The sequence below is a fragment of the Myotis yumanensis genome, unplaced genomic scaffold (assembly GCF_028538775.1).
Source record: "Myotis yumanensis isolate MYYU_CA2020_CCGP unplaced genomic scaffold, mMyoYum1.0.hap1 SCAF_10, whole genome shotgun sequence".
Taxonomy (NCBI): domain Eukaryota; kingdom Metazoa; phylum Chordata; class Mammalia; order Chiroptera; family Vespertilionidae; genus Myotis; species Myotis yumanensis.
Window position 1 is genome coordinate 47,653,994 of NW_027223761.1, and position 1,153,433 is coordinate 48,807,426.

Here is a 1,153,433-nt window from a genome sequence, read left to right on the forward strand (position 1 = left end):
CTGACAACCACTAATCTACTGTCTCTATGGATTTGACAATTTTGCACATTTCATAAAATCATACAATATGTGGCCTCTTGTGTTTGCCTTCTTTCACTTTGTATAATGTATTCAAGGTTCATCCATGTAGCATATGTAAGTTTTATTTTTTTAAATTGATTTCAGAGAGGAAGGGAGAGGGAGAAAGAGAAACATCAATGTTGAGAATCATTGATCAGCTGCCTCCTACACACCTCACACTGGGGATGGAACCTGCAGCCCAGGGATATGTCCTGACCGGGAATCGAACCATGACCTCCTGGTCGACGCTCAACCACGGAGCCACACCGGCTGGGCCATATGTCAGTTTTTCATTACGTTCTATGGCTGAATAATATTTCAATGTATGGATGAAAATTATCCATTCATCAGTAGATGGATATTTCAGTTGTTTCCACTTTGTGGGTATTATGAAGAGCATTCATGTACACATTTTTGTGTGAATCTATATTTTCAATACTCTTGGGTATATACTTAGGGGTCAAATGGCTGGATCATACTGTGGCTCCGTGAACTGTTTCCCACAGTGGTTACTACATCATTTACGTTCCTACCAGCAATGCACAAGGGCTCCAAACTGTCCACATCTTCTCCAATACTTGTTATTTTCCTTTAAAAATTATAATTTCATTCTAATAATGTTATTTTTTAAACAGCTTACAAAATTTTTCAGAACTGACCAATCCACTCTCTCAGGCTGGTCTGAGCCAGCCCTAGCACCCCACTGTGTGACCGCCTACCCCAGAGAACCCATCATCTTCCCTGTAGTCAGTTCCACTTGTTTCTGCTGACAAGAGTAATACTCAACAGATTCCAGCTTCCTTCTTCTTCCATCCTTCCTTCAGAAACCAACACGAAAGGTCTCAGGTTTTCTTCTCTTTGGGGATTAAGAGGATGTTTGATTCTGGAGAATCACAGGTTTTCAGCTCCCACCAAACACTCTCGGCAGAACACATTGTTTCCCTCCTACATTTGTGTTGAGAAACAAAAGTTAAAACTAAAAGTATCTTCCTGACACCCAGATGTATCTTCTGGATGAGCTCTCAAGCAGTTGCTTCAACAGGGCAAACAGCTGTGGTCTGTTTCAACATAATTTGATGTAATCAGGGTTAATTCTGATGATGCAGTAACTCTGAAGACTGTTTCTTAACTGGATTACTGTTGGGTCAACAATCATGTGGCATTACATTTAGTGGCTGAAACAAAAGCCAGAATTAAAACAGATCCCCCCACCCTGCTTCTAAATGACAGCCCCACTGGGATTAGAAGTTATGAGGCACATTTAACACAAGTAACTAAAAAAGGAAAGTAGTTGCAGTCAAATTACACGCAAGCTTCTTCAAGGTTCAGAGCACCACGCAGAAAAGAGCTGGAAACTTATTTGTTGTTTTCTTTTCCTAGAGTGGTTCGAAATAGGTTGGCAGCAATCATTCTAACTTAATATTTTCATAACAGTCTAGGAAAAAGCCCTAAAATTCTCCTCTGAATTTTCCCTGAACCAAATGGTGATTTTACCAGTCCACAGTTCCCTCTACTTTCCATGTATGTTTAGGTTAATTGAGGACTAAATTCAGGGTGTGTCATGCCAGGGTTGAATGAATGTGTTACACACATTTGCAACTGTTTCTGATGAGCAAAGCCTTTTATTTTACTTTGATAATTCTGGCCATCATTGTTTATGGCCAGCCCAACAGCAGGGCCTGGGCTGCGCCAGGAACACACTCTTTAGTCTCTTCCAGTTCTCTGTTTTGGCTCATGTGAAACACAGTGAAGGCCCATGACAAAAGCCATTCTTCTACAGTTCTGGAAAGCAGAATCTTCAAAAATAGATGTCTTGGGAAGCTGTCAAATGTGTTGGTTCTTCACAACCTCTCTAATTCAGTTTTGTAGTCCCACAAAGGTCTGTGTCCAATCCCCTCTGCAAATAAGCCTCCATTCGTGTGTGTGTGTGTGTGTGTGTGTGTCTGTCTTAGGGACCAAGAAACTTTTTTTTATTAAATTTTTATTGTTCAGATTACATTTGTTCCTCTTCCCCCCCCCCCATAACTCCCCTCCTTCCAGTTCCCGCCCCACCCTCCGCCCTCACTCCCCACCCACTGTCCTCATCCATAGGTGCACGATTTTTGTCCAGTCTCTTCCCGAATCTCCCATTCCCCTTTCCCCCCCAAGAATAGTCAGTCCATTCCCTTTCTATGTCCCTGATTCATTATAATCACCAGTTCATTCTGTACATCAGGTTATTTATTCACTTGATTCTTAGATTCACTTGTTGATAGATGCATGTTTGTTGTTCACAATTTGTATCTTTACCTTTTTCTTCTTCCTCTTCTTAAAGGATACCTTTCAGTATTTCGTGTAATACTGGTTTAGTGGTGATGAACTCCTTTAGCTTTTCCTTGTCTGTGAAGCTCTTTATCTGACCTTCAATTCTGAATGATAGCTTTGCTGGATAAAGTAATCTTGGTTGTAGGTTCTTGGTATTCAGCATTTTAAATATTTCTTGCCATTCCCTTCTGGCCTGCAAAGTTTCTGTTGAGAAATCAGCTGACAGTCGTATGGGTATTCCCTTGTAGGTAATTGAGTCTCCTTCTCTTGCTGCTTTTAAGATTCTCTCTTTGTCTTTTGCTCTTGGCATTTTAATTATGATGTGTCTTGGTGTGGTCCTCTTTGGATTCCTTTTGTTTGGGGTTCTCTGCGCTTCTTGGACCTGTAAGTCCATTTCTTTCACCAGGTGGGGGAAGTTTTCTGCCATTATTTCTTGAAATAGGTTTTCAATATCTTGCTGTCTCTCATCTTCTGGCACCCCAATAATTCTGATATTAGTCCGCTTGAAACTGTCCCAGAGGCTCCTTACACTATCTTCACACTTTCGGATTCTTTTTTCATTTTGTTTTTCCAGTTGGGTGTTTTTTGTCAAATCTTTGGTTTGATTCTTGTGCTCCTCTGGTCTGCTATTGGGTATAATATTCTTCATTTCAGTCCGTGTATGCTTACTTTCTAATTTCTTTATCGTAGCATCGAGGGTCTCATTAGTTTTCGTGAGGCTCTGCTCAAGTTTATAGCAAGCCCTCAAAATTGCGATTTTTAGCTCCACATCCTCCATTTCTGTCATGTTTTTTTGTCTCCGCATCTTTTATGCTTTCTTGGTGCACCCCCTTGTGGTCTTTGTGCGCAGTCTTGTTCTAGCCAAGCCTTAATTGCTGTAGTTAACACTAGAGGGATTTGACCACCAGGCCGACTGGCTGTAGGAATCAGCTGTGTGGAAAACTTCAGTCCTCTGGGGAGGCGCTAATCCAGCGATCGGCAAATGGCTCTGCGCAGGGCTTGGGCGGGGCGGGCTCAACAGGGCGGGGGGAGAGAGCAGCTATGGCTGCTCTCAGTCCGTCCCCAGGGACTCTGCCTCTCTGTCCCCGCAACCGCTGCAAACCTCGGAGGGACTGTAGCCAGACAGTCCCACTTCTCCCGTTTGAGTCTGGGTCCCTAGAGACTCGCCCGGATCTGGAGCCCAGAGTCTGAGACTCCCTCCTGATTGAAAACGACAACCGCGCCCTCAGCCACCAGCTCGCTTTGCGCGCTCACCGCCGCACCACCGTACCTTTAAATTTTCCACACTGCGCCTCCTCTGAGCCTCGTAATGCTGTTGTTTTTCCTTCTAGTTGAAGAGTCTCTCCTCAGCCAGCCTTCCTGTGGTTCTGGTTGATGTCCGTTCCGTCTTTTAGTTGTATTTTTGAAGTGGTTGTTTACGGCGGCATAGCCGGTGTTTACCTATGCCGCCATCTTCGATTCTTGTCGGGACCAAGAAACTTGAAGAGCAAAAAAGTCACCTAACCTATTGCATCGCACTTATCAGGAATTCCTCACCTAAATAATTTCCTGATTAACATATTCTGGGATAATATGTGGATACAACTAAAAGGTAATATGACTTAAAAAAAAAAACTAACGAGAATTCCTTCCATAATTCAGATCGTGTATTAGTATCTTTTTTAGTTGCAAAAGCAGATATTTATTTTAAAATTGCTTAAGCCCAAATTGGGAACTTATTGTTAAGAAAATGAGGTATATCCAATAGAACCCAAGAAAAAGTTGAATAATCTGGCCTCGGAAGGGACTAAATATGGTAAAAACTAGGCAGCCAGTTTCTCTCTCTCTCTCTCCTCTCTCTCTCCATACGGTTTTCATGTCTGAGCATTTTGCCTTCCTTTCTCTCTGCAGACTGCTTTCTCTGTCTCTTTGGGTACATAGTTACCCTGCAGTTACTATGTTTACACATTCCCGGTCAAAGAAGTAGTCTCTGGTGTTCCTAATCCCAGTTTTCCAGGAGAAAATGAGACTGGTCCAATTTGGGTCGGTGTCCACCCCTAGTCATCAGCAAGAGAAGCTCACGTCCCTATGTGTCTGCTGAGGATGAACTGGTAGGAGTCAGGTGGGGGAATTCTTGGAGGAGGGATGCTTTTTATAACTAAGCAGACACCTTGGAAGGTGTTTAATAGAGACATAAAAACCAGCCTTGTTTCTTTTAGGACATATACCTAGCATCTATCACTTGAAAACTGGAAAACACTTAGAAAGGCATATATTTCTATTCAAATACAAAACATACTTATATTCATACACATGTCACTCAGGAAAGATTATTTCTGTACTTTTTATTCAATTGCCAATAAGGAATTTCTAAGAACCTACTCTCCTAAATTCAGCATATAAATATAAATATGAATAAACGCAGGGTTTTACAAAGCTCAGAGCCTTTCTAGGGAGAGGAATAGGTAGGCAGATGTCTCAGTAGTGTGTGGACAATGAATGCTCTAATAGAGGTATTTCAAAGGATTGTGGGAGCACAGAGAAATGAGCAACCAACTGTGGGGGGACTGAAACTGACGGGGCTTATGTTTTACTTGTTTTGGGGAGGCACAGAGTAGGTATCAATTAAAATGTGCTGGATTAGATGATGTAAGCAGTAGCTACTTCAATATGGAAGCAAGAAACTTGTTTAGAGAGTAGGGTGGAGAAGATCAATAACTGAAAATCTGAGCAACTCTAAGTTAATCTGGGACTTGCTTCTGAATTTGTCAATCAAATACATTCACTAAACAAATACTTACTAAGCACCTGCTGTGTGCAAGGCCCATGTCCAGGTGCTGGTTACATAGTGATGAGCAGTAAGGTGAGGCTCTGGAGCAGGCTATGAGGTCACTGTACTTAAGAAGCAATGCTGGGCCCTAACTGGTTTGGCTCAGTGGATAGAGGGTCGGCTTGCGGACTGAAAGGTCCCAGGTTCGATTCCGGTCAAGGGCATGTACCTTGGTTGCGGGCACATCCCTAGTAGGGGGTGTGCAGGAGGCAGCTGATCGATGTTTCTCTCTTATCAATGTTTCTAACTATCTCTCTCCCTTCCTCCTGTAAAAAATCAATTAAATATATTTTTTAAAAAAGAAGCAATGCTGGGAGAGATGCCCTGGAAACTGACCTTCTACCACACATCAGGAACACAAATTACTAGCCCAACTCGTAATTACTCCTGATACCTGGCTTTTTGTTCTATGCTAGGCAATGACTCCAGTCTTGGATTTATGCTGAAAGAGCTAGTTGAAAATTTGTGAAATATTTCAGACACATAAAGAAGGAAAAGCCAGCCCTAACCGGTTTGGCTCAGTGGATAGAGTGTCGGCCTGTGGACTCAAGGGTCCCAGGTTCGATTCTGGTCAAGGGCATGTACCTTGGTTGCGGGCACATACCCAGTAGGGAGTGTGCAGGAGGCAACTAACCGATGTTTCTCTCTCATCAATGTTTCTAACTCTCTATCCCTCTCCTTTCCTCTCCGTAAAAAAATCAATAAAATATTTTTAAAAAAAGGAAAAGCCAGTTTGGGAATTACTTTTAAGAAATATTTCATTTTGTCTGATGGACATGCCCCCCCAACCGCCTTTTTGACACCCCAGTGATACCGACTTCATTCCAGAGCTATTTAATAAGTACCTACTATGTGCCATACTCTCCAAGGCATTCTCCTCTCTGTCCTCAGGAAGCTCACGTCTGGCAGAGAAGACAAATGTTGGTAGCCGAGGACCAGAATTTGCATGTGGTTTTGAGGGAGCAGAATGAAAGGAGGGAGTCTAGAAGTCACCGTTCAACCCTCAGTATTTTGAAGCACAAGCAGTATAAAACTAACACTAGTAATGTAAACATGTGCACTCGGAGAAACCCTTGCTGCATTTTGGAGTGTCACCACTCTTAGTATAAAGCCTCCTAGCCCCAGACAATGTGCTTAGTTGTAATATTTTGATGCTGGGTGATTAAGAGGTGACAGGTGTGTAGCCCGAGCAAGCCACCGAGCCCATTCACAGGCATGTGGAAGCAAGCAGTGCTGAGTCAGGGTTCAGGGGATACTCTAACTTGATGGGCAGGACAGGAACCCGAGGAGGGCTGCTAACCCACTGGGGAAAAGTTGACTAAGAGCTAAATGATAGTGAAACCTCAAGACACAAAAGGTTCCACATGGTATTTTTGTGGCTGTTGATCAATGAGTGGCCTACTCTTCCTAATGAGAAACAGTAACCATATCCAAGAGCCTTCCCCAGCACGTTAGTAAACTAGATAGAAGTTGGTTTGTTTCAATGAAGTTGACATATCTGTTGGGGGGTGGGGTGGAGAAAGGAAGGGGGAGCATCTGGATGTTGACATATTATTAGGCATAGGAGGAATCGGAGTGGGAGAGGAACCCGTTCTTAGAGAAAAAACCAGGGAGGGGGGTGGTGGTGGGAGAGAAAGGGACTGAGGGAAAGAGATACAGATCAGAGGTGTGGAGGGGCTGCCTGCGCCTCCCAGGCACCAGCTCCCACAGGCTGGCTTTCCCACCCTGGAATGAGGCATACACACCGCTCAAAGTGCAGACAGAACAATCAAAACAGAGTGCCTTCTTCAATGAGCAGATCTGTGTAATTATCACTTATCTTTAACTGCAAAATATTCAAACCTCACTGAACGTTTCTCACAGTGTGGATTAAACCGCCTACAATGGAATCGTTAGAATCAGTCAGGGTAACTATTTAAGAAACACAGACTGTGGGCTGTTCCATCCCAGACCTACTGAGTCAGACTTTCTAGGGTGGGATCAGGGTAATCTGAATTCATCCGGTGATTCTTATACACAATAAACTTTGCAAAGGCTGTATGAAATGGGAGTCCCTGAGACAAGGAGGCATGTCCTATTTCTCTCTGCATCCAGAGTCTAGCAACAGACCAGGTGCTAGAAGTATTCCTCTACCCACACATACATACACACACACACACACACACACATATATATAATGTATATTTCAGAGAGAAAGGGAGAAGGAGGGAGGGAGGGAGGGAGAGAGAGAGAGAGAGAGAGATGATGATGATGAAAGAGAACCACAGATTGGCTACCTCCCGCACGCCCCACACCGGGGACCAAGCCTGAAAACCCAGGCATGTGCCCTGACAGGGAATGGAACCGTGACTTCCCAGTTCATAGGTCGACGCTCAACCATGAGCCATGTAGGCCGTGCCACCAAAGAGATTTTTAAAGAAAAAGTAACTCAATTATACTGCCTGAAAACAGCTGGTTTCATGTGTCCTCACATGCTTCTGGCCCATAGCTTTTATACTGCACTAATTTAAACAGCAATTTAAAATTTTCAACACAACTTCTCTTATAGTTTTTAATGGCTATAAAATATTTCATTCAATGTGTTCATGAATATTTTTTTGAGTTTTGAAAAGGTTTCTCTTAGAAGACCTTACATTTGTGTAGTGCTTTCCAGTGTATGAAACCCTTTCACACAGACCTCATTGTTTCTCACAGTGCTTTATGCGTATCACCCTTGCTTTGTAGACACATATACAAACTCAGAGATAAAATAACTCGCTCAGGGTCCCACAGCTCAGAAGCAACGTGTCAGACTTAGACCAGCGTTCTCCCTCTCTGCCCAATACCCTTTCCAGGACACCAAACATCCAGCACATTTTTCTGACAGGAATCTGACCCAACAGAGTCCTGATGCAAAAGTCTGTAAGGCAGAATGTGCAAGATGGAAATTACATTTAAAGAGATCATTGTCCTGCTATCCCCTGACTGTCCAGGAACCAGTTCCTGCCGCCGGGGGCACGGCAATGGAAACGTGGCTATTAGTCGAAATCCTCAGCAAAAGAACTCACTGTTCTCCAACACAAGTCCACGTCTGCAATTCCCACATGAAGGGGAGTGGGGCTGCCCTGAACGTCCTGGAGCTGTAATGAAGACTCGTCAGAAGTATTACAGATAGAGGAAGAGGAACAACTACTACAGGCGGAAAGACACAGGAAGAAGGCACTGGACTTCAGGGCTTTTCTACGTGGAGACTTGTATCACAGGGTACGTGGGTAGCAGCCGAGTAGAGTGGAGGGAAGCATTCCTCTACCCATTTAAAGGATATCCTGCCTGACGAATACCCTAGTGGGGTGCAGCCCCTCATGCAAGGATAGACTGTTCAACTGAGCAATTTTAGAGACTCTATTCTGGAGCAGAGGAATATCTTGAAATATCACATTTAAGGCACAATGAGCTACAATGAAACCAGGTCCACCATATATTGTGAATACATTAAAACATTTTGTAAACTGTAAAGCAATGTCCAAATGACAGTCATATTATTAATAGCAATTATTAACAGCAAAGGTGTAGCAGAAAATTACTGGAGAAAAATTGTTGCTGTGTTTCCAGTTTGTTACACGTGCATACTATGGAGAGGCAGCTTGTGTCACTACTATCAGGCCACTATCAAGAGTTCTCCAAGAATAAATTCTCTCTTCAGGTCAGAGTTCGCATTCACTGAAGGGACAGCGGGAAGAACTAGGAACTGGGGGATATACAGAGGAGGGTAGTTTAAGTATCAGAGGCAGGGGAAGGGATAGGATCCCTTACAGCGGTTCTCAACCTGTGGGTCGCGACCCCTTTGGCGGTCGAACGATCCTTTCACAGGGGTCGCCTAAGACCATCCTGCATATCAGATATTTAAGTTACGATTCATAACAGTAGCAACGTTACAGTTATGAAGTAGCAACGAAAATAATTTTATGGTTGGGTCACAACATGAGGAACTGTATTTAAAGGGCCAGAAAGTTGAGAACCATTGCCTTAGAGATTTTTCAAATCCAGGATCCCAGGAAAACAGCAAACCAGAAGTTCTTGTTGAGCCAGTGTGCCGAGGTTATGAGTCAGGTCCCCATTGTAAAAGGTACAGGTTCTGCAAAATGCAGTTCTAGCTGTGTATGGGTTTGTAGTATGAAAAAAAACCTCCGCTGGATGGGCCCACCAAGTTCCTGTCCTCAGAGTATCATCTTGAAATATCAAAGGTCAATCATTTTGGGGACGATATTAATAATTCCCATCTATACTTCTATGTGTATTCTAGGATAACTCTAAGAGGAAGGTAGGGCAAATATACATATAAATTCATTAAAAAACTGAGGCATAGTGAGCTTAAGTACATTGCTAAGTCTGGAACCCTTTATTCCATTTTCAATGTTTCTCTTTACTAGAATGTATTTGAGCTCAATCATCATATTTCATCACATTATTTTTTTGTTGTTAATCCTCACCCAGGGATACTTTTTTCCTTTGATTTTTAAAGAGAGTGGGAGGGAGGGAGGGGGAGAGACAGAGAGAGAGAGAGAGAAGCATGGATGTGAGAGAGACACATTGAATGGTTGCCTCCTGCATGTGCCCCAATTGGGCTGGGGATTGAGCCTGCAACCGAGGTACATGTCCTTGACCAGAATCGAACCCAGGACCCTTCGGTCCACAGGCCAACGCTCTAACCACAGAGCCAAATTGGCCAGGGCCATATTTCTTCACATTCTTAAGTCTCCTTTCTTTTCAGAATAAGGAAACCAGAGGCCAGAGTGTTTGCTTTGCAAAATGTCCTGTGAACTCCAGGCTTAAGGAGCAAGGTTCTTGGATGACTATAAAAAGTCCTGTGCTTTCAGGTTCTCCAGAGGCTGAGAGCAGTGAATTTTATTTGTAGTCTTTACTCTCCCTCAGTGTGAGGAATTCCAAACAACCAATCTTCATAATAAATAAACTAATCTGTCATTAAACCAGATCAATTTGAGACACTGTAGGCTACAAAGAAACCAGGTCCACCATATGTTGTGAACACATTAAAACATTTTGTAAACTGTAAAGCAATGTCCAAATGACAGTCATATTATAAACAGCAAGTATTAACAGCAAAGATGTAGCAGAAAGTGGTTGAAGAGTCACAAGCTATGTTAATAGTAATAGCTCTCTGAATAACAGTTTAAGAACCACCTAAACTCCTGAGTTCTTTATAAAGGTCCCCTAAAACTCCCACACATAATGGCTGCAAGTTCACTGGACAAGAGGTAGCTGGAGCCTTAGCTGACCAGAGGGCAATTTAGGGCTACTGGCAAGAGAAGTAGAATATCTAGGTTTCTGGAGGGGTGTCGACCATGACCTGATAAAATCTGTCTTATGGAAGTCCTATTAATCGTTTTGGTGTAGGGTGATTAAGATTGCTGTTTGTGCCTGGCCAGGTGGCTCAATCCCCAGCCCAATTGGGGCACATGCCGGATACACCAAGGTTACAGGTTCAATCCCCGGTCAGGGCACTTACAGAAATCAATAATCAACCCAGGAGTGCACAAATAAGTGGAGTAACATATCAATCTCTCTTTCTCTCTAAAATCAATAAAAGAAAAAAAACAATAACAACATAAAACCACGGATGCTGGACACTAAACATGCACCTTGCTAGCACCATGTATTTCTTCCAAAGTAAAAAAAAAAAAAGAAAAGAAAAAGAAAGGATTGTTGCTCTTTTCTCAATGCCTTTTCTATCTTTTAATTTGGAATATAAACTGGGAAGAAACGACAATCAGATATAACTCCCACCTGTTTTCTTTTTATTATACATACTTTAGATTACACACTGAATACAAATATTGATCAAAAGCCAAAAGCCCCATACATTTCTTATCAACTCAATCCAAGGCCAATCTGTCTTTCAACTCTGCATTTTTATGTTCTTGCCTCACCACTTACTAAAATAAATATGTGAACAAATAGCAATCTGATCCAAATAAGCATCTTTCATCTATAATTATCTGAAACAGATTTAAAGAAGATTGCCGTCAATGCCTCTCACCAATTGCATCCTCAATGCCTGTCCTGCCATGCTTGAATGTCTAGATTCGATTCACAGAGAATATGAATGTGTAACATTGTGGAGGGACGCTTCTGGGAGATCCTGTCTGAAGAGGACAGAAGGTCAAACAGCTCCTTTGCTGCTCTGTGGCAGCGTCCCTGGGCTGGGTCAGAGGGTGGGAGAGCCCTGTCTGGATCTGGAATGGATCACTCACACAATTAAGTTCTTGTCAGAACAACAAAGAAAGACAGCACAACTTCCCCAGGCAAGAGGACAGCCAGATGGAAAGGAACTATTTTTCTCCACCGACTTCAACATTTGAAATGAGAATGAAAATTAATGATGGAAAAACACATTTCTAAGTTTTAGAACACACTCTTTCTCGGATGGCTGGGGTTACTATTTTGAGGTGCTGTTTGGAAATCTTGGGAAAACAGAATCTGATTTTTTTCCTCACTGGAAACTGGTTACTCGAGTAAAATAAAAATAATACCTTCAAATCACTTTTGATTGACAAATTAAGCCCTATAAGAATATGATTATAGTGTAGGAGGTCCTCAGCTAACACATCCATACTTTTATTCATTATACAGAGTTGATACAATGCTGTTTGCATGAAGAATTTGGGTATTCATGCATCAGCTGACAAGTGGACATTTTAAAGTTTCTTCCCATTGATGCTATCCACAAGCAACACTTTGCTTTGACATTTTCTTCATCTTTGTCTGACATCAATGTTTGTTTTTGTTCAATTATTGGTAAAGAAAGAAGTATGGAGCCAAAGGTGGCAGTGATTAGGCTTGTCCTAAGTGGCAAGTGTTTGGCTTCAAGAAGAAACTCTTCATGTGATCAATTGTGAAGGAAGAGAATAAACAAGTGTGAAAGTTTAAAAATCTACATCTGAAGACTATCACAAAGGTAAGGAACAATGTGCATTTGACTCCTTGAGTCAAATATTCCCAGCTCATGGACCCCCCCGCCCTCCACACATGTAAGTCTACTGTCAGAATTTCAGTGATTTTGACTTCCCCATATATTTTGGAGACCTAGTATGTACTAACATAACATCTAAAGGTTAGACTCTGCATCAATTGTTAGTGACTATGTCCAGCACATGTTCATGTACGATTAAGAGATAGAAGGATCCTCAGAGTTCATCTACTTTAAGATGATAGGTTTGCAGATGAAATAACTGGAGGCCACAAAGATGATCTTATTTGGCTAATGCTCCACAGGTGAATTAGTGGTGGCACTGGGACCAGAACCTAGGAGTCCTCTAATTCAATACTCTTTTTATCACTTACTTTTAATATCCAACCAACATGTTAACTTTACAATTCTATCCAGTTCCTCAAAAATCAATGGAGGTATGATTCCTTTTAGCTTCAGAAACTATTAGTGCATCTAGGTTTGGGGCCTGTGAATGTTTGTTGATTCTTGCTCTACAAAATCAATACAGTATGGAGACCTGAATGCCAAATCAGTATTGGCTGATGTCGCAAATGCTTTAAAATGGTTTCTGCATTTTATCTTCAAATTCTAAGGTTAAATATCACCTTTTCAGAAATGTCTTCTCTAGCAAGTTTATTTATGCTTGACCTGTGCTTTATATTTTGTAACACATGTCCTATTTTAAAATAATACATTTTGTTTACTTACTGATTGTGTGTCTTTTCTAATAGACTGTAAATTCCGTGACAGCAGGGATCATTTCTGTTTAGTTAATTACTGTTTATTAAGTACCTTTCACAGTTCTTAATATATAGAATAAACTCAGAGAGTATTGAATAAACAAATGAATTTCTCTCTGTAGCTCATGGTTGAAGTAAACCTATGGAAGCTCTACTTATCTCTTTTATTCTGTCCTAAACTTGGTTTCTAAGTCCAAGGTATTAAAGTTCCAGGGAAGTAGATTTTAGCTCAGCAAAATCTATCAACTAGAGAGATTCAGAAATGAAATGAGCTATTTTGTGGGCTACTGAGCTCTGTGCCACGGGATGCTGCCCAGGCACACAAGATCTCTCTGCACTAGCCAGAAGTTTGACTCAGTGACTTCCATGACTTCCCACTCTAAGATTCTGTAGTTCATTTCAGCTGATTCTGAGTTAGGTTAAAATAAACTTCACATATAAATGACCTATAGTAAGTCATCTAATGATACTTAGAAAGTTGATTATTCGGGCATGAAAGCCTTTTTATAATTATTTGATAATACAAATTCTACTGAATATGCAAGCTATAGTTTACATATACGTAACTCAATGAAGACTAAGAGCAAAGTTATAAAATTGTGTGGCGACTCAGTTTTACACACACTTTAATGTACTTACTAACTTGAGGAAAATGATGTATGAGCTCATTGTCCAAAATCACACATGCAAGGTGCTGGGACAGTCAGGCCTCAAACTCCTGAATCAGCCATCTCCTCACTCTAAGAAACAACATCACTTTTGACTCCCAAACTACCTAGCCTTTAGGTTTAACTATATTTTCATCTTCAATTTGGATTGAAAATACCTTTTTTCAAATTTCCCCAGGAAAAAGACAAATGGAATTTTAAAATATAACTATTTTTTTTTCTTTCATAGATATCAAAAATCTATTTTACTGCTTATTAGAGAAGTTATAACATCACAACACAATAGTGATTAGTTTAAATAATTAATATCTCTCATTAGCTTTTATAAGTAAAAAGCCAATTTAAAAATACATTTATTGGGGCAATATTGGCTATTAACATTATGTAAATTTCAGGTGTACAACTTTAAATAATTAATATCTCTCATTAGCTTTTATAAGTAAAAATCCAATTTAAAAATACATTTATTGGGGGCAATATTGGTTATTAACATTGTATAAATTTCAGGTGTACAACTTGATAATAAATCTGTACTTTCCATTGTGTGCTCACCACTCAAAGTCCAGTCTTCCATCACCATACATTTGACCCTCTTTACCCTCTTCATCCTGCCCATACATTCCCCTCTGGTAGCCACCATACTGTTGTCTGTGTCTATGAGTTTGTTTTCTTTGTTTGTTGCTTTCTGTTTTATATCCCCTAAAAGACTGAAATCATATGGTTCTTGTCCATTTCCATCTGACTTATTTCACTTAACATGATATTCTCAAGATCCAGCCATGCTGTCGTAAATGGCAATAATTCATCTTTTCTTATGGCTGAGTAGTATTCCACTGTATATAAGTACCACTTCTTTTTTATCCAATCATCCATCAATGAATACTTAGGTTGTTTCCATTCTTGGCTACCAAAAATAATGCCGCAATGAACACAGGGTTATATATTTTTATGAATAAATGTTTTCAACTTTTTCGGTTAGATGCCCAGTAGAGAGATTGCTGGTTATATGGTAGCCCTTTTCTTAAATTTTTTGGGAACCTCATATTGTTTTCCACAGAGGCTACACCAATTTACATTCCCATCAGCAGTGAATGAAGATTCCCTCTTTGCCACATCATCTCCAACATTTGTTATTTCCTATCTTATTGATAATAGGCATTTTAACAGGTGTGAGGTGGTGATTTATTATGGTTTTGATTTCCATTTCCCTTACAGGCAGTGAAGTTGATCATCTTTTCAAATATCTGTTGGCCATCAATGTATCCTTTTGGGGAAAAGGTCTGTTCAGGTCCTTTGCTCATTTTTATTGGATTTTTGTTGTTGTTGAATTATGTGAGTTTTAAAAAATATATATTTTGGATATTAGCCTGTTATTAGAAATAGCATTTGTACATTTCTTCTCCCATTGGGTTGGCTGCCTTTTTGTTTTGTTGATGCTTTCTTTTGCTGTGCAGAAAGAAGCATTTTAGTTGATATGGTCCTATTCATTTCTTTTTGCTTTTACTTCTGTTGCCTTTGGGGTCAAGTTCACAAAAGTTTTGCATCTATGTTTTCTTCTTTGTATTTTATTGTTTTAGGTAGGTGTTATATTCGTCTATATATATATTATACTAGAGGCCCAGTGCACGAAATTCGTGCAGGGGGTGGGGGGTGGGGTGGGGTGTGTGTCCCTCAGCCCAGCCTGCACCCTCTCCAATCTGGGACATCCCTCTCACAATCCAGGACTTCTGGCTCCCAACCACTCACCTGCCTGCCTGCCTGATTGCCCCTAACTGCTTCTGCCTGCCAGCCTGATCACCCCCTAACCACTCCCATGCCAGCCTGATCGACGCCTAACTGCTCCCCTGCTGGCCCGATTGCCCCTAACTGCCCTCCCCTGCAGGCCTGGTCCCCTCAACTGCCCTCCCCTGCAGGCCTGGTCCCCTCAACTGCCCTCCCCTGCAGGCCTGGTCCCCCCCAACTGCCCTCCCTTTCAGGCCTGGTCCCTCCTAACTGCCCTCCCCTGCCAGCCATCTTGTGGCGACCATCTTTGACCACATGGGGGTGGCCATGTTGTGGTGGAGTGATGGTCAATTTGCATATTACCTCTTTCTTAGCTAGGATATTAGATAGGATTGATTTCAAAGAGAAAGGGAGAGGGAGAGACAGAAACATCAATGATGAGAGAGAATCACTGATTAGCTGCCTCCTGCACACTCCACACTGAGGATTAAGCCTGCAACCTGGGATGTGCCCTGATGGGGAATCGATCTGTGACCTCCTGGTTAATAGGTCAATGCTCAATCACTGAGCCATGCTGACTGGGCTATATTCAAGTCTTTAATTAATCCATTTAGAATTAATTTTTGTGTATGGTGTCAGACAGCAATCTAATTCATTCCTTTCCATGTGGCTTTTCCATTTTCCCAACATCATTTATTCAAGAGGTATTCCTTTCTCTATTGTGTTTCGAGTTCCTCTGTTGAGAATTAGTTGCTCATATATGTGTAGGTTTATTTCTGGGCTCTCAATTCTATTCTATTGGTCTGTGTGTCTATTTTTCTGTCAATCCCACACCGTTTTGATTATTTTAGTTTTGTAGTATAATTTAAAGTCAGAGGGTGTGTTTGGTACTTCTCGTTTTATTTTTCTTAGGATTGTGTGGGCTACTTGGATCTTTTGTGGTTACATACAAATTTGAGGATCTTTTTGTTCTATTTCTCTGAAAAATGCCATGGGGATTTTGACAGGGATTGCATTAAATGTGTATACTGCTTTAGATACTATGGCCACTTGAACTATGTTAATTCTTCCAACTCACGAACATAGACTATCTTTCCATTTCTTTGTGTCTTCAATTTCTTTCAACAATGTCTTATAGTTTCCAGTGTATAGGTCCTTTACTTCCTTTGTTAAGTTTATTCCTAGGTATTTTATTGTCTTTGTTGCAAATGTTAATGGGATTGTTTTCTTTATTTCTTTTACTGGTGTTTCATTGTTAGTATAAGAAAAGCAATGGATTTTTGTACACTGATTTTGTATCCTGCAACTTTGCTGTATTTGTTTATTGTTTCTAAGTCTTTGGTGGAGTCGTTAGGGTTTTCGACATATAGAATCATATCATTTGCAAATAGAGTATTACTTCTTCATTTGCTTTTTGGATACATTTACAATTTCTTTCTCTTGCCTGAATGCTGTGGCTAGGACTTCCAGTACTATGTTGAATAACAGTGGTGAGAGTGGGCATCCTTGTCTTGTCCCTGATCTTAGAGGGAAAGCTTTCAATTTTTGACTAATGAGTATGATATTAGCTGAGGGTTTGTCATATATGGCCTTTATTATATTAAGGTACTTTCCTTCTATATCCATTTTATTGAGGCTCAACATTTATTAAATGTCATTTTTTTCAACCAGTCTGATAAAAGATTTCAATTCAGAATAGCAGTTTATTAACTTAAGACCCAAAGAAGGAATATTTTCTTCTATAATGTTTAGTAAAACACAGAGAATAAGATGGGCATTTGTCATAAGTTAAATGGTAAGAAAGAAAAGGTCCAACAACATTTTATTTTTAGTTACTGGTTGTTTCTCAAAGGTCACACAAATCAGTGAGCTAATCATTAAAGACAAAGTACACTATCTCATCCTCTTTTAGAGTATGAAAGGACCTTTGAAACCACCTAGTTCAATTTCTTCATTTCTTCTTAATTGACATAATTGATTAGAGATTCTACAGTCTATAAGTACCTCTTCTTGGGAGAGTTCATCTTTCTATGAAATGCCTCTACTTTGTAAGAAAATCATGACCACTTATTTTCCATGTTATATGCTATGGTATGACAAGTACATTTTGAAAACTTTTTCTTCACTTCTAAAATCCAAACATGTGTTCTCCTGTAGGCACATGTGTGTGCAGCACCTCTGGCTTGCATGATTTCCCTTAACCAGTCTTCCAGTTACAAAATACATGAATGAGTAAATCTTGGAAAAGGGATGACATCTTTTATATTGTCAATTCCCAAGATGCATTGCAGATAGCGTTCAAATCCCATCCCAAAACCTCCATGTGGCACAGATCCAAATCGACGGAGGTCCAGATACCTGATTTTGAGAAACAGAGAATCATAACCTGTAAATGCCATATAGGGTCAGAGTTTATAATAGAATTTATGTTTCAAAGTATTTTGTAATCATTTATCATTCATGTCATTGTGGTAGGCCAGTCTTTTCCCTCCACAGACAGATAAAGGACACAGAGAAGTTAAAAATGATCTGTCCAGTGTTACCCAGACAAACAGTAGAAAATCCTGTCATTCATTCATTCATGGGCTTTAGTTACTTGACCCTTTTTCTTCTAAGTTACTTATTTAATTATATACAGAAAACTTACCTCATGAGGCCACAGGAAATATTCTAATAACTTTACTAATTTTCTTCAAAATATATTCCTTTCCTATTTCTTAGTATGTTAATAGTGCTCTTTTTTTTTTCTTACCAAAATCATACTGTTCATACACAGAAGAAAGTGAAGAATTTTGCCTGATAAATTACAAAAAGGTATGTCCTACTAGATTAGACTGTCAGCTACATCAAGGGAAGGACCTGCATTTTATTCACCCTTCCATCTCCAGTGCCTGCTCTGGAGTAGACGCTTACTATATGAAGATTTATTGTTTGAAGGTACAAAAATATACTTGTGAGCACTGGAGTGAGGAGAAACGTCCAGTTCTCTGCTTCACGCCTAGTGGAAGGTGTCCGGGGTAATTTTTATGGAAGGTTGGGCAGCCTCTGAAGCCCATTCATAAACATTCTGTGCCCACTTAAGATGGCTAGAAAATGCCAATTCGGCAACCTGGGATACGGTTATTTTAGGAAAGAAGAGGAGGAGGAAGATTCTGTAAATCTTCTTATGTTATTTGGTGGGAGAATTCTTGAGTTACATAATATTGATTAAGACAAGCTTAGAGCTTCTTGAATGATTTGTAAAATCAGTTCCAGAATAGAACTTCAGTGCCATAGCTGGGAGTCATTTGGCTCCTCCAGGATAAAGACTGTCACTTATTTTCCCACTCTTAACAATCATGGCTACATGTACAGGTATTTCATGTGGTTAAGATTAAGTACTTATCTTTCTAAAATAAAATATGAACTACAAGTAGGTGAGTTAGAGCCAAGTGAGAGATCTACACACAGGAGCATCTAGAATAAAACTTCAGATCAGTAAGAACTGTCAGGAATAATGATGGATGAACACAGTCTTCAATAACTGAAATGTTTGGTAGCTGGATTAACTTTAAGTTTGTAAGACACAGGGGAAGGGTATACTTTGATTTAGTGAGAAAGTGAGATGAAGGGCATATCAAACCACTGCCACAAACACCTGCAGGATCTGAGCTGGCAGCTAGAACTCCAGCAAAAGCTTTAGGTAGTTCTAAACTTCTCATAACTTGATGTCAAAACACTGGTATGAATGTCTGGAAACGGAATTCAGCATTTTTCTTGCCTTTGCTTTATTTTATTTATTTGCCTTTGCTTCAATAGATGGAAAAATCCAGTTCTTAGAAACAAGTTTTCTAAAGAATATGTATTTAATGGATTGTTGTTTATTCTAGGGTAGCCAGATTATAAAAGAGATGGTACAGAATTTGTGGAACTAGTTACAGGTTTTACTTGCATATGGCATGTAGAAATAGGAAGTGAGTAAATTCTTAGACACCTGGCGTGGCCACTCAGAGTGGATAGAACACTAGCAGAGGTCACAGACTTGAAGATTTTGAAAACCCCTTCTATCTTTCAAATACTAGGGTAACCATTTAAAAGGAAGGAAATTCAAATAATAAATCTTTATATTTAGAGAGCTTAACAGTTTGACAACTTTAGTTGGAAAAAGAATAGTATTGAAATTATCAATAAAGACCAGAAAAGGCCTAAACTTATTTAACCAATAATTAAAATTTGCATTTAGCTCGTTTTCATATACTTGCAGACAGAAACTGAGGTAAAATGCATACGCTTGATCAGTCAGGCTCATCTACCTAATAGCAGAAGTCAGAAGGACAGGGGTGAGGGGAGGGGGTAGCATTTACCGAGCTTCTACTCTATGTAGATACTTAACCTATATTGTCTCATTTCATCCTTACAATACCCTGTGAAATAATATTATCATTCCATCTTTTAGCCAAGAAAAACCAAGACTCTGAGAGATTAACCATGCCTAAGGACATTCCTGGTAAAAAACAAGGCATTCAAGGCCCATTACTTAAACCCAATTTTAGGCTTTTTGCATTTCTGAAATTTAGTTCCTTCATTTCCAAAAGACAAGTGTGTAATCAAACCCTTTCTTCTCCTGAGGAAAGGTGAAGAATTAATAATATTGTTGATAATATTATACCAATTCCATGAAAGAGTCTATTACAGAAATATAAATTAAAATTCTGCATATACAAAAAAGTATCTGAAGAAAGGGTCTGAGGAAAGAAAACCAGAAAATTTTGGAGAAGTAAATGTACAAGTGCAGACGGGTGGTCTTCCCTAAGCAGCTTAGATTTCTAAGGTTGGCGAAGATCACTTAGGGGTCACTTAGTTCAAGCACCCAATTTCACATAGAGAGAAACTGAAGCATAATGGTTAGGAACAAAGTCCCAGCTCTCTGCTTCTAACTGCTGTGCTCTTAGTTAAGTTAGTTAACATCTCTAGGCCTCAGGTCTGGAGGCACAGTTAAAAAGGAACAAGAACAGTACCTAACTCACAGGGTGTTATGCTGTTTACATGATGTAATATACACCTAAACTGTAACACAGTCATCCAGCACACAATAAGTAATAAATAAACAAACAGCAGCCATTATTATTATTACTATTTTTCAAGGACTCAAAAAAAAAAAGTAATCTTCTGAGAACTTGTTCATTGTTTGTAACACTCTTTCACAGTGCCTTGGGAATACAAGTAAAAACCATGTAATGCTCGAACCAACAGCTAGAAGAAGAATCATTAGGGGCCTCCTTCTTACCATTGGTAGGCTTCTGTCAGTCCTGATCTGTAAAAGGAATACAACAGAATTCTTTCAGAGAATGTCAGTAAGGCACACATACTAACCATTAAACATTGTCTGGGTTGTGTGCTCTTTACAGAGAAGTGCACACTAACTCGTGCTCTCAAAGAACATGCAACCTAGCTCAGGGGCTGCACCTTTACTGTATGGTCAGAAAGGCGCATTCAACAAGAGTCCCAGGTGTTATCAAATAAGTGGCCTCGTCAATAAATGCTTTAGGAGGCAAGTAGGACCCAGGGGTTCATTTGGATGAGTGTACTGTCCTGTCACACAAGAAAAGCACTATTACTGCTACTGAAGGTTGTTGGGAGGCACACACAAACAAAGGACACGCAGACACACCTTTCACTCTATAACATTAAAATAATAGAGATTCTGAGGCTACCTTCATAGTATGATTGCTAATTGGCTTTTGCCAATTAAGTGTTAAAAGGTTTTAGCTTTTAGTACTCATTAAAATTAATTTCAGTCCTTTAAAAAAGTGTTTGGGACCAGTATATCTGAAGTGATCAGGACAATGAAAATGCAAATATACAAAAATACAGAACACATACACAGAAGTCACAGACGAATCAGAGAGAGATGGAAATGCATATCCATTTCATTAGAAAAGATAAATTTGGATATTATCAGATATTAGGTAAACATTTAATGTTATGAGGAAAGGTTTCCTGAAGGAAGGAAGCAAGCAAAGAAAACAGAGCAATTAATCTTTCAACAGATGAGGTTTCTTGCCATGTGTGATTTTTATTGTGCTTTAAAAAAGCCCAAAAAAACACACCCAGAGAATCTTTAAATTCTTTCCATCTAAGGAGTTTGACCTTTACTTCAATTCCACGATTTTCCCAGGACTTTCTAACATGTTGGTTATAGTAAGGAGTCAGTACGCTAATAAAAAAGAGTCCTCCCAAAACATACTTATCCCCTTTCTTCTGGAACCTAACCAAATAGAGCAGTTCAAGTAAATAGAATTACAAAACCAAGTTGCCCAACAGATTTATAGGTTGAGACCTTGGAAAACATCAACTTTTAAAGCATTTTTCCATTAGGTAGAGAAGGCCTTACTAATGGCTAATTTAGCAGGATATTTTCAAACAATTATGGCTTTTCCAGGTTACTTTCCAGGTTACTCTGAAAAGTACCAGTATTATCTGGAGAGAAGGATTATGTCTTCAACATGGGAAAGCCTTTTTAAAAAAAATGTTTGGCACAGCAAAAGTGGAAAACCGAGGTTTATAACCCTGGTTAGTTTAGGAAGTCATTGTGGTGTGTTGGCAAACCATGCATATATGGAAATGGTAGTTCAATTAGAAACACGAGTCCCTATTTCTCTTCTTCAAAACATTTTCTGTGTGTTCACCGATTCACTTTCCAGGCCTTGGCCAGATAGTTAAAGTAAGTTATTCAAATAGCTAAATCAAGACCCTTACACAATGTAGAAAATCTGAGGAAGGGAAAACTGCTTATCCTAAATAGCTTAGCAGATATTTTTAGTATCTTTCTATTTCCATCTTTATCCTTTTCCTGGTTCAGAGTCTGTTTCTTTATGGCCCTACAGGACTCATAATTTATAGTAAATAAAAAGAACATAGAGAAGAGAAAAATAAAAATGAAGGGCAAGCTTTAATGGGGAAATCTTCCTCCTTCCATCATTAACTTTTTAAAAAGCCATTTCCATAGGAAGAGATAAATACAAACAGTGGGCAGTTTTCATTGTGGCCTTGTTTCATGTAACAGTTCCATTTGTTAAGAAAAGGAAGCTGAGAAAGGTCAAGTAACAACTTGCTCAAGGGCACTAGAATCTGAATTTCAGGTCTGCCAGCGGCTGCGGCCTGTCAACTGTCCTCTGTTACTTTGTCATGACTGCCTTTGACTTTCCTGTCCCCAATTTCTAAATTTTGTTTCTTTTAGGTCTGACCAATACCTGGCCAGCCGTTGCTCTAAGAAATGGTATCGCTCCTCTCGGAGGCTTCCTCCAAAGAGCTCTCCAACTCCAGGAACCAGAAGGTCAACAGCAGCAACCTAAGAAGGAAACAAACAAACAGAACATACACATTACATTTTCAGGGGCTTCAACAATTGTCACGTTCTCAAGCATGTGAAACTTTTAACATTTTGACAACTGACTAACTGCTCACCAGAATCTTATTTATGTTATTTGTTCATGTTCCTGTTTCAGGATCAAATGTTTAATATCATCTTTAGAATACACGCTACACAAATTGCAGGTGAATAGTTTCCTCTCCTCTCGTGGACCCTTTTATGCAGTGTACTTAACAAAAATGTGTTTTCTTCACAAAAGTGATACAAATGTTAATTATAAAAAATGTGGAAAATATTAAAAATTATGAAATATTAAAAATCACCTGTCACTACACAGAAGCAATTACATTCTGGCATATTTCCTTTCAGGTTTTCTTCTTCTTAAACATTTAAAGACAATTGTAGAGATCAAATTACATATAAAAATTTACCATTCTAGTGTCTTTCTAACATTATAGAATAAATATTCTTCCTAGGTAAGTTAAAGTATTTTGCAGACTTAATGTTTTAATAGCTGCACAGTTTATTGTTTAGGAGTATCATAGTTTTTATTGAACTGTTTTCCTTTTGTTGAACATGTAGGGGTATGTGCATGTTTGTTTTCTCTTATAAATAATGTGACAATGAAGATTTTTCTTTAATTTTTAGTATTTTGTTAAGACATGTAAAATATGGTCTGATTATTACAAAGAAGTACAAATTAAAACAACAAGATATCATTTTGGAGTTATCAAAGCGGTGAAGATAAGAAAACAACATAAACGAGCTGGACTAGAGAATGCATCAACCGGTGCTCTCGTACATTTGATACAACCTTTCTGTCAGCAATTTGGCAAAAGATAATCAAAAGCCTTAAAAATGCAATATGCTTTGACTCAGCAATAATGGTTCTAGGAACCAGTCCCAACAAAATAATCCGAGATGCAAAAATAAGATTGACAGACAGGACATTTATTGCAGCATTACTTATAATGACAAGAAATTCACGTGCACATCAATAGAGACTCTTAGATACAATATAGCCATGAATAAGAAAAAGAATGACATCTATATCACAAAAAGTTAATTGTGTTGCCACTGTGACATCTTTTATCTGCACTTCCTTATTTTCTACAATGAAGATGTGTTATATTTTTGTAATAAAAAAACAAAAATATTTCTTTTCATTTTATGTAAACAGTTTTAGAATTGAAGGCATAGAGAAGCACAACCTTACTTTGTAGTTTATAAATAAATATTAAGAAAAAGTTCAAAAGAAAAAACAACAAAAACTTTTAATAGGAAAAAACTGTAACTTGATATTTTAATTTGTATTTCTTTGATTACTAGTAATGCTTGATTTAAGGTTGTTTATTTGCTATCTCTATTATCTTGTGACTTGACAATTCTTTGGGGGTGGTCAGGTAGACATCTGTAAGGTCAAGAATATGAAGGCACAAAACTTAGAATGATTTATTGCAACAAACGAAAAATTAGGAATCGGTAAAACACATTTTAATTTTTAAATGCCACATTATAAGTTCTTCTTAAACTTTGCCTCACTTTACTATTAAGCCATCCCCTTGTTTTGATTTCAGAACTTTAAAAAAAAAAAAATCCTCACCTGAGGATATGTTTATTGATTTTAAAGAGAGAGAGAGAGAGAGAGACATCAACAGGTTACCTCCTGTACACACCCTGACTGGGGATCCAACTCGAAACCTTTTTGGTGACAGGATGATGCCCCAACTAACTGAGCCACCAGGCCATGGCTGACTTTAGAACTTTTGATTGAGATAAACTTTACAAATAATCGAGATTAATAAAGAATATTATAATGCAAGAATATGCTCTAAATGCTATATACCTCATCCTTATTATCATAAAAGAGAAAGCATTAGGCAGGATTTTTATCACTCAGCGGAATTAGAGTGAGAGGGAAGAGAAATGGTTCCTCTTACTAAGTCTCCTATACTCAATAAACTGGTGGGGACAAAGTGTACAACAGGCTTGTTGTCATGCTAACACGGCTTGTTGACCACATCTTAGTAATTCTTCTATGAACTTGTGGGGCCTACAATGAACAGGCAGGTATTTTAGAACATGGATTTGGTGACTGAGACATGACAGTAGGTAATGAAACAAACAGCTTTGGATAGGTGGACAAGAGAGGCTTACTAATGTGATGAGGAAATTCTCATAGACTCCAATCAGGACCCTGCAGTTACCCTTTCTATCCTCAGAGAAAGGAAAAGGTTCAAGGGAGTTTTTATGGCTACAGAAAGACTGGCTAATTTATTTCCTAGTATCCTGAATTTAGACATGGCTAAACTATGCTAGGAATTGAGACAAATGATGAAATATTTGTTCTGGACTTCAAGTTTTAAGTTTAGAATTATAGGCAATCAGGGCTAGAAGAGGATAGACAACCAAGTAGCTTAGCTCTCTGGCCTTTGCTTGAAAATACTTTAATTCTGGGAACCACTGCCTCTGAAATATAGCATTCCATCCTTGTGTAGGTCTGAATGTTAAGAAAGGATAGGTGTATCTAAAATCTATCATTTAGCCCTAGCCAGTTTGGTTCAGTAGATAGAGTGTTGGCCTGTGGACCGAAGGGTCTGGGGTTCGATTCCAGTCAAGGGCACATACCATGGTTGCAGGCTCCTCCCCGGCCCCAGCCCTGGTTGGGGCCCATGCAGGAGGCAATCAATCAATGTGTTTCTCTCACATCCATATTTCTCTCTGTCTTTCCCTCTCTAAAAATCAATGGGTGCCCTAGCTGGTTTGGCTCAGTGGATAGAGCGTTGGCCTGCAGACTGAAGGGTCTCAGGTTCAATTCCGGTCAAGGGCACATGTCTGGGTTGCAGCTCATCCCCAGTAGGGGGCATGCAGGAGGCAGCTGATCAATGATTCTCTCACATCATTGATATTTCTATCTCTTTCTCCCTCTTCCTTCCTCTCTGAAATCAATAAAAAATATATTTAAAAAAAATAAAAATCAATGGGAAAATATCTTCAGGTGAGGTTTTTAAAAAAAGAAATAATTTCTAAAAATAACAATAAAAAATAAATAAAATCTATCATTTATTTCCAAAGCTTCAAAGTTGGGGTGATTCCAAGCCACAAAGGAGGGCAGTAATTGCTTGTGATTCTAATTCAAGAATGCAAGTACATGCAAAGCTTTCAGAGGCAGAGCTAAAAAGACCCACTGCCTCAAAAAGGCTGCTGGAGAATCAGCTATGGTGGAAGAACAGGAGGTAGGTAGTCCTGCTGAGGCTGGTGGCCAGTGAGGAGTAAACAAGGCTACCCTGGATGAGTTGTTCTGCTTTCTCTGTTAGTTCATAAGCATCAAACAAGAGCTCCATTTCTTGCTTGGTCTTGCTTCTGATACAACTAAAACAAGCAAAAAACCCTCTTTGGATCTTAGCACTTTTTGCAGGCCTAAATTTTATTAACTTTGGGACATAGCTTTTCAATGCTATTTTTAGAGGAATGTAGAAGACTCATACTTATCTTTGATTACAAAACTCCCTTATTTTACTATTTGAGTTCACTGGAGAACTCAACCTGACACTATACTAGTTTTTGACCTTTCTGCCTGGTTTTTGTTTATCTTGAATATTTGCATCTGCCCAGTAACAGTGGTGGAACTGGAAGCTTCTGAACCTTCTGAGTCACCTTCAAACTCTTATGCCAGAGTATGGCACCTACATTTTTATAACCTGGTTTTCTTTCAAACCTGTCTTCCTAATAACCAAGGTACCAAACTGGTTAAACCCAACTATTTCTACATTGGCTATCATGAAATTAGTGTGGTAGTTGCTATATTAGCCAGCATAAGTTAGGTTATGCTGTATTAATAAATTATCCCAGAAGCTTACAACAGGGTTTCTCAATCTTAGCATTAGTGACCTTTTGGGCCAGATAATTGTTGTGAGGGCCTGTCCTGTGCATTGTGAGACACTTAGCAGCATACCCGGCCTCTACCCACCAGATGTCAGGTGCACTCCCCTCATTGTGCCAACCCAAACTGTCTCCTGGGTGAGGACAGAATAACCCCTGATTGGGAACAATTGCTTTGCTTTTAGAAACTTATGCAGGATTCCAAGATGGCTGCAGAGTGGCTAAAAGCTCAGTCCATTTGCGCCCAACAACAGACCAGACTTGTGGCTACACTGCAGAGCATTCGGCTTGAAAAACCAGGAAAAGTGTAGCTGATCTGAAACACTGAGAGGAGGGAGCATGGAGGAGAGAAAGGAGGAGACATGAGAGGGCAAGCCAAGTTGCGTAAGTGCATGGCTAGAAAGCCGAGGTGATATTGTGGCAATGGAGCCCCACACCATGAGAGTGTGAGGTCTCAGCTCCACCCAGGGATCCCCAATCCAGAGCAACAGAGAGGGAAGGGGAGCCCACATAGCATTGGGTGGAGGGAATCAATGGGGACCTGGTCCACTTGGGAGATTCAGACATAATTCCAGGCAAAGAGCGATTTCTTTGTTACAACACCACTCTGGGAAGTTCGCTCTGCTCATTTCCCAGGGCAAAAGAAACAAATGAAAAAATAAACAAATGAGACTACATCAAATTAAAAAGCTTCTGCACAGCAAAAGAAACCACCAACAAAATGAAAAGGGAACCCACTGTATCGGAGAACATATTCACCAATGATACATCTGATAAGGGGTTAATTTCTAAAATATACAAAGAACTCATACAACTCAACACCAAGAAGACAAAAAGTCCAATTAAAAAATGGCAAAGGACCTGAACAGACACTTCTTCAAAGAGGACATACAGACAGCCAATACATATGAAAAAATGCTCAGTCACTAATCATCAGAGAGATGCTAATTAAAACAACAATGAGGTATCACCTCACACCTACCAGAATGACTACCATCAATAAGTCAAGTGCGGGCAAGGATATGGAGAAAAGGGAACCCTAGTACTCTGATGGTGGGAATACAGACTTGTGCAGCTACTGTATGGAGTTTCCTCAAAATCTTAAAAGTTTGACTCAGCGATCCCACTTCTGGGAATTTACCTTACGAATCCTGAAACACCAACTGGAAAGAATATATGCACTCTTATGTTTAGCAGTGTTAGTTATAATAGCTAAGATCTGGAAACAGCCCAAAAGCCCATCAGCAGATGAATTGATAAAAAGATGTCGCACATTTACACAACGGAATACTATGCAGCTGTAATAAAGAAGGAACTCTTACCCTTTGAGACAGTATGGAAGGACCTGGAGTTTATCATGCTAAGCAAAATAAGTCAAAGACTGCCGGGAGCCGGTCCATCCTTGCTGCTTGACACAGTCGCTGCAGAGAAGAAACATCTGTACAGCATATGTTTCAAGGGATCTGGCGTATATGGCATACTGTTCTTAATATGTTTGCTCCCCTTCTTGGCGCTATGTGTTTAACCCAAGGTCACCTCTCCGAGAAAGGTTGTTTCCCCAGGTAGGAATTTTTCCCTGAAGTTAGGGAGGGAATAAAACCCCTTAACTAAGTGCCAGGCGGGTAGTTAATCACTTTAACTAAGAACAATCACGCTTAAGCTACATAATCTTTACTCCCTGGAATGGAGATAAGAAACAACGCCCTAACCTTTGAAATAGAAATTGACAGGATTACAATCAACTGGTATAAATACAGATGTAACAAGACAACAGGAGAGAGAACCTAGACGTAGAACCTAGAGACAGGACTTGGCTGGAGATCCTAGACAGAACCTAGAGAGAGAAAGAACCTAGCGAGAGAACATGGCAAAAGATCCTGGACAGAACCTGACTACAGAAATTTCGCTGGAGAACCTAGACAGAACATGGCAAAAGAACCTGGATAGAACCTGGCTGGAGAACCTGGCTGGAGAACCTAGCGAGAGAACATGGCACCAGAACTTGGTTGGAGATCCTGACCAGAACTTGGTTGGAGATCCGAACCAGAACTTTGGCTGGAGATCCTGGCTAGAGGTCCTGACTAGGCTGCTGATCAACTGAAGGCTGTCTCCGTGTCATTCCTTCTTTGCCGACTCCGTCCACACCTTTGGGGACCCCTGGACCTGTTGGGGTTGGACTCCAACAAAAGACAAATATCACATGATCTCACTTACATGTGGAATCTAATGAACAATATAAACTGATGAACAAAATAAGACCAGAAGCATGGATACATGGAATAGACTGACAGATCTTAGAGGGGAGGAGGGTGGGCTAAAAGAGATTAGCCAAAGAACATATATGCATATATGAATAGCCCATGGACACATACAATAATGTAGTGAAGGCCTGGGGTGGGGTGGGGGCTGGGTGGAGGGGGAAAGAAGAGTAGAAAATGGGGGTCATCTATAATACTGTCAACAATTAAAAACAAACAATAACTTATACTACAAGTCCTGGCTTGAAGCTATTAAAAAGCTGCTTTCTGAGGTATTGCTGATCTTGTGTCAGATAGAAAAAAAAGGGCATGGATGACGATGTACTAAAAGCATTTGTCCAGAAGTAAGGTATGTAGGTCATGTTTGCTTAAAAGCCTTTGGCCAATGCAAGTCACATGCAAGTTGCTCAGCTCCTATTAATGGGGCAGGGCAGTATAATTCCCCTAGGGAGGAGCAAGCAGCAGCAATTTACGCATCACAGCGATTTTCAACTGATGTGCTGCAAGAATTTTCAAAACATGCAATACCTGACTATTTAGTCGGGGCACTAACCTCTTTTCCCTTAGATTGTCAAATTAAAAAATGACAATAGCCAAAACAACATTAGCTGTTCAGTGTGAATGAATCAAAATTATACCTTTTTCTTTTTTCAGATTGGCAAAAAATAGAATATACTTTTTGGGGTGTTGCAGAATTTTAGTAATTATTTCATGTGTGCTGTGAGATGAAAAAGGTTGAAAATCGCTGCTGCATCATAAAACAGTTTACCATGTTGCTTTCCCACACCTATCTGGATTCTTCCACTTCCACGTGCCCACCAATTCCTCACTGTTAATTAGAATAAGGCCAGACTAATAATCCCCGTTTTCTTTTTTTGTATTCTGGGAGAGGAACTATCAGTAGGAAAGAACTTCTTGCCAAAAGAGTCTATTATAGTAGAATAAAAATTATAGAAGACATCGAGCTAGTCCTACATCACTATTAGTTTTCTAATAATGAAGAAAGAACCCATATATGTCATCTATGCCCTTTCTTGGTCTAAATGGCTTGAAAATTCACATCCTCAGGCAGCTGAGTTTCCTGTATGTTTTCTGGACCTAGAGAGTAAATAAAGTTGCTCCCCCTCTTCAGAGATATTTCTTTTGAGTACGGCATTCCTTTACAATGCTTCATAACTGTCCCATGGCCAAAGGAAGGACAGATTGATTTCTTGTGAAGCAAGGCCCACCAAGCTTCTTCTCTTCTCTCCCCCCTCATAATCTTCTTCTCCTTTACTTTAGGGTTAGTTTCCTTTCCACCATGCCAGATACTTCCTGCTTTTCCTTCATAATGATATCCTTCTATCTCTCTAGAGATTATGCACACTTTCTGAGAAGCTAGAATATAAAAAATATTCCTCAACTATAAATAAAGACATCTACATTTGGTATACACAGACCTGCACTTTCTTCTGATATGTTATAAAAAGCATTGCACCCGCTAAATATCACAATTTCCATTCCAGGTAGGATTCTACTATATTGTGTCTCCCCCTGGTAACTACTGAGCTAATTACTACAGAAACTACCTGCTTCTCCATGGTTCTAGTGAAGGTAAAAGGAACATCCAAATATAATACAAACTATGACATAAAGGAACACAAAATGTAAAATGTAGAGGGACTCACACAACTTTGTTAAGAATGAGAAAAATCTGGGTGTTTGCCAAGTGATGGGCAGTGAGGGGCTTAGAAGGCAAACACACTGGAAACAAGCAAGTTGTCTAGAACAGCGGTCGCCAACCTTTCAGACCTCATGGACCACCAATGGTCCGCGGACCACCAGTTGGCGACCGCTGGTCTAGAATGTTAGTTGTTGATTACAATTTGCCCTTATGTGTGGGCAGGTTTGTGGTTTATGGGAGTCTGAGGCTGGCTTACAGAGCCAGGGACTGAGCAATCCCGCCCTTGACTAGGGAAAGTGAGAATTCACTGGCTGCAAAGTCAAAGGTCCTCTGAGACACATTTGAGCATTCCTGGAACTAAAATCCCTGCTGTGTTCCAATGCAGCTTCAGGAGACTTGAAATAGGTGGAAGTGAAACCATGGGTCTTTATGACTTTGATCAAATTTAGTTTTAAATCCTAGCTCTAGGAATCATCCCTCTTTCCCTTTCCCTTCCCTCTTCCTTCACCCACCCCCTTTCTTTCCCCTCCCTGCTTCCTCTCTCCCCATCACAGACCTAACCTAACAACCTCCCACCCCCCGCCACTGATAGAGGCAGCTGAGGACAGGCAGCCTAGACCTCACTAGTGGTCACATGGTCTGGACCTCTGGAGGCTAAAGATAACATTTTTGACCTACGTTATCTTTCAGCTCCTGAGCCCTAAGGTGGTACAGTCCCATGAGACAGGACAGAGGGACTCTAGAAAAGACCCCAGAGCTGTCCTCAAGACCTGAAGAAATGATTCATCACCCTTACCTCATCTCTGAGCAATTAGTTCCCAACTCAACCCTAAACCCCTAACCCACTGTTTTGTGATTTTGCCTTATACAGGGGTGGGCAAAAGTAGGTTTACAGTTGTTCATATGGAAATGCAATAATAAATAAATAATAATATAAGAATAAACTGTGTTTTACACACTCACAACTGCTAACCTACTTTTGCTTCACCCTGTAAAATTTTTAACCTACATGCCATCAGGATGCTCAGGTTTTTGAGCACTAACTTCCTGTTCTTTTGGATGGAGCCACTCATAATCAAATACCCAGTATTTCTCCACTGCAATTCTCGGTGTCTAGTGTTAGGCTCTCTCATGCCGGGCGGACAAATCTTTCTGTTCCGTAACAGAAGGACTTCAGTTCTGCTGTTGTTCACTCTCTTACACAGACAACAGTGAAGGCTAAAAATAATTCTACCACACTCTCGGCTACCTTCCCTGGTCTTACACACAGCTTATTTCACTTTGGGCCCAACTTTTAGGCTGGAATGCTGCCTGGCACATCCTCCCAACTGTGTGTGGATCTTGATTTTGTTTCAGTCACACAGCTGCAGTGGCATGCTGTCTAGAAATAGTCTGTGTTGGTATTCAAGCTGAACAAGCTCTGGTCTCTATTTATGACACTCCCTTTTGACTCTTTCTCTCTAATTCCAATCAATGCACTGAAAATAAAACTCAGACCTTGAATTAAAAAACAGACCTTGAATTAAAAACAAGCAGGCTAGATAGGAACAAGGCCTGTCATACATTACCTTTTTTCCATGCTAAGTTCAAAGAGAGGGGAAAATAAGTTTAATGTCCCTTCCTGCGATACCTCTCTTCCTACATATATTACTATTTTTAAATACACAAATTGTATGGGCTGCTCACAGACTGCTACCAACAATGGAGCAATATTACATACTATTATAAAGAAGAATGTTCCACAAACCAAGGGAAACATGTCTGTGGTTTCAGCCTCTACGAGCTTTTTCTCTAACTGCTGACACAGTGTTTTGCCCCTAAAAATAAGGAAGCACAGCTAAGAAAGAGAACTGTCCATGACAGTGCAAAGATGCAGATGGCTGCAGGTAGCAATGACTGAAGACAGAATCTGGCCAGTAAAATGGCTAGCCTGGGAGCACGCTGGGTGGATTGAAATGCATACTTTCAACTTGGACATAATATCCCAGGATAGTCATTAGTCCTAGATATGGGAAAATTGGGCAATTCCCTTCATCACTATTTCTGTTGATCTGAGGTTCAAGCTATTTTGATGCATGTCAATTAATTAGCTCCAGCTCAGAGAAATTCATCAGAACCCCTCATCCAGTATTCTTCCTTCCAAGCTGACTTTACAATATGTACTCTATTGAATGCCCACTAATGCTTAAATGTTCATGCTTTGCTAAGTAATATTGATAGGATGTAAAAATGAGAACACATCTGGTGATCTTGGAATCTCATCACATATTTGTAACCTGCTTTTGGGGGACTTATTCAGGGACCCAGACTCAGGGGCAGAGGGCATTTTTCATATTTGCTTAGATTCATTTTATTTAGGCCCATGATCTGTTTCCTTCAAATTATCAAATATGTTTGGGAATTTACAAGTTGTTCTTATATCCAAATGAGGAAAAAGTTAGGCTATCTGAAATCAGAGAATCTTAGATCTGGTTGGTATCTTGGGAGGTCATCTAATCCAATTCTCTGGTTTTATGGAGGGAGAAATTGATGCTCAGAGACTGAACAGACTTGCCTAAGGTCATACAGCTAACTAGTAAGAGGGCTGACTTTCAAACCTAGCACTACTAATTTCTTAGTCCAGTGTACTTTTCATTATAACAAAGTGCATACCTTCTCTTGTGTGCGCATGCGTGTGCGCGTGTGTGCGTGTGTGTGTGTGTGTGAATGTGTTTGGGAGGGTGGGGGAGAAAGAAAGAAAAAGAGACTATAATTGTAAAAAGATACCATTTTACTATTTATTACCTCTGGCCAAATATTATAAGTGTAGGTTAAACATTTCCCTATCCTTCTCTTCTGATTCCCTAGAGAAGGCACCTGTGAAATACACCTGTTATAATTGTTTTAAATTGCATCACACCCACTGGAGAAACTCTTGCAACCCTACCCACAACCTGCTATTACAGCCCTACAAGAGAAACACATAATCTAGGTATCTGGCCCAAAGCCGGTTCATTCACAACTAAAAAAATAAAGTAGGGTAGAAACAGGCACTTTATATAAGTGGGTTGAAAAGAAATCTAGGTAGCTAATGTATCAATGTTATGATCTATGTTTAATCTATATAGTTTAAATAAATTATATTTTAATAATTTAGCTCTGAGAAGCTATGTGCTATAGTACTGCATAAATTATAAAATCTACTAAAGTCCCATCATAATGTCTTCAGGTTTCAAGCTGGAAGACATCACTAGAGACTGGTCACAAGGAAGACCTCCTGTGCTTCTAAGGTAAGAAATGTTGGTGCCACCGTCTATGAGAGAAATGCCTGTTAAGGAATCTTAATAGCATGTAAGAGCATGTTATGATATGGCAACACATACAAATATTTTAACATTATTGTGCTTTATCACAGTAAAGATTTTATCAAAATTTAGGAGGAAAAGAGAGAGGGCTTCATATTTATTTACTACCTACCAACCCAAACACTATGCTCTGCATTTTTCATATATTACCTAATGTAATCCTCACAACTCCAGAGAATGTTATCACCTTGTTTTTACAGATTGCAAAACTAAGACTCAAAGAAACTAGATGGTTTACCTGAGGTCACATAGTTTATGACTCACAGACTTGGGACTTGAACCCAAGAGTGCCTGATTCTAAAACCACTGGACTTCCCGTTAGATCAGCGGTTCTTAACCTGTGGGTCGCGACCCCTTTGGGGGTCGAACGACCCTTCCACAGGGGTTGCCTAAGACCATCGGAAAACACATATATAATTACATACTGTTTTTGTGATTAATCACTATGCTTTTAATTATGTTCAATTTGTAACAAAGAAATTGGGGGGCACCACAACATGAGGAACTGTATTAAAGGGTCGAGGCATTAGGAAGGTTGAGAACCACTGCTTTAGATCATGTTGCTATCACTCAAAAAATTTAGAGTAAAAGCTGCTCTTTAGCTTCCCAGAAATTTCCATAGCAAGCCTAGTCACTCACCCACTACTTGTCCACTGTGTGTCTAAAACTGTGTTGGGCTCCATTCACCCATCCGTCCAATCACCTATCTATCATCAAATAGATATGAGGTCCCAGGCATTGCTAGGCACTATCGTTACATTGGTGAGTGAAAAAGAGGTCCTCAAGTCCTTTGGTATAGAGGAAAGGGTCAGTAATTAAAGAGTCATACAAATAAGTGTAAATTAAAACTGTGCTAAGGATTGTGATAGAGTAAGAGTTAGTAGTTCTGGGACTGAAATTTGATACGGTACCACTATAGTATCTAACAGGGGTGTCTGACTCAGGTTGCAAGGTTGCTCTGGGAAATGAAGACTGCATGGAGATCTGGAGAGTAAGTAAAATTACTTAGGCGAAGAAGATGGTTGTAGATTGAGGGATTACAAAGATACTTCCAGTCTGAAGACATGGAAGAAGGGCAGTGTGGATGCAGCAGAGAGGACAAAGGGGAGCACCACAGTGCATCAGGAAAGAGAGACAGGAGCAGCCAGGCTGCCCTGGGGCTTGTAGGCCATGTGAAGGATTTTGACTTTTATCCTAAGAGCCTGGCCTGGTAGTTCAGTTGGTTAAAGCATCGTCCCGATACGCCAAGGTTTGGGGTTGGTAAGGGCACATACAAGAATCAACTAATGAATGCATAAATAAGTGGAACAATAAATCGATATTTCTCTCTCTCTTTCTCTCACCCCCTCCTCCACCTCACCAATTAAAAAAAAAAAAAGAGCAGTGAGAGGCCACTGAATGGTTTTAAGAAGGGAGATAAGAAGGGAGAAAACATGATCAGATTTACATTTTCTAAAAGCTCATGCACAACGGGGAAAACTGACCCCTAGGAGGAAGAGTAGATACAGGAAGACCAGCCAGGAGGCTAGTGAAGTAAACCAGGCAAGAAATGGTGCTATATTCATCTAAAAAGGTAAAAGTGGAAATGCAGAGAAGTGGATGGATTTGAGATACATTTAGGAGCATAAAAATGACAGAATTTAGAAATAACCTCAATATGGAAAGCAAGAGATACTTTGAAAATGACTTAGTTACCTGACTTGTACAATTAGATGAACAGAGGATACAAAAAGAAGATCAAATTTTGTGGGAGGACAGGAGAAGATCAGCAATCATGGGGTCCATTTGCATATGTTAAGTTTGGGAGGCTTTTGAGATATGTAGATGGCAGTATGAGTCCAGAGCCCAGACAAGTCTGGGTTAGAGAGATACATTTCTGAGTTATCTGAAAATAAATAGCAAATTTGGGCACAGATGAAATCACCTGTGGGGAGAAAAGACCTAGGATGGAGCCTTGAGGAATTCCAACATTTAATGGATTAGTAGGTGAGGAAGAACCTGCATAGGAGACTGAGAAAGAAGAACCTCCTGAGAAGGGAGGAAAACTGGGAGAATGCGATGCCACGGAAGCCAAGGGAGGAGGAAGTTTTAAGAAGAGGAAAGCCAACGATACTGCTGAACAACATTGAGGGGTGAAGTCAGATAAACACTGTTAAAAGTGTGTTGGGCTGAATAACATGGAATTATTACTGACTCTAGAAAGTGCTGCTTCAGAGACAGGGGTGGCAGTGGGAAGGAGGAATGAACTGTAGGTCCCATGGTGGCTATCAGAAACTGACTCACCATCCCAAAAAAGTTAATTTCGTTTCAGAAAGCAAAACTTATACAGAAGCTACAAAAAATAGACATAATGCTATCAGTTTTACTAATTCTTTAAATGCTATAAAAATCCAGAAAAAGAAGGATCAAGGTGACTGGGTAACCCAGGAAAGTCTTTAGAGAAAGAAAATCTTCAGCAGGTTATAAATGGCATCAATGAAAAGGGCTCAATCTAGGGAAATTGCGCAAGAAGAATACATGGTGTGAGTGCATGGGGGGTGGGAGTGGGATGTGATGGAATGATAAGAAAGCCAAGAGACACGGACATAGTCCTCCGTTTTGAGATGTAGACTTAATATTGAGTTATTTAGGATCAAATAATATTTGCCCTATGTTTATGCTTTGCTGCCAACCTGTTGGCCAATTCATTTCTCAAAATCAATTATATCAGAGGATTGATAGGGAAAAGAAAAATAAGAATCATAAATCAATTGGGCTGCTCACTGGATTTGGATAATGCCGCATGAAAGGTGGGGATAAGTAAAATCACGGGCTAACGTGTAACTCGATGTTTGTGATTCTGAGGCAGTGAGACAGAGTAGAGAAGAACACAGACCTCAGAGCGAGACAGCCAGGTCTGAATGCCAACTCCATCACTCACTGCCTTTGTAGTCTCGGGAAATGCAATCAATGCCTTTACACCCCCGTTTTTCATCTCTAAAATGGGAGAAAGAGTAAGTTTCTTGGCAGGGTTGTTTCGGTACTTAGAGATGAGATGGTCATGCTTGCCTCATAGGAATCTCCTAATTGGTGGCTACTATTGTTTTATTAGTAGAAAGAGAAAACAGGAAATACATTCAAACAGACAACCTTGTACACTCTGAGATGGGGACATTTTATTTACTGGTAGGCCCTGATCTACATTTTTCTACTGGCATTTATCTAAAGACAAGTGAAAAGCACCAAGTTTTGGACCTTTTTTGAGATAAATATATTTATATCACAGACTTTTACAGTTAATGATATTAAGTATGTAACTATTCAATAAATATATTCCTATTTTATATATTGATAACTTAGTAAAAGAGCAAAGAAGGGGACCCCCCCCCCCCGCCCCGCCCCAAGTAAACCAGAAGAATAAAAAAAAACAACAACTAAAGTTAAGGGTGAAAAAAGAAGACAGGATGAGAAAGGCTACAGAGAACAGAGAGACAGTTGAATCAGAAGAGCCACCCAGACCTCCTGGATCCCCCAGAGCTCCCTCACTGTTTCTATCAGACAGCCTCCTGCTCTGCCAGCTGGCTCTTCCTTTGCCACTGCAATGGCCTCTTGCCCAGCATACTCCCCCACCTCTATAGTCTCCTATCCAGCACTTAACCTGGCAGTAGACCTGGCATTGCTATGCAGTGCTCTAGGCTATTTCCTCTTAGTTACTTAAAAAACAAAATACACCTACATGTGCATCTGCCAAATTAAGGACACCTTTGTCATAGATATGAGGGAGTACGTTTATAGAAAATTGGGATCTTCTTTGTGAATACTTTTTTTAGAGATGCCTTTGAGAAACTTAATTAAAGAAAATGTGCCAAAGGATAAAGAAAATTAAGCCAAGGGGAAAACCCAGGCTCTGAGATGACTAATCCAATTTGTTTGGTCGTTCCTTACTGTGTGCTGAGGCCCATCTTCATTGTCCCTCATGTAGAAAGGCTTCAGTGCTAATGGATAATTAATGACAAAGACTGGTATGTTGCCACAGTGCTTCACCAGGTACTTTTCATGTTCAGTATGTAGATCAACACCCCACTGCAATGAGAAAAAAAAATCAACAAAGGAGAAGACAGAGCTGAAATATACAATGCAGGACCCGAAAATAACCTGTATCAGTTCTCTCCCTGAGGATCAGCGATGTGTGGAGCTGTCTGCTGAGGTTGCACAGATAACTAAACTAGAGAGGTATGTGTTAGCAAGAACATCCACAGGCCTGGAAAGATGAAAGCTGAAACGTGTAGATAAACACTATGCTCTCTGGCCCTGTCTGAGGGAGCAGCATTTAGCAGATGAATAGCATCTGCAGAAAAAAAAAGTGTGCTTTTCACAGTGTATAAAAACTGACCTCAGGATCACAGTTTTATTAATATTGCCTAGAACGTCTTCTAGAGTTACTGTTCCTAAGTCTCAGGAAATTAAATGATGAAAGATAATATTTCTAATATTGAGTCCATCTTTGGCTAGATGGCTTCTCTCAGTGAAATTTTTTAAACTAAAAGAGTCAACTGATATATCAGATGCTCCTTGATGAATATTTAATAACACTGTTCATCTATTTTTTCAGCAAATACTAATGTGCCTGTTAAATCTCAGGTCCCATGCTAGGTACTGGATATAGTAAGAAAAATAGAACCCTTAACTTCATGAAGCTTGCAGAGTAGGAAACAAACACTAAATACAAAATTATGCAAAGAAATTAACTGATTATAAATATAACTATTATAGCTTATAAGAGGATCTGACTTAACTGGGGTTGGGACTGGTGTAAGGAATAGTTTGAAGACAAAGATATTACTGTACATTCTGAACATTATCTTATTACTCCCACTTGTCTGGCAATACCTTAATTATCGGGAAGAAATACTGGCATAGGAATGAGGAGACTTGCCTCTAACATTATGTGCACACTCACTGATGAATCATGTAGCCTCTCTGTACTTACACCTTTGCCAATAAAATAAAGGCATTCTTAAAAAAACAACCCAAAACAATTCAGTGTTTTCCAAAGTGGATCACAAATGGGAAGACTCTATAAAGTTCAACAGGAAAAGAAACCTGTTCAATGTGTTGCTTAAACTTACTTGATCATTTAACCTCTTTTGTTTGTCACCTGTTAACATCATTCAGAATGTACTTTGGGAAACACTGAACTAGTTGATTTCTATACTAATAGTCTATGGTCGCCATTCTTTTAAAGGATTTTTGTCTTCCTACACTTGGGAAACTTCTGTATAACCCTTTAGTCAATGCTATTACAAATGACACAATTCTACTTCAAAATTATTGTTCATTATAAATATTTCAACAAGGCTGAGCAAATATAAAAGAAAGCCAATGTATAGAGGAGCAAATCCTGCACCCTGCCAATAAGAGAAATAAGACTATTTTAAATAATAATAAGATAAGGATGAGGAAAAACATTTTGATATACACACATACTCAAACATAAATACTACCTCTGGGGTGAAGGTGAAGTTCTGGGACGCCTGCTTTAAGATCTCCACGGCTTCCGTGTAAGAAATGCTGGAGAGAAACCGAAAAGCAGAGGTCAATACAATCGGCTATTGTTAACTAGTCCACCTGAAAATGAGAAAAGATCTATTTCCATAGTCTCCGAGAGTTAATATGAGTATTAAATGATTACGGAGTAATCAGGAAGTAAGGTTTACCTAATCCTCTGGGCCTCCTATCAGCATGAAGAGAATGGCCACCCAATAACCCTAGTTCTGACCTACTTGTAGTGCACACAGAGCAGATAGTCACTAAGCAAGTAGAGATTTACTCTGAATTCATGCTATGCCAATGCCGTAATGAACAGTGTGAAATATAGAGGCTGGATGAGCAAAAATATTTTCCTAGAGCCATCATTCATTCATTCACCCAAAAACATACTGGCACCTACTCTGTGCTAGGGATTATTCTAGGTACTGGATATACAGTAACTAAAAATGAAGCTCCTGCCTTTATGTAGATATTCGTGTGTGGTGTATGTGTGTTTGTGAGAGAGAAAGAGAGAGAGTGAGAGAGATAGAAAGTTAGGTAGGTAGGTAGATAGATAGATAGATAGATATTGGGGGTACAGGTGGGGAGTGGGGAGAAAGATAAACAAATAAACAGAAATAATATGATTCCAGGGAGCTATTAGTGCTATGAAGAAAAATAAAGCTAGGTAAGAAGACAGAGGATGTTTGAGGGTGCTCTTTTAGAAAAGATGGTGAAGAAAGGCTTCACTGAGTTGGTGACATCTTAACAGAAACCTGCATGAAGTAAAGGAACCATATAAATATCTGGGGAAGTATTCCAGGCAAAAGGAACAGTGGGTACACAGGCCTGAAGTGAGGCCTGAGTCTGGCTCATTCAAAGAAGGAAAAGGTCAATGTGACCTAGTATTGAACAAGGGGAAGAATGCCAGGAAATTAGATAGGAAAGGTAGTCACAGGTCAGGTCCTATGAACTTTTTCAGGCCATGGTAAGGCCTCTTTAATATATTCTAAGCATTGTTTAAGACTAGGTTAAGAAAAATATCATAGGTTACCTCAGTAAGAAACCTCATGCCTAAAGCAAGCCAAGCCAAAAATTTATATACATGATTTGAATAGGTAATATATGCACATAGTGGTGTTTTTATTTTTTAAAGAAATCATTATGTATGAAAGAGTATACGACTTTCCATCCTGTCCCATAGCAACCTAATTAGTTCCTCTTCTCACACAATCACTGTTAGTGGTTTTGTGTATCCTTCCAGCGGGGATTTCCCCCCCAGAGGGTTTTATACATCTGTAAGCAAATATCCTATATAATAAAAGCCTAATATGCTAAGTGTCCAGTCGTCCAACCAATCAAAGCATAATATGCTAATGACATGCTAAGGCTACTCAACTGCTCACTATGATGTGCAATGACCACCAAGGGGCAGACAGTCGACCAGTTGCTATGACGTGCACTGACCACCAGGGGGCAGACACTCCAACCAGTAGGTTAGCTTGCTGCTGGGGTCTGGCTGATCAGGACTGAGAGAGATGGGCATCCCCTGGAGCCCTCCCATGGTCCCTCCCCAGCCCCGATCATGCACCGGTGGGATCCCTCGGCCTGGACTGTGCCCTCTCGCAATCCAGGACTCCTTGGGGGATGTCGGAGAGCCGGTTTTGGCCCAATCCAGCAGGCCAGGCCGAGGCACTCCACTGGTGCATGAATTTGTGCACCAGGCCTCTAGTTAATATATAATCTCCCTATAAAAAATAGATGGCAGCCATAGCATACATACCATACACTCTTATATCATTACTTATGCAAAAATATACCTTGCAGACATTTCCATATCAGAATATGAAAAGTTTCCTCATTTTTTGAATTATTATGTAATATTCTATTTTGTGGATGTATCCTAATTAGTTTTAGCCAGTCATCTACTGGTGGGTAGATATTTCAGCTATTTCCAATCTTTGCTACTATAAATCATTACTACATATACCTATTTTATGCTACAAATGACTCTCATATACTAATTTTGTGAATGAAAAAAAATGAAATTGTTGGATCAAAGTGTGTTGGCATTTGCAGTTTTACATATTTTGAAAGATATTGCCAAAGATATTGCTGTCCTTTTACAGAGTTACACCAATTATGTCCACTAATATACGAAAATGTCAGTTTCCCTAGGTCCTCTGAAACAGCACTTTGGATGATTAAAAACAAAAATCTATAAAGTTCCTCAAGAACTTCGAGCTCTAGGACACATATGTAATACCCTTTGTAATACTTATTATAATATTTTTTTTTAAAAGAATAAAAAAAAATAAATAAAATAAAATTGAAAAAAAAATAAAAGTAATAAAAAAAAAAGAACTTCGAGCTCAAAAAATAACTTACCCAACACAAACTTATTCTCTGAAGCAGAAATGAAGTTAATACTATAATAACTAATCAGAAAGTTGTGTCTTACAGTCCAAATAAAGCCCCCAAAGCTATGCTTTGAGTGATAACTTTTTTCAAAGATAAAAATTCTATTCAAATTAAAAACCTAGTATTGAATAACACGTAATTTCTAAGGTAAGAATGATGCTGGTGTTGGCAGTAGGAATAATTTTTAAACAAGCATCCTATAGAGGGGAAACTGAAACTTAGAAAGGATCAGTAAGTTGCCAAAAATGACTCATGTGACTAGTAAACCCTGGTGTGCTGACCAGAGTCTAAGCTTCTAACTGCTAAAATAATGCCTAAACCACTTGGAGTCTCATATGTTTAATATAAACAAGAGATGTGGGTTTTCCCTCCGACTCTACTATCACTTACTAGCTATGTAAATCATCCCACCTTAATGGAAACATTATATACATTTTTTTGTAATGTGGTATACAAACATTGTAAATTTTTGTGTTTTCACTTGTAAGCAAGAAGACTGGATTATATTACCTAAAGTTCTTTCCTGCTCAGACAGCCTGTTATTCTATTCTATCGTTACATGGTATGATCTACTTATCACACTGAGAAATGTAAGAGCAATCAAAAAGGATGTTGTGCCATTGCTATGTTACTATTCCATTTCTAAGAAAAATGGTTCTCATGTCCAAATGTCTCTTGCTTTTCTGGACATGCTGCCCTACTCCCTCCACACCTCAAGTTGAGGCAGAACTTTCAAGTTCAAATTACAGTTCTGATACTGGATATCTCTAATGGCCTTCTCAACTCTCTCTACTAATTTTTCTTGATATGTATACAGGTTATTTCCTCTCCTTCCCAGGAACTTCCCAAAGTGCTTTGAGGAGGGGAGAAGACATTGTGGAATTGCATGGTACAGTATCCAAACATCTTTGTTTCAATGCTTATTGTTGAATGAAGAAAACTACTTTAAAGCTGTAAAACTACTATGCTAAAGAGCTCATCAATAGCATTCTCTGCCTCAAATTCGCACACATGAATGAAGAGCAAGTAAAAAAGGTAAGGATTCTATATTTTAAAAACCTCCATATCATAAAGGAAATGTAAAATAACTGAATTCTATTTGTGCTTGATAAAGGCTAAAAATTTAATTACTACATAAATTCCTTAAATAACATATTTTTACATGAAACAATTATAACAAGTCGTCAAGAATACACTGAAATCTACTGAAAAGATTTTGGTCATACTAGAGACCCGATGCATGAAATTCATGCAAGAGTAGGCCTTCCTTTCTTCCTTCCTTCCCTTGGCTGCCAGCACAGGCTTCCCTCTGACACCCGGGACCCTGGCTTCCCCGCCCCACCCTCTTGCCGGCAGGCACCTGGGTCCCGGCTTCCCGCCAGCCCTGGCTTCGTCTGGAAGGCCATCCAGAATGACATCCGGAATGATGTCCGGTCTAATTAGCATATTACCCTTTTATTATTATAGAAGATAGTATCTTGTGTGTGTGTATTTCAGAAAGTATCTCAATTCTAATTAATCATCATGCCTAGGTCTCCTGTCATGTCCTCTTGTGGCTGTTAAAATTCCTGGCTACTAAGACTGGCAACCCCCCTTCACCTCCACCTTGAGAATCCTCAGAATCATACCATTTATGCATATCCCTCTGGTGCTCAGTTCCCTCTTCACTTCTAGCTCCTGGAATTTCTTTTACTTTCTAGTGAACTCAACAATACATTTAAAAGGATTTTATAATACTTTAACTAGGAGTGTTTCCAAGTTATTTCGCTTGACAACTTGCTTCAGCAGTAGTCATTTGACCCTTTCAACAATATAAGACAAGTGACCACTTTACAGATGAGAAAACTAAAGTTCAGAAAGGTTAAAGATTTACTATTAATTAGGTTCATAGTTGTAATTAAATAATTCTTCATGCAAATATCAAACTGTTCATCTTTTTCTCTAGATTTTAAATTCTATAACAGGACCGATCCATAGCTATTTTCTCCACGCCATCCTCAATGAGTAGCACAGTGTCTAACTTATAGTAGGTAGTTGATAAATATTAATTCATTCATTAATGGCTAATAAGTGGCAGAAGCAGGATTAAAATCCAGGACCTCTGAATCATAATTCACTATACTCAGTGTCTAAAGTAAATAGTGATAGGAGTTAATAGGAAAACTCAAGGAGAGGACCTAGTCTAAAGGAGAATATCCTCACCCCCCCATGGTTACTCACATGTCAATTATGAATTCACTCAGGTATTCAATAGGTTGCCGAGTTCCTATCAGAGGCACTGTGCTAAGCACTGGGGGCATAATAGCAAACAAAATAAACAAGCCTCTGACCACATGGAGGTGACAGACACTAACAAATAGTCACACATGTAAATTTAAGCCTCAACTATGACTTGTGCTGTGTGGGATGGATGATGGTAATGGCAATGAATGAAATGGCACTGACCATGAGGTCATTTCCTAACTTTAGTATTTTATGGACATAGACTCCAAAGCACGACAGTTAAGTGATACATAAGGGTCTTAAAGACAGTGGGGGAGCTACAACTATTTTAGCACTAACTCTAGAGCCCTTTCAAATACAGGAAGTATAGTGGTTGAAAGTATGAGCTTTGAAATCAGATAAATGAGTTTGAATCTCCACTTCTTTTACTGGCCTACTCTCTTCGAGTTGATTCTTTATCTATAGAATGGCAATAAGAACTACTCACAGAGTTGTTGTGAAGATAAAATGAATCATTAATATCTGTGAAATTTATCACAGGCTCATAGTCAATGAATGGTGGATATATTTTTCCCCAATCTAAGATCTAGTTCATTAAGTAGGAGCTACAGTACTTCTCTTAAGATCTTCTCCCTGGTTTTCCATCACCAGCATAAATTCCTTCAGATGTCCAAATTACTTCTTTCCTTATCTACTTAATTACTACTTGTATCAATACCCTTATGTCCAGAACACTCCTATAAACTCCACATCTGTGCACTCAAACTGCCTTACCCAGCATCTATAACTGGATGTCTGAAAAGATTCTCAGTCTTAAAATGATCCCCAATGATAAGGATTTTGATAACATCCCCTTTCTCCCCCAAACCTCTGCTACCCTTATGGCTTTCCCAATCTCAGTTAACGGCAACTCCAATTTGACAGCGGTATAGGACAAAAGCATTGAAGTCACCCTTGAGTCTTCTCTTTCCTTCTCCCTCTCAGCAAATCCTGTTTGCTCTAAATTTAAAATATATCTAGAATAGGAAAGCCTCTCTCTACCTCCATTGCCACTATCCTGATCTGTGAATGTTGATTTTATGTGTCAATTTGGCTGGGCTACAGTACCCAGATATTTAATCAAACATTATTCAGGAAGTTTCTGTAAAGGTGTCTTTTGGATGAGATTAACATTTAAATCTGTGGCCTCTGAGTAAAGCAGTTTACCTCCATCATGTGCGTGGGTCATATCTAGTCAGTCGAAGGCCTTAATAGACTACATGTTTAACTTACTTATCTTGTTTTTTAGCTATTATTACCTCCACCAGAAATGTAAGCTTAGTGAAGGCAGGGAGTTTTATCTGCTTTGTTCACTGTTTTAATACAGTTTTTATGGTCCTGGCTCTGCTCTTGAGCAAGGAGGTTGTGGCGTCAGCAGGTTCCAGGCGATTCAAGCTCCATAAGGGATGATAGAGGTTGTTTACAATGACTGACCATATGGGGAAGAAAAAGCTTGTGAAAGTGCAACATTGATGACACCATTGGGGTCCTTAAGAAGCTGACTGTAGCCCAAACTGGTAGCCTTTGGAACAAGATTGTACTAAAAAGTGGTACATGATTTTTAAGGGCCACATTTTTCTGGGATGAACCTGGAGCTTTATGACCAAGAGAGCATAATCCCCCTCCCCCCAACCTGTCTCCTGCCCCCTTGCTGTCCCCTCTCCTCCTACCCTTACCTCCCACACTGGTATGGATGATAGTTTTTAAAAAGTTAATAAAAACTTAGAAGAAGAAAAGAGACAGTTTTTAGATTCTAGAGCAATGCCTGGTACATAGTAAGTATTCAATATAAATTTAAGTGAAAGAAAAAACCCTCAAAAGCCCTCACTTATATTTCATTGCCTTTCCATTCTCTATCACAGGACGGCTATTTTCTTCTTTTCTGAGCCCACTTCTGCTGCCTCACTAATCATTCAGCATCACTCATCATCACTTTTAACTTATAGCCTGAGAGTCCGCCAAGCATGTCAAACTCAAAGACTAACACAGGCCAAATAAACAAGTCATGTGGTCTGCAGCCTCGAGTTTGATATGCTTGGGCTGACACCTGAAATTCTCAACTCAGTCAATCTGCCAAATTATTATATTCCCCTCCTCAAGGATGGGATGATGTCTTCATTAAAACAACAACTTCCTGAACCTAAAGACTGCAAGTGAAGAATGGTATCAATTTATTTTTCAGAAGCAATTTTCTACTCTTCTAATGTCCAATTTCCTATACACACTGTAAACACACTGAATACTAAGTCTTATATGCCTCTCTGATTAATATGGTTGGTGAAATAAGTATACTTGAATAGAATTATAGTGGAAATAAGGCAATAATATATGTTACGCTTTTAAAAAGTGGCAAAAAAGTTCAGAATATATTATCAGATTTTAGCAAGTGATGGTAAAGAAAAGGGAAGACTGAGAGAAAAACAGAGACAGACATTACATGTAAGTATTTTAAGTGTTTTTTTTTTTCCTTTTTAATCCTCGCCCGAGGATATTTTTCCATTGATTTTTAGAGAGAGGGAAAGACAGAGAGAAGCATACATGTGAGAGAAACACATCGATTGGTTGCCTCCTGCACAAGCCCCAAACAGGGGCTGGGCTGGGGAGGAGCCTGCAACCAAGATACTTGCCCTTGACGGAAATCAAACCCGGGACCCTTGGGTCTGTAGGCCGACGCTCTATCCACTGAGCTAAACCAACTAGGGATTAAGTTTGTTTTTAATGAGCCAATTTTGATGACTAAAGTTAGTATTAGTTTGAATTGCATTAATACAGTTAATAATTACTATGTTCATTTATATTGCTATAATTTATTCATTCATTTATTCATGAAACATTGATTATCGACTATGAACCAGAAACAAGAGCTATAAAAATAATTAAAACATAGGTCTTTCACGAGTCTAGGGAGTGTGATACGCCCGTATATAAGCAAAAAATTTAGTATAGTGTGATAAATGATGCTAAAGTATGAGTAAAGTTCAGAGAAAGTATAATGTCTACTTACGTTAAAAAGTTGTTTTTTAGCATATGTTCTAATCTGTCCTTGGTAAGAAAAGAGAAAAAGAAAATTTATTATTAACTGTAATTGTATTCATTAGATGTCATTAACATATATAAAGAGTGGATGTTCTGGGCTTTATCCACCAAACGAATTACCTTTTGGCCAGGAGCAATGAACCTGTGGCAGAGCGCAACATCCTCGGGACAGCTGGCAAGAACCATCGCTGTTGCGGACTTGAAGAGCCCCTCCATGACCTGAGAGCAATGACAGAACAGCCTGACTTGGGAGCCACTTTCTGTGAAGGACCTGTTGAGGGTATTGGAAGGATTGCCTCCAGGTTTAGCAACTATAAATTGGTCAGGCCTCCTCATCCTGAATGCACTACAGCAAGTTCAGTTTCTCAGATTAATTAGAGGAGGAATTGCAACTTCTCAGAGGGGGCAAAATGAGAAAGAAAAACGCTTACATCTTTTGTCAACAGTTTCAATACTGATAATGAAGTCGGATGTCAAATAAACAGCTAAAACTGATTGATGCCTCTCTAAATTTCAATATTCTCACTTATGGAATCATTGCAATAACAGTACTTAGCTTACAGGATTGTTCTGAGAGCTAAATGAAATAATACATGTAGAAGATTTAGCTTACTACCCAGCCCACAGAAGCACACAACAAATATTAGTTATGAAGAGTGAGACACTTTGAAAAGTGTTTCATTCAGTCACTGATAAAGGAAAGTAAACCTTAAAAGCAGAGAGGCCATGAGATATATCTACACCTAAGTATATATACATTTTTGCTTTTCTAAAGCATAAAGCAAAAAATAACACTAATCATTATATAACACAAACCAGCATATTCAACTGTAAACCTACTTTTGCCTACCCCGTATAAGAATTCATTCCACCAGAAGTGTCCATAGCAATCTCACGGGGAAAACTTGTTCATAGAAGAAGAAAGTGATTGAAACGGAAAATAGTTTTTAAAAAATATATTTTATTGATTTTTTACAGAGAGGAAGGGAGAGGGATAGAGAGTAGAAACATCGATCAGCTGCCTCCTGCACACCCCCTACTGGGGATGTGCCCACAACCCAGGTACATGCCCTTGACCGGAATCGAACCTGGGACCCTTGAGTCTGCAGGCCGACGCTCTATCCACTGAGCCAAACCGGTCAGGGCGAAATGGAAAATATTTCTAAAATATTTTTAACCCAAACTAAAATTTTTGGCTTAAAGTCAATGAAATCATAATAGGCCCTCCAAATGTCATACTCGTAAAGATACATGCATTTATTCAGCACAGGCTGCCACAGAGGCAGGCTCCTTCCTTGAATCCTCTCTTGCATCACTGGTGAACCCTATCAGGGCTGTAAATGCAGGGAGTTTGTGTGTGGGGGGGGGGGGGGGGGGAGCATAAGCATTTACTGAAGTAATCTAATATGACCGGATGTAAGAAAGTACTTAATTACCAGTGACAACCAGATATATTTATATATACATAATACTTTTATATTTACATATACTTTACATTTTTATATTTGGAAATATATATGGATATGTAATATAGAGGTAAGGAATAATTGGATAAAAGAAGAGCAAAAGGAGGCCAAAGATCTTTTACCTTGAGGCTGTATCTCCTTCAATCTAGCAGCGAGATAAAGAAATCACTAAGTAACTAAATGATTTATGAAGAGTATATCTTCAATTACTAAAAAAAGCCGATGCATATTGGGAGGAAAAAAGAACAGGTAGGTTAGCCAGTGCGCCTGCACCGTTGAGGGACACAGTATACCTATCAGTAAGATGAAGACTTTGACCACTGGAGCTGTTAAATCGGTGTCTTTCATGAGCAGTAAATTTCCATTTGAAGAAGTAAATCATTGGCTTCTCTAACCTTGACTTTCAGACTATGCTCTATAAATATATTTGAAGGAAAAAGAAACTTAACTGAAGGGTCAGCATAACCCTCAGATGTTTTTAAAGGTATATTACTCAATGGCTCTAAAACAATAACATGTAATTGCTATACCTCATGAGGAGAAAATTCTTTGTTACAATATTTTAATTTAGTATTTAAGAGACTGCTCTTCGTCAGGATAATAATTCCTACAGAATGTAATTTATAAAAGGAAGAAAAGTTAAAAAAAGCAGGAGATCACTTTTGAGGGAGCATATTTTTTTCACCTATATTTAGGAGAAAAGCTTATATTTTAATCAATCAAATCATTCAACAGTATATGTGCTAAGTTCCACTCAGTGTAGTACCAAATATGTTATTTAATTATAGAATATATACATACATAAAAGGCTAAGTGACCATCTGACCATCCGACAGTCCTGACCGGCTGGTACATATGGCACACACTGACCACCGGGGGCAGATGCTGAACGCAGGAGCTGCCAAGTGGTTCTCAGGTGACACACCTTGGAACCAGAGAGGAGGGAGCCCGATTCCTCCTGGGGCCACGTGACTCCACCTTCGGTCGTGCCATGGGTTACATTGTTGCTGGGGCACTGTTAGCCCTGAACTGGTTTACTGCCAAGCTGCGGTGACTTGGCAGCAGCGGTGGTTCTCGGGCAACGCACCCTGGAACCAGAGAGGAGGGAGCACGGCCCCGCTTCCTTTCAATGTGCATGAATCCGTGCACCAGGCCACTAGTAGAATATATAATTACGAAGCATAGATTATAATGTTTAATAAATTCTAACATAATTTATGTATTGTTTTTGTAGCTGTTCCCTCTGGACTCTATTTTGGGGCAGTAGAGACAGGGTCAAGGCAGAAGAAATAGGAAGGTTAAAAGTATGGTTCTGTTCCTTACAATACTCTCATTGCCCAAGTGAAAGAGTAAGACAGAATTGGGTTGTGGGCTAAAACTGAAAACAACTTAAGGAATTTACTGATTCCATGTGAGGCTCAGACCTGAATCTCTATAATCTAGAAAGGGGTTACTCAACAGTTTTAATATTGATATTTTTGGCCAGAGAATTCTTTGTTGGGGGGAGAGGGCTGTGCACTGTGGGATGTTGAATAGCATTCCTAGTCTTTAGTCACTAGGTATCATTAGCAACCACTCCCAAACCACTCCCTAGTGATCTAGAACAATAGTGGGAGATGTTAATGGGGTAGGGAAATGGATACTATGGGATGTGGCCAGAACACCCCTTCAGAACCAAGAGCTTTCTCTGCTGGGAATATTAACTGCTGTTGGTTCATGGTCGAGTTCCTCTTCAGGAATGGTCCAGGCCAAGAGTGCTCTCTTACTGTGGTTACACCTCTTCCCAAGGATGGCCCATGTCCAATGACTGGTTGATGGGGGGAAGCACAAAAGCCCACCTCTTGCCTTCATATGGGACAACTATGAAGGACCATTCCAGCTCCAAAGCTCCTCACAGAGCTGGCTAAGGCCTCTGTAAATGCATCACAGTTCAACTTCTCCCTCTGCCCAGTGCTTCTCCCTCTTCCTTTCCCTACAGGTGTTGTTCTCTAGAGCATTCCTCTATAATTCCCGGATGCTAATCTCTGCTTTAGAACTTGCTTACGACAAAATACAACCTAAGACAGGATAATCAAATAGTGAGTCCATTCTGTTTGGTGGTATATTTAGTATTTATGTTTTAAGTGGAATTGGGTCATTTACTGGATGAATAAGAAGAGAATATAAATGAATGGAAGTGATAGCTGATAAAAACTGCTAAAATAAACATCTTGTAATTACAAATCCAAACTAAGATGTTAACCAAAATGGTACTGAGTAGAGAATTCATAATAACAATAGTAAATAATTTCTGGGTCCTAACTAAGTGCCATGAACTATGCTAAGTACCTTATATATATTATCTGTCTAATCCTCTGAACCAGCGGTCGCCAACCATTCCAACCTCATGGACCACTGGTTGGTGACTGCTGTTCTGAACTATCCTATGAAGTAAGCATTGTTATTCCCATTTTATAGATGAGGAAACTGAGGCTCAGAGAAATTAAGTCCCTTGCTTAAAGTCACATAGCAAGGAATTGATGAACAAATCCTGGTCCATTCCACTCCAGAACTTGTGTTTTCTATCTGGATTATGGCCACAACCTCCTAAGAGGACTCCCACCTCTGTTTTTATCTCACTCTAAATCATTTTTCATATTGCTGCTAGAGAGTTTTTCTAAATTATAACTCTGACCATGGCCTTTCCTACTGAGAACTCCTCCTTTATCTTTTGGATTAAATTCAAACTCCTTAGCATGGCATTTCTCCATCCTCATCCCTTGCCTCCTGTGGATGCTTTCTAATACAGTTATATAGAAATTTCCCTAACCATAAAGATGTTTTATTTGTTTGCCTAGGAAATGACAAGAGCTACTATTTACTGAGCCTGCAATATGTCAGACTGTGTGCTTTACATTGTATACATTGTTTCTTTTACTCCTCACAATAACCTTATGAAATAGGTACTATTATTCTCATTTTACAGTTGAGGAAGTTAAAGATCACCAAGGTTAGGTAACATCATAACAACGTTAAGGGCAAACCTGAGATATGAACTTAAATGTCTGGCTCTTGTACTAAAGGCATTCTAAGATGTTTACTAAATTAAGTAGTTCTCTATCTTCTTCATCCTATGAACACCTTGCAATGCACAGATGTAAAAATGTATACAGAGGCCTGACATTTAGAATCTATTTTAAAATTTGTGTACCTACCTGCATGAGATCTTGAAGGCTCTCCACAAAAGAGATCTCGGCTTCTACCATATAAAACTCTGCCAGGTGTCTCCGGCTCTGAGAATTCTCAGCTCGAAATGTTGGACCAAAGGTAAACACTTGAGTAAAAGCTCTGCAATTCAAGATTAAGAGTATAAAAATAGGATTCACATGATTAATTTTAAGTATTTAAAATACTCAGTGAACTCTTAAAGAAAAAAAAAGTTTTGGGCCTCTGTCTTGTCCACAAATGCATACATATTAGCTGCTGTATTTCCTTAATGGTTGATAATAATAGTTTCATTAAAAGGGTTACATTTATAGAAACTATTTTATCCTGAAGGAATTTGCAAATGCTTTACAAACCCTAAGGCTCACTAAATATAGAATGATAACCACCTCTGGGTGCACTCTACTGCAGCTGCCTTAAACAGCAGGCAACTACATTTCACAGTAATCAAGAGCAAAGTAAACGAAAAATACCACAGCCCATGAAGCTACACAGAGAATCTAGATAGTAACAGTTAAAATGAGAATTTCATGCAGATAAAATGGGTTTATTATTTTTTAAATATGTGAAAAAAGAATATCAGATATGTATGGTGATTTGCCTTGTTCAAAGTCTACCCAACCACCCAAGTTTCAATTAATGCCGAGTGAGCACTAAAATTTGGAGGTAAGGGTGGATTTTGAAGAACTGTCCACTTGATCCACTGGTTTTCAAAAAGAACTATAGCTCAATAATGCCAACATGAAAAAGATATTTTTAAATTTCTACAGAAGTGGACACTACACCTGAATTCATTCTTTAACACTTACAGTCTCCTCAGAAACAGGGCAACAACTGAGATTAGATCAAACATATAGGAAGTAATGATTATTTATTGAGGACTATCTAATCTTTGAATTTTAAGGTTTTGCTAGGGGAAAAGAAGAGGTGTGGGGTTCTTCAGCTATCATCCCTAGCTTTCTTCACTTGTCTGTCATCAGTCAAATAACATCAGAAAATAGTGCAGAGAATAAACGCATTGTGAATATGCATACCAGTTTTAAATTTATCTACCTATTTGAAGATACTCTGAGAAGCAAAACAGTAAAACAATTATAGTGGAAATAAAAAGATTTATGTTTTCTTTCACAAAAGGCCATTTCAGTTAAGGCCTAGTTGGTAAGAAGCTTAGGAATTTATGTTTTGGTTCTATAGTCATCTTACTGAGACCATGATCAGTTGACCTCTAAGAACTTTAGTTTCTAATGGAAAAATAAACAGAACTCAAAAATAATACTATGGCAACCTCTCTCCCAAGATTCAGATCCAGACTCGCCGATTAGAATGTCCTGGAAAACACTAAAACTACCTTGTCCCCATAAACAAACAAAAGACAAACAAACAAAAATGGACGATCCTGGTCCTAGCCGGTTTGGCTCAATGGATAGAGCCTCGGCCTGCAGACTGAAGGGTCCCGGGTCAAGGGCACATCCCACAATTGCAGGCTCCTCCCCAGCCTGGGCCCTGGTCAGGGTGCGTGCAGGAGGCAACCAATCGATGTATTTCTCTCACATCAATGTTTCTCTCTGTCTTTCCCTCTCTCTTCCACTCTCAATGGAAAAAAATATCCTTGGGTGAGGATTAAAAAAAGGGGGCAATCCTGCTTTTCCTTTTACAGTCCCCCCAATTCTGCTAATTTCAGTTAGTCCACCTACTCACTCCAACCTTACCCCCCACTTCTTCCCCACTGCCCACATTTCCTGTATCATTTTGATTGAGTACAACATTATATTGTTCACACTTCGGAAAGCTCTCTGAAATCGAGAGACTTTTCTTTATCTCCAGATATTGTCTTGTGTGTAAATAACTCTTGTGTTTTGCTTAGAAACCTAAAACAGCTTTTAACTGGTGTCTGCCACCTATCTTTCTTACTCCAGTCCCAAACTAGTACAAGTTTTCAAACTCAAATCTGATTTATCAGCCCTAATTTTAAAATCCTTCAAAGGATAATATTCAAACTCCTAACTTTGACTCAACTGTCTTTCACACAGGCTTTCTCCAATGAAGACATTCTCTTTACACGGCATGCCCTGCATGTTAGGCCTCTGCACAGGCTGTTCCCACTCGCTAATGCCCATCCTTGCTCCTCTCTCTCCAAATGGCAAATTCCCATCTATCCTTCAAGACTTGGCTCAAATGTCACTTTCTCTTTGTATCCTTGCGATACACCCCAGAATTTATCATTCCCTCCTTTTCATGACTATAAAAATTTGTCCACATATTTATTACACAGAACATATCACTTTGAAAAGCAAAGTGATATATATTGGTATCTTTCTCCTCCAATGAACTATGAAATTTTCCAGAGCAGGAGTCATGCTTTATTCATATTTGTATCTCTGGTGTCTAAGATAAAACAGGTGCTGAAGTTGAATGAATGAGGACTAATGATGATGACAGGCTTGCTCAGTTGTAAACTCAAAAAAGAACACATCCTCACCAACGGCAACATTACAAACATGTACAGAAAAATACTCAGATATACAGGGAGGGGCAATAGTAGGGTTACAGTTGTGAGTACGTGAAAGACAATTTATTCTTGTATTATTATTTATTAATTATATTTTCTATATGATCATCTGTAAACCTAATTTTGACCCACCTTGTATTTTACTGTGGCTGTTACTACTCAGTACCTAAAATGGGTCAAACAATCTAGGTCTGTCCTAAACAATAAATTCAAAAATTACAAGGCCTTGAGTTTTCCAATCTATGATTACACAATCTCTAGGTAGATTGACAATAGTATATCTAAATAAATCAAATGACAATTTCTTTTTGGTATTGCATCATAAGAAATTGTATATACAGATGTTCACTAACAATAAAGGATATTTTATTGAGATTTTCCAGGGTATAAATAGAAATGAGATGACCTCAGCAAAATCTAGTTTGAGGACTCTGAGGGAGATTACAAGAAACGGGCAGTTATATTCCGGAAATACAAGGAAGGCCAAGGGACTGCTGCTCAAAGTAGGCATGCTATTTGTATTATACGAGGCATTGAGAAAACAGTGATTTCTAAAAGATTGACCAGTTCAGTCACAAGGGCATCTGCTTCTCCCATGGCAATTCTATGTGGGGTGCTCTAAAATGAGTAGCAATAGAGATGTTTTATTTAACAATGGTTAATAATTTCTCCTAGCAATGCAGGGTAAGCTCTCTAGTATGAAATACAGAAGTCGATCAGCAATTTTAATTACTAGTGACCTGGTGCATGGATTAGTGCACATTGAAAGGAAATTAATAAGAAGAAATATTTTAATACTGCTATTCGCCCTTCTCTACAATAGAAGTGTCAACCAAATTCATGATCGACAATGACAGAGTGAAACACACTCATGCCACTGGCGCCACCAGCGAGAGCTTTTTATGTATCGCACATGCATGAGTCAACTTAGCCTTTTATAGATACAGAATAAACTTGCTTAATTAGACCTGTTTTCTGATTTACTAGTAGGTAAACTTTTCCCAGCCCAGTGAAGCACCCCAACTTCTCTTTCAGGTAATTTTCAGCAGTAAATATCAACATGAAGCAGATTATTATTGTAGATCATGGAGGAAGAATAAAGGGTAAAATATTTAACTGCAGCAGTGTTTGACTATATTCTGCACAGTGAGAAAACCTGAAGTCATTTTCAAGGTTCACCATTTCTTACTTCTTTTCAGTCGGGTCAAGTTTCTAAGCTTTCTAAATCTCTGTCTTCCAGCTAATGAAAATAGGATTCCACCGAGTCTCATATGTACCTACTCCAGGATTTCTGTGAGGATCAAATGAGATGAGGCATGGGAAAATGCTTCACAAACATTTGGTTAAAGTGTAAAATGTTTGCACCTTGCTATAAAACAAGTCATGTTCCTGGGCTGAAGAAACTGCAAGGAGGCTAGTTGCTAGGGAGAGGAAGCCGGCGTTGCTACGTGATGTCATTACCCGGAGTTGCTACAGTGATCGTTTCTGGGCTGGGCTGTGGGCCGCATTTTGCGTCATGGGGTCTCGGCAGCACCAGCTGTGATTTGGTGGGCTGTTGCTCCAGGGTGGTTGCTTTGTGGGCACCAGGTCTGTAGTGCCCTTTATTGTTAAACCAGAGGACTGGTGTATGCACCGGTGGGGTCCCTGTGTGACTGGGCCGAAACCGGCTCTCTGACATCCCCTGAGGGGTCCTGGATTGTGAGAGGGTGCAGGTCAGGCTGAGGGACCCCACCAGTGCATGATCAGGGCCGGGGAGGGACCATGGGAGATTGATCGGCCAGGGAGGGACTGTGGGAGGGCTCTAGGGCATGTCCAGCCCATTTCGCCCAGTTCCGATCGGGAGGACCCCCGCATCAAGCTAACCTACCGGTTGGAGCGTCTGCCCTCTGGTAGTCAGTGCACGTCATAGCGACTGGTCGGATGATGGGAGGGACACTTAGCATATTAGACAGATATAGATATAAATATAGATATAGATATAGATATAGATATAGATATAGATATATATTAGAGGCCCGGTGCATGAAATTCATGTGGGTGGGGGGGTGTCCCTCAGCCTGGCCTGTACCCTCTCACAATCCAGGACCCCTTGGGGATGTCCAACTGCTGGTTAGACTGGCAGCTGGACATCCCTCTCGTGATCTGGGAGTGCTGGCTCCTAACCACTCGCCTGCCTGCTCGCATGATCGCCCCTAACCACTCTGCCAGCCTGCTTCATTGCCCCTAACTGCTTGCCTGCCTGCCTGATCTCCTAACCACTAGCCTGCCTGCCTGATCACCCCTAATTGCCTCTGCCTCGGCCCCCACCACCACGGCTTCATCCGGAAGGACGTCTGGAATGACATCTGGAAGCTCGTTCAGCTGTCCGGTCTAATTAGCATATTACGCTTTTATTATTATAGACTAGAGGCCCGGTGCACAAATTTGTGCACGGGTGAGGTCTGGCTGGCCCGCCCAATTAGGGCCGATCGGTCCAGGCCAGACAGAGGGAGGGCATGCGGGAGGTTGGCCAGCTGGCCCCGCCTCCGATCGGGGTGGAGGGGCTGATGGGGTGGGGGTAAGGCTGTACCACCAGCAGTTGGCTGGCCAGCCCTGCCCCTGATCAGAGTGGGGGGGCAATTGGGGGCAGGGCCAGCCCGGAGGAGGGACCCTGGCGGTTGGCCGGCCTGCCCTGCCCCTGTTCAGGGGGGTGGGGAGGTGCCTGCTGAGGGGGAGGGGCCATGGGTGCTTGGCCAGCCAGCCCCGCCCCCGTTTAAACTCCTGGTTGAGGGGACAATTTGCATATTAGCCTTTTATTATATAGGATAAATAGTAAAAATCAGGCTCTAATTGAGATACCCAAGAGTTAAGCATTATTCTACTAGGGTAAGTAAAAACTGATAGCCATGGTGCTTCCTCTGAATTAAGAGAAAGATAAAATGAGCGGAAGGTTTGTTGAAAAACTGCCTAACTCAGCATCTAGTCTTTGTGCAGATGAATGTTTCAGTCCTTCTGTAATGATCCCCTATGTCAGTGCCCTGTGTTCTATCAGACAAGCAGGGATGGCAGGAGGAGCAGTGATAGTGGCTGCCATTAGCAAGCGCTCCTTGTGGGCCAGGCATTATGTTTAAGAGCCTTACAGTTAACTCCTTTATAGTTAATCCAATAATGTATGTATTGCTATTTCTAGTTTCAGACTATGAAGCTGAAGTCCAGAGAGGTTAAGAAGCTTTCCCCAAAGTCACAGAATCACAGCCTAATAAGTGGTCGAATCCAAATCTGACTCAGCCTTAATTATGACATTAAAATAATGATGCTCCTAAGTGAACATTGACAGTCCCCCCCCCCAAAGATAACTAGGATAGTTTGTTATATTTCCCTTCCTTATGATGAGCGTTATTTGTTTTATGTGTTAAAAGTATAGCTCTCTAGGATATGTTGTCTTCATGTAAATAATGAGAATGATACATTTACATCAATAATTTATAACCTTTAGCAAGTCATTTAGCCCTTCTGTTCTTCAAATTCTTTCATGAGTGAAAAATGGTGGTGGTGGGGGAGCTTGGCATTAATTTCTAGTATCTTTGAAATGACTTCTGTTTCTAGGTTCCTGTGAAATTTCTCTTGTTTAATTTATGCTGATTTTAAAATCCACAGAAAGCCATTTGCACCAAGGCTTGGACCAACCAACATTTAAAATAAAATCTGAGAACAGGGCCATTTCCAAAATAAGATACAAAACCAGGTGAAAGGCCAGTGCTGAGAAGAAACCAGCAGAAAAAGAAAACACTCAGCACTACAAAGCATTCTTGTGCCAAATTATGGAGCGAGGAGAGCTATATTAGGAAAGTCCACCAGCTTGGAGTTGATGTTTAAGATAACAAAAGGACACTCAAAACACACCAACCAAGACAGCTACGAAAATGGCTTTTTAAAAATAAAGAGTGGTTACCAAACAAGGTTCTTCAAAGGCCCTTTCCTCCCTTGTGGGGCTTTTAGGAGGCCCTAAATTGGCAAGGGGAATACTATAAAATGGGCACTGGTTGCCTGGCCATTTATTCTTTTTGGCCCTGCAATTTAAGAGCTGATCTTTATACTCTGAAAGAGCAGAGGAATTATTTTTCTTTAGTTGGGGAAGAACTTAAGCAGCATTCGGCACATCAGCAACTTTCCCTCGGGCCTAGCTCCCAACTTCCTATCACTTCTGTACTGTCAGTTCAGTAATGTTCACTGAACTGAAGTGAACTGCAGACAGCTTTAAAGTGGCTTTTAAACAACCTTTGTCTACTTTTATTTAGAAAAGGACTTCAGAAAATCATCACTGACTTTATGACTGCTTTGTATCCACTGGATTATCAATAACGTGACGTATTTGTCATTCATTATTTCTGCATGCTTAATGGAGTAGACACGCACCTTTCAGCTTTCCCTATTCCTCCATCGTGCAACCCACTTGGTGGAAGGGTATAAGAGAGATGTAGCTCTCACCGTTTCATCAATTCACATCAGGATGCCTTAGGGGGGAATGCACTCTAAAATCTAAAAATTCTTCTTTACCATTACTGCTAAACATTTCTGCAAAATTAATTTTCTTTAGCATGTCCTAAATAATTGATTTGATTTGCTTGAGGCCCAAGCAAAATTTAATCTTAATTATATAATGAAATCCAAAGTTTGATAGAGTCTGACAAGAATCCTGCAAAAGAGAGTGCTGCAGGGGTGGCTACTCTTCTTTGAGATGACATCTGAACTGGGGACGACATCCCAGCAAAGGAACACCAAGTGCACCCCTAAGGCAGGAGAGAGCCTGACTTGTTAAAGAATAAGAGCAGCCCAGCAGTGAGATGGTAAGAGATGAGGTCAAAGACCTGGGAAGGTATCAGAACACATGGGGCCTTCCTTACAAGCCATGATAAAGAATCTGTATTTTATTTGATATGCCTTAAAATATTCTCTCCTCTTGAAATATTTAACACTGTATTTGACTAGTTTGCCTCCTATACTAGTATATCTGACGTCCATCCATCTCCGCATCCTTCTGCATTGTCCTCTAGCTGTTGGTTAAATACTAGCATTTCTCAAAATGTGGTCTTAGACTAGTGGTTCTCAACCTTCCTAATGCCGTGACCCTTTAATACAGTTCCTCATGTTGTGGTGACCCCCAACCATAAAATTATTTTTGTTGCTACTTCATAACTGTAATTTTGCTACTGTTATGAATCATAATGTAAATATCTGATATGCAGGATGTATTTTCATTGTTACAAATTGAACATAATTAAAGCATAGTGATTAGTCACAAAAACAATATGTAATTATATATGTGTTTTCTGATGGTCTTAGGCGACCCCTGTGAAAGGGTCATTTGACCCCCAAAGGGGTCACGACCCACAGGTTGAGAACCGCTGGCCTAGACCCTCTTCTTTTCTCAGTGTATACACAATCCCTAAATCATCTCACTTCAGGCAACAATTTCAATTAACTACCTATTGGCACATAACTCACAAGTTTATATCTCTGCCCAGACTTCTTCCCTCAGCTCCAGAGCATACATCCACCTGCTCAGCGGATCATTTCACATATCACAAGCAGGACCATGCCTCCCCAACTCCCCACTTTGGCTTCATCTTCCTCCAACCTTCCTAGGTCTTTAATAGCACCAGGTACTACTGTTCACAGCACCTTTCAAAATGAAAAAGTTGACATCTATAAATGTGATTAGGCTGTAAATTTCATAAGCGACCTTACCTGGTTTTTGGTTCATTATAGTGTCCTCAGTCTCAACCCAGTGCCTGACACACACTAGATATTTAAGATGTGTCAAATAAGCAAATAAGTCATTTTTCTAGAAAATATGCTGATCCCCCAAATGAATCTCTGAAACAGCGTTGGGATAGGGGTGAGGACAGAGGAGTAAGAAGAGGAAGATGGTAAACAGAGTATTAATTACAAAGCAAAAAATTCTGCTATCCTCTGAAATAATATTTCACAGAAGGCACTAGTAGACAACAGAATCCGTTTTTGGAAAAGTGACTGTCCACACATCAGTTTTGAATGTGCAGGCAACAAATAATCTTTGAAAAGGACTAGATCAGGTGAACTTCTCTAATTAGCAGAGACTTTATTTTTGAGAAACTACAATATTGCTACATGAAAAAAACTACCCTGTCTCACTCTATGCACACGATAGCACCTGATTCTTTGGCTTCTCCATAGTGGACACTAGCAAGTTAGAACGACTATGGGCATTTTTATCATTGCTGCAATGATGGGCCCTTCAGAGGACTACTAATTGGTATGAGGTCTTAGAAAATAACATTTGCTTAAGGGTCACAATTTGTTAATTTTTCTTTCTGAGTATTTATCTTCACGTTTCAATACCACACGAAAAAGATAATTACATTGTGTCAACTGCATCTACTCATGCCTAGGTCATCCCTCTTATATTTCTCACATTTAGCAGTCCTTGTACTGAGGACCACTGAGGAGAACAACACAAAGTAATTTCATTTCATTAAGTGCACTACATGGTATTTACATAGTATGTAAGTCTACAAAGATTTCAAAGGTTACCATTTTGGAGGCCCGATACTATAGAAGTAGATGAGTCATGATAGCTTTGAACTATCAACAATTTCCTAGGCTTAAGTCCTGTATACATCTATACATAACCTCACTTTTTAAAGGTTATAGCAGCGATTAAACACTCCATATAGACCTAAATTGAAATCCTGGCTCCTCCACCTATAAACTAGCCAAGTTAATTTCTTTGAGACTAAATTTCCCCCTGTGAAAATGGGGTTAAGTACACACATATCATAAGGTTATTATAAAGATGAAATAAAATATGTAAAAAGTTTAACCTAATACTAACTACAAGTAAATGTTCAACAAATGGGTATAGTTGTTTGTTTTTGTCGCCTTCTTTTCCAAAGGTCTACAGTTCTCACTTGGTTGGTCTCAAGACCACTTTATACTTTTAATTATTGCAGATTTCAAAGAGATTTGTTTATGTAGGTTATGTCTACCAATATTTACCATTAAAACGGATACATTTAAAAATGTTGTCTAATAATTCATTTAAAAACAATGACAAACTCATCATATGTCAAAAAGAACATTTTAAAAATAAAAATTCATAAGAATGGCACTGTTTTACATTCTTGGAAACGTCTCATATCTAGCTTCACAGGAGACAGCTGGATTCGCATATCTCTTCTGTATTCAATCTGCTGTGCTTTCACATGCCGTGAAGACATCAAAAAACTTCACTGAACATTTGTGAGAATGGAAGTGAAAAAGGTAAATACTATCTTAGTATTATTATGAAAATAGTTTTATTCTCAAAGGACTCCCCTGAAAGGATCCCAAGGGGCTCCAGGAAACCTCAGACCAAACTTTGAGAACCTCTACCAAAGGCAATGGTTCTTAATGAGGAATATTAACTGTGGGCTTTACCTGTGGATACTTCTATTCAGATAATCTAGGAAGGGTCCCAGCCATTAGTATATTTAAAAGTTCCACAAGTAATTATAATGTGACTCCTGATTAAGAACCAGTGCCCTAAAAAAGTTTAGAGTCCCTAATCAATATACTTTTTAGGAAGTTTCTTGATAATAATGATAATTATTATAAGAATAATAACAATAATGTATGTTGATGAAGATATGGAAAAACTCTCTGTACACTGCTGGTGGAAATGTAAAATTTTGCAGCTGCCTTGGCAAAGTTTGGTGATCCCTCAGAAAGTTAAACATAGAATTACCATATGACCCAGCAATTCCACTCCTGAGTATACACCCCAAAGAAATGAGTAAAGGTGTTCAAACAAAACCTTGTATGTAAATTTTTATAGCAGCATTATTCATAATAGCTAAAAAGTAGAAATAACCCAGATGTTCATCAATGGATTAATGGATAAAATGTGGATATTATTCAGCCATAAACAGGAAAGAAGTATTAATATATTCTACAATATGGGTGAACCTTGAAAGCAATATGCTCAATGAAAGAAGGCAGACACAAAAGACCACATATTGTATGATGTCATTTCTATGAAACTTACAGAATAGGTCATTCTACAGAGACGGAAAGCAGAAGAGTGATTGCCAAGTGCTTGGGAGAAGGAGGAATGGAGAGCGACTGCTTCATGGATATGGGGTTTCTTTTTGGGTAATAAAAATGTTTTGAAACTAGAGAGTGGTGTTGATTGCACAATGTCACTAAGAGTAAATTTTATGTTATATGTATTTTATCACAATAAAAAATTTTAATGTTTATTGAAACTAATTGTCCACCAGGCACTTTACACACATTTTATTTCATCCTTGCTACCCTATGAGGCTGGTGATTTCAATTCACTGTAGAACTGAAGAAACTGAAGCTTAGACTGGTTAAGAAACTATTGCCAAGTAGCAGAGCAAAGCTGGCTTTAACCAAAGCAGTCTGACTCCACGGCCCACTTTCTGTTGTGCTGCATGTATGCGCTCTCCAAATCTAACCAAGCACAGCACACTACCACCTGTTCCAGAGAAGTTCTGTGCCCTTAATGCCACTGTTACCCGGCTGGTTTTTGCCCTGCTACATAACATGGTCATTCCAGTCTTGATAGCTATTCCCGAAACACCTTTCTTCCTTTGCTTGCTATCTCTGTAACTGCCACTCCCTACCATTACAGCTGCTTTTTCTGTCTTGTGCTTTTCTTCATCTATAGCCTCTTCTTCGTGGAAAGGGGATAGTCATTTATAAGCCTTGATAGTCAATCAGGATACATTTTCATTCCATTATAGGTTACAAAAATGTTAACATTGCCAATATACTTTATAGCTCTTTTGCCATGGTTACTTTTGCTCAGGCTCAGGGATTTACCAACAAAGAATTGTTTTGTGGTATCCACCTACCCCCCTTCCTATAGCTGCTTTCTGGTCTGGAGCCATCGTGGAACTTTGTGGAGCCTGAAAGGTTGGACTTGAGTAAAAGGAGTCTTTGTAATAAATGCTTACATGGTCTGAGCAGTGGTTCTAGAGCTTTAGCATGCATTAGGACCCCTTGCGGGTTGTTAAAGCAGAGCTCACTGGACCCCATCTCAGAGTTTCTGCTTCAGCAGGTCTTAGGGAGCTTGAGAGTTTGTGTTTCTATAATTTCCAGGGATGCTGCTGGTCCAAGGACAACACTTTGAGACCCATCAATCTCTAGAGTGGCTCCCCATCTTGGCTGCATAGTAGATTAACCTATCTATGGTACTTCAAAAAACAATCTTGACGTCCAGTCCCATCCCTAGACCAATTAAATCTATTTTTCAGGGGGTATGAATTGAAATATGATGCATTTATATATTTTAAAAGGCTCCTCAGAGCCCTGGCCAGGTGGCTCAGTTGGTTGAAGCATCGTTCTGTACACCAAAAGGCTGTGGGTTTGATCCCCAGTCGAGGCACGTATAGGAGGTAACCAATCAATGTTTTTCTTTAAAAACCAATAAACATATCCTTGGGTGAGGTTTATAAAAATAGCTCCCCAACATTCTAATGTACGGTCAGAGTTAAGAACCACTGGTCTAGACTAATTACCAATTATGATTAAAGTAAAAGGCACAAATAATGAACACAAAAGGTGTTATTTCACAAAAAGAGTACCATGTACCTAGGGGCTATAGACACTGAATGAAATAAAACATTTCTAATATCCTTGACGAACTCCAAATCAGAGCTTGGTCCATACACACGCAAGCACAAGGGGACCATGGCAGACTAGAAACAAACAGAAGCAAGATGCTTTTGAAGGAGCACTTAGCCTATATAAATAGTGCAGAAAAATCTCTATTTCTCTGCACTCATTTTCCCTGAATTCTACAAGAGGAAGAAGTGGAGGAGGATAGAGACAGTAGAAGGAGGGAGCGGACAGAGGGAAGAGGGAGGAGAAGAAGAGGACAGACACACATAGAATACAAAAAAGGCCTGGGCTCAGTAGCAAGTGTTTCACATATGTACCCAGTGATACATACAGGAATTTCACAGATGCTCTGTATATAATAGCAAAATATGGGGGAGGGGGAGGGAAGTAGCCATCAGTAATAAAAAGGAATACTTGTGGCATACTCATACAAAGGGATACCCTAGAGTAGTGAAAATGAACAGACTATACAACATGGATATAAGTTAGGAATATAATGTTAGGTGAATAAAGTAAGTCACATACATACAGATGATGGCACTTATATAAAATTCAAAAGCTTGTAAAACTGAACAATGTATTGTTTCTAAATATACACATATGTGATGAAACTATAAAGAAAAGGAATGATAAACACAAGCTAATGGCTAGTTCTCATGGGTGGGGAAGGGGATGTGATTAGAAAAGTATACACCAGAGATGAAAGAAATGAACCATTTGGGGGGACCTAGGTGTTAATCTTTATACTTTACCTATATATCTATTTAAAAAGTTAATCATTTTGTATCTATACAACATTTAGAAAGTAATAAAAAAAAGAGTCAAGATGAGCAAGGTAATGGAACACAATAAAGAAGTTAAGTGACAAAATTATACTAAAAGCTACAGGCAGGGATTGGCACCAAAAGAGTTCTTCAAACTTCCTACCTTTTCCCTCTCTCTGACAGTCCACTCAATATAATTCAACAAAGATTAGCCATAATGAGTACCTTCATAGGCCCAGAAACCTCCAAATAGCATTTGACATGGGGATTGCAGTGCTTTACAATCTGGGCAGAGGCCACCTAAATCTGCACTGTCCAGTACGGTAGCTACCAGCCACATGGGGCTATTTAAATGTATACCAACTGAAATTAAATACAATTAATAAAAATTCAGTTCCTCAGTCACACTAGTCCCATTCCAAGTGCTCAATAGCCACCTGCAGTTACTGGCTACCATACTGAACAGCATGGGCATAGAACACCGCCATCACTGCAGTAAGTTCTACTGCACAACACCAAAGTAAACTGTAGAAATCTCAGTAAGTACAAAAGATATCAACTGAAAACAATGTGTGTTCAGACAATGGGACATGAAGAAAGAGATCAATGGAGGACAGAGCTGATGGGTACAGCTTTTGAATTTGTTCCAGGGCCTAGTCATACACATTCCATTTTCCCCACAGCTATTGCTCTGCCATGCCAGGCCTCTGTGGCTCCCCTTCCCTCTCTCACATCTGCTGCTTTATCAAACGAATGCCCCACTTCTTCATGTTTGCAGGCATAGCTTCCCCTTTCTGATAAGACAGCTCTCTTTCTGAAAGGCATTGACGCACAATCCAACAATTTTAAAGTAAAACATGTTTCCAGCTTTTGTTAACTTTTCAACAATATGAACATGACTCTCAGAATCAGGCTTTTCTAGGCTCTTAACTTATCCCTGGGCAAAATATAAGCCATCTTATTCATCATGTTCTAACGTTGAGGATGAACCAACTGTTCCTGAATGATCCTGCCTTCACTTATAAATATGCCTCTCTAAAGGCCACAAAGAAACAGTGCTGTGCAAATACTAAAAACAGATATTCTTCATGACATGGATCATGGTATGATCTACACAACAGGTAGAAAATTTCTGGATTGAACTATTTGAGCAGCTATCCTCAAATTCCCAAGTCACACCAAAGCCTCAACAGCTATGTATGAAATACTACTATTCACAAATCAAACACATATTTTGGCTATAAGAGGCATGCATGAAAAATGTTGAGACAATCCTTTGTACAGTAGTCCCTAAAGTGCTGTCTGACTAGAGTTTGAATGTACTCATTAAACCTCATGCTATACTGCCCTGAAGCAGAATTAGGAAGAAGCACAGAATAATGACCCAGTTGAAGAAACCAAGTAAAAGTCACTAAATGATGTTCCAGATACAAAATCCTTTAGGTTTTAATCTTTATCTCACAATCTGTATCATGATTTATACACTAAATCTGCCTCTTAAATATGAAATAAGGCTGGCTCAGGTTTTGCATATTCTCTAAATTACAGAGATTTACGTGACACATCTATTTATCTATCCTATGTATCTGTTTCAAATGGCAAAACACTGGTTTCATTTTTTCAGTGTAGGGGTAATAAAGCCTATAAAAAGAAATAAAAATAAAGTAAATATCAACCAATATATGTGACTAAGCTTATGTGTTACCAATTCCTACTGGTGAGAAAGAAACAAAAACCGTGGCTGAGTTTCTTTATTAGCAATTTCTTTGAGAGAGCAAAGATGAAATTTCCTTTTATTTTGTGTAAAAGAAAACAAATTTATTTTGTTTTTGTAAAGTAAAATACACAGCAGTGCTTCAGTGATTTCTATAATGTATGCACATAGATTACAGGTGAATTTATTAAATTTTTATTTTTGTTTAAAGAAACTTAATTTTCTAAATTCATGCAAAGAGGAATTCTTAGCAACAACATGGAATGTAAAATTAAAGTTTACTTTCATATATAAAGGTACTTTAAAATATCTAAATAGACCCAAAATAATATTATTCCAAGTTTGTTAATGCCATTTTCTATGAAGATTTTTCTCCCAACTGGAATAGATAGATGAAATAAGTCAACAGCACAGAAGTAATTCAAGCCCATAGATTATAGCAGTCAAGAAGAAATAGAGAGAGCAGCCTACAGCCTGGCTATATGTCCTTATCTTACAATTATCATTATCTACCATGAAGTCATATTCTTTTATTTCTTCATCAACAAATACTTATTAAACCCCTAACCACTATGGAAAATATAGACAGAAATAAATCAGGCATAGTATTAACTTTAAGGAGCTTATTGATGAGTAGGGGAGATAATAGGCCTAAATGTACAAGCTAAAATTATAACATTGCTAGGAAAAAATTAGAGCAATTTTGCAACCTTTTGAATAGGACACAAAGATCACAAATCACATAAGAAAACAATGGATAAAGTATATGCTAACAAAGTTAAAAACTCTAGTCTTCCAAAGACAGCATTGGAAAGATGGAAAAGAAAGGCAGCACTGGGAGAAAATATTTACAACACATATATCTGATAAAGGGTTAGTATCCAGAAAATAGAAAGAACTCTTAAAAGTCAATAATAGTTAAGATAAACAACCTGTAGGTAAAAAAATTGAAAAGGTAGTTCATAAAAGATATTAAGAATGGCCAATATGCACGAGAAAGAGTTTAACAATATTAGTCTTCACAGAAATGCAAATTAAAACCATAATGAGCTATCATATACTTATTAGAATGTCTAAAAAAATACTTGATAACACTAATTTTTGTCAAAGATGTGGAGCAAATGGAACTCTCGTCTATTGCTGGTGGGTATATAAAATAGCATAGGTATTTCACTGTCAACATAATTAACCACAGCTCTGAGCAGATTATGACCTAATCGGCTCTTATCGTTTATTTCGGATTCAATCTTCACATTCTGACAGGTATCTTATTTCTGTATCCCAACCCCGTCCTTTGTTCCAGGTTTAATTTTATGTTCTCACCTATCTCGTGAGTCCTGCATCCTGGCAGAATCACTATTTGTCCCAATTCTCTGCTTTGGGTAAACCACAGGTCTGCTATTGCTGTAAAACAACTTTATTACTGTGTCAGCTGTTCTTCCTGGGTATACCACCTTGCCTTCTTTCTTTAGCTAGTCCTTTATAATCACCTTGGGCTCTCCTGGTCCCAGTTATAATCAATGCCATCACCATAGCGCTTACCATTTCATGTCAAACTGAGATAAACAATGGGCTTTACAAAGTTTCTAATTCTCACAACAGCTCTGCAAGTGGCCATTATAATTTATCTTTATAGTTAGGAAGAGGAGGCTCAGACATTATGCTTATAAAACTAGTATGTAAAGAAGCTAGAATTCCACTTTATGTCTTTCTGACTATATTTCCTTCAATTAACAGAACCATTCACTTGGACAAATTCAGTACTTGTGGCAGAGATAACTTTACCCTAGTAGCCACTTAACTCTGTTAACAGCACTGGTGAACTTTATATATCAATGATTGGGGCTTTCCATATTTTAACATTCTCTTTGGTGTCCAACACAGTCACGTACCATACAGATGAACATAAAAATTACTGCTGGGTCAATAAACACCGTAGATATTTTTAGGAAGTACAAAACAAGCCAAGGGAAAACAACAACAACAACAGCCAAAGTGACATAAATTCTCTTTGTCCCGAACTCAACCAAAATTCTGCAAACATGTAACAAACTCAGACTCCCCACTTCTCCTAAAAAAGTAATTAAAAACACCAGGGTAAAATAGATTTGGATAAGGTTAGACAGTAACTGAAAGAAATAACATCAGCTTTGCTTTTTGTAGCTTCAATTACTATCCATATTGTCAAATTACCAAAGATTAATTTGATGTCTCACTATAGTAACCTGCATTTGCTTTTAGACAATGCCAACAGGCATTGCATTTCATGAAAAATGAGTTCTATTTGTATCGCTACTCAAAGGATTAATTGGGAATTTAAAAAAACCTTACATCAAACTTGCTTATTCCAAAAATAGTCAATCCTTCAGATATTGTTTGCTTAGCCAGACCTCAGCAAGTTAGATAATAGAAGGGTGAGGCTATTTTCCCATATACTTAAAGGGGGGGAAAAAGGCAGGCTAGTCATCTCCCTCACCAAGGAATGCATGCTAGAAATGGGTAGAGAACCCATGTTTAGATTTCTAAGGTAGAATGCATATACTGCATAGTTAGAAATATTAGACATTAAATTACACACAGACACTAAATCACCAGGCAAACAATGCATAACCTAACTAACAATTAAAGAAAAGTAAATTAATATCACTCAAGTTAGTGAAAATAAAGTTAAAATAATTAAAACACACAGATATTTATATTCATTCCTTCCTGAGACAATCCTATATAATAAAAGCTCAGTGACTGAACGGCAAACAACTAGTCAACCAGTCGCTATGATGCACACTGACCACCAGGGGGCAGACTCTCAACACAGGAGCTGTCCCCTGGTGGTCAGTGCGCTCCCACAGTGCAGCAGCTCAGAGGGCGGGTCCACAGCTGCTTGGCTGATTGGGATGAGCGGTGCTCCCAAAGCGGGCCGATCCCCAAAGGCCACGCCCCCCCCCACCAGTGCACAAATCCCATGCACCGGGCCTCTAGTCTTAAAATAATCTACACTAATAAAAGAGAAACATGCAAATTGACCATCCCTCTGCTATGCCCACCAGCCAATCAGAGCGATATGCAAATTAACCCAACAAAGATGGCGGTTAATTTGCATACACAGGCGCGGAGCGAAAACTGAAGACAGCATAGAAGGAAGCCAAGCACTGTAGAAGGGAGCAAAGTGGCAGAGAAGGGAATGGAGCCAAGGCAGCAGAGATGGGAGCGGAGCTGAGACAGCAGACACGGGAGGGAGCGAAGTGGCAGAGAAGGGAGGGAGCAAAGCGGCGGACACTGGAGGAAGCGAGGCAGTGGAGATGGGAGGGAGCGAGGCAGCGGGACCGAGGCAGGCTTCGCTCCCTTCTCTGTTTTGCTCTGGTCTCAGGAAGCCCTATTCTTGCAGGAATAGGCCTGAGGAAGCCCTATTCTTGCAGGAATCTTCCTGCAACGGGCCTCTAGTCTATACTATAATAGAGGAATATACAAATTGTCTGAGACGCTGTCACAATAACAGTAATGACAAGCAGGCTGCCTGGGGCGACAAGGCCAGCAGGGGGGTTAGTGAGGGACGACCAAACAACTGAACAGCAGGCTGCGTGGGGTGACCAGGTCGGCAGGGGGGTTAGTGAGGGACAACTAGATGACTGAACAGCAGGCTGCGTCGGGTAACCAGGCTGGCGGGGGGAGGCAGTTGGGGGAGACCAGGTCAGCAGGAGGGGTAGTAAGGGATGACCAGGCCGGCGGGGGGGGGGGGGGGGAGGGGGGGAGAGAATTAGGGGTGAACAGGCCAGCAGGGGAGGGGGGAAGTTGGGGGTGACCAGGCCTGCAGGGGGGCAGTTAGGGGCGATCGGGCCGGCAGGCAGAGGCGGTTAGGGGTGATCAGGCTGGCAGGAGGGGGACAGTTAGGGGTGATCAGCCAGTGGTCCCGGATTATGAGAGGGATCCCAGATTGGAGAGGGTGCAGGCTGGGCTGAGGGGATCCCCCTCCTCCTACATGAATTTCATGCACTGGGCCTATACTACTACTACTACTAATAATAATAATAAGAAGAAGAAGAAGAAGAAGAAGAAGAAGAAGAAGAAGAAGAAGAAGAAAATTAAAAGAAAAAAAAACAGGAAAGGGGCCTTTAGTGGACAAGAGTTCTCAAGATATCTGTGGAGATGGCTGAGAAAACAGATGGCTGAGTAATGACCAATGTGTCAAAGCCTGGAAGCCACTGTTTGAAATATGGAGTATGCTGTAGCAGAAAGGAGGTGACCTAAACACAGAATCTTGGTAAGGCTGGGGATGGGGGAAATGGAGATTCTTGGAGAGTTTGCATACCTAACTGACAATGCTCCCCTCGCTCCTGCCAGAATGGCTGGAAGTCAGATGTCCCAACCAACCAGGGAATAGGAGGTGTTTCTCTAAAGCAGTGGTCTGCAGCAGCATGCCTGGTAGGTTTGCTATGACACACTGCTGGGTCCCACTCCCACTGTTTCTGATTTCAGTGGTGTTTGCTGGGGCTGGGGAGGGAGGGGGATGGGAAGTGACTGCTAATGGGTAGGAATTTCTTTTTGAGTTAGATAGTGGTGATGGTTGCACAACTTTTTGACTATAGTAAATATTACTGAATTGGACATCTTTAAATTTTATGGTATGTGAGTTAGAGCTCAGTAAAGTTATTCTTAAAAAATCATTTACTCATTTGCACACAGGGCTCTCACAGAAGCCCACCACAAAGATTTGAACCATCAAATCATGTCTCCCCTTTGTCTTCTCTATGCTAAACATATTCAGTTTCTTTACCCATTTCTTTTAGCCATGACATCCAGATCCCTCTTATTCTGGCTTTTGTCAGACAGAATATAAACTCACAACTGTTTCATATACTAGTAAAGTCTAATAAAATATTCTAAGTATTTAGAAACGGACAAAGGAACAGGACAGAGAAACTAGAGAGTTTTCTGGCTTGTGATAATTTGGCTAAATATAATTCATTCAAGGATAATGTATCAAACATAACATGAAAGTACCAAAAGACATCCCATAGCCAAATAAACATAGATAAAGTACTGGGTTAACTGAAAGATTATACACTATGAAATGCTCTATAACAAGCATGTCAAACTCAAAGGCTAACACAGGCCAAATAACGGAGGCATGCGGCCCACGGCCTGCGAGTTTGACATGTTTGCTCTATAACAATGGGGAGAAAAAGTACTAACTGGGTTTCTATTGTTCCAAGAATAGAAAAGCAATAGAATCCAAACCAAATATAACAGCCAGTGGTCATTAAATATGAATGACATTTTAAAATGCACTCTCATGTAACCATTCTACTGATAGTTACCTCTAAATTCAATTCAACCTAGACAAGGTGAAATTCCCTTCCACATGTTCTTCTTGCCCTCAGGACAATCTTTTTTTTTTTTTATAATAGCTAATACATTTCTAATTTCTTATTTACTGTCTACTTTGCTCAGTAGAGTCATGAAGGTTGGGATCTTATCTGTCTTGTTCATCTCTGTATCCCAGCACCTAACCTAGTGTTTGGTACACAGTTGGCTCTCAACAAATACTTAATTGAATTGCGATTGATTTCTGAGTTCTGAATCAGTCATGTGGTAGTAATTGAAACTAAGAAGATAAAGAGGAACAAAATACAGTTTGAGGAATTTACAGGCTAATGGAAGATAAGCAAAACAAACAAACAAACAAAAAACCACCCCAAAACCCCCAGAGAATGTCAATATTTTTTAAAAATAGAATTGATAGAAACCCATTTCTAGGTGTTTAAGTATTTATTCTGTATTAAGTAACAGATTTACAAAACTAAATAAAATTCCTTAAATTCAAAAGCTGAGAATCTACGCTATAGAAAGAAAAAAAATCAATGATTCCAAAATAGATACAAAATAGATAAAGCAACCTGGACATATATGGCTGAAGAAGGGCATTTAACAAGAAAGACGTGCTGCTGGTGTGGATTCTGGGTGAGATCATTTTTAAGCTGAGTTTAGATTGATGGGCAGGGGTTAGCCAGACAAAGGTACGGGAAAGACATTCTAGGTAAAAAAACAACACATGCAAAAGACCACAAAAATGTGAAACAGGATGATGTGATTAGAATATTTTAAGCAGTTTTGGATAGCTGAAACAAAGGGAAGAGGAAGCAAATGACTGAAGAAATGCAAAGGGTGTGTAAAAAGAATTTGGAATGATATCCACATAGCTGCTTTGATAAAAGGATAATAGTGCATTTCCTACATAGGGAGTTGAGAAGGAATATAAACAGATTTAGAGACCAAGATGATGAATTTAGTTTTGAACATGTTGAGGTGGTTATACAATAGCCAACTGGAAAAGACAAGTGGAAGCTGAGCAGAGATTCCATGTTAGCCACATAAACTTTACAATGGTATTTTTATTTTTATTTTTTATTTCAGAGAGGAAGTAAGAGGGAGAGAGAGAGAAACATCAATGAGAGAATCATGGATCAGCTGTCCCCTGCACGCCCCGCACTGGGGATCAAGCCTGCAACCCAGGCAAGTGCCCCTGACCAGAATTGAACCCGGGAACCCTCAGTCCACAGGTCGAGCTCTATCCACTGAGCCAAACCAGCGAGGGCACAACAGTATTCTTTACCATCACCTTCTATTCATCTAGGTTTTTTACTCTAGTATTTCCATGCCAAAAATCTCATTCCTCATTAAGACCTCCAATTCTTTAACTTCACCACTTTTTCCATCATCACCCTTTACTACTACTTCCTCACTTTGCTCCTGGCCAAAGCATAGATTCCTTGATCTATCCTTATAACCTTCTGTACCTATCTGCTTCCAACAGATTCACTTGGCAATACCCAACCCTTGTTTGATCTAAATATTCACCTTGTCTGTATTGTCTACCAAGTAAGCTAAATATTCCTACTAAAAAGCCTCCACACTTGCTGCTCAATTTGCCTGAGATGTTAGTCTCCTGCCTATATCATATAAATAATGAAATTGGTAAGGTGACAATGAATAAAGTTCATACCAGCAGTCTGTTAATTCATATTTCTATCTAAATAGGGTTAAATTTTAACATCAACAATACACTAAAAGAAACCTCTTTGTTTTCAAGGTCCTACCTTCAAGAAAACAGCATAAAGAACCATTATTATTCACACACATTCAGGAAACAAGAAGATAATTACAGATCTCAAAATTTCATGGTGATATCATTTCTAAGAAATAAAGCAAAAGGAGTGATTAACCTTTACTTAACTTCTGTTGTGAGCTCAACTTTAGAGTAGAAAAGGCAAAGCAAAATTTTAGAAGAATGATAATTTGTGCTTTACAAATCAATTTAATGGTATTACTGAATATTCTTAGTAGATATAGCTATTTAGAATATTTATAATCTATGACAGACATATATGAAAAGAACTACAAACTGGCTAACTGTTAAAAACAAGAGGAACTCTTTTGCCTTTAAGGACAGGAAGTAGGTAAGTACTATAAGAGAACAGAAAAAGAGAAAAATAATTTCTATTGAGAGGAAAAAAAAGGAAGGAGTCAAGAAGCAGGTAATATTTCAGCTGAGCCTTGAGGAATGAGTTATGGAAAAAGGCGTCTAATGTTATAGGGAGGAACATTGGAAACACAGAAGTACATGAAAATGCATGGCATGGATAAAATAGCCACAGTCAGAAAGATTTTGAAAATCAATGAGTATAAATGAACAAAACTCAGATAAACATCTAAATATCAAGTGGGTGAAGGATGCAAAAGTCATATGGGACAGGAAGACAGTTTCACACCCAGTTACAAGGGTACCTCAGTTTGACTCAGGTTCACATGCTGACATTCTGACCACAAGCACGGACTAGGATGGGCATCCTGAGTATGAGTATTGTTTGGCTTCTGAGCTCAGCATCTGGGTTATCAGATGAGATAACCCAAGGGGATGAGTTCAGAACTGCTCACATCAAGCACAAAGCAACCAGTTAATCAACCTGGAATGAAATCAACTCAAAGTCCGAACTGATTCCACACTCCTTGCCCCAAATGGAAATACATGTAGCTAATTTTTTCTCATTATAAAAGTAATAAACAGTAGTTTTTCATATCTGAAAGAAAGACAAGTTTAAGAAAGAAAATAAAAATCAGTAGAGTTAGCCATTGCTTACAAGTTAAATAATGGTGATTTTTCTAGACTTTTTCCTACTTATACATACACACATATTGTAAAAAACTGAAATTACATCTACTTTCTTTTTCATAACCACTTTTTTTGTGCTTCTTTTAACAACATGATGTAAAGTTTTATCACCAGTTTTAATGGCTGTACAGTAGATTGTTGTTTGGTTGAATCATCATTAACCCTCAGTTTACTGCCAGGGTCCATATGTATAGTTTTAATTTTGAATTTCTTTATTGAGCAAGTCATGATTTAGAAACTGTTACAAACTAGAAGAGAGGGGGGAAATGTGACAACTAAATGTAATGTGGGACCCAGAACTGGATCCTGGAAATGAAAAAAGGCATTGATGGGAAATTGGTGAATTACAGATTAGTTAATAGTAATGTACTAACACTGGATTCTCAGTTTTGTCAAATGCACTCTGGCAATATAAGAGGTTACCAATGGGGGAAACTGGGCGAGAGGTATAAAAAAAGTCTGCACTATCTTTGCAACTTTCCTATATTTAAAAATTGTTCAAAAATAGAAATTCTTATTTAAAAACAACAAAATTAACCTTTAAAATGGAGCCATAAACCCACTAAACCGACATAGATATCCTTTTGGAAAATGTTAACCTTCTAAATTTAACTACCATTTATTCCATTTTAAGAGTCTGTTAAATGAAATTTAAAAACAAAGCTGAGGGAAAGAAAACTAACAATTTCTTATTGGAGACTAAATCATGCATTAATCTGAGACATGATGTACTGTATATTAATAGTCCTAGAACTATGCATATTAAACTAGGAACATTTGATTGACATTATTAGAAATAGTCCATAATACATTAAAAAATACAAAACCTCATTCTGCCAATTTAATCTTCTGTCAAGTTTCACTGTACACTGTGTTCTGTGGTTCACTACACTTTACTGGGAAAGAGGGAACACATTTAATCCACTAGTGATATTATAATAGAGAAACCAATGTTTCGTAAATGTACACCTTTCATGTATATGACACTTCTGAGGGGAAGATACTTTGCTCTAACTCTATAGATAAAACAAATGAATACCGAGAGGCTGTTAAGAAAGGTTATCCAAAACTTGGGTATAAGGCCAAAAGGTGCACAGCATGTCCTTTCAATGGGACACAGACCCACTCAGAGGTTATTTAATTACTTAGGGGAAAGTACTTTGCTCAATTATTTTATTTACTACTAGAGGCCTGGCACATGAAAATTCATGCACTGGAGGCGGGGGGAGGGGGGGGGTGCCTCAGCCCAGCATGCCCCCTATCACAGTCCGGGAGCCCTCAGGGGCAGGAGGTGACCCGGCAATCAGGGGAAGGCGACACTTCCATCACGCCTCTGCTACTGCCACTGCTGGCAGCGCAAGCCTCAGCCAGCCCTGGTTACCTGTGCCTTGGGTTGGCCCTGGGTGGCTGGGGGCTGAGGGGACTGGGGGACTCCAGAGGTAGGCGTGCGGCAAGGCCGGGCCTGCCTATGGGCGGGCCCGGCCTTGTCATGTGCCTGCCACCCTGGCAGGGCTGAGGGGACTGGGTGCCACCATCTTGTGGATGTGGGGGCTGCCATCTTTGAGGGTGTGCCAGTCAATTAGCATTTTCACTCCTTACTGGCTGTAGGTGCCATCATCTTTGTGATGGTGTGAGGGTCAATTAGCATATTCCCTCTTTATTAGCCAGGACTAGAGGCCTGGTGCACAAATTTGTGCATGGGTGGGGTCCCTTGGCCTGGCCATTGATTGGGGCCTATCGGGGGGCAGGTGGGGCTGGCTGGCAGGGGAGAGGGACTGCGGCGGGGGGAGGAGTGGGGCTGTGGGAGGTTGGCTGTGGGAGCACACTGACAACCAGGGGGAAGCTCCTGCATTGAATGTCTGCCTCCTGGTGATCAGTGTGCACCACAGTGACTGGTTGACCAGTCTGTCTGCCATAACTGCCGCTTAGGCTTTTATATATATAGATTGAATTAAATACTCAGATTAACTAAAGTTTTAAATTAACTTATAGATTTTGTCCAGTAAAGTTGTAAATCATTTCCGTCAGGTATAAGACAAACTTCCAAAGGTCAGGGTTTATTGGTCTGTGGGATATTAGCCAGTTTGTAACTAACCAGGCAATCTTATTTTAAAAATTCCTTTATTAAATTATCTATGAATACACAACTCTTCAAGTGCTCTTTGAACTAGCTTTACTATTTTACTTTTTTCCTCAGTAATTAATGAATTGAATAAAACATTTGATACATATTAACTTTATATTTATACTAGAGGCCCAATGCACAAAATTCATGCAAGAGTAGGCCTTCCTTCCCCTGGCTGCCAGCACCAACTTCACTCTGGCACCCGGGACCCAGGCTTCCCTCGCAGCCCAGCTTTGTCTGGAAGGATGTCTGGAAGGACGTCCAGTCTAATTAGCTTATTATGCTTTTATTATTATAGATGAGTCCTATTTTATTTTTTAAAAGTATAATTTGGCAGGCATAAGGAAGTGGTCAATTACTGAAGGCAAGGATAAATAATGAAGTAAAGACAGTATTTTCAATAAGTGATGCTGGGAAAACTGAACAGATACATGGAAAAAATGAAATTGGACCACTTTCTTTGACATACAAAAATAAACTCAAAATAAAGACTTAAATGTGAGATCTGAAACCACAAAACTCCTGAAAGAAAACACAGGCAGTAAACCCTCTGACATCACTCTTAGCAATAACTTTTTGGATATGTCTTCTTGAGCAGAGAAAACAAAAGAAAAATAAACAAATGGGACTACATCAAACTAAAAAGATTCTGCACAGTGAAAGAAACCATCAACAAAACAAAAAAACATCCTACTAAATGGGAGAAGATATTCACCAATGATACATCTGATGAGCAGTTAATATCCAAAATATATAAAGAACTCATACAGCTAACACACACAAAAGAATCCACGCCCAAAGCAACAATAAAAATGAGATGATCTGATTAAAAAAAGGAAGAGGAACTGAATAGACATTTCTCCAAAGAGAAGATACAGATGACCAATAGATATGAAAAGATGCTCAACATCACTAGTTATCAAGAAATGCAAACTAAAACCACAATGAGATATAACCTTACATCTGTCAGAATGGCTATCATCAATAAATCAACAAGCAACAATTGTTAGAAAGGGAACCCTTGGACACTGTTGGTGGGGCTGTAAATTAGTGCAGCTACTACGGAAAACAGTATGGAGATTCCTTGAAAAATTAAAAACAGACCTGTCATTAGACCCAGCAATTACACAGATGGGTATTTATCCAAAGAAAACAAAACACTAATTTGAAAAGATATTTGCACCCCTATGTTCATTGCAGCATTACTAGTAATAGCCAAGATATGGAAGTAACATAGTTGTCCATCCAGAGATGAATGGATAAACAAGAGGTGGTATATACTATTAATGTACACAATGAAATATTACTCAGCAATAAAAAAGAATGAAATATTGCCTTTTAGGACAACATGGACAAACCTAGAGGATACTATGCTTGTAAGTGAAATAAGTCAAAATGAGAAAGACAAATACTGTATGATTTCACTTATACATGGAATCTAAAAAACACACAAAACAAATAAACAAAACAGAATCAGACTTATAGATGTTCTTTATATTTTGGCTGATGGTTGCTAAAGAGGGTGGTGGTAATGAAAATAAAATTTAAAAAATTAAAATTTAAAAAAATTACACTTTGACAGGTGTTAAGTTACTTTCCATGACATTCCTGATAAGGCCTTTCTCACATACAGCTCTGCAGATTCTACAATCTTATGGGGCCATATGATGATAGTTTTTCTGTACAGTATTCTAGTAATATTGTCTATTATTTGATTTGAATTGTTTCTGCCTCAAAATAAATCAGAAAAGAATCTAAGTAAAGTAGTACATGTTATTTTCAAGACCATCTTTATTCCACCACTTTCCATCCTGACAATAAAGTATGTAACAAGATGAACATGAACACTATTCTATTATATATCCCCCAAGTTTCCCCACCTGTACATTTTAAGAACAATGGGAAACACATAAAGAGTCCCTTGTTTTCACTGGAGCCATTTCTTCAGTCCGCGGGCCAAGGCTCTATCCACTGAACCAAACCAACTAGGGCTTCAAGAGATTTTTTTTAAAAAATATGTTTTTATTGATTTCAGAGAGAAGGAGGGAGGGCTAGAAACATCAATAAGAGGGAATCATTGACCAGCTGCCTCCTACAAGCTCCCTACTGGCGATTGTGCCTGAAACCCAGCATGTGCCCTGACCTGGAATTGAACCGTGACCTCTTGATTCAAAGGTTGATGTTCAACCATTGAACAACACTGGCCAGGCTCTTCAAGATATTTTTGAGCCTCAAGCTCTATATGAGAAAACAAAGATATATAAAAGAAACCCAGTACTTGTTGAATCAGCATTAAGAAATTACTCACAGAATCACAAAATATAAGACTTAGATAGAACTTTAAAAATCTTTCTGTCCAATTCCGTTTTAAGGAAAAGGAAAGTTGGGCCAAAAGGAGTATAGTGATTTTCCAGAGATTTGAGAATCGCTAAAATTAATATGACCTGTCCTTCTAAGACTTTCTAATTTGTCACATGTCTCTCATAATGGTTTTGTGGGTTAACTTCCTTATGTAAACCAATTATTAAAAATATTTTTCTTCTATTTGTTTCAAGTACCTTTGTTTTTTTTAATGAAATGGGCTAATTCCTGGTTTGGGTGGGAATTATAACTTTATCTTCATAATATGATTAATTATATTTAAATTTTCACTATTTTTAAAAAAGATTGGTGAAATTTAAAAAAAAATCACAACTTCATATTTCTAGTGCTACATTTTTCACTAAGAACAAAAGTCTAGAGACTAACGTGATTTTTTTTTTTTGAAGAAACTTACTAAAAAAAAAAAATGACATTTGTCATGTCATTCCAAATGTACTTTTGGTGAATCCAAATGGAGTGATTTCAATTTTTAGATTTTAACATTGGGAAAGAAAGCATTATTTCACTCCCACCCAACCCATAATCAGTAGTCCATTAAAAGAAAAGCGAAAAGAAAATTCTGTACCCTGACATCACTTCTAGGTGAAGTTGTCCCGAGACAGTTAAGAAAGCAGGAACATCAAAGAAATTCTCTTCAGGTACCTTTGCTTTGCTTGAAGGCTGCAAATGAAAAACATAAGCCACAAAAAGCTATTACATGCTTTGCTCTGATTTTCACACTTACATATGTGCCACAACTAAAAATCATAACACAATTAAACAATGTAAGGCCAGGTCATGCTCATAAAAATAAAAACCATTCTCAGTACATACCTAACAGAGAAAATGTCTGCTTGGGAAATGCTTAAGTCAATGAAGTTTACTCCATATTTTCAAAACATACAACAACCAAAGGACAAAGTACTTTTGTCACAAAATAAACTTCTCCCAACGTGTTTCTGATTGAGGGGCAAACCAAGGCAAGAGATTCTGAATTAAAATTTTTAAATATGAATGATTATAGAATCTCTTAAAATTTTGACCCATGATTAAGATTTAATTTTTTAAGGGGATGGTCTCCAGAACTGTTATTAAGTTATTAATAATAATGCTCTTAATACAGATTTTAATAAACACATTATAAACTTTTAAACACATTATTTCATTTAATTTTCTCCACTACTTGGAGGCAAGAAGAGCAGAGCCATATCTTTAAAAGACATGATAAATAATTAGATTTAAAAATATTTAGGGTCATTATTCCATTTGAAATGGGTAGCTAACAAACTAGCCAACATTTATAACAGTCAAGGTAAAAAAATTATTTAGAGTTCAAACACAATTTAAATAGTATAATCAACAAAGCTTCTGGATCAAGTTATGACTATTATACCTAATTTTTTGGAAAGAAAAAATTCTAACACAATTCTAACTAATTTATCAACCTTTGTATTTCAAATTGTGCATTTATTTGAAGATGTTTTATTGCAATGGTGCAGTTACTATAAAAGCAACAAAGTCAATTTTAAATATACAATAGAGGATGGAAGACTCCTTTGAAGAGTATTATAGAAACACATGGAATGAAGGTATCTTATTCAATCCCACCGATTGTTCTAAAAATACTATATATCTTGTATAGGTATGAATGTGTATTAGTGAGAAATCTAGTATAAAAATTACCAATTGAAATAATTCTCTTATTCTGTAGTTGCCTATTATTTTTCAATCCTACTTTGATATTGGTTTTAAATGTCCTATCATTGCTTTTTAAATAATGATTACATAATGATATTAAATGTACCAAATTTTATATATTTTTCTAATATTTATCAGTTTATTTTTTTATTAAATTTATTAAGGTGACATTCGTTAATAAAATTATATAGGTTTCCAGAATCCTATTTGTTGTTGTTATTAATCCTCATTTAAGAATATTTTTCCACCCTGACCGGTTTGGCTCAGTGGATAGAGCGTCGGCCTGCGGACTCAGGGGTCCCAGGTTCGATTCCGGTCAAGGGCATGTACCTTGGTTGTGGGCACATCACCAGTGGGGAGTGTGCAAGAGGCAGCTGATCGATGTTTCTCTCTCATCAATGTTTCTAACTCTCTATCCCTCTCCCTTCCTCTCTGTAAAAAATCAATAAAATATATTTAAAAAAAAAAAAAAGAATATTTTTCCATTGATTTTTTTTAAAATTTTTTTTTAGAGAGAGTGGAAGGGAGGGGGAGAGGCACAGAGAAACATTGATGTGAAAGAGACACATCAGTTGGTTGCCTCCCACACGCACCCCCACCTGAGCCTGTAACCGAGGTACGTGCCCTTGACCAGAATCAAACCTGGGACTTTTCAGTCTGCAGGCTGATGCTCTATCCACTGAACAAACCAGCTAGGGCTATTGTTGCTTTTTAAAAAATCCATCTTTAAATCCCATCATCACTGAAAGAATATTGTTTCTAAGGACTTAAATACTCAAAACTAAACTATTTGACCTAACATGTGTTAGAATTTCAAAAAAAGATATGTTCTCTGATATTTCTTCACTATTTACTAATAATTATTTTTCAAATAAGGCTATATATATGTGTATGTGTGTGTGTGTGTGTGTGTGTGCATATATATGATTATACTTTTTCCTTTCCTTCAACTCTTTAGCCTATAATTTGTATTGAAATTTTATTCCAATTTCTCTATACAAAAAGTCTAGTTTTTTATGACTAGATTTTAGCCTTTCATTATTAGCATTTGTACAAAATGGAATCTGATTTTTTACATCTCTTAAATCTAACATATTTATTAACCTTTTTTTGAGAGGGAGAGGGAGACTAGGAAGGGAGAGTCAGTGAGAAACAGACAGACATCAATGTGAGATCAGCTGCCTCCTGCACACCTCCTACTGGGGATCGAGCCTGCAACCGGGCATGTGCCTTGACCTGGAATCGAACTGGCAACCTCTTGGTGCACAGGACAACGCCTAACCAACTGAGCCACACCAGCCAAGGCTAACTTATATTTAAATAGATACAAACACATCGGTACTTCATTATGCCTTCCAGTGTCATGTGTAACATTTTACATACTGAAATTCATACTGCTTTTTTATGAATTGCTTCCTTTATTTCTCATCTATATGACAATTAATGCATTACATTGATTTTTAAAAAACTGTGTGTATTAAGTTATATTACCAATATATTTTATTTCAGGATATTAAAGGGAAATGATAAAACATTTGTTTTAAGAAGTAATTGCTCTATGCTATTAAGCCAGTAGGAGAAAGATGAAATAAGCCAGTAGGAGAAAGATAAATATCACATGATCTCACTCATATGTGGGATATAATGATCAACATAAGTTGATGAACAAGAATAGATTGATCTAGAGACAAATGGTAGGGGTGGGGGGTTAGAGAGCAACTAAAGGACTTATATGCATGCATATTAGCATAACCAATGGACACAGACACTGGGGTGGTGGGGGCTTGCCTGGGGTGGAAATGGCTGGGGGGGGGGGTCAATTGGGGAAAAAGGAGACATATGTAAAACTTTAGACAAAAAAAAAATGCATTTCATATAAACATTAAAAAAAAAGAAATACTTGCTTAGAGTCGTGCCAGCAAAAATGGTAGGATAGGTAGTTCTGAAGGTCTATCCCACCACAGAAAAAAACTAAAATGATCAGTTAAAACTATTAGAATCAACTACAGGAACTCAAATAGTCAAAGGTTTATAGTAACCAAACAAATGCTGAATCAAGAGGAAACTTTAAAATGGTAGACTCCACCTAACAACAGCAGGCTGCACACTCTTCTCAAGTGCACATGGAACTTGACTGTCCAGGGTAGACCACACGCTCGGACAGAGTACAAGTTTCAATAAGTTTAAACGATTGAAATCATACAAATTATCTTTTTTTGATTAGGATAGAATGAAACTAGAAATGTAAAATGGTGCATTACTTGGTATAACAATTTTGGTGGTTCCTTATAAAATAAAGAATCCTATATAACAAAAGTCCAGAGACCAAAACGGCAGAACAACCAGAATGACCAGAGACCAGAATGACCATGGCCCCTTGCCCCGGCTGGCCCTGCCCCCAGCGGGGACCCCCAACCTGATCGTGGGTGTGCCCAGCCTGAAAACTGCCCATGGCCACTTGCCCCAGCCGGCCCTGCCCCCCCAGCAGGGACCCCACCCAGATTGGGAGTGTGGCTGGCCTGAAAACTGCCTGCGGCCCCTCACCCTGGGCCTCTATTCCTTCCTATATAATAAAAGGGTAATATGCAAATTGACCCTGATGGTGGTACGACCAGAACTACCGCTGGACCAATCACTATGAGATACACTGACCACCTCTCAGTCCCTTTCCCCAGCCGGCAGGCTCCGATCACCCAATGGCGAACAGGGAAGCGGGGTGGGCGGCAGCGGGGGGCGGGGCCGACTGTAGGCAGCCGGGGAAGATGGCCCTGATCGCAGGCCAGGCCTAGGGACCGTACGTGCGCATGATTTCGTGTGCCGGGCCTCTAGTAACTGATAACCTACTAATTCTACTCCGAGATATATACCTAAAAGAATTAAACCCAGGTACTCAAATAAATACTGTACATTAAGGCTTACAATAGCACTACTCACAGTTGCCAATAGCCAAAGGTAGAAAAAACTCATATGTCCATCAACAGATAAATAGATAAACAAAATGTAATATATCTAAACGATGGAATAATATTCAGACATCAGATAAAAATCTTATGCTAAAACATGGATAAATCTTGAAAACATTATACTAAGTAAAAGAGAGCCACAAAAGGCCACATGTTGTATGATCCTATTTACATGAAATATCTAGAACAGATACATCCATAGATTGATTAGTGAGAACCATGATCTGAGGGGAAGAAATGGGAAGTGATTACATAACGGGCACGGGGTTTCCTTTTGAGGTGATGAAAATGTTTTGGAACTTGACGGAGGTGGTAGTCACATAACATTGTAAATGCACTAAATGCCATGGGAATTTACCCTGTAAAATAGATAATTTTATGTTACAGGAATTTTACTTCATATTTTAAAGAAGCATACATAAACAAGTAATTATAGGATCCGACAGGGTAAAAACTACTAACATAGGATTATAAATTTAAGATTTGAAATCTTAGATACTTCTGTTAGTAATGAAGAAAGAATAAAATATATGAATTAAGCATCCAACTTTGTGACTTTGCCAATGGTGATAAATTGAAAAGTTGACAAATTTGACTACATTAAAATTTAATAATGGCAGATACAGGCAAAGTTAGCAGAAGAATGACAGATTTACAAATAAAATATTTCAACACCTAAAACTGACAAGTGCTCAATGGACAGAATGTATAAGTACTTTCTGCCAAGGAAATAAGAATGAGAAAATAAGTTGCTCCCCAACTGGTCAAGGAATATGATTTTCAGAAAAAGCAGATTTACAGAAAGGGATATTCAAATGGCTAAGATGTATAAGGAAACACTCAAATTCACTAGGAATAGAGACATGTAAATTAAAACAAGCATTTTGCCCTGGCTGGTGTTGCTCAGTGCTTAGAATGTTGACCCATGCACTGAGGGTCTTGGGTTCAATTCCCCATCAAGGGCACATACCTGGGTTGTGGTTTGCTACTGGTCAGGAAGCATGTGGGAGGCAACCACCAGGTACAAGACTGTAGTTACTAGAGAGGTCTGCATTAGCTTAATGGCATTAATGGCTCCAATTTTCCACACCTCTCCACATCTGCACCCCTTGGCATATCACACACTAACTCTGAGCTTGGCCATGTGACTTCTTTGGCCAAGGGTATGGCCACAAAGTTGACAAAAATTGTGGCTTGAAAAGTGCTTGTGCATTTTCACATTCTTTCCTGAACTATTCCACCACAGAGATCATGCCCTGATTAGCATAATAAAGGAATTTGAGGAATATTCGGAGAAGGGTCATCTCATGAGGCCATCATAGACCAGCCAGTTCCCAACCAACCCATCAAATGACCAAGCCCAATTCAGATCAGGACCACCGAAATGAGCTGTAGACTCATGAGAAAGAAGGGCCCTGCAAAGACCAATAACAACAGTGTGCTATGAATGAAAATATGTTTATCTCAACTCTATATTCCTGAGGTTAAAAAAATTTACATTCTAAAAAGATGTGGTACATTTACACCATAGAATACTAAGTAGCAGTAAAAAAGAAGAATCTCTTACACTTTGAGACAGCATGGAGGGACCTGGAGTATTATGCTAAGCAAAATAAGCCAGTCAGAGAAAGACAAGTATCACATTATCTCATTCATATATGGAATCTAATGAACAAAATAAACTGGTGAACAAAACAGATCCAGAACCACAGAAGCATGGAACAGATTGACAAATTTCAGAGAGAAGGCGGGGATGGGTAGGGTAGGTGGGGAGAGATTAATCAAAGAACGTGTATGCATATATGCATAACCCATAAACACAGACAATAATGTGGCAAAAGCCTGGGCGAGGATGAGGAGGGTGGAGGGAGTCAATGGGGGAAAAAAGAGGGACATTTATAATACTTTCAACAATAAAGATATATATATATATATATATATATATATTTTCAGATACACGTATTTCTACAAAAACAACTACAGCCAATATACACTAAACACTCACTATGTGCCATGCACTGTGCTAAGGAGTTTACAAGCAACCCAATGAGGTAAGTATTAGTAGCCCCACTTATAGAGGAAGAAGCTGAGACACAGAGGTTAATAACTAAACTTGCCTAATGTGACACAGAACATGAACAAAGTGGTCTGGCTCTAGAACCTCTATCCCTAGCTTCAATGTGATACTGCCACACAATATTTTCAGGAGTCACAAGAAGAGTTAACAATGGTTGATTCTGGGGAGGAAAACTAGATCACTGGGGAACAAAATTAGGATGGAATCCTTCTGTACTGTTAAAAGCTTTCTTTTGAACTATGAACTACATTATCTATTAAAAAATAAATTTAAAATAGCGTTTTAAAAAAAGTTGGATTCTGCCCTGGCCAGTGTTGCTCAGTTGGTTGGAGCATTGTCCTATATGCCGAAAAGTGCGGGTTCAATTCCCAGTCAGGGCACATACCCAAGTTGCGGGTCCAATCCCTCGTTGGGGTGTGTACTGGAGGCAACAGATCAAAGCTTCTCTCTTACACTGATATCTGTCTGTCTTTTCCTCTCTCTAAAATCAATTTTTAAAAAAGGTTGGATTCTGAGGTATCGTCAGCAATTACTCAAAGTAAACAGTATACTGGTTTTATTTCCTGTATATTCTTTTTTTTTAATATATATTTTATTGATTTTTTACAGAGAGGAAGGGAGAGAGATAGATAGTTAGAAACATCGATGGGAGAGAAACATCGATCAGCTGCCTCCTACACATCTCCCACTGGGGATGTGCCCGCAACCCAGGCACATGCCCTTGACCGGAATCGAACCCGGGACCCTTGAGTCCGCAGGCCGACGCTCCATCCACTGAGCCAAACCGGTTTCGGCTCCTGTATATTCTTTAACACATAAACCGTAAGGATTTTATCTTTTGTCCTATAGTAGCATGGATTTCTTTGATCAGATCAGCACCAACAGAAAAATAAAAAAGCCAGGAACAAAGTATGAAACAAAGTTAAATATCAGGAAGATCTTGGATAGTTACAAAAGTCTATCACTGCACTACTTAAAATGAAAATAGTTGGGGCAGGCCAACAGAAGAGAAGGCCAAAGGATACTCAGTTCTTTGAGATCAAGTTTACTAGTACACATCTTGGTATGCTAAGCAACTAGCCCAGTGCTAGAGACAAGTAATTGTTCCACAAGTGCTTGTTGACTAGAAGAGTGAGGTGAAGTGTGAGCAGAGGGGTCAGCAATCGGGATCAGAGGAGACAAAGTCTAATGAACATGCAAGTATAGCACCATAATCTCCTGTGGCACACTGAGCCATAAACACTGCTGGCGGAGAGTCCTGGCTGTGCTGGTCTACATATGCACCGTTAGTGTTATGTTTGCTTTCAAACACAGGTGCTGACAAGCAGGTAGTACAACAGAAAGAAGTTATTTCTCATGTTAACTTTCATTACTATAGTGCCTAGAAGTAGTTTTCTATTAGTTTTCCACGTAAAGCTGTAAATGGATGTTTACTATGGTTTTTCTTTAATATCACCAATCATCTTAATGCCTATAAGAATTTTTAAAAATACAAAATGTAGATGATATATTTTGAATATATGGTTAAGTTTAAAGTAGCTTAGAGAAAAGTTTTCATTTTCTTCAGAGAAGTAAATGAAGTGACTATTATGAGTCTATCCCCCTTCTACCCATGCCAGTAAACACCTAATTTATAGCCGAAACCGGTTTGGCTCAGTGGATAGAGCGTCGGCCTGCGGACTGAAGGGTCCCGGGTTCGATTCTGGTCAAGGGCATGTACCTTGGTTGCGGGCACATCCACAGTGGGGGATGTGCAGGAGGCAGCTGATCGGTGTTTCTCTCTCATTGATGTTTCTAACTCTCTATCTCTCTCCCTTCCTCTCTGTAAAAAGTCAATAAAATATATTAAAAACACACACAAAAAACCCCACCTAATTTATAGATATCCTGCATAATTAATTGCAGTTTTGGGCTAAATATAAAAGACATCTTTTTTCCTCTGCCCAGTATCCCAACAGCATCTACCTAATTCTGATACCCACCAAACAGGAAGATTGAGAAAAGATGATAAGATAGTATTGTCAATATAATCTGATCACCACATCTTTTTCTTTCTCAAGGACGTGACTCACTCAGTTCCAAAGAAGGCATATATCCATATACTCTCTTACAACCTTCTGCTCTCACCCAGTTATCTTTGGGACAGCTTTATTTCCTTCTCTCTTTATGCTTGCACGTCTCAAAATGATCCAAATCTACATCAAGCACTATGAGAGTTATGAGTTTTAAAGTAAAAAAAAAAAAAAAAGTAAAAATCAAACATGATCCTAAAAATGCAACGTTTAGTTTATTTTTAAAAGTTTCTGAAGCAAAATATTGAGCTGGGTGATGGCATTTGGTTGTTTATTATCTTGTTCTCAGTAATTTTCTGTATGTTCATATTTACAAAAAACAAACCCACAGATCAATATTTACAAATCTTAAAAATGTATCCCAAGTGTCAGTACTTTTTATTTTCTTCAAGCATAAAATAAAGTGTTTCTTATTCAGTTTCACTGTTCTTGTTTTGTTTAATTACTAGTGTTCTGTAAATTTTCTTTAATAGTTGCCATATTTTATCTATATGATGCAGTAAACAGTCTTCTGGCTGCCCTGTGAATATAATTATTATATTTTCTGAAAGGGAAAATGAATTATAAGATCCAAAATAAACCACGTAAAAATAAACTTTCCAAATTTCTAACCTTTCCAAATGAATAGATTCCTGCTGTACTTGAAAGAAAACAAGATAACTAAACATAATAAATAAAACAAAAATCCAAGTATTTTACATACTATCAAAACACCATGACAAAAATCAGTAAGTATGATACAAGTAATGAGATAACATTCTTTTTTTAAAATTTTATTTTATTTTTCCATCACCATTTAACCCCTCTATGCCCTCTGCCACCTCCACCCCCCCCCCCCTCTTCCCCCGTAATCACTGCACTGCTGTCCTTGTCCATAAGTTTTTTCTTTTTTGATCAATCCCTCCACTACCTTCCCCACCACCCCTGAGCTGTTTGTCTGCTCTCTACCTATGAGTCTATCTCTATTTTGTTTGGTAGTTCAGTTATAACAAGCATTCTTGATGGTTTATATTCAGAAATATTTTTTTCACAACGAACAAAAGCTGATTCCAAATATTTATTTCAGTGTACAGTACTTTAAGAAATGTCTTTATATTCTTTTATATTCTATTTCTCCCAAGTAAGAGAAAATATCAGAGACTGAAAGACAAATGTTAAAGATGGGGTAAGAGTCAATGAATTATGAACCATAATTGTAAGAATCACAGATATTATTATGGATATTCTAAAAACACCAGAAATTACCATATTATCATTATCCTGCAGTTCCTCAGGAAAAAACATATATTCACATCACTCTATCTGCCACAATATAAATAACAAATTCTTCAACTTATTCCTGGTCGATACAATTATATATCCACCAAGCTGACCTAGCAGCCTCTTACCTCAGTGATTTGAGATACTATCTTTATATATTTCCATACAAACTTGGATCTATTTCTGAGCTTTTATCTATCCCATTGGTTTATTTGTGCACCAATACCACACTAATTTAATGTAGAGACTTGACAGTATATTTTAATTGATTATTCAGCATTTTGCCTGTATTCCCTAGTATTAACATGAATGGAGACTTTTCTAAGCTGTCTTCATTGAATAATAAATTTGTGTTTTATCTCAAATGCAGATATCTCCCATATTTCCAAACCCTACTTCAATTCATTTTTCAGTTCAACAAATATTTACAGTGATTACTATGTGCCAGGTACTAGGCTTAGTGCAGGGTTACAGTAATGAATAAGAGACAACATCCCAGAGGAACTATATTTTTTAATTTCATGGGTTAACACCATGAAACAAAAGGTATTTAATATGAATCTTTCATCTTAAGAGTTTTTGAAATTTTTGAATATGTCTGGAGGAGATTACATAGACAAAGTCCCAATTTATTCACTCATGAATCAATTTGGTTTGTTAACAGCCTGAAGAAACTAACAGAACTTTCTCCAAGTTTTTTACTCCTTTAGATGTACTAACTTTCCAAAAATAACTGGCTCACAGATTGATGAAAGAACTACCTGCTGCTCATTTTAATGGCTGAGGATGGGTGGATGGGTGGGTGGGTATACCAACCATGTGTTCACAGAAAATAACTCACGAGCAGTATCCTGGCCATGCACACTGAAAAGCCAGTCAATACCACTACACACCTATTAGAACACTGAATGCTGTTGAGGATGTGGAGCAATAGAAACTCTCATTCATTCTGGTAGAAATGTAAAAGATACAGCTACTTTGGAAGATAGTTTGGTGGTTCCTTATAAAACTAAAAATACTCTTGCCATTACCCAAAGAGCTAAAAACTTACATTCACATGAAAACCTGCACACAGATGTTTATGGCAGCTTAATTCACAATTGCCCAAACTTGGAAGCGACCAAGATGTCCTTCAGTAGGGCAATGGATAAATAAACTACGGTACATCCAGATAATAAAATATTATTCAATACTAAAAAGAAATAAGCTAACAAGCCATGAAAAGACTTGAAGGAAACAAATGCTTATTACTAAGTGAAAGAAGCCACTCTGAAAAGGCTACATTCTACATGAGTACAACTACAATTGACCCCTGAACTGCACGGATCCACTTATATGTGAAATCCTATCTGTGTTGTTCAAGGACTGACTGTATTTCCATCCATGGTTGGGAATCCACTGGGTATGTGGAGGGTGGACTTAAATTATTATGAAGATTTTCAACTGTGTGCTGGGTCAGTACCCCTAAACCACACATTGTTCAAGGGTCAAGTGTATCACATTCTGGAAAAGACAAAACCATGGAGATAATAAAAACATCAGTGGTTGCCAGGGGCTGGGAGGAGAGGGATGAATAGGCAGAACATGGAAGGTTTTAGAGCCGTGAAACTATTCCATATGACACTATAATAATGGATACATGCCATTATACATTTGTCCAAACATGGAGAATGTACAACACAGAGTGAACCCTTATGTAAACTATGGACTTTGGGTGACAATGTTGTATTAATGTAGGGCAAGCATGTCAAACTTGTGGCTGATAAATGATGTAGGGTAATCCTATATAATAAAAGGCTAATATGCAAATCAACTGAACGGCGGAACAACTGGTCACTATGACTCACACTGACCACCAGTGGGCAGATGCTCAATGCAGGATCTGCCCCCTGGTGGTCAGTGCGCTCTCACAGGGGGAGTACCACTCAGCCAGAAGCCCTGAGCCGGGCTCACAGCTGGCGAGCGTAGTGGCAGTGGGGGGAGCCTCTCCCACCTCCACAGTAGCACTAAGGATATCCAACTGACGGCTTAGGCCCGCTACCCGCAGGGAGCGGTCTTAAGCCATCAGCTGGACATCCCCCGAGGGCTTGTGCACTGGGCCTCTAGTCAATTATAACATCTGTACCACTCATGTGTGGGATGTTGGTAATGGGGGAGGGTATGTATGTGTGGGGCAGGGGTATATGGGAAATATTTATATCTTTGCTTAATTTTGCTATCATCCTAAAACTGTTCTGAAGAGTAAAGTCTGTTTTAAAAAGCCAGTCAACATATGGATCTCTATGATCAATATGCTATATCATTCATTTGCCAAGGGACATGATCTCATTTCTATCAGTCTCAGCAAATGTAAACGAGATCAAGAATTCAGACAATGCCGGTAGCACCAGCAAGCTGAGGAGGTCATTGTACTCACAGAGGGTACAATTTGATCTTTACTCTGCCTTCTTTACTGCAAAGATGAGACTCAGACAGGAATGTAGGTTGTTTTTACATATGTTACACTTTATAAATGTGCCCAGAGGCTTCAGAATTAGATGATAAAACCAATAAACAGACACTGAGGAATAGGACTTACTTAATTATCACATTATCTAAAACATTCCTTATTAAGAACTTTGAGGCACACTATACTGGCAATAAGGAATATAACCTCACAGAATATAAACAAAAAATTCAATTTCTACACATGTTAAAACTCTTAAAAAGGCAGATTTTGATGCAGGGGTTAGCAAGGTTTAAGGCACTGTAAAAATTGATAATTTACTTATGAGACCCAAAGAGTATTATGTTTCTACGAAAAGTATTTGCTAAAATACTACTAAAAGCCTGCTAATGTTATCTTTTGTTCTCTAATTTTTCTATTGCAATATGCAACACACACGAAGAAAAGTACAGTAATGTACAGCTTGACAATTTATCACTAAATAAATGCCTATATTACTACTTCCCACATCACAAGATAGAACATAACAACAACTGGGAAGACTAGTGTCCCATCCCTCAATAATTCCTCTTTCCTCCTCAAAGGTAACTGTTAACTCTGATCATCAAAACACTATACTATTTTTCTAAGAAGAACAAACTAAGCCCAAAGTTAGCTGAAGGAAGGAAATAAATATCTGAGTGAAAATAAATAAAATAGAAACTAAAAAAAAAATAGAAAAGATGGATGAAACCAAGGGCTTTAAAAAAAAAAAAAGATATAACAATCCTTCTCAAACTCTTCAAAAAATATAATAAGTAAGAGGAGGGAACACTTTCAAACTCATTTTTCAGAGGGAGCGTTACCCTGAAAATACCAAAGCCAGACAAGGAGAATACAAGAAAAGAAAATTACAGACCAATATTCCTGATGAACATAGATGTAAAAACCCTTAACAAATATTAGAAAACCAAATTAAACAATACATTCAAAGGGTCATACACCATGGACAAGTGGGATTTATTTAAGGGACCCAAAGATGGTTCAACATCTGCATATCAATCAATATGACACAGCATGTTAACAAAATGAAGGGTGAAAATCATATGATCATCTCAATAGGCTCAGGAAAAGAATTTCTCAAAACTCAACATCTTTTCATGACAAAAAGTCTCAACAAATTGGGTTTAGAGGGAATGTACCTCAACACAATAAAGGCCATATATGACAAGCCTTTATGTTATGACAGCTAACATCATACTCAACGGTGAAATACTAAAAGCCTTTCCTCTAAGCTCAGGAATAAGATGAGGATGCCCACTTCACAATTTTAATCATCACAGTACAGGAAGTTCTAGCCAGAACATTTAGACAAGGAAAAAAAAAAAGGCATCCAAATCAGAAAGGAAGTAAAACTGTCACTATTTGCAGATGACATGATATTATACATAGAAAGCCCTAAAGACTCCACCAAAACACTATTGGAACAAATAAATACATTCAATAAAACTACAGGATACAAAATCAACATATAAAAGTCAATCCTAACTGGTTTGGCTCAGTGGACAGAGCATTGGCCTGCAGACTGAAGGGGCCCGGGTTCGATTCCAGTCAAGGGCACTCATCTCAGCTGCAGGTTCAATTCCTGGCCCCATTTGGGGCGGTGTAGAAGGCAACCAATAGATGTGTCTCTCTCACATCAATGTTTCTCTCTCTCGTTGTCTCTACCCCTCTCTTCCCTTCTCTCTAAAAATCAATGAAAAATTATCCTCAGGTAAGGACTAACAATAAATAAATAAGTAAGTAAGTAAGTAAGTAAGTTTCTATACACCACCAATAAACTATCAGAAAGAAGAATAAAGATAACGATGTTTTTTTAACGTCCAGTGTAAAAAAACGGGAAGCACACATACAGCACTTGTGCTGCACACTGAAGTGTAGTTGCTGTCTCAAGGAAAAGCGCTGGTGTGATTGTGTGAACTGAGAGTTGGGAAAGCTGCTTTGTTTCATGGGACACAAATTTTACTTGAAAGAGTGACTGACATGATTATTCAGTCTGGATATTTGGCTGACCTTTCCTCAAAACTAAATGAAGGGAGCTTATCACAGCAGGGAAAACAACTGACAGCATTTTTAAACAATGATAAAATGTGAGCTTTTTAAACAAAAATTGGGATTTTGGAAAATGTGAATCTATCTACCCTTATGAACTTGATAGCTTCCCAATCTTTAAAGACTTTTTTAAATGAGATTGAGAGTGTTATTAATGAATGTGATTTTTTGATACTGTATAAAATGAAATGCATCAACAATTAAAAGGTCTGTGCAACTCAGATTACCAATATTATCCAAGTGTATGATGCTACAAAATCATGCATGGGTAAAAGATCCACTCAAACTGTAAGCTACACAAAGGATTTCAATGTAATGGAGTATGAAAGGATGAAACTATATGTTATAGTAAGAACTGGGAAGACTATTCCAGGCACAAGCAACAGCCAGCAGAGAGATCAGTACATTATGATGTTAGTACAGATTCTACATTGCATCTAATCTTTAAGAAACTAACTAATTTGTTGAGTTGTGGTATCTTATCAAAGAACAGACACAATAATCTGAAAAGGCTGTTAAAATACTCTTTTCCAACTACATATCTATATGAGGCTAGATTTTCTTAACATACTTCATCCAAAACAAAAGACTGCAACAGACTGAATGCAGACAGAAGAGAATCCAGATGTTTTATATTAGTGCAAATATATAAAATACCACTTTTCTCACTAATTCTTTTTATTTTAGAAAAAACATATTCATCTTTCATAGAAATATTTATGCTAAATATAATGAGCTTATTACAATTAATTTTAAATGAAGTAATAAATATTTAAAATGTTGTCTCAGATATGATTTCTAATATGCAAATATCAAGAATAAAACTCATGCCCTAACCAGTTTGGCTCAGTTGATAGAGCGTCGGCCTGCGGACTGAAGGGTCCCAGGTTCGATTCCAGTCAAGGGCATGTACCTTGGTTGCGGGCACATCCCAGTAGGGGTGTATAGGAGGCAGCTGATCGATGTTTCTCTCTTATCGATGTTTCTAACTCTCTATCCCTCTTCCTTCCTCTCTGTAAAAAAAAAAATAAAAAAAAAAAAAAAAAATATATATATATATATATATTTATATATATAAAACTCACATAAACAAAAGCTCTTCAGGGTCCTTTTTAGTTTAAAGGGGTAGAGAACTGCTGTACCAAAACACTCATCTCCCCCAACAGAAAGCAAAATGAGTTTCTTAACACAATCAAGGACTAAACAAAGCCTTAATAAATAGAAGGTGGCCAATGGAAGACATTACAGGCAGAGTCTCATGGTCTTCAATACTTCTGAAAACCTCCAATCAAGCCTCAAGCCTTCTGCCTGAGTGATCTTTATAAAACTGAAATTTTGTTTATTTTAAAAACAGTGCAAAAATCCTTTGATGGTTCCCCATAGCCTCCCTTGAACTAGTATAAAAGAAATTTCATTTTCTGGCATTTACCTCTCTAAAGGTTTCTCACTCTAATTCATAGTCACATTGTACATTCTAGTCATGTTTAACTGTAAAATGTTCTCATTGCCCAGCAGGTGTTGCTCAGTGGTTGAGCATTGACATATGAACCAGGATGTCACGGTTTGATTCCTGGTCAAGGAATAATCCCAGGTTGCCAACTCAGTCGCCAGTGGGGGGGCATGCAGGAAGCAGCCAATCAATGATTCTTTCTCATTATTGTTGTTTCTATCCCTCTCTCCTTCTCCCTTCCTTTCTGAAATATATATATATATATATAAAGTTCTCATTAACCTCTGGTCTTCATACACAGTATACTGCTCCCTCTCCCCAGAGGGCTACCCACTCTGTGCCTAGGCTAGGAAAGATGACCTTTCTATGTACTTCCATACTAACCTGCATATACCCGTCATTCATCATCCAGGCACTGTACTAGACTGTGGAGAAAGAGTAATGAATAAGACAATTCTCTTTAAGAGCTTCCATTGTCTAATGGGGAACAAAGAAAATGAACATGCAAAGAAACAAGATGTTGGGATAAGTGAGTCAGGGATGGGTGGAGTGGGGAGGGACAACTCTCTGAAGCACCAACATGCAAGCAGAAACCTGAAGGATGAGAATGCATTTGGGATACTCTGTACAGAGAAGAATATTCCAGGAACAAAGAACAGCCATGAGAACAGGAGGCGGGAAGGGGGCTTCACATATTCGAGGAGTAGAAGGTAGGTTACTATAGCTTGAGAAGATCAAGCATCAGTGTGTTAAAAGACTCTGTTGGAGAGGTAAGCAGGAGTGAGATCACTGTAGTGCCTTTATAAATCATGATAAGGAGTTTCGATTTTAAGAACACAGAGTAACCACTGAAATGTTTTAAGCAGCGTTGTGGCATATGTATTAAGATTACACTAGTGTCTGAGAAGAGAATAGATAATAGGAGTAAAGACAGTGGCTTGAATTAGACAGGTAATGTTGGAAATAGAAATGGAGGGGTTGAGGATTTATGATTAGCTAAGTCAATAGAATGTACTGATAAATTAGATGTGGGGTTAGAGAAGACAGCAGGGGAAGCATGAATTAAATTTCACTTCTAGGTTCTTAACTTAAGCAATTGAGGAGGTAGTAGTGACTTTTACTGAGAAAGACGAGAAGCCAAAGAGGCTTTGGAGGGAAGAAACAGAGTTGTATTTAAGACATATTATGTTTGAATGTATATTGGACATAACAGAAAAAAATGTCAAATAGGCAACTGCTTCGACAAAACTGCAGCTAAGAAAGAAGCTGGAGCTAGAGGTAAAAATGTGTCTCAATGGTTGAACATCAACCCATGAACCAGGAGGTCACGGTTGATTCCTGACCGGGCCCATACCCGGATTGTGGGCTCGATCCCCAGTAGAAGGCATGCAGGAGGCAGTCAAACATCATCATTGATGTTTCTATCTCTCTATCCATCTCCCTTCTTCTCTCTGAGTAAAATCAATAAAAACATATTTAAAAAAAATTTAGTTGTCAATATTTAGATGGTACACAAAGCTTTGGAACTGGGTAAGATTACTGGGAGAAAGATGACAGATTAGTGCTTCTCAATGGTGATGATAATGTTCCCTAACAAACATACTGGAAACTGTAGGGGCATTCAGTGGGCAGGAGTCAAGGTTGTCCTGTAATATGTACAAAGCCCTACATAACTAAGACTTTTCCTGCAATCTCCCAACTTTCTAATGTTCTGCTAGAGATTCATATAAATAACGGGTATAAAATTATCAACCAAACAAATACAGTTTGGAGCTACCTGATAAACAGAGTCATTATTTTTATCTAATTTATATATTGGATCTTGGCATAAGATTTTGTTTGGAAAAGACTTCTGAGCAAAAACATTTGAAAATCACAATGGATGATTTTAAAGTCATTCCCACTCCCATTTAACTAAACTTTCCCAGATTATATACAGTTTATTAGTGCAACACAATTTAATGTAGCCTTTCTCCATTCTGTATAAGAAAAAAAAAAATTTTGGCCAGTTTTTTTTCTGCCACTGGCAAACAGAAAATGCAGAGCCAAGAAAAAGGAAACCAATAACTACCAAAAATGTTTAAATGTGTGTATCCCAGTGAGTTTCATTATCATGGAGGTCTAAAATCCTCCTGTTTCTTTGAGGATTTCCAAGAAAAGATTAAATAAATATTTTGAATTGCCCTCCAGTTATCTGTTCTCATAGCAGAATATAGCTGAGTAATGTTAAAATCTCAAGGGGATGAAATAGAAAAACCCACACGTCTGACTCTGCCTTGTGTAAAACTGCAGCGGGGGAGGGTAAACAGCAGTTAACTGAAGAGTGGAAAGGAATATAATCAACAATGGAAAATTCATTTGATTGCCATAGGTACTGATGCACCCACATCTATTTTATCTCCTTTTACTCTTTTTCCATCTTCTACTTTACCCTCCCACCCCCACATTTTTCTCTATTCTATTTGCTCATAATTCCAGAAAGGAAAAGTTGAGAGCAGAAAGCATAAAGATGAAGCATGGCACAGAAACCTAAAAGGTCTAAAATCAAAACTGCATGCCGTTGCCCTAATCTGCAATTTCCTTTGAAGAACACGAGGGAAAGGAGAGTACTCACCACCTGTAAGCTCCACATAACCAGTGAATATCCTCATTTCTTCCTTTATTCCACCTGAGGGTTTTATAGCGGCCATGCCTTTCATGACACACATGATAAAGAATCAAAGAACCTTGGAGGTAGATGAGAACTTAATACAACTTTCCTTTTACCTATATTTAAAAAGGACCCTGAAGTTTTAAAATGTCGTGTTAAACATTAAGCCCAATGGCATACGACACCAGTTTTGGCAAGACCAGTCACAGAATCCAGATTCTTCAGCTTCTAAAACAATCATCTTCCTAATATACCAGGCTGTTCCCCTATTTTTTTTCCTTGTGTGAAAGGAATAATGTTACTGGATTCAAAATGCTTTTATAAAAAAGTATATCAGTCTCTCCTAAGTATGGAATCCTGATCATGTAAAACAAACATAGGCTCCAAAGATTTGTCGTTTGGTCATTTTATGTTCCCCATCGAGTTGTGTCTCAAAGGGGGCTGCTATCACACTACAGAAATTGCCCTGGCATGCCGTCAGACTGTATCTCTCCTATAACTATCGCCTAGGGAAACAGGCTCCATAAACTGCATTCTACATTGCTGGTTACGTCAGTTTTGAGACTTTCTTATTATTAACAAGTTATCCAAGTAGGCCTTTTGTTGGTCCAATAATTTCTAATGTTTCCATACTTTGTAACCGTTACAAATGTGTGTGTATGTACACTGAACTTCTAGTATAAAAATAATCTTTCTTAAAATAAGGATCCATTTACATTCCAGAACACCCACTAACCAGAACACCCACTCTCAGCCCTGAGAAAGGTTTCATTTGGGCAGCTATTTGGTCAGCAGGAAAGGAGCTGTTAGCTCAGACTATTTGTAAACAGTCTGCTTTCCTGCTGAGAAAGTGAGAATGAACAAGGCAAGGGAAGAACCAAGAAAAGAACCAAGGGCACAGTGAGGCTGGAACAAAACAAAAGGTGATTTTTTTTTTCTTTCAGAAAAGAAACAATGCAAACTGCCAAAAGTCAGATTTGCTGCCAAATGTGAAGGGGCACGGAAAAATGTACCAAACGTTTTCCTCACTATCATTCACAAAATATTGGTTTTGGCTTATTAGTTGTCAGAATGGGTTAAAGATGGATCTGAGGTGTCCCAGACCATTATCTATCTTCTCACCCCATTTTCCAGCCCCTTCTGTGAGAAGGGAAATCTACTGTCCAGAGTCAAGTCCTGTGAAAGTGAATAAAGGAAACCTTATTTGAAATGGAGTGGGGAGGCCATAAAGGGAAGCTTCGGTGCAGCTTATGGAACCAGTAGGAAGAAGGCTGTTTCTTCCCTTCTTGCCTCAGCAACAGCAACTGCCCTCTCTCTGCTCATTGCCAATAAGAAACTGCCCAAACTTCAAACTCTTGCTCTCCACCAATGGACTCCTGTTCAAAACATCCCTCCCCATTTCCTCCTGGAACTCAATAATAAAACTGATTGCCCTTTGCCTCTTCAGACTTGCCTATGGTTTGCCATAGTTTACATGTCCCAAATTGCAATTCCTCTGTTATTCCCAAATAAACTCACTTGTTCTTTTAAGGGTGACAGCCCCTAAACCACTTGTATATATCAACTAAATGAATATTTTCTCCCACTTATTAAGATGAAGGAAAAAAATGAGAATCTTGGGAGGAAGTTGTAAGAAGGAAATATTCAAGCAGTCACAGCAAATTTGGAATATTGCTTATCCAAAAAATTCCCCCTTTAGTCCTTTCTGATCATGAAGCGTTGGTTCCAAATCTTTTCTTCATCTTTAACACCTAAACTCTTTTATTTTGTTCCGTCCTTTCTATTTTTACAATTGCTAACAAGACGCAGTGCATATCACTTACATCTAGATGTAATATCAATGGCCTCCTCTCCTACCACTTCTTCTTCTAACCTATTCTTTCTGCCTTCATCAAGTCTTTCCCATGCTTACAAATCCTCATTGGTTCTGCAGTATGTCTTCTTTGTCCTAACCTACCTTACCATTCAGGGCTTCCTTCCCACTGTTCTCCATTTTAAAAACACTCAAAAACAGAAAAACATCGATAATACCCTTCAAATTCAACTGCTCTTGTTCCCCTCATTTTGCCTTAATTATTCTTACTTTGTTTGCTTATGCTATATGTCCCCCCTAGAATGCACCTGCCCCTCTCCCCAAGAAATAATACTTTACCAATCTTTTATCACTTAATCATATACTGCTTTGTATTATTATTCAACTGTGTATGTACCCATCTCCTCACCAGAATACAAGCTCCTTCTTGGCAGCAACTATTTCATATTTCTTTTATCCCCCCTAAAGGGCTTGGCTACCACTAAACTCAATAAATTTTTATAAAACAAAACTGCATTAAGCATCTTAAATCTTTATCAAATATCCTTTGATGAAATCTAGTCCCTTATTTCCCATACCTCTCCCAATGTAAAAATTGAATCCAACCTACAATTTCAAAGATAACATTTTCTTGCAGTTGCTGCATGGAGCAAAGCAAGATACTGAAACCTGAAACAGTAGGCTTAGTGATCCTTCATCTCTGGCTGTAGTGCTTAAGGATAAGCTATTATAAGGCACTAGAAGCCCCGTGCATGAAATTCATGCACTTGGGGTGGGGGTGGGGTGTCCCCTCAGCCTGGCCTGTGCCCTCTCGCAGTCCAGGACCCCTTGGGGGATGTCTGACTGCCGGCTTAGGCCCTATCCACCCCCCCAGGGGTTGGGCCTAAGCCGGCAGTCAGGACATCCCTCTCGCAATCCAGAATCCCTCTCTCCTTACTGCCCGCCTGCTTGCTCCTTACCGCAGGCTCCTTACCTCTAGGTTCGCTGCTCATTAGCACTGCCGTGGAGGCAGGAGAGGCTCCCACCACCTCCGTTGCGCTCACCAGCCATGAGCCCAGCTTCTACCTGAGTGGCTGTTCCCCCTGTGGGAGCGCACTGACCACCAGAGGGGCAGTTCCTGTGTTGAGCATCTACCCCGATGATCAGTGCGCATCATATTGACTGGTCGTTCCAGTTGTTCCGCTGTACTGGTCGCTTAGGCTTTTATTATATAGACTAAAGGCCTGGTGCATGAAAATCGTGCATGGGTACGGCTCCTAGGCCTGACTGGCAATCAGGGCCGATCTGTGGGGTGTCATAGTGACTGGTCGTTCTGCTGTTCGGTTGATTTGCATATTAGGCTTTTTTTTTTAAAATATATTTTATTGATTTTTTACAGAGAGGAAGGGAGAGAGATAGAGAGCTAGAAACATCGATGAGAGAGAAACATCGATCAGCTGCCTCCTGCACATCCCCTATTGGGGATGTGCCCGCAACCCAGGTACATGCCCCCGACCGGAATCGAACCCAGGACCTTTCAGTCCGCAGGCTGACGCTCTATCCACTGAGCCAAACCGGTCTCCGCCATATTAGGCTTTTGTTATATAGGATACTGATATAAATTTAACCACTTTGATGCTACTAAAAATTATCCAAAAAGATGTCATTTTTTTTGTGATCAAAGTACCTCCTGAAGTCAACAATGCCGTGGAATGCTTACTTCAAGGATGGCATCCATAAAATAAAATAAATGTCCAATTTCCAAGAAAAACCCATTCCCCAAAACTTGGCCCTAAAGAGCATAAGCTCAAAAGGCTGTCTGGTGTCTAGGAAGCTGACATTTTCTTTTCATTTATGAGTACTTACCTGAATTCAAATGTCTGAACAGGCATCATGAAAGTTCATGTTAAACACAAAAAGGGAAATTCACTTTCTGCTTTAATTAGCAACGGAAACAACCATTTATAGAAAACACCAATCCCCACATTAAAAGTTCATAGGTCTCTAACAGAGAGTTAGCCAATGTTACTTTTGGGAAAACACAGGCAAGCAATGAAGATAATTTTTAAGAAATGTGCCCTGGTATTGACATGCATAGCTAATTTCTAAATAGATCCAGAATCCAACCACATTTTAGGATTTACCACTTCAGCTTTGGTCTAAACCACTATCACTTGTCCACCTGGATTACAGCATTAACTTTTAACTGTTTTGTCATCTTCTGTACTTACCCACCCACTATTTACTCTCCATGCAGCAGCCAGAATGATGTCATTAAGACTTATGTTACTCATCTGCTTAGAACTTTCTGACTTTCTATCTTTCTCAGAGTTAAGTTCTTATGATGGCCTGCAAAATCCTACATCAGAGGTACTTAGTAGGAATGTTTCTGATGATCACAATGATTAGAGAGAAGTATTGGAAGTTAATGAGTACCACCAGAGTTTCGAATATCCCGTGGAATATCTGTATAAGTGAATTATATGAATTCTTTCAGTGTACTCTGACTTTTACAGAATGTGTCCTCCATGTAAACTAAGGGAAAGCTACACTTTATTTGCTGTAGAACTTTATCAAATTTTTTTTTACCATTTCACAAAACCCCATCATCATTAGTAACACTGTTCGTGATACCTGAGTCACCAATATAAAACACCTGTGTGCAGTGGAAATATAGGGGGGGAGGGGCGGGGACACACTTTGTAAAGCATATGACTGTCTGACCACTATGCTGTACACATGAAACTAATACAATATTGAATGTAAACTATAATTGAAAAAAAGGACACCTGTGTAAGTCCTAATTTATAGCTCTCAAAGTCAGCAACTTATATAAAGGCTACTTGTATTCTAAACTTGTCATTCTATAGCATTTACATAATGAAATGACATTACTTTCGTCTTCTTTATATTATGTTCAAAATATTGCACTATTTTCTTTTTTAAACTGAGAGCATAGAAAGCTTATATCATCTATATTTATTTCAGGAGAGAAAAGGGATATTACAATAGGCTGGCTATAAAGAGAGTGTTTACTTTATAAAGCTGAAGGTTGCAGCCCCATATAATCTGCATCTACTCCCACCTCCTTCTACCTGTGTGTCCTCAACTCCCACAATTCTTCCCCTCGTCAACTATGCTCCATCCACACTGGCCTTCGTGGTAATATCTTGAAAACTTCAGGCTCCAGCACAGGGCCTCTGTCCTTGCTGTGCCTCTGACTGGAAAGTACTTCCCCCAGGTATCACCATTACTTCCTCCCTCACATCTAACATGTTTCTGTTAGAGCACTAGTATCTTCTCAGTGCGGCTTCCCCTGACTGCCCAATATAAACCTGAATCTCTCTCTCTCTGGCAATCCCTATCCTCTTCTTCCTGCTTTGCTTTCCTCCACAGTACTAATCACATCTGTTCTAATTATCTTTTCCTGGGTGACATATCACTACAACTTAATGGCTTAAAACAACAATCTATTGCTACTTTTCATGATTCTGTGGGCTTTGCGGGTTCAGCTGGTGGTTCTTGTTTGGGCTCTCTTATTTGATTACAGCTAAATGGCCCTTGGGACTGAAGTCATCTGCAGGCTTAACTGAGCTAGACGACCAAGATGACTTCTCCAACCACATGTCTGGTGCCTTAGCTGGGATGGCACAAACAGCTGGGTGCTGGCCAGGAATCTTTGTCTCACTATTTAGCTTTCCCAGATGACTAGTTTGGGCTAGCTCAAAGCACGGTGGTCTCCTGGTAGTCAGACTGCTTACACGACACAGGCTTCCTCCAGAACTCACATTCCAAAAGACCAAAGTCAGAGTTTGTGAGGTTTACAACCTCGCCACGCTTCATTTCTACCTTGCTCTGTTGGTTACACAGAATCTGCCTGAATGAAGTGTGGGAGGGGATCACAGAAGAGTATAAATACTGGAAAGCAGAGTACACTAGTGAGCTATCTTCAGACTGTTACCACAATACATAAAATGCTACAGCTTTTACTTTTTTATTGTAAATATTTCATTTATTTATCTTTCCACAAAGATATACATTCTCAAGGAAAAAGACGTCTGTGTACTTTTTCACGACTATATTCCTAGCACATGTTATGCTCTTAATATTAATTGAAAAAAATAATTTTTACATTAGGTAAGTGATATGCATAAATAATTCACCCTATATGCTTACTTCTCACCCTGGGTTTCTCCCTTACTCAAACTCCTACCAATTTAACTTTCTGGAAAGGAACTTGGGTAATTTTGGAAGAAGAAAGCGAAAGACAAAGTTGAAGGCAAAAATCAAAGACAGAAATATAAAAAAGGGTCACAAACTGCTTACTTTGCCCATGCAGACATCTCTGATCACTGCAGCACCTGAAAATTCTCCTAGCACACTTATAAAATGAGCCATATTTTATATTTAGTAATTCTACATAAATTATTCTATATAATTACTCTTATAAAACCCAATTAAATAGTTATGCTGTCTATAATTTCATGTGTCGGCTTTGTCTGTTGGATAAGAAATAATTTCTTGAGAACCAGCTCATTTTAATTTTTAAAAACAAATTTTAATTCAGAATTCTCAACATATGACATAATACAAATCTATGCATACTAGTATAACAGAAAAAAACTGAATTAGTGAATTCTTCTAGTTGGTAGAGACAAAGCAGCTGTGACTATGTGGTTAAAAGGGTGTTGGTCATGATCACCTCACTTTCTAAACCTATGTCTACATTTGATGTCATACATTTAGCAATTTCTCCAGGGGCTGTAGCTTTCAATACTGACTGTATATTAGAAGCACCTGGAAAGCTTTAAAAATCCCCCATGCCAGACTGCATCCCAGACTAATTAATCTGAATTTCAGAGCCCAAGCATTCATACTTTTTAATGTTCCTTGGTGAATTCAATATACAGTCGAGACTCAGAATCATCGTCTTAAACTCTCCCTTCTCCTTTACTTCATCAATCTCTTCTAAACTAGTGGGGGGGTAGAGGGGGAGGAATAAAATGAGAGAAAAAACTTTATTTAAAAAAGACAAAAAAAGGAGGGAATATTTTAAAAGAAACAAAAGAATAAAAGGCAAAAAATAAGATGGTTAAAAATCAAAATGCCTAAGCCAGTGGTTGGCAAACTGCGGCTCGCGAGCCACATGCGGCTCTTTGACCCCTTGAGTGTGGCTCTTCCACAAAATACCACGTGAGGGCGTGTACACTGCGATTGAAACTTCGTGGCCCATGCGCAGAAGTTGGTTTTCAGCCTGGGCGAGTCTATTTTGAAGAAGTACTATTGATATTTGGCTCTGTTGACTAATGAGTTTGCCGACCACTGGCCTAAGCAATCACAATAAAGATTAGTGGACTAGATTAAATAGTAAAAAGGGAAAAGACTAAGAGCTACAGCAATTACATTTTTTAAAAACTGAGCTATATGCTATTTCCAAGATACACATTTAAAACATAAGACAAAAAAAGGCTGAGCAAAAGGATAAGTGACAGTAAAAAGACAAGTCAAACAAATACTGATTAAAACCAACTACGGTTAAATTAATATCAAACAAAACAGATCATAAGGGAAAAAACTGTGCTTGGAAAAAAAAAAAAGACCACTATAAAGTTAAAGTTTTATTTGATCAAAAAGTGATTCCAAAATTGTATATATCCAATAACATAGTCTGAAAAATATATAAAGCAAAAACTATGAGAAAAAAATTAAAAAATATACCAGAGAATTTTAATACAGGAGTAAATGGCAGATAAAGAAGATTAAATATCAGTAAACATACTATAGATTTGTATATAAAATTAATAATCTTGTTCTAATACATATATATTGAAGACTATACCCAATAAATGAAAAATATACTCTTTCTAAAGATACATTTATAATATCAGAAAAATATACAGTATCTAGAAATAAATTTTACAAAGGTATTCATAATATTTATGAAGACAATTATTAAACTCCATTGAAAAACATTAAAGAACTCCTGAATATATAGAATTTTATACCATGTCCAGGGATAGGAACACTCAAGACCATAAAGATACCAGTTTTTCTAAACTAATCTACAGAATCAATGATATTCCAATTAAAGACCAAATAGGTTTTTTTAAAGCTTGCCAAGATATAGTTCATAAGTTTACATGGAAGAGAAAAGGATCAAGAATAGTCACAAAACTCTTAAAATTAGGTCAAAAGATTTACCTTACTACATACTAAGACTTACCGAAGAGCTCCAGCAATTTAGAGAGTGAAGTGCTGGTACAGGGATATTCTGATAAACCAATGGAACAGAGTAGAGCACACAGAAATAGACACACATATATGTAAACTTAATTTATGACAGAGATGACAATTGTGATTACAGGAAGAGAAATGAACTATTCAATAAATTGTACTGGAATAGTTATCTATTTTTGGGAAAAAACTGGACTCTTACATCATACTCAAAACTCAATTCCTGGTAGATAAAGGACATATAAGTGTAATGCATAAACTATAAAACTTTTAGGAGATAATATAGGAAGGATTACTTAAACAAGATAGAAAAGCACAAACCATAAAGAAAAAGACTAAAACTTTTCTTTCTTTTTTTTTTTTTTTTTTAAATATTTTATTGATTTTTTACAGAGAGGAAGGGAGAGGGATAGAGAGTTAGAAACATCGATGAGAGAGAAACATCGATCAGCTGCCTCCTGCACACTCCCCACTGGGGATGTGCCCGCAACCAAGGTACATGCCCTTGACCGGAATCGAACCTGGGACCCCTCAGTCCGCAGGCCGACGCTCTATCCACTGAGCCAAACCGGTTACGGCGACTAAAACTTTTCTACATTAAAATTAAGAACTCTGTTTATCAAAAGGGAGTATAGAGAAAGAGAAAAGGCAAGCCACAAACTGGGAGAAAAGATCAGCAACAATATACTCAACAAAGGATTAATGTTATCCAGAATATAAAAACACTGATACGTAAAGACAACACAATAGAAAATACTATAGAAGAGAAAAGGAGTGGCCAACAGTCATAAGAAAATATTGCCAATCCCAAAAGTTATTAGAGCAAAGCAAATTGAAAAAATCACAAGATCCCATTTTACATCCATGACATTGGCAAAAATTTAAGACTGAAAATATTAGGTGTTGACAAAGATGTAGAACAACGCACCCTGCTGGTGGGAGTTTAAATTCTTTCTTCATTTCCTGTAAAAATTTGGATTTATCTAGCAGAGCTGAGTCTATGAACATGGACTTCTACTATTCTGTATATACCCTTGAAGACACATTCAAATCACCTGGAGACTCTTTTTTATTTAATTGATATTTAGAGAGAGTAAGGGTGAGAGAGAAAGAGAAAGAGAGAAGCCCTAACCGGTTTGGCTCAGTGGATAGCGTTGGTTTGCGGACTGAAAGGTCTCAGGTTCGATTCCGGTCAAGGGCATGTACCTGGGTTGCAGGCACATCCCCAGTAGGAGGTGTGCAGGAGGCAGCTGATCGATGTTTCGCTCTCATCGATGTTTCTAATTCTCTATCCCTCTCCCTTCCTCTCTGTAAAAAAATCAATAAAATATTTTTTAAAAAAGAAAAAGAGAGAGAGAGAGAGAGAGAGAGAGAAATAACAATGTGAGAGAGAAACATCCATCAGCTGCCTCCCGAAAGGGCCCCAACCAAGTATTGAACCCACAACCTGGGAATGTGCCCTGACTGGGAATTGAACCAGCAACCCCTCTATCTTGGTTCATGGGTCAACATTCAACCACTGAACCACACCAGCTGGGCCGAGTTTCAGTTTTTATATCCCATATACGAGTGAAATCATATGGTTCATAGCTTTTTCTGACAGATTTTGCTTTATCTGACAGACATATGTACCAGATATATATTTATCCAATCCTCTATCGAAGGACACTTTGATTATCCTCATGTCTTGGCCACTGTTGAGGACCTGAACAGACACCTCTCCCAAGAAGACATACAAATGGCCAACCGATATATCAAAGATGGTCAATTTCACTAGCTATTTTGGAAATACAAATCAAATTCACATTATTTTTGTGGCATTTATTATTGTAGAATTTTGTTTTTCCTATTTAAAAATATCTTGCAAATTCATATTTCTGAGAGACAAAACAGAAATAACTTTGTAAGTCAAATAGCAGTAGCACAGTACTTTTAAGAAAAAAAGCAAGGCTTAACAAATATTTACAGGATGAATAAAATAGTGCAATTTTAGTCCAGTGTGTCTGATGGGGATTAGATCATTTTAAGAATGTGCTCCATTTGGTGGATACCAGAGGATGGAAGAAATAGCACAGTCTTCTCAATAGGAAGCAGCAGCAGCAGGCTATATCAATTCAGAATCTAAGGGAATTTTTTTTTTACCAAGATGTTAATTCACAAAATCCTCACTTCACAGTGGAAGTGGCAAAAACACAAGATGAGTGAGAGCACACCAGCTTCCAGGTCAGTTCTCTTCTCAGTGCCCTTGAAAACAGGTTTGCTTCTCTTAGTTCTACTGTGGCACTTTCTCTGATGTATTGAAAAAGCAATACATCAAATTAAAAAGTTTTAAATGTTGGCAACACACTCTGACAGCTAATTCATAAGTAACAGCATCACATATATTGCTGACAGAGTTTGGTACAAACTCTCTAGAGAGGAACAGATAACAGTGACCGTCTATGGGAAAGAATAACGGGGTAGCTGCAAGTTAGGGGTGGAAGGGAAGCTGACTTTTGTAACTTCTGAACAGTACACTACCCTTTTGTTGTTTTTAAGTAACACAAACCTATAATAAAAAAATTCAAAGAATCTAGAACAGTAGGCCCTATGCCCAGGGGCAAACATTACTGTGAGTCTCTTATCTATCTTCCTAGATAGGACCTACGCATTTTTCACCTGCACATGCAGAAACAGGGCCTTAACTTGAGCAACAAACATCCTCACAGAAAAGAAAATGGCAAGTCTTAAGGTTGAAAGTTCTGCAAATGAAAAGAGCCCACAGAAAATAATAATCAACAGGTACCCAAATGTTCCACCTGTGTCCAGTGGCACAAAGGACACAGTTCTCCCCCGTAAGGAGCTTACAATCTAGATCAGAAACAAAATTGATGTCAAGAAACCATTAAAGAACTAAATATTAAAACGGGCCACAAGTACAACAGGAGCTGGAAGAAGGGAAAGATTAACATTAGTTGAAAAAGAATTGTTTTGAAAAGAAGTTTGACCTGGGTTAACCCTCATACCATCTAAAAAGTTTAAAAGAAACAGGTTAAGAGTATTAAAAAGTGAAAACATCAAGCATAACCAAAATGATGTGCACCATAAATAACCTAGCCATAAAAATTTGGAAGCATCAAAATTCTGTCCAATAACTTCTAGAATGCACAACAGCTTGGAAAAGAAACTTTGGGTGCTTACATTAGCCTGCTCCTGCATATTAAGTTTTCCTTATTTTTGAATAGCAATTTTAAGTTTTCATACATGTTATTTCCATTAATTCTTATGACCTATAAGCATAGTGTTAGTCATGTGGTAGGCAGTTAAACAGACATGAGCAGAGCAAGGATGATGGGCCAAGTACAGAAGGTCACCAGGGTGAAAAGTCCCAGGTGCCTAGCCAGGGACAACTGTAGTGTGGGACCTTGCTCCACAGTACCTTTTCTCACCTAGCATGAGGTTTGGACCCCCTGACCTTTCCTCCCTAGAGATAACATCAGTTGTATTTCAGCTCCAGGCCCAGAAAAGCAGCACAACCAGACCAGCAAGGCAAGGCTGACCTCAGGACCAGCTGCACTGGATAATGACCCCACCCTGGTGCTGGCCAATCAATCAGTGGAGACCTAGACCCTGAAAGGACACACCTGGAAATCTGCTGAATATTCTATGGAGATCTTCTCCTGGGACCTCCCCTAAAATCTCCACCCTTAAAACCCCTAGGACAGTGGTTCTCAACCTTGGCTGCACATTAGAATCACCTGGGAATCTTTTTAAAATCCTGATTTCTGGGCCTCATCCTCTGGAAATTCTGTTTCTTTGTTACTAATGTTGTGGCCCCACCCCATAACAAAGTCAGAATTTCCAGAGGATGAGGCCCAGAAATCAGGATTTTTAAAAAGATTCCCAGGTGATTCTAATGTGCAGCCAAGGTTGAGAACCACTGCCTTAAGATGAAGGAGCTAGTGAATTGTACACTTAAAAATGGGTAAAATGGTAAATTTTATGATATATACACATGTACACATACATATATGTAACCAAAATAATTAAAAATGCAAACCAACCTAGGGCCAAACTTCAGAACACAGTATGAGATTCAGTATAAAACTCTAGGTATGACATTCTCCACAGTCCAAGCTTCAGATATAAACTTGCACGTGTCTCCTTGCATTCTATTAAACAGCCTTACACCTTCAGTTGCTTCTTCACTTTATAAAGCACTTCAGTGTATGTATAAATTCTAGACTTGAGTAGTGTTCCTGTTAGATGAAGTACTTCTCTTAGATTTTTCTCAGTCTAATTGAATTTCATAATGTGTAACCATTTACCTATCACATGCTGGCAAAGAAGAATTGTAATTAAAAACTTAAATGTGAATAACACATTTACATATATATTGTAAATGTTCAAAAGCAAAAGACAAAAAGCAAACCCACAGTTGGCTCAGTTGGTTGGAGAGGCATCCAACACACCAAAAGGTGGCAAGCTTGATTCCTGGTCAGGGCACACACCCAAGTTTTGGGTTGGATTCCTGGTTGGGGCGTGTGCAGGAAGCAACTGATCAATGCGATGTTCTTTCTTTTTCTCTTTCTTTCTCACCCCCCTTTCCTCTTTCTAAAATCAGTTTAAAAAGAAGAAAAGAAAACCCACAATAAGATACCACTTCACACACTCTGATACGGTTATAGTAAAAAAAAAAAAAAAAAAAAAAAAGGCAATAAAATGTGGCAATGATGTAGAGCAGCGGTTCTCAACCTGTGGGTCGCGACCCCTTTGGCAGTCGAACGACCCTTTCACAGGGGTCGCCTAAGACCATCCTGCATATCAGATATTTACATTACAATTCATAACAGTAGCAACATTACAGTTATGAAGTAGCCATGAAAATAATTTTATGGTTGGGTCACAACATGAGGAACTGTATTTAAAGGGCCAGAAGGTTGAGAACCACTGATGTAGAGGAACATGGCTGATGGGAATGTAGAATGGTGAAGTCACTTTGAAAAATGGTTTGGCAGTTTCTCAAAACAGAGTTACCATATGACCCAGCAATTCCACCCAAAAGAAATGAAATCATCCAAATGTTTTCACAAATGTTCATAGTAGCATTACTCATCATAGCCCAAAGGTGGAAACAATCCAAATATACATCATCTGCTAAATGGATAAACAAATGTTGTATATCTATACAACAGAATACCAACTGAATGTAAAAAGTAATGAAGCACTGATCTATGCTACAGCATGGATGAACCTCAAAAACCTTATGCTAACTGAAAGAAGCCAGACACACAAGACCATATGTTCATATGTTGTACGACCCCATTTATATAAAATGCTCCAGAAAGGCAAATCTATGGAGTAGTTTTAGGTGACCTACAGCTGGGAGTGCATATGGGAAGGAACTTCTAATGGGTACCAGGTTTCACTTGGGGGTGATGAAAATGCTCTTTAATTAGATATGATTCCTGCACAACCCTATGAATATACTAGAATCCATGGAAATGTATACCTACGTGATCCATCTCCTCATTCTTATAGCTACCCACCAATATGAACCTTCCAATCCATCCATCCAGATTCCAATGAAAACCTGCTACTTCACACTCAAGAGGCTGCTCACATTGTTCCCCACCTGGAATCCTCTCCCTAGGGTACAGCCAAGTCACATAATCGTTTTGAAGATTTTTCTAACCAAGTCAATCCTCACTATCATAATTTTCCTCTAGATTCCATATCACTTACAACTCGCAACACTATAACCTCAAATACAGACATAAGGCAGTTTGATCTATTTCCCATCAATCTCTAATTCTTCCTTAGTCTCTTTTATCTTTTCAGAGACAAACTAGTTACTCCAGTATCGTAAAGACCAAACATAACTGTGGGGACTTGGGGCCTTAAACAAAGAGGAAAACGTGGACATCAAGGCATATTGTAAGATAAGTAACATTGAGAGTGAATGAAAAGCACGCTCCTGCCTCCGTCGACCCTGCCAACCCTCCACCTTTGCAGGGCAGAACCTCAGTCACATCTTCATATCCCTCGTAACACTGAGCACAGCATCTTGAACACAGATGATACCAAACGTCTGCTGAATAACAAATGAATGTCTTGAATGGAACTTTCTACATATGTATTCAGTAGTCCCCAATCCTAAACAAATATCCAAAGTCTTAAAGCAGGAAACAGACATGAGGAAAAAGAAAACTAAAATAATGAGACACGCATTCACTTATCAGCAGTGTTTCAGAAGTGCATGTTCTTACTGTGCATTTCAAGGTGGCTTCTTACGGTTGCCATCAAACCTGACACCTCAGTGTTATCAGAGCAAAAAAAGAGCACTATTAAGAGAAGCTAAATTTTAAATATGAAACTTTCCCTCCTAACAGTGGGGTGCCAAGATTCAAACTCCTTTGATGCCACATGCAGTGAGGAGAAAATTAACATAATGAAGCTTGGAAGGACAGAGGTCTGTGAGTGGAAATAAGAAGCACTGCTTTCAAAGGATAGGGGAGCAGAAGACAAGTCTTAGAGCTGAACTTCTGAAAACAACAAAGACAGCAGGTCATAGCAAAAAGCTACACATCCCTGAAACCTGATTAGATCCTGACTGCAGGAGTCTAGGATCAATGAATTCAGGAGCATCTTCAGGTACTCTGAATAGGCAAGTCTAATTCCATCACAAAATTACTTAACCTGGCCCTGAAATACTATGAATATAGAACAGTTGTTTAGCTTCAGAAATATATATACTTTCCCCTTCTTATGTATTTACCTTAACTGATAACTTACCTTGTGTTGTTTAGAGGCCAAAATACACATACTGTAATTAATTATTCAGTCTTGTTTATGGTAGCAAAGCAGTTATTTCCAAATTTATCACTTTTTTAATTAGTTACAGATTCTTTTATTTCTTTAATTTGGATCTCTTTAATAATTCCCTTCTTATTGGTAAAAACAAAACAACAACAACAAAAAACCTCTTTAAATTATACCTTCCATTCACTGCCACTTACTTTTTAATATTTAGTGGTTTAGGGATTATAAAAGATACTTAAGGTAAATGAATCTTCTTTACTTCAATATTCAGAACAAGGTGCAATATTCAGTTAAATTGCAAACAGAAAACTAATAACACAAACACCTAGAAAACATGTAGTTTTATAATTTACATATACACTCTCTCATTATCTACAGGGGATTGGTTCCAGGACCCCAGCTGATACCAAAATCTACAGATGCTCAATTAAGTCCCTTATATAAAACTAGAGGCCCGGTGCACAAAATTCGTGCACTGGTGTGTGGGGGGGGGGGGGGCTCCCTCAGCCCGGCCTGCACCCTCTCACAGTCTGGGACCCCTCACTCTTTACTGCCTGCCTGCTCACTGGTCCTTACCGCTTGGCTCACTGCTCCTTAGTGCTCTGTAGCGCTGCCGCTCCTTGTGCTTATCAGCCGTGAGCCGCCTTCTGGCTGAGTGGCGCTCCCGCTGTGGGAGCGCACTGACCACTAGGGGGCAGCTCCTGCGTTGAGCATCTGCCCCCTGGTGGTCAGTGCACATCATAGTGACTGGTCATTCTGCCGGTCATTACACTGTTTGGTCGATTTGCATATTGGGGTTTTATTATATAGGATGGTGTAGCCCCAGCCGGTTTGGCTCAGTGGATAGAGCATAGGTGTGTGGACTGAAGAGTCCCAAGTTTGATTCCAGCCAAGGGCACATGCCCAGGTTGCAGGCTTGATCCCCAGTAGGGGGTGTGCAAGAGGCAGCCTATCAATGATTCTCTCATCATTGATATTTCTATCTCTTTCTCTCTCCCTCTCCTTTCCTCTCTGAAATCAATATAAATATATTTTAAAAAATAAAATGGTGTAGTATTTGCATATAACCCATGCACATTCTCCCATATACTGTAAACCATTTCTAGATTATGTATAGTATCTAATACAATGTAAATGCTATGTAAATAGTTGTCATGCTATATTGCTTAGGGAATTATGACAAGGAAAATGTCTGTATATATTCAGTACAGATGAAACCATCATAGGCCTAACTAAGTAATACATAGCAACAACCGAACTTTTTTCCTGAACATTTTCAATCTGTGATTGGTTGAATCTGTGAATGCAGAACCTGTGGATACAATAGGCTGAATGTATCATTTGCTACCTTCTTTGAACTCATATATACAGATGCTAACACTCACTTTCTTATTCCATATACAAGACTAAACTCAAAACAGATTAAAGTCTACAATTTAACACCTGAAAACAAAAAACTTTTAGAAGAAAACATAGCTGACATTGCTGGTAGCGATACAAATATTTTTGGATATGTCTCCTCAGGCAAGGTAAATAAAAGAAAAAATAAACAAATGAAACTATATCAAATTAAAAAGGTTTTGTACAGGAAAGGAAACCATCAACAAGACAAAAAGACATCCTACTGGATGAGAGAAGATATTCACCAATAATACATCCAATTAGGGGATAATATCCAAAATATATAAGTACAACTTAAGAAACACCCACACACACAAAAGAAACAACCCAGTAAAAAATGGGCAGAGGACCTGAATACACATATGAAAAGTTTCTCAATATCACTAAATCATCAGAGAAATACAAATTAAAACAATGAGATATCACCTCACACCTGTCAGAATGTCTATCATCAATAAATCAACAAGCAAGTATAGGTGAGGATGTGGAGAAAAGGGTACCCTTGTGCACTGTTGGTGGGATTGTGAGTTGGTGCAGCCACTATCAAAGTGTATGGAGGCTCCTCAAAAAAAGAAAAAACAGAACTACCATATGATTCAGCAATTCCACTTCTGGATATTTATCTGAAGAAATCCAAATACTAATTTGAAAAGATATATGCTCCCTTATAGTCACTGCAGCATCCTATATAATAAAAGGCTAATATGCAAATTGTCCCCTCAGGAGGTCGATTGGCAGACCGGGAGTTCGATCACTTGCTATGATATGTGCTGACCACCAGGGGGCGGCGCGGAACATGGCGGGACATGACCACCAGGCAGCGGCAGGGTGCTGAGGGAGGGAAGGAGGAGGCGAGGAGGTGGGAAGGCCGGGAGACGGGGAACTTAGTCCACCCTGATCACTGGCCAGGTCTAGGGACCCTACCCATGCACGAATTTCATGCACCGGGCCTCTAGTTATTTGTAATAGTCAAGATATGAAAGTACCCTAGTGTCCATCGATAGATAATTAGATAAAGAATATGTGGCACATATATACAATGGAATATTACTAAGCAATAAAAAAAGAATCTTGCCACTTTAATGATATGGATGGACCTATAGGATATTATGCTAAGAAAAATAAGTCAGAGAAAGATAAATTTCAGTTATATGTTGAATCTGAAAAACAAAATAAATGAACAAACAAAACAGAAACAAACTCATGGGTACAGGGAACAAATTGATGGTTGCCAGATGGGAGGGGGGTTGGAGGGCTGATAATAAAGGTAAAGGAATTAAGAAATACAAACTGCCAGTTTTAAAAATAGTCACAGGGATGTAGAGTATAGCAGAGGGACTATAGTCAATAGTATTGTAATAGCTACGTATGATATTAAAATCCTAAAGAAGAATGAAAACATACTGAACGAGTGAGAGCAGTTATATATGTCTGTGTGAAAAGAATCTTGACTTCTCAGAGATAAAGAAATCAGTGAGTAAATGAAAGAAATAAAAAAAGCACTACTCATCCATATACATTTCTTTTTGTCCATTATACTACTGGCCAATGATTTTAAGCAGGATGGCAGACTGGTAAATGAAAGGGCTTTCAACTGCCCACAAGTAAAAAAAACTGGTAAATTTTAAATGGCCTTCACAGGCAGGCTGACAATGCCTGGAACTTATTAGGAGCTCAAAAAATGATTGCTGGATAAAGAATTAAAATAAGAGCCTTTGTGAAGTGTACAAAACATAAATCATTTCTTATAAAAAATGTAGTTTTTAAAGACCTTGAAAAAGAATATATTCACATATAACTTTCCTATTTTAATTTATCTTTTAAAATATGACTTATATCCAAAAATATTAACTGAGGGTTGCATTTGCACAAAGGATATCTCAGAATCTTTATTAATCTCTTCAAATTTCTTCAGTCCACCAATTCATAGATATATAAGAAAAGCAAATGGAGTACTAGACGAAAAATCTACTTATTTTAGTCACAATGTAAGTAATGAAGCTGGTAGGACAGGAATTAGAGAAGTTTGAATTTCTATCTATGTTTTTTTAAGTATTATTATTGACAAATTTTCAGGTTCTGGTCATGGTCTCTCCACATAACTCTTATTAAATGTAAAATAAACCCTCAGATGAAAAATATCAGAGAGCAATATATCCCCCAAGATGGGAAGCACAACTTACTTCAACTTGAAAGAGTTCTCCAGCCCCCTCACAGTCATTGGATGTGATTATTGGAGTATGAATATGCACAAAGCCACTGTCCTGCAAGAAAGAGAAAAGCCACTTTTTTCAGTATATTTGTATTTGAAAAAATTCCAAGAACACAGATCATCATACTATTAAAATAGCATTAAGAGAATGCCATATCAAATTCCTCCCTAACTCCCCAAATAAAACTACTGAAATATCAAGCTGAGTTTTTACTATGAATAGAAGCACAAATAATTTTCAATTAAAAAATGAGTTAGACGTTATCTAATCCAATTTCCTAATCTCAAAGATAAGGAAATTGAAGTTCAGAAAGGTTTAATGAATTGCCAAGTCACACAGCTAGCCAGTGGCAACCCAGGACTGGAACCTTGGTCTTCAAGGTCTCCCTCTGGTACTATTTCTTCTTCCACTTTTTGAAACTACTGGTAATGATTTCACACACACACACTAACCCACTCAAGGTTAATGTATAATAATGTTGCCCACATTGCTAAAGGAATACAAAGTGATCAATGTAAAGTTCAGTTATTTTGCAATGAGATCCTAAATTGTAACAAACCACCGAAAAGGAGAAAAATTAAGGTTGACAAATAGGGACTAAAGAAATGAACAGCAAACAAGGCAGAAATGATTTTTAGGAAGTCTGTCATTAAATTGATGGCACAGAGAGCTGCACAGTGCACTTCCTTTGCCTCGAGGAAGATTCTGAGCAGCAAATCCATCCATTACTGAGGCGCCCAATTGAAATTTTTCCGCTCCAAAGTCTGAGACTATTTCCATTAGCGAACCACAAAAGCTGTTGCTAGTAGGTCTGACATAACCCAACAACTTCAAGGTTAAGCTTCTTTCATTTTTGACTATGGATATAGGCAAAAGGTTACATTCAGCATAAACGGTGCAGATGGAGGTAACTAAAGGGGACTTAGGCTGCAAAGGCAGAATAGTATGTGTTTCATGGAAAAGTTGTGGTCTTGAAATCAACACAATAAATTCATATAATACACTTCTAACCTCTGCTAAATTCTGCCTATCACTGGTGGAATATAAAATGTCTCAGGGTGTTACCAGAGACCTCCCAAGTTTGCCCCCTCCTTCATGAAAAGGTTAAAGTATTCTGGCTAACATACAAAGTATGCAGTTAACAACTTCCCTTATGATGCAGACAGATTAAATATTCAAACTCTAAATTAGGAGTTTTAGAAAGTATTCAAATATGTACTTAATCTGGGAACAACATGCCTAGAGGTGCTGCAAGGCACATTATAGAGAACGAATGAAAAATAATCAATAATAACATTACTGCATAAAATTTTTATCTATCAGGAGCCAAGAATTATGGACATGAATCATTTATTCCACACAAATGCAGGCAACTACAAGCATGAGCGCAGTAAACAAAGAAAGGAAATGAAAAATCCAAAGGAAATGAGGGTGGGGAAGAGGGAGGAGAAAATTTAACGGTTAAATATAATCACCAAAGTTAGAACTGGTCAACTGCCACAAGAAACAACACTGTAAATCTTACGAAAATAACTGTATGAGGTTTTTTAAAAAAAATCACTTGAGTACTGGGAATTATTCTTAATACTTAATTAATGCTAAACTTTTCAAAAGGTGTCACCTAACCTTTTAAGGCTTAATGCTGTAGCAAGGCTTATCATATCAAAGTCTATAACATTACCGCCAAAAGCTATAAAGGGTACAAAGGAAGAATAATACAGCATTGAGAATAAAGTCCAAAAATGAAAAAGCCGATAGGGAAGCAGAAAGATAAAATGGAAAATAAACAGCAAGGAGTGAAGGAGCCTTGTCAGGAGCTGCTCCAACGAGGGTCCAGTGTGAGATACTGACTCTCTCCCACAGCAAAGTGGTACCTAATTGAAGTTATGAAGGCCAGACAAGGAACCAAAAATAAAAGCACACACTTTCATCCAATTTTTCAGATTGCACCCATTACCTCTAAATACCTAAATATTTTCAAAGATACACATTCTAGAACCAACTATTTTATAAGGCACTGAGCATCTGAAAATTACAGGTAATGATTTCACACACACATTGGTGTACTAAGGCCCACAGACACCACTCAATGACTCATGGACTATATTTTTCTTTCACACCCCCCAAAGTAAGTATCCTTATTTATCAGAATGAACAACAACAAAATATGGCAACTAATGCTAGTTACAAGCACACCACTGGCAACTAAAAGTAAAAGTAAAAGGAGAAAAAAAAATCCACAGAAAGCAATCACAGGAATTCAAAGACACAGCAGTCAGGTCATTCAACACAGGGGCAAGGAATACTCCACAGGGGTCCTCAAACTATGGTCCGTGGGCCACATGCAAATACAAATATTGTATTTGTTCCCGTTTTGTTTTTTTACTTCAAAATAAGATATGTGCAGTGTGCACAGGAATTTGTTCATAGTTTTTTTGTAAACTATAGTCCAGCCCTCCAACGGTCTGAGGGACAGTGAACTGGCCCCCTGTTTAAAAAGTTTGAGGACCCCTGCTCCACACTGTGGCAGGCTTTGAAAGCACTGCCATTCAGAGGGAAAAATCTGATACTCAAAGGAAGACCTTTGACTCATCAAGAAAGGGCAAGCATTTTCTGGCTCAATTTAGGAAGCCAGGGAAGTATGGAACCCATCGGAGGATAATAACCACTGGTATTTAGAAAAATTGGTGCCTCAAGAGATAATCCTGTTATTTGAGAAACTCGGTTCTTCTAAATAACTCATTCCTTGAGGATTCTAGATAGCCAAGTTTTAGTACATAGCAAATGTGTCAATTTTATGAGAAAACCAAGTTATACACAAAACACTTTTATAAACCAAGTTACACACCACCCAAAATAAATAACTCTAGATGCTTAAAGTATCCTAATTAAAAGGTACCGCTCAAGTTTATTTTTTTGCCTATATTTTTAGATTTGAAATTTATTAAGATTTTACATTTTAAGTTTTTTTTAAAAAAAAATATTTCATTGATTTTTTACAGAGAGGAAGGGAGAGGGATAGAGAGTTAGAAACATCGATGGGAGAGAAACATCAATCAGCTGCCTCCTGCACACCCCCCACTGGGGATGTGCCCGCAACCAAGGTACATGCCCTTGACCGGAATCGAACCTGGGACCCTTCAGTCCGCAGACCGACACTCTATCCGCTGAGCCAAACCGGTTAGGGCTACATTTTAAGCTTTAACATCTTTTTTGGGAGCCTAAACTAACAACTCACAGAATTAGTACTAAATATTAGAAAACATAAAACGATTATCGCTCTCCTGTGATTTCTTTAAACAATTCAATCCTCATTGTCTCACGAACAATGGGTAACATTATAGGAGTCGGTATCAGGATTATATTTTTCAGGTCTTTACAATAAGTACCTACTTTATAGCTATCACCAACAGTGCTAAAATTTCTTTTCAACTACTTAAAGTATCTTTTTTAAATTTTATTTTGCTTATTTTTTACTTCAGGTTTTTTCTAGCTTCTTCATTTATTTTTAAATTGTTTACATTTTTGCAAAAGCTTCAATAAAGAAATTATATATAAAGTAGGTAAAGCCCACTTGTCAATGGACTGCCAATACCACCACCTAGTGGCCAAAATCTATAAAACTTTCAGAATTAAAATGGTCCAACTTTACCAGCTGTTAAAGCCATAGGAGTGGAAAACATTTTAAAATCTGAACCAATTTTCTGTTCTGTGGTTCAAGCACTACTGAAAAACTACATGGAAGTTGTATAAGAAAGTTTATGAGAATATATGTAAATGCCTCCTTTTAAACTAGAATGGGATGATATTGTATAATGTGATTTATTTTCCTTTTTTTATTCAAAAGTACAGTATATGCTTTAAAGTCATGATGCTCTTTAGCTGTTTTTGTTGTTGTTGTTGTTTTTTAAACCAGAAACCAACTCTGAAGGAGCTTTTTAAAGTGCAAGAACTCTCCTGACATGCTACAATACGTCAAGGCCTGAATTTGGATACAAGGAAGGGTATGCTATTAAACAACCTCTGCAAATTAGCTGGATCTGAAGAAGTGGCATAAGAAGAGTTCCAAAGCGCACGGAATAACTTAACTTTATCTTCTGGATCACTCCTTGCCTTTTGCCTCCCCCCTCCCCCCCTCCCATTCACAGGGGAAGGGTTCCTTCACCTCAGCAATTTACCAAAGACATTTCACTGTGGCTTTCCCCAGTGGAGGATATGGCAGAAAGGCAAAACCAAACTAGACAAAATGTCTTTTAAGTCATTAGATCAATCTACTTGGTCAACATCAGTAACTCAAAATCTGCGCTAACTATATATATAAAATATGTCTATGACTGGGATGGAGAAACAGGCCAGATTTACTCTCCTACCTGAAAAACCAAAAAGACAAAAACAAAACAAAAAATCCTACAAGAAAACCACATGAAAGAATGGTTTTCGAGACACTGAATATCAGACAACAAAGGACAGTGATTTCTGAGAGATGGAAACAAGCACAGTGAACCCCACCAGCAGCCCCGCTTACTATCTTGAGGTTTTCCAGGCCATGGCAGGGAGAGGGGGTAATAAAGTGGAGCCCAGCAGACTCCCTGAGAGTCTCAGGAGACAAAAGTGGCTAAAATTCAAGACAGTACCAGAGAGGAGAGAGTTGTGCAGAGAACTCCAGAGATGTGTAGAGGCTCACCTGGAATATCAGGTACAGGAATGATAAAGCAAATGCTCGAGAGGAAATCATCCAAGGCCAGAGAAAGAACCACCCAAAAAGATGAGAGGAAACAGTGCCTAGTGTTCACGTGTGGCTGAAAACTGTGTCTGAAACCACAAGCCAGATTGGAAAAGCTCGTAATTCCCATGGCATTAGGTAGAGACCCAGAAAAGCTTTGCCTCTGTGGTGGGGAGTAATTAGTCCTAGACTGAGAACTTCTCCAGACCCACTTAAAACCAAAACCCAAAGCATCAAACAGTTTTCAAATAACCGCATACCAGAATAAAGCGTAAGAAGCTTAAAGTTTACAATGTCTAACACCTAACCAAAGATTTGCAGGTATGCAAAGAGGCAGGGAAACATAATCCATAATGAGATTAATAAATCAAAATTGACTCATAACTGACAGATATGTTAAAATCAGAAGAATAGGACATAAAAACAGTCCTTTTACTGCATTGTATATGTTCAAAACTATATTGAATATGTTCAAAAGTTAAGTAGAGAAATGGAAGATATATATTTTTTAAAGGGTCAAAATCAAACATCTAGATATGAAACCTACAATGTGTGAGATAAAAACACAGGATAGAAATAACAAATTAGGTGTTGTAGAAGGAAAGATAAATAAACTTGAAGGCACAGCAATACAAATCATCCTAAAGAAACACACAAAGAAAAAAAGAATTTTAAAAAAGGAAAGAAAAGAACATCAGTGAGCTCTGGATATATCATCGAGGGGTCTAATATTTGGGTAGTTGAAGTCTCTAAAGGAGAAAAGAAACATAAAAAATTTTGAAAATACAATGGCTGAAAACTTTGTTGAAAATAAAAAAGAATTGATCCAAGAAACTCAACAAACATCAAACACGAGAAACATAAAGAAAACTGCACCAAGGCACATCATAATCAAATTGCTCAGAACCAGTGACAAAGAAAAAATTTTAAATCAATCCCCCCAAAAAAGGACCATGTGAGTAAAGGGTATTGTCAGGATAATATTCCAGTGTTACCATTATTCAATTTCATTACAAGGCAGACCACTGAGAAGCAAAACACCTTACCTTAAAGAAAGAATGAATAGCAGCTGTGGCCTCACTGCGAACCCTCAGTATAGAACCCAGGGCATTAGTTCTACACCGAAGATGAGGAAATTGTCTCAGATACTCCAGAGGAGGTCTGTCTTTATATTTTAAAGGGAAATCCTGCCAATAAACGGGGAAAAAAATTAGAAGCTATAAAGATAGTTTCCAGGGCATTTTCAAAATAATAGTGCTTTAGAACAAAACTAAGATGCTTTCCTTCTTTATTTCTTAATATAACTGAATATAGACCTCATTAATGCCAAGTAGAATGGTGGTGGGGTGGAATCAGGGAGATGAGGGTTTGAATTCTGCTCTACTACTTATTAGCTGTGGAACCATGGGCAAATCACTTAATGTCACCGATGTTAATCTGTTATTTACCAAATTTCTGTTAGCTATCAACCACTACTTACAAATAGAGAGATTAGGATATAAATATGCAAAAGAATCTATTTTGGCACACAGGAGTTCATAATATTGTAGATATAAAGATATTAAGTACACACTGCTGGTATTTATTTAATTTTAAAATCACCCAAATGTCTTGAAAGTCCGCAATCATTCATAATCAATTGACACAGTTTAAGCACTGTTTACCAACATGCACTGCTATCTAAGTATATGAGGAAGGGTCAACAGCTTTCTGTCATCTGGCAGAGTAGTGTATATTTACAAAACTTCTAAAGAAAATTATGATTTACCTAGAAGTATTTCCACCCCTACCCATACTCATAAGATTAAGACAGAAACAAATGTTCAGATCAAAACTACAGTTTCAACAAAGCAGCTGAGTAAGAGAGCTACACTGGTAACCTATTAGACTTGTCTATTCCTTTTCGGCCTTGTGCACATATTAATTTACATTGTATAGAAATCAGCACCACAGTTACTACATTAACTACATTATATGACCACATTAAGAGAAATCTGGGGGCTGCTAGGGGTTCAGAATTCCTTTATATCTGAATACTTAAAAATGACCCAAAAATGAAGGGAAGGAGAAGGTGAAGGCATCAACACCTGCAGAAGACAAGGGAGAACAATTTAAGAATAGTAAAACCCATGGTAAAATTTTAATAGCCATTAAAATTTTAATAGCCATTAAAATGTCCCCCTAAAAAAGGAAAAACAAAAATTGTTATCATCTCCATTCCTCTCTGAGTTCCAATTTACTTCCAGAGTTTCTTTGTTCAGCCCAAGCATTACAATACTCTAGCGCTGTCCAGTAGAATTTTTTATGATAAATAGAAATGTTCTGTATCTGTGCTACCCAGTATGGTGGCCACTAGTTGCATGTGACTACTGAGCACTTGAAATGTGACTAATGACCCTGAGGAATAGAATTTTTTATTTAATTTTATTTAATATTAAATAGCCACAGGTAGCTAATGGCTACTGTATTAGATGTAACAATTCTAGATAAGAATGTGGTCTGCCCTGGTAGTCTCCGTCATTGGGCATGCTTGTAAAAGTGGCAAGTTTCAACTGTGACAAGCACCACAGAGACTAATATTTAGCTCTCACTTATCAGACTCAGCCATCTACATATATACTTTTCACTACTCTCTCTACATTCCTTAGGCTCTATTGCCTGTTTCAATTACCTGGAAAGTCACAATCAAAACACATTCTAAGTACCTTCTTCCCAATAATCACACTTAAAACAAATTGCTAATGTTTTTAATTAAGCCTAAACAACCTCCATAAAAGTGTCAGAAAACATACCTTGGGATCACAATTTCCAACAACTTCAATTTTTTCTGCCTTCAGTTCCACATTTTGCCTTTTGGATGGACTTTTTACCAGCTGCCCTTGAACTTCCACAGAACACCCAAAATCTAGTTCTCTATAATAACAAAACACAGCATAAACTAGATATCATTATACCCAACCCTTATTATGATATAAACCTTGCTATCAAAATATTAAAATATTTAATGACATATAAGGGTAAATATTCAATTTTACCCTTAATTAGATTAAAAACTGCAGGTAGTTAAGAGAGACTGAAGTAAAGGAGAGGTGGGGGATATTGTCACATGAAGATGTTAGAGGAGGAAAGGCCCGAGCTTGAAGGATCTTGATTCTGAGTATTTGAACTTGAGCCTCAATGCTATGTGAAGCAGATTTGTTTAGAAAGATCACACAGGGTGCAATGTGAACACTGGATTAGGGGAATGGGAGCAGATGAGATGGAAAAAAAGAACCAAAGGACTCACTTTAAAAAACAACTCACCTGCTATCTAAGTTTGAATCTGCTACAACCTGAAGGCTTTCCAAAGATGACCCATCATTTACATGCAGGAACAAGACTTCCTTCTGGGATCGGACTGAACGAACCCATCCCTAATGAAGAGAAATATTTCTTTCTAAATGTGAGTTTAAAGCATGTAAACATTTTACATTTTCATTACACATACCCATGAATACAGGGGAAAATGTCCTCATAATCCTGCCTTAACAAACCAGTTGCTTTTAGTTCACTCATATCTATCTATCTATATAAAAGCCTAAGTGACCGGTACAACCAGTCGAACGAACGACTGGTCACTATGACGACGCACTGACCACCAGGGGGCAGATGCTCAATGCAGGAGCTGCCCTCTGGAGATCTGTGTGCACCCACAGCCAAACTCCCATGGCCGGCCAACCTCCCACAGTCCCTCCCCCCTGGCTGGCCGGCCCCGATCAGCCCCGATTGGCCCGATCAGCAGCCAGGCTGAGGGACCCCACCAGTGCACGAATTCGTGCACCGGGCCTCTAGTGCATATATAAAATTGATCTGGTTCTTATCACAGTAAGATAGAGCTTTGGCATGCCACCTTTTGTTTCCTTTTGTTAATAAAGCTCATCATTCTGAATACATGCCTGACATTCCATTAGGTTGAGAGCCTAATTCACATAACCAATCCCCCCAATATTTGCTATTTCACATATTTTCTCCTGTTCCTATGCCCCCTTAATTGGGTTATGAATAATAGGGCACTTATTTTTGTCTCTTTTTCCTTTTATATCAAATTCCAAGAAGGGAAATTATGTAGTTATAGACTAGAAGCATCTTTATGGGATTTTTTTTTCCCATTACAAAATACCACACATAAAGAGTTCTCAAGAAACTTCTCCGTATGAACACATTAAATAGCACACAAATTTTCAGACACTCTGAATTTAAATGACAGGTTGGTTTGAATACAAATGAGATGTCTTCAGGTAGGCCAATTAACATTGAAAAGAGCTCTCTCACCAATCACATTTAGCTTACATTTACCTAGCAGAAAAGTTAAGGGAGAATATTCCTCCAGTAGACATTGAGTAATTGTGAAACAATTGATGGTGTTTGATTAACTATCAAACAAGTCTGGGAAAAGCAAGATGATTCTATTTAGAAAAACCGTGCAATCATGTACCACTTAACGACAGAGATGTATTCTGAGAACTGCATTGTTAGGCAACTTCTTCATTGTGAGAACATCATAGACTGCACTTAAATCTAGACAATATAGCTACTAAACACCTACATGTTACTGCACAAAACAACAGGAGATTAAATCAAGCACAAAAGAAAATGATGCAATCAAGAGATTTGGTAGATGCAAGATGTATGAGGCTGCTGCAGGTGTAACATGACATACTATTCTACAGCAAACTTTTTATAAGTAGAAAAAGTATACTCTAAAATAACAATAAAAGTACAGCATAGTAAATACACAAACCAGTAACATATTCGTTTATCATCCTTAGAAGTATTATGCACATAACTATATGTGTTATACTTTTATACCACTGGCAGCACAGTAGGTTTGTTTACACCAGCATCATCACAGACACAGGAGCAATGGCTTGCCTTATGACCGTTATCAGGTTACCAAGTCTCTAAGTGATAGGAATTTTCAACTCCGTTATAATCTTACTAGAGGCTCAGTGCACAGATTTGTGCACTTGTGGAGTCCCTCAACCTGGCCTACAGGGATCAGGTTGAAACCGGCTCTCCAACACCCCCCCCCGAGATGTCCCGAATTACGAGGGCACAGGCCAGGCCGAGGGACCCCATCGGTGCACAATAGGGGCCAGGGAGGGACCACAGGAGGACTCCAGGGCATGTCCAGCCCGTCTTGCCCAGTCCTGATCAGCCAGACCCCTGCAGTAAGCTAACCTACCCCCTAGTGGTCAGTGTGCATCACAGCGCCTATTCCAACTAGAGGCTCAGTGCACGGATTCGTGCACCAGTGGGGTCCCTTGGTGTGCCTGCGGGGATTGGGCCAAAACCAGCAGTCCAACACCACGTGCCGCTTCTGCTCATCCCGGCCCCGCTGAACCTGCCACTGTCACCGGTTGGTAAACTCGCTGCCGCTCTGCTGCTCTCTCTGTGTGACTGTCCTAGGGTGATATCAGCGCGCCTATGACCGAGAAGCAGCTGCAGGCTCGTGCCTAGTCAGTCCTCATCCTGGTTCCAGTCCGGATGGGGGAGGGGTGTGCAGGGGGTGTGTCTGCAGGAGAGGCTTGTGCTGCCTGAACTGAGCCTGCCAGCCGTGAGCCCTGCACCTGGTGCCCATCAGTCAGCTGAGTGGCACTCCCGCTGTGAGAGCACATTGACCACCAGGGGGCAGCTCCTGCATTCCCCCTGTTGGTCGGTGCGCGTCATAGTGACCAGGCCACTGGTTGACAGGTCGCTTAGGCTTTTATATATATAGATGGGACCATGTCTTTTATGTGATCTGTCATTGATGAAAACATTATTATGTGGGGAATGACTGTACTGACCCTTACTTTCTCTGTGTCCCTACCATACCCTATAGACAAAGAGCCTTCCTTGACCCCCTCACACAGTTAAGGACTTTCCTTGCTGTTTTCTCCAAGTTCATTATTTATGCCACTAATATCTATCATATTGCTGTAATTACTTGTTTTAGCCATCATACCAGGACTGTCCAACAAAAATATAATGTGAGCCACATAAGTAATTTTACATTTTCGTAGTGGTCACATTAAAAGTAAAAAGAAACAGTCCAGTCAGTGTGGTTCAGTGGTTGAGTGTTCACCTATGAACAGGAGGTCACTTTCAATTCCCGGTCAGGGCACATGCCCTGGTTTCAGGTTCAATCCCCAGTGGGGCGCATAGAGGAGGCAACTGACCAATGATTCTCATCATTGATGTTTCTCTCTCTTTCTTCCTCCCCCTTCCTCTCTGAAATCAATAAAAATGTATTTAAAACAAAATAAAAAGAAACAGATGAAATTAATTTAATAACCCCCCCTTTCTTTACTGCCTCCTCTGCAAACTCAGTTATTCTACTGACTTAGGCTTTTAGAAACAAAAGTTAGAAAGGAAGCCTTGCATCTACTGCTTTCTGATTTGCTCTCTAGCTCCTTTAAAGAAAAAAATACCCATCCACCTACTTAAATGGGGGAGGGAGGGAGATGGGAGAAGAATAAATCCACCATAGGTACATATTGCCAGATGTTTTCTAACCAAACATATACAGTATTCTTCTTCTTTTACTTGCTTCATCCTCAACCCAGATAAATTAGGCTAGATTGCCCCCTCCCCATTATTTCATTCATTGTAACCATGAGCCAGGCTCAGGAAGAGGGAGCACAGCTTAGAGTTTAAGAGCCTGAGCTCATCAGGCAAACTGTGTTCAAACCTCAGGTTTGCACCTGAAATTAAGTTTAATACTTTACTTAACCATTATGCCCACATTAACAATATGTAATCAATACAAAAATACTTTGCATTCTTTTTTGTTCTTCAAAATTGGTGTGAATTTTATTTACAGCACCTCTCATTTCAGACTACTGACATTCTAAGTGCTCAGTAGTAGAGCAAGTGTCAGGCAGCTACTATACTAGGTTGCACAGCACTAAAATGAAAGCCTCTAACCTAGGCACTAAGTCCTTTTCACCGTCGAGACCTTTTTAGACTAGCACATAAAAGGTATCATTAATGTATGTATGTCAAATTAATAGGTGAATTCAAGAAAGGATTTTGATTTGGATCATGGAAAGAATATGAAACCCAGAGAAAGGCAGAGGGGGTAGATTGCTCATATTGCTAAAAAACCAAGCCCATGCGAGGACAACAAAAGTAATTGTATCACTGTATTTCAGCAACCAGATACACAAACCACCCTGCTTGGCCTGCTCCTATAAGAGGAAATCTAGGTGCAGCTGCTGCAAATATTATTAGCAAGAGGAATAATAGCTAACATTTATTGACTAGATCACTGTTCTTATACCTAGTATCTCACTCAAGGACTCTTATTACCTTCATTTTTATAAGAGGAAACTGAGGTTTAGGCCACATAAGTGATATGCCCATAATTAGATTTAAATCTAGGCGGCCTGACTCCAGAGCTCTTTCAAGCTGCTACACTCCACTCTTTTTCCTAATTGCATTCTATATGCAAAGCCTCGTTTTAGATACCGAGATGGCTACACGTCGAATTAAAGGTATGGTAGTTGGACAAATATTCACGGTCAGCCAGGCGGGAAGACCAGGACAGGTAAGACGTGCTTTCTGGTCTCAAGGAGCTAGCTCCACACAACCACCATACAACTGTGGGTGTTCATTGCCAGGGCAAAGGGAAAAGGGGCTCCTTCGTTTACTTCGCTGTATGACTAACAAGTTTACAGGTAATGCCCTGGTACCGAGGGAGCAAAGTTCCCGCGCTTTACAGGCATCGCAACAGTTTTTGGGGAAAGTAATGGTAGCCAATGAGAGGAGAAAAGTGTGAACGCACACCATTGCCTGCCTGCATTTTCTAACTTCCCCTGCTGGTCGCTCTGACCCGACAGTACCAGGCAAGCCTAGATGTGGATGTGCCATATAAGTCACTAAAAAGAAAAAAACAACCACACACCATCACCCCCTTCCCATTCACCAACCTGAACCTTAACGCGCTCCCCACTCGCGGTCTGGACCCTGAGAGCGTCCCGCACGCTCAGTTTGGCCGCAGGCTTGGGTCTCGGGCAGGGAGCAGAGGAACAGGAGCGCAGGGCTCGCAGCAGGCACCGGGCCCCGAGCATCGCGGGTGGCCAGGCCCTCCCTCCTCGGCACCAGCCTGGATCCTAGCGGGTTCGGACCCTGCCTGTGGGGACCCTCCCGGCTCAGCCGCTCCCCAGTTGCGGGCCGCAGCCCGACCCTCAGGGGCTCCGAAGCTCCCCGGTGGCTCCCTTCCCCTTCGGCGGCTGCAGCCACGCCCCCAAAGAACCTGTCCAGGGTCCCTGTCCCCGAGGGGGCGGGGCGGAGACAACACAGTCAGCGGCGCGAGCCCAAAGGAAACCACGTGCCGCAGGCGGGACGCCCCACGGTCCCGCGTGGTTCCTAAACCTACGCCCTGACCCCCAGCCAAACGCGAGGAACCGCCGCCAGACGTCAGTACGCCAACGCCGGCGTCATCACGCTACGAAGAGGCTGGGAGGGAGCAAGCGTATTCGCGACTCCAGCTTACAGAGGAGGCGGAGCGAAGGAAGGGGCGGGACCAGGAGATGAGATGGGGCGGGGCTAAGGCCTTAAAGTCATAGGGGTTAATGGCTGAAGGAACAACGGAGCCCAATGGGGCGGGGTCTGAGAGTCTTAATTTCTAAAGTTTGCAGGCGATGAGGAGGAACAGTGAGAGGCAAGGAGTGACTGATGAAGGGGGAAAGCGTTCAGGAGACTTAGTTGGTGAGAGCATTAGCCTGCGGTTATCAGTCGTTCCTAAATCTGAGCACAGATATAGACAAGACATAACCCCTGCTCGATCCCAATTGTGTGGGATGGGACATCTAAACAGACAGGTGCCTAAAGCGGGGAATCAGTCCCCTGGCAGAGCCTAAGTGTGGGATGCCAGGCGTGGCTGAAGAAGGTAGCCCTCTCAGTCAACTCGATGGAAATCCCAACGTAGAAGGCTCAAGATTAATTTCATCTATTTTGGGTATATTTCTTTTAGGCAGAGTCCTTCCGTGTGTATAGGAATCACCCCAGCAGAGCTTGTTAAAATGCAAATTCCTGGGTCTCCCACCTGTTGATGCTGACTCGCTTTGAGAAACGCCACTTGCTCCATAGTTGGATCTTAAGTTTCTTCCTTTTGCTTTCAGGAGACCCTTACTTTGAGACTTGAACTTTTCTTTTTTAATATGTATTTATTGATTCTACTGGGAGAGGAAGGGAGAGGGATAGATAGATAGGAACATCAATGAGAGAGAAACATCAATCAGCTGCCTTCTGCACAACCCCCACTGGGCATGTGCCCCGACCAACAGGGAATTCTTGGTTCATGGGTCAACACTCAGCCACTGAGCTACACCGGCCGGGCCTGAACTTCTTTTCTTATATTATACTAGAGGCCCATTGTATGAAATATGTGCAATAGTAGGCCTTCCTTCCCCTGGCTGCCAGCACCGGCTTCCCTCCAGCACCTGGGACCCAGGCTTCCCTTGCAGCCCCAGCTTCGTCCAGAAGGTTGTCTAGAAGGATGTCTGGTCTAATTAGCATATTACACTTTTATTATTATAGATTCCTTGGTTGATTCTTGTATGTGCCCTAACGGGGGGCGGCGGGTGGAACTGGCAACCTTGGCATATCAAGATGATGCTCTAACCAACTGAGCTACCCAGTCAGGGCTCCTGAGCATCTTTCAGTGTTTGTTTTCATTGGGTTTTCTTCTTTGGTAAGTTGATTAAGTCTTTTGCCCATTTTCCTACTGAGTAGTCTTTTTCTAATTGATTTTCTTTTTAATCTATACAAGTTTTTATGTTTATATTTTAGTTATGAGCTCTTCTAATGTTTTTATGTTTATATTCCAGTTATAAGCTTTGCAAATATCTTGATCCAGTCTGTTGGTTGCCTTTACAATGGTTAATGGTGAGAAAATGGCTGAATGAAAGCAAACCTTGGTATTATTTTGTCCTTTGCTTTAGAAATGGTGTTCAGTTCTTGAAGAAAATTAAGACTCTAAAAAATTACCCTTTCAATTTTTTTTTTCAGCAATGTAAGACCAGCATTTCTGTCATTTCTCCAGTCACTCTTATTTACAAGTGGATTTTTTCCCCATTTAAATGTTTATTTTCTTACTTTTTTTTGAGTTGCAGCGTTAATGGCCCCCTGTACAATTTCTGCTGGTCTTCAGGGAGAAATCCTACAGCTTAGAACTTCACTGTATGCTGTTTGAGGCTGATTCTGGCGGTTTACAAATATTTCTTGTGTATAATTAACCTCTTTAATTTCACACCAGAACACAAGATAACTCATATAATAGGCAATACAATCTGAGCTGATCCTCCTTTATTTATTTCTTCTTTGGGATCACATAGTGCTTCAAAGATTGAGGTTAGCTTTTCAAAATTCCTTTAATGGACATGTTGCTTCATAATGAGCACTCCGTCTTGTCTGAGAAAGCCTTTTTATAGCCTGCACCTACATTTCCACCTACATTTTGCAACATTTTCCATTGATGAGGTGAGACTGAAAAGAATGGACAATTTCCCCCGCAAAAGTCTCTAAACGTTATACATAAAGAAGAAACACTTCCAAAATAGTAAAATTCCACATGTTCAGCTATATTTTCCAGGGTGGAGTGCTTTATCACAGAGTTTTAGTTTATAACTGAAAATAAAAAGCAGATTGGCTTTTGGTAAGTGTTATTGTTTGAAAATTCTCAACAGTTGTGCACCCCTTGTTGCCTGCACCCTGGGCAGACCACACCCACTGCCCTCCCTTGGTATTCCACTGCTTTTAAGCATGGTGTTTTCTATAGACTTTTGGCAAATACTTTTCATTTAAGAAAGTGCCCTGCATTTTCAGAGTATTACTACTCCCAACCCCCAAGTAGATGGTCAAATAGGTACATAATCTCATAATTAATGAGAGCTCTTTTTGGAAAAGTATAACCACTGATTTAAAATATACACATTATAATGGGAGAAAATTTTGTCCTTATGACAAAGAATTTGGAAGAGAGCATTTCCAGTAATCCATCTGACCATCATTATTCACCATTGGTCTAAAACTAATAAACAATTATGTAAGCACTTAAACACAAAAAGGAGATGAGTTACAGTTTAATAAAAGACACTAGATCAAAGAGGAGGGGGCTAGGACTCAGGCAGAGAGAGCAGTTAGGAAGTTACTGCAATAATCCAGAAGAGAAACCAGTCTTACAGTTCTTACAGTGGTTGGCACAGGGTTGTAGTAGAGGGTGTCTTAAGAAATGCTCCAATTCTGGATGTATTTTGAAATAGAGCCAACAGGATTTCCTGAAGTATTTGGATGTGGGGTATGAAACATATGTCAAGGAGGACACCATGATTTTGAACTGAGCAAAGGAATCATGAAGTTGTCATTTACCAAGATGAAGACTGGGGGAGAAGTAGGTTTTTGTTGGGGGCGGACACTGGCAAGATTAGGAGTTTGCTTTTAGACATGTTAAGTTTGAGATATCTTTAGTTACTCAAGTGGAAAATTTTAGTAGGCCATTGGACATATGAATCTGGAATTCAGGAGTCAGTTTAGGTTGGAGATAACTTTAGGAGTAATTGGCATATAGGTGGTATCTAAAGTCATAAAACAGATGACATCTCAAATGAAGCCAGTGTAGGTAAAAAGAGAAAAAACAAAAGCAAAACAAATGAAAAAGTGAAATCAGAATCACTAATGTCATCAAGTAGGGAAACAAATAAATTAAAATCTAGTGGCTACCAGCAAGAGTACAGCAAAGACAATGCTGTAAAAGGAAACAAAGAAAATTGCTAGAAAACTGTATGCATCATACTCTTTCAAACCAGCAAAATATGCTCCTGAATACAATGGGACATAAACAGAATTCTTTTCCTGTAAGGTATAGAAACACAAGTTCTTTTTTAACATTGTGGATGGGTAAAATATGTTTGTAATAATAATTCTTCTAAACTATTACAGAGTGGGCCAGAAACACATTAATGGATTCTGGGGATGATATGTACTGTAATTCTTTGATTGGATAAGTGGATATTCTAGCCAAAAAAAAAAAAAAGTGAACACAGAAGTACAAGACAAAGGTGAATGAGACTTCTCTTATATCTTTGCAACACTTAGATGGAAATCAAATTTAAATGCAGTCCACTCTGCTTTTGAAGAGGCTTTGGCTCAGCTCCCAAATCTTGATTGCTTGACGCAGTCTCCTATGAGAATACTCAGAAGGTGTTTTCTTAAACAACAAACCTATTTTTAGTGGAGGAGCTGCTCTTAGTAGCTATGTCTGCATGGGGCTGATAACCAATCACTATCTTTGGAGGAAGTCCTAACCTTTCCTTGTATAGCATGTATACCCTCTCCATATGTGTAACAGCATCTCTGTTTTCACATTCAGTAGTCCATATTTCTATCTTATCACCCTTCGCTTTAACATTAACAACGGCTCCACATACATCAACACTGTAGTCATCAAAAGATTTTCCAATAAGGCATAGCAGTGTCTCTAGCCAAAAGCGATCCAGTTCACTTTGTCTCTGCTGTTTGTTCAATGTAATTAGCCATCGTCGTCCTCGTTTGTTTTTCTCATCTTCCCACATAAGTTTAATACCATCCTAAAAGAGTGAGTAGTCACAGCCAGGCATTAAATTACTAGATAACTGGATATGGTTGTACAGAGCCCAAAAGTCTTCAACAGTATCAAACTCAGAGATCAGCCGAAGGTTTGCTTGCCATGTTTTGCTTTTATCATTGTTAAAAAACCAGAGTGCCCATCTGTTCTATAAAGGATGTTTAATATAGTGTTCTGGGTTAGCAACCTCCTGGTTAGATTCTGTTTTCTCTTCTTCTGTAGGCGGGGGATTAGGAGTGGGGGTGGTTTCCGCTTCCACAGTTGCCGTCTTAGATCGAGGATATTCTTTTATATAACCATAGTATAATGATAAAATTCAGAAATTTTAAGACGAACTAATACTATTTTATAAGACACAGTCCATTTTTCTGGTTACACAAATTTTCCCAATAATGTCATTTATATCAATTGTCCCCTCGATCCTGAATCCAATCCCAGATTACACATTGCATCTAGTTGTCATGTTCTTTTTTTCTCAAGTTAGCCGGAGTTTATCTCTGTTGCTTATAACCAAAGAATCTTAATGATACAGTTTCTTCCTGTTGTTTCTAACCAAAGAACCTTTATAATATAGTACGTTACATCATTTCACTCTAATCAACTCTTCTAGGTATTAAAATTCCTGTTTTACAGATGAGTATTAGGGGGCTCAGAGAAGTTAAGAAACTTTCTCATGATGAAAAAGTAAGTTCTAGAGCCAGAATTTAAGCCTATATATATATATATATATATATATATATCATATATATATACTTTCAAACCTCTGCTTTATTCCATTTCAGGACTGGTAGATAGTGGTAACCACAATCCCTGAATTCAAGAATCTTATAGGCTAGTGTGGGTAAGAGATAGATAGCAAATAATTACAATAAATGGCAGTAAATTCCACCATAGAAGTATGTACAGGGTATGGCTAGAACATAGTCAATGAACTTATTTCAAATATGGCAAGAAATATGGATAAGGTTTCAGTAGCAATAGAAGAAAATAAAATCAATTTTCTCCCTTGATACCAACTGGGTGTTTATAGATTGTCTATTGTCCAAAGTATGATTAATATCAATGCTGATCAGCTCACCTCCAACATATGCTCAGGAAGTTCCCTGTTTAGTTGGCTAACATAGTTAACGTTGACATTTGCTAGTACAATATTACCTTCTGAATGTTAGGGACCCGAGTAGTTCCTACATCATTTCAATTCTCACCTGGCCATTTTGATTAATGTTGACATTACCCAGTTCTGACATTTAGCTGTGACATATTGCTAAGATCCTAATCTGTAAGCTTGCTTAAAATCTGCTCTGTTTAGATAGTTTTAAAATATTGACATTATAAAAGGCGTTCCGAAGGTAAAAGCGTCTGATCCCTTCAAGAAATCTAGAGCCCTTTCCCTTCTCTTTTTGTAACAAGTCAAATGAAAAGTAAGCATCAGGCGGGAAGAAAACCAGAGCTTCAAAATCAGAGCAAATAGCGTCTCCCATTTTGTGGCTTCAGTTTAGGAGCTGGTGACAGAGAAAACATGCAGAAGTCAGGAGCTCAGATGGCATCCAGGGAACTGAGGCTTGAACAATGATGAGTGTTTTCAAAGTAACAGGAAGGTATTAGCAAATCAATGGACCCTTGTGCTGGGTCAGGAGGCTGAGCATTTGCTGGGGACCCCCAAAAGGACCTGGGCAGTTCGCGAAGGTGAGGAAGAACTAGATAAGCATGCATGGATAAGATTATTTAATTTGCATCTAGTAGATATGTTTTCTTTTAATACTCAACTCTCATGTTAAGTTGTGCATAAGTAACTTGCATAAGTCAGTCCTCAAGTAATGTTCAATTGGCAAGCTGAAAGTGGGTAACAAGACTATTTAATGCCGGGAGCCGGTCCATCCTTGCTGCTTGACACAGTTGCTGCAGAGAAGAAACATCTGCACAGCATATGTTTCAAGGGACCTGGCATATATGGCATACTGTTCTTAATATGTTTGCTCCCCTTCTTGGTGCTATGTGTTTTAACCAAGGTCACCTCTCCCCGAGAAAGGTTGTTTCCGAAGGTAGGGATTTTTCCCTGAAGTTAGGGAGGGGATAAAACCCCTTAACTAAATGCCAGGCGGGTAGTTAATCACTTTAACTACAAACAATCACTCTTAAGCTACATAATCTTTTTTGCCTGGAATGGAGATAAGAAACGCCCTAACCTTTGGAATAGAAATTGACAGGATTAAAATCGGCTGGTATAAATACGGATGTAACAAGACGATAAACATCAGATCCACATCAGATCCACATCAGATCCTCGTCAGATCCTCGTCAGATCCTAACCAGAACCTAGCCAGAGAACATGGCAAAAGATCCTGGACAGAACCTGGCTACAGAACTTCACTGGAGAACCTAGACAGAACATGGCAAAAGAACCTGGATAGAACCTGGCTAAAGAACCTGGTGACTGAACCTGGCTGGAGAACCTGGAGAACCTAGCTAGAGAAGCTAGAGAGAGAACCAAGAGACAGGACTTGGCTGGAGATCCTAGACAGAACCTAGAGACAGAACCTAGCAAGAAAATGGCAAGAGAACCTGACTAGAACCTGGCGACAGAACATGGCAACAGATCCGGGCTAGATCCTGGCTGGAGAACCTCGCTATGCTGATGAACTGAACCCTGTCTCCGTGTCATTCCTTCTTCGCCGACTCCGTCCACACCTTTGGGGAGCCCTGGACCTGCTGGGGTTGGACCCCAGCAATTTTACATGGAAAGATGTATGTTATTGGTGGTTTGTGGGATGCATTCTCACTTCTCTCAGCCTAAACCAGCGATTCTCAACCTGTGGGTCGTGACCCCTTTGGGGGTCGAATGACCCTTTCACAGGGGTCGCCTAAGACCATCGGAAAACACGTATATAATTACATATTGTTTTTGTGATTAATCACTATGCTTTAATTATGTTCAATTTGTAACAATGAAAATACATCCTACATATCAGATATTTACATTATGATTCATAACAGTAGCAAAATTACAGTTATGAAGTAGCAACAAAAATAATTTTATGGTTGGGGGTTACCACAACATGAGGAACTGTATTAAAGGGTCGTGGCATTAGGAAGGTTGAGAACCACTGGCCTAAACTATCCTAAATAGGGACACGGGTGACCTGCCACCAGCAGATGAAAGCCCTGGTGTAGGGTTGACAGACTTATTAAACGCTTACTGAAGAGTTGTTGTGGACCAGACCTTGTTTAAGGTTCCTGATTTGGGCAGGATCGCTCTAAATTCAACGCAAAACAATGGGGCACATCTTCCTTTTTAAAGTAACAATGAATCAACTGTGTGGTGATCTAGTACAGTGCCTGACAACTGACTGTGTGAAATTCCTTGCACAGAATAATGATGTTGGTGCAATGATAACAGCAACCACCATCTATTGTGTATGTGGTAGGTGCCAGTTCCTGTGCAAGATAGTCCACACATTTTATATCACTTAAAACTCACTTAGGAAACAAGACTAGGGTGCCCACTATCACTAATTCCACTCAACATAGTTTTAGAAGTCCTAGCCACAGTGATCAAACAATACAAAAAAAATATAAAAGGTATCTAAAGGAAATAACACACCCATTATTTGCAAATGTCATGATACTGTATATAGAAAACCTTAAAGACTCCACCAAAGAACGATTAGAATAAGTAATTTCAGTAAAGTTGCAGGATACAGAATCAATATACAGAAATCTGTTGCATTTATATACATCAATAATGAATGATCAGGAGAAGAAATTAAGAAAACAACCCCATTTCCAATTATATAAAAAAGTATAAAATAGCCAGGAATAATTTTCACCAAAAAGGTGAAAGACCTGTACTCTGAAACTATAAGACATTGGAAAAAAAAATTGAACAAGATACAAAAGATGGAAGAGTATATTTTGCTCATGGATTGGAAGGATTAGTCTTGTTAGAATGTGCTGACTACCTAAAGTTATATATAGAATACATGTGATCCTAATATAAATACCAATGGCATTCTTCTCAGAATTAGAACAACGAATCTTAACATGTCTATGGAACTGTCAATCAATCCCAGGTGTTTGACTCTAGAATTCATGTTTCCACCTCGAGACAGAGCATGTTCTTCCTCATTATCTGAGTCAGGTGTGCTTTCTGATTACAGTATCAACTGTGTGTGAATGGGAGCTCTGAAGGGGATGCCAGGTGCTGGGCAGTGTGGGTAGGCATGGCCTAGGGAGGCAATAAGGGAAGAGCCCAATTTCAGATCCCAAAGACTCAAATGTGATCCACACAGACTGTCCCTATCACACTCCCATTACACATGCACACATGAAAGCTGGTTTCTGTGACACTGAGAGACCTCTGGTTTTTCCTAGAATTTTTCTCTCTGAATTGTGTGAAGGTGTTGCCTGTCCTACTTCAACAGCAGCCCACACTCACTGAGCGCCCCCTCCGGGTCAGCTCCACAGCTGGCAATGGAGACACCGGTCTCGGTTAATTCTCTCGGGCAAAGTGGTTGAAAGCATGGATGTTAGAGTCAAATTAACTTCAAATCCTGACACAGCTACTTACTAGCCGTGTGATCTTGGACAAGTTACTTAACCTCTCCTGTTCTCCAGTCTTTAACTGTGAAAAAAAGTGACTTTGAGTCAGAGCAGGATAATGATGGCATACATTTTCAAAAACATTTTAAACAGCGTTACTGAATTGTAATTGACATACTGCACATATTTAAAGTATACGATTTGACAAGTTTTGACATAGCTATACGCCCATAAAACCTTCACCACAGTCAAGAGAGTGAACATGTCCATCATCCCTAAAAGTTTCCTTGTGAACTTTTTATAATCAGTTCCTCTTTTATATCCTTTATCATCACCACCCCCATCATCCTGTTCACAACCAAATAGCCACTGATTTGAAAAGCGAAGATGTCTTGATAACTGATCCCTTTATCACTCTGTAATACCCCCATTGGTCCCTGATAATTTTCCTTGCTTTGAAGTCTGTTTTGTCTGAAGGTAATGTAGCTACTCCAGCTTTCCGTTGATGAGTATCAGCATGGTAAGTCTTTTTCCATACCTTTATTTTCAATGTGTCTTTATATTTAAAATGAGTTTCTTGAAGACAACATATACTTGGGGCTTTTTTTTTTAATATACTTTCTGACAGTCTGTCTTTTATTTGATGCATTTGGAACATTAAAATTTAAAGTGATTATTGATATAGCTGGTTTACTATCCATTTTATTTGAACTATTTTCTATTTGTTTCCCTTATTCTTTCTTTGTCTTTCACTCTTATACCATAGCAGTCAATCATTTCACTTAACTTTAAGCTATCATCACTGAATACATTATTGGTATTATTATTTTGAATAAATTGTTATCTGTTAGATCAATTAAGTATAAGAAAAATTTTAAAAATGTTTTACCTTTATTTATTCCTTCTAGAATGCTCTTCCTTGCTTTATGTTGATGTGAGTTTCTAACCTATATCATTTCCTTCTCTCTGAAGAACTTTTAACATTTCCTGCACAGCAGATCTACCAGTGACAAACTCTCTCAATTTTTGTTTGAGGAAGTCTTTACTTCTCCTTTCCCTTTGAAAGAGAAATGTTTACTGGATACAGAGTTCTTGATTGGTGCTTTAAAAAATATATATTTTAAACACTTCACTCCACTCTCTTCTTCCTTGCATGGTTTCTGAAGAGATGTCTGATATTATTCTTATCCTTATTCTTCTATAGGTAAATATTCCCCCCTATCCTGTGGCTTACTTCAAGATTTTTCTTTGTCTTTGATTTTTCTGTAGTTTCAATATACCTGTGTGTCATTTTTAAAAAAAATTTTGGAATTTATAAAAAAAAGCTTGATGTTTTCTGAGCTTCCTAGATCTGCAGTGTGGTGCCTGCCATTCGTTTTGAAAATTTATCAGCCATTTGTTACTTCAAATATTTCTTCTGTTCTTTTTCCCCTGTCTCCTCCTTCTGGCATTCTATTGCACATCACATGTGTTATACCTGTTGTAATTATCCCACAGTTCATGGATATTCCATTCCATTTTTCTCCCCATTCTTTTTTCTTTTGCTTTTCAGTTTGGGAAGTTTCTGTGGACATATCTTCAAAGCAGTTGATTCTTTCCTCAGCTTTGTCCAGTTTGCTGGTGAGTCCTTCAAACATACCTTCATTTCTGTTATTTTTTTAAAATATATTTTATTGATATCAGAGAGGAAAGGAGAGGGAGAGAGAGATAGAAACATCAATAATGAGAAAGAATCATTGATCAGCTGCCTCCTGTACGCCCCCGACTGGGGATCCAGCCCGCAACCCAGGCATGCACCCTTGACCGGAATCGAACCCCAGACCCTTTAGTCCGCAGGCCGATGCTCTATCCACTGAGCCAAACCGGCTAGGGATGTAATTTTGTTTTTAATTTCTAGAATCTCCTTTTGATTCTTTCTCAGAGTTCCCATTTCTCTGCTTACATTACCCATCTGCTTTACCTGTTCACGTTTTCATTAGAGCCCTTAGCATATCAGTCACAGTTATTTTAAATTTCTTATCTGATAGTTTCAAATTTTCTGTCATATCTGAGTCTGGTTCTGAAGCTTGCATTGTCTCTTCAGACTATGTTTGTGCTTTTTAGCAAGGCCTGCATGTGAGAGAGACACACCGATCACTTGCCTCGCGCCCCAATTGGGGCAGGGGTCAAACCTGCAACCCAGGTACATGCCCTTGACCTGCGACTCTTTGGTCAGCAGGCCAATGCTCTAACCGCTGAGATACACCAGCCAGGACAAGGCCCCCTCTTATTGATTAGTTCATTCATTTAACAATGAACTTCCATTTACTAAGAGTTCTCAGTTCTTCACCCAGGCTTGTGTTCCTACCTTTTCCTTTGCGGAATTACCTGTGTCGGTCATGACTCATCAGCTGTGGCCCTGCAGATTCATGAACAGCCCCCCAAATGCCAGCAGGCTTGGAAGGCAGACATTTATATTGTTTGGGATTTGGGATTTTCCAAATTTGGGATGTTTTCAGCTTCTCTTTCTTCAAGCACATTTTCTGCACTGCACTGCCTCCTCTCTGTCTCCGACTCCAGTGACACAAATGTTAGACCTTTCGTGTGACCCCACAGATCCTCTCAATCTATCCAGTTGTTCCAATTGGACACTTTCATCAACCTATCTCCAAGGTCCCCTTCATTCCGCCATATTGAGCTTATCCAGTGAGTTTTTACTAAAACGTGTTGTTCATGTATTTTTTAGTTGTAAAATTTCCCTTTGGTTCTTCCTCATCTCGTTTATTTTCGAGACTTTCTATTTTTCCATTTGCTTCGTGAGTGTTCGCCCTTACTTGTGGAGCACTTTTTGTCTAGCTGCTTTAAAGCCTTTGTTAGGTAATTTCAGCAACTGTGTCATCTCAGTATTGGCCAAGTTGAGATATTTCTGGTTCTTCATATGCCAAGTATCCTGAATATTTTGAATATTATGTTATGAGGCCCGTATCTTACTCCAATTCTAGGGAGAGGTTAAAAAAAAAAAAATTCAAAAGCGAGCATTTGACTGGGTTGGGTTCAGGCCACCAGTTCTGGCCAACCTCCTGTGGCCTGTGGTTTCTGTGTTCACTTTTCAAAGACTTTGCCAGGCTTAGCACAGTTCTGTTCTGCATGTGCGCCACCCGATGGCCAGTCTGGGACCAGGGCCATGGTCTATTTCTCAGTTCAGTTTTTAAGTTCTGGTAGACTGCCAAGAGCTGGCTTTCTGTGTGTGCAGCTTGGAGTAGGCCCAGAGCTTCTCGGATACTTATGGGTCCACTGTCCTAAGCTCCTCCCGCTCCACGGTCCCCCTGGTACTTCCTGGTTCCCTGAGGCTCCCTTTTTGGTTTTCACCCAGAAATCTGAGGCTTTATTTACCCCTCTTCTGACATGCGCTTCTTGCAACTACTGTAACTGTATTTGGGGCCGTCTGGTGGGAGGACAGAGAAAAAAAAGTAGCAGACAATTCATTCACTCACAGTCTTGAGACCATCCCTCCTCCCTTAGAGTCCTGGGTGTCTCAGGGCAGAGCTGCCACTCTCTAGACACCCCTTTCTTACTCCTCGAGCCTGAAACAGAGGCTTTCTCCTAGAGTTCTGTCTGTGCTGAAGCCCGTGCCGGGGTTTTTGGCTGGCTTGGGTTGAGGCTGGGGGACCCTGTAGGGGTGGACTGGTGGGAGGGGGAGAAAAGGTAAGCTCCTTGCCAATTCAGAGCCACTCAGAATTCTGGTCTCACCCCTGCCCTGCCCCAAACCTGCCTGCTGCTGATTCCACGTTAGCTGGAGCCAGAACCTGAATATTCTTTTTTAAAGAAGAATTCCACTTAAAGGCATAATAGACTTAGCATTTTTGAACTGTTTTAACATCACTAGAAAGAGGACAACCACACATTATGTGCATCCTGAGGAGATGCAACAGAAAGTACAAATGAATTAGTCTTGCTTGAGACAATGGAGCCTGAATTTCACTAAGCCTTTAGAGCTACCTGCCGGCTAAGAGTGAATGACAGTGCAATGAGCTGTCATCCCAATCCAGGTCGTGAGACCTTCTGTAGTACAAATGACCTGGCATCGCCAACAAATAAATGGCACAAAGGAGAAGGTGAAACTATTACAGATGAAGGGGCTTCAGAGACATAAGTAAAAGGGGATAAATCTTAGGAGATTCTGGAGAAGATTCAAGGAGATTATAATGCATGTAGAGTGCTAAGCACAGTGCCTGGAAAAATGGTAAATGAATGCTATTACTGCCACTTGTCACAGGAGATGACAGCCTCTCTCTCAGAGCTGCTCAAGGATCAAAGGATTCATCTACCTTGCCCTTTCCTCCTGCACCTGGGCAGGAAGGCCGGACCCTGGCAGTATCCAGTGCAGTGTGTATGATTGGCCAGTAGATGGCAGCTCTGGCCAGTCTATCTGGAACCCTGGCACCACAAGAGAACTAGTCTTGTTTTGCTGGGAGAAACAGGGTCCTGACTCATCACCAGTGTTCCCCTTCTCTTCCTAGGTAGGAGGCATAAAGCTGAAGGAGAGAATCAGCAGAGCTTCTTAGATATAATCAGGGTTCTAATGGCAGTTTTCTCAGGATTCATTATTTACTGGGTACTTCGTAGACCCAGTTAGACCACAGTTTGAACGCTGTACCTAGACTCTGCTTCTTGTCCCAGTGCCTCCTGCTCCATCCTGAATCACGTGTATGCAGGTCCACCCTGCTTCAGCTTCTCTTCCCTATCACGCTGGGGTAATGTACACATCCACACCACCCACACCTGAGATGTCCTTCAGGAAAAGTTTGTCGAGTGAGTAAAGAAGTGAACGCATTCTGGACATTCAAGCACATATTGTTCTTTCCCAGCAGACTCTAGGTCAGGCTATGTGTATTTTTCTTTTTGCCTCTCAAAAAAGTGGCCTGGTAAGGGATTACCAGTGCTTGCCCTGGAACTGGATTGCTTAGGTGCAGGTCTGTTTTTCTACTTCTTAGCTGCATGCCCTTGGACACGTGCCTCCGTTTCTGCAACTCCAGAATGAGGATAGCAACAGCAGCTCCCCGGTCCTACTGTAGTGAGGACTAAGCGAGCAGATGCATTTAAACTGCTTAGGAGAGTGCCTGGCACATAGTGCCTATTAGTTGTCATTGGGACCTTGCCTGGCTCGGAGACAGATTTAATGCCCTTGCAGAAATGCATTCAAGGAAGATACCTAAAGAGCCTAGTGTGCCTGTCTGGCACAGGGGATGGCTCTCACGAAACTACAGCCTCCCCTTCGGCTCCTCTTCTTTGCCTCTGCCTTCTGGTTATTGAGGTCATCGTTATTGATTGGAGAGGCCTAAGGTAAGTCTCCAAGCCCATGAGTCATGAGTACTGCTTCGTCCACCTTCTTCCAACCCCAGGCTGAGCAGTGGCCTCTGAAGTCATCATGTGCTGCTAGGGACAGTACATTCAGGATCGAGGGGCCCTCCTCAAAGTGGCGCAAGACACAGAAGGCACCGAGGAGGGGAGGAAAGGACCTCTGGAACACTGTCCCCTTTCTCATGTGTATGTGGTACTTTGGGGAGCATCTTCCAAGAGTCATTGCTCAACTTTGGGGCTGTTGTTCAGGTCCAAAGGATTCCAGTGTGAACCACACAAGTGCAGGGGCAGGGACGGGGGATTATTATGGTCTTACATGATCTCACCATGTTTTTCTGTATGTTTGTCTGGAGAGATGGGACTTTGTGACAGACTACCACTAGGTGGTGCCATCGAAGTGAAGAAATCTTTAGGGCGAAAGCTCATCACCTGCCCTGTACAATAGAGTGGAAGGCAGATAAACATGTATCTGGAGAAAATCAAACCCCTCATCTCAAAAAATTCTAGCCATCTGGTAAGATTATGGGTAGAAATGGAGACGGAGCCAGGAGAATGTACATGGGGCAGGAGCACAGAAACTTAGGGGTGGAGGTGGGGAGTTAAGCCAGGTTGTTCTGTCCTTGCCTACAGGTCTGGTCCTGATTCCTGAGGGCCCCCTTTGCTTTGCCCAGGAGACCTACCAAGATACCCACAGGAGGTCTCATGTCTTCACCTCACTTCGCCCTCAGCTGCCATACCCTTCTTCATTCCTTCCTCATAAGTCGAGGTGTCATCTCCCTCTGGAAGCCCCTTCATCCAGGTGGAACTGCCTGCTACCTTCTTTGTGGCCCACTGTCCTCACACCTCCTTTCCCAGGTGTCTGCCACCTTAGTGGACTGAGATTTTTACCGTCGAGTGGCGATTTCCTGGCTTGGTGTCAGCGGGGTGGGCCGATGTCAGGTCCCCAAAGATATATAAGGGATTTATCACCCACAGCACCCTTGGACTCTCAGGGATCACCCTCTGCCTCAGCACCCTGAGAATGTCCTAGAAATGCTGAAGGTTTCCCACTGGCTAAGCAGTGTGGAGAGCACTGGCTAGATAACTTGCATAGTCCAGGGCACAATGAAAATACAGGACCCCTGGTTAAGAAACAGTTAAGTTTCAAGATGGAGACAGCAGAGCATGAAACCAAGAGTGGGGCCCCTCTGACTCCAGGGCCCTGTGTGACTGCACAGGCTGCACTCCCACCAGGCAGCCCAGAGTGTGGAGTCGAGCAAAGTCTCAGACGGGCCCTGTGCCTGTTGAATAGTCATCAGGTGACCCACTGGCTGCTTGACAGGTGACTGACCATCATCAGACTTTTCCGTGTGTGCAGCCCTTCACATCAGAAATGCCCTTCCTCCCCAATTGTAAGATAGGAGAGAAACAGCTTAGAATTCGGAGTTAGGCACACCTGGATTCAAATTCTGATTCTATTACTTAGCACAAATCATGAACATCTCCAGGCCTCACCTACAAAATGGGAGGTAAAAACACCCACCACTCAAACAGCACCACGAATACTGCTGTAAATTCTAACGAGATTTATGTAGAAAGCACTGGGTCTGGAGCCCATGCCTGCTGTGTCTCCCTGCGCTCTCCCCACTGTGCCACACTGCTTATCTTCAGAAGCATCTGATCAGCAGAGAGCAGGCAGATGTTAGGCCTCATGGTTGGGCAGTGCCTGCTCAGTGAGGAGAGTCACCATGTGGTGAGGCCTCAGAGTGCTCCATGGTCTCTGGCAGCATCAACCGAGTCAGGTAAGCAATGAAAGACAAACTAGGGGGCCCTGGAGAAGCTCTGAGGTCACAGAGTATCCATGGGGGAAATGCATTCATTCGCCATCCAACAAATGCATATGAACACTTCCTGTGCCAGGTGCCAGGAATACAGTGGTCAGCAAAAGAGGTGGGGTTCTGCCCCCTGTTCATGTAATGTGTGGGATTATGGTGTTCTGTTCTCCTGGATGCATCTGTCCCTAGCCAACAGCCAGCCAGAGTTTACTAGGCGCCCACCATGAGGCAGGAAATGAGACCACAACAGGTGCTGCGAGACTCCACCGCCCCCTCGGATTGAAATGAATGAGAGCTGTGTGCTTTCATGCCCAACAGCCAGCACCTGCGACTCTTTGTAGGTGGGCTGTCCTCAGCTGCTGGACCTCCCTTTGCCAAGAGCACAGAGAGCCCGAAGTCACTGGGAAATGACGTCCGACAGCACCAGGGGCAGCCCTTGCCCCACGATGACAGGTGCAGAGGTGTAAATACTTCAGCCCGGCTGGGGACAACTCCCAGGTGTGACTTAGCTGCCCCACTGGACTGAGTCAAGAGTTTGCTCTTCTAGGACGTTGCTTCATCTCAAGCTCTTGATGGCCCCCTTTTCTTTCTTGTCCCTCACCTTCCGTTGTCTGCCAGCTTTTCTGGGGCCCACTTCCTAATAACTTACTTTCAGACAAATCCTTTCTTATTCAGGATCTCCTTATGAGAAACTCCCCCACTCAAGATAGAAAGAGAAGAAAATAGGAGGGAGCGATGGTTCCCCATTTTCATGTTATTCACTATAAACAGTGATGCCATGTGTCAGAAGTTAAGTCATTATGAATAATCAAGTACAGCTTTGCAAAATAATTCCTTTTGTATAAATTAGAGTGCGTTCCAAGTTACCCCTGTAATAGGTTCACTCTCCCTCACTTGCGGGCCAAGATGCTTTTAAGGGGGAAAAAGAGGATGCATTTCGGCTAGCTCGGATTTGCACATGCCTACCCCTTGATTATCCCAAACCTAGATATACCCATGGGGTGGCTCCTGCATGTAAATATCAATCGTCATGTGTTTGCTGTGCTCAAAAAGTTGAGCCGTGCTGGATCGGATCCCTGGGAATTTGGGGCTTTATGCCTCCCTAGACCAGGTTCACAGGCGCAGGGCTTGGAGGCCCAGGCTCCCCCCGGCCCACTCAAACAGCACACCTTCCTTCCACTAGGAATGTCTTTCACTCTCATCTAATCCCTTCTCACCAAACCCACCTCTTCCAGGAAATATTCTCAGATTCCTTCCTCTCCCCACCCAGTCCACCCCGAGCCCCCCTTTCCTGGCATTGTGGGAAAGTGATGTTTGTTGGAACCACTTTCTTAGCACATGGCCACTTCCTCCCCCCACCCCCCTAAAGCTGGCTGGAGTCCCTGAATCTTTAGCTGCAATCAGGCTGACCAGGCAGGCGCACATTAGAAGCCAGAGCCAATGCAGGAGTGGGAGCTGGGGCTGGCCTGCTGTCGCAGAATCACGGAAGCAGGGGTGGGGAATGGCCAGCCCGTGGGCTGTAAAAGGCCTACAAAATCATTTGGTCTGGCCCTGACAAGGCATTCAGGGTGAGTTAATTACATATTTGACCAAATACAGCAGGCTAATTTTTAAGTTGATAATTTTGTACGGCCCGAGGATGATGTTATAAATATCCAAATGGCCCTTAGAGAAAAAAGGTTCCCCAGCCCTAAAGTATGGATGTGGGGCACCTGCCCAGCCCAGCTGCCAAACCCGGGTACCTCCTCTCAGGGTCTGGACCTGATCCTTGGACATGGATGGGGACACTGCAGTGCCTGGGGCACCTGGCTGCCTCGCTGTGCTTCTGCTACGAAACTGGCAACTCCCTATTCCCTAGATCAGTGATGGCGAACCTATGACACGCGTGTCAGAGGTGACACTCGAACTCATTTTTTTGGTTGATTTTTCTTTGTTAAATGGCATAAATAATTTTATAAATATATAAAATTAATATAAAAAATATAAGTCTTTGTTTTACTATGGTTGCAAATATCAAAACATTTCTATATGTGACACGGCACCAGAGTTAAGTTAGGGTTTTTCAAAATGCTGACACGCCGAGCTCAAAAGGTTCGCCATCACTGCCTTAGATTGAGCTCAGACTTACGGTGCCTCTTGACCCCAGGAACTGGGCCTCTGGCCACCTCTCCCAGGGCAAACCCTGGAAAGTTCCTGCTCCTTCACCAGACTTTGGAGTTCTAGCAAGCTTGGTGGCTGAGGCCTCTGGAGCAGTGACACAGAGCGCATGCTCTTGGTATCTCAGTCTGTTTTCTGAATCTCTCCAGCCCCGCCCCCCCTCCACCACCCCCCTGCAATTGAGTGGTACTGTGTACAAGCAAAGAGTCCTGTGTTACATCTATGGGTCCTGGAATTCTGGCTGGGTAAGTTACATGCGTGAAGTGCTCATTAAATGTTTGATTAATTGCAATTCCTCCTGTAGGGCTTGGCTATGCTATTCATTGGTTTAATCATCCATTCTCTTTCCATCTACTTATCCACCCACCCACTCAGTCATATAATAAGTGTCTGTATCTGAAATAATGACTCCATTTCTTCTGTTCTCATCTCACAGACTGGGGAAGAGATTTTCACCCTAAGAACCTAGTCCCGGGAGAGTGGGGTGAGCATATTTTGAAGGCTGCAGAGAGTATGACAAAGAAAGAGCCCACGTGCTCAGCCTAGCAGGTCAGGTGCTTACTTCCCAGTGGGCCGGAGAGGGCTTGCAGATTACAGGGAGGTAGGACACTGCTTCTATTCTGCCTGATACGCTGAGGACTCCACTGCTCCTAAGAACTGATATTTGACCTGGCTTGAGGTGTGTGTGTCCACAAGTAAGCTTTGGATTATTGAAAGATAAGGATGTCTTTGCAAGTCCTATTGCCCTTGAATTCTTGAAAGGAGACTGGCCTGGGGGCAGTGGCTGAAGCCCATCCTGGGCTATTTCAGACTGATGAATTCAGACCTGAGAAATAAACGCTGGTTGCCTGCCCACCCTCCAGTTGGGATGGAGTTCCCCGCATGGTGAGATTTCCAGGGTGAGGTTGGAAGGAGAGACACCCACAGAGAGGCCGGCGTGAGGACTGGGACCAGGTCAGGGTGGGATGAGCCCAAGTGGAAAGCCTGTAGGGTTTAACTCTTAGGTACTCCTCCCCTGGAGAGGCACCTCCCCTCTGGTCTAGATGCTCCTGATGTAGAACAGGCATACCGGTACTCACTTTTAAAGTTGCTTTCCTCCATGTTGTAGTATTCTCCAAGGCTGCCAATGGGTCAGGAGAGCAAGAATCACCCGTGTGACCTTGAGCCCAGGCTGCAGAGGGCAGGGAGGGCCAGGGCACTCTGGGGAAGAGGTGCCTCTGTCCTCCTCTCTTCTTCCCTTCTCAAGGCCCGTGGCAGCTGCAACAGATTTGCCAGGGATGTAGGGGAGGGAGGCACAACCCCCAGTTCAGAGGAGAGGTGGCTCCATTCAGAGACAGGAGACAACCGACCCCTTTCCCAAATGCACCAGAGAGAGGGACCCCAAGGCAAAGGGAAGGCTGACCTCAGGTGACCCGCAGCCGAGCGCTTGCTTTGGGCTCTGAGTTAGATAGTCATAGCCTTAGGAGCTCACACCACAAAAAACCCTCCTTGCAAAGGGCAGGCACGTGGCAGGTGCTCGGCGAGTGCTTCTGAGAGAGGGCCTCCGCTGGGCTCAGAGGCTTGTGTGTAATGATGCACACGTGTGGACGTCGGTGGATACGGTGGGGGCGGGGCGTGCCCAGGCAGCTGACTGTAGTGTAGTGGGGAAGGGCGGGGGCGTGGCAGAGGAGGACCCCCTGCACCAGCTCTGGCTCTACTGGCTGGAAGTGGGAGGTTCTGTTGCCTAAGGGCATCTGAGGTGCCACCCTAAGTAGCTTACTCCATATGCAGTGTCACCTGGAAACACATTGGAATTGCAAATTATGAGCGCCACTGAAGACCCATTGATTTGCAAACTCTGGGGGTGGCCCCAGCAATCTGTCTTGATGAGCCTTCAGGTGAGCCTGATGCAGCCCAATTTGGGAACCACAGGTGTGTGGAAAGAGCACCAGGGTTTGGCAGGAAGGTGGTGGACTGGGGAGGGAGGTGTGAGGTAGAAAGTTTACGTGGGTGAAGACCTATGGTGCTCTGAGCAATGTGTGCCATTACTTACCCTCTCCTTTAAGGTGATCTGAGCAGGAACCGGAGGTTATGTACCATCACACTCTCATTATAGATGGAAGACCAAGCCTTGGGGAGTTAAATGACTTGCTTAAGATCACACAGTGAGTGCTAGAGCCAAGTTCTGCTCCCAAATTGGCTCCAAAAGCAGGTTTTTCCTACCATGGCAGGTGTCTCCTGGCACCACCCAGAGTGCCAGTCTGGGCAGCAGTGCCCGGAGAGCTCCAGGCTGCCTGGCACAGAGCTCCCGGCGGTGGAGAGCTCCCGATTGCCTGGTGGAGAGCTCACGGCGCCTACACAGAGTGCCTGGTGGCGGGCCAGTGCCGAGGCTAAGGTGAGAGCAATGAGCCTTCTGCTCTTACTCCTGTCCTCAATTATTGAATTTTCATAAGGTTTGCCATTCACACCAGGGAGCTGAGCTTAGCACATGTACTTTCCTAAGTGACCAGCTGTCATCCGGGAATTCTAGAACTGAAAGGTTAAATGTGAGGTTAAGTGAGAAAAGCAGAGTGAAAAATGACCTGTATGCTGTGATTACTTTAGATACATATTTTTAGAAAAAGACACATTAAGAACACAGAGGAAAAATAAATAAAAACAGTTGTAAAGGAATTTTCTCCCCCCCCCCCAAGTTGTGTTATGTGGCTATAATTTGTACGATGAATGTGCATTCATTTATTTTTAAAAGTGCAATGGTGACACCCAGTGTGGACGGCTGTGGCATCATGGACAGCTCTGTGCCCAGGGGCAGACACAGGCTCTCTCTTCAGGGCAGTGTCCGCCCCCCCACCCGCCTTGGAGTCTGTCCCCAAGGCCAGTAAGGACAGTACAGGGATGTGGCCTGGGGGAGCAGTGGGACAGAGCTGACGTCATTTTGACATCCATGACCATCCATGATATCCAGGGTCTCGTGTCCTCTGGAAGTGCCTCTCCATGTCAGTTGTCACCTGGAGGGATTAAGAGGGACTTTGGGGCCGAGGACCAGCGTCCTACAGGTGACCCTGGGAGGAGCAGCATCTAGAAGGGCCGACTCCGTCTGGGCAGTGGTGCCCTGAGAGTAGGCAGCCCCTACTCTCTCAACAAAGGTCACCCGACACCTTGAAACACAAAATATTCTTTTATTTGTCAACAAAGGCTACACGGGGTCACTTCTGGTTTTGTATTTTATGCCTCTTTTTTTTTTTTCTAGAAGGTATCTACATCTGCATTTATGTACAGCCTTGTCGGTATTTACACAGTCAGGAATACAGTGTTAGAAACACAAATGCGTTGAGAAAAAAATTTCTCAAAAATGAGTTCCAGACTTCAGGAAAACTAGTTCCGCATGGTAAGGCCAGAGTCTCCAGTGTTGGTCGTCAGAGGCAGCTCGGAGAGTCCTTCTGCCCAGGCTGCGGGTTCAGGAGTCTTCGAGGACAGGCAGGTTCAGAAACGTGGGATTCTGGGGCTGGGTGAATCCTGGGCTCGGGGAGCCGCCTGACCTCTGGGACCCAGCTTCCGACAGGCTAGCAGGGCTGCCCGGGAATTGGTTCTCTGTTGGCAGTTTGCCCTCAGAATCAATCACATTTTCTTGGGGACCCAGGGGTGGCCCAGTATCATGCTTTTGGCATTTCAGAGGGGGTAAGAAACCCAATGTTGGCCCCACCTAGGCCTCCCCCCGCTCTGATCTTCCACATTCATGATGAAACCTAAGAGCTCACCGCTGTCTGGGGCAGTCAAGTACACAAGGCTGGTTTTTGAGAATGTAAAAAAAGGGTAGAGAGGATAAAGTTTCGATCACCTGAGCAATGAGTCTTTAAAATTAGAGTTTGCTGTTTTTTGAAGGTTAAATGAAAGGGCCTTGAACTCCAGAGTTCTTTCTTTGAATCCCCTCCTCTCCAATAAAATAGAGGGGAGTGTATAAACCTAGCGGGGAATTATGGGCATTCGATGGAGTCCTAGTGAGGACCCCAAGGAGACCCTGGGTTCCTTCTGAGATCCCTCGGGAGGTGGGCTCCCCCTGGGGACCAGGGGTGGTAGCTGCTGTGAGGAATGAAGAAAAGAATTGACTTTGAATATCAGGAACTCAAACCCCAAAGCTGGGGACCCTGCTGAGGCCTGGCAAGCTCCTTCCTCCTGGGCCCAAGCTCAGCATCCCTGCCCTCACCAAGTGGTAACCCCAAACCCAGGCTGCAGGTGCGAAACTGGTTCTAAGATTTCACACTGAGAGCCTCGCCTCTGCATAATGGAAACTCCTGCCCGCTACACAGGTGGCACTTAAAAGTCAGAGCTGAAAAGGTCCTTTCTTTTTTAAAATTAATCTGACTCCTTGTTATGTGTCTATAAAACCACGGCCCAGTTTTCCTCACCTTTGGCTCCCAGCCCCGCCCCATCCTGATGATTGACAAGCACACCTCCTGGCCAGTCTCAGCCTCGGGTTGGTTTCTCAGGGATTGTTTCAAATCCAGAGCTGTGTCTGGAGCGTGGGTAAAGTGGAAATCGTATCCAATAAAAACAAAGTTGGGGTATCACAAAAGTCCTATTCCAGGTGATGGCAGAGGGCTGGCTGAGGGTGAGGAGCTGGAGGCAGCTGCGAAGGGTAGGGGAGAACTCTTCCAAGGTAAATTTTATTCTGACATCCTGCAGAGTCATGAACCTGGGCCCGTGAAGGATGGCTGGTGGCTCCAGGGGATGGACACACTTTGGTTGAGTGGTACTAAAAGGGCAGGTGCCATCAAGGTTGGGATTTGATGCCTGGAGGCCACTAAACAGGCACAGGGACCTCTGGCTTATGCCTTCAGATTCCCTCTTGCTGTGAGGGGGGGGGTTGCTGGTCTCAGCAGGAGGACAGACTGAGAGGGGACGCACAGAGTCACCTGCCAGCCCAAAAGGAAACCTACTCCGAACCAGCCAACAAGACCAGGGCCAGAAGCACGTCTCCAATAGCAACAGCACTGAAGTGAACCAGGTGCCTGATGCTGCCTACTCCACACCTGAGATCCTTTCCCTAAAGCCTGGGGTGCTTCAGCTTCTCCCTGCACAGAAGCTGGGCCGCCTTGGTGGTAGGCAGCCCAGGAAAAATAGAACACCAATCATTTAAAGAAAAGGAATGATTCTGTGTTTTTGATCTTTAAAAGTCCACACTATGACTTTGGTGGGGGTGCTGGTGAGGTCAGTGGTTGGGGAAATGCAGGGAGATGGCTCCCTTGGCCCTCACGCTGTCTCTGGCCCCCAGGTGGACGTCCCCAGCAGGTCTTGACTGATGTTCGGCAGCCAGGATGGAACGGATCAACTGGGCCTATTGAAGGAGAGCTTTGTCCACGGGCCCCTATGGCAAGAGTACGTTTGGAGAGGCAGAAGCCCATTTTGCATAAAAAGCCATGTTCTGCAGGCCATGCTGTTTTCCATCCCCTCTGAGAAGGCTCCTGCGGGATGGAGCCCACCCCCAGCTCCCGCCCTGTAGAGTGGACCCGAGGAGCTCTGTATCTGACTTGGGCCACCAGTGGACCAACAAGCCACGGCGCCCTGTCGCAGCGGCATGACTTTTTTTTGGAAACAGGAAGAGCACTTAGCGAAACACATCCTTTGATCCCAGTGGGATGACATAAGGCGAAACCTCCTATCCCGAGAAGCTGTGGGTGCCTCCCTCTGCCAGGCAGAGCCTGGGCTCCACGCCGCTCCGATTCTCATGCAGTGAGAGACCTTCTTGGTTTCATTAACTTGTGTAATATTCTGAAGACTCTGTGTAAGGCCATAAAGGTGCCATGAGCTTATCAGTCCAACAAGGTTGCCACGGAGAATAGCTCAGACTCAGAATTCATTTTCCACACTTAATGTAAATGTAAGCCATAACAGTCCCATTTTCTAAGAAGCCCAGCTCCACAGGAAGCCTGTGGCTTCCCGTCCTGGTCTCCCAGAGCCTCCTGTGAGTGGTGGTGATGATGATGGTAAGTGGGCAGATGAACCAGGACCCAGAAACTCCCAGCTCTTGCTGCTTACCCTCCCCTCTATGCTTCCTCTGGCCTGGCTGGCTGCTGCCTCTCCCCGGCTATGCCCTCCAGGTATGGGTTGTACCCACTCCTGACAGGGCTGGAGCCTCCTCCCAGTGACCTCAGGCATCGGTATGTCTGCACAGGGACAACCTCCAGGATCCATGGGCACCAGCCTCAGGAGCGGCCCCCAAACCTGGCGGGGTTGCGTGACATCACCAGGCTGCCTCAAAGCAGCTCTTTCCCTTCTTCCTTTTCCCTCTTTCTTTGAAGCCATCATTGGGCTCCTCCGGGGTTGGGAGGGGGCTGTTTTAGAGTAACTTCACGGGAGGAGTTTCCCAAATGCCTCTCCTGCTGCATTCTGTTCTGCAGGAGCCCATATGGGGAAGCTGGTTAGAGGGAGGCTTGGCTCGCGCCTTCCTCTCTTTGGCTGACTCTTTCTTAAACATCGTTCCAGAATCAAAGGCCACCAAGCACCTCTCTCCACACTCCAATGTCTCAGTCTTGGCAGCCGAGCAGTGGCGGGAAGGCGCCCAGCGTCGTGGGGAGAGGGCTTCACCTAGAAAGGCATGCTGGTACCCGTGCCATCATTGCCATCTTTTGCCCTGGGTGGCCTTCCCTTCCCTGGACATGGTGCCCACACTGAGGGCTTGCTTTGCAGTGCTGGTTCTCATGTCTGACTTTGGGAGAGAAGAGGAGATCAATAAGGAACATCGTGGGAGGACCAACCAACCACAGTCGTCCTGAAGGAAGAGGCTCTTAGTCCCAGGACGTTATGTCACCAGACTGGGGGAAAGGACCTGGCAGACACTTTCTCCATCCCAGCCTGGGGGTGGCACCAACAACTACACAGGATTTGCAAAAAGGGGCGGGGCTTTTCATTTAGCATCAAAATATAGAGCGTGAGCAGGAGTTTGGGGCAGCTTGAAAGAGGTGCTGAATGACATCATGAAACCCCCCCGGAGAAAGACGAAGCCATCTGTGGTTCTCCGGAGGCATGGAACACAGTGAATAAAAAGCCACCACTCATCTGCGGGAGCTTAGCCGGGGATCCTCAGGTCCGGCAGACCCTCCTTCCAGGCCCCCTTAGAAGTTTGGTGCTGGCCTGTTACCTACCCCCCTCACTCCTGCCCGGCCCCCACTGAGGAAAGGGTTGCACATGAGACAAGTTAGCACAGACATTCGCGTCTCACATCACACTGGGTACCAAGGGACAGACAAGGACACATCCCAGGAGATGCGTCTCAAAGAGAAGAAATGTACCCCAAACAACAAGGAAAAATCCTCAAGGAAAAGGGAACAAAAGACAATAAAGTTTTCATTGTGATCACACTACAGAAAAAAAATACCTTCTGTTCTTTGCAAAAAATGTGTGAAGGCCAATTTTGTGTTTTTCTTTTCTTAAAAAAACGAAAGTTGCATGAGTTACAATGCAACCAGTATCTTTTTTTTGTTTGTCTCTTTTCTGCACTTGTTAAAAAAAAGGAATTATTTTTTTTTAAAAGTACAACACAGTCAGGTGTGCGGCCACAAAAGAGTAGCTGTCTTTGGCAAGAAGTCCGGGCCGTGGTCCTCTCTGTCACCTGCGGCCCATCTCGCTCTGTCTCATGAAGTGGATGTTGTTGGCGCTGTCTGACAGTTCTGGGTACTGCTCCACGGAGATCACGAAGAAGCCATCGTAGCCTTGAACCCGCCCTGTGTCCAGCACCTGCTGCCTCTCCCCCTCTGTCCAGGCCCGCAGGCCCTCCTCCCCTTCCCGCAGTCGCTGCTGCTCGCGGGCCCACGCCCGGCGCACGGCTCTCTGCCGGGCCAGCTCCAGCACCCGCGCTTTCTCCTCATCCAAGGTCGTCCCATAGCGGGTGTTCAAGCACAGGGCCCCGTACTGGAGCTGAATGTCTGTGTAGCGTCTAGTCCTGCCATTGAGCATCGTGTTGATCTGGGACACGGTGACGTTGACCCCATTCTCCAGGGTTCGCCGCCCCCCACTGAGGCCCAGGATGGCCAGGTCGCCTTCCGAAGGCCCTGGTTTCACAAAGTAGTGGGTGTCCACCCCGCTGATGGTGAAATGCAGGTCCTCCAGGTAGTGGGCATTGTTCAAGATGGCGGCAACCCTCCGCCCGTCCTCGTTGGCCACACTAATGATGTCTGTGGTCACGCGGCCATCCTTCAATGCAAACTTGACCCCCTTGCCAAAGACTGAGCCACTGGATGCAAACTTCTTTGTCTTTGGGGCCTGCTGGCAGCTGGTGATTGTGGAGCCATAGAGCTGGTCAAAACGTTCTAGGGTGACGAAGGCCTTGAGCTGCTTTTGCACTTCACACTGTACCCCCAGGATAGACTGATAAGGAGATAGAGATATGGGTAGAGAAAAAGAGAGTGAAACAAAAGGAAAAAAAACCAAAGGCCTGGAGAATCAGTTTACATAACTAAGTCAAATCTATATTTATATAAGATATAGCACATGGCTCTACTCCTGATCACTGGAACATCCAGCCATCCTCTCTCCATCCCTTCACTCATTCAGAAACTGTTCAGGGAGTATCTTCTCTGTGCTGGGTCCTTTCCTGGGCACCGGAGATACAACAATGAATCCGATGCTACCCTACCCTTGAAAAACCCATCCTTTAATGGGAAAGACAGATATGCCAACAAACGACTGCAGTCAAAAGTGATCCCTGGTGGCCTCAGAGCAGTAATAGCTGTAGCTAACATGCCCTGGTCTTTGAGAGAAATAATTCACATTTATTGTCTCATTTCATCTCCACAATAACTTCATATATTGGTACTGTTAGTATCCTGACTTTACAGCTAAGAAAACTAAGGCTCAAAGAGGTTGTGACCGGCCCACCAAGTATTCAATTTAACATTCAAACCCAGGTCTGTCTGACTGTAGGGGCTCAGTTTCAAGGAAGGGCTTAAGTGAGGAGCAAACAAGGATCAGACTGCCTCAGCCTGAAGGTGGAGGAGTGAGGTGGAGAAGGTGGGGTTCAAGGACAAGCTCATGTGGGAGCTGGGACTAGAAGGATGAGGGGGTGATGTTAGATGGAGGAATGGCAAGAAATGCATTCTTGGCAAGAAAGCTTAGTAAGATGCCAAGCAGTGATTTATGTAAACCCTCTTACTCTGCTTTATTGCTCTCTGCTGGGTTTATAAATGATTTTCAAGGAGGGCCTCCACCCCACAGTGCTTCCTGGGAGATCCTCAGGTGTTCCTGCTCTTGGCTGCTTTGGGGGATACTTTGGGCCCTGTCTTGGCATACTACCTACCTCCCCGCCCCCGCTGCCCCCTATCTCCCCCCATCCCTGTGGTAGTGCGGGGAGCTCAGCAGAGCAGCAGGCCCCGGGGCCTTATCAGCAACTCAGGGAAATGGCTTTAGAAACAGGCCCATCGGCTTCACACTGAAATTAAGTCCTCTTTATAATTAATAGAACCCTGTCTGTGAACAATTATTTCCTAGAGTTTCACGAAAGCTGGAGTGCTCAACAACAAAGATCTCCGATGCCTGCCAAGGGCGGAAATCAATAATTCATTGACAGGCAAGCCTGGCAAACAGGCTGCTGAGCTGGGGCTCTGCGCAGTGGAGGAGGCTGCCTGGTGGTGGCGAAAGAGCCCAGCCACGGAGTCAGCCTTGGGAACAGGCCAGCCCAGAGGCATAGTGGGGACTGGAGAGGGGCAGGGCCAGGCCAAGGGCAGCAGGGGGCAGGCCAAGGGCAGCAGGGGGCAGGCCAAGGGCAGCAGGGGGCAGCAGAGAGCAGATGGCTTGGTGGCCAGACAGACTTGGGCTCTTACTACCTTTTGCCACTTTCCAACTGAGTGATCTTGGGCAAGTTCTCTCTGAACCCTGGTCTCCTAGCTGTAAAATGGGCGCGGGGGAGGGCGGAGATGCCCAATTCATGGGGTTGTTTACTTTTTTCAACCATTTGCTCATTCAACGGAAGTTCCATGCACCTACTGTATGGGCTAGGCACTTTGCTAGGTACCAAATAAGACCCAGTACTGGCCCTTGGGTGGCTCACAATCGAGTAGAGATACAGGAAAGAAAACAGGAATTGAAATTCAGCGCGGTGAGTGCTGGGAAAGAGGAAGCTGTGGGGGCCGCCAGAGCAGAGAGGGGCAGAGGCTAGGGGAGGAGACAGTGACCTGAGACCTAACAGTCAAGAGGGAATAAGAAACATGGGTGTGCAAGTTTCCACCCAGGAGCAGTACACCATCTGGCAACCCTGCTTTCCTTCTCAATGAGACTGGGCTCCCCTTACAGGCCTGCTCTCTGCCTGATGCACTCCTGCTCTCACTGGCTGCAGCATGCAGCCTGGAAGAGCCAGCGACTAGTACAGACACCATGAACGGGGGTGGGGATGAGCAATGGATGCCTGAAGGGAGGGGGTGAAACTGTTTCGAAGGACCTGTACAGCTGTATAACTCTATGAGTCTTTGAAATTGAGTCATAAAAGGAAGACACGAGAAAGTAACATTTTGAGCATCTACAGACAGACCTGGGTTGGAACCTCAGCCCCACCCCTTCCATGCTGGGTGGCGTGGAACAACCTCAGGCATAAAATCTGTAGAAGGAGAACAATGAGACCAGGGGATAACCGTGAATTAACTTATGTAGAGTACCTCATGCAAGGCCAGGTGCAGCACGGTGCTCAGAACATGTCACATGTTTTTTTAGAACACACCCTCTCCCTCCTTGCATGTTTGTTCTGGGGAGTGACAGAGGCTCATTGTTTTTGTGGAACTCCAAACTCAGTGTAACATACAAAATGCCTTCATACAGTGAGGGGCTGTGTGCTATGACAGCGGGCCCACTGTGGCCCACCAGCGGTAGGGTTGCTAAGTGTTTGCTGAACAGTTTCTGGCAGGCACTGTGGACGCACCACATCCGTTTCTATCAATGGCCCAAACCTTCCTGAAAAGCTGGTAGGACCTGCTCCTGGAATGTCTGAATGGCCCCCGGGGTGGGCAGCTGTGGGCATGAATTACCTTGCTGTTGTCCCACTCCTGAGTTTTCATCTGTGTGTGGACGAGCTCGTAGGATGGTTCCATAGCATCCATGTCTGGCTTGGGATAACCTGGAATCACATTGTGAAGCTGGAATCCAAAGGTGAGCAGCCAGCTGTTGACATCTGGGAGGGAGAGAAACAGAAGTATCCCCAGGGAGTAAGTGGACCTCAGATGTGACATATACCAATATTGCAGCCTAGAGTTGGGCGGCAGGTGGGGGAGAGGATGTGGAGTGCTGCTGGTGGGAGGGTCAACAGGTATAAGCACTTTGAAAACCAGTGTCATAGTATTCATGCTAAACACACCCTTGGGATCTAGCACCTCCATCCAAGCTGTAAGTCTAAAAGAGCAGTAACTTAAGTAGAACCTAGGTTTCCAGACTCCCCTCTCTACTGTCACTCCAATCCCCGGGACCTTCAGCTTCATACACCCAGTGGCAGCTATTGATGGGTGAAGACTCCTCCACATCCACCCCAAACATCATAGGAAACACCTGCAGGGGACCATCACTCCCAAAGGAGAGATGTATATGAATGATTTTCAAAGAGAAAATTCATGTAAGAAACAAACTCTCCATCTTATGCTTGCTTTCTTTTGTTTTTGATTTTTCGTATGTCCCTCCAACCCTCTCTGCAGAGATTAGAGCCTCAGGGCCCAAGTGCCATAGGGCACAGAGATGGCTTGTACCAAAGATCAGAGGGATTTCCCCCATGATCCTGCCTGTCATTTACTCTGACAGCCTAAGGAAGTCACTTAACCTCCTGGTGCCTTCTTTCTATTGGGCTTGAGGATCTAGCCCCATAGATAGGTTTTATTGACCTAAAGCATTCCTTGGGGGTTATTAGTTACTAGAGGCTCAGTGCATGAAATTCATGCATGGGCAGGTTCCTTAGGCCTGGCTGCAGATTAGGGAGATCAGGTTCCCTGCTTCCCTGCCTCCTCCTTCCCTCTCTCCCTCAGTGCCCTGCTGCTGCTGCTGGTGGCCTGCTATGTTCTGTGCTGGCCCCTGGTGGCCAGCGCACATCATAGTGAGCCATTAAACTCCTCTTCTCCCAGTCAAACTCCCAAGGGGACATTTTGCATATTAGCCTTTTATATATATAGATAGTATATTAGGTAAAGGGAGAGGTAATTTTGCCATGAGCATTTGGTTCACTAAAGAATGGAATCAGAAAGTCAAGACATAAGGAAAAGAAAGAGTGTGAAGAGGGAACCAAGATGGTGGCATAGATACACACTTGTACTTGCTGCCTCGCACAACCACATCAAAACTACAACTAAAAGATGAAACGGATATCATCCAGGACCACGGGAAGGCTGGCTGAGTGGAAATTCTACAACTAGAAGGAAAGAGAAAAGTGCATTGAAGCTGGTAGGAGGTACAGAGGTGAGGAAGTGCAGAGGTATGGAGGTGCGCATGGAAACGGGCTGGCAACTGGGTACACTATTGTCTTTTTCAATCAGGAGGGAGATACAAGCTCCCAATTGCTCTGAACTCCAGTTCCGGGCGAGACTCTGGGGACCCAGACTCACACGGGGAGAAACTGGACTCTCTGGCATTGGGCCGGAATGCGAGGGTGGCTTTCTCATAGAGGTGCTTGCAGTGATCATTGTTCCTGTATGGGGCCGTGGGACACAGAGACCTCGGGACCTCTCCAGGGCAGAGCAGACTAGCAGCAATTGCGGTTTGCTCTGCCCTGGCGATTCCCTGAGACCCCGCCCCACCCACTTTATACCACCCAAGCTGTGAGCAGAGGCTTTTGCATACGAATGGCCTGTTCTTTTGCAATCTAAAACCTAAAAAGCTGCAGCTGTGTCAAAGAGTGCCAAAGCCTCCAAAAGAAGACCTAGACAGCAGCCTGCATTGCTTCACAGCTGGGCCTCATCTGGGCACTTCCAAACCCCAAACAAAGAGGAAGAATCTGAAGATCTCTCTGTAGCTCCTGCTGGGTGGCCTCAGGCAGTGGCTGACTTTGCACCTCCTTGGAGATCTAAGAGCCAGTGTACCCAGTGGTCAGAGTGAGACCATACCAGAGTACAACTCTTCACATCCATAAGCAACACACTCAAGGGGCAGACTCAGTGAGCAACAAAGCCCCACTGAAGCAAGTCCTGCTCCATAACGGTGTCTCTAGCACAGCAATTCTCCCATTGTAGACACAGCTGGTCCTCACAGCCAGTTGGCCTGGTGGTCAATTCCTCCCAGTGATACCAACAGCAATCAGACTTAACTACAACAAGACTGTGCACACAGCCCACAAAGGCGTGCACCAAGAGTGTCAACCTCAGGTAATTAGGGAGGCTGAGCCACTGGGCCCTATAGGACACCTAGCACACAAAGCCCTCTATCAACACAGGGAAGCAGCCAAAATGCAGAGACAAAGAAACATGTCACAAACAAAAGAAATGGAGGAAAGCAAACTTCTGGATATAGAGTTCAAAACCATGCTTATGAGGTTACTCAAGAATCTTCTAGAAACCTCCGAGAAATTTAGTGAGACCCTCAAGGATATGAAAAAGGACCAATTAGAAATTAAGCATACACTGACTGAAATAAAGAATAATATACAGAGATCCAACAGCAGACTAGAGGACCCCAAGAATCAAGTCAAAGATTTGAAATACGAAGAAGCAAAAAACTCCCAACCAGAAAAGCAAAAGCAAAAAGAAAAAAGAACCCAAAAATATGAAGATAGTGTAAGGAGCTTCTGGGACAACTTCAAGCGCACCAACATCCAAATTATGGGGGTGCCAGAAGAAGAGAGAGAGCAAGATATTGAAAACATATTTGAAGAAATAATGACAGAAAATTTCCCTTACCTGGTGAAAGAAATAGACTTACAAGTCCAGGAAGTGCAAAGAACCCCAAACAAGAGGAATTCAAAGAGGACCACACCAAGACACATCATAATTAAAATGCCAAGGGCAAAAGACAAAGAGAGAATCTTAAAAGCAGCAAAAGAAAAACAGTTAGTTACCTACAAGGGAGTACCCATAGGACTGTCAGCTGATTTCTCAACAGAAACTATGCAGACCAGAAGGGAGTGGCAAGAAATATTCAAAGTGATGAATAGCAAGAACCTACAACCAAGATTACTCTACCCAGCAAAGCTATCATTTAGATTTGAAGGTCAGATAAAGAGCTTCACAGATAAGGAAAAGCTAAAGGAGTTCATCACCACCAAACCAGTATTATATGAAATGCTGAAGGGTATTCTTTAAGAAGGGGAAGAAGAAGAAAAAGGTAAAGATAAAAATTATGAACAACAAATACACACCTATCAACAAGTGAATCTAAAAATCAAGTGAATAAAAAATCTGAAGAATAGAATAAACTGGTGATTATAATAGAATCAGGGGCATAGAAAGGGAGTGGACTGACAATTCTCGGGGGAAGGTGGTGTGGGGGGTGAGGGAAGAGACTGGCCAAAATTCGTACACCTATGGATGAGGACAGTGGGGGGGAGAGGGGGGTAAGGGCATGCGGTGGGGTAGGAACCGGGTGGAAGGGAGCTATGGGGTGGTGGGAAGAGGAACAACTGTAATAATCTGAACAACAAAGATTTATTAAAAAAATAAATAAAATAAAATAAAATGAGAAAAAAAAAGAGAGTGGAGGGTGTGCAACCAGCTACTTGGCCCACTGTTGCAGGGTGCCTTTTCTGTGCCTAGTACGGTGTCACACAGACCCTCCCTTTGCACACTCAGGTCCCTGAAGGGGAGATGGGACATGGACATGAAGAACTCTGATACAAGAAAAAAAGATGAGGAGAAGTCGGAAATCTTTCAGTTGGCTAGTCTGACGTATCTTCATGAAGAAGGTGGTATTTAAGCCAAACATTGAAAGCTGTGCAAATACTGTCAGGCTTTGATGGAGATAAAGGGGGCACTTCAAGAAGACTGATGCACAAGGCAAGGCTGGAGAGGGGAGGCGAGTGCAGGGAGTGTTCAGGTCCCCAGACAGCAGAGAAAGAACCAGAAAGGAAATTGTGGTTGGAGCAAGAAGAGCCTGGATGGCCAGCAGGAGGTGATTTGGGGCCTATAGGAGAGAGTGTTGGAGCAAGGTTTGAGAAGGGGCAGCTGAAAATGACAAAGCAGTTGTTGACCAGAGACTTGGAATTCCAAGTCGAGGGGAGGCAGGATTTGGAGCTGAGCCCCAGAACTAGCAACTCGGGGCTGTGGGCACCCAGGCCTGCTTTTAGCTTCTTCCAAAGGAGAGCGATCCCTGGTCAGAGAGGCCCTGTTTAGGGTCCAGGCCTTGGTGGAATTGTCTTCCCTATCACCCACTGAGTTCATCCCAGTGATGGGAGTGTTCTTTGGGGGTCAACAATTGTGTCCCTCTCACCGCTGCATCCCATGCTGCCTTCCCCTGCAAAAACCTTGTGCTTGACTTTCCTTTTTGTCTTCGTTTTTTGGTATGTCCCAGAGCCCCTCTCTGGGGGGTGAAACCTGGAGGCGCTGAGGTAGAGGGGTGGTTAGAAAGGAAAGTTTGGAAACTTATAGAAAGATCCTACAAGGAAAAGAACTCGCCAAAACCCACGTCCACACTCTGGCCCCTAACCTGCGAACTGTGTGGACTTGGACCATTCTGAGGCTGAGTTTCCTTACCTACAAATTGATGGCAGAGGTGGTTTTCTTTAAGTCATGGAGAGAAGTACTAACAGGGCCTGTTGTGAGCTTGTTACATGAATGTATTTTAAAGGGTGCAGCTCCTCCTGGTTCATAGAAAGTTTTCTGTGTTTCCTCGAACCCATGCCTCCACCTCCCTGGACCTCCATTTCCTCATTTGTAACATGAAGCTCTTGGACCAGCTTGTCTCCGAATTCCCTTCCCTCATTGAGTTTCTAAGAATCTCTGATTCTATGAATCTTGGCAGATGGTTCTTTGGGAAATTAAAACAAACAGAACCAAGTGGTGTGTGTGTGTGGTGGGAACCCGACTAAGGTTTTTTTTTTGGCCTGAGGCTGAGAACATGCATCTGAATTTGTAGTTGTAAAGAAAATTTTCTATCAGGAATACTGCAAAGTCCCAGGAAACCAGGGGTCTGAAAACAGGGCTGGGCCTTAATTATAAGTGATGGAAAGTGGGAAACTTTCTCATTACACCTTTAGAAAAAATGCTGAAATAATTTTTTTCCCCCAATTGGCTTTTCTGAAGAGTTGAGAATTTTCCTTTTTCTTTCTATGGCATCAGATGTAGACACATCCCTCAAGTTAAAAAGCTCTTCTCTACTCATCCATCCCAGACTGCGCAATGTGGCTCCCCGAATAATAAGAATCCCTTTGCTGCACTTTACAAAGTGACTCTGAATCCAAGATGAGGACTTTGGAGTCAGATGGAACAGCCATCTAATCTAACCCCCTCCTGCCACTTCCTAGTGGGCCAGTGACAACCTCTCTGAAAATGGGGTCAGTGATCCCCATCTCCCAGGCTCAAGTGAGGGTCAGGTGCAATATTGTACATGATATATCTGTGGTGCACATTTTTTGGTCATCTTCCTAGCACCCCATTCTTCCTGCTCACTCCTTCCTTTTGGGGTCCTCATATAGTTTTAGGGACGCAGTCTCCACCTAGGAGTTCAGTAAGGGAGCATGTGACCTGGCTAAACCAATCTGTCTCCCCAGCCACAGTGACTGATTGGTTCAGGGATTGTCATGTGACATAAGCCTATCCGATGATTAGAGTACATCTCAGAACCCCTGAAGAAATTTTTGGGAATAAGATGCTCTTTTTATTATTGTTGTTGCTGGATGTGAATGAGGTTGCATGTAGCCCAGGTAGAAGCTAAAAGGTAAGGTTTAATGAGAATTGTAGTATTTGGGTGTTTAGTAGTAAAATGGTTTTTGCACCATTTTTTTTTTTTCAGCTATAGTAACCTGCCAAGACGTCTCACAGGACACTCCAGGGAGGGTGAGGCAGCGGTGTGGTTAATGCAGACAGATGTAATGGAGATGTCCTTGCAATTGGTGAGGCTTTCCCAGGGCTGGCAGCAGGGGAGTGTGGGCCTGTTGGGAAGTCTCCTGGGCATCTGCAGGCCCCAGGGTGTTTCTGTCACACCTGCTTCACTTCTGAGTTCTCTTCTTCTCCACTCTTGGGACTCTCAATAGGACAACCTGAATCCTCTCAACATGACCACCTGGAATTCTTCCCTGAAATTCCTCCAATTGCTGTCAGCAGAAACAGGGTCCAGACTAGGCTACCAAGTTCAGGGGCCAATGAAGCCATGTCCCTAACGGGCCCTCATGTGAGATGTACTCGTTGCCCTCTCTATGCTCTTTAAAAAAAGTTATTATCATATATTTTATTGATTTTAGAGAGGGAGGAAGGGAGAGAGAGAGAGAGAGAGAGAGAGAGAGAGAGAGAGGAACATAAATGTGAGAAAGTACATCAATCAGTTGCCTCCTGTACTTGCCCTGACTGGGGAATTGAACCCCCAACTTAGGTATGTGCCCTGACTGGAAATTGAACCCTTGACCTTCCAATGCATGGGATGATCTCCAACCAAGTGAACCATACTGTCCAGGGCTATTATTTAAAAAAATTATTTTGAAGAGAGAGAGAGAGAGAAACATTGATTTGTTGTTCCACTTATTTATACATTCATTGGTTGACTCTTGTATATACCCCAGCTGGGGATCGAACTTGCAACCTTGGCATATCAGGATGAAGCTCTAACCAACTGAGCTACCTAGCCAGGGCTCTCTTTACACTATTGTATATGCAGTTCTCTCTCTAGTACCTGATGGATGTCTACTCATTAGCGGGCCTCAAATATCAGCTGCTCTCTGAGCAGAGCCAGCTATGCCTCCTGTGTCTCAATGGCCATCAATGCAACCCTTTACCATGGGGCCCTCACAATGGACAGCAGTGGTCCGCCTCCCCTCCAGCAGTGTGCATTCCTGGAGGGCAGGGATTATTTTTCTACCCCTAATGACTAAAACAGTGGCTGCACAGAGGAGGCACTTGTTGCATGAACGAAACTGCCTTAAAATAGGGAGCAAGAGGATTGTGTCACAGGACAAAGGAGGTGGTGACTGCTAGGTTTACAAGTTGGGACATGCCACAAGCTCTCTTTTATAAAAAGTGCTGGCTTTTTCCAGACCTGAATCCCCATAGCCACTCAGGCATTGAGGTTTTCTGTGGCTGGGAGTGGCTGCTTGCTGGGAGGACTATGACTGCTGGAGACATGTCTGGCATGTATGACCTATGGGACACTTTAGGTGGTTCCACAGTAGAAGAAAGCAAAGCCCACTTTTTAAATCAGAAGGTGGAGGAAAGGGAACCAATGTGAGCTATGCACTGAGCTGGGCAGGTTCTAAAATGTATCTCATTTTAGCCTTGCAACCATCCTACCAGGGAAGTTTTTCTCTCTCTCCTATTTGTCTGTCTGTTCTTTGCTTCTTTTGTCCCTCTTTGCCTACCTTCTTTGGATTGAAAATATTTTAGTCTTCATTTATTGACTGATTTGCTATGCCTTTGTTTTATTTTTTTGTAGTTGTTCTAGGATTTACAATGTGCATATTTAACTTATCCAAGTCATGGTATGTATTCTAACTTCAGTTTACAAATCAGGAATTCAGGGAAGTTAAGTAATTTTTGTGACTGTAACGGCTTAGACATGGTGGACCCCTTTACTTAGTTCTGTCTGTCTCCAAAGTCTAAATTTTCCATTATTTCATCCCAAATAAGACACTTTTTTTAAAAAGCCATACTTTCACCCAACTTCTCAGAGACTTATAGCCAGCTTGATTTTTGGGTCGGAAACTTCCAAAATGCATTTTAAGGAATGCATCTAGGGAGATATTAAAGTTTCATGGTGAAAAGCAGGGTTTTATGGTAAAAAAAAGTTTAAAAATAATGAGTAAATATGTTAAACGATTCTCTTTACTACAGGACTTCTCAGAGCCTTTCATAAGCTGAAATGTATTATGAAAATTTAAAGAATGGTGGCCTCCCTGTCAAATTGATTTGATGCCAGAGACAGTTTTTCCAGAGCATTTTTCTGAACTAGTGTTTCTTCAAATATGCTTTGAAAAATGTTGCTCTAAGATAAAGTCAGTTTCCCATTACCCCCTGGCAGCTTTCTTAAGGATGACTGTTGCGTCAACAACCAGACAAGAGGAAGAGATGACCGGCCCCTGCCCTCTGAATGAGCCCCGATCCTCACCTGTCATGAAGCACTTGATGTCCTGAGAATTGCTGATGGGGTTATTGTTTTTGAACATATAGAGATTAAAAGGCATGATGTTGCTGCTACTAAGGTGCTTCCACAGCTCATGGTCTGGGCTAGTCCAGCGGCCAGCCAGCACATCATAGTCCCGTCGGCCCATGTGGACGAGCTTGGTGAGTGGATCATAGAGGCCACCGTGGTAGCCAATGATGATCTGGAAGTTGGGGTTAGTGTCCATGTAGATCTCCCCATAGGCCGTGTACAGGACCTGCTTGATCATCAAGCCTGTTCCACTGAAGACAGCAAGAGGGGTCCCGATGTTGTCACAAGCTATGTAAAACTCATCGCCGCTGCTCAGCTCCATGGCAAAGAGGTGCCCTTGCAGGTCGTAGTAGAGGGATGTGATCTCAGAGCTGGAGTGGTTGTAGAGGTGGGTGACCTTGGTGGGGTTGGTCAGATCTGCATAGAAGAACTGCAGGTGGTGGCCCTGGCTGCTCTTGCTAGACACCCGCCGCCCCAGGCCATCGTAGCGGTACCTGACACTCCAGCCACCAGCCCGGTTGTAGGCCTTGGTGAGCAGGCCAGCTGAGTTGTAGTCAAAGACATCAGCACCTCGCTGCCTCAGGAAGCCATCCTCGTCCATCTTGTATTGCACGTCACCTAGCCTAGTGATGCGGTCACGGTGGTCGTACCTCAGTGGGGTGAGCCGTGCGCTGTTCCCAGGGCTCAGTAAGTGAAGGTTCCCATTGAGGTCATAGCTATATCTCCAGAGCGGCTTGTCATTGATGGAGACAGTCTGTAGCTGGCCGTCAGCATCGTACTCATAGGAATAGCGGGTAGTGTTGGCATAGGGTCCCACCTTCAGCTCCTTCTTCACTACTCGCCCCATGTTATCATACTGGACGGTCATCCAGTACATGAGTGAACGGAAAATCTCATATTGCACTTCCTTCATCCGCCCGTACGCATCAAAGTGCTTGGTGTGGGTCATGACCGCTGTGGTGATGATTTGGTTAATGTCATAGTAGATGACACCAAATTTCCCGAACTGCTCTGTCTTGCCTGACACATCATCATAGCGATAAAGATCGATGGGCAGTGGGGTCTCATTGATCACAGCCTGCATGCTGGTCACCCGGAAACTGTTGTCATAGTTGTAGTCAAAACGAGCATTGACCATGCCCTCCTCGGTGAAACGGAAGATCTGGCGGTCAATCAGGGGCCCGATTTGACGGTAGCGGATGGTGCAGGTGAAGCCCTCGTTCTGTAGGTTGATGGTCTTCAGCATGCCGGCTGTCTCATCATAGGTGAAGCTCACCTTGGTGGTGTCGTACAGCATCTCGGCTAGCTTAGACAGCTTGCCATACTTGTATATTACCCTGCGGCCAGTGCCCAAGTAGAAGGTGTGGAGGAGGTGCCCGTCCTCAGTGAAGTCCTGGATGACGAAGGCATTGCTCTCAGGGGGCTGGTAGATGTTCCTGTAGTAGCCCACTGAGCGAATGGTCTCTAATGTCTGCCGGGCCACGTTGGGCATTGTCACGGAGGAGAGGCGGTCGTTCTTGTCAAACTCAAAGATATACTGCCGCTGGCTGTGGAGGAGCAGCACCATGGACTGGAGGGAAAGGAGAACCAAGAGATGAGAGCAGGGTGGTGGGGAAGAAGGGGAGGTCTGTGTGCCTGCCCAAGGCTTAAGGAAAGCAATGAAAGCCCAAGGAAACTGGTGGATCTCCTCAATTATGCCCAGAGCAGATATTTCCATAAGACACTGCAATGGGGTACAGATATGATCAGATAAGTGTTGTTCTCATCCCTTGGCCTGGCAGGGCCTGGGGCCCTGTGAGAAGCCTTGTCAATTTGCCCCTTTGGGTGGTACAAAAATGATGACTTTAGTATGTGATGGCTTGTGACAAAGGTGGGAGCACTGGCCTAAAGTATTTGCAGCATCTTCTCTCCTGGCTTCCTTCTGAAATCAATCTTCCTACTCAAACAAGAATATTTTGCCTAAAATACAGTCTGATAATGTCTACTGACTGCTGAACAACTTTTGTTGACTCCCTGTGGCCTACAGGATAAAGACCATGTCTGAAAAAGGCATTTAAGGCCTTGCACAATTGTTTATATAGTAACAGGCCATATGGGAATAGGGACACCTGGCTTCTAACAACATTCATTGTGTGGCCCTAGCTTTTTCAGTATGCTGGATGACCTCCAAGGTCTCTCTTAGCACTACCACAGAACATTGCTCTCAGAGATGCTTACCCAGCACAGAGCAGGGGAGGCTGGCCACAGAGCAAGCAAAGCCTGGGCTCTGGAGGGATGACCAGGAGTAGGAAACATAGTAAGGATCTGGGTACCAAGACTGGGCCATGAAGTACAGACTCTATTTCGGGAATAAGTCAGCAGCCTAGTGGAACTAGGTACCAATGCTACCATTTTCTCCTCTTTGGAATCAACTTTTGATTTCAGGCCCTTTCTGATTCCTCACCCTTGGGATGAAATGAATCCTGACCTGAAGCAGAAGTGATTTACCAAGGCCACACATACCCCTTGAAGCTCAGGATTAAGTATTTCCTGCTTAGGTATTGATCCTTAGGCTTCTGCTTTGTCCTCCATGACCAGATCACCCCATGTGCCCTAGACGTGGGAGCAGATCTCTGCCTGTTCTGGGACCCTGAATCTTGCTCTGTAAGTCGAGATGGCATTTGATCCTGTTCCCAGCTCTAGTTTATCACACGCAACTTTCACATTCTCCTGCCCTAGAATCCCTCCCCGCCCCCCACTCCCATGCCATCACCATGATCCATTCTGAAGGCAGCCTCTCAGGACCCCCTGGCCCTCTGCTACAGATTTTCCTGAACATTTCCTTTTGGAGACCACAGGGGTCAGACCTAACCTATCAAGGTCAGCAGACTGGGCTTGGCCCTCTACTCGGCAAGGTCAGTGATGGAGCACAACAGACACCTGCCTTTTCCAAGTACGTGTAGCTCCATGTCTTCCCATCAGCAAAGATCCTGGATGTGATGCGGCCTGTCTGGTCATACTCCATCCTCTCAGACATGATGCCCCTCTGGATGCCGGCAATGTGGCCCCTCGGGGAGTATGTCACATTCACGCCATTGAGCCTGCTGCTGGGTGACCAGAGGCTGGGCCGCCCTGCCTGGTCGTACAGGATCCGGAGGGTGAATTTTCGGTGGTCGTCATAGATCTTCTCCGTGCGTGTCACGCGGTCAAAGTCCAGAGAGAGTAGGTTCCGATTGTGAACCTGGAGAAGGGGTACGAGGAAGGAGAAGGTTAATCTGGATGCTGAGAACTTGGGTCTGAGAAGCTCCTGAATAGAGGAGGCAGCACAGGTCGTGGGTGTCAACAAGGGTTAGGGTCCTGGCTCTGCCACTTGTGAGCTCTGTGAAGTTTTCTCATCTGTAAAATGGGAATAATAATGCCAATTCCATAGGACTGTTGTGAGGATAAGGATAGTGCAGGTGCTGAGCAAACAGTAGCTATCACTGAAGATGACTCACATCATTTCCTAATGTGATTCTTCTAATAAGGATGGTAGGCAGATCCTTGACTCCCTCCTAAAAAGGGAGAGGCCCTGTGGGCCCAGCAAATCAATGCCTGACACCATTCATGATGTGCCAGGCACTGTGCTAGTGTTTGACCTGAGAAAACAAGAGCCCAGGGACATAAAGGGCATGCTCCAGATCCCGCGGCCGGTATGACTGGGTCTGGGTTTGACTGTCTCCACTGCAATGTGCCCACACAAGCTCAGGGGTTCTCTAAGAGTCCCACTCTTATTGGGGCTTTGGACCTCCCTTCCCTGCTGGGATCTCTCCTGCCCTCTCTCACCACAATTAGGGCTTCTTGCTTACCCTGGTCAGCTCCCCAGGTTTCCTTTTCTTCCTGGATGCCCTGGGGGCAGGAGGGGCTGTGTGGGTTTGAATCTGGGCTGGCTTTGATGGCTGTGGGCCGCTTGAGGACACAGTCCTAGCTTTGGAACGTCTGCTCTTGCCCCCAGCATCAGAGCCCCTTGTGTGATCTCCACTTAGGCCACTAGGTCAGCACACGATTAGATTTCCTTTCAGAGTCAGAAATACAGGGCTCCCACAGGGGTAGCAGGATGTCAGGGTTTTCCATATTTTAATGAAGAAATATACTTCGGAGTCCTCTTTCTATATTTGGTACCTGTTACCCATGAAACACTGCGAGGTACTCTGAAGCTAAAATGTGGATTTCCTCTAATTGGAGTCTGGGTACATTTGGGTACATTGTCTCACTCTTGCATTAGTCACTGGTTAAATTTGGCAAGCAGCAAGGAAGACCCAAGAAGCAAGCAGACAAGGTAGGTCACCTGATGCAAAACAGCACATGTGGACTGAGGTAATGAAAGGCCCTCTGGGGCCCCATGTGGTAAAACAGGGCTCAGGGATTAAGGCCAGGACTCCAGCCTCATCTGTGACCAGCTCTTCTGTATGACCCTGGGCAAGTGTCTTTCCCTCTCTGTGTCTCAATTTCTCCCTCTGTAAAACAAAGGACTGTTGAGAGGATTGAAGAAATCTAAGTAAATTGCCTAGTGGAGTGCTGGGCACACAGAAGGTACTGAATTAATGGTTGCGATTATTTCCACTAAATGACAGCAAATGATCATGGTCATTCTCAGAGGAAGTAGAGACATGTGTGTCTCTCCCTCCTCCCCAAACAAATTCGAAAGCGTAGGAAATAAGGATTTATAATGATGATGCTGAGACGACTTCAGCTGCGAATGGCCTGGTTATAATAAGGTTGCCTTCCCAGGGGTAATCAAATACAATTGAAGAAGCAAAAACAGTGTGGCAGACGATTCCCATGAAAAATATGAGGCATCGGAGGCTGAAGCTGTGTGCTTTGTCGAGAGCATAAAGGAAGATGCGGGGTCTGCACCACCAACAATGATGGAGCCCTTTTACAGCATCATGTGGAAGGTCCCCTGTGATGCCCCAAGATGCTGCCACCCAGCCAGCTGCCCCCTCACCCCCTGGAGGACCCCTAGTGAAGGGAGCTATATCTCCGTGGCAAAATTAATAAAATTGAATTAAGCAGCTCACTGGGGAACTGCCTAATGTTTCCTGTGCTTGGCAGTGGCGGCAATGAGATTATTTTACATCTTTCTATATTAAAAAAGTTCCCAGTCGTATAAAAAATGAGCTCCATTATGGAGAGGCGCACCCGGCTAACATTCTAATTCCACGTGCCGCCACTGTGGGTGGCCATTTATATTGGGAGGAAGAGGAGATGCGGACACCTCACCGGAGCGCCGTTAATCTCAGGCTGGGAGAGGGACCAACTCAAGCCTGGGAAACTTTGGGTCCAGTTCACCCGGAGAGAGGAAATCCTATGAGCACTAATTGCTGCCACTTATGGAGCACCTGGGGCCTCCCAGCGCCTGGTGAGGTCTATATCAAATCTATTATCTGGCTTCTGCAGAAGACTCTCAGGCTCAGAGGAATTGCTCAAGGCTACCCAAGGCCCAGGTCAAACTTCCCATTTAGCACACCGCCTCAAATGTTCATGAGGAGCTGCAGGAGAATTTAGACAGGAGCTCAGTGAGGCCACAGAGAACAAAGACAGAGGCCTTTCTTAGGGAAGGATGGAAGGCTGTTTCCCACATCAGACTGTTGCTAGATTCTTGGCTGTTGAGAGAAGACAGGAAGCTTTCTGGCTCTAGTGGTGTGATCTTGGATATTTCCCTTAATGTTTCTATATCTGTTGTGAGAATTTAGCTATGAGACAGGGTGCCTACTCGCTAGTCCAGCGGTTCTCAACCTGTGGGTCACGACCCCTTTGGCGGTCGAACGACCCTTTCACAGGGGTCGCCTAAGACCATCCTGCATATCAGATATTTACATTACGATTCATAACAGTAGCAACATTACAGTTATGCAGTAGCAACGAAAATAATTTTATGGTTGGGTCACAACATGAGGAACTGTATTTAAAGGGCCAGAAGGTTGAGAACCACTGCTCTAGTCCTTACCGCCACCCAGCTATGCGAGTCTGGGAAAATCCCTTTTCTCTCTGGAACTCGGGTGCCCTGTGTTTGAAAGGGGTACTTCAATGAACTTCCTTTGCTGAAGGGCAGGGGGACAAGACAGCCCAGCTGTGCTGCATGAGGATCCTTCTGCGGTTTTGAGGAGTCAGGAATTTGTGGCTCAGTTCAGCAAGTCTTTACAGAACACCTGTGGTCTTCGAGGTACCTTGCTGAGAGCCAGGGCTAGTGATGGGAATCAACTTCCTTCTGAAGCGGGAGGGGCTGGGCAATCGGGCACTGGGGTCAGAAGCCACACTATGGACACGTGGCAGTGAGGCCGAGGAAGGGCTGGTGCAGGGGAACCCACTCTGCAAAGCACTCTGAGATGCCAGACCACAGATGCCTGTTGGCGGTGACCTCTACGGTGGGGGTCATTTTGTTCATTTAGGAAGAATAACTGCCTGAAAAGGGGGAGGATATGGCTTAGGTTCCAAACAGCTAAACGGAATTTTCAGACATATCAGCAACATAATAATTATACTAGTAATAAGAATGGCACTAACAGCAACAACACAAGCAGGTGTGACTGACCACTTATTATGACCAGGCTCTGTATGAGGCACTTCATATGTTTTTTCTGATCTTTGTAGCAATGTATAAATTTGGTTTTATCTTCATTTTATAGATCATGAAATCAAGGCTTGAAGAGATCAAGGATTTGCCCCCGATTCATTCAAGAAATAACAGAAGCTGCAAATCCAACTCAGGCCCGACTAACACCAAAGCCAGTAACCTTGCCACAGGTAACAACTGCAAAGATGGACAAGATCTACTCTTGTTCATCAAATTATGTTGACCATTATATCCCACAAATGAGTGAGATCATGTGATATTTATCTTTCTCCGACTGGCTTATTTCGCTTAGCATAATGCTCTTAGCATCCATGCTGTTGCAAATGGTAAAAGTTCTTTCTTTTTTATAGCAGCATAGTATTTCATTGTGTAGATGTACCACAGTTTTTTAATCCACTCATCTGCTGATGGGCACTGGCAGGGGAGATGGTGGGGGCGGGGGTTTAGGGAGCAACCAAAGGACTTGTATGCATGCATATTAGCATAACTAATGGACACAGACACTGGGGTGGTGGGGGCTTGCCTGGGGTGGGAATGGCTGGGGGGGGTGGTCAATCCGGGAAAAAGGAGACATATGTAAAACTTTAGACAATAAAAGAGAAAAGAAAAGAAAAGATGGACAAGATGCTTAATACATGAGTTGCCTGCCTTACTTTCCCTGTTTTGCAGGTGAGGAAACTCAGCGCCCAGGAAAACTTTCTACCGCAGCGACAGTTTCAGGAACGGAACACAGTTCTCCAGGTTCCTTCTCATTCTCCCCTCTTCCCCCGGCTCCCCCCCCCCCCCCCCCCGCCCCGCCCCGCCCCAGGACTCGGCCTCCAGAGGCGGAGACCTGCCTGGAGATCCTGCTCACCCGCAGCCGGCGCCCGAAGACGGTGACCTGGCCCCGTGCCTGCTCCTTGCGCTGCCGCCACTCCACCAGGTTGAGGCCATTGTCGATGGGCAGCGTGACGTTCCTCTTACCCACGGTGGGGTTGACAGTGCCGGCCAGCAGGTGGGGCTCAGTCTGCAGCGCCACCTCCATGCCATTGGCCAGCAGCAGCCGCAGGGAGCCATCCGCCCCGATGTAGTAGCTGTTCCGGACCTGGTCTGAGGGAGAGGAGAGGGACAGACTGCTCAGGAGGGACAAGGACGGAGGGAGGCAGGGGTGTGGTTTTAAAATGTGTTTATTTTTCTGACTATAGAAACAAAACATTAATATTAAAGAAAACGAGGAAAATATATGGACAACAGCCACAATCTCAATACCTCCCCGCCACCCCCCCAAAAACCCACTATAAATATGATGGTATTGTCCTAGATTTTTAGGATATTCCCTAATATAGTCAGAGTATAAAATGTGGCTTATAGATTTTCACTGACGATTGTATTATATTGTTGAATATTTTTCATGAAAGATTTTACTAATGAATGAGCAGTATTCCGTTGTATGAAAATAATTTATTTAACCAAGCTTCAGATAGATTTCTAATTATCACCAGTTTTCATAATTACAGGTAACACTGCAAATAAATATATTTTAAACATTAAGCTAAGTGAAAGAAGTCAGACACAAAAGGCCTTGTATGGTGAATCCATTTATGTGAAATGTCCAGGACAGGCCAATTCATAGAGAGAGAAAGTAAATTAGTGAGGGGAAGGGGGAATGGACAGAGACTGCTAAAGGGTAAGGGTTTCTTTTTGGGAGTGATAAAATTTTTCTAGAATTAGATAACAGTAATAGTTGCATAACTTTGTATATATACTAAAAACCACTGAACTAACTCCACACTTTCAAAGGGTGAATTTTATGGTATTTGAATTTTATCTCAATCAAAGAAACATATTTTTTGGTAAGTCAATGTATTCGTTTTGGGTTATTTAATCAAAACAGATTCCTATAAATATTAGTAGAATGAAGGGTGAACATTTTTAAGGCTCTTGATGTACATTAGGGTAACAGTGTTCTTTATAACAAGGTGAAAAATAACTCCAAAACTTAAATCACTGACAGAATGCCAAATATATTTGTGATTTAAAACATATATATGATTTAAAACATATGCTTAAATAAAACATATATATATATATATATGTTTTAAACTATTGTCATATATATACATTACAGAGGGTCCCTGACTCGCAATGGTTCTACTTACGATTTTCCAGCTTTATGATGGTGTGAAAGCAATATTCTACATGAGATATTCAATACTTTATAATAAAATAAGGCTTTGTGTTTGATGATTTTGCCCAACTGTAGGCTAATGTAAGTGTTCTGAGTACATTTAAACTAGGCTAGGCTAAGCCATGGTGTTTGGTAGGTTAGGTGTACTAAATGAATTTTCGACCTAGGATATGATATTTTCAACTTACAATGGGTTTATTGGGATGCAACCCTATCATAAGTCATGGACCAGCTATATATATAACAGTAATTTAAAAAATAGATACGATTTTGAAGTTTTATATTTGGTTGAAACATTTTAATTCGGATCTGTAGCTAAAAGGTGCTTCTGGAGAAAAAAGTCAATTTCAGCTGTGAAATGCACACGGAATCCTCTTCTAAAAATGGAATGAACATCTCTGACCTTATACTGCACTCTCCCGCCTCTTGTCCCTTCTCCGCCTTTGCCTCTGTCTGCACTGGCTCTCTCTTCAATAAATGGTAGCCCAAGTCCTTCCTTAGAGGCTCTGCTTCACTGTGCTCTCTTCTCAGAAACTTCCTCTGTATCTCTGGTTAGAATGAATGCCTCCCCCATATGCCCCTTCACCTCTCTATGTGTTTCATTGGTAGTCTTGGTGGCTGAGGGATGTAGGGTTCACCCACCTGTTAATCACCAAATTCTCAAATACCTCAGTGCCTACGGTGAGAGGCACTCTGCATTGAGATTAAGATCAAGGGTTTTGGAGTCAGGCTACCTGAGTTCAAGTCCCAGCGCTGCCACTCTCCTGCTGTAAGACCAGGGGCTAATTCCGTAGCCTCTCATGCCCTTGTTTCATCTGCACACTGGGGCAATAACTGTACTCTTACCTCACAGGATCAAGTGAGATGAGTACTTGGCGTATAGTAAGTATCATATAAACTGTGGCTATTACTCGTTTTATGTGCCTGGCACTGTGCTGGTCACGGCCATGCATCTGGTCATCTCTATCTCCACTACCCCATTTCACACACCTGTCAGAGTGAACTTTTCCAGTATGACCATGGTCCTTTATTTGGAAAAAGGGAGATATTAGTAATATCTACTTCATCTGGTTATTGGGAGGATTAAATAGGACTATGAATGTAAAACACTAAAAAATATAGTTCATACCAATAAGTGCTCCAAAATGTTAGTTATCACTATCACTTTTATTGCACGTGCTTAGTAAACATTTGCTGGACTGAACTAGATATATTCCAGGCTCTGACAAGCAATAAGGATGTTGTTTTTATAGGAAACCCTTACTGAATCTTCCCTGCTAGAATAGCATCAAATGGGTCTCTCTCCCTCCCCCTCTCCTCCCCTCTCCATTTTCTCTCTCACACACAGAATCCTAAAATCTGCCTCAAACTCGCTATGCATCATTCACCGACAATCTGTATTTTACTTCCTTTGAACAGTGAAAAAGCCTGTGTCAATTTATCTTTTATAAAGCTGCTTCCTCCTGAATCCACATACGTCCATTAATGGTGACTCTGGGTGGAACAGCATCTGCAGAGCCCCATCTCAATGATCCCCATTTAATGTGAGCTGTGACTTCCCAAGGCTGCTGCTCATTAGCAGCTCCTTCCTGTTTCTGCCCAGTGTTCAGATGTGAGATGAAACCGAAAGCGCTTTTTACAAAGACTACTGAGGCGGCTGCAGAACTGAGCATCTGGGCCTGGTGTGAACGAAGGAAGAGGAGCTTGGCAGAGGTACCAAAGAGGGAAAACGGGCACCACGCCTCCTGGGGTCCAATATGTACTTTTCCTTTTCACATTGCACTGTCTCTGAAATTGCAATGTGTCTTAAGTCCTTATGTGCATTTCAGGCGGTGGGGCTCCCTCCAGCCCCATCCCCCAACCTGAAAAGTTGTTATTAAATTGATGGTGCCTTTTAAAACCTTTTTGATGGCACTTTTGAATTTCAAAAAAAAAAAAAGTTGCCAAATATAAGAAAGCCTGCATTAACTTTTAAGAAAGTAGCTCAACGTCAGCTTAGAGGTATGGAACGGGTGAGGCAAGTCTTAACCACAGGGAACAAAAAGGGGCCTGAAGGACAAGGTGTCTGAGTAATGAGTGGCCTTGCTGTCCCTCGTCAGGCAGAGGCCTGGCTGGCTCGGCATTGGCACCTTCTCTGGGTAACAACCCAGTGAGAGCATCACACTGGGGTGTGGCCCAACCCAGGGCTGCAGGTGCTTGGTGGGGAAGAAACTCTAGGGTTAGGTTTCTCTTTCTTTGAGAACTGCTATTGCTCTTTGAGTTTTTTTTAAATTGAATTTACTGGGGTGAGATTGGTCCACAAAAGCATACAGGTTTCAAGTGCACAACTCAACAAAACGTCTTCTGCACAATGTATTGTGCACCCAATGCCCCAAGCAAAATCTCTTTTTGTCCCTGTTTCCCTCGCCACACACACTTTGCCTACCTCTACCTACCCTTTCCCTTTCCCCCTGGCTATCACCACACTGTTGTCTCTGTGTGTACACACACACGCACACATGTACACACACGCACACACGCACGCGCACACACACATTATTTGCTTAATCCCTTTATCTTCTTTCATCCAGCCCCCCAACCCCCTTCCCCTGTGACAACTGTCTGTTCCATGTATTCATGCCTCTGTTTCTATTTTGTTCATTAGATTCCACATATAAGTGAAATCATATGGTATTTGTCTTTCTCTGAGTGGTTTATTTCACTTAGCCTAAAAATCTCCAGGTCTATCCATGCTGCTGCAAAAGGTAAGATTTCTGTTTGTGTGTGTGTGTGTGTTATGGCCTAGTAGAATTCCATTGTATAAATGTACCATAGCTTTTTATCCACTCATCTACTGATGGGCACTTGGGCTACTTCCAAATCTTGGCTATTGTGAATAATGCTTCAATGAACATAGGGGTGCATATATTCTTTCGAATTAGTGTTTCAGGTTTCTTCGGATATATTCCTAGAAGTGGGATCACTGGGTCAAATGGGAGTTCCATTTTTAATTTTTTGAGGAAACTCCAGACTGTTTTCCCCAGTGGCTGTACCAGTCTGTATTTCCACCAGCAGTGCACAAGGGTTCCTTTTTCTCTACACCCTCACCAGCATTTGTCATTTGTTGATTTATTGATGGTAGCCATTCTGACAGGTGTGAGGTGATATCTCATTGTAGTTTTAATTTGCATCTCTCTGATGATTAGGGACATTGAGCATTTTTTCATGTCTCTTAGCCACCTGTATGTCCCCTTGGAGAAGTGTCTTTTAGGTCCTTTTTCCATTTTTTAATTGGGTTGTTTGTCTTCCTAGTGTTGAGTTGTACGAGTTCTTTATATATTTTGGAAATTAACCCCTTATCAGATGTATTATTGCCAAATATGTTCTCCCATACAGTGGGTTCCATTTTCATTTTGTTGATGATTTCTTTTGCTGTGCAAAAGCTTTTTAGTTTGGTGTAGTCCCATCTGTTATTTTTTTTCCTTTGTTTCTATTGCCCGAGGAAATATATCAGCAAAAACATTGTTATGAGAAAGGTCTGACATTGTACTGCCTATGTTTTCTTCTAGGATTTTCATGGTTTTGTGACTTACATGTAAGTCTTTAATCCATTTTGAGTTTGTTCTTGTGTATGGTCTAAGTTGGTGGCCTAGTTTCATTTCTTAGCATGTTCTTTGACGTTTTTGTTTAAAGGCATAGGGACTTCAGTTGGGAGTAAAAATGGTTGTGAAAATATACAATTGTTTTCTAATGGTGAATCAAATTCAACTACTTCTTAATTAATTAGTTAATAGACTGGACAAGTACTTACTGAGCAATACTATGTGCTTGACCCATGCTGGTCACTTTATGGATATTGTCTAAAGAGAAGGTCTGAGCAACCCTGAGTCAGGCATTGCAAGTCAGTTCCATTTCCCAGACGCAGAAACTGAGGCCCAGAGAAGATCGACTCCATCCAGTTCACACAGGTAGGGACTGGCTCAGCAAGCATAGGGGTCCCAGTCTGTCTACACTAGAACTCCTGCTCGGTGTGCTGCCCCACACCATTTGTTGTGGCTTCAACCTGCTTTCTTTTCCCAGGGAAGAAAATTGAGGGCCATGGTGATGTGGCAGAGTGAGAACTAGAATTTGGATGTCTGACACCCAGCCCAAGGTCCTTTTCAATACTTTGTGTCAAAGCTTGTGGGAGTACAAAAAGCCATGTGGTTTACCAGCTGGTGTGGCTCTGTGGTTGAGTGTCGACCCATGAACCAGGAGGTCACGGTTCAATTCCTGGTCAGGGCACATGCCTGGGTTGCAGGCTCGATCCCCATGTAGGACGCAGCCGATCCATGTTTCTCTCTCATCATTGATGTTTCTATCTCTCCCTCCCTCTCCCTTCATCTCTCTGAAATCAATAAAAATATATTGAAAAACACAAAACAAAAAGCCCTGTGGGGTTGAGGGGGGTCGTGCAGACCAAGCGAGCCTTTTCCTGTGCTGCCTTTTTTTTTAAAAAAAAAATGCTTACTAAGTCCAGCAAAGCTGCAAGCTCCATTCTATGTCACCACATCCCCTGAGAACAATTGCGGCAGACAATTCACAGCAATGTTTCATCGACATGATTCAGCTGAAGCTAAAAGATCAACTCATATCAGGGATTACGTGATGGATGCAGAGAGGAAGGATCTCCCCTCCATGGACTCTCAGCAGAGGCACAAACCATTCTCACCTGAGCTCCAGGAAGGGCTCCTCCACGCCCAAATCCCTTTCATAATTAGGTGTAATTATTCTGTCCTTCGGTCCTTGCCTGCACCCGAGTGAGAGTGAGTCTTTAATCTGAGAGCCATTAGAATGGCAGAACAGTGAGGTCACCTCAATTAGGAGCTAATGGATTCTCTACCCTTTGTTCTGATGATAATGGGATGAGACCGATGAAATATTACTCTGAGGCTTCAGGGAGAGAATTTATAGGACTCAGGTTGGTGTGTTTTGCAGATTAGGTGGCAATACAGAGGGAGACCAGTTGTAAAGCTTTTTAGCAGCTGGTTTCTTGTGTTAATGTTTTCCAAATGGGTCTCCTCACCCCTCTGCCTCAAAGTCCCCCAGCCCCCACCTGGCTTACCTTGCAGGAGTGTATAGAAGGCACCTGAGGCAGACAGGTTGGTGGTTATGGTGACATCATCTTTGCTGGAGGTCTCTACCTGGACATGCACTGAGCTGTCTGTATCACTTCGGAAACTGCTCACCTGGCCAGTAGGGAAGGTCACGTTTGTCAGGCGGCCAAAGCTGTCATACCTGAAAACCAAGGGGTAGTTCTGAGTAACAGGAATATAACGGTATTAGAGCTGGGACTTGGCACTTTCTACCTCATGCCACAGTTTTTGCGTGTTCTGCTTTTCCTTCTGTTTAGATGCATTTCCATGTCTCCTCCATCTCCTTGCACATCGTTTTCAGGATAAGGCTACACTTGCTGATACCGACTGCAGGCAAATGACTTACCTCTCTGAGTCTTATTTTCTTAATTCCATAAAGTGGAGAGGATAAGTCCTCTCCTGCCTACCTCCCAGGATTACCATGAAGGACACGTGGATGTGCCCATAGCTATAAATGAATATTCACCCATGAAGGTGGAGATGATGTAACCATATGCTGACCCAGGGTCTCAAAGCTGGGGACTCCCATAGCTGAGGCGGGCAAACCTGATGCTTGAATACCTTGTCTAACCCCCCAAGAACTGGTATACAGATGTTATAAGAACAATATTAAGATGGGGCTTCCCAGGAAGTTATAGATCCTGGGAAAAGGGGACTCGGAATCCAAACCAGGACTCCGTTGCCACATAAGCAGGCCAAAGAGATAGGCACTTGCAATCTCTTCCCATCTAGATTCCATATCTGGCACCAAGCAGCTATGGATCTGAAGCTCTCACAACTCACAGCTTTGCTCTGGTGTGGTCCATTTGAAGCATTATAATTGCATCTTACTTTGTTTCCCCATTCTCCTGATAATAATAAAAGAAATACCTACCATCATTGAACACCTCCAACATACCAGGTATGGTGCTAGTCCCTTTTCATACAGTCTTTCATTTAAACATCACAACTAGTCTAAAAAGATATATAATATCTTCCTTTTGGAAGAGGCTCAGGAATTGAGGCTCAGAAAAGTGAAGTCACCTGCTCAAGGTCACACAGGTAAGTGGGTGGAGTCAAAATTCAAACTTCGATCTATCTGCTTCCAAACTACCACTTGCTTCTCTGTCTCCAATGAGCATGGCTGTTATGTCTATTTCCAAGTACCCATTTTGTGCTTGCCTACCTGCTGTAGAGTGGCTGGAAGATGGCAGGAAGTAGGCTATTAACATGCGAGTGATTATTTTTAATTAGGGGAGGCTGAAGTGTAAAAAGGTAGGGTTAAATAGCCTTTTTGCACTTGTGTGTGAATGGGGAAAAACTTCTTCATCCAGATGTCAATATATACTTTGCTTCATGAATCTGCGTGCCATCCTTCTGCAGGGGCCATGCTAATCTTTATCCATCGTTCCAATTTCAGTAAATGTGCTGCCAATATTTCTGATTCCCACTCCTGCCCAAGCTTGCAGCATGGGTTCATCCACATGTGTCTCCCTCCCCCACTGTACTCTGGGTCTCCCTCTGGACTTTGTTTCATGCTTTGCCTTTATTACTGGAGTAAAGCTCGCCCCTGGGTCCCTGAGGGTTTTAACAATGGTGAAGTGAAAGGCCAAAAGTTCAGCCATGCTGGTTGTTCTGTGATTCCTTTAGCTGGGCCTAGCTTCCTGCCCCGATCCCTGGGTCCTACAGCTCATGTGGTTTCAGAGGAGGCTTGGGGAATGAGACCAGGCGGGAATTCTCTGAGCCACTTTCTGCCCAAGGTCAGATGTGGGTGCTGCATGGATTCTGCCACCTGCCATCTCTTTCTGTCCCTGTGCCTGGTACTGACCACATTCTTGACACTGAATGGTGACAGTCCCTGGCACAATCTGCCACAGAGGAGGTGTTGGTAAAGTTTAATGACTCATCAATCCTTGACCCAAGACTAAGTCAGAGGGAAGGGCTGAGGGGCTTTGGGAAAGCTGAATCTCTGTTGCCGAGGATGAGAAAGGGGAATGGAAGCCCTTTCCAAGATGGCGAGCAGCACAGTGGCTTCTACCATCTACCTCATGCCTGGGCTTGTAGGGGCATGGCTGTGGGACTGTTACCAGTCCTTTCAGCTCTCCTACAGGTGGTTAAGGGCCTTTGGAAACCTATTTCCTGTCCTGATTTCTCATTTTCTTCATAAGTACTGAGTCAGATTCTTGTGAGAAACGGTCAGTCAGGTGGAGTAGCCCAAGACCTGGGCTGTGTCAGAGGTGCTGAGTGCCTCTCGGAGCTGGGGAAGGGAGCCGTTCTGAGACTGCTGCTAGGAAGGAGGGCAAGTCTGGGGCAAAGATCTGGAATGTTTGCCCTAAGGCCCTTCTCACCTGGAGACTCCCTGGGACTCTGCTCCCCTCCCTCTAGGAGAGGCTGGTGTTCTTTCTGACCCTTTAAGGCTGCTGGAAATTTGAGCAGGAAGGAATGTCACACCAATATTTACATGGTTATCTCTTGGAAGTAGAACTGCAGGTGATTTTAATTGCTTATTTGTATGTTTCATGTTCCCAACACTTCCTATAATTTACATGATCAGAAGTGTTGTGATGGCATACAGAGAGCATGTGACCACAGCTACCTTGGGGAGGAGGACCTTGTAAATTACTGGCATTTAAAGAAGAGTCTCATTACCAGACACCTGCCAATACCCATCTCCAGGTCTTTTCAGTAAAATACTTCTAGGGTACCCCACATTTTTTTATTTAAAAAAAAATATTTTAGCCCTGACCGGCTTGGCTTAGTGGATAGAGCGTCAGCCTGCGGACTGAAGGGTCCCGGGTTTGATTTTGGTCAAGGGCATGTACTTTGGTTGCGGGCACATCCCCAGTGGGGGATGTGCAGGAGGCAGCTGATCGATGTTTCTCTCTCATTGATGTTTCTAACTCTCTGTCCCTCTCCCTTCCTCTCTGTAAAAAATCAATAAAATATATTTAAAAAAAACCTCAAAAGGTATTTAAAAAATATATATTTTATTGATCTTTTACAGAGAGGAAGGGAGAGGGATAGAGAGTTAGAAACATCAATGAGAGAGAAACATCGATCAGCTGCCTCCTACACACCTCCCACTGGGGATGTGCCCTCAACCAAGGTACATGCCCTTGACCCGAATCAAACCTGGGACCCTTCAGTCTGCAGGCTGATGCTCTATCCACTGAGCCAAACCAGTTAGGGTGGGCACCCCACATTTTTAAGCCCCAAATCAAAACTCTCTAAGACTGGCTCAGCCCTGGTCATCTTGACTATACCATTGTCTTATGAGTAAACAGAGCTCTCATCTTTTAAATCAACAGGAAGGTCCATTACAGGCCAAGAAGTTCATGGGATGGGTACTGATTCATTCTGGTTCTTTGAACACCTGTTATCCATGTATATACTCTTTATTAATGAGACTACTTACTCAAACCTTCTACTTTCCTGACCTAACTGGCTAAAAATTTTTTTATTATACAATGCAGGACACTTAAAAAGGAGGTTTACAGTCTTATAAAGAATTGATAGACTATTGATTAGGCGTCAGATGTCATTTTAATACTACTTCTAACAAGGCCTTCCTTGTTCAAATGCCACCTCATAAAGCCCTCCCTGGTCTCTCCGGGGAGACTGGCACAGCTCTGTCATAGAATGTGTCCCCTGCATCGATGCAGCTGATGTACAGGTTGCCTCCTGCTTAGGCCTGGGAGTGCTCGAGTCAGGGCAGGGCTGTGGCGTCAGCCAGCCAGGCTGGGAATCTGGATTCCAGCTCTTGCCAGCAAAGGGACCCTGCAGGACTGGCTCTCAGTTCATCTCTGCTTCCCCAGCACTGGGACCAGCACAGAGAAGACAGGCAGGGAATGTTGGCCGCACAAATAAATCCATGCATAATTGGAAGCACAGGGCCTCTTTCCTGCTCTTTTGGAGAAGGGGGACCATGATTCATGCACATGCTGCCACCTGCAGGACCTGACAGAGGCTTGGCACACAGTAGGCGCATCATCAACATCTGCACGAACACGGAGACAACTGCTTACATTAAATGGTACTTGAGCAAACTCTGTAGGCATCTCCCTAGAGTTTTCATCCTCAAGACAGAAAGAAGCTTTGCTTAAAGGCAGACAATTGTAATTATTATTGAAGGTAGCCTGTAACACATAATTAAATCGAGCCTGAAGAAGATGCCATGAGAAGGCCCCATGCCTTCAAGACCTGGTTTTCATTTTATATGAGATGGCTGAAAAACAGTAATTTCCACTCCTCACATTTTCCATTAGAAGGACTGAATGTCTTAATTAAATGAACATCAAATGGAACAGCCAATTTATAGAATTTTCTTGTCTCCTATTCATTCATTGCGGTGCCTTCCAGAGCTTGAGAAAGGCCACTGGATCTCTCTGCTGCCTGATCGATACCTGTGACTATCCCATCAGATCACCTGCTTCAGCCTCTGCGGGGAAGAGCTGGAGCTGCCCATCCTCAAGACCTTGGACACTGTTGCCATGTGGCCCCCTCTATGGAGCCATTTCTCTTCCTGCTGCACAGCTGCTAAGAGACAGGGGGTGGGGAGGGGGGCCACCCCTGCCCAACAAGAGACGGGGGCGGGGCGGGCAGTTCTCTGCACTCTCGGGATGCCAAGAGGCTGCTCCTGACCTTGGTCCTGTGATTAAGTGACTTCTGGACAATGGTTTAGTTACTTAAAGTACTGGCAAATATTCTTTCTAGCCAAGAGGAATGAAGGAGCGTGAGGATGTGGGAATAGAAGGTCCTTGGAGCCAGATGGTCTAGGCTTTGAATCCAGGCTCTCCACCTGCCAGCAATGCGACTCTACTGGCTCATTCATCTTCATTTCTTATAGAGCATGTGTTCCTAGAAGCAAGTGTTCTGTCTTCTCTCTCATCATTGATGTTTCTCCTGCTAACAACCAACCCTCACCACACTGACATTATTGCAGGCAGATTATGCAATCTAACCTCTGGAAGCCTCTGTTTTCTCCTCTATAAAATGAGGGTAAGGATACCTATCTTAGTCAGAGATTGTGGAGATCAAAAGGTAACATATTTAAAAGGAAATGCCAATGCTTACCCGGGCTCACAGGACCCAACAAGTCTTCTTTCACTAGTCTGTCAACCTCCTGAGGGAAGGACTTTGTGTGGTCACTGATGCATCCCAGAATTAAGAAGAGTGCTTGGCAGATGCTTAATAATGTGAATGGTTGTTGGTTGAAAGACTTGCTCCTTTCTGCCTCTCTTTATAATTTCACTTTGAACCCTACTCCTCCAATACTTGCTGCATTCCTTCACATCTGCTCTGTTCTGCAAACATACCAAGCTCTAACCAGGCTTGGGGTGCTCTCACTTACTGTTCCTCTGGCTGGGAATGCTCTTCTCTCCCATCTCGGTATGGCTAGTTCCTTTCATTTTTCATGCTTTAGTCTTCATTATACATATTATGTTGTTTATGTGTTTACTTATTTGTTATCTGTCTCTTCCCTCTAGAATATAAGCTCCATGAGGAAAGGGACCCTGTACGCATTCTCAGTGCCTAGAAGAACACCCAGCATATAAAAGGTGCTCAATACATATTTCTTGGATGAATAAATGAGTGAATGGTAGATGCTGTTTTTTTTCCAGAGAATAAGTAAGAACTCCTCCCTTTTAACTCCCCACTTCCCTATGAGGAAGGGAAAGTTCACTAATATTCATCAAGTACCATTTAGGTACCAAGCACCATGCTTATAACCATATTTTGAGGTAGGTATTATTATCATCATTTCACAATTGGTGAAGCTAAGACTCAGAGAGGAGAAATCACTTGTCTAAGATCACACAGCTAGCAGAGGAATATAGATTCAAAATCAGGCTGCGTTCCTTCATCAGGCTTCCCATAAAAATGATGCTGCTTCAAATCAAAACCTTCGTGTTCACCACTATGTTAACGAAAATATTGTGTTTGGAAATCTAAGTCAAGAAGACTGACAGCTTTCTTTTCAAGATGCTTTGCTTTGATACCACTGTTACCAGTACTGACCCTTCCGTGATGCTGGCCCCCACTCAGGGGGTATGATGGGGATGACCAGATGACTGGCTTTTCATAATTCTTTCTACTGACTTTTCTTCACTCCATTTCCCCAAAGCATCTTTGAAGCACAGGGAAAGAAAACACATAAAAGATTCATATAGTTGCCGTGAACGTGGCTCTCAGAAGAGGACCACTAAAGAGCATCTTCACACACACTGCAAGGCTTTCTTCTTCACACTCAATACTTCACATCTCAAACCTCTGAACTCTGTGCAGCTGTGGAAGAAAATGCCAAATTGCCTCTCTGATACTAACCTTTGTTGACTGGGACTTTTTTGGTTGGAAAATAAAGGATTTGATTTTTATTCTTTTCATCTATGACCACCATCATCAACAAGAACAGCCCATGCACACAGAGAATTCCCTTGGTTTTAGGTCATTATAATAGATGCTGTCACTACATTATTAGTTCCTCTAACAGGATACATTTTGGCTTCTGCAATAAAAACTAATACTTGTTGCCCATTTCCCATAGAATTAAGTCCCAACAATGAAATCTAGCCTTCAGGTTTTCTAAGATCTGGTTCACCCCACACTATAGGTCTTATCTCTCACTGATGATGTACTTGAGGCAGTGCATCTAGGGGAAAGGATTCAGGTAGATCTGGGATTGAATCCTGACTCTGACAGGTATACAATGTCATAGAGCCAGTAGGTGTCTGCACTGGTTATTCTCTTTTCACCCCTCAGATCCTTTCTGTGCCCTTCTCTGCCCAGAAGAGCTGAACTTCACAGACTACATCTCTGGGCCCTCTTGCTGGCTTGCTTCTGGTTGGATTCAGTCAATGGTAGGCACTGGCCCAAGAAATTGGGGATCTAGAGTTTTTCATTTTCCCCTTCTCCTTCAGTACTATGTTTCTTTTTGTTTTTTTAAATATGTTTTTATTGACTTCAGAGAGGAAGGGAGAGCGAGAGAGAGAAACATCAATGATGAGAATCATCGATTGGCTGCCTCCTGCATGTCCCCTATTGGGGATTGAGCCTGCAACCTGGGCATGCACCCTCACTGGGAATCGTACCGTGACTTCCTGGTTCCTAGGTCAATGCTCAACCATTGAGCCACACTGGCCAGGCATTACTGTATTTCTAATAGTGGCTGTATCTATCTGCAATTACTGTTTCTAACAGACGGCTTCTCTTCCATGGTTACAGCACCCACTGAATTCAGTAACAATATCCTATTCTTTCCCTGCTTTGCCCTTCAGCCTGATGGTTGGTCATGGTTGTTCACTATTATTATTGCCTTGGATGCCTTACCATCCTTTCTTGGTTCCCTTGTCCTTGCTTATATCTCTATAACATTTATTTATTTGAAATATATTTTTGTTGGGTGTAGAATTCTAGGTTGACAGGTTTTTTCCCTTTATATTCAGCACTTTTGTCTTCTAGCTTGCATGGTTTCTGATGAGAAGTCTGTGTAATTATTATCTTTGTTCTTCTGTATGAAATGCCTTCCACTTACTCCCCTCCCACCGCCTCCCCCACAGCTGCTCAATATTTTCTCTTGTATTTAGCAATTTGAATATATGCCTAGGGATGTGTGTGTGTGTGTGTGTATTCTGCTTGGTCTCTCTGAGCTTTTTGGGTCTATGGCTTGGTGTCTGTCATTACTTATGAATAATTCTCAACCATCAAACCCTCAAATATTTCTTTTGCCTTATTCTTTTTCTCTTCTCCTGGAATTCCACTTCCATTAATAATAAACCAGCTGATATGCCCCCTAGCTCTTGTATATCCAGTTCTATATTTTTTCACTGGTTTTTCTCTTTGTATTTCAGTCTGGGTAATTTCTTTCTCTTTGTTTTTGAAGACTTGAACTTTTATTTTCATAATTTGGTCTCTGTTTCACAACTTCCTTTCAATTTGGTAGTGTGTATTTCTTTTTTTAGTATTAGACAGAAGATATGTCTCAAGGCTTTTTGTAAGATATTTAGTGATTTGTCATTTTGCCTATACAATAATAGCTATAATTTCAGTTTATTTTGAAAATGGGTCCAAATTTACTTGAACTATAATTATAATTTTGAATGCTATTTAAAAATAGATGCTATGTTATTAAAAATAGATGCTTTATATCTCAATAAAGCTGTTACAAAACAAAACAAAATAGGTGCTGTATGTAGGTGGTCTTGACCAGTTGGAGCTTTAATCACTGCAAGCAGATATCCAAAAAAAAAAAGCCGTCATTCAAATAACTTGAATTATATATAAACTAGTGGCCCATTGCATGAAGATTCGCGCAATAGGCCTTCCTTCCCCTGGCTGCCGGTACTGGTTTTCCTTCGGCACCTGGGACCCAGGCCTTTGGTCCAGCCACAGCAGCGAGGCCTGGCTTTTCTTCTCCAGCTGCTCCCAGCCCCTCCTTTTTTTTTTTTTTTTTCCAGCTCCTCAAGCAGAGCCCAGGGTGGGCTGGAAGCCTGGAAGCCTGGCGACCCAGGCCCCCAGCCCCTCCTTGAGTGGAGGCCAGGGCCGGTGGGAAGCTTGGCTTCCTCTGTCACTGGGAGCAACTCAAGCCTCCTGCTCGCTCCAGCTCTGTGGCCGCCGCCATCTTCAGTTGTCTTCAGTCTTCACTTCACGCCTGTGTATGCAAATTAACCACCATCTTTGTTGGGTTAATTTGTATAGTCACTCTGATTGGCTGGTGGGTGTAGCGGAGTGGTGGAGTGATGGTTAATTTGCGTGTTTCTCCTTTATTAGTGTAGATATGAACTACACTAATATGTAGATATGTAGATATTTCTGTTAAATCTAAAGTGAACCTAAAGTAGTCTTTTGATAGTCAGGGCAATTTGTTCAGTCTTGTTGATCAACATCAGGATTATTGTTTGAGAAACTGGGTAATTTCTATAGACCTATCTTCTTTCCTTAGCTGTGTCAAGTTGACTGATAAGCCCATCCTAGGAGTTCTTCATCTCTGTAACTGTTTTTTGTTTCTAGTATTTCCATTTTATTCTCTCTTATAGTTTCCATTACTCTGCTGAAAGTTTCCATCTGATCTTGTTCACCTTTTCCATTAGGGCCTTTAACATAATTATAGTTTAAAAATCCCTGAAAAAAACTTTTAACCTCCGTGTCATATCTGAGTGTGGTTCTGATGATTACTTTGTCTCTTGGAAGTGGGATGTGCTTTTTTTTTGGCCTTTTTGTATGTTCTGTTGAAAGTGTCACATCTTGTGTAGCACAGTAGAGATGGAGGTAACAGGTTTTATGCCTTAAAATGGGTATGAGTTTCCTTCTGCTAGTATTTTAGTGTGGGTGCATGGGTGCATGAATTACTTTACTTAGGATTTGAGCTGGCTTTGAAGTCTATTGTTTCTATGGCTAACCTTAGTGCATAACAGGCTTTAAATTCTGCTAACCACCTTGTGTTTAGGGTGCTAAACTTTCCCCCTCCCCTCAGTGTTAACTACATCCTCAGCTTTAGGTTCCCTCTTTGTGCTGCCTCTCAGAGAGGGTCTCTTTCCATGCTCTTGTCCCTTTCTTATCTTTTTCCCAATACTGCTGTGCTTTTCACTGTTGGGTTTAGCTTGTTAGCTAGTGGTAGGGGCTGGTGAGCTCCACCTAGACTCTTTGCTCTCACCATTGTTGTTTCTCTATTGCTCTGATTAAACCCCAGTCTTACATACCCATGTGTCCCTAAGTCTCAGCAGTGCAACCTCTTCAGTGCCCCTGCCCCTTTTCATTCTGAGCCCATTGTAGATTACTACCCTCCCAGAAGAAGTTTAAAAATGTTTTCTTCCCTCATTCAGCTGTAATGGGTTTCCACCAGTGCCTAAGTAGGATAGAGTTAGCTACCCTTCTTGCCACAGATTCAGGCTTCTGTTCCATGTGGGAGTAAGGTGCGTAGAGTCTGGGTAGAGCAGGCAGATATTTGAGTCCCTCCCTCAGCAACTGCTGTACCTCTCCCTGAAGTATACTTGTATACAAGGCACACTTTCTTAAATCTTTTTCCACTTCTTCTTGAGAGTACCTGGTGGGGTTTGAGGAGAAAGGTCTGAAGAGAATGTGGACTCCCCCAGTCTCTGCAGCCCCCAAGGGTTTCATACACTTAGCATTTGTAAACTTACCAGCTAGCCTAGCTGGACTCTTCTTTCTGGTAACTGGCTGCACTTACCCAGGGAATTGAGGGCTCACATCTTGTCTTTCTCTTCAGGAGTCTGTTGCCCCTTGGATTTACTCAGTTTATTGCCCTCTGGCCTCAGAGAAGGAATTCAAGGAAAACTCCTGAATTGGCCATTTGTCTGGCTTACTTTTTTTTTTTTTGGTAAGACTAGGAACAATGCTCTTTCTAGCTCTTACATCCTCAGCAAAACCCAGAAGCCCAGGCTCTTCATTTGAACCTTTTGAATTGAATTCTAGATCCTGCTGGGAGCAATGACAGTGCTGAAGCTGGGATTCGAATCTAGTATCCTTCTAACTACAGCATATTTTCTCTTCCCTTCTTGATCTCCTTTCCCTTCTGGATTTATATTTTATTCATAAAATACTTGCTGTACACCTATTAGGTGGCAAGCCCTAAGCTTGATACAGAGATAAATTAGGGTCTCACAGGAGTTAATGTTAGCGTAACTATGACAGGGGCTGTCAGGGGACACCAGAGCCACTTCCCCCTATGAAACTTGGGGCAATGGATTGCTCCTGCCCACTCAGCAAGCCAGTCTTGGAACCTCATGCTGATCAGGCCATTTTCTTAGCCATCAAATGCCATTGACCCAGGAGCCAAGTCTGAAATGAATGATGCCACATATTGGAGATGAAGGTTGCATTATAGATTCCTTTGAAGTTTTCTGCCAGCAGATCTGTGGGCCGAGGGAAGGAAACTAACCTTGATTCCTCAGAATTGTGAACTCTTTAAGTCAAGTTTCTCTGAAGTGTGTGATATTTATGTTACATGTATTATTTAATCTGTTGAGAGGATCAATTAAGCCAACTTAAAACTGATTTCAGTAATAGCCCATGTCACAGGCAAGCCTGGGCTGATTTTTGTTTTTTTAATATTAGAGCATTTGGATTGGAATTCACTAAGCTGCCTCATGGAGCCAAAAATAGAAAATTCACTAGAGCAATGGTGCCTTGGAAAACTCTGTCCAAATCTGCCCAGCTGGTATGGCTTAGTGGTTGAGCATCAACCTATGAGCCAGGAGGTCACAGTTTGATTTCTGGTCAGGGTGTGTGCCTGGGTTGTGGGCTCAATCACCAGTGAGGGGTGTGCAGGAGGCAGCTGATCAATGATTCTCATCATTGATGTTTCCATATCTCTCTCTCTCTCTCTCTCCCTCTCCCTTCCTCTCTGAAATAAAAAATATATTAAAAAAAGAAAAATCTGTCCAAATTTATGTTAAGAAACACCATAATGATAATAATATCACACCTTTACTTCTTGGGAGCTTCATAGTTTGTGAAGTATTTTTACTTTCAGGGTTTATTTAATTTTTCTGGTCCTCACAATGGCCCTGAAATTGGGTAGAGCAGGCATTGTTTCTGGTTGAGACTTGTGTCTGGAAGCCAGCTAGCCTGCCCAAGTCACACAGCGATCACCCAGTGAGAACAGCTATCTGGTACCCTCACCTGTGCTCACAATCTGAGCTGGACCAGTTTTCCTTGACCCACTCTGCATGCCTTTCCCCAGCCCATTTTGGATATTCTCAGAGACCTGACCCTTTCCTAGTTCTGATCTCTGAGATATGCCACTTGATCTTGCTCTTCTGGTCTGACCTCTAATTCCCTACCAACTGCAATTACAACCTTTGTCTGCTCCTTTGATTCATTTACTTGAAGCTGCTCCCGGGTACATCTTTCATGCCCAAACAACATTTCTGCAATTACTGGTGCTGCCACTAATACGGCTTGTAAATAATAATAATAATAATAATAATAATAAGTTAATAATGACAACAACCACAGCAGATATCATTTGAGTACTTATGATGAGTAAGACATTGAATTTTCCATATTTTATCTCTTTGAAATTTTGAACCTCAGACTATCCCTATAAATAGATTCTATTTCTATCTGAGTCACGAAGAACTTAAGGTGAACCCAGTCAGTGTAGTTAAAAGAATACAGATTTGTGTTCTGGCTCTGCCATGTACTCATGGTGATTTTTGACAGATGAGTTACCTAATTTCACTGTCCCTTAAGTCTGTTCATCTGTAAAAAATGTGGGTGATAATTTCTACCAGCTGAGGTTGCTATGAAAATTAAATGGGAAAGAGCCTGACACGTAGTAGGACCTCAAAAAATGAGTTTCTATTTTTATTTTAGGGCTTTTATCTTCCACTCCTGGGTAATGCTATTTAGTGGATACTTTGGAATTTTGAATATGATTTTATACAAAGCGACTGTATTAACTTCTCCTTCTTAATAAAACATCAACTCTGGCTGTATATTTTATCAGGGAAGCCAGAGAGGGAGAAATGGGGTCCTTTCTGGGAGAGTTGTAGGAAATGGTTTTAGATTTCAGGGTTGGTAGAGAGTAACGGGTGCAGTGAAGTGTAAGAATTCAGTTTGGGATTAGAGAGTGACCTTGGGAACTAATTGAGTGTACCAACTTGCTCTGACAAAGAAACCTCTGTATTGGCTAAATAATATATAAGAGGTTTCTGTCGGGCAATGGGGGAAAATGGAATTATTTAGCGTATTTCCATTTCAATGAGTTAATCAAGATAATTGCTGTTTTCCTGGATCTTTGTCTTTTCTTTATAATTAACAAGGAATTTAGCCAGTGAACTTTGTACAAATTGCTGTGACATTTTTTTGGTGCACATTGTATTTAAAAACCTATTACAGATCCTTTTCCTTCGAATTCTAGGACTGTGAGAAACGGATGCTTGATCAAGCTTAAGAAAAATTTATGGCTCAAAGATTCAAGTTCATTTGGAATTAATAAACAGCAGCGGGAAGCAAGGCAGAGCTCAGTGAGCATGTGCTCCGGCATCAGACAGATGTGTTCTGCTATGTTCTCACATATAACAGTGGATGAATGAGCCTCTCTGAACCTCAGTTCCAATTTCTGTAAAACGGATAATATCACCCATTTCCCAGAGCTGGTGTGAGAATTAAATGCAACCATGTGGTTCCTAACCCGTGTCTGGTGCGCAACAAGGCAAGTTCCCTCCCCAACTCCTGCATACTTATCTAACGGTCATGTGGTCAGCAGACTCAGTTAGACTTAGACTCTGGAATGTGGCTAAGACCTTAAAAAGAACCTTAAAATCTAGGTAGAAAGAGAGATGTTATGAAGTCCACTGATTAAAATAGCTTATAGAGAAACATCTCAGATATATTTGGTTTTTAATAGGATTGGAATGAACTGATCTCTGGTTCTCTGACCACACCACGGAGGAAGCCCTATCCTGGGTGAAGAGAAGGGAAGTGAGCTACTTGAGGGGGCTCTATTGCAGAAACAACTAGTGATTCAATAGCGCCACCCCGAGGGAGGAAGCAGTACAACTATACCTATTAGACACAGGACCCAATAAAAGAAAGTGTAGAATCATTTGGGGCAGGAGGGAAGGGTCCTATAGCCTTACCACATCACTTCCTTGAAACTATCTTCATATTACAGCATACTATGCAATTGTGGGTGTTCCTTATGAATGACCTTGACTCATAAAAATAAAGATTTCATTATGTCTGTATAATGTGTTCGAGAAGGGAGGCATGTAAAGCACTTCATAAGTTCCATCCAAAATGGTTAAAATGAAAAAAAAATTTTTTTTAACTTAAGATGTGAGCTTTGGTAATTCGACAATTCATCTACATGGAAATGTTCCTTTCCCCATTGCCATATTTCTGGACAGTGGTCATACGAAGATGCTAGCACTCTATCAAGTACTTTTCATCTACATCACCTCCCTGTGGTATGTTGAGAAGGTAGTCATTGTTTCCATTTCACAGATGTGGAAACTGAGGCCTCCAGAGATTATGTCCATGGGAGACCTTGGATTCCAGCTTAGTTCCTCTGACTCCAAAGCTCATGCCTTTTCCACTACAACATGTTCCTTCCCAGGCACAAGCAACTCAAATATGAACATGCAGAATATATTATAGATAAGGGTTTGCATCCCAAATCCTGAACTGAAATGACATAACAAAAATTAACACTCCATCAATTCACCTCTAATCCTATAATACATCTCATGAAATAAAACTATTAAATGGCCTTGCCTGATACTTACTCATAAAATGTTGTCCATCCATTTTCATTGCTTTTAGTTGCCAGAAGGCCAGTGTTGCCATGGTATGTCATCATGGCCAACTCGTGTCCTTGTGTGGTCACACTCCTGAGTGCACTGTTAGTGCCCATAGTCATCCAGTACACCTGGCCATCTGGGCCCACCAGCCAGAGGGGCATCCCGGTAGAGTCTCGGCTGATGTCCACCCTGTTGCCATTGTTGTCTGTGATGAATGTGATGTCGTCATCTCCAGTGTAGGTGAAGTTGTAGAGGTAGTCTCCTGTGGGCAGGCTTTGGGTGTACAGATGCTTGCCACTGGTATCAAACAGGTAGAGCTCCTGGTCAATTGGTGAAGACAGCTCATACATGTTCTGGGTGTTGAGGAAAGGCTTGTTCTTCCTGATAAACCGAATTCGGATATTCCCAAGGTCGGCCACGTAGAGTTCCCCGTCAGCACATACAGCTAAGGAAGATGGGGTATTCAGCTTTGCATCCTTGGCATAACCATCATCTCCAGAGAAACAATCACAGTTGGCATCATTTTTACAGTCACAGCCACTCGGGGCCCCAGCCACTAGCGAGATCTCTCCGCTCGTGGTGACCTGCCTGATTCGGTTGATCTTTTTCTCATCGGTCTCAGCGATATACAGGACGCCATTGTGAGAGACAGCCAAGGCGGTGGCTGACTCCAGGGTTGCATGGATGGCCACCTTGCTCAGCAGAAAGTGGTCGATGCCGGGGACCTGGCAGTGCATGGGCCTCCCGGCAACAATGCGCACCTGGTGGTTTTCAGAGATTTGCAGAACCACGTTGTTGTCGAGGACATAGAGGGAGTTGTCCATTGGGTTGATGGCTAAGTCTGTGGGCCACTCCAAGCGAACCTGACAATGGAGACACCAACACTCAAATGCTTGGCAAAGTGCCCACCACTAATCACCCCATACTCCATATGGTCCATAACAGTGTCCCAAGTGCCTTCACATGCCTGGTCCTCACAGCAGCCTGTCATCCACAATGGATGTCAGGCCCCTATCAGAATGAAATCATGCAAGACATCTGATGGCCTCTATTAGATTGACAAAACATGAAGAACAAATAAAAAAAAAGGCAAAGAAACAAAAAAGTAGGCAAGAGACAGACTTTGGAGTCAGACAGGCCTGGGTTCATATCCAAGCCCCACCACTTATCACCTTGGGCAGGTCCTTTGCCTCCCTGAGTCTCAATATTCACATCTGTAAAATGGGAATGACCACAGGGCAGAGAGCCTGACCCACAGTAAGTGCTCAGAGGATGGTAGCTAATGCTATGGAGGTGGGAGGAGAAGACTGATAGAGTCTGAAGTAGGTGTGGCCCAGAGGCTTAAGAGAAACTCTTCATGAACTGTTGATATGATTTTTGTATGAAAGATGACTTCTCAATTCTTGGATTAACACGTGGCTAGGTGCTGGGGATATAAAGACAGAATAACCATGGACCCTCTCTGACATAGTTCCAGACCAGTGATTTGGCCACCCATTCAAATTACCTGCAGCTATTTTAGAAAGTATTGGTGCTCAAATCCCACCCCTGGTCAACGAAGTCAGATCCCTGGTTGTAGGGCTTAGGCCATGGCATGATTTCCAAAGCTTCCTGGGTGATTCTAACATGGGGCTGGAAATGACAACCGGATCCTGTCTCCTCCCTGTGTGATCACCAGCCCAGCAGCACTGGCCTCACCTTGGAGCTAGTCAGAAATGCAGAATGGTAGGTCTCACCCAAACCTACTGCGTCAGAAACCGTATTTAAACAACATCCCTGGAGACCCTCATGCACACTGAAGTTTGTGAAGCCCTGCTCTAGATAATGATGTTTAGTGCCATGGGGAACAGGTGCCCCTGGCAATGGGAAGGAGGGGTTCAGAAGTCCTGGGCCCCATGTCGGAGCCTATTCTGAGCCAGGCTGGGAAGCTGGCAGGGACCATGGTGAGTCTGCAGGTGGGCACGCGGGAAAGGCCACCTGCAGGTGTGGGTGAGGTGAGGAATGCTTTGCTGAGTGGATGGAGGCTGCATGGTTGGATATATCGCATGGGGAGGAGCTGGCGTGAAGCTGTGTCCCCAAGGGGTCCAGCCACACTGCACAGGGGCTGGAAGTGCTGACAGGTGCTGCCTTCAGCTGATTTGCTTATCCGATCCCTAGGGACTCGTCACCTTAGTTTCCCGAGTGAGGGTCCTACAAAACGTTGGCATTCAGTCTAATCTGGGCTTATTTAAACAAGCATATGCCTTTAGATAAGAAACTTCTCTTCCAGAAATGTAATCGTGTACACCATTGTCTATAAGGGTGATTATCACAGCCATTTTCAATAATGGTGAAAAACTGGAACTACTTCAAATGCCCAAGGACAGAGAATGGGCTAAATAAGTTATGGTACATTTAGTTCACCCATAAATTAAAATAGTCTGTGTAGCCATTATAACTGATTTTACAGCTGGATATTTAATGACATCAGAAACTGTTCGCCATGTATTATGTGGAAAGAACAGGTTACAGAGCTGTAAGTATAGTGTGATCCCAACTGGGGGGAAATACAGTAAATTAGATTGATTATGGATAGGGAGGAGATGAAAAGCTTGAGGGATATACCCTAAGATGGTAACCATATTGGGATTAGAGGCAATTTTAACTTTCTTCTTTGCCATTACTAACTTTGTGAATTTCCTACAATGTCTATGTGACAGTTTACAGATGTAAAGAGAAACCCTGGTAAATTCCTTACACAGGAGACGTGGACACCTTCATCTGCCCCATTAGCTGAGGGCCCTTCTCAGGATGGGGCAGGCCCTTTCTCATTTCTTCTGCACGGTCCCCAGGCCCTGCTTCCTAAGGTTTTCCTGCTCCCTTGCTCCCAGCCTGGGTCCCTCTGTCCTCACAGAACAGGGAGCCTGAGGCAGGGCAGCGCCGATGGCCAGGCGGCTGCCCTCACGCGCCCAGTGCTCTCTGGAGCACAGAGGCCCACAGCCTTCAGCTGCATCAAGAACACAGTTTACTCTAAAGTGACAGGGGAATTTTCAATTTTCTAAAACCCATTTCTGTCAACACTCGCTGCTAAATATTTTATGCCCTCTGGTCCTGTGGCACCTTGGGGACCTGCTGGCCCAGACCTTTCTGTCTGTCATTATGATGAAAAGATGGCTTCCTGATGAGTGGGTGGGGAGGGGGGGAGAGGGGGCCAGGCTAGGGAGAGGGGGTGGAGAGAGGGGTATGAAGGAAGGGTGAGTGCTTCCCTGCTCTCTCCTTTACAGCCCCGTGTGCAGAGGGACCTGGGAGGGAAGCTGCGCTCTTGGAGCCAGTCCTGGCTGTCCCAGTGCCCGGGTGATGTCCTGGACGAGACCAAGTGCCCACGCTTCTTTGATCTCACCTCCCTGTTAGTGACAATCACACTGAGGCTTCATTTCCCATCACCCACATGGAGGGAGGGGCCTTCATACCGTGGCCCCTCCAGCTCCCATGTTCTGTGGTCCTGAGGGGGCATGGAGCCCCTCTCCTGTCCTCCCCAGCTGCTGTGCCCTTATAAGGCACTTTGAGGTGACTGCCTTATTGCAGAGTGATTTGCTTCAAAATCTGGATTGTCAAATGAATGAACAAATAAACGACTGTGAAGGGCATAGAGAGAGTGAGGGATTTGGGGCCAGGACACCTTGAGTCCTCTCTCGGCGCCACAGTTCCTACAGGTGTGATCTTACTCGAGTTACTTAAATACTTTGAACTGCTTTCCCCCTATGTAAATGCAGGTAATAAATATTACATAAAGTGAGTGTGAGAATCAAACAAGACAATGTACAAGGCAGCCCTCAGCAAATTATAAAGGGAATGAATAGTTACAGCCTATTGCTAGCTGGCCGGCACTGTGCTAGGTAATTGATGTACATGATTGGATTAAACACAATTCATTTTCACATCCCTGGTGGAGCCTAGCCCGGGGCTCTGCATTTATAACTGCATTTTCTGTCACCACGCCTCGGTGTCCTGATCTGTAAAATGGGATTGATAATAGCTAGCTCTCGGGATTATCTTGACAGCTAAACAGGAAAAGTGGAACAGTACCCATCTCGGTATCCCGTTTCTAATTGTGTGCGGAACAGAATAGGTCCTCGGGCAATCATTTTGGACCCTAAGTCCAGAGTTATCCTCTGTGTCTGTGGTGGCTGCAGCCAGCTGAGCTGAGAACCAATCCCTGTTGTGAACAGGTGACACCTTTTGTTCCTTCTGCACTCTCTGCCTACCTCTAGGTTCTCCTGGGGTCTGGTCTTAGTCTCCTCCCAGAGCAGCTGGTCTGAGTTCCCTGGTTCTGCTCTTTGCTCTCTTGCCCCTGAGCTGTGTTCTTAGCTCTCTGGCTTCCCTCCCTAGTCCCCATGGATGGTGAGGTAGCTGGGTGTTTATAACAGACGAGGCTCTGAGAATGGAAGCCAGTGCCCCCTGCCCATATGTGCATATAAAAATACATGCCTGTGTCTGGAGCGTTTGGCCAAAAGAATTCCACGCTTAGATTCCACAGTCAGAGTAGGGAGGACCAGGGACATAAAGATTTCTTGTTCAGGATTTCTGAATCGCAGTGTGGGTTTACCCCCTCTGCTATATGGCAGTTGTCCTCCAAGCCTTTGCTCTGGCTGCTTGGCAGTACCTCTATCTAAAGTGAAATAATTTCCCCATGTGTGGATTGAAAATTTTTGGCATCCGGTGCTGGCTGGTGGAGGGTCCATTCTAAGAGTTGAAAATACTTGCACACACATCCTCAGGCCGTGGCAGCTTCCTGCCTGGGCAATCCAGGCTGGCTCACAGACTGGAGAGGGAAACTGCAGCCAGCAAGGGAAGCTCGCCAAACTGGGAAGACGAGCAGCAGAGAACAGACACCATTCTGAAGTGTGACCATCTCAGCAGCTGGTGCAGAGGGAAATCATATCTGCATCTGACAGGGATATGACGAGGGTGTGGGGACCTGTGCAGATCTGGGGCTCTGGGAAAGGGGTTCTGTGACACACATCTGTAACCGAAGTAAACATGAGCCATGAGGCCTCCCAGCCTCTGTCGCCTGCTGGGCACCAGGGAGTGGGTCCATGGGCAGTGGAATAGGGCCTGTGTGCAGGCTCCCCTAGCAGTGAGGGGGTTTAACAAGCTACGTGTGGCTATTGCTGACACCAATTTGCAATTAAAGGTAACTCCAGCCTCCTGTCTCCTTGGTTTTGCTCATGCTGGCAAGATGCTCACCGATTAAGCACTAGTCAGGCCCTGACAAAGGATCTAGCAATAAAGGACACATCCCTGACCAAGTCATTGCAGGACAAATTACAGACATGCTGAATAACTGTCACCTGTGTCTTCCTCTGGTCTACGCTAGGTTCCTGGTGCCACCTGCAAAGGTCCAAACCCTTTTCTCTGGACCTTCATCAACTGACCCTAAATCATGCTTCCAGTTTCAACTCCTTCTACTATTTCCTTACAAGAACCCTATGCTCAGGCATTCAATTTCCCAATGCTCATTGAACGTCTGGGCCCATTAACATCTCTGTATCTTCACACATGCTGCACCCTTTGTGTGAAATGTCTCCATTCTTCCTCAACACCCAGCAAACCGCTATCCAACCTTCAACACCTGGCACAAATGTCCCCTCCTTTGAGAAAGTGGGCCCTAAGACTTCTGTTGATTGATCATCTCTGAAGTGCCAAGCAGTGCTAGGAGCCTCACAGGCATTGCTTTCTGTGTTCTTAAAGCAATCCTGCCTGGCTGATGTCCATTTTACAGATGTGAAAAATGAGGCTCCAAGGACCTCAGAAACTTGTTTAAAGATACTCAGTTGATGAGTGGCAAAGCCAGGATTCAGTCAATCAATTAATTAATAAATCACCAAATACTGGTTGTGTTCCTACTGTGTATCAGGCACCCTGGTTATAGTGGAGGAAAGGGCGGATGGAATTCCTGTCCTCCTATTTAGAAGGAGAACAGACAATGTGTAAGTAGCTGTGTTTCCAAAGGGGGAAGTCAGGTGGCCATGGATTTAAATTCACAGTGTGCATCTCTGCTGCCTTTGAGGCTTCCTGGGACAGCTGCCCTCTGTCACCACTTGTTACCCCTGATGGTGAACTCCCAGGGCGAGAAGCTGTGCCCTATTCATCTCCGTGTCCCGAGTGTTATGCACAGACCCAGCTCCAAGAGTGTGCTCTTAAAAGGCTTGTGTGGTGTAAGATCAATGGCCAGTGGGCTACCTGGGTGCCAGGCGAGAGGCTGAGCGTGCGGACCCAGGGCCCTGGAAGACACAGCTTTCTGCTTACCTGAGAAATATCCATGACAGAATCACAGCTGAGGGGCCGGGCAGAGGTCAGGTCATTGGAGCCCAGGAGGGTGGAGATGACCCCATTCTGGTCAATGCGTCTGATCATGGTGCCATCCACGAAGTAAATCAGCCCCGACTTGTCCACCGTGATGCCTGGGCAGAGAACACTCAGGGTTAGAGGTGGTCACAACCCACCTACTCATGGAGCTTGTGGGATGACAGAGAACCTCCTCTCCATGATTTGATTGGCTCTTCCGCACATCATTCATTCCCCTTCTAAAGATGAGGAGACATGCCAGAGGTGTGGAGTGGCTTGTTCAGAGTAGGGATGAGAACCCGTCTCAAGATTCCCCTCCATCTTGTTGCTTTTGGGGATTTTTACCTACCACGTGACCCATCCACAAACACTGGACTCATCCCTTCTGGGGGCTTGTAAGCACCAGACGTAGTGATAAGGAGGATCTTTTTTCAATATCAAAACTGTGAATTATTTAAATAACCTACTTCTGAAGACCTGTAATTAAATTATACTAATCACATCTCCTTTTCGGTAATAATTTTTCTTTCCTTCCAAGATAATCATCTTTCATGTTTTTCTATTACTACTCTGGTTTCACAGTAGAGAGCTCCCCAAAGGAATCCTCTGGATTTGTATAGAGAATATTGGTGAAGTTAATTTCTAAAAAAGGCACGTTGAAGAGAGGAGTCAAAATTATGACTAAAAATCATCTGCTCCATTTGCTAGACTGTCCCAGACTGTCCCACCCTGCTGACTTCCTCCCTGACCAGCCATGTGACCTTGGGCTAGTCACTGGAAAGCTCTAGATTTGTGTCTCAGCTGTTCAATGAAGGAATTGTTCTAAATCTGTATTTCCCACTCTTGGATGTGTGTGCAAACCCCCTGGGAGTTTGCTAAGATGCACCCCCAGGCAGCTGTTGAGAAAATGTCAATGGAGCCTGAGCAGGTATCTGTGTTTTTGACAAGCACCTTGGGTGATAATGATAGAAATCAAAGTTTGAAAACCTCTCTAGTCAGTCAGTACTTCTTAACCAGAGATGTGCCACAGAATTACCTAAAGAGTTTTTTCGACATATACCTGCTTGGCCTCACTCTGGGAAATACTAATTCAGGGGGTGGCTGGAACAAGGACCAAGGCTTGTTTCAAAAATGCTCATGGTTAATATTGACTTCCACCTCAGGTCCAGAATCCCTGACGTTAGACACACCCCACCTAAATGGAGGATGGCTCAGGGTGCTGGGGCTGAGCCACTGGCAGGACATGCCCTTGTGCCCCTAGGGAATGACAAGCCTGAGAGGGTTCATGATGAAATAAAAGAGATTCTGTGTTTTGTTCTGCTCAGTTTTCTCTGGGGAAGGAACTAAAAGAAGGGGTCTGCAGGAGCTTCACAGAGGTGGAGACACTTGAAGTATCCAGTGGTATAGCCTTGGGTGAGTCACTCCCCTTCCAATTCTCAGTTTCCTCATCCACAAAATGGGGATAATACACCTGACTTGTAATCGTTAGCCCTCCATAATTATTAGTGACTTATCATTATGAGAACCTGACCAGCACTTTGTGGGTTTTAAGGCCCTTGCTCTCAGGGTCCACGTGTCTATGACAGGTCAGAGGGAGGTTTTAGATACCAAGGGCTTCTGAGAGAGCCAAGGCCACAGGAGCAGTAGTTCCTTCTTCCCCCTCCTGGGCTGTTCAGGGCTGGAGAGTGATTTCATACTGAGGACCAGACAGCCTCAAGGCGGGATGCCTGTCTTTGGTCCCTGCCTAGAATGTGAATGAATGACATTCTTCAAGTACCGAGACAGGAGTTTTCTTATCTGCCTGGCTATGCTGTCTCTCCTTCCATCTGCTAGGACTGATGAGTGCTCCATGAACAATTGGGTTTCTTGTTTACAAAGTTGGCTGCACAGGCTAATAGAAGTAATCTGTCCTCTAATTAATTACTTCATTTTGTCTTCTTTTGTTGTGCTAAATAGATGAACAGCTTTTCTTCTCCCTGTTACAGAGTGTCTGCATATTGTGGCACCCTTGTCATTTCTATTTGGGTTAATCACAGGCTTTTGGGCAATTTCACTGTCACTATATCTGTGTGTAGTGTGTGTGTGTGTGTGTGTGTGTGTGTGTGTGTGTGTGTAGGGTGGAGAACACACCTATGTAGAGCAGGGATTTTCAACAGGTGAACTGCAAGATTTTTTAAAACATGCAATACCTGACTATTTAGTCAGGGGCACTGACCTCTTTTCCCTTAGATTGTCAAATGAAAAAATGACAACAGCCACCATAACAACAGCTATCCGTCTGGTATAAATGAATCAAAATTATATCTATTTTTTTTGTCAGGTTGGCAAAAAAAAAAATAATACATTTTTTGGTGTGCCGCAGAATTTTAGTAATTAGTTTATGTGTGCCATGAGATAAAAAGGTTGAAAATCACTGCTGTAGAGCAACTGAGAAAGACCCGGAGAGAGTAAAATATCTCAGAAAAAAAATCCCTGGTTTTAATTCATAGAGTAAAATGTTACAACTGAAAGGGGGTCTCAGGGATCATTTAGCCCAAACTATTCATTTACCAATGGGGTCACTGAGGCCCAGAGGAGTGGCAGAGCAAAACCACAATGCAGGGTCCCTAAGTGTAAGCTTTTTCCACCCTATGCTACTCTTTTAGTATTAGGAAATCATATTTAGGAGGAAGATTAACTACAGATGTCACAATATTTATCTCACAGAGTTCCCACCTGACCACTGCAGGTATGTGGTAGAGATATAGAATCCTATGTAATAAAAGGGTAATATGCAAATTGACCCTAATAGCAGAACAACTGGGAATGACTGGTCACTATGACACACACACTGACCACCAGGGGGCAGACGCTCAATGCAGGAGCTGCCCTCTGGTGGTCAGTGTGCTCCCACAGGGGGAGCTCTGCTCAGCCACAAGCCAGGCTGATGGCTGCCAGCACAGTGGTGGTGGCGGGAGCCTCTCCCGCCTCCTCAGCAGCACTAAGGATGTCCGACTGCAGCTTAGGTCTGCTACCTGCTGGTAAGTGGACATCCCCCGAGGGCTGCCAGGCTGCCAGAGGCATGTTTGACTGCCAGCTTGGGCCCAATCCCCCAGGGAGCGGGCCTAAGCAAGCAGGTGGACATCCTCCGAGGGGTCCCAGACTGCAAGAGGGCATAGGCTGGGCTGAGGGACCCCTCCAAGTGCACAAATTTTTGTGCACCAGGCCTCTAGTATCATATAATATATGATATGAGGGGCTGTCATATAACACAATACAATATAGTATAATAATTATAATAGGAATCCCCATTTATGGGATGTTTATTATGTGACTGATACCATTGTATTAAGCATGAACATTCCTGATAATATTTAATGTGTACTACAACTCTACAGTATCTCTCTATTTCATAGATGAGCGAAATAAAGCTCAGAGAGGTTAAGCAACGCACCCAAAGTCACTAGGCTAGTAGGTGGCAATGACCGAATTTGAATACAGGACTGTCTGTTTTCACTAGCATCTAATGGCTTTGATTTGAACCAGGCCCTGAAATCTGGCACTATTTACTAATACAATCACTCATGGCATTTTTACAGGTTATCACATGCAATATATTAATTTTGACCCTCAGAATGATCCTAGAGGGTGGACACAAGAGGTATTATTACCACTATTTTATTGACGAGGACCCTGAGGCTTAGACAGTATAGGTCACTGGCTTTAAGGTGAATGATGGGTATTTGTTGTTAATGTTGGCTTCTCCTCCAAACAGCCTTCCTTCCTAGTCTCCTAGGCACAGGGGCCTCTCTTGGCTTTGGACTCCCACACAGAGTTCTTTCTCCTTGTGTATCAGGAAGCACTTCTGCCCTCTCCCAAGTCAGAGTATTCACATTCAAGTCTCTTTTTCCTGCTACAATAAACTTATCTATGCAACCACAAGGCACTGCATCCTCAGTATGCATCCTCAGTAAATACTTGATGAATAAGTGGATGAAAAATTGTGATTGTGGGTATGAAGAGGCCCAACTTCTTGTGGGACTCAAATGGAAACTTAGTTAACTCATCCTACAGCAAATGAACAGAGATGATACACGGCAATGATTTTATAACATAATAGTGTGAGAGACAGCATACATGTCCAACTAAATGATGGGCCATTCACTTGCTGGAACACCATACAGCCATTAAAAATCAGTACAAAGACTAATGGCATGGAGAATGCTCATTTTTTATCAGTTAGGAAGAAAGGTAGGTCACTAAATGTTTGTTTAATGTGATCTCACTTTATTTTTGGTGAGTATTACATGTACCCACACACTTAGAAAAAAGGCTAAAAGGGAAGATAAGAAATGTTAGCTGAGAATTTTTCTGGAAGGTAGAATTATGATGTCAACTTTTCTCCATAGAGTTCATGATATTTTCCAAAATTTTCCCAATAATAAACATCTATTCCTTTGGGAAAAGGAAAACACCCCAATACATGTTAACTGAAAGTGACTGAAAAACAAAGCCTTACCCCTGGGATTGGTAAGTGTGGCTTCCGTGGCCTTCCCACCATCCCCGCAGCGGGTGTCATCAAAGGGGAGGCACTGGTCACCTGTCCCTGCGACGACCTCGGAGTTCTTGACGAGGTCCTTTACCACCGTGGTGGACTTGATCTTGAAGACCCGCCGGCTGTTGGTGTCGGAGAGGAAGACAGCCCCGCTCATGGGGTCTGTCGTCAGGTAGTATTTGTGCGCTGGACTGTGACTGGAAGACAAGGACATGCCAAGTGGTGAGCCCCTTCTTCTTTCCTATCAGGTAGCCAGAGGCGTACAACTTAAATCCAAGCAACAATATCATATGTGGATGATGTACCCATTTTTGGGGGGCGAGTTCCCCAATTTGTCTGACTCCAGATATGGTGGGTCTAACTCTCTCTCCCACTCAACTATTAATGCCAATGATTGCCAGGCCCAGTCCCAGCCCCGTGCAACCCCCATATCAGGTGCTCAATACATGTTTTCTTAAAAGGACTGACCATGAGGGTTACCATAAGTGGCCTGTAAATCCAAGCCAGAAACACAAAAGAGCTTGACTTTAAAACTACTTAAAGGGTTGGACAGTGGGAGGGAAGAGATCAACCAAAGAACTTGTATGGACACAGACAATAGGGTGGTGGAGGCCTGGGGCAGGGGGCGGGGTGGGCTAGAAAAGGTCAATGGGGAAAAAAGGGGACATATGTAATACTTTCAACAATAAAGATTTGATAATAATAAAAAAAAGAGTTGGACCTATGAACTCTTCTTCCACAGAATTTTCACAGCAGTCATAACCCTTCTTGGGACTGACTGATAAGACCCTGCCAGATCTGACTCCCAGTCAGCATCCACATGGTCTTCACTTGACACACATGTTATACTTATCAGGAGCCCAGCAATCTCCCACTTGCAGTCAGATATAAATGAGTTGCAGGATTAGTTGTAATTGGCAGCAACATCCAATGGGAAATAAACAAAACACAGGAGCGGTGCTCATGATGGTTCCACTCCTGGAGACCAGCCGTGAAGACCAGGCTGTGCTAACAGGAAAGTGAGGTCAGACCTCTGCGGCACCCAGGCATCGCAGAGGCAAGGCGCTGCCTCTGGGCACAGGGTAGGAAAAGGCATCGCTTGGAGTCTGCTCTGTCTGGGTTTGAGGTCTAGCTCTGTTAGTTCCAGGTTCTAAAACTTGAGCAAATTAGCTGGCCTCCTGAGCCTTAAGTTTTCTTCATCTACAGAATGGGGATGTTAGCAGCTACCTGGCCAGTGTATTATGAAAATTACATAAAATCATCTGTGACAGTTCTTCAGCATCATGGCACCTCAGAGGTGCTCTACATCAGCACTGTTTGATGACTAGCCATCATGTCTGTTTTTGCACGTGGAGAAGACTAGAGCAGCGGCCGCCAACATTTCGGGTCTCACAGACCACTGGTTGGCGATCGCTGGACCAGAGCATAGGTATTTCTTATTAAGCTTGACTTTTGCTATCACATGGTACTGCTTTACAATCTCATCGAAGCCTAGGCCACATTGGAATTGGACTCATAACTCCTGGGAGCTGTTTCAGTTCCTGTACACGGCCTGGAAACCCTCAGCCCTCAAACTGCATCTCAGTACTGACAGCATCCTCTAAGTCTCTGGAAAGTCTTCTAATTCAAAGGCATCTGTCTGTTCAGGCTGGATGGCCTGGCACTGGCCGGGGGCATGTATTTCAGTTGCAGACTCAGTCCCCAGTCCTGGTTGGGGCATGTGTGGGAGGCAACCAATTGATGTGTTTCTCTCCCATTGATGTTTTTCTCTCTCTCTGTCTCTCCCCTCCCCCTAAAAATCAATGGAAAAATATCCTTGGGTGAGGGTTAACAAAAATAAACAAATAAATAAACAAATAAGCCCAATAAATGGCAGCTGGTCTCCATGAGAAACCTCCAGAATATTTATATTATTGCATAATGGAAAAGCCAAGAATGGCAGACTTAATATTATCTTGTCTGATCTCTTTCCTGGGGCAGTTAAGGACTCTGTTAGAATTAACAGAATATGTATAGCTGGGATCAATGGAGGTGAGTTCAAATGCACTTCTGAACAACAGGCTTCAAACATTTCTCCATGACCCTAGGGAAGAGATCTGGAGGAGGTAAGGATCTGTGTTCCCTGATGGGGTCCAGGGAGGAAGATGCCCAAAGGATTGGGGTCCCTGGACTGCGCATGCCCAGTGTGGTAGGCTGGTGGCATATTGAGGCTGAAAAGGCCGAAGGCAGAGAAGAGACTGCTCTGGGGAGCACCCACGCAGGCTAAGAGCACCAGCCTGAGCCAAAGGCTATTCCTGGGAACAGTGGAGACAGTAAAGGATAAAGAGGACAAGATTTCAGAATTTCTTTAATCCACTTCTGACATTTACTGATGGGGACATGAACGCCCAGAGAGAGGAAGAGGTTTGTCAATACCCAGGTGCCAGTGAGAATCAGAGCTAGAACCCAGGTCTTCTCACTCTGACTTGACTTTAGAAAACCAAAGGGCAGAAGAAAAATCCTTTATTCTCTCCCACTCTTCACTTTAGAAATACTTTTTAGCACCTGAGAAAAACAATGAATTGCAAGAGGCCAGGAAACTGGCTTTGAAATCATACCATGGATCCATCTATCAAAAGATAGCTAAACATCAGAAACAAAAGACACTAAACCACAACTCTCTCAACTAAAGATTCTGAGATTAAAAGCAGAAAAAGCCAGGCACCCAGCCCACGGTCACATGATGAGTGCATGGAAAAGCTGGACAAGCACCCTGGCCTCCCGACTCTTCCCACCTAGGCCCCCCCGACACCCCAGCTGTGTACCAGGCAGTCACCGCCACTGAGTGAAGGTTTTAATGGTGAATGCTAGGTTTTCAATGAAGATCTTCATATGAAATGTACTTCTGTGTTTATTATAAATCTGAACTTGAGGGCACATATCCATACAGAGTTCAGTATTATCCATACAAAGCTCGCCGAAAATCTGGTTTAGATTTCAGTGTCAGGAAAAAATATCCCTCCTCTGAGAAGTGAACAGATTTTCCCATTTCTGATAATGCAAACCATGAAAATTATTATGTTTCCCTGTTTATTCTGGCTGGAAGGAGGCTCCGAGTCTAATTTGATATATGATCACATATATATGTTTCCTCCTTTTTATTTTGTTCCCAAATTCTATTTAATTTACTTTACTGCCTGTGTCTTTGGTTATTAAGAGGATTGAAGGATTGAATTCCTTTTTGGGAAAGATGGAGACATCATCATGATCATGATCATGTAATTGTTATGATGATGTTAAAATAAATTATTATTATTACTATCTAATAATAATGTTATTATTATTATTACCATTTCTGGAACTCCTTTCTGTGCCTGGCACAATGCTAGATACTTTACAAACATCCTCTGTAACACTTACAACAATCTCCATGGGAGATTTTATTAACCTCAAGTTAGAAGCTAAAGCCCAAAGAGATGAAGTAATTTTTTCAAGTTCACACAAGGTCACTTTCAAGTTTTGTCATCTGTAAATTAGATATACCATGAGTACCTAATTCAAAGGATGGTTTGCGGATGAACTGCTTTAATCCATGCAAATCATTTAACCTCTCTCTGCTACACACTAAGAAGCTCTATATCAGTGATGGCAAACCTATGACATGCATGTCAGAGGTGACACTCGAAGTCATTTTTTTGGTTGATTTTTCTTTGTTAAATGGCATTTAAATATATAAAATAAATATCAAAAATATACATCTTTGTTTTACTATGGTTGCAAATATCAAAAAATTTCTATATGTGACACGGCACCAGAGTTAAGTTAGGGTTTTTCAAAATGCTGACATGCCGAGCTCAAAAGGTTCACAATTACTGCTCTATATACATTTAACATTTATGATTATTACATTAATACTATATCTCATTATGTAGATATGCATATCATCACTATTGGATTTGGGATTGGTCTGCCTCTATCTACCATACTAAGACTTCCTTTCATCCCACCTTAGCATCCCCGCCATGTACCACTGTGGTCTGAGCCCCGTGTGAGTCAGAGCCACATGTGGGTGACTGAGAGCCCCTCTGCAGAGATGCCAGCCACAGCCCCGTCTGCCCATGGCGACTTTCAAGTCACCCACATGTGTGTGAGGCTAGGGGGCCTCCGAGGTCACTGTCATCTGGGAGTCAGACGAGTGCTGCAGTGACCAGAGCTGATGGCAGGCAGACATTTCTCTCTGTTGGTCTGATGAGGCCCAATTCTGTCTGCTGCAGTGTCATTGTGAGCCTACATGACAAGTCTACTCTGTGACAAAGTTCCTATTTGGGGATTGCTCTCTGGGTGTCTGTCAGGTCTGGAACTCCTCTCCTGCTCTGTCCTCGCTGGGAAGCCTTCCAGGGGGCTATCTGGCACCCCAGCCATCAAGCCGAGGCACCAGGAATGCCCACAGAAGCACAGATCTGAGCCCTGTCTTCTTCCAGGGCCTTTGCCTGATCCAGATGTTCTCAGGACTTCCCACTGTGACCGTCCAAGTCACTCAACACAGTGAGGATGATGTCCTCCTTTATTCTAAGAAGAGGCAGACTGTGGTGTTCAAATTACTATGCCCAGGTTAACATTTTCCCCATCACTGCAGACTGTCTCGTCCACTGACTACCAAAGGAGCGGCTACACTTTGCAGGGATTAGAGGAGCTCAGGCTCTCACCACCTGTCCCCACCATTATTAACGACTTCCTCTCATTGTAACCGATTACCCGCAATCAGTCCCAACCACACAGGGTTCATTTGCCATCGAGCCATCTGAAATTGACACATGCATCTTACCATACAACATGCAACAAGGCAGAGGAGAGACGGGAAAATTCTCCACTGGTTGGCTTACCTATGTCTGAAATCTTTATTTCTGACAGAAGACAGGAGAGCAGGGAATAGAAGAAAGAATGAGGTGTTAGCAGCAGGGTTAGAAGCATTATTAGCAGCCTGAAAACTTGACAGCAATGGTACAGTACAACACTATAATAAATAAAGACTTAGCAGCCATGACACTGATATATTTCATATGGGATATTACTTGTCAGTGAGCTCACTTACAAGCAGCTACATATCACGGAAGAGGCGCGGTTCCACCTGCGCCACTACGGCTGACTTCGGGGAAGCGGATGAGGTTGACACATGCTGCTGCTTCCACCAGGGCTGAGGCAGAGGGTGGAGCAGTCCACCCCCACCCCCTAGACAGACACACATTCTGGGAGATATACATGCTCACTGCTGTGTCTCTGCCCGTGGGCCTTACCGAGAGTTATTAAAACCTGCAGAACCTGCTACAATGATCTTCATAATAGAATACAGAATGGGAGATATGCTATAATTAGAAGGGAGACAGTAACACAGAGAAACAGACCGGGGCAAAAAGACTCAAAGAAAACTAAATCAAGATGATAATATATTGATCCATTTATCTTTCTTTCCAAATTTCATTGACTCCTCCCTTCCTTACCCACTGTCTTCCATGATCTCCCCGAAACAGTGGGAGGGAGACAGGGGAAATGGGATCTCTTATTTGAAAGGTTGAAAATGGAGGCCCAGAGCTAGTAGGTGTTGCTCAGTGATTAGAGCCTCGGCCTGAGCACTGAATGGTCACTGGTTCGATTCCAAGTCAAGGGCATGTATCTGGATTGCGGTTTGATCCCCACCCCAGTAGCGGAGTGTGTGCAGGAGGCAAATGATCGATGTGTCTCTCTCACATGGATGTTTCTCTCTCTCTCTCCACCTCCCTCCCTTCCACTCTCTTTAAAAATCAATGGAAAAAATATCCTTGGGTGAGGATTAACAAAAAGAAAAGAAGAAAAGAAGAAGAAAAAAAAAGAAAAAGAAAAAAAGAAAAAGGAGGCCCAGAGAGGGTAAGTGTCTTCCCCAAAGTTGTACAGCTTGTCTGCCAAGGTGGATTGACCCCCTGTCCATGGCCCTTTCCATCACAGGACAGGAGATGGAAAGACAATATGAGCAGTTGACCAAAGCAATTACACCCAGGGTTCCCTTTTCCTTGGCAGATGCCTCTGCCAATCACACTCATAAAAGAGAGAAGAAAGGCAGAGAATACTCCTGGTGGCCTGGTTCTCATTCAGCCTATTATCTGATTTCCTATGGGTCCATAGAATATGAGCTTCTAATCCTTTTCATGCAAAGACCCTCTCCTTCCCTGTCCCTGCGTGAGTGGGCAAATACCAACGTGCTCCTCTCGGGGCTGTTGTGGCTGTTGGTCAGCCACATGCACTGCAGAATGAAATTCTCAGCAGGCACAGACCTCCAGAGAGTACCTGGACAAGGCATTAAGCCAGAGTGGCCTTCACGGGTCCAGGTGACCGATCTTTGGTGCGGCAGAGCTGCACGATGGCCTTCTGGGTTTGCACCCACCATTCCAGAAGCTGGACCTTTGGCGGTTTTTAAAATTCCATGGTCGACAGTACTACCTCCCTCGCAGAACTCCTAAACTGAATAGCAGGGGCCTCACAAAAGTGAGACTGCTTTTCCCCTGGCCGCTCTGGAGGAAGGCTTTCCTGCCCAAGGGCTGTGCTGTTCACCTGGACCCCAGCCCAGGAGAAAGCAGCCGTGAAGAACCTGGTGCAGTGTCTCCTGAAAGGGAGAGTGGGGCGCCCCCTACCTGTAACCTCAGCTTCTGGTAACCCAAGAACCCACCCTAAGACAGTGCTGTGGTTGTAAGGAGATCTGGCTGAGGGAGGCATGGGGATGGGGAAAAGCCACACCAGGCCCTTCCCTGCTCCCTAAGAACGGCTGTGCTCCGTCACGCCTGGTCAGTCAGGATGGGGAAACAGAAGAGGCCGACTCGGCTGGCTCTGTGGCACCACAGAAGCAGACAGACAACGCCCGGTTTTAGTCCGAGGGCTTTCTCTCAGTGTTGGGCAGCTGAAAAAACAGCTCCTAACTCTGAATGTTAAGTAACGGGGCAAAACTTGGTAACACCGGCAGGGGGGCCTTGGCCAGGATGCCATTCCTTGCCCTCGTTAAAAGACTCATGTGATTGATTCCAATCAGTTCGGTGCTAGGAGGCAGAAAGAAGATCCAGGGAATTCCAAGGAGTTTAATTCTTGGTTGCCAGCAGCCTTCTACGTCAGCTGGACGCCAAGGCTACCTCCCTGTCCCGAGAGAGGTTCGACATTGCAGTGCCCTGTGGGAATCAGCTGCTGCTTCCTCAGGGCCCTCGGCTCAGGTTAGCCTCTGAGCTGGGAAGTGAGAGGTCCTGGATTCTGACAGGTGAGGTGCTGCCCTGCTCCTTCTCTGGGCCTGGTGGGTAAGCCAGCTGGGCCCACAGGATGGCAAAGGGACGTTATAGGAGTGGTGAGGAAGGCAGCGCCTTATGTACCTCAGCTCCAGGATGTTGGTGACGTTCCCGGAGGGGAAGATCCTTCGGATGTAGTTGAAATCTCCCACGAAGAGGCTGCCGTCGGAGCCGCACGTCAGGGCCACGGGGGCCAGGAGCTTGTTGCCGTCAGCCAGGCCGTTGCAGCTGGGGCAGGAGATGCTTCTCCGGCGCCCATTGCCCATGATGCTCCCGATGACGGGGGGCTGCTGAGACACAAACTGGTTCTCCCCGTTCCCTTTGTGCAGGATACCTGCGAGGAGACAGAGAACAGAATCACCCACGGAGCAGGGAGAGGCTCTCTTCTGAGGCTGACCACAGAGCTCCCGTGGTGCTGTAAGGAATGTAAGATCTCTGCCTGCCATTCCGGGCATCTCCCAAGGCTGCCTCACCCCAGAATGAAACCTTGGACGGGCCATACTGCCCTACGGATGAGATCCTCACAACAACTCTGTAAGCTAATGGGGGTGGGGGGGAGGGGGGGGACAAAGTGGCGTACCTGAGGCCACACAGGTGATAGTAGGAGCAGCCATAAGTCCGGGCTCTTAGTTATTTATCTCCACGGCCTCTCACATAGACTGAACTCATCTCCTATCCCTCCCTCTGGTCTCTCTTACAGCACGAATTCTCTATCGCACTTGCCTGTTTTCCTCTCTTTAGGCTGATACCATTTCAAGTACAGGGACCGTGCTTGTCTTTTCCCTTTTTGTATCCCCAGTGCCCAGCACAGAACTTGACACAGAGTAGGCACCAATAAATGTTTATAGAAATGCATGAGGGAAGTGAACTCACAGTCTCTTCTCTCCAAGGTAGAGTCAAGAGAACTGGGTTTTTACCTCATTTTGCAACTAACAGGCTGATCCCAGCTCTTGTCGGTCTCTTGACTGCTCTAACTGCCCTTGGGCCTCATTTTCCCCGGCAAAGAGAAGGGATTGCCCTCGATGACCTGTAAGCGCCATCCTATCTCCCCACTGTTTCCCCTCAGGCCCAGATCACCCGCTAGCTCCTGGATTATTGCCACGGCCACCAAGCTGGACTCGGCCTCCAGCCTCACCCCTTCTGCACCGCAGCCTGAGCGAGTTTTGTTTGCTCCGGTCAGAAGCATCTTTGCCCAGGCTGTCACCTGTTAGCTTTGTCCTTTGTTGAAGGGATACCTTTCATTTTTATGTAGTCTGAGCAATTATTTTTCTACTTGAATGTTTGTGCTTTTTTAGGTTTTAGGGAATCTCTCTGAGATCATAAAGATATTCTATGAAAGTTAATGTGTTATCTTTCTAATTTAGATCTTTAATAAAACTTTATTTTGTTTACTTTGTGCAAAGTATGAACTTACGTTTGTTTTTCTCCATATATTGAGCCAATTTCCCAAATGCCAATTTTGAAAACACTTATCCACCCTCCACTGGTAAGTGATGCTCCCTGTATCATATACTAAGTTCCCATGAACACATGGTATATGGAAGAAATCTGCAGTTACCCACGGTATCCATCCTACCCCCCTTCCTTATTTCTATAGTTATAGAACCTGGTGCTTGGCAGGGCACAGACTCTCTGGGGCTGCCTACAATCCCAGCCTGGTGTGCGGCTACACTTGGCAGGTGACTGCGTTCCGGCCAATGTTTGGAAGTGGAGGTGGCATGGCAGCTGCTGGGATGTGTCCTTAGAGTGGAAAGGGCTTGCTCTTAGTCCTTTCCTCCTTCTTGCTGGCTGGAAAGTGGATGTGAAGTTTGGAGCGGAAGCAATCACCTTGGACCATGACCTTGGGGATGGAGGCTTGAGTAGGAAAGGAGCCTGCCAAGTGCTAAACCAGCCCTGGCATCTCTAGCTCCAGACTTTCAGGTGCATGAGAAACACATTTATAACCTGTTTGCAATTCTGTTATTTTGGCTTTTTGTCACTCATGGCCAAACCTCATCCTAATGACTACTCACAGGTCAGGGTCTGGGCTCCTTGTTTTGTCCCCTGGTATCTATTCATCTGTTCCTGTGCCAGCTCCACACAGTTTTAGATACAATGGCTCTCCTAGGGTAGCTTAATATCTGCTGTGTGCCTCTTTTTGGTTTTTATTTTGAAGATTGCCTTAGCTATTTACACATTTTTATTCTACCATAAGTTTTAGAACGAATTTGTCAATTTCCCCCCAAAACATGTGGTGGCTTTGGTAGGCATTCATGGTATGTACAGATCAGGACATCATTGCCGTAGTTAGTGGTCTCATCCCAGAACACAGAGTGAGCTACTGGAAATTCAGATCTGACTGTGGCATCTGCATGCTTCACACCCTCCATATGCCTCTGGATGAACTTCAGCTACCAAGGCCCGAGCTTTGGCTTTTGCTATTCCCTTCATTTCACCCTTTGCTCAAACCACAGTGACCCTCCTCTCCAATGACTCATCTTTCATGCTTCAGTGCTTGGCACATCCTGTGCCCTCTTCCTACTTGAGACAGGGCTAATCTGGCTGACCCTCTGAGAATCGGTTCACAAGTTCTGTCCAAAGAGGTACCTTGCTGAACCACGAAGCTGAGTGACGTGTCCCTCTTCTATGCCCCAGTGCCCTTGCTCCCTCTGTGATGGCACTGTCCATGGCACAGCATGGAAGTTGTCTGGGAAGTGTTGGCCTCTGATCTGAGTAAATTTTTGAGGCCTTTCCATTCTGCTTCCCCAGAGCCCAGCAGTGACAAGCACAGAGCAGGGACCCCAGGAACACTCATGGACTAATCCTTCAGACCGATGGATCCCATAGGAGCCCGTGGAATCTGAAGTGTGTGTTTTTTGTCTCGCAGGGCATGAAGGACATCACAGCAAGACTGGACTCTGGGGATTTTATCCACCCACTCACCACTTTGGATGTTGAGGGCGTGATGTTTGTCCAGGCTCCATCCTCCCAGCCTGGAAGCGTCGATTTCATAGCCCTGCAGCACTGCTGTTCTTTTCTCCCACAGGATCAGATCCGGGCAGGATTCGTACTCATAACCCACAGAGACTGCAGACAACAAAAGGCACAGAATGCACAGTGAGCAAGGCCTCTTCTTTGGCTTTAGATCTGCATGCAAGGCCCCTGCCTGTCTTTTGTAGAAAAGGAAAAAGGATCACATTTCTAAGTGGAACCACATCTATATGCACAACTAACACAGGGATGCTGGGCCTTGATAGCCCTTTTTTGAAGAGTGATTGTATATTATTAGGAAAAATTAAACAAATGTATTAACTACTTTTTAAAAGGACCCAGGTGACTGGATTCCAGGGAAAACTCTTTAGTATGGAAAACACTTTAGGCACAAAAGTCTTTACTGTAGCATTATTTTTGTTTTTTTTTTTGTTTGTAGCATTATTTTTAATAGTGGAAAACTGGGAGTAACCTAAAGGTTCAAAAGGGGCTAGAGGTTGAGCAAATCCAAGTGTCCTATGCTCTGGAGGAATATTATGTAGCCCCTGGAAATTATGGTTATAAAGACCATGGGTGACAAAGGAATAATGCTAAATTGAAAAAACTAGTTATATATCATATTATATCTGTGTTAAGAAAAACCATACACCAAAAAATTAAGTGTTAACAAGTGGTTGTATTTGCTTAGAAGAACATACGACTTTATTGCTATTTTATCTACTTATCCAATTTGTATTAATGAGAATAGTATTACTTTAATAAAGAAAAACCCAAAATCACTTGTAATGAATTTATGAAAAGGAGCTCAGCTAGGGTACTTTGAAAGCTGGAAATGGCTTTGAGGTTTCAAAACTTGAAAATCCCTGGGTTTCACAAGTTACGGCCTCCTTTGGCCACTGGGATGCAGGCTCCCCAAAGCTGGGTTTGTGAAAAGCCCAATGACTGCGCTATGGAAAGGAACTGTCCGAGGTGGGAATGCTATTTCTTCCAAGTATATTTTTGGGCTGACACTATTTTCCAGTGGACAATATCCTACCACATACAAAAGATAGGAGTTAACAACTGGGCAGCCCCTTAGAGTTTCTTTTAAGTACCATAAAAGATGGCTGACCGCCCTAGCCGGTTTGGCTCAGTGAGTAGAGCGTTGGCCTGAGGACTGAAGGGTCCCGGGTTCGATTCTGGCCAAGGGCACATGACTGGGTTGTGGGCTCAATCTCCAGTGTGGGGCGTGCCAGGAGGCAGCCAATCAATGATTCTCTCTCATCATTGATGTTTCTATCTCTCTCTCCCTCTCCCTTCCTCTCTGAAATCAATAAAAAAATATATATATATATATAAAAAGATGGCTGACTATCCATGGCAGGAGGGGAATATGGCTGGAAAATGACCTTGAGTCCCTTATGCAGGCATAATGCCTCCTACTGGTCATGTCAGGAGAGTGAACCTTGAGGTCTCCCTGCATGGACACTTTCCTTTTTAACTGGTAGTTGGGCACTGAGTGGGCTCATTTCATCTGAGGAGGCTGTAAGGCTTCATTGTTTCTGAAGAGCCACAGAGGTAGTTCACAGAAGGGATTGTGAACAGTGAGAGAGGGTGTCTGTTTCCTTGTGGGGTAGGGTAGGATGCAAAACTATAGGGAAGATCTGGGATAAATCCAACTCCCTTCCTTCCTTGTACATCCTTGGGAAGTCACTTCGCTGTTCTGGGCTTCAGCTTCCTCATGAAGAATGTGGGGACAATTTGACTCACAGGGGGCTTGTGAGAATTAACGGAGATAACATTGTACAGGGGAGCACATTGCCCAGAGGAGATGCTCAACAGATATTCTCTTATTTCCTTCCTTCTTTCTTTTTTTCCTTCCGTCCCCTGCCCCCTCTCTCTCTTTCTACAGCATTACTCCTTCTCTGCATCCTCATTCTGCCTTGACCAAATCTAAAATTGGAGTAGTGTTTGAGATGAGAGGGTTTTCCTGGGGTATTACTCTAAGTCAGTGATTTTTAACCTTTTTCATCTCATGGTGTACATAAAATAATTATGAAGATTCCATACACCAAAAAATATATTTTTTGCTGATCTGATAAAATATATAGGTATAATTTTGATTCATTCACACCAGATGGCTATTGTTGTGTTGGCTGTTGTTATTTTTTAATTTGACAATCTAAAGAAAAAGAGGTTAGTGCTCCTGACTAGTCAGGTATTGCATGTTTTAAAAGTTCTTGTGGCACACTGGTTGAATAATCGCTGCTCTAAGTGCTTGTAGGATTAGCTCTCAAGGGTTAGAACTGCCAATAGTCCAGCTCTGAACCAATCCCAGGGTCCAGCTCTAATCCCAAAGCACACCCAGCCCCCAGAAGCCTAAGGTCTGGGTGGGGCTCGGACTCTAGGACAGGTGGTCACCTTCTGCTTCATCTTTAAAAAAATGACAGCAATAACAAAAATGAAGAGAAAACCTCTGTGATTGGAAACGAGGTAAAGAGGCCACAAAGCCTTTCTGAGGTAGGAAGAATCTTACTCCTCAATGAAACTGGAGAGACCTAGGAGCTCCAGATACACACACACACACACACACACACACTTACACACACTTGTTAATTCTCATCCCAGGTTGCTTTCTCCATTGATTTTTTAAAGAGAGAGTGTAAGGGAGGGAGCGAGTGGGAGAGAAACATCGATGTGAGAGGGACACATTGGTTGCCTTCTGCATATGCCTTGACCAGGGTTGGGGATCGAACCTGCAACCCAGGTATGTGCCCTTGACTGGGAATTGAATGTGCAACTCTCCAATGCCCAGGCTGGCGCTCTAACCACGGAGCAACACCAACCAGGGCAAGACATGCATATTTTTAATGGGCAAGTTCAGGTCTGATGGCTGTGGGGGCCACGGCAATGTCCGTATGGCTCTATCTTGGTGGCACTAAACCTCTTTTACCCATCACAAACCACGATAGTGTTTTTTCAAGGGCCTTTTTGGTTTTGTAATTCTTTTTTTTTAGTGGTCAAGTTTTCCACATTCAGGTCTTTGAGTACATTCTTTTAGGTCAGGGAGGGTCACTGAAAGGTCTTGATGGTCAACTAAGCCTTGAGTACTTCTGAGAAAAGGAAAGGAGTAAGAAGAAAAAGGGCCGCGTCCCCCCAAGTCTCTTGTCTCTCTGAGGATGGTGTTGCGTCCTGTGGCTGGGAGACTTACCGAAGGCTTCCGACAGCCCAAACACCTTCTGGTTGTAGACATCCGTCTTGTCCCAGATGAAATAGTAGGACAAGTCTGGGGCCGCGGCAAACCACTTCCTGAAGAGGCGGCCCTCCACCGCCACCATGAGGTGCACCTTCATGAGGTTGAAGGGGATGGTCGGATGGGTGAGGCTGACCCTCAGGACAGATTTGTAGCCCGGTGTACGGCTGCTCAAGTAACTCAGCCTCATCTTGCCGCCTGAGATGGCGATTTCCTCTTGCAAGGCCTAGAGAGACAGAGCACCATGAGTGAAGGTCATGGGGTCACTGCTGCAGGGAAGATGGTCACGCCCCTTGAACTCTTATTCAAGAGGCAGAGGGGAGAGCAGAGAGGAAGGAGGGGAGGAGAGGAGAGGAGGAGCAGGAACTAGAAGGGAGAGAAGAAAGAAGAGTGGGAAGCAGAATACGAAGAGGAGCGGGAGAAAGAGGGGGGAAGGGAAGAGAAGGAGAAGGTGGAGGAGGGAAAGAAGATCCTGGCTTGCAGGGTTGGCTCTCACAGGGCACAGCTCTGCCTCACTGAACTCTAGTTTCCTCCTCCATTCAACAAGGATGACGATGCTCAGCTCACTGCATGTGAGTAACTCATAAGGTAATGTGTGTAAAATACTTACCATAATGTCACCGCTCACTCACTAGCTGTGTCATTTTGGAAAACTCATGGAACCTTGAATTTCAGTTTCCTCACTGGATTGGTGTGAGGATTGCAGAAGGTCCCATATATAACAGAGACTTGGGAAATGCTACTAAGTGGATGATGGTGCTGCTGGGGGTGGCTGTGCTGGGAGCAGGGGGCACTACGAAGAAGGACCTTCCCCTCAGACTAATGAGGACAGCTGCCTCAGCAACGATCGTTTCTCTCTCAAAAGTTTCTTAAAGGAAGATCTGTTTCCAATGGCCTTTTTCTTCAGCAAAGTAAACAGAGACTAGGAGATGTTGACCAAACAGTTATTCAGGGTTCAGAGCCTGCCAAGGACCTGAGGTGAATGCCCCAGCTCATCCACAGAAAGAGGTCGAACTGGCTTCATGGCGCTTCCTGCTCCAGCGCTGTGCTAGATGAACAGAGTGGCTCAACGGGTGTGATGGGCTCAGATCCACAGCGCAAAGTTGAAATGAATGCTGGGATTTTCTGGAGCATGGCAAAAGCAGAGAACTTTTATCAGCTTGATGCTCTGGGCTCTGTTTCAGGAAGGGGACATTAAATCAATTGAGGCTAACATAGCCATTAAAAGGACAATGAATATTCCACACTTGTGTTCAACTGGGCCTTCACAAAGAAATCCTTTCTGTCCATTTCATATAGAGGTGTGAACCCCCACCCGCACCCCATTCTCCCGACTACACAAAATTTTAGGGATCGAGCCTAAACCAAAGCACTCTTCCTACATTTTAGCTTATAAGTTCTAGTCAAAGTGGGCTCCATACCCCAGGGAATCACAGGCAGGGTTCAAGGGCCATCCCGATGTTCTCACAAATATTTACTTTCTGTAACATACCCTTTAAAATTTACATCTCCCAGTCACGAAGGATCCTCAGTGAGTGGACTGGGAAAACCCAAAAGTTTGTTTTCATGTATGTCATCAACCTGATAATAAGCAAGGGGCAAGGTTTGTGACCCAGCAGGGCTCAGAGAGACCCAGCCCAGGGAGCGTTGTAAGGAGGGTGGGACCTTTCACCTCATTTGTTCCAAAGTCCCTGCCCCTGGGGAAATGTCTAGCTGGAGCAGAACTGGGGTTGAGCAACAAATTATTCCTCTCCAGCAAGCCTTGTCTCCTCTGACAGCCATTTCCTAAGAAAGGTCAGCTGGTAGTTGAGACAGGAGACAAGCACTGAATCTCTGAAAAGAACTGAGGCTTCAACCTCGGGGTGCAATGAGAATTTTCAAACGGCTATATTTTCTTCTTGTGGGCAGCGTCTGAAGCCACTCAACAGGACACACACACACAGAGATGTGTTTGCCCAGCCAGGCATGAAATATACATACAAAAAATGTAACAACCTTCTGCTCCATCAGCACCAGCAACCCAGGAACATGCGCGTAGCTAGCCAGAGCTCTCATTAGGCAGGCAGGACCACGGGGCTTCTCCCCGACCTCCCCCCTCCCCCAAATCTCCTCTCCTCCAGGCCTTGTTTCCCTCATAAGAAACTGGGCAGGGATGGCGGAAACTACACAGCTTTGTTGGGCAGAGAATCTATCTTGATTTCTATTAGATTACAATGCTTCTTTCCAAATTACTTCATTTTAATGATAATTAAGGAAAGCACTTGCACATATAGTTTTGAGCCAAAGCAATCCTTAATTGGCAAGAAGGCAGAGCATATAAAATAATCTTAATAATAATGATGGTTAAAATTTATTGAGCACTTAGTAGGTGCCAGACATTGTGCTAGGCACCTCACTGATATTTTCTCATTTCATCTTTATTATGATGCTCACTATTGGGGATCCCTCTGCCTCACTTCGCTTGGTAGAACCTATCACCATAGATATTTTTAATAGAAATAATGAGAAGGGGAGGGGGGATGCTGGAGCTTGGGGGGAAGGAAAGTGGAAGTGAACTGGATGGCAGAGTGGAAGAGTAGGGACTTTTTATAGGATAAAGGGTGCCAGGCAGTTGGATTCTGCATGGTGGGCTGATGGTGTCTCTTTCTCTTTCCTCCTCCACTCCCCAAATAAAATAAAGGCATGGAGAAATGCAGTTAGGAAAGCTGGGTACCTGAATTTCCGGAACGATGGGGCCTTTCTCAGCACAGGAGCTGGCAAAGGATGTCAGTGGGGATGGAGACACAATAGGGTTGGGGCGGGCGAAGTTGCTCAAGTCGCAGCTGGGAATCTCATTCTCTTCATGGCGCATGATGATGGTCTCCATAACAAAGAAGCGGTCCCAAGGCAGCCAGAGGGTATGCTCCTGGGTGATGAAAGGTGCCCGCTCGAACCGCAGGATGATGGAGATGCCGCCATTTGTGACCAAGTCAAAGCTGTTTGGGAGGCGGGAGGGTTGAGAAAAAGAGAAGGGGGGGAGCAGGAAAAGCAGGAAACAGGAGATGATGAGGAAGAGAAGGAAGACAAGCAGTAGGAGGAAAAAGATGGAGAAAGGAGAAAAAATTATACCAAAGGGTCTGAGCACTTGTTGAGGAGACTTTAAAACCTAAAAGGTGTCACTGCAGACACAAACAGAAACAGATATTCCACAAAGTATTTTTTAAAAAATAGAGAATTTGCCAAAGCCAAATTAAACACTACTGCGACAGAGAGTGACCTGCCAAGACACAGGGCAGTGGGTGAGCCTCTGCTATGGTGCTCCTGGTACTTACGACTCTTGAGCTGATGCTCAGTGAAAAGTCAGCAGAATAAAGTGGAACAAACCCTGCCCTGGCATTAGGAACCCTAAGCCTAGTTCTGCCTCTGCCAAGAACTACTGTGTGATCTTGGCTAGGTCACTTAGCCTCTCTGATCCTCAATTCTCTCATTTATAGAATGTAAAGGTTTAAATGGACTCTTCTTAGGTCACTAAGATTCTATGACTCTACATCAGCTTTAGTTCTGATTATGATACATTACTCAGCACAGGCCTTTGGGATCACAAAAGAGCTAAGCAATCTCAAGATGCACTGTTAGAATCACAGTACATCAGAAGTGAATGGGGAACCAGAAGACTGAGTCCCAGCCTCCCAGTTGGGATGAGATCTCCATGACAGTGTCCCCTGAGAGCCTTCAGTCATTGCCCTCTCCCAACCTGATGACATGTTAGTTTCTTCTACAAACTCACCATTGGGGAGGCATTAGGTTCCTACTTGCACAGTTCCAGTGATAAGGAGCTTGCTATAGTCACAGGAGTACTATCTGACCTCTCGCTAATTCTGATTGTCAAGGTTTTTTTAAAAAATTGAGTCTGGGTCCCTCTCTTTATAACTCCTTAGCTCCTGGTTCTTATTCTACCTGCTGAGGTGACTTGAAACTAGTCTGTCCCTTCTGCCTTTGACCATCCTTGAGGAGTTGGAAACAGTGATTCTGTCTACCTGCCACCTCCAGGCTGGGGTGTCTGTTTGGATAGAGTCCTTTGTGCTATTACTTTTAGGATGCATTTTCAAGGCTTGCCCTCATCTTGCTTTTTTTTAGAAGGAGAACTTCTGCTAACTCTTTACCCACTCAGTATTCTCGCTCCCTGCCCTGGGTGCCCATTGCACCACGTGCACTCCTCCTTACAGGCTACATCATGCTGTCCTGGTATCACAACTTGAACTCTCTGGCCCAGGGACACTAATTCCTCTCAGTATTTCTGGAACCTAGTCCAGTGCTTGGTGATTGAAGTTTAGAGAACAAATGCACGAGTGATACTGTCAAATTCTTCTGAACTGACTGTCCATCAAACACCTTAAATTCCTCCTTACTTTGGCTGTTACTGTAACTCAACCAGATGTTGACCTGTGCAGTGGGTGTTAGAGACCCCAATGCAGGACCTCTCCTTTATCCCTGGTAAATGTACCTTGTGGGATTGGCTTCATTGTTCCAGCTTGCTCTTCCCTTCTCTAGGAGGGAAAGATTTTTCATGGAATGTTCTGTCCTGGTGCCAAATCTTAGTAGGTGACACCCCCTAGATTCGGGTCCCCCCAAAAAGCTTCTCACCCACTTTGCCTGTTTCCCACTCAGCCATCCTAGGCCCACACTTGGGTAAAGACAGTTGGACACCACCCTGCTTTGATAAGTCACGAGAGAGAAAGACCAGAGAAGGGGCTTGTTTTGAACTAAGGCTCCGGGTTTGGCTCTACAGCAGAATGTCAATGGTTGGGGGAGCACCCAGACTGAACAGCATCTGTACTTTGACAGAACAGTTTTTAACCATCAAACAGAATTTTGGCCTGACTTACAAGCTCCCTTCATGAGAGGATGATCATGGGGAAGGGAGTGAAGACAAACATGAAAAGACATTCTCGTGGCTGTGAGCAAGCTGGGGGCAGCTGGCCTTGCCAAGAGCTTGGTGGAATTAGCTCTTGCCAAGAGCCAGGCCTCCAGAGGGAAACCTTCTAGGGGGCATGGATTTGAACCTGACACCAAAGGGGAGGCTCGGTTTTCAGGTGAAGCCCAAGCAGCCTAGGGCCAGTCCAAGCTCTGCTGCTCATTCCATAGGTGAGTTATGTCACCTGTCTGAGCCTCAATCTCTTCATGTAAAATGAAATTAATGATCATAATCACTTGGCAGAGTTTTTAATTAGATAGATGGGATAATGGATGGGAAAAGCACAGGTCCCATTCCCTGGGCCTCATGCTCTGTATAAATCCCATTTTTCAATCCAACGAGCTTGAACTGCTTCTCTTGTCTGCTACTCTTTTGAAATTTTTCTTCATGACTTGTATTTTTCATCTTTTTAATGATCTTTTTGGCTAACTTCTCTGGTACTGTTTTCTGTTTATGAATTCTTGTTAAGACTGAAGGTCTCGCATTTCAGTGTGGGGTGTGTATATGAGAGCGTATGTATGTGTGTGCGTTTGTGCATGTGTGAGCTGGATGAGGGCTTGTCTGGAGTATGAAGGTTACAAAGATGAGTTAGGCTTGGTCCCTGGATTTGCATATGTACACTGTCATCTCCAACTACATCTCTAGCCTTAGAGTTCCTCCTGGGGTCTGAGAGGTAAGAAAGAAAGGGAGGCAGGGAAGAGGGGGAGGAACATGGGCAAATGCTACCCATTCACATACAACAAACAGAGATCTTCAGACACTTAGAGAATAGGCAGTGACTTTCCCATACATTATGAGGGTCTAAGTTGGGAAGAAAATTTAAGCCCCATAATGCACTGGTAAAAACTGCCCTGAAACCCAAGCTATAAGTTGTTGCAACTCGGGCTACTGTGATGTAATTTAGCAGACCGATGCAGGAAAAATGGCTGATGCTTACCTCTTAGGAACTCCTGCTCTCAAGGGGCAGTAGAGATTGCAGGGGGAGCACAAACAGGAGGGATCACAGCCTGGAGGCACTAGAGTGAGCTTTTTCCAAGGGCCACCAAACGTATGTTTTATGGACCCACCCTTACCAAGCACAGGGCAAAGGACTGACCATTTGCCATCTCATATGAATGATGGTCAAATTTCAGTCCCTATGGCTTGTTTTTGATGACTGCTTCATAGCAGGTAATAATGTAGTCAGTAGTCAGAATAACTGTTGCCTACGATGCCGGCATCTGCTGTTTCCGTAAAGCAGGCAGCCCTGAGCTGGAAGGTAGTGCAGACAGAGCATGAAGAGGGAGATTCCTCCATGCTGTAGGGGAAGTCTGTGCTGAGGCCCTTGCTAGGATGGAACGTGTGCAGGGCAGGGAGCCATGGCCTGGCCTGGCCAGGTTACCTGTGGGGACTGGCCACCAACCTCTTCCAGCTGGGCCCCTTCCCATTCCCAGGGAGTGAGAGGAAGGGGGAGGGCTCCCCGTGTCAAGCTTGCCAACCCGTTAAGAGGCACACATGTCTACAAACAGATGAGCCTCTGCTTCATTATCACCTCGGCCGGGACATGTTCACATCTGATATTGGATTAAAGAGGTGCTAAAATCAATCAGGCTGCAGCATCATTTCCAACCCAGAGTGAAAATCAACCTTATGGGCCCACACTTAGCCAGATGGACTGCCACCACCTGATTTTATTAAAAATAGAGGACTTGTCACCACCGACAGCCTAAATATTCCACTTTCCTCCTTCCCCTCCCCTTTTCTCTAAAACGTTCTCATTGTTTGTACTGTAACCATTACCTTCTCATCATTTAATAACTTGTAAATTTAATAAACAGCTAATACTTATTGCCTACTTGCCACATGCCAGACCCTGGAAATACAGCAATGAACCCGAGTGGGGCATGGAGCTGAGATTGATCAGACACCTGCTGTGTTCAAGGTGCTTCCCCATCCATCATAGAATCTAATCCTTACAGCCAATTTATGAGCTAAATAGTGGTAGGGCCATTTAACAGACAGTTAAAAGAAGTTGAGGTCCAGAATGGTGAGGAGATTTGTCTAAGAACACAGAGCTAGCAAATGGGAGTGCAAAAACTTTACTCCATGCTGCTGATGGTTCTCCCAGGGACCCAAGGTCAGAGTTCTGTCCTCACTCAGTGGTTTCCACAGACCTAGGTGGTTGCATATGGAAAACACAGCAGGAATAGTAAGAGTTCTGGAGCTGTCTGGCCTGTAGACAATGGTCCACGAGGCAGTGTTTTATATTCTAAGTTATGAGGCAGGAGACTATATTTAAGGTACCCTAGGTTTACTGTGAGAACCAAATGAGAAGAAACTGCTTAATTTTTAGCCAAAGGGACTTAGGCCAGAGGGAGATACAAGGTCACACAGGTAGTGAGTTGGGGAACTGGGCATCTGAATTCAGGTCCTCTGAACCCAAATTCCATCGTCTTTCCATGTTGCCATTCCAACAGCAGTTCTGTGGCAAGACCACGAGAGCAGGGCCTTCACTAGCCCTGGTCAACAAAAGGCCCCTTACCTGCCATCTTGCCTACTGATCGTGTATCCAAAGAGAGGGTTATTGACGAAACTGATGTTCACACCAACCAGCGGGGTCCCATCTGATGTCATCACTTGACCACGAATGACACATGCATGCCTGTGGGTAGAGAAGAATAAATGACATGGTCTACTTCTCATGCACAGAACCCTGGCTGACAGGGAGCCCCAGGAGGTTAGAAGACAGAAGGCAGGTTGCTCAGACTGCTCTGGTACTCTGCAGCCCATGGTGTTTACTCCAAATGAATAATAACATTCTTTTCTTTTTTAAATATTGCCTCATTGTAAGGCATCAAAGTGTCTCCTAAGGAATTATTATTGGACCCTGGCCAGGCGGCTTGGTTAGTTGGAGCATCATCCTGATGCGCCAAGGTTGTGGGTTTGATCCCTCGTCAGGGCATATGTAGGAGGCAAGTGATGGGTGCATGGATAAGTGGAAACACAAATTGATGTTTCTCTCTCTGTGTCTCTAAACTCAATAAATAAGTACATTCATTTTAAAGAAGAATTACTGCCAGGACCGGTTTGGCTCAGTGGATAGAGCGTTGGCCTGCGGACTGAAAGGTCCCGGGTTCGATTCCGGTAAAGGGCATGTACCTGGGTTGCGGGCACATCCCCCCGTGGGAGATGTGCAGGAGGCAGCTGGTCGATGTTTCTCTCCCATCGATGTTTCTAACTATCTATCTCTCTCCCTTCCTCTCTGTAAAAAATCAATAAAATATATTTAAAAAAATAAATAAATAAATAAATAAAGAAGAATTACTATTGGGAGATGTTTTCAGATATCTCACTCAGAGGTCCTTTTCTAAGGACACTATCTTATACTGTAAGGAGCTAAAGCTGATCTGAGAGGGCTATACAGTGTAGTTATGCATGTGAATCTGGAGTCCTGTGACTTGGGTTCAACCCCAGCTCTTGCCACTCTCCAACTCTCTAAACCTGCACAATATGTGACAGCTCTTTGAATCTGTTTTTTCATCCTGGTGCAGAATAAGCTCCACCAATGGCAGTGGTTATTATTGCCTCCAATAGTCTCACTGGAAATGGATGTACGAGAAAGGGCACAGAATAGAGGGCACTTTGCATCTGGCATTGCAAACAGGAGAAGGGCAGATGCTGGCATCATCCCCCTGGAGTGGGTTCTGAAACCTGTGACCTCTCCCAATATCCCCCGCCCCACTTTCCCTCTATATTCCAGACAACTAACCATCTGCTTCCCCCAAACTCGCCAGGCAAATTTGGTTAAAGCCTGTGTTTGTGCAATGTTCCTCCATCTGCCTCATATGTAATCCCTGCACCCTCTATCACTGTTTCTTCTCCTTTAAGACCCAGCTTCTGATGATGCCTCTTCCCTGAAGCCTTTCTTGATGGCCCTAATTAGAACTAGTCACTCTCTTCTAAAACCTGACTCAACCCCTTGAGACCGTACCCCACCGTTTCTCTTCTCCACTAGGTCATGAGCTCTTTGAGGGTAGGATCAAGGTCTATTTCTCTCTCTCCACAAGGCCTGGAAATGCCTCACAAGTACTAGACCATTGTTGTTATTTTTCAAAAAAGGTGGTTTGAGTAAGTTGGTGAGACAATTAGAGATGATCAAGAATAATGGTGTTTTTCCTAATGTTTCAGAAACAAAGCCTTTTTAGCAGATGACATTTTAAAAGGACCCCAAAGTGAAAAACAAATACAAGCAATATCTGCTAGGTGGGGGCCCCCTTTTCTCTCGGGGTGATTCTGAAGGCAACTCTGTGGAGTCTTAGTCCCTGCAGAAGCCAGAGAAAAGCCAGTTGGAAAATCACTGAATGAGAGGAATGGGAGGAAACTGGGGTCCATGAGGTTATGTTATTTGCCCCAAGCCACACAGAGAGGAGGTGGCAGAGCTAGGCCTTGAATCCAGGCCTCACAACCCTGGGCCCAACTTGAGAGCAGTCTGTTTACTATGGGCAATGGGTAGAAATGAAGGTGAGCACTAGGGTCAATGTAATAAGGGATCAGGGCACTGGGGGGTGAGGAGGCAGCCCTCATTGGCAAATCAGAGGCAAGTGTTTATTGTACACACAACTTTCTCCATTCGCCTCGGTCCAGAAGGCTTTTTTTCTGGCCTAGGGAAGAGCCACGGATGAGGTCTGGGGGCATTCATAAAAAAACTCTCAAACGCAGCCTCTGTTTTATTAGGTGCTTACATCTCTACCTTCTAGAGTGATAAACTTTTCTCTGTTGGATGAGAAAAGCAATTAACACCAGGCTTGTAAGCAGCTGGTCTCACTGGTGTCAGCTTGTCCTTTCTGAAGGCAAGAACAGTAAGAACAACTACCCACAATGCATCACACTCCCTGCCTCCACCCACCCCACCCCACCTCACCTCCTGACACACAATCTGGTTAATGCTAATTCAGTCAGTGGTTTCCTTCCGAGGCCCTTGGTCTAAATGCAATTACAAGGCAAACAAGTTAAGCGGGCTAGGCTCAGCAAAGACTCTCAGTCCTGCACTGAAGGTCTCCTGATATATTTAGGCAAAATTATCTCTCCGCTAATGGGAGATTTATTCCATTAATTGTATTCAGCTGGTGCTGAGAGATGCTTTCTTTAATGGGGGAAAATTGAATTTCTTACTGCTGGAACTTGGTCCTTCTAGATAGAGGATTACTAACAGACCCCATCCCCTGGTGCTGGCCCCTATGGAGCCTTCTCCTGACATGTGTGTCTTCAGGTTCTGCCTGGACAATAACCAGCCCTCTGGAAATGGTTTCCTTTGGGGGCTGCCCTAATTGCTGCCCCTCGGACACATGTGGGCCAGCCTCCTCTGATTTATCTTTCTTTGGGGATCCCCTGCTAATTGGGAAATATGAAATCAGCACCATTTGGCTATCCTGTGACCTCCACTTCAGCAAGCCAGAGCAGATGTCATTTTAGTCCAGGCTCCTGTGGATTGCTTTGGATTCTGGACAAGATTAAGTTGACTCCCCGTGCCCCTGTAAGCCACAGAGACCTCTTGCCAAAACAGACATTTGGCTCAGGAATGAAGTCCTGGAGAAAAACACTTCCATCCTCCTTCTGTTTGACCATGATTTTCAGTTGTCAAGAAAATCCAGGGTAACATAAAGCCTTCCCTGGAACAAAGGAGACGGAGAAATCTGCTCTGTGGAGGCCTCTGAAATGTGTCTCCTGCCACATGTTTTTGTTCAGGAAAGTTTAAAAAGATGTGGGTGTTGGGCTTCCAAATGCTTTTTTTCCTTCGTCCATTTATTTAATGGATACCACCAGTGGTGTACTGCCAAACATTGAACAATTGACTTTTGAAAAAAAAATAGTTTTAATTTGTAGCGTTTGCCTATATCTGTGGTGTAAATACTTCTATGATGGCTGATTTCAACTACCCATGAGATGTCACTGAACCCAGAGCTGGGAAGAGATGCAAATAATAGACTGTCATATAGTATTTCCACCACAGAGATACAATACTAGTAGACCCAAATAAACTCCAGAGCAAAAATACAGTAAAATAACTAGGAAGTGATAAGTTTTGATTATTTATTACCTTTTAAAAATATAATTTCTTCAAGTTTAATTTTATATAATTTAATTTTTTAATAATATTTGTGTTTAAAAACTAGCTTATAGCCCTGAGCAGTGTGGTTCAGTTGGTTGGGCATTGTCCCATGCACCAAAAAATTGCTGGCTCCATTCCTGGTCAGGGCATATGCCTGGGTTTGGGGCTCGATCCCTGGTAGGGGGCTGTGAAGGAGGTACCTGATGTTTCACTTTCACATTGATGTTTCTCTCTCCCTCTCCCTTCCTCTCTCTTGTTAAAAAACAAAAATCAATACAAAAAAAAATAGCTTGCAGAATTCCTCACAAGTCAGTTCTCCTGAGCTTGTATGAGCCGGCTTCTGTATTCCACTGGAACACCAATCCTATACAAAGGGACAATGTGGCTAAGAAATAGTTGCTGCTTTGACCATGACATTCCACAATGGAAGACGACCTTGGCAAGAAATCACTAACAGAGGGTACAAATCATAGTCACCAACTTGGCTTCCCAGCTGGCTCATATGATCTTCTTATTATCTGTCCTATATTTGATGTGTTTTGCTTTCCCTTGGTTACTGTCTTGGCATAATGGAGTTTTGGGGTGTTATTTTCTACTCATCCTCAGAGTCCCCACTAAGCTGTCATCACCTCAGTAAGGCTATTATCAGTTTTTCCTGGCACAATTTATCACACCTCCTTTAAACTTTCCAGGTCCTCTAAATCTTCCAGGTATCTCTCCATGACAGTGACTGTCATATTATTATATCACTAGAGGCCCAGTGCACTAAATTTGGGCACTTGGGGAGGCGGGGAGCAGTCCCCTAGCTTGGATTGTGAGAAGGTGCAGGCCAGGCCAAGGGACCTCACCACACGATCAGGGAGGGACGCGGGAGGTTGGCCAGCCAGGAAGGGACTGCGGGAGGGTTCCAGGGCGTGTCCAGCCAGTCTTGCTCAGTCCTGATCTGCCGGCTCCAGCAGCAAGCTAACCTACCGGTTGGAGCGTCTGCTCCCTGGTGGTCAGTGCACATCATTGCGACTGATCAACAGGTTGACTATCTACCCCCTGGTGATCAGTGCATGTCATAGCAAGTGGTTGAGCGGCCTTAGCATATCATTAGCATATTACACTTTGATTGGTTGAATGACCGACTGGACGACTGCATGCTTAGCATATCAGGCTTTTTTTTTTTTTACATAGGATTCACATTTACATAGCTCTCTTACATACTTATCTGTGAGCTAGAGGAGGGTGGGACCGCATCTCCGGTGACTACAGTAAGCATGGGATATTGCTCTCTGAGACTTTGTTAGGTAAAAAAAATGAGCAAGTCACTGAAACTCAGAGAGAAAAGACTTGCTCCAAGGTCAGACAGCAAAGAACTCAATTGGCTGAGCTGACACTCAAAGCTAGGACTTCTTACTTCTAGGTCCTTATTCTTACTACTGTTATATATCTGTAGTCACTAAAATTCACTTTAACGTCATAAAAAAAACTTGGTACCTACTAAATTGCTAGGCACTGTGTTTGGTGCTGGGGGTTTCAGAAATGCATGCAATGCAGCCCCCAGTTGCTTGCTGGAGCTCACCAAAACCAATGTGAAATCCTGAGTGTAGTTGTCTCTGACACCAGTGAGTCAACACATGAGCTTGGCATATGTCAGGCAGCTGGGATACAAAACAGGCAATTAGGCTGGGTGAACTCTGCCAGGAATGAGTGCTTGTGCCAGGCCAAGAGGGGCATCAAGCATGCTGGCATTAGTCCAGTCATGCACTCAGGGTCTGACTGAGGGCCATGCTGACGCCAAGGAGGGGGAAGGTCAGCCTGGTTGCTTCCTGAGGGCAGTGGCCAGGTTTGGGATCAAGACAGGACACTGCTGGAGAGACAAAACCCCTGCGAAACAGAATCAAGCAAATAACCCAACCTCAGCTGTCAGTCAGGGAGAAGTGGTAGGGGTGTGGTGAAAAGGGCCCTGGGCAGGGTGGCCGTTCTAACTGCATGACTTTGGAGAATCCTCTGACCTCTCTGGGCCTGCATTCTCTCCTCTGTCAATGCAGGCTGAAGTCTTTCATAGCTGGATGTAAAATAGAATCCAATGCATATATAAGAATGGATAATGGCTTTAATCTGGCGCCACTCAATCTAGCTCAAGTAGTTCTGCTACATGCTTTAGAATGTTGATGGAGCTCATACAATGCTTATATTTATCTCTTACTTGTTTCCTCTCTCTGGAACCTTCCACCTGTCCTGTTCACAACTGACAACTACCTAGGCCAGTGATGGCCAACCTTTTGAACTCGGCGTGTCAGCATTTTGAAAAACCCTAACTTAACTCTGGTGCCATGTCACATATTAGAAATTTTTTGATATTTGCAACCATAGTAAAACAAAGACTTATATTTTTGATATTTATTGTATATGTTTAAATGCCATTTAACAAAGAAAAATCAACCAAAAAAATGAGTTTGCCTGTCATACGTTCGCCATCACTGGCCTAGGCTCACCCTCAGCACCCACCTGGAGCATTCACCAAATGGTACTCAGCACTCCTGGACCTCGGGGCTCCTCTGCAGAAATGCTGAGTGAGTGTTGTCACATATCAGACAACCTTCCCCCCAGCAGACCCTGAGCTCCCTGGAGTCAGGACCACATCTCCCTCGCTGCTGTGATCCTCGCATTGAGTGTGGCTGATGCCCAATTCTGAGTGGGCAAAAGAAAGCCTCCACCCAAACAAGGGTTTGCCCTGGAATTTGAAAACAAGGTATGGAGTAAGCTCTTGATAAGTTATTTACTGAAGGAATAAAGAGCTGATGTGTTTCTGTAACTGAAGGTGATGCCAGAGAACTTGGAGTTACTTGACCTTGGCAGGGTTATGGCTAAATAGGGAACTGAGGGCTGAGGGGCTGGGCCTTTCTAACTGCTCTGCCCCAGCTGCCTTGCAAAGCTTGGCTCCTGCCCTCGGAGGCCCGCCAGCCTCTGCTCGCAGACCTCCTACTTTGATTCTGTAGCCCCCTCATCTGTACCTCTTTTTTGAAAAATTAAAAACAAAACAAACCATCTGTCAGAAATTAAGTTACATTTGTTATTCAAGTGTATATTATACAAACAGATAAAGGAAGGTGAAGGGAGAAAAACTGCAGCTTTAACTTCTTTTATTAAATGAACACCGCTAAGGAAACTTGTATTCAGGAGATTAGAATAATCATTTGGGGTCTAGGCGGCAAAAAGATCTTCAGTCCTTCTCTGCCTTAAAATATTTGCTACTCTCTGCCACTCCTGGCTATGCAAATCACTCCTCTGCATTACCCATTTTAAGCAGATTTATATGCCTGACCTGCACCAACCCTTAACCTGTTTTCTGCTAATTCATGCTGATTGATGGGATCTTTCCAGCATCTACCACACTTTACCCATCGTCTAATGGGAACCTCATTTGGGCCCAAATAAGAAGTCCCACCTCATGACCTGTCAATCCACCCCATCCAGAAGGTTCCTAGCGAAAGCCTGACCCGGTCCACTCTGCAGCCTTCAAGACCTTCTTTCGAGCCTGGCCACACAAGCTGCTCTACAGCTCCCTCTCTCGCCTTCCATTCCAAAGCTCTGCCTCCGTTTCCTTAACCAGCTTTTCCATACTCACACTCTTGGGAACCCACTAGTCATGCCCTGTAAGAGACCTTCCTGACCATCTCTTCCAAACTTCTCACTGTAGAGGCGAGAAAACAATGTCCACACAGGGAATGGACTTGCCCATCTCGCAGGAGTTGCTGAGGAGCCAGATTCAAATTAAGGATGCATCATTTAGTATCTGTGAGATCCTGGGAAAGTCACCTCACCTCTCAAACTACTCACCACCTGACACAGCACACTACTAAACAGCTCTGATCACCCACGCCTGTGGGCAACCTCTTCTGCATGCTGATGCTCTGGGCTGAGTCCTCTCCCCCAGGAGCCCTCTGACATGCTTTCTGCTGGCTGACAAAGGTGCCCACAGGAGCAGAGCCCTTGACTGTTTATAACACTATATTTCCAGAGATGTGAGCCCACTGGTGTGGCACAGCAGAAATAGAACCAAGAGGATGGCTGGTAGAGATCATTTTGGAGGAGCAAGGCTCCTGACCCTGGATGGTAAAGATGGCCAGGCCTGGGGAACATGACTCAGAAACACATGCCTGGGGCCATGGAAGGTGTATATGTCTAGAGAGGCTGTGCTCTGTGCTATGTAGCCAGAGGCCTGCTTCTAGGAAGACTTCTCAGGAGTTGGTTTGTGCTATTAGAAAAACTCGAGGCAGCTCTGCTTAACTGTGATTCCAGACGTAGTCTCTCATGGACAAGTTCATCCATGACTGAGTGTCCTGTCTTCTGGTCAGAGCGTAGGACAGGTGCTGCTTCACCCAGAAAGGAGAGACTAGGATGGACCACAATGAGACCTGCTTCCGGGTAGGGCTGAAGCTGGGCAGAGACGCAGAAAGGGGCCTGAAGCATGTCCAGCTCACAGGCTGATCTCAGGTGTGTAGCAATACACAGGTGGCAATTAAGGGAAACAGTCATTCAAGGGATGAGGAGGAGGATTGACAGGGGCAACAGGCATGGTGTGAAAGCTTCTAGGGCAGCTGGATGTGGACATCCCATGTGTCACCAGGGAATGATGCCCAGGTTCCTGAGAAGAAAAGGGATGGAGCTCCAGACCCAGATATGGCAGGGGTGGAACCCTGGCAAGAGAAGGTAAGGTAAGACTTGATTCCTTAGGTGGCAGGGGTGCCAGGCTACTTAGGCAAAGAAGATGAGGCTGGGATTCTGGAACAAGACAGACATCCGTTTGGCAGAGCTGGCAAGCAAAGGGTGAGAATGAGGAACAGTTGAAGGACTTGAGGCTGAGCTGTTGGGGTTGCTCTAAGCCCTTCTCTTCAGATTGGGGTTGGTTATAGAGGCCTGCAGGCTGGACTCACAGGGTCGAGTCTCATGGACCCACAGTGGAGCGGAGCAGGGAAGGCAGACTTCTCCCCTCTGCCAGAATACTGCCCAGAGGTAGCATCTCCCCACATCACAGCCTCTCACTGTGGAATTCACTTAGTCAACTCTTAATGCCTCCAGGCTCGGACTGGAGGGCCCTTTGGACTCACTGCGGAGGCGTTTGGTAAGTCCTCACCCAATATTCTCCAGACAGGACAACGTTAGTAATGCGATGCGTGGCTCTCCAACATTTTAACTTCTTATTACTAGACATTTATCAGTGTTGGGTAGAAACACAGGAAGTCCCTGACCTTGAACACTGCAATCACTGCTTGAGAGAGCCCTCACTTAGGACCCCAGGATCTCCAGGACTCGGGCTCTGTCACCACCTTGCGGAGCCAGGAGCTTACTCTGGGTTAAAGCTTCCTCTTTTACCACAAAGGGTTGATGACCTCAAAGGTCCATTCGCCTCTGCTTGTCATGGTGTGGGACATTTGCATCGATTATATAACTATGCTAATATTTCAGGCTAAGATTCTCACTTTCATCCCAGTTCTCATGGTGACACTAAAACCTATACGAATATTGATGCCATTGTTAATGCTAACACTGACTCTTGCTGTTAGCAGTAACAGCTACTAACAATTATTAAATGCTTATTACCCTGACATGTGTTTTACATCTTGTTCAATCCTTAGACATTCCCATGAGGTATGGATTATTATCCTCATATGACTGATGAGGAAAATGAGGCACAGAGAGTTAAGACACTTGTCCTAGGTCACACAGCTAGCAAAGGGTGGGGCTAAGATTCAAGCTGAGGCTACCTGCCTTTGAGGCAGTGCTCTGAAGGAAGCACTGAGACCTACTGCACATTAGCTTTTGTGTTTTTGTTTTTTGTGTGCAGTATTAGAGAGAAAGTCAGGGCCACCTGGGGTTGTAGTGTTGTAGCAGCACCATGCTGTCAAAATTTCTGAACTGACGATGCTGAGATGGGAATACAAAGGGCCTAAAAGAGAAGAACCGAGGCCCAGCACATGGAATCTAGGGCCAATCGGAATGGCTCTGTATGCTGGCTCTGCCACTTACAAGCCCTATGTCCTTGGCCAGGTTACCCAACTTCACTGTGCCTCCGTTTCATATTTGTAAAAGGAAGGTGGTGAAGTCCCTATGTCATCTAGTTTGGGGGAGATGTAGAGGCGTTAGTCCTTATGAAACCTACAAAGCATTTGGAACAACGCCTTACACATGGGCCATCCTTGGGAAATGCTGGCTGTTATTACTGAATGTATGTTATGTGCCAACCACTGGGCTTTGGGGTAATTTATCTCATCTAATCTTCCCAACCACCTGCAGGGTGGGAATTAGTAAGTCCATGTTACAGATGAAGAAACTGAGCAAGCTCTCCCGCCTAAGGCCACTTGCTCTAACTTGCCCCGGGATTTGAATGCAGGCTCTCTCCTCTAAACCCCGAGTGGTTCCAGCTCCAGCACAGCATCCTCTGCCAACGCTTCCTGTGATGGACAGCTACGAACAAGCTCAAGCTACAGAGCAAACAGAGATTACAATTCGTCTTTGAAATCAATAAAGGGACGATCAAGTGGCAGAGGAGGAGTTGTTAGCTGCTCATCGGGATGATGTGAGAAGTTGCTGCCTGCATCCTGAATTAAATCCACCTCGTTGCTTTATCATCATAAAGATTCATTTCAATGTGGGGAGGGATTTTTAAAAAAACCAACATGAATAATATATGATGGTTGGCATTTTGGAGGAAGCAGGATCCATACCTTCTTCCATCTTCCATCAGGGTAATTTATCATTGTCTTTCTCTTAGCCCCCCTCCCCCTTTTAAACTGGTGGGGTAGCCTGTCAGCTCAGCTTGTACTGAAAACGCAGGAGTATAATTCAATAATAAATTCGCTCAGAGGCCAGCTGTCAGGAAGCTGGTGTTTATTTGAACTCCATTAGATGCTCTCTCCCGCTCAGCCTCTCTGAGGGCTATCTGAGGCCGGGGGCGGGGGTGTGGGTGAGGTGGGTGTGGGGGGTGGGAGGTGGAGTGGCAAGCAAATGCTTTTCTGTAACTGCTCTGCCACTGACAATTGTGTGTCTTCAGATCGGCAGTGGGCTGATAAAAAATTATATTGCATTCATAATCTTTTATCCCTCCTTTCCATTATTTTGTTTCTCTTGTAAACTCTTGTTTTAAAAATCCCTGAATATTCTGTGCCTTCACAAAGGGTCTGAAAGAAACTCTGAAGACCTATGAGACACCCAGGTGACTTCCCTTCTGCTTACAGCCAGTGTGAAGTCCTAGAGGAGATGCAATGCTCTGATCTGGTGAGTGAACAGTGAGGCGGCATAGCTTTTCTCTGTTCCTGCTCCAAACCACCTTTCCGGCCTCACAGTTTCTTATGCTCTTCCCTCGCCCACATGTTTCCCCCTGCGCGCCGAGATCATATACTCCAGTTTCCTAAGACCATCCTGATTTCAAATGTTAGAGCATGTCTGTTGACTTCTGATTGGTAAAATAATATCACCATAATTATGTTCTAACCACATTAAAATTCTCTCCATTCTCTGAGTATCCTGGAAAGCTATGCTGGTTCCTCAGTCTAGAATGCATTTTTAAGTACTGTTCAACTGAAACCCATATACAGCCTATGCAGTAGTATGTACATACACAGACATAGACACACACACACACACACACACGCATGCACAAAACCAAAACAAGTTTCATGAAGTACATATTCATTTTACAGTTTTACACTAATATTTTCCATCTCGTTGTTTCCAATTCCATTTAAATTTACTTCTATTAAAAACAGAATTTCAACACACTAAATTGATTTTATGATGCACTCATGGGATATTGTGACCTGAAGTTGGATAAATTACTCATCTGAGGATATGTTTCTATTGATTCCACAAAGAGAGGAAGGGAGAGAGAGAGAAACATCAATGTGAGAAAGAAACATTGATCGGTTGCCTCCCATATGCACCCTGAATGGGGATTGAACCTTGAACCCATAACCTAAGGTATGTGCTTGGACCAGGAATTGAACCTGCAACCTTTTGGTGCCTGGATGCCGCTCCAACCAACTGGGGTAGGATGAATAATATTTTAGTGGCCAACCCTCCTCATTGAAATCTCTGTCTCAGGCCAAAGGCCATCTCCTACCAGAAGTCTTCATTCATTAGTTCATTTGCTTGTTTGTTCATCCCTTTATAAAAGCAAACATTTACTGTTGCTTACCCTGAGCCAGGTCCTGTGCCTGGTGCTGCAGACACAAAGAGGCACCAGATGCAGCGCCTGTGGTGTGTGGAGCTCAGGGACATGGATCTACAGTGGGAGTGATGGCCTGCCTTGAACTCTCAGAACACTGTCTTCACTTCTCTTCAGACACCTAGCAGTGGCTGACTGGATGACTCACTGACTCATTCTCCCATTCACTGTGGCTTAGTCTGTACCAACCCCCATGCTAGGCACTAGGGGTTCAATGCCTAACAAGGCTTGGGACACACAAAGAGCCTGTCATGTAATGGGGTACAGATGCTTACTTTCTTCTTTCAGGCCCAGAGCAGAGTAGGTGCTGACCAGTATTCCCCAAACAGAGCCTGTGTTCTGTGGGCACCTTGTCCCTCTCTGAGCCTGCCCATGGGATCTGACCCTCTGTACAGTATATGATCCTCAGCCTCCTCTGGGATGAATGCTCTGGTCACCCATCCCTCCTTTTTCTAAAATCCCCCTGACTTATTTAGTCTTTTCTCGTTGGGTTCAGTGTGTCATGTAAGCTGACTTTCATAACAGTTTGTTCTCACCCAACTACTAGCCTGAGTGAGCTGATAACCTACTATGTGTAAGGGAGCCCAGAAAGACTTGTGCCAGAAGCCAATTCTAGCATGTCAGAATTTCAAAAGTTTCATTGAAAGGTTGATGGAACTTGGGGACTCAACAAGGGCTGAGTCACATATGTTATCACCTGTTGGGAATGGCTAAAGGCATTTCTCCAAACCTGAAAAGGAAAGATTGTTTGCTGCCAGACAGCTCAGGGCATCTTAATCTACATGTTATTGCCTCCTACTGGCCAAACACCTGAACAGGCGTAGGCTAATTCTCCCCATTCCGACAATGTCTCTGTATACGAAACCCTGACCCTTTGAAGTGTATATCTCTGCCTTGCCTCAGGACAAATTGTGTTAATAAAAAGCATGGGGTCCTGAGACGAGGAGATCTTAGTTCCTTTTAGCTAAGCTCCTCTGACCCCCATATGCCTTTCAAAATTATATTTCGTCTCTGGACTCTTTAAGTTACACACAGCCCCTTCTCCAGATTTCCTGAACCCTTCTAATGCCGGAACAAGAACCCCGGCAGACTTGACAACCTCACATCACTGCTCTCACAATAGTGTCCTCAAACATATCCTGAACTGATGTTCAATAACTTGGGGGTGGCTCTTTTGTCAGAACTTCTTCCCATAATTGGCTAACCTGCCCCTCATTGGTAAGCCACAACTGTTCACTGAAGTGATGTGGCTGTCCCCTGCTCAGCCCCTTCACCCAGCCAGTCCTTTCTAAGAGAAGAGATACTACCGAAGCTGTGTAATGGGGAAAGAGCTGCCTTGGGTACTTTGAGGAGGAAATGTCCTATGCTGCCCTCTTCCAGCTGTCTGACCCCACGCTCCACAGTCTGGGTCCTGTTATCTGTCCTCCATTCACGGACAATCTAGTTGGGGACCCTTCCCATCCCACTCAAGTTTCAAGAGAGGGCACTCCAGGTGAGGGACAGGTGGCAGGTGGGGTCCAGGCATCCAGGCCAGGAAGGAAAGATGGCAATCCAACCACCTAATCTGGTGATGGTGGTTCCTATGCCTACGATGTCCTCTCCTACTTTAGACCTACTATAGATCAACTGCAGTCTTTCTCATCTCCATCACTTTATGTGGAGTTGAGGACAGCCACACAGAATGTCAGATAGAGCTACTGATTCATTAAACTTGTACTGAACACCTGCTTTGGGCCAGGCATAGTCCTGAGCTCCGGGACACAGAAGAACCAGACAGCGTTTCTGAGGGACGCCTTCCTCACTCTGAGTCCATCTGGCAGCCCTTTTGCTTCAGTTCTGAGTCAAGCTCTATGCTTTCCTCTACGGCAGCGGTTCTCAACCTGTGGGTCGCAACCCCTTTGGCTGTCGAACAACCCTTTCCACAGGGGTCGCCTAAGACCATCCTGCATATCAGATATTTACATTACAATCCATAACAGTAGCAACATTACAGTTATGAAGTAGCAACGAAAATAATTTTATGGTTGGGTCACAACATGAGGAACCGTATTTAAAGGGCCAGAAGGTTGAGAACCACTGCTCTACGGGGTGCAGCCCAGCCCAGAGCCCATTCTGCCTGGCTGGGGCCCTCACATCCTGGGGAGCTGCTCGCATCTTTCCCCGAGGGCCACCCCTGCTCCTGTATCTCTGACACCAGCGGGGATGCTGCGCAGAAGCATAGGGAGCCCCCTCCCTGAGTCAGACACACAGCTGCGAGTCTGCAGAGTGAAGGAGCTGTACTTCTGGGCCTGCCTTGCCTTGCTGGGCTCAGACATGCTGCTGGGTTTCTGGGTGACAGACTGCTTCTTGGAGCCTGTTAAATGGACTCCCATTCAGATTATACAAATTGCAGCACAGCATATGAGGTGCAGAAGGATATGGGGTTTTCTGTCAGTCACAGGCCTTGTTAGTGTTATATACAGGCACCAAGTCAAGTCTGTGTGTCCCTCAGAAATCCCACTCCCTGGGAAAGTGCCACTGGATTCCTCCCTAATGAGGACCCCCTGACAGCCGGCTGGCATGCTGCTGCCTTTCCCCTTCCCCAAACAAGGACTGGACAGTCGGAACGGGTTTCTCTCAGGGTAGCTGCTGGACTTTCCTGGAACACAGGTTACTTTCAAGTTTCACTTCCAATTAAGGAAGTGGAGGTGGAAGCTCTCTGCAACATCACACCATCACCTTCCTCCTCATCACCACCTTCGATATATATAAAAAAACAGGTAATATGCAAATTAGCTGGGCGTCACGCCAGGCTGGAGGAGGCTGCATCACAACAGCTCAGGAGGAGCTGCGCGCACAGATGGGTGGGAGGGGACTGTGTGCCGCCCCCACGCCAGCAGACACACAGACACCAGGGGTGGAAGAGCACGCTCCCACCCCAGTGGTCACACAGACACCAGGGGTGGAAGAGCACGCTCCCACCCTAGTGGACACACAGACACCAGGGGTCGGGGTGCGGGCGGCTCGGAGCACGCCCCGTGTGGATGGCAGCAGTGGCCGGAGCAAAGCAGCCCTGGTCCCAGATACCTGGTGGCGGCTGGAGCAAAGCAGCCAGGGTCCTGGGTGCCAGAGGGAAACTGGTGCCGGCAGCCAGGGGAAGGAAGGCTTATTCTTGCATGAATCTTTGTGCATTGGACCTCTAGTTATCTTATAACTAGCAAGCATTCTGTGGGTGGCCAGTACTACATTGAGATTTTATGTACATTTTTTTCCTATTTAATTCTCATGGTGACCTTGCAAAATAGACATTACCACCCACTCTTACTGATGAGGAAAGTAGAGCTCAGAGAAGTTAAGGAATTTTTCCAAGGTCACATAGCCAGAAAGTGGATGCAACTGACTTTAAATCCAGCTCTGCCTCATTTCAAAGCCTGTACTGTTTTCACTAGGCCAGGCTGCTGCCATAAAAGCCACCATTTACTGATCACCTGTGTACCTAGCCCTGTGCCAGGTGCTTTATTTCGGGTAATGCTTTCAATGGCTCTTATGAATAGTCGCTGTTCTTGCCAATTTATCACTGGAGGCAAGTGAACAAAGGTTAACTCATTTCCCTGATGCCACACAGAGCTAGTGGGAGGTAAAGCCAGCACTCAAACTCTGGACACTTTCTGTCACTCCACATTCCTTCACCTGCGAGGAAAGAAAGTAATAATCCAAACTTGGTAACTGATTTCACTGTATCCCAACTATGCAAATAGGCACTGTATTTCTGGCCCAGATTGAGGCCACGGGATATGGAGGTGGTCGTCCACGGAGAAAAGCATCTGCTGTTTCCTGGGCTTGTTTTCCAAGAAAATCTATTTGGGGATACTTGGTAGTGATGGGCAGCTGTTTCCTTTGAATCTAGATCAGTGAGGAGCAGGGATATAATGACTCAGGAAAATGTTAGGTAAAAAGAATTTTTACAGTAACATTTGGAAGCTTCCATTATCCATTCATTTGCAGAACAAATACTAGTGTCCAGTATTATAGTTTTAAGGAGTTGAATGGTCTCTTCTTTGAACGCATCTGTAATTTAACTGAAGGTGACAGATATAGAAACAATGCTACTAATCTGTAATGTGATTTTCAGTAGATGATTTAACCTCTCTGGACTCTGGAACCACAGTATAAAATTAAGTAAACCAGATAATGTATCCATCCATCCTCCTTCCTACCGTCCCTCCCCCTCTCCCTCCCTCTCTCCTTCCTTCCTTCCTTCCTTCCATTTCTTCATTGTTCAAGGCAATACTATGCATATTTGTCCTGAGCATATTCGGTATATGAAGCCCTTTGCCCAGAGCTGTGCACCCAGAGAGGCAGAGCCAGGCTCTGAGGCACAAGTTGGCCTGACTCTGAGGCCTATACTGCCCTCCCGCTGAGAGGTCAGTTTCTCTCAGTGCAGGTTTCCCACATCCCCCACTAGACAGGCTCCTTAAGGCAAGCGAGACCTGCTGGAGACACACTACTGAGGTCCCTGTGCACGTCCCACAGTGATTCTCCACACACGAGCAGCAGGCATGGCCAGTGACCAGGGGACACACAGGGGTGCATGGTCCCTGCTGGCACTGGCCAGGTTGGCATGGTGAGGGCATCCCACAAGCAGAACAGCCACTGGAAGCCAACCAGCCCTAAACAGATTCCATAACGGGTCCAAGTAAAGAAAGGCTGAGTAAGTAGTATTCCCCTTGGCTGGAATAATATTTACATCTCCAGTTGACTGAAAGGACTCACGCCATGGGAAGGCCCACAGCATACATACAAAACCACACAGCTGGGTGAGAGAGCCGAAAGCTTCTGACCCAGAGACAAAGGCAGCGTTTCTGGCCAAGATAAAGGAAGAGGGGTTTCCTCACTCTAGTGCTGCCCCTGACTCTGCTGCTTGACCAGCTTGTGGATTTGGGAAGGTCAATGAACCTCTCAAGGGTAGGTTGAAGGATTTGGACTATGAAGTGCTTTCATCTCTAAAAAAGTTCCTTTGAAAGCTTTCACACACTTGCGTCATGCCCGTCTGTCTGGGCTCAGAGCACTTCCCCGCTTCTCTTCCTGGTCTTGTCATTGTTCCTGTGAGAAAGGGCAGGGCTGGGGAAATCCTGGGCCCTGCAGTCCGCTAGGCCCTGGTGCAAATCCGGCTCCATCATGGCCCAGCAGTGAGGCCTTCTTCTTGGAGTCCCAGTTACACTCTGGGGGTGATAATACCACTTACTGGGGTGGCTCCCCTGATTCCTTCTTAGGTCCTGGCTCTTCTCCCCTCACTCATTCTCCTTGAGCAAACTTTTGTGTGCTCGTGGTCAACTCCTGCGTGTTTCTTGATGGCTCTCAAATCAAGATCTGCAGCCCTAACCACTGCATGAGCTGCAGACTTGCTTATGAACTATAGACTTGTCCTCTTATGTGCCCTACGGAGGTGTGTCTCTTCCTTGCCCTTAGGGTGCTCAGGTGGAGGTCATCACCTCACTCCCTGCCGGAAGCCGGTCCATCCTTGCTGCTTGACACAGTCGCTGCAGGAAAGAAACATCTGCACAGCATATGTTTCAAGGGACCTGGCATATATAGCATATTGTTCTTAATATGTTTGCTCTCCTTAGTGCCATGTGTTTTAACCAAGGTCACCTCTCCGAGAAAGGTTGTTTCCCCAGGTGGGGATTTTTCCCTGAGGTTAGGGAGGGGATACAACCCCTTAATTAAGTGCCAGGCGGGTAGTTAAGCTACATAATCTTTACTCCCTGGAATGGAGATAAGAAACGCCCTAACCCTTGTAATAGAAATTGACAGGATTAAAATCGGCTGGTATAAATACGGATGTAACAAGACAATAAACATCAGATCCTAACCAGAACCTAGCCAGAGAACATGGCAAAAGATCCTGGACAGAACCTGGCTACAGAACTTCACTGGAGAACCTAGACAGAACATGGCAAAAGAACCTGGATAGAACCTGGCTAAAGAACCTGGTGACTGAACCTGGCTGGAGAACCTGGCTGGAGAACCTAGCGAGAGAACACGGCACCAGAACTTGGTTGGAGATCCTCACCAGAACTTCGCTAAAGATCCTGGAGGGAGAACCTCGCTATGCTGATGAACTGAACCCAGTTTCCATGTCATTCATTCTTTGCCGACTCCGTCCACACCTTTGGGGACCCCTGGACCCGCTGGGGTTGGACCCCAGCAACTCCGAAACCTGCTCAGCTCTCAGGTCCCTGGTGAGGGTATCGCCATCTACCTGGGCATCTGAGTAAGATACTCCTGGCTCTAGCATCCCTTAGACCCAACCCATGACTAAGCCCTCCCGATTTCCCCTTTTAAATAAAACTTGAGGCTGTCCTTCACCATTCCCACCCCTCATCACCACCGCATTATCCCCTCAGGGCAGGATCTCTCGGCACAGAAGTCATGAAGGTAGAAAGTACACAGTCTGTGAGTGGTCAGTTGAACTGAGCAGACTTTAGAGAAACCTCTGCATCTATGAGGCATTACTACATTGAAAGACATTCAAAAGAAATTACTATAAATCCCTCCTTTTTGGATACCTTTTCCTAGTTCACAGACCCTGATCTGTGGGTGAAGAATAGTGAGCAATCTTTTGCTGGCTCTTGTGCCCTTTCATGCTCCTGGGTCTTTGCATGTTCCCTCTCCCCCTGGTCACCCTCTCCCTCCAGCTAATTCCCACCTTGAAGACGCAGTTCTTAAGTAATGGCCTTCCCCCTACCCAGGAGCACCTCCTTTATGATCTCAGAGTTGCCTGGGGGCATATTTCTGGCTTCTCACACTGGAACAGTCTCTTTTTTATGCCCCTAGTAAGTGGACCTGGAGTGGCCAATGAACAGGACTGTATTCTATTCATCTCTCTGATTCTAGCACAGGGCCTGCAGAGAGGAGATCCCAGGAAAAAACTGCCCAATGGCTGACACAATTAAAACTTGTGAAAGAATGCATGGGCACATGGCCTGGGACCCCAGCAGGTGGACCCACCGCAGCCTGACAAGCCTCTGGACACCAGTTCTGACGGTGAGCAGTGTTAGAGCCTTTCAGCTCGTCTGGGACTGCAGACTCAGGGATGGCGGCCTGCAGAGTGGGTATTGATCCTAGATTCCCCCTGGACCACTGATTTCTCATTCTCCCCATCCATCACCCAGCAGGAACAACAAAACTTTGCTCATCAAAAATGCCAAATGCCTTGGAGAGTGTACCTTCTAAATGCGGCCATCTGAGGCCGCTACTCCGCCAACCTCCCCTGACATTCCATCAATAGCCTTTGATGCCCACCCCTCCTGGCCTCCTCCCATCCCCACCCCCACCCCCACAAATGTTGCCCTGGAGGTGATCAGCTCTCCCTCAGAGAGCCATGGCTGGAGCCAGGGCCCGATGGACTCACCCTCCATCGAAGGGGTTCTCCCCGGGGATGATGTGTGTGCTGTCCCTGCCCACGAGGAACTTGATGCGGTCATAGAAGGAGTGCAGGTTCTGCTGCGACACAGGGGGTGGAAGCTGGGGGCTCCATGCGGGGTGGATGATGTCCAGTGGGTCAGGGGAGCCCAGGCACAGTGGGTTGACATGACAGAAGGGCTGGAGGCAGCAGTCGGGGTCCATGCAGTCAACCAGACCATCTGTAGGGGTGACAGAGCATGAGGTTTATGTCACTATGTTCCATCAGCCACGCTTGTCCACAATACCATCATGCACTTCTCTATTTCCCACTCACTGAAAAACTTAATTAAATGCCTGGTATAAACCAACACCTTTGCTGGGCACCAAGGAGACCCAGGTGCTTCAGATCTGGTCCCAACCCACTAGTCTCACAGGAGAGACAGACAAGTAAGTGGACAGTGGACATATGCTATTTCCCCCCAAAAGATAAGAGGTAAGAGAACACACTGAACAGTGAAGTTTCTAAATTCAAAAGTTGGGCTCCGAAGGTGGGGACAGGGGATTAAAAAAAGGTGGGACTGCAGAGGTTGGCAGAAGCACACTGTTGGGCCTGGGGGTGGGGGGACAGGTTAGAGTTTGCATTTTACCCCAGGGACAATGGGAGCTACTGAAAGGTCTTAAGCAGAGGGTAGAAGCTGGGGAATACAGGGGGTGGGGGGTTGGGGGAGTTGAGGGGTGGTGGTGGTAGCTGAGGTGGCACAGGGAAAAACAACCGTTGAGACTAGAGTACTAGCAGTGGGGACTGAGAGAAGTGGGTGGCTTTGAGAGACATTTCAGAGGTAAAAACATTAAGACCTGGTGACTGGCTTTTGAGGGAGGGGAAGAGGCAGTGCCTCAAAGGCACTGTAACTCTCAGCCACTCTCCTGGCTTGGAGGTAGGTGTGTGCACACCTGGCTCCACCTTCTGTGGGAGGGGCTTTCTGAGTTACTGAAAGGTTTCTTGTCTCTGGCCCAGTGGCCATTAGCAGGGAATTCTCTTTACCACATGGATGGATTTCAAATTATATTACAACTTCCAGCTTCCCAAAGTTCAAAGAAAGAAATTCCACCAGACCACAGGTTTTTGCTCGCATTATCCCAAAGGATTTTTACAGGCACGCCACAGACTAACTTAACATGGACAACAAATCCAGGGATTAGTGGATGCTGCCCAAAGTGAGGGGCAAAGAAGCCCAGGGTTATAGTCTGTGTGTTGTTGGCAGAGAACAGTTTAAGGACCCCTGTTCCTGGCGGGGAGGGCATGGGTCACACTCTGCCTCTCCTGCTTATTAGCTGTGGCTTTGGGCAAACTTCCCCACACCATGGGGCCTGGCCCTGTTCTGGTTATCTCTGCTGCGTCCTCAGCACTTAGTGCAGGTGTTTAAAACATGACTGTTTAATAAAGAAATGAATGATACATGAATAAATTAACCAGTGAATCAGGAAATGAAACTAAATGACAGTCTATGAAAGCCAGAACACCATTATCTTCATTCTAGTTAATATACAGTGTTACATGGTGGGGGGATGCATGAGGCTCCGAGACGGAAGTTCAAGTTCCAGATTGAGTTTCTTTTTTTTTTTTTTGCTAAAAGTATTACAAAGGGTATTACATAAGTGTCCTTTTTTTCCCCCCTGCCCTTGACAAACCCCTGCCCTCCCTTAATCCCCAGTGTCTTATGTCCATTAGTTATGCTTATATGGATGCATACAAGTCCTTCGGGTTAATCTCTTACTCCCCTCCCTCCTGTCCCCCAACCCTCCCTGGCCTTCCTACTGCAGTTTGACAATCAGTTTGAGGCAGCTCTGCCCCAGATTGAGTTTCTGTACTTACTCTGAGCCCCAGTCTCATCATGGACACGCTTCCCTCACTTCTGTCTCTGTGGGTTTGCTATATAAAGGCTGCCCACCAGAGTACCCTCTGGGTTCAGTTTCTCACATCTCTTATGAGGGGATTATAGGAGTGGGTGTAAGTATTTGTTACATAAAGAAATATACCCCCAGATCCAGCGGAGTACCTGGCACCCAGTAAGTACTGAATATGGGGTAGTTCGCCTTCCTGACCCTGAACCTGGAACAGCCTCACTAAAATGAAGGGCCATATGCCTTCTGTCTGCTCACCTGTCAGATTCATCCTGAGATGCAGATAGGCCTCCTGTCACCCAGCACTGTCCTGCGTCCTAACCTGTGGCTCCTGTCCCAGGTCCCAGATACACCGACTAACTTCCTAGCAAAGCACCTGTTTCTCCTGCAGTCGGCGGGCCCGGCCACACTCTCTCGCGCTGCCCTGTCAGACATCGCTTAAACACGTAATTGCAGCCTGCACTGAGGGTGATTTGCATTCTGCTATTGACGTTAGCATGACAGATTCAGCTGCCGCATCCATAACTCGGCAGAAATGCTCCATTATTCAATCCCCGCGAGTGGGGACGCTGACCATTAAATCGGCCAGCACAGTTGAAGGGCCATGAAAAGTCATGGCTAATTTGAAATTTTATTAGCTCTCGCCTGCTCTTGTTTACCACCGAAGCAGTCCCTGGAAACCAGTCTTCCACCTCCTTACAAACACACTGCTCCGTGGCGCCTGGAAGAAGCTTAGCCAGGAATTATTATTATTGTCATTAATACTTTTAATATCAGCCTGATGATGGTGATCACAGCTGCCACTTACTGAGCAACAGGCGCTGTGCTAAATGCTTTACAAGGAATGTTTTCAAGGGAAGTGTCCCGGAGTCTCCCCAGCTCTAGGAAGTAGCCACTGTTGCCCTCATCACCCTCATTGTGGAGGGACGGAACCAGGGCTCACCGTGAAGTCACTGGGTTGAGGTCTCACAGTCAGTCAGTGAAGAAGCTGACTCAGAAATCTGAACTCAGGTCTTTGTGGGGTAGGAAAGGTTTCTGAGTCTTGAAGAGATTTTTAGGAACTATTTCTTAAGTGGAAAGCATGGGTTTCTGAGTCTTGCTGAAATACCGCTGCTCTGTGCACTTCCAGCCACTGGGCGACCTCCATCATAGCCCTGGCCTCCCCGACACTGTGACTGACTTTCTCTGTCTCCCTCCCAGACCATGAGCTCCTGGAGACGGGGCTGTCGGACTCATTTCAGGCTCCCAGTGTCTACTGCTCTGGCTTTCACCTGCCTCCTTGCTTCTGGTATATGGGCCCCCCCCACATCCCTTTTTTTCCTTTTAAAAAAAAAAAATTTCAGCAGTGAGTTTTAAAAACAAATTGTTGTTTCTTGTGGTCAAAGGGCCTTTGTGATGGTCTAGTTGGCCACCCCGCCGGAAATGAAAGTCCCAGGAAGGGCCTGGAGCTTCCGTTTGCCCCTCTGGAAAATGAACAATCAGACCGAGCTGGCGGAGATGCTGGATTAGATGAGATCAGCATGATGGCCAGCACATAACTGCTTGATAATAATGTTACTATTAGCCCCTGGCCAGGTGCTTCTCGTGAAAAGGCATCCTGACACCAGGCCTTCCCTTTGGCCCTGAGGTGGCCCCTTCTCTATGCATACATTCCAGGCAGCCCTTCTGGATGCGGTCTGGCCTTGGAGAACTGAATTAGATAAACATGAATTAGCAACACACCTGTAAGTTAGGACAGTAGAGAACTCAGGGGACTTGAAAATTGGGGTTCTCTGAAATGGAGACAGCACACAAATGGTGCTCTTATGAGAGATCCTGGGACAGGGGACTTGTTCACCGTATACTTCGCAGCTTAGTGATTAATGCCAGGGCAAGAGTTCTGTCTGCCTACACCTTCCTATATTGACACTCCTTGATCCTTCATTCAGCAAATATTTACTAGGTAGTAAATGTGGGCTAAACCTCTGCTAATCGAGACAATCCTACTTAAATGAGATATGTACATATTTTAAAATGAGGAAGGCCCATAAAATTCTTACCAAAAGCTCAGTTTACAAGACTCGCTTTTAGGCAAATCTCTTTTGATATTTTCAAATGTAGCATATGGCAGCCTGAACCAGGGCATATGGTTGCTCTACAGCCATAGAGGATCTTCCACAGTTTCATTTTCTTAGGCATAGATGACAATTTTAGAAGAGTCATGTTGAGAGGAAAAAGTATGCTTTGGGAATAGAAAAATAAGTTTTGGGGTAAACTAGAAACACATAAATACATAGCTTTTGAGATTCTCCAGTTTGGGCCCATCTGGGAACATTTCTTAATTGTAAATGACACACAAGTTGGTTGACTTATAAAACGTCCATGTTTCATGTTCTTGCTATTCCCACGTGAGACCCTCACTATCACAGCAGAAAAACATAAAACAAAAACAAAACGAACCACCAACAGGAAAAGAGAGAGGACATTCCTCTATTTCCTTCAAGTTTTCAATAAAATCCTCCTAAACTCTAAACCCTGACTTTTGGAAAAGAACATTTTTGCCCCCAGAAACCTGCTCTTTCCTCAGAGATCTGAAGGCCCCTCCCCGTCCTTGCTGGTGACCATGAAAAGGAACAGAAAAAAGTGCCAGAGGCTGTTCAGGCCCCCGAGGCTGGGAGGGGAGCAGAGCCACATCCAGCCATGGGCTCTGGTGGGAGGAAGGCAAAGGAAAGTGGGGAGGAAGTGGCTAGAAAAAGGCAGGATATTAAAAGGAAAGGTGTGAGGAGAGAAGGAGAGAGAAAGAGAGAAATACAGGTCTCTGGGCACTAAATGAACATTTCAAAGTAGTTCATGTACTTGTGACCCTTGAACTTGAAGACCCCTCCCACTTGCTGAAATGCTGCATGGTGCCTTGGTCTTTGCTAATATTTCCATCTACGTGCAATCAACTTGAGGATGAAGGCCATGCCATTTCCTCTTGCATCTCTCCTCAGTGTCTACCCTGCTGGTGGTGTCAAATGACCTTGAGAACTAGGGGCAGGAATATGTGGGAGAGAGAAAACCCAGGCTAGAAGCTTGATGACCCAGTCCTTCCGTGGGCCTGCCCCTCTTTACCTCTGAGATCTTGGGCATGGCCCTTCATATGTCTGAGATGTAATGTATTAATGGGATAATAAGCTCTGCCCACCTCTCAGGGTTGCTGTAAGGAACCTCGGTGGTAAAGAGCAAGTGAGTAATTTGATATGAGGAATATTGGTGTCCTTCGCATGCCTCTGGCTGCTCCTGGAGCCCCTCTGCAGACAGGCGCAGGGGCCCAGGGCTCTGTGAAGTCCTCTGCCACCACTTGCAGTGCTGACTGGATGTGGCTTTCTATTCATTTTGGGATCTTAATCACTGCCAGTGGAATCTTGGGTGACTCACCTCCCTCTCTGATGTCGTGTCCTCATCTGTAACGTGGAGGTCAACAGGACAGCCTCCGGGGCTAGCCTGCCTGACAATCACCTTCTGGCCCATCTCCTCTGCGGGCTGTGGCTGTGACTTTCACAGACAGTGAGAGGTGCACATGGGAATTCTACGGAAGGTGGTCAGCTAGCTTTCTCACCTTTACAAATGAGGACACTGGAGATAGGTTAAGTGATTCGCCCATCGCCACACTGCTAGGAAAGTGGCAGAGTTGGGAATTTGGTCCCTTATCTTTCTCCAAATCCAGCTGTTAGGTGCTCATTCACAGTCTATGTCTAATTCTCTGCCCTGACCCCCCTCCATGGAGGATAGGAACTGACCTGTTTATTTCTGTATCCCAAATGCATAGCACAGTGCCTTGCACACAGAGCTTTGTACTTGTTGAGTGAGTGAAAAAAAATACATGATTATGTGAGGATCCCAAATCATTCAGTCTGGCAGGGCCCATGGAGGACCATGCAATATAACGAAGCCATCCCCCCTGGAAGAACTTGTCCCTCTCCAGGCCTATCATGTGGCTGGCAGGCTCTGTGTTAGCACTGGACAGACAAGAATAAGACAGTCATGCTTCCAAAGCATTCAGTTTGGTGGGTCAGATGGAGACAATAGAGTGCTAGGAAAGAAGGGGGGTGGGCTGTGAAAGTCCAAAGGTGGGAGCCCAACTCAGGCGAGGGCTGGACTATATCAGGGATGAGAGAATGCTTCAACAGAGACTAACTAGAAGGATGGACAAGAATGAGCCAAAAGGAGAATAGAGCCGGGCGCAGGTCGGGGAAATTTGTGGGCTGTACATTCTTTGCACCATAGTTGTCTGCATGGTTCCCTAAATCAATAGACCTGTGGACAGTGTATAACAAGTCCATCAGTCTCTCCACAGGCTGAGCTCCTCCCCCGCTCCACGGCACATCAGCCAACCCCGCCTGCTCCTGTCTGCAGTCTGGCCTCAGAGTTGGTTTATTGCAGGCTGCAAGCAGCACCGGGAGGCCCTGGGGGTGCAGGGTGGAATGAGCCTCCTCTGTACACATCTGGGAGAAGTTTTTGTCATTTGCTATAATAAATTCTGTGCCTTCTTTGAGAAAGCTTGCAAAATCTTTATCTGTCCCTTAGAACACACGATTTTTAAAGGTCAATTTCTCTCGTCTCTTATCACAAGAAACGTGGTTTAGAGATAGTCTGAAGGGTGAACAAATTCTATGGTTTTATGTGAACTTTCCATTCCAGCAACGGGAGATGGGCAGCGGGGAGGACAGAGAGCTTTGTTCTGTCTCCCTGAAATTTCTCCTCCCAGGATGCATCTATCAATGATCTGTATTGCAATCTGGGATTATTTTTCATGGGACCAACACCGCCTAAAGAGAATGCCATACCTTGAAGCTTATGAAAGATTCTTTATCATAAGGAGTCTGGCTAAATCCCAGTGGATCTTTTATTCTGGCTTCTTTTTAAACACCAGCTCCGTTCGCATCCTAGCTCTCTCAATGCATAACTACGTGCAAAGCACTTCAGTTCGCCGAGTCTCAGTTTCCCTACCTGTAAACGTCTGCCTTGGCAGAGGGGGGGTGAGGGCTGGTGATCATATGCACGGTGTCCAGCAGAGTGCTTGGCACCGAGGGGTGCCCTCTACAGTATGGCTATTATTTTCCTTTTCGTACATTTGATTTTCCCCCTTTAGCAATGAGTATGTAACAGTTTGAAATACAAATTTTAGTCCAGAGATAAAAGAGGTTAAAATACATTATATGGAGAAAAACAGTGTGAGCATAAGTGAAAAACGTAGATTATAAAATTTTAAAGAGAGCATAATTTCAATGTTTAAGAATGACTGTTTATATATGAATATTTATTTAGTAATAAACATCATGCTGTTGTGATTATGGGTGGCAAGGAGCAGGAGAAAGAGAAGCGACACTTGCAGGTGATGAAGTTGAATAACTCACTCAAGGTCATGCAGCCAGTGAGGGAGCCAGGAATCCAACCTGGGTACAGATCCTCCACTTTTAATCACTGTTATCTTACCTCTCAGGCCCTTTAAATACATCACCTTAATCCTCACAGCAACCCTGCAAGGCAGGCATTAGTACCCTTATTTTATAGACAGCATGTTTGGGCACAGTTTCACCGTCTCTGTAATGGGCATGGGAGGAGCATCCCTATCAGAAAGTCTGTGTGTAACAGATGAGAAGATTAAAGGTCTTGATAAAGGGGTGCAATAGGAATGGGGCACACCTTCTTCATCAAGTGGGGCACACTGAGGGGTTCACCGTGGTGAGCCAGGACCTCGGTGCCTGCCTGCCCTGCTGCTTCCTCTCCCCACCTGTGTCCGGGGTAAAATCTAGGGGCATTCAAGATTGACTGGGTGGCCCTGACAGAGAATCAGGAGGCTGGGAGCCACTGAGTCCCATTTAGGATCTGTTTCTTGTGTTTAAAACTAGACGACAATCATAAACAAAAACAAACCAATACAGCTAAACCCAACTCAGTCACATTGCGTAACTTTTTTTCCCCCTCAGAGTTTAAAAACACAGCAACTACATTCTTAATGAAGCCTGAAATTCAAGTTTAATTTGGAAAGAATTGCTTTAAGCCTAGCAAATTGGGAAAGAAGAGAAACTGGGAGTTCTCACATAGCTCAAAGGATCACAGTTGGGTTTCTGAAGTCTGGGCACATGAAAAAGCTCTAATGTGGCCAGGCCTCAGACTGCGGCAGGGTCTGCCTCCTGCAGGCTGTGTGAGACCTGGGCAAAATGCGCTGCTCCCTAAGCCCTGGGAATAGGAAGGGGGTAACAATACCGCATGCCTCCTGGTGATGTTATTGGATGCACAATTGCTTTGCAAACTGCGAAATGACATACAAGTCATCATTCTCATTCTGTTTGGCTTTGTGATACTGTCATAGCCTATTTCAATTCAAGTAAATGCTACATTTTTAGGAGGAGGACAGTAAATCAATCATTAGGAGGTGGGAATGCTCTAGGTTCACAGGGCCATGTGGAATGGCTTGGGTCTCAGTCTGGCCGTGTTAGTGACTTTCTGTGTGACTTGGACATGTATGATGTCACATTCCCTCTCTGGGCTCCCGCTTCCCTGTCTGTAACATGCCGGGGAGTAGGAGGAGGGAGCTGAAGTCGATGTTCGCTGTCTCTTCCAGTCCTGTTTGTCACTCAACATTAAACTCTTCGAATTCCTTCTCCAGGGCCCCGAGTCAGATCAGCCAAGAATAATCATTCAGTGAGTCCCTAACACTTCTTCCCTCCACACTGAGTTATTTATTTGGGATGTGTGGCTCACATCATGGCTGAAATGAAGGCACTTGTTTCATTCTGCCTCCATTAGATGTAGTGGTTTGAATAACATTTCTTCCAAATGACTGCGAGCTTCCTGAGGGAGAAAGACTAGGCCATGTTCATTGGTTTTATAGCCCGTCAGAAAGGAGCACGGTGACTTGCAGATAGCAGGAGCCCAGCGAATGTGTGCTTGTCTTGTCTGCACAGCAAACAGTCCACAGCTAAACACGGCTCACACTTGTACTGCCTTGCACAGCACAGCCTGCCCTGTTTCTCCCTCCACTAAAACCGTCCCCATCTGGCCAAGACCCAGAGTGACAGAGAGGCCAGTGAGGATGGCCCCATCTCCACCTGCATGGTTGTTTCATCTGTGCCATCATGCAAAGCAGAGACCCCTTGGCTCCCGCAAAGGGTGGAGAGTCTACCAAGCCAAGAGGGCTCTGAGGTGGCAGGTTTCCTCATTTCACAGTTGAGAACCCAAGGCCAAGCTCCCTCAATAATCTGGTCTCCCCAGCTGGTTGTTTTCCCAATCATGATGACACATGGGTTGTCCTCCTGGCTAGACTGGAAGGCTCAGAGGAGTGGGACCACAGCAAGTTCCCAGTGGGGCATCCAGGCATTTGATGGTAGCAGCTAAATGAGCGGATGCCTCCTCATTGCAGTAACGACCCCCCTGCATTGCTACTGGGTGCTGTTCCTCTCTCCCTCCAGGCTATGCATTTCACAAGGGCAGGGTCTATCTCTGAAGCCCCAGGAGCCAGGACAGGACCAGCTGCGGAGTAGACATTCAGTTAACATGTGTTGAATGAGTGAATGATCTCAGGCGACCATGCTGTTATACGGCTTTTCTACAAGTAAAGGCCCATCACATGCTTCATAAATGTAAGAGGCATATTCTCCTTAATAAAAAATGTGGGGATTTTCTGATTGTTCTTTTCTAGCTCCTGCCATTCACCTCTCAGAGCAGCTGGAGGAGGCCCTGTTCCTCTGGGGTCTGGATCAGTCCCGTTTCCCATGACAAGAAGCTCTTTCTCCCACCCAAGCTGTGGGGCTATGGGCTCCCCCATGTAGACAGTCCACAGCTAAACACGGCTCACTCTTGTGCAGGGTGAGTTCTAGTGCTGGGAAGGCTGGCTTTGAAGGATAGTAAACAGAGGGTATACTGGGATTGCGTTTCACGTGGGAGAATAAGAGAACCTTGTCTAATAACCTGTTTTTGTATGTGTGCTGTCGGGGAGATGCATGCTCTCCCCACATTTCTCATGGACATTCAGTTCGGCTGCTACCCAGATGTTCAATAGCTGTTTGAAGGCTTTGGCCAACATCCTGAACTCTTGAGAAGAGAGTGACTTCCTGGGGCTGCCCCTTTGCCTTTCTCTTCTATTACATGAAGTTCCTGTTGGTCACTGGAATTGTGTCTACACAGGTGAAATGAAGGGGACTGCTGGACAAATTATGCAGATAATGTAGGTTAACATCTCTTTCCTATGAAGAGCAAATATTATTGCACTTTATCTTGCCAGAAGACCACCGATATCACCAAGGGACACTTGGTGCCCTTCCCTTCCTTTGCCATCATGATCTCTCTGAATGGAAAGCCCTTTCCTTTCCAGAAACGCTGACCTACCCAAGTGTCACCTTCCTGATGAACACCTGCCTATTCCCACAATGACCAATATATGATTCTACAACCTCCCTTATGACCGCCCATTAGCATTTCACTTTGGGTCCTTCTTCCTCATTTGAATTCCTGAAGTGCAGGGACAAGACTTCTTCATCTTTGTGCCTAGGGCCCGGCCCCACAATAGGAACTCTAGGTATTTATGGAGCACGGAACTAATGAACTCAAGTTTCTGATGGATTACAGGATATTTCACTCCTATAAGGTGTCAGGAAGACACCTTACAATTACACAGGCTTACAATTACACAGGCAGTCAAAGAATTGGGGTTAGAGCTTCACTCTTAGATAATAAATGTTCCACAAGACTAGGCTTCTGTTCCTTAGGGTTTTGACTATCCAGCACTTAGAAAAAATCCAACAGCAAAGACAGATTCTATTACAAACCCACAGGAAGAGAACATGGACCCACTGTCTCTCCTGGCAACCAAGGCCCAGCCCCACGAGCTACTGTTGACAATTACTCCATGGGCCCAGGCCTGGGTGGACAGGCCCAGTCACTTCCTGGATGCAGGCTGTAGGTAGAAGGAAAGAAAGCTGGCTCAGATAAAGACCAGCAGTCTGAAATAGCCCTTTCCAGCTTGCTACAGCCAACTCAAGGCAAATGAACCAGAGTAATCACAATAACACACAATTGGCCTTTTAATCCTTACGGTGCACTGAGATTATAGAATCACTGCAAGTAGAAAATTCCCAAAGGGTGGCATACAAAGTTTCTGGCCTGTTGATTTCCTATTCTGATGTATACTAGAAAAGCCCCTTAGCATAAATATGAGGGAGCTGCATAAACACATCTGGACCAGGCCAACTAGGTCATCATTAGAAAAGAAGGGTTAACTGTTTCAGTTTTTTTCATCTTTCTATCTTTTTATTCCAAAGACAGGTAGAGTCAGGAAGAATCAGTCCATATTCCTGGGAAAGTAGACCACATCATGGTTGTATTTATCCAAGTTTACACAACAGAGAAATAAAGGCTAATTCTAGCACCAATGTAAGAACTGGAATGGTCCTCATGATCCAATAGCTTCATTCTAGAAATGGGAAGCATGAGGCCCTGAGACATCAAGCAGCTTGCTTACAATTACACAGGCAGTCAAAGAATTGGGGTTAGAGCTTCACTCTTAGGTAATAAATGTTCCACAAGACTAGGCTTCTGTTCCTTAGGGTTTTGACTATCCAGCACTTAGAAATAATCCAACAGCAAAGACAGATTCTATTACAAACCCACAGGGGCAGAAGGTGGTCCTCAGTGTGCTTGGTGAGGAACAGAAGAGAAAAGGTAACTCAACCTTGGAGAAGCATCCTTTCTGCCACCTCCTGTGATACAGGATTGGATGGCCTCTTCTTGTGCACTTCCAGTGAGGGGGTTCTCATAGCTTTATTGGGCAACTCATTCACTATTGAATTGAAAAATTCTGTTCTCCATATGCCTTCTCCTGCGTACTTGCTGTCGGATGGCAATTAATTTCATTTACTTACTTTTAATTCAAATGGAACAACTAGTGATATGCGCTCATCCTGACCACATGTACAATTTTATGCCTGCCCTACAGGCCTTCTTGACTAGCCAGATGGTGTACTGGTGGCCTGTTAACTCAGTAATAATGCCCACACTCCACCCTGAGTCTCCCCGCAACCCCAGAGCTCATGGGTGCCACAGCCTTACCTCCATCATTGTCTTTGCTGTCACCACAGGCGGTCTCCATGGATGTGTCGCAGCCAGCTCCTCTCCAGCCCAGCTGGCAGACACAGTGCCACCCATTCAGGTCCAAGGTGCATCTGCCATTGCCATTGCACAACCCAGGGCAACCCTCTGCAAAGCAAAGCACATAGAATTGAGGTCGGATCGTCCATGGCCCATTGCAGTCACACACATTCACACTCCGCCTGCCAACTTATAAAATGCTTTCACATCCCATCAGCACATTGGTGCCCTCAGCACCCAGGGAGGCCAGTAGCATTAGGAACTGTCACTTCACTGAGAGGCAACCCAGATTCAGAGGTGGAGAACTTGCTAAGGCTGCACAGCCAGGAGGTATAGTCAGGAGGTGGCACAATTAGGAAGTGGCAGGAATAGGTCTGAAACCCACACCTGCATCTAAAATCTCCTCTTTCAAAAGTGATCAGGATTCTACAGCGAGAGTCGGTGGACGTGGGCCTGTTGGAATCTGACCAATGGAGCTTTCTGCCCGATTCTTGCTCCTTATTCACTCTTGTTTTTCCTGTCTCTGGCAGCTGTTTGGGACAAAGAAATCATCTCTCTGTTTACTCCTCATACCCCCTCGGAACCTCTGGGTCTCATTCTAGAGGCTGCACCTTTTTCCAGCTCTTGTTACTAGATCAGCTGCATTGGACCTCAGGCTTTTCAATTATTTTGTCCTGTTTTCTCCTAACCAACTGTCTTTGTTCTGAGGAGGCGTCCTTGGGTCTTTTTCTTCCCATCTTATCTGCAGCCACTAAGAAGGGCTATACACCCAGAGGAGCCCTGGTGACTGACACAAGAGAGACTAACCAGGGCTGTCAGCAATTGCAAATGCAGAAACGGGCAGCCTGCCCTCCCCTAACTTTGTTCATCTGGACATCTGTTTGCCTGTCTGTCACTTATTAAGCATCTTCTCTGGGCTAGCACTGGAAGAACAGAGATGAATAAGACCTACTTCTTATTCTTGAGAAGCATGTAGCTTATCAAAGGAGACAGATTTGTGTAAGCAAAATATTTCATTGCTAAGTGCCCTAAGGGAGATGTACAGAGTATGGTGGGAACCTAACACAGGAGGGCCATCTGTCTGAGAGGGCTGCGGATGATTTCATCAAGAAGGGTCAGGCCATTTTTAGACTCTGCCTTGGTTCTGCCTTGAATATATCATAAGGTGGGGAGTTTTTATTACTATTCAAATAGATTTACAGGTGTTTGATGACCCTCTCTCTGAGTGTGTGGGCTCAGAAATCTATGTCTGAGAATCTGCCAAGTTATGTGGTTTTCATTCAAGTCCCCATTTTAACAATCCCGCTGATGCCTTTCTCAGAGGAGCTATAAAAAAAAAACCACCTTTCACTGGCACGCCTTCCGTGTCTTCTTTCTGCCTCTGCTCAGTCTCAGGGAAAGGTATGCTGGGAAAACACTCTGTCATCTATAACACTTAATTTAGTATTATGAGCAGCACACGGCTACAAGTCTGGCTACAAACTGAATTCTCTGCCATGAAATAACTGAGAATCGACCTGTTTTTCTTAAATGGGACAAATGTGAATGTAGCTGTCCACTACAAGACCGAGGCTGAGGTAGACACTCACTAAATGGCCAATCAATTAGAATCTAAAACTTTAGTGTTTCAAGGACTTTTGATAGTTGACTGTTATTGCAACGTAAAAGAAAAGAACATGCTCATTTATATGAGATGTTCAACACAGCAACCAATCAATCAACCTGGCCACTGTGTTTTCCATTCAAAGGAAGAACCATTTACTGAGTGTGCACGCCAAGCCTAGGAGAGATTAGAAGTTTAGAAGCAAGTGTAGGCTATGTGGCCTTTGCACAGCAGAAGCCTGTTGGGAAAGGTGAGAAACACCAGCGTTGCCACCCCAAAGTGGTGGGGGAAGCAGCTGTAAAAGCCCAGGCGCACTGCTGTGACGCGCAGATGACCACCCAGGCATTCTAACTCCTTAGCCAACATCAGCCACCCCTCCTGGTCTAAACAATTACAGGCTCCCTCCTTCTCCAATTAGTCCCATTCAAATTCGTGTCTAGCTGGCTGGAACTTCCTGTTAATTAGGCCTCATTTGTATTTGAAATCAGTCTTGGAAGAAACAAGGTCCAAATTTTAAGAATGGTGATGTATTGTTTTCTCTTCCTCTAAGGTGTAACCCCTTGTAAGATGCAAAGAACATCTCTTGTGCAGTAGCACAAGCTTGGGAACCATATCAAAGGCTGGCTCTACCACTCAGCGGCTGTAGGATCTGGGCATTATTTAATTCTTTGAGCCTCAGACAACTTTTAAAATGGGATAGTTCGGAGAACTAAATAAGATAATTATGCATGATAAACACAGCCTGACTTATAGCTCAAACACAATATTTGAATCTTCTATTTACCTTTGCCTCCTATTTTTAGTAATATGTTGTACCCACAGCCTCAGGTTGAGCTCACAGAAAGGCACAATAGTAAACTGAGGCAAGTATCTAGATCAGAGTCAGCAAACTTTTTCAATAAAGTTCCATATAATAAATATTTTAGGCGAGAAGCCATAATGTCTCTGTTGTAATTACTCAACTCTGCCATTATAGGTTGAAAACAGCCACACACAATTTATGAATGAATGAGCATGGCTGTGTTCCAATAAAACTTTATTTACAAAAGCAGGTGATGAGCCAAATTTGGTCTATGGGCTACAGTTTGCCAATCCCTGATTTAGATGCTTCAGGACAGTAATGACAATGACAGTTGCTATACACTCAAGGTCTATGCCACTGTGCTACACACCTTACATTTGTTATTTCTAAACTAAATAACATTTTGTTATATATTTCAGATCCTAAATTTTTAAAGCAGTTCCAATTTCATAATATTTAATCCTATTTTTTTTTTTTTAAAAAAACAAAAAACCATGTGCTGTAATAGTGTGTGGACTCTGGAGCTGGACAGACCTCAGTTCAAATCCCAGCATCACCATTTTACTTACTACATGTGGGATGATTGGCAAAGTATTTAACTCTTTAATCCTCAATTTTCTGATCTGTAAAATGGAGGTAATAACTAATTCAAAGAGTTGTTGAGAAGATTAATGAAATAATGGATGTCAACTAGTTAGCACAGTGGGTAACATAAGTAGGTATTCAATAACAGATAGCTGCTATTATTATTAATATTATTATTGAGTTTATTTATTTTAATGTTGTATTACTACACTAAGAAATCCACAAAGCAGAAAATAACCTTTTGTCAAACTATGTCAACATTTGGGTCAAAAATTATGGTCCTCATAAATACGAACTTTGCGAAAGAGACCTCAGTCAGAGAAGCCCAGTGACATGAGGATCCACATGGGAAGCAGCGAGATGGGTTTGGGGCCACGTGTCTCAGCCCAAGGCCACCATTTCATGCTCTCCTAGCACTTTGTCCTTCTCTTGAGAGCAACTGTCCCAAGCATATGTAAGTTACTAATTCTGAAATTAGTTTAATGCTTTACTCCCTTCACTAGAATGTAAACTCCATAAAAGCAACATTGGGCCTAATCCATGCCATGCAGATCCTCAATACATATTTGTTGCAATGAATCAATGAGTGGAGCAGGAGACCTTGGTTCTGGTACCTACTGTCTGACTAACTTGTGGGACCTTGGGATAGTTACTTTTCCTCTCTGGCCTCAATTTCTTCATCCATAAAATGAGAGTTTGAATGAGATGCCTGTTAGTTCCTTCTAGTATAACCAACCCAGGAAGAGAGTCAAAGCAACATCAACTTTGATGATTTTGCTCTTAATTTTAACAAACTTGACTGGATGTCAGGCTTGTGTTCTGGGGTGTACAGAGATGCCATATATCCCCTTATCTGAAGAATTTTATATTCTACTTACCCTACTTTGTTCCAGAAAGGATTTAAAGTGGGTCTTCTATCTCAAAAAGTATGTCTCAGTGTGAATTTTACTAGTTCTCCGAGGTCATAAAAAAACAAGCTTCTGAGATCAAATAAATTTGGGAAACATTGCATCCTACTGTCTTATCCTAGAAAGTCACACTCAATGTTAATATAGTAAAGGCTCTGAAAGTCCTACAATAAAGAAACCTGATTAGATTATGAGGACATTTTTCCGTTTTAACCTCAGAACTCTCCCCTGTAACCACTTACAGAAACGTGGGATGCTCCATTCCACTGTGGGAAGCTCTGCTCTACGGAGCACATCTTAGCCCTCAGTGCCTCGAGCACACATCCTGAGCTGCTCTGAAACTGCCTGGAGAAACAGGTGTTCTCCAGGAGGGAAAGCCCTACATGGGAAATCACGGGCACTTTATCCACCGTCAGTTTCTTTAAGTGGACCCACTTATGCCCTGAGGATCTGCACTGTCCTATCAGTTTCAGGGTTTCAGAGGGACCCTGAGTACCTGTTGGTTGAATGAGGTCTGCTTTCATCTAGCAATTTGCTTCTGGGATAATCACACCCCCATTAGCCAGGATGAGGAACTCTCCTCTGGGGTGACTTGCTGACTTTCTTAAAGCAATATGTCCATCCCTACCCACTGCTGAAGCTCATTAATTCCACAAACTCCGAAGCTCATCAATAATTCAGAGAACCCAAGTGACATTAACAGTTCCCTCTGGAAGGACTCACACCAGGCATTTGCTAGAGCCAAAATAATGTAATTTTAAGGGTTAGAGAAGGGCTAAGCTTTTCAAAAGAAATGATGCCCTTTAAATGACAAGGGACTGCTTTATCTTCCACCTTCTGCTAAGCCTACAAGGAAGCCCCCCCTTGAAGCTAGCAGCAGGAATGATGAGAATACTTTCGGAATCCTTGATGTTATTTATTTTTCAGTTAAGGGGCTAAAACACACCCACCTAATGTATCAAAATATCCCGTTTCTTTCTGGTTCTCTTTCTGGTTCTCTGATACTTTTTCATCCCTATCGTCACTTCCCTAGAAGTGTTATCTAGGTCACCATCATTTCCTACCTAGATAACAGCAATAGTCTAATTGGCCTCCCTGTCCCCTAATGCTCCCTGTCAGCCCTTTCCCAACATGTGGCCAGATTGAGCCTTCCAAATCACAAATGTCACCAGGTCGTCATCCTGCTTTTAAAAACCAAACCTTCAGTGGCTTTCTTGTTTGTTTATGTAAAAGTTCACAATCTTGGTCTTCAAAGCCCTCTGAACTTGGAGATCTCCTTGCTAAGTAGGCCCCTGGACTTCCCCTATCTTAATTCTCATGGTGTTGGAATTGTTTTATTAGTGTCCTCTCTGCTAGACTGTGGGCTACCCTAGAGAAGGGATTGTTTCTGTTGTGTGGCCTCCACATTTCCTGGCCACACAACACATTTGTTGAGTGAATGCTGTTTCTTTAGTCTCTACCAATACAATTGGAAAGCACGGAATAGAAGCTGGCTTGTCTTTGAACTGCAAAGCACTCTATTTTGATAAGCCCTGGGCCTGCATTATATAGGTCTCTGAATTCTTAGGATTAGTACCCATTATACCAGAAAGTTAGCCAGATAGGGGCTTGGTTCAGACATAGATTTTGCCATTTGTCTTTTGAAGCAACTTATGATTCACTGACTCATGAATATGCAATACTTTACCGAGTAGAAAAAATTCACCAAATAGAGGGTAACACTTAAATTTAATCTAGTTTGATGATTCCTCTAACGATTATTTGTGAAAGTCCTATAGAGACTCACAGGTACTACTCTCTCTTACTGGAAAGATTTTATTCTCAGTTGAAAATCAACATGTGAAATAACAGGAACTTCTCAACACCAGGCATCCACCGATGGGTCTAGTAACACCTTTGCAGTCTTTGGCAAAGATATCCTAGTTGAAAAGCATTTAGTAATTTATGTTTCCCCTAAACCTTCTCCATAAGTTTTTAAACAGAAGTTGTTATCTTTTATTAAAAGCCAATTTCACCCTTTCTTTATAATTTCACAAATTAGTCTCACTAACAAAGTCCTCCACATTAAGAGTGAGAATGAGCACATGATGCTAGAATAGCATAACTAATGTTTGCTTAGCATCATTCCTGCCCATGTGCTAAGTGCTTTACATTCATTATTTCACTTAATCCTTACACCAACCCTAGGTGGTGTGTCCTGTTATCATCCTCTTTCAAAAAGACTCTGAAGTGAAGGGAGGTTATGTAACTCACTCGCGGTCAGCTAGTTCGTTAATTGTCGGACTTGGGATTCAACTCAGGCAGCCTGACTGCAGTGCACAAGCCCTTAACCACTGAGCCAGGTGCTGTGCCAGAGCTTAAGGATAAAAAGATAGGGTGTGTTTTTTCTCCTGGGGAGTTGGCATCCTTTAGGAGCACACATATCTGATCATCCTGAGACTTATTCTTAGAGCAATGAGGCCTATTTGGAAAACTAGGCACTACCTAATTAATATAAATGTTTAAAATAGAAGGAATAACTTTGCCTGTAGGGAATACCGTTCAAAGAGAAGACTTACCAAAGCCAGGCCTCTGAAAAGGAAAACAAAACAAAAGACCACCCACTCCCTGAGGTAAAGGGTCTGTTTTGCCCTTTGTCCAGAGCCTGGCACAGTCTCTAGTATAGTAGTGCTCCGTATGTGGTTGTTGGATGAGTGAACACGGCAGTGATAGAATGCAGCTCTTCAGGTTTCTTAGCTTGCTCTGGGGTCTCTTCTTCTCTCTGGCCACCCACCCTGGTTCCCACCATCTTAATTCTAATGGACCAGGGGCCGTAAGGGATGGGCAGGGTGACATGAGATGGGGTAGAAAGCATGAGGAGTGTATGTGTGTATGGGGAGGGAAGGACAATAGCACAATGGTAATGTCACAAACAGATTGAGCACTTTTGGGGGAAGAATGACACTCCGGGTATTATCAATCACCTTGTGACGAAACACCCACCCACTGGGCAGTAGATGCTGTGACAAAGCTGGGGATGTGGCAGTATCTAGACACCATGCTTATGGGTGTATATACACTTTTTTATATACGCATTTCTTCTTTATGCTTTTACACAAACACACACACAAAGACAATAGGAAAATAGAGGAAGGAAGACCATACCTTTAACTACCCTATCCAGATAGTGCGCTTGGGAAATAAAAGACAGGACATTTAAGGTAGGATCAAATAAGTGCAACACTGCCTGCCACATAACCATGCCAGGTGCTGAGGAGACAAAGGGGGCGCACCCACATTTGGGGCAGACCTGCCATGGTGGGGAAAATAAAATCAAAGACAGGATACCATGAGAGAGGAGGAGGGAGAGCAAGCAACATTCTCCAGGAAGGGCCAAAAGGAACTGCACCCAAATATGATCATACAAACAAGATGACGAATGGGTAAGGAAAACAGGAGGAAAAGGAGGATGGGAAGCTGCGAAAGTGGCCGCCCTCCTGTTCTGCCAGGTTTGTTCAGCTCTATGGAAAACGAGAACTTGCCCTTTGTCTACCCAGAGCAGCATCCAACTTCCCTTATGGGGCAGCAGTGGTTTAAAAACAGGTGCACCCTGTTTGGGCAGAGGGGTCCTTAGGAAACTGGCATTTAGAACTATGTGATATTGAAGTCATCTTTGATACGCTCTAGGGAAGTGGGTTGAGTGTTTAGTCAAATATACCACTAGGTTATCTGTCTGCATTCCCGAATGTTCTGTGGACACATATGCCCACCTAGACTTGGGTGCCGCATGCCTGGTGTTCTAAGTAAGAGGCATCTCTCCTCGGTGCATCTTACAAAGACTGCGAGGTGCCGGTCAATGGATGTCATTGTGAAAAAGAAGAAAAAGAAAAGAAAACCTGACCCCTTCTCAATGCTTATTAACTCAAAAGACAGAATGATATATGCTTTGTTCCCCAATGGAGGGGTTGTATCCAAGCACTGAATCATTTGGCAATCTTAGTTTATGGGTGGGGGTCAAATGTTGCTCTGAAAGAAACCCCACTGTGCATATATGTGTGTTTAAAGTAGGGCAGACCTCTTCATTCTCGGAATAAATCAGGAACCCCATTTCACCTTTCCCACTTTGGCTGCAGCCCTAAATCATTTGAGGAGCTTCCCTTTCACCCCCTTCTCTATGACTCCTCCATGTGTGCTCCCACAAAGGCCAGATGGATGGCCGTCTCCTGAAGGGCCTGATGCTCTCTGCCAGGTTGGCCCCCATCCTCAGCTCGATTTCATACATGAATCCAAAGTCCGTAAGTAGGACCGGACTGCAATGGTAGGGCCTTATCTGGAAGCCCTAGGGTTCTCTAAACTGTAGGGACATTCTTACTCTCTTCATAAAAAACCATACATTTTTATTTTTTCAATCCTCTGGATAGATACTATTGTTATTTATCAGAATATCTTTGCCTCAAAAGACTGGTGGAAGAGAGGCTCTGTTCTTAGTCTGGGTATCCATGCCGTCTCTGTTTCGAGATGAAATATACTCCTGCAGGCTGCACACCAAGTGGAAATGTGGGAAGGGGAGGTTTTAACTGAGCCTGCATCTTCCCCTTTATTCTGACAGATGCTGTGGCATCCACAACATAATAAGCTATACCAGGGAACATGAAGGCAAGTGGCTTAGTAAGCAGGAGCCAATAAACAAAGCTGTGGAACGCCAGACAATGAAAACCAAGGCCAGCCCACAGGTAAAACATCCTGGGAAGCACCTCTGGCTAAGGCGAAGGCTTTCATGATTCTTGGTTCATCTGTCACTTTTGTCTTAGTCAAGTTCATTCATCTAATTTTGCAAAGGGATCAAAATTTCTCAGACATCGCCTCCCAGGATGTGCTGTCAGGCAGCACTAACATGCAGGATCTCCTGGCTCAGTTGTTGCTCGTAGCTTTCAGATCTGCAGGGTTTTGCTGAGGGTCATAATCACACATTCTTGTAAAAACTCTGACCTCCAGCTACAGGAGAGATGGAGTGAGCCTAGATGTCTTTCACAGGGTTGGGAAGGATGATTAGGCTGAATGAGACACCAACACTGTGATCCAAATGGCCACACCAGCACACAGTATCCACTCTGAGAGTTCTCCAGCAAGAAACACTTTGCCTCCAAACTTAATGATGATACCTTGGCTCCAGCGATGAGTACAGAGTATATCCACACCCAGATGCTGACTTCAGAGCTCTCTCTTTTCTAGTGCCATTCTATTTTTGCGAATGTTTTAGTAATAAAGATCTCTATTGAATGTAAATATGCTTTTAATACCTTTAAAAGATGCTTACTAATTTCTCCAGACTGCAGGCAGCAATAGCAGCCAGTAGCCGTGACAGAGGTAGACTCATGTTGCAATCAGTGTTGTTGGTTTCAGGGGGTAGGAGTGGACTTTCAAAACGTCAAATTCTCGCCCTAGCTGTTTTGGCTCAGTGGATAGAGCATCGGCCTGAGGACTGAAGGGTCCCAGGTTCGATTCCGGTCAAGGGCATGTATCTTGGTTGAGGGCACATCCCCAGTAGGGGGTGTGCAGGAGGCAGCTGATCGATGTTTCTCTCTCATCAATGTTTCTAACTCTCTATCCCTCTCCCTTCCTCTCTGTAAAAAATCAATAAAATATGTTAAAAAACAAAACAAACAAACTTCAAATTCTCACTCCACAAATCAAGAGGCCACTTTGCACAGTGACTTCAAGCCACACTGTGAATCCAAAAGCTGATAACAGCCAGTCCATACTAAGTCCAGCAGTTCCCTGGGAATGAAATAGAGCTTCTTTGTCTCTGGCTCTTGAAAATATAAGGGATAACCGAGTCTCTGAAGTCCAATACCATTTATGCAGAAGCCCATACTATTATTGCTTTAATTGCTTGATAATCTTGGCACACATGGCCATGAGTAATGGTCACTTAAAAATTCATCATGATTTTAAAGTCTTAACTTTACGTAAAGATGGCAAAACTTCCATAAGTCTGCATTATGAACGATGGATTCAGACTTCACAAAATTTGTTCATCTTTCTCTTCAGAACTTCAGGATGAAGATGATGGCAGTAGAGTCATTTTTCCTCTTGGGCCAGTCTTATTTTTTTCAAGACTGCACACATGTTTCTTGTGCTCTTACATTCCCATCACTATGCAAGTAGCTGAGGACAGCGGTGGCACACAGCTGTTTATGACACAGACTCTGAGCTTTGGCATGAGGTTGATCTGGGAGGTCGTGGACCTTTTTAGCATCTCTATGACCTCCAACATGAAAACTTCTCTCCTTGACTTGCCTATACCAACAAAAGTTTCTCTGAGGATAATCTCAAGAAGCTTTGGGGGCCCCCAATCCGAGGTTATGGAGAACATGGCCAGAGGCTTTTCACTCTTCTTCCCCAGGAGCCTCAGATGGCTTGAATCGTTGTATCATAAGAACACATTAGGCCAGATTAAACAAGGCTCATTATAGCAGGCGATGCCTGGGGTGGCTATAATCACCTAAATTTCTTTCAGACAAATGGAAAACCATCAAAGTCATGTTCTTGTTAAGATGTTGGATACATTAATACTCTTCTCTGTTTGGATGGTCAATGAGTAAATGGCCAACGGGCATCATCCTGACAGGAACTCATAGGGCCCACTGACTTTCCTCGCTTCCCACCCCTACCATGTGTGGGCTAAAATCTCCCAGAACCATCACCTACTCCCATAAGCATCTGTCCTGTCAGGTCACAGGCCATGTTGTGAGAGAATGCTTCTGAGGAGGGATATGCATGGGGCCATCACACAGGCACCCATGCCTCGTGAGCGACTTGAGACTTTTTCGTTGAGGATTCTCCAATTACACAACAAAGAAAAAAAACAAAACCCCACTCTGAGGGCTACCATTTGAAAGTGGACAAAGAACTCCAGAAGGTTTTGTGGCCTTTCTTTATAATTTCTCTTCATCTGGCTTTGCTCACTGTAGCAATTGCATCATCAGAGTATTATTTTGATCTTTACTCCCAGAGGAGGATTTGTTTAAGAATCAAGACTTATGTGATTGGACAGCTCTCCTGAAGCCTAGTAAATAATTCTGTATATCTGGCATCTTGAATAATCACAGCTTTGGGGTCAAGGTTGGAATTTCACCAATGTAATCAGAAGCTGGCATTTCCCACATGTGTTTTGAGACTTTATAGACAGGAGCACTGAAGTGAATAAAATAACAATCAGAGAAGTAATCCAAAATGTGAGCAGTGCTATCAAAGAAATAGAAAAAAAACCAAAACGAACACCTTCTTAAATTTAACTGTGATTTGCAGCTTTCTCTAAAAAAATTGGAGGTCAAACCCTAGACTTAAGAGAGCCATAAAATTTCTGGAAAAGATATCCCAAAGCATGCTTCTGGTGACTCTGTGTTTACCATATACTTGAAAAATAGATAGAAATCAATCCATCTTACCTTAACTTCTGGACTAGGAAAACTGGGTTCCATATACGCCAGCGATTTTGAACCAGTGGGCCACAAGAATTTTTAAAACAAGCAATTCTTGACTATTTTAGTTAGGAGCACTGACTTCCCTTAGATTGTCAAATCAAAACAAAACAAAAACGACAACAGCCAACACAACAATAGCTGTCCAGTGTGAATGGATCAGAATTATACCTTTTTTTTGGGGTCAGATCGGCAAAAAATATATTTTTTTGGTGTGCTGCAGAATTTTAGTGACTAGTTTATGTGTGCCATGAGATGAAAAAGGTTGAAAATCCCTGATACGTACATGTGGGAGCATTAGTGACGAGTGAGAGCAAAAATAGGAAATCCCTTTTTATCTGTTGGGTATTTTCAGGAGCAGGTAGCTCAGATTCAGGCTGACTGATGGGTGTGCCGTGCTGTGGACACCAGGAGGCCTCCGCCACCCCATTCTGTGATTCACAGAGGGGGAAACAGAAGCCCCCACGGACCCTGTGGTCTGTCTGACCTTTCTTGAAGATGCAAAGAGACAGATAATTCTTAAGGAATTAGAATTCAATGTGACATATCCTTGCCTTTTAACCAAAAAACCCCACAACTGCCTGATAACGAGGATGTCACTGTCAAATTCCCTTTTATTCCAAAAACCAACCTCTATGCTAAAAGATGGAGCAAAACCACCAAAGGAGCTATTCAACTCCAAGGTTAGTAATCTGCTCTGGGAAATGTCACTGGGGTAAAAGGTCCTGATGCTGAGGACTGGACCATGAGGAGCGCAGACCTGGCTTATTTGTCTGCGCCAGCTGTTGAAAGCAATCAAGTCCCGCTTTTCTGTTTAGAGAGGGTGGCAGTGTGAATAAACAGGCCCTCCTCGCTTCTGCCTTCACTGCGTGGAAATCTCCGAGTCAGTGTTGTGGATCCTGGCTCTCTCCCTGGTGTGCGGCATAAATATACTCTAGCATCAGAGCTAGCGAGAGTAGAATGACCTGCTGTATAAGAATCTGGTAACAAGAGAAAATGTAACACTTGAATTTCTGACTTCTCACATCAGCATTTTTTTCCTTTTCCTAAATGATCCTCACAGGGAGCAGAAGTTCCCTGGAAATATAAGAAAGTGCTTCTTGTTAACGACTAAGTTTAAAAAGGACTTTCTCCTTCTTATTTCCATTTTAAAAAAAGGCACCGCCATTGTTTCCCTCCTTTGCACGGCCTGGCCCTGCCCTCTTGTCCCCAAGGCTACAAAGCCTTCCTTTAGCACTGAGGTGCTCCTTCGCTTGGCAGGGATGCAGCTGGCCACAGGCAGAGACCCAGGGGAGCGAGTTGCCATGCGGGGAGATGAGACAGGGACGGAAAATGCTCACCACACAATGAAAGGTAATGGAATTCCCAGCCAGCGTCCTTTCATCTGAGCCACTATGACTAGCCCATTACTGCTTCAATGTCCTGTGACATTTTTCTGGTATTTATGACTGTCAACCTCCCTCTCGAATCATGCACATTCACCTTGATGGATGTCTTATCTGGAGGGGAAGATGCATCCGAAATCCCGAGGAGGGATCTGCTCTTAAAGACTCACCATAGGGTGGGCAGCGGAGGTGAGAGGGGGTGGTTTGACTTCTTGGCAGCAAAACAAAAGGGACATTCTTTAGGTCCGGCTGATGAACAGCCACGAGATGAGACACTACATGTAGCCCAGCCTGCCCACAAGCCGGTCATGCGTCATCCGTGACTGCGCTGGAGAGAATGTCCCTAAGTCCCTCATCATCTGACTCAAATTTGATGTTTTATCTTATAAAAGTCTGACATCCATAACTTTTTGGAACCTGGGAAGCCGAGTTGAAGACTGTGAGCAAGCCAGGAAAACAGAAATGTCTTCCCTCTGAGCTCTGATTTTGGTTTTAATAGGGCTGGGCCCCTTGTGGGCTGGGGAGGCTGAAAGGTCAGCTGTCCTCAGTCACGCTGGAAAGGGGAAGCAGAGGTGCAGGAAGAGGGCCTGCCAGGAACTTGAGTCCCTTCTCTTTACCGGGGGTTCAGGTCCATCACAAGGTAAGATGACACTGACACAAGAAGCCACCCAGAAGCCACAGCAAGACGAATGCTATGGAAAAGCAGGGAGGGCTGCCATGGGCTCTGTGTGGCTGAAAAGAGTGTGGTCTGGTGAGTTAGGTGTGGGACTCTGAGCTAACCCTAACAGGGAGACACAGCCTCTGGGAAGGCTATGGGCCAATGCCTCTGCAAGAGGAGGGGATAACGTGTGTGCCTTGATAGGGTGACTGTTAGGAATATGAAATAATGCAGTGAAAGCCTTTAGCACAGCACTTGGCACAATAAAAGTATTCAAAATTAGGAGCCATTATTATCAATAGTATTAAGTAGAAGGTATTCTACAGCCATTTATAAAGAGTGATATTGTGAGGGCAGGGATGGTGAATATGCACGGATTTTAGGCTATAAAACAAAAGGAATGGGACCTAAAAAAACAAAACAAAAAACACCATGAGATAAGAGGCCCATTTGCTCAGAATTCCTTTGTCCCCCCCCAAAGCTTTGGGGCTCGTCTCCCAGTTGCTATAAGACTCAAGAGGTGACTCTCAGAGTGGGAGAGGCACCCAGAATCCTGCCTTTGGAAGCATGTGCGCACCATCTGATCCAACCCGCCTTTAAAAAAATCCAAGAAGTTAAAACACACATCCACAGACCAGTTGATTCAATAAAGAGCTTTTGGTGAGTGTTCATTCCAGATAATAAACCAAGCAAAATGTCTGGCTGTGTTTAAAATCAACAAAAGCAGCGGGAAAGGCAGAAAGAAGGGAAGGGAGTGATCGGCTTGTTTTGAAAGCTGCCAACAGAGCTGCTTTAGCAGGGGCCCTGGTGCCGAGGAGCCCCCCAGGGAGGAGAAAGGAGACAAACGCAGACAGGACGGAAGCCCAGGACAGGGGAGGAGGGGTCCTAGGCTAATGGGATGCAGATGTGGCCTGTGGGAAGCTTTCCCCAGGATTCCGGGAATCTTTGGGAGCTCAGGACTAGGAGGCCAGTGGGTGTGAAGGGCTCAGAGCTAAGCCCAGCACCTCCCAACCAGAGAGTGAATTTGATGATAATAATGGCTATATTTATCGAGTGTTATACTATGTGCCAGCCTGTTCTAAGCTCTTTACATGCATTATTATTCCCATTTTATAGGTGAGGAAACTGAGGCTCTCAGAGAGGCACTGGGACTTGCTCACAGCTGCTAAGGGAGACTCCTCTGCCTCATTCTTGAACCCAGGCTCCTTAACGCAGAGCTACACTGCAATTGGCCTGGGAAGGGCTAACTAGCAAGGCATGCTAACCAGCTGGCCTCTGGGAAATGCAGATTGGGGAGGAAGGGAGGTTAGTGTCCAGTGATGAGTTTTAGTCCAATTGATGTCTAGGAAATGCCAACCATAATGTCACCAGATGAAAGGACTTTTTGCCCAGTTCCCACATGCAGTGGGGTCAGCCCTGGCCCTGAAGTACCCGACAGACAAAGGCACCGTGCAGGCCAGAGAAGCCACCCCGGGCCCGCCGGCCCGTCTTACCGATGGTGCAGTGCTCGCCGTTCCAGCCGGGGCTGCATTCACACTTGCCGTCACGGCAGGTCCCATGCTCGGCACAGCGTGGGTGGCAGGCACGCTGGTCGCAGGCCGCCCCCATCCAGCCTTCCTCGCAGCGGCAGGTGCCCCCCACACACACGCCGTGGCCCCCGCAGTCGGCAGCACAGATCTCTGTGGGGAGGAAGAAGAGGGGCCAGGAGAGGCAGGAGAGGGAGGAGAAAGAAAAAAAGTAAGTACTGAGCAAGTTGTTGCTGGGAACAAGAGTCACACTTGGCTACCTGCCTTGGCTCCTGGGAGCAGTCGGGATTCCAGGGGCTGGGGAAGCTAATCTCCGTGGACAATGACCCTCGGACAAGAACAATTCTCCGGGCAGAAGCCTGTCCCAAACCCATTCTTCAAAAAATAGGATGGATGGAAGGGCTCTGTTCTGTTTGCTTCCCCTATTGCCAGCCTGTCCCCATGTCTGTGCTTGCCACTTCCAAAGGGGACTGTCCCGCTGAACAGATGGGAGGAAAAGTCAAATTTAATTAAAAGCCGGTTATGTGTGAAAACAGTGAGGATGAGTCCACGATCGCCAGAGAAGGGCTGTGGGTGTGTTCTGGGGCCTGCGTTTTGGTCCAGCCTTGACTCTGATTGACGAGGGGTGAAAGGAAGGCTGGACCCTGGGCCTCATGTACTCTAGGAGGTGGCTGGTTTGTGCTTTTGCCGGGTGTATGTTCAGTGCTTTGCCACTGCAATTCTAAGCACCATCTAAATGGCCTCTCTGATCCAACGCAATCAGATAGGGTGGCGGGAGGCACTCCACAGTGGGAGTTGTCTGGCCCTTCACCAACACGTACATGACCTGATTCACAAGCCCCTGGGGCCTGGGGTCAGCGTAGCTTCATGGTCATCCAGGCAGAGGCTGTGGAGGCTCCCAAACACAACTGCTGTTTAGGGACCGGGTTGACCAACCATGGCCACGATGCCCCCTGCCAGGGCTCTAGAGGGAGACCCTGACTTGATTCTGTGCCTCATGGCCCAACCATCTTCCAATGAAAATCCCAACACCTTTAGTTTCTTTCAAATTAAGTTAATTGGCACCTGTGCCGAATTGAATTTGCCCAATACTACTCCCTTCTAAGCTACTAATCGTCTAGCTCTTTTTGAGAAAAAAAAGAAATGAGACCCTAGAGGCTCAGTCCTTCTTATGAGTCTATAAGGCAATGGCTAAAATGTTCAAGAATTAAAAATTAACACAGTGAGTTACCATTTATAGTGAGTTCCCATGCCAGACACCTTGACAAGCACACTACCTGAGAAGGGAGATGCTACAGACAGTAACACACTGGGTTCCTCAGCTGCCCAGAGGAGAGAGGCTGCTGTAAAACGGGTGCAAGAGCCCTGACCTAGAGCCAGACTCAGGAGCTTCTGAGCTGCGTGACCTTGGCCAGGTTCCTTGACGTCTCTGATGTGCGGAGTGTGGGCAGTACTGATGCTGCCTCATGGCCCTGTGCTGACCCTCAGGGCTGTGATGAGCATGCAGTAAAATGGATGACAGAAAGGGTTTGGCAAACGGCAAAGGCCATAAACTCAAGAAATGTTTCTCGGGACAGTGCGTTTTAGACTAGGAGTCCAAGGATCAGGTTTGCAAGATCTGTGCCTGCTCAGCCACTCATCTGCTATGTGACCTTGGGAAGGTCACTTCTCCTCCCTGGGTGTCAGTTTCCTCATCTACTGCAGGGGGGACCTGATGGCATTATTCCTTCCGGCTCTAAGGGAACTTCATGTCTACATCGTAAGTACCCTCCATGTTACAGAGCATCATCTACCCCGAGGCTCAACTCAAGTGTCCCTCCTGCTGAGAGGAGTCGCCTTCAGTTCATCCTGTGGTTGTTCTATTGCTCCTGGTCTTCCCACACCACATGGTGGAGCGGTTTGCTGTTTCTGTGTCTGTCTCAGTATCAGACTAGGGATGCCCGAGTCTGGATTGAATTCTTCTAATCAGGTCTAGGCCTGATACCCAACACAAATCTTGGCACAGAACCGACCCTTAATTACGGTTGTTGGCTAATGGATTAATCTGTGTTTGCCTGGGGCTATAGGTGTCTGAGACTGTAAAACAGATCACAAATACCCTACTCAGCCTGGTGGAAATCAGTCCAGGACTATTTATCTGCTTATCTCTAGTGAGTTGCCCTGAGGGAAACTTGCCAAGTGAGGGGAGGGGGGATAGCAGTGTCATTCCACCAAGCAGTCCTCCCAGAATGGGCCTTTCTCAGAATGCCCTTCAAGCTTCTTTCCCTTCTTTGCACACAGACCACAATGACACTCTGCAAGCCCCAGGCCTCCTCGAGTCCTGTTTCTGCAGTTCCCATCCCTTCTGCACCTTGCTCCTAGGGCCCTGGCCCCTGGTGACTCTGGAGGCGGAGCTTCTACTCAGGGCTAGAGCTTCCAGGGAAGCCAAGAGGGAAGATTGGCTTGGCATCTGTTTGGGTGTACTCAGCACTCTTTCAGGTAGCAGTTTATGGTGGCAGCGAGGTGGGGCTACTGCCTGGGTGCTTCAGGCAGCAGGGCGTGCAGAGTTGATGGAGGTGGAGAGCCAAGGAGGCAGGCTCTCTCCACAACTTGACTTCAGGTCTTAGCCAATAGGTAGTTCAATCCCTTATTAAGCAGGCTGGAAGCAGTGGGATGAAAAGCTAGTGATTTGGAATCAGATGTGGCTCCAAATATTAATTCTGCCAGTTATTCAACCGTAGGCAGTCTATCCACTGGCCCTGAGCTTCAGTGTCTTCCTCTGTAAAATGGGGATGATGATAGCACCCAGTTCAGAGGGTACAGAGTTCCTAATACATAGCAGGTATCGATAAATTCATACTGATTCATTATTCCTCCAATAATATTCCATGCATGCCCACTATGTGCCAGAGACTTGCCTGATGCCAGGAATCCACAGGTCAATAAGATATGATCCCCTCCCTCCAGGAACCATATTCCAGACAAAACACAGACTGATACTGGCATTCCAAGACTAACCACATAATCTGCAGCCGTTACTCACTTTCGCACCTTTTTGCTTATGTGCAATGAAGGAAAACCAGAAATCTTAGGATCAGACAGATTTGGGGTCTACCCTTGGCTTTGCCACTTGTTGGCTGGGTAACCTGCAAGTTGAAAGTTATGGAATTCAATGAGCCTTGCTTTCCATTTCTGTAAAACGGGAATAATAATTCCCACTTCACCCATCTCACAGGGCTGGTGTTAGATCAAATGAGGTAATGTGTGGGAAAGCTGTTCTTGGTTTAATAATGAACACTTATTCAGGTTTTACAGTTTGCAAAGCACCCTTCATGTACCATGTCTCATTGAACTGTTAAACAATGCTGCTATCTTTCCTAGAGGTGATGCTACTGAGACCCAGACAGCGCAAGGGAATTCTACAAGGTCAGGTGGTCTTCTGGTGCTTCTTCCTCATTGGACAATCCTCAGAGCAATGCTGCAAGACAGGCATTTTCCAGATAAGGGAACGGAGAGGCAAAGGGGCACCTTTTCCTTTGAAGGGAACTTGGTTCTTCAAGCACATCTCCCCATTTTCTGGCTCTGTTGTTTATCCTTTGTGACAAGTCAGACCCTGGATAGACGTGAAGTGAAATGAGATCCTCCACAGTTCTCATCCAGAGATCGCGGAGCTGTCCATCCAAACGCCCCATTTCCTCACCAGTTCCTCTAGACGAGCTCTCCTGGCCTGGAGCGCCAGTTGCCTGGTGGCCGGGCACCCCTCCACCTGCCCTTTACATGCTGGGTTGTGAGCTCTTACACATTTTAATGGAAGAGGCCTGAACAGGGGGACCCTGATGTTTATGGGGTGCTGACAGTCACACAACCTGTCAGTGTCCAGGTTCTCTTCTGCCTGAGCGGATGGACCCACTGACATGTCAGAAGCCTGAGATGCTACTTTATCATTTGTCCTCAAGTCATAGGCACTGTTGTTATTGTATTTATATATACTAGTGCATATATATATATATATATTCTTTTGTACTTGAAATAAAAGGAACTCCTTTATTTTTCCTTCTAGATTCTGCTTTGACATTAAAGCAAACAGAACTTCACAGAGTGGTGGTGAAAACCTAACAGTATGATGCTAAAGAATGGGCTTTGACAGCTCATGAGCCCTTTACGTGACGTAAGTGGGACTTTGTGAAATTTGGGTCACGGCTGGTCTCTAGGTCTCAAGTCTCCTCAAATGTAAAGCAGGGATGACACCCATTCTGCAGAGAGCTGGTGTAGGAATTACGCTCATTTGTTTAATTTCGTAATTTCTCACTCTAGCGGGCACTGGAGAGCCAGTGGTGACTATGACAGTGTTCTTTCCTGACCTCAAGGAACTGACATCTAGCATGGCAGGCCGACATACGCTCAATCAATTAAACCTCAACATGAATGGAAGGGAAGCTGCTAGCCTAGTGCCACGTGTGATCAACTGTGCCCATACAGTCTTATAAAAAAGGAAATGAGGTGGAGTGGCAAGTATACCGGACTGAAGTCAGAAGATCAGTTGTGAATTCTTGTTTATGCAACACACGCAGTACAGGTGAGCATTTGATAAACGCTGGCTGACTTTCATGTGATTAACATCAGGGCTTTCTTACTAAATGCTGGAGGGTCAGAGCCGGAGGACTCTTCTGAAGTTCCATGCAGTACACAATTCATAGGATAGACTTTGGTTTAGATTCTGACCCCCCAATTTCCTTGGGTCCCTGTGGAGTTCTTGAGAGAATGACTTAATCTCTCTGAGCCATACTTCTTCACCACCAGAATGGGGAGGGTAATAATGGTCCCCTACAGGGTGAGGCGGGATAATTGAAAGAAGTATATGTGAAAAGCTCTATGTAAACTATGCTATGTACATGAATGACTGATGGGGACCTAAGATGTCCTGTATTAGCACAACTCCTAGTCACCTGGCAGAGTAGCATCTTCCTGAAGAGCAAAATATTTGCTTTTCTAGTAATAGCCTCAAAATTTGGATATTAAGCCCTTTCTCTGGTTCCATCAGCCAAGACCTTCAAAACCCAGTTAGAAGCTATTTATATTTGTAGCCTAGGCATCCTCTTGAAAACAGGTGAAAATGCCCCACTGTTCTAAATTCCATGCCTATAAAGTTCTTGACTGCACTGTATAGGTCTTTGGAGGTGAACCAGGTTAGGCCCAATGACACCTCAGGTCTTTTCCTAAACACTCCCCTTCCCATCCCACCTCTGCCCTGCCTCACCTGTCCACATCCATCTCTCTAAAGCCCACCTGATGGCAGGCTCTAGCTTTTATTCATCGTGGTTCCCTGACAGCAGGCACCAGGCCTGGCACAGCATGAGCTTTCAACAAATATTTGTTGAGAGAACAGATGAATTTTAAAAGCTCCATGGAAGAGGTGTTATGTCAGTTGGCTCAACTCTGCTCAGTGCCATACTGTGCAAAATTTATTTGGTTAAACATATGCACACGGGCTCAGTCTCCTTTGTGCCTAACCTTCTTAGAAACTCATCTTATCTGTCCTATCCGGGTTTGCTCAGTGGGTAGAGCGTCAGCTGGAGGACTGAAGGATCCCACGTTCGATTCTGGTCAAGGGCATGTACCTGGGTTGCAGGCTCCATCCCTGGCCCCAGTCGGAGGGTGTACAGAAGGTAAACAATCGATGTGTCTCTCTCACATTAATGTCTTTCTCTCTCACCTACCGCGCTATCTAAAAATCAATTGGAAAAATATCCTCAGGTGAGGATTAAAAAAAGAAAAGAAAAGAAACTCATTTCTCCAGTATTCAACCAAAATCGCTGTAAGTTTCAAATGTCTCAGTCCTTCCACCCACACACACATCACCCTTCATGCCAATGTCTGTGTCACTACTATTCTCTTTCTGTAACGGAGGTGGATACATGAGGAAGAGGTGAAAAGGGTAGGGGAAGATAGAAGGTTTAGCTATTGGTTAATTGTGCCCCAGGCTCCTCTCATTAAATGTTGATTTCATAAGAGCCTGGATGAAGGCCCTATCTTGGGGCTATGGTTTAATTTGTCCTGACTTACCTTACAATCCTGTTCATTAAAATAGCTGGTAGGGGAAGCCGTGCCTTTCCCCTAAAGGGAGAGACTGATAGATAATTTTCCCATAAAATTTCTTCTCTGCAAAGATGCTCAAAATTGACATGAATGGGGGGTGGAGGGGACCTCACCCAAGGATCTGTGCACTTTCCTGCTGAGCGAGGAACAGATCCAGGTGCAGCTATTTTTAAAATTCCAGGGATGTATATAAATAGAGGCTTGGCCCAGGGAGACCTCCTGGGAAGCCCTTTAATAAGCCTGTGCTTAGCACAAAAGGGATGGCAACGAAAACTGTTCTATTTTTTTTTTAGGATCTGAGGTTCTTAGAGTGACCTTATGTCTTAAGGCTTAAGACATTTTAATAGAGGGTTAAATAATTTAAAATGATTCCCACTAGGATGTTGTTTCATCACTCACTCATCTGAGTTAGTGCACAGCTTGGGGAATTTCTCTGAAATCCTGGTACATTTTAAGTCCAAGCCACACTGCACAGCTTTGGAGGCAAAAAAGGGAGGAAATGCAGGACCATTGTTGGTGGCACACAAGTGTTATCTCATTCGATTTTCCCAACAGTCGTGCAATGGTATTTTCACTCCCGTATTGTAGTTGAGGAAAAACAGCTTGAAGAGATTAAGGGACTTGCTCAAAGATACTTAGCTAGAATGAAAGGTCACTAGGATTAACACAGCTATTTGGTCTGTAAATTGTGGGACCAGGTTTAGGCAAAATCTCAGATGTAATATGACATATCTCCCTGACGGTTAATTATGTATTAGATCATCATCCCAGCTAAACTACAGGATCTCTGAAATAAAAGTCTGAGTCTCCTTCCTCACCCTGACCCAATGTTCTTCATATTAAGTACTTTTCCTTTTGTTTATTTGTCTATTCATCCTCCACCCATCCATTAACCCAGCCATCCATCATGTCATCCAACCATCCCACTAACTGTGTGATTTGGGCAAGGGACTTCATCTTTCTGTCCCTCAGCTTTCTCTTCTGCAAAGATACAGACACCAACATCTCAGGTTCATGTGAGGCTTAAACGAACACCATGTAATGTGCCTGGTATTGTACACTCTTCCACAGAACAAACACTCACTGTGTGGCAACCATATCACAGTTATGTGCTGAAAGGTCCAGGGGAAGGGAGGGATTGAAGATATTGGGAAGAGCAAGGGGATGATGTCGACAACTGAGGTTCCTCTGCATAGCTGGAGGACTGGATCTGGAGCACAAAGAGGGGCAGGCGTGGTGGGCACCTCATCCTCTGGTGAGAGGTAGGTAGGCAGAGACCCGTGTAAGGGACGGGCTGGGATAATGGAAAAGCGCATAACTAATGCTTCGCTGTTCTCAGGGAGGTAGAACTCTCGGCTGAGCAGGATGCAAATGAACAGATGCGGAAGTTTGAAAGAGCCCCTTGGGAATGAGAGAAATAACTCACAAAATGCAAGAGGACTGCAGCTGGGAGGGCCCAGGAGATGCTAAAGATCACGAGCAGGATGTGACTTGGCTCCGGTGCTCAGAAGCCCAGCTCCAAGATCAGAGATGGCGAGTGGCTGGAATGGTCCTGGGTTTTGCAAGGTGGATGTAGGAGAAAGGCACAGAGATGAGGGAGCTGTGAATGTTGAAGGAAACGAGCTGGAGGTGAAGGACCCTGGGAACAGGAGAGAAGGAAGGAGAAGGAGGGGGGGCCAGGAGCGAGCTGACGTTGGGCAGGAAGTGGGCTGGTCCGGGCCAGGGGATCTCCTTTAGGCAGGTTTAGGGGTAAGAGACAAAAAGAGGAGGACAATTTAGAGCCGCTTTTGTGGTCACAGCAAGAGAAGGCACCTCAGAGATGCTCTGCATTCTACAGATAGGAACACGAGGGCACCGAGAGAGGAATGCCTTGCCCTTTGTTGCACATTGACACGCATATCAGTATCTGAGCAAGAAACTGATGGCTGCCTTAGGAGATGGGCATGTACTAGTAAAGGGCCCCGCTAGACAAATGGCTAAAAGGGAGTGGGGGTGGGGCGCTCACCACACTCGTTGGTTCCTCCTCTGTGCCTCCACGGTCTGGGTTATCCTCTAAATGTGCTTTGAGTTCTGACTCCAAAGCCACCTCCTCCTCGAGGCCTCTTTCTGGTGCCCCAGCTGGAAGGGGTTTCACTTCCTGTGCTCCCAGGGCTCTTTTTGTGGACTTTTATCAGGGCTATTCATGTTACCTCCAAGCCCTGCCATCCTCAGGTTAAACTCCGCATTCCACAGTGTCTTGCCCGGGGAAACGGATCTGCCGCATTCCCGTAGTGCCAGATTCCAGTGGTACGAGGCAGGTGCCCGATGGAACCACTCAAGGCTCTATGATTGTGCACAGGACAGAGGCTGGGTTTAAGCTGGCTGGATATAAGGGCCTGCTCTGCTACCTCCCAGCTATGGGAAACAATACTGCACACCTCCGACTCTTTATTTTTGTCATTTATAAAATGGTGATCATGGCACCTATCTACCAGAATCTTAAAGCTGATCTAAAATAGATAGGGTGGGCAAATATAGGTTTGTAGTTGTGAGTATGCAAAACACAGAGTTTATGACACTTTTGCAATAATCATAACCTGCATGTCTTTTTCCATACGAACAATTATAAACCTACTTCTGCCTGTCCTCGTATCGCACACCCGTGTGTTAGATGCCCCTAGACTGGGGATTCAGAAATTATATCAAATTATTCCTATCCTCAAGCAACTCAAGTCTTCCAATGCATAACTGAGAACAAATGCCCGGCATACCATCAACTAATTACAAGCTAACTTTCTCTCCCACAGGCCAGCTATCCCTATGTTTTGAACAAATTGGTTTGCAGAGAGCACCTGCTCTCCCTCCCTCCTTCTCTCACTGAAGGGGCAGATGGCTTTTTAGTCTCAGGGCCGGTTTCAGGAAGAAGCCAGAAGGGGAGGCAGGTACAGGAAGGAGCCTCCGACTTCCTCACAGTAATTAGTCTCCTTTTGACACTGAGGCCAAACCAAGCCACTCTCCTGAGCTTTTCAACTTCCCTCCCGGTTGCTGCTCCAAGCCGTGGCTCTGTCCCCTGGATCGGATCTGGTCGGGTCGAGATGGCAGCCAGCTAATGAGCCTTGGAAACTGCGCGGCCTTTCACCTCACTCAAGGAGCTGAGGAAGCTTTCAACCCAGGCAGCAGAGTGGATTTTGGTGTGTCAGTGCGTAGCGGTCTCCACATCTCCTTCCCCCAGGACTAGCATTTCAAGCGTTTTGAAGCACCCTTCTCAGAAGCAGTAGCAGCCACTGCTGTTCATCTTAATTGGAGGGCATTGGGCTTCCTGCCTAGAGGTGTTCAGGCCTCGCGTGGAGGAGGCCTTCGATTAGGGTCTGACTTTGCTAAAGGATAACAAGCTAGCCAAGGGCCGGTGAGCAGAGAAGCCGAAGAACGAGACTGGGATGTGTATGTTCAGCCAGGGCTGGACCACTCTCCAAACCCCACGGAAAGGACCCAAAAGGGTGAAGTGAAAGACAGGCTGATGTTCAATGTTCTTCCCAAAGACCTCCAACCATGATATCCCTTGTGAAAGGCCCATCATGTGCTCATCTATCTAACTCTCTCCTGGACACCTCCACCCGGATGTCCCCCAGGTGCCTCCAACTGCATGCCAGTATCAGAGTAATCTTCCTAAAACCAAACCTGACTGTGCTGCATCTCTGCTTAAAACTTTCCAGTGGCTCCCACTGACAGATCAAACCTAAACTCTTTCAAGGCCTTTCATGATCTGAGGCCTGTCAACTTCTCTCACCTCTTCCCCTCTCACTGCTGCCACGAATACCCTAGAAAATTCCAGGATCTGTCTCATCTTTGTTGCAGATTTTTGATTTCCCCAGGAGGCTGCTGCAAGGGGCTTGCCTCCTCCTTCCACCTCTGCCAACTCAGATCCAACCTCCATGACCCACCTTCAATCCCCCTTCCTCCAAGAAGCCATCTGATCACCCCAGAAAGCAACTGCTCTTTCCCTTGTACCCTGGTGGTAGTGTCCGGTACACTGTTGGTCGTGATCCAACTCACCTGGTTCCTGGAAGTCGTACCAAATTTATAAAGTGGCCCTTTAGAAACCTGATGCCAGATTCATCGACAGTATCAGCATAAACCTTGGCAAGAGCTAACGGCAGAGTTATGCAGGGGGTGAACATGGGCTCTGAAGCCCAGGAAGGCTGGACTGGAATCTTGTTTCCCCAGAGTGGTTTTGGCCAAGTCACCCAAGCTCTCTGAACCCTGGTTTCCTGAGAATAACACCATCTGCAATGTCAGAGACTTAGGGATTTGTTGCTTGAATCAATCATGAAGCACATACATAAAGGAGCTTTATAAAATTTCCATTCCAAGAACAGTTATTATTTTTAAATTACAAGTTATCATACCAGCAGTTCGATTCAGGAAGACAACCAGAGATTTCATGTAAGATATCAGCTTGGGCATCCAAATAGAAACCTGATTCAGAAACCCAATTTCAGGAGGGCTTATATTTGCATACTGAAGAGCTCCGGTTGTGATAGAAAAGGTTTCAGGGCTGTCGGGGGTGGGGGGTGGGGGGGTGGGGGGGAATTCTACTAAATTACAAAGCTGACAGCTCCTGGTTTGTCAACCTTTAACTCTGGCAGTATTTCGTAGTCCTCCTGTCTGGACCCAATTTCACAGCCTTTGATTAAATGTTAGGAACTGACCATCTCATTGTGTTTAAACCTCCGCACGACTTCCCAGACAATGGGTGGGCTCGTCTCCACCTGCTCCCAGCACCTCCTCTTCTTTCTCTGCCTCGGTGTCAATCTCTCAGATATTTATTATTCTGAACTTTGATTTTAGGCTAGCACTTGCTGCTGGGAAGGGGTACAGGAAATGTCAAGTCTCAGTGGATGTTATTCCTCGGGTGAAATTCTAACCCTGAGTTTCCCCTCCCATAACATACCTATACAGAAACAGTCCAGTCTGATCATTTCCTTTTGATGTTTAATTGGATGTCGGTACTGTGCTTTCAGGGCTGAGAAGCTAATGCTGCCTCAGAGAGGGAACAATTCCGGCTACACAAATGAGACTTGTAACAGGAGAGAATGCTCAACGCTGGATCTAATTTTCTCTCCCATCCATGAACGTAAGACAATTTCTCTGGCAATAAAGCATCTCACTCAGTCTTTCTGTCATTAATAAGAATTAAATTCTGTTCCCTCAAATTTAAATGTAATTATATTTTGCCTCGTAAATAAAATTGAGTTACTATTTTCAAAATCTAGCACTAATGCAACTGCTATATTTAGAGCTTTAATTTTTTTAACCCTGTTGCTACTTGCAGCTTATTTTTTTAAGTCATTGAACTTCTTTTGTGGTCAATTGTGACTTAATTTGATAAGAGCTTTCCTGTTCCCTATCCACCTAGTCATTATTGTTATTAAATATGTGTTGTGAGTTGCTTTTCTTTTTGGTGGGGGATGAGAGCAATAGAGAAGAAACTGGAAGCTCAGAGGATCTGAGCTAGGATTCTAGAAGCCCCCCCCCCCCCCCCCCCCGCCCCCAAGTAAAGGTAGAACCTATGCCAAGTCAAGCTGAGAGAGCTAAAGAAAGGGCCCTACTGGGGAGTCTGAAAGGAAAATCTACAACATGCATTGAAACAGCTTTTTGATTTGTTAATCCTCAACCAAGGATATTTCTTCCATTGATTTTAGAGAGAATGGAAGGGAGAGAGAGAAACATCAATGTGAGAGGGACACATCGATGAATTACCACTCACATGCACTCTGACCAGGCTGCGATTGAACCTGCAACCCAGGTACATGCCCTTGACCAGGAATTGAACCTACGACCCCTCAGTTTCAGGGCCAACATTCTAACCACTGAGCAACACTGGCCAGGGCCATTGAAACATTTTTTAATCCAAGATTTCCAGTGAGGCAAGTGAGGCATTCAGTGAACTCCGTGATTTGGACCCTGCCTACCTTTCTGACCTAACTTCCTGCCCACACTCCTGTGGCTCCTGTCCTCCAGTCAGTTCCAGGTGGGCTTTCCAAACAGATGGTGCTCCTGCATGGCTCATGCTTCTGTGCGTGCTCTTCCCTCTGCCTGGACTCCTCCCTCCTTTGTCACCAGGGAGTCCCCTCTCAAGGTCTGGCTTACAAGTCTCCTCCCTGGGAGAGACTTTCCCGGGTTCCTCTCCGCATCCTCTCTTGGCCGAGCTCACTGCTCCTGGCTTTGTGCTCGCAAACCCCACTGTACACACATCATCAGAGCTTTAGTCATGTCTTATACTAGGTGTTGCTTCCTTCATGGACTGTGGCTGTCTGATTCTCAGTGCCTAGACCCTTGCCCACACAGAGGGAAGCCAGAAAAGTTCATGAGTAAATGAAGTAGACAATGTGCATGTTAGGGGTGGGTGCAGGTGCGCAGGTGTGCAGGTGTGCAGGTGTGGAGCTGTGCTGGGTGCTCTCTCTGTGGAGGCTGTGTTCTGCTCTTGAATGGAGCTCACAGGAAGCTTGCTGTCCTGAGAGCAGACTGATGCTAATGCTCTGTGGCCCTCATGCTATTACCTGGGGGTAAGGGTGCCAGCACATTAATGATGCTTCATCTAGAGCAGTGGTTCTCAACCTTCTGGCCCTTTAAATACAGTTCCTCATGTTGTGACCCAACCATAAAATTACTTTTGTTGCTACTTCATAACTGTAATGTTGCTACTGTTATGAATCGTAACTTAAATATCTGATATGCAGGATGGTCTTAGGTGACCCCTATGAAAGAGTCGTTCAACTGCCAAAAGGGTCGCGACCCACAGGTTGAGAACCGCTGATCTAGAGTTGGTGACCAGTGTTGGTAGTGGAGAGTCTCAGGAACCACAAAGAAACCGAGCTTCTGAGAGAGAAACCAAGGTGTTCAAGGTCACATAGACTCAAATGACGGTCAGAGTCTGGATTTGAGGACAGAGGCTACTTCACTATATTAACTGCCCTCAAACATAAAATGTGTTAGAGTCTAAGGACTGTTTGGCTAATTTAGATTTAGTCCTGCATTCTAAAAATATATACTAATACTTTATTGAGTGCTTATTGAATGCCAGCCATGGTGCTAGGCATTTCATTGATGCATATTAAAGCTAATTTGGAAAACAACAATGCAAGGCAGGTGTCATTAGCCCTATTCTCTGGATAAGCTGAGTCTGGAAAAGAAAGAGTCTGGCTTGGTCTCTCTCCAAATACCACGCACATGCTGCCTCCAACCCTGTACCACCGAATCTCTCAAACATCTCCACCTGTTATTCCATGAAACTCGATTGCAGTGAAATGATAAGAATCACAACCCATCAGCTTGAGCATTTTAGAGGCAGATTCTTTGCCATGTACTGCGTCTATGAGCTGGACCAAAAGGAATAAAATGTAGTGAGAGGGTCTCTCAAATGAAAGTCATTTATGGAAGTCAAGATTGCAGAGGGCCCGCAGAGTAGTGGAAACAAGGAATGAATTCACGTGGTGAGGACAGAGGCTTCTGAGGAGGGAGAGCCAATGGAGGGCAGATGGCAAGTCTAAGGGATCACGAGTGAAATGCTGTACTGGAAAATGCCACCGAGCCTGAAGTCTTCTTTGGAAGTCATTCGGGTGTGACAAAAAGGTAGGCTTTTCCAATTTTAAAGACAATCCTGAAGAGGTTAAATTCCTTTCCTTTTCAGAAGTAGCTCCAAGCCAAGAGGATGAAAAGCTAACAAAAATACTCGGGGAAGGGAGGGGCTGTCAGTGCTCCTGCGCATGCCCACCCTATGCAAAAGCTACGAAGCATCCAGGCGAGGTTGCAATACATTGTTCCGTTTTCCACAGAGCTGAGGAGGGTCCTTGGAGCCAGATCTGCCCCTTACTGATGGGGTGGGGGTGGGAGAAATGCTGGCAAGGAATTTAACTTTCTGAGCTTCAAGTTCCTCAGCTGGAAAATGGAACACTTACCTCATAGGGTTCTGATGAACCTTAACTAAGGTGACGATTGTCAAGCACTTAGTTCAGTACCTGGGAAATGGCAAGCACTAAGAAACTGGTGGCTCTTTAGCCAATGTTCCATCCTGTGGATGGTCAGGGAGAAAGACAAGATGACTGACAAGGAAACCTCTTTGGATGGGAAGGGGGCCTGAGGTGAGAGCTGAGAACTTGGAAACAATGGGCCTGGATTTAATTAAAACTCTGACACTGATTAGCTGCATTACTTTCAAGTCATTTCCCTCCCCAACTGTTTCCCATTGATAAAACAATAGCAGTAGCATCGCCTCCATCATCATCATCACTATGATCACCTCCACGATCATCACCACCATCATCACCACCACCACCATCATCACCCTCGAAGGACTGAGGAAGCGAAGTCCCCTGGGCCCAGAGTTGAGGACAAAGGTGTGCTGAGGGTAGGGGATGGGCCGTGTAACCTGTGCTCTTTTGGGACAGGGATCTGCTCAAACAGTTATCTTGTGTGTTTGTCAGGAAGGAAGACACACAATGAAGCTGGATTTAAGGAAGGATTTCTGACATGAGACTGGAAGCTACGTTGCTGGCAATCCAGAGGTCTGAGTAAGCACTTGTATAAAACCTGACTTCACTGTTTCCACAGACCTAACCAAAGTGCCGGGGACCTTAGCTCACATTTCATTACAGGCTGGTTGCTGAGTCCAGGGCATGTTGACTTAAGCTGCTTCCATGAAATCCTGTTCTCCATGCCAAACAGCAAGACACTCCTCTCAGGGAAGAGCTCCCTCCCTTCCTCGGAGGGCTGGACGGTGGGGGCCCATTCCTGCCAAGCCCACAGCCCACAGTCACTGCCGACGGTGCAAGAAGCACTCTGACGGTGTCTGCTGGGCTGCAGCCCCTGGTGGGAGGGCCCTGTACCAGCTCTGCTGTGCCAGGAGCAGATAACACAAATAACACAACTAAAGTGGCCCCTTGCTGGTGTCTGAGTTGTGCCAGACACTGTGCTAACCACTTCGCCTGTACTTTCTCACTGAATTCTCACAGAAGCCCATGGTGGTTTTACCTAGGAGGAAACTGAGGGTCCGGAGGTGGAGCAACTTGCTGAGCCATTCACATAGTGGGGAGCAGGTCTTCTGAAACAAAGCCTGGTGCCTAACTCCCTGAATGTGAGGAGTCCCTTGGCTGTGATCCCTGAAACTCAATGATGAGTTTCACTTCCCTGGAGTAAGAGTGCCCTTGGGAGGGAGGTGTGGGGAAGACAGAAAGTGCAGTGTTCCACGTGTGGACATCCCTCATATAATTTAATGATCACATAGCCCTCTGAGGTGGGCACTGATATTAACTATTTTTCAGGTAAGGAAGCCAAGAGAAGTCTAGTACCTGGCCAAGGTCACACAGGTAGCACGTGGCAGAACCAGAGTGAGCCCAGGCAGGTACTGCCTACACAGCAGGGGATCCGGAGAGACAGCCACCATCCAAGTGCTTTCACTGGCCTTTGGACTGGCTTCAGGAGGGGTGGTGACAGCTGAGGAGAAACAGAGGCCTGTGGGGAGGCAGCACAGAGTGCTGGGTAGCAGGCCAGCTGAGGCCGCAAGCTGGACTTGGGCTCCCAGCATGGCGTGACATGCTGTGTACCAGGACCAGCGTTGCTTAGGCACATTGCTGCAACTCCCAGAGCCTCAGTGTGATGCTGCCTCACGGGGCTGGTGCTGCTATGGGGGGAAGGGGGGATATCTGTGTGTGTGTGCTGTGCGCGTATGTGAATGTGTGAAATATCTGTTAAATTTTTTTTATATAAAATATGTTTTTATTGATTTCTGAGAGGAAGGGAGAGGGAGAGAGGGATAGAAACATCAATGATGAGAAAGAATCACTGATCAGATGTCCTCCTGCACGCCCCCTACTGGGGATCGAGCCCGCAACCCAAGCATGTGCCCTGACCAGGAATCAAACCATGACCTCCTGGTTAATAGGTCAACATTTAAGCACTGAGCCACACTGTCTGGGCTGAAAAATCTTTATATGCTGTGAGGCACTTGACAACATAAATTGGTATTACTATTTCAAGGGGAGACTAATTCTGAAGCCATCTTTCAAATTCCTGGCCTTGTGGCAGTCATGACACTGTTTCAGTCAGTTATAGGTTAGAGATTTAAAAACTACAATCGATATTCCTGAAAGGCATATCTCATCTTGCCTCTATCAAATGTCTTCGTTAATATCCAGGGCTCTCAGCAATGGGTATTTCAATCATAATCATAACAATAGCTAACATTTAATGAGCCCATATCATGGGCTAAGTAGCACACTAAGTGCTTTTTTTAACATTATCTTAAATAATTCTTTAAATAATAATTCTCCAAAAAATAACTCTTCAAGGTAAGTACTATTATTATCTCCATTTAACAGCTTAGAGAGGTGAAGTGACTTGCCCGAAGTTATAACTAGTACGTAGCAGGGCCAGTGTTTCAGCCCAGGTCTGTTGGACTCAGGGACCCTTTGCAACACATGGCGCTTCTTTGCCTTCACACGTGAAGCCACACATGTGCTTGGTACCAGTTGTGGGGAGTGGGGTGCACAGAATTGAGAAAGATGAGCTCTCACAGTTCTATTCAAAGCCCCTTCCATTGGTTCTGTTGTCTCCTTTTACAGGGCCAACTAAAGGATGCTTAGGATCTTACCCAAAATTATACCTGCCTCCAAGGGAGGCTGTGGAGGCTCATCAGGGATTAACAATGCACGGATAGTTAAATATGCATCACAAACTAGCTTGGTGAACAATACAACCCAGTGTAGCTTTAAGAGAACCATTTGAAATATTGCTATAAACAGAATTATTCCTAAGGCCCTGCACATCTGTCTTTGTAATCATGTCTTTACACAAGCCTTGCAAACGAGGATAAAAGTCCTATTTAGACTGTGTATGGAGCATCAATCCTCCCGTCAGCAGGAAAGGTAAGTCAAAGTATCCCAAAGGCACAAATGCTGCTTGGATCTCATTGTTGCCAAAGGTCTTACCTTCCTGACCACAACCAGGACTGTTAATACACAACATAATGAGCTGACTTGAGCTTCACTTAGTTTAAACAGTGTGATGTGGTGGGGAAAGTGATTCAGGGTAAACACACTTAGCTAGAGATGCTATCACTTTTTAGCTGTGTGTCACTGGGTAAGATTACTTAAAATTTTCTGGGCCTTATCCGTTGATTTCTCTTCATTTGTTTGTTTTCTGTCTCTGCTCCCCTCTTGTTAGCATGTAAGCTCACAAAGGTAGAAATGTTCTTACCTCTTTATCCCTTCTGATAAGAGTACCTAGCACACAGTAGGTGCTCAATGAGTATGCAAAGAGTACAGTATTATGTAAATTGGTAAAAGCGGGATGATGATTCCATTCTCACAGGTTGTGTGTGTGTGTGTGTGTGTGTGTGTGTATTTAAGTAGCGGACACTACTTAAGGATCACTAAAGGTGAACATTCTATCTATCTATCTATCTATCTATCTATCTATCTATCTATCTATCTATCTATCTAAAAGCCTAAGTGACCAGCCTACTGGCCAGTAGCTATAACGCGTACTGACCACCAGGGGGCAGACGCTCAATGCAGGAGCAGAAACCACAGACATGGAAACATGGAACAGACTAATGAATCTCAGAGGGAAGAGGGGAGGGAGAAGGGTAGGGATCGGGCCAAAACGGGCTCTCTGACATCCCCCAAGGGGTCTTGGATTGCAAGAGGGCACAGGCTAGGCTGAGGGACCCCACCAGTGCACAAATCTGTGCATCGGGCCTCTATTATACCTATACTGTACTAGGCTAGGGGATCCACATCTGTTCTCAGTTAATCCTCATCTTGAGAGGGTCTATAAATCAACAAATGCTTACAAACAGAGGGTGCCAATATAATAATTCTTTGAACTCTGTATGTATAAATCCTATGTTGAACCAAATACCACAATTAAGAACACATTCCATCATGTGTTCATTTGTTCCTTCGTTCGTTCATTCATTCATTCATGCATGCATGCATTCATTCATTACCATTTGCTAGGTACTGCTGTGGGCCAGGCCTATGCTAAGTCCTAAGGATGGAGAGGTGAATAAGACATGTTTATTAGCTTCATGGAACTTACAGTCTTGCAGAGGATCTGGCCAGAAAGGCAGGTGGGGGTCAGGTCACAGAGAGCCTTAAAGACGACACTGAGCTTGGACTTCCCTCTGAGGAGTGAGTGAAACCAAAGCTCCATCCTGGCAGATCTCACCTAGGCACACTGTTCTCTTGGCCTGGCCTCTAGAGATGACCACCATAAAGTCAGAGATGAGATTTCTCTGAAATATCTGTTATTATAATTAACTGGTTAGGGGTGATGTTTTGACTCTCAAGGCCACCACTATGAAAGGAATGATGTGAAGATACGGTTTTTCAGTCCTCTGCCCATCTAAGAGTAGAGGGTGAAGACAAGTTCAAGAAAAGAAGAAAAACATCAGAGACTTGGGCACGCACTGCTATGTGTCTGAGAGCAGGGTCAGGGGCAGATCAGGACGAAACGGTGAACATGGCACAGTGGACACATCTTCCCTCTGTCCACGCCCTGCCCTTCTCTCCCCCCACCCAACACACACATTTACCGATAGAACAGTCGTGTCCAGTCCAGCTTGGGTCACAGCTGCAAAGTCCGGTGTCTGGGAGGAAGGTTCCATGGCCCGAACACTGGTCCAAGCACGTGGCCCGGGGTGACTCACAGTTGGTGCCTCCCCATCCCACAGAGCAGTGGCACTCGCCTCTCACGCAGACGCCCCGGCCAGAACATGTGGGGTCCATGCAGTCCACTGTGACACAAAGGAAAGAGAACACAGGTAAGTATCTGACCAGCAAAGGTGAGAAGCTCCTCTAAGCAAAGTACCTCGTAGTGAAGTAAAGGGGCTTCCCACACTCTGGTAGTGAGAAGGCTAAAAGGCTAATTCCAATGTAACCCTGATGTTTGGGGGGCTAGCAATCTGAATCTGTGCAGTAACCTAATGTACATTCTTGATAACCTATAATTAAGTTACTGCCCCTTTCCTCCACAATCTGGTTTGGCAAGACCTGTTGCCTAAATGCTCACATTTTACAGAGGCCATAAACCATGAATCCCTGAGTGGGTTATCAGTGCTGGCGCCAGGCCAGGCCCTTAGATATGATCTCAAGACCCCCATCCCAACCCACCGGGCTTTTTGCAAAGCCCAAGAAATGTCCAGAAGTCCCCATCCATATTTGGGGGACAAAGAAACCAAAAGGGGATAAAAGAAGGGCTTCCACCCTATTGGTTTGCTCAGACTCTGGAGGCGACTCCTCTGAGACTGCTGGCGTAATAAAGCTGTGTAACTCCATTTCTCTAAGTGTCGCTTGGGTTTCTTGGGTCTTCTACAACAGTAGAAGGACACAGATTTCCTGTGCAGAGGCCACGTGGTATGGAGGAGAGCAGTACCTAGCAAATGGTAAACCTGGCTTCTCAACTCTACCTGCTGATGGACTGTTTACCTCTCTGAGTCTTGGTTCCCTTACCTGTAAAATGTGGATACACATTCCTACCTTGTGGCCTCCTTATAAGAGGTCATGAGGAAGCCCTATGCTGCAGAGAAAAAATTTTAACATTTGACCTCTGAGGTTCTAAATTCAAGGGTCACAGGACAAAATATACTGGTTCAATGACCACGGTCAAGACATATACCTGCTCTGAGCTTCCATCTATAAAGCAGGTATGATAGAATTACCTTTCTCTCAGGTTGCTATGAGGACCAAAGACACTGAGGATTTGAAAGGACTATATAAACTGTATAAATTGTAAGTTGTTGGAAATCGGTAGCTGTTTTTCAGTTCTATCAGGACATTCAGTAGCAAACTGTGGTCAGAGCTCATTTATAACTCAGACATGCTTTTACTTTAGTTATCAATTAAATTTTATAACCCAGTATATTTGACTTTTGCACAAAAGACTGGGAAACCCAGCGTGGGTATATTAGCGTCTCAGACACAAACGAACAGACTTTACAGATGGCAACACTCTGGGAACAGGCTGTTTATTCTGAGGGCCAGCTTATTAAAAAAAGCTCTTTTACTATTTAGGTTTTTAAAGGAGTTCAGCTTCATGACTTAAATGATGACTAAGAAGACCAGAGGTCAGGAGCAGCCACTGCTAAAAACATAATAATGCTAACACAGCAGCAATGATAACAATTAAGTTTAATTTAGTTCCTCTCCTGTGCTATATTTTTCTTTTATACCTTTTATATATATTATTTCATTTAACCCTAACAACAACTCTTCGAGGTAAATACCATTATTAGCCTCATTTTACAGATTGGGAAACTGAGGCACAGAGAGGTTAAAATAAGTTGCCCAAGATCACACAGTGGTAACTCAAATTTGAATCACTCCTGGCTGGTATAGATGACTTGTTGTTTCCTTTATCATCTGACTGGTTCAAAAATACATTCATCACATACACAGATTTAAATACATAAAATGGTTAAAACATAGGAAAATGAAACAAGGAAAGAAATAGGGCAACGTGTAGAAATAATAAAGCCAAATGAAGGCAAAGAATCTCCTCTCTGGCAGTCTCAGGACACCATTTAATAACGGTTCGGGCATGACCTGCTGGAGTGCCTGGTAATTAAAAGGAATAAAAATAATAATAGTGATACATTTTCATGACTGGCCCCAGGATCTCAGGATCTCAGAAGGATTATTCCAGCCCATTAGGCTACTATGGTAATTCCCTAGATCCAGAGAGTTTTCCAATCTGTCAGGAAATGAGTCAGCGATTCCTGTCCCAGGACCTATAAAGGTATTTCCGGTTCCCTGAACACCTGACCCCAGCTTTGGGCTCGAGCTGTCTCTGAGGGGCCCTCGAGGTTGGATCTATAAATCTGCACTGTGAGCCAGCAAGCAGAGAGGGCGCCAAGTTTAGCGAGAGGCCCTTGGCGGCACAGTCCTGCTCTGGCTCAGACACAGTACCTGTGAGGGACCCAGGAACCAGCGGAGCGAATTCCACACTCTCCGAAGATGGTTCAGGCCGGGAAAGATCAGACGGGACTGTGAGAGGCTACCTCCAGGCCATTCATCATCAATTAATCCTGGCTTCTGAAGGTCAACTTGGTAGAGTGAGTGTGGAACTCCAGGGAAGTTCTGAAGAGGGAAGGCGGCTCCAGGAAACCTGACTAAATGGCTGAGATTCCTGCCTGGAGAACACTGTCCCTGCTCATCCGAAACTTGGGGCCATTATCTGAGCCATCGTGATGCTCTGCCATGGAGATCCTACCTAGACTGTGGGCTGCCCTCCCTTTCTGGGGCCATTGGGGTGAGAGAGACCCTAGGACGGGATTCAGGTGACCTCTTCCCATCACACTGGGGTGGTTTCCCGCATGATATTTATTTTGCAGGAAACTGTGTGACATGGGAAGATGGGCTGCTGGAGGGCCCGGGAGAACTTGGCAGGGAGGCGGCTGAACTTCGTGTAGACAGTCTCACTTAGTTTCTCCTTAGAAGAGGTGCCAAACAGTTGTATTTTTCTTCTGCAGAGCTTGCCATTTAAGCCAAAATTTCTGGAAGAAGCTCAGCCCATTGATGAAATGATGCGGCCTGCGTGGCCAGGCTGTAAGCACAACTGTTGCCCCAAATGTTCCACGCTTCAGTGACCACACAAGCTATTAGACGCTCTTCAGGACCCAAAATACAGTCTCACTTTTCACTGCAAAAGGCCCAAGTTATTCTCTTCTGCCCCTCCTCCAACCCCTCCAAGCGCCCTGTTGGCGTGGTTCAGGCTTTAAAAAAATATAGGCCAATAAACTTCAGAAGAAGGAAGCCAGAGAGGGGGGAAAAGTAAGCTTGTTAGCTGATGTTTTATAAACACAGTGAAACCCCTTAGAACAGAGTTGAGGGAGGAGGGGAGGCAGGAGGGGGGAGGGCAAAGGCCCCCAGAAACCCCATTATAAACACAGGACTATTCAATGATGTTTCACCAGAGAAATAGAAATAATAAAAGGAATCAGTCCCAGATGGCCCTCCTCAGAAAAGAAAGCAGGAGTAAAAACATTTCTTTTCAAATAGATAATGTAAATCAAAGAGCTACACAGCTCCTTTTCTTCTCTTTGTAAGTACCCTTGTGCTGGGGCACTGTTCAGGGGGTGGTGGAGCTCGACCATCCCCCTCGTCGGCCCACACAACGTGGCGGGGTGGGGGTGGACAGCCCCACAGCTCCAAGAGGAATCTCCTCTTTGTTTTTCTTTCCTTCTCTGGGTCTTCACCTCAAGTGACTAAACTGAAAAGGAACAGCAGCTGAAGATCACCATTGTCAGGAAGAGAAAGCCAAGTTCCTTTGTGCAAGGGGCTGGCACACCTCCTCTCTCAGACAGCCCACAGCAACCTGGTCAACGTGAATAGGCTGGAATCAGGACCTGCAGTCACACTTGTGGTCCGCAGACAGCCTGTCTCAGAGAGGCGATGCTTTTCAGACACTAATTCCTTCCTGTTCCCCACTCTTTAAAAATGGGCCCATTATAGTCTCCCTCTCCCTCTCTCCCTCTCTCTCTTTTTTTTGGAGAGAAAATGATGCCTTAAGAGGGGAATACCTGTTAAATCCCAAATTTAGTTCTTCTTAGAGCTCCTTCCACCCCATGGAGAAGGTGCTGGGGCCCTAGATAGTGGACAGTGGGAGGTAATGACTATTAGCGTCATCCATCAATTTCCAAGGCAAAGTCCATCCATTTCAAAAGACCTTGGATGAAATGAGTGTAGGAGAACAGGAACTGTGCTTCAGTTGTCCCCAGAATAAACTAATAATATAAGAGCTAACATTTATAGAGCATTTACTAAGTGTCAGACACTGAGCTTTACATGGATCATTTAATTCACTCCTCCTAACAGCCCTCTGAGGAAGGCATTCCCATTTTATAGACGAGGGAGCCGAGGCTAGTTAATGGCAGAGCTGGGACTCAAGCCTACATCTGATTCCCGAGTATGGGCTCTTAAAGCTACTCTAGACTGCTTGTGAGGAGGACTCCTCCTTTCGTGTGGAATTTCCATGCAGCCAAGAGGAAAGAGCACTGACCGGAATTGAAGAGGCCTGGGTAGAATCCCGACCCAGCTATCGGTTAGTTAGCTATATGACCATGGTGATGCCAATGCTCTTCCCTGGGCCTCCTTTCTTCATTTGTGAAATACATATATGTACTTACCTCACCTTGTTAGATTTCCTGGGAAAGAACTGATGCCATGGTTACATCAGCAGTTCACTTTCTAGCCTTGATTCATACAGGCATATAAGGGTGTCCCATAGACATGTATATAAACTTTGAATGATTATAAAGTCAGTATTTATTAACATACCATTCATCTTCAAAATTAAGTGAGTTATCAGCTGTTAAAGGGTGTACACAGATGGAGAAACCAAGATGGCGGCATAGGTAAACACCTGAAATTGCTGCCTCACACAACCACTTCAAAAATACAACTAAAAGACAAAACGGACATCATCCAGAACCACAGGAAGGCTGGCTGAGTGGAAATTCTACAACTAGAAGGAAAGAGAAAAGCACACTGAGACTCAGAGGAGGTGCGGTGTAGAAGTAAAGTGCAGAGGTACAGAGGCGCACGCGGAAAGGGCTGGTAACTGAGGATGTGGTTGTCTTTTTCAATCGGGAGGGAGTCACAAGCTCCTGACTGCTCTGAACTCCAGTTCTGGGCGAGTCTCTGGGGACCTAGACTCATATGGGGAGAAACTGGATTGCCTGGCATCGGGCGGAACTCGAGGGCGGCTTTCTCTCAGAGGTGCAAAGCGATTACCATGGGACACTGAGACCCAGGGCCTCTCAGGGCAGGGCTGAGGATCAGCCATAGCTGTTTGCTCCGCCCTATTGATTCCCTGAGACCCCGCCCCACCCAAGCTGTGCGCAGAGGCTTTTACATATGAATGGCCTGGCCCTTTGCAATCTAAAACTACCCAACAAACTACAGCTGGGTCAGAGAGACCCAGAACATCCAAAAGAAGGCCCAAGGCCCCACAGCAGTTTGCAATGCTTCACAGCTGGGCCTCATCTGGGCACCTCCAAACCCCAAACAAAGAAGAGGAATCTGCAGATCTCTCCGTAGCTCCTGCTGGGTAGCCTCAGGCAGAGGCTAAATTAGCACCTCCTTAGAGATCTCAGAGCCAGTGTACCCAGTGGTCAGAATGGTACCATCCAGATTACAATTCCTCAGATCCATAAGGGACACACTCAGGGGGCAGACTCAGTGAGCACCAAAGCCCCACTGAAGCAAGACTTGCCCCATAAGGGTGTCTGCAGCAGAGAAATTCTCCCACCATAGACACAGCTGATTCTCACAGCCAATTGGCCTGGTGGTCAATTCCTCCCAGTGATACCTACAACAATCAAGACTTAACTAAAACAAGACTGTGCACAAAGCCCACAAAGGGGTGCATCAAGAGTGTCCATCTCAGGTAATTGGGGAGGCTGAGCCACTGGGCCCTATAGTACACCTAGCACAGAAAGCCACTCTATCAACACAGGGAAGCAGCCAAAATGCGGAGACAAAGAAACAGGTCACAAATGACAGAAATGGAGGAAAGCAAACTACTGGATATAGAGTTCAAAACCACAGTTATAAAGTTTTTCAAGAATTTTCTAGAAACCGCCGATAAATTTAGTGAGACCCTCAATAAATCTAGTGAGACCCTCGAGGATATGAAAAAGGACCAACTAGAAATTAAGCATACACAGACTGAAATAAAGAATATTATATAGAGATCCAGCAGCAGACTAGAGGATCGCAAGAATCAAGTCAAAGATTTGAAATATGAAGAAGCAAAAAACACCCAACCAGAAAAACAAAAAGAAAAAAGAATCCAAAAATATGAAGATAGTCTAAGGAGCCTCCGGGACAACTTTAAGCATAAACATCCAAATTATGGGGGTGCCAGAAGAAGAGAGAGAGCAAGATATTGAAAACATATTTGAAGAAATAATGACAGAAAACTTCCCCTACCTGGTGAAAGAAATAGACTTACAAGTCCAGGAAGTGCAGAGAACCCCAAACAAAAGGAATCCAAAGAGGACAACACCAAGACACATCATAATTAAAATGCCAAGAGCAAAAGACAAAGAGAGAATCTTAAAAGCAGAAAGAGAAGAACAGTTAGTTACTTACAAGGGAGTACCCATAAGATTGTCAGCTGATTTCTCAATAGAAACTATGCAGGCCAGAAGGGAGTGGCAAGAAATATTCAAAGTGATGAATAGCAAGAACCTACAACCAAGATTACTTTACCCAGAAAAGCTATCATTCAGAATTGAAGGTCAGATAAAGAGCTTCACAGATAAGAAAAAGCAAAAGGAGTTCATCACCACCAAACCAGTATTATATGAAATGCTGAAAGGTATCCTTTAAGAAGAGGAAGAAGAAGAAAAAGGTAAAGATAAAAATTATTAACAACAAATACATATCTATCAACAGTGAATCTAAAAATCAAGTGAATAAATAATCTGATGAACAGAATAAACTGGTGAATATAATAGAATCAGGGGCATAGAATGGGAGTGGACTGACAATTCTCGGGGGAAAGGAGTGTGGGGAGTGCGGGAAGAGACTGGGAAAAAAATCGTACACCTATGGATGAGGACAGTGGGGGGGGTGGGTAAGGGCAGAGGGTGGGGTTGGAACCGGGTGGAGGGGAGCTATGGGGGGGAAAAAAGAGAAACAACTGTAATAATCTGAACAATAAAGATTTAATTAAAAAAATAAAGTGTGTACACATTTTGGGGTGACACCCTGTATTTACTTTATGAAGGAGAGAGACATGCCTTTGAGCACCTGAGAGCTACATGTATGAACACACACACACACACACACAAGTGTGATAATGGAAGGCAGAGTTTGGAGGTCTAAATACACTCATACTTCAGAAATGGGGAGTGAATGAGCTAAAAGGGGAGTGGAAAGAACTTGGGCTATCGAGACAGAGAGATTGGGCTCAAATCCAGCCCTGCCATTGGCTAGCTATGTGACCTCAGGCAAGCCATTTGACTCTCAGAGTCTCCATGTTCTCTACTATAAAATGAAGATGATTTCCCCTCCCTACTAGGGTTTGCAGTTAAATAATGCAAGGCATCCAGCACAGAGCCTTGGGTACAGTAAGTACTTGGTGCAACACTTCTGTGCCCTTCACTGAGTAGTATTGCATTTGTCTGTCCTCTTCTTTAGGTTCATTACTATTGCTGATGGGCTCCTGGCTCAGGGTGGGGGTCACAGGGTGGCTCAGGTGGCTTCCTCTGCTGCCGGGATGTCCTCTTGGCCCCGTGTGCTACCCTCTAAGTTGAGGAAGGTGCTGGGCTGCCTGCACGCGTCTTACCTTCCTCGCAGTTCTCGCCCTTGTAGCCGGGGTTGCAGATGCAGGTGCCCATGATGCAGGTGCCATGGTTGCTGCAGGCCACATCGATACACTGGTTGGTGGGCACGTCACACTCGGCGCCCTTCCAGCCGCTGTGGCACAGACACCGGCCCTTCATGTACTGGCCGTTCCCACTACAGAGCACAGGGCAGGAGGCTGGGGAGACAGCACGGGAAGCCTGGTGTGAACCAAAGCCCAGCATCCCCCACCAGCCTTTGTCCCTTTCTCCCCTCCGCCTGCTGGCTTGACCAAGAGCCTCCAGTGCTTTGCCACAATTCTCACGTGTGCCCATCTGTCTGCTTCTCTGGTTTTATTTAATTCCCGATTAAACACATCTGGAGCTGTAGGTGAAGGTGTGCAGTGCACGGCCTGGTGACGCTGGTGCCCAGTGAACCCTGCTCCCTCCCACCCCCCAATATTACTGGGGCAGTGTGGTGGTTGCCAGGACCCCAGTGAGTTCCTGGGGCTCCCTGGGAAAGACAGCTGGGCCTCCTGCCTGCCCCTATCCCTCCTTCAACGCTGTCCTAATAGCGCTCCATTTTGCTTCCCCACCCTCATCTGCAGCACACTTACTGTTGTCTTTAACCCAGCTTTCTTTCCGTTTTCCTTGCTTTTCAGGCCTCCACTCAAACCCATAAACCATGGCCCCATAAGAGAGTAGCTGAGCCCAACTTAGCTCTTGAAAGTATTATCTTTGCATTCTGCCTCTTAGCATTTTGTGAACATCTGTACAAAGAACACTATATAAAAATAAATTATATTTCAGTGTGCTGTAAGTACCCACCAGCCTTAGTGAGCTTCACTAAGAGGCTGTTTTATACAGGGCTCTTCACTCTAAGTGCATACAGGATGAGATGGTAATTCTCATTAGAAGGGATGACTCATCCCTTCTCTCTCGCACTGCTGTCCCCGCCCCCACCTGGCAGCTTTTCTTTAGAAAGCGCTTGGCAGGGAATCACTGTGCTTCCTGGGGGCTGCAGGCTTTGCTGCCTCAAACTGAGTCTATTTCACCTTAGAAAGAATAAGTAGAATCCCCAAAGCAGTGCCACCTCACCGTGTTTTCGGCCTGGGGAGCCATCTCTGGCTTCCACCAATGAGCAATGACTCAGGCATCAGGTCTCAGTTCCAGAAGCACCTCACCTGGGAGCCCTTCCTGGTCCTCACCATCCAAGCTGAGACAGCTGCTCCCTTTCCCTCCGATAGGCACTCCCTGCACGTGACCTCCCTACCGTGTTTCTCACCTATTAGCCGCTTTGTAATCGTCGATTTTGTCTGTCTCCCAGGCAGAGAACTCCTGGGCTTGTTCAGTGTCTAGCACAGGACCAAGCCCGAAAGGACACAAAGCAGGTGACTGATGAGGGAGAAAAACCAAAGGGAGTTTCCCCAAAGGGCGTGCCAAAATCTCAGGACGACAGATCTCCTTTGGTGTTTTCCTTGTTGATTCTTGCAGGACAAAAATGAAGGCCAAAGGCAAACGGTAGATCATGGCAGCCTTGAAACTATTGCCATGGGGTTATCATTAGACCCTATGTGCCCAAATCTGAAACAACACTGGGGTCCTGTGTGGAGGAGAGCAGTCTCGCCCACCTCCCGAGTCCTTGGTGGTCTCAGCCATGATGCTGCCTGTGCTGTTAGAAGGCATTAACTGAGCAAGAAACCATGCCTCCCTTCTCTGGGCCAGGGGAAACCACACTAGCTGAAGGTGAACTTGGAAGACGCTTGGCAAAGGCTGATCATTCCTCTAAGGGGAAATCCGCTTTTCAAGGACCCCCATGCCACTCCTTCTGCCCCCACAAGGGGACATGAGGTTAACTGCGGCTGCCTTTTCCGTCCTGACCTCCTGGTCATGCACCTGTGGGTCAAGTGGCCTGAAGAACTCCCTCACAGGGTTTCTGAAGGATGGCCCTTGGGAGCCCTTCTCGCAAGAGTCATGAGTGGCCTGGAGCCCTACCTGGTTTGGCTCAGTGGGTAGAGTGTTGGCCTGCGGACTGAAGGATCTCCGGTTGGATTCCAGTCAAAGGCACATACTTGGGTTGCAGGCTCTACCCCTAGTGGGGGGTGTGCAGGAGGCAGCTAATCAATAATGCTTTCATCATGAATGTTTCTATCTCTCTCTCTCCTCCTTTCCTCTCTGAAATCAATAAAAAAAATATATATATATATATATATATTTTTTTTTAAAAAGAGTGGCCTGGAGTTCTGCACTGGCTCTGAGGAGTGGTACCTGAGCTCCCCGGGGCATGGGGAGTGGAAATCGCAGGTCCACACCGGGGCTCTCACCTCTGCCGCAGTCGGGGCCCAGGAAGCCCAGGAAGCAGTGGCAGGTCCCAGAGATGCAGTCCCCATTGCCGTAGCAGTTGCTGGGGCAGTTATCCACCGATTCTGGGGGAGAAAAGAGAAGGAGAGCTGAAAACAGAAACTTCTTCCCCACACAGAAGGCCCAGGAATCAAGCCTCAGGTTAACACATTCGAGCTCTTGTTGCCCAGTCACTGAAAGCAACCAATGAAGTTAAGAATTATATGTTACTAGAGGCCCAATGCCGAAATTCGTGCAAGAGTAGGCCTTCCTTCCCCTGGCTGCCGACACCAGGTTCCCTCCGGCACCTGGGACCCGAGCTTCACTTCGGCCACTGGCTTTGTCTGGAAGGTCGTCTGGAAGGACATCTGGTCTAATTAGAATATTACGCTTTTATTTTTATAGATATAGCCTTGGCCAGTGTACTCAGTGGTTAGAGCATCAGCCAAAGCACCAATGAGTCTCGGGCTTAATTCCTGGTCAAGTGCACATACCTGGGTTGCAGGTTAAATTGTGTCCGGGTCAGGGTGTGTGCGGAAAGCAACCAATTGATGTGTGTCTCTCTCTCTCACACTGATGTTTCTGTCCCACCCCTCCTTTCCACTCTCTCTAAAAATTAATGGAAAAGTATCTTTGGGTGAGGATTAACAAACAAACAACCTTACATTATTTTTACTCTTACTGAGATATATCTCAACTGACATTAAGAGATGTGTGCTGGAAAATGTCTGCCTGAACTATTTTTTTTATAAATCAAATCTGTATCTACAAATACATTAGAAACTTTTTGCAAAAAACATTAGTGAAAAAAATAGTTCAACCTGTTAGCAGGGCTATCTTTGGATGCTTTGTTATTGGGTGATTCTTGTGGTCTTTACACTTTCCTGTGTTTTATTTTTTTCACAATGAGCTGATATTCCAGGAATCTGGTTTTTAAAGCTACTGAGCATTTGTAAACCTATCTTTTCCCACCTCTGATTTTTCAAGCCTTAGTCTGGTTCCCTCCACACTAGCTAACCAACAGCTGCATGGCCAGCCTCTCAGCTTCCTCTTTTGCTCCCTCCCCTCCCCTCCCCTTCCCTCCTCCCACTTCCCTGATTCATTCACCACCCAGCAGCTTGAGTAATGATGTCTCTGAAACATTCTCCTACTTAAAACCATTCAATGGGGGAGAAATGAAAATATCCAAGCTCCTTTAAAAGGCATAGATCTGGAAACAGCCCAAGTGTGCATAAGAAAGCTGTGGTACATTCCCATCATGGAATACTATGCAGCTGTAAAAAAGAAGGATCTCTTACCCTTTGAGATAACACAGAAGGACCTGGAGAGTATTATGCTAAGCAACATAAGCCAGTCAGAGAAAGACAAGTATCACTCGACCTCACTCATATGTGGAATCTAATGAACAAAATAAACTGACCAACAAAATAAGGCCCAGAAGCATGGAAACATGGAAAAGACTGACAAATCCCAGAGGGAAGGTGGGGAAGGGCGGTGGAATGGGAAAAGATTAACCAAAGTTAACCAAAGAACTTATATGTATATATGCTCTGCCCATGGACACAGACAACAGTGTGGTGATGGCTGGGGGATGGGGTGGGGCGGAGAGGAGGAAGTGTGGAGATAATAGGGGACATCCATAATAATGTCAACAATAAAAAATATACTTTAATAAAGGCATAGGAGTTTCCTTTCATATTCCCTTTGCCCCCTGCATTCCTTATGTTGTTGGACAGTTTATTTTGTTCATTAGATTCCACATATAAGTGAGATCATGTGATAGTTGTCTCTCTCTGACTGGCCTATTTCACTTACCATCTGCTATGATGCCCCTCTTGAAAGATGTTCCTTTCTCTAATTCTCCCTCATACTTTGGGACTGTCTGAGTGACATGTCAGGAAATATCAAATTCACTTCAGAAAGGTTTTAGTAAAAAAGTAGTCAATGTTGTGTAGCTCCAGTTAGTACAGCTATTAGCTAGAAAATCTATGCATGCGGAACTGCCCTCTTCCCAAATGCTGGGTATGGAACAAAGGAGAGAAATCACTATATGTGACTATCTTCTTTGTGCCATGTATTTCCACAAAGTTTGTCTCATTTCACTGTCACCAAATCCAAAAGGATGTATCGTTATTCTCTTTTTTTTTTTTAAATTTAAGGTGGCTGGGAGATGAAGTGACTTGCTGAAGCCCCTACAGATACAATGGCATGGAGGCAAGATTCAAACTCAGGCCTTAGGACACCAAGCCTGGTCTTCTTCAATACTATTATGCTCTCTGGGCCTTAAAGAAATTCACTCCATAGCAAGCCAGGAGAATGACTGAGGTGGCAGATCTGGGGGACAGAGAGGCCAATCCTGAAGACACCAAAGGACACAGCTGAAAGGTACAGAATTGTAGAACTTTTAGAACTTAAAGGGATCCAAGAGACCATCTAGCCCAGCGGTTCTCAACCTGTGGGTCGAGACCCCTTTGGCGGTCGAATGACCCTTTCACAGGCGTCGCCTAAGACCATTCTGCATATCAGATATTTACATTATGATTCATAACAGTAGCAACATTACAGTTATGAAGTAGCAACGAAAATAATTTTATGGTTGGGTCACAACATGAGGAACTGTATTTAAAGGGCCAGAAGGTTGAGAACCACTGATCTAGCCCAAAGCTTTCATTTAATAGAGAAGGAAACGGAGCCGAGGAAGGGCAGTGACTCACCAGGCCTCAGAGTGAGTCTGCACTCAGAGTTGAAAGTAGAGGAAAGGTGGGCAGAGTTAAGGATTCAACCACGTCTCAGCTCACAACTAAGTCTTGAAGCCAAGGCGAAGGCCTCTGGTAGATGAGATGCTACCACAGAAGATGAGTCTTGCCCACGGGACATTTGCAGCCTCAGGGGGGCATGAGATGACACTGGACGTGAAGCGGCTCCGCGTGGAGGTGAGGAAACCTGGCCTGGGGTCCATTCTTCTGGCACCATGCTGGGTGACCTAAAGCAACTTCCAGCCCATCTCACCTTCCTCATATGTGAAATCAAGGTGAGGGCAGAGGTGACCCCTAGAACTGCTTCCTGTTCTAAAATTCTGTGCGTCTGAAATTGAGAGCAACTGTGCAGACAAGGCATCCATACAAGGGCATTGAGCCTTAACTGCAGCAAAGCACTATGGCCCATGGACATAGACGATTACAGGGCCAACTTATGGAGACAGCTTATCTGGGGCAAAACCAGCAGAGGGGAAGGCTTCTCAGAGGAGGTGGGCGTGAAGAATGGCGTGGATATGGATAGAGAAGGGAAAAGACAGGGAGATGGGGAGAAACTCATCGCATGGTGCACTTCCCAGAAAGGTCTTTCCCAATTGTCGGCCACTATCAACTTGGAAGCTACTTTAAAAGTTTGGAAATAGGGTTCAGATGTGTGGTTCCTTTCATGAGTGGGCGGGAAATTCCAGTTGCTCCATGTTGTTCCTCTGTTAACACCAGCAGTTTTACACTAACAGGTAAGAACAAGAGGGTCTAACCCAGCATAAGTTCTCGTTTCAGGGCAAAGTGGTTGGGTCCCTGCAGAGCGAGGCTCACAAGCCGTGGCCCCAGGTAATTCTGCTCTCACTTGCTTTGCCTGGAAAAATCCATATTCCTAATACCTTTACTTTATAAGTGGCTTCCTAAACACTTGAGAGAGAGAGAGAGAGAGAGAGAGAGAGAGAGAGAATGGCTTAGAAAGTTTTATTTTGAATATTCTTTTAAAAATAAGAATTCTGAGTAAAGTTTAAGGCAAGATTATTTTCACTTTTAGCTACTGGAGGGTGGGCTCCACCTGCGGTATCACAGGAGTACAGTATAGAGGCGGGAGGCTGGGCCTCGGGTCTTTTCTGCTTCTAAATGGCTGTGGGGCCTTGACCATGTCACTTCATCTTTCTGCACCTGTTTCCTCATCCCTGCCTGCTTGGCAACTCCTATTCCTTCTTTCAAATGCAGCTCCAATGTCACCTCCTCTGACAAGCTTTCCTGATTTCTTTTTTTTTTATTTTTAATATATTGATTTCAGGGAGGAAGGGAGAAGGAGAGAGAGATAGAAACATCAATGATGAGAGAGAATCATTAACCGGCTGCCTCTAGCACGCCCTCTACTGCGGATCAAGCCTGCAACCCGGGCATGTGCCCTTGACCAAATTGAATCCGAGACCCTTTAGTCCGAGTGCCAATGCTCTATCCACTGAGCCAAACCAGCTAGGGCCTTCCTGATTTCTTAAACAGGCTAGGTTACTCCAGGTCTCTTTCTTCCCTTCCCTCCTACTAAAACCCCAAACAGTCCCCAGCATTGACTGTGAACTCTGAGGGCAGACACCGAGTTTATTCATTTCTGGATTTGCCCTTGTATTCATCTCACAGAGAAGGTCTCAATAAATGTTTGTTGCCATCACTGAGAGAATTCAACTGGATGATCTCAGAGGTCTCTCCCATATCTAAAGTCCTATGGTTCAGTCCTTCTCAAAACCTTGGTATAAATGTCTAATAAATTACTATAATTACCAGTTGCATTTATAACAGGATCAACTGCAGATCAATGTTACACACACACACTTTCTAGATTTTGAATCATCTGCCACAAAGCTTTCGTGGTGAAAAAGTGAGGAAAGTATGTTTTCTGTGACTGAGTCTGGTGTCGGTTGCTAAATCTGACAGCACAGAATGCTGTTTGCTACAAAACTTGCCCCAGGCTGTTGGTTTCAGAGAAGGCAGAAGTTTTAGGAAACATGGAATAATTTTACGATAGTAACAAGGAAGTGGGAGGGAGACATTTGGAGAATATTGCTGTTTGATGAAATGTTTCTGTATATAGTTTTTCTTCCGTTTGGAAAGATTTTAACTACTTGGGGTCCACCTGGGATCCCACAGATGATGAGTCCCCTCTGACGAGATAGCTCTACGCTAAATGCTAGTGCAGGAGTGACACTCACTGGCTTGGGAGGAGTGTGAACTTTATTGACTAAACATGCTGTTATGTTTCCAATTAGTGTTTGGTGAATGTCTTCCGGCTGCAGTTCCTTCCTGCTTTGCTCATGTCCAAGCTCCAGCTGCCTTCATTCTGCAGAAGGTGTTCCTTCAGATCTGCTCAAATCTAAATGGAAAATGCAGCTGCCTACGAATAACTGATTTTCCTAATTGGGTATGTGGCATATGGGAAGGCAGCCCCCCCTCACCCCCCCGCCTTGCTTTTGTTTTTCCATCACCACAGTGGGTCCTGCTAGGAAAATTGATTCTCAGGAACGTGTTTTTCCTTCCATCAGTGTTGGAATGCAGAGTTTAAATGTTTCCTTAGCTCCTACTCTGGACATGTGTTGTGAGTGGGCGTGTTCTTGGGATGTTGAACAAACTATTGCTCGAAATACAAAGGGGCATCCGCAGTAGGAAGAAAGACAACAGTGTTCTTCCCTGGAGGAGACATGGGAGACAGGAAACCACAGGGCCTCGGCGAAGCCACTGCAGCACCTCATCTTGTCTGCTCACTACACTTTTCCAGAACAAATCACTAGCATCAGCGTGTCCAGGTGAAAGGGTAACAGTTGATAAATACATCCTTCCGAGTCCAGGCTTGATTGCCGGAAAAGCCTGCCTTCATTTGCCACCTTCTGCTTTTCGGTTTTGAAGTCTCAAAGCCTCGTTTTGTAGGAAACAGGAGAGACCAGAGAAAAATCCTGCCTGGAGAAGGACTACTGGGCAGCCTAACTGTGGACTCCCATTTCACAGGAGCAGTTAGCCTAGAGAGGAAAGGAGGCTCCCCGCCTCCATCAGCTCCCCAGGGCCTGGGCACCTGCTTCATGCCCTACTCTGAGCAGGCACACCTCTGTGGTCACAGGAGCCTGACCTTGGATTCTAGCACCAAAGATAGAAGGAGCAGCTGTGAGGTGGGAGCTTACCAATCATCCTTGGCTTCTCTCTCTGCTTACCTTGCTCTATCCCTCCCTTCTAGTCCCCCCCCACCCCCACCCCATATTGTTCTCCTGTGATGTGTCCCAGATGACAGAAGCTTGTGTTTTCTACCTACAATTCCTTCCTCTGCTTCCCTCATGTCTCCTTCAGTTGTAAAAGTGGATGTTGGCAACTGTTTGGGAGAGCTCAGTTGAGGAACCAAGGTCTACCAGTGCCTGGCAGAGAACCACTCTCTGACACCTCCTTTGACTTCTCTGTAGGATGGATGCTAATGCTTAGGCAAGAAGGGAAGGATCTGGACTCCGGGACAGCCAACTAGACGACTGGATGTGTCACCTTGACTGCAGCTAGTGACATTATACATCCTGAAAGGGGATTGGGTTTACTATTGGCAACCAAAAGAAAAGAGGGAAACAAACTAGATAGCATAGCTGGGATTTAACTCTACAGCAGCTTCAGGTTGAGGGAAGACTCTAACACAGATCTTCTCATTCCCTCAAATGAACTGTGAAAGATATGTCACTTACTCGTTACTTATAATAATTATGAGAAATACCTTTGCCACCATTTTACAGTTTCAGATGGAGATCGAGAGCTGATGTCACTTTCTCAAGGTCACAGCTATAAGGGCAAATCTGGTAGGTGAACCAAGTTCTATCTGAAGCGGAAGTGCGTGGTGTATGGCCTGGACCAAAATCGGGGCTCTGGAGCCAGGCTGCCTCTTACTAGCAACGTGCCCTTTGGCCAAGTCATCTCTAGGCATCAGTTTCCTCACCTGTGAAATGGGGTTAATAATAGCACCCATTTCAGAGGGTTATTGTGAAGAGCAAATAGTATAACGCTGTGCATGTAAGGAGGTTTGCCCAGGACTTGGCAGAGTCAGTATTTCGGTTTGAAGAAAGGGTCAGACATGCATTTCATTTGGAACTAAAACAACATACTTACTTGATCTAATGAATCCAACCCAGGCAATGTGGGTTATTGGGGATAAACATGCGCACATATGCATATAAAACACAGAGCAACTCCCCATGGTTAAACTGGGAAAACAAACAAGCACTGAGCTGAATGTGAAGAAGGCAGGGTGTTTGGGTAAATTCCCTCCTGGGGAAAAGCACTGTCAAAGCAAATTAAACCTGTTGTCTCCCAGAAGCCCAAACACAGGCAGACTCATGCCAACAACTGAAAGAACTTTCCTCCCTCTGCACACTAGATTGGCACTGGGCAGGTGCCAGGTGCTGGAAAGCTGTTCCATGGCCCGCGAGGTGTCAGTCCCTGTAGGTGCCCCAGCTTCCTCTGCAGATGATGGAATTCAAAGGCTTTTCATCTGCAACAGTCTAGGTCAAGGCAATGACAAAAACTTGACAAAGCCCCTGACAGCCTGGGCTTGAAGCCAGGTCTGCACTGGCATATGAACTGGGAGATCTGTTTTCAATCATACCCAGAGGTCTACCAACCACTACTAAGCGCAGCTCTAAGGAGGGGGGGTCTAGGAAAAAGACCGTTCCCTTGATGATATTAGGTCTTGGTTCTTTGTTAATTATTTGGGGGCAAAACAAATTTCATCAATAACACTATGAACTCCTTGAAGATAAGCAGCACGTCTGGTTCTTCAAAGAGTGATGAGTGCTACACACACACAAGTCCTTAGTGATATTTGTTATTGAGAAATTCAGCAGGAATACAAGGGAGAAATGAAATGCAGGGCAGTATGCCTGGTACAAGTCAGAATCAAGAGAACAGTTGGTGGTCAACAGGCTATTGTTTCCTTGTACAATGCCTAGAATGAAGGGAGTGACAGGAAGTTCAATTTTGTATTGTACTCTCAGGCCATATTTAGAGTTCAGCAGTTCACATCTGGGGGCCACATTTAAGCGCCCGATAAGACTAACTGGAGCGTGTTCATCAAAGAACAACCAGAAGGATAAGAGAACTTGAAACCACATTTCAAATAAAGAATTTTTGGAGGAATTGGGAATTTAGCCTATAAAGGGGTATGAGCTCTGTTTAAAAACATCTGAAGGGCTAATATGGGAAATAAGGATTAGACTTTTGTTCTGTGGACCTAATAGGTCCAATGAGTAAGGACTACAGTCCTTGGGGAGTGGACTTGGTTCAAAAGAAGAAATAATTTTGTAAGCCTGAGAGCGGAATACCACTTCTTATGTTGGGTTATAGTTTGTGGATGAAAATTGTAAACTTGAGGGCAGGAAATATGTTCTTCATCTCTGAATAATCAATAAGTATCCCCATTGACTCAAAGCAGGTGGTAAATGACTGTTTATTGGGTGGATGACTACATGAAGGGACGAGGTAACCTATCAGGTCATACATGGGCAGTCACTGTATGTACTGAAAAAGAGGGCAAATTGCTGACTGGTGGGGATACTGCGGGCGGATTAAAGGTAAGCTGTATGACATCTTCCAAACCTGAAATCTTATGATTCTCTGAGTCATGGTGGAAGGGAACATGCCTGGACTTTATCAAGAAACTTGGGTTCTGCCCTAACTGGTTTGGCTCAGTGGATAGAGCATCGGCCTGCAGACTGAAGGATCCCAGGGTCAATTCCGGCCAAGGGCATGTACCTTGGTTGCGGGCACATCCCCAGTAGGGGGTGTGCAGGAGGCAGCTGATCGATGTTTCTCTCTATCCCTCTCCCTTCCTCTCTATAAAAAAATCAAATATATATATATATATATGAAGCTTGGGTTCTAGTCCTACACCTGCCACCAGCTTGTTAGGTGACCTTGGCCCTTTCTCTCGGGGGCTGTTTTTTCACATCCAAATTCACTAAATTTATTCAGCAAGTATTTACTGAGCATCTACTGTGGCTCAGGAAGTGTTCCAAGGGAAATGGATGGCTTGGGTGATCTTTCAGATTTAACATCCTGTGATCGAATGAATTAAACCAAATTGTCAGTACTTAGAAAAATGACACAAACAGATTAAGAAAAAGAAATCTTAGATGATCATCATGTTTAGGGCCTGAGGGAGAAAAAGAAAGTTTGTTGCTTAAGGGCAGGCTCCAACTTTTCTAACCTGTCCTCAGATAACTAGCCTCATATTATCATCTACCCTGCGAGAGGGGTCTCAGAGAGTCACCCAGGCTGAGAGAACAGGGACGGGACTGGGAAGCAGGTGGCTGGCTGGCTGCCTCTAGCGAAGAGCTCCCACATCTTTTCCCTGGGCTGTCGGCAGCAGCTTTGGCAGCTGTCAGAGTCCCTGCAGTTGGCTCCGGTTCTGCTGCCTTTCCCAGAGAACGCTGTGCATGCATGGCGTCCTCCCAAGGCCCGTGAGCATATGCCAGAGGGGCCACCGAGACACACACATCACATGGTGATGAGGTGGACAGGTGCTATGCTGCTCAAGAGCATAAGGGCCTTCAAAGGAGAGGTGCTGCTCACATGTTTGTAAACACTTTTCCTTCCCTTATATATTCATCAATCCTTCACCCACAGCTCCTTCTGAGGAGCCCTGCTTTGCCCACAGTCCCTGCCTGGGTAGCTGGCACAGGCAGACCAGATGATGCCACCTCCCCACTGGCCTTAGGTGACTGGACTGGGATGAGCTCCTGACTCAAGGATACTAGATTCACATGCTGACTAACCAACACTCTATGACATGGCCAGAGTCCCAGCCTCTAGTATTTGAACTGAAATGTGCTCAGGGAATGCGGCAGTGGGCCACACAGCCCATGAGAAGAAGAGAATGAATGGGGCCCCTGGAGCTGCCTAGACTTCCAGAGGCTTTTCAGTGTCTATTTTAGTCCCAAACCATGTCAACCTTTCAGAAACGCAGTCACCGCCACAGCTGCCTTTCCTTGAGGTTACTTGAGTGTGGTTTTGCTTCTTGCAACTGAACGAATCCTAACATATCCATTCACCTGGACATTATTGGGCTGTGCCTAGTAGTTTGCAGGCTTTGATGACAACTGCTAAGTGCAGGACTTAATGTTTCATTTTTATTGATTTCAAAGAGAGGGAGAAGGAGAGATAGAAACATCAGTGACGAGAGAGAATCATTGATTGGGTGCTTTCTGTTCGTCCCCTACTGGAGATCAAGCCCACAACCTAGGCATTTGCCCTGACTGGGAATCGAACTGTCACCTCCTGGTTCATAGGTCAATGCTCAACCACTGAGCCATACCGTCTGGGCAGGACTTAATGTTTTTAAACCATTTCTACATGCAGTTTTATTTGATCCTTATAACAGCTCTGTATGGAGGAAGGGAAGGTGCTATGTATGATTCGCTGTTCTGTAGATGAGAAAACGAAGGCACAGATAACTGGCTGAGGTTCATGCAGCTAATCAGTGGCAGGACTACCCTTTCCTACCCAACCTAGGGGTTCCTCCATCACACCCACTGCCGGTCCGATAATAACACATGCTGGTCCCACTCCTTCTGCCTTCAGTGTGTTAGGTACAGAGTGAGGACTACACAAAGGATGCTGCCAAGACCAGGAACTTCCAAATAGCACCGATTTGGGTTTTGTTCACGGAAATTCTTGTTTTAAAACATACCTGCTAGCCATCGAAATGCAATTCCAGCCATTCACAACCCTATCATGCTGGACAATAATATTGATCCATTTACTTTTTATCATTCCTCCCTTCAAACGAGTATCTGTGGGATCCGCTGTGCTGATGCCATCAGGGGGACCCAAAGTGTGGTCCCCATTTGAAAGGAGTAGTGGGAGGCTTTGGGCTTTGGGATAGGAACAGATCTGGGTCTAAACGGCAACTCTTCTGAGGGTGAGACTTAGAGTAAGTCACTGCATCTGAGATCTCAGTTTACTTATCTGTAAAATGAGAAAACCACGGTCCTATACCCTTGTTGTGAAGATTAAATAAAACCACTATATACATATATAGGTATGTGTATATGTATGCGTATATATTTAGACATATACCTGGAACATAGAAGGTGCTCTGGAAATGTTGCTTCACTCCTATCTCTAGTATACTTTCAGTGGTCATCAAATTTTAGCCTGTGTCCATCCCCTGAAGGGCTTGCGAAAGCATGAATTGCTAGGCCTGACCCCTGGAGTTTCTGATTTAACAGGTCTGGGTAGCGACACAGGTGATGCTGATACCCTTGGTCTGGGTACCACTTTAAGATGCACTGGTCTGGAAGAAAGGCTGAGACTTTAACACAGGTCTATCAAAACAAGCCAGAGAGGCCCGGCCGGCATGGCTCAGTGGTTGAGCGTCCACCTATGAACCAGGAGGTCACGTTTTGATTCCCGAATCAAATCAATCACGTTTTGATACTGAATTTCTGTTTTAAGAAAAAAAAAACAGAAAAAATTCGGTCCTCATGTCCACGATTTGATTCCCAGGCACATGCCTGGGTTGCAGGTTTGATCCCCAGTGTGGGGTGTGCAGGAGGCAGCTGATCAATGATTCTCTCTCATCATTGATGTTGCTATCCCTCTCTCCCTCTCCCTCACTCTCTCCCTCTCCCTCTCCCTTTCTCTTTGAAATCAATAAAAAATATATTTAAAAAAAAAACACTAAAAAACATACAAACCAGAGAACAGAAAGATCCCAACTCTGAAAGAATGCAAGCACTTGTGGACCACATCCAAACGGGAGGGCTAGGTCCTCCTGGAGCTGGTATTTGAGTGGCTTTTACAGAGTAGGCAGCCTTTTGAAATGCAAAGCAGTTCTGGGCAAGGCGGGGGTCCAGTAAACCAGATCCAGAACAATAATCTCTGCTGCTCCCACGCAGTGACCTGCTGATCAGCATGCCAACTCCACGTCAAGTCTGTCTTCAGAACAAGTTATTTAAGAAATCAGTTTTTTAAAAGCTCAACTCAGCTGCTGGCTAGAGAGTTCCATCTAATGAGCATCACTTTGTGCTGAATAATTCTGTGCTGACAGACAACAACAGGGGAACAGACACGGGCTCTGAGGAGGTGGGGGGAGGGGAACTGCTAATTATTCTCCAATCATTTACCAGGGCTTGTTACCAAGCTCAAGATGGCTTGCAAACCAAGAGGAAACCAAGTCCCCCTTCCCCCTGTATGTCAGCACAGCCAGGACCGAAAACACCCAGAACTGGGTAAAAATGACTTGCGGGCTAGAACTCTGTGCCGGCCTGCACTCCACTCAGACAATGGACATGTCTGGCTGGCGCAACCCCTCGCCTGGCCCACTGTGCCAGCATCCTAAGTGGACTTCTGCCTCCAGCCTTGTCCCTTTCAGCCCAGCCCTGTCAACCACAGCTGTCACTCTGGAATTGTGTCTCTCCAGGTCACCGCTCTATAGCATCTAGCATAGCTCCATAGCATCACAAACCCGAGGTCTGTGGACACTTTTGTTTGCAAAGTATTTTAAAATTTGTGAATTCTTTTTTTTTTTTTTTAGGGAAAGTCCATAGAAAAATCGTACTGGCTTTTCTTGAAAAATTGGGAAATCCAGTGTGGCAGCAACCTCCTCTCACTGAGGAGAGGCCTGGACCCTGGGGTTGACACACTGCCGTTCCTGCAGCTTCTTACGCTGTGGTCACCGCCTGTCCCCGAGGCACCTGAAGGTATGACCCTGGACTGAGCAGTGCTTCCCAACACTTTTTCCAGTACCATCCTCAGGCTGTTGCCATAGTCACATACCATCCGTCCTATTATTCGCTTGTCGTTGTTTTTTTTTTTACTCATTTATTTTCTTAAAACAGAAATTCGGTATCATTATGAAATAATGGCTTGACATACCTAATTATACTTTTTTTCCAGTTTACTAAAATAAATTCATAATTGTTGAAATAGAATCTGTTTCTATGATCTAAAATCATCTCAAGAACTATACTTTTGGGAACACTGGAAAGGAGGAAGCCCACATTTCTGAACCAGGAGTTTAAGGCTCCGATTTCCTTCCCAGACTTGTTCCTTTGCCACAAGGGTCCTCATGTCCACTTTTTGCTGCTGCCAAATTGCTCCCCACCCCCTCCTGAACCCACACAACCTTTCTGGCATCCCCAATTGTGCCAACGCTGAGAGGGCCTGCAAAGCCCATCCTCCATCCCCTTACACCTGTGCAACTCGTAACCATCCTTCCTGGCCCAGTTTAGATATTACCTCTTCCATGAAGCCTCCTCAGATTCCTTCTAGCAAGAAAGCTTTCTCTCTCTCTCTCACCTGAATCCTAATGGTGATTTAATTCGATCCTTCATGTATCACCCACTGCTTTCTACCTGGAAGTATAGTTATTTATGAATATGGCCCCTTTTCCCTAGCAGACTGCAAATTCCTTGAAAGGAAGGGATCCATTTCCAATTCGCCTTCTTGTCCGTGTCTCCCTGGTGACTGGCATATGCCTTGTCTAGAGCAGCTACTCACTCAACACTTGTCAAATATCAAATAACAAAGAGTGACTTGATTTCTGCCTCCAATCCTGATGCTGGGCTCCTTCTGTGGGGTCTGGATGGCTCACTTCCTTCCTTTTTAAATTCTTTTCTTTCTTTTTTTTTCATATTTCACTTCTATTCATTTCTCTTCCTCCAGTCCTGTTCCATCAGTTAAACACTGTATTGGGGTCTCTTCTCCCAAAGCAGTGCTAACTGTGTGTTTGGGGAGCACGCAGTAATAAAACTTTGCAGGGCCCCAAACCTGTTCTTTAGCAAGAGCTGTCATGATGGTTTCTGTGAATTATATACTTGAATTACTTCTTCCAGGACATAACACAATAATGTGATTAATAGGATGGACAAATTCTCAGACTCCAGTGGATCTTTCTTTACAATAATTATAATGTGTGTTGGCCTATCTCACAATGATTTGAACAGTATTTCTTCCTTATTTATCTGGTAGGTAACACTCAACATAATAACTTGGGTCTATATCTTTGGGCCAGAGGCCAAGTTAGACTTCTGTTGGACACCAAATCCTATTATAGATCATGGTAATGTAATTATATGATCACGTTAAATATTTTATAGCTGCTCTAGCCACGGAGGCAGATCACTACCTCAGCCTCTAGGCAGAAACTGTCCAATGACAAAAGCAAAGACTACATATCTTGCAAGGAACTGAGAAATGGTTGCTGTGTTGAAAATTTTATGGAACCTTCCACCCACTCTGGCTCTAAGACACCATTGCACTAGCTTATAATACAAATGTGAGCGCCTGCCTGGCCCTGGCTGAAAAGAATGTGTCCTCAGACCCCTGACCAATGAAAGGCTGGCCTGTCCATGTGCCAGGGCTGTCTGCTGTCTACCGAGTAGGAGGTTTGGAAGCAGTCTACAGTCCTACTCCTGGCTGTTTGCATGCCTGAATGTCAAGGGCTGGGGGTTCCCTGTGGCTGGCCAGCCTTCCTCCTCACTCCCTGGTTCCTTGTACTTGTCCACGGGGCTGGAGTGTGAGCATACACCCAGGTGTGCTCAGTTCCTCGGGGCTGGATCTTGCCTTCGGCATCCTGTGACTTCAGTTGGCTGGAACTCTGTGACCTGTGACTGAGTGTGGACTATGCAATCAGATGGACCTGGGTTTGACCTCCAGCTCTGACTCACACTAGCTGGACAACCCTGGACAAATCATTTAACTTCTCTGAACCTTAAATGAACCCTGGTTTCCTTACTTATCCTACAGCAGGGCTGGGGAGTAACTGAAAAGGTGCATGTAAAGCACATGGCAGGGCTTGCAATAAATGTCCCATCAGTGGCAGGTAAAATGAAACCAAGTCAAGGCAAACCCATTTTGGACAGGCCAGGTCAGAGGCTGTCTGGCATAAGAGGAAGAGCACAGGCTTGAGGGAGACCCTGGGTGTTCTCACCCCACTCTGCTACCTCCTGTGTGACCGTGAACAAGTCATTTCACCGATGTGTGTCCCACTTTTCTTGTCTGTAAAGGGGGAGTGACTATGACAGTGTGTACCACACAGTAAGTATTATAGTATTAGTCGCTGAGAGACTAAGGGAGCTGTGGACCCTTCCAAGTGGGTTAGTATTTCCTGGCTGTCCTCTGGCTGACCGCGGCTCCCTTCTCCATCAGGGGCCCTGGCATGCTGTGCGTATGCATATCTGGGCAGGACAAGAGGGAGCCGGCTCTCAGTCTGGGACAGCAGCAGCTAAGGCTCTAACTCCATCTCCACACAGTCCTGGCTTATATTATTATGACACAACTAAGTCCATGTTGGATTATGTTTCTTCACCCATATGGCACACTTCAACGTCCTGGGATGTGCCCACACGGAAGTATGGGGACAATGAATTCTCTCTTCCCTTCAGCTCACACCTCCAAGGCTCAGATGGACATTCTATAGACATCAGTCCCTCTTTCTGGGACAGATGAGTTGTAAGGGTCTAGCCTCTCCTGGGACCTCAGGGTCATTTCTCACGCATCCCTTCACACCTCGAACCCCTGGCTTCTTCCCTCTGTTACGGCTTACCCTGAGCACCCTGGCGCACCTACGACACAGGAGGCTGGTTCTGCTGACTGGGCCTGATCCATCGCTGCAGCTAGGGAGTGGGCCCAGCAGAGCACGCACACCCACACACATGCATGTGCACACACACATGCACATGCACATGCACACTGGCCTGTATGAGAAGAGAAGCTGCACCTGCTCACTGTTAAGCTGAGGGTGACAGGGGCTAATGTAGGCTTTCTAGGACTTGAGGCTTTCAACAAAGGTGGTAGAAAGCAGGAAAAACAGATCATGACCTTCCCAGGGAACAAACCCCCCCCCCACCCCCCAGCCAAACCTGCTGCCTCCTCCTGGGAATGGGGTAAAGGCCCCTGGTCCTGACCCTGCACCTGTGGAGACAGTATCTCTGTCTTAGCCTGAGCAACTGCAGAGCCTGTTACCCGCCTCCGTTTCTGGCAGCTGGCCAGCGTTCTGAGGACACAGGTGCATGTCCTTCCCAAGCAGCGGGTTTGAGGGGCTGCTGCACTTGCTGGTCACCTGATGGTGCAGAGGGTTCAGGAGAGCAGCTTTGTTCACAATGGCTGAGGGTAGCCCCACTTCCCCCTCAGACCCTGGGGAAATCCCAACCTTCCTGCTCAACTGCCAGGACCGTGAATGAAGAGAAGGGCACTGGCCAGAGCATACTTTCAAAGACACCCTCTGAAAGTCAAAGATGGGCTGGGACGTTTGACCTCTCTCTCTTGCCCTCTGAGCTTCTTAGATTTCTAGTGCAGGTACGAGTTTTTAATAGTGAAGTAATACACTCAGACATCCAATAAGGTAACAATAAATATAACAATAGCCATCACCACCATCTCTTAGCACACTAATCTCATCTATCATCCCGCACTTTACTGTCACCCCGCACTTTTCAGATGAGGAAATGAAGGCTGAGAGAAGTGAGATGGCTTGTCCAAACAATTCCTTACTGAAAACCTACTCTGCAAGAGGTACAGGACATTAGCTGATTTCATTGCTCCCTCCCCTGGCTGCCCCCCCTCGATCTCCACGCCTGCTTCTGCCAGTGCGATTAGGGCTTTGGAGGGCCACGGTGAGGTCCAGGCCCCTCTGTAACCCCAGCTCCCAGCTCACGGCCAGGCGAAGAGCAAATGCTTGGGAAGATATAATGAAGGCACAGCCTTTGCCTGCTCCTCACAGCCTGAGTGGGTGACGAGAGGATGGCTCACAATGTGGCAAGTGCCTGCAGTGAATACATGGGTCAAGCCCAGAGGAGGAACAGCACCCCAGGGACCCCCCACGGAGGCAGTGTAGCTCAGCACTGGGGCTGGGGAGGGTCTCCAGGCAGAGATGGGCCCTGGAGTATTTAAAAAAAAGCAGAGCACGTGCAAACGCAAGTGTTCTCAGAATCAGGTAGAGCGGCAGGGCTGGCATGCAGGGTGAGCAGGATTCAGGCTGTGAAAGGCACTCAGCTAATGGATGCAGCAACAAGCGACAAGAGACCTCCCTCGGCTTGAGCTGGAGGCCCAAGGAGTGTCACTGTGGGCAAATCCAAGTGTAACTCTCTCTTCTGTACAGCCTTGTGAGATGAACAGCAACCAGGTTGGCTGGAACTACAGGGCTGAGCCTACGGCTCTGAAAACATCTTCGTTCAGACCCTCCTCAGCCAGTCAACACGACTGCTTTGGAATTCCGATTCCAAGTACAAATGAAAGAAAACAAAATAAAAGCCCAGAGTGTTTCAGACAGATTCCGCCGTGTTATCTCATTAAAGCCTTCCGAGCTCAGGGAGGATAACCACCTTTCTCAAGGTCGCACAGCTGGGTGGCCGCAGAGCTGGAATGGGAACCTGCTCATCTCCCTCCCGGAGACACAGCCTCACCCTGCACTCCAAGCACCTCCTCACCTGGACTTCTGTTCCGTGGCTCCTCCTTTCCTTTCTTCTTATCCAAAACCTCCTATGCCTTCTTGGTCACCCTACGCTGGAGTGACCCTCCTGGATGGTCTCCTCAAAATTCCCTTGACCCCTCACTCTGCACTACGCGGTCCCCCATCTGCTGTCTCGGTGCTCTCAGTGTTACGCCTTCTCTGGCTGTGAGACCCTCTGAGAGGAAAAGGACCCCAGACCCCCGGGAACAGCTTAGTGCTTTGCTAAAAATAAATAATAAATGTACAATTTATTGTACAGCCTCTCCTGGGACCTCAGAGTCATTCCTCATGCATCCCTTCACACCTTGAACCCCTGGCTTCTTCCTTTTGTTATGGCTTACCCTGAGCACCCTGGCCGCACCCACGACATGGTGCTCCCTCTAGGCTGGGAGCACCTCCAGGGCACGTCCCTGTCCACCTGGTCACAGGTGCCACCATTGCCTAGCAGAGGGCCTGGCAATGCAGAAGGTGTGGGAGAAACCCATACTGAATGCATACATACTTGCAAGGATAAGTGAATGAGTGGGTCAACCCATCAAACAGACTTGGATTTAAACCCAGGCTTGTCCATAGACTTGCTGTGTGACCTTGGACCAGTAAAAGAAGCTCAGCTGCTGTTTTTCCTAAAAAGCAACAATAATCCGAGTACCACCCTATCTCACTGGGTTGTAAAGAACAAAATAAAAATGAAAATCTCTGTGCCATTGTGCTGACTAAGCTGAAGGTCCTATACAACATAGCGGGCTATTACTGCCGAGGCCAACTCTGCTACACAGAAAATTCATGTCTGTTCTGGTCAAGGAGGATGCGGGGCACAGAACTGCAGGCTCAGGTTTCAAATCTCAGGATTCTTTCAAATACGCTTTCTTTCTTAAGGTGAATTCCACTGAGGCTTCTCCGGTGTCCTCTACCACCAGGCATTCAAGATGGAGGGACCACCCGGGCTCTTGTCTTTCACCTTAAGCCAAGCTGATTTAGAAAGCATGGAGATAAGCCTTCATGGTTAACGGGTTTCACTTAATGCATTCCTTAAAAAGTAAAAACAAAGCAATGAAAATATTTATATGCACAGAGAGCTGAAGGGACACGTGTGTCCGTTCACCTGCAGCGCTTAAGAAACGACACTGGCAGCAGACTTTGGTTCAACTTGGATCCTCTGCCGGTCCTCTGGATTGGCCCCTTCTATCACCTGGGCCAATTGTGGAGAACGGGAGACTTTTAGAGAAGACCAGCTCTTAGGCTGATGAAAGCCTCCTCTTTCAAAGCCCCCATCAGCTAGTGCTGTGAAGAGCTGCATGAGGTTCAGTTTGGAAGAGCTTCAGACTCCCACGGCCACCCGACCAACACCCTGACCAACACCCTCGAAATGTCATTTTGGTTTCAACAGCAGGAAGTGGGCAGGTAACAGCAGTGGTCTCAGAGTAGAAAGGCTTGAATTGAAGTTCAAATCCTGCTTCTATTCTACTGAATTAGTCACATTACATTGTTATTAATAGATGTGCTCATATTTTTAAACATAACTTCTGTCCTATTTCTGGGGTTGAAAATTTTAAGTATTTTCCCATGTTTCATATTATTTTAAATGGTATTTTTTAAAATCTGTGATCCAGGAGTGAAGATTTTATATATATATATACATATATATGTATGTATATGTTTTAATTCTCACCCAAGGATATTTTTCCATTGATTTTTAGAGAGAATGGAAGGGAGAGGGAGAGACAGAGAGAAACACAGATGTAAGAGAGACAAATCGATTGGTTGCCTCCTGTATGCACCCTGACCAGGGCCGGGGAACCTGCAACCGAGGTCCATGCCCTTGAGCAGAATCAAACATGGGACCCTTCAGTCCAAGGGCCAACGCTCTATTCACTGAGCCAAACTGCTAGGGCTGCAATTATAATTTTTAATGTCTGAGTGATATGCATTAAGTGAATATTCCATACTTGCTTATATGCTTTCTTCTTATTAGAAATTGTATTGTTTCCAATTTTTCACAACTGTATGCAATGCTGAGATAAGCAAGCAGCTTTCCCAACGTATTGGTTTATTTCTTTAAGCAAGACTCTCAGAAGTTGAAAATATGAACATTTTTATGATTTAATACAAAATGCCAATTTGCTTTCCCAAAGGGTGTATTGATTTACAATGCACCAGTAATATGTATGGGTACAGTTGCACTGTACCCCTTCAGGATTGGATATTAACCTGGAGGGGATTTCTAATTTATTAGGTAAAAATAAAGATACACAATTATTTTAATTTTCACTTCTTAGATTACTAATGAAGTTAAACATATTTCAGGTATGTTTATAGAATACTATATATTTTTGGAAGCTTTTTTACACTTTAGCCATTTATCTATGAGCTTTAGCTATTTATCTATGAAATCAATAATTTTTCCCACAGGATATGTACTTTAATATAATATAGATAGTAACTCTTCCTTGATCTCTCATAATTATTGCCAGTATTTTCCCAGTCTACCACTTTTCGTCTTATTTTTATAAGTCTTCTAAGACATATGGAAGTTTTACATTTTTAGTCTTTTGCTTTGTCAGTTTTTCAATGACTTTCAAGCTTAAAAGTCCTCTCTAAGTCAGAGATATGCGAATATTAGGTTTTACCCTTTTTTGGTTTGACTTTTAAGCATTTACCTCTTTAATCCATCTGGAATTTATTTGTGCACATGGTGTGAGGTGAAGTCTGAATCAGAGGGTAAAAACTCCAATTCCTCCAGGGGCCAGGCAGGTAAGTTAAAGGAGTGGGGCAGGTCAAATATAAGAAAAGGGAGGAGGTGGAGACTGTGTTAAATTACAGAGTATTTAATGGGGCAGAGGCTTGTTCCTGCAGGGATTTTGGTCTTCTAATTTGTAAAGGTAAACCATAACCCTACAGTTTTATGGGAAATTGTCCAATTTTTAAATATTGGGCCAACACTGTAGGCTACAAAAACTTATTCGTATCTCTCAACCACATCTATCCCTCAGAATGCCACTCTGTGGAGTTTGGGTTAACCCGAGGTGTTCCAAGTTATTCCAGCAACATTTACTGATTAAACCTTTTCTTCTCCAATCATTTGCAATTCTCCCCTTTTCAAATATTAAATTTTTACATAGAACTGGCAATGGTTCTAGGCCATTTTCTTTCATTAGCCTGCTTGACTCCTATTCTCTTGTATTATAGATTTATAGTATGTTAATATCTTTAAAGATGAGTACCGTTTCATTATTCTTTTTGCAATTTTTTCTATGCTTTCATCTGTTTATTATTCCAGTTGAGGTCTTAAACTATTCAACCAAATCGCCTAAATTCCCTTTAGGATTCTGTCTGGCATTCCATTAACCTATAAACTGACATATTTAGAGTATTTCACCTTCTCATTGAGGAACATGTTATATTTCCTAATTATTCATGTCCTGTTTTATAGTTCGCAATAAAATTTCACAGTTTTTGTCAGACAGGTCACATATAGTTCTCATTAAGATGATATTTTAATTTTTATTGATTTATTTGACTGAGACATTTTTCATTATATTTCATAGCTGGTTATTGTACGTATATGGGAAATCTATTGACTTTGTGAAGCTACCTCGTACCTCAGTTACAAGCTCTGAATCCTTATTAAGTAAAATAGTTTTCCAATTAATGTGTGTGTGTTCTCTAGGAATACAAACACATCCTTCACAAATATGTAGGGATGGCTTTGTCTGACACTCTTGTCTCTGTAGAATGTCTCATATTGGTCAAAACTTCTAAAACAATGCCAACAAAAAATTATCCTTATTTCTTAGCAATTTTATTTATTTACTAGAGGCCCTGTGCATGTGATTCATGCACTGGTGGGAGGGTGGCCTGTGGGGATAGGCCTGCTGTGGGAGCAGCTGAGCGGCACTCCCATTGTGGGAGTGCACTGACCACCAGGGGGCAGCTCCTGCATTGAGCGTCTGCCCCCTGGTGGTCAGTGCGCATCATAGCAACCGGTCATTCCACCGTTCGGTCGTTTTGCATATTAGGCTTTTATTATATAGGATTTTTAAAATATATCTTTATCGATTTTAGAGAGAGAGGAAGGGAGAGGGATAGAGAAACAGAAACATCAATGATGAGAGAGAATCATTGACCAGCTGCCTCCTGCATGCCCCACACTGAGGAATCGAGCCCGCAAGCCAGGCATGTGTCCTAACTGGGAATTGGGAATTGAACTATGACTTCCTGGTTCACAGGTTGATGCCCAACCACTGAGCAACACTGGCTGGGTTTCTAAGTGATTTTAAAGGGAACCTGTCTACCATTTAACCAGGAAGCATTGGATTTTGGCTAGAAATCTTTATTATGCAAAGAATTTTTTCATTTTCAGTATTATTATGACCTAGTATTGTCTTCAAAGGTGTTTTTCTTTTTTCTTTAATCACATATGGAACACCTAAGACCTATCTCAGCCCAGTGCAATCAAAAAGTGTTGGGCATTTGTACAATAAGTGTGAACCAGATGCACCTGGGCTTGAAGCCTGGCTCTGATTCTGTGTGACATGGAACATAGTCGCCGCCTCATCCGGAAAATGGGGATGATAGCTTTGATGGGAAAAGGCTGGTTGTGAGAATGAAAACGCACTAATGTAAACGAATCATGCTTAGGGTAGTGCTTAGCACCTGGGAGAAGCTCCACAGACTTCCCGTTCCTCCACTAGCATTGAAAAGAGACAAGGGTGGAACAATTTCCCTAATAAAAGCTTCCCCAAGAATAGCTTGCATTTACAGGTTTGAGAAAACTCAGACGGTATTTGTGAAAAATACCACCCCAGTCTTCCTGCTTTTGGATACAGGACTTTTTCTCACTTTCCTAAAATACACAGTCCATCCCTTGCACTCTCGCATGGATTCCTTGGCCTTTGACACAAATGAAAATAAAAAATCAGGCTGATATGTAATATGAACCAGGAATGAAACAAACTGTGCTTCTATTAGCCCCGAACATGAGCGCTGCTCAGATAAAGGCATGAACAAGCAGCTACTCAAACTGAAACCAGATGTTCTGAGGTTTCTGGCTTACGGCTTTTTATGACCCTTCATATAACACTCACAGTCCTGTCATTTCAACAGAGGGTCCACGGCTCCCTTTAACCAGCAAGAAACCTGCCCAAACCTCTGTTAGGTTTGCAACCACTAAACCTTTGCTTGATTGTAAAGATAAAGGCGCTCTTTCCACATGGAGAGAGATCCTTTGGTCCAAACTCTTTGGCCCAGGGAAGTGCCGAGGAGTGACAAAGCACACCCCCATGGTGTCCTCGGAGCAGAGCTGAGGTGTCCCTCATTGCCACAGGAAGGGGAAATGAGGGGTGCCAGGGAAGTGGGTGCTGACTTGGGAGGGGCCCGGGTAAAGTGTGCAAAAGCCAGTGTAGCATGGATTCTGGAGTCAGCCCGTCTCAGGCGCAAATCCTGGCTCTGTGCTAGTCCTTGTGGGACTGTGGGCAAGTTTGTTAATTTCTCTGGACCTTGTTTCTTCATCTATATAAAGGAAATAATTGCTCCTGCCTCCCTGAGTCTGTTACAAAATTTAAGTTAGATAATGCATGTATAACACTTAACACACTCCTCGGACCCCGTAAACACTTGAAAGTTATTAGCAACTAATATTGCCAATAACGAACAAACACTTGTATAGCATCTATCATGTGCCTGGCATTGTCCTCAGTACTTAACACATATTAATTCATTCTGCCCTCATAATTACGCCCATGAAGTGGGTACTAATTTTTCAGATAAGGGAATTGAGGCAATGATGGGTTATCTATCACAGTCAATAAGTGGTAGAGACTGGATATAAACCAGGCCACCTGGCTTCCAATCCACTCTTTAACCACTAAGCCACGTTACCGCTCTCTCTACTGCTGGATTACACCAGAGAATTGATCTGATTCAGTGCTGCCTTGAGGCTGCCTTTTTGTGGAAGGGAACACACAATCCAGGCCATAAAGGGCTTAGTCGGTGAGGCAGTCCATTTCTAGAAAACACTGCACCCTGAGATCAGTGCGGACCCTGTCCTGTCTTCCACACTCCTCCACCTTCACACTTCATCCTTTCTCATCTTCACCACCCGCTCCTGTCCCACAGGAGGTGTCTCTCCTCCTTCCCTAGGTCTAGCCCCTCTGCATCTGCCCTTCATTCTGTCTCCCACCTCCTTTCATTAATCATCTCCCCTCTCTCCTGAGCCTCCCATCTTCTCCCCTGGCTCCTCTCCCACAGCTGACAACACGTTCAAGGCTCCCCCCACCTTAAATAAACCTTTCCTTGAACCTGCCTCCTCCTCAGGTTACTCAGATCTGTCTCCTTCCCTGCTCTGTCTAGAAGGAATTGTTTCTACTCCACACCTCTCACTCACTCTTGAACTCATGGTGACCCCACTTCCACCTGTGACAGGAGGTGGACACTGTTCTGACTGAGGTTGCCAATGGCCTCCTAATGACCAATTCCAGCAGCTTCTTTGTCATCAGCTCCCTACCTTTTCTCTAAAGCTAATCTCTATGTGTCTCTTCCCCAGTGCCCACCCTCTGAATGGTGGGGTCCCATCCTTGAGTCCCTGCTTCTCACTCTTCTACCCTCCCACCTGCCCCCTCTGGCATCTACACTGATGACGCCCACTGGGTTTCCGTCTCCAGGCCACAGCTGTTCCTCAAGTCAACACCTGGTTATCCATCTGCCTCTTGGTAACTGCCAACAACTAACATCCACTTGGAAATCTCTTAGCAGCTCACATTTAATGTGAATTTGCCGTCTCCCTACTTCCTTTCCCCAACAAACCCACGTTTTCTCTTTACTTCTTAACTTAATTAATGACATCACAGTGCATCCATTCTGCAAGGTCAAAACCAGTCTGTAACGTCCTGGAATGCATCCCCTCCTTTACACAAGAGCAGTGTCATTTGCCCCAATTCAGGCCCTCATCTCTCATCTAACCCTGCTGGCTACTCAACAGTCTTTCAATGGTTTCCCTGCGTTAGTTTGAGAAACCAACCCAGTAGTAGATACCACTGCCAAAGATACCTGTCCAAGACCTGAGTCACACCACATGTGTGCTTAAAAATGACCCTGTGCTCCCCTCTGCCTTGAAAACCAGACTGCTGAGTTGGACCACAAAGACCTTCACCTTCCCAGGTTGGCCCCTGCCTCATTTTCTAGGCTCTTCTCTGGGTACCACACCCTCATACCCTCTACCCACTCCCAGTGGACACAACAGACACTCTCACAAAGGCATAGGCGAGGAAGAAGATGAGAAGAAAAGTGTGGGTATCGGAGTCAGACAGACCTGGGTTCAAAATCCAGCTCCTTTACTGGCTGGTGTGAAACCTCTGCTTAGTCATTTACACACTCTGAGCTCCACTTTCTTCTGGGGAAAAAGTACCGACTTTGTCTACCTGTTGGGAGGGTCTGAAACAGTTTACATAAAATATTTAGGATAATACTTAGACATGGTAGGCATTGAACAAACTGTAGCTATTAATATTATTGATTTTCCCAAGTAGTTTCAGAGAGGCAGGGAGGAGTTTGTAAAGAATGTCAAGGTCTGAAACTAGAATGAAACATTTGAGGAGCTCCTTATGGAATCAGAAGCAGATCAAATGTCCAAGGACAAGTAACAGTGTCTTGGGATGTTTTAGAACCCACATTTCCATGGTGTGAGCTGCAGCAGTACTGGCCTAAAATGACTGTGGGATTTGAAACGGTGTCAGAGTTGCTCTGGCCTCTGAATCCAGCAGCGTTGGAATGTACAGATCTCCCAGGACCGAAAGAGCATTCCCCAGCCGGGTGCCTCTGGCAGTGCCTGAACTGGCAGTTGTGCCCTCCTTCCTTCAGAGCTGCCCACAAGAAGTTCATGTCCACAGAAGGTTCCAGGCTGCAGGGAGCACCTGTGATCATTGACCCTTCCCCTTGGTGCTCACTGACCCTCTGATGGACAAATGACCTAACCTCCTCAGGCCTCAGTTTCTCATCCATAAGGTAGAAATAAAAGTAGGCTGGCACATAGCCTGTGGTTGGTACTTGACAAATATTTGTTGGATAGTGAGACTGTGGAGAAGAGGAGGGTTTGCCATGTTCAGAGTCCCATTCCAGGCAGCTGGGCTCCAGGAGAAGGTGCTGGGATTGGATGCAGAAGACCTGGCTTCAGGTCCTCATGCGAGCCACTGGCCATGGACTGTTTCCTCATTTCTAAAATGAAGAGAGCGATCCCTTCCTGCATGGTCACAGGGTCCACATCCATGGTTGGGCAGAGATAGTTACTATCTTATCTCAATGCCTCCTTTTTTCTTTTTAGTGACGCTTTTTCTATCGTTCCTTTCTGCTTCTCACTTCTGTTTGGCCCCAAGCGGGTAATAACTAACATTTGTACACTGCTTTCCAGCTCACTGAGCGCTTTTCTCACAATAAGTCCTTCATGTCCCGCCACCTCCTCCTGCACCCCGGCAGCGGTAGTGGCCTCCAACCTCCTCTGGGAGCCCCTCTGTCGGAGCAGGTCACCTCATATTAGAATTATTATGGGAACTTATCAGTGATGGTTTAATTTATAGCCCAGTTGACTACAGGCTCTTCGAGGGCAAGGCTTCTGTTTTGTTCACTGATGAATCGCTAGCACTTAGCAATATAGATGCTTAGCAAATGTTGAATTAAAAACATGCTGAGAACTTACTATGAATGACATGCTTTCATGCCGGTGTCAGATGCTCTAGAGTGAGTTTTATTTTTTCCAAATTACAGGTAAGTTAGGCGGGGCTCAGACTTATCCAAAGTCCCATAGCTCATAAACAGGATAGCCTGAATTCGAACCCAGGTCTGCTGGCCTCCAAAGCCTTTGCCCTTTCTCTGGACCACACTGCCTCTCTGGCCACAGCAATAACCTCAACTATCTACCACCAATGCCAAGTCCAGCAGATGGCGTTACAGAACAGCAGGGCAGACATTTAACCATGTCCCACATACCAGTGGTGTTATAAAGGGAAAGAAAAAAGATACCACCATGTGAGAACCCTCCTAAAGATGCTGATTTGCAATAGAAATGCTAGCTGGCAAGATGGGGATGAGCTGCCTTTCACAACTGAGAGAGAAAAGAGCGATCTATATAATAAAAGCCTAAGTGACCGTTATGCTGAAACAACCAGAACGACCGATCACTATGATGTGCACTGACCATCAGGGGGCAGACGCTCAATGCAGGAGCTGCACCCTGGTGGTCAGTGTGCTCCCACAGCAGGAGTGCCACTCAGCCAGAAGCCGGGCTTACGAAAGGTGAGCGGGCCTCCTAGACTGTGAGAGGGTGCTGAAGGACGCCACCCCCCCCCCCCCCCCCGCCCCCGGCTGCCAGTGCACTAATTTCATGCACTGGGCCTCTAGTCAGAAAATAAAATTAAACCATCACTGATAAAATTTCTTCTGCTGGAAACTCCACCTGGATGGGCTGGGAGGAGGGGCTCCTTGGAGTCAGTATGGGTCAGGCTGTTCTTTAGAACAAGGCAGATGGGTCCCCTGCAGCTGCTGACAGCAGACATGTTGCTGGCACACTGCGGGCCCAGCATGTGTGAATGGCATAATCTCTGAGACCCCATCTACAATGACAATTCTCTGACTATGAGAGTGTATGAGGACACACATATGTATGAGGATGTCATTGCGCACTAGAAACCTGGTCACTAACATGTAAGAGAAAGAGCCTGGGCTTCGGGGTGCTAACCTCGCACTGCTATTTCCCACTTAGGAGATCTTGGCAAATAGCATGAGCTCTCCAAGCCTCAGTGTCTTTATCTATGATGTGGAAACACACATAATCTAACTTCCAGCTTGCTTTGAGAACTAAGTAATAATGCCCCCAGTGCAGTGCCTGGCACTGAATCAGTGCTCAGTCAGTAGACTGCTGTGGTTATGATCCTGGCTCTGCCACTTGGCGGTTGTGTGACCCTGGGCAAGTCATAGGTCTTCTCTAAGCCTTGGTTTTCTCATCTTTAAAAGTGAGATTTAAATAAGTGAAAGGTGTGTGAAGACTTGTGGCATAATGTATTCCAAAGTGGCAAAAACATAAACCGGAAGTGAGATGGAAGCTCTGGCTGCAGGAGGAGGAGGAGGATGGCTAAAATGCTGGTGGAGGAGTCCTAAAATTCATGGATTCTTTCTACTGAACTTCCCACCAGCACATCCTTCCAGGCCCCTCCCACTCACAACCTCTGACCCTCACAATCTCCTTTGCCAGCTGCACGACATCACTCACCCCAGAATGGACGGTTCCTCAACCCTTTTCTCTTCCTTTCATCTCTGCCCTTAGGAAACACCATCTTAACTCCTTATTGGGGGGTTTGCCAATAATCTCCAAGGGTCAATATACAGCTCAAATCTGTTCATTTATCTCCATGTCCAAGGCCTCCAGGCTGAGCCATGCCTAGACAACTGCCACAGCCTCCTGTGTCCAGCTCCTATAGCAGAAGAAACTTTCCAATATGGAAATCAGGTCACTGTAGCTCCACCTCCCACAATGGCTTCCTGTTACCCTTAGGGAACATTAAAAAAAACAAAAGGAAAAACTCTTCGCAGGCCATATGAAAGCCCAGTGCAGTCTCCTCCTGGCCCCTCTTCAGCCTTTCCTCATACCATTTGGCCCATTGATCCCCACACCCTACAATGTGATCATCTTCAAGTTCCTCCAACAACCCCAGCTCTTGCCTGTCCCAGGGCCTTTGCACATGCTCTTCCCTCTGCTTGGCAGATTCTTTCTCCAAACCTTCATCTAAACAGCTCCCATTCCCACCCCTGCCCCAGCAATCTAAACTAGGTGGCCTGTTTGCTTCTCTAGAGTACCCTCTTCTTTTCCTTACCACAATGACCATTTCCCATTTACTATTATGTATCATATATAGAGTTGATGACTGTATGTAAACTTAAGAATCCATCTCCAGCTTCTCAAGTGTGTCTATAAATTTCTCCAGGGCAGGAAGCCTGGCTCTTTTATATACCAGAGACACCAATGCCTGCTTAGGACATGGCATATGAAAGGCAGTTAGCAATCACCGGTTGAATCAGAAAGTGAACAGACACAGCGTCTAGGTCTGCCTGCAACCTCTCTGCACCTGCTCCTTCTGTCCATCCCCCTTAACGCATCCTTCAGGGCTCTGAGGCCTAATAATAAAGGCCTTGCTCCCTGGGTGCTGTAAAGAGATCGAGCCAAGCCTTTGCTCCCTTCCTCAGTTACATGGATCAGCTTCGCCGTTTCCTCAGCCTCACTGACTAGTCCGTGAGAACCTCTCCGGCCAGCACCGTGTCTGCCTCATGGCTGCACATAAGTGCCCCGGCCAGGACCTGGCTCTCAGTGAGGAGCTCTCAGTGGGCACCTGTGGTCCCAGACAGACTCAGTGACGCCGGGACAGACACTGATGACCCATGTTCACTTCCCTCTTCCTGAGAGGATGCGAATTTTGTTTGAGTGCCAACGTGGCAAGCTAAAAATACCCACGCTCTCAGATTTCCGTGCAGCTGAGTGTCCAAGTGACACAGCTCTGCCAGAGAAATGTGGGCTGCGTGCTTTAGGGAAAAGCTGTCTCCTTTCCCTTTCTTCTTCCTGTCTGATATGCAGACACAAGTTCTGAAGGTGGAGCAGCGTCTTAGGGCCACGAGCATGAAGGCAGCAGCTGGTGCACAAGGGAGGAAAGAGCCTGGTCGATACCACCGCTGGGCTGCGGTGCCCACCTGGGGGCACACCCTAGACTGAGAATGCGCACGAACATGAAAACCCCACTAGCAGGAATCTTATTTGCACACGAAACATATTTCTAACACTTCTCAGAGATCAACTTTGTTGCTTGGTACCTACTACACCTTTGAGGTACCTTTTCTCCTCTCCTGCCCTTGTCCCAGGTCCCAGAAAATTCAGAAGGTTCAGCAGCGGAGACAGATCCTGGGGCGCCGAGGGGTGGGCTGTAGGCAGTGGGGATGCTGCCTGCCCATTGTCCTCAGGGGCAGGGCCAGCTGCTTGCAGGGCTGGCCTCCCGTCTGCAGGTGCAGTTGGGATATTCTGAGCTCTCCTCCACTGGACAGGTTTTTGGCCATGGTTTATCTCCGATGTGCTGACTTGAGCTCTCCCTCAGCCTATAGTTTCATCCCACTTTTACCAGACTGCTCCGAATAAGTCCTGCTTTCAGGGACAGGTGAATCCACAGGGCACTTTTCCAAAACAGTGTTTCCCGGAGAAAATTCACAAAGTGCTGCCAATGTCATTTACAAGAAGGTTAACCGATTACCAAGAGACCTTGATTGCTCGTCGCTGCATGATATCTTTTCATTTGGAGGAAGGGGATATGAAGATTGGTGAAGGCAGAGCGTCTTCAAAACTGGAAATCATTCCTCATCACTTTTCTTAGTTTCTTCTTGGAAGTAGTGCAGGTTTTTACACAAATTACCGTTTAGAATGTCCTGGATTCTTCTCTCCAGATCCTTGCCAAGCACTCAGAGGCTAATGACTAGTAAGTGGTCTAAAGCCAGGGGCATATAGAAGTAGCGGTCCAGTGGGCTGTGGGAAATCATAAAGGGCCCAATTTTGATGACCTTGGAAGATAGAGGGTTATGTGAAAGTATCTATTCCCAGCTAGGAAAAAGAGGACTGGACTGTAGGAACAGCAGATAAAGACACCACTAATGCCATTGAACCAGTCCTTCTGTCCTTCCTGGCTCCCCCTTTCCCGCCTTTTTTAAATTTTCTCATGAAATCACAAAGCTCAATCCCAGTAACCTCTTTTGGTTACATAAATTAATGAGCTCTTGTAAACCCTCTGGCTCTAATCAATTTAGTCCTTGCTCCAAAGCCTGCAGAATGAACTTGTTCCTTAGGGCGGCATTCAAGGCTCTCCCAGATGGCTCACTTCTCCCCTTCAGGGCCTCCTGTGCTCTAGTCAAACAGAACTGCTGGCTCCTTACAGCCAGCAATTAATTTCTGCCTACCTGCCTTTTGCTCCTGCTGTTCCTGCTGCCTACAATGAACCTCTCCACAACTTCCCTTCCCATTTTCCTTCCTTAAATGTGAGGATTCTACCCACCCTGTAAGGTCCCATCAAATGCCGCTTCCTCAGCAAGCCCTCCCTGGCCCACCCACCCAGACACGCCCCTGCCTTCCTTCCATCCTCATGGCGCTTTCACCAGTGACTCCAGGAGTGACCTTTCTTTGTCCTGTCCTTGGATTAGAGGCACTTACTGTGTAAATGCTTCTTCTCCTTACTCTAGACCAGTGGTTCTCAACCTTCTGGCCCTTTAAATACAGTTCCTCATGTTGTGATCCAACCATAAAATTATTTTCGTTGCTACTTCATAACTGTAATGTTGCTGCTGTTATGAATCGTAATGTAAATATATGATATGCAGGATGGTCTTCGGTGATCCCTGTGAAAGGGTCGTTCGACCGCCAAAGGGGTGGCGACCCACAGGTTGAGAACCACTGCTCTAGACCATGAGCTACTTTTGCCAGAAACCATGTCATACCTTCTCTGTATCTCCAACCAGAGAAGGAGCAGAAATGCCATATTTGTCTAGTCCCTGGACATACTATAGGTTGATTTACAGCGACTGCCTGGGCATGAGCAAAAGGATCTTTCTCTTTAATTAGCACGAATGTCCTCAGACCAGAGCACATTCTTCATAAAAATTACCAGGGTCAATGTTTTCTAACAATGATTCTCATTTCGTTTTTCTGGGTTTCCAAATCCACTGTGGGTGGCACCTCTGTTACCTGCCACAACTTCAGGTTGATCTGTTCTTTTCTGTTTCAGTATCAACCAAAATTAAAAGAGAAGAGGCTATTTGGAGACCCAAACTGCTGCAATACTGTCTTGTCAGGTCTTAGGGTTGCAAGCAATGCATATGAAGATACTTTTACTTGAAAAGTTTTGGATACTGTGATATTTTTTTCACGGTCTTTTTAATGGCTTCTCAAGAAAATTTCTTGTGTTGGTGTAAGATGCTTGCAAGTTAATAAGGGGGAAATTATATTCCGCATAATATAAATGGCAATAAAACATTTAATAGTATTATTGCAAATAGTAAGACACTGTAGCAAAGTGTGGAGAGTGAGGGATTTGGAGACCAAGTTTCCACCCTAGCTCTCTGCCTTTACTAATTGAGACTTTGGGAAAGTCAATTAAATTCTCTGAGCCTCAATTTCTTCATCTGTAATGCTGAGATAAAAATACATACCATCTAAGGTCTTGTGAGGATTAAATTATATACAGAAAAGAGTTAAGTATGGTCCCCAACACACAGTAGAAACGCTCTAAATGTTTGCTACATGACAGGAACCCTCGTGCACTGTTGGTGGGAATGCAAATTCATGCAGCCACTATGGGAAAACAGTATGAGGCTTGCTCAAAAAATTAAAAGGAACTGCCTTATTACCTACTGATCCCACTTTTGGGTAAATATCCAAAACACTAATTTGAAAGAATATACGTACCCCTATGCACATATATTTGGCTTTATTTACAATAGCCAAGATATGAGAGCAACCCAAGTGCCCATCAATAGATGACTGGGCAAAAAAGTGGTGGGACATATATACAATGGAATATCACTCAGCAGTAAAAAATGAAATCCTACCATTTGCAACAGCATGGAGGGACCTAGATGGTATTATGCTAAGTGAAAGAAATCAGACAGAGAAAGACAAATACCACATGATTTCACTTATATGTGGAGTCTAAAGAGCAAAATAAACAAGCAAACAAAACAGAAATGAACTCATAGATACAAAAACAGGCTGATGGCTGCCAGTGGGAAAGGGGTTGGGGGACTAGATGAAAAAGGTGAAGGGATTAAGAAGTACATAGTCACGGGGATATAAAGTACAACATAGGGAATAGAGCCAATAATATTATAATTATACTGGAGGCCCGGCGCACGAATCCGTGTGCCAGTAGCTCGCTGCTGCCCTCCAGTAGCTCTCCGCCCACTGCCCTGCCTTCCTATAGCTCCCTCCACCCCCCCTCATAGCTTGCTGCCCTGCCCCCTCCTGTAGCGCTCTGCCGCCTGCTTGTAGCTCGCTGCCCCACCCTCCTGCTGATCCGTGATCCGGTTGTTACGCAGTCGGTCGTTACGTAATGACCATTTGCATATTACATCTTTATTATATAGGGTATGGTGTTAGACGGGTACTGGAAATATGGGGTGGGGGGAACACTTTGCAAAGTATATGATTGTCTAACCACTCTGCTGTACACCTGAAACTAAAACAAAATAATATTGAATCAACTGTAATTGAAAAATAAAATTAAAAAATAATAAAAATGAATACTTGCTGCATGAATGAATAGGTGAAAACAGAAGTAAGTGTAATACAGAAAAAAATGGGGGGTTGATTCTGGGAAGGAGGCAGATTGCTAAAGAAGGAAGGTCACAAACTTTGGAGTCAGACAGAGGCAAATTCAAGTCCTGGCTCTTCTCTTAGCATCGCTGGGCCTCATTCCTCATCTGCAATAGGGGGTGGAAATAAACTAAGAGTAATCACCTCATGGAGTCACTGCAAGGCTTAAAGAATGTATGGAAGGCCCTTTGTGAACTGTGGTGGTAAATAGATTTTGGCTACTGGTCTACATCCTCCTACTTCATTCAATGCTGGGGGTCAGCAAGGCTACCCACCCTGATGGCGTTTGGACCAGAAACAATGCTGCTTTCAAATTCTGCATCTCCACATGTGGGGGTAAGACTGTTCTTTCTGAATAAAGTTGCCATGTTTCATTCTAAAACTTGGTTTCAGTGGAGTGTGAGTGTGTGTGTGTGTGTGTGTGTGTGCATCTAGTTCACAGGGAGCTCTGGCAACATCAGTTCTCTGTGTGTATATAGTTGTGTATACAGTTTGCAAAGTGCTTTTAGATTTTCTCCCCAAGGCAAAAGATAAACTCATTTATTTTAAAATCATCAGCTGGATTGCATTAAATGGAGGGAAAAGCAAAAATGTACACCATCTAGCCATTTGTTAAATTAAACACACTTATTTCTCCTGTTACTTAATTACAAACAGACATAAATACTCTGGATTCTGACATCTCAGATCTTCTTAAATTCTAGTCTGCATTTCAACATGTAATGAAGGGAGGGTCATATTCCAATTTGTGTGTTAAGCAAACCTGAGAGTTACAATTGTAGAGTGGGACCATAATGACTTCACTAAAACAAGACCTAAACTTTTAATTAACCTGCCAAGACAAATTACAAGTCATAACTCACTGGCAACCACCACAGACAGCTGAGACTCAATGCCAGGCCCTCTGGGGGAGAAAGGGATTAATAGCAACATCACCATTGGTCTGTTTTTGCGTTAAAAGAAAAAAGGTATTCATTAAACAATCCCCGTTGCGTGAGGGAAGACAGACAAGTCGGAAAGGCAGCAAGAGAAAGGGGGACGGAGGAGGAGACAGACAGAAGAGAATATTAACAACTTCCATGTAACTGAGTGCTCACTGCGCCCAAAGCCCACGCTAGGCTCTTGATAACTGCTCTCTATAATCTTTCCAGTGGAGATGGCAAAGTAACTTCCAAAAAAGAAAAACGAGGCTTAGAGAGGGAGGTGACTGCCCATGGTCACAGGATGGACGCGAGGCAGGAAGGACAGGAAGGCTGGAAGACCGCACTCATAAGGCAACTGCTTTCAGGGCTCAGCTGACAGACCATCAGCATCACCTGGGCTCTGACTCCGCCCTACTAGGTCATCATTCACTCGGAAAAGGCCCGGGAGCCCGAATTTTGACCTAGCTTCCCGGGTGATTCCTTCGTACAGCAATGTTTGAGACCACACATAAGATACTAGAACCCCTTGCTACTCGAAATGTGGTCCACAGACGAGCAGCTCAGGTGTCACCAGGCGCTGGTTAGAAATGCAGAATCCGAGGACCCACCAAGATCTGCGGAAGCAGAATCGGCATTGGAAGGAGATGCCAGGTGGTTCCTAACACTCTGAGGAGCACAGGAGAGCCCATGGCTCTGAAAGATAGCAGAGGGTGAAGGGAGGTGAAGACAGATTTCATCGTTTAGGTGAGAACAGGAGAGCCAGAGGGAAAGGCAACACCGTGTCCTTAACTATGACAAAGCCGGTTAGCAAGCTCCGACACGCCAAGAGCTGGCAAGGGCACCTGGCTGGACCTACCTTATATTTCTCTAAGAGGCACATCCTAATTAAAAGTCACTTTCTTTGGGGGTTTGTATTAATATCCTTTCATATTTATGCTGTTGTTACAAATGCAGAATTCTGATTGCATGAGGCCTTAGCTCTGAGCGAGCACGGAACTCTATGCTGGCTGGTGAACGATGCCTTCGAGGAATCAGGCTGTGAGGCCATGAAGCTGGCCCTCAGGCTCCACTCATGACTTAAGAATCGCACCCCTCAGTTGAGGCTGCTGTGTCCAGAGAGAGAAAACAGGAACAAGGTCTGGAGTCTGGCAAACCCGCAGTGACAGCCTAACTGAGGGCGAGGACCAGCCGGGGCTCTCCAGTGACAGAGTGCAATCCCATGTTAGCATCTGGTCACAGTAACCCCTGAGCACAGCCTCACAGCCCAGGGACTCGGGGAACCAAGAGCTGGAAACGTAAGTAACGTGTGCAGGGTCGGATCACAGGTGAATGGTGGAGATTCAGAACTTTCCCTCTCCCTCAAAAGGCAGCACACAGGGAGAAAGCCACAGCACAGCACCCGCCAGGCCTGGCCTGCGACTGCGGTCCATCCTGCCAATGACTGGCCGAACAGAGGAAAGGCCACGCTCACGCTCATCCTGAGGGACTGAGTGACGCCGGGTGTCGGGGTCTGGCTGGGTGTTGGGGGGCAGAGAAGATGATGTCAGAGTCCCTGTCCTTCAGACACTCGGAGACCAGCAGCTGGGACAGACCCTTCCGAACAAGGACAGCCAAGTGGCATTCCCACATCAGAGCCGAGGTGCCTGATGGCCCCGCCCCCGGCACTTAGCCAGGCTGGACTCTTGGGACCACAGCTATGCAGAGGCTGATAAATGAAGCCCACATTTAATGGAGAGGTATTCTCGGCCTCAACTCTAAGGGCAAGACTGAGTGAGAGCGAGGTGACCGGGAAATGACTACTGCTGCTCAGAACAGAGAACCAGGTCTTGAAAGAGTGTTAGAAACCAAGGACCAGGTTCAGAGGTTTTATTCAACTCCTTTTTCCTGTCAGAGACTCCCCACCGAGGACTGAGACAGTTCTGAGGTGGACTCCAAGCCACACAGACCCTGCATTAAGCAGAAGCTTCCTTCCCAAGGGGTCTGTTTAGTGAGGTTTTGTCTTTCCTGAAGTTTTATTTTCTCGTAGGAAATCTTTATCTCCAGCCTATGGCACAGCCCTTCCTACATAGACTCAGAAAAATTGGTTTCTGCCTGAACCACTGACCACCGGGTCCTGCAGCACACTGTGGCAATGGGAGGAGGGGATACGTTCCACGGAATGTGAGGGTCAAGAGGAGACACTCCTTACAAGGATGCCAGGCTTCCAGATGGCCACAGGCCTGGGAGGGGCCTCGGCTCACTCAGAACTGGGAGCTGTGCCCCCTCCCAGTGCGAGGGATGGACGGCGGTGAAGGTGTTAGCACTCGTTTAAAACACCAGGGCTCACTCTGCTGGAGAATAGAACATCTCTGTTCCCAACAAAACCCCAACCTGACTGATGACATTGGTCATCCAGCCCTTTGCACCGTCCTTCTCTGTCTGTCTGTCTGTCTCTCTGCCTTTGCCGTGTTTTCTCATCTGCCGGGGGTTGGTGGATCCCAAAGCAAAACAGACAAAAAACAACAAACAAACAAAAAACTACCATAAAAACCCAAATAATAAATCAGTAAGTTGAACCAAGGGAGACAATAAAAAAAAATGAAGGTGTTGGAGAAGTTTCAAGAAGAGAAATGTTGCCTCCGTGTGGAAGGTCATCCAGGGTTCCCATGTCACTGTCAGTCCCCCTCCCACCCATGACTTTACATGTAGCTTCTGGTGAACACACCATGCCACAGACCACACAAGGAAGGCAGTGGGCAACAGCCTGGGCTCAGGGCCCAGCCCAGAGTGGCCTTCTAGCCCCTCCTGGCACCCCCTTCCCTCACCTCCCTCCGTCTCACTGTCCACAGGTCAGATGGCCTGATGCCAGAGGGCAGGTGGCATCTGCAGTTCTGGGCGGGACACATCCCCCGTCAGCCTTAGCTCCCAGCATCCTGAGCATCTTCTCACGCAAAGAGACAACACCCCACAGACCCCAGAGGGTGGCGGTTCCTTACCAATGGCAGTGGTGAGAAATGAAACCACTTCCGACTCCTTCCCGTCATTGTAAAAAGCCAGGTGCCAGATGCCGGAATCCAAGTACTGGATGAAGCCGGTCTCGTGGCTGGAGGGCGGGACGGCTCCCCGGGACTGGCGCTGGGGCCCCTCCAGGCTCCGTGCCTCCTGGGTCAGGAGCCTCCTTCCATCCAGCAGCTCCACAAAGTCAAACTGAAGTACAGAGAGAGCATGGTTAGTAGCAGATCTGCTTTGCCACAGTGCTGGCTTCTTTCTTCAGGCTTCTCCTGTGGAGAACCCAGGGAACACACCTAAGATGGGCAAGAGAGGCTAAAGCCATGTGAAGCTTGATGGACCACCCCCAAGTCCTCCCCAGACCCCATTTTCTCAGGGCAACAGTCTGCTTATTCTCTTGTGGGTGCAGCACAATTTGTGGGTTCTTTTCTGGCCTCATTCTGCTTTAATGTTGGTGTACGTGTGGTAAGTCTTCCTCTGGCTGAGTCTGGCTCAGGACAACCAAGCTTTTTCAATGGTGGGCATGTGATCAGACCCTGCCACTGAACAAGTGAACTCCCAACTCCGTGGAACCCCAAGGGGTCCAGGGTTGGGACTGGAGCCCTGGATGTGCCTTGAATGTCAGTCAAGTGCAAATGAAAGTTCATTTATATCTATCTTCTTTTTGTCAAAGATCCTGTCTAAGCGCTTCAGTTTCAGGGAGCAGTTTTAACTGGATTAGCTCAAAACTCTATCAATAATTACATGCTCTGTCAAACACAATTGCCAATCGATCCGAGCCTGCTAGTATGAGACTCAAGAGAAGTCAGACACATGGTGTTAACAACAGGAAGATGGTTAAGTCCTACTGGCCTACTAGCAAGCAAATTGAGCTTTCTGTCTTTCTTTTTTTTCCTTCTTTCTTTCTCTATATATCTATTTTTCTTTCTTTGTTAAAAAAATTCTTTATTGTTTAACGTATTACATATACGTCTCCTTTTCCCCCTATTGACCTCTCCTGGGCTGCTCCCACCCCCCAGCACATGCCCTCACCCCCTACTGTCTGTGTCCATGGGTTATGTTTACATGCATGCATACAAGTCCTTTGGTTGATCTTTTACCCTCCCCCTTCCCCTGCTTTCCCTCTGAGGTTGGTCAGTCTGTTCAATGCTTCTATGTCTCTGGATCTATTTTGTTCATTCATTTATGTTGTTCATTATGTTCCACAAATGAGTGAGATCATGTGATATTTATCTTTCTCTGGCTTATTTCGCTTAGTATAATGTTCTCCAGGTCCATATTTTTTTTTAAAAAAACCCAAGATATTTATTCTATCTCATAAAAAATGTCTGAAGGCATGAATCTAGGGCAGTGATGGCAAACCTATGACACGCATGTCAGAGGTGACAGGCGAACTCATTTTTTTGGTTGATTTTTCTTTGTTAAATGGCATTTAAATATATAAAATAAATATCAAAAATATAAGTCTTTGTTTTACTATGGTTGCAAATATCAAAAAATTTCTATATGTGACACGGCACCAGAGTTAAGTTAGGGTTTTTCAAAATGCTGACACGAGCTCAAAAGGTTCGCCATCACTGATCTAGGGCTAGCATCTCAGTTCTACAAGGGGCCGTGCTCTTTCTATTTTCCTGTGACTCCATCCTTAGCAAATGTATCTATCTAGCTGTTACCTAAAAACCTTAATGACTGGTGCTAGGAGACTGCGTTTGGCCTGGGGATGTCTGCTGGATGCCTATAGATATATGATACTCTAATCCCAGAGCTGGGAGGGCCTTACAAGTCTGTTCTTTACCCATAGTGACTGGTAATATGTCAATCATCTGGGCTGAGTTTATGAAGTGTTTTGGGCATGCATATGTCTGAGTAAATGTGAAACTCTGAAGGAGAGAAAGAATGCCCGAGACTCGGGAAATAACATGTACTCGGATCCAGGCCCTGCACTAGCTGCCTTATAAATGCTATTCCTTATTCTTCAGAACAGCCCTGCAGTGTAGTTCTTGTTTTCACCACTTGACAGATTAGAAAATTGCTCTGAGAGGATAACAGGCTCCAGGTTTCACAGCCGATAATGAGAGGTCTGTTGGATTCAAACTCAGGTCTGCCTGACTCCAAAGTGCACACATTTTTTCCTCTAGATTATATTTCCCAGCATTTAATTTAGGAGACTAGGTGAGAATAGGAAGGCAATGCGACATTTCCCAGAATTCCCTCCCCTTAAAAAGCCCCAGGGATATAACCCTACTCATCTGAAAGGCAGGGGGTCTGAGAGAAGGTAAATAGATGAATGGGTTATCCTATACAATAAAAGCCTAATATGCTAAGTGTCCGACCGTTTGTTTGACCATTCAACCAGTCGCTATGCCGTGCACTGACCACCAAGGGGCAGGCACTCCAACCGATAGGTTAGCTTGCTGCTGGGGTCCAGCTGATCAGGACTGGGAGAGACAGGGCCGAACATGCCCTCGAGCCCTCCTGCAATCCCTCTCCGGCCCCGAATGTGCACCGGTGGGGTCCCTCCACCTGGCCTGTGCCCTCTCACAATCCGGGACCCCTCAGGGGATGTCAGAGAGCCAGTTTCAGTGCAATCTCCGCAGGCCAGGCCGAGGGACCCCACCTCTAGTAAATATATAAAATTCCCTTCAAGCTGAAGGATGCAGGCTTAAGCATTAGGCTTCTTGTCTGTGGGTTAAGAGTTGAGGTAGGAGCCCTGGAGGTCAGCAGGGCAGGTGGGATTCTGGTTACCTGTGTGTGTGAAGGAGGAAGGCCTTTTCTGCCATAAATGCCGACTAGAGCCGCCTTTCCCAGAGACACATTGAATTTCAGATACACGGGGTGGTCTATGAACACCTGAGATCTCCAGAACGTGCCGGGAGGAATCTTCTGGGAAGCCCGTCTCCCCACGTCGATTTCTCCCGAGTCTATAAAACTGTCCTCTGGAAAGAAACTACTGGGCTTTCCTACCAAGACACAGGGAAGGGAAGACAAAACATCACGATTAGACACAGGTGAGTCAAGCGATTAGTGCATTCACATGAGCAGGGCACCCCTCTGCCTCGTACTCCTCGCTACAACAGTCTGCTGCCAGCCACCCCCCCCCCCCAACGCCCCTACTGAAGAGTAAGAGTGTCCAGACATTTTCCCAGTGATACTCAAATTGTTTTGCTAAAAATACTCATTCCTCCAAAGCAGTGTGCGTCCTCCCCAAGGGCCATCTGTTTACTGCATAATTCCACAGCTTGTTAAGATATATTTTGATCCTAAAAATAATCATTTGCTGTCACATGAGAATAACTCTGTGTGTGTGTGTGTGAAAGCGTGCATGCTAAAATAGAAAGGCTGGAGGAAACGAGGTGCTGTTATTCAATTCCCAACTAAGAATGGTCCTCCCGGCAGTAGGAAGCAGGACCCGAGTGGAGTAAGGCATTTGACAAGTTCACTAGTTTATATATAATTGGAATTCAAATTCTGAGGCTGATATATGTGGATGGGGTTTCTGTTGGGAGCAGGGGTAGGGTTGGGGAAGATGAGGAAGAGGGAGGAAAAATGCTTCTTTGTCTAGGATGGGAGGTCTTTGAATATCATTTCTGTGCTAAAGAGGGTAAAGTTGAAGGAATTTCTCAAGTTCAGGCACAAAGGCTATGACATGCTTGGAAATTTGACCCAGGCCCCCAACCCTGCAGGCTGCAGGGAAGTGGGGGGTGGTGGTGGTTAGGAGTAAGGTCTCTTGATTATTTCTGTCACCAATCAGGAGAGTCACAGCTTTCTGGGGGCACCCCAAGTGCCAGGAAGGAAGACTACTTATCAAACTTCCTCTATTTAGTAATTAAACACATTCACATGTGAAAAATATAAACCCTCACTTCCTGCCAGACCTTGGCCTTCTGAGGAGTTGGGAGGGAGCAGGAGACTCTAGGGATGTAAGGAGACCACCCTTAGGATGATGACAAGCCAAAACCAAGTCAACATCTTATTTGTCCTTAGAAAGCACCCCCAGGCATCCTAGTTCCAAGCCTGTTGTGTTGTTAGAGCTGTTGGAAGAGACACTTTAGAGAACAAGAATCCATTTGTAAAGAAAACACGTTTCTGGGGACTTTTTATGAAAAACATTTGGGGAATAGAAAATTAAAGCGTCTTTTCCCCCTAGTTTTGTAAGAGTCCTTACAAAGCACATTTTATGCTGAAATGGAGCTTGGCAGGGCACTGTTGTAGTCATAAAATATTGTGCTGTTTTAAATAATACAATTCAATTTAAATGTTAAACTTCTCCATATGTTATCATTCCCTTATAAACTCCCAGGCAGACTCATCAGGTTTTTAGCTTCAAACCATTAAATGTTATTTTAATTAAATATATGCCAACAAAAAAAAGTTAAAATGCATGCTCTCAATAAAAGTACCACTAGTATTCTGTCATTGGCATGGGGAAGAGCTCGCATTTAATTCCTTTATGGAAGCAACGTGCCCCAGACTTTTACCTTGAAAGTGGAGACACACACAAACCACCATGCAGTGGTTCAAAGTTCAAAGACAGAAGCCAAATTCGAAAAGCATTAGGATGGAAGAGAATTACTTTCCCATTCTTCCTTATCTGATGTCTGGTTTCCCAATACCACAACCCTTTTATAGTCCAGGTAGAAAATAGTATGCCCTTGAGCTTCTAATTCTGCTAGGGAAGCGGAAGTCTGAGGGAGTACGAAACAAAAACGGGATGAGTTCTGGGCTTTTTACTCCTAGAAACTGCAGAGAAAAAAACCCACGAAATTGCTAATTCTAAGGACTCGTTTATTTTGTGAGTGGGTGTGAGTTAGAGCTGGTGAGAGCAGAGAAGGATCTGCCTCCCACTAATTTGTATGTCTGAGAATAAATAACAAGAACATCTCCCGCATTTCGGCACGCTGTTGGGAAACCATGCACAGTTCATTTTCCCTTCAGTGAGCATGTCTGCAGGAGATGGCTATTGTAGTAGCTCCTTCTTTAGTCTCACAGGTCAGGGGCCAAGCCCAGAGACTCTCAGGAGATCTGCCGGCCCAGGGGCACGAATAAGTTGGCTCTTACTCCAAAAGAGGGAGGGGCAAAGGGAGGGGAATATTCTTTTCTAGCACTCTAGTATTTCATCAAAGATGCCAAAATAGGGGGGAACTTGTCTTTGGTGTGTATACAAGAAACCAAAATAGTAAATTCTGGTCTTGGGCACCCCCCACACTCCGCCCCAAGACTTTGACTTTTGTTGGCTGAGACTGTAAGGGCCACTCTGGAGCTTTGGTTCAAAAGTGACCTTGGACCAGAAGTCACCTTGTCGAGATCCTTAGGGAAGGGGCCAGAACCCAGAAGGCCGTGTTTGAGAGGGGAAAGAGGTCTCCCACTGGGAATGTAACCTCTATTATTCTTCTTCCTCTCTGGTCCCCAGAGGTGCCCTAGATGAGATGGGGGCTTTTCTAGGGGGAGAGCTGCAGCCTGCTGGGTCCTGGGCCTGATGGGAAAGAGGCGTGAGACTGGCTGGGCTGAGGGCTGTTCAGAGTGAAACCACCCCATTCTTTCCTGCCTTGAAAAAACCCTGTCTTCTTTCCAGAAGCCATAACCCATGATTCTTTGCTCTTAATTCTGAGCACTGAGCTGTGAGCACTAGGAAAGAAAACATCCTACTACACAGCAAAACCCAGCAGTGGTGGAGAAATGAGAGAGGGAAGAGGCAACCGGAGGAGAAAAGGCCTGTGTATAAAATTCATTTTACCCCTATGACATTCTGGAAAATAATAATAATAATAATAATAATAATAATAATAATAATAAAGTAATGGTAATAGTAATGAAGGTAGAGGTAGTAGTTTTAGCTACCATGTATTGAACTCTAACTCATGGTGGGCAATTTCACGTATCTTAGGTCAGTTAATTCTCACATGATTGAAATGTATATCCTGAGGCTCAGAATGCTTAAGAAACACTGGGAGATGAACCCATTCGGAGTTTGCTTTTATTATTAGAATATGACTTCTTAGAGCATGACACTGATGAATGGTTAATCACAACTCTTCAAAGACATTCTCGATGGGGGCAGAGTGCACTGACCCTCTTTAAGGGTAAGAGTCCAATTTAATGCACAGTCCCTACAGGCTAACTAGCAAGGCCGGAGCGGGCAGATCCAAGGCCCAGTGACAAACTTGCGGGCATCCTGGGGTACCAGAAGTCGACAATTTTTATGAAGTCGGGACCTGCAAACAGCCCTAAAAGGTGACAGTCAGCATCTCGGACATTCATAAGAAGGACACTGTTCAATCAGTGGGTGCCCCCAGAGGCTTAGCAAACTGCTCAACGTACTTAACTCAGGATTAGGGACCACCAACAGCATGATTAGGTTTCACAAGGCAGATTCTACTGACATTGGCCCTTTTCTTTGTAAATATATACAAATTCAGGCTTCCTGTAGCAATGCTGTGCAAATACACAATCATGTTTATAAAATAAATTTCTCAACAAATTTCTGACATGATTGGATAGCTCAGTAAAATGTGTAATATTTGGAAGAACTGAAATTTCATACACTGCCCAGTTATTTTCCTGAACTCAGCTCTAAATTGCTAATCAACTAATATCCCCCACCCTCCTTCTACCCTTTTTTGTTCTTTTCAATGCAATAACTTGCACAAAGGATCCTTTAGTTTCCTTAGCAACTGTTTGAAATTTATTTGGTTATCAAAATAAGCTGTTTCATTTTGGAGAGCCCAGCTGAGCCTGCATGCAGCAATTTGCATGGTTCAAACTGATGGGCAATTCTGATTTCACTGCAGAAAGAAGAAAATGCTATCCCTAGCCCACCAATTCAACCATCAGAAATGCTTGTTTATTCATGGCTTTTTTCCCCCCTTCTCCATTAATGCATAACATAAGTTCTTGTGGCTTTACTTGCAAAAGCTGTTGTATTTGGTTTCTGTCCTATGACAACCCTGAAATGGTTATAACCATGTTGAAAATATAGTATATACTGCAGTTTGATGTTATTCTCAAAGACATGGTGAACATTTAAAATACTGTTTCATCATATGTTTTATTTGCATTACTAAATAATACTCAAAAATGCCCTGATCCTCTGCAGGATCTTTGAGGATAAAATGTTAATCAGCCTGGATTTCTGAGATTCTAATATCTGATATGGAATGACTTTGAATTTGAATAGACAAGAAGAAAGGAACCAGGATTTGTGGAATGCCTCTTCACCACTAGCATTTGAAAAAATAGGTATCATCCTTGTTCTACAAATGAGGAAACTAAGACCAAAAGAGATGGAGTAACTGGCATGAATTAATAGAGCCGATAAATGGCAGGGCCGGGAGTCAAACACTGGACTGTCTGCTGCAAGGCCCAATTATCCTTTTTCTATCATACCCCACTGTTTCCCCCATCATTGTGGGACAGGGTCTCTGAACCTAATTCTGGAGTCAGCTCTCTTCTTTGATACCCTCAGAAGGAACAGGAAATATGCACTCACATTAGGGTTAGAAACTTTCCCCCTTAAGATGTGTCTAAGGAATTAGATTTTTTAACATCATGACTAAAAGCATTAACTGAGTAGACATTGGTTTGACCAGGGCAAAAGAAGTTAAGAACCATGTGGTCTCATGTAAACTATAGAAAGCTTTGTCCACTGTTTTTCCAGACTGGTGTGTTTTCTTGTCACAGTAATTGCTTTTGATGCTGACCACTTTCCAGCACTGCATTGCATTTCAGGGGTTGGTAAACAGGATCCATTTGCATTAGTAATGACAGATAATCCCTTTAAGCAAAAATACTCCAATTAAAGTAAACCAATAAGCTGGTGCAATTGTATTTTGTCTCTTATCTGTGCCTCCTGCTCCATGCCTAAACAACCCACAAACTAATTTCATTAGAGCGAGAGATTTCAGATACATCCAACTCCTGTTTAAAGAATGCTTGATAGAGATCATGGGGGGAAGAAAATACATTTTGCTAAGTGAGACCCTTTACCAATAGGTTTAGGGTTAAACATATCTTCAGTCTGCATTTGTGCATGCTGATATAAAGACAGTCTTCATTTCATGATATTCATCTGCAGCATCTGACACTGTAACTGGCTTGGGCATCATGAGCCAACAAACAGGACCATGGACAGGACCAACTCGAAAAAAATTCTGAAGAGCCATCTGGTCAGTCCTCTGATGATTCTATGACTAATTTCATATGTAGAACTTGCAAATTAGAATGGGCCTTAGAGATCATCTAGCTCCAGAACCTCCCTGTAAAGAGAAGGAAAATGAAGCCAGAAGGTCTTTTCAAGGGATTTGCTTAAAGTGACATCACAGGCAGCTGGACTTGAATTCAGGGCTCCTGATTCCTAAGCCAGAGTTCTTCCCAAGAACCTATGCATGTGCCCTCCTATCCTAATACGGGGCAAAGGAAGTGTAAATTACTCAAGGTTTTAAGACTTAAAACCTTTGGAAAGGAGAAGATGGGCTTTGGATCTGTGGAAATACCCCCAGTTTGCATCCCTTAAAGATGAATACAGGTAAAAAGTTGATTTTGGCCTTTGAGATCATCATTTCAGAGGCCATGAGTAGATACCCCAACAAGCATATGCTACCCTATTAACCAAACTGTTGCGTGGAAGGCAAATCCTTGAAAGGCCAGAGAAGCTCAGAAGCCATGACCTAAAAGTTAAATGAAAGGTAAGGTAAGATGTAAGCAGTAAGGGTAGGAGGCAGCTATGGCCACTTTGCTGACTGAGTTAACACCAGGGAAAGAGAGAGAGAGTAGGTAACAGTAGGGGCAGAACAGATGGCCACCCTGCCCAGAATGACCTCCTGACTGGCTCATAAGCTCAGACATCTTTCCTGGTACCATTTTTCTGTGAGTTTGTGTCACTCTTGGCTGACAGTGAAAGAATTTGTATTGATAGCATGCTAGAAAGACCCCTAAGAAATTCAGAACATGGGTCTAACGCTGTCCCATTTAAGAAAGCCAAACTCCAAATGTCACCACCATTTTCATCAATGATAGAAAAATAAATCCGTGCCTCTGTGTACAATGGATTTCTCATCCATGTCTCCTTCAGGGGCTTGTAACCATAGGGTTAGTCAGGAAGGACAAGTTGTGGGAGAGCAAGAGCCACGGAGACCTGGGCTCAGATTCCAAACTCCATTGTTTCCTGGTGGGTGACTCTGGCCAAGTCACTCCATTCATGTGACCTTTAGTTGTTGCATCTAAAATGGGTATAAACAAATCCACTTACCTCACAGAATCCCCCTGAGGATTAAATGAAATGCTCTTGGCAAAAATCTTTGAAATGAGCACACTGTACAAACACTAATGATTATTGGTATTGCATACGAGGAAACCAGAGCTCAGAAAAATGAGGCGACTTCCTCAAGGTCACATGGCTGGAAGGTGCTAGAACACCTGAACTGGTGTTTCCATTAAACCACAAGGGTCCAAGGATATTTCAATGACAACACACCATCTACCCACCTCACCAGGCCTTGCTCCCAGAGTTGCCCCTTTACCCCATGAGGTTGCCCCCAAGAGCTTGTCTGGATCCCACATAATCAGAGGCAGCCACCCCAGCAGTGAGCAAGCCCAGAATGCTTCCCTGGAGGCATGAGATGGGATACCACCGAGCACCAGGAGACCCGCCCAAGCCCTGCCATGAGCTCACAGTGACAAGGAGCTGTGATGAGGACACAAGTGGACTGGCAGCCGGTGTGGAGTGCAGAGGGATGGAGGAAGCGCAGAGCATGGAGCTGTGAGTCAGGCACATGACGCGTATAATGGAGGTCTCCTCAGTTCAAAGGCAGACACAGAGGACTCACGACACGGACAACACAGCAACCCTACCTTCTGTGGCTCCTTTGCCTTTCCTGTCAGGGATCTCTAACCCAGTGCCCCCTGAGGGATACAGGGAGACGTCGGTTGGCACAGGCCAACTGCTGGCTGTGTCCTCCGTGATCTCATACATCTGCCCCTCCATCGGCTGCAGGTGCCAGTTTAGGCCAAACAGGTGCATGGCTGTGGTGAGCAATGAGAAAAGTCATCTTTTTCTGCTGGAGGCGGAAATGAAACTCCCAAGCCATGGGGCGGGGCGGGGGGGCAAATGGGGTGGGGAACACAGGGATTCAGGTCAGTTCAGTTCAGCGAGTAGCCCCTGAGAAGAGCTCGTGTAGTGCCAAGCCCTTCATAGGGCACGGGGGCCACAGAGATGACCGAGGCGTGGACCCTGCCCCGGAGGACTCACAGTCTAGTGGACCTGGGAGGGGGCAGGGGAGGGGAGTTTCAGGTCTGGGATTTGTGTTTTACTTTAGGGGGAAAGTTGCCATTTTTATCACAAAGGGTTAATTTTCTTAATATCAAAATAACTCCTGCAAATAATAGGCAAAGTCCAATAACTTGGTAGGAAAACAGGCATAGGAACAGACAATTTACAGAACTAGAAATACAATCGGCTCTCAATTATATCAAAAAAGACTCTTAACATCACTCACAGGAGGAGAAATGCCAGCTAAACTTTGAAATCCTATTTTTCACATATGGTTTGGCAAAGATAAAAGAAGGTTGAAAATACACAGTGTTGGCAGAGAGCAGGAAACAGGCACTCTCATACTTGGCTTGTGTGAGCAAAAGCTGGTATAAATCCTGCGGAGGGCAAGTTGACAAAAGCTGTCAAGTTTAAAATACACATACCCTTTACCCTGGAATCAGTTTCAAATTCTAAAAACTTCTCCAGATACACTCTCCAGATACTCACATACATACTAAGTGATATACATACACTCATTGATAAGGCTATCCACTGCAGCACTGTCTGTAATAGCGAAATCTTGGAAACCAGGCCCTCAATAAAGGGATATATAGTGCAACCATAAAAAAAGAGTGAGGAAGTTTTTTGTATGTATTTCTCTGGAGGGAAAATTATAACATGCAGAACAGTATATTTGATATACTACCACCATCAGGCAAAAGAATTTCCTATATATGTACAGAATATTTCTGGTAGGATATGAAAGACATTGGTGACCGTGGGTGTGTCCTGTGAAGGAAGATGCTAAGCGAAAGGGACAGAAGAGAGATTTACTTTTCACTGCATATCTGTTGTACATTTCAACTTTGTAGCATGTATTCCTGTTTTAAAAATACTTTTCCAGGAAGCAACTGCTAAATAGTCTTGTGCAACAATCTAGATGGGTCCTTAAGATGCCGAAGAATGGACATGTCCCTAAAGATCCTGAGAGCTGGAGAAGGCTAGGAAGCCTATTCCCAAAATCTAGTACAAATGTCTGCTTAAATCCCATCTGAGGATTCAAGACTTGAGCCTTGATGGTACTCTCATGGCTACCCTGACTCCCCACGTACACAGTTAAGCACTGCAGTGCCAGGACTCCCCCAGCATCCTGTGTGTAGCATCATGTGTTTGTTCAATTGATGAACACTTTCCAAAAGCCCAGTCTACGCCAGGATCTGTGGCTGGTCTGCAGAGCCAGAACCGAATCAGATAGCCCAGCTTCGATAAGCTCAGTCAAGTAGGGGAGACAGACAAGCTACAGAATCTGTTCTGAGGGACTAGAAGGCCCAGAGGAGGGGGTGACTGACCCACTAAGGGGCTTTAGGAACACAGGGGAGGATCTACAGAGATATGAAGGCCCAGAGTAATTATGTGCCAGGCAGCACGCTGGGTAATTTGTATACGTGCCATCTAATTGTCATGGCCACCTTGCCAAACCCAATTTACAGATGTGCATATTAAGGCTCAGAAGGTTAATTAAAATTATAAAGATAAAACTATCATTCACCGAATGCTTACCATGTGCCAGGCATTGTGCTAAGAGCAGTAAATATCGTATTTCCTTTAATTCTCAAAATAATCCTAGGAGGTGAGTGTTAATAACCCCATTTTACAGATGAAGAAACTAAGACACAATGACATCAATTAACACACGGAAGGAAGGTTACATGGCTAACAAGTGGCAGATCGAGACAAGTGGCAGAATCCAAAACTGTTCAAATCCCGAAATCATACACCTTCCGCCTTCCTGGCTTGAAGGCCCAGGCTCTCCCCACTTCCCCAGCTGCCTCTCACTAGCTCCATCTAGCAAGGCATGTGAGCCTGATAAGGATATTCCCCTGTAACACGTCAAGCAGACTTTGAAGCTTTATGTGCCTTTCTAGGTAGCAACATAGGATTCTGTGAGGCAGAGAGAAGGTGGTGTTACTTGGCCCCAGTCTATGGACAGGCTCACTGATGGTGGTGTTGAGGCCTTGTGACTGACTGCCTTTGAGACACAAAAAAACTGTGGAGGCTGAACACAGCACATCCTCCTGACTTCCGGTCCAGACACAAGCCAACCCGAGAATATGCACGTTTAATTTAACCAGCAGGTGTACCCTGATAACAGGAACAGAATCTGACCCTATGTTTTCTCTTCGGTGACTGATGAGGGGAAAGGGTGAGGAACCAAAGGTAAGAAAACTGTCTTCGAAAACTGCCACTTTCTAACTATAGTGTTCTTACCTGAGACGCAGGGATAAAAATGTTTCCAAGGGTTGTTGCATTAGATGAGATGAAATACAGCCAGGTGCTTTGTAAATTGTCTATACCAGGTATATGGAATTAACTATGTTTTATAACCATTATAATTGTACCATTGATGATCATGATAAAAATAGTAGCTAACATTTACTGAGCACTTTTTAGGTATCAGGCACTAAAATGCTGTACGCTGCTTTTGACTGTCTCTGTGTAGTTGTCAATAGTAATAAAAGTTAACTTGCCTGGAAGAAATGAATATTCGGCTATTTCCAAGGCTGAATTAGCTTACATTTCTGCTTACCTTCTTACTGTTTTAATCTATATATTGGCAACTCCAAGGTGATGGAGAAATTGTTTGAACTATGGACAACTCAGATCTATGGAGTTCAATGTGCAGGGCCTCCTTCCCCATCAGAATCAATGATCGCATCTCAGTGTGCAAAAGTGCTGTCTTGTTCAAAGGTCAGAGCATTAACTCATCCCAAGATGAAGAGAACTCTTAGAGTGTTGTAAAGAGAAACATTTTTATTGTCAAAGCTTTCTCTTATTTTTCACAAGATGCAAAAGCAAGTCCTTGCTTCAAACATTACGCTGAGGGGGAAGAAAAGCCAGTGGAAGAAGTGTTACAGGTGAAAATGATCACAAGACCTGGTGTCCCAGGGAAGGGAAGGAGGGCAGGGTGGTCCCAGCAGTGGGGCAGGCTGTGGACCTAAAGCTAGGAGGTGCACGTTGGCACTCCTTCCTCTTAGCTGTGCCCCCCACAATCATAAACAGAGGCCCCACACAGCTGTGACCAGTGGAAGATGAGCTCCTGAAAACCACCTGGGAAAGCAGAGGTCTGGGTTCAACTCAAACTTGGACCCTCCCCGAAGATGCGGTCATTCAGAAATCACTTAGGAGGTGGTGGGCAGGGAAGTGAGCCCCGAGTCACCCAAACCGGGCTGAGCAGAGTGAGCTTGAGGAGTAGGATGATGTGGGGTTGGAGATGTGAAGCTTGAATAGTGCTGCTTTAAAGCCAAAAAGAAACCCAAACCAAACCAAAACAAACAAACAAAAAACAAAAAAAGAAGAAGAAATAAAGGGACCCTTTGTCTGTGACCCAGAGTCTTAAACATAAGTCACACTCCGTTGTTTCACTGATTTGGCTGGTGGGTGGTTAATTTCATGGTTCTGGGTTCTGGGGGAGGAGAAGAGAGAAGGAAGAGAAATAGTTTGCCCTGTTTTCTTCCCAAAGGACACAACCCACGGACAGCCAGACTGTCCAAGAATACAGATCTCAAGCAACCACTCTTCTTTATCATGGATGATCATGAAAATAATAATAGCAACACAAAACTAAATACCCAATGCTTTCTCTACATTATCCAATTGAATCCTCACATAAAAAAATAATGAAAAACATCATTGGAGAATGTATACAATGCAACTGGAATAGAAACGGAGCTATAGGAACACACTGTGATTTACTCAGAGAGGTAAAGTGAGTCACCTAACACCGCAGAGCTGGTGGAAGATCGAGGCAGGTTTCAGAGTCAGGGGCAGTGTTCCAAAGGATCTAAAAGTTAATAGCCATGGATCCAAGAAAGCGAAGACATGGAAATTCCCCTCTCCCGCCAGCTCTGAGGATGGACCGGACCATGGAAAAGTATAGATGTATCATCATAGTCCTGGTTTACTGAGAAATCAATCCTAACCACCACCACCACCTCCACCACCACCACCACCACCACCACCACAGAACTATCTAAATCACGCCCTGGGGTGGTCTGTATTTATAACTGTGCAAAGCTCTCCTCCAGTACATGAAAAGGGACATAAATAAGAAACTTGATACTGGTTTTGCCTTTCAACTAGTTTGCAATTCAATGAAAAGGTGAAAAGATGCTAAAGAGTTCAGAGAAAGGCTGTGGAAAGGCAGAGGGTTCAAAGATCACCCACTTTGAAATGTTAATGTTTTCTGAGAGCCAAGAGCGGGGCAGGGGGACGTTTCCTATTCCCTCAGCTCTGGTCAATCTGATGGGAGGGCTGACATTTTCCAGTTGCCTTTTCCTGCCCAGCAAGACAAGAGAGATGGCTGAGAAAGTGCAAGCTCCATCTTGACATTTTTAAGAAGAATGCTCAATAGATGTGCAGACATTGAAGGCTCCAGGCAGCACCTGGCCAGCAGGAGACAATTAACAAAGTCGTTGAGCAGGAGTCACCAATACAAGTATAGGAGACTTCTCCCTGCACAATGCATGCCACCTGCATCTGTCACTCAGCAGTTCCAGGCAGTGAGTACAGATGGTTATAACCACAACTGCTGATCCCAGTGGCGTTTTTGGTTTCAGAGACAGTGGGAACCAACTCAGCTACACAGGTACCCACTTCTCTTATATTAGTGCTCAGTTTTGTTTTTAAATAGCATCATTTGTGTAAAATAAAGGTTGCTGAATTCTTTGACTTATGGTCCTCTGATGGGGAAAACAAAAACCAAAAAGGCCAAACACAAACCAGGACACTTTCATTCCCCAGGTTCTATTCCTGATTTTGCTACAAAGCCACAGCATTCAAAAGTTCCAAAGCAAGAAATTCCATACACAGAGATGTACACTGCAGTGTAATCGCAAAAACATTGGAAGCCACGGAGATGTCTAAAAATAGGGAATGACTTAGCTAAAATATGAGACAGGTACTGGATGGAATACAAGGTAATCATTGTAATAAATAACCATGACAGCCAGCAATGAGGGCAAATGCTTACAACATAATGTTAAGAGGGAAAAAGCAGGACACAAAATTGCAGGTTTCTGCTGACTGCATCGCCATAAAACCAGATATACATATGAAAAAAATAATCTGGAAAGACATACCTAAAACTGACAGCAGGCTTTGAATTATACTGGTAGGGTTATGGATACATTATCTTTGCTAGTTTCCAAACTCACGTCAATGCTGTTTTACATTAAAAAGGAAGTTCTACCACTTGGCCTCCAGAGCAACAGGTAGAAAAGGACCAGAGAGCAGAGGGGGGAGACCCTAACTTTGAGTGAGTAGGCCAGTCAGACACTTAGGCAAGGGGAATTACGTACGTTTTTTTTTTTTTTTCATTCAGTCCTAGCTTACACTTTAAGAACATTATGATTCTCAATTCACAGGTAAAAAAATGTGAGTCTCAGAGAGGCCACATGACTTGCTCAAAGACATTTTTCAGATGGGAAATGAGAAAGTCACCTGGGAACCCAGATCTGACTGGTTCTCAAGTCTAGGACCTCCTCCTGGCGTATCACACTGCTGGTGGGTTACATGCCTGAAATTAAGTTAAAATTAAAATTAAAAAAAAATTAAGGCAAAGCCTCTGCTGACAGCATAGCCAAGTTTGCTCTTTTGAGATGGTTTGTCAAGGGCAGTGGTCGGCAAACTCAGTAGCCAAATATCAACAGTACAACGATTGAAATTTCTTTTGAGAGCCAAATTTTTTAAACTTAAACTATATAGGTAGGTACATTGTTATTAACTTAATTAGGGTACTCCTAAGGCTTAGGAAGAGCCACACTCAAGGGGCCAAAGAGCCGCATGTGGCTCGCGAGCCGCAGTTTGCGGACCACGGGTCAAGGGGCTTTCTCCTCGAGGACAAAGCATGGGGCTCCATCCTTCCTCTTAGGCCTGGCTGATCCCTACAATCAAAACCACATAAACGCCCCAGTCTGGTGTGGCTCAGTGGTTGAGTGTTGACCTCTGAACCAGAAGGTCAGGGTTCGATTCCCTGGCAGGGCACATGCCAGATTGCAGGCTCAATCCCCAGTGTGGGGCATGCAGGAGGCAGCCAGTCAACGATTCTCTCATCATTGATGTTTCTCTCTCTTTCCCTCTCCCTTTCTCTCTGAAATCAATAAAAATATATATTTTTTTAAAAAACCTACATAAATGCAAATAAGTGACTTGTCCATTGGCAGAGTTAGTCCTCAAGTTCAGCTCTCCCCAGAGCAGCTCTCCCCAGAGCACTGAGTTAGGTCATTTATTAGTTTCATGACTTTGGGCTAATTACTTAGGCTCTCTGAGTCTCAGTTTCCTCGTGTGCAAAATGAAGAGAGCAATAGCTACCTCAAAGGATTAAATGAAATTATGTACGTAATTTGCTCAAAACTGTGCCTAGCACATACATAGTAGGAGCTCAATAAATGGCAGCTGTCATCCTTGTCATTTTGCTACATTGATTTTCCTAATTCCTGAAGCCACTGCAAGACGTGTCAAAGCTAGCTCTGTTACATCACTTTTTCTTCTTTCTATATATTCTCCCTAACTCCCCTTCCTGCCAACTGTGAATTTCTTCCAGCTCAGGGCCCTCTCCCATCCTGCTTCCACTAGCTGACAGCCTCAGGAACTCGAGCTATTTGCCCAGTGGCTACACGAGTTTTTAAAAGCGAAATCACTATAGAGCAGCCTGACAGGATCCCACTGGTGACTACGTGTGGCTAATTTTAAATCAAGTAAATATATTGCTTTTCTTCCTGTCTCCAGGATAAACCTGACTCCAACAATCAGGGTTATTGTCTCTCACCCCCAAATTAAGTGTTTTCTGTAGAGTGGACTCTGGCACAGTTAATCATTTTTCTGTGCTGTGCCACGCTGGGGCGGGGTGGATGGAGGGAGGCCTTTTAGCAAGTATTCCTTGGTGGCTGCTCGATATTTCTGTAAATCAAGGTGGGGTTGGGTATGAATGAGAGGCTCAAGCGCAGTGAGCCTCTGAAGTGAGAAACAAGCACGCCTACCTCGATGCGAAGGCAAAAATATCAATTTCACTGGCGGGCTCTGAAAACTGGTGACAAGGCAAGTTGTAGGAGAAGCACAGCCGGAATCTAATTTGTACAGAGTAGAGTAACCTGCTATTATTGCAGTAATAGAATAAGAAAGCTGTCATTTCTGGGCACCTTTCACCTGACAGGCTCTACGAAGACCTCTTCTGTACATAACTAATTTAGAGGTTGCCCACCTCCGCCAACCCCTGGAGTGACCTCTGCCCAGGCCCCGCCCCACCCCCCATACCTTGCTGGTCCCAGAGCCAGGAAACAAAGAAAGGCACAGAAGCACAGGGGTTAAGGGCAGCCCTGATCCCTTCTCTGGTCCTCATGTTTATAGTTATATGACTTGGCTCATGTTATCTAACTCTTTTGAGCCTCACTTTATAAAATGGTGACAATACCTAAAGAGTTATGAAGATGAAAGAAAAGAATGTATTTTATGAACCTGTTATGGTACTTGGCATCTGCTCAAATATACGGCCAGTGGAGCCCTCTGTGCTGGTATCATATCATCGTATCATTTTTACTGTAAGTAGGGTTTTCACTGAGAAAGTGAAGGAAGGAGATTTCTGGAGTGGACGACCCTAAGTTTTGCTCTGGAGTTGGAGGCAGCTGCGAGGACTGACAGCATAGCCACGGGGTGGAGACTCAGACCTGACTGGTTTGTCCTGGCAGAGCTGCTGCTCTGAGCCCCCTCTCTAACCTCCTAGTTCAGAGCTCTGTCTAGTAAATGACCCTGTCATTAAGTCGCAGCAGGAAATCCTGTAAGAGCTGTAAAGCCATCTTCCTGCTTGTTCCTCCATCAGCACGGCCCTCCCAGATTAAAGGAGCCAGAGTAAAGGGAATGAGCCCACAGGCCTGCTCGGTCAGGCCACCCTGAAGCCCTCTCCTCAGGGCAGGGAGTATTCCTTTCATTACCATCTCCCAGCACCTGGTCCACAGGAGTGAAGAAGAAAGGGGGGAAAGGAAGGAGACAGGCATAATTAGGATTATTACTGAAATAAGAACAGCTGTCATTTATTCAAAGTGTACTGTGTGTGAGGTAATGCTGGAGGATTCGCATTCATCATACCATTTCATCTCAGAACGCTTTAAAGCAGATATTATTAGGACCCCATTTTGTACATGAGGCATCTCAAAACATAGCAACAAGGTAGATTATCATTAACCTAATGTATCTCCAGGAAACCAAGGCTCAGGAACTATCTGTAATCATTCATCATGGCAGCACCAAGTCCAACACCAGGTCCGGGGCACTTCAGATGCCAAGCTTTCCTCAGCCTGGTGTCAAGGAAGTGTGAACAGGCTCCCATTCAGTCCTGATCAGAACAAACATACAGCTTCTGATCCAACTACTGCCAACAGAGCACACGGTCCAGGAAGGGACTCCACACAGAGGAAGTGCTCAAACCTAGTACAAGGCCCACAGCCCATCCTTCATATTCAAGGCTTAACTGATGGTCCAGGCATCAAAGACACTGGGATGGCCAGCCTGTTCCAACCGCTCTGCTGGGGGAGCAGCCACCCCAGGGCTGGTAAAGTGCTCGTTACTTCCTGGAGAGAAGGGGCAATGCTGGTGCAAAGCTCTGCAGTTTCTGACTTCCTTTCTTTGTGGCACCTGCATCCATGTGTCAACATTATTCACAATGCCATCTAGGGCATCTATATATATATAAAAGCCTAATATGCAAATTGTCCCTGTGGGAGTGCAACTGGGAGACTGGGAGTTTGATCACTCTCTATGACATGCACTGACCACCAGGGGGTGGCGTGGAACAAAGGGAGGCCCTGGCTGGCAGCTGGCAGCTGGGAAAGGGAGGCCCTGGGTGGCAGCCAGAAGGGAGGCCCTGATTGGCCCTGATCGCTAGCCAGGCCAAGGGACTCTTCCCGTGCACGAATTTCATGCCCGGGCCTCTAGTTTCTATATAAAGGTGTCTGCACTTAGCAAAGGACCAGCCTTCCACGTGTGGCACATGGTCCCCTCCTCCACCTGTACCAACCTTCAAGGGGGCAGGGAAAAGCCATGGGTTTGGTGAACACTTGGGAGCTACAGGAGAATGCCTGTTGCTAGGTAGCAGTTCCATAGCTACTAGAAACACGCTGTGATAGGGCTCTGGAGAGCAGCACGCCCACTTCCTGATTTCCTTTGGCACACCAACCCTGTAACTAATTTTTTTCAATGATCAAAGTCAATTAGGAGGTGGTCCCCACTGTACCTCTAAATGGAGTTTTAATTTGTGTATATATTATTAGGATAGGCCTTCTCCCTCTGGAACATTCACTTTGGTGAGAGGAAGGAGGGCGGACAGCTTAACATGGAGCCTGCCACCTGGATTTGTAACTTGGGATAATATTTCTACATAATGAGAAGCATTTTGAAAAAGCAGTTTAAAATCTCCTAGAACAGAGTGTGTGAGGTCACAGCTTCCCTGTCTCCGCCCCCTGGACATTTTCTGGCTCTTTGGGATCATACCACATTTTCTTTTCTTAAGAATTTTAAAATTGATTTTTAGAGAGAGAGGAAGGGGAAGAGACAGAAACATCAATGTGAGAGAGAATCATCAATTGGCTGCCTCCGACATGCCCCCGACTAGGGATGGAGCCGCAACCCAGGCATATGCCCTGACCATGAATCGAACCAGCAACCTTACGGTGCGCAGGATGGCGTCCCACCAACTGAGCCACACTGGCCAGCGCCACACACATTTTCATTTTTCCCTGCTCCTGTCATGCACAGAGCAAGGCTCTCAACAAATGTGAGTCTCCTTCTCTGATACACACAGGCACCTGGTTTGATTCAATCCTTTGACTAGAAAGTTTAAGGCAGCACGGATGTCCAGGCACCATGATGATGCTGATGATCAGGTTAATAACAGCCATTGTCATTGATTGAAAGCTATATGTGCCAAGCAAGCCCTGTGCCTTGCGCTGTATAAACACCTATCATTTAATCCTCACAAAGCCCTGTGAGGTAGGGACTATTACTCCCATTTGCAAATAAGGGAAACAGAGGCTCAAAGAGATTCAACAACTTGCCCAAGATCACACATTTAATAGGAGGTCTGAGTTGAATCCAGACTGCGCGGAACCTGTCCCTAACCACTATAGAAGCCGACTCTCTGCTTAGATGTAAGAGTGTAGAAATGACAAGAATGGGGGGAAATGCAAATCTCATTATTATATGGACTGCCTTACTGCTCAAATTTTGTGGGCAATATATTTTCCTGAGGGTAATCTCTTCATAACAGAAACAATTTTCAGAGTATTTAAGTGCTTGTTGAGCACAGTATCTGACATTCCTCATTATGCCCCCCTGCTCAGGAGTCTCAGACTGTGTGTATTTCCATCCCTTGGACACACCTCTCTGTCCAGCCTCCAGGCTTTTGCTAATGCAGTGACTCTTTGTGGAATGGCCATTGCCTTTCCGGTTTAAAAAAAATCACAACGACAAAAAACATTCTCCAATCCTTCGAGGCCTACTTCAAACATCACCTCTTCCATGAGGAGTTCCACTATTATACCAGCCAAAAATGCCCTCTGCTCTCTCCTCCCACCTGGGCCCTTCCCATTATTGCAGAGCCTCTCCATGCACCCTGCTCTGACACCTGCCTCCTGGTCCTTGTTGGCTCTGTGTCCATCTCTGTACCCAGTGGAACAGGTCTGTAGAAAGACCCAGCCGCTGGCCCTTACCAATTGTACATCAACAGATAAGTCACTTAACCACTCTGCTCCTCAGTGTTTTCATCTGTAGAAATGTAAGGATAATACAAAGCCATCTCCCAGGCTCTTGTAAAGATTACATTTAATGCAAGTTCTTCATAAAAGAAAGAACACCCGAAGTTTAAAACACAGACTAATACAAAGATTTATATATGAAACTTCCAACACAGCCCCAGGCCTACACAGTTATGAGCTTAATATACTATGAAACTTATTTAATGAACTTAATACACTATGAAAAAGTTAGGATCCAAAAACCAGTTGTAAAAGAAGAGTTTTCAGGTAAAGGAAAGAGAAAAATGCCACTTTGTCTAAAATTCTCACTTAATCTTTGCTCCCCTGCATGCCATCTCCTCTCAAATCCCCTTTCTGTATGGGTAGTGGGGTGGAATCACATGTGCCCACAGGACACACACAGCAGCCCAAGCAGCATATCTTGCTATAGAATTCCACAGAGGCTCTGAGTGGTGAAGTTTAGGACAACCTGATGAAATGGATGTCACAGTACAACTAATGACACTGGCATTTTTTCTCTTTCCCCACTGGAGGCTAAACAAAATCTAACTCCAGGCTCCCAGGCAGGACGAATCTAGCTGCCTGCCATAGGCCAGCAGGAAGGACTTCCTCCAGAATGAAATGTTAGGCCAGTGACAGTCTACTCGAGCCCCATGAGGCCAGGAGCACGGCAGAATCAGATAGCATGAGGAGCTGGTGCTCAGTAAGCCATGTGCATCAAGGCTGTCATTTCCTCCCCGATCCTGAAGCACTGTGGGTACAGACCCCCGCCCCACTGAATGCCACAGCTAGCTAGCAATCCGGGCACAGTGCATGGCAAGGGCAGCTGGACATTAATTTTTTTATTTCATAAAAAACACACTAGTTTCTCTCTTTAGTCGGAAACTCCCTGCAATCTCCGGGCAGTTCAGCTCAGGTAACCAACCCTGCCCTACCCCACCTACGGGGACCACAGAGTACAGTGGGAAACGGGCCAGTGTAGGAGTACATCTGGGTTCTTTCACTCATTAGCAATGTGGCTTTGGACAAACAACTTAACCTCTTCAGGCCTCAGTTTCTCATCCACAAGGTAGAAATAAAAATAGGCTAGTACTTAGCAAGCAGTTGGTACCTGACAAATATTTGTTGGATAATGAGACTGTTGAGAAAATGAAATGAGAAAACCCATGTAACACTTGGAACATACCTGGCACATGGGAAGCTCTCCACCCATGTGAGCTGCCATCTCTGTCACATGAGGTTAGCTGAACAAGTTACCTAACTGCAGTGGGCCTCAGCGTCCACAGCTGGGGGTTCAGGACAAGGACATGCAGTCAATAATTCTATGCTGTGCAGAGCCTGCTGGGGAGGACCAATGGTTTGAAGGCAAGGTATTTATTATGCAGTGGCCTAGGGGAGCCTGTCTCCTATGGGAGAAGACAGCCGTGGCCCCTGCAGTCACTGTGGTTTCTGTAGTTCTATAGTTGAGAGCCTTCAGTAAAATAGAGACTGGGGTCTGCAGACAGGCTAAAGGCACAGATGGACATCTTAAAGCACAGTCTCCCGAACCAGGTGCCAAAAACAGCCCACACTTCTATCTGCTGCCTCTGCCTCTGCTTAGGCTGCTCTATCTTCCAGAAAGTCATCCTATTTGCTTGATGTACAAGGCTCAATGCCTTGGGGAAATTTTGTCTCATCTTCCTGGTTAGAATGAATTGCTTTCTCCTTCAGGCTCCACCCACCCCAAGTAACCCCAAACAAACAAACAAAACAGGGACAAGGTTCAAACTCAAGTAACATGCTTTCATCAACTGCCATCAGCAACTCACATGGAACCATGGATGACTCCAAGCAGTGATGCCAGCTTATCAACTTCGCTGGGGATACAACTGGGCACAGAGCTCAGTGAATGCTCCCCGCCATTTCAAACCAGAGCACGGGGAAGCTCCCTCTACTTAATCCCAGATTACCTGAAATCCCGGGGTCTGGGGGTGGCCCTTGGCCACTGCATCTGAAAGGGTTTAAACTCTCTGGGTGATCCAGCCGCCTGCAGGGTGAGAACCGCATTTACTGAGCGCCCACCGTGGACCACCCGCAGAATGGACCCTGGGCAGACATTCTCCCACGTAATGCTCAAAACACCTCTCAGCCACGAATGGACATCCCACCAATGAGGAAATGAGACTCAGAGGGATGCCAACAACTATGTGAGCCGGGCTGGAAGGCCGGTCTTACTCCATCTGAAGTCTGTGCTCCTGTTACCAGACTGCATTGCTGTCTTTTTAAAGGGTGTTTAGTTCTGGTTTTGTTGTTTTACTGTCAGGAATAGAAAAAAAAAACACCATTTTTTACAGCCCTCTCTCCTCCTCTCACACCCCCTTCTCCCTCCCCTCCCTCTTTTTATTTATTTTTTATTGATTTCAGAGAGGAAAGGAGAGAGAGAGATAGAAACATCAATGATGGGAGGGAATTATTGATCAGCTGCCTCTTGCATGCCCCCCACTGGGGATCGAACCCACAACCCTGGCATGTGCCCCGACCTGGAATTGGGAATAAAGTTGTGACCTCCTGGTTCATAGGTCGATGCTCAACCACTGAGCAACACTGGCCGGGCCCTCCCCTCCCTCTTTTCTGTGCCCAGGAGGGCAGCTCGCCTTGCTCCCTCACCGCTGTCCTAGGCCTGCAGCCTTGGCAGCCCTGGCTATACTGCCCTCCTCCCCACTAGCCAGGTATTCACAGCAACCCCTGGGGAGAACAGTCTTGCTCCGTTTCTGCAATTAAATAATTTAATTCCATGCAATTAAATTATTTTATTTCCCAGTAATTAGTCTAGACTGAAAACAAGGACTTGGGGACAAATATTTTCCAAGGATGATGAAAACCTGTAAAATCGATTCCTCTGCCGCACTCCCGGGTGCATTGTGGCAGGAGCACCTGGGGCCCAGGGCTGGGGCCGCTTCCTGACCCACCAGGGCTCTGCTGCCTCTTCGGGGGCCGGGAACCTGCCCACCAGCCAAGGGCCTCTGAGACCTGGGAGAGTGTGTTGTTGCTGCAGCCGCCACTGTTGTTATAAAAAATGAATATACTAGTAAACTCGGTGCTTTCTTTTCTGAGCCCTTTTCAAACTCGGGACTGCTTGGTCCTCAAACTCAACACACCCTGTGGGGTGGTGGGGGTGGGGGTGGGGGGGCGAGACAGCCTTCCTTTACCAGTGGTTCGAGAGCCAGGAGCCTGACTGTTACTGCATCCCCACCGCAGCCTGTCAGCTCCCTCACAGAGGAGGCAGCGGAGGCCCAGGGAGCGCAGGTTCTCGCTGACAGCCGCACAGTCGTAAAGAACGGAAGGGTCTGAGTCCCGTCTGTGTGACACTCCGAAGACACTTCAGCAGCCACCTCTGGTTTTCCCTCGCCTTAGTTTCCGGCCATCATGTTCCCGCTCTCATTATCCCACGGGCTCTAGACTTTCGATCTCTGCTCCCTGGAAGAACTTGAGCCTCCACACTGACCTTTTTCTTTCCTTCCACTTCATGCCCGACATCCTCCCCTCCTTTCGCTCCTTCAACAAACGTTTGCTGAACACACACTCCATCCATGACAGGCCCTGGCCCAAGAGGCTGTGGCTGCAACACTGAGCGAGACGGAAATTGTTTCTGCCCTTACGGAGCCCACGATCTAACAGTGGAGACAGATGGGAACCAATCCATGACGCAGTTTGGTTAACTGTGGTGAGCACTAGGAGTACTCAGAGAGCTATAACTGGGTTCCCGGCTGAGAGTGAGGCTGTCAGAGGAGTTTCACTGAGGAAGCCACATGTGAAGTAAGCTCTTGAAAAGGAACTGACTGGGAAAAGCAGGGGAGGGGGGGGTTCCCTCCAGGAGTGAAGATCTTTAGCTTCTCTGGGTCTCAGGGCCATTTGTAAAGTCCTCTGTCCCCTACCCCTCACCCCCTCCATCAAACGAGCCAAGCCAAGGTGAGTCCACAAAGCTGGGAAAGTGGGCACATGGCCGGGGGCCCCCGGAATTCAGTCCCCTCCTTTGGAGGAGCCCGGAGCAGTGAGGGGGCACGAGCTGTAACCTGTCCACACTTCCTGACCCAGGAGCACTGCTCTGGGGAACACCCTCCCCCAAGTAACCAAGAGAAGAAAACAGGGCAGGAGGCACAAAGCTGTTCACAGAGTGCTATTTGTAATAGCAAACAGCTGGAAACAGCAGGAACACAATGAGAATAATGGCACAAATATGGGAGAGCTATTCATCTTGTCAAGAATGAGAATTGTGTCAATTCTTGAAACTGTTTGCATGAAGAAATGGTCCATGAGAGGGACAGAGGAATGTGAACGTGTGAGTTCATGCCGACCACATGGAGGCTTTTGGCTGTTATCCTTCAGGAGGTCAAGCACAGCACACACAAAACCCCAGAATGCATCAGTTGTTTGTCCTGATACCCTGAATTCTGAATTATATCATAAAATTTCCTCAACACCACTTTGCTATCTTAAGAGTTTGAAGGTTATGGTAGGTAACACCTGAGATTGAATCCAGTAAATAAATCACATCTTCCCGACACCTCTCAAAAACAGCGCCTAAAACTACCGAGACGGGGAACAGGTAAGTGGGTGCCAGAGGCTGAGAATGAGGAGAGATGACAGACCACAAAGGGGTGATGGACATGTGCTATGTTTTGACTGGGGTGATGGTCATGCAACTCTGTCAGAGCTCATAGTATGGTACACCAACAAAGTATTAATTTTCTGCATGTAAATCTAGCTCAATAACTCTGATTTTAAATACGAGTGGCCAGGGCATTGGGGCTGAGTGTGGTTTTAGTCTCAGAGCTCTAGCATTGCCATGGAAAGGAATTATGAAGAGTAGGGATCCTCTTGTCCTCCATATCCCTTGGGCTCTGGCTTCTGGCTTCCCTGCCCTGCTCCATGCCCTGGGAGGCCGGCCCATGGGGCCTACATCCATGGATTCTCTTGGGCTCTGGCTTCTGGTTGGATTCCACCAATGGGAGGAGATGGGAGGGTGGGGAGAGAGTGAGGTCTGCAAGCTGGAACATTTCCTTTCCTGCGGAGCTGAAACATGCTGAATGACTTACTCATTCTGGCTAGTCTTCTGTTTGTTTATTCCTCTTTTACAGATGAGGAAAGGCATCGTAAGGAGATTCAGTCCTTGCCCAGGTGGCACAGTTAGTCATGGCGGAAGGACAACAGACCCACCAGTCTATAGAGTCTGAGCACAGGGCCCTCGCTCCTCTCCTTCCAGACACAAGAAGCCCACTCCATGCAGGAGGCTCCCCTTGTTAGAGCGGTCTTCGCCCCTGGACCCCAAATCTGCTTCCTGTCATTCCACCCTGCAAGTCTGACTCTGCCCCCTCCCCCTCATGGTATTTCAAACAGTTTCAGAAAGCCCTGCTGGTCTCCTCAGGCCCTCCTTTTGGGGGTTGGAGGATATCTGTCTGGGGTCTGTTAGAAAGAGAACAATCTATATATATCTTGCTATTAGCAATTCCCACTGAGCAGCATGAAGGAATCAATCTTAGAGAGAAGGCTTTAAAAACAGGATCCTGTATCTTTATCACTTTTTCCTCCTCCTAAAAGATCAAGTTCAATCATCTCCATTTCCCATTCTTTGGGCTATAAAGCTAAATCTATGGCTTCTCTCATGATGTGAAGTCGAACAGAAAGGAGAGAAAATGAGCTTATTGCTCACTAATAACAGCCAGGCCCAAAGCGCAACAGGCCTGTGCTTATGAAGCAGACGGCACCTGGGATCCTGATATTGCAAGGGCTGAGCCAGACGGGGATAATTGGGGGAGCGTGGGGGGTACAATCACCCCGGCCTCTATTTCCAATCCTTTCTCTAGTCATCTCATGTCCATTTCACAGGTGCCTGAGCCCCAGGACATAAAATGCACATTTCTGCCACCACGCTTTTACTCATACTGTTCCTCTGTCTAAAAAAGCCTTGGCAGGTTTAACCATCTTGCAAGGTCCTTTATTCAACCAAGTCTTACCGAGCACAGCTAGCTTGTGCCAGGCTTTGTGCAAGGAACTGAATATGCAGAAGAATAAGACACGAGGAGCTAGGAGAGTAAGCCACGCTGCCCCTAAAGAGAAGGGAAGCCTAATATCCCTTCTCACTGGACTGTGGCTGTGCTGGAATTCTCTTTTCTAGTCTGCAGGGTGAAATGTCAGAGATCTGAGAGCCTGCATAGGCCTACGCAAGTCACACTAATGGCCAAGTCCACCGCAATCCAATTCCATACCCACAACGGCAGTAATGCTCAAACAAGCAATGCTCTCTAACAACTGTCTTTTGAAAAGCAGCAATTAAGCTGAGCAACATTCTCAGTTATAAATTAGATGATCACCACTTCAAGCAAGGGTTCTGATTTTATTTTTTCAATCCACAATCAGCGGCTGGTGGAGGTGAAAAATATGACTGAACTAGAAGAGAGAATCCCTCATTGCTGAGCATGTAGGAATGTTCCACTGTAGTTAGTTACCCAGAGGCTGCTGTGCCCACATTTGTGACTCTACCCCCAATGTCCAGGTTCAATGTCCTAGAGGCAGAGCAGCGTAGACCAGGAAGGACTGAGCAGGATCGTCCACTCCCACCACATCCTGGATTGAGATAGCTGAGTCCAAGAAAGGGTGACAGTCTCCCCAGGCCACCAGCAAGGGACACCTTTGTTGTCAAGTGACCTGTGCTTTTTCAACATCATCTCATTTCATCTTTTCATAAGGCACAATCGCCTCCTGAAAGTCCTACTATTCTTCCCACTTTGCAGATGCGGAGACCAAGGCTCAGAAGGCTGACCCCGCTGGAGAGTGCGGGGCTGGGGTTTCCACCACTTGGGTCAGGCTCTGAATCCTGTCTTTCTTCTGATCAGGACACTGTGCTGCCTTAGAGACATCACGGTGAGTGACACCCTTGCCCTGCAGGGTAGACCTGGACCTATGACAGAAGAAATAGCCTCCTAGGGTAATCTCATGTCTCCATTTCAATGTAAAGCCACGCCTGGGTTTTGTATTATTAATAGGCCTTTTTCGCCTCCTATTCCGAAGGCCTACCTGGCAGGACAGGCTCTTGAAGATATTAACCCACACACACTTGGTGTCTGCTTTTCACACAGATGTTCGGAACACGAGGGGAGCTGTCAGTGTTATCTGGACGGAGGCAACTGTCACTGAAGCAAAGATCAACTTTCATCCTAGTTAAAGGAATGACGTGAGGCGCTTCTTCGGCAATGCTGCTTCTTGCGGCTGCTTCCCGGGAACAGCGAGGCATCCCTACAAATATCTTCTGACAGGTGCCCCTGGTGGTTCTGTCAGCTGCCCTTGTGACCAAGACAGGCTGGGAAGCCTGCGGACGCTGGGAGACGAGGCTGGTCCGAGTTCTTGCTCAAGACTTACTAATACTCTATGGGATGCTAACAGTACTAATAATGCTTTTAATAAAAATGGTATCTAATGTTCATTGAATGCTAACACCTTGCCAGGCAGCACACTAGGAACTTAATGCAAATCATCTTACTGGAATGTCTCAATAACCCTGGGAAGTAGCCACTCATTATCCTCATTTTACAGAAGTGTAAACCGAGGCTGAGAGAGGGTATATAAACTTGCCTTAGGTTGTGGCAGCAGAGCCTAATTTCAAAACCCAGGCTCTCAACCATGAGGCTACTCTCCATTTCCTCTCCTATAAAACGGGGCTAATCATTCCAGTCACACCCTTTATACGAACCACAAGGACAGTAGAAACTGGGGTTCAGAGAAGTTAAGTAACTTGCTCAAATTTACACAGTCACCAAGAGACAGGGCTGGGGCCTGAAGTGGGGGTCTATTGATTGTGCATCGCCTGTTCAAGCCCAGCATCTACAGCGTAGTGGCTGAAAGTGCAGCCTTTGAAACCCTCTCTCGTTTATTGGGACCTTGACCTGGCAAGCTGTTCACTTCTCTGAGCTTTAGTTTCCTCTTCTAGAAAATACAGTAGGTCCTCAGGTTACGTCGGAGATCCGTTCCTATGGCACTACATAACGCAATTTTCACCGTAAGTCAGAACCCACCTACATAAGCCCCTACGTCACTCACACAGTAATAATGAAGTGAAACAGTAAAAAAATTTAAAAGAAAGATAACAATTCCTGGCCGTTACTTGTGGTAAATAAATAATAAAAAACATAAAGCACATATGTACATATGTTGAAATGACAGAACTTTTTTTTTTTAATAAATGGAAGATGGTGACATAACCATGAAACAATGTACATCAAGTCCGACGTAACCCGAGGACTGCCTGTACAGAAAAGAATGCCTAGCTCACAGAACTCCTGTGAGTGTTCAGAGAGAAGATACATGAAACGGGTTTGGAAGATACATGGAATTCAAAACACAAAATTAAGATGGAAAAGTTATAGCATTCTCAAGACTGTGAGCTCAAAAGAGAAAATATTTTAAAAGCGTCCACTCAAAGCCTTGGTGCCGAGGGGTGGCTGGATCACAGTCCTGCCATTTACCAGGTGACGGTGTGAGTGTGTGTGTGTGGGGAGGTTACTCAAGCTCACAGGGGCTCCAGACCTCATCCATACGTTGGGGATAATAACTCATCAGGTTGTTGGGAAATTTCAATGAGGAAACACAAGCAAAGTGCTCAGAACAGAGAAGGGCACGCGTGTAGCACACAATCAACGCTAACTGATCTTATTGATGATAAAAAGTGACCCCTGCCATTTTTACTACTCTAGACCACACTGCCTTTTGTTTTCAAAAAATTAAATTATGAGAAATGAAGCCTTGACTGTGTAAGCTTCATGATTTGACTTGTAACTAATCCTCCCAGGATAGCATCCTCTCCCCATTTTGTTCTGCACACAGATTTTCTTCCTTTCTTCAGAAAAGAAAAGGCAGAGTATTGAAAGGGAGACTAAAAAGTACATGAAACCTTCCCTGGGAGAACGGGTGAATAAAACAAGGTGCTCAAAAACAAAAACAAACAAAACAACAAGGCGCTCGTCCTCAATGGCTGCGTCTCTGAATGGGCATCCTTTGGAGGCAGAAAGACACATCTTCTCTCTGAAGAGGTCCCCCAGACTGGGAGGGTCCTCCCTAGATTCTCATCCCAAGCCAGACAGCCCACTGGAGTGGGGGGACAGCGGGGGAGGGGGGAGGTGTCGGCCCAGAGACAAGGCCCAGGTCCTGCAGTCATTGTGGGTTCTAACTGTGGACTCCAATCCCTCCATCTTCCTATGAAAATAACTGCAAATGTCTCTGTAAATAAAAGGTCACTGTTTGCTTGTTTCCTAAGAAACTTTCCAACTAAGAAACTGAATGTCAAATGGGTCTGTCGGGTTTCCATCCTGATATGGCAGCCGGGAGCAGACACCGGAGAAAGAACAATTCTTTCCCCCCCTGTTTCCTCCTCCCCCAGTGCTGGGGAGGTGACGCAATTCTTATCTAGAAGTTGATAGGATGTAGAAAATAATTACAAATGAAAAGGTTATTCATAATTTTTAAATGAGTTAATTAGTAAACCCAGTCAGACTCACTCATTACGGTAATTAATAATTGATTATACTTGAAATTAAACACAATTTTTCATAAAAAATCTAATTAAATATCTGTGCTTTAGCCTGTTGATTAGATTGGTTGGCCTGCTGGAAAAAGAGTCTTTGTTAAGGATATTTATGCTCGGCTGAGACAATTAATTTGATTTTTAATAATTGATAGTTCCTTACAAGTTAGTCATCACAGCCTCTGATTATGGCTGAGCAACAAGCCTCTCATGGCTCCCCCAGCAGCTGGAGGAGATGGAGCATGGAGGTGGCCACCCCCAGCCCTGGAGGAAAGCTAGGGATGGCCTCGCACCTGCAATGCATCTATCTGCATTAACTTACCCAGCCTCAGACCAGCTTCGGAGGGAAGGGGTCCTGCCCATTTCCTAGATGAGGAAGTCTGGGCTCAGAAAGAGAAGTCGCCCAGGACAAACTGGCCAGGTAGTCGAGCTGGGAGTGGAATCAGGCTGCTGGGCTGCCTGTGAGCTGAGGCTCCATGTGACGAGAGGAACGCCCCGGACTTGCCTCTCTGACCTGATTCTGACCTGAATCTAGGGTCCAGTCTGAACGTTTCAACACAGAGAGAGCTTTCTCAGAAAGATGTGTTCATCGTGTCAGGGAGATGTGATCAATGGCCTGACCACTCCCAAGCTGAGACACAGATTCTAGTCCATCAGCAATAGATCTCCCCTCCTTCCACCCACATTGCCACCGTCTTAGTTGAAGCCCTCGGCTTCTTCTTACTTGTTTACTGCAATAGGACCTCTTCCTCCTCTACCCTTATCTTTCTAAAATAAAACTGACTGTCCTGTCACTGCTTAAATCTCTCCAATGGCTCCCAGCTGCCTGCCCATTAGGTCCTTCACTTGGCCTCCATCGTAACCTTCATAATCTGACCAAACTCTCTTGTAGTAACTCCAACACCCCTCAAGTGCTTCAAACACAGGAAATGCCTTTACCACCACCTTGTCCTCTTTCAAGTCTGAAACTTCCCTCAGGTTAGAATACCCTCCTTGCCTGTCTGTCTATGGTTAACTCTGACTTAAAGATTCAGCTAAAACATCACCTTTCCCAGGGAGCCTCCCCGCGTCCTCCTGATGGGGGCTGGGTATTCCCACAGCCCTGAGCTGCCTCAATCACTGCCAACACAGCTGTCCCCTTTGCTGAACTACAAACACCACAAGGGTAAGGATCACATCACCAGCCCTAACACTTAGACTATGCCTGGCTCAAAGCAGGTATCCCTTAGGGTTTACTGAACAAAAATAAAAATCTTAGAATCATAGATTCAAAGACTATCAAAGTTGGAAGGAAAAGTAACGATCATCCAGTAAAAACCCCCAATCGGTGCTTGAATCTTATTCTTACTATATGGTCGTCAAGGTCTAGTTGTACCCTTCCTATGATAGGGAGCTCACTACCTCAAACAGTAGTCCCTATCTTTTTAGATAGCAGATAACTGACAACATAAATGGGGTGACTGACTGTATTAAATGGGAAAGGAAGAAGCCCATGGGATGGAAGCAGAAGAGAGCTTAATCATATGAAGATTTATTCTTTCTCCCTGAATGAGGCTGTTCAGTATAAACCTCAAGACTTCAATGTTAAACAGGTCTATACATAGCAAACCACTTGACTCTTGACGAACAGTGACACTGCTCGTTCAAAAGCCTACCCATTGAGCAAATGGAAAATGTCAGTCAAAAGCAAGAGCTGTGCTAGCGGTTTGCTGGGATACAGGAAGAAACGTCCATGCTGGGGGATGGTGCTTGGAACCCCACCATCCTCACCTGTAACCCATTGAAGTCTACCTATGATGCACACCTTTCCCAGAGTCTGGTTGTTCCTTTCACCCTCAGCAGAGATGGCAAACACCTGGTATGTCATCAATATTCCCCACTCCTGTGACCATGACAGATATATTATTAATCAATCACAGAGGCTCTTTCCCATTGGGTCTGAATATAGCCTCAGGATCCTTCTCAACACAGCTTTCTAGGCAGCAATAATTAATCCACCCTATCGCGGAGATGAAACATGGATGCCAGTCTAGCCTTGGAGCCATGAAATTCCCCAAGTCAATCTCCACAAGGGGAAAGGAGCCCTGGCATACAAAGGACGCTTTTTACAGCTCGAGATTAAGGAGACTGCCTTGTTTATAGGACTCTCATCTTCCTGGTTATCTGTTATGAAATTCGAGTATCTTGAAAGGGAAGTGACTTTACAGCTCAGATCACCCAAACCCCCATCCATGCTTGAGTCCCTTCACCATGCCCTGAGCAAGTGGGGGCCTGAGTTCTGTGGATCATTCCTAGTACAGCCCTGTGTTCATCCAAAACACCTTCGCAGGGTCCTTTCCACAATGGGCAGCACTCTGTCTTCCTCTGGATAGTTTCTTCCTTTCTACTTATCCCCTTTGCTGGCAAAATCATCTCAGAATTCCTTAGCGTGGGCTCAAGGCCTTCTCAAGCTGGCCTGCCCTACCTTAAATCTTGGAATTATAGATGTGAAGGTTGAAAAGGATGGAGGGAGAAGCCAACCCTGCCAGATGCCTTTACCAACAGGTGATTTACGTAGAGGCAGCAGTCTCTACACAGTACCTGGAGGTCTCTTCTGATTAACATCTTCCCTGGGAGCAGACCAAAGAGAGGGGTCCGGAGCAGGAAACCAGACTGCATGGGGAATATATCAAAGGAGCAGGCAGTAGGAGGCATGCTGTGGGAGCAAGGCGATGGCCAGGAGTGTCTTATGTCACGGAGGTGCCCTGGGTCCAGTAGGAAGGCCAGTCAATGCTGCCCGGGGTCTCTGAGCATCCCTCAGCGGCTCTAACTGTTCCCTGTTAATCCTGTACCTACCTGGGATGTCTCTTCTCTGGGTTCCTACCCAATGGTATAATTCTGGATCTTGGTGCCTACAGCACCTCAGATCACATTGCCAGAACCGCACCTTCAGACATGCTTTCCTGGCTTGAGGTCAGCACAGTCCAAACTGTGGCAGTTTCCCTGCAATCCCAGGGCACCCCACCTTCTTCCTGCTTCTTGCTGTAGCTGCATGGCACCCATGGGAGAAGGCTGCCTGCATCTGGCCTCTCCAACTTGTTGCATTTGTAGTGACTCTAACTTATGGCGCTCCCTACCATCTCAAATGCCAGTTGTAGGGAGTGCCTGTGCCTAATGCTGGGCCTCCAAGACATGAAAGAGAAAATGCCAAGCTCACTTCCTGGCATATGGTCAGATAGGGAGGGAAGAGGGGGCCCTGGGGTGCGGACATTAATAGTTTTGGGGTGCAGGCCAGCCCAGAGCTCCAGAGCTGCCTGGCTCTCCCTGTGGCGGGTACCTTCAGTGCCCACAGGTGTCCTGGCCACTGCTCTCTGGGCCAATGGGGAGTGAAGGGAAGCTGGGGCGAGGGCGGTGCTTACCCACGAAGTACGCCAGCAGGATGACTAGTGCGGCTGAGATGACGATGGCGCTCAGGGCTGCGCACTTCCAGTTACAGTACTTGGAGGGCTTCTTGAGGTTGAAGGCTGGCCGGGTGAAGGTGCTGCGGGGCAGCGGCCGGGGCGGAGGTGAGTACACTGTGCTGGAAGTCAGAGGGTACCCTGGTGATGTGGTGCAGAAGAGTGGGGAGGTGCCTCCTGGCTTGAAGAGGAAGTGCCTATGGATGGAGAGAAGCCAGAGGGAATCAGGGTTGGCTGGCTCACCAGGGGCCCAGGTCAACCTAGAGGACAGAGGCAGGAGTAGAAGAAGCATGCACAGGAGCCTAGAGAGAGAGAGTTGTCACAGAGAAGATGGGGGGGGGGGGGGCAGGAAAAAGGAGAATCACGTACCAGACCACAAAACAGGGCTCACGAGGACACGTTTCCACAGAACACGGATGGGACAGCCCTGCCCAAAGGGAAAGCCACCCACGGCAAGGCAGAAGGTGCTACCTACTCGACAGAAGGCTGGGTGCTGAGATCCTTTTCCTGGGAAGGAATGGGGCTGGAGATGCTGTTTCGTGGGGAATAAACTAGCTGTTCTCCAAAATTACTGCAGTAACTTGGAAAGTATCTAAAATCCTATTCTGTCCCCTGGATAATGAAACCCCAAATTTTCCTTCACCTTCCAATACCTACTTTGCCAGTGCATCTTGCTGAAGGAATGGAATACCAGTCTTTTGAAAGGGGGCTATGGAAGTTTGAGAACCAAGAAACCACCACTGCCATGATCAAGAGTGCTCTGGTGGCTGTTCCATAGCCAATGGCAGCAAATGCCTTTGAAGTACTCTGCTCAGAAGCCACACTGCTGCCTTCCAAGCCCCTGGTAAAAGCTTAGCGGGAGGACAGACAGGCAGCTGCATCCTGCGGCCTAGCTACAGTATCAAGGGCAGCATGGCGTGGTCCAAGCACATGGTTGTGGCCAGACGAGGCAGCAGGAAATCCTCCAGAGCTTGGCGTTAACCATGGCCATGGGAGGACTTGTACACAGCCTAGGAAATGGGGTTCTTGGTTGCACTGCATGCCCCCAAGTCTTTGGGTCAAGGGTAAATCTTAGGGGTAATCTCACACTCTGTTATGGTGCAAGATGCCTCAGGGCCCAAACATATAGCAAAGGGCCTGTGCTGCATAAAATTTGCTGCATGAGATGGCTTTCAAAATGGCAGAGGCAGCCAATGAGATGCTGGGAGCCGCATATTAACAAGACTGCTGTTAATATGCTGGGGAACAGGGTATCCAAGGATAAACTCTTGCAATTTGAACGTGGACTTGGGAATGGGCATGCAACATGGCATCATCACCTCCCCCGGAGATCCCAGGGAAAGGTCTCAGGGTCCGCATGCAAGGGCAGGAGCCGCGGAAAGAGCACATACGGAGAGGAAGAGCATGGGGATGTCACCTACCCGTCACCGTAAGCCCCATCATGGCGGGAGGCGCTGAGAATGTCCATCTCAATGAGGTTGTCCTGCAATGTCCCTAGGAATGGCTGCTTGCCTAGGTTTCTACGCACACATGGAGACATGAATGAAGCCATGAGTCATGCATCGATGAAGGGGGATAGTAGAGAAACACACAGAGTGGCTGGCTGGGGCAGCTGTGCGCGAGACCAGCGGGGCAGTTTCCAGGCGATGGGTCTGTGTGCAAGCCACATGTGCAGGGGTCTGCCTGGCACAGGGTATCCACAGGCAGCATTCTCCGTACAAACCAGAATGGCTGGCCGTTGTGTGCATCAAGTCACGGCTCTCCCTGATGAAGACTGGTTATGTCTCAGGCACTGAGCTAGGCATGTTACAGCCATTTCTCTCAAATCTTCAAAACAGGCTATGCCAGGAAGGCCGTATTATTCCCATTCTACAGATGAGGAGACTGAGAGGTGGGGAGGTAACCAGACTGGCCAAGCTGACCAAGCTTACCAGCTAGCAAGGTTCAAGGCAGGAATTTGGGCTCAGGTTTATCTGCTTCCAAACCTGTGCTTTCCCCTCTACCTGAGACTGCCTACCTCTGTGTAAACAATAGCTACAGACACTCATTTTGCTGATCTGAAGAAAAAAGAAAGGCAAGCATTGGGGACCATTTCCTCTAAAGCAGTGGTTCTTAATCTCAGGTGAACACCAGAAGCACCTGGAGAGCTGTGCTCTACTGAGGGCCACCCCAGAGGGTTGGCGTCAACAGGTGGGCACAGGGCCTGAGGCCCCCCATTGCTTGCAAGCCCTCAAGCTGATGCTGACATATTTGGAGTATCATGTCCTCTAGCAGTGCAGACACCTGGGTGATGACTGATTGGTGAAGACACCACCCCAATGAAGACAGAGAGAGGCTCTTGTGTACCCCCAAGTGTACAGAGGGCAGCACAGCATTTGTTACTTTACCTATTTCAAACCTGGAAGGAAGACAGACACACTAACCGTTTTGGTCTCAGTCACGCCTGCTAAGTGGCATCATTCACACTTGCCCTGGAACCTGTTTCTGACAATTTCAGGATGGCTGCCACCTCACCTGAAAACCCCAGAGTGACTCATTTCCAACAAGCTGGTGCTGGCATCAGCCGGGACTGGCATCAGCCTGTTGTGTGCACACCAGGGAAGGACTGACTACAGAAAGCTGACTTTCGGGTCCAGCCCTGCCAGGTGCCTTGTTCTGACTTTGACTAGGTCTTGAGAACCAGAAGACCCCAAATCAAGTCCCTTTTCTGCTACTTTCTTGCTGTGTGACTTTCTTTAAAAATTTTATATATGCATATTTTTAATCCTCACCCGAGGATATTTTTTATTGATTTTAGAGAGGAAGGAAGAGCGAGAAGGAGAGAGAGAAACATCAATGTTTGAGAGAAACATTGATCAGTTGTCTTTCATGCGTATCCCAAGTGGGGATCAACCCACAACCTAGGTATGTGCCCGGAATGGGAATCAAACCCGCTACCTTTTGTGTGTGTGTGTGTGTGTGTGTGTGTGTGTGTGTGTACAGGATGATGCTCAACCAAGTGAGCCACCTGGCCGGGCACTGTAAAAACTTCAACCTCTTCATATTGTGTACTTCCTTCATCTGTAAGATGGGGATAATAATAATTTTAAACTTACAAAGTTGCTATAGGACCAACTGAGTAACTCTGGCAGAATATTTAAGGGCTAAACAAATACTGTAGAAATGCTAACGCTAAATATAAGCAGCTATCTACCCTACCTTCACCGGGTGCTATTCACTGTTCTGGAGCTCTGCAATTATCATCTAACGTGCATCATATTCCTCACAATACCCCCACCATCAGTGCCACCGTCTTTGTTTTGTAGCCTGGCAGAGCTAGGTCCCATCACAGAGTAAGCGAGCAGCAGGGCCAGAGTGGAACCTCGCTGTGTCGGACCCCAGAGCTCGGGCCTCTCTGCTCTTAACCCTCTGTCACTGCCCAGCCTGTGGCTTCGCTCCCGGCAGGCCTCACAGACCACAGTGAGGAGGGGCTGTAAGTACTCTCAAAGCACCGCTGCATCAACTTTTCCCGGGACAGCGAGAGCACAAGGCAACACTGTTTTGCAGCGGGGCCCGCTAGTACTGCCATGATGGTGGGACCTCCGCTTCCAGGAAGCCCTCAGGCTGTCTGGCAGGCTGTTCTGTGGTGTTTAGGAACCCAGGGCTGACTGGGAGAAACTGAGGGGTGTGGAAGTCCCTCAGAGCAGCCTCATTTCTGCCCAGGGAGGTGGCCTCAGGGCACGTTGAGAGGCACACAGGCCCTGGGGTCAGACAGGTGTCAGCTCCATCACTCACTGGCCCTCGGGCAGGAGAGCTGGTATCAGATCTCAAGGAGCATGACTAAACTGGGATGATCACTCTCCTTGTAGAAGCTGAAACGTAACTTGGGTCATGCCACTTCTCTGTTCAACCCTCCAATGGCTCCACGAGAATAAAACCATGGTTCTTACCAGGGCCCACAAGATCTTGCACGATCTGACCTCCTGCTACCTCTCCGACTTCATTTTCTGTGCTACCCATACTCCAGCCTCCTCGCTGTCACTGCAGCAAGCTAACCCTTGCTGTCATTTGCCCAAATTGCCTTTCGCCAGATATCGGCCTGGATCATTCCCTCCCTTCCAGCCCTAACCATAACCTAGTGGACTCCCAGCTTAAGGCTCCCACTAAATTTCCTGTCCATCCCCACCCTCCTCTTCCCCAGCACCCCCTGGCTGCCTGCACTGCTTTAGTTTTCCTCACAGGATCAGACACACACAACGCACATGCTTATTGTGGTTTTTCCCTAATGCAATTTAAGTTCCATGAGGATAGAAATCTTATCTGCCTCATTCTCTGCCCATGTGCCCAGAGCCTGGAAGGATGCCTGGAACATGGCAGTAGGCACTCAGTAAATATTCGCTGAAAACTGTGAATGGTGGGGTGGGAAAAGGGCAGCGCTCCTGGCATATTGCAGGCACGCAGTTGGTATTTAATCCAGAGTGGCACAGGTGATGTATTATTACTTCCTCCAATCCCTATTTCAAGAGGGAATTTCCAGTCTTTCTATAGTCCATATGCCAAGTGTCAGCAGGCCCTCACTGCCTCTGCCCAGAGGGCCCAGGGCCGAGCTCTGGCTGCCTCCCTGCGGCTGAGGTGGGCTGCATGGCATCTCCCAGCAAACATCTCTAGTCTGGCCTGCATCACTCTCCTAGGACTATGTTCTCAGTGAGTCAAAGCTATCCCATAAAACCCACCAGAAACAAACAAATATATTCAGAGAAAAGAAGATCAAAATTAACAGTGGGGATTTTGTAGTGTCTGGATTGAGTGGTTTTTATTTTACTTTTATATTTTAAAAAGAAACCGTTATTTTGAAAAGAGAGAGAACAACTATGTTAAAAGTACAGGTCTGTCAGGACAAGCGAAGAGGCAGTGCAACAGAACAGGTTTCCCTAAAGAGCTCCCACACTCACTTGCTAAACCGCTGCCTATTCAGAATGCTACTGCTGCCTTAAAATAACCGTACCCTGTACATTTCAAACTTAGTTCTGGGTCAGATTAGGAGGCCTCATTTGATTGATGATGAAACCGAGGCCCAGAGAGACACGTGTCCTGTTGCCATACACAAAGCCAATCAGTGGCAGAGCTGAAACTAAAACCCAGGTGTCCTGACTCCCAGCTTGAGGCTCCCCATTACATTTTCTGTCCATCTCCATCTCTAAAGTGGGGACGACAATAAGACTGCCTACCTGTGCAGAAAAGAGTCAAGATAGCGGTCCTGACTGCTCTCTTTTCAAAGGCTTGCTTATAAGGTTGGCCCTTGGCTGGTGTCTAGAAACTTAGGTTCCAGGAAGGTTCCTGCCATTAACAGATAAGAGTGGCTCACTCACTGTGCCTGAACTATTTGTGCAAAAAATACGGTTTATGCTGTGCTGAACACATGCTCTCCTTCTGGGAGTCTGGCATTTGGGTACTTGCCAGGCAGAAGTGCTTATGGGACCAGCCCCAGTGGAAATCCTGGGCTGAGTCTCTAGTGAGCTTCCTTGTTTGGAAGCACCCAGAAGGGCCCTATGAGGGTCTGTTATGATTGTTACATGATGGCCATGCAGAGGGAGCCACACCGTCCTGTTAGCCCCCAGCACTCCCCGAGTTAGAGCATTACCCCGAGTGCCATCTTCATTCATTCACTACAGGTCTGCCTCCCTCACTGGCCTATGAGCTTCCTATATGGCCTCTGTGTCTTATGCATGTCTGTGACTGAATCACCACCTGGCAGGGATGACTATCCATCCCAACTCCTTGCAATGATCAGGGGTTGGCCTGGTCCACCAGAAGTTCCTTTGTGCCATTCTGGGAACCATGCCAGGGCTGCAATGGAGACCATGAGGTTGGCCTTCCATCCCTGAGGGTGGGCAGGGCTATTCCTCAAACTGAGTATGACCCTACAGTTTGGGACTCAGGCTCCCAAATCAGGCCCAAGATCAGATGAACTAGAGCCGAAGTCTGGCAGCCCTCTGCTCTGGCTTCCCCTTCATCCGACAAGAGCCTGACGGGTTATTAATCAGATAGTCCCTGGGAAATCAATTAAGTGTCTGCTGCTGCAGAGTGTGAAGGAAGTGGGTCAGGGTTTCGGGGACCCTGAACACATGGCTTCCACGAGAATGGACTACAGATGCTCCTGCAGGCCTTGAAGAAACATCTGACCCGGCTATCTGGAGAACTGGTCGGCCTGGTTTCCTCCCTCGGGGACTCAGTTACCCTTGGGGAGGGCCATAGTCACAGAAGGAGCGGAGAAAGGAATGGGTCAACCAAGTCCTTGCGCTCTCCTTTGTCCCTCTGCTAGCCTTTCTTTTCCTGCCAGCAAGAAATCTAAATCCCTTCTGGTCATCCTACCAGCTGTGGTGGTATTTTCTTAGCTATTTATTTTAATCGCTCAACATAGACTCCATTTGACAATTGGGGAAAAGCCTGTGACTGTTTCTCGGCATCGGAAGGCTCCCTGTTCTGGTGGGGCTCGGCAAGGCTGCTTAGGACAACTCTCTCAGACAGGCCCTGCTCAATGGACACCTCGGCCTCTGTTCAGGCTGTGCCTCTGAGGCCCTCCCTACCTCCCCAGCTGCCCCTGGTGGCTTCTGCTTGCTCTCCAACTCTTGGCCACACAACATCAGGTCCACTGGGAAGTCTTCCCTTTGTTCCACTCAAGTCTCAGGTGAGTATATTTATTCATTCTGTTCCATCATTCTCTTATTTCACCTGTGAATTTATATTTATCAAGCACTCATCCAGATGCAAGCCCTGTGTTGTGAGCTGGGGATCCCAAGGCAATGAAAACACACATCCTCTGTGCTTACCTCTATCATAGCACGTATCCTACCGCAAGTGTCTATTCTATGACATGTCTTACCTGTTATGCACACAGTGAGCATTTGGTGAATATTTTTCTGAATAAAAAAGTACCGCATAATAAATGGTTGAGCACATACTGTGTGCTAAGACATTTTCAGACATTACCTTATGTATCTGTTACTATAGCCTTGTGAGCCTTGTGAGGCATGATGGTAGATTGGATTAAAAGTGCCTAAAAATTCTTGGGCACGTCTCCCTTTTGAGAAGTGACTGCTGTCCCTCCCCTTGAAGCTGGCTGGCCTATGACTGCTTTGACTAACAGCATATGGCCACGCCTTAGAAGGATCAATGGTTTCTGTCTCAGCGCCATGGAGCCCTGAGCCACTGAGTATGAAGTACAACTCCCTGCTGGGAAGACTGTGCGGAGAGGCCCTGAGACCACAGTAGAGGGAGAGGGGTCCCACTGAGTGCAGCTTTCTAGCTGTCTCCCCCAAGGTGTCGTGTCAGGCATGTGAGTGAAGCCTTTTAGGATCCTTCAGACTAGCCCACTGACAGCTAAATGCCACTGACTGACCTCAGTTGATGCCACATGCAGCAGAAAACTAGCCCAGCTGTGCCCTTCCTGAAATCCTGACTCTCACTGTGAAGTATAATACTAGTAAACCGGTGGTTTTTTAAGCCACTAAGTTTTGGAGTCATTTTTTTACGCAGCAACAGATAATCAGAACAGGAAGTTACTCATATTTCCTCCCTTTTTTTAAGGGAACAATTTAAGGTCTAAGTTCATAGCTAGTGAGCACTGGGGTAGGAGTTTGAGCATAGGTTGTGTCTGACTCTAAAACCCGAGCTTTGGACAACTTGCTACATTAGGACCAAACTTACTTCTCTAAAGTCGAGAAGAGGTACAACCTACTATTTCCTCTCAACTCCACAGGTGAGCAGGGACTCAATAAATATTTTTCAAGGGAATTTTTCTTCAGTGTTGACATGGGAAGCAGACACACATGGAGGAAAAGAGGGGAATAGCTATTAGAGTATGTCTTTAATGCTGGACACTGTGCTACGTGCTTCTCACATTTATTTCCTCCCAACCTGAGAGGCATGCATTCTTATCCCAATTTACAGATGGAGAAATCAGGTTTGAGGATGCTAAGGAACTTGCCCAGCTAGTAAGTGGTAAAGCCAAGATAGGAATCCCAGATGGCCTCCTTCCCTCTGACTCTAAAGCCCATATTCTTCCTACCTCACCATGATAGTCAAAATTAGTTGTGATTCTATCTGCCAGACTCGACACTGAGCCTTCTTAAACTGTACCCTGTTGGTTTTGTGCCATCAACCAGTGAAGGTCAGTATTGAAGTCCAGAATTCTGATTGTGTTATCCATTATATTAGGTACCTCTCCCCATTTTAGGCCATCTTTAGAGGCACGGAGGGTCACAGAGGAAGTCTATCTCAAACATTTCATCTCGGTTTCAAGAATAAGTAGGACTTGGCTGGACCAGGCAGTGAAGAGGAGGGCAACTCTGGGGAAAGGGTTGTGCAAGAGCATGTGCAAAGGCACTGAGGCGTGAAGGGGATGAGATATTGGGGGAAGGTTGATAAATACACATGTATGTACACTTACTAGTACATACACATCATATAGTAAATATTATATATACTAGCATATAATTATGATATGCTTAAGTACAGAGATATATAAAATGGTGTACATTAGTATATGACAGCATGTCAACAATGGATATCATTTGGTGATAGATCTGAGTGATTTTCTTTTCTTGCTTATTTTCATTTCCTAACTATTCTCCACCACATTTATTACTTGAATAATAAAATATAAGGAAAAAAGAAATCAAGGTTCCATGTGGTTTGAGCAATGGATGTGGGAGGATGGAAGGTCAGAAAGGCAGCTGAGGACTGGCTGGTGAGGCAAGAGAGGTAAGCTGGGGCCACCTTTGCATCTCAAACCAACTTCACGCATCAGGAAAACATCCCTGCTGCTTGTCTTCTACGTTCTGTTCCCTTGAAAAACCTGGAGAACCACCTAATTGGATCCTAAGTGATAAAAATGAGCATCTAAGCCAAGGGAGTGGCCGCCACGTTCCGTGCAGAAAATCAGAACCATTGATTATTTGCTGGCTTCTTTCAGCCACGCACAGTCATTCAATAAGCACGTTGGAAATAATAGAGGTCTGATTAAGCTATTTGGATGGGATGACATATAATAATCGCCCCTAGTCACTGGTGATAGCAAAGGAGGCACAGAGGGATACGTCACACATGATTTTAAAGGCTGTCAACAAAAACAATGGTAATTAAGAGACTGGAGGTGGGGCAGGTGGGGCTGTCTCTCTGGGAAATTTGCTTTTGGGCAAATGATTCGATAGGAGTAAAGTGGCATAAAAGGACGTTGATTTTCTCTCACTGAACCCCACAGGCTCAGCATGCAAATATCACAATCATGTTCCAGGCAGAGTCAGATGGGTACACTTTCCAATATAGATTAACTTCCCTTCGTTAAATGCAGAATGATTTTGTCCTCTCCACTGATATGGGGCAGGAGTATTAGATGATAGGATCTATGTTCCCCACTACTTTGAGAAATAGGGTAAAGGGTTAAGGGGTGCCAGCCTGGGACACTTCATCTCCAGTTTAAAGATGGGCCAGGTCCCCCAAAGTCCACACTGCTTGTCTCAGAGGGGTAGGAGTATGGGTAAATCTCATTTTGGTCTTGATATCTCTCTGTGTTTTCTCTAGGGGGTTTTTGTTGCTTTCATAATCATAAGAAAATTTCAATTTTGGAAAAAGAGTGGCTAATCAGAGGGAAGGAGACCAGCTACTGAGTCTCTGAGCTGAAGGAAGCATTGCACAGGGCTGGAGAGGTGGCAGGTCCAGGCCAGGAGAGACCTGAAGATGGTGGCTGGGGTCTAGGGAGATAGCACTGCACACAGAGTCAGGCAACTGGGTTCAAATCTTAGCTGTGCATCAACTGCCTCTGTGGCCTGAGCTAGTCACTGACCCTCCCGAGTATAAAGGGGCCAGCAGGAGAGGAGAGTTGGGGGAGGGAAGTAGAAGAGGGGGCAGAGCATTCACTGAGCACCCACCACAGGCCAGGCATAGGGGCACCATATCATAGTAGGGAAGGGAGGAGGTGTGGACCCAATCACGGACTGACAGCCTGATCCTACCACATACCTGTGCTGAACACCTTCACACATCTCTTACAATGGCCCGCTCCAGCCAGTACATCTCCATTGTGTAGACAAGGAAAGTAAGGCCCAGAGGGTGTAGCAACTTGACCAAGGTCATACCTTTAGCAAGTGGCAGGCTAGCCCTGGACCTGGGGCTGTTTGATTCTCAAGTCCATGCTCTTTTTGCCCTACTTGCATCTCGGGCAGCCAGAGAGCCACATCCCTAGGCTGCATACCTGACCCCAGCTTTCTGAGTCCGTGGGATCTCGGCCAGGTCACTCTCTGGCCACCCGCCATCCCTGCACCTCAGCGCCCCAGCGCCCCAGCACCAGCCCCCCACCACCATACCTGGTCTCCAGGGGGATGTTACTGTTGAGCAGCCAGTTGTCCTGGGCGTGGGCCGGCTCCTGCGTGCTGCTGGCAGGGGGCTCTCCAGAGAGCGAGTGGTCCGTAGGGGCCGGGCTGGGGTTGCTCCTTGGAGTGAAGTTGCCCCGGTTCAGGGAGTTGATGGAGGCCGCGTGGTGCTGGTTGGGGGTGTGGGCGTGCGAGAGTGGAGGAGGTGGCGTCCGGAGCCGCGAGTGGTTCTGCAGGCCTCCTGGGTGATCTAGGGCACAAACATGCATGGTCAGCAGAAAGCTACTTGTGTCCCCCCTTGTATTCATATGTTGAAGTCCCAAGTCCAAATGTGATGCCATTTGTCAGTGGGAGGTAATGAGGTTTAGATGAGGACATGAGGGTGGGGTCCTCATGATAAGATTTGTGCCCTTCTAAGAAGAGGCCAGAGAGTTGGCTCTCTCTCCCCCCACTACATGAGGATACAGCAAGAAGGCAACTGCCTACAAACTAGGAATAGGGTTCCACCAGACATGGAATCTACTGGCACCTTGATCTTCAACTTCCCAGCCTCCAGAACTGTGAGAGAGAAGTGTCTGTTGCTTAAACCACCCAATCTAAGGTGCTATGTCATAGCCACCCATGCTAAAATGGAAATTGGTACCGAGAGGAGGAGTGATACTCTGACAAATACTTAAAAGTGTGAAAGCAGTTTGGAACTGGGTAATGGGGAAAGTGTGGTAGAGTTTTCAGGTGCCTGCTAGGAAAACTTATATTGCCATAAAGAGACTGTTAAGGAGATTCTGGTAGAGCTCAGATAAAGAAGAGAGCAGTAGAAAAAACTCTCATCTTTTTGGAGAATAGATAAAAATTTATGTACAAAATGTTGGTAGAAATCCTATCTAATAAAGAAGGAATATGCTAATTGACCCTTACACTGTTGCAAAGATGGTGGCACCCACAGCCAATAAGGAGGGAATATGCTAACTGACTGCCACGCCCTTAAAGATGGTGATGCCCACAGCCACAAGATGGCTGGCAGGGGAGGGCAGTTGGGGGGACCAGGCCTGCAGGGGAGGGCAGTTAGGGGCGACCAGGCCAGCAAGGGAGGGCAGTTGGGGCCATCGGGCCAGCAGGGGAGGGCAGTTGGGGGCAATCAGGCCGGCAGGGGAGTCGTTAGACATCAATCAGCCTGGCAGGGGAGTGGTTAGGGGGTGATCAGGCTGGCAGGCAGAAGCGGTTAGGGGCAATCAGGCAGGCAGGCAGGTGAGCAGTAGGGAGCCAGCAGTCCCGGATTGTGAGAGGGATGACTGACTGCTGGTTTAGGCCCGATCCCACGGACATCCCCTAGGGGGTCCCAGATTGGAGAGGGTACAGGCTGGCCTGAGGCCCCCCCCCCCCCCCCCAGTGCATGAATTTCGTGCACTGGGCCTCTAGTATAGACATGAAGGGCAATTCTAATGAGGTCTCAGGCAGAAATGAGGATCATGTTATCAGACAATGGAGAGAAGGTGATCCTTTTTATGAAGTGGCAAATACCTTGGCTGAACTGTGTTTATGTTCTAGTGTTTTGTGGAAGTAGAAGTCCTGAGCAATGAAATGGGATATTTAGCTGAGGAGACTTCTAAGCCAAGTGTTGGAGTGGCTTGGTCCCTTCTGACTGCTTATAGTAAAATACAAGGAGAGAGAAATGAGTGAAAGAAAGAATTGATAAGCAAAAAGAAACCATAACTTAAAGACTTGAAAACTTTTCAGCCTGTCCATATTGAAAAAAAATGAGAAAGCATATATGGAAGAAAACTCTAAGGAAGTGCTGATTGACCATTTGATCAGGAGATTAATATAGGTTAAAATCATGGACCTAAATAGCTGTCCCAGAAGGAGCACTGCCAGTGTGAACTGAAGGGGAAGAAGAAAGGATGAAGGGCAACTGCTGGACTTCTTAGATTCTACAGGACAGGACTAAAGATCTATTAGGTTGCAAACTCACACCATTTCTTTAAAAAGAAAAGGAAAGACTAACCTGAAGCTGATTCAGAGATCATCAGGGCCACTGCCTCAGTTTCAACAGGCCTAAGACTAAGATCATTTGTGTCACTTAACCTCCTCGAGCTTCTGTTTTCAAATGGGGAGGAGCTTATTAAGGGACTCAGAGCTACAGTGATAGCAAACCAGGCAACTGATGGGAAGGAAATATTTCTGAAGTTCACAGTATACAACGCACTCCTCTTCATTAGTTCCCCATGAGAATCCTGCGTTTATAGAGGAGACAGGATCAGGGAGTACAGAACCCAGACCAGGCGCTGTGGTATCCCAAAGGCTGTGCTCTTTCTTGGCCCAGGAGACCACTTTCTGGAAACTGCCAAGCTCAGTTAAGTGTGAGGCTATCACTGTGACGGCTATTTTTAGTGGAAGATGCATCACTCTCTGCTTTTTAGGTAACCCAATCTTTTATGCTAATGCTAACCCAATGCCAACCCAATCTTTTAAGCATAATGCTAATAACAACCCAATCTTTTAAGCAAGTCTGGTGGGAGTGGGGGAGAGGGCAGGAACAGAAAAAAAGGAAGTGGAGACCCATCTGAGCTATCACTTTTTTCGTACAAACTGTTACCTTCAGGATAAGGCCCACTCAAGGTCCACCAAGTCCTTCAGAGTTTGATCCACACCTGTCATTCCAGCCTCATCTCTCATTGGCTCCCTCCCTGTATCCTCCACTCCAGCCACACTTTTCCACAGAGGACAAAGGATTTGCTGAGGCAGCTCAGTGGCCGAAACCTCAACACCAGTGAGGAAGGTACCCAGGTACCATCTGAGGATGTGCCACGCTGTGGTCCTTGACCAGGAGGGCACCCGCGGGCGGCCCCTTGATGGGAGGGGAGAGAACCTGGGAGCCAGCAGAACAGACAGAGGGGCCCAAGCAGAGAACAGACAGCCTTAGACGAGGCAGAAGGCAGGAATGTGCAGGGTCATTTATTTCTGTCTAACTGTCCTCAGGCAACACTTTAATGGAGGCATTTGGAGCCTGGGACAGAAGCCAGCACCAGAAGTGGCCTCCTGGGATGATTGAGTGTCCCCCTACCCATGGCCCTTCAGGCTGTTGGCTGCAGTCCAGTGTGCCTAGCAGTGAGAGGGACTATACCACTACCATCCAGTGGTCACCAGAGGCCAGCAGACAAGAGTGACCTAGTCCTTACTCCTGGCCCCATACTAGGAGCCAACCTCCTCATGACATTTTACCTAATTGATATTTATAGTCACTGCCATATGAGCACCTACTATGTGTATTTTCATAGCCTTAACTTTTCTAATGGTCACAACAACCTCTAGGGGGCAATATTATTATCATTCCCATTTTATAGATGAGGAAGCTGAGGTTTACAAAACTAGTGAATGGTCCTTACTAATCCAAAGCTTGAATCCTGCCTACCAAACCATGGTGCCTTTGCAGAAAACACAGACATCTTCTCGACCATCTTAATCCATGGCCAAATGTAGGAAAAGAACCTCAGTGCAGACAGCAAGCATGGAAGATGTGGTTCAGGTCAGGGCTGCCTGCAAGCCTACAGACTTCTGCTTTGTGACTAAGTGGAAAGGCTCTGGCTTGATAACTATTTGTAAGCACTGCCAACAGTTCTGAAATGATGCAATTTTAACTGTAAGACCACTGGTCACAGATATAAAAATCAAATTTCTAAAAGGAAATTCTCCTATGGGGACAGGAAACATCCTGGTCCAAATCCTCCTCTTTTTTTTTTTTTTTAAGCTCAGCTCAATTGCCACCACCTTCAGAAAGCCTTCTTTGGTTTATCCTCCCTAAAGTTCTTTTTTCCTCCATTGAAGGCTGACAGCAGGTGACCTGCTTCGCTCACCTTTCCCTTCTCCCTCTGAGCTTGCCTACTCTGGTGGTTTTAAAAAGTCCTGTCCCTTCTGTGAGGGTGATCACAGGTCCTAGATCTGGGCAGATGCTCCAGATGGGTTTACTTAGTGAATGGCTCGTGTGAGTGGCCCGGGCAGTCTGTCCAGGAGGATAAGGCTAGCGTAGAGGATATTTGTTTGCAAAAAAAATGACAGACTGCCTTGGGTTCTCTAGGCGGTGGACCCACGCAGGCCTTTACTTACTTGCCTGGAGCCAGAGTTGCAGATGCTTCAGCTGGGTTCTGTTTCCCTTCCCTCACCCCTCCCACTGTGAGAATGCTTGGAAAGGGGACCTTGGTGCTTTCCTGCTTCCCAAGGGAAAGGCTCTGTGTTTTGGGCCTCAACTCAGCAATGCAAACTCACTTAACGGCCCCCCCCCCCCCCAAAAAAAAAATACACGACTTTCTGAAGGAGCAAATCTTTCCTCTGGTCTAACTGAAGTCTCCTATGGCCAGGAGGGAAGGCTAATGAAGGCCTTCTTTTTCTCCCTTCCTCCTCCTCAGTTTACACTTCCATCTCTGGAGGGACACTCAGAACCAGTTCCCGCATTCAGCATGTGCCGAGTGCCTGCTCTGTGCCAGGTCCTATAAACCGGGTGTTGGGAATATAACAGTGAGAGAATGAGACAGAGATGGCCTGAAATAGGAGCTCTCTTCTGCTTTCTACTCACTAGCTGGGTGGCCCCCAATAACTCACTCAACTCCCTGGTCTCCGGTCTGTGTGCCTGTGAAAGGGTGCACACATTCCCATGTCACCACTTTCTAGATGATGGAAAGCGATATCCTTTGCTCAAATGCCAAATACACAGTGGGCTGCCGTGCCCTGAGGGAAAGGACCCATGTGCCACTCATCTCTATTTTCCCAGCAAATATTTGCAGAATATGGGGGAGAGGACAGCCAATGAGGTAGGTGGACTTCTTGCTTGGACAAGCAATGGCTTCTCTCCTGCTCTCTGAGAGTAAGCGTTGTACATTGCAAAGCTGTGATTTAAATTCCAATTTATATCCTCTTCTCGCAGATATAGCCACCAAGTGTATCTCTGAATCAAGCCCCAATACGAGTCATTTCACTGTTACATTGCACACCTGTCAGTAAAGGCCACTTGCTTATCTGAGTTTTACATGCCTGGTTTTCCAGGAAGGTGTTTTTTTTCCCCTCTACAAGTTGTTGAATATATTTAGTTGCTTTTTCCCTTCAACACTGCAGACATTTTTCCTTTTAGATGCACAAATTCCTAAAGACCGAATTCTCCAGGCTTTGTTTCCCTGAACCAAGATCAAAGTGAGGTTTCTTCAGAGCACTAGGCAGAGCAGCAGGTAATAGAAAGAGATGGCGTGGAGGCCTGGGCACCTGGAGGCAGATAATCCCTGTTCAGGTTTTGATTCTGACACTTATGAGCTGTGTGACCTTGATCAAGTTACTTAACTTCTCTGGAGCTTCAGTTTTCCTATCACTATATGGAGATAGTGGCCACCCTGCAGGATTGTCATGAGAATGCATGTAAAGTGCTTAGCACAGTGCCTGCATACAACAATTTTAAAAAAATGCTAACTATGAATTCCACAGTTATGATAAAGTCATGCTGATTGAATAAGTTGCAAAGTGCTTAAATCGTCACCCTGATGGTCACTCTATGGCCTTTACAACAGGGGTTCCAAAGCAAGAAACCTTGAAAGGGAAATGTCTAACAGAAACACGGTCCTCTCTTACGACAGTTGAATCCACTCTGGGCAGCTGCTAGCTTCCAGGAGCCCTGGTCTCAGGAAGGTGCCTATAGCGCAACATGCAGACCAGAAGCCAAGAGAACGTCTGCAGCCTGACACTCAGGACTGAACATAGGGGGGCTCTGTGTCCTCAAAGATGGGGGCCCCTTTCTGCATTAGATAAGCACGTCAGAGCACACGGGGGTGCGGCTCTGTCCTGGGTTCAAGGTGTACCCCAGGGAGAAGGCCCACGAGGCGGTTCAGTCAATCAGCAAAATTAAACAGCTCTCCACCGTGTGCAGGGACTGGGTGAGTTTTAAGGTGAAGATGAGTCCTAACCTTGACAAATTGCCAGTGTTTACAGAGCAAACGTTCAGCCTTGCTCTGTCTGACAAGCTGCATGATTTGGGGAAAGTCACTGAAGTTCTCAGAGTCCCTAATTCCTCACCCATACATTAAAACACATCCTAGTAACCTAATAAAAGGAAGAGGAGGAAGAAGAGCTGGCACAGACTCAGTACACAGAGACCCAGAGATGAAACAAAGAAGTTTCCTAGACTGTGAGTTGCTCACAGCCAAGTAAAAATAACAGACATCCCAAAAGACACCAATGGAAAACAGTAATTACAATCTATATTATAAAAACCCAGCAGCCCTAATGCTGTAACGACCAAAGACCGGTCACCAGGTGTGTGCAGCGAGGCATGCGTGGGTGGGTGGGGCTGCATGCGCAGCGAGGTGCACATGGGTGGGCGGGGACTTGACTCTGGGTCCTGCGGTGGGACTCGGGGGAGTCCCACGGCGCGGTGGGGTCTGGAGTCCCGGGTCTTGTGCAATTTCCCGTGGGTCAGGGTCTCCCGCGATTTTGCGCGCTGGGTCACTAGTGACATTATAATAATTCACATTTACTGAGTACTCACTACTTGACTGGCTCTACCTGCTTTGCTTATTTAATCCTTTAACACCTCTATAAAGAAGGTGCTATTGTTATTCCCCATGTTGTAGGTGAGGAAACTAAGCTACAGAAAGGCTAAGAATTTTGCCCAAGGTTCCAAAACTGTTAAGTGATGGCAGTCTTGTTCCAGAGTCCACTCATCTTGAGCCATGAAGTGCTTGTGTCAATGCCTGTCACACAGAGGGCACTCTACAAGCATCAGCTACTACAGTCCTGTTAGCCTACAGGGCCGCCCCACCAGAGCTTCATGGAGCAGAGGTGGCTTCCAGACTGGCTGGTGGGGTCAGGGAAGGTTGCATGAGAAGTGACATGTGACCTATGTCTAAAGGGGCTTCTAGACCGAGGAAGATGCACCTGTGAGGGTCCAGAGCCTGAGAGTGAGAGGAGGGGAGAAGGAGGAGAGGGAGGGAGGACAGAAGGGAGAGAGACCTTGAGGCACTTCTGTAAGGAGTGTGATGGCTGTGAGGGGCAGTGACAGGAGGGGAGGTGGACACACTGGTGACAGGCCTGGGTGGTAGTACCAAGAGAAAGGACTTAGTCTTTATCAGGAGGGTGAGAGGGTCCGTCCCCCTGATGGGTTTGGAGCATGCTCTGGTGGCCACGTGAGCATGACCCAGGCAGGGGCAGACTACAAGCAGGGCCCAGACCCACTGCAGATGCTTAGCTGCTAGAATTCTAGCGGAGTACGTTGTTATTCTTTTATGAGCATGTTCATGAGAAAAAGACATAAACTTCCAGAAATTTGGCTCAGGCAAAGAATTCGAATGTGTCAATAGCCCTGCGATCTAAGGCCAGCACTGGCTCCAAGAAAGGGTGCCAGGCTCGGTGCCCCTCATCCAAGCCTGTAAAACAGCCCACAGGCGCCCGAAGTTCTCCTTGCTTCGGAGTTAACGATGACCCCGGCGTGCACTGTAATCATTAATCGGGCCCTAAAGATTGTCAGATATGAAAGATGCTGGTATTTAATTATCATAGAACACAAAACTCCAGCTGCCTCAGAATGCCAAGAGAAAGAGTTATTTGGCTTCCATTAAAATGCCATCGACTACCACTGACTCGGGACGGTGATGGAGCAGTGCTGAGAGCTTAGCTAATGAACCTTGGCCTGCACGACCAATTTGGAGAGGCCAGAAAGCTCTTTGTCACCGCAGTCGGCAGCCGGAATCTGATGGCCTGCCTTCCAGTCTCAGTTCTGCCTCCTTCAAGCTATATAATCGCAGACAACTGATTTCACTTCTCTGAGTTTCAGCTTCAACACTTGTCAAATGTATTTGGAAGCACCTCGCAAACTGCACAGTCCTGTCCAAGGGTTACAGATAATGACCACGTTGTTATTATTGCTTCCACCCAGAATGAATAAAAACAGTGAATGTCCAAACTGGAACCACCAGTCTGAGCATGAGGCAAGGCCTGGGTGAATTTTTTATGGTGTTTTCTCTGCCCATTGATCCCTTCCCTGAACAAATGCTTTCTGTTCTCTTTTATGGCTGTTCTGTTCATTTGATGTCATGGCCAGTGTGGAGGGACTCCACATGGCACTTGGCCTGAAACCCTGATGCACTCATGGGAGAGGGGCAGCAGACTGTGGGGCTTCCTGAGGCTGCCCTTTTAGGTTTTGTGTTTTTTTTAAAGATTTTTTAAATTGCTTTTTATAAAGGAAGGGAGAGGGAGAAAGAGAAGGAGAGGGAGAAGGAGAGGGAGAGGGAGAGGGAGAGGGAGAGGGAGAGGGAGGAAGAAACATCGATGTGAGAGTGTAACATCCATCTGACATCCATTGGCTGCCTCCTGCACGCCCACGACTGGGGATTGAGCCCACAACCTGGGCATGTGACCTGACTGGGAATTGGACCGGCAACCCCAGCTTCAGGGGACAACAGACCAACCCCTTGAGCCACACCAGCCAGGCTGCCCTTCTAGTCTTGATGGGTAGTGAAAAGGAGAATCCTGAAGTCACAATATGGCTTGTTCATTTAGTCAGGGCAGACCTTTGGGAGAACACTCAGACTGTTAAAGTGTTTTGTATTTGAGGAATAGTAACGAGGGGACATTTCACGGTACAGTGGTTTTCAAATAAGGGGAGCCTGGAAATGGGGAAGGGGTGTTTTCTGATTGTTACAGTGATGGGGAAGCACAACTGGCATTGGGCAGGAGGGGCCAGGAAAGCCAGCCACGTGCCTGCACGGGACCCAGCGACCCTCAGGGGCGTGCAGTCCAGTCAGCAGATCTTAGTCAGTTTGCCTCTCCCATTCCATCCCCAGTTTCAAATCACTCTCTGCCCTTCTCTGTCACAGGAGGCTGACCCCTAAGGGGTCACCCAGGCTTCCTTGCTCCTAACCTTCCAGGCAGGTTTGGCTAGTTGTTAACACAGCAGGACACTGAGAGGTGGGAGGCAGAGGTGCCCCCTGCGCCCATCCTCTGCAGCCTGCTTCAGGCAGTAGCCACATCCCTGAAGGCTCCTCCAGCTTATGGACGGAGTGCTCTGGGGAAGCTGCCAGGAAGAGCAAGAACTTGAACTGGGTACTGAAGTACAGACAGGATGGAAGTGGATAAGGAGGGGAGGGGGAGGGCATTCTAGGCTTCGGGCTAGGAAAAGCAAAGGCCCCCAGGCTGGGAGACAAAGGCCCCTTAAGGAGCAGAGGTTGACAAGGGTGGAGCCTCTCCTTCAGAGCCTGGAGCCAGAGGGGCAGGCACCTTTGGGGGCATTCAGAGGGCTCACTCCAACTTCCAACCTTTTAAAGCCAAGTGCTAGAGTACTCACTCACAAGAGTGAACCGGAACCCCCAGGCTTCATGGAAATGCACATGGGATTCCTCATCCAGCCACGAACGCTCTCCTAGGGTGGGAGTGGGGGAGAGACACCCTGATAACTTGGACTGGACAGTGGAGGGAAGAGCAAAGGGTCAGAGTCTCTGCCAAAGTGGGGCAAGCAACACTGCTCTCTATTCCCAGGGTCATGATAAGTTACAGACAAACGAAGCCAAGAGCATTGAAAAGTGTTTTTTCGAAGCATGGTGTGTGGACAACATGGCTGGGCCACCATGTGAACACAGAAGAACGAACTCTCAACATATATTTACCCAAACTTCATTCTTGTTCTTGTCTGTATCAGCCACTAACTGCTGTATGAGCTTGGGCAAGGCACGTTACCTATCTGACCCCAGTTTTCCCAACTGACCGATAGGAGGAGGAGGTGGCAGGAGTCTCCTCCAATTCTAAAATCAAGACTTTGTCATTCTTTGCAGATGAATCTGGGATATTTGTTAACAAACATCTGCTTGCAAATGCTATGCACCGCAAGTTATGCCCTGGGGTGTGCTGTGTGACTGGGCACCAAGGAAGACATGGAAGAGAAGTGTGGCGGTTCTTTCCTCCCACCCACCCTCCTTCTTACCCCTCCCTCCCACCCTTCCTCCCTTCCTTCCCCCTTCCTTCCCCCCACCTCCCTGCTTCCCTGCTTTCATTCCTTTCAAAAAGGTCACTACAGGTAGGCTTCATGCTTGATCCTGGAGATGTAGAGATGGATTAGACAAAGTCCCTGCCTGTACAATCTGAACAGATTGCTTGGGAAAGGCCAGCTGCAGCCACAGGGGTGGATCGTTTCTGGGTACATGGCTTTCCCCCAACTGAAAGCTGTGTCCACCTCAAGGCAGAACTTGTCCTGGGAAAGCTTGCTGGTTGTCACGTAAGTTTCCCTTCCTTCCACTGTCACCTTCTTACCCTTTTCAAAAATGGTCTGACCCATAAACTGTTAGGTCAAGTCCCAGACCAACAAGGAAACATAGCTGACATGTAAGAGAGGAGTGTGTGTGTGTGTGTGTGTGTGTGTGAGTGTGTGTGTGTGTGTGTGTAGGTGGTGGAATTCAGTTCAACAGAGTGTTGGAGCAGATAAGAAGTTCATGGAAATGCAGTAGGCTGCACTCATACAGGTAAAGCGCTAAGAACAAGGGAGGTGATGCTCATGCTGGGCTGATTAGCTGGAGTGGGTCCAGAGGAGGGACACCAGGATTGTGGGTCATCACATTATTGTAGATGCTGATTTCCTGCGGTCTCTGGAGCAAGTTACAGTTGACCCTGGCTCCCTTCGATGGTGAAGGGTTTAGAAACTGTGTTCCTATGGGGGTAGGCAAAGGACCAAGGCTGTTAGCCTGGAAAGAAGAAGTTAGAGAAGGGCTTAAAAAAGAGTGTGTGTCTAGGAGTCCAGGTGAAGTACCACACATGTTTTGTGATTAGTTCTCCAAGTCTTGTTGCTTATGCCACGCAAGCTATAGCTAGGAAATCGAACATCCAATGATGTGCTATAGTAGTAGCCTAACACTGCAGAACTGTTCCCAGCTTTACTGTTAACTCACTCTGTGCTTTTGGGAAGGTCCCTTCCCCTCTCTTTGCCTCAATTTGTCTATCTGAAAAATGAGGTTCCTTCATTTTACAGATGCTCTGCTGAGGTTCCTGGCAGCCTGTGGCAGCCTGAGTCCTGGGCCTTCCCTCGTTCCTCTTGGAGAATTTCCTAAAAGGAAGACAACAGGCAGAACACCACTGTGCCTTCAAACAGCTGGGGGCGGGGGGGGGGGGGGGGGGGGGGAGGCTTTAGGAGGAAGAATCAGGACCAAGGCCAGGAAGTCACCTGGAGCAACAACCAGTTCAATTTAAGGAATCCTTCCTGCCAAGCTCGACCAGCGACTGCCTCCCAAAATAGTGGGCTCCCTGTCAATCAAGCAGAAGCTGAAACAGCTAGCTTCAAACTCTTCCCTGAACTTCCAGCCTCTGACAGTCTAGCATAATACATGTGGAGCTAACCCCATGCCTCCCTGCTCCCCAGCCCTCAATTCTGTTCCCTCTCCTATGCTACTGCAGCAACATCACCAGCCGCTGCCAGAACCGACCATATAATCAATCAAACCAGGCCTCTGGGAGTCACCATTGTCTCCTCCCTCTTTTGCAGGTTCAACAACTAGATGATGACTACCAAGTACTCTAGCTTTCACCTTCTAAGTCTCTGTGGGATCCTCACCACTCCCACTGTCACTACCTTAGCTCAGGCCCTCATCCGTGGACACCTAGGCCAGGGTCATAGCCAACATTAATGTCCCAGCCCACAGGCTCATCCCCCACCAATTCATTCACTATCCATCAGCTGGAGTGAGCTTCCTAAAAGGAAATGATCATGGCCACTCCCCAGCTATAAAACTTTTAGTGGCTCCCCTCTGCCACAGCACAAGACTCCTCAACATCTGGCCTGGGTCCACCACTTCAGGGCAACACCCACAGCTCTCCACTCCTCTCTTTTAAAAGGCACCAAGGTTAATAGGCTAATTATAAGCCACTCATGACACTGCTCACTGCTTGTCTCAAATCCATGGCTGAGCACAAACTGGTTTTCTTCTGTATGGATGGCTTTCTTCACTCTTTTACCTGGTTAACTCAGATTAGAGTTACCTTCTCCAGGAAGCCTCTCTAACCACCACCGACAGTTTTGGTTAGAGGCCCCTCTTCTGAGCTTTAAAGCCCTCATGACTCACTCTGAGTTGTCATCATTTGCTTGCATATCTGTCTCTTCTGTAAGCTCCAAGGGAAGACACTTTATCTTAATACTAGAAGCCTGCTGCCACGAAATTCATGCACAGGTGGGGTCCCTAGGCCTGGTCAGCGATCAGGGTCATCAGGTTTCCCACCTTCCCCCTCCTCCTTTCCTCGCTGCCCCGCATCTGCTGCCACCCACTCCTGGTTCCCCAACCCAGCCCAGGGGGAGGGACTGGGAGGTTGGCCTGCAGGCCCCATTGGTGATCTGGGCCTGCAGGCTGGGGGCAGCTCCTGCATTGAGAGTCTGCCCCCTTGTGGTCAATGTGCATCATAGCAACCAGTCGTCCCGGTTGTTCTGTTGTAATGGTCACTTAGGCTTTTATATATATAGATATCACAGGTAATGAGGCTAGAAGTAGACGACTTCTCTCTTTGGGGTACATGGCAGTCTCTCTTACCCAGGGGCTGTCACTGAGTCTTGAGGGACATGGTCTAATTTGGACACTCTGGACACCCCGATCTTTCTCTTTAAACTTGACCTGACATTTTCCAAACTGTACAGGGTAGACAGCTCATCACTGAGGTGGGCATAATGGTATTTTTATCAACAGCTGAAGATGCCATGAAAAGGAAATCAAGACAATGAATCTCAAGGCTCCCACAGGGAGCAGTCTACTTTGTTGAAACAGATGCCAGCACTGAAGGTCAGGGCAGTTTATCAGATCATTTTTCCTAACTCTACCCATCCCCCACCACAGCATGGACCCTGCAGGAGGCTAAATATCAGCACATGGAAAGGTGACTTCTTATCCATCATGTTCATGTGCCTCCCCTGCATTTTATATTCATCGGTAATTTTTAAGAAACTGCTTTCTCTTGGAAAAGACACTGACATCTCTGGATGAAAGCAGCAGGTGGCCAGAACCCACAGACACTACTGCATGGTGGTTAAATACCAGGGCTCAGGCTCAGGCTGCCTTGGGTTCAAATCACATCTCTTCTACTTACACACTGGCCACACTACACATCTTTTCTGGACTCCAGTTTCATGCCATGAACCTCATTCCAAAAGCACAGTGTTGAGGGAGTGCTGAGTCAGGTGGAAGTGTGTTTGAAACCAGGGTCCACTGAGTAGCTTGGTGGCTTTGGATGAATCTACACTATGAAACCCTTGACTTCTTCATCTGTAAAATGGGGTAATAGCGCCATCTACTTCCTGGTGTTGTTTCAGGAAATGAGTGAGACAGTGCAGGTAGAGTCCTTAGCACAGTGACTGGCCAATAGATAAGATTCAGATGATGTTAAGTATTAATTCACTCTCATAGCTCCTTAGGATTATCTCTAATTACATTCCCCTGGAGCTGTAGGGTCTCCTAGGGCAGAGATCCTATCTTTCTTTTCACCAGTGCTTGGTCTTCCCTGTACCTTCAGCTATCTTTCCTTAAGCTATTAAGTTCTCTGTAAATGCTGTTGAATGAAACTAAATTGAGCTCTTGTCCATGCAGAATCTTTAGGTCTGGGAACCAGAAGTTGTTGGAGGGAAAGAGAATTAATATTTATTGACACATGACTATGAGCAGAGGTCTTATAAAAGTCTCCTCATTCCATCTTCAGAGCAACACTGTGAAGTACGTCTTATTTCCCCATTTTACAGAAAGGAAAACTGAGCCTCATAAACCTGTTCATGTCTTTGTTTATGACATTTTTTTTTTCAACAGTGGGATATCTCAGGTCCTAGCATTGGGTGCAACTTTATTAAATGTAAACATTTATCAATTTTTAAAAAATTGATTTGAAAACAGAAATATATAACAAGAAACCTGCTCAGGTCTACACCACTAGGAAATGACACAGGCAAGACCCAGATCTCGCTGTTCTTTCTACTCCTAATGTCTAGAAGCAAAAGAAGAAGGAAAAAAAAATTCTGAAGTACTTAGGCTGAGGGGGTATATTCAGCAATTAAATGCAAAAATCTCTGTATTTTTATGGCAAAACAGCAATCCTATCAATAGTTTGGGGCAACACAAAAAGTTTTAGTGTTTGATAATACACCGTAACACCAACAACCTAGGAAGTGGGTGTTATTATCCTCCTTTCACACATGAGAAAACTGAGGCTCTGTAAGTCTGAGTGGCTTGCCCAAGCAGCAGAGCCCTTAAGTAGAGACTCCACTCAGTGCCCTCCCCAGCCTCTAGAGAAGGATTTCCATGCAAATGCCTTCTTTCTGACCAACAAGCACCCACCCAACCCGAACGAGGCAGCCTAGAGGCCTCTGCTCAAGTGTTCTTTACTGTCTTCCTCAGGCCATAAAACACCCACTTAGGGGAAGAGGTAGAAAGCATCCAACTCATTATTCAGATCAGAGAGATGCTTTTCATCATTCATGACATGACCACATGTGGGTTTTCCTTTTGATACAAGCTCAGGAGATCTTAAGCAGGTCTTCCATCCATCAATGTCCATAAATCAAGTCATATGAGAAACAGACAAAAGGCGTTTGTCCTCCTGAAGTCCTCTGCAGAGTGTCCAGCTCAATCCCCAGGCCACGGAACTGTAATAATAGTACTAATAATGGCCTCAAAGAATTGAAGGCTTACTGGGCTGCTAGGTACTCTGCTAAGCATCTTAATGCACATTTTTGCCATTTCATCTACCCAAGAGTCCCCTGAGGCAATGTAAGAGGAGCACAATACAGCATATTAGGAGTGTGGGCTCTAGAGCCAGACAGCCTGGGTTTGAATCCTGGCTCTACCACTGCCTAGCTGGATGGCCTTGCACAAGTTACTTAATCCTTCTTGTGCTGCACTTTCCTGACTTTAAATATGGAAATAATAGTCATGGGGTGGGTAGGAAGATTCATGTGAAGTGCTAAAATACGCATGGCACATAGCAAGTACTCACCAAATGCTATTATTATCTCTATTTTATGGAAGAGGAAACTGAGGCTCAGAGACCAATGAGCATCCATCCAACCCCAACAAGGCAGCCTAGAGGCCTCTGCTCAAGTATTCTTTATGGAGACATAATTTGCTCATGCTCCATAGCTACTCAGTGCCAAGAGTGGAATTCCAGTTTGTCTAACTTCAACTCCCATGCTCTTAATGGTGATGGCACATTTTCCACCTTCCACTTAGCACATAGTAGGTGCACCATAAATGGTATTATTATTATTCTTGCTTGACAATGCCTCCCAAGTCAAGTTCTCCCAAGATAACTGCCTCCCAGCTCTTGTCTCTTCTCTTGCCTACAGAGCAAGTCCCCACGGCAAGGGCGCAGGCAGCACCGACTTTATTTCAATGCAAAAAGTGTACAGTGTGTGGGCGCCACCTGGGCTCATTCCCCAAGTTAATTCTTTTCTCTCAGCTGTGGAATATTTTATTTTTACCAATTTCTGAATCTACTTATGTTAAAAAGAGAGAGAGAAATCCAATCAGCCCAGCTCAGGTTTGTGAAACAAATAATGCGGCCGGCATAGAACCTTAATCAAACAGTTATATTCATAACCACAGCGATCACTGCTCTGCTTAATTTATACAGCCCGGGGCCTCCGAAAGAAAGTGTCTCTTGATGATGCAGGGTGCAGTGCGCAGGCTCAGTGACATCCTGAAGGGGTGTAGCTCTCCAGGCCTGGCATCTTGATGAATCTGAAGCAAATCTGCATTTTGAGGCACATCTCCTAAGAATTCTACCCACACACAAATGTCATCCTACATTTTCTTTTTCTTTCTTTCTTTTTTTTTTTTTTTAAATAAGGAGATGAAAGAAGTAAACTTTTGCCTGGTTGCTTCCTTTGTTTTCTGGAAGAAATACAGTAGAAAGGCCAAGCTTCCTCAGTGTCCTGGAGAGGATAAGTACTTTAGAGTCTGGTGGACATGGGTTTGAATCCTGGCTTTGCCACTCACTGGCTGTATGACCTAGACACGTTACTCAACTTCTCTGAGAACATCTATAAAATGGAGATACTGTTACCTACTCACGGACTGAAGATTAAGTGAGAGAACAGTGAGTTTCCTACCAGATGGGGAGCTTGGTATTCCCAATGCCTAGTACAAACACTACTCCATTGCAAGTCTAATACCAATGTTTATTGGTTATGCCTACAATCCTCATGTCAATCGGTTACTGAGTGATTACTATGTGTCAGGGACTGTGCTAAATTCTTCTAATGCATGATCTTACTTTATCCTAAAAGCAACCATGTAAAGCCTGCATTATTATCCCCTTTCCATCCTTGGGATAACTGGGGAGATGTGTTCAGAATAACACAACTAGTAAGAGGGGGAGCCATCGGGAGTCCAACCTGGGATCTCTGGCCTGCCCCTCCTTCCACAGCACCCATCAAATGTCACACACAGCCGACAGCAGATTCTCAAGGACAGCTATTTCCCCCTTCTTTCTCCTTTCGACCGCTCATGTTCTGGGATTCCCTGTAGCAACTCAGAGAAATCAAGGTAATATTTCAGGATATTTAGAGGGACTTTATTGCCATTTCCAGCCAACATCTGTTCAACATTTGCAATGGGCTGGCTCTGTGTTAGTTACTGTGGCTTCCCAGGTTTCTAGATTTTTCTAGATGAAATCAAAGTGAGAAATCTCCTGAATGACACAGAGGGGAAAGGGGAGAAGGTGCCCACCCAGGTACCCAGGTGGCTCTGATTTGGCCTGCTTGTACCCTGCCCATTGACCTAAGCTGGCAGGGTGGTAGGTATGGATCCTAGTTCCAGCCCTGCCATGATCTTGTTGACACATGGTCCAGGCCCCCACTTTGCTGGATCTCAATCCCTTTCCGTGTAAATGGAAAGCATTAGACTTGATTCATTTGTTCAGCAAGTATTTCTGTCAGTTGTTTTCAAATTCTTCACTCCTAGCATCCTTTTAATAATTCTTCCCTAATTACCATATATTACTAAAATATTTTAGTTCTCATAAACTATGTTCATTAACTAATCACTAATTGTTTTCCTAGTTTTTAAACCAAAATAAGTAAAACTGGTGGCCAGGATTTCTGATAGGACCAAGAGAGTTCAGTGAAGGATCCCCAGCACCTGGCCTACTGCTGACATGAAGTAGGCCTTGTGCTTATGGAATGAATGAGTAAATAAATGGACACATGCTTTATATTAAGCAGAAGAGCACTAAATGGTGGGAAGATATAGAGTCAGAAAGACTTGGATCTAAATGCCAGCTCTACCATTTAAAAGCTATTTGATCTTGGACAGGTCATGTAACTCTCTAAGGCTCAACGTTCCCACCTATGAAAGGAAGACAATTAGTCATGTCTTGCAGGGCTTTTGTAAAGTTGAACAATTGTAAGATTAACGATACAAAAAATAATAGTAGCTAACACACATACAGTACATACTCTGTGCCAGGCAGTCATCTAAATGCTTCACACATATAACCCATCTTCATAATACCGTTATGAGGTAGTTACTATTGTTACTCCTGTTTTACAGGTGGGGAAACTGAGATATGGAAAAGATCTTATGTCACTTTCCCCAGGACCGAACTGCACAACGGAGACAGGATCTAAACCGAGGCAGTCTGGCTCCAGAGTCTGTTTTTCTAACCTCCGCTCTATTGCCTGGGCAGGTCATGCACACTGCCCAGCACATGGTGTGGTAACGTTCATGCGAGGCAAGAGGAAGCCCCGAAGGCTGGCAGCACAGCCTCACTGCAGGGCGACGGCACAGTCTTCAGCTGGGCTTTTCACAATAATGGCAACTAGTCACAGCAACCCTCTATTTATGATCTCTAGTGGCCCAGAAGCCACAGTTAGGATTGAGTCTGAGGTGTTGTCAGAGTCTGGCTCTGCTGGTGACTGTATCTGGAGACCTGAGTGATGGAGGGAAAATGAGGCAAATGCTCTCCACTTAGTCTCTGTTTCTGGAAGACACACAGGGTTCCTCTTGCTCAGGACTGTTTCCTTCCCGATGCCCTTGCCTCCTCTTTAGTGTACCCATGGGCTTGTGTTTGCCTCGAATTTCTTCCAATAATAGAGATTATCTCTTGTTTTGGGGATCCCTACTCTCAGCCAATGTATTTGGAAGGAACTGGCTGCAGGGTGGCCAATGAGAGCATCCAGTTCTCTGGCCAGTGTGGCGGGTTTAGACAGGGACATGTGACCCTGGTTAAGTCCATCCAGGTCAAACCCAGGATTTTGCTGGTGCCATGGGGAAAGAGGCCTTCTTTTCCCTGGGTTTACAGAGCTGGTAGCATAGAATCCCAGTGTGAGAATGAGTCCAAAGCAAAGAGAAACAACATCTAGAGACAAAGAAAGAGATTCATGAAGACTTTATTTCACTGCCAGGATCTAACTGCAGTGATGGGAAATGCCCTCCTGGATTTTTCAGTTATATCACCCAATACATTTTCTTTTCTTAAAAAAACACCACCACCACCAAAAACCTGTTAGAGGTGGTTTCCATCCTTTAGAGTTGGGGGTCCAGTCTAACCCACTCCCACGGCTTACTCCAGTTTAAGTCCCTGTCATAGCCCCCTCCTCAATCCACGAGGTTGAAACTCAACTCAGAGACTGCTACACCACAACAAAGCCCTTCCATACAAATAGGCCTGGCCATGCCCCCCTTTGGCCCATGAACCTGAGCTCACAAGTACACTAATGTGTGTGCGTGCGGCCCTGAGGGGACTTCCTCCCTCCATGTTCCTTGCACGCAGCCCAGCGCTTGCACACAGTAGGTGCCTATGCTCTGACATCACCAACATTTAAGCCAGTGCCCACAAACCTCCTCTCTAATGAAAAAGAATGTCCACTACTGTAAAGAATGACCATTTCTACCTCATAAGAAAATGTCCTGTGATAAGCTGTGGATATTAAATCATAAGAAAATGTCCCCTTCCAGGTGGCAAACCATGACCTGTCTGGAAACAAGAGCAGCAGGTGGCACTGAATCTGAGGCGGGGCATGCCCACGGGCCACAGCACCACAGGTAGGCACTGCCCATTCACGTTCCCATCCTCCCGCTGCACTACTCAGGGATGCTGTTGCTGATCACACTTACATTGATTTCTTTCTTCTCCCTGAGGACCAACTACCTCATCCCTCCCTAATCTAATGAAATGAGGCGAAAGCAGCCGTCTGATACATGCTAGGCATCCTCCCAGAAAGGAAGTCATCAAACAAGATGTTACAAAAAACCTCTTAATGTCTCCACTCCCTTAACTGCCCATGCAAATCAGGCAGAATCATTCCAAAGGGAAAAAATGACACCGAGGCTGTGGCTGTTCCTCATGACCCCTTCCTGTGTGGGGTCTACCAGAGAGGCATCTCTGTGATGGTCTCTTCCCCCACCAGCGCTCGCAGAGCCTCCTGCGTGCCAGGCACTGTGCTCAGTACGTTAGATGTATGCTGTCTGGTGCGTGGTGCAGGCAGCACTGTGAAGTTCTGCCACTATCATCCTCACAAACGAGGAAACCGAGGCTCGGAGAAGGGAAGGGATTGGCCTGAGGTTACCCAGTAAGTAGTGGATTCAAACCTAGCACTAGCTTGACTCTACAAGCCCAGGCTCTTGCTACCCCTCCCCATGATCTTCACCCCCCTCGCCCACCCTGGCCTTGACATTCTATGTTAAATGGACTGAGCAAAGCTGGGAACAGCCAGCCCTGTAAATACTGGCGTGTGTACAATGTGTTGGGTCCCATGGCAAAGAGGGAGGTGTCAGTCCTGGTGAGCCTATAGTGTCTGTTTGACAGCTCAAGGCAAGTTTTGTTCTGGGCCCATCACTAGGCTTAGATCTCATACTGCCTACTTCGTGCGTGACCTTAGATGTCTTCTGAGGACCATGAGCACACCCCCAGGGCCTCAAACCCGCAGACCTTTCCTTCCCTGACCTGAGGGTGTGGATTCAAGTCAACCAGTTCTCATTGGCATCTCCTGTGTAGAAGGTCTTGTGACAGGCACAGAGGGAGGGAGTGAAGTGCATGGATATCATCCCTGCCTTCAAGGCACTGAGTCTCCTGGAGAAGGCAGGCTTGGAGACAATGAATTTAAACAGATGTGGTAGAAACTGTTGGCATGTAGGGTATATATGGAATATAATGGAGCTGGCAGGGATTTCCTCTTGCAAAATTGAGAGAGAACCTAGGAGAAGGCAATGAATGCTACCAGACGAGAGCATGCAGTAGGCACCCTGCAGAACATGTCTACCTCGTCTCAGGGGCTACTATGGAGGCCTTGCAGATGGGTTCCGTGATAGGGAAAATGGGCAAAGTACACAGGGAGTGTGCTCTGTACCATTCAAAGGCAATTCATTAAGTCCTTCCCTCATGATATCTCTATGATGACAGTTCTTGTAACTTAACTCTTCCTGGGTTTTTGCCCAGTGTCTCTGTCCATGTGTCTATACACTTCCTCAAATCTTTGTTTCTCCCCAGAGTCCACACAGTGCTCTGCGTGGAACAAAAGCTGACTCAACTGTTCCTGACAAAATGAGGACTACGTTCCTACATGATAAAAGAACATTGATTTGACTGACTCAAGAGCAAATACCATTTCTGAATAGTCTATCCAAAGGCAAGTTTTCATCGCAAAGAAAATCCTTTGCGTAGTAGCACAAAGACTAGAAGTAAATTAATGCAGCAGTGTGGGAATCCTGGTTTGATTATAGTCCAGCAGGTATCATAACTCCAGGGGTCTAGGACTTTATGTCAGGAAGTTAAACAAAAAGGTTCCTCAAGTACAAAATACAAAGAGCAGCACTAGGGAGGTTCAGTAAGGAGGTAGGAAAATCTCTGGATGGATGTGAGGATGAAGTGAGGGAGGGGGCTGTGTGTGCATAGAGTCCACAGTGAATGCCTGGCATACAGCCGACGCTCAGCCATCCTCAGCACTACCGTCTTCTTGCTGTTTCCTCAGACCAGAGGTATCAGCTCAGCTAAGAATTTATTTCAATGCCTATCATATAACAGATGATCGAGGGAGAAAAAAGTTTAAGAAAAGAATTCTCTGGAAAAAAATTCTTAAGAAAGGAATGGTTGGTTTTTGCTCTCAAATGGAAGATAGAGCAGCAAACAATAAAAAAGCAGGCAGGCTGGTGTGGTGAGGGCTGGCTTCATGGATGTGTGGCCACTGAGGGCATTGCACTTGGTTTGCTGTGCTGTCACCATCTTGAAATTCTTAAAAATGTTTGCACTGGATCCTACAAATTATGTAGCCTGTCCTGGATACGGGAAAGAACTTCACCATCCAACGTCCATTCCACCCCTTTCCCACTGAGTGATCTAAGGGACAGCCTATCCCTTGGGTCAATAAACAGTTTAGGAATGAGCATATGACTAAGTTCTGGCCAGGGAAGTTTGCTAGAAGTTTCTTGAAAAATTCTTCTTTAATACTTAGAAATGAAAAGCTAGTCTCTCTTGCCAATGAAATGAAGGGAAGTATCATGTTACACCATCATGCTACTAGCAGCTATCTTACAACTTACAAGGGGGAACCAGCTTAAGGACGATAGAGCAAAAATGTGGAAAGAACCTGGGTCCTGGATGATACTGCTGGTCACTGGGACAGCCAAGCCTAAAGCCTACCCTACCTTTGAGCTCCCTTTGGTGTGACACAATATATGTCCTAATACCTGGTATTTTCTGTTCATTGCAGCCTAAAGCATCTTAATTGACATTGAATTGACCAACTTTGTTTTAAATCCTGATACTGCTACTTACCAACAACATGCCTTTGGGCAAGTCCCACTTTCTCTCCTACACTGGAAAATGAGGCTAGTAATCCCATTTTACAAGACTGTAGTGAAGACAAAGGAGGTAATGCTTGTGAAAATGCTTGGAGGGTGCCTGACATGTAGCAGGGGCTCAATCAATGATAGGTATATGATGATGACAATGTTTGGACCTAACAGATCGCCATCTACCGCTGCATTTCCTGGAGCTGAGTTGATTATGAGCTGAATTTTCCAAGTGTAAATAAAAGCAGCAGAAATCTTTTAAAAATCTTTTTACATAAACTGCAATGTACAACTATACCAATGAACGTAAATAACTTGATAAGCAAATTCAATCACTTTGCACATCATTGAGGCAGTTGGTGAGTTCCTCTCTCTGAAATCTAGACATTCCCTGAGCACCCATCACAGCAGGGTTTCTTCTTTACAAATGCTAATCACAAGGTTCACCTACGCAGTTATGATGGCAAAGCTGTGATGTTGCAAAATTAAAAATAATCTCATGCCCATTGCCATGGATATAAACCCTAGTTCCTATTTTGATTTGAGTAGCCTTCCAAATCATAATTCTCACTCTGTATTCTTTGTCCTTTTGAAAATTTCCAGCCTCTCTTTCACCCCCAGCAAAACAAAGCAAACAGTACCAACTGAGATAGATGTGTGCGATTTCAGCTTCAGAGCTACATTTTGGGTGTAGAATAAATTAGAATTCATTGGTGATGGGTGATGCACAAATTCTGTCCATCGGCATTTTAGCTATTTTTGCTGTTTTAAAAAAGCAGGTGTCGGGGAAGCGAGCAGGAACAGGTTTCCTGTTGTCCACAACCTGGAGCACTTTGCGACTGGTAGCTCCAAGTGGACCTTGGGAAATTCCAACTGGGAGCAGCCAGAGAGATGCTTTTTATCCTTCCTTAACATGTATTGATATTTGTGGGGAAGGAAAATGCAGGAGGTCTGGAGTCTGTTAGCAACTTGACAAACACCTATCCAAGTGGGGGAGTTGCCTAAAGATGGCACCAGTTATGCTGCAGATATAGTGAGAATATGGATGCGTTCACACACTTCCGTGCCAGTTTGAAAACTGTTTCCACGAGGTTCTCTCACACAGCTTTAAGAGGAAGCTTCAGCGGTCATTTCCCTGCCGTAGGCCTTCTCTGGCTCCTTGATACCTTCAAGATAAATTCCAAGTTCCTTAGCCTGGCAGCCAAGTTTCTTTAAGATCCAATTTCTTTACAGACTCACCTGTCACCATATCCCTTATATTAAGGATCCTGTCCTAGCCACACTGGACCATTTGCAATTTTTCAAACAAGGCAATAAAAGGAAAATGATCGACAACTCCAAGAAAAAAGAAGGCATGTTTAAGAAAGGAGGTATGGTGACAATGTGCTACTTAGTTCAGGAGCCCCAAAACAAAAACCAACCCCCAAAGCCCATATTTTACATAATCATATATATATATATATATATATATATATATATATATATATATAATGCATGCAAAGTGTCTCCTTGGGAGTTCGACTGGGAGACCAGGAGTTTGATCACTCGCTAATGATGTGAGCTAACCGCCAGGGGGTGGTGTGGAATGAAGGAAGGCCCCAGCCAGCAGCTGGCAGCCAGCAGCCAGGGAAGGCCCTGGCTGGCAGTGAGAAGGCCCTGATCATCCCTGATTATCAGCCAGGCCTAGGGACCCTACCCGTGCACGAATTTTGTGCACCAGGCCTCTAGTCTATATATATAAAAGGCTAAGTGACCAGCTGACTGGCTGATAGGTATGATGTGCACTGACCACCAGGCGGCGGATGCTCAATGCAGGAGCTGCCAAGTGACAGCAACTTTGCAGAGTGCCCTCTCACACTCAGGGACCCCTCAGGGGATGTCAGACTGCCAGTTTTGGCCTGATCCCCACAGGCCAGGCCAAGGGACCCACCTGCCGGAGGGATCCCGCTCACTGTGCAGCTGCCCTTTGAGCCCCAGTGCCACCCCAGATGCAGCCAGCCAGGGAGGGACCACAGGAGGTTAGCTCCAGGGTGTGCCCAGACCAACTCACCCAGTCCCGCCCTGCTGGCCACCTTCTATTTAATTTCCTTTCCATGTGCATGAATCCATGCATCAGTCATTATATAATGACTATGTGTTTAACCTAAAATGATTATAACAATTATAGTAGGGTTGTTGAAAGAGGGAATGCAGCAGAGTAGTAGAGTGGGATTTTTTTCCATTGAAGGAAGTAAAAAGATAACGCCTACAATTGATAAATGAAGACATACCAGTATATGCACATTATTTAGAAAGAGGGGGGTAAATATCAGAAGAAACAGGCAAAGAGTCAGAGGTGTCTGCTGGAGAGTGGGACCTGGGAGTGGGGAGGGCTGGGCAAGGGACAACCATCTTTTTCTTATAGACATTTTTCTAAAATCTAACTTAAACAATTTTATGTACATACTTTCATTTAAGAATAATGACACATACATTTTTATTTGCCATAGAGCATATCTTTGACACTAGGCTCGATGCTAATGTTACACTTTGAGAAAGGATAGAGAACAGAGCCCCAGGGGGTATTTTACAGATCAAGATCGCTGGCTTTCTAATGTGGCTACAGCCATGATTAGGAGGGTCATCTGGAACCCATCAATGACAGAGGCTTCTGAAGGCTTTGGAGATGCTGATCTACCTGTCTTTGCAGATGATGACTTTCTAGGTTTGGGGGAGAAAGGTGAAACTCGTTATGATAATGTCCATGTTTACTGCTTGTTACAAAGCACTGATATTCACCCAGATATGTTTTTTCTATTTTTTTGTTTACAGTGCACTAATGCTCAGGGAAGCGTTGGCTTTTAGTCCACGTGTGAGCATGATGTTGGAATTCTCTCACATGGTTTATTTTGCTGTATGCTCGGAGCTTGCTTATTTCTGATGAATTATAGGCTTGTGTGCATTGTGGCTACTAGCATAGGAATTGATTTAAAGTCAAAGTAGTTTACTAGCTACTGTGTGCCTTTTTTTTTTATTGATACATTCACTTTGTCTACAGGGATTGCACAGGAATTTAGTCCAGTTTTTTCTCAAAGAAAAGAAGCAATGATGTATTACTCTTAGGAAAAAACAGACAAAATTTGTAAGGAAAGTAGCTGGCTCTACACCACTTCCTCTCCTCACTCTTCTATAAAAGATAATTAAGGAGGTGTCAAGGAACATTAGAACATCATTAGGTAAAGGATGTAAATGGAGAAAATGTTCTTACAAATAAAAAATAAGGAGAGAGATATCTTGGGGGGAAGGAATGAAATTTGAACGGGGGCTAATATGGCTCCCAGGGGTTTTTCCTATGAAAGCATTTACCTCACAGTAAGAGATATCACTCTCTCCCCACGTGCTCATTGGCAAGACCCACGTGACCAATGCTCATGCACTCCTGTGTTGAGGCAAAGGGCTCTACATTTTTAAGGATCAGAAGATGTGTGTAAAGTTTTTGCCAACTTCTGTTATCGATGTCCTTCAGGACAGGAACCATGTCCAAGCACAGAACCTGTCAGACAGTTGGCACTCTGTCAGGCCCCGCTCTCTCCCTTCCATTCCAGAAGGAGGAAAAAGTCCTCTTCTCTCTCTCTTTTCACCACCCTTAACTCAGAGCAACCCTCAGTGACCGCCCAAACTTTCATGCCCAACTTCCCGACACCCAGAGGGTATGTCCTGTCCTCCTCAGTCTGTCTGCCTGGGACCCCTGAGGCCTCTCCCAGGGGAGACTGACCCTCCATCTCCTGCCCACTGGCTGCTTCCATCCACAAACAGGGCCCTATGATGGGAATACTGCCTTCTCTAAGGCTGTCCTCACCCTCCCCACCACCCACCTGGCCCCACCAGCAGAGGGCTGGGCTCCTGGACCACCACCCTCCTTAGCTGCCCCTGGCATGTTGGCTTTGTCCAGACCCAGCTTCCCTGCTGCTGAGCTGCGTGCTGGCATCTCCTGGCAGGAGATAGGCGGCCCAGGAAGAACTGTCGTCTGCAGCAGAGGTGTCCCTCCCAGCTAGCTGGGAAATATGTATGTATGTATTTATTTATTTATTTTTTATTTTTTATGTTTTTATTGATTTCACAGAGAGAGAGGAAGGGAGAAGGAGAGAGAGATAGAAACACCAATGATGAGAGAGAATCATCCATCAGACACCTCTCACATGCCCCCCACGGAGATGGAGCCCACAACCCAGGCATGTACCCTGACGGGGAATCGAACCATGACCCCCTGGTTCATAGGTCCTCACTCAACCACTGAGCAAGACCGGCTGGGAAAACTGGGAAATTTTGAGAGCGACACATAATGCTTTAAGAAGCAAAAATGATTTTTTTTCTGACCCTGGGAGGGTAGGTATATGTATGAGAAATCTAAAACAATTAAACTGGTATGCAAATAGTTCAAAAATCTGCAAGGGGCTGACAGAATGGATTCCATAACCTTGAAATAGATCTCAGAACACATGAGCACTCACTATAAAATGAGAACGGGAGTAAAGCGTGGCGGTACCGCGCGGGCTTTGGGATCCTATCCACACAGGCTCAAGTCCCAGCTCTCGCCTTTGCCACCGTGTGGCTGTGGACATGTTGCATAACTGAATCCCACTTTCCTCATCACTCATGGAAATAATTAACCCTAGTCTATACTCATGTGATAAATTATTGGTGTGAGGGTTAAATAAGAAAACGTGAGAGGTCCTGAGTAGCATGACAGGCACCCAGTGTGAGCACTGGCTGCGTGGAGTGGGGCTTTGCTGTGAGATTTGAATCCAGGTTCCACCACTTGTAAGTGTGAAAGTCTCGGTCTCAGCTTCAACAACTGCAAAATGGAGAGAATGGCTACCCTTATGGATGTAAAGGTCCCAACAGGATGGCATTAGACAGCTCCTGCATTTGTGTGTTTGCCACGTGAAGGATGAAAAGTTCACCTGGCGTTTGACTGCGAGCAGAGTGAACTGTGAAGCTGATGGCGGAAGCCTGGAGCACAGAGCCCACCCCGGTGGGTGCACCTGCAGGAGCCTGCCTACACCTGCAGTCTGGAAGGTCACCAAGCAGTGTGGACCCTCACCCTCCCAATGCTCATTACCCACATCATTTGCCCATAAATCTGGCCACGTAAGGGCTGCCTGTAAATGCAGATCACTCCGCCTGCCTGCCAGGAGATGCTAGACATTCTCAGGGTGTAACCTGGGCTTGTCAATGGAGGTTGAAAGAGGCAGGACAAAGAAACAGCAATCAAACTGCTTCCGCATGCGGCAGGTAATTACAGAATCTGCTAAATTACAGTGATTAGGCCTTGCCGAGGAGAAGTCAAAAGAAGTCTCCAGCAACTTTATAGGTGGGAGGGGGAAAGCGTAATTAAACAGCTCCTTGCAACTGAATTAATCTCTCCCTTGGAAAAAACAGCAGGCTCAGAAGGGAGGAGAGGAAGAGAGGGACAGGGAAGGAGATCCGGGGAAATCCTCCCACAATGGGGGCTGCCTGGGTCTTGAACTGGTTCTTGGGGAGTAAGAGTTGAAATGGAAGGCGGTGGCCTTTATTATGGAAATGACAGACCTCCGTTGAGGATCAGGGCCTTTGCGGGAGGAGGTAGAGAGGGTACTGGGTTAGAATAGTCAGTAATATCCTGCTGGGGATGATTTGCATAAATACAGCCAGGCCACGCTTTAGGTGGCTGTAGATTTTCTCTTGAAGGAATTATTCTCCTTGTGTCAAAAGTTCACCACCCCCAGACTCTGTCATTTTGGTATGAAATGTGCCATTTTTAGCCACCAAACACTGAAAACAAAGGCTGCTTTGCTGTGAGCCCATTTAACCAGCCAAGGTTTATTTGAAAACTAATTAAATTTAGATTTGGTACTGAACAGAATCCATTGCAGTTGTGGGATGGGGTGGAGTCAGAGGAGAAAGGCTGAAGGACTTAGACTGAGGCAGCTCGGCCTCTGTTCAGGACTGATTTTCACGTTCAGCAGGAGAGCTCTGCAGACAAGAGAAGAGCTTGCAAAGGTGGTGTTCCCGAGGGGAAAACAGTTCTAGAGGGACTAGTGGTGAACATTTCATGCTTGTGACCGTGGATAGCTCATGAGACTTTTGTAGGCCACATCAGAACAATGTGTACCCTTCCATATATTATTAAATGTGAATGACGTAGAAAAGAAGAAAAGCTAACAGAGCAATATCTTCCCAAAGCTCCCATTCTGCCATGGTCTTACTCAGACATGTTTGTGGTTCCCCATTGCCCGCTGAATACAGCCCCATTTCCTTCTCATTAGGGAGTTAGCTTTAGTGTTGTGAGAATATGGGACTTGGAGTTAGTCTTTGCATATATAGAAACAGGTCCCTCTGTCCAAAACACCTTTTCTTCCTCCTCCATAGGGCTGTGTTACTCATCTATTAGCTGTGTGTGATCTTGATAATGACTTAACTTCTCTGAGCCTCAGTTTGCTCATCTGTAAAATAAAAAAAGATACAAAGTCTTTGGGAAAATGAAATTCACCCACCTATGTGAAATGGCTTGAGACACAGCTGGTTCTCAATGAATGCTTGTGACAAAGTTCGTACTCCTAAGATGACCAGGAGAAGGGCAGGATCCTTACCAAAAAAAAGTCTTGATTTTCAGACTTGAAGAACATCTCGGATATTCAAAAGAGTGAACAGTGGGGATAGGAGCCCTTTCTTCTGATTGTGGCAATGATTAAAACCAGGCCTTTAGCAAAGGAAAATTCGACACACTCTAACCCTTCAGAGGCAGGAAGCTATCGTTAAAAGGTCACCTTCTCAGCCCAGACTTCATAGGGTCCAGGGGAAGGATATCAAATGGTTATGCTTTCACTTTGCAGTGTTGCCGAAAGGATTTGAGAATCCACAGGGCCTCATCTGTTGTTCCTTAAGCAAACATCTAATGTAATTTGAAATTTCACCTCATCATTTTGATGGCCGCCAGCAACTCTTCTCCCAACCTGCTAACTCTCCCTTTTAGGGCACTTTTTGAGCAACCCAAATCTGCCCGCTGTCCCTGGGTCTCCTCTGTCCACCAGTCCTGAAGAAAATGACCAAATAGGTTGTATGGAAGTGCCCTGCCCAGGATTCCCGATGTGCTTGCAAGGTTTCTTCTTCCCTCTCTCCCTTCTCCCTATCAGAAGCGAGTATGTGTTCAAGGCAAGCTACCGCCGAGTCCTAACAGAAGCCACAATACATATGAAAAGGAATATCCACAGGTCTGGAAGGAGCATGGGAGGGAGGGGGTCAGCTACAGTGGGGATTTCTCTGACTCCAAAACACACAGCCTAAAACACTGGTTTTCTCGGTTGTTAAATATACTATAGGAAAAGAGCAGTAGAAAATGGGTAGTGGGTATTACATTTGCATCAAGGCATCTAAAAAATAAAGCAGGAAATATTTACTGGCCACTGATCCCACATAGAAGGAAGGAAGGAACAAAAAGACATTTGTCAGCCCCGACTGGCTTTTGGCAAATTGTCATCTTCGTTCATCCTGACATAGCCAGTGAAGCAGGTGTTATTGCTCCATACAGAGTATCTGAGTGATTGGCCAGGGTCACGATGCTGCGAAGGGGTAAAGACACGATGTGACACGGTAAAAGGCAGGGGTTCGGAAATCAGACCCGGTCAAGTCCAGGCTGGATGTGCTTTCCACCCCTTCCTAGCCGTTTGACCTCAGGCAGCTTAACAGAACCTCTGGCCTCAGTTCCTTCATTTACAAATGACAATGATAATAGCAATACCTCTCTCCATAGGGCTACAGGGGGGGTTAGTAGAATCATTTTTGTAAAGCACTTAGTAGGCTGCCTGGCACACAGAAAGAATTTAATAAAAGCTAGCCATTGTCATAGGAAGCAGCACCTGCAAAGTCAAAGCTGGTGTTGACCTTGGAGTAGGCCTCCTGCCTGGCCTCCTGCCTGCATCTGGGGCAAAAGGCTGCCCAGTGATGCTCCTCTGGACGAGGGAGATTCGGTGTCTTCATTTGTAAGAAGGGGGTCAGACTCCCCTTAAGGGAAGAGGAGAGAAATAAAAGAGTATATATATAAAGAACTTCACACAGTACTTGGCACCCAGCTGGGGCTCAGTAAATGGCAGCGATTATTATTAGTATTATGCACGTGAAGGACTTTAGGAAATTAAAATGCTGCATAGAGTCAACATATTATTATTCATCTTACTATGTCTCCTTTGCGAGTCCTCAATGATGGCCTAATTAAAGATTAGCTAAGGTTACAAGGTTGGCTTTCCACATTTTCTTTTTGGTTTGGTCTTCAGTGCTGCTTGTAACTTTTATTCGGGCCCCAGGCAAGACATAAAAATACTCTCAAACACCCAACCACATTAAATGCCAATGAGATTTTGCAACATCTAAACCTAGGGAACACTGCTGCTGGTTTGTTAAGTTGAAATCTCTGAAGCATTAAGAGGCCAAGGAAGTTTGCTCTGGGGCAGCGGTACAGGTAGCTTGGAGGGCAGGCAGACCCGAGCTGGAATCCACTGTGCAGTGTAAGCCGAGGGTCTCACAGCCTACCCAGCCCCCAGGAGAATGAAGGTATGAATAGCTGCATCTGAAGAGAGAGAGCATTCTGCTCCTGGCAAGTGCTCAATAAATGTGAGCTCCTCTCTGTCCTTTGCTTTGCAAAAAGTTTAGGGTCTTCTATCGGGCTATTTTTATTTACTAACTGCAGACACAAATTCAAAATACCTTCTTGGGGAAGAGGGACAAGATTGGCTCACTGGTTTCCTACTGCAAGGATGCACTGGGACTTAAACCTTCCATCTGTGTGAATTACGCTTGGTGACTTAAAAAATACCCATCACTTAGGCAGGAACTCGGGGCAGAATGTTAGCCAGGGAGGGCAGTCCCAGTACAAAGTCCTCCGGACGAGTCCATCTGATGCAAATAAAAACCAAGGGGTAGAGGGAATGGGGAGATGCTGCAAAAAGACAAATCAGGGCTACAGTCCCTGTCTCCACATGGGGGCTTTGATACTGGCTCCATTCTTTTGCATATTAATTCTTTTTAAAAAAAATGTATATTTATTGATCTCAGAGCAAGGGAGAAGGAGAGAGAGATATAAACATCAATAATGAGAGAGAATCATTGATCAGCCGCCTCCTGCATGCCCCCTACTGGGGATTGAGCCCATGATCCAGGCATGTGCCCTGACCTGGAATCAAACCATAATCTCCTGGTTCATAGGTTGTTGCTCAATTACTGAGCCACACCAGCCAGGCCACATATTCATTTTTTCATCTCCCACAAACCCATGGAATCTTTGAGTCTGGCGTGCTCATTCACAAAAAGGGAACAAAGTCCTAAGACAAAGACACAAACAAAATTCACAAAAACCCCCTCCACTATTGTCCCTCCTTGTTTCTGCATGTGATGAGCTGAGGGTTCTCCTGGGATCTGTCCCAGACTGTGTTTGGGGACGTTTCAGCCCTTCTCCGGGCCTCAGCTCACCTGATCTGCTTTTATATGAGTTCATAAAGTAGGCGGTGGGAGATGTGTTAATAGTTTTCATGAGGTGCTATGGCCCAAGATCTGGAGATGATATGAATTATGCTTTGTGCTAAAGCCTTCTTTATTGTCCTGGGAGGAAGAAAGTAGACATATTATATGTGTTTTCTTGGAGTAGAGGAACTTTTGATTTACTACCCAGGAGGGGGTTGTTTTTCATGGCCAACACTTATTTTGGTTCTATTTCATTATTGCTGTGCACTTTGTGAGCGAGGAAGTGTGCAACTTTTAAGAGTTTCTTGAACACTTGGAAGAAAGGAAAGGGGAGATGGGAGCTAAGCACCTATTAAGTTCCAGGCACCTTTTACTCCTTGGATGGCAAGCCCATGATATCAGTTATCATGCTGTTCCCATTTTATAGGTAAGGAAATAGGCCCAGAGAAATAAAATAATTGGGCTAAAATTAATCAGCTAAACAAAAGTCTGTTTACCAATAAAGTTCCCATGGTTTGTGCAATTCGTGTATGTGTGCATAAAAAGAAAACCAGAAAAATGCTACTGAGGGTTGGGAAGACCTAATGAGTTTAAGTAAAGGGAACTCGCCAGGGCCACAGCATAAGGAGCAAACTATCCCATATACATGTGTCTCTGAAGGTGCAAAGAAATCGCTGTCTTCTAGAACAGCTTGTTGGAAAGATGACCCCAAACATGCAGAAAAGTATAAGATGGGGACCATCCATTTGATACAAATTTCAAAGAAATACATACTCCCTTTTAAGAAGATGATTAATATTTTTAATGCCCTAGGCTGGAAGTCAAGAGGTTTTACAATAGCTCTACAGAGCCACTTCGATAGAGGAGGTCACCCAGTATCCTCAAGCATTTCTTCCCCTTAAAATAATGGGGTACAATGAGATCTCTAAGGCTAACCCGTAGCCAAAGCTCTGCGACTCCATCTGTAAAATTCACTTAGTACAACAGCTCATTCCCCAGTGAGGGATAAATGAGGTGTTACCCGGCTGCCTTGTAAGTTTCATGCACATGTTTCATCTCCTTCAGCTAGAAGGTGAGTTCTGAGAGGGCTGGAATGTGTCTCTTGTCTGGCACCCAGCACATGTCAATAACTGTTGAGTTGACTGCAAGAATGAAAGAGGGAATGCATCTTATCTTTCCTGGTGCAAGAATAAAAGACATGGGCTGAGGAATCAGACTTGAACTTTAATATAGCTTCACGCTGAGTCTCATTTTTCAAGTTTATAAAATGGGATCCCATAGGGTTCTTTTAGCTTATTATCATCACCAAGTTAAGTGTTTTTATTGAAAGGTAGGCAAAAGAGAGAACAATGATCTCAAAGGGTAAAGGGAGCTCTTTAATTCATATCTTGAATAGGCTAGTGGCAGCTGTGTGTATGTACCTGTGTTCACTCAACAAACATTTTTGAGGAATTGATAATCACTGGAAAGACACCATCAGAGAAAATATTCACTAAGTGCCTAAATATACCACGTGCCCAGCACTTTTCTGCACTAGCTTTAGGATGTAGGAATTGTTCTTCTCATATTAACGATAAGAAAGTGATGCTCTGAGAGGATAAATAACTTGTTGAAGGTCAAACAATGGGTAGACTAGCCGATGTGAGAAGATTGGAGAGTTGAACAAACTATAGGGAAAACGCTCAATATCTTGAGTATTTCAATGATCACTCCATGCTATTGCCAACCACAAGATAGAATGAGAAAGTGAGGGGGACAGAGAAGAGGCCACTTTAACTAATGACAGCACACAGGTTAAAATCAAGGTGGAGTTCAGTTATAAGGGGGAGACGGATGAAAAATTACCATATTTGCATATTCAACTGCAAAAAACGGGGGTTAATTAAAGGACTTACTCAATTAGAAAATGACATTTAAAGAATCGTTCAAAAATGATTCCCTTCTTACAAAACATCGAATTATTTCTCATTGTGGCAATGAAAAGAATTCGGTTGGAAATGGGCCTAGGAATCTGTGATGCTGTTGTTCGCCAGCTGTTGGTGAGCTCACAGAAGAGCCTCTGCAATGGGAAAGGCGGTGACCCCAGGCATATGGGGAAGCTAGGGGGAGTTGGGGGGCACCTGCTGCTCTAGTGGAAAGGGATCCCAGAATGTTTAGGCCACGGTTATGTTTGTTTGTTTGTTAATCCTCACCCAAGGATATTTTTTCCATTGATTTTTTTTGGAGAGAATAGAAGGGACAGAGGGGTAGCAGGTAGGGAGAGAGAAACATGGATGTGAGAAAGACACATCGATTGGTTTGGGGCTGGGGATCAAACCTGCAACCCAGGTACATGCCCTTGATCTGGAATCAAACCCACGACTCTTTGGTCTGAGGGCCAGCACTTTAACCACTGAGCAAACCGGCCAGCGTTTTAGTTTTCAGAATATAGAAGGAAGGGTTGTGCTATAAATACCCGTTCCTCTCCACTTTCAATGCCAGGCAGTATTCCCTGAAGTGGGTTTTGTTTTGTTTTGTTTTGTTTTGTTTTCCAGAATACAAGTCATGTGAGAATTTCCCAAGAAATTTCCATTGTCAAAAAGCTTTGGGAAACACTATATCATCCACATCCACAGTGCCTATTACCAAGTTCATGCCTTTGAGGACTCCTGCAGTAAGGCATCCCTTTAACATTTCCCAAATTGATTTCTCCATGGAACCCCTCTTTCAGGTAGCACCCAGTAACATCCTGCAGAGCTAGTTCTCTCTGGGGCACTTTAGAGACCCTCCTCTCCTACCTAGGTTCTTTCAACTGCCTCCAGGCTCACTTCTCTGCAATCAGTCATCCCCTGGTTATCAAGTGATCTTTCTAGTGGGAAATCTGACCATGCTTTACCTTAACCAAAAACCTTCCCTGACTCCACACTATTTATAGAGCCAAGTATGAACTCATTAGCTTGACATTTAAGATTCACCCTCATGCAACTTTAAATGACAATCTCAGGCTACTCCTTTCTAGCATCTACCCTCTGGATCCCTGACCATTCACCCCATGTGCCAGTCTTTTACAAGTGTTTACCATTCATGGTCACCTGTCTTTAAGGACCATTTTCATGTCTGATTCATCTTTGCATTTTGCCCAGAACCCAGCACTAAGTACAGATCAATAAGGTATAGGCACAGTGGTTCCCAGACCTGTGCATTTCTTAGTAAAGTTTTTTTTTAAATTCAAAAACAAAAGTAACTAAATTTACTCCTCATTGCTTCACTGAAAATGGGCTTTTTAATAGAAGGACAGTCTATATATATATAAAAGGCTAATATGCTAAGTGTCCCTCTGACTGTCTGACTGGTCGCTATGATGTGCACTGACCCCCAGGGGACAGACACTAAATGTAGGAGCTGCTGTGGTGCGCCCTGGCTATTGACAAAGAGACTGCACTGTGGACCTGGCATCGATAAAGCAACACTCGACTTCCCCCAAGTGGGACACAGATCCCACCACACCCTGGAGCAACAGTCCACCAAATTGCAGCCAACGCTGCCGAGACCCCATGGCGCAAAATGTGGCCTACAGCCCAGCTCAGAAATGGTGGCTGTGGGCACCACGTAATGACATCACCTGACTTCCTCTCGCTAGCGACTCGCTTCCTTTGAGTTTCTTCAGCCCAGGAACATGACTTGCTTTACAGCCAGGTGCAAACATTTTGCACTTTAACCAAATGTCTGTGAAGCGTTTTCCGTGCCTCATCTCATTTGATTCTCACAGAAGTCCTGGAGTAGGTAGTTAGGAGACTTGGTAGAATCCTATTTTCTTTTCATTATACGGAAAATGGAGATTTAGAAAGTTTAGAAACTTGACCCAACTGAAGAGAAGTAAGAAATGGTGGAACTTGAAAATGACTTCAGTTTTTCTCACTGTGCAGAATATAGTCAAACACTGCTATAGTTAAATATTTCACCCTTTGTTCTCCCTATGTGATCTACAATAATAATATGCTTCATGTTGATATTTACTGATGTGTTGCTGACAATTGCCTGAAAGAGAAGTTGGGGTGCTTCACTGGGCTGGACAAAGTTTAGCTAAATCAGACAGCAGGTCTAATTAAACAAGTTTATCTATATAGAAAGCTCTTGCTGGCGCCAATTGCGTGTGTGTGTGTTTCCACCTGTCATTGTTGATTGTGAATTTGGTTGACACTTCTATTACAGAGAAAGGGCAAATAGTGATATTAAAATACTTCTAATTAATTTCCTTTCAATGTGCACAAATTTGTGCACTGGGCCTCTAGTGTTAGAATAAGAGAAGATCCTGATGAAGAACCCCCTACATCATCTGATTGTCTCTTTTGTTGCTGGCAGAACCCCCATGGACAAGCACATCATCTGGTAACCACTATGTTAGCTTAAGACATGGCGGAGGAAACCAAGGAGGGGCTCCACTCTCCAGCACTCTGTCAAAGCTACAGTGAGGGGCTTGGGGACGGCTGTAATAAAGGCAGCTCCAACCAAGCTTGGAATATAATCACCTATAGCATTGCCACACAAGGCTTTCCCTTGTTTTTATGGCAAAAACAGACGTGCTAATTAAGCACAGAAATTGCATTCAAACCCAAAAGTCCATTTGGAATTCCCAGGTTTCTCTTCCGGCAATAACACCTTTTCCCAGTCTAGGTGGTAAACACATTTCCGTGCACCAACAGCTCTCATCCTGGGGCCGGATTCCATGGGGCTGCAGTGACGTTCTAGGAGCAGATGAGGGTAAGGGAAATCTCACACTGCCACGGCCCCCCACCGGTTCCTTCCTCCGGCACTGCTACTTCAACTGGAACAGAGCTGGATTTTCCTGCAACCCTCAGGCCCCGGAGAATCATGTCTCCCTCCACACACAGCAGAGCTTTTCACGGAAAATGAGAAGCCAGAAGGATGAAGGATCTTTCTCCAATGCGGAGCTGACCAGGTCAGGGCTCCTCAGTGGCTCTCCACTGCCTAATGGAATTAGGCTTAAACTTTTCAGCCTGCTCTTCTGTGTCCTAAACAAAGTGGTCCCGAAGGCCTTCCTAGCTTCTCATTGGGGAGGAAAGAGTGTGGGGTTAATCATTTCATAGCGATGTCTCACTCTCTTGTCCCTGGTGTTCTCTTGTCTGCTTGGAGAACTCCCATTTATGCAGGAAGCATCAGCTACAGCTCCAACTCCCGACTGCAGCCTCCCTGATCCCGCAAGACAGAATCCATCTCTCTTTTCCTACAGCAGCCTGTATTAGGTATTTGTAAAATGGTTTAGTAACTCCCTACCTCATGGCGTTGTAGGATTTAAATGTACATATACATAAAGCATTTAGAACATTCCCTAGCACTTGGAACAAACACGTCAGTATAATTGTTGTTGCTGCTGCTATTGTTAAAAACAACCTTTTAAGAAATCTGCCTGTGTATTTTTATGGCCTCCTAGGCTATGAGCTCATAGAGGGCAGATGCCAGCTTCTTCTAAATCTCTTTCCCTCAGCACCTAGCACAATGCCTGGTATATGCAGGAGTGAAAGACATTAATTTTTAAGAAATAATTGTGGTTTTTTTTTTTTTTTACACTCAAGTAATGTTTTCATTAGAAAATGTATGAAAGAGAAAAGTACAAAGAAAAAACACACAACAAAACCTATCGCGGCCACAACACCCAGTAATAACTGCTGTTAACACTCCCCGGGTAAGGGAAATCTTACACTGCCACGGTATGTGGCATAGGTACATGTATACTTATCAAATGAGTTCATACTGTATAGACAGTTTTCTATCCAACTTTCCCCCTACTTAACATGATACTGTAAGAGGTTTTTTGTATTTTTAAATATTATTTGAACACATTATTTTAATGGCTAGGTAAACTTCATCATAGGGACAGAGATGTTATTTTTACCAACTTTCTATTATTGGGCATTCAAGTCATTTTCAGTTTTTCTGCTTTTGAAAATATTTCTTGAGGTGAATTGCAAGCTCTACCAAGGGACAAAGTCCCAGTTTAAACAGAGGGAGGGAGTGGTGGTGCATCCAAGAAAAGCGGAGGGCAAATCTCTGTTTCCTGGAGCTGGTTTAAGCGTCTCTTGGAAGGACTAGCAGACACGCACGGATGAGTTCACTCAAAAGGGGACCTGAGAGTGGGCTCAGACTGAAGTCAGCCTCTTCCCCTCCCATCCCGCTCCACTCTTGGTCCCATTAACATTCCTCCTGGGAGATGGCAGATCCAGAGGACAAACAGGCATTGTTGGGACTCAAGGGCCCTGAGAATGGGCCCTGTAACCTGAGCCCTACCAGCTTGGACTCGGTTGGGCAGGTCACCCTGGGGACACCCTGGTGACAGATGAAAGTGCATCTCAGAGGCCTGGATTGTGTTTCCAGGGCACAGGTGTGGGGGGATTATCTTTCTGACAAGCCAAGCACTTACCCCAATCTCTACAGCTGCTTTCTCTGCACTCTGGTCCTAGGCCTACCCGAAATAGCACCCTCAAGCCATTCTCTGTGAAAGCCAAGAGCTGCCTTCGCCTGAGCCCCTTTGCCTAAGAATAATCAAAGACCCTGACAAATTGCCTCACTTTGTCCAGTGAAAGAGGCAGCAAACTTCCTGCACTTTGGGTGCCCGGGCAGGCGTGTCCCTCAAGCCAGTGGAGCCATGGAGCTCTCCCTTCCTGGGGCCCTCGGTATGGTGGGCGCAGAGACTTTGCACCACAGCGGCGTGGGCTGGCCACCCGCCTGCTACCTGACCTTAGGCGAATTGCTTCATCTCTCCTGTGAAAAGGGAAGAATGCCATTGTTCCAGAATTGCTGTGCCAATTAAATGAGACAAGAGACACAGGAGCACTTAGGACCACAGGTGCCTAGCAGAGGTGCTCCTGTAGAGGAGTGCGGAGCTGTGAATGGGGCCGGGCATGTCTGAGGACACAGAGGCACACTGATGGCTGGCAGGTGGGCCCCCATGCGAAGGCGTAGGGATCCGATTAAAGCACTTGGCCAGGCCGCCAGGGGCGAGTGGGAGTAGGTGTGTCCAATATGGAAGGGCTGTTCTGTTCAGGTCTTGTCATGACCTATCCATTTGGATGTGACTTGGAAGTGGCCCGGCCTCAGGGCTGGGAGACAGGCAGGCAAGCCCTGGCAGGGTGCCAGCTGGGATCCCCCTAGAAGCAGGTGCTGGGGCAGGGCAGACATGGAACATGGACCACTTGGCTCTTGGCGCCCACCCCAATGTGTCGTGCAATCCAGAGCAGGCTCTCCCCGCAGCCCGCCCGAGGCTGCCCTGACTCATTCTCACCTCGCAAAGCTGTCCCTGGAGCGGGCAGGGAGCTGGCTGTGACAGAACACAGGCTGCATTCTTGGCCCGTCTTTAGCCAGATTTCTTTTTTTCATAAGAGTCAACATTTTCTGAGCATCTACTATGTGCCAGGCACTGAGCTTGACACCTTTGTGCACATGATCTCATTGGATCCCCAAAACAATCCTGTGAAGGGGTTCCTCGCATCCCTGAGCACATACACATGGAGACGTGTGGTGTTGCCAAGGACAGCCCTGGAGGGCCTTGTGGGCTGAGAGGACAGCGCTCATCCACCTCCCACTTCTCAGACTCCTTGCTCTGTGGGCAGTCACGGGGGTCCATCCTCCCAGAGCCAGTGGGCGAAAGGATGGGTTCTTCTTGCGTATAACACACTCCAGGCTCCCTACTCATCTTTTCGCAGATAACTACCTACCAGAATCCTGTAAACACCTCCCTACCCCCTGAGGCACAAATGATTATCCCTATTTAGCAAAAGACAAAATAAGACTCAGAGAGGGAGATAGATGGTCTAATGATACGAAGCTACAAACTGGATACGCAGTGCTCTGAGGCGGACTGGCTGACTCCACAGCCGGTGCCTCTCCTCAGACCTGGGTGTTTCCAAGAGAAGGCCTGTGAGGCTGAGAGTGCTCTGAGCTCCAAACGCAGTGGCGGTTCTGACCACACTTTCTGATCCCACGAAACTCTCTTCTGGAAAGCTGGCACACGCCCCTCTAAGGGCCTTTCGGTCACTCTTTCTTCCCATCCCAGAAATGTGCATCTGCTGCTGGTCCCAATGAAGGGAACCTCAGCTAAAGATCCTTAGTGAGTGTGGACCTTTCAGTCAACAAACAGCTGTTCCCAGTCTGCACCGGGCAGCCCCCCAGCTGGGGCAGGGGCCCCCCAAGGAAGGGGGTAAAATCACCTCCCCCAACTTTTGGACAATGTTCAGTCCTGGAAGAGGCACCTATTGAAGGATTTTTTTTTTAAATCATTTTCTTATTTTTCTATTACAGTTGACATATATTCTTATATAAGTTTCAGGTGCATGTCCCAGTGATCAGATATAACTTACTAAATAATCATCCTGATAAATCTTGCACCCATTTGACACCATATACAGTTATTAGAATATTATTGACTATGACTATATTCCTTATGTTGTACTTTACATCCCTATGACTATTCTGTAACAACCAATTTGTACTTCTTTTAAAAAAATATATATTTTTATTGAGTTTTTACAGAGAGAAAGGGAGAGGGATAGAGAGTTAGAAACATCAATGAGAGAGAAACATTGATCAGCTGCCTCCTGCACACCCCCCACCGGGATGCGCCCACAACCAAGGCACATGCACTTGACCGGAATCGAACCCGGGACCCTTCAGTCTGCAGGCCGGCGCTCTATCCACTGAGCCAAACTGGTTAGGTCCAATTTGTACTTCTTAATCCCTTCACCTTTCTCACCTTCCTACCCGCCCAAACTCCTTCCCATTGGGCAACTGGCAAAATGTTTTCTGTATCTATGAGTCTGTTTCTGTTCTGCTTGTTTATTATTATTATTTTTTTTAGATTCAATTGTTGGTAGATATGTCTTAAAAAATGTCCCAGCCATGTTCTTGTTCATATTTTTTTATCTCTTCTCCTTCTCCTTCTCCTCCTCCTCCTCCTCCTCCTTCTCCTCCATCTCCATCTCCACTGCAAGGGTCTTGATTCTTGAAACAAGTGAGACAGAAAAGGAAAGAAACCCTGGTGTGGGGGTTGAGAGGTTGGGGATGGGTATGCCCAGCTGTCTTATCTTCTCAAACGCAGAGATGTTCAGCCCAACCTGCAAATGAGCAGGAAGCAAGTCCAGTTCCTTTCTACCCGCATCTGCCCCTTTTTGTAGATTACTTCCTCTGCTTCAGGCAGGAGACATACATGCTCAGCAAACACACAGCATTTCATTGCCTGTCATAACTTCTCACCTGTCCAGGATGATAGTGATTTTTAAGTCATATTTGAAAATCTTTTCTTTTTCTATTAAAGGACTATACCTAGATCTCTAGTGATGGCATATTCAACCTGCTTGAAAGCCTTGACAATCCAGGTGTGCTCCTTTAATGTGCAAAAACCAGAATAAATTAAGGGTAACAGAGGGTAAGGAACTGTTAGTATTCTCTGCTACCTTGTACTTACAATGTTCCCATTTACTAAATATTCTGTTCACTGAGGATTTTAGTAATAACATCCTCTGTTTGCATATAGCTTTTTGGGGAAGCACCTAGAGCCCTTAGGCACGCTCCTGGGACCACCTTCCTCTGCCGCCCTCTGCGTAGCTCTCATACCTTCATGGGCTGCCTCTCACAGGAGCCACGGGACAGGCTGGGAGGCCAGCAGAGCAGGTGGTCTTATTCGTCCTTCTCAGACAAGGAAAGTGAGGGCCAAGGAGGGAGAGTGACTTCCCAGTGTCACATGGTTATTGGGGCAGAGCTGGAACTGGAAGTGACCTGTGGTGACTCGAATTAAAATGCTGAACCTTCAACAATGAAGCAACTGGGGGTTGCTTAATCCTGACTCAAGCAGAAAAAAGGAAGGACCCCCATTCTGGTCCACAGCTTCCCACCCATCTCTAGTCGTTTTTGCCAGAAGAACCAGGCCAGCGGAAATTGTCTCCTTTGCCTGACACACAGATGTCTGGGCACTGGGCTTTATCTGAAAGAGCAACCTGTAGCCTTGCTTAAAAATTGAGCAAATTCAAGTTTCTTCTCATCATCAGTGTCCTCCCAGCCCATCAAAACCCTCGTAGCTTAAAGGGCTAGGCAGAGAGACAGCCTCACAGGGCGGGAATCACAGTGCATTTTCATCATCCGTCTGTAGGTCTGCAGGGTAGGGCTATTGATGTCAGCTGGCTGCCCTTGGTCTGTCATTCCTCGTGCTCAAGAACAACATTTGAGAGACAGGCCTGGCTATCGGGAGTCTTCCTCGTCTCAGATTCAGTATGAATTGAAGCAGCTCTGTTCATCGAATGCTTCATTTGCTAGGTGCTGGGCTAAGAGCTTTTCCTAAAGGGTGCTAATTCCTCACTCACCTGCTGCGTTGGGTTACTACACCCTATTATACAGACAGAGCTACCGAGGCTCAGAATGGACAACTAACCTGCCTGGATCACTGCCAGGAACTGGCATAGCTAGGATTTGAACATAGGCCTATGTGACTTCAAATCCTATCCACATCCTCCCTCCGCCCCTTATACCAACAATTCTTAATAATAGAATAAATTCAATTTCTTTCCCTGTGGCTTTCCATGTAATTTCTCTTCCATTGAGAACTGCACTTTGGCTATCTACATATATAAAAGCCTAAGCGACGGTCCAACAGTCCGACCGTCCGACCAGTAGCTATGACACACACTGACCACCGGGGGGCAGACGCTCAATGTGGGAGCTGCTGAGCTGTGGTGACTTGACAGCTGCAGTTCTTGGGTGACGCACCTGGAACCAGAGAGGAGGGAGACCCCTGGGGGATGTTGGAGAGCCGGTTTTGGCCTGATCCCTGCAGGCCAGGCTGAGGAACCCCACCTGTGCATGAATCTGTGCACCGGGCCTCTAGTCTTTTAGATAAAAACAAGTAATTTTTGTAAAACTTTTCTACATGATCAAATAAGACAACTGTTCTTTACAGATCTCACTCACTTTGTGTACAGGCCCCATGCAATCAATGCCCACACACTCACACAGGGCAACCCTGTGATAAATATAACATATCAATAACCAAGAGACTGAAGCTCCGAGAGGGGAACCAACGTGCTCGAGGCCACACAGCTCCAGGGTTCAGACTCCCCAGCAGCAATAGAACCCTCCCAACCACAAAATGCAAGGGCTTCTGTGTTTGATTGGATTGTGGTCTGGTTGGAGGTGGGGCGTAGGATTGGGGTTGGGGTGGAGCTGGGAGCCGAGCCAAGGGCTGGAAAAGCAGAAGGAGACTGAAAAGGTTTTATTCCCAAACACTGCCTCCCTAGAAAACTTGAAACAGAAAGGTCTGCCTTTACAGTCCGGAGGAGTTTTTCATGTTTCAGCTCATGCTGAATTGTTTTATGTGTTAGCTATAAACCTCAGCAGAGGGGGTGCAGGGGCCAGGCTGGCCCAGCTTTAACTATGGCCGCCGCTGTAAAGCTCGGGTTACGAGGATCACTTCTGGTGCCAAGGCAGTTTAACAAGTATGAGTGCACATAATTCGTTCCAGTTGTCCTGTCTCAGCACAGAAGGGCTGTTTCTGGGGTGGGGCTCCGCACACTCCCGCCAATGTGGTTCCCATTACGGGCTCCAGGGCCTCGCTGAAGTCCGCTCCACGCCCAGGAAGGGCCTGTTTTATCACAACTGCTGACCTGTCAGTTCTCTGCGGAGGTTCAGAGGGTTTCTACAGTCCGAGCTCTGGAAGAGGGGGAGGGTGGATCTTGCTAAAAAAAAAAGAATAGGACCACATCTCCTCCATGCCAGGAAACCTTTCCAAAAAATAAGTTGCTCTTGTCCAATCGCTCTCCAACTTAAGAAAAATTCCCCCCACTTTATATTCTGAAAGCTTTCAACCCGACAAGAGTAGTACAAAAACACACCCACATACTCTTCACCTAAATCTGTCCATTGTTAATATGCTGGCGCGTTGCTTTCTCTCTCTATATGTAAATTTTTTTTTTCTGACCATCTGAAACACCGTTGCAGACACCAAGCCACTTCGTTTACATCAGCGGCCATTTCCTAAGAGTAAGGACAGGCTGCCATTGAATGCCAATATCATGACCACAACTAAGAAAAGGAACAATTCTTCCATAATATCACCTAACATACACCATATTTAAAAATCTCCTCCATTTTTCCCGAAATGTATCTTCTGTATAGTCTTTTTAAAAAACCTAGGAATCTAATCAAAATTCAAGTATTGCATTTGGCATTTGTTTATTTATTTATTTTTAGTCTCTTTTCATCTAGAGCAGCCTCCCACCCACACCAAGACTCCCAATTTCTTTCTCTTTTTTTGTTGTTGTTGTTTTTCATGATCCTAAAGGCCAGTTGCCCCACAGACTGTCCTATATTCTGGATGTGTCTGATTGTTCTCTCATGATTAGACTCAGGTAAAATATTCTTCACAAACACATCTCGTGTGTGATGGAATGTACTTCTCATCTGACTACTGTTTGATTACTTGCTAAGGTGATGACGGAGTCCTGACCTCCTCACTGTAAAGGACCCTTTATCCCATTGTAATTAGCAAATAATCCGTGGCGCAAAGTGCAACCACAGAGACTCAGTTATCTAAACCGTGTCTCTCCTCTCTCATCTTCCCTCCGTCCTCCTCTGGATTTTGCCTCCAGACCCTGAAAACGTCCTTGTCAAGGTCACCATTGGCCATCTAGATACCAGCGTCAGTGGCCCTTTCCACATATGCATTCTTGAGTCCCCGGGCCCCACTCCTGTCTTATTCCTGTAAGTTCTCCATGGCCTGTCTCAGTGTTTGGCACACAGTAGGTGCTCAAGAAATCTTTGTAGGATGAATGAATGAATACACACACTGAGAGAAAAATCGAAATTGGGAATCCAGCCTTGCTACTCTTTATACAATGCAAAGCTTGATTTTTTCATATTTTGAAAAAAATGTTTAATATTCAGAGTGTTCTTTAAACAAATTATTACTCTGAAGCCAATGCAGGAAACCAACCAAAGGAAGCTGCTTCGGCTGAAGCAGGTGGTGAAGGCCACACGTAGAGAGAGGGCTTGGGGAGGGAGGTCAGAGAGGTTTAAGAAGGAGGGACCAGGGTAAATTCTGATGGATCCTGCCCGCTGGTTTAAGAAGTGTGAGCTGTAATCTGTAGAGTTATGTTCCGATATTGAAAGGTGATAGTGAAAGGTGAGGGTGGGAAATCAGCCTGGTCACTGGGACCCAATGCATTTGGGGAGGGCAGAAAGCAAGGTAGGAAAGCATTTGCAGTGTGGGGTGCAGGGTCACCCGCGAAGTCAGGAATTAGCTCTTGTCCCTCTCAATCTCGGTTTCCGCCTCTGAAGTCCTTTGTCATTCTAATCCTCTTTGAGTCTTTCTCCCCCATTAATCCAAGTGTTTCTTCTTGCTGGGCGGGAGCCACGCATCACTAGATGAAGAGCAGGGTTACCACTGAGTGGAAGGGGCAGGGGCCTCCCGGGCTCTGAGGGGCTCCGGCCATTTGCTGAGTGATTCGGTGACCTGAGAAGCCTGTCCATTGTCCGGGCTTTAAAGGGCCACTGCCCCTTACTATTAACCCACCTCAGGACAAAGGCCATCACCAGCTCAGACAAATAAGCTGCTTAGCCAGACCTCATGCATCATCTTGTCACCCACACAGGGACCCAACAGGGGCATCTTAAAAGAATGAGGAGCCAGAGTGCAACTCAGCGGTTTCCATTCAAGGGTATTCTGGCCAGGGGCCGGGGACTGTGGCAGGAGGGTGGGGTGCTGGTGAAAGAAATCTCTGATCTGCTGGGGAGGCTTCCTGAGGGTTGTCAAGAAAGGGGGAATGATGGCTGTTAGAGGAGAGAAGGGGGCCTGGTGAGGTGAGAGGAGGAGGGGTCCAAGCACACCTGGGATGCAAAATGCCACTTATATCTTGGGATCTTGGCCAGGTTATTGTATCTTTCTGAGACTCAGTTTGGTAAAATAAACAAACGAACAAAAAATCCAATGATAACAGTAACAGCGGTTGCCACTTAAGACTTTATACCAAACAGGTCCTCGCTAAGCACTTCTCATACATAATTTCACAGTGAACTCGAACAACACCTGTGAGGTAGGTGTTATTATTACCTCTATTTTACACACGAGGAAAAGTGGAAACTCAGAGGTTAAATCGTTTGCTAAGGATCTCAGCCAGTAGCAAAGGAGCCAAAATTCAAGTCCACCCGTGTAATTCTTCTGCTCTAGAGCCCACCTGCCTACAGTCAGTGGGAAAGGTGTGGCACCTGGCCCAGCACCTGGCGCCCTGCAGGTGCCCAGTGATGGAATCTGCTCGTCTGTTGCACAATCCAAGGTGGGCCAGGCCCTCATGGGTTCCTGGGGCTCTGCCTGCCACCGCAGACTCCTCTCAGTAAGCTCTGAAATTAGTGGGACCCTGAGCAGCAAGCCTATCCTTGGGCCCCAATGCTCCCTCCATCTCCCACCTTGAACCACAGGAAAAGTGAGACTCTGAACAGGCTGCCCCCTGAGAGTGGGAGGAGGCAGGGTGGAGCAGGGCCTGTGTCATATTAGCTGTTTCTTTCTTTCTTTATAATATATTTTTATTGATTTCAGAGAGAAAAGAGAGGGAGAGAGAAACATCAATCATTGATTGGCTGGCTCTTGCACTCCCCACACTGGGGATTGAACCCACAACCTGGGTCTATGCCCTGGCCCGGAATTGAACTGTAACCTCCTGAATTGTAAGTCGAAGTTCAACCAATGAGCCACGCCAGCCAGGCACTAGCTGTTTCTTCATAGAGAGGAAGACAGCCTTGCCTTCCACCATGCCCCTGTGGCGGCAGCTCCTGGGGTCCCCTTCACTTGCCCCCTGTGCACATGGCCACACGTGGGGGGCACCGCTGACTGCTGATCAAAACTCTACAGCAAAGAACCCTACACAAAGCACACACTTTCAAAACATCTGCTGAATGACTGGATGTTTCAGAACTAAATGCTGCAAAGCCCACATTAGGCTGAGAGAATTTGGTTGCACACAAACACATGACATGTGAAGTATGAACATCTAGGCTTCTCCTTATGCCAGAGAGGCCATCTTCACCTGCTTGGCTGCCATAAGGAAGTACCATAGACGGGGTGGTTCAAGCAACAGGCACTCATTTCCCATCGTTCTGGAGTCTGGGAAGACAAGTTCAAGGTCCCAGCAGGGTTTGGTTGCTGGTGAGAGCTCTCTTCCTGGCCTGGCTTGCAGATGACCACCTTCCTGCTGTGTCCCATGGCAGACAGCAAGTGAGCTCTGGGGTCCCCTCCTCTCTTATGAAGACACCGGTTTCTTCAGACTAGGGTTCCACCCATGATCTCTACAACCTTAATCACCTCTTCGAAGGATCTATCTCCAACACAGTCACATGGGGGTTACAGACGACTTTTGGGAGGCCACGGTTTGGTCCATAGCAGCCCTACAGACCCATAAAACTACAGCTCACTTTCGGACAGAGCCTGACTGTGCAAACATGCCTGTGCTCCTCGGGGAGTTATCGTCTTTCTCCGGAAGGGTCCCCACAACCTCCCATTTTGCAGTAGCCTCGGCAGCCCCCCACACCCTGGTGGCACTCGCCTGCTTTGTTTGCCTCATGGATCCCTGCGTTAGGGCAGAGCTGTTTAGGTGTCTGTCTCCCCAACAGTGCACAGGTGAGAGAAGGGCCTTCTATTCTCTCTGGGCCCTGGCACATAGTAGGTCTTTAATAAAAATGTGCTGAACTGAATTGGTTCTAAAGGGTAAACAAGCTTCATCTCTTCCTATATCACTCCAGATCAGAACAACCTTTCCCTGTTCTCACTCTAAATCAATAAGATTTCGTTGTGTTCACAAGCCTTTGCTCCCAGTTAGCTCCAGATATTCCCGGCAGGCCCTGCCTTGGGCATGGGGAATGACCTCTGCCCCTTATGAGCGGTGTCAGTTTGCTGTGGCCATAGCTCCTAGGGGGGTACAACAGCAAGCAGCAGCAAGAGAGGGTGGGAGGGCCTCTGTGAAGAAGGGCTTCAGCAGCTCTGCTGAGGATGTAGGGCCTGAGCCCGCCAGCAGCAAAAATCCTGCAGGGAGTCACCCCCAGGGCAGCAGGGTGGGCATCTGGGCTTTGGAAGGATCACCCTGGGACTGTGAGAGGATGGAGTAAAGGGAGAGGCAGGAAGCAGGGAGGCCAGCAAGGAGAGAAGCCTGGTAGCAAATGCTTTGGTTAAAGGGAGCAGGATTGTATGAAACCAGCTAATAGGTAAGTATCAGCTCAACGTCCATTTTACCAATAGGTAAGTATCAGCTCATTCTCAGGATGACAGCAGCAAGAGCTCACAGCCTATATTGTGATCAGGTAACCTCCTCGCCCACTAAAAACACACCCCATTCTCTACCAAAGATTACAGGGGAGACCTGTAAACACGAAGCCCCCATTCTAGTCTCAGTGTCTTAGATGTTACTCCATCACAGCTTTGAAACAACACAACTGCTGTTCTTATCCCCCATATTACAGAAGGCAACGCTGGCGAGAGGTGAGCTCAGGTGAGGTCATCCAGCTAGTGGGGAGGGGAACCTGGTTCACATGGGGTGCATGTTCCCCCACCCCCAGCCTCCATGGCAGCGAAAGAGGGGTTTCTGGAAGTGCAAATATATGTATTACTGTTCTTAGCCTGGCAGCAGCTTCCTGGAGTTATTTATAGAAATATGATCCCTTCAGGAGAGCGGGAGTGAAGCCTAAATGAATTACCAGCCATTTTCCTCCCCTTTCAACTCTGGGGGGAAGGCCAGCTGACCAGAAGGAAAAGGCATCACTGGGTCTCCTCCCCGGGAACTGTGGGGAATGGAAGCAAGGCAGAGCCCCAGCTAAAAGGCCCAGGCCCAATTTCCAAGACCCCCTGCTATGTTTGTTTAGCTGCGGCCTTGGCTGGAGCCCTGATCCTAAATCTCTGGGAATCACTAGGGAGGGGGAGGGGGTTAAAGCTCGGGGCTCCAATACAAAGCTGTTAACTGTTGTACTTTTTCCAAGCCTGGACAGTGGGAGTATAGGCATCTGCCTTCCTTCCAGAGATATCTGTCCAAAAACTTTTGGGTTCCAGAAGAAGAATAAGGAAACTAACACTCCTAGTGCGCCCATTTTTGTCACAATCGCTATGTTAGAAGTCTTACCCATTTTTTCTCATTTACACCACAATTTTGTGAAACACTATTAAAACCAATACCCATTTTACAGAGGGGGAAACTGAGACCCTGAGAGTTCAGTAGCTTGCTCCTGGCCACACAGCACAGCAAAGACCTGCAGACCTGCGTAACCTAGCTTTCCCCCATGGCTCCACACTATGCTGGCTCTGTTTTCCTTCTGACTTCAGTACTTTCAGGCCTTTTAAAGAAGAGGGCGTGTTGTGTGTTTTTTTAGTTGTTTAATCTCAAACACCTATATAAATAATGGCAATTCAGAGGGAGAAGGAGGAGGGGAGACAGCAGAGGAAGGGGAGGGAAGAAGAGAAAGCCACATGGTTTCCTGGTCCAAACTGGGAGCCATTAAGCAGTAATGGGGGATCCAGCTGAGCTCAAAGCACCCAGCTCAGCCCTGATGACAGGGGCAGAGGGCAGGGGGCTGCAAAGGGGAGGGTGGGAACAGATACTCAGAAAAGACTACACTAAGGAAAGGAGAGACCGGTAGGTTCTGGGAGCAGCAAGAGATGTTTATTCTCAAGGTGAGCTGGCTGGGGGCAAGGGGGACATTAAAAGGCTAGAAGGAGCACTAGCAAAAGCCATGGAGCTGTGCATCCTAGGCACGTGACTTGGGGTGACACGTGTGTGAACAGACATTAAATCACACTGAATCTCGTGCAGGATAGCTACCATTTCTCTAGTCCTTTTGATGATGTGGAGGAGGAGCAAGCCTCAGTTTGGTGCTAGTGTGTTTTTAACACCTAAGACTCCCCAAAGTCCCCATTTGACAAAGAGGAGCAAGTCTCCGCTCAGTGTCCTTGAGCAGGCATGATCTCACCAGAATGTGACAACCAGCTTTGGCTTTCGTTGTATTTGTTTTTACAGCTACTATTTACGGCAAGTGAATTGCAGCAGTAATACACAATTTCCTTGAAAAATAAATTCATTTAGGTGGAAAAAAAAGAAGTTCGAGAAAGGAGGCCGTTTAAAGGGAAGTAAATAGCCGTGTGGATGGACAGGCTGACGGTGACACCCAAAGGAATAAGCCTGTGGAAATGTTGATCTGCTCTGTTCTCTCAGTGTCCAGAGGGGAAAGCTAGAGAACCAGAGGGCAAGGCTCTGGCAAGGTCACAGGGCCTGTGAGAGGCAGAGCTGGGCTGGCCCAGGAGCCAGGTCGGCTGCCCCAGGCCAGCAGGTGTCCAGGCCAGTTCAGGCTTGGGTTAGGGTGAGGTCTCTCCAGGTGAGGTTTATAACCCGAGCATTGCGCTGATGTGGATGGCGGCCACCTTGCAGGTTGGGCTGACCTGCTTCTAGGCCAGTGGTTCTCAACCTTGGCTGCACATTAGAATCACCTAGGAATCTTTTTAAAATCCTGATTTCTGGGCCTCATCCTCCAGAAATTCTTTTTCTTTGTTACTAATGTTGTGGCCCCACCCCAGAACAAAGAAACAGAATTTCTGGAGGATGAGGCCCAGAAATCAGGATTTTAAAAAGATTCCCAGGTGATTCTAATGTGCAGCCAAGGTTGAGAACCACTGTTGGCTGTGTGGCCATAGGGGCAGCTCCATGCCAAGCTGCTTGTCTCTCTCACTCTGCCCATTCTCTCCACACAGCAGTCTCACAATACTCCACACTTGCCCAACCTCATGGTGCTGCACTGGGGGTCCACAGAGACGAAGGATGTGAACGTGCCCTGGGAATGCAAGGGCTGCGCGAATGTTAGTTACACTAACCTCCCAAACTCTCCTTGGCCTCCTTCCAGGCGCCTCTTCAACAGTCTGGGTCCTGAAGTGTCAGGAGATGCTTTAAGATGTCGTCTGGTGTCACAGGGCACCGTGGAGCAGGCCACTGACATTTCAGCGGGGATACAAACCAGGCTCAGTTTCCAGATGGAAAAAACCCGGACACACGGCTAATGTGCCTTCCTCTGGGGGTGGTCTAGGAATTCCTAGATCCAATCAAGCCATGCACCAAAAAGGTTATTTTTGTACCTTTTAATGCCATGGTATTTGGGGGAAATTAGTGGAAAAGGAGTTGCAGAGAGTCTACCCATTGTGTCACATGAGTGACTAATTAGAAGGCCCTGTTTCTCCCAGGCCATTCGATTACATTAATTCAAAATGTGACCTGTTTACTTTGCAAGGTCAGGAAGAAGCCTTACCTCCTAGAAAGCCAATGTGGCAATTAAATTAGAGTCACCAGAGTTTGCCTGGGGTAATGTATGAAAAAGCCTGTGTAAACTACCAAAATAGAAGTGAACCCTGTGTGGTTGCCCCCAATTATGGGGACATAATCTCCTGTCCCTGGTGGGAGGCCACAGGTGAGGCAGGTACCTGGTAAGAGAGAAAGGGCACCGGAGGCTGGGGCTCTGCTTTGCATCTTGGCTCTGCACTTGGGTAAACTGCTCCATCTCTGGGAGTCCCTGCAGTTCTATCATGTGTATGGCTCATAGCACCCTTCCTGGGAGTGTGGTTGTATGGGAGGGGCTGATGGAAAGAAAGAAGAGAGGAAATCCACTTTTTTTTGTTTGTTTGTTTTGATTTTAGCACCTACACGTGCTCAGCATTGAAGATACAGCTGTGGACAAAGCCGACCTCAAGGAACTTGCAGTTGAATGAGGAAACCAGACCTGGGAATAACCAGGTCTCCAGCCTCGTAGAGGGGAGTCTGTCCAGAAGACAGCAGGGTGTCAAAGAACGAGGCTCTATACACCCTAGGGGACTGTGGGGAAAGGTTCCTTTGGAACTCAGAGCTGCTGAGTTCTAAATGCTGGAGAATTAAGTACTTGGCCTTTACTCTCCTGAATTCCCAGGCCTGTGACCAGCCAGGCTGCTGCCACTGGCCCTCGACCTCCCAGGTCTACAGCAGAAGGCACTTGGCCTTTTTAAACAGTCTTAATGGATAAACAGCAAGTGCTTCTATACAGATTCCCCATTAGCAACTTGCACCTGTATCATGCTCTCTAGTTGTCAAGTTACCTAGTTATCTCTGTAAGGGGTGCGGTGGGGGCGGGGGGGCAAGTTACTACACTGTTCTGTGTTGTGATATCCCCCATTTTTAAAAAGCACAATTCATGATCACCATCCATTCGCCACCATTCCAAACCTCTAAGACTGGAAGTTTTATCAAAACTCTTTTGGTGGCAAAACCTGACCTTTACTGACATGAGGTTCAGAGTCTTATGCTTCTGTGCAGAAATATTAATGTTTGACTCTCACGGTTCATCCCAGCACCTTAGGGATATCAGGAAAAGTACAGTATATGGACTCTATTTTCTTTCTTATATTGGAACACTTCTGATTTCTGAAAAGTTTCATTGAAGGGATTCATACCCCATAAATTAGGTATCTATTTTATAGAATCTCTTTGCTTAGAATGCCCTTCATCCCTCATCTGTCTAGAAAACACCCACAAATACTTCAAATGCCACCATGAATGAACGAATAAAGAGGAAGAAATCAGGTGTTTTTTTATTAGTTTGTTTGCTGTTGCTACTAGGAGTTAGGTGTTTCCCTAGATAGCTGGTATAAGAATTTATTGATTATCAGGAGTCCTTTGATGTAAGAGAGTTGAGAGAAGTGAACAAAATTGCCTGAAAACTTCACACACCCTAGTTAGGTCCTTTACTCTTAGAACTCAGGACACACTCAGACCCAAGTACCTGCAGCTGGCATGCAACATGGAAACAGGATCCATGAAATTCACAGTGAAAGGAGACAAAAACCTCGCCGGACCTCAACTGTAAGAAAAAGGCACAGTTTTGCCTTCTGACTTCACAAACTGACTTAAAAGAACCCTAGCCGACACCCCCAGGGGAATCTCAATTGGTTCTAAATTAAGTTGAATCTTCTGTCTTAAGAGCTCACTTTTTGGAGGCAGCTTGCATGCATAGCAGTGTTTCCCATCTAGAAAGAAAAATAAACACTCCTCCATTGGATTGGAAGTCAAAACAGTAAGCCCAGCAGCTTGAGACCCGAGAAAGTCAATGAAACTGCCAACAACAGTGGTGAACAGTGTGACCAGCCTGAGAAATCTAATCCGTAACGCAACGCAGGAAGGGCCAGTGCTCGGAGGAGAAAAGGTGTGGACAGCTCAGCATCCAGGCCCTGGCTCTCACAAAGCAGCATCAAAATGTAGAGTCTAAGTCACCTGGTCTGATTTGAAACTCCTACAGTACGCACACAAACACAATGCAACGGTGCCACTCTGTGGTGTCAGACTGATCTGGGGTTCAAATCTGGCTCTAGCACTCAGTAGCTGTGTGATGTAGGAGAAGTCACTTATCCTCTCTGGCCCTCTATTGCTTTAATGAGACTAAAAGTGGCCATGTTACAAGGTAAATGGAAAGTTTAATTAGATTCAATGAGCTAAAACACCTCTGACACAGTGTGTCATAATGATTTGTGAGGTGAGTAACAGGAACCCAACAACTTGGAATTTTTTAAAAATCAACTTTTTGTTTTTGGTGGGATTCCTCTTATCCTCTCCAGCCTCCTACTAAGGAGAAGACATAGAAATAATAGGATCTGGCACTAGAAACAAAACAAAACAAGTTTAAAAAAAGGAAAAAAAATAAATACAAAACAGAGGAGTTCTGGACTGAAACAGGCTTGGGTTTGAATCTTTGCCATGCCCCTTAAGACAATGGAGATAGGAACAAGAGAAGTGAAGATAAATGGAAACTCAAATAAGATAATGTATACAAAGAAAAGACACACACAGAAGGTGCTGATTACATATACATTCTCCACCCACCCCTACCTCACCTGGGCTTTGGGACAGCTTGCTCTGAGCTATTTATCCCCTGGCCCTCTTCAATATTAACCCCCAAGTTTTTAAAGCTCCTTTCTTTTAGAATTTGGATTAGAACAATTCATGGAACATTTAATATTTATTCTGAAAAGTTTCTATGTGGTAGGGACAAATACCTACTTAATCCGAATCACTTCCTTAGCTTTTCAACTGTGACCAGTTGATATTTTAGGGAAATCTTTCTTTATATATATCAGTGATTTTGAGATGGTTATCTTTGGGGGTGGATTAGGATTTTGATGACAGAAAGAGCTACTTCCCCTGTTTTCTTTTCCGCAGGGACAATGAGGGGCTCTGTGATGCCCCACGTGTTCTCCTTGCACTTTACATGGGGATTTTAGCAGGCGGTTCTGAGGCCTCCTGGACCAGGGGTTTCAGCCTAGGGCTGGAGTTGACACAGCTGTGGGCAGAGGGCCTCTGGGGAGCCACTGGAGAGCATAGCCTCAGCTTCTGGAAGGCTGGCTCCCAGAGGTCAGCCTTGCGTGCAGGGCGCTGAGTCAGCTCCCACCACAGGAAACCCATCATTTTCACCTTTCAGAGGCCGCCTTTGTCATTTAAAGTACATTCTGAATTAAGTCTCCAGGGGAGCAGGCTTCTCAAGGAACTAGAGCAATTGATCCGTTTAGTGTGGTCTCTAAAGCCTGAAATTAGTGGAAGAGGGTGGGGATGTGAATATAGGGAAGGGAGATAAGGACCCTTATCACCTCCAGCATTTTAAAACTCCACAGCAACCTTGAAAGGTTTTCCCCATTTCACTTACAGAGCAACTGGTGATCTGAGAAGTTAGGTTCTTTGCCCAGGGTCACATGTCTGGGACCTGGTTTCAGAAGGTTTGATTCTATGGCTTTTGCTCTCTTGACTACCATGTGGTTTTCCCATAGTCTGTACTGCTTGCTCATTCATTCATTTGTTCATTCATTCACCCATCCATTTAGTTAACACTACATAAAAAGCATCTGTAAAGCCATGCTCCAAACTGTTAAAAGTGGTTATTTCTGAGAGGAAGGATTACAAGAGAATTTCACTTTTTACCTTTCTGTATTATTTGAATGTTAAAAAGCATTGTTACTTTTATAATTGATAAAAATAAAGACAATCCCTTTAAAATAATTATACAGTTTTTTTTCATGAAAAAAAATTAAACGTTGCCCTATAAACCATTATTGGAGCCACTATGCAACAGGGCCCACTCAACTTCCCTTGCTAGCACTGGGTACATGCCTGTCCCAGCAGGTCCTTTAGCTTATAGAAGGTTTGGGAAGGTGGCAGGCAGGGTCCAGATGTGGGGTGAGACTCACTGGCACTCTTATGACCCACCAATCCCCAGAGCAGCAGACCATTAAGGACCCAGACACTCCCTTCAGGCATGGAACACATTCATTCCCAAGCTTTAGAGTGGCACTCTCGGAGCAAGGCCCCAGGGGAGAAATGCAAAGTGTCTCCCGGTCCTTTGGGCAGCAGGAGCACAGAGGAGCATAATTGAGCAGAAATCTGTAAGCCAAAGTCCTCCCATCTTCCCTGCACTTCAGTAATGCAATAATGTTGTCAATTTGCTGCAGAACTTGCAACAAAGTGATTGGTCTTGTTCAGTTAATTAGCAAAGGGAGAGATTTAGGACTTTAATCTCCTGCCTTTTACCTGCAAGGTTTATGTACTCAGAGATGAATATGAATTCATAATGTGTGTGTGTGTGTGTATGTATGTGTGTGTGTATATATATATATGTATATATATATATATATATATATATATATATATATATATTAGTATGTTAGTATATATATTCCTCCCTTCTCTCCCCCTCCCCCCACCAAGCTTAAGAAGACTACAGGCAGGGACACCTCAGTCAGCACCGCATAACACTCATAAAATCAGAATATCTTAGAGATGCCTCCATCATTGGCAACTGAGGAAACTGAGACCTAGAGAGGGACAGTGATTTGCCAAGGAAATGGCCACGGAGCTGGGACTGGAACACAGGGTTCCTTTCTCCCATAAGCTGCTAAAAGGTTTAGAGAAGCAGTGACACCCAACCACCAAAAGGGCACCTTCAGGGAGCACAGGGAAAAGGTTGTGAAGGATGGTGCGACTTTTGGTGAAAGAGAATGCTGGGCCTAATAATTTGTCAGAAGAGAACCTTCAAGGCCAAAGACCGCTCTGGTTTTCAAAGAGAGCAGAGGCTGTCCATCATCCCCCTCTTGGAGGCTTGAGTCCCTTACAGAGCACACTTATAAAGAAGCTGACTGGCCTCTGCTGGACACAGAGAGGGCAAGCACCTGGGCCCAGGTCACACAGCACCCGGTCAGCATCTGCTGGCTCCTGGTCAGTCTGGAGCTCTTTCACTGCCCCCTCACTCCCCACCCCCTACCCCCGCACCTCCCTCACTGATCCTCCCCAAGAGAGCCATAGCAGTGTGCTTACAAGAAGAGTGCTTATTATGGGCATAGGGATGCTTGCGCCTAGTGGCTCTCTCTGCAGCCAGCATTCAGCCCTGCAGCTGCTTGGAACTCCAGGGCCCTCTGCCTCTGGGCAGTGGGGAACTGGGAAACTTTCAAAGCCAGCGCTAGAATCCAGGTAGTGCCCTTTCTCTCAGCTTCCCATGGTTAACCGGCACACTCTGGCACTGGTTTCTTAGGCAGGGTTGTGAGGAGGATTCAATAAAGCAACAGGTGGCAGGGCTGGCACAGTCCCTGGCACACAGCAGGGAGCCAACTGGTGCTGTTTTAGTTTTAACCTTTCCTTCTTTTTCTGTGTCCATCTTTGTATGTTTGTTTGCCTCGGTCTCCACCTGATGTTTCTGTCTCCTTGTGTCTGTCTGTGCGTATCTGTCCATGCAGCTCTGTCTACCCGACATCTGTCATGAGGGTGGGGACGGCAGCCTCCCAACCCGCGCACACCCAGCAGCACGCAGTGGGGCAGGAGCGGGGCTACCTGAGCCTTGGAGCCGCGCCAGGCCCCCCAACAACCCCGAGCTCCCCATGCACCAGGCCCTTCCGCCCCTGCAGGCTGCCAAAGCAGGCACATTAATCAGCATCGCCAACGAAAGGGGGGAAAACCCCCCACAGAAGTTAGGAAGAAAGAGGGACTTACCGTTCGCTGCGACCCCCAGGCTGGCAGAGCCACTTTTAACTAAGAATGAATTAGGGACAAACTCTTCCTCAGAGTCTGAGTCCGGGGTTGGCTGGGCCACACCGTTGCCTAGCAACCGCCTCTGGCTCTCATTGGCCGGAGGGGAGGGGGGGCGGGGAGGGGGACTGCTCAATAGGGGTTGATGAAGCTGATGAACAATGCAAGGGAGCACCTGCGAACCACAAAGACAAACACAGACAGAAAAAAATAATGAAAATTGGTTTTGAGGCACACAGGAAGGGGGAGCAAAATAAAACACGCATCAAGGGGAAGGGGGCTCCCAACAGCGGACGATCTACTGCACACGTGGCCCGGGGGCGGGGCCGATGTCTCTGGGAAGCAAAGTTGGTGCAAACTCCTTCTGAAGAGCAGGGGACTCCGTGCAGAGAAGTCTGCAAAGTTTGGGAAGAGGGCACCCTCGAGAAAACAGGGGAGGCCCTTCCTGCTTTGCCTGTTCTCTAAGAGAGGCCTAAAAATCTGGGGTCTAGTCCTGCTGGCCTTGCTATCTATCCAACAGCTGCCCCCCCCCCGCCCTCCCAGCCTCAGTGGCCTCACTGCAAACTGGCCATTCTGTCATGTCACGGAACTGAAATGATGTTCTTATTAGTGGGATTCCAATCGGACATACCTAAAACAGGTTCTGAGCTTCCTAAAACGTAGAGAGAGCTGGAGAGAATGATCCAGCAACGCCCCCTCCCCGCTGGCATTCTAGGACCTTAACACTCTATTGTTTTACTGAGCACAATAACTTGAGCAGTTTTTTTCACTTCTGTACCCCCAGAATCTAGCATAGTGCCTGGCACACACTGGGCACTAAAGATTAGCCGACTAGATGGATTCCTGGTGTCTAACATACTAGGATCCTTCCATTCTAATAGTCTCAGATAAAACAAGCCTGTAGTTTTAGGACAGTAATATTCAGTAAGTTCCAGGATGCGCTAAGTCAGTAAGTTTCTAACATGCGGGGAGTCTATGTTTCTAAGACCCCAGATTTCTGTGGTTCTGTAAGCTCACTCCCAGCTCTTCAGAAGGAGAAGGTGAAGGCCCCAGACCAGACCTTTGAGGTCAGACAATACACAGTCCTCTCAGGGGCTGGCCTTTAGACGTGTGCAGTACATCGTCCACACGAGAGGGACTATAATAAGCACAGACATAGAAAAGTTTACAGTACAAGACATTGCATCCACACGACAGCAAGGGCTGCTCCTTTGTCTCCCACCTTGACTGAGAGACATTTTAAAACATAATCAGATCCATCCAGTTTGGTTTGTTTTTTTTTAAAGAGACTGAGTCTTAGAAACCTTATTGCAGCCCAGATATTGATCATAAGATTTGGCAGGGCTCTCCGGGGGAGGTGGCACAGAGCTGATCATTGAAATAAAACAACAACAATAACAATAACAACAACAACAACAAAACACTTTTTATGGTCTGTCCACCAAGAGAAGCTCACTCAGTCACAGTCACCAAATCCTGCAGGATTTTGCAGGCTCTGTGACTCTTAGGTTAACCCCTGAGCCTAATCACGTGTGACATTTTGTAGAGTTGCTGTGTACACAGTTTGCTGGTTCATATTAGGAATTTAGTAAGAGCAATTGAGGCAGCAGTGATCAGTGACCATGGTGCAACCTCTGCGTGACCCGCCCCCGCCCCGCGTCTTGGTTTCTTCACCTAAAAATCTGAGCTGTGATTCATCTCAACATCATCCAAACCAGTGTCTCCAATTCACCGTGAGAGAGCCTTTCTGACATGTCACTGTGAGGTCATCATTCCTCTGTCAGCGTATCTTTAGTTCTGACATCATGTTTGCCCTGCTGTATTTGTACTTACCTGTAGTCATCTTACACATAATGGTATGTGGCACATTTTTGGGGTACAGTACATTCTTGGAGTGGACTTTGGAGTTTCAACAGAACTAGGGTTTGCATCGTGACCTAGCTTCCTTTTAACTCTATGTTCTCGGGAAAGTGGCTTCCAGTTCTTCATTTGGAAGTTGGGCGCCCACCCCCTATATACAGGTGGTGTGAGGACGACAGAACCTTCTGAGCACACGGTTTTCACAAGAAAATGCGAACACAGGGTGAGTACTCCCCACATGTTTAATAAGTTGAATGAAACCACCCTATGGAGAAACCCATTCATGATTGGTCCCAGTTCTGGGAAGAATTTTTTCCACTAGGCTGTATATATTAAGCAAATAGACTTTCATTTCTTCATCTTGTATTAACCAGAGATATCTTATAGTCTCAATCAGAGCTTCTGATGAGCTGGAGATAATCAGCACTACGCCATGCGGAGCTGTTGGAATTCAGACACAAGTTAAGAAATGTGATCTGTTGTTCCAGGGTATTTGTTACAGCCTCTTCCTGAGGAAATCTGTCAAACTTTATGAGATAAATAGTTCCAGAACTAAGAAAATTGTTCCATTACCAACTTCAGAGACCCTGGTCCAAGGGCAGCACAGTGCCCTCCCAGCCCCATGCCTGTTTCTTCTCCCTTCCACCCAATCACCTCAAAAGCGTCTAAACCAGTGCTCCCTAATCCCCTCAGGCTGCCGGGGTTGCTCTGATTATTCCTAACCTAACACCCAAAGCACCTAACCAGTGCCAGGCCCCTAGCAGGCACACGATAACTCATGAAGGTTCTGTGAAGTACAGTGTTATTAGAAACACGTTGATTCCCTCCCTCTTGTAATTTAAGTGGCCCTGAGGGAGGGCGCACAAAACCTTGCTCCTGGGGTGCAAGAATATACTAGAAATATATATATTTGTACTTACCTGTAGTCATCTTTTCTAATATTTAATTCTATGTTTTATAATATATTATATATTAGTGCTCAAAATGCATGCAGTAAAATGCATTGCTGTACCATTTCAGCATATACAGAAGCAGGGCAGGGTTGTATTAGGAATATGGTCATGCCCAGGCAGTGTGGCTCAGTGGTTGAGCGTTGTCGGCCTATGAATCAGGAGGTCATGGTTCAATTCCCAGTCAGGCACATGCCCAGGTTGCAGGCTCAATCCCCAGTAGAGGTTGTGCAGGAGACAGCCAATCAATGATTCTCATCATCATTGATGTTTCTATCTTTCTCTCCCTTCCTTTCTGAAATGAATGGAAAGATATATATATTTTTTAAAAAGAATGTGGTCGTATTAAGGGAGACTACATTTTATTTCTGTTTAACTTACAAAAGTTTTATTTTTGTATGTGCTCAATCTTAGGAACTGTGGACATTTGACTTTTAATTGCACCACTTGCTAGCTCAGTACATGTGAGCTTGAGCAAGTTACCTCACCCTTGTGCCTCAATTTCCTCACCTATATAATGGAGACTAAAAAAAAAAAAAAAAAAAAAAGAACACCTACTTCATAGGGTTGTGCTGAAGATGAAAGGAGTTAAAACAGGTAACATGTCGTGAACAGTGTGGCAGCCAGTAAACACCTAATAAAGGTTAGATGTCATGATGCGTAAATATGTGTCCATAAAGCAAGGGGTGCTGGCTCTCTTCCTCTTTCCTTTTATATAAGTGCAGTGCTCGATTGCAGAAGTATGGGAAACACTGCTTCATTCCCCACACAGTTCCTAAACACCCACTGATTTGGCTGGAAGGTGAGAGTGATGCAAACTGTGGGAGACTCAGCCCCAAAGGAGCTGGTGGGTGGGGATGGGTGTCAATCAGACCTCGGAACTTGGAGCAAGGCAGTGGTGTGACCTTTCAGAAGAGAAGTCAGCCAGTGCAATGGGAGGATGGGAGGCAAGAGGCTCATTTCAACAGAAGGAACTAGACAGGCTTTCTGGAGCCATAGAAGATGCCAATGGGAAGAGATGAAAAGTGGGGGCATAAGCATCCATGGGGGAGGGACGAATACCCAGCGTAAGGCTCTCAGCCTTCACCTGGTATCCCCATCCTTACCTCTCAAGTATCATGTGTTAATTACCAATAACTTGTCACCAAGTCTACTGAGCTATGCTGGCCTGCTCTCACTTCCAGGAACTCACTGCTTTCTCTCTGCCCAAGTTGGCCGAGTTGCCCAACTTCAGGGCACCATGTACATTGACTCTGAATGGCACCCCCTGGAGCACAACTACAAAGTTGTGCCCGAGTTTTTGCACATGCTGTTCCTTCTCCCCAAGCATTTCCTATCTGTCTCCCTTCTCTTCATTATTACCACCCTTTGTGTCTCATTAGCTTCCACTCATCCTTTGGGCTTAACCTCATGGTCACCTCCCCCAGGAAGGCTTCCTTGATGCCCTTCTGGGTGCTCCCACAGCTCCCTGGACTTTACCCTGTTGCAACACCTCCCACACTGTCATGTTTACTTGTCTGTGTCTGCCTACTAGCCTGCCTGGCTCACGTATTACCATATTCCCCAGTGCCCAGCACAGTGACTGTACATAGAAAGGACTAGCACACAGGTACATAGAAAGCACTAGTAAATATTGGCTAAGTGAAGAAAGGGAGGTAGGAACGAAGGAGAGTACCTGGGTTATGGAACAACGAGAACAGTGAGAAATGAATCTCTGAATAGTAGGTTTAGGCCTTGGACACAAGGAGAAGGAAATCAGACCTTAACTGGGGAGTCATGGAAATTTTTAAAGCAGGAAGATGACAAGACCCAGGGCTGTGCTTCAGAGAGATCTGCTCAGCCATCCAGATCTCCTTTCTAATAGGCTCAGCTCAGCCAGGAAGTTAAAAATCCTCATGATCTGGGCTTGCTTTCTGGGTGGGGCCCAGATGCATGTTCCTATAGGCAAGTAAGGATGCCGGATGCCATGAGATTATGGAACTGGGGTTTAGTGTTGCCTTCCCATGTATCCTGGTATTATAGAATTTTCCACTGTGTCATGGTAAAAAGAGACAAGATGATTGAAATGAATCTCCTTATACCCCACCCCAACAGCAACCAGGGGGGCCAGTGAGGGGTGGCGGGGAGCCATCCAAGTCTCTTGAGAGGTGGTTTCTGTGAGTCTGGCTCTAGCTTATAGTAGACAAGGATGGAAAAGAAAGCAACAAAGTGACAAGTGCAGACTCCCCTATGGTAGGGGTGGGGCTGGAGTGGGTTCTGGGACAAACTGAGGCAGAGCTCCTCTTGGAGGCCAGGAGCTGGCCAGGTGATTTACAAGATCTTTTCCTTACCACAAACTTCTGGTGAGTAAAATTCATCCCCATTTTCAAGGTTAAAAAAAAAAAAAAGGAGGCTGAGCACAGTCAAGTAAGCTGTCCCAGGACCTGGGTAAGAAGCCATGACTGCAATGCTGTTTCCACCGTGTGATGTGAACTAAATCGATCAGCCCTGGTTTGGAGTGGAATAAGGGAGATTCCTGTCCATCCACTGAAACACATCCAAAGGGGAAAGACCACACAGCCCAGGGACCACAGCCCAGTGTCACACTGGGAGTATGCCCTTGGCTAAGTCACTTGGCGTCTCAGCTTTCGCCTTTGAAAAATGGAGTGCTAATACCCCCTGTGAAGAGCTGCTGATGGATGGATGATGTTATGCTTGTGAGAACCCCAGCAGTCTCCTGGGAAGAGCTCAGCCAACAGCGATTCTGTCCGCCGTCCCTCCGGCGGTGGGTCTTTCATAGCAAGAACAGGGGGGTTGAGGACTAAGCAATTACAGATCTATAAGCCTGCCAGTGACACTTTGTTGAGGTCATAAAGCAAGGAAAAGTGTTAGGGTGGCAGCTGTGACATAGGAAAAGAACATATTAGGGAATCCTGAGATCTACCTTTGTGTGAACAGATGGTAGCTTTCCTTAGCACCTGAAACGTAACCTCTAACCAGGGCAAGCTAGTTCTCTGGGAAGAGCCTTCCGGCATGCTGGATCTGGGTATGTCTTTGGGATATGCCATTAGACTGAAGTGTGAAGGGCTAGCTGATGAGCAAGTTCATTACTCTGCCGAAGAAAGAACGCCCTTAACAAAACGCACTTTTTAAAAAACACTTTCCTCAGCAGTCCGGAGAAATCCATCTAAACACCCAAACGGAATGTTCTTGCCTGATATTAAACCCCACCTCGGCTACAGGACTCAAATGCTGGCCTGCGTACACAGTGGGGGAGGCTGAGTGCCTGTCAGTAAGACCAGAGCACAGCTGCGTGCTGCTGGGAGGTGCTGCAGGGAGGGCACTTTCTTCCCCCGCAGTTCCCTGGATTACTGGAAGGGCCTCCTAATGCCTTTATACCCGGCAGCCCTGCATTTTAGAAGCCAGTATGTAAAATGCTTCCCACAATGCCCAGTGCACAGCAATTACTCAATAAATGACGCCTAGAAAAACAAAAAAGAACAGAACCCTTCCAGTGGTTCTCAACCTTCCTAATGCCACGACCCTTTAATACAGTTCCTCATGTTGTGGTGACCCCCAGTTTCATTGTTACAAATTGAACATAATTAAAGCATAGTGATTAATCACAAAAACAATATGTAATTATATATGTGTTTTCCGATGGTCTTAGGTGACTCCTGTGAAAGGGTCATTCGACCCCCAAAGGGGTCGCGACCCACAGGTTGAGAACCACTGCCTTAGACCCACATCTCCACCTGCCTGTGAAGGCTGGCTGTGTTTCATCTCCTCAGTCTCTTCCTAGAAACACTCCAGGCCCCCCACTGAAAGCCAAGTGCATTCCTCCTCTTCTCAGGTGCCAACTTCATGTCTATTTCCTCTTAACAGGGCTGCCACTTGCATCATTGAATAAGATCTTAGTTCTGAACAGAGGATGGGGAATTGAAGACAATGGGGGTCTCCTCCTGGTAGGAAGACTGGGGGCTGCCGGGAGGCCAGGACCTCCGCTGCCAGGGTGCTTCTTTTTCTTTTTTTAAATATTTTTATTGACTTCAGAGTGGAAGGGAGAGGGAGAGAGAGAGAGAAATATCAATGCTGAGAGAGAATCATTGATTGGCTGCCTCCTGCATGCCCCACACTGGGGATTGACCCACAACCCAGGCATGTGCCCTTGACTGGAATTGAACCCTGAACCCTTCAGTCCGCAGGTTGATGCTCTATCCACGGAACAAAACTGGCTAGGGCTGCTGGGGTGCCTTTGACGCCAGAGTGTGATGATGTTCACATCTGCTGCTTCATCAGCCTCACTTGCCCAACGGGGACCACAGGCTGCTCATCTCTGTGCCTCCACTTGGCTCAGAGTCTCAGCTCATCAAAGGTCTGCAGAACGGATTCCTATACTTGTCTGAATTGAATGGAAATCCACTGCTGCAAAGCATTTCAAAGTGCTAGAAATCTGGAGCTAGAGAGCTAGAGGGACCGTACATTCTGGTTTGTCACTGCCAGCCCCAGTTTACATGTTATCCTGCATTACTGAATAATAGTGCCCCACCTTTACTAGAAAAATGTCCTGATTTAGATAACTAATTACATGGTCACATGTTTGGGACAGTATAGATTCAGCTCCACATCAGAGGCTGTGTGGTCTGCTGCAAAAGACCAGGTCCGGGTGCAAGTCAGCAATACGCCATGGGATCACGGGCAAGTCCTCTGACCTTTCTGTGCCTTGATTGCCCCATCGGGGAGTTAGACTAGAACATTCTAAGGTTCTTTTGTGTGGCCCAACCTTCTACAAGACAGGAGTAACAGTAGTCCACCTCTCAGGTTCTGAGGGAGACTATGGAAAAAATACAGGATAAGAATGATTTTAGTTACAATGGAAAGTCAGGCTCCTTCAGCATAGCAAATGCTCATAAAACATTGATCGAATGAATGGATTTGTATAAATGTATTGGAGAAAAGATCAGCTGAATAAAATCTTTAACAATGGTTATCACTGATATGGGCAACTTTTATTTTTTTAAAATATGCTCATATGGCTTCAAATTTTTCTGCAATAACACATACAGTTCTTTTTATACTCTTAAAAATATTTTTTAAAACTTCAGGGGAAAATGAAATAATAAATGTGAAAATATTTAGTAGTACTAAAGTAGATGATGGTCTTAAATACAATTTATTTTCTTTTTTTTTAGAGAGAGGAAGGTAGAGAAAAATTGATTTGATTTGTTGTTCCACTTATTTATGATTCATTGGTTCTTATATGTGTCCTGACAGGGATTGAACCCATAACCTTGGCATATCGGGATGTCACTCTAACCAACTAAGCTACCTGGCTGGGACCCAAACAAGATTTTATGTACTGATATTGGTAGTATAATTGGGTATAAACTGATTTTTAAAATGTGAAAACCTATTAACTAAGCAATTCCACTTCTAGGAATTTACCCAAGAACATAATCATGACTTCTCAAAGATTTACTTATAAGGATATTCACTGCACCATCATTTGCAATAGTAAAAAGCAAAAAATAAAATTAAATGTTAGAAAGAAAAAAGATCCTTATGTTAAAAAATGCCTAGTTATGTAGATTAAGGCACATCAGTACAATGTTAATATGCAGACATTCTAAGCCATGCTTGTAAAGAATGTTTAGGGACATGGAAAAATGGGATAGAAAAAAAGCATGAGGCAAACTGCATAAAAGTAATTCTGATGCTGTTTAAATGTGTGTGTGTGTGCGGCGCATGCAAACTGTATAAAAATGTTAATACATGTTACCTTAGAGCAAGAGAATTATGAATGCATTTTATTTTTTCTTAATACTTCTCTATATGTTCTAATTTTTTTCAAGGAACAAGTATGATAATGAGATTAAAAGAAAACAATCCAAGTTAGTAGAAGGAGAAGAAAACACACACCCACAGGAAGGCAGCAAAGACGACAGTGTCTGCTTTGGGTCGCTAATGGGGTGAGTCGGCAGAACTGAAGCCTCCCGGGTCCAAATTTTCCAGCCTATTAAGTCCTGTGGCTCCTGCTCTGCAGGCTGGGCAGCTCCCACCAAGCCAGCCTCCTCTCTTCAGCGGTAGTTATTTCAGGAGCAGGTCTGGGGCCATCTGTCTCTGTGACTTACGCTGGGAAAATGGCCTCTGGAAAACTGGCCGCCGTAAATTTCTCAGGCTCAGTTCATTTGATCTCCAGCTCTCCGCCTCACAGGGTTCCCAGGGCCGTTTTCGTTCTTGTTAAGCATCGACCAGGAGAGGAGCTCTGCTCTCACCTACTGGCCCAGGAGGACATGGATCCTGGTGCCCCTTCCCCCTCAAGACGGACAAGAGAGCACCTTGGTCTCTCTGGTCTTCAAACAGGGGCGGCCTACCTGACAATCTACTGCTTGGTACAGGGATATTAAATGAGAACATTCATGGATTTTTGTGTTGTTTTTTTTTTGTAATAACAGCTTTATTAAGAAATAATTCACATACCATATATGTCACCCATTTAGAGCGTACTATTCGATGGTTTTTAGTATACAGGGTGGGCAAAAGTAGGTTTACAGTTGCTCGTATGAAAAAATAATACAGTAAATTCATAAATAACACAAGAATAAACTTTCTGTTATTCACAACTGTAAACCTACTTTTGCCCATCCCTGTATTCTCAGAGGAGCGCAACCATGACCACAATCAATTTTAAAATAGTCTCATCACCCCTACCAAGAACCCCAAACTCATCAGCAGTCCCTCTCCATTTCCTTCTAACTCCCTTGTAGCCCGGGACAATCACTCATCTACTTCCTGTCTCTATGAATGTGCCTGTTCTGAACACTTCCTATGAATGGAGTCATATATGATTTTGTGACTGGCTTCTTTCACTTTACATGATGTTTTCAAGGTTCATCCAAGTTGTAACATGGGTCGGGACTTCATGTAATTGCCCAGGAACATTGCATCGTGTGGGTATACCACATTTTGTTTACCCATTCCTCAGCTGGTGCAAGTTTGGGTTGTTGTTACTTTTGGGCTATTCTGAGTAAGCTGTGACAAGCATGTGTGTGCAAGTTTTTCCAGGTGACCGTTTGCATTTCTCTTTGGTGTATACCTAGGAGTGCAACTGCGAGATCAGATGGTAACTCTGCTCAGCCCTTTGAGGAACTGCCAGACTGTGTTCCAGTGATGGCACCAGTTTTCACTCTCACCAGTAGTGTTTGAGAATTTTAATTTCTCCGGGTCTCTGCAACACTTTTTACTGTCTGACTTTTGATTTTAGCCGTTGTAATGGATATAAAGTGGTATCTCGTTGTGGTTTTGATTGGCACTGCCTGGTGGCCGAGAGTGTTGAGCATCTTCTCATGTGCTTATTGGCCATTTGTATATCTTCTTTGATAAATGTCTAGTTCAGATCCTCATTGTAAAATTGAGTTGTCTTTTTGATTACTGACAGTCAGGCATTGATTCGTTCATCAATTATTTATTTTGTGACTACCCTGTCCCAGGCCCTGTTCTAAGCATCACTGATAGGCAAGATAGACTCCCCTGCCTGGGTACTGGACACATAGAACTAACCCTAAAGGAGAGCGCAGTGTTATGGCTGAAGGAGACAGAAATGCATTATATGATGTGAGAGAGGCAGCGATGTTGGAAGGGGAATGCGTGGTGAGGCAGGTGCTGGGGGGTGAGGGAAAGGGAATGACAGATCCATGGAGCTCAGTTGTCAGCTGCAATTTCAGTTCCTGAAAGGTTCTTGTAACCTTTGCCAGGAGATGCCACCAAAGGGATTTAAGATGGTCCATTTGGGCCACCGGAGGCTCTAAGCGGGCCATGGGATGTGGGGGAAGGAAGGCAAAGGCAAGCTGGATTACCTCTGCCTGGCAAAATCTGCCAGTAACGTGAGCAAGGAGGGATGGACACTATGGCAGGCCTCGGACAGCTTGCTGTCACAGAGCATTCTGTCCAGCAGGAAGTTCGCGTAAGAAAGTGCTTCCAAAGAGCTGCTTTCCAAGTCATTTATTACTTCCTGGCTTTAAATATGTATATCTATTTCCCTCTTCCCACTCAATTTATGCAGCTGTAAAATTCCAGGCTGCAGGACAAAGGAAGACCACAGCCTGATGGTCAAGTGCCATTTCTACTCAGGTCCTGGGGCATAATGGAGTACTAGGTACAGAGGCAAGAGATCGGGAATTATGAAGGAAACAGGGCCAAATTGCTGGAGGAGGGAAGGGAACTGAGATTAACTGGGTCTCTACTACGCATCCATCTTGTGGAAGGACTTTATATACATCATCTCAATCAAGCCTCAACCCCCTGCAAAGGCATTGGGATCTCTCTGACTGGCAGATGCAGCATGCAAGGCTCACAGGGAGCCTGCTCAAGGGCACACGGCTGGTGCTAGGCTGGGCCTTGTCCTGTTGGACCCTAAGCACCCCCTTGTCTCACTTAAATAATCTGAATGAATAATAGTAATAAACACAAGAATGTGCCTTTGTAAATTCCAGGGTTTGCTTCCCTGATCTCTCTTGAACCATGGGAGGGGGACAATACCATTCAAAAAGCAAATCAACTTGCTCAAAGCTGCAGAGCTAGTGATGGTGGACCTGGGATGCCAACCTAGGCCACCAGAGCCCACAGCTAGAGCACTTTGTAGAAACTCACTCTGTCTTTCATAGAGTCTTCAAGGGGAATGAAGGATTAGTGTAATCAATAAACGGGGAAAAATGAACCAGAAAAACACACACACATATAAAATAAAGCCCGAGCGGTAGACTTCTCGTTTGTGCAGTTTTCTGGATATCTGTTTTATTTCAACAAGAAGGTTTTTGAAATAACAGAGAGCCTTGTGGTGTGAATGTAAGCACACACTGAGAGGTATTTCTTTACATTGTTTCCCCCCATAAACGCCCTGATTCTAGACAGCTTTCCCTCGACTCCCTCCCTGTGCCAAAGCCTCTGCTTCCATGAGATTTCTACAAAGCTTTCAGAAACTTTTTTTGGGAAAAGCACAAAAGTAGTAAGGGCTACGCTTTCCAGAAATTCCTGTGCTCTCACTCCAGGAAATTTTGAAAAACCAAGGCAGGCAATCTTAAAAAAACAATGAGGCACAGGGGACAGTGGGCAAGTGGAGAAAAGGCTGCTCAAATCTATTGCTGCGTGACAGCGTCTCCTGCAGCCTGGCTTTTCCCAGAGGAGGTGCCCAAAGCCAGGGGCCAGTTAGGAGAGTTTAGACAAAAATTAGAAGAAAAGCAGGCTTGTCTGCATCCCAAACTACTCTAGGAACAGAAAGGAGCCTTTGAGATAATCAGAGAAGGGAAAGGAATACACATTTACCAAATATCTTCTGTGTGTCCAACACTCTGCTAACCACTTTACACAGGCTTTCCAACACGACTTTCTCAGCAAGGTCATTCCCTCACGCAACAAAGAACTGAGGAGCCACCACATGTCAGCCTCTCTGCTGGGTGCTGGGGACACAGTGGGAAGCAGAATCATGTCAAGTTTCTGTCTGTGTTAGTTGAGTTCCCTTGGGTTGCAGTAACCAAGTACCCTACACGGAGTATCTTAAAACAACAGAAATGTTTATTGTTTCATAATTCTGGAAGCTAGAAGTTCAAAATCACAGTGTTGGCAGGGCCCTGCTCTGTCTGAAACATATAGAGAAATCATTCCTTGCCCCTCCTGACTTCCAGTGGTTCGCTGGCAATTTTTGGTGTCCTTTGGCTTGCAGCTGCTTACCTCCAATCTCTGCCTTCATTGTCATATGGCCATCTCTCTTTACGGGGTCTGTATTTACCTGGCTATCTTCTTACAAGGACACCGCCCTACTCCAGTAGGAACTTACATTTTCAATGACCTAATTTCCTAATAAGATCACATTCTGAGGTACTTGGGGCTATGACTTGAAAATCTCTTTGTGTGTGTGTGTGTGTGTGTGTGTGGTGCACAATTCAACCCATAATAATTGCCTCATGGAGCTTACAATATAGAAGCCCCCCACCCCTTTAAAAATATTTTTTTTATTGATTTCAGAGAGAAACAGAGAGGAAGAGAGAGATAGAAACATCAATGATGAGAGAGAATCATTGATTGGCTGCCTCCTGCACGCCCCCTACTGGGGATCAAGCCCACAACCTGGGCATGTGCCCTGACTGGGAATTGAACCATGACCTCCTGGTTCTTAAGTCAATGTTCAACCACTGAGCCATGCCGGCTGGGCTATAGAAGCCCCCTTTTACAGATGAATAAGTTGAGGCATGGGGGGGGGGGGGGCAAGTGACTTTCTCTAGATTTACAAGTAGGAAATTGAACATCCAGGTCTGACTCCAAGCCCATATTTTGTCTACCATACCAGCCCATTCTGCAGGTGTGGGGTTTCCTCAGCTGGTAGTCACATATAAAAAAGGATCTTTGGCATACATCATCACAGTTAAGACTTGTGACACCTCTGTCACATTTAGTACCTTGTGATACCATTGTTCTCATCTATATCTATCTATCTATCTATCTATCTATCTATCTATAAAAGGTTAATATGCAAAGTGTCCCCTCGGGAGTTCACTCCCTCCCTATGACATGCACTGACCACCAGGGGGCGATGCAGAACATGGTGGGCAACAAGCCGCAGTGGCAGGGCACTGAGGAAGGGAGCGAAGGAGGAGGCAGGGAGGTGGGGAACCTGATCAGCCCTGATCGCCAGCCAGACTTAGGGACCCTACCCGTGCACAGTTTTGTGCACCAAGCCTCTAGTTTACTCATAAAGAAAATGAGCTCTAGAACCACTGAGGTCATTCAGTTCTCCAGAGGAGGAGTAGGTTTGGACTCAAGTGGGCAGACGCTATGCCCATGCTTGTTCTGCAGCCACGCCCAGATCAGAGCATTGGGTGGGGGATCGGACACCAGAAATGAAGCCAGACACCAACACAAGTAGCTGATGAAAAGGCCTAGGCTGCCCAGGAAGTCTGGTCCCCCTGACTGAGGGCATTGGTTTGGAAAAGAAATAAAGGTGTTGGGTAGCTTTGTTTCTTTTAACCAAAAAGTCTCATTTGGAGAGGAAAAAGTTTGCATTTTAGAGGCTAAAGCCATTCAACATCCCAAGCCCAGGAATTCATACCTAGCCTTGGCTAGCAGACTCTGATCCCTGCTGACAGATGGAATTTGTTGCTTTCTAGAGGGGAGGGTACTGGGCAAAGCTAGAGTGGAAAGCTCCCTAGGCATTTCTGGAGCAGAGCCTGAGAAGCAGTACCCATGATTTCAGTGCTGGCACACATAAACTGCATTGGCCTCAGACTTCATGTGGTTGGGGAAGTGAGGCAAGAGAGAGGTGCCTTCAGGGTAGGAAACACTTTTGGGATGTTCCCACATGCTGAGTTCCCAGAGCCCAGCAGTCTGTGAGGCTGAGGCGGGTGTCAGGTTCTGTGTCATTTGTCATAGGTCCTAGACTAGTCAGAAGAAGGGAGTGCCACCCTCTTGGGGAAGAAGGCCAAGCACCCATCAGATCGTGCCTGCTCAGTTCTCAGCGACCCCACAGGGGTCTCCCACCAGCATCCCAATGGAGTTATGGAGGGAAATGAGATTGGGTCCTGCCTGCCTTTGAAAAGTCCCAGTTAAGTGGCCCAGCAAACTGGACAGTGCTATGAGAGTGGGGAGCCCAAAGGACAGGCCCTGACTTAAGGAAGCCCTAGGGCACAGGAAGAGCAACTTTCTGCAGGAAGTGATGTTTAAGCAGAAGCCTGAAGGTGGACCAGGAGTTGGCCAGATGAAGGAGGCATTGTGGGTGTGTGTATGTGTGGTATGTGCATGTGTGTGTGCAGGGGTGGGCTGGTTTCCTGTTCCTGGTGGTGTGAACTGCATGTGCAGAGGTCAAAGGTGGGTAGCTATGAGTGTGAACAGCTGGGTATATCTGGAGTAGAGTGGGAGAGAGGTTTAGTTACTGGAAAAGCCTCTGGTAGAATCCGGGGCTTGCCCTCCTTCCTGGGCTCTAAGCCCCAGCATCAGGTAGCAAGTAGGCTGTGCCACTTGAACCAAGTCCCTGAACTTCTCTGGGTCTCTTTAACTGAAAAATAGCATGGTTACCCAGGCGGCCTTCTAGACTCTCTTAGAGTTCCAATAGTGAAATCTAGCAAGACTGATTTATGCTATTCCTCTTCATCTGCATACCAACACTCTGAGTTTCTCTTTAGTACCCCCATTCAGCAGATGGGAGGAGAAAAGTTCAAAGAAGGTTAAATGAGTACATTCTGCAAGTCTATGATTTTCTGAAAGAAACTGCCCTCAGGCTTTCTGCCTCAATAACGGAGTATTTTGCTCTGAGAGGACTTTCATTCAAGAGAGAGAATTAGTTAATAACAACAATGATTAGGATAGCTACCACTGATGGGGAACTTTCTCTTTGTAAGACATCGTAACAAACTGTGCATAGACGTATGTCCATTTTTATTCTAACAAAGATCTTATGAGGTTCTAACCCTTTTAAAAAATATATATTTTATTGATGTTTTACAGAGAGGAAGGGAGAGGGATAGAAAGTAAGAAACATTGATGAGAGAGAAACATCGATCAGCTGCCTCCTGCACACCACCTACTGGGGATGTGCCCGCAACCAAGATACATGCCCTTGACAGGAATCGAACCTGGGACCTTTCAGTCCGCAGGCTGACGCTCTATCCACTGGGCCAAACTGGTTAGGGTGAGGTACTAACTCTTATTAGCCACATTAGAGATGAGGACACCAAAATTTACAGTGGTCAACCAACTTGGCCAAAGTCACATAGTTGGCTGGGAATGGGAGTGGCCCCAGTCACTCTGGTCAAAGATTGAGCTCCCAATTGCTCCTCCATGAAGCTTAAAAAAAGAACAAAGCTCCTCTAACCCTCTCTGTAGGTTTATACATGAGAAAATTAAGGCCTGGGGAGATGACAGAGTGAGCCTAAAGTTCTGTAATAATGCAGCATTAAGTGGTTTTATACAATTAATGTTAATAATAGTAACAGTAATGAGGGCAGCCTAGCACAGTGGTCAAAACATGAATCCTTTTTAAAGGTCGGATTTTTTTAAGGTTGACACATTTAAAGAATATGTTTTTATTGATTTTTAGAGAGAGAAGAAGGGAGAGAGATAGGGAGATAGAAACATTGATGAGCCCGGCCAGTGTTGCCTAGTGGTTGAGCATTGACCAATGCACCAAATCAGGGCACATTCCCAGGTTGTGGGCTTGACCCCCAGTAAGGGGCATGCAAGAAGCAGTTGATTAATGTTTCTCATCGATGTTTCTACCTCTCTCTCCCTCTCCCTTCCCCTCTCTCTAAAGTATATATACATGGGATTGTTTTTCCTGGGATGAAAGGTTGGTTCAACATCTGCAAATCAATTATTTGATATACCACATAAACAAAATAGAGGATAAAAATGATATGATCATATTGATAAATGCAAAAATACCATTTGACAAAATTCAACATCCACCATTGGTAAAAACTCAGCAAAGTGAGGATAGAGGGAATATACCTCAACAAAATAAAGAGCATATATAACAAACCCACACCTATCTTCATATTTAATGGTGAAAAGTTGAAAACATTTTCTTTAAGATCAGGAGCAAGACAAGGATGTCCATAGTCACTACTTTTATTTAATATATTACTCCAAGCCTTAGCCACAGCAATCAGAGAAGAAAAAGAAATAGAAGGCATCTGAATTAAAAAGTAAGAGTAAAAATGTCATTATTTGCAGATGGCATGATACTATACTAGTATATACAGAACCCTAAAAATTCCTTTTAAAAAAGCCTATTAGAACTGATAAATTAATTAATAAATCAAAATTAATATCCAGAAATTGGTTGCATTTTCATACACCAATAATGAACTATCAGAAAGGGAAACTAAGAAAAACAATCCCATTTAAAATTGCATAAAAATACTTAGTAATAATTTTAAACAAGGAGGTAAAAGACCAGCATTCAGTAAACTAAGATATTGAAGAGAGAAATTGAAGAAAATACAAATAAATGAAAGGATATACTATGTTCATGAATAGGGAGAATTAACATTATAAAAATGTCCATAACACCCAAACCAATATACATATTCAATGCAATCCTTATCAATATTCCAATGGCATTTTTCACAAAACTAGAACAAATAATCAAAAAATTTATATGGAACCACAAAAGACCCTGAATAGCCAAAGCAATCTTGAGGAAGAAAAACAAAGTTGAAAGTATCATGTTACCTGACATCAAACTATACTACAAAGCTATACTAACCACAACAGCATGGTACTGGCATAAAAACCAGATATATAGATCAATGAACAGAATAGAGAGCCCAAAAATAAACCCACACTTATACGGTCAATTAATCTATGACAAAGGAGGCAATAATATACAATGGGGTAAAGGCAGTCTCTTCAATAAATAGTGTTGGGGAAAATGGACAGTTACATGCAAAAAAATGAAAGTAGAACACATTTTCACACCATAGACAAAAATAAACTCATAATAATATATTATAGACTTAAATGTAAAACCTGAAACCCTAAAACTCCTAAAAGAAAATATAGGCAATGTTTGACATTGGTCTTAGCAATTGTTTTTTACATGTCTCCTGGGCAAATACAACAAAAGCAAAAGTAAACGAGTGGGACTACATCAAACTAAAAAGTTCTGTACTGCAAAGGAAACATTCAAGAAAACAAAAAGGCAATCTACTGAATGAGAGAAAAAGTTTGCAAATTTCTTCTCTTATTCAGTATTTCTAATAAGCGATTAATATCCAAAATAAAAAACTCATAACAGCTCAACTTAAAAAATGAAAACCTAATCTGATTTAAAAATTAGTAGAGGACATGAACAGACATTTCTTCAAAGGGGACATACAGATGGTTAATTGATACATGAAAAGATGCTCAACATCACTAATTGTCATAGAAATGCAAATCAAAACCACAATGAGATATCACCTCACTCCTGTCAGAATGGCTATCATCAATAAATCAGAAAACAAGTGTTGGCAAGAATGTAGAGAAAAGGGTGCCCTTGTGCACTATTGGTGGGATTGTAAATTGGTGCAGCCACTGTGGAAAACAGTATGGAGGTTCCTCAAAAATTTAAAAGCAGAGCTGCCTATGACCCAACAATTCCACTTCAGGGTATTTATCTGAAGACATCTAAAACACCAATTTAAAAAGATATATGCATCCCTATGTTCACTGCAGCATTATTTACAATAGCGAAGATACAGAAACAACCCAAGCTTTTATCAATAAACAGATGGATAAAGAAAATGTGGTATATATGAAATGTCACTCAGCCAGAAAAACAATGATATCTTGCTATCTGAGACAACACGGGGGATTATATTATACTAAGAGGGTATTATACTAAGTGAAGTCAGACAGAGAAAGACAAGTACCATATGACTTTACTTATACGTAGAAGCTAAAAACAAAACAAAACAAAAATAAATGAACAAACAAAAAAGAAACAAACTCATAGATACAGAGAACAAATTGATGGTCTCCAGATGGGAGGGGACTAGGGTTAAATAGGTGAAAGGGATTAAGAAGTACAAATTTCCAATGATAAAAATTGTCATGGAGATGTAAAGTATAGCACAGGGAATCTATAATAATAAAAGTGTAATATGCAAATCGACCGAACGGCTGAACAGTGAACGACCTTGGGGATGACCATGCTATGACACCCACTGGCGCCAGGCCAGCCAAGGCAGGTGCAATTTGATTGGTCAGGGGCCTGGCCATCGCCCCATGATCTCCCACAGAGGGAGGCCCAGGACTCAGGCTGGTAGGGCGATTAATCAGGGGGCTCCATAATCGCCCCAAAGAGGGAGGCCCAGGCCACCAACCCACGGACTGTGGCGGGGGGGAGGGGGGGACCTCCCTCTGTGGGGCAATCCATCGAGGAGCCCCAGCTGGGTGGGCAGGGCCTACCTCTTTGGGGGGATCATGGAGCCCCCTGATTAGACTTATTGGGGTGATTATTTCATAATTATATAATTGTTTAATCGCTATGCTGGACACTTAAAACTAATAATGTACGTCAACTGTAATTGAAGAATAAAAACTTTAAAAAATCCTTGCTTATCTGATAGATGTAAAATATTTTAAAGTCATTTCAATATTCATTATTCTATTGGTGTTTTTCTATGTTTGTCAGATATTTCTATTCCTATATCTGTGAATTGCTATACGTCTTTGCATATTTTTTCTTATTGGGTTATTTTTCAGATTTATTGATTAAAAGGCTTTGTGCATGTTAAATAAATATATTTTACATAATGCAAATATTTTTCCAGTTTCCTTTGACATTGTTTATGTTGCTGTTGTTTTTTTCCCTCGTCATGCAAAAATGTTTAACTGGTATTTCTCCGTCTTTCTCTTCATGGCTTCTGGGTTCAGGGAAGACCAGCCAACTTCTTGAATTGTTTTCCTGTTATCAGGCTTTTCCAGGCTCCCTCTGGGTCTGAGGGCCAGCATGGAAACATATAGACAAATTAGGGGCAGTAGCCCTGTGCTCCTCCCGCCTGCACTCAGAAGACACTCTGCATGTGACAGAGCCTTTCCTTTTTTTCTAGTCCCTGGTCTCCCTCCAGGGTATATCAGGAGGGTACCAACCCTTCAGAAAATTAGATTTTCAGTTTGGATTCACTAGGAGCAATTCCCTCTTTTCTTCTGGGCTTTTGTCCTCCTGGAATGGAGACACAGAAATATTGGGGCAGAAAAATGTGATGAAAATTTGGAGTTTCTCAGGAAATTCTGAGTTGGCTCTTTGTTGAAGGAATGAATTAAGATTTTTGAAACTTCTTTAAAACTCAAAGAAACATCTCAGTTAAGATTTTTAATTTTTCAGAAGGAAGAAAACTGATATTAATCAAACCCTGTATTCCAGACACTGAGCAAAGTGATTTTATGTCTTATTCTCATAAAAGTTTTATCCCTTAGTGATCGTAAGTAGGGCCATCCTGGTTTTCAGACGCGAAGGCTGTAGCTTGGGGAGATGATGTGGGAAACAGCCACACTGTAAGTGGATGAGGAGACTTGAGTGCAGGTCCCTTGACTCCTGGCTTATGGCTAAGTGCTCTGGAGTCAATGGGCAGAGTTTATCTTGGCTCTTTGGGTTACTGTCAGTTTAATCTTAAGCAAATAACTTAACCTCTCTGAGTTTAGTTTCCTCAACTGTCAAATGAAGATAATTATGTTTCCACATATGAGTTCTGGTAGGGTTAAATATGAAAAAGAACACACAGTGTAATATTTGCCCCATAGAAAAAGCTTAATAAAATTTAGGAATAATAATAACAACAATAACAGCAGCAACAACTTTCTATGGTTTCCTGGCCATCATGTCATCTCTTTCTAGGTACTTTCATATTCTTAGTCTATTCTCCTGTGATGATAATATAATAATTGCTGTTTATAGCAGCTTCACTCATAAGACTCTGGAAACAATCCAAATGCCCATCAATAGGTAAACTGATAAATAAACTGTAATATATTAGTACATTTAAAAGATCCACAGCAAAAGATCCATTTACCTATACAAGCACTAGGTAAATGCAACAATATGGATGAATCTCACTGATTTTTTCATTCATTTGTGTTAAGGGAAAGAAGCTAAATACAAAACTGTATCAAATTAAAAAAGTTTTGCATAGTGAAGAAAACCATCAACAAAGCACAAAGACAGGTTACTGAATGGAAGAAGATATTTGGCAATGGTACATCCCTCAGCGGTTCTCAACTTGTGGGTCGCGACCCCTGAAAATACATCCTGCATATCAGATATTTACATTACGATTCATAATAGTAGCAAAATTACAGTTATGAAGTAGCAATGAAAATAATTTTATGGTTGGGGGTCACCACAACATGAGGAACTATATTAAAGGGTCGCGGCATTAGGAAGGTTGAGAACCACTGCAAGGGGTTGACATCCAAAATATATAAGAAACTCATACAACTTAACAGAAAAAAACCCCAAACAATTCAATTTAAAAATGGGCAGAGGACCTGACTAGACATTTCTCCTAAGAGGCCATACACATGGCCTAGACATATGAAAAAATATTCAACATTAGTAACCATCAGGAAAAATGCAAATTAAAACCACAATGAGATAAAACCTCACATCTGTCAGAATGGCTATCATCAGTACATCAACAAACAACAAGTGTTAGCAAGGATAGGGAGAAAGGAAAACCCTCATGCACTGATGGTGGAAATACAGATTGGAGCAGCTACTATGGAAAACAGAATGGAGGTTCCTCAAAACATTAAAAATAGAACTACCATATGACCCAGCAATCCCACTTCTGGGTATTTATCTGAAGAAATCCAAAACACCAATTTGAAAAGATCTATGCATCCCTATGCTCATTGCAGCATTATTTACAATAGCCAAGATATGGAAGCACAACTCAAGTGCCCATCAAAGAGAAATGGAAAAAGAAGATGTGGTACATATATAGAAGAAAATAAAAAGAATGAAATCTTACCATTTGTGACAACATGGATGGACCTAGAAGGCATTATGCTAACTGAAATAAGTGAGACAGAGAACAAATACCATGATTGCACTTATATGTGGAATCTAAAAAAATAAAGTAAACAAATAAAGAAAACAGAAACAGACTCCTAGATACAGAGTACCAAATGATGGTGGCCAGGTGTGAGGGAGGTTGGAGCAATGAGTGAAAAAGGCAAAGAGATTAAGAAGTACAAATTGCCTGTTATAAAATTAGTCATGGGGCTATAAAATACAGCATAGGGAATGTAGTCAGTAATATTGTAATAAATATGGATGGTGTCAGATGGGTACTAGACTTATCAGGGTGATCACTTCATAGGTTATATAAAAGTCTAATCACTATGTCATACACTTGAAACTATAACATAAAACTATGTCAACTTTAATAAAAAATAAATTAATGAAAGATAGTATGTACTGTATATTTCTATAAAATTCAAAAGTAGGCAAAACTAAGCAATATTCATAGAAGTTGCAATAGTGGTTGTCTCAGGGTGAAAGGTGCATGAGGGTTTACTGAAAACATTTTATATCTTGATCTGGATTATTGCTACAGGGATGGCTACATTGTAATCTGTCACTTAAGTATACTTGAACACTTTAATGTATGCATGTGATTCCTCAAAAAATTCTCAAGGAGCTCAAATAAAAATGCATAGCTGACAATATAGTAAAAGTACTTGAAACAATAAAAATAATCGTTATGATCACAGGCCTATTCCTTTAGTGTGGGCACTGTGTGGAGCACTTCATTTACTTTATCTTATCGACATAATACCCTTAGAAGTAGGTACTATTAGCTATTTGATAGATGAGGTAACTGATGGTAAGACAGCTTACAATCTTGGAAACAGACCCTCCCGCCCCAGTCGGGTCTTCAGATGACTGTCACCCTGGTTGAGATACCCAGTCAAACCACTCAGGGAAGCTGCTTGCGGATTCCTGACTCACAGAAACTGTATGAAATAATGTTGCTTTAAGCGGCTACATTTTGGGGTAATTTGTTACATAGCAATTGAAAACTAGTAGTAGGAGAAGGGTCATTTGGATTAAATAACAGGCCTCACAGATATGCTTAAAGCTTAAAGGCATCGCAAAGCCAATAATCCTACCTGAAGACTACAATTGTGGTGGCTGTTTCTCAACACAAACCTGGTGTTTATTTGTTCACTGGCCTATACAATTGCCTTTAACATTTTATTTTGTGCTTATTATGCACACAGTTAAGGCCTAGACCTCAAAACATTAAAAATAGAACTACCATATGACCCAGGAATTCCACTTCTGGGTATTTATCTGAAGAAATCCAAAACATCAATTTGAAAAGATCTATGCATCCCTATGTTCATTGTATACTTTAGTTGTATTCTCCTAACCTTAATCCTCTAAACCTGAATAATGTCAAATTTTGCAAAGAAGAAATAAAAATCTGTAAGTTATTAATAAATTAGCCCTATTGGACCCCAGAGCATATCAATAATTCAGCTGTGTTTATTATCAACTCTCTACATTAGCATGTTGATCATTACTGTCAAAATTTGCCTGATTCTGTTCATATTAACAAGGGGTTACATTTTGATCAGAACTTAGCATTTAAAGACTGGAAGAATCACAGGATGTGGGAAAAGATCTAGAAATATTTTTGGCCCAGTCCTTCGGTCTCCAGGCAGATGTTTGAACGGCGTTCGAATGTATCCAGAGTTAGAGATGCACACAGCCTTCTTTGGTAGCAACTGCGCTTTCTACTTTTTGTTTCATCCTAATCATCAAATAAATCTTTTCCCAACCCACTCAAACTTCTGCTGCTTCCAATTCGGCTCCTTCTCTTTTGCTTCATATTCTGAGAACATGAAGAACAGGTGTTAAGAACTCTCTTTAGAGAAGCCCTGCCATGCATTCAGAGTAATTAACTCGCAGCTCTGCCTTCTCATCCGCAGCTTACACAACCCCAGCTCTTTCCTCACCTCAGAGGGGTTTTCCATGAAGACCCTCCCTGAATTCTCCCTCTCTTCTAAGTGGCAGTGCTTGATGAATGCAGCCGTGGCCCAGCATGAGGATAAAAATGATGGTATTTCTACCCCATTTATTGGATCCACATATCACTTTAGAACTTATATTTACCGTTTTAGACTCACAGGTATGTTGGAGGTGTAAAAGTCATTTAGTCTCACCTCCTAATTTTATAGTTGAGGAAACTATGGCCCAAAGAGACCTGCTCAAGGTCCCCACGTGACAGCGTGGCCAAGTTGAGTCTGGAACCCGGGTGTTCTGCCTTCCCGCCAGGTCCCTCTCCACTCTCTCCTGCTCAGCCTGGGGTCAGTTGGGTGCATCCTCCCAAATCTACTGAATCTCCATCCTCTTGTTTCCGTGGACCACATAGGACCTTGCACCTGGTGCAGTAGTCCCCCCTTCTCGTGGTTTTGCTTTCTGCTATTTCAGTTACACCAGTTCAAGGGTCTGAAAATGTTAAGTGGAAAGTTCCAGGAATAAACAATTCATCGGTTTCAAATTGTGCGCTGTTCTGAGCAGCATGATGAAATCTGTGCCATCCAGTTCCATCCCACCGGGAATGTGAGTCAACCCTTTGTCCGGAATCTCCACGCTGTAGACGTTACCCGGCTATTTGTCACTTAGCGGCTGTCTAGGTTTTAAGATTGACTGTTGAGGTATCATAGTGCTTGTATTCAAGTAACCCTTACCATAGCTTAACGTTACGTCACAATGCCTACACCACAATGCTCACTTCACCTCATCATGTGGGCACTGTATCCTCTCTCATCATCACAAGAAGACAAAGGGTAAGTACAGTACAAGAAAGTATTTTGAGAGAGACCACATTCACCTAAGTTTTATTAGGTATTGTTGTTAATCTCTTCCTGAGGTCAATTTACAAATTAAACTTTATCCTCGGTATGTATGCATAGGAAAAACAGTATGTATAGGAATCGGCACTCTGTGGTTCCAAGCATGCACCGGGGATGGAGCAGATCCCCTGGGGATGGAGAGGACTACCTACTGCACTGACAGCAGTCTACACTGCAGCCCTGTTTGTAACGTAAGATACAGAAACAGCTGGGGCCCTACATGCCACAAATCTCATGAAGTTGTTAAAAAGAATGAGAAGAGCCCTGGCCGGGTAGCTCAGTTGGTTAGAGTGTCTTCCCAATACATAAAGGTTGTGGGTTAGATCCCTGGTCAGGGAACATATGAGAATCAACCAATAAATGTGTAAATAAATAGAACAACAAATTGATCTCTCTCTCTCTCTCTCTCTCTCTCTCTCTCTCTCTCTTTCTCATTCCTTTCCTCACCTTTCTCTCTAGACGTGTTTTTTTTTTTTAAAAAAAGATCTAAAAGTGTTACTGAGGAGTGATATACAACATGCAATATTCTGTAAAAAACAACCAACAACAACTTGAAGAACAGCAAATAGAGTATATAATTCTATGTGGTTTCAAAAGGTGTATGCACATCTGATTCTGTATAGAAATTTCTGGAAAGATACAAATAAAATTGTTACTGGCAGGATGGGGTTGATGCCAAAGACTTACTTTTCATTGTATACCCTTTAGCACTGTTTGAATTTTTAACCACGTGGTTTTATTACTTTTATAATAAAATATAAATGTTTAAAATGTTAATTCTGAGGATGTTCATTTATTTACTTGTCACACTTCTCTATTGATTTACTTTTTCAATTACCATGTATTACGTGTATAATTAGAAAAGATATTAAAAATAAATACACATTTAAAATAATGCTCCCCATCTGAACAATGGTTCTATAGGAATGCTTTTAAGACACAGGACACAGAGATGATCAGTGAGGTGTTTGTCACAGGGCAATGGTTTCTCGGGTGTGGTGTGGTGTGGTGTGTGAGTGCTTATGCGTGTGTGTGTGTGTGTGTGTGTGTGTGTGTGTGTGGTGTGGCCGAGTTGTGTGAGGTGGTTTTTGGTTGTTACAATGACTAAGGAGGCTATTGGTGGTACCCAAAACCCTGGAAGCAGGGATGCTAACAATGTCCTACCCAAAATGTCAATGAAGCCCTGCTAAGAAATACCGGTAGAATATTTCAATGCAGAGTTTTAAAATGTCTTCATCTATTCTCTCATATAAACTTCACATCTCCTGAGATTAAAAAAAAAGTATTCATGCCTTAACTGGTTTGGCTCAGTGGATAGAGCGTCAGCCTGGAGACTGAGGGGTCCCAGGTTCGATTCTGGTCAAGAGCATGTACCTTGGTTGTGGGCACATCCCCTTGGTTGTGGGGGTGTGCAGGAGGCAGCTGATCGATGTTTCTCTCTCATCAATGTTTCTGGCTCTCTATCCCTCTGCCTTTCTCTCTAAAAAAATCAATAAAAATATATTTTAAAAAAAGTATTCATTACATTCTTACCTACTGTTGACAGAGAGGAAACATGTGGAAGGTAGGTTACCCGAATATCTCAGGGAGAGTTCCCGGAGGAAGAAAGGTGGTGACAGGATTGTCCCTAGCAACCAAGAGGCAGGGGCATTTGCTGAATGCCTGTTCCCATAGCATTGAGCTGTCTGTTATATCTCTTACCATGGTTAAGTGGGTGGTATATTCCTATTTTACAGATGAGCAAACTAAAGCCTTGAGATTAGACCCTCAGCCCCAGGGCACTTGGCTAGGAAGCGGCTCAGCTCAAACCCTGGTCTGTGAGCCTCTGAAGCCCTTGCGCCTTGTGCTTCCCGACGTGGCCTCCTTCACAGCCCTGCAAGGAGACCAGGTGGCACCTGGAAGCAATTTCTCCTCTGGTTTCCCCCAGGACTCCCGCTACTTTGGTAGGGAATTCACAGTGGGAAATTAACCTCTGTCTGCAAGAACCAATTATACAGTCTAGAATGAAAAGAGCAATGTGGGCCTGGACTCAGGCAAAACACTGGCTCCCCCTCCCTCTGCCCCTGCCTGTGGAGGCAGCTGGGAAGGGAAAGGGGGGTGGAAGGCAGAGGAAATCCTGTTCTATTTTGAGAAAATAGTTGTGTTTGATTATCCAATAATACCAAGCTATAAAGCTGGGACAACTATGGATTTTCCCTAAATTTGAAAAATTGTGAGCCATTAACTTCTCACTCTTAAAGTAGATCCATTCAAAAGGAATGTAATTCCCCGTGTTATGTGTTGAGCAGGAGTCAGAGTTACTGCAGACTTCTCTTAGGGAAAGAATAGGAATTGAGACCTGCAAAAAACCTGCTGGTGAGAGAGAATGGGGAGAGTGAACAGCTTCTAAGAGATTCTGGCTTCTTTGCCATTGTGTCCTTACATGTAGGCACAGTGGATTTTTTCTTGTCACAGTATTTTATACTGTGTCCAGTCCTCATATCCTTGAGACTCATCTCAGTTATCACCTCTTCCAGTAAGCCTTCCCTGATCACTCCAGGCTGGTTTAGGGCCATCCAAGTCCCCAGAGTTCCTTTTCTCTAGTACTGATCTCTCTTGTCATAGGATTCTTTCTCTAGTTGGACTGTGCATATTTTATTTAGGACAGAAAACATACCTCACTCATCTCAGGATTCCTCTGGCCAAAAACACTGTGGGCATTCGGTAAGGGCTCTTCCTTCTGGGGTGTGAACTAATTTTTTCTGCTAAAGTCAGTGTTCCATGTGACCTTGAGCAAGGAACTGAACTTTACCATGTGGATAAGAGGACAGAAGGAATAACATGAGCAAAAGTGTAAAAATATAAAAACTTATTATTAAGAAATGTGTTGTGAGTATAGAGTAGAACAAAGTAGTGAAAAGCTCAGCATTTAAAATCAACCTTGAGAGAAAATCCTAGCAACATCAGTCACTATCTATGTGACTTGAGGTGATTTGCATACCTGTTAACCCCTCAGTTTTCTCACAGTAAGACTTTAAATTAGGTGTGTGCAAAGGACTTTAGAACAGTACCACCCACTCAGTGAATACTTAATAAATTATAGTTTAAAATATTATTATTATGAAAGGGGAGGTATTTCTCTTATGGAATGACTTGGCCCAACTCCTTCTTAGAAATTGTTGGGTTAGAGGTGCAGGATTTGATAACCAACATGTGTAACTTTTTATTCACTCACGTACTTCATACATTCATTCTACAAACATTTATTGAGCAACAACTATTGGCAAGACAGCCGCAGAGCAAGATGGATTCCTAGCCATCAAAAAGCTCAAAATCCTGTTGGGAAGATGAGGCATAGCTACAGAGTTATGGTCAAAGCAGAGTAAAAGGAGAGCTGAAGAAAAGGTGTTAGGGAAGCCTGAGGAAGAGGGAGCATTACAGATGGAGAAAACAAATCATGAAAAAGGGGAGAACTTGTGTCTTTCTCTAGTTGTTTTTAAGATTTTCTCTTTATAATTGACTTTTAGAACTTTCATTATGATTTTCTTTGTGTTCATTCTCCTTTGGTTTGTTGAACTTATCAGATCTGTGGGTTTAAAGTTTATATCACATTTGGAAAAAATTCAGTCATTATTTCATCAATTATTTTTACTGTCCTCATCTCTCTCTTATCTCACCTTCATTGATCCTAAAAACTTCTAATTACATGTCAAATGGACTCTTAATTACATGTTAAACCCCTTGGTATTGTCCCACAGGTCACTGAGCTTCTTTTTATTGTTTTGAACCTTTTTTTTTCTTGTCTCCCTCTGCTTCAGCTTGAATAATTTTTATTACCGCACATTCAAGTGCCTGATCTTTTCTTCTGCAGGGTTTAATCTGCTATTAAGTACATCAGCAAAATTTTTGTTGTAGATGTTATTTCTTTTTCATTTCAAGAATTTCCATCTGGTTCCATTTTTTAATTGAAATTCTTTATTTGCTCACTCCTTATGTTCATATTTTTCTTTAACTCCTTGACCATATGTATAGTAGCTGTCTTAAAGTTCTTGTCTGCTAATTCCATCATCTCTGTTATGTGTTTCTGTTAACTTATTTTTTCCTTACTAATGGGACCAATAAATACCTTCTTTACATATATATGGTAATTTTTTATTGTACACTGCATATTACAAATGCTAGAATGTTTATAGTCTGGATTTTTATTTATTTATTTAAAAAATGTTGAGCTTCTGTTTAGGTAGGCAGTTAATTTACTTGCAGGCTAGCTGATCCTTTCAAGGCTTATTTTGGCTTCATTAGAATAGGCCTAAAATACCCCTTACTCTATTGTTAGAGTAACCCTATTCCTAAAGCATGGCATTTTGGGGGCCTCTGTGAAGCTGATGCCTCTATTCTGGATGGTTGAATCTTAACTATCCATCTCTCAGCCTTGTGTGAGCAGTGGCAGGCAGTTAGTTGTCTTATTTCCTGGTAGAGGTAGCTGTTCTCTCCCCAGTAGATGTTCTTTGTCCAGCTTCATGACATGTATGTGAAGCTTAGTATTTGTCCAGAGACTCAAGAGAATCTCCATGTAGATTTCTGGACCCTTTCTCATTACTACCCTGTCCCACCAATTTTAGATTTGTCAGTTGCCTTAAACTCAGTAAGAAGGGTGTGCTTTGTTAGACCTCCCCTTTCCTGCAGTTTCAGAAAATTCCTCTAGACTGAGAGCTGGGGCAACCACCAGCTCATATTGTGTATTTTCTTTCTCTTAGAGACCATAGTTTTGTGTTGCCTTTTGTCCAATACCTGAAAACGGTAAATTTATATATTTTGTTCATTTTTACAACTGTTTATGTTAGGATGGTGGATTCACTTCCAATTACACCATCATCGCCAATGTGGAACTGTGGGGAAATAGAGAACTGGAATAGTTTCTTGAAGAATGGGTAGGATTTGGACATAATGCAATGAATGAGGAGGCTCATTTCAGGCAGAAGGAACAGCACGAGTAGCAAATATTTATTGAGCTCCTGCTGTGTGTTATGCACTGGGGATTTTGTGATGAATAAGACAAATGGAGACTTGCCCTAATGGAGTTTACATCTTGTTCTGATCTGTGTTCATTTCAACCACTCTCTGGATGCCTGCTCTGTGCAAGATGCTGAGCTGGTACAGGAAGTTGGTGTTATAAAGAGGAATAAAACACAATTTCTGTCTTCAGGGAATTCATAGTATTCGGGGGAGAGAGATAAATAACGAGTTACTTTCAACATAAAGTATGAAGCGAGATGACAATGTTATGCCTAGAGTGCTCTGGGAGGAGAGAGGCAGACTTTTAGGCCTAGCTTTCCTTATGATATATAGACACTGTGACTTCAAGAATGAGTAAGAGTTAACTGGGAGTAGAAGGGGTGGAGGGAGGCCTTCTAGACAATGGCAAAAAGGTCCAGACACACGTTATCTACAGGAAACTGTAAGTATCTCAGGGTGGCAATATGAGACTGGAGAAGCAGATCAGACCTAGAGGGGCCTTGTGTGCCAGGTTAAGAGTTTAGATTTTATCCTGTCGGCAATGGGGGAGCCATGAAAAGCTTTTAAGCAAGGGAGTGATAACCTGAAAACTCCTATCCTTGATATCTCCAGGCTCTCAGGAGTATTCAAGGGGAGGAAGGTAATGAGACTGGGAGGGCTATTAAAAGTGAACTCTCTTCCACCAGAAATTTGAAGGACCTTGTCATGAGGGCCATTTGAATTTTCAAAAAAATAGTACCAGATACTTACAAACAAATCCTGTGGTGTTAAGTCTTGTCAACAGAGCTATAGAAAAGCAACAGGTGGAGATGCATGTCTTCAAGAAGGTGGTAGGAAGGGAAGAATTAGAAACTCTCAGAGTTGTCATGGTTCTTAAAAATCATTCTGTTCTTCACTTCACTTTATAATTACATTGGAGGTGACTGAGACCCAGAGAGATGAGAAGCAGAGTGGGGGTAGCAAAAAGAGTTTCTGGTCTTTGGAGTTGGGCTGCTCTGAGTTTCAATCCTGGTTTGGCCATTACTCCAAATCACTGAAGCTCTCTGACTTTTAGTTCCTTCACTTACAAATTGGAGAATAACAAAACCTAACATATTGGATTGAAGGAAGACACATATGAGATCAGTGGAGTGTTTCCCACTGAGCCTAACCTGAGCTTGTGCATGCAGAGTCACCAACGCCTTAGACGTTCATTTGCTCAGCTGATTAACTGGGGGAGAAGAGAGCTCACAAAGACAAAAGTGTCCTTGGGAGCAGCCTCCAGAGCTGGGGGATGATACTGCCTTGAGGACAGCTGTAAATTTTTACACTAACCCTATCAGAAGGTGGGGTTTGTTTTTTCTCCCCTTGACTCTTGGCTGGCCCTGTGACTACTTTAGCCAATTGAATTAATCATCCCGCTATCACGAAAAGAAGTCCAAGCTAACCAGGCAGAAAGACCACTCAGACAGAGGTGCCAGACTTCCAAGTGACACTGTTACGGCACCAGCCATAAGTGTACAGCTGTCTCATATGTTCTAGCCCCAGCCACCCTAGGACTGCAGCTCATAAGAGACCCTGATCAGGACCCCCAGTCTTCCCTGTCAAACCATAGAACTGTGAGAAATCATACACAGCTGTTATTGTAAGCAACTGAATTTGGGGTAGTGTGTTGTACAGCAAAGGACACCCAGCGGAGCTCTGAGCCTTATGGATAAACTGAAGGAGCTATTATATTCTGGACCCAAGCAGTGCTGCTTTGGAACTTAGGGTCCAAGGTTTAGCATAGAGTTGGGTCTAGAGTTCTCCCTCTTTCTCTAGGAAACAATGTCTATGGTGCACTGTAGACAGTGTGACAGGTTGAGGTTTGCAGCTTTGGGAGTTCTCAGGGCTAGTCCCTTGAACAGAAGTATGGTGGTCTGTGAACTCCAGCTCTAAGGTCAGAGGCATGGTGCCACCTTCCCAGAGGCCTATAGGCACAGAGAATATTAACAAAGAACATGATATAAAGAACCCAGAGCTGACTTCTTGAGGACATGGGAGGTCCTTAGAGTCTTCCAGAAAGCCCTGAGCAAGACAGTGACTGAGCTGGAGGTCTTGTACAAGTCACTGAGGAAGAAATTCAGGAAATCTGGAACATTACCATCACTGAGACCATAGCTGATAAAATAGCAGATTTTGTATGTAAGGCTCCTTACATAATGTTTGGTGCATGATAAGTGCTCAATATGTAACAGCCTATATCATTAGGGACTTGGCCCTAATACCCAGGGTCCTACAGCACATTAACAGAGCAGTTCAGCACTTTCTCCCCATGAGACCCTGCCCCCTGCTGACTGCTCTGTGGTTATTTCCAAGGCAGCATCTGTCACTCCAAGAATGGGAAGCTCAGACTACTCTCTGGAGACTTAGGCAAATCCTTGCAGGCTCCAAAGTTTGCATATATTAGTCCTCGCTTTGGCACAAAAGATAGTACTCTGGTATGGGGGTAGTTATAAATCCCTGGATCTTAAAGCAAATGTTATCCTTCTCTGCTGGACAATTTAACAGAAGTAGCTGGGAAAAAATAAAATGACTGTTACAGCTTTAATACAGATCAAAATATGTGCAAAGTTATAATTCGGGGGCTACCCACAGATGGAGTGCAGCGCCCCTCAGGAGGGCGGTTGTAGGAGAAGGAAGTTTACTCTCAGCTCTCATTTTAAAGGCCCTGGGCCTCAGCAGCCACAGCTGGAGCTTATTCTTTGTTTCTTTCCCTTTGAAGTCTGGCTCTTGTTTAAAAAAGTATGTTTTTATTGATATTTTTTTAGAAAGAGAGAGAAAGGGAAAGGGAATAGAGAGATAGAAACATTGATGAGAGAGAGAGACATTGATCAGCTGCCTCCTGCACACCCCCTACTGAGGATCGAGCCTGCAAACCCGGCATGTGCCCTGATTGGGAATTGAACAGTGACCTCCTGGTATATGCGATGATACTCAACCACTGAGCCACACCGACTGGGCTGAAGTTTGGCTTTTGATCAATATGAGGACCCAAAGAAACAAGATAGGCCTCAAGTCATCAAGAGAAAGTTCTGGGGTAGCTTCTGTTATGGGCTAAATGTTTGTACCTCTTTCACCCCCACCCCCTAAGCTCCGATGTGATGGTATTTGAAGGTGGGCACTCACAATGAGAGTACCCTTCTATGAAGAGGAAGACAGATCTCTCTCTCCATGCACTAAGGCCATATGAACACACAATAAGAAGGTGACTGTCTACAAGCCAGGAAGAAGGCCTTTATTATCAAGAAACAAATCTGCTGGAACCTTAATCTTGGACTTCTAACTTCCAGATCTATGATAAATAAATGTCTAATGTTTAAGCCACCCAGCCTATGGTATTTTGTTATAGTAGCCAGAGCCAACTAAGACAGCTTCCTTGCTCATTACTCAATGAAGTCTTCTCCAAGCTCCACGCTATAGTAGAAAAGATAGAAAGACAAATAGAAAACAGAGCTGGAATTCTGGCTCAGCCAGTTTCAAGCTGGATGACACTGGCGAGTCATTGCACCACCATGGATCTAAAAGGACATTAGAAACTACAGAAGGTATTTTTGGCCATGGCTGAGTGAGAAGGTTGGCAAATACTCTTCCCTCAAAAGGAACTATAAAGTTGGAAATAACTTACAAAAACAACCATTTCAACACTCTGAAAACTGACCAAAGGCATATACAATATCAGAAATGTTTATGTTAAAAACACTGCCTTTAGTTCAGAACAGTGTTGTTATTGCCCTGGCCCTTTCAGTCCTCTTCAGGTTGGTCAGCACAGAGGTTCTGTCAGGGTAAGGTCACCACGAGGATTGGTAGCTTGACTGCTCCGGTTGAAGTGGTTCAGTTGATTGGGAGCAGTAGGTGATGCCATGGCCAGTGGCACTGCCAATGGAAGTGATGATCTTTGGCAGCAGGCAAGAGGGAGAACCTTGGCTCTACTAGCATGAAGTCATGGCTGGGGCAAGCATGTTCTTGGCTGAGATGTGAATGAATAGTGAAGATCAGAGAGGGCCCAATATATTAACACATTGCTGATCAACCCTAAAGTTGTGAGCAGGCATATAGGAGATGCAAAAGGACCCAGCAAAAAGAAAAAGCCAGAAAAGACAAAACAATGACCTGAAATTTGAATGTGCTCCCCTTCCCACACACAATTCAATTGACAAAACACTAGGCTTGATATGTTTTCACTTAACCTTTGTCCAATTATTGGTTGGACACTAAGCTATGCAGACAGAAGCTTAAAAGAATAAAAAAAATAACCAAAAGAGACATGAGTGTCATACTGTGAAAGAGAAAGATTTCACAGATTTAACCCATAGATGTTCTAAACAATGAGAAAAAGAGCAGGAACAACAATTTTCATGGGAAAAAAGCAGAACCCAGAGTTGCTACAATATAGTAATGAAAATGTCCAGTTTTCCAACAACAGAAACAACAAAACTACAACGCATAATAAGAAAAGAAAATATGACCCTTAATCAGGAACAAAAAGAGTAAATAGAAACTGGCTGAGATTGTTCCTAAATGTTTTAATTATAAGATAAATATTGCTAAGCAACTACTAAAAATGTTCAATGAACTAAAGAAAATCATGTCTAAGGAATTAAAAGAAAAAATAGCAAAAATTAATCTACCAATATGAAATCTTAATAAGGAGATAGAAACTCTAAAAAGAAAATGAAAATTCTAGAGTTAAAATACAAGAACTAAAACAAAAATTAAAGAATAAACTTATACCCCATATACACCTCAGCTCAGGCCCTTTGCCTGGTCTGTATTGTGAGTGGGGGGACATTATGAATAACAACAATAAAAAAGAATGAACTTAAAAGCAGACTCAAGATGTTGAAAAACAATAACTTAGTAAACTTGAAGACAGATAAAAAGAAAATATCCAATCTGAGGGAGGGGAGATAAAGTTGAAGGAAAATGAACAGAGACCCAGAGACATGTTGGTAACATAAACGTACCAACAAACATATACTGAGGGACCCAGAAAGAGTGGAGAGAGAGAGAGAAAGAAGAGTCAGAAAAAAGTATTTGGAGAAATAATAGCTAACACAAATTAGATGAAAGACATTAATCTACACATCTAAGAAACTCAATGAATCTCTAATAAGATAAATGCAAAGAGATCTATACATAGAAACATCACAATCAAACCATTAAAGCCAAAGAGCAAATCTTGTAAACAATAAGAGAAAAATTACTCATTGTTTTCAGGAGAGCATCAATACAATTAATGGCTGATTTATCATCTTAAATAACAGAGACCAGAAAAGCTAAAAGAAAAATGTCAACCAAGAATTTTACATTCAGCAAAACTTTCCTTAAAAGTGAAGGCATGATAAAGACTTTTCAGACAAGCAAAGATGAAGAGAATATGTTCTTAAGAGACCTGCCTTATGAAGTCTTTCAAGCTGAAAGGAAATGATACCAGAATATACTAAATCCACAGGAAGATATGAAGAACATCAAAATGGAAAATATGTAGATTACTATAAAAATTGATAAATCTACTTTTTCTCATTTTATCTCTTAACATCTTTTGAAAACATAAGCTTGTATACAGCAATAATTATACCACTTAATTTACACACACACAAAACAGCATAAAGAAGGGAGAAAAAATAGAGTCATCTTAAAGCAAAGTTCCTAGATTTTCTGGAATCAAGTTATTAATCTTCAATGGATTATGATCATTTAAAAAATGCATATCATAATATCTAGACCAACCACTAAAATATCCTTAGGTTAAAAATCAACAAAGGAATTAAAATGCTACACTAAAAATATTTATTTAATACCCAAAAAGGTAGTTGAGTAGGAATAATGGAATAAAAAAGACAAGGGACATATAGAAAACAAATAGCAAGGTGGAAAATATAAATATAATATCAAAATTATATTAACTATAAATGGTCTAAATGATCCAATGAAAAGGCAGATATTGTTAGACTAGATAAACAAGATGCAAATACATGCTATCTACAGGAAGCATAATTTTCATTGCAAGACACAAACAAATTGAAAGCAAAAAAATGAGAAAGACATACTATAAAAACAGAAAACATAAAAGAGCTGGAGTGGCTACTGTAATATCAGATAAAGTAGATCAAGGACAAGAAATATTTCTAGAAACAAAAAGGATATTTTATAATAACAAAGTTAATATGTCAAGAAAATACAAGGATTATAAATGAGTTTATGCCTAACAACAAAGCCTCAAAATTCAGGAATCAAAAACTGACAGAACCAAAAGAAAAACAGATCATTCAACAACAATAATTAGAGCTTTCAACAATCCACTCTCAATAATTGATAGAAAACTAGACAGAAAATCAGCAAGAATGTAGAACAACACAATAAGTGCATTAGATCTAACAGACAGCTATAGAACACTCTACCCAAGGAGTGTTCATTCTTTTCAAGTGAACATGGAACAGTCTCCAGGACAGAGCATGTGCTAGGCATAAGACAAATATCAGTAAACTAAAAAAATATTAAAATAATACAAGTTGTATCTATTTTCTGCATTTTAGAAATCAACAACAAAAATACATGAGGCCTCTTCATCCCTTTCCTGGTTTATTGTAAACATGGCCTGCAGTAACCATGGGGTAGCTGGCCCTCTCCTAGGAAAGGAATACTTTAATATATATATATTTCAGAGAGGAAGGGAGAGGGAGAGAGAGAGAGAGAAACATCAATGATGAGAGAGAATCATTGATTGGTTCCCTTGCATGCCCACTACTGGGGATTCAGCCTGCAACCTGGGCATGTGCCCTTGACTGGAATCAAATGCAGGACCGTTCAGTCTACAGGCTGATGCTCTATCCACTGAGCAGAACCAGGTAGGACAGGAATACTTTTTGAGGAAGTCAGAATGCTGTTCTCATTGATTCTCTTTTCCCCCTCCCTAATCAATACCTCTCTCTCTCTCTCTCACTCTCTCTCCATTAAATTAGAGTTGCAACCCCAAGTCAATGGGTGGCACCATTCCTCCTGAAAGACCTTTAAGTGGATGGACATTCAGTGTCAGAAACCATAAATAGGGAATATTCATTTACATCACCCTAAACCTATACAAGACAGCTACAAAAGACACAGATCTAAAAGTGGTGTTCTAAGCAATACTCAGAAGTTTAATTTATACTCAGGGATGTGCAGAACAGGGTTATTTTCCGAATTCCTAACCTGGGTCAAGTATTATACAAGTGTTTTAATATATTATTCCCTTGTATCTTTTCCAAAACTCTATGAGGCAGGCATGAGTCTCATTTTATGGTCGAGAGGCTCAGAGAGGTTAAGCAAGTTACCCAAAGCCACACAGGATGTGTAAGGACTGGGATATGAATTCACCAAATTTAGCTATATGGCATAGGCCTTGAGTACTACATTAGAGAGAAATGTTGCTGTTACAGAGAAGAGAGTTGCAGAGAACGCAATACAAAGAAGCATATGAAACACTTTTTTTTTTTTTTTTTTTTTTTTTTAGAAATTTAATGTTCAACTGTTAAGTGATAGGTCAAGATTTTACTTGATTTGAACACTGAATATTTTTATGATGCCATTTTAATACAATGGGTAGAAAGAATGTGTGTGAGAAGTGGCAGGGGAAAGATAGGCATTTATTATCCTCATTCTACCAATGAGAAAATCAGAGCTGAGAGACAGACCATGCAAGTGACTTGCCCAGAGTGACAAAGCACATTGAGAGCAAGGCAGGGTCTAGAACCCAGGCCTCTCGGACCCCAGTGCATGTCGCAAGAAGCAGCTATTCTGGACATCAGGGCCCAATAACTGAAGAAATGCCAGCTGTGTGTAGGCAACAGGATCCTGATCCAAACTGAGGTCATCTGGCCACTGCTGGAGAGGTGCTAAATGCTACCCACATGGAGGAGAACAAGGCCTGTCCTCCCAGAGGGCAGAAGGTTTGGTTTTTTTGAAATATATTTATTTATCTATCTATCTTTAAAAAGTCTTTATTGATTTGAGAGAGGGGAAGGAAGAGGGAGAGAGGAATAGAAACATCAATGATGAGAGAATATCATAGATCGGCTGTCTCCTGCACACCCCCTCCTGGGGATCGAGCCAGCAAACCTGGTATGTGCCCTGACTAGGAATCAAACTGTGACCTCCTGGTTCATAGGTCAATGCTTAACCACTGAGCAACATCGCCCAGGCTAGAAGGGTGTTAGAAGCCTGTGCATCTCCACTCCCATTTAGGGGCATACAGGAAAGGGGTGTCCTCATTCCAGGAGAGCTGTGTGATGGGGGCAGGATGCCTCTACCACTCACTCTTCCACCTGTGCACCGTACACTTTCTTTCTCTCTTAAAGGATAGCCATCACCCCTAAATCTTCTCCTTTGCTTTGCCAAATCCACTTACCCTGCCTACAAGAGCAGCGAAGAGGTGGCTTTGGTGGTGACTGTGCACTGAGCACTCTGCACAGGCCCGTTTTGTCCTGTTTTCACTAGTTCTGCCCCAGATCCAGTCCTGACTTGCTGTGTGGAGTTCTACCAGGCACCACTTAGCAATGCGCCTTGCCACTGGGTTGAAAACAGCAGGGGACTAGAGAGTTTTAGACCTGCAGCTCTTGCTCGGTGAATGGGGTTTTTATGAGGCCGACACAATCAGTCTTGCATACAGGGTGCTAACAATTTTTATGGCTGGCTGGGATTTGTTGGAAGCGCCAAGCTGGAACGTGATGGAGTTCCCCATTAGAGAATGTCCCCAGGAAAGAGGGCTTGCATGGTTCCCTGGTACTCAGAGGTGTCAGAGAGCTGGTTTTATGGAAAGCAATTTCCTCAGTAAAGAAAAAATATGCTCCTGAGACGGAGCGATTTGAGCACAGGGGCTCTGCCACCCTGGGTTTAACGGGCTTCCTTAGCAGGCGGTCCGGTGATTGCAAAGACAAATGGGCCCTGCTGGTTCTTGGCTGCCAGCAAACTCTCCTTCCCTTCCGTTCTTTACAAATATGCATTTTAAAAATAAAGTAAAAAGTTTGAAATATAGAAAATGAGCTGTGAGGGCATCATCCACTCAATACTCTTGTCAACATTTTGTTATACATACACAATGTTTTTGACATAGCTTGGATGTAGCTATGATAGATTTTGTAACTTTCTTTTAAACATTTTATGAGACACATTTTGAAGTCGTGAACATTGCTCTGTAGACCTCATTTTAAGGAACTTAATAAATTCCATTAGGTAGAGGACCAGAAAGTGGTAGCAATGTTTCCATATTGTTGAATATGGAAGTGGATTCAGATTTTTTAAAAATATATTTTATTGATTTTCCACAGAGAGTTAGAAACATCAATGAGAGAGAAACATCGATCAGCTGCCTCCTGCACACTCCCCACTGGGGATGTGCCTGCAACCAAGGTACATGCCCTTGACGGGAATCGAACCTGGGACCCTTGAGTCCGCAGGCCGATGCTCTATCAGCTGAGCCAAACTGGTCAGGGCCAGATTTTTAAAAAAATTATAAATAATGACACCGTGAACATCTGGGAACATAAAGCTTTGTTCATACTTCCAATGAATTCCTGGAATAGGTCTCTAGAAGAAGAATTACTGGGTCGGGAATTGTCTACTTTCAAGTGTCCTGATAAATCTGACCAACCTGCTTTCCGCAAAGGTGTTCTCCATCTACACTTGCATAGGCCCTACATGGGGATGTCGGTATCACCACACTGCTGCCAGCACCGAGGTCTGTAGTTTTCCACAGGTCTACTAATTTGCAGAGTACCAAATGTCACCTTATTGTGTTTTAATTTGCATTTTTAGATGAATGGTAAGGTTGAACTTCTTCCTCATTTGTTTATTATCTGTTTGTATTTCTTTGGTTCTATGGGAGGCTTAGTGTTTTCCTTTTACTATAGAAAGGATTACCTGCCATATTATGTTACAAAATTATTTATTTATTTTTTTACCTATTTGTTATTCCTGGCAAACTTTTAAGCAAAACCCAATGCTGGACATACATGGGTTTCTAGTTACTCAGATTGAGCTGTACAATAGTCACTCCGAGGATAGTCCAAGACCCTGCTTTTGGCAGCAGGGGTTTGGTGTGTTTAAGCTTTGGATAGGTATGTGAGGTGCCTAGGCTCGGCCCAGATTCAGCTGCAGGTTCCCAAACATGTATTGGATTCTTCCCACAAGCCTGACCATGTTTGTCCAGATCTTGGGGAGGTAGAGGAGATGAGTAAAACATGGCCCTTTAAGTTTTCAGCCTACTTGAAAATAAACAAGAACACCCAAGTTTGGAGTCTAAGGCAGGGGGAATAAATGTCCTTCGTTAGGGGGTACAGATCCAGCACCTGAGATTCAGGTTCTTAAATTCTGTAGAGCAGCGGTTCTCAACATGGGGGTTGCAGCCCTTTGGGGTCGAACAACCCTTTCACAGGGGTCGCCTAAGACCACCAGAAAACACATATATAATTGCATATTGTTTTTGTGATTAATCACTATGCTTTAATTATGTTCAATTTGTAACAATGAAAATACATCCTGCATATCAGATATTTACATTACGATTCATAACAGTAGCAACATTACAGTTATGAAGTAGCTACGAAAATAATTTTATGGTTGGGGGTCACCACAACATGAGGAACTGTATTAAAGGGTTGCAGCATTAGGAAGGTTGAGAACCACTGCTATAGAGCATTATGGTCAGCCCTTGAATCCAGGAATCCCGATACTTAGGCCACAGGATCATACAATGTTGTTGCTGAGGGGACATTATCAATAATCTAGTTTAACATTCCTATTTTACAGATGAGATAACTGAGGCCCAGATACTTGACCAAGGCCTTGCAGCAAGGCAATGGCAGGGATGGTCTGGAATCCAAGTCTCCTGCTCCCCAGTGTGGGCTTTCCTTGAGTACCTCAACTTCAATTTCTTTATATACCATTCTCTCCTGCCCTTCTCGCCTACCTGCCTACCTCTACATGATACCTTTGATGTGCCAAGGATAAGGACATGGAGTTAGATATATAGTTCTTACATATTTTTCTTCCTAGTCTGTGGGGAGAAAATGGGTAAGTAATCAGAGGAACATAAGAGTAAACACTTTGAGCCACTGGAGCTCAGAAATGGTTTGAGGCAATCAGGGTGGAAGCCTTCATTTGGCTATTTTCAACCCTATGCATTTAGCTTTCCCCATTGGGCCCATCCCTGCAAGTAGGGTTTCAAGCCAAGGCCCTAAAGAAGAGAGATGGCTGTGGGACTATCACACCTACCTTCAAGACCCTTACTGGAAAAGCTCTAAAGAAGGGGGCGTCCTAACCGGTTTGGCTCAGTGGATAGAGCGTTGGCCTGCGAATTGAAGGGTCCCAGGTTCGATTCCCGTCAACGGCATGTACCTTGGTTGTGGGCACATCCCCAATAGGGGGTGTGCAGGAGGCAGCTGATCAATGTTTCTCTCTCATTGATGTTTCTAACTCTCTATCACTCTCCCTCTCCCTTCCTCTCTGTAAAAAAACAATAAAATATATTTTAAAAAAAAGAAGGGGGCTAAGTGCTGGTGCTTCCTGTGACCGCCCATATGCCAGGCAATTCCCCATTTAATCCTTGTAACAACCCTGACCCGAGAAGAGAATTTATTCTATTTCCAGAGAAGGAAATTGAGGCCGAGTCTGACATACCATAGGTGCTTATCAACCCGACCTCATCTCCAAGCTCTTGAGAAATGCCAGTTTCTCACAAATATGAAGAATTCTAACTCTTTATCTTATTTTGCTGAATGAGATATAGAAGGTATAAGAGAGTGTTTACTGAGGGTTTGGCATATTCATATAGGAGAGATGCTTACAGTCCAGGCACTTCTCCCATCCACAGTACGCCATTGGGGCCAAAAGTGGCTGCTCAGCCAAGGACTACATTTCCCAGCTCCCCCTGCATCGAGGTGGGACATGGCCCTGGATGTCACTCATAGAATTGAACATCTTCTCAGCCCAGATGGTTAGGAAGCAAGTCTGCCTTCTGCACCTTTTTCCTCCTTTTGCAGATGACTCTAAAGCTCCAAAGAATGGGAGAGCCACAAGATAGGAGTTGGAATCATTCCCGGCACAAAAGAATGTTGCCTGCCAACTAGGAACACTGTATCAGACTCTCATGGACAGGATGTATTTACTTCAGCTTCTGCAATTGTGGCATTTCCTACCATAACTGGCATTATCCTAACTAATATACTTGATGTGGTATATTTTTTGTGCCTTTCAAAGTGGACATCGGGGCATGGCAGACATTCAGGGGACACAGCTCTGATGAAATGCGTCCGGGATTCTTTCTTTAATGCCTTTCCTAAGAGCAGCCACACTAGGCTGTCTCCCACCCCTTTCCGGTCTCCTGCATTCCTCATGGTGTCTCTTCAGGCCCCCGTGCTCTTCCACCCTGACAACATCCTACCCTTCGTTCATGCCACCCTCAAATATCACCCCTCGAGGAAGTTCTCCCTAGGCAGAATTTATTACTCCATGTCACTGTCACTTTTATCAGACTTGTCCTGTTTTTATTTTTATTTTTTCTTGATGACTCCCTCCTGACCAGCCCTCCTCTACTGAGCTCTCTGGGGTAGGTGCTAGGCCCAGTGCAGCGCAGGCCTGGTGCAGACATGCTGGGGAAGTGATTGGATTCTAGCACTTCCTCTGCAGCACCAGCTTGGAGGGACTAGTGGAGCTCGTGGATGGCTGGATGAGCCCGGTCTACTGCATGCCGGGAACTGTGCTAGGCACTAGGGATATAAATAGCAAAACTGTCCTCATGGACAGATAAAAGGATTGCCATAGAGTATGTCAGGTAGTAAATAAGACTATAGAGAAAAGGAAAGAAGGAAGGGGAGAAAACTGGCCAAATCAGGCCCCTGTAAAAGGGCTGTGATCAGTTTCTGTTACCAGTCCAGGTGTGGGAGGAGGGAGCTGCTATATGCATGCTGTGTCTGCCATTCCTGATTAAATGCACCCTGGTCAATTACAGAGGAGGACATACTCCAAAGACTCCTCACCTCAATCAATCCCAGTCAAAGCCCAAAGCCTTGACCGTGACCCTAAGCCCCACGTGATGCAACTGCTCCGTGAGTACTGCCCTTCTGGCCTCCTCACCTTTGCTCTTCTTGAGCTCACTAAGACCACCCACAGGGCCTCCTTACTCTCACTCAGACTCACCAGGCACTCTCCTGCCTTGGGATCTCTGTATTGGCAAGTCCTCTGCTGGGAAAATTCTTCGCCCACTTGACTTACCCCTCGCCACTTGTAATTCTTTACTCAAATATCACCTCTTCTGTTACTTTTCTAACTGCTCTATTTAAAATGGTAATCTCCCACCCTGGCTGGTGTTGTTCAGTGGTTAGAGCATCAGCCTAAGCACTGGGTCATGGGTTTGATTCCTGGTAAAGGGCAAGTACCTGGGTTGCAGGTTCCCAACCAATCGATGTGTCTCTCACACATTGATGCTTCACTCTCTCTCCCCCCGTCCCTTCCTTCTTTTCTCCCTTCCACTCTCTCTAAAATAAACCAATATCTGAGTGAGGATTAACATAAATATATAATTAGAATTTCGACCTTCCTCCCCACTAACCTTCCTACCTTATATTCCAGTTTTCTCCCCTTCCTACTTTCCTTTTCTCTATAGTCTTATTTACTACCTGACATACTCTATGGCAATCCTTTTATCTGTCCATGAGGACAGTTTTGCTATTTATATCCCTAGTGCCTAGCACAGTAGACCGTCCCTAAATATTTGTTGAAAGAATTGATAACAAAGAAGTAAGTTTGGGCTCATGCTGTGGGACATTTCCAGTGTCATGAAAAGCTGCCCTTTGCCTCAGCATCTAACATAACTGTTATCTCCAGGATGCCCCAGCCTAGAGGACCTTAGGAGCCATCACCTGGCCACTCTCTTCTCTGTTCCCCACAGCTCATGGTGAAGTAAGAGTGAACCTCTCTCTCTGTGCTGGCCTTAGCTGGCAAGGGGGCGGGGTGGCCACTGGAACTTTGGAATCCATTTATCTATTAATTTATTACCTAATTAAGGCCCACAATGACAGTGCTATTTATTCCCAAATGCCCTCAAACTAAGCCAATACAGCATAATGCACATTCTAATCAATTACAATGGTTCTCCTTAATGCCTGCCGTCAGCAGCCAGTAACTGCTGCACTCGCGTCCAGGGCAGGGAATTGCCTTTTCACTTCATTAGGCCCCAAACGGTCTAATTGAACAGTGGCCACCAGGGCTCTTAGAGAGTGAGAAGCAGCCTGGTCCGGGCGCCCGGTGAGGAGTGAACAAGGCTCTTTTCGAGGGGAGAACTGCCTTTTGCTTGTCATTTGTAAACTGAGTTATAACCACAGAGAAAGTGGCCTGTGGGAGCCAAGGTGGACAAAAATGGGCACAAGAGCTTTAATGCAGCCTCGGCCGTGTGTTATAACTTTTCCATCTGGGAAGGTGAGGGCAGGGCAGTGGATGTGCAGACAGCTCCTTATGGTCAGTGGCCTCTCACGGGGCTTGAATCACACTCTGATAGATGGACTTACTGACATACTCACACATACTGACATATGGACATACTGACATACTCACATATACAGATAGCTGACATGCTCGCACATACTCTGACATATAGACATACTGACATATTCGCCATGCTCTGACACATGGACATACTGATATGCTTGCACATGCCCTGACACATAGGCATACTGACATATTCGCACATACATATTGACATACTCGCACACACTCTGACATATGAACATACTGACATACATATTTGCACATACCCTGACTTATTCGGTCACACTCTGACACTGTACTTGTTTCACTGCTTCTCTCTACAATAGTGTGGCAGGCACTCCCAAAAGTTGGGAGCCCCTTTAAAACTGAGTTCTTGTATTTCCAGGTCCTGGCAGAAGGACACAAGGAGATGTTTGTTGAACTGAACTAAAATAGAAATACCTCATTAGGCTGTTGGGAGCAAATATATGTAGGAAGCTCAGCACACGGTAATGATGCTAATGATCACTAACACTTAAACACTGCTGCCTGCGGGCGCCTTCTAAGCACTTTACACGCATTGGCACGTGGCGCCCTCACAGCCACCACAGGAGGTAGGTACTGTTTTTATCGATAACCTTAATGGAGAATTGAAGCTGAGCTGGGATTTGAACCCAGGAAGCCTGGTCCCGAGTTTGTGGTCTAAGCCAAAACAACTGCAACTACTTTTGCTGCGCTTTTGGTGCCAGGAACCATTGTGATCAAATGATGCTCCACTGCCCCTGTAGGTGCCAGGAATGCCAGTGGCTACCTCCTCCCATTTCACATGTGCATCACCAACGTATGATTCCATAAAAAAAGCCATTCAGTGCGTGTGTGTATTCTGAGACATCTTTATTATGCAACTCTCCCACAGTGCAAACGCCTATTCAATTAAAACAACAGGTAACAAAAATAGTAGTGCAGCTTTCTAGTAAGGTCTGTCATGGGGAAGAACTCAAGAAAAGGAAGGAACGGATTCCACAGCATTTGAGAGTCTGCGGTGTGTCCAGCATGGTGCTCACTGCTGGAGACACCACAGTGAACGAAAGAGACATAGCGCTTATAGTCATGCAGCTTATATGTAGTCTGGTGAGAAGATATACAATACACAGAAACGCAACAAACAACCATAAATGAATGGTCACAGTGCTATGATGGACATAAATAAACAGGACACCTTAAGAGAGGATACCAAGGCATTCGTTTAGATCAGGTTGTCAGGAAAGGCCTCTCTGAGAAGGTAACAATGAGGTTGAGACCTAAAGACTGACAGGGGCCAAGAATGCCAGAAGAACATGGAAGAACATTTCAAGAATGGAAGACCATGTGTACAAGCCAAAGGCAAGGATGAGCTCGATGTAGCCATGGAATTGCTGATGTGGCGAGGGTGGGAATGAGCCCAACTGAAACACAGACACTGGGGAGTCTTGTAGGCTGTGATAAAGGCTCTGGATTTTGTTTTAGGAACAAGGGAAGCTACAGAAGGGTTTTAAGCAGGGCCATAACCATGCTACAGCTTTTATCTTTCAAAAATCTACTGTGCAGGAGATAAGGGGGGAAACAGGGAAGAGAAAAAGCAGGATGTTCCAGTAGTTCCAGGCCATGGGGACTTGACTTAAGGTTATGAGTAGAGATGGAGATAAGGATGAGTCTCAGATACATTTTGAGTAGAGATGGAGATAAGGATAAGTTTCAGATACATTTTTTTGAAGGTAGAACCAAGAGCACTGATTAGTGATTGCATATGGAAGCTGAAATAAAGGTGCTAATCAAAAATGATATGGGTTTGTAACTTAGGCATGTGGATAGTTTTGGGGAGATACATGAGATTATGAGTTCGGTTTCAGTTATGTAAAATTTGAGAGGCTCACTATACACACTAACTAGAGATGTCAACAGATAGTTGGAGATAGAAGTTTGGAGTTTGGGAAAGGGGTCTGGGTTGAAGATAATATCTGGTTGGTATGTAAGGCGTGGAAATGAATGAGATCACCTTGAGAGTTAAGGTAGGGAGGATTAAAAGGCAAGACAGATCGTAAAATAAATACTACTCACCATGCCCAGGAAAAACTGGTTGAATGAAATCTCATAGTTAATATCAAGAATGTGAGCAAGTCTTTGGGGGAAGCATTCAGCTGCCAGCCCCATATTGGGGTCACTGAAAGACCCCATAGTTTGGAGTTAAACAGACCGGCCTTTGGATCTTTCCTTTCACGTTTACTTGTTGGGTTATCTCCCTGCAATTCATATGCTCCATCAGCAAAGGAGTGACTATAAGACTTGCCTCACAGTTGTCAGAAGGTAAACGTGATATTTGCAGGTGCATATGTATTTCCTGGCACAGATCAAATTCCCATGCGAGCAATTAGTGCCCTTAAGCTGAATGACTAGGATGATGGAGATAAATTTGTCTCTGCTCTAAGTAGGGAAGATCTCCCCTCCCCTCTGCCCCTGTCCCGGTAGATCAGTTGGCCGACTGTGGGCCACACACACTCAGAAAGTCACAGATGAACAAAAGTGGTCCAGACCTCACACCCTGTGAGGAAAGGCTAAAGGAACAGTCTGATAAAAGAAGTTAAGGCTGAAAGAGGTGGAGTGGGTAGAGAATGGGTCTCTGTTTTCATGTGTCTGAAGGGCTTGACCAGGGACAAAAAATTGGTCTTGTTTTGTATGGTTCTAAAAGGGGTGGGATCAGTGAAGGCACCTTCGGTGAGACAAACAACTAGTAGATCCCAGAAAAAATATTTGATATAAGGTGTAGATGATCTGTTTAACACGAAAACTTTGGATATGAAGGAAGGGAGAAAGGTTCAATTATATGTTTATATTTTCATAAAAAACCCTGGAAGGAGACACAGAAATTAAAAAGTGATTACCTATGGGAAGGGGATAGGCATGTTGGGGATTGTTTGGGAAGGAGAGGAAAAAGGAGGGAAGTACAAATGGTATCAGATACCATTTTATCTTTGACTTTTGAACCATATGAACATGTTTCATATTCAAAAAGTTGAATTAGAAATATAATGGAAGCAAACAAGCCAGCAGGCAGGAAGGAAAAAGGATGCAGAGTCAGAGCTCCCCAAACACAGCTTAGGCTGCCTGGAGAGCAGGACCTGCCTCGTGGGCTTGAAGCCTCTGTAGTCGGTCCTGTTGGGCCCTGGACTCAGAAGGCCCTACCCTTGATTTGTTTACAGCTTGGACTCTAACTCTTGCTTCCCTCCAACACTACTTGGGTAACTTCTGGGGGATCCTTCTCCAGTGCCAGGAGTTTGGAGGTAACGCACCAGGAAACAAATCAAGCCCTACTGTTGCTGTCTTCAAATTCTTAATCTTGGTACATGGAGACCCATATTTTCTTTTTGCACTGGCTTCTAAAAATTACATGGCAGGTCCTGATATTGGGGAGTGGGGGGTGATGGTGGCCCTTATCCTCAAGGACTGTAAGCTGGTCTAGGAAACTGCTCGCACGGCTGAATTCTGGGGGCAGCTTCAAGCACGAGGGGAGAATGCACTGGGTGAACTTGACATGAAATCCTGTTGCCTGCTGGACACTGGAACTGTCCAGAGCCAGCTGTTCATTACACCCATGCTCTATAGCGAAGATGACCACATGCTCCCAGTCGGTCTGGGCTGGTTTTGGTTCGTGCCTGTTGTCCCAGTGTAATTATTAACAGCGATCCCATTCGCTCTGAGGAGTCACCCAGTGTGGACAACACATTGTCTGGCCAGGAGACACCTCATTCACTTGGATTGCTTAAGGGTGGAGGCGGCTGCCTGGACCTCATCAGCAACCCCCACATACACCCAGCACTGGTGTCTGCACACACATGCCTGGTCTTGCTCACTGGGTAGCTGCTTATTTATAATGTGGCCGAAGAGCTTTAAGATAAGGAAATGGAACGCAGGCCGATGGAAACAATGTGCTTATCTCTGTCTCCAGAGGAAAGAGTGGCCGGAGGGAGATTACTGGGAACATGTTTCCATGCTTCCCAGAGACCTTCCCCCTCCCCTCATTTTCAGAATGGGTCTAATATGTGAAATATGACTTGAGCAGGGCAGGGAGTGAGGAGTGGAGGCCATCCACTCCAACCAAGCTAAACCACATGTTTTTTGTTGACTTCCTTTAGCCAGACTTCCTTAGAATTTAGAGATGAGATAGTAGGACAACCTCCTCATTTCACAAAGGGGAAAGCTGAGGCCCAGAGAGGAGAGGGGCTTGCCTAGGTCTTACACCCTGGGACCCTAACTCCCACTCCCTGCCCCCTTTACTTGGATATCTTCTGGGGACTCCATGTCCAGCAGCAGAAGTTTGGAGGTAACTCATGGGAAAACAAAGCGGACACTCTACAGCAGTGATGGCGAACCTTTTGAGCTCGGCGTGTCAGCATTTTGAAAAACCCTAACTTAACTCTGGTGCTGTGTCACATATGGAAATTTTTTGATATTTGCAACCATAGGGAAAAAAAAGACTTATATTTTTATATTTATTTTATATATTTAAATGCCATTTAATAAAGAAAAATCAACCAAAAAAATGAGTTCGAGTGTCACCTCTGACACACGTGTCATAGGTTCGCCATCACTGCTCTACAGAAACTATCCAGAGGCATTTTCGGGATCAGCTACTTTCCCTGCATTCGTCCATGTCTCCACAAGCTACTGCCACCACCTACAATGCCACTGCCTGTTTGTATTGAAGCAAGAAAACGCCTCCAAGGAAGGATAAGACCCTTTGCTAAGACCCAGGGTCTGGACCCAGTGCCTCGGAGAGGAAGGCAGCTGGCAGGAAGCCGAGGTGGAAATTAGTGCAGGGTTATGGCCACCACATCCGAGCTTCATCCTGCACTTCATCCCGCACCTCTGTTCTCTCACTTCTTTGCGGGTGAGGGAAAGAAAAAGGCTATCAGTAGATGTCACAGAGTAGAACAGCTTCCCCCCGCCCCCCCAAACCTAATGTTTATATCTCCCAAACCACCCAGAATGCCATTTCCCCTCAACTAGCCATAATAGTGACTCTGGGAAAATGTAGCATCACCTTCCCTATGTGTCAAGTTTCTGTTCGAATGTCACCTACTCCAAAAAACTCTCTTTGCTTTGTTCTCTCTTTACATTGCTCATAAAGCACTTTATCCATTCTCATTTCTTCAGATTTCAGGGAATATTTATTGATCCTCTGCTATGTACTGTGTTCTGTACTATGTACAGGTTCTGTGCTAGGACCAAGATGATACTGTCACTGTGCGCATGTTCCCCATCTTGGGAGAGAGGGGCTGGGGGAGGTGAAAACATAGGCAACGCATCATCTAAAAAGGTGGCTCAAGCCAGCTGCAAGGCCCAAATGAAAATTCAAAGAAGTTGAATCTTGAGTTGTATCTTCAAAGGTGAGCCTGAAGGGTGGGGGTGGGGAACGAAGGTGCAAGGTAAAGACATGTGCAGGCCACCTGAGCACCTGGTATTCTATTGCTGTATATCCTACCACCCTGCCAGCCTTTTGGCTTTGTGGGAACTGCATGACTCACTCATCTGTTCACAGCCCTGTAACCCCTACCCTTTTCTCTGCACTCATCATGTCCTGGTTAAACAGAATAGATCAACAATGGCCTGCACTTAGGATAAAACAAAGCATCTTGTCTTCCAGGCACAGACCATATCAGGTTATCTTACTGACCCAGAAGATTCAAAGATAACCCTTGCTAGAGAGCAGGACAGCTGGAGCAGGCCCCTCACTGAGCTTCCACCATCAATGAATGCAACAGTCAGACAGACACTGAACACTAATTCTGCAGGCATAAAAAGTGCTATTAGAAATTTCTTTCCAAATGTTGAACTCATGTTGTTAATTCTGTTTTAATATTGACTATCACATTTGGCAATTATATTTCAATAATGAAGAGGTTATTTCTACTGTGCAATAAATAATGAGGAAGACTTACTGGCTTCAGCTTAATCGGTGGAATTTATGTGTCATTGGAGCTGTATTCTCAATTACAAGCCAACCAACTGATAAGTATCAGCCAAGCATGAACAATAGCTTTCAGCTCTGATTCCTCCTCCCTACACCACCTCTAAACGCTTTTAAACCTTAGAATATAAATGTGAATTTTTTCCTGGTATAAAATGACAAAAAACGCCCCACAAAACAAACTCTAATATTTTTGACCCATTTGTCTACTATGACTGACAATGTTCAAACCTCTTGGGCCTCAAGATCAATGATCTAAAGAGAAAGGTGTTTCTTGGTTGGGCAAAGGAATCAGATGGTCAGAGGCCTCTTCCTCTCATAATGAAGTGATTAGTTCAATTCAGCCAATATCCACTGAGCACCTACTCAACGCCAAGCCCTGAGCTAAATCTAAGTCCAAAATGATAATTCCAAAGGGAAAGAAAAACAACTATTGCTGATCACATGTCTTGCGCATCTGAGATCCCACAGTACTCCCTGCAGCTGATCACTGCTACCATTATAGATCACACAATGCTGAAATGACCTTTCTCGTTTCTATCCCCTTAGGGACAGAGGATGTATCTTACTCATCTTTGCATCTCTGCTGGGCCAGCCCAGAGCCTAGCACACAACAGACACTCCAAGGCTTGCTGAATATTAATGAATCACTTTGGAATTTTACATACATTACTGACACCTCACAGTAACCCAGAACAAAATCCTTTCTTCTACATGGCCCTCATCACACTGAACTTGAGTGTTCCCAAGTCTCTTCCCAAGAATGTAAACATCTGAAGGCAGGGGCCCCTGTGATTCACTCGTGGGTCTTCCAGAAACCTTTGTTGAGTGAATGGCCATGTCTCCTCCAGTGCTTCTTCTTGTATTAAGACTAGTGTCCAAGTCTTTAAGTTTCTCCAGGAGCAACCCCTGAAAAATAGGGGCTGTGAAATAGGGAAGGAAAGGCTGCCAATAACAGGCAAATTCTCTGAATTATTATGCCCATCAATCATTGGTTTGATTCATAGGTTAGAAAACCCTCAGGGAAACATTTTTTAAAAGTACAGTTGGAAGTTTGGGTTACTGCACTGCAATAAACAGAAGGTAGGAAGAGGTACCCATTGAAGCAGCTGCATAAGAGGAATTATGATTATAGGATGATATGGGACCCCTAGAACATCCAGAGAAGTCTGGGGTTTTGGGACATTCAGCATGCATCTGGAGGCTAGGATTAGAGGGCATCTATTCATTCTAGAATGTCATCATTCCATGTGTCCATTTGGCTTGTAAACTATCTTTAGGAGAAAATCCTTTTGTCTTTGTTTTGAGCAAGTAAAATAGGTGCTTGTGTGACAGGAGGGTGTACGGGATACCTAGTTGGTTTGGTTCAGTCATTCTTATATGAAAGTAGATCTATAGAGAAACCAGGGGTGCTGATGGTGGGATAATGTGATAACCCATGACACTGGAGAGATGCTGGACTGGAGTTCTGACATGAAACGTTAGGGAGCTCCAGTCACCTTTTGGGCCTCCACCAAATCATCTGACATTTTTACCAGCCACCTATTTCATGTTGGACATTGTGTTATACTCTTCACACACTTTGATTTCTATTATTTAATCTTCACAGCAACCCTGAAAGATGTTATAAAAATACCATTTTGCAGATGAAGAAACTGAGGCTCAGAGAGACCCAATAGTAAATGCAAACCCAAGGTGGGAATGTGAGTCTGCTTCTCATTCCGTGACCACAGGGTGCCATTCTCCACAGCTGTTCCCCACAGACCTTCAAAGGAGGTGCCACAGGGCTCACTATGCAGTAAATAGCCCCAGAAAAGGATCTCTGTGCTGATTTTTGATTAAAGGCAAACAAGATCATCAGTCCCAGGACCAGGGGAAGAGCTGTCCTCACTCTCATGCATTCCTCCATTAACAAGGCCCTGGGAACCTTTCAATTCAGTAGTGGCTGCAGCTATTATTCTGCAGACTGTGGAATAAAGGGTCCTGTCTAGAAATGCAATTATTTCAAAATACAAGGTTTCAGAAAACCCCTGCATTTTGTTTTTCTGAAACTAATATTCCCAATAAGGGCAAAGTTTAACCTTGATCAAGGTCCATAAAGTTTTGTGAAAAATGATGAAGATAATGAGGACAATAAAGAGAATGATGATGATGATAATGAAGATAATGGTAATAATGATGATGAATATATTGCTATGGTGATTATAATGAAGATAATGGTGAGGATGATGATGGTGATAGCAATAACTACCATTTCCTGAGCACCTACACGGGTCACTGACTGTGCTGGGCATTTATGTACATTATTGTTGATTATCACAATAATCCTATAAGATAAGCATTAGCCTCCTCATGTAACACATGAGCAACCGAAGCTCAGAAGTCACCTGCTGGGGTGAGAATGCCAGGCATGAGAAGGGATTGATAGGGGTGGCAGTGCAATCTATAATCAGAATTGAGAGAGAAAGAGATGGAAGGGAAGGGAAGGAAAGGGAAAGGAACAGAAGAGAATGGCTGAGGGTGAAAGTGAGATCTGTAAATCATAATTATGGGTGTCCTGGTTAGATATTTCATCCAGAGGCCTACTTTCTACTACTTTTTAAACTGGAAGAAAAATTAAGATGAGGAATCAAACCCTTGTTCTTAAAGGTGCTCAAAGGTAAACACTCCATGTGTAGTACAAGAAGGTAAGTGTTGAGTGAGGAGGCAGAGAATGGGTGAATGTGGGCTAAACAAAAGGCTTGAACTTAGAACATAAAATTCTAAAAGGGAATCTTGGGCAGTTTAGGGGAAAAGGTTAGGGTAGAAAATGCTTTTAATAGGATTGTAGTTTCCTTCTGCAAACTACATTGGACTAACAATTCTCCTCAAATTAAGGTAAGGCCCAGAGATTCATGCAATCACCAAGTTTCTGAGCTGGTAGCAGCTTGGAGCTCATGGATCCTGGTTTCCACCTCCATTTCCAAATGAGGCCGACATCAGGGAATGTTGGCTTTTCCTGAATTACACAGTTATTTTGTGACAGAACCAGGATCAGTCGCTCTTGGGGAATCCAAGATGGAATAGAGTAGTGGAAGTTACACTAGCCTCCTTCAGGTCCAAACTGGAATTACAGCTACATTATAGAACAGTCAACCGGAATAACCAAGTCAAGATTAGCTGAATAGAAGTCTTATAACCAAGGATTTACAGAAGAAACCTCATCGAGCCTGGTTGGAAGAGTGGAGATGCGAGAAGGGCTGGCCCCAACTATGTGTAGAGGCTAAGAATCCAAAGAGATATCTCAATTGCAAAGGTCCCTCTGAGGAGCATGGGGGTCTTACCTCCACACTGGACTCCCCAGCTCAGATCACCAGAAGTAGAAAGAGGGGCCCACATAACATCTGGCTGTGAAACTCAGTGGGGATTTTGTCTGTTGGGGAGAATTCTGCCAGAAACCCAGCATCCTCTTAAAGGGCCAGAACACTAAATCTCATTCGCACCCAAACAAAATGAAGGATAAAAAAACACATGATCATGTCCATAGATGCAGAAAAAACATTTGACAAAACACAGAACCCAATTATGATAAAACTTCTCAGCAAAGTGGGAATGGAGGGAACATACCTCAACATAATAAAAGCCATATATGACAAACCCACTGCCAACATCATTGTCAATGATCTAAAGCATGGCATAAATAACAATGTCAATAATCTATGCTAATAATAGCCTAGGTGGTCATCATGTCCTCACGTATCATGCCCTAATGCCCGTCACAAGATGGCTATCACAAGAAGATGGCTGTCACAAGATGGCCATACACACGGTGGAGGTGGGGCCTGGTGGAGGAGGTGGGTTGTGGCAGGGGAGGGCAGTTGTGGGCTATCAGGCCGGCAGGGGAGGGCAGTTGTGGGCGATCAGGCTGGCAGGCAGGCAAGCAGTTAGGAGCCAGCAGTCCTTGATTGTGAGAGGGATGTCCGACTACAGGATCGGGCCTAAAATGGCAGTTGGATATCCCCTGAGGGGTCCCAGATTGGAGAGGGAGCAGGCCGGGCTGAGGGACACCCTCCCTCCCCATGCACAACTTTCATGCACTGGACCTCTAGTATTGTAATAACTATGTATGGTGTCAGGTGGGTATTGGAAATATTGGGAGGAATACTTTATAACCACTATGCATACTCCTGGGACTAATTGAAAATAATATTGAATGTAAACTGCAATTGAAAAATTAAATGTAAAGTTCTTTAAAAAATTAATAAATTAACTGAGAAAAAGAAAAATTCTTTCAGTGAAAGCCTGGTAGTTTTTGGCTGAGGATTTCATGGTTTGGTGGCCACAGTGCCTGAGTCCTACCAGAACACCTGGAGTCTTCCATGTCACTGTTCTTACAAACAAGAATTCTCAGTCGCATCTTCAGCTTCCTGAGCTGACATTCCCACCTTCTCAACAGGAACAGATGTGTGCATTGTTGTAGCTTATTCCTCCCTTCCCGCAGTCTCATTCCACATACCCATCTTCTCTTAAACCCCTGTCTCCCAGTTCCTTGACTATTTCTTTTCTGACAATTTTTGAACCTTTATCATCTCAGGGCTTCTCATAGGAGGGCCCACTTCCTTCATGTATCCACTGAAAAGTATTTCCCGAGTGCCTGTCCAGGCTACACTAGACCTACCTATGCACTTGGTACCTGCAGGGTCCCAGGCACGTGTTAGGTACTTTACACAGAGTGAGCCTCAGTTCAGCCCCATTATGGCCCTGCAGTGTGGGTACTACAGACCCAATTCCACAGAGCAGGAAACTGGAGCTCAACCGGTTCCCTTGCATGAAGAACAGAATAAAGTTAACTGCTGGTCAACACCTAGTACATGGAAAAGTGTGGAGGTTAAGAGTCTGTTAGAGCCTCATGGTATGGATTTTAACCCCACCTCTGGCCCTGAATAGCTACTGGTATGTGACCCTGACAAGTTGCCTAACTTTTCTCTGCTTCACTTGTGAAATAAAAATAGTAATAGGGTTGTTATAAAGATTTAGGGAGGAAAATAAATATTAAGCACTCATAACAGAGTAACATACTAGTTTTGCTGTTGCTATCATCATCATCATCATTATTATTATTATTATTATTATTATTATTATTTTAGGTTACCAGATTCTCCAGACTATGCACTTTGCACTATCTAATGTTTCTCAGCTTGCCTGTCTTGGTCAGGTTCCCTGGAAACGCTCTGAGATGGAGATATGCTGGCAGAGGTTTCTGGCTCTCAAGAGCACCTCCTCTCAGGGGAGTGCGGGAAGCAGGATTGGGAAGAGGGAGAACTCCACTGCAATGCAGTCGCTACGTCGGCCTCAGCCAATCTCACTGAGAGCTCCGGAGCCGAGCTGGCCTTGCAGAGTTGTCTCAGACTGGACCAAGGAGTCTGGGCCTTTCTGTAATCCTCACTCCCACCCCCCTCCCCAGGGAGGAGTCACTGGATACAGGCAGCCGCCAGGGTTAACCTGGGCTGGGTAAGGCAGCTTCCTCAGAGGAAAAGACCTCCCTGAGAAAGAAGTAGCGGTGAGCAGTGAGCTGCCGACACGCCCTGGCACCTGGGAAAACGAGCACCTCGTTCTGGGGGCATCTGGGTGAGGCACTGCAGCACCCACTGCCACCCGGAAGAGCAGAAGGGTAAGTGACCCCCTCCCCGTAACTGGCCTGAAGCGGTCTGCTGCTTGTTTACTATGTCATTCAGTTCTCATATTTCATCTTAAGAATTCACTCTAATTTTGCATCTACTTTCATGATACACTCATGTTTGTTTTAATATAGAATATCTATCCATCATATCCTCAGACATACAGGTCGCTATTATCTTTTCTGATAACCTCCGCCCAAGGACACCCGCACCCCAGTTTGAGAAGCCTGGCTGCCTCTCTTTATATCTTCACTACCCACTGGGGATACAAATATGAAGGCCCAGCCTCTTCCCTCAAGGAACTCAGAATCTAGGAGGGAGGTAACACACAGGCATCTTTGAGAGCCGCATCTTTCCCCTGGCCTCCTTTCTGCCTGCTACGTGCCCTCACTGTCAAACTTGTTTTCTCCAGGGAGCCCATCACCAATGCTCTTCTGAAGTTGGCAAACTTGTTTTGCCTGGGACAGCGACCTCCCCACAAGCTACAATTCCCCTCTGTCAGAGGGCAGCGGATGAATAGCTGGTCTACTTTCTCCCCTGTCCATGTGCTCTACTTTCTGGATCATCACATTGCTCTCATCCTAATGCAGCAATCTATTTCATCTTAGAGGCCTGGCTGTCTTGGAAATCCAAGAGCCCCTATGGGAACGGAAGGGCCGGAGAACTGAGTGATTTAGAACTCCCTGAACCAGGCCTCCGCATTTCTCGATCCCACTCCCAGAGGGGCCTTCGCGGTTGGAATCTTAATTCAGAAAGTGCTTCCCAAGTCGAAGGGCAGAGGAAAGAGGGGGAATGCATACAGTGGGACGAGAGTGATTTGGTATTTGTGGCGAGTAGCTTTCTTTAGCCAGGTGGGCTCTTTTCCAGGAAGCCCTATTAATAACATGATTCCCCTTGTGAACAGCTTTCCTTCTGAGAACTCCCCACACGTCCTTTATGGGGAGAAATTATATCACCGACAATGAACGTGATCTCCTGGACAGAGTAAAGTTAACAGCTGGTAAACAGCTGCATTCCTCTAGCGAGAGAAAGGGAGGTGTAGGGCTTTGAAAAATTTGGGGAGGGGGAAACAGGCAGAGCCCCACTTCCTTTATGGGAGGTGATCAGAATGAATCCTGGGTTCAGAGCAAGATTCCTGCCTCCTCCCTTGCACTCAGAGGAAGAAACTGGGAAGCCCAGAGAGTAACAAGGGGCCAGAGCTGCCTTTACTGAGCACTTAGGCGCCAGCTACTGTGCTAAGCCATTCACAAGCTCTATGTAATAGACTGCTCCTCCTTCTACCGGGTCACGTGGCATCTAACATTACCGCCATTTACATAAACCTCAAAGGAGTGAAGGGACCTGTGCAGGCTTACCCAGCAAGTATGTGGGGCCCAGGTTGGGTTCCCAAGTCCTTCAAAATCACTCATTTAGGAATCAGAAGATCTCCAAAACTCTCTCACCTTGGCTGAAACATCAGATTTGGAGGCACTGGGGCCTATGAATAGGAAGGTCATGCCTCTTTAAAAAACCTAAAGAACCATTTCAGCTGGACCTGCCACCAAGCAGGCCTGGGCAGGTACTCCCCTTCGGGCAGGTACTCCCCTTCAGACAGGCAGGGGAGAGGGTCTGTCCTTCTTGGGCTCCTAGTCCTCCATCCCTTTCTGTGTCTAGGATCTTCCTTTGGGGGCTCTCTGCGCCGAGCAGAGCCACATGCTGCTGGGGCCTGGCTCTCAGAGGATGATTGATGGGCTTCCTATCCCCCTACCATCCCCAGGAAGGAGTGATTCTTCTTACTTAGAGGCCAACCTAGCTGACTCCTGTCACACAGCCTCAGCAGATCCCTTTAAATGACAGGAATCCATCCACTAGGAGGGAGATGGGAGGCAGGCACCCCCAAGGCCCTGACCGAGGACCCTGCTGGATATGAATGAAGGACAGAGACAGCCAAAGAGACACAGGAGGCAGAGGTAACAAGGAGAGCAGCAGAGTGGCAGAGGGAAACTGAGAGGTCAGGGAAAGGAGATACCGAAGTGGATAAGGGACAGATTACTTAAGTGATGAAAAGCCTGCCCCTCCCACCACACTGTAGAATCTGAATTTGCTTTTGCTCACTCTTGTATCCTCAGCACCCAGCAGTGCCTGACGCATAGGACATGTTCCTAAGTACTTATGAAGGAAATTAAAAATAAAGAGACGTAAGAGTACAGAGAACACAAGTCTAGGCACATCAGAGTTGCTCAGCATATCCGTGACTGACAACCACATACACATGTACAGATAGACAGCATTTTGGAGGGGGAGGCAGGGAACCCAGTTTCTAGGACAAGTGCCCAGTAGATCTACCAAGGGAAGAAAGTATTGAGGGCTGAGGGCTAAGGACCAAGGGCTGTGCCCAACCAGATGGGCCCAGGCCAAGGCCTGTGACTTCCAAGCAGGGTGGAGAATCAGCAAGGAAAGAAGGCTGCTGCTAGGAGCAGGAAGCCAGAGCAGGCATTCGATCTCTGGAACAGAGTGGGAGTGGGGAGTCAGTGGTTGGGCCCATCACTGCTTTCTCTGAATCTAGCAGGGATCCAGGCATGCAATTGGCACTTAGTAGAATGAATAAGGACATCATTTTGGGATAAGAAGGCAAGGTGAGAGGTTTAGGACCTCACCTGTGGAAACAGTGTGATTTGGGAGGTGGAGACAGAGGCTTTGGGAAGTGCTGTTCTGGGTTGGACAGGCCCTGTCTTAAGCCTTGGAGCTTCTGGGCAAATGTAAATGAATGTTGCTTCTAATTTCACTCTAGAGCAGTGGTTTTCACCAGGGGCCGCTTTGACCCCGGGGGGCATTTGGCAATGTCTGGAGAGAGTTTTGGGTGCTGTGATTGAGGAGGCCTGCCACTGGCATCTGGTGGGTAGAACCAAGGATTCTGCTAAACATCTGCAATGCCTAGGACAGAGCCACAGTGAAGAACGTGGCCCACATGTGATGGTGAGAAACTGCACTGCAGCTCCATGGGACACCATTGCTCTTCCCCGATCCTGATCGAAGGTTTCATTTTGAGGCAGTTGAGTCACCATCATTAAGATCACAACATCAGTAAAGATTTCCTGAGCCTTGACATGTGAAAACAGGTACCTGTCACTTTGATCTCCCTCACCTGCTTTAAAACAGACAACAGTAGTGTGGGACTCAGAGAAATCCAGTGTGAACATAATTCATTGTATGGACCAGCTACAGGCCTGAAGGTCATACAGGTCTCCATTATGGCACCCACAGGGGAGCTCTATGCTGGTAACTTCCAGTGATCCTTCTGGAATTTATAAATTTGAGTTTAGGACAAGAAGGGGGTCACAGGAACAACTGGAATCCCTGCCTTTTTTTTTTTTTTTTTTTTACAAATGAAGATGCTGAAGTCCTAAGAGGGAAATGACAAATAACTTGTCCGGGGTCACATGGCAAGTGAGTGGCAGAACCAGGCCTAAAACTCAGATCTCTAGGTTGCCAGCCTTGGGCTCTTTCCATGAGAAAGGACCTCTGTGACTTAAGCTTCTAAAAACTGTCTCCTGCGGTACTGACAGGTATGTGACACATGTGAGTGACATTCTGAAAGCCTTTCAAATGTTCAGGTAATCAGGTACAGCTCACCTGAAGCTAAAGGAGCAGTAGCCTAAGAGAAGGTTGTGATGGGAGCCCATGGCTTTGATGAATAATCTGCCTTCCACAGAAAGGTAATTGCTTGAAGGTGTCCTTAAGCATTCACTTGGGGCCCCAAAGATTCAAAGAGCAAGATGACTTTATAAATAATTAGGATATTTCTACCCTATTGTCTAAAAAATGGTGGTATTAGGAAATAAAAAAGATTAGCACCAAAAATAGGCATTAATATTTCTTCCCACATACCAGGCTTTTGAGACTTATTTTGATGACAAAATGCTGCTATTCATTTGTCCAGGAAGAACATGCCCGTGACTAGCTCATTTGGAGTGAAAATTAAGGTTCATGCAGAGAGATGGGGTAATTTAACAAGTCACGGAGCAGTAAAGTTCCCTCTGCCCCATCCTCCATCCACCTCCTCATCTCTGGAGACTCTGTCCCTGTATCACCCACACTCTAAGGCAGTGGTTCTCAACCTTCTGGCTCTTTAAATACAGTTCCTCATGTTGTGACCCAACCATAAAATTATTTTCATTGCTACTTCATAACTGTAATGTTGCTACTGTTATGAATCGTAATGTAAATATCTGATATGCAGGATGGTCTTAGGTGACCCCTGTGAAAGGGTTGTTCGACTGCCAAAGGGGTCACAACCCACAGGTTGAGAACCGCTGCTAAGGCATTTCTAACCCCCTCCTCAAGGAAAAACTAAATCTGCACCACTTGACCCTTACATCCTAGAACCCTGATATGTTAATGAACTTATCTATCTCTTCCACTAGACCAGTGGTTCCCAACCTTTTTTTGGCCATGCCCCACCTAAGCATCTCTAAAATCCTGATGACCCCCCCATGAAATATAACTCTTATTATTCAAAAACTGAACTCCTATTCATGTGGAGGAAGCCTAAAAGGCCATTAACATGGTCTAAACAAGCTTCCAAAGAACATGGCATTCATGAAAGAAAAAAATGAAAGAACGAAAGGACAGCTGAAGTACTGAGAAAGAAATCACTCAAAAAGTGTTAAGCCCTAACCGGTTTGGATCAGTGGATAAAGCGTCAGCCTGCGGACTGAAAGGTCCCAGGTTTGATTCCGGTCAAGGGTGTGTACCTTGGTTGCGGGCACATCCCCAGTAGGAGGTGTGCAGGAGGCAGCTGATTGAAGTTTCTCTCTCATCAATGTTTCTAACTCTCTGTCCCTCTCCCTTCCTCTCTGTAAAAAATCAATAAAATATATATTTTTTAAAAAGTGTTAAAATAATAATATAAAGTGATATGAAAAAATAGCAAACAAAGTTTCAAAACATGTAATAGAGAAATGCATAAATATGTCACAATATATATTTATATACTGCATATGAGGCCCCTAGAACCATAAGAAATGCAAAAAATTCACTGTTAATAACTCATTCTCGAATTGCCCCCTTAAAAATCAAATTGCTCCCCTGTGGGGTGTGTGCTCCACATTGGAAACTACTGCACTAGACTGAGACCTGTCCCAAGTACCTGGCCCAGGGGTAGGCATATAGTAAATTCTCAATAAATACTTGTTGATATGTTAAAGTAAAACAGAAGTAGTACCCCAGGGCAGAAGGTGCACACCAGAGGAGGTGTATGTGTGTGTGTGTGTGTGTGTGTGTGTGTGTGTGTATTGGGAGATGGAGGACTAAATACTGTTTTGATGTCCAGATTCTATCAGAGAAGAAAGGATGCTACAATTTCCTGATCCCCTACTATGCAAAGGCATTTATGGCCACAGGTTTAGTCCTCCTGACAAGCTTGTAAACAAGGCATTATTGTCCCCAGCTCACTGTTAAGGAAATGAATACTCGGAGAGCCAGGACGATACAGCACCAAAGCACATGCTTTCTCCGTCCACCAGACTGTCTCTTGCTACATAAACAATCTACTTTGTGTGCTTCAATAAAACCCTGATGATGGCTATTTGGATTGGCAGCAATTTGTCAGATCGGAGCTTCGGCTCCTGATGTGCTCATATCTAACACAGGCATTTAATAAAAAGCAGCTGTTTTTGCTATCAGAGCACTAGAGGCTTTTTCCTAAGTCTAAATAAATAAGCAAGTAAAGAAAATAAATAAACCGATTTGATTTGTGGACTTAAGATTTATGAGGTTATTTATTTGAAAAGTCCTACGAAGGCACAAACAAACTACTTTCTGTTTAAGCACTTAATGAATCAACTTTACTTTTTAAATTCCCTGAAATCAGGTCTACCCCAGGAAATCTAGTGTTTTGCTATAACCATGAACAGTGGGAGGCAAAATGGTAGAATGGAAACAACATAGAGTGAGAAGAGCAGGGTAAGGTCACATGCTGCCCCTTCCTAGAGAATTTTCAGGTTTCCTGGCTGTAAAATGGGGGTAATGACACCCAGCTCTATCAGGCCTGTTTTGAGGACACAGACTTGAAACCAGTCTGTACACTGCATATCAACATAGAGGCATTAGCTATTGTAGTTGCTGGGGAAATTTTGGCACATTGTGCTCACGTTCGAACACTTGATTTCAAAGGACCTTTAATTATGCACATGGAAAAAACTAAAAACATAAGCTGCCCCCCGAGGAGAGGACCATGGTAGACCTACTTAGGGAAGTCAGTTTCTGAGTTCAGCGTCTTGCCTTGCCCACTTCCTGGCAGGGCTGAGCCGACCTCGGGATTTGCAGCAGAGTCAGTGTTACCCCAGATGCTATTTTGTGCCTCACGGAGGCGTAATCCTTGTTAACCTCCTGCCCTCCGAGGCATACGCTGCAGATCTCCTCTCATTGTGGGTATAATTGGAGACATTTTTAGCTCTCTAGAAAGTTCTTCAAAGAACAAAATGTTCTCAAAATATCCTAAATTGCCATGTAGAAAATATTATGGAAGTTTAGTTTTTACAAATTAAAAAAAAAAAATTAGGTCTTCATGGGACCTAAAAAAGCATCTCAGAAATAGTATTTTGGAACACTATTTCTGTGGGATGTTAATGGGCATTCCATCAAATGTCTCCCATGGTCACGCATGGAGGCGTGGAGGGCAAGATGACCATGTGGCCGTGGGACGTGTCTGGGCGTGGGCTGCACTGGCATGGCCCCACAGCTCTAAGAGCAGACCCCGCGCCAGCAGAGGTTCCCCAATGTATCGTGAAACCTTACTCCTCAGGGCATCTGGGGGACTAGTTATTCACAGAACAAACTTTCAGAACCTCTGCTTGAAGCCTGGTTTTCCCATTGTGCTCAGAATCCAAAGGCTCCTGGAGGAAGTCCCAGGAGCTACCTACCGAGGGTTGGAGCTAAGGCCCTTCTATGGGCTAAATGTTGGTGTTCCCTCAAATTGATATGTTGAAACCCTATTGCCTAGTGAGATGACATGAGGAGGTGGGGCCTTGGGGACATGCTTACTAATAGGTCCTAAGGGTGGAGCTCTCATGAATGCGATTGGTGTTTTTGTGAAAGAGACCCCACAGAGCTCCCTGGCCCCTTCCACCATGTGCGGACACAAGGAGACAGCACTGGCTTTGAACCACAAAGAGGGTTCTCATCAAAAAGCGACCACACTGATGCCTTGGCCTTAGACTTCCAGCGTCCAGAATTGCAAACAGTACATTTCTGTTGTTTATAAGTCTCCCAGTCTGTGGTACTTTGCTACTGCAACCTCATAGACTACGATAGTCCTCTTGTTTCTTGCAGAGCAGCTCCGCTAAAGCTTGGAAAACCATGAAGATGTGAGGCCTTTTGGACCAGCTCCTCCTTATGTGTTCATCTTCAGACTCAACATTGCCTTCACTGTTCTGAACCAAGGGTCCTGAGCACAGTGACAGGATGAGGCCTGAATGCCAGTTTGCTCCTGTCTTGACTTAGACAAGGTACTTGACCCCACCCGGCCTCTTTCTCCTCGGCTGTTCATGGCCATGGTGCTCACCTTGCAGACCACATGCTGGCACACAGCTGGCACACAGCAGAGGCTCAAGAAATGACACCTGGGACATCTAAAACATTGTTTTGTTGCTTTTTTACACTAAAAATATTTCTCAGCTCACCGTCAGTTCTAGCCACTTGCATCCCACATCTGTGTCACCCTACTGTGCCCCTGTTAGCTTTGTGACTCTTTGCCTTGCTTTTATAAATCTTCCTTAAAACACCTTTGGTTGACTTTTCTTATTCTATTGTGATACACATTCAAATGCTAAAGATTTAAAAATTCAGGAAAACACACACACAAACAAAAGCAAAACAAAGCAAGACAAAAATCACCCACAATCCCACCACTTGGAGCCATGATGTGAACGTGTTCCTTTTTCATTCAAGCTCATCCGAGAAATGCTTGTGCAGCTTCCTGGGGTTAGTCTCTGCTGTGTTATCAAACTTACATTTACCAGCATCTCACATCCTTCTGCCTTTAGTTGTATTAGTTAATTTACATACTTTTTATCTCCAAAAGAATACTAACACGTAGTCACATATCTGAATTCAAGCAATAGGGAAGCAAGTGGAACACAAATGCAAGTCTTCCTTTGCTCCTTCCCTCCCCTTCCCACTTGTCTCCTGAGGAAACCACTGTTCAATGTTGCATTTACAGACGTTTCCCTATTTATTTCCATATTATGTTGATGTTTAAAAACATAAAAGGTGATCTTATCCCTACATTTTCCTTCTCAACTCTTTTGAATTGTTTTTATCAAAGTGTTTGGCCTTAAAACTAACCCTAGTATTTTCTCTGAAGTTTCTGAAATTGACTTTTGTGAAAGTCTAGGGCAGAGTTCCTCAGTGTCAGCACGTGTGTGAACCACCTGGGCATCTTGTTAGAAAGCAGATTCTGACAAAGTAGGTCTGCAGTCGGGCTGAGATTCTGCATTTCTAACCAGCTCATGCTGCAGGTCCACATGGAGGAGCAAGGCTCCAGGGCACACATCTGCCCAAGCCCTTCATTCTGCTCCTCGGCTTGTAGAAACTCTAACCTGGCAATTTCCCCCCAGGAACCCCACACCCTGCATCACCAGCTTTCAGTGATTGTCCAGAATGAAGCCCAATGCATGAGTTTCCCTCAGGATTTGGGGGAATTGGGGATTAGGTCCTATAATAAAAGACAACAAAGTATTCAGGGGGTACTTAGAACAACAGAAGGACATAGCCGTAATGCCAAACTCCCAATAGGAGTGGCATGAATGCTTGACCAAAAGACATCCAAGGCAAGCAGAAGAGGAGGTCTTAGCCCTAGTGGGGGAGACAACCCCAAAGAGGCACAGGAAGACTTAGAAACCCCAATTTAGCTGAAGTGGTCACGTGCTTTCCAGCGACCGAGAAGAAGAGATGGATGGAGCCTAAAATGGAGAGTAAGTGAAAGCATGCCGTCTCTGCTCTCCCCTTACGTGTTACTTCAGCCTTGGGTCTTCCCTTTGGGAGGCTGTCCTGCCAGCAGTTTCTGCTCATATAAGGGAGCCTTCAACAACACCCCTGATTCCGCCCAGCACGGTTCTTAAATGACAGCCCCCTGGCACTCACCCAGCACTGGGCTGTGGGGGAAGGGCAGTGCCTCAAGAGGCAATCAGTTTGGATGATCTACTGAGAATTATCCTTCAACCACTGTACTCTTCAAATCAGAGAGCTGGGGTTTCTGCTCGGTTAGTGACAGTACAGCAAGAACTCGGAAGACACATTCCTTACAGTGTCTACAGTTCAGCGCACCATCTGTCATTTTGCTTCATTTCTTTAGCTATAGGTCTTTTAGAGAATAGCTTAATCCAAACCTTTTAGGAAAAACCCTCCCTTAACTGACAAACATGTCTCAAATGCTCTTTGCTGATGTAACTTTTCTCCATGATTATATATATATTAGAGGCCTGGTGCACAAATGTGTGCATGGGTGGGGTTCCACTGGCTAGCTTAGATCGGGGTGCGGGGGTGGGGCAACCAGCGGTGAGGCCGGCCAGGGTGAGGGGCCACGAGCGGTTGGCCGGCCAGCCCCGCCTCCTGGTCAAACTCCCAAACTCCTGGTCGAGGGGACAATTTGCATTTTAGCCTTTTATGATATAGGATATATCATATATGCAGGGATTGGCAAAAGTAGGCTTACAGTTGTGAGTGCATGAAACAGTTTATTCTTATATTTTTATTTATTAATTATTGTATCACAACTTACTTTTGCCAACTCATGTCTATTTTTACTTCACCTTCCATGAATTTGACCTGCATGAGAATCATCAGAAGGATTTTGTTCTTTCCTAATAAAATCAGAACCATCATACTAAAAAATGACTCTTATGGTGGAACAAAGCAGAAGAACCAGTGTTTGGGATCAAGCTCAACTCAAAGATGCTTTCCTCAGAGGGGCATCTCCAAAGAAAATATAACAGGAACATAGGCCAGACCATGCCAGCCAGAGGTCCTGCAAGGCCCAAAGCTGGGAAAAGAAAGTCAGGGACCACATCACTGGGACCTATGTCTGGCTCCTCATTGTACTCTCGGCATCCACCATAGGATCTGCCGAGAGCAGGGGCTGCATACATCTCCCTGGATGAGTGAATGCACAAATATGGGAGTGAGAGAATGAATGATCACTTCCGAATCATTATCTCTAGGACCCCCTTGTTCAGCTCCAGGTGTTTAGTCATTATCACTACTTCACTGTCTCACAGGTGCTTCAAATTTATCGTATCTCAAATTCCAACCCCCCACGCACCACCTCATCCCTGCAAACTGCCCCCTTGGGACTCTGGAATTCTCTGACACATCCCTGACTGTCTGAACTGTTCTTTCTCACCTTCTTCATCTACAGAACTCCAGTGCTAATGTTATTCCTCTCGGATGCTTCCCCGGACACTCACTGCTCACCTGCCTTTCCTCACTAGCCTTTCTTATTTAAACATCGATTAGAGTGTGAGGTCAAAGGCTTTTTGTAAACTGAGAGGAGGATACTGAGCCAAATATACAGGCAGCTGCGCTCTCTCAGCTGAGGGGAAAAAAACACACCCCAAAACTCTTTTTGCTCTTTTATCTTATTCCCTCTGCTGCTTTTCTTTTCTAGCTGCAATAAAATGGAACCACGTTCAGGGAAGCAGAGATGGCCAAGAGCTCTGGCTGCTAACTACAGATGCCAGAAGTTCAAATCCTGGCTTGTGCAGGATTTTAACTGAGCAGGTAGGCATAGGCAGCCCAGTCTCCTGCTGAGAGAAAGAGCCAGGAAAGGAAGGAGCTCTTTGTGATGATTCTGCTTTCAGGCATCACCATGGGAAAGTAAGGGTTGAAACTCAGATGAAGTGCACCAGGATGACCTCTGTAGTCATAAAACAGGGCATTTACCTTGCTGAAAAGAGGGAGGTCGAATCCTGGGGTCACTTCAGGAGGGGCCACTGATAGGGGCTGGGCTCATGTGGGATGATTTTCTAGAAGAGTTGGAGGAAGCAGGGGCTAGTTCTGGACTGAATACTCTTAAGAAGTAGGGACAATGAGTTGTGCACCTGAAACTATACTGTATCTCAACTCTAAAAAAAAGAAGAAAAAAGAACTCTTACCATTTGCAACAGCATGGATGGACCTAGAGAGCATTCTGCTAAGTGAAATAAGCCAGTCAGAGAAGGATAAGTATTACATGATCTCACCCATGTGTGGAATATAATGAACAACATAAACTGATGAACAAAAATAGATCCAGAGACAGAGAAACATCCAACAGACTGTCAAACCTCAGAGGGAAGGCAGGGGAGGGTGGGAAGGGAGTGGGTAAGAGATCAACCAAAGGACGTGTACGCATGCATATAAGCAAAACCAATGGACAGACAGTAGGGGGGTGAGGGCATGTGCTGGGGGGTGGGAGCAGCCGGGGAGAAGTCAATGGGGGAGGGGGGGAAGAGACATATTTAATACTTTCAACAATAAAGAATTTAAATTAAAAAAAGAAGTAGGGCCCTAACCGGTTTGGCTCAGCGGATAGAGCGTCGGCCTGGGGACTGAAGGGTCCCAGGTTCGATTCCAGTCAAGGGCATGTACCTGGGTTGCGGGCACATCCCCAGTGGTGGGTGTGCAAGAGGCAGCTGAATCGATGTTTCTCTCTCATCGATGTTTCTAACTATCTCTCTCCCTCTCCCTTCCTCTCTGTAAAAAATCAATAAAATATATTAAAAAAAAAAAAAAGAAGTAGGGACAATGAAAAGAATGAACATTTTTATTTAGAGGTGGGAGGACGGAAGCAGGGCTAGCACTGCCCATCGGTAAATGAGCAGCACTCACTCCGAGAAAGGCAATGACAGGCAGAAGAGCTGGGCGTGTGGGTACTTTGTGGTCACATACTAGCCTGTTTACATCCTAAGCCTGACCACAGAGACCTGAACAGGAGAGGCTGTGCCTAACTCCTGTACAGTGTTGTTCCTGTCTGTTGGGACTACCACAGCCTGGTTGTCAGCAGGGCTATTTTTTGCTTTCTCTGTCTTTTCGATGAAGCTACTACTTATTTAATGCCAGGCACTGCACTAATCACTCTGTATACATCAACTCATTTATTCTTCATAACATAACTTCATGAGAGGGGCATTGTAACCACTTCACAGATGAGATGAGAAAGCCTTAGGGAGATCAGTAACATTCCCGTAGTCCAGGGGTGGGGAACCTTTTTTCTGCCAAGGGCCATTTGGGTATTTATAATATAATTCACTTAATACAATTCACTTAATATACATTTATGTTGTTCTGAAAAGAGCCCCTCAATTTATTGAATTTCGAGTCCTGCCTGCAGTTCTCTTGGCAGGGCCAGACCAAATGATTTCACGGGCTGCATACGGCCAATGGGCCGGACATTCCCCACTCCTGCCATAGTCACAGAGATAAGTAAATGTCAGAGCCAGAATTCAATTCAGGTCTGAACAACTCTAAACTCTATGCTCTATCTTCTACATTATACTGTCTGCACTTCATCATGACCAGTGTCTACTCCATTCATTCATTTGAATATTACTGAACTTGATGGTAGCCACTGTGCTAGGTCGGCATTGGGGATATGGGAACAAGACATGTTCCTTGTCCTTACGGAGCTGAAAAAAGACTGTTGATTCTAGAACTATGCTATCTAATATGGTAGCCACTAACCACTCATGGTTATTTAAATTTAGATTTAAAATTAAATCAATGAAATACAATTAAAAATTCATTTATTTGACTGCACTAGCTCCATTTCACGTGCTGGGTAAGCACATGTGGCGAATGGGTACTGCCCAGGCCGGTGCAGATTCTGAGCATTTGCATTTGCAGGAAGCTCTCCCTCCCAGAGTGCAGCCCCAGGGGAAATGGTGCCCCCATCCTTTCCTGAGTCTAGCTTACAAAGTTGCACCTGCTTTTTCAGTCCTGCCCTCTTTGCTCTATTACTAGCCAGGCAAAGAAGCAACCATCACACCTAGCAAGAGCCAAAGTGTTCTTCTTATTCCCAGTGTCTGTTCCTGGTGCTTTGCTGAGTCATGCCCACTTGCCTCACAGCCCCCACAGGGTTTTGAAGCTGTGAGGATGGCAGAGTGAATGCCACCGAACAGAGGGTGAACCCCAGCCCTCTGTTTCCATGCACCGACAGAGCTGTCGGCTGGCTCAGAGTTCAGCATCATTGCTCAGGAAGCTGTGAGAAGCAAAAAGAAGCCAGCTTGACTTTTAGGCTCCAGAGGCAAGAAGAGAAAACAGTCCTTGTCTTGCAAAGGAAACACATTCGGAGGTGGATGTCACAAGGATGAGTGTGTTGGGTCCCTGACAGAGCTCCTTCACAGAAAAGAACTCTGTTACCAGCAGAGGGCAGGACCCCCTCGTCGGAGGCACGAATATTTTCAGTGGAGCCATTTCTGTATACAGAGCCCACAGCCAGGCAGAGCGAGTAGGACCTCTATTCATCTTTACTCCCTCCGTTCTCCCTGCTAATCTGTAAGCCTTTCCTGAGGACTGAAGGCAGGCCCAGTGTGAGAGGACAGAAGGATGGAGAAGACAAAATCTTTCTTCTTCGGGAGTGAAAAGTTTAGACAAGGCCACTGAGGGCAAAGAGATGATCTTGCGCCTGCCCGCCCATGGCCTCCTCAGAGGCAGGCAGCGTGCCCACCACTTCTGCAGATGGGCATCCTCTGCAGCTGAGCTGTACATCACATGACTCTGCCCTGCCTGACTCCACCCACTTATCTTTACCCTATGGCTTGACATATGGCGATGGGCTCAGCCAATCAGATTCTTTCTCTCAGGAATTGAAACCAGAGGCAGGAAATGCCCCAACAAGAAGCAAGAAGCCAAAACACACAGAGCTCCTTAGAAGGCAAGGAAGTCAGGTAAAGACTTAAGAGGTCCAGCCTTGACCCCAGCACCCCCAATTAGCTCCGGTCCATCCAAAGTCCAGTCCAAACCAGGCCGGTTTGGCACCTGCTTGTGATTTCCCTGTCAGCTGCTCTATCATTCCATGTCTAACCCTTCCATAAACTCTAGTCCGTGAGCTAGTGGGAATGCCTCCCTGTTCCTGGTGTAACCAGTGATGTTTCACCACTGAAAGAAGTATCACCCATTCCATGACAGGAAATGGTTTAGGAGAGTAATGTGGAGGTAACAGGGGAATAATTTCAAGTGCCTACTTATATGGCAGACAGTGTCTGGAGTGCTCCCACATAAGAGATCGGAATCAGGCCCTGGCTGGTGTTGCTAAGTGGCTAGAGCGTCGGCCTGTGTACCGAAGGGCCACGGGTTTGATATCAGATCATGGGGAGGTACCTGGGTCGCAGGTTCAATCCCCAGCCAGGCATGTGTGGGAGGTAACCAATCCATGTGCCTCTCTCACATCAATGTTTCTCTCTCTCTCTCCCTCCTACCCTCCCTTCCACTCTCTAAAAATCAATGGAAAAAATATCCTTGGATTGAGGATTAACAAAAACAAGAGAGATCAACTTCAGTACTCACAATAACCCTGACACCTAGGTAACAGTAGCCATCCCATTTCCGAGATGAGGAGTCAGGTTCCTCCAGATCATTTCTCATTGGTCCCCAATTGCCCTTTGGTTGTCTGTTTGCAAGAAGTTCCTCCTACCCTAGAGATTACAGCAAATGAGGAGGAAGTAAGGCTTCCTAGAGAAGCTGCAACTTGGGAAGTGACTTTGTCTTTCTGAGTCTTCAGAATCTTTTCCTGTAAAATGGGAACAATAATACTGACCGAAAAGAGTTGTATGGAATTGGTGATATAAAAAATGTAAAACACTGAGCATTATGCTAAACATATAGAGAAGGTGCTCAATCTCAACCAGTAGTCCTCTTTCCTTCTTCATCTATTGTCTTTGTCCCACGTCCAGGAGCCGCCAGCCTCTGGCCTCCTTCCTCCTGCCTCCTCCCTGCACCAGCCCAGCAACCTTAGCCACGCTCTGGATGCAGTCCCAGTCAGCTTGGCTGAGGCTGGGTGTTCACTGCACTTATTATTCCAGGCACCCTGTGATTTACTTTTCTAGTGAGTTAATTGCAAAATCCATATGGAGTGGAGAGAAAACATCACCCAAGCTTGCCATGAAAAGCAGGGGAATAGAGGAAGCTTTCCATCTCTGCCAGCACAGCCTGGACAGGCAGGGAGGGGGGAAGATGCTGCCACACCTAGTGTACAGAAGGTCGAATCTGCCACGTTCGGGGGAAGGCACACAATGTTTAAGGCCTACTTATCCCCCCTTTATTTTTTCTCTCGGCCCTTTAGACAGAATTCTCTCTCTCTGTTTCAGGAACCCACTAAGGATATAAAGTGTAGGTTATCAAATCTTAGTGTGCAGAAGAAGCACCTGGGAAGTTTATTTAAAATGCAGATGCTGCCTGGCCAGTGTGGCTCAGTGGACTGAGTGTTGCTCCATGCACCAAGCAGTCACTGGTTCAATTCCCAGTCAGAGCACATGCCGGGGCTGCAGGCTTGATCCCCTGTAGGGGTCGTGCAGGAGGCAGCTGATCGATGTTTCTATCTCTCTCTTCCTTCCTCTCTCTCTAAAAAAAAATCAATAAAAACATATTTTTAAAAATAACATGCAGATGCCCAAACATCTCTCCAAAGTTTCATCCTTAAGTCTGGAATGGAGCCCCAGAATTTACACCTGTGTGTGCCGAAAAGAGCTAATATGCAAGCAGAAGTTGAGAAACAATGGTGACACAGGAAAGGTCAGTGGTTCTGGAGTTAGAAGAACTTAAAAGATGGTTCTTGGTTTGCCCTCTCACCAGCTCTGTGTCTTTGGGCAAATTACTTTATCTCTTGGGCCAGTTTTCTTATCTCTAAAGTCAAAACAAGAGTACCTACCTCACAGGAACATTGAGAAAAAAAGGTAAGAGACAGTGAAAGCCCTTAACACAACACTTGGCACATGGACGGCACTAAAAAAAAATCAAAGAAGCAGTTTGCTTTTCCTAGAGAAGGTTCTCTTCAAACCTGGCCCGAGGCGTCTTCACTTCTGAATGTTAATACATTTCTATATCTGTTTACAGTGCACAGCTTCCAAAGAGGGGCCTGGGGGGAAGCCAGTGCTTGTTTTGAAGCACTTTGAAGATGAAAAGGTGTCAAATCCTCCAGAGATTTGGTTAGTGGAAGTTAAAACAAACGTTTATTTTAATTTGGTGAGTTATAATTTATTGAAGGCATTTGGAAAATGGAAGTACTGTTCTGTTCTGACAAGGGACCCGACCATTTTGAATAGTTTGCAGTTAATTCATTCACTTGGTTAAGAAACATTTACTAAGCACTCGGGTGCCTGGACAGATGAAGAAGTACCAGCCCTCCGGGGGTACTTGTCTCACACTCTGCTTATTATCTTTTTCCTCAAATATGCTGCCACATTTCCTCACTGTATCTGCCCAGTTATCCCAGTAACACATGAAGCATGTTAAGTGCATAGCATGAGAAACTCTAAGCCACTGAGACATTAGGGTTGTTTGTTAGTGCAAAATAAATTAACTTATACTGACTGCTATAAATCTTATTTCTATCTATAATCACTAAAACAGGGCCTGGACATATCGGATTCTCCATACACATTTTATGAATGAGTGAATGCACGAATGCTGGAATGAATGAATGAACAGAGAAGCTTAGAAAAGAAGAACAGGAGATCTGGAGCCCAAAGAAAGAGCCTATAATAAGCACCCCATGCCTCTCTTTCCTCTACATGAGTGGGATGCTTTTCCTATCGCCATTGACCCCAGAGGCAGGATTGAACCTTTGGATTCCTCTCTCTGAAGTGTCTTTGTACTGATACCAACTAAAATGACATGCAGATCGTGGCTTATGCCTTAGTGTTTAGAGGAAGGACGCTGGTGACATATTTTTGCGTTTTCTACTAACCCATAATCTGTCTTTGAACTTGATGCTTGCAGGGTTACATGTGGACTTGACCCCCAAGATGGAGACTGATAAATTCCCTGAACCAAAGGCTTCTCATTCTAACACTCCTCCCCACCAGGTTAAAGAATGGCCTCGTTAGACCAAATACCTTTGTACACAAGGGGAAAATACTCAGTAATCATCCTTAAATATTTCAACACATTTCAGCTATGCACAAAAAGCAGAGGCTGTGAGGTTTGGATTGATTTTATATACTTTCAAAAATAAACACCAGCATAAAGAATGTCATTCCAAAGTCACAGGTTCCTGAAATGACTGCTTGGCAAGAAGGTTGGGCGCTACTACAAGCATCCAGCAGAGAGCAACCAGCTAATCACATTATGGCAATCAGCTCAGCGTGCTGGCAGTGCTGAGGAGGGAGTAGGGCGGGGGCTGGATGTCTGGCTCCTGGGGAAGAGAGAAGGCAGGGCCCTCCACCAAAGGAGGCAGGGGAGGCATTGTCCTTGGCGATGTCTCCTTTGCCATCCACATCCACGGTTCTTCAGTCTCTAGCTAGGCTATTCTTAAAGTAGCTGGTGAGCACCAGGCCTGAAGCTCAGAGGAAGGACCTGGAAGCAGGACGGTCCTGCAGGAGACCGACTCGGACTCACATCCTCATCCACCACTTAGCTCTGTGACTTCGGGCAAGTCCCCTGCCTCTGTGATTCTTAGTTTGCTCCTGTATAAAGTAGGAGCAAAGAATAGCAACCTGCCAGTGTTTTGAGGATTACACAGATTGCTGTGTCAAACAGGAAGCATCTATCTGCGCCATGTCTGTCTGCAACCCCTAATCCCAGACACATCTGTATCCCGGCAGCCTGATTCTACAATGCACCCCGAACTGTGCTGAAGGAACGGAGGGATAAGGGGCTCTTATTTTTATTTTTTATTCAAGTACTTTTTTATTATGGAAAAATATATAGGACATAAAATTTGCCATTTTAACCCTTTTAAAGTGTACAATTCAGTGGTATCTTGTACATTCCCGATGCTGTAAAACCATTCTTATCTATTCCAGAACATCTTTATACCCTTCCCCCCAAGAAAAAAAAACTAAAAGACACCCCACCAAGTATTCCTTAGGCAGTTACTCCCTTTCTCACCTCCTATGGGAAAGTCTATGGTGGCTTTAGCTAAATTTAATACTTTAAAACATTGCTGGTGGGTATTGCTTTGGTGAGAAAGTTGGCTGTTCAAGCAAGAATTTATTTCCTGAGTACCCGCTGCATGCTCACCTCTACATGAAACACAGGTAGATGCACGGTAACGCTCTCTCAGGCATGTACTGGGCTGTGACAGAGGCTATGATTAGGAAACACTTGATTTAAAACCCAAATCAATGAAGAACGGTGAGAGATGAGGTCAGTGAGGTCTGAGGGGTGGGGTGGGAGGTGGTCTTGATGCACAGAAACTTGGACGGGAGTCCATGAATCAGTGAGTAGGGGCTCAGGATCTGTTCTGCCTAGTGCATCCTGGGGATGCTCTAGGAGGAGGGGTCTGGGAGAGAGGTAGCCCTGCATACGGATACATGTACAGTGGGTCGGCCCTGGCCTGGCTGCCAGTGGAGCTCCAGCTGCAGAGAAGCCAGACATGGAGGCAGGCAGCCATGGACAGTTAGTGAGTGATTTATTGGTGCTGCCTCAGAAGCGGCTTCCCTGGGACCTGTTCCTAATTAACAACCACTAACTGGATGATGCCTCTTTCTTTCCTCCTTTTTTCTTTTTTTTTTTTAAGTTAAAAAAAAAGGCCCCCAAAGCCTTTCTTCCTCATCTTAATGGAAGGAAAAATTTCACCTTTGCCTGCTGCCTGAGTCTAAAACACAACAGGCAGCCCTAGCTGGTGTGGCTCAGTGGATAGTGTCGGCCTGTGGACTGAAGGGTCCCAGGTTCGATTCTGGTCAAGGACACCTGCCTGGGTTGTGGGCTTGATCCCCAGTAGGGGTCGTGCAGAGGCAGCACATCAGTGATTCTCTCTCATCTGATGTTTCTCTCTGTCTGTCTCCCTTCCTCTCCGAAATCAATAAAAATATATTTAAAACACAACAGGTATTTGGCAGAAATCCCTGCCTACTCCTCACTCATGCACAGATGCACACAAACACCCTCATGTACAGTCAAACACATGCACTTACTCGTGTGCTCCCTGCACCCCGTCACATGTGTACTCCTCTAGCATAACGACACTGGCTAGTCTTACAGTCGAGCTCATATACTGCCAAGTATATTTTACACTTGAATCATACATGCACAGGCTTCCGAAACCCCAACACACTCCAATCAGCACCTAGCCCCGCACTTGCATACCCACACACTCACACACTCACACCCCTGCTGTTACAGGCAAGGCCATAGTGTCGCCCACACAGTCTCAGGCAGGAATATTCCCTGTGAATCCACATTTCCCAGGAAGGGGCTCACTCACTCAGATGAGGCCTGAGGTTAGGTGCCCTGAGCCAGCCGGCTGGGCTGTGAGGTGGGAGAGGAAGGGGAGGCCGCAGTTAGGACCCAGGGCCCTGCAGTCCAGCATGGAGAGTCACAACTGCCCTGTTATTCAGACTAAAAAGGGTTCTCCTGTTTGTAGTTCCTAGGGTGCTAAGACACCGCAAACGCAAACTCACTTAAGGAGACGCGGGGCAAGGGCCTGGGATAGTGGCTGGAGCAGAATGGGCATCGGTTGCGGATTGAATTGACTTCCACCAAAAGACAGATGTTGGAGTCTGCTACCGACTGAATGTGTGTGGCCCCCACATTCTTATGTCGAAACCCTCACCCCCACGATGATGGTATTAGGAGGTGAGGCATTTGGGAGGTGATCAGGTCATAAGTGTGGCACCTTCATGAATGAGGTCAGTGCCTTCATAAAAGAGACCTGGAGAGCTCTGTCACCGTCTGCCACTGAGGACAAAGTGAGAAAAAGCAGGGGGCAGCCCTCAACAGACACCAAACCTACCAGCACCTTGATCTTGGATGCCCAGCCTCCAAAACTGTGAGAAGTAAATGTTGTTTATGGCACTGGCCTATAAGATTTTTGTTATAGCAGCCTGAAGAGATGAAGACAAGTCCTCACTCACCCCCAGCACCTCTGCATGTGACCTTAATTGGAAATAGGGTCATTATAGATATAATTAGTCAAGATGAGGTCAAACTGGAATAGGATGGTCCCCTAAATCAATATGACTGGTATCCTTACAGGAAAACATCCACATGCAGACAGGGACATAGAGGGACAACACAACGTGACAAGGAAGGCAGAGATTGGAATGATGCAGCTACAAGCCAATGACTGCCAGCAACCCATCAGACACTAGGAAGAGGCAAGGAAGGGCTCCCCCCAAGGTTTCAGAGGGAACATGGCCCCAGCAATACCTTGATTTTGAACTGGTAGCCTCTAGAACTGGGAAACAAATTTCTGTTGTTTTTAAGGCGCCCACTTTATGAAAAGTACTTTTTTACAGCAGCCCTAGGAGGCACACACAGCATCCGGTAGTAAAGAGTATTAGTTCCATTCCCCTGCTCACTCGCTCTGAGCCTCATGAATGAGCACGGATGGGCATGTTCATTCATCAGGACGCAGTGAACACCCACTCTCAGCGATACGTATTTGCAGAATTTCATGTGCCAGGTCCTGATTATACTGAGACAGATAAATAAACAAACCACAGTCTTGCCTAGAGCTACATAGATCTCTGAAAACCTTTATAGATAAGTACAAATTGGACCATGGAAAGAAAACTAATGCCTCTAGCCAAGGGACCAATTTAAACAGGTCTTCAAATCCCCCCCACCTCCCACCCAACCCATTAAACCTACTGAATCTCGGAAGGGAATGGCAAGATTGACCATGACTGCTACCTAAAAGACTCACCCCAGCTTTGGAGTTATAGATATTGAGTTTCATTCCTCATGGTGGAAGGCCGAGTTAATCAATAACAGGCAGCTCTTTTTTGAATTAATTAGCCAATTGTGCAAGAACATAAACAGATCCAGCTCACTCTCCCTCCTGGGGATGCCAGGGTGGGCTCATGGTGCTGGAGCTACATCAGCAGCTCCCAGGAACCACACACCCTGCCAGGGCCTGGGCTTCTGGGGCCCAGGATATTTTTGTGGACCCCAAAACATGCTTTGGATTTGTCTCAGCCATCATGCTCTTTGGACTAATATCAGTCTCAACTGCAGCTCGACAAGCCATCTCTTTAGTGACCATATGCACCTACATGTCCAAGAGGCCAGAGGGGCGGTGGGAAGAGCACAGGTTTTGGAGTCAGGCAGGTTGTGTGAATTCAGTCCTCTACCCCTTAATAGGTAAGTGGCTGTAGGAAGGTCACTTAACCTGTCTGGGTTTTTATTTCCTCATCTGAAAAAAAAAATCAAAATACTAATCTTGAAAAGATATTAAGGATGACATGAGATTATGTACTGAAAGAGGCTCATAGGATATCCGACCGATAATAAATAGTCAATTTGATTATTTATTGAGTATACTAGAGGCCCAGGGCACAAAATTTGTGCACTGGTGTGTGTGGGGGTGTCCCTCAGCCCAGCCTGCACCCTCTCCAATCTGGAACCCCTTGGGGGATGTCCGACTACTGGTTTAGGCCCGATCCCACAGGGATCCCACAGGGATGGAGACTAAACCAGTAGTCGGACATCCCTCTCACAATCCGGGGCTCCCAACCACTCACATGCCTGCCTGCCTGATTGCCCCTAAAGCTTCTGCTTGCCAGCCTAATCACCCTCTAACAACTCCCCTGCCAGCCTGATTGATGCCTAACTGCTCCCCTGCCAGCCCGATCGCCCCCAACTGCCCTCCCCTGCCGGCCTGGTCACCCCTAACTGCCCTCCCCTGCCAGCCATCTTGTGACCAAATGGGGGTGGCCATCTTGTGCCAGGGTGTGATGGTTAATTAACATATCACCTCTTTATTATATAGGATGTTATTTAAAAAGTAACTATTTAGTAGGACTTAATGATCATAATACTACTCATTATTAAATAAGTTATTTTCATTGTTATTTTCTCAGAACAGCTCGAGGAGTCCCTGCAGCCAGCTGTCACCAGGCCCACAGGTCTGTTCCTTTGTCCTTGGCTTTGGAACGGGCCAGGCACTCAGCCAGGCAGGGGTTTCTCCTGTGGAATACCAGCCATTTCACATACCGGCAACTCTACAGCCATAACAGATGAAGACAAAGGCAAGGCCACGCGGCAATAATGTCTGAACTTAGAAAATAACGAGAACACTGTCCAAACCACAAAGTGACCAGCCAGCCCCCTATCCTGGCTAATAGGATTACAATTTTTCAATTACAACTTTCACCACATTCATTCTCCCTGCCTTCTTTATGAGATGTATTAAGACACCCAGGCACAGAACAACCCCCAGTTCCTGACGGTGTCCAATCCAGGGCAAAGCTCCACTTCCCTGAACCCATCCCCAAATCATCTAACACAGGCCCTGAGCATCTCTCCTAACCCCCTTTGATGAGACACAGTGTGTGTTCCTTAGCCTCACTGGAAACAGCTAATGGACCCACCTTTGTTCAGCTCCAGGTGAGCTCCTGGTGGTCTCTGGTGGGAGGGCATTAAGGGGTCCTCCTGTTACTCTGCCTAGCAGAGATGCTGATTTAGGGTCCAGTGGGTCTGGGACTTTTCCACCAAAGCTTTCTCCTGCATGTTACTTTCAGAATCAATTGGCATACTGGTCCCACAGCCTCCTCTTTTGCCATTGGGACCCCTGAAAATCATGTGCCAGGATGGGTAGGAGTGAGAGGCCATGGAGGCAGACACTCTTCTTCCTGTGGTCCATCCAGCGCTCCCTGGATGGGAATCATGGCCCCCAGGATCATTTACAGCACTCACCTACCATGCAGGCTGTCTGTCTGTTTTACACTATGAGTCGGGGGCCGGAGCCCACGCCTGCCTCAGCTCGGCATTCCCGCAGCCTAGCATTGCTGAATGTCCGCAGCTCCTGCTCAGTCACTGAGCTCCCTGCCCTCACCCCCAATTCATCAACACCACCGCAGACCAGAAGTGTGGCACCACTGTGAGATCACTGAAAATGCCTTTCTTCTTCCTTCCTGAGAGTCATCATTTCATTTTCTCTCCTTTATTAGCAGCACTAATTGGCGAACTTTCTTTTTCAAGCCATTTCTTACGGGTGAAGTTTATCATCACTTTATAAAGGTTACCGCGTGAAAGACAGAGAGAGGAGAAAGGACTACATAGCTGAGAGGTGTCCACTGGGTGGCCTGCTAGGGTTGCTTACTGGTCAAACAGGACAGTACAAGAGGCTCCTGCAGGAAAGAGCCAACAAAGCCGGCCTGAGACGGCCACCTTAGGAAGGTTGACATCTGGGAACTTGCTGGGAAACAGTTCCTTATTGGACATAAAACTTTCCCTAAGCGGCAAGAGTGGCTCCCTGTGCCTGGACTGTGTGCACATAATGAGGTTTGTGCCGACTACCGGCTTTCCTTCTGAGAGTTTGGGCTTTTGGGACCTGTTAGCAGAGGTACCGCTGGGACCAGCCCTGGGGAAGAATCCTTGGGCACAGGGGTCTCCCAGGAGCTTCCCTGGTGGACAGTACTTTGCATTATGACTCAGCTGGAGGAATTGGGGCATCCCATGTGACTGCAGGAGAGGACTCTGGGAGCTGGTGCCTGATTTCCTCCGAACTCCACCCTCTGCATCCTCCCCTCTGCTGGTTGGCTCTGCATCCTTTTGCTCTAATGATAACTCTTACCCCCGAGTCCCACTATATGCTGAGCCCAGAGCCTTAAGCACCCCAACACAGTCTCCAGTGCAAAGATCCATTCTTAGTCAGGGTGCGGGCTCAGGTGCCCTGGCCTGGGAAGCTGATGTGGTAATTTATGAAAAATTGTGAGCTATTATGCACTCCCTAAATGTGAATAATAGTGGCCCCATCCCAGAGTAGACTCTTGAAGAGCTTTTTAAATTTAGCGGGGGGGGGGGGGGGGGGGGGGGGCAATGGCACACTATTTTCCCCAAATAAAATGCACCTCTGAGCACTGCTAACTCTAGGGCCGAGCTAGACTATTGAGGTGTGAGTGCAGGTGGAAAGAAGGGTAAATGCTTTGGGTTTCAGCAGTTTCTCCCTTTGGCCTGGGAGCGAGGCAGCGGGTGGGCGAGAGGCCCAGGTGTCTCACTTCGGATGTGCTAACTTCTGACTGAGCCCATTTGGTTCCTTTCTCTGCGTTTTCACAGCCCACATCCCACCCACACCCAGGATGGCTCCTCTCTCTTCCCATCCTTCGAGGAAGCTGGAACAGCAAGCAATTTCCCTGGGTTTACTCCGCACTTTGAACCCCCTTTGTTCCATCTGATTGTTCCCTTCTCGGAGGCACATTCAGGGAAGCAATTTGTTTTGTGCTTAAGGTCCCACAAAGCAGAGCGCAGCAAACTCATTTAGGAGCCAGGCTGCTGAGCAGTCCTGGAAAGAAAAGTCCTCTCCAGTGTTCTTACCACAAAGGGTTTGACTCTTCATTTAAAGGGAAGTTTCCTCCTGAACAGACAGCCGAGGCTGAGATCCTTCTCCCAGACAGACTGAGGCAGAGCAGGCCTGATGGAGTTCTCACACTCGGCCCTGCTAGGCGGGGAGTCCTCTCTGGCAGAAAGAGCCAGGCTGCTGGCTGCCAGAGGGAGGAAGGACAGCTGTGCGTGGGGCGGGGTCAGAGGGACCCGGGGTTGCATCCTGCCTCCCCCACTGCCAGCTGTGTCATCTCAGAGCACCTCCAAACAAGGACGACTGGTGTCTACCTCAAAGTGTGTTGCAAACGTTAAATGAGATGTGAAAACGCCTTGTAAATCACAAGGCACTGTACCATGAATAATAACAACAGCAGCAGCAGTATATGCTTGAATAGCACTGCCATGTGCCAGGCACTATTCTAAGTGCTTTAACTTCTGACCTCACTTAATTCTTATAACCACACTATGAAGTAGACAGTAGGATTAGCCCCATCTTACAGGTTAGGGAATAGAGGCATGGACATTAAAAAACATGTCGTGTGTAACACAAGTTAATACAGCTAATAAATGGAAAAGTTGGGATTTGAGCCCAGTTAGTCTGGCACCAGAATCTGTGCTTATAAATGTGAGTTATTAGGTTGTTTGTTTGTTTTTTTCGGAGGGGAAAGTCTGGCATATTGGCACCTTGGTAACCCACGAAAGCATTGTCGGTCATTCACTCTAACCCTGTTGCATTCCTGGCTCCGTGAGGCAGTATGGCTTCAGGAAAGAGCTTTGGACTGCAACAGCCCTGTTACGTATCAGTGTAGACTTCCTGGCTGGAAAGTTACCTAAGTTTCTGGGGCCTGTCTTAGTCAGCTTGGGCTGCTGTAATAAAATGCACAGGCTGTGATGTAGGCAACAGAAACTCATCTTCTCACAGCTCTGGAGGGTGCCAGCATGGCGGTCCTGAGGACTCTCCTCCTGGCGTCCAGAGAGAGAGTGCTCTCTCCTTTCCTCTTCCTATAAAGGCACCGATTCCATCCTGAGGCCCAGCCTAACCTCCTCCTGAAGGCCCCATTCTCAATCACCTCCATGACATGAGGGGATGGAGCTTAAACATAGGAATTTAAGGAGGGACACATAGTGGGGTGGGGCAATTTCATCATCCATACAAAGGGAAAGATAAACTCTTAGAGATGGATGTCCTCAGCTGAATCAGGGAAGGAATTGTCCCCCTCTCACTTCTCCCTGCTTAACCCTTTGAGTGCCAACTAATACCTTAGGAACTATGCTAAAATTGCCAAGGCATTTTTGCTGATTTTACAGCAGTTTAGGAAAAAAATTATGAATCGCAAGTAAATGAAGTTACATATTCAAAAACTTAAGGAAACCTTTACTACATTGACATATTTAGCAATATCATCATCACTAATAAAAGCAGACTTAGAACTGGACGCCATTTCGAAGCTTTGATAGTGCTCCCGCCACTTTTGGCGCTCCCCGGCACTCTAGGGGTTAAACCTTTTCTGTGGATCCTTACGACCTTCAGGGAAAGGCCAGACTCTTGAATCAGCAGGTGAGAACGCCCTGGGCCATGGCAGAGCCCAGCTTTTCTCTCTGGCTTCATCTCCTCTTCATCCCCACAGGCTCAGACATAACAAACCTGTGGTATTTCCTACATAGTCCACGCAGCTGGGAGTCAGGTCCTAGGCTTCTGACCGCTAGTTTAATGCTCTTCTTCACCATCTCCACTTCCCACCATCAGAGGGAGCTGGGCCTGTCACTTCGGGGAGAGTTTGGGGAGGGTCTGGTCTTCTCTGAGATCTCTCCCGGAAAGAGGTACTTGGTGGGGTTTGCACTGGCTCCAGAGAGCCTGAGGATGATCGTTGGCACCCTCCCCGCACTATGTTTCCTGTGTCACACCCATGTGAGCTTCCAGCAGCCCTTCTTCACACCGAGCTGTGAGTGATTTTCCTGGAGGAGCCCGAAGTCAGAGGAAAGAGAGTCATTTCCATATTGTGGTCAATCTGTTTGGGTTGATGAGTGTGCAATTAAATTTGTGATAAGGACCCACAGGTTGGGGGACATCCTAGTTGCAGGTGGGGCTCAGGTATATTTGCCCTGGATTCCTCTCCAATTGCCTTGTGCTAAGTGGAGAGATTCAGGTTATGTGAACTGAGATGATAACTCTCCCAGCCTCTGTATCCTCCCAGGTCAGCTCCTCCTGTTTGGGGGTGCTTTTCCTACTGTCCGCACAGCTCATAACTAACCTCAGGCTTATCAGTCACAATGGCCATTTATATAGGAGGAACTGGGGGGTAAGAGGAAGAGATAGTCAGGAATTCCAGGTCTGTCATTATACAAGCCCTGTGACCTTGGCCAAGTTCATCTGACCCTAGAGGCCAGCTTCTTTCACTGAATCATGAGGCCCTGCCCAGATACACACTCATTCTCAGTAAGGGGTCCTAAAAATACTATGTCAATAGTTTTGGGCAAGATGGTAACATTATGAATCATAGAATGCTTAAGCTGATGGGTTCTTGAAGGAAAGGCATTAACATTCACAAGGTCCTGCTATATACATCTTTTAAACATTTTTTAAAATTGAACTCCACAGTAAGAAATACATTTAGTCTGGTTAGTATGGCTCAGTGGATGAGCATCGACCTATGAGTTTGATTCCTGGTCAGGGCACATTCCCGGGTTGCAGGCTTGGTTCCCAGTAGGGGGTGTAAAGGAGGCAGCCAATCGATGATTCTCTCTCATCATTGATGTTTCTATATCCCTTTTCCTCTCCCTTTCTCTCTAAATTCAATAAAAATATAATTATATATAAAAGAAATACATTGGATATGGTGACCTAGTATAGGTGTTGTGTGTACTAAAATAAAAATTCACAAAATGGTACTATGGGCTATATACTCAATTCTGTTCCTCTTTATTCCATTTACTATTTCAAATAATGGTGCTGAACCATAGCACTGATGTCAGGATCAGTTATGACCCACAGTTTGGAAAATGTAGTCTTGATCTTTCCTGTGGGCAATCGCCTTTCATGCCTGTTACAACTTTAGGAGGCAGGCATGCATCCAAACCCATGCTACAGAGGGAGAAAGTGAGGCTCAGTGAGACTCAATATTTGCACAAAACCACCCAATTCCTGGATGGCTGGGCTGGAATTCTAAGTTAGACTCCAAAGTCCATTCTCCTTCAGAATTATCTTGCTGCCTAAGAATCCCAATGACCCCATTAGGCTGATGGGGAAACTCATGCCCAGAGAGGAAGTGACTTGATCCAGGTCACCCTGGAACTGGTAACAGAGCCCCAAATTGAATCAGATTCATCCCTAGACTCCACACACCCAGCACTGGAATTAGGCTCTTGAGGGTAGACAGCAATTTTTCCATCATCAGTTATTCTGTTCTTCCCCGAAGTCATCCTGGGTTAGATGAAGTTGAAAGAGGCCCAGGAGTCACTCTCCCTGGATAAAGCTGAGCTCACTGATCGGAAAAAAGTGCCTTGCAAATGTCTTCTGGTAGGAAGTTTGACATTGTGCACATCATTGCTTCCACTGGAACTGAAAGTCATGTTGGCTCAGATTAAAAGCAAAACGGGTTTGCTGCACCTCTGTGCACACACCGCAGGTCCTAACCTAGTTTCAAGAATGCAATCTATCCTTATTTGGTGTAGCTTGAATCTCCCTGTCTCTCTTTTCCTCCTCCCAGTACAGAAGCAGGGTGCTCTTGTACTAGTATGTACTTGTCCACCAGGGGGAGCAACAGAGCTCACCAGTGGGGAGTGGATTTTTGGATACATTTAAACCAGGCCAGGGCTTCTTCAAGTCCTCTTACGAGGAACTACAAGCACAACAATGCTAGTGGCTGTTACATACTGGCTCCCCAGTCATGCAACTCCAGCAGAGGTGGTACTATGAAGTCCTAGGTCAAACTTTACTAAAGCAGTTTGAGGCTAGTGAGCAGAAGGGAGGACTGGAATTATGGCCAAAGAGAAGCCAAGATTAGAGCAAACAAAGATGGTGCCAAGTGTCTCATGTGGGAGGAACTGCAAGGCTGGGAGTGGGAGCTGGGCAGCAAGGTCAGAAACCAAGGTGATCAGCAGCGGGATGGAGCATGGTATGAGGAACGGGCGAGGGCTGTGGGTCATGACCAAAGCCATGAACTATGAGAGAGTGTGGACTGTGGCATGGGACAGACCAGTGCTAAAAAACTCTGCAAGTGGGCCCAAGAAGCTGTGAGGCCAGGAGAAGAATCGGATGTGCCCCTCCCCTGGGAGCCCATTTTGGTCACAGAACCTAAGAGCATTGAGGTCTTCTCACTGCTAACAGGGAGGAGCAGCTCATTTCCCTTTAGCAGGTACTGATCCACTCCTCACTGCCTCATTTCTCCCCCTGGCCTGAGCCCTGTCCTGTCTCCTGGATTTACTGCAGTAGCCCCCTACTCAACATATCCCATGAGAGCTCAATACTGCCTCCAGTATGATCCTGTCCACGTGTTAATCAGACTCTGTCACCCCTCAGCTCAGAACCCTCCCCTGGCTCCCTGGACAATGGCCTGCATGCATCCCTACCCCACATTGCCTCGTTGACCTCCTCCCTTACTCCAGCCACACTGGCCTCCTTGCTGCTTTCAAACAAGCCAGACACGCTCCTGCCTCAAGTGTCCCGAACCTGCCCTTCCTTCTGCCAGCATCGCTTTTCCTCCAGACACCTCCGCACTCTCCCCTCACCTGCCTCAAATGCCATCTCATCGGTGAAGCCTTCGCCGGCCACCATATTTAGGACTGCAACCCCTTTCCCATCTGGCATTCCCTCACCCCTTTCCATAACACATCCTATATAATTGAATTGTTAAATTTGTATATCATCAGACTCCCCACTGATGAGTGGGCAGGTTTGTCTGTGTTGATCATGCTGAAAACAGTACCTGGCACATGGTAGGTGCTCAACAAATTGTTGTTAAAGACAGACAATCCACTGAACTCTCCAACCTTCCCTCCCAGCACACCTGCCCTTATAGCTCCACTCACACTCTGATGTTCCAACCTCATGGGATACAAATTAAGTTTGTTCACCTCCATGCCTTTGGCACACAGAATCCCCTGGCTTCCTCCTCTTTGCCCGTGAAAGTCCTTCCCAGCCCTCAAAGCCCAGGGCCAGCACCTCTTCCATGAAACCTTCTCAGACATCCTCTGGCTGGAATTTTTCTCTTAAACCTCTATGGTCACTACTCTAAACATGTTTTCTATACCACACCACAATTTCAGAGTGGCCTGGTATGATCTTTAGCTCCTGATCAGCTCTCACAGGTTATTGATTCCGTTTGCTTTCTGGAACTTTCTAACGCTGACAAAAGTGTATGTTCTGGAAACAGCTAGAATCACCTCTCAGATCATATAAATTGTATGTGTTAAGCTAATAAAAAACAGTCTCTACAGAAAACTGTAGTGTGCATTGGTCACTGGAGTGAGGCAGATCTGCCTCAACCCTGGCTCTACCATTTACCAGCTGTGCAATCATCAGCACGTCACCTAATTTCTCCGGATCTCAGTTTCCTTGGCTAGAAAATGGGAAAAGGTTAAGAGTCAGTGTCTAGAGCCAGCTCTCTTCTGGCTCCCAGATTCTCAAGTGCTCTGACGCTACTAGACCCTTCCCACGCCTGCTTGGTCCTTGGGGCCTTACTGCCCTTATTACACGAATAACACTGTCCAGGGGGAGGCTCTGACTCCCTGAAAATGCTGGCACCTATGCATTCCCGGGAGGGAGTGTGGGCCATCTCACAAAGCTGCCAGGTAGTCAAGTGTGGGGGTCCAATTCCCACCCCAGCTGAGGCAGCCCGGCTTCCAATCCCAGATGAAGGACAATGGCTGGGTAGCTACAGCACTGCGGCCACTTAGGGAATTCATGATAGATCTTCCCACAGACTTTTAAAACCAAGTCTCATGAGCATGGAGCTAGGGAGGGCAGGGGAGAAATTGAGTTAACTTGGTAATGAGCTTCTCTCTCACTGTGCTTTGGAGATGCTCACCTAATCTTCTGACTCTGAATAAGCAACGTGGCTGCCTAATTAGGTTAACTAATAATTTCCCTTTTGACACCCAGGCTGCTTGATAATTTGGGGGTAACTGTGATTCTGTTTCATTGTTTCCTTTCTAAGTGAATTTCTCAATTTGCCTCCGGGATTAAAGTGCGGAGTAAATCCTCACTATTCCCCAGACCCACCATGCCTCTTCACGCCTCCAGGCGTTGGCTTGCACAATCGCCTCTACTGGGAATGCCTCTTGGCTCCCTTATGCTCAGGGAAGTCCTACTTTGCCTTGGAGCCCAGGTGCATACCATGAGTGGAATGAAGGAATGAGCCTCTGCACCCTCAGGGCAAAATTAATATTAATAGCTAGCATGAATTAAGAACCAGACCAGACACCTCACAAATGTAGTACAAGCTCATGGTAACACTTCAAGTACGAAAGATAACATGCTGATCTTTTTGTTGTTGTTATTGTGGTAAAACATACATAACCCTTTTAGCTATTTTTGTTGTTGTTGTTGTTGTTATTAATCCTCCGTCGAGGATCTTTTTTCCATTGATTTTTAGAGAGCGTGGGAGTGGGGAGAAAGGGAGAGGGAGAGGGAGAGGGAGAGGGAGAGGGAGAGGGAGAGGGAGAGAGAGAGAGAAACATCAATTGGTTGCCTCCCACATGTGCCCTCACCAGGACTAAGGATCAAACCTGCAACTCAGGTACATGGCCTTGACTGGGAATCAAACATGTGACCCTTAGGTACACGGGGCCAACACTAACCACTGAGCATACTTGCCAGGGCCTTTTAACCATTTTTTAAGTGAACAATTCAGTGGCATTAAGCACATTCACATGTGTAACCATCACCACTAGCTCATCTCCAGAACTTTTTCATTAACCCAAACAGAAACTCTGCAACCATTGAATACTAACTCCCCATTCCTCCCTCTCCCGGCCCTTGGTAACCTCTGGCATGTTGTTTTAGGAAACTGTGACTCAAGGAGGTTTCAGAGCTGGGACACAGCATGGCCAGGATTTAAGGCCAGGTATCCTCACTAACTCTGGAATCACTGTTCTGTCCACTCTGTGACACTGCCTGCACCACCTCCCCTGATATTCATCTAGATCCTGCATTCTAGAATAATGTCTGGCACACTCAAGGAGCTCAGTATATAGACAAAATTACAGAATGACTCTACAACAGAGACACTGTGCCTACCTGACCCGGTGGGTGGAAATAGAGCTCACACTGCAACCTTTGTTTTCTAGAAAACATTTACTGAATGCCAACTGTGTGCCTGGCCTGGTGCCAGCTCCTCCTCACTGCCCCCCAGCCTGCTGGCTCCACTCAGCGGGAGAGGCCGAGGGGCGGCTCTGCCTGGCGGCCCTGAAGAGGAAGATTTGTGTTTACATTACCCAGTCAATTCTGTATTTATTTTGGATATTAAGCAGTGACATAAAAGCTGCTGACATTAACCTTCAAGGGCAGAAATTGGCTTTAATGGACCCCATAAAAGTTATTATTGATGGCAGCTGCACGCAGCATCACTGTGACCTCAGCAAAAGCCTCCACCGCTATCAATACTGTTGACAATTACTATTGACTAATGCAAGGCTGGGGCGGGTGGAGGCAGAGGCGGTTCCTGTGGCTGGAAGTTGCTGGGGATTATGCTTTGCAGTTGCATCTGGTAAGGAGCTCTGAGAACTTGGTCACACATGTTTGATTACCTCAGTTGAGAGTCCCACCCTCTCCCTGATTCCAATGGAGCTGGGCAAAAGGCTCAGACTACAGGATCAGAGAAATCTGAGTTCAAATCCGAGGTTTGCCAACTTGATGACTCACTGGCTATGCAATCTTGGGCGGGTCAGGTGACCTTTTTGGAGTCTCAGTTCTCCCATCTGGGAGATGGAAATACCATAGTGTTGTTATGAGGATTTGAGGCAATCAGTCACACATGTGCAGCAGCTTGACACACAGTAGGCCCTCTATATGTCTTCCCTCTACTCCTGAAAAGTGGCCACACTGTGATGTGTTGCTTTACATGTCCGATGGAATTGAGCCCTGTTTGATCATAAGATCTGAATTCTCATCACAGGGAAAGGGGAACTGTGGCCAGTAGGAAGAATATGAGAGAAAGAGAGGAGGAGGAGGGGAGGAAGACTAAAGGTGGGGGGATAGGGAGAAAAGAGGAAGAGAAAGAACCAGGATAGGAGGAGAGCCTGGCTCCAGCTCAACTAGACAAGGCCCATATACCCTTCACCTCTGAGACCATCTTCAGCTGTCAATTGAGGAGACACCCTGTGAGCAAGAGTACTGTCAACCTCATCAGTGGATAAAAGGGAGCCATTCCCATGGCTCATTTACTGTCAGTATGAGTCACTGACAGCATTTAGACCCGAGTATCACAAAGCTGTTAATCTAACTTCCCAACTGGGAGAAAGTGGGCAAGCGCATGGGTGCCTGTGGGGTGTCTGGGTTTGGGGTGTCGAGGTCTGGAAGGGATGCAGAGGCCGGGTCTCTCTGTTAGATTCTCGTGCCCACCTCCTTTGCTTGCCCATCCTCCCTGAGTTCAATGGGGCTTGGAGCATGGTGGCCAGTGCAGAAATGGATAATCAGGACAGGGTGCAGGCCAGGCGAAGCAGGCAGCCATTTCCCTGACCCCATTATCAAAGGCCCGGGCTCTTCAGGCTCATTGACTATGTCATTATCACCCAACAGAGGCTTAATTCAGCAGTGATTCAGCTCTCAGGGAATGTACAATAGTGTGGGTGGTGTGCACCCCACTCTGTCATGACTTTATGGAAAAGGGATTATTTGTCACCATGGCGAGAAGCCTTCAAAGCAACCAATAACCCAAGTATCTTGCTGCCCAGAAATTGGCGGGTCCCAAAGCACCAGAGAAAGGGAGGCTCCCGCCCCCGCTCCCCACTCCCCGCAGCAGCAAACTGCAGGGCAGGCCTAACTCAGGGCCCCTCAGGTCTGATGGTAAGGAGGAGCATTCTGAACCCAGACACCCTTTCCTGCACCAGAGAAAGGAGGCCTTGGAAGAAAGGGCTGAAGAAATGAGAGTAGAATACGGAGTCTAGCCCAGCCACACAATCTTGCAGATACGGGAAAACTAGAGCAAAACCTCAAGTTTTGAGTTATCCCACCATGAGAGTGTTTGTTTGGAAGCCATCTCTGATCAACACAAGATGCTGGGGTGGGGCAGCGCCCATGGCGATGGCCCAGGACTGCTGAGCACCTGGAGGCTGGAGCCTGCAGGAGCAGGGCTCAGGCAGGATCCTGAGGCCAGGCCTTAGCAGACAAGCTGTGGGGGATGGGTTAGCCATGTCCCTGGCCCCTCTGCTTCCCCATCTCTGAGGCACCTGCCTAATCAGGAAAGAAAGAGTGGAGATCCACTCTCTGTCATGGCACCGCTTGGTGGGTATTATACGTGTCTGTGCAGGAGGCTTTGACTTTTGACCACTAAGAGCAAAGCAATTGTCACCAACATCACTAGAGCCCCAAGCAATGGTGTCATTCAAACCCCGGTCCTGCAGCCCAGGTGCCCGGCTCAGACCAGGCTGCCACTCACCGGTCTCGGTGTTCTCGTGCTCCGTGTCGGTGAGCGTGAGGTTGGAGTTGGCCCGGCTGGACAGGCAGGAGCTGCGGCCCGACCGTGTGCTCCGGCCCCACAGTCGCACGGGGTGCTCAGGGGACAGCACTGTGTCGGCCTCCATGTCGGCATCAGAGCTGGCGCCCATGGAGTAGCCACAGTGGGGGAGGCCGATGTCTGTGCGGTACAGGGTCCCATGAGGCGGTGTCACCTCACCCAGCCCCAGCTCACGAAGGGAGAAGTTGGCTCCTGGGAGAAAACAGGTGAGCTTGGTTAGGAGGGGTCTTCCCATCAGAGCCTGGCCCCCAGCCCAGGACTCCCTCTGGCCTTTGAGCTCACTGTGCCTTTTCTCTGACTGAACAGCTCCTTCTGCCTCTTCCCCACCAGCCCCAACTTTCTACACCCTTTGAGGAAGGACCTGCTCAGATGACACCTTCTCTGTGAAGTCTCCCCTAACCCTACACCCTGTGCAGAAGTCACTGTCCTTCCTCTGAGCTCCTCAGAGTCTGTGGCCCCGGTCACAGAGTTAAGGGCCTGACCCCTCCACCGATGATGACCTCATGGCACAGGGCCATGCCTTGCTCATTCCTAAAACCCTGTGCCTAGAACAAAATCTGGTGCTTACAGGGGCCAACAAAGGTCTGCCACACTGAATGGAGGGCCTTGGGTCTCCGTTTCCAGTCAGGATGGGGTGCAGTGCTTGCCAGCAAGGAGGATAAAGTCACAAAACAGTCCCATACTGCCTGGTAAATAGCTGATGCCCAAGCCTTCTCATACCCAGTACCCCAGCCTCTGCTCTGCCCACTCCAGTCTGTTCCCTACAAGGCCCCCACCCGCAATGCGATCACCTCCCAGTCTCTCCATGATGCAGCTGCTAAAAGGTTAATGTCAGCGGGCTTGGCACAGCAGGGGCTTGGGCTGTTCAGTGCCAGTAAGACATCCTGAGTGGCCAGGGTCTGGGTCAGACCAGATGTTAAACATTTTGAATGTGCCATAGGCCAGTCTGCCTCCCACCCTCACTGCACACCACACTTCCTGTGTGCCCGGTTTGCTCCCTCTGATCTTTCTACACCCCTGTCCTATGCATCTCCCAGCTTCACAGTCTCACCCCCCACCGCCCCCAGTATTCCTGCTCTGCTGGGCCAGCCCTCCCAAGGGACACCAGTCACACATTATGAAGAATGACTGCTACATTAAGTGAAATATCAAATTTATTTGCAATAAACAGCCTTGGCTGCATTGATTTCCATATGGCTTGCCCTGCATACCCTTTTAAGCAGCCAGACTCAGTGTCAATATGAGTGAGCTGAGACATCCCAGGACTGGAGAAATGCAGGGTGAGGGCTGACTCGTAGGGCTCGGCGATCCCATTGAGCCAGCCTGGCCCCTCTGATGTGTGAGCTCAGCTGATTTATTTCACCAAACATGAGATGTGCTCCTGTTTGCTTTAAGTCCCTTTGGCCTCTTTCCCGAGGAGCTCATCCCACCTTGCTCAACATCTAGCTGTGCAAGCTCAGGCTGGTGACATCACCCTGGCCTGTGTTCTTGTTTGTAAAATGGGGTGGTAACCTATGACCTGCTACCTTCAGGATTTTTGAGGATCCAGAGAGGTAAGGGGAGAGAGAGTACTTCATAAACTGCAATGCTCACAGCTACCTATAAGATGAGAATGTTTCTTGTTTGTTATTTACAAAGACAAGAAGGGGCCCCTTCTGCAGCCTCGTACACCAGGGTGGCATCCAAGCCACCCTGGACTGGCAGGGCTCCCTGAGCTCTATCAACCATGGGTTGGGCAGAGCTGGAGAGGAGCTTGGGTAGCACTTTGTCCCTTCCCCTCACTGAGACCCAGCAATGACTAGTAGTAGGTAGCGTTTAGGAAGCAGCTGCTCCATGCCAGGTACTGTGTCAAGGACTTTAATTCCAGTCCTTGTTCATTCTGAGCAGCCTCCTTTTAGGAGGGGTCACAGTTATCCCACTGCTCAGGGAAGGAGTTGAGGGTAGAAAGAGCAGCAGAGCCAGAATTCAAATCCAGGTTTTCTGATGCCTGAGTTTGAGCTCTTGACCACAAGCTGGGAGAGAGAGCAGACCCTCATCTTTCAAACCTGAGAGGCAGCCTTGCCAACAAGTCAGCCTTCCTGTGGATCCAGGCCTGTGGGGGAGGCCACATGTTGTGTGTATGCGCGAGCGTGTGTGTGTGTGTGCGCGCACGCACGCACACGCGTGCACCCATGTCCAGCTCTTCTTACCTCTGTGATCTTGGGCAAATGAACCAACTTAGTGTTGTTGTAAGGATTAAATAACAAAGGCAAGATGTATATAAATTACACAGCACCATGCCTGGCTAACCCTATCAGTAGAAGGCACGTGGGCAGGGTAGAACCAGGGAGGGCTGCAGGAGCATTCAGGGATTGGCAGGAATCACAGAGGCTCCAGGCTGGCGAACATATCATGGAAGCTGTGGACATAGTGAGCAGTCCAGTGGGTCCAGAGCATGAGTGGTGAGGTGGAGAGGCAGGGGATAAAATAGTCCAAAAGACAAATGAATGTGGGGAAAGCCCTACTAAGCCAGGTTAAGGAGCTCAGGCAAAGGGCCATGGGGAGTCATTTCCAACTTCACTCGAGGTGTAGTGCAGAGAATAGACCACAGAGGGCAGCACCGGGTGAAGGGGGCTGTGGCTGATCCTCTCAGAGAGAAGACAGTGACCTGAACTGGACCAGTGGTGGAGGGGATGGAGAAGAGCGAGGGATTTGAAAGGTACTCTGGAGCAGGATGGATAAGCTTTAGTGACCACTGTGTGAAGGAAATGAAAGAGTGGGAATCAGGTGCCAGGATAGTCCCCAAATTAGGAAGTTTTTAGGTCCATCTCAGAAACAGCTTCCTCTCAAGGTGAGGGCAGTACTTGATACCAAAAGGTGCTAAGATATGTTTGTTGAAATATATGAACAGATAACAAAACTAACGGCCAAGACTTACTCAGCACTTCCTTGGTGTTATCACACTTACCATTTAAACACGTCATCTCAATGGTCCTCATAACAATTCGGCCCAATAGAGAGGCCACTCCTGCCCATCTGACAGCTGAGCAGTGAGGCTTGGAGGAGAGCCCATGGCTCTGAACTCAGCCCCAAGAATGGACCCCGCTCCTAACCACTTCTTTATGCCAGGAAGTGGTGAGCATGAAAATCAATGAACTAAGAATGAACCGCAGGGCAGGCTTTGACTAGATCCCAGTGCCAAAATAGCAGATTTGGTGTTGACTCAGCACTCACTGGCCCTGCTGCTCCACTGTGCCCACGCCCAGGGCCACACCTGCGTGCACACCTGCCCCAGGCTCGGTTCCAGGCTCTGCCCCAGGCTCTGGCCCGGGCCCTCCCTCACCTGTGCGGCAGAACTCCTCGGCCTCCTGCGGCACCATGTCCTTGATGCGGCTGCCGTAAGCAAGGCGGGCGTCCTGGTCATAGGCCTTCAGGGTCTCGCTGGAGCTGTAGGACTTCTGTGGGGCCTTGCCTTCCTCGCTGTCCGCGGACGAGCTGGTGTAGCGGCGCTCGGTGTCCCGGCGCCGGGTCAGCGAGCGGTATGGCTTCCTCTCCTTCACGTCCATGGCCTCTGGCCCGCACTCCTCCACATCCACGAACAGGGTCCTTGCCTCACTCAGGGCTGAGCGGTCTGGAGCCGGGAAAGCAAAGAAAACGGCGTGAGCTTGGGCCCCAGGAGGCAAAGACCACAGCCAGGTCCATCTGGGCCTCGGACCTTGATTCACCCTGCAGTGCTGCGGGGACTGGCCTCTGGCTCCCAGGGGTGAGAGCACCCCTACCAAGGCCACAGGGGGCCTTGCACCCACAGCCTCTAAAAATGAATCCTGTCTCTGCTCTTCCGCCTTCCACCTCGAAGATGCCTCAACCTGCCCCTCCAGTGATCCCTGCCAGGAAAGCTAAGGAAGGCCAGAGGGCTCTGGTTTTCCTAATCCCCCGGGACAGGAACACAGGCTTGTTCCAATCATGTGCCCAGCTGCCACAGGGCCTGACCCAGAAGAGCGGCTCCTTAAGAATTTGTAGAATGAATGACTCTACTCAGACACTGCGGTAAGCACTTTGCATAGATAATCACATTTAACCCAATGAGCCAAGGTATGAACAACCAATCTACACCGTCACCACCAGATAACTAATTACTTGCTTATTGTTTGTTTTCTTCCACTAATACGCAAGCTCTGTGCAAGCCTGGGCTTTACCTGTTTTGCTCACTCCTGAGTTCTAGCACCTCCAGCGAATCCTGGCACACCTGATACACATTGGTTTCATTAACTGGCCAACCAATCCCCATCTCTCCGCTGAGAAAACAGAGGTTCAGAACAAACTTCAAGGTCACAGGGTGGTAAAAAAGGCAGACCCTGAACCCAGGTCTGCTTGGCTCTAAAACCTGAGCTTTTCCTATTCCTTCCTCCCACTCTTGCTACACAACAGTGTCCTTCCAGCTGGGCTAGCTCTGAGGGCCACGCAGCCAGAGAGGACTCCCTCACCTGCAGACTCGCCATCTCATCAGTGGCACGATTTGCACCTGGGGGAGCTACGGTGCCTGCCCCATACATCTGGGTGTTGTCAGGGTGCCTGATGGGTGGGAGGGAGAGAGGAGAGGTGCTGCTTTGTCTGCTGCCTTTCTCCTCTTTCCCCCATCTTGACCTTTTTTACCCTAGACTGACACTCCAGGATTTTTTAAAGCTGTCATAACACCCTCTTTCTCTTTCCAAATGTGTTCCTTTGGTTCTGGGGGCAGCAAACATAGCCCCTACAAGAGCCAGGGGTCAGCACAGAAGGAAAGCAGAATGTCCTGCATAACGTGTGATGAGAGCTCTTCCGTTCTTGACACACAGCCTCTCAGTTCTTTCATTCATTGTCCCACTGTCCAGAGAAACATGGGTACACACACATTCTGCTGGGTGGCTGTCGTACGGAGAAGCCACAGAGTGAGAGTGTGGTCTACGGGGCCACCTGAGGTCTCCCTATGGGGGCCGGGCCTCTGACAGACAGGGAGGGGGGGCCTGTCCACGAGGGCAGTGCCACCCAGTGCCTGCCAATGCTGCCACGTTGGAGTGCAGAGTGTCTTGTGAGTTTTTAAGACAAGCTGGGAAATTGGACTTATTATTTTTAATTTCAAAATACTCTACAGGCCAAACAAAACACAAGGATGAGTCATTTTGGTCAGGGAACTAGTGGTTTCCAAGTTCTGCCTTTAATCGTGGACATCTGAGACATCCCTTTGGCCTGAAGATGCTCTCTTCCCTCCTAGGACGCTAAAGGCCCTCTCCTTAATGGTAACATTAGAATCCTCACTTTAATCCTGTGATGCAGGCACTATGATCATCTGCAATTTTCAGATGAGAGATATCGAGGTGAAGGACCTGCCCACGGTTGCATAGTTCCTGAGTGGTGGAGCCACAGTTCTGACCGAGGCGGTTGAACTTGCCACGTAACTGCTAGAAAGCATTGCCTTTTCATGCTGTGCCAGATGCTTAGCCTAAGCCCAGATCAGGCCAGAGCCCTCCTCCTGCCCCCCTAGCAGCCCTGCAGAGCCTTTAGGGTGAATTCCAGTTCTCAGTCCAAATGCTCTTGTGTCTGGCCCGACTCACTTCCACTCACTGAGCCACTTTCTGGACACGAATTCTGTGATCTCTGCACCTCTGTGCATGTGGTTCCATCATAGACTATCTATCTAACTAGATGCCTGCCTCTCCCCCAGACAGCAGTTCCTGGAGGCAGGCCTGGCATCCATGAACTCATAAAATGCCAGCTAAGTAAATAAATGAATAAACTTCATTTCTTCTTACCAATCTTAAGTAATATAAAATATTGGTGGTTCAACTTAGATAAATATGTATTAGATACATCTAAGACAGAATCAAATGCATTGCTCAGATGCATTCTTTTTAAAGGCAGCCTGGGTTTGAAGTATATGCCCCCACCTAGCAGCTGTGTGACCTAGGACAAGTTACTGAACCACTCTGTGCTTCAGCGTCCTCATCTGTAAAGTAGCACCGACCTCTTGGGGTTGTTTGGAGGATTAAATGAATTAATGCACATCCCTGCAACATATGGCCCCTGATACATAATGGGTGCTGAATAGATGTTAGCCGCATTATCATCAGGAAAACCCCACATTTTATTTTTAAAAGGCGCACTTTAGAAGTCTCCAGCTCGGTGTCAGTTATAACTGGAGAAGGAACACCCCCCGGAAACGTGTTCATAGGCTGAGACACATTCCGGCTGTTAACTCGGTGGGTGACTGTCTTATCAGCATGTGCCTGTTGACCAAAGACATCGGCTTCAAGGCAAAGACTAAGTAACTACAAATGATGAAGAATGCAGTCCAGAAACTCATGGCTTCCCTACCACAAAGCAGAAGCTCAGAGGACAATCACCATGCTCCTGTTTCCTTTTGATTTTCCCCATTTTATTTTTTCAAATTTTATTTTATTGTTTAAAGTATTACAAATAGTAGTACATATGTCTCCCCCCCGACCCATTGACCTTCCCCTGGCCTCCCCTACCCCCCCAGCACATGCCCTCAGCCCCTGCCCCCCCCCCCCCCAGTGTCTTGTGTCCATTGGTTATGCTTATATGCATGCATATAAGTCCTTTGGTGATCTCTTACCTCCCCCACAACACTCCCCAGCCTTCCCATTGTACTTTGACAGTCTGTTTGATGCTTCTCTGCCTCTATCTTTTTGTTCAGCAGGTTATATGTTCCTTATTATCCATAAATGAGTGAGTTCATGTGGTATTTTTCTTTCACTGCCTGGCTTATTTCACTTAACAGAATGCTCTCCAGTTCCATCCATGCTGCTGCAAATGGTAAGAATTCCTTCTTTTTTATAGCAGCGTAGTATAGTACTGTGTAGATGTACCACAGTTTTCTAATCCACTCATCTGTTGATGGGCATTTAGGCTGTTTCCAAATTTTAGCTATTGTAAATTGTGCTGCTATGAACATAGGGGTGCATATATCCTTTCTAATTGGTGTTTCTGTTTTCTTGTGATTTCCTCCTCTCACCCCCTCATTTTAGCCTTAATAAAGTAATTCAGTAAATATTTATGTGTTTTGAACAGGTGGGAGGTTGGTCATGGTCCACACTCAGCTTGGCCTTTATTATTGCGAGAAAGAAGGGGCCACACCCTGACTGGTTTGCTCAGTGGTTAGAGTGATGGCCCTCAGACTGAAGGGTGTCGGGTTCGATTCATCTCAATTGCAGGCTCGATCTCTGGCCCTAGTTGGGGCGTGTTTGGGAGGCAACCAATTGGTATGTCTCTCTCACATGGGTGTTTCTTTCTCTCTGTTCCTCCCCCGCCTTTCCACTCTCTCTAAAAATCAATGGGGAAAACCTCAGATGAGGATTAAAAATAAAAGAAGGGAATGGGTCGGGATGTAAGATGTGACAGTGGAGAAGAGCTCCAGGAGCAAAGGGCCTGCAGTGCAGTGATGCTGAGGCCCTGGCAGGAGGGTGTGTGCTGGAAAGGGTGCCCAGCTCAGATCCTGGGAGCCCATACATGGGCTGGGGGCAGAAGCACCGGCACACATGTGTTTAAACATGTCAGACGCTCCTTACCGGCTGGCCAAGTGGTTCCCACTGTGCCTAAACCCATTACCCGGCCCTTCCTAACTCTCCTTCTGCTTCCTCTCACCGCCCACAGAACAACCTGCCACCCCAACCTGCCTCTCTCCCAGATCCATTCTCCGTTTCTGTCCCACCAGCTGCCTGCCATGTCTCGACATCCTCAACTGAGCCCTGCCCGTGCTGTTCACTGGGTTCACCCAAGGGAGGCTCCTGAAGGAGGTGGGGCAGGAGCAGGAGGAGCGAGGAGAGAGTGCTGCTTCGTCCACTCCTTCTCCCACCATCTGGCCCCTCTTCCAGGCCTCCAGCTCTCCCTGGCTCTGCAAACATCCTTCCCTGCCCTCACCCGATCGGGCCCAGGGGTTCCCGTTTCCTGTTGCATGGAGACCCTGGGTGTCTCACCCTCCTGGTTGGCTGCCTTCACTTGCCCACACCTGTGTCTCTTTATTAACGTCTGTTCATTGAAACCATCTGGGGTGAATTCTGTTTCCTGGGGAATCCTGACCTATGATGCAGCTTCGCCTCTTGCTCTCTGCTTCACTGTCAGTAATTATGATGATGATCATCATCATTGTCATCAAACTAATGACACCAACAGCGATCACTTACTCAGAGTTTACCACAGGCTAGGCCCCGGGAACAGTGTTCTGGATAGATGATCTCATTTAGTTGTCACCACTCCTAGTCTAGTTGTCACCACTCCTAGTCTGTGTATTGGTCCCATTTTAGGGATGAAGAACCTGAAGCTTAGAGAAGTTAAATAACTGGTTTAAAACCAGGCAGGCAGAACTGAATCAAGAGCTGGATCCACCCATTGCCAAATCTCCCCTCCCACAGCCCTCTGCCATGCACAATGCGTCCCAGGTGAGGAGTTGGTCGGCTCCAGCCCTGTTCTGGCTGAGTGGCCCTGGGCCAGCCCCTCACCCCAGGGCGCTGGGTTTGTCAGATGCTTTGTAAACTGTAACGCACATTATACCTCTAGGCGCATGGGATTGGAGAGTTACTACTACCAATGCCACCATCATCATCTTTATTGCTTTGTTATTTCTAACCATCAAATTTTATAACTGCTTTAATCATAGAGTAAATCAAGCAGCTGAGTATGTTCTGGGAAGCTAAGTTGCCAACACATACCTGAAGGACATGCCTAGCAGCTCAGCCACTGCAGGCCTCAGGCTAAGCTGGAGGGTCCGACTGGGGCTCCTGCTGAGGTTGACAACCAAGACAAAGGGCATGTAACTCCCACAGGGGAGGGGGGGATGCTGGCACAGACCACCCGTGTGAGATTCGTGAGACCCTGGCCTGCCCTCAAGGGATGGCTTCAAAGAGGAGTTCATTTCCACCACCTGTTACAGACCAGTTTGTGCTGGGCGCTGGGCCCAGAGATGAGCAGACACAGTGCTACAGGAAGAGCTCACTGTGTGTTCAGGTGCCAGCCACAGGGAACAAGGCTGGGAGCTCTGGTAAAGCATGAATTGCAGTTTCACAGGTTTCTCCACATGCTGACACGGGGTCATTTTTGGTCTGTCTATGGGGAGGGAGAGGACCTGGGACAAGAGAAGGGGAGAAAGGTGTGCACCGAGCACTGTGCCCTGTGCTTTCACAGCCCCGAGAGGACGTTCACTGGTTACTGGTACTTCCCGTTTTAGAGCAGGCTGAATGACCCAGCAGACTGATCAAGGTCACACAGCCAGTGAGTGACAGCACTGGGACCTGACACAGTCATTCTAAAATCCACATTTTGGTCCTAGCTGGTTTGGCTCAGTGGATAGAAGGTTAGCCTGCAGACTGAAGGGTCCCGGGTTCAATTCTGGTCAAGGGCATGTACCTCAGTTGCAGGCATGGGGGAGGCAACAAATTGATGTGTCTCTCTCACATTGATGTTTTGCTCTGTCTCTCCCCGTCCCTTCCATTCTCTCTAAAAATCAATGGGAAAAATATCCTCAGGTGACATCTGCATTTTGGGTTGGTTTTTTTTTTTTTTTTTTTTTTTTACATGGAGCTGGACTCCAGTGGCTCTGGAAGGTTTGAACAGGAGTGTGAATGTGGGGAGGCCTGGGAGACACGGAGTGCTGACGGTGGTCAGGGTGCCATTTCCGATGGGGAAAGAGGCAATAACAATAAAACAACCACTGCTAATGGAATACCTACTCATGTGCCGGGTACTTTGTATAGATCGTTTCTAATCCCTACCACAACTAGGCAGTCAGATATCACCCTCTTATTTTATATTTTATTTTACAAATGAGATAACGAGTTCAAAGAGAAGGGGACTTGCTCTAGATCACATGTCAGGGTCTGGATCTGAACCAGAAGAAAATGTTTAAACCTGGAGAAAGGTATTCCCCACCTAGTACCATAGCTTAACTCATTGGGTAAATAATGGCCAAGGGCCTTTTCTGTCCTAAGTGCTGTGGAAGGTGTGCAGGGGTAACACACTGAGGCCCCCTCGTCCTCCCCTCCCTCCCCACAACACCTCGGCCTGCCCTGCTGTTCCAAGTCTTGTGTGAGGACTCTGTGGATAAGACCAATAGCTCGCTACTCCTTGGAGCTTCAGAAAGACACTGGGCGAGTCACACAAGGGAGAGAAGAAGGAGAAGGTCCCACAGGCCCTAAGCCAGGCCCAGTGGGTGGGCTAGAGGCCAGGAGACAACCAGGGTCCACTGCCCAGAGAAAGTGACATCCACACCATGACCAAAGGATGCCAGGTGACAGTGGGCCAGGCAGGCAGTTCTGGGGTAAGGAGAGAAAAGAAGCTGAAACCAGTGGCCTTCTGATTTCTCTGACATACAGCAAGAAGACATTGCTTTCCCAATCCAATACACACACACGTCTACACATTTCCAACTAAAACAAACATTTCAAAAACTAGCCTAACTTTTCCTCAAGAGTGAAATCTGAGATTTTCTACTAGACTCTATTCTACTGAAACAGAATGATGGATGGGTTGCCAATCTAGTCTTTGAGAACACTTCTCCAGATATCGGCATGGAGGGAAGCCGAGGTGTGAGAGAATGTGGGGACAGATGGGCCCAGCTACTTCTCAAGTCCAGGCTCCAGGGAGGGGAGAGGTTCAAGCCAGAGCCTGAGAGGCGAGGAGTGAGCCGCCTGGGAGAAAGAAGAGGACTCTCCAAGAAGGATTAGGACATGAGTGGACAATAACATGCCGGCGCGCACGTGGCAGACAGCCTTGATCTTGAGGTCCCCGAGGAGCCTGTGGTCCAGCTGTTTCTCGGGGCTCTGACGGGGCGGCAGGATCTGGCCTGGAAGAATGTGTGGGACTGAGGAGAGGAGGGCAGATGGGGACCAAAGCTTGTGGTGTGCGGAGAGAAACTCAAGAAGCTCACTTGGGCCCTTCCTTGCAGTATTTATGAGGAGCCAGGGCCTGGGACTTTCTTGGAGAGACTTCATCAGATGTACAGCACTGTGAGGCACTCCTGCCCCTGCCAAAGCCCCTGGCGGGGATGGGGGCTGTTACCACCCTGGGCTTCCTGGAAACCTCAGAAACGGCTGGGGACAAACCAAGAAACGGACTGAATTTCTACTGCACTAAGGTTTATAAGTTTTCCTTAACATAAGCACACGGTGATATTTTTAGTTATTTGTGTCAAAAAGAGCCCATAAATATTTCAGAGATAAAAATGTGTTCTGTAAAATATAAGTATCTTTCTCTTCTCTCTTTTCCTCTCTCTCTCTCAAATCATTATACATTTTTTTGTTGCCTTAGTCCTTCAAAGTCCTTTGTTTTAAATTCCAGTGCGATATGAAGGTGAATGCCAGGGGTGGCGGGAGCACCTGTTCTGTACCTGTTCTGTCCCAGGTACTGTGTTGGGTTGTGTATAAACCAGAGATGTAGGTGTCATTATACCCACTTTACAGACTTGGAAACTGAGGTTCAGAGTAGCACTAAGTGATGCTCAAGTTCGCACAATATGCCATGTTGACTGTACTCCATGTTGTACATTTCTCTGGCCCTGTCACTTTAGGGAAATCCTCGCATTTTTAAACAGTGAGACAGTAGTTATAATAATGGTGGATAACGGCAAGGTCTTTACATGCACTACCTCATTTCATCCTCACCAGACCCCTAAACCCTAACACGTGGTTTTCTAGATGAAAAAGCCCAGGATTTAGCGAGGCTAATACCTTGCGCAGAAGACTACAGCAAGAAAGTGCAGAGCCTGGGTCCATATGACCCCAAGGCTCAAGCTGTTAACCAGATCCAGGTTATCCTTTATTCTGATTTGCTTCAATGTTCTATGTGACCTTTCCTTTTGCTTCTCAGCAGTATTAAGTCCTCTGTTGCACCGAGTCAGCACCTGACCCAGCTTAGGGAGGAATGCTTTTACAGAGGCTTCTCAGAGTGTACCCTGCACAGGAAGGCGGCACTGCGGCCAGGGAAAGGGCCTTCTTGGGCTCGTGGTGGAATGTGGCCTTGTGCCCAGCTGGGCTGTGGGGACTTCCCTAATCAGCAGCTGGGAGGCAGGTGACAGATGGTGCCTACAGGAGCCATCGCGCCCTTCTGTGGAGGGCTTGTCACAGGCCAGGCGTGGAAGGGCAGGCGGTTGCTGTACGGGCTGCCCCTCTGATCCTGAGCTGGGAGAGCTCTCCCTGGAGCTGCCCTGGCCCCTCAAAGGGCAGAGCGCACACAGGACTGGGGACAACAGGCCCTCAGCCAACATGAGGCAGTACGAGGGCTGTGTATTTCATATTCCTCCATCTGTCTTCCATCTTCATTCTTCCTCCTCCCCCCCTCCCCGAAGCCATGTACCAGCCAATGACCCCCTTTACCAATGGTGGGATCTTAGTGTCAGGAAATGTGCTTTTTACTGTATGACTGAAAGCACCACCAAAGGCCAGCTGGTTCATGCACCATTGATGTTTGAACCCCGTTGGTCCCATCCTTACCAATTGGTCAACCATATCTTTTTTTTTCTTAAAGTTTCAGAGAGGAAAGAAGAGATAGAAACATCAATGACGATAGAGAATCATCCATTGGCTGTCTGCACGCCCACCACTGGGGACGGAGCCTGCAAACCCGGTATGTGCCCTGACTGGGAATCAAACCCCGACTTCCTGGTTCATAGGTCAGTGCTCAACTGCTGAGTCACACCGAGCAGGCTGGTCAACCATATCGGAAGCTGGGGACTTCCCTACCTCCAGGGACAGCTCTGACTGTGCTTCCCGACTTGGGAAGCAGCCTCTTTGCAGGCTGCAGCTCTGCTCCTGGGGGTCTCAGTCCAATGCCTGGGCCCTGCCAATGGCCCTTCAAGACTAAAGGCAGGCCAGTCTGTGTGTCCTTCAGTCTTCTTGTCAGACTGAACCTCACTCCTATAATTTTCAAGTCTTGCCTTTTCAGTGGCCTTTCCATGAATTCATCCACCCTTGCTCCCTCCTTCCCATCTAAGAAGGCTTTGAAAGAGCCAGGGTGAGATTTGAGGACAAAAAGTTGGGCCAACTGCAGTCAGAGGGACAGACACATCTACAGGTGGTCCCAGCACAGGGAACACAAGAGGGTAATGGACACAGATGGTCTAGGGGTAGAGAGGGGACACCAGCAAAGGCCACCTGGAGGAGGTGACATCTGAGCTGAGGCTGGGCAGGAGTTAGCCAGGGGACAGGGAAAGGAAGGTTGGCTAGAATCACTGGGAACCTCTTGGTGCAGTAGGAACAGCCTCCATGCACCTCTCTCCCCTGCACCCAACACAGTGTTTTTGGAAGCACAGTCATGGGGGGGCCTCTGCCTGAGCGGTCTGTCTGCTGGGACTGAGTGTCTTCATGAACGGCACCTTGAGCCATGTCTTCCCCAGTTCAGCCCCCACTGACAGGGTTCCCTTCCCTTCTCCCTAGAAAACCCATTTCAAGGTCAAGCCCGAAGCCAAGGTATTAGAGCACCAATTCCACACAGATTTCCAACTTTCTATGGGCTTATTCTGGGACCATGTTATGAGATAATCAGAGGGAGGGAAGAGATAGTTGGGCTGATTAATTGCACATCTCCTACTATGGCCAGAGCTTGATCTTCAATTACCAGGGGCTCCCGCATTACACTTCCACTCTGTGAGGGGTGGAGGGTGATGAGAAAGAGCCAGAGGGGACCCCTGGCACCACAGGGAGCAGGCGTTCGTTTAAGGCTTCTGTGAATGGTGAGAGTCTTAGTGGTAACGCTAACTCCCTCAGTTCACTCAAGCCTCCCCAGATTTGTGAAGGTAGCAACTGCTTGTGCTCTTGCAGAATGGCTCAGGGTTCTGTGTTTGTAGAGAGGAGAGGCTTGGAGGCTGTGACTTGCTGACAGCCACATCCGGCAAGTGCAGACCAAGAGCCACCATTTTCCTGCTGTTTCCTTTCATGATCTCAGTTTTCTCTCCTGCAACATGGGGTGGCATGGGGGGGCGGGGCTCATATGCAATCCATGCCTGAGGACTGCCTTTATGTCCCCAAACATACATACACACACACACACATGCACACATGCACACATGTATACACACGCACAAGTGCTCTGTCAAGAACCAGGAGTTCTGAGAGGGGCAATGATTACAGAGCATCTTGGGGAGGTCCCAAGAGGGGTCCTGGCAGCAGACAGAGCCTGTTGGCCAAGCCGTCCCGGAAAGGGACGTCCAGGAGGAGAGCTAGGGAGGGTGCAGTGGCGCTGGCAGACTCGCACTCCCATCTCTGTGTACTCTAGCCTCAAAGAAGTCGAGAAAAAGGCTCATAATGATGGGAAAACCCTAATTGCCTGAAACTGCCGCCATTTCCAATAATTAAAGGCAGACTTAATAGATATTAGGGCCCTCCTTCCAGCAGCTGGGTGGTCAGGCAATTTTTATTTCAATAATTAGCTGCTGTAAGTCACACAGAACTGGAGACAGATAAAGGCAGGGCCAGCCTCTCACGGAGCTAATTGTGCCCAGGGTTCTACATGCCTAATCAAGCCCTGCACTGCTCCCATCTCTTTCATCCAAGGCCTCAAAGGACTTCACCATCGGTAATTAAGTCTCCTAAGTGCTGTAAAGGAAGTGCTTCTCCTTGGCAATCTGAGAAAAGAAGAGGCTACTGGGGTGGAGGTGGGACAGGTAGCCATGAGGCTGGCCCCCAAGATGGGGAGAGGGAGCAAAGAGCTGGCCCGGCCCCTGAGACTGGGCCTTCTCAAGCCTTTGGCCTCTGTGGGTCGTATCTCTAGGACAATTGCAGACCTGTGGCTCTGCTGGCCACCTCCTGTTGAGTCTAGTTCAACCTGCCCCATCCTGGAAGCAGTCTGATGTTTAGCTACTCAAAGTCTGTCTACATTTCTCACCTAGACAGTTTCTGAGGGATCTATTTGTTAGACATGCCAATTCTCTGGGGTAATTCAGATACCACTGCCTAGATTATTAGAGTTAGACAGGAACATAAAGGACACAGTTGCTCAAGTCCCATCAGACAATTGGGCTCCCTCTGTGAGTCTGCACAGACACCAGTCAGCCTCTGCTTGGCCTCCATTGGTAGTGGGCTTACTCCTAACACATTTCGTCCTCTAAGCTTGGCCTTAGACCAGGGGTGGGGAACCTTTTTTTTCTACCAAGGCCCATTTGGATATTTATAACATCATTCATGGGCCATACAAAGTTATCAACTTAAAAATTAGCCTGTTATAGTTGGTCAAACATTTAATTAACTCACCCCTAATGCCTTGACAGGGCCAGACCAAATTATTTTGTGGGCCATATACACCCCTCAGGCCAGACATTCCCCACTCCTGCCTTAGACAGTTCCTTCTGACAATGAGCTGGAATTCGCTTCCTTCAAGAGCCTTCCTACTGGCCCTAACTCTGCCTTAAAATCTCCCAAATACACCTGACTCCTCCTCCCCAGGACAAAATATTTCCTCCCCTGGCTCCGTGAAATGGTGAAGCACAGTGGTAAACAAATAAACAAAAAACAAGTTTCACATCAAAGGCACAACCCAAAAAGGAGAAATCAATGAACAGGACCTCACCCAAATTCAAACGTATGCTCTGTGAAAGAGTCTGTGGAGAAGATGAAAAGACAACGTACAAAGTGGGAGGAAATATTTGCAAACCCATAAACAACCGAGGTCTAGCATCTTCTAGACCAGCGGTTCTCAACCTGTGGGTCGTGACCCCTTTGGGGGTCAAACGACCCTTTCACAGGGGTCGCCTAAGACCATCGGAAAACACATATATAATTACATATTGTTTTGTGATTAATCACTATGCTTTAATCATGTTCAATTTGTCACACTGAAATTGGTGGTCACCACAACATGAGGAACTGTATTAAAGGGTCGCGGCATTAGGAAGGTTGAGAACCACTGCTCTAGAACTGTATGAAGAGCCCTCGAAATGCAACAGTAAAGAAGCCCAAACAATCCAATTAGAAAATGGCCAAAAGATGTAACTGATATTTCACCCCTGAGGATGTACCGATGGCAAATAAGCACGTGAAAAGCATCACCGATCCTCAGGGAAATGCAACTGAAAGCCACAATATCACCATACGCCCACCACAAAGGCTAAAATAAAGAACAGGGGTGGCTCAGAATGCTTGCAAGGACCAGGGAAACTAGATCACCCATGCACTTCTGGTGGGAATATAAAATAGTTCGGCCTCACTGGAAAACAGTTTGGCAGTTTCCTATAAATTTAAACATGCAATTACTGTACAACCTAGCCATTGCACTCCTGGCATTTATCCCTCAGAAATGAAAATTTATGTTCGCACAAAAACCTGAACAATGTTCATGGCGAGCCTTACTTGTAATAGCTAAAAACTGGAATCGGTCCAGATGTCCTTCAACAGGTGAATGGTTAAATAAATGGTGGAATACCATGGAATACTACTCAGTGATAAAAAGAAATGAATTAACAATACAAATGAATCTCCGGGGAACTTCGCTGAGTGAAAAAAAGCCAATTGCAAAAGGTTACAGACTATATGATTCCATACAACATTTTCAAAATGACAAGGTTTTAGAAATGGAGAACAGATTAGTTGCTGCTAATGGGGCACAGGTGGGAAGGAGGGGGGGTGACAAAGGGCAGTGTGAGGGGTATTTGTGAGGAAAATGGTTACTATCTTGACTGGATACACTAATTTACAGGCAATAAAATACTATAAAAGTAAACACACACATAAGTACAAGTAAAAATGGGGACATTGGAATAAGATGATTGGTGTTTATCAATGTTCATACTCTGGTTGTAATCTGCTGTTTTACTATCATTTTTCCAAGTGTCAGTAATGGGAAAAGTGGGTAAAATGTTTCCAGGATATCTCTGTAATATAGTTTACAACTGCTTGTGAACTACAATGATCTCAATAAAAGTTTCAATTTAAAAAAATAGGTTTTTTGAGTCTGGCAGATTTTGGTTTGAATCTTGAACATACAGTGGGGCCTTGACTTACGAGTGTCCCGACTAACCAGTTTTTTGAGATACCAGCTGTCTCTCCGCCGATTTTTTTGCATTGAGTTGATAGAGTAATTTGAGTTAACGAGCTCCTTAACGAGCTCGGTCTCAGAACGAATTAAACTCGTAAGTCAAGGTCCCACTGTATTATGACTTCCAGTGCAACCTTGAACAAATAAACGCTTTGAAACTCAGATTCCTCATCTGTAAAATGGGGATCATAACTACCCCATTTTTCAGTGTTGTCTTGAAGTTTAAATGAGGTGGTCAATGGAAATGTTTAACTCTATGCTTGACACATAAAGAAAAATTTAATATACAACAGAGGCAATTGTTATATTATTATTCAGGATAAATATTTCAGCGCCTTCTCCTGATTCAGTTCCTACACGCCTAGCTTCCACCCAGTCATCATTCTCTGGAAAAGTTCCCTTTGGTCAATGTCACTCTTTAAAACACCAGGGTCGGAAACCGGAGTTTGATAACAGTCTCATTATCAGTTACTGCTGTGGCATCTTATGATTTCTAGCGATGATGCCATACTTCACATGCTGTTTTTGGCCAATTGCTTATCACTATTTCCTGTGCAATGTCTTTTTTAAAAATGAATAAAAATGTTTTTATTGATTTTAGAGAAAGAAGAGGGCGGGGGGTGGGGGGAGAGACGGAGAGAAACATCAATGAGAGAGAAACAACATTGATAAGCTGCCTCCTGAATGTCCCCTGCTGGGGATCAAGCCTGAAACCTGGGCATGTGCCCAGACCAGGAAACGAACTAGCCACCTCCTGGTGCACGGATCAACGCTCAACCACTGAGCATATAAGGGGAAATAAAGACATTAAGGTAGCAAGCTGCTGAGATTCACATTCGCCTACCAATTCTTAACCATCTGCTACGTCAGGCACTAATACTGATATACATCACCAGGGGAGCATCATGTTTCTATTACAGAATCCTCAGGACAACCCCTGAAGTTAGGGATGGTGGTGGGTTGCTGTAGCAATATCACCTCCCTGTACCCACACTATTGTGCAGTCTCTGCACTGACTCCAAGGTTGGCCACGTGCCCTGCATTGGCCAAGGGGCAAAGAGAACATCAGCAAACACGAATCAGAGACATGAAAAACCCTGGGGTATTTGGGCTTGCCTGCTCTTGCTATTTTTGGAAAATATCCATCATACAAAGAGAACCAGCCTGGCCAGCTTGTTGCTGTAGACACAGGGCTGAGCCAACCAGGCCCCCATAGAGTGTAGCTACATGAGTCCAGTGGACACTGTAAGAGCCAATAAATGGCCTTTTTAAGCCACTATGTTTTACAGGGGTATGTTACATAGGAAGGCTAACTGATACAGGTATTATTATAATTTCTATGTCATAGATGAGGAAACTGAGGCTCAGATCATGATAGCACCTTAAAAAATAAGAGGGAATGTTATGAGGACAATAAGAGTAACACCTAACGTTTACATAGTACCTCAGAGTTTATACATTTCTCCCATATTATTGTGCAATTTAATCCACCACCCTGTGCCTCTCTTTTGGGGAACTTATCAACATCATGTTCATGTCACATTTATGTTTAAGTAGTTGCTCACTTTTATGCTCTAAGCCCTGGGAAGATGGGGGTCATGTTCATCTTGTTTCAGCATCGCATCTCAAACTTCCAGCCTTGCAAATAGTAGGCAGTTAATAAATAATGACCGACTGACTGCATAAATGAACGAACACCTCTGAGGGGCTGTGTCCTGATCCTATATTAGATAGAGACTGATGTCCAGAGAGGTAGAGTGCCTCATTTCAAAGCCACACAGCCAGCAAGAGGCCGGTCGTAGATGCAGTCCAGGTCTTTTGACTCTAAGTGCAAAGATCTGCCTTAAATTCTCCGTGCATCCCGAGGGGAGACAGGTGAGGAAATGAATAACTACCCCTCAGTTAGGAGGGACTGTTGCTGGATGAATTTCACATGTGTAAGGAATGCCAATCCCGATGCTCAGAGGACTCCAATCAAACTGAGCTCCCCGCTGGAGCAGAAGTGGGCTGCATGTGAGCCTCGGTGCCTGGATCAGAGATGCCTGTTACTACAAAATGCACGAGGACATGTACCATCCAGTCCCACATTCCCCTGGGGGCACCCTCCGTCTAGCACAAAACCACCAAGCAAACACAGGACCAGTGAACAGCCCTGCCCTCGGCCCAGGGCCAGGCCTCAGGTTCCTCAGTGTGTGGGCCTAGCAGAGCACGCGCCTTGCTCTGCATCCTCCCTTTCCAGGTGCCCCTTCCACACACCCGGTCCTCCCCTGCTGCTCGCTACACAGAGGTGACATTCTCAGAATGCCCTTAACCACTCTGGGCCCCGGGACTCCAGACTCCAGCTGAGATGGCTCTGTTTGCCTTCCCAGCAGCCGCCAGGAGAGGATAGACGTCATGCTCCGCCAGTCTGCCCAAGTGCCCGGCTGGGCTCCGATTGGGGCTTGGCGGCCACAGCTGCCTCTCATATTTAAAGGGGCCCTGAGCCTGTCTTCTCTGTGGGGAAGCCCTGGCCCTTGGCCCTTTGCTGGCTAATGTTACACCTGGGTCACAGCAGTCTGACTTCCCAGCCAGACCTCACTTTGTTCTCTTGATTGTAGTCCCCAATCTGTTTTCATTAAAAACGCTGCCTGTCACTCCATTAATTCTGCCTTTTTTGGGTTGTTAACTGTACCAGTCTTTGAAGCTACTCCAGCCAGGAGAGGAAGTGGAGTGGGGCTACCCGCTCCTCTCCAGGGCTGGACCCTGAGGGTTACGGTATGCAGGACCCGCCTGCCGCTGCTAGCCAGCAACAACACAACCCAGATTTGTAGGGTGCGACGATTCTAATGTAAAGCCCTTTCACATTTCCAAAGTCACCGGGACACGGGGATGCTGTGAGGCAAGCAGACTGCAGGCCATCGCACCTCCAGCTGACAGGGGAGGACATCCACGTGGGGAGAAAGCAGTGCACAGCAGCCAAGAGCGTCAACTCTGCAGCAGGGTAGCCAGTGTTCTAATCCCAGCTCTGTCACTCCCAGCTGCGTGTCCTGGGCAGGTCATCTAACCTCTCCACCCCTCTATCTAAAGGGAAGATAGTAATTGTGCTTGACAGATAGGGTTGTTGGGAGGATTGAATGAGTTAATATGTGCAAAGTACTTAGAGCAGGCTTAGCACTTGGCTATTATTTATCATTATTATTATTATTATTATTATTATTATTATGTAATTTGATTCTGGCCCAGATGCAGTTCTGGGTTTCCACACCCCACTCAGACCATTGCATTAAGACCTGAATGTCCTGCGTAGCATCATTTATTTATTCATTTAGCCACTGAGTGAATATTTACTAGGAGCCTACTATATGACCAGATCTGGGCTGGGATGCAGGGTAAGAATTTGGTTTTTGTCCCAGAAAAATAGAAAAGATACTATCTTTGAACAGGTTTGTTCCACTTTGACTAGCGGTTCTCAATCTGTGGGTCACGACCCCTTTGGCGGTCGAATGACCCTTTCACAGGGGTCGCCTAAGACCATCTTGCATATCAGATATTTACATTACGATTCATAACAGTAGCAACATTACAGTTATGAAGTAGCAACAAAAATAATTTTATGGTTGGGTCACAACATGAGGAACTGTATTTAAAGGGCCAGGAGATTGAGAACCATAGACTCTCAGCTCTGCATTTACTATGTGTGAGCCAGGGGCAAGGCATTCCAGGCCTCACTTTCCTCAGCTGTAAGATGGGGTGTTATTTGTGTCCCTGCCATCCTGCCTCTCTGGGGACCCACATGGTGGGCTGGGGCCCTAGAGGGGGAACGTGTGATGGAGACTTCCCAGACCAGCGTCCTGGCCAGTGGGGGAGGAGAGGCGAGCCGTCCCCGGAAAGGGGAAGGGATGACCTATGCAATGGTCAGTCACTGCGCAGGCCCCTGCTTTCTGGGAAACCTGAACCCTCTTCAAAGAGTGGGTTTTAATTAACTTGGGCTCTGTGCCTGCTCCAAGGGAGCATCACAAAGCAGGGATTAGCCCCAGGAGGGCTGGTCCCCACAGATTGGCCAGAAGGCTGGAGCCCCCACATCTGCCTGACCTTCCAGAATGTGTGCCTCTCAAGCCTGATGGGGGTGAGGGTCGAGGGGAGGAGCCTGCTGCCTTTTCCTCCCTTCCCATCCCATGAGTGCAAGAGAAGCGTGTTTAAATCTGAGCCTTCAGCTAAGAAGCAAATGGAAAGGGCCTGCAGAGTAATTTGTGGCACCACCTAGAAAAAGTCCAGGCTTAAAATTGCCAGTCTACATCAAGCAATTGAATTTACCTTCCCATGGGGAGAGGCTTGGGGCTGCACTGAGAAAACATCATGAGAGGGCCTTCCCTGGACCTGGCATCACAGTGGGCACAGCACTGCAGATCCAGCTGCCCCTCTTCCCCCTCTCCTGCCCTGAGAAGTAGGTCTTAGAGCCTCATGACTCCAGCGAGGTGTGCAGGCAGGCAGGAGTCGGGGTTCCGGCTCAGGAGAGCTGTTTTTGAGACCTGGCTTTGTGACCCCAGGCAAATGTCAATGATATACAAATGACGGATACAAACAGCGGCTCTTGTTTCACTGGGCACCTGGTATGTGCCCGATGATGCTAGTTGGCCAGACTGTTGCCATTTTATATGAACTGAGGCTCAGAAGGGGCAAGGATTTCTAAGGGCACTGGCATTCTGAGCCCCACACGGACAGTCTCAATTTCTCGAGGATATCACAGAGGTGATGAGGTCCATTATACTCAGAGGCTGGAGTGTCACAGAAGCAGGTGGATGTGGCTTGGAAACCGTGACTCACGGTGCAAATATTTCTTACTCTCGTTGAGGACATGAAGGCTCCGACAAGTGAAGCGATGAGTCCGAGGTCACCCAGCTGGCAAAGAGCAGAGCTGGAACTGGATCCCAATGTTCAGACGCCTAACATCCCTTCCCTCAGCCCCAGCTCCTGCCTGGAACACCTGCTGATGCAGGACTCGGGCTACAAACCTGCAGGAGCACTCAGGCTGATGATATTTAAATATTGAAAAACACAACAACAAGCAGTTGAGAATAAATGCCAAACCTCTAACTGGTTAGGAACACTGCCCGGGGGCACGGAGATTTGTCAGTGTGACTGATGTTTCCTGCTTAAATACTACGTGCAGACACTGGTGCAGAAGGAAGGTGGTGTGAGCTGGCAACGGCAGCACGGAAGACGGATGTGCAGGTTAGAAAGCTACGCTTGCATCCCGTAACGCCTGGGTTCTGTATTACAACCCTCCACAGAGAGGACTGGTAATTATTCCTAGTTTATGGCTGAGAAGCCACGGCCCGGAGAAGCTCAGGACTTACCTAAGTTCCACAGACAGTCAGGGCCTGAGTGGGGATCTGAACCCAGGATTGCCTGATTCCACAGTCTCAGCTCCATCCCCTGCATGTCTCTGCTGCCCACCTGTCTGTGCTTCTTGGGAGGGACAGGATCATGTGTTTGGGGTTCTGGGAACTCAAGCCCTTCCCTTGGGACTTGCTGGCTCACCTGTCCACCTCTGCCCCCTATCCTTCCCCAAGCTCCTCATTTGACCAGGGCCTTGGGCTGGGCATAAAGATTCCAAGATGGTCTTGTTTCGTGGCCCTAACCTGAAGGACCGCCCTGTCTCATGGGGGAAACTGAGCTGGAAACAGATAACGCCCATCTAAGATCCTGTGGAACTTCAGGCTGCCTGGCAGCAGGGAGGCGTTGGGCTGGCTTCCCCAGGGCTCTCTTGGGGGAGCCTAGGGGAGGCAGTGGGGACCTTCCAGGCATGGGAGGGGGAAAGGGGAAGGAGCAGGGTGTCAGGTGCCAGGCACCCGACCCCTGGGTCAACCAGGCATGGAATTGTCCTTATCTGATTCACATGTTGGATCTCCATTGAGGACTTTATTTAATGAATCAGATCCGTGGCCAAAAACAAGTCAGAAAACCACTGTGTTAAGACATAGTCTCAATCTCTCGGCCTGAAGGAGTGTTTATGTAATACTAGAGGCCCGCTGCACAGATTCGTGCACTGGTGGGGTCCCTCAGCGTGGCCTGCAGGGATCGGGCCAAAACCAGCAGTTCAACACTACCTGCTGCTCCTGCCTGCCGCTCCCACTCATCCCAGCCCCACTGTGCCTGCCTCGGGCTCCCGCCCAGTCAGTCCCGATCAGGAGAGGCTCACGCCGCCACAGTGACACTCACCAGCCGTGAGCCCTGCGTCTGGTGCCCATAGGTCAGCTGAGCAGCGCTCCCGCTGTGGGAGCACACTGACCACCAGGGGGCAGCTCCTGCATTGAGCGTCTGCCCCCTGGTGGTCAGTGCACGTCATAGTTACTGGTCAACCGGTTGTTTGGTCGTTCGGTCGCTTAGGCTTTTATATATATAGATATATTGGCTTAGCTTGGATGACTTGACTCATTCATTTCTCTCTTTTTTAAACTTATAAAAGTCTATCATAAATGGCTAATTTATTCTATACATGTATCAATTGATTACCTGTTATGAGCCACATATCTATATCTCCACATCCTAGGTGCTGGAGATAGATGCATAAATCTCTCTCCTGCCTGCACTCCTCTACCCTGCTGAAGCATCACAGCTTTCAGGTGAATTTTCCAAGAAGCAAATTAGATTGCAATCATGTCCCTGCTCAAAATATGTCAATGGCTCCATATTGCCTAAAGCTTTGCCACTCAAAGTGTGGCTCTGAACCACAGAGCTGCTGGCATCAGCATTCTCTGGAGCTTATTGGACATTAGCCCTTCAGGCTCCACCTCAGCCTTACTCAGCGGGAATCTATAAGGAGACCCCCTGGGGGGTCCCTATGATACTGGATCTGAGATGCACAGAACCCCAGTATTATCAAATAGCCCTGCACCTCCTCACACCTGTTGTTACTTATCCTGTCTCAGCTCCACCCTCTTTTCTCAATCCTATTATATTCAATGCCAGCCTGCCTGCCCACCTGTCCCCACGCCTTTGCACACATGGAGCCCTCAGCCTAGAATATCCTTCCTCCTGGCTGCCAGCTACAATTCCTTCCCCTCTTGGAAGCCAGACTCAACCCTCCAGGAGCTTCCTCAGATCCCGTCTTCCATCCTTCCTGCTGCCTCGCTCCATTGTCCCACCATTCCATCACTTCTTCAGCCAGCCCAGGACTGCACATCTGTTAGACCAGTGGTTCTCAACCTTCTGGCCCTTTAAATACAGTTCCTCATGTTGTGACCCAACCATAAAATTATTTTTGTTGCTACTTCATAACTGTAATGTTGCTACTGTTATGAATCGTAATGTAAATATCTGATATGCAGGATGGTCTTAAGTGACCCCTGTGAAAGGGTCGTTCGACCGCCAAAGGGGTGGCGACCCACAGGTTGAGAAGCGCTGTGTTAGAGCTCAGTGCTCGGAATTTGTGTCTGTCATTTAGGTAGGTGTCTGTCTCCTTCAAAAGATGATGAGCCCTGGAGGCAAGGGACAGGCCTTTTCCTTCTCTTCATCCATTCCTCCACCCCAACCCTTGTGCTGCCTGTCACTGGGGTTGCAGACAGAATTCAGGGCCTGCCTTGGGGAGCACCCAGGCTGGTGGGATGGACTGGCTTTCAAAGTAATGAGAGAGCAAGTACATACTCTGGATATAGGTTGGTGACAGCAAATGGGATGCTTACTGAGCAGAATTTTCTGAGGCTGATGGAACCAGGCGACTTTGCTTTTTGGGAAAATGGTCCCTGACTCTCCCTCCTTCATCCCCTGTGCCAGCGGACCTCCACATTGCTCCTGAGAGAGCCTCCCGGCTTATGGACTGAGTTCTCGGCAGACTAAGTCATGGCTGTGAACCCAGCTCACATTTCCTGGGCCAGGAGGCTCCTGTCTGCTTGGCCTCTGTCTTCTCACATGGCAGGGAGAGGGCTAGGACATGACATGCTTACAGTGGTCAAGCCTGGGAAGAGCGACGCTTCCTCATTTTGAGGGAAAAGTAGTAGGTGGCCAACTCCAATTACTCCCATCCCGTGCCCCAGGGGTCAAGTTAATACATTAATTACAGTTCTCGGTGACAGGAATGAGGAGTAATTAATTAATTGAAGTAAGGCATTAATTAATATGCCCTGTAACATTTGCTGATCACCTACTTTGTGCCAGGCTGTTAAGCTAGATATTTGGGATATAAAGATAAATGACAGGTTATTTTCCCAACTCACAGGAGGCAGTTTGAGAGTTCAGAGAACTGGGGTCTATTGCTTACTAGCCAACTAAGTCACTTCACCCCTAGAGCCCCATTTTCTGCATCTGCAGTATGGGGATTGCAATCCCTACACTGTCTCACTAACATGAGAGGCTCAGACAAAATCATAAGTCAAAACTGCTTGGTACATTGTACAGCGCTTCACTAACCATGCAGTGGTTACCAAGACAAGCACTATATTTTAAAAAATATATTTTTATTGATTTCAGAGAGGAAGGGAGAGGGAGCTAGAAACATCAATAATGAGAGGGAATCATCAATTGGCTGCCCCCTGCATGCCCCGTACTGGGGATCAAGCACGCAATCCAAGGATGTGCCCTTGACCGGGAATCGAACCAGGGACCCTTCAGTCCGCAGGTCGATGCTCTGTCCACTGAGCCAAACTGGCCAGGGTGAGACAAGCAATATTAGTGGTCAACCCCAGATACATATACTGCTCCTTTCCCAGGAGAACAAAAGTCCAATTTTGTTTGGAAAATCAACATGCTCAGCCCCAGGCAATGAATCTTGATTTGGCTAAGGCACTAAGACTAGCTTGTCTTCTCTTTGCCAGATACTCCACTTCCCAGCCTTCCTTGCAGCTAATGGTGACCATGTGACCCAGTCTTGGCCAATAAGATGAAAAAGGAAGTCCACTGGCCAAGGGAACTTTTGGGAAGACTGTATGTGATCTTACTCATTTTCTTTTGCTCGTCTTAAATGAGGTGGTAACTGAGTTCTGGTGGCTGTCTTGGGACCATGGAGTGACAGGCATGAAAACTAAAATTACTTTGTAAGGATGGTGGAGTGGGTTCACTTTCTTTACCTTCCTATATACCCCATTCCCGAGGTACCTGCTCCCCTCAGGGCCACATCCTCTCTCCTGCATGGTGGCTACAAGCTTCTAACCAGATGCTGTCCAGTAATAAACTCGGAGGGTTAAGCTGTTAAGATGGAAAAGTCAAACGGCGATTGTGACCCCATGTAAAAGTCTTCAGAGCAAGGCCTTAGTGGGGAGGCCCCAGCCATAGTGGGAATCGCTTAGAGGGGAGGAAGAGCTAGGGGAGGGGTTGGAACTGAACCCCCCTCTCTCTTGGTGCAAATCGCATCTGCAAACTGTACCCAAGACAGGGGTCATGCTTTCTGCTCTCAGCGCCTCCATCTCTGCACTCGATAAACACTAAATAATCACATTAAATATGTGTGTGTCTACCGGATGAGGTGCATTTCTTACCTCATTTAGTTCTACCCACCACCCTTATTTTACAGATGAAGAAACTGAACGTGCAGAGTGGTGACGTGACTCGCCCAAGGTCATGTATCGGAGTCAATGCCAAGTCAAGTCAGGCCTATGCTGTCCCACACAGTAACCACAAGCCACATGTCGCTGGTTAAAATTAAATTTATAATTAAAATTTAAAAAATTCAGTTCCTCGGTCACACTAGCCACATTTAAAACGTATAAAAGGCCCATGTGAATGGTGGCTACTGTACTAGACATGCAGACAGAAAACATTTTCATCACGGCAGAAAATTCTAATGGATGGTGCTGGGCCAGAGCGAAAGGACACCAGAGAAGAAGTCACGGGCCCGTGCCTGGAGAGCACAGGCTCACTCGATGGCCTGAGGGTGGGGTCTGGAGCCAGCTGACCCTGTTTGAACTGAGAGAGGAGAAAAGAGGGGAGAGAACATTCACTCAGTGCCTACATGTGGCCACAGTGCCTTACATCTGCTAGCTCATTTATTCCTCACACCACCTCTACATCTGTGCCATTTTATTAAGAACACTAGAGACTCGATGCATGAAAGTCATGCAAGAGTAGGCCTTCCTTCTCCTGGTTGCTCGCACCGGCTTCCCTCTGGCACCCAGGACCCAGACTTCCTTCCAGCACCTGGGACCCGGGCTTCCCTTGCAGCCCCAGCTTCATCCAGAAGGTTGTCTGGAAGGATGTCCAGTCTAATTAGCATATTATGTTTTTATTATTATAGATTATTATAGATGGGCCATATGAAGAAATTAAAGCTTGGGAATGTGCAAAGGATTCTCCAAAGCCACACACTTAGGAAATGGCTGGGATATGGACTGAGGCCTGACTTCAGACCCATCTACCATGCCTCTCTCCTCCACGGTGCCAGGTTCAGGGTCACATCACCCTGATTCTTTTCTGAAGGGAAGAGATGAATCTTTTTAGCGAGGAGGTTCAAATTCTAGTAGGAATGTGTGTGTGTGTGTGTGTGTGTGTGTGTGTGTGTGTGTGTGTGTGTGTATGGCAGGGGGGGGCTGCCTGCACAGGCCCAGAGGGAGAGGCCCTCTCTCCAGGTGGCTCTGACTGTCTCCCCAGCCTGGGAGGCCAGGTCATGGGGCATACTCACCTTCCCTGGGCCTCCCCTCCCAGGCTTGGCTGTTGCTGTTACAGACCTCCCTAAATCAGGCCTCCACACCAGGGGGAGAGCTCCTGCTGCAGGAAGATCAAGGGGCTCAGGCTCTCCCAGGGAGCTAGCAGAAACCTCAAAGGCCAGGACCTGATTTACGAGGCTGCCAGGGGCTCCAGGCTGTCCCAGGTCAGTGCCTGCACCAGCTCTGAGCTCTGCGTCAGTCCAAGGATGGCTTAAAGGATCTGAGGCCAGATCCAGCTTAGGGTCAGACCTGTTCCTTCTCCCTTGCAAGACGGTTTGGAGTCAGCCATGCCTGGCAGGAGACGTGTCCACCTCTAAGCTCTTGGATCAGCCTAGGCATTTTTGTCCTGCCTGATAGGCGATGGGGTGAAGAAGCAGGGCCAGGCCCCTCTTGGAAATGGGGTCCCGTCTGCAGTCAGAAAGCTCTGCTTGCAGAAGCAGCCCCATAGCCAGTCCTTAGTCCTCCTGGCAGCCCTCTCAGGGAGCTGGAACCCTCCCCCCCATGCCCCTTTCCATAGGAGGCGGTGGAAGCTCAGAGAGGGAAAGTGATGTGCCCAGGGGGGAGCAGCAGGACAGGATCAACCCAGGTCTGACCCGGAACTGCCTTCTGGGCTGCACTTCCTTGAGAAGAACCACTTGGCAAGTCTTCCCTGACCAACCAAGACAAAACTTCCAACTTCTATCTTCACTAGAAAGTCAACATTCCTTTATGCCCTCCCAAGCTCTCCCATAACCTCAAAAGAGTGACGAGAGGAGACCTATTCCTCATTCCTAGGAAGTTTGTAAACCGGGATGAGCTCCCTTGCCAGGGCCAACACCCGGGTCTGCTGGCTGCAGGGACAGCCATGGGCCTGGTGACTGTCTCTTCTGGCCTGAGGCCCCCACAGAGCCTCGCCCGGTTTTCCTAATGGGAGGGAGGAAATGCCCCAGTGCCCACAGAAGCTCTCCCTCCCCTCGTTACCAGCAATCATATAGTTGCCATGGAAAGACACTTCCCTAGCGGGTACCAGGACACCTAGTTGTCACAAGCTCTCTCAGTAACTTGGCAGTGAATGTTTTATCTGATGTGCAAAAGCCCAAAAGGGTTAATGTCCCCACAGCAGTAAGTAGTAGAGTTTGGGCTCAATCCAGCTGTATTTGCGTCTAACCCCCGTGCTCCCATCGAAGCATGTAGCTCTCACGACGGGCCAGCCTGGGTTACCCCGAGAGGGTCCGCGATGTGCAGTCTGACTGCCCTCTCTGTTTCTCTGCCAGATGGTGACTCACTTCAAGGCAACGATGCACATGGTAGGGGTTACAGTGTGGGTTTCAGAGAGTCGGAGCCAGGCTCTGGATCCCAGTGCGGCTCCTTTTCAGCTGTGTGACTTTCCACAAGTAACTTAACCTCTCTGGGTCTGTTTCCTATTCTGCAAAATGAGGATACTGCCCACCTACCGCAGAGACCTCCTGGGACAAATTTCATCCTCAAGAAGCTCCTAGCACCACGCTGGCTCATGGTAAGCCGTCAACAAATAGTCACTGTCATATTGCCCTGTTCCTTGGTGTGCAACATGGGGCTAAGGCTGAGTCCCCGGTCAATGAGGAGAACAAAGGCTACTGACTCAATGAGGAGAGGGAGCGGGATGACGTCCTGTCAAAGTGTTGGGTGAAACGGCCAGTGCTGCTGTTACAGGTGGGGGATTTCTAGACGGAGCTCATCAATGGGACAGGGAGTCCAATAGCTCAGTCCCCTAGGGGGTCACCCCCACCCACTGCAGTTTTGGTTTCCCTTGCCTTCAAGGCCCACCCACATCAGGAAAGTTCCAAGTCTCCCCCCCGCCCCTCCCCTGGCAGGCCTCAGACCTCCCCTGTGCTGTTTCTTTGGGACTGCAAAGCAGCTGCCTGGAAGGTCCCCAGGGCAGCCCTTCCAAGGCCGGGATGCCAGAAGGACGAACCCCGCCAAACATATGGACCCGCAGCCCAGTGAAGCCAACAGCTGGACCACTGGCAGACTCCTCCTCTGCTCCTTGGATAAGTCTAGCGACCAGAAGACAGTCTCAGCCACTTACAGACATTTTCCCAGGACGTCCCAGTCTCTAAGGGAACGACTCCTTCTTTCTCACACACTCAGACCCCTTTTCTTGGAAGACCAATTCTTGCGTGGGTGCGTGCGAGCACACAGGCACACACACATATTTTAAATCTGTCCCATGTATGATTAAATACAGTTTCAGCAACAAGTCTAATAACAGCAAGGACTAATATTTCATTTGTACGTGCTGAGTAAGAAGTAGCTATTCTGTCCATCATTTCATTCGCCCTCACAACAACCGTGAGAGAGGGGCTCAGTTGTCCCATTTTACGGACGAGGTAACAGAGGTGGGCTGACTGGTGAAGGTCAGGCTGCTGGTCAGCAACACAGATCTAAAGACCCTGGTGTCCAGGAGCCCAAGTTTCTGTCTGCGGTGCCTCCTTGGGTAACTCTGGCCATGAGAACACAGACAATGACCCAGTCATTGCTCCTCCTGTGGGCACACGCTCCCCCAGTGCCGAGGGAGGGAACCAGCTGGCGGGGTTCCCCTGAGTTGGCGAGGCCTTCTTTTCTTGGACTATGTATTGACCAGGAGAGGCTGTTTTCCACTACTGGCATCCATGCGCCTGGAGACTCAGGAAGGAAGCCGAAGTTACTCTGGAACTTTCTAACATGACTCGCTGACTTCCCAGGGCAGCTCAGCCCCAGGCAGGAGTCCCATCCTCTGGGCCCAGAGCCCGGGAACCGAGCCTCCAAGTTCAGCTTGCTTCCTCCGGCGCAGATATTTGGAAACTGAAATTTCCCACATTCCCACCACACAAAAGCGAGGTTGTATTTTTGTCCTCTTCCAAAGATGCCAAAGGAATTTTTACCCCCACCCCCGCCACGAACGTTCTCCAAAAATATGCAGGAAAAGTGAAAACCATTTTGCCCTGTAAGCTGAGAATAGAAAAGCCAACACTCAGGGTGGCGTTTCCAAACATTATAACACAGCGAACGTGTGGGTCTGAGGCAACACCCTTTGGCAACCTCGGGGGTACAGTAGGTGATATTTCTCACCCCAAACTCCTCATTGAGCTTAGATTCTCTTGTTTCTTTTTCTTTAAAGCCAGAACCAGGTAGGAAGCCTTGATAAATGAACGCCTGGATTGGAATTCTGAGTGAACAAACCACCCCAAGCAAACAAAGCATTAAAACATACAGACAATGTAGTGGAACAGAGTCGACAGGGGCCCAAGATCTACTAAAATGGTCACGTAACAGTTGAGCCCAAGGAGAGGAAGGGGAGGGTTTACCCTGTAATGGGTGAAGTCTACCTAGAACTAAGCACAATTGTCGAGGTGCAGGGAATAGTCTCAACTCACAGAATCGCCCAGGATTGTCCACTGCCCTGGTCTCAGCTGTCCAGACCTCTGTGTCTTTCCCTTCCGAAGCCTCCATCTGCGTGGCTAACAAGTCCTTCTTACAGCCATCGACAACACCATGAACACCTTCCTCATCATCTCTGGACAGTCCCAGTGAGAAAAGAACATGGCAGTGTAGCTAGAAACTCCTGAGTCAAAGCCCGGCTCCAAAATGTGGGGAAGTAAGTGAACTCTGACTTTCGATTTCATCATCTGTAATATGGGGATAAAAATTCCTGCCAAGAGTGATTGGACTGAATGAGATGACACACATAAAAAGGGCTTTATAAACTGCTTAACTGGTCCAAATATAAGTATTTTGCTGAGCTAAAACCTACCGCTGGTAACTCACCCGGTGGCCATAGGTACCAAGACATCACACAGAGACGTTCTAATCTTGCCATCAGGACTTCTGAGCCCTCCCCCCTCCTGTATGAGCAGCCCCATCACTCAGATATTCTGGGGTTTGAGGGGAGTCTCAGGTTTGCTTCTAGCACCACCTGGGTTCCCCTCTTGGGAGGGGCTGTGTTTGAGGGAGTGATGCTTGGATTTTCTTCAGTTGGGATCGAGCCCCAGAGCTTTTGCACCAGTCCAGGCAGGCTTTTGTAAAGCATCTCATCACACAGGTCCTAGCCTCTGCCTCATCATGCTCCACAGCATGAATTCAAGGTCTATGAACACTAAGGTTAGAGAGTTGGTATCCTCTTTGTCTGTGTGACCCTGACCCGCTCATTTTCCTCCCCTGGGCGCTTGCTCCCCCAGGAGTAAAAGGGGAATGATGTCATCATTGGACGCATCCATTGTAACTATCACATACAGATTTTCACCAACTGAATTTGACTGTGAATCCTTCGCCACTTCCCCTTTAACTTCTCAGCACAGCTTTTCAGGGGTTATTTGGAAAGGACCTGGACTAGAGCCCTTTACAGCTGACATCCTGTGCATCTATGAGCTCTTTAAGGCCCAGAGACCTTTTTTGCAATCCTCGCGCCAGCCCAAGTTGGCAATAGCCCTTGTTGCTTCCACGTACTTGACGGAGCACCGCCAGTCCTCCGACTGCCATTGGGCTGAGCCACTGCACCTGCCTAATGAACACCTGTGCTGCAACCTCAGGGCACCTCAGGGTCTTAAAGACGGAGAGTTCGCCGGCTACCGTGCATTTGTGCAGCCATTTGCAGCCCCCAAAGGGGAGGCGCTGTTCACAGCATTTTAGTAGCAGTAAAGGGCCTTCTGGCTGAACACTCTTTCCTACCAGGGCTGTTTTAACCTCCTTAGCCACTTTGTCCGCTGCACTCAGATGGAGCCGGGGAGACTGCCAGTGCAGTCGCTCCCCTTGCTGAGCACCAGTTTCCTCATCTGTAAAATGGGGATGAGAGTTTTTGTGTGCAACACTTAAATCATAGGGCTTCTGTGAGTGTTCATAACACACATACTTAGAATGGCATCTAGCAAGCAGTAAGCAGTTATTTTGCACTTGTCAGAACTTTGTCAAAACACACACACCCTTAGCTCCCAGCCCCCTCCTACACATCACTGGCACCTAGTGGTAGGCAAGGGTAACTACAGGTGTGAGTACCCAAAGCTCCAAACCCATGTGCTTAGCTGACCTCAGTTCAGGGATTATATTGTGTTGTCCAAGCAAGGTCAGCCAGGATCTGCCTCAGCTTTTCCAAGAATTCCCATATTACCACCTATTTTATCCCCGTGCCAACCTTTGAAGGTGAATGGGTTAGAAATAGTGAGGAAGGGCAGATCAGAGCCAGTGAAGCAGGGACAAGACCTCCCCAGGATAGTACATCCCTCCAGGTCAGAAAATTTCCCACCTACGACACCCCCTGTACCTATGACACTGCTTGGAACATAGTAGGTGCTCAGTAAATATCTGCAGAATGAATGACAATTTTAGGAAGCCCCAGTCTAGGCAGGTCCCTCTCCAGTTTAGAAGTCCACATGGTGAAGGGCTCCAGGTGACACAGTGACAACACTGCTCCAGAAAAAAAGTTTAGAAGGAGGCCTCCCCATTTCCTCCCAATCTGTGTACATGAGTGTCCTGGCCTTCTGCTCCCCTTACTGGAAAAGGGTTCTTCCTGGGTCCTCAATCCTTCTTCTCCAGGCCCTTTCCTACTCCCCAGAAATGGTCACACCAGACCAGTAGAGGGCAAGAGGCAAGAGGCAAGGACTGAACCACAAGAAGTGTGTGGGCTGAATATTTTGCACTTGTTTTGGAGAGAACTGAAAAGTGGCCCAGGACTAGGACATGGACTGAATGTTAATGTCCCTCAATAGCATATGTTGCAACCTACTTCCCAATGTGGTGGTATTACAGAGGTGGGGCCTTTGGAAAGTGATTAGGCCATGAGGGTTGAGCCCTCATGAATGGGAATTGTGCTCTTACTAGTATAAGAGACCCCAGAGAGCTCCTAGCCCCTTCTGCCATGTGAGGGTCTAATAAGAAGAAGACCAGCTATGGACCAGGAAGCTGGTCCTCACCAGACACTGGGTCTACCAGTGCCTTATTTTGGACTTCCAGCCTCCAGAACCATGAGAAATACATTTCTCTTGTTTATAAGCTGCCCAGTCTCTGGTACTCTGTTGTGGCAGCCTCAGCTAAAGGAGTCAGAATATAAAGAAAAGCAAGAGAGCCTGGATGGTGTAGCTCAGTGGTTGAGCATCGACCCAGGAGCCAAGAGGTTGCTGCTTCAATTCCCCGTTAGTGCCCATGCCCAGGTTGCGGGTTCGATTCCCAGTGGGGGCCATGCAGAGGCAGTCAATCCATGACTTCCTCCCTCAACGATGTTTCTATCTCTCTATCCCTCTCCCTTCCTCTCCCTAAAAATCAATAACAATATATTGAAAAAAGAGAAGTAAGAGAATAACTACAGGAGAGAAGTTACCTGGGCTGAGGGGTGGGGATGGGGCTTCAAAGGCAGTATCCTGTTCTGTTTCTTAGTCTAGGCTGTAGAGACATCAATATTTAAACTGCACACATTTGTTATCAATACTCTTCACTATGAAAGAGTATAATTATGGAAAACTTTTTATAATAAATATTTTAAAAGAAATATAGGAGGAGCCAATCCCGTACGTGCAGCAGAGGGAACACAGGCCAAGCAGGTTTCAGGAGGTTGTGCTGTGGATTTGGTGTCTCTTGTAGCATCTGAGAAATGTTAAGTGGAGGCCTCAAGTTATTGTGAGATGACTTGTGTTTATTGGGCTGTGTCTTGACCTTGACACACTCCAGGCCTGGCACACAGGGTCACAGCTTTATAACCCCTACATTGCCTTGACTTTGTAACCCACGGACAAGGCTGAGAGGCTTTTGATCAATGGAAGCAGAATTCAAGAAACAGCTGCATCCCAGGGGGGCTGGGTAATCCCGAGCAGGGGCCTCCCTTTATCTGGGCTCCTTGTCTGATGGGAATAAACTATGGTCTTTGCCTCACCTTCCTCTCAGGGCCCATGTAAGGATTAAATGAGAACATGTAAATGAAGGTGCTTCGTAAACCAGAAAAAGCAGTGTCACTGTAGGATGACTATTACCATAACGACTCCTGGCAGTGAAGTACTCTGAAAATGATATAAAGTGTCCTCAAAATGGGAGGCATTTGTGTTATGACTGGGCATAACTTTCAGCCAAGGTTTTCTGGAACGGAATCAAGTTCTCATACCACTCTAGCCAAAACGGGTGGAAAGTACACTTAACAGCTGTCTTCTAGTTCCACAAGATTTATGATGAGAAGCTATAGAGCACCACGGTTAGGAACCAGACTTCAGGCCAAACAGCATGTGTTCAAATCTCAGCACCACTGCTTACAAGTGTGGACCAAGTATGACCTCAGCACAAGTTGGTTCACCTCTCCAAGACACAGACAGTCCTCTAATAGGAAAAGAATGGCCATTCCATAGAGCACTTATGAGCATTACATGTGTTAGTACAGCCGTGGGCAAACTACGGCCCGCGGGCCGGATCGGCCCGTTTGAAATGAATAAAACTAAAAAAAAAAAAAAAAAAAGAAAAAGACCGTACCCTTTTATGTAATGATGTTTACTTTGAATTTATATTAGTTCACACAAACACTCCATCCATGCTTTTGTTCCGGCCCTCCGGTCCAGTTTAAGAACCCATTGTGGCCCTCGAGTAAAAAAGTTTGCCCACCCCTGTTTAGTATGTAAAGTGCTTGCATAGTACCCAGTTTGGAGTAAGCCTTATATTAGTAGGACAGAGTCTCCATTTTCTGAGGCAAAAAGTTAAACATGAGACACAATTGCAGTCATCAATTGGGAAGCTGGATCAGACACTTGGAAACACTTCCTTGCGAAGTTGCATAGTGTTCACCATGGAGCTTGGAGGATTCCCCTATTAGTGCCTTCCTGGACAACGGTGGGTGAGTGCTGTGGCAACCTTTTCAGCAAAGCTGAAGCTCGAACACTTTCTAGGTCACCCTCTCAAAAATACCTAGCAAAAGGTCCCAGGGTCCGGGAGAAGCCAGAAGCTGAGCTAGATAAAGGCTTGGAACATGCTGATCAATGCCCCATGGTCTTGTCATTGTTTGTGAATCTGTGGGTGTCATGAAGGTCCAAGCAATGACATGTGTGAAGTCCTCAGGTGATACCTGACACAGTGAGCTCTGTAGTCATTGCTATCTTCTGCGTGTCCACCTGCCCATCCTCAAGTGATCGTTGTAAGCAGCAATGTCCAAAGTAACTTTCCATCATGACACACGTGTTCTGGACCTGCACTGTCCATGTGTCTAACTGGCCACGTGAGGCTGTTGAGCACTGGAAATGTGACTGGTGTGACTTGGGCAATTTAACTATTTTCCTTTTTTTCTTATTTAAAAATTTTTTCAATACAATTAGTTCCATTGAAACTAATATTATGTCATATTAGTTTCAGGTGTACAGTATAGCATAGCGGTTAGGTTAGACATCTGTATAACTTACTAAGTGATCTCCCCAAGCGATTACAAGTATCCAATCACTTTTTAAAAAAGTGATTTGATTATAATTAATGTAAATAGCTGCCTGTGACTAGTAGCTACCATATTGAACAACACAGGATAAGTAGGCGTATCACTTCTTGGCTCACCATCATTCCAGGTTTCCAATCCTTCTGACGTGCGTCCACGCCCAGCACTGTCTCCAGGTGAGGGTGCTTCCTGTGCACACGCCGCCTGGCAGCTACCGTGCCACACCACTAACCTGAATATACTGGCTTGTGCCTCTGTCCCTCTGTTTCAAATGCTCCTTTTGCCTTGTCTGCTTGGCAATCTCTTCAGGAAGCTTTCTCAGGCTTCTTCCCATCCAAGCAGGGGTAAGGAGACCACCTCTGTCTCCCCCGGCCTCCAGAGCTTTTCCTCACCCTGGTATTCACCCAGCAAGTTGTCCTTGATGATTACTGGCCTGGCCCTCTTTCTAGTTGCTCACCGCAGGCTGATCAGGGCCACGTTGCAAGCATTTCGTACCCCAGTGCCCTGCGCAGGGCTTGGCTATGGCTGATGCACAGAGATCTGTAAGCACAGCCCCTCCTGTGACCCCACACCGCTCTCTTTCAGGGGGAAGCACTGATACCCACTAAGGCCCTTCCCCTTCCCAGGCTGGTCCCCTTAGCATCGCTGGCGTACACATCAGCCAGCGACTGTAGGATGCATCATTGATCCGGTAATAGCTTTTTTGAGAAAAGAAAACAAACAAGCACAACGTATAAATGACACATTGATTGTAAGACACTTTCTGCTTTCAGAAATGTCAAAATGTAAAGGGAAAAAATTGCTTAAAATAGTGAGCTGGGCTCTGGGGAGTTGTCCTCCTGGAGAATCATTCTGTGGTGGCTCATGAAGGGCACCTCCTCGCTCCTCGCTCTTACTCTCCTCAGTCTTATTCCAAGGGCTCTCTCCTTGGGCCCCCAGACCAGGAGGATTCAGTTGTGTCCTATGGTTTTTTTAATAAATCAAATGGATAAAACATTTTGAATAAAATGTTTTTCTGGTTATAACAATAATACATAGTTATTGTACAAAATCCTATTTCATCGCAGGATCTTTGCATTGGCTGTTCCTTCTTCCTAGAGCACGCTTATCCCAGAATTCATCTGGGAGCCATCCCGACGGAAGTTGGTCTCACCCTCCCTCCATCAGTTTCTCTCCAATTAACTATCTCATTTTCTTCCCAGCACTTATCAGCATTTGGAATTAATTGTGTATTTGTTTACTCCCTGTCTCTTCCCAACAAGACTGTAAGCTTCTCCAAAGCAAGGATTTTATCTAGTAGGTACTCGAGAAATTTTTGTAACTCAAAATACAGGAAAGCATAAAGAAAACACAACAGACTCCCCGTGGCCCCACCACTCAGAGAATCGCAATTAACATTTTAGTGCACAGCAATCCTTCCAGTCATTTTCTGCATGTGTATGCTCACACACGATTCTTTTTTAAATGATGCAACTTGTCTATCTACATTACTTTGTAATCTGTTTTTCCCTCCACTTACTATATCATCAGTATCTTTCACATCCACACGCATAGCTGGCCAGCTCTGTGCTAAAGGGGGCATGCTATTTCCTTGGATGGGGTAACCCTAATTGACTTAGCCAGCCCCAGAAGGTGGCACTCAGGTTGTTCCACTCCTTGGTGGTGACACACAATGCTGCAAAGGAGCATCTTTGTACAAATACCTTTGCATGATTGTCTGCTTATGGCTATCAAAGAACTTAGTACAGTGGAACCTTGACTTACGAGTGTCCCGATTAACGAGTTTTTTGAGATACCAGCTGTCTCTCGGCTGATTTTTTGCATTGAGTTGACAGGGTAATTTGAGTTAACGAGCTCCTTAACGAGCTTGGTGTCGGAACGAATTAAACTCGTAAGTCAAGGCCCCACTGTATTGGACTTTGGATAAATAGTGAGAAAGGTTGAGAATCCTACTATGCACTAGAACTCTTTTGCAAGGTCCAGAGGGGGGCTGAGGAAGATAGGAGGCAGGCCCATCTCTATTCCTTGGGAAACTGCTGTCTGTTGGAGAGCTTTACAACATCCCCCAGAGGCCCCGCGCTCAGAGCTAGAACCCCTGTGCAGTTCTCAGTCCTACCTGAACAGCCAGCCACCTGGAGCTAGTGGCTAAGCCATTAGAGCAGTGGTTCTCAACCTTCTGGCCCTTTAAATACAGTTCCTCATGTTGTGACTCAACCATAAAATTGTTTCCGTTGCTACTTCATAACTGTGATGTTGCTACTGTTATGAATCGTAAGGTAAATATCTGATAGGCAGGATGGTCTTAGGCGGCCCCTGTGAAAGGGTCGTTCGACTACCAAAGGGGTTGCGACCCACAGGTTGAGAACTGCTGCTCTAAGGGTTCACACCATCAAAATCAGATTCTCTCTACCCCTCCCAGTTCTGGTATCAACTGCCTTCACTGCAGTCAGATATCAGAGTGGTGCTGATCCTTCATATGTAAACAGCACGTCACAGGCTACCATGCACCTTCCCTCCTTTACTACACCTGATCCTCACAATAGCCTTGAGAGGTTGGCTGGGCAGGATCATTGGGCTTATTTTACAGATTAATCAGTTCAGGCTCAGGATAAGAAAGGGACTTGTCCAAGGTCACACAGCAGATAGGAGATAGAGTTGAGGCCACGTCTATATCTCTGACTCCCAGTTCAGAGCCTTTCCCATTGTATCAGGGTAGAGCTGGAGGGGCCTGCTAAGTGGGCTAGGCTGGTCATTGCCTATCTCCCTTCATCTTCCCCCGGCCAGTTCCAGCCCCAAAGAGCTGACCTAAAAGAGTCCCCAAACTTCACTTTGGTAAGTATTGACTTAACCAGAAAAGTAAAGGGCTGATTCTGACCAGTAGTCCATAAGAGTGAGGTGATCATACAGCTGGGTGGCTGAGAGAATCAGTTTAGTGCTAGGCAGCTTCTGGTCACTATTATGAATGAATGGTGGCTAGGAGACAGTAATTGTGTACTTTAATAGGCTCACTTAACAAAATACACAGTTGGCAACTAACTTTTATTTTGAAATTTTACTTTTCCATAAAATCTCAAAATCTGAAAACCACTGACTTGTATAACCTAACCAGGAAGTTTTATTTTTTTAAATCACCTAGATTCTAGTTCCTGTGCTAATATATCACTTGTGCCCTTTCTTCAAGCCTCATGATGGGTGTATGAAGTAAGAATTATCTCTCTTTTATACACCAGGAAACTGAGGCCCAGAGAGGTTAAATAATTTGCTCCCAGTCACACAGCTAACAAGTGCCAAAGGAAGGATTCTCACCAAGCCTGACTAGCTCCAAAGTGTAGCTACCTGGAGGAGGAGGAGAAATTGCCCCAGCATAACTAAGCAAGAATGTGTTTGTTCACTCACTCACTCACTCACTCACTCTTTCATTAAATCTTTGCTGGAAAGAAGGTACTTGGGGATGGGCAGTCTGGAGTCCTGGCTGTGACCTTTATCATCTGAGTGACCAGCTGGCCACATAACCTCTCAGAGCCTTGACATCTCCACTGTAATGTGAGAGTATAACATTTTTCTAAAGGGCCTGGTGTGAAGACTGGCTGCATTAGCATGTGTGGAGAGGGGCCAGCAGTGCCTGGCACATAGTAGGTGCTTGATGGACACCAGGCCCCTGCTTGTGCAGGTCACCAACCCTCAGGGTTTGGGGTTGGAAATGCTCATTGATATCAACTGACTCAGTTCTCCCACTTCACAGACAAGCAAATCAAGGCTCAGAGATGGGACCAGAAATCACATCTCCTCACCCCTCATATTTTGCTTTTTCTATGACAGCAGTTTAGTGACTACTTCTTCAAAGTGGCAACCAAGTAAACTGTAATATAAATAGAATGGAGGTAAATGAGAGCATTCATAATATGTTGTTGGGTAGTTTAAAGGAAAACAATAATTTTTTTTTGACCAGAGAGTAAGTGTCTAAAATATATTTTCTTATTTATCAAGCCAGTATCCATACTTACTCTGTGCCTGCCAGGTAATAACTAAGGACTTAAGAAACATCAACGCATTTAATCATCACTACAATCCTATGATAGTCACTACTGCTATCATCCCCACTTTACAGAGGAAGAAGCTGAGGTAGTGAAAGGTTAATTAACTTCTTCAAGGCCCTATAACTAGCAAATTGGCAGAGCTGGGATCTGAACCCAAGCAGTCTGGCTCTAGAGTCTATATCATAACCACTGTGCCACGCCACATCTCACTCAGAAAAACGAATTGCTTTCTACAATGTATACAAGAGTGTTCCTACATATTACTTGAGAACATTTATGATCCTCATAATCATAATGGAAATGACAGGAAATAAAAACAATACAGACAGTTCCCTCTGTGATTCTTTTGTGAAACGTAATAGTACCTACCCAAGTTTCCAAAAGAGCCATTCCCCTTCTCCCTCTTCTCCATGACCCGTGCCACTCCCTTCGCCTGGAATACTTTCCCTCTCTTGTCTGACTTCAAGCCTTGTCCTTCAGGACACAGCCTCTGAGTGTCGCCAGCTCTGGGGACAGTTTTCAGATGATGTCTCCTCGCAGTGCCCTGGGTTAGTGTTAGGGTTAGAGTTAGAGTGAGGGTTACTGCATCCTATAATGAGGAATATCAGGAAGATGATGATTTTGTTGAAGGAACTTTCTCAGTGGTCTCAGATCACTCTGTTAATCCACGATACCCAGGAATATGATCAGCCATTCCTCACTGAGGTGTGGATATGTCATTAACACCCTTAAAAACCCAGACATTTATGGAGTGCCTTCTTGCTACCTGCCACTGCATCCACTAAGCACCCCAAGCCTTAGGGGAAACACTGTCACCCTGTTTGAGCAAGGAGGACCCTGTGTGGGAAACTTGGGTAACTGGTGTGAGGCCACATGATCTGCTGAGGCAGAGCTGAGGCCTGAAACCAGGATCCCAAACCCCTTGTCTGAGGGAAAGCTCTCTATGCAAATGTCAGAGTAAAAACGGATTCCAGCAAGAATCAGCAATAGATGCTAAACCGAGGGGGCGCGATTTGATGAGGAACAGGATATTTACATAGTCTTGAAGTAACTCCCTATAAAAAATTTATTACACAGAGGGAAAAAAGTCCATGGAAGGAACTGGAAATCATCTGTGATGGTTAGTTTTGTGTGTGAACTTGGCTGGGCTATAGCACCCAGTTATTTACGCAGACTCCTAGCTGGTGGTGCTATGGAAGAGTTTTGTGGACGTGGTTGCCATCTACATATAATCAGTTGATTTTAAGTAAAGCAGATTATCCTCAGTTATGTGGTGAGCCTCGTCCAATCAGTTGAAAGACCCTCAGAGCAAAGACAGGTTTCCCGGAGAAAGGAATTCTACCTCAAGACTGAAGCACCAGCCCCGGCCCGCATTCCAGCCCCCTGCTCGCCAGGCTGCCCTACAGATTCAGACTCGCCAGCTCCACAATCGTTGGAGCCAATTCCTTAAAACAAATCTGTATCTCCATCTACATCTTCATATGCTATTTGCCCTGCTGCTCTGGAGCACCCTGGCTGATGCACCATCTTAACCAAGTGATCACAATGAACATCACCATGAAGGGGCCCTCAAATATTATCCCCTCAGAAGCACAAGAATCACTTAGATGGTATTGCGTTTGTGAGTGGAACAAGGTACAAATGTTAATTGAACAAGAAAAGATCTGTCCTCTTTCCTTGGGAGCTCCCAGGCCGAGGGTGGCACTGTCCACTGGGCCGAGTAGCCATCATGCACCTGACCCAGAGAAGGACTCGTGTGGGATGTCTGTGTTCAGATGAGGATCTGTTCTTCATCTGTCCCCTTCTTCTCCCTGCACCCCGCCCCCCTCCTCTTCCTCTTCCCCCAATAAGCACACACTGACTTGCAAACACCCACAGTTGGCAATTTCCTCCCCGCCGGCCTCAGTGTGATGATGCCAGCGCAGCGGTGAGTCACCGTGCACACATCTCTGGATTCCCGTCAGAGCTGCTTACCTAGCTAAGGAGGGATGTGGACATCGATGGCAGTGAGCAGGGACGGGTGACAGTCCAAGACACCAAGGTACCAGCTACCTTTCTGAGCTGCAGGTGGTTTTTATGGAAGCAGAATGCTGCCCCTTATTATTTATTTCACTTTTCATTTTTAAAATGTGATTAATACCGCTCGCCAAGACATTCGGCCAACCATGCGTTATTTATGAAGCCGCCTTGGCAGGCTTGGTGCGATGGCCTAATTGCCGAGAGGGCAGAGCAGCAGCATGAAATGAGCTCCCTCCGCCTGAGTGTGGACCAGCCTCATTGTACAGCTACGCAGGCAGTAGTTCTCAGGGGTTCTCTCTGGGAGATGTCCAGGGCCGGAGCCCAGGAGGTCGTCTCCAGGAAGCAAGGGGTGCAGAGAGCTGTGGAGCCAGGCAAGCAGGCCAAGGGTCAAAGCCCTGTCCACTCAGGCGAGCTGGACAAGCTGGGCAACCCCACTCAGCCTGTATTTCCCCATACGTAAAATGGGCATGAAGGGCTTCAAGGGTCAAAGAGAGGGTTTAATAAAGTTCACATTTGGATAATGCTGCCTGGTGCCTTCCAATAATAGGTACTCAGATACCTGCAGTTTAATGTTTACCAGAGGGTAGCCTCCTGGTGGAGCAAAGCTTGGTGTGTTTTTTTAAAATATTTTTTATTGATTTCAGAGATGAAGGGAGAGTGAGAGAGGGATAGAAGCATCAGTGATGAAAGAGGATTTGATTGGCTGCCTCCTGCATGCCCCCAACTGGGGATCGAGCCTGCAACCCAGGCATGTGCCCTGACCAGAACCGAACCATGACCTCCTGGTTCATAGGTTGATGCTCAACTACTGAGCCATGCTGGCTGGGCCAAAGCTTGGTTTTGTACGTTATCTCTGCTACTTATTCCCCAGGTGACTCTGGACAATTATTGAGCCTCTCTGTGCCTCAGTTCCCTCCTCTGTAAAATGGGTATACTCACAGGGTTGCAGTAAGGATTAAATGAGATAATCCATACCTGGCATTACATCAGTTGCCAATATAGCTGCTATTATTGTTGTAATTTCTTCCCTTATATTCTGCCCAATTCCTTCCATAGCCTGGGCCCAAAAGCACTTTTTTGCTGGTGAAGTCCTAAATATCACCTCTTCTGCGGTCTCCCTGGTTCCTTGAGTAGAAATAATAATACCCCCCACTCTACAGCTGAGATGCTCCATGCATCTCCATCATGATCACACTGAGGGTCTGAGCACTCCCAGCTTTACAGGAGGCCCTCTCACCTGTACCACCTTCAGATGGGGCCAGGTTTTATCCATTGCTGCAAACCTGCCATATAGCTGCTCAGCCCTTATGCACTCTCAGCACACAGAGAAGATGGTAATGTTGTTCCTAACCAGCATGGAGTGCAGGGGTAGAGGGCTGTGTCCCCCTGTAACTCATTCCCAGCACACTGAGCACACCAGAAGTCCCTTGGCACCCAGGAGGTGCCAGGGGAGTGAATGTGTGCTGCTGAGAAAATGGCAGACCACAAAGATTTCCTTAGCAGCTGCCCCCGCTCCGTCAGCAGTTTGCACAGGAACAGTGGACGTGCTGGGCTAGGAGAGAAAATGAATGTCTGTTTTGGCCTCCTGAATCCATAAGCAGAAGAGACCACAGACCCAGCCAGGTCCATGGGAATGTGCATTTCAGGCAAGTTCCAAAGCTCAGTGCCAAAAAAAATAAAAATAAAAAAAAAATAGGAGGCTGCCCTGAGCCTCAGGCTAACTGTTTGGGAGGATGGTGGAGCTGTGTCTACTTTGGAAGGAAGGGTGACACGCCCTTTGTCCATAAAGCCCCTGCCTCTGCATCTGCCCCTGCCTTCCCAGGTGATCAGGCCGTGGCCATGTCCTGGACCCATGCTGAGAAGGCTCTCCATCCTCTAACTCATTCACCAAATGGGGTCAGCTCCATTCTACAACAAGCATCCTTAGTGCCTCCTCAATGTGCCAGGATCCGTGCTGGGCACGGGGGGCTTAGACATAGGGAAGCCAGTAGCCCACTCTCTAGTGGGGAAACTGCCATAGAAACCCAGATATAATACAGTGCCACATAGGCAGTGGATGCTTTATGCACAGGGACACAGGTCAGAGAGAAAGGAGCAGTGAGTGGGTCAAAGAAGACCTCAGAGAGATGAGGCCAGAGCATGGCTTTGAAGAAGTTTGTGCAGTGGAATCAGTGGGAGAAAGGCACTCCAGCAGAGGGACCAACACTGGAAGATACGGAGCTATCTGTGAAAAACATGGTCGATGTGGGGAACTCCAAGTTCACCATGGGAGGGCAAGGTGTGAACAGAGAGGTGGGGTGGGTGATGAGGCCTCGAAAGTAAATTCAACCTGCCTCACCCCGGTGTGGCTGCAGGGGAGGTGGTCTTTTCAGCCCAACCATGAACGTGTCCTGCCACGGGCAGTACCGTCTCTGAATGCTTAAAGGAGACCCACCCATGTGAGTACACCTGTGTCTGCTTATGTATAAACAGTATGGAGTCAAGGTGTAGAATGTGGGTGGCTGAACTCTGAGACACAGGAAATTCTGAGAAACACAGGTGGAGCTAGGTGCGATGGGGATTATGGCATGGGAGAGGTATGGCAGAGGGCACAGGGAGCTGTGAACTGAGAAAGAGACCTGGTTTCGGACTCTGTTCTAGTGATGTTGCATATGGTTCGGGTAGGTTGTTCCTTGCTTAGGGACATACAGCTGATGGGGTGCTATAGGGCTGGGCTCACCTGGTGGGGGAGGTACACCATTTCCTAATTCATGCAAAGGGGTTGCCTGGGCACTGGGTCAGGTTGCCTGTGGTAGCAGAGCTTCTTTTAAATGGAAAAGCTGGCTCAGGTGACTGCCCTAGTCCCTCCCAGCACCACCATTACACACACGGGCACACTCAGGTAAGTTCCTCCTTGGTCAAGACGATCATTGCTAGGGAAGATGGTCCAGTTCAGCCAGACTGGACTCCCAGCCACCCCTCCCCCCAGGCCCCTCCCCCCTCCCCCCTCCCAGGTCCCTTTGGTGTAAATGCCCTCTGAGACCAGTCTCCCCTGATGCAGAGTAAGTCAAAGATCAGATCTGCTTCCACCGAGCACCAGCTTGTCTTAGGAGGAAGAGGGCCCGGAAATGGGATTCTCACATCGCTGGATTCAGCAGTTTTCAGGCCTCTATTCAAACCAAATGACCCTCTCAGATGGGAGTGTAAGCTCACTAAAGGTAAATGACACACACTTAATGGCAGCACAAAAGCAAAGATGAAAATCCACTCTTTGTTTTATTATCTCTGGAGTGACACAGCAGCCAGGCCTAGGGGTCAGAGATGGCTGGGGGGTCAGGGATGTAGCTGGACTTCACTCAGGAAAGGGAGGAGGAGGAGGAGGAGGGCTGTCTTGGAGTTGATCCAAGACCCAAAGAGGAAAAACATGGAGAAGAAAATTCATGACTTTTATATCCTGGTTTTCTGAACTTCTCATGGGGCTCTGTCGGAGTCACTCCCCCACTACTAGCCTGGTGGTGGTGGTGGTGGTGGTGGTGGTGTGTGTAAGAGGTGGGGGAAGGGGCAGGAGGGGGAGCTTCAGATATCATGAAATCCATTTTAATCACTCCCTGCAATCCACAACACTCTGTAATTACTAGGCTCTTATGCTCAAGTACAGAAAAACTCACCGAGAAAGCAACATTAAGCTTGCAAGCGGAAACATGAAAATTTATGAAACGCATAATTAAGGATGCAATGACAATGTTAACTCTCCCCTTTGCCAGCCCAGGCACTGGAGAGCATCAACCAAATGGGCAAATCTAAACCCCGAGGCATCTGCTGCTGACACTGAGACCCCTGACACCCCCACCCAGGCCTGCTCTCTCCCTGGATCCCCTCTTGCTATTGCCAAAGGCTCTCTATCTGGGGCCAGCTTCCACAGACTGAGCCCTAGGGGAGGGAGGGGAGACTGGTGTACCGTAGGGAGCAGGAGCCGAAGAGCTGTGCTTGAGAAATGACCCCTGTGCTTGGAGTCACCTGCAGAATCCCTGAAAGACATGGCCAGACCTTGACATTCTTTCCCACTAGCGGAGGGAATAGAGGGGTGGGGGTTGTGGTTCTCTCCCATCAGTGTCTTGGGCTCCCCAGATGTTCCTCCATTCTTAACCCTTAGCCCAGCACCTCCTCGGTTCTCTCTTCCAGGACCCCCAGTCTGCCTCCATCTCAATCCTCGCTGCCAACCCTACACCGCGAATCCACTCTAAACAGGCCTCCAGCCCAATCTCCCTAAACATGCATTTAAGAATACTAGTAAGTCCCCTGCTTCCTCTTTCAATGTCAGGAAAAATAAGGCAGGACTCAAAGTTGTAGCTAAAGTGTAATCTTAACTATGTTACATAGAAGAAGAAAAAAAAAACTCAGAAAGGGATAAGAAAATGAACCATATGGCCACTGGTTACTTTTGGATTTGGTACCCGCAGGGCAAGAGGAGGCGGAAGAGATTAACAGGGCTTCATACCTTTCTTACTGGTGCAAGTTTTCACAATGAATAAAACTTACAGTCAGGAAAAAAATGAAATAAACTTTAAATGTCACTTCTGTTCAAAATTCGTCTGTAGGTCCTTCCTTTCTACATGACAAAATAGAAACCTGGAGCCTGGTGTTTGCAACCTTCTATCCGGTCCTTATCAAAGGGCTGCCTGCATGGGTGTGTGGCCCTGCAGTGATCAAGGCCCTGCACACAGAGGGCCATGCTTACTTAGTTGAATGCTCTGCAATGGCCATCTTGAAATTCTTAGTCATTTTTTTTTTTTACAAGGGGCCCCATATTTTAATTTCGCACTCTCCTTCCACAATTACATCACTGGGCCTGTTCATCAGAGTTTCTTTATCAAGAGAAATAACAGTCCAATGATTCAGAAGAGAACAATGCAGACAGCAACAATTTGGATTGCTGTGCCAGGTGAGGGTCTCCAAGGCTGTGGTCAGATGGTTAGGAAACCACACCATGAGAATTAGAAATGTTTAGCCTGGGGATGTGGAGAGCCAGGGGACCCTTAGCCAATGTTCACTGAGTACCTTTAGCACTCTTCTAGGCTCTAGGAATATAGCTGTGAACAAAGCAGGCCAAGTCCCTTCTCTTCTGAGCTCTAGTGCCATTCAGGGCAGACCCACAACAAACCAAAAATGATCAATGTTAGGTAGGACTCTGAAGAAAAGTAAATCAAAGTAAGGGAGCCAGAAAAGGCTGGAGAAGGGGCCACACTACTTGATTTAGGACCCCATGGAAATGTGGAAGATGTAAACACATACACAGACAATTACAATACACAGTGAGCTTTGCCATGGAGGGGCTCAGTGTGAGCCTAAATGAGGAGCAACCTGTCCAGCCTGACAGAAGAAGGGCTGGGGGGCAGGGGGCTGGCATTTAGTCAACTTTGAATCACCTCTTTATCTCCCCCTCTCAGTCCCTGCACCAGCAGAAACCACATCCTATTGATTTTTCTTCCACTCCCACTACAGTGGACTAGCTTGGGTCTTCATTTCCCCTGAATAATTTCAATAAACTTGATCTAATCTTTTCTTCTCATGCTATACCCTCTACCTTGGGCTTCAGCCTAAATCTTTTTCACTAACTTTAACCCCTTCCTTGAACTCCCAATCTGAATATCAACTGCCTTTGTTCCTGAGGATTTCTAGCATCTGAAGGAGGGTAAGGCTTGCCAACTTTCCAGCTGGCCTCAGATGCTGTTCCTCTCATTCCAAGGTGCCTGTGATCAAGGTGAGGACACTGAGGCACAGATGGATGGAGAGGACAAGACAATGACAATACACAGTGAGCTTTGGCACGGAGAGGCAAACAAGAGCTTAACATTCCTAACATATAAATCCCCAGTTATTATGCCTACTCCACAGATGCAGAAACCGAGACTCAGAAAGGTTAAGTAGCTTGTCCTCACTCACACAGCTATTAAGTGGTAGAGCTGGGATTCAGCACCAAAACCTGTTTATGGTACCTAATGGATGGTATTGCCATAGAGAAAAGAGTGATACCCTTATGTCTAAGTCAAGCTGGTGTTTAACACAACACCTGTGACAGTGCGCTGAAGAGGTATTATAGCCACACAGATGGGAAGAAGTATTTTTAAAAATGTCTCTCTCCCCCACATGAATCTTTATAATCTGGGTTTTCTGTTAAACATGCCATGTGAGAGTTGCTTTTTAAAGGACATGTCCTATAAAGCAAGTAAATCATTTTGTTTCTGAACATGAACAATCAACCCTTATTTACCTACTACCTAGTACATTTGCCGGAGTCAAAAATACATTGTCTGAGGCCAGGTAGACTTCAGGTCCCAATTCCAGTTTGACATCAGCTGTGTGGCCTTGGACATGTGGGTAACCTGGCCTGTTTCCCTTATCTGTAAAACCGAGATGATTATACCTCACAGGACTTTGGGGTGATATTAGAAGAAATTTGTGCAAAATGCTTAGCATGAATCCACATGTAAGTAAAATTTTTATTTTTAGGTGATCTAATTTACTCTCCAGTTCAGCTACTTCAAGTTACCTCTATCATAACCACCACTCTCACCACCATCATTACCATCATCATTTTATTTGGCTTTCCAATTGAGCTTTCTCTTTTGCTATGATGCTGATATTGATAATGCAGCTATTCAAGTTTCTGTCAAATTCAACTCACACATTTGTGAGGAAACCCTAACCTTAATATTGAGTTTAGTGGTAGCCACACCCTGGCATCCTGACCACACTGTGCCCACATGGTTTTCTCCTTCATCAGCTCTGTCTTCACCTCAGAGCCAGGCACATACTAGATGTGCCTGAGGGGAATCAGCATTTCTTTGGACACGAGTGGTACAAATCTTTCCTATTTGGGCAAAATGGGTAGGTGGGTAGTTGCAAGGCTGATGTGGAGTCCAGGTGGTGTCAAGTCCAGTCTCTGGCAGAGGTGGTCATTCAGATGCTATGGACATGATTGGGTCTAGCCTAGTAGTGACTCAGACGAGTGAGGCTATCTGGTGCTTGGCTCCGAGCACCAAGTGAAGATCAAACACAACCTTGGCTTAGTCAAGGCTCTGCTTTCTTGAAGGATTTTGGACCAGATGCTCAACCAAACTTTCCACGGTCCCAAAAGATGTGAAAGTCAATCAATAAGTGTAGCTTTTTGCACTTTTCCCTGGAGAGCAGTGGCCACCTTCTCCTGCCATCTGTAGGTTGAAAGCCACTTAAAAGAATGTGGTAAGGTAAGCCTCACTCTGCCTTCCTCAGTTTTGTGGTCTGAGGTCAGTCATTTGACCTTTCTAAGCCTCAATTTCTTCATCTGTAACATGGAAATACCCACCTCCCAAGGGTAAGAGAGGGTCAAATGGGATCACTTCATAATTAGCTCTTAACAAACACTAGTTCCCTTTCCCCTTTCCCTTCTGACATATCTTTTCAAGGAACATAGATAAAAGGCCCCAGGAGATGAAAATGATTATAAAAGGAATTGGTAAATGATAAGAGGACAGAAACAGGGCCAAACACTGCTGGTGCATGCCAAAGCCCTTCACAGATGCTGTATTGTGCCATTCTTGGGATGATTCTGGAGGGAAGATATCACCTAATCCTTATTGTAGTAAAATACACGACATAAAATTTACCGTTCCGCACCATTGTTAAGTGTACAGTTCGGTGGCATTAAGCATTCATGTTATTGTGCAACCATCACCACCATCCATCTCCAGAACTCTTTCCATCATGCAAAACTGAAACTCTATATCCATTCAACAATGACTCCCCATTTTCCCCTCCCCCTGGCCTTGGCAACCACCATTTTACTTTCTGCCTCTATGGATTTGATTACTCTAGGTACTTTGTGACTAGCTTATTTCACTTAGCATAATGCCCTCAAGGTTCACTCATGTTGGAGCATGTAGCAAAATTTCCTTCCTTTGGAAATGCTGACTAATATCCCACTGTATGTACATAACACATGTGTTTATCCATTCATCAGTCGATGGACACTTGGGTTTCTTCTACTTCTTGGCTTTTGTGAATAATGCTGCTATGAACATGGGTATATAAATATTTCTTGGTGTCCATCCTTTTTATTCTTATAGCATATACCACTGGTCGGCAAACTGCAGCTCGTGAGCCACAGGTGGCTCTTTGGCCCCTTGAGAGTGGCTCTTCCACAAAATACTGACTTCTGCGCATGGGCCATGAAATTTCAATCGCACTGTACATGTGCGCCCACACGTGGTATTTTGTGGAAGAGCCACACTCAAGGGGCCAAAGAGCCACATGTGGCTCTTTACCGCAGTTTGCTGACCACTGGTATATACCCAGAAAGGAAATTGGTGGATTATATGGTAATCACATTTCTAGTTTTTTGAGGAATTATTATACTATCTACCAGAGTGTCTATATTACCTAATCCATTTTTAAAGGTGATATTTTTGAGGTTGCAAGGCTGGACAAGAGGCATGAGGCCCCACAGGGTAGAAAGTGACAGTCAGATGCCAGTGGGGCCCAAAGTCCCCTCATTGTACAGAGCACTGGTTCCCAAAATGTGGGCTCAGCTAGGAACTTCAGAAAATTGAGCCTACTTGTTAAGCATACAGATTCCTGGACCCCCAAGTCTAGAGAAATAGTTACTAGGGACAAAGTGGGGGGAAAGAGAAGGGGGGTCTGTAATTTCAAAACAACAACAAAAACAAACCAAAGAAACCCAGGGTGTGTCTGGTGGGCAGCCAGGTTTGATAACTTATTTATTATTGTGATAATTGTCATTGTTGTCCTTGTCTGTAAACAAAATCATCCTCAGTAGCATTCTTTACCCAGATCAGCTTACCGATTGTAAACATGTGGCAACAGTGGGAATGTAAGCATTACCAGGAAATCTCAACCCTGGGTTTGCTCTTCGGCAATTGCTGGCTTTCAAAGGGCGACACATTTAGCATCCTAATCAACAAGGCATCCATCAGGCGCCTACCCAGGCCTTTCCTAGGTTCCTAACACTCATTAAGCAGCTCAAGCCATGTGTTCTTAAGTAAGTGTGTACAGAGGCAGGCCTTTGGCATTTTAATCTCATTAGTACATGGAAGCCCTAAGAAGCAGCAGCCTCAGCAGCCCTTCGCCTCTATGGAGTGAAATTCTCCAGAGCCTGAGACTGGCCCCCCATCCCCCTGCCATCGCCCACCCATCCTCTTCAGCTCTGCATCCTCTCCTGGGCCCCAGGGAGTGAGTCTGGGAGATCAGAGCTTGAGGACTTCCAGGGCACTGGTCGCAGATAACTGGATAAACCAGCCCAGGTAATCAGGCTGCCTGCAGCCCAGAACCGATATTGAATTATCTACCCTCGCCTGACTTGTTGAGTTGGCACTGGCCATAGGCACTGCTCCCTGAATGCAACTGTCTGGATCCCCTCCCCCATCAGTACTCTTGATAGAAGCCAGACAGGCCGTGGGGCCTTGGGAAGGGAGCATCCACAGGCAACCTTCCCAGCACAAAGCCCTCATTGTGGGAGGAAGAAGGCATGGGGGAGGCGGAGGGAATGCTTATCTTTTGTCAAGTCCAGCCAGCTGAAGGGTCTCCAGCGAAAATAACTTTAAACACTAAAACATGGGGGAATATGCAACTATGTGACTATGACCGTCTTCTTCCCTGGGGCAGAAAGAGCTGAGCTTTCTTTGCAAATGTCCATAGAGACACACACACACACACACACACACACACACATTAACACATATGCATAGTATGATTCTGCTCAAATAATGAGGCAAATGTAAAACAGAATCCTCCATCCGTCCAATCACTTCATTGAAACGTTAGCTTAGTGTCTACCATGGCCCACGCAGATGCTGGAGGAAGCAGCCATCATCTAGATCAGAGGGCTCTAACTGGAGGGGCATGTTGCTGCTTAAAAAACCTGGAACCTGTATGTTGGCTCACCAAGCACTGTCTATAACTGAATCAGTGTCAGACACAGCATATCTAGTGGCTGTTAGGATGAATACACATTGAGTTCAAACATCACCGAATCCATAGCAAGTTCCTGTCATTATGTATTTCCTCAGCCAATGAAAGCTGAGAGTATACTAGTAAGTACTAATCACTGGGAGATTTGGACATGCTCTCAACAACAAGAAGTGCAGACTCGTCATACCTGGTTTCATGACTGGAGAGGACAGCAACCACAACCACAGTAAGTAACTAAATCACTTTCTAGGTGTCGGGGATTATTCTAAGTGCTTTATTTGTTAACCCCCATAACAAATCTATGAGCTGGACTTTGCCATTCTTCCATTTTGCAGATGGTAATACTGACCACAATTTGCTCAAGGTCACATGCAGTAGGGACAAAGCTGGGATTCACTCGAAAAGTACAGCTGCTGAGTCAGTGTTTTAATTACCCTTGTCATGGTGGGCAGGCTCATTCCCTCCAAACACTCTCATTTTAAAGACGTAGAGAGGCCATGGACTGTGCTCAGAGTCACCTGGCGAGTGCTTGAGGGAGCTGGGTAAGAACTCAGCTTTCCTGTTCTTATTCTAGTCAGGGTGAGGTTTAACTAACCCAGACTTCACCCCAAAGTTAAAATCAAAATCATGTGGGCTTGGGACAAAGGAAAGGCATAGACACTCTAAAGCTCAAAGTAAAACAAATGCTGTCTTCTTCTACAATCTAGAGTAGAGGTTCCTTTTCCTGGGTTATTATTTTGTCTAGGATTCCTTGGGAGAAATTCTTGACACCTGGGAAGGGAAGTGCAGGTTGTGTTGAAGGTACTGGGGACTCACAGCTCCTAGATCCATTATTTTAGGCATAAAACAGCCCAGCTCTTTCCTGGCTTAAACAGACATCATTTCTCTCTGATTAGCATCTCACAGCCAGGAAACCCTAGGAATGAGGGTTTCCCTCTGATCAAGTGGTGCCAATTACCTCCCAATGACTTGTCCCTGGCTGCTGGGCCAGACTAGGAGGTTGGCTCAGGAAGTCACCGTTTGTTGGACGACAGGTTCTAGGGAGGCAGCAGGTAGCAGCAGAAAGATTTTGGAGTCTGCCAATCTTGGAGGGGCATTCTGGACACACTGGCTGTGTGACCACGGACAAGTTTCCTAGCTACTCTGGGCACCAGTTTCTGAATCTATAAATTGAGGGTAATACCTTCCTTGTTTATGAGTCAAGATATGCAAATTACTTGGCACAGTTTTGCTCTGAAACATGATACTATACGAATAGATCAGTGTTTCACAAGCCTTTTATTGTAGAAGAACCACTTCTTTTTTCCTAAAGAACATTTAAAGTAAAATTCTAATGTCTCAGAGATAAGATAGCCTCTGGGTCAGTGAGGGGTTGGGGGCTTACAGTCCTGCTATTTTGCTTCCTTTCCTCCAACAGTGACCGTGAGGTTCTTCTAGGGAACACAATTTGACTAGGTAACCACCAGTCCCCTTTCAACTGCAATTAAGGGAAAAAAAGAAAGGAGAAAAGAAAGTGAGGGAGGAAGGAAGAAGAGAAAAGGATACTCTTGTCTGTCCTTAACCAGGAGGAGAACTGGTCAAGCACCATTACCAAGATGAACTTGGTTTCTACCCTCATAGGCATACACAGAGAGAAGTCAGACCAGGGACAAGTAACTTAAAGATTAAAAGGCAATTAAAAAAAAAAAAAAAGGTAGGGCGGGTTTCCCTGGCCAGTTTGCCTCAGTGGTTAAAGCATTGTCCCCAAGACCAAAGAGTCGAGGGTTTGATCCCGGTCAAGGGCACATACCTCAGGTGCAGGCTCCATCCCTGGCCCAGTCGGGTCATGTGTGGGAGGAAACCAATGTTTCTCTCACATCAATGTTTCTCTCTCTCTTCACCCTCCCCTCCACTCTCTCTAAAAAAAGTAATAACAAATAAATGGGAAAAATATCCTTAGGTGAGGATTAAAATAAAAGGGGGGCGGGGTCTGTGGGAACACAAAGCAGGGGTTCTGATTTATTAGTCAGGGGATCAGGGGAGTTGGGGCCTGGAAGATGAGAGAAGATGGCTGCTGGGACCAGCTGACTAGGGATAGTACAGGAAGAAGATTTTGGACTCGGGAGGTTTGGGCTTGGTGACCGATGAGACACAGGGCCATGATAGAGGAGGAGCTCTCAAGGATGACACCCAGGCTGCTGGCCTAGAAGCCAGATGTGAAGCTGAGAGAAGCAGGTGCAAAGAACAAGATTCTGCCTGCTCCATTGTCAGCACTGCACCGGATCCAATGGGCACCTCTTACCTATGGCTCACTGAGCGGCTGGTCCTCCCCAGGGAGGCAGAGGCAGGAGGAGCTGACTGCCACCACACCCCACCACAAGCACTAAGGTCGGGAGAACTCTCTGTGGCCCACAAAAACCTCTGCAGGCAGAAGCAATGCTGCAAAGCACAGTGGCTGCTTGCAGTACATCAATCATAGATGTGCTGGGCTCCCTGGGAAATATTCACCCAGCTGGAGCGGTGGAGCTCCAATACCCGGGAACGGAACCTGAGCCTTACCTCAAACAGCCCTGACTACTGAAAAGGAAGCAGCCGCATCCCCGCCCTTCCTGATGCCGGTGGGAAGACACGTGCAGGCAGCCTTGCTCAGGAGCATGAGGATCGCGGTCAGCTGGGAAACACTGGGAACGGGAACTCGGATAAAGGCCCCGGGAGGTAACCACATGAAGCCGCCAACAAATGCTGGTGCTTATGTGGTGCTTACCACCTGCCGACCCCTCTGAGGACCCTGCCTGTATTAACACTGAATCCCGGTGCTATGAAGCTGGGCACTGTATTTAGGTCCATTTTACAGATGATGGTGCTGAGACAGGGACATGTCAAGGCAACTTGTCCAAGGAACGAGCTAGGATGTGATAGAGCTGGGATTCAAACCCAGGCACTCTGGCTCCATTGCGTGTGACCTCAAACCACTTTGCCTTTGCTGCCTCTCATTGCCTTTTCCAAAACAGTCAAGGGAGGGGGCAAGTAGGAGAAAAGAGAGCCTACGCTGAACTGCTAGAGCCACACTTGCACGGGGCCAACACTGTGTGTACTCTCTGCCTCCAGCATCCGCTGAGCATCCTGGACTCTTCTCACCAGCAAGTACAGTAGCCATTCCTTCATTATTAATTATTTACTGAGCACATATTGGAGCCAGCCCCTGAGCATGCATTTGGGCCTCACAGAATACACACAAAACCTCCCTCCCTCCCTCTGGCAGGCAGGGCCCCATTCTTCACCCTCAGAGCTTCCAACCAGCCTCAGGCCACTCTCTAGGATGGAGTTTTCAAAAAAAAAAAAAAAAAAGTTCTGAGAAGCAGAGGGATTAATAGACATGCAAATAAGTTTGGGAAAAACCTTAGGCTAGAACCTTCACTGCAGGACTTCTCAGAGCCTTTACAGTGCTAGTGGCAGTGGTATCCACCAGACTTCTCAGATCACTCAAAAGGAAACCCTCCTCCTTAAAACAATTTTTCGTAGGCAGATGTGTCCCAGAACAAGGTTTGGGACAATTTATCCTAGGATAACAAGTGCTAGGTCAAAACATTTTTTGGAATTAGATTTCAAATTTTTAAATTTAAAAGTAAACCTTAACTTGTCACTTTATGTTTAAAATTTAGAAGCCATAGAAGCAGTAAGAATCTACTCTGTCAAATTTGGGCCCGACTGTGACCCGTCCGGCCACTGGCAGGACAGGGAGGCTGGGAGCTCTGGTCTTACTCATCACTCCAGCTCCACCACACTCAGCTAGGCCTGGATCAGAGCGGTTCTCTCTCTGAGAGTTGTTTTTAAGGACAGCACAGTGAGTGCGGTAAATAAAACCCTAGCACTGCACTGGCATGCAGAGCTGTGTCTGCCTCTCTTATCTGTCTCCATGGCTACAGCCATTCCCCGCCCAAAGGGATCTCTGGCAATGTTTTCTGCCCACCCCACACACACTTGCTTGTCTGGGTGCAGAGCAGGCCGTTCCCCACCTGTCCCCGTCCACCTCTCTGGATCCTCTCCTGCTCTCCATCTACTTTCCCTCACCTTGAACCTGCAGAACCTCAGGCAGTTTCCAGAGGCAACAGGGCTTCTTTCAAAAAAGGGTCCCGCCTGCTGAGTTCTCAGCAATCTGACCTGCTGGTTTCCCTTTCTCTTTTCTTTTTTAAATATATATTATTGATTTCAGAGAGGAAGGGAGAGGGAGAGAGAAATAGAAACATCAATGATGAGAGAGAATCACTGATTGGCTGCCTCCTGCACGCCCCCTACTGGGGATGGAACCCACAACCTGGGCATGTGCCTTGATCAGGAATCCAACCATGATCTCCTGGGTCATAGGTCGATGCTCAACCACTGAGCCATGCTGGCTGGGCTGGTTTCCCTTTCTTTAATTCTTAGCACAAACCTCTTGGACTTTATGAAACTGTCTCCGAGGCTGCCCTGGCTCCTCACCCCTAAGGTTGGGCTAGATGCCCCTCCTGGGGGCCTGGACTATAACATCCTGAACCATAGGGTCTCCCTGTGGTGGACATGTGTCCTGAGCGAAGACGCCTCTTGTATTTTGTGCTGCTGGCTAAAGTCAAAATAGTGAGACGCCACTGCTGTTATGTAACCCGCCTATTTAAGCTGGTTCCAGGCCCTGTGTGAGCCTTTTAAACCCCATAGGACAGTCGCCTGCACTGTGCAGCTCTGCCCGGCAGGGACGGCTGCTGCCTGCTGTCCTTGTGCCTCAGAGGCTGGCAGCCCTGGCTCCCGCAGGAGAGGTCGGCTGAAGGGATTCACATTTTTGCAACAAGATAAAAGCACAAGGCCAGAACCAAAGCATGCCTTGTTGGATCTTCCTCTCCCAGTGTGTTTTCTTCACAGTTTTCTAACTTCTACAACCATAAAATAGCTTTGGCATGACAGTCGTTTCGCACAAACGAAAACACGATTGAGTGTGAGGTGCTTCAGGAGCTCTGGGGGAAGCGGATCAGGCAGAAGAGGCAGGAAGGAGGAGGGAGGGGCCCAGGGAGCTGGAGCCAGGCCCCTGCAGAGGTGTCTGGGCCTCCCACTGAACCCGTCTGTGGGTGGAAAAACAATCGCTCCCCTTGGACCAAAAGCACAGGGCTGCCTCCCAGAGATTAAGGTGCCAGACGAAGCCTACTCAACCGAATGCACCATTCAGCTCATTGAGGTTGGCAACAGGAAGACACAGAATCGGCAGGAGGCCTAGAGTCTTCTTCCCAGCTCTGCTCCTAAACCCTCTCCTCCAGGCCTCAGATTCCTCATCTTCAAATGGGAGGCTTAGATTGAATCAGTGGCAATCAAGTTTTTGGACTCTGACTCATACATAGCACAGATGTAACTCAAGTCTCACTTCACAATGCTCACCCTTGCTATTCTTTTTACTCATTAAAAAAATGTATATATATATTAGAGTGAAAGGGAGAAGAGAAAGAGATAGAAGCATCACTGATGAGAGAGAGAATCATTGATCTGCTGTCTCCTGCATGCCCCACACTGGGGATCGAGCCCACAACTGGGCATGTGCCCGGACTGGGAATGGAACCGTAACCTTATGGTTCATAGGTCAATGCTCAACCACTGAGCCATGCCTGTTGGGCTCTTTTTATTCATTTTATACACTTTTATTGAAGCAGGACATTAGAGTGTACATGTCATAAATGAGGAGTTTGATAAATCTTGACAAATTGAAAACCAGCTCTCAGATCAAAGGACAGAGCCCTACCAGTACCTTGACGGCCCCTCCCATTCTCTCCTAGGTACCCACTCATCTCCAAGAGCAACCATTACCCTGACTTCTAACAGCATAGGTTAGTTTTGTCTGTTTTTGTACTTTACATAAATAGTTATAAAGTTTCTTCATGCCTGGCTTTTTTCTTTCAACAGTCTGTTTGTGAGGGTCACTGATATTGTGGTGTGCAGTATTTCAATGGGTGGGTGTACCACAACTTGTCTATTCTACTGCCGATGGCCAGGTGTTTTGGAAGACATGTGTGTGCCTGTATCATGGGTGTCTATCTGGGAATGGAATTGCTGGTATGCATATGCTGAGCTTTAGTTGATGCTGCCAGACAGTTTTCCTAAGTCATGATACCAAATTATACTTCAACTTACAATGTATGAGAGTCCAAGCTGCTTCACATCTTTGCCAACACTAGGTATTGTCCATCTTTTTCATTTACTAGTAGCCATTCTCATGGGTGTGTAGTGGCATTTCAATGTGGGTTTCATTTGAAATTCTCTGATAACTAATGTTTTCATATGTTTATTGGCTATTTGGATATCACATTTGTGAGGTAACTGAGCTTTTCACCCATTTTTCTATTTGATTACCCTTTCCTTACTGATTTGTAGGAATTTCCTTTTCTTTTTTTACTATATATATGTGTGTGTGTGTGTGTGTGTTATGAAACCTTTGTTGAATATATATAATGTAACTATCTTTTTAAAAATATACATATTTTATTGATTTCAGAGAGGAAGGGAGAGGGGAAAAGAGATAGAAACATCAATGATGACAGAGAATCATTGATTGGCTGCCTCTTGCACACCCGCCACTGGGGATGGAGACCACAACCTGGGCATGTGCCCTGACTAGGAAAACAACCATGACCTCCTGTTTCATGGGTTGATGCTCAATCACTGAGCCTCACTGGCTGGGCGGATGCCTCTTTTAAGGAGACATGCACAGTATTAGAAAGAAGGTAAATAGGGCAGGGACTGCTCTTGAAATCAAATTATGAAAAGGTATCAGAGGAACAAAGAATAAGAAAAAAATCTCAAAAAGAGACTTGGTCTCTGTCGTCAGCCATGTGTAGGGCTGTCTAATGAAGAAGAAAGAGTCTTGGCAAGATGTGAGGAGAAGTGGATTTCAAATCCTGAACATGGGAGATCTCTACAAAAATCCTTAATGTGGGGAGAGACCAAGATTCTCAACAAGCCCTGGATGTTTCCAAGCACAGGCAAAGTATCTATAATCTCCATTTATCCATCCATCCATCCATCCATCCATCCATCCATCCATCCATCCATCCATTCATCCATCCATCCATTCATCCATCCATCCATCCATCCATTCATCCATCCATCCATCGAATGGTCCACGCCACTAAGACCCTGAAAGACTCTGAAAGACCCTGAAAGATTCTAAGATTCCACAAGCTTTGAAATGTACTAAAATCTTATAGGGAAGACAAGCAGTAATCTTGTACTCTCTGCTCATTGTTCTTAGGAAGGAGATGCATTATAAAATAAGTAGAGATAAAGCCTACCTATTAATGCATGTTTAAGAAGGCAGAGGGAAAAAAAAGCACCCATAACATTAACTTAAATCAGGAATACTTTCTGACGTGTAAAAAAAAAATCAACTCACTTTTCTTTAAATCTTCTTAAAAGGGTCTAAGAATAGTCCTTCAAATAATCCTTGAAGTATGCAATTTTAATTTGGACACATGGTAATTTCAGTCTACCTGTTGAAAGAGACAAGAGAGAAATCAGTCACTTTTGATGAGATGCTGTTCAGACAAGATTCAGAGAAGATTCAGGCAGCGGGAGGCTAGAGGAGGGGCTGGCAGCAGCAGCAGCAGCAGCAGCAGCAGCAGCTTTGTCCCCAGGCCAAAGACTGGACTCTGAACCCTCAGAGAAAAGGCAGCTAAGGGAGTGATCACAGTACCTGGCACCTAGCAATGCTCAATAAGCATTTAATGAATGAATAAGAAACGATGGATCAATAACTGAAGGAGACTTCTCATCAACCTTTGATACAGGCAGCTACGCCATAGGCTCTTCTATTTGACTCTTATGGAGAAACAATTTCTAGGCACTGGGCATATTATGAAAAGCGGCACGGGGAAATGTTCAGGATGCAGTGGAGAGAGGGAGGGTTTTGGAGCCAGCTACATCTATGTTCAAATCCTAGATCTTCCACTAACACCTGCAAGACCCTGTGCTAGCTTATTTACTTTTGGTTACTGTTCTTCTCCAGTTGGATATACAGCCCACTCATTAGTTAGCTGCCCTTTTTCTTTTCTAATACAAGCATTTAAGGTCATCAATTTCCCTAAAGTGCTGTCTTGGCTACATTCCACAACTTTAATATTTGCTATTTTTATTATTAAATTTTAAGTGTTTTATAATTTCTATTATCATTTCTTTTTAGATCCATGAGTTAGTTAGAAATGTTTTTGTAAGTCTCTCTCTCTCCTTCTCTCTCTCTCTCTCTCTCTCTCTCTTTCTTGTACTGATTTCTACCTTAAGTCACTGTGATGTGAGAATGTGGTCTGTTGGATACTGATCCCTTGAAATTTACTAGTATTAACATATTTTATAGTCTAAGATGCAGTCAATTGTTGTGCTTGCTTCACTGTACTTGGAAAGAATGTGTATTGTCCAGTTGTTGGATGTAATCCTGGCCTAGTTTTTTTAACCCTGCCCCCCACCCCCCTCACCTCCACTTCCCTATCTGTTAAAAGGTATATGAGTAATACATGTGAGTTCCCTCTGCCATTTAGAATGACATTTACTGACGCAGAGGCTGTGCAGACAAAAACAGAGAGAGGAGTACAAGAAAGAGAGTCGGCTGTGCTATTTCTTGCTTATAACAATACTAATAATAATGCCCTAAATTTATAAAGCATTCAAAAGTTTCCAAAGGATGACCACATGCGCTGTTTGGTTTCTTGCACTCAATGAACCCATGAGAGTCACCCAGACAAGCAGAGGTGAGGACCCACAGGGAGAAGGGATGGGCAACTGTTGGTGTGGTTACTCTCTCGGTTCTCTGAGTCAGAGCCCCAGGTTCCTCCTTGACTTCTTCCCCCTCACCCCTCACATCTGTTCACTTCAGTCTACTTACTGTCTTACAAATCCATCCTCATTATCCCCCTCAGTCACCCTACATCATTTCCTACCTGCTTAATTCCAACAGATTATTAAATTCCTACTCTTTTAAAAATACAACTAGAAGGAATAAATCCAGACAAGAATTTCTTGGCAGTCCCGATTCCCAAAATTGAGCTGAGTATACGTATAGGTGCCAAAATATCAGAGTCTTGAAGGAAAAGTGATGTTTATGTCTATCAAATGGAGGCATGGGCTTAGAAAGGTAGAGACACGCTGCACTAATTGAGTTCAAATAACCTTCATCTAACCAAACTCTTCCCATGACCTTGTCCTCAAGGCACCCTCAGCCTTTTTCTTCTCAGAGAGAATTCCTGAGTCATCTAAACCTCCACCTCCTCAGGCCACGCCCCCACCAATCACTGCTGGGTGGCTCTCAGAATGTCTTTTGAAGATCATGATGACGTTGTCATTGCAAATCCCAGCACCTTCCCAGCCTGCGCCACAGGATCACAGCCTCCTCTGGAAGCTCACCTCAGTGGCTGGAAATCCAGTCTCTCCTGGTTCCCCTTTTTTCCCTCCAAGGACTTTCTCTGTCTCTTTTGCTGGTTCCTTTTCTCGGCCTCATCCTTAAGTGCGAAAGCATAAAGAGCTCCCTTTCCTCTCCCTCCTTAAATTCTATTATGTATACTGGCATTTTCATAATTTAATTAGAACTGTTTCAATGAAATAGGCATCATAAACTACCATTTATTAAGTGTACATTAATCGCTGTGCTAAACTTTATTTCACTACAACCACATGAGGTGGGTATGATTAATAGTCCTATTTTGCAGATGAGAAAGGAGAAACTGAGAAAAGACATGTCATTTACCCAAGATCACTCAGCTATTCTGTGGCAGAGCTGGGACTCCAGCCACAATCTGTCTGGTTCAAAGCCTGTGCTCTCAGTCCCATCATTTACTTATCTCACCTCCTAAACCCTAACCTCTGCGACTCACCATTCTCCCACAAGGTCATGGACTTCATGCTTCCATCTTTTTTTTTTTTTTGGTTAATCCTCATGGAGGATATTTTTTCCACTGATTTTTAGAGAGAGTGGAAGGACGGGGGAGAGACAGAGAGAGAGCGAAACATCAGTGTGAGAAAGACACATCGATTGGTTGCCTTCTGCATGCATCCAAACTGAGCTAGGGACTGAGTCTGCAACCAAGTTATGTGCTTTTGACCAGGAATCAAATCTGAGACCCTTCAGTCTTCTGGCCAATGCTCTAACCACTGAGCAAAACCGGCTAGGGCCATTTTGTTCCCCTCTTAATGAAAGGTCTTTATTGCTGGAAGCTAAGTCCAGCAGGTCATAATTATGCAAGAAGTTCATCAGAAGGCTGATGAACCTTGGGGCTTCAGCGGGGCTGAAGATCTGCATGTTATTGCCTGCTGCCAGATAGCTGAGGGCAGTTCCCCCAACCTGATAATACTTTACTGTTTACCAAACCTTACCTTTGATATGTATATCTGCTTTGCTATAGGGCAAAATGTGGGAATAAAAAGCCAGGGGTCCAGAGATTCAGAGAGCTTAGTCACTAGAGCTAAGCCTCCCCTGGCTCCCTGGTACCTCCCAAATTCATATTTCTTCTCTAGTCTCTTCATTCACTTATGCACAGCCCTTCTCCAGATTCCTGAACCATTGTAGATGTGGAAAAGACCCGGCACTTTATCTGAACTGTGTGCCAAGAAAATTGTATTCATTGTTCCAGGCCCAGCTCTAATGTCCCTCTTTCATATGGCTACTTACAAGCCCAGCCAGGTGAACTGTTACCATCTCCTTGCAGGTACAAAGACATCAGATCATCCATCCATCCATCTACCAGAGAATTACACAGCAAAAGGCTGCTGATCCAGAAATCTACACACTAGAAACATCCAAACAAAGAAATTGTTTTGAGGATCTTTTTGTGCTCCCCCGTTTGAAAAAATACATTATCCTTTTGTCAGAATTGAAGAAAATTTGGCAGAGGCTGTGATGTGTGGAAGGAATGTGGTCTGCTAGGCATTTGTGAAAGCTGACTGGTCGGGACGGCCACCCTGGGATCTGGCCAGGGAGGTTTCCAAGGTTACCAAACCAGGTCTGTCCGATTTCCCTTCCCCAAACCCCACATTTGTACATCCTAGTTACACATCAAGCCGGCTCAAATACCTCTCAAACCTGGAAGTTTTGCCTTATTTTCCTCCCCAACAGGCATAAAGGAACCTGAACCTTTCCCCCCGCCCCCCGCCCCCCAGCCCCAGCTGCCCGGAGTGTATCTGTGATATATCTCTGATGGCGCTCAGCATTTTTATCATCCATGGATAATCCTACATTTCAAAAAGCAGGTCGCATATCCATTTCATGCTCTACCTCCCCTTCTGGCCTCCTCGGGGCTGGGAGTTGCATCCACTTCCACCTTTGTGGTGTTTTCAGAACCAAGCCCGATGTCTGGCACACAGACGTCCGTGACTGACTGACCTACTATGACAATGGTCATAAATGAGGGAAGTTGTCCAAAAACACTCAAATGCAAACGCCTAGCAGTGTGTGCTGCACATTGCAGCTGCTCAATAAATATGACATCTTCTACCTCTCTCCACCCACCAAGAAAATAAGTATCAGAAAAGGGGAAGCATGAACCCCTAGGGCAGAGGTTGCCAAAGGCCTGTGTTCCATGGTTCAGAAGCATGTTGAGGTGGCAGGTTTTTTTGTTTTTTTGTTTGTTTGTTTTTTAATATACTCTATTGATTTCAGAGAGGAAGGGAGAGAAAAAGAGAGAGATAGAAACATCAACGGTGAGAGAGAATCATTGATTGGCTGCTTCCTGAAACCCCAGACTGGGGATTGAGCCCACAACCGGGGCATGTGCCCTGACTGGGAATCGAACCAGGACCTCCCGGTTCATAGGTTGACACTCAAACATTGAGCCATGCTGAGATGGTAGCTCTTAACATTCTGCAGGATGAACTAGGCAGCAGGGAAACACCGTGATTAGGCACATTCTGGTGTCTATAGTCAGGAAATGAGAGCTAGATCTTTGAAGGTAGCCAGGGCTTCAAATCCACCACACAACCATCTGCTTTACAGAGGAGGCCAGAGGGTTAAGCACTCTGTCCCCGTCACAGGGCAAGGGCTGTGCAGATGTACTTTTCTTGTCCCCATGTCCCCTCCTTCCCCCGCCCCCCAACTTGCAGATGAAGCCTAGCCTCTAGGAAACTGAGTGCTCTCTGAAGGGCTAAAAATAAACTCCCAGAAACTTCATGTAGATACAGCCCGGCTGCAATTTACAGCGTCTAGAACTTCAGCATGGTATAATTAGCCAATGGATTACAATAATTTATTTTTGGTTTAAACACTCAAATGAACACGACCTTCCAGTGGAATTGGAAAATAAGACGCTGGGAGCCAGTCACATTCCTCTGGTCCCTGTCGATGCCACCGTTTTAATGCTGGCTGGCATCCCTCTGGTGTCTCCTGGACCGGCCCCAGAGAAGGGACTGCAACTCTGAGCTCCGGGCATTCTGGGAAGTATGACCTCTGGGAGTCATGACTCCGAAAGGGTCCAGGCTCACACCTCCAGTGACCAGGAACACATCTGAAATCACCCTTCCGAAGAGCAGGAAGTAGCAAAGGCAGGGGAACATTGGCCGTGATGTCTCTGAGCAGCCAGTACCAAAGGATGGAACTGAAAGAGACACTGTCATGCAGCTGAAAGAAGACTGGACAGGGGTCAGAGAGAGCCGCTTCTTGGGTTTTGTTTTATGTGTGCCACGAATAACCACCACTTCAATTCCCTTCTGTAAGGTGTTGATAAATAAGTGACTACTTCACAAGTTGAAGTGAGAAAAGGGTTTTGTAAGGGAATGCTAGTGGTTCTTTTTGAGTGAATGAATTTCCAAAGTCACTCTTTCTGACGGAGAAGCTTTTTGACCAAAGCACGCTGGAGAGAACACTGTAGTAGGGAGCCAGGGGTGGGGCAGGGGGAACATCGCCTCCCCCAGTTTCTGTCTATAGAGTCCAGCAGAGGCACGTCCATTCACTTTTTGTGAGATCTCTTTGCAGAGAAGTCTGGAGCCAAGGAGCAGGGATCCTGACTCAGGCAAGGAACACACACAACTTGCCTCTTCACTGCTGCACTGCACCAAACCGGCCAAATATCCACTAGAATGTCCACTGATGTGGAAGGTGGGAATGGTGGCCAGGCAGTGCTCAGAACCAAAGCACTCAATGAAACCATGAGGGTCCTGCTTTATTGGCCACATGGTTCAAATCCTGAACATGGGCACAGTGCTGGGCCCTTTCTCAGTGGAGTTCCTCTCCAGACCCTGAGGTTTCACTGCCATTTGTCACATTGTGCCATTGCTCGCCCCTGAGCAGGAAGACCTGAACCCTCGTCCCCACTCTTTCCATTCTTAGTGATCATTTTGGAGGAACTTCAGTGTTCTTATCTGTTGGGTTGGGATATGCACCCTAAACTTGACTGCTTCTCCTGATGCTTTCAGACAGAAAAAAAGGGGGAATGTGAACAACTCTGGGAAATGTGCCAAATATGGAAGACCATGTCACTCTTAAAACACACACACACACACACACACACACACACACACACACACACACACACACACTAGAGGCCCGATGCACAAAATTCGTGCAAGAATAGGCCTTTCTTCCCCCGGCTGCTGGCATTGGCTTCCCTCTGGCACCCGGGACCCTAGCTTCACTTCAGCCGCCTGCAGGCACCTGGGACCTGGACTTTGCTCCAGCCTGGCTTCATCTGGAATGACGTCTGGTCTAATTAGCATATTACCCTTTTATTATTATAGATATATAGATTTCATAGAGGAAAGGAGAAGGAAAGAGAGATAGAAACATCAATAATGAGAGAGAATCATTGATTGACTACCTCCTGCACGACCCCACTAGGGATAGAGCCCACAACCCAGGCATGTGCCCTGACTAGGAATCAAACCATGACCTCTGGTTCATAGGTCGATGCTCAACCACTGAGTCACACCAGCTGAGCCCATGTCACTCTTGTTCAAGCCCCTCAAGAGCTTCCTACTGCCCTTCACTAAACATGAGATTTCTACTTTGCTCCCAGCCCACCTCACAAAATGTATCTTCCTGCCTGTCCCCCTTGTTCCTGAGCTCCCTGCAAACCAGTTCTCTTTCAGGCCATTACACTCACGGAGCAAATGCTGTAGGTCTTGGCATAGATGTGGAGTTGCTGCCTGGGGAGGACTTCCTTAGCCCCTCTTGCCAGTGCAGCTTCCTGCCCTATACGTTCCCCACGGAGCATGACATTACCTACTCCTTTGAAGGACTCTGATTAATCTCTATCTCCCCAACTAGACTGGGACAGAGCCCACATTTCTCTTATTCACCAGGATGGCCTTGCACGATTCTTCAGGGGACTTGACATAGAGTGGTCACTCAATTAATCCTTATTTGCTTTGCTCACAGATGTATCCCCAGCAAGGAACGAATGGCAGAGAGTAAGTGCTCAATAAATGCTTGTGGGATGAAATCCCATGTAGAGATTTGCTAGGAGGGGTGTATATCAGAGGGTTACAGTCACAGATGCTGGAACCAGAATACCCGTTTGGAGCCTGGCAGCCTCACTCAGCGCTGCATTACTCTGGGCAAGTGACTTCACTCCTTTGTGCCTCAGTGTCTTCATTGTTACAGAAAGGGAAAATAATTGTGCCTACCTTCTAGAGTTGTTGTGAAGACTAACTAATATATTTCACGTTCTTAGAATAAGGCCAGGCAGGTGGTGGGTGCTGTGTAAATGTAGCCATTCTCCCTATGAGGATCACTCCTCATCCTTGTCCCCAACTCAGTTCACATCCCTCCTCTTTTCTGAAGTCGGTCTGGCTTGGTCCTCCGCCTCTAGTCTCCTGGCTCTCACTGACTCTTCCTTGCATTGGAGGCAACACTTGCCACTATGACTGAACTGTTATTCAAGGGAAGAACTCATCTCTCCTAAGGGACCACAACAGCCCAGAGGAAGGCCTGGGACTCAGAAATGGGAGAGAAGTGGATGATGGGTAAATGGAGGGGTCATGCAGCGGGGGCTCCTCAGGTACCCACTTGAAGCCCATTGGAGCTTCTGAAGCCTTCAAACCTGTTTCTAGGGGCAAAGCTTCGGCCTTGGGTATCTGCTTCATGGGGTACGAAATGCCCTCTGGGGCAGTGTGTGAAATGGATGGTGAGCCATTACGATGTAAATTGCAGCTGTCACAGTCCACAGAGCCATGTTCAGGTTAATATGGGTACTTAAGAATGCTATTTCCTCATATTAGCCCTGGAGCAAAGGCGACCTACCCAGATGGACTCTAGGGTGCTCCAGAAACCACCACTTTTTTCTTTCATGATATTTGATATTAAAATAATAGATGGTGTTTGTTTCCAAGTAGAGTTCACTAACTTGTCTCCTTCCTTAACTCCCTTCCTCCTTCCTACTCTAAGAACGTCTTGGCCTTAACTGTCTTCTTGAAATCTTGGACATGAGTATGCAGGGGTGCAGGAGGCACACCCGAGTTTCTGAACGTGCCTCCTGACTAGGTGCCCGGACTCCCCTCGCTCCTTTCCATCTGCCACCTCCCCACAACTCTCAGCCAACCCATCCTACCTATGTTGCCCGCCAGAGGAGTAATTTAACTCCACAAATGTTTACATTTTTAAGTGGTTCTAAGTTCTTCCATGCAAGAGGAGAGGTTTAGTTAGGTGAAGAGTGTAGGCAACTGTGACGGCAGAAACAAGGGCTGCCTCAAGGCACTCACCTGCCCAGGAACAGGGCCAGGTGGTGTGCGGTGCACAGAGGGAAGGGCCTGGGACTGAGCTCTGGCTCCACTTTGCTGGCCCTGGCAGAAGGAACTTGAGTCTGCCCTGCAGGCCCGGAATGTAGGAGCTGTGACCTAGCATGGCTGACCCTCATCTTGAGCCTTCAGTCCAGTCTGGCCCTCCAATTCCAGTCTTGCTGCCAATCCTACCTATCCAGAAGAGTAATTCAGCAACTGGCTTTGTTCATTCATTCACTCCACTACTTATTCTATTACTTATTCATCTCTTTACTCATTTACGATTACTCACTCGTTCATTCACATTTATTTCCTCAAATTTCCACTTACTCATTTATGCAAAATCACACTTATTCACTCATTCATTCATTCATTCACTGATTAACTTCTTTATTTAATTTATTCACTTATTCACTTACTCATTTGTTATTTCATTGACTCATCATTAACTCACTCCTTCATTTACTCTTTTGCTCACTCTTTCCTTCATTCACTCACTTATCCATTCACTCACTCCCTTCATGCACTGGCTCACTCAGTCCCTCAGCCCCCACCTACCCACGCTCCTTCCTGTCCCCAGCACAGCACCCTACCAGGAAGAAGAGCCTGCATCGTGGCGGGTCCATTAGTCCTCGCTCCCAGAACATTTTCTTCCATTTTAACTTCCAGCTTGCTGAACTGTGGAGCCTGCATCCTGGTGTGCGGAGGATATGCTCTCCGCTCAGGAGCAGATGTTCTTGTAATTACTGTTTTGACTTTCACCCTCTAATGCCAGAAAATTCTTTCCACAAACTCCTCCAGCATGCGGCGAGGCAAACACTCAGCCTGAGCAGAGTGCATAGTGCCTGGGACTTCAGATTCCAGAACCGGCCGATTCCTAGCAGCCAGAGCTGGAGGGGACTTGGGCAGCTGCCCTCCTGCGGGGCTTTGTAACCTGGGGCCTGAGGATAAGCTGGAGAGAGAGGAAGGACTGGAGAGCCATAGACTTGGTGAGCCAGGTCAAGGAGTGTGAAAGGAGTGGCCCATCTCAGGGTTATGGAGTCAGAATCCATCTGGACTTTGGTAACTGTGATGACAGGTGACAGGATCAAGGGAAAATGCAGAGATCTACTGGACGTTGTTAGCAATGTCAATGGTAGAAGATCAAAATCACAATTTTATGACCACCTACCCTGTGCCAGGTACTTCCCATACTTTATGGTACTTGTTCTTTAATGATCCATCTGCTTGTCTTTCAGAAACAGAATCCCCTGCTTTTTAGCTGGTCACATGACCTCTCAGCAAAAGATTGGTTTTCCCAGAGTCCCTTGCAGCAAGGTGTAACTGATAAGTTCTAACCAATGTGTGTGAGCAGACGTAGTACATGCAACTTCTTGGTTGTGCCTTTAGAAGTAAGCTGGATGAATACTGGAGCTAAGAGCTAGCATGCTGACCCTGACCTTGGGCCTCCAGCTAGATCAGGCACCAGCAGGCCCTACAATTCCAGTCCTGCTGCCAATCCTATCTTCCCAGGAGAGTGATTCAGCTGCTGGCTTGCTCATCCATTGATTCAATCACTTGTTCCATTACTTATTCATCTCTTTACTCATTTACAATTATTTACTCCTTCATTCACATCCATTTCCTCAAATTTCCACTTATTCATTTACTTAGAATCACACACTTTCATTCATTAATTCACTCATTGCTTAACTTCTTCATTACTCACTTATTCACATCCTCTTTCACCACCCACAGGCCACAGCAAGGCCCCCTCTGGTGAGCCATCTATGCCTTAGGGCTGAGGGCACAGCAGCACAAGGGTACAGGAGAAGCTTCTTTCCCTGCAGAGCCTTGGGAAGCAAAACCTCTCCATCCCCCCAGCTGAGATTTTATGTGCAAGAGAAACAAGCATCTGCTGTGCTTTGTTCACCGCTGTTTTGATCTCTGTGAAGTCAGCCAAGCCCGTATCTGCTAACACCGGAGGCATCTTCAGCATCATGTTTCCTTACAGAGACACTTCCTTTAGGAACACGCTTGGCATCTCTGGCTTCCTCCTTTAATATTCTGTCATGGTTGAATTGTGTCCCCTCAAAATTCTTGTTTGCCGGGACCCTCAGAATGTGACTTCATTTGGAACTGGAATCTTTGCAGAAGTAATTCAAGTAAAGGTCTAGATGAGATCATTTGGGAGGAGGATAGACCCTAAATCCAAAGAGAATACTCTAATACAGAGGTCAGCAAACTGCGACCCCTTGAGTGTGGCTCTTCCACAAAATACCACGTGCGGGAGCGCATGTACAGTGCGATTGAAACTTCGTGGCCACACTCAACGGGCCAAAGAGCCACATGTGGTTCATGAGCCGAAGTTTGCCGACCACTGCCCTAATCCAAACTGAGGCACAGAGGAGAACCTTGTGAAGATGGAGGTGGAGACTGGGGTGAAGCATGTACTAATCAAGGAACATCGAGGAAGCCTGGGGAGAGGCACGACCGATTCTCCCTCAGAGCCTCCGAAAGGAACCAGCCCTTCTGACAATTAGATTTTGTACTTCTCATCCCTAGAACTGTGGAAGAATACATTCATGTTGTTTTAGATTGCCAGTTTCCTGGCTACTTGTTACAGCAGACCTAGGAAACTAAAGCATGCTCGGATGGAGTGACAGCTATTGGACTGCTGGGTTTGGAAGGTAGACCTGAACCTGCCTCACCCTGAGCCCTCCCCTGAACCCCCGTACCTCTCAGATGGCCTACAGAACGCAAACGTTTCTTCTCTTCCATGGAGTAGACCAGGCTAATTCTCGGTGGAGTGTTAGCAAGCCCCTTTGGCTGTAGATCTAAAACCGTACTGTGTGCTTTCCAGTGTAATGGGTACAGTGTAGTGATCAAGGTTGCGGCTTCTGAAGCCAGGCCACTGTCATTAAATCCTGGTCTGCCACATCCTAGTTGTGTGATTTGGGGTAAATTAAACGTTCAGGCCTTGGTGTCTTCCTCTGTACATGGGGTTATGAATAGCACCTCCCTTATAAAATTGTGCCAGTTTAAAATTAGTCATATTGTGAAGTGCTTGGAACAGCAGCTGACAAGCAGAAAGTGCTAAGTAAGTGTTAGGTCCTCAAATAACATTGTTTCTTTCAAGGTCATCTTGTTGTGATGATGATGAGATGCTGTATGAACTTCACTCTTGCTTACCTCAATTGCTCTCTGGTAAAACTGGTTTTATTATATACTAGAATCCCGGTGCAGGAAATTCGTGCATGGGGGATTGTGTGTCCCTCAGCCCAGCCTGCACCCTCACCAATCTGGGACCCCTTGAGGGATGTCCGACTGCCCGTTTAGGCCCAATACCACTGGGATTGGGCCTAAACGGGCAGTAGGACATCCCTCTCACAATCCAGGACTGCTGGATCCCAACCTCTTGCCTGCCTGCCTGATTGCCCCTAACTGCTTCTGCCTGCCAGCCTGATCACCCCCTAACCACTCCCCTACCAGCCTTATCGATGCCTAACTGTTTCCCTGATGGCCCAATTGCCCCTAACTGCCCTCCCCTGCTGGCCTGGTCACCCCCAACTGCCTTCCCCTGCCAGCCTGGTCACCCCTAACTGTCCTCCCCTGCAGGCCTGGGTCCTCCACAACTGCCCTCCCCTGCAGGCCTGGTCCCTCCCAACTGCCCTCTCCTGCTGGCCTGATACCCCCCAACTGCCCTCCACTGCTGGCCTGATCTCCCACAACTTCCCTCCACTGCTGGCCATCTTGTGGCGGCCATCTTTGACTGCATGGGGGCGGCCATCTTGTGGGTTGGAGTGATGGTCAATTTGCATATTACCTCTTTATTATATAGGATTATATAGGATTGGTTCACTTAAAGTTGCAGAACCTACCCACCTCGTTAAGTGAGAATCTAACTCTGTATTTGCTATTATTATCTGTCTGATTCCTCTATGTCTCAATTCATTTTGAATTTAGGCCAGGAATATGGGTATTATTCTAGCTCCCCTGCAACCTCAACTCTTCTTTCACTTAATCTGTTCATTAGCTGAGCTTTGCAGTTGAGCAAAAGAAGTCTCAGAGAGATGAAATGGGGAGCCCGTGGTTGCCCCTGAGTCCTTTGCCTCCACCTGGCCTGGCTCCTCAGTCAGGCATGTGATCTGGTTTTGGGGCAACCAGGCTCTGGCTCAAAGGCTCTGGGAAGTCTCCCTCCCACTTCAAGGCAATGGCCAAGAGTGGCAGCAACTGGGTGGTCTGGCTTTTGAGTGTTGCTCTTAACCTCTTGGATTTTAGAAAGAGCATTCTGGTTGAAAGGTGGATGTGTGGCTGTGCAGACAGGGAGTCCAGTACAGAGGATACTTGGACCCTCTAGGTAAGGGTGGAGGCCATGGGTGGGAGAAGAAGTGATCAGAGCCTTGGTGGGGTCCAGGCTGAGGGGTGAGAGGTGAGTGGAGGAGAACAAGGATGTCCCCCCTCCCTAAACCAAGCTCCTGGGTCCACAAGGCCTGCAGGACTGTGGCCGGGGCACCAGAGCTGGGCACCTGCAGGGATTCTGAGAATAGAGTCTCACCACTGTGCCTGGCACCTGGCACAGGTCTGACATCCACACCAACACATCATTATTGTTGCTCCCTGTGCAGACTCTCGCCCTATGCAAGGCCAAGGTTCCAAAAAGCATGAACTAGTTTGTAGAGCTGGGGCCATGGTTTGATCAGTCTTCTGCCTGCCAGACGGGAACCAGGTGATGCTGACATCTGCTGCTGACAGGGGCTGAGTGCAGGGGGCAGAAGGATGACTTTGGGGCTCAGAAAGACCTGGGCTTCCATTCCAGCTGGACCTTTACTAAGCAGTGACCTTAAGCTACCTCTTCAGGAAACATCTCCTGAGCAACCATTACCTTTTGTGCCCTCAGTGGTGTGTGCAAATGCAGAGATGAATACCACCACCCCAACATCAGGAGCTCCCAATCTCCAAAATGCTGGCTCCAGTGAGCAGTGCTGTGCTAAAGGAGGCACAGAGGATTGTGGGAATGTGGAATGGTGGTCCTGGAGGGTGAAATGATGCTAAATCAGCCTGGAAGGGCTTCCTAGAGGAAGTAACTACTAACCTGCATTCCAAAAGAGAAGAGTTGTCCAAGCAAAGAGGAAGATAGAGTATTTCACCTGGGAAGAAGGGAGAGAGGAGACAAAAAGGACAGCCTTTGGGAGGACCCAAGCCTGCTCAGTTTCATGATTACACTCCAGCGCCCGGTGTCCTAGGAGCTGGTAGCCATGGCATCTGACTGCCGCACAAAACAGAGCTCTTAGAGCTTGCAGTAGACTGATGAGGAAATTGACATAATTCTTTCGCTCCTTGTATCCACATTCCTTTGCAAAGTGACTGAGACTCTAACAATCAAGAGGTGACAACTAGGTCTCCATCTGTTAAGTCTGGGCTGACCTTGTGACTTAGTTTAACCAGCAGGATGAAGCGAAATGATGATGTGCAAGTTCTGAGTTTAGGACCCTTTGCTCAAGCCTTCCTGCTCTCTTAGAGTTTTGCTCAGCAGCTGGGGGATTGAGCCCGGGCTAGTCTACTGGAGAACCCCTCCCCTGCACCTCCATTGCCCAGCATGACAACCAGTACTCAGCCTATCCACCAGCTGACCTACAGTGACCAACTCATCCCCCTTAGTGTGGGGCATTCTTTGTTTTAAAACTGAACACCCCACCCCAGGAAGCCTTTCAGCCCCAGGCAAATGGGGATAGCTGGTCACCCTGAGCGGACCTCAGGTGTATGAATGAGCTCAGCCAAGCTTCATGAGGGTCAGCAGAACTGCATGGATGACCCACAGATCAGGGAGCAGGAATAGGAAGCTGTTTTAAAGCACCAAGTTTGGGGTAGTTTGTAATGCAGCAATAGGTATACACAAATACCTTTGAGAATGAAGCCTAGGCTCTTGGCCTCAGTAGCAGCTGGGAGCCAACTAGATTTTTCTCCTTGAGCATGGCATTGAGTGGGTCAGGAGAGAGAAGGCACTGACACTCAGAGAGGTTAAGTAACCTGCTCAGCATCATAGGGCCGGTGCGTATTGACAATACAATGCAGACCCAGGCCTCCCCACCTTTCCCCTCCCACCAAGCTGCTGCTTTAATCAGCACATTTGTGTTTCAGTAATTGAAGCTCCCCCAGAGACTGTTAATTTAACAAATTGCTGGTCATGCTCTGCTCTCTGAGATGGTTTTCTTTATAAGATCCAGTGTTGGACCATGTGATATGCCCCCTCCTACCTGAGGATGATGAGACCAACTCTTAACCACAAGCCACAACCAGCCCCACCGTGGCCAGAGACCAGGGCAAAGGCAGCGCTTGTCAGGCAAGACACGTGAGTTCAGAACTTCCTGATACCAGGTTGAAAGCCATACAGACTTTGAGCATGAAAAGGAGTTAATAGATCTTGGCCTTTGTTCTAATTCTGACATTTACCAGCTGCATGACCTTGGGCAACTCACTGACCTTTTCTGGAAGATTGGGGGTCAATTGATAAATTGTTTGAGGGCAGAACCAAAGGGTTTCCAACTTTGAATCCAATGACTACAGTGCATTGTAGCTGCTCAATCTGCATTTACATCATGGCAGGATGTCTCAGGGGGAACGGAACTGGTTCCTATTTGTTGAGAGAACAAGAAAGCCATCTCAGGTAGAGCAGGGAACACTTATGCTAATTTGGAAGACATGTGAGTTTTCCCCCCATTCCAAGGAAGAATGTGACAGGACCTTGTTTCTAATATTTGAGCATCCTTGCTCCTAAAGAGAGTTGGCTGGCTTTATTGCATTGCCATATGCCCTTCCTGTCCAGCTGTTCTGAACACTTCTGAGATGGTAGTTCAGGGAGGAGAATGGTGCTAAGGAGCCTAGTGGTCTCAGGAGTCCAGTGAAATACTTAGTGCCAAGATGATTCCTCTCCTTCCAGCGGTCATGTAGACTTGGGTAAGAAGCTGGCAAGGGAGACATAGCTGCATTGAGAGACCAGCAGTGGACAGCCAGCCAAGGATCAGTGGTTTTCCATGAGCAAAATAGTGGTAACTACAGAGGTGGGTTGAAGAAAACAGTTTCTCATACTTGGGAGGTATTATAGGTTGAATTGTGTCCCCCAAATTCATATGTTGAAATTGTACCCCCTCCCACCTCCTGTACCTCAGAATGTGACCTTCTATGGTAATAGGGTTATTGGAACTGTAGCTAGTTGTTAAGGTGAGGTCCTACTGGAGCAGCTGAGCCCCTAATCCAAGATGGCTGATGTCCTTATAGAAAAGGGAAATTTGGACACACACACACACACACACACACACACACGGAGGTGTGAAGACGAAGGCAGAGACTAGAGCAGCCGTGGGCAAACTACGGCCCGCGGGCCGGATCCGGCCCGTTTGAAATGAATAAAACTAAAAAAAAAAAGACCGTACCCTCTTATGTAATGATGTTTACTTTGAATTTATATTAGTTCACACAAACGCTCCATCCATGCTTTTGTTCCGGCCCTCCAGTCCAGTTTAAGAACCCATTGTGGCCCTCAAGTCAAAAAGTTTTCCCACCCCTGGACTAGAGTGATGCTTCTACATGCTAAGGAATGGCAAAAATTTCACATACCATTAACAGAAGCTCAGGGAGAGACACAGAATAGATTCTCCCCTACAGCCCTCAGAGGGAACTAGCCCTGCTCACACCTGACTTTGAACTTTTTTCCTCCAGACAATAACTTCCTATTATTTAAGCTACCAATCTGTGGTGCTTTATTATAGCAGCTCTAGAACACTAATACAGGAAGGGCGGGGGGTGTCTGAGAGACCTTTTTATGGGGGATGGGGGATTGTGTGAATGTCCTGGGTTTTAGGATAGGCTGGGGGAGGGGAACAGGACAAGAAAACCATAGAGAACAACCAGAACTTGCAGCAGCCTGTGTGTGAAGACTCAAGTCAGTTTCCAGTTGACCCGAGAAGTAAGGACTATGATACAATTCTCCCTGGCTCCACCAACATCAGGATTCACACATTTTTTTCTTATTACCTAGTGAAAATAAGCGATGAGTTGGAAGCAATTACAAAGATGATAGAGATGCCTTCCCCTATTTTACAGATGAGGGGAAACAGTTTGTCCCATGTCTCACAAAGGGGTGGAGCTGGGACTCGAACCTGGGCATCCACAAATGTCTTTCTCCAAATCTCCACATGCCTCACCCAGCAAACACACAGAGCTGTGGCATTTGGGTGAAATGCAAGACTGTGAGCACAGCTGTTCACTTAGACATTCTCAGGAAGGGAAGGCGCTGGAGAGTGGCTATTTTCACTTTCACAAGGTACCCTGGGATCCTGGGTGCTGGGTTGCCTGAGGATTGTTTTTTAAGACTAAGTCTTCCTTGAGGCAAATCCAGCTGAGACCAAGCTGAAGATCAGGGAGCCACAGTTCAGCACCTAACAAAGCCTTTGATCTACAAAAACATTCACCACCAGGTTCCTTTAAGTAGAGAGTCCCTGCAGGGATATAGAAGTGTGGTGTTTTAGAAATCTTTAAGAATCAGAGGAAGGCTGGAAGGAGGAGCAGACTGAGATGGGAACAGAGTCCCATTCTAGGTTTGGGAGCCACATGGCCTGGAAGGCAAAAGTATCCTAAAATAATCGTGTAAGTTAGCGGACAAAGATTCAGCTTTTGGACCAATCTACATGAACATAGCTAATGCTGCTCCATGCTTCACATTTATATTGTGTTTGCACATATCAAAGGACTTCCCAACAATTGTCTCCTAGCTAAAAATCCTGTCTAAGCTAGGGTAACCAGGTGCTTGATCATTTGAAGCAGGTCACTTTGAGGGTGAAAGGAAGCATTTTAATAATTGTGCTGGGGCAGCTGGTGTAAAGCACCATCGCCCCAGGCAAACAGGGATGCTGGATCAGCCAACTACAAGCCTCCAAAAGAGGCTCCATGCATTCATTGACACAAACCTGCCCCTCCCTGTCTACTTGATCTCTACCCATTCAGTTGCTCAAATAAAAACACAGATCACTCTCAATTCTCTTTACTGACACCCCTTCCCCAGTCCGATTCCTCTGCAAACCCTACCAACTCTATCTGCATGGTTTCATCCCCACTTGTCCATTTTGGGTCCTCCTCTCCTTTCACCCCAGTCTTAGGCATTATCACATCTCACCTAGACAACAGCAAGAGCCTTCTAATCCTTCTCCCCACTTCCACACTTTCCTTATAACCCACGATCCAAAGGCAACCAGAGTAATTTTTCAAACATGTAAATGAGATCACGTTTCTCCCTTGCTCAGAATCTTCCAGCAGCTCTCTACACTGAGAATAAAAAAGCCAAACTCCTTACCTTGGCACTCTGTCTTTGTAAAATAAATACTTGTTAAAAAAGAATGAACACACAAAGTCAGCAAGTATTGGCTGAGTATATTTTATGTACAAGGTTCGTGCGAGGCATGTCTTCTACCTTCTGTGACCCATTTCACTGCTGGGAGTCGTCCTAATTCCTGATATTTATTTCCAGGTGAAGGGAACTCCATTAGTGTCCCTCCTGGTCTCTCTCGGCCTCTTTATTCCCAGGCAGTGGAATGAGTTAATGGGTGGTAAATTGAAGAAGAGTAAACCAGGCATGCTCAGTCGAGCCCAGTTCTTCTTCCTCTTGGCAGCTGGCAACACTGGTTGTTACCTTCTCCAAGGGCCGTCTCTTCTACCCATGACCAAGTGGTTCAGTCTGCCTAATCCTGGATCCAATTATCATTGATTTGGCTCTCATGCCATGCCAAGTTATTCATTATCAGTAATAAGCACGATGTTTTGGCTTCCATCTGCCACCCTATATTTGTTCAGAACTCAGGTGGAAATAGTAGGCTATTTATTGGGTTCCCTCAAAGACCCCAAACATCCCTTGAAAAATAAGATAAATCGGAGGCATAAAGCCTGGTACGGAGCCACCGGCAACCCCAGGGTCTAACAATCTGGGACGTGAGAAATGAAAGCTGCAACAGTGCAGGTGCTGTCTGAGCGAGGATCACGTGGGGCTCAGTGAAACCGAAGTACAAATTTAGCATCAGCATTTAGCCCAGAAGAATGACTTCAGGAATGAATCACGAAGGGAATATTGTCACTTGTACAAAGAGACAGAGGGTTATGAGGGAAAAGGTGGCTAGAGATTCTCATTTCTGTTTATGAAAACAGATGGCCTTTTAGAAAAACAGAAAGCCAAAACAAAAGCATCATTTATTCCAGGAGCTAAGAGATTGACATCTCATTAAAAAACAAAACAGAACAAAAACAAACAACCTCTTTTACACTGTTTAACCCCCTGGAGAACTCATAAGGAGCACTTCTTAAAATAAAAGCAAAATGAGTTTTCATAAGGATGGAAGTTACATAAGATTATTCGTGGCTCCTCCCCTCTGCCCATTCCAGACTTCCTTTGTCTGCTCTTTGCCAGGTGCTGCTGGAAACCTTCACAACTGCTGGGTGTGTCTGCTGGGCGAAACCTAGTTCCTGATGCTCCCAAGAGAGACTTGCTCACTCATACCTCTCTCGGTCTTGGATAATCCAACAGCAGGCAAAAGACCAGGTTGGAATTTCAAGTTGGTTTCCTCACCATCTTTAGTTTCTTTTACTTTAATGCATCCTTCCTCCATCTTCAGACACTGATTTAAAAAGAAAAGAATGCCTTAACGGGTTTGGCTCAGTGGATAGAGCCTCGGCCTGCGGACTGAAGGGTCCCAGGTTCGATTCAGCTCAAGGGCATGTGCCTTGGTTGCTAGCACATCCCCAATGGGGGGTGTGCAGGAGGCAGCTGATTGATGTTTCTCTGTCATTGATGTTTCTGACTTTCTATCCTTCTCCCTTCCTCTCTGTAAAAAATCAATAAAAATATATTTAAAAAAAAGAAAAGAAAAGATTGACTTCCATGCTTATGTCCAGGCTGTCCCAGCTGTATGCTTCATTGAGCCTGTCCAGAGCCTTCTCGCCCTTCTCCAGTCAGTTGGGTGCCCTTGGAGGCCACTCTTTAACTGGGATCAGTGGGCTCCCTCTGCTTGCCTGCTGGGTTCAGCCAATGGGAGCTCTGGCAGGAGGTTGGAAGGAGAATGAGGTTGGGTGTGCATTCTCCTGGCAGTCTTCCTCCTGCTTGGCTGGGGGTTGGCAGTGCTGTGTTCCTGTGTGGGAGGGCACAGCTCTTTTGGGGCATCCTTTTGCCAAAGCTATAATATAGTGAAAGGTTTCTCCAGGATCCTGTGCCTGCTCCTCCTCTCTGCCCCATCGGGCCTATGGTGGTAAGAGCTCTCAGCTGTTAGTGACCCCAGGGTGCTTCACCAACCTTTGTCCTGGCCCCTAATCCTGCCACTTGCTAAGAATAGGCCCTTCTGTGCCACTGGCATGGCTCAGAGGTTGATTGTTGACCTATGAACCAGGAAGTCTTGGTTCAATTCTTGGTCAGGGCACATGCCAGGGTTGTGGGCTCAGTCCCCGGTGAGGAGCGTGCAGGAGGCAGCTAATCAAAGATTCTCTCTCATCATTGATGTTTCTATCTCTCTTCCTCTCTCTCTTCCTCTCTGAAATAAATAAAAAATATATTAAAAAAGAGAGAGAGAATAGACCCTTTACTACACTCTCCTTAATTTCCCCACCTGAAATGCAATTGTTTCTTGACCTGATTAATACACTGTAGCCCTATGTCAATATTTCTGTCTATCTTTACTTGACTCCAAATTGAGCTCCCTTTCCTTTCCTCAGGAAACTTCCCGAACAAATGCCCCAGAAAGTTTGAGTTCAGAAGGGCTTCCCAGACTGTCCAACCTGGTACTTATTTTCTGGAAGTCTGTTTATTAAAATAATAGCAAAAATGTATACGAACTTATAAAAATATTGAATTCTAATAACTTAGAAAATCCAATAGCTCCAAAAAGTATCTCAAAGAATCCATGGAGTTATAAAGATGTTTCCTAGGGTAATATTAAAAATATTTAAAGACTGTCACAGGCACCCACTAGTTAAAACAGGGCAGGCTGTGTCAGTATCAACTGGCTGGATATCAGCGCTGGATACTTACAGCAATATTAAGTAGAAGAGTGAAGAAAAAGTAAGAAACAGCCTAAATATCTAGAAGCAGGAGAAATGTGAATAAAATCTGGAATGTCATGTGGTGAAATACTATGCAGCCTTACAAAATGATTCCTTCTACAGATGAACATTTAATGGCATAGAGAGTTGTATATTATATATTGTTAAGTAAAAAAAGCAGATCAAAAAATGCAATATGTAGTGTGGGCCTTGTTTTAGAGGTTATAAAAAGATGATGTGTGTGTATGTATGTGCATGTGTATGTGTGTTTACAGATCAGAGAAAGCAACAGTATTTATTTTAATACTAGAGGCCTGGTGCATTAATTCATGCACGGGTGGGTCCTTCTGGGTGGCCTGCGGGGATCGGGCCGAAATCTGCAGTCCAATATTGCCTATAGCTCCTACCTGCCACTCCTGCTCATCCCAGCCCCATTGTGCCTGCTATGGGCTCGTGCCCAATCAGTCCTGATCGGGAGAGGCTCGCGCCGCTGCTGTAGCACTTGCCAGCCATGAGCCCTGCATCTGGCGCCCTCCTGAAGGGAGTGGCCTCCAAGATCAGACTGAAACCGGCTCTCTGACATCTCCCGAGGGGTCTTGGATTGTGAGAGGGCACAGACCAGGCCATGGGACCCCACTGGTGCACAATTGGGACCTGGGAGGGACCGCGGGAGGGCTCAGGGTGTGTCCAGCCCATCTCGCTCAATCCTGATCGGCCAGACCCCAGCAGCAAGCTAACCTACTGGTTGGAGCTTCTGTCCCCTTGTGGTCAGTGCACATCATAGTGACTGGTCCACCGGCCAACTATCTGCCCCCTGGTGGTCAGTGTACATCATAGTGAGCGGTTGAGTGGCCTTAGCATATAATTAGCATATTATGCTTTGATTGGTTGAACAGTCCACTGGTCATCGGACGACTGGATACTTAGCATATTAGGCTTTTATTATATAGGATGGCAGGGTAACAAATACTTTTTACTTTCTTCCATTTTCTTATCTGTAGTTTCAAAATTTTTCAGAATGTATAAGCATACTTTTTAAATGAGCAACTATGACAAGAAACATTTTTTGTTTTTGTTTTCTTAAAGTCTCCCAGCCAGTTGTAGAGATGTGGCATTCCTACGATTTTGGTTAGGAGTCCCTGATTACAAGCTGCTTGCTGGATGTACTGCCCATAGGACCAAGCATGTCAAACTCAAGCATGTCAAACTCAAAGGCTAACATGAGCCAAACAAACAAGGTTTAAGTGTATGTGGGCTGCAAAAAAAACTAAAGCTTCAATTTTCATAGAAACGTAGGTTTATTTCAATAGAGACATGCTGAATACAAAGGGCTGAAATAAATGAGTAATCGTTAACATAAAATAATAGAACATTTTAATAAAAACTAATATTTTTTCTTGAACATTAACTTACCAGACACTGATTAACTGAACAAATTAATAAGCATGACGCAAATAAACCTATTTTTCTTGTTCTTGAAAGCGAAATATTTCCTGTTGCGCACACCAAACAAGTCAGTCCAAGACTAATGACGAGGCAACTGGCTGCTAAAATATTTGCTACTAGTATTAGTGGAGAGAAATGGTGCGCCTGCACGTAAGGTGTGTAAGGAAAATGAATGCAACACAATTACAGTAATCAGCCATTAGTGAACATTGTAGTTCGTTATTAAGAATCTATAATAATAAAAGAGTAATATGCTAATTAGACTGACAGCCGAATGACCTTCCAGACATCATTCTGGACAAAGCCCCGTTGGCAGGGGCGAGGCAGAGGTGGTTAGGGGTGATCAGGCAGGCAGGCGAGCAGTTAGGGGTATCAGGCAGGCAGCAGAGTGGTTAGGGGAGATCAGGCAGCAGGCAGAGTGGTTAGGGGAGATCAGGCAGGCAGGCAGAGGGGTTAAGAGCCAGTGGTCTTGGATTGCAAGAGAGATGTCCAACTGCCGGTTTAGGCCCGATCCCACTGTGGGGATCGAACATCCCCCAAGTGGTCCCGGATTGCGAGAGGGTGCAGGCTGGGCTGAGGGACTGTCCCCCCACCCCCATGCATGAATTTCATGCACCAGGTAGTTATGTATAACAGCATATTGTAAAAATTAAGTTATGAAATTTTTATTAAAATGTTTCTTACATACCGTTATATTGTCTGGGCCACAAAAATATTTGTTGTGGGCTGCATGCAGCCTGCGGACTGCGAGTTTGACATGCTTGATGTAACTGATGATTTCTGGTCTCGCTCAATGTGGCTGACCTTTCCACAGAGAGACGCAGAACCATAGGCCCTCAGGGGATCTTGCCCTCCACACCACCACCTCAGCTGTGCTGTGGCCGCTGACATACCACCGAGAAAGAAGATGTGGCCCAAACCAAGACTGCTGCCCGAGTCCTTGGCAGCCACCTCTCTCCTGAACACTTAATATATTCCTAGCAGATTGACTACATGTTATTAATAACTATATAGCCTGTCAATCAACACCATCTTATGAGAGTAACTTTCTAAGTCAGTCATATTAAAAACCCAATTAAAATATTTAAAAGGCATTCCTTCTCAACAGTACTTTTAATTATTTGCCACCTAAGTATTTACTTCTTCATTTTTCTCTGCGTCCTTCTCCAAAGTGCTCAGAGAAACTACCTAGCTTATGTGAAGACTCATGCACATTCATGTGTGTGTACAGACAAGTTCCTGCACCTGCATGAAGCACAGTGTTTAGTATATAGTAACACATACTCTATGGTATATACTTAGTTATAATCACACAGTGTTTATTGCATGGAAATCCAACCACATTCATTTTATCTGCCCAGGCAGAGAAGACTTGGGCTGAAGTATGCTGCTAGCATCAGTCTCCTAGAATAGAGAGAAAAGTGGAGATCTGCTGAGGTTCCTTTGGTTCCCTGTCATCCCCATTAACCTTGGCCCTGCTATGGCCTCTACTGCTATATGCTCTGCTCTGGTTCTCACTCCTCTATGCCCTGTCAGACTTACCATCATCATATACAGACACAATTAAGCCACCCACCTGCTTAGATGGTTGCCCACTACCTAGAAACCTAGAACAGTTGTTCTTAATTAAGTTGTTTTTATTAAGAACAAATATATATATATATATATATATATATATATATATATATATGAAGAATTGCAAAAGAGAGGGGTGGCAGCCACCTTGGGCTTCCATGGTTTCCAGATCTAATGCACCCATCATCTTACATATAATGAAGTCAGTGCTGAGCTCCTCAACCAGATCACTTCTCTCTCATGCCCGCCCCTCCCTTCTCCTCTCTTCACTTCAAAGGTTCACTGAGCACCTATTACGTATTGCTCTAGGCTCAGGGCATTGGGTAGACAAAACCTCTGCTTCAAAGTGTTAGAAGTTAGGCAACAAACACATGATACATTAGGTGATGATAAAGGTTATGGAAAAAATAGAAGGGAATAAGGAGGAAAGGGAGTGATGGACATGGTCTTTCATACGGTTCAGTCACAGAGGGCTCTCTGATAAAGTGATATAGGGCAGAGACCTGAAGGAAGCAAGGCAAGGAACCCTACAGATATCTGGGAAGATTAAAGTTTCAGCCAGGGCAATGGGGCTGTGGTAGAAGAGTGCCAGGCAGGCATGAAGGGCAGCGAGAAGGCTGATGTGGCTGAACTGGGACAAGCATATCAGATGTGCTGAGCCCCATGGGACATTACGGGGCATTATAAAGACCTTGTGAGGAATGTCTGGAAGATTTTGAGAAGAGGAGTGACATGAACAGATTGGAGGGGAGCAAAGAGGAAGCAGAAAGATCAGTAGGAAACTGTTGTCATAATCCAGGTAGGAAATGACCAGGGAGAGAGTGTGAAGGTGATGGGAAGTTGTCCGATTCTTCACACACTTTTGAAGGTGAACTTGACAATATTTGCTGATGAATTAGATGTGGGGTGTAAGATGTGGGAGAAAGAGAGTAAACAAAGAAACTCTCCAGTATTTAGCCTGAACAAAACAAGGAATGGGGCTGCCACCAGAACAGTAGATAGGTGAGAGGTATGGAGAAAATCAGGAAATGGATTTGGGCAAGTTAGGCTTGAGAAACCCAACATACTGCCTGATTGGGTGGATATGTAAGTTTGAAGTTGAAGACAAAGGTCTGAGCTGGATATGCAAATGTAGGGGTTACCTACATATCAGTGGATTTAAACCATGAGATTGGATGAGATCTCCCAGGGAGTGTACAGCAGAAAGAAGAGGTCCATGGACTGAACTCCGGGAGTACCCCAGCACTTAGAGGTTAGATGAAGGGGGGGTGGAGTGGGGAGTAGTAAAAGAGATAGAAACAGTAGGTTGTGAGGTAGGTAGAAATAGGAGAGCATGGAGTCCAGAGCATGTGTAAAGGAGTGTGTAATCAACCAAGTAAAATGGTGCAGTCCTATGAGGCTTGAGCAATGACCACTGGATTTAGCAACATGGGGATTGTTGGGGACTTGGAAAGAGCCACGTTGGAAGAGTGGTGGGGGAGAAAGTGTGACGGGAGTTCCTCAAGGGCAGAGACCACCTCTAATTCATTTCAGCATGCCTCATGCCACACCCAGTGTCTGGCACAGTGTCTGGCACCCAACAGGCAATAAGATCTGTTCATGGATGAGCCCATTCACCATTGGTCCTGGCATACAACATTTGATTTTCACATGTTTGGACTATGGGAAAGTAAAGGATAATATATTATTGCCTGAGTTTGGAGTGCAATTCTACATGCCCATCACCAACTTCTTTATTCTGATGGAATAGTAAACCTTAGAAGTCATTAGAAAAAAATGCATGGGTTTAGGGAAAAACAAAACAGAACAAAACAAACCACTAACACTATAGAGAACCTTTCTTTTTTCAAAATTCCTCCTGATAGAGATTCACAGAGTCTCCAGAAACAGTAGCCAAAGGAGATAATATTCCTAACAATGATGATGATGGTGATAACAATGCAGTTACCAGGTTTGAGTGGCTTTTCTGGGCCAGCGACTGAAGGTGGGACTCTCCATATGTAGACGATTTAATTTCCTTGTCCTAATAACCTATTCGAGCAAATAGTTTTATTTTACTTTTAAAGATAAGAAACTGAGCTTCAGAGAAATGAGGTAATGTGCCAAGGTAAAATGGCAAAGCTAGGACTTGAATCCAGATCTCTTTAACTGAGAAAACTATTTTGTATACTACATTGCCTTTATCAATACTTCCATGTCTTGGATGGGTACTATCATCTTGCTAAGCCTCTTGCTGGTAATTGGCTAATCTAGTGATAGCCTTGGTTTCTAGCCTGGCAGATGTGGCTTAGAGTGGAAGTGCCCTGGATCATAGCAAGGAGAAAGGAAAACAGGGTACTGCCTGCCCATCTATGGAGCCTTATATTAACAATTGCCTCTATTTTTTGAGCAACTGGTATACCAGCAACCATTAAGAAGGCTTCACATGCTTTTGCTCTAATCCTGATAGCAATTCCTTAAATCAGGTATATTATCCTCATTTTACATTGAGCTCAGAAAGGTAATGACATGCCAAAGCAAATAAACAGTTGTCTTCACATTATAGTGGCGCACTTTCCTCTTCACATTATAGTATCTCATGGCAGGAACTAGAGCCAGTCCACATAACAAAGCAAAGCAGAGGGTGGAGAGATTATAAGTGAGGTTACTATAGGCAGGCAATCTGGCCAAATTAAAATTCTGGAGGGTGGGAAAGGACAATGAGGGAAGAGAGACCCTCACCACCTCAAACTTACTTTAAAAATTGCCTACGGTCATAGAACTATGCAAATAAATAGCATGGGTTATTGTCCCTGAAATAAACCATTTTAGATCTATACTTGAATGCACTGAGATTATTGATTCACCCACATCCAATGTATGTTATTAAGCACACAGCTCTAATTTATTGCATCTGGAATAGTCCTTTGGAGCTTGACTTGCAGGCCACTAGCCTTGGTGAAAGATTCTCTTCGACCCTGTATTTTTATTGCAGGTGATGTTATAATAAGGCTTTTGTTAACCAAGCTCTCACAGAAGAGTGGCATATTGATATGAAATGTAGACATGTTTCTTAGCGCCATTGCCCCACCCTCTTCCCATCCTTCCCTCCACTCCTTCTGAAGTTAAACTTTTACGCACACAGCTCTAATGATCTGGTAATACATTTCAGTTAAGATCCCTTGGCTCTTGAACTCCAGGGCAATGACCTGAACCCCATCTATTAATTGGACCACGGAGGGGGGTTCAAGATAGAGTAGTTACAATAATCCCTTCCACTGGGGATCAAGGGAAGAGTACAAGACTAAGAATAGCTGCACATATAAATAAAGCACAGCTCCTGCCTATCTGTCAGGAAGAGGAGGTCACCACGTGGGTCTGGTGCTTGCTCAGGTGGTGTCCACAGCTCCCGCCCAGCCTGGGAATGGGTCCTTAATAATTGATGTGGGACCTGCTCAGCCAGAAAGTGCTTCCTAAATAACCTTCTGTCAATAGTGGCTTGAATTAAGACCAAGTTCTAAAATGCAATCGTTTTCCATTGATTGGCTTTGAGCACGTCTCCCCCTCCCTGGGCCTGCCTCCCTAGGCGGGGCACTGGTGAGGGAAGAGATTCCACCCAATTTGTTTTGGGCCAAATTGTAATCCCCTCTACCTCCCGAATTTACATGTTGAATTCTCAACTCCAAGTACCTCAGAATATGACTTTATTTGGAGACAGGGTCTTTTAAGAGGTGAAATGAGATCACATAAGTGGACCCTAGTACAATATAACTAGTGTCCTTTTAAGAAGAGGTGGGACACAGACACACATGGAAAAAGGACACTGGAAGAAGATGGCCGTCTGCAAGCCAATGAGAGGGGTGCTCAGGAGAAACCAACCTTGCTGACACCTGGGTCTCAGACTTCCAGCCTCCAGAATGGGAAGAAAATGATATTCTGTACTTGTTATGTGAGCTCTAGCAAACTATAAACAATTTACTCATCTGCAAAGAGGAATGTTTCAGTGTAGACTGGGAGAGGTGGAGACTGTAATTTAGTATTGCCTTCATGCCAAACGCTCACCATAAGTTCTCATTTCATCTACACCGCTGCTGGAGACACTCCTACTTCCCCAATGGTGAGCTCTTCTTACAGAGGTTTCCTGGGCACTTGCTTTTTCAATAGTTGCATATTTTTTAATCAATTCTAAGTAAACTGTGAGTCTCACTTGCTGTGGGAAATTAGGGAAACAATGAACTGGAGATTACGAATTGAAAGGAGCAGCATTGAGCTCAAATCCAGGAATCTGAGAATCTCATCAAAGTTGTGCAACCCCCCCACACCCCACGAAAAGCCTTCCCTGCCCATAAACCTAGAATGCAGAGTTCTTTTTCCAGGGCTAATAATCACTTTACAATTCACACAGAGGTTCTGTAAGGAGTCATGGACCCCAGCTTATAAAACTCTAAAGTAGAAGCCTTCAGTGATGTTTGGGTAGAGAGGAGATGATAGAGGAGCAGAAAGAAGAGAGAAGAGAGGAGGGAAGAGGGATGAAGATGAGAGGAGGTGGAAGGCGAGAAGAATGGGAGAGACAAAGATAGAGGAGGAAAGGAAGGAGGATGGGAGAGTAAGGAGAGGAGAGTGGAGGGGAAGAAGGAGGGGAAAATAAAGGAGAAGAAGGGAAAAGAGCAGAATGGAGTAAGGATGAAAAAGAGGGGCGGGTGGGAAGAGAGAGGAAGGGAGGACATAGGAGGAGGGAATGAAGATGAGGAGCATTAGAGGAAGGAGGAAAGAGAAAGCAAGAGGGCTGGGCTCTGCCTATGGCTGAGCCAGGCCAGGCCGGGCTAAAGCGGAAGGATATGGCGGGTGCCAAATCCAAGTGCTGACCCTAACAAGGCAGTCAGGACTTGGAGGCCCAACTGTGGGAAAGTTTTAGCACATGCATTACTTGCTAGCATGCAACATAAGCATTTAAACGTCTCACGCAAATTGTGAAGGAGGGAATGTCCTAATGAGTCCCTTGTGCTCATGGAAATTATTAGTATGAAGTCCACAGGCATTAACATAGATGTAATTGGCCTAGCTCCTTAGGTGGGATTTCTTTCTTGTTGAATTTTAGGGAATATAAAAACATATTTAAGGGCTTTTGTATATTTCCTCCTGATCTTGTTTCTCTTGAACGCTCTTGCTTCTTTCACAAACTGACTACCTACCAGGGAAGAGAAGAGTGAGCAGTGGATACACACGGTGAAACTCAATGGAATATAAATTTGACTGATTAACAAGTCATTTAAAAATTGTTTTTTTATGAATGTAAATATGAATACACTATGGAGTGGGATGGAAAATTTTATATATTCATAATTTGTTATCTTGAGCAAGTTACGTTAACTCTGAGTCTCAATTCCCAAATCTGTAAAAAGGATTCCATTAAGAACACAGGGAAGTGATGTGACGCCTGTAAACCTCCAGCATTAGCAGGTGCCGGACAAATAGGAGCTTCCTCCATTCTTCCTCTGGCAGGTAGCCCTCTGAGTTCCCACAGTTGTCCTCTTCTCCACCTTCTCACAAACACTTTCTCCAAATTATACATCTATTGTACTGACTTTTAGGAAGCAGGGTGAGTACTTCCTAGGAATAGGGACCACCTTCTTTGCCTTTGTGACTCGCAGGCCCTAGCACCACGCTGGGACAGAATACGTGCTCATTGAACAGTGGCAAATGAGTCCACCAAATATTTCTTTTTCAGACACTTTTTCAAACATGGGGAGACAGCCCTTGCAATAGTAATGAGTTCTCTTCTCCCTCCCAGATGAGAGTCCCAGGAAGTCCAAAGTTGGGTCTTGCCCATGCTTTTATACACTGGGTAAGTACTGCCTGTATAAGAAGTTGTAGGGCCTCAATAAATATTTGCCAAATGGATTTCACTTTGATTTGAAATAGAACCAAAGCTAATATTGACTGGGCTCCATAGCTGGCATGAATAATAGAAGAGAAAGGCCTGAGAGCGTAACGTTAGAAATTGCCAGCCCTCACGGCTTGGCCAAGTCCGGGCCTCTCTAGGCAGATGCGATGGATGGGCCTGTGCTGCTCTCAGACCCTGGAGGACGGTAGTATGCGCAGGAGTGAGCACCAGAGGACATGCTTCGGGAACGGCTGGCCACTTACGGTAACAGAGGCCACTTCCCCACCCCAAGCAGGGTGAGATGGGGATGATTTCTGGTCCACTGAAATGGCATTCCTTCTGGGCAGCCTTCTGGAACCTTCAGTCTAGCTAACACTGACCTCTCCCTTCTCTGTGCTCCTACTACAGCTGGAGAGGAAAAATCCTGTAGCTTTATCCCCATTACAGGACAGTTCACTGTTTGTATGTTCATCCTGCTGGGTAGACACTACCAGGCATTGACAAAGATGAGCATGGCCCTCACTGGTTTGGCTCAGTGGATAGAGCGTCGGCATGCGAACCGAAGGGTCCTGGGTTCAATTCTGGTCAAGGGCACAAACCTCATTTGCAGGCTCGATCCCTAGCCCTGGTCAGGGCTCCTGTGGGAGGCAACCAAACAATGTGTCTCTCTCACATCTATGTTTCTCTCTCTCTGTTTCTCCCCCTCCCTTCCACTTTTTCTAAAAACCAATGGGGAAATATCCTCAGGTGAGGATTAACAACAACAAAGATGATCATGTTTTCTAGCTAAACAGGCACCAGCTTCCATTTCTGCCCCTCACCAGCTCCCAGTTAAAATGCCCAAGGCACTCATCCTTCCTTCCTGGCCTCAGCTTCCTCATGGAAATGGGCATAAGAATGCCCTGCCTCAGTGAGGAGGGGGCTTACAGGGGATAAAGTCCATAAAGTGCTTAGCACAAGGCCTTGGCATAGTAGATACCCCTAAATGGCACCCCCTCCTTTTTCCTTTCCTTGCCCTCCTTGGAAGCAGAGCCAAATCTTCCTTCTCTTTAAGACACCCAAGGACCTGGTCCAGAGCCTGGCAAAGGGTAACTGCTCCGTCTTTATCTTTAGAAGGAATGAGTGAGTGTCAGACTTCCTGCAGTGCTACCCCAATCCTTCCCACCAAGCATCCCGAAGACCCGCATACAGACTGCCCCTCCAAACAAACAGTCTGTGGTAGAAGAAACGTGGAAGAAGGCACAAACAAATGTAAGTAACTTGAACAGGTGGTGCGATTCCAGGAGCATATTTGTTTCATGTTGCAAAGCAGGTTTAATGATAATTACAGTTTAAAAAAAGATTTCAGTACAGAGTCCGCATCGGGGTCTCAGGCATAAAGGAAAGTGTTTTGGAGAAGAATCCAGAGGAGATGGTTAGTTCCTTTGATAGAGATACAGTGGCGACAGCCTTTCTCAGCCATCAGCTCCAAGCGCCTACCTTGTGACTCTGTCCAGGCGGGGTCAGGGATATGGCAGGTGGTGCCAGGAGCCACACCAGCTCCCTCGGGTGTGCTCACTGCCCTCACACCCCCCAGCTCCCAGGACACTGTCTGAGCAGCAAGAGAGCTGGATGCCGGGAACAGCGAGATGTCCTACCCGCCTCCCACCACAAACCCAAATGCCACCATTTCCTTCTGGGATGTGAGGAGCGAGAAAAGAGCCTCAGAATGATGGGTAGCATTTCCTGAGCAGCCCTCCCCGACCCTTATTGTACAGACTAGAAACCTGGCCGAGGGCCAGTGCCCTATGATGTGCAGGGTGCGCTGGGGCTCAGGGGTGGCACCGGGACATGGAGGCTCCTTCCCACTGAAGCACTGCTGCCCCTCAGGACAGTTTAGATTTCAGGGGTTTCAAGTGGTGGGATTTTGTGGGATTGAGTCCCCTGTGTCCTCCTCTCCCCTAGGTCCTAGGGTGTGGCCCATGGAGCAGGACTGAGAATCAGGAAGCAAGGGTGGGAACTGGCTGGCCCTGCCCTATCTTGCTGTGTGAAGCTGGTCAAGTCACTGCCTCCTCCCATCATCAGGTCCTTCCTCTGGGAGTGAAAGGTGGGGCTGGGTGGCCTCTGTGTGAATCCCCCACGGGTGACGCACCCGGCAGGCATCCCTGTCCCAGATGGGGCCAGGGACACTTATCTCAATGGTCCTCAAATCGCTCTGGGAGACTGGCTCTCCTCCCTGACCCTTGCAGGAAAATGCAACCTCGCAGAGGTCGGGGGTAATCAACCTGCCCAAGCTCACACAGCTAGAAAATACCAAGCGGGGGGCGGTGGTTTTGGGAGGGGTGTGAAGGCTGGGAGCGCTGGGGGAGGGGGCAGCCTGGCAGGTGCAGCATGCAGAGGAGGATGCGATTGGCAGGCAGCAGGCAGCATGCCGTAGGCTGGGCTGAGGCGGGGAGCGCTGGCCTTAAGTCTACACCTGTTGCTTCTTAACGTGTGATGCTTGGAGAAATCACTGTGTGTCTCTGAGCCCCAGTTTTCCTTATGCTTAAAATGGAGAAAATAACCTCTCCTCAGCCCATCTCAAAGGCCTCTTGAAAAGATCAAATGAGAAAACAGGGCTGAAAGTTGCAGCTTAAATTTTTTTAAAGCCTGAGCCTCACTGTTACTGGTTCTGTGTGCCCTGGAGCCTCAGTTTCTCTGCCTGTGAAATCAGAATCCTCACCCCTGCCTCCCAGGGTGTGTGTGTGTGTGTGTGTGTGTGTGCGCGTGCGTGTGTGCTGGAGGGGGCTGGGTGGTGCACAGTGGGGACAATGTTTGAGGAGTCAGTTCCTGCTGACAGCCTAACCATTGCTAGGTGAGGCGTTGATCGCCATGCTTCCTCAAAGGGCCTCGGTCACACCTGTTCTCAGGTGTCTCACCCCCATGCTGCTCAGCAAATAGAAAGCTCTAGAGCAGTGATGGCGAATCTATGACACACGTGTCAGAGGTGACACGCGAACTCATTTTTTTGGTTGATTTTTTCTTTGTTAAATGGCATTTAAATATATAAAATAAATATCAAAAATATAAGTCTTTTTTATACTATGGTTGCAAATATCAAAAGAATTTCTATATGTGACATGGCACCAGAGTTAAGTTAGGGTTTTTAAAAATGCTGACACGCCGAGCTCCAAAGGTTCGCCATCACTGCTCTAGAGGCTGGAAAACGTATTTTTCTTGTCTCCTCGGGCCTGGGAATTTATCTCTCTGCTGTGACAGGTCTCACTGACAGTCTACCTTACTCTTCCAGAACCTTCCAACCAGCCTGACGGAGACAGCCTTGGGTCAGAGGCCTCGGTCCTGGGAATGAATGCCCCGCCTCCCCCAGGGCCAAGTTACGTGCCTGGCACGTGCTCAACAGATGCCATGCACAGCGATGATGGGTTTCAGCAGAAAGCAGCCAGGCTCTGAGCCCTCAGTGCCCCATGCCAACCGCAGGTCCTTTCCCAGTGCTTCTCCCTGTGCCAGCTAGAAACATGGCTGGCACTGGTTCCTCTCAGGGCAAAGGTATAACAGAAAATGAGTCTGTTCCCAACAACTCACCCTTTTACTGACAGCAGATTTGCATCACCCAAAGGTCTGGGGATTGTTCCCTCGAGAAACATCACAGCCACCTGAGACCAGAGGACACCGACTCTACAGGGGAGAGGGTGGTCCCAGGAGAGGGAAGGTAGAGTTGGGCGGGGGTTCTCAGGCCTGGGGTTCACTCGATCTACCTGGGAGCTGTATCGACCACCTTTGCCTGGGCCAGCCCCAGCATTTCCCAAAATGCCACACAGAACCCTCTGCCTAAGAGGCACGTCACCATGGGAGCACTCGTCCTGGGCTGGGGTTTGAAGCAGGTCCATCTGACCCCAGAGCCCAGGTTCCAGACCACCATGCTCCGGAGCCTCCCAGGAACCCACCCAGAATCCAGGCCCAACACTCTCCCTACACCCCCAACAGCAATCTCTTCCCATGTAATCCCCGTCACTTCCCACAACCTCCAGTGATTGCATTTCCCCACTTGGCATTTTGTTTTGATGTTCAGGGCATAAAGGGCCAATAGCTTCCCCCAAGCTATTTCTCCTCCGAAGCAGGGAAATAGCTCAGCAATTTGGAAGCCATTTAAAATGCATTGTTTTGCTGGGGGACACTGCGGGGAAAGCGCCTGTCTCTCTTCTAAATCCTAGCACACGATGTGGCAGGCTGCTCCCAATCAGGACTTTTTTCCAATCTTGTTAGTCATTAGGCCAGAAGCCCTTGCACCCGCACTGCGCTCCACGTGTAGGACAGGAGACTGACACACCATTGATTGTGCCGGCCACCAGCCCAGGTGAGGGGCTCACGGAGGCCCCATGCAAACCTGGGCTCCGCACGTCCCTGCCCGGTGACGTGGCCAGGCACTGAACCTGGCCCCCTCCTCTGGAAAACAGACAGCCCCAACCTCCCCGGGCTACAGGCATGCGAGGATTAGGTAAGAGAAAGACTGCAAAAGAACCCCCACACATACTGTTTACTGAAAGAAAAAAGATAGCTGCTGTTCTTACTAAACGCTGCAGATGATTATTACTCCACTGCCGCTCTGATCTTGGGCTTCTGTACAGCCAGGCCCTTCAATTAGGCTGCGACGTGCGGAGACACCCCTGAGCAGGGAGGTGTGGACGGGGTGCCCTAAGGAACCTTCCTCTCCAGATGACTTGGCCTCCAAAACAATCTATGAAGAGCAGGCCCAGGGAACAGAACATGTAAACAGCGCTGATGCCCAGGCCCCACTGTCACTGGCCTAGGCTGGCCCAGGTCAGCCCAGGTGGCCCAGGTGGGATGGTCACTAAAGCTCTCAGGTGAGTCCAGTGAGCATCCAGGGCTGAGGCCCTCTGCTTAATTCTTCCCTTCACTCTTCCCTCCTCAGAGTCTTGGTCCCCTCCCATCTCAAGTGGGTGATGTTACGTGAGGAGACAATGCCCAGACTGTCAGAGGCACAGACATGCTCTCAGGGTGGGCTGATGGGAACAGACCCAGCGTGCTGTCAGTCACATCCGAGTCCCTGGGGAGCTGGTGCCAGCCCCGGTTCCTAGCTTCCATGCACTCCATGGACAAGCGTTTAAAGGGCACCTACTCTGTGTCCAGCACTGAGCAGGCTCCTAGGGAAACAGTGGGCTGAGAATGGCACTGCTCTGCTCTCATGGAGCTGCCATCCTGAGTGGATGGGGTGTGGGGTGGGACTTCAGAGGAAGTGACAATAAAATTGTTACCTGAAGGATGATGACCAGGAGGAGGTAGTTGGCAGAGGAGGGGACAAAATCTGGGGGAGTCCCTGACACCAGAGAGGGTTTGTCAGTTAGAAAACCAAAGATGGCCGATGTGTGTGGAACAGACAGAGAGGGAGGAGAATGGATCAGGATGAGAGTAAAGAGGCAGGCAGTGGTCAGAAATTCATGACACAAGTATTCAAGGAGTGGCAGAATAATGTGGCCTTGGCGTGGCCACTGGAACTGGAATGCCAGGGTTCAAATCCTGCCTCAGCCACTTATAAGCTGTGGGACTTCAGGTTGCATACTTAATCTCTCTGTGCTTCAGGGCCCCATCTCCAGATTGGAGATGATGATAAGACTACCCACCTCCAAGAGCTTTGGCCGAAATAAAGTTAGTTAACTCATAAACACCACTTAGAAGAGTGCCTGGCACACATTAAGTATCACACAAACATTTTCTATTATCATTATGGGCTAGGCATTGGCTCAGCCTCCTCATGTGCAAAATAGAAGTAATTATGTCTCTAACTCAGAATGCTATTGTGAATTTGATGAGAAAGTAGAAGTGGAATCCTCACATCACCTGATGATGTGGTGGGCAGGCAGGGCAAGTTCACCATCGCCGTTATTGATCTTTACTCATTGTGTGTGCTGGGCAGAGGAGATGACATTTCTAGGAACAAATTTGCAAACAACCAACTGCCAGGAACGGGGAGGGTCTCTCTCAGGGGAAGTACCCCTTCAGGCAGGCATATCAGCACAGGGCTGGGCAGGGCAGCTGGGTGAGGTGCCCTTGCACTCTAAGAAGCCACGATGCTACCAGTCTCGAATCTCCAGTGATGTCTGCCCATCTCTAAAAATTTCCACAAACATATCCTGAAAGCTTTGCTCTCACGCAACCCTCCCCTGCCTGCTTTCCTGCCATGGCAAAGAGGCATCAAGTCCAGACACCTCCTGTGCCCCAGGAGTTGACAACACTTGCAAAGAGCACATTGTTCAAGGGTGTGAAGTGGTCACCTCGGGCTGGCGCCCCAGCCTTCTCTCCCCTCACAGCATCAGGGACACTAGCAGCCCGTGGCATGAACCTAGGGCACAGGGAGGCTGATGAGCAACTTCCCAGGGAGGCACCTTTGAAGAAAAGAACCGAGATCCAGCCTGGGACCCGCAGGGTCTCTGAACATTCTGAGCATCTGGTCGCTCCTCTCCCCTTCTCTCCTTGGGTGCAGTTCACCGGTGCCCTCTCAAAAGAGCAGAGGTTATTCAGGGAAATACACTATGCTCTGTCTCTGGGGATGCAGTCAGGCCTCCTTCAAAAATAGAACCTAAGTCAGGTGCACTTCCTCACTCCTTGTCTCTTCCCACCTGTCCCAGAACCCTTCAGAAGGACCCAGAAACAGGCAGCATCTCCAGGTGCTGGGAGAGTAGCCGGGGTTCGCACCCAGGTTTGTCTCCTTCCAAATCCTTTGCTCTGTTCCCACTTTAAAAAATCCATTTTCGCCCAGCCGGTGTGACTCAGTGGTAGAGTGTTGACCTATGAACCAGGAGGTCATGGTTTGATTCCCAGTTAGGGCACATGCCAGGGTTGCAGGCTCGATCCTCAGTAGAGGGGGTGCAGGAGCCAGCCAATCAATGATTTGCTCTCATCATTGAGTTTCTATCTCTCTCTCCCTCTCCCTTCCTCTCTCTGAAATTAACAAAAAATATATTTTTAAACAATAATTTTCCCTTGACTTTAAATGTAGCATATATTTATTCTAACTATTATAAAAGACATGGAAAGGTAATCTCACCATCCAGAAATAACCACTGATTTTAGTCTGTTCTCCTCCCTCTCTCTCCTCCCTCTCTATATAATACATACATACACATACATCTTATTTATAGAATTGAGATAGTGCATTTTATAGCTTTTTTCATGAATATCATATCGAAGGTATTTTCCCATATCACTCAGTATTCTGCTATAACACAGTGTTTTAATGGGAGTATCACATAGAGGTTAAGCACATAAGCTTCTCTTCACAAAGGTCCGGGTTCGAGTCCTGACTCTGTCACTTACAGGTTTTGTGGCCAAGAGCAGCCACGTAGACTCTTTCGGCCTCGGTTTTCACATTTATGAAATGGGGTCAATAATAGTACCCATCCCACGATTGTTATGTAAATAAAGTATGGTACTTTCCTAATAGCTGCTCTGGACAGGCCTGTAATAATAATTAAGAAATGCTACTGTACTATAACTGAGTTAATAATTCCCCTGTTGATAGATATTTAGCTTGTTTCTAATACCCATGTTCTCCCACCACCCACTGTGGGAAGTCCTGGGATTCACAGGCAGGCTTTGATGGCAGCACCCTGGCTGGGAACCTTGCAGAGTAGTAGCAGATGCTCTGGTGAGTGGAGAGTGGGGGGTGTGAGCCGGCCAAGCCTCGCACCTGTGCCTCCTCCACACAGCTCACTAAGCTCTGGAGCAACGCAACAACGCCAGGCTCCCTTTGCAGATGGGAGTGTGACTCAGGGCCCCACACCTCCGTCTACAGCAGTGCCTGGACAAGCCCCCACTGCCCACTCCCCCAGCTCTGATTCTCAGCCAGATTCCATCCGAATCCAATTCCCTAGGAAGTTTAAACATCTTTTTCCACACGTGGATCCTTTCACTGGAAGTATTACAAGCCAGGCCCGATGAAGACAGCAAGGCTCAGAAAGGACAGGTGACTCCTCTGTAGTCACTCACAGTCAGGCTCAATCAGAAGCTTGTGACAGCTGAACTGTGCCTTCCCCTCCCCATTTACATGGTGAAGCTCCACACTCCCCCCCCCCCCCCCCCCCACCTCAGAATGTGACTATATTTGGAGATAGGGCCTTCAAAGAGGTGATCATGGTGAAATGAGGACGTCAGTGGGCCCTAATATAATATGACTGGTGTCACTGTCCGAAGGAGAGATGAAGACAACACAAACACAGGGATGACCAATGAGGACCTCGTGAGAAGGCAGCCAAAAAGGGAGAGACCTCAGAAGAAACCCACCCTACTGGCACCCCAGTCTTGGACTTCTAGGATCCAGAATTCTGAAAAAACACAATCTTTGTGTAAGCCACGCAGTCTCTGGAGTTTTGTTATAGCAGCCCAAACTAGTGCAAAGCTAAAAAACAAACAAACAAACAAACAAACAAACAAGAACAACGAACTACACACACACACAAAAGCCCCACCAAATTCTGAACAGTTTATATGGTTACAAAGTAATTTCATGGTTTTTGGTTCTTTTGATTTCTACATGTGACTTTGTGAGGTAGGAAGCATATGCTTATTCCAGTGTGGGTGAGGGAATCAATGAAATGTTGTATATAATGCCCCTCATCTACCTGCCGTGGATTCTAAGGGGAAGACTTATGAAGAGTGGGGGGAAGCCACAGGGGAGACAGGCTTTTGAACTCCATATGAGAAGGATCTGCCCAAGGGTGGAGGGTGGAAGGGCTGCCCCGGGAAGGGGAGCTCCTGTCTCAGGACACAAGAGAGCAGAGGCAGGGTGGCTGCTGGGTGCCCTGCTGCAGAGCAATGGTTCTCACTGCCATGCTGGGCAGCAGCATTAGCAAACCCTGGGAGCTTGTGGGAAATGCAAATTCTGGTGCTTTCCCCCAGACCTACCCAATCAGAAACTGTGTTTGACAAGCCCTCCGGGTGATCCTGGTACATAGAGAAGTCTGAGAGCCAGTGGGCTTGAGGAGACAGGAACAGACAGGCAGATTGGAAAGGACAAAGTGACCTTTAACAGCCCTTCAGAACCAGGGACACTGAGATTCAGGAGGACTCATCAGTGCTGGAAGGGGCCTTGGGGATTTAGCATCAGAGCAAATCTGGCCCAGTGAGGGCAAGGGTCATCCAAGGTCCCACATCAGCGTGATAAGGCCAGGCCTTCCAGGCTTACCCCTCATCACTGTGTAGCCACATATAGTACCCTTGAGGGACACGAGCCTCTAACAGAATCAGAATCATAGGGACAGCTTCTATTTTCCTTCTATCTCTGTCTGGCTCAGCTGGCACATGCGTACCTTTCAATTCTAGGCTGATCATTCTTGACAGAATGTTTCAAAGTCAAGGCAGGGGCAGGAGAGGACAAAGCTGTTGCTCCAGGCACAAGCACTGCCTCTGAGATTAGTGTCTGCCAATAGTAGTTTCTGTCCATACTGAGAGATTGCCCTGTCTTGGAAATACTTCTACCCGAGGCATCACAAGTGACTACTATTCTGGTTGCCTCAACACCCAGACTCGCCCAAGACACATGCTTGTCAGACCTCATTTAATCAGCCCTGGCAGGAAGTACGCTTGAAGGATGGACACTATTAGACTCCACAAAGCTTTCTGACCTTATGGAGAAAGGCCATGCTGTGAATGGTCTGTAGGAAGGGAGAGCTTTCATTCTAACTGGTGCAACACAGACCATCACTAGGGCTTAAGGACATGAGTGACTTTAGAAGCAGAGCATTGGATAAATATAGATAACATAATCTTGGCTGGAAGATAGCTGGAAACTTTGGGCTTAGTCACTTGCAATTCTATCATCTTGTGGGGGGCGTCCAAATTTTGTATTTCTAACAGCAATATTGATGCTGGTGGTCCAGGGACCACACTTTGAGAACCACAGGCAAGAGCAACCTGCCTAGCCTTCCTCATGGGGTTCTGGCGATGGCACCTTTGGAAGGCCTCTGTGCCTGTCTAGTCAGTTCTGCCATTTTTCCTGCTGTGTAGGAGCCTTGGACCATCACATATCATCTGGGTCTTAGGTTTCCTGTCTGTAAAATGGGAATAACAACTACTGTTTGTACCTCAGAGTGGTGAAGGTGAAAGAGAGAATGTATTAAAGCAAAGGAGCTGTAGGAATTGTAAAGACTATTCAAATGTAAGGGGAAGCAAACATTTATTGGGCACCTAGGCTGAGTCAGAAGCTCTGATGTCAGGATACTGACATGAAGAAAACAGAGAACCTTGGGGTAAATGGAGCAGACAGACAAATGGACCACTGATACAGCCAATTCAGGGGTCACAGTCAACTGTAGAAGAATGAAGAGGAGGGGCAAGTGGACTTTATCCTCAGGACAAAGGGAAGCCACTGTAGGGATTTAAGGTAGTAAGTGACGGGGTCTTAATTTGTCTTATGGAAAGATTGATGTGGGCTGGAGAATGGCTCGTCAGGATGGGCAAGGCTAGAGACAGAGAGATGGGGAGGCGGTGAGAAGCTACTGCCGTGACCCAGCAGTGAAGCCACAGAGATGGAGAGAAGTGGGCACCTGTGAGAGATGAGATGTACAGGACAAAGGAGATGGCAGGTCAAGATGGAAACCAGTTGGTCCACCGACTAAGAAGGGGGCACTGAGGAAGGGGTTGGAGTGGAGAGGATAAGTCTGTGCCTCCTGTACTGACTGTGATGCTGCCATGAACAGATGCTGCCTCCTGAGGGCCATGGCCACTCTCCTGCCAGGTCTTCCTCACTGTGAGGGACCTCCCCCATCCGCCCTCCCCGTGCCCTGGCATGATAAAGCTCTGCTGTTCTCTGCTCCTCTGACACGCAGCTGTGTCCTTCCCACCCAGGGAGGCGTCTCCAAAACAAACAACAGCAATCAGCAGGCAATCATCATTTTATTCCCCCTATACAATGCCTGAGTGTGCAGAGAATATCTGTGATTGTTGCAAAAATGATGGCATGAAAATTGGGGCTCCTGCCAAAAAAAGGAGGGGAGAAACCTATTTAAACAAACTCAAATGGTTCAGACCCTTTTGAGGCCGCTAAACTGGAGCCTGAGAGGGTCTCTGCCCCGCAGACCTCCACAAGGTGGGAGGTGCCTGGTAAGACCCTGCCAGGGTGGGGCAGTCCACAGGGGTGGCCTCCAGAGGCTTGGGGAATGGCCCTGGCAGTGGGACTATCCTGGCATCCATGTGAGTTCTGGGCACTAATGAAGGGCAGCTCTCCAGGCCTTTCACTCTAATCTCAGTTCCCAGCCAGCTCTTGGGAGGGGTTCTAGGAGAGGTAAGAGCACCCAGGTGGAAAGGCATGGACTCGAGGAGGCTCATGATGATCAGCTATCACTGTTCCTTTGTTCCAAGGAGAAGCGACTGCATCCCTCACTGAGCCAAAGGCTGAATGAAGCCAATGTTCTATTTACTCCATCCTCACAACTGTCCTCAAGAGGGGATGTTATTAATCTCATTTCACAGAGGAAGAAAATGGAGAGAAAAGTTATGATCTCACAGCTAGTACGCAGAAAGACAGGGATGCTAGCCCATTTTGCTGAATTCAAAAGCCCATGATTGAATTTTTAAAAACCCAGATGATAATAAGTGTTGACAAGGATGTGGAGAAACTGGAACTCTCATATATGGCTGGTGGGAACATAAAATGCTAGAGCCTCTTTGGAAAACAGTGGGGCAGTTCTTCAAATGTTAAACATAGAGTGACCATATATCCAGCAATTCCTCACCTTGGTGTATGTCCAAGAGAAATGAAAACATAGGCACATAGAAATCTGAATGTTCATAGTCGTGTTATTCCTACCAGCAAAAAAGTGAAAACAACCCAAATGACCATCAGCTGATGAATGGATAAATAGAATATAGTCTATCCGTACAACAGAATATGCTTTGGCAAAAAAAGTAGTAAAGTACTGATCCATGCTACAACATGGATGAAGCTTGACAACAGTAGGTTGAGTGAAAGAAGCCCGTTACAAAAGGCCACATGTGGCATGATTCCATTTACATGACATGTGCAGAGGAGGAAAATTCATAGAGACAGAAAATAATTTAGTGGTTGCCGAGGGCTGGAGGTTAGGGAGACATATGGGCTGACTCTAATGGGTAAGAGTGTTTGGAGAAAATGATAAACATATTCTAAAACTGATTGTGGTGATGGTTTCATAACCCTGTAAATATACTAAAAATTAGCGAATTCTATACTTTGAAGGTGTGAATTTTATGATACATGAATCACATCTCAAAAATGTTATTTTTTAAAAGACCATGGTTGAATATTAAAAAAAGAAAGAAGAAAACAACCATGACCCTCCCAAGTGAAAGCCCCTACAACTATTATTACTTTCATTCCTTTAATACATCTTGAGCCCCTCGTATGTGCTAGGGAGCTTGTGACTAGGAGCCCCTAGCCTGGATGGAAGAGATAGGATGTGGACACAGATAATCATGACGCAAGGGCGAAGAGGCCAAGGGAATTTAAACAGGAGGATACTATTTCACACCCGGGTTGGCAAACATTTTAAAGTTTGGCATTATCACAATGGAAAAGATGCACAGTCCCCGATATTCTGATGCACTGCTTGAGGGAGAATAAGGACATAGGTATACTTCGGAAAGAACTTTTGGGTGTTTAGTAGAACTAAAGATATCCATGCCCTATGACCCAGCCACTCCATGTGCCCCCAGGTATTACTTTGATAAACCCCTGCACACGGCACAAAGGGACATGAGCCAGAAGGTCCATGGCAACACAGCTCACACCAGAGAATGGAAATAACCAAGTTCATCAATAAGAGAAAGACTAAATCAACTCCGCTAAAGTTCTACTGCTGGTCCAGCTTTGGGCAGCCACTGTGCTTAGAGAGAGGGCAGCGCCGAGGGCAGAGCTCAGGATGACAATGAGGCCAAGGCTCTGGGTCTCTGGCAGGTCTGGTGCTTAGAAAGTGGGGCCTGGGCACTTGTTTGGAGACCCTCAGCCTCCCGTTACACAAGGAAGCCTGTCCAAGTCCTAGTGTTTAGGCGAATCCCCATTTGGTTGCAGAGCCCTTGCTGAAGTCTGAGGGTGTAGGTGAATGCCCCCCCCCCCCCCCCCCCCCCCGGCAATGAAAAATCACAAAGAAAGCAGAAGAAAGGGGGGTGGGGCTCAAGGTAGAGAGAATGAAACTCGAAATCGCAGCTAAGTGGCTGCCTGAACCGCTGGGTTAGAGAATGCTAGGGAAGGCCACAGGGAAGGCCACAGGAAAGGCTGGGCACACTCTTCTTCCTGGGGGAGAACTGGGTGGGAATGCTGTTGCGGTGGGTGGATAATGAGGTCCTGATACCATCTGTGGCTGCCAGGTGCAGGGCAGGCAGGTGTTGCCCTGGCTTCCTGTGTGCCACCCACAGCCCTGCCCATGGAGCTTAACCTTCTTTACCTAAATCCCTGTAAACATCAATTATGGATTTCTTAGTTCTGGGCAGAGCATGGGGCAGTGACAGATTCATGCTACAAATATCCAGTGGGGGCTGCCTGTCCTTTCGACACCCTTCCCTCAGTGGCTCTCGGCCAGGACAGTTGGAAATGCCCCCATGTGCCCAGAGATGCCGGTGGGGACTCTGTGGCTCCTCACTGTGGGAGAGAGACGGGAGCTGGGCCACAGCCGGGGGCACCATGATTACAGCTACCACCAGCGCTGCTGCTCATAACACTATCACAAATCGATTGAGAGCACTAACTCCAGGTCAGGCATCGCACCAAGAGCTTTACCTGTACCATCTCACTATGTTCTAACAGCAGCAGGTTGTCATGTCACCTTACACACGAAGTCACATGACACCAGGGGGGTTAAGACACTTGCTGCAGATGACACTGCGCAGAAAGGAGGAGAGGCAGGATTCGAACTCACAACCCGAGCTCCTTGCTGATAAGCTCTTCTGAGAAAAGGATAATGCAAGGCCTTCCATGATACAAGGAGAAGTTTGGGCTGCCTCTGGAGGGCAAGGGAAAGCCGCAAGAAATCACTAAGAAGACGGGGTCACTAGCCGACTTCTGTTTTAGGGACACTATCCTGGAGGGCACCCCGAGTGTCCTCCTCAACATCTTTGAAGTCCCAGCTCCTTGGCTGCATTGTTTCTTCTGCACCTCGTCCTAATTTTGTATGTTTTTATTCTGGGAGCTAACATTAAGGTTATTTTGGAGAATTAGGCGATACCCCTTTCCATAATCCCAGGCACCTGGTGAGATTTCTAAACCAGCACTCAGGAAACATCCTCTCTCCAGGGTGTTCCAGCTCCACTAACCCCACAGCGTCCACTCCTGCTCTGCCTCATCACGCCGACCCTCCTCTGGGCACAGCTGCATCAGCACCCACTCCATGGCCTCTAAGACCAAGTGCAAGTACATGGAAGCCCAATGGCTGGTATTTCTCTTAACAAGGGTGCTGTCTTCCTTGTGGCTCCCAGGTTCTACCCACGGCTCTGGGCCCAGGGCCTGTGCGGGGCCCCTCTTCCTCTCTCAGATGTTCCCATACATGGAGGAGAAGGACTAAGCCATCGTAGTCAGTGGTTCTGGTGTAAGCCCAGGCTCTGCCACTTGCCACCTGTGTGAGCTGCAGGCAGAAAGCTCTGTGCCTCCCTGGGTCTAGGTTGGAGGAGGCTGGATGAGAGGGAGGAAGCTGGATGAGAAGGTATCAAGGGTCCCTCTAGCCCTGCAACTCCTCTGGGAGAACCCACAGTGAGGGGCAGAGCACACCCTCATCTCTCCAGCTGGGATGGCAGCAACCACCCCCATGCCTGCAGTGATGAGAGAACATACAGGAAAATACTGGCCAAGGCAACGTGCTTTACAAAGTGAGAGATTATCTTATTATTTCATAACCTAGTTTATCTCCAGTGGCTCCAAACAACCTTGTTAGAGAGAGAGAGAAAGAGAGAGAGAGAGAGAGAGAGAGTAGTGTGTCTCCCCCTTGGTAGTGGGGAGGAGGGGGGTGGGTGCGAGTCTGAGGGAGCCACAGAGCATCTCTCCAGACCACGTTTGGATTTGCTCTGCCTGTGTCTCGACATGTTCAGAGCAGAGATAATGAACCCGCTCAGACACCGCTCCTTGCCGCACAAGACAGGCCTTGTGGGGAGAGAGCAGGTTTCAGAGACAAGGCCCCCTGCCCGACTGCAGATCACAGCATGCGCCCTGGTTCACTGGGCTGGGCGCTGCCATCTGTGTGTCGGCGATATGGAGGTGGTGACACACTAGTCACACCTGACTTGAATAGGCCCAGACAAGAGCTGGGGCAGCGGCAGTGCTGGGAGGATGGGAGGAGGAAGGAGACAGCCATGCCCAATGCTGGAAAGCAGGACTCTTCTCTCCCTTCCTTTGGCCAGGCCCTGGGATTCAGAATTGAACCAGCCTCTGACCTTGGCCTCAGGTCAATCCAGTAATGGCAGAGGGGACAGGAGCCGTGGGCTGGAAGTCAAGCAGGGTGAGCTGCCACTTGCCCTGCAATTCAGTCACCTGGGGAAATACCCTAACGTCTCCCAGCCTCAGATTCCTCATCTATAAAATGGGGATGATGATGACGATGAAGAAAATAGTTGAGTTGTGATAATGCAGTAAGATACTTAATACATTGTTTAATAATGATGTTAGCTATTGTTGTTGGGGGGGTAAATTGATCATTGCACATATATGTAATGAGGGTCTGTCATGTGTTCTGACCTATGCAGGCCCTCACCAGGGCACGAGAGAGGACATTGACAAAGGGGAGCATGGAGATTCGGCCCAACAAAGAGTCATCCAACCCGCCTTCCCCGGCTCTCCTGGCACTCCTCCACCCCCTCCTTTCACAGGTCACTCCCTTCCACACCTGGCTGGTCCTAGGCCCATGATTTCTTCCCTAAATGGTGGTGCAGAGCCTCAGAGGCCAGGAATTGACTGGATGCCCCCAAATTAATTTGCAACCCATGGGAAAATCCCACTCTCTCCCCTTAAGAGACAATCACTCATAAGATTTAACGCCACTGGATGTCCCAGCTTCCCTGACATGAACAGGTTGAATATTAATCGTGTCTCTGAAGGAAGAACCAGAAAATGCGGTCTTTGATTTGTCAAATGAATCCAGCACTCATTCTCTCTTTGAGAGAATTCCATGAGCTCCTGGACATCACACGCTCACGTGGTCCTAGAGAGGAGGATACTCCTATGGGTGCTGTTCAGGTAACGACTGCCTGAAAGCAACTCCTTCCATGAGTGGCATCAGCGCCGGACCCTCCCCCCAACAGGTGTGTGTTGGCTTGATGGGGACAGGGAACTCAGACCTAACAACATTGATTGAGTACCTACCAAGTGCCAGGATATATTTACATGTACGAGTTCTTTTAATCCTTGTGAGGGAAGGTGTTACTATCCCATTTTACAGATATAGAAACTGAGGCACAGAGAGATGAATATGTCCAAGATTAAACAGGTTGTTAAATGAAGGAGGCAGCTTTGAACTTAGGTCTGTCCAGCTCCAACGCTACATACTGCCCATTCAGTTAACATCCGTGATTCTCAGCCTTTCTTTTCATCATAACTCCGCTCACCTCCCCCACTACTCCCCATCAAAGAACCTTTATGGAGATTTTTTTTGCCCAAATTTCCTCCTTTCCTATGAAATTTTAATACTGAAAATATGCAGTCTATCTTTTTAGGTATTGTGGCCCTTTGGAGGATCACAAACCATTATAATAACTACTAGAGGCCCAGCGCATGAAATTCCTGTGTAGGTACGGTCCCTAGGCCTGGCCTGCAATCAGGGCCATCTTCCCCAGCTGCCTGCAGCTGCCCCCACCCTGCCACCCACCCCTGGTTCCCCTTTCACCATCGGGCAATCAGAGCCTGCTGGCTGGGGAAAGGGACCAAGAGGTTGGCTGTTCCTACCTGCTCACCGGCCCTGCCCCTGCTGTGGTTTGCTCTCTGTGTGTGGGGTGACTGACAGGGTGGGGGCCTTGGCCTGGGACCACTCACGTCCCTTGCCACCCATCCTCGGTTCCCTGTTCGCCATTGAGCGATCAGAGCTTGCCGGCCGGGGAAAAGAACTGAGAGGTGGTCAGTGCGCCTCATAGTGACTGGTTGAGTGGTCGTTCTGGTCATTCCACCATTAGGGTCAATTTGCATATCACCCTTTTATTAAATAGGATTTTACCCCTAAGCTCCCCAAACTGATTTTGCCCCCTTGAAGTGTAGTGTCCTTGTTGAAATGAATATATTATACCAGTGGTTCTCAAAATGTCCCCAGGGTGAAAGAGGACAATGCTCACCCATAGACCAAGATCAGGAAATGAAACACAGTTGGACCATTTCTTCTTGAGTGGAGGGCTCATGCTTTCTTTGGTGATTTGTGATCTTTTTGTTTCCAGATTTGCCACTTCCTATGGGAAGCCTGCCTAGACACTCCCACCTGAGGTTGGGTTAGCCTCCTTTTCCTCCAGTTTTGTTCTGCCACAGCAATGATCATTACCCATTTGAATGTCTTTATACACAAGGGGAAGGGCTGTGGTTTATCCGACTCTGCATCCCTAAGCCTAAAATGGGCACAGCATGTAGTAGGTGCTCAGTAAATGCCTGTGGAATGAATGAACTAATGGGCAAATGAAGTTAAGAACCACATCTGGGATGGCTGGACCACAGCATGCCTTCAGAATGTGGTATCTCTGGGCATGTTTTGCAACATCAGAGTTTTCATCTGGCAGCATCTGTAGGTCATGTGCTTGGTCAACATCCCTGTGAGGCTGAGACAAACACAAGCTGAGAACTCGGGACAGTGATGGTGGTGACACTGAGAGATAGGGACTTGGCATGGAAACTTCCCCTCCGCTCTCCTGGCATACTGAGTAGACGTTGAAGCAAAAAATAAGATAAACTGCCCAGGAATGATAACTAGGAAAACCCTAGATAATGAAATCCCATGTTCACACCAAAGAAGGACAGTGGTGACCCCATTAGACTTCTATTTCCAGGATTACAGCTGCCCCTGACTCTAAGGAATGCCCCTAATGCAGGACATGGAAAATGCCACATTACAGAAACAAAATTATTTTTTAGTTAGAGCTGAGCTGTCAAGAACAAAAGTAAACCCTCAGAGGTCACAGTAACCACCAAGAGCATGAGTCCATAGAGGTTCCCCAGCACTGAGTGGATGATAGTCCTTGGTGTTCTGGGGATCATATTGTTAAAGGGCCAACAAACAAAGCAAAGTCAAAGTCCTTCCAAAGGTAGAATTCAAAGGGAGACCCTCACTTAAGGCTAGGATGCAGTCACACCTACATGAAAGGGTGAATAAGAAAAAAACAAGGCCCCACCCCATGGAAGCAGATGTAAGAAAACTTGACCCTGGGGCTGGGCAGTGGGCGATTCCCAATCACAAACTGGCCTTCACATGGGTCTCTAACTTGAATACATATTACCTTGTGGCCAGATAAACAACAACAATCCAAGCTCAAGCTGAGCGTTTAATTGAACGTGGCACCAAGTTGGTGGTCCTCCAGCCTCCTGGCAGAAGCAAAGGCACAGCCTTCCTGGAGCAGTGAACTTTCAACTCAGGCCTCCGAGAAGTCCCACCGAGTTTTAACAATCATGAACCCCCAATTTAAAAAATCACAGAGCACGTGGGGAAAGAAGCCACCACGAGCAAGAGACAGCAGCAACAACGAACAAATGAATCCTACCTATGAACACTATAGGTGCTGAAATGATCAGATTCAGGAAGTGAAATAAATATGAGCACTATTTAAAATAAATATATGGGTAGTGCAAGTATAAACAAAGAACAATCAAAAAAAGATAAAGCAGATTGGAAGGTCACCAACAAAAACGTCTAGAAATGTTTCTTGAGGCTGTTGTTCCAATGGTCGGCAATATCAGAAAGAACCTTGGCACTAGAACTAAATCAAAGAACTAAAATGCTGTGTGATTGGGGCCAGTCACTGCCTGTCTCTGGGCCTCTGTTTCCTTGTCTGCAAATGGGAGGGTGGAACTAGATCACCTCCTAAGTCCAACTCTATAAACCAATATTTGATAATACAACAGATCACATCTACCAGGTGCCTGTTTTTTTGGTGCTAAGCCTGATTATAAGCATTTCACATGATTTTTTAATCCTTGTACTAGCCCATTCAGGTTTGGCCTCTTATTATATCCATTTTATATAGGGTGTCTCAAAATTCACGCAAGATTTGAATTTTGCGTGAGCATTAACAACAATAAAAAATAAAAGCCTAATTTTACTTGGTTTTTTGAATCAGATTCTAATATCTGTTGCCCTTTGATTTCAATCCCTTCAATTTGATAAGCATTACCAAGTACCAATTATGGCCCAGGAGCAGGGACAATGAAGACCAATGAAGACCACGGCTTTGCGTATGTGCCAGCAAAGCTGTGGAGGCCATTTACCCAATGTGCTATTCCATACATAACCCTATACTGTATACTTTATGAATCAATAAAAAAACTTTACAATTTTTAATTATAAACCTGTGTTTTCTATCAAAATTACTTCTTGCATGAATTTTGGGACACCCTATATATTGGGAAACTGAAGCACAGAGAGATGAGCCAACTTGCCCAGAGTCCAGAGCTGGTCAGCGAGGCTTGGACTCCATTGGTCTGATTCCCGAGCCTGCTCAGTTCCACTGCACCATGTGTTGTCGAACTCGCTTGCCTCCTAACATCTGGGATTCCTGCTCCAGGATATGCTGACCTCAGGAGCCTCCATGGCAAGGGCTGCTCAATGGCTAGCACAGGCTGTTAACAACAATCAGAATACCCATCCCAGCGGGGTGGCAAGAAAGCCATGAAATTAACTACTGATAGCAAATACTGTGAAGTACCTCCTATGATCAAGGCCTGTGCTTATTTTAGACAAGAGCTCTTTATGCCAGAATAGCACACAGTGGTCCTAGGTGGTTTGGCTCAGTGGGTAGAGTATCGGTCTGTGGACTTAAGGGTCCCAGGTTTGATTCTGGTCAAGGGCACATACCCGGGTTGCAGGCTCGATCCCCAGTAGGAGGCGTGTAGGAGACAGCCAATCAATGATTCTCTATCATCATTGAGGTTTCTATCTCTCTCTCCCTTTCTCTCTGAAATCAATACAAATATTCTTTTTTTTTTTAAAGGAAGAATAGCACACAGTGACAGATTTCTGGGGCTTACTTTCTGAACACCCATGTTTGGAAAACTTTTCATTCTGAGAGCACTTCTCTGAGCCTTAGTTTCCTCATGTGCAAAATGAGGATAATAGCACCTACCAGCATTGTTTTGTTGTCGAGATTAAATGAGCGAATACAAGTCAGGCGTGTAGTAAGCACACCGTAAATGGGAGCTCTTGCTGCTGTTGTTCCTGCTATTATTTTCAACACAGTGGGGAGAAGTTGCATGTTGTAGCAGATTCCATTCCAGGTCCCCCCACTTCCTGGCTGTGTGACTTAAAGTCATTGACCCTCTCTGAGGCTCCATGGCCCCATCTGTGAATCAGAAATAACAATACTTCCCTCACTGGTGGTTGTGAGGGTTCAATGGACTGTGAAATGCCTAGCACAATGGCTGACATATAATAGATACTCAACAAATGTCTGTCCTCACCCATGGAGTGTTTTCTGCACACTCGGCTTTTCCACACAGTTAGAATCCAAAGAGGCACAGGGTTCTGTGCTTATCGATGTTGACTCACTGTTTTTTGTTGTTTTTTCCCACCAAGGGAGCTTTCACAAAAGCGGTGGGGGGTGGAAGATATCTAAATGTATCCCTTTCATAGCAGGTAAGTCAAGGCAACACAGGGATAACAGTCCACAGTCTCAGAAAAAGACCTTCAGGCTATGACCTTGACTGCTTTGGCAAAACCAGCCACTGAGATGTGCAGCTGAAGATGCAATTAGTGACAGGACTCAAGCCCTACCATGGTGAGGATTTGGTCGTTGACTCTACTACGGGAAATGACACTGACCCTCCCATCTGGAAATTAACCAGGCATTCGGCTTGTAAATGGCTCTGCAGTTATGTTGTGCACCCAGGACTGCATTCCAGCATCACCCTGAGGGTGAGTGCAGGTAAATTAGGGTCAGAAGGGAAGTGACTTCCACACCCGTGGCCATGCCTTTCTACCATTGCCAATTATGCAGGCCCTGGGGACGGGCACCAAGCTTAACCTTTGACACTTCGGGACTTCATCTTGGGTCATCTGCTCTTTCCTCTTCCTCCCTAAGACCATGCATGTGTTCACTGAGCCCAGGAACACTGCTTAAGCAGATACTGAAAGATAACAGTGGCCTGGTAGGGTGGTGGGCATTACAGGTGCTCTGGCTGAAGCCTGAAGGTGCAAACCCAGGGAGGGAAAAGGAACCTTGGAGGATGGACAAATGGTCTGGGAAGAAGAGAGCCTGAAACCAGCCAAGAATGTCTGGCCACGAAAGCACTGTCAGGTCTCTGCACCTGCTCAGTCAGAGCATGGTGCCCCCCTGGGAACGCACTCAGCATGTTCTCTCTTAGTGAAGCATAGCATCGTGTTTGCAAGCAGAACTGGCTCTACACCCCAGCTCCACCATCTACCAGGGCATGCATGTCCCCGAGTAGACCCATGTCTACTTGATCACTGGAAAATGAGGATGTTCCTATCTCATAGAGTCAAAAACATACAGGCTTTCAAATATGGATAAAGCACGCAAGGTACTTATCTTAGATATGAACCCACAGTGCTAGTTCAATAAATGTTCATGTATCCTTCGCTTAACTGACATGATTGGCACCAGACATGACAATACAGTCTTGGCTGCATAAGCCTTGTGTGCCTTACTCAGTCTATAATAATAAAAGCTTAATATGCTAATTAGACCAGCCATCCTTCTGGACGTCCTTCCAGATCGATGCCGTGGTGGTGGGGGCCAAGGCAGAGGCAGCAGAGTTGGCAGAGGCTCCCGGTCACCATGGTGGCGGGGGCCAAACCCCTTGAACGAATTTCATGCATCAGGCCTCTAGTATTTATATAAGAATGAGGGTGTCCCATTTAAGATGATTTCTCTGACCTGACCCAGAGAAAAGCAATAGATCTATCCCAGGCCCTTCGTCCTCCCCTGTTCCCATCACCAATAAGGATGGACAGTCATGCCCAGGCCCGCACACTCAATAACCTCTGAGTCAATAATAAGTCTAGTTATCAGTAACTTGGTGTGAATGTCTTGATTGTGGCCATGTCTTCGATGAAAAGCAAGCAACACAAAAGTGGAGCTTGTTGGCTGTCCTCTGCGTGCAGATGCTGCCATGGGAGACTCCAGAAGGGAGAACAAACAAGCACAATTGATGTCCCTGTTCAAATTTCCAAGAGCTAAAAGGGTATTTGGAAAGATATGATAGAAACACATTTTGAAAAGAGTGTGTAGCCTTAAACACTCTACATCAAATAAATGGTGCTGAGCTCATGCGGAGTCATGAGAAAAAGGCATCATGGGCTTTAGAAACAGAATGGCTTGATCTTGAACCAGCTCTGACACTTACTAGCAAGATATCCTTGGTTGGGGGGTGGAGGTGGAGGTGGGGGTGGGAGGGTGGATGCCTCAGTTTTTTCATCTGTAAAATGGGAGAAATACCACTTACCTGCTGTGATGATTAGATAACATGGTGAATGCCTGGCCCATAGTTAGTGCTCAATTAGCTGTTAGTTACTCTCCTCCTTTCCCTCATTTCACTCACTTTTCTAGATGACTGATACTACTTTATTTGAATTAGAATTAGAGTGGATGACTTTTATTTAAAAAAAAAATTATTGATTTCAGAGAGGAAGGGAGAGGGATAGAGAACTAGAAACATCGAGGATAAGAGAGAATTATTGATCAGCTGTCTCCTGCATGCCCCCTACTGGGGATCAAACCTGAGACCCAGGGCACATGCCCTTGACCGAAATTGAACCTGGGACCCTTCAGTCCATAGGCTGACGCTCTATCCACTAAGCCAAACCAGCCAGAGCAGCAGAGGATGACTTTAACTGCATGTTGGTGACACAGTCCTCTGTACATCCAAATTTGTATACCATCAAGGAAGTGCCTGTGTAAAAGCCTTCAAAATATTTCTTCTCAATTCTTAAAGAATAACAGAACATCTCAGCTCCTCGGTCTGGAATCCCGAGCCTCTCACCAGTAGCCTCAACCTCGGGCTTCACTCAGCCTTGGGGGTGTTAAGGATGGTAAGAAAGGCTTTCCAGAGGCCGTTGAACCTAAATAAACCTTAAAGTGCGAAGAGGATTTTGAGTAGGAGACCAAGATGGCAGAAAGCAGTCTGGGCCAAGAGAATGTTGTGTGTAACATCTCCGGGCAGCCAGTCTTCATTCTGGGAGAAGTCCATCCCCTCCCCACTGCAATGTCCTCGCCTCCCTCCCTCTCTCCTAGATCACCGTGACGTCTCCCCACGCCCTGCTGAACTCTGCAGCAAGGATCTCACCTCCTGCACCCACAGTTTTCAAAGTGTGCCCTGGGGATCCCTGCACCCAGGGATCCTTGTAGAGCACCTGTGAGGTCAACACTGCTTATATTCATGCTATGCCACTTTCTGCTCTTTTCGTCCTCATTCTCTTATGAGTACACAGTGCAGGCTTCCAGATTGAAGGCAGAAGCATATACAGCTTCTATTAAGCCACATATTGAAGAGATTTGCCAAAATGGGAAACAGTGTCACTCCCTCCATTTCTGTTTGTTTTGGAAAAGTTACTTTTTATAAAAATGTATTATGGCCCTAGCCAGTTTGGCTCAGTGGATAGAGTGTCGGCCTGTGGACCAAAGGGTCCCGGGTTCAATTTTGGTCAAGGGCATTTACCTTGGTTGCAGGCTCCTCCTTGGGCCCAAAGCCCGGTCAGGGCTTGTGCAGGAGGCAGGCAATCGATATGTTTCTCTCACATCAATGTTTTTCTCTGTCTTTCCCTCTCTCTTCCACTTTCCCTAAAAATCATTGGGAAAAAATATCCCTGGGTGAGGATTAAAAAAAAAAGTATTATATATGGTTATGTAAGGGCTTATTGTTGTTTGTTTTTATAAGCTATCAATAATAATTTTAGCTTTTTTTCAGGGCTAATTACCAGTATAACAAAATTTTATAGATATAATTCACATAAATAGAAATGCTTTGGGGTCTTCAATAATTTTGAAGAGTCAAACAGGGCTCTGCAACCAGAGTTAGAAATACTGCCTTAGGACAAACTGCGAATTGGGCAGAAGAGGGCTAAGTGTGAACCTAAACCTTCTCAGATGGCAATTTCTGCCCCTTGCTGGCAGAAGACCCATGGGCAGTCTGTCCCTGGCTTGACCTTCCTGTCCTGCCCACCATTCCCTGTCCCTCCCTCTTTTCCTCCTTCCTGTGGAACCCCCTGAAGTGTCCAGGCCCTACTCTCACCTCCCTGGGACCTCTTCCCCAGACCCAGGGAGACCTGTGGTCTGGAGGCTTTGGTATCAGAGAGGCGGGACCCAAACAAATGACTCAAGGTCTCAGATTTGCATTTCCCTGATGGTTAAAACTGGTGGGTATCTTTTTATGTGCTTTTTGACCCCGTCTGTACTTTCTTTGGAGAAATGTCTATTCAAACTCTTCGCCCATTTTTCAATTAGGCTCTGTGTCCTTTTATTGAGGAATTGTAAGAGTTTTTTTTTATGTATTCTGGATACAAACCCCATGTCAGATCTCTGATTTCAAATATTTTCTCCCATTCCATGGTTGTCTCTCCACTTTCTTTATGATGTTCTTTGAAGCACAGATCATCATTATTATTATTATTTTAATCCTCACCTGAGGAGTGAGGATATCTTTTCCATTTATAGAAAGTGGAAGGGAGGGGGAAAAGGGGAACAGAGAGAGAGAGAGACATCTAATGGTTGCCTCCCGCATGAGCCCTGACTGGGGGTAGGGATCGAACCTGCAGCCCAGGTACGTGCCGTGGACTGGGAATTAAACCCTCCAGTACATGCTCTAACTGCTGAGTCACACACACCAGCCAGGGCTGAAGCACAAATTTTTAAAATGTTGATGATGTCCAATTTATGAGTTTTATCCTCCCCTGCTTTTGCAGGTGTCAAACCATTGCCTAATCTGAGATCATTACGTTTAGGCTCATGTTTTCTTCTAAAGGTTTAGAGTTTTAGCTCTTAAATTTAGGCCGATGATCCATGTTGAGGTCATTTTTGTATATAGTGTGAGGAAGGGGTCCAACTTCATGCTTTTGCAGGTGCATATCCAGCTGCCCCAGCACCATGTGCTGAGGAAATGGCTCAGTGTCTCTGAGCCTCAGTCACCTGGTCTCTAAAAAGAGCCTTAAAAGACAGCCTTGCAGGGTGCTATGATCATTCAGTGAGATAGAAGAAAGTACCCCGTGGGGTGGGGGGACCTCTAGCCCACAGCACACGGTCGGTCAATGCCTATAACTGAAGGAATGGACAATGGATTTGAAAGTTCTCTGAAACACTGGTCATCACTGCTACCCTGTGCCCACAGCTTTTCCTTCCCTGATGATCTTAAACAGGCACAGCCCCATCTGTTTGTCACAGGAGCCCCGGGCTACTTCTCAAGAACCCGCTGCTGGGTGGCTCCGATAATCTTTTTTCTTCTCCCCCTCCCTTTTCTCTCCCTTACTTTCTATCTTAATTGTGCATTAAACAGTCTTGGTCTTAGCTATTTAATCAATTTATAATTGTTAACCCACTCAAATCTGTTTTGGCAAGGTGGTGGGAGGGCATCAATGAATGGATGAGTCAGTTAACGAAAAAGTCCCTGATTTAAAGTGAAGCCCCTACAATGATCCCACAGGCCACCCCATGTGTGGGTGTCAGAGGAGGCCAGGGGATGCCACTTCCAGCTCTCGCTGCGCTCTCCCACTCCCCTGCCCACTGGAGAGAGCCTTTCACATTGCATCTCCCTCCTCCATGGTGTTTGCAACACCTCCCAATTTAGTTTTCTCTCTGAATTTCATTAGTGTCCCATTTGCCTCATCTTCCTGATCTCTGGGGAAGCAGGAGGAGCCTGACTTGGCAACAAGGACTCCTGCTTCCTGACTCGGGGTGACGGGGACAGGCAGATTTGGGGCCCCTGGGCTGCAGTTTCAGATAGCGCTCTGGTCCATGAGGCTCAGGCCAGCACACCACAGCTGGACCCCAGCTGTGCACCAGACACTGGGCTCAGCAGTGAGGAGCTGTGCTTGCCCTTGAACCCTTAGCCCCACAGGGATGGATGGGTAATGCCTGTGCCATGTGCTGCAGGGACTTCATCCCCAAGCAGGTGGAGTGAGTGAGAAAGAATGAAGGTGTTGAGTAGGTGCACAGAGAAAGTCTGTGGGGACATTCAGGAAGAGGGCACAGCAGGTTAAAGGCAGGATGGTAGGAACAAGAGAGTGTAAGCGAGTAACACCAAGGAATCTGATGCGCCATGATTGGTTCATGCGTTCATTCACTCGGTGCATAGTTACTTAGTGCCCACAATGTGCAGGCAGCGTTCCAGGCATAAGAACACTTCAGGGAACAACACAAAGTATGTCCCTGCCCTGGTGGTGCTCAGGTTCCAATAGGAGAAGACAAACAACAGGCAACCAAACTTGCAGTGTCTTATATAATGCCTCAGGTGGAGATGAATGGGATATAGAAAGAGTCAAGTGGAAGAGGGCAGAGGAGGGGCTGGGCTGGGAGACTGCGCCTGGTGCAGGGTGATCAGGGCGTCCACCTGGCTCACACCTCTGGCCTCCGGTGGCTCCCTGAGAGGAATACACTCCTGGTCACTGACCAGGCCCTTGCAGCCCAGGGTTGCTCCGCTCACCTGGATGGAGACTTGGAGGTCTGGTTGCTGCTGTCCCCGCTGCCTGAAGAGCTTCCCTGAGACTGGAAACAAGGCTTCTATGCCTTATGCCCTGAGGCGGGCGTGTGTTCACAGTTCAAGGAACAGCAAAGAGCCCAATGTCCCTGTTGAGTCACTGTGAGGCCTCTGGCTTTTCCTCTGTGTGAGCCTCTGAGCCACAGGAGGGTTTGGAGCAGAGGGGTGGTCTGATGTGACCAGTGTTTTAACAGGTACCTCGATGTCAGACCCTGGGAGGAATGGGGGCAGCAGAGCACCATGCAGATGCCACTGTGATAATCCAGGTCTGAGAAGGTGCTTGGACCAGAGTGGGGACAGGGGAGGTGGTCACATGTGCTGAGGAGGGGAGAGAAGTGATGGGGTCAGTGTAAATACAGCACAGAGTGCGAGGGGAGGGATGGCGATGCCGGAGAGAAAATGAACCACATTCTACAAAGAAGAATCCACCTTTGCAAAGGCTCAGATTCAAACTCATCCTGTCAGAGTCAGACACTGCTACCTGTATATCTGCAATGTCCTCCCTCCCTCTTTGAGTTCGACAAGGGCTCAGCTATATGGGCGGCACTACCACGGGGATGAGGGACACTGTGTCTAGGCTCCAAGAAGCCCCCACTGTCAGTGCATGATATGTTCACAAGTTGTGACACTCGTAGGACCAGAGGGAGAAAGTCCTGAGAAGGGCGACTCAGAGCAGAAAGAAGAGACCATGTTTCTTAGGGTTAGATGGGAGGGCAGGGGAGGAGGAGGGCGAAATTCAAGTTTTTTATTTTAACTTTCTCGACATCACAAGTGAGCATGGATGAGGTTGAAGAGTCTCCTTCAGCCCCGTTATCTTTCCTCTATGAGTGAACCTTGGCTTGCTTATCTGAAAATGGAATTCTAAGAACTGCCTCATGGGCTTGTGGAAGTTATAAATAAATCAAGTACTTGGCACAGTGCTGCAATACATGGGAGTCCATTTTACCTGTCTATCTATAGGAAAAGTTAAAAATCTTTTTTTAAAATAATTTTTAAAAATATTTCAGAGAGGAAGACAAAGCGAGAGAGAGAGAGAGAAACATCAATGCTGAGAGAGAATCATTGATAGGTTGCCTCTTTTATACCCCTTACTGGGGATCAAGCCCACAACTCCAGCATGTGCCCTGACCAGGAATTGAACCATGGCCTCCTGATTCTTAGGCTGATACTCAAACACTGAGCCACGATGACCAGGCTAAAAATCTTGATAGATCTCTTCAGAGAACCATATGTCTCTACTGCCGAGCATACATCCCAGTCTGTAGTTACACATTCCTTGGGCTGAGAACAGAGGCTACTTTTGTTTTTGTTTTTTTTGTTTTCCCTAATATTTTGATTGATTTTTAGAGAGAGAGGAAGGGAGGGGGAGAGAAGAGAGAAACATTGATGTAAGAGGGACACATCGATTAGCTGCCTCCTGTACGCCCCAACCTGGAGATGGAGCCCGCAACCTGCCATTTGCCCTGACCAGGAATTAAACTGACAACCTGGTGCACAGGACTACACCCAACCAACTGGGCCACATGGGCCAGGACTACCTTCAGTTTTGTTCCCTGTTATATCCCCAGAGCCTATCACAGTGTTGGGCCTGTCATTTTTATTCAATATGTTTTTGCTGAATAAGCTAAATAAATGATTGAATCAGTTATGTAATGTCTAGACTCCAGTGCCTTTTAGCTGGGAGACCTCAGATAAGATGGTTCCTTTCTCTGAGCCTCAGTTTCCTTACCTGAAAAATGGAAATTATACCCACTGTGGCGAAGGCAGGTACTGTTCACCAAATAGCCATGTCTTCCCCACATTTCCCAGAGCCCTAAAAAACTACGGCATGAGGCTAGTTCCGGCCCGTGGACTGTGCGTCCCTTCGGGGCTGAAGCATTTAAGAGCCAGTGCAGCCTTCCAGCTGTCTCGTCCCTGCTGCAGGGACCAAGGTGGCCTCACGTTACAGGTTGTACACCTACAAGATGGCCGAGCCTTCGTCAGCCTGCTCCCGAGGCGGAGGTAGAGCAGAGCCCTCCACCCACCTCAGTTAGACATGCAGCACCAGCAGGAAAGAAACCTTTGCTGTGTTAAGCCGCTGGGATTCTGGAGTGAATTTATTACTGCAGCATAACCGGGCCTAGCAAGACTCACACATCTCCCTTGCAGATGGCTTGGAGGAAAAGAAAAAGGGTGGGGCTCACAGTAGGTTTTCAATAAAGAGCTTACTCCCTGGGCCCTGGCTCCTTTGCTTCCTCAGTCTTCTCCCCAGGGCCCAGCCTCTAGTTATGATCCTGCCTTTCTCTGTGCTATGTTCCTTCTTTAGCTTGAAACATCCTTCCACTTTCCCACCCAACCAGGTGCTTCCTACTGTTTCTGCCATTGCTCTTCTGTGTGGGAATATAAAGAAAGGCCTCCAGGGAGCTGCTCTGGCCACCTGTTCTCCAGGCAGCCTCCCCTCAGCTTCCCCCCTCCTCCCCCACCCCCTCTGCCATTTTCAACTATGCCTCTCACTCCACTCCAGCTTGGAATGCAACCATCGACCTCTGGACCCCAGAATGACTGATCGCCACCACTGCCTATGTGGTCCTGAGCTTGCCAGGTGCCTCCTGGCTGCCAGCTCCCCCATCTCATTCCAGCTGGATGCTAGGCCCTTGCATGCTCTGTCCTCCAATCATGCTGGTTGCTGGCTGCTGGTTGGGTTCCAGCACCCACTAGTCTGCCTACTGCTTTCTGCTCCGAAAGGAGGCCACCTCCACTCTGGCCGGACCGCCTCCACTTCCCATGCTACTTAGTGGTAAAAGCCTTCACCCAAAAAGCAATCACGATTTCGCATTCCAAGAGGGACTTTCTCATCAAGACCACAGGTTTGCAGCTAATAACGCAGAAAATCAGAGTGGACAAGGGGACTGACCTGGCTCCATGTCCGCATGTCCTGAAGAGTCAGCAGTGTCCGTGGGCCATCGGATCCTGGAGGACGGGGCTCAATCCTTTCTGTTGAAGCAGAGAACACAGGCTCAACTGAGTGAGGTGGCAAGATGCCCCTGACCTTCCTCACAGATCTTTCCCCAGCAGTCACTACAAACACACAGCATGGGGAGCTGGGCTTGTTCCTGGTCCCCCAGCCACACAGAGAAGTGGGGTCCCAATTCCCTGAGTACCCCACACAGACTTCCTCTCTGCAGCCTCCCTGGGAGGCTCTGGTGAGTCTTCCTCAGGGTGGGAGTGAGGGTGCTGTCTGATGGCTACTGTTCACAGGTGATTCCTCGAGCTGCCCAAACCTCTCAAGGCATGGACTGCAAGTTACAACCCAGGTGCCCAGCTAGGGCTTGGAGCAGAATAGAAACAGTGTTTTGCAAAGGACTGACTGTGATGTGATGAGTGTTGGGACAAAGGTGAGGGGATGGAGCTTAAGGCTAATGCTCTGGCCCCTGCAACAGTCCTGTCATTGATTCACTGAATTTCTTGGAGCCTTCCTTCCCTGCCCAATAAAATGGGCTGAGCATCCCTGTGGTACTCCATGTGGGAGTGTTGGGAGTCCCCTGGGCAGAGTTCCTTACACAGAAGAGTTCTGGTTCTGGCCCTCTTGCTTATCGCATTGCAACCTCTAGCAAATTGGTTCCCCTCTTTGAGCCTCTGTTTCCTCATCTGAAAGAGGAAATTTTTGAACCAGGTGGCCTGTGAAGTCCTTTCTGCCCCTAGAATTTTATGACATTGAATTTGACTTATCTCTGATCTCCAGTGCCAAAGGAGATAGCTGTACATGATAACAGCTTGTGAAATGAATTAAAAACAAATCTATCCCACTCAAAGAAGGGTGAGGGGAGGCTCAAAGGTTTTAAGTCATGTGCTTTGGTCATCACAGGAGGAGGAACTGGGATGTGAACACAAGTCCTCACAGATTCATGATCTGGGTACTTTGCTCTGCACCAGCGACCACACTCACCCACTGAAAACACCCTCACATGTCTTCTTATATAAAAGACCCACTAGGCGAAAGAACAAGGCGTGGCAGGTGCCTTCAGTCATCTGAGGCAAAAAGTCATTACTTGAGAAATTCTTTAAATACATATTTGCCAAATATACCAAGGATCCTAGCTAAGAGACGTTATTATGCATTATAAGGTGAGGCATTACTGGTAATTTCCATTAAAAATGAAGTTCTAGCTTGAAATTTTTCTAGCTTCATCTGCATTTCATATATTTCTTTATTGTGAATTCTAGTTATTCTTAACAAAGAGTAACTGCATTGGGCAGGAACGGTCATCAGGATCTGCTCAAAGGAAGAGCATCCTTCTCCACCTCAGGTCCTGCACACCCCAGGGTAGAAGACTTGACAACCAAAACACTAGCAAAGTCCTTCTGAGTCATACCACGTTCACTAAAATAAAAAGCGGACAGTACATCACAGACAGTAGGACTACCATGTTGTGCATGTTGAATAAGCAATAATGGCTCTTCATTTCTATTTATTGCATCTTGTTCATTACAAGTTTACACTCCGAAGTTTCAGAGATCAACAGGAACTTGCTTTGCTGGAATTATGGGCCTCACCCCAGGTGGACTTTAGGACTCAGAGCTGTTGGCTTTGCCCCCAAGGATCCTGCTGGGGTCCTAGTCCCTCCCAGGGACTTGGATGAAACACTTTGGGTCTTTCTGAAGTCCTCTTCCTTGTCCAGGGGACAATAGTCCACTGTGCCTCCACAGCTCAGGCTGTAGATCCCCATGCCTTCCAATCCCTTCCCTCCTGAAGAAGTTGCAGAACTGCCGTTTTAATTGTCTTCCACCCTCATCTTTTCCAAGGCTTCAGGGAAAAACCTCAACTCTTTTCTTTTTGCTGATTTCCTTTTCAATCCATACCCGATTTCCCTCTTTTTCACATGTCCTCCAATAAGCATCAAATGACTATTCATAAAACCAAATGCTCATGGGTTCACCAAAGTTTCTAGAAATACTTATATACTAGCATTTTTTGTTGTTCTTTTTGTTTTGTTTTGACGATACACCACCCAACTGAGCCACACTCATGATTAGCATCAAAGGTAGCAGGAGGCTAGTATGGTCAGGGCCATACTAGCATATTTTGTGGAGGGGAAATCCAGTTAGGAGAGGAGCACAGCATTCATTCATTCATTCACTTCCTCATTCATTCATTCATTCAATAGTGCATGTTAGGTGCTGTATAGGATATACTCATGACTCAAGCAAATCCTGCCCTCAGGAAGCTCACAGGCTGACAAGGAAAAAAAAAGAGACATGCCCATAAGTAATTATAATGCTTGGAAGTTTTATAAGAGAGATACAATCCCATGAGAAAACAAGAGTAGAGGGATCACCCTGCCTGACCAAGCAGAGAACTCAGCCTTGCACCAGTGTTAGGCGGGTGGCCTGGGGACAGGGCAGCATGCTCCACATGAGGGAGTGTAGGTGCAGGAGGGGAAAACGGAAAACATCACACCTGGTAGGTGGTCTGGGCCCCAACAGACAGGGCTCTGGCTGCCAATTTAGAGAAGATGAGCATTATTCAGTCAGTAACGGGGAGCCATTGAGGGCTTGTGAGCAGATATGTGACGTGTTGGAGATCTGCTGTAGGAAGGTGAATGTGGCAAGCCCTGCACAGTATGAACAGTAAGGGGCGGTGCCTGGGATAGGAAGCTCCTAATTGTATGCCAAGCATCCGGCAGAGTGGCAGCCAATGGTACATACGTGATTTTATTTAACCGTCTAGACAACTGCAAGAGACAAGCATTCGCCTTTCAGCCCTGCAGATGAGGAAAAGAGGCTTGGTGGAGACAAGATCTGCACCCTGTTCTCTCTCTTTGCAGGAGAGCCACAAAGCGTGCTGTTACACTGTGTGACCTCTGTACACCTGACACTCCCAGAACACCTTCCACTTCCAGTGCACCTCTACGCTACCCTTGGGTAGATGGAAGTGTGGTCATTTTCTGAACTGCATTTTGAGATGTCCAGTTGGAGGGAGATGCAGGGTGCCTCTGCCTCTGCTAGCTTTCCCCAAAGTGACCACACATCAAGGAGATAAGACAGTGCGTTGAGTTGGGTACCAAACAACATGGGCTTGGGTCTTTTGCAGGGAATTTCAAAGCTAGCAGGAGGCCACCCTCCCTCCCTGCTGGGAGAGCTTCCTTCTGTCTTTCTCTTCTCAGCTAAGACTTGGTGACAGGAGCATGTGACCAGGGAGGCCCAGGGAACACCCTTTGGATGCCAGGAATCTGTTTTTTTCATTGACATTCTAGCGTTTCTAGGCTCTGGGCTGACTTCATTCTTTGGGAGGATTGCCCGGAGCACTCAGTGAACTCAAACTGGACTTCACACCTGCAGCCAGAGATGATAATCATGAGTGACTCCTGTCAAGACGCCAGATTTAAAACTTGGTTTGTTCAAGAAGAAAAACATTCCTCATTCTAAATATGGATGCTCACTGTGCTATCCACCTAACGGCAGGGTGCAGAATTTCTCAGAGGTGCCCTGGCAGGAGCAGGGGCTGTGGGGCTGGTAGAATGGATCTGAGTCACTGTCCAGCCACTGCCTGTGGGCTTTGGGCAAACCCCTTGGCTCCCTTACACATCTTCATTATTTAGTGGGAATGATAACAAGGGATTAGAGAGAGTAAGTGCCGGACTCTCACACATTCATCAGAATGTACAATAGTTTCTTTTCATCGTTTTATATTCCCCATTCTGGGCATTGCACTCAGTGAGGTTACTCTCCTCACTAGGTTACTATGGAAAGAAATGGATTTTTGGAAGAAAAATTTGCTGAAATGATAGCACGCTGTTCATATCCGTGACCTAATGCTTACTACCGGGTCATATAAGTCTTTACTGGCATGTCTTTCTCTTCCCCCAGACTGGGAGCGCCTTGAGACAGTGCCCACAATATCTCCAACTCCCGGCATGTACTCGCTCCTTTCTACCTTCGTCACCTTATTCTGAGGTCCACACAAGACCACAGTCTGCCGTTCTTTAGGGGTTTTCTTTCCCCAGCCTGGTTTAAAGAATGACTTTTAAGCAACACCTCCAAGAGCAGGTCCAATCCCCTGAAAACCATCTCATTACCATGTAATCATTAGGGCAGGATACTTAACCTCGTTATTCTGCAAAAAAGCATTGGTTTCTAATCTAAGCCAATTATAGGTGCCAACATCTCCCCTAACATCTTAATAACACCAAACCTCCCAGGGCTCCGGTCAGGCAGACAAGTTGAGAGATCTAGGGCTTACAAGACATGGAACTGCACACGGCAGAGGAGAAAATGAAGCATCCAAGCCAGAGTGGAGTCCTGGCTTATGCAGTTGGGACAACGTTGCCTAGTGCCGGACTGGACAAATGCTCCTCAAGGTGAACTCCCTACTCTCCCCCTGACTCCTGAGGAAAACAAAGTCATCAAACTTGTTGCAAGTAAAGAGGGAGAGGAGAGAAGATTCACCACATTCCCGAGTCCATTTAGAATATAGATTTTTTTAAAAAGCTTTTCTCCCCACGGACTGAAGGAAGCAGGTTATTTCATTTTAATTATGGCAGCTGCAGCTGCTGCTGGTGAACTCAAAGACCAATTTTCCGATTCAAAACACACACACACACACACACACACACACGCACTCATGCACTGAAAGTATCAACGACACACACAGAACGACGCCTTCGTGAGAGAGCACATCGACAGGGTAGAAAAATCTGAATGTCCGGCTGGAGACACTGTGGCGTGTGCTCACCCACTTCTCCCCACGCCGCACCTCCTCTCTGCTCCCCAACTTTCAAGGCCAGCCCATGAGCCCCATGGTGTCACGGAACATTTCCTGTTGAGCAGCTGCACACTTTTAGTGCACACCGGGGGAAATAAAGGCAGCAGATGGCTTTAGGTAATCTCCTTAGAACGTTTAACGGGGCATCCTCATTCATAAAGGCCTCAGGAGCTTTTTCACAGGTCCCCTCGGGGCGGTGAGCCAGCCCCCGCCAGCCCTGCCCTGGTGAGGACAGGTCTGCTGCACAGGGAAGCTGGGTGGAGCTCATTTGCCAGTTGCTTGCCCATGGGCTGCATCCAAGTTTCTGTTCAGTGTTCTCTCTTGTGGTTCCTCCTGTGTGTACTCACAAGTGGCTCTCCACATGAGCGTGAGCTGCCCAAATCCACGCCACATGTCGAACTGTCTATGAAAGGACTGAGGCTCCATGCTACTGCAGGGATGTCTGACAGAGAGAAGGTGAGAGGCGCAGGTGGGAGCACCATCCTACGAGTGACTGAGAGAAAGACGAAGATACTGGGCTCCCGCCGGAGCAAGATCACATGTTTGCGAAGATGTGCAAGAACTCTGCCAGTAAGACAAGGCGTGGAAGGAAGCATGGGCAGGGAGTGAACGGTTCTCAGATAACCGCAGGTGCTGAAAAGCACCCTGATGAGGTTGGTGGTATCAGGGGTGGGCGGGGGTGGGGTGGGTCTCAATTTTCTGCAGCTTGCTTTTACTGATCCAATGTTCCCCTTTAAGACCTTCGAGTACACCATCAAAAGTCCTGGCATTTGGCCTGGCTGGTGTGGCTCAATGGTTGAGCGTCGACCTTTGAACCAGGAGGTCATAGTTTGATTCCTGGTCAGGGCACATGCCCGGGTTGCTGGTTCCAACCCAGTCGGGAGCATGCAGGAGGCAGCCAATCAATGACTCTCTCATCATTGGTGTTTCTCTCTCTCTCCCTCTCCCTTCCCCTCTGAAATCAATACAAATATATATATATAAAATTCTGGGATTTGAATGTGCAGCATAAACATAAATTCGAGTGCTCCCCCTCCTTCCATGTCCACCAGCTGCTCTTCTTTCCTCAGGAGACAGTGCAGATGCCAGAACTCCCACGGAGCCACCTCTGCTGTACCGACCACAGCTGCACTCCCACGCGAGTGGGATTCTACCACTAGTCCTGGGGGTGACTGATCTCCGCACAGGTCCGTGCTCTTCAGCTCCTTCCTTCAAATGATTACGCTGCCAGGGCTATTTCTAAGATGCAATCCTGACCCTGCTCCTCCTGGCTCAGATCCCTTATTGGTTCTGTCTTTGGGGCAAAATCCAAGCCCCTCCCTAGAGCAAGCAGTTCTCTATGCCATCCAGCCTGGCTGCCTCCCCAGCCCAGTCCCCTGCCACTCACCCCTCAGTCCCTCCAGGCTGCAGCCAGACCCAGGGGTTTCCAACATCTCACTGTTTCCCTGCTGCCCTTTCCCTTGGCCTGGCAGGCCTCTGGAGTGCTCATCCCCAAGTCTACCGGGCAACAGCCCATTTTATTCTGGGGAAGCACCTCCCTGATTCTGGGAACCACTTTTTCTACAGCTCCCATCACCTGGGGTGTGAGAGACATCAGTGCTATTTGGCAACTATTTTTGGCTTTCTGCCTTCTAGGCACAGGTGGGATGGCACACCCTGACAAGGGCCACACCGCTAATGAGAGCCTGTGGGTTGTGAGCAGAAATGTACCTCTTCTAGGTAGGAGATTTAATTACCGAGGTAGGACCCTCTCATTCACACTGGCAGGGTGGGTGGGGGCGGGGGGCTTGCAGGTGGGACAGTTTGCCAGCCTGGATTCTGGGGGACTATGAGAAACCCCTTCCCTCCCCCACCCTCACTGCCCAGAGGGGACGTGGACTATGCGAGAGAACAAACCCTTTGTTGTCATAAGCCACTATGATCTGGGAGTGATTTGTACCCAATATTAATTAGTTGATCTGACAGATACCAGATACGTGGGTCTTATGAGAACTGTCACACCCAAGAACCCTGCCTACCTGGCCATCATTGATTGGCTCTGGGCTGACACCCTAATGAAGACAAGTCAACCACAGTTCTGGGCTCCTGGCTGCCCATGGGGAGAGCAGAACCTGGTCAAACAGAACAGTCATAACTCTCCCCTGGGCTTCCTGAAAACAGGAAGTGAAGTAGAATGTACTCTCTAGCAATGCAGATTGTAAAATGAAAAACTTGAGAGCTATTAGTGGCCATGTGGGTGTTATGGATTGAAGTGTATTCTCCAAAAATGACATGTAGGAGTCCTAACCCCCAGCACCTCTAAATGGAACCTTAATTGAAGACAGGGTCTTTAGAGAGGTAATCAGTTAAAATGAGGTCACTGGGGCAACCCCTAATCCAATAAAAGTCATTGGGGAAAGGGGAACATGTGGACCTGGAGACAGGCATGCACACCGAGAGAACATCATGTGAGACCAGTGGTGCTTCCGGGGGCCCAGGAACCCCTGAGCTAGGAGGGAAGTCTGAGAATTCCTGCCTTCAGAGGGAGTAGGATGCTGCTCCCACCTCGACTGGACTCCCAGCTTCCAGCACTGAAACAATACACTCTGCCATTTCGGGCTCTCTATGTGGGACTTTGCCACAGCCGTCCTAGCAAACGAAGACAGTGGGGAAAGCTGGTCTCCACGTAAGAAAAAGAAGTTCACTAGCATAAGAGAAGCAGCCCAGGGCCACCAAGAGACAAAACGGATTTAAACAGAATAGCATCAAAACCCTGATCCCAGTCCCACTGCATCTCTGCATTTTCTCTGGCTGGCAAGTTCAAGAGTTTATATTTTATGAGGCAGTAGTAAAACTCCCTCTGTTCTGAGTAAGTTAACTCTAAGGTCTCTGTCCCTTTCAACCAGCAGTCCTAACTAACACTGTTAGAAAAGGAAAGCAGCCCGGCCAGCATGGTTCAGTGGCTGAGCATCTACCTATGAACCAGGAGATCATGGTTTGATTCCCAGTCAAGGCACATGCCGGGGTTGCAGGTTCAATCCCTATTGTGGGGCATTCAGAAAACAGCTGATCAATGAGTCTCTCTCATCACCAATGTTTCTCTCTCTCTCTCTCCCCCTCTCTCTCCTTCTCTCCTCCTCTCTGACATCAATAAAAACATTTTTTTTTAAAAAAGGAAAGCAAAGCCCTAGCTGGGTACCTCAGTAGGTTAGAACATCATCCCGATATACCAAGGTTGAGGGTTTGATCCCTGGTCAGGGCATATATAAGAAGCAACCAAAAAAAAATGCATAAATAAATGAAACAACAAATTGATGTTTTTCTCTCTCTCAAATCAATACATCATATAATAAATAAAAGGATAATATGCAAATCGATCGAATGGTGGAATGACTGGTAGCTATGATGTGCACTGACCACGAAGGGGCAGACACTCAATGCAGGAGCTGTCCCCTGGTGGTCAGTGCACTCCCACAGGGGGAGCGCTGCCAGACTGTGGACTGTGAGAGGGCACAGGCCGGGCTGAGGGACCCCCCCCCCCCAGTGCACAAATATTGTGCACCAGGCCTCTAGTATATAATAAAAGGCTAATATGCAAATCGACTGAGTGGCAGAATGACCGGTCACTATGATGCACACTGACCACCAGGGGGCAGATGCTCAACTCAGGAGCTGCCTCCTGGTGGTCAGCACACTCCCACAGGGGGAGTGCCACTCAATCAGAAGCCAGGCTCACGGCTGGCGAGCACAGCGGCAGTGGTGGGAGCCTCTTCTGCCTCCACAGCAGTGCTAAGGATGTCTGACTGCCAGCTTAGGCCTGCTCCCCATGGAGGAGCCATCAGTTGGACATCCCCGAGGGCTCCCAGACTGAATTTTGTGCACTGGGCCTCTAGTAAAAGAAAAAAAGAAAAGGAAAGCAGGGTGAGTGGCTTGAACTGATGCTGAATTAACCAGATGGATGACTGATGGACAAACAAGCCCACTGCTTCCAAATGCTGTCCCAACCTGCCCCAGGAAGAGACAGAGTCCCCTCCTGTCTGATTGCACCAGCCTTTGTACATTCACGCAGTCTAATGCTCCTGGCGTTTCCTTTAATCCAGGAACAGCCCAAATAAATTCAGAAAAGAATTCTCTCCTGCTCAGTTATGCCTTTCTTCCCAATCCAAACACAACTGCATGCCTGGCCCCTTGAAAGGTTCCAAAACAAAACACGTCCAGCCCAAATCCCTCATCTTGGTTCATGTTATTTTCTTGGCTGCACAAACGTAGGGGCCTTTGTTTCTTCGGCTGGGCCCTTGGACTCTCCCTGTCCACATTCCCCTGTGTCTGAGCTCCCAGGCCACAAACAAGTTAGCAGAGGGTGGGGGTTGGGGGAGGCAATCCGAGGGAAGCCAGGCTGGGAAGGATTCACTGTCTAAGACAAGAGCTGGAGTTACCCTGAAACAACTCACCAGCCCTTTGGAATAACCACAGAACACAGGCCCTCGGGGACAGAATGCGGCTGGATAGCAGGGTGTGGGTTACGGGTTTGGTCTTATAGAGTAGGAGATGATATTCAAGGTATAGTTGAGTCTCTGGGGCTGGCATGGTTGCAAAAATGAGCAGAACCATTCCACCTTGAAGCTCCTACTAAAGAATGGAGACGCTGCTCCCCTCCAAAAGACTAGGGACAGCAATTGTCCTCATGAGCAGGACTGGATGACTAACTATATTACAGAGCTCACCACCCCTGCCCAGAGTCCAGGAGGAACCAGATTTCCCCTCGTTTGTTCTATCTTTGAGATCATATAAAAATATGATGCCTATGTCAAGCTGCCAGCTGACTAGATCAGAGACATTAGAAAAGAGTAGGAGTTTTCTGGAATGGATGGGCACCAACTCAGCCTGAGCAGAAACGGTGGTAGGGGTGAGAGGGCCGAATGGATGCCATTGCCCACACTTGCTGCTCTTCTCCATCTCCCAGAGAACTGCAATGCTCAGGCTCCCTTGCACCAGCTTTTGGGCAGGCAGATTTGGCCAATAGACCCTGGTAGAAGACTGGAGGTGAGAAGAAGAGAGAAGTTAGGTTCTCTCTCTCTCTCTCTCTCTCTCTTGCTTGTCTTCGCATCCCTGGCTGTGGCCACATCAGCTCTGTTGCTCCATGTCCTGACAGGCCCCCTACATATTAATTCTAGCCTCTGCTGGACTTTCCTAGCTTCTGGGTTCTAGAAATCACCTTCTCCCAATCTCCCCTTCAGTTTAGGAGTGATAGTGCTTCCCTGTTGTTGGTGATCTCAGGGCTGCCTCAGAGACCGTAGCTATTTTTTCAACAGTGTGACCAATTCCCTACATTCAATTCCCTCTGTTGAAAGACATAGAGTGGTTTCTGTTTTCCTGCCTAGACTCTGATGGTCAGAGATGCTGAGAAAGAATCTGTAGTGGAAATGCCACTCTGCAGCATCTGGTACAATGGCTGCAGGAAGATTGGCAATATGTGGAATCTACTGAACAAAATAAACTGATGAACAAAATAGATCCAGAGACATAGAAGCATGGAACAGTCTGTGGAATCTAAGAGGGAAGGCAGGTGAGAGTGGGTGGGTGGGTGGGAAGTGATCAACCAAAGAACTGTATGCAAGGCATCAATGGGGGGAGGGAGGAGGGGATATATGTAATACTTTCAATATAGATTAAAAAAAAGAGACTGGCAGTGCTTGGGCTGGCGAACTATAGAACTGACCACTGCAGTCAAGCCCAAGAGGAAATAAGAAATAGGGGCCACCTGTAAGACACTGGTAAGGTTGTGGCGGGGGAGGGGCGCGGGCAGCCTCAGAAGGAGAAGGGAAGCGACAGAAAAGTCAGGTCTCTTCTTTCTTTCTTTCTTTCTTTCTTTCTTTCTTTCTTTCTTTCTTTCTTTCTTATTTTTTTTTTTTTCATAAATCTATCCAGCTTGAATGTGACTTCTTGTGTCGATTGGGAAACTCGTGATTGGAAAAAGCCAATCATAATGCAGAAAATGCCAAGGAATTCCGTTGTAAAACTTTAAAATCCTTTGCAGGTTAGGATGTCTTAAGCCTCTATAGGGAAGCCAGGAGTTTAATGAGACAGAGACAGGCCAAAGAAGGCATCTCTCAGTAGATTTAGTGAGACATTTAAGTCTTACCGTGATGTGGCTTGTTTGGGTCTTGTCTGTGTGGACACCTACAACTGTAAAGGGTTAGCATCGATCCTTCCAAATGCAGAGGGTGGGGAAAGCCATCCTTTATTGAGAGAGGTTGGGGCAGGGAAAAATAGGACTGTTGAGAGACAGAACCTCCTCAGTTACTAAGGAAGAATGTGGACGTGAAAAAAGTTTAAACAGACAGACACTGGCTGGGACTGAGAGGGAGCAAGACAAAGGAGAAAAGAACCCACAGAAACTGAGGGATAATGGCTTGCAAGCTCTCCCTGATGGCCAGCCCCTTAGGTGGTGGGCGAGTTTCCTAGCAGAGGTTAGCCTCCCACAGTCAGGATAGGGGATGCTGGGGTCCAGGATGCATTTGCTTTCTGCTTCTGCTCAGGCCCTTGTCACAGGTGGCCTCTTACGGACTGGCTCTCGTGTCCCAGACCAATGGCCCCCACAGGAACGGAAAGGACCACCAGGTGCGGAGCGGCAGGGCTGCCAATGAACTGCCACATGCCTTACCTCCCTGGAAACCTCTGTGGGTCCCAGAGAGGAAACCGGCGCTGAGACGTCTGCACAGACAGGGCCCCAACCTCAGGGTCCCCACCTTCTTTTCTGACCTCGCGTGCCCACCCACACAGACACACCTGCTCATTCCCACCTTGGTGAAGCTGAACTGTGTGTGGGTGGAGAAACCTAGTTGGAAAAGAAAGAGTCCTTTCCAGAGATGGGGGAATCAAGGAAATTATTAGCCACATCCCTTCTTTCAGGACGTCACCCACACTGTACAGAGTAGCATCACCAGAGGCTGAAAGGGAGAGATGTGTGTATTATGCAAGAATCTTCTCCAGAAATTTAGACCCCTGAGCTTCTAGGCAAGGTGAGGCCTTCTCTTTCGAGAGCTGGATTTCTGACCCTGAACCCTGCTCCTGCTCCAGGACTGGAAGGTCAGGACCATCCCCAGGAGCTGACTGGACAAGGTGGAAACAGCCGCAACTCTGACATCCAAGGAGAGGGCCCGACCTCTGCCAGTGGCTGGCGTGGCGGCATGGGCAGCCTCTGAGCCGCAGTTCCCTCGGCAGATGATGGAGGTAATGTTATTACCCACACCACTCCGAGGCTGTTTGGAGGACCAACTGAAAAATGGGTGGAAACCCCTTTATGATCTGTAAAGCCCAATATATAGCACTTCTGCTATCATCATCAATACTAATCCGGGCCTCATGATCTCTGAGCCCTATGACCCTGCTGCAGGAGCCACAAATAGGAGAACTGCCCAGAGACAGAGCATCCTTCTGTTGCCAAGGAAGAATTTGGATATAAAAATGGTATAAGTAGACAGACACCGGCTGGGATCGAGAAAGAGACAAAGGAGAAAGAGCCCATCAGAAATGGAGGGAAAATGGCCTAAGAACTCTCCATGCAAACCAGCCCCTTATCTTGCTCACTTTCACAGGGACAGGCAGCAGGGAGGGGTGTGGGCGTTACCAGGTAAAACTTTAAAAACAAGTTGCTGGGTTCTGGGCTATGATCAAAAAGGAAGTGTTTACAGTAAAACACACGCATAAGCCAATCATATGTTTATGGTACAAACGCTTTGCCCTCTGGCTGCTTGGCCAGGCCCCGGGCTTAGGCTGCACTTCTGCAGCTGCTCTACCTGCCAGGCCGCCTTTGATGCTTGTTTCAACCCACCAGGACTCCCGGGGGCTGGGAAGAGGTATGTGTTGCCTGGGGAAACCGGCTTCCAAACCTTGGCTGGGGTTTTAGCGTGCTGATTATACAACTTCACGTGAATGGAAATTAATTTTACTTTACAGTTCTGAACAAAAAAAAAGAAAAAAAAAAGTAAAAAGGACTTCAAGCTGGAAATATTTGTAGCATTGAAGATAGAAGAGGGTTAATAACCATCCAACAAAGGTCTGGTGCAAATTGACGTGGGAAAAAATTTAGGACACCAATAAATAAATTGGGAACAGACAAGGGCATGCTATAGAAGTATATTAAGTGAATACACACATGGAAATAATGTTCAGTTTCTCTAGTAATCAAAGAAGTACAAATTAGAAAAAAAAGGATTGCACCTAAATCACTAATCTCCCCCCCCACAATGCTTTGCAGCCAGTCATCTAAAAGTTCTTAGTGAGCACCTACTATGTGTCAGCAAAAATGTCCCGCATACTGGATGAACAAAATGGACAGGATCCCTAGTGTAGGAATCTTACCCCAGAGAATCCACTTTCCTGCTGTGTGGTCCTAGGCAAGTTATTTAAGGCCTCTGAGCTTTGTGGCGACAATTAAAAAGTCTCCTCAGCTAAGATAACACTTTTGATTCACCCAGCTACAAGACTTAAGCAAAGCAGGGAACATTCGAAGTGAGCTTTAAAGCGTCGAAAACAAAATCAAGAGAGTTGGAGTTCCTTGCCAAAGGTCACAGAGCCTAGGGCTCCCTCCCAGTTTTTCATGCTTATATATCATGCTTTCTGCGGAAGCAGGAGCGTGTTAAAGGGCTCTGAAGATTGGCTGGTGAGGGGACCACCTCAGGTGGCACAGATGCTGGTGGGAGGTAAGAAGACAGGGCCCAGTGGGGCCAAGACTGCAAGCAGGGCAGGTTCTCCAGGCACGGACGCCCTGTGCAGGGTGGTCCGCACCCTGAGCCCTTCCTCTTACTTGCTCCTAAACCAAAGATGTGCTTGCTGACCCCATCTGCATTCAGCAATGACAGAGAATGGCTTTCCCATTTCGTTGGTAGATAATAAGAAAAGCAGGAGGTGGCAGCTGGCCTGTTCACTACTGAATCCTCCCAAGCCCTCCAAGTGATGGGCAGATGCAGTGGGACGGGGTGCTGCGTGCATCCCAACACAGTGCACACCTCCGAACACGTGGCAGCCACGGGGCCCAGCGAACTGTGCTAACAATCAAGACACATGGCATCCGGAACGGAGCGAGAGTGAAAAGGCATTTCTTTGTGCGTGACTCAGAACTCTTATGGGAGAGGAGTGTCTGGGAGAATGAAAGTGTTGTTCAGGCAGAAGCACAACCAGCCAGGAAAGAAGCCTAATCAGTGATGTGGATTGAACCTGGACCAAAGCTAACCCGAAGGCCCAGGAGGGCAGAGGGGGGCCTGTGTAGAGCTCTTTGTCCACGTTGCTCCCTTATTTAAAACCATCCATGGTGTCCCACTGCCAACAGAGTGAAGTTTCAGACCCACAGGACAAGGCACTTCATGACTTGGTTCCTGCCTTCCCAGCAGCCACCCCATCTCCAACTCTGCCAGGTATTTGTGGTTCCCCAAATGTGCAATGTGGTGACAGGCCCCTGTATGTGCACAGTCGCTTTGTCTGGATTACCTCCCCTTTCCCAACCCTCACCTTAAAAATCCTGACCCCCAACCTGCTCCCCCTGAACCTCCCCCGAGGCTGCTGACGGAGTTGGGCCCCGTTCTTTGGTTTCCCTTCTCCTGCACAGTTATTTAATCTCTCTCTCCACCACTAGAGACTGGCCTACCCCTTATCTAATTCTGCATCCCGAGTCTAGCAGGAAGCCTGGCATATGGCCAATACTTACATGCCCCACGAATACTGTTTGGGTGGATGGAAGCTGGGATGGGTAAAATAAGTGTGTCACAAAGCTCACGTGTAACTACCAAGGCTTGTTCCTCATTAGCCATGGAAGACGGGTGGAGAGAGAGATGCGAAGGAGATCACTGGAGAGGCGGGTGTCGTAGTGTAGATGGTGGCAGAGGCAGGGAGAGGGAAGGGTGCGGAGGAACCTGGGAAGCTTACGGAGAGGAAGGCTGAGAGAAACGGTCCAGGGAGACTGACCCACAGTATCCAGATGGAGCACAGTGTGATGCATTTAGGTAAGATAGGGCCCCGGGTATATGTCCTGGGGAAAATACACAGTGAGTCTTCTCATCAGCAAGGAAGCAGGCCTGGGGCAGGCAGAGTGCCGACACAGGCACACCGCATTTTCCCGGGCTTTGCTTTATGGGGCTTTGCAGGTGTTGTGTTTTTTACACATTGAAGGCAAGACCCTCCACCAGCACAAAGATTACAACTTGCTTTATCGCGATGGTCTGGAACCAAACCCTCCTTATCCCCGAGGTGTGCCTGCACACGTTCTTTACCAGGTAGCCCTTCATGAGCCTCCAGTGGGCAGGCTACGGTTAAGAAGGCCCCAAGACAGGACTTACGTGATGAGAGCAAACAGAAGGCCCTTCTGATTCAGCACAGAGTCTGGGGAAGGGGCGCTTCCAGTACTGCAGCACTGACTCTGACTGTCCTAAGCTCACTGCCCACACGGCGCTGGCCCAGGGGAGTGTGCAGCTACCTCTGCAACATGAGGGGCCCCAAGGGAGGCACTCAGTGTGGTGCAAGGTGTGCAGACTTGGAGTCAGGCTTGCTCCTCGGCAAGTCCCTTCACCTCTCTGAGCCTCAGTTTCCTCATCTGAAAAATGAGAACACTACTTCCCATGTCTGGCTGTAAATGGCCATCTAGAAGCTTGCACATACCTGGCACTTTCCTCCCTCTGGTCTTCTTTCCCTCTGGATACCTCCTTCATCCTGAGCAATGAGAGAAAACCCGCCATAACGAAGCCCATCAGGGTCCCATTGGGCAACTGCTTTCTGCTGGGCTCTGCGAGCGCTAGAAAAAACCTACGACAGGGTTTGGCCCTCTGTGGACTTAAGTGAAACGCTGAATGCTCTGACATTCCATCCCTGCAGGAGCCTGCACGCCTGTCAGTTCATCCTTCCTGGCTGAGGGACCTCGGCAATTCGCTGCAGGGCTCCCAGCTCAGTTTCTTCACTGGTTCAAATAGGAGCCTGTTGGCCTCTGCCCCGAGGGCAGTCCTCATGCTGGGATGAGCTCGCTTGTGGGAAAGGGAGTAGCAAATGTTCAGGATACGCTCAACGTCCAGCGTTCCTGTTCGAGTCCCTCACCCCTGCAGAGAGCGGCTTTCCCTGCGTTCTCCCAGGCTCCTTTCTGCTTTCTCATTCGAACGCTTAATGAGTTTCACCCTCGTAAGTGACACCTGCTGGAAATGTAATTGTGCACATAATTGCTAAGTGGGAATGGAGGCAGCTTTACTAGAATTTCCCGATGCCGGTGCCTCCCCTAGGGAAAGAACTGGCATTCACGTGAAGCCCTCCCTGCATCCTGGCTGATGGAGCTACATGGGGCTTCCCCCGGATGCAGGGCACCTGGTGCAGGAGGACTGCCCAGGTAAGAGGGAATGCCTGGTGCAGCATTCAGACTTCCAGAACCCCCTGTCTGGCTCCGAGTTCAGGGAAGCCATGTGGCCTTATCATGATACTAACTAGAGAAGACTAAAAATCCCAGCAAAGTTTCCCTGACAAACATTCCCATTAAATTCCAAAAGGCAGGGGCCCTGCTGTGGAGCAGGAAGTGAGGGATGGGGCGGAGGTCTGAGAGAGGCCCCTGTTCTCCTCTCCTGGAGGGGTGCCTGTCCTCAAGACAGGGCAGGAGGACCTCAATAGTAACACCATGATAAGACTTAGCATTATTGCTAATGATCTTGGTAATGAAGGGCTGAGTTAAGGTAAGAGTCAGCAAGATTACTACTAATAATCACCTTGTTAATGGTTGTTAATGGTGGACCAAGTGGAACGCAGGCAGGAATGTCTGGAAAGACAGTCTTCAGAACAAGGGATAGGGGAAACAGGCCTGAGTGCTTAGAGATAAATACATAAGTATATGAAGATAGGTAAGTATATAAGTGTACACATATAGAGCAGGCTTGTCATGTTCCAACACCGACCACTGGCCAGCGGCACGTGGAAACTACAGGCATCCCGTGGAGATGCTGCGGGCTTGTTCCTGACCCAACAAAGCAGCTGTAACCACTGGGCGGGTGGCGGGTCCAGCCTTCAATTTGTGAAAAACGCAACACCTGTGGAGCGCAGGGCAGGGAAGCGCAATAAGGTGAGGCGTGCCTGCACTTCTACTAACACCCCCACTCTCTCTTCCAGCTGCCAGAAGTTTACCTGCCACATCTGGATGAGAATTAGGACATTCATCTTATTTTTTTGTTGTTGTTTTTAGCTGCCCTTGTTTGCCTGTGTAGACCAATGCCTTTGACCCCTCATTCCTGAGGCTGAAACTTCCCTCTCTACATTCATGCCAGCCGCAGGAGGAAGCTGCTGCCGTCCTGTCCTGTGAGCCATGGGCTAGTCTTCTGAAAGTGCCTGCGCTTCTGTTTTGGGGTGACTTGCCCCCTGTAAGGGCACTTGGGGTTCATGGTCCTGCCTCACACAGCACTCACTCTGGGGACCTAAGTGAGGGCTCTGATGCTGCCACGGTGCCTGCGTTACCTGCCATGTGGAACAAGGGCTGTGTGATAAATAACAACAGACTCCACGGAGCTCCAAGCCTCTCGGTCTCAGGCCTGTAGCCCAGACACTAAGAGGGGAGCACACACCTTCACTGTGAAAATCTTTCAGAAGCCCTCCAGTTCTCTGTTCAAAGTGTCCTGGATACATTCTGCACTTTCCTCAAGGCCAAGGATCAGGCACAGCTATTCCTTCACTCAGCTCTCTGACACGGATGTTTTTTGGGGCTGCTACCTCTGTAGGCGTTTTGTGCCTTTGACATTTCTATGCTCAGTGCTCCCTCTTTCTCATGCTGCCGTGTCCTCCCTGACTGTGAGCACTCGCGTCACTTTGTGCTCACCTTGTCCTGCTTGGCATCCCCCATGCCGGACAGTGAGTTAGTCCTTGGAACACAGCTCTGCAACAGGGCATGGCTGGCTGGACTGTGACAACCAGTCCTCACCTCTGCAGACACCACCCATTGGCTCTCTATACCCACGCCCACCACTTCCAGGGTGCCTTTCTGTGCACAGAGGCTGAGCAGCCAGAAACAAGGCACTGCTCCCTGGAGGTGAGACCAGGCTCTCCTGAACACAGGCACCACAGGACCACAGGGGCCGGGGGGGGGGGGGGGGGGGGGGGGAGGGGGAGAGGAGGACGGGTGGTGGTGGTTGAGCTCAGGTGAGTCAGGGCTTCCTTCCCAGATGTGGATGCTGGGTGGCCAAGGTGTTTATCAGGACAGCTGCAGTGTAGGCTCCACTGTCTAGTCCTACAGGTTTGAGCCCCAGGTGGAGCGATAGAGGGGATTCCATTACAAGCCTGTGCGGTGATGGGTTTGCTCTGGTTCTGTGCCATCAGAGCTTAGGTCCTGGCATTCCTGGGATGTTGGCGAGCCACCTCATATCCCGCACTAAGTCCTCTTCTGTTTGAGCTAGCCAGAGCAGAGGCTGCTGTCTGAAACTACGATGCTGGACCGAGACAACATCTATCCACCCAGAAACTCTAAGCTCCTTAAGAGCAGGGATTCTCATGCGTCTTCATCTCTCCTTGGGCTGCATCATGCTCTGAGTCTTTAAGAGGCCCACTGACTGCAGGACTGAGATGAAGGGGTGGGCAGACAGGCACCTCTGGTGGCCCCGCCCACGCTGCTAGGCTGCATTGCTGCTGGTTTGCTAATGCTTGGGAAGTCAGATCACCTCGCTCACAAACACCGAGTATACAGCTGGTGATTTGGGTTCAGAGGATTTCAGAAAAGCGAAAAGACGGCGGCGTGCAGACACATTAAATGTGTTTTGTCGCCGCAGAGGCTTTTCCCCGTTTCCTGCCGGGCTGGCTCGCTGCCGGGTTCCAAATGGCGGAGGGACTTCCAGTTCATCAAAGTTCTCTCACCATACGCCATGCACACTGTGAGTAACTCCCCTTCAGACCCCTTCCTGTCCAGATGTACAAAGAAAATAGCAAAGGGAAATAAACCCAACACTTCCTTGCTACGCCCACTAAACCGCTAAAGCTCAGTAGTTCTGAATCATCAAACCTTGCATTTCTCATTCACTGCCCCTCATATGCAGCGTTGTTTCAATTAAGCTGGGAGCACTGTTACACTAATTATGTTATGATATTAGTCCCTGCAGATGAATATGCAGCTAACAGGTTGGGAGTGCTGTCTGGTTTGTATCCCACTAGCTACTTGAAAGTAAACCATCCCTTGAAAGTTGTTCTTGAAGTGAGGATGCAAAGGAACGGGACCCCATGCAAAGGTGCTCTGCAGTGTGGCCTCTGTAGAGACAGCCCTTGTTGTACCAGGATCTAAGCCTATGGGGGCCACAGCAAAACAGGACCCTCTAGGTGGGGGGCACATTTTATATTTCCTCTGTATCCACAAAGCCCTGTGCTCATAGTAGGTGCTCAGTTAACACTTTCTTATCAGACCAGCCTTAAAATGTCCTATTAAAACACACACACACACACACACAGCAGAAATTCTGCAATGTGTCTGCTTTATGTCAAAAAACATGGCTCTGTTCCATGAAAAATACAGTCCACAAAGGGAAAGGAAGTTATATTTGCTGCTGCATATTATGAGCCAAACACCATTAACCCTCCCAAGTACCCTGTGGGGAAGATGTTATCATCCTCATCTTACAGATGAGAACAGTGAGGTTCAGGGGGGTCAATCACAGAGTGTGGGACCAACGTAGGAGGTAGCAGAGACCTAGACACAATGAATGTGGGACCAGTGTGCAGTTCTGTGCACATGGCGTTCACTGACTCTGGTATGACAACGCACTGATAAGGACTGGGTATCACAGAGTGAAATAGGACACATGTCTCTGTGCTCAAGAAGAGAAAGGGAGTAACAGTCATGTAATAAATATGATCACAATAATTACACTGATCATCGACATTCCCTCAGCATTTACTACATGAGGGGCACTCTGCTAAGTTCTTTGCCTATTTCATCCTCACCCTACCCTGTGTGCTGGGCATCAGTATCCCCATCCCAGGAATGAGGAAAGTGAGGCACGGGGCTCAGGTATACAGACAGGAAGGGGGAGCCCACATATTCTGACTCGGAGGTGGCCGGTTAAGGACGGTGGTGTTGCCATCCCTATCTCAAGATGACACTTAATCTCATTGCCAGAAAATGGCAATGCTTGACCTGAATGAATACAAAACCAGTTAGGACATGATATACAAATGGAAATACCCAACGGGTGCTTAGGAGCACCAGGGCTATGGGACATCCGAGAGGTGAGACATTCCCATGGGTTGCAGTGGTTGGGAAGGCTTCGGCAAGGTGGTGGACTTGATGGGTGCAGATGGGGGGCCTGGACAGTCTTTCTGGGGACAAGTAATGGTGCAATTGCTGCCATGTCAGCTTTGCTCACAGGCTGTGTTCCATAAGAAGACTGCGAGTTCCTTAGGGACAGGGATGCATCTGTACTTAATGGTGTGACCTTGGTTAAGGCATGCGCTGGGACTGCGTTGTCTTGGTTTCCTATCCTTAACATGGGGGTCATAATAGAAGCTACCTCACAGGGTTTGTTTTCAGGATTAAGGGGTCTGCTGCCTGGAGAAGTTAGCAGTCTTCGTAGCAGTGGTGGAAGTGCTGCTTCAGATATCCAAGAAGTAATCATAGGGTCGGTGGAGATCTAGCACTTCCATCACATGGGCTTTACAAGTCTGGCCAGGCCACTTAGAAGTCCATCCCATCATTGTAAAGGGTCTGAACAAGAATGTGGAAGCCTATTGGTTACCAGAGCTGGTAAATCAAATCCATCACAGGCCAGCTCCTCCAGAAAACCCACCTAGACCACCCTGTCTTACCAGGGCCACTTCCTCTACTGAATTCCTATGGAAACCGACATGCAGAGAGATGAAGTCCCTCACCCATAGTCATGCAGCTAGTAAATGGTAAGCCAGGGTCTAAACACACCCATCTGGTCCCACAGCTTGTCCACTATGCAAACATGGGAATCATCTGTGCGTTGATACTTGGAAAATTTCAGCAATAAATCATCTTACCCTATGTAGAGTCTTTTCAAAGTAAATCATTCCATTAAAATCTTTCTAAGTGTTCCCTTTGCCTATGACCTTCTTAAAGCTTTCCTACTTTTTTCTTGAGTCAGTTTGGGTAATTTGCATGTTCCTAGAAAGCAGCCTCGCCTATGGAGATTTTCAAAAGTGTTAAAGTACAATTGTGCATTATATCATTACCATTTAAAATTACACCTGTTGCTTTATTTCCTTTCTCCTGGATTAGTTCTCCTCCTTTTCATATTAGATGTTTTCCAGTGCTAGATCTGTATTGCAGCAACAGAAGGGTGCACACACCAAGTTCTCTTAAAATGCTGGCCTCAGCCAATCTTCCAGGCTGGAAAAGTAGTCAGAACATATCTTTGAGAGCGAACTCTTTCAGGAAGGAAAAGCGCCACAGTGGGCCAGTTTGGATCTGAAATGGGAGGCCTCCTGGGTTTAGACAAAGAGGAGTTAGGTTGTTGTATGTAAGAAAGCAGTGAATGAATCTGACAGCAGACTCCTGGGAGAGGGGTCCCAGGGGCACCCAAACAGGAGGATGGGGAGAGAGGGTCAGGCACCAAGGTGGCAAGCAGGGAACAGCTGGCCAAGGAGGCTTCGGGGGTCTAGGGAGAGCCTGAGGCATCCTGCAACCTGTGGGTCAGGCCCTGGATTCTTTGCTTTAACATGAGAGAGCTGGCCACTCAAAGCCGGAGGAAATCCGGTGAGAAGACTCGCTCCTGAAATCATAGGAGCTTCACAGAAGGAAGAGTGTTTGAGTGTTTTACCCTCTAAAATGAGGCTTGATAGCCCAGCCAGCATAGCTCAGAGGTTGAGTGTCAACCTATGAACCAGGAGGTCACGGTTTGCTTCCCAGTCACATGCCTAAGTTGTGGGCTTCATCCCCAGGAGGGGGTGTGCAGGAGGCGGCAAGCAATGATTCTCTCTCATCATTGGTATTTCTACTTCTCTCTCCCTCTCCCTTCCTCTCTGAAATCAATAAAAATATATTAAAAAATAAAATAAAATGAGGCTTGATAATAATTCACAGGGTCATTGTGGGAGTTACACAGGCGATACTTGCTACAGGCCCGCGTGTGCCTGCTCACTGCAGACCAGCACTAAGTGCTCTATGCATGTACATAGAGAGGCAGAGCCACGGATGTGTGTGCCTGAGAGTGAGTGTGTGCAGTTGGCAGAGAAATGTTGGTACAGTTGAGGGTGAAATGCTCAACTATGAGCCTTTTAAACACCCTCACAGGCCCGAGGAGTCTAAAATCAACTGCCACTGGACCCTGAGCTAGCGGGAAATAAAACAGCTGATGGCTGGCTGGACCCTGGAGTCATTGGTGAAAGGCAGGGAGTGGAACCTGACACTGTGGAACCACCCCAAGCGGGCTCATCTGTGACCTGGGATGTGCAGGCCCAGGCCACGGCCCAGCGCATGGGGCGGCCCTCCCAAATTTCATTTCTGCTCCTTGCATGTGGGCCCCATCTCAATTAAGATCAGTTAGAAGTCAATTTCACAGTGGTTGGTTTTCTAAGATCCCCGCAAAATGATAAGCTGGAAACAGGCAATCACATCTTCGGGGGAGCAGAGGTCCTCCTCAACAGGGCTTCCCTCCGATGCTTGATTTATTTATTTGGATTTGATTTTTTAATTCGGTAAATAATGTCTATTTACTTTTTTTTCTCCGCTTCCAAAACCAGTATATGTGCAGGAGGAATAAGCAGCTGTCCTTGCCCCCACCGGACCTCAAACTGATGGAGACTTTCCCCTTCACCGGCTGTGAGGTTTAAAGACACACATTTCCCACAGCTGACCAGCAATCATTGCCAAACGTAGGAAAACCCAGAAAGGTGGAAAGAAAAGGAGAAAAATCAGCCAGGGTCCCACCACCCAGAGACAACCACCTTTAACAGTGTTCTGTGCGCGTCTCTTCTGCAAGTTTTCTCCGATTGTTTTTACGCGGCTGAGATCACATTGTGTGTCTGATTTTATCTCCTGCCTTTGCATGTACTGGGATGCCATAAGCATTTCCGCATGTCATTAAAAGCTTGGCAATCACCTTCTTTAATGACTACAGAATATTCTATCCTATAAACGAACCCTAATTTACCTAACCAGTTGCTTCAAGTGGGGCGTTCAGTGGTTTCCAATTTTTCATTCTTATAAATAAGACTGCAGGGAACGACCACGTGCATACATTTTTGTTTGCATTTCAAACTGTTTTCTTAGGATAGATTCCCAGAGGTAGCATTATGGGTCAAAGGGCGTAGAATTTTTTGAGGTCCTTGAATCTAATTACTAAACTGCTTTTCTGAGGTGGTTCCAATGGCCGCCCCTCCAGCAGGGTGAGGGCCTCAGTGTGTGCAGGCGCACTCTGAGGCCCGGGGTCCGGGGAGGGCTTTGACTCCTCTGCCTTCCCGGTGGTGGCCCCGGGACGGGTCAGTGGACTTCCATTGCCCCCTTGTCCCCTCCCCTTGTGTCTGGCTCACTGCCTTTCACCCGGGGACACTGAGAGGGCTCTGTGTGCTCCTTGTTCCCATCAAGGGTCCATGACACAGCAGGAGGCAGGGCGGGGGAGGTGTCTGTGAATCTGAGGTCGTGTTTAGCACTTCTTGGCAATATATCAGACTCAAGGTGTGTGCCCTTTTCGCCTTTTTTAAAGGACCACATGTGCATGAGAAGCCTTCGCTGCACACGTCTGTGTCTGTCTGCCGTGCTCAAGTGCATCCTCACACGGTGGATCTGGGTTCATTTTGGACAGCACTGGAGAAACTGATTTGCGCTGTAGAGGTCACTGGACATGCCCTGATCAGAGGGCAGTGCTGCATTTAAAGGAAAAACAAAGCACTTCAAAGGGGAAGCCGTGTGAATCTTTTCACAGCAGAGTCGGAGAGCTCTAAGGGAAAGCTGTGGGGATGTTTAATCACGAGGCAAACAGAAAACAAGAAAAGGGGAGGGGCTGTGAGAACAGAGCTGACTGCGTGCAGGGAGAGTGAGTGTCCTCAGGGCAGGGGGTCAGGCGCGCACAGGGAGAGGCAGGAAGAGGCTCTGAGCACCTCCGGGAGCCGGGCCTGTGGGACAACCAGGAGTGCAAAGGCTCGGAGAGGTCACGTGGCCAGTCCTGATCACACAGCTAGTCAGAGGCAGAGTGAGAATTCGACGCTGGACCAGCTTGGGCCGGGTCCAGTGGTGTCCTACAGTAGTGTTTCTCAGACTTTAATGTGGATGAGATTCCACTGGAGGTCTTGTTAAAGTGCAGATTCTGATTCAGCAGGTCCGTGGAGCGGCCTGAGGGTCTGCATTTCAAACAAGCGCCTGAGTGTTGGGGATGCTGATGGTCCAGGGACCACGCATGGAGGAACAAGGCCACTTCACTGTGGCTCTCAAATTCTACTAAGCCTCAGACCACCTGGAGAGTCCCTTAGAACACAAATTGCTGGGCCCCACCTCCAGAGCTTGTGACTCCATAGGTGTGGGATGGGCCTGAGAATTTGTATTTTGTAAAAGGTCCAGGTGCTGCTGCTGGTCTGGGTACCACTCTCTGAGCATCTTGTCCCTGGGGTGGGTGGGCGCCCTTCTCAGCCTGCTGACATGCTGCTCTGGGGCCTTCCTGAGTTCTACAGAACACAGTAGGCCTTTGTTCTTGGGAGGGTCTGGAGGTGGGACTGCAAAGAGATGCTGCTTTTGTCCTGAGACCCTCAGCTTTTGGCTACAGCATTAGGAGGGGTGTGTGTGTGTGTGTGTGTGTTGGGAGTCATATGACAAGTCTCAAAAGCCCTTGTAGTTTTCCTCCAGAACAAGGCAGTGTTAAGAGAGGCCAGAGGGTTTCTGGGGCAGCTTGAGGACTCCACCGTAAAAAAGCCTGCTTTGCAGTACATCAGTTATATTATGTTGTCGAATGGAGCTTCCTGCTTGTTGGGTCTTGGAGTTTAATAAGAAAATATATTATGACTCAGTCCAAACTTTACAAAAGTCCTTGGGGAATCTGAAGTGAATCATGTTAAGCTCCTGTTATAAAACAAACAGTCTTCTCTTTCACAAGCCCGTATCAGCAGCAGCCTAGCGGTGGGGGTGAGGGGAAGCGAGGACAGGGAAGGAGACTCAGCAAGGGGTGGAATCTTTGCCCAGAACCTTTCTTAAATAACTAGAGACTTTCTGAACAGAAGGAAGGCAGAGCCCAGAGAGCCTGGGGAAAAAGAGCTTTTTTAAAGGTGGCCTGAGTAGCTAAGAGCAGAAGGTAGTTTGAGGAGGCAAGCCCTTGGAAGTTACCTCCTCCAGGAAGCCTTTTTTGAGTTCTCCAGGCAGAAGTGCTCTCAAATGCATGGCCCTTTATCTTTGCATTGAGCACAGAAAACCATCTTCTTATATGTCAGCCCTTATGGCCATGACTGCTCTCCTGTGGCAATGAACCTTTTGGGCTGGCAGAACAGACACGCCTCATTTCCAGAGCCTCCACCCTGTGTGCTGATGTCCCTGCAGTACAGCAGGAGCCCCACAACCACTGAATGCTTGACTGACTGACTGACTGACTGACTTCCTGAAGTTTCTCAGTCTCCATGTCTAACTTCATACACTGAAGGAGGAAATGTTATACGTTGTAGGAGCCCAGGGTGAATGAACAGAACCCAAACTAGGAAGCAGGTCAGTAGGAAAATGCCAAGAGGGCATTAACTAGTACTATATATATTCTTTTTTGCTGAGCCCTGGCTGTGGGCCCTTCCTGGAGGCTGGCATATGAACCTGGCTCCACCACTCACTACTGGAGGACCTTGGGCAAGTCACTTCACTTTTCTGTAGTCCCTTTCTTCAAGTGGAAACCAGAGATAATTCTAGAACTGACATCACGGCATGGTTGAGAAGGTTGTCAGATGGCACATGGAAAGCACATAGCATAGTCCTGAAAGAAAGAATGACTAAAAGGACGGAAGCAAGAAAGGAAGAAAGAAAGAGGGTCAAGTCAGTAGAATAGGAGTCCCAAAATGAGAGAGAGAGAGAGTGAGAGAGAGAGAGAGAGAGAGAGAGAGAAGTTAAGTTCTTATATAGTTTCAGCCCCAAATCCACAGATAAATGCATGGGACGAGTAAGTGAGGGGCTAGATAAATGGACTACACTTACATTTACAGAGGGCTTAATACATGTTAGCTGTAATGAAGCTAAGCACATAAATATTAGTTCATTCCATCTTCATAACCACCTTATGAGATGCTTCTTATCTTTCAGACTTTACCTATGAGGAAACTGGGCGCTATCTACACAGAACTGGCAGAACTGTCTCCCTATAGCTAAAGTTGATGAAAAGACAAGTGAGAAAACTTTGGAAAATTTGACATCCCCATCTAGTAAAATTGAAGATATGAATGAGCTTATGACCCAGCAATTGTAGGACCAACAGATAGGTGCACCCAAACGAAGTGTACAAAAATGTCCCTAGCAGCATTGTCAAATATGAGAGACATCCCAAACCCCCCTCAGCAGGCCAATGGGATAATTTCTGGATGGTTGCACCATGGAATATCATACATCAACAGAGATGAACAACCTTGATACACATAATTTGAATAAATCACAAAAACATTGAGTAGAGGGCCAGGCACAAAAGCGTACTTCTTACATGATCTCCTTGATAAGAAATACAGGCAAAACTAAGTAATATGGTCAAGACAATAGGAAGCTTGAGATTCTCACCGAAGGTGGGGTAGGGGTTGCCTGAGGTGGGATGAAGGGCTGTGACGGGGAGGGGCCTGCGAAGGCTTGGGGAGTACTATTCCTGTTCTAGTTTCACTCCAGGTGGTGGCAACATGGGTGTTCACCTTGGAATTATTTGTTGGGTGATACACATAAGTATTATATTTTACAATAAAATATTTGAAAACTACAAACAAAAATAAGGCTTATCTCATAGTAGGACTCCAGAAAATAATCTCCCAGTCTACAGGTGAGACCTTTAAGGATGAAACAGAACGAAACTCAGCAGAACAATGTGCGGATTCTAGGCCTTGAGCAGTGACCAGAGGCTGGGTCCTCCCTGTCCAGGGCAGAAAGCACCGTCAACACAGGACTCAGTGGTCCCAGATCCCGGGCTCAGTGTTTATGTTTACTTTATTTTTTTAAAATATATTTTTATTGATTTCAGAGAGGAAGGGAGAGGGAGAGTGTGATAGAAACATCAAAGATGAGAGAGAATCACTGATCAGCTGCCTTCTGCACACCCCACACTGGGGATGGAGCCCACAACCCCTCCCTCTGTGGCCAGGTACCACAGCGTTCCCGAGGCGAGCATGCTGCTGGTTGCTCCCAGTAAGAGTATGGAGATTCTTTCAGGAGTGTCTACCACGTTTCAGGGAGAGACTATTTTGGGTGTCTCAATTGTATCTATAATTCTACCCCTAAAGTCATTTTATCCATCTTTCCAAGGATTCAAAAATAAAACTCTTGCCCGATGGAGGCAGTAAAAAAGATTTTCAGAGAAAAAAAATCTTCAAATACTATTTTTGTAAAACTGCACATACCTTTCTCCCTTTTCTTTCTCCATCTTCGCTAGAGACCTTTGAGTTATGAAGTGCACTTAACACCATTAATTGCCATGGAAACGACAGAATCTTCTGCAGAATATGGTCAACTTTTTCTGCACAGGTTTCTTCCCTCCTTTCAACAAAGACTTTGAATAATGGGCTGTTTTTGTTCCTTTTGTGGGAAGACAAGTTTCTCCTCCCCCTCCCCATCCCTTTTGAATTGTTACTTCCCTTGGCCGGGGCTCTGACAGTGGGAGCCTGTTACCAGGTTTCTAGGAAGCTGGGAAAGAGGGAGAATGTCATTTGAATTGCAGCTCTGCTGATGCTACCTGTGGGGTCCAGGTGTTCTCACCTGTGCTTCAGCAATGATCTGCTCTTCACCAATTTTATTCAGCATCATTAATAACAACCCTAGTAGCGTGCAGTAACAATTGTTAATAACAATTCCCATTTACTTGGGTGCTTACATTAATAACAATTGTATTGACTATCTGCAGGGAGTATTGTGAGTGCACTGTATGTGTTCGTTTATTTCATCCTCACAGGAACCATGTAAATATTAAGATTATCCCCATTTTACAGATGAGGAAACTGAGGCACGGAGAGATTACTTCACCTGCCCACAGGCACAGGCGAATAAACAGGTGAGCCAAAATCTCAACATGGGTCTCTCTAATTCCATACCTAGTCCATGCATTTTCTACCATGGGTGTAGTGTACCTTTTGAAAGAAATGACAGTGTAACCCTCAGCCAGTAACTAAATCATTAATGAAGTGACTGAATCATTAAATATTTACTAAGCCCCTACTATGTGCCAGGCACAGTACTGGATCTTGTTTAGAATTTATCAGCAAACTCAGCTACCTGAAACAACTCTGAGGAACAAGAATTATGCAGGGGAGCCTGGCCGGCATGGTTTCAGTGGTTGAGCTTCCACTGATGCACCAAAAGATGACAGGTTCAATGCCTGGGTTGCCAGCTCGATCCCCAGAATGGGGTGTGTAGGAGGCAGCAGATGGGTGTTTCTCTCTCATTGATGTTGCTATCTCTTTCTCCCACTCCCTTCCTCTCTCTAAAGGCAATAAAAATATATTTTTAAAAAGCCTATGAGCCACCCAGACATATAACATTCACCCATTTTATTTATTTGAAAAATACTCCCTCACCTTTACTTTCTCTACACACAATGTTAATAAGTTAGTCATGTGAAATCAGAGATTTGGGTTTGAATTCCAGATCTGTCATTCCCTAGGTGTGGGATGGTTTACCTAACCTCTCCATGATGGTTCCCCATATTTAAAATAGAAGTTATCTCAGAAGGTGGTTTTGAAGATCAAACCAGAAATTGTATATAAGGCGACTATTTCAGTAACTGACACCTAGTAGGAGCTGAATATCCAGGTACTAGCAGTAGCTGTGGCTGTATTCATTCATTACGTAAACACTTACTATGCACCCATGATTCCTAGCGCATCCTCTATTTGTGCTCTGCACTACCTTCCAGCTAAGAAGATGCCTGGGAAGTCAGCTGTGAGACCAGTGAGGCAGTCCAAGGACAGAATTAGTAGGGTGCCAGGCACGGGGCAGCCACACCACTGGGGCGACCTACCAAGGATGCAAGCTAGGAAGTGGTAGAGCTGAAATAATTAGATTGGAGGCATTTGCCTCAAATGGGGAATAGAGCCACACATACCCAAGTCACTGAGGGCCAACCCCACGTCATGCACACCTTCTGGCATCTTTCAAAAATTCTGCAATAACTGACCCTCTTTTCATTGAGTCTGTCTGTCTGTCTGGCTTCCAGGCATTAAAGAAAGGAGTGGTCCCAGGAAATTTTGCCCTCTATCAATCCAACATTAGACACAATTCAATTTCTTAATGACATTTGTGATCATTAGGCCCTGCTTCTAATTGAAAATGAATAATTGAAATTCTAATTATTACAGGAGTCAATAGAAGGCTACTCTAGACAGCAACTTGCTAGGCAAAAGCTTTAATGCTAATCACTTATTAACTCCAATAAGTTTCTGGTTATACAAGTATTTCTTTTATTTTTTAAAACTTATTTTTTAATTACAGTTGACATAGAATATTATTTTAGTTTCAGGTATATAACATAAGTACACATTTATATAGCCTACCAAATGATCACCTGGATAAGTCTAGTACACATCTGGCACCATCTATAGTCATTACAATATTATTATTATTATTATTATTCTAAAAATTGAATTGATTGGGGTGGCATTGGTTTGCAAAACCATATAGGTTTCAAGTGTACAACTCTAATAAACATGCATTTCTTTTTTTATTTATTTTTTTTAATTTTTTTTTATTGCTTAAAGCATTACAAAGGGTATTACATATGTGTCCTTTTTTCCCCCCCACCCTTGACAAGCCCCTGCCCTCCCTTACCCCCCAGTGTCTTATGTCCATTAGTTATGGTTATATGGATGCATACAAGTCCTTCGGTTGATCTCTTACTCCCCTCCCTCCTGTCCCCCAACCCTCCCTGGCCTTACCACTGAAGTCTGACAATCAGTTTGAGGCAGCTCTGCCACTGTATTTATTATTGTTCAAAAGTTTGTAATGGTCTTAATTATCCATGAAAGAATGAGATCATGTGGTATTTTTTCTTCATTGACTGGCTTGTTTCACTTAGCATAATGCTCTCCAGTTCCATCCATGCTGTTGCAAATGGTAAGAGTCCCTTCTTTTTAACAGCAGCATAGTATTCCATCGTGTAGATGTATCACAGTTTTCTAATCCATTCATCTACTGATGAGCACTTAGGCTGTTTCCAGATCTTAGCTATGGTGAATTGTGCTGCTATGAACATCTGGGTGCATATATCCTTTCTGATTGGTGTTTCTGGTTTCTTGGGATATATTCCTAGAAGTGGGATCACAGGGTCAAATGGGAGTTCCATTTCCAATTTTTTGAGGAACCTCCATACTGCCTTCCATAGTGGCTGCACCAGTCTGCATTCCCACCAGCAGTGCACAAGTGTTCCTTTTTCTCCACATCCTCTCCAGCACTTGTCGTTTGTTGATTTGTTGATGATGGCCATTCTGACAGGTGTGAGATGGTACCTCATTGTTGTTTTCATTTGCATCTCTCAGATGATTAGTGACTTTGAGCATGTTTTCATATGTCTCTTGGCTTTCTGAATGTCCTCTTTTGAAAGGTGTCTATTTAGATCCTTTGCCCATTTTCTGATTGGATTGTTTATCTTCTTTTTGTTAAGTTGTATGAGTTCCCTATAAATTTTGGAGATTAAGCCCTTATCAGATATGACGTTGGCAAATATGTTTTCCCACGAGGTGGGTTTTCTTGTTGTTTTGTTGATGGTTTCTTTTGCTGTGCAGAAGCTTTTTATTTTGATGTAGTCCCATTTGTTCATTTTCTCTTTAGTTTCAACTGCCCTAGGAGCTGTATCAGTGAAGAAATTGTTTTGGCATATGTCTGAGATTTTGTTGCCTTTGTATTCTTCTAGAATTTTTATGGTTTCCTGTCGTACATTTAAGTCCTTTATCCATTTTGAGTTTATTCTTGTGTATGGTGTAAGTTGGTGGTCTAGTTTCATTTTCTTGCATATGTCTGTCCAATTTTCCCAACACCATTTATTGAAGAGACTATCTTGGCTCCATTGTATGTTCATGCCTCCTTTGTCAAAAATTAATTGAGCATATTGGTTTGGGCTAATTTCTGGACTCTCTATTCTATTCCACTGATCTATATGTCTGTTCTTGTGCCAGTACCAGGCAGTTTTGAGAACAGTGGCTTTGTAATACAGCTTGATATCTGGCATTGAGATCCCACCTACTTTGTTCTTTCTCAGGATCGTTGCAGCTATTCGGGGTCTTTTTTTATTCCAGATGAATTTTTGGAGAGTTCGTTCTAGATCTTTGAAGAAGGCCATTGGTATTTTAATGGGAAGTGCGTTGAATGTATAGATTGCTTTGGGTAGTATGGACATTTTAATGATGTTGATTCTACCAATCCAAGAACATGGTATGTTCTTCCATCTGTTTATGTCTTCCTCTATCTCTTTTTTCAACGTCCTGTAGTTTTCTGAGTAGAGGTCTTTAACCTCTTTAGTTAAGTTTATTCCTAGGTATCTTAATTTTTTTGGTGCGATGGTAAATGGGATTGTTTTTCTGATCTCCCTTTCTGAAAGTTCACTATTGGTGTATAGAAATGCCTCAGATTTCTTGGGGTTAATTTTGTATCCTGCTACATTGCCAAATTCATGTATTAAGTCTAGTAGCTTTTTGATGGAGTCTCTAGGGTTTTGTATGTATAATATCATGTCATCTGCAAATAAGGACAGTTTTACTTCCTCTTTTCCAATTTGGATGCCTTTTATTTCTTCTTCTTGCCTAATTGCAATGGCTAATACTTCCAGTACTATGTTGAACAGGAGTGGTGAGAGTGGGCATCCCTGTCTTGTTCCTGTTCTTAGGGGAAATGGTGTTAGTTTTTGTCCATTGAGTATGATGTTGGCTGTGGGCCTGTCATATATGGCTTTTATTATGTTGAGGTATGATCCTTCTATTCCCACCTTTCTGAGAGTTTTTATCAAAAATGGGTGTTGGATTTTGTCGAATGCTTTTTCTGCATCAATTGATATGACCATGTGGTTTTTTTCTTTCAATTTGTTTATGTGATGTATCACATTTATTGATTTACGGATGTTGTACCATCCTTGCATCTCTGGGATAAATCCTACTTGGTCATGGTGTATGATCCTTCTGATGTACTGCTGGATCCGATTTGCTAAGATTTTGTTGAGGATTTTGGCATCTATGTTCATGAGGGATATTGGCCTGTAATTCTCTTTCATTGTGATGTCTTTACCTGGTTTTGGTATTAGGGTGATGCTGGCTTCATAGAATGAGCTTGGAAGCGTTCCTTCCTCTTGAATTTTTTGTAGTAGTCTGAGGAGGGTAGGTTTTAGTTCTTCCTTGAATGTTTGGTAGAACTCCTCTGTGAAGCCGTCTGGCCCTGGGCTTTTGTTTGCTGGAAGCTTTCTGATGACTGCTTCAATTTCTTCCATAGTTATTGGCCTATTGAGGTTTTTAGATTCTTCCTGATTGAGTTTTGGAATGTTGTATTTTTCTAGGAATTTGTCCATTTCCTCCAGGTTGTCTAGTTTGTTGGAGTAGAGTTGCCTGTAGTATTGTTTAACAATCATTTGTATTTCTGTGGGGTCTGTTGTTATTTCGCCTCTATCATTTCTGATTTGGTTTATTTGGGACCTCTCTCTTTGCTTCTTGGTGAGCCTGGCTAGGGGTTTGTCAATCTTGTTTATCCTTTCAAAGAACCAGCTCTTGGTTTCATTGATTTTCTGTATTGTTTTTTTGGTCTCTATTTCATTGATTTCTGCTCTAATCTTTATTATCTCCTTCCTTCTGCTCACTCTGGGGTTTTCTTGTTGCTCTCTTTCTAATTCTTTGAGTTGTAGAGTTAGATGATTGACTACCATTTTTTCTTGTTTTTTGAGATAGGCCTGTAGAGCTATAAACTTTCCTCTCAGGACTGCTTTCATTGTGTCCCAGAGGTTTTGGATTGTTGTGTTTTCATTGTCATTAGTGTCCAGGATGTTTTTAATTTCTTCTTTGATGTCATCGGTAACCCAATCAATATTTAATAACATGCTATTCAGCTTCCAAGTGTTTGAGTATTTTGGGTTGTTTTTATTGTAGTTTATTTCTAACATTATGCCATTGTGGTCTGCGAAGAAGCTTTTTATGATTTCAATCTTCTTGAATTTGTGGAGACTTTGCTTGTGACCCAATATGTGGTCTATTTTTGAATATGTCCCATGAGCACCTGAGAGGAATGTATATTCCGCAGCTGTGGGGTGAAGTGTTCTGAAGATGTCAATTAAGTCCATCTGATCTAGTGAGTCATTTAGGATTGCTGTTTCTTTGCTGAGTTTTTGTCTAGCGGATTTATCCAGTGATGTCAGTGGTGTATTAAAGTCCCCTACTATGATTGTATTGTTGTCGATCTCTCCCCTGATATCTTCCAGAAGTTTTCTTATGTATGTGGGTGCTCCTGCATTGGGTGCATATATGTTTACCAGGGTTATATCTTCTTGTTGTATTGATCCCTTTAGTATTATGAAGTGGCCTTCCTTATCTCTGGTTATGGCCTTCACTTTGAGATGTATTTTGTCAGATATAAGTATTGCTACCCCAGCTTTCTTTTCCTTTCCATTTGCGTGAAAGATATTTTTCCATCCCTTCACTTTCAGTCTGTGTGAGTCCCTTCTAATGAGGTGGGTCTCTTGTAGACAGCAGATGTATGGGTCATGTTTTTTTATCCATTCAGCCACTCGATGTCTTTTGGTTGGAGCATTTAGTCCATTTACATTTAAAGTTATTATTGAAAGGTACTTGTTTGTAGCCATTTCTTTTTTTGTGTGTGTGCGTGGCTGTTTTCTTTCTGAGCTTGATATTTCTTCTTTTTACACCAGTCCCTTTAGCATTTCTTGCATGGCTGGCTTGGTGGTGATAAACTCCCTTAGCCCTTTTTTGTCTGTGAAGCTTCTTATTTCCCCTTCAATTTTGAATGATAGCCTTGCTGGATAGAGTATTCTTGGATTCAGTCCTTTGCTTTGCATCACTTTGTAGATTTCCGTCCATTCTTTTCTGGCCTGATGTGTTTCTGTTGAGAAATCATTTGATAATCTAATGGGAGATCCCTTGTATGTTACTTTCCGTCTCTCTCTTGCAGCCTGTAAGATTCTCTCTTTATCCTGAACATTTGCCATGGTAATTATGATGTATCTTGGTGTGGGTCTTTTCGGGTTCACCTTGTTTGGGACTCTCTGGGCTTGTGTGACTTTTTTCTTCCCCACCTCAGGGAAGTTTTCTGAAATTATTTCTTCGAATAGGTTTTCTAATCCATGTTCATCTTTCTGTTGTTCTGGCACCCCTATTATTCGTATGTTGTTTCATTTCATGTTGTCCCAAAGCTCCCTTAGGCTCTCCTCCTGTCTTTTAATTTTTTTCTCCATTTGCCGTACAGTTTGAGTGTGTTTTGCTTCCTTGTCTTCTAATTCACTAATTCGGTCCTCCGCTTCTCCCAGTCTACTGTTGATACTTTCAATGGAGTTTTTTATTGAAGCTATGTCGCTCTTCATTTCTTCTTGGGATTTACTTAAGTTGTTGATTTTTTCATCTGTTTCTTCTAGCTTCTTGCATAAGTAGTTGAGTTTTTCATCTGTTTCTTCTTGCTTCTTGAACATCTGGTGCATGTACTCTAGGAACCTTATTCTGAATACTTTTTCCGTCATGTTGCATATCTCTGTCTCACTTAGCTGCTTTTCTGGCGAGTCCTCCTTTTCTTTCCTTTGGGGGTTTCTTTGCCTACCCATGTTTGATCTCGCTGACATATGTAGATGTTGAGATGTTCAGTGGCTGCTCCCTGGGTGGCAGGGGCTCCTTGGGTTGTGGTTGCTGCTCAGACGGTTGCGGTAGCAGCTGCTTTCCAGTTGGCAGCAGCTCCTCTGGTGGGTGTTGTTCACAGCTGTGTTGGCTCTTCTGGCTGGTGGGGGGAGGCTTCACGTACAGCTGCTGTTCCACAGACAGAGGGTGTGGTGATCAGGAGGCTGTGGTGATCAGGAGGCTGCGGTGATCGGGGGGCTGCTGTTGCTTGGATCTGCTGCGTTGATTTAAAGGCACAAAATACAACAGAGCAAGGCACAACGTACCAGGCACTGAACACAAGTATATTCACAATATTAATAACCCCAAATAAAGGTGACCACCCGAATTAAGAGAATTAGGGGATAAGGGAGAAAGAAGAGAAGAAGATAAAAGAGAGAACAGAAAAGAAAAATAAGAAAAAAACAAACAAAAAAGGAGTGCAAAAATAGAATTGGGAAAAAAGAGGGGAAAAAAAGAGAGCGAAAAAAGAGAATGAAGTAGAAGCGGGGAAGAGACTATTGGTATGAGGAGCAAACTCCAATAGAACTGCCACTAATCTCAACAAATTCCAGCAACAGATCCCTGGAGATGAATGCAAACTACAAACCACCAATAATATCCAGAGGGGTAAGGGAAAACAGAAGCACAAAAATAACCGGGGTGGGGTGGGGGAGGGAAGGGAAAAACCAGCAGAAAAAAAAAAGAAAAAGAAAAAGAAAAAGAAAAACAACCTCACAACCAGTCCTAAAAAAGAAGAAAAAACACAAAACAAAACAAACAAACAAATAAAAAAAAAAAGCCCAATATATTCAACAATCAAGAAAACAATAGAAAGATAAGAGAAAAAAAAATGTTTGGAAAGTGAAGAAGGATAAAGAATAGGTGTATAAGGATTTAGAGCAGTAGATTGGAAATAGGATATATAAGTAAGGTGGAATTTGACAGGGGGTAAAAAGAAGGAATTGGGAAAGTCTGGAGCAGGAATAGGGTAAGAGAAGCAGGACACCAAAAGGGGAAAAGTAAGGAAGAGGGTTTTAGCAAAGAGGTGAAATTGAGATAGGGAAAATTAATGCTAAAGGAACGATGAAAATAGAATGGAGAACACTAATCCCAAAAGAAAATAAAGAGAAAATAAAATGGCACTTTAAAAAATGGTAAAATGATAGCAGTAATAATACTGGTTAAAAATAAAAATGTGGTAATTGAAAGGGTAAAATCAGGTGATGGAAAAAGAAGAAAAAGAGAAAAAAAAATTGGTTTCTTAGTAAAAAGGTGAAAAAATTAAAAAAAAGAAAAAGAAAAAGAAAAAATTTACAGTAGTGATGGTCTTTCGGTTCTTCTACTCTTCAGCCTGGTTCGCCTTAGTCCAGCACTGCATGATCTGGGAAACGCTCCTCTCTTATGGGCACTGCATGGTCTGGTCAGTTCCTCAGGATGCCCCCTTTAGTCTCAGTTCTCCGCAATCACAAAATCCAGATCTCAAATCTCCCGGTGCCAGCAAACCCGAGGAACTCCTTACCCCGGTCAGGGTCTGTGTCTGTCCCAAGAGACGCGGCTGTCTGCCATGCGGTCTCCCTCCGACCCTCTGGGCTCAGGTCTGGCAAACTTTCCTGCCCAGATCCCTGGTTTTTAACCTTTCCAGGGGAGGTCTGCCCTTCCCGGCTGCAAACCGTCTCACCAGCTGAGTAAATTTGCCAATTCGGGGTGGGTGTTATTAGTTTCAGCTGCTTACTCCGTTTGCTCCGGGACAAGACCTGGGACGCGTCTGCCTATATCGCCGCCATCTTCTCAATGAAAATCAAACATGCATTTCTTTAGGCTAAACTTCTGGGAGGGAGTTTAAAATAAAAGGATCCATTAGTGGGTTATTATTTTTTTTTGAGATGTTTACATATTGCTGTGTTGGTTATGGCAATAAGATAGACTGAATTTTTGGGCTTTCCTTCTTACACAAAACCATATAGCCATGCAGGATAAAATAGAAGGGGAAAAATAAGAAACATATGAGCAATGAGTGAAAGAGCTGGAGTGGTAGTGCCACAGAAGACCATGAAACACAAACATAGACCTCAACAGCTAAGGGTGGGCACGCGAACACCTATGTGAGGGAAGAAGACACAGCCCCCGGTCACGCGAGTCAGGGAGAGAGCACGAAGCCCCTGTGACCCTCCCACAAGGTCAGGGCCTCAGAAGGATCTCTTCCCTTCATGAATGAGATATCTGCCTACTGAGCTACGGAGAAGGCCAAGAAGCTTATTTTTGTTCTAGGCTTTGGATTGAAAAAAAAAATTACTATCATGCAAGAACAAAGACCAAATTTATACCACCTTCGTGCTTTAGGAATCCTAAACCAAGAAATTAATGTAAAAGGTTGGCCAGGGCCAGTGAAACCTCTGTGCTACTTAGTAGAATAAGGCACAAAATAACTCTAGAGATTCTGTAAGGGCACCTCCATAACCTGGAATACACGGAAATCCCACTGGAAAAATACAACAACAAAAACCACGTTACCTAAAGATGAGCTTAAAAAAAATGTACAAATCCCCAAGAAAACTCTTCACATATAGGCAACAACCAGGAGGCATAACACCCTTGAAATACTACTGATAGATTATAATGTGTTTGAATGACTAAAAAGATAAACAGATAAAATCATATTAAAAGAAAAAACACTATGAAAAAAATATATAGGCAGGTTCAGAAGAGAACCAAATAAAACACAAGAAATGAAAAAACAACAACAGTCATTAAAATTCAGAGGCTGAATGAAACAGCAGGTTAAGTATAGCTGAAGAGAGATTTAGTGAACTCAATGATAGGTTTGAGGAAATTTCTCATAGTTTAGCATAGGGAGACAGACAGAAAATATTAAAGATCTGTTCAAACAGAGGAGGATAGTATCAGAAGATGCAACATACATCGGAAAGAAATGTCAAAAGGAGAGAATGGGGGAGAGGGAATATTTGAAGAAATAATAGCTGAGACTATTCCAAAACTGATGAATAGTTAAGACAAAAAAAAATAACTGTGAAAGTTCTGAGTATTGGTTTCCTTTAGTTTTCTCAAGGAGATCAATCTTCAGGAAGCTGAAGAATTAAGAAAGAAGATAAATCGATAGATTAAAAGAAGCACAAGACCTGGCATCATTCATGGGGAGAACGGCGCTCTAAGCAATACTACTCTCCCGCATCCTAGTGTGTCAGCCAGAAAACCAGGGCAACGACTGTGTACCATGAACTCTGTAGAGTGGGAGATCGCATTATTGTTCCTGATTCATCACCCCTCACCTCATGTTCTTCTTCCTGAACTTTTCAGTACTTCCCAGTAAAGACCACGTGATCTACCTACTGACCCAAGGGGAATGAGGCACTCATGGAGACAACCTGCAAAGGGCAGACAAATCCAGGTGAGTCCAGTTTATTTTGTATGTATTTATTTTTAAATAATTTTTAATTTTTATTGATTTTAGAGAGAAAGGGAGAGGAAGAGAGAGATAGAAACATCAATAATGAGAGAGAATCATTGATCAGCTGCATCCTGCATGCCCCCGCGCCCCGCCCCCCCCCGCCCCGAGGGGATCAAGCCCTCAACCCAGGCATGTGCCCTGACCTGGAATCCAACTGTGACCTCCTGGTTCATAGATGCTCAACCACTGAGGCATGCTGGCCGGGCTGGCTAAGACCAGTTTACATCAACTGACACCTAGCTGATGCCCGGGTACATGAGCCGGAACAGATGATTGTTTTAAGCCACTGAATTTTCAAGTAGCATATCAATGCAGTATGATTGTGACAAAAGTTGCCATATTATCTCAACAGACCACACAACTCTGATGTAGGCACTGTAGCCCCCTAAGGAAACTCAGAGGCTCCAAGAAGCAAGAGCTAATGCAACTTGCCCAGTGTCTCACAAGAGTAGGTTCAACACCTGAGGCTTATTCTTTCTGTCAAGTCCAAACTTTTACCTCCTACACCAAACTGCTTTCAACAAAAGTTTGTTGGGTGAATGGATGGGTAAAAAAAACCCCACCTACTGGGCCAAAGACATCAATTGCACTTGCCCAAACTCTCACTTAAGGCCTGACCACCTTAAGGCCAGGACAAACTCATCAATGTATCCCAAAGGCTAATTTTCTTTTTATGAGATGTCTGCTACACAAAGAGCTTGCCCAACAAATGAATCCCCTTCATGCTGGGGGGAGGTGGGGGATAAGGAAGAGAAAAAACCTGCATGGAGTGGAAATAATCACAGTCTGTCAGGGTCCTTGGCAGGCTGATGCTCTTCATGGTCCAGCAGGTGGTGTCAAGGATGCGACCTCCGGAGGTTCACAATGGGCGGTCCATGAAGCCCTCATCTAAATAGATGGCACGGAGTCCCACAGCTGGTCTGTGTCTTAGAGCCTGGGGCTGAGCAGCTTCTGGAGCAGGGCTGACGGGCGCAGCTCCCCCTCCAAACCACTGGGATGCTAAATAAGGAATTGCCTTGTTCTACTTGGGCTGGGAATGGGCAGACCCTTCTGAGAGGTTGCAGAGGGTTCCCTGTCCAAGTAGCAGCAGATGAAGATGCTCAGATCCTCATTCCTCCCTGAGATGTACCATCTCAAAATAAACAGAAATAAAATGGATGATAAAGTTAAAACCCTGGAGATTTGGACCCTGCTTTTGATTTCACAAAACATTTTAAAATTTATTTCTAGTCCAGGAGGAAAAAAAAATAGACAAAGGATGTGAACAGTCTATTTATTCAGAGAAGAGCAAATAAAAACAGCTAATAAACATATGAAAAGATGTTTGTCCACACTGATAATTAGAGAAATGTAGATTAAAAATAACCATGAAACACCACTTTTTTTCTCTCATCAGGCTGACAAAAATGGAAAAGCTTGATGATTTCCAGTATCTACTGCTAGGATAGGGGTAGGCTTATAATACTGTGGATGGGAACAGAGGTGCAATGTTTGCTGGACAATTTGGCAATCCCACCAAAATTTAAGTATACACATATTTTGGAATTGGTCCTATTTTTAGGAATTTACTCTCTAGTTATACCCATCCCAAAATATACTAAGATAGGCATATCACAACTTCACTAAAGAGTTATCTGTAGTAGCAAAAAACTAGAAATTACTCAGTGTCTACAGACAGAGGACAAGGTTAAAAATCTATGGCGCATAAAAACAATGGAAGAATATGAAACAGTGAACAAGAGTGAGTTAGTTCTGCAGGGACTGAGAGAGGAACGCCTCGATATGTTGTCCAGGGAAAAACACAAGGTGCAAACAGTGGGTAAAATGACCTCCTTGGTGTAAAAAAATTTTTTTTCCATGCAAGAATCAGGGTGAACTCTTTTCCAGTGGTTGCCTTTGGAGAAAGGCAGCTAGGAACCTAAGATGACTTATGTGCTTTGCTTTATCTTCCTGTACTTCTCACCATGCACATCTATTTTTTTTTAAATTAACATTAGTTATCTGGGTAGTGACATCAGAGGCCATTTCTGTTCTTCTTACACACATTAAAAATCTAATGAATGTTACAATACATGTATTATGTTATGTGTTAATTCCAATGCATTCAGATGCCAGGCAGGTGAGGTGAGAGTGAGCCAGTTGAGACAGGAGAGTCACCCACATGAGGGGAAGCAGCCCTGTGTACAGGAAGGGACATGGCAGGGGAGATGAAATCCTTTGCATTTTTTTTTTTTTTTTTAAGAAAGTGGGAGTTGTTCTCTCCTAGGACAATCAGAAAAAAAGAAACTGGGGCTTGGGAAGTGGAAAGGAAATAGTGGATGTTAGAATAGGATAGATTTAAAAAATATAGTTTTACTGATTTTTTAGAGAAGGGAGAGAGAGGGAGGGATGGAGGAAGGGAGGAAGAGAGGGAGGGAGGGGGGAGGGAAGGAGAGAGGGAGGGAGTGAGGGAGGGAGAGAGAGAGAGAGAGAGAGAGAAAGAGAGAGAGAAACATAGATAAGGAAAGCATTGATCAGCTGCCTTCTGCACACCCCCTACTGGAGATCAAGCCTTCACCCAGGCATGTGCCCGACTGGCATGGAACTGGTGACCTCTCCATGCATGGGATGACACTCAACCGAGTGAGCCACACCAGCCAGGGCCAGAATTTTTTATGTGCAGCATTGAAAGCTATGAAGGGGACAGAAGCAAAGTCTCATAGTCCAGGAAGGGCATAGTGTGTTTCCTAGACAACTGGGATACAGAGGCAGGGATGCCAGGAGAGCTGTGGGAAGAGCCTATGAGAGGGTTCCCCTGGGTTGAGGAGCATGGGCAGCGGCCCCATGGGTGCCAGGAAAGCTTTAGCCACTGAGGAGGGGCTGGCAATCCTCCTGCAGTCAGGCACATTCAGGGAGAAAACTAAAGATGTCTGCAATTTTTCCATCTCAAGTGTCCAAGTTCATCTTCCCCTAGACCAGTGATGGTGAACCTTTTGAGCTCTGTGTGTCAGCATTTTGAAAAACCCTAACTTAACTCTGCTGCTGTGCCACATATAGAAATTTTTTGATATTTGCAACCATAGTAAAACAAAGATTTACATTTTTGATATTTATTTTATATATTTAAATGCCATTTAACAAATAAAAATCAATCAAAAAATGAGTTTGCGTGTCACCTCTGACACGCGTGTCATAGGTTCGCCATCACTGCCCTAGACTCTAGGCTGAGAAGCACAGGCAACCCCTCTGTCTCCTTTACCATCAGCACCCAGCAATGTACCCGGCACACAGTCGGACCTGTTTATGGAACAAACTGGATGCTCAGTTGGCCTCTCATTGCCCTGACACCTTGTTAGTGTCTCACAGAGATCTCTGAAGATTACAGCCAGGTATGCAGGTGGGGGTATGTGGAGAAGTTCACAGAAGTCCTCCTGGAAAGGCTGACCTATTTCACATGTCAGGCGATAGATGAGCAACCAAGATTCATGTGACTCTATTAGGTCACATGTAAAAATAAAATTAGAATTAATTAAAAACTCCAGCGTCCAGCTCCTTACAAACACAGCTTTGATGTACATTCAGCACCTTGAACAGCAGCAGTGAGCAAAGAGCAATGTGGTTTCATTGATCCCAACTGCTGGTGGAAGGAGATAAGGTGGATAAAAGAAATCCACAGATAATCAAAATTAAAAATCCTTTATTCTTTCTTTCCATTTCAACTCTGTCCCTGACACACTCTTGTGAGGACCCATAAGAAATGCTCGGACTTGTTTAATCTTCTCTTCTGTCCTTTTTTCTATAGAAGTTGAGGTGTTAAAAAGCGAAGGGATGGAAGTGGCCTCCACTGAGAGCCTACTGTGTGTCAGGCCAGGGCTGGACAGGATATTCTGTTTACCTCTCCTTTCTCTACACTATTTTGTGTCCCAGGAGGCTGACCTCTTGGGGGTATTACTAATAATATTCTTTCCCCTCTGACTCCTGGTTGGATTTAGCCCGTGGGAGGTGCAAGTCTCATGGGGCAGGAGAGAAGAGAGGCTGGTATTTACTCCCCCACCCCTCCTGCTGGGCTCTGAGTTGGCAGTGGCTTCTTTCTTCTTCCTAAAGCTGTGGCTCCTGTTCAGCATGCTCTCCTGCAGATACAGCTCCCACCCCTGCCCTTTTAGGCCAGAGATGCTAACGGTTCCTTGTTGTTAATTCTGAGCTGCTGCAACATCCCTTATTGGTTTCCTGAAACCCTGACCTTCATTCAACTTTCCTCAGTGACCACGTTTCGTGTGCCAGCAGTTCTCTGCACTTATCACTTACTGCCCCATTTACTGGTCTCATTTCTCAGAGGAGTAGAGATCCTCGGGGAGAATTACTGATTTGCCTATGGTCACAGCTCTAGGGATTGGAAGAGCCTGAATCTCACGCCAGGACTGTCCAACCCTAAAGTTTTGAGATCTGACAGTGTGATTATATCGCTGGGAAACTAATTAGTGAGTATTTGTGAAACAGCGTCAAGTGCAAAAGAACCATTTACAAGTTTTTACTCAGAGTCAAAAGGATGAGAAGGCCGGGTTTTTGACCCTGTCTATGATAGATGTGTCTGGAACTGGTAGGAATCTTGTCCTTTACCCATTACTTTGCCTCATGGATTACTTTCCAACTCCTAAAGATCTTGGACATGGACCCTCACACTGGCCCCCTTTAGATTTCATGGCGTCCATTGGGCTATCAGACTTCTGGGGATGGGGCTTGGGAGTGAGAAGAAAGCTCAGTTAGGTAACTAATCAACCCTCTCTGCCTTCAATCATCCATCGATGTCATCACAGGGGACTGTTCCAGGCCCTATGGGGTTGCCATGATGCCTGAGACATGGTAAGATACCTAGACATACCAACAACTGATTGTCACACGCTGTGGAATGGGATCTGTACACGATGTAGTGTAAGGACAGCAGAGGTCACTCTTCTAGCCAGGATCAGTGGCAACGTCTTTCTGGGGAAAGCAATCCCCGAGATGTATTTTAAAGGACGAGTAGGAATTAGTGTGATGGGGGCATGGGAGGCAGGGCAGGAGGCAGGCAGGTATGCCAGGAGTTCAGCCTTTCTGAGCACAGGACATACCCACGTGGGAGGAGCGGGGCTGGAAAAGCACACAAGGGCAGTCATGGGGGACGTTGTTCAGTGTACTAAGGAACGAGGTCTAAGTTATAAGACTGGGGCCTAGGGTCTATGCCAGCCCAGAAGCAAGCCTCAAGAACTGGGTGCTATCTCCCAAAGAGCATCGTGCCTTCTTGAAGAACGTATTTAAAATGTTTCCAAACTTATTCAGAAGTAATGAGAACATTCCGATGAATCCCTATAAACCTATGGCTCAGGATGCTGCTCCTTAATTTCCTCCAGTTTCTGGTCAGGATTGGACTGAGGTCCTGAGCTCACCATGTGTGCAGGTGTTAAGGTCCTCAGTTGGAAGCAGGAAGGGCCAAGGGTCAGGAGGCAGAACACCAGGCAGGGGTGTTCCCTGCAGCCTGACAGCAACCATAACCAGGAAACACTGGGTTACAGAATTGCTTCTGTTGCCTGCACCTCATAAGGGTAGCGGGCGAGGAGCACACACACAGCTAATGCAATAGAAGTAATGCACGAGGAAAGGTGGCACATGGCTTTGGAAGACGAGCTGCCAGACCATCTGCCGGGCAGGCAGAGCCTCCCCATAGAGGCTTCTGGAATAAAAGAGAATATACAGGCTCCCGGAGCAGGTCATGCAGAGTCTCCACCTGACCATTACATTGCATGCTCTGTTCAGGAGGGAAAACTTCAAACTCAACTTGAGACCAAAGAGTATCCCGACTCCACAAATGCTGTCATTAAGAATCATCACAGATAATGTGCTTTTAATTAGAAGGGTTGAGATACTGGCAACTGTTCAAAAGGCCTGCCATCTGAGACTCCGCCAGCATCGTGGGTGCAGACAGCGTGCACAATGAGAGCCCGCTCAGGTGGAAGGCCGCAAGCCTTCTCCCTGAAAACACCTGGGAGGTGCCGGGTCTCTCTATTCGTGGCACAGACTGAGTGGGATGGAAAATTTAGTATCATCCCCTTTGCATTCATGAGGAGGAGGAGAGAGGTTTGGTGGCTTGTTATGTGCCGAGGTGGAAATGGTTTTGGAGTCAGACATACAGGTTCCTCTACCATGGACATACAGGTCCCTCTACCATGGGGGCATGGGAGGCAGGGCAGGAGGTGAGACCATGGTCATGATGCATAACCTTCCTTGACTTCCTTATGTGTCAAATGCAGACAATGGTCCACCCCTCAGGGCTATGGGAAGGATGAAATGACCTGATGCACCTCCACACCAGTACGAGTGGCCTAGTACAAACGGGATGCTGGGAAAAGCATTCACTTTCTTCCCTTTTCCTGCCTGCCCAGGCTAGTGGGTAGCAGGGCCTACATTCGAACCCAAGTCTTTGTGAAACCAAAAGTTAACTCTCTCTCACGGCTCCACACAACCTCTCATCTTGGACTGGTGATGACCAGCACAGAGCTTTATTCCACAAGGGTCAAGTTTGCAGGAAGCACAAGCGGCCTGGGCTTGTCAAACACCAGGCTTCAAATGTGAGGTGTTTCCTGCCTGTATCTCTAAATCCTATCAGCCTCCCGCACCAGGGAATCTTTGCTGGCAGTGACTCCATCAAATACCAATAGATGGCCAGGCTGTGGAGCACATGGTATAAACCTCATCGGCTAACAGAGTCAGGGGCTTAGGCAGATGCAGTTATTTCAAACATACAGATCCAGGGAAAGCTGCTTGTTATTCTAGCTGCTCCCCAGCTGCTAGAATGACAGGTCTGTCACTTATTCGTGTGAGCTGCCTACTTCTCTAGTAGGCAGCTTACATGAATCTTCTTCCTGCCCATCTGACCCAAAACATGCCCAAGATGAGCAATCTGAAGCCGAGTTTCAGTTCTGGCTCCACCACCCATGAGATGTGTGGCCAGGTATAGTTCCATTACTTCTCTGTCCCATTGAAAATGGCTATGATCAAACTTATTTGGCCTCCAAATATAGACTATCTAGTGCAGCCTTGAGCTCAGTCCTGGCAAAATGAGTACGATTCATGTCTTGGCTTGGGTGAGCTCATAGTTCTCAAAAGAGTTGGAGGGTGTTCCTAGGACAGATGTAGGATTATGAGGGCACTGCTTGGCCCAAAGGAGGGTTTGTTCAGTTATGTACCTGCCCAGACAACATAGCACGGGTTGGCTGAAGATTAAGATAAAGCAAATGAAGTGTATAGTACTATTCAGAGGTAAACTCATATTCATTCATTCATCTATTCATCCATATACCCATTCATATGCTCTTTCATCCATCTATCCACCCAATTCGACAACAAATGTTTAGTGTCTACTATGTACCAAGCAATAGGAATTACACATACATCAGTGAAGAGAATAGATGAAAATCCCTGCCTTCCTAGAATTTACATTCCCATGAAATCTACCAATTTACCCATCCATCCATCCCACCCATCCATCCATCATCCATCCATCCATCCATCCATCCATCCATGTCTCTTCCTATCTAGGCATCCATCCATCCATCCATCCATCCATCCATCCATCCATCCATTCATCCATCCATCCATCACTATTCCTATATCCATTATTTCAATCACCAAGTTTCCATCAAATACCGACTATATACTCAGCATGGCACTGGCCACTAGGAAGAAATTTAAAACAAGTAAGAACTGTCCTTATTTCTTATGCACTGTAATTACCCATAGCTCTGTGCCATCTCTATGGCCACTTCCTGGGTACACTAGTTACTAGTACACATCCCTGTGATACAGGAAATGGTTAAGAATCAGATTAATGAGACAGGCTGAGTGCTACCAATTGGAGGACAGTGGGTGACTAGAAGGCAGGGGCTTTATATGGAGGGTTGTGAATTTTGTGTAGATTGAACAAATATTGTGTCTCCTATAGTCATACAACTGTTTCTTGAGAGAGTAGATATTGTGACAAATAAAAATATAATTTCATTAAGAACATCACTGAATGGGTAGTAACTTTCAATCATTATATAACATCACCTTACATGGGTAAGGTGAATGAGGCACCAAGAATGAAAAATTTAAGGAGCTACTCACTCTCAAGTGCCTGCTCTATACTTGCACAACCCTGATAGTGAGTGCCTCCTTAAATGTTGCTCCTAGTGCCTCACATCTCAACATCATGGGCAATATAATAGGAGCAGCCCATTAATGAACACATTTGTTGTACCTGGCAATGATCTTACTTAGCTCTTACAATAACCTTACAAAATTAGATATGATTAGCCCCATTTTACAGAAGAGTAAAGTGAGGCTACTGAAAGCATATGATTTATGTAAGGTCGTAGAATCATGAAACCCATGGAATCCAGATCTGCCTGTTTCTGACCAGAGAGCCCCTCAAGGTGGGCCCTGTGACTTGTCCTCCTTGTGACCTGTATGCAGTGAGTGCCTCCTGTAGCTGACACGTGATTGTGCAATTAGTGAACCACCATTTGCTTTAATTTAGCTCCTTTCTTCCTCCCTAGATAACTCCTCTCCTGGTGCTGGCTCAAGGCTCTCCTAGGCTGCCCTTCCCCTATTATCACCAGAGGGTCCCTCCCTCCCTCCTTGAGCCCCCTGCTTCTCTACACAGAGGGGCTGAGGCTCTTCTCCAGACCCAAACTCAGATAATGCGCAGTCCTCCCCTGAGCCATTTCATTCCTTTCTCAGAAGCTCCTTGATCCAAGGGACCACTGGGCTATAAAAATGATGTTTTTTGAGCCTGGCATTTCTACTTCCTCAAAGAGAAAAGGTAAAGGGAGAAAATGAAGCCACTTTTAGAGTGCAGCTAAGTAGTCTGTAATCACTGGGGCTCTCAGCTGGCTGTACTGAACGACAGTTTGCCTGAGGCACAGGGGCCAGTGTTCCTATTTGGCTTGACCTCACAGGTGTCGAGAGGGAGGCTGTCTAGTGGGTAATTTCTGACATGAGCCATGCAGACTGGACCTGCGATGGGAAATTCCACGGGCAACAATACCTTTCCCTCTGCTGAACCCTATGCCCAACACTTCCCTGCCTTGAGTCTGAGTGGAACGCCTCACTGGGCAAAGGGCCTCTCTGCAAGGGAGCGGAGCTTCCTGGAGCTGCTGGGAGGGGACCTGGAAGAGCTGCCTTCATGTTTTGAGGTGGGGGAAGCTGTGGAATTCCACCCCACAAATCTGCACCAAGACCTGTGTCCAGGTCTGTGGAATGAACATTAATTAGGCACCAACTGTGTTCCTGGCCTTAAACTGAGGCCTGTTCACATTTATTTCTTCATTTAATGATCATCCTACAATCCCATGAAGTACTAGGGCAAATGGGTCAGGATTTCTTCTTGGGGTGATGAAAAAGTCCTAAAATTCATTGTGGTGGTGGCTTCACAATACTGTGAATCTTCTAAAAGCCACTGAATTGTACATGATATGCTTTGTGAATTATATTTCAATAAAGGGGAGATGGAGAGTGAGAGCAAGAGTGAAAACGAGTCAGGGAGAGAGAGAGATAGAGAGAAAGAGAGAGAGAGGAAAATATGTATCACTAAGAGGAAATTATTTGAATCCATATTTTCTAACTCAAGGTCTGAGTCAGTTACTAAATAAAATGTAGTTTGCTCTCATTTATTTTCTAATAGGGGAGATAAGCCAAATACTGAACTATTGAAAATGTGAGAAGGAACAGGGTGAGTGCTCTATGGGAGATTTCAGCAGAAGCACTGAGTTAGTCAGAAACAGCGCATGCAGACCACGGATTCAAGGTTTGCTAAGTTGCTCTATGAATGCAAACCTCCTGCCTCAGTTTCCCCATAGTGCACACGTCAGATCACAGGCCCAGCTGTGGACAGGGGGCAAATCATACTCATGCAGTCCTGACACAGTCACAGGGCTTGTACTGTGCCAGATACTCTTCTACAGGCTTGGGATATCACAACGTATTTATTCCTCCCATTTAGGCTTGCAAGTCAGAGAAATGAAGTTGTCACCCAAGGTCATAGATTAAGTGAGTGGCAGAGTTGGGATCCCAGCCCTGGCTGTTGGGCTTGAGTTAACACTCACAGACTCTATACCCTGTGTCTAACGAGTTCTCTTGGGTCCTGTCTCACTACCTCTGACTCTGCTCTGTGCCGTCCTTCCTGGAGACCTACGTTCTGTAAGGATGCTGGGGTTGGAGTTAGCCTCATGCTGAGTGGCCAGGTTACAGAGTAGGAAGGACTGTGGACTAAGTATGAAACACAGGGGAGGAAAGGCACTGGCCTGGGAGCTGGTGGCCTGGGACTGGAGGGCCACTGAGTCCCAGTGTTTCTTGCTTCTCTTTGGGCCTCATGTTCACCATCTGCAAAATGAAAGTGTTGAAGAGGTGACCTTGAAGCTGTCTTTTCCCTAAAACCCTAAGATTCTCAGCCTAAGGGCAGGTCCACCTTCCTGCTCACTGTCTCAAGGCTGCACTGTGGCCTTGAACACTGGGTGCATGCGGGTCCTCCTTGTGACCTTCATGATTCTCAGCATTCAAGGAAGCCCCCTGACCACACAGCATTGGGACTGTGTTCCCTAGTAACCTTTTTCATGTCCGACTCCATCTCCACTTTCTCCCTGCCTACCCCAGAAATGGCCACTCCCCCCTTAATATCACTCTGTTCCTATCCACGGTGCTTGGCTCACAGTAGGTACCAAATCATGAATGAATGAATAAATGTATGTCTTTAATAAACATTATCAGAAGGCTACACTGACTGTTTACTTGTCTGTCTTCTTCAAAGAGCTATGATTTCACCAACACCTCTGATGTTTGTGCTAGGCTCTGTTCTGGATACATTCATAATAAGATAATTGAGATTAAGTGTTCTAAAAGGCACAGTAGGATGAAATATGACTTTGGAGCTGACTCAGGAAATCAGGGATCCCCATCAGGGGGAAGCTGCAGGACACACGGCTGATACTAACAGTCCCAGACAGGGAGACTAAAAGAGCTAGACACATGACCAAGGTCACAGGAGTCTGCACTCCAGAGCTACCCCAGCACCCGGAGGAGGGGTCTGTTCACGCCCCTCTCGTCAGGTCTCAGCTGGGTTCAGACTGAGGTGATTTAAACCGCTCACTGTCCCGTCTGGCTGGATCTGAAACTCTCTAGACCAGCGCTGTCCGATAGAACTTCAGGGGTGACAGAATGATCTATGAGCCTAAGCTGTCCAACATGGAACTAGTCACATGTAAAATTAAACACTTGAACTGCAGTGCATGTCAAATTTTAAATTTTATTTTACTTGAACTCATTGAAGCTTAAGTAGCCCATGGTTACCGCATTGGACAGCACTGGCCTCGACCTACAATACACACAGGGTGTCTGAATAAGCCCAACCTTACTTCAAGACCACGTAGCTCTGATTCCCCAGCACACAGCAGGCGGGGATGTGATGGCTGCTGGCGGCGATGTCTGCTGCCTGGCTCCCTCCACGCCCCATCTCCAACTCTGGCATCAGAAACCTGGCTCTGCTCTCAGTTCTGCCTCAGACAAGCTATGGACCTGGGATACGTAGTGGTGACTGTGAGCCTCCACTTCTTCATCTTGCAACTTCATAGGGTTATTAGAGGAATACAGAAAGGGAACCATGTAGGAAATTTACTTGGCATGTAATGGGCACTCAACAAACACGGGTGCCCTCCTACGATCCCTCCCTCCACCCAGCTCCTCACCCTTCTGCTTTACTCGGATGGGCCCCATCACCTGTTAGAATTCACATGCTTTCAACCATCTGAGGGTCCCTCCCTATTCCTACCTGCCTTTCCCTCTTGGCCTGGCTTGTGTCAGAACCCCTAGCCCAGCCCATCCTCAGCTTCACCTGAGCCCCATCCCAGTGACCGGGGAATGGTTCTTCCTGCTCTCCACTGGGGCCGGGGGACAGGTGGGAAATACACAGCTTGAGAGCTGTGGGCACCATGGCACCATGGGTCTTGGTGGCTCACACATTTTTTGGATTTTTTTTTTCTTTAGGAGGAAGAATGCTACGGGTTTTGGAATGAAACTGTTTAAAAACACAGATCTTGACAAAACAAAGGCCAGGGCCTTCTTCCTCTATAGCCTCTCCAATTTCCTCCCGAGCCCCCAGAGGCAAACACTGGGGCAGGTCCCTGAGCCCCTCCAGAAATGGTTGTCATTCTGCCAACATTAGGTTTGTTATAACCTCTGGACGGATGCAAGCAAGTCATGTGCCTGGTCTGTGGAGACTCTGAAGGGGCTTATGGAGGAACATGAGATCACAGCCCAGCAAAGATTGTCTTATCATGTGAGAAAAACAGCCTTCAGGATAGATGACCTTTTCTCGAGGCAGAGATGGTGTGAAGGGAAAAAAGAGCGTCCCAGCCAGGAACCGGAAGTTGTGATGGCTTGTGCGTGAGTACCCGCATGGGCCAGGCACCAGGCTTACATCTTTGTAGACAGAATGGGGCCCAGCTCTGCACTGGGCAAGGTAAAGTCATGGGGGCTCAGTGTTCTCACCCATACAAGGGGGGCAGTATTGAGGCCTGCCTCATGGCACTGCTAAGAGAGAACATGAAGATGCTGTGGAGCGGGAAGTGCTGTGTGGCAGAGTTTACTGGCGGTTTCCCTTGTCCTTCCATGAATTTTGTTCCCGGAGACCAGCTGTTGATCTGACACTCCAATCTGGACCTTTCTTTGAAAATTACCAGATTCCACAAAAAACATCTGGCTTGGGGCAGGGAGCCCCCAAGGAAGTGGACGCCAGCCCTGATGATTAAATGACGACTACCCCTGGCTAGAACTGAAAACAAATTTTATAAGTGTAAACTGCTCGTTTCCTCCATTTCCTCCAATGCTTTGAAGATCGGTCCCTTTCCCGGCCCCATTTCCTCACTACAGCAAAAAGAGAAGCTTCGGACTTAAGACCTCAAGATGTAACTCTGAAAACAATTTGAAAAGGAATGTGTAACACAGCAAGTGGTAGATCTTCTTGGAAAAACAGCTGGGTGTATTAGGTAGAAAGAGAGAGAGAGAAACAACAATGATAGAATCATTGATCAGCTGCCTTCTGCATCCTACACACTGGGGATCAAGCTGGCAACCTAGGCATATGCCCTGACTGGGAATTGAGTCATGACCTCCCCGTTCATAGGTCGACGCTCAAGCAGTGAGCCATGCTGGCCAGGCAAGGGAAGGGTATTTTTGAGGAAAACCTGGGGTGATACATAAAGTGGCTAATATAGAAGCTGCTTAATAAATACTCACTGAATTGAGTTGAAGTGCATACTATTCCTCGCTCCTCCCACCCCAACATCTTTGGTGAAAGCTCAGCTTATCTAGCTCTCCCTGCCCTGCCCGCCCACCACAACATTCCTCTCCAATGGGCTCAGTGATGAGAGGAAGACAGAAAGCATTTGGCCAGAAGGCCAACCTCATTAACTCCCACGTCTCTCCATCTGCTATCTATCAGGAGCCCCTTGCATGAAGGCAGGTGACCAATAAAAGTCCTCCCATTTCCCTGTGTCTCTGGGCCAATGAGTGACAGTGCAAAGCCGTCCACCACGGTGGGCCCCATCAGGGCTCAGCTCCAGCCTTGTGATTCGTAGCTACAGCAGGATTATTTTCTGGGCTCAGGAAAAGCAAGCTGAAGTTCACAGCCAACTTGGAGGCAACAGCCAAGTCTAGCTGGCCCCCTCCATAGGTCAAGAGAAAGTCTAGGAACCAACAAAGGACACCACAAACACGGTGGAGTAAGGTCATTATTCACAGCACGGGGAACTCCGATGTAAATAATAAGTTCCCTTATTGCCCAAGGGCATTGATTAGAAACCGAAGCTCTGCAGTAGAGTTTTTCAGGAACATGCAGTTCACAGAAAGTACGGAACAAGGAGCCCATGTAGATGGTAAATGCTCAACAAATGTGAGCTGTTGTTGTTACTCCAGTCGTATACTTGCTGTTGCAGGGCACATGCGTGGCTCTGAGTTTCCCAGCAGCAAGTGGGAAGCAGCAAACACGATCCCTTTCACCATTCCCAGTGTCTGCAGGTGTATGCACAGCACTAGCCCCGAGCAACAATTACTGCTATTGAAACCTGAGAGAAACATCTCTCACGGGTCCTCAAAGGATGGACACTGCAGAGTCTGAATAAAGAAAGGTGTTTGGAATATCCCTGCAGGGAAACGCAGGGCCAGCTTCCTCCAGCTGATTGTCGCCTTTTCGTATCAGTATCTGACTGCAGAGTAGCTGTGCTACCCTTCTCCCTGAGATGCCAGGGCCTCAGCTAAAACATGGCTGGGATGGCTACCTCCCACCCCCAGCCACTGGCGCCCAGCACCCACCATTTGGCCTTCCTGTTTTGTCAGTAAAGGAATGAGAGTATTATATTTAATCAACCAATCAGTCACATAAGCCTCATTACCATTAAAGAGGAGAAAGTAAGCTTTATTTATGCAATTATAAGGCATTTAAAAAACAAAGGCATTATTACTAATACTTGAGCCTGGCAATTTTCCCAGAGTGGTGAACTGACAAGGGCTTTGTTCTTGAAGAGGCAACACAGCGCTTCCAGACTCTTGCCCCTGTTCCAAGCAGGACGCCTCCTGAATATTCAGGAAGGTTCTGAGGGCCCCTCTGCCCGCCGTGCTGTTTGGCTGTTTGGAGAAAACAGCAGTGGAGTGGGAGTTAGGAGGCTGCAGACTTTGTGACCCTGGCCAAAACAAACAGCCTAGGATGTTAGAAGCTTAACTCAAATCGCCAGTAGAGCTTTTAAACAATACTTGGTCTCCATCCCCATGTCAGACCAACTGAATGAAAGTTGCTGAGGATGGAGCCCAGGAAACGGTATATTTAAAAAATGCTCCTAGTCTGGCCAGTGTTCTCAGTGGTTAGAGCAGTGGTTCTCAACCTGTGGGTCGCGACCCCTTTGGCCGTTGAAGGACCCTTTCACAGGGGTCGCCTAAGACCATCCTGCATATCAGATATTTACATTACAATTCATAACAGTAGCAAAATTACAGTTATGAAGTAGCAACGAAAATAATTTTATGGTTGGGGTCACAACATGAGGAACTGTATTTAAAGGGCCAGAAGGTTGAGAACCACTGGGTTAGAGCATCGACCTGCAGATTGAAGGGTCTAGGGTTTGATTCCTGGTCAAGGGCACATGGTGCCTGGGTTGCAGGTTTGATCCCAGTCCTAGTTGGGCTCATGTGGGAGGCAACCAATGGATGAATGTCTTTCACATCAATGTCTCTCTCTCTCCCCCACACTTCCTCCTTTTCCTCTCTCTCCAAAAATCAATGGAAAAAATATCCTTGGGTGAAGATTAACAACAACAAAAATGTGCTCCAGATCCTAGAACACAAGCAGGAATTACCAACTATGACACAGCTGCTCTCTAGGTTCGTTCTGCCTTGGTCTTATCAATACATGGGGTTTCTTGGAGATTTCTGATCCAGCGTTCTCAAACACACCTCTGCAGCGGGTCCAAAGGTAACCTAGGGAGTGAAGTGGGCCGGGTATGGGGCAGAGTTACTAAACTGTCTTGAGACTAAGCACAACACCTGCCAGGTTGAATTGTTTTTAAGAGACTGAGGAAAATTCAAATGGCCAGATCCAAAGCATCTGACAGCCACACATCGCCGGCAGCCCCAGCTTGAGAACCCTAATGAATAGGCAGATTGCAGGCCCCCATACATGGCTAGCTCACTGGCCTGTAATGTATGACACTTGCCCATGACATACACCATTTCTCTTTTGATTCTACATCAGAAGCCACAGGCACAGGGTGGGCATTCAATAAACACTGTGTGGAGGAATGAATGGGGGACAGATAAGCATGAACAGGGAATGGATAAACCCCAAACATTCCCAATTTCACACCGTGTAATGAAGAGTTCAGGAGTTTAGCTTTTACTGTCCAAAACAGTAGCCACTGCTCACACGTGGCTATTGAGCCCTTGAAATGCGGCTGGTCCAAACTGATGTGTGCTGTAAGAGTGAAATACACACCACAGTTCAAAGAAGGAGTGAAAAAACAAGAATTTAAATTTTTCATGAATATGTTTTATATTAATTAAATGTTAAAAGTATATATTTTGAATACATTATGTTAAATAAAATATATTACTAAAATTAATTTCACCTGTATCATTTCATTTTCTAGTGTGACTACTAGAAATTTTTAAATATTATATTTCCTATTGGAAAGTGAGCACTGAGCTATTACACTTTCTTTTTTCTTTCATGTATGTAGCTGTGTCTTCCTTGTGTGTGATCTTTTTTCAAGATCGTTCTCCAATAAAAGCTATCCTTCTCTCTTCCCCTTTCCTCTTCATCTTCTAGTAGAATGATGTCATGAGACATGGAGAGGGAGTAGGGATTGAGATAAAAAACTACTTTTCCTCCAGGCCTTGAAAAACATACTGTCTATTCCAGTGATGGCGAACCTATGACACGCGTGTCAGAGGTGACATGCGAACTCATTTTTTTGGTTGATTTTTCTTTGTTAAATGGCATTTAAATATATAAAATAAATATCAAAAATATAAGTCTTTGTTTTACTATGGTTGCAAATATCGAAAAATTTCTATATGTGACACAGCACCAGAGTTAAGTTAGGGTTTTTCAAAATGCTGACACGCTGAGCTCAAAAGGTTCGCCATCACTGGTCTATTCCCATCTCTGACCCTTTGCTCAGGGTGTTCCTTATAAATGACCAGAGCAACTATCTCAGCTCCCTCCCTGCCAAATTTCCTCTAGATGTCCTTCTCACTTTCCACTCAGGGAACTCTTACTCATCCTTCAAGTCCCAGGTCAAATGCTGCCTCCTCTGTGAAGCCCTCCCTGATCCACCTGCTGGAGTCAGGAGTACCCAGTTGCCTCTCGCAGTGCTCAGATCATACTGTGATTGCAATACTTCTCCATGGCACGCTTGTGATCTTTTGACCAGTTGGTCTCTTTCACGAGTCTCCTTGAGCACAGGGCTGGTCAACTCTTCTCTGTGCTGCCAAGGCCTGACTCAGGATCTGACACACTCAGTAAATGCTGGATGAATGGATGGATAGATTTCTCCACCAAAGGGAAGTGTCTTTATTCACGCCTTCCTCTCCCCAACAAACACTTCCTGAGCACCTACTATGTATCAAGCATACCAAGCACAGTCTAGGCCAGTGATGGCGAACCTATGACACGCGTGTCAGAGGTGACACGCGAACTCATTTTTTTGGTTGATTTTTCTTTGTTAAATGGCATTTATTTATTTATTTATTTATTTATTATTTTTTTTAATATATTCTATTGATTTTTTACAGAGAGGAAGGGAGAGAGATAGAGAGTTAGAAACATCGATGAGAGAGAAACATCGATCAGCTGCCTCCTGCACATCTCCCACTGGGCATGTGCCCGCAACCCAGGTACATGCCCTTGACCGGAATCGAACCCGGGACCCCTCAGTCCGCAGGCCGATGCTCTATCCACCGAGCCAAACCGGTTTCGGCATATGGCATTTAAATATATAAAATAAATATCAAAAATATAAATCTTTGTTTTACTATGGTTGCAAATATCAAAAAATTTCTATATGTGACATGGCACCAGAGTTAAGTTCAGGTTTTTCAAAATGCTGACATGCCAAGCTCAAAAGGTTCGCCATCACTGGTCTAGGCAGTGAGCAAAGCAGACAAAAAGGTTGCTCTCAGGGGCTTCTACGCTAGTGCTGGAAAGTGCCTTGCATGGTTCTGATGCCCGGATGTTTAATTAATATTCACAAATGTTGCCACTGGAGAAGAGGAATGGCGGGGGCAGGGAAGGAAGGGAGGTAAGCTCCTGAGCCCCAGGAGCCCATCCTTCTGGAAGGCGCAGGACTTCTCTTTGCTGCTGGTCTCACCAGGGACTTCCTTAACAGAGTCCTTAGAACCCTTGGTGCACATCATGTGCTAACAGCTTCAGGAGGTGCAATAACAGTGTGACAGTCGGTATTTATTGGTTCTGATAGAGACAGAGGAGGCTCTGAATTGACCAAAGCTCGGCTTTCACTTTTCTTTCAGGCACAACAGAAGTGACAAAGGAGATTGGTAGGACTTTCAGAATCACCTAGAATGAGTAACCATCAAAAAAAAAAAAAAAGTTGACACCATTGCATTCATTAAACAAGGGCTCTCTGTCCCTCAGTAGCACTGAGTTTTGTGGGAGGGACATATATTATGAGATGCAAACCAGGTGGGACAAAGGCCACCATCATATCTTGCAGGAGTGACAAGCTCAGCCCACACGGAACCAGCTCTGCTCTTCAATCTCAGAGAATGACTCCACCATCCACATAGTCACCACAGCCAGAAACCAGGACGAAACCTTGTCACCTTTTCACCATCCACATGTGGTCAGGCATGGAATCTTGTCAGTTATTGAACCTTGTCAGCTACTGAACCTTGTCAGTGATTGAATCTTGTCAGTTCTTCTTCCTACACATGTATCTCCATCCACACTGCCAGCACCAGCATCTAGCCCACCTCCATCACACACCTGGGCTATTATGAAGCCTTTCTGAACTCCATGAGACAAGGTTCCCACCCTCACCCCACTACAATGTTCTGCAGAGGCCACCCACCCTGTTCAAATCCAAAGATGAATGTCTTTACATGAGAAGAATGGCTGTAGTTATCTGACCCCTGGTGTCACTGTGCAGCCCATATTCCCAATTCTGAGGGTTGTTAGGAGGAAGGCTGATGCTGGGTAAGCTATCTAGAAGGATGGAGTATCAGGTAATAAGTTTAGGAGTCAGGATACCCTTCTCATTTGCCACTGGCTTCAAATCTCAAATCCGTCATTCCCTTGCTTTGTGATCAAAGACAAATCAGTCAACATCTTTGGTTCAAATTAGGTCACATCATCTGTAAAAAGAGATAATCATACTTAGCTCCATGATATAGACTCTCCTTGCCTACGTACTATATACCACCAAGAACACAGAATATAAGCCATGCACAGTACTCAGCCTAGTACCTAGCACAAGTTCTCAAGTCGGGATTACCCTGAAAGATCATCTGCAAATAGTAAGCCTTTGCCTCCTTAGGGAAGACTGCCATTCCTATAGAATCCCCATTCTGTTCCAGATGTAACACTGCATTACATCTGAAAGTTCCAGATGCCTGTGTAACCGTCCCCAAAATTGATCACGTTTGTGACTGAGCTGAGGTGATCTAACTCCTTCTAGTGGGACCAAGATGGAAGATCCTTTCTAGTCCCATCATGTGAGTGCCAGGAATCATCAGCATTTTTAGGCTTTGAGCTTCTTATTTATTTATTCATTCATTCTTTTTTTCTTTATTGATTTTTAGAAAGAGAGGAAGGCAGAGGGAGAAATAAAGGAATATGCATGCAACCCGGGCATGTGCTCTGACCAGGAATCTAACCAGAGACCTTTTGGTTCACAGGACAATACCCAACCAATGGAGCCACACCGGCCAGGGCAGCTTTGAGCTTCTTAACATCAATGTGAAGAAGGAAACATAATCAGGTATATAATTCCCAGTGCTCAAGAGAGAAAAACAAAGCATTTAGGAAAAGCACAAATTTCTCTGGTAGTAGGACCAAAGACAATGTTCTCCCCTCTGAGCTCAAAGAAAGAATTTGGGATAATACAGGTGTCATCAAAGTTTTCACTAAAGGGCTCGGTTATGAATAGTTTAGTCTTTGTGGACTATAATATAATATCTGCCCTAGCATGTTTGGCTCAATGCCTGTGGACCGAAGGATCCTGGGTTTGATGCTGGTCAAGGGCATGGACCTTGGTTGTAGGCTCCGCCCCAGCCTGGGTCCTGGTCCAGGCTCGTGCAGGAGGCAACCAATCAATATGTTTCTCTCATATAGATATTTCTCTCTGTCTTTCCCTTCCTCTTCCATTCTCTCTAAAAATCAATGGAAAAATATCCTCAGGTGAGGAGATATATATATATATATTCCATATAATAAAAGGCTAATATGCAAATTGTCCCCCTCGACTGGGAATTCGGGGCGGCCAACTGCCCACGGCCCCTCCCTCCAGCTGGCCCCACCCCTGATTGTCCCCGCACCCCAATTGGGGGTGGGGCCAGTCGGTCAACCTCCCATGTCCCCTCCTCACAGCTGGCCTGGAGCAATTGCCCCAATTGGGATGGGCTGGCCGAACCCCACCTGTGCACAAATTCATGCACCGGGCTTGGCTACTCAACTCTGCTATTGCAGCTCAAAAGCAGCTATATAGCCAATATGTAAACAAATAAGTATGGCTGTGTTTTAATAAAACTTTAATTACGAAAACAGGCAACTGGGCCATGGGCTGTAGTTATTTGACCCTTGGTGTCCTATAATGAACTGCTTTCCAGCAGTCTGACTTTGAACAGTCACTTTACCTCTTTGAAACTTAGTTTTCCATACCAAAAGATGGGAATCACTGGCTTGAGTGAAAGAAGGAATAGCCAATGCTCATTTGGGGAATATACATTTTCAAATTTGCCTACTCACTGAAACTTTTTGGTAACCCCCAAATCAATACTTATTGCACTCCTGTGGCCTCTCACGGACACGGGCAGGACAGGGAAATGTGAGTTTCAGAAGCACACATTCCCTGCTGAGGCCGAAAAAGGCAATGCTCGTGTTTCTTTTCCTAGCTCTCACACTGCAAACACTATTCTTTTCGTGGTCTATTTAGTGTCACATTACACATTTTTTGTTGGCAATTTTGCTGTTTAAAATGGCCCCAAGCACAGTGCTGAAGTGTTCCTAAGCACGAAGGCTGGGATGGGCCTTATGAGAAAATATGTGCATTAGATAAGCTTTGTTCAGCACGAGTTATACCACTGCTGGCTGTGAGTTCCACGTTAACGTATCACACTATATATTTAACACGGTGCCTTTAAACATAAATACACCTGAGAAAAGATTATGTATTGATCAGCCAATGAAAATGTGAACAGAGGCTCGTAGGGACACAAATCTATTTTTCTAGGAGCAATAGTTCACTATTCACTCATTCGGTGTTCAAGGCTGTTTTATACGACCCAACTCCCAGAAATGCTGAGACTCGCCTGGATATAGACACGTGGTCCAGAGTTGCTGCTAACAGTAATGCTGTTATCAAACTCTCCGTTGATAACATGCTGTGACGTGCAACTATTACTAATTAATCACAATAGTGTTAGCTCCTCATGCTGCAATAATGCCCCTGCTAATTAGCCATGTTTGTTTAATTCTGTTTGTGTTATTTAACAAGAATGCTTTATTGCTGTTATGAAGTGGTTGTATCCAGAGTCAGCCAGAGAATGTGTCCTTATCTTTCCCCTTCCCTTCCCGAGGGCAAAATACCAAAAACAAAGCCTTCCTACTGCCTGTCTCCTGGGGGCTTCTGGAGACAAAAGCAGAAATAAACGCTGGCTGGAGCAGTGACTGCGCAAGAGACCAGAGCAGCTCCTCTCTGGAGGGGAGCAGGAAGCTGCACCTGCTGGGCCTTGCAGCTGAGCCCCTCCTGGACACTGGCCTTTTCAGGAGCCTCACCTGTCCTGGCGGCTCAGTGGACTCTGAGAAGCAGCATCCTCACTCCTTGTTGCCCTGGTTAAAATACCAGCCTGGTAGTTATTTGTTTTCTCCCAGACAGATGCCAATGATGGGGGGCTGGAAAAGAGACGATGGCCCAGATCTGACTGACAAGGGCTGCTGAACAAGGGGCCTCTGTGGCATGTTTAATGAAAAGACCACTAGGTTCTTATCGCATCTATTTGGTTTTAGAGTGTCGTGTATAAAAACAATTCAACCAGCAGGGTTAATTGCTTCTGGGCCTTCTCTTCTCCCTACGGCTCCCTGGGTGTCCTCTCTCCCACTTTCCTTCCTTCCTCTCCCCCCAGTAGGCTCCATTCCAGACTTACTTGGGCCTCACAGAGAAGCAAAGGCCCACACAGTCCTGCCAGCTCCCTCTTCCCATCTCTCTCTACCCAGCACCCAGCACTGCCACCCTACAGGCCAGCATGCCCTCTCGCCTGGCCACCTGCAAGAGCCTCTAATACTGCTTTCCTCAGTTGTTCATGACCAGAGGGTCCTTCCACTCAAGGGGCTTTAGGAAGCATGTGGAGCAGAACTGGGTTGCTGGCAATGAGCCAGGGAGAGTACCTGGCGCTTAGTGCCTGGGGGACGGCACAACATAGAATGTCCCTGATGATTTCATTCCCTTTGCCACTTAGTAGCCTCCGGGATTTGGTTTCTAGTCCCACAATCTAATTACCAAATTGTTTGGTATGTGAATGATGTCCAAATAAATCTGCTATGGGGGGTGCAAAAGTAGGGTTGTAGTTGTGACTATGTGAAACATAGTTAATAAAGCTATTATAATCATCATGACTTGCATATCTTTTTCTATACAAACAACTGGCATGGTAATTTGAAAATCTAATTACCATATTTACCTACTCAAAATTCTTAAGTGACTTGGTATCAACTGCATAAGATCAAGGGCTAACTCCTCAGGTTCTAGGCCCTTCTACTTCCCCAATTTATCTGTTCACTGCTCCCCAATGGTTACAGTTCCCATACATCTGCCAACAGTCTCTTCTTTAGATTCTAGCTCTGCCTACTCTTCCTATTCTCTCTATCTAGAGCACCTTCCCTCTCACCTCTTTCCATGACAAATGCCTACTCAGCCTTCAAGACTCTGTTCAGGCATCACCTCTTCCAGGAAGCCTGCCAAGATTCCTCCGCAGCCTCAGGTGCCTCTCTATGCTTCCCTTGTATAATTTGTGTAATTTTCAGGGCAGTTACCCTACTAGAGAGCTCCAGGCAGGAAACAGGCAAACTGAGTGCCCAGCAGAGAGTGGGTTTACAGAAGTACCTCTGTCTTTTCCTGTTTTACATATTTGGATTTCATGAGAGAATTTGTTTGAAGAAAAAGTCCACTGTCACAAAAGGCTTGGAAATGCTGCTTTAGGTCATTGAGTTTGTCTGATGAGGAAACTGAGGCCCTGCGACTCCTTCATGATGGAGTTAGTACAGTCGGAGAATAAAATGCCTGCAGGTAATTGCACACCTTTCTGGCCAATGAGGACCTGGAGTCTCGGGGGGAAAGATGGCTGGAAGAGGAGCATCCAAACTGAAAGACAGTCATGCTGACCTGTCTGACCAAGCTCCTTCCAGAGGAGACGCCTGGGAAGAGGCCACCAGATGCCAACCAGGAGGGCAGGTCTATACTTCCAGAGCCGCCTTCTCCTCTTTCTACAGCATGTTAGGCTAGGAAAGCCACTTGCTCCTCTGGGTTCTTGCGCTCGTGCATTTGTTTACACATTCACACCATTCCAGAATGTTCTATTTACGGGTCCATTCTGTTTACACGGCCTCCCTATGGGGAAGAGGGGGAGAACTGTGTTCACATTTGTATCCCAAGTGACATTGTGGGTAGACAGCCTATGTTTGCCGAGCACACGTTCGTTCTCATTTTACAAAGGAAAGCCAGGTCCAGCCTGCCCCGGGCACTGCCCAAGGCACCCAGCTGTTTCATGGTGGAGCTGGTAGAACCCATCTTCAGACTTGCTCACCCACAGCCATGACTGCACTGGAGTGGCACCATGCGGGCTCCACAGCACACGCGCAGCCTGCGCTCCTTCCCACCAGGGCTGCGAGCAGAGGTGGGGGGCGCCTTGGCCTTACCTCATGGGTGAGACCACCTTGTAATGATCCCTCTAGTTCTTTAAGTACCTAATGTCCCAAACCCCAGGAGAGGGAGCAGGAGGAGTACATATATGTTTACTGTGTACTGAGCACCAACCTTGTCAGCCACTCACAAAGAGCTCATAGTCAAGAAACACGATAACATAGGTTATCTCATTTGGTTCCCATAATTACCCCAGGAGGTAATAGTGTCTGTCCCCATTTCTCAGATGACAAAATCAAGGCCAAAGGGTAAATGGCAAAATAGGGATTTCAGACTCAAGACTCCAAAGCTGGGGTGCTTTTTCCACCACTTATATCCCCTGGTCTCCTGAACTAACTCACTCCATTCTGATTCCACCTCTAAGAAGATCCAGACAATGCAAATTCTGCCACACTCAATAGTCTTGTCCTGAGAGACAACATTATGTGACTCTCAGGTCCATAGGGTCAGGGATAATTAAGGCCAGGTCCTGAGTTCCCAGTCACAGGCTCAGGAGATGGGTGGAAGCCGTGATTTCAGCAGGAAGTGGTACAGACTAGGGAAATAATATATAGGAACAAATATATACTTTTATTTATTTCAGAGAAGAAGGGAGAGGGAGAAAGATAGAAACATCAATAATGAGAGAGAATCATTGACCGACTGCCTCCTGGACGCCCCACCCTGGGGATCAAGCCCGCAACCTGAGCATGTGCTCTGACCAGGACCTCCTGGTTCATAGATCAACACTAAACAACTGAGTCACAATCTGCCAGGCGGCAAAGGTTTTTTAAAAGAAACTAGCATCTATTGAGTGCTTTCTGTATTCCAGACATGTTCTAAAGGCTTTATATGTAATACTCAGAGCAATGCTATAAGTATATCCTATTGCTGTTATTCCCCATATTTCAGACAGAGGGATTTGCGACTTGAAGTGATTTTGTCATCTGTCCATGACCACCCTGCTGTTAGGACAAGGGCATGGCCAGGTCAGCCTGAAGGCAAAGCCTTTGCCAGACACACCCTTGCATTATACCTGAGGTTTAGGGAAGAATTCCTGGGAGCAGGTGGCTCCCTAGCCCCAAATAGTGTCCCACTCTCTCTCCCAGGACTCCTTACAAAAACAAAGGTGATTCACTGGAGAGTTTCAGTCTGCCTTTGATGATTTGGTCCTAAGAATAGCTATGGTTTCTTCTCTGAGTGCCACAGACATTATCTTGCCAAACTCTGGCTCAGCCCCTTCCCACTCCTTGAATTCTTCCTTCTCTTTCTCACTTTGCAAGGTTCCGGTCAAATACAGCCCTCTGGAGGCCTCCCCCCTTGAGCACGGACCCCCTTTTCCTCTAAACTCCTCTGGCTGGTCTGGGATCAGGGGGTAGGCACACTCTACTACTTATGAGGCCTTGGACTGGGGGTTTTACATAACTGTATCTTCTAATCTCACTTTGACCTTACACTACTTACTGCATGAAGGTGTTACCTTGACACAGAAGAGAAAATGAGTTACATAGATGTGTCATGATTGCTCAAGGTCACCCAGCTCCTGAGCCCAGAGAGAGAATGTGTCTGACTCAAGTCTGCACTGTGCCTGGTATGTTTATCTGTCTCCTTCTGTGGACAGATGCCCAGCCCCGAACAGAAGTGCACTCCTTGGAGGCAGGGATAGGGGTAGCGCTATATCCTCTGGGCCCTCACTGCAATTTTAGTAGAAATTGCTTAGCAAAACTGTGTCAGATACATGGAGATCTTAAATGTTCCAGTGCCCTCACTGCTCAGCAGAGTGCCCTACACTGGAGGTATCTAATAAAGAACTTTTTAATTTTCTAAAATTAAAACAAATATTGTATTAAAATTCAAGGCCAGGATTAATGATTTTGCTAGGATTTAATGATACACGAAGTACAAGGCAGTACTGTTCTTGCTAACATTTCCTTGCTATGTTAATGAAATTATTATAACCCTGGGTAACTCCAGGCCTAGGTAGATTTTAACTTCAATCGACCTTGAGCATCACTCTTAGCCCCCATGTGGCATGTAGATGGCTCTGGAGTTCCAGGGTTGGGAGAAGAGTATTTGGTGGAAATGGGATACTTCTCCATCACATTTGGAAGACATGGGTTTGTAGGCCCCGCTCTTTCTCTCAGTAGCTTATTACCTTGATCCTATCTAGCTTATCTCTCTCAGCCTTAGCTCCTTAAAAGGTGCTGATGCTCTGTGACTCAGGTCAGGGAACCTCTAAGGTACTGGTGAAGAATTGTTGTTGTTGTTTTTTTTTAATGAGGGAGATGAGGAAGCTTTTGTAACCACAACCCCAGACTTGGCACGATGTGGCCCAGTGCCATCAAACCGCCTAGCAGGCAGCCCTATCCAGACAGCATCAGGAGCGAGGTTCCTGCGGAAAGGCAGATACGCCAGCTTCGATTCCCGCATCACTACCTCCACTATACATTGTGATGAAGAATTAAGCCACCTGCTCATATTCAGAACGCGCACCTTCCAGGTGCTATCTGACAAGTCCTTCTATAAAGGGGCCTTCCTGCAGCGAGCTGTCTCGTGGCCGGAAGAGAAGCTTTGGAGAGCTGTGTCCAGGAGTAAGAAGCCCCGAGCCCTCAAGGCCATTCTCATTTAACTGCATTACTTATAGTGACAAAGGTGCCCAGCGAGGAACTGCGAACGTGGTCTGTACTGACTCCTAATTGCAAGTGCACGTGGCGGAGGCTGGAGAGGCGGGGTGTCAGGGAGCTAAGCCTTCGCTTACCCCAGCAGGAAGGCAATAGATACTGTGCAAAGCTGATCCATCACTTTGAAACAGTTTGAGCAAATACTGTTTAATGATATGGAAGCAACCACCAGAAGAACTGAAACCAAAAGCAGTTAAATGCAGTTCCCTCAGGGGACAGGATTGGAGTTGGGGGAAGGGCTTTGCTTTTCACAGAAGACCTTCTGCACTATTTTATTTTGTCATCATTGGTGAGGATATCTTTGATTTTAGACAATGAAAAAAAAAATCTACACCCAGGACACTGTCCTTCTTGGAGTTTGGAACAGTCCCCATGGTTTTGCTTGGCTACCTGTCAACCCCGTGGGCTTGGCGAACAGGATGTGGTGCTGATGGAGAATGGGCTGCGTTCTATGTTCATGCTAAGTGGGTGGGAGGTGGGCTCAGACTAACCTTTTTAGAAGGGGTGATAGATGTTCAGGAGGGCTCCATGTTCTTTCAAAGAGGACATTTTCTGAAAACAGTTATGATCTAAACAACCCATAACGAAGCTGGGAAGTAGCCAGGCATCATATAGTTCCTTTACAGGGGGAGTCATTGTGAGGTATCACATCTTGGCTAAATGCTTGGAGTAAGGGACCCGGGAAAGCAACGGTAAAGGAAACCAAATCCCAGGGATGCTGTGAAAAGCTTAGATCCAGATTACTCAGGTGTCTGTGTCCTCAGCCGCAAGTCACCCTCAGGTGGAAGGCAGAGATGGGTAGCGAGGGGGGAAAGGTACCCGGCTGGACTCAGAAGACGTGGGTGCTCGCCATGCCCCTGGCACTGCTGGGTTGTGGGCTCTGAGGGCTTACAGGTGCAGGGCGAGGCTGTGTGGGGAAACCCTGGTGAAGTCCTTCTCCTCTCTCAGCTTCAGTCTCCTTAGCTGGGCACCTGAATTTAAAAATCTCTCTCTCTCTCTCTAGGGCCATTTTGAGGATTAAATGAGTTAATAGAGCAAATGGGCTGGAATTCTGCAACTTCCTATTTATCTCCTAGCTTCACCCTCCCTGGGCCACAGCCCTCCAGTGGCTTCCCATTTCCTCATGTGTTCTGTCCCAATATAATGGGAGCCACAAATCAGAGCCACATACGTGATCTTAAATTTTCTGGTAGCCACACTTTTTAAAAAGTAGTAAGAAACAAGTGACATTAGTTGTAACAATACATTGCACTAATTTCATGTTTAAGTATATTTCTTTTTTAAAAAAAATATATTTTATTGATTTTTTACAGAGAGGAAGGGAGAGAGATAGAGAGTTAGAAACATCGACGAGAGAGAAACATCGATCAGCTGCCTCCCGCACATCCCCCACTGGGGATGGGCCCACAACCAAGGTACATGCCCTTGACTGGAATCGAACCCAGGACCCTTCAGTCCGCAGGCCGACTCTATCCACTAAGCCAAACCGGTCTCGGCAATATATTTCTTTACCTTAAACATAATTTTAATATGATGTGAAATTAGGTGTACGGATGCACCACGTGCTGTTCTAGAAGGCTTTATATCCATTGTTTAATCCGTGCAACAGCTATGTGAGGTAGGGATTCATAGCCCCATTTTACAGATGGTGAAATGAATCAATATAAGAAATCAACTAATATGCTATTTTATGAAAGGGCGAGGGCTATGCCCTCCATCTTGCCTGTATCCTCCATGTTGGGGCCACGTGCGGCCTTCTTCCCGGAAGCCCAGGCCTCTGCTGGCCACGCCCGGGATTTTAAACTAACCAATGACAATCAAGGGAAGTGCGTGCCATAGATATGACCACATCCTGTGTAACAGGACCCGGCTTGCGCCTGGCCAATCGGCAGAGCACAGTCCTTTCTCCTCCCTTTACTCCGACCCCCCCCTATATAACCGGTCTCTGGGTGGGGTTGGCTCTCTTGGCCACTTGGCTAGCCGATGTGTCGGTGAGTCTGGTGGATGGAGAGCTCAAGCTAGCTTGAAATACAGATTCTTATGCTTTTGCATCGGATTGAATGGCTCCCTGATGTGGTTTCTTGGGAATCTTGAAATCTGGGCATAACATTTTACATTCTTTGTGTTTTCACAGTAAGTCTCTGGGGTCCAGTGTGAATTTTACCACACTTATCCATTCAGGTCAGCCACATTTCAAGTGCTCAGTGGCCACAGGGGCCTGTTGGCTACCCCAGTGGGTTGTGCAGATTCAGATCTTTCAGTTCCTCCAGCTGGCCTCACGTTCTCTAGCCTCTATTCACGTGCTCTTCCCTCCGCCTGAAGCATGCCCTCCACCACCTCCAACCCACTTTGCTGGGCTAACTTTCAATTCAGGTCACTTTCTCCTGGAAATTCACCCTGGCCCCTTTGGCCAGGATAAGGGCTCCTCCTACATGTTCCCACAGCACTCTATAGGGTCCCATTAAAACCCTATTAAATGGGTTGTAGCTGCACGTCATGCTCCATCTATACCTAGCTAATCACTGAGCCTCCCCTGCCTAGGATGTGTCCAGTGTGTGACAGATGATCTGTAAGTGCATGTATATTTGCTTGCTAAAATGAAGCCCCCTCAGGCTCAGGACATGGATCCTCTCAAGGGTGGTCCTAAGGAGCAAAGGAACCAGCTTCCTCTCTCTGCACACCTACCCAAAAGATACAGCCCTGGGATCCAAGCAGACCTCAGTTCAAATCCTGATTCTACCACTTCATAAATTCATGTCCTGGTCAAGTCCCTTCACCACTCAGAGCCTCAGTTTCACCATCTGTAAAATGGGTCTATTAATCCCTACCTTGCATAGTTGTTGCACCGATTAAACAATTGATGTCAAGTGGTCTAGAACAGCATGTGGTGCATCCTAATTTCATCATATTGAAGACGTCATCAATTACAACTGCTTCAGGCACAAGCTACATCATAAGTTTATGAGCCTATGAAAAAAAGGGGAAAAAGCCCCAACAACAATGCAGTTAAACTGTGACATCCCTATGACATATAAGATGCAGCCCAAATTCAGAGGTGCTTAAATGTTGAGTTATGTATGATGGCATGTGGTAAATGCTCTCCTTGGTCCCCTGGAGAGTAACCAACCAACACTTTTAGGTAGGAGATGCTGAACTCTGACTTGTGTTGAATACCTGGCCTCCCAGGACTTGGGCTTCCCTGGAAGGTGAGGAAGGACTGTTTACCGAGTTCCCACTATGGGCCAGCCACTTCCTTACATTATTTTATTTTATTACTAGAGGCCTGGTGCATGAAATTCAGGCATGGGTAGGGTCCCTAGGCCTGGCCGGCAATCAGGGCCCATCGGGGCCTTCTGGCTGCTAGCTAGGGCCTCCCTTCATTCTGTGCTGCCCCCTGGTGGTCAGCACACATCATAGCGAGCGATCAGTCTCCTGGTCGAACTCCCGCAGGGACAATTTGCATATTAGGCTTTCATGTATATAGATTTTATCTTAAAAATTTTAATTTATTTTAGAGAGGAGGGAAGAGAAAGAGAGAGAGAGAGAGAGAGAGAGACCAATGTAAGAGAGTAACATTGATCATTGCATCCTGTATATGCCCTGACTACTCAAAACCTAGATATGTGTCCTGACTGGGATCAAACCTGCAACCTTTTGGTGTATGAGACGATGCTCCCACCAACTGAGCCACCAAGCCAGGGCTCCTTATATTATTTTAATCACTCCTCAAAACCGTCTTCTTTGGTATCTTCCTCATTTTTAAGAGGAGGAAATGACAGTTCCATCGGTTAGGTTGCCCCACTAGCACAGGGCAGAGCCTGGACTGCCTGGGGGCCTGTGCCATGAGAAGCCCTTGCTTGCCTTCAAGCCAAGCCAAGCCATTTCTAAAGGCCTGGGCCCCTGGGGCTGAGGGAAGCCCACAGCCATGTCAGCAGCTTCTCGTTAATGCTCTGTAAAGGCCCTGAGCTCCTCAGAGAAGCGCAGGATCAAACCACCAGGCAGGAGCTTATTAGATTTAATGCCAGGAACAAACCTCCCAAACAACAGGTTAAGGAGACCCCTGCCAAGATCTGAAGGAGGAGCAGAGCCTCTCTCCCCAGGGCGCTGGCGGGCAGAGCCTGGGTTTGCTCAGCTCTGCTTGCTGCAGTATCCAGCCAGGGAAGAAAGCACCAGCTCCTCCCCCCCTCAGCATCAGTGAGCGCCCACATTCCTCAAGAACACCCAGCTGTGGGAGGAGGCACACTGAAGGGGCCAGGGACTGAAATGGCCAGTGGGTGGTGAGTGGGGTGAGGGGTAGTTAGAGAGGAGGCTCTAAGTGTGGGGAAGCTGCCTGAGGTCATCAGAGCCTGAGGCTTCCAGCTCAAATGTAAACACCTAGTTGGTGACAGGGGCAAGGACAACAGGCTAAAAGGAAGAATGCCCCCTGTTAGCCGTGGGGGACCCCATTGGCTCCCTCCTTAGTGTGAGGGTCTCCTGTGGGAGATGTCAGGACGTTTGCTCTGTCAGGCTTGCTGAGGCCCAGGTGGCAAATGCTGGTTCTGCAGATTTCACATAGAGGTTTGCTCCTTCCATCCTGTTTCCTTAGAAAGTGCAGCCTCTGTCTATGGAGCCAACGAAACGGGGTCACTGCTTCCCTCATTCGAGATGCCTGGACCTAATGAGGGTTTCTCGGGACTTCTACTTGTTTCAAGGAGCTCTCTCCATCCTTTCTATTTTCCAGCTGAGATATTTGGAAAACAGGTAAGAGAGGAGCTAGTCAGATGAAGTGGAGGGAGGGGCTAACCAGGCCACCCATTGCCCCAGACCCCTCCCTCCCATCTTCTGCTAAAACCCCAGCCCAGGGCAGAAGAGAAATGGAAAACCACTGAGCAGCTGTGGCAGTCTATGATTCTGCTATAGACTAGGGGGGCGGGGGGGAATAAAGAACATGGAACAATGGCAGCCTGATGCAGTAGAGAGATGGCTGGCTTTGGGTCACTGAGGAAAGCAGTATTTTCGTCTCCGCTCAGCTATGAAATGACCCCTGTCGTGGTTTGGCTTGGGTTCCATTCCAGGTGCCACCATTCACTTGCTATGTGACCTTGGCCAGGACATTTCTCTCTCCGCCTCAGTTTCCTTGAGGGAGCCGGGAGGGCTCCGTGGCTTTTCCACTGTGTTCGAGGGAATCCTCAGCTCTCCCCTCCCCTTCTCCCAGAGCAGCCCTGCTCTCCTCTACTTAGACCTGTTGGGTCACTGTAAAATCTCCTTCAAAGACAGGCTTATGTAGCCAATGAAAGTTCGAAATCTGCCAGACTAAATAATCTCATACATTCCTTCCAGTCCTGATGTTCTCTGAATCTAAAAATTGCCAAGTTGCAATCTAGTTGCAGGAACAAATACTACTGAAAGAAGTTTGGAGGTGCCGAGTTTGTGTGAGCTGTGTGTGTGTGTGTGTGTGTGTGTGTGTGTGTGTGTGTGTTTAATTCTTCCACATTTTTCTACGCTGCTGTTTCGCAGACACAAACCACATGCGAACATTTTACCTGGAAACTTGGCTGCTCTCGAGTTATTTATGAGCACAAAGCGCTGGAGGCAGAGTAGGGCACGTGTGCATGTGCCCAGGGCCCCCAACGGGCTTTGCACTTTGCAGGCGGGGAGACAGACCCTGCTGTCCCCGTGGCTTGCAAACACGCAAACCAATGGAGAAAAAACACAGCTTCAGCAGGCACGGGCCCACAGGCTGGGTTTTCTAATTCTCTTGCTGGCCCTCCCTCCCCCAGGCCTTCCTGAGTCTTGCCTGTCTCTACAAGGTGGAAAAAGGAAGATAAAAAAGCAGCCCAGTAACCATTTCAAGACGGTGATGGGATGCTAGAAAGTCTGCGTGGAAGGGGCTGCCGACTTGTACCATTTCTGGGGGTGAAACTTCCAGATGGAGGCCTATCCGAGGCCTCAGCTGTAGACCCAGCCTGAGGACGAATCAGATTTGAGGCTGGTCTCCCTGGGTGACAGGTAATCCTTAGCATTCTGCACACACAGGCCTTCTGGTCCAGCCTCAGACTCTAACAGAGGGGAGCAAATGAGAGGAAATGCAGACCGTGAAGACATACAAAATAATTTTGACTTCGCTTTGGATCATGTGGGTTTTATTTGGGGCGAGCATAGAGTTCACATGCTTTTCTAATGATCGCTTCACTACGCCACCAAAAACTGAGCAGATAAATAGACTGTAAAGCTGAACGTGGTCCTAGAGAGCATCTAGTTCATCTAACCCAGTTCAAGGATGGGAAGACTGAGACCCCCTGTGGAAAAGCGCCTTGCTGGGAATCCTCCCCCTGTAGGAAAATAACTGAGTCTAGCCTCAGGCCACTGGACATTTCATTTAGCTTCCCAAGCTTGAGTCTCCTGCCTGGCCTTCATCTGGTCACAGAGCACTGGGCTGAGAAAGGCCTTGTGGGGACACAGCACCTGGGCGTAGGGGGAGTATCAGGGCTGCCATGCGTGATCATTCCGGTTGTGTGCTGCACAAGGGGAGCCACCATAGAGTGAATGAGACCTCTAACCTGGCTCTTGCTCTGCTTGCCCGGCTGCGTGCCCTGGTGCAGGGCTGCTGCCTGCCTGGAGGAGGGGCGACTTATTCTAAATCTGACAGGGGTGCTGCAAGGTTGGCAGGACTCAGGGAGCAGGACATGTGCACAGGGGACAGACTGGAGCCAGGACCCAAGCTGAGTTTATTGGGCAGAGGGAGGGAGATCAGGAACTCTGTGAAGGGAGGACATGCAAAGGGCCACTGTTGGGGGTGGATCTGAATCAGAGTCTATATACCACTCTGCTGGCCTGGGCCCAGCACCTGTGGTACCTGAGCCTCGATCCCAGGCATCTCTCAGAGGGCCAGACCAGGAAAACCCCTATGTGGACACCATCTCAGCGTGGGTTACACACCCTGACCCTCTGGGCCACCCCACCGCCCTGTTCCGTCCACTCTGATGTGACAGGAACCCATGGGGGCCTCTGTCACTCTCACACTCCTTCCCCATGGCCCTTCTCTCCTGCTCCCTGACTCCCCCGAGAATGGAGGAAGCCAACCAACACGAGGAAGGAGAACCAGCCCAGCTGCTCTGCCTGCCTGGCGTTGGGGGTGGGGGGTCAGCTGGCAGCAACCACGCCTCCCCTCCATCCCCCCAACTTCTGCTGCTTCAGGAAAGGGCTGAAGACACCGATTCTAAATATAGGCCTGTTCCCCCATCCTCCTGCCCGGCTAATATTAGCCCTTCTGTGGGATCCACTGACAGCATTATTCCCTTTTTCTGGCTGTGCTGGTGGGAATTCTTCTGCTTACAGTGAGGCCGGCTGAGCCAGCAAAAGACTGGGGACCACACCAAGCCAAGTACAGTGAGAGCTCTGCTAACTGGGGGCTGAGCCAGATGATTAATGGGGCGCCTTTCCAACACAAGATTTATGATTCTGTGAATGGGGAGGCTTGGGAAGTGGGGGTGGGGCTGGTTCTGGTTAATTGCATTTGTCAGCTTCCAGATGGAGGGGGCACTAACATTTGTTGATAATTTACTCTGAGCCAGGGACACTACTAAGGATTTCAAATATGTGATTTCATGGGATTGTTACAACGGCCCGTGAGAAGGGTAGGACTGTGATCTTTGTTTTACAGACGAGGGCACTGAGGGTCCCAGAAGTGAAGGGAAGGCCCTGCACAAACAGCTTTCATTGTGAAGCTGAGGTTTGGACGCAGGTTTTGGTGACTCCACACCCCTCACCTTGGATCACGCTGTCAGGTCTATTTCCTTTAATAATGGCCACAGATCTGTTGAAAATGGCATGAGTGTGCTCCTTCTGTATGGTTCGTAGTTCGGGTCAGAGAAGCAAAGCATTGGATCCAAGGGAGAGGCCTTGAGCGCTGGGCGTGCCCCTGCCACGAGAACCTGGGGTAACTGGTTACGCCTCTCTGAGCCTCAGTTTTCCCATCTGGGAAAGAGGTGCGGATGAGGGAACTCCAATGGTGCTTTAACCTTGACTCTTGGAGTCTAGGTTGAATTTCTTGGGTGGGTTCCAGTTCTCACCAGCTTAGCCCAGAAATGCACCCTGAAAAGAGCATGGTGGGGCGTGCGGCGGGGGCCAAGGAAAAACTGAATGTGTCACTGACCAGGAGGCCCCCCAGGCCTTCCAGCCAAGGCTTCGGCTCATTGTCTTGCAACTCCTCTCTCCAAACTAAAAAGGACAAGAAAAATCAGTTCCACCCAAAACAGCACAGAGCAGATAAGATCCTCTTTGGCTTCCCAAATGCACTCAGAGAAGAGAAAAGGAGGAAGCAGATTTGAGAGGCAGAGTGAGTGACCCACAGGTAAATAGCATGGGGTAAGCAGTAGGTACTGATGTCTTCCCATTGCTCATTTCCCCATTTTGTTACCATGGGAATTTAAGGCCGGGGACTGAGGATCTGGTGATGCCTAAGGGGATGACAGCCACAGTCACTGAAAAAAGAAGTGTGGTCAGTGCAGACAGCTGACCGCGTCCAGCAACATGGAGTTACAGGCACTTGTCTCCACCTGGAGAACGAGGCTAGCCAGACACAGGGACTCATGACTGCCCGCTGCATTCTCCCCTGGCACCTGCAGAGGTGCCCCCTCGAGGGCAGCAAGCCTTATTGTCCGCTTTCTGACTCAGGGCTCAGGACCACTGACCAGGGCCTGCCTGCAGAAAGGTCCTAAGAGCCTCATGGGAGGAATCTCCAGATTCCAGACACTGGAGGAGCCCTCCCACCACAGGCATCAGGGAAGTCCCCACGTCCTCACCACTTCATCTCTATTGCATTTTATTGAAGCTAAACCAATACTGAAATCTCATTTCCGAGATGTTTCCTGGACCACGGCGCTCTCTCGGGAATTCTCAGAGCCGCGGCTCTCGAGTGGTGCCGGTACGTGTGGGCACGTGTACCAGTGACAGGCGGGCGCGGTGACTCTGTCACCACCAGGAAATCACAAACAGCAGGATTGTTTTCGAGGTGAGACAGGGGTTCTGCACCCATACAGAAACAAGCAGAGCCTAAAGGGAAATCGCACAGGCGTGCCAACACCTGCAGACCCAGGAGAGCGCATGGGGCCCAGAAACAGATGTGCCCAAGGCGAACATACGGGACGCAGATGCACGTGCCTCAGAGTCCCCAGACACACAGGCACAACCTGTGGCTCCGCCCTCTGAGTGCCCGTAGGCGCTGGCATTAGGGCCAGGGAGCGTGGCCCCTCCAAGCTGAGAGTACCCCAATGGTAGGGGCTTTCTCGCTAGGCACCGCTTTGGGGGATTTCCATTCTGATGATCTCAGGAAACTCCCCAAAGTACCAGTAGGTCCATTTTCACAGCTGTTTCCTAGTCATCTTCTGCCCCAAAGATCTTGGATTGAGCGCTTCAGACAGAAGATGAATAACATGGACCTCAGGGAGAGTAATAGCTCAGAGGGGCAGCAGAGGACAAGGTGCTGAGGAGAGGGGGAAGGCAAGGAGAGGAAGGGTAAGCTTCCTCGTGGGTCCAATCTGCTTCTGAATCATTGGATCCCTAGAGTCCAGCCAGGTGGGAGCGCTGGGCTGTGCCCCAGAGATGATCACTGGGTGAATTAATGCAGGGCTAGTTCAGGCCAACTGTACTTGGTCTCTATCTTGCCTCTCCACTGCCCAGAATATCAAGTCCATGTTCTTTAGAGCCCAGCCTACAGGGCCCTTCCTAACCCAGGACCCGTCTTCCCACCTCTCATCCCTCCTACCTCCCCCTGGCTGCCCCCTCACTCACTGTTCCTGTGCCCTTGAACTCCTCCTCATTTCTCCAGGACGCCAGGCTCATCCAGGTCTCATAGGCTTTGTGCCAACTTGCCCTCTGCCAGGAACTCCCATTGCTTCCTTCCCTGTTCCTTGAACTCTTTTAAGATGTACATCAAATGTCCCCTCCTTTCCTGCAGCTTCTGCCAATCTTCTTCTCCCCCTCCCACACATCCCAGTCGGAGTCACTGCAGCCTCCAAAGGGTCCCCAAAGACCTTCCTGTCTCCCCAGGGTGCGCAGCTCCAGCGGGGAGCCCTGTCTTACTTGTCCTAGATCCCGGCACCCAGTAAGTGACACCAGCAGGAAGCTCAGCAAGGTGGCTACCATAGCTCCAGGGCCTGCTCTGGGCTTTATTGAGTCCCTTAGCTCAGCCCTGCCCACTTTGGGTAGGAACAGAAGAAGCAGTGGATGCCAAGTATGGAAACCAGACTGGAGAAGAAAAAGTCTGGGGCACAGATTGTACGACACCGGCCTCGGGGACTGCCGCCATCGCACATGCCCTCCCTCCCCCAGGACACATTTGAAGGTGTAATTCCCATCTCTCCACGCCCTTGTCCCCCAAATGTGGCTCCTGCAGCCTCTGTCTCACTGAACCTTCCCCAAGCTCCTTCTAGGGTATATCTGCCCCTCAGATATAAAACAGCATTAAAGACACATCTCTCCCAGGTTAAACTCTAACTCCCCAATGCACAGGAGATACTGCTCTGGCTTTGAACTGGAGAAACTGGGGCAGCCAGGCTGGGTCAGTGGAAGCAGGAGCTGTGGGCCCTGCCTGCTTCCTTGGGGAAGTTCCAAATTCATGAATATCTGCCTGTCCTACTCAGCAAAATACACATATAAAATGAGGTGATTTAAAACCGTGTTTTCTTCATTGATTTATTTATATTTATAAAAGGTCAGAGTCAATTCTATTTTTTTAAACCGGGTAGAAACCTGGAAGGAGTAAAGGATTGGAAGTAAATTCAACTGCAGAAACATTGGAACATCTTCACGTGCCAAGCATGGTGTTAGGTTCTGTATGCCCAGCCTTCCGGGAGCCCCCAGGTTAGTGGAAAAGCAGAGCTTCCTTGTTCACGTTCAGATCCAAAAGGCCATTTTCAAGCACCTTTAAGGTGCCTGGGGATGTCACAGCAATCATTCACCTTCACAGCAACCCCAGATGGGAGATATTTCATTTCTATTTCACAGACAAGGAAGCTGAGGCTCAGAGAGGTCAGTGATTTGCCCAGGGTTAAGCAGCCAGAGGGGGGATTGGGATTTGAACTGAGGTCTATGTAGCTCCCAACATTGATGATGTTACTTCCATTACAGACTGGGCACATCTTCGGTCCAGGTTTTAGTGAACCTTTTAGGAGACTTTGGAAAACCTTCAAATATTTCATCTCATTGTCACAACAATCCTAGGAAGTAGGTATCCATGCACCTATTTTACCAATGAGCAACGAAGCCTCCATGTTATCCTCTAGCTTGGAAATGAGAATAAGATACCACAAGTCACTATATTTGAGCCTGACCTTTTAGTAAGCTGGGAGGACCCTTCCAGGGCCAAGGGAAGGCAAGGTCCATGACTTAGGGGATGCTCAAATGCCAAGGTCCTAGGAGTTCTGCATCCCATTCAGGGACAATTCTCCAAGGTCTAGACCTGACTTTTGTTACCAAATCTTGTTTCAATGCTGCCTCTCTGGTACCCTTGGGCTGCTGTTTAGGAAAAGGTCCTGAGTCACTAAAACCTTTATTGTCCTAGGATAAAGTTCAGACTCCTTCCGAAAGCACATAAGACCTTTAAGTTCAGCCTCCTGGGATCTTTCCATTCTGTTCCTTTGAGCCCCTGTGAATGACTCTGAATGACTCTGCTCTCACTGACTGCCAGGTTCTGAGCACGGAGAACCCATCCCACAGGCCCACTAGGCACATGCTTATGCATCTTTCAAGCTACTATATGGACCACATGTCCTCTGACACAGTTCCTCCCTGAAATTTCTTCCTCCACATTTCTGTGGTCTTTTATACCCATGGTCATTCTTAAGAGTAACTGTTGTTTAGAGTCTGATGTTCCGCACCAGACTGGGTGCTCTCCGGGGCTGGGCGAGGGGAGGGGGCAGGGACTGAGATGGACTCCTATCTGTGTGACCTGACACTTCAGTACAGGGCCCAGCATAAAAAAGATTAATGTGTCATTGCTGAATGGATTATTGAAGTGACTGAGGGATGAGTGAATAATCATAGGTCAAAGCCTCTGTCCTTTGGGGATGTTCAGGGACTGAACACCATCTTTATCTGGGCTGTGATGTAGCCACATTGCTACTTTTCAGGCTGCCATCTCAGATCTTGGTTCTTGGTCTAAGCACTTTCAGTCCAGCATAGCCTTTCCTCATTTTTATCCTATACAGTAGGTCCTCGGGTTACGTCGGAAATCCGTTCCTATGGTGCGATGTAACATGACTTTTGCCGTAAGTCGGAACTCACCTACATAAGCACATACGTCACTCACATGGAGCACATACACAGCAGTAATGAAGTGAAACAATAAAAAAAATTTAAAAGAAAGATAACAATTCCTGACCTTTACTTGTGATAAATAAATAATAAAAAACATAAAGCACATATGTACATATGTCGAAATGACAGAACTTTTTTTTTTTATAAATAAATGGGAGAAGGTGATGTAACCATGAAACGACGTACGATGTAACCCGAGGACTGTCTGTATAATAAAAGGCTAATGTACAAATTGACCGAACGGGCAGAACGACTGGCAGCTATGATGCACACTGACCACCAGGGGGCAGACGCTCAATGTAGAAGCTACCCCCTGGTGGTCAGTGCGCTCCCACAGGGGGAAACACCGCTCAGCCAGAAGCTGGGCTCATGGCTGGCTGGCTGGCTGGCAAGCACAGTGGCAGTGGTAGGAGCCTCTCTTGCCTCTGTGGCAGCACTAAAGATGTCCAACTGCAGGGAGTGGGCCTAAGCTAGCAGTCAAACATCCCCCGAGGGCTCCAGGCTGAGAGAGGGTGCAGGCCGGGCTGAGGAACCCTTTGCCCCCAGTGCATGAATCTTGTGTACTGGGCCTCCAGTGTGTAATAAAAGAAGCAAAAAGAAACACTCAGCTCTTTTGTTAACCCAGATACCGAGCTATTAATACTTGTGGATATTAGGAGGACAAGGATGAGTTCCAGGGGATGATGTGCAGTAAGCATTGGTCTTTTTCAGCATGTGGTCAAGAGGCCAATCTGTTATCTGTTTTGGAGAAGAAAGTTTTGCTCAGTGGAGTATTGATCTAGACATTTGTGCTAAAATGTTTAAAACTGAAAAAAAAAAAAGCAAACACAGTTTGTCTACTCTTGGTTCCTGGTATTAAGTGTGGTATAATGACAGGAGATTCCCTAACCTACTCATAGGTAAAATTTCAGGCTTCAATCCAACATCAAGATTCTGGGTTCAAGAATGTTAAACTACAGTGGGAAGCCTGGGGAGGGTTGGGGGGCGGGATTAAGAGACCAACTGAAGGACTTACATGCATGCATATAAGAGTAACCAATGGACACAAGACACGGGGCGGGGGGGGGGGGCGGGGGGTAGGGGCCGGGGGAATGTCAAGGGGGGGAAAAAGGAGACATATGTAATACTCTTTGTAATACTTTAAGAAATAAAAATTATTAAAATATAAAAAAAATAAAAATAAAAAAAATAAAATAAAAAAAATAAAAAAATTAAAAAAAAAAAGATTCTGGGTTCATAAATTCATCCCATACAAGTACATGATAAGGCATAACTATGAGCTGTCATAAGCTTAGTCCTCATCACAACTTTAAAGTTATCAACAACAAAAAAGGCAATATTAACACAAATCCTTCACAAACTTGCAAAACATAAAAAAAGGAGGGAACCCTTCCCAACTCACTTTACAAGGCCAGCTTTGCCCTGACACTAAAACAGTTAAAGATACCACAAGGAAAAAAAAACAACAACACAACATTATAGATCAATATCCCCTGAGTATAGACAGAAAAACCCTCAATCAAATATTATTGAACTTGCCCTAGCCCATATTTCCCAATGGTTAGAGCATGGCCCACACACTGAAGGGTCTTGGGTTCAATTCCCCATCAAGGGTTGCAGGTTTGATCTCTGGCCCTGATCTGTGCATGGGCGGGAGGCAACCAAGCAATGTGTCTCTTACATGGATGTTTCTCCCCACCTCCCCCCTCAGTTTCCCTCTCCCCCTCTCCCACCCTCCCTTCCACTCTCTCTGAAAAAAAATCAATGGAAAAAGTATTCTTGGGTGAGGATAAAAAATAAACAAACAAACAAATAAAAATTTATTAAAATACTATTGAACAGAATCCAACAAATATAAAAAGGATTATACACCATGATCAAGTGGGGTTTTACCCAGGAAAACAAGTTGGTTTAGCACACTAAAACCAATTAGTGTAATACACCATATTAAGAAAATAAAGGAGAAAAATCTCATGATTCTGTCCATAGACACAGAAAAGCATTTGATAAAACCCAATACCCTTTCATGACAAAAACACACAACACACTATGAACACAGAGAATCTCAACTTCATAAAGGCCATCTTTGAAAATTCCACAGCTAACACTATAGTTTGTGGTGAAAGACTGAAGCTTGGAAACCAGGTCTGCTCTTACCACTTCTATTCAACATTGTACTGGAGGTTCGAACCAGGGAAATTAGACAAGACAAAAGGGGGGAGGGAAGAATCATATTACAAAAAGGAAGAACTAGAACTATCTCTATTCATAGATGACAAGATCTTGTCTAAAGTTCAGCAAGGTTGCAGGATACAAGATCAATGTACAAAAAATCATTTTTTTCTATATACTAGCAATGAGTCATCAAAAAATGAAATGAAAAAACAATTCTATTTACAATAGCATCCAAAAAATACAATATTTAGGAATGAATTTTAAAAGAAGTATAAAACTTCTTTTAAGAGCAAGACTTTATTGCATGGTATATGTATAATGTTGACTACCATAAAACACTATATAAAGGGATCTACATCTACAGATTGGAAGATTGTTTAGATGGCTATTCCCAAATTGATTTACAGATTCAATCCATTCCCTATCAAAATCCCTGCTGGATTTTTAAAAATAAATTAATAAGTAGATCCTAAAATTCATATACAAATATAATAGACACAACATACATAAAACAATCTTGAAAAAAAAAAAAAGAACAAAATTGGATGACCCACAATTCCCAATGTCAAAACATACTCTGAAGCTACAGTAATCAAGACATTGTGATACTGGCATCAGGACAGCCATATAGATCAATGGAATAGAAATGAGAGCCCATAAATAAACCTTCACATTTATGATCAACTGATTTTTGAAGAGTGCCAAGACAATTTGATGGGAAGAGAATAGCCTTTTTAACAAATAGTGCAGAGACAACTGGATGTACACATGCAAAAGAATGAAGTTGCCCCCCTACCTCACACAAGATACAAAGATTAACTTAAAGTGAATCATAAATTTGCATATAAGAATGGATACTATAAAACTCTTAGAAGAAAACATAAGAGTAAGTCTTTATGACTTCGAATTAAGCAATAGTTTCTTAGCTGTGATACCCAAAGCACAAGTAAAAAAAAAAACAAAAAACAAAAAACCCCACCAAAAACAAAACAAAACAAACAGATCAATTGGACATCATCAAAATGAAATGCTTTTATGCTTCAAAGAACATTATCAAGACAGTGAAAAGGCAATTCCTAGATTGGGAGAAAATAGTTGCAAATCATATATTATAATCTGTTTTATATACTGTATATAATGATTTTTTTTTGGATATATATAATATATATTCTATATATTATATATAGAGAGATAACTCTATAACTCAACAATAAATATATATAACTCTCATAACTCAACAATAAGTATATATATTAGAGGCCCAGTGCATGAAATTCGTGCATGGGGGGGGTGTCCCTCAGCCCAGTCTGCACCCTCTCCAATCTGGGACCCCTCGAGGGATGTCCAACTGCCCATCTAGGCCTGATCCTGGTAGGCTGGACTGCTGGCTCCAAACCACTCGACTGCCTGTCTGCCTGATTGCCCCTAACCACTTCTGCCTGCCAGCCTGATCACCCCCTAACTGCTCCCCTGCCAGCCCGATTGTCCCTAACTGCTCTCCCCTGCTGGCCTGGTCGCCCCTAACTGCCCTCCCTTACCAGCCTGGTCCCCCTCAACTGCCCTCCCCTGCAGGCCTGGTCCCCCCAACTGCCCTTCCCTGCAGGCCTGGTTCCCCCCCAGCAACTGCCCTCTCCTGCTGGCCATCTTGTGTCCACATGGGGGCAGCCATTTTGTGTGTTGGAGTGATGGTCAATTTGCATATTACCTCTTTTATTTATTTATATATATATATATATATATATATAGAGAGAGAGAGAGAGAGAGAGAGAGAGAGAGAGAGAGATAACTCTTATAACTCAACAATAAAAAGAAAACCCAATTAGGAAATGGCAAAGGACTTGAATAGATATTTCTCCAAAGGAAAAAGAAAAATGGGCAATAAGTACATGTAAAGATGCTGAATGTCATTAGTCATTAGGGAAATACAATCAAAGCCACAGTGAGATGCCACTCACAGCCACAAGGATGGTTAATATTAAGGAGAGACAATAACACATGTTGGAAAGAATGTGAAAACATTGGAAACTTCATATATTGCTGGTAGGATTGCAAAATGGTACAACTACTTTTGATAACAGACCAGCAGTTCCTGAAAATGTTAACCACAGAGTCATCATGTGACTTAGCAACATCACTCCTAGGTATATACTCAAAAGAACTAAAAATATATGTCCACACAAAAACTTGTATACAAATATTCATAGTACCATTATTCATAATAGTTAAAAAATATAAATAACCCAAATATCCATCAACTGATAAACATATAAACAAAATGTGTGTGTGTGTGTGTGTGTTATTCAGCCATAAAAAGGAATAAATAATTGATACGAACTACAACATGGGTAAATCTTGATAATATCATACTAAATGCAAGAAATCAGACACAAAGGCAACATATTATATGATTCTATCTATAGAAAAGTTCTGGAATAGGCAAATCCATAGAGAGAGAAAGTAGATTAGTGGCTGCCAGGGGCTTGGGAGAGTAGGAAATGGATTGGGGGTGGGGTGACTGCTAATGAGTATGGAGTTTCTTTCTGGGGTAATGAAATGCTCTAAAATTAGATAGTGGTGATGGTTGCACAGCTCTGCACATACTAAAAAACACTGAATTGTACAATTTTAAAAAGGGTCCATTTTATGGCATGTGAGCTATACCTCAATAATGCTGTTATAAAAACATGCAAGAAGGAGTCTAGGGAATGTGGAAGAATGGAAACAGCTGACTTGCTAGAAGTGGTGAGATGGAAGTTGATTTTACTTTTTCCATTATTGTTGTTTGTGCAATAAAATGTGAATAAAAAGAGAAGGAGATCCAGTAGATGAGCAGTAGCTTTGGAATCTAATGCTCTGAGGTATTGTCCCTTCCTCTGCTAGTGATTCACTGTGTGCCCTTGAATAGGTGGCTTTACCTCTCTGGGCCTTGATGTACTTTTCTTGGAAGTGGGAATACTATTGACCTCCTATGGCTGTGGGGGGATATCATGAGGACCCACATTCCCAGAACAGATAAACAGCAGGTGCCCATAGTGTTCATGTCCTTGTGTCCTCCTTTATTTTTTCAAACAATGATGGAGCACCTGTGACACATTGGGGATACAGAGGAATTAAGATGAGTGGGACTTTGTTTTTGAAAATCTTAGAGTTCAGTGAAGAAGACAGATATATCAATTTCTAAAACAAGTTCATGGGGAAAGCTCATAGTAGAGACATCCACACGCTACTTCACAAACCAAATATATTTGGAACTCATGTTGAGAGCTATTGGCGAAGGGGCCAGTCCAGGAAATGAAAACTCACAGAAGAAAGAATCCATTACTACAAATCACATTTGTTCTATAGCATGCTCTCACGTGTGCAATCCGAGTGCCAGCAAGGAGAGCATTACTACCCTGCTTTATAAGGGAGATCACTGAGGCCTGGGGGGTCAAGAGAGTGTTCTGTGTTCATGAAGCCAGTTCACGGGGCGGGACTCTTTTCACATTGCCCTAGCCATCTCTTCTTCAGAGCAATCAGAGGCAGCATCCTACTAGGAAGGAAAATGGGGTGGAGGTTAAAGAATTAGAAAACAAGCAGGGGTCTTTTCCAAGTCAGGGCTGTTAGGAGGTCCTGAGTATGTAACCTGCCCCTTTTGGGGTGCAGCGAGGAGGCATGTGGTTGGAGAGCCTAGAACCCTGGATGATCCCACAAAAGATTTACTGCATTCTCTGGGGACATATCCATGTTCTGTATGTCACCAAAGTCTAGTAAATACATCTCCACTGATCTCACTAAGTAATGAGTTGGGGGTGGGGATGCAAAACATTACTCATTTACAGAGTGCCTACTGTGTGCAGGGCATTATATGAGGTGCTTCCCCAGCTGCAGGCGTGTGGGGCATTACAGCGACCGTTCTCTACATCAACACTGAGGTAACACTGAAGACCAGAGAGGCTCAGTGCTCTGACAGGGTCACTCAGAGAATCTGTGTTAGAGAGAGGAGTGAGGACTCAATCAGCCTCTCTTTTCACTCACCATGAGGATTCTAAGTTACTCTCTGTGCAAAGAAGTCACAGTCTCAAGGGCAGAGACAGAGCCAACCAGTTGTAAGAGTTCAGAAGCCTCCCAGCTTCTGGAGACTGTGGAACCCTGTCTTCCATTTACATAACACTAAGCAACCACCAGCTCATATCTCTAGGGGAGCCAGTGGGACCCTGGTGTTATTGCTTCATCCTTATGGGCTTAGCTTCCTATCCAGCACAGAATAGGTGTTTCCACAGGAGTCTTTAACAATAGCCTAACTGACCCTTGATGTGTTTTTTGTTAATCCTCACTCAAAGATATTTTTCCATTGATTTTTTTTTTTTCAGAGAGTGGGAGGGAGGGAGAGAGGGGGAGAGAGAGAGATAGAAACGTCAATGTGAGAGAGACACATCCATTTGTTGTCTCCTGCATGCACCCTGACCAGGGCACGGGATCGAAACTGCAACCCAGGTACGTGCCCTTGACCCACAATGGAACTCAGGACCCATTGGTGCACAGGCCAATGCTCTGACCACTGAGAAAAATCGGCCAGGGCTGACCCTTGGTTTTGATGGAAATGACTCTCAGCTAAAAGCAGAAGACCTCCCTTTACCAAATGCATCTTCCTTAAAGAAAAAGGATGACAGAATAGAGCACAAGCATTTGGCATAAAGGACCAGGTGGGTCCCCAATGATGTTGCCAGACTTTTGGCAGCTGGCCAGGTAGTCTGACCGAGTCTCATTCATCATGAGCCACAACAAGTCCATTAGTTGGCTCCAATGTCAGCCTTATCCCATCGACTCTGAGAGTGAGTTTGTGATCCCAAAGGCTCCTCACCATTGGAGTGTCTCTGGCATTAAATGAATGGATAGCTGTTAGGCCCCAGGGCCAGGCTGCACCCAGCGCTCTGCAATTACCCTGTTCAAGAAAAAAGGAAGGGGGCAGGGTGGCTCCCAACACTTGGCAGTCATTCATAATGACCTGTGGGATTAACAACTGAAGTCTATAGAGTTCCCAGCCAAAGAAGACGGAAGTAGAATGTAGAGTCATCAAGAAATCACCACAAGTATTTCAAAGGTCTGGAAGAAGGAATACAGACTTTGGGAGCTAAGGGATCTAAGATAAAGCCTGGACCTGTCTCTTGATAGATGTCTCATTTTCAGAAAGCATTGTAACCTCTCTGAGCTCCCATTTCTTCATTGGCTGAACATGGACGTCATTTATTGTTGTTATGAAAGCCAGAGGCTAATTGGATGGACAGGTTTGGAAGGTGATAGGTAATGTGAAACTGGGTGAGGGAGGGATGTCCGAGGGGGGCTGATAGTTAAAACGACTGGGTGAAATGATGGGCAAGTTTGTGGTTGGGAGACAGAGAGAGAGAGAGAGAGAGAGAGGAAATTAGTCATGGGGAAAACTGATTTTGTAGGGTAAAAGAAAACTAATTCAGAGCCCAAATGGAATGGGGCAGAGGGGATAATAAGGAAAAATATGAGAAAATCACATTTTCCACTGGACATGTCAGGGGAATTGTCTAAGATTTGCCAGCTACTCAGTCCTGAAAGAGCAATCGTACCATTGGAGACTTACTCTCACTCCACCAGTAACATCTCCTGCAGATGTACAGGCCAAAAGGAGCCAGTGGGGTCCTTCTCGCATGTCCATTCCAACACATTGATCATGCTTATCTGGGCACCGCGTTTGAAAACATTCTGAAGCTCCCACAAACCAGTGCCCAAAAGAGGTGCTTCCATTATGACGTCTTCAGTGGGATATAAGGAAGGAATGGCAGCCTGCTTTCCATGTGTCCAGATCAGCCCTCTGGCATGCCGGCACCCATTTCTCCAGCGGCGGGGACTGTTGCCATTGGCTGCTGACAGTTCTTAATTGAGTCCTTCTCTAGGAATGGCCCTCAGCCCAAGAAAGCTGCCTCACTTGGGGCAGTCCACAGCTGCTGCTGCAGAGAGCAGAGAACTCAGCTCCCCTGGACTCAGGGCAGGATCTCTGAAGGGCCATGCCAACTCCAAACCTCCCTTTGGGATCAGCTGATGCCTTGTTTGTGGCTGCATTGTAGTCCAACTCCTCCTTTGATACAATTTTACTTCCCTTACTCCTCTACAGGTGTTGATCCTGAGGGCAAATCCAATAAACTTTCTGCATGCAGATCCCTGTCCTAGAGTCTGGTCCCCAGAACACAACCTAATACATCACATATTTGCCAGTCCTTCACAAGCTTTACCGCTCCATGCCTAGCATACAGCTTGTCATCTGTGGTTAGTTACTCTTCAACAAAGACTTGACATTAGCCAGTAAGAACATGTGATCATCAGCTTTCCCTTTTCCCCTTGTTTGGTAGGAAATGCAAATATAAGTTCTTCATTCTTTCTTCTCTTGCCTGTGTGGAGGTCAGTTTCTGCTTTACGCTTGGAGGTTCTCTAATGTAAAAATGATGGGTTGATTCTATTCCTCTCATTTTCAGTCTTTCCTCCTCTGCCCATCTAATCCAGGAAGATACAGCATTTGTTCCTGACTCATTTTTGAAATTATTAGAGAGTGAAGGTGTCACCACGAGGAGGAACAATATATGCTAATGATGCTCATTGGCATGATGCTTTCAACTTAAATGTATTAGTTTCTAGACTCAGCAGCTCTTAAAAGTTATTTCTTCTGAACAAAAGGTTCAAAGAGGCTAAATGATTTCCCAACTAGTTGTAGAACCTAGACTAGAACCTTTCTTTTTTCTTTCTTTCTTTCTTTCTTATTAACCTGGGTTTCTTGACTCCCAATTGTATAGATTCCAGCCACAGGCAGAATATATTTAGTTGCTCTCTGCTGCTCCCTCAGGGTCACCGCATGCTTTCTAGAGGACACTGTAACACTGGAATTAGCTCAGCACTGAGGCCTGGCGAGTGGGCTCTGCAGTCAGACCACTTGTATTTCAGTGCAGCTCTGCCATTCAGCTGCGTGACGTTGGAAAAGTCACTCTGGTCCTCGATTTCTATCCCATAAGATGAGGAGAGAATAATGCCACCTACCTCGGGGTTGTCACATAAATGCTTAAAATTGTGGCAGGCATGTGGTAGATGTTAGTTGTCATTTTTGTCATCATTTCCATCTTTCAAACAAGGAAACTGAGGCCAGAAGATTGAGCCATTTCCCCAAGGTCAAACAGCTAATGCGAATCAGAGCCTGCATATAAATCCTGGTCTGCATGAGTCCCTAGGGCACGCACTTTCCTTTTTATGACTTTTGCCATTGCTTTTTTTTTTTTTTTTTTTTTTTTTAAGAAAGGGGGAAGAAAAAACACACAAATGCCCATAAGGAATCCTGCCAGAGAGGCTGGCTCACCCGCTCATTTGGAGCGTAGCTTGCTCATAAAGGCACAGCTGAGAGAACCTGGGAGTCGTGTCCACAGGCAGGCAATAAAGCATGCCCCCTGCTTGCTAAGGAGACACGCCTGGGGATGCAGCAGAAAACACCAACCCTGCTCCCCGGTCTGCCACCGCAGCATGACCAGGACTTCCACTCTGGTGGCGGTGGGAAGGACAGACAAGGCACCGAGCCCCATTTGGCCACGTGGGCTGGTGACATTCGGGTGACTCTGCAGCCCTAGGACGGACGAAGAAGCACAGCCAGCACTTTTCAAAAACAGCCGAGCCATTTTAGGTCAATGCAGCAGTGGGCTGCAGGCTGCTCGCAGAGTGTGCCTGTGTTTAGATGCAGGTGGCACGGGGCAGCGGCTTCAGGCTCTGAGCAAAAGAAGGCTTGCAAGCAGGAGTTAAATTAAAAAATCTCTAACACTTGATATGGCACAGACAGCAACCAATCAGAACAGACACAATGGCCAATGAGAATAGATGTTGGCTTTTTTTTTTCTATTTCTTTTTGTGTGTGAATCCTCACTCAAGGTTATTTTTCCATTGATTTTTAGTGGTAGGTGAGGGAAGAGACAGAGAGAGAAACATGGGTATGAGAGAGACACATCAATTGGTTGCTTCCTGCATGCGCCCCAACAGGGGCCAAGGATCAAGCCTGCAACCCAGGTACATGCCCTTGACTGGAATCAAACCTGAGACCCTTCAGTCCTCAGGCCGATGCTCTATCCACTGGGAAAAACCGGCTAGGGCCAGATGTTGGCTTTAAACCATCAGCATGACCATGGGAGCATGGTCAAACATCAGTCTGGGACCAAGGAGAGAAGCGGATCTGTAAGGTGGGGGCCGGAGAACAAAAGAGGACTGTCTGCCTGTCTCCAAAGGAAGCCCAAGAGAATTCCAGTCAAACGCCAGGGCTCCACAGAGCAGTTTACAACCACTGCTGTGAGGGAAAGTGCCAGTGCCTTCAAGGTCCAGCCTCAAGGCCCAGGACTGCCACTCCTTTTGGGGTACACAGGGCCAGTCTCTAGAAGAGCAAAGCTCCAAAACCCCCTCCCCCCCAAGACATATCCAGGAATGTTCTAACTGACATGTCACATGGCCTCCTTCTGCGTAGTTTTCCCTTGGGTAAGGAGAGTTTATTGTGGTCTCTGAAAGCAGTTGTTTCTGTCCTAGCGTTTAGATGAGTTCACTGGTGCTCCTTGCTGGAATCCCCAGGACTTAGAATGCAGCTCACATCCACACAAAGTGAGCCCCAGCCCCAGCCCCAGCCCCAGCAGGAGTCAGCGGTGGGAATCCCAGCTCTGCCCAGGCAGCTGCAGCCGCTCCAAGCCCTTCTCTTCCCCAGTTCACATCTGCTCCCTGTTGCTTAATGTTCACTAGAAGTACATGCTCCTGCTACCCTTTGGACAAAGTCACAGGGAGTCAGTTATCCTGTGGCAATAGGCTGGGTGGAGCACCATTTCTTCGTCTTGCATAAGATGAAACACCACATGATGAAACCTGTCACTGATCCATGAGGTCTGTGTGAGGTACTAGAAGGAAAGGTCCTCCCTTGAGACGTTCCCCTGGCCTCATCCGCCAATCAGCCAGTGGTAGCATGCTTGCCAAGCGCGAGAAATACCCCCAGAAAACACCATGGAAGCACTTCACCACTGCTCTCCACGGAGCTCAAAAGATTATCCCGCTTGATCTTGACTTTGCCCTGCTTGTGTCTTATAAATTGGGTCTCCTCTCCAGAAAGGTAGAAACATAGACGAGAGAGAAACATCATTGATCAGCTGCCTCCTGCATGCCCCCTACCCGGGATGGAGAGCATATGCCCTGACGGGAATTGAACTGGTGACCTCCTGGTTCATAGGTCAAAGCTCAACCACTGACCACACAGGCCAGGCCCCTTTTCTTATTAATTCCATTAGTGACTCTTCCTACTGCCTTCCATGCATGACTCGGGCCTCCCAGTCTTCTCCAGCTCCATTCCTTCTGGATAGAAACCTTACACAGCCCTGGGTAAGCAGGCACTGGATTTGAGTGACAGGAGTTCACTGGAGGATGTTGGCATCACTGAGGCTATGACGGTGGGGGAGGCCAGTGCCTCTGGGTGGGGCAGGACATCACAGTTGAATACCGAACTCTCCTATCAGTCACCTGGGATTCCATTCCTGGTTCTATCACTTACCAGTGAGGTACCCTGGCAAGTTACTCAAAACTCTTCAAGCCTCTATTTTCTTTGGTGTAAAATGGTTACAATAGTATCTATCTTACAGGGTTAAAGACTTAAAATAATGCATACAGGGCTGAGCAGAAGTAGGTTTACAATTGTGAGTACACAAAACACAGAGATTAGTCTTGTATTATTATTTATTCACTAGAGGTCCAGTGCACGGATTCGTACATGGGTGAGGTCCCTTGGGGTGGCCTGTGGGGATCAGGCCCCAGCTCATGCCCCCAGGCTCACAACCCCAGCTCACGCCCCCAGCCTCGCAGCCCCACAGACCTGCCTGGCACCTCTCCATGGCCTGGCACTGTCCCCTCACCTGCTTCACCATCCCGCCTGTGGAGCAATTGATCAGGGCTGGACCCCCGCCTGGCTCCCTCAGTACTTGGGAGCAGGGCAGCAGCCCCACCCCCACTGTCGCCGCTGGTTGCCATCTGTGGGGTGATTGGCAGGGCGATCAGGCCACCACTCACACCTGCCTTGGCCTGGAGTCACTCACTAACCTGCTCCACCATCCCGCCGTGGTCCTGCTCTCATCAGGGCCCATCGGGGCCAGCAGTGCCTCCACTGCCACCCCGTTGCCAGTGCAGTGTCACCCTGTCACTGACGCCTGCCATGGTCTCATGTTCTGCACCTCCCCCTGGTGGTCAGTGCATGTCATAGCAAGCAGTCAAACTCCTGGTCAAACTCCCAGAACAATTTGCATATTAGGCTTTCATTATATAGGATTGTTGGATTATCTTCCATATAAACAACTATAAACTTACTTTTGCCCGCCCTATATTGTTAATCATTCAAACATTTATTGATCAGTTGCTATAAACCCTGCACCCTGCAAGGGGCTGGGGCTTCCAGTTTCTGCCTCAAGAACCTCACCATCCAGTGGGAGAGGATCACAGAAGAACTGATGATTAGGATGCTATACGGTAAGTGCTTTATTAATGACTAGGGGCCCAATGCATGAAATTCGTGCAAGGGGCTCGGCCCTCGCAGTCTTGGCTTCATCCAGAAGGATGTCTGGTCTAATTAACATATTATACTTTTTCTTAAATTTTTTTGATAACCATTGTATGGTACATGCTTCATTGAGATGGAGAGCATAAGCTATAAGCTTCTAGTCCAGACACCTGGGTTCAAATCCAGGCATTTCCGTGAAATATTTATGTATTCTGGGCATGATAACTTCTCTGAAACTTAGCTATATCATCTGGAAAATGCCTATAAAAATTAGAAAAAATATGTCTAAGATGTTACCACAGTGCCTTGCACATAGTAGGACTTAATAAATGTCTTTTAAAGCCGTGACTAAGGGTGCTTGGAGAACTGATGCTGATGGCTCTTGTCCTCATCCCTGGACAATCTGTCTGAATAGGTCTCAAGGTCAAGGCAGCATGTCCACCAGGGATGTGTGTCAGAATTGTGATGTTTAGTGGCTTAAATGGTTTGTTGCCAGTTCTGACCCAATGACTGGAACTGCAGGGACTGGGCCAGCCACTGCCCTGGAGTTGCTGGCAAGATCTAGGCAGAATGTTCCAAATAGGGCAGGCCCTCAGGGCCAAGGCACAGAGAAACTGAGTTGTATGGTGCAGTAAGAGGCCAGGCTAGGACTTAACTGCAGACTTGTTATATGATACACGGCATGGGTACCACACCTGGGCAACCTGCTGCCTGGAGCCAGTGGTTTCTGTGTAAGACCACCAACACTGGCTGCCCCTCCTGCACACTCAGCCCTGTGCCCCGTGCCCTGTATCCCATGCCCTGTACCCCTGTGCTGGGGTGCACAGGGGCGATGCAGGCAGAACTCCATTCCTCAGGAATGCAGGACCTCTGAGAAGGAGCCGTGCAAATCAGAACATACCAGCACAGAACTGAGCCTGTGCACAGAGAAGAACCAAACTGCACAAACCCAGACCTGTTTACACGAAGGAACATTCTTGTAGCACTGCTTCCTAAGCCTATTGCTAAGCCCGCCCAGCTTCCTTTCACCACGCTCTGGGCTCAGGAAAGATAATCGCTCTGGGAACCAGCTTCCTTAGGAGACCTGAAGGGATGCTTTCAGTCTAGAGTGAAACCTGCCTTTCAGCAGGGCCTCGCCTCCTCTCTTGTCGGACAAGGGGAAACCCAATCCATAAAGGAAAGGGTTTGCACACACACAGCCCTGCGGGGTGGCGGTGATGGTAAGTGACCCTCGGGGAAAGGAAGGAGCCCCGGATCTCTCAGCTCTGAGCACCTCCTGAACAAAGATGCTAAAGTTTTCTGCTGGGACAACAGGAGACACAGGGCACTCAGACTCTAGGCACGCCCGCAGCTATCATCTGTCAGTGCTGACACCAGCCCTGCCTGTGTGCAGTCCGAGCGGCGAGATCAGACAAGCCCCGTGTGGGGGCCGGGGTTGGGGAGGGCAGGAAAGGGGGAGAAAGGGCTTGGGAGAGACCAATACGAATAGTAGGAGTTTTTATCTGACCCCACAGAACAGGGCAAGGGAGAGCTGTGTGATCCAAGCCGGGATGAAAGAATGGCTGGCTTCCCCTTGTAATCAAAGAGCTTAATGATGCTTATTAAAAGCCCATTTCTGGGTCCGGTTGAAAAATTACACCGTGTTTTCCTAAGAATTGAATTTTTTATAAGAATTGCTTCCTAGAGATTAAATACACACACACATGCATGCACACCCTTCCCACACACCCCAGGCCCACATGCACACACACATTCCCCACAAATCCTACACATCCTATACATCCCATGCATGGGGGTACATCGTCACGGATGGCCACAATCCACGCCATACAGATATACTGGAAAGGAAAAGCAGGCCTAGTCCCTGACTAGGTTGTTCAACATCCTTTGAAGTCCCAGACTCGGAGGGAGCCCCAGAGCTTCCTGCTCGAGCAGTTGTCATCCCCACAAACAAACAGTGCAGCCTTGGACCCATATCATTCTCCACGTCTTGCCTGAGGCCAGGCACCTCTGCTCCAGCAGAAGCTACGGGGATCGGGGATCACTCAGCTTTGGTGGGACACAGCAGAGCAGTAGGGTCACTGTAGAAGGGGGTGTGCATCCAGGCCCTGGGCAGACTCTCTCTGTTATGCTGCTTCCCAGCTCCCAGCGGTGGTGGGCCTGGCCCTGGGCCCTCTGCATGTTTTCCTCTGGTTATCAGCTTACCCAGGGCCCAAGGCTGCCCTCACTCTCAGGCAGAGAAGGCCTTGGTTTCTGGATTAACCCACCACACACAGGAGAGTACTCCTCGCAGAAAGGAATTCCTCCATCGGCATGGGGGCCGTCCTAGTGCTGGTCACCCCAACATTGACCCCCTGCTGAGGGGCAGAGTCACTAAAATGCCTGCTCAAGTGCTCCAGCCATCAGGTGAAGCAGTGGCTTTTGGCAGAAACAGGTGCTCTGGATTTCAAGGTCAATGCTAACCCTTATTCACCATGTGGCCTTGGCCAACTCTCTAAGCCATCATTTTCTCCTCTGCAAAAGAGCAGTCACTATTTTTTTTTTTTTTCATCTTATGCAGTTTCGGGGAAGATAGCAAAATGTTCTACTGATTGTAAACACCAAAGCAGATGCTAGCAATTCTCACGATGAGACAGTAATGAAGAAATGGAAGAGCTCATCAATTGGGCAATGTGTGCCTCAAGGGCAAAGTCTGCGTTGTATGTACCTTGTTATCCCCCATGCCTGGCACAGAGTCTGGCACCGGATATTCTGAGGGGAAAGTTTAAAAGAAAGAATGAAAAGCGAGGGACACCACGAGTTGAGTGGCTCGTTCAAGGTCACAGAGCAGCTTATGGTGGGACTGGAACCCAGGTCCCCTGACACCCTAGTTCAGGGCTCTCTGTTCTAGACACAGCAGTTGTGTCTATTGAAGGTTTAATGATGTCACACTCGGCACAACCTGGGCCAGGTTTGAATGAGCTCTGCCATTCTCAGGGACAGATCCCATCTGGTCCAGGCAATGCCTGAGAGGCCTTCACAGACTCACCTGTTAAGGTTCCAAGCCGACGGTAGGAACAAACAGAAACCGCAAGCGCAAATAATACCTAAACGCCTCAAAACAACTCATCTTACTTCCTGACTTGAATTGCACAAATCAGAAAAGTCACAAGATTGAGACAACGGGCCGCAGAGATTGGCGCGGCGAGACCTGTATCGTGTGTCAGGCTCACTTTCAGCATTATCACTTACCTGCTGCCCGAGTGCTGCAGAGATCACCAGTCCTCTCTGAGTCTCAGTGTTTCCATCTGCAAAACAAGAAGAGAAGGACAATGAATCCCTCCAGACTGCTGGACTCAAATGCATCATCGGTTTATACCTCATATTGGTTACCAACTACTTATGATCCCAGGTAAATGGGAAAATTGCTAATGGTCAGGGACAAGGAGGGAATGATTTCAAAAATGAAGTGAGATAATCAGAGATGAAGTATGATAATGGGTAGTTATATGACAAACAGGGCACTGATGGTGCCCAACTCTTGCTACTGAAAACTCAGCCTTCCAATCATTCTGGCAGTTACTTTTATTGTTCACAGAGGCCAAAATGCAAAGCACCATTAAATACCAGGAGAAATAGAGCAGAGGAAAATGCCACTTCCTCTACTTACGTCTAACATTTTGGGTATTTTTCCAAATTTTTTTTCTTTTATACATAGAGTTTCCCATTTTGTGGAGAAGGGCTGTGACAGTGCACTATACTGAAAAGCACCCTGCTCATCAGTAATCCCCCTCCCCTGTCCCCAGGGCTATCCCATCACTGTGGCCTGCATTATTGGTCCATTTTTATTCCCATGCCTTTGTCAGTCTTCCTAAGAATTTTCAGGTCCCTGGTAGGCCCTGTGCACATCTGAGCCCAGTGAGGAGCATTATCTCATGATCTTCATAACCACCCTGAGAAATACTACCGATGAGAAAACTGCCATCAGTGAGTTTCAGTGACCCAGCCACGGCCGGCTACGGTCATTTTGGTACCATTTTCACTATATTGATATCTTACCTCTGCTATCATTTAATTTTCCCAAATCGATTCATGTTTTTTTTTTTGCTTAACTTTATTGTTAATGGATTTTTTAAAAGTTCCAGTAGCTCTTTACTTCTCTCCCCCTTCTCTCTGCGGTCCAGTGAAAGGCAACCTTGCCACTAAGAAAGATTCCATAATTGCAAAATGGTTGGTAACAAATTTAAAGGAATTCTTAATCACGCCAATTCCATATAAACTATCTATGAAGTCATAGGTTTGGGTGCTGTAAGTACATATATATTTTTAGTACTCATTAAAGAAATAACTTCTGAAATTTAAATGCTCATCCCTGTACCACCCTGCTCCCAGTGGTGCCTACTTTCTCTGGGGAGGGATGGTCTCAGCTCCCTCACTATGCTGCAGCCAGACCTTAGAACCAAAGTCACATCTCAAAGCTGAAACAGCAAAATCAATTAACAATTACTATATGTCCAGAGAGTTGCCTGAGATTACACCGCTAATAACTGAAGGCACTGGGACGTGAGCCCACCAGCCCACTCCTGACCCTGTGCTCTGAGAGTGTATTCAGTTTCCCTTCCAGTCCTCATCAAACCCCAAATTTGCAATTCCGTGGCACCAGGCCACCAATTAAGCTCCTTTTCCCAATCCAGGCAGGTCATTCCGTTCTGTCGGGTCACCAGGTTTTCCACACAGTAAGTAAGTAGATCGTATCAATGCATATTTAAGTTCCCAAAAGGGCACTTTGATAAGAAGCTGCATAATTGCTAAAACCAAGTTGAGAAAATGTGAAGTGAAAGTGATTCTTAGTCAAAGATTCAAGATAGTAACCAAGGAACTAGAAAGGGCTGATAGCAGAGTGTCCAGGAATGCCATTGCCACTGCCAATGAGGATAAAATCCCAACTGGGTCCAGGGGCTAGGGGAAAGTGGCAAAGTGACTGCATGGCACACTGGCCGAAGCTGCTGGTGTCTTTCTAGAGCTCTAAGCTTCCACTTCCTATCATCTGGTTTAAAATTAATTGGCAGGAATTCTTATGACCAGAGAGCAAACTCAGGGAAAGGCCTGCACAATTGGCTCAGGCTTTGTCTTTGTCAAGTTTCCATGTCTCCTTGAATATGTGCAGAAACAGAAAAACCAAACAAACATAACTCTGATTATTCATACTCCATCCAATGACACCTCTTCCAGGAAGCCTTCTCTAGCCACCTGAGTCAGCATTTGTCACTCCCATCCCTGGGTTCCGTTCAGTAACACTTTTATTTTTTAATATTTTGTTGTTGTTGTTTGTTTGTGTTTTTATTTTATTTTTTTGAGAGAGAGAGAGAAAGGAAGGGAAAGGGAGAGTCAGAAACATCGATGAGAGAGAAACATTGATTGGCTGCCTCATGCACACCCCTTACTGAGGATTGAGCCTGGAACCCAGGCCTGTGCCCTGACTGGAAATTGAACCAGTGACCTCTTGGTGCATGGGAGGATGCTCAATTCACTGAGCAATGCCAGCCTGGCCCTTTGATAACACTTTAATCACAGTTTCTGTCATATTGCAGTTATTGTCTTCTCTTTGTTTAAAATATTATTTTTTCATCTTACCCAAGTACATTAAATATAAAAAAACTCACCTACCACTCACAATATGATTTTAGATATATTCCCTTCTCAACCTTCTAGGATAAATACCCCCCACACAGACATCCACAAACAACACATCCAGATACTTTACCAAATGGGATCATGCTATTCACACTAATTTTAATCTTATTTTTAAGTGGTTACATAGATACACAATTAATCTCTTACTGATTGACATATAGGTGGTTTCCAATTTTTCTCTAGTGGTAAATATGCCCTAATATTTGTGCATATATACAGCTTAACATTTAAAAAAATATTAACTGCTTCCCACAAAATACTGCATCACTTTATATTTCTACCAGCAATATATGGACATGCCAATTCCTCATGCTCTCATCAATATGAGGCATTCGAGGGCTCCCTTCTTCTTCTTCCTCCTCCTCCTCCCCTCCTCCTCCTCCTCCTCCTCCCCTTCCCCTTCCCTTTCCCCTTTTCCTCCTCCTCCTCCTCCTCCTCCTCCTCCTCCTCCTCCTCCTCCTTCTCCTTCTCCTTCTCCTTCTCCTTCTTCTTCCCTTTGCCAATGTGATGCATTAAATGGAGCCTAGATATTTTAATCTCCATGTTTTGGATATCAGTTGAATATTTTTTTCTGTTTCATGGCCATTTGCACTACTTGTTTTAGGAACTTCAAGGTCACTGTCCTTTCCCCATTTCTCGGTCAGAAGTTAGTCTCTTTCTTGTTTGGTACATAGGGCTTGCCATTTGTCTTTTGCCTTGATTCTTGCCTTCTGCTTTCTTCTGCCTGTTTAATCACTGTGAGTGGCACCAGCATCTAGTAGAGGCCCCACCAGAAGCCTGCCTGCCTTGACATCTCACTGCATGTCACTACCCATAGCCAACGAGCCACCAAGTCCTCTCTGTCCCACTTCCTAAGCAGACCTTACTCCTGCTCACATTTACCCCTCTCCACTGCCACCACCACAATTTCTCACCTAGACCACAGCACATCCTAACTCTTCTCCCCACATCCTCTTCTCCAATTTTCTCACCACCCAGAAACTAAAGGATTTTTAAAATGAAAATGGGATCATCTCACCGTTAACAGCTGCCTATTCCATGGAAGATCATGTTCAAAGTCCGTCATGTGCCCCTGTGCCTGATAGGCCGCGACTAGCACACAGTTGTTGGCACTACTTGGGTCTCTGAATACATCCATCTTCCCCCAGTCTCTGCACGTAACCACATGGCTTCCTTTCAGATCTTCAGATAAGTCACACGTCTTCCCAACCCAAGGTCCTGGGCGTATTGTGCCCTCTCCATGCGGAGTTGTCTGCTCTCCCTCTACTGGCTAATCCAGATTCACACCCACCCCCCACCCCCAGTCCTCTCAGCTTCATCACCATCTCCTCAGAGAAGACCAACCATCCTCCCTCACCCGTGACTAAGTAGCTTCCTGGCTATTTACTGGGAATGAAGTGGGTAACGGGATGTCCTTAGTCAGCCCTAGTTACTCTGGAACTGGAAAAAGGTACCTGAACTTCCAGGCTCCACCCAGTAGGAGGACTGAGGTTCTGCTGGGTTTCCCACTCTATCTGGATAGACTCTAGGCCTGAATGAGTCAGGATCTGCAGGCGAAGGGCACCAATGACTCCCAGAGCAGGGCTGGAGAAGGGGGGCGCACAGGCACATGCCTCCCTTCAGGAAGTCAGTCCCTCCTGCCCCTCCCACAAGGTCTCAGGAACCCTGGGCTCTGAGATGCTTCTTGAGTTCTAAGCACCTCCTCTTCAGATGTGGACACTGATCTCAGGAAACTATTGATCCAAGTGACTGTCTATTACCACAAGGTGTCTGAATGAGGAGCAGCTCTCCTAGAGGATGTGATACATAGTTTCCAGCTTGGTCATTGTCAGTGAGTAGATATTGTTTTCATGGACTTCAGCTGCTAGGTCCTTGAAACCTACTCACTTTAGCTTTCTTCTGGGTATTTCAGAGTCAAAGATTTTTCCTTTTTCACTTCCTCTTGGTCAGATTTCTTTTTTGTGTGTGAGAATAGGACGGTATGAAGCTATTTAGAATGAGGAAACTGCCCTCTGGACACAGGGCCTTGGCCCAAACAACCTCACAACCCCCCACAGCTTGGTGGAGGAAGAGTGAAATGCCAATGCCTTAGCTGGCCTTTGGAAGGCTGGCCGAGTCCTCCTCTGGGCCCCCAACCCAAGTTGACCCCAGTCAGGGAGACTCAAGTTGCTTTCAGAGATAGGTCATTTTCTATGCTGTGTGGCAGAGATAAGGATGGGTTTTATTTATTTACCTAAAAACATGGAAAATCCAATGATAACCTAAAATGTTGCATGATCTCCTCACTTCTTTTAACCAGACCCATGGAACCATGTAAGAGAGTCTTTTTAATTTTTAAAAGCCAAGCTGGTCAGCTCTCCTTGTAACATCAACTTTTCTACCGAGCAGCCTCAGGCTTATCCTTTCATCAACAAGCCATTGCTGGCTGCCTCCCCTGTGGGTCAGACCCCGGTTAGAATTGGTGGCCAGGAAGATGGAAATGGCATGGGCCTGACCCATGTTCAAATCCCATCTCTGACTCTGATGAGCTGTGTGACAGGGAGAAATCGACTTAACCTCTCTGAGCTTCCTCATCTACAGAATGGAGATCCTTATCCCCACTTTCCATGGCTGTTGTGAGAATTCTGTGGAAGAGCATTTCTCAAAAAACTAGCTGGGCCTGCAAGTCAGGTCAGAACAGCATGCACCACTCTTAGAATTCCCACTGCTAATGATGGTGAATGAGACATGCTCCCAGCACTAACAGGTACCATGTGTTACAGGTAGCATGAGGGGAGAGCAGGGGATGGGAGAGACTGTGATCTACAGTGGGATCCAGCCATGAAGGGGTCAAGTCTACCAGGATGCGACTGGGGAAGACAGATTTCAAACAGGACTCATGAGCACAGTGTTTGCAAAACAGAAAGGTCCATGGGAGGAGGTAGGGAATGTGGACCCACTCTGAGAAGAGCAAGCAGCAGAAGGAGCATGGGCACTAGGAAGGATTCAGGGCAGGAGCCTGGAGGGCCTAGCAGTCCCGGTTCCAGTAATGGGCTCATCCATCAACGGGTTTTAAGCTGGGCAATGACAGGGCCAGGTGTGTCCTTCAGAGCTATCATTCTGGCTGCAGTGAGGATGGACTGGAGGGGTGAGGCTGGGTCAGGGAGAGCCATGGAGCTGAGGCTGACCCAGGCCAAATGGGAGGGTCTCTGACTTTTTCATGAGGTTGCTAGTGCCCCTGCCCAGCTCCTCACAGCAGCATGACCTCAGTTGCCTAGTTACCGTTGTGGGCATGGCTACCATGGAGCTGCCCTGACAAGGGTCCTCTCAGGCATCAAGTACAAAACCATCCACCCAAAACCTGGATGACTTACTAGTAGCCGGGCCAGAGCATCCTTTGCTGCAGGCCTTTCCATCCCTGTGCTGTTTCACGGCCCTCGCCTGGAGCCATGGTCAGGGGGCTGAGATGCTGCTCCAGCCTCAATCAGTCAACTTAATTCAATCCTATTCAGTTAAATTATCTTTGTGTGTGAACCCGGGTTCAGGTTTGAGGGTAGGTATGAGATTGTAACAGCAAGGTTGTGGGTCCAAGAGGTCTATAGTCAAGGACACAGGTCTGTGCTGTAGCCCAGAGCTGAGTGCTTGATGTGTCCAAAGGAGGGCCAAGTGACAGCGCTATGGGGCAAGAGACAGAGTGCAGAGTCTCCTCTGCAGAATCAGAAAAGCTTCGTGAAAAACGTGGCACTTGCCTGGGCCCTGGAGGCTCAAAAGGCATTTGACCGGCAGAGGGTAGGACAAGGGAATTCCAGGCCGAGGGAGGGTGCATGAGGAAGAAGTGGTGTTGCCTTCCTGGCTGGGCCACATGGATGGACAGGGGATAGCAGGAGAAGGCAGAAGTGAGGCTGAGGTCCCCCTGGGAAGGGCCTGATGCCACTTCCCACTTCCCTAAGGCACAAGAACTAGGGTCACATAAGAAAGAGCGAGGCAGTAGCTTTAAAGCACAACCATGCATCTGGCAATGGGCATTACATTAACTCCACACAAAGCCATTCAGTTTGAATTCTATAACCATCCTGGGAGGTAATAACACCCCCCCCTCCCACTGCACAACTGGAGAAACTAAGGCTCAGAGAGACTCCATGACCTGCCCAAGGCTGCCGAGGCAGGAATGGAGCGCAAATAGTTGAATCTGAGCCCAGTGATCCTTCCCCTGCACAACACCAGTTCCTCAAATGATGGAGGCAGATGCTTAATATGCTTCAAACAGCCGAGGAAACAGAATCATCATCACCACCATCATCTTCACCATCGTCCTCATCACCACCACAGTCACGGACTCAGAACTTTATTTCGGAAAGGAGGAAATGAACCAGATGAGCCTCATTATAACAGGACCTTGTAAGATTCCTGAGCATATATGCTTAATTAAAATAAATTGCTGCCAGTGGCTGCCAATGGTCATTGCCTGCTTATGATGGGTGAGGTGCTTCCCATCCAAGTTCATAACAACCTTGACAACAACCCTATAAAGCAGGTGTTACTTCCCCAGTTTTATAGTTGAGGACAAGGAGCCTCAGATGGGCGAAGTGACTTGCCCTGATTCCTTAGAGCAGAAACTAGAAGACTGTGTCTAGGCACTGAGACTGACCTGTCAGCCTCAAACTCTCCATGACCTCTAATCTTGACCTCCAAAGGGTCCTCTTCTGCTGGTCTCCATCTCAGTGAGTGATGCCACTTGAAGCACAAACTAGAAACCTAGGCCACCCCATGACACCCCACCCCTTCACTTCATCCCCATATTAACCCATCATCAAATTCTGCTGGTTCTAACTCTCTCAATCCTGTCCACTTCTCACCATCTCTGCCTGCACTACCTTAGTCCATGCCACAGTGATCTCTCACCTGAACCTCTGCAGTGGCCTCCCAACATGGCCTCCCTGCATCCTGAAAATGTGATCCCACCCCCATCTCCAGGGCCCAGAGAGCCTGGCTCCTGCTGGTAGCTCTGTCTCCTCTCACCATATGCCCCTCCCCTTTCATTTCCTCAAACATCTCACTGTCTGTTCTGTTTCAGAGCATTTACACAAGCTGATTCTGCTACCACTACTCCCAGCTGAGCAGGCCCTTCCTTCATATCTCAGCTCAAATGTCACTTCCTCTGAGAAGCCTTCCCAGACTCCCAGTCTAGATCAGCAAGTACACACAAGACGGTTGTGCCTATGGCTAAAATATGGAAATACTTCCACACCAGTTGCTATGTAGTCACTGCCCAAGCTCCTGGATGCCTCCCACCAGGACCTGAGCTCCTCTCAGGACACTGTCCCCTGCCCCCACAGTCCAGAGGCTAAGGTGTGGTACATGGAAGGCCCCCGGCTCCTCCTGAGTCATTATGACAGAGGCATGTGACCTGCCGTCCAGGCTGTTAAATATTTTGCATGTCACCTCTGCTCGTGATCCTAGACTTCTCACATTTAATTGTCACATATTTATTTGGGGAACTCTATCATGAACTCAGGGATGGCAGGGAGCACAGAAGTTAGATTTACCATGTCAATTCTCAATAAAGAAGACCTGAGTGACATAAAGAATGGAATGATGGGGCAGTGCTGCTTGCCCCACCCTTCTGTCTGTATCTGCTCAGATTTTCCCACAACTTCAGGCACCAAGCAATGAAGACACAGGGCTGATGCCACGGAGCATCAAGGGTGCATGGCAGCCACGGAGGGTCTGCCTGCCCTGCCGGGTGAGGTCATGGTCTCAGCTACCTATGGACACTTGGGAGACAGGAAGAAGGCGGAACCTTTCTGGGTTTGACTTTTTCCTGCTCATTGGCCACTTTGTCCCCCTTATAGAGGCTCTCAAATCCATCCCCAGGTCTGTACCAATCAGATAACACCTTAGCCCAAAAGACCATCTTCTCTCATGACAAGACTCTCTTAGCAAGTTTCCCTGCCTCGCTTCGCATCCCCCTGAGCCTTCTCCTGCACCAAGCCTGGTCTTAAAAAGCGCTATCTGATCATGTCTTTCTTCTGTTAAAAGTTTGGTGGCTTTCCACGGTCCTCAAGATACATTCAAACTCTCCATCTGTTTATACAGTCTTCCTTGTTGGGCCCTCTCTATCCCTCCAACCTCCCTGTCTGCTTCTCTCCTTATTCTCTTCTATTTCCTGTATTGACACACATGCTGCTCTGATGTCTAGAACTTCCCCAGCTCATTTCTATTTACCTTCTGGGTTTCAGCTTAAAGGGCATATACTTTGAACGGCTTTTGCTGATGAACCTTAGGCAGTCAGCTCCTCAAAGGGCCCACTGCTCTTTTGTTACAGTCTGCAGCCCTGAACTACCTGTTCACTGTCTGTCTTGAGAGGAAGCCCCAGGTGGACAGGGACTGTGTCACCTTGTTATCCCCACTGCCCGGCCTGATTCCTGACACAAAGGCTCAATCAATATTTGATGAAAGAATAATCAATATGATGAGACTGCAAGCTTAGACCTTTCCCCTATCTCCAGGGTCAAAGCTGAATTTAGATGAATTCCAATAGTTGCTATGGAGATTTCAGGAAATAGCCAATTAATTTGCAGCCTTCTTCTGATGTGTAGAAGGGGTCTGAAAACTCAGCAGTGAAGCTCCCTAAGGGACAAAACTGAGCTCTTAGGAGAAAATCTGAACTGTTAAAACAAACAAACAAATAAATAAAAATAAATACTATTGAGAAAAAGGACGGAGAAGTAAGCTCTCCAAAGAAAAGTGCTGAGTAGGAATGTGTAAGAAAAGAAGACGTGAAGATGCACCTTCACAGGGAAAGGCTGCCCCCAGGTAAGCCGAGAAGGGGTCATGTGTTCCAGGAAATGGACATCAGCCTGGATGGGCTCTGGTCCCTCCTCTGACCCTGACGAGGCCTTTGCCCTCTCTACAGCTTGGCTTCCTTCCCAGCAAAATGACAAGAAGTGCCCAGGCCCCCAGGCAGGGTTCCTGCACAAGGATCTGCAGGGAAGGACCCAGGTGGGTGGGTGGAGACTGAGTGTCTGTACACTGAGCCGAGCACCCAGCACTCCCCAGCACAGGGGCTTCAGGGGGTGCCAAGGCTCAGATGGGGACTCCATCCCTGCTCCTCTGGCCCTGTCCAGCCTTATCGGACATCTTCGACCACCAACAAATTGGGAGACATTGGCCTGAGGTAAGTGAATGCCAACTAGGCAGACAGGGTCCAGGGAATGGCCCCTGGAGCTACCACAGGTGTGGACACAGTGTGGACTGGGCTGCTAAATGAGTGCCCCTGGGCCTGAAACTCAAGGGTCCTGGAGTCCCATGTATTCAAGTAACTGGAAAACATCTGGGATACCTTTCCCAGAAAAATGTTTCTAAATGCATAAAATAAAATCCCTAGGATGATAGTGGGAACCAATTGTATTGAAATGGTTATCAAAATGTTAAACTCATAACTCTGTGATACACTAATATTTTTATTTCTTTTATAAGTCAATATTTATAACAAAATCTAGAGGCAGGTCTAATAAACCTCCTAGCCTTGAAGGAGTAATGAGTGCAAATGCTATTCTGATGTATCTCCAACAACAATATCTGATTCCTCCTGGTAACAAAGTCCAGGAGACTTCTAATGTTATTGTGGTTTATTGCCTCCATCCACAATGGAAGAAAACGCTAACTTTTTCCCCAGCCATGTGTTCACATTAAGAATCTCTGATTTAGGGCAATGACCTGACTTTACAGAGGAGGAAACTGGAGTCCCTGAAGGGGCAGAGACCGCCGGTCATGCTCTGCCCACTCTGTAGAGCTGACTCCCAAGTGCTTGAGCCTCCAAACCATTACAGGGACCATTGTTTTACTTCCCTGAGCCTTGGCTTCCTCATCTGTAAACTGGCAATGGCCACACTAACTTCTACAGTCCTGCTGTGGGAATATTGGAAGGGGGAAGGAACCAGATGGGACCTTGTCCCCTACCCTGTGCCCTGCACTTGTATAAATCAGTAGTTTGTGAGTACGTATTATATATGCCTCATGCGAAACCTAAGGATATGAACTTCGGGTTTCAGTGAAGGGGAAGGTCCAGGGTGGTAAACCCAAATGCCTTTAGGAGGAAGGCAATAAGGAGGGGTGGGGACTGTGGCAAACTCAAGAACTCATGCCCCTCCGAAAGGAGCAGCCACCATTCAGTACCCATGGAGGACGCCACACCGAGGTGTGAAACCATGGCTCCGGGAAGTGACACGATGGTCTTATGTAGTGGATTTGGAGAACAGTGCACTTGAGAGGTGGCTCTGCAAAGTGGGCAGAGCAGGGCAGCCTCGTGTTGCTAAATCTGACTTTCTAAGAGATGATGAAAATCCATATTTTTTGCAAAGTGTCCTGGTTTTTATATTAAACTAGTAGCCCGGTGCACAAAATTCATGCACATTAAAAGGGAATTAATTGCCCTAACCGGTTTGGCTCAGTGGATAGGGTATCGGCCTGCAGACTCAAGGGTTCCGGGTTTGATTCCCACTAAGGGCATGTACCTTGGTTGCGGGCACATCCCCAGTGGGGAGTGTGCAGGAGGCAGCTGATCGATGTTTGCTCTCTCATCAATGTTTCTAACTCTCTATTCCTCTCCCTTCCTCTCTGTAAAAAATTGATAAAATATATATTTTTATAAAAGGGAATTAATTAGCAGAGATATTTTAATATTGCTATTTGCCCTTTATAATAGAAGTGTGAGAGATTAAAGGAAATTAGTAAAATGTATATGAAAATAATATATAAATTTATTAATAAATGAACAGTAACAAAAGGATATAACAACAACAGAGGCATGATATAAAAATGACAAAAACATGATATGAAAACAACAAAAACATGATATGAAAACAACAAAAACATGATATAAAAACAACAGTGATGCAAACAATGACTGATAAAGTGATTAAACTTATTCTAATATCTCCCTGTACACCACATTAAGAGTGAAAACACTTTCAGAGTGCTTTACTAATTTCCCTTGTGATGAAGTACTTAGAACTTTAACTGTAACGTCACATGCTCTTCAAACTCAAGAGAAATAACTGACCATGTGCGAAAACAGGTTCAGGCAGGAATATGCCTACTCTGTCTAGAGTTTGTCCTTGTGATTTCTTAATAGTCATCACAAATGCTGGTATCACGGGAAACCATCATCGAATCAATTTAAATGGGAGGCCAGTGTCAGATGGGGACAAATTAATTCTTGGAATCAGAACAACCTCTCCCTCTGCAGATCCTGTTAATACTTCAGCTTCAATAATGTTAGGTCATAATCTTTTGATAATAAATCTGGTACCATTACAGACTCCATTTACTATTGAGATTTCGCAATAACATGATGATTGCACCCACTTTCAATTTTAGTTTATGACATGGCATTCCTGAAGGAGTAATACTATTAAGAAATTCAATGGGAAAATTTCCCTTTTCAGCATCATCTGTGGAATCAATGGAATCATCACTCAAATATGTGTGAAAATCTCCATCAAGTATATCCAAAATTTCTTCATTTAATTTGTGAACATGCTCATTTTTTGGACAAAGAATTGCACATTTAGATATATTTTTAATATTATCTATAGATACAGTATTTCCAAAGGTAGCTTCAATAATAGATCCATTACAAATCATTTCATATGGGATTTCAATAATATTCATTCCTAAATGAAAACTGCTATCAAGTTTGCCATCTGCAAGTTTTACTAACCATCTACTATAAGCAGAATCCTCTGATCTCATATTTGTTGTAATAGACAACTTTCTGAAACATCCCCAAACATTGCAGTACTTTAAACTTGTTTGTACTATGGCCAATCGCATAGCATGTGGTACAATACTGAGACATTGTCGAAAATCCTCTCCAAGAAGGAGAACTTTCCCTCCAAATATAACATTCAGACTCATAATTTCTCTTAGTTATCTGTCTATGGTGTTTATAGCATGACTGGATGCCAAGGTGCATTCATCAATAATGAGAAGTTGGACCTTTTTAATAGTTTTAGCAACTTCACTCTTTATATCGAGTCTAGAAATTGAAGTTTCATTTAATGGAATCGGTAATTTATATTGGGAATGAAAGGTGCTTCCACCGAGAAGTAAATTTGCAGCAATTCCTGTAGACGCTGTGGATAAAACAGTACCACCACCACCTCTAATATAATGTATTAAAACTTTATACAGATATGCAGGTGAATAGGATTCCTAGCTGGCAGGCCCCTGACAGCAAGCTGTCCACCTGTTGATTCCGTGAGGAATGGGGCTCCCTCCTCCCTCCTGTCAGGGTCCGGGGTGCAGATGAATGGGGTTACTGGCTGGCAGGCCACTGACAACAAGCTATCCAACAGCAGATTCTGTGAGGAATGGGGCTGCCTCCTCCATACTGTCAGGGTCTGGTTTGAAGGCCGGCCACACCCCCTGTTGGGCCAGACCCAGAGTTCTACCATGCTGTGGCCTCCGCCTCAGCAACTCAGGACTGGCTGCTGCTGGGTGCTCCTGGCGCTCTGAGGGTGGGTTCTTCCCTCAGGCCTCGTGGGAAACAGCTGGGGGAGGACGCAGCCCTTGGCAAGGCAACCCAGGACTCAGTACTTCCATGCTCCGCTCTGAGGGCGGGTTCATGCCTGAAACCTCGCCCACCGGGGAAACAGCTGGGGGAGGGCGCAGCTGTTTCCAAGACAACCCCTGAAGGACTGACTTCCTTCCAGCTGGTCGAGCCTCGGGTCGTAATGTTACACCCAGGGTTTTTATATAAGTAGATACCTTTATATTTAAAACAGGACATGAGCCCCAAAACATATCTGTAGGCTGTCAATTTACAGCCCTGTGGATGTAGAGGTAGGGAAGGAGATGAAACAGGTAGTGTTAACAGATGAAGAAACAGGCTTCCAAATATAAATAGGAAGAGAGACAGACTGAGATCCAAGTCTGCGTCATGTGCTTTGCAGGCTCTGAGCCACAGACCCAGGAATCTTGGGTCATTTGGGCTGGAAGGGACTTGCCAAGGGTGGCATTCGGTATGTGAGTACTTCCAATTTCGCACAGCATCGGTTTCCTCATCTGAAAACACCAACAGAGCCACTTGGTTTCCCAAATGTGTCATACTCTCTTCAGCCCAATATGGCAGTTCACAATATTCCCTTCTTCATCTGGCCACCTCCCACCTGACCTTCAAGATCAGCTCGAATCTGCCTTTGGGAACCTGCCTGCCTCCTCCCTCTGCCTTCACCAAGCAGAGCACATGACACACAGGACTGTCACTGTTGGAGTGTGTGTCCCCCTCCAGCTGGCAGGGAGCTCCAGCTCTGTCTCCTCAGAGCCCAGCACAGGGCCTGGCACATGGGAGATACTCCACAAACTGCTGCCCAGGGAAGCCATGAGCAGTGCACAGTGCAAGTCCGCCGTGAGTGGCACAAGGCAGTGAAAAATAAAGATCGTACGGGGAGAGCGCTTCTTGCAAACAAATGAGGAACAATCAAAGTCATTCCTGAGGATTTTGTGCACCAGGCTCCACATGGATATGACCATACACTGCTTAACTTAATCCCAGCAGGTAACATGCCTACTTCATAGTTTACAGTTGTAGAGCGAGAAGAACAAGGCTCATCCATGGTAATAAGGCTGGACTAGAAGCCAATCCACACCTCCAGAGTTCTCTCCATTCATGTCCTCACTGTCATAATGTACCTTCTTTATCCTGCCTGGCCCAGCCATTGCTCATACCAGCCATGGAGCAGCAAGGGGGTGGAGCCTTGAATAAATGATTTCCTCACTCCCACCCGAGCCTGGTATTCCAGACCTGCCCCCACCACAGGTCTAGGGGCTTACAAGGAGGGGTGTCCTTGTGGGGTCTCTCTAGGAAAATGAATAAAACAAGTAAGGCAGAAGAGAATCCCAAAGATCCTTTCCCACCTGCTTTCTTTAGGTTTGAGTTTTAAAACATTATTTCCATTTAGGAGTTACCCTTAGAAAACTCTGATTTAGGCAGTGCCTACTTGGAGACAGACATCCTCAGTTCATCTATTCTTTCTCCAGCCTTCTAATAATAGCTCAGGCTGCTGTAAGAGGGACAGTAAGGGGCTCTGTGGATGGCACAGCAAACATTGGAACCCATCCTGATTGCTCAGTGAGCACACCGAGCATTTCCAGCCTCTAACTGCACAAGACGCCGAATACGACAACCAAGGGTACATGAAATTCCATCGGATCATCAGTGGATGAGGCAGAGGCTTGGAGTCAGAGAGACTCAAGTCCCAAGTCACATAACCTCTCTGACGAGGTTCCTATGCCCAGATCCCACAGGGCTGCTGCGGTGAGGATCAAGTGCAAAGACACAGGGCAAGTAGCTAGTGCAGTGCCTGGCACATTGCATGCTGGTCTCCCGGCCACTGTCACTTCAATGCTATTGGGGACTAAGCACTGGAGGCAATGGAGGCATGGGGGTGGGGCATACAGTGGATGTGCTATTTAGTTCCTTGGGCTTGGCCTCCATTGGACCTTTTCAATCCTACCTTGTCCATTGGGCTAATACTTTACAAGCCCACAATATATAGTTTTTTATGAGCCCATAAAAATCTTCAGAGTGAAATCAAAGTCATCTGCTACTGTCTTTCTTGAGGATTAAAGCCCAACACTTGAGTGTAACCTCCTGGGCTTTCCATAATCAAACTGGCCATGCTCCCCTCCCAGCATGCACTCCTGGCCTCCTCTCAGGTCTGCTGACCCTTTTCTAGACGTGTTCTGCCCACTCCTGCCTCTGAACTTTTGCTCATGCTGTTCCTCTTCTGGAACAATCCAATCCTTTCCAGTGTCTGCTCCCCCACCCACGTGAGAAGCATTTGCCTGCAAGTCAAGCCCCTGCTGCCTCTTCCTCCTCAGAATCCCATGATACTCAGAGTACAACCAATTTGTGATCTGGCTTCCCTTCCTCCCTGGAACTGTTTTACTGGCTGCAGGGCCCTGAGTGAGTCTCTGAACCTTGAAGGTCTCTACATACTCTCACAGGAAGAGAACTCCTCCCAGGCAGGAACAGTGCAGATCCTCGCCCTGCCAACTCCACCTGAGTAATTCCTCCCTGTCCTTCAACAGCCACGATGAGGGCTCCCTCCTCCAGGAAGCAATCCTTGGTCCACAGGCTGATTTCATCTCTCCCACCAACTCCCCACAGCACTCCATCTGAGTATTCCTCAGAGGACACACCACCTCCTTCCAAGTAGTCATTTATGTGGCTGGCTCCTCGGCACCATGGGTGCATGAGGGTAGGGGCCTTGTCCTGTTCACTGCCTCCTCCCTGGCACACAGCACAGAGTTTGACATGGAGTGTATTTCAGTAAGTATATGTCAAATAATAACAATAACAGCAGAAAACCCGACATACATCTTTACTATTGCTGGACATTATTTTAGGTGATGTTCGAATATTAGCTTACTGAACACTCACAGCCTCCTGTAAGCTCCCCCATTTTTCTGATGAAGAACCTGAGTCACAGAGAGACCAGGTAATATGCCTAAGGTCAAGCAGGTGGCAGAGCTCCAGCTCGAATCCAGGCCACATGACCCTGGCAAACATGATCTTAACCACTGAGCAATACCACCTTGACTTCATTCATCTTCATATCCTCAGTGCCTAGCAAAGAACCAGGCAGTCAGCAAGGACTCAGCTAGCAAGTGGTCCCAACGCCCCCTTGTTTGAGGGCTGCCCCAGGCATGGTGAGACACGAGATGGGAAGAGGCCCTGCCAGGCCTGCCTCGAGCACACCCTGAGGTGGGTTGCTCTCCTTCTCTTAATGAGATGCACCAGCCCCCACCCCGCTCAGCCTTCTCTGCCAGGGCCAGCAAATTCATCTTCAGCAGCGAGCCTAGACTTAGGCTGTGTACGCTGTTACCATCGGGACGGGCTACCCATTTATTTCTACATTCATTAAGGCTTCTACACACTCCATTTGTCTCCCAGAAGACCCCATCCGTAGGCACTGTCGGAGACCGTTCATTTGCATGGCTGATGATGCTCCCTGACCCAAAACCAGAAGGCGAGGAAGCAGCCCTTCCATCATTCTCTCCTGACCTCAGTTGCTTTTGTAACTGTAAGCTGCCTTTCATACATGCAACATTAACTTTTCTAGGTTACAAAGTGGAGGGTGGGTCCCTACTAATTTAGAATATGATTCCAAAGCCAAGTGAAATGAATCACTCAACTTATTTATTCCCAGACCTTATGCAAAGGGACCAGGAATCAGGACAAGGAAAACCCCAGTTGATGACACTGAAGCTCTGGGTCCAGGTCCCTCCACTTCAGTGCTTCCCAGGAAGCCCAGGAAATTACATACACCAGACCCTCCATCCCTATCAAAATATACCCAATGCAATGCTTTCTAAAAGGATAATCCTCTGCTAAGTCCTACACAATCATGTCCAATGTTTGCTGGAAATGGACACCAGGAAGCCAGCGAACTTGCCCCCGCTCTCAATACATTTGCTAATAACTCTTGCACAGAAAAAGCTTCATTCCTGCCGATGTCAAGGCTCTGGAAATCAGACTCCTAACAAATTTCCTTTGGCTTTGTTTCACATAATCCTGCTTCTGTCTGCTTCATGCTCTTCCCCAAATGTGTTGGGTCCCAGTGGGCCATTGTCCTCCATGAATGATGGCTTCTCGCTCGACAAATGGCCCTCCATCTATCATTGTGGAGCTCCAGCAGCAACAACAGAGGGTCCTCTGTTTCCCTTGCAAGCAGGCAGAGTGATGGCCCTGCCTTGCACTTGCCTCCCCCGTGCTCTCAGGAGGGATACCAAGAATGCTGGGAGCTCTTGGGAAGCGAGTAAAGGCTGAGCCACTTCCATGTTCAATGTGAAGCCCTCCTGGTCTGTGGAGACCCCACTTATGTTCTCTTCTCCCAGGTGGGCAATCCCTATGATCTCTCACCCTCCTTTCTTTAGCCCCAGCCTTTCTTCCAATCATGTCATCCATCTCTCTGCTGAGCTCTGAGAATCTAATGAGATAATCACACTAAGAGTGTTCTGCGAATACAGAATGGCTGAAGCCATGAAGAGGGACTGTCTTTGAGATCAGGAAAACCTGAGTTCAAATCTGACTCGACAATTTCAGATTGGGTGACCTTGCAAGAGACACTTGACCTCACAGAGACTCAATTTTCCCATCTGCAAAGTGGAAATCATAATGCCTGCCTCACAGTGTGGCCATGAAGCTCAAGTATATAATGAAGGTGATGGAGGTTAATCGCTAAGCACAGTGCCAGGCTAACTGAAGGTATTAATAAGGGGTCTTATTATTTCAAAATATTTTCCCTAAAACTCTAGAAAAATTGATGGTGGAGAGAAATGAATTTCATTTTCCTGTGGCTTTGTGTCCCCCTTGATAAAAGGTGCTGGAGTTGGAGTACCCTGGGGTGCCAGTTCCAAATAGCCAGCACACCCCAGATCAAGTTCAGACTCTGACTGTGTGTTTTGCTGTGTGACCTTGGTTAAGGAACTTAACCTTTCTAAGCCTCAGTTCCTGTGCAAACTATGAAAAATAAGATCCACTTTATAGGTCCATTGTGAGTCCTAGTGAGGTAATGCAGGAAAATGCTAGCCTTTAGTTCATGGTATATAGTAGGTGCTAAGGAAATTTTAGCTAGTTATGTTACTTGCTTATTCATTAGACATTGAATAGGAGTCTAGAACATTGTGCTACATGCTGGAAGAGGTAAAAAGAAAAAAGAGCAGGAGCAGGAGCAGGAGGAGGGAGGGGTGAGGGGAAGAAAGGGTGAATAAGGCATGCTTTATAGCCTCCTGGAGCTCAGAGACTTATGGAGTATTCTCAGCCCTGACTTAGGAACTTTAAAGAATGCTGCTGCCCAGGCTCTATAACCAAAGATCCTGGGCATCAGCATTTTCACAAGCTCCCCCAGAGATTCTAATGTGATCAGGGCCATGAAAGACTGGCCTATTTGAGCGAGGATAGGTACACAGAAATGTTTGTAATAATACATGCTTAGGTCTCCTACAGAGCTATGTACAAAGGGCAAGAGGAACACACACAAAGGGAAAGATGTTGCCTTATCACTTAAGCAGGCCTTCACCGGGAGGAAATGAAGGAAGGGAATTCTGAGCCTTTTCTGGAAGATCCCACATAAAGGCAGAGCAGGAGGGCCTAGAGCAAACCAGGCAACCAGGAGGGAAGTGAGAAAAAGCTGGACTATTTCTTATGAGCAGAGCTTCTTGGGGGTCCCCAGCCCTAAACTCTGTGCCCCCAGTCCCTGGCCAGGGCAGTACTGCAAGGAGAGGGAGGGAGGTGAAAAGGGAGGGAGTAAGGGGGAGAGAAAGAGAGAGAGAGAGAGAGGAGAGAGAGAAAGAGAGAAAGAGAGAGAACTCTGCATGATCAGGCAGTCTGTGGAAAGTTCTCCCCAATGGCAATTATCCCCCAATGCTGACACATGCCTTGCAGAGAGGCCAAACACTTAGGGTGACACAAAGGTTGGTTGGTTGGTGGCTATGGGCACCTGTCCATGGTGCTGAACAGTCCCTGTGCTGGAGAAGCCATCTGTTCAAAGTGCTCTGTAGATCTGTCAAAGTCACCTGGGAGCTGGTTAGAAATGCAGGATTGTGGGCCCCACTTCAGACCTACAGAATAAGAACCTGCCCCTAATCCAGTCCCCAGGGGTCTGGGTGCAATTGAAGTCTGAGGTGCACTGCCCTAGGCCAGTGTTTTCAAGCTGAAGATTACATCCCATTGGGGAATTAAAATTTTAAGTTAGCTCAATAGAAACAGCATTTTTTAAAATCCTCACCCAAGTATATTTTTTCCATTGATTTCCAGAGAGAGTAGAGGGAAGGGAGGAGGGGAGAGAGAGAGAGAGAAACATTGAAGTGAAAAGACACATTGATTGCTTGCCTCCCACCCCTGCCCCCACCAGGGCAGGGGAACCTGCAACACAGGTACGTGCCCTTAATCAGAAATCAAACCCATGACCCTTTGGTGAGCAGGTTGACACTCTAACCATAGAGCAAAATCAAACCAGCTGCTGCGGCAGCATTTTTAAATAAAAGAATGGAATGGAACAGAAAATAACTAAAAATATCAGAATTCTACCCTGGCCAGGTGGCTTAATTGGTTGGAGTATTGCCCCATACACCAAAAGGTGGCTGGTTTGAGTCCTGGTCAGAGCACATATGCAAGGTGATGCATCAATGTTTCTCTCTCACATCGATGTTTCACTCTCACCTTCTTCCTCTCTCTCTCATATCAATAAAAAACATATCATTGGGTGAGAATTTTTTAAAAAGTCAGAGTTCTCACCTAAGAGCAAGCTCTGTTATTACACATCAGGTTATACTGAGCATGATCTAAAAAGTAGTTATTCCTATGAGTTGCATTTAATCAAAGTCTGAAAGCCACTGCTTATTTCTCCTAAACCTGGGACATGGGTGATTCTTATCCAATATTTCCCAGAATTCTGAGCCAAGTGAGGAAACAGAGTATTAGAGTAAAGAGGGTTTTAGTTCAATAGAGAAAGAGAATGAGAGACTGGGCCTGGGTCTACTGAAGAGGGATATGCTGAGGGATCACTGGGGAAGGGAAACATAAGTAAATAAATAAACAGATGGATGCATACATACATATATACATAGCAGAGGGGACCATGTTTGAGTGTTATTATCTGTAGACTTACTTTAAAGTGCTCTTGGTTTTCCTTTTATTTCAATGAAAAAAATTTAAATAGCTTATTGATATTTAGAGAAAGAGGAAGGGAGAAGAGAGAAACATTGATGTGAGAGCACAACATTGATCAGCTGCCTCCTGCACGTCCCCTACCGTGGATTGAGCCCACAACCTGAGAATGTGCCCTGACCAGGAATTGAACTAGCAACCACCCAGTGCATGGGATGACAACCAACTAACTGGGCCACACCAGCCAGGGCTTCCACAAAATTGTATAAAACTTTACCCTGCCCTTAAAACAAACATTGCAGTGAGTTTATATTTCTCACCATGTACAGCTGACTTTTTTTTTGGACTTGAGGACCCCCTCACCTTTCTGATGGTTTGCTACCACCATTTCCAGGGAAGCTGGTGGGGGACAAAGAGACAGGAGGCCCCATGACTTAGTGTCAATGGCTCCTCACCAAGGCCAGGTTTCCATCAACCAAATCATTTTCAGACACAATTTCAAAGAACTTTGAAAAGAAAGAAAAGAGGCCTTTTAAAAGTGCACAGATATTTTGTTTGCTTCAAGAGAGGACACAGAACAAAATGTCAACAGCAGAAGTGACACCGTGGTTTTCCTTCCTTTCAGGAATCGGCAATGGGAGTTATTAACCTCTCACCACACGCCTATTATTTCATTTACTCAACAGTGTCCTACATTCTGTTTTGCCTAGGAAATTGGTGTGTAATGGAAGATGACAAAAAATGACTCTTACTATAATGTTCTCCCAGGCTAGTGGAGTTTATAAAACACTGAGCTTAGTATTCTCACTTTGGGAAATTCTGCATGAAGGTCATGGTGGGGGACAAAAATTTTGTTAACCCCCACACATGGTGTCAGCTTCTTGGAAGACACAAGTCTATGTGCCCAAACTTTTGTATTTGTTCTGCAAAATGGCAGAATCCAGATGACCATCTCCTCTGCCAGGAGCCACAATAAGGGCAACTTGAACAGTTTTATTTTATTATATTTTTAAAATAAGCAAATGACAAGGTAACGCCTAGCTACAATCTATAAAGGCAAATTGTTTTCGATGCAGACAGGGCACCTGATTTTTGAGGGGCATTTAAGTCCCTCAAACCCTAAGATACATGACATGACCCTTGATATGGAAAGTGGAGAGCTAGTAGCCCTATGTTCCTGGGCCTTCATATCTTTATCTTATTTAATCTGCTTGACAAACAATAGGATAAGTATTACAATCCCTCTTTTCAGAGACGGCAGAACAATAGCTCAGAGATGGTGAGTGACCTTCCCAAGGTCGCAGAGCCACCTCATCAGAGCAACACAACCGGAGTCTGAACTCTAGACAAGCCTGACTTTAAAGCTGCAGTCAAGGGGACCAAGTGTGGATTTTTCATCTGCTTTTCTGCCTCAGTTTCAGAAACCCCAGTGTTTCACAATAACCTTCTTTCCCACAGGCTTTGGGTTATTTTCCCAAATTGCTGCTTTCATCTCTCTGGGTCTTGGATCTGAGTTGGCAGACATTACCCCCAGGCTCCGTCAGACACTGTAGGAATTGTCCTGTGTGGGTCACTTACACAGAGGGATCTCAGCAAAGGGACTGGCTCTTCACGGTGGCCCCAAAATAAAACCTGTTTCCCTTCTATTCAGTCAGTGATTTTAAAGAAAAGAGTCAAACAGCATATCCCCAAAGTGGGGACATTTACATCCATCTGAACTCTGAGGCAGGATTTCCTTAGGATCACAACTTCAGCATTTCTGAAACTGGGGCGGGGGGCCGGGGGGGAGCCCCATCTGAGAAATAACATTTCAAAAAAACTCTGATCTGAATACAGACAGTCAGTTCAACAGAATTTCTCCAGGGCTTCCCACGTTCCGCACACTGTGAAGAGGGCCAGTGGGGTGGACACCAGCACCAAGACATGGACTTGGACCAGGGTATTTAGTTACGGTCCTCTTCACCAATTAACAAACACTGAAAATTCTAACGAGAATTCAAGCTCGAAGGAACACATTCCAGTGTAATAAAAAAAATTTCTGACCATCAGCACTTGTCTAACAATGCAACAGCCAACCTTATTAGCAAGTTTCACCCAAAGGAGTGCTGGTAAATATTTAACAACTGGCTCTCCAGGAAAACAAACAAGACAAAACAAAACCTAACAAAGGCCCTGATGTGTAGCATTTCCCGGTTTCCATGCTGTAAATTCCGCCACCATGGCCGATTTCCAGCTCGCAAAGAGGAGCCACCGAAAGAGGAGCTGGGACGACTCCACCACACAGACAAAGTGCGTGTAAGTAACCTCAGGAGCAGCAGATCGTGCAGTAAAATAATCAGGAAGTGGTGAATGCTGAGGATCCCTTCCCTTTCTCTTTAATATACAGGGTGAGGCAAAATGCAGCTTACAGTTGAGAGTACATGACACACAGTGTTTATCATTGTATTATTGTTTATTAATTACTGCATTATCTCCCATATAAACAACTGTAAACATACTTTTGCTCCACCCTGCAATTTATTTAAGCCTGAGTTTATATAATTTCATTTTTAGTAATAGCATGCTTATTAAGTGTCTCACAAAATCCCTGACAAATGAGCAGTCAGTTCTTGTAAGCCAGTACAAGGGTTCCTCAACTGCACAGGACCTTCACCACAGGGGAGGGTGGGCTATCAATGGTGGGGTAGCCATGTTCATGGATAAAATTACCTACGTCCTTACGTTCTCAAACTCAGGCAGCAGCGGCCGCGGCTTCCACTACAGTGTCACTGCTGGTGGCACTTCATCACCTACCGTGTGCCAGGGACTATGCCAAGAGCTTTGTGTGCATTGTCTCATTTATCTTGACTAATGCCCCATAAGGTAGATTGGGACTACTATCGTACCCATTTTACAGAACAGGCAACTGAGGCTTAGAATACTCACTAACATGTTTGGAGTCACAGAATAGTAAGTGGCAGTGTTGACATGTTTGACTCTAAAGCTCTTCTTCTTAAGCAGGAAATGCACTATCCCACTGGCTCATGCACCTCTATTATCCCTCAGGGCAAAATGATTTATTTGTGAAGTATGAGGAAGAAGAGACAGGCTGTTCCCTGTTGCAAATCTCAGAAGGCTTGGCTCACCCTTCTTGATCCAGAGACCTGCAGTCAACCGAAAGCCTACAGGAAGTACTTAAATGAACAGCATCTCCCTTTCCTTTATAGCCATAAACTAACAACTTAAATCTGAAATAAAGTGCATCTATACAAAATCACCATCTTTGTAAGTAAAAAAGCTAAAATACCTACCGCTTATTTTTTTTCCACTGAACAGACAATTAATTTAGACATGCTGAAGGCACTGCTAGCAACAGGCAGCCTGGTCTGAAGTCTGGTATCTCGGTTCTAACGAACTACAAACTCTTTTTCCTTTAACCAAGGGATAGTGGAGGGGGAGCAATACAGTCAGACTGGACCTAACGTGAGGAGGACACCACATCTCTGTATCATAAAGAGGCAGATGAGTGCAGCGTCTTGCCCATTACTGACCACTACATTCTCCACTGTTCAGTAAAACAGTAGCCAATCCCACACTAAGCCAACAGCCTTCCAACTGGTCCCATGCTGAAGCCCTGACCCTAGTCCCTGAGCCCACACCAGGCGAGCACCCCAAGAGGGCACACAGTTGGCTGATAAGATGTTTCTACCGGATAGAGGAGGCACCTCCAGGGAAAAATGGGCTGAAGGTTAGCTCACTCCCTCTATGCATTGTCCACCTACCTCCCACTATGATGGAAGGTCCTTGCAGGGCAGGAAGAATGTGGCCCTCATTTGGTGGGGCAGCTAAGGCTCAGAGCCCACTGGCAGAGGCCCGGGCCACTGGCTCCCCTCCTCTCCTCTCTGCAGTCTTCTACCTCTGGTAAAATCCAAGGATTGCAACTGAATGCAAGAGTTTGCACTCAGTGTTTACCTGCAGAGGTTTTGGTCACCTGCTTAGTCAAGATCCCCTGGCTGTGCATCTTTGCTGCTTTTTCATCATGCCTCCGTGGCAAAGAATACGGAGGTGCCGCTGCATGATGCAAACTACCTAAACTGTGGGCAACAGCTCCTATAGCAACAGGTGGCAAAGTGGGGAGGGCTGCCTGGCTGTTGGCCTGGAGGAATTTTACTTTGAAATCAATCAAAATTGCAGTTGAGAAAGAAATAATAAGCTCTATAAATTATTTACTACAACTGATGTGACAGGTGAGTTATTCCCAGGCCTCACAAGAAGCTCTTCAAGGCGACTACTGCTCTCCCACTTCTCAGATGAGGAAACTAAAGATTAGAAAAGTAGAGAAGCATGTTCAGGGTCACACTGCCAGGAAGTGGCAGAACCAGGTTTTAAACTCATGTTTGTCTATATCCAGAGCCCTTATTCTAGATACATTGCAACTGTGTCTACCCAAAAGGGGCAAAAATATTTACGAAGGGCTTGATTACTCCATACTGATAATGAGGATAATGAAAATAGCTAACATTTAACCGTTTGAGTCCCAAGCAGCGCGATCGCGCTGCTGAGATTTTATGTCAAGAAAACATACGATTCGTTTGAGTCCCAGGGGGTATTGAAAAAACACTGTCGAAGAATCCCAAACAGCGCAACCGCGCTTTCTCTAAATGAGTACGAAAAGACCCAAACAGCGTGATAGCGCTTGTTTTATTTTATGTCGAGAAATACCAAGCAGCGCAATTGCGCTGCTTGGGACTCAAACGGTTAAATAGTGCTTACAATTCTCCAGGCATTGTTGAAATCCTCCCAACCTTCATTTGAAATATGAGGAAACTAAGGCTCCGAGAGGTTGCACAACATGCCCAAAGTTACGCAGCTAAGGACTAAGTCAGGTGCCCCTTAGTATTCTCTTATCAATCTTGAAAAAAAAGGTGGTGACATCCCTGAGTCACAGAACAGGAAAGTGAGGCTCAAAGAAGTTAAGAGATTGGCTCAGGGACACACAGCTAAGAGGTTGAAATAATTTTTCCCAGCCAAGATTATATCTCAGGAGTAGAAGGAGACCTGGCGTGGAGATCAGCTTGCCACTTGCTAGCTATACATCCTTAGACAAGCCCATTGGCCTCTCTGGATCTCAGTTTACCCTTGAGGATAGTAAGGGGCTTTAACCAGGGTCCTTCTTCCCATCCCTCCAGCCTGGATGCCCCAGGACCCCTGGTGGTGGAATGACCTATGTGAGACCGTCTCTCAACTGAGAGGAGCAAAGTGCTACCTTCAAACTCAACACATGCTCCCCCACCACCACCCTGACTGTTACATTTTCAGGCAAATAAACAGTTTCAAACGCTTTCAAAATCATTGCTAATGCTTCTCCTCAGAGCGTGATCTCCTTTATGGATCCGTAGAAAGGGTTTACGGCAAGGCTGTTGATAGCGTGGCGTCCCTAATGATTTATCTATCAGAGAAGGTGATGTAAAAGAGCAGCAAGACATCGCAGGGGAAGAGGAGGAGGGTTAGCTGCCTGCTCCTGCAGGAGGGAGCAAGCAGTCTGTCTGAGCTCAAACAACTTGTCCTGGGGCCGCCTCGGATGACTTTGGCTTTCTGTACAAGCCCGGAAAAGCACGACATAGACAATCCGGGAGATGCTGAATGGACCCACAGAAAGACACAGTGCCTCAAAATCACACACAGACTGCGACAAAGTGAAAAATGTGTCTCAGCGCTTTCCCCATCTTAGTAGCTATTTTGGGGCAACCAGAAGCTTAAGGTATTAAGAAGTTTGTGTAGGATTCATATTAACAAGGACCATTTGGCTTGTCCCAGTGCATGATGGGAATATCAGGCTGCTTGGGGGAAAGGGCAAAGGGCAGAGAAGGTGTCCTGGGTCTTTGCCAAAATGTGACTAGGCAGAGCCAGGAAACCAATGGGAAATCAGTTTCATGGAGACCTTCTGGGGTTGGGATTGATATAAATTATAGGCAGCCAGCATGGCTGTTGATGATTTATAAAATCCTGCTGGTCTCACCTATTTTTACCTTCTCGGCATCTCCTCCAGCTACATCTCCTCTCACGACGTAACTCCCACATCTCTGCATTGTAGCACCAGCTGCTCCCTCTGTCCGGATGGTCCCCCTTCCTGTGCTCTGCTGGCAAAGTCCTATCCTTCCCTGTGGCCTTTTCAAGTGTCACCTGACTTGGGCAGCCTCCTGCCCCAAACCCGGGTTGGGTTCATGGGCTTGCAAGCCACGCCAAAGCACAAGGCCTGTGGCTAGGAGAGCCCTATGCTTGCTTTCATGGTCTGCTATCTTTAAATTCTCAATCATTTTTTTAAAAGGGGCTCTGTGTTTTCCACCTGCAATGTGTCCCACAAATCATGAGGCTGGACCTGCTCCCACCCTCAGGCTGAGCCAGGTGCTCTCCCCACTGTGGTCTCACAGCACCTTGGTTGCTCCTCCATGGTAGGACCCATCATTGTTCTCAGTTGTTTGTATCTTTCCACCTGCCTTGTTGCACAAAAAAATAGGGTATTTAAACAGTTAAAATGGATGCAAAAAAAAGGTAAAAAATAAATCCAAGACAACCATAACAAATAGCAATTTGGCATAAACTGGGAGTAGATAAGAAAAAAAAAAAGAAAAGAAAAGAAATACAGGTAAACAAAGGTGAGTCAGGAATGAGATTAATTTTCTTAGCAGGACCTCCTCAGATTTGGCCCTATACTGCCTAGTGCTCTGTAGGGAAAATGAGACATTATTGTTCACGCATCTCCATGTTAATGAGATAAAGCATTTCTTCTTAACACTGCGAAAAGACAGAATTTCTCTGAGGGGCTTTAGCCTGGTGTCTGGACTTCCTAAAACAGTCACAACATTTGAGATAAGCGCTGTTTTGGAGAGAAGGTTTCATGGCCTGTGCTGGACTTTCAAATGGGCCCACAACTCACAAAGGATTAAGATCCAACCGAGTTGAACAATTCAGTACTGAGGACTTACTATAATAGAATTATTTATGTATGGGCCCGTCTCCTTAAGGCAGTGGCCTTTTCCGTCTCACCTCTGGTCCCAGAGGGCCTAACCCTAGGCTCACCATATAATCGGCATCTAGTAAATGTGGCCACGTAGTTGGCTAGACAGCTGGATGGCTGGATGAATGAGTAAATAAGAGAAGCAAACTTCTAACCATCCCCCTAGAGCTCTTTCCACTCCAGCCCTGAATTCTTGCTCAGAAACATGGATCCATTCTCTGGCCACACATCTGGTGATAGTTCCCTGGGTCTGGGGATTCAGCAGCAAAGTGAGCCATTCATCAGGCCCTTCAGATTCCTTAAAAGAAATCTCTCTCTCTCTCTCTCTCTCTCTCTCTCTCTCTCTCACACACACACGTAGATATGTAGACATACATAGATGTATTTATAGGTATGGATATAGATATCCAGAAAGTGCCCTATTCTCTAGGGCCATGGTCGGCAAACTGTGGCTCGTGAGCCACATGTGGTTCTTTGGCTCCTTGAGTGTGGCTCTTCCACAAAATACCACACGGGCGCACACGTATAGTGCGATTGAAAATTCGTGGCCCATGTGCAGAAGTCTGGGTGAGTTTATTTTGATATTTGGCTCTGTTGACTAATGAGTTTGCCGACCACTGCTCTAGGGCAAGGCTTCTCAGGGACTGCGAGGATTAATTTTTGGTGTCAGTTTAGCTAGGCTATGGTGCCCAGTTGTTTGGTCAAACACTACTCTAGGTGTTGTTGTGAAGGCATCTTTTAAAGATATGATTAACATCTATAATCAGTTGACTTTAAGTATACCATATTACCCTCCATAATGTGGTAGGCCTTATTCAATCAGACTGAAGTTTCCCAAGGAAGAAGCAATTCTACCTCGAGATTCAACCTAGAAATCCTGCCTGAGTTTCAAGTCTGCCCTTCAGATTTTGGACTCAAGACTGCAATTCAACTTTTACTCTAATAACCAGCCTGTTGGCATGGCCGAAAGATTTCAGACTTTCCAGTCCTCCTTAAAAGAAATCTCTCCGCCCCCCCCTCGCTCCATATATATATATATATATGCACACACATATATACATAGATATTTAGACATATATAGATGCATTTATAGATATAGATATACAGATATGGATATAGATCTATATGCTTATTGGTTCTATTCCTGTGGAGAACCCTGTACAGGGACCAAGGACTCTGCTGTCCCTAGGGCCATCTCCATGAGGCTTTTGCAGAAGGAAAACAGAGAATAGGGAAAGGGAGTTTCCGGAACCATGAGTGTGATGAGTCAACGGTTGGGCCTCGGGGGTCAAGTCAGAAGGCCTACTCTCGGGAGGCAGGCCGCACCTCTCTGTGTCCTCAGCCACTCTCAGGGAATGTCCTGGGAAAGGTGGATTGCCACAGGCCAGTGACAGGCTTTCTGAGGAGAAGGGCACTGATTTGCTGTAACTCCCCTTCCCCATCTATCAGTGTCTGAGTAAGTTGCTGAGATGTTCCAGAGTCAGCATATCAGGGAGGACAAGAGGGGGGTCACAGGGAAAGGCGGGTAGGGACACCTTCAAGCTGGCTCTGCCCAGTTCCTGAGAACTGAGTGTTGCCATAGGCAAGGGGAGTGGGGGTCCATGCTTCCCAATGTATAATGACTCCTCAAGAACAACTAACATCTGTGGATGCCTGATGTGGGCCAGACACAGGCTGACTTAATCTTGTCAAAAAACACTAGGAAGGAGAGATGACCACACCTATTTTCTAGACAAGGAACCTTGGAGAAGTAAAGTGGCCAAGATGGAACTGGAACTCACAGCTTAACTGAAAGACCATGAACATTTCCCTCTGCTTTATCCTTTGTGTTCATGTTATGCTCTAAATCAGTGGTTCTCAACCTTCCTAATGCTGCGACCCTTTAAAACACATTCTATGCGGGCCGTTTTTGCTAATTTTTTGCACAAATGGCAACGTTCAGTAAAATTACGATAACTTTAGTTTTACATATTTTTTTTCAATGAAACTTTTTATGATTTACTATAAAATGTATACTGAATTATTTTTCTTAAATTTTAAACAGACAAATACTGGAAAACTCACTGGAAATTGTGTTTACCAGTCAACGTAAAATGTATGAATATGTTTCCCGCATCTTAAGTGATACAGTTCCTCATGTTGTGGTGACCCCCAATTTCATTGTTACAAATTGAACATAAGTAAAGCATAGTGATTAATCACAAAAACAATATGTAATTATATATGTGTTTTCCGATGGTCTTAGGCAACCCCTGTGAAAGGGTCGTTCGACCCCCAAAGGGGTCGAGGCCCACAGGTTGAGAACCTCTGCTCTAAATAGAAGTCTGGTTGGTGTAATTCTGGCTCCACCTGTAACCAGCTGTGTGAGCATGGACAGGTAATGCGCTATCTCCAAATCACAGTGGCCCCTGTCCACTGCGAGTATCAATTAAGAGAATGCTGCCTAGTACTTGGGAAGTACTCAGTCATCAGAGGCTATTGTCATTAACTTATAATTCACTGGGTCACAGATATGGATACTTCAGTGAATTGCTCACAGGTCTCTATGAGAACACACCCCATGGGCTAGACAACCCCAGCAGCAGAAGTGTCCTCACCACACCCTGCAGCTCTCCACCATCCTCAAGGGAAAAAGAGACACAAGCTCCATCAGGGAAGTTTCTCCCTGGTGTGGAATTGGGGGTGGGGGAGTGAGGGGGTGGATGTGAAAATTAGGAAACAAAATCACTTCATGAACTCATGAAACATGTGCCTGCTTGCGTCTCTGCGTGACTCTCCTATTCCCACTTTGGGTCGTGCGCCTATTATTAACCACCACCCTCAGGGAGGAAACGTGCGCCTTATCCCAGGAACATATTGTGGGGGGAAGAGACTTCCTAATATAGTGTAACCAAGAAGTTTTTAAAAAGTCCCACCTTTCTGAAGTAGAACCTGGCTCAAAACCCATTTGGGGCTCCCCACGGCCTGAAAATGTGGTGCACACTCCCAGACAGAAAGTCCTTCACGACTAAGGCCCCCAGTCACCTTTCCACTTGGCTTCCAATTCTCCAGCCCCAACAGGTCACCCAAGGTGAACCTTTCAACCTTTACCACCTTGTGCTTGTGCTGTGGACACCGCTGCCTGAATGCCTTCCCCAATGCATCCTTGCCCGTCGGCATCTGTCCAGTCCTCAAAAGCTTCCTTTCCTGCAAGCCACTCTGGAGTCCCCAGTCCATAGGAACCCCTATTCACCTGAAGTCCCATAGCTCTTAGCTCATTTGTCACTCATTGTATGATATGACAAACTGTCACTTTCTTGTGTGGTTCTCATCACTTCTTCCAGTCCTGCTCACCGCCACATTCAGGGCAGATTCTCCAATAGCAACCACGGGCCAGGTGTGGGATTTATAAGCAACCCCTCTCCTATCAGAACCCCAGCGTTCTGACTGGCAGCCCTGAGGCTGGCTATTGCATACTCAGTTCCCTCAACCTCCCGTTCTCTTTCTCCCAACCCCTGAAGTTTTTAAAAAGATATATGTTTTTGTTAATTTTTTTTTTTTTTTTTTTTTTTTAGAGAGAGAGAAAGGTAGAGGGAGATAGAAACATTGATGAAAGAGACACATCAATCAACTGTCTTCTACAAGTCCCCTAATGGGGATTGAGCCTGCAACCTGGGCATGTGCTCTGAACTGGTGACCTCCTGGTGCATGGGACACTCAACCACTGAGCCACATGGGCTAGGCTCAATCCCTGAAGCTTTTTCATGCTCCTGGATGTCTCCTTAACCAGGCAGATACCTCCTTGTGGGAAGTGGCCAGGTCTTATTCATCTCTGTCCCTATCACCCAGAGCTACATAGTTAGTAGGTTTTGGGAAATATCTTAACCATGGAAGAAATTAGGAAAAAAACCTAATAAATTAGTAAAAAAAGAGAAGAAAAAATTGGATCGTAAGCTTCTAAGGGCAGGGGCTCCATCTTACTCAGTTTTCTCTCTTCCCTTTAATGCTCTGGCTACAGCAGATGCTCGATAAAAGATATGAGTTGCCCCGAACTGAGCTCTGCTCAGGTCTGGATGCTTAAAACAGAACATTAATCTTCGCAAGCACTCACACCCCTCCCCTTTCCCAGCCTTAGCAAAACGGGATTATATAAATCAGCCAGAAGGTGAAGTCAAAAGACTATGTTGACAATTTTAAGTGCCACAGAAATGGATAATTTTAATGGATATAGTATTTCTACAGAAATAACATACTATGATTGAGTTGGAGGTCAAGGGTTTCACCACTGAATGAGAGTAAAGTTTAATTTGCCTCAGTGAGAAAGGTCCACAAGTCAATTCCCGTTCATTTCCCTCCCATGAAGTAAATGAAACTTTAGGGCCAATAGCAAAAGTACCTTGGAAAAGAGCATTTTATAACTTATCAATTTATACATCACCACTACAACAACAAACATTCTACATAAAACACTCTCATATGGATTAGCTCACTGAGTTTAAGTCAATCTCAAAGTTCACCATGAGTTAAGCAAACCACTGTCATTCCCATTTACAATTGAGGAAATGGAATCTTGGTCAGTTTTGTGCATCTTGCCCAAAGTCACTCATATATCTGGTAAAGGCAGGGTCAGAATTGGAAATGAGGTCGTTTGTGCCATTCCCCCTCCCCCATGGCCTTTGCACAAAACCAGACCTACTTAAGGAACCAAAGGAAGAAGGAATGGTGGTAAATGCCCGCTTGGGCAAGCAATCTAAGCCTCGCTGTCTGCATCTAGGTACCTCAGAGGCCTCTGTGTATCTCCAAAGAGACGATTCCACAGTGTCTTTTAAATGCCACTAAAACAGGAAAGTGCCTGAGAACTAAAGGTGTTCAGGCTCTGCCCCTGAACTGTGAAGGGCAGGGCTTCCAGGGCTCAGTTTAGGAAGTGGATGCTTCTGTGCTTTTAATGGCAGCCACACAGCCTGATCAAGGCCCCTTTCACTCTGAGGGACCCCAGGGTACCTAAGCCTGGGGAGATTATGTTAAAAGCTTCCTTCACAAGACCTCCCTTCCCCTTGTTTTCTGGAAACCAAACATTCCTCTTTCAGACCCATCACAACACAGAGCCAGAACTTCTGTTGCAGTGCCCAGCTCAGCAGTGATGGGAGAGACCTTGTTTGGACTGCCTTCTCTCGGAAGACTGAGACTTTCATTCTTTCATCAACTATTTGCTAATATCTGATATCTCAACCTCCATAACAGGCAATGTAAAGCTTTTGTGTTGGTAGAGAGATAGCAAATTAAGAAGTAAACAAAAGACTCAGGGAGCTACCATTGAAAGTGACTTTGGTCAAGGTCAGGGATAGGTAGACTGGAGGATTTGTCTATGTTTGGGGGTGAGGAGTGGTGAAGGAGAACTCAGAGGAGGTGGCTCTTGAATGAAGACTTGGATAACTAGAAGATCCCAGCCATGCAAAGACCTGGAGGCAGAGAACTTGCACCAGCAGGAGAGCAAAGCCTTGAGGCAGGGAGAGGTTGTTTTTTTCCAGTGACAGTCAGAAGGCCAGTGTGTCTGAGGTGGGCTTAGCAGGGGAGACAGGGAGATGAGGTCATGAGTTGGCAGGGCAGGTAGAGTAGGCTGTGTGGGCCTCAGTGAAAGGTTTGGTTTTCATCCTGAGTGTTCTGGGAAGCCATGGAAAGGTGTGACAGGAGCTGATTTATAATTTTTAAAAAGATCTCTCCAGCTGCCTTGCAGGGAATGGATGGCAGAAGGGCAAGCAAAGGGGCTGAGTAGAACCTGTTGAGTAAGAGATGAACATGGCTTAAGCTACAATGGTAGAAATGGAAATAAAAGAAGGTGGAGAGATTTGGACAATGTTTGTTGGTACATGTTTAATGAGAGGCTCTCACTGGGAAAACAAACAACAACAAAACAAAACAAAAAACAAAACCCTGTTTGCCAGTTTCCCTGGTATAAATACTCCCACCCTGGTTGATTTCAGCGTGACACCAACAAAGGCAGAAGTAGAAAGAGCTGTGCACAGTCAACTCTCCTGATCTGGGGGAGTGACACTGACTCCAGCACACACTAGGTTCAGGGGTAAACTTAACAGGACTGGCAAAGGGGCTGAATGAAGGGTGACTTCTAGAATTTGGACTCCAGTGACTGGAAGAATGAAGAAGGCACTTCCTGAATCACTGGCCCCTGTCCACTCCCTGGCCTCCGAGTTCCTGAAAACCAGGAGGCTATGGGGGAAGGGGACACCCAACAGGGTCTGGGCTCCCTGAGAGCTGGCCCCGGCACAGACGGCACTTAATAAAAGGGCAAATGCAAGAAGGAGTGACGTCAGCTTCCTAACCTACAAAAGGAATGGCAGCACTCTTCAATGGCAACTGTGCGAATCAAATGGGAAGTAATATCACAGCTACCAGAATCGAGCACCAAGAGTCCCTCCCACAGGCATTACACCATGACCCTCACGTCAACCCTGTGACATTTGACTACCCCATTTAACAGATGAGAGAATGAAGCTCAGAGCCATTAAGCCATGTGTACAAACCCACTGAGCTAATATGTGGCAGAGCCGGGGTTCAAACAGCCAGAGGCAGTCAGACTGGCATTCCCAGCCAAGGGCTGGTCAGCTTCACTTTCTTGCCAGGAGCAGCAGAAGCCACACAGGGTGTCCAGGACAAGTCATCCACCCCATCTTTGCCAAGTGTTGCAGGCGAAACATGAATAAAGCAAAACTCAAGCAAGAGTTGGGAACCAGATCTCTCCCTCTCCTGACCAGGAAGGAGGGGCAAAGAGGCCCACCCAGGGCAAAAAGAGCATTGGCTTGCACTGCTTAGGATGCATGATTCAGAGCAGGAGAAAGAGTAGGGACAGCGGCCTGGCTGCCCTGTTGGAAAAAAGCCCTAATTGTGCTCAGCACAATGGCCAGTGTGTTCCCCTGGTGGAGACGGACTGACCTGTCCCTGACTGATAAGTAGGGTTTTTATACCCATTGCATGGCCAACATTTTTTTCCCAGGCTGATAGAGATCTAGGCCTTGGGGTCCCGAGCAGCTAGACATCACTCTTAGTACTCATGGACTGTGAGCAAGTAACTCATGTAAGCTCCCTGCACCTCCACTTTCTCCTCTGTAAAATGGGGCACACCAGAGTCTCACCACAGGATGGGGTGGGAGGAGAACTGGGGCGCAAACTGCATCAAAAGGCATTCCTGGTGCACCCACTCTCTAGGACACACGGAGCAAATAGCCCGGGAAGGAGGAAAAGAATCCCACAGATTCTCTTCTAAGTGCTATCCAAATGTAAGTAACACATCCTTCTCTCTCACCTAGAAAGGCTGTAAATTGTGGATGCCAAAGGAAGCTGATGGCCCTGGGAAATCACAGAGCTTCCTACCACTGGGCCGGGAAGCCTCACAGCCAGCCCTGCCCCCATTCAACCAACTGCAGGTGGGGCTCCAGGCGGAACCCACCGCATAGCCACCCAAAGGTTTTGGTTCCAGCAGCCTCTACTACTCATGCTGAAAAGACACGTGTTCTGAAATCATCGTTGTCTGCATGGAGAGGCTTGTCAGGTTTGGGTGCTCACTGCACCACAGCAAAATCCAATCAGCCTGAGGAGAGATGATTTGCATTATAATAGGATGATTCCCTTTAACAGTAAAAGTTGCCATCTGCTAGGGGCTTACTCACTGTCAGGCACAAATTGGATCCCCACACATTCCTATTTTATAATCGAAGAAATAAAATCAGATCAGAGAGGTTAAGCAACTCACCAGGATCAACACAGCAAACACCATATTTTTCTGTATATAAGAAGCTGTTTTTTTTTCGAAAGTCTTTAGACTGAAAATCGAGGGGCATCTTATACAGGGAAGTCAGCCTAGGAGGGAGCCGTGGGAGCATAGCTGCCCATACCTTGTCAAACAGGCTTCCTCCAATCACGAGCCTTATTGTTACTGACATCAGCTGATGCCCTAATTGGAGGTGAAGGTGGAGAGTGCGCAGATGCAACAGGGACCTGAGCGTTATGAGCCCATAAAGTTATCAAAATATAAAAAGATAAATACCAGTAACAATTGTCTTACTCTGTAAAATTCAAACTGAATGTAATCAGCTATGCAAAAGAGCATGAACATAGAGCTGCAGAGAGATAATTTGGTCCTCCTCCCACCGAGTGTATGATCAGACAGTGCAGAAAACAGGAAGAACAACTCCTTTAGATACCAAAAAAAGAAGAAGCCTTAAGAGGAAAACCAACAAAATGTTTAAAATACTGACTTCTTAATTTTGGTTTGGAAAAGTGAGGGGCGTCTTATACACGGAGGCATTTTATACATGGAAAATACAGTAAGCAGCAGAGCTGGGATGTGACCTAAGACAGCCCAACACCAAAACCAACCCCCTCACAACCCCCCACCCCTCGCCATCACAACAGGCTGGCTTCCTCCAGTGCTTGAGTGGTTTATTCACAGGTTACACAGGCTAGACTGCAAGGCTAGGAGCCCAGAATTTTACATGGCTGAGGGCACAAGCCAAATGTCTTCAGAGGCCAAAAAGCAGGTCTGGCCTCAGTTTCAAAGAGGCAGCATGAAGTGGTAGGACATGTGGCAATCTGTAGAAGAATGCCCTATCTCGGCTCTATGTGGCCAGGTGGAAATGGGGCCCAGTCAACATATCTTCATCTTTTTACCAAAATAAGTTGAACAACCTGGACTCTCATGTGAAAGCTCTAAAAACAAAACAAAACAAAACCTATAGATCAACATTATACAGGCTCACCAAAATCCACCTGGTGACCCATGGTGGCCATGGGGTAGCAGCCTGCAACCTCTGTTGCTGCTTTACAGTTTATAAGCACTATTCACTCTTATTGCCTCATTTTGCTTAGATATCCAACGTTGCTGTTCCCCCATTTCACAGATGGATAAATTGAGACTAATAGCTTAGGAATTATTGAATATTAGAGACCTTGAAGATGTGGTCTGTCTCTTGATGTCATCTCCTTTAGTATTCTACAACCTCAGCTTGCACACCTTCTCCAGGGCCAGGGACATCACTCCTATGACAGCAACCCCAGTCACTTTTAAACAGTCCTAACCATGAGAAAGCCACTGGAGGTATGCTCAAGTCCCCTTCCATGTGACAGGCTTTGCCAACCACCAACAGTGAGTATGGATGAGAAATAAAGCAACATTTTCACTGAACACTTCCAGGGCAGTAGGCTCAGTGTTTAGTACTTAGCACGCATGTTTCCATGGCACACTTAAAAGAACAAAGCGCAGTAGGCTTCCTATCAACATGTGTCACTAAGGTTCAAGGAGGCTGAATACCATCCACACAGTCACAGTTTGTATATAAAGCAGAGGGAATTCAAAATGAGGTCTGCCTGATTCCATGGCCACCTTTCCCTCCATACATCCATATACCCATCTATCTATCCATTCATACATCCATATATCTATACACCCATCCATCCATCCACACCCATCCATCTATCCAACCATGTATCCATCTATCTATCCATTCATATATACATATATTCACCTATCCATCATCTACCCATCCTTCCATCCATCCACCCACCCACCCATCCAGCCATCCACCCACCCATCTATCCATCCAACCATCCATTCACCCTTCCTTCCATTCATTTTTCCATCCATCCATCCAGCCAGCCAGCCAGCAAATATTTTTGAGAACTTACTATGTATCAGGTATTGCTCTAGATGCAGAAGAATACAACTTTCCACTCTACCATACCACTTCCCGTCATCGTTTTTTTTTTTTGTTTTTTTTTTTTAAATTTGTTTTTAGGCTAAGACACCTAAACATTTTCATCTGATATTTATGTGGTCAGTTTTCAGGACCTGCTCCTTCCCTGACGTGCTGGGATGAATAGATGTCAACACTGTTTTTATAGTTATTGCCCAAACTGGAAGGTGATCTTTGAACAGAGCCTGGTCAGGCATGTGGCTGGGAGTGTCCCCTCTCTGACTTGGGCTCTTTCCTTTTATTGCAGGAGCCTTTTCTCATATCAACGTTTCTGGTGGCTCTCCCACAAGTGATGTTTCAACCAAAATCATGAAAATTGTTTTCACAGCTACTGCCACTAACCACGTCTGGTCTTGGGATATTGAGTTTAAAGACCCAAGAAAATTGGAACTACACCTAACAGCTCTTGAGCCAATTCAATGTGCTCAGCATCTTATAAACACTCTAAAATTCATATTACTATATCCATTTTCCAGCAAAAAAAGTGAGGCTCAGCTTGGTTAAATGACTTGCCTATGATTATTTAGTAAATCATGGCGCTGGGATATGAGTCCATGGCTGTCTGACTCCAGGGTTTATATTTTCCCCTATGAGTTTCACATTTATACCTGTTAAATTTTCTTTCCTTTGAGAAGGACTATTGCTTTGGACTATTGTCTTTGATCCAATATCCTGGTGACACTTTCCGCCTTTCTTAGCACAAAAAAAATGATCTAAGTCAGCTATAGATTCCAAGCATATCAATGCTGAGCACGGTAAACACCATTGACTACCTAACTGGGCTTGTGGCAGAAAGTAAACCGAATGATAGCCCTAACAAAAACAAGCACCAGAACCAATCAGCAGATCCCAGCAGCCTTCCAAGAAACAAACTGCTGCTAGCCGGGAGAATGCCTTACAGTGTCACATACAGTCCAGTGGGACTCAGCTGGACCTCAATGTGGTCCTACCTGGAGGTCATCAACAATGTCTCTGAATGTGACTCTCCTAGGTTGGGGCTGACTCCCCTGACCTAGACCAGATGCCAGAGGATGCCTACATATCCACAGTGTGAGACACAGAAGGGTAACTATCACGACGGCCTCCAACCTGGAATCCCAGTGTTCAGGCTCCCCTTCCTGGCCCACTTTCCCTCTGTGCCCTCGGTACTTTCTAACACAGAGCTCTGCTGTAAATCTTTCCAGGGCTGCCCATCCTTCAGGGTAAAATTCCACCCTCACTTTATGCTGATCTGAGGCCCCTGCATGTCTCCAACCATCCCCGGGAAACTAGTCTACCTTGTAGCTTAGCATTTTCCAAGGTAGGTTCCAAAAAGGTCTACTCTTAAAAGATGATCTAGCCCAGACAGTGTTGCTCAGTTGGTTGAGCATCAACCTATAAACCAGGAGGTCACAGTTTGATTCCCAGTAGGGAGCATGCAAGAGGCAGCCAATCAATGATTCTTTCTCATTGATGTGTCTGTCTCTCCTTCTCTCTTCCTCTCTGAAATCAATAAAAATATATTAACAAACAAACAAACAAAAAGTAATCTAACTGTCCTGAGAAGTCAGTATGTCTATAGAAAATACTGCAAAGGATTTTATGATCTTGAAGCATCACAACAAACATTAGCATGTTGCATATGGCTAAAAAGTCCTGTTATGAAAAGATCTACTAGTACCTAACTTGAAGCCTGAATTTCTTATTTGGTGACAGAACCCCTTATCTGAATGACACTCATTAAAGTCCCCAAGGAAAGATTTTTTGATTAGTTGGTGATGTCACTAACTTTCCACTGTCTTTCATGCCTTTAGGGGATGGCATTATGCTGTAGCCTCTGACAAATACCTTATTCTTCTTTCACCACCTACAAAGCTCTTGTTCATACTTCAAAGCCTGGTTCAACTTACAACTCCTCTGAAAAATATTCCTGTAAACTCCAGCCTTGATGTTGTTTTTGCCTTGATAATAGCAGTTATCGCAGAACTTGTCACAAGTCTGTCCCTCCCCAAGAACAGAAACCAGGCCTGATTCTTCTCTAGAAACACCAGTGTCTGGCCCAGGTCCTGAGCAGTGGTCTGCACTTATTCTGTTAGGGGACACGAGTCCAAGAATGAATGAGAAAGGGAATGAGTCCATATTCACAATAGGGATGCGGTTCAGCCTGGCCCAGCTGCAGAACCCTGCCAGAAATCTGGCCGCCAGGACTGGGGGGAGCCCTGTCCTTAGCAAGGCAACATGATCTCAAGGCAATGGCAGCCACTGTCAAAGACAGTCAACAGGTCACTTCAGGAAGATTTCAAATAGATGCTATCTTGCTTCATCACTGGTGTTGCTAGGAAACAACTAGTTTGCTATAAGCCTGGTTGATTAGCATGGCGGCGAGGACACACACTAAGAAATGGCTGTGTCTTCTCACTCTGCCCAAACCAGCCATCAGCACACTTGCATCAATTTCTTATTCAACTTAGGAGGAAAGGCAGAGTTTAAAGGATTGAAGACCTGCGAATGCTTCTCAAAGGACCTGGAGCAGAGCTTTGGAAGCATGGCAGTGACTCCACAAGCACTGAGGCTACACAGGGACATACTTAATTCCACTGTAGTCTTTCACTTTGGGCCCTGTGCATCTTGGCCTGAGAGTAGCCTGGAGGTGACACAGGCTAAGAAAGATGGTGTTCAAGAGAAGGAGCTCCAGGTGCCTGGAACTCCCTCCCCTGACTCTCAATGATAAAAACCCAGGCATTGGAGTGACTCATTCTACCTGGAAGAGTGGGAGAGGCTTCCTAAGGCTTTCAAAGAGTAAGCAGGAATCACTAGACTATTATGGGATCAGGTCTTATGGGAAGCAGACAGTGGGCTGCCTTTCCAGGGAGCTGTGTTAGGGGCCACTTCCTCCAAGAAGCCCTCTTTGCTGACTCCCCATGTAAACTCCCAGGGCAGTGTGTTAGGCTCCATCATGGGGATTATCACCGGTTTGTAGTTGGGGAACCTGCATCTCCGAGTGGTCACACTGAAAGTAATTAACAGGCCAGGACCTGAAACCAAGTCTGAGTAATATATGCCCTATGATATTAGCTAAATCTTAATGAAATAGGAAGCAAACCCAGGTAACTTTTAATTTTTGGAGATTTCCCCCTCTAATATGGAAGTGTCTTGCAGGGTGGGAGGGAAGCACGGTTTGGTCCACAAAGCCCCACAGTGTAGTCATGGAATCTGGTTCCAGACCCTGCTCTGCCACTAACTAGCTATGTTGTTTTGAGCAAGTCTCTACCCTACTCTGGGCCTCTAGTTTCTGACCTGTTAAATAGGGATAATGAGAGCCACCCTGTACTCTTACTTCCCTGTGGATTGGATGACACATGGGAAGAGAACTTTAAAAAGCATAACACAATATGCAATACTCAGCACACAGTATGTACTCAGAAAGAATTGGCTGGTTGAATGCTGGCTAGCTATTATTGCAATGCACTGAGGAGCCTAGAGAGCCAGGATTGGGTTCCCACTTGGTTTCTACCACTTTGAGCAAATTACTTAATCTCTCTAAGCCTCATTACTTCCATCTGTAAAATAGGGATTACAATGGCCCTTGATAATATTGCTATAAAGATGCAATAGGTTAAGGTATGTGAAGATCCAGGTCCAATAGGCATGCAACATGTTTGAGTTTCTCTGCACCCTTCTGCCCTCTCTCTCAAACCATCGGGAGGCAGAAGCAGCCTGCCAGCTGCCTGTCACTCCTGCTGGCCAGCTGCCCGGGAGTCCCCCCAGCTGCTGGGATTGGCCAGTACGCATGGCGGCACTTACTCAATCATGCCCAGCAGGATGAGACAAACTGTAATTTTCAAAGCTGAGGCCTAGCCCCACTCAGGGACACAGCATGGAGCCACTTTGAAAAATCCACATTCAAAGCACAGTCTCCCTGGGCTCCAGGGAAACACAATAGCTAAGGGAACAAGGAGGTTACCCAGCTAATCGTTCCCTGATTAAAGCAACTGGCCTAAAGCCAGCCAGAGCTTAAGTTCTATCAATAGTTTATAGTGATTCTCACACCTCACATCTGCACAGCACCTTACAAATTACCAAATGCCTCTCTGCAAACAGTATCTGTTCAATAAGTCCTTGCAGTGCACAGGGAATCAACATGCTAGGCATTTTCTTCAAAAATCTCATTTGATTGGTCAGGGCAGCCTGAGGGGACCAAGTGTGTACCACATGTGTTATGGTGACTGCACACCACTACCACTATGCACAGCCAGCTGTGGTGTGTACCATGTGACCTGCCATGTTTTATGTCATGTGATCATGCCCTGTTATGATCACAGCCAAATGGTCAGGGTGGGTACCTGTCCCATGGAGAGTCCAACCCTTCACTGTTCAGTCATCTATAGTTTGCCTTCCTTTGAGAACTGGGAACTGGATTTGGGGAACAGAGACTGTGTAGTAAGCAGAAGAAAGAAAAATCAAAAGAAGTTAGTAAGAATTGTCAGGTTATTGAGAAGGGCGGGATGGCCAGTATGGGCCTTTGCAAGTCAAAGCTTTGTGGGAATACAATCTACAAAAAAAGCAAAGGAAATGGGTGAGCAGAGAGGCAAACAGAGCAGAGATGCAGGGAGAAATAGGGTCACTAAGGGAGAGATCACATGGACTCCTTAGCACCTGCCAGCTCCCCATTTTTGAGGCCTTGCTGTATTGGGGTTCTTGCTTTCAACTCCCCAAAAGGTCCCTGCCACCCTTTCCCTGAGTTAGCTCGAGTGGGTTTCTCTTTCGTAGAATTAATGACCCTGAGCAGGACAGTACAAAGTAGGTGCTGTTATCCTCACTCTGCAGACCATGAACCTGGGACACAGAGAGGTCCTGACACTTGTTAGCTTCTCACAGCTAGATCAGCATCTATCCCAAGTCAAGGCCAGCCAGGTTCTCAGAACTCAAGTTCTATCTTCTCTCCGCTGGACCTCTGCTTTTCAGGCTGTAAGAAGCCATGTGACTATGAACTGAGCCTCAGAGGAAAGAAGATACTAGACAGACAGATATTGTGATCTGTTTATCGTCTGTCCCTTCCACTAGAATGTAAGTGCTGAGAGGGTGGGGATAGAGTTATCTTATTTATTGCCATCTCTCCACAGCCTAGAGGAGGGCTTGCTGCAGAATAGATGCTTTACATTGTCAAAGGAATGGCTGAACCAATTAATCAGTCCCAGGGCTTTCCGGCCACAATGAGAAGTAGGGGGGTTTGCATAACCTCACCCACAGACAGCAATGAGTGGGGCTTCCTTTTGGATTCCAGATTCCTCTGGGGAAAATTTTCACTTCCTTCTCCCTTGGGAATTGTTTGTGAAAAGCAGCTGCCGTCAGTTTGGGTTCAACTCCAGGGCAGGTCTTGGAGTAATGGATAGCGAACAACCTTTGGACCCTTGGGACGGACTGAGCCCTGACTGCCACCCAGACAGCAGAGGCAAGAATTCCCACCGTAGCATCTCCAACGAGTGACCTCTGCCCCTGCCCAAGTTGTCATGTCAGGGAGCGAAGGATCGAGGTTGTCCCTAACACCATAAGGCCATTCTGGCAGGTGAGATGTCGACTTTAAAGTAACTGTAACTTCTTGCCCCTTGGCCCTGGTGCCAGGCCTCAGGGTCTCATGCAAGCACTCTATCCTAAGCCAAGTATGGAATGAAAATTGTTCTGGAATGGGTCTAGGGAGGCATGAATTCCAAAGCTGCTGGGTGACCTGGAACCAGTCACTTGATGTTCCTGTAACCAAAAGGTCTGAAGTCTCTGGTCAGACCTGGGCTCTCCTCTCAGCTGAACCTGGGGAAGTAGCTTTAGTGGAGCCTCAGTTTCCTCAAATCTGAGAGAAGAAGAATACCATCCAGCAGAGAGTAAACTGCTCAGAACATTCCAATGGGCTGTTGCTTTAAGACTGGCCTGGAAGTCAGGGTTACTCTGCTGAGAGACTCCGTTTGCTTTGTGGCTCCAGATCCTGGGCTGAGCATTGAGGTGGGAGATGAAGGCGCCTGCTTTGTAACCCTTTTTCAATCTCAGACCCAACACAGTTGCAAAGCTGGGCTTGTGGTGCTGGGAGGATCCACGGCAGCCTGGTGGTCCCCAGACTCCAACTCCAGGGTCAGGAGAAAGGCAGAAGGCCAAGCAGGAGGGAGTTGAACGGGCCATTCTGTTCCACCACCCAGGGGAGAAAAGCCTCAACAGGCACGTGATGATGTGAGTGCCACTCACCAGCTGGGTAACCCGGGACAAATCAACTGGCCTTCTCTGAGCTTCAGTTTCCTTCTCTACAGACCAGGCTAGGACATCTGCCGGGACATCCCCATCACAACATTGCCGTAAAGGTCAACATGGCAACCGTCAGAAAAGTCTTGGTCAACTGAAAAGTCGTGTCCCTTTAAAAGTACCTTGTCACAGTGTGGAAGCAGCTCTGCACACTCCTCACCTGGTGCCAAGTGCAAGGGCGCCTGTGTACAGTTCCCCTTTGCATAAGCCTCCTTCCCTGGTGTCTACTGTACAACTAACTATGGAATCCTTCTCACCACCCTGAGAAATGAACATTATTATTCCCATTTTACAGATGAAGAAGCTGAGATCCGGGGAGACTGAGCAAACTGCTGGGTCACATGGTTGCTGAGTGATGATATAATGCCTGGAACAGAGTGGTGGGGGTTGGGGAGAGAAGTGAAAGAGTAAAAGAAAAACAAAAAAAATAAGGAAAGCCAACATTTGAAAAGGAAGATGGGGGAGCAGAAAAAAGAAGGAAAGAGGGAGGAAGAGGATGGGGAAGAAAAAGCAAAGGAGAATAAATCAACCTCCATATTCAAGGCCTGAGTGACACGGAGGGGAAGCTAGCAAGCTGCTCCCATGGTTGGGTGTGGCATTTGAGGCGACCCCCATGCCTAACTCTTACCCCTCACCCCCTGAGCCTGAGGAAGTGACAGGTCAGCAGAGCCGCTGAGCTGAGCTACAAAAGCTTCTGCCAGGGTGGTGAAAAAACGTTAACGGAGACTTCCTCCGGCTTTAGAAATTGCTGAAATACAGAGGCCGCAATGGAAGATGAAGTGTCCTACAAAGCCACGTCGGAATGGAATCAATTTCCCTGGGCCGACTTTTATGTCCTATTAGGAGAAATTGAAAAATTATTTCTGTGGGAATGTCGCCTTGCCGGTCCACCTCTCCAGAAGTCGCGGAAAAGGAAACTGGCTTGCAATGAAGGGCACTGGCTCTTGTCCCCCATCCTGGGAGCTGGGCCTCAGCTCTGCGACTGGGGAGTGGGGGATGTGGGGCCAGGAGGGGCTGTTCTGTTAGGGTTTGGGGGCTGAAGGGGAAGCCAATGAAAGGGAGACAAATGCAACAGCCCCAGGGACCCCCAGCTCCTGATGGCCAGACACAAACGCCACCCGGCTGGAACATGATACCCTTGAGGCCGGCTAGATTGGGCCAGAGTGGAATGTCCGGGCTCCCTGGACAGGACGTCCCAGTGCAGGGAGGCCACCAGCAGCTGCTGCCTTACCACGTGTTTGCTTCCAGGATCACAGCATAAAAGGCCTGCCCACTCATTGTTCCTTTCCTTACACCCCGTCTCCATTGCCATGAACTTCTCACCTCTTCCTAACCGTGGCGGGCTTTCCTTCCATGCCTGGTGCCTTTGCTGCCCCATGTTCCTCTGCTTGGATGTCCTCTCCTGCATGTCAGTCTGCAAACTCCTACTCATTCTTCAAGATCCAGCCAAAATGCACTGCCTGCCCTCCCTGCTCTGGGCAGGGTTGTCTCTGAATAATGTCCCGCCCTTACAAAAACACTGCCCATGGGTAATCCCCAGAACCTGTGAATATCTTACCTTACCTGGCAAAAGGGACTTGCAAATGGGATAAGGATCTTGAGTTTATCCTGGGTTAGGCAGGCCGGTGCCATGTAAGGATGAGGGTCCTTATCAGAGCGAGGTAGGAAAATCAGAGTCAGTAGTAGGAGACGTGAAGTAAGAGGCCAGAAGGACACAAGGAAGAGACCAAGGAATTCGGCAGCCCCTGGAAGATGGCAAAGGCGAGGAGACCGATTCTTTTTTCAGGGTTTGGGGGCTGAAGGGACCAGCCCTGCCAATCCCTTGACATTAGCCCCGTGAGACCCATTTGGGATTCCTGGCCTCCAGAACTGTGAGGGAATACATGTGTGCTGTTTTACGCCAGCAACTGGAAATGAATACACCTGGGCAGGGTTCCCCCAGACCTCCACGTTCTGCACAGATAACACACATATGGAGTGCTTTCCATGTGCCGGGCCTATTGTAAGAGCCGCATGTATTAGCTCACTTAATCTACCACCCCCCTGCCGGAAGGTACTGTCACCCATGTTTCAGAGATGTGGGAACTAAAGCCTAGAGAGATGGAGCAATGTGCCAGAAGAATCCTAGAGGGAGTATGCGATGGAGCTGGAACTCGAACCCAGGACTTACTGTCTGGTAATCATATATTTAACTGTCAATCTTTTCCACTAGAAAGTAGGAATGCAGGGTAGGTATTGGATTGCCTCTCGGTCCTCCTTGCCTGGCCCAGGCCTGGTCTAACAGAGGCTCCAGCTTTGGATGAGTAAACATCTGAATCAGGGCTTCCTAATCCCAGCCAAGAGCTAGTTTTTGTTCATTGAACCCTGTTGTGTGAAGGATGGAGAAGATGGGATATCTGTCCTTGGAAACTAAAATTTGTAATCAAGCTAGATTATGTGTAACAATAACATAAAGCACTTTTTATTGCTGTGCACTTGCTAAGCGCTTTCCTTCTGGTGGCATGGTAACGTGCAGGGAGTCCAGGATTTAGAGTCAAGAAACCCCCAGATGAGTCCCCACGTGTATTCCCTAAACCTCAGTTTCTCCGTCTATAAAATGGACTCAGTGGCACTAGTGAGCATAAGGGAAGATATGCACACCAAGCACTGGGTGCCGGTGAACATGCTCTTAAAACTGTGCGGAGGGCGGGTCTTCCCCAGTCGCAGATGAGGAAACGGAGACCCCCAAAGCTGAGACAGCACTCTACTACGACACACACGAGGGTCTGACCTGAGTCCCATGGGGCTGTCTGAGCTAGGTGCCGCCAGAGGGCAGGTGACAAAGGTACTCTTGGGCTGAGAGGATGGGACAGTTTCCCAGAGGGCCCGTCTGTGACTGTCATTGACAGGTGTGGCTTTGGTGGACCAAGGAGAGAGGAGGGCATTGAGGGAGTGCAGGTGGGCTGAGCAAAGGCACAGAGGAGAGAAGGCCCAATCAGAAGGGGAGGCTCTGAGAACATGGAAACCTGGGATTTGGGGCAAAGGCCACCTGGGGTTTGAATGGTCAGGAGGTATGTGGGGGGGGAGCAGGGGAGTGAGTGCCTGAGAGAACAGTGGGGCCACAGCATCCCAAAAGTGTGAGGGGCTCCCATCCCTGGCTGCACAGAGGAATCACCTGGGGAGTTTTCAAAATCCCAGAGCTCGCCATGCTCCAGTTGATTAGGTCAAACTCTGCAGAGGTGGGACCCAGGTATTTGTCAAAGCCCCCAAAGTAAGGACAAAGCTCAGAAGCTCTCTCCAGGCCTCGGGGCCAGGGCCTGGATGCCACTTGCAGTCACCTGGATACCCATGTGGCTAACCACCTTCCGCCACTCCCAGTGCCAGTGCAGTTCAGATGCCACCCTTCCCCTGCCCGTGCCCTCCAGTCCTGCAGTTTGGCCTGAACCTGATACCTCACTTTCTGTCCTTGGCCTGAATTAGGCCTGTGAGGGGGTGGGGAGTGTCTGTGCAGTTGTTTGAGGATAAGGTTCCAACAGCCTCCTTCCTTCCCTGAGTAGGCTACACAAAGTCTCGATGGCTTGTGGCCCTGTCCTGGGACACTCCAGCACTTGACAGGGGGGTTGGGGAGGGGTGGGCTCCCGAGGCCTCAGCACCTTCTGCTTCACTGAGGCCTCTCTGTGCCTGGACCCCAGCATGAGTGGCCTGGGAACAAGGAGGTAGGAATCAGGAGCTTTTCCTACTGGCCCTGGAGAAAGAAATTGCATTTATTTATCACTTGGTTTGTACTTTCTATGAATGCTAGTTAATTAATCCTTATTACACCTTATGAAGCAAATGTTTGAAATCATCCTTTTCTACAAATGAAAACACAGGGGCTCAGGGAGCTGAAGTGACTTAGCCTAAGGGTTATCAAATGGGAAATTTTAGAGCCGGGTCCCATTCCCAGATTTACTGGCTCCAGATCCCACCTGTACAATGGGGACAGCATCATTTCCTCCTTTGTAGGGTTACTGTGAGGATTAAAAATGTAGCATGTTTTAATACCTTAATCAATAAAGAAAGAAAAAAATCAGAAAAAAGTAGCATGTTAACTTGGGTATAATGTAGCAAATAGAGTGTTCACCATTCAGCAGATGCTTGATAAAAATGGTCCCGATTTGTTTTTTAAAAATTGACTCCAAGCTAATGTGTAGGTGGTGTGAAGAGATAGTATAGCCAAGATTGAAAGAAAAAAAAAAATGGATTGAGACCAGGGTATTCTTTTCTCCTCAACTCCACTTTGATTCTTCCTTCTCTGAGCTCTCTGAAAAAACCAATGGGCTTGTTACCAACACTAATTAGCTTTTGTCCTGGCATCCAATCAATAACAAAATGTCTCAGGCTGGCCATCTGGGGTGCTTGCGGGGAAGCGGAAGGCGAGGCTGCTTCCTAGGCAGACGCCTGGGTCCTCAAAGGCCTGCCTCCCCTCAGATGGCACAGAGAACACATATGAGGCCTTGGGCACCCCAGACACTGCCCGGCGGTATTCAGAGATGCTGCTATGACTGTCTCTCCTTTCTGATGTTCAGTGTTTTCTTCCTATTTTCAGCCTGTCTCCCATCAGTTGGGCATCCCAGATCCCACTGTAAGAAAATGTGTCACAAATGTCCTCAGACCTAAGTGCCTGGCATGGGGTAAATATTTGTTGAATGAACATGTTAACACTACTTATAGCCCAGCTGGTGTGGCTTCATAGTTGAGTGTCCACCTGTAAACCAGGAGGTAGCCAATCAATAATTCTCTTTCATCATTGATGTCTCTCTCTCTCTCTCTCTCTCTCTCCCTCCCTCCCTCTTTGAAATCAATCTATATATATAAAAGCCTAAGTGACTGAACGACCCAACAGCCGAACTACTGGTCGACCAGTCGCTATGATGCGCACTGACCACCAGGGGGAAGATGCTCAATGCAGGAGATTCCCCCTGGTGGTCAGTGTGCTCCCACAGCCAACCTCCCACGGCTGGCCAACCTCCTGCAGTCTCTGATTGGCCCTGATCGCCGGCCAGACCTAGGGACCCCACCCATGCACGAATTCATGCACTGGGCTTCTAGTTAAAAAATATAATTTAAAAAACCTCACTTAAATGCCTAAGACCCCCAATTTACAGACTTAGTACCCATGAGTTTTTCAGTCATTACTGACATGGGTGGTGATGGGAACTGCTCAGAGCATGAGGCTTCCATGAACCTGAATTCCAGGAAGATACATCCCTTCCCCAAGGGCTGGGAAAGGTCAGGAGGGGAAGTTAGGAGTGAAGGTCTGACCTAGGCTTGCACTTGGCACCCAGGCCGAGGGGGAAGGGCCGAGAATAGAGCCAGGAAATGAAAAACAGGGACTTGTGAGAGGGTCTCATACCCCTGCTGCCCCAGATGAGTGCTGGAACCAGGGAGCTCTCAGGAACACATCACGGGGGAGGGCTGTCATTAGACACCCACTGAGGGACCTGCAAGGGCCTGGCCACACTGCCCAGCACTGAAGTCTTTAAAAATGAACTTTCTCTCTGACTAACATTCTAGAGTGCAGACCACTTTGAGAGTCTCAGCATCCTTCCCCACCTCCTCCTATTCCACCCTTCCTTTTGACCCTTCCACAATGGCAATATTTCATTTTTCTCAGAAAAACCATCAGCCCACGCCGGGAAGCAGGACAGACAAGGCAATGTTCCAAATTCTTCCTAAATGTTCTACCTAAGTTACCAAGACAAATATTTCGGGGAAACTGCGCTTGGCTGGACCGGTTGGGTAATTCATTTTATTTACCATCTAAACACACTTGAGAGCTGAGATAGATTCATTCAAGTTGCCACTGCCTAGTCGGATGCAGTTCGCAGTAGACATCACTGCCATCCGAGGCTTCCATAACTTCCAAAGGGTAATGGATTTTTTTCAGCCCATCTTTCTTCCCTGCTCATATTTGCTGGAGGATTCCAAATGGATTCTATTTACTGTAATTACTGTTCTAACTGCAGCTCGCTTGCAATGCATCAGGTTAATGTTAACAAGATACCCAGCTGATGCTGGTAATGTGTATTCATTGTTCAAGCTCTTCCCCCACCTCCTTTGTTGTTGTCTCAATTCTATTTTCTGAGCCCAAAGGGCTGAGGGAGCAAAGCCAAGCAACACAGGTGTTTTTTTTTTGCTCAGTGTCATTCTTCTCTAATGTCTTGGGCTTTTTTCTCAATGGATACTCATTGTTCCTTGGTTTGCCTACTCCTGTATCCACATGGTATTGTTACAGATGTTATGTTTTGTTTAAACACTGATTTACATGCTTACCCTCTCTCAAAATGTTTTTATGTTATTGGAACCATTAAATTTCATGTTATTGTTATTTGTTTGTTAATAATAAGAATTAGCAGCACCAAAGGTCCTGACAATTTACAAGACATATTTCTCCTCTGTAGCTTTAGCATAACGAGAAATAATGGCCCAGTGTTTCAAGAGCCTTCACTTCTCCATGATTGGGGAGTTTATGTTCATAATTTGGGTCTCTGGCAAAAAGCACACACTTCAGAGTAAAGAAAATAGGCTTTGGGTTCTGTTCTCATGTTACTAACAACATGAGTTGAGGTGCACTTATCTCTCTGAGCTACAGTTCCTCCTCTGTAAATGGACAAAACTAATATAAAGCAAATCACGTGTTGTTGGGAAGTCACTTAAGGATTACCTGTTATTATATGTTATCAATAATTCCAACCATACAGCCAGATCCCAGACCACAGCACACACAGGTGTGAATGAATTTTAGTGTGGTCTGTTCAGGACTGCCAAACGGACATATGGAGCTGGAAGATGAAACCCTACTATTCAAAGTGTTAGTCACAAACCAGCAACATCGTCATCATCTGAAGTGCAAACTCTTAGGTCCTTTCCCCAAGGCGGGGGGGGGGGGGGGGGGGGGGATTAATTATAACAATTCCATGGAGTTCATAGAAAAAGTGATTCCCCTCCAAAGTGTCCTGACTACTTGGTTTCAACCAGAAGGACATAAGGGAAGCCAAGAGGAGACACTCCCCAATAAAACCTCAAAGTTCATTCTGGCTCATTCCATTATGCAAGCATCTGCAATCCTGCAGAGAGCGCCTTGCCCTCCTCCCGTAGTGATGATCATCCGCATGATGAAAACAATGCCACTTGTTGACTCAGGTAGTAGGCCTCTGAGCCACACCACTTTGATGCAAGTCGGGCATCACCCTCAAACTCTGGGTGAGTCTCTTCTCCTTTCCACCTCGGTTACCTCACCTGTAAAGGGATAACACCACCTCCCTCCAGGGCTATCTGAGAGTTAATGAAGGCAGAGGACAAGTGCTGAGTGTGACATCGGGCACACTGGGCACTCCATCCCAGCTGTGGCAGCAGCAGCCTAGGAACAGTAACAATGCCTGTGTATGGAGTGGGAGGTGGGGGCTGGAGCTGTTGCCACCTTTGCAAAAGGAGCAACCAATCCCTGTTCCCAAGACAAATTCTTAGAGTCAGTCACCTCCTGTCGTTACAGAGGAGACAAAGGAGAACTGGAGTTGGGATAAAAATATTCAAATACCACACTGGCCGGTTGCTCAGTAGTTAGAGCACTGGCCTGTGGACCCAAGGGTTGTGGGTTCAATTCCCGATCAGAAGCACCAGACTTGGTTGCAGGTTGCCTACCTCTGGTGGGGGCAGGGATGGGAGGCAATCAATCGATGTCTCTCAAGTCAATGTTTCTCACTTTCTCTCCCCTCCCTCCTTTCCATTTTCTCTAGAAATCAATGGAAAAAAATCACCTTGGGTTAGGATTAAAATACATATATTCAAATTCTCTTCCTGTCTCCTAGTAACTTTCTTGGGAAAGCCACTTAACCGCTGACAATATCACTTTCCTTATCTATAAAATGGACATAATACCATTTCCTATAACTGCCTTGGGGCTGGAGTGAAGAGCTCAAGAAATAAAGCATCTGAAAGTGATTTGCAACCACAGGGCTACACAATGCCAGTTGAACAAATGTTAAAGATTCCTGTGATCCGGGCTTCCTCCTAGGCCCCAAGCCCTGATCTCATGATTGTTCTCATCTGTTTTCTCTCATTCTTCTCTCTTTCTCCCTTTCCCACCAAACCACCTGCTTTGGCAGAGGCCTCCATAACCGCACAGATCCCCTGCAAACTCCACCCTGGGTTTTACTCTCTCCGCCTTCAAACCAATTTGTCCATTACTGGGGATGAACCTTTCTTAGAAACTGCTCTTTCTCTTCCAAAATATGAGGTGGCATTATCAAGGGATGGTGGGTGGATGCTTTAACCTCCATAAAACCCCATCAGTCCCCACTCTAGCTCACTATGTACATGAAGCTTCCAGGCAGTTCCTCCAGACCCCTCCCCCACCCTCTCCCACCACAATGGTTCCTCTCCACTGGTCCTACAGAGAGATCCTAGAGCCACCTTGTATGAAACCCCCATGGCTTAATCTCCATCTTCTAAACAACCATTTAAAGAACCCTAAGATGCAGAGATCTGATGGCAAGTACATAAGCTGGACATTCACTATGATGAACTCAAAGATGATGAAAGAGACTCAAGTGACTGACTGACTTCAAGTTCTTGTCCCCACTAAATGAGGTGCAAGGGGTTGGGAGCTGCCCCCCTCCAAGGAGGACCTCACTCTCATCACTTGTTTCAGGGGGAGGCCTGCAGACAGCCACACTCTCCAGCTATCTGTGTGACTTTGGCAAGTTGATTCTCTGCTCCTCAGCTCCTGGGGCACTGTACTTCTCTCAGCTCTATTTCCCTGCCTATAAAAAGAGGAACTTATCTCACGGTTGGTGTGAGAATTAATGAGATAAAATATGTGAGAAGCTGCTGGAAGAATGTAGCATATGTCAGATGTTTAAGTATTACTATTCCCCACACTTCCCTTGGGGAGACTTCAAGGGGCCCTGTCTTCCCAGGATATCTGAACAAAACCATTGTTTGAGCTTTTTGTACTCAACCATAGTCATCAGTCTTCAACAGAGTCATTGATTTATGTAATAAACCAATTTATGATATTTCTTGAATATCTCTCATGCTCTGGTATGAGGCTACATGCTAAGGATATAGTGATGAGCAATATTACCATGATCTCCAATCTCACGGAGCTCTAACAGCAGGCACTCATTGTCTCCTGAAGGACCCTTCCAACACTGCAAAGTCCTTAATTGGCATCTGGTATTAAAGAAGAGGCATCATGCAAGATGCCTTAGAATCAGAGTGAGGGGGCCAGCAAACGACTGCGGTTAAATTCTGATTCTATCACTTACTAGCTATTGACCATTATGAACTCAATGTGTATAGTCCCCTACATCAAATTCACATGTTGAAGCCCTAAACCCAATGTGGTGATATCTGAAGAGGTAATTAGGCTTAGATTGGGTCCTGAGGGTGAGGCCTTCAAAATGGGATTAAATGCCTTATAAGAAGAGAAAGAGAGAGCGATATTATTTCTCTTTATCCACATGCACAGAGGAAATGCCATGTGAAGACACAGTGATGAGGTGGCCATCTGCAAGCCAGGAAGGGAACCCTCACCAGAAACCAAACTTGATCTTGGACTTCCTAGCCTCCAGAACTTTAAGAAATAAATTTCTATTGTTTAGGCCATGCATATGGCATTTTGTTATGGCAGCCCTAGTGACTTATCTTCTATATGCCTCAGTTTCCTCATCTGGAAAATGGACACACTTAGAACCCTATCACACAGAGTTCAAGTGAGGATCGATAAACCATAACATGAAATGCTTAGTCTATGGACTTGTTCAATAAATGGTAGTTATTTTCCTCAATGTGACCAATTGGAAATGTAAATCATAGAATGATAGAGCTGGAAGGATCTTGTCAGCCTCTATTGTATGGAGGAGATGGGGCTCAGAGGGGAACTAACTGTGGGAGCATCTACCCTGGGGTCTCTTATTCCTGTTCCAGGTTTGTTCCCCTCCACTGCCCAGGGAAAGTTTTGTCCTCCCTCCTCATCCCCATCTCAGCACCATGCTCATCCCTGACACTTAGCACACCCAATTGAAACTGTCACCTCTCTCATGCTGTGAGTGGCTTCTGTGTGAGGTTGCTAGGAGATGAGGATCCATCACTGAATTCTGCACCTGGAAATTCTCTTAAATTAGGTTGTTGGCATTCTCCTTTTTGAAGAAAATCCAAATAGAAGAAAAAAAATTCTCAGCCATGTTTGCCTTGAAAAATGTTAGGGGAGGAGTCAGAGCTGTGCTAAAGTATAAAGCACACTTAAAATAACAGCCAAACACCTTTCATTGGCTTTGCCATTTATGGTTTGCAAAGCATGTTTCCATACACTGCTGAGCTGAGGAGCTTCATTCATTTATTCATTCATTCATTCATAAATACAGGGGTAGCACCTTCCATGTACTGGACACTATTCCAGATACAATGAGTGTAGCAGTGAAAAAGGAACATCAAAACTTCTGCCTTCTGGTTTATGCTCTAGCTGGGAAAAGAGCAATATATAAGTAAATAAGTAACTTATTTTCAGATGCTGGCAAGTGTTATGAAAAAAATAAAGCTAGCGAAGGGGAGAGAGTGTAGGGGAATTGTTTTAAGTGGCCAGGAAAGCTTCCTGGGAGATGCAGTCTGGGCAAGGATTATTGCTGCTGCTGAAGGAATGACTGGACCCTCAACTTATAGATGTGAAAGCATGGCTCAGACTCACATAGCAGGTGAATGGTGAATCAGGAACAGAATTCATATTCTGCCCATTCCAACCAATTACAATGCCAAGTCTCAAGTCTGGATCCAGGAAGTCAGACCTAGGGATAAGGTGAACTCAGTCTGCATTGAGGATTAATCTCCTGTGTCCCATCCAATCACACTGCCTGATTCCAATGTGTGCTGGGCCCTGGAGCTAAAGAGAGGACACAGATGTGATCTCTGCCCTCAGGGAGCTTCCAGCTTGTGAGAAATGTAAGACAAATACTTAGACCTCATGGGAATGGAAAGCCAAGGTGAGTGGCATGAAGGCAGGAAGGAGCAATGCCTGCTGAGGGTGGAGGAAAATGCAAGGCCTCCGCATGGTACACAGCACCTGTCTACCTGGGGCCCTCCAGAATGGGGCTGCCTCTGCAGCACACACTAAGGAAAAGCTCTCCAATCTCCTGATCTTCCTCTCTTTATAATCAACAAACATGTATTAGATGCTAACTCCAGGTCAAGGACTGCTATGGATGACCCCCAGGAACTCCTACTGCTATCACTCAACTCCATGCCATCATCTCACCTGGAATATGGTAACAGCCTCCAAACTTTGGCTTCTGCCTTTGCCCCCAGCCATCATACCCCTTTGGTATGTTCTCAACCCAGCAGCCAGAATGACCTTCCTGACACACCTATCAATCTGGCATTCATCCGCTCAGGCCCCTCCAATGGCCCTCAACTTATTGTGAGTAAAAAAGCTAAATACTTACAATGGCCTACAACAGTGGTCAGCAAACCGTGGCTCGCGAGCCACATGTGGCTCTTTGGCCCCTTGCGTGTGGCTCTTCCACAAAATACCACATGTGGGTGCACAAGTACAGTGCAATTGAAACTTCGTGGCCCATGCGCAGAAGTCAGTTTTCGGCCTAGGCAAGTCTCTTTCTTTCTTCCTTCCTCCCTCCCTCCCTCCCTCCCTCCCTCCCTCCCTCCCTCCCTCCCTCCCTCCCTCTCTCTCTCTCTTTCTTTCTTTCTTTCTTTCTTTCTTTCTTTCTTTCTTTCTTTCTTTCTTTCTTCCTCCCTCCCTCCCTCCCTCCCTCCCTCCCTTCCTTCCTTCCTTCCTTCCTTCCTTCCTTCCTTCCTTCCTTCCTTCCTCCCTTCCTTCCTCTTTCCTTCCTTCCTTCCTTCCCTCCTGTTCACCTCCTCACTGCTTCTTCTCATCAGCCACACTCACCTCCTTGCCAAGGACGTGACAACTGGTACCATGGGAACAAAACCAAACCTGGGAGTCACTTCCAGTTCCTCTTTTGTTCTCAAACACAAATTAAACCTCAGTTTAGTCCCTAATCTGTAAAATCAAGACAATATCTATTTGATAAAATGAAATAACATGTATAGAAGTCCCAGGGAAACTATGTGCCACATAATAAAAAATAATTCACATGGCACTGAATTCTGGAGTCTTGCTCCTGAATATCTCCCAATATGTCAGTTTCTCACCCTCTTTTCCAGCCCTGCTGCCACCAGGAAAAAGTCAAAGGCTAGAGGGAGCAGTTCTTGGAGGAGCAAGGGGCACTGAGGGATACAAAAGAGAGGCATATGGTTAGGGTGACCCTGACTGCCAGCATGCATTTGGTTTCAGCTGAATGCCCAACTCACACAGCATCATGGGTCACATGCACAAGGGGTAAGACCACAGCTCTCTTTGGGCCACAGAGCAGGTGGGCAAACACAGAACCAAGAGCACCCGCCCTCTTCCTGTCTACTCTGCCCTAGTCATACCCAGCCCCACCCAACAAGCCTCCTCTCTTCAAATGGGCTCCTCACACTTCTGCCTGGGTGACATCTGTGGGAACAGAGAGAGCCACAGAGCATGACTGCCTGCAGCTAATTGATTTGTGCAAGCTGCTGACAGAAGGATGTGCACAGCCCCCACAGAAGATTAGGAGTGGGGCTGGCCAGGCAGAGAAGGCAGGGTGAGTCAGAGAGGCAGTGGGGGAGGGAAGGGTCCTGTTCTCTTGGCTGGTCTGCTGGGTTGTCCCACAATGGCCTCCCAATCAGGCCTCTGTGAGTGTATTGGAAGTGGGGGAAACAAAGAATGAGGGGAGGGAGAGAGAATTAGGCAGACAGCAGGAGAAATAGACATACAACGAATTAAGGTTTCTAAGCATTCACTATGCACCAGGCCCAAGTTCTCTCTCAAGAAGTAGGAAAGAAAGAGGCAATGTGAGGGAAAGAGAGGGGGACCAGAGAAGAAGGGGGGGCAGCCTAGGCACATGGGTACCCCCTCTGGCCAGGCTGGTGCTTCCTGCACAAGACCAGCTCCTAAATACTGGGATAAGCCTGTCTCTGAATTAGGGGGTTAATGAGGGGAGAAGAGCATGGAGCAATGTGGGTCCTAAATACTTAGACTTCGTGGGGATGGAAAGCCAAGGTGAGTGGCATGAAGGCAGGAAGGAGCAATGCCTGCTGAGGGTGGAGGAAAATGCAAAAATACACATCTCCCTCCCTGGACCAGATCATCTATGACATTCCAGGACCTCTGTGTCAGTTTAGTTTACTTGAAATTTGTTTTCTTTGGGGGTTTTCCTTCCCTTCAAATCTGTCTGATAAAACATTGCCCCAGGAGGCCTTCTGGCTGATGATTTGTAGAGAGACAGTCTCCATTCTGAGGGGCAAGCCCGGGAAGGTTTCTGACCTCAGCAATCTCATATGGGACTGATGTTTAATTGGGGGTGGGGTGGGGTGGGGTGGGGGTCAGTCTTTGCCTTGAACCAGCCACAGCAGACTCTGTGTATTGCTCAGACTTCCTAAGCTTCATCTTTCACTTCACACACGTGCCATCCTGGAGCTGTGACGATCTCTAATGCATCATGGTTTATAAACAAGTCTGACATTCTGCCTGGTACACGAAAAACACATATTCCATCAGGTAAATCAGAAACACTGCAAAAGTAACTTATAGGTTATGAACCTACTGCCAAGAAAAGTTACAAAGGAAATACTCAGGATCAACAGGCGAGAGATGCGCAATTAAAATAAAAGAACAAGAAAAAAAGAGGAAGAAAAGGAGAGGACTGCGTAGTGCAATGGTATACAGCAGGGGTCGGCCATCTCTGGCAGACCCAGCTAGCCAGTTTGTGTGAATAAAGTTTTATTGGCACACAGCCATACTCCTTTGTCTCTACCTCATTTAGAGCTGCTTTCCTCTCCAGGGCAGAGTTGAACAGTTATGGCAGAAACTGTGTGACCTGAAGACACTAAGGTATTCATCATTGTGGGTGTTTCACAAGTCTGCCCACTTCTGAAACACAGCCTAGACTCACCCCTTTTTCTGGCAGAGGTCAATCCAGCACCTGTTGTTTGTTTTCTGGGTGACCTTGGTTGTTCCACTCACACACTAGGTTTATAAAAACTATTTCCCAGACTGAGAATTAAGTTTTTTTTTTTAAAAAGGGCAGCTCTCATAAAATATCTTCTTTGTTTTATCAACATTATTTTAGCAGATGTTGTTTCCAGGAGATGGAGACATTTGGGATAGGCAGAGCTGGTTGACAAGCTGTACTCAGTGTCCTGATAAATGAATTCCGGGGAGTCTCAAAGGAAGGTGAGGGAAATGAACATTGAGTGAGCAGTACCCTCTCCCAAGTTCACATTATTTCAACTCTGAATCTCATAAGGACTTGGTGCCATTGAATAAGGGAGGGTGCCTCAGCATCCTCAGCTAGGCAAGGTGAGGTCACACAAAGTTAGACAAAGCCAAAGAACGCAAGCCCAGCTCTGTCCACTGCAAAGCTTAAGTCCTTGTTTTGTGAGGTTGAAGGAGGTGGTGGTGTCTTCCAGTAGCCCCTCCCTTATCCATGGGGGATACATTCCAACACCCCCAGTGGGTTCCTGAAACCCCCTACACTACTGAATCTTCTATATACATTAAGTCCCCACTTGACATGGTAGATAGGCTGCAACTTTCAGTGAAATGAAGTATAAGGAAACCAGTTTTACCATAGGCTAATTTATATAAACAAGAGTTAAGTTCCTGAAGCATTTCATTAACATTATAATGAAAGGACATTGAAGAAATCTATGTTGAGGTAAATGTTTGTGGTATTTTTTCCCCTATAATAAATAAAGTTTAATAGATAAATTAGGCAGAGTAGGAGATGAACAATAATAACTAATGATAAAATAAAACAATTATAACAATATACTGTAAAAAGAGTTAGGTGAATGTGATCTCTCTCTCTTCCTCTCTCTCTCTCTCTCTCAAAATATCTTATTGTCCTGTATTCACCTTCTTCTTGAAATGATAGGTGATGATAAAATGCCTAAATTGAGAACTTTTAGCTTTCACTTAAAGAAAGCACTTTATAGCTTCTCTTTGATATATATGAATTGCCAGCTTCACTTGTCTTGCCCTTTGGGGCCATTATTAAGTAAAATAAGGGTTCCTTGAACTCAAACACTGGGATGCCTTGACAACTGATGTGATAACCAAGAGGGTGGTTGCTATGTGACTAAGGGGCACCTGGGGAGTGTCTGCAGCATGGAGATGCTGGACAAAGGGATGAGTTACATCTGGGCCAGGGTAGATAGGGATGGAATGGCGGGAGATTTCATCACCATCCTCTGAATAACATGACTTCTTTGTTTCTGTAATTTTCCATTAAATATTTTTGGAGCAAGGTTGACAATGGGCAACTGAAACCATGGAAAGCAAAACTGCAAATAAGGGGAACTATGTACTTAGGAAAAGAATTAGTGGTGACACAGGATCCTGCCTCCGAATACTTAAGTCTTTCTATGCAGGGCCCTAATTTGCAGGTCTGTCTCTTTTCTGATTGCATGCTGCTGAAAAATTAAAGTTTCAAGGATGCATGATAATTCTCATGTGAAATGCGCAAAATACAAAAAACAAAACAAATCTGAAGTCCAAAAGGTTTACGTCTGTCCTAAAGGTAAACTGACATGAAGAAAATAATGTGCTATGTGTGCAGAGTATTGGTGAGTCATAAAGAATTTCCCTATGATTTTATTTAATCTTCACAAAAAATCATATGAGGTAATAATAGCTAACAATACTGTATTATACTTGTAACTTGCTAAGAGGTATGAACCCTGATTTTTTCTTAAAAAAATGACACCTATTTAGAAGGGCTCCTGGTGGTTAAGTGGGCTCAAATTTTAAAAATGAAAAAAAAAAGGCAGAGCCTAGCAGCCATTTCTGTACAAGGGCCTCTCATGCAAACAGCACTTCACCAAGAAGCCTTGCTGAACTGGCTGCCTCTGCTCAGAACTGCCTGTCTGCACTATGTTTCTGCCATCTGAGCCAGCCCTTATAAAGGAGTTCCTGGGATCTTATTTTAACCAATGAGACTGTGGCTGTCCCCATCCAATCAAAGCTATGCAGCTCCGAACAAGCAGAATGGCTCTATCCTGACCAAGCAGGACAGTGCCTTTTGGGCCAATCAAACTGTGAGGATTTGGAGTCCTCATTTACATGAGGACAGACCAATCAGGGACCAGGGGCAGGGACTTCTGTTCTTATATGCCAGCTCCCCACTGGCTGAGAGTGCACTTTCCTTTTCCATGGAAGTGTTGGTGCAACAGCAGACCAGCATGGAGTGGGCAGAGCAGAGCTGCTGAGCTGAAGAGGGGCCTGGTCCCAGGGAGCCTCACAGCCAGGCTATTTGAACAGCTGTGCTGTATCACAATTGAGCTGTTTGCACTGAATAGTTTCCTTCTTCACCACACCCTAAATTGGGGATTCCTGTTGGCCTGAATTTGGCAACAACCTTCAACAGAGGATAGATCTTAAAATAAATTTTATGCTCCCCCCCACTCCGCCAAATGGCAATTACATAGTAGCTACAAATATGTTAGCTTGATTGTGGTGATCATTTCACAAGGTATATGAATATCCAAATATCAAGTTTTATTCTTAAGTATATACAATTTTTATGTCAATTATATCTCAATAAAGCCATTAAAAATAATCTGTGATGCAACTGTATAATAACATAAAAAAGATTTAAAATGGAAAAGTAAAGCCCACAGAAAAGTAATAAAAAATGTCACTAAAGTGTCCACCAAAGATATCATATGAGGATGATGAGACATGTCATATCCTCCCATTTTACAGAGAAGGAAAATACAAACTTAGAAAAGTGCCTTAGCCAAAGTCACATGGCTATCTTGATATCATCAGAGCTCTGGCTCAAACCTGAGTTGTCCGAGACAAGTGTGATGAATCACGGGGCCTCCGCAGAACAAATTTACTGAGTGTGTGTCAAGTTGAGAAATGAAAAGCACTCTGATCCTTTTAGCAGCCAAAGTCAAAGACTTGCAGGAAAAAAATGTAAAAGCATTTTCTATCCCAGGGTGCCTGAAGGGTCCCAGTCTGACAGAATCTTTTTCTACTCCTTAGATCTGCAGCTTTGGAAACCTACAGAGTGCACCCAGGCAGGGCTCTGTGAGCCACCTGGGGGGTGGGTCTCATGGGTGGTCAGCATCCTCCAGGCAAGATGAGCGCAGGGTGTGGCGTAAGTCAGTTGGTCCCTGCCTGGCATCTGGACATGGATCCAAGGAGAGCTTGTCCTTCTGTACTTAAACTTTTTCCGCCAGAATGTCATGTAGCAGTTTTAAGGGGGCTCTGGGGTCCTGAATTCAAGGTCCCTAACTAGTTGGGTAACTTTAGGCAAGTGACAACCTTCTCTGCTCTCAAGTTCTTCATCTGTTAAAGCAGGATAATCAATGTGCCTACCTGTTGGGTTGCTGTATGGACCAAATAAGTGAATGCATGTGAAATACTGTCAGTGCCTGGTACAGAGTCACTACCAATATGAGATAGTTACCACCACCACCATCACCACAACACAGGGCTCCATTGCTGTACATGCAAGAGAAAGACTCCTTCGGGGGCTGCTTACAGTCTGACTCTACTTACCGTTTGACCCGAGTTAAGCCACATAAGCCCTCTGAGCTTTATTTTTCTCCTCTGTCAAGTGAAAATACTAATCCCTGTAAGATCTGTTTAGTGGGGTCAAGTAAGATCATAGATATGCAAGGGCTCTGTAAACAGTAAAGCGGTGTTCACAAATGGATCAAAGTCATTACCATCATCACTACTGTCAGCCCTTGATGGTGGGAGCATCAGTGTATTAGGTAGGATGTAATCTGCAGAACCATCCCTACTCATTTTTATAGCTGATAGAACAATGTCCTTTGCTCTGTGTGAGTCCTTTGTTATATGATCTGGTGCTTGTTCTCAGCAACCATGTCCACACTGTATATCCAGAACAGGTATTATAATGAGAGCTATCTTTTTTGTTTGTTTGTTTGTTTTTTATTTCTGCTATAGACCTGGAAGACTCTTCTTCTGTAATGTCTGAATGCTGCTGGGGAAAGGTGTTACCCTCAGTTTACAGACCAAAAACACAAAAAAAACAAACAAGTCTACCCTAGGCCATAGGCAGAGACCCCCCCCCCCCCCACCACCACCATGTCCCTCTCAAAAGCCAGAAGACAAAATAGATGAGGTGATGGTTCCACATGGTGGGCAGCCCCCTTTAACACGTTCTGCTAAACAAGACAGTAACTAACACTTGACAACCTTCTTGCATGCCTTGGCTGAGAGCTGCAGTCTCTTGCCTAGAAGTTTCCAAAGAAATGGCATGCTTTCAAATGCTACATACTATTTTTTTTCTGGTTGCTTTTTCCTCACCCTAGGACATGAAGAGAGAGAGAGAGAGAGAGAGAGAGAGAGAGAGAGAGAGAGAGAGAGAAACATCAATTGGTTGCCTTCTGTAAGCTCCCTTACTGAGGCTCAAATTTGCAATCCATGTATGTGCTCTGACCAGGAATCGAACCAGCAACTTTTTCCTGCTCAACCAACTGAGCCACACCAGCCAGGCTATACACTCTTTTAAATGTTTCCAAAGGTACACATGTTGCAGATTTGGTTCAAGGTATGTCTCCCTCTGTTCTGAGGCCACTTTCATAGCCAGCTCTGACCTCAGCCTGCCTTTAGAGATGGCTTTGTTGATAAGGATACAGAGATGAAGCACACAAGCCTGGTTGGGACTAGGAGAGGCAATCCCAAGCCAGGTCTCAGGGAATAACTTGAGGCCATTCTAAATACCATCTGCAGAGGTCCCTAGTCCCACTGAGGCCCCAGGGTTTTGCTTACATATTTATCCAGAGATGAGTCCATCGTTTTTGCTCTTCTGCCCTGACTATAATCCACTGCCTCAGCAGGTCCTGAAGCATGTTCAAGGGGGGGAATTGCACACAGCCAAGTGACTACTGATCTGGTATGACCACAGAGTGCTCTCTATGGTATAGCAGGTACTAAATCATTCTAGAAACAATCACGTTACACCAAATTCTCCCATCTTTCCAAAAGGAAAAGGGGGGAAATGTAGCTGGTGACTTTGAGGGGGATCAAATTTATACCTTGGGTTGATAACCCTAAATTCTCTTGCCCACTTATACCAACAAGTACCAGAGTTTAATGTGTCCAAGTGTGGTGTATGTTTATAGGTAAATGGCCCTATTATACCACAAAAACACACACTTCCCGGAACTTCAAAATAGCTACTGGATCAGATGCATTAGGTTAATTGAGAGATAGAAATAGACTAAATGGAATGGAAATGTTTCCACTTTGAAATGTTAACACAGTAATTACCAAGCCCAGAGCCTGATTTACCCTGATCTGGGGCTATCCCAGAAATATCACTCCCCACAGCACTCCCATTCCAAAAGCCTCTGGGCCCCCGTAAAGCCGGGGCCTATAATCACAGCAGTCCTGCTAGATGAAGAATCTGCCAAAATGCCCTAGAATTATTAGCTCTTCATCCACTTAGCAAACCGCTCCCCCTCCAACACGGGGCTGACACTTTCTGGAAATTAAACGATAAATATTTTAAAAATGACCTTTAGCACAGTGCCAGCTGTGTAAATGCCAGCATTACATCGTGTTGCTCAGAGGCCTGGAAAGCTATGATTATGAGGCAGCCTGGAAGGTGAAGGTCCTCCCCAGGGAGCCCTGGCCAGAAGAGGCTGTGGTCAGGAGCAAGGGAGGAGTGTGTGTGTGTGGGGAAAGGGGGGGGCGGTAGGATATGCTGGGACAGGAAGAAGAGGCAGGAAGTTCTGTCAGGCTTCTGACAGGTTTCTGTCAATCACCCATGGACCCAATGAAAATGCTTACATCACCACAGACAGCAGAATACTAGTACATCATTGTACACACAGTATGATCACAAGATACAAAATTATGCATTTGCAAAAAGCTGCATTCAAAAACTGGGCGTGGATGGTGAAGCTAGAGGTTCATGTCTCCCCGCCCTCCCTCCCTTCCTCCTTCCCTCCCTCTCTTCCCTTCCTTCCTTCCTTCCTTCCTTCCTTCCTTCCTTCCTTCCTTCCTTCCTTCCTTCCTTCCTCCTTCCCTCCTTCCCTCCCTCTCTTCCTTCCTTCCTTCCTTCCTTCCTTCCTTCCTTCCTTCCTTCCTTCCTCCCCTCCTTCCTCACTATATTTCTTTCTCCTTCCCTCCTTTCACTCCATAAATACTAACTGAACCTCCACTAAGGGACAGGCACTGTGCTAGATACTGATGATAATGTAGTAAAAACAAAAAGAAAACAACTTTATCCTTCACTATGCTTTGATGTATTTTTGCAAGCTGTCTTTTTAAAATAAAAAGGCATATATTTTCTTTTTCAGCATAAAAATAAGTATATTATTAAAAATAGTTGGTTGTCAAAGAACTAATATGCATATATGCATAACCCATGGATATAGACATAGTGTGGTGAAGGCCTGGTGGGAGGCATGGGGGCCAGGTGGAGGGGGTCAATGGGGAGAAAAGAGGGACATCTGTAATACTTTCAATAATAAAGATACATTAAAAAATTAACATAAAAATGGTTGTGAAACTATAAGACAATCAGGGAAATAGGCCTCCTGACTGGATAGCTGATTCTATTAAGGACTTACTGGCAATAAGTTACACATGATCATGGTTTGGGTATTTTTTTTTTAAGGTGGTAAAATCTTAATTTTCTAGTGTCATGCACTGAAGTGCTTACATATAAAATAATATGATGTCTGGAATTTTGACTCAAAGTAATCCAGTGTCTAGATATTGACAATTGTCGGCTGGGTGGCGAGTACATGGAGGTTATTATACTAACTTCTGGTTTTGCATAAGTTTGAAATTTTCCAAACTAAATACAAAGCAAAATGAGGCAAGTCTGCTGGGAAGTGCTGAGGCTCCGGAGTTGTGGGTGGGGTGGGAGAAAAGCAGAGAAAGGACCTAGAGAGAAGAAAGAGAAGACTACAGATTGGCCTTAAATCTTTTAACCTCCCTTTACTTCTTCCTTTATTTTTTTTAAAATATATTTTATTGATTTTTTACAGAGAGGAAGGGAGAGAGATGGAGAGTTAGAAACATCGATGAGAGAGAAACATCGATCAGCTGCCTCCTGCACACCTCCCACTGGGGATGTGCCCGCAATCCAGGTACATGCCCTTGACCGGAATCGAACCCGGGACCTTTCAGTCCGCAGGCCGACGCTCTATCCAGTGAGCCAAACCGGTTCTGGCTACTTCTTCATTTAGATAAAAATTACTATCATCCTCAAAGTTTCTCCAAACACATAAAAAATCCCTCCTCCAGTCAAGGTCTCCATACAGAACCCAACCTCTTCCCCGGTGGGCCCCACTATACTTTGCGCAGTTTGATGATAGTGTTTACTAGTATTCCACCCCATTATAGCTCATTTACTCGTCTCACTCCTCTGTTCACTCCAGGAGGGCAGAAATGACATCTTCCCATTCCTGAGTCCCAGGTTCTCACACCGGGCTGGACACACCGTGAACGCTTTGTTAAACTGATTTCAAAAAATCCTGGTGCAATTCATACTTTTCAAAATGTTTCCCCTGAAATTTTAATAACATTTTGTAGGTTAAAAAGAAAAGAATATGTACATGAAGTGTAAAAGCAGACTTCACAACAGCATGCTCCTTCTGCCTACACAAAGAGCCTCGCCCTTCTCAGCTGGAGTAGGAATTTGTCTGTGGCCAACTATGTAGTTAACGGGATTACCAAGAAGCATGCAGGCCTGCACCATACCATGCACCTACCCTCAGCATCCAGGAAATAATAAGGCTTAACGTTGGCATTCAACTACAGAAGCAAATCCCAATTACAGTGACCAAGTTGAATGGCTCTGTTTGGGATCTGAGCAGCTAGACTCCTAGCCATCTGAAGGCTCAATGCTTCTGAGACTTTAACGGTATCTTTTATGAATAACACCCTTTAAATGAGGCCTTCTCTTTATCTCTGAGATAAAGTGAGGAAGGTGATTTATCTTAAAGTGAGGAATGTTATCTTAAATTTCTTAAAGTTAACCCTCTAATGTCTGCATTGCCGTATGTATTGTAGGAATTGCAAACCCATCATGTCTCAAATGAACTAAAAACTGTCCAACTATCCCCAAGTGATCTCTTTGTCCTGTAAGCCTTACTGAAGAGTGGCAATCGCCCCTGTTGGGTGGTAGCCCTCACCAGGGGTTGTCCTGCCTAGTACCCCCTAGGCCAGTGATGGTGAACCTTTTGAACTTGGCATGTCAGCATTTTGAAAACCCTAACTTAACTCTGGTGCCGTGTCACATATAGAAATTTTTTGATATTTGCAACCATAGTAAAACAAAGACTTATATTTTTGATATTTATTTTACATATTTAAATGCCATTTAACAAAGAAAAATCAACCAAAAAAATGAGTTCGCATGTCACCTCTGACACGCGTGTCATAGGTTCGCCATCACTGCCCTAGGCTTTCTGATGCAGCAGACCAAACTACCATGGACATGCCACAGCCTGGTCACATTACAGAGCTGCTAGTGACTGTTCATGTATGAGGCCCAGCAATTACTATGCAACCTGGGGCAGGATGGCACCAAAGGCATTGATCTCAGAGACCAGATGTGAGATCCAGATGATGTTTAAGGCAGCGACGCTGGACTTTTGGAGTATTATGATTAGAAAATGACATGTGAGAGGCACAATATCAGTATGAGCATGGTAAGGAATTTGGGGAAGCTTGAGAAGCTGAACTCAATGATCATTCCCCAGACTAGCCTGGTAACTTTAACTGAAAATACTCCTATGTATTTATTGGAGTAAAATTTAACTTCCATCAGATTTATGAGTTTAGAGTGCCCATTTATACCACACCTCAAACCCAGGCCTCTGCTGGACTTGTTCCCATCCCCACCATGTCAGAGTGATATCTTTTAAGTATGAACCAAGCCATGCCATCATCAGCTTCAATCCCTTTAATATACGCTCATCCATAGAGCTACTTTCTCTGGGTTCCAGGACTTGTGTCCACCCTTCACCCCCTAGTCCTAAGGTGATAACAGCTCCCCGCTAATGCCAATTGCTGGGAACTTCACCATCAAGCATGATGGAGCTCTGTCCTTGCCCACAGCTCTGCAAGGAGTCCATTCATTAAACCCTCTTTAGTCACATCATTTGAATGTGCCATTCACTTCCTGCTGAGATGTTGACTAACACAAATCAACTATTTTGAAAAAGAAGAATGAAGAAGGGGTAGTTGCTCTTCCAGACATCAAGCTATGTTACTTAAGCAGTGTGTTCTAAATAAGGAGATAAGCAAATTATCCACAGAAGAGGCTCAGAGGCCTTGCATGTGTGGGATTTGATTTTTGTTGGAAATGGCAATTCAAGTAAATCGAGAGAAAGAACAGACTATTCAATAAATGATGTCAGGACAAGTGGCTGGCCACGTAGAAAAATAAAACCCATACCATATACACTGGACGTAGGCTTACTTACAAATCTAAAAACTAGATCCTGAATGACTCAACACTCAGGACATATTCAGAGACCCAAAGAATTACAGAAGTTGGAGGTAAAAAACCGATGTATCTCAAGAGATCATTTGAACCAGATCTCTATATTCAGTTAAGAAAAGGGATTATTTCCATTTAATAGATGAAGAAAATGAGGCCCAAACTGATTAATTGCTTGTCTAGTTTCACCTAATGCAGTGGTTCTCAACCTTGGCTGCACATTAGAATCAACTGGGAATCGTTTTAAAATCCTGATTTCTGGGCCTCATCCTCCAGAAATTCTGTTTCTTTGTTACTAATGTTGTGGCCCCACCCCATAACAAAGAAACAGAATTTCCGGAGGATGAGGCCCAGAGATCAGGATTTTAAAAAGATTCCCAGGTGATTCTAATGTGCAGCCAAGGTTGAGAACCACTGACTTAATAAGCAGCAAAGGGGACACAATCAGTAGCATCTGGTCTCACACATCACTGAAATGAAGACAAGACATGTGACTGCTGAGTTTTGCACCATTTTCCCCCGGCATCTCAATTTCAGGTGCAGTCCTGAGCACATTGAGTGCAGGACAGTTGCTGCATGTCAGCGGAGGGGGAAAATAATACCTGTTCATCAGGGAGCTAATCCTACAAAGTATACCATCTAATAGGTACAGTGCACACGTAAATAGGATGCTCTAATCAGGGGAAAGGCATGAACTGCATTCTATCCCAGGGTCCTGAAATAAAATGGAGCAAAATTGAAGGTGTTACAATGCATAAAGCACTTTACGTGGGAGACGAATGCTTTTCCAGGCAAGGTGTACATTTCCAGAACAAGTTCCCACACTTTCTGACATCCAGTCCTGTGGAACAATGGGCACTGAATAAAGAAATGCCTGGAGTAGTGCTTCATATGAAGAGAATCTGTGGGAGACAGTATAGTGCAGAGGCTGAGAACACATGTTTAGAAGCCAGGCAGACCTGGATTCAAGTCCTGCTCTGGGTTCAAGTCTTGCTTTGCTAATTCGTAACTCTGTAACTCTGGCTAAGTCTCTCTTAACTCTCTGAATCTGTTCTCTCAACACTAAAAGAAAGGTAAGAATAGGCTATAGGGGTGCTAGGATACTAATGACATAGGTAAAGTACCAGCACATACTTAGCAGTCAATGGGGCTTAACCATTACTATTAGACTGATTTCCTTGTGTGGCCCATTGTCTTGTTCCAAACAACATTCCCAGGGGAGGGTCCTCAAGTGTCAGCAATGGCAGCACCACTGGAATGAGCCTGCTGGAATGAGCCTGCTGGAATGAGTCCACTGGAATGAGCACACTGGAATGAGCACACTGGCTTTCGGAATGCAGCCCTGACAGGTTTTCTTGGCTTTGCGTGTGTTCTTTTTTCTTAAATCAAATTAATTGACAATAAATTAAAATCATGTCATTTCACATAAAAATATGGATTTCCAGTTTCTTTAGGGCAATGCAAGGTGTGGTGACAAAATACCCACACTCTCATTTGGCCACAGTGAGCTGGAGTTGAATGGCAGCGGCCCCTCTTTAGAAGGGCCACCATGGATCCTCCATTGCCACAGTCCCCACCCAGCCCACTCGCTGCACTGCCTGATCCCTGGGACTCATCCTGATGTGAAGCTTTCCTCCCCCAACCGGAAGGTAGAAAATGTGGATTTGGGAAATGTGAGACTTTATCAGAAGGCAGCTTATGATGTCATGAGTATGAATTTTGGAATTTGACCTGAGTTTGACTTATAGCTTTGATATTTCACAGCTGTGTGGCCTTGGTACCGTTTGTCTCTGACAACTCAGTTGTCTCTGAAATTGTCCCTGAAATTCACATTTCTTTATCTGAAAAATGGGGATTACATACTTATCTCCCAGGGTTGGTATGAGGATTAGATGAGATGATGGGTACACAGTGCCAAGGACAGTGCCTGGCACAGAGCCGAGTCTCCTTGAGACATAAGTATTATCATCAGTACTTTGGGAAAACCAGAGTTGGGAGACCAAGGACATGATTAACCTGTGAAATACATTGTTTCACTACACTAAACTAGAAATATAATAAATGGCATTTATTAAAAGGCTATTTTGTCCATATTATTTTTACCTAACTTGCCCTATATATTTCATATACCAGTCTTTGCTAGCTAGGAGCCCTTCAGGGTCTTCCTCCCTCAGTATTTCTATGAGATGTCTGTAACTCTGTTTGCTTAGTTGCAAATAATACATAAGTCAAAGGAATGTTTTCTGGGTCTGTTCCTTCATCTTAATGATTTTGACGTTTTCACCTGGAGCCATTGGCTCCCACCTTCCAAATTCTACTCTGTTCTCTGAGATGAAAGGTCATATTTCCGATTGAGACTGAAAAATGCTTTGGGGACTCACATTTTACCTAAGTGATATTGCTGAGGAGTGTGTTTTCCAAATACCACCCATGCAACAGAAAGCTGTGTAATTGTTAACTCTGCCCATGGAAACTCTACTCCCTAAACACACACATTCCATACCTACATGTGCCAGGCTGTGCACTTGCTGGGCACTAGAGATAAAAAGGTGAATGGGACAGACATGGTCCCTGTGCCCATGAACCACATGCACTGTCCTTATACTGACTGCCTTCTATCTACTAGACTAGTTGTCCTCGATGTGCCTTAAAAATTCACTCTCTGTAATTTATCGCCTTATAAATCTCTTCTCTCAGGTGGATTTTATAGGGATACTCAAAATTACCCAGCTGGAGACATTTGCAATACAATACATACATTGCTTTTTCTTTAAAATTCAGTTGCTTTTAAGAGGAAAGAAAAAACCTTTGGGAGACATGTTTCACAATATTCCTAATGAGGTATTTAGCTGATAATCCACAACGGTTTTGATTGAAGGATAAATATGGGATTGCCACTCAGGCTTTTGGGAAAATATATGTAATTACAAAGATTTAGCAAAGTATGAATAAAATATTGTTTTTAAACTCCTGCCACTGACCATTGCAGCAGCATCAATAGGCTTTGGGCTGAGATGTTAAGCACTATTGCAGCCCTAAAATGCCCACTAGACTTTAGGTTAGTGCCCTTTTGTTGAGCCAACTTTCTGCTCAAAACATTGGGGTAAGGTATTTCCATAGTCTTTGGGGAAGTAAAAAGCCAGCCCCCTGGCCTTGCCTCCTTCTTAGGCCAATCACTGCCCCTTTTGAGTTAGTTCACCTGCCTCAGAGCTCCCAGCAGCAATTATATTATGAATGATTCCGGGTTCTTTTTATTGGGAGGGTTTTGAAACTATGTAATTTTAAGGCAAATAAGACCCTGGATTTAAATCCTGACAGATGGGAAGAAAGTCCTGGAGGCGATGGATAAGTTTATGGCGTTGATAATGAGGATGGTTTCACGGGCTTATACTCATCTCCAAACACATCAAGTTGTATACATGAAATATCTACAGCTTTTTGCATGTCACATCTCAATGAAGTAGTTAAAATGTCATCGTTGCTTATTTACTGGGTGTGTAATAATGTACCAAATGTGCTTCAAGATGTGTTCTCTGTTCTAAAGAAAATTTTGCTCAGAAGGAGTGGTTGGGAGTTGTGACTTTCTTACTTCTTCCCTTATGGCCAGGTCAAAATTCACCCCCAAGTGATCCCCTCATAAAAGATACTCTGAGTAGTTAAAATCCCTTCAGAGACAAAAGTCAAATACCCACGTGAGGCTGACCTGTGCTGCCTTCTAACCCAGCTTTTCTAAATTCCATCATCTGTTCCAGAAACATTTTGTCAAGCCCTGTGCCAGGTGATGAGAACACAGTGATGAACACGACAGCCATGGCTGCTGTCCTTTGCAGGTAACACTCCAGTGGGTAGACAGCCTTAAGAACCAATTATGGGCCTGGGTAGAGTGGTTTAGTGGTTGAGCATCAACCTATGAACCGGGAGGTCATTGTTCAATTCCCCATTAGGGTACATGTCTGGGTTGCAGGCTCAATCCCAAGTAGGGGGCATGCAGGAGGCAGGGGATCAATGATTCTCTCTCATCATTGATGTTGTTCTCTCTCTCTTCCTTTCCTCTCTGAAATCAATAAAAATATATATTTTTTAAAAAGGCCAATTATGGGGTTAGTGATCTACCACAATAGTGACAAGTGCAGAGATAAGTAGGAAGAGCTAAGAAAGCATAAGAACAACGGCAGCCCCACCAGGTCTCTGAAGGGTTTGGGAAGGTCTGTGGAGAAAGTGACATTGGAGATCATGGTGTGTGTAAGGAACATGAGGCCGTCCAGTGTGTTAGGATAAGGCTGGTGAAGCAGCGGAGACTGGATCATACAAGGTTTGAAAATGAGTTAAGGACTTTGAGATCAATGGGAAGCCACTGATGGGATCTAAGAAGGCAGTCCATTGTGAAGGTCACCATAGCAGTGAGTGGACAGTGAGGTGAAGACAGTGGTGTGCAGGAGTCGGCTTGCACAGCTTGAGAGAGCCATTATGTGCATCTCTTCCAACTCCACATTCAGCAACATCCTGTTGTGGCATGAAATCAGCTGCGGCGTTTACACCACAGAAATTGGAAAACACTACAGATCAGCCCTCTTCTCCCCCCCCCCCCCCCAAACACACCTCAAAGAACCAACTGTTAAATGTTTACCAGTGTAAATGTTAAATGTTTACCTCTGACTGGGGAAGACAAGGATGGTGGTGAGAACACCAATTTGGAACAGTAAACTAGGTAAGAAAAGAGAGTGACTGAGACCAGGATGGTGGCAGTAAGGATGAAGAAATGGAAGGGAATATGTATTTGTTATTTGATAAAAGGGAGAGATTGACTCAAATGCGTCACAAACATTTCCTAAGCCCTTCCCAAGTTCAGGCTGAGGATACAGAAGGGAGAGGGTGTTCTGCATGCGCTCAAAGAGAACAAAGCCATGTTACAAGTATTCTAGGTCATGGTAGGATATGCAACTTTTAGAATGCATTCCATTCTATAAGATACATCCAGACAATAATAATAGCAAGAACAGCGGCAACAGTTACACCACCTATTACTGCTCCCTGGGATAGGCACTACGAATTACCTTATCCCTATTACTACTCATTGGAGTAGGCATTATCATCCCCGTTTTACAGATGAGAAAGTTGAGGCTTTAAAAACATCAATTAGTGTGGGGAGTACAGAGGAGGAAGGTACCATTTCCAGAGGAAGGTGCATTGAGCTCTCTCTGCTTTGAAGGACCAGGAGAACTGGGATGTGGGGAGACTGTAGATAGAGGGAACGGTGTGAACAAGGTAAGGAGACAGGGAGAACAGAACTCCCAGGGTGCACACAGGTTGCAGCATACAGGCTCTGTCACAACTACTCAACTCTACTGCGAAGCATGAAAACAGCCCAGACTCTATGTAAACAAATGAGTATAGCTGTTCTCCAATAGCACTTTATTTATGGACATTGGAATTTGAATTTCATATAATTTTCACAAGTATTCTTCTTCTTTTGGCTTTTTCCCCAACCATTTAAAATGCAAAAAACAATCCTTAGTTAGCATCTAGACCATATCAAAACAGGTGGTGGGCCAGATTTTGTCCTTGAGCAACAATGTGCAGATCTTGGTCTAGATCTTCGCTGACCAAGAGAAATATAATGTGAGCCATATCAGTAATTTACAATCTTCTCAGAGTCACATTAAAAAAAGTAAAGAGAAACATGTGAGATTAATAAGAGATTTTATTTATCTCAGTGTATTAAAATCTTTATTATTTCAATACATAATCAATATAAAAACATTACTGGGATGTACCTTAGCATATATTTTTAAATTGGAACTAAGTGTTTGAAATCTGACGTGCATGTTACACTTTACAGACCATCTCAACTTGGATGGGCCACACTTCAGGTGCTCAAGAGCCACAGACGCCCAGTGGCCATCATGTTAGAGAGCACAGGGATAGACCCTCTAAATTACTAACTTGTTTACTCCTTAAAACTACCTGCCAACAGGCACTCAGGTGCCCATTTCACAGACCATCCTCTTTCCACTGGACCCCCCACCACCAATCCTCCCCAGCTCTGACACTGGGGAAGGCTCTCCATGATGACCGTGGGCAGCATCTGTAAAGGTGCCAAGCCCCCTAGTCATCTCCCAAAGCTTCTCAGGAACCACCCTCTCCAGGTCAGCTTCCTGATGAAGGCCAGGCTGCAAGGGATTCCCCTGCCACTCAGAGGCATTGGCCATGGCAGTTCCGCCCTATGGGGGAGGTGCATCTAGGAACATTTGCTTATGCAGCTTCCACTATACAGTTTGTAGGGGCTGGAAAAGTGAGAGACTGAGATAGTTCAAGAAAGCACCACCAGCCTGTGGAGCCCATGCACACACCCCGAAAATGTAAGTCCACTGTTCCCTCAAGGTTCTCCTGGTGTGACCATCTCTCTGCTTCCAGGGCAATTTAAAGATTTCCGAGGGTAATGTACAAGCAGTTTTCATCTCTGGCCCTGATAGTACATGTTAATCCCACCCCCTTTATTCTACTGTATTGGGCCTGGCAGTCAACTTCCTTGGCACCCTCCCTCCCCCATTCATTGTAAGCTCCTTGAGGGACAGGAGATGTGTTCTATTCCTCCTGGTTTCTCTAGGCCCAGCAAGAGTAGGCAACAGCTGAAATATATCTAAACATAGGAGAAATAACATTATGGTAAACTAGATGCCCGATGCATGAAATTTGTGCAAGAGTAGGCCTTCCTTCCCCCGGCTGCTGGCACCAGCTTCCCTCGGGCACCTGGGACCATGGCTTCCCTCTGGCCACTGGCAGGCACCTAGGACCCGGGCTTCCCTTGGAGCCCCAGCTTCATCCAGAAGGTCGCCTGGAAAGATATCTGGTCTAATTAGCATGTTATGCTTTTTATTATTATAGATGGTTGATGAATGAAAGAATGATACAAGTGGCTACAGAAAAACCCTATCATTCATTCCACACCTCTGCCAGAGGCACTGGCCAGCCATACATCAGTCAACAAATAGTTACCTATTCACAAGTCTCATCTAAGACATCAGTATTTTCTTCTCCTTTGGACAAAAAAATAATAATAATAAGATAGGTACATTTATAAAGCTCAGGCAAAAAAAGTATTAAAAAGGGTAGAAACAACACCTTGGACTTATTGAACTCTAGGTTCACAGGCTGATTCTGAGACAAAGTGGTTGGATCACCCTGGACAAGCCTTTCCTTGGGCCTTGGGTTTTCATTTTCTTATCTGGAAAATGAGGGAATCAAGGCCTAACTAGCTTGGCAAAATTGGGGAGATAAAATTAGCAAATCGCTGTGTGAACATCCGCAAAGAAATCTCTGCTCAATAAATGTTTTTTCTTTCTTTCCTTCTGACCTTAATATATGCATGCCTGCCAGACACCCAATGCTCTCAATGGAGGGTTTCTATACCAGCAGCTACTTCCCATGAGTCAGCCAGAAAGAGGACATTTGCACAGTATGGTGCAAGATTATTTTCATTCCTTCTCCCTCCCAGCTTCCCTCCCTCATTCGATCCAGGAGTGTCTAAGAAAATGGTTCATTTAAACAGCTATTCCTCCTGCCAGGAGTTAATACATATCACACCTTCCCTGATGCACATCTGTTATTGATTAGGTTCAATGGAAAAATTGCTATCATTATGTCAATAAGTACTTATGAAAAAATATATACATATAATTATTTGCTTATAATTTTCTTGGCTATATAAATTAAGGTTTTGGAAATAACCTACTTATGCTAATCCAATGTGTCAACAGACTGCTGAAATCACCTAAAAATGGAACAATTTTTATCAGCATTTTGATCCAAATTATTGGAGGGAAAGAACAAGGAGACAGAACAAATGTGACATTCAAATGGCCTGCTTTGACGGAAAAAAGAAAAGGAAAAAAGACAGAACCCAACAACGTTTTCCTTGAAGCCTGCAGAAAGCGACAATTTGGACGGTCATTGATCTTTCTTTTCTTTTGGGGGGTGGGGTCTTTCATTTTTCAGGATCAAGAGTTTCAAACCTCCTTTGTGTCAGATTAATAGCAATAATAATAGAGAGAGTCTCTGGCTGTAACTGGATCTGACCGAAGCAGGTGGAGGCTGCTGAGAAAGGAAAAGTCCTGCCATTTCCAGCTTGCTGTGTCCTGTGCTTGGAGGGAGGAGCACCCCCACCTCAAAATTAGGGGCTCCTCCAGGGCAGGACTCCTGAGCAGGTCTCAGGTCTGCCCCTGCAGCACAAGCCTCACCCAGGGCAGCCAAGAGAAGCCACTCATTGCTGGTGGAACCACTGTTCCTCCAACAGACCAAGCCTGCAGGAATGATCTTACAAATGTCATGAAATGAACCAGCAAGTGAAACCATCTAGGAAGAGGCCCAGAGCCCCTTCCAGTGTGACCTTGGGCAGATCACTTGACCTCTCTGAGCTTCAGTCTCCAACTCCCTCCATGGGAAACAGTGACAAACACAGAGCAACGTGAAATAACAAGTACAGTGCAAGCCCTCAGCCAGCCCTCAATGAATGGTCGCCTGTAATATTACTCGCAGCAGTAATACCCTCATCAAGGAGCAGGGCAGCAGGGTGTGGCTGAAAGGGCAAGGGTTTTTAGAGTATGTCAGACCTGCTTTCCAACCTCCATCCTGGTGTGGTTAAAAGCACGGCCATTGGAGTCCAGCCCATCTGGCTGTGTTTTAATCTCAGTTCTGCCATTTATTAGTCCAGGGCAGGATACTTAACCTTTCAATGCTTTTCGTTCCTCATGTGAAAAATGTAGATCATAATAGCACCTACCCTACAGGGTTATTGCGAGGATTAAATCAGTTAATATATGGGAAGGGCTTAGCATCATGCCTGGCACATAAATATCAACTGCTATCATCACTGTGGTCATTGTATCGGGCAAGTTAATTAGTCTAATTTCCCACCTGCAAAATGGGAATGATAACATCTGTGTCACAGAGATGTGAGGAGTCAGTAAATGCAGGGATGACAGGTACCCAGTACACAGTAAATGCCAAGTTCGTGTGAGTCTTTGTCCTTTCTTTTCTGATTCCAGTAACAAGCTCCTTGAGGGGCTACAGCATTTGGAATTCATACAAGTCCATTCTTGCCTGCTTTTATTTCTTTGCAGAATCTCTTCCCCACCCTCTTTTCTCTTAACAGTCCCCAGGCAACAAAAGGACAGGCCACATCCTAGCCTGGAATGAAATCTTTTTTTGACTGGGCATTGTCCCTGTGGCAGGGCCAGGAGGCACTCAAATGACACCATTAAATTTCCAGCCATCTCAGAGGTTTCCCAGGGAGGCTTAAGAACCTGGGCAAAGGTTTACAGCACTTAACCCGCCGAAGCCTCTTCAATTGCAGTCTGTCACCCCCTGCGTTAAGTAGCGGATGAAATCAGCATGTATAATTTCCTTTCCTCGAGGTTTAGTGAGGAGCATCGCATTTTGGCATGATTAACACTGCTTCCCCCCCTTTTTTCCTCTTGCATGTTCCCTTCTCAAGGACCAGTGGTGGGGTTCAAAGAAGCAGATAGGGACAGAGGTGAGTGCTTCAGTGGAACAGGCATTCAGCTTTAAGTGAAATACTCAATGGATTAATACTTGGGGAAAGAGATCTTCCTTTCCTCACACACTGTCAGATTCGGTAGTTTACCCGCAGGCCTCCTTGGGAGAGAAGGAGAAAGAAAATGATGGGAAAACAGCCAACCTTTTAAACCCAGACTCTCAGTCATCCATCCATCCATCCATCCATCCATCCAACAAGCTCCCCATCCTACCCCATCTACAGCTTAAGTTGGACTCATCTGTAGGCTTCAGCCCATTTACTTCTGGAACCATCTTTAATTTGAGACTAGGTCAAATTCCTCCAAAATCTTACAGTTCTGAGTACATCTCCTTGAAAGCACTGACCACAGCTGCAAATACTTCTATCTATGTAGCTATTAAATTAACAGGTGTTAGAGGTAGGTTCAAGTCAGACAGGGTGAAATTCCCCCTGTACTGCTTTGTTTCCTGGAGTTCATGTAGAACCCATGTGAATGAGGATGGGCCCTGAGAGTGAAGCCCAGAAAATGACAGAGACCCTGTGATTGGCTGAGTCAGGCTCCTGCTCTCCATCCCACTGTGGCCCTTCCATGCAGAGAAGGGCCCACCACACCGTAATCAAGATGGCACAGGCCTGTCTCTGCCCTCTTTCCCAATGGCTTAGAATTTTACAGGCCTCTGTGCCCCACAGCAGGGGCGATCAGACTCGAGTGGAGATGAGGGCCACAGGTCTCTGCATCCTGAGATGTTACAGCAGCAGAGCTCCTGTGGGGTACCTCCACTCATTAGCAATTGCCTCTATGATCCAAGGTATGAGCACCCCTGAAGTTCAGAAAAATTAAAAATGGAAAATTTAATTAAAGCCTCTCTTCCTAATTGCCTTCCTGTTGGTGTATAGGGTCCTTTGAAGGAAAGGAAACAGAACTCTTTACTCTCCATGTCAGCCTGGGGTCTATAAACGCGAGCCTTCTGCCAGCAGGAGCACAGGCTGGTGCTCCCTCTACCTCTGTGGATCATTTGAATAAAATGTAGAAGAATATGTTTGTGACCTGCTGACAAAGGACGTCTCAAACCCCCAAATGCACAGATTCGAAGGTGAAAAAAGTAATGCATTTGATACTCCCATAATTGAAGTGTTTGACTCACAAAATGAATAAATAAATATATTTTGGGAGAAGATACTTGTCTGAAAGTGACAAGGGATTAATATTTGGAATACACTAGAAACTCCTTTCAGGGAACAAGACAATGTCAGGAACCCTAAATGATAAATGGACAAAGGATACGGATAAGTAATTCAATAAAAAAAACCCTCAAAAGGCCAACATACTATGTAGACACCCAAACCTATTTATAGTCAAATTAGAGGCTCAGTGCATGAAATTTGTGCACTATTGGTGGTGGTGGTGGTGGGGGGGGGGGGGGGGGCGTCCATCAGCCCTCTTGCAGTCCGGGAGCCAGCAGTCAGACATCCTTAGGGCTGCTGCAGAGGTGAGAGAGACTCCTGCCACCACCGCTGTGCTCACCAGCTGTGAGCCCAGCTCAGGGTTTCTGGCTGAGCTGCACTCCCACTGTGGGAGCATACTAATCACCAAGGGCAGCTCCTGCATTAAGCATCTGCCCCCTGGTGGTCAGTGCGTGTCATAGCGAATGGTCGTTTCACTGTTTGGTCAATTTGCATATTAGTCTTTTATTATATAGGATAAATAAAAAATAAATAAAAACAAAACACACACACACACAGTAAGCTATGCCTGCATGCATCAGATTGGTAGAAATGAACATATCTGCCCTAAATGTTAGAGGCTATGAGGAGATGGAGGAAGTAGGAAGCCTCATGTCGGGGTGAGTACAGATTGGGGAGAGCAATCTGGAACTAAGTCAGGTCCTCTCTATGCCAGGTATAGAGCCTGGCACAACTGAACAACTCTCACAAGGGTCTGTTCAGGGCATGTCGGAGGATGTTCACTGCACTGTTGTTTATATGGGAAGGGAGTTGGAATCTCTCCTGGTGTCTCTCTGGAGGAACACATGTGTAAAATGTAGCGAATGCACAAAAGGACTATTTTGCAGCAGTTAGAAATGATGGGATAGACTGTCTCCATAGCAACATAGATGGATCTTAAAAACAAAATACTAAAAGAGTAGGAGAGAGAACGAGGTCTACAACAGAGTATCATCAATGTAAATTAAACATATTTGAATGGAAAAAACACACACAATACCTGTTTTAAAAGAACACACATACACAAAAGGCTTAACTTCAAACATATGGGAGAGGAAAATAAGAGTGGGGAACTTGGATCTCAGGGAATCAAGAGTTCAAAAAAGTGGGTTTCACACAGTTCAATGATGGTATTTCATAAAAGGAAAAAAGGATGAACTTAACCTTCAGCACCTGGTGTCTAAAAACAGGTAGGGCATTGACATGCCTCGTTGATGGTGGTGTTGCCTTGACCTTTCACCCAGAAGAGGTGGAGACTTATACCTAGAGCAGGCTAGCCTGACTTCCAGAAACTGACAAACTCCATGGCCTGTTCTAGGGAAGCTCCTGGGACCCAGGGGACTGTGATGGGTCTAGAAATCAGACGGCTTGTGTCAGACCCTCCTCTATGACAAGGCAGCTGTGGGACCCAGCCGAGCCATGGACCTTCTTCTCTAAGGCTCAGTATCCTCCTTGTGAGATGGGGTACTGGTCCCACCCTCTTTAAGTGACTGTAAGATTTTAATTGGGCTGATATGGGGCACATGATATTCTATTACCTCTAAAGTATCCAAATGTCCTCATGCTATTCTCCCCATCCCTCACCCAGGTCCCCTAGCCCAACCTCCTCTGAAGAAAGATCTAGAACCCATACTAACCACCATTATCACTGCTCTCTTTTAGGCTAGTCCTGGTCAAAGTGATACAAAGATGTGGTAAGGTTGGTAGTCTCATCTTCACTCTGTATATAAGGAAAGGAGGGCTTGGAGTAGTGAACTCACAGGCTGCACAATCAATTTACCACTTGAGTAAAGTTCATTCAAGAATAAGGCTGAGAGTGGGAGGAGCTTTCACAGGACCATGAACTCCAGCCAGCACCATCTGTGTCTGTAACTTATGAGGTCAGTCAGTTTTCCAGATTAAGCAACTCCATGCCAGGCTCTGCCTTGTTTACTAGTGGATGGTTTCCCCCCTCAGAGTGAGGTTTCTTAGGGAGGGAAGAACAACAATGTAGAAATTCTTTCATTTCACAAGTGAGCACCTACTGTATACCAGTAGATCTATCTCCAGGTTTCTGGAGGTAGCAATGAACAAATGAGACATACATCGCCTTTTCTTAGTTCCAATGGGAGAAAGACAGATCACAGGCAAACAACATCAGGGAAAGATGACTGCTATGGAGAAAAATAAAACAGGAATAGAGAACCAAAGGGGGTCGACGATGGGTACTATTTGAAAAGTTAGAACTGAGCCCTGACCAATTAAAGACAACAAGGGCAGAGTATGTGGAGATGAAAGGGTCTGTGTGACTAGATTTCCCAAACATTAATTGATTTAATTCAATAGTAAGTCTTGCAGGGAATAGTCAAAATGCCTCCCACAATATTCTCCATCTTTTCAAAAGGATACACATAAAGCTCTACCATCTGCAAAGGACTTTCACTCCCATCTTCTGATCTAATCCAAACAAAACCCCCACGGACTCAGAAGTGGTCTCTTGTACAGATACAGAAACAGAGATCAGAAGAGGGAAATGACCTGCCCAAGATCACTCAGCAGCTAAGCACCAGACACAGGCCTTCAATCCCAATCCCCAGACCCCTCTCCAGTGCCAGTTCCTGCCAGGTCACACTGCCTGCCTGTATCAGTATAACAAGGGTGGTATTCTGGCCCCTGGCACCATGAACAAGAATGCTAATGATAACCCTGCTGCACGGTCACCTCATAGTTCCAAGGTGCTTTCATGTCCCACGTTCCCTGAATACTCCCATGAAGCTGGGGCCAGAGAAGAGGCACGCTTGTTCTCGGTCATGAGGTTGGAAGCCCTCTGGTCTCAGTTCTAGGGCTCTGACGTGTAGAAGTGCCACCTTCACCAGCTTGGCATGGGTCTTACCACCAAGACAAATCTATACGATGCCCTTAAACACAGGGCTTCTGGTTCTGCTAAGACTCACTCACAGCCCCCTCCCCCTCTGCCATCCATGGGCTTTCTTACCTCCAGTCTAGAAGGAGAAAACCTGCATGAAGGGTCTGCCCTTCCCCGCAGCCCAGATCTCTGCTCAGTGCCTCAGTGCCCTTCCCTGAGGTGTGCTTTCAGACAAGCTAGGGATCTGTGGTCCCCAAACCATTCCTTGAAAAAAGGCACAAAGGAAATAGGAGCTGTGACAGGATGGTGGTTATTCCTAGTGAAGGCAGGAGCCCCTGGGGGAGCATACAGCAAGTGGGGTCACCCAGGTCCCCAGCCCCTTCCACTTTGGAAGAGAGACTTCAGTTTACCTGCTGAGCTCAGAGCTGCACTTCTGCCCTGATGACTGGGGCAAATGGTTCCAAGCAGCACTTGGAAAGGGTGCAGGGGTGAGAGGTGGCTGTGAATGACAGCTGCCCTGACAGAGGAAGAGCCCCTGATGTCAGAGTTCTGTAGACCCCGGATTTGGAAATGCCAGTGACTCCTCTGAGAGCCAGATCAACAGGGCGCCTGAGCTTCCTCTGCCGCTCGTGCTCGGATGGACGTCCTAGACTTTCACGGGGTCACAAAGAGTTTGGCATAGACAGACTGGCTTCGGCATCATTATCCCAGCTTCTAAAATATGTCTGAGTGGGGATTTTACTTTTATTTTTTCCAATCTCAGTTTCGAAAGGTCAATCCAATACTTAATAGATAGACATCCCAGAGTTTGTAATAAAGTCAGAACCCGTATGACGGGATTTGGATGGCAGGACCACTTTCTTTTGCAGTAAAATGTAATGCAAGAATCTGCAAGAAAGGGAGGTTAGAATGATGTGTTGAGGGTAGTGGATCACTTTGCTGCATCAGGACCCCAAAAGGCCCTTGTCCTTTGCCAAACTGGGCCTCTCCCTTTCCAGGGTTCCTACAGGAACTCAGTGAAGGTGTTGGAGAGGGAGGGGTGTTAATCCCTCCACTGCTAATTATTTATGTGTGAAATCAGAAACTGATCTTTTTCTCAGAGCCTATAAGGTAAGCAGAGAGGACTGTCACAGAGGAGTCATTTGACTTCTCTGAGCCTCAGTTTCCTATGTGATAAAATGGGAACAACATGCTTGTTTGGCAGGATATACACGCTCATGAAAATATGGGGCTTGGGTTGCAGGAGGTTCTCAATAAATTTCAGGTGCCACATCAGTCCCTTCCTTCTGACAAATTACGTTACTGCATTATCCATGAGGGATAAGGGTGGTGAGCATCGTGGAAACAAGCTGACTCGGGCAGGGGTCCTGCTTCCACAGCCTGGGAATCAGCCATGAAGCCAATGAAGTGTATTCATGGGGGCACTCTCAAAGCACGGAGATGTCGCCAAATGTGACAGTAAAGGAAATTTTTCTTTTTTATTCAGTAGGGAAGTTTTTAAAAAAATTTATTTTAAAGTATATATCAACAAAAGACATCAAATATACATGAGGGACGATGTTTTTGCCTTTTTGTTCACTGCTATATTTATAGTGCTTAGAACAGTACCTGATTAGATGCTCAATAAATATCTGTAGGATTGATGGATGGATGGATGGTGACAAATGGAGGTGTGAATGAATGGATGAGTAAATGGGAAATCAGGGAATATTCCAGAGAGGAGGTGAGGAAGAAATTAGCAGGTGGGCAATGAAGAAGGAAGTATGGAGCACATAGGAGATGAACAAATTTCTGTACTTTCTCTAGCAATAAAATAAGAACCATTGAGTTCATCTGAAATGTAAAATTTGGCAAGGTGGATGATTCCTAAAATAGTTGTTTTATATGAAGGCCCAACACACCACAGAGTTCAATGTAATCTCAAAGGAACCCATAAGTAAAGGCAAAGATCTTCATTTCAAGACTCCAGGGTCTGATTACTAGCGATGAGTTTCCATTCCACAAATTACCAGGCAGAGGAAAGCAAGTGTTCTGGGACATTGAGGATGGAGGGCTGTCTGAGGCTGGAGCATGGAGACTGGTGGGAGAGAGGGAACACACAAACGAGCCAGGGATGGTGGATCTGGAGTAATCAGTGTCGGTCACTAAATGTGAAGGGTGAGTGAGAGATGGCAATTTGCATGAAGTCAATCAAGCCAGAGCCAAAGGTCATGTAATGCCTTACCAAGATAAAACCCAGGGAAAGGGTGGTCACTCCTTGAGGGCTGAGATCTTCAAAGGTTAATCATTCCAATTCTGCGACACACTGACCCCTCTAAGTCACCTCCAACACATGTGGTTATTAATGCATGACTAAGAATGATACCCACAGAATGTCCCCCTGTGCTCTTTTGCAGGAATCTGGGTGGGTGTGGGGAGGATATCTGTGTCTTTATGTCATAGTGTCACTTGTCCAATAAATCTTGATACATACATTTACATACACCCACACACCAATGGAGAAACTGAATCTAAGGTGATGAACATTTTACATACTGACCCCTGTTATTTAAAACTATAATTTTCAAATGGCTGCATTTATAAGTGAAAACAATTACAGTTGTCCCTCTGCATTTGTGGGGGATGGGTTCTAGCACCCCACCCCACTCCCATGGATACCAAAATCCAAGGATACTCAAGTCCCCTCTATAAAATGGCATTGCATTTGCATATAACCTACACACATCTCTAGGTTACTTCCTAATATGATGTAAGTGCTACAAATAGCTGTCTTACTATATTGTTTAGGGAATAATGACAAAAAGAAAGTCTATATATATTCTGTATAGATGCAATCATCATAGGCCTAACTACATAGACCACATCAGCAACAACATAACACTTTTTAAAAAAAATATTTTTGACCTGAAGTTGGTTAAATCTGCAAACATAGAACCCACAGATATAGAGGGCCCATGGTCCTGAAAACCCACTGCCTTATTGTCAGACATTTATCTATTTCCAACTTCACTATAGTTGACAGTGTAATACTACCTTTAGGTATGAAATCTTTTTTTTCCTGTCTTATCTTAGATCAAATGGCATCATTGGGTCAAGGAAATAAATTTTGTCTACAACTTTTTGTTTCCAAAAGGATTGGGAAGGTTTTTTCTAGAGGAGTAGGCTAGTTTTTCACCAGCCCACCAAGAGAAATTAATAATAAAATCTTATTTTGGTAATTTAATAAAAAAACTGATGACAGGTTAATTTCTAAAATAGCTGTCATATATTGAAAGACATAATATCTACACTAATAAAAGAGAAACATGCAAATTGGTGTCACTCCGCTACGCCCACCAGCCAATCAGATGAGTATGCAAATTAACCCAACAAAGATGGCGGTTAATTTGCATACCCAGGCATGGAACGAAGACTGTAGACAACGTAGAATGAAGACAGCACTGCAGAAGGGAGCGAAGCTGCAGAGAAGCAAGCAGGGCGGCAGAGACTGAAGGGAAGCAAGCGGGGCGGCGGAGGTGGGAGCGAAGCCCGTCTTGGCAGGTTTCACTCCCTTCTCTGCTTTGCCCCAGCCTCAAGAAGCCCTATTCTTGCAGGAATCTTCCTGCAATGGGCTTCTAATATATATAAAAGCCTAAGTGACAGAATAACCAAACAACTAGTCAACTGGTCGCTATGACAAGCTCTGACCACTAAGGGGCAGACACTCAATGCAGGAACTGTCCCCTGGTGATCTGTGTGCTCCCACAGCAGGAGCATTGCTCAGCTGACTGATGGGTGCCAGACACAGGGCTCACAGCTGGCAAGCGCAGCTCCTGCAGCTTCAGCCTCTCCTGCCTTCATAGCAGCACTACCAAGCAGCAGTGGCAGTAGGCACAGTGGGGCTGGGATGAGCAGGAGCAGCGCAGCGTCTAGCCCAGGCTCAGGCTCCTTCCTGGCCACCTGCCGCTTCATGCACTACTACATCCCTTGGGGGATGTTGGACTGCCTGTTTCTGCCCAATCCCTACAGGCCTTGCATTAAGTCTAGTTTCAATTTGGCCTGATCGTTTGCATAAACACAACAAGAATGGTTACTGACCGCCTTTGTCGGAATTTCATGATTGAGTCTCAATGTGCCCCTTAGGGCAGAGAAGCCAAACCATCCAGCTGCAGTCCGACATCCCCTGAGGGGTCCTGGATTGCAAGAGGGAACAGACCAGGCTGAGGGACCCCACCGGTGCATGAACCTGTGCACCAGGCCTCTAGTGCTACAATAAAGTTTAACAAACTCTAAGCATGCATTACAAAGAAGGGACATGCAGCTGAAGATCTGGGGTGATTAGTGAACACAGGCACACTTCATAGGAATTCTGCTCTGGCTGTACCTACAAGCACGCCTGGAACTCATTCCCCTTTCAAAGATGCCAAAGCCACTTTACCCATTTTCTCTGGGTTTTAGTCCCTGTGGGAATTCCATGAGAAAGGCTGGAAAGAAATGAGAGGGAGAGATTTCAAATATTCCCTTTGTCCAGCCCATAATAAGGATTATTCTAAATCTTTTGTCCAGCACATATAAGATGCCATGGCAGTTAATGAATAAGTTAATTGGTTCAATCATTCTAGTGGGGCCCTCCAATTCATTCCCAGTAAGCCGGTAATGAGTAAATAAAAGATTGGAATGCCTACAAGAAGGGGCTGAGACACCAGATGGCTCAAAGGAGTCTCACTGATATTTTAACTTTTTTTTTCAAAAGTGGTAGCTTCTCAATGAAAAAACCTTGGAAAAAAATACAAAGTAAAACAAAAACAATTATCGTATAACTTCATCATCCATAGCCAATATTGTGATATATTTTTGAGAAACTATACATGAGTTTTATAAAACTGAGATTGGACTGCACATAGATTTTTATCTTGCTTCTGCTATTCAACATTGTAAAACTTGTCTCATAAAACTATATTTCCAAGACATATTTAAGGCTAAAGATTTTTACCTCTCATGGATGCATCACGAATATTAAATCAATCTCTGCCTTAAATATTTCTGATGTTTTTTAATTTTTTTATTATATTTTCTTTTCTTTAGTGTACTGTGTGGTATGGACTGGGTCAACAAAACAGTCGTAGACCCCTGACCTCAGGAAGAAAAATAGTGTACAATTAGCATACACATATTTATTGAAAGCCCTGGAAGTATAAGTAGAGCAGTGCCCTTAAAGCTGAGGCGGGAAGGCTGGTAGGGGATGGCAGAGAGAGAACTGGAGGGAGGGAGTCCTGGCAGAGAGGGGAACATGCACTGGAAAGAGGAGAGGCTGAGGGAGGATGGCCTGTGTCCTGGGAGTATGGTGGGAGGGTCAGCAAGGGCCCTGCTGGTGGCTCTATACTAACTAAGCACATTGAAACGCCATTCACACTGTGAGAAACACAGGATGTGCTTTTACATTTTCAAAGAAAAGGTATGTTAACACTGAGAACACCCTGGGACTGGATTCATTAGACCGGACGAGTCTCTAATTAGCAGTCAGTTTGCGTTCTGATTTTACAGTTGGCCAGTTCTGCCTGCCCTGCCTCTGCAGGCCACCTGTACTGGCAGCAGGACAGCTGTCGGACAGGAGACAAGCCCTGTCACCCTGCAGAGATGCACAGAACCTGTCCTCCCTCCTTTGGCATCCAGGTGCTTGTGTTCAAGTAACTCTTAGTTACTTAATAACAGCCCCCAAAACAAGCATAGTGATGCTGACCATTTAAATATTTGACATACACATGAGAAGGTGATGTGAAGAGGAAGACAAAGATTGGAGCAATGTGGCCAATCTTCTCCAAAGAGAAGCTATAAAGTGCTTTCTTTAAGTGAAAAGGATGTACATACAGGGGAAAAAAACATAGTATATACAAGGCTTGCCACTATCTTTGGTTTCCAGCATGCACTGTGGGTCTTGAAACATATCCCCTGAAGAGAAGGGGGTCTACTGCAGAATTCCTTCTGCTAGGGTTACCTTTCTGCACCTTTTTTTTTTTTAACACGCCAGGATATTTTTCCAGTAAGTGTATTTTTCCCATAACTCAAAGGGCAGACTCAAACACTAAGCACAGCTGAACATCTGTTCATTTTGTCATCTGTACTCACTATGCCTTCCTTGAGAACTGACTTTTTCTAGACCCACTGGTCTAAAAAGAAAAAAAAAGTAAATTAAAAAGAAAGCTGCTAGTATCACCTATAAATCTGGGGGCTAAAAGGACAACTGTTTCTCCCTAAGTCAGTGATGGCGAACCTATGACACACGTGTTAGAGGTGACACGTGAACTTATTTTTTTGGTTGATTTTTCTTTGTTAAATGGCATTTAAATATATAAAATAAATATCAAAAATATAAATCTTTGTTTTACTATGGTTTCAAATATCAAAAAATTTCTATATGTGACACAGGACCAGAGTTAATTTAGAGTTTTTCAAAATGCTGACACACCGAGCTCAAAAGGTTCACCATCACTGCCCTAAGTACTAATACTTGGCTCTCTTATGAGAATTCTCACCCATGCCCAGGACTGGTGAAGAAAACAGATAAAAACCCTAAATCTTCTGGCACCTTGTAGAGCCAACTACAGGCTGGAGGCCGTGTCTGGTCCTTCTCCTGGTCTCCATCCGAGGCCTCACAGTCTGGATGTGGGATCAAGCCCTCCCACAGTGCACATGGGAGGAACAAATAGATGAATGAGAACAAGTAAGACTGATAGAAAAGGCAGGGTCCACAGCTGCCTGGCTAAGTGTCTGGTGTGGGAGAAAGAACACAGTTCCTTACTCGGATTTCCCGTGCAGAGTCTCACATTGGGGCCCACCTCTTCCTCACTTCACCTTAAGTTCAGATTCAGTTTCCACCACCAAAGGAGGCAGATGAGCTTGGTTAAATGGTGGGTGCAAGCTCCAGACTGCCTGGGTTTGAACCCTAGTGCCACCATTAATGAGCTGGGAGACCCTGAGAGGGGAACTCAACCTTCCCATCTGTAAAATGGGGATAATAAAAGGAAGATGGAGAAAGTATGGCTCAGCCAGGCTATAATTTATTTCTTCTTTATTCCTCCTTCTGCATTCATTCTGGGAACATAGTGGTAAACCAAAGCCCCTCCCCTCATGAAGATTACATGGCTAGTAGGGGTGCCTGACAAGAAATGAGAAATTAAGATAATTATAGCTGTGAGGAAATTCACGTTTTGATGAGAAAGTCAAGGGGAAGGACTTTATGAGGTGCATTAGAGAAGAATGAACCAACAGTATATACAAAGTTTCTTTTATGGCAAATAGGTAGGAGGGGTTGAAGGAACGGAGTAGCTATCAGGATACCCAGAACAGTACAAGGAGGGTGAGAATGGCACATGAAAGGGCAAGGAGCTACGTCAGAGGCCAGGTCATCTCTGACTTGTCTAATCTCATTTTAATTGTGATGAAAAAAACTACTTTAAAGGCTTTTATGCAGTGGAGTGAGGTTGTCATATCTGTGTTTTCAAAAGATCACTCTGGCTGCAGTGCGGAGACTGTACTGGCATAGAGTGGAAATGGGATCACTGCAGTGGTTCAGAAAGAGATGACAATGGGCTGGACCAGTGGACAAGAGATGACAGTAACAGCAATCAAGATGGAGAGAGAGGGATGGGTTCAAAAGGAGTACTGGTAGTATCTGACACTGAATAAGCACTGAGCATTCACTGTCTCATATGATCCTCCTGGAAGATTCTCTGATAAATGGAGGACCAGAGAGGTTAGGCAACTTCCCCAAGACCACACAGGAAGTGGTAGAGGCAAAATCTGAACTGAAGTCATCAGGTTCCAGAGTGCACACAACAAACTGCTCTTATTCCAACAGGCCTGGGCGGTAGATGGGCTGAGGGTGCTGAGGAAAAGGCAAATAGTGGTAGCTCCCAGGGCGTAGGCTTGAGCAGCTAGGCTGATCGGTAGTGCTGTTTACCGATGGGCATGAACTGAGGAAGAGACTGGCTGGTGGGGGGCAGGGTAGGAGGACTGGGACTGGAGGATCTCTGGGGTCCAAGAACTCTGTTTTACCTTTTTTTATTTTAATCCTCACCTGAGGATATTTTTCCATTGACTTTTAGAGAGATTGGAAGGAAGGGAGAGAGGGATGAAGAGAGAGAAAGAGAGAGAGAGGGAGAGAGAGAGACAGACAGAGAGAGAGAGAGAGAGAGAGAGAGAGAGAGAAATATCTATGTGAGAGAAACATATCAATTGGTTGTCTCCTGCACATGCCCTGTTTGGGGCTGGGGACCAAACCTGCAACCCAGGTATGTGCCCTTGACCAGGAATTGAACTCGTGACCCTTCAGTCTGTGGGATAACACTAACCACTGAGCAACCGGCCAGGATGAAGAACTCTGTTTTAGACATATGGTGGTCCAGTCACCTTCATTTGCTCCTCGCCCCTCTTTCCCTGAAAAGTGGTGGAGGGAGTGATGTGAATGGAGCTGGTGGGGGAAAGGGAATCAGGGCAATTCTCCTCTATCTACATGGCCGTCTCTCCCCAACACATACAGGTGGGAGCCTCCCATGGCCCTTTTCTAAAAGGAGGTAGGGCGGCAGACATGTTCAGAAAGGCAGTAAACATGTAATAAGGAAAGTAAGTCAAAATGATCTAATGGAGTTTGTTTTTTTAAGTTTTCTCATAAGGTATTAGGAGTTCTTGGGAGCAGCATGCATGGGCATTTTCCTCATCAAGACAGTGTGGGGGGAAAATGGATGAGTGACAGCACAGGGCTGTTCTGTGTTTCTGAATCCTGGAGGTGGGAATGCAAAGCTATTTCAGGGAGGGGGGCAGCATCAGGGGAGGATCCCGTACTCTGAGGCCCACGTGCTGAATCAGGTCTTGGGGACAAGACTGATACATCAATTTCAGTGTTGACTTGGCTCTGGAGAATGCTAATAAATGCTAACGAAACAAAGGTTGTTGGTCATGGAGGCTTGGGAAAATGCTGGCTTGCCACGGCTTCCTTACTGCAGGGCTCTCAGCATCTTGAACCTAGGAATGTGCATGTGACTCTCCAGGAAGAAGGAGGGTAATTTCTCCCATGTATTTGATCACAGAACACTTTTATAGCCAAGCATTTCCCGGCACAAGTGTTCCAGGGAAGAGTCTTGGGGAAATATTTATCTAATCTAGTTCATTCTTAAGAGAAAGGCAATAGACAGTACTCAGAAGTGAATGTTGACAGTTCCTGTGTGTGACCAGAAGTCCTGTGGGGAGTGCTGAGCATTAGAGGCTGTGGAGCAAGGCTTAGGGCCAAATGCATGCTCTGTGAGCATGAGCGGGTTCACGGGCCATCCTGAATCCTGGTGTTTCAACTGCCTATTGAGGATAAGAATAACACAGAACAGTGTTAGTTAAAGGAGATAACTTATGCTAAGGCCCAGCTGCAGGGGACCTGCACACAGTAGGCCTCTCTAGTTGCTCTGAGTTCTCTGACAGGTTCCTTGCAGCTCTGAGTCTTCAGCACGTGACCTGTGCCGGTGAGAAGACCCTGCTAACTTCCCCACTACGCCAGCTCCACCTTCCCTTGGCAACAGCCCTCCTCAGGTGGTCCACTTCCCTGCCATTATCAGGCTTCTCCAGTGGTCAGTCAGGGGGCAGCTAAGTCCAAGCTGGACTTCCAAACAAGCCCCCTCGGGCAGGCAGTAATTGTAGCTGACCATGCAATCGTGCCCCACAATGTAAATGGCCTGAAAAACTCTAGGATGAAAAAATCCACATGCACAGCTTTCTAAAAGCTTGGGGTTTCTGGAATTCTGCAGTGGCTTAAATATGCAAGACCCAGCCCTGTCTTTCAAGAGTCCCCCACCATCTGCTCACCACTCAATCACTCATTCAACACATCTCTGCTGATCCCCTTTCTGGATGGAGTGTGGGGCCAGGCATCAGGGACAAAAGACCTGCTAGTCAAGTGAGAAAGGTAGACTGGTTGGTCGGTAAGCCTTGGCATAACCATGAACAAAGTTGTATGACAAAGGGAAGCATGAGGATTTGGTTCATTCCAAACTTCAAGATCTGCTCACATTTAGGCAGTCTTTGGCATGTGCCAGATAATGGGGTAGAAGACTTTTGCATAAATTATCTCAACTCATACAAAATTATGATACCATTTTTATAAAGAAGAGAACAGAAAATCAGAGAAGTGTTGGGAGTTGCCCAAGGCCACACATCTCATCAAGGGAGGGCTCAGATTCAAACTCAAGTCATCGGCCTGGGCACCATTCAGCAGGCAACTCCTGAGCTGATTCAGCTGAGCAAACAGTGCCCATGTGTGTGTGAGGGGGTGTTGTTCTGTGAAGATCAGAGATGGCCTCTGTGAGCATCTTTCCTTAACCTGGGGCTTCACACACACGCTCCTGTTTCTTCTGCCTTGCATTTCTCTCCTCTGCCTTGTGCAGACTTTGCTTTTGGTGGAGTAAAAGCCTCCTACTATGCACATGCCACTCTCAATCCAGAATTTAGTCAAAATGGGCAAACATGGAGTTTCCTAAGAAGCTTTGACTCCTCTCCCTGAGATCAGCATCAGTAACTCCACTACCATCAGTAACTCTTACTTGCCCCTTCAGAAGTCTCCTGGGGAAGCTTCCCTCTAGGCAGAATCCAGGGGTTTTCTGGGGCCAGGGCTCCTGGAACCCGTTGCCTGAGCTCAAGTGGAGCTGGGGGTGAGGAGCATGGGGAGGCTGCTACCAGGAGATTTCTTCCCCAGAAGAGCCTGGGAGCCTCATCTCCACAGGCTCGGGCTGGCTCCAGGCTTGAGAAACAAAACCACCCCTTTCTTGTGGGAGAATCCTTAGAGGAATATTTATGAGACATTAAAACCACTGCCATCAACTCTTTAAAAAATTCCTGTACAAGTAATTATGGGTCCAGGATGAGATTCCTGGATATGGTCTAATTACTTCCCTGCAGCTCCCATTCCCCGGGGACTGAGGGCAGGCACACTCTCCCTCATCTCCTGGGTCCTTCTGGGCCCCTATAGTCTCTTCCCTTCACAAGTGAGCTGCTTCTCAGCTGCTACCCCTGCCCTCTACTCTCTCCGTCTGCCTCGCTCTGAGCCAGGGAGGATGACCCTGGGGAGGAAGCCCTGGGGCCCCTTGCAGGCCACCAACAGAGCCTTGTTGGCTTTGTCCAATGGAAGGCACTGGCAGGAGATAAAAGGGCCAAAGGAGGAGAGGCCCAGGATTTCTCTCCTGCTCCCTCCCTAAGTTGGTGCTGCACCTTTCACAACCACAGCTCCTGCCCAAGGCTTCTTCAACAGGGTCCCTGCTCTCCTCACTCTGCATGGGCCCCAGATATACCAGCGTCTCTCCTTGCCCCTTCAGGCCTGGGGTGGCTTTGGCTCCACCCATCTGAGTGGCCTCCACATATCTGGTTTATTCCTTCAGCCCTGCCTCTCTCACTTATGCTAAATAGATCCTGCCTTAAAGTCTCTTTATTTGAACCATCTGGGATGCATTCCATTTTCTGACGGGAATCTGACAATAAGCAAATCAGGAAGAGAACTGCAATATTTCGGGCCTATACCAGGGACTAGGTAAGGAATAAACTTGCTCAATCACCACCTCACTGGCGTGTTTTGTCATTCAGTGCCACATGTCGGTGCTGCAGATACAGGGATGCTGGCCAAGGAAGGTGTCCCCAGCCCAGGAGGTGCACCTGTTTCTCTCTCCTCCCCTCCCAGCTCAGAGACAGAGAGAGAGAGAGAGAGTGTGTGTGTGTGTATCCATATATACATACACCTTCTATATGATCCTATCTTTTACCATACTCTAAAACAGCAAATACCACAATACACACATCTTCGATAACCAAAATATTAGGAATAGTAACCAATATTTTTCAATTCATCATTCATTCACCAAATCTGCCTTGAGAACTTCTGTGGGTCAAGTCTTGTATGAGAAACTGGTACAGAAATGAACAGCTGCTTAAGGCATGGTCCCCACCCTTGAGCACTGCCAGACTAGCGAACCCATATCCCTACTGAGTGACTGAGGAAACCTTCGGAAGTAGAATAAAGGTAACCTGCCCCTCGTCCTTCCCTCCCTTCTGGTTTTGTCTAGTAGGACACACGCATACACCCACATGCACACACACATGCACACAGGTAGGCATGCATGCATGCACCCTCCCACGCACCTCAGCCAGATGCCTGGGGGTTCTCTCCTGGTGCCACAGCAACACTAATCTGTGGTGCTCTAGACCCAGGCAGTAGTGACAAATAGGATGTTCCCCTAGCAGAGGGCCCAGGGCACACAATTCCTTCGTTTTCCTCTGTGGGACCTAGTCAGTGTTTCTTTGGTGAAAAGAGAAGTAACATAATAGTAATAACATGGGGCCAGGCAGGCAGGCCTCATGGATTCATTTAATATTGGCCATGGAGCCTGTGATCTGCACCCAGCCTTGCACTTGCTCCTGGGCTTCAGAGCTTCCCCATTCCGTGTTCTTTCATCCCATCAGGGCACCCACTCCTTTCCTGCTCTTCACCCTCACCCCTCTGTGGACACTGCAAGATCGAGAGCTCCTGTCTGTCTCAGGAGGCCTGGATTTCAGTCTCAGCCCATCGCTGACTCGCCTGCTGTATAACCATCCACAAATCACTCCCTTTTTCTGATCCTCAGATTTCCCACCTGCACCAAGAGGCGGCTTTGTGCATGGTCAGGAAGAACCCTATAGTGAAGAAAATCACTGCACATCCAAAGCCCGTTATCAATGAGCGATGACAAGGGATAGTAAAGGACACAGGTGGGGGTGCAGCCCAAAGTGAATGGAAGCAAGTCCCATGAGAGTGAATTAACTCAATTGAGCCCAGTGAGCTTCACCAAGGTGGCACATTAAAATAATCACTGGTGGAGGTTTTAGGACTCCTCATGCCCAGGATGCTCCCAACACCAGTTAAATCAGAATATCGGGGCTGCTACCTGGGCATCAGCATTTTTTTTCAAAGCTCCCTCTGTGATTCAAATACTCAGCCAAGGTTGAAAACCACCGGTGAACATTCACTGCCCACATCTGAGGTAACACCCACCAGATGTCAATAATGTTCACCTAGAACATATATTTTAGTCTCAGAAAGTAAGTGGTTTTTAATCACAGAAACCTACAAGGAGCCAGGTCATTAAACATCCTCTATTCACTTGTGCTTCATCTATGAAACTATAATCACCTATTAAAAAGAGCATATATGGATTAATTTTTATAATCAAAAACTGTAATTAATAACCCAGTTAGAACAAGATTTTGAAGAGCTAATAATCCCTAAGCACGAATTATGTACTCTCATTAAAATCTCGTACAAACTCCACGCATTCAACAAATAATCTCTTATCTAATAATTTGCTTTCCTTTATAACTATAGAAAAATGTACTCTTTTCCCTTTCTTTGAGATTATCACCCTAGACCTCTTCAAAGGTCCTGGTTCCTGGCTCTCAGCTTGTTCCCAACATTTTTCCTAACATCCCCTCCTTGTACACTTGTCCATCCTCCCTCCAGGTTCCCCAACCCCCTCCCAGCCAAGCACCAGTGCCTTTTGGGACTTTGAGTACTTAATGTGTCTCTGTTAGACAGACAGCTACAGAACACTCCCACTCAAAGAGAGCATATTATGCCCTTTCATCCTTAGCTTGTTCCAAAGTCACTTACTCAAATTCTTTCCAGTGTAGAAAAATGCACAGAAGACCGCTTTGCAACCAGAGAGCTCTGGCCTAAAATGTTGACTCTAGTTGTGCAGAACCAGCCCCATGAATGTGCAGTGGCGTGACAGCTGACAAGAAAGTGCTGTGGGGGAAAGCCACATCTTTTCCAGAGATGTGGCTAAGTCAACTGGTTATCCATATTTAAGAAATGAACCTTGACCTCTATTTTACACTCTTCAGAGAAACCAAATCCAGATGGACTCAGGATCTAAGTGGAAAGGCAAAACAATAAAACTTTTACAAGAAAACATAGGAGAGCCTTCTTGTGACCTAGGAGTGGGCAAAGTTTTCTTAAACAAAACATAAACTGTGCTAACCACGAAGGGGGGAAAATGATAAACAGAACTTCATCAAAAGAGAAACTTCTCTTTATCAAATGGTCCCATAAAGAGAGTAAAAACATAAGCCACAGAATGGGAGGAAATATTGACAATATCTAATAAATAATATATAAAGAATTCCTACAAATAAAAGAGAAAAAAATCAATCTCATTCTTGAAAAAACATCTTATGTAAGCACTTCACAAAGGAGGACATCCAGATGTTCCAATCAACATATGAAAAGGTGTTTTACAGCATTAGATGCTAGGGAAATGCAAATGGAAGCACAGTGAGGCACAACTATACAATCACAATGGGAAAGGCAGTGGGTAGGGGACACAGAGAGAAATCAGGACTTGCATACACTTCAGTGAGATAGAAGTTGTACCATCACTTTAGAAAACTGGCAGTGTCTACTCAATCAGAACATACATATATACATTAATCCAGAAACTCCAGTCCTAGGACCAAGTTGGTGCCAAAAGACATGGGAAGAATATTCTTTGAAGCACCATTTGTAATAGCCCCAAACTATAAAGCAACCAAATGTCCACCAGCAGTGAAGTGGATACATAAATCACCTGTACTCACACTAGGCGATACTTACAGAGCGATGGAAATGAATGAATTACAACCACATGTAATAACACAGATTGTGCTGAGTAAAAGACGCTGACACAAAAGAGCATTTGCTGCATGACTCCACTTATATTAAATTAGAAAACAGGCAAAGCTAATCTATAGTTTTCCAAGTCAGGAGTGCAGTTATCCTGGAAGGAACTGAGGAGAAAACAGAGCGAGAGGGTGCAGGAGGGGACCTTGGGAGGTGGTAATGTTCTATTTCATGATGAAGGGACTGGACATATGGTATATTCACTGTGAAAAAATCACCAGGTTATATATTTATGAGTGCTGGGCTTTTCTTTATATTATACTAGAGACCTGGTGTATGAAATTCGTGCACTTGTGGGGGGGTCCCCTCAGCCAGGCCTGCACCCTCTCGCAGTCCAGGAGTCCTTGAGGGATGTCTGTCTGATGGCTTAAGCCAGGAGTCAGATATCCTTAGCACTGCCACGGAGGTGAGATAGGCTCCCACCACCACCGCTGTGCTTGCCAGCCATGCGCCTGGCTTCTGGCTGAGCAGTGCTCCCCCTGTGGGAATGCACTGACCACCTGGGGGCAGCTCCTGCATTGAGTGTCTGCCCCCTGGTTGTTAGTGTGCATAATAGCGACCAGTCGTTCTACCGTTCGGTCGATTTGCATATTAGCCTTTTATTATATAGGATGTCGATTAAAAGTTTACACACACACACACACACACACACACACACACACACACGGCTGCTCCACCTTTTAACTGTGTGACCTTGGGCCAAGCACTTAATCTCTCTGGTATTAAGTTTCTTCTTCTGTTAAGTTCCCACCTACCTTGCAGGGCTGTTGCCAGGATAAATAAAACGAGTGAAAAAGTATATACACATATACAGCACTTGGTGCATTCAACTCCATAAATAAGTTTCCCTCCCTCCCTACTGCATCCCTGTAACAGCTTCTTAGAACCTGGGACCGAAAGAAACCATCTCCTCCCCTTTTGCACATTTAAAAATAAACAAACAGGGGGAAGGTATAGCTCAGGGCTAGAGCATTTGACTGCAAAAAAGTAAACAAACAAAAACCAAAACAAAAGCAGTTTTGAGCCTTAAACACAGCACAGGGCTTTTCACAGAGAGTCAGTGGATAAAAACACCGCCTCCCAGGTTAGAACCAGGCGAGCCTCACAGCCACGGGGCTGCCAGCTGGACAGAGGATCCACCCCAGATGGAGGTGAACCCAGAGGCGGTTCAGCAGGGACTGCTCTGAGATCACAGAGAGAAGGCAGCAGGGCGCTACCCGCCAATATGGCAGCCACACTTTCTGTTCTTTTAACCACAAACGGGCTGAGTTTTCCAGCAGCAAAATTCTTCACAGACAGAAAAAGTTAAGGGGGAAAAAACCACCACTGTTTCCTTCAAACAAGTGCCAAGTCACAATGTGAGAAAGTGCAAGTTGCAGAAACACATGAGATTCTCGGAAAATAAACTTGTGATTACAAGGAATTGGAAACCAACCACTGCTGTACCTCCATCCCCATCCCCTCCAGATCCTGCTCACTCATTTTGAGGTGGGCGTGGCGGCAAGTCCTCTTATAAGCCTCCCCCCATCTCTCTCTCTAGCAAGCACTTAGGGAGCATGGCTGGGTGGTGGGTAGCCCTGTGTTGGCTCGATACAGGGCACCTAAAAGAGAACGATCATGGATCATGCCCTAATGAGGCTTACAGTCCATGGAAGTTTCCAAGAGGTAAATGGGCAATGACAGTGCAGGGGCAATGACAATGCAGAGAAATACAGGGACTTGGGGACCAGAGAGGAGAGAACACCTTCCTAGACAAGGGGCACCTGAGCTAAAGCTTAGAGCAGGGGTCCTCAAACTATGGCCCGCGGGCCACATGCAAATACAAAAATTGTATTTGTTCCCATTTTGGTTTTTTACTTCAAAGTAAGATATGTGCAGTGTGCATAGGAATTTGTTCATAGTTTTTTTAAAAACTATAGTCCGCCCCTCTAACGGTCTGAGGGACAGTGTACTGGCCCCCTGTTTAAAAAGTTTGAGGACCCCTGGCTTAGAGGATGAAGAGTGCCACATGGACATTTCCCAACAGTGTGAGCAAAACCGAGAAGCAAGAAACTGCCCCTGGTGTGGCTGGAGCTGAATGGAGACAAGGAGTGTCAGGAAAGAGACTGGAGAGGTTGGCAGCTGAGATCCAGGTGGGCCTCCTTTGGGCTCTGTCCTGTAGGGCAACAGCTCTCAGTTGCGGCTACACATCAGAGTCACTGAGCATCCTTCCAACCATACTGATGTCCAGGCCTCATGTCTAGAGATGGTGGCTTAATGGGCTTAGGCTTGGGCCCACCACCCGGAGTTTCTTAGAAACACCCCGGTACTATTCAATCATGGCAGCCAGTGTTGAGAAGCATTGCTATAGTTCAGGGGTCTGCAAACCACGGGCCTAGGACTCAATCTATCTCTTTAGGGCATGAGAAGTAACGTAAACATTTGTGACTGAGTTCATGGTAGGAAACACTAACTTCAATGAAGCAAGGCCCTATTTAAACTCCAACTAAGCAAAATCTTATTTCCCCCCAAATAACATGAAATTCCATTCCTCTAATCAGTAGTCCTGTATTACAAAAAAAAAGAAATTAAATTTAAAAAATTAGCTACTCTTATATTATGCATTCCATTCATAAAAACTTTGTGAAAATTTGTTTTCTCTCTAATATGAATACTCAAATAATATCCTCAATGTTGCCTCTTGAACTGCAAACCTAAAATATTTACTACCTGGCTTTTTACTGACAACGTTTGCTGACCTCTGATAATTGATGGGGAGACGTGGGATGGTGTTGAGCAGCAGAATAACATGGTGGGTTTGTTAAAACAGGACTCTGGTGGCTGTGTGAGGATAGACTGGAGAGACAGAGGCCATAGTTTAGTCTGGGCCCAGGAGAAGGTGGCCTGACCCAGAGCAGAGTATGAAAGTGGGGTGGGCAGGCCTGGATCTTGGGAGTTGGAGGAGCTACCATGCACAGGGCTCAGCGGCTGATGTACATGTGGAGTGAGGACAAGAAAGAGGCCCAGGAGATGAACTTGGGACCACCAAAGACCATACAGAGCTGCTGGCACCACCACTTCCCCAAATGTTCTGAAGATTGTCCCAGAACATTTAGGGGAGACAATTAGAGCCCCTTTGTCTTCTACCCTTCTTTCCAAAGATCCCATTGGCTCTTTGTAGCCCTTGGAGACAGATCCCTTCCTGGTACATCTGTGCAAAGTTAAAAAAAGCACAAAGAACCAAAGTGTGCTGTGATATCCTTGGGCTCCTTGAACTCCAAATACCACCCAGGATGGCAGGCAGGGTGGGTGTTACTGTCCCCCTTTTACAGACAGAAAGCTGGGGCCCAGAGAGAAGCTGCCCTTGGCAGACATGCAGCCTTCTTCTCCCCTCCACGTGCTGATTGGAACCAAGACCACGTGTCTGGCTGCTAACTGTTCTCAGACTGCCCTCCTTGTCTCTGTCACATATGTCCCTGGACCTCCTTGCAAGCCCTGGAGGCGAGCAGCTGTGATCTCACTCCCCGAGATCCTCCGTCCCCGTGCTGATCTGCCCTGGGTTCCAATCCTGGCCCTGCCATGTCCTCACTCACCGGTGGCTCTGAGTCTCAGTTCCTTCCCCTGGGAAGTGGGGGTTGAGACTTCCACACACTTTGTGCGGGGCTTAAATAGGACAATGCACCATGCTTGGTCCAGTGTCAAGCACATGGTGAGTGCTCAGTAATGCATAGTATTATATTAGAGTGGTTCCCTCTTTGCAGCCTTAGCTCCTGTCTGCTTGGGTCTGGTGGAGTGTGCATATGCAGAGAGGCAGTGTAGTGAGAAGTGTGAACTCCAGAGCCAACATGCTGAAGCCCTAAGCCCAGCTCTGCTACTCACTAGCTGTGTGATCTTGGGTGAGTCAGTCACTCATAAACATAGTTGCTACCTGATGTACTGGTGAGAATTCAGTGAGTTAAAATGCATAGGGCCTTTGGAACAGTTCCTGGCAATAGTAAGTGTTCTGTAAGGTGAGCTATGTATTGACTTACAGTTATTTTTATTTTCCATGGTAATTTTAACATGAGGCCAGGTACTGGGATACAACAGATCTTGTACCAAGCCCGGCTGCTGTAGCTCAGTGGTTGAGCATCGACCTATAACTAGGAGGTCACGGTTTGATTCCAAATCAGGCACATGCCCAGGTTGGGAGCTTGATCCCCAGTGTGGGGCATGGAATGCAGGAGCAGCCGATCAGTGATTCTCTCTCATCATTGATGTTTCTATCTCTGCCTTCCTCTCCAAAATCAATAAAAATTTGTTTTAAAACGATAGTGAGCCTCGGGTGGTTTATTCACCCAATGTTTTCCAGGTCCTGCCTCAGTGCCTGGCCTGCGCTAGCCTTTGGGGTGACAAGGTGAGTAGGCTCCCCCCACATACCTAAGGTCCTCACATCTTTGGGAACTAATGAACAGTGGTTTATACAGCCTCACACAGGTGATCTGCAGCTCTGTATAGATTTACATAGTGACGTAGTAAATATGTATCACATAAAGCCACAGGCTCTCATCAATCCAGGCTCTCAAAAAATTCTAAAACCAAACGATTTTTCTTTTCTTTCTTCTTAAATAACTCATTAGGTGACAAAATAAGATATGCAGTGATGTGAAGCTATTTATTGTCTCTATTTTTCTCATGCAGTGTGAACAGTTTGCTTCAGAAAAAGTAATGGGTTTGATTATGGAGCCCTGCCCTAGATCCCACTAGGGTATTACAGAATATACAGTATATATACCCTAGTTCCTTTCTGAAATCTGAAAACACACCCTGCCCTGGCTGGTGTGGCTCGGTTGGTTGGGTGTCATACATGTACCAAAAGGTTGCTGGTTTGATCCTGGTCAGGGCACATGCCAGGCTCAGTCCCTGGTAGGAGATGTACAGGTGGCAGCTGATCAATGTTTCATTCTCACATTTATGTTTCTCTCTTTCTCTTCCTCTCTCACTAAAAATCAATAAACCATTTAAAAAAAAAAAAGCCATTCTAAGACACATCTGACCCCAAGAGCTTTGGATGACAGACTGTGGACACTAATTTATTATTTCCATGGGACTGCTATGATCACTCCCATCATGCCTTCAACCAAAAGATACCAAAGACTCATGTTTACCCATAACCAGATGCCTTTCTCATTAAAAAAAAAAAAAAAAAAAAAAATCAACAGAGGGTGTTGCCAAGAGAGAGCCAAGGTGGGGAAAAAAAGGCTTTCCTCTTTTTCTGCAGTTGATATTTCTAAAGGCATTTACCTTAAAACCAGTACAGACTCCATCAGACTGTTCTCTGTTAGAAAAATCCAGGTCTGAGGTCAAGGACAGCAGAGGTCTAAAGTGGCTTAGCCCCGGGACACTGCAGGATGGGTGTCTCAGAGGAGCCTTAATCCTCTGTCTCACAGCCAAAGACAACACTTCCCTTATGATGTTTGCTCCCTGGGAACTTCTGGGCAGACACAGAAGGCTTGTGCTGAAGCAGGGCAGGAGGGAGGCACACCACGGACTTGGAAGCAGAGGAGCATGGCAAAGGGAACAATTACTTCATAGACTAATTGGGAGGTAGCCACTTTGTAAATTGCTAACAGCCTTGGGGCAAGGAGTGACAGGCTAAATGAGCAGGCGGGTGGCTGGGCTACTTGCTCATGGAAGCTCCCCTTGGAGAAGGAGGGCCGCAGGAAGGAAACACACTCATACCATGTTTCCATACAGGGGTGGACAAAGTAGGTTTACAGCTGTTTGTATGAATAATAATACAATAATTAATAAATAATAATACAAGAATAAACTGTGTGGTTTTTTTGGAAGGCTCTAGATATACTTTATTTTTTTAAAATCTGTATTGTTCAGATTATTACAGTTGGTCCTCTTTTTTTCCCCCCATAGTTCCCCTCCACCCGGTTCCCACCCCACCCTCTGCCCTTACTCCCCACCCCACTATCCTCATCCACAGGTGTACGATTTTTGTCCAGTCTCTTCCAGCACCCCCCACACCCCTTTCCCCTCAAGAATTGTCAGTCCACTCCCTTTCTATGCCCCTGATTCTATTATATTCACCAGTTTATTCTGTTCATCAGATTTTTTATTCACTTGATTTTTAGATTCACTTGTTGATAGATATGTATTTGTTGTTCATAATTTTTATCTTTACCTCCTTCTCCTTCTCCTTCTCCTTCTCCTTCTCCTTCTCCTTCTCCTTCTCCTTCTCCTTCTCCTTCTCCTTCTCCTTCTCCTTCTCCTCCTCCTCCTCCTCCTCCTCCTCCTCCTCCTCCTCCTCCTCCTCCTTCTTCTTCTTCTTCTTCTTCTTCTTCTTCTTCTTCTTCTTCTTCTTCTTCTTCAAGAATACCTTTCAGCATTTCATATAATACTGGTTTGGTGGTATTGAACTCCTTTAGCTTTTTCTTATCTGTGAAGCTCTTTATCTGACCTTCAATTCTGAATGATAGCTTTGCTGGGTAGACTAATCTTGGTTGTAGGTTCTTGCTATTCATCACTTTAAATATTTCTTCCACTCCATTCTGGCATGCATAGTTTCTGTTGAGAAATCAGCTGACAATCGTATGGGTATTCCCTTGTAGGTAAGTAGCTGTTTTTCTCTTGCTGCTTTTAAGATTCTCTCTTTGTCTTTTGCTCTTAGCATTTTAATTATGATGCGTCTTGGTGTGGTCCTCTTTGGGTTCCTTTTGTTTGGGGTTCTCTTCACTTCCTGAACTTGTAAGTCTACTTCTTTCACCAGGTAGGGGAAGTTTTCTGTCATTATTTCTCCAAACAGGCTTTTAATATCTTGCTCTCTCTCTTCTTCTGGCACACCCATAATTCAGATGTTGGTATGCTGGAAGTTGTCTCAGAGGCTCCTTACACTATCTTCATATTTTTTGGATTATTTTTTCTTTTTGCTTTTCCAGTTGGGTGTTTTTCACTTCTTCGTACTTCAACTCTTTGACTTGATTCTTGCAATCCTCTAGTCTGCTTTTGGATCTTTGTATAAAATTCTTTATTTCAGTCAGTGTATGCTTAATTTCTATTTGGTCCTTTTTCATATCCTCGAGAATTTTCTAGAAACCGCCAATAAATTTAGTAAGACCCTCAATAAGTCTAGTGAGACTCTTGAGGATATAAACTGTGTTTTTGTTTACTCACAACTGTAAACCCACTTTTTAAAAAATATATATTTTTATCGATTTCAGAGAGGAAGAGAAAGGGGGAGAGAAAGAGAGAGAGAAGCATCAATGATGAGAGAGAATCATTGATCAGCTACCTCTGGCATGGCTCACTCTGGGGATGGAGCCTGCAGCCTGGGCATGTGCCCTGACCAGGAATCGAACCATGACCTCCTGGTTTTTAGGTCAACACTCAACCACTGAGCCATGCAGTCCGGGCTGTAAATCCACTTTTGCCTGCCCCTTTGTGTGCTCCCAGATCACAAGGAAAGGGTGAGGAAAGCAGGAAGTACATAATCTGTGCACAGGGCCCCCAGTCCCCAAAGTGGTCTGTCTGCCTGGGCACTGCTCCTCCTAGCCCCACCCCTGGGGCACAGAGGGGTAAAGGGGATCAAGCTGGCAACTGGGAAATATGAGTCCTGATTGCTGTTACCTACTGGCTACACAACTTGGGCCGAGTCACAGAGCCCTCCTCCTGCTGCCTTCCAGGCTCCTGAAGCAGGATGCAGAGAGCTTTATCTGCCTTCCTCATCAATCAGGGGTTTTGGTTGTTGGTTTTTTTGTTTTGTTTTGTGTGTGTGTGTGTGTGTGTGTGTGTGTGTGTGTGTGTTTTGTTAATCCTCACACAAGGATATTTTTCCCCATTGATTTTTAGAGAGAATGCAATGAAGAGGGAGAGAAAGAGAAAGAAACATCGATGTGAGAGAGATTCATCGATTGGTTGCCTCCCACAGTGCCAGGACCGGACCTGGTGCAGAAATGAAGCGTGCAACCAAGGTATGTGCCCTTGACCAGGAATCCAACCTGCGACCCTTCAGTCCTTGGGTCAATGCTCTAACCACTGACAAAAACTGTTTAGGGCATCAATTGGGTTTTGATTCTTGAGCAGTTTCAATCATTCACCTGCCCTTTCTTTCTCTCTTTTCTTTCCCCTCCCCCAAAATGCAATATGGAATTCCCAGCATTATAACACAGAGAAAGGACAGTGATACACATACATTGGAAGTGAAGAGACAACTAAAAAATCAATTAAGAAATACCAATTGGTCCCATAGTTCCTTACCCAGAATTGTTCAGTGTGGGACCCTGACTTCATCTCTACTCCCTGTCCTACCCCCCACCCCACCCACTCCCATCTTTCCTCTCCCACATCCTCCAGCATCCTGGCCTCTTTTCCTTGTATCCATTTTGTTCTCAGGGTTCCTCCTCCTGCCCCACCCCCTTCCCCTCTGAAATCCAGCTACAGGCAGCTGAGGCACGACTCTGTACCAGCTGAATGCACTCCATGGATTCCTGCCTTCGGTCTCCCAAATGTCCTATGGAATAGACAGGTCACCCCCTCAGAGAAGGGCAGGTCAAGCTCAGAGATGAGGCAAATGGCCCAGAGTAAGTGACATGACTGGTGGGGGTGGCAGCATTGGCACTCAAACTTGGGTCCCTGGGATGTTCAAAGCATCTCTGTGCTTCTGGTTCCATCAGGCCACCATGGCTACCAGAATGTCATGGCACGGTCTCCCATTTATGGATTCTTTGCATGGCAGGGCCAACCCAGTCCTCTGGGTAGCTTCTCCTTCTTAACAATGACCAATGAAATGGAAATGAAAAAAAAGGCAGCTGAAGACTTGGGGGGAGGGGTGGTGCCCAAAAAGGTGGGAACTCCAAGCTGTGTATAGGAACAAGAGGGGATCTGAGGCTATCTGCTCAGGGAGTAAGGAATGTGCTAGAAGGTGGCAAACCATGGGAGTCTGACTTTACCCTGGGGCAGTGGGGAGCCACCAGGGGAGTGAGAAGCAGATGTCCCTGGCTCTGACGCATACCACCTAGGGAGGGAACAGGGAAGGGGGGCTGAAGAGAGGGGGTGAGGCTGCAGGAGGGCAGGCTTCCAGAGACAACAGTGAGAAGCCTCTGAATATTGCGACTTGGCAGAGGTCCTCTGGCTTGTTCTTTGAAAGGAAGAAAGTGAAAATTGCAGCCCTGGATCTCCCCATCCTAGAGTGAGATGAGCACCTCATGCACAGAAACATCAGCACACTCACTAAACATGAACTCTCCCAAAACTCGCCTTATGCTTCTTGACACGCTCAGTAACAGCCATGTCTGCTGGAGCAGGAGTGAGCTCCCAAATACAACTGGAGCCAACAAGCCTTTCCAGGGTGCTAGGCTCTTCCCGGGCACCCCGTGAGCCCTCCTGGGCATGTGAGCAGGGCTGCCGGACCTGCCCCAATATCCCAGCAGTCCCCAAAGGCCAGTGGGAAAGGGCCAGGTTGGAGTTGATGTCCCAGCTTCCAGTCCGTCTTCTGTTGCCTCCTCACCGTACCACTTGGAGCAAATTGCTTTCTAAACCGGTTTCGGCATCTGTAATAGGGCTATTACACCACCTTCCCTTAGGGCGTTCGTGAGAATTTAGTGGAACCATCACTGTTTCATGAGCTATAAAACACCATATACATACTAGTACATGTCTTGTTCTGTTTACCACTAAAATGTGATAATCAACTGTCATGTCCCCAAAAGATAAGCTGAAGTCCTCATCCCTGGTCCCCAGGTCTGTGACCTTATTTGTAAATAGTCTTTGCAGATGTAATAAGTTATAAATCAAGAAGAGGTTATACTGGGTTAGAGTGAGCCCTTAATCCAGCGTGACTGGCATCATTGTGAGGAGAAGAGACACAAGGAGATAAAAGAACGCCATGTGAAGACAGGACACACAGAGGGGAGACAGCTGTGTGAGGACAGGACAGATACTGGAGTTATTAGCTCATGCTGAGAGCACCGAGGGTTGTTGGCAACCATGGTAAATTAGGGGAAATGAGCCAATCTTGCCAAAACCTTGATTTTGGACGTCTAGCCCCAAGAATTACGAGAATAAATTTCCGTTGTTTTAAACCATGCAGCCTGTGGTACTTTGTTATGGCAGCTCTGGGAAACTCAGACAGCAACCACGCCACCATGTAGAAGAACAAAGTGTAGCCACAGAGAGAAAGAAGCCATTCCTTCCTCCCCAAGGGCTTGCATGTTGCCTCCTATTTGCCCCGGCAGCCCCTTTCCTCCCAATCCTGTGCTCCATCATTTCTGACTTATTGTCAGGAAGATAATCCCTGAACATGAGCCTAACTAGCACTTTCTAAAATGGACCCATCATGTCACAGGGAGCACCTACTATATCCGGGGGCCAAGCATCCAGGGTACAGGGGTGAGCCACACAGACCCCAGCCCTGGCTGCATGGACTGTACAGTCTGGAGTGCGGACACTCTGAACAAGAAGTTGCAAGCAGGAAACAGGCATGGGGAAGCAGCATGCTCAGAGCTCTAAGGGGATGTAGCAAGAAAATAAAACACAACCCATGATGTCTGTCAGCAGCTCCGTGTGGACCAACCCTAACCACAAGCTCTGAAGGGCCACAAGCATTAGATCACTCTGTAGCTCAGGGACTGGCCGTGAGGCCCAGGGACCCCGAAATCCTCCTAGGTCCCATCCTCCTAGGTTTTACTCAGAATTCTCCTGTCCTTCTCTAGACACTTACAGCCTAACCCTCTTGCACAAACACTTTATACCCATTCCAGCAAGCATACAGACAACGCCGGCTTTAGGGAATCCAATGAAGGCAACAGAGTACCTGCCTTTTAACATCACTGCTATCTGCCTTTTAACATCACTGAGCAGTTATCAGACACCTGTTCTGGGCAGAGTATTGGGAAGATAGAGATTACTATGATGTGCTTCTCCCTGCTCTCAAGCAGCTGAAGAGTGAGTTAGAGGTCCTTGCCCTCAGCTTGCTTGTCTGTGAAATGAACGCATATACCTTATTGCTAGTGTGAGAGTTAAGTGTGTAACAAGTGTGGAGCATGCATCAGGTGTGTGGTAAACAGTGGATCCTCACGGATTTATTTTCCTGTCTTTGTTCAGACCTTGGCCTGCCTCTATCCTCTCCTTTCATCTGGACTTCTCCAGGGCCAATAGATTTTCAGGACTTCCATGAAATCCCAGTCCTCTGGGAAGCTTTTCTTGACCAGCCTAACCACTTAGAATTCTGGCCTCTCTAACCACAAAGTCTCAGGAATCTCCCCAGTGGCCTGGTCCAATTAGCACCCTTTCCTTTGTGCCAGCTCCTTGCCTCTCCTACTTCTTTGTGTCATGCTTTCTCTCTCATTCTTGTTCAAGGAGTATCTGTAGTTTGGTTTTCCAATTGCTTGATCATTGCACATCCCACGAAAAGGGAGGAAAAAAAGCTACACAAAACCCGTTGATGATTGGGCCACTCAGGAGCCAGCCCTGCCCAAAACTTGAGACAAGGGGGCCCTCCTCAATAGCAGCCTTGTGATCCCCAGACCTGAATGGCCTCGTCCCTTCTGCCTTTCTGGCTCCCAAAGCAGCCCAGCTGTTCTCACTCCTGCAGGGGCCCCTCTGCCCAGGGGGCAGGAAGTGGCTGCCAAATTGCAACCTTAATTGGGAGGCAGGCGAGGCAGGCAGGGGATGCAACAGTCCATGCGGGCAAGCGGAGCCTCTGCCTTCCCTGCTTTTATGCCTCCCCGGCTCATTCAGACGCAGAACTCCCTCTGACCTCCAGGCAGGGCAGCTGCTGCGTTATCCCCACACCTCTCTCTCCTCCGGTTCACACTCCATGACCATCTAAGCTCCAGAGGAGAGACGGCAGCTTGAGTAACTGTGAGTCATCAAAGCCCAGAAAGACATACTCAAAGGAAAACCACTCTCCCTGTCTGCCAGGGACAACGATTGCGGGAGACTGGGCCCTTCTTCGCCAGGGGGGACTGGGCCCTTTACCCTCCTTTGCAAGAGCTATTTCTAGGTGCTCCACCTGGTGCTTCAGAGCCAAGTCAGGGCCACTGCAGGGGCTTGATATTCTGACCTACAGGCTCAGAGAAGGAAGGCACCGACTTGGCTTGAGGGGTTAGGGAAGGATTCTCCAAGGTCTCCGATGCAGGGAGAAGCTGGAACTAAGAAGGCCTAAGCCATCCAGCTGGCCTTGGCTGGGGACATGCGATTCATGGTTTTCTGTCATGTACCAGACAGTGTACTCATTAACTTTTATGCACTCTTTTATTTCATCCTCAACATAGCCCTAGGGCACAGGTATTCTCCTTAGAAGCATCATCATATAGCAAAGGAAGAAACGGAGGTAGGGAGTGGAGTCACCCAGACAAGCTGAAGAGCAGTCGGGGGCAGAGTCAGGATTGGGATCCAGGTCTAGTGACCCTGAAGCCTGCCCTCTGCCATGTGCTTCATGGCTACTAGGTGCCGGCACAGATGTTCCCATCCTTCTTCTCCTCCAGATGCTGTTTCTGGAGTTAAATGCTGTTCTCAAATATGTGACATCTGGATAGTTCCGTTCCAGGCCAGAGGCAGCTGTCACTCATGACTGACAAGGAAGGAAGGACATCCTAGGAAGTAGATACAGCCTGAGAGTGAGTGGGGAGTGCAGACAGCTGGGCTGCTTTGGGAGCCAGGGAGGTAGAAGTGATGAGGCCATTCTGTTCTGGGGGTCACAGGACCTCGACAGAGGGTGGTCTACTTGTCTCAGATTTTTTAGGGAGGGATGGCACCTGCATGGTCCAGTACTTGGGGAGGGGAGGGCAGGTAGGAGGTTTGTTTTTCTCCCTTCCTCTGAGGCTTGCAAGCAATCAACAAATCAATCTACAGATGCTGTCAAAGGGAGGCTGCCTGGTGGAGACTTAGAAAGCAAACAGCCTAGCATTTAAAAATGCCAACTCTATGCCACGTCCAAGGCCCATTTATATGTGGTTTCTCATTAAATCTGCATGACAACCTTGCACAGAAGGTATTATTGTTATCATTTCTACTGAAGAAAAATCACAGCTCTGAGAGACTATTTTTTTAAAATTAATGAATTTACACATGCGTGTTTATTTACATTTACCCTGATGCGTGCAAGAAAAATTATAAAGAGTCCCGTGCAGACAGGATGTATAAAATCTAAAATATGGCCCAAGGTCTTGGCAAGTTCTATGTTTTCCCCTCTTTCCCAGGCATTGTAGCATCCCACTACATGTGTCCTTTAACCTAGGCCCTCGCCTCTGCCCCGTGGGGTCAGAATAGAATTCAAGACGCAAAGGTTTGACTTTTCAGAAGCAGCAGACAATCGGGGCGGGGGGCGGGGGAGGGAAGTCTCACCTGGGCCGAGAATTCAGTTAGGTGCTTCTGAAAGTCAGCAATGGGCACCCGTCTACCCCTCTGTGTTAGGGGGAGTGAGAGGAGACAAGGATGTAGACACACTTTGCAAGCCATAAGCTGCTGTTCAGATGCGAAGGCTTCCTTCCATTCCTACCCAGGTAAGGACACTCAGTAGCATGGACCCAAGAAGAGGTCACCTTAACTAGAACGTGCTCAGGGCCGATTACAGAATCATCCAGCTGTATTCAACAGACATATCTGAGTGTCTGGCCCTGTGATGGGAGACAACAGACAGGCACTGAAAAAAACTGAGGGCCCCTGCGTGTTAAGCTCTAGAACAGCTGGGCCCACAGTGGAGACTGGGACAGCGGACCTCGGACAGATGGAAAAAGAGCTGCCAATGAGGGGAGGCTAGAACTGAGTCTTGGGGAATAGGTCACATTTGGCCAAGGGGAGAAAGAGAAGGCATTCCAAGCAGAGGGAACAGCATGACAAAGTCACTGAGGTCTGAGCAGGATGGTGTGCAGAGGGAGGTGTGGGCATTCCGTATGGAGGAGTGAGCCTCACGGCAAGCCAGGCCCTGCCCCAAACCTCACTAACCCCAAAGATTTTCTTTCTTACTGTGATTTGCTAGCAATTTTCTGAAGTCCAAGCAATGCCTTGGGCTCCTCAGCTCCAACGGTTTCAGTGAGCAGAAATCTATTGCTGCCATATTCCTCCCTAGGGAAGAGGAATCAGCTGAAATGAGCAGCGGATCCCCATATTTACATGGTTACTTTCTTCTCACTGGAAATTACTTATGAACAAGCGTTCATGTGTTAGGCAGACAGAGCAAAACTGTGATCTTGGCCACCATGGCTAAGGAGGAGGGACGGGTGGGTGGGAGGGCACTGTTGTCTGCTTTGTCAGGACAACGATAGGCGTAGATTCTCTGAATCTGAGAGCTGGAAGAGATCTGGGAGGGGATCAATTTCAACGTGTACCCAAGGCCAGGCTTCCTTATGCAACAGTCTGGCTGATGAGCAGGCACCCAGTCTTTAGCTGCGTAACTTTTGTTCATTAACTTGATAATCCAATGGGTCTGACTTCTGGTGGAAGCACACACATTAAGAAAAAGGAGACAGAGGAGAACATGTGGATTTTTGGAAACAGAGTCAAATTTGGTTCCTCTACTGACAGATTAAGTGACTTTGATCTTAGGCACAACATTCAAACTCTCTGAGCTGCTTCCTCTGTGGAGAGTGGGTTGCAAACCCTCCTGGCTGGGGCTGCTGTGAGGATTGAGTGGGCTGGTGTGTATAAAGTGCCCAGCAGAGTTGCCTGACGCACAGCCAGCACTCGATAAATGGTAATTATTATTATCTCATTAGTCCAAACTCCCACCCAAGGCAGAAATCCTTCTTTAAACAACCCTGACAAACGGTAGAGAGCTATCAGGTTTCTACTTGAATAAATATTTGTTGATTGATTTGGTAATCACTTTGTTCTAAACACCCAGGGACACACACACACACACACACACACACGCACACACGCACGCTCAATACGTGTCTGTATCTCAGAGATGCTTTAGCAACAAGACCATAGCCCTCTCCACTAGGTGGTACTTAATGGTTAAACCCTTCCCAGTGTGGAGCCAGACTCTAGTCACCACGGCTTCTCCAGGCCATGTTTTGCTTTCTCAATCGATTTTTTCTTTAAACCGCACAGACTTGTTTGAAGAACTTCCAGAAAATGGCACACACATGGAGCCAATTGCCTATGACCTCAGGGGTGTGTTAGACCTCATGAAGGGCTTGTACTTCAGGCTGAGCACTGCTCCTCAGGAACCTCACCAAACAAGGATCTGCAAGTGCAGAGACGGCTACCCTGCTCAGCCAAGCGCCCCCTCCCCCTCTCCTCCCAGAAAAGTAGTATTGAGCTCAAGCTCTTCAATCTGCAGGCCATGGTTCAAATTCCCGTTTACCCATGTCGTTCGTCATTAAGCCTCAGTTTCCTCATCTACAAAATGGGGATGATAATACAGACCTCCTTGGACTGTTTGGAGGGTTGAGCAGGACAATCCATGTTATGCTTAGCATGTGTCTGGCACAGGGTAAACACACAATAGAAGTTGGCTATTGTTGTTTCTCCTACTATGTTTGTTCTGTTGGCTTCCCCTTCCACAGACACTACAGTTTGCTATCGCTCCACGTAAAGGGAAGCTCCAGAAAATACATTCAGCTCCAGGACTCAAGACAGTCCTGAGTGCCGTGCCCTGGGTGTCAGGCAGGGGGCACTCTGCCCAAGTCAGACTTGGGACAGCAGCTAACATGCACCAGACTCCACCCTAGAGGAGCTCTGATGGACATTTGATTAATAAAAATAAGAAAAGTTGGAAGGACTGATTTTAAAAAAAATGCATTGGTTCAGTAGATTAAAAACCAGTGAACAAAGGATCTTGCAGAAGGGCAAGAAAAAAAGCCAATAAACAAAGGATCCTGGAGAAGGGCAAGAATAAATAATATCCATGAGATTAAAAAAAATTTTTTTAGAATCCCAATGTCCTCCTTTCCCCTTTCCTTTCCTGCCTCTTCCTTTCAAAAAAAAACCCCAAACAAACAAAAAAAAAACAAACACCAAAAACAAAAAAACATGTATTGAGTGGTTACCTGTGCTGGCCTCATGCTAGGCACTAGGAATACAAGATAACTAAGCCCTGGTTTCTGCCCTCAAGGAGCGCACAGTCTAGAAAGGAGCAGGTTATAAAAAGAACACAACAGGCAAGTACAAATACTGAGGCTGCTGCCGCCCGAGTCTCAGTTTTCAAATGCGACAAAAAGAATTATATTTCCCAGAGAAGTTGACACTCAGATCCAGACCTAGTAACCATTTGTATTAGATATGTTTGCTGGTTATAAAAGTAATATTTATTACAGGGGATTTAGAAAGCACAACAGTGCCAGAAAACAAAACAAAACAAAACAAACCACATTAACCATTTCTTACCACAAGCAGTAACCACTGACACATTCAGGAGCATATCTGCATATCTCACAATCTGTGTATTTACCATACGTAAGCTCATTTGGTCTATACAATTCAATAGGCTCCCCCTTTTACTTCGCATTGAGACATAAGCATTAACCCATCAAGCTCAGGCCATAGAGTGATTTGGGGACAGAGCCCCAGCGCCCAGCAGCCAGGGCTGGTGCAGAAGAGAGATGACAAGCTGGGTTCGGTGAGCAGGCTGAGCCAGCAGTGCCCGCAGAGCACCCCACATCCCACAGCTGTGGAGGGCTGCAGACCACTGTGCGGCCCTCGGCAGAGTCCAGGCCTAGAGGCTCCTCGGCACCCAGGTGGTGGTCGACGCCATGGATGGATGAGATCGCGCAGGGAGGGCGTGCAGGGAGAGCAGAGAGATGACCAGGGTACGGCTCCTGCCCTCTAGAAGCTCACAGTCTAGTTGTGTTCATGTGCCAGTTGCTTACCCCCAGCTAGATTGTAAGCTCCTTGAGGGCAGTCACCACTTCCGAATAGCAGTCCCTCGCCAACCAGGGGGGTGAGGTTTCTGAAAACCCTTGGGGCAGGAGAAGGCAGGCTTGAGGAATTTAAGACCTTACTGGGGGGGAAAAATAGGGTTAGGGGAATGAAGTCATGTGTGAACTTATGCAATCATCATATTTTCACATTGACATAAAGAGAAACGACAATGACAGCATATTCCAAACATCAAGTAACAGTGACACAAATGATCAATGTTCTCTTCAATGAACAGCATATGCTTTACAACTTATTTCATTTACCCTCCACCCCTTAGTAAAGCTCTCCCCTTCACAGCTATAACAATATACTTATACATCCATTTTTAACCCGCTGGGAAAAAATACATTTGCTAAGAGTCATTTTCTTGTGTATGTTTCCCCATGCAGTGCTAAATGCCTTTCATTTTATTTTATGACTCTAAGCTACTGATTTCTATCTCTGTGTTCCACCTGCAAGCTCACACCCACATCCCAACAGGCAGGTGTGGGCTTCTGACATCTGTAGGACCCTCCTCCCTCCCCCCCCCCCCCGCCCCCGCCTGGTTTACTTCTAACAGCTCTGCTGTAGTCTGCCACCCACCTCACCTACTTCCCTCTTTCTGACTTCTGGGTAGATTTCCTTATCCCCTGGGGAATGACCTCAGATTCTCCCTGGCTTCTGAAGCAATATGCAAATGGAAAGCTGCCAGTCTTAGAATTTAGTGTCTTTTTTCTTGACCCTAGCACGTCCTGCCCTCACTAGCTTATAGTAGGTGCTCAAAGATTTCTTGCTGAATTGAGCATGTTTCTAGCCCAGAGTAAAAAATGTGGATTTTTTTTCTCTCTCTACTCCATGCTCCAGATGAATATTAAACCTTGCACACAGCATAAATATTGAAATATTTGTAGGCACATTTAATTTTCCCTTCTGACAGCTCATGATGACAAGAAGGAACTAATAGATGCAATCTATCTGCATTCACGAAGGCAATTCTGAGTTCCACATGACATGCTGTCAATAGACTCAAAAGATATGGCCTTTTGGTTGGAGGAAGTCCCCATCTTTTCCAGCTCAGAGACCACTGGGATAAAGCAAAAGACCTAGTAAGCTGAAACCCCCTCTCCATGCACATCATGATACAAAAGGCTGCCATCACCTTGACCCAGTGGGAAGACCGGCACTGTTTTGGATCAGATACCAACAAAGCAATTTTCAATGAATGAATAATCAGTCAGTTACATTTACACAGCACTTTACAGTTTACAAAATGCTTTCAGGTACATTTTGTTAATCCCATTTGTTCTTTACAGCTCCTCTGTGAGACTGACCAGAGAAGACAGTAATATCTCCATTTTGCAGATGAAGAAACTGAGGCTTTCCCTAAAGAAAGAGGTCCAAAGGGGGACAACTAAGTAATTAAATTTGAGTCTCCCCTCCCATGGCTGCTACCAGCTGGATTACAATGAAAAGCCAAACGAAATTACAATGCGGTTCCGGTTCCCGCACCTTGTCATTGCTAGTGCCCCCACTTCCTTATTCGCCTCACCCCCACTCTCATCCCCCATACACTGGCCACTCCTGGCCGTGAACTCACCAGCCTGGCCCACGAACACGTTGGAGTCCAGAACCTACGGGGACAGGTAATGAACACATGTCCAGGAGCACACATACAGGAAACTGTGTTCAGCACTTCCTGTGCACGATCACCTTTTATCCTCACAGCAGGGCTGCCAAGGAGGCCCTGCGACTCCCATCCCACAGGTGAGACTATGAGAGGTTACATGACTTGCCCAACTCACAGGCTTGAAGGGGAAGGGCCTGGTTTGAAGGGAGCCTGCCCTCCTTAACCTTCCAGTCCACTGTTTCCCACAGGCACCTACTTGGTAAGGAGCAGGACTAACATCTAAACCCAGTCATCTGGTGGTTGATGCTTGGGCAATCTTTCTAATATTCTCCTCTGCTTCCAAGAAAGCAAGGCAAAGGTCGGTGGTCATAGAGCCCTGCAGCCCTTATGTCGTGTCATCCTCTACTAAAACTCACAGTGGCCACTCCGTTAGAGAGGCAGACAGCAGGCTCAGTGGGTGTGTCAGCCCTACCCAGGTCACATGCCCAGAGAGCTGCAGAGCTGGACTCTGGACCCAGGTTCAGTTCCTGGTTGGCAGGGCCATCCCAAGGAAGCATCTGCCAGCTGGAAAGACCAGTGTGCTCCCTCCAGCTCCCAGCTCAACACGAACAAGGACCTCACCTCAGAGGAAATGACCACCCTGATCACGGAGCCTCTGCAAAGGGCCCCCGTGTGGATGAAATCACCTGACATTCTGATTAAGTCCCAAAGAGCCCTAAATTCTTTGTGAGAAAAAAAAAGCTGTATTTTCAATGAGTTCACTGGGACATTTCGGTTTCAGGGAAGTGGAGGTTGAGTCCACGCATTCATTTATTTCCCAGGGCTCTTTAACGAATGGGTGAAGGGGAAAGGCCAGTGGGCACTAAACATGAGACTGCAAGGGTTCCAGTTAGACACACGGGTCCAGTGACAATGAGGAGAAAGCTGCAGAGACAGGAAGGAACATAGTGCTGCCAGGGGTGGGGACGGGGGGCACGGGAGTGACTGCTTCACGGGAACAGGGGTTTCTTTCTGGGTAAGGACATGCCTTGGAACTAGATGGACGTGACAGTTGCACAACACTCTAGATGTACTAAATGCCACTGGGATGTACACTTTCGAATGGTTTATGGTGAATTTCACGTGCTGTGAATTTTACCTCAATTTTACAAAAGGTGGGGTGGGGAAGAAAGTTGCATGTGCTGAGCAGAGGTCTGTCAGATGGACGAGGCCTCAGTAAGTGTTTGAGCTGAAGCTAGCCCCCTGTGGATGTGGAGGCTTTTCCCACAGCGAGTGCCTAGCACCGGAGCTGAGTGTGTGTGCACTGCTCACTTAGGAAGGGTGTGCATGTATGTATCTCTGTGCAATGGGCAGAGGGGATCAGCCTTCAGAAGTGCATTTTTATAGCTTGATTCTTTGGTTCTGTAACATGGTACACCTTCCAAATTCACCAGACCTAACAAGAGTTTTAAGAACAACAATGACAACACTATTATTATTATACGGTTATTATTAAACAATGGCAGGTACTATTATTGAGAGACTGCTAGGAGCCAGGCACCTCCATCAATGTCTCAAATGCATCATTTCAATTTAATGCTTACAACAGCCCATGAGAAGGGAACTCTCTCCATGTCTCAGGTGAAGAAACTGATGCTTACAAGGTTAAGTACATGCCCAAGGTCACACATTAGTAATGACAGAGCCAGGATTTTAACTAAGTCCCTCTGATTGATGCCTGTAATTAGAGAATGAGGGGCTGGGGGAAGTCAGTGTTTCCAATTGTGGAAAAAGTCTTAAAATATAGACAAGTATTCCTAAAGACTCAATCACATTAGCCAGAAATAACCAATAATAAAGCAATCTAACATATTTACTTCTAATTGTTCCTATGTCTGTTTTATAGTTGACATACAGATAGAGAAGAATTGGTTTCCCCCTTACATTGTACCATAAACATTTTCCCACATTTCTCCAGTCCCCATATATACAGAATATCTAAAAAAATGTATACATACACTTTGAACAATTAATTATAAAAGGCCGTGTTTATTAAAATGCATTTCATTTTCAAAATTGAGCTATCAGCGGTTAAAGTGTGTATTCATTTTGGGGGAAACCCTGTATAATCTTGAACAGCTGTATATATTCTATCCCAGGGATGACACAGTGAACTTTTATCTTAATGTGGAGCAGGTGAGAGGTCTTGAGTGACGTGTGCATATAAATAATGCTGCAGTGAACATTTCTGTCTCTTGGCTTTCTCTGCATCTCTGATTTGTTCCTAAGGATTTGGGGGTTCCAGACGTGCCCTGGACCTCATAGCCTCCTCTGGAACCTGACTGGGCAAGAGCACCATCTGTGGAGGTTTCTGCGTGTTCACACCCCTGATTCTACCAGAGAATTAACATGGGAATCTCCAGGGCCAGGTGGGGCTGCCTCTTCTGCCCTGCTCTTACAGATGGGGCCGGGGTGATGCTGCCCACCCTGCTTCCCGGCCTGACCACACAGATTTGCACTCTTGACCAAAGAGAAGGTTCGCCTCCTCACCACACTAACTCCTGGTTGGCAGGGCCCAAGGCCCACAGAAATGCATCTGGCTTCCAAGCTTCCTACTTCATCTTTAGATTTCTGCCACACTCCCTAGCTACCTGCACTGTTAGTAACCTAATTTCTTAAAAATCAACTTACTTTTGTTTCTGGAATCAGTTTATTCAGAAAGGCAGAACATATCACAATATAGTAAGTTAAGAAACACCATCTCTTCATGGATAGAAGAAGAAACTTACAATGCAAACATTGAAAACAAAACATGGGAATACCGGTAATACTATTGTCTCCTCATCCAGATTGAGGCCTTTGTTAAGTGGGAGATTAGCAGGTGTCACCACGGTATTAAATACCACCCAGCGCCACCGTCAAGCTCCCTCCTCCACTCAATGACAAAGATTGGGAAGGAATGAACAGCACTTTCGTCATGTGATTCAATGTTATTTAACACCCTGCTTAGGTACCAGCCTCCCCCTCCCCCCCCACACACACATACACACACCACCCTGTAGCAAACTCTGATCTAGTCCAACCTTCTCCATTTACCATTTGCGCACACAAATACAAGAGGCTGAGAGTTAAGTGACAGGCCTTTGTCACATCCAAGCCTGGCAAAGCAGAACCAAGAAACCAGGGTTCCTGGCTCCTAGCCTTATATATTAAAAAAAAAAATCTTGGGCAATGGAGTATGTATATAGAAAGAAAAATACACTTTTACTTGGATCGTTGCTTGTAAGATTTCAAAACATATTATGATAGAAGAGATTAAAGATATAAGCATTTCTTTAACAAATCCCATCAATGAGTAATCATGGATCAGCGACTTCAGTGCCAGGCCCAGTGCCATGAGATGGGTTTATAGCAGAAAACATGAGACAGCTCCAGCCCCATCCCCCAAACCGACAGTGCATGTGGGCAACGTTGGCACTAGAAGTGGCATCTGTGGGGTGATCATTCATTCGATTCATTAGCCCACAAACATGTATGAGCACGTACTACGTGTCAGATTTATAAAATAATTTTTTATGGGAGCACTGATGGTCTCTCCTAGATAGTTACTCTGATAATGTACTTACTGCTAAGATTCAAACATCATAAGAATGGCAAGGTTTAAAAGTCTCCCTCAAATACCTAAATACAAAAATGTTTTATAAAACGTATGCTGAACTCTTTAAGAAAGGATACAATTTTAACAGCATTACACAGTTTAGATACTACAAACTAATAATAGCTAACATAAAAACAATCATATAATTATTAACAATTAGCTAATATTTAGTGTATATACACTTGGCATTGTGCTCAACGCTTTTGCAGACACTGACTCCTTTAATCCTCACAAGAATCCTGGAAAGAATTACTATAATCTGTCATAAATATACAGGCTTGGAACCTGACACTTATGGAGGTTAAATAACTTTCCCAAGATCACAGAGCTAACGAGCAGTGAAACTGAGATACAAATCCAGATTGTGCATTGAAAGTTCAAACCTTTCCATACTTGGAAAGCATACTCACTAGAGGAAAAATACATGTTTGTTGGAATTTTCTTCACTTCGATTATCCTATATAATAAAAGGCTAATATGCAAATAGACCGAATGGCAGAATAACCAAACAACCAGGGGGTGCATGCGGAACATGGCAGCAACGGCTGGAACATGGTGTCAACGGCCTGGCGCTCACACCTGCTGCTGGCACTGGAGCCGCCGCTCACACCCACTGCTGGCTCTGGCCCCACTCGCACCCAATGACAGCACCAGAGCCACTGCTTGCACCCACTGCCAGCTCCCAGCGCTGGTCCCAATCGCTCAGTGCCATCAGCGGGTGCAAGTGGTGGCAGCTGGCCCTGATCGCCCCTGAGGGGTTCTCCACCTCCCCCTGCTTCTGAGGGGCAATTGGGGCAGCAGCCACCATTCGCACCCGCTGATGGCGCCAGCCCCACTCACACCCGTTGCTGGTGCCAGCCCCAATGGCTTCACGCCATAAGCGGGTGCGAGCGGGGCCAGTGCCCTCAGCACGTGGGAGCAGTGGTGGTGGGAGTGGGGCTGCTGGCAGACAGGGAACCAGGGGCCATGGCTGGAGGGGCCAGGCTGGGGAGCGGAAGATGGGCCAAGACCCGCCCCTGTGCCCACCGCAGCCTCTCAGCCCACATACAGTTCCTTTCAAGGTGCACGGATTCATACATGGGCCCCTAGTACTCACAAAAAGGATGGGAAATTTGAAAGCTCCTGCCAAGTTAAACCTCCAGTTTATCCATTTATTAGTTAACAAATGGGTGATGTTGGTGTTTCCCAAACTCTGGAATATTCCAGAATTGCCTGGTGGGCTGTTTACACCTAGGCCCTGAGCTCCCCATTCACTAGGACGGGGCCTGAGGGTTTGTGTTTCTAACAAGGTTGCAGGTGTTGCTGAAGCTGCTGGAGTGGAGCCCACTTGTTTGGGGATCAAGTGCTTTAGAATTACACAGACTTGGGTCAGAATCCTGATTTTTCCATTTCCTTTATGTGTGACCTTTGGCAAGTCACCGATGCTGAGCTTCTCGTCTATAAAGGAGATCATCACTATTAGATAAGGTCATGTAAGAATTACATTCAATGAATGTATGTGTATAACCTGCCAACTACCTGGTATGTAGTAGGTAATCAATAAATGAATATTAATGTATTAATATCTACTCATCCTAAATTAATAGTATTAATTTCTATTAATATCTTTCATAAATGATTCTCAAAGAGAACACACTCTCAGTTTTTCACTGAATGCCCTACTGGAAAGAGAAACAAAATATCCCACCGTGGGGGATATTTCATCCCAAATAACCATGTTTGTCTCTTTTATGCACAAAGATGTTAGAAAGTGGCAGCCAATAAGGAAGGAAGATGCTGGTGGTGGGAGACCCATCAAAGCCAAACGCCAGCGGGTGGAGAAGGCTGCTCTCGGCAGCACCCAGCCTAGGTAGGGGCAGCATCGAAACACGCGATCTCCTGGCGGCTCATAGGCACAACCAGAAGTGTTTGAAGACATCTGGGCTTTCCTTGGAGCTCACTTTGGAGTGATCCTTTGTACCTTTCTCTGCCTGGCTGCTGAAGTGGTGTCTGTGGGGAATACTTCGTGCAGGGGTACATGTGTAGTGTTTGTTGTTGTTGCTTTTAAAATAAGCCTCAAAGATAAATCCTGTTATGAGCTCCTCATCCAGGAAAAGCAGGATATGTTAAGAGCTGGAAATTGGCCTTGGGGTGCAGTAAAGCGGTGAGGCATATTTTCTGGCTGTTGGGGGACTTGAAACATTTAAAGGCAGATCCTGGTGTGGTTGAGTAGGACTGGAGTCATCTGATGAGGGTGGATTTCTAAGGCCATCTGTAAGTTCCTTGGCTAAAGAAGAGTGGGGCACAGTAGGGTGATCTCGTGAAGAGGGATCAAAAAGGGAGGATGACAGAATCCCCGCTCGGCTAGCGATTTGTATCTGCGGGGCTTGGCCCACAAGATGTCACTCTTAGAGCTTTAGGTTCCACAAAGGAAAGTAGAAGAGTGGTTCCCCGGGAACCACCCCTGGCTCCTGCATCGCCTTCCTTCCCATTCAGGTACCAGCTCGAATGCTGTATCTGACCACACCACCTATAGCAGACACTATGCTTCTCCTTAACCCTCCTACAACTTCCATGCACAGTCTCCACACAGTGAGACTTCACACTTCAAGTCAGGCACTTGCATTTCTCTGTGGGGACTCTCTGGCAGTGGGAACTCATGCGTGGTGCAGGGTGGAAACATCTGGAAGCAGTCCACAGCCAATGAGGAGATATCAACTTCCTTTTTTTCCTAAATATGGTCCTGTTCTAACACACATCTATCAGCCTGCAGAGGGGTTTAATGAAAAAGTGTTTTGGAAATCACAGAACTGTGTGGCTTTGGGCAAATTATTTGCTTTCTCTGATCCTTCTTGAGACCATCTCAAAACTAGTATAAACCCATTAGTATTATCTACCTAATGAGCTTACAGATGTAAAGTGCCAGGACATGGCACACATTTAACAAGTGGGAGTTCCTTTCATTCCCTGTTTCTTCCTCTTGTCTTCTCTCTCAACCTCCATAACAAGTCCCACACCCTTGCTAACTCTCTGTCCCTTTACACACACACACACACACACACACACACACACACACACACACGCGGTCACTGCATTACATGGCCAGCAGCTGTATTCTGTATTCTCTTCTACTTCTTGCCTTCATGTAGTAAACACTCCCAGACAGGTCGTGACCTTCCATATAGGCCACTTGGCCACTTCACAGGGAGGGAAAATGAGGCTCAGAGAAAATAGGTGAGTGCTTGCCTCAGCAGTAGTAGGTCACAGAACCTGCCTGACTCCTACGCCCTCCACCCTCCCCAGGCCACACTCCCTTCATTAGGCTCTCAGTGAATTCCAGACTACATGGCTATGACTAATGCCCTAAAGCCCTGCTGAGGTTTGCAGTAACATATATGCCTGTGCTAATGGCCCTTGTCTTGCTTTTGTTTAATGAAAATTATGCCCTGGGAGCTGTCCTAGGCAAACCCATTGAGGTAGGTATTATTAGCCCATTTTAGAGTTAAGGAAACTGAGACTTAGAAAGATTAAGCAATTTGCTCTCCACCACAGAATGAGTAAGTAATGGAAGCAAATCTAGATGTGTCTGGTCCACTGCCTAAGCTGTCCTCAGAAGATACGGTCCTTCCTAGGTCTGTCTTGTGTAGACTTTTCCACCCTTCCCCTCTCCCCCTTTCTCTATTGCTACTTTCCCAGTGCCTCCCTTAGCAGCCCCTCTCCCTATGGTTTTGTTTCACAAAGGCAGGAAATAAGAGTATCCACTACTTTGCAAGCTCCCAGAGGTTTTCTTCATCGCATCTCCAGCCACGGATTCAAGCTCAGGGAAGAGCTGTTCAGCTGCAGTGGCCAAAGCCTCATCAGGTGCTGATTGACAGCTGTTGTGACTTCCAACTCTGGAAGGCCACTCCTCTGGTGGTCCCATTTCAGCTCTCCCCACAGGTCAAGACAAGCATTGCAGCAATTCCAACCACTGAGCAGCATCATGATCCACCAACACATGCTCATCTTCGAGGGGGATTTCCATCACACTGGGAGCCGATGACTGCGGACTGTGTTGGGAGCCCACAGGAGCCAGCACCCTGGCTCCATCATGACACCAGAGTCCCATCAGCTCAGCCTTCCTGCCAGCGATGAGGCCCTGTGACCAGGCTGGGTTATGAGGATGAACAGCTGGAAGGGCATGGTCCTCATGATAGCTCTGGAGCCCTCCTGAGCACCCCGAGAGCACACCACCTTCCTAACGCCATTAGCAACGCAGCCAGTCAGTGAAGTCCAAGAGCATTCTAAAGTGGCATCCACACTCACAGAAACCTGCCCAAAAGGATACCCCACAGGGTGGGAGGGGTCAGGCTCAGGAGTGGCAAAGATGCCTGGCTCCTTCAGGATGGCCAAGCTGGTGACAGGCCCTCTGCTGTCTGGTCCCCCAGGATGTCCATAGTGCCATCCATGGGAAACAGGTTTGGGTTACGGGAGTGATTTCCATGATCTTGGAACACCTCACTCAACACGCAGTGAGGTAGCTGAGAGTGGACAAGTCCTGGCCCTACTGCATACTGTCCACATGCCCTTAGAACTTGGGAATGCCTTCTCTATTCCATGAGCATGGTCCCTGTACCACAACCAGGCACTACAGCAGCACTAAGGAGGCAGCTCAAGACAACACTCAGAAGAGATGGGAGATGGGTGAGGTCCCTATGTAGCAAAGGTGAGGGTGGAGTGCTGGAGGCATCAGTGGTGGGAACCTTAGTAGTTTCCGTTATACTGTGTATTGATGCAGTAATTAAGAACTATCTGATTTGTCTACAGCAAATAAAAACCCATCTCTAGATGTCCACAGGACACATTCATTCTCAAAGGGATTTAACACCCCCCGCCCCCGAAAAAAAAAAATAGAAATGAGAAGCAAAAAAGGAAATCTGAGTAAAAACACACATTCTGGCCCCCTGGTGTTTCAAATTTGTTGTTCCAGGTAGGGTTCCCAAACCTCCTGACAACTGTCCCCTGTTTTGAGGCCTGCTGCCACAGGCTCATGCTCCAGGCTCTATAACTCGTCCAGCAACTCTTTGCTTCCTGTACCTTCCATGGTTTCAGCTGCCTTGGAATCCACATTTTCTGGCAAGAAGCTTGAATACTCTGCCTTTCCCCACCACACTGAGACTCTCCACCTTGACACAGTGATTCCAGCTCTTCCCGCTGATTGGTCAGCGGACATCAGAGGGAAGGCACAAATGTTCCCAGGGGGCCTTTGAGGCCAGCCCCTAACAGCTGCCTCAGCTGGTGCGGCCCTTTTCACTGTAAAGACTGCTTATTAAGAATGTTGGTGCAACATGCCGACCAAATCGAATGTGCAAATTTTGTTTGGATCCTAGTTGAGAAGGAAAAAAACACACACCCATGAAGACATTTTTTGGACAGTTAGGGCAATCCAAACATGGTCTAGACATTAGAGAACAATTGTGAATTATTATTATTACATTTCTTAGGTTTAAATATCCTAGCATGGTTATGTAGAAGAATATACTTATTTTTAGAAGAGGTATGTATAAAAAATCATGTCTGAAAATTGGAGAAAAAATATACCTACACATGCATACACACAGAGATAAAGTATAGAAGGCAAATATTTTGAGGGGAAAAAAGTCAGTTTCTTGTGGTTCTATAGAAATCTTATTCATGTACCGTACATTACGAACTAAATAAAGGAAAGATATAGAAACACAAAATCTTATTTCAAAATACAACTTGACTTTGCCCTCCACTGGGAAAAAAGTCTTTGGCCCTGTTCTGCACCCCAACCCCACACATGCCCAACACACACACACACACACACACACACACACACACACACACACACTGGAAGACACTTCTTTTGAATTCAAAGCCTTAAGAGAAGGCCCAGACTAGCTGGCCTGGAGCAGGAAAGAGCTGGGATTCTGCACTGGAGGACTGGGGTCCAAGCTCTGCTGCACAGGAGTTGGTCATCTCAAGGAGCCACAGAACCTCTCTGAGTCTTGCTTCTAATAATCCTGCCCACCAATCCCACAGCATTAGTCCAAGGACACAGAGGAGGCAGGACTGTAAAGACACCATCTGAACATTCCTTGTTACTACCTATGCTCGCAAGGAAGGGACGCCAAGAATTGAATGCACGAGGGTAGCCACGCTCTGTGTAAAGGTTCCTGTGTCAATCTTCTGGAATTGGGCCTCCTAGAATACACTTTTCCTAGCTGCTAGCTACTGGAAACAGATGTAACTCTTTTAGCCCTACATGTTATAGCCAAAGCAATAAAAACACAACTGGCTTTTCGATTTTTTTTTTAATACAGACATCCCCAAAGCAATCTTATATAAACGGTTCTGAAACACGCGGCTCAGACAAAGGCGCTGAGTAGAGACATGGAACCCAACCAAAGAGTCCTGCTTGAGTCATGGACAGAGAATGCTAAAACCTTGGCCTGCTGCCTCCTGAGCCCCTTGCATCTAAGACTTGGGCAGAAAACCCCATTCATTCAGAATCCATTAATTCTGACGCTTTAGACTTGGCCTCAGATGACTGTGCCATGGTTCTATCTGTGAAATGCAGTCTGGTTTAGAGGGAAAGGACACTTTGTGCACAGGCCAGCTTGTGAGCTGGGTGGCCTGGTTCACTCTGACCCCACAACGTTGTAACTGTGGATGAGGCACCTTCGTTCCCCAGCCTCCACTGTCACCCCTGCCAAAGAAACGTGTTGGATGAGGGGCTGTTTCTCTCTCATCTGATTCTCTGATGCTCTGACCAGTCACTTCCTCTGGGAAGTCCTCCCAACCCCTTGAAGAATGTTTGCTGAATGGAACGGGTATCTGTGAAACTGAAGCACACTTAATCAACCCAGGGAACAGACGTTTTCAGAGCAAGTTGGAAGCACTCATGTCCAAGCCCCAAGGAGGTACAAAGCATTTCAGTTGTCACTCAGCCTGATTCATACATATTTTCACCTGTTAGAAGCTGGTTTGGTGATCTAAGTATCTGCATACATGAAAGCAATAAATAATACTGTCGTTATAGAGAGCAATTTGGGGCATCCACATATGCTAGACTCTATGCTAAAATCTTTAGATACCACAGCAATGGTAGGATGTAGATTCATCACCCCCACTTTCATACAGAAAACTTCAGCTCCGAGAGGGTAAGTAACTTGCCTAAGGCGACACAGCAAATGTTTTGAGTAGGAGTCCAACTCCATCCACTGTGGTAACCTCTGCAGCTAACCAGTCATCTTGTAAACAAACAATGGTTTATGAGCATGCTATTTGTCTTTATGTATAGTGGACATTAACTTGAAAACTATAATTGACATACATGTATACATTGTTTAACTTGATGATTTTTCACATCAATATGTAACTGTGAAAATGTTCCTAAAATCAAGACAGTGAACATACCCAAAAGTTTTCCCATACCCTCCTCCCCTCACTCCCCTCTAGGCAACCACTCATCTGCTTTCTATCACAATATATTACTTTTCATTTTCCAGAATTTTATATAAATGGAATCAAAGAGCACTTTTTTTTTTGCTTTTTCCACTCAGTATAATTATTTTGAGTCAGATCCATATTGTTGGGTTTATCAAGAATTCATCCTTTTTTATTGCTGAGTAGTATTCTATTGTATAGATATACCACTTTGGTGGTCATTTGGATCATTTGCAGTTTTTGGCTCTTACCAAAGAAGCTGCCATCAACATTCCTATGCATGTCTTTGCATATAAATATGCTTTCATTTCTCTTGGGTAGGTACCTAGGGGTGAACTGACTGGGTTGTAAGCTAGGTGTGTCTTTAACTTTTCCAGAAACTGCCAACATTTTCTCCAAAGTGGAAGCACCATTTTATATTTCTGTTGCTCCATATCCTCACTAACACTATATGATTAGTCTCTTTACTTTGAAGTACTCAAGTGGGTTTTAAGTCATATCTCACTGTCATTTTAATTTTCATGTCCCTAATGACTAATAACACCAGGCAGCCTTTCAGATGCTTATTTTTAAAAAAACTCTTTAGCTATGATAAAAATAACAGTGCTAGTTACCATTCATTAAACTATTACCTTACCATGTAACAGATACAATGCTAAGAGCTTTATATACATATCATCTCACCCTTATGCTAACCTAATGAGAACGGTATTAAGATGTAGTTGTACAAGTAGGAAAACTGAGACTCAATGCCCCACGTCACAGTTAGTCAAAGGCAGCCAGATTCCATTTCAGGCCTCTGCTCTATACCCTACAGGGTGTGCCTGCCATTAACACCGCTCCTGGGCAAGGCTCACATCCTACATCTCAGGCACAGTCAGGACTTGGGAGCATAATCAGATAGGAGATGGGGGGAGGTATGTGGGGGGTAGGGAGGCGTAGGAAAAGACAGACACTACACACAAATGTCACCTCGATGCTTCCTCACCGCTCACGCAGTCGTTTCCTATTTGCTAGGAACATGGGACAGTTTAGCCAAGATACACTGTGGCTGAGGCCCTGATCAATATATCAATACTGTATAACATTAAAGGCAAAACAGATATCTGGAAAGTAGTTAACTGAGAGCCTCGAATCTAAAGACAGGCATAAGGATGTCAATGTTCCGTACATTTATGTTGTGCTGAAGCCATCATTTAAAAGAGCTTTACTTTTGCTCTTTAGAAGCAGGTGTATTTCAAGTTTGACTCTTGGGCAAGCTCAGGAAAGATGTCTGGAGGTTTTGTTAGCCCAGAGACGAAGCTGTAGCACTAAGGGCAAAGCTATGTGGTGCAGGGGAAAGCTCAGCAGCCCTGTGAGGCCAGCCAGCCTCTCTGGACGTTGGTCCGTTCTCTGAGCTACCAGTGGCTCAGGTGAGGCTGCTCCCTCATTGACCTTCCAGTGCCAATGCCGCCGTCTGTACTCAAAGAAGCACGGCACCGAGTGTGGTAGTGAGCGTGGCAATGTAACAAGGAGAGCCCTCCCTAAACAGGAGACATTTCCACTGTGCATTTTCACTTTAAAACCTTGACTTTGAACTGCGGTGCTTAATTTCCATGTCTACAGAGGGATGCAGCCCTTCGAAGAACAGTATTCATGTCTCCTACCATCCTGGATGATGCTATTGCCTCCCCAGCTGATCCTCACCATGTGACATCATTTTTTGTAAGTCCAAGCTCCCCAGTGGCCTTCCTTCTCCCTGAGGTCTCCTTATCTAACCCACTCCCCCTGGGAGTCTCTTCCCCAGATCTTCCACCCTTGGCCCAGGGAGCCCTTCCCCATCTCCCCCACTTGAAGGTCTCCTCAACTCTTAGGGCCCATTAAGTCTCAAGAGTGGGTAGGGGGCAGGGTGAAACAGGGGAAGGGATTAAGCAAACAACAAAAAAGAAGAACCTCATAGATAGGCAATAGTATGGTCATACCAGAGGGAAATAGGGTAGGGGAAGGCAGGAGAGACTAAAGAGGGGATAAATGGTGATGGAAAGAAACATGACTTGGGGTGATGAACACACAATACGATATACAAATGATGTAGTGTAGAACTGTACACCTTAAATCTATATAATTTATTAACCAATGTAAGCCAAATAAATTCAATGGAAGGAAGGAAGGTCTCTCCTCTCTAAGGTCTTACCCTGTTGGTCCCCAGGCAGATGGTATTACCCCTTAAACTGAACTCTTGCCAGCTATGGCACCCTCTTCCAAAGCGGCCCCTTTCCCTCTTTACATCTCATACAGTGTTCACATCAGCAATGGGTTATCTGTTTCCTCCCACTCAACCAGCACTGCCCACTAGAAGGAGAACATAAATATGATAAATAGTTATGCATGCGAATATAATATAAACATAATAAAATACAAATAAAATTTAAAGTGCTATTCTAGCCACATTTGAAGGACTCAATAGTGACATGTGACTAATAACTTCTACATAGGAGGGCAAAGACATAGGGCATCTCCATCACTGCAGAAACTCTACTGAAAAGGACAGGTCTAGAATATTTCTCTGCAAAAGTCTTCTCATGGCGCTAAACTTGCTTCTTTAAAGTGTGATTGGTTTATTTAAATACGCAAAAGACACTGGGACTGCAGTATGGGGAACACAGAGAACATCAGCAATTCTGATACCAGTGATTGCAAGGTGCCACTTCTATCTGATGAGTCACAGCCAACCAAGCCAACCATGTGATTATAAGCTAACTCTGAAGGCCGATGTGGTTACAAGCTAGCTCTGAAGGTCAATGTGGTTACAATCTAGCTCTGAAGGTCAATGTGGTTATAAGCTAGCTCTGAAGGTCAACGCTGCCTCTTAAGAACCTTTCCAATCTATTCTCCCTTATGCCATTCCATCACCCAATGCAACATCCTCTGCTTGCATCCAACCAGAATAACTTGATTTTCCACTTTCCTATATATCTGAATATGCTGTCCCATCCACCTGGAATGTCCTCACCTGTCCCCCTGCCTAGCTCTGATCACCTTTCAACACAGTTCAAGCTTCCCCTCCTCTAGGACACCTTCCCTGGTTGCCTCCATGCAGAGGTGGCTGAGCCTCCTGTTTGCCCTCTGGCATACTTACCTCCCTCTTTAGTCACCTCTTCACATAGCTGCATCTTCCAACACACTGTCACCTCCTTGAAGGCAGTGGTTGTCAAATATGAATGAAAAGATTTTGTCAATGAATGACTGAATACCCACATTCCCAAAGAGGAGTCCAACCTTGTGTCTAGCAATGGCAGCATTGCCTGAATAGATGTGTGGCCTCTCCAGGTATCACATCTGAAGGAAGCAAATGCATTGAATTGTTTATGTTCTGGGCCATGTTGATAATAGGCTTAACTTATAAACATTTGAAGCATAGCAGGAAAGAACCTCATGGTGGGCCACTGAGCCATTCCCTTGCCTTCAGGACAAACATATCTAAAGCAGCTGAGGAGATATAAATGGCCCTGAGGGGGGGCAGGGAATCACTTCATAAATTACATCATTATCTGATCGTTATGCTGTACACCTGAAACTAACATAAAATAGTACTGAATGTCTATTGTAATTGGGAAAAAACCTACCTGACTTTTTAAATCATCTAAACCACCCCCGGCAAGCCAAGGCAATGCTGAATTAGGAGAACCCAGGGCCCCTCCCTCTACCTGCTGAGTCAGTGGCCTTTGTCTACTCAATGAGTCACCTCACAGCTTATAAACCACCTAAGCATTGGGAACAAGGCAGCCAAGCTGCTCCCGCCCACAGGTCTGCGTTCTTCTCCCTTTCTCCATGTGTCGAACAGCACCCAGAGCGGCCACAGCATAGGGATTGGGGTGGGGGGTCCCCTCCTGACTCATTAAAGGCCACCCACCAGGTCAATCCCCAGCTCTTTCCTGGGTGTAGGTGACATGGTAGAATCTGACTGGCAGTCAAGAAACTTGCCTTCTAGACTTGACATGTGATATGAACTTTACAGTGGGTTAAATTGGCCAGGTAACAGCCGTGGGCCATGTCACTAAACATTTCCCAGCCTCGTTTCCTCAGTTTGAGGTGAGGGTACCACGTACCTCCCGGGCTGGTTGTGAGGAGGTGAAGAGATAGGGTCTGCCACATAATAAGCGTTCAAAGCAGGTTAGCCACCACCCCTCTCTCCACCCTTCAGCCCTGATGTCCCATAAACGAACTGGCTTTGTGGGTTCAGGCAAGACCCTTCCTTTTCTGAGTCCTCGGCTTCTCCAGCTACATAGGTGAGCCAAATTATTCCTCAGTTCCCTTCCAAATCCAGGGTGTGGGGGTTTGGGATGTAAGATTTCCTGCGTGATATTGTGTGTGACTGTGTGTGTGTGTGTGTGTGTGTGTGTACCTATGAGAGAGAAAATATGAGTTCAAAACTAGTTTTTAGTTTCCTTAATGGAATAAGACAGATTTAAATATTTTTATTCCAAGCCACTGTGTTCTCTTTGTCCCATATATTATTTTAAAAACTTGTCTTTGTCTTTCAGCTGTTTCAACAATTGCAAATCCTTCCACAATACAAGGTAAAGGTTTTCTCCTTCCTGATGACTTAGCAGACAAAAAAATAAAATCCTTAGTGTTTGTATATATAAATTCTTTGATGTTTCTGATAAAATAGGTTAGAAAGGGTTGGAACAGAAAACCACCCCATTTATCTGAGTGACTAATGCCTCGGAAAGAGAGGGCAGCCTTGCAGCCTCCTGAGAAGGTCAGCAATCGGTCTGCACAGCCCTGCCCTCCACTCTGACCACCTCTCCAAGGCACAGGCAGTGATCACAACCCTGCTCATTCATTAATCCACAGAGTCAGTTCCCAAAGAGTTTTTAAAGGGACCCTACAATTAGGAGATGGTCTGCAAACATTAAAAAAAATCGCATGATGGAAGTTTGGAAATTCTTACGTGCTATTTACCTCTCCTGGAGATTCAAAGTCATAGTAAAGGCTCTGAGAATTCCTGCAGTGTTGGAATTTAACCTATGCAATTTGGCATTTCTCGAACTTATTTGTACACACACCAGTTTTTGTTGTTGTTGTTGTTGGTGGTGATGGTGGTGGTGGTGTGTGTGTGCAGTTCTTCTCCCTCATGGAAAATAAAAGCTATTACACACCTCTCCACACACCCACATACCCTCATAATCTGGAAAAAATATCTGTGAAAGCCCATTCCAGGAATCATTATGGGCAGAGGTAACAGCATACACTCCAGGGTCAATTCCAATTCCACAAGCATTGCAGCCTAGGGATGTTACTTAGCCTTCCAGAGCTCAGCTTGGCCTCAAGTGAAAACTGGGCTGCTACCATCTACTACTTTCCTATGTGTGCATTAGGTGAGACGAAGCGTGGACAAAAGCATCATGCAGGTGGTAGATATTTTTTAAATGTGACTCTCCCTCCTCTCTCCTTGCAAAATCACAAGTGGAGATGTTTGAAAACACACTGGTCATTCCTGAAATGCTCATAAAACTTTAAATCAAATTATTTCACATAAGCCGCCATCTTGGAATGTCATCCCATTACCTAGTCTGCATGTTTTCATACGTAGAGGCATCCAGGGGAATAAATGGCAGGCTGCTTTAATACAGCTAGATGTGAAGGAGACCTAGGATTTCACACAGCTACCCGGAATTTAATATCAAGGAATTTGCCTGTGTCAAATATTACTTTATATAACGGAAAGTGATATTACTTGATGCAGTCATAAAGTGCATTCCTATCAAAATGCAGCTGTTATTAACATTACTAACAACTGCTTTATCCCAGTGTATTTTATGGAAACCATAACGATGGGCACATTAGAAATAAGTGCCCCCAGCTAGTTTCCAGAAGCCTGTCTCACACAGAGCATTCCACTAGGGTTTTCACTGAGGTAGAATGAGGAGTTTAACATGCTTGAAAGAGAGCCATCTCGAGGTCACCCATAATTAAATAGGAGCGAAAGGGACAGGATACAGAAAATGTGTAATCTTCCCTGGCTCTGAAATAAAAACAGATTATCAGCGAGGAAGTACCTCTGTGGGGAGATTTGATCTCAATCTACAGTCAGATTCCTTTCAAGCCTGGATGTCTATTTCAAAATACCCATTAAAAGTCTATGATGGACTTAATTAGGAGAGGCAGATTACAGGAGTCCAGTTCATTCCCTCCCATTGTCCAGGGTGGTTTAGAGCTGCCAATCATCTCCCTCTTCAAAGAGGCCCAAGGTGCAGATAGCACTCTCCAGAGGGTGGCTGGACTGTGAGGGAGGGGCACTGACCCCACAGGTGGTGCTGACAGAAGTGGGAGCCTTCAAAGGGCATTGAAAGGGACCGCTTGCTAAAAGCAGTGACAGTTTTTTCACCACCCCAATATACAGCGTTTGAACCAAGAAGCGCCCTCATCCCTGCTTCTCATGTCTCAGCCTCAGAGTTTCTTTTTCCCACCTCCACTCACCTCTGCACTGTTTGGGGATGATTTGACATGATGCTCCATAAACTAACCGCCCCCTCCCTACACACACACACACACACACACACACAGGATGAAGGACAGCAGAGGACAGAGCCCATCTCAGCAGAAGCAGCACCAGATTTGGAGTCAGAAAGACCTGAATTTGAATACTGACTCCCTCACTTCTTTCTGTGTGGTCTTAGGCAAGTCACCTAACCTCTCAGATCTTCCGTTTCCTGTCTGTAAATTGAAGACAAAAACACCTGCCGCCTAAATTTAACAGGAGTCCCCTGGCTCATAACAGGGCACCTGATCATGACATTCCCCCCATCGAACAGCAGAATCCCGGCAGCCAATGTTTGTTGGCCTCCATTGTTTCCCATAGAACAACTCCCTCCGCCCAGAGAGAAAAATTTGCTGGAGCGGCCAGCTGAGAGAGAAAAATGTTAAATAATTCAGAAGCACTAACATCAAGTCCGATGCAGGTATAAAAATAGTTACAAAACACCACACTCCTCTTGTTTTCATTACAGCAACCTTAGTTCCCTGGCAGGAACAGGAGCTAGGGTCTGGCCTGAGGCTGGGGTGGGACCTGGGGCAGGGGAGCCTCATCAGGTTTCTATCTGGGCTGTTCTAATTACTCATCTTTTTGCAAAGGCAAGGCAGGCATCTGCTTGTCACCTCTATATTTTATTTTCTGAAAATATGATTTCAGAGAGGAAAGGAGGGGGAGAGAGAGATAGAAACATCAATGATGAGAGAGAATCATTGACTGGCTGCCTCCTGCATGCCCCCACTGGAGATCAAGCCCACAACCCAGGCATGTGCCCTGACTGGGAATTGAACCATGAACTATTTGTTCCTAGGTTGATGCTCAACCACTGGGCCATGCCAGTTAGGCACCTCTATACTTTAAACCAGCCTTCAGATATGTGGCTTATTTTTGAACCAACAGCATGCTCAGCTGGGCTGCTGGAGCAGAGAGAATTCTCGATGTCCTGCCTTTGGAAGGGGACCAACTGGTGGTCTCTCCAAGAATGCCGGGCCTGATCCAAAAACTTAGGTTCAAAGGAGCAGGCAGATAGATTTCCCTGAGTCCAATTGGCCTGTGTCACCCAGAGGGACTATGTTGTCCCTAAAAGCAAAAATTCAGGGAACAGATCAGGAAGCCTCCAACCAGAGAACTAACATTTACTAAGTTCCTACTATGTTGCAGGCACCCTGCCAGGTACTTGACTCATATTCTTTCCCATAACCCTCTCAAGAAACCCCAAATTAGTTGCAAGCTTCTACATTTTCACAGATGAGGAAACTGAGGCTTAGGGAAATTAAGGGACTCCCTTCCCCCAAATTCCACCAAAGCGTGAGGGCTCAGAAGGAGCTCATCTGACTTCCCAGCCTGTGCTCTCTCTCCTGTATCCTCCCTAAGAGCAGAGCATGTGGCATGAAAAGGTCTTCATGAAATATTCAGCTGCATTTGTAGCTCCCAGCCAGATCTGAACGCTTACTCAGTGCATTTTCTTGCAAAGGAGCTGCATGGAGACAGATTTCCAATTCATACTTAACAAGACAGGGAAACAGGGCCTGTTGTGGGCCTGCTCCAGGATGGGGGCGAGTCTAAGCATGCGCCAGGAGCCGTAGGCTCAGGGGTTGTGGAATAGAAGGCCAGAACCAAACACACTGCTTCCAGGGGCCGAGGGTCTTAGAGAGTCTCTTTGGCTGACTTTCTAGGAGAAAGGAGGGAGTGATCAGCAAGGAAGAGGAAGCCCAGAAGGGTAGAAGAAGAAGGAGGCATAATCTATATTTATAAAAGCCTAAGCAACCATTACAACTGGTCTACTGCTGACCCGTCGCTATGACAACACACTAACCACCAGGGGGCAGACTCTCAATGAAGGAGCTGCCCCCCTGGTGGTCAGTGAGCTTCCATAGCCAACCTCCTGCAGCCAGCCAACCTCTTGTGGTTCCTCCCCCCTGGCTGGCCAGCCCCTATCAGCCCCGATCTGCCCCAATTGCCAGCCAGGCAGAGGGACCCCACCCGTGCATGAATTTGTACACTGGGCCTCTAATAATGAACATGATATTTCTTGCCCTTTCCAAAAACACGTGCTCACCCTTAAAGCCTGACTCCAAACACTTCTTTCTTTCCTTAGATTTCCTTGCCTCCCAGACATTGTGGGTATGAGAGTTCTTTGTTTGATTTGTCTACTCTGTGCTGGGCTCTGTGCTGGAAACTTGATTAACATTTTTCCATTTTTATCCTGGAAGCAGGCATATGAAAGAGGAAGGAACCAAGACTTAGAGGTTGGTTAATCTGCCAAAGGTCATATAGGCTAGTACCTGTATCTCAACCAGGGACAGCCAAGAATTATCTGATCAACTGGTGCCAAAACTGATGGAGGTAGCTCAGCCAGGATTTAAATTGAGGTCAGTCTGACTCTTAAATTCGTGAGGTCTGGTTATCTCTTAACTCTATCATAAGTACCTTGAAGTCTGGGTGGACTTTCCTGCCCTTCTGTCCTGAAAGACATTGACTCCAGGGCAGAGCTCACTCAGCAAGCTCTTACTGACTGATTCATCAGAATACTTCACAATGGTGTTGAAGATCAAGATGTGCAGCCCCACCAAAGGGAGCCAGGCATTCTGCAACTGAATCTTCAAAGAGGACAGTGAGTCCATATTCTTAGCCCCTACAGCAGGGATGGGCAACCTTTTTGTGAGTGCGTGCCAAAACCAGCAAAATCTGACTCAAAATTCTTCTGCGTGCCAACCCTAATTTTTTGAGAACATGTTACACCTACTTGATATCTCATAAGGTGTACATATGTGAAGAACCTTGAAGAAATAATAAAATTCATTCAAGCGACAAAAACACAGTATATGATCATGAAAAATATATTTTAATGTATACATGTACACTGATAGTCCGACAGAAAACTTTATGACTCTGTTTGATATTATCAGTGGGACTTTTGCTGCTGCATCACTAATGACAGAGATTTTACATCAGGTTTATATTTCGTGACCTTCAGAGATATGCACGAGCTACTACTTTCATCCGTCAGGCTACTCCTATTATGAGACTTAACAAAATTCATCACTGACAACAAAGATTCAGAATTGTAAATGGAAGATTATAAGAGAGGGTTTCGCGTGCCAGCAAAAGTTACTGGCATGCCATGTTTGGCACGCGTGCCAGGGGTTGCCCACCCTGGCCCTACAGGAAGTTTCTTGATACTATGATAAATCCTGCTTACTTCCTCCCATGATGGGGAGCTCACACCCTCCACAGGCAGATCAATGCTTGGTAGGATGTCCTCCCTGTTGCTGAACTGAAGCCAGCTCTCCACTCAACCACAACCTGCCTCAGCTTCTGGAGCCCTTGTGGTTAGCCACTAAGAGACCAGCCCCAAAGTGCTGGTTATGGTCTTCTGACTCCTGGAATGGTGAAGTAGAAGAACACAGACTTGGAGCCAGAGAAATCAGACTCAAACCCTGCTTCCATTGTTCATATAGTTGGTGATGGAACATCACAAGTCTGCCTGGCAGAGTTGCCATGTTCATCACATAGTAGGCAGCTCAGCACATAGTAGGGATCAAATGGCCTAACTATCTTAGCCAGCAGGGACTATTCATGTAGACCTGGCTCTCCTGTCTGGTGTGAGCTCTCTGACACCTGCTGGCTTTCCCCACATCAAGTGGCCTCTGCCTGTCTGTCTCTGGGGTCCTCTTCTGAACAAGTGAATTTAGTTCCATGGTTAAGAGGGTGGGAAACTGAGATGGGTGACAACAAATTAAGGAATGACAACCATGAGAGTTACCATAGCAACACTTTAACTTGAGAAGTCCTAAGAATATGCTATAAAATATAGGCACACATATGCTCCTAAATGTGGGGCCTTAGAAACCTTCTTTGATGCCTGAGACCATATCCCAAACACTAATGTAGAATGAATTTCCCACTCTATTGCCCAACTTCAGGGGTGGGTTATGAAGGGCAATTCTCCTTTTGGAATGCATATTAATTCTTGCTACATGGCATCATTCATCAGTTCAGGCAGGTGTCGGGAAAGGCTAACCATTTGAAAAGTTTTGGCTGAAAATTCAGAGACATCTAAAGATGGTGCATTTCTTGCTCACAAAGTACACTGGGCAGGTTCCTCACCCCTCCATTTCCTGTGCACTAGATATGAACAGCATCAGGGGGCAGATGTTTGCTGTAGGCTTAGGTGGATCTGTGCAGGGACCTTGGCTCCCTGACTCACTGGTGGAGTGACCTTAGAAGAGATGACTAAGCTCTCTGAGCCCCTTGCCTCCCGTGGAAAATGGGGAAAACAAGAACTCGGCTTGTTGTGAGGACCCTATGAGGTAATGTAGGCCAAATGCAGCACCATTTGACAAAGATTGAGAGCTTCTTATTGATAGACGCTCCTCTGGGCACTAGGGTTATTACCTCAGTCAAAAAAGGACAAAGATCGCTGTGTGAGGGGATTCACAATAATCATGAGAGACTACACAGATAAATGGACAATAGCCAGACCATATATTAAAACAGAACTCTAACCACCTTCCCCCCAGCCTCTTCAGCAACCAGCCCAAACAGTCAGTCTCCTGCTAGCTTTCCTAATTTTTGTACCTACTTCCACCGCAGGTCCAAGGAGAAAGAACCATATATGCTTTCCAAACCAATCATGTAAGAAGCCACTTCCAGTTAGCCTGCCTCCAGCTTCCAGCCTCCAATCACAGAAGCCCTGAAGCTTTCCCTTTCTTCGGTATTAAGCTTTCCCACTTTCCTGCCTGCCTTGAAGTCCCACCAAAGATAAGTGATGGTGGCTGAATCCCTGGTTACAGCAAGCTCTGAATAAATAGCCTCTGCTTATTTTCATTTGGGTGGTTTTCTTCTATTTCCATAGCTGATAAACATAATAAAGAAGTAAATTATATAGCATGTTCTGCCCTTGACCTGCCTCCACCCCACGCTCTGATTATTCTTAACGCAGCAGACAGTATGATCTTATTAAATCATAAAACAGAGGAGAGGAAAAATGGCGGAGGCTTAGACGGACGTGTTGGTGCTTCGTCCCAGAGCAGATAGGGGCGAGCAGCTGAAACGGGTAACAATCAGCCCGATCGAGCTGGGGAGGTTCAGCTGAGAGACAGTCTGCAGCCAGGAAAGACAGAGAACTCCTAAAAAATGCGGATGGTTAGAGATTGAGGCTGAAACTTCCCCCTGGGCGCCAGCGCAGCGGCGAGACCGAGCCATCTTGGGAAGCGGTTACCGGCATCCAGAGATCGGCTACTAACCCGGCGGCTACTAACCCGGCGGCTACTAACCCGGAGGCAACGACTCGCAAGCAGCGCGACTGCAAGAGCCAGAGGAGACCTGCACCCCTCCACGGAAAGCAGATCCAAGCAACAGCAGCCCCCTGATCACCGCAACCTCCTGATCACCACAGCCTCCTGATCACCACACCCTCTGTCTGTGGAACAGCAGCTGTACGTGAAGCCTCCCCCCACCAGCCAGAAGAGCCAACACAGCTGTGAACAACACCCACCAGAGGAGCTGCTGCCAACTGGAAAGCAGCTGCAACCGCAACCGTCTGAGCAGCAACCACAACCCAAGGAGCCCCTGCCACCCAGGGAGCAGCCACTGAACATCTCAACATCTACATATGTCAGCGAGATCAAACATGGGTAGGCAAAGAAACCCCCAAAGGAAAGAAAAGGAGGACTCGCCAGAAAAGCAGCTAAGTGAGACAGAGATATGCAACATGACGGAAAAAGAATTCAGAATAAGGTTCCTAGAGTACATGCACCAGATGTTCAAGAAGCAAGAAGAAACAGATGAAAAACTCAACTACTTATGCAAGAAGCTAGAAGAAACAGATGAAAAAATCAACAACTTAAGTAAGTTCCAAGAAGAAATGAAGAGTGACATAGCTTCAATAAAAAACTCCATTGAAAGTATCAACAGTAGACTAGGAGAAGCGGAGGACCGAATTAGTGAATTAGAAGACAAGGAAGCAAAACACACTCAAACTGTACGGCAAATGGAGAAAAAAATTAAAAGACAGGAGGAGAGCCTAAGGGAGCTTTGGGACAACATGAAACGAAACAACATACGAATAATAGGGGTGCCAGAACAACAGAAAGATGAACATGGATTAGAAAACCTATTCGAAGAAATAATATCAGAAAACTTCCCTGAGGTGGGGAAGAAAAAAGTCACACAAGCCCAGAGAGTCCCAAACAAGGTGAACCCGAAAAGACCCACACCAAGACACATCATAATTACCATGGCAAATGTTCAGGATAAAGAGAGAATCTTACAGGCTGCAAGAGAGAGACGGAAAGTAACATACAAGGGATCTCCCATTAGATTATCAAATGATTTCTCAACAGAAACACATCAGGCCAGAAAAGAATGGACGGAAATCTACAAAGTGATGCAAAGCAAAGGACTGAATCCAAGAATACTCTATCCAGCAAGGCTATCATTCAAAATTGAAGGGGAAATAAGAAGCTTCACAGACAAAAAAGGGCTAAGGGAGTTTATCACCATCAAGCCAGCCATGCAAGAAATGCTAAAGGGACTGGTGTAAAAAGAAGAAATATCAAGCTCAGAAAGAAAACAGCCACACACACACACAAAAAAAGAAATGGCTACAAACAAGTACCTTTCAATAATAACTTTAAATGTAAATGGACTAAATGCTCCAACCAAAAGACATCGAGTGGCTGAATGGATAAAAAAACATGACCCATACATCTGCTGTCTACAAGAGACCCACCTCATTAGAAGGGACTCACACAGACTGAAAGTGAAGGGATGGAAAAATATCTTTCATGCAAATGGAAAGGAAAAGAAAGCTGGGGTAGCAATACTTATATCTGACAAAATACATCTCAAAGTGAAGGCCATAACCAGAGATAAGGAAGGCCACTTCATAATACTAAAGGGATCAATACAACAAGAAGATATAACCCTGGTAAACATATATGCACCCAATGCAGGAGCACCCACATACATAAGAAAACTTCTGGAAGATATCAGGGGAGAGATCGACAACAATACAATCATAGTAGGGGACTTTAATACACCACTGACATCACTGGATAAATCCGCTAGACAAAAACTCAGCAAAGAAACAGCAATCCTAAATGACTCACTAGATCAGATGGACTTAATTGACATCTTCAGAACACTTCACCCCACAGCTGCGGAATATACATTCCTCTCAGGTGCTCATGGGACATATTCAAAAATAGACCACATATTGGGTCACAAGCAAAGTCTCCACAAATTCAAGAAGATTGAAATCATAAAAAGCTTCTTCGCAGACCACGATGGCATAATGTTAGAAATAAACTACAATAAAAACAACCCAAAATACTCAAACACTTGGAAGCTGAATAGCATGTTATTAAATATTGATTGGGTTACCGATGACATCAAAGAAGAAATTAAAAACATCCTGGACACTAATGACAATGAAAACACAACAATCCAAAACCTCTGGGACACAATGAAAGCAGTCCTGAGAGGAAAGTTTATAGCTCTACAGGCCTATCTCAAAAAACAAGAAAAAATGGTAGTCAATCATCTAACTCTACAACTCAAAGAATTAGAAAGAGAGCAACAAGAAAACCCCAGAGTGAGCAGAAGGAAGGAGATAATAAAGATTAGAGCAGAAATCAATGAAATAGAGACCAAAAAAACAATACAGAAAATCAATGAAACCAAGAGCTGGTTCTTTGAAAGGATAAACAAGATTGACAAACCCCTAGCCAGGCTCACCAAGAAGCAAAGAGAGAGGTCCCAAATAAACCAAATCAGAAATGATAGAGGCGAAATAACAACAGACCCCACAGAAATACAAATGATTGTTAAACAATACTACGGGCAACTCTACTCCAACAAACTAGACAACCTGGAGGAAATGGACAAATTCCTAGAAAAATACAACATTCCAAAACTCAATCAGGAAGAATCTAAAAACCTCAATAGGCCAATAACTATGGAAGAAATTGAAGCAGTCATCAGAAAGCTTCCAGCAAACAAAAGCCCAGGGCCAGACGGCTTCACAGAGGAGTTCTACCAAACATTCAAGGAAGAACTAAAACCTACCCTCCTCAGACTACTACAAAAAATTCAAGAGGAAGGAACGCTTCCAAGCTCATTCTATGAAGCCAGCATCACCCTAATACCAAAACCAGGTAAAGACATCACAATGAAAGAGAATTACAGGCCAATATCCCTCATGAACATAGATGCCAAAATCCTCAACAAAATCTTAGCAAATCGGATCCAGCAGTACATCAGAAGGATCATACACCATGACCAAGTAGGATTTATCCCAGAGATGCAAGGATGGTACAACATCCATAAATCAATAAATGTGATACATCACATAAACAAATTGAAAGAAAAAAACCACATGGTCATATCAATTGATGCAGAAAAAGCATTTGACAAAATCCAACACCCATTTTTGATAAAAACTCTCAGAAAGGTGGGAATAGAAGGATCATACCTCAACATAATAAAAGCCATATATGACAGGCCCACAGCCAACATCATACTCAATGGACAAAAACTAACACCATTTCCCCTAAGAACAGGAACAAGACAGGGATGCCCACTCTCACCACTCCTGTTCAACATAGTACTGGAAGTATTAGCCATTGCAATTAGGCAAGAAGAAGAAATAAAAGGCATCCAAATTGGAAAAGAGGAAGTAAAACTGTCCTTATTTGCAGATGACATGATATTATACATACAAAACCCAAGAGACTCCATCCAAAAGCTACTAGACTTAATACATGAATTTGGCAATGTAGCAGGATACAAAATTAACCCCAAGAAATCTGAGGCATTTCTATACACCAATAGTGAACTTTCAGAAAGGGAGATCAGAAAAACAATCCCATTTACCATCGCACCAAAAAAATTAAGATACCTAGGAATAAACTTAACTAAAGAGGTTAAAGACCTCTACTCAGAAAACTACAGGACGTTGAAAAAAGAGATAGAGGAAGACATAAACAGATGGAAGAACATACCATGTTCTTGGATTGGTAGAATCAACATCATTAAAATGTCCATACTACCCAAAGCAATCTATACATTCAATGCACTTCCCATTAAAATACCAATGGCCTTCTTCAAAGATCTAGAACGAACTCTCCAAAAATTCATCTGGAATAAAAAAAGACCCCGAATAGCTGCAACGATCCTGAGAAAGAACAAAGTAGGTGGGATCTCAATGCCAGATATCAAGCTGTATTACAAAGCCACTGTTCTCAAAACTGCCTGGTACTGGCACAAGAACAGACATATAGATCAGTGGAATAGAATAGAGAGTCCAGAAATTAGCCCGAACCAATATGCTCAATTAATTTTTGACAAAGGAGGCATGAACATACAATGGAGCCAAGATAGTCTCTTCAATAAATGGTGTTGGGAAAATTGGACAGACATATGCAAGAAAATGAAACTAGAGCACCAACTTACACCATACACAAGAATAAACTCAAAATGGATAAAGGACTTAAATATACGACAGGAAACCATAAAAATTCTAGAAGAATACAAAGACAACAAAATCTCAGACATATGCCAAAACAATTTCTTCACTGATACAGCTCCTAGGGCAGTTGAAACTAAAGAGAAAATGAACAAATGGGACTACATCAAAATAAAAAGCTTCTGCACAGCAAAAGAAACCATCAACAAAACAACAAGAAAACCCACCTCGTGGGAAAACATATTTGCCAACGTCATATCTGATAAGGGCTTAATCTCCAAAATTTATAGGGAACTCATACAACTTAACAAAAAGAAGATAAACAATCCAATCAAAAAATGGGCAAAGGATCTAAATAGACACCTTTCAAAAGAGGACATTCAGAAAGCCAAGAGACATATGAAAACATGCTCAAAGTCACTAATCATCCGAGAGATGCAAATCAAAACAACAATGAGGTACCATCTCACACCTGTCAGAATGGCCATCATCAACAAATCAACAAACGACAAGTGCTGGAGAGGATGTGGAGAAAAAGGAACACTGGTGCACTGCTGGTGGGAATGCAGACTGGTGCAGCCACTATGGAAGGCAGTATGGAGGTTCCTCAAAAAATTGGAAATGGAACTCCCATTTGACCCTGTGATCCCACTTCTAGGAATATATCCCAAGAAACCAGAAACACCAATCAGAAATGATATATGCACCCAGATGTTCATAGCAGCACAATTCACCATAGCTAAGTCTGGAAACAGCCTAAGTGCCCATCAGTAGATGAATGGATTAGAAAACTGTGGTACATCTACACGATGGAATACTATGCTGCTGTTAAAAAGAAGGAACTCCTACCATTTGCAACATCATGGATGGAACTGGAGAGCATTATGCTAAGTGAAACAAGCCAGTCAATGAAGGAAAAATACCACATGATCTCACTCATTCATGGATAATAAAGACCATTACAAACTTTTGAACAATAATAGATACAGAGGCAGAGCTGCCTCAAACTGATTGTCAAACTGCAGTGGGAAGGCCAGAGAGAGTTGGGGGGCAGGAGGGAGGGGAGTAAGAGATCAACCGAAGGACTTGTATGCATGCATATAAGCATAACTAATGGACATAAGACACTGGGGGGTAAGGGAGGGTAGGGGTTTGTCAAGGGCGGGGGGGAAAAAAGGACACTTATGTAATACCCTTTGTAATACTTTAAGCGAAAAATAAAAAAATAAAAAAAATAAAAAATAAATCATAAAACATAGTATTTGACACCATGGAAAGAAAATATGGTAGGATAAGTGAGGTCTTGAACAGTGAGGGCAGGAGAGGGGGGTTACCAATGTAATAGGATTGTCAGGATGGACCTTGCTAAGAGGGTGATATTGGAGTAAAGACTGGAAGGTCAGTGACTAGCAATGCAGATGTCTAAAGGAAGAATATTCTAGGCAGAGGAACATCCCAGAGGCAGGAGTAGGGCTAACATGTTCCAACAAAGCATGGAAAGTAAGGGATGAAGGGCGGGAGGTGAAGTCAGAGATGTAGGGGAGATCTGGGGTTTGGGAGGTTGTGTAAGGACCATGACCTTTACTCTGAGACAAATGGGAGCCATACCGACTTTTGCACAGAGGAGTGACATGTTCTGATTTATGTCTTAACAGGATCATTCTTAATGCTGTGTTGAGAATAAACTGCAAGGGGTCAAGGGTAGAGCAGGGAGTCCAGTATGGGAAGCTACTGTGATCATCCAGGTGAGAGAGGATGGGGGCTTTTTTCTACCAGGGTGGTCGATGTTCAATGGTGAGAAGTGCTCAGGTTCTGGCTATATTTAGATTATAAGCCTAAAGTTTGAGAGACACTGTGTGAGCACCTTCCCTTCTTTCCTTAAAGCTACAGATACCTTCACAGACCCAGAAAGCAAAATATGGTCTAGGCCAACCCTCACGGCCTAATGGCCATCTTACCCAGTGTGAAACAGTTCAAAACACACTGGCCCAGCACTGGGGAGCTCGTGGGGGAATTTTCTCTGGGTTCCTCCACTCTGGCACACCTGGTGAGTGCCACCTCACCTCATAAAAGGGGAATAAAGACCTATAGCTTCCCTGACCTAACTCCTGCCAGACTGGAGGGAACTTGGCTCAATCCTTCAGGGGGTCAGTCAGCAACACCTATCAAAAGCCCTATAGAGCTGCATAATCTTTGACCTAACAATTTCAAGTCAAAAGACTAAAGGAAATACATAGACAAGTACAGCACATGAAAATGTTGATCGTAGCATTATTTACAGTGGTGAAAATTTGAAAATAATCAGAAATTGATTAAATAAATAATGATATATCCTTATGATGGAATGCTACCTGGCTATTAAAAGTCATGTTGGAGAGAAAAATGTAATGGGCCAGGGAAGTGATCATGACATATTAAGGTTAAAAAAGAATGGGTACAATCTGCTCCAAATGGTGGCAGGGGGTGGTGGTAGTGATGGTGAATGATAAACAGAAGACTATGTAGAAAGAGTATTGGAGAGAAAACCGAAACATGAGAAGGAAACTCACTCGATATGGCAACAACTCTATGGGTTGTTTTCACTTGTTCTCTGGGTTATCTTAAGTTTTCTAAATTTTCTACTATTTACATGTATTACTGGTATAATCCAAAAAGAATATATATAAAAAAAAAAACACATGATAAATGTTATAAAGTCTTCAAAGTAATACTTATCCTAGTAATGGAAATTGCTGCCTAGTCCACAATGTGGCATGAGGCTTAGTAAGTGTGAGGATGTGGAAGAAGCCTGGAGAGTCCAATGTAATGCCTGGGCTTTTTCTGTGGTAGTATGATAATTCCCACTATCTCCTAGGTCTACTGTCATTCCACCTCGGCCACCACTGAGGCCACTGCAACACTGACAAATAGCTGCACAAAACTGACCAGCTCCACTTGCTCTATGACACTCCGTATCTGGTACTCCTGAACTTGGGGAGATGGGAAGGAGGAGAAAACAGAATCAGGAAGGAAGAGCAAGGTTTGAGAACATGTGGGCATTGCCTTTCCTGAGAGCTTGTTAGAGATGCAGAATCTCAGGCCCACCTTTCCACCCACTGAATCAGAACGTGCATTTTAACAAGTCCGCAGGCAGCCGATCAATGATTCTCTCTCATTATTGATGTTTCTATCTCTCTCTCTCCCTCTCCCTTCCTCTCTGAAACCAATGAAAATATATTTTAAAAATAAATAAATAAAATAAAAAGCCCCAGAGCATAACACTTTTCCTTACTTTGAGATGAACTTGAGGTGAACTACACACACACACACACAAAGTAGCCAACTGTGTAGAAGTATTTCTCAAACAAATGTTAATTATCTAAAAGATATAAAATCAAGGTAACCACCTAGATATATGTGCAGAGCCTCAGGGCCCCTGGGCAATGTCAAATCTCTGGCATCCACCCTGGGGATGTACTACCCTCTGATAAGCTTTTTCTCCTAAACAACAGAGGTCAGTCATTCCCTCCTCTAAGTGGGAATCCGGAGCCTCCTGAGCCTCGCAGGCTGGGCGGGGAGTTGTGCATGAATGGGTAACAGGGCTCTGCCCAGGAGTGAACATGAAAATAGCAAAACCAAGTCAAAGGAATATCAGGAACTCAAAATCCAACCCCTAACAGCAGCTCAGAGAAGCAGGCAGAGAATATGGGAACCAAGCTGGCCCAGAGTGGCAAAGGGACAGAGCCAGAATCAGAACCGGGACCTGCTGGTCTAAATCTAGAGCCATTTGGTTTTTCTCAGGGATGCCAGATGTCCTCTCAGACCTTGAACAGACTCCTTTAGATTCTCCCCGGAACCCTCTCCACACTTATGTCCACCATTGAAGTGTGTTGATGGTTCAGGCTAGACTCTGGAAGCAAGAATCAGAGGACCAGGCGCTGAGTGGGTGAAGAGATAGCAGGAAAAGTAGCCATGCTGAAAGCTATGGTCACAATGAAGACACTGTCTGGTAGGCACTGTGCAAGTTACTTTACAAGTTAATCCCACACAACCCTTCGAGCTAGATACTTCTATTTTCCATTTTATAAATGGAAAAAGAAAAGATGGAAGCTCAGAAAAGCTCAGTGACTTGCTTGAATTCATTCAGCTGCCACGTGACACAGCAGCGAATGCAACCCAGTATCTGTTGGCTTTTTTCATGGTCTAACATGGTGTTAGAGGTCATTAGGGTCTTCAATTACCAGTTTATGCCAGATGTTCAACTAAAGTAAACACTTAACCCTCATCTGTGAGGTGGGATCCCTTGCTTCCCTTGTCGATAGATGAGGACACTGAGCTATGGAGGGTTGCCCATGGTTACAAGGCAAGGAGGTGAGGTCAGGGTCTGAGCCCTATTCTTTCAGGTTCCAAAGCTGCTGTCCCTCCCCAGAGCCCATGCTGCTCAGTCTGAAACACCCCGGAGTGCACGTAGACACTGACTTAAGTGGCCATAAAGAGGAATTAGAGTTTGACGTTAGGAAGTCTGTCCTGGCCTTGAAGATAGACAAACACTAGGCTGGATAAGCCAAGAATTCCAAAGGGCTGCAAATGGGGCAGATGCGGTACAGCTGGCAGTCTCTGACCACACAGAGCAGAGAGCTTGCTCTGTCCGTCTACCTAAAGGCCAGGATGTACTTCTCCACATCCAACCTTGAGTTCTGCAGCACAAAGCCTGCTTTGAAAAATATATTTGGGATTTAACAGCATAGAGTTTAGTATTTTTTTTAAAAAAAGCATACGTCTTATTGTGGCATTTTCCCATGTCACAAAAACTCATCTTCAAAAACAACATTTAATCTTTTCTAATATCTCCCTGTTGGGTTCCGCCATACTTCTCTTATCCAATTGTTTACCTTTCTTTCACTACTATAGATAACACTGCCATGACCATACTTATTCTTACAGCCTTCTGCCCATCTCTGGCTGCTTTCTTTGGCCAGAGTCCTCCAGTTGGAATACTGGACTAAAGGCGAAGTGTCTCGGGGACTACTGACAGTCATTGCCAAATTGCTTTCCTCGAAGGGTGTATTAATTTGCATTTCCAGCAGCAGCAAAGGAGAGTACCTGTCTCCCAGCTCCCTCTTCAGAATCCAGCATTGTCTTGGAAAGAATCTTGGCTCATACGGGAAGTGAAAAATGGCAGCATGCATCTGCACAGCGGCAGTGTTTAAACAACCTACCTCTAGTCATATACCCAGTGTGTGGGTAAACCAGGATTAGAACTCAAGAGATTTAGCTTCAGGAGCTGGGTCCCTAGCCAGTGCCCCAGAGTACCTAGCCACAGCTTGGGTTATGTCATGGGTGTGACATGTCAGCTCTTGTTTGAGGACATTTTACACAAGAGACCCACCAGGGCATGGATCTTGGCATTAGTCTCTGATCATCCCAAGCTTCTAAGCAGTGTCTCATAGAACTTTCTGCAACACTAGGAATGCTCTGCCTTTGCACTGTCTGACATCGTGGCCACTCTCCTCTACTGAGCATTTGAAATCTGCCTAGTGCGACTGAGGAAAGGAATTATTATTTTGATTCCACTTTAATTAAATTTACTTTAAACTGGGACTAGTGACTACCCCACTGCACAGCACAGCTCTAGAATATCTAGTGCATCACCCAGTGAAATATTTGCAAAGTGACCAACTCATGTAATCTCAGGCCAGGTACCTCTCCCATAGTTCCTGCAAGGCAAGCCTTCGCCTCTCCCTCCCTCATATTCACGAGAAGGCAGGGTTAATGTTATTTATCTGCCATATGGGGGTGATGTGAAGATCAGCTAATTAATGCTTGCAAAGAGCTGCTCTACTATCTGGTTCTCAGAATAATTGCACGTTAATAAAACGTTTAAGGAACCAATTCTCATCCAGAGGCCAAGGCAGGGCTGGGTTTATTTAGTAAAAGGCCAGTTTCTCTGGCTCACCCTGCACTGGATCCTTCCTCTGTAGAGCCCATCAATGCAGACTACTTTCAACGGGAAGGACCCACCCAGCAGAAAATACTGACATTTACCTTTGCGATGGCTTTGATGTCACAGTTTGATGAGTAAATTAATACCACAAACAAGATTGGGGAGGGCGGATATTTAACCAACTTGAACAAATTGCTTTTAAGCTCTTAAGCACTTTAATTGCTTGCATGATAATGACACAAATTTTTAAATGTCTTGATCCACTCTCAAAGTTGGCCCAGTGAAAGGACCTCTGCAGAAAACACTTTGCTGAGCCCTCAGTTTTTATTCCATGTCAGTCTTGAAGTTACAAAGTTGCCATTCTGGGAAAAGCAGGAGCCAGATGGTCCTAGCTGTGTCACCTTGGGCAAATGGCTTGCCTTACTGAGCCTCAGTTTCCTCATCTAGAACATGAAGATAAGAGCAGTCACCTGACACTTAGAAGGCGCTCAGTCCATGCTTGTTCTGCTCTTGCCCCTTCTTCCACCTCTTCTCTCCATAACTGGATGAGAAGACAGACTATGTCCCTCCCTGAAATCTTCTGAAAGGAAGATGCCAATTCTTGAAACCCAAAAGGAAAGAATGGACACCTTCCTTTACAGTGTCAATCCACGAATATCAGACAGCTCCTCCTGATGTCCGGTGGTCATTATTATCACTTTCTGAAATAATGTCATAGTAGGAAGTCTCTTGAATGCTTGCTACTCCAAGTGTGGGCCAGGGACCAGCAGCATGGTACCTGCTGGGAGTCTGTCAGAAATACAGATTCCTGGGACCCACCCCAGACCTACTGAATCAGAACATGCATTTCACAAGATTCTTGGGTGATGTGTGTTTATTAAAGTTTGAGAAGCACTACCTTACAAAACATTAAATCCACTCTCCTCTCTCAACCTAATTTTATAGAGAGGGAAACATCCCAGGAATGGGCAAGTGTTTTACCCAAAGCATAATGTATTGGCTGCAACCCTTTTGCTTGCCTTTCAAGGGGGTTGAAGGTCAGACTTTTAGAAATCAATGATCATTCTACAGCAAGAAAAATTGGCTCTTAAAGAGAAAAAAATTCTTTTTTAATTTCATTTTAGAGATTTTAGAAAGAGGATGAGAAAGAGAGAGAGAGAGAGAGAGAGAGAGAGAGATTTGTTGATCCACTTATTTATGCATTCATTGGTTGCTTCTTGTATGTGCCCTGACCGGAGATCGAACCTGCAACCTTGGTACATCAGGACGACACTCTAATTGACTGAACTACCCAGACAGAATAAGAGAAAAACATTCTTAAAACCTAATGCTCTTGAGGACTACCATGATTCACCGATTGCATCTGATACCATTTTCCACTGTGGGCCCTACTACAGAGCTCCTGGCCAGGAAACAAATGAAGGACTCAGGGACACAGGGAGCAGGGGCACTGGTCTGCTCTGCAGATCCTGCTACATCCATGTCCTGTTTCCCTTTTGTTTTTCAAATCAAAGAAAAGCCCTGATGTGATGTTCAGAACATGACAAAAGACAAAAACATTCCCTCACCTTCCCTAGTGAAACCGGAGTGGTGTCAGTATCAAAGGCAGTATCTAAACACTCCTCAGAATTCAAAGTGGGCCACCAGCAGAGCGGGTTTGCTCCTCGGTGGCCATACCCTCCAACAACCCTGAGGTGACCCCTCTATCCAATCTAAAGGCCACTTTCCGAAGCCTCCTGCTGAGCACAGGGACACCTGGGAAATGGGAGGACTGGACTTCCTCCCCTGGCTCCACTGAATTCTTTGTCAGATGACTAGTCATCTAACCACAGGGAGCAAATCTTTTCTGGGTCATAGAAATCTGACACATGAAAGAGCAAGACTGGCAAATACACATTCTGATTGAACTGGCCCAGGTGAGGATGGGATCAGATCCCAACTCTTTCCACTTTGAAAACAGTGTGTAGGCATGTCAATTTATTCCTTCCTTCCTTCCTTCCTTCCTTCCTTCCTTCCTTCCTTCCTCCCTTTCTCTCTCTTTCTTTCTTTCTCTCTTTCTTTCTTTCTCTCTCTCTCTCTCTCTCTCTCTCTCTCTCTCTCTCTCTCTCTCTCTCTCTTGTGTCCAGGCCCAGTGAAGAGAGATGGTTGGGCTGATTTCCCCAACTGCCATGCAGCAGGTGGGGAGAAGCTTGCTGTGGGCCAGTCTCCACTGTCTCCTTTATAAGATGTCCTAGGCGGCCATTCATTCCAAGGCCTCTGAACCAAAGGAAAAGGAGAAGGCCTGGGAGGGAGGAATCCACTGCCTCAGCAAAGGCTGAAATGCACACACTTCTCTGAGGAACTGTTTGTCATTCACCATGGAGCCCGTTCCCACCTACAATACAGACGAACATATTTACATATTTCAACTCCATTGCTGGCTGAAGCTCCACAGAGTGATGCTTCGGAGACAGCCAGGGAGGAAAAATGTTCTTGGAAAAAGGATTTGCCTATCAGTTTAGCAGAACAGCTCCAAGTTATGCAAATCCCCTGCTTGAGGTTTGATTGTTACCCCGACCTCCCTCCACTACTTAGGCTCCAAGCTGCCAAGGGATCACAACATAAACAGCCACATTCTGGTTGAAAATATGGAGCAGGAATCACAGTGTACTCCACTGCTTCTCGTGTGTGACAGAAGTCTCAGCATGGCATCTGCCTTTGACCCTGCCATCCTACTTTCTAGGAATCTGTCTTAAGGAAATATAAAAAATGCCATATGTACAAAGATAGTGACTACAGCTTTGCTATAATAATAAAATACTAAAAATAAACAAAATGTCAAAGTGTGGGGACTGTTTAAATAAATTATTCCACATTAAAACATTGGGGTTCTATGTAGCCATTAAAAATGTTACCATGGGGGTAAAGTTATAACAGGATGAGACTTATGTTTAAATGATAATAAGAATCCAAAATATCATAACCATGATCTCATTTTTTGTACATTTATAGAGTCATAGGCTCAACCCAAAATGTGGTCAAACTTATTTTGTCTTTGCTTTTCTCTATATTGTATTACTTTGCTACAGTGAAGATATATTACTTTGGCAATTAGATATCATTACCATTATATCTAATTACATAACTTAATAATTAGATATAATAAAGACAAAGGTTGGAAAGAAACTGTGACAAAGCAATAAATCTATAACTCCCAGAGAACTAACCACCTACATCTATACTGTTTCTTTAGAAACTTTCCTTATGGAAAACTGAAACTTCAGAGGTCCATGTGTGCTTGGCTCCCTCGAAACTGGGGCATATGTTACTTTCAAAGTGGCCCATAGCAAAGATGGATTCAGCTATCAATTACTATAAACCAGGCTGATAAACCAGGTAAGAACCAGGTAAACATTAGATCTGGAATTGGTTTAACCTTCTAGGTTCTTGGAATCAAATCTTCAAGGAGGTGATTTAAATTCTATTGTTCTTTTGTTTGCTTCACTGTTTAGATTCATGGATGTGGGAGAATGTACTGGGACCAGAACATCAGAAGGCTTGAGTCCAAATACAGTAGCTAGTCATTAGAACTGGACAGGACCCAGGTGAGGACTTGCACCATGTGCTTTCTCAATTTCATTTTCCTTCAATCTCTATGATCATTGTAGAGTATGAGTGGTCATCCTGAGTCCCTTGCTTGTGATGCCCAACAATCTTTATCTTAAATTACTAACCACCTTCTCGCCCATATGTGTAACTTTTGATCTGGAAATACCAGGTTATGTAACATGCCAATCTGCACAAAGAATGTAATTTTGTCAGGAAAAAAAAAAAAGATCTCAACAAGGGAGAAATTCTAACAAAACTGGAAATGGCTTTTCTAAGAAAAGAGAAGATATTTTTGTTTCAAGCATTTGAGCTGGTTTTAAATAGACTATGGGTGCAATGTTGCTGGTTGGGGTGGGGAGGGGACTGTTGATTCTCCTGCTCAACCCTCACCCAACAAATGCACAATGTTGAAAAGGGATAGAGAAGGTGGATGGGAATGATCATCTGTAAATGGCCTACAATGTGTCAGAGGTTTATGCACATTAATTCTTACAGAGTTGTAAACTAGACAGTATCTTTCCATGTTACACATGAGAGAACTGACATTCCACGCAACCATAATGCCCACCCAGTAAGTTAAGGGGTTGAAGTCATATCCCATCAACTTACTTCAATAAAACTGCAGAGGTGAGGTGTACCTCATTGGGTCAGATATGCTGGAGGAGAGCCCTTGGAGTTCTACTCGCCCACTGCTACTTGCCCAATGTTCCACTACAACACCTGCTTCACTGGGAGCTCACATAATATTCCAAATTAGTCCATTGGCTGTGGATCTATCTGTTCTCTGATGGTTCTTCTTCAGGCTGAGCACTGAGCAAGGCTGACCCTTCTTCCCCTACAGTCCACAGGTGGTTTATTGGCTCCCTGCCCCCATTCTACCTCCACCCCCCAAAGAGAGGCCTTGATGAGAATAGGGTGCTAGCAGATGAATCGGAGATATCTCTCCTGAAAACAGAACCTCTCCATTCCTGACAAAGTCCCCACCCAGCTCTGGAGAAGATGGCTAAGTCACGGGTTAACCAGTCCCCTGCCCCCACGCACTTAAAGACACGTACTGGGAATAAGGCCTTCTCAGAGTTAGCTCCCTAAAACTATAAGAACAACCGTTTCCTTAGTGTTGCCTGAGAACAAGGGGACGTTCCATTCCCCAAATATTCCCGGGGGACTATTGCAGGCAAGGGACCACCAAGGGGAAACACTCGTTCTCCCAGGAAATCGGCTCCCAGGGTCCAATTCCACTACGTGAAAGGACTTCTGGTCATCACCCTCACCAGAGAAAACTGGTTCTTTCTCATCATCCCCTTATAACGCCTACAAAGAGGGGAAAACCTCTTTGAGCAAGTCTGGCCTCTCCGCACCCCTTGATCCCCAGGACACACACACACACACACACACACACACAAAGCACACACAAACACACACGCTTCCACCGCCACCACCTGTGAAAACATTCCTCCTAACTTTGGCAAGGAGAGCTCCCAGGCAAAGCTGAGTGGTAGGACGCCCGCAGCGCGCTGGGACCCTGGAGAACCCTGGCCAGCCCGGGAGAAGGGAGGAAGGTGCAGCCTGGACGGGCACCACAGGGCGCTCAGAGCAGGAACCTAGCTTCACCAGGCGGTCTGGGCTCGGGTTTCCCGCCCAGGCCCCGCCCACCGGCGGCCCCGCTCCCCCAGAACTGCGGCTCTGCCCACCTAGGAGCCCAAGCCGGAGGCGCCCTGCAGAAGGCGGCTGAGAGGGCCAGGAGCCTCAGCTGAAGAAGCTAACCCGAGATTTCGGGAAGCAAACGGAGGCCGGCGGGGAGGAGGGCAGCGCTGGGAGTGTGCGGAGGAGGGGAAGCGGGAATGCACCGCCCCTGCGCGCGGGGAAACAGGTTGCCGCGGAGCCGGGTCTCCTCCCCGCGGCAGTGCAGCCGGGACCCCATTCCTGCCCAGACCAGGAGCAAACCCAGCGCCTCCCGAGCGCCCTCCCGCTTCCCGGACCCCCGTGGCGGAGCCGGAGCCCGAGCCCTTCTGGAGGCGGGTTAAAGGCGCCTTCCGCAAGGTCGAGGCGCGGCCGGCGGCACCTGAGCTCTTCCAGCCGAGCACGAGCTTTGCAATCGCATTGTTAACGATCATGGCAGCGGCAGGAAGTCCGAACGGCCCCAGATCTGAGAGAGGGAGGATTTCTTTTACTGCGCGGAACACGCTGAGACAGACCCGGGATTTCAGAGAGGGGGCGTGGGGGTGCGGGGCTTCAGGACGCTGGAATGTGTTGAAAGCAAAACACCCCCCACCTGGCGCGACACCACCCCCGGACTGCCGGGGAGAGTTCAGGGCCTCTGTGCCCCAGACTTCATTCAGTGTTCCGCACCGCTCCTGCAGGTCGAGGGTGGCTTATCCCTCTACAGGCGAAAAACAAGATTTAAAAACACCCTAGTGCTATGGTTTCTCTATCAACGACCATCTGCGTACTCCAGGCTGCGGCGGCGAAGGGGGAAGTAGCGAGACAGGGAGGATACACGCAACAGAAGCAAACTGCCTCCGCGGAGGAGAGGAGCCCGAAGGAAGCCATACTCCGCACCCATGCCCATCCCCTCCCCGTCAGCGCCGGGCTGGCTCCGTAAAGCAGGCTCAGTGCACAATGGTGGCTGACCCAGCACGTTCCCTCTGAACCCCCCGCCGGAGCAGGCCCGGGTGGCTGCGATGCTTGGCATCTCCAAGGGGGACCAGGCATCGCGGGGCAGGTTTCAAACACCGAAAGGGCTCGAGGTGTGAAAGATGGGGAGGTGCGCTCCGAGAGGCTGAGAGGAGGGGCTTTGAGGTTCCCCAGGACACAGAGTCAGTTTCCTAAAACAGCATTTCCCCGGAAGGCCTCCCTCCCAATGCTCCCGCGGACTCGGCAGACTCCATGGACCCTGAGTTCTGACTTGATCCATCCCGGATGCCCTACCTGCCTGGGTAACCGGTTCTTTGGGGACAGTGGCCTCAGCACTTCACCGGCCCTAGCAGAAGTGGGCGCCGCCTGGTGCCCGGCGCCCTCCTGCCGGTACTTACGTTCCCTGAGCAGCAAACTTTCAGGCTTGTCTTTTGCTGGCATCACGCTGCTGGGTAATCACTGAGGCAGTTTATGTAACTGCCCCGCGACGCAGGTCGGCAGAGCTCTCTGCCTGCGCCGCCGCACAGCTAAGCACATGGGCAGCCCTGGCCCGGCGCTCGGATCCCGAGCGTGCCCCGCCGCGGCCTTCCACAAAGCGGCAGGGAGGGCGATCCCATGGGCTCGTCAAACACCGAGAGTGTAGGCAGGATCCGGCAAAACCCAGGCTGCTTCTCTTCGCCCCTTTCGCTGCATTGACGACTCAGCGATAACTGCATATCTAGGAACCTTCTCTCCAGGGCTGGGGGGGGGGGGGGGGGGGGCGTTGTTAGGGACCAGAGGGGTGATTGGCGTGGTTCTGAAGAGGGGCCAGTACCCAAGTAAGTAATAATACCCTCGTCCACATGGACCAGGGTGCACAAATCGCCTGAAAGGGGAGCCGATTTCCAAAGTTAGAGACCACGCAGTTACATTTCCAGTACTTTCCAACCTAGCTTAGGCGGGGGCAGAGCAGAGAGCCGGCGAGCAGCCGCCAGCGAAGCCCACCCTATCGCCCCTCCAAGGAGGACTCACCAGTTGAACCTCCCCGGCCCCTACTAGTTGGCTGTGATTCCCCAGGTTGCATACACACACACACACACACACACACACACACGCCGCGATACCACCTCCAATATAAAGACTGCATTTTTAAGTCTTGAAGAAAATGACTAAGGAGCTCGGTGATCACATTTCAACCAGAGCACATTTCCCGAAGCCCTGGGTACTAGCAGTCACACACACACTCGCACACGGAGTGATCCGAGTGTCCGCCCCGCGGCTGCAGCCTCAACTCGATCCGAGAGGAACGTAAACGCTGCTGCAAGGCGGAGGGCGGGGAGGGGCGAGCACCGCGCCCGCTGCAGAGGGCAAGGGGCTGGGGGTCTAGTCTCCGGATTCTCCGCTCCCACCGCCGCACGCGCGGGGCCATTGCTGCCTGCGCTCGCCCCGCAAGGCAGGCTGCAGCCGCCAGAGCCCGGCGCCGCCTCGCGGGCTCCTCCAGCGCCCGCTGGGGCCCTGGGGCGGGCGGTTCTGCAGAGGGGCTGCGGTCGCTGGGACCCGGGCGGAAAGGGGCTCCGGCGAGGCAGTCGAACCCGGGGCGCGCCGCCTCCCTTCCACCCGCCGTCCCGAGTCCGCGCCCACTACCCTGCCTCTCCCTCACCCTCGCTCCCAGGCTCCAGTCCGCAGCGGGCTCCAGGCTGCAGCGTCGGAGGCTTGGGGCTCCAGACTGGATAGCCTCGCCGGGAACCCGCGCCCCAGCCGCCCTCCCTTCCTCCCCCGGTGCGGGCCAGGGGAGCAGGCAAGAGTCCCCCGAAGCCCCTGGCGCCCGCGCGAGCTGCCCGGACCCAGCCACAGCAGTGCGCGCAGAGGAGCTGGAGTGCCGGCGAGGCGCCGCCGCGGTCCCCAAGGCGCTTTTCCGTGGAGCGGATCGCGCCGCCTTACCGTGGCTGCAGACTGCCGCCGCCGGGAAAGCAGGGAGGAGGGAGGCGAGGCACCGCGCCGGCGGCTCCTCTCGCTCTCGGCGGCGCGGGTCCTCGGCTCCAACAGCCCGAAGTGGGCGCCCAGGAAGGATCCGGTCCCGGCTCTGCGCTCAGCTCCAACGAGACCAACAATAGCTCCCGCGGGGCGCGGAGCCCCAGCGAGCCTCCAGCCGCGCGCGCACGCCGGGCTCCCGCTCCCGGCCGCTCCCGGCCGGCGTCCCTGCCAGCACTGCTGCCCCACATGAAACAGCTGCAATCCCGAGGCTTCTGGGGGGTTGGGCGGGTGTGTGTGCGAGCGCGTATGTGTGTGCGTGCGTGTGTGTGTGTGTGTGTGTGTGTTTAATAGCTTCCCTCCTCTTCTTCCCCTCCCTGCCTGTTCGCCTGCCTGCCTCCCTCCGTCCCCCACCCTCGCTCTCTTACACACAGAGAGGGCGAGCGAGAGAGACACACACACACACTCACACACGCACACACAGGTTACATGAATGGGAGGCAGGAGCCAATCCTACGCGGCTGGGCGAGGCGCTGGGAGCAGGGCCGCACCACGGCGCGGGGGGGCGCCACGCAGGTGATGCGCTTCTTCCCGGGCCACGCACCAGCCTTTCAGCTCACCCAGTCTCTGTTCTCCCCAATGTCTTCCTCCGTCCCCTTCCCTCCTTCCTTTCCGCTTTTTTCTTCATCTTCTCTCCTTTTCTTTTCTTTCTCCAATTCTCTGAATTCTCTCAGCTCATTTTACTCGGTCTCCTCTTACCGTCCTTGCTTTTTCGGGACCCCTTTCTAAAACTTTCTCCTTCCTTGTCCCGACTTTTCCTCTGCTTCCCCTCCTCTTGCCTTTTGTTCTCTTTCCTCCCGCTTTGGCTTTTCTCCCCTATTTCCCTGCAGTGCTGTCTGGTCTCCTCTCCTCCTTCCTTTACCTGTCCCCTGGGGTCTCTCTGGGGTCCCAGAGGCCTCCCTCCCCGCCTTCCCCTCGATGTTATTTCACACCCCCGACAGGGATGGTCTCTCTCACGTCGCTGCTGCAGCAGCACAGCCAGAGGTAATTAAGAGCTGAGAACTTGAGCTCCTTCCTCAGGCATGCAAGACGCCAAAAGAAAGGCTCTCCTTCCTCGGACAACTTCCCCCAAACCACAGTAACAGCTACCGAGTCCTGATAGCAATCGTTTAAAAAATAACTGCAGTGCGCGTGGTCCAAGAGATGTTTGTCCTGCGCATATCTGGAGCGTGATCGCCAGCACATTTCCATGAAAAGGACGTTTTTCTATGATGAGGGAGGCAGTTTCAAGCAGTGGCTACTTGCACGGGCTTCAGAAAGAGACTGGAGAAATGCCCTGCCTCCCCTCCTCCCCTCCCCCAACACTCAGCTGCACGCCCTTTGTAAGACTTAGGGCAAGCCATTACTCCTCACCCAGCCTCAGTTTTCTCATCTGTAAGGCAGGTAATGATACCTATCTCACCAGTTATAGTAAGGATTAACAGAGAAAACACAGGAACGAAAGCACTGGGTATATAGGAGATGCTCAACTAATGTTCATTTCCTTCCCTGCCACCCCTTGGTAAAACTCCCTTCATGATCTTCTGCTACATTACATCTCCATGATCTAAAGCAGTGGTTCTCAACCTTGGCTGCACATTAGAATCACCTGGGAATCTTTTTAAAATCCTGATTTCTGGGCCTCATCCTCCGGAAATTCTGTTTCTTTGTTACTAATGTTGTGGCCCCACCCCATAACAAAGAAACAGAATTTCCGGAGGATGAGGCCCAGAAATCAGGATTTTAAAAAGATTTCTAGGTGATTCTAATGTGCAGCCAAGGTTGAGAACCACTGATCTAAAGTGTTTAAGGAAATGAGGGAGAAAATGTGACAATGCTAATGATGCCATATACCTGTACATGTGAAAGCAAGATCTGGGATATATATTTTTTAAGTTCTATTATGTGGTCAGGAGGCTAGCCAGTTGTCATCTGTTGATTACAGAGGCGACACAGAAATTATAACCTTGAGGTGCTAGAATACCCCTTCAACATCTATCTGAGGCTGCCGGAAAGGCAGGGATGGGGTAGGGATAGGTAGGAGGTTTCCTGCACTCTGTCAAATCTGTTTTTAAAATATTTATAACTGAACACTGACCAGTGACAAAGCCTCTGAGACTCACTAAAATGTCAAGTCTTTGGATACCATTTATCAATTGTGTGTCCTCACTGCAGACAGCAAATGCTGGGCATAGCTGTGATTGGCAGGCGGTTTCAGTCCTTCATCAAATATCTATTGACCACCTACTCTGTGGTTGGTGCTGTGACTGGCTCTGGGCATCCACTGGTGAGGCCAGCATGCCCTGCCTTTGTGAGCATACCATGCAGCAGACATGTCTGATGAATGTGTAATAGGAAAGTGAGTCCCATACTCCTTGAGAAAGACCATGTGTTTGGTGGACAAAATCATTTAAAATATGAGGTTCATGGAAGGGGAGATAATAATGGGATCCCTGAGAGGGAAAATTCTGGAATGCGCTGCTCATTCTTTGCACCTCATTTGACGCATGAGGACACGGAGGCCTAAACGCTAAATGTAGTAGGTGAAAGTAAGTGGGAAATAAGATATAAAGTATCTTTGGAATTCCATGGGGAAAATGGTAACTTTACTGTTAAAAAACCTGGCCAACTCTACCTTCATGAAGTAATTAATAAGTCAGCATCCCTGGGGATATGACAAATAGTCATCATGTGCCTTCTGATATGAAACACTGAGAAGGACATAACACTACTTCTGTGGTATTCCTGCCAAAAATAAATAGCTCGAATCTAATGTCTGGGATATGTGTTTGTCTGATGAAGAAACACCAGACAAACACATATTGAGAACCATTCGATGAAGTGACTGCCATGGATTCATCAAAAATCCCAAAGTCATGAAAAACGAAGACTCCGGAACAATTCCAGGTTAAAGGAATGGCTGATTTGTCAAGGCAATAAATGCAACATGTGGTCCTGGACTGGCTCATTAATGGTATTGTTGGTAAAATTAAAATAAGTCTATAGGTTAGATAACAGTATGTATCAATGTTAATTTCCTGATCCTGATAGTTATTGCAGTTATATAGGAGACTATTCTTGTTTTTAGGAAATATACAACGGAAGTGTTTGAGGTTAAAAAAGATGAACCAAGTCCAATGCCCACTTTTAAGGAGAGGCACAGTGTGGTGGATTTCTACCTAAGGAATTGGCAGTGTGAACTCAGAAGGCTGCCCAGTCAAATCCTTGAGGGGAAGACTTCCTTTAGGAGGTGGAATTCAAGCTGAGTTTTGAAGGCAAGGAAGTTAGCTGGACCGTGAAGGGTGGGGTGTTGCTTTTTAAGCAGATGTAATAGTATAAGGACATGGACAAAGCATGAGGCACTCATTATGGCATGTGAAAGAAGTGCCTGAGTGACACCTAGAACAGTAGGTAGAATTAGATCTTGAAGGGGCCTAAAGGAAGCTAAAGATCTCAAATATTCTGAAAGCTCAGGTACTGAGTGTGGGTGGGGAGCAGAGAGATATGAAAGGCTTTTAAGTAAAGGAAGCATGTGATCTTAAGTGTATTTGAGAAGAACAATCTGGCAACAGTGTGGAGGAATGGATTGAAGACCATGGCTTTGGAAGAACAGGGATGATCAGTTAGGTCACTAGAGTAAACTCAGGCAATTGCAATGAGGATGGAGAGGGGAGGAAAGACTTAAAAGAGATCCAGGATATAAAATGAACAGATTTTGGTGCTTGGTTGGATGGGGGTAGGCAAGGGAAGTTTAACGCAACTCCTAGTTCTTAAGCTTGGATATTTAGGTGGAGGGCGGCACTATTTGCTTCAATGTCAAGAGAATTCAGGAGGAAGTGGAGGGGTTAGAGCAGTGGTTCTCAACCTTGGCTGCACATTAGAATCACCTGGGAATCTTTTTAAAATCCTGATTTCTGGGCCTCATCCTCCGGAAATTCTGTTTCTTTGTTACTAATGTTGTGGCCCCACCCCATAACAAAGAAACAGAATTTCCGGAGGATGAGGCCCAGAAATCAGGATTTTAAAAAGATTTCTAGGTGATTCTAATGTGCAGCCAAGGTTGAGAACCACTGGCCTAAAGGGTCAAGTAGGATAAGTAAATTAGTGCAGGCTTGCTGGAACATTATGCAGCCATTCTAAAGTTTTTCTTTATTATTATTTTCCTTTTGCAGTGTTTTTCAGCCCATGGAAAAACATCTGTGTTATCACATAAAAGTTTTAGAAAGCAAACTTCAAATTTGTTAACTAAATTAAGATCCTTATGGAGAAAACTCTGAAAAAAATGCCAAATATCAACAATTATCATCCTCTGGATGATAGAACTATGAGGAATATATATATTCTTCATGTTTTCTTCAGACTATTTCCCACAATGAACATTCATTACTTTCATAATAAAAATAAAAAGCTGTCATTAAAAAAATGTCTGTGATACCCCCTCTTCCACTTTATCCCTTTTCAATCCACTCTTCCTACCCACCTCCCACCCCTTGAAAACTAACTGCCTTTTAAGCTTTATCTTTGAGAGTGGAATAAGAAGGCATTTCAAAAATCAGGGGAAATTGTCAGCTGGGCTGAGGAGGGGGAGAAGGTGTTCTTACACAGGCAGACATTGAGCTGTTGAAACTGTATATATTAAAGATGTTTGCATTGCCCTTATTGATTCTGTGATATGTTACAAGAAAAAGAAAACCTATAGTGTGGCCAAGAAAATGTGAGTCTTTAAAGGGCAAATTTTAATTAGGAAATGTATTTATTTGCAAAAAGCACTTGAGTCCAACAGTTAGTATAAAATTGTTTCAGAAAGCTGGTATTTAAGGCAAGGACATATGTTGGGACAAGGGAAAATGCATTGTGCCTGTTGTCTGATACGACATCAAATACACAAGCTGGTTCCATAGGATTTGGACACCCACTGATAAGTGCTATCAAAAAACTTCACAACTGTGGCCTAGCTGGTTTGCTCAGTGGATAGAGCGTTGGCCTACGGACTGAAGGGTCCCAAATTCGATTCCCATCAAGAGCACATACCTGGGTTGCAGGCTTGATCTTCAGTAGGGGGAGTGCAGGAGGCAGCCTATCAGTAACTCTCTCTCCTCATTGATATTTCTCTCTCCCTCTCCCTTCCTCTCTGAAATCAATAAAAATATAAAAAAAAAATAAAAGAAGTCACCTAACTTAAAAAGAAAAGGTTCACAATTGTGTGTATGTGCAGGAGGCGGGCGGGGGGGGGGGGGGGGGAAGGGGGGGATTTCCCAGCCAGGGGATGTTCTCATTTCTTGGAAAGGTTGCTGTAAGTAGTTATCTGGTAAGGTTCCCTCAGCATCTGTGAGTTTTCATCTCACAGAGATGTTTCATATGTGGGTAGGTTCCCAACCTAATAATAATAACACCTTACACAAGCATGGCCCTTTCATCTTTTCACCTTTTCAAAGCCCCCCCTCCCCCAACACGCACACACACACACACACACACCTACACACATGCACACACACACACAGAGCTGTTGATTCATTCAAGACTTTTACCCTCCTTGGCTAGGATCCTGTTATTTCCAGTTTGCGTGGGAAGAACAGGCACCCAGAGGGGCTAGATAGAACTAAAGAAAAAACAGAAGACATACTTGGAAACACTTCTGTGTGGCTCTGCAGCTTTCATGACATGTCATCTCATCAAATCCTCAGGATAACTTGGGACAGAGGTGAGTAAACTGAGGCTTGTGTAGTTCTGGCTCAAAAGAATCCGAATTGAGAGGATTCAAGATGGAGGTGGATTAAATGGAAGCTATACTCACCTTCTCATAGGACCAAACTGGAATTACAACTAAATTATACAACATTCATCCTGAATAACCAACTGAAGACTAGCTGAAGAGAAGTCTTATAACCAAGGATTAACAGAAGAAGCCACATTGCGATTGGTAGGAAGGGTGGAGATGTGAAAAGAGCTGGCCCTGCTCCTATGGGTGGCTGATGAGATTCTGGAGAGGTATCTCAGCTGCAGAGATACAAGCCAGGCTCCCCAGCCCAGAGCACCAGAGCCAGAAACAGGTGCCCACATAACACCTGGCTGTGAAGATCAGCAGGGATTATCTCCATCAGGGAGAGACAGGAGTCTGCTAGAGGAGCAATTTTCAACCACTGTGCTGAGGCAGCCACACTGGTGTGCCCTAAGAATTTTTGAAGCATGCAAAATCTGACTATTTAGTTGGGCACTGACCTATTTTTCCTTAGATTATCAAATAAAAAAAGTTGACAACAGCTGGCCTTGGCAGGGTAGCTCAGTTGGTTAGAGTGTTGTCTTCATACCCTAAGGTTGCAGGTTCAATCCTCTGGCAGGGCACAGACAAGATTCAACCAATTATTGGGTAAATAAGTGGAATAGCAAATAAATGTGTTTTCCCTCTCTCTCCCTCCTCCTCTGTCACTGAAATCAATCAATAAAAAAAAAATTTAAATGACAACAGCCAACACAATAGCCATCTGGTATGAATGAAATAAAAGTGTACCTATTTTTTTTTTTTGACAGATTGGCAAAAATATATTTTTTTGGTGTGCTCCAGAATTTTAGTAATTACTTTATGTGTCATGAGATGAAAAAGGTGACCTCTCAAAGGGCCAACACACAAAAATCTCCTTTGCAGTGACTCACCTTGAGCTCCAGCAAAGAGAGGATGAAGCAGACAGTCACCTGAGGAGAGTCTGGGGTTAGATCTCAGCAGGCACCAGATCCTGCTGAGCAAATTCCACTCTGTGTGGTCAGCATGTGCAAAGCAGCTCATACACTGTAGTGGGGGTTGATTCTCAGTCAGTGAGCCTGAGGTTCGACCCCATACACAAAGGGGCCAATAGGAACGAAGACTCAATTACAGGAGAAGTGCCAACATAACCCACACAAGGGAATTCCTGGAACACCCAGCTCAGGTGATCAAGGAGACTGCACCACGGGGCCCACAGGATACCTACTAGTAAGGCCACCGTACCAAGACTGTGATGCATAGAAGATCTACCTAATACATAGAAACAAACACAAAGAGGTAGCCAAAATGAGGAGACAAAGAAACACATCTTAAATGAAAGAACAGGAGAAATCTCCATAAAACAGCTAAATGAAGTGGAATCAAGCAATTTAGCAGATATGGAGTTCAAATGAATGGCTATAAGGATGCTCAATATTAAGTATTTAGAACTACAACATAATAAAGAATAGAGAACCCATAAAAATAGAACCAGTTAGAAGTGAAGAATATAATATCTGAAATGAAAAATACACTTGAAGAAATAAACAGTAGGTTGGATGAAGCTGAGAATCAAATCAGCAGTTTGGAAGACAAAGTAGCAGAACACACCCAATCAGACCAGCAAAAAGAAAAAAATAATTTTAAAATATCAGGACAGTTTCAAGGATCCTTTGGGACAACATGGAGTGAACCAACATCTGCATCATATTCAAATATTTAATCCCTATAACAGCCCTATAAAATAAGTTATTTTATTATTCCCAAATCAGAGTGTAATACAATATTTATAAGTCTTATCTGTCTGTGGGACAACATGAGTAACATTAATATTCTTTCCCAAGTAAGCACATACTGTTCTGTTCTGCATACTACTTTTTTCACATAACAATATACTTTGTAAATAGTATCTCCTTATTGTTTTTTATGGTTGCAAACTATTTTATTATATGGAAGCACTATCTAAATTTGGCTACAGGAATCACAGTGATTATACTATATCATTTAAATAAATCTCAAGCAACTAACGTAAGATCAGGCACATAGTAGCTGCTCAGAAATGTTAAATACATAAGTTAAATTATATTATCACTATCAAGTCATTGACTCTTAAAAAGTAGGCACCCAGCCCTAGCTGGTATGGCTCAGTTGGTTTAACATCGTCCTGTGCATCAAAAGGTTGCTGGTTCAAATTCCAGTCAGGGCACATGCCCAGGTTGTGGTTCAGTGCCAGGTCAGGATGTGTATGGGAGGTAATCGATCACATTGATGTTTCTCCCCCTCCCTTTCTCTCTCTCTAAAAAAATTAATAAAAACATATATATATATTAAAGCCACCCATTGAAGGTTGAAGTTTCATATTAGTTGGGAAAGGACGAACATTTTAACAGTGCTATGGTAAGTGGAAATAATTGTTTTGGTAGGGGGAGTTAGAACCTTGTCACTTATAGAATTCCTTTAAACTTTTCACACTGAACATAAAAATATGAAAATTCCAGAAGAAAAAAAAGGTGACATTTACATGGTTTTGCAGGAAAGAAAGAAGACTGTCTTAAGTGTGACATGAAAAAAAAAATCATGAAGGAAAATTTCAAAAATTTGAATGTATAAAAATTTCAAAACTTTTGTGTATTTATAAAATCAAAAGAACAATAGAATGTTGGGGAAATATTTAAAACATACAGGAAAAGTACTATTATCCTATATAATAAAAGGCTAATATGCCAATTGACTGAACAGCAGAATGACCTGTTGCTATGACACACACTGACCACCAGGGGGCAGACGCTCAATGCAGGAGCTGCCCCCTGGTGGGCAGGACCCTCTCCCATCTCCGTGGCAGTGCTAAGGACATCCCCCGAGGGGTCCTGGACTGAGAGAGGGCACAGGATGGGCTGAGGCCCCCCCACCCCTCAGTGCACAAATGTCATGCCCTGGGCCTATATTCCTTAATATAGAATGAAGTGTTTTAAATGCATAAATAAAAGGCACCTCAATAAAGTAAGCTAATTTACTAAAAAGTACAAAGCAAAACATATGATATATATATATGTAACTCACTTGTAACTCCAAGAAATGCAACATCATAATAATACTGAGTTTTTTCATTTTGCTTATCAAATAAAAAAAGTATCAGAAAAAGGACATCCCTAGGAAATAGTTATTCTCTCTATACTCTCAATTTAGCCATATTTACCAAAAGCTTTCCACTGTGAGCTTTCAAACCAGGAATCTATGTCGACACTTAATGGAGTTGATTAAAATAAAATAATCGTGGATAGACAAAGAATTATGTAAAGAAATCTTAGTGTTCATAATAGTGGCAAATTGCAAACAATCTAATTGTCAACCTGTTAGTAAATGATCAAACGTAATATGGTACATTGCAGTATGACGAACTATTATACAACCATTATAACTGAGCATGTTATAGAAGATTATTTAAGGAACTTGGAAAGGATTCATGATAAATATTTTTGTAACAATTCTTTAAATTATTATAAAATTTGGTGAATAGACTATACCCATCACCTCATTTGAATGATTATTAATCATGGCTAATCTTGTTTTATCTATATGCCTCCCCATGTACTCCCTTCCCCATTATTATGAAGGAAATTCCAGGTATTATTTTATTGTGTCCATAAATATTTCAGTAGAAATCTCTGAAATGTATAAAACAATAACCTCTTAATGCCATCAACTGTCCAGTTACTATTAAAGTGCCCTAATTGTTTCAGAAATCCTTTTTTTAAAGCTTGTTTACATCAGGAGCCAAACAAACTCCATGCATTTCAATTGTGTGTTCTGTAGAGTTTCCCATAATCTGAGTTTATGGATTGCCCTCTTCTGGTTTAACATGCTCTTCTACATCTTATGTTTCCTGTAAACTAGTCTTTCTAGAAGCTTGACTCAATTCAGAGTTAATGCTTTCGGTCAAGACTGAATTCTAGATGGTGTTTGTACTACTACCCATCTGTGTGATGTTAGCAGTCTTGACACTCTTTGACTAGATCTATCATTTCGCTAGAGGTTGTAACCTGGTCATATTCTACCTCTATCATTCCTTCTCTTTTAATTGGAATAATCCTATAAAGAGAAACTTCTTTTCATAAACTATGTGCTTAATGAAAATGCAGTATAAAAGTTTGTTTGCTTTTCTTTTTATTTATCAGGTTTCCAAAGAATAAGCTGGTTCCCTAGCATCCTTTAGAGGTAAGCAATAAATTTTTTTTCTGTCATTTGGAGCTCAAGTACTTAACTATATTTGATATATTTTCATTCATTTCAGTTGGTATTCACATTGATATTCAAATTGACCAATCATTGGCCAGTGGGAATATGTTCATATTGCCACCAAGTCTTTGATAGCCTTTTTTTTTTGGAATAATAATATGCTTCAGGCTCATCTTGTACCTATCCTAAGCCAGACCTGAAATCATCCAGGTTTCAGAGGACTCCTGGTTCTTTTTAGTGGGAAATGGTATTTAGAAACCACAATCTTGCTACTAGAAGTGGCGCAATTGCTACTGGGTTAGTATTATTTGAAGCCTTTTTTAATGGGCAGGTTTAGGAGATAAGTTATTAAAAAAATTTCACTATGAGTCTCTACCAATACTTATAATTTAGTTTTTACCTAAATTCTTCAATCTTCTGTTTCTCCCTCTTCCACACAAATAATAAATAATGCTATAGAAAAATATTGAATAACTTAGGAAAATAGCCATACTATATTTTTATTGGAAAAATCATATGTAGATATAAATCATGCATATGTAGATAGGTATATAGATATGTAAGTTAGCAGTGTTTATTTATTTTTTAAAGAACTTTCTTTTTTTAAAATCCTCACCCAAGGATATGTTTATTGATTTTAGAGAGAAGAAGGGAGAGAAGAACATTGATGTGAGAGAGAAACATCGATTGGTTGCCTCTCATATGTGCCCCAACCAGGGACTGAACCTGAACCTAGATATGTGCCCTGACTTGGAGGCAAACCCATACCCGTTCAGTGAACTGGACAACCAACTCGCACCAACTGAGCCACACTGGCCAGGGCAGCAGTGAATATTTCTCGATGATGAAATTAATGATAATTTTTATTTTCCTCTTTTTGCTTTTTAGTGTTTACAAATTTCCATAATAAGCCCATTTTATTTTTTCTATAAGAAAACCTTTGCAAAAAAAGTAAAAATAAACCAGATGGCATAAATTATAATATAGTAAACTGTCTGCCAATCTTATACGTGGGTAGAATAATGATATTGTCTTTCATCTGTGGAGTGCTTTACAATTTACAAAGCATTTTACATGTATTATCTCCATGACTGTCACAGCAGCACTATGTAGTAGTAGACAGGATAACAGTATTGTCTCATAGGATAAGAAAAGTGAGGGTTAAAAGGGATCCCGTATAGTGGAATCAAGGATAGAACTCAGGGCTCCTGTCTTTGGTCTGTGTTCTCTCTCTGCATAACATCTGTCTCCAGATGATTGTTACTATACTATCATTTTTTCTTTTTTAAAAAATTGAATTTACTGGGTGACATTGATTAATAAAGTTATATAGGTTTCAGGTGTTCAATTCTATAATACATCATCTGTATATTGTATTATGTGTTCACCACCCCAAGTTCTGTCTCCTCTGCCTCACCTCCCCTCACCCAGCTTTCCCTCTGGTAATCACCATACTGTTGTCTGTGCCTATGAGTTGTTGCAGCTAGACGTTCTCTAATCTTTAGAACTATGCTCTGTGTATGACACAGGCACAGTAAAGGAGATATTGGAGAGATGTCTCAAAGATTCAGGTACATCATGGGGTGAAGGAAAAGCACTGAAATAAGTCCGGGCGGTCTGAGGTTGGAGACCCACCTCTGTCCCTACTTAGCTGTGTGACCTTGTGCTTTTCAGAAACCCTCTCTGATTGTTGCCAAAATATAAAATAAGGGAGAGCAGAGGATCCAGATGACCTATAAGCCGTACCTTTCAGTTCTGTTTCACCTTCTGTTATCTACTTAGACCACTTAGCGGTCTTAGGTAAGTTTATATTAAATTATTTCTATTTCCCAACCATGTATCCTACCAATTAGACATCAGAGGAGTGCTCAGTAGAGAGAGCTCAAAATGTAAAATCAAGTGACTTGGGTTTTGCCCTTTACTAGCTCTGTGATCTTAGCCAATTCACTCTTCCCTTTTATTTCTGAGTTTTCTTAGTGTAATGTGAAGGGGTGGGACCAAATGAACTCATAATAACCTGCAGAGGTTTCAAACTTGAGGCGCTTGGGCTGTGTTCAGCCCACAGGCATGTTTTGCTTGATCTCTCACAGCCTTTAAAAAACTTTGAATCCATTGCCAGCCTCTAAAATTTAGGAGATTTTACATAAGAACATGGTTTCCTGGCTTTTCTTGAAAGACTGGAAAATTGAAACATGGCTCATGTGTTCTCAGAGAGCTATGACTGGCCTGCACTGCACCATGGCTGTCCTTTTAAAGGGCGATGTGCCCGCTGCCTTGTCGCAGCCCCCACCAGCCCGTGTTACCCATCTATATTATGTGCCTGAGTCCTTGAAGTAGTTAAGTTCATGATCCTGGGATAGAGTTACACTGACTAGCTGGACAAAATCAAGTTAGTAATTATCCTTTCTAAAGACCCAGTGTCCCAATTATAGACCGGGGACAGTAAATGCTCCTGTTATGGCATTCACTGTGTTAATGAGACACAGCAGGGATCAGCAGACCAGAGAGTAATAGTTTTCGTTTTTTAGGCTGCATAAATCTCTGTTGCATATTCTTCTTGTACTCGTTGTATTGATTCCCCCCCCCCTTTTTTTTTACCATCTTTTAAAAATGTGAACATTCTTAGCTCTCAAGCTGTACAAAATCAGGCCCTGGGTGGAAAGGTCCTGTTTACCAATCCCTGAAAGAGAGCATGACAGGCCCTTACAATAATGCCTGGCAGACAGTGAGTATCAATAAGTGTACTTATCAATATCCCAGTTCCAGGCCTCTCAGTCTCTGACGGTGAGACATGGGTGGACTCCACAGAGATCCCCGCGGCTGCTTTGATTCTCTTCTGACAACCCAGAGGGGGACAGCATGCTTCTGTTGAGACTCATCTTTCTCAGAGAAAGCCCTGCATGGTGTATCAAGAGCTCCAAAGCCTCACGACAAATACAGTACGACTGTGTCATCACCGTGAAATCAGAGCCATTGTTTAAGCCATTTGTTCAACCACATCCCATCCCAGTTATTCTGTCTGAAACGATGCCGAGCGATCGCAGCTGGATGGTGAGCAGGAGGTCCTTTAAATCTTATTATTGGTTTGCTGTGCTCACAGCCTTCTTCCTGTGTTTTGGGTGCTTTAACTCCCCTCCTCCCTCCCCCTCCCCCCCAATACCTTGTGTGGTATTATTTATTACTAATGGCCTGGTGCATGAAATTTGTGCACATTAAAAGGGAATTAATTAGAGGAAATATTTTAATATTGCTATTTGCCCTTTCTCTATAATAGAAATGTCAGAGATGAAAAAAATTAGTAAAACGAATATGAAAATCTCTCTCCTGTCAGAGACTGGGGCATGCCACGGGACCCAGAGTCAAGTCCCTGCCCACCCACATGCGCATAGAAATCACACTTGAGACCCAGACCTGGCCGGCCCCACCCCCATTGAGTGAGACCCAGACCCAGCTGACCCCATCCCTGTAAAGTCCTGCAGGGAGGGGGGCGCAGCCTCAGGTCCCCCATCAAGCCTCACCTGGTAGGGGGCGCAGCCTGAGGTCCCCCGCCCTAACCAGGTGCCACACAGCCTCAGGTCCCTGCTGATTGGTTGTTATGACATCACAGCGTGATGACCATTTGCATATTAGCCTTTTATTATTATGACTAGAGGCCTGTTGCACGAAGGGATTCATGCAATAGGCCTTCCTTTCCCCTGGCTACTGGCACTGGTTTTCCTCTGGTACCCAGCACTCAGGCCTTCACTCTGGCTGGGCTCCGGCTGGAGCCGTCCCTGGGGCCGGCGGCACAGCAAAGCCTCATGGCCCCAGGGCCGGCGGTGGAGCGAAGCCTCATGGCCCCGGGGCTGGTGGTGGAGCGAAGCCTCATGGCCCCAGGGCCGGCGGTGGAGTGAAGCCTCATGGCCCCGGGGCTGGTGGTGCTGCTCCGGCCCTCAGGCTGTCAGGCTTCGTTCCACTGCTTGGAGCCTATGTATGCAAATTAACCGCCATCTTTGTTAGGTTAATTTGCATACTCTCCTGATTGGCTGGTTAGTGTAGCAAAGGTATGGTCCATTTACATGTTTGTCTATTATTAGGTAAGATGACTGGAATGTCAGGGATGCAGCTTGTGATGAAAGGCATTTGACAAAATAAAATTGCATTTTGTTGCATGACTCTCATGCATGTGGCTTGGCATAATTAAAAGAGAAACATGATATTGTCTCCTCTTTCAAAGACTGCGATGGCTGAATTTAAGGAATGTCAGTTTTTGTCTCTGGTGTTCAAGGCACCCATGGAATGCATGCATTTAAATAAAAGAACTGAGGAGTCCAACAAGGAATTGACCTAAAGATGCACATAGTTTCTTTCCTTTTTTTTTTTTTTTTTTTTTTTTTTTTTTTTTAAATTTTTTTGTAAAATTTTAATCATATTCATCTATGTAAGTTGCTGCTTTGAAATACATTTTTTTTTTTTTTTTTTTTTTTTTTTTATTTTCCTCTTAAAGTATTACAAAGGGTATTACATAAGTATCCTTTTTCCCCCCCCCCGCCCTTGACAAACCACTACCCTCCCTTACCCCCCAGTGTCTTATGTCCATTAGTTATGCTTATATGCATGCATACAAGTCCTTCGGTTGATCTCTTACTCCCCTCCCTCCTGCCCCCCAACTCTCTCTGGCCTTCCCACTGCAGTTTGACAATCAGTTTGAGGCAGCTCTGCCTCTGTATCTATTATTGTTCAAAAGTTTGTAATGGTCTTTATTATCCATGAATGAGTGAGATCATGTGGTATTTTTCCTTCATTGACTGGCTTGTTTCACTTAGCATAATGCTCTCCAGTTCCATCCATGATGTTGCAAATGGTAGGAGTTCCTTCTTTTTAACAGCAGCATAGTATTCCATCGTGTAGATGTACCACAGTTTTCTAATCCATTCATCTACTGATGGGCACTTAGGCTGTTTCCAGATCTTAGCTATGGTGAATTGTGCTGCTATGAACATCTGGGTGCATATATCCTTTCTGATAGGTGTTTCTGGTTTCTTGGGATATATTCCTAGTAGTGGGATCACAGGGTCAAATGGGAGTTCCATTTCCAATTTTTTGAGGAACCTCCATACTGCCTTCCATAGTGGCTGCACCAGTCTGCATTCCCACCAGCAGTGCACAAGTGTTCCTTTTTCTCCACATCCTCTCCAGCACTTGTCGTTTGTTGATTTGTTGATGATGGCCATTCTGACAGGTGTGAGATGGTACCTCATTGTTGTTTTGATTTGCATCTCTCGGATGATTAGTGACTTTGAGCATGTTTTCATATGTCTCTTGGCTTTCTGAATGTCCTCTTTTGAAAGGTGTCTATTTAGATCCTTTGCCCATTTTTTGATTGGATTGTTTATCTTCTTTTTGTTAAGTTGTATGAGTTCCCTATAAATTTTGGAGATTAAGCCCTTATCCGATATGACGTTGGCAAATATGTTTTCCCACGAGGTGGGTTTTCTTGTTGTTTTGTTGATGGTTTCTTTTGCTGTGCAGAAGCTTTTTATTTTGATGTAGTCCCATTTGTTCAGTTTCTCTTTAGTTTCAACTGCCCTAGGAGCTGTATCAGTGAAGAAATTGTTTTGGCATATGTCTGAGATTTTGTTGCCTTTGTATTCTTCTAGAATTTTTATGGTTTCCTGTCGTACATTTAAGTCCTTTATCCATTTTGAGTTTATTCTTGTGTATGGTGTAAGTTGGTGGTCTAGTTTCATTTTCTTGCATATATCTGTCCAATTTTCCCAACACCATTTATTGAAGAGACTATCTTGGCTCCATTGTATGTTCATGCCTCCTTTGTCAAAAATTAATTGAGCATATTGGTTCGGGCTAATTTCTGGACTCTCTATTCTATTCCACTGATCTATATGTCTGTTCTTGTGCCAGTACCAGGCAGTTTTGAGAACAGTGGCTTTGTAATACAGCTTGATATCTGGCATTGAGATCCCACCTACTTTGTTCTTTCTCAGGATCGTTGCAGCTATTCGGGGTCTTTTTTTATTCCAGATGAATTTTTGGAGAGTTCGTTCTAGATCTTTGAAGAAGGCCATTGGTATTTTAATGGGAAGTGCGTTGAATGTATAGATTGCTTTGGGTAGTATGGACATTTTAATGATGTTGATTCTACCAATCCAAGAACATGGTATGTTCTTCCATCTGTTTATGTCTTCCTCTATCTCTTTTTTCAACGTCCTGTAGTTTTCTGAGTAGAGGTCTTTAACCTCTTTAGTTAAGTTTATTCCTAGGTATCTTAATTTTTTTGGTGCGATGGTAAATGGGATTGTTTTTCTGATCTCCCTTTCTGAAAGTTCACTGTTGGTGTATAGAAATGCCTCAGATTTCTTGGGGTTAATTTTGTATCCTGCTACATTGCCAAATTCATGTATTAAGTCTAGTAGCTTTTTGATGGAGTCTCTAGGGTTTTGTATGTATAATATCATGTCATCTGCAAATAAGGACAGTTTTACTTCCTCTTTTCCAATTTGGATGCCTTTTATTTCTTCTTCTTGCCTAATTGCAATGGCTAATACTTCCAGTACTATGTTGAACAGGAGTGGTGAGAGTGGGCATCCCTGTCTTGTTCCTGTTCTTAGGGGAAATGGTGTTAGTTTTTGTCCATTGAGTATGATGTTGGCAGTGGGCCTGTCATATATGGCTTTTATTATGTTGAGGTATGATCCTTCTATTCCCACCTTTCTGAGAGTTTTTATCAAAAATGGGTGTTGGATTTTGTCGAATGCTTTTTCTGCATCAATTGATATGACCATGTGGTTTTTTTCTTTCAATTTGTTTATGTGATGTATCACATTTATTGATTTACGGATGTTGTACCATCCTTGCATCTCTGGGATGAATCCTACTTGGTCATGGTGTATGATCCTTCTGATGTACTGCTGGATCCGATTTGCTAAGATTTTGTTGAGGATTTTGGCATCTATGTTCATGAGGGATATTGGCCTGTAATTCTCTTTCATTGTGATGTCTTTACCTGGTTTTGGTATTAGGGTGATGCTGGCTTCATAGAATGAGCTTGGAAGCGTTCCTTCCTCTTGAATTTTTTGTAGTAGTCTGAGGAGGGTAGGTTTTAGTTCTTCCTTGAATGTTTGGTAGAACTCCCCTGTGAAGCCGTCTGGCCCTGGGCTTTTGTTTGCTGGAAGCTTTCTGATGACTGCTTCAATTTCTTCCATAGTTATTGGCCTATTGAGGTTTTTAGATTCTTCCTGATTGAGTTTTGGAATGTTGTATTTTTCTAGGAATTTGTCCATTTCCTCCAGGTTGTCCAGTTTGTTGGAGTAGAGTTGCTCGTAGTATTGTTTAACAATCATTTGTATTTCTGTGGGGTCTGTTGTTATTTCGCCTCTATCATTTCTGATTTGGTTTATTTGGGACCTCTCTCTTTGCTTCTTGGTGAGCCTGGCTAGGGGTTTGTCAATCTTGTTTATCCTTTCAAAGAACCAGCTCTTGGTTTCATTGATTTTCTGTATTGTTTTTTTGGTCTCTATTTCATTGATTTCTGCTCTAATCTTTATTATCTCCTTCCTTCTGCTCACTCTGGGGTTTTCTTGTTGCTCTCTTTCTAATTCTTTGAGTTGTAGAGTTAGATGATTGACTACCATTTTTTCTTGTTTTTTGAGATAGGCCTGTAGAGCTATAAACTTCCCTCTCAGGACTGCTTTCATTGTGTCCCAGAGGTTTTGGATTGTTGTGTTTTCATTGTCATTAGTGTCCAGGATGTTTTTAATTTCTTCTTTGATGTCATCGGTAACCCAATCAATATTTAATAACATGCTATTCAGCTTCCAAGTGTTTGAGTATTTTGGGTTGTTTTTATTGTAGTTTATTTCTAACATTATGCCATCGTGGTCTGTGAAGAAGCTTTTTATGATTTCAATCTTCTTGAATTTGTGGAGACTTTGCTTGTGACCCAATATGTGGTCTATTTTTGAATATGTCCCATGAGCACCTGAGAGGAATGTATATTCCGCAGCTGTGGGGTGAAGTGTTCTGAAGATGTCAATTAAGTCCATCTGATCTAGTGAGTCATTTAGGATTGCTGTTTCTTTGCTGAGTTTTTGTCTAGCGGATTTATCCAGTGATGTCAGTGGTGTATTAAAGTCCCCTACTATGATTGTATTGTTGTCGATCTCTCCCCTGATATCTTCCAGAAGTTTTCTTATGTATGTGGGTGCTCCTGCATTGGGTGCATATATGTTTACCAGGGTTATATCTTCTTGTTGTATTGATCCCTTTAGTATTATGAAGTGGCCTTCCTTATCTCTGGTTATGGCCTTCACTTTGAGATGTACTTTGTCAGATATAAGTATTGCTACCCCAGCTTTCTTTTCCTTTCCATTTGCGTGAAAGATATTTTTCCATCCCTTCACTTTCAGTCTGTGTGAGTCCCTTCTAATGAGGTGGGTCTCTTGTAGACAGCAGATGTATGGGTCATGTTTTTTTATCCATTCAGCCACTCGATGTCTTTTGGTTGGAGCATTTAGTCCATTTACATTTAAAGTTATTATTGAAAGGTATTTGTTTGTAGCCATTTCTTTTTGTGTGTGTGTGTGTGGCTGTTTTCTTTCTGAGCTTGATATTTCTTCTTTTTACACCAGTCCCTTTAGCATTTCTTGCATGGCTGGCTTGGTGGTGATAAACTCCCTTAGCCCTTTTTTGTCTGTGAAGCTTCTTATTTCCCCTTCAATTTTGAATGATAGCCTTGCTGGATAGAGTATTCTTGGATTCAGTCCTTTGCTTTGCATCACTTTGTAGATTTCCGTCCATTCTTTTCTGGCCTGATGTGTTTCTGTTGAGAAATCATTTGATAATCTAATGGGAGATCCCTTGTATGTTACTTTCCGTCTCTCTCTTGCAGCCTGTAAGATTCTCTCTTTATCCTGAACATTTGCCATGGTAATTATGATGTGTCTTGGTGTGGGTCTTTTCGGGTTCACCTTGTTTGGGACTCTCTGGGCTTGTGTGACTTTTTTCTTCCCCACCTCAGGGAAGTTTTCTGATATTATTTCTTCGAATAGGTTTTCTAATCCATGTTCATCTTTCTGTTGTTCTGGCACCCCTATTATTCGTATGTTGTTTCGTTTCATGTTGTCCCAAAGCTCCCTTAGGCTCTCCTCCTGTCTTTTAATTTTTTTCTCCATTTGCCGTACAGTTTGAGTGTGTTTTGCTTCCTTGTCTTCTAATTCACTAATTCGGTCCTCCGCTTCTCCCAGTCTACTGTTGATACTTTCAATGGAGTTTTTTATTGAAGCTATGTCACTCTTCATTTCTTCTTGGGACTTACTTAAGTTGTTGATTTTTTCATCTGTTTCTTCTAGCTTCTTGCATAAGTAGTTGAGTTTTTCATCTGTTTCTTCTTGCTTCTTGAACATGTGGTGCATGTACTCTAGGAACCTTATTCTGAATTCTTTTTCCGTCATGTTGCATATCTCTGTCTCACTTAGCTGCTTTTCTGGCGAGTCCTCCTTTTCTTTCCTTTGGGGGTTTCTTTGCCTACCCATGTTTGATCTCGCTGACATATGTAGATGTTGAGGTGTTCAGTGGCTGCTCCCTGGGTGGCAGGGGCTCCTTGGGTTGTGGTTGCTGCTCAGACGGTTGCGGTAGCAGCTGCTTTCCAGTTGGCAGCAGCTCCTCTGGTGGGTGTTGTTCACAGCTGTGTTGGCTCTTCTGGCTGGTGGGGGGAGGCTTCACGTACAGTTGCTGTTCCACAGACAGAGGGTGTGGTGATCAGGAGGCTGTGGTGATCAGGAGGCTGCGGTGATCAGGGGGCTGCTGTTGCTTGGATCTGCTGCGTTGATTTAAAGGCACAAAATACAACAGAGCAAGGCACAACGTACCAGGCACTGAACACAAGTATATTCACAATATTAATAACTCCAAATAAAGGTGACCAACCGAATTAAGAGAATTAGGGGATAAGGGAGAAAGAAGAGAAGAAGATAAAAGAGAGAACAGAAAAGAAAAATAAGAAAAAAACAAACAAAAAAGGAGTGCAAAAATAGAATTGGGAAAAAAGAGGGGGGAAAAAAGAGAGCGAAAAAAGAGAATGAAGTAGAAGTGGGGAAGAGACTCCCCGTATGAGGAGCAAACTCCAATAGAACTGCCACTAATCTCAACAAATTCCAGCAACAGATCCCTGGAGATGAATGCAAACTACAAACCACCAATAATATCCAGAGGGGTAAGGGAAAACAGAAGCACAAAAATAGCTGGGGTGGGGTGGGGGAGGGAAGGGAAAAACCAGCAGAAAAAAAAAGGAAAAAGAGAAAGAAAAAGAAAAACAACCTCACAACCAGTCCTAAAAAAGAAGAAAAAACACAAAACAAAACAAACAAACAAATTTAAAAAAAAAAAAAAAAAAAAAAGCCCAATATATTCAACAATCAAGAAAACAATAGAAAGATAAGAGAGAAAAAAAAATGGTTGGAAAGTGAAGAAGGATAAAGAATAGGTGTATAAGGATTTAGAGCAGTAGATTGGAAATAGGATATATAAGTAGGGTGGAATTAGACAGGGGGTAAAAAGAGGGAATTGGGAAGGTCTGGAGCAGGAATAGGGTAAGAGAAACAGGACACCAAAAGGGGAAAAGTAAGGAAGAGGGTTTTAGCAAAGAGGTGGAATTGAGATAGGGAAAATTGATGCTAAAGGAACGATGAAAATAGAATGGAGAACACTAATCCCAAAAGAAAATAAAGAGAAAATAAAATGGCACTTTAAAAAATGGTAAAATGGTAGGAGTAATAATACTGGTTAAAAATAAAAATGTGGTAATTGAAAGGGTAAAATCAGGTGATGGAAAAAGAAGAAAAAGAGAAAAAAAAATTGGTTTCTTAGTAAAAAGGTGAAAAAATTAAAAAGAAAAAGAAAAAGAAAAAATTTGCAGTAGTGATGGTCTTTCGGTTCTTCTACTCTTCAGCCTGGTTCGCCTTGGTCCTGCCAGGTATTTAGGAGAGTGTTGCCTGCATTACACTGTTCCTCCGTGTTGTAAATCACAGTCCTGATTTTAAAGCAGGCCGTATTTGTGATCCAGTCTGCCTTAATTTGTATTCCCCTAAGAGTCAGTTTGTGGCTCAACCTCTGGGTGGCAGTGTTTTTGGGTTGGCCTCTGAGGCTATACAGCTTCTCTATCCTTTTTTAATCCTTACCCTGCTCTGTGTTGTTGGTGGGACTGAAAATCCCTCTATAGGCCAGACCCTGGTAACTCCCAGGGACTAATCAGCTTGTTTTAGTCCTTTATCTCATACAGGGTGGAATCTGGGTGTGGCTGTGCTCCTTGCCTGGGGGGCTGGGGGGAGGAATTCCACCCTCTGGAGGAATGGCTGCCCCAGTCCTGGGCCCAGGGGGGTCTCAGCACTCAATTCGCTGCCACCTCCTCCGGCTCCCCCTCTTTCCTCAGCCTCTCCCCAGATTCCCCTCGTCTGCACCTTCACCCTCTCTTCAGCACAGGTGAGTGTCTGTATCCGAACTGTCCTATGAGCAGGGTTCAGTGAAAACAAAGAAACAGACAAACGCCGGCCGGCCGCGGAAACGCTCCTCTTACCGGTCTGGGAAACGCTCCTCTTACCAGCACTGCATGGTCTGGGAAACGCTCCTCTCTTATGGGCACTGCACGGTCTGATCAGTTCCTCAGGATGCCCCCTTTAGTCTCAGTTCTCCGCAATCACAAAATCCAAATCTCAAATCTCCTGGCGCCAGCAAACCCGCGGAACTCCTTACCCTGGTCAGGGTCTGTGTCTGTCCCAAGAGACGCGGCTGTCTGCCATGCGGTCTCCCTCCGACCCTCTGGGCTCAGGTCTGGCAAACTTTCCTGCCCAGATCCCTGGTTTTTAACCTTTCCAGGGGAGGTCTGCCCTTCCAGGCTGCAAGCCGTCTCACCAGCTGAGTAAATTTGCCAATTCGGGGTGGGTGTTATTAGTTTCAGCTGCTTACTCCGTTTGCTCCGGGACAAGACCTGGGACGCGTCTGCCTATATCGCCGCCATCTTGCTTCCCTATCTAGTTTCTTTCCTTTACTGGTTCTTCACCAAGAAATGGAACGAAATCATATAATGGGTGGGGCATAAGCCAAGTTCCTAGAATGACTTTGGCTTCAGTTTTCTTGATCTGGGGACCTGTGCATCACATTTCTGAGGACTTACCACTCTCCCGTTCCTTTTAGCAAACATTGCTTATGTCCATGCTGGGTGTTAAGTATAGAAGTAGAGGGATGACTAAGGCAAGGGCTCTGAAGTCTAAGAATTTATGGTCTAGTGAGGAAGACAGATATGCTGAATACACAGTCCCAATATAAAGTATTAATTAGTGTTATTATAGCAAGAGCCAACAACTAAGAACTTACTACATGCCAGACATTGTTTTCAGTTTATTGTATATGTTACATTTATTCAATCCTCTCAGTGATCCAGGGTTATATGCCATTATAAATGTCCATTTCACAGAAGGAGAACCTGAGGCATGGGGCTACATAATTCTTAATTATTTAAGGCTGCGTAGCTAGTAAGTGGTCGACAGTCCTGCCAGATTCAAACCCAAAGGGCCTGACTTCAGGGCCAGAGCTCTTGAAAGGCACTAAAAAACATGTTAATAAAAGGCCTTGGACCATGTTCTGAAAACACCATAGAGAAGCCCTGATCTGCTCTTAGGGTCAGGAACCCAATAAGATACTATGACATTTGAAAGATTTCCTTTACAGGGAAGGTAGGCAGAGAATATCTGTAAGGAGACACAAAAACAGAATATTCAAACCTGACTGTTATTCCTGAAACTTTTTTTTTTTTAAGAACACAGCATTACCAGTAGTTGCTTATTCAATAGTAGTCTTGACTGCAATTCTAAAGATTCCAGGAGGGCAGGTACCTGTCTTATTGACTATACTTTGAGACATATGAACAAATAGTCAAAGTTGAACAAGGGTTAAGCTAATACTATATTCACTATGGACAAGGATTAATGCTCTAATACCTACATTAGAGGCCCGATGCATGAAATTCATGCACAGGAGTGGTCCCTCAGCATGGCCTGCACCCTCTCCAATCTGGGACATCCCTCTCGCAATTTGGGACTGCTGGCCCCTAACTGCTTACCTGCCTGATTGCCCCTTACCCCTCTGCCTGCCTGCCTGCCTTATTCCACCTAACCCCTCTGCCTGACTGCCTGATCACCCGTAACCCCTCTGCCTGCCTGCCTGATCGCCCCTACCTTGCCCCCCTACTGGCCTGGTTGCCCCTAACTGCCTCTGCCTTGCCCCCCAGACTAAGCTGCAGTCTGGTCTTCCTCTGCTGGAGGCAACCTGGCTGATCAGAGGAAGGTGCCGCCCCCATCAAACTGCTGCTGCCACCACTGGCAGCCGCCATGGCTGCCTGAGCCTCATGCCTCACAGCCGTGTGCAGCTGCCTGAGTTTCGGGCCAGCCCTCATAGCAGCCGCCACCATCCGCAGCTTGCCTGACCCTCAGGCTGCCGCTGCGGCTTTGTCTGGAAGGACGTCAGGATGGTCGTCTGGAAGACATCTGCCCTAGTTAGCATACTAACATTTTATTAGTATGGATTAGTTTTTAAAAATTCTCATTTCACACTGCTTTTTGAAAAGACATGCCCATGGTATTCTGAAAAGACTTTATAAAGATTGTATTGTCAAAACTCCCACCACTCTACTTATTAGTAACATTCTGTACATATGATCTGGAGCAGTTATTGTGTGTGCAGAGTTATACACATAATGCTGATCTTCATCCATGATGGCCATTAATTAGATAACATGAAATAACATAGCACATTTGAAGTGCAAACTGATGTAAGACAAGAAATGGCTTTCTTTTTCTCTCTAGTAGAAGTGAACCATGCCGAGGGCCAGTGTAGAATACCCCAAACAGCCAGGCTTTCTTACGGAAGCTGGCGGGACAGTCCAAAGAAAAGATATGTTTTGACTTTGGCAGTCAGATCAATAAAGATGTCTTAGGCTTAGGGGTGGGGAAGCGGGAAAAGATGGGACCCATTTGACAAGGACTTTAGGATAGGTCTCTAGGGAGTTTGGTGATTTCGATGACTTCCTTTTAAGATATATTTTCAAATATCAAATTGAGAACAGCATCTGTCTGGCAGGTTACTCTAATAGAAGTTGAAAGCATAGGGGCAAGGCATGGGGTTGGGTGAGTTGAAAGGAAAATCTTTTCATGAATTCTATTTTTCTAACATTTGTATGGATCTGTAATTCTTTCCTGGTACTATGTTACCACCAATACACATTTTTGATTAGGAAATTATTGTAGAAGAATGATCCGGATAGTTAAGTCAGGGTTGTTGCACATTCTCCTAAAATAATTTCCCAAGATTGGTTCACTGACAGCTTTTTACCTACAACCATTCATAAAAATGCATTTAAAAAAAAATACACAATTTTATTGATTTCAGAGAGTAAGGGAGAGGGAGAGAGAGAGAGAAACATCAATGATGAGAGAGAATCATTGATGGGCTGCCTCCTGCACGATTGGGGATTGAGTCTACAAACCCAGCATGTGCCCTGATTGGGAATCAAATCATGACCTCTTGGTTCATAGGTCGATGCTGAACCACTGAACCACTGATGTGGAGCAAAAATGCATTATTTTATCATTTCTGTGAATGGAGTGTGGAAATCCAACAGCACTGTTCATTTCTGCCTCCAGTGGGCACTCCCCTCATAGGTAAAGGCAGTTTCTAGTGCCCATTCTGCAAGTGGGCTTTCTCTTCAGGATAACAGTGGCCTTCAGGTTGTGAAACACGTCCAAGTGGGATGCAAAGAGGAGAGCTTTGAGCTAGCCTGGCCTGAGTTCCACATCTGGTTCTACGACCGAGTAGCCGTGTGTCTCTGGGCAAATGATGAGGCTGGCGTGGAACAGTGTTCCCTCCCTCTCTGATTACATTCCCAAATCTGAGGGCAGAACAGAAATGGCAGAAATAGCTACATATTCCTCCAGAGGGAAAACAGAACAAGTCGTGACTTGCCTGATCCTGGAATTGGAAAGAGATTTTTGGCTGGAAACAGCATACTACCTGGCCCTGCCCTAAGCCCCGAAACAATATGAAACATGAGAATCATTCTCTCTCTTTTTTTTTTTACTGTACAAATATTTATTGTGTGTTTACAATGTCCCAGCCACTGTGCATGGAGAGCAAATGCAGACATGAACTGCAGCCAAGAGCCAGGAAATCTGAGTTTAACGCAAAGGGGTGGGGGAAAATCGAGAGTTACACTCACACAGTCTCACTTCAAAGCCAGGGCTCCTCGCTCTGAACCTGTGGCCTCCCCAGTTTTGTACCAACAATAGCAACACACGTGTCTCTCTAATGCTGGGCAGTGGACAAAGCACTTTTGCTTACTTACTTTCATTTGCTGTACAACGATTTGGAATACAGGTATTTGGGGTAATTATTATTATCTGCCTATTTCATTGATGAAATGGACCCAGAGAGGTATAGCAGCCCACCTGAGATCACCCAGCTGATTAGTGGCAGAGCCTAGACTAGTGGCTCCCAAGACTTCTGATGCTAAGTTCCGTCTGCCGTATGTCTACTCCCAGTTTAAATGTCTCAATTCAGAAAGCTTGAGCCATCATTTCGCCATTTTACATTATTTCCATAACCCATGTAAATCATAATTAAATTCCTGCTAATTGGCCATGTTGTGGCAAAGCCTTAGTAATCAGTGAGCCGAGGTCTGTGGGCTTGACGCCGAGGTCTGCTGTTTCTCAAGCTACATGGACCACGGCAACCTGTTTCCTTGGGTATGCAGGCTGCCGTCGCCACTGCATTTTTTTCTTACTCCCCCATCAGCAGAAATAGCAAAACCAGCTTCCAGCATGTGGAAGCATTTGTACACGGCTGGATTTTCCGATGAGGGTTCAGAGGGATGGTGGAAGCATGATTTGCAACTATGTGTCAGAAGAAATACTGGTTTTTGAGTGAGGCTGATTGGACCACGTTCCACGTGGCAAAAGCTGTCTCCAGAAAAGATATGTTCCCTCCACTTTTCCCCCACTTCACCATTTGTGAAAATAAGCGCATGCTGAATCTGCTTAACATTTGTGAGGTTTCCAAATCCAGAAATGCCAGGTTGGTTTGTTTTTCCTTATACAAACGCTGATGCTCTCTGGCGGGCTTAGGTTCTTTCTCCTGCTGCTCCTGAGCAGGGCACAAACAGAGCCCAGGGCTTTCTTCAAGTCTAGCGGCTCCATTAAAAAAAAATCTATCTATCTATCTATCTATCTATCTATCTATCTATCTATCTATCTATCCACACACACACACACACACACACACAGACACACAGAGTGGGGCCTTGACTTAGGAGTTTAATTCATTCCGAGACCGAGCTCGTTAAGGAGCTCGTTAAGGAGCTCCTAAGTCAAGGCCCCACTGTATGTATGTATGTATATGTGTGTGTGTGTGTGTGTGTATATATATATATATATATATATATATATATATATATATATATATGTTTTTACTGATTTCAGAGAGGAAGGGAGAGTGAGAGAGACAGATAAAAAACATCAATGATGATGCCTGCCCCCTACTGGGCACTGAGCCCACAACCTGGACATGTGCCTTGACCAGGAATCAAACTGTCTCCTCCTGATTCATAGGTCTACACTCAGCCACTGAGCCACACCAACTGGCCATTTGTGACCAGTTAAAAAAAAATAAATTAAGTTAATAAGTGTGTTAAGTACTGTCTGGATAAATGGCACCTTTGGACACAGAATGCCCAACATGATAATTTTATGAGTAACCTATGCATAATGCATTATTCTATTTTCAGACTAACAAAGGGCTTTTAAAGCTGCAAAGGGCACAATATGTTATTATCCCTGTTTTACAGAGCACACATTTCTAAGAAATACCCTTTTTTTTCTCCCTCAAACAATGTTTTTCCCTTTGTTTGGATTGAGAATTTTTGTGACCCTGGCCTAATGCCTCAGGTGAAGACCTCTCAAGTGCACAGGCCTCCTTTACCTAATTTGCTATCTTGAAACAAAGAAACCAGAGGTGTTGTCCACACACCTTGGAAGGACTGGGGGTTATTCTTAACCAGAGGGTTTTGCCTCTATTTCCCCTGCTCTGTCATTTTAACAGTGCCTTCAAAGTAACTACTTTTTTTTTTTTGCTCTCCTCCTGGTTTTCCAAGAGTCCCACAGGCATTCCCTCACTGTTCCCCAGAGCACCCCCGGGATGTGTGCCACCCCGATTGTTAGCCTTGATTACTTGTGAGAAAGCTGAGGACTGAAAAGAGGAGTAACTCTTCTAAGGTTACACATACAGACAGTGATTTGGAGTCAGTTTTGTCTGACTCTGCAGCAGACTCCTCAGCCCCACACTGGAGGAGTGGGTGTTGGCAGGACCCAGGGAGCTCTTCCCAGGGTGTGAGGAAGGAGCGTTGACCAGAAGTCAAGGACAGAGAGTTTTGCCCTGTATTGGTAGAGGGGGCCTTAGGAGGTCAGAGATGCCCTGGAACCCCAGCACTTGAAATTTCCAGAACAAGGGGGCTGACCCAGGTGCCTTCCATAAGGTTTCCCTCTTCCTCCCCTCCAAGCCCTGTGCTTTTGAAGCTCTACAAAAGATCTTTCATGTTGGTTTTAAAATTTTATTTACTGCTTGTCGAGTATGTCATATAAATCAAATCCATAAATACTTAAAGATTATAACTATTTCTTAAAGCACTCAGAAGGAGGTGGGGGATTAAATTTTTACTTAATCTGACAGGGCCATTGAAACATTCTCATTTATCTCTTATTCCCCAATGTGACTTAACCCTTTAATGGCCAGCTGATGGATCTGGCAAGATTGTCCTCCCTCCCTGCAGCACCCCCACATCCCCCTTTTCTGCCTGATGCCTAGTAACTACCCAATAAAGAGCTACAGTTTTACTTTGCTATTATTATATTCCTATTTAATTCCTAATACATAAAGCTACAAGGTGTGGACAACAAGAGGCCACATGCTAACCTGACTAACTCAGGGAAGGCCTGCATGGTGGCCTTGCAAACTCGGAGACCTAAAGTAACTACAAAAGGATGGTCTGAAATGAAAACCGTCAAAAGCAGTTTATGGTGGGTAGTCATGTCCTAGGCCAGGATTTTTTCTAACAATGATCAATCCATACCTGAACCTATTGTCTTTTTGCATCTATGATAACATATCGTTGGAATGTCAAAGTAATTTTATTTTTTTTTTCTGGACCTCTCAACATGCAGGCACCACTCTGCAGAGGCCACAAGTCTCCTCATTGCTATTGAGCTGATTGTTGACTGTTACCTATCCTGCACCCACCTGAATAAAAGAATATGTGTCTATAATTTTACTTTTTATCCAATCCCAGAGGTTTCCCCACTTTGCTTTCTCCCACTTCCCTAATCTATCACCAATGGAGTTCATGTAACCTGCTTACATCTCCTCTATAGATTGTAATGTATAAAACGAGGTAAAAAACCACCATTACCCGGAGCACTATCTCAATACGTTGAGATTCTGCTTCCCAGCAATTGTCGACAGTTTGGCTCAAACAAACTCACAAAATTTTTTTACAGGTTTGAATTTTTTTTTTACATTAACAAAGGTAAACATTCATGTAAAGAAGTATTAGTAATTAATGCCTCCCATAATAAAGTACCTCTTTATGGTAATATGGTACATTGAATCAGTATTACAATGTGTGCAAACTCTACTCAAATAATGATTAATGCAGATCAATTAAAAATAGCACCCCCCCCCCTAAAAAAAAGGCCCACCTCCTAGGAACATCTGAAGTGTTTCTAATGTGAAGGGCACTTAACACTATGTATAGGCATGCCTGGTTTGCCAATTCAGATCTCCTGTAATTTTACTTTTTTCATAAAGACACATCTTTAAATAATACAATGGGATGTGATTCTACCTTTACACCTTTGTTAGGTTTTCCTTATATATGGGAGCGGGTAAAAGTAGGCTAACGATAATAATAAATAATATTATAATTAATAAAAAGTAACAATACAAGAATAAACTGTTTCATGGACTCACAACTGTATATCTACTTTTGCCCTGCCCCGTGCAAGTTCACAGATGTGAAGCAAACAAATCGTTTCTTCTGATTTTGGCGTGGCAAAATTAGGTCCCTGTAGATTGGTGGAACATGAGATACCCACTGGGCAGACTGGCACACACACAGAGTCCTCTGCATTATATGGTGGGAGCCAAAAGACATAAAGCAAATAGAGTCATTTTCAATGCGACCATGGGACCAGCATCCACCCTGCATGAACCACTGGACTCTTCACAGTAATCATGCAAGCTGACTCTTATCCCCATTTTATAGGCGGGGAAACCACACTGCGAGGAGCTGGCGGAGCAAAGAGTCAGACTGGCGTCCCTGGCGCTCCAAAGCCCATGTTCTTCCCACCACCACGGAGCTGCGCTCAGGGGCCCTGCTTTCTTCCTGGAGGCAGAATTCACTGGGCCCAGAGCTCCAAGGTAAAACCGTTGCTTCAAAATGACAGGAGAAAATTGAGTTGGTCAGATGTGACCCAGAGCAAAGATCTAATTCAGAATCATTTAGTTTCATATCTGCCACCTGAGACCACAGCCCTGTTCCTCCCGCGGCCCAGGTGTGATGGGAGAGCGTGCACTTCCCGCTCGCACAGACATACTCCCTGAGACCTCCCTGTCAGGACAGCATTTAGGTCCTGCCGCCCAAGGCCTTCCCAGTTGCTAATATTGAAAATCACACTTGGGCCCTAGCCGGTTGGCTCAGTGGCTAGAGCACGGGCCTGAGAACTGAAGGGTCCCGGATTTGAATCTGGTCAAGGGCACATGCCCAGATTGTGGACTCATTCCCCAGTAGGGGGCGTGCAGGAGGCAGCCGATCAATGATTCTCTCTCATCATTAATATTTCTATCTCTCTCTCCCTTCCTCCCTGAAATCAATAAAAATATGTTTAAAATATAATTTAAAAAATCACACTTGGCTCGTGATAGTAGAAACACCCTTGCCTACTTACTCAAAATTCCCGTTCCCGAATTTTTCGCAGATCTCTGCTTGCTATTCTGCCCTGTGCCTGCACCTCTGGAACCGCTGGGCTCTTCTCAAAAGCAAATGCTCAATCATTCTGATGATGCAAGAGGCGGAAAGAGCCTCTGGAAGCCCTAGCTACCTGCTACAATTCACGGGACTCATCCTTTGCCACAGCTCGCACTCTATTTTTATATTCAACACAAACTGGAAAATGCTGAAAGTGAGTCTCTGATCTCTGAATGAGATAGTACTTCTAAGGACAAAAAGGGAAGAAATCATAATGAAAGATATCAGCAGACTGACTACTTAAGACTTAAATTTCTGCTCATTAAAAAATTCATTAAAAAATAAAAGGCAAATAACATTGAGGAAATATTTTTAATAGAAGTGACAAAAGCCTAATATCTTTGGTAGATATGGATCATTTGTGAAGATGAGAAAACATCAGTAGAAAAATGGACAAGGGGCAGGAGTGGGTAATTCATAGCAGAGTACAGACACATGGCTAATAAACATGAATAAGTTTCATCTCACTAATAATCAAAGAAATGCAAATAAAGCCTGTAAAACAAAGGACTGGTGTTTATATATCAATACGTCAAAGGTGAAAAAAAAATTCCCAGTTTTGTAAGCATAAGGGAAATGTTCTTACTTTTACCATTTGATGAATGCATACTTGCTTTTCATTATTGTTCCACTTTGCATTTCTTTTGACTATAAAAAGTTTCTCAAATATCAATATTCTTTGACTAATTAATTTAAATTCTAGCAAACTAGAGTAAGGAAATAATCAAAGATTGGAGTATGTTAGTTTATCACAGCATTATCTACATTAATAAAAATTGGGGAGGAGAGAGACCTAAATGCCCAGGAAAGAATACTGGTTAAACAAATTATGGTACATATATTACTATGCAGGCATAAAAATTGTTATAAATAAATAATGTAATGATATTAGAAAATGCTCATTTACATATATATGTACACACACATAGCTATACACATATTTGCACATATATATATATATATATACTATAGCTCAACTACTTAAAATGTATCCTATACATATGCGCATACAAAGATGAAGGGAATTCACAAGTGTGCAAGAGTGATTATTTCTGGGTGGAGGACATAAGGTATTGTGGTTGTTTTATTTTTTCTTTATATTTAACTGTAAGATTTCTACAAAGACCATGTATTGCTTTTATAATATAAAAAAAACAACAACAGCCCTAGCTGGTTTGTCTCAGTGGATAGAGCACTGGTCTGCAGACTAAAGGGTCCCACCCAGGTTTGATTCTGGTCAAGGGCACATGCCCAGGTTGTGGGCTCGATTCCCAGTGTGGGGTGTGCAGGAGGCACTCGGTCAGTTATTCTCTCTCATCACTGATGTTTCTATCTCTCCCTTCTTCTCTGAAATAAATCAAAATATATTTTTTAAAAAACATAAAACAACAACCTCTAAAAAGTGTTATTAACACATCAGACAAGAAAACCTGCAGGCCGCCTGTGTTGGAGGTCCCATCAAGAAAGTCTAAACAGAGACCCCAGTCCTCATGAGCTCCACAGGGCGCCCATCACACAGAGTAGCTGCTGAGCCAGGCTCGGGATAGTAGGGGCAGGGGTAGGAAACTCCTTAACCCAGAGCTGAAGTCAAGACAAGCCAGTCAGAGCATGCCTGCTATTGCCATCACACCATGGGAGTAGCAATGTGCAAAATGCATTTTTGTGTTTTGTTGTTGTTTTTTTTTAACTTGCTTACAAGTAGGGTACAGCATCTGTGAGACATTTGCTGCTACGAAGGTGAAATGTTGTTAGTTACTCTTTGAACTCGAAGACCAGAAACCTGATGTACTACAAAAGCTCCATTACTTAATATAAAGTTCTCTTAAAACTTTTTACTTACAAGTAATAAACGTGCATCATGGGAAATTTAGAAAACAGAAAAGTAGCAAGAAGAAAGAAAATTATAGTCCTACCTGGGAAGAGGACCACAATTCAAACTTCGTTTTATTTCTGCCCTTAAGAATAGGATTTTTTATTTTTATGAATGTTTTTTACTCTTCTTTTTTGCCTCACAACTTTTTTGTTTCCTAAAATCATGACTTTTAAATGAACTGGCTGCCCCTTTCTCTTTTGCATTGGATGAGAGATAACTATCTTGGAAGGGTATTATAATTCACTGAACATGTGCTTAAGAGAGAGAGAGGAAGGGATACCGTAGCCATGCCCAGGATGGAAGCCGATGGCCTTCCTAGAGATTCACAGACAAACCTACAGGACAAAACTGCCAGGCAAACATGATTGCAGGCACATTTAAAAATACATGATAGTAGTATTTTCATTCCCTCACTTTGATTGGCATATTTTTTATTAAATATAGTTATTTTTATTAAAATATAGTTAACATGCAATATGACATTAGTTTCAAGTGTACAGCATAGTTATTCCACACTTACGTGCCTACCACCATAAATCTAGAAACCATCTGTGACCGTACGAAGTTATTACAATATCATTGATTATAATTCCTGTGCTGCACATTACATCTCCATGACTTACTTATCTTATAAATGGAAATTTGTACCTCTTATTCTCCTTTGTCTTTTTCACCCTTCCACCCATGCCTTTTCCCCACTGGCAATCATCAGCTTGTTCTTTGTAACTATGGTCTATAGAAAACTGGACAGCTACATGCAAAAAACTGAAACTGGACCATTTTATTATACTATATACAGAAATAAAGTCAAATGGATAAAGACTTAAATGGAAGGCCAGGAACCACTTAAACTTCTAGAAGAAAACATAGGCAATAAATTCACATCGGTCCTAGAAATATATTTTTGGATATGTCTCCCCAGACAAGGGCAAGAAAGCAAAAATAAACCTATGGGATTACATCAAACTAAAAAGCTTTCCCACAGCAAAATAAAACATCAACAAAATTAAAAGGCAGCTCACTGAATGGGAGAAGACAGTTTCAAATGATAAAGCTGATAAGGGATTAATATTCAAAATACTATGTAAAGAACGCATACAATTCAACATTAAAACATACACACACATTACACAATCTGATTAAAAAAATGGGCAGAGGAACTGAATAGACATATTTTCCCAAAGAAGACATACAGATGGCCAACAGACACATGAAAAGATGCTCAACATCACTACTCAGCTGAGAAATGCAAATTAAAACCACAAAGAGATATCACCTCACACCTGTCAGAATGGTTATCATCAATATATCAACAAGCAACAGTGCTGGCAAGATTGTGGAGAAAAGGAACCCTTGTACACTGCTGGTGGGATTGCAAATTGGTATAGCCACTACAGGAAATAGTATGGATATTCCTCAAAAAATTAAAAATAGAACTACCATATGACCCAGCAATTCCACTTCTGGGTTTCTATGCAAAGAAAAAGAAAACATTAATTTGGAAAGATGCACGCACCCCTATGTTAATTGCAGTATTATTTACAATAGACACAATATGACAACAACCTAAGAGTCCATTCATAGATGAATGGATAAAGAAGAAGTGGTAGATATATACAATGGAATATTACTCAGCCATAAAAAAGAATAAAATCTTGCTATTTGTGACAACATGGATGAGGGTATTATGCTAAGTAAATTCAGTCAGAGAGAGGACAAATAACATATGATTTCACTTATACATGGAATCTAAAAAAAATAAATAAAACAAACAAAGAAACAACAACAAAACCAGAAAGAGACTCATAGTTATTAGTGAGCATATGTTGAAAGGCCTTGGAACTTTTTTGACTCTCCCTTTGCAAACCGAGGCTTCAGTTCCAATATGATCATGAACTCAGATTCGGGCCTGAAATGAGACAGGGAATCTCACTAGTAGCTTGAGGTTCTGAAGGCTATTCGTATCCATTTCTACATCAATAAAAATAAGAAAGAGGCCAATTATGTTTAAGGGATGTTTGGTTCTTAGTCACACCAGCAAACACTTAGTAAGACATCCTTGGGTCTATAGCTGCCATGTGTCATAATCACAGCCAGCCCAGTCATGTCCACTAAAGAGGCTTCACCAAATTTCACTGCTGCCTGGCAAGGAGATTTTGTTACTGAAATAAGCAATGGAGGATGGTGTTTGCAACACAGTTAAAGCCTTGAGAAACTTTTAATACTTGACATTTCACTTGAGTAAAATCCAGATATCGTATTCAGTTACAGTATTTCCATCCATCACTTTAGAAAACAATGATTGAATGAGTAAATGACAGGAGACGAGCCCTGAGAAGATTTCTTGTAGAGAAAACATGGTCCAAGTATCCCAAGGACCAGAGAAGTTACATTAAAAACAGATTTAGGGTTTGACCTTTGTTAACTGGTTCCATTTATCAGGTTCCCCCAAGCTCTGTGCAAAAGACATCACAGCAATTAATTCTTCAACAGTCCTTGGTTATTAATCCCCCACCCCCATTTCACAGATGGTGAAACTGATGCATAGTGGAAAAGATGGAATTCGAAGGTAATGTGTTTTTTGGTTTGTTTTTGGGAGTGGATATCTTTTTTTTTTTTAATCCTTACCTGAGGACATGCTTAGAGAGAGGGAGGGAGGGAGGGAGGGAGGGAGAGAGAGAGGTAGAGAGAGACCATCAATGTGAAAGAGAAACATCAACATCAATGGGTTGCCTCCTTCCATATGTGTGCCCTGACCAGTAATCAAACCATCAGCCTTTCAGTGCACAGGATAATGCTCAACCAACTGAGCCACTCTGGCTGGGCTGGCAGTGGATATCTTAATGCAGTCCTTCTATCACATCTATCATAAGGTTACAAGGGGTCATTTTGGTCTTTGATAATCATCAGGTGAGATTTATAATTTATCTTTCCAACTATTTCCATAAGTGTTTTGAGCAGTCAGATACTTTGTTAAAATATGTTGTTTTCCTTATCCACTTTGTAATGACAATAGTTAACACGTATCCCCTGTGGCAGGCACTGTGTTCAACGTTTGGCACAAATCACTGCATTGAATCCTCACCATAAGTCCACTGAGAGGGAAAACAAAAACAAAAACAACCAAACTAACAAAACCGCTTTTAAAGGAGGACACTGAAGCACAGGACGGTTAAGTGACCTGCTGAAGACACACAGCTAACAAGTGACAAAACCAAAATGTGCACCCCTGTCAGTGCAGGCCTCAACTTCATTCACTGACCCATCATCTGTACAAATCATTAAGACCTTCTTGTCATAGAATCACAGACTTTAGAGCAGGAAGGCAACTTAAGGAGCCCCTTACAATAGACACACAGACAAAGGAACAGGAAGCCCAGAGAGGTCAGTGACTGGCCCTGGGTCACACAGCAGAGGAGTGGCAGAGCCAAGGAGACAAGGTGGAGCTCTCATTCTCTATCACATTTTGGGTGACTCTTATTTCCTCCCCTTGCAACATGCTTTTATGACCTAACTCCCTCAGGGGCCACCCCATCTATGACCTGGACTTGGTGCTCAGAATCCCTAGGTGGGAGCACACAAAAAGGGAAAATAGGTCTAGACTTCAGTACTTGCGTGGTATAGTCCTGGGCTGTTCATAACTGAAGTCTCACACCACATACGGGACTCCGCATTGCCTGCCTCACTTCATGCCCACGGGGCATTTCTCCGAGTGAAAAAGAAGTGCAGCAACCAAGGCAGCCTGACCTTTCCACGGAGCCCTCTGGGCTGTGCTGGGAGACATCCCTGTCTCCCTTAGCCCTTGCTAGAACCGGCTGGAGAACTGTCCTTGACTCAAAGAACTGAAAAATATACTTAACACAGCATTGATTTTCCATATAATTTTATAAGCACAAACATTCCCTTTCATTTCCTGACAAACAACTGTATTCCCTAAAGTGTCCAATAAAAATCAGTAATTTGCACATCACTATCGTTGTCAGTGCCTGTTGTTTTTAAGTTAGTCACCAGGGCCAAGGTCTTTCTCCTGCTGCCTCCACCCTCTGGCGCCCCCTCCCCAAACAAGCCACAGCCTTGAGTCAGGAGTGAGAGTAGGAAATAGCTGCCTAGACCTCCCTAGCTCCATTCAAAGACCTTGATGGAAAAATACATAATTTTCAAGCGATCTTTCATGGAAAAAGGAAATCAGAGGCGGAGATGACAGATATCCCACTGCACACTCCAGTGCTGCCTCCTGGACTCTCAAGACTGTGTAGATGGCACAGGTCCCCTCCGCAGCCTCTCTGCCCAGGCTGACAGCAAGGCCTTTTCCTCTGCCTATGCCAGTGCCGAAAGCACTAACACATGATGTCTGGGGCCAAACGGGCACCCTGACCTCCAGTGGCAGGTATTACTGTAAGGTTGCATCATAAGACAAGCAATGACAAGAGTGAAAATCGAAAGTGGGAAGGAATCTGCATGTTTCATCTTCTCCCTGCAGCTCCGGAACACCTGGGGGTTCCTCTTCACATGCCATTCCTAACTTCCAGGACAGACTTTCCTCCCAACCAACTCCCTGTTCAAAGACCTGGAAACCATGCCCCAGCCTGAAAGTGGCAGCAAAGAACAAAGAGGAAGGTGTGGATTCTCACCCCAAGTCCTGTCTCCTCTTGGTTCTTCAGAAGCTAGATTCTCTAGAGGCAGGGCATGAGGGTTGCCAAGGAGACCTGAAATACCGGTTTGTCACAATCCTGAACAAATCAGCTCCCAGGGCCCAGAGGGGAGAAGGTGTCAGTCACTCAAAGCCCTCTGTGGCTCAGATTCTGAAGTGGGGAAACAAACAAACAAAAAAAAGGAGCAAAGAAAAGTATGGCTCAGAGATGTGCAGGCAGAGGAGTTAAGACATGCAAGGCTCTTCTGCAAGAAATGCTGCCAGTGGTTCTTGCAGCCTGGACAGAGCCAGGACCTCTGGGCTGCTTGTGTCCAGAAGAGTGTATTCTTGCTCAGTGTTTAGGTGTGTGGTTTTTTTTTCTTCCTCCCTCTTTCCCTGAGCCCTGGCACTGGGGAGTGTGGAGTGGCTCAACCTGTTGTAATCAAACCTGTGAGTTGCTACTTGTTGCAAAGATATTGCAGCAGCCTCTTCATTAAAGGAGGCTGTTTCTGGATGCTAAGAATTAATTTCCTTATCTTTGGCTGCCTGCCTGTGCTCTGGGCTGGGGGTGGAGTGGGTGCTGGGTGGGAGTATGGGGCATAGGGTAAAGGGATCCTGGACAGACGGGGACTGGCCCACTGTTCTCACTTGCTCCTCATGACCACCGTGGTGTCCAATGCTTTCTTAGGAGGTATGGCGCTGCTGGAGGGGACTCCCAGCAAAGGTATTTTCTATGCACAGTTGGGCCCTAGCCCTTAATCCCATCCTCAGACCTTTAGCCTCAACTTAAATGCTCCTCTGGAATCTCAACTTGCCCTCTGAATCTTAGGCTTTCTGATCAGGGACACACTCAAGGGGTGCAATGGACGTGTGGGAAATAGGGAAGGCATTGATTCACCCATTCGTTGGCTCCTTCACTTATTCATTCATTCTTTCATTCCCCCTTGCACTAATTCATGTATGCACTAATTTATCTAGTCTCATATGTTCACTTGTATATTTAATAGTAAGAATTTACTGATTCAATTCATATATTCAGTGACATATTCATTTATTCACGTATTCACCTATTTGTTATTGGTGGGGAATGGTCCTTGTACCCACTAAATGGGCTTCTTGTGATATCCTGAGGAAAGGAATTTTCTGAGCATACTCAAGCGTGTGAGGCATTGTAGAAAGTGTTATTTCTGTGGAATCAAATCCCTTACTTTCCAAGGTCCCATTTCCCTTCACCCCCTGCTCCAAGGAAGAGGTGTAGCTTTAGCAGAGTTAGAATCAGATTCAGTGTCCAGAGTTTTTGTTCCATGATAGATCATTGTCTAGTCCAGCATCAGGGTAACATAATTTGTGTACCCAGTTGCAGTCCATCAGCCCATTGCATGTGGAGTCTGTATGGCCACATGGCTATAGAGCAGTGGTCGGCAAACTCATTAGTCAACAGAGCCAAATATCAACAGTACAACGATTGAAATTTATTTTGACAGCCAAATTTTTTAAACTTAAACTATATAGGTAGGTACATTGTTATTAACTTAATTAGGGTGCTCCTAAGGTTTAGGAAGAGCCACACTCAAGGGGCCAAAGAGCCGCATGTGGCTTGCGAGCCGCAGTTTGCAAACCATGGCTATAGAGGGAACACTGGTAAATGCAAGGAAGCAGGAACAAGAGAGCCCCAAAAGGAGTGAGAGACAGAGAGAGAGAGAGAGAGAGAGAGAGAGAGAGAGAAGGACTCTGAGACTGGAGGGTCTTTGGTCCCATGGGGAGGATTATATATCCCCACACTTTTGTGGGCTTGCAATGGACCCGTCCATCCTGGTCAATGACCTCTGTTCCCAGGTTTGACTGACTGGCACCTTCCCCAGTCACCCCAATTTCACTGTGCGTGCATCTATCTCCCCTTTGCTGGACCCCTTCCCCTAGTCATCTTCAAGGAATGGGCTGGTGATTCCCTGGGGAGTAAAATTGCTGCTTCCTGGTGAAGCTGCCCAAATGACAGGCCTATAATGTCTGGCCTCCCTTTTGCTCATTTTCTATTATTAATAACTAGCTAGTTACAATGGTATCATATTCATGTAATCCATGCACCTGATAAATGTGCATACATTCATTTTTGCATATGTGCAGCATTCACTTTTTCTTACAATTACATGTTCCTACATTCACCATCCATTCATTCATTTGATCTTTTCCAAACTCATTTATTCATCCTTTCATTCATTCATATTCATTCATTCATTCATTCATTCAATCTTTCTCATATTCACTTATTTGTAGATATGTCACTCATTAATTTATATATTTATTTCTTTATACACATATTTATTTAACTCTGTATCCACTGAACACACACTTAAGTGTCTATTACATGCTTGGAATTGAGGGGGCTGTGAGAGTAAAAAAGAACCAAACAGAGAGTGGAGGAGAGAAGATATGGCTGCAAGAAACCACAACACAAAGAAGAAAGTGATGGATGTCAACAGAGAGGGGCTGAAGAATGTCAAGAATAGCTATCCAAGGGACATCTGAGGGGTCTGGGGTTGCGGGCAGCTGGAAACATTGGAAAGAGCACATGATTTGGATTCAGACTTGGCCTTGAATCTTGTTCTGCCACTTAGTGTAGCTTTGCCCTAGTTAATTAATCTCTCTGAATCTCAGTTTCTTACCTGTAAAATGCTAAATGAGGTAATTGATGTCAAGTGCCTTAAAGATTTTTTTTAAATGTGTTCAGTAAATATTCATTTTCTTCCTCCTTTACCTCTTCATTTCTTTTCCAAATTTTTCTCAGCAAGTGTATTTTGACCTTCTCTGGGGGGCGGGGGTAGGGGTGGGGGGGAGTAGAGAGGAGAGTGCAGAAGCTGAAGAGCTGGTCTGAGCAACAGAAAGAGCCAGAAGTTAATTCTGAGAGGTTTTCTAGACCTTCCCTAGGGCCCCAGAGAAAGGCTGAGTGAAACTGTCAAATACTCTTTCAAATGTAAAACCTGCCTAGTGAATTGGCCAAAGGGATCTATTAACATAGGATTTGCACAAACCCTTTTCATTGGGTGAAAGGGGATGGAGGGTTTTATTAAGAAGGGAGCTGGGGAGGGGGTGATTCCTGGGGCTGTGTAGTCTGGGAGGGTCTTTGGTCCCAGGGGGAGGGAGGGAGTCTCCATTTCTCCAGCAACCCACTCCCCTGTCCAGACCTAGTAGACGCTGCTGCGTGTACCTCACCTCCCGTGTTTCTTACAGTGGCCTCATGAGCAAAGTATTATTACCAATGAGGAAACCAAGAGGCTCAGCAGTTTACTCAAGGTCACACAATTAAGTGGTAGAAGCAGAATTTAAATGCAGGTCTATCTGAAACCTCTTTTATCCACTTTCCTCTCTCATGAATATTTTTTATTTTTATTATTTTTATTTAAAAAAATATTTTTATTGATTTCAGAGAGGAAGAGAAAGGGAGACAGAGATAGAAACATTAATGATGAGAGAGAATCATCGATCCACTGCCTCCTGCACGCTGCACATCTGGGATCGAGCCCGCAACCCTGGCATATGCCCAGACCAGGAATTGAACCATGGCCTCCTGGTTCATAGGTTGGCATCAACCACTGAGACATTTTTAAAGTCCCATCAATATGGGGTATGAATGGCCATTGTCCAAATATTTCTTACTATCTTTCCTCACTGGAACTTGAAATGTGAACAAAGGTAGGCAAAACCTTAGAAGGAATAGGTAAGAATTTTATTTTAGAGTCATGGATAATACATGTATACGGTATATATCATTTTCATTTTTGTGTTAAAATATTTTTAGAGGGGGCATAAAAATATGACACTGAACACAAAGGGCTTCATGATATCCCATTACGCTCCAAGGTAGGGGGCCGGGTCTGCGGCTGTCTTGGCAGGACTGGTTTCATAGCCCAGGCTTGCAGGGAGAAATGAAAAACGTGGCTGGTTCAGAGCTGCTATTTCAGTTATGTGACCACAGGTGTGGAAGGGAAGCAGAGCAGTCGGAATCCTGGGCCAGAATCAGGGGAGGGCCATGGAGGTCTGACTGTGTTGACCCCTCCACCTCCACCTCCACCATTGGTATGTTGGAGTCTTAGACCCAGTACTTCAGAATGGGACTGTGTTTGGAGCTAGGCCCTTTCAAGATGTGATTTAGCTAAAGCGTGACCTGATTCCATTTGACTGGTGTCCTTATAAGAAGAGGTTATTAGGAGAGAAGACCTGTGAAGAGGAAGCAAGAGGGTGGTCACCTGCAAGCCAAGGAGGGAGACCTCAGAAGAATCCAGCACTGCTGATTCCCATGGCACTGAGCCTCTAGAACTGTGAGAGAACAGTCTTCTGTCCTCTAATGTGTTACAGCAGCCAACTAGCACAGCCATGGAGCATCTGTGGGGGCCAGGGTGGATCAGGGGAGCAACTGTAGAGCTTCAGGGATTAGGAACAGTGGCTCTTCCCAGTGAGTAGGAAAGTGCATCAGTATTTTCACAACTACAGCAACCTTCCTGGGTACACCCCTGAACCCATATGGAGACAGTGTGACATGAACCAGGAGGAAGACCTCAACAGGGTGCTCTGATTATTGGTCAGAAGAGACATGTCAGTGTCACCCTGTGAGCTGTGAGCATCAGCTCCCCCAGAGGGCTCCCCAGGGCTCTGATTTCACATGTGAAGGAAGGAGTTGTTGGCAAAGGTGCTGGATTTAGCACAAGTGTCTGGTTTTATTCCCTTGGAAGTACACTAAAGCTATGGGAGTTTTGATTTTGTTTGTTGCTAAGGCATGATCCAATGAAGACAGGGGGAATGGGAGAGAAGATAACAATAGCATTTGAGCTTCTGGAAAGCAGGTGACAGTAGTCAGGAGAAAGCCGGACTCTGAGCCAGTGGTGTGGATGCTGCCAGTCAGAGGATTCCCACTGTAGAACCTGAAAGTGGCTCAGGGATTGGCAGCTCCACATACTTCTGGACCTGGGGGGAGGGGAGATCCCTGGAAGAATGCTTAGATCCTCAGAGCACCACCCCCCTTGCCCTTGCTCCACATGTCTGGGAGATTGGCCCTCTCCCACATGGTAGAAACTGCACCTTTATTTTCTAGAGCAGATGAGTGTTCACTGGAGTTTTGGACTAAAGAAACACCAGGTATGGTTGAGTCAGGGCACCACTCTGAGTACAAAGGTGCCAAGTGCATATCTGCACACTGAGAACCCAGGCCACCCCACTGTTAGCTAATGCCAGGCTATGGTAAGTGTCTCTTGCTGCTATAATTGCCAAACAACACAGGAGTGTTATCTTACAGTTCTGGAGGTCAGACATCTGAAATCAATTTCAGATTAAACTTAAATCAAGGCGTAGGTAGGGCTGGGCTAAAATTGAAGTGTTGGTAAAGCTGTGTTCCTTCTGGAGGGCTGGGGGAGATTCTGTTTTACTGCCATGTTTAGCTTCCAGAGGTTGCCCACATTCCTTGGCTTGTGAACTCTTATCACTGATCTCTATTCCAGGTCATAATTCCTTTTGGGCCTATTGCCTCCTCCTTAAAAAAAAAAATGTGTGTGTGTGTGTGTCTGTGTGTGTGTGTGTGTGTGTGTGTGTGTTTTAATTATTGGTTTTTAGAGAGAGAGGAGGGGAGATGGAGAGAGAGAGAAACATCCATCAGTTGCTTCCTGTATATACCCTGACCAGGGATCAAACCTGAAACCTGGGTTTGTGGTCCTGACTGGACTGGAAATCAAATCTGCAACCTTCTAGGAAGGAAACAATGCTCCAACTAACTGAGCCACCCTGGCCAGGGACTATTGCCTCGTTCTTATAAGGACCATTCTGATTACAGTGGGCCCATTGGATAATCTAGGTTTATCTCTCATGTCAAGATCCTTAACTTGATATCTGCAAAGTCCCTTTGACGTGTAATGTAACATATTCATGGGTTCTAAAGATTGGTACGTGGACACCTCTGGGGGACCAGTGATGCCTACCACACAAAGCACCAGAAAGATCTCTGGAAATCCTGATTCATCCCAAGAAGAAGGAACTAAAGAAACTGACAATAGGGGTTCCCAACACATGGCTCAGCCAACTTTCCCCACAGTGACACTCACATTCATAAGCCCCACTTGCACGTCCAACCAGCTTTTCATCTTTGGCTCCTAAATACTGGCAAACACCTGAGCAGAACCTCTAAAGATGGAGACCAAAACAGAGAAGAAATTTGGGGGAGATGGGGTGAACACAGAGAGTAGACAACATGAAAAGAAAAACTTTCAGAGAAATTATACTCAAAAGAGTTGGAAGATAAGTTGAGGAGATCTCCTGGGAAGTAAAGCAAAAACAAAACAAAACAGAAACAAAAAAACCTCAAGGAAATGGAAAGTATGAAAGAAAAAGATAAGTAAATTGGAAGACCCATGTATATGATTCCATAAATAATAGAATTTCCAGAAAGAGAAAACACAGAAAATGAGTAAGGAAATCATCAATCAAATCATCAAGAGCATTTCCCAGAATTAAAGGACGTGACCTTTGAGATTTATAGGCTCACCCACGGAGTGCCTAGAACAATGGTTGGAAATCCACTCACCCGAGGCAGGCTCATCACTGTGATATTACACAACACTGGGACAGAGATCTTACAAGTTTCTAGAGGGGGGAAAGACCCAGACAAGAGATGAGGAATGTCAAAGTCTTTGGATTGCTCAATGGCAACACTGGAAATTGTAGCAATGCTTTCCACATTCTGAAGGAATCATTTCCAACCCGGACTTTGATGTGTGAGGGTGGGAGGGTGTATAAAGGCATTTTTTTTGGCATTCAAGGCTTCAAAACATTTTCCCTTCTATATACTTTTTTTCTCAGGAAGCTACTAGGAAAATATATGAAACTAGAGTTTCACTACAGATTTACAAGTGTAAATCATGGACAATCACTGGTTTATTGGAAGAAGGTCAAACACTCTTCCTTCTCTATTCTTCTGTTCCATTGTGTTCCCAGAAAGACACCCATCACTTGGAGAGAGAGTGAGGGTTGCAAAGTGGTATTCAGAACTATGAGCAGAAATCAATTTCAAGGAATGCTCGTTGCACACCTGCCAAGCACCAGACTTTGAGCTGCATGCTGCTTGATTAAATCAGGGAGAGGGTAACAACCAGAATTCTCATTAGGAATTATAGCCACCCATATACTGTGCATCATGGGCAAGTCCCTCGGTTAACCCCTCCTTTTTTTGCACCTATAAAATGAGGAGGACATTTTCCAGCCCAGCCTACTCTTCGAGGTGAAGGAGTGTGTAACCCTGCATGAACTCTAAAGTGCCTCACAAGTATTGCTGCTGAAATTTTTCTTCCTCAGCACTTTACAGGTTTTAAAGCATTTCATATCCATTATGTGTTTAACTTCCCAGCATCTCAAGGAAGCAGTCAGGGATTAGAACTTCTCTGGCATTTTTCACAATGCCATCGGAAAGTGGAAAGTAGGGTGTTGACTGAATGTCAATGGCATTTTGGATCTACCAGGCATGACTCAAAGTTTCTCCAGAGTACATTTTCTAATTTAAAAAGTGTTCTAGCCCTGGTCAGGTAGCTCAGTTGGTTGGAGTATCATCCCAATACACCAAGGTCAGGACACATACAAGAAGCAATGAATGAATGCATTAATAAGTGGAACAACAAATTGATGTTTCTCTCCCAATCAATCAATCAACATATTTTAAAAATGGTTTTCTATGTACTGATACTAAAACATGGGCAGGGTTGGTCTGTTCTCTTTGGCAGACCATGAGTTTCCTACCAAGGACTGCACCTTACTCAGCTCAGTGTCCCCAGAGATTAACCTAGCATGTGGAAAAGAAGGACTCCCAAATGAATTAATGAATGAATGGGTTCTCATTCATTCTCATACAGGAGATTACCCTGGTGGTAAGGAAATTTCTAATCACAAAGATATGGGACTGGGCTCCCTCCCAAAGTCATGAATATAAGATAAAAAGTTCCCCAAATAAATACTGGAATTATAAAATTGGAAGGGAATAGATGAAAATATATATGTAATTTTAAAATATGAAAATACATTGTACTTAAGATCATCAATTAGCAAGTGAAAAGCTGTGTCTATGTTGACATTTCTGTTCTTACCATAATTTTTGATTAGCTTATATGTTATTATGACCCTTGATATATTAAAGGGGCTTTTTAAAAGGAAAGAAATCCTGAGCATTAGCCTTACAAGCAAAACAAGAAACACAAATACAATTCTCTAAATTTAAATAATATAATTTTTACTCTAAAGAGAAATAAGTTGCCATTTAATAAGTGCTCCAATGTGGAATGATAACAGCAGGATCAGTACAGACCCATCCCCTACACTACTGGCCACTTATAGGCCTTTTCGTCTGATTGACATCAGTGACTTTATAGCAAACAATCGCACTATTTCACTAAGACCTGGAGGCTAAGGGTAATTGTGCCTGGACTATTGCTTAGAGATCTAAATAAATAATCTTATTTTCCCCATGACATAAAGCCCTTTCTGTAATATATATATACTAGAGGCCCGGTGCACAAAAATTTGTGCACTCGGGGGTAAAGGGGGTTCCTCAGCCCATCCTGTGCCCTCTCCCAGTCTGGGACCCCTCGGGAGATAATGACCTGCTGGCTTAGGCCTGCTCCCGGGTGGCAGAGGGCAGGCCCAATCCCTGGATGCAGCCCCTGGTCAGGCTCAGAGCAGGGCTGATTGGGGAGTTGGGGAGCCACCCCCTGACACGCACAGAGCAGGGCCCATCAGGGGGGTTGGGGCTCCATACCCTATCACCCACAGAGCAGGGCCCATCAGGGGGTTGGGGAGCTCCCCCCTGTCACACACAGAGCAGGGACCATCAGGGGGTTGAGGAGCTCCCCTCTGTCACTCACAGAGTAGGGCCGATAGGGGAGTTGGGGCACCGCCCCCTGTCACACACACAGCAGGGCGGATCAGGGGGTTGGGGCGCCACCCTCTATCACCCACAGAGCAGGGCCGATCAGGGGGTTGGGGCGCCGCCACTGTCACACTCAGGGCAGGGCCGATGGGGAGGTTATGGTTCTACCCTGTCATACACAGAGCAGGGCCCGTGGAGGGGCGGGGGGGGGGGTTGGGGCGCCACACCCTGGCACACTACAGAGCAGGGCCGATCAGGGGGTTTGTGCCCTGCCCCCCGTCAGGCTGATCCGGTGCCAGGAGGCCTCGCGGCTCCGCTGATCCGGGTGCTGGGAGGCATATTTCCCTTTTACTATATAGGACAGAGGCCTGGGGGCCGGCTGGTTTGCCCTGAAGGGTGTCCCGGATCAGGGTGGGGGTCCCCACTGGGGTGCCTGGCCAGCCTGGATGAGGGAATGATGGCTGTTTGCAGCTGGTCACACACCCTTCAGGGTGGGGGTCCCCACTGGGGTGCCTGGCCAGTCTGGGTGAGGGACTGAGGGCTGCTTTCAGGCTGGCGGTTGTTGATTGAAGCTCCCAACGGCTCCTTTTTTTTATTTTATTCTGGGCCAGCTTTAGCTCTGGCTCTAGCTCTGAGAGCAGGTATCTGGTTTGTTTCGGTTCTATAATCGAAACAATGTATAACTTCAGCTCTGAGATCCCGGGCCTATATTTGTTAGAATGTTTCAAACTGCCAGCTCAGAGGCCGGCAAGTGAGGCAGGGAACGTTGGAGTCTGCAGTCACTGCAGCAAGCAAGCCTCATGTTCGCTTCCAGCTGCCTGGCTGCCGGCCGCCATCTTGGCTGACAGTTAATTTGCATAAGGATATGCTGATTAGCCAATGGGAAGGGTAGCGGTCGTACGCCAATTACCATGTTTCTCTTTTATTAGTGTAGATATATCTCACATTTTGGGCAATGAGGAGTTGCTCATTTAACCAAAATCATTATGGAATCTGCTTGATATAGGGGACATAGTGAAAATAGATCTGTAAATTGAAGTAAAACAACTAGTTTGATAGTTCAAAAAGGGAAGAAGGGAAGAACAAAATGCTGGAAAGCTTGGAGGAGGAAGAGAGCAATTGACTTTTTTAGATACACGGTGTTGTTGTAACCCCTTTGTTCCCAGTGTTTAATAGGAGTCATAGCTAATTCTCATTGCAGCCAGAGAGATATTTCCTAAATGAAAATTGGGTATCATGTTGCTCTTCCTCTTAAAATGCTTCAATGTTTAATGTTCATATTCCTGACTAGATTCTCAGTCCAAGAGGGCAGAGACTGGTTTTGCTTGGCTCACCTTATACTAATCACTGTTCCAAGCAAAGTAAGTACTCAATTTATTTGTTGAATAAATGAATGCAGCAGACAACTTAGAGACATCAAAATATGACCATAAAGTTTAAGATGTTCTCTTCCTTCTCTTTGTAAATCATTGTGTTCTGCTAGTTGGGGTTTCTAGAAATTTTACCGCATGGGGTTAAGAGCAGCATGGGGTTTAAGAGCATGAAGTTTGTTTGTATCCCAGGAGATCCAAGTTGTAGCCCTACCTCTCCTAGCTATCTGACCTTCAACACATTATTTAAACTCTCAATTTCACTTTCCTCAACTGTAAAATGATGGTGAGAATAATGATGATGATAACTTCTTAAAAGGGTAGCCATCAGGATTATATGTTTATGGAAAATGACCAGCAGACTGCCATCATATATTAAGTGTTCAGCAAATGCAGATTTTTTTTTTTTGTAATTCTCCTTCTAATTAAAGACAAATTTCAAAGGGTTTACCACTGCTCAAATCTTTTGGGTGTGGTGGTGGGTTAAAAATGAGCCACACCAAGATGTGCCTCTGTGGTATACAGATTGTTTTCAGCTAGAGGCAATTTTAGCTTTAGGCTTAAGAGGAACCTGTGTCCCACCCTTTAACTATCCAGAGGGGATGAACAGTGATAACCTTTTAACCTACCTATGTGGCAGGGCAAACTTTATTTACTAACCTTTGCTCTTCTCATCCTGCAATGACCCTTTTGAAGCCCTCAAAGTGCATTACCTCATCCCTAGCTCAGGATGTCTTATATACCCATATTCCATTTCTATCTCTGAACCTGTCCTGCATGTGGGGTCTCTGACTCTTTCATGTACCTGGGGTTCCCATACATATGTATGTATTAAATTTGGTTGTTTGCTCTTGCTGATCTGTATCTTTTATTTAATATATTTTTATTGATTTTTTTTTTTTTTTTTTTACAGAGAGGAAGGGAAAGGGATAGAGAGTTAGAAACATCGATGAGAGAGAAACATTGATCAGCTGCCTCCTGCAAACCCCCTACTAGGGATGTGCCCGCAACAAAGGTACATGCCCTTGACCAGAATTGAACTTGGGACCCTTCAGTCTGCAGGCTGCCACTCTAGCCAAACCAGTTAGGGCTGATCTGTATCCTTGAATATTAGACCAGATAGAAGAACCTTGAGAATAAAGGACAGTTTGTTCCTCACCCAGAGGGGTTTCTTCTTTGGGAAAAGCTTTCAGGGGGCTCATTTCTAAGCCCAGCACAAGAACCTTCAGGTCTGCCCCCCTTCTTCCATCACAACCTCAAGGGAAATTAACTGTTCCTAACTTGATCATTCAGCATGTTCACTGGATTTGGGCCCCCATGACTCAGGATTTTTTCCAAATTTTAAAAGAGCAGGCCAAAGACTTGTGTGCCCCCATTGAGAGGCCTAGAACCAATGTTGTTTCATAGACAACTTGGGAAGGAAGGATGGGATGGGGTACTTTCTAGAAGGGAGCTCTCCTTATCACTTGTGGAAAGGGGGATGCCCTTAAATTTAACCTTTTACCTCCTGTAGACAAGCTAATTATTTTTGTGTGCGTTCATTTTATTCTGTCTGTTTGATCTTATAATAAATTTTTGCAGTGAAAATAAAGTAATGGTACTAAAGGACATTGGAAGGGTGGACACATGGAAAACATGCTCTTTTTGATATTTGCATTTCAGGCAGGAATCAGATTTGGGAGAGTGGAGATGTACAGATCACTAGGACAACATGAGTAAGAAAATCTCATGTTTACCCTAGTTTGAGATGGGTCAGCAGTGATCTTAATAGCCTGATGGTGTAGTTTTGAAGCAGCCTTGTAACTATACTTGGTTTGTGTGTGTGTGTCGTACTGGAAAGGAAAAGTTCTAGCCCTGTATCTGCCCTCTGTTGGTGTTGTACGTGAGCATGCATTCCCATTTGTGTATGCCAGATGAGTTATTTATAAAATGATGAGATCCTTCAGACCCATTCCTTTTACTACCAAGGATTCTCTTTTCATATTTCCCTACAGAATCGTGTGTGTGTGTGTGTGTGTGTGTGTGTGTGTGTGTGTGTGTGTGTAAAACAAACAAGATTGAGAAGCTTTTTAATAATGAGTTGTGCAAGGGATACTAGAGTCCGGCACATTATCTGGGAGGCAAATTAGCCTTTGGAGGGCAATTCTGTCCCAACAGCAGAGATGATAACTACAACTGTACTCACTGCAGTCATTTACTAGGAGCTTACTATGTGCCAGACACTATCTGACTTAACCCTTACCACGAGGTAGGAGGAAGGTGCCATTATTTTCTCGTTTTACAGGTGATCAGACTGAGGCTGCTGGGGAGTTTTAGTAGCTTGTCTGAGGTTACATAGCTAGTAAGGGTCAGAGGAGGGGCTCAACTCAGGTCTAACTCCACAGGTCAAGACCTTAACTACTACACTCAACTGTCTCTCAGTTCCAATGGAATGATGTTGCTTACATTCCAAAATCTAAAATGTGCTTAGTTAGCATTTTCCCTGAAAGTCCCCTAAAGCCTTAAGTGTGGCAAAAAGCTCATACCATAGCTGAAACCAAATATAGAAGAAGCATCATGTGCCCACCTCACAACAGCTCTGGGCACATCTTGTTGGCAAAAGGGTGGGCAGAATTGCTACCCTACTTACAATCTTTATATTATAGTATTTTTAATCTCTTTTATACCCCTCCTTTTCTTTATTGAATAACTTAGTTGAAATTGCTTATATTAGTTTCCTGCTGCTGCTGTAACGAAGTACCATGAATTTAACAGCTTACAACACAAATTTATCATCCATGTTTGGGGATCAGAAATCCAGAATGTGTCTCAGGTTGGCAGGGCTGTGATACATCTGAAAGCTCTAGGGGAGAATCCGTTCCCTTGTGCTTTTCAGACTATAGAAGCTGCCCACATTCCTTGGCTCCTAACACCTTTCATCTTCAAGGCCAGGGGATCACATCACTCAGCTCCTTCCAGCTCCTTCCCTCAGTCTCCTGCCTCCTGCTTTTACCTGTGCTTGCATCAAGCCCATCTGGACCATCAGGATAATGTTCCCATCTCAAGGTTCTTACCTTAATCACATCTGCAATCTCTCTTTTGCTATGTAAAGTACCATACTCACATGAACATCTTTGAGGACCCTTTTTTGCCTACCACACTGCTTATGTTACATGCACGCACCCTGGGATGCCATGGTATTAAAAGTATGGGCTGTGCTAAGGCTCCCAAGAGCCCACATCCTCTTGGGGGAAGGGTCTGAGCACTCAACATGGTACTTACAGTAGGTGCCCAATAAATCCAGCCTGGCCCTTCAGTCTATGCCCTGCTTCCCAAGAACTGGACTATATCCATTCGGGAAGCAGACATCTTGCTGCTCACTTATCAATCAGCCTTTACTGTGTGCATAGCCACACTTTCAGGCCACTTTGTGAAACTCTACTTCTAGAAGTTTCCTCAATCAACAAGAAACATCTCTCCTGAGAAGTGACAATAAGAAGCCCTGGCTTCCGGTTCTGATTCCACTCCTCTGGGACATTTAGCAAGTTATTTGACCTCTCTGAGTCCCAGTTTATCATTTGTGCAGCAGAGACAATAATAATGATGTCTATTTCATAAGGTTGATGTGAGATTTTAATGAAATGAGATATAAAAAATGCAGGCTCTGCTACTGAAAACCCTGGTCTTCATGGTGATAAGGAACATGGTCCACCTGTCTCTCCACCCAATGTAGAGGTCCCCACGCTGGTCTTCCTGCCAAGTGTGGGTTGGGTCTGTGCCTTTGCACTTGGATGGATCAGGGCACCATGCCTGGTATACAGGTTGATTGTGGGCAACTACTGGTCCAGATGTGCTCAATCCTTTTCAATGACATGCATGTAAAATCTCCAGTGAAGGCAGGAGTTTTGACAGTGGTGACAATGGCTATAATAACAATGCTGGTTGTTAATGTTTATTGAGTGACCGCTAGGTTCTATGCACATACTAAATGTACTGTCTCACTTAATTCTGTGACAACCCATAGGGTAGGAAATAATTTATGTCTACTTTAAGATGAGGAAAGTTTAGCTCAGAGAGGTTAAGAAATTTGCTCAGTGGGCCTCTTTCAGGGAAAGACTGGAAAAAAAAATAAAAGAAATATGCTCAAAGCTTCAAGGTCAACAAAATTAAAACCCAGATCTATTGATTTTAGAGCTTATAACCTCTGGATTTTGAACTACCTGCACACAGAGGCCTGGCAGGCCATTTAAGCGATGTTCAGTCAGGCAGGTATGACAATAGTGAATTGTTTAGGGTGGACAAAAGTAGGTTTAGGATTGTCTGTATGGAAAACAATACAATAATCTATATATATAAAAGCCTAAGCAACCGGCCAACGACAGACCGTTTGACTGTCCGACTGGTAACTATGACACACACTGACCATCAGGGGGCAGACGCTCAATGCAGGAGTGGAAACCATGGGCATGGAAACATGGAACAGACTGCTGAATCTCAGAGGGAAGGGGGAAAGGGGGAGGTCGGAAAGAGATTAACCAAAGATCTTATATGAATACTAGAGGCCCGGTGCACGAATTTGTCCACTGGTGGGGTCCCTCAGCCTGGCCTGTGTCCTCTCGCAATCCAGGACCCATCGGATGTCAGAGAGCCAGTTTGGCCTGATCCCCACAGGCCAGGCTGAGGGACCCCACTGGTGCACGAATCCGTGCACAAGGCCTCTAATTAATAAATAAAAATACAAGACTAAACTCTGTGTTTTGCATACTCACAACCAAAATTTGGTTTGACCCTGCCCTATAGACCTTTTTCCCCACTTAAATGGGGTGGCTGTTTGTCAGCTTCAGCTTGCCCCAATGGGGTGGGTGATTGGAGGAATACAAAGAGTTGTCAGATCTTCTCATTTTTGCAACAAACCCCAATAATTGGGCTATTTTAGTGAGATATAGCATGATTTTAAGATGTTACCACAAACTTTTGAAGTCCTTTGTGACCTACCTAACTTCCATGTGTACCTGGATGCCATTTCCTAAGGGCTATTCTTCTGTTCCTTTCTCTCCCCCTCAAGTTCTTATATGGCAGTGCAAGTGAGAGAGAGGGGTTGATTGCCCAGCAAGCTGTAAATTCATACTCATTGTCTGTTATGTGGACATTGGTCCTGCAAATTGAAATTTTAACCATTCCTTGTGATTGGTTGAGAGCCTTAGTGCTGGGGTTGAGGATGGGGTGTGGTGTGTGGTGTGCAGGGTGGGTGGAGGCATATAGGAGGAGTGGGGAGCCAGGGGTTGTGGCCAGTGCAAGGAAGCAGCTTTTCAATTGCATACAAAGGAGGGAGGGCAGGAAGGAAAGCCTAGTGGTTGATATGAACCCAGAAGATCCCAGGGACCCCGTCCCCTCCCTGCTTTAGCCCCCACCGAGCCAGGAGAGCAATAACCCTTTCTTCAAAATCTCTAGGCAAAGTTGATAGATTTCACAACCTCCTGGAGAACACCATCTCTTGGCCTATGCCCAGCTTCTAGGCACTTTCCCAATTCTGCTTGCTGAGCAGTTTAACCTCCTGCCCCTTCTGGACTAATTAAAATAATTGTAAATGTGTTATTTATAGATTGACCTAAATCATTCCTTACTCTGCAAAAAGAATCTGAGTGGTCTAAATTTGCACAGTGAGGACCATATACTATAGAGCTTTGGCACGATTACATCATTTAGCACGCCCCTCCTCCCCTCAACATCTTTATTTTACATCAGCCAAGACTGAGGGGCAGAGAGGTTTTGTGATTTGCCCAGGTCACTTAGTAAGGAAATGCCAGAGCTGGAAATTCTAACCTGGCCTCCTGACGGTGATATAAATGCACTGTTTCTTGGGGTCCTCCACTCTTATGGAATAAGGAACCTTCATTCTAAAAAATGAACATGGTAATACAATGGCCACCCCCCTCCCTCTGCTCTGTCCCCAGCACAGTCAACAGCATCAGCAACATCCATACCAGGAATAGAACAACAGCAACCACTCAGCCCAACTCTCACAGCTTTAAGAACTTCCTATACCGTCTCTGACGTCTATCAACAGAATGCCAGAGAGGATCTATTCATACCCCACAAAAACTTTTAATCCCTGCCCCATGTCCCATAAATGTTATTAGGGCCTCAGCATTCTTAATTTATGTTTTATATAATTGCTTCCCCAAATTATTCAAAGATGAGATGGATTTTTGATATGCTTTTAAAGTAGAGGTTTTCTTTCTCTTTCTTTCCTTTTTGATACTTACATTTTATTTGGCCTCAACTTTCTTGGCTATTTACTCCTTTTATCTTTTCAAATTAAAAAAAATATGTATGTAAATCTCTCTGATATTTACATTTTCATGATCATTTCAAAATCCCTTGGGATTCTTATAAACTCATATTATATATAGTAGAACTATAATTTTTTAAAAATTTGATTTTTGGAGAGGACAGGAATGGAGAGGGAGAGAGAGAAACATCAATGTGAGAATGATACATCAATTGGCTGCCTCTTGCACGCCCCTACCATGGATCAAGCCCACAACCCAGTTACGTACCCTGACTGGGAATCAAACTGGCAAACTTTCAGTGTACAGGACAATGCTGAATCAACTGAGCAACACTGGCCAGGGCTATAGTAGAATTCTTAAGAAAAGGAGGCTAAAGCCAGATGTTGGCACATGGTTGCTTATGTACTGGTTTTTAACAAGGTTTTCAAAAGTCTGCCTACATCACATATGGTGCCTTTGATGGTTCTCAAGTAATGCCTGGCTGGTAAAAGACTGGGATCCTAGAGGTGTCACAAAACTTTAATATCTGTTCCTATTTTACAGCTGTGCAAACTGAAGTCTCTTAAAATTAAATGTCTTGTTTCAGGTTACATAGCAAGCTGTCTTGGCAAAAACTGGCCAGAACTGCCAAAAGTGGCCTGATGAGATTTGAGGGTCACTGCCTGGGATGGAGATGTGCAAATCTTCTCTTAGAGCACTGATTGCTCTCCCAACATGAGTTATGGGTTTCTAACAATGCCCGTTCTTAAAGAGTAAGGGGCCTACATTACATATCTTACTTTATGGCATAAGAATGAGGTGGGGTCTAAATCTCAGCATTTTTGGAACTTGATTAGAGGTTACAGGTCTCCTTCAACATTTTCCAGAGGGGGACATAGTCCTTCATTCCAAGAATACTCTTTGTCTCCTCTGGGTTGCCTGGTAAAAATATCTCATGAGGCAATTAGTCATTCCCACACTAGTATGTTTTAATCCTCTATAAAGAGATAGTTTTGAGACTAAGACTCTGCAAAGGGATAGAGATGGGAGGCGGGGGAAAGTAATGCTCTGCTCTCTCATTTCTGTGCTATAAAATCCTGTTTACCTTCAAGAGCCCAATCTCATTTCTTCCAGAAAGCCTTCCTGTCTTGTTAGATCTCTCTTGTTAGAGAGGTTTCCCCCTTCTCATTGCTTCAGTAAACAATATTTTCCCCCACATTCTAGCCCAGTTCTCATAATCTCTTCCATACAACTAGTTATTTTGTGTTCATTTTATATTTCTTATATTATTTTCTGGACTGGGATCCCCTCGAGGGTGGAAGATCCTTTAGCTTCTTTACCCCCATGGACTGGCTGGCTCAGAGAAGGTGAGGTTACCTTCTGGTGTCCTAAAGCCCTGAAATTACTTAAAAGTCAGATGCAAGGTGGCTATGTCCAGTTTTGCATGGATATCTTTAGCTTCTTGGCCATCTTCCTACAGCAAGGTTTGCACCACTTAGAACAGAACTTTGGTCTCTCTAATTGCATAGTCTGGGGTAGTGGGCACTGGCTGCCAACCACTCTGGTTTCAGGTGCTGCAGGGTAGATCCCAGCTATGGCATGTCCTAGCTTTGGGACCCTGAGCTTGTTACATCATTTCTCTCCTCAGTTTCCTGTTTTATTAAATAGGCATAATGCTTGCCTCTCACGGTCATTGTTCTGAGACTGGAAATACTACATCTGTAGCGCTTAACACAATGCTTTGCACATAATAATCTCAATAAATAGTAGTGATTCTTTTTTTTTTTCCAATGAGGTAAAGAGCAAAAAATGCTTAAGACAGTGTCTGGCATGTAGTAAGGGCTGTGTGTGAGCTGTCATTTTTACTCTTGTTTTAGGAAAGCAGTGTAATGTAATTATAAAAAGCAAGAGCTTTGGAATCTGCTTTGGGTCAAATCCCTGCTCTGCTAATTGCTAGGAGGGTATCTAGGGAAAATTGCTTAATATTTCTAAGATCAGATTTCTCATTCCTGTAATGGGGGATTGTCTGCCTTACAGAATTATTGTAGTGATTCAAGGGGAAAAACAAGTCTTTCAAACATTGTGGCAGGTTGTATTCACTCAAGATGGCCACAAGGTGCCTGGCTCAGGGGTTGAGTGTGGATCCTTGCACCAGGGAACTGCCAGTTTGATTCCCAGTCAGGGCACATGCCTGGGTTGGGGATTGGATCCCTTATGGGGGGCATGTAGAAGGCAGCCTATTGATGTTTCTCTCTTATCGATTTTCTCTCTCTCTCTCTCTCCCTCTTCCTCTCTCAAATAAATAAAAACATTAAATAAAAATGGCCACAATATCTCTTGACATACTCTTCTAAAATTCTACCACAGCAAGCACCCCTGCCTCACCCTACCCCCCATCAGGGGCCAGAGTCTATTGCCCTCTCCTTGAATATGGGTCATCACCTATGAGGTCCACCATGGGGTGAGGAAGTAGAGGCCACATGAAGGGGCCCCATGTAAGTGTCCTGCCAATGGCTCAGCCAAAAGCCAGCATCGACTGCATGGATGTGGAATGAAGATGTTTCCAGATGATTCCAGCTTTGAACCTTCCTGGCTGAGGCCCTGGACATCGTGATGGTGGAGTAGAAACAAGCTGTTCATGGTTAACCTACAGAAACAGAGTTGTTTTAAGCTGTGAATTTTGGGGGTAATTTGTGACAAGGCGATAGTTGCTGGAACAGGATTCTAATAATGTGTTAGCCCAGAGTAAAGACTGGATAAGCGGGAGTAACAGTACTTGTTATTGGAGCAATTATTAGAATTATGACTATCCTGTGGGGTAAGTTCACCCAAGTGGCTATAGAGTCTCTACCAGAGGCCAGAACTCCTCCCCTTGGGCTTCTGCTCCACTCACCAACCTCTCAGCCAATGAGGATCCAGCCTGTAAGCCTCGCCACGCCCCCTCCGTGGTGGCTGGAGCAGTGACAGAGCAGCACTGGATGTGATTTGGTTGGCCTCCTGAGTTGCAAGCTGGGAGGATGTTGTGGGTCCTTCTCCCAGGTTTGGGCACAGCTGTCTGCCCTGCTTGGGGAGCAAGTGCTCGGGCTGTTTGTGCTGCACTGGCCGCCATGCCTGAGTGAGGGTGGCCTCGCTAATCTCCTGTCCTTGGCTGCTCTTACTCAGCGGCCGGACAGAGGTCAGCTTCATTGGACAAATTCTTTGTTGCAGTTAAGCCAAGCCTGTCAACTCTTAGAATTGGTTTAAGCTTGATTAACTCCTGAGGAAAAGAAAAATTTACATTTTGGGGACTGGAGAAGATATTTAAGCCGCTCCCTTAAAAGTAAATGCTTTCTATCTTGGTACTTTCAAAGTCTCCCGCCCCCCCTCCCCCATCTTCTCTCCATTCTATTCCTCACCCTCTCTCTTTCTATTCCTTTGCTCTTGAACTGCCTTCTCTTCTCCTCTCCTCCTCTTAACTCCTCCTCTATGTTGTTCGCTCCCTTTCTTTCCTGTTCTCCTCCAAATCCCACCCTTTGTTCTCTCCCATCCCTTCTCTGTCATTTCTCTCTCTGTTTTCCCTCCCTGCATGGCTTCTCCCAACTTTGATAGCTGTCACTTGCAGCACCTTTGCTCCTGAATGGAAAACTGTGGTGCTATCCTTAAAGTTGACATCAGTGTGGTCCCCAATAGTTACAGAGGGAGGTTGGAATTCTGGAACTTCCGCACTAGCTGTGCTCATATCCTGAGCATCTTGGTGGAGGATGTATCCAGCAATGTGTTTCACATCTAATGGGTCAAATCTTCCCTTGTCAGCAGAGTGGAAGCTGCACTGTGGGGTTGCTGGCCCACCCTCCGGGGCTCACCAGGATCTCTCCCAGGCTGTCCTTTGGCGGACAATTGCAGGGCATGAACAAGGATGAGATCTGACCTCCCTTTGAAGGCTGCCCTGGACTTGAGGAAAAGACCCCGGCCCCCATCAGCGATGTGATCTCGGGCTTGTCACTTCCTCTCAGAGGAGGCTCTTCACCCACAAAATGGGGTAATGACGGGCATCTGGCCTTCCTCAGGGAGGGATTATGAAGCTCACATGAGCTAATGAATGAGAAAGCATTTTGTAAAGTATAAAGTGCCATACAAATTTAAGTGCTTTTTATTATTGTTGTTATCATGATCATAATTTTTATGTCCCACTAATGCTCATCTTGCAACTCATCAGCATTAAGAATAGGCTCTAAGTGGAATGGAGTCTCGTTTCTCCCTCGTGCATTAATTGGAGGTGCACTTGTGTAATAAATATTACTCTTTCAAGAGGCCTTTCTCAAGCCCCTGGCTTCTGCCCTGCCCGCCCTGCTCCTTAAAGCCTGGCTGACCCTCCCCTACAAATGAGGCTGGAAAAGCCAGAGGGCCCTACAGGAGACTTGCTGCCTTTGCCCCACTCTTGCTCCCTGCATCCTGCCGTATTCCTGCATTTGCTCACTGTTATGTAAGCCTAGCACCCGTTTTGTTCCTGAAACAGTGCAGCTCCCCTAAGGGTAACCCGGTGTCACCCAGGACACAGCAACTTCCTTCTCAGGTGTTCATTTCCCCTCAATCTGGCTTCCATGCAACTCTCAGCCTCAGTCTCTTGGGCTCCTCCTTGTGGCAGGCCCTGGATGGCCCGTCTCACTGACCCTCCAGGAGGTCCTGTAACCCAGGAAGCAACATTGCCCATTTGGCATTTGGGGAACTGTGGTTCCTCTAGCCTGCAGATTTCTCCATCCTGGCAGGCCGCTGAGACCACTGACCCCAGGTGGCTCTGGGAGAACAAAAGAAACTCCAAGGACTGGCAGTCATCTCACCACCTGTGCTTGGCATGGCAGCTTTTTTGTTATTAAAACCAGTTGTGAGAACCTTGTTTCTACCTAAATCAGCATTCTAATTGATCCTCCAACCTGAATCAGACCCATAACTCTGAATATTGAGGAGAGGTTTACAAAGAGGCACAGGAAGGCGGGAGGTCCGTTCAGCTAAGAGCTTTACTCATCTTTCTCCTTGGGCCTCAGGCTGGATCAGACCCTATTTCCTGTTCCCATGGTCCATTCTTGCTCCCCTCTAAGCCTCCCCTCTCTGAATCCTGGGGTAGCCTTCTACTTGGTCTCTCAATCCTAACCCCATTTTGGCTTCCACACTTTACAGATGAAGGAACTGAGGTCCAGGGAATAAATTATTTGTCTTAGGTTTGAGGGTCCTTGGGGTGGTGGAGCCAGAAGGTGAAGCAAAGCAGATGTTCGTTCTATTACAATATCTTGCCTTTGCTTTGGTTTTACGAAAACGGTGAAGGCTTGCCCTCTGCCCTCAAGGAATTAGAGCCTGATGGAGCAGACAGGCATGTACACAAATACCTACCTCAAACCCCTTCTTGTCATGAAGCACTGTCAGTGTTTTTCTGAGGCCAGAAACTCCAGAGAGCAAATACAAAGTGTGTGCCCCACCTTGCCTACAGCCCTGCCCATGGCAGGCATTGCTAATCAATCTTCCCCGTGACTCCGGATATGGCTTCAGAATCTTTGGCAACAAAGTATCCAAGCGACTACTCCTAATTAGTTGAGGCAAGAGGGCATTTTTGGCTATTCCTGGGTCTTAGACAAAAACATTTTCTTTTTTTTTTTTTAAGAAGAGGAAACAGGCTCAGAGAAGGGAATGATTTCTGTATATCATTATGGCATAAGAGCACCTGAAATTCCAATAGGATCTGCACCTCTGAGTTATTTTCTTCTGTGTTGAAGTCAAGGAACCAGCATTTATTGACTTCATGCTCTGCAGCACATCCTGTGACATGAACAGGGCCCATTACTGGTGCCGCCTCTCATTCTCACAGCCACCTGTGAGGCAGTCATGACTGTTGCCATTTTGCAGAAGACAAAACTGAGGCGCAGCAAGGCAAATAACTTGCTCGAGATCACATAGCCAGAAGGCAGTGGAACTGATGCCTGCATTCAGGTCCCTCTCACCGCAAAGCTGAATTACTTTTCATCTAAATTTATTACAAAATGTGTGTAACATTTTTAAAAAGGTTCACCATGAATACCATGCACATCCTTGCCTCTATTTCCTAGGTAGGACATGAAACAAAGCCTGTTTTATTTTTGCAGAATGCTATACTGCAACATATATTAAAAAAGATTTAATAAATTAATTGAGCAATGTTGAACATTTCTCAATGAAGCCTGCTTCTGCTGGAGTTTTGAAATAAATTTCCTTTATAAACTGAAGTTATGTCTTTGGATGGTTCAGAGATTGCAGCGAGGGAAGGCTGCCATTCATGGACCTGCTTGTCCAAGGAGTAATTTAATGCCACAGACATAGATCTCTGCTTCTCTCTTTACCTTTAATCAATTTTAACAAGCCAGATGGTCATTGCAAATGGGCCCTCTAGCATCTCCCTTGTCTGCCTCTGCTGCTCTCGGGGATTTATTTAAATTTGGTTCCTGGCAACAATCTCATGCCTTCCCATTCTCTGCCAGTCTCTGCCACCATTTGGGTCGTTTTACAATATTCATAACTACATTTTCTTTATCTCCCCAATTGGAACGAACCTTTCCTGCTGCACTCTGCAATCTCCCTCAGCACACGGTAACCCTAGTAAAGCATACATCTGCATTGCATTAGTTATTTATGTATGTAATTTCCCCATTAGACCCAGCCTTGCTCATCTATAATCTATGTAACAGTAATTATCATAACTGCTCATGCTTTACGGTTTCCAAGTACTTTTCTTAGTTAGAATATTATTTAATACCTACAATTTCTCTGAGGTGTTTTTTATTGTATCTAATTTTACAGATACAGCCATCGAGCCACAGAGAGGTGGTGCAATTTGCCCAGTCACACAGCTAGCTAGTCACAATTTTTATAAAAAATTTAGTATTCCTGCCCTGTAACTAAAATATATAGTATTCTATATGTAACTTTTAAAAAAACCTGAGATTGGTTATAGTTTTATTAAAACTCCCACCCATCAGTTCCTTTAGTCTGTAAATATTTATTGAGCACTTATTATGTGCCAGGCATTTTGCTGGGTTTTGAAGAAACAGCAGTGACTAAGACAAAAAAGGTCCTTTCCTCAGGGGACTTAGAGTGAAGTAGGGAGATAGTAAACAAGTAATCAAATAAATAAACAAAATATGTTAGGCTGAATAACATCCTTCCTTAATATGTCCACATCCTAATCCATAAAACCTGTGAAGGTTAATTTATGTGACAAAAGGGATTTTGCAGATGTGATGAAGTTAAGAATTTTGAGACGGGGTGTTTATCTGGTGTATCTGGGTGGGCCCAATGTCACAATAAGAGTCCTTAGAAAGTGGAGGCTGTAGGATGACAATCAGAGAAGAAAATGTGATGATGGACACAGAGGCTGGACTGATGTAATTGGAGATGGGAAGGGGCCAAGGGCCAAGGAATGAGGGCAGTTTCTAGAAGCTGGAGAAGTCAAGGATAGAATTTTCCCTCAGAGCCTCAAGGAGGGATGCAGTCCTGCTGAGCCATCTTAGACTTCTGACTTCCAGAACTATCTACACTAATAAAAGAGAAACATGGTAATTAGCGTACGACCGCTACCCTTCCCATTGGCTAATCAGCATATCCTTATGCAAATTAACTGTCAGCCAAGATGGGAGGCTTGCTTGCTCCAGTGACGGCAAACTCCAACATTCCCCGCCTGCCACTGCCGGCCTCTCAGCTGCAAATCTAAGCAACTATGTTGCAAATATAGAAGCTAAACAAAACCCCAGAAACCTGCCTTAGTCAGCCAGGCTTCAGCCAGCTGGACCGCAACATTGTATCGATGTTTTCAGCAGTGAGGCCTCAGAGCTAAAGCTGGCCCAGAATAAAAAAAAAAAAAAGAAAGAAAGGAGCGGTTGGGAGCTTCAGTCACCCGCTTCCGGAAAACAGCCCTCAGCCCCTCACCCAGACTGGCCAGGCACCTCAGTGGGGACCCCCACCCTGACCCAGGACACCCTTCAGGGCAAACCAGCCAGCCCCTACCCATGCACCAGGCCTCTATCCTATATAGTAAAAGGGTAATATGCCTCCCGGCACCGGGATCAGCGGAGCAGCGAGGTTCCTGGCACCGGGATCAGCGTGACAGGGGGCAGCGCCCGAACCCCCTGATCAGCCCTGCTCTGTGTGTGACAGGGGGGAGCTCCCCAACCCCCTGATCACCCTGCGGCTCTGTGTGTGACAGGGGGCGGGGTCACAACCTCTCTATCCGCCCTGCTCTGTTCGTGACAGGGGAAGGCGCCCCAACCCCCTGATTGGCCCTGCTCTGTGTCTGATATGGGGGAGCTCCCCAACCCCCTGATTGGCCTTGCTCTGTGTGTGACAAGGTAGAGCCATAACCTCCCCATTGGCCCTGCCCTGAGTGTGACAGGGTGCAGCGCCCCAACCCCCTGATCCGCCCTGCTCTGTGTGTGACAGGGGGAGGTGCCCCAGTTCCCCTATTGGCCCTACTCTGTGAGTGATAGGGGGGAGCTCCTCAACCCCTTGATGGGCCCTGCTCTGTGAGTGACGGGGCAGCACCCCAACCCCCTGATCGTCCCTGCTCTGTGCGTGACAGGGGGTGGCGCCGCAACCTCCCTATGGACCCTGCCTTGAGTGTGACAGGGGGCGGTGCCCCAACCCCCCAATCTGTCTACCCTGAGCGTGACTGAGGGTGGCATCGCAACCTCCCGATCTGCCCTGCTCTGTGCATGACGGGGTGGCGCCCCAACTCCCCAATTGGCCCTGCTCTGAGCCTGACCAGAGGCTGCACCTAGGGATTGGGCCTGCCCTCTGCCACCCGGGAGCAGGCCTTAGCCAGCAGGTCGTTATCTCCCGAGGGGTCCCAGACTGCGAGAGGGCACAGGCTGGGCTGGGGGACCCCCCCAGTGCACAAATTTTTGTGCACCAGGCCTCTAGTAAGAGAATAACTCTATATTGCTTTAAGCCACAAAAATTGTGGTAACATTATGTAGCAATAGGAAACTAATACACAAGGTAATTAAAGATTATGATCAAAGCTATGAATAAAAGAATTATTTTGATGAGATCATCACCAGGGAAGGACTCTCTGAGGAGAGGATGAGTGAACCAGCCCAAGGAAGAGCATTCCAAGCAGAAGGAACAGCAGGAGCAAAGGCCCATAGGAGGCAATGTGATGAGGAACAAAGACAGGCCAGTGTAGTTGTTAGACTTTAGTGAAATGAGACTGGAGACTTAGGCTAGAGTCAAATCATACTAAGCCCTTTAGATGATAGTAAAGGGTTTGGAATTTTGACTAAGAGAAATTGGAAGCTCTCGAAGGATTGTAAAGAGGGGAGAGATAAGTTGTTATTGTATTGTCTAAAGTTCCCTGGAGGGTGGAGACCCTTTCTTGGGACATGGGGAAAGTTATATCCAGTCAAGACCAACCCACCCTCCCGATTAGCCCTCCTGTGCTCTTCCAGGTTCTTAGAACATGCGCAGTTTTCAATAGGAAGCATAGGCTTTTCTTTTTGCCCATGTGGCTCTCCAGTTTATTAGAGGGCAGGTACCCCTGATGAAAACCGTGGGCAGTGGGCATCACTGTAACCTGGTGTGATTTACTACAGTGAGGTCAGACATGCTATGTGGAGGGGAACTTGGTATTACTGAGTTTATAAATGCTCTTGCCAAGAGGTGGAACTTATCATTGGAGGTACTGTATAGATATTTTGATTATGTTTTTGCTTTCATCTTTAGTCTGGAAGCTCCATGAAGTCAGGTACTACCTGTGCTTTTATCCCTGTCTTTTCAATACTTGCATATAGTAGGTGTTCAGTAGGCACTTGTTGGAAGCATGGATGATTGGAGGGGAGGGTTGCAGATTATTTAGCTCACTGTTGTTGGAAGCAGAAACATGGAGAGGACTAATAAGCAATACAATACAAACATTAAAACAACCTACAGTCTGTTCTGCTAAAATCTTGTTTAGGAAATAGGAATTTGTTCTAACACAATTTATTGTAGGGAATGATGTGAGCATAATGAACCTTTTTCCCAAGAAAAGCAATATGTGAATGCCAAAATCCTCTTTGATTGGAGCCACATGAGAATACACAGGAGGAAGTAAAACTGTCATTATTCACAGATGACATGATATTGTACATAGAAAACCCTAAATACTCCACCAAAAAACTGTTAGATCTAATAAATGAATTTGGCAAAGTAGCAGGTTACAAAATTAATATTCAGAAATAGATGGATTTTCATACATCAATAATGAACTATCAGAAAGAGAAATTAAGAAAACAATGCCTTTTACTATTGCAACAACAACAAAAAAAGTACCTAGGAATAATTTTTTTTTTCACTTAAAGTATTACAAAGGGTATTACATAAGTGTCCTTTTTTCCCCCCCGCCCTTGACAAACCCCTACCCTCCCTTACCCCCCAGTGTCTTATGTCCATTAGTTATGCTTATATGCATGCATACAAGTCCTTCGGTTGATCTCTTACTCCCCTCCCTCCTGCCCCCCAACTCTCTCTGGCCTTCCCACTGCAGTTTGACAATCAGTTTGAGGCAGCTCTGCCTCTGTATCTATTATTGTTCAAAAGTTTGTAATGGTCTTTATTATCCATGAATGAGTGAGATCATGTGGTATTTTTCCTTCATTGACTGGCTTGTTTCACTTAGCATAATGCTCTCCAGTTCCATCCATGATGTTGCAAATGGTAGGAGTTCCTTCTTTTTAACAGCAGCATAGTATTCCATCGTGTAGATGTACCACAGTTTTCTAATCCATTCATCTACTGATGGGCACTTAGGCTGTTTCCAGATCTTAGCTATGGTGAATTGTGCTGCTATGAACATCTGGGTGCATATATCCTTTCTGATAGGTGTTTCTGGTTTCTTGGGATATATTCCTAGTAGTGGGATCACAGGGTCAAATGGGAGTTCCATTTCCAATTTTTTGAGGAACCTCCATACTGCCTTCCATAGTGGCTGCACCAGTCTGCATTCCCACCAGCAGTGCACAAGTGTTCCTTTTTCTCCACATCCTCTCCAGCACTTGTCGTTTGTTGATTTGTTGATGATGGCCATTCTGACAGGTGTGGGATGGTACCTCATTGTTGTTTTGATTTGCATCTCTCGGATGATTAGTGACTTTGAGCATGTTTTCATATGTCTCTTGGCTTTCTGAATGTCCTCTTTTGAAAGGTGTCTATTTAGATCCTTTGCCCATTTTTTGATTGGATTGTTTATCTTCTTTTTGTTAAGTTGTATGAGTTCCCTATAAATTTTGGAGATTAAGCCCTTATCAGATATGACGTTGGCAAATATGTTTTCCCAAGAGGTGGGTTTTCTTGTTGTTTTGTTGAGGCATTTCTATACACCAATAGTGAACTTTCAGAAAGAGAGATTAGAAAAACAATCCCATTTACCATCGCACCAAAAAAATTAAGATACCTAGGAATAAACTTAACTAAAGAGGTTAAAGACCTCTACTCAGAAAACTACAGGACGTTGGAAAAAGAGATAGAGGAAGACATAAACAGATGGAAGAACATACCATGTTCTTGGATTGGTAGAATCAACATCATTAAAATGTCCATACTACCCAAAGCAATCTATAAATTCAACGCACTTCCCATTAAAATACCAATGGCCTTCTTCAAAGATCTAGAACGAACTCTCCAAAAATTCATCTGGAATAAAAAAAGACCCCGAATAGCTGCAGCGATCCTGAGAAAGAACAAAGTAGGTGGGATCTCAATGCCAGATATCAAACTGTATTACAAAGCCACTGTTCTCAAAACTGCCTGGTACTGGCACAAGAACAGACATATAGACCAGTGGAATAGAATAGAGAGTCCAGAAATTAGCCCGAACCAATATGCTCAATTAATTTTTGACAAAGGAGGCATGAACATACAATGGAGCCAAGATAGTCTCTTCAATAAATGGTGTTGGGAAAATTGGACAGATATATGCAAGAAAATGAAACTAGACCACCAACTTACACCATACACAAGAATAAACTCAAAATGGATAAAGGACTTAAATGTATGACAGGAAACCATAAAAATTCTAGAAGAATACAAAGGCAACAAAATCTCAGACTTATGCCAAAACAATTTCTTCACTGACACAGCTCCTAGGGCAGTTGAAACTAAAGAGAAACTGAACAAATGGGACTACATCAAAATAAAAAGCTTCTGTACCTAGGAATAAATTTAACCAAGGAGGTAAAAGACCTGTACTTGGAAAATTCTAAGATACTGAAGAAATTGAGGAAGATACTAATAAGTGGAAACACATATTGTATTCATGGATAGGAAAAACAAACATCATCAAAATCTCCATACTACCCAAAGCAGTCTATAGATTTAACACAATTCCTATTAAAATGCCAATGGCATATCTCAGATATAGAACAAGTATTCAAAAAATGTATATGGAACTACGAAAGGCCCTGAATAGCCTCAGCAACCTTGAAAAATAAAAACCAAGTTGGAAATATCACACTACCTGATATAAAACTATACTACAAGGCCATGGTATGCAAAAGAGCATGGTATTGGCATAAAACAGACATATAGATCAATGGAACAGAATAGAGAGTACAGAAATAAACACATGTCTTTATGGTCAATTAATAATTTGGCAAAGAAGGCAAGAACATACAATGGAGTAAAGACAGTCTCTTCAATACATGGTGCTGGGGTACACTAAGGGGTACTGCAGGGGAGGAGCTGGCTGGGGTCCTGAGATCTCAGGAATTTTTGTAGGGGATTGAAGCCAGAGCTAGTTAAATCCCAGGGACCAAGAGAAAGGAGCAGATAGTCAAAGGGTGCAGTCCCTTTTGAAAGGGGAGTGAGGAGCAGGCCCCAGGAGCTGTGCACTTCCTCCCTCACTGTGGACTGCTGCTTCTCAGCCCCTCTGTCCCTGAAAAGCTGCTGAGGGATAGAATTTACAGAAACCCCTCTCCCCGCAACTTCCCAGGGTTTTCTCACTGTCTTTTTGCATCAGGACTTTGTATTGGGATATTAAAGAGATTTAACTTGGGTAAAAACAAACAAACAACAACAACAACAAAAATAACAGATACATGCAGGAAAATAAAACTAGACCACAACTTACACAAGAATAAATCAAAATGGATTAAAGACTTACATGAAAGTTGCAAAACCATAAAAATCCTAGAAAAAAACATAGAGTAAAATTTCAGACATTTCTCATAGCAGTATATCTCCTTGGGCAAGGGAAACAAAAGAAACAAAAGAAAAAAAATAAATGAATGGTACTGCAAAAATGAAAATAACACACAAAATTTACCCCTTCCTACACACATCCAACACCCACCAGTTATCTTAGTTCACTGCCTGAGGTATGAGCCACACCCATCCACATCTGGGTTCCCACTCTGGCCAGTTCCAGAGAATCTCCCTTCAGAGTGACTCATGGTTCTGACGCCCACTTCCACAAGCAAACTGCAGGTCTTTTTCAAGGTGAACTGCCATATTTCCTGTAGTATTTATGCATTCAATCATTTAATATATTGAAAACTGTGATACAGTTTTATTAGGTTCCCCTTAAACAAAAATCACCTGTGTTATTGGTGAAGTGTTTAAAGTTGTGTCCTTCACTCCATTCCCCCCATAAGCACTGTTTTTTTAGTGCAAGATTTTGCATAGCACAGTGATTTTTTGAACACATATGTGGCATTAAAGCAGAACTGACTCTACTTTCTTCCGTCTGCAACACCAGGCAAACAAGGAGACACACACAGTGATTAACAAGATATTGAAATCAAACCACTGGATACGAAGAATGATTCTTGATGTTCTTCTGAGTTACAGGTCAATATTTTTTATTATTTATTTATCGACTTTTACCCATCCTTCTAGTCATTTATTTATTCTATATTTAAGTGCCTACTATGTGTCAGGTCCTTACATAGATCCTGAAGCTATAGCAGAGAACACAATTAGACTCTTAGGAAGTCATATGTTTGGGAGAAAATAATATATAAACAGAAAATAATGAGAGTTGCAATGTACTGAATGTTTATTACCGCTCCCCCACTCCAATTCATATGTTGAAATCCTAACTTCCAATGTGTTATTATTGGAGGTAGGACCTGTGGGAGGTGATTAGGTCATAGGCTAGAGCATCAGGAATGGATTTAGTGCCTTTATATAGGGGACCCCAGAGAGCACCCTTCTTCCTTCTACCATGTGAGGACACTTCAGAAGATGGACAACTATGAGCCAGGAAGTAGTTTCTCAACAGAAACTAAATCTGTCAGCATCTTGATCTTGGACTTCCCAGCCTCCAGAACTCTGGAGAATACATTCTGTTGTTCATAAGCCACCCAGGCTATGGTACTTTGCTATAGCAATTTAAATTAAGACAATAGTTAATCTTTATTGTAAGCTCACTACATTCCAGGCACTATGATCAGCACTTTAAAGATATCATTGTATTCAATACTTTCAATACCTGGTGGTTATTGGTATTACCAATAAGTGGGGTGGACATTATTCTTCTTCCCATGTTCTTGACGAGGAAACTGAGGTTAAGTAATGAGGCACCACTTAGTTACAGTCAGTATTTGAGAGCCTGTGCTCTTGAATGATGGGTGATATTTTTGACATCTGGTTCCCACCTCTGCTTGATTACTTTCAGTGTGAGGAACACACTGTCTCTCAAAGCAGCCTGCTCCATCTGTGGCAGTGTATCAAAGGGGTGAACTGGGGTGAAAATAAATTTTAACAGTGGGCACTAGATTCAATTGTAGGGGGAGAATTGAATTTGCTTAAGAAATACATTGGGAGGCCACTTCCTTTGAGGGTGCAGAGGAAGACGAGGAACCATCTGAAAGAACATCAAGTTATACTGTCTTGCATAAGATTTTATTGGGAAATTGCTGGTTAGGGCAGAAGGAGGAGGACAGAGAAGAGAGAAAAGGGTCTGTGCAACCTGGAAGAGTACCAGTGACCATGGGGAGAAATGGCCAGGGAGGAGATGCTGTGGGTGGGTGGCTACAGGCTTTCAAAGGCTAGGGAGGAAAGTATTCCCCTTTACATCATTTCCTCTGCTGTGATGTAAACCCTTTCCATCTCCCAGACCTCCATAACTCTGTGGCATACCTTGGGAAAGATCAGAGCTGAAGGGTTGTGCTCTGGACTGGGCTGACATGGAGCATGCCTGGGTAGGAAAGGCCCCCAGCACATCCCCACTAAGTGATGCTCAGTAACCCCCAGCTTTCTTTGCTCAGCCAAGGGAAGTGAGTGCCATTGCTGGGAATGGAGGAAATATAGCTGACTGTGCAGTGAAGACCCTAGGTCCAGGGAATTTTCACAAGTCCAGGTTGGGGAGGGCTCAGCTGTAGATTAGGGACATACAGGTCCATTTTTATGTCATTTTCATGGGAATAGGGAATCTCAGACAGTTTCTGGGTTATAGTTGTTAGGAGCAAGGGCTTTCATCAGGTAAACCCAAGTTTGAATCCCACTTTGGCCATTTAATGGGTGACTTTGAATAATTTATTTAACCTGCCTGCACCTCAGCTTTCTTTCCCAACAACTTGAAGATGGTCTTCCTAGCCTGTGGGGTTATTTTGAGGACTGAACACATATAAAATATTTAGCACAATGCCTGACATAGCAATTTTTTTAAAACTTTTATTTTTTAATATATTTTTTATTGTGGATAGTATTACAGATATCTCCCATCCTCCCTCCCCCAACAGTCAATTGATCCATGGTTGTTGTTATAACTAACTCCAGGGGCAGAAGGTAATCAGCATCAGCTTTCTGTTTGGTGGGATCATGGTTCAAGACACAATTCCATCACTAACTAGCTCTGTGTACCTGGGCATGTGACTGAACTTCCCTGGCTCTCAGTAAGATGGGGAAATCAGACCTAGCTAGCAGGGCTGTGGGATTAAATGAAAGAACAGAATCTGCTTTACACTCCACTGGGCATGTCCAGATGACAAACCATCAGGGCCAAGGCACATCCATATGGTGCTTTTTGTAATTAGGCTTTAAAGAAAGGTGCCCCTTGCTTTGGGCAATGCAGCTCATTAGAATTTCAGCCCCACTCACCACCCTGGCCTGCGGGCCTTCTTGCACAACTGGCACGTCTGTAGGATGCAGCCTGCCAGCGAAGGGAGGCTGTTATAATCATGCTAATTCTTCTGCCTCTGACTTGTACCCTTTGTTCTGACTCAAGACTGTTCCATGTTTGGAAGAAAGCACCTAGGCCCCTTCTTATTTAATTCTCCTGCGCCCAGCTTTCCTCCTTCTTTTGACCTCCTCAATGTATTTAAGAAAATTCAATTCTCCCTCTACAATTAAATCTACTACCTACTGTTAAAATATGGTTTTCACCCCACTTCACTCCTTTGATATACTGCCACAGATGGAGCAGGCTGCTTTGAGGGGTAGTGTGCTCCTCACCACTGAAGGGAATCAAGCAGTGAAGTGGTTTCTCCACTCTACTCCCCCACTTCCCAGCCTCCTTCCCTAGAACCCCTGCCCCAGGATCCTGGCCACCCCTGCCTGTGCAGCTGCTTTGGAGACCACTTAGCTGGGAGGGTGGATCAATGACCTCCCTTCAGGGTCACATGCCCATCCTGGGTTCTGGAACTTTCTCTAGTGCTTTAATTGCCAACAGCAGTCAGGGAAGTCAATGACCATAGCCCACAAAGGGGAGAGTCCTCGGTGGGGAGCTGGGCTGGCTGAGGAGCCATTGAAGGCTATTTTTAGTGCCTGGCCACAGAGATGCCAGGAGAAAATGCCAAGTGGGAAGGCAGCCTGCCTGCAACTTTCAACCCCAGCCCTTTGTGGTTCCTCTACCTCCACAGTGAGGGATCTGATCCAGGCATGCTAATGGGGACAGCCATCTCTCTGCTGGAAGCCAGAGTGAGCAGGGAGGGGCAGCAGTCACTGGTGCTGGGTGGGGTATTTAAGCTGGGTGTTTAACTTTCTGGCAATACTTAGAACCAGGGGACTCAGCTCTCATGTCCTGCCCTTTTTGTAGGCAAGAAAATGGCTTCAGATATATGAAATGAATTCCCTATAGACATTCTACAGTAAGGTCTCACTGTGGCTGCCTTTGTCAGTGCTCCCTCAGAACATTTAGTCAGCAGAGTGGTGAGGGGTATGGTCAGAATCCTAGATTTTTCCCCAGCCTCTCAATGGTAGGCAGATACCATATCTGACTCTCCATCAACCTGGCTAACACTGTTCACCCTGTCCTGGTGATTCCCTGAGACCCTGCCCCGCCCAACTTGTGGGTCTACCAAAATCTTTTTCAGTTGCTTTTCTAATATAATCAGCCTGATTTGGCTCATGCCGTGGAGGTTCCTAAAATCTCTCAAAAGTTCACAAATCCCCAAAAAGAAGCATCTCGCCTCAGCATGCCCCATACATCTTGCTAAGTGGCCCTAGGCGTGGGGATAGTGACAGAAGGCCTTGATTTTCCATTTGGCCTCTCCCAGGCACTTCCAAACCTAGCACAAGTAGCAACCATCTGCAGATTTCTTTGTAGCTCATACCAGGTGGCCCAGGAAGCCCCAGGTAGGACACAGGAGGAAGATGATCTTGTCCTGTACCTCCTGGGAGGACCCAGAGCCAGTGCACCAGGTGAACAGCCTCAGGCAATGCAGGAGCACCACCCAACCACCTCCACCAGGAACACACTCAAGGGGTGAACTCATTGTGTACCTGAGCCTGACTGAAGTGAGTCCTGTTTTAGCCCCTGCACAGCAGATCCTCTGCTCAGTCACAGAAAGTCCTCAAAGTCCATCAATCTTGGGGTAAATCCCTCCCATTGATGTCCCAATGGCAATCAAAACTTAATTACAACAAGATGGTGCACACAGCCCGCACTGGGGTTGCACCTGGAGTGCTCAGATTGGGTGACTGGGGAGATTAAATCACTGGGCCCTAGAGGACAGTAACTATATAAGGCCACTCTATTAAGACCAGGAGACATAGCAGCTCTACCTAATACATAGAAACAAACAGGAAGACTGCCAAAATGAGGAGACAAAGAAACACATCCCAAATGAAAGAACATAACACAACTCCAGAAAAAGAATTAAGTGAAATGGAGACAAGCAATCTACTAGATGCAGAGTTCAAAATTCTGGTCATAAGGATACTAAAAAATCTCAGTGAGAGATAGGAAACATAAAAATGGAGATAGAAAACAAAAAAGAACCAGTCATAAGTGAATAATACATTAACTGAAATGAAGAATACATTAATGGGAATCAACAGTAAAGTAGGTGAAGCAAAGGATCAAACCAGCAATTTGGAAGCAGATAAGAAAGCAGACAAGATCCAATCAGAACAAGGGAAAAAAAAAGAATCCCTTAAAATGAGGACAGTGTAAGGAGCCTCTGGAACAACTTCAAGTGTACTAACACTCACATCATGGGACTGCCAGAAAGAGAAGAGAGAGAGCAAGGGATTGAGAACCTATTTGAGGAAATAATGATGGAAATTTTTCCTAAAAAGGTGATGGAAATAGACATATAAATCCAGGAAGCACAGTGGGTCCTAAACAATATGAACCCAAGAGGACCACACCAAGTTACATCATAATTAAAATGCCAAAAGTTAAAGACAAAAATCGAATCTTAAAAGTAGCAAGAGAAAAATAGTTAGTTACCTATAAGGGAACTCCTATTAAGACTACCAGCTGATTGCTCAACAGAAATTTTGCAGGCCAGAAATATTAAAAGTTATAAAAAGTATGGACCTACAACCAAGATTACTCTACCCAGCAAAGCTTTCATTTAGAATTGAAGAATAGATAAATTGTTTCCCAGACAAGAAAAAAGCTAAAGGAGTTCAATGCTACCAAACCAGAATTACAAGAAATATTAAAGGGTCTCCCTTAAGAAAAAAAAAAAGAGATAATATGAATAATAAAATGACAATAAATACATATCTATGAAAAGAATAAAATATGGAGTCAAAACTAGATAAAGGCTAATTTTAATAGAAACTGTATCATCATATGATAGTAACCAAATCCACCATTTGTGAACTTTTGATTATATCCCCTCATTAACTGTAACAGTGATGCTATGGCTTGGGCACAGTAGTCTCAATTTTATGGTTGAGGAAACTGTGCCTCAGAGATGCTAACACACTTGCCCAAGAGCACAGAGTAGTGAGAGGAGGACCCAGATTTATTTCAGAATTTGTAAAAGGCTGTGGTAACTTCTCAGCATCAAGGCTGGGCCACCTTGGCCTGGGAGAGGCCAAGGCTGAGACCAATGCTAAGCTTACAGATAGGGACAAAGCAAGAGCCAAAGGCAATGCAAAACCAAATGAAAATTCCAAGCCCTTACAATTGCTGCTAGCCAGAAACAAGTTGTACCTAAAACATGGAAATGAAATGAAAGAGTGAAATGAACCATGGACCATTCCTGGAGAACCAGAGCTGTGGACCGAGGCTTTGGGCCAGCTCAATCAAGATGAGGCATGACGTGGAGAATCTACTGACCAGTCCTGGCTGTGGCCACATGTGGACAGACAGAGACATGCCCAGCCCCCTGCCAGGGCATCTATGGGTAGCAAAAGGCAAGGGAGTCAGTCTTACCCCATGGGATATTAATTATATTAAAATAAATATTAATTAACCTACAAGGCAAGAGAAAATAATATAAAAGGAAAAAGTATAGAAAATCATTTTATATATATTAAAATAAATAAAAGGCCTAAACAAAACTATCTTTATTAATATTTCCACACTAGTGATAAGACAGATGGATTGGAATTAGATATGAAAAAATTTAATATTCTACAAAAGAAACTCTAGGGAGAACCAGGGAGTTATGAAGCTTATATCTCATTAAGGGTGAACCCCTCTATTCTTTCCTCCCCTGCCTTTATCCTTACTAAGTGTCCACCAGAGCTAGCAATCCCCCACTCCTTTTGTGTACTGGAGACAGGCTGTGGCACCAAATGTCCCCCAGTTAGTCAATGCAAGGCTAGTCTTAGCTCTTCCAAACAACTAATGGGATTGCTGTCCATTCTCGGGTGGATTTTTTAATGGTCTCTTCAGCTGCTGTGAAGTATAAGCAGCATGTTAACTGCATTTCTTGGACACCTAGGACAGGGGAAGGTGGTTTTCCCTTTACTTGGGCTATAAGAGAAGCAAAGATTCCTGAATTTTAGAGGTAGCAGGCACATGGGGAAGCCTGTGGGTTTTGAGGTAGACCTGAAATCTCAAGACAGAAACGCATTGGCTGTAAAATGTTCATCATAATGTGGAGGTTGTGTTGCTGCCTATATAGTGCCTATAATGGAATCTGGAACATTCATGGAAGAAAGATTTATGCCAGGTGAGATAACATTGGTGTGGTTTGAACTAGAGCAAATGCTTGTTGAATGCATGAGACAGTGTATGTGAAGTCTTAGCTGAGGGAATTATTATTGGGGAGTTTTTTGGGTTAAATTATGTCCCCCTTAATAACTGTTGGAGTCCTAATTATTAGTACCTCAGAATGTGACCTTATTAAGAGATAGGGTCTTTATAGAAGTAATCAAGTTAAATGAGGATATTAGGGGTTGGGGGGGGGGGGCGGACTTTGATCCAAAAAGACCGGAGTCCTTATAAAAAGGGGGAATTGGACATAGAGGCACATGCAGGGAGAAGGCCATGTGAAAATAAAGGCAGAGATCAGGGTGATGTATCTACAAGCCAAGGAAGGCCAATGATCACCAGCAAACCACCAGAAGCTAGGGGAGAGGCATGGAAAGATTCTCCCTCACAGTCCTCAGAAGGAGCCAGCTCTGCAGACACCTTGATTTTGGACTTCTAGCCTCCAGAACACTGATACAATAGATTTCTGTTGTTTAAGCCACCCAGACTGTGGTATTTTGTTAGGGTAGCCCTAGGAAACAAACACAGGAAGCATTATACAGTGAACTCTATACTATGTAAATCCCTGGATCTGGCCTGGCATAGAGCAAAAGCTTAATAAATGCTTCTAAAATGAACCTGTGCGATCACAAAGGAAATACCTCACCCAGCATCTGACATGTAGTAGTTGTTCATTAATACTCATTACATGAAAGCATGGATAAGGTGATTCATAAAGCATGTATACCAGAGCTTGGCATGAGGGAAGATGTTCAGCGAGTATTTGCTAGTTGCATGGTCATTGGAGCTAACATTTACATATCATTTTCTAGGATCCTGACAGAGCTCTAAGTGACTGACATCTCTATAATCCTCATTTAATCCTCACCACAACTTTATTACTTACTGCTTTTTAAAGATCAGAAAACTGATCAGCAGTGAGGTTAAATATCTTTCCTGAATTCACCCAGCTAATGAGCAGTAGACTTCATTTATTTTTTGTCTAGAACCAGGGTCTCTGCTCTTAACCACTATCTGAAAGAATGTATGTGAAGAGACTGATGCATAATAGGTGCTCCATTTCAAATAGTAAGTGGATGTGAGTACCAAGAAGCACAGGGTCCCACCCCTGATGGCCTTCCAGTGGAGATGTGGCCCTGCATTTCTTCCTTGGCAGACCTTTGGGGTTTCCTCACACTCTTCAAGGTCAGTATGGCAGTTGCCTGGGCCCAGCCAGAATCAGTGGGGCCCCTCTTATGTCAGTCACTGCCCCCACCCACTCCCAGTACTTTTGCTGGAGTTGGAGAAGCCAACCTGATATTAAAGAGGGGAGTAGGGCAAAGAAGGTGTCAATACCTTGCTCCATCAGAGGGATGGCAGCCCAGTGCCACCTCCTCTCCATAAGTCATTCAGCAGGGCTGTGCTGGTTGTTCACAGGTTCCCCAGAGGCTCCTGGCTGGGCCACCTCCCAGCACTGGCAGTGATTTACCATGTCACAGGCCAGAGTCCTGTACCCTGACCCCTGCTCTTGGCCACAGGTTTAATTACTTAAACAGATTTTCCATTTTATGATCACATCCTCAGACCAGGCAGAAGAAAGCCTTAGGAGAAAAAAAAAATGTTGGAAAGGTGAAATTGAAATATTCAAAGACAAAGTACAGGAAACGATAAAAATCCTGAGTCTGAGTATGGTGTTCAAGGCCCTTCCGAATTTGTCCCGTTTTACCAGTTCCCTCTTTGTTGCTACCTTCTCCTTCTTTGGCAAATAACACATTCCTGCCTCACTGTAGAACGAAGTAATTCTTTATCATCCTTGCAAGTCCATAATTTTGCTTCTGCTAGCCAGCCTGTTTATACTGTTCTCTCTCTCTCTCTCTCTCTCTCTCTCTCTCTCTCTCTCTCTCTCTCTCTTCCTCTCCCTCTACCTCTATCTCTATCTCTTTCTCTCTGTCTTTCTCTATCTCAGTCTTGCTATGCACCTGGTACTGTGGTAGGTCTGGGATGCATTAGTGAACAAAACACATATAAATCCCTGTCCTCATGGAGCTTTCATTCCATGGCAGTAGACTTCCTTACCTCATCCCTTGAAGTAGCTAAAATTCTACTTCCTCTGTCTTCTCTGATTTCCCAGATGAAATTATTTGCTCATAAAACACTTTGTACTTGTCTTTACTTACTGCTCTTGAACTTGCTGCTCTCCCTCTAAACTCCTTGAGCGGAGTTTTGTTCCTATCTTAACATTTGGCACATAGGATGTGCTTATAATAAGGGATGGCAACTCTGCTTCTCCTTTCTGGCAAAGAGAATCTCCTTGTGTGTTCTCTCTACTCTGACATCTCCTGGTTAGTTTTGCCATTTATTCATTCATTCACTTCATTCATTCACTCATTCATTCAACATATGGTTATTGAGCATCACTATGTATGAGGCCATGTTCTAGGGGCTAGGGATATGCTGATCATGATAGAAAAGGTCCCGTTCCTCAGTGTGCTCACATTCTGGTCATGGAGACAGGTAGTAGACTGCTGTTCTACAGTTCTTTGGATGTCTGCTTCTCAGATGGTTGTGGGTGGCCATCAGCCCTCAGGGCCAAGGCAGACCCAGGCTGGGTGTGCAGTGATCTGCCCTAAATCTCAGTGCAAGAGGTGTCTGTGTTTCCCTGCCTGGCTCAGAGGACACGGCTGGAGAAAATGAATCTCACCAATCTCCCTCTCCTAAGCTTGCCACCTCCATATAAACCAGGGACAGCAAAGTCTAAGGCTATTAAAATAATAATGCAAATAATCCATATTTTTCATCTTAAAAGCACTTCTGGAACATCCAATTAATCTTTCTAGTCCAGTTGCGTGTAGGTAAGTACAAGATTTTGCTTATAGAAGAAGAAACTGGAACACAAGGTGATTAAGCTATTGGCCTGAGGCTATAGAAAAAGCAAGGCTTAGAGCAGGGGTTCAATTCGTCAGTCTTTAGTAATTCTGAACAATCGCAGACTCAGAGGCCCAGGTCCCTTGGGCAACTGCTGGGGAGTGAAGCCAATTTGCCGTGGTGGGCAGTGCAGGCCGCAGGCCGGCGGTGAAGACTCAGATCTCTGCAGGGGCATAAACCTGGGTTTGGCTCCTGGCCCCAGCACTTACAGTCCAGTGACCTTTGACAAGTGGTTCAAGCTCTATGCCCTCTAGTTTTCTCATCTATAAAATGGAGATAATAGCTTTGTTGCAGGATCAGGAGGATGAAAATCAATGAGATTGTTTGTAGAGCTTAGCACAGTACAGGACACCTTTACTTAAAGGTATATTGAAACAGAAGCATTTGAAATGGGCAACGTGTTGAGAGTTGCTAATCATCATTGTCATCCAACCTCTTTTGGGCACTTGGTATATTCCAGACATAAGGGTTTCTTAGCATAATTTCATTAAATGCTTGGTGTTTTTTTATTACTATCAAGTGGTCGCCACTCCTAGATCATGTCATTTGTCTGATCTCATTCTCCATGAACAAGTGCCAAGCCCCCACGCTGCATGCCTTGAGGGTACAGAGTCACCTTGAATGTGGGTCCTGCCCCTTCCCTTTGCAATCAGAGTCACAAATGCCCTGAGTCCACGCCCTTAACTTCACCAGGTGCTGGTTGTTGAAAAGCCTTCATGTCATCCACAGGGAGAGCTGCAATTAGTCTTGCTATAAATAGCTGACATTCTAGATGTGCCAGGCCCATAAAATGCATTCTTTTGTTTAACCCTCACAGCAATCCTATACAGCAAGAACAACTCCCACTCCACTTCTGTAGATGTGGAAACTGAGGTGCAGCGAGAGAAGTCATTTTTTTTGCAAGGTCCCATAGCCAAGTCCCAGTTGGCCAATCCTGCGTTTGGTGTGGCTGAGAGGAGATTTGTGTCTGAAGAGAGAGTAGAGAGAAATAAACTAAAGCCACATTCATAATCCATTTTCTAGAAACTTGCTGTGTAGTCTTCGGGTTGTTACCAAATTATCTGTGTAATTTCAGTAGATCATCAAGTATTACAGGATCTCTGTTATTGGTCCAGACCATGTTAGGCATTGTGAATGTTATAGAGTAGTAGAGGCTTCTTCTTCTTCCTCCTCTTCTTCTTCTTCTTCTTCTTCTGCTTCTTCTTCTTCTTCTTCTTCTTCTTCTTCTTCTTCTTCTTCTTTTGGCATAGATTTATTGAGACAGAGCTTGGAATTGGAAATGGTGCTTGGAGCAGCTAATAATCATTGTCATCATCATTGCCATCCAACATCTTTGGGGCACTTGCTAGATTCCAGACATAAAGATGCTGGACACAGACATCCCATTGGATCCTCAAAAAATATCTATGGAATACATATTATTTTCCCCATTTAGAAAGAAGAAAACAGAGCATGCTACAATACTTGTGGGGATTAAGTAAGTTGCCTAAGGTCACATAGCCAGCAACTAAGGAACCTGGGTTTAACTCATGCGAGGTTGTGTGCACAGGAGGGATAGCTGCCACTTGGTGAGGTCCTGTTAGATAAGTCCTGTCTTATTTCCTCCCTCAGTGTTTGAGTCAGCTTTCTCCTCTGGCCAGAACGAGAATTAATAGCTCTGAAGTTGGAAAAGTCACTTCTTGGTTTACTGGCTTTTACAGGGCTGTCTTGGGAGGACACTTAACCTCTGTCTGCACCTCCATTTCCTCATCGTTAACATGTGCCTACCTCCTGGGGGTGTGTCTGTATTATTAATGACGGTGAAGTGATCTGAGCACACTGCACTGAGATTCATGACAAATGTAAAGTACAATTAATCTTGAGAACCATTCAACAGGGCCACATGGAGCTGAAGGACATGGGGACCCTCATTGTACAGAGCCTTGACATAAGTGCTTTACACCACTGTCACATCTGATCTTCACAAAAACCTGCTCGGCAGGCTGTGTGGGAGACGGAGAAAGGCTATCAGAGCCATAGAGACCCACAGCACTCTGGGAGGGAAAGAGGGAGTTGGGGTCGAGGAGGAATGTGAGGCACAGAACTGCTAGCTCACAGCTGTACCAACCCTAGCTTTCCTTGCAGTTGGTGTGTCCATGTGTCTCAATTCCCAGTGGAAGGTGGGTGGATGGGGTGTGTGTCACTGCAGGCTTGGCTGCTAGACACCTCCCACCTGTGCTCTTGCTCTCTGACTGCTAGAAGACTTAAAGGAAGGTGGAGTTACAAGATGGAAGGGGTCTGGGTTCCTGAAAGACTGCTGAGCTCATTCTCTTGCCAACTCAAAATAACCTGTGAAGTGGGAAGTAATCATTATTTTACCATGTCAAGTCTTGAGATTTGAGGGTTTACCTAGCCTTATTTGCCTGATAAATAATAAAATAATGTAACTTTTATAGTGTTTATAATTTTCCAATCACTTTCATCTACACTAATAAAAGAGAAACATGGTAATTAGCATACGACCGCTACCCTTCCCATTGGCTAATCAGCATATCCTTATGCAAATTAACTGTCAGCCAAGATGGCGGCTGGCAGCCATGCACTGAAGCGAACAGGGAGGCTTGCTTGCTCCAGTGACTGCGGACTCCAATGTTCCCCGCCAAACTTGCCGGCCTCTCAGCTGCAACTCTAAGCAACTATGTTGCAAATATAGAAGCTAAACAAAACCCCAGAAACCGGCTTTCAGTCAGCCGGGCTTCAGCCAGCCGGACCGCAACATTGTATCAAATACAGAAGGTAAAGGCCAGAAACCTGCTTTCAGCAGCGAGGCCTCAGAGCTAAAGCTGGCCAAGAATAAAAAAAAAAAAAAAGGAGCGGTTGGGAGTCACCCGCCAGCCTGAAAACGGCCCTCAGCCCCTCACCCAGACTGGCCAGGCACCCCAGTGGGGACCCCCACCCTGATCCAGGACACCCTTCAGGGCAAACCAGCCAGCCCCCACCCATGCACCAGGCCTCTATTCTATATAGTAAAAGGGTAATATGCCTCCCAGCTCCGGGATTAGCAGAGCAGCGAGGCCTCCCAGCACTGGGATCAGCATGACAGGGGGCAGCGTCCAAACCCCCTGATCGCCCTGCTCTGTGCCTGATAGGGGGGAGCTCCCCAACCCCCTGATCGGCCCTGCTCTGTGTGTGACAGGGGGCGGGGCCACAACCTCCCTATCTGCCCTGTTCTGTTCATGACAGGGTGCGGCGCCCCAACCCCCTGATCGGCCCTGCTCTGTGTGTGACAGGGTGCGGCGCCCCAACTCCCCCCCCCCACACGGGCCCTGCTCTGTGTGTGACAGGGTAGAGCCATAACCTCTCCATCGGCCCTGCCCTGAGTGTGACAGTGGTGGCGCCCCAACCCCCTGATCGGCCCTGCTCTGTGGGTGATAGAGGGTGGCGCCCCAAACCCCCTCCACGGGCCTTGCTCTGTGTGTGACAGGGTAGAGCCATAACCTCCCCATTGGCCCTGCCCTGAGTGTGACAGGGTGCAGCGCCCCAACCCCCTGATTTGCCCTGCTCTGTGTGTGACAGGGGCCGGTGCCCCAACTCCCCTATCGGCCCTACTCTGTGAGTGATAGTGGGGAGCTCCTCAACCCCCTGATCGGCCCTGCTCTGTGCATGACAGGGGGGAGATCCTCAACGCCCTGATGGGCCCTGCTCTGTGCGTGCCAGCGGGGAGCTCCCCAACCCCCTGATCGACCCTGCTCTGTGTGTGACAGGGTACGGAGCCCCAACCCCTCTGATGGGCCCTGCTCTGTGAGTGACAGAGGGCAGTGCCCCAATCCCCTGATCAGCCCTGCTCTGTGAGTGACAGGGGGCAGCGCCCCAGCCCCCCTTATGGGCCCTGCTCTGTGAGTGAAAGGGGGCAATGCGCCAACCTTCTGATGGGCCCTGCTCTGTGCATGACAGGGGGTGGCGCCGCAACTTCCCCATCAACCCTGCCTTGAGTGTGACAGGGGGAGGCGCCCCAACCCCCCAATCGGCCCTACTCTGAGGGTGACTGAGGGTGGCATTGCAACCTCCTGACCCACCCTGCTCTGTGCATGACAGGGGGCGGCGCCCCAACTCCCCAATCGGCCCTGCTCTGAGCCTGACCAGGGGCTGCACCTAGGGATTGGGCCTGCCCTCTGTCACCTGGGAGCAGGCCTAAGCCAGCAGGTCGTTATCTCCCGAGGGGTCCCAGACTGCGAGAGGGCACAGGCCGGGCTGGGGGACCCCCCCCAGTGCACAAATTTTTGTGCACCAGGCCTCTAGTGTATATTATAACTGGAGGATCCTTGGGAGGTTTTTGTGGTTTCAGTATCACAATTAGTTGTATGCTTTTGGAGAAAATTATTTGTCTTCAATGTAGGGAGCAGCTATAGGGTCAAGCCTTGGATTGACCTGTGGCAGGGCCACAAACAAGTTCCAGCTTGGAGGGCAGAGCCTTCTTAGCATAATTAAGCTTAATCTTATAGCCCTCCCTAGTTCCTTCCTGGGTAGCTAATGGGCTGTGGGAGGTGCAGCAAGTGCTGCCAAAATAAGGTTAAACTCACAAGAACATTGTAAACATATTAACCACTACCCTTTTTTTGATCTGACTATAAAATAAAGCTTCGGCTTGCAGGCTGGGTCTTTCTGTTTCCTCATCCAGGCATGGGAGATCCATCAAGCCCCAGCTGTATTCTCTTGTCTGTCTTTAATCCTTCACCACCCTCCTCAGGTTCACCCTTGTCTGTGCTGGCATGGCACACTTCAACCCTATGGATATCTCATGGATTGAACATATTTTCCTCTGATACACTGGCTGCTATGTGGCCCTGTGATCAGGACTGCATGACCTGCTGTTTGGGCACCAATTTCACTACTGGCGCCATCTTGCTTCCCAAGTGATTCACTTTCTGCAAACCTCAGTTTTTCCATCTGTAGAATGGGATAGAAAATGGACCAACTTGAATGGGTTGTGGTGAGGATTCTATCTGCTCACACCCAACCCTTCTCCAGAGATATTTTCTAAAGCCAGAGTCTCAGAGTATGGGGCATGGGAGGAGGCTCAGAGAGGACCACTTCCACCTTCCATTCAGTGCTTCTGAAACTGCTAGGGAGTGTCAGCGGTATGCCAGGAGGTGAACAAAGCCCAGAACAATTTTGATGTGGCATATAAATAATTAACCTCAGAAAATGTTACCTTCCCATGCTACCCAATCTTGAGTTACCACGCCCCCCTGCCCCACCACCACCCCAGGAAAACCTAAAACTAGACATTTTCATATGTGCTAGAGAAAGGTCCACTTGACATCTGGCTATGATCAAAGTGATACCAGATGCACTCCCTTGTCCTGCCTGCCTGGCACCCAAACTGCCACCCACCTCCCCGCCCTCAGGTTGCTCTGCAGGACTAAGGCTTTGGCGTTTACCACACTTCCTCAGAACAGCCTGTGCAGTATCTGTTCGCACTTGCACATCACTACCTAATTTGGAGGAAGTTAATAAGTAACCACATCAGGAATTTCTCTTTGATTTTCATCTGGGAAGAGTGTCCTACCCCAAAGACTGGTCTGCTACTTTACTGCTGTGTTAAGGAGCCCTGTGCAAACGACCGGGTGACTCCATTTGCCCTGGCAGCCAGGAAGCCCAGGTGCCAAGTTTTGCACCCATCTATATCTCCTATTTCTTTAATCATATTCGTTTTTCTCTCTTCCCCGGTCCCTTTCTTATTTTTTCATAAGTTTATTATGACCGTCTGTTTTTGGTAACTTTCCTCAAATCCTTTCGAGAGTGAGGCAGCATCTAAATCAACTCAAGAAATTATATAATGCCCACCGGGCCAGCCTTGTTAAAATGATAAGTGGGCCAGATTTTTTTTCTTTGTGCCACTCCCTCTCCCTTCCTCCACCCTTGTCTCTCTGTAGTCTTTGCACAGCCTTCATTCCTCACCCAAACGCCCCTCTGTAACCCTCTGACTTTCTGTCTTGCATCCTCAACTTTTAACAGGGGTGGGGAATGTCAGCGAAATCATTTGGTCTGGCCCCGCCAAGGCATTGGGGGGGGGGGAGTTAATTAAATGTTTGACCAAAGATAGCAGGCTGATGTTTAAGTTGATACTTTTGTATGGCCCATGAATGATGTTACAAATATCCAAATGGCCCTTGGCAGCAAAAAGGTGTCTCCCCCCCCCCCCCCCCCCCCCCCCGCCGCCCCAGTGATTTATTACCTTGATCAACAATCCTGGCAAAGCCACAAAGGGAAGGGAACTAGTGGCTTCCATCAAGCAAAAGGACATGCAAAGCTCCATTCTAATGTTGACTTCTGGATACACCGGAGGTGGTGTGGAGCGGTCGGGCTGAGGCCTCACAAATGGGAGCTCCCCACGAGGGGCTCTGTGGGGAAGAGTGTCTCTGGCAGAGAGGAGAGCAAAGGAGGCTGACTATGGAGACAGATGGGTTAATGCAGGAAGGAGGGAGGTCAGGTGTGTTGGCAGTGCTGAGGCTGGCTGAGGAGCTGGCGTTGCTATTTTTACGCGGGCTGAGAAAAATAGGCCTCTTCTTTCCTGGGTGTTGGATTTTTTAAAAATTGTAATATTGGGAAACTTGTGCTTTAAACAAGGCCACTGGAAACGGAGCCCAGGGAATTAAGCCTCCACCATCAAACGTTAAAAATCACTTTGGACTTAAAAAAAAATCCATTTGCTGGCTTTAAATGCTTTTAATATATATGTATAAAAGCTCTCACCCTCTCTTGCTTTTATGTTTTGGGATGTCATAACTGCCTCCCAACTGTAATAGAGAGAGAGAGAGAGAGAGAGAGAGAGACTGGCTCATGAGTCATTTCAGCCAGGTTCACTGTCAGGTCATCTCTCCCTCAGTGGGTAGAGACCAAGGGCAGACAATTAGGGGCCTAGCATAATTGCTACAGGGGCAGTCCTGCCAAGTTTGGTTGGTTCCATTCATTTGCAGGGAAACGATTCTTGCCTGTTTGGGTTCAGGAGACAATGAAACAGGCTCCAGATCCCCCTGCATGCAGTGCATGAGGACTGACACCCTATCATGTGCAGGGTTGGGAGGTGGGGGCGGGGGGCGGCGTTCAGCATCATACTTTTAGCTCAACCTCATAAGTTTAGAGGGGAAAACCTAGAGTCTAGAGATGTGATGTGACTACCCTAAGGTCGTAGGTCCTGTAAGAGACACAGCTCACACCAGAATCCAGGCCTTTACATTCCTTGGTTGCAGAAAGCCTGGAGAGTTTGAGCCTAGGAGGAGGCCCATGAGAAATAACATTTATTGAGCATTTACTATGTGTCAGGCCCTACCTTAGGTTTTTTTCTGCTACTCCCATGACTACTCCCAGCGTCAGTTGTTGCTTGTTAAACACCTGCTGCTTGCTAGGTACTATGCTTAGTGCTCACATACATTTTGTCTAACCCTTGTGTGACCCAGGAAGCAGGTATTATCCCCAATTTTTGCAGATGACTAATCAGCCTAGAATAGCTAACTCACCGAGGGTCACATAGCTAGGAAAGGTGGGAACTGGGATGTGAATGAACCTAGGGCTGTTGACTCCAAACCCATGTTCTTTCCTGAATCTCTATCCTTTCTCCCCAGTAAACAGTTCTCCTTCATTTAGTCCAGGCTTTGCAGAGTCTCACAGTGGGTGTTTGTGATGCAGGGTGTGGATAAAACATGTTTCTCTCTGAGCTGTTTCTCTTCCTCCCCTCTCCACTGTGCTTCCTGCTCTTCTGACTGAGATGCACAAATGCTGTGGAAGTGTGAGTGCAGAATGGGAAGGGCATACTGGTAAATGTCAGTTCAATTTCTGCTGCGATTCTACAGGCCATGAGATCAGACAGGTTCCCTGGCTTCTCTGTGCCTCACGTTCCTCATCTTTGAAAGTGAAAATTATGATGTCTATGCTTGCAGGTCATGAATTTGTCTGACTCATAGGTGCTCAGGAAGTGGAATTTCTAAGATACCATGTCCCCCTGGCCATTTCTGGAAAACCTTGCCTTTAAACAGACCATGGAGAACTCTAAGTCCCTCAGAGGTACCAAGAAACCTGAGCTCCTATCCCTTTCCCTCCTGGGGGCTACTGGGGGGCCTAGAGGTTGTTGGAGGGCAGGGCTGAGTGAGCATCTATGTGGGGCCATTCAGGGTCATGAATTATTGCCAAAGGTGGAAACCATTGAGTTCATCAGACTAATCGCCTGGCACATGATTCCCACCCTCACTGCAGGGTGATGGCAAAGATTCTCACTAGTTCTGTATGTACGATGGAGGAGAAGAAAAATATCCCCAAACCATGACTTGGGAGGGGGTGGAGTTTGCAGAGGTGGATGCTAACAGCTTCCTTCAGATGCTGTGGTTGGCTATAGAAGCTTTTCTGGGTGCATGTATGTGTGTGTGTGTGCACTTGACCTTGGTTGGAGTTATTCAATTTATGCGAAAGTTCTCTAGGTCCAACCTCAGGAAGCTAGAGGCTTGGTCTGGTATAACCTGACCCATTGGTGATGCACACAGGTGTGGTTGCTCTAGTCACCAGGAGGAGCATTAAGGTCTAGGGCAGTGATTCTAGAGCCTGGCACCATTAGAACCTGGGGGCTTATACAAACCCCTGCAGAGCTCGAGACCCCACCTCTAGAAGGCTTGATAAGAGGTCCTGGGTGGGAGCCAGATATCTATTTGTATTTTTAAAAGGCTTTCCACATACTCCTGCTGGGGATCCAGGTTAGAAACTATTGGGAAGGTGGGCGGGTCATGACATAGGAACCCTCCCTCTGTGTGAGCTCCCTCAGATAAGGACTAACCAGAGGCCAGCAGCTCTGTGTACATCTCATTGCTTGTCAGAGCCCCTCTCTGTGGCAGGAGTCTCCATCTCCCCCACAGGGAAGGAAACAGGCTGAGGAGAAGCTGCGCAGCAAGGCAGGGCCTCGCCCTGGACCATTGCGTTTTCCCATCACTGACTTATCCGCGGACCCGTGGAGTACCAGGGTTAGACACACCCCTCTGGGCAACAATGGTCATTTACTTCCACAAGTAAATTGCAATTGGTACATTTCCATCTGCAGCAATAAAGAATAATTTCTCTTCCTTGCGCACAAGAGTTCCAATTATGATTTAACTCAATTCCGATTAACTATGCTTTGATGGCATTTCCATTACATAAAAAATAAATGTATTAGCCAAGCATAATGTGTTTTGACTATAGTTCTGGTGCTAATAAGGAGGCTGTTTGGTGGCTATGATCCCACATTTCATCCACAGTCATAAAGAACAAGAGAAAAAAAAGGACGAGGCAAATAACACTGAGAAACCCCACATGTGATCTGGGGGTGGGATGGGGCTTCCAGCATATGCTTGGTATTCACAGGTCTTCTCACAGCTGCTGCTCTGGATGCTGTTGGATGTGAGTGAGTGTGGGCAGGTACCAATAGTTCTTCCGATTCTTGGGGTGGTTTCTTGGGCAGGGCTGGTGTGGGGGTGAGGTGTGAAGATGGAGCCAACTACATACCCTGCATGTGGAAGTAGGTAGGCCTGTCCCAACCACATGAGTGACAACAATGTCCCTCCCATCTCTGGAGCTCTGTCACTGAGTAACCTGCAGCCTATACCTTAGCTCCTGGCCCCTGCTCACCTGGTCTCCAACTGGACGTGCTCTTGAGACATCTAATGGCCCTCCCACCTGTCCTGACACATCTTCACAGTCACTGACACCCTCCTGGAGTCACACAGCACCCAGTCATCCTTCCATCCCTGAAGAAGGGGCCTGACCTGGGAGAGCCCCAGTCCTGATGCTTGATTTACAGCATTATTCTTTCAACAACTCCTGGAGATAGGTTTCCATCCTGTTTCCATGTCAAGCGAAGCTTCCAACTCTGCTGGTATGGCTCTTGGCCCACCTCATCACTGGGGAGGGGAGGCCACTAAGCAAGTATGGGCTTCTTACTAGTCACTCCATATCTGGAGAGAAGCAGAGAAAGGATGTGGGCAAACCAGCCAGAGAAAAGCCTCAGGTCCTCTATTCACTCTCACCAAGATCTGAGGATGAAGTCAACACTGGCAGTCTGCCCCAGCTCACTGTTTCTCTAGGATATTATGTTCATTCCGTGAAACAGGTTAGGAAGTGTTGCCTGCAACCACCAAAAAGTGCCTAGAAGTGCAACCACAGCTATCCATGCAGGGCTGAAAAAGGAGGACCAGATTTCAGATATAATGGAAACGGAGTGGAGAAAAATTTGACCACATTGCATTGGGTTACAAAGAAATAGAAAGTATAGTCAGAACTGCCCATTTTACACATGAGAAAGATGAGAAGAAACCATGAAGCAACTACGAACACATATTATAGTTCCCACCCCATCCTGGGAGGAAAGAAGGAAGGAAAGGAAAGAAGGAAAGAAGGGAAGAAAGAAGGAAGGAAGGAAGGAAGGAAGGAAGGAAGGAAGGAAGGAAGGAAGGAAGGAAGACAAACATATAAAAGAAAGGCTATTGCTTACACAAAACAAATGAAAAACCCACTTTGAAAGAAAACATATCCCCAAAAAGAAAGAAAAATCCCAATGTGTATTTTGCACTACAGAGGAACTTAAGAATCTGAATCCAATGGAACAAGAGCTCAACAAGAAGAGATTAGATAACAGTGCAACACAATGAGATTAAAAGAGAGTTCATGATATTAAGAAAATTGAGAACTCAAACTATAATATTATAGAAGCCATAAATTATAAATGAAAACACTTAACAGAAGAGTTGAAAGTTGTTATTTCTGACATAGAGGAGGGGTTTCCTGTGATAATGGTGAGAACTGAGAAAAAAGAGATTGAGGCACTTAGAAAGCAGGTAGTGCATTTGAAGAACAAGTATGATTTAAAAATAAGGATAATTGGCGTCTCTACTGAAGAGAACCAAACGCATGGAATAGAACATACAATTCATTCTGCTATTTAAGGATTAAAAGGGTATACCATAGTCCAGAAAAAACTGAATCAGAATAATAAACAAGAGAGACTATCTTGTTACCATCAAACTTGAACCACGAAGAAATTATCCTTCTGGCATCTAAACAGAGAGAAACAAGTCACTTTCAGGAAGGGAAATCGAGCTGATCCCCAAGTTCTCCAAGAGGTTGTTCAATGCCAGAAGGTAAGAGAGCAATGTCTGAGGACATCCAAGAAAATGACAAAAGAACTAAATATAGTTGTACCTGTCCAAATTACTATGAGTCATAGAGGCAAAAGGAAGACATTCAAAAATATGGAACAGGGACTCAACATCCATGAGCCCTACCAGAGAAACGATTCAGTTGAAATCCAGCAATTGAAAACATGAATGCAGACAATATAGCAAGAAGGTGGGTGTCACACTCAACAGCAAGATATAGTGAAGCAATGTCTGCAAGATTCAAGGGGCGGAGTGTGACCCATGATGGTTATATTCAGCCAAATTGTCCGTTACACATACGTGCAACAAAGGAAGACTTTTAGGAGCTAAAAGATTATAAATGTGAGCCTTCTGTTTAAAAAAATAAAAAGCTGGCTGGTAATAGTCAGCCACCATAAGATGAACGAACACACAGAACTCTAGAACAGTGGTTCTCAACCTTTGCTGCACATTAGAATCACCTGGGAATCTTTTTTAAAATCCTGATTTCTGGGCCTCATCCTCCTGATTTTAAAAAGAGTCCCAGGTTATTCTAATGTGCAGCCAAGGTTGAGAACCACTGCTCTAGAATGAAGATGCTTTGGTGAAAGGACTATAGGTGAGCGTTAACCCAATTCAAATATAGCAAAAACAAAAGCCAAAGACTAAACATTTATAGGAATTAAAGTTACATAACATACTATAAGTATTCAAAGTAAAATTACTAATACACCCCAAAACTGGGAAATAAGACAGGGAAGGAGGGGGTTTATAAAAGTCCCAATTTTCTCATCTTTCATAGCAAAAGTTGATCAATACTCTATAAAATTAATAATGGTTTAAAAAACATAATGATTCAAACTGCTTAAAATTTTTTCAGAATATTTTGCCTTAAGGGAAATCTCTTGTTTTATTTATATGTTTGTTATGGGTTGAATTGTGACCCACTAAATAGATACAGTGGCATTGCAACCCCTTGTTGTAACAACCCTTGAGTGGGCTCCAACTCCTGGTGACTCTACGAATGAATGATATCCACAGTGTCCTGTCCTCGACAGCCCTGCTCAACTCCTGTAGACCCGGCCAATGGCGTCTTTTATGGAGTCAGTCTACCTCATAATTGGTCTTCCTCTCTTCCTGCTGCCTAGAAACTCATAATGTGACCCTATTTGAGATAGGATCTTTACAGAGGTAATCAAGTTAAAGTAAGGTCATTAGGGCGGTCTCTAATACAAGATGATTGATGTCCTTATAAAAAGGGGAAAATGTAATATTGTAATAACTATATATGATACCAATTGGGTACTGGAAACATCAGGGGGAACCCTTTGTAAAGTAGATGACTGTCTAACCATTATGTTTTATACTTGAAAGTAATACAAAATAATATTGAATGTAAACTATAATTGAAAAAAAAATTAGAAGATGACTTGACTTTGGGTGGTTTATTGCACACAATGCAATAAACAGATCATGTATCATAAAAATGTACGCTTGAAAACTATATGATCCTATGAACCAATGTGACCTCAATACATTTAATTTAAAAGAAAGGGGAGAAATTTGGACATGAGGACATGCACACACCTGAGGCTGCCTGAAGCTAGGAGAGAGGCCTGGCATTTTCAGCGGGAGCCTGGTCCTGCCAACACTGTGCTTTTGAACTTCTGACCTCTGGAAAGGTGAGACAGTAAATTCCTGTGTACCACCTACTTTCTGGTAGTTTATTACAGCAGCCCTAGGACACTAATACAATATTTTTAAAAAATACATTTTATTGATTTTTTTACAGAGAGGAAGGGAGAGGTATAGAGAGTTAGAAACATCGACGAGAGAGAAACATCAATCAGCTGCCTCCTGCACACCTCCCACTGGGAATGTGCCCGCAACCAAGGTACATGCCCTCGACCAGAATCGAACCCAGGACCTCTCAGTCCACAGGCTGATGCTCTATCCACTGAGCAAAACTGGTCAGGGCACTAATACAATATTTTTGAAATTATTATCTTATAAATGAACTTTCTTGTGGTAAAGAAATATTAATAATCCCCCAGATTTACTTAAATTACTGTTTTTTTTTCTATAAATTAAGTAAAGCAAATAGAATGGTTTGTTTTCCTGATAATAGCATCATATGAGATTATTTTATGAAATTATTTTTGTCTGTCCAAACACTTACCACTCAACTTCACCTACCCCATCTTGTGTATACAGGTTTGGAAATGTACCTGGAATGTGGTCACCTTATTTTAATGCCACTTATTACTAGATACTAAGATTTTGGTTGATGGTTTTCTTTTCTTTCTTTTTTTGTACTTGTTATTGTTTGAAATGGTTTTCAATGAACATAAACACTTCATTTAAAAATCCTGCTATTGAAATGAAAAATTCTTGTTCAGTCCATGTCTACATATCTCATTTTATAAAAGCTATGGCATCCTAGACAGAGTTTGAATGTTTTTAAGACTCTTTAATACTTGTGGTTAAATTCCTTTCTGGATTATAACGGTTTATAGTCCTACAAGCAATGCATTATGATGCCTGCTTTATTACACGCTTGTGACACTGAGTATTATTATTATTAAAATAGCAATTTGATGGCATCTTGTTTTAATTTGCCTTTCTTTAATTACTAGAGAGGTTGTTCATTTCCCACAAATCTATGGGCTACTTGTATGTCTTGTTCTGTTCATGCTTTTAAACCTTTTCTATGGTAGTTTCTTGTTTATGAGTACATCACACACACACATGCACACACCCAACCATCTGTCTTGTTGGTTGCAAATATTCTTAGCCTATGTTTTGCTTTTTAATTTTCCCCTTTATGTTTTGAAATCTTCATACATTTTTAACATTTTAGTCTGATATTTTATTTTCCTCTCATTGGCTTTAAGGGATTATTATTTTTGGCATGTTTTATTCTTTTGGTGTACACATTGTTAGACCCCCAGAGCAAGGAAAATGGACCAGGTACAGAACCTCACTGGGGCAGGAAGCCCTGAATGCCTAACAAGGGAAAAACTGGGAAAACAAGAACATCGCCCACAGGGTAACCTGTCCTCCCCTAGCATATCGCTGGCCATGTGCTTTGGACCCTGGATCTTTCATATCACTGGTCAGGCAGTTTAGACCCCCTGACCTTTTCCTCCCCAAAGATAACATCTAGGCCTCAGTTGTATTTCAGCTCCAGGCCCAGAAACTCAGCAAAACCAGACAAGTGACACCTTGGCTGCCTCAGGACCAGCTACATTGACTAATAACTCTCTGTCCTGGCACCCACCAATCGGTGGAGGCCATGACCCTGAAAAAGCACACCTGGAAAGCTGATGAATATTCTATTGAGACCTTCCCCTGAGATCTCCCTTGATTTCCACCTGCAAGAGAGAGAGAAATATGCTCAGGACAAAGGACTCAGTGTGCAATCTCCCTCCAAGGAGCACTCCCCAATCCATTCCCCCACAGGCACATGTCCCCTAGGATCCTCTAACTTCTAAGGAACCCCACAAGACTTGCAACCAGGGGAGCAATGGGCTGTGGCAGCTCATCTCAGGCTAACCCCCTGAACCTGTCTCCAAGGCCCCCTTTTCTCCAACTTCCCAGTTAGCCAAAGCAGCCTAGACTAGACTCTCCTGTTGCTTCTTCTATTCCCTTCCTTGTTTTACTCTCCTAAGTATATTTTTGCTGCCATCATGAACCCAATACCTTTTGGCTCACCCTTCCCTTTGGATACCCCCATCTCCCATCCCCTTTTCCTTAAATAAATTCAGTTTTCTTTAATCACTGTCTGAGATGGCTATCTAGCCTGCTTGTGCATCACCCTCCCAACTACTCTGGCTTTTCTTTGAGGGTAGCATTCCCGACACAATACATTTCCCCCCACTATTTTAGCCATTTTAAAGCATGCAATTTAGTGGTTTTTTTGTACATTCACAATGTTGTCAAACCATCACTACTATTTAATTCCAGAACATTTACATAACAACAAAAAGACGCTCAAGCTCATTAAGCAGTCACTCCCCATTTTCCCATGCCCTCCAGCCCCTGACAAGCACTAATCTACTTTCTCTCTGTGGATTTGTCTATTCTGGACATCTGCTCAAAGTGGAATCTTACAATATGCTGTCTTTTGTGTTTGGCTTCTTTTACTTAGCATAATGTTTGCAAGGCTTACCTATATTGTAGCATGTACTTCATTTTATTTTTTAATTTTAAAAAAATTAGTGATTTTTTTTTTTAAAGAGAGGAAGGGAGAAGGAGGGAAGCCCCCTATTGCAGATTGAGCCCCTGACCTGGGCATGTGTCCTGACTAGGAACTTGGCGCCAGGGGACACGACACCCAACCAACTGAGCCCCACTGGCCAGGGCAAGATCCTCCCTTCCCGTGGCAGTGGTAGGAGAAGCCCTTCAGAGGAGCATGAGCTCTGCAAGCTGGTCCTGACTTTCATGACTGTGTTTCCAGCAGGTAGGCCTCCTGGGCCCAAAGGCCATGCTCTGGCAATGCTGACAAGTTGACATATCCTCTTACCCTGAACAGTTCTTTTCAGGCTGACCCTTATCTTTTGTTGTTGTTGTTATTTTGTTAATCCTCACATGAGGATATTTTTAGAGAGAGTGGAAGGGACAGAAGAAGAGAGAGAGAGAGAGAGAGAAACATTGATGTGAGAGAGACACATTGATTGGCTGCCTCCTACACCCATTCTGACTGGAGCCAGGGATCAAATCTGCAATCCAGGTATGTGCCCTGACTGAGAATCAAATCTGGGACCCTTAGGTCTGAGGGCTGACAATCTAACAACTGAGCCAAAGCGACCAGGTCTGTCTGACTCTTATCTTTATCCGACGTCTAGCATTTTTTAAATGAGTGTCAGGTCCACATATCTCAGTACATTTAGAAAATAACTTTCTTTTCCCTTCCCCATTCCCATTGGCATAGGAATATCTTGTTCCCATAATAAGTGATACGGTAGAGATCTTAATTTCAGGGGATTGATTTCAGGTTTTAAAAAAGTCACTTATATTTAGGATCATAAACAACACTCGTCCCCACACTTCCACCTACCTGCAGGCTAGCTTCCCTGGAAGGAAACCTGAGGGGAGTGAAGTGGAACCTGTTGCTCGAGAGGCAGGGATCTGCCTCCAGAAAGAGGCCAGTGGTACCTAGGATGGACTATTGTGAGGGCACGGACTAAGGTAGGAAAACTGTAGGCTTTGGAGTTAAGAGGGCCTTGGATTCAAACTGATTTTAAAACATTTTTATTTTTTAACCTATGGTTTGGATCTTTATGGGCAAGATTCTTCACTTCTCTGAGTCTCAGCATTCTCATTGTAAAACTGGAGCCATAATATATACCTCATAGAGTGATGAGGGCTAAGTGGGATGCATAAATACATGAATTCTCCAGTGACTAAATGAATGAATGGTGTCTATCATCAAATGATGGTACCCCATTGTTGGCCTAAAAATTCAATGACTTGCAGTTTTATCACTGTTTTAAAATTCTCTTCAGGCAGTTTACCCCCTTATTGGTGATACCCTGAGTAGACTGCTCCCGACCTCTTTCCCTCCTCCCCCGAATGCCACTGGAATCAGGCCTGCAAATATAGCCACTTCACTAGAGATGGGACTGGAGGATTATGGAGGCAGAAGACCTAGCACTGATGATCCCTCTGGGCCCATAATTGTAGATTCTGAGCTATTTCTGAAACTCCTTGCTTGTTCAATCTGAAAAGTCGTTTGCAATGGAAATCTCTTCCCCTTGAAATCCCTGTTAATCTAATTGCAATTGAAATGCATAAATGAAATGACAAAAGCTGCATTTTACCAGCAATTATAGCAATTTTCTTTTATTTACTGGAGTCTGACCTCTGCTGTATTGATGAATTGCACTTTTTCAAGGTCTATTTTCCCATCAGCAAAGTCAGGTTGTTTATAAAATGATTGGCATAAAATGCTGTTCTCCCCTCACCTGTTTCCCCCCGGCTCCCACCCTCATATTTAAAAAATTGTCCCAAGTCTGAAGAAATAGACTGGGAATTTACAGAGCCAGCACATCTCTGTCTGAGTGTATATTTTTTTACAGGGAGCTTTAAATAATGCAAGGACAGTCTTTTCAACACCAAAATCTGAAAAACAAGCAGCATTTAGCATCTTGTACCTCTGTTTCCTTCTGAGTCCTGAGAGATTTGGCGTGTGAAATCTGCACCCATTATCCTTTCAATCTCCCATCTAATTGCTCCTTTCCAAGGTGACATTGTCAGGAAGTCACAGTGGGAAGTTTGAGATGAATGAGGGGCCTTGCCCCTCCCCATGTCACCAACAAGTCCTGCTGACCTGACCACCCCAAACTCCTCCCTTTCTCTCCACATCTGCTGCCACTGCCCTAGTTCAGACTTTATCACTCTTTCTGGACCACTGCAGTAGCCTCCACACTCACTGGTCTCTCAGCCTCCAGCCTTCAATGCCTTTCTGTGCTCCTTTTCTCCACACAGCTGTCAGAATGATGCTTCAAGACCACAAATGGGATGTGCCATTCCTATGAGATCCTCCAGTGGTGCCCCGTCACCATCAGCATCTCTCCTCTTCAGGATGACTCTCAGGGTATTAGGTGACCTGAATCCGAAACCCTCCATGTGTCCACATCACAGCCCACCTGTCCCACCCTGCCTCTAACCCATACACCAGGGACCCAGAACTGGTGTTGGCCATTTAGACATGCGGTAAGTGCTCCCTAGCCCTTTCTTTATGCTGTCTTGGTGCATGAAAAGACTCTTTCCACTTCACCTGGCTAACTGTTACTCAAGCTTTACAGCAATGTATCTGTCACCTCCTCTTGAAGGCTTCTTGATTATTCTGATTGGTGTTATGTGTCTATCAAAGTACTTTCTACTTCCTATGGAAATGACAGGTCTTCAGTCTGTGCTTCCATTTCAGAACATGTATAGGTTGCTCAAGGGCAGGAAATGTAGTTTAGTTAGTTCTGTATCTCTGGTGCCTTGCTCAGGTAGCCACTTGCACAACATCTGTCAAATTATGTTACATTAGTGGCCTGGTGCACAGATTCATGCACATTGAAAGGAAAATAATTAGAAGAACTATTTTAATATTGCTATTTGCCCTTTCTCTGTAATGGATACTGGTTGCCATCTGCAGGGCGATCTGGCCCTGCTCGCACCCACCTTGGCCTGGCACCACCGGCTCACCTGCTCCACCATCCGGCCTGGTCCTGCTCTTGTCAGGGCCCATCTGGGCCAGCAGTGCCTCCACTGCCGCCTGCTGCCAGTGCCTAGTTGCTGATGCCCACCATGTTCTGCCCCCTGGTGGTCAGCACACGTCATAGTGAGCAGTTGAACTCTGTTGAACTCCAGGTCAAGGGGACAATTTGCATATTAGGCTTTTATCATATAGGATAGTAGTTGCTCAGTTATTGCCGATTTCCTTTCTACTTTCCTCATTCCTCAGATTACTGGTCTCCCCACCTGTAAATTGTATATAAAGTTACTTGTTTTACCTAGCTCCCTGCATTCCTTTGAGAGTCAAATAACCTACTGACTATAAATATTTCCCAGTGTTAATTTTGTCTATTATTACTCTTCTGTGGCATCTCCATCTAACTCTCCAATCATTCCTCCCCTGCCCCCATCAGAAACTCCTATCAAATAAAGTATTTCAGATGACAAACAGAAGCCCTCTGACACATAAAACAGCATAAATCAAACCAAAGCAAATGAAGCAGACCCTGACTACATTAGGCTCATGTTAGAAGTTGCTTCAATGTTTATTCCTTTCCCCTTCAACCATATAGATGTCCAGACTTGAGACAGCTGCCCCTTCCCTGGTCTCCCATTTCACACTGTTGCCCTCAATTCCTTTTTCGTGGACTGACCTGCATTCTGAGCAAATGATAGTGTTAACACTGTTCATAATAGTTAATATTAGCATTCACTATGTACCAAGTGCTGCACTGAATGAGCTGACTCATTTAATTCTCCCCCAAATCCTGTAGGTAGATACTTTTGTCATCATTTAAAGATAAGGAGACTTCGAACTGGCTAAGTCACTGTTCAGAAGCTCCCGAGTTGCTAGGAGATAGAAGTGAGTCCAGAAGCTGCACCCTCCACTGCCTCTCAAGGCTGTGTCTCTAGACTGTGGTTCCTTGAATAGCAGGGGCTTCATCTGATGTGCCCTTGCCCCTCCACGCTTCTAGGAAACATTGCTCTGACATGGAAAGATGCCCATGGGAAGTAGCACAGAGCCAGGAAACAAGTGCTCTGGAGACAGGAGATCCAAGATCAAAACCCCTGGCTTCACGGCTTTAAAAGTGAACCCCAGTTTCCGTTTCTGGAAGATGGGAACTTAAAAAAGTGACTTCCTAGGCCTGTTGGGAAATGAATGAAACATTACAAGTAAAAACACTTATAAGATATCTGAGTCAGAGGTGATGTTTGATGAATACTAGTTTGAGCCTCTTGGAGTTTCGTTTCTGCTATTCATGAAAGCACTTTCACTATATACTATTGTGTTAAAGCTGGACATCAACTCCTGTGTGTGTGTGTGTGTGTGTGTGTGTGTGTGTGTGACTATCATTCCCACTTAATGAATGAGGGCACTGAGACACGGAGAAAGGTTGATCTGATATCCCCTGAGTAACTGGCCCTGTTTTGAGAAGAGCAGTTGCCCTGGCTCTTCTGAAATGCCTTGGATGGCTTAGGTCAACCCGGACGACTTTCACTCCATTTGCACTGTGCAGAGTCTGCAATGACTGCAAATCATTCATTGGACCATGATTCTCAAAAGCCCCTCAACCAAGAATGAAAGATGTATGGCTAACCAAGTCGAGTTAGGCCTTCAGCCTAATATTAACCTAAGAGGAAGCGCTTTGCTTTATTTTGTTGTCCTGTGATTTCTTTATCCTGATAGCTGTATCTTTGGTTGTGAGATTACTGACTGTACCCTTCAGGGCTGAACAGCTATGATAGCTCTCAGGCATCCTATATAATAAAACCCTAATATGCAAATTGATCAATCAGCAGAATGATTGGTCACTATGATGCGCACCAACCACCAGGGGGCAGATGCTCAATGCAGCAGTTGCCCCATGGTGGTCAGTGTGGGAGCGCTACTCGGCCAAAAGCTGGGCTCACAGCTGGCAAGCACAGTGGTAGTGGTGGGAGACTCTCTTAGACCTGGGGAGAAGGCCTAAGCCAGCAGGTGGACATCCCCCGAGGGGGTCTGGACTGCAAGAAGGCACAGGCCAGGCTGAGGGACCCCCATCTAGTGCACGAATGTTGTGCACCAGGCCTCTAGTAGATAATAAAGAGCCTCTTCTTACCCTGAAGGAGGTCCTAGACCTCTGGGGAGATGTACATGCAAACCAGGAGGATTACGTGGAATTCCCCAGGATGTACATTTGGTATGTTCCTCTGGCTGGAAGTATCAGAAAGTGGATTTGGAGCTGGTTCTTAAAGGACTCAGGGTAGTTTATCAGGAGAAAAAACTGGGGAAACCTGGCTTTGGTGAAAGGATGTGTGGGCAAAGGCACCCTAACACAAAGACCTATAGCAAGGAATCAGTTCTCTTTTGGGGAAGTGGTTGAGTCAAGCTTGTATGATGTCTTGAGTCTGCAAAGCAACAGGGGAGTAAATATTTTAAGCAAGGCCTCCTAGCCAGAAGAAAACAGTATCCATCAGTTCTGGTTGTACCCTTTCCTGGGGACTTATTGCTATACTTGTCATCTTAGTTCTACCAAATATTTAAAGTATGAATAATGGGGACCCATGGTAAGGAAATCAAAGTCTGATATTTCTCTTCATTGAGATTAATGATTGTAATTTTCCCTATGGTGGGGCGGGGGAGTGGGGAGAGCTGTGTAAGAAGAATGGTTACTCTGTGAGGAGCATAGGCCTCATACAAGGCTTACCTTGACGATTGCAACTTTGCTCAGAGCTACAGGAAGGAACTTGATGCAGCAGAAATTACCCTGGAGGATGGCTGGCCTCATGGGCTGCCTATGCCAGTCAAGTTCTGTTCTGGGACCCCAGTTGACTTATGCCTGAGCCAGTGTGGCTTGCTTAAGTTTGGTTCTGCAGCACCCTATACACTCTATGCACTCAACACATAACTGATAAGAAACAGCATAAAAACAAGACCCCAGAGGCAATATAGCACAGTAACTAAGTACAATGACTGCAGAGCCAGATAGATGCGGGAACAAATGATGGCTGGTCACTTGCTAGCTGTGTGACCTTGGGTGAGGTAGGTCATTTCTCTGGGCCTCAGTGGTCCTCATCTTTGAATGAGTGTGTCATGAGGATATTTAAGGCACTGGAGCACGTTAGAAACTTAGTAAACACAGGCCAACTTCCTCCTTTTCTCTAGCTATTTTCTCCCTCTCCCCGCTGCCCCACATTCATCACTGAGACTCCCAAAGGTACCTGGCTGGAGAAGCTGCCTATTGCAAATGTCCAGTTCAGAAAAAGCCCTGGGTATATCTGAAGACAAGACGTTGTGGGGCATTTAGCATTTCTCCAGCTCTGAGTGTGCTCCTTCTCTTAGAGACAGTGGCTACTCCCAGGGGATGGGATGGACTGAACTATGACTAACAAGAGATGGTGGAAGGATCATGGTTGAGAAGATCACCTCAAGCACAAAGCTGTGTGTTCAAATCCCTTCCTATGACGCCCTAACTTAGTGTCCTCAGGGAAGGAATCTCACCTTTCAGAGCCTCAGTTTTCTTACCTGTAAGATGGAGATAGTAATAATAATAATGGCCATAGGGGCTGCTAGCTCATTACATATGTAAAGTTCTTGGAACAATGCCTGGTTGCATAGGAAATACGAGGCAAACTTTATCGGTCTTATTTTTTGTTGACTCTTGTTCCAAGGTTATTTTTTTAATTGATTATATTACTATTTCATCATTCCCCCTTCTTGGGGGAAACATCCATCTGTTTTTTTTGTCCTCTTGTTCTGCTTCAGCCTATGTGCCTTGAAATGCCAGGGCAATGAAGAGAGGGTAATTTTGCATGTGAATATTGATCATTTGAGCTTATTATTGTTGCTTCTTCCTGCATCCATCCTTTCCTTTGGTGTTATAGGAGCCCTGCCACCTCTTGAGAAGTTAAAAGGTAGATGGGAGTCTACCTTTGACATAAGAGGAAATCAAGGCAACTCTTAACCCCTCTGAGTCTCTGCTTTTACATCTGAAAACTTTGGAGTTTCAACTAGATGATCTGCAAGGGCTTTCTTAGCTCAAAATTTCTGACATGAAGACAGCATGAATTAAATTCAGCTGATAGCAGAAAACGAAATTGAGGGCATGTGGCAAGATCCATTCCACATAAGAATAAAACATTTCCAAAAGCAATGGTATATTCATGTGGCTATTTAAAAATAATTATCAGACAATCCTGTTTTAGCCATAAAGAAAGCTATATAAGTCTGAGCATCACTGTGATCATCTTCTGACAATTAAAATCCTAAAATGCATTGCTCAAGATTTTAGCATAAATTTCATTGCCAAATAATCTTTGGGTATTCAGACGACAGGAGATGAATCCTGTAGAAATAACAACAGTTCCCATTAATTACAGGGCATTTCACTATTTAAATTAATTTCTTCTTATTGTCTTTCTGCCCAGGGTGCATTTGGAAGTGCACATCATTAATGCAGAGGAGCAGTCTCCTCTTATTTTTGATAGAGGGAGTAGGGAGACCTCTCCATCCTATGATTAATAGCAGTTTGGAGTAATTTCTGGTTCCATTTTGCTAATAGAATGTAAATTGTCCTTGGGAATGACTCCCATAGTGGTTAAAAGAAAAGCAGTCCTTGTATAGTGACACATGGGTGCCTATCTTCTAGTCATATCAGTGTTAGAAATAGCTATTTCCCAATACCCAGCAATCACAGGTCAAGTAGGTTTAAAGTCTCCTTCCCTAACAAACCAGCCAGTATTTGGAGGTGGTAGATAAAACACTGTAGGGGCCCTCATATTGCTTTCTGATGCAACAACCCAGTTATTTCTGGGGTAATGGACCATGATGCTGGGGGGAAAACACGTAGACTTCATTTCAATTTTTGTTAATGATTTGCTGTGAGACTTTTTGCCAAGCACTTAACCTCTCTGCACCTTAGTGAACTCAAGTTCACTTAGTGAAAAATGGGAAGACCAAGGTTTACGTTTTTTCTTCTCAGGCTTATTTTTAATATCACAAGATAATGATGTAAAAGTACTTTTAAAATTCTAAATGTGTATAGGCAGGTAATTAAGGGACAGTGGTTAGCAGTCAACATACTATTGCTTTAAAAAGGGTATTGAGTAGTAACTCTCTGAAATGTTATGAATCTAATCAGGCTCCATAAAGTTTTATACAAATTAAAGGTTATTGGCAAAGTGAAAAGTAGTGATAATATGTTGATCATCAATCAAAAGGTAGTTATAAAACACCTGCTGGGTGCCTTGCCTAGTTCTGCTAGGTTCTGAGGGGGAATGTGCAGTAGGAGTAGAACTGGCTTTGCCTTCTTCCTAGGGTTTTAGTGAATGTTAAATAACTTAAAATATGACATATTATTTACCTAATTTCTTCCCTCTACCTTATCCTCCTCTGCTCCTCTCTCCCAATAACAGATGTTTATTGAGCATTTACTGTGTAACAAGTATCAAATTTTAGATGGTGGGGATAGGACAGAAGTCCCTGCCATGGGTAAGCTTAAATTCCAGTGGGGTGGTGAACAAACAAATATAAAGTGTCTGGTAGAGATAAATGCTCAGGAAAATAAATCAAGTGGGGTAAAGGGATAGAGAGTGTCAGGGGGGCTATTTTAGATCAGGGGGTCAAGGAAGGCCTCTTCAAGGAGGTGCCAAGAGCAGAGACCTCAGAGAATGGATGGAGTAAGCCATGTGAATGTCTGAAGATTGTTCAGTACAGAGAGAAAAGCAGTGCTGAGCCCTTGGAGGATGGAGAGCAGGAAGTGCCATCATTTGATGAGGTTTTCAAAGATGGTGAGGTGATGAGAGAGCCGAACAGGCCAACTAGTGGAGGGGAGGGAGGGGTGCATCTTGGCCTGGAACAAGAGAGAGCTGATGACGGTGGGTCAGTAGGCTGGCAGTGATGGAGGAGGTGAGAAGTGAACTGATTCAGGGTATAGGCTGAAAAGAGAACCATCCACACTTGGTGATGGAGAATGTGGGGAATGAGAGGAAGAGAGGGCTCAAGCTCCCATGTGTTTTGCCTGAACCACTGGACTGAGAGAATTTCCATTTGGCAACATGTGGGGGACTATGGGAAGGGCAGGTTTGTGGTCAGGGAGTAAGAATCACAAGTTCACCTTTGAGATATCCATTTAAATATTCTTTTTGTATATGTGACTGGAGATTTCATATACACAATTGAATTGATAAGTCAGGAGAGAGATTGGGGCTAGAGGTACCGAATTCATCCGCACATTCCCCTAATGCTTGCAATCTTCCCTTTGAGCAGTTTATCTAATCACATTTCCCCCTTCATTCTTATTTAGTGTGGACCAATGTTGTTCATTGGTTGTTGCCCTTGGCCTGCCAACCTCAGTGTTGAGAATGCACAGCCCAGAGTAGGAGGTCCCTGTGAGTTCCCCCTTGGTGCACACTGGATACTCTGCTGCGGCTCAGAGCCCCCAGGAGTTTTGAGAGGGCCAGGGCTCTTTGACAGCCTTGGCTATACATGCATCAGAAGGAAATACTGATTCTCCTGTTTATTCTGGTTTCTAATCATAACCTCCAGACTCCACGCAAGTGCAGAGTCACAGCCTGCACACCAGGAGCCCCATCAGTCTCCCCAGGTTTCCAGGCATCTCACTGGGAGTGCAATGTGTTTTGCCTGCAGCGGTGACCTCGTGATGAGAACTCACATTTGGGGGAAATTAAGAAGTTGCAGAAGACAATTGCTGCTGGTTCATTAGCTGACTGGAAGCTGACACCCGGTCATCGCTCCAATCTGAGAGAAATAAGGCTGCTTCAGAGTTGGGAAGAATGCCAGCCTGCTGAGCACCTCCCTGGATGGGAGAGAACTTCATGCTGGCCACATCTAGGCAAACACAGCAGCAAGGGTGGAGGAGGGACCCCTGGACCAAAGTCAGCTGACTTCTGTTCTAGTCCTGCCACAAGTTCTGTTGTGCCGTGCTACCTAGGGTAAGTCATGGCTTCTATCTGTTTCCTATGTGTTCATGAAGAGGTTGAATTATTGGTTGTTAAGGGTCCTGCCAGCTCTCACATACAATGAGGGACAGGCCAATTCTGGGTGGTACAGTCAGAGTTGACTTTGCCATTGTGCTTCCCTCTGCTGGCTCTCCTTGTCTCACCTTGTAAGTATTGAGGTTCCCAGGTTGAATCTTCTGCCTGCCTCTTCTCCCTCTGCATATCATGATGGGGGTGAAGCCCTATGCCAAGGCATAAGCTGCTGCCCATGTGCTGATGAGGCCAATGCCTCTAGCCAATGTCCTTCTGGGCATCTCCATCCACAGACCCCTTAATATCTAGGTACTCAGAAGTGAACTCATCACCTTCTCTTCCAGAACTTCTTTTTGCTCTTGAGTTTTTGCCCACATTAATCCCACCTCATCTTTCAAATTGGAAATTGGAGGCCATTCTAGGTTCTATCTCTTATCCAATGAGTGATTGAGCCCTGCCAATTCTATTTTGTTGCTACCTATTATATCCATGGTAGTGTCCCCATTCTCCTGCCAATGTCCGGGTTTAGCCTGACATCATCTGCCTCTCCTCTCAGGATCTGGCTGCCTTTAGCAGAGTTCTTCTATCACTAGGACTGACTTGTTAATTTCTTGCTTGAAACCTCCAATGACTTCCTATTGCTTGGGGGGTAGGGGGGAAACAAGTCAACACCTTGGGAAACTGATCAATGTTTGGGCAGATAATCAACTCAAATATGAAAGTCCAAAAATTTAAAATACCAGTAGGTACAATTGGGCCTAAAGCTTTATTTTCATTAACTTACTTAATATTCATTAAGCAACTTAGTGTGGAAGCATTCTTATCCCCACTTTGCAGATGGAGAAATTGAGACTTAAAGAGGTTAAGTAACTTGCTGGATGAACCCTAAGGGTAAGTGGTGGGCTGGGAGTGATATTTTGGTGGGGTCAGATATTTCAGGTCTGTCCTTCATCTCTGTCCTGCTCCAGCATGCAGTATCCTTCACAGATGACCTCAGCCTAGTTTTTTCTATCTGTCACTGCTTTCTCATCCCCTCCAGACACATACAATTTGTCTGTTTTCATTAGAGTGCCTACTGCAACTCAAATTCACCATGAACTTTCTATCAGAATGCCTCTGCCTTCACTATTTTCTCTGCCTGGGATGCTATTTCCACCCAGGAAATTTCTACTTCTCTTAGAGGTGCCATTCTAAGAGCATCTCTGTAAAAACTCTTCTGTGGACTGCAGGTGGAGTCCATCACCATGGCTGTTCTGTCAAAGCACTCTACTTTGCCTTTTCCGTAGCATCCATCATGCTGTGATGTGCATGGCAGCTCACTATTACTATGCCAGAAGATTCCCAGTGCTTTGATGGCAAGGGCTGTATCGCTTTCCTCTTTGTAGTACTTTGCATCAGTCTTCAATGCCCAGGCCAGTGTCTGATGCATAGGAACAGCTCAATAAATGGCTAATTGAATGGAGCCCAACTCCAAATATCATGATAGCACTCCATGGCATCCCTGGTAATGCCACGTTAAGCAGAACAGTAATGTAATTCAAGTTTTCATACCCTGTAATTTTTTTTTTTTTGTTAGTCTTTTTTTTTTATTTTTTTATTTTTTTTTATTTTTCACTTAAAGTATTACAAAGGGTATTACATAAGTGTTCTTTTTTCCCCCCCACCCTTGACAAACCCCTACCCTCCCTTACTCCCCAGTGTCTTATGTCCATTAGTTATGCTTATATGCATGCATACAAGTCCTTCGGTTGATCTCTTACTCCCCTCCCTCCTGCCCCCCAACTCTCTCTGGCCTTCCCACTGCAGTTTGACAATCAGTTTGAGGCAGCTCTGCCTCTGTATCTATTATTGTTCAAAAGTTTGTAATGGTCTTTATTATCCATGAATGAGTGAGATCATGTGGTATTTTTCCTTCATTGACTGGCTTGTTTCACTTAGCATAATGCTCTCCAGTTCCATCCATGATGTTGCAAATGGTAGGAGTTCCTTCTTTTTAACAGCAGCATAGTATTCCATCGTGTAGATGTACCACAGTTTTCTAATCCATTCATCTACTGATGGGCACTTAGGCTGTTTCCAGATCTTAGCTATGGTGAATTGTGCTGCTATGAACATCTGGGTGCATATATCCTTTCTGATAGGTGTTTCTGGTTTCTTGGGATATATTCCTAGAAGTGGGATCACAGGGTCAAATGGGAGTTCCATTTCCAATTTTTTGAGGAACCTCCATACTGCCTTCCATAGTGGCTGCACCAGTCTGCATTCCCACCAGCAGTGCACAAGTGTTCCTTTTTCTCCACATCCTCTCCAGCACTTGTCGTTTGTTGATTTGTTGATGATAGCCATTCTGACAGGTGTGAGATGGTACCTCATTGTTGTTTTGATTTGCATCTCTCGGATGATTAATGACTTTGAGCATGTTTTCATATGTCTCTTGGCTTTCTGAATGTCCTCTTTTGAAAGGTGTCTATTTAGATCCTTTGCCCATTTTTTGATTGGATTGTTTATCTTCTTTTTGTTAAGTTGTATGAGTTCCCTATAAATTTTGGAGATTAAGCCCTTATCAGATATGACGTTGGCAAATATGTTTTCCCACGAGGTGGGTTTTCTTGTTGTTTTGTTGATGGTTTCTTTTGCTGTGCAGAAGCTTTTTATTTTGATGTAGTCCCATTTGTTCATTTTCTCTTTAGTTTCAACTGCCCTAGGAGCTGTATCAGTGAAGAAATTGTTTTGGCATATGTCTGAGATTTTGTTGCCTTTGTATTCTTCTAGAATTTTTATGGTTTCCTGTCGTACATTTAAGTCCTTTATCCATTTTGAGTTTATTTTTGTGTATGGTGTAAGTTGGTGGTCTAGTTTCATTTTCTTGCATATGTCTGTCCAATTTTCCCAACACCATTTATTGAAGAGACTATCTTGGCTCCATTGTATGTTCATGCCTCCTTTGTCAAAAATTAATTGAGCATATTGGTTCGGGCTAATTTCTGGACTCTCTATTCTATTCCACTGATCTATATGTCTGTTCTTGTGCCAGTACCAGGCAGTTTTGAGAACAGTGGCTTTGTAATACAGCTTGATATCTGGCATTGAGATCCCACCTACTTTGTTCTTTCTCAGGATCGTTGCAGCTATTCGGGGTCTTTTTTTATTCCAGATGAATTTTTGGAGAGTTCGTTCTAGATCTTTGAAGAAGGCCATTGGTATTTTAATGGGAAGTGCATTGAATGTATAGATTGCTTTGGGTAGTATGGACATTTTAATGATGTTGATTCTACCAATCCAAGAACATGGTATGTTCTTCCATCTGTTTATGTCTTCCTCTATCTCTTTTTTCAGCGTCCTGTAGTTTTCTGAGTAGAGGTCTTTAACCTCTTTAGTTAAGTTTATTCCTAGGTATCTTAATTTTTTTGGTGCGATGGTAAATGGGATTGTTTTTCTGATCTCCCTTTCTGAAAGTTCACTATTGGTGTATAGAAATGCCTCAGATTTCTTGGGGTTAATTTTGTATCCTGCTACATTGCCAAATTCATGTATTAAGTCTAGTAGCTTTTTGATGGAGTCTCTAGGGTTTTGTATGTATAATATCATGTCACCTGCAAATAAGGACAGTTTTACTTCCTCTTTTCCAATTTGGATGCCTTTTATTTCTTCTTCTTGCCTAATTGCAATGGCTAATACTTCCAGTACTATGTTGAACAGGAGTGGTGAGAGTGGGCATCCCTGTCTTGTTCCTGTTCTTAGGGGAAATGGTGTTAGTTTTTGTCCATTGAGTATGATGTTGGCTGTGGGCCTGTCATATATGGCTTTTATTATGTTGAGGTATGATCCTTCTATTCCCACCTTTCTGAGAGTTTTTATCAAAAATGGGTGTTGGATTTTGTCGAATGCTTTTTCTGCATCAATTGATATGACCATGTGGTTTTTTTCTTTCAATTTGTTTATGTGATGTATCACATTTATTGATTTACGGATGTTGTACCATCCTTGCATCTCTGGGATAAATCCTACTTGGTCATGGTGTATGATCCTTCTGATGTACTGCTGGATCCGATTTGCTAAGATTTTGTTGAGGATTTTGGCATCTATGTTCATGAGGGATATTGGCCTGTAATTCTCTTTCATTGTGATGTCTTTACCTGGTTTTGGTATTAGGGTGATGCTGGCTTCATAGAATGAGCTTGGAAGCGTTCCTTCCTCTTGAATTTTTTGTAGTAGTCTGAGGAGGGTAGGTTTTAGTTCTTCCTTGAATGTTTGGTAGAACTCCCCTGTGAAGCCGTCTGGCCCTGGGCTTTTGTTTGCTGGAAGCTTTCTGATGACTGCTTCAATTTCTTCCATAGTTATTGGCCTATTGAGGTTTTTAGATTCTTCCTGATTGAGTTTTGGAATGTTGTATTTTTCTAGGAATTTGTCCATTTCCTCCAGGTTGTCTAGTTTGTTGGAGTAGAGTTGCTCGTAGTATTGTTTAACAATCATTTGTATTTCTGTGGGGTCTGTTGTTATTTTGCCTCTATCATTTCTGATTTGGTTTATTTGGGACCTCTCTCTTTGCTTCTTGGTGAGCCTGGCTAGGGGTTTGTCAATCTTGTTTATCCTTTCAAAGAACCAGCTCTTGGTTTCATTGATTTTCTGTATTGTTTTTTTGGTCTCTATTTCATTGATTTCTGCTCTAATCTTTATTATCTCCTTCCTTCTGCTCACTCTGGGGTTTTCTTGTTGCTCTCTTTCTAATTCTTTGAGTTGTAGAGTTAGATGATTGACTACCATTTTTTCTTGTTTTTTGAGATAGGCCTGTAGAGCTATAAACTTTCCTCTCAGGACTGCTTTCATTGTGTCCCAGAGGTTTTGGATTGTTGTGTTTTCATTGTCATTAGTGTCCAGGATGTTTTTAATTTCTTCTTTGATGTCATCGGTAACCCAATCAATATTTAATAACATGCTATTCAGCTTCCAAGTGTTTGAGTATTTTGGGTTGTTTTTATTGTAGTTTATTTCTAACATTATGCCATCGTGGTCTGCGAAGAAGCTTTTTATGATTTCAATCTTCTTGAATTTGTGGAGACTTTGCTTGTGACCCAATATGTGGTCTATTTTTGAATATGTCCCATGAGCACCTGAGAGGAATGTATATTCCGCAGCTGTGGGGTGAAGTGTTCTGAAGATGTCAATTAAGTCCATCTGATCTAGTGAGTCATTTAGGATTGCTGTTTCTTTGCTGAGTTTTTGTCTAGCGGATTTATCCAGTGATGTCAGTGGTGTATTAAAGTCCCCTACTATGATTGTGTTATTGTCGATATCTCCCCTGATATCTTCCAGAAGTTTTCTTATGTATGTGGGTGCTCCTGCATTGGGTGCATATATGTTTACCAGGGTTATATCTTCTTGTTGTATTGATCCCTTTAGTATTATGAAGTGGCCTTCCTTATCTCTGGTTATGGCCTTCACTTTGAGATGTATTTTGTCAGATATAAGTATTGCTACCCCAGCTTTCTTTTCCTTTCCATTTGCGTGAAAGATATTTTTCCATCCCTTCACTTTCAGTCTGTGTGAGTCCCTTCTAATGAGGTGGGTCTCTTGTAGACAGCAGATGTATGGGTCATGTTTTTTTATCCATTCAGCCACTCGATGTCTTTTGGTTGGAGCATTTAGTCCATTTACATTTAAAGTTATTATTGAAAGGTACTTGTTTGTAGCCATTTCTTTTTTTGTGTGTGTGTGTGTGGCTGTTTTCTTTCTGAGCTTGATATTTCTTCTTTTTACACCAGTCCCTTTAGCATTTCTTGCATGGCTGGCTTGGTGGTGATAAACTCCCTTAGCCCTTTTTTGTCTGTGAAGCTTCTTATTTCCCCTTCAATTTTGAATGATAGCCTTGCTGGATAGAGTATTCTTGGATTCAGTCCTTTGCTTTGCATCACTTTGTAGATTTCCGTCCATTCTTTTCTGGCCTGATGTGTTTCTGTTGAGAAATCATTTGATAATCTAATGGGAGATCCCTTGTATGTTACTTTCCGTCTCTCTCTTGCAGCCTGTAAGATTCTCTCTTTATCCTGAACATTTGCCATGGTAATTATGATGTGTCTTGGTGTGGGTCTTTTCGGGTTCACCTTGTTTGGGACTCTCTGGGCTTGTGTGACTTTTTTCTTCCCCACCGCAGGGAAGTTTTCTGATATTATTTCTTCGAATAGGTTTTCTAATCCATGTTCATCTTTCTGTTGTTCTGGCACCCCTATTATTCGTATGTTGTTTCGTTTCATGTTGTCCCAAAGCTCCCTTAGGCTCTCCTCCTGTCTTTTAATTTTTTTCTCCATTTGCCGTACAGTTTGAGTGTGTTTTGCTTCCTTGTCTTCTAATTCACTAATTCGGTCCTCCGCTTCTCCCAGTCTACTGTTGATACTTTCAATGGAGTTTTTTATTGAAGCTATGTCACTCTTCATTTCTTCTTGGGACTTACTTAAGTTGTTGATTTTTTCATCTGTTTCTTCTAGCTTCTTGCATAAGTAGTTGAGTTTTTCATCTGTTTCTTCTTGCTTCTTGAACATCTGGTGCATGTACTCTAGGAACCTTATTCTGAATTCTTTTTCCGTCATGTTGCATATCTCTGTCTCACTTAGCTGCTTTTCTGGCGAGTCCTCCTTTTCTTTCCTTTGGGGGTTTCTTTGCCTACCCATGTTTGATCTCGCTGACATATGTAGATGTTGAGATGTTCAGTGGCTGCTCCCTGGGTGGCAGGGGCTCCTTGGGTTGTGGTTGCTGCTCAGACGGTTGCGGTAGCAGCTGCTTTCCAGTTGGCAGCAGCTCCTCTGGTGGGTGTTGTTCACAGCTGTGTTGGCTCTTCTGGCTGGTGGGGGGAGGCTTCACGGACAGCTGCTGTTCCACAGACAGAGGGTGTGGTGATCAGGAGGCTGTGGTGATCAGGAGGCTGCGGTGATCAGGGGGCTGCTGTTGCTTGGATCAGCACTGCATGGTCTGATCAGTTCCTCAGGATGCCCCCTTTAGTCTCAGTTCTCCGCAATCACAAAATCCAAATCTCAAATCTCCTGGCGCCAGCAAACCCGTGGAACTCCTTACCCTGGTCAGGGTCTGTGTCTGTCCCAAGAGACGCAGCTGTCTGCCATGCGGTCTCCCTCCGACCCTCTGGGCTCAGGTCTGGCAAACTTTCCTGCCCAGATCCCTTGTTTTTAACCTTTCCAGGGGAGGTCTGCCCTTCCCGGCTGCAAACCGTCTCACCAGCTGAGTAAATTTGCCAATTCGGGGTGGGTGTTATTAGTTTCAGCTGCTTACTCCGTTTGCTCCGGGACAAGACCTGAGACGCGTCTGCCTATATCGCCGCCATCTTGCTTCTCCCCTCATACCCTTTAATTTTAATGATCATTGAGTGTGTATCCTGCCCTGTGCTAGGAATTTTAGAGAAAACTGGAGATGGAAAGGGCACAGTTATATTGGTTAACATTAAATGAACACTTACTAAGTTTCCAGCTGTGCTTTATATATAATTTCTCATTTAACCTTCATGTCAAACCTATGAGTTGCAAATTGTTTTATCTCTTTTTGTCAGTGAGTAAGAATGTCTAACCTGGTTGAGAAGATAGAATTCACATACTGAAACATAAAGGATAATGTGAACTCTAATACTATGAGATGCAGCAGAGGTTCAGGAAAATGCAGTGGACTAGAGATTAAGGACTTGCATCCTAGACACAATTATGTTACTCATTCAGAGTATGACATTGAAACTTCAGTGTTTTTTTTTCATTTGTAAAATGGACAGAGAGTCAGACAGAGGTAATTGTCATGAGTCATAAAATCTCAGATACACGTGTGGCTTTCCATCACTACCATTTCCAAGGTTGACTGTGGATCTGGAACTTCCCAAATAGTCATTTCCTTATGTCCTGGAATACTCTTCCCTCCCCAACTCTAGAACCTGTGAATGTGACCTCACTTGGAGATAGGATCTTTGCAGGTGTCATCTCATTAAGATAAGGTCAGACTGGATGAGGGTGGGCCCTACTCCAATGATTGGTTTCTTATAAGAAGAGGAAACTTTAGACACACAGAGATGCAGAGTGGAGAATACCATGTGAAGATGGAGGCAGAGGCTGGGGTGATGCACCTGCAAGCTAAGGGACACCAGAGATTGCCAGCAACTACAAGAAGCTAGAAGAGACGCATGGGCTACCTCCTCCTCCTGCTGCCTTCAGCAAATAAGCAACCATGACAACACCTCCATTTCAGACATCTAGCTCTTGGAACTGTAAGAGAATAAATTGTGGTTGTTTTTAGCCAACCAGTCCGTAGTACTTATGGCAGCCCTAGGAAACTAATGCACTTTGGATGATGATAATGATTTTGATGATGATAATAGTAATAACACTAGTAATCATCTATAAAAATGGAATCAAATTTCTTTCCATGGACTTGTAGCATTATTTAAAAAAAAACCTGCATACATTTGGACCAGTTTGGAGCAGTCTGGATTAAAATATAAGGCCATGTGCTTGACATACACTTAACTTGGCTGCCTTTGAAGGCCTCTCTCAAAGAGATAGAGAGACCCCCTCCAGGAAAGCCCCAGGTAACTAACTATTGCTTGGGAGAGCTATGTTGTGCCTCTCAAGAGCCTTGGACCAAGAAAACAAATAGTGGATTGTATTATCAGGGCCAAATTGGAATGCCCAAGGGCAGGCACTGGACCTGCAGTCTCTGATTTGTGAAGAAGCCACTTCTCACAAATGGGACTCTATGTACCTGCCCTCTAGGTGAGCACATTACTTCATCCCATTTAATTCTGAGACCTGCAATCACCCATATCTTACACAGGAAGGGATCAAAGTTTAGAAGATCCAAGCAACTTTCCCCAGGGCACAGGATTTGAACCTGGGACTTTGATTTTGGAGCCTGAATTCTTAAATACCACACACTGCACTTAGTGAGTCCTTCTTGTTTATTCTTATCAGAGGAATTTCCAAAGCTGGCCAATGGGATTCTTGGTAAAGGCCTAATTTATACTAATGCCTACATTTCACTGTTTAGTATGAATGAACAGTTATTTCTTCTATTATTTCTTCTATTAAGTTCAATGCATTTTCATCCAGCAACTTCCAAGTATGTGGTCTCCCTTTTGCTTTAGCACAGGTTCACCATGGACTACATACTCATTGGTTTTATAAATAACCAAAAGGTTAGTTGAGGTTTTCTATCCTTTGACATTTAATGTAATTTGGCTTGAACCCCAACCATGGGCGGTAGAAGCCCCAAATTCTCTTCATATCTCTGATGGTTTGTGTGTGATTTGAGAGAGAGAGAGAGAGAGAAAGAGAGAGAAGAATGTGAAGGAGATAGAGAAAGAGAAAGACAGGAGATAATGTGGTTTTCTCAGTCCCTTCTGCTTCCAGGGTACTGTTTCTGCTTCCTAAATTCAGTTAATGGATCATCTCACCATTCCTTTGGTCTGACTTGGTTCTATGTTACTGCAGATGGAGAACAGAACATTTTCTCTTAAGCCACTGCTCACAAGCATTTGTGAGGATAGTGCACTTGCAGGTTGGAGGTGAGGAAGAATTTATCTAGCCAGGTTCCTCAGACCCCTTCCCCTTAGGCTTTTTTTTTTTTTTTTTTTTGCTTTTCCAGGTCCCCTCTCTACTCATTCCCCCATCCCTGGCACCCATTCCCAGAAAGGGCCACTTTGCCATGTACAAAGACTCAATAAGATGTTCTGTTAAACAATGGGCCATTTACTCCCAGCCTATCATTTAGCAGAAATAAAAAATTGGCAGGAACTTTAGAATTTGAGTTCATGTCTCCCCTGCCTGTCTCAGTAAGGACCAGGGACCAGGTAGAATGAAATATAAATTAAATTAGTTCCCACCCCCTCAGACAACACAAGTGGCTACTGTTAATTTATGCTGTAAATTGCAGTGACTTTTCCCCCTCCTCTCAGTCACTTGTTTGGCTGACTCCTCTGCCAAACCACGTGCTTCCTTGGGGAAGGGACTGAGTGACACCATTCCTGGGTCCCTCTGAGGACCCACCATGGTACCCAGAGGGAACTGGTGGAGGTAGATTGCTCTTCTAGGTGGTCATTTTCTGGAGAGGTCTCCATCAGAGAATCTAATTTCCTGCCTTGGACTTTTAAATAATGGGGGAAAGAATGTACATCCCTGGGAGAGTGTTAAATGGGGGAGTAATTTAGGGAATGCACCCAGGATTATGACTGCTATTTTACTAATCTCTGCCTTTGCAGCCCCAGCATTCTGGCTCCTTGGTTGGAAGCACTGCTTGATCAGGGCTCCTTATTTGGATCAGTGGGGATTCTTCACCATGATGAGAACTCATTCCCTGCAACCCCAGGGGGGCCTGAGTCAGGCACAGTAGAGACAGGGCGAGAAGCTCACAGCTCCCATGCAGGGAGGGCTGGCTCCATGTTAAGTAACTCATCAACACTGCTCAGTGGAGGGGACGTTCCTTTGATTAATCACAACTCCCAGAGATTTCAGAGATTGAAAGAGCAACACCTTCATCTATTTAGTACCTACTACGTATTAGGCATCGCTATTAAAACTAGATCTCTACCTCTAAATTTAAAATATATATATATATATATTTCTTGAGTCCGACTGGTGTGGCTCAGTGGTTGAGCATCGATCTATGAACCAGGAGGTCAGGGTTTGATTCCTGGTCAGGGCATATTACTGGGTTGCAGGCCCAATCCCCAGCTGGGGGCATGCAGGAGGCAGTTGATGAATGATTCTCTCTCATCATTGATGTTTCTAACTCTCTTTTTCTCCTTTCCTCTCTGAAATCAATAAAATTTTTTAAAAATATTTTTGAGGCAATTATGTATACATTTGTTGTTTTTGAAAAACCTACTTAGAAAGTTTTACATAATATGATCAGGGGAAAAAACCACACCAAAGTTTGTCATAGAAGAAAATCTTAGAAGAAGTTTAAAGTGCAGGGCTTCAAGAAGAATTTCTGGGTTCAGTCACCAGCTCCCATATGTCTTGGACACCCCCTTGAGACTATACCTAGAACTAGACCATGCACATAGTAGGTATTAACTGGATGGTTAAATGGAAGAATAAATGAGACAAGATGCTGAGATACTGATGGGTGGGATCTTGCCTGCCCCACCCCCCACAGCACTGACACATGGACTGCACACAGACAGAGGGCCAGCGGGCATGTTCCAGGCACAGTGCTTGTGGCCCCAGATACATCCATGTCATTGAGAGTTGGATAGAGTTTCCAATTGCGGATATTCTTTTACCAATCACAATAGGCCTCATTTCTAAGATATGCAGATATTAAAGAAGCATTGGGCCACAGTTTAATTGGCAGAGTTTTTTCCCTTAATTAGTGTACTAGAGGCCCAATGCACAAAATCCATGCAAGAGTAGGCCTTCCTTCCGCCGGCCGCTCGTACCAGATTTTCTCTGGCACCTCGGACCCAGGCTTCCCTCACAGCCCCGGCTTCATCTGGAAGGTCGTCCAGAAGGACGTCCTGAAGGACATCTAGTCTAATTAGCATATTACACTTTTATTATTATAGATGTGTAAGAGTGGCAAAACTTTGTTGGCATTTTGGATGTGTTGAAATACAGTACTTCTATTGTTGCTGAATGGGATCTTTACTGTTATTATCTAAGGAATGCTTTATTCTATTTTGGTTGTTATTTCCTTCCTTTTAATTCTTTGCTGTCTCTGAGTCCTTTTTCATTTGGGAAGAAGATAGAGGCGACATAGTTGGGCTGCAGCATCTTTTGGCTTACATTGATGGGTTCCAGTCAAAAGCACTTGGAGGACTTCTGCCCTAGAGTCTGTGCCATCTCTCCTTATTCCTGTGCTGTGTCAGACATCACTAATTGATTGCTGTACTCTTTCCTATTGAGCTCAGATAAGGACCCCCAATCCTTCTCACTACCTCCTATGGGGCAGTCATTACCACTTATCTGGTCTTGGCATTCAAGATAAAACCTATTTGATATCACAAGCATTCTAAACCTTGTTCCTGGATTAAGGCAAAACACTAGAAGCTTTGCATTTGTATCATATTTTCTTTACACTTGGCAGCTATGCCCTAGGTTTTTATTGAGTAATGATACAAAAATTGCCTTATGAAACTGTTTTCTGCATTTCTTTGGGGAAGTTGTTAAAGTTATTATTCTCTACATCATTTGGTGAAAATCATAAGTAATTTTAAGAAAAGTCTTAACTGCTAGGAAGTACTTAAATACTTTCTATCTCTTGAGAAACAACTCTATTCCTTCCTCCAATGATTAAGACTACATAACTAACTGAGTATCCCTATTGGTTTTGCCTGCCAAGAAGCTCAGAGCCAGATCTGAGGAATATTTTTAGATTTATTTAGCAATTATATTTCTGTTCTTCCTCTTGCCCCAATTTTGACTTTGAGCCTTTATATATTTTATAAATTTCTTTTTAAAAAATATTTTCTCACATACTATGCTTTCATTGTATTTATATGTATTCTTTCAAAAGTATTTTTTACTGATTTTAGAGAAATAGAGGAAGAGAGAGAGAGAGAGAGAGAAAGAAACATTAATTTGTTGTTCCACTTACTTATGCATTCATTGGTTGATTCTTGTATGTGCCCTGACTGGGGGTCAAACCTGCAACCTTGGTATATTGGGACAATGCACTACCAGTGGTCGGCAAACTGCGGCTTGGCAAACCACGGCTCACGAGCCACATGCGGCTCTTTGGCCCCTTGAGTGTGGCTCTTTCACAAAATACCGACTTCTGCACATGGGCCACGAAATTTCAATCACACTGTACGTGCGTGCCCACACGTGGTATTTTGTGGAAGAGCCACACTCAAGGGGCCAAAGAGCTGCATGTGGCTCGCAAGCCACGGTTTGCCGACCACGGCACTAACCAAATGAACTACCTGGCCAGGACCTATATGTATTCTTATTTTAAGGCTTATTATGGGCCAAAGTAAAATAATAATAAGAAAATAGTTACATTGGGTGGTTTAGTTTATCAGGCCAACAGTGGTTGAAGTAAGAGTGAGAAAGAAAGCTCAAAGTTTTAGTGGAGGGACACAGGCATGCTCCCAATGTGACAAAAAAACTGTGCCCTCAGGTATGGGTGACTGCAGTAGGTAGCTTCTAGAATGGCTCTCAGTGATCCTTGCCTCTTGGTCTTCACCCCCAGCGATCCTTGCCTCTTGGACTTCACCCCCAGCAATCCTTGCCTCTTGGACTTCACCCCCTTTACTTCGATAAAGGTGATCTCATCTCCTTTATTGCAGCCTGAGAGACCCTCGCCAGAGGACCCGGCTAAGTCACACAAAACTGTGAGATAATAAACTTTGTTGATTCAAGCCAATACATTCCGAGGTCATGTTTTGTGTAGTGGTAGACAACTAGACCAGTAGCACCTGATGGTTTTGGCAGTCCTCTCGTTTGATCCATATGTCAACACTAAGTGTTATCATTGTTCCCAGTGTATGGGCAGGAGTTGAGCAAGGATCCATGTCATGGTTAAGTTTATGCAGATAAAGACAGAGAACTTGAAATCGGGGTGTCCCAAGTCTAGTGCTCTTTGCTTTGTAAGAGTGAGTTCTCACCTCACGGTAGATATGAGCTCTGTTGTATGGCAATTGACTAGCTAGTTGAAGCGATGGAACTTAACAACTTCCACCTGCATTCTCATGCTATAGATGCAGAAAATATTTTATCCAAGAAGCTCCCTCATTTGTTGAAGTTTTAATCATTTATAAAGTAGGCTTCACAGTGAATATATTTAGTAATTATAATTTTATAACAAGTATATATTGAGCATCTGCATGGCAGTTACTTTTACACCTGTCATTGCATTGAATTTATGCAATTTGAGACCCACAGGTACCCAATGAGGTAGATAACAGACGGGAAGACTGAGACTCAGAGAGGTTGAAGGACATGCCCATTAGATTACCCAGCTAATAAGCCACAGAGACAGGCGTTAAACCCAGCTCGGTCCAAGGGGAAAGTCCAAGGTTTCTTTCCACAATCAGCAGCCTTGATTTGGTCCCTTTTCTACAGCTAGATTAGTTCCAGAAGACTGGCAAGTGTTACAGTAGAGGGAAGTTTCCTTCTGCAGTTTTCTCTTTCTATTGTAAAAAAAAAAAAAGTCTTTTTGGAAAACTCTCAAACTCCAATGAACAAATTCTAAGATCTACTTAACAACTGATAAAATGTAGGACTCAGCAGCCACAAAATCCCCACTGTATTAGAGGACAACTTCCAGTCCCCAAAGAGAAAAGAATAAAGACATTTTTGAAACTTATACGAGCTTCATCTTAACAGGTGCTTCTCAAGGACTTTTACATGTAAACAAGATCGTTAAACACTTAATTTGACATTTATTACCCTTAAATATTCATAAGCCGCGAGTACCCGGGAAACACCTACTGCACGTTCAAGCCTGACCGAGCCTCTCAAAATATGCTGTGCATGTGAGTTCCTTTGAGGAACCACGAGGAAGCTTCATGGTGCAGCTTCCTCCTCTGAAACGTGAATGGTGCTAACTACATTTATGAATCGCCTTGTTTGCAAACAAAGTAGTAAACCCAACAAAACAACCCCTGTCTATTGCATCACCTGTGGCGAGTGACATCCTGCTTTCCTTTGAAGAAGTCAACAGAACGACATGCACATTGCATTGACTTGTTCTGCCAGCCTTTTCTCTTGCCCAGGGTTAAACCACCAAACTCTGGAAGGGTGAAGGCTGACTCCTTTTCAGTCCTAATCATTGTGACCAACATTTGGCAGCAGTTCTAGGATGTGAGATGGGAAAACATTTAACCCCGACCACAGTGAGAAGCAAATGCATTTTTATTACACTGCAAACACTGTTCTATGTAGAAGGTGTGGTGGGGTGGTAGAGGGGGAACCCATGTGGTCAGACACTGGTGAAACTCTGGCTGTGCATTTCCCCCCTCCGATAATGAAGGAAAAATATATGACTTGGGCATCAAATCAGAGCAGTGAGAATCTGCCTAAGGATGTGGAGGTGGTAGGGCCAGGGCAGGTAAGAGAAAGAGACCTATTTCACCCTTTACCATTCCTCTAGGGCAAAGTCTTGTGATACTGTTGATGCTGTAGTTGTCGGTATAAAATCTCTTTTTTGTCCATAGTAATGATACTAATTATCATCATGCCCATTTTATAGGTAAGGAAACTGAGGCTTAGGGAGTTTGAATGATTAGTTCAAGGTCGCAAAAGTTGGGACTCAAACTCAGCTATTCTGACTCGATGGTGAGGACTCTCTCCACTACAAACACCTCATTTGAAAAGTTCTGCCCTGCCTTTTGGGATTTCCCAGCATTTTGGAGGAATGAGAGATTAAAATCATGAATCAGAGAAGGCCAATGGGAGACATACTCCCTGTCTTCCAATAGATGGTTATGCGACAAAAGAATTAGTCCCGGTCTGTGTGGCTGTAGATAACAGAATTAGATCAGTGGGTAGAAATTCAAGGAAGCAGATAAAGGAAAGAATTCTCTCACCATCAACACCATTCAGCAATGAAATAGGAGACAGTGTTAGGTGCTGAGCTTCTTGTTCTGAAAATGCTGTGGCTGGGATAGTGGGTGCGGAGTTGGATGAGAAGGAGCCCAGATTCTGTGGACACTTGATTGCTGAGCACAGAGGTGTCTGTTACCGCTCAGCCTGGTGCTAGATTAGCACACTAATGCAAACCCGATGTGAAAACCTCAGGATTCCACAGAGCTGCTGCAAGGTCCTCCGAATGCTTGATTTGAATTTCAAAAGTTCTATTTTTTTCTAACAAAACGGGGGGAAAAAAAAGAAGACCTTGAAATACAAACTAAACATATGTGAATTGAGTAAATAATTAAAGGTGGCATTTCCCAAAAAGTAAAATAAAAATAACTTCATAAGTGTTTTGGGACAAAAGGATACTTCATTATTTACATGAAAATAAATTCCAGGTTAATCAAAGATTTAAACCTTAAAAACATTGGAAACTGTGTGTGAGGAAACCTACACATGCCTGCATGCATGCCTGCATGCAGCACATGTGAGAGATAAAAGGCTGATTTCCTAAGTCTATGTGGAGTGTTTTAGTGCACACTTTGAAGTCCTTACATATGTGTCATTGATCAGGGGAGTTGCAGCTCTACATCCTTTGGTTATTAAAAGTCAGGCTTATGCATGTTGCTTATGCATGTGAATGTATCCACCCCTACAGCCCAGAGTGTGCTGGTGAGGAAGGTGTGATGGATTCATTCCCAGCGAGGCTGAGGGAACTATCATTAGCACTCTCCAATTATAACAACATAGACAGTTGGAAGAAAAATAGCAACCACATTTCAGATGTTTTGTTTTGTGGTGATAATGAATCAGGAATAGTCTTGTTGTATACTGTAATTTTTGAGTATTCCTTTTCTATCTTTTACGCTTATGTAAAAAAATGCACGGTGTTGTTGGAGGTCATTAGTGGTTCACCTTTGAAAATTTCTGTCTTTTTCTCTTTTTGAAGCTTTTGGGTCTGATGATTTGAGAACTTCCTGAGATTTTCAGCAAACTATTAAAAATGTGCCATTTGCAGTTACTTATATGGGTAAATAAGGGTATTCTTGAGACTTGCAAAACTATACAATGTAAAGAAAGAAAATGAATGCTGAGGGTGATATAAGGTTGTAACTTCAAAATCTCATTGTTCTCACTGACTTTATAAATCAGTGTTACATTTTGAACTTAAAAAATAAATTGAAGCTAAGCAGACATTTGTTTTTCTAATTGGGATTTTGGTAAGATTTCATTAGGGAAAATGATTTTCCCTATTAAAATGTCCTAAAAAAATCAATGACTCAAATGTATTTTTTTTAAGCAGTCATCTTTGATTATCATTGCTTTTCCTTTTCACTTTTAGCCATGGCTGCCAGGATGCTCAGAACTATGTTTGCAACTGCACCAGTGGCCACCCATAGCTTAAGTTTTCTAGAATAATCATTTCCCTTTTTGCCCTATCACTGTTTCAATTCTTTCTGATATTTGTTTTTCTACTATCTGTAGATTGGTTGCTTTTTTTTTTTAACAAAACTATTTCTTTTGTTTCCCTGGAGGCAGGTGGGATATATACATTTAAGGAATATTTAATTTAACAAATACTTAATGCTTTATATATGTCTTTTATATTTTAAGGACATTTCTAGATACAGAGACTTTGGTTAACAAAGCAAAGTCTTTGGCCTCATGAACTTTATATTCTAACTAGAGGCCCAGTGCATGAAATTCATGCACTAGAGGGGGGTACCCCAGCCTGGCCTGTGCCCTCTCACAGTGCAGGAGCCCCGTGATCGATCACCCCAAAGAGGTAAGCCCTGCCCACCCATCTGGGGCTCCTTGATGGATTGCCCTAAAAAGGTAGGCTGGAGCCATGTTTCCTGCCTTCACGCCACGCAGAGCCGCAGGACCCTCAGGCCTTGCTGTGCAGAGCCATTGGACCCCGCCTCCTCTGCACCGCACAGAGTCACCGGAACCCCCGGCATTACTGCACAGATCCTCCAGGACCCACTTTTGCGCCTCGCACACAGCATCAAGTCCCCGCCCACCTGCACACACCTTGCTGCGCACGCAGCCCTGCCCACCTGCGCACGCCCACTGTGCATGCAGCCTCCTGGTGATGGATTTTGACGGCGTGAGGGCATCATGGCATGATGCCGTGAGGGCGTAATACATTTGCATATTAGCTCTTTATTATATAGGATAGGTTGAGGTAGACAATAAACAAATAAATCTATGATATGTCAGGAAGTGATGATAACTATGGGAGGAAATAAAGTAAAGGGCAGAAGCTGAGGGTTAGAGGATGGGGTCTCATTGGAGATCACAGATGGCCTCTCTGAAAAAGTGAGAGAGACAGAGACTTGAATGAAGTGAGGGGGCAAGATATGGTGACACCTAAGGAAAAAGCCATCTAGTCTAAGGAGACAGCAGAGGGCACGAGGTGGGAGCAAATCTGATGAATTCAAGGAAGAGCTAGGGGACAGAGGTGGCTGGAACAGATGTGGCTGGAACAGACTGAGTGAGAGGCAGAGTAGGGGGAGATGAGGTTAGGGAGGTAATAGGGAGCCTTGGACACCCTGTGCACACATCTAAAAAATTGAGAAAAATAGAGGTGATTGCATTTTCTCCCTATGCCAGTGGAACGTGACTTGGGATGGTGAACTGCCAAATGCCTCCCCTTATGCACTCATTCACTTTTGCTGTCCACTCATTTCTCGGACAATGTAGACTAGGGCAGGGCCAGAGTTCTTCCAAAAGGACTAAGAAACCATATAAATCTTATTATTTCTTAGGTCTGCTGTTTTCAAGTCCCACTTCTCTATAGACACTGATGCCTTTTGACTGAGCCCCTTTAGCTCACTGAGCTAGTCCTGGTCAGAAGGGTGGACAAACTTTGGGCCTTTGACTGCCAGAATAATGATGCTGATGCTGCCAATGATGATTATGATAATGATGTTGTTGATGATAGCAGTGACAAGAGCAGTACCTACCATTTCTCAAACATTTATTCCACAGTAATCTTAACAATCTTACAGGACAGCTAATATTCCCAATCTGTAGTTCAGGAAACTGAGGCTCAGAGATGACAAATACATCACCCTGGACCTCACATCTTAGAAGTGCTGAGCAGGTTTCTGAACCCAGGTCTCTGACTCCAGAGAATTTAATCTTTCCACTCTAGCAGGTACTTCTGAGTGGGAAATCCAGGCTTCTGTGATGTCACTAAGAAGAAACCCGCCCCAAATGCATGCCTTTCTCGTCTCAACACAAGGATGGGGCCTCTTTCATGGTACATGATTAATGTTCTAGCCACTTGTTAGAAGGACACCTGGGCTAGCATTTTCCAGAATCTTGCCTAGGAAGATGGACCCTGTTAATCATTACCTGAGAAACCACTGAAGCAAGTTCTCTAAATGTTATGGGCAACTGTCTCTCTCTGAACTTGGACATTGCTGCTGATTGGCATTTTGGCCCCAGCTTTGTCTTTTTTTTTATACTTATAATTGAACTTCTGGCTAACCTGCTTCAGGGGCCCTTCCTTTAGCTAGCGATTTTCTTTAGCCTTAGTTTCAGACAGACCCTGCTGGCTTGCTCTTCTTTCCGAGTTCCCTTGGGTTATGATCCTTTTCCTTGATGTGAGAACATATTCTACAAACGCAAAACTGTTTTGAGCATTTTTTGCCAGGATTTTATCCCCTATGTGCTCACTTTTTTGGGATGTGTTCCAAAACAACAATTTTTTTTGTAATAGACTTTCTGGGGAGAAAGATTACTGTGTTTAAAACCTGATATTTCAGGGGCAGATGAAAGTTTTTTCAAGAATTAAGAAAACACTCTATCACTTATTTTTTGGCTGAGTATCTACATTTGTTTCCCTTAAGATCCTTCAAAATTAAGACCATATTGTTTTCATTTTCCAATTGCAGAAAATGAGCTGAAGAAGGAGTGAATTGAAGAAAAGAAAGATATACTTTGCAGAAAACAGAGTTTTCTTAAGCCAGTTGGTCACATGGATTCATTTACTTGTTTCAAGAAAGAATTGGCAAATTTTATTTGTAAAAGGGCCAGGTAGTAAATATTTTAGGCCCTGTGGCCATAAAATCTATCATAACTACTCAACTCTGCCATTCTAACATAAAAGCAGTTGCAGATAAGATACAAGCGAATGGTGTCACTGTGTCCAGTAAAACTTTATTTCTAAAAACAGGTGGTTAGCTGGATTTGGCCTGTAAACTCCAATTTGCAGACTCCTAAGAAAAGAACACATAGTATGTGTCAGCTCATGACAGAAATAAGCTAGAAACCAAGATGGTCAGAACTGAAAAACTTATTATAGATCATCTCTTCCAAATCCTTCCTTTTATCTATGAGGGTTTGTTGATTAGATTGCTTCATATGTCCCATTAGCTCTATATTATTTTCCAGATTCTTTTCCTCTCTGTGGTTCAGTTTGGCCAGTTTCTAGCCTTGTTCACCATCACTGATTGTTTTATTTCCTGCTGGATCTAACTGGCTCGTAAGCCCACCTGGTAAATTTTCATTTCAAATATTATAGTTTCCAGCTATGTAAGGTAACTGAAAGGCATTGGAAAGATAGAATTAGTTGATATTGATGAATTATTGATATGGAAAGAAAGTGAAAAGCTGTGATTCTTGGTATCTAGTATAATAGCAGTATCTTGACTATGTATAGGATAGATCCAATAATGGCTACAGTGCTTACTAAAGCAGGAAAGAGATTGATAGTGTTTATAAAGAAGTTCAAAACTGGAGGTAACATATGGTACTTTGCTTATGATGTCATCAATTAGAAACTCACAATCCTTAATTTTTTCCAGATATATAACTAGTGTTTCACTTTGGGGAATTTCTGTTCAGCAAAGAGGACTTCTGTAAATATGGGCACAGTGCAATGGGCAGAGGGTAGAGTAGCTTCTTCTTGGACAAAACATACACACTAGCTGCATCTTGTGCCTCATATTGCCCAACATCCTCTAGGACCAACTTCTTACTCCAGTTACTGCCCCAGTGACCAGCATCAGACAGGTTTTAACAGCTTTGTGCAGACATGATTGGACAGCACCTTGCCTTGGGCCTCATGCCATGTGTCTTTTATTCCTCACCTGGGGCTTTTCAGATACCTTATGGAACCTGCTGTAGACACATACATGCCATTAGGAAGTTAAGGGGAGTCAACACCGATGGTGCCCTCCTTGACTAATGAGGGAAAGGACACAAGGAATAAATGCTTCTCCTTCTCATCCCACAGGGAGTGCATTCTGAGTTGCTTGTCATAAGGCTTCTGCAAAGGTCCTGGTAGGACTGAGAAGCAGCTGCTTTAGTGGTGAGTAACTCAGTATCATATCCTGATTTTGGCTTTCTCTTTTTATCCCTTCTCTTACTCCCTGGGATCACACACCCAAACGTGACCTATCCACAAATCACAGTCGCAGGCTCTGCTTTGGGTTAAGACTCCCTATAAGATGGGACGACTCCCAGGGAGCAAGTTTGAAAGCATTGCAAGTCAGTATATTTGGGTCAATCTCCTAGAGATGACGGCACTACAGGGACTAGAAGGATAAAGGCAAAAAGAGAGGTGAGAGGACATTTCTTAAAGAAACAGGAGGTAATATCCTCTATCCTATGAAATACCTGACCATGTAGTTAAGAGATAAGTGAACATCAAAGCTTCTCCTGTGTCCAATTATCTAGCAATCAACTTGGTTTTATGAAGAGAAATTAAAAAAAATAAAGCAATTTAATTTCCTCTTAAGGCAGATGGTCAGAAAAGGGAGAAATTGGTATCTGTAATTCTGTTGATAGAGACTTGATTTCTTTGGTTCTATGGGGTCAGGAGGCAATGGGGGCTAGCTAAACTGAAGTCTTGATTATAAAGTTGACCAAACAATGTTCTTCAAATAGCCTCCTGCCTCTCTGTGTCACCTGCAATCAGTTCTACTCAACAGCAGCCAGAGAATGATTTCTAAGGCTCAGCAGTAGTAGGACCAGCCCTCCCCCTGAGACCTCAGTGGCTCCCCATTTCTTATTTTAGCTTTCTACAACATGGTCCCAATTTATCAAAAATTTCAGGTAACTTGGACTACTACCATCCCATGAGTACCTCTCCATACTAATATGTCTTCCAGCTATTTTCTTTGACTAGAATGTCTTTACTTAACTATGTCTATTGTAGTCCCACCCACCATTTGATAATCTCCCCTGAATGCTACTTTCTTGAGGAAGCCTGAGAACCCAACCGGAGGTGATCACTTCCTGCTCAAAACCCCATAGCCTCTTGTATTTCCTCCCTGAGACTCACTATGCCTTGTATTAGAGCTATTTGTGAAAATGCCTGTATCACCTTTAGGGTATGAAATGTTCTTCTGCATTCATATGTGTTGAGTTATGAAAAGGGTATATAACCAAAGCAGGTGCTTAGAGAACCACAAAATAAAAATCCTATAGATTGTTGGGTGAATGGGAAAGGAGGAGAGTAAGAGAAGAGAATCCACCTTTACAAAACATCTACTATGTGTCAGGTGCTTTCCATAGTTAGCTTATTTTCTGATCTTCACAACACTCTAGAAAACATGCAGCATTGTTCTCATTTTACAGAAGGCGAATGTGAAGTTCCAAGAAGTAAATTATTATAGAATGCAGCCAGTAAGTGGTGGAGATAGGACTTGAACCGAGATCTTCATGACTCTAAAACCTTTGCTTATTTCATTATAATTGGAGGTCATGTAACTTATCATCCTAACTGGGATACTTTTGAAAGTGAAAGGGAGTGCTAATAATCATTGCACTGGAGCACCTGGAATAACCTGGGACTCTCCTAGGCAAACTGGAGCCTATGGTCACCCTAATTATAAACCACCATTGCCTCCATGCCTCGTGAGGATAAACTGGTCTGAAACAGAAAACTAACCTAAGTCTTTTGAGATCTTAATTCTCTCAGACAGGGTAAACTTTAAAGAAATACTTTGGTGTTGTTAAAAAAAAAAAAAAAAAACTCCTTTACTGATAATTGAAAAGAAATCCATCTTACCCAAAGAATAGATGAGGAATCACATACTTTTAGGAGATTTGGGACACCCTTTGTCCCCTCTATTTCCTTCTCTAAGAGAGTTGGAAGGTAAACCATCTACAGAGGCACGGTTGGATGAGCTCACTGAAATTAGGCAGACTGGGACCAAATGTAGCTTGACCATTTGTAAAATAAGATAATAATAATAGCAGCTATTTGATTGAGCTCTTACTATGTATAAGATTATATATATATAATCTCATTTGTTTTATATTATGTAGTAATTAGAAATGGAAAGGAGGGAGGGCAGAGTGAGGGAGATGGTCATCTGAAATACTATCAATAAAACAAAAAAACAAAAGAAATAGAAAGCAAATTAACCATTTATCAAGCCAGTGCCAGGTCCCAGAGAGAGAAAACTCCAGAGTCCTTCCTTGTCGAAGCCACATTCTAGCAGAGGACTGACATCTTGGACATGCAAATCACTGATGGATGAAACAAATGTATGTCCCAGATGCCCTGGGATCATTCACTCCAGAAATATGGGCCTGTGATATTCTGGGCCTTAGGGACATACAGACTCTGGAAGCACAGAGTGAAGAGGGGTTGGTTCTACTGAGGGCAAGTCAGAGATGTCACAGGGTCAAATAGATGCTGCTGGTGCCTGGTCTTGCCACACCGGCATGAGCACCCCTCCATTGGGGGTTTACTGCTGCATCTGGTCCTCATCCATTTGCCTAATTTCTGAGCCAAGTTTTGGAAATATGTGCTTTGCGACTGTGCTCTGAACACGTCAGGGAGGGGAGTGACAACTGACTTTCTTTTGGGGGCGGGTTGGCATTTCACAATTAAGACGTGTAAAAATCACACCACACTTTGTATATCTGTGTCTGGGCAAGGCTCCCTTGGAATAGCATTTCCATCCACTGTGGCTTCCTGCCTTCTCTTTACAGCTTCCTCACTGCTGTTGTTGGTACTCAAAATGCAAGGATAGCTTTTTGATTGGCAAATGTACAACACAGAAACTCCCTGACTATGAAAGAACACAACTGAGGGTGTGAAAGATTAAAGAAACCAGTGAATGAATGTGGGAAACAGATCTTTAATTTCCATTGTTGTAGAAATTTCCCTCCTGAGCCTTTATAACTTTTAGGGAGCTGTTTGGATTACTATTGAGGCAAAGAGGAGGGAAACACATTTATTGAGCGCAACTATGTGCCCAGTGCCATGGATGAAAAGGCTCAGCTCATATAACCCCTGAGGAACTATACCTAGGAGTTATGGGCTGAATTGTGTCTCCCCCAGGTTCATACATTGACATCTTAACTGCCAATACCTCAGAATGTGACTCTATTTGAATGTCACATTTAAAGAGGTAACATATTACAATGAAGTCTTAGGGTAGACCCTGGTCTTATAAGATTGGTGTCCTCATCAGAAGAGATTAGTTCACAGTCATGGACAGAGGGAAGGCTGTGGGAAGACAGAGGGAGAAGATTGCCATCTATAAGTAAAGAGAGAGGCCTCTGCCCACCCAATGTGGCTCAGTGGTGGAGTGTCGACCTGTGAACCAGGAGGTCACAGTTAGATTCCCATCAGGGCACATGTGGGTTGCAAGCTTGATCCCCAGTAGGGGCCATGTAGGAGGCTAGCCAATTGATAAATCTCTCATCATGGGTGTTTCTATCTCTCTCCCTTCCTCTCTCTAAAATCAATAAAAACATACTTTTTTAAAAAGAGAGAGGCCTCTGAGGAAATCAACTCTACCAACACCTCATCTCTGACTGCCAGCCTCCAGTATCACAGGGGAATACATGTCTTTAAAACACCCAGCCCATGGCACTTTTTTATAGCAGCCCTGACAAACGAATATTTCAAGGGTTGGCAAACTTTTTCTTAGAAGGTTACATACTAAATAATTTGTATTTTACAGGCAAAATGGTCACTGTTGTAAATGCTCAACTCTGCTGCTGCAGAGCCAAAGCAGCCACAGACACCATGGAAACCAATGGGCACAGCTGTGTGACAATAAAACTTTATTTATAAAACCAGGCAGTGGCTGCCTGTGGCTGTGAGCCTTACTTTGCTAAAGCCCAATCTATCCTGACAAGGCACTTGGCTGGGTGAATGAATCCCAACCCTGCCTGAAGGACTGCACGGTCTGATGAGGGAGACACACAATTAAACAATACTACATACACCATACAAGCTGAGTTCCTGGGAGTGGGACACTCAGGATGTTGAGGAATACAGGGGAAGGAGATGTGGGGTAGCCTGAGGCTGCCTGGGGAAGGTCTGGGAAGGCTTCCTTGGAGAAGGTCAATCAATGCCTGAGATATGTATGGATTGAGAGAAATTTCCTTTGACAACTCCTTATATTTTCTGAAATGAAATCATGGTCTTCCAGGACTTGGGATAAGGTTGTGAGCTTGTAGGGCTGCTGTCTTTCCATGTGTAAGAACATTGTAGCGATGACCTCCACTGTGCTTCTGGCTCAGCCAGGCAAGGACCTTAGGACTATTTTGCTTTCAGGGTGCGGTTCCAGGCCCCTTCTTGAGTGTTCTCACTGTGTGGTCCACTGAGCTAAAACAGTGGCCTCCAGCTGCTGCTTTCTATGGTTACTCTTCCTAGCTTACTGGTCTGCATCCCAAACATCAAAGGACACACTTGAGAAGTCCCAGTGCTCACTGGGGTCCAATGTCTGGAGGTTGACCACAGCTCACTCTACTTAGGACACTGTACAGGTCTCTTTTCTACAATATACCAGAGTGAGGAGGCACCTTGGGCCACAGAGGATTGGAAGACAGCAGCCCAGAGAAAGTGGTGGCCTCCTTAAACTTCACACAGCGACAAGCAGGACAGAATTCAGACTTTTTGCCCTCGAACTGAAGGCAGGGGTTGTCTCTGTGGGGCTTAGCTCTCATAAGAGGTTACCCTTCCCAACACCCTTCTTCACTATATTTTGTGAGAACATTAAGTTTTTCTGATTCTATTCTATTCTATTCTATTCTATTCTATTCTATTCTATTCTATTCTATTCTATTCTATTCCATTCCATTCCATTCCATTCCATTCCATTCTTCTATTCTATTCTAATCAGAATATCTGGAAAGTATAGAGAAGTATTACCAAACAGGTGAATTCACCTATGATCTTATCTTTCCTAAACAATCACTATAAACATGTTTACATATTCTTTTAAAGTACTTTTTTTTATTGCTAAAAGTATTACAAAGTGTATTACATATGTGTCCTTTCCAGCCCCCCGCACCCCGCCCTTGACAATCCCCTGGCCACCCTTACCCCCCAGGGTCTTATGCCCATTAGTTATGCTTATATGCATGCATACAAGTCCTTCGGTTGATCTCTTACACCCCTCCCTCCTGCCCCCCAACCCTCCCTGGCCTTCCCACTGCAGTTTGACAATCAGTTTGAGGCAGCTCTGCCTCTGTATCTATTATTGTTCAAAAGTTTGTAATGTTCTTTATTATCCATGAATGAGTGAGATCATGTGGTATTTTTCCTTCATTGACTGGCTTATTTCACTTAGCATAATGCTCTCCAGTTCCATCCATGCTGTTGCAAATGGTGCAGCCACTATGGAAGACAGTATGGAGTTTCCTCAAAAAACTGGAAATGGAACTCCCATTTGACCCTGTGATCCCAGTTCTAGGAATATATCCCAAGAAACCAGAAACACCAAACAGAAAGGATATGTGCACTCATATGTTCATAGCAGCACAATTCACCATAGCTAAGATCTGGAAACAGCCTAAGTGCCCATCAGTAGGTGAATGGATTAGAAAACTGTGGTACATTTACACGATGGAATACTATGCTGCTGTAAAAAAGATGTTGACATATTTTTAAAAGATATTTTTGCTAAATTTTTAAAGAAAATATAGTTGAGTTCTATTGTTTTTTTGTACAATTTTGAAATTTACTTTTCCTCCTTTAATATTATAAGCATTTGCCCACACCACTAAAAATGCCAACCACCACCTTCCTTTCCTTGACAAATTTCCAGGTTGCTGGAGTAGAGCTTTCTCTGGGCAACAAGCAGTTTATGAGCCATGGCTGGGCCAAAGGAGCTTATGAAGTGAACATCAGGTGCCCCTGGCCTTGGCTTGTTGGGGCGAGGGTCTGGTCTCTCTTATTCACCGTTCCTCAGTTTATTCATTTTAATGGAAATGGTTGGTCCTGATGTCTCCCAAGGTATCTTCTGGCTCCAGCATACTGCCCTGTGCCCCACTTTTTCTAATAAAGTGCTCAACTGATCTATAGTTAAGAGAATTTCCCAACTAGCTTCCTCAAACACACGCTATTTTGAATGCACTGACTGTATCGGGTGTGCTTTGAGCAATTCCAGAAGACAGATAGACTTACAGGGACAAACAGCTGAATGCATAAATCAGATGCTGTATTCCAATCATGCCACTACTGAACATTTTGAAGGTGGGGAAGTGGGAGTGAATGGTGGGAGGGTTTACAGCTGACAGTTCTCTTTCTAACACCCTGGCTGGCCCCTCCCTCTTCTGTGTTCTCAGGGTTCACCCTGGGACTCTTCCTCTTCCTTCAATAGAACTGAGAGTTGGTAGAAAGCTTTCTAATACTACAATCCCCTGCAGTGATTGAAGTGGTAGAGTCTGGAGTTCACTCCAAAGCTAGAAGGCAGCGTCTGAAGGGTTTTGATTGACATAAGTGTCTCCCGGGCTTTGGAGGAGCACCAAGATATATGTGAACCTTGTCTCTAATACTTCCCACTTGTGTGGCTTTAGGCAATTTCTCTGAGTCTCAGTTTCCTTAACTGTAAAGTGGAGATGGCAATATCCGCATGATAGAATTCTTGAATAGAATAAATGAAACAACATATATGACGTATCAAGTATAATGTTTAGGAAAACTATAGGAAATATTATAATTAGTATAGTGATGGTAGGCCTGTGTGTATATCATTATTGTCTTATTTTTGAATAATGTGATGCTTGGCCCTGCTGGTGTGGTTGAGTGATGGCCCATGCACCGAGAGGTTGCTGGTTTGATTACTGGTCTGGGCACATGTCTGGGTTGTGGGCTTGATCCCCATGTGGGAGGCAGCCAGTAGACTTTTGTCATTGATATTTCTATCTCTCTTTCCTATCTCTCTAAAAATAAATAAAAACATACATTTTTTTAAAAAATGTGATGTCTAAAATTTTCAGGTGTCATTCCTAAGACATAAACTACCTGTAGCCTGTAGCATGAATGTATGTGTTCTCTGTGTACTGAATGCACAGCAAATGAAATTCCATTATAATAATCCGATAATTTTTCCTTGAGCAATGACAGGATTTTAAAACCTTTCCCTGGGAGAGATTTTGATAAGAGCTTTAGGTTGATTACTTTTTTATATCCCATGTTCTGTTTGGTTGATAAGCTTCCAATCTCTACATTTCACATTGTTTTTATCTTTCAGGGCTGTCCCCATCTTGTCACTGTCATCTTTTCAGTTGTCAAAATGAAATGAAGGGAAGGCAGAGGGGGGACTGAGGCCTTGGGAAGGGGTGGCTAAGCCCCTCCGCCGCCCCCCCCACCCCCGCCGTGAAGGTAACAGGCAGGTCAGCTTCTTGAGAAATGGCTGTTCTGAACACAGGAATTAAGCAGCTAATCTCCAGGTGACAGGTCCATTTACTAATCAGGTACACAAAATCTGGCTCTCACATGGTGCTAAAACTCCAGGCCTCCTCTGCTTCTGCCTTGGGCTGATGAAATCTTGAAATTTTACAGTACCTGCTGCAGTTCAACATGCTTTCTAATCCCATAGTCATTTATTGGGAACCAACATGTTTTGAGAATCGTAGACTTTCAGAGTGAAAAGGGACTTCAGAAAACATTTGGTTCAGGTAGACAAGAGAAATAGCATCCCCAAGTCACTCAACAGGTTAGAAATAGCCTCACAGGATATGAGCACAACTTTCTTCTGTGAGGTTCATGGGCACCTCACTGTGGGTGGGTTGGTCCCTGAATTGTTTATAATTGCACCAACATATTTGTGCTTAAGAGATCTGTTAGTGAGTTCTGGGTAGTTCCTTCCACAACGAGGGTTCAGTTCTCAATAAATAATTCCTGGAGTCTTACTAAACCTTGGTGTTTTAGGACCCTTTCCGATGATGCTAAGGGGCAGAGACCCAAATGAATTTGGAATCATTATGCTAAGACCCCATTTAGGAAGCTAGAAACTATTGTACCTTTTGGAATGGAATGGAGCTCCAATAGGACTTACTCTTGATTGAGGATTGTGGTGGATACTGGTTTGCCCAATGTATGTTTCAATTTCCTTCTATCCCCTCTTCTTATAATATAAAGCTTGGAAAGCTACAAATGACTTTCCAGATGGCTTTATGACTGAGATTCAGATATGATTTAACTTTCTCCATTAAGATACACTCATGAAAGGTGGAACAGTGTGCACCTGGGTTTCTACTGTGTTAGCTGGCAGGGACAGTCATGGAGGCTTTTGATATCTTGTGTGGTCCTTAGCAGAGGTCCCTAGTGGGACAGCATTTATATCATAGCAAATGGAGCGCTGCTCTAGAGCCAGCACGTGCAGTGGTGGTTTCTCATCATGTTCGGCAACTTCCTCTTTCTATTGCTTCCTGATGACAGCAGGGCCAGCAGCTCTCTTAGAAGCTCAATTCTGCTGTGGCTTTGAGGGTTACTCCTGGAAGCTCAACTGAGCCTCAGTTACTTCCGCTCTCAGTAGACCTATAATCCAGGGCTCAGCAAATGTTTTCTGTAAGGGACCAGGGTAGTCAATACTTTAGGCTTTGTGAACAATAAGGTTCCTGTTGTAACTATTCAACTTTGCCATTTCAGGATGTGAGCAGCCTTAGAAACTACATAAATGGGTGTGACCATCCTATCTAATAATAGACAAACATGGTAATTGACCGTACCTTCACTACGCTTCCCATGGGCTAATCAGCATGATATGCAAATTAATTGCCAACAAATATGGCGTCTAATTTGCATACTGCAGGCAGATCCCACTGTGCCGCCCCACCTAGGGCTGGCTGCAGCACGATACCCAGCCTCTGGCTGCCCCAGCGTGAGATCCTGGCCTGCAGTGAGCAGGGCGGAGCGGGTGGGGCTGGTGGGGCAGGCGGCAGCGCAATCCTGAGCCGCCGTCTGCCCCAGCGTGGGATCCGGGCCTGCCATCTGCGACCGGGGGAGACAGGGCAGACACTGTGGGATTGGGTGTGCCATCTGCCACCAGGGGAGCGGGCCTAAGCCAGCAGGTAGTTATCTCCCGAGGGGTCCCAGTCTGTGAGAGGGCACAGGTTGGGCTGAGGGACCCTGCCCCCTGCCAGTGCACAAATTTTTGTGCATGGGGTTTCTAGTCTATATATATAAAAGCCTAAGTGACCATTTGACCAGTGCTATGATGCACACTGACCACCAGGGGGTAGACACTCAATACACAGGCATGGAAACATGGAATAGACTGATGAATCTCAGAGGGAAGCAGGGAGGAGGAATGGCGGGAAGAGATTAACCAAAGATCTTATATGCATGCTAGAGGCCTGGTGCATGAATCTGTGTACAGGTGGGGTCCCTTGGCCTGGCCTGTGGGGATCAGGCCAAAACTGGCCATCCAATTTCCCCCAAGGAGTTCCAGATTGTGAGAGGGTGCAGGCCAGGCCAAGGGACCCCACTGGTGCATGATTCTGTGCACCGGGCCTCTAGTGTTCAAATAAAACTTTATTGACAAAAGCAGGCAGAGGGCCAGATTTGACCTGTGGGATGGTAGTTTGCCAACCCCTGTATAATACACCCCTTTCTGCTTAAACTACCCAGAGTGAATCCTCCTTTCTACCATTGAACCCTAACCAATGCTGTGATGTCTGAATGTTAGAGCGGATGGAATGTGAGAAAAGAGGGAAGGTAGAAAAGTGCCCCCAGTTTCTGGTTCAGGGGCTGATAAAAAAGTAGAGCATGCATATCCTTACCTGGTGGTAAACTTGGCAATAATCTCTTCCCTTTGCGCTGTGCTTTTCAGTTAGGAAGTGCTTTCACATACACTAACTACCTCATTTGACTTTCAGAACACTAGGTGAGGAGTGTGAAAGGGGTAAGGTTGGGAGGCCTTAGAAACACTCTGGACAGGTGGTAATTTTCTCAGTCACATGGCTGTGAGGAGCAGAGGCAGGACTTGAAACTTGGCCTCCTGTGTCCTAGGCCAGTTCTTCTTCCAGGCTCCATTTCTGGTCTCAGGAGATGGGACCTGAAGCTGAAGTCTCCTTCTAACAACATTGACATTTCTCTTGTGGAGGTTTTGAGAACATTAAGGAACTTGGTCTAGAAAGGCCTCCTAGGAACTGTCTACACAGCTTTGCTACTCAATGTGTGGGCCATGGGCCAGTAACACCTGGCAGCTTGCTATAAATGCAGACTCTCAGGTGTCACCTTGGACCTACTGAATCTCAACCTGCTTTTTAAGAAGACCTCCAGGTGGTTCTCATGCACCATAAAGTTTGAGAATTAAGAGTAGAAAAGAGACATAGTCAAAAGTTTAGTGCTTGCATTCAAATTGCCAAGGCTCAGGAGACAGAGTATACATAGTCAGAAGTCAAAAGTCATGGGAAGGTTGAATAGTATTAAAGGGTGACAGAACCATGTTATTGCTATGCTATTTGGTTGGGAGATCCAGGGATACCCTAAGCTTGCTTGACTTGCCATTTTTCCTCACAGTAAATTTATGCAGTGAAATGTATGCCCAAAGGAGGAAAAAAGCAAAGTAAACCCTAAGGTAGAGCAGGAGTAAGCTTGTTCCCCATAAAATATTTCTTAGGTTTCCTTTTCTCACTTAATATTGCCCTATCAACCCTACGAATTGGGAGCTGTTATTTTATTTTCCATTTGAACTCACCACCACCACCATTGCCACCAATCCTACATAGCCTGAATCACTGTTCTAAGTCCTTATACACACACAACAGATTTCTTACAATAATAATATGAAGTATCTCCACCGCCCAGATAGAATGACCAAATCATGCAGGATTTAATGCGCTCAAGGTCACACAACTAATATGTGATAGAGGTGGGATTCAAACCTAGGCAGTTGGGCTTCAGACTGCATGCTTGCAATCACTACATCATATCCTTTTGCTGAGCAAATGGCTAACTAGCCCAAGATAAAAAAACAGACACATGGCAGATACAAGGTTCATACCAAAGTCTGACTCTAGACCTGTGTTCTCAATCACAACAGTGTTTTCAAGCAGGATGAGTATCCTGGTATCCATGCTAGACTTCCTGAATCTCTGAAGATAGAGATATAAACACACACACATCATATATATATATATATATATATATATATATATATATATATATGTATATATATATATATATATATATGACTTGTATAATTACACAGGAATATCTAATTATACATAAGTAGTTTTTTAAGCTCTAGATGTACTACTGCCCAGCTCTGGTCAAACACAGAACTACACTAGTCTGCCTCTGCTCAGTTAGACGCATGTGTACTTTCTACTGTAAGTCTAGTTTTTTAAAGATGTGCTTTGTATCTTATTCATCTGTATGACCTCAGTGCCTAGTTCAGGACTTGCCTCATAGTAATTTCTCTATAAATATCTGTGGCTTGAACTGAATACCCGCCAGGGGCCACCACTCTAGGGCAATGGTTCTCATGCATCAGTATCACCTGAAAGGTCTGTTAACACACAGATAACTGGACTGCACCCCAAAGTTTCTGATTTGGTAAGGCTCAAAATGTGAATCTCTAACAAATTCCCAGGAGATGCTGATGCTGCTGGTCCAAGGACCACACTTGAGAACCACTGTCTAGGGAGCCTTCAAAGATGAGGGAGGATTAGGCCAGCCTTGAAGGATCCCCAGGGAACACAGACAAGTGAGGAATGTTGTTATGTTGTTTCAAGTCCACATTTCAAGAGATGACTCACTATAGGCTTTTATGAGTGCATGACCCTGAACATGAAGTATGGGAAAAGATGACATCTGATGATATATGCTTTGAGACAATGCGCCTTTAATTTCATGTCTTCATTAATGTGGAGAAGTACAGATGTAGGCTTTTCTATCATTAACTAATTGGGAATGCGCAGTCAATCTTTCCATTATCTAACAATGCACCACTGTTAGAAAGTCATCATTACAAGGTAGAGTGATATTGCTTGGTGTGTATTTGAATGTAACATATTTCATTAAGTCATATTTGGTTTCCAAATCAAAAAAAGAAATCTTATCTAAAACAGAAATAGACAAAATGAATGAGTAAAGACAGGCTACATGATATTTGCTCTTACTGTTTCCTAGCAATGCAGAATGGAGGCAGCTGGCTGCTGAGTCCAATAGCTCAAACCAGCATCCATGATCTTCTCTGGTTAACCATTTCATTCCAGCAATAGGAATATGGGATAGGGCAGGACATATTTCTCCATACCATCCTTTCTTCTCCCCAATCAGATTGTCCCAGGAATCACATTCTGAGAAAGATGTAGATAGGCTAGCGCCCCTCAGAGGATGGTGGCCAGGTTGGTAAGGGATCTGGAGAAGAGTACATACAAAGGAAGGGAAGTTCTTCCTACACAATGGAGTGTCAGAAGTGGGTGTGTGTGATCACTGCCCCCTCATTAGGTCAACCTTTACATGTGTTCTTGAAACTCAAAACATTGTGTGTTGTTCTTTAACAGATCACACAAAAATCTGTAAATGTCTTTACTTATCTGTCTCACCATCAGTTCCTTGATGGATTCGGTTTTATTCACTCAAAATCTCTAGCATCAAATATAATCCCTCAAATAGTATGAGACCTCAATGAATGTTTGTTGATTTTAATTTGAGTTGTTGGGAAGAGGGGGCATACCTGGTCTGTGTGAGTCCAGGCGACAGAACTAGATCAGGGTGGATATGGAGAGGGACATTTATTGTGGCCCATTCTATCATCTTTTGCATCTATGTTTATTCCTGGGTAATAATGCTACTTGTGAATAGTAAATGAGATAATTTGGTAAAATGCTTAGCTCCTTGCCTGGGGTATGGTAAGTATTCAATTAAAGTTTTACTTTTATTATTACTATTACCAAGTGGCCCTTTTAAATTTTATGTTGTAAGTTTTTATGAGTGCCCTGTCTTTGGTAAATGCCCTCCCTTCCTTCTATATTGTCTTTCTTCTCCCTTCCTTTCTTTCTTTCCACTATTACTCATCCTATCTTTCTACTTACCTATTCATTTATTTATCCAACCACTGAATGTCCATCTATTCATTCTCTTGTATACTCTTTTATCCATTAATATCTACATTAATTAGTTACTTATTAATCTATCTATTCATCTCTAATTGGGTGGCTGTGGTGAGTGGAAAGTGCCTGGATGTAGTCATACCCATATCCTATCAGTTGAATTTTGGATGGTGCTGCCTAAAACAGACAGTGGGGGACACTGACATTGTTTTGTGTGGCTGGGAGATGGACCATGATCTCTGTCCAAATGACTTTTCATGGGCACCTCTGCGAGCCATTGAGGTCTGCAGTCCCCATTAAGCACTCTGGGAAGCCACTCGAAGCCGTGATATCTGAGCTGCAATGTGCACATTTACAATTAGATGATTTTATTCATCACAGTCATATTTTATTTAAAGAAACCAATAAAGCAGATGGAGACTGCTAAAGATGTGACTATTTTAGCTGGCATGTTTGTTCAGCAACTGGCACAATAAGAGAGGTGCAGAAGAGCAGATGAGATGGAGAACACCAATTATTTTAATTTTCTTGAAGAGGGGAACTGAAATCACAGTTTTGACCTTCACAAATCAGAAAATTATCTGGATTCTAGGAAATTCAAGATAATCATAGGCTACTTGCCAGAGCAGGAAAAAAAAATAGGCCATGCCTTTAATATTTGACATCTCTATGGAACTGAATTAATTGAAGTGGTATCCCGAGGAAGAAGAATGACCCTGGTAATGTAGTAGAAAAGACATGGGTCTGGTGTTGTTCAGATTAAAATTTGGATTCCTACCTTTCCACCTCTTGGCTGTGCATCCTTGGACAAATCATGTAATTTTTTAAAATATATATATATTATTGATTTTTTACAGAGAGGAAGGAAGAGGGATAGAGAGTTAGAAACATCAATGAGAGAGAAACATCGATCAGCTGCCTCCTGCACACCCCCCACTGGGGATGTGCCCGCAACCAAGGTACATGCCCTTGACCGAAACTGAACCTGGGACCCTTCAGCCCGCAGGCTGGCGCCCTATCCACTGAGCCAAACCGATCAGGACCATGTAATTTTTTTGAGCTTCAATTTCCTTATTGGTAAATGGAAAGTAATAATACCATTACATTATTCAATGAAGACTGCAGTGAGATAATGTAGACAGAGCAGCAGGCAGAATTCTAGATGCAGCTCAATATAAACTGGTCCCCTATGGGTTCCAACACTGTGTGCTAATGAGGTGACACCTGGAATATTTTGTTTCCTTCTGCATAAATGCAGTAATAGTTTAGCATGGTCCTTGAAGAGTGACCAGAATTGTGAACCCACATCCTGTGTCCAGCTAGAAGGAGATTACATGTCTAATTTGAAGAGGAGATGTTTGGGAGAGGCAATATTGGGATCTTCAGGTAATGAATAGTGTGGAGAAAAGAGGGTATAGACTTACTGTATATGTTAAGAGACTGGTGTGTAAAATCTACAGAAAGATACATTTCAGGCCAAATGTGGAAAAAGAAATAAACAAAAGCTTTCTACAAGTGAGTCCAACTGAAGGGAAGAGATGAATGAGCTGGGTGTTGCAAGTGTGGGTATATCCTGGAGAGCCCGGGGACATGGTGGTGTTGGGAGGTCATCTCAGGCTGAGGAAGAACAGATGTGGAGGCAGTGAGGTGAAGCCACATGCTGTGCCTGGGGAGCCGGACACTGTGAGCCAATTCTGAAACTTGGATTAGGGAGAGGTTGTGCATGGTACAATGTGGCAGGTTGGCAGGGATAATGAAAGATGGAGAGGTTTTCTGAGACAAGGTCTTCAGCTGAAGAGCACTGTGATCAGACTTGCTCATCATACTAGCAACACTAATGACAAACGGGACAGCCACCACAGCCACCTCCACTCACCATTCAGTGTGTGAACTTGGGTAAGTAATTTTCCATCTCCAAGAGACACAAGTGAAATGGAACTATTGATCTGGCCTTGCTTCTTCTCAGGTTTACATGAAGATCAAAAGCATGATGGGAGTGGAAACATGAGACAAATGCGAAGTGCCCTGCCCAGTTGAAGAGCTATTTTTGTATTACTTCTTCCCCTTGTTCCTGATGAAGTGAGGAGTGTGACAGTGGGTTGAGAATATGTCTTTATTCAGAATCTTGGTTATTTTTCTGCAGTTTTTTTTTTCTTTTGCCTTGACTATGTTCAAACAAACCACAGCAATGCCCTGTCTCCTCATCTCATTTCATAGATCAAGCATGTTCTGGCCCTTCCCTTCCTGTGGCCTCTGTCTATCTGACTGTGCAGCTGGGGCTATTGTGCCTGCGCTGTGTAACTTGTGCCGCATTGTCACACATGAGACTGTCACTCCCCCCCCCGCCAACCCATTAGAACACCAATGTCAGTGTATCATAAATTGAGGCCTGAGAAAGGTCACAAATACGCTATGGTGCCTAGTTCTTCCATCTATAAGTTGGGCATCAAATTCCTGATACCCAAGACCACTGTAAGGATCAAATGAGGTATAATAAAGTGCCTGGCATATAGCACATTCAATTAAAAAACAAATAAAAACTATAGGAGGCAGTAATCATTTAATGGGCCATACATATGCACACATTTTTATATACTTTTAATTAGGTGCATATGTATCATATTATCAGGGGATTTTGTTGTTTGAATTAGAAATGAAATCAAGAAAAAAGAAACATCGGGTAAACCTGAGTTCAACATTCAGTGAAACTGGATGTTTCCCCAACACTGAGACAGAACATAAATGTTAGTTTATATTTACAGGGGTGGGGAACGTCTGGCCCGTGGGCCATAGAAGGCCTGTGAAATCATTTGGTCTGGCCCTGCCAAGGCGTTAGGAGTGAGTTAATTAAATGGTTGCCAGGCTAATTTTTAAGTTGATAATTTTGTATAGCCCTCGAATGATGTTATAAATATCAAAATGGCCCTTGGCAGCAAAAAGGTTCCTCAGCCCTGGTTTAGAAAGTTCTTTAGCCTGGAGTGCTACCTTGTTTAGGTCAAGCTACAGCATCATTTGGGGGCACACCCTTTACAAAGGCGTAGAATGGGCCCTGCAGCCTGGAGAGCATCAACACAGACTCTCACAAGGGGTCCTGGGTTCTGGGTCAGGCTCTCAGTTTTGATGGCTCCTCACAGTCCTGCCCTTGTGTTTGTATTATTTTCTGGCAAAGCTGTTGTGTTGCATCATCTCCACCTGCTCCAGTGGTGGACTGTGTGACGCTCAAGACTGGAACCTACCTCCACGCTCCAGGTGCCTGCATTTGGAGGTGGACTTTGAGATTCTGCTTTATAATAGAAATGGCTCCTTGTTTCTCTGGAGCAGCCCTACCAGAGTCAGAGGTCTGGCCCTGGTCACTCTGACTGAACTCTTTGACCTCTCATGAGAGATTGTGGGGTGGGAATCGGGGACATTTGCAGGAGGGGTATTGACTGTTTGCTTCCTTAAGGTGACTTTTAGGGTGTCTGCAGCTTCAGCTTATGAAAATGAATTTTAGAGATCCCAATACCAGCCTATTTGAATTTTTAAGATTTTAGGAGGTATTTTCTTTATACTTTCTGATTTTGATAGAATTTGTAAGAGTCACGGTGTTCTTTTCAATATTATATAGTAACAGTATTATATAATAGAACAATTTTAGCAATTAAAGTTAGACTGATACTGGAGTTAGAGTCTGGGGTCTATTCCTTATTAACTTAATTCTGGGAAATTCTCTTAACCTCTTTATGCCTCAGTTTCTTCACCTTAGATATGGGATGATAACATGCACTTTCCAGAGCTCTGATTTGTGAAAGGTAATATAATTTGCCTGAAAATCAATCCCATGTTAGTGTCAGATTTCCAAATGGCATTAGAAATAATTGACAAGCAATTTCACTTTTACCACAGGCTCTTTCAAATGCATTAAATATAGAGTATATTTACAGCATGCAATTTATTCAAACATTGCTTTCTCCATCACTGTGTTTCTCAACATCTTCTATACATTGCAGTTTCCACAGAGGCTTTCTCCTCTGGACGCTGATAGTGCCCAGGCTCTCTCATGAACTACAGCCTGTGTCAGCAATCTGGTCTCCCTTTCCTCACATTCCTCCCTTCCCTGGCATTACCCTCTTGCCAACCCCTTCCCCAAAGGGCTGATACTGCAAAGTAGAAAACACCCTGCTTAGGAATATGGAAGGGAGGAGGGGGGAAAGTTACAAACTCAACTTAGGTAACCGGACTTAGTGGATAATCTGCTACCAGAGTCTAAAGCTAGGAACATAGGGAAGGGAGGTACCACATTCTGGCCTTGACCTCCTGGCTCACTCACCCTGACAGGTTTTTAAGCAGAAGACTAGGGAAATGGGAAAATCCTTCACCTGTGAGTTAAAAGCCTGGCCCACTAGCAGAGTGAAAGAATCATCCATAAGGTCCCTGACTGCAAGAGGCTGGGAGAGAGGTTAGGGGGACCACATTAATGGCAGCTGGGAGGGGGGGCAGGTTTGGAAGAGGTTGGCCAAGCTGTGAGCTCCCTCCCTCATCAAGGATCTGAGCAGTGGAAAGATCTCCTGGCCCTGACGAGTACCCTGAAGAACTTGTATGTGTGTCTGCAAGAGAGCCAGCGTTTGGTCACCATGCTTAGCTCTAGAAGTTCAAAACAGAGATGACCACAACAATCCAGATAAATGAGAAAACCCTGTTTCCTCCAATTTTCCATTCTAGACTTGAAGTGACGGCCATGCTTCCCTCCTCCCTACCTCCCATCAATCTTTGAGGCTGAAGCCTGGCTCGCCCTTGTGGAGAGAAGATGGGGACATTAAATAGGACACAGGATTGAAAATTCAAACAAGATGGGGCACTCTCAGGCTCAAAAGCAACCCAAAAAGTATGAAATCTGCCCAAGGGGTCAGTTAGGGGTGGGGAGGGAGACTTGACTGCGTGGTTGAGGGGGTGATTAGAGAGAAAAAAAAACCTATTTGTATTTTTGCCCTGTTGAGTTCTGAGGGTTCAATAAGCCAGTCATGTTTGATGAATTTTCTTTGATCCCTAATACAATATAGATAAAAATGTTCTGTAAACTGGAACTCTACAAATATTAGTTATGATTAATAATCATTACAAAGAGGAGTAGAGAAATAACATGAGAGGTTTCTTGATTTCCCTCAATGTTATTTTAGAAATCCAAAGCACAATTCCTGGTCTGGAGTGGGGAAAAATTAAACCATGTTTCAAAACCTTTAGTACATGGCCAATAGGGGAGCAGGGCAAGGGAGGTGCTTTCTGAACTTGCCTCAGGATACTGGCAAGGCATCCAATTTGACATCCTCCCTAATGACATCCATGCTTCCCACCTCCCTACCTCTGACCAATTATTGAGGCTGAAGCCTGGCTCGCCCTTGTGGAGAGAGGATGGGGGGCATTAAATAGGACACGAAATTGAAAATTCAAACAAGGTGGGACACTCAGACACCCAGAACTCTGGCTATTTCTTTTTCTCTTATCTCTTACCTTGAAGCAGTAGCCAACACTTATAATTATACTTCTATGCTTCCACTATCAACCTTCTCTCTCCACCTCTATTCATATAAAGGCAGCCTGGTGAGTGTCACAGACTGTTTCTGTCTCATGCCCTTCACCTCTCGCAGCAACCCCACGAGGTAGGCATTACATTATTCCCACAGTACAAATGAGAAGACTGAACTGCAGAGGGGAAATCTCTTATCCAAGCTCACACAGCAAGTCAGAGGCAGAGGGGAATCCTGACTGGAGAGCCTCAGTGGGCATTCTCTCCATTTTCACCCATCCTCTACCCTGCTGCCAGACTGCTCTCTCCAAGTCCAGTGGTGTCATGCCCTTAGACAAATCCCACATCCTCAGCTTGTTGGTCAAAGTGAGACAAGGTGTTAAGCCATGACAAGTGGAATAGGGAAACTGAAGCAGACAGGTAAATGGCCAAGCAGTTTATAGCTATCTAGCAAATAGCAAAAGCCTATCTTCCCTAACCAAAGACACAGAGTAAATGGTTTACACTCCCTTCCCCCTTTCTTCCCTCTCAGGTGTGCATCTCCTAAACTCTAAGGGCCCCTATGATTCTTACAATCAGGAGAGCAATGAGCAGTGGCACCTCATCCCAGAGTAACCCCTGAACCTATCTCCAGGGCCCCTTTTTTCCTGATTTTTCAGTGAGCAATAGCAGCCTTGCTTGGCTTACTTCTGTCACTATGACTTTTACTTCCCAGTGACCCAACAGCAGTTCTCCCTAGACTCACATCTCTCCTATAATGTCAGCCCAAATAACCCCACCTAGGCTCTCTCTCCTGTTGCTTCTTCTATCCTAAGCCCTTCCTCATTTCACTGTCCCCAGCTTTAATAAACATACTCTCAAAATCACCTGGACTCATAGGCTTTCCTGCATGAAGTCAAGAATCCACACACTAGAGGCTGGCCGAAGCAGACCCACTCCAGCCCAGTTCCTGTCCGCTAACAAAGGCTGTTTATGAACCAACTCCAACCTCTTTCAGGCTCTGTAGTTCTCAGAGCCCTGGAAAGCATTATAGTCTCTGAATATCCCTGCTTTTTTTCTCAACCAGTCCTTCCACCTGGACACCTGATGAGCCATCTCTCTCTTCCGCAAGCACCAGAAAAGTTTGTTCTGTCTAAGCACTGGTAGACCTCCATGGGCCACTCCTGTTCTCCAGCCAGAGGTGTGTGGTAACTAAAGCAGAGCCTGGAGCAGAAAGACCTGGGTTCTTAAGTGTAGGTCAGTCAGCCTGTTACTAGCTACATGGATTAGGACAATTTATTTGGCCTCTGTGGATATTAGTTTCCTCATTTGTAAAGAATAGTAATGATGATACAGGATTTGCTCGGCTGATACAGGCAAAGTGCTTAGCATGGTACCCTGATCATTCTAAGCCCTTCATTCCTTCCCTCAATGTATGCTATGCTAGGTTCTAGGGTTACAACAATGGACAAACTACAGCCAGTGTCTGCCCGCATGCAGTGAAACAAAACAAACACTATTATCTGGGATGATTTCTGAGAATGTTTGCTGAGATGTGTCTAGGTGGTGTGGGCACTATACTGTCTTTTATAACATTCATCCCTGGGAGGTAGGCATTGTTAGCCCAATTTTACAATGGAGGAAACTGAGGCCTAGAACCATGAAAGAGATTATCTCAAGACTAGAGGCCTAGTGCACGGAAATTCATGCACTCAGCTGTGTGTGTGTGTGGGGGGGTTGTCCCTCAGCCCAGGCTGTACCCTCTTGCAGTCTGGGAGCCCTCAGGGAATGTCCACTTGCTATCTTAGGCCCGTTTCCTGGGGGATCGGGACGAGAGCCCTCAGGGGATGTCCAACTGCAGCTTAGGCCCGCTCCCCGTTAGTCAAACATCTTAGTGCTGCCAAGGAGGTGGGAGAGGTTCCCACCACTGCCGCTGTGCTTGCAGCTGTCAGCCCAGCTTGTGGCTGAGCAGAGCTCCCCCTGTGGGAGTGTACTGACCACCAAGGGGCAGCTCCTTCATTGAGTGTCTGCCCCCTAGTGGTCAGTGCACGTCATAATGACCGGTTGTTCTGCCGTTAGTGTCAATTTGCATATTACCCTTTTATTGTATAGGATTAGCTATAAGGTTGTCTTTATTAACAGTGGGGACAAGTCTGGGACCAGATCAGTCTGACTTCAGATACTAAGTTCTTTCTTTTATACCTACTTGCCTTGTACTATTGTTGGGAACTTTGGCTATGTTGAAAGAGTCCTTCTCATCTCTGGCCCTCGAATGATTAGATGACTAAATGAATAGATGAATGATAAAGGAGACAGTGAAAAATACAAAAGAAGACCACTCAGGCCAGCAAAGGAGAGTCCCCAGTCAGCAGAGCCCCTTCCCTGACCCCTAAGGGGCGGGAGGCAGACTTAGGCCAGTCAAACCCTAAACATTTAGGAGGTTTTGTAACTGTCTTCTGAATAAATGGACAAATATTTCAGTTTCTGTGACTTGGCACCTAAAGAGTTACAAATAAAGTCAGTTCACCATGCTATGAAAATGCCTCATAATGCTTTTGTTACCCCACTAACCGAAGCGATGTTACTATTACTGATTTCATCCTAGAGTGTGTGTGAATGTGTGTGTGTGTGTGTGTGTGTGTGTGTCCCATGGAATATTTCTTTATCAATAAAGATTCTATGCGTAAAAAGGTTAAAACCACTGCTCTCAGGGGTCTGCTGCCACACGATGGCTCAGGAAGATCTTCAGTCTCCAGAGCAGGGGAGGCAGGGGCGGCTGACAGGTGCTGTTTACCTTGAATGACACAATTCCTTCCTCCACTTCAGTACCTTCTCACTCAGATAACACGTCGGGTTTACACCCCGGGAATGTTTTCAGTTTACAAACAGCTTTCACCACAGTATCTCAGCCAAGCCTAACAATGGCTCCCGAGACACACACTGAAGAAGTGGGGTCCTCTCCAATTTAAATATGAGACAACTAAGGCTGGAAACAGTGAGCAGCTCCAAAGTTGCAGAGCTCGGGCTCTGAGAGTCAGGCCAGACCTCTGTGGGTCGGCCAGTCCTCCTGGTAACTTCCCCGCCCAGACTCCACTTTGCTATAAAGTTCTTAAGAGGAAACTTGCCACAGTCTTGCCTGGTGTGGGCTGGCATGCTCTTCTTTCAGAGGTGTATGTGTGACTTGGGTGGGGGCCCTGGAGCAAGAATAAGGTCACCATACCTTATTCTTGGGGTCCAGGGGGCATCGCATTTCAGAAAAGTAACCTCGTATGTGCAAAAATCCTCCCCGCTCTTCCAGACAAAGTAGCTTGGAGAGGGGGTGGGAGGATCTAGCCCCTTGGGGAATGTGGCTTCCCCTAGAAACTGTTCTGTCCTGACAACTGGGCATCTGTTACAGCTACTTTTCCACAAGAACCCAACTGACCAACTCTCTCTGAATAAAATATAGGCAGAATGTGATAGCAGAAAGGAGAATAGATGGAGGTCAGGGAGCCCATTACCCGTCTTGTCTCTATAATCAAACACTGGGTAGCAGTGACTTCTCTAATAGTCTCTGATTCTGGCAGCCTCCTGCCTTCTTTCTAGGGTCTCCTCTTCGTTGAGATTCCCAGACTCAAGTCCATTTGATCAAGATGCTTGTCTGAGCTAGATAGAAGCTGACCTCTCCTGGTCCTTGTCCATGTAGACTTGGGCCTGGACCTGGATATTTGCTCCTGATGTAGGGCCTTTGGTAGGCCAGCTGAATATGCTTCTATATGTCTAATGGGCTCTCTCATCCCCTGCTTCTTAGTGAATGGAAGTCTCCCTGCCCCTCATGTGGCCTCCCTGTCCAGGAGGTTAAGACCGTATCTCATAGTTCCAGGCCATTTCTCATATGCATGATCATACCTACTTACTGTAAGTCACCTGTACAGTCTCTCTCTCTTTTTCCTGCTGGGGGCCCAGCACTGAGCTCAGAGCAATGACTGACTTCAGGGAATAGGTTCCTGCTGCTATAAGGTTAATTAAAGTTCCAGGGACTGAGGTGGTTTTGCTTCCACTACAGGGTAGTATGAGAAGAAAGATCTAAATGCAATCAGTTCAGCCCTGTCCATGACTTCTCCAGGTCTCTGTGACCTAGAAGATGGGTTTGGATGAAAAGAAGGGAGGTTTGTGTAAATGGTGGAGTTAAGAAAGGGAGAGAGACTATTAAGACAGTATGACCAATGCAGAGAGGTGGTTCTCTCATGCTCGGTTGGTAGAGTCCATGCTGGGTCAACTACACTGGGAGATAACCTGGTCTTGAAGAATAAGAGCTTGAAAACTGTTCATGTAATTTCACCCAGTCATTTCCCTTCCTCACATCTGGCCTAAGCACCTGAAATGCAAATAGAGCTTTATGTACACTTATGTTTATCACCAGGCTTCTTATTACAGTAACGAATATTGGAAATAATCTAATGTCTGATATGGGATTGGTTATGCAGATTATGACTATCCATGTAGGATAGAACATTCCATAGCATTTAAAATGATGTTTATGAGGCACTTTCATGGCATGGCGAACTGCTTATGATGTAATGTTAAGCAAAATCAAGCAGAACAAATTTTAGAAACAAATTATCAATAATCAGATGTAAAAATAAACTATGCGTAAGAAATATCCTGGGAAGAATATGACAACATGTTATCTTCAGTTGTTGATTCTCAGGTGGGATAAACTCTGCTTAAATTTTCCAAATTTTTAGAATACTATGTAAATTCTTTTATAATAAAATAAAAGGAGATGCAATTAAAGAGAACTAAAGGGTACTTTCTCCCTTGGAAGTGTGAGTGCTTGGGACTTCCGTTGGGCCCTTGCATCTGTAAGGTTGGCTTAGAGGCAGCAGGATCTTGGCTCTAGGCTCTATGGACAACCAAACTAGAAGAGCCTTATATTTAAAGGCCAAAGAGAGATGGGCAGGGGAAAGGGCACAGAGTGTGTGTGTCTTCTCCAAGTGCACCACACTCCCCAAATCTCCAATCTCCATGTGTTCCTCTACCCGGAGGCTCTCAGAACCTAGTCCTTTTGGGCTTTTACGGAGACTGTCTTCCACAGTCATGAGAGATTGAATCATTGACCATCGGGGAGTGATTCAACCTCTAGCCCTTCTCCCCTTCCCTGAGGGTTCCAACCCTCTAATCATAGGGTTGTTTCTCTTGGCACCCAACCCCAAAAGTACTCCCATTAACATAATAAAAGACACCTTTATTGATCCCACCATTTGGGAAATTATAAAGATTTTAGGAACTGGGTGCCAGAAACCAGGATGAAAACCAAATATGTATTGCTTATTATAAATCATCATGTCACAGGAATGGTCCCCTGATTTTTGCCTGGGGAACTGCTCTCTTCCACACTACTCCACAGAGCCTTTCCTGACCCCTGTGCTGGGCTCAGGGAAGGACACAGGGCACACTCAGAGCCACTGAAAGCAAATGGGAATTTGGGAAATACTATGGGAATGATAATCTCAGCTCTTCCTGTGGGTCCTGAAACTAGGAACGCAGGAGCGGCAGCTGTTATTGCACATGAAAGACGGAAGCCAGTCCAGCAAACACAGATCCCAGAGATGAAGACAGGTCACAGCAGGAAAGATACATTAGTGATCTCATCAGAGTCAGGGTCCAACAGGAGATAGATGGCTCACTTGCACTAGATACTGGTTTAATAAAGGAACCATTCACTATGGGCAGGGTGTAGGGTGCCAAACTACCCTGTGCACAAAATTCTGCAGGAACCCAGGGCCAGTAACTGGAGCTGCTACCACCTGTAGGTCCAAGGGGAAGTGATAGGGAGTAGTTACCAGAACCTACAGGGGAGAGAGAGTCAGGTAGAGAGAAACAGGGACCTTGGATTTGGGGACAGAGCCAGACTGACGTGACCCTGCAGGAAAGCAGCCAGAGGAATAGGCACCCTGACCTTCCCTTTGCTCCCTCCTCCCCATTAGCCAAACCCCCTGGAAGGCAGAAGTTGCTGGAGCCCAGTTCATGTGGCCCAGACAGTGCAGGCTTTGGGGGCAGGGAGACAGAGGGCAGGGAGAAGGAGGGTTGCAAGTGAATCTGGAGCAGCCAAAGGAAAGGATCAGGCACAGCCCTGAATCCAGCCCTACCCCTAGATGGCTCAGTTTATGTGAGCCAATAAATTTACCCTTTACAGAAGTCAGTTGGATGGGGTTTTCTGTCATTTACATCCAATAGAATCCCAATTAGCTCAGTGATTTGAATGAATTTTCCTCTCTTCCTCTATAACATTTTTTTTACTGCTTTCAAAAAAATTGTGGTAAAGTATATATAAAATGTGCCATTTTAGACATTTTTAGACATACAATTCAGTGGTATAAATTCAATTTACAATGTTGTGTAACCATCACCACTATCTAGATCCAAAATGTTTTCATCACCCCAAACAGAAACTCTGTACTCATTAAGCAATAGTTCCCCATTTTCCCTCCTACCTAGCCCCTAGTTACCTCTAATCTGCCTTCTGTCTTTATGAATTGACCTATTCTAGATATTTCATATAGGTGGAACCACACAATATTTTACCTTTTGTACCTGTCTTATGTCACCTAGCATACTGTTTCCATGTTGTAACATATATAAAAACTTTATTTATTTTCATGTCTGAATACTATTCCACTGTCTGGATATACCAACATTTGTTTATTCCTTCATCTGTTGGTGGACACTTGGAATGTTTCCACGTTTTGGCTATTGTGCATAACACTGCAAAGAACTCTTCCTCTGTGTTTCAAATGCCTACCATCAGAAGAGAAGCAAAAGGGTAAAGGGACTAATGGCAACAAAATGCATGGTACCCTGTGGTGGTAGCCACCAAACCTGGTTGGAGCTATTGCCACTGTGAGTTAGGGCATGCTGTCCACTCAGGCCCCATGAGCCTGGCCCCCACACAGCTCATGCAGAGCAAAGGGGGTGAAAGGCAGAAGCCATTGATTTCTGGAGGGTGGAGGCCTAACAACTTAGGGTGTTGTTTTTAGAAATACCGAAGCACAAAGCCACCTAGTAATTACAGAGCATTCTCACCAGCTTTGTTTAATGGTTGAGTGATCAGAAGTTTTTTTTCTTTTTTTTTTTTTCCCTTTCTCCTGTCAACTCTGGCTGATTAGCAAGGCCTGCGAATCTTTCCTTACACATAATTTTCCAAGTCTGAAGTGAGAAATTGAACTGAACTCAATTACAGCAGCCAATCTAATGTATTTAATTGCACACATGAGCTAGAAATTTAAAGGGTTCCTTGGAGGATGAAGGTGAGCAAAGCGGACTCAGAGTTATTGATGTCACGTTTACCTGTGAGTGTGTATGTGGCCTCGAGGGCACCCACGCCCCTCCCAAGCACACACTTGCGTGTACACATTGATGAGATACAGATGCTGTAAGATCACATCCTCCGAGATGGTGGCACTTTCCCCAGTGTCTTGGCTGATGAATTTACAACCACTCTCAAGTGCTAATTCAGAATCTTGTGTAATTTAAAAAATACATGTCTGCCCCATGAGAAAATGCAACAAACGAATGTAAAGAGGTCAAGCAAAGGAGGAAAGCTGATTGGTGGGCAGAGCCTGTTCACAAAGGGACTGGGTGTGCAGGACCAGCTGAAACCAAGTTGCTCCTTAGTGGCAGTGAGTAGCAGCATCCGGGGGCCAGGGCAGCTCCAGTGCACTCTAATCAACACGGTGGCCCTGTCCTGGAGCCGATTATTCTCATAGTGGTGACTGTTTACTGAGTGCTTCCTGTGTGTGGGACACAGTGTCCCTGCTTTTCACATGTTACCTTCAGTCTTCACAACAGTCCTGCATAGCGGTGGTGTTATTCTGGTTTTACAGATGAGGGCAGCAGGTTCAGGGGTTATGAAGACTTGCCTGAGCGCATGACTGCACACAACTTGATCTCAGATCTGAGCTGAAGCCTGGACTTGCTCATTATGTCCCAGGGTCTGTGGCACAGAGCCTGCCAGACAAGGCAACAACACTCATCTGCTCCACATTTCAAATGCCTCCCACCAGAGGAGGCGCTAAAGAGTAAAGGAATGGATTGCAATAAGATGCGTGGTTCTGCCAATCAACTTTTCTCCTTGGTTTGACTTCTTTTCATTAGTTTCGGTGCAGTTTTGTCCCCATTTCTGTCTTCTGCATCTGCTTTCACTTTCCATACTCCTCCTCTTTCATGTTTCCTTCCCTGGCATTTCCATCCTTACCCTCAAAACCACTCTGTATTGTGTTCTTGCTCCCTCCCCATTCCCATCAATTTTTGCCCAAGAACTGGTCATAAAGCTGTCACTCTGAAAACAAAAAGAGGATCCCCAGGAGAGAAAACGTTGCTTTGATATAATCCTGATCTGCAAAGTTGGCAGGAGCCACCAAGGGTGAGGCATGAAACTCAGAAGGGCGGCAATCAGCAGCTGAAGACTGAAGGAGCTCTGGCCGAACACCAGGGCCCTGAAACCATGCTCCCGTCCTCTGGCCTGAGCTGTAACTCACTGAAGAGGCCAGAGAAATGTCTTTACCTGGGAGTGGTGGGTGCTGTGCAAATCCAGGGTCTGTGTGCAGTTGATCTTCAGCTGGTGAAAGAGGGAATTGAATGGGCTTGGGAAACAAGGAGGGGAGCAGCCAGTGGAAACCAGGGCGTGGAGCCAGGGGATGGAAGAGCCAGGGAGATGTGAGCAGTGAGGTCACCTCAAAGCCAGTCAGCAGGAGGGTGGTTCCAGGTGAGTCCGGGCTTGCTGCCAGTGACTAGTTCTGATGTGCCCAGCTCTCCTTGGCATGAGGTAGGGCAGGCCTGAGCCATGTCAAGGCCCGGGAGCTGGGATACTGTTATCTTCTCTTTGGCCAATACCATTGTTCCATATTCTTAGCTTTTGTACATTTCAGACCCACTTTAGTGAGTCTGAACATGAAGTCACCCAGACAAGGACCAATTATAGGATTATTCTACTTTCATAGATGATAAAAGGAAAAATCAGGCTTGCAGAACTGGAAGTGCAAAAGCTGGGATCAAACTTAGAATCCCTCCCACTTGCCCAGGCTGCTTGGAGCCCTGTTTGGAGGCCCGATAGAGTGATATTTGGAGACAAGCACAGGACTTGCAATCAGCCAGCCCCAGCCCTGAATTCTGACTCTGAAATTTATTAGCTCTGTATTTCCACTCTCCATGTTTTGCTACTGTACAAACTTGCTCAGTCTGTCCTGGGGCCTGCTTTGTATAAGCAAATGCAACAGAATTCACAGAGGGGGCACTGCTTCTTGGGGCTTGAATGCCTGGTCCCTGTTAGCTGCTCTGAGTTCACAGGAGGCAGCCTGTCAGCATGGACCATGTGGGAGGAAAGCCAGAACACTGCCTGGAAGGGCCTAATTATACCCAGCGAGTATCTTTCACCTGCAGGATCTGGGCTTTCAGTGATGTGTCTTTGTGGCAAAGGACATTTTCCAAGTGAGAACTTGGACGCCCGTAAAAACAAAATGGAATGATTAGGGAGGTGCTGGACCATGGAGTGTTTTCCTTGAGCAAGTCTTTTAACCTTGTGGTGAAGCTGACCCTCTCTCCGGCACTGACAGCCTTTTTGGAACAGAGGACACACGAGCTAAGTTCTTTTCAACGTATATTAAATTGAGCCTGCCAATCTTGGCAAAATCCTTCTAACGAGATGGACACTCAGAGGACAGCCTGCCCCGACACGCTGCTCGCGAGGCTGTGCAGATGGCACTCCCACCCATGACTTAGGCGGAACAAAAATCTCCCTCTCTCTCTTCTTTTCTTTCTTCCTTATTTAATAAAAGCTATTGCCTCTTAGTGATCATAGTCCAAAACCTTTGCCAAAGACTTAATGTGAATTCTCTGGTGTAATCCTGATAATGCTTCTATGAAATGGGTTCTAGTTCATCCTCACTTTAGAGAAGAGGAATGCAGGGCTCAGAGCGATGCTGTGTCACAGCTTCTAATAGGCTAGTCTGACCTCTAGGCTTAGTCACTCAGTTTCTTTGGATATTATTACCCTAACAAATCATACTGCTTACATTCGCTATGTTCTTTTTCAGGCCTTGCCCGTGTGTCTATATAAGTTTTGCATAATTAAAACTTTAATTCTTTTACAGCTAGACTTTGACATTCTTTTAAGATTAAAGTTTATTTTTTATCAAAGTAATACATAGGTATTTTTAAGAGCCAAATAGAGTAAAATATATGCCTTAGAAAACTCCAATCCCTGGTCTTACTTGATCTCTTCTAACTGTTGCCTCTGATAGTGATTTCCACGTTTTTGGTAAATAGTATGTTTAGGCCGCTTTTCCTTAATTGATCAGTTTTAGGTATTGACTTCCTTGCACAGTATAGGAAGACCTGCTCTCTCACTGCCTTCGCTTCCCTTCCATGGATTTCTATATGACAGCGTACATGTTATATAAAGTCAAACTGTATTTCCTTCTTGTATTTGACTTTGTTTTGTAAAAGGGAACAATTGCTTTGCTTCATTATTTGCATACTTTGCTTTTATCTTTCTCTAATTTTCCACACATGTTCCCACATCTCTACCACTCACCTATCTGTAATTTTCCTATAAACTCAAACATATCAATTCATTTTTTTAAATTTTGTCTAGAGGTCATCCTTCCGTAGCTGTCCTCCTGTTCCAGTCTCAACTGGTTGCTTTCCAGGATGGCTGCACAGTTGGTGTATGGGGTCTTCTTTTGATTATTAACCTGGGAAGTCTTTTAGTTGTTTTTTTTTTTTTTGTTTTTTTTTTTTGACTTCTCACTTCCTGAAGCCCTTCGCTTCCTATGTTATGATTTTCTTTTCAATTTACTTTCCTAAGAAAGGGTATATGAGTTATAAAGTCTTTTTGAGTCTTTGATTGTGTTATTACTCACTTAAATTTATGTAACCATTTGGCTGGGTATAAATCCCTAGTTTGAAAGTGATTTTCTTTCAAAATACTTAAAGCCATTTTCCATTGTCATCCAATTTCTTGTCTTGGTATTCAGAAGTCTGAGACCGACTTGATTCCAAGTTTTTTGTATATGACCTTTAATTTTCTCTGGAAGCTTTGGGATATTCTCTCTATTATTTGAGTTCAGAAATTGAATGCACTGCACTCAGAACTTGATAAATCCTTTAAATTGAAGACACTTGCTTTTTAGTCCTGTGAAATGTTCTAGTCTTACATTGATTTATAATGTAAGGATTCCCTAAAGTTTGATCTATCTTTTCTATTCTACATGAATGAAGGGAAGGCAATTAATGTTTATTGTATAGCTACTATGTTTCAGTCATTGAAATAGACACTTTGCCTGTGCTATTTATTTTATCTTCCTAGAAAACCTTCAAGACAGCTGTTGGCATTAATAGCTTATAGGTGAAGACTCTGTGATTCAGAATAGTGGAACAATTTTTCCCAGCTATTAAACAGATACCCAGCTATTAAACACCAACATTAAACAACAAGTTATTCAACATCACAGTCAAAATTCAATCCAAGTCTGGACAACTCAGTCTACTAAATGAACTTCCCCAAATATGTTCCTTGGAATACCAGTGTCTCTTGCATTTCTGCAGTTTAATATGCTTAGGAAATGCTGGGAAAAATATATGTCTTAGTTATAGAATTTCTCAGAGTTGTTGATATCCTAAACTGCGCTCTGAGTCTCTAAGGAGGAGATTGTCATCATTTCCCAGAGTAGATGGATGAGATATTGAAGCTGTGCCTTGAAGGGGAGGAGAATTAGAGGATGAGATATTAGATCTGGTTGCTGCCTAGCAGGCCATTCTTGCAATGGACTCTGTGGTTCTTTCTATAATACCTTGTCTTCTCCATCCCACTCTTCCTTGTTTCATTCCACTGGCTTCCCTTGCTCTCTAATCCACTAAACACAGCACCTTTTTATTTTTTTCCTTTTCAGTTTCTTGATTACTCAAACAGCCATAGTGGCTGTCTTTCAAAAAAAATGAAAGCCTCCTTATGCCTTGGAGCTTTCGCATACTCTGCTATCTCCCTTGAAGTTCTCTTCACCTTCCTGGACCTCACTCACATCTCTTTGTCCTGCAAAGGTTAGCTCAAAGGCAGTCACCTCAAGGAAGATTTTCCTAAGCATTCTGATTAGGTTAGGTCTCCCTACACGATGTTTTCATGTATATGGCACTTCTACATGCTATCAATCATATCATTTGCATATGCTATTCAACATATCACTTGCAATCATATACTTATGTTACTTTAAAATATTTGTTTACTGTCTGTCTTCTTTCTGCAGACCCCAAGGTCCTTCTGCAGCGCAGACCATGTCTGTCTAGCTTATTAACATATGCCTAGAACAGAGAGTTGTGGGTAATGTATGCTAGGTGATAAATAAACATTTGTTGAGTGACTGCATGAATGATCAAATGGATAAATGAAAATGGCTACTTCATTCATCATTATCATTAATGAGGGTCCTGATTAATGAATTTTGCTTAAATGGTGGCTCTTGTTAGAGTTCCAATAGCCCAATTCTCCTTCACAATAGGTCTGCAGTGAGACAAGAATATAATGTAAAACATAATTTCAAATGTAATGAATATTCCATAAAACAAAATCATAATTTAAAAAATATTCATTTCTGCTCTGTACATGAATTATTTCGCCAACAGGTATCTCAGCATGGGACTGCTTCCACCCCAAAATACCCAGCCTCTGAAGCACATTCAAGTAGTTCTTCATGAATCCTGTAAATCAAGCTCTCATCATAGAGCTAAGAGATCAAATAAATATTCTCTTTTAACGAGTGAAAAGACAAAGGCTAGGAATAAAAAGAAAGAGTCAGGTTGGATGTTTTTAAGGGCTTTTTTCTAGTCGTTGCTGGCTGAGCACGTAAGCCTGACCCCAAGTCTTGGCCGATGCTTCCATCCCCCCTGAAATCTGTAATTCCACTGAGATGAGATATTCTGTAGAGCTGTGCTTTCCGTTTTACCACAGAGGACTTCTAGGAAGACTAAATAGCATAACACCCCCCAAAGCATCTAGCACAATGCCTGCACATGCAATACATCTAGTTCCTTCATCTCCCTCATCTGGGTCTCTCTGCTCTCACTTCTTTGATTCATTAACTAGCTCTTTCTGTGGGCACCTTCACTGACAGTTCTGACAATGTCTGATTCACCTCTACACCCCCAGTCCTCCGACCACGCGGGGCACACACCAGGCATTCAATATATGTTTATTGATGAGGAGTGAATGATCTCATCCACAGCCCTGTAAAGTGAACGTGGACCTTTTATTATCCCCAGTCACACAGAGGAGGAAACTGCATCTCACACAGTCCATGCGACTTACTTGCCTGAGGATCCAGATGATGATCCCCAACTTGTATACACTCTTCATTAAGGATGGCATCAATAGTCCTGCCTGCCCCCCACAAGGATTGAGCCTGCAACCTGGGCAGGTGCCCTCATCAGGAATTGAACCAGTGACCTCCTGGTTCATGGGTTGACACTCAACCACTGAACACACTTCCTGAGCTTGTATGCATACTTAATTAAGGATGGTATCCTTTGTCCTGCATGACCTGGCCCTGCCCACCACCCCAGGATTTGCTCCTGCTGCTCTTCACCTCCTTGTTTTCTTTTCTCTCTAGGAAAGCAAAAACAGCAGTGACTCTACCCTTGTGTTGAATATGTGTCACATAAGTGCTTTTTTGTGAGGCTGGGCCTTTGTTCATTTTGTTCTCCCCCCGACTGACAGGTCTTCCTTTTATTTGCCTTTCAACCCTTTCCTCCTCCTGGGAGCCTTCCAGGACTAGCTCTCCCCAGCTCTGGAGTAGGTCTCCCTGGCTCAGTGGGGATCATTGCACTTGCAGTGTGGTAAGGTGATGGTTTACTGGTCTGTCCCAAACCAGACTGGGATTTCTTCTGGGGTAGGGGCTGGAGCTCAATAAAGTTAACAAAAGGCATGCTGCACAGTGGAGCTCAAATCCTGTGAAGGTAAACCAGGAACACACTTGGGGTCTCAGCCTGGCCCTCATGGTCCAGTGCTCTCTCCCAGACACCATGCTGCTGAACACATTGCACAATATGAGCATCAGGAGGAAAAAAAAAATAGATCAAATGGCAGCACAAACCCAAATTGGCAGCCATCCTCAAGATGCTGAGAGGCCGCCCATCTGCTCTCCTCCGGTTCTGAACCCACAGTTGTGCCCTCCACGCTGAGAGAGCTGCCAGCAGCTGGCCCCCTGCTGCGAGTGAAGAAAGGAACAATTTATTACAAAGAGCCCTCTCTAATTCAATCTGTGGATCCGCTCTGGCGGCCCGGTACAGAGGCGGCTGTGGGCACTGTCCTGTTCATGCTACTGCTGCCTCTGCATTCCAGCCACATCCGGCCAGTGCAGCACCAGGGCATGAAGAAGCAGCCTGGCATTTTTTTCTGGGAGCAATTTTAGGAAGTCAGAGATCAGAACATTTGATTCCCAGTAAAACAGACCGGGGTGACTGCCGGCACGTCCCAGGGCTGCAGCCCCCACAGCTGGCATCTGAGTGATACGCACGGAGCAGTGCTGGGCAACGGGTTCTGGCCAGTGAGATCTTTTACATAAACTGGTTTCCATGCCTGATGCCTCCACATATCAAGTGATGTTGCTGGCAGTCACATCTGAGAATGTCTCTCCTTTGGTAATTGCTTCCAATATTTTTATCCTCAGAGTTGGGATTTATAGGTTGGATCGGGATCCAGGATTTGTAGGAAGTTAGACTGAAGTTGGAAGTGGGAGTCATTGGCTCTGATGTGCCAATGTGGAGTTATATACATGGCCCTGCCCTGTGGACAGTGCTAACTGAACTAATCAAGAATAGCCAATCTACAGGCTTGTCAGTGACCCACCATACAGTCTGGTATCAAAAGATCAGCTGGGCCCAGCCGGTGAGACTCAGTGATTGAGTGTCAACCTATGAACCAGGAGGGCATGGTTTGATGCCCTGGTCAGGACACATGCTTGGGTTGCAGACTCAATCCCCAGTGTGGGGTGTGCAGGAGGCAGCTGATTGATGATTCTCTCTTATCATTGATGCTTCTATCTCTCCCTCTCCCTTCCTCTCTGAAATCAATTAAAATATATATTAAAAAATAAAAAGATCAACTGGGCCAATGGCATGGAGTGTCTTGTGAATGAGAACTAAGAAATCCCCAGAAAATGAGGCTATTGGTGGTAAGAGCTAGAGCTGAAAGGTCAGATGGAGAGAGAGACCAGTGGGGTACTGACGAGCTACATGCAAGCTCAAGTTATGGGGGAGAAAACACTGAGCAAGCAGAAGTCAGTGTACAGAGACCTGTGGGTGGTGAATGGGAGGGAAGAATGGGGCAGATGAGGGGAGAGGGAGGCTTTCTGATTAGAGACCACAGAGCCCTGCAGGGATGTCTGTTCCTTGAACCACAAAAGCCCTATTTATATGTTTGCTCAATAAATAGGCTTAAATTAAGCCCTGGGCTAATTGCTGTGGGTATAGTCCTTGAACTTCAGGGGCTCACAGACCTGTGAGGGAGAGACATGTGTAAAAGGGCAATGACATAGCTCAGCAAGGGGAGTAAAACTCATAAATGTAGCCCTAACTGGTTTGACTCAGTGGATAGAGCGTCGGCCTGTGGACTGAAGGGTCCCAGGTTGGATTCCGGTCAAGGGCATGTACCTTGGTTGTGGGCACATTCCCAGTAGGGGGTGTGCAGGAGGCGGCTGATCGATGTTTCTCTCTCATTGATGTTTCTAACTTTCTATGCCTCTCCCTTCCTCTCTGTAAAAAAACAATAAAATATATTAAAAAACAACAACACATAATGTAAAAGGTGAAATGGATATACAGGGAGGCATCCCAGTTTGCCTGGGAAGTCAAGGAAGGCCTTCCAGCCAGATTGAGGGAGGGCGGGTAGGTACAGACTCTAGGCATTTGCGATGCACTGTGTAAAAGCCTGAGGGGCAGCACAGCATGTGTGGAGATTTATAAGAAACTGGAAATATGGGAACAAGAAAAAAATGTAAGAGTAGGTAGCGATGTGAGAAGGTGAACGATGTAATAGGCATCAGTGAATTGGTCTTCAGAAACAAAATTACACAATTATGATGGAAGGAACCTTAGAGCTCATCTAGTCCAAATTGTGTAATTTACTAATGGGGAAAATGAGGCCCAGAGATGGGAAGTCCCCTCATGCTGCTGTGGATCTTTCTGGAATTGCCCAAGGATGTAGGGGCAGGGCTGGGACAAACTCCAAGCTTCCTGAGCACTGGTTCCAGCCTCTATGTAAAAGGCAGGTAGATAGCGGGATGCAGCGACTTTTCCATTTCAGCCTGATGCTCTGGGGCGAAGGGTGGTCCACTTAACTACCCCTGAACAGGAGCATTGAGAATCCAGTGCAGCAAACAGTGATACAGTACACATTGACACTGCTACTGAAGGCATAAATGAATGCTTGGTTCCAATCTTAACTGGCCACCTGAAAGGCCCTCTTTGTCTTCTCCAAATCCTGTCCTCTCTTCAGGACATGGTTCAACTCCCTCCTCCTCCAGGAAGCCTACCATGTCTGCCCAACACCCATAGGTTGGAGGCACTTTCTCTTCTATGGCCTTTCAGGCTCTGATATTCACAGGATACTGCTTATTGCCATGCAAGTTTTCTGCTCATCTATGTGGTTATTTCTCCAACTGGGAGCTCCTGCTTGTGGAAGGGCTATCTCTCATACAATCTTGAACCCCACAGCACTTAGTCTAGTGCCTGGCACAAGACAAACTAAGGGATTCTTTTAGACTGTGCAAAATGATCCTTTCTGCCTTCCCTCATGCCCTTTCAAAGCTAAATGGACTTACTGTATTGTTCCATTTCTACGATTGCCTCCCACTTTCCCTGTTTTTTTCTTAACATTAAATGAAAATTGTAATATCCCTTTATATTCATACTAGAGGCCCGGTGCATGAAATTCATGCAGGGGGTGGGGGTGGGGTCCCTCGGCCTGGCCTTCACCCTCTCTCAATCTGGGACTTCTTGGGGGATGTTCGACTGCTGGCCTGGGATCGGGCCTAAACCTGCAATTGGACATCCCTTTTGCAATCTGGGACCGCTGGCTCCTGACCGCTGGCTCCTAACCGCTGACCTGCCTGCCTGATCACCCCTAACTGCTTGCCTGCCTGCCTGAATGCCCCTAACCGCCTCTGCCTCAGCCCCTGCTGCCAGGGCTTCATCCAGAAGGACATCCAGAATGACGACCAGAAGTTCATTTGGCTGTTCAGTCTAATTAGCATATTATGCTTTTATTATTATTATTATTTTTTTTAATATATTTTATTGATTTTTTTACAGAGAGGAAGGGAGAGAGATAGATAGTTAGAAACATCGATGGGAGAGAAACATCGATCAGCTGCCTCCTGCACATCTCCCACTGGGGACGTGCCCGCAACCCAGGTACATGCCCTTGACCGGAATCGAACCCGGGACCTTTCAGTCCGCAGGCCGACGCTCTATCCACTGAGCCAAACCGGTTTCGGCAGCATATTATGCTTTTATTATTATAGATAGAGCCCCATAGTAAAAAATCTGCTGTCATACCTGTGGAGTCCAAAAGTCAGGAAAGTTAAGTGACCTTCTAGGTTTTTCAGGTAATGCTGTTCAAAGTGATGGATGAGTTCAAAATCATATGTAAGTGAACTAAAGACTAATAGGAGGTTCAAGAAGACCACTGATATAAATATCTTCAAGTAGGTGGAGTTTGGGGCGGATATGCATTATATGGGAACCACCTCCTTCTGCATCTCAGGGTCTTTATATAGGAAATGATCTAAGTGGACAAGATTAGGACTCTTCCCCTCTCACAGTTAATGATAGTGTAATAATTGCTCCATGGGCTTCATATTCCTTGCCCAAACACTAGACCCATTTATTTGACCTATCTGGGGTGCTTATTGTTTTAAAAGATAATGGTATGCTTATTTCCACCCTCTGATAAGTTATAAAATACTATTTTTACTTCATTCTTCCACATCATCTTCCTCTTAATTTATTGCATATTCAACCTCTGGCTCAATCACATTAATCATATGCTCAGTTTATGTCAAAGGAGGTCACTGTGATAGATCTATTTCATTTGACCTCCAGATCCACTTTCCACTCTTTTCCACCCTGCTGTTCTCCCAGAGGCCACCCTCTGGGAACTGCATCAGTGCTCTTGTTCTCTGGTGTGTCTGACTGGGTTTAGTAGCCAGTGGGAGGCACTGGAAGGAGGTGGAAGGGTGAGACGAGAGTGAAGGTCAAGGTATCTAGTCCCCTGGCTCCCACACTATTGGGTCACTGTGAGTTGGCTGCAGCCCCATACTGAAGGCCACAGCTCCTATCAGGGGTCCTCTTTAATTCTTATTTATTTATTTATATTTATTTATATTTATTAATCCTCACCCAATTCCACTGATTCTTTTAGATAGTGGAAGGGAGGGAGGGAGGGGGAGAGAGAGGAGAAGAGAGGGAGAGGGAGGAGAGAGAGAGAGAGAGAGAGAGAGAGAGAGAGAGAGAGAGAACCTAGAATAGTCAAGTTTACAGAGACAGAAAGTAGAATGGTGGTTGCCAGGAACTGGGGAAATGCAGTGTTGTGCTTAATGAGTATAGGGTTTCTATTTGGGATGATAGAAAAGTTCTGGAGAAAGATGGTGGTGATGGTTGCACACCAATGTGAATGCAACTAATGCCACTCACTGAACTATACACTTAAAAATGGTGAAAGTGTTAATTTTATGTTATGCAAATATTATCACTATCAAAAACAAATAAATAGGGGGAAATAAAAGCTGATTGCTTATTAATGCTTGTTAGGCTAGAACCAAATAAGATCTCCCCTCCCCTCTCATTTTCAAATTCCAGTGGAGGGACCACATTGGGTCAGCCCATGCAATGACCAGGAACCTTTCATTCCTGCCCAAGAACTTAATCATGCTTGGGATGCTTTCTAATTTATTTGGAAATATAAATGACTGCTGATCTTGGTCTGGAAAAAATGGTGCTGGTACACTATACTGACAGATATTAGCCTCTGCTCTTATCCTCAGGTCAAAGCCTAGCTCATCTCCACGTATTTCATGAAGCTGTCTGGACTTGCTCCCTCAGACTCTTGTTGCTCTTCTCATTCCTGCCTCTGAACTCCGACTGCCCTATGCTAGCTCTATAGAAGTTAGCCCATTATGTCACTCTGGTTCTGATTCCAGACAGTTGTCTCCAAAAGATCAAAGCTTTTTGAGGACGAGTATCAGAGTCTTATTGGCATTGTCCCCATCCACTGACATTGATGCTGGATGGTACTCTACATACACTTGGCATTTGATTACAACCTTTCATAGATGGCATTGTGCAATTTACATAATGGAAGGGACTGCACATCAGAATGTGTTTCTCCCTAGCTCTGATTTCTACTGGCAGGAAGACTAATTTTCTCAAACTTATAACAGCCCAGACTCTTGACAGCAGTTTGACATCCAGGAACAATGGATGCCTTGGGTGCTTTCTTCTTGCCTTTCTTTCAGTTTTCTGTAGTTTCTGAGCCAGAAATTTATACAAATAGCTAAAATCTCCAAGGAATAATGAACTCCTCTCCAGGAACCACAGAGGTGGGCAGCATCCACAAAGCTTCGTTTCACCAGAGCAGAGCCATCTGTTCTGTTGGAATTGTTCTTAGATTGCTGTTGCATCTTCCTAATTTCTCTCTTTGTGATGATAAACTAATGACCTATTTATATCGCGATCCTTGTGTTGTTTTGAGCATGGCTTTTCCAGGAAGAGAGAGAATTTGATTTTATTCAGACTATCACAAATGCTAGGAAATTCCAGTCCCATTTCTGGGCATTGCTGAAATAAGCACATATGTTAGAGACTTGACCAGTGGAGCCCAAGATTTGCTCTCTACTCCTGTTCTCTAAACTGGATACTTGAAAGTCCTCACATTGTAATGTGAAGATGAATTAGGACATTAGTGTGTTAAAGTTCTTAGCTTTTTAATTATTGGTTATGATGTGTTTTATTGGTTCACATAAACTCTTTCTATATTAAAGATAATAACCTACCCCATATCAGATTCATCCCATTTTAAATTGATTTGTTTGTTGTCTCAACTTTATTTGTAGCATTTATGGAAACTTTTTATTCTTATATAATCTTTATATATTAACATTTGTCTGGATGGGTATTCTGTCCCATTTGAATTGTCTTTTTGTGTGTGTGTGTTAGTACTGCATTTAATGCTAGTGAGTTAAGTATGCATTTTAACAGTTTTTTGGTGGGAATATAATCAATGTAAATTTTCAGGGGAAGCAATTTTTCCAATTTAATGCAAAGGCCTGAAATATGTTCATATTCTTTGACTCAATAATTCCTCATTGAGGGATCTATGACAAGGAAATGTAAAATATTTATGCACTAAGATGGTCACTACAGTATTATTTATAATAATAAAAACTTGGATATAATGTTTGGGAATTAGGACTTTCACAGACCATTGTGTAGTCATTAAAATTTAATTATAAAGAAAATGTCACGACCCAAGGAATGCTTATGATATAATCATTGATGAGCTACAAAAGTTTAACAACAGGCTCTCTGAAAACATAAAACAGCCCTGCTTTGTAGTGTTTGCCGGTTTCTGTGGTGGGCATGTTCCCACCGGTACTGATTTCAAGCTCCCAATAAGATGTCACTGAATTCAGGGTTGGACAGAGATGTGTATGGGCTCTGCTGAACAAGGATGAGCCAGCTCCAGAACTCCACTAGTTATGTTGTTATGTGACAAAGAAGGAAGCAAAGAGTGTACATAGTGTGATCTCCACAATGTAAGGGAATCTACTTAAAAAGAGGCTGGAAGAAGAGTGGTCCCTTTGGATAGTAGAATTATGAAAGATCCTATCTTCCCTGCATCTAAATATTTTTCTGAACTTCACAGAATGTTGACAGAGAGCCAAGTTATTTTTACAATCAGAAAATAAATCCCTACTTGTTCTGTTTCCCTCCTTCCCCATCCACTCCTCATCATGAAGCTTGTCTCCTTTTGTGATCCCACTGACCCTAGTGACAATACTACCCTGGGACCTTTGCTGGGGTCAACTTTAAAGACTTGCTCTGTATTTACAGAGCCTTTTCTTTGTTTCAGAATCTCCTGTCCTGACACCTGTCTCCCTTCTCATCCTCTACAAAGAAGCAAAGAGGATTTCATCCTCTACAAAGAAGGTACTTTGTTATCTTGGAGTAGCAGGCAGAGGTTTAAGAAAGATATACTTAAGTAACCCCCAATACAGCTTATGTTCCTGTTACATGTGATAATGTGTGCCTCCTGTCACTTAAAGCTGATGGGAATTCCTCACTCTGGAAGGAATCAGTCCTCCCACTCCATTGTCCAATGGGGAGTATGAGCCAAGCCATCAAGTTGAGGTCTCACAATGAGCCAGTGGCTGTAAACCCGGGTGTCCTGACTACCAGGCAGTGGGAGTGTCCATGGCAGCACTGCTGGAGGCAATATTCAATCTAGAAATTCCCAAGGCGGAGCTGATAAGAGAGAGCCCCTCAGTCTGTATGCAGACTCGCGTGGACATCCAACACTGTCACTGGGAACTTCGCCTCAGCCTGCAGAGGCGTGGGGCAGTTCTGGGGAAACTTTCAACCTTACCACTCTCTGGAAAACAACCCCTCCCTTCCTTTCATGAGTGCATTTTTGGATGTGGCCAGTTATGTACTGAGAAGAGGGGATGGCAGGTACTTGGGAAAAGATACAGCATAGAGACCTAAAAGCTTCATCTGAAGAAACAGCAACTCTCCAGGAAGTTAGCAACAAAAGTCACAGAGAATCATGCATGATTACAGGGAAAATTGTTTTGTCTACAGCTGGTGCACACCTGATTTGGAAGAACATCAGCCTTTCTCCTGGGCAATGCTGGCCCTCTGGGGTGGGGCCTCAGTGGAGTCTTCTCCACATTGTAATTCTGAAACACACTGTCATTGCTTGAACCCCCCACCCATTTTCTAGGGTGTGGCATTCTACTCCTGCTCCCCATCTCAGAGAAGTGGGCACCAGGTGGAAACCTTGACCTCACGTGTGCACTTGGCCTGATTTGCCCTGACACTCCTTCCTGCTCAGCCACATTATCCTGCAATCCATTGTCAAACACTGTCCCAGCCACTATAAGGAGCTCCACTTGTATCCATCTTCCTTGCCCTAAGCTGAGCTGTGACCCCAGGTTACCTGGATACTTCAGTGGTCCCCCCCAGCCTTGGCCATTCTGAATCCACTATCTTCCTTCCTTCATTATATACAGAGCACCCAGGGTTATCTTTTCAAAATGCCCATGCTTCATGTCACCCATCTAATTATGACCCAATTCTCTTAGGACAAGATCAAAATCCTCCATGTGGCTTATGTGTCTGAGGCACCTGACTCCACTCCCATCCCACTCTCACCCTGGCTTTCTGGGCTCTAGTCCACTTTCAGTTCCTTGACTGGCATGCTCTCTCCTTCTACAGAATGGTTTTGATCCATACCACAGCTCTTAATGCCTTCATTAAGCCCATCTGTCCTGTCCTCCACTCAAGAGTCACTTCTTCAGAAAGTCTTTGTGGACTCTCCCTCCTCCCCCCACACCTTCTTAGATGACTGGGTCCTATGTCATGTGCTCTCAGGAAGCTATGCACCTTTCCTTCAGAACACTTACCCTAATTTTCAGTTTTGCAGGTATTTGATTATTTCTACTTCCTGTTGTGACTATGGGTACCATGAAAGCAGGGACCCCATCTTTCATTGTTCGTGATTATATTCCCAGTGTCTACCACAGTGCTTGTTAGTAGCTCATCAGATGTCATTTAAATGAATGACTGAGGGGATGGGATGTGACTTTTCTCTGTGGACCCTTTGAGACCTGCCCCTTGTGGAGTTGCCGATTCCTGCCCCTCTGCTCACCTGGCACTTCTTCATATCCATCTATCAGTTTCCCCATCTGTAAAATGGGGCTAACCATATGTCACAGTGTTGAATGTAATATGAATTATAATGATGGATCTGCACATACACAATGCCTATCACATAGTGGGTGCTTTAAAATAATGCTTGTTTTCTTTATAATCACATTTGTTTCTTACCATGAGCACTGAGGAGGAACAGGCCTCACCTCCTTCATCTCAACTACCCTTCACAGGGAGGGCTTTGCACACAGTAGGCGGGCGGTCTCTAGGTTTGAATGATGGGGCTGAGACATCAGTGTACATTGTCCTTGGCTGCCTTTTCCAAGACTAAATCCTTCATGACCTCATCTTGCCGTGAAGCCTCTTTTATGGTCACATAACCTCTGGCTAATTCATTTTTGATCAACGGGATTGCTCTACACTTACATTCCTGTGTAACATCGCCTCTGGAGTTCCCCTCAGCACTGGAAGGAGGTCTGGCTCATTTGAACAAATTGCTTAACATGTTAAATTAGATTCAACAGACCTTAGAAAGAAAAATTAAGTAAAACAAACAAAAAAGATGAATCTCAATTGTCCTCATACCCACAATCTTCCAAAACTGACTTCTTTTACTATTGGCAGCTCCCAAGGCATGTTTGCATTAGTACTATGACTTGTACCAACCAGGAGGTTTAGGTCATTCTCCACATCACCAGCCAATAGCCTCTGAGAATTCACTGGATGCTCAGCACCATGCTCACAACATTGTAGAAACGTGTATGATCTTAAAACATATACATTGCAGTTGGGATACTTCATTCATTGATTGTTAGTGTTATTAATTTGTCTTGTATGCTTTTCCCGTTCACCCACCCCTATCCATTGTGTACCTGTTGAAATACTATTTTTCCTCTAAAGCCCAGCTTAGATATCCCCTCCTCCTAGAAGTTTCTCTATGCTCTCATAAAAAATGTAATCACTCCTTTAATTGGGCTAAATCTGTATCTTAACAAAGTTCTATTTTTATTCTCCACATTGTGTTTCTTTGCTAAATATTTGTCTCCCTTATTAGAATGTGAGATACTTAAAAGTAGAGAAATAATTATGTCTTCAGTATCCAATATAGTGATTAGTATATAGTACATACTCAACAAATGCTTGCTGAACTGAATAAATTTTTTGGTCAAAAAAATATATTGCACCTACTATGTGCTAGGTGCCACTATGGGCTTGATGCCAGGCACAGAGAGGCATTGCAGGAATACTGCAGGGCATGAAAGAGCATCAGCTGCCACCTATCTTCCATGAAGCACTTACTGCTTTTTACCTTTTAATCCTCATAACATCCCCAAGAAGATCATATTAGCTTCATCTTACAGACATGGAAATGGAGGTGTCAAGAAGTGAAGTTAGTGGCTGGGGTCACAGCTCTACTGGGATTAGCTAGCTTGCTGTTAAGGAAGATACCAAAATAAATCTTTGTGAATAAAGCCCGTGTGGACCCGGAATGGAGCCATATGCGTCTGAAAGACGGTGGCTTCGGGGAGAAGGCCTTTGTTTCTTTTTCATGGAGACTTCCATGCTCTCTGTCCATCTGCTCCAGTCTTCCCTTGTGCCCACTGGCCAGCCCTCTCCACTTTCCCAGTCCACCCAGAGGGGTCGGTGGGAGTGGCTAATTCACCACTATCTCCCCAGAGCTCAGCTACCAGGGTATTTCACTGGGCTTTGAAAACAGTGACTTTCCATTTGAAAAAAAAAATCATTATGATCCATTGTAAAAAGTATATCTTACATCATGAGTAGGTATACAAATATATACACAGCATGAGGTAAATATATACATTCATATGTACATACACAAACACACAAATATATACACACATACATATATCAAGAAAGGTTTTAGAAACGTATAATGAGAAATATTTCATGAAGCGAAACTATATTCAAAGTGCTCTGATATTTCCCATTCCTTTCCATGCCACTAGAGAAAGGACTCCTCATTATTCTCCAAGCGGATTTCATGATCCACTAATGAGCTGAAAGCCTCAGCTTGAAAAACCCTGATCTGAATGTCGGAGGGCCTCAGGGCGCAGTCCTGGGCCCCCTCTGGTCTCTCTCTCACTCGCTCAGTGATCTCATCCAGCTTCATGATTTAAATACGGTATATACTGATACTTCACAAATTTACACCCCCAGGCTGGACCTCCCTGCATTTCCACACTCATCTACCCAATAGCTTATTGACATCAGTACTTGGATGTGCAATGCCATCCCAAACCAGACTCGTAGCTCCTATCTCAAGCCCACATTTTTTTGGTAGCCTGTCCCACCTCAGAAAAAAAAGTGCTTAGGCTAAAGCACTTGGAGTTATCCCTGATACCCCTCCGGATCCAAACCTCCTGCAGATACTCTTGGCTTCAAACTATGTCTAGAAATCAACAAGTCCTTACCACCTCCAGTAAACACCACTCTGCTTCAAACACTGTCATCTCTGTCCTGGATCATTGTAAAGACCTTTTAACTGATCTCTTTGTTTTCACCTGAGCCAGAATGGTCCTTTGAAAATATGTCAGATCATGTCACTCCTCTGCTCACACTCTCCAATGAATCCCCACCTTTTACAGCATGAACCCCAAGTCCTTCCATAGCCTTCAAGGCCCTACACCACTGGACCTGGTGACAGTCTGACCTCAGCGTTTGCTGCTCCCTTTACTTCCTCTCTTCTAGCTGTTCCTCGTTCATGTCAACCACACTCTTACCTCAGGCCTTTGCTCTTGCTCTTTCCACTGACGCACCTCTGCTTCCCCCATTATCCACATGGCTCACTCTATTAGCCAGGATTTGCCAGGGAAAGAGACCCAATAGGGTGTATATATGCATAGAAAAATATTTATTGTAAGGACTTGGCTCATGTGATTATGGAGGCTAACAACCCCCAAGATATGCAGTTGGGAGAGCTGACTGTATAGTTCCAGTCTGAAGGAAAGCAGTCTGGAGACCCAGGAAGAGCTGATGTTTTAGCTCAAGTCTGAAGGCAGGAAAAATAAATGATGTCCCAGCTTGAAGGCAGTCAGAAGGGATTAGTTCTCTTTCCTTGGAAAGGGTCATTTGAGACTTAAGTTCTATTTGAGACTTAAACTGATTAGGTGAGGCCCACCCACATTATGGAGGGCAATCTGTTTTACTTAATTTACCAACTTAAATGTTAAACTCATCCAAAAACACCCCCACAGAAATATACAGAATAATATTTGACCAAATATCTGGAAACTCTATGGCCTAGTTAGGTTGATACATAAATTTAGCCATCACACTCACTCCTTCATCTCCTTTAAGTTTCTGTTCAAATGTTGCTTTATAAGAGAGACTTGCTCTGAGCAGCAATATATAATGACACTCCTCTTCCCTCTCATGTCACTTCAAATCCCCTTACTCTTCTTTCTCTTTCACCAAAGCACTTATTACTAACTTCACTTATTATTTTTTACTTATTGCTATCTATCCCAAACTATAAAATCCAAGAGGGCAGAGACCCTTTTTTTCTTTCTTTTTCTTTTTTTTCTTTTTTGCTTGTTTTCAGCAATCTTTCCAGTGTTTAGAACAATGCCTGACCTGGGCATGGTAACCCCATACACATTGAGTTGCATGTATAATAAGCCACATATGTTTTCCCTTTGTATGGACTGTCTGTAAATGTGTATGTCTTTTTTATGAAGTCCCAAGAAAAATAAATTTACAAGAGCCACAAGAAACTTGAAGATGTTATGCATGTTCAGAGAAGGTAGGGGCTGTTTCTAGTTAGTGGTAGAGAGAATCATTGTAGAGAAAAGGTATCTTGACCGATCCCTGATAGTAGGATTCAAGGCTAGAAATGGGGCTGAGCAGAAAGGGCATGTCAGACTGAGGAAAACAGCATAAATATAGGCAAAGGGGTAGGAAAGTGCATCGTACACAGAAAAGAGCCAGTGGTTTTGCTTAGCATCTTGTAAGCGCCCACTGAAAATCAATCACTGCTCTGGGTATCAGATCTTAGGCCAATTCGGGTGAGATTTTAATTCAAGCTCCCCAGTCTCATTATCCCATGATGTGGCTTGGTGGCCTGGATTACCCAGATCATTGCTTCTCCTCTCCCCTCTAATGGGCTCCGCATCAATGCAGGTAATAGCTGGGCAATTGCCTGGCTGTCCTGTCTAGGGCACCTTTGATGTTCACCAGGTACAGGTGAGATGCCTGTAACTGCAAGAAGTGATGGGAGCCTGCACTTGCAAAATGCCTGTCTCTACTTTCTGAGTGTTTAATTAGTTCATTCTCACCTCTTCTGCACAAGGGCACCTGGGTGGTCCTCGCTACACATTTATTAGCTTTTCCTATGGATCAGGAGCAGGAGGCAGGGTGCAGAGGGTAAGCTTGTCAGAGTCACGATTCCATCATTTCAGCTCTAACATCAGACTTGCCAAAGAATTGCATTCTTTTTCACCCCCCTCTTCTTAAAAACTACCAACTGCTTATCACTTTAAGGACCTCTTGGAATAAACAAGAAATATTTTAAAATGTTCTTAGCTTGTAGGAGTCTGACTTTCTCTTTATATTTTTTCCTTCTTTCTATTTTTGTGTCTGTATCTTTGTCTGTCTTTTCCGTTCTGTTCTCTTTTGTCCAATCAGTATCATTGAAAGGCAACAGAATATACTGTATAGAACAGAATACTTGGGAAAGAATGAGAACGTGCCCAGCTGGCATGGCTCAGCAGTTGAGTGTTAACCCAGGAACTGAGAGGTTACTGGTTCAATTACCAGTTAGGGAACATGTCTGGGTTGGGGGCTTGATCCCCAGTGGGGGCCAGCCAATAGATGACTTCCTCTCTCATTGATGTTTCTATCTTTCCATCCCTCTCCCTTCCTCTCTCTCCCTTCCTCTCTCTCTCTCTCTCTCTCTCTCTCTCTCTCTCTCTCTCTCTTTCTCTTTTCAATAAAAATATATTTAAAATGAAAAGAATGAGAAAGCTTGGGATTTATGTTCTACTTGGATTGAAGGACCTAGGTTTTCTGTGGGCCCTGACACATACCCACTCTGTGGCACTGAGCAGGGACTTAAACCTCCCTGCCTCTCAAGTTTCTAATAGAGAGGATGAAGATAACATGAGGCTGTGGAGAGAAAAAGACGAGGCAGTAATAACTAGCAGGGAGGGTATGGCTTTGAGCTCAGGAAAGTTGGGCTTCTATTCTCACTAGCTGTTGGCTTGGGTAAGTTACTTATTAGTAGTTAAGATTCACTGTGTATGCATCACATGCCAGACATTATTCTAAACTTTTTTGGGGGTTGTCTCAATGAGTCTTTCTACCCTGATGATATTTTCTCCATTTTGCATCCAAGAGAGGGAGGCTCTGAGAAATTCAGGGGATTGCTCAGTGCCAAAGAGCAAGGACCGGGAGCAGAAAAGCAAGCCCAGCTCTTCTGACTCCAGAGTCCACATGTGAGCATTGCCAGTCTGCAACAGAATTGCCTATATAATAGGTGATACCAATTACATGTTACATATTAATAATTGATATTAATACATCAATGATTATTATGGATATGTTAATATCAATAATAGGTAATATCAAGTAGTACTTATTTCATATGGCTACTCCAAGCAGTAAATGAGATGCATAAATGACTTATCATAGTATCTTCTAATAATGTAATTCTGTAATACATGTTAGCATGTATGTATGCAACCTTAAATATTTATTTTGACAAAATGATGGGGTAAAATATATACATTGCATGTGTGTGAATAGGTAGCTTGTGATCCTTTACGTACCCACGACACAAGTTACTGTCATGATGACAATCTCTAACTTTTCTCCTAGCTCTCAATGCAGACCTGCTCTGACTCATTTCCCCCCGGCTGCGTCGGCTCCCGTGAAAGTTCCCAGACCACTTTACGCAGTGATGACAAACGGTTCCAGAGCTCTATGACTTCTGTGTTAATTAAATATGAGAAAACACGGAGCTCCATGAGGACACCTCTGTGGTTTCGTTTTTAGCTCAGTGCTTCCACCATACCTTGCAGCTGCACCACTCACAACAGCCTGCCACAGAACAGTAGCCTATTCACCGAGCCTGGTGAGTCACAGGTCAGTTCTCTGAAAAGGAAAGATGCACCTTGAGAGGCCGGGGAGGCAAAAGGTGAATCCAGGGGCTTTGCGTGGTTAGTGCAAAGGTCACAAATGAGAAGCCAAGCTCTTCCCGCTCACCCTCTCACCAGTCATTTATTAAGCCCCGAGTCAGTGCCTGGCACTGGAGAAACAGTCCAGTAAGTCTCACTCCCTGTCTTGGAGGAGCAGAAGGGAAAGGATTTTCCATCTACAATACTGATTACTTGCTTTGGGCTGGGTACTGGGCTAGGAGTTTTAATCCTCAAGATCCTCTTGAGATAGGCATTATAATTCCCACTTTGAAGATAAGGAAATTGAAGTTTAGATAATCCAAAAGGTTTACCAGAGGATCACATAGCTGAGAAATGAAGGAATTGGGACTGCGGGTTTGCCACATTTTACTCTACCTCTGATTAGAGAAGCTCATGTCTGGTGGGGAGATGGGCCTGCATCAGTTCTGTGTAGAAGGATAAGGTTCCTGGCTACTCAGTCCTGCAGTGCACGTGGAGTCCAGTGAGAGTTTCCCAGCAGCTATTGTTAGATCCTCTACTCCAGCCTTAGACAGGAGGAGGATGGTCAAGTTCTCTGCTACTGTGTTACTCAACCCATGCATGTCCATCTCTTCAGTTTAACTGCCAAGGGAAACCTTGGGGGTCCAGAGGGAGCCACAGGTGCTGCAAACTGGCCAGCCTGGCCTCCTCCTGCAGCAGGGGTGGGGGAGGGAGGAGATTGTGTGGCCCTGGCATGGCTGGTATATTGTAGGACAGGCTGCCCACAATATTCCTAAAACACGGGTCATACCATATCGCTCCTCTGTTCAAAACCCTTCAGTAAGTTCCCTGGCATGGAAAAGAGGCAAAGTCCTGAGCAAGGCTTTGCGGCTCCTTGGGGAGGCCCCCAGCTTATCTTTGTAAACTTCCTTTCCCACATCACAACTTGCCCCCTATAGCTGCAGCCATGCCACACCCTCTTCTTCATTTCAGGAAGTTTTGCCTTAGCTCACCCACTATTATTATTATTCCTATTATTATTATTTACCACTTATGGCTTAAGTCAAATGTTTACTATTCTATGAAACCTTCCCAAATAGTCCTAAGAGGGATGGGTAACTCCCTCCTCTGCACAACCTGCCTTGGATGTCACCGAGTCATGACCACAGTCCTCAGGGAGCTTGCGGATTTTCCCTCCGGCCCTGGCTCAGAGCTTACTCACCCTGCACTCATTAAGGCTTTGTGGACTCGACTAGGAAACTGTCAGGTACACAGCTGGCCCTAATGTCTGTGCAGCCTGTGTGCCTTCGGAGCCACTCCCGCCCTCTTCCCTTCCCCTCTGCTCAGGATTACAGGGCCCTGGTTCTTGCAAACCATGCTTTGCAGGTACCTTTACACATGACATTTCCCAGGGTTCTTTCTAGGTTCTGAGTTCATATTATATGGGCATCAGGAAAGCTAGATGCTGATTCTGGCTCTGCCACTATACATTCTTGGGTCATTCACACAATTCCTCTGGGCTTTGATGGTTCTTTAATAAAAGGATAATGTTAAATTGATGTTCTGTAAGAGCCTAACCTACCTTCCTTCCTTCCTTCCTTCCTTCCTTCCTTCCTTCCTTCCTTCCTTCCTTCCTTCCTCCCTCCCTCCCCCCTCCCTTCCTCTCTCCCTTCTTTCCTTCCTCCCCTTCCTTCCTTCCTTCCTTCCTTCCTTCCTTCCTTCCTTCCTTCCTTCCTTCCTTCCTTCCTTCCTTCCTTCTTTCCTCCCTCCTTCCCTCCTTCCCTCCCTCCCTCCCTCCCTCCCCCCTCCCTCCCTCCCCCCTCCCTTCCTCTCTCCCTTCTTTCCTTCCTTTCCTTCCTTCCTTCCTTCCTTCCTTCCTTCCTTCCCTTCCTTCCTTCCTTCCTTCCTTCCTTCCTCCCTCCCTCCCTCCCTCCCTCCCTCCCTTCTTTTATCCACATACTCATGAAAAACGTATTGAGCTCTTTCCTTCTGCTGGGCAATGGGAATACAGAGGTGGGCACAGCATGGTCCCTCTGCTCAGTGAGCTCACACTGGAGCAGCAGAAGCATTTGAGGAGAGTGATGTGAGTGGGCATGTTCTGTAGGAGAAGTAATGGATGGCCTGCTTGGGGAGGGGGGTGGCTAATGGGAGCCAATTTCCTGAGGGCAGAGTGAGAGCAATGGACACAAGTCAGAGGGCATCTGATTTCATCTCGCGATGACAGGGTGAGTTTCCTAACAATCAGAGGAGCTGCACACTGACAGTGTAAGGCAGCGACGTCCCGTCAACAAACGTATCCAAGAAAGAGCTGGATGCTGCCCTCATAGGAGGCAGGGAAAGTTTTTCTGCTTTGGGAAGATAGACTAAATGGTTCCAAGGAGGGTTTTTAATTCTAAGCTACTCTGATTCTAAAAGTCAACATTTCTATGCTTCAAACAAATGGTTTTGAAATGATTTTTTTACAAAGCAGCATGACTTTACCTTTAAGCAAAACTCCATGGAATCTCAATTTATAACATAAGTAAAATTGAATTGATTCTGGTTAACATGCAGGGTTCTTCTTTCCTCAACTTCCCCTCATTTCCTGGGAAAACAGGTTAAATTACTCAGCTTTAAAGAATCGAAGCCCTTTGGCTTTCTGGCGGCTGAGCAGATCTGTGCTGTAAGGCCCTGCTGGTCCCAGCGCCTCCTTTCTTCTCCTCTCTGTGACCTGTAGCCCCTTTCTCCACTCCCAGCCCCCTCTGCTCTTGGCCTTGAGCGGTTAAGGATCTGACTTGATGCCGTGCGACTTGCAGCATATGGCCCTGGCTCCAGGCCCAGCTCAGACTTCGCCTTGCTCTGATGTTGGACTTGTGTGAGCAACTGGCTCTTAGTCTCCACCTTCCTGACTCCAAGTCTCACCTGGATTCCCTCTCAAGGCACCAGAATACTCCCCTCTCCTTTTCACCCCTTCCACCCACTCCTCCCCTTTATCCCTTGCCCTGAGAACCCCTACTGTAGGGCAGTAACTCACATTTTCTGAGCATGCCTTCTGAGCCAGACACAGCTCATATTTGATCCTCACATCAAAGCTACTCTGGGGGTTGGTGGCTAATGGGCAGTCAGGCATTATATGTGTACTTGTGTCACAAATGAGGAGACTAAACCTCCGAGAGAGCAAGTGACTTGCTAAGAAGCTGCTAACTTGAGGTCACGACCCGGCTCTGCCTGGCCCTAGAGCCCATGTCTGTTCCACACCCCAGGGTAATGCAGTCCCTCCCGGGTCTGCACCCTGCCAGTTGTCTTTTCAGGTGCCAGGGCCTCTCTCTCAGTGCTAAAGACAAACTCCCTGCATGGTTTCCCGAGGCTCAGCTGCCTCTGAATTCTGCTTGGTCTTCTCTGTTTACATACTCTCACATTCATTAATCCCTCACTGTGTACTGGGCATGGTTTTAAACACTGTTACACGAATTATCTTATTTAATCTTTTCAACTGACCTATGAGGTAGGCATATTATTTATACCCACTTTACAGATGAGGAAATTGAGGCCCAGTGAGTTTTAATAATACAGTAACACAACTTTTAAATGATAGTGTCAGTATAAACCTGGGCATCTGGTTCCAGAGCCTGAACTAATAACTAAACCCTGCATACAGGTTTTTTTAAAATATATTTTATTGATTGCAGAGAGGAAGGGAGAGGAAGAGAGAGATAGAAACATCAACGAATGAGAGAGAATCATTGATGGTCTGCCTCCTGTACACCCCACACTGGGGATAGAGCCTGCAATCCGGGCATATGCCCTTGACCAGAATTGAACCTGGGACCCTTCAGTTCACAGGTCGACACTCTATCCACTGAGCCAAACCGGCTAGGGCCCTGCATAGTTTTGACTGACTGGTTGTGTCTTCCTCACCAGCAGCTGAGATGGTAAGACTCAATGACACAGGTACTCAATGGGGCTTAGGACCCTTTCCCAGAGGTCACAAAATGGTAACTACCTTACATAGCTACTTTGCCATGAGATCATTTTTCATTCAAGCTAATAAATAAATCAGTGATGAGAGCTGTGTGTGTGTGTGTGTGTGTGTGTGTGTGTGTGTAATGGGATGAGGAACAAGGATATCCCTGTGTACATTATTTGGTTAGGCAGCTTTTCCATTTCCACCTAGTTGCATCCAAATGTCTTGTTTTGCTTCAGTGGATGCTTGAAGTTGTGGGTTGACATATAGATTTCATCTCTTGTTCCAAATTTGGTTGATTTATTGTGGCTGCTTGGCACCATGAGTTGGGAAGGATTCTGCAGTCACAATTGGTCTCAGCAGGAAAGAGAGGCATGGCCTATTAATAATGTCTGCCAGGTGCAAGGGAGATGGAGGTGATGCATGCCAGCAGTTTATCTGATAGTCATGAACTGATTTCCTATCCTGGCTCTTTCTTATCTGTTTCATCTGCAATCAGATAAGTCAAGGAAGGCCTTTTCTTATCCTAAGATGAGATCTGAGCTTTGCCAGGATATCCATCTCCTTCATATCTGGATGTCAACATATAAACATGATGTGGAATGGGGAGATGGGAAAGGGGGAGAGGGATTTATAACAAAAGTGTTGCTTGAGCATATTTTGTCTTGGCATTCCTTCCTAATTCAAATGGAGCATGAGTTCTCGTTAACAACTTGGACAGTCAGTAGAGACCTCTCTCTTCAGTTCTTGCACGTGTGGCTGGGAGATCATCCCCAATGGCACCACTCTGCACCCTATCTTGGAGGAAGTCATGGTCATATAACAGCAGCTCCACTGCTCTGGACTCAGTGTCCTTTTGATGCTCTCGGTCCTGGTAGGTTGTCAGGTCTGCAATGGTCTTGCTAGGTCTTTCCAAAGCTGATCTTTCCTCATCTTTTATGTTTTAACTCACGTGACTCTACCTCTAAAAAGGCTCTTCTTTAGCACCCCATCAAATGTCTTCCTCGGCCATTCTCTATTGTATTATCTCCTTTCCTTTCCTTTCCTTTCCTTTCCTTTCCTTTCCTTTCCTTTCCTTTCCTTTCCTTTCCCCTCTTTTCTTCTTGTCTTGCTTCATTGACATGACATGTTTTCTAATTGATCCATTTACTCATTAAGTGTCTGGCCTTTCATGTTTGTAATGTAAGCATTTTTTATTCTTCTACCTCTAACTCTGAAAAATAAAATAAAAACCAAGACTGATGCCAGAAATTCCGTGCATAGTCTTCTCCGAGGTGAAGGACAACTGCCATTCAGTGTCTGCTGGTGGTTTTGACCCCCTGGCCCATGTAAGACAAGTTCCTGTTGCAGCAACCTGGATCTCTGAAGTTTCTTACAATCCAAATTCAGCTCTTGAAGAACTTTTCCCACAGTGCACACCCATATGCCCTTCCAACTGGCCTCTAGCCTGGGGTTCCCATCAGATCAGTCAGAGGCTGGGGATATCAGGTATCTGGTAGCTTCCCTTCTGGGAGTGAATTGTAGCAACTCATTCACACGGACTTCTTGGACCAGACAGGCAGAAAGAGCCCATGTGCCAAATTTCTCCCACAGTGACCTTATTGAGACATTCCTTTGCTCACATTTCCCCGATATTGTGGGGGATATCGGAGTCTTCGGTCACTCCCCAATGCCACAGGCCAAAGTCCGAGGTCTTAAACTAAAGCACTCAAATCTTCTTAAATCTCTCTGCCTATTCTTGTTCTCTTGACTGGTATCAGGAATGGACCTTGGCTTATTCCCTGAACATGCTTTGCACTCATTCTCTTCCCTTGGCATTTCTTGCCTAGGCACTCTTCCTTGGACAATCTTTCTGGTCTTCCTTATCTTTGGAATAGACAACTTCCCTGATGGTGCCACATCCCTCCTGCACATTTCTGTATTGCTGCACATTGACACGTGATTTTGAAATACATTTTTACTTGTTGTCCTAAATAATAAGCCTGTGATAAGCACTATCTCTAATTTGTTTTTGTATCCTTAGTGCACCTAGTAGAGCGTCTAGTCCAGATTACAAAAAAATGAATAGAATCATTTCTTCATTTTTCTGAATGAGAAAACAAAAAGTTCAGAGTGTGTCTTCATGCCCAAATCCAGGTTGGCTGGGGAATCACGACTTGAACATCAACCTCTTTCTTATATTTAAATTAGAGGCCACCCACTCACATGTCAAAGGGGACCAGGCCGGTTCCATAAGCACTGGGGCATGTGGGTAAAATACAATCTGGAGCATGAAGTTGTCCATCTAGGAGAGAATCCAGCAAACAGCTACGCTGACAATCAGGTGGGCACGTGGGTCCAGCTCTGCCAGACATGCAGTTTCCATGCAAAGTTGAAATGTGTTTTATATGTGACGACATCTCACAAAGTTTTTAATGTTGCCAACTAGTGCCAATTAAAATACCTTGTGGTCCAAACACATCCCCTTTCTGAGCCAGATGAGGTCTAAGCCTGCCAGTTGGTGACCTCTGCTTTTGGTCTCCCCATAAAATCACCCTGGATGTGGAGCCACAGATCAAGTAAGTGACTCAGACATACAGAGGAAGAGCCAAGTTCTGATTGCCTTTGTGGCAGAATTATTTAAAGTCACCGGCCTTGAGCTGATCTTGGGGCCCTCGAGGTGAGCAGGATGAATACCCTTGAGTTTTACAGTTTGAAGTTGTGTCAACTCCCAAAGACAGGTTTCCTGGTGATTACAACTGACCAGGAACTCCAGTGATAGTCTGCAAATGGCTTCTGTTGTGGATACATGCAAATCAATAGAAATTATAAAGGGGGCCCTGTGTGGATTGGCTGGCTGTCAAAAAAGATAAAATACTGAAGAATTGTTGCTGGGGGAGGGGGGATCTCCCAATTCCTGGCTCTTTGGAAGTGGAAGGCAATTAACTAAGTAACAATTACATCCATAGGGTGGGGTTGCATTCAGCTTAGTGAAAGTAATCAGCGCTGCCTGAACACAGGCACTAAAAGCCAAGCAATGGAAACTTCGGCCACATTGACTTGAGCATGCATTTATTATGAAAAAATGATCCAGTATTGAACTGGAGGCCCTAATGCAGGGTATTAGCATATTAATAACAAGCCATTGCATGTGCTGTCTAAATGCCGAGGATTCAAATATTGCTGTCCTTTCAAATACAAAGGAAATTGTGTCATTCAGATTTGCAACGATCACTCCCAGGTTATCATGACACTTATACTTTGAGTATCTTGCTGAACCCATTTTCAGTGTTAGATTTATAGTAATTAAAATAGGGATGATAACAGTGTCCTCTCAGGTTGGTTGGGAGATGACTTTGTCAATGTATTTTGCACAGTCCCTGGCACAAACTGGATGCTGTATGCAGTTTATTTCGCTGCCCATCTCAATTTCCATAGCATTTTATCTGAGTCACTCTTAGGACTTGGTTGGCTTTCTTTCTGAATTTTATAATCTCTCTGTCCAGATATTTTCCTCTGATAGGCAATGAATTATTTTGGGACTGAGTTTCCCACTAATTCATCTTTGCACGTTCCAAAGGCCCTGCCCATAGTAGGCAGCCAATCACTATTTGTGGCACTGACAGGTCCACAGCTTAATGGCACAGGGATTGCAGAAGTCTTGGTCCACTGCAGCAGCCAGCATCTTCCCTGTTAGTCACTGTGCCCTGTAGTTACTCTATTATAGCAGGCCTTGTGCCTCAGGATGAGCAGATGACCCTGCTGGTACTGGTGCACATGTGCTGCCTAAATCATCACCTGCTCTAAGTATGGGCAAATGGAGGGAGAAGCTAGAATTTCTGTGACTGAGGGTGGGAGGTAGATCTTAGGACGCTTCTTTGAATAGATGCCTTTAGAGATGGGCCACAGAACATCAGAGAGATGTTTCTAAGTAGAAAGGAGGAAGAATATTTTAGGCAAAGAAACAGCCTGTGCAAAGTTATGGAGGTGTGAAAACAGGATGTGTAGCTAAAGAAGGAAGAAAACTTGAATTTGTTGAGCACCTACTATGTGCAGGAGCTTTGCCTGTTATCACATTTCATTATTTCACCTGTCTTGCTAGGGAAGCCTTGTCCTTCCTATTTTAAAGGGAGGAAAATAAATTCGTGATTAAGTTTAGTAATTTGTTCAGACCATATAGCGTGAAAGTGACAGGGCTGTGTTTATGCTAATATTCTCATTCTCATGGTGTATGGTGAGGAGCAGGAACAGCAGGATAAGGGACTGGAATTCACGGCACTTTCCCAACATACTGTGGTCAACTTCGACCCTGAAGGTGAGCACAGTGTCTGCTTCTCTGAAACTGAGTTCTCTTCCAGTTTTGAACATTTCCCATGTGTTTGAAAAGTGATCCTCAAATCTCCTGAAAGAAGGGGGATGGGGCCTGTGAGGAAAGAGATCTTTCTTGTATCACTTTGCAAGTTGTAACCAAATTGCTTGAGCTATTTTCATGCTTGGATTTCAGACAACTTGCTAAGATCCATATTATCTGATTTGGGATGTTTTGTACAAAGCCTTTTTATTTTATCAGGTGCATTGCACTGCACCGCAGCCCAGGCTAATCGCCCCGGCGATGCCTCAGGAAACCGGGTTGGCAGTTTGCAGAGTTGCTGGGGACTGGCTTTTCCACAGGCACTGTTAGTCCAGGTGCAGGGGAGAGGGGGGGGTCCTGACAGAGCCTCTCTGGGGACTAATTTGGGAGGCCTCCTTCTATCTGATGTAATCATCTTTTAGATTCCGTGGGCCTCTGGGTTCGGATGGCAGGCTGAGCTGTCAAACTATCTTTTTCCTAAGTGAAGTGCAACCTTCAGTGTGAAATGATTAAACTGGATGTAGATAGTTTTTTTTCAGTAGGGCATATAAATTCACAGATCCTCAGCAAACCTTCAAAAGTTACCAGAGGGGCCATTCTGTTTAGACGTTGAGACTTTGGGGTCAGACAACCTGAACTTAAGAAATTTTTTTTCGCCTCTTACTAGTTGTGTGATAAAGCGTGAGTGTTTTAACCACTGCACCCTAGTCTCCTCACGTAAAATAGAGAAAGACGAATACCTTTCTTGCCCGGCCGGTGTTGCTAAGTGGTTGAGTGTTGGCCTGTTAACCAGGAGGTCACGGTTGGATTCCTGGTCAGGGCACATGCCTGGGTTGCAGGCTGAATCCCCAGTAGGGAATATGCAGGAAGCAGCCGATCAATGATTCTCTCTCATCATTGATGTTTCTCTCTATCCCTCTCGCTTCCTCTCTAAAATCAATAAAAAAGATATTTCTTTTTTTAAAAAAAAGAATGCCCTTCTCCTAGGGTTATTGTGAGAATTATATAAAATAGCATTCGTAAAGCTCTAAATATATACTCCTGGAATATACCTCCTTGACTCCCAAATCCCTATTTGGGAATATAGCTAAATAAGTGAAAAATAATTAAAGGGTTATTTTTTATACTAAAACAAAGATATTATATGAGATATGAGATATCAAAATTTACACAACACTTTATGATTCCTAAAGGAAACCTCAAGGAAATGTTAAGGTTGCAGCAGCTGACTTCAGCTAAGCCTCCAAGTCTCTAAAGGAAGATAGCTTTGGTTTTTTTGGAGTTTTAGTGAAAAAGTTCAAGTCAGCTCTGGTCCAGTCTTCCAACCATTGAAAGAAAAGTATAGTTTCATGCTATTTACACATTTAGATGTCCTTTTCGTAGATGGGGTGTCAGTGTCGAATTTGTCTCTGTGAATAGTTAAACAATAACTCCATTGAACCACAGAATTCAAGAGAGCTTACAGGGAGCTTTTATTATACCAGGTGTATCTCACTTTACCTGCCACTTGCCATAATGGGCCCAGGACAGTTCTGGAAATTGTGTCTGCTATTTGGCAGGAGATCCAGAGACAAGCATTTCCACAGGTGGTGATAGTTCAGGTGCAAGGTGGCTCCTGGTAGAACTTCTTTAGGAACTAAAGGTAGAACTAGAGACAATGGAATTTGCAATGTCCTTGGTGACAATATTGGACTTTCCATAGGATGTACAATGGGATTTTGAGCCAATTTTACATTGATGTAAAGGGTAGGTGACCAACAGGTGACCTTCTGGTCACACAAGTGTTTAATAAAAGGGCTCACGAGTCTAGTATGTCTGAGTTCATACTTCGGCTCTTAAGACTTTGGTAAGTCACTTAACCACTATGAACCTCAGTTTTCTCCTCTGTAAGGGAGGGCTAATATTAGTAGTTACCTCACTGGGCTGTGGTAAGGATGAAATAAGAGAAGCATGCAAAGCTTTCAGTGTAGAGTGCGGTCCACGGAAAGCACTCAGCAGATGGTAACTTAAGCCTCCCACCACTGCTACGATGACAACTAAATTTAACTATAATGTATGGCTGCTTGTGCTCTTCCACATCTGCAACACACTTTATCTATGTCTGTCTTGTGATTTGAGTTGCTTTCTCCCTTGAATTAGAAGTATTTGTTGTCTTTGCCATCTCCCCTCTAAGTCCTTGAGCACCAAGACCTCAGCCGATGCATCACTGTGCTCCTCCAGCATTCAGCACAGGCTGAGTCTTGGTTCAGATCCCCTGATAAACCCTGTTGCTACCATCTGCTCCACCCCCCAAACAAAGAACACTTTGTAGTGATGCTTCCTTTCTGTGCTTACCAGTTGCTCCCTAACTTAATTGGATTCTACAGACTTAAGATCTGATGTGGATACACCTGGGAGTATTGCAGTCATTTGAATTTTGGTAAAATACATTTTAAAATGTGAGTGAGAGATCTATGTTTTAATAGGGTTGATGGATTTATTTGTATGTGGGGTATTCAGTCCTGATGCCTGGATATTTTTAAAAGTTCAAAAACAGAGACTGCCCATGAATAGAGAGGGTGTGATGGCCACCTTTTGTGGGCAGCTTGAACCACAAGGCATGGACCAGATCTAAACTCTGACCATCGCATCTGAGTCAGGCCTCAGAAGTGCCAATTCTTTTGTGTTGAAGGGTCCCTGGGGACCAGCACACTGCCAGAGCGTCTTCACAGCCCTTCTCTATTGTAAGAATGAGCAGTATGTGTCCTGAGGGGTGAGTACCAAGATACTTCCTTTCTTTTCTGGCCAGAAATATTTCTTTTCTTCCTCTTGAGGTCCGGGGAGGACATGAGAGGTTTTAATCCTCTGTGCTCTGTATAGAGACTTTTACTTAGAGGACAAAGAACTTGTACCTCCACCCATCTCTGGAACTAGAAAGCCAGTCTCTCATGAGACCGATGCAGGTTAGAATTTACTACTCAGGGGATGCATTTGATGACCTGTGGTATTGTGGAAAGGACATGGGTTTTAGAATTAAGCATATCAAAATTAGAATTCTTGCACTGCCACTGACTAGTTTAGGCAAGACACGTCTTTATGTTTGAATTCCCTTACTTTCAGAATAGGGAAGATACTATCTACCTCTCAGGACTAAGAGAAATTAATGAAACCACACATTAAAAGCTCCCAGCAGTGCTTGCTTGGCACACTGTATTAAACAAGAGTTACTCTCTTTTGTTTCTCTTACTCATTTGTTAAAAGGCTATATTAATGCTGAGACTAGATTGGATGCCAGGGGAACTGGATTCAGATGTGGGCTCAGCCATTAACTCCTGGTGCAGCTGAGAATAGTGTAACCTACCTTTGCAGATATCAATGTTCTAATCTTTAAAACAGATCTTAGTTATAAACTTGTTCTAGAGTGTCTCTAAAGTCCATTCCAGTTTTTTACCATTCTAGATGTAACATAGAACTTCTTTAAGGACAAACTAGCAGTCTGATAAGAAATCTTCAGATTCCCTTTCTCCCCCCAACTCCACAGACATGTAATCTTTCCCTCTGTTGCATCAAGCCAACTTCAGGTGTCCAAATCAGTTACTCCTTCATTGCATATCATTAACATCCAAGTCAACTCAGAAATCTGCTGCCTAGGTGTTGCCGTGGTTTAAATAAGGTCTCTAAATAATAAAATTGGGTCTTCTATTCAATACAGAATGGAATTTGGATTATATCCAATTTTTAGAACAAAGTATTTTATTACTCCCCAGTTACCATGACCTCAGTCCTTCCAATCTATGAGGTCCAGCACCTTCTTGATTATTGCACAGTCTATTTGTACATTGTGTGTACCAAGAATCTTATAACAAGAACACAGTGTTTGTTTTCTGAAGTTTTGGGTCCAAAAGGGCTACTTGCATTAATTGTTGACTGTGGAGGGCAAGTCAACATCTCATTGAGCCTCCATGTCCTCCCACCACAAAAATGGGAACCTTAACATCTTCCTGATCCATCTCTTCAGGCTGCTCGGAGACAGTAGTAACATAATATATATAAACTGGGCTTTATGAACTACTTGTGTACATGTAGTGAATTCTCTTTATTCTTCTGAGCCTCAGTTTCCTCATCTGGAAATGGGGTTTATTAGGTCATCTCATGTAAGGTGCCTAATACAGTAGTTGGTACAGAGTTGACACTCAGCGAATGGCAGCTATTAATTATCAGTGCTGATTCTCATGACAGCCCTTCAGAAATGAAATGGCAATGCAATTCCATTTTACACAAGGAAAGAGCTTTGTAAAGATTACTATAAGAGTACTTATCACTACAATTTTCATTTTTTTAATGTTTGTGAACCAAACGAGCTAGTTTGCACACACTCTCTGTTCCTATCCTATATAATAAAAGGCTAATATGCAAATCGACTGAACAGCAGAACAGCCGGTGGCTATGACACACACTGATCACCAGGGGGAAGACGCTCAATGCAGGAGCTGCCCCCTGGTGGTTAGTGTGCTCCCACAGGGGGAGCGCTGCTCAGCCAGAAGCTGGGCTGACAGCTGGTAAGCACAGTGGCGGTGGTGGAAGCCTCTCCTGCCTCTGCGGCAGCATTAAGGATGTCCAACTGCCCACTTAGGCCTGCTCCCTGGACTGCGAGAGGGTGCAGGTTGGGCTGAGAGACCCCCCCACCCCACCCGAGTGCATGGATTTTGTGCACTGGGCCTCTAGTTCTTCAATAACAGCACCCCTGGAACCTAAGGTATTAAATGTGCTTATTAGCAAGTGACAATTCATTGAAACCAATGAACAGTCAGCAGAGAATCCACTTATGAGGGGTGCTGTTAGAACCCACTATAGAGGATATCCTTTGAGGAGTGTGTGCTGTCCTCAGGAACTCCTGGATGCTATGGAGCCCAGTCCTTGTCAGTGTGGCTTTCCCATAAAGAGTAGTATGTGACAAGCCTGCTGGGGCAGGAAATAGTTTTATGCTAATGAGTTTGTGCTTCACTGACGTTTTCCCATTAAAATCATGTTAACAGTGCCCCCCTCTTAATCATCCCAAAATCAGTTTATTAATTAACTCATTTTGGGAAATCGCAATTTAGCCAGAGTTCTCCAGCTCATTAGCATGTTACCAGGACAGAGAAAATAGATGTCATTGAAATTCCTCCTTACATGTGTAGTTAATCAGGGCATGAGTCTTCTTCAATTTTGTTGGTTTGTGCACTCATTCATTCATTCATTCGTTCAGTAAAGAATTGTTGAAAGTGTCCTATGTGCCTGACTCCACACTTGATCTGCCTCAAGCACGGTGGAAGGTTGGGGGAGTGAGACTTGCAAATGGGCACTGGTAACAGGGTGGAAAGGAACACAGGGGACTGCTTTGGGCCAAGCACTCTCTATACTATCCTTAAACTAGGCATTGCCTTAGGATCAGGTATAGCCTTTCAAAGTCACTTCCAATCCAACTGTAACTGGCTACATGCATTTATACAGGGAGCTCTGAGATTATTCAGCCCAATCTCCATTTTTATAATAATGGAAACATTATTGACAATAAGAGCTAACATTAATTAAATAATTATGGTGTGCCAGGCACTGTCCTAAACACTTTACATGTAATATCTCAATTAATAAGAATGAGTTGGTAACATTAAAGCTTCACAAAAATCCTATAAGGTAAGTACTAAGAGTATCCCCACTTATAGATAGAATACTGAGGAAGGCTGCACAGATGTGCACACAAGCAGTTTGGCTCCAGAATAGATAAAAATGAAAACCAGGATAGGAAATAACATAGTGAATAGTGAGAACAGAACTCAGGCCCCCAATGGCCAAATCTGCAGTCTTTCCACTGTGCCCTGCTATCTGCTTCCAGAAGTGCCTACCTCTGGATCAGTCCCATCTCCTGAAGGTTCTTCATAAAATATAGTACAGACGCCGTGTGTCTTGGGGTCCAGGTCTCAGTCTGACTCTCTGTCCCTAGTGTCTGGCACAAATATGCACTCAATGGATATTTATGGATTGGTATTATGAACTTGGAAATACAGGATTTATCTACTGGGTAATACAAAGATCTCATCTTGGAGGTTCGACTTTCTGGCTGTGTGACCTTGGGTAAATATGACTCCTTTCTAAGCCTCAGTTTTCTCATCCACAAAATAAATCTGAAAGTAACTTCCCAGGGCACTGTGAGGTTAAATGAAATGAAATGAAGGTATCCTGTGTCTAGTAACTCACTGTGCCAATGTCAGCGAAAGCCACCCTCCCTATTAACCTTGCCATTTGGAGTGTCAGGATGGTCCTTACTGAGTGGCTTGAGGGCGGCTGGGGGCCAGTCCGCCTGAGAGGAGACATTGACCTTTCCTTTTGCTCACTGGGTACTCAAAGGGCAATGCTGCATTGGTGATCTTGCCTGCAGGTTCTGTGATTTCTCTGGATGCCTTTGCTCATAGAAGATACAGCCATCAGCTGGCTGCCCACAGCTCATGATGGCACACTGGCCAGAGGGGAAGCATGCTGAGCCCTCCACCTTGCCCTTTGGAACCTTCCTGCTTGAACTCTGGGCTCCCTCTTGTCTTTACTGCCAATGCTGGCCTCTGGGCAAGGAGGGTCTGTGCACATGGGGAGGTCATGAGTGCCTGAGGAGATGGTATGCATCACGTTAGTGAGAGAAGAAAGCTTGATTGCAGGGAGGGAAACTAAAATTTAAAAAGTAATTTTAGGAATAAGAGGTAGGAGCTATGTAAAGATAAATAAATAATACATCATATGGGGTTGCCTTATTTTATTTAATTATTTACTGGCAGAGCATGGGTGTTTCCTGTGAGGGAGATGGGGAGAGACTGAGCCTCTGCTGCCAACAGACATCATCTGGAGTTAAAGGGTTGGGAGGCAGTCATATGTGTGAGACACAAATACCAATACATAAAACAATGGAGAGAAGGGAATGGGAGACAGGAGTTGTGCTCAACTCTTGCCCTCTTCAGAAACAACAAAAACAGAAACTTCCTTGCAATGTGACTGGCTAGTAGCTTCCTTGGTGGTGGAGAAACTCAGAGTTCATCCTCCTGCAAAGGCCTGTCCAGCAGGATGCCTGATGGTGCCCAAGCTTTAGAAGCTATGAGGTAGTAGGACTGGTGAAGGATCATCAATTTCCTATCAGATCTTTTTCAGGCATCTCAAGGGGACCCAGCTCCTGTTTATTAGGACTCCTCTAAGCTTTGTCAAGGAGATGTAAATTCATCACTAGAAAGAAGAGTTGTTTTGTCTACATTTTAGAACTGCTGAGTAGTAGGAAGGACTGCTCAGGTGATAAGATTTTCAGTCAGCTGAAAGGAGCCTGAGAAATGATTTACTCCAGTTCTCCTCTCTCTTCTTAGGAGGAAATTAAGGCCCAGATGGGAGAGGTAGGTTTGAGTGCTTGTTTCTAACCCAGCCCTAGACAGTCCCAGAACTAAATTAGGTGGTGATTACATGATGATAGTAGCTGAATTTTATTGAGCAGCTGCAATTTGATACCTTGTGCAAGATAACCTGACCGAGGTCTTGATAACCTGACCTTGTTTAATCCTCATAATTGCTCTGTGAAGCAGTATGGTAAAGACATTGCTATATGTTCATCATATCATTGCCTCTTCCTAAACACAAGGAAGACATTTTCCATTCTAACTTGCAGTTATGTTGAGAACATTACAACTAAGTTCTCGCTAATAGGATGTGGGTCAACATTATACCTCTTCCAAGCTTTGCTGTAAAAGGTCCCATTTAATCCTCCGGTTCTTTCCTTCCCTGCCATAGCAACCTAAGAGGTCATATGTTCCAGATGGGTGGCTACAAGATAAAGAAAGTCTACCCTACCCACATCAGATACAGCAAGTTAGTGATACATAGTGTGATGAACCATTGAAGTTTGGGGGATATTTGTTACTACAGCAAAGCCTGACTTATTCTGACTAACGTAGATGGGCTCTATTATTATCCCAATTTACATATTATAAAACTAAGACCTAATGAAATAGTTTAGCTAATAAAGGGGCAGATATAGGATTCAAACGCATGTTGGTCTTATGTCACAGCTTATTCTTTTTTTATCATAAGATAAATGGAGAGAGTGGTAAGATGAAAAACAGTGAAGAGCCACAAGACATGGGCCTAAAAGTGCCACTTTGGACACATTTGTTTAGTTCTCTAGGAACTGTTTTCTGGCCTATGAAAAAGAAAAAAACAAACATTTCCCATCATGTTTAGATCTTGCCCAAGAAGTTGAGTGGCAGTGAAGAAAATAGCATTGTACTAGGAGTCATGAGGTCTGGGTCCTACTGCCTACCATTTACTCATGGGTCCTTGAGTACTTATGGGCCTCTTTCCCTCTAAGGGTTTCTTCTTCATAATCTGTAACAGCAAGGGATTGGACCAGGTAACTGGTGAAGCATTTTTTTAAGCATACAGTGACCCTGACATACTTTGTAGGGTCAAATAAGAGTTTACAAGTGCAAGAGTTTGTAAATGGTAAGTATCATGCATAGAGAAGGAACACCATTATGAGATGTCTTCAGGAGCTGCAGAACTTCTGATTGGGTGCCTAGTTGTTAGGAATAAATGATTCCTTCTGGATTATCTCAAAGACACATTTTAGAGGCTGCTACTAAGGCACTGGCAGGCAACAAGCTGGGAGAGGATCAGGTCACACAGATTCTCACAGCCATGGATAAACAGACTGTGGCATAGGCTTATTCTAACTCAAGAGAAACTGTCAACCTATGGACTCCTCCCCTCTCTCTTCCTTCCTTCTTCTTCTGGTAAGATACTACCTTTCAGCCTGGCCTTTCCTGCCACCACATCCAATGTGCCTCCCTCACCATCCCCACTCAGCCTACTTATTTTTTTCCTAACACTCAGTGGCCACCACCTGACAACATTGCATACTGTCTGTTCCCCTGCTGCAATGTGAGCTTCACAGAGCAGGCACTTGTCTGGTTTGTTCATGCAGCAACACCACTTCAAGAGTGCTCAGCACCCAGTAAATATTTGTTGAATAAGTTAAAGGAACTACTGATTCCTCTTATAAGTGGCTATTCTCTACTTCTCTTGTGAAATGCATCCAGGGAGAGAATTCCCAGAAAAGTAGGACTTGCAGGATCAAATAATACAAGCACTTTTCTTGTCAGAGATGAACTAGGGGTTCTGGAGAGAGAGGTAGAACTTAGAGAAGGGAGAAAAATCCAATATAGCCACAGCTTTGCCTTGACATTTGAGGGTCCTTTGGAAGTTGAAAGCAGTTTTTCAACTTCTATAACTGTGGTCCCAAACACAGGTATGTTCTCTGCTGTGGATTGAGAAGGCCAAATTGCTGGAAGGGACTGTACAGCTTTGTCCACTGTCTTCACTGAAAAGTTGGTGCACCAGAGACTCAGCCTCCATAGGCAGGCAAATGACTAATTCATATTCTGTGGTCCTAGCATCCAGCAAGGAACCATCCTCAAGGGTTGCTTAGTGTTGAAGAAGTGCATGGAGCTGATAACTTTTCTTCATTTCTGGGTCTCCCTGCTCCGGCTCCAAAATTTTCACCTTCTGCTACCAATCTTATTCTCTCCTGACTTCACTTACCATATACACAGTCACCTGAAACTTCATCCTCATCCCCATTTCTCCCAGCCCTGTTAATAATGAACATTTCATACCCATTTCTTCCATAAACCTCCTGTTCCTACTTAGAAAGAATTTCTTCTCTCTTTTTTAGGCATTTGTTGTTTTATTTTGTGGGCAGAAACTCTGTGTTATTCATCACTTTATCCTCGCTGCCTCACCCAGTGTCTGGAAATACATAATGATAATAATGATGATGATTATGATAATAATAATAATAGCAGCTATAATTTATTGAGCACTCACTTAATATCAGAGACTGTGTGAAGCACTTGATATGATTTGTTTATACCCATGAATTGGTGAATTAACAATCCCATTTTATAGATGGTAGAATGTTAACTAACTAGGACTCAGAACTCAAAAGTTATAATCATCATCAGACTAAATATTAAGTGAACTGAATTAGAGGGAAGGGGAAAGGATGAAGCAGGTTGAACTCTTCTTTCTTCTCTCTACATATATCTGTGTGTTTTCTTTTTCTTTTTTCCCCTTGAGCATCAGGGAAAATAATCCTATTTCATCAAGTCTACAGGCATGCATATGCATGAAAATGAACCAGCCCCAAGCGAGGCACCCTGACACCCATTAGACCTTTGGGGACTGATGAAATGCAGGCAATCTGTGAGTTTCCCATCTCTCTTCTTGGAGAAATTCGTGACTCAGCAGCATCCCCTCCTCCCTGAGACACAGGTGGCACATGGACTCTCAACCCCAACCCCCACAGCAATTATGAAAACCCACTTGAGTAGCAAATTAATATGCAATTATGATTTTGGCAAGTGCCCCCAGGAAACCCAAAAGGGCTTAATTGAGTGGCATTTTCCCATGAGCCCATTCCCAGAAAAATGGGACAAAACACTTCAGATGTGCTCTGGCCCCAGACAGCACAGGGGAGGGTGTTGCCTCAGGGGGTGAAGGGTGCTGACATCTGAGGTATAGTGATAGGAATTCAACCAGACAAGTATTTGCTATTTGGGTTGGCTAAGCTTCAGGGGGAAATCATACGATTACGGACTCACAATGTAGAAGAAATGGGGTTAGGGGGGACAGCATGACAATTAAAATAAACTGTCATAAATCTTCCCAAGCAGGATTGGTAGGAACCCAATCCTCAAAGTTTGGGGGTTCAGCTTGTGTGCTAGCAAGTGAGGAAAGCTGCATCCAGCATCAGGGCCCCACAGTCCTTGAACTTGAGCGGGCAGCATAAGGGCAGAGTAAAGACTCAGAGATGAGATGATCTGAAGGCAGCCTCCAGCTCGACCCAAGCAAGAGACATGATCATAAATCTCCTACCACCCACCATACACAACAATAACCTCCGGGTGCATTAAAGATTTAAATAAAAAAGGGAAGAAAGTTAGCAGAATATTTGTATAACCTTGGGCATTAGGGGAACACTTCTAAATAAGACAGCACATTTAGATGCTTAATATATATTTGAATAAGATAAGCATTCAAAATTTGTGCATGTTAAGATCTCATAACCAAAGGCCAAAACCCAAACAAAATGAAATAAGTGGTCCTCTGGAAAATTATTTGCAGTGCATATGAAATGAAGTTATAGGGGCCCAGGTTAAGGTTCCTGTATAAAAAGTGCTTTCACAAGTTGACAGAAAGTCAAGAAACTTAATTTAAAAAATAGGCAAAGATTATACACAGGCAATTATGGAAGAGAACATCTAAATGGCCAATAAGCATGTGAAAGATGCTCAACCTGACTAGCAGCAAGGGAAGTGGAAATTAAAGCAACAGTGAGAGAACACTTTTTACTCTCTCGATTGGCAAACAACGTAGACAACAAAAATACCTGGGCACAGGGAGGATGTGGGGCAACGGGTGTCCTCAAGCACTGCTGGTGGGAGTATGATTTAGTGATATACTTTTGGAAAATTACCTAACAATACGTTTAAAAGTTAATATTATGCACATCATTTGATTCCAGATTCGGAAACCCATCCTCCACTTATAAATATGGGTATATAAGGGTTTATTTGTAACAATTGTTTTTGTGTGGCAGACAACACAAAACATCATCAAAAGAAACCTGGAAACAATTTGAATGATCATTAATGTGGGAATAGTGAAGAAATGGTAGAGCATTTACACTGTAAAATGTTGTGCAGTTATTATGTGCTATGAGTTAGTTCTATATCTTTTTATAAGTTTTGACCTGAAGCACTCTTACAAGATACTGTTAAATGAGAAAAGCAAGTGGAATATCTATATCATAATTTTGGAGGTGAAAAAAATAACAATGCTCTTTATGCATATATACATACATATATTTATGGACATGGAGAAAAGTGCTGAAAAGGGAGTGGAGCAGGGGATAAATCTTAATTTTTTAATTTTATTTTTAATCTAGAATGTGCATATGTTGCTTTTGTCATTAAAAGAAAACCGAAATAATGGAATTACAAAGAGAACCACTGAAATGAATGAAAAAAAATTATACATGGGTGGGCAAGTGTAGGTTGACAGTTGTGAGTATATGAAACAGAGTTTATTCTTGTATTATTATTTATTTATATTACAACTGTAAGCCTACTTTTACCCACCCCTGTAATATTTACCGAACTGACCCAAGGAAAAGGCCAACTGTTGCAGGAAGAATGTTGGAAGAGGCTCATTGACCCCATGACAGGATCCCTGCTCTGGGTAAGGGTTTTAGCTCAAGATACTTGAATTTCCCTCTATCTCTAAGAGTCTAACAAAGGCTGAGGAAAACTGGACAATGCAGGGTCACAGCAAAGCAAGGAAGGGGAGACTTTCGAGATGGGAGTGGCCTAGGCAGATGGAACAGGAGGGTGAGGCTATAGCAGCAGTCTATGCCTTTAAGAGAGCAGCTGCAGAAGATCTGTAGCAGCAGGAAGTGAATTGCAGGGAATGTAGGAGCAAGGGCGATGAAAGGGACAGAAAGTAGTCCACTGTGTCAGCAAACAGGGCTGTTCTGGCGGTAAGAGACTAGCAAGGCAGAGGGAAGGTTTGAGCTGGGGTAAGCTGAGCACCTTCACGGAAAGGGTACCAATGTGAGCAGATAAGCTATTCAGAAAGGTCTGCAGAGGGGCTGGGGGTGGGTCACCATGCACAGTGAGAAGTGCTTGGATGTGGTGTGGAGATGGGGCCCTTGATCTATAAGACAGGAGGGCAGGGAAGGACTTTGTTTCAGATGGTTGTATGTTTGGAGACAGGCAGATAGATCCCAGTTTGGAATCCAGGTTACTAGCTCTGGGGTCAGTCTGCGTAAGCCTTCGTTACACTTACTAAGTGGAGATACTTAATGCCTACTTCTTAGACTTGTGAGTGTCAGAGAAAAAGAGTGTCTGGCCCATCTGCTGCTACTACTTAAGAGGAAGTGCAGTGTGGAGGGGAGGAGGCACCGTGTGGAGTCAGACAGACTGGGGCTGGGATCCAGGCTTGGACACTTAGTAACTGCTGACCACAGAGATCCTAAGGGAGGCTGGTGCCCTCATCTGTGACTGGGGCTATGAATGTAACGGTGTAATAAGGTTCCCAGATACTGTTTTGCAAATAGAATGCCTGGAATAAAGACGATGCTTCATATATAGAAACTGTTATTGTTTTTTCCTCATCATCCTTTTCATAAGAGGTAAAGTCATGGGATAATGGTTTCTGCAACATATCAGAGAAATGAATCACCACATTCCTAAGTGGCAGAGAGATGCTGCTCAGTTAGCATGGTACCCTCTGGCTGTTCCCAGCATCCTGGAATTGGAAGTGGGGAAAGGAGGCAGAAGATGGGAAGTGAGAAGACAGAAGAAGAGAGGAAGGCTGGTGGCTCCATTTGGATCACCCCAACCCCCTTCTCTCTTTTTTTTTTTTTGTAACTAAACTTTCACTTGATCATTTCTGTCTTGTAAAAATTGCTTTGCATACTGTGGTATTATATGAGACAGGCAGGAGGAGCCCAGGGATCCAGGGGGACTTACGATTTGATCATTTGCTTGCTGGATGATACTGAACAAGGGGTTTTACAAGCATCATATTCCTATTGTCTGATAATTCCCACGTCTTGATGAAAGAAGCCTGAGTTGATACCAAGCTGACATAGGAAATAGATGCTCAGTAAATATGAAGTACCTTTCCCTTGGCTGCTAGTGAGGGCCCTTAGAGCACTCATGTCCTATCTTCGCCCACCATGAAGCCTGGCCTAAAGATAGTACTTACATAGCGATTCCCAAGTAAACGAATAAATGAATGAACAAATGAACTAAGGTATGCTTGTGAGAGCAATGTCAAAATGGGCAATTCCAGATATCAGTCCACAGCATGGAACTGAGCTGTGTGGTTCTGGTCTCAGGAAGTATGGTACGATAGAGACCTTTCTTCCTGTCATCAGAGACGTGATAAATGACAACTGAATTTTATGGCCGGCAGTAATTAGACCGGGGGTCATTGCAGTCTCTCTTTTTCAGCTCTGTGGGAACTTTTATGAGGCCCAGAGGGCAGCCATTTCCTACTGCCCCTGCATCCTATATCCATGGGCCTCTTGGACCTAGTGCTTGGGGAGAAGGCCAGGGCAGGGCTGGCTGTCACAGCCTACCTTAGCAGGTCCCAGGTCCACCAGGGGACCTGAGCAGGGGCCTGGGGCCCCAGGAAAGTAAGTAGGATTGATTAGCTCTGTGATCACGCCCACTCCCATCTTCTTTCTGGTTCTCAGTTCTCTCTTCTATAAAATGGGACATTAAAGTTAAATGGCCTTTATAAGGCTCTCTCCTCTTCTGAAAGCCCATGTCTATATTGACCTTTTTGAAGCATTTAGCTTGATTTTAGGTTCAGAAATACCCACACGGGAGTGCCATGTGGGTTTTCTGGGGTCCTTTCTGGAGCCCTCAGATACTTACAGATTCTGTACTTACTATAATAAGCTCAGCTGGTGATTAAGATTGCACACGGCAGAGCTCACTCTAAAAGGAGCCGCACAGCAGTCTTCTAGTCTAGAGCTTTGATGTTCTGCTGGGCAAGTTTGGCCTGAAGAGTGTTTCCCTTGGCTGTCATCATCCTTAAATGCTTTAAAACCCCTTATTATGTTAACATACATCCTGATTTACCGATCCTTATTGCCAATCTGTTCCTTGGGACATTTGAGTTTGTAATTGGTGAAAGTCAGACTTTTATTTTATACACAAGGCTTTGAATCAAAAGGAGGCAAGGTAGCTTATCTAAGGTCTCTCAGTTGGGACTCCAATAAGAACTTCTGATTTTCCACTGTGCTTCTTTTTCCATTGCAATCTAGGGATAGGGCTCAAGTACAAGTTTATCAGAGATTAGGGATGGGCAGGTCCTTTATATAAGCTACCCTAGTGGGGTTGGGGGTGTCTGGTAATGGAGTTTTCCTGAAGTAGATTTTAATGGGAAGACCAGAGAATTAGAACAAAAGACTTGTCTCAGGGGTTCTGGCCTCAGTTTCCTCATCTGTATTAACTTGGATGATTCTACTCTGCTCCTACCTTGAAGAGTTTGTGGGCTCTAAGTGGAAAGGTGCCGAGAGGTGCTCAGTGTTCATTCCTATGAATAGCTTGGATATGGCTAAGGGATTGACTGGGTCTTACCTTCCTAACCTCCCAAAATGTAATAACCACATGCGTTCTTACTTTCAGGACCTTGTGAAGGAGGGGAAAGTGAGGGATTTACATGGAAATGCACATGAGCACTTTTAGCTCTCTACCAAGGAGAGTGCCAAGGCACAAGCCCTCAGGGCAACCTCAACACCCACCCTCCCTCTTTGGGGCACCCATGTTGGAGGGAGACAGCCTCCTGCTAGGGTGGACCATGGGCTTGACCCAATTTCCCAGTGTTTGCATAATTCAAAACAGCATTTACTTTAACAGTCCTACCCTCTCTAGGCTGAGATGCATTTTCCTTCCCTGAAAATAGCCAGTGCAGATGCATCATATTTCTGACAACACGTTCTCTCACCCAACAGATCAGAATGATCATTTAAAAGCTCTGAGTGAAAGCTCAAGCCTCTGATTGATCCGATAATATTGTCTCATTCCCATTTTAAGCTACCTGTTCTTTAAATTGCATATAAAAATATGGTCCATGCAATATTAATACGCTAATGAATAATACACTAACAATTTGAAGCATGCCAACCCACCCAAGGATTTTTCATCTCCTGCATGTTTCATCCGAGTCACTTGGTATATACTGAGTAATCGTTAGGATGATGAAAATGATAATAACAATGAAATAAATGTAGAGCAGCTTCACTGTGGTGGGGAAAAACATGAAAGGTAATTCTCAATTATAAGTGAGAAATGGATGCCTGTGATCCAGGGATGGGCCTCTGCTTTTGATGTATCACAGGTAAGGGCGGCTGTAGCCATGTGCGAGTGGATGTATAACAGAGCCTCATCTGTCTAGCACTGTCAGAGAGGGTGGTATTGCATGAAAATAGAATTTCCTGATATCAGTGGCAAAGTGGTTTGAGGAAAAGTCCAATGACTTTGGAGGCTGCTCGCCCTGGATTCAAATGCCAGGTCTACCATATAATTGCCCCATGAGCTCTTTCAGCCTTCTATTTGTTACCTGGAAGATAGGATAATGACTATCCCACAGGATCATGGTAAGGATTAAATCAAATAGTGTATATGAGACAGCATGGAGGGACCTGGAGAGTATTATGCTAAGCTAAATAAGCCAATCAGAGAAAGACAAGTACAACATGATCTCATTCATATGTGGAATCTAATGAACAAAAGAAACTGATGAACAAAATAGATCCGGAGACATAGAAGCATAGAACTGACTGTCGAGTCTCAGAGGAAAGGGGGTGGGTAGGTGAGTGGGTGGGGAAAGATTAACCAAAGACATGTATATGTATGTATAACCATGGACACAGACAATAGGGTGGTAGGGGCCTGGGGAAAGGGGGCGAGAGCGGGATGGAGGGGGTCAATGGGAAAAAAAGGGGGGCATCTGTAATACTTTCAACAATAAAGATAAATTTTTTAAAAAAGAAAATGCATGGACCAGGGCCTGACACCTGGGAGGTGTTTAGCAAACAGTTTCCTCCCTCAAACCACAGAGAACATGACCTGCAGAGGCTGCATAAATGTTAGCTCCCTCTCATTACACCTGAAGCTTAAACTGTGAGGCAGCTGGTTGAGAAACCCAGAGGCTTTTTTGTCTTATCTGTGGCTTTGAGAGTATATCTCAAATGACTGGGGGTTTGGGATCCGATCTCCAAATAGAAGGATGTTTTGGCTCATCTGCATCCAAATATGGTTATAAAATTCTCATACCAAATAAGATATGCCAAATTCTCTGCCAAAAGGAGACCTACAAGCCTTTACAGAGCATTTGCATATTTAGAAGAGTCTATAAGCATTTATAAATGTTCTTTTAACCATGAAGTAGATTTTTAAAAATCCATCATTTTTGGAAAAGCATTTTAAATGGGATTTATTTCATGAAAAGTTATGGATTTTCTTAAAAAAAGTTAAAACAAATGCATGCATGTATTGACTCATTCATTCATAGGCCCTATACTGAGTGTTCACAATGGACTAGTCACCACGACGTGGTCGTAAACATTGACGTGTAAAGATGTAACCCAAGGAGGATGATAGACCCATACACTTTTTTTTTGACCCATGCACTTTTGACTAGATAATCATAATTAAAATTGCTGACCGTGAGGACAAGATTCATTTGTAATGACAGGTCAATTCTGCCACCTATAATTAGGAACTCCTTGAAGAAAGTGACATTTAAGGTCAAGAAGGTAGGAAAGGACATTCTGGGCTTATAACATAGTGTGAGAAGCAAGAAAAGTAGAATTTCCTGATATCAGTGGTGGTGGCAGGGTAGAGTGTATGATGCTATCTGGAAGATGGGATAATGACTATGCATATGAAGGTGCCAGTTGGGTATGATTCTAATACTAGTCAGCCATTAGTTATTGACTGCTGAATGTGTTCTGATGTGCTTTGCAAAGCACTTATCCACATTGTCTCCTTTGGTCATTATAACAACCCTGCAGGCTATGCACAATTGCCATTTTACCTTTGAAGACACTGAGGTTCAGAGAGGTAATGACTAGACAGTGCCATACTTGGAATTCTATTCCATCTTTCTGGTTCAAAGGCTGTGTTTGAACTGTACTGACTTCCAAGGCATTGCATTAGAGAGGGTACAGAAGAGAATAAAACAAGTTCCTGCTCTCAATAAACTCTTTATGAAGGTGAGACTTGGATGTGAGCAGATGTCTTAAGATTTTAGTCAAGATCTGATCAATTCCAACCTGGAGGCAGGTGAGCTGCCAAGTTCATGGCTGGGGTGCCATTGAACAGAGGGGAATCTTTATGAATTAGGTCTTGAAATATGCATAGGACTTCAACCAGCTGAGAAGAGGAAAGGACACAGCACCCAAGGGGAACTAGAGAGTCTGGAAGGCACATGCCTAATTCTGGTTGGGGAACAAAATAAAGAGGAAGACAGTGTGAGTAAAAAACAGAAGAAGAGACCAGAAAGGAGTTTTAAACTTGACTCCAGGACACTTTGTTCCACTGTTCCCTCCCTCCCTTCCTTCCTTCCTTCCTTCCTTCCTTCCTTCCTTCCTTCCTTCCTTCCTCCCTTCCTCCCTCCCTCCCTCCCTCCCTCCCTCCCTCCCTCCCTCCCTCCCTCCCTCTCTTTCTTTCTTTCTTTCTTTCTTTCTTTCTTTCTTTCTTTCTTTCTTTCTTTCTTTCTTTTTTTCTTCTTTCTTCTTTTCCTAAATGTGACACCTTACTTAGGCAAGGCTTTTGACTTTACTTAATCCCCCTCCCCCCCATCTGTTAAGAATGGTCCAAGGAACTGTCATGAGGTTAAGTCTGATTCTATGAAAAAAAGCAGTGAGAAGTACCTAGTGGCTAAGGCACTCTGTCAACCTAGGGAATTATATTGTAATGAACACCAGCAACATGGCCTGGATCAGGAGGTTACCATGGCAGGGGAAGAGAATGAACTTGACTCTCACCTGTCCATCAGCCCTACTTCTCCACCAGGCAACAGACACCAGCGTTTCTACCTAGCCCAGCCCTGAGACCATGCTCACGACTCCTTCAACTGCCACTTTTAAGCCTTTAGCAGAGTTTTGGGCCACATGCTCTTAACAGACCAAACAAATTAAGAAGTTGATATGCCACTTTTTGCGCAGGTAGTGGTATTCTGTCTCCTTGGATCTCCATTTCCTCACTGACAAAGTAGGAGTAGATGATCCCTAAGGTTGTCTTTAGATATAGTTTCCATGACAATGGAAAACTGCTATTCGTACCAGGTCTCCTGTGTACAATCAACATTTCTCAAAATATTATTTCATAGGATGCTAATATGTATCAAGCAAAAGTCAAAATGAAACAAACAACAAAAACAGACAAATAAAGGTAGATTCTATGGTCAAATTTAATTAAACAGCATTAGAGAAGGTTATTCACTAAAAGCCTGTATTGAGTTGAAGTGCATTGACAATATTCCGGAAGATAAGATTTGGAGAACTTTTCCAAAGTCTATTTGCTTACATCATCCTTTTCTCCCAGGGCCAGTGTTTAGCCAATCATACTTGGAGAAATGCTACACTAGCTTTGGCCTAATAAATTCAATCCCTTGGCAGCTCTTGATGAGTCTCAGGACCAAGGATGATGCAGTAGAGAGAGCCCTGGTGTCTGGGACCCAGTAGTACCCATGTTTTAAGTCCAGTTCTGTCCTTTTTCATGTGGTGTGACCCTGGGAAAATCATTGCCTTTCCTTCCCTATAATTAAAAACAAATTGGATAAAATAATCTCTGAGGTCTCTTTTGTTCCCAATATTTTATGACTACATAATTTTTTGTAGTGTATCCATTCATTCTTTTATTCACTCAGCAAACATGTATGGGGTATGAGCTATGTACTTAGAACTGGAGCCAGAGGTTATAAAACATATGCAATACCTGCCCCAAAGGAAGTTGCAGGCCAGTAGGAGAGACAGACAATGCTCAGTCAGTAAGAGTCCAGTGTGACCAGTGATTGAGTCCAAGTGTGGCTTAGAAATGGCATATCACCAGCCTGGGAGAGGGGATGGTTAGAAAATACTTTACGGAGGCCACTTGAAGAGTGCATAGGCGTTAACTGACAGCAAAGGAAGCTCTGGATGAAAGAACATTGTGGATAGAGGCATGGAGGGAGGAGTGAATGCAACTCATTCTGGGAACTGCAACATCAGCTGCAGCAACAGCAATGCAAACAACAACAACGATTGTTGTATCATTAATCTCAAATTCCTACAACCCTATCAAGTAGATATTATTATGATGATTTTATAGTGGAGGCAGGAATAGGCATTTCATTATGCTTTGTGGGGATTCTCCCCTGAACACAGTTAACTTTTAGCAAATCCCAACTGATCTATCCACTTCATCTATTACTTGTCACTCTCAGTCCAAGATTGATTTTTTACTTTTATTTAAGTTACCTTTGGCTGCCTCTTACCATCTCTAGTAGGGCATGCAACAGACTTCTTTCAATATTAGCTTAGGCAAAACATTAGAATGCACAAGAATCAGGATGCATTTTCAAACCAAAAATGAGTGATCTGCATATTTTTCAAGTGACAACCCTTCCCTTCTTTGGGATGGGTCATTGGGATTAGGGTTTAATTAGTTCCATTATCCTCCCCGAGGCAAAGGCTTGAACATTTACATCAATGCACTCATTCATCCATCATTTATTGGAAACCTATCCCATTGCAGACACAGAATAAAATACTCTGGGGATTACCTCAAATCTCCCATGATTCAGCACAGGTGGTACCTTTCCCAGGAAGTCTTTCTGGATCCACTCTCCCACTTCTTACCCTACAAAAGGTAGGTCATGTGACTTTCTCTGTGCTCCCAATCTGCAACAGATCTTGCTTGATCATAATTCTGCACGACTGTTTACTTATTTGTAACTTTTGGTTTGGTGTCAGATTATAAGCTCTACGAGGGCAGAGATGGTAAGTATGTTATTTGCTATATTTCCAATGCCTAGCACACTGGGTGGCTGCATAGTAAGTGTTCAACAAATAGCTTTTGATTGCATGGATAGACTTTTCATTCTTTGAATACTGAGACTATGTCTAATATGTTTAAAATCCCAAGTGCTTACCAAAGTGCCTGGAAATGGTAGAGACTCCTTAGATATGAAATGAATGAATGAAATGAGTGAATAAGAGATGAGAATCATGCTATTGATCCCAAGGAGCTTATAATCTACCAAGGGAGAGAAATTACTTGTTGGCAACATCCTTTCTCTCTGTTGAGCAAGAGGATCCCATCCTTTCCTACTTGTGGGTCATGTTGTTTGGTTGGGCCTCCACTCCTGGCTACAGGGACAGAGCGTGCATTCTAAAAATTGATTCCGGGGTGGGCATCTGAGCTAATTCTTGTCAGGGAGGAAATATGAGCCTTAGGGTTTGGGGGTGAGGGTGCTAGAGGGAACCCTGGTTTCCCTGCTATCAAATGTAAGCTTGGAGCTTCTGTCACCAACTGGCTAATCTGCCTGAGAATGGAACCAGCCCAGAGGAAGGAGAGCCAAGATACTGCCCTAGCTCAAGCTAATAGCCAGTACAGTTCCCTTAATGCTGACAGTGGTGTGAATTAGTTATTATACTTTTGTAACAGAGAGTTCCAAGTGAATGAGGCATGGGCCTATGACATTGAAAAGGAAGGGAGTTCTAGAGAAAATGCTGAAAGAATTCAGAAGAGAGTTCAGAAATCAGGTAGAAATGTTCCAATCAGGACATGAATGCAGATGGTTGCTTTGAGAGCTCAAGACTCAGTTAGAATGTTTGAATCCAGCCTTAAGAGAGAAACAGATTTTGTCCATCAATGTAAGTAAAGAAATTCCAAAAGACAAAATAGCAGGAGCAAAGTTATAAGGTCCAAAGCATAGGACACACTTGGGAATAAATACCTGGCTGGAACCAGAGGTTGATCATGGGCAGTGTCAGGAAAGAAGCATGAACAGGTGGGCAGGGGCGGGCTCACAGAAGGCCTTGAAGGCCAGGCACTGCAGATGGGCTTTGCAGCAAATCAAATTTCTCTTCCTGGGAGGCACGGCACAGAGTGGTACTGTCCTAGCAAACATCCATTGACTTGTATGCTAGGACCCAGAGAGAAGCCCTGAGTTCACTCTATCTATACCTTTGGGATCAGAGGCAGAGCTCAATGTCTGCTTTATGACAGATACCTGTTCCAGTGTCTTTCCTGATGCCATATGCAATTTTTTGACAATTTGTAAGAAAGGGGAAGAAGAAAACAGAGAAGTACCCATGAAAAGGCCCTTTTGAGGCCACAGATCCCAAGGTGGAAACTGCATCCCAAAGATACATCACCACACGGGGGAGTGAAAGGGATCCATGAAGAAACAGAAAAACAGTGTCATGGAGATCCTCTTGACATGTCAGGGCTGGAGAGGAAGCATGGGTCTTGGGAAGAGATGTACCAGACTGGGAATCAGGTCTGTCCCTGGAATTCCCGAACTCTCTGAGGGAACAAACAGGGTTCACCCTCTACCCACTCTGCTGCCTGGACCAAAGGGGAATTTCTGGCTGTTTCTATTCAGCTCACATTCAGTGAGAACTTGGGTAGAACAAGCCTTCTATGTAGGGCCAGCTTCATGGGCATGCAGTCTATTCAGCTGTATAGTGCCCCGTGTTTACAAGGGCCCCAACCTTGGTTTAATGCTCTGCTGTCACTATCTCAACATTCTTAATACTTTTTTGAATGAAAGGCCCTTCATTTCCATTTCATCCTGGGGCTTTGCAAATTATATAGCTGATTTGCTTCCATGTTTATGAGAATGGAAGCAAAAGTCAAAGGTCACTTAAGCAACTAAGGTTTGGCTCCTCCCCTTGGCCATCATGGGTGGCGAGGACTTGCTTTAACTGCTAGGTCCTAACATATGGCCCGCACCTGCCCAATTTCTCTTTGTTCTCCCTCCCTTAGAAAGTGCAGCCTCTGCCTCCATGAGTCTGAATTTTCCTACCTTCTGAGAGTAGATAGAAATGGCACTTCCACCAGCACATTTTTCCTTGATTTTTCCTGTTAAATACATTTCCTCTTTTTCTCTCCTCTTCCCTTGAACTTTTGTAGTGCATTATGGTTACTTTTGCCATGTAAGCTGGAGCCAACATGGTTTTTGGAGAGAAAGACCAGATTCAAATGTATGATTGTAGACATAAACTCTCTGAGCCTCAGGATCTTCATTGATAAAATGGGAGTTAGAACTATTCACCATTCAATGTTATTGAAGACAGTAATGAGATACACTAGGGGACTGTGCCTCTGGTTTGCCCAAGATAGTCCTGGTCTATGCCAGTTATTCAGACTCAATTATCTTGGTTTGATGAAAAGTTAAAGGACTCCCTGGTTTCACATTTAAAAGTTCCCAGCAAGGTATAGGACACACAGTAGGCGCTCAGGACTTTTTTGCTGAATCAGAAGCTTTTAAAATATTTTCTCTGCCCTTTTCTCTATGTATGTGAGTAAGTTTTGTATCTCTCCTAAATTTTACAGATTTAGAATTAATGACAAACTATGCAGAAGCTTAAAACAAAACAAAACACCATGATGACAAAACACTGCTTTCATCATGCCTCTGATTTTTCAAGGGCTGTGATGATGGCTCATATGCCATTTACATAGCTTCAAGGGAGGAAGCAGGGGGTCTGGCTGACCTCTTACGTTATCTCCATTCCAGTGTCCACAGGTGCCTGTGGGTTATGGGCATTGAGCCAGCTGGACTAGAGACTACTTTCATTTTTACATTTATGCTGAGTAAAATGATGCTAATGCAGGTTGTGTGTCTTGATTTTCTTTAGGCAAGAACTGGTATCTTGAAAAAAAAAAAAGAACTGGTATCTTGGAATGGAGCCCCTCTTTGTCCAACTCTGACCTATGTAGGGAGAATCTGCTGTGTGGAGAGCGCCAAGGAAAGCCCTTTATGTTGGCTGCGGAGGGATCAGTACCCCCTTGTAAGTGAGGCTTGGGTAAGTGGCTTCATGGAATTTTGCTTCGGCTGACACATTTCCCTCCCCTGCAGTACAGGGAACATCTGAGCTGTGGACCTGGATGGCTCAATCCGCCCAACTCTGGCTGGACACCTCACAGAGATGTGTCAGGAAACGTGAAAAGCAGGGCATTTGATCTTGTTGTTTGGGTCATAACTCTTGGTTCTTGCTGTTTTCATTTTTGTTTTGTTTTACTTTTCTATTATTTTTATTTTCTAAAAAATATTTGTATATATTTAAGGTATATAACATGTTAATTTGATATACAAAGTTAAATGATTACTATAGTCAAGCTAATTTACATTACCTATCTCATCACATATTACCATTTATTTTCTTCTTTCTCTTGTTTTTGGTGACAGCATCTGAAATCTACACTTTTAGCAAATTTCCAGCATTCCATATGTAATTATTAACTATAGTCATTATGCTTCACATTAGATTTCTAGACTTATTGATGAGGGAACTGTAACGTGTACCCTTTGATTAACATCTCCCATTTTCCCCACCTCTCCATCCCTGGTGACCACTGTTCAGCTCTCTCCTTCTATGTATTTCACCTTTTTAGGCTCCACTTATAAGTAAGGTCATGCAGTTTTATTCTTTCTGTGTCTAGATTATATCATTAGAATAATGTCCCTAAGTTTCATTCACCTTGTTGCAAATAGCAGACTCTCCTTTTTTGAGGCTGAATAATATTTCATTGTATACATGTACCAAAATAATTTCTTTATCCATTCATCTGTTAATGGATACTTAGGTTGTTTCCATATCTCAACTATTGTGAATAATGCTCCAGTGAACATGGGAGCACAGGTATCTCTTTGAGGTACTGGTTTAATTTCCTTTGGTTCTTGTACATTCAAAAGAGGGATTGCTGGATTATGTTAGTTCTATTTTTAGTTTTTGAGTAACTGCCATAATGGCTTTACCAATTTACATTCCCACCAACAGTGTACAAGGGTTTTCTTTTCTCCACATCCTTGCTAATATTTTTCTATTTGATACTAGTTATACTAACAGGTGTGAGATGATATCTCATTGTGGTTTGATTTGCATTTCCCTGATGATTAGCCATGGCTGGATACCTTTTCATGTAGCTGTTGGACACCTGTCTGTCTTTCTTTGGGAAAATGTCTATTTATGTCCTTTGCTCACTTTTTATTTTTTTCCATTGAATTATGTGAGTTCCTTTGATATTAACCTCTTACAGGGTATACGGTTTATAAAGATTTTGTTCGTAGTTGCCCTTTCATTTTGTTAATTGTTTCCTTTTTGTACTGACACTTTTTAGTTTGATATAGTCTCACTGGTTTATTTTTGCTTTTATTGCCTAAGCTCTTGGTATCATATACAAAAATTTATTGCAAAAGCCACAATCAAGAAGCTTTTTCCCTGTTACTTTTATGGGGTTTTATGGTTTCAGGTCTTATGTTTAAGTCTTTAACACATTTTGAGTATATTTTTGTGTATGGTGTGAGATCAGGGTCCAAATTCATTCGTTTGCATGTGCATATCTAGCTTTCCTAACAGCATTTACTGAAGAGACCATCCATTCCCCATTGTGTATGCTTGGCTCATATAGTGTGTAGATGCGCTGAAATTGTTAGATTAGGAATGCAATGAGGAAGACATTAGTGTGATCCTGAAATGTCTGACAGGTGTTATATACATTACTCATGAATTAAGTAAAAACAAAACAAAATAAAACTATTCAGTTCCTTTAAAAAAACTCACACACTAGTTCATAATGAATATTACTGATGACAAGATCAATTTGGATAGAACTGTTGGCCATCAAAACTAATTTATCCACAGGCTAGATTAGGTGCTTCTTCATGGTACTCCTCATAAATTTGATGCTTATCTCTACTCTTGCCAGTGGTCACATTATTTTCTAGTATCTGAGCTGATATGTTTCTCTTGCCAACAAGATCAGAAACTGTCTGAGAGCAAACTCTCATTTCCACATCTGTGTCAGGCAGCAGTCCAGTTCAGTGCAGTATTTCTTCAGAAATCTAGGACTTATCTTGCCTGGGGAGGTGAAGCGTCTCACCCATCAGAACCTTCACCATTTTAGGATTTGCTTTGTACATGGAGGACATGATATAGAGCCTCCTAAGTCATTGTCAGGATCTTCATTGGGTCATAGTTTGAATGAGTTGGGAGCTCTTGGGAGTCTTGCTTTGAAAGGATCACACTCTGGCTGCTAGGTTGAGGAGAAACTGTAGGGATGGAGATGCAGGAGATGGGCTGGGAGGCTATGTCAGTCACCTGGGTGAAATATGAGGGTGGCTTGAACCAGGGCAAGAATAGTGGAATGGTGAGAAATGTTTTAGATAAGATCTGTATTTTGAATACCAGGCTGATGGGATTGGCGGATAGAGCAAATGTGATGTATGAGAAAAAGAAAGGAGTCAAGGGTAACATCAGTGTCTTTGGCTGGAGTAAAAATAGGTTGGCGTAGCCCTTTACTGAGTAGAGGAAGAGTGAGGGTCAGAGCACATTTGGAAGGATATCCCTTCTAGGATGGATTGCTGCCAATTGGGCTTGTGCCCAGCCTTTCCTAGCTCCGCATTCCTGTCTCTGGGAAACTTCAGTCCTGCTACAGCTCCTAAGGCACCTGCTTCTGACCCCTGCCTCCTTCAGCATCACTTTATGTGCTGCCCTTTCTCTGGAATGTCCTCATGTCTGTCAGACTCAGCGGGGAGGAAAATCAGGTTCTACCCAATTAGCTCATCGTAAGTGGATTTCACCGTGCATTTAATTAAATGTGTTATAATCTTGAAAGGCATTTTGATACATGGTACTTGATACAGAGTAATTACACTACTGTGGGCATGCACATAAATATCTTTGGGCTGAGGTATTAAGCTGGGCTCAGGGGCTGTGGGTTCATATGAGCTACCTTGCCAATAATTTTAAAGCCAATAATATTTACACACTCCATAGTCTTCAGCCTTCTCAGTCTTCTGGCTGGTGGATCAATTACAAGGTCATTGCTTATGCTTTTCTATGGCTTAGGGAAAGAATTCTGAATTCCGTTCAAAAGATTGTATGGCTTTTCACCAAGTATGAAATGAAGTCAAAGCTCTTTGCGTATGATTTTGAGCATACACAGTTCAGTTATCCACCATGTTTCCAGTCTATACTCAGTCTGCAAAACTTTATGCCATAGGATGTCTACAGCTCATCTGTCTCCAAGCCTTTGCTTCAGTGGTTTCTTCTACTTTGGATATCTTTGCTGTTTTGTTGTATATCTGTCAGAATAGTGCATGTTAGGCTGCAGTAACAAAGGACCCCAGTATCTCAATCACTTTACTATACCTGAGGCTTATTTTACTTTCTCACTCATTCGTAGGCAGCCATTGAAGATCACCCACAGCTCAGCTCCACTACCAGCAATCAGAGCAGAAAGGAGAAGAGGGCATGGTGACTCAGACACTGGTTCTTAAAGCTTCTCCTCAGGAGTAGCACACCCACTTCCACTAACATATCCTTGGCCAAGTAAATCTTATGACCAAGTCTGCCATCAGTGAGGTAGGCAAGTATCATCCTCTCCCCAGCAGAGTGACTATTTGTCAATCACAATACAATCTAGAGTTGCATCACAGATCTTCCTACGATGGCCCCTTGTTTTTATTTCCAAAGCAATGTTCACTCTGCACTTTCCATGAGATTTTTTTTTTTAATTTGTACATTCCTCCTTGAATAGACAGTGTGCAGGTGGAGGACAGGGCAGTATTTGTCATCTCTCTCACCTACGCTGCCTAGTAGAGTGCTTTGTTCCTTAGACACTCAAAATGGGGTTCTATGATTTAAATGTTGCATTTTCAACAATGCGCCACCCAGGAGGCAGCATGATAAACTTGAGAAAGTTAGAACTGTTCCCCTTAGAAAGACACGTGGCTCTCTTCAGTGGTAATTTTATCATATGCAATCCTGTGTCAGAGTTGGGATATTTGTATGATTTTACCCCTTTATGCCTGTGAGAACACTGAGGCCCAGAGAAACACTGGCATGCTCACAATCACAGTGAATGAAATAATTTCCAAATTAGCACTACCTTTGAATTTAAAATTATGTCTAAAAATGATTACTATTTCATAGCCAAAGGAATAAGACCAAGTCTTCTAACAGGAGACTGACTTTGCTAATACACACACCCTATGATTTTCAGGGAGTGCGGATGGGGAAGAATCAAAAGAGTAAGACAGATTTGCTTAATTATTGGCATATACTCATGTTGTGAAATATTGCATTACATTATTTTGTTAGGGAGAGCCAGAGAGTGAAAATGGATCAATTGGGGTAAGAGTGGAGAGGGGAGAGAAAACAGAAAGAAAGAATAAGAAAGGATGGTATTGAAGTATTAGTGGAGATACGTTTTTAAAAGTAGGTTTTAAAAATAGTCATTATGTTAGTTAAATTTTTAGTCCTATTAATTGCCAATACATGTGCTAAGAAATGGAGATACAGAGATGGAGAAGTGTTAGTTCTTGCCCTTGACAAATCCTTCAGTTTGGAAGAGGAGATTGCTCTTGATGTAAGGCAGAGTAATAACCACCCATAGCGGGCACACACCCAAAACTTTGGGAGCACAGAGAATGAGGAGGGGAAGGCAAAAGCCGCTGATCCCAGCAGTATTCCTCTAGTCCAGGCAGCTTATTAACCAGATTGCCAATAATGTCATGGTAAATGTTTCCAATGTTTTTTTAAAAGCCTCCAAGCATTTCATTGCATTTGACCCTTCATCTAATAAAGCTATCTGCTTACACCAAGTGGTGTCAGCATACCAATTAACACAAGCGGTCCAGTGAGTCCGTTCCAAGGCCTATGGCGGGTGGTAAAGGGGGATCCTTCATGAAAAGTAGTCCCTCCTCCTCTCATGTCTAATTCAACTCACACCCCAGGGCAATTTGAGCTGTGTCCTGGGTGTGCTGTGGATTCTAGTTCCATACTGGACACCAACAAGCTGTTCCTACTGGGAGTCCAAATAGCATCATCCAGGAGTGTGAGCCAGCCAGCATGTGTGGGTTCACACCCTGCCTCCACAAATGAGCCTAAAGTCCATGGAGAGCATCAGTTTTCTCATCTTTAAAATAGGAATTATGAGCACCTGCCTTGTTGACTTCCTGTGGTTAGTATGAAGGCCTTAACAATTCTCTACCACCAGCCCTGCCACCATCAGCAACACCCAACACTTACTGAAAGCTTTGCAGGATCCCACTGAACCCTCACAGTGCCCTGGAGTTAACTATGTCTTTACCTCCATTGTGGAGATGAAGTCACTGTGGCTTAGTTACCTCAAGTAACCTGCTCAATATCACACAGCTATTGTAGACAAGGCAGAACTTGGACTAGATTAATGCTGCCAACAAACCCTTTATGATCACACTCCACTCACATAGATGTGGTGCCTAAGCCAGACTAAAAGAATTACTTAGAAAAGGTATATACAAATCTCTCTCTCTCTCTCTCTCTCTCTCTCTCTCTCTCTCTCCCTCCCTCCCTCCCTCCCTCCCCTCCCTCCCTTTCCCTCTCTCTGTCTCCCCCAGGCGCTCCACATGGATTCTGATTTGATGCATCTGGGGTGGGGTCTACCAACATGTATTATTATTATCTTTTTTAACAAATGGTTCAGACGATTTTGACAAAGCTGGTTCTTAGAACAACCTTTGGGATGTTGATTTGACTTAACGAATGCCTTGTTCGACTCTCTCTGAGAGCTGAATCTTCTCTACATCCTCAGACTTTGAGAAGGTCATCCATCTACCCACTGATGCCGTTCACCTTTGTGCTGGGCATTGGTGATACAGGCAAGAGGAAGTCACATTTCCCAATTGGGAGCCACTCATGGCTTAAATTTTTCCTATGTTCACTAGAACTCCATCTCCTTTTTGCTTCTATGCATTAGTTCCAGAATGTGTTCTGGAGGCCTAGAGGATGAGTCTCTCATTGGTTTCCAGCCCTTCTTTGGTCCTTTTTACTTTGGGCACAATGACCCTGAAGGAGAGGCTGGAGGAAATGGTGGTTTGAATGGTAGGTTAGACTTCTCAGGGCTCACTGTCTCTCTGGAGCTCTCCCTCCCAGGCCTTTAGCTTGGTGCACACCTGTGATTGCTCTGCCTACCTTCCTGTTGCATCCCAGCAGCTTCCTGAAATAAACAGCAGCATCCACAGTGTGACATCTCCAGTCCCCACCCTCCATAGCTAGGAAGGCATTTGGAGACTTTCAGATGGGGAAGTTCCCTGGAACTTCATGGATGGTTTTTGGAGGGCGGGGCATGAACCCTTGAAGTCGTACATACATGCCTTATATGCATTACACGTGGATGGTCAGGGAGTCCATGACTGTCATTAAGTTTGGAAAACGTGTGTGACTCTCAAAAGTTTAAGAGTTACTGCTATCCATTCCTTCAAAAGGTGTAAAGCCCTGACTTCAGAGAGGAACACTTATTAGGCCTTACATGTTTCCTCAATTTCTTATGAAGAAGTCTTATCTCATTTGATCTTTGCCACTTGCTATGGAGTATTTATTATCTCCACTTGATGATTTTTGGAACTGAAATCTTGAAGCTAAAATAACTTGGCCCAAGTCCCACAGCTACCAAATGGCAAAGGCAGGGCCCACACTTGGCTCCAGCTGACTACCAGCCCAGGGCTCAGGCCCCGGCCTCCCTCTCCGGCTAGGCAAAGACCAAAACCTGTTAACATGGAAGAAGCCATTCATTCCACTGGAAGAAATGAAAAGTTTATTTCACTCTCAGGAAAAACTAGGGAAGCAACTAGTTTGAGTAACTAATGAAAATTCAATACTACTTTTAGAGTACCTACTGTATGCCACACACTAGTGTATATTATTTCATTAAATTCACTAAGGGCACATCCCCACTGGGGAGTGTGCAGGAGGCAGCTGATCGATGTTCTCTCTCATCGATGTTTCTGGCTTTCTATCCCTCTCCCTTCCTCACTGTAAATAATCAATAAAATATATAAAAATAAATAAATAAATTCACTAAGAACCCTGCAAGTACAGTCTTTCTGTTCTAGAGATGAGGAAGATGAATCTCAGAGAAGCGGGATTAAACTGCCCAACCTTCACTGCTGGAAGGCCAGGATTTGAACCCAGGTCTAGGGAAGTCTTCACAGTTTTGTCTCCTTCTACAACTTTCTCACACCTTGGTGATTTGCAGGACCTGTGTAGGAAGTAGCTGGCTACTGGCTAAGGCAGAGAGCTGAAGGAAGGGAATGGAAAGAGTGGGCTACTAAATCTCCCTGAACCTCAGTATTCTCATTTGTGAAATGGGAGTGAATCACATTTTGAATAATGACTGTGGAGATCAAATGAGATAATGCATTTAGGTACTTGACATGCGTACTTAAGGCCCCCTTTTGTTTAGCTACTCCTATCTGAACGGAGGGAGGAGCACATGCAGCCAACATTGGGTCTATCTCCTCCCCAGGTTTCTGCCACCTAACAATGACTCAGTGGTGTCCCGTGAGGGGGAACAAGCTGTATCTGAGAGCTTCTCTTTTACATCCTGCTGGGAGATTTGAGAAGTTAAAAACCATTTTTCAAAATATGTTTTGACATTTAATTATACACATCCTCCTCTTTAGTTACAACTTCCCTTGTCATGTCTGCAACAAACAGAGGCTTGATGTACTAAAGCATCGCTCCTGCCCCTCAATTATCAGATTCTTGCCTTTAACAATTAGTAGTCTGAACATCAAAGTCCAAACGCCCAGGTCATTTAATTATTTCTCTTTCTCCTTCCCTTAACCAAGAAGAACCAGCAAATGAAACATTGGTTTATCTAGGATTTTTTAGACTGAACACTGGAACCAATGACCCTTCTCTCAGACCACATTCAATTAATATGCAAATGAATGAGACCTTCTGGGTCAGCATTCAAGTTCAGAATCAAAGGAGTTGGAAAAGAGATGGAGGAGGGAGGACTTAACAAATGCTTTTGGAGTAGTTCAGACACAGTATAGGATCTGGAATCTGATCAACCAGGATTTGAATCCTGGCTCTAACATTTACTTGCTTCATTACCATGATCATGAGATTTACCCTATTTGAGCCTTAGTTTCATCAGCCTTAAAATGGGGAAACCGACTGGCCCTGTCTGACCTCACAGGTGTTACAACATTTGCCATATGGCTAGGTGCACCCTGTAGGAGAGCTGGGACTAAACTCTGTCCTTTTCTTTCATGAGTTGTCATTTCTCTCTTGTGCAGATGTTGCAAACTCAAAGGCATGCAGGTGCCAGGTAGGTATTGCAAAGGAGTCAGTGGGTTAGGGTAGTATGAGAACAAGAAGGAGTGGTGAGGACTGTGGCAAACTAGAGAGTACAATTGCCATAGGGACAAAAGGTGGCAGCAACTACCCAGCTTCAATGGAGAAAACATGGGTTATCACAACTTCTAATTTTTTAAGAGAAGCATAAAATATGGGTTTTATGTAACATCTTCCAACATTGTACCAAAACAAAACACATTTGTAGGCTCTATTTAGCTGGTAAGCACCCATCCAGTGTTGAACCTTTGTCTAGTATGCTTGGGGCCTAAAGATTTTTCTCACTTTTGGTATACCTTGCAGCCAGCCTGCTTCGGCAGCATCTCCAGTTTTCCTTTTAGAACCAGAGACCCACCTAATTTCTGTCTTCCCTAACCACAGATAGAAAAGTAACGCATCCTGTTTATTAATGCAGAGCAACTTAGCTCTCACTGGCCATCTAAAAGCAAGCTTTGGAACCTGTGCTTGGCCATCTCAAAAGGTCTGTTAGCAAGATTTCCTGAACACAAGATCTCATCCTGTGAGATGAGATCACAAGTTGGAGTAGGGAGGAGGGGTGGAGACCCCTGAAGAGCATCCACAGGACAGAGATTCCACTTTTAGCTCCATTACTAAGTAACTGTAGAAATGTCATTAGAGGTGTTTGTGTCCTAGCATTTTTATTTTTATAATAGAAATAATAGAACATACCTCCCTTCCTTTTTGATACTTTAGGAGAGTGAAATTACCAAATCCAGCAGTAATTCAACAACATTTTCTGAGTGCCTGTTCTAGGCCAGGCTCTGTGCAAGAAGCTAGATGCATGATGAGACGATCCTTGTTTTCAAGGAATTCAGAGTCTGGTGGGCAAACACACAAAATAATTATTTGTTGTAGATTAAGGGGACTGAACCACAAGAGGAATATACTGGGACAGTGGAAAGGAGGAGGAAGGAGAGGAGGAGGAAGGAGTCTTTATGTCATCTTGGGGTTTAAGTGATCAGGACATCTAGTCTAATAAAAGAGAAACATGCAAATTGACTGCACCTCCTCTACACCCCAAGCCACACCCACCAGCCAATCAGAATGACTATATGTAAATTAACCCAACCAAGATGGCAGCCGGCACCCATGGAGCTGGAGCAAGCAGGAGGATTGGTTGCCCCGGTGATGGAGGAAGCCAAGCTTCCCGCCTGCCCTGGCCGGCTGTGGCCTCCACTCAAGGCAACAAAGTTTCAATTATGGAAGATAAATAAATCCCAGATACCTGCTTCCAGCCAGCCTCCACTGGGAGCTTGGGTGGCTGGGGGCTGTGGCCAGCTTGCAAACAGCCATCAGCCCCTCACCCAGGCTGGCCAGGCACCCCTGGGGGGACCCCCACCCTGAAGGGGCTGTGGCCAGCCTGCAAACAGCCATCAGCCACTCACCCAGGCTGGCCAGGCACCCCAGCAGAACCCCCCTCCCTGAAGAGGGTGTGGCCAGCCTGAAAACAGCCATCAGCCCATCACCCAGGCTGTTCAGGAACTCCAGCAGTACCCCCACCCTGATCCAGGACACCCTTCAGGGCAAACCAGCTGGACCCAACCCATGCACCAGGCCTCTATCCTATATAATAAAAGGGTAATATGCAAATTGACCCTAACAGCAGAACCACTGGGAATGACTGGTCACTATGACAGACACTGACCACCAGGGGGCAGACGCTCAATGCAGGAGCTGCCCCCTGGTGGTCAGTGTGCTCCCACAGGGGGAGCTCTGCTCAGCCACAAGACAGGCTGCCAGCTGCCAGCACAGCAGTGATGGCGGGAGCCTCTCCCACATCCTCAGCAGCGCTAAGGATGTCTAACTGCAGCTTAAGCCTGCTCCCTGCTGGCAAGTGGACATCCTCCAAGGGCTCCCAGGCTGCCAGAGGGATGTCTGACTGCCAGCTTAGGTCCAATCCCTGGAGAGCAGGCCTAAGCCAGCAGGTGGACATCCCCCAAGGGGTCCCAGACTGCGAGAGGGCACAGGTCAGGCTGAGGGACCCCCCTGAGTGCACAAATTTTTGTGCACCAGGCCTCTAGTGTTATATAAACACAAATAATTGGGTTAAGAGAAAATAGTAACTGCCTTCTGTCAAATAACAGTGATATAAAAAGATATTACAATTTCATTTGGTATGTTTATTGTTTATTAATTTATTCAATGTATTTACTGAGTTCCTGTGCTAAGAACATGATTACTAACTAGATCAGTCTGTCAGTGCCACTCGATGAGCTGGTATCCATACCAGCCACTGTGTATTGGTTAAAAGTAAGCAAACAAATGAGCACAGGTTTGATGCAACTTAAAACCCTAGAATAAGTTTCTAAAAATCTTTGCAATGATAAATCTTTTGTGATTCTAATAATTTGGGACTACTGCCTTCAAATGCTCTGTGTTTGGGAAGAACTAGGGACATTAAGAACTCTTGAGTTCCTTCTCTTTAAGAAGACTGATTTTCCTCAGAGGCCATTTTCTCACCTAATTAATATACTTCTGCCTGGAAAGGATCATGAGACACAGCACAGGGTGTTGTGGAAAAGTGGAAGCCAGTATCAGTAGCCTTTTCTCCCTTGTGTCCTCTGTCCAGTCTTGCTTCAGTGGGGGAAGGAATGTCAGTGTTCATGTTGGCCCAGGCCATTAGCATTGTGCTTTAACAGACAATGGGGTGTGTCTCCTTGCATTCTGGAGTCAGGTGAAGCTCCCAGGAAGGTGGAGCAGAACTGACACACAGCAGGGAAGAGCAGGGTGGGGACTGAGTACTGAGGAGGAGGCTGGGAAGGTGAGAACCAGCAGTGATTCAATCTGAGATTGTGGACACCTAGAACTTTCTTTGAGTAAACGTTCAGAGCATATTGAGTATAGCAGCATGGCTTTATTTTTGAACACAAAGCAAAGCCTTCATCCATTCATCTACCAACCCACCCACTCACTCCCTTTCTCTACAGATCCATTTACGCATCCATTCAACCAACCTCAATTGTCAGGCTCACTTCTAGCCACTGGGTATACAGAGATGAATAGGGAGAAACAGGCATGTGAACAGGTAAATTAGAATACAATATACCTAAAGCAATAGAGGGAGGCTGAGATCACCCCAGGAGGAAACAAGTGATGTGGTCAGTGGAGATCAGAGAAGGCTCCCTGGAATAAGTGCCAGTTGGGCTGGGACTGGAAAATCGATGAGACTGACAGGACACATGATGGTTGTGACTTACACTAGGAGGTGAAGGAGAAATTTCAATAGAATGAAGGCAGAAAGGGTCTGGAATATTCTGGGAAATGGGAGAAATTGAGTGTGTGGCTGCAAAACCAACTTGTGAAGACACATTGAAAGCATGGCCATGTAGCAGATGATATGATATTGTATATAGAGAACCCTAAAAATTCCACCAAAAAGGCTACTAGAATTGATAAGTGAATTCAGTAAGTATCAGGATACTAAGTAAATATCCAGAAATAAGCTGCATTTTGGACACCAATAATGAACTATCAGAAAGGAAAACTAAGAAAATAATCCCATTTGCAATTGCATAAAAACATGCACAACTAGGAATAAATTTAACCAAAGATGTAAAATACCTGTACTCAGAAAATTATAAGACACAGAAGAAAGAAACTGAAGAAGATATAAATACGTGGAAACATATACCATGTTCATGGATAGGAAGAAATAACATCATTAAAATATCCATACTACCAAAAGCAATCTACAGATTCAATGCAATATCTATCAAAATATCAATGGTGTATTTCTCAGAATCAGAACAAATATTCTAAAATTTATATGGAAGCATAAAATACCCTGAATAGCCACAGCAATCTTAAGAAGAACAAAATTGGAGGAATCATCCTACCTGATATTAAACTATATTACAAGGCCATTGTAATAAAAACAGCATGGCATGGCATACAAATAGACATGTAGATCAATGGAATAGACTAGAGAGCCCAGAAATAAACCCCCACCTTTATGGTCAATTAATATTTGACAAAGGAGGTAAGAACATACATCGGGGTAAAGACAGTCTATTCAATAAATGGTCTTAGAAAAATTGGACAGATATGTGCAAAAAAATGAAACTAAATCACCTTCTTACATCATATGCAAGAATAAACTCAAAATGGATTAAAAATGTAAGACTTGAGACCATAAAACTCCCAGAAGGAAACATAGGCAGTTAAATCTTGTACATTTCTCTTAGCAATATTTTTTTTCTGATATATTTCCTCAGGCAAAGGAAACAAAGAAAAAATAAACAAATGGAATTACATCAGACTAAAACGTTTTGTCAATGATACATCTGATAAGGGGTTAATATGCAAAATTTATAAAAAATTTGTACAATTCAACTTAATAAACAACAACAAACAATCTAATTGACAAAAACAAAAATAAAAACAAAAAAAAAATAAAAGACAGGCAAAAGACCCGAATATTTACTTCTCCAAAGAGGACATACAGATGGCCAATAGATATATGAAAAGATGCACAATGTCACTAAATCATCAGAGAAATGCAAATTAAAACCACAATGAGATATTACCTCACACCTGTCAGAATGGCTGTCATCAATATATCAACAAACAAAAAGTGGAGAAAAGGAACCCTTGTGCAGTGTTGGTGGGAATGCAAATTGGAGCAGCCACTGTGAAAAACAGCATGGAGTTTCCTCAAAAAATTAAAAAAAAAAATGGAACTCCCATTTGACTCGGCAATGCCACTTCTGGAAATATATTCAAAGAAACCTGAAACACTAATTAGAAAGAAGATATGAACCCCTATGTTCATTTCAGTGTTATTTAAAATATCCACGATTTGGAAGCAACCCAAGTGCCCAACATCTGAATGGGTAAAAAAGATGTGCTGCATTTACACAATGGAAAATACTACTCAGTGGTAAAAATAAAATCTTTCCATTTGTGACAGCATGGATGGACCTGAAGATTATTGTGCTAAGTGAAATAAGCCAGTCAGAGAAAGGCAAATACCATATGATTTCATTAATATATGGAATCTAATGAAAAAAATAAAGTAACAAAAAATGGAAACAGACTCATAGATCCAGAGAATAGAATCTGTATATTTAAAGGCTAATATGCAAAGTGTCCCCACAGGAGTTTGACCAAGTGACCGGGAGTTCTATTGCTCGCTATGACGTGCGCTAACCACCAGGGGTGGCATGGAACGAAGGCAGGCACTGGCCGGCAGCTGGAAGCTGGGGAAGGGAGTCCCTGGCCTGCAGCCAGAAGGCCTGGATTGGCCCTGATTGCCAGCCAGTCCTAGGGACCCTACCCATGCATGAATTTCATTCACCGGGCCTCTAGTTACAGCTATAAGAAGGAAGGGAGCTTCCTTATTAAACACAGACAACAGTGTGGTGATTACCAGGAGGAAAGTGAGGTGGGGGAGACAGGAGAGGGTTTAGGGAGGATAAATGGTGATGAAAGAAGACTTGACTTTCAGTGGTGAACACACAGTATACATACAGATGATGTGTTATAGAATTGTACACTTGAAACCTATATAATTTTATTAAGCAATGTCACTCCAACAAATTCAATACAAATTTTAATAAAAAGAAAGGAAACATGACCATCTATGAACCTGGAAGTGGTTTTCTCACCAGGCACTGAATCTGCTGCTACCTTGCTCTTGGTTGGACTCCCCAGTCTCCAGGACTGAGAAATACATTTCGGTTGTTTATAAGCCACCCCGCCCATGGCACTGTTATAGAAGCCCAAATGGCTAAGACAGAGAACAACAGCGAACAAGCCCCAGCAGCTGGGTTATGCACAAATTGGGAAATGATGATCCATACAGATTAGAAAGAGCTGACTTTCCCCCGGACTGACCCAGTTCCATGCCAGAGTGGCTTGGGAGCCAACTATGGGCTTGATTTTGGCCTGTATATTTTTCCCAGCCAGACATTCTAGCACAGTGATGGCCAACCTATGACACGCGTGCCAGGTGACAAGTGAACTCATTTTTTTGGTTGATTTTTCTTTGTTAAATGGCATTTAAATATATAAAATAAAAATCAAAAATATAAATCTTTGTTTTACTATGGTTGCAAATATCAAAAAATTTCTATATGTGACATGGCACCAGAGTTAAGTTAGGGTTTTTTAAAATGCTGACACGCCGAGCTCAAAAGGTTCGCCATCACTGTTCTAGCACATTGTACAACGTCCACCAGAATTCACTGTGGCCCTGGCTTTCTCATTGGTCTCTCAGCCTCTAAACATAGCTGCTCTATTCCAGTCCTTCCTCCATACCATTCCAGGAAATCACTCTCAAACTGAATGACAGGGTCACACTCCTTCCTGCACAAAGCCTCACTGGCCCCCTATGGCTTCAGGATAAAACCAAGCTGCTTTGCTAAGTCTCATACATGCTTTTCTTCACTCTGTGGACCTCTATACACACCGGACATTTGCAGTTCCCTGAACAGCAATGCTTTTCCTTGCTACCATGCTTCTGTACACGCAGGTCCCCTTGCTCAGAAAAGCCTCTCCAAGACCCTCCTTTCCACCTTTCATCTTAGCTAATGCCCTGGCACCCATTGAGACTCAGCTCAAGTGTCATCTCCAGTAATCTTTCTGTGATTTCCTATCCCCAAGACAGACTGTTTGTGTGTGTGGGGGGGGGGGGGCGGGAGGGGGGGGGGCGGGGGGGAGTGAGGCCTTCTCTGAGCCTTAGCACAGAGATACCTCTTCTAGTGAAAGGTCTCATGTTACAGTTGAGGAATGGAGGCCCAGACAGCTGAAACTTTGCTGACAAGAATGATAAAACCAGCAGCAGCAGCCATCGCTGAATGAGAACTATACCAGGCCCTGACAACCATACTACGATGTAAACATTATCATTTCTAGTTTATGGGTGAGGAAGCCAAGGTGATGAGTGACATCTATCATCTAGTACAGTGGTTCTCAAAGTGTGGTCCCCAATCACGCAGCATCAGCTAGAATCTTGGGAGAAATTCGGAACAGCCAGATGACCCAGACCTATTGAATCAGAACCTCTGGTGGTGAGCCCAGAGATATGAGTTTTAAAGCCTTTAAGGTAATTATGATACAGATTAAAATTTGACTGAATTGTACCAAGTACTGGCCTATATGATCCAGCTGGTAATGGGTGGAGCTGAGATTTAGAACCATATTTGTCCTAGAAGGTCAAAAACAAACTAATAAGCTGTGCATTTAACTTCTATGCTGTGACCAGGATGGGCTTTGCTTGGAGTGGGGGGCTCTCCTGCCACCCTATTTAACTTCGCAGCTGGTCCCCTTCCTCCATCCACTGCCAGCATTTTCTATGTCCTGATCCTTTACTTAAAAGCACTGCCCATCAACGGGCATACTATATTTTTAAGTATTTATTTATTATTTATCTCTCTCTTAGTCAGCTGGGGATGCTATAACAAAAATACTATGGGCTGGGTGATTTAAAACAACAACAGAAATTAATTTTCTCACTGCTCTGACAAAGATGCATTCTGGTGAGAACTCTCTTTCTGGTTTATAGCAAGAAGGTGAGATGGCCACTTTCGTGCTGTGACCTCACATGACAGGGAAAGAGAAAGAGGAGAGGGAGGGAGGGAGGGAGAGAGAGAAAGAGAGAGAGAGAGAGAGAGAGAGAGAGAGAGAAGGGAAGCGAGAGAGCTCTCTAGTATCTCTTCTTATAAGAGCACTAATCCCATCATGAGGAGCCCATCCTGTGACCTCATCTAACGCTATCTCTCAAAGGCCCTACTATCGGGGTTAGGGCCTCAACATATGAATTTAGGGAGGACAGGAACATTTACTACTAGTATTTACAATACACTACTACCTGAGTGTAAGCCTCATTGGGAAGGAGCTTGTCTATATATTTCACTTGTGAATTGCTAAATATTCTCTGTGCCTAGACCACCACCATGCACATAGTACATGATCAATAAATATTTGTGAAATATGTACACAGTCACACAGCTGGTTGGTGACACAAAAAGAAAACTCATAAGGATCACTTTGTTTGCAGTCCAGGATGTTTCCTCTGGTCCCTCAACCTCCTTGCCTCCCCTGAGTGTTTCCTTGATTAGTAGCTCTCTCCAGAAGGATCCTTTTCCAGAAACACTCCTTCACCAATCATCATTTGCAGGAAGAATCTTTCCCCAACAAGCCCTGCAGAGCAGTTACCCTGGGCATGATTTAGCTAATTTACTCAACGCTTTGTCTTAATGGTTCACCAAGTGGAGATTCTTTCAGTAATGACAGTAAATGCATTTGAAATGTAGATATCGACCCAGGCAACGCTGCATATTCGGCTCATTAAACTTTAATGTTAAAATTAAAACATGTATTTTTTTTTCAGGTGGGGAGAAGCCGAAGTGTTGATTCCAATCTGAACAGAGTGGCATAATTTTTCCCAAATGACAGGAGAATGCCTAACAGTACCTCCCTCCCATGGCCACTGCCACTTAATAGGAGATGATAACTACAAAGGGACAGAAATCAGATTTGTTTGAGACCTATTATGTTCTACTCATGGTATTCACTCTACACAAAAAGGTGCATGTGATTCTTTGTCACACTTCCCCCCACCCCAGGCAAAATAAATGCCATCATTATTCCATTATTTCTCACAAATAGATTCCTCCCAGAGCTCTTAGCTGCCTCAGTCATAATCAGGGGTCCTCCAACTCCTGCCACAAGATTAAAACAATCACCACTGTTTTTTATTCTATTTATTACTTCCTCAGTGTTGCTTTACAGATCACCCTATTCACATGGGTATCTATTTTTCTTCTCTATTATCATGGTTACTTCCTCCTAATATTTATCATAACCCACCACTATTTTGTTATTTTCCCCCCATTAGTTTATTTCCATCCATTTGTTGTCTACTCTTAGAAAAACCAAGACTTACAGAATCACACCTAGCTTCTTCTTCCTGGGCAATCATAACGCCAATTTATTTCTTGTTAATTCATCCAGCTACCCATACTGTCCTGACTTGTTACTTGCACCAACCCTGTGAGGCAGGAAATAGCATCCGCACTTTGTAAATGAGGCCACTGAGGCCAGAGGAGTTAAAGTATATGGCTGTGCAAAATGGATCATAAGTGAGGGGACCTCCCCCACAAGGTCTGCCCAACTCCAAAGTCGAGGTCAGTGGCAAAGCCTGCAGGCTCTGAAGCCAGCAGACTGAGTTCAGATTCTGGCTCTGGCACCTAAAAGCTCTGTGACCTGAGGTGACTTATGTAACCTCTCAGTGTTTTAATTGTCCCACCAGTGAAATGGGGCTATGGATAATACCTACTTTATAGGGATGTGAAGATTAAAAAATTAAAAACATAAAAAACTTTGAGTAATTTCTGGCACATGGTAGTAGTCACGCAATACCTTTTAGCTGGTGCTTCTACTTCACCATGCTGGCAATTCACAATTTCTCACATTTTAACAGACTTTTATAACAGTCTACATTAAGAAGGTACTGTCCCCACAACTTGTCCCCAACATCTCCCCATTTTTTCAGATGAGGAGACTGAGGGTCAGAAGTTTCTAGCCATTTGCTCAAGGTCACAGAGCTAAGAGCCCACAGAGTCAGGACTAGGACCCAGGCCTGTGGCCTCTCCTCCAGTGGCCTGCATTTTCAGGCCCGAATTCATAAGGGCTCTTTGTTCTCAGGTGGCATCTGTGGACCTGATGTGCCAAAGCTTTTTCAGTTCCTTAAGGAACTCACACAAAAAAGCACCCATAAAATGCCGTGAGTCATTTATCCGCCAAAACAATGTGATGAAAGGAAGATCCAAGCCAAGTTTTTATAGAGAGGGGCTGGAGGGTGGTGGTGGGGGGCAGTTGGTGTGGGTCAGTGATTGAGCATCAACCTATGAATCAGAAGGCCATGGTTCAATTCCCAGTCAGGGCACATGCCTGGATTTAAGATTCAAACCCCAGTGTGGGCATGCAGGAGGCAGCCGATCAATGTATCTTTCATCATTGATGTTTCTATCTCTCTACATCTCTCTCTTCCTCTCTGAAATCCATAAAAAAGAGGGATTGGGGAGCTGGTCAGAGTGACAATCTGGGCCCCTGTAAACTTTCCCTGATGAGCAGCTAAGGGTTGTTATGGCAAGACGATGCCTGCCTGTACATTGATTGGACACATTCTGCCTGAACCTTTCTCCTCTGTCTAATATGTCCAAAATAATCTCTCCAAACAGACTGTCAGTTCCATCACTCAAGACACTTGGTTGGGATAAAATGCTGCCCCTCCATCATCTTGCCCACAGGAGAAAATTTTCAGACTCACTTCTGCAATCTGCCCCCATCCCCCAGGCTTTCCTCCAATCTACCTGCCAAACAGTCCCACAAAGCAAAAGGAAAAGAGCCTCATATTTCACCTTGGGCAGTTTCTATGTTCCTGAGATGGGCAGCCTATTTTGCATATATTGTATTATTTAACCCTATGCTGACACTGCAATGTAAGTAGTATTGTTTCTTTTTGATGCATAAGGAAACATGTAGAAAGCTTAAAGAACTTGCCAGTGGCTATATAACTCATAGGAATGGACCTAAAATTCAAACCCAGGCATGCCCAGCTCAAGTCTCTGCTGCCTCCAGGACACCAACATTTACAAGGCCGTTAGCAAAGCAGCTTGGCTTTCTGTGTGACCGTGCTGGTATCCATGCAGCCTTTTCTCACTTAGCAGGCCACTGCAGATGGTACTGTTTTAATCTCCCTTTGGGAAATTGGAATCTGTTTTTTTGGAGGCTGGGGATCATGCTGAAGTTCTGAAGTCAAGAAAGCATGAGGGCTTAAGTGGGGCGTTTTAACCTCAAAGATGGCACAGTTTCTACCAAACTCCTGTTATGAGTACATCACCATCAATGAAAAGATTCAGTACCATTCAGCCCCAAGGAGTGTCCCAAGGAGCAGTTCTTCTTGTGGCTCCTTCCTTTGAGTATATAATGGTTGGTTGTCCTCCTGTTGTCTTGACCCTGCACCAGTTCTTGCTTCTGCATTAGGGTTTCATGTAGGTGAATAGACTACAGGACTTGGAAGCTCATTCCCATGATAATAACATTTATGTGTACTTCCCCCTGCTTTTATCTACCACTCAAATGCTTTGCCTCATACTTCCACAGCACTATATAGATGATCAGGATTTTAATACATGGAGACCCTCAATCCCTCATTTCATGAGAGTCCTTCCTTCCTTCCTTCCTTCCTTCCTTCCTTCCTTCCTTCCTTCCTTCCTCCATTCCTTCTTTCCTTCCTTCCTTCCTTCTTCTCATCTTTCTTGCCTTCCTTCTTCTTTTTAAACAGCATCTCTCTTTCCACTGTTATATTATGATCATGCAACTTAGCCCACCAATGGTACTGAAATTCCGGGTGTATACTCTTGAGTTCTTTTAGCTTCCTACATCTACTCCCAATAACCAACTGAAAGCATATATAAACCTCTGAATAGTCTTAGTTTATCTCCCCTGTTGTACCTAACACAAAGACTGACAATAATGTAAATCCTGTAAATCCAATTTTTAAGGAAGGGACATGAACATGTCCTGAGCATTAACCATGTGCCAGGCACCTGCTTTCCCTTAGGTTGTCTTAATTGTGCCTTAGAATAACCAAGAGAGGATGAAAATTTCATACCCATTACATAGAAAAGGAAACTGATGCTCAGAGAAGTTAAATACTATGGTCAAACTCATTCTCTTGAGGGTCAAAGTCAAGATTTTGATCTGTTTTTGTCTAACTTTGAAGGCCAGGTCTTTCTAATACAAAGTACTAGGTAGCATTTAAGACCTGCAGACTATTCTGACTTGTTCTGCTTTCTGGAGGAGCCAACTATTATAATATGCTGTTCTTTATCACTTGTGACCAGGTTGAAAATCAGAGCAAGGTACGTCCACTTTATGCCTCAGCAGTCTTTTTTATAAAGCAACACGAAACACGCACATCCACAAACAGAATTTGAAACAAATTGTGACTTTTTAAAAGATGTTTTAGAACTATAATCAAAAAGCCATTTTTTAACTGTTCATCCACATTCACCAATTAGGTGGCCCTGTCATTTATCTACTTGAACGTCAAGCAGATCTGCAACTATTATTTTAATTAATTAATTCAGCCCTTTATCCCCAGGGCAGCCCCTGGGAGATGCCTGGCTTATTTTCACAGCCGTCCCTGATGCTCAGCTGTCAAGCCACACGATGGCCGGCACTCTGAGCTTCATGCAAGGCCAAGCGCTTAATCTCTTTAACAGAGACCTGTCACAACTCCAGTGTGGCCCCAGTCCATGTTGAGACATGATGTCTTATGCACCTGTCTCTCCTTTCCCATTCTAACAGACACCATCTGGGATCAGACACTTCACAATGCATCTCAGAATCATTGTTCCTGAGATCCACTGAATGCTTGTTCTGTGCCAGGCACCATGCTGTGGGTTTCATAGTCTTTTTCTCCTATCCACGAAACAATCATGCAACAGAGCACATCCCCACGTTCTCCAATAGGAGATGAAGTTGTAGAAAAGTGAAGTGACTTGACCAGTGTCCCTCAACCCAGAAGATGAAAAGCAAGGATTTGAAGTGAGGTCTGTGTTGACTTTAATAATTATGCTCTTTCCACTTCTCTGCATTGTCTGTAGCTGTGCCTTTAATCTCTAAGATCTGAGAATAAAAGACAGGTGCTAGCTCAGCTATAAACTACATAAAAGGGTAAAACAGGCAGGGAGACCCCAGAGAAACATAGCAGAGAGAGGGCCTAAGGGAGATAGGGAATGAAAATACACACACACACACACACAAAAAAAAAAAAAAACAAAAAAAAAAAACACAAAAACCCCTTCTGCTGCTGCGCCATGTAAATTCTCTCCCCAGTCTCGTCTGTGGTCTCTTCAGTGAATTCCCCATTGCTCCTGATATTCATGCGCAGTATGTTTATTTGGTGGTGGTGGTGGTGGTAGAACAGGTATTTAGGGCTAACAGGAGAAGGAAGAGATAACGGACATTTTGATTACACTTGGTTTCAGAGGATTGGTTGATTTTAAAAAAAAGAGAGAACATATGAAACAGGGTATTAGAATGGGGTGGTTCCCAATACCTGAACAAGGGAGGAAGGCATTTCAGGTGAGAAAACAGCTTGTGCAAAAGTCCAGAGCTGTGGCAGGGCCCACACTCCCAGCCACATGTGTCCATGGGGTACAATGGTTTTCAGAGGGATCCTTTTTGCATACAAGATGCTGAACTGATCTGCTCATGTTCCTGATCAGCCTTCATTCCCAAGCATAGCTGTAAAGGTCTGGCATTCACATTTCCCCTCCTTGCTGTTAAGCATTAAAAAAAAAAATCCAGCCATCTTCACATCCAATGCTCCTCAGCTGCCCTGGCCCTGCGTGTGCTGTGCCACCTCTAAGCTGAAACCTCTTGTAATTATTTGGGGTACACAGGGCCTCCCAGTGGCACCTTCATTTAATGCCATTACGGTCTCCCTCCAGGTTTTTAATCTTGGTACCTGCCCTCTTTGCCTCTTGCTGCCAGAAGGGATTGCTCTTAAAAGCTATATCCTTGATGCTCCTAAATTGCCTCTTCCTGTTGCATGGAGGGATGATGGTGGGACAGGTACATCTCTCATTCTCTGGGCCCTGGAAGTAGTTTGAAGCATGTCTGTTGAGTGTTTTGCAATCAACACTGGGGCCAGGGTGTGGTCTTCCAAATGTAAATTTACTGGTCAAATGTCCCCAGGAAGCATAGAACACTACATCCCAGACTTAGAGATTGCTAAGGCATATTGGCAGATTAAAGGCACAGAGAAGTCCTGCAATAGGAAACCCCTCTACTGCAGCATTTCCTAAACTTATTTGGCTAGAGAACACTGCTTTTTTGCATTGTCCCTACACCCTCTAAGAAGTGCTGCTCTAGATAACCACCCTTTCAGGTGCACAGAATCTAACATTTTACATTCTGCTAGAGCAGGCAGTGAGAAAGGCTGTATGAGTTGTATTTTACAGATGACACTGAAGGGCAGGCATGTACGTGACTTGTACCAGGGAATGCAGCAGGCAGGAGGAAGATGAAGAGTTTCTGATGTACAGTGGGGATCTGGTCTTCAAGTTGCATGGCTTTTTTGGTTGTTTCCATTTGCACCCTTTTTCTAGGCAAATCTACACTATATCACACACACACACACACACACACACACACACACACACACCACGAAAAAACAAAATGAGCTTTGTAAATAGTCAAATTATTATTACTTTAAAAATCCATAATAGGATAGGTTGGGAAAACTCAGTAAAGAAATGCTTGTTTAGTGCATAGAGGGTGTGGGGTGCTTCTCCTACATCACCTCCTGAACCTTTGCAATAATTGTGAGAGATACTTACTCCAATTTTACAGAGGAGCACACTGAGACTCAGAGAGCTTAGGTGACTTTCCCAGGGTCACACAACATCACGATGCTCAGAAAAGCTTTATATTTATGCTTAATTCCAAAAAGCATGCTCTGTCCTCTTACCCCACTGCCTTTTTCTAGTGAATGGCACCATCCCTGCCACCCTGAACCCTGAGAGAGAGAGAGAGAGCTAGGGTTTCCAGATGCCTCTGACCCTACTTGTGTTCCAGGTCTGGTTCAATTTGCAGGTTCAAGAAGAATAAGAATATTGGGAACTAGTAACTGAGCTCAAAGGAGATCAAATGGAGTTTATGCTTCAATGATTTGACAATGTTTTGTTTCACCCTAAAAAGTCTATTTTGGATTTATGCCCCAAACCATAAGACTTGTTGATATCCTCTTAGGGCGCTGAGCGAAAATGACCAAGGCAGGGCCTGGAGGTGCTGGGCAGGAAGAGACTGTGGTGGGCAGGAGGAAGGCCAGGTGTCTAATTGGGGTGGTACTCCCAGAGAGTGTGATCATGGCAAATCTCCTAAACCCACTTGGCCTCAGTTTCTCATATATAAAATAAAGGGGTGTGAGAAGATGGCCAGTGGTGATAAATCTATGGGTATAGTCTCTGTCTGGAGGCAAGAGGGACCAATTATCTGGCCAGGGTTGCATCCTCTGAACCAATTAGTCCTGGAAAGGGAGGTCATCTTAAGTCCACAGGATGGGAGTAGTTTTGGTGACTTCAATCTTCTGAAATGAAAATGAGACGGAGTGTCCTATACTTTATGTCTTGCATAGAGGGCTTGGGAACCACAGACCAAGGGCCATAAGGCCTCTCTCACCCAAGGATGGTGGGTACTTTCTCCCAGTGGTTGCTTGTTACCTGAGTTTGAGTCCCAGGCAGGGAAACTGTAGAGGGCTTGTTTGTTGTTTATCTACCAGTGGAGTTGTTAGCATGGAGGTGTAGGGCCTCTGTTGTTTCAGTGGGTGAGCAGGCCCCTCAGGGATGAAGTGACTGGGGGGTGAGGGTAGTGTTAAAGAGGGAAGGATGCAACTGAAACCCTGGGGCTTGTGAGAATGACTGGAGCTGCTGCCAGCCGGGTCCTGGGCAGGCACCTGAGCCTGAGCATGGGCATTTCCAGAGGCGCCCACAATAGGAGGTTGGTTTAGGCAATTTCTCAGCTCCCTCCTGGCTCACACATTTTGTGTTGCTTTAATCTCCCTGCCTTCCTGGAGCAACCCCACAAACAGATTTGAGTGTGACTCAGTGAACAGTGTCAGGCCAGCCGGGCTTCAGACAACAGCTTACAATCAGCTCCGTTGCAGACCCTGCACACCTGAGGCCCGAAGCCTGCTCCTGAGGAATCTCTTTGTCTCCTGCCCTGGTTTCCAGGGGCAAACATGGTGCACAGGTGTGGTTCGGGGCCCACAGAGACCAGCTGGGCACTAGATTCCAGACATCAATGGGGCCTCTTGAGACCACTGACATTTTGCCTGACAGAAAGAAACAAAGATCTTAAGAAACCTCACCTTAAACGTTCCTCCACAGATGAAAAAGAGTGAGCCCTTGTTACTGTTTGGAGAGAGACGCAAAAGCAGCCACACCTAGTTTCCAAAGCGTGGGTGGGCGGATGGCATCATCAATTCTTGAGTAGCATCAGCTGTCAGGACCCACCCTCTGGGCTCTACTCTACCCCTCCTTGCCAAGCTCGTGGTTTTCCCACCAGAGAGCGTTGGCAAGCTCTTCCAGCATGGTGGGACCTGGAAGTGCTGTCATCAGTGCAGTCAAGGTGATGCTAAAATATGTCACCTCCAGAGGGTCTGTGGGTCCCAGCTGCAGGTTCAGCATGCAGGCTCTTGGAGACAGGGACAAGCCCAGTAGAGTCCTTCAATAAATGGTTGTTGAATGACTGATTAGTGTGGAGGTGATGATGTGAGAATTGCTGCATGGGTCTCAACGTGATTGGAGATCTCGGGGAAGCAGAGGTCTCTGGAATTTGAATTTGGTACCTACTCCGTGGGACAGACATTTGTGGTTGGCACTTCACATCAATTACTTTCCTTAAACCCTAACCAGGAATTACTACCTCTCCTGTGAGCTGAGGTTTGAGAGGCAAAGTGAATTGCCCAAAGATGAATCATTTGTAAGTGGCAAAGGCAGGATTCAAACCTGGGTCTTCTGACTTATCAGCCTTCATACAGGGAAGCCATTTTATTTTCCTCATTTGATGGAGAAGACTGAGCCCCAGAAAAGCAAGCTCACAGCTAAGAGAAGGCAGAACAGGGACTGAAACTCAGAGCTCCAGCCTGACAGCTTCACTCTGTCCCACACCTCATGGCCTGCCTGATGTTCCTCGTGACAACAAGCGGTCTCTGACTGTATTCGGCACCTCCTCCAGCCCCCAAGGGGGACTGGACTCCCCCGAAACCAGAAATTCTCATCTTCTCCCTCATCTTATCACCGAGAGCCAGTGAATCCCTTGCAGCCCCTTGGGGGGAGGGCAGACATCTGGCTCACAGCTGGCCTGAGTAGGGCTCCTGCAACCCTATGGTGTAGAATGTGGGCTTTGTGTGTGCTTATTTTCTTTTCTCTGCTGATAATAAAACTGGATAATGAGGCTGATGAATGAAGCCCCACCAGCGACTGGGCAGGAGTCCTGGTTCTACCACTTGCTTGAGGTGACAAACTGTACCATTGGAGTATCCGCTCTAATTTTCCCATCTGTAACACATGAGGTTGCACAAAATGACACCTGAGATCTCCCAGTGCTGACCTTGTAGAAATCCATTTAAAACAGGTCAGCGCACACATACCAGAAGTCAAATACTCTTCCCTATGAAGCAAAATCTAAAATTAAACACACATAAACTATTTTGATGTTTAAATCAAACCTTGGCATTTTCTATTCTCTTTTTTATCCATGTATGACTTTTTAAAAATAGTCTTCATTTTATGGGAGAAGTATATTTTTCCTTAAAAAAGGGCATAGAATTTCAAACATTTTTTATTCTCATGCATTAAAAAAGTGCTAATTAAAAACAACAAAACAATAGGATGGGTACAGGGGTACAGTGGCTTAAATTAAAAACTTTCTTAGGGTCCCTGTTTATCTACATCTTGTGATAGTTAATTTTATGTGTCAACTTGGCTAGGTAATGGTGCCCTGTTGTGGAACAAATTCTAGATGTTGCTGTGAAGGTCTCTATCTGTGGATGTGATTAAGATTTACAATCAATTGACTTTGGGTAAAGCAGATTGACCTATGTAATGTGGTGGGCCCCACCGGATCAGTTGAAGGCCATAAGAACAAAGACTGAGATTTCCTGGAGAACAAGGAATTCTGTCAAAGATTCAACATGGAAATGTGGCCTACTAGTTCTCTGGAAAGCTTTACAAATATATATATGTTAGGTTCGAAGCTTTTCCCAACAGAAATGTCATAAAATTCATTGTTCTCAGACTTTTTCCAGGAATGTTGTTCTCATGTTCTGGCTGTTATGTCAAGGTCAAGTGTCCTGAGAGTGGATCTAGTCACACTACTTACTAGTGTGGGGCCTAGTGCAGACAGCACTCCCGCTGGGCCTCAGTTTCCTCATCTATCAAACAGGAGGTGGGGCATGGGGTGTGATGATAACAGCTTGTTCAGGGGTTGCTGGGATGGTCAGATGAGATTATGTGTGTGTGTGTTTTTAAGATGCATGTTTTTATTGAAATTAAAAAACAAAAACATTGTAACCCAACAGAATAAATAAAACACAATGTTATAATCTAACTAGGTAATCTCTCATTCTTGTTGGAGCACTAAAATATAATGAAGAATTTTTCTCTATGCTAATTTTAAGGTTGTCTAGTTAAACTATTATCTAGTATCTTTTTAACAACTTAAATATTTAGAGCTTCTCAGAAACATTCACATATTACACAGGAAACAGGAAACATTCATAATTTATTTGGAAAACATTCATATTTTACACAGGATTTACAAATTTGAGACAACAAAACACACACCCAATTGTACCTGCAACACTATCTTAGCTGCATTGTGGTGATTATGTTGTTCAGTCGCTGTCCACTCTACACAACTGGATTTTAATAGTGTTATTTACAGAGGGGCCGAGGGCGCTCATCTAAGGCAAAGGCGCTACTCGGGTTTAATGTGCACTTTCACAGCCCTATGAGGACACAGCCATTATACATACTGTAAACACCACAGGGCATGACATCCATCTCCAACCACAAACAGCAGTCCCACTGCATCAAGCACACAAGGCGTAAGGTAAGGTGCTTGACTTTTCCTCCATAAGCACACTTCTCGTCCAAGATGGCTGCTGTTCTCCCCATAGGACACTACTCACTTATTTCAAATATGGGGCCAGTGCTCAAAACATCTCTGGAACCGCTTTATGGGGATTGCCTGCACAGTCCACAGTGACTTTTTCTGAACATCCTTGATGGTGGCAAGTCTCCATCCTTTGAGGATGGATTTGATTTGAAAAACAAAAACAAAAACAGGCATAATTAGTCATGGCCAAGTGAATCAAACTGCGGGCTGCCACCCTGGTTCAAATGGGAGGCACTTGTATAAAACAATGAGACCAGTTTTCTTGTACAGCTTGTAAATGAAAATATACCCAAGCATCGGCAGTCCTGCAGAAACCGGCACAGATTCTCCTAGGGTGAGGGCTCTGAGAGACAACATTTACTTGACCGGGATATCTAGGTGGTAATTTGCAGTTTTAAAAATCAATCAATTTGTTGCCTCTCGGATAGACTTTAGTATCCCTCTTCAGTTTCAGTCCCTTCTGCTTCCTTATAGATTGCCTGATGAAAGCCCTGGCAAAAAGGGACCCAATGATTGTCATGAAGCCCAAGCTTATAACCAGGGAAGTCCTTCTCAGAGTGGTGGCAGCACCTCCAGTATTCTGGCCGGTAGGGCAATGCCTGGCAATAGGGCTTGAGATGCCACCGGCACAGGGACACATCCCCCTTCACATATTTTTTCTTGCACTGCTTACAAGGGTCCTCTCTATAGCATGGATCTCGAACCCAGCGAGAATCTGCTGGCCTGATGTTGTAGTACTCAATGAGGAACTTGAAATAGCAGCAGGCACAGTTAAGAGCCACTAAACTCTTGGTGGGAAGAAACCTGAAGATTTTCTTCCCTGAAAACCTGAAGGTTTTCACCAGAACATAGCGGGGCAGGAAAACCATGTATGGCTTAGGCTCCAGAAGCTGCTGGGTTTTAAACCTGGTCTCCAGAAAGTCAAGAGACCCCTGCTTCTTCCAACTGGAGGCCTGACGCACCGGTACTGTACTTCCCATGGGAGAGGCTGGCATTGGGACATATGAATTGGCTGCAACACTTTTTTCCGCAGGGGCACCGCCCCCCTCAGCAGCACCTTCAGGCGGCTGGCCTCCGCAGACACTTGTGCTGTGCTTTCATTCAACCGGGAACAGTCCGGCTGGTGCTGACCAGGCGGCAAATAGAAAAACAGCCTCCCAGGAAGTGGGTCTTCACAGGGCTTTATCCAAGAAGGCTGGCCCTTCTGCACCTTGGACACAGTGAGGCCAACGCACACAGATTCCTTTCTTTTCTGCTCAGGATCTTGTGGTCCAAACTTTCTCCTCATGCATTCAACGGCACCTGTGGGCAACTTGATGGCTTGAGTTGGAGAAAAGGTGACTCAAGACCCGCTGTCATTTCTGCATCATGCCTATTGCTGATTTTTACAGCAGTTTGCTGATCTGGCTCTATTTCTGCATTACCCATGGGGGAACTCACACCTGCTGGCATTGAGGGACAGCCTGGAGCAGCTCCATCCCAGGAATGCTTCTCCTTCTGAGAACAGTGGTCAGCTCTTGACGGGCCACAGCCCACAGGTACAGACCCCACAGGAGGATTCACCCCAGTGTCAGGTGCTTCCAAGGCACCTTCATCAGCCTGAGTGCCATGTGCAAGCAGCACCCGCTTCCCAGGGAAGCTGCTCTTCTGAGGGAGGCTCCCAGGCTCTGACTGGCTCTGCCACTTCAGGCGCTGGGACTCCAGCCAGGCTACCATGTCCAGGACGCGGACTGGCTCTCTCTGGGATTCACCAACCTCAAAATTTCCCCTTTCCGTGGGCTCTCCACAAGCCCCGGGGGCAGAAAAGGACTCAGAGGCTAGAGGCACAGCTCTGGATGGCCTGGAAAGGCTCCCCATGGCAGGGGAGTTAGCACAACTGGCCCACAGAGCAGCACAAGCTCTTAGCTCCAGGAAGGCAACCATCTGGGTGACAGACAGAGGCCTCCGAGTGCAGATGTCAGCCCCACTGTCACTCGCATAGTGCACAGAGCAGTGTTCAATGCCACACGCAAAAGGCTCAGGCTCATAGCATAGGCCTCTGGCTTCCCTCATCCTTTCTAACTGTATCCTGGCTTCTTTAAGGTCCCTCGATCATCTCCCTCTTTTTGTAGCTCTCCCATCCATACCCCAGGACCCTTTATTTTCATAGATCGTATCCAATTCCTGCCCCGGTGGGCTGCAAAGAATGCGATTTTCTCCTTTGAGTTTCAGGGTTTCACCAATGCCAGGCATTCCAGCCGCCCTTCCCCCTCCTCACCCTGGTGGATGGCTGCCGATGGTGCCTTCTTCTTGGTTTGAGCATCCATGCTGCTCTCTTCAGGGCTCTTCCCTCTCATGCCGCTCAGAACATTTGGAGAAAGGACCCCAAAAGGCTTTTGAGATGATGCTTTACCACGAGAGGTGGAAGGAAAGACACTGGCTTTCATGTAGCTATCTTTGCCTTTTTTTCCCCCATAGCCTCCTGGTGGCTCATGGGAGTTCTCGGGGTTTCCTTGATGATTTCCACAGGTTGCGGTTTCTTAGGCAGTTTCCAATGTGGCGAAGGTACATGACAGAGGCTCTTGCAAGTCAAGGCCAGTGAAGACGGACTGAGGATGCCTCTCCCAGCTTCCTGCTGGAGTCAGTAATGGAAGAGGCTAGCTTCTCCTACTGAGATGGGTCTGATCTTTTTTGAAAGATTAAAATTGTGAAATGCTAATATTGAACAACTTTCCATTCAAATCCGCTGCGGTTCCTCGCGACAGGAGACTGAACTTCCTTTGGCGCTAAGGTCCGGAGCCTGATGTGACATCACAGTCCATCTCCCGCAAAACCCTGACGTCACAGACACACGGACCCACAGCGCTATGACTTCCTCTCGAACTGAGGCCGCCCTCAGTCGACTTGCCTAGCCAGGAAGCGAAAGAAGCTTCCCAGCCTCTGTCCTGCCAGGTCCCGAGGAAGGTTAAGGCCAGGCACGAGCTCATCTGCTGTGGGACAGGAAGGACAGAGTGGCCAAGCCGAGGCGGGCGTGACTTTGCGAGGTGATCCCCACCCAGGGCTCGACTTCCTCACCAGTTGCAGGTCATGGAGACGCAGCCGCTCGGGTGCTGGCCTGTCCATAATCTCTCTGGCCTCAGCCAGGACCCCGTGGGCCAGGTGACTCGCTCAGCCTGGGAAGAGGTGCGGGCTCTTGGGTCCCTGCCTCAGATGCACCTGCAGCGCAGTGCTCCCTGGACCTGCTGGGCCTCCCCCGCACCTTGATGTTTTAAATAACCTGAAACCTAACATGAACTCTATAAAGAATAAATGCTACTGATATTATGAGTATGACTCCTCCTCCTTCTATCATTATTTATTGTGTTTTTTGTTTGTTTGTTTTTAATCTTCACCCGGACATTCTTCCACTGATTTTTAGAGAGAGAAGAAGGGAGGGAGAGAGATAGAGACAGACATACATAGATTGATTGCCACCCCACCCTTCCCCACCAGGGCCAGGGATCAAGCCTGCAACTGAGATATGTGCCCTTGACTGGAATCTAACCCGGGACCCTTCAGCCTACAGGCCAATGCTCTATCTACTGAGCCAAACTGGCTAGGGCTATCATTAATTGGACTCAACCTGTATGGATCACTGCCTGGAGGCCAGGCCCTATGCTGAGGAGCTGGTGATGAGAGGTGAAAGTCAATGTCCCCCTCCTTCAGGAGCTCAAAGTTAACAGAGAGGAGAAAGCTCCCTGTGCTCCATGAACCACGAGATAAGACAGTATAAATCATAGCGCTCCCAAGCTTTCACGGCTCAACCCAAATCCTATCTCCTTCATGAAACCTTCCCAGATCGCCCTATTAGAAATTAATCTCCTGACTCCCGTGTCCCCAGGGCCTTTGGCTTGTTCCTTTCCTGGAGTACTTACCACTATTTACCTTGTATAAGAGTGATTTATGCACATGCCAGTCTCTCCCACTAGAATGTGAGTTCCTGAGGACAGAAATATTTATGAAGGGCCTTTTGATGACTTTGGTTATTGTATGAAGGACCAACATAACAGCATCAATAATCTGCTTCACATTTTAAAGTGATTTTATAACAAAATAATTTAAATAGAATATAATTTCTGAAGTGTTTTCACATTTTTATTCTTATAAGCCATTGTCTCTTTTTTCCTGTCCACTTGATAGTTGCCACACAGGAGGCAGACAGCTTGCCATGACCTGTGTAAGGTCACAGAGGTAGTTAACAGCAGGGTTAAACCCGGACCTGGCCTATGTGTTCTCAGCAGTCTGAAGCTGGCATTTTAGCTGATATGGCTGTGCTGCATAGGCCTAGCCCCATTAACTCACCCTTACCTAGCAACTCCACATTCTGCTGCACACAAGTAATTTGGCTTCCTTGTCATGAGTGTAGTTTAGTAAGTTCCTTTCCTGTTTAGACATAAAATGAAGCCAGATGAAACAAATTGCGTCTTTTTACTGCCTTTCCAGACTGATTGTAACTCCTGCCCTGATGATTTTCAGGTCGGCAGAGCCTGGTCTCTAGCAATTTCCCCAACAAAACCGTGTGCCTTTGGAGTGATTAGGGGTGGGCATGCTTGCTCACTGATCTTTCCACAATCCTGCCCTGGGACTTCTCAAGGCCTCGTGACAACATTGAGAGATAGGCTCAATTATCTGCTATTGACAGATGAGGACCTTGAGGCTGGGAGAGATGGAGTGACTTATATACCCAAGACCACACACAGCCAGGATTCAAACCCATGTCTGTTGTGGTGCTAAAGACTTTCCATTATGCCCACACTGGATTCCTTCTCTAATTGGGAGGACTAGGAAAACAGGGTTGGCTCTCCTAACTTTAGCCGGCCAACTTTATTTGTAAGATACTAATTAGAGGAGAGATTCTCTGGAAGAATTAATCAAACTCATTAGACAATGACCATGAACCAAAGAATAGCTTTTGATATTGATGCATGCTGATATAAGGCTAAACATATTTTTTTTCCTCTCCCAGTCTGTAATTTGAACACAAACTGGCAGAACTCTCCACTGTGATTTTCCACTACAAGATTCCTTCCTGCAGCACAACTGACTAATGGGAAGACTGACTAAAACCCTCATCCCTCCACCTTCATTCCTGTAGTTCTGCTGTGTGTCCACATTGAATGTCCTATCTGCACACCTGTAACTAGGTTCCCTTCCCTTTTTCAATATCCCACTGGATGGGGCTTTGGATCTGCTGAATTTGTACTTTGGCAAACTAGCCTTTGTGCAATGATCAGTAGGGAGAGTCAAAAGCAAAGGATAACCAATAGTGGGAGGCCAGGTAGGAAGGTTGGTGAGAGGTAGATTTGGTTAATAAAATTGAACATTTTTTAGTCAGTTCCCTTTGTTAGTCAGTGGGGAACCATAGAGCAGAGGGGTGGGGCCCATGATAGGACTAATGTCTAGAGAAGGTAAATCTGGTAGGAGAAAGTAAAGGTGTGAAGGCTATTTAGTAAATTCTTAGAATAGTTTATCTCTAACGTGATGAGGGCCTGAGCCAGGGAAGTGGATGTGGACTGGGAAGGAGGGAGGTACTTGGGATGGGATAAACTGGAGTTCTTTTCCCCCAGTGGAATCTTGATAAAATGTGTCACAGCCTAGAAGAAAGGATATGGACTTTGGAATGAAGCAGTGTGAGTTTTGAATCTCAGCTCAGCTACCCACAGGCATGTGACCATGTGCAAATCACATGAACTCATTGAGATTCAGTTTCTTCACCCGTCAAATGGTAAATTAGTAACCACTCACAGACCGTTGTGAGAATCAACAAACAACAAATACAGAAAGCTAGTCACATTGTAGGTGAACAGTTAGTGCTCATCATCCGGGGCAGGGGGCGGGCGGGGGGGGGGGGGGGGAGGGCAAAGGAGCATCCAGGCCAAGACCTGGGCTAGAAGTGTCATACTTCTGCCCCTTGTCAGAGCTTGACCTTAGGCAAATGACTGGACCTAAGTGAATCTTAGTAAATGGGGATTATGGTGGCTCTCTCTCAGATCTGTTGTAATGAATGTTAAGTTAAATGAGAGAAATGTATGTGAAGCGATTAGCCTGCAATGGGCTCAGAGGAAGCACTCAGGTAAATGGGGGATTGTTTATTATCAGCACACTAGAAGCCCAGTGCATGAAATTTGTGCACAGGTAGGGTCCCTAGCAGCTGCTGGCTGCCGGCTGGGGCCTCCCTTCCCCAGGTGCTGGCTGTTGGCAGGGACCTTCCTTTGTTTCATGCCACCCCCTAGTGGTCAGCACACATCATAGCAAGCGATCAGACTCCTGGTTGGTCAAACTCCTGAGGGGACACTTTGCATAATACACACACACACACACACACACACACAGATTAGTGTCTGATGGACACTTCTTGCCAGCTGAATTCACTTTAATTCAACCTCTTCTCTTTTCCTCTCATATTACAGAATCTTCAAAACTAATTACTCTATTTCCCAGCCTCCTTTGCAGCTACGAGTGGCCAGGTGACAGAGTTCTGGCCACTAAGACATGAGCAATGTCTGCTGGAGGATTCTGGGATGCTTTCACTTCCATGATTAAAGGAAGAAACCCACGCAGTGTGGCCCAACTTCCTTCTGCCTTCAATTCCTATCTTAAATTCAGGCATGATGCCCAATGCTGGAATAGCTAACTCACAACAATGAAGAAAAGGTCAAGAGATTCAAAAAGAGGCCAACCAGCCCAACCTTGGGGAGCTGCTAGTCTACACCATGCCCACAGTCATACATTTATCCAGAGTTCTTGGCATGTAAGGAACATAAACCCTTATATTTAAGTCACTATATTTGGGTTCCCTGTGTACTTATTGCTGAATGTAGGCCTAACTGATAGAAGCGTAATGACAGACAGCAGAAAAAAAGTCAGTAGGTGGTATTGAGCAGCAGCATTGCAGCTAAAGAAAACTATTCCATGTTCTCCACATGGGCTCTGTGTTTTCCTCCTTCTGTGCTTTTTCTTATAGGGATCTCTCTGCTGAGAACCTTCCCTCTCCGCTGTGCTTCTCCAGCCCCATCTTTGTGTGCATAATCCCCCATGGCTCAGCCTCACGGACCATCTCCATCCCTTTATGGAGAACGTATCTCTTCTATTTAAATTTTCATGAAGGATTTTATGTTTTAAATCATACTTTCAAATGACTATATTGTTTGAAATTGGCGTTTACATCTTAGCTCCTTTGGTAGACACTAAGCTCCTTTACATACATTTTTTTTTTCTAAATGAGAATGTGCATGGAAAGTGAATGACACAATATTACACAAAATATTAGGCATTATTATTATTATTATTTTGTACTTCCAATGTTTGGTTTGTTCATTCAATAAATAGGTACCAAGAATTTATGTGCACCATCAGGATTAATAGTATCTTCTCTGATGATAAACAGTTTGGGCTCCATCAGACAATATATGCAGTTTCTTCATCTTTTAAATAGATATAATGTAGTAACATAGGTGTTATGGGGAATATGTAAATTAATATATGTAAAATGTATAAAATAGCATCTTTTTAAAAATATATATTTTATTGATTTTTACAGAGAGGAAGGGAGGGGGATAGAGAGTTAGAAACATCCATGAGAGAGAAACATGGATCAGCTGCCTCTTGCACACCCCCTACTGGGGATGTGCCCACAACCAAGGTACATGCCCTTGACCATAATCGAACCTGGGACTCTTCAGTCCACAGGCCGATGCTCTAGTCATTGAGCAAAACTGGTCAGGGCATAAAATAGCATCTTGCATGTAGCAAACACTCAGGAATATTATTATTATTTACCAGACCATCTATTAGTCTTAAGGTATATATCTAACATGTTCCCTATCATATAGTAGGCCTTCAACAAATATTGAGTGAATAACTGGTGTATGTGTACCTTTGAAATATTTTTTAAAATCTCCAATAAAACTAATTTAAATTCATATGTACTTAAGCACATTAATGCTCATGAATAATTCACCTTAAGTAATATGTGTTTATAAATTGATTTTCTTTGGAGATTACATTGAGAATTTCACAACAACTCTTGAAGTAATTGGAGAAGCACTGGCAAATAGCACAAAGCCAGAAAGAAGGATGACTTAGATCAATTAGGAAATTCATTCACTTTTAAATTCAAAAACTGTCTACACTCTCCCTGCTCTGGTTCAGCACCTGTGGAGGCTCTCACCACCTGGGTCTCCAGCGTGAAAGTCAATCCTCAACCCTAGCCCACAGGGACCCCTGCAGTCTGAGCCCAACACACAGCATCAGCTTTGTTTTCATTTTCAACCCCTTGCCAAGAGTCTGGGCTCTGCAATCAGAATGCCTGCGTTCACAATCTTGTTTGCTAAGTGTGCACTCCCTCTGGGCCTTAGCCCACCACATACAAAATGGAATAACAGAGTTTCCTTCATATTGAGTTATTGTGAAACTTAACTGGGTTCATCCAAGTGAAGTGCTTAGCACAGTGCTGAGCACACAGTGCATGCTCAGTAGGTCTGAATTGTCTTATCCCATTCTACTAACCAGCTAGCCACACTACGCTATTCTCTGGGCTCCTTCCTCCCTCCACAACTTTGCACCTGCCCTTCCCATGATATTGTCCCCTCTCTTGTCCTTCACTGGATAAGCTTCTACTGATACATCAAGACTCATCACAGAAAACACAGTAGTAAGATATATGAGGTGACATGCATCCCCAGAGTTTATAATATTTATGGTGAAACAAACACATAAACAATAGCACTCACAACACCACCAGCTAACCTTATGAGTGAACCACTTAGCAGGGGTCCTCAAACTATGGCCCGCGGGCCACATGCAAATACAAATATTGTATTTGTTCCCGTTTTGTTTTTTTTACTTCAAAATAAGATATGTGCAGTGTGCATAGGAATTTGTTCATAGTTTTTTTTTTTTTTTTTAAACTATAGGCCGGCCCTCCAACGGTCTGAGGGACAGTGAACTGGCCCCCTGTTTAAAAAGTTTGAGGACCCCTGACAGGAACCTTTTCCCAAGTACCCACAGATCTGATAATGAGGAATATTTGACATGTCTTTCTAGTCACCATTCGATCTAAGTAAGAACCAGTTAACAGCCTGGGAAGAGATTCCTAGTCCCTTAAATCGAGGTTGATTGGCAGATCTTTGTTGAGTCAGGGAGGGGACTAATACTTGTTGAGTTCCTATGATGTGTTGGCCCTGCATGAGTGCTTCATATGTCCTCATATTTAATCTTTAGTACAACCCTAGGGAGTAGACAGTGTTATTCATTTTACACAGGAGGAAACTGAGGCAAAGAGAGGTCATATGACTTGATTGTTTTTACACAGCTATGGATATTGGCTCTGGGAATTGAATTCAGATGTCTCTGCTGACACAGTCTTGCATTTCCCTGGGTTTTGTTAGAGAGGAGATGAAGCAGTGTTGGGTTACAGGAGTGGAGAGAGAATAGAAGAGTTCAGGCAGGCAGGAAAGCCAAATTTTCTACCCTTGCCAATCTTATTAAGCAGGGATCCTGACTAAAATCCTGCCAGGTGTTCATTAATAACAGAGAAAAATACATCTGTGTAGGCTCATTTTATTTGCAGAATGGGAATTGCTGGGCCATGATCACACAGAAGTGTTTCACTTGGAAACCGAGAACTTTGATCATTGTATTCTTCTGAATACATTCAGAATTACTCATGGGATGTTGGAAAGCCTGCTTTAGAATCAGCCATCCAGCAATTGGAAGCTGGATTCTACCATATGAGTTGTCAGACTTCAGGCAAGTGATTTGAACTCATTGAGCCCTTAGTTGCCTCATCTAAGAATGGGATTATTGGCAATGTCAACTCAGAAGACAATAATGAGAAACTATTAAATGAGGTATGAGTAGGGTGGATATGTAATTTATTTTTCAAACAGGGACACTGTGGAAGTGTGTGTGGGGGGAAGCCCTGCAAAAACTTATACTAGGATAATAAGTATAAACTCATACCATATTGAGCAAACTGGATTGTATGGCCACACTAGGTATGATCTATAGAAGTGCCTAGCACAGTGGCTCATAGCTAGTAAACACCTGTAAATGCTCTTTCCTGTACTTTAAGGGTAAGTATTTAGCACAATTCAAAAATTAAGCTACGTTGTACCATTTGAAAATTTCTGAACATTTTAGACTTGCAGGCAGAGAAAGCTCGGCCAGGGCCCTATTAGTCATCAGCTATTCATGCTCTCAAGTCTGACAGAGCAGTGAACATGTACAGACTCCTCAGAACAACGGAACCGACTTCTCAGTGTAGTCAGAAGAGGACAACTTGAGATGATTTGTTCAAAGGGAAGAGGAAGAAAGGTATTTGCTGTAATCTATTTAAAAACAAACAGAAAACATACCAGCTTCAGATCAGAAGTTGGGAAGGGGGAGTGTCAAATAACAGAAGGAAACAAGTAGGAACAGCCCATTTATTCACCGATATCTGCTAAGGAGTTAGGGTGAGCGACCAAAATATTCCAGCAAGATGAGGCATCTTCAGCCACTGCTGAACATACTTTGGAGGAAATAGCAGGGGATGAAGGTAGACATCCTAGGATTTTGTCTTTCTGACAAACAGTGTATTCTTAATGAATGCAAGTTTCTTTCCTTTTGCTTCCTTTGTAGTCAGGATTTTTAAAATAATCTGAAAAGCTGATTTACAGTTTCCACCCACATCCTATTAGCTGCTGGACTGAGGAGAAGTTGATGGTCACTAATATTTGCTTAATCATCAAGCTCCCCTCCCTCCCCCTCCCTTCCTCTCTTCCTCCTTCCCTCTCTCCTTCCTTCCTTCCCTCTTCCCTCCCCGCCTTCCCAACTTCTCTCCTTGTGTCCACACTATTTATTGAGACAGAAACTGAGGATATAGTGGTGGATAGACAGGCTCACCTTTGTCAGGGAAGATAGACACTGGGCAGATAATTAACTACAACTTGTAGGAACTGCCCTGAGATCAGAGTCTGCTTTTCACCTCAAGCCCTTGATTATTGATATAAGTTTGACATGTGCATGTGGTTTTCTCAACGCATCTTAAATCCAACACGTTCAATATGCAATTCATGATCCTTCTTCCACATCTAGCTCTTCTTGGCCTGCTTTTCTTGTCAGAGTGGATGGTGTCACTAACTCCCCAGCCCTTGTATTTATACTTTATTATAGTTCTTGGTTCACTGAAGCAGAGTCTTGGGGAGAATGTGAGTTGTGTGTTCGAAGAGCCCAGCAGTTAATGGGAGTGTAATTTGTTGAGAGTGCAAAATTTGACCATTAACTTTTGGGTTGTATTAGAGATGAGTGTGTGTGAGTGTGAGTGTGTGTGTGTGTGTGTGTGTGTGTGTGTGTGTGTGTGTGAAAGGAGGCATATGGAGGAGTCTGAGGGGAAGAGAAGGGATCTCCAAGTTGAGATAACAATTTTAGTTCTTCAAAGTTCATCATGGACTGAGGGATGAATATTTCCCCTCCCCCTCCATAGACACGCCCCCTTGTCATTTCCATAATCAATATTACATATACATATATGTTAGGAAAACCCAAGTCTTTGTTCAACCTGCTTATCAGAATAAGAGAGATGCTAAATGCCTTCTGTGACAAGAAAACAGCAGCTCCTGTAGCAATCTCTACCTAGACACCCTCCAACCCTCACCCCTCCTTATCTATCATCTATTTACCCATATGAGTAATGGGAGGAAAAAAGCAGCTTCATAATCAATCTCATTTGCCCTGAGTATTTGGAGTTTTAAAATCATTTGCATTTCGACAATGGTCCAGCGGTTCCCTATCCCATCCATCAATTTGATTAGTAAATTGGCTGCCCACTTTCCATCTGATCTCTAATTGAATAACTGCATGTTATCAACACAAATTTGCAGTTTGGCCCAGAGGTGTTTTTTTTTTTTTTTTTTTTTTTTTTTTTTTTTTTTTTTTTGAGAGGGGGGCATTGCTTCTTTACTAAAAGAAAGAGATCTGGTGGGCATAGGGAAGAGGTATGGTAAAGGAGTTGGAATTGCAGACATGTACACCACTAATTAAAGTGCAAAAATAAAATTCACTCGCTGAGGCCACAGGCAATCACTGTTCCTTGGAAAAAACACAAAAAAACTTGAAGCCCTTAATACTTAGAGATTTGCAACCGGATAATAACTTTGCAAAACGTGACTGACAGTTTACCAGATTATCTCCTTAATCACACCTTTATTTCTATTAAGCAGGGCTTATGTTCCCAGCAGGTTTCAAACATGTGTTAACAGTGAATATCCCATGGAAGAATCAAAGTGCTGTAGCAACTGGAGCTTTGTGAGGGACTCCGCAAATAGAAACACTCAGAAAGAGGGGAGGAAAAGCCAGTGTGGAGCAAATCCAACGTCAGTCCATTCCACCTAAACAGAAATCTCTTCCCACAACCAGTGCAGAATGTCAGCAGCTCCAGAGAAAGATGATAGAAAGGTAGGGGAAGGCATGCAAATCAGAAAACCCTGCAGATTTTTTTCCTTAATGAAATCTTAGGATGCCAAGAGTTGGTTGTTCCAAAGGACTAATTCCCATAAGACATAATTAGCACTTATACAACATTTTATTATGTGTGTTCTTTTTCTTTCACTCTAAATGGCTAACCATTATGAACAGTTAAGCTGGCAGGAAGCCCTTAGAAAGAGATGAGGATGATCAGAGCCCCAGTCTTTGTGGTTTTAAAATGAGTCTAACACAAAGTCCAAGATAGATGCCCTAATAGTTATCGGAACCTCTTCCCAGGAGTTTGCATAGGAAGGACAGAGGAAAATAGAGCAATGTGAAGGGTCTACTCTACGCTAAATATTGCAATATTAACTAGGTCAGTTCTGTCATCTGCACTCTGAGCTAGATATCATTATCCCATGTTGGAGATGAGAAAACTGAGCCAAGGTCTGTTAACTTGCTTAAGGAACCATGGTTTAAAAATTGTAGAGTCAGAATTTGAACCTAGATCCTCCCTCATTAGCCAGAGAAGTGCATGGAGCAAAGTGCTCAGGAGCCATGTGGAGATTTTTCTCTCTGGATCCCATTTTGAAGGATCCCCACTCCCTTCTGCTCCTGTTTCTCCTGTTCTTCTCCCTCTTCTTCCTGCTTTCCTTCCCCCACCCCTTCTCTACACCCTCCTCCTCCTCCTTTTTCTTCATTTCTAAAATTTCCTTGCAATCTCCAAGTGTGGGTATTTTCCATTGGCTCCTCCAGATGCACCCCTTTCCACCCTGATCTGTGCTCCAGAAACAGCCGCCCTCGCCCTTTGGCTTTAAGCTGTGTTTGGTCAATGGGAGGCCATGGTGGCATTGAGAGAGGGAGAAGACAAGGTTCCTTGGGGTATTTATTTCCCAGGCTCTTTCCCTGCCAAGATGCTATGGTGGCTGACCAGGTCCTGCCCAGTGGCCATCTTCTACATTGACCTCCTTTGAACTGCAGTCACCCAACAGTTCCCAAATGTCTTGACCTAGGGATCCTTTAGACTTTTAAAAATTGTTAAAGACTCCCAAAGAGCTTGTGTTTATCTCTCCATGTTTACCACATTACAAATTGAAAGAGACAAAGACTCATACACAAGAATACACAAACAAACAGGGTAGGGCAAAAGTAGGTTTATAGCCGTGAGTACACAAAACACAGAGTTTATTCTTGTATGATTATTTATTAATTATTTTGTAATATTTTCCATAACAAACATCTGTAGTCCTACCTTTGCCCAACCCTGTACATTCCATTAGCCATCAGAACAATGGATCCATCACAAGTCATGTAGCCTCTGGGAAATTCTATTGTGCATTCATGAGTAAAAAAGAGTGAGAAGGCAAAAACATGTCTTGGCATTATTGTAAAACTAGTTTTGACCTTGTGGTTCTCTAAATGAGTCACAGGGACCTCAACTGGCTTCCAGCTTCCAAACTGCTGCTTAAACTGCTCCTCCAGACTCACTCTGGGATGCTTTTCCATTCCTCATTGGATGTATTCACTCTGCCCACACTGTCATAATCACCTCCTTTATTCAACTCTCCTCAATCATTCCATTTGAGTATGCCTTTTGTTTCCTGCAGGGACATTGACTCATCAGTGAGTAGGGGATGACTGGAATTCACCTTGGATGAAGAGCTGGGGCCCGAAGTGGATCAGAAATGTCAGCAGCAACGAAAAACATTCTTTCGGCCTGCACTGACCTTTTTTACTATGAACTTTGATTTATCATTTAAATTGTAGTTATCACTTCTTCACTGATAATAGGGAGTGTTTAGAATCAGAGAGATTCCTGTTTTTCTTTCCTGAGTCCGGGCCAGAACAGAAGAGATTAATTTCCTCTTACAGGTGCAGATGAACTGGACATTTTCATAGGAAGACAAGTAAGACTCTGGAAACCAAGTTCACGAGGAAGAAGTAAGGAAATGGTTTCTTGTGCAGGAATGAAGCCTCAGGGAATCTTGGCCGTTTTCAGCTCTCTCTTTGTCAACTGGCCTTGCTCACGTTAGGGAAGAATTCTTCTTTCCTTCTGCTGGGCTCTCAATTGAATTTGAATCAGATCTTAATTGCCCCATATCACTTTAAAAAATTATCTTCATTGTTGAAAGCATTACAGATGTCCCCTTTTCCCACCATTGACCCCCTCCTCCCTACTCTATTTGCATATTTCTCTTCTCCCCTTCTAGATTGCTAGCTCTCCAAGATAGTTTTAGTCACCAAGTTGTGTAATAAATAAATGTTTGCTGAAGGAAGAAGTAGAGATGGCAATCTTTTTCATAATTACCATTTGTTTCCTATAGCCAACTGGAGACAGTCCATGCTTCCCAGCTTTATTGAGATATAATTGATCTGCAAAGACCTGCACATATTGAATATGTACAATTTGATGAGTTTGGACATATGCAGACACCTGTGATACCATTAGCCCAACCAAGGACATATCCCAAACCACTCAGTTTCCTTATACTTATGACTCTATTTATTTTTCCGGTGGTAAGGATAGGTAACATCAGATTTACCCGCTTAAACTCCACAAATTTTGAAGTGCAAATACTGTATTAAGCATAGACGCTATGTTGTAGAGCAGATCTCTAGAATTTACTCATCTAGCATAACTGAAACCTTATACTCGTTGAACAACAATTCCCCATTTCCCCCACATTTAACCCCTGCCCACCACTTTTTTATTCTATACTTCTATAAGTTTGACTATTTAGTACCTTGTATAAATGGAATCATTCAGAATTATTTTTGTAAGCCACTCAGGAAGTCATCCAAAGTGTCTGCAGAGGCAGAAAGGGAAGCCCTGGAAGGGCTTAAGCAGGTGTTTTGATACCTGCACCATAAACTAGATTTGAAATAGAAATGCCTGAATTTCAATCCCAGCCCCAACACTGACCAGTGGAGCTGCCTTTCACACATCACTTCCTTGTCTCAAGGCTCAGGTCATCAGAATGAATGGTTTGGAAGACAAGAGTGAATACCAAGGGTGTCATTGCCAGGTGTCTGGTAATCCAGCCACAAGGGTATCAAATATTGCTGGCTTCCTAAAATTTAGTATCTCTGGCTCATATCTGAATTATGTTTTCACATATATGAAAATGTGGTTATAATTTATAAAATGCAAGACTCTTAAGTCATTCTTGAAAGTGTTGAATCTGTTTTGCATTTTTTTAAAATCAGAAAATAAAATTATTTGATGTGGTGGGGTCCACAAAATGCTCTGGCATTTGGAAAAAGCTCTTGTTCTTGGGAAAATTGGAAATTCCTGAGCCTCAGGACTCAGTTTTGACTCTGAAGTCCACAGATGTGATGATGCAGAGAGCCAGAGCAGGCGGTATCTCTCACCTGAAGATCGGAAGGGCTTTGCTAAGTTATGAACACTGATAGAGGAAATATCCAGCAAAAGCCAGTGAACATGTTTTTTTTTAAATTTTTTCTTCACACAGACAGTATTCATGACATAAACACAAGGTCTCGTATTATAAGAAGCGCATGAAAGCGTTTAAAGGGGTAGAAACAATGAAAATTTTTTTGAAGCAGACAAAACAGTATTTGTTCTCCCTTTTATCTATCCTAACCTGTTATCATCACTCAAAAATATTTTAGAAACTTCCTTCCTCTAATGGATAAGAAAGATTTTGGTGAAAATTTAAGCTACTTAATACCATGTTTTTGGAGCCACTAAATAGATAAAAAAAAAATTCTTTAACTTTCAGGGACTTTTGCCAACACCCAGTCAGAGGAACTCAGTGGCAATTTAATGGGAATTATCAACTCTTAGAACCACTGAACTAGAAAGTAATGCTTTAAAAATTGTCAGTAACACTTTTTCCTACATTTTTCTACTTACTAAAATAGCCTATATTCATTATAGAAGTTAGAAAATACAGAAAAGATCAAAAAAGAATTTATAAACCACCATTCTTATACATGCAGTATTTTATATTCACACATAAATGTACAATTAGCTCATATTACTCATGCTGTTTGATAAATTGCTTCCTATTAAAATTTTTATTATAGAATATTAGGCAAATATAAAGGGCTGCAAGTAAGGTATATGTAGGTTATAAAGCATGATAATAAGATATACAACCATGAGATCACCATCTAACTTACAGATTCAAATACCACTAGTATGATTAAACCTATCAACAAGTCCTCCAAATTCCCCCATGTGGTAACTATGTTAAGTTTTTTTGTTTTTAATACCCTTGATTTTAAAAAAAAGTTTTTAAAACCACTTAAATAAGTATTTAATTTTAATTGTGCTTATTTTGAATCTTGTAATAGTGTATTTTAATATGTTTTTCTTGAGATTATTTTTGTTCAGTTACCTATTTTATATTTACAATTCAGCAAGTTATACATAGCTGTATTTCAAACTTTAATTGCTGTATACTATTTAATTATGTAACTATATGGTGCTTTATTTTTCTGTTGGACATTTGGGTTTCAAGGTTTTTTTGTTGTTGCTATTTTAAAAAAATCATGCAAATTTTTATATTTGTTTCCTGGTACACATGCGTAGGAACTCTTCCTAGGGTGCATACCAGGAGTGGAATAGATTATAAATAATTACATACATATAAGTAATAAATTGTTTTCCAAAGGAGTTGTACTCCATTACCAGTGCATAGAAGTCTCTATTCTTTTTTAAAAAATATATTTTTCATTGATTTCAGAGAGAAAGGGAGAGGGAGAGAGAGATAGAAACATCAATGGCGAGAGAGAATCATTGATTGGCTTCCTCCTGCATGCCCCCTTCCGGGGACTGAACCAACAACTCGGGTATGAGCCCTGACTGGGAATTGAACCATAACCTCCTGGTTCATAGGTCGATTCTCTACCACTGAGCCATGCCGGCTGAGCGAAGCCTCCATTCTTTTACATTTGTGGCAATATTAAATATTTTCCATTTGGTATTACCTATACATCTCTTCTCATGGTTTCAATTTGCATTTCCTTAGTTACTTTGAAATGATTATTGGACTTTTGTGTTTCCCTCTCTGTGATGTACCTGCTCAAGTCTTTTGTTTATTTGTCTATTGTTTTTTAAAATATATTTTTTATTGTTGATATCTCTCATCACCCCCTCCTTTGTTCCCCTCCTCCCTGTCCATTGTTTTGATTGACCTTTTCTTATTGGCATGTAGCTAATGTTACTGATTATTAGAAAAGAGGAATTCTTTTACTGTTCTAGTATTTATTACTGACATCTTAATTCACCAATCAGAAGCTATTTCTAATCCCTTTTCCCTTGCTGTCTCATAATATTGAAACTTCAAAGCCACACAATCACTTTCTCAGACCTCCCTGAATTTAGAAATGGCCATGAGACTAATTTGGGGGCCATGACATATAAGCAGAAGTCTTCTGTTGGTGTATCTGAAAAGGCACTTGCTTTCCTGATAAAAGAATACAGATACAGCTGTCACAACCTTGTGTCACCCTTTCTTAATCCTGACTTGAATGCAGATGTAATGCCTGGAGTTACAACAGCCTCATGGTGGCCATGAGGGAAAGGTTAGGAGATTTATAAAAATTCTGGCCTTGACCATTCTTACACACATTTATCTCTGAATTTCTGGTTATGTGATTTAAAAAAAAAATCTTGGCTTTCCTAAATACTATAAATCTAATTTTCTTTGAATGAGAATAGGATGTCATCCATACCGATGTGGCATTTTTATATACCAACTAGAGGCCTGGTGCATGAATTCATGCACAAGTGGGGTCCAGCTGGCTCTGCCCCTGATTGGAGGTGGGGGGGGCGATTGGGGAATGGCTGGGGGAAGGGGCCGCAGGTGGTTGGTGGGCTGGCCCTGGCCCCTGGTCGAACTCCCGGTCCAGGGGACAATTTGCATATTAGCATTTTATTATACAGGATGATTCTATTACCACAATAGAATCCAAACTAAAGTTACACATCCAGCAATGTCCCAAAAGCAGTAAAGATGTTCCACAAGCAATTTCATGACATCAGAATACAAAGTCCTTAGCAAGGCTAGTGTGATTGGGTCACTCTCCTCCTTTTCTCTGCAGGTAGTATCACTTCGTCTTTCATGCATTTAGCTTCACCTAGTGGAACCTCTAACATTTCCAAAAAATTACAAAATCCTGTCCTACTCCATGGAAAAGCCTTCTATTCTCATTTGCTTGGATTCCCTGTCCCCCTAACTTTCCTTCCCATTCTATTTTTTTAATTGATTTTTTTACAGAGTGGAAGGGAGAGGGATAGAGAGTTAGACACATCGATGAGAGAGAAACATTGATCAGCTGCCTCCTGCACACACCACACCGGGGATGTGCCTGCAACCAAGGTATATGTCCTTGACCGGAATCGAACCTGGGACCATTCAGTCTGCAGGCCGACGCTCCATCCACTGAGCCAAACTGGTCAGGGCTTCCTTCCCATTCTAAACCAGACTTGCCTGTTATTATGTCTTTGTAAAGCATATAACAGTATGTTCCACCCGCCCCCACTAGGCTCTGAGTTTAGACCTTGAGAATAGACTCTGTGTCATTCTTGTTAATTGTACACCCCATGTAGCCTTGCATAGTCCATGAGAGATAGTAAGCACTCAAAAATATTTTGTCAGAAACACAGTGAATATCGTGTGTGCCAACCCAGTGTCAATCAAAGCCTATCTTTAGTGTCTCTTTTACTAAAAGCTTCAAGGTTTTCATCTTTGATATGGGTTAATAATTCATACTTCTCAGTGGAGTTTGAGAATGAAATGTAATACATATGTGCTTAGATATGTACTTGGAATGTGGTTTGGGTCATTTGCCTCTGATAAGGGAAATCTTTATTAGAATTTTCCTTCTAACTTCTGTTTTTTACACTTTAAAATAATACTTAACATAATTATTAGGAAGAATTACAATGCAACCCAACATGTGTTGAATGCTTGCTCATATATTGTATACGCCAAGAACTTTGTATATGGTACCTTACTTATTTGTAGGACATAGCCTTTGTTATGTCTCCCTTTACATAGAGGGAAACTGAGGCCGAAAGCTGGGACAAGCCTTTTGGGCACCAGCCACTGTTAGTTGGTTAGAAGCTACCTAACTAGAGAGTCTGCCATTTTCAGGGTATGTTCTCTATACCTGCTTCATTATGTTCTTTTCCTGAGAAAAAGGCAAAGCAGAATAAAATGTGTTGATGCCAGATTTCTTTCTTTCTTCCTTCCTTTCTTTCTTTCTTTCTTTCTTTCTTTCTTTCTTTCTTTCTTTCTTTCTTTCTTTCTTTCTTTCTTCTTCCTTCCTTCCTTCCTTCCTTCCTTCCTTCCTTCCTTCCTTCCTTCCTTCCTTCCTTCCTTCCTTCCTTCTTCTTTTTTTTTTTAAAAGCAACTTCCAGAGTCTTTTCTGAGGTCAATATAGGATTTTCATCCCAATCTTCTCTCCTCCTAGACCCACAGCCTCTGAAATGTAAACTGATGCTCAAGTGGATGATGCCAGGGCGGGATCCTCCACCAGAAAACAGTGACAGAGCCAGGCTTTGAACAGCACGCTCGGATGTCCAGAAAGTAGATTAGCACACATGACAGAGATTTCGCTACAACAATTAAAAGCAAAGGGCAATTATTTTAACCAGAGCTCCTACTTTAGAAACTCCTACTTTAAGAGGTGCTTGAAATGGATTCCATGAGTCAGGATATAGTGAGATTTTAGCATAATGTTCAGTGTAGTTTATTCTGAATGCCACTCAAATTAATACAGCAAAGCTCTTCAAAATTTGCCCCAATTTTTCTCTTCTCTTTTTAAATATATATTTTTTATTGATTTCAGAGAGAGGAAGTGAGAGGGAGAGAGAGTTAGAAACATCAATGATGAGAGAAAATCATCATCGGCTGCCTCCTGCATGCCTCCCACTGGGTATCAAACCCACAACCTGGACTTGTGCCCTGATTGGGAATCAAACCATGACCTCCTGGTTCATGGGTCGACACTCAACCACTGAGGCACACTGGCCTGGCCCAATTTTTTCTCTTAATATTCCACCCCTTGTGCATATAGCTCTAACTGCACTTGAGTACTGTTTTCTAGATACACCCCAATGTTTCTAACCCCTATGCCTTTGCTTGTGCTGTTTCTGCTTCTTAGAATTCCTGCAACCCAGCCCGTCTCTTAAAAAGACACACACAAACAAACAATAACCAAAAAACAGGGCAACTCATCCTGTAGGTCTCTGTTAGGCTAACTTTTTCTCCATTAAGCCTGTCCCAGGTAAGACATATCCACACCTAGGAGCTTCCCAATCTTCTAGATATAATTACGGCAACATTTCCTGTTTTGTGGCATGGTGCGGCTCGTGGATAAAGCATAGACTTTAGAGTTGGATATACCTGGGCATAAATTCTAACTCTGCCACATAAAAGTCATGCTCAGGGGCATGATTTAGCAAAATGTGAGCTTCCATTTCCTTTGTGGAAATGAGGGTGCTATCACCTGCCTGTTTTGGCTCTTGTGGCAAAAGGAGGCGAGCATTTACAGTGCAGAGCACAGATTCTGTTTCATGGTCAGCAGCTGCCCGGTTCTTGGCTCAAATATCACCTCTTTTAAAAAACAGATATATTTTTATTGATTTCAGAGATGAAGGGGGAAGAGAGAGAGAGAGAGAGAGAGAGAGAGAGAGAGAGAGAGAGAGAGAGAGAAACATCAACAATGAGAGGGAATCATTGATCAACTGCTCTGCATGCCCCACACTGGGGATTGAGCTCAACCCAGGCCTATGTCCTGACCAGGAATCAAACTCTGACTTCCTGGTTCATAGGTCAATGCTCAACCATTGAGGCACACTGGCTAGGCTCAAATATCATCTCTTGAGCGTGACCCCCTATCTAATATCCCATAGCTCTACTCCACTCCCATCTTTAAAAGCCTTGGACCAGGTTGTCCAACTTCAAATTCCAAATCTTCCACTTACTGGAGAGTAAGTTACTTAACTTTCTTCCCCAACTTTCCTCATACTAAAATGGAGCTAATAATGAACACATAAGCATGTTATAGGGATAATTTATACCTTAGATTAGAGCCAGGCACAGAATACATTCTAGCTGTAACTGTATTGTTCACTCCTCTATCCCTAGGGTCCACATTAGTGCCTGGTTCAAGGAGGTACTCATTTCATAGCTGTTGAATGAATGAACACATTTGCTCTGGTTCTTTCTCCTTCCTTTGCATCCTGTCCCTGGTTCTTAGAATAGAATGTGGGCTCCTCTAAGGCAGGAAGAGGGTACCATTGTTGTTGGGTGCTCAGTATCCAGCACCGGGACTGGCACCAGGCAACCCTTAGTCAGTTTCATGGAATGGAAGGGAAATTTTTCCACTGTGTATTCCTGCTGCATTGTGCTGGAAGTGAGTCCCTTAGCATCAGCCAGCAGAACAGTGGGCACTCTGCCTGCCTCTCTGCAACCTCTTGTCACCACTTACTCAGGCTCACTTAAAAGAGGATGGCCCAAGGATGAAAAGCCACTTCCTCTCGGGCATGACAAAGACTCGGATCATTGTCTCTATTGACTGGGTACAAGATTTACCGTGTTCTGTTGGCAGATTCATTTAGACTATGCCCTACTTGAAGGAGAACAAGAAGATTCTTCCCTTTTTTTGTATGTGTGTCTAATCCCTTGAGCCAATATTTGCTCCCACACAGAGACTGCTAAGCTCTTATGGCAACTCCAAAGTAAGAGGACAAGCATGGGCCATGAGAAGGGGATTGGGGAAAGAGAAGGCAGAGCCCAGCCTGAGAGCATCTCCACAGGCCAGGGACTTTGCTTTCCAGTAAAACTGATGACTTCGTTGGTGAGTTCATTTCACCTCTTTGTAAGCTTCCAAAAAGAGGTGGTGTGGGAGGAATGTAGGGGCAGCCAATTAAAATTCAGTCTGACCAACAAAGAGAAGTAGGCCATGGCTGACTAACAGAGAGGCATTGACTGAGAGAGGCCTTGGCACCAGGAGTCCACCCCGCTTGAATGTTCTTTTCTTCCAAAACAAGAGGACCTCCCAAAGCATGGAGTTATACTGTCCACATCTGGGCTTATAAATTTTGTGTTTCTCTCACAGAGAGTCCACAGCAGGATCCCTTCAGCTCACTCTCCACTCTCTCCTTTCATCTCTGCAGGACACAGGCTATTTTTGTCCATTCTCAATACCAGCATCACTGAGTTTTCCTCCTATTGCCAGATGCAATAGCTGCACACAGCCTGCAGGCAGATTCTGAGTATGCTACTAAACAGATGCCATTTCATAATCCATTCCTTTTCCATGCTGACCTAAGAGTCTTTGCCCAGGTCCTCTTCTGGCTGATGACTTTTTAGATCAGATGAGGAGGGAGGGAGACGGGGAGCAGGGAACATAAAATTTAAAATTTCAGGTTTTTAAATCAGATGCCATAAAAGGTTGTTTGAGAGAATGGCATAACCTACTTTCACTTGTGTGTCCTTGAAAATGGGTGTGAAAGCTGAAGCATGAGAATGTCAATCAAAAAATTCATAGAATAAGGACATTCTCTTAAAAGCTAAATGGCATTGAACATTCACTAATTTTCTTTTTTTTTACTTTTTAGACAGAACAGTAATACATAGCCCTTTCATTTTTTGTGAGTGATTTTTAAAATCCTCATCCGAGGGTGTGTTTTTGTGTTCTGTTTTAATTTATTTTAGAGAGATGGGAAAGGAGAAGGAGAGAGAGAAACATTGATTGAACCCACAACCTGAGTATGTGCCCTGATTGGGAATCAAACCTGAGACCCTTTGGTGCACAGGACGCTGCCCCAACCAGCTGAGCCACACTGGCCAAGCCTGTACATGATCTTTAATTTGGCTTTTTTTCTTGCACAACTGAATACAAGTTGGCATGTTGTAGTCTAAAGTGTGTCCAGCTGAGTCCAGAGTTTACTTTTTGGACAGGTTTAAAATTTGTTGTCCTCGACTCAGTTTTATTAAGGAAATAAGTCCTACTTATACTTTCTTTGCTGTCACTTAGCTATTATAATTATCACTGCTGTTATTGCCATCACAGATGAGGAAGGGGACATCACTGCTCTCTGCGGGCAGCATCTCCACGTCACCATGTTCATTTCATTGACTGAATGACAACGATGCATAAAGTAGAAAAGCTGCTAAAAAGCCAAAAATTATATAGTTGAGAGCCATCTGTGGTAGGCAAAAACACGGGCTTCGTAACAAAGGAGGGCTTGAACCAGCTTGCTGGCTCATAATATCTTCAAAGGTCAATGCTTTAAACATCATCATCACAATGAGCTAGAGTCTGACCATAGAAGGAATAAGGAGTCAGAATAAGAATAAATCCTATTGTTAGCTAGTAGAGAAATTTATTTGCCCTGAAGGGGACTGGCCAGTTTTAATGCTTGGCAACTCTTTCATCTGTCAGCTAATCCCAAACCATCCAAGTTGTGTTTCGTCCTTTTGCGTAGGGCAGAATGAAGGGCCTGGGCTTTAGAGTCTGAGAGACCTAGACCAGCTCTGGGCTCCCCATCTTCTGCACAAACTTGGATACATTAATTACACCCTCGGAAATTTCATTTCACTCATAAAATGAGAATAGTGCTGCTTACTTAATACCAACTCTTAGAAGTGTTGTGAACTTTAAATAGATACAAAAAATTTATTAACTCAGTCTAACACATACAGAATACTCAGAGGGTGGTCTTCCCTTGGGGACATCTGCCAATGGCTGAGATATTATCTTAACTGTAGAACAGGGGTAGTAGATGCTACTGGCATCTCATGGGTGGATGTCAGGGATGTTGCTAAACATCTCATGATCCACAGTAGCCCCTATGATAAGGAATTATCTGCCTCAAAATGTCAATAGTGCCAAGCCTGAGAAACTTGGGCTTGATAAATACTAGTCACCAAGCATCAGGCTAATTTTCCTGTATATGTCTGATCTCTTTCAATTGTACAGGTTCCAAAATGTGGATGCTGAACTTTGGGGCTGACAATAATATCATCCACTCATTTACAAAGAGCTTTCCTATATACAATCTCCCTTGATTTTCAAGAGCACCTGTTGCTAAGTATTATTCATACAATCTTCATTTCACAGGTGAAGAAATTGAATAAACAACACGCCAACATCTAGGCTGATTTCAGTTCCTGTGTCCCATCCACATGCACAGAGCACATTTAGGTAACACGGAAGCTCGGCATTTAATAATTTGGGTTATCTGTTCATGTGTGAAACAGAACAAATGATGCCTATCTATGGAAAGCAATTGTAAGGATGACATGAAATGGTGCACACAACAGGCACTCTAAAATCAGAGTTCTATCCCATCCCAGCTCCCCCTTAATGACTGGGTCACAATCAATCCTCAACTATCCCCGCCGCCCCCACAACTTATGTAAGCCAAGAGACCCTCCAAGGCCAAGCCAGGCCTTGTGCTGTGTCGGGTTCCCCAGCATCAGCCTGTGCTTGAGTCCCCGTCTTCACCAGGCCCCACAATCCACGATCCACGGTTGCTTTGTTCACTGAGTGACACTGCCTGTCAGGCACCACCCTGTGCTGGTCACTGAGACTTTGCAGGGGCCGTCAGTCCTTCGTGCGCCTGGTACCCTAGGGCTGACACCTTGACAACCATGTCACTGCTCTCTCATTACTTATCGGGAGGGTCACCTTTCTGATAGACAGCTTTGAAAATCCTTTATTAAAATTGTTTTTAGAAAAAAAGACAGATTGCTTTGCAGTTCTGACATGCTCTACTTATTATGACATGAAACATTGTTCTTATTCCTTTGGCTGGGGGACATTTAACTGCAGGCTGCTTCCTGTGTTGTCCCACTATAATATATTGGTTATTTGATCAGATCCTTTATATATTAATTCATTCACATTCATTCATTCATCACTCAACTGCACATTTGAAGTCCAATGGTGAACCTAGTACTGGGATAGGCATTTACTGGATAAAATAATACAATTATATTTAGTCTTTGATCCTGGGGACATGCCAGGCAAAGCAAGGGTGTAAAGAAGATAAAGTGTTAAAGTGGTAAGTGCAATATAACAGGTGCATGTTGTCCAGCCGCAATGGCTCAGTTGTTGAGCGTGGACCTATGAACCAGGAGGTCACAGTTCCTGGTCAGGGCACATGTCCAGGTTGTGAGCTTAATCCCCAGTAGGGGGCATGCAGGAGGCAGCCAGTCAATGTTTCTCTCTCATCTATGTTTCTATCTCCCTTCCTCTCTCTAAAATCAATAAAAAATATATTTTTAAAAAAGAAAAAGGTACATGTTGTACCTGGTAACTAAGGTACATGTGTACCTGGCAGATGGAAACCAGACTGGCAGAGGATCTGCAGAGTGGGGTATCTGGTTCACTCTGGACTGTGATAGGGAAGGTGGCAGCAGAGGCTGGAGGTGGGTGTTGCTCTGTGTAGAGGATGGAACAGGAGTGAGCACCCACAATTGCAATAAGCTGATGATACTTCATCCTAGAAGAGGGCCTGGATGCCAAGCTTTTGGCCCTGGGTGATTTTCAATGTTTCTGACATACATTTGATGAATGATATCGCCAAGGCACCGCTGAGTATCTGAGGGCATTAGCAGGAAGCTCTAGAAAAGGGATTTACTAACCTTGCCTGGGGTACAGATGGGGCTGGGGACACTGCCCCAGAAAATGTGATATTTAAACAGGACATTAAGTATTCAGTGTGGAGAAGGAACGTGAGGGTGTTCTGGGCACAGCCAAGGTGAAAGTGATACCCTCAGAAGTGGATGATGACGTGGTTAGAGCAAAGCACAGGGGAGGCCGAGGGCACTTTGAGGCCATTGGAAATCCAGGCCATGGACCTGGACTCTCTCCAGTAGGATGGGCTGGGCTGTGGCTGATGTATGCAGAGGGGCAGTCTGGCAGGATGGGCACTGTAGACACATCTCTCTGCAGCAGTGTGGGATTGTGGGAAGGTGGACCTGGAGCGCAGGGGCAGGAAACAAAGACACAAGGCAGGTGGCTACTGAAACAGCCCTCTCTCTGGTTTCATCCATCCAAACAACCTGGCTACTCACACTTGCATTCAGATGACCCAGCATTATATTTAGAGAAAAAAAGGCCAAGGATGAATGAGTTTCTTCAACAAAAACTTAAAAGACAAAACTAACATGTGTTAAACACTCCAGCACCTGGTGAGATTTGCAGTGCACAGACTTTATGGGATAAATGCATAAACACATCAGACACAATGAAGTGTGCGGTAAGGGGAGGGCCTAGTAAAAAGGACCCTGAAGAAGCAGCCTGTGGATTTGCCATGGTGCTAATGTCGCCCTCATTCCTACATACGCACCAAACATGGAGGGCTGATGGACTCATCCTCTCAATGAACACCCAGTGCCTGTTTACACGGCACCTGCCATGCTCCATCATGCACCAGGCTCAGCATGCCGCATGTTGTCTAAGTTCATCTTAGTGCAAGTGCAAAGCAGACCTGACCAGGCATGAGGTTCAGAGAGTTAAGGGATTTGCCCAAGTTCAGGGCAGTCAGTGTGGAACTGGGATTTGACCTCCAGTCTGTGCAGTGCTAAGGCCATCTGCATTAATAGGCATAACCAATGGACACAAGACACTGGGGGTGGGGAGTGAGGACATGTGCTGGGGGTAGGGGAGACCTGGGGGGAGGTCAATGAGGAAAAAAGGAGACATATGTACTACTGTTTGTAATACTTTAAACAATAAAAAAAGTAAAAAAAAAATAGGACAAACAAAAGGTAATGGCTTTCAGTTTTTAAACCACTTTAAAGATAAACTATGACATCACTGTGGTCTGTTTCAGAAGAGACTAGAAATGTTATAAACTTCATAGGATTTCCAGGTTTAGCAAATAAAAATTTAGGTTATTTAGTTAAATTAGAATTTCAGATAAGCAATAAACATTTCTTTAGTATAAGTATGTCCCATGTAATATTTGGGACAGAGTTACACTAAAAATTTTCCATTGTTTTTCTGAGCTTCAAGATTAATTGGAGTCCTGAATCACATCTGGCAACCCTACAACCTTGACAAAGTAACAATAATGGCATAGCTGTTTGAAGTCAGAGGGAAGAATAGAAGAATGGCTTCTTCCGCTCATTGAGTGACAAACCAGTGGGTACTCTCTATAATGACAGTTAAAGAAACAGAGGTTTAAGTTTAATATTTCAGTAGAAAAACAGAGCAGGAAAATACAGTAAAAATAATAAAACCCACAGGAGGGTGGGAGGGTGGGAGGGAAGTAATATAAGAAGACCAAATTCCCCTTTAAATAAAGGGGCCCATGATACAGTCTGCAGTAGATGAATCCAGAAGTAAAAGCATAAAGTATTATTTAACATTATGATGGTAATTAAAAAACCCAACCTCGCTCGAAAATGAAACAATTAAAAAGGGCTCTCTGGCAGCAGGGCTTAGAGGAATGGGAGAAGAGAAAGTTACGTTTCCTTTTATTCTACACTCGTTAGATTTTTCAATTTTATGCCATGTGTAAAATTAGATTAAAAATAAAGTTATTATATTAATCAGTATTACTTCCAACCAACCTTCAGCAAATTATAAAATTTTTGTTCATGTATACTCTCATGTTCTCAATAAGGCTTATTTTATTTTCCTCTAGCATCTTCTTTTTGGGTGTAAAGCTATTCAAATCAGATTTAAACACCCAGTAGATACACACATACCTGCTATGGCTATGCCATGAGGTGTGGCAAAAATAGTTCCATGTTTTCTAGTATAAAAGAAAGATAAAACCCTTCAGATAAACATGGTTCATTTAATTTATAGCCAATATTTGAGGAGAGATACTCCCCTAGAATGCTTGTAATTTTGAGTTGCCATGCGTTGCCCTGAACACAAACTTGCAAATGAATTATGCTTTCATAAGCAGAAATCAAAGTACTAGCCAGAGCAAATTTTGGTTGATTTGCTTAGGGTTTAATTGATTGAACTTAGAAATATATGAATTTTTATTCAACACTTCTACTTGTTGGGAAGGGAGCCACAAGAGCTCATTTGGGGCTATCAGAGAATGTCAAGTATGAAGAAGTCACTTGATGTTGAGGCCTGATCATGTGTGTGTGTGTGTGTGTGTGTGTGTGCGTGTGTGTGTGTGTGGTGGGTGATATAGCATGACTAAGCGGCAGAAGGTTTGAACCACAAAAATGTTACCGAATTCAGAGTGAAGCCCCATTTGTAGAATCCTTGTTAATAACTGTAAAAACATAGAGCTTAGCTTTTGACTAATGGCACTTCTACCCAAAATATCACTAATGCACCCTGCAGCCTGGAAACCCCAAGTCACCTTACATCAGACAGGATCTTTATCATCCTTGAACTGTGCAGCTATGGCCAGCTGGTGGTAGTCCTTTCATATGAATGTAATGCAGGGGTCCTCAAACTACGGCCCGCGGGCCACATGCAAATACAAATATTGTATTTGTTCCCGTTTTGTTTTTTTACTTCAAAATAAGATATGTGCAGTGTGCATAGGAATTTGTTCATAGGTTTTTTTTTTAAACTATAGTCCGGCCCTCCAATGGTCTGAGGGACAGTGAACTGGCCCCCTGTTTAAAAAGTTTGAGGACCCCTGGTGTAATGTGTTAGAGCACACCATTTTTATAAGGGCAGTAAAGAGCTTCGACAAGCTTGCTGGATCTCCTAGGATGGAGATCAATGCCCACACTTTATTCCTGGGCATTACTACGTGGAGACTATGAAGGGAGACACACAGTAGTCACTCGTCAGCCTAGCTCTTCTGCTCACACTGCCCTGCCATGGAATCCAACCCTTCCTTCACAGCCTGGCCCTAAGGCCACTTCTTCCAGAGAGACCTCCTGTCTCCCCCAAATCAATAGTAACTCCTCAATTCCTTTCAGAGTTGTTTTGAAGAGTAAAGAAGGTGATGGTGGAATCTTATGGGTTAAGGAACTAATAATGTATAATATGTAGAAGGAAAAGCCAAGGCCTATCTAGTTTCAAAGACATAGCAATTATAAAGGGAACAAGAAAAACAGCAACAGCAACTACCACCACCGTTTCCACCATTTATTGAATACGTATTAGGGGCATATTAATGTTTTACAATTTCCATCTCATTTAATTCTCACCACAGTATGGGGCATTCTTATCCCTCATTGTAAAAGGAAGAAAATAAGGCACGGGAGGGGTTAATAACCAAAATACATAAAAAACACATGCAACTCAACAGCAAAAAAAAAAAAAAAAAAAAAAAAATCAGATTGAAAAATCAGATGGCAGAGGATCCGAATAGACACTTTTACAAAGACATACAGGTGGTCAACAGTACAAATAAAGAAGCTCAACATCACTAATCATCAGAGAAAGGCAATCAGAACCACAATGAGATACTGCCCCTCACTTGTTAGGATGGCTGTCATAAAAAAAGACAAGAAAAAGCAAGTGTAGGGGAGGACGTGGAAAATAGGGAACCCTCATGCGCTGTTGTTACAACCCTATGGAAAGCAGTATGGTGGTTCCTCAAAAACATTACAAATACAACTACCATATGATCTAGCAATTCCATTTCTGGGTATTTATCCAAAGAAACTGACAACTCTAACTTGAAAAGATATATGCATCCCATACTCTTTGCAGCATTATTTACAGTAGCCAAGACATGAAAACAACCTAAGTGTCCATTGATGAATGAATGGATAAAGAAAATGTGGTGTATGTATACAATGGAATATTATTCAGCCATAAATAGAAGAAAATCCTGGGATAATGTAGATAGATCTTGAGGGTGTCATGATAAGTGAAATAAATCAAATAGAGGAAAAATCAACAAGCTGACAGAGAGAAAACAGTGATTACTAGGGTTTAGTGAATGGTGGAGGTAGTCAAAAGTTACAAACTTTCAGTCATAAAATAAATAAGCCTTGAAAACGTAATGTATAGCATCATGAATACAGTTAATAATACTGTATGGCATATTTGAAAATTGCTAAGAAAATATTTCTTAAAAGTTCTCATCACAAGAAAACAATTTGTAACTATGTGCAGTGACAGATGTTAACTAGATTTATTATGGTGATCA

General features: G+C 44.9%; 2 protein-coding genes, 1 non-coding gene and 3 pseudogenes across 4 annotated transcripts; 1 reads left to right on the top strand and 5 right to left on the bottom strand.

Moving 5' to 3' along the window:
- Positions 1-17,096: 17,096 nt before the first annotated feature.
- On the bottom strand, positions 17,097-129,254 carry NARS2 (asparaginyl-tRNA synthetase 2, mitochondrial). 2 transcript variants are annotated; one of them, XM_070425697.1, is made up of 14 exons: positions 128,798-129,254; positions 124,149-124,258; positions 123,638-123,758; positions 121,892-122,032; positions 116,093-116,173; positions 79,561-79,655; positions 51,677-51,809; positions 47,137-47,235; positions 46,985-47,022; positions 39,273-39,339; positions 37,714-37,851; positions 22,524-22,621; positions 20,558-20,584; positions 17,097-17,649 (listed from the first exon to the last, which is right to left on the bottom strand). In XM_070425697.1, the coding sequence occupies exons 1-14, from the start codon at positions 128,936-128,938 to the stop codon at positions 17,505-17,507; spliced, it is 1,434 nt and encodes a 477-aa protein (XP_070281798.1). In that variant the 5' UTR covers positions 128,939-129,254; the 3' UTR covers positions 17,097-17,504. The 2 variants fall into 2 exon arrangements, with proteins under 2 accessions (XP_070281798.1, XP_070281799.1); XM_070425698.1 differs by lacking the exons at positions 17,097-17,649; positions 20,558-20,584 and adding an exon at positions 27,847-27,945 and having other exon boundaries at positions 22,573-22,621.
- Positions 129,255-133,078: 3,824 nt separating this feature from the next.
- LOC139018448 (eukaryotic translation initiation factor 4E pseudogene) lies at positions 133,079-140,392 on the bottom strand (annotated as a pseudogene).
- Positions 140,393-150,465: 10,073 nt separating this feature from the next.
- Positions 150,466-893,831, bottom strand: TENM4 (teneurin transmembrane protein 4). Its single transcript, XM_070425699.1, is given in 34 exon segments — positions 150,466-155,666; positions 158,312-158,454; positions 166,500-168,114; positions 169,468-169,764; positions 173,993-174,228; positions 180,390-180,562; positions 194,649-195,526; positions 200,952-201,106; positions 205,489-205,721; positions 210,387-210,407; positions 212,886-213,135; positions 215,724-215,867; positions 218,962-219,229; positions 221,717-221,978; positions 226,479-226,598; positions 245,654-245,885; positions 257,620-257,766; positions 272,556-272,741; positions 291,238-291,438; positions 298,998-299,192; positions 301,317-301,418; positions 337,821-338,031; positions 340,579-340,793; positions 347,680-347,850; positions 371,833-372,068; positions 373,293-373,391; positions 382,215-382,470; positions 438,508-438,658; positions 438,660-438,718; positions 527,945-528,214; positions 531,345-531,632; positions 646,363-646,442; positions 739,207-739,262; positions 893,742-893,831. Coding segments are annotated over 32 exon segments (8,583 nt in total). The 5' UTR covers positions 646,373-646,442; positions 739,207-739,262; positions 893,742-893,831; the 3' UTR covers positions 150,466-154,907.
- LOC139019084 (U6 spliceosomal RNA) lies at positions 181,738-181,840 on the bottom strand. The gene has a single exon (XR_011472987.1). It is a non-coding gene; the product is annotated as a U6 spliceosomal RNA (small nuclear RNA).
- LOC139019142 (small nucleolar RNA SNORA51) lies at positions 472,433-472,538 on the top strand (annotated as a pseudogene).
- Positions 893,832-1,123,317: 229,486 nt separating the features above from the next.
- On the bottom strand, positions 1,123,318-1,125,988 carry LOC139018449 (F-box only protein 34-like; annotated as a pseudogene).
- Between the last annotated feature and the right edge of the window lie 27,445 nt (positions 1,125,989-1,153,433).

What these genes read in the sequence shown, in the direction of transcription:
- NARS2 (XM_070425697.1), bottom strand. Translation starts at nt 128,938, where the DNA reads ATGCTCGGGGCCCGGTGCCTGCTGCGAGCCCTGCGCTCCTGTTCCTCT. An exon ending in TTGGAAATTGTGATCCCAAG is followed by an intron (nt 122,033 to 123,637) that starts GTATGTTTTCTG and finishes GTTTATTGGCAG; the next exon opens with GATTTCCCTTTAAAATATAA. An exon ending in CACCTAGAAGTGATGTCAGG is followed by an intron (nt 51,810 to 79,560) that starts GTACAGAATTTT and finishes CTTGAATTGCAG; the next exon opens with AGCTTTTACTCAAGTGTTTA.